The sequence below is a fragment of the Epargyreus clarus genome, unplaced genomic scaffold (genome assembly GCF_041222505.1).
Source record: "Epargyreus clarus isolate Ecla_fem2 unplaced genomic scaffold, WU_Ecla_fem_2.2 ptg000012l, whole genome shotgun sequence".
In the NCBI taxonomy this organism is placed as follows: domain Eukaryota; kingdom Metazoa; phylum Arthropoda; class Insecta; order Lepidoptera; family Hesperiidae; genus Epargyreus; species Epargyreus clarus.
Window position 1 is genome coordinate 7,758,828 of NW_027332220.1, and position 992,321 is coordinate 8,751,148.

General features: G+C 35.8%; 52 protein-coding genes and 3 long non-coding RNA genes across 78 annotated transcripts; 31 read left to right on the top strand and 24 right to left on the bottom strand.

Annotated features, from left to right (window-relative positions):
* Window positions 1-45,011: 45,011 nt before the first annotated feature.
* On the bottom strand, window positions 45,012-49,342 carry LOC140746488 (uncharacterized). The gene is made up of 5 exons (XM_073078641.1): window positions 49,005-49,342; window positions 47,644-47,800; window positions 46,401-46,489; window positions 45,579-45,766; window positions 45,012-45,021 (listed from the first exon to the last, which is right to left on the bottom strand). Exons 1-5 carry the CDS (start codon window positions 49,248-49,250, stop codon window positions 45,012-45,014), a joined length of 690 nt encoding a protein of 229 aa, XP_072934742.1. The 5' UTR covers window positions 49,251-49,342.
* Window positions 49,343-49,972: 630 nt separating this feature from the next.
* On the bottom strand, window positions 49,973-52,542 carry LOC140746536 (uncharacterized). The gene is made up of 4 exons (XM_073078689.1): window positions 52,128-52,542; window positions 51,291-51,623; window positions 50,552-50,720; window positions 49,973-50,301 (listed from the first exon to the last, which is right to left on the bottom strand). The coding sequence occupies exons 1-4, from the start codon at window positions 52,323-52,325 to the stop codon at window positions 50,027-50,029; spliced, it is 975 nt and encodes a 324-aa protein (XP_072934790.1). The 5' UTR covers window positions 52,326-52,542; the 3' UTR covers window positions 49,973-50,026.
* A 1,515-nt stretch (window positions 52,543-54,057) lies between these two features.
* LOC140746537 (uncharacterized) lies at window positions 54,058-55,786 on the bottom strand. Its single transcript, XM_073078691.1, has 3 exons — window positions 55,536-55,786; window positions 54,950-55,121; window positions 54,058-54,479 (listed from the first exon to the last, which is right to left on the bottom strand). The coding sequence occupies exons 1-3, from the start codon at window positions 55,767-55,769 to the stop codon at window positions 54,241-54,243; spliced, it is 645 nt and encodes a 214-aa protein (XP_072934792.1). The 5' UTR covers window positions 55,770-55,786; the 3' UTR covers window positions 54,058-54,240.
* Window positions 55,787-56,324: 538 nt separating this feature from the next.
* LOC140745985 (uncharacterized) lies at window positions 56,325-61,119 on the bottom strand. The gene is made up of 4 exons (XM_073077958.1): window positions 60,813-61,119; window positions 59,475-59,637; window positions 57,934-58,061; window positions 56,325-56,553 (listed from the first exon to the last, which is right to left on the bottom strand). Exons 1-4 carry the CDS (start codon window positions 61,068-61,070, stop codon window positions 56,359-56,361), a joined length of 744 nt encoding a protein of 247 aa, XP_072934059.1. The 5' UTR covers window positions 61,071-61,119; the 3' UTR covers window positions 56,325-56,358.
* Window positions 61,120-115,680: 54,561 nt separating this feature from the next.
* Kdm2 (Lysine demethylase 2) lies at window positions 115,681-151,804 on the bottom strand. Its single transcript, XM_073078375.1, has 21 exons — window positions 151,659-151,804; window positions 150,229-150,455; window positions 132,548-132,659; window positions 131,780-131,944; window positions 129,372-129,507; window positions 128,728-128,855; window positions 126,884-127,033; window positions 126,228-126,416; window positions 125,640-125,799; window positions 124,793-124,922; window positions 124,020-124,143; window positions 122,681-122,771; window positions 121,727-121,881; window positions 120,740-120,835; window positions 119,841-119,940; window positions 119,348-119,505; window positions 118,655-118,828; window positions 117,997-118,133; window positions 117,239-117,527; window positions 116,652-116,818; window positions 115,681-116,060 (listed from the first exon to the last, which is right to left on the bottom strand). Exons 1-21 carry the CDS (start codon window positions 151,704-151,706, stop codon window positions 115,943-115,945), a joined length of 3,054 nt encoding a protein of 1,017 aa, XP_072934476.1. The 5' UTR covers window positions 151,707-151,804; the 3' UTR covers window positions 115,681-115,942.
* A 5,060-nt stretch (window positions 151,805-156,864) lies between these two features.
* LOC140746290 (methyl-CpG-binding domain protein 4) lies at window positions 156,865-203,550 on the bottom strand. Its single transcript, XM_073078385.1, has 2 exons — window positions 203,416-203,550; window positions 156,865-157,708 (listed from the first exon to the last, which is right to left on the bottom strand). Exon 2 carries the CDS (start codon window positions 157,695-157,697, stop codon window positions 156,972-156,974), a length of 726 nt encoding a protein of 241 aa, XP_072934486.1. The 5' UTR covers window positions 157,698-157,708; window positions 203,416-203,550; the 3' UTR covers window positions 156,865-156,971.
* On the top strand, window positions 164,639-235,491 carry LOC140746289 (calcium release-activated calcium channel protein 1). 8 transcript variants are annotated; one of them, XM_073078377.1, is made up of 8 exons: window positions 164,639-165,055; window positions 203,768-203,837; window positions 226,683-226,933; window positions 230,566-230,767; window positions 232,852-232,993; window positions 233,500-233,766; window positions 234,352-234,453; window positions 235,330-235,491. In XM_073078377.1, exons 2-8 carry the CDS (start codon window positions 203,790-203,792, stop codon window positions 235,473-235,475), a joined length of 1,158 nt encoding a protein of 385 aa, XP_072934478.1. In that variant the 5' UTR covers window positions 164,639-165,055; window positions 203,768-203,789; the 3' UTR covers window positions 235,476-235,491. The 8 variants fall into 8 exon arrangements, with proteins under 8 accessions (XP_072934478.1, XP_072934483.1, XP_072934480.1 ...); XM_073078382.1 differs by having other exon boundaries at window positions 164,642-165,055; window positions 226,683-226,786; XM_073078379.1 differs by lacking the exons at window positions 164,639-165,055; window positions 203,768-203,837 and adding an exon at window positions 206,311-206,328.
* Window positions 235,492-240,248: 4,757 nt separating this feature from the next.
* Window positions 240,249-243,124, bottom strand: LOC140746293 (uncharacterized). Its single transcript, XM_073078388.1, has 3 exons — window positions 242,685-243,124; window positions 242,084-242,302; window positions 240,249-241,158 (listed from the first exon to the last, which is right to left on the bottom strand). The coding sequence occupies exons 1-3, from the start codon at window positions 242,966-242,968 to the stop codon at window positions 240,990-240,992; spliced, it is 672 nt and encodes a 223-aa protein (XP_072934489.1). The 5' UTR covers window positions 242,969-243,124; the 3' UTR covers window positions 240,249-240,989.
* A 271-nt stretch (window positions 243,125-243,395) lies between these two features.
* On the top strand, window positions 243,396-269,738 carry Br140 (bromodomain-containing protein 140). 2 transcript variants are annotated; one of them, XM_073078391.1, is made up of 25 exons: window positions 243,396-244,076; window positions 244,649-244,888; window positions 246,785-246,928; window positions 247,256-247,349; window positions 247,791-247,892; window positions 248,220-248,358; window positions 248,701-248,809; window positions 249,214-249,300; window positions 249,840-250,059; window positions 250,485-250,581; window positions 250,816-250,993; window positions 251,920-252,083; window positions 253,713-253,930; window positions 254,335-254,429; window positions 254,802-254,849; window positions 262,677-262,815; window positions 263,336-263,455; window positions 263,683-263,772; window positions 264,214-264,337; window positions 265,051-265,164; window positions 265,522-265,626; window positions 266,250-266,355; window positions 267,442-267,539; window positions 268,068-268,406; window positions 269,323-269,738. In XM_073078391.1, exons 1-24 carry the CDS (start codon window positions 243,627-243,629, stop codon window positions 268,399-268,401), a joined length of 3,615 nt encoding a protein of 1,204 aa, XP_072934492.1. In that variant the 5' UTR covers window positions 243,396-243,626; the 3' UTR covers window positions 268,402-268,406; window positions 269,323-269,738. The 2 variants fall into 2 exon arrangements, with proteins under 2 accessions (XP_072934492.1, XP_072934493.1); XM_073078392.1 differs by lacking the exon at window positions 254,802-254,849 and having other exon boundaries at window positions 243,397-244,076.
* A 2,667-nt stretch (window positions 269,739-272,405) lies between these two features.
* Window positions 272,406-273,934, bottom strand: LOC140746538 (NADH dehydrogenase [ubiquinone] 1 alpha subcomplex subunit 7). The gene is made up of 4 exons (XM_073078692.1): window positions 273,771-273,934; window positions 273,601-273,689; window positions 273,131-273,229; window positions 272,406-272,557 (listed from the first exon to the last, which is right to left on the bottom strand). Exons 1-4 carry the CDS (start codon window positions 273,840-273,842, stop codon window positions 272,488-272,490), a joined length of 330 nt encoding a protein of 109 aa, XP_072934793.1. The 5' UTR covers window positions 273,843-273,934; the 3' UTR covers window positions 272,406-272,487.
* A 9,559-nt stretch (window positions 273,935-283,493) lies between these two features.
* On the bottom strand, window positions 283,494-297,714 carry LOC140746295 (cytosolic 10-formyltetrahydrofolate dehydrogenase). Its single transcript, XM_073078393.1, has 15 exons — window positions 297,571-297,714; window positions 296,750-296,891; window positions 294,457-294,554; window positions 290,851-290,987; window positions 289,727-289,878; window positions 289,433-289,551; window positions 288,570-288,836; window positions 287,755-288,359; window positions 287,193-287,520; window positions 286,646-286,808; window positions 286,192-286,310; window positions 285,544-285,741; window positions 284,927-285,099; window positions 284,165-284,364; window positions 283,494-283,758 (listed from the first exon to the last, which is right to left on the bottom strand). Exons 1-15 carry the CDS (start codon window positions 297,595-297,597, stop codon window positions 283,703-283,705), a joined length of 2,784 nt encoding a protein of 927 aa, XP_072934494.1. The 5' UTR covers window positions 297,598-297,714; the 3' UTR covers window positions 283,494-283,702.
* Window positions 297,715-301,091: 3,377 nt separating this feature from the next.
* LOC140746296 (uncharacterized) lies at window positions 301,092-304,165 on the top strand. 2 transcript variants are annotated; one of them, XM_073078394.1, is made up of 3 exons: window positions 301,092-301,337; window positions 303,206-303,422; window positions 303,970-304,165. In XM_073078394.1, the coding sequence occupies exons 1-3, from the start codon at window positions 301,293-301,295 to the stop codon at window positions 304,158-304,160; spliced, it is 453 nt and encodes a 150-aa protein (XP_072934495.1). In that variant the 5' UTR covers window positions 301,092-301,292; the 3' UTR covers window positions 304,161-304,165. The 2 variants fall into 2 exon arrangements, with proteins under 2 accessions (XP_072934495.1, XP_072934496.1); XM_073078395.1 differs by having other exon boundaries at window positions 301,113-301,449.
* A 4,310-nt stretch (window positions 304,166-308,475) lies between these two features.
* LOC140746297 (vanin-like protein 2) lies at window positions 308,476-329,109 on the top strand. 3 transcript variants are annotated; one of them, XM_073078397.1, is made up of 10 exons: window positions 308,476-308,608; window positions 314,127-314,243; window positions 315,401-315,526; window positions 316,240-316,409; window positions 316,796-317,010; window positions 317,580-317,666; window positions 318,028-318,131; window positions 318,803-318,994; window positions 323,379-323,500; window positions 324,084-325,987. In XM_073078397.1, the coding sequence occupies exons 1-10, from the start codon at window positions 308,558-308,560 to the stop codon at window positions 324,466-324,468; spliced, it is 1,569 nt and encodes a 522-aa protein (XP_072934498.1). In that variant the 5' UTR covers window positions 308,476-308,557; the 3' UTR covers window positions 324,469-325,987. The 3 variants fall into 3 exon arrangements, with proteins under 3 accessions (XP_072934498.1, XP_072934499.1, XP_072934497.1); XM_073078398.1 differs by lacking the exons at window positions 308,476-308,608; window positions 323,379-323,500; window positions 324,084-325,987 and adding exons at window positions 311,555-311,776; window positions 327,620-327,744; window positions 328,261-329,109; XM_073078396.1 differs by lacking the exon at window positions 308,476-308,608 and adding an exon at window positions 311,556-311,776.
* Window positions 329,110-330,313: 1,204 nt separating this feature from the next.
* LOC140746489 (L-asparaginase) lies at window positions 330,314-335,201 on the top strand. The gene is made up of 8 exons (XM_073078642.1): window positions 330,314-330,531; window positions 330,907-331,026; window positions 331,350-331,462; window positions 332,467-332,592; window positions 333,087-333,211; window positions 333,761-333,993; window positions 334,424-334,584; window positions 335,076-335,201. The coding sequence occupies exons 1-8, from the start codon at window positions 330,459-330,461 to the stop codon at window positions 335,199-335,201; spliced, it is 1,077 nt and encodes a 358-aa protein (XP_072934743.1). The 5' UTR covers window positions 330,314-330,458.
* A 1,353-nt stretch (window positions 335,202-336,554) lies between these two features.
* On the bottom strand, window positions 336,555-735,465 carry Flo2 (flotillin-2). 3 transcript variants are annotated; one of them, XM_073078418.1, is made up of 10 exons: window positions 735,219-735,465; window positions 411,954-412,048; window positions 410,042-410,243; window positions 354,556-354,788; window positions 346,321-346,440; window positions 343,191-343,298; window positions 342,592-342,698; window positions 341,906-342,089; window positions 341,210-341,393; window positions 336,555-340,458 (listed from the first exon to the last, which is right to left on the bottom strand). In XM_073078418.1, the coding sequence occupies exons 1-10, from the start codon at window positions 735,265-735,267 to the stop codon at window positions 340,412-340,414; spliced, it is 1,329 nt and encodes a 442-aa protein (XP_072934519.1). In that variant the 5' UTR covers window positions 735,268-735,465; the 3' UTR covers window positions 336,555-340,411. The 3 variants fall into 3 exon arrangements, with proteins under 3 accessions (XP_072934519.1, XP_072934520.1, XP_072934522.1); XM_073078419.1 differs by lacking the exons at window positions 410,042-410,243; window positions 411,954-412,048; window positions 735,219-735,465 and adding an exon at window positions 393,173-393,645; XM_073078421.1 differs by lacking the exons at window positions 410,042-410,243; window positions 411,954-412,048; window positions 735,219-735,465 and adding an exon at window positions 355,523-355,675.
* LOC140746298 (glucose dehydrogenase [FAD, quinone]) lies at window positions 415,699-422,871 on the top strand. 2 transcript variants are annotated; one of them, XM_073078399.1, is made up of 5 exons: window positions 415,699-415,998; window positions 419,003-419,079; window positions 419,713-419,857; window positions 420,429-420,599; window positions 421,290-422,871. In XM_073078399.1, exons 2-5 carry the CDS (start codon window positions 419,011-419,013, stop codon window positions 422,798-422,800), a joined length of 1,896 nt encoding a protein of 631 aa, XP_072934500.1. In that variant the 5' UTR covers window positions 415,699-415,998; window positions 419,003-419,010; the 3' UTR covers window positions 422,801-422,871. The 2 variants fall into 2 exon arrangements, with proteins under 2 accessions (XP_072934500.1, XP_072934501.1); XM_073078400.1 differs by having other exon boundaries at window positions 419,003-419,071.
* LOC140746300 (glucose dehydrogenase [FAD, quinone]) lies at window positions 426,514-455,211 on the top strand. Of its 3 annotated transcripts, XM_073078403.1 has the most exons (5): window positions 426,514-426,519; window positions 447,474-447,496; window positions 451,681-451,846; window positions 453,093-453,223; window positions 453,592-455,211. In XM_073078403.1, exons 3-5 carry the CDS (start codon window positions 451,687-451,689, stop codon window positions 455,167-455,169), a joined length of 1,869 nt encoding a protein of 622 aa, XP_072934504.1. In that variant the 5' UTR covers window positions 426,514-426,519; window positions 447,474-447,496; window positions 451,681-451,686; the 3' UTR covers window positions 455,170-455,211. The 3 variants fall into 3 exon arrangements, with proteins under 3 accessions (XP_072934504.1, XP_072934503.1, XP_072934502.1); XM_073078402.1 differs by lacking the exons at window positions 426,514-426,519; window positions 447,474-447,496 and adding an exon at window positions 443,638-443,780; XM_073078401.1 differs by lacking the exons at window positions 426,514-426,519; window positions 447,474-447,496 and adding an exon at window positions 443,695-443,780 and having other exon boundaries at window positions 451,668-451,846.
* On the top strand, window positions 428,535-431,951 carry LOC140746539 (glucose dehydrogenase [FAD, quinone]). The gene is made up of 3 exons (XM_073078693.1): window positions 428,535-430,052; window positions 430,449-430,679; window positions 431,132-431,951. The coding sequence occupies exons 1-3, from the start codon at window positions 428,625-428,627 to the stop codon at window positions 431,948-431,950; spliced, it is 2,478 nt and encodes an 825-aa protein (XP_072934794.1). The 5' UTR covers window positions 428,535-428,624; the 3' UTR covers window position 431,951.
* Window positions 458,219-464,754, top strand: LOC140746301 (glucose dehydrogenase [FAD, quinone]-like). Of its 2 annotated transcripts, none has more exons than XM_073078404.1 (4): window positions 458,219-458,319; window positions 460,501-460,674; window positions 461,768-461,904; window positions 463,038-464,754. In XM_073078404.1, the coding sequence occupies exons 2-4, from the start codon at window positions 460,503-460,505 to the stop codon at window positions 464,550-464,552; spliced, it is 1,824 nt and encodes a 607-aa protein (XP_072934505.1). In that variant the 5' UTR covers window positions 458,219-458,319; window positions 460,501-460,502; the 3' UTR covers window positions 464,553-464,754. The 2 variants fall into 2 exon arrangements, with proteins under 2 accessions (XP_072934505.1, XP_072934506.1); XM_073078405.1 differs by lacking the exon at window positions 458,219-458,319 and adding an exon at window positions 459,081-459,223.
* Window positions 472,672-492,158, top strand: LOC140746302 (glucose dehydrogenase [FAD, quinone]). Of its 2 annotated transcripts, none has more exons than XM_073078406.1 (4): window positions 472,672-472,815; window positions 487,668-488,039; window positions 488,588-488,838; window positions 489,994-492,158. In XM_073078406.1, exons 2-4 carry the CDS (start codon window positions 487,696-487,698, stop codon window positions 491,343-491,345), a joined length of 1,947 nt encoding a protein of 648 aa, XP_072934507.1. In that variant the 5' UTR covers window positions 472,672-472,815; window positions 487,668-487,695; the 3' UTR covers window positions 491,346-492,158. The 2 variants fall into 2 exon arrangements, with proteins under 2 accessions (XP_072934507.1, XP_072934508.1); XM_073078407.1 differs by lacking the exon at window positions 472,672-472,815 and adding an exon at window positions 472,927-472,980.
* LOC140746305 (uncharacterized) lies at window positions 512,517-545,630 on the top strand. Of its 2 annotated transcripts, none has more exons than XM_073078410.1 (2): window positions 512,517-512,612; window positions 545,052-545,630. In XM_073078410.1, exon 2 carries the CDS (start codon window positions 545,091-545,093, stop codon window positions 545,628-545,630), a length of 540 nt encoding a protein of 179 aa, XP_072934511.1. In that variant the 5' UTR covers window positions 512,517-512,612; window positions 545,052-545,090. The 2 variants fall into 2 exon arrangements, with proteins under 2 accessions (XP_072934511.1, XP_072934510.1); XM_073078409.1 differs by lacking the exon at window positions 512,517-512,612 and adding an exon at window positions 528,813-529,096.
* Window positions 545,698-547,985, top strand: LOC140746304 (glucose dehydrogenase [FAD, quinone]). The gene is made up of 2 exons (XM_073078408.1): window positions 545,698-545,838; window positions 546,122-547,985. The coding sequence occupies exons 1-2, from the start codon at window positions 545,698-545,700 to the stop codon at window positions 547,829-547,831; spliced, it is 1,851 nt and encodes a 616-aa protein (XP_072934509.1). The 3' UTR covers window positions 547,832-547,985.
* On the top strand, window positions 563,204-597,829 carry LOC140746306 (glucose dehydrogenase [FAD, quinone]). Its single transcript, XM_073078412.1, has 5 exons — window positions 563,204-563,277; window positions 564,696-564,975; window positions 594,372-594,858; window positions 595,321-595,466; window positions 596,032-597,829. The coding sequence occupies exons 3-5, from the start codon at window positions 594,606-594,608 to the stop codon at window positions 597,490-597,492; spliced, it is 1,860 nt and encodes a 619-aa protein (XP_072934513.1). The 5' UTR covers window positions 563,204-563,277; window positions 564,696-564,975; window positions 594,372-594,605; the 3' UTR covers window positions 597,493-597,829.
* Window positions 617,477-648,934, top strand: LOC140746463 (glucose dehydrogenase [FAD, quinone]-like). Its single transcript, XM_073078615.1, has 5 exons — window positions 617,477-617,529; window positions 617,854-618,058; window positions 622,503-622,613; window positions 646,878-647,022; window positions 647,414-648,934. Exons 1-5 carry the CDS (start codon window positions 617,477-617,479, stop codon window positions 648,775-648,777), a joined length of 1,878 nt encoding a protein of 625 aa, XP_072934716.1. The 3' UTR covers window positions 648,778-648,934.
* Window positions 654,146-688,867, top strand: LOC140746307 (glucose dehydrogenase [FAD, quinone]). Its single transcript, XM_073078413.1, has 2 exons — window positions 654,146-654,305; window positions 684,066-688,867. The coding sequence occupies exons 1-2, from the start codon at window positions 654,300-654,302 to the stop codon at window positions 685,944-685,946; spliced, it is 1,887 nt and encodes a 628-aa protein (XP_072934514.1). The 5' UTR covers window positions 654,146-654,299; the 3' UTR covers window positions 685,947-688,867.
* LOC140746308 (glucose dehydrogenase [FAD, quinone]-like) lies at window positions 693,347-702,493 on the top strand. 2 transcript variants are annotated; one of them, XM_073078414.1, is made up of 7 exons: window positions 693,347-693,715; window positions 694,922-695,045; window positions 698,531-698,801; window positions 699,215-699,442; window positions 699,756-699,888; window positions 700,605-700,721; window positions 701,007-702,493. In XM_073078414.1, the coding sequence occupies exons 3-7, from the start codon at window positions 698,555-698,557 to the stop codon at window positions 702,256-702,258; spliced, it is 1,977 nt and encodes a 658-aa protein (XP_072934515.1). In that variant the 5' UTR covers window positions 693,347-693,715; window positions 694,922-695,045; window positions 698,531-698,554; the 3' UTR covers window positions 702,259-702,493. The 2 variants fall into 2 exon arrangements, with proteins under 2 accessions (XP_072934515.1, XP_072934516.1); XM_073078415.1 differs by lacking the exon at window positions 693,347-693,715 and adding an exon at window positions 694,587-694,839.
* Window positions 708,558-718,523, top strand: LOC140746309 (glucose dehydrogenase [FAD, quinone]-like). The gene is made up of 5 exons (XM_073078416.1): window positions 708,558-709,012; window positions 713,516-713,743; window positions 715,351-715,483; window positions 716,869-716,988; window positions 717,072-718,523. The coding sequence occupies exons 1-5, from the start codon at window positions 708,751-708,753 to the stop codon at window positions 718,321-718,323; spliced, it is 1,995 nt and encodes a 664-aa protein (XP_072934517.1). The 5' UTR covers window positions 708,558-708,750; the 3' UTR covers window positions 718,324-718,523.
* Window positions 725,604-734,944, top strand: LOC140746310 (glucose dehydrogenase [FAD, quinone]-like). Its single transcript, XM_073078417.1, has 5 exons — window positions 725,604-726,014; window positions 730,334-730,561; window positions 730,997-731,129; window positions 732,784-732,903; window positions 733,297-734,944. Exons 1-5 carry the CDS (start codon window positions 725,735-725,737, stop codon window positions 734,534-734,536), a joined length of 2,001 nt encoding a protein of 666 aa, XP_072934518.1. The 5' UTR covers window positions 725,604-725,734; the 3' UTR covers window positions 734,537-734,944.
* Window positions 735,466-735,796: 331 nt separating the features above from the next.
* On the top strand, window positions 735,797-744,817 carry Pp4-19C (protein phosphatase 19C). The gene is made up of 6 exons (XM_073078422.1): window positions 735,797-736,286; window positions 737,206-737,358; window positions 737,963-738,081; window positions 738,428-738,609; window positions 739,508-739,697; window positions 741,881-744,817. Exons 1-6 carry the CDS (start codon window positions 736,137-736,139, stop codon window positions 742,008-742,010), a joined length of 924 nt encoding a protein of 307 aa, XP_072934523.1. The 5' UTR covers window positions 735,797-736,136; the 3' UTR covers window positions 742,011-744,817.
* Window positions 744,814-746,785, bottom strand: LOC140746313 (NAD-dependent protein deacylase Sirt4). The gene is made up of 4 exons (XM_073078423.1): window positions 746,520-746,785; window positions 746,259-746,449; window positions 745,698-745,925; window positions 744,814-745,292 (listed from the first exon to the last, which is right to left on the bottom strand). Exons 1-4 carry the CDS (start codon window positions 746,680-746,682, stop codon window positions 744,966-744,968), a joined length of 909 nt encoding a protein of 302 aa, XP_072934524.1. The 5' UTR covers window positions 746,683-746,785; the 3' UTR covers window positions 744,814-744,965.
* A 1,856-nt stretch (window positions 746,786-748,641) lies between these two features.
* On the top strand, window positions 748,642-749,505 carry Elp5 (Elongator complex protein 5). The gene has a single exon (XM_073078424.1). It carries the CDS (start codon window positions 748,741-748,743, stop codon window positions 749,482-749,484), a length of 744 nt encoding a protein of 247 aa, XP_072934525.1. The 5' UTR covers window positions 748,642-748,740; the 3' UTR covers window positions 749,485-749,505.
* A 1,441-nt stretch (window positions 749,506-750,946) lies between these two features.
* Window positions 750,947-757,258, bottom strand: eIF4H1 (eukaryotic translation initiation factor 4H1). Of its 2 annotated transcripts, none has more exons than XM_073078425.1 (6): window positions 757,099-757,258; window positions 756,677-756,794; window positions 754,306-754,487; window positions 753,263-753,366; window positions 752,468-752,758; window positions 750,947-751,838 (listed from the first exon to the last, which is right to left on the bottom strand). In XM_073078425.1, the coding sequence occupies exons 1-6, from the start codon at window positions 757,146-757,148 to the stop codon at window positions 751,693-751,695; spliced, it is 891 nt and encodes a 296-aa protein (XP_072934526.1). In that variant the 5' UTR covers window positions 757,149-757,258; the 3' UTR covers window positions 750,947-751,692. The 2 variants fall into 2 exon arrangements, with proteins under 2 accessions (XP_072934526.1, XP_072934527.1); XM_073078426.1 differs by lacking the exon at window positions 757,099-757,258 and adding an exon at window positions 756,886-757,087.
* A 1,439-nt stretch (window positions 757,259-758,697) lies between these two features.
* Window positions 758,698-764,249, top strand: Mybbp1A (MYB binding protein 1a). The gene is made up of 6 exons (XM_073078427.1): window positions 758,698-758,911; window positions 759,249-759,434; window positions 759,790-759,972; window positions 760,250-760,456; window positions 761,159-761,906; window positions 762,249-764,249. The coding sequence occupies exons 1-6, from the start codon at window positions 758,771-758,773 to the stop codon at window positions 764,174-764,176; spliced, it is 3,393 nt and encodes a 1,130-aa protein (XP_072934528.1). The 5' UTR covers window positions 758,698-758,770; the 3' UTR covers window positions 764,177-764,249.
* Window positions 764,250-766,311: 2,062 nt separating this feature from the next.
* Window positions 766,312-768,310, bottom strand: LOC140746323 (uncharacterized). The gene is made up of 2 exons (XM_073078434.1): window positions 767,821-768,310; window positions 766,312-766,868 (listed from the first exon to the last, which is right to left on the bottom strand). Exons 1-2 carry the CDS (start codon window positions 768,277-768,279, stop codon window positions 766,482-766,484), a joined length of 846 nt encoding a protein of 281 aa, XP_072934535.1. The 5' UTR covers window positions 768,280-768,310; the 3' UTR covers window positions 766,312-766,481.
* Window positions 768,311-768,859: 549 nt separating this feature from the next.
* Ube2g1 (ubiquitin-conjugating enzyme E2G 1) lies at window positions 768,860-774,603 on the top strand. Of its 2 annotated transcripts, none has more exons than XM_073078430.1 (5): window positions 768,860-769,022; window positions 769,381-769,483; window positions 771,036-771,133; window positions 771,642-771,820; window positions 773,407-774,603. In XM_073078430.1, the coding sequence occupies exons 1-5, from the start codon at window positions 768,977-768,979 to the stop codon at window positions 773,485-773,487; spliced, it is 507 nt and encodes a 168-aa protein (XP_072934531.1). In that variant the 5' UTR covers window positions 768,860-768,976; the 3' UTR covers window positions 773,488-774,603. The 2 variants fall into 2 exon arrangements, with proteins under 2 accessions (XP_072934531.1, XP_072934530.1); XM_073078429.1 differs by having other exon boundaries at window positions 768,862-769,022; window positions 773,151-774,603.
* A 105-nt stretch (window positions 774,604-774,708) lies between these two features.
* Rad9 (cell cycle checkpoint control protein Rad9) lies at window positions 774,709-777,134 on the bottom strand. Its single transcript, XM_073078428.1, has 3 exons — window positions 776,926-777,134; window positions 776,352-776,757; window positions 774,709-776,217 (listed from the first exon to the last, which is right to left on the bottom strand). The coding sequence occupies exons 1-3, from the start codon at window positions 776,957-776,959 to the stop codon at window positions 775,488-775,490; spliced, it is 1,170 nt and encodes a 389-aa protein (XP_072934529.1). The 5' UTR covers window positions 776,960-777,134; the 3' UTR covers window positions 774,709-775,487.
* Window positions 777,135-778,343: 1,209 nt separating this feature from the next.
* On the top strand, window positions 778,344-792,615 carry LOC140746320 (uncharacterized). Its single transcript, XM_073078431.1, has 6 exons — window positions 778,344-778,529; window positions 787,196-787,322; window positions 788,332-788,538; window positions 789,123-789,359; window positions 789,584-789,870; window positions 790,723-792,615. Exons 1-6 carry the CDS (start codon window positions 778,517-778,519, stop codon window positions 791,130-791,132), a joined length of 1,281 nt encoding a protein of 426 aa, XP_072934532.1. The 5' UTR covers window positions 778,344-778,516; the 3' UTR covers window positions 791,133-792,615.
* LOC140746540 (uncharacterized) lies at window positions 781,506-785,892 on the bottom strand. Its single transcript, XM_073078694.1, has 6 exons — window positions 785,300-785,892; window positions 785,075-785,112; window positions 784,694-784,972; window positions 784,096-784,270; window positions 782,864-783,044; window positions 781,506-781,868 (listed from the first exon to the last, which is right to left on the bottom strand). The coding sequence occupies exons 1-6, from the start codon at window positions 785,348-785,350 to the stop codon at window positions 781,609-781,611; spliced, it is 984 nt and encodes a 327-aa protein (XP_072934795.1). The 5' UTR covers window positions 785,351-785,892; the 3' UTR covers window positions 781,506-781,608.
* Window positions 792,616-795,123: 2,508 nt separating the features above from the next.
* Window positions 795,124-816,298, top strand: LOC140746322 (uncharacterized). The gene is made up of 6 exons (XM_073078433.1): window positions 795,124-795,295; window positions 803,636-803,756; window positions 805,299-805,505; window positions 813,456-813,692; window positions 814,749-815,035; window positions 815,450-816,298. Exons 1-6 carry the CDS (start codon window positions 795,283-795,285, stop codon window positions 815,851-815,853), a joined length of 1,269 nt encoding a protein of 422 aa, XP_072934534.1. The 5' UTR covers window positions 795,124-795,282; the 3' UTR covers window positions 815,854-816,298.
* Window positions 816,299-819,292: 2,994 nt separating this feature from the next.
* Window positions 819,293-839,314, bottom strand: Es2 (ess-2 splicing factor homolog). The gene is made up of 8 exons (XM_073078432.1): window positions 839,007-839,314; window positions 833,475-833,628; window positions 832,631-832,771; window positions 831,994-832,187; window positions 831,433-831,603; window positions 822,740-822,915; window positions 821,132-821,263; window positions 819,293-820,538 (listed from the first exon to the last, which is right to left on the bottom strand). The coding sequence occupies exons 1-8, from the start codon at window positions 839,160-839,162 to the stop codon at window positions 820,235-820,237; spliced, it is 1,428 nt and encodes a 475-aa protein (XP_072934533.1). The 5' UTR covers window positions 839,163-839,314; the 3' UTR covers window positions 819,293-820,234.
* Window positions 839,315-840,219: 905 nt separating this feature from the next.
* Window positions 840,220-853,024, bottom strand: LOC140746330 (very long chain fatty acid elongase AAEL008004). Its single transcript, XM_073078441.1, has 7 exons — window positions 852,953-853,024; window positions 850,282-850,364; window positions 845,756-845,946; window positions 845,166-845,306; window positions 843,306-843,411; window positions 840,887-841,020; window positions 840,220-840,432 (listed from the first exon to the last, which is right to left on the bottom strand). Exons 2-7 carry the CDS (start codon window positions 850,340-850,342, stop codon window positions 840,268-840,270), a joined length of 798 nt encoding a protein of 265 aa, XP_072934542.1. The 5' UTR covers window positions 850,343-850,364; window positions 852,953-853,024; the 3' UTR covers window positions 840,220-840,267.
* A 9,153-nt stretch (window positions 853,025-862,177) lies between these two features.
* LOC140746490 (uncharacterized) lies at window positions 862,178-869,673 on the top strand. Its single transcript, XM_073078643.1, has 6 exons — window positions 862,178-862,644; window positions 863,436-863,803; window positions 864,763-864,898; window positions 866,075-866,500; window positions 868,402-868,772; window positions 869,498-869,673. Exons 1-6 carry the CDS (start codon window positions 862,234-862,236, stop codon window positions 869,628-869,630), a joined length of 1,845 nt encoding a protein of 614 aa, XP_072934744.1. The 5' UTR covers window positions 862,178-862,233; the 3' UTR covers window positions 869,631-869,673.
* A 1,525-nt stretch (window positions 869,674-871,198) lies between these two features.
* On the top strand, window positions 871,199-885,250 carry LOC140746325 (phenoloxidase 1-like). Its single transcript, XM_073078435.1, has 12 exons — window positions 871,199-871,411; window positions 872,279-872,474; window positions 872,889-872,997; window positions 876,959-877,079; window positions 878,090-878,298; window positions 878,624-878,876; window positions 879,214-879,366; window positions 880,048-880,182; window positions 880,658-880,839; window positions 883,198-883,340; window positions 883,665-883,891; window positions 884,262-885,250. The coding sequence occupies exons 1-12, from the start codon at window positions 871,301-871,303 to the stop codon at window positions 884,487-884,489; spliced, it is 2,067 nt and encodes a 688-aa protein (XP_072934536.1). The 5' UTR covers window positions 871,199-871,300; the 3' UTR covers window positions 884,490-885,250.
* Window positions 885,251-886,997: 1,747 nt separating this feature from the next.
* LOC140746326 (phenoloxidase subunit 2-like) lies at window positions 886,998-898,557 on the top strand. The gene is made up of 12 exons (XM_073078436.1): window positions 886,998-887,462; window positions 888,296-888,491; window positions 888,654-888,762; window positions 890,617-890,737; window positions 891,205-891,413; window positions 891,536-891,788; window positions 892,629-892,781; window positions 893,238-893,372; window positions 895,235-895,416; window positions 896,168-896,310; window positions 897,033-897,259; window positions 897,600-898,557. The coding sequence occupies exons 1-12, from the start codon at window positions 887,352-887,354 to the stop codon at window positions 897,825-897,827; spliced, it is 2,067 nt and encodes a 688-aa protein (XP_072934537.1). The 5' UTR covers window positions 886,998-887,351; the 3' UTR covers window positions 897,828-898,557.
* Window positions 898,558-900,219: 1,662 nt separating this feature from the next.
* Window positions 900,220-902,504, top strand: LOC140746329 (sn-1-specific diacylglycerol lipase ABHD11-like). Its single transcript, XM_073078440.1, has 3 exons — window positions 900,220-900,724; window positions 901,569-901,936; window positions 902,217-902,504. The coding sequence occupies exons 1-3, from the start codon at window positions 900,299-900,301 to the stop codon at window positions 902,353-902,355; spliced, it is 933 nt and encodes a 310-aa protein (XP_072934541.1). The 5' UTR covers window positions 900,220-900,298; the 3' UTR covers window positions 902,356-902,504.
* Window positions 902,505-906,290: 3,786 nt separating this feature from the next.
* LOC140746331 (uncharacterized) lies at window positions 906,291-907,509 on the bottom strand. The gene is made up of 2 exons (XR_012102758.1): window positions 907,091-907,509; window positions 906,291-906,912 (listed from the first exon to the last, which is right to left on the bottom strand). It is a non-coding gene; the product is annotated as an uncharacterized LOC140746331 (long non-coding RNA).
* Window positions 907,510-909,720: 2,211 nt separating this feature from the next.
* On the bottom strand, window positions 909,721-910,939 carry LOC140746332 (uncharacterized). Its single transcript, XR_012102759.1, has 2 exons — window positions 910,521-910,939; window positions 909,721-910,342 (listed from the first exon to the last, which is right to left on the bottom strand). It is a non-coding gene; the product is annotated as an uncharacterized LOC140746332 (long non-coding RNA).
* A 2,874-nt stretch (window positions 910,940-913,813) lies between these two features.
* LOC140746327 (phenoloxidase subunit 2-like) lies at window positions 913,814-926,766 on the top strand. Its single transcript, XM_073078437.1, has 13 exons — window positions 913,814-914,014; window positions 914,496-914,691; window positions 916,496-916,604; window positions 917,009-917,129; window positions 919,114-919,322; window positions 919,904-920,156; window positions 921,057-921,209; window positions 921,689-921,823; window positions 923,176-923,354; window positions 924,349-924,494; window positions 925,438-925,652; window positions 926,176-926,432; window positions 926,641-926,766. Exons 1-12 carry the CDS (start codon window positions 913,904-913,906, stop codon window positions 926,398-926,400), a joined length of 2,052 nt encoding a protein of 683 aa, XP_072934538.1. The 5' UTR covers window positions 913,814-913,903; the 3' UTR covers window positions 926,401-926,432; window positions 926,641-926,766.
* Dph1 (diphthamide biosynthesis 1) lies at window positions 916,400-918,738 on the bottom strand. Its single transcript, XM_073078439.1, has 2 exons — window positions 918,320-918,738; window positions 916,400-918,143 (listed from the first exon to the last, which is right to left on the bottom strand). The coding sequence occupies exons 1-2, from the start codon at window positions 918,558-918,560 to the stop codon at window positions 917,140-917,142; spliced, it is 1,245 nt and encodes a 414-aa protein (XP_072934540.1). The 5' UTR covers window positions 918,561-918,738; the 3' UTR covers window positions 916,400-917,139.
* A 699-nt stretch (window positions 926,767-927,465) lies between the features above and the next one.
* On the bottom strand, window positions 927,466-931,598 carry LOC140746333 (uncharacterized). The gene is made up of 4 exons (XR_012102760.1): window positions 931,477-931,598; window positions 930,556-930,924; window positions 929,663-929,898; window positions 927,466-927,659 (listed from the first exon to the last, which is right to left on the bottom strand). It is a non-coding gene; the product is annotated as an uncharacterized LOC140746333 (long non-coding RNA).
* A 3,785-nt stretch (window positions 931,599-935,383) lies between these two features.
* LOC140746334 (uncharacterized) lies at window positions 935,384-939,754 on the bottom strand. The gene is made up of 2 exons (XM_073078442.1): window positions 939,603-939,754; window positions 935,384-939,125 (listed from the first exon to the last, which is right to left on the bottom strand). Exons 1-2 carry the CDS (start codon window positions 939,622-939,624, stop codon window positions 936,499-936,501), a joined length of 2,649 nt encoding a protein of 882 aa, XP_072934543.1. The 5' UTR covers window positions 939,625-939,754; the 3' UTR covers window positions 935,384-936,498.
* Window positions 939,755-940,762: 1,008 nt separating this feature from the next.
* unc-45 (unc-45 myosin chaperone) lies at window positions 940,763-943,991 on the bottom strand. The gene has a single exon (XM_073078443.1). It carries the CDS (start codon window positions 943,807-943,809, stop codon window positions 940,978-940,980), a length of 2,832 nt encoding a protein of 943 aa, XP_072934544.1. The 5' UTR covers window positions 943,810-943,991; the 3' UTR covers window positions 940,763-940,977.
* Window positions 943,992-944,499: 508 nt separating this feature from the next.
* On the top strand, window positions 944,500-948,357 carry CCT6 (chaperonin containing TCP1 subunit 6). Its single transcript, XM_073078444.1, has 6 exons — window positions 944,500-944,726; window positions 945,154-945,353; window positions 945,909-946,048; window positions 946,355-946,502; window positions 946,836-947,029; window positions 947,372-948,357. The coding sequence occupies exons 1-6, from the start codon at window positions 944,590-944,592 to the stop codon at window positions 948,146-948,148; spliced, it is 1,596 nt and encodes a 531-aa protein (XP_072934545.1). The 5' UTR covers window positions 944,500-944,589; the 3' UTR covers window positions 948,149-948,357.
* Window positions 948,358-948,495: 138 nt separating this feature from the next.
* Pis (phosphatidylinositol synthase) lies at window positions 948,496-952,308 on the bottom strand. The gene is made up of 4 exons (XM_073078445.1): window positions 952,118-952,308; window positions 951,908-952,042; window positions 951,177-951,494; window positions 948,496-950,750 (listed from the first exon to the last, which is right to left on the bottom strand). The coding sequence occupies exons 1-4, from the start codon at window positions 952,164-952,166 to the stop codon at window positions 950,593-950,595; spliced, it is 660 nt and encodes a 219-aa protein (XP_072934546.1). The 5' UTR covers window positions 952,167-952,308; the 3' UTR covers window positions 948,496-950,592.
* A 608-nt stretch (window positions 952,309-952,916) lies between these two features.
* LOC140746339 (uncharacterized) lies at window positions 952,917-984,311 on the top strand. 2 transcript variants are annotated; one of them, XM_073078446.1, is made up of 9 exons: window positions 952,917-953,318; window positions 974,060-974,170; window positions 974,851-975,100; window positions 976,351-976,483; window positions 977,049-977,163; window positions 978,967-979,071; window positions 980,996-981,091; window positions 981,360-982,647; window positions 982,824-984,311. In XM_073078446.1, exons 1-9 carry the CDS (start codon window positions 953,157-953,159, stop codon window positions 982,877-982,879), a joined length of 2,316 nt encoding a protein of 771 aa, XP_072934547.1. In that variant the 5' UTR covers window positions 952,917-953,156; the 3' UTR covers window positions 982,880-984,311. The 2 variants fall into 2 exon arrangements, with proteins under 2 accessions (XP_072934547.1, XP_072934548.1); XM_073078447.1 differs by having other exon boundaries at window positions 980,999-981,091.
* The last annotated feature ends 8,010 nt before the right edge of the window (window positions 984,312-992,321 follow it).

Here is a 992,321-nt window from a genome sequence, read left to right on the forward strand (position 1 = left end):
ACTATATACAACAAAATACCAAATAAATTTAAAAGTTTAACTATAAATAAATTTAAAAAACAATTGCACGAGTGGCTCCTTGAAAAATGTTTCTATACTCTGAAAGAATTTATGCCCTAATCATAATTTTATTCTGTTAATGTAATGACATAATTTTAATTAATAAATTAATATAATGACATAATTGACATAAATTAAACAATGCTGTACCTACTAACACTAAAAATGTATTTTTGCACGCCAAATATGGCAAATGTGAGAAACTCTCTAACTCTGTACAACCTACTAACCACATTTATGCAAATAAATAATTATGACTTATGACTTATGACTAAAATTTGTAATAACAACAATGAAACATTATGTCTGAATTAGTTATGTATAAACTCTCATAAATACCATCTTTTATTAATCTGAGTGTAAGTATATGTTCAATATGCTTTTGCTCTTCAAGACTTTTTTGCCCAAGAAGTACCTAACACAGGTTGGTACGTATAGAATAATTACTTTCAAACATCTATTATAAAAAATCAAATGGTAGTTACAGTAGCACTGCGTTTGGACTTACTCGAAAAATAAACAAGACTGATGAAGTTCCAACCTATAATTAAAAGGTTTTCGAATAAAAAATTGAGAAAATTACGACCCACTACAACATTATAAAATCAAACATTAATAATCTTCGCAATATTTTATATACCCTACGCACCTAGCTTCACCTGTTCGAAAAAAGTTAAAAAACCGTCCGCCCCGAAAAATGCCACAGAGTAAAATTAATTATTGTTTTTTTCTGTGCCCTTCGAGAATGTTATAGCAGAAATTATTTGGTGTTTAGCCGCCAGAGGGCGTGGCGAGATGTGATTAATATATTTCTATGGAAAAACTTTAATGAGTTTGCCGGCCACGGCTCCTCGTTTTGCTTGTCTGGACGATTACGTTGCGTAAAATCGTTGGCTAGTGTTGTGGGAACGTATTTTATGTTTTTGGGTTTTGAAATCTGAAAACAATAAGTTTATAGGTATTTTTATGTTTCAATTGTTTATTGTAGAAATAACTAGTACAAAGTTAAAAGTAAATAAATCAGTCTCATAGTGAATGACGTGATCTATTGTCAATTTACATAAGGTCGGCCCTACAGATTCACTGTATGCCGACTGCTGAGTCTGATGTTGATTTTTTAGAATAAAGACTAACTAAAGCAAACTAGCGTACAGTTCACCTGTTGGCAAGTCACTGCCGCAATGAACCTATTTCGTGACTCTACCTAACCATCATATTATTATTTAATAAGGATTCTACGATAGACTACTACATATGCGATGTCAATCTTGAGGACTTGAGTCAGCTGGTTTTACACTCTCCTATATAAGGCTAACCTTCTATTTTTAAATTTATTATGATGAACAGATAAGTAGAGAAGTGTATTTCTACAACAACAGCCCACGAGTATTATACCTCGCAATTTATACCATAGTTATACGTCGCAGTTCTTTTAAACGGTTATACCTATAATTATTTATTTTGTCAAACACTTCTAAAGAATAACAATAAAAATCCAAATTATAAGTATGTTAGGATTCTTGAATCAGTATCTTTTTGCGGACGAGGCGAGACCACGCCCACGGGTCCTGGGAATTTGCATTCTTCAATCTGTCATTGTCTGGAGATAAAGTGGTATGAGGGTATTTAAAATTTACTTTTTTATAGTGTAGAAGTAGCAAACGAAAAGTGCACATGGTAAGTAGCTACTAAGTCACTTGGTCATCTGTAATCAAACCTAAATTGGACTAGAGTTGTACTTGAGGGCAGCAACATGCACTTCTGCCTCTGAGGTTAGTTACAACGTCTCGGATAATTACCTATCACTATAACTATGTCTTCCTCACTTTTTTTTTTTGTTTTCGAGGGGGAAACCTTCAAAAGGTACCCGACGACGTGGGAGCGACGCCGGGTTATGTGGGATTTTTACCGTACTATAACCCCCTCGGTGGCCGTCCTCAGCGCTTGGTGGAGAACTCCGGGATCTCCAATGGAACACAACCGGAGTCCTCCGAGCGCGATGCCCCGGTCGGGCTCTGCCCTGGGGGTGCACTTTACGCTCCTCCCGCACACCTGATGTTTACGACGGCATGCGACGGTAGCCCTATTCTAGTCCCGGAATTACAGGGAAAATGTCTTCCTTACCTGTTAAATGCTATAATTATTATAATTTTGTCAGAAAAAAGTGTAGCGGTGGTCACTCTGGAACTAGGAAGGATTCTACGACACTTAGAAACGAGCACTACAGGAATAAATTGAAGGTTCCTAGTTTCACTCCAGAAGCACCAATTATTTCTACCTTACAACGGCAGTGTCAAGCACTACTGTGCACTTCTGGACGTTTTGGTTTATGACCTAAAGAGTAGTCTTGAATTTCAGTACAGAAGAGTTGAACGGTGCCTTAAGACTTTTAGGGAAGTTTTTATCACATTTTTTTAATCTACTCGTACAAGTAATTCTACGTACGTACTACTACAGGTTGAACAACATGAATAAAAACTATCCTACGTTTATTAGTTACTATAATAATCAGGGATTTTGAACTAGGAAATGCATGTGTAATACTAATATATTTTATAGTGTGAAGACAGAAGAGTAACAATTTTGGCCAAAACTTATAGGTACGCTATCCTTTACCACGAAAGATATTGCGAAATTATTCTCAAGGCCTATTAGATCATAAAACTCCTGTAGACAGACTGAATTGTCCTTTTATTTCATATTACAATTAGGAAGCCACTATAATTTGGTCTGAATACTATAAATTTCAGTCACCCGTCACTCAAATGAGACTAAGGACCGTTATAACGCGTGTCCATTGTGTAGTGACGGACGATACGAAAAATTAACGTATTTTTTAAAATACGAGTACTTTTCGAGTGATGTTCGAGTTTTCGAGCATTTCTCGAGTGATGTAGACGTAAAGTTTACAAAATGTAAATGTATCCTACCTATCCTATGTCTGTGGTGTGAACCTATTTGATATAACTTTTGATGACTTGACTTGTAATCGCTGTAGTCAATGGAGCTGTAGCTCCACCAATTTCTGCCATATTTTTTTTATGTTAGAATGTGTTATGACAGATATGTTGATGATATGTACCATTCTAACTTACATCTCGGGGCCAGCAAAACATTTATGTATTACTGAGACTTGGCTCCCAGTGTTCAGTGACAGTAGTAACCAGGTATACTGCAATTACATTTACTCCTTCGATGCTATGTCAGAGACGGTTCAAATATTTTGCCACATATTTTGGTACGTATATGATATAATTAATCACAAAAAATACATTTTATAAACAACTTTTAAATTTGTAGTGAAAACAATGGAAACGCGTCTACATAACACAAAAAATTTCTTAATATTCATATTGCCGCTTCGCCCGCGGCGTCTTCGCGAAATTATAACAAAATAAAAACTGAACCCAACTGGGATTTATATTATAAAAGAAGCAAAAAACTGACCAGTTTACACGGAGCTTCGTTTTTGGGTGTTTAATACTAGAATACAGGTCTTGTAACTTTGTTCTTTAGTGCAAAACAATGCCGTGGAATGTACTGAGGCGTCCGCAGCGGTGAATATATTTGTTCGAATGTCATTAACATATACGGACAGACAACCCGTAAACAAGATATGTAAATGATACGGTTTTGCCTTCAGGACATGGTGTGATCGTTGTCCGTTTTGCCTTTTTATGAAAACTTAAAGATGACATCGGACTTATCAAAAAAAAAAATCTGCACTTTATTATTTAATTACAAGGCGCAGTCAATATTTTATGAATTTAATGTTTTACTTTTAATATCGATATTTACTCATTATTTGTTCGATCTTTTCGTAATTTTAATACATATTCGGTACATTTATTGAACAATTTTTTTTATAAACTAAACTGATCCGTTTAGGTACCTAATGGTCATTTTGGACAATCATTTTCCTTTCTGAAACAAAATGTTAAAAACATTACTTAGGTACTCTATAATTATCGCCAGTATTCTTAGCACTTGGTAAAATTTTAATGAAAGCAATAGGTTGTTTCTAGAAATATATATTTATAAAAATACATAAAGTCGAACATAGAACAACTTTTTCGAAGTCAGTTAATAAGAGAATAGTCCTTACTTTAAAAAAGTATGAAATAATTATTTTTGAAAATTATTCTTCAATTTAGATGAGCAATGAAGTTTTTTAAAATCTCCATTATGAGAAACTCTTCTTAAAATTGATTTTAAAGCCGAAAATTAAAGATGATACCATTCTTTATATGAACAAAGAAAACATAAGTTTGTAAACGAGTGGTTTCAATAATGACGGTTGTGTAGTAGCAGCGCTAGAGGTGATGGGCGGTCGATCGCTCCCTTATAATGCCGGCCGAGTTGGCTTGAGGCTCTACGCGTTAACACCTCCAAAGACCAAGCCTTTCTTTGTAAATACTTCGTGGTTCGACTAACGTCTGTTATAAATATACTTATCAATGTATCCGGTTTTCCCTACCAAACATCGAAATTTGATAATTTCAGAAACGATATAAGAAATTGACAAAAAAAAACAAAATTCGATCATAAAAAACACACAGTCGTACATAAAAGCTCTCCCTTTTTCGAACTTATTTTAAAGAAAGTAGTTCTTATTGTAAGAATCATCAGACATTTGTATTATTTCGTTAATTTTATTGTTTTTTAATTAATTACATAAAAAGGCAGAATGACAAATACTATTAAAAAAATAAAACGGTTATTTAATCATGCTGTATAACAACAATAATCAACTTTTATCTATTAACTAAAATTGTTGTTACTTAAGCTTATAGTAAATAAATTAAAGAGTAATTATCACAGTAGGTACAAAGATAACAAAAGTTAGTAAAACGAGGGGTGTTCAATAATGATGGTTGTGTAGTAGCAGCGCTAGAGGTGATGGGCGGTCGATCGCTCCCTTATAATGCCGGCCGAGTTGGCTTGAGGCTCTACGCGTTAACACCTCTGAACACCAAGCCTTTCTTTCATAATTATTAGTATTAGCATTGGTTATATTTAACAATCGTTGAATTTAAACGATTTGTGGTTCAATTTCGATGGTGACACATATCCTTCTTTCTGTCTCATAACGGAAGTGTTAAGTGCTTCAGTATTGTCTTTTAAAAGATTAGATATTTTCTTATCAAATTTCAATATTATTACACATTTACATCTGATTAAATTTAAAAAATCGATTGAAAAGATTTAGGTATAACGAATTATTTTCAATTTTATGTCGGTATTTCGTAACGTTCAAAGACATTAGAACACATATAGACAATGTATATAAGCACAATCATTAGAAATTTCTTTCTTAAATCAGGAGTTATCTGTTTTTACAGCGGTTTGCTAATAGGCAAGGACAAATACTTCATAAAATAGATAGATCTTATTATATTTTAGAACAAAACCAGATACTTAAGTTTGTTTATACCGTTTCTTGGCACAAACACGTCGTTTCAATAATGACAGTTGAAGATGATGGGCGGCCGATTGCTCCCATAAAATGCCCGCCCAAGTTTCCCTTTGGGTTACACTTTAACACCTCCGGGGAAACTTTACTTTCTTTTTACCCGTTTGCGGAGGGTAATGTATGTATGTATCTTTGTACCCCCACTCTTTGTCTCGCCCTGTAACCCAAACGGCTAGACGAATTCTAACATTTGATCATAGATTAGTAAAGATTACTCACTCCTAACAAGAAAATGTAACCAGTTCTGACAATTGGAATTGTCACTGTCATCTATTTTCGTGTTTGATGTAGTTTTTAGATCATTTACGAATGAAACGATATTTCTCCGCACGTTTTCTTCGATTTCGTGTTTTTGCACCACTTAACTGCGCATTTCAGCATTGTTCCGCGTAAATTACACCACGACACCCATTAAATGGCTGAGAGAAATGTCAGCCGTTTAAGCCATTTAATGGCTTCCTTCAATTACAAGGCGGTGAGAAATCTATACTTATCTATGCATTTGATGTGTCTTTTCTTAGATTAGTCTAAATTGTGGGGGTGATATACGCTACATAACTTTCCTTTGTTTGCTTTCAAAACACCCGAGATTATAAAATCGATTTTATAATCTTATAACTTTGTTTTTTTTTGTACTCATTTTTACAATGTTCGGGTTAATTTCTGAGACGGTCAATGAAATTAAAAGTTAAATTGACGTTAAAAAGACTTTCCTGGGGGCTTTAAAGCAGTTACCAAAGACTCAAATATATAAACTTTTTAAGTTAATATAAAGAGTAAAATGTATGTTACTTAAAAGTAGACTACACCACAAGATCATATTATTACCCGGGGGATGTATTAGCAGTCGATAATTTTAAATGCATATTACCTGCAAGTAACATCCCGTATTACTTAAGATTGGTAGCGTGCGCCAACCCTGAGGGCATTATGCCTCGCTTCGATATTTGCACCTGTATATAAGTACTAGATAGATTTAAAAGTAGAACTTACCTTAAATCATCAGTGGTGGTAACTCGCCATTCCAAACATATACCTCACGAGCTTTTGCCCGCGGCTTCGCTCGCGTTACGAATTAATATTTTCATCCCCTATTTTGTCCCCTTGGGGGTAGAATTGATTAAAATCCTTTCTTAGCGGATGCCTACGTCATAACATCTACCTGCCTGCCAAATTTCAGCCCGATCCGTCTAGTGGTTTGGGCTGTGCGTTGATAGATCACTATGTCAGTCACCTTTGAGTTATATATATTTAGATTGCAGTAGTGTATCGATTATGTGTTTTAGATTTGCAAGTTAGTCTTGTATTTAACAATATAGTACTGCGTGCATTCCCGTGCAAAAAAGCAGTGATAGCCTAGTGGTTAAGAAACGCGGCCTCTCGATCGAGGGGTCCGAGGTTCAAATCCCAGGCACTCACCTCTGATTTTCAAATTTATGAGCGTATTAGAAAGTAATGATCATTTGCTTAAACGGTGCAGGAAAACATCGTGAGAAAACCTGCATACCTGAGAAATTTATAAAAAAAATAATCTCAAAGGTATGTGAAGTCTACCAATACGCACTTGGTCAGCGCGGTGGACTATGGCCTAATCCTTTTCATTATGAGGGGAGACCCGTGCCCAGCAATGGAACAGTAATGGGTTGAGAATGTGCATTCCCGCAATTTGGTAACGCAGTCCGTGCTTCTTAATAGAACCTAAATTTAATTGACGTTCTATAAGATTCCTGTTTATTTTGGGTCGATATTCCTGCTTATAAGGTCGATGGAGCGCTGTTGATGGGATCAGTGGATCACCGAACTGTATAGGAGCGGAATGGTGGAGTATTAAACCTCCCCGAGATTTGGGAAGCGACAGTAACCCAACAGTTGCACATAAATAACTTGGCTATCCTTTTTATGGATGGCCATAATCACAAACTATACTATTTCCATTTCTTTATTTTGACAGATCGACGCCCATGTAAGTTTGTGTTGTTTACGTTAAAATGTCACACAGATAATACTATACTTCATGGACAGGTAGTGATGTGCTACACATAATGATTACTATAGGAGCTATAACAATTAACATAGCACGATAACAGACCCATTTTTTTTTACAAAATGTGAGAGACTAAACTACTGCCGGATACTTTTGTACAAATTTATTAACTATAATATTATATTACATATACTTATAATATTATATTTCATTAGAAGATGTTACACGTATACATTCTTGATCTACGCCGGTGCTTTACCCCAGAGCAATATGCCATAGGACACAGCACTATGAAAAAACGCAAAATATACAAGCGTAGCGTATTAACTTCAGTAAATTGTATTATTTTTCTTACGGTGTAAGCTTTGCTGTATCTGTCTTTGTTCAAAATACATATAATAAATATATGCGATCAACGTCATTGCTTATTTAGTCACAACACTACAAAGAACTGTCATCGAGAAAATAAAGAAATGGAAATAGTATAATTATGCAATTCTTTATATGTTTACCAAAAACACCTAATTTACAAAGTATCTAAATGTACGATATTTCCTCACTCCGTCTTCACAAAACAGGTCCAAAAGTTCCCCAGACTTTAAAGATAATGCTGAAATATTACCAATGAGCACCACAGCCTGGAGCGGGGGCGTACATGCTACTAGTTAAAAGCAGCTCGCTCGCATTCGCTCCGGGCGATCAGACCACTCCCTTATGGATTCGGAAGGTGTAATTTTGTCTTCCTAATATGGTGTGTGGTGAATTAGTATGGAAACTGTGATTTTACTAAAGATCGTATTTGGTTTTTGATTCCTATAAAAAATAATATTATTACTAAAGTAATTGCATACTTAAAATATCTTGTATAATGTTGTGGGAAATTCTGGGGAAAGACCTATATTATATACTAGCTGACCCGGCAAACTTTGTACCGCCTCAAAATCTATTTATAAAATATATTTTATATAAAATATAGCCTATGTTACTCGTGGATAATGTAGCGTTCGAATGGTGAAAGAATTTTTAAAATCAGTCTAGTAGTTTTTGAGCCTATTCATTACAATCAAACAAACAAACTAAGTTTCCCTCTTTATAATATTAGTATTGATTAACAACATTGTTAATATTTTTTTTCACAACAAACACAAAAATCATTTCAGTGTTATCAATTATATTTACACGTTCTATAGGTTAAACGTCAAATTAATAAGAAGATTTAGTCATCTAATCATCTTTTATTGTTTATCCTTCATCAAATCGCAGTATAGGTAAATGGTAATTGATTTAATGTGCTATTAAAGTATTATAGGTACTGAATACGACAATTTTCTAGTAACGGTAGTTTCTATAGGTAGAGCCAGGTAACAAAAGTTATTATCAAAACATTATCAATCTTATCGTCGCATAGCATCAGCTCGGACAGGAGTCTAATCCACCTCATTTATCCGTCGCCCATTCGTCGACTTTCTACAAAAAGTCCCACCAAAATACATAGCTACTTCACGAATTCAGAACCAACCTACATGGACTCGTTTTATTTCCAACCTTTCATAGTCTCCGCCCCGTTAAAAAAGCTTAGTCATCAAGCCTTTCAATTTTTTATGTGGAATAAAATTTAATCATACTTTTAATCTACTGTTTCAATAGGTTATGATGTTTTTGTGGTAAGTTTCTATTGGTTATATTAGTGAGTTTTGTTATATGACTTCTGTCTGAAGTAGCCGTTATCAGATTGAGTCTACGTTCGCCATGGTCTAGGCACAGTCGATTTCATAGCGCTAATGAGAATGTTTTGTTGTGAGTAAACTTGTTCGCGAATTCTATTCCGAATTCGCGTAAACAATACTCTTCCTCGTATAAAATCAATTAGTTTCGAAATTAGTTTCTGAATGATTGAACGGAGTCAATCTAATGACGAAATACGTATTGGGTAAGTAATGTAAATATATATAACTCAAATGTGACTGACTGACATAGTGATCTATCAACCCACAGCCCAAACCACTGGACGGATCGGGCTGAAATTTGGCATGCAGGAAGATGTTATGACGTAGGCATCCGCTAAGAAAGGATTTAGATCAATTCTACCTCCAAGGGGATAAAATAGGGGATGAAAATATTACTTCGTAACGCTAGCGAAGCCGCGGGCAAAAGCTCGTGATACAATAAAAGTAGGATCATTCTAGGAAAACTAGTAGTAGAATTCTAATATAATGTAACGGAAAATTCCTTGCTATTTTTTATATAATGGAAATTGCAAACGGTTTACACCTACCGAATGTTAAATAGTTACTGCGGACCATCTATGGCCGTCCGTTAGTATGAATCTTAGCTTCATGTGTTTGTTAAGTATGCGCCTGAGGACTAAGCTGGAATGCTTCATAATACTCTATCTCACGATGCTCTTCAAAAACAGAATACAGGGAATCCACAAGAGAGCAGAGATGTGTAGATAGTTTTTTTTTTTAATTTGTTGAAGTAACGAATAAGTATGCAGTCCTTCTGACGGTAAGTAGGAACCTGCCGCTCATGGACATCTGTAATCAATCCCAGATAAGATTAGATTCCTACCTGAGATTGGCCATAGCGATTGGCCATATTGATGACTAAGTTGGAACGCATCGGATAATATCTCCCTTACCAAACCCTTTGAAGCGAAATACAGATCGCTTAATACTTAGGCATGACGTTAGTCCCTACCGTCGAACCACAAAAGGCTCTACTACCTTTATACTCGTAAGTGGTGGTGGTGCCGCATTCGATAAACTCCAAATTTGACAAATTATTTCTATAATATAAACAAAGTTTTCCACAACACAAAACAGAACCAGTGAAACAGCATTCGAAAACCACATACCTTATAGGTGTATGGTAGATGCATCGATAACGTTTGGTTGCAGTGGCCAGCCTCGCAACCCGTAATTACGGCTGCCGTGCCGCCCCGCCCACCGGCCGTACACATCGCCTTTCTTATTACTCCCAGATACTATATTAGTTTCGTTGTGTCTGTACGGTGGGTGAAATAGGTTTTGTATGGGAAATTATATATTGGGAATAAGTGAGTATATATTTTTCCCCCGACTATGGAGAGAATTTTTTAACGTATGTCTCATTTTTGGTGCGCCTTATAGCCGAAGTCATTTAATGGATTTTAACATATTCTGAGGTGACGTCGGATTTTTCTATTATGGGAGTGACATAGGCTATATTTCTAATCAGTGGGGCTTTTGTTCTTATAGTTATTATGTTTTACTTTTTTTACTCGCAACATAAAAAACGGTGTTATACGTGTACAGTTTATATACCTATGTTTATGTGTGTGTATCATCGTTCTGAAAAATACGAATCAATTTCGATTTGATTGTTTTCTTTTTAATCGGCGATTCAGTCGAGAAGATTAGCTCCTCTAGTTAAAATAAAGGTGTTTTTTTAATTTTATGTGTTCCATGCTGTGTATTGAAGACTTCCGTGGTAAAGTGGTTATAACTCTGACACAAAGGGTTTAGCAATCTTCGACGTACATGTACGTCTGCTTACCATTACTGAACGTAATAGCGTATATAGACTCGTTTTCAGGTATTACTTCTGCTCATTTTCCAGATCAATGAAGGTAGTAGACTTAACAGACCTTTGAAAATTTTCGGACACGTCCATAATCTAGAAATGTCGCGATATTTTCTCTTAAAATTAAAAATAAATTAGCTTTTCATCCACAGATGCCAATAAATACTGTTTTATTTCTAGTACTGTACTACGCGAATATTTAATATACAAACGAGTAAGATACAAACATTGTAGTCCACACGCTTGGGAGTTGGGACTTGCCGCAAACTCCAAACATTTGGCTTGATTTGGAAAATCAAAAGCTTTTGAAATCGTAAAGCGCTTGAAGCCTAGCTGGAATAAAAGTCAGTGAGAGAGGCTTAGCCATACCTTACCGTTCTGACCAAGTGGGAATTGGTAACTTCGCACTAACTTTAAAAACTTTTTATGTAGAATACTCATGAACGTAGGTCTTCTCTCTGATTTTATTCACAGTTATAGCAAGGTACCAAAAATTAATTTCTAATTAATGACTATGATTCGAACCTCAGATTCCAGAAGTAACGGTCGTTTTTCAATAAGCTATATTACTTATACTTTACTTTCACTACTTGCCGTATCAGTACATACGCAAAATAAAATCACATCAACACTATAATCAAGATCTAACTGAAAAACGCACCAACGCCGGCACTATCCCGCGGAATCATTACAGCTATCTAAAAACCAGCGAGCCCTTCACACGACCTGCACGTAATTAAAATAATAAAAAAAACATTCATGAATGAATACACCCTGAGATAGCCTCATGTTTATTAAAATCTTAGCCGGGATCGCGTTCGGTTCCCGTCCGAACATGATTTATGTACTGTTGACTCGTTTCCATTATTCCGATATGTTTGACCGACACAACAAGGAAACCTTACAAACTTAACATAGTAGAGCTTTCCATAATTTACCTAAACGAATAATAACAGGATTTAAGCTTAAAGCTTAAGATTTAAGCGTTTCATTAACACTGCCAGCACAACGTCATAAAAGCTGTTTTATGTACTGAAAATTGTAAACAATCATGCAGTTCTTCTGAAGCTACATACATTTTTACTTTTCTTCAAATTACAACTCTGAATAGCAAAGTGGTAAAAAAATAAAGATTATTTCCTGCCGTCCTAGCAGTATTTGCGCAACTGTGTTATATAGAAAGAGAGAACATTCGCAAAAGGTAACAAATAACGGTTGCCTGCAGCCTCAGAATTTTTACTCAATCTGTCCATCTGTTGGTACGAGTAAGTGGCTACTGCCGCTCATGAAAATCTATTAGATTAGATATTCCTACCTGATGCCACAAATGCGACGCTACCCCTGCGCTAAGCTGAGGCGTTCTCGGAAAAGTGTCTATGTCTCCCTTACCCCTTCAAACCAGAACACAGTAGCGTTTAACACTACTGTTATGAGGCAGAAATAGGTGTAGCGGTGGTGCCGCCGGAGTCAAACCACAAATAAGTTACCACCTTCAAAATATATGTATATCTTTGTTGTTTATCTACCAAAACTTACATAGTGCGCACAATGGAAACGCGCTCTAAAGGAGCGGGCACACCGCCTCATTCATTTGTTTTTTAACCCAGCACTCGGGAACAAGAAAGTTTTGTTCCTCCATTTTCTGATAGACTTGATTAGTTTTACTTTTGGATTAATCGACGGTGTTCCAAACTCCTTTTTGTGCGTTACATCGTTCGTTAACAACATATTATGATTTGTGACAAAGGGATTATTAGGCGCATAATTTATGGTAGCTCTGTCGGTGTAAAACAAACGGAAAGAATGGATTTTTCTTCGCTGTCGTTGTTATATTGTTGTCTTTGAGGTTTGTGATTCGGTAAGTTTGTATGCGTTTGTACGTGTATGAAGTATGGCGTGTATGAAGTTATTTTAAATTAGGACGTGGCAAACAAGAATGCTCTCCACCTGATGGTAAGCGGTCTCTGTTGCTTAGGGACATTTTGTGATCAGCTCCATAAAGAAGCTTATACCTGAAGCCAATCACAGATGCATTGCCATTATTTACGACTAAGGTGCTAAACCATACCTCCAGCGACCTATACCATCTGGCATCCATACCCTTCCACTAAATGCAAGGACAAATCTACCCTAGAAGTAGTTGTGGCGTTGGTACTACCTCGATCGAACTATACTGATATCTTTAAAACTTAACTTCTAAACTCATAGGTACAATACAGACATCACAGACATCTTGAACTTCCGTTCAAGGATTACACGTTAATCCATTACTTAGATGTCCGTTTAGCCGAAGATCAAACTAACAACCATTCGTATTTGACCGATATAGTGACCACTACGCCACGCAGTCATCAATTATATAACCGTCATGCATCAATTTCGTAACCCATAAAATAGAGCTACGCTGTTCCCCACAGTATAAATAAGGGACATTACGATATTGTGGTGGTTCGACAAATGCTTTATTGTCGCCTTATGGGCGTTTTTCTCATAATATTTGCGTCGGCACTCTCAAAGGTAGTCTGCAGTCGGTAACCACACCAGCCCGACGAACAAATTTATTCGTCTCGTAAAAATATGCATCGTTGTCACGAAAGGCTTTCTATAAGCGTTGAAGGCTTGAACCCGTTTTTCTGGACAAGTAAATGTACGTGTGAACGCGTTGCTTTCAGCGTCGTTAACCCAATAATGGGTAATAGTAAATTGGGTGTTGGTATAATTGGGTCTATTCTCGTAATGAGCTTTTTGCCATGGTCATGACGATGTTTATATGCGAATTTGCAGACTTTTTACACTTTGAGAAGTTCTTCAAAGAATGTAAATGAAAGGGACCTATCTTTATAGGTACCTACTTTCTTTGACGTCTCATCTCGATGTTATCCTGTACTATAAACCAAGTAATCATATATTTCTTATAGACATACATTTGAAAAATTGGACTTGCGATCCTAGAGTTTTAGAAACTCAGTTTAAAATTTTAAAATCACTGCTATCAAAAATATTTCACTGAAATGAAATTTACACGTTAAATCTTTACGTCTAAAATATTCGCTACTAACTAATTAGTAATAAATTATTCTATTACCTAATATGACTTTATAAATATAAGCGCTAAAACCTTTATCAAAATATACATGACGTAAAACTAACAAAATTTAAACAAGAACGGCTGAAGCTGTCATCTGTCAAAACAGCGTGACGTCACAGCTGCGCCGGCGCCGCTCAGATGACGTTCTAGCAATTTTGAAACTAACAACTATACCTTTTTCAAAACGACCTCAAAATCAACCATATTACAAGGAAACACGATACACCAATTATTTAGATTTTCGCAACTCAAAACATAAGAAAGGATATCAATTGATTTGCAAAATACAGAAATTTTGGTTTTATTTCTATATTCAGAGAGGATATTTTCATGTGCATGCATATTCTATTGTCTCGGTTGAGCGGCCATAATGACATAATGGGTCGCGGGTTCGATCCCGCGCAATTACGCGGCACACGATCGATTATTGTGATCAATACAGGGGTTAGACGGTTCGCTGCCAATTTTACATCTTTTTTCATATAATTTGTTACAAACAATGCGGTTGATGGCAATCATCGATAACTCTATTTCGTGCACATGTTGAAATGTTATAGATAGGTACATATAAATGTAGATAAAAATTGTTTTAGAGTGTGTCGTTTTAATCTAAGCTGACATGCTTCAATACCTAAGCATTGCCAATACGTTTTTTTTAATTAAAAAGAAAGATGTTCCTTTATTTATTTTTATTCGTAAGGCAATTTTTCAGGTTATGCCTACATTTGTTGAAATTCCATGCAATAATAGATATTTTAACAGGTAATTAGGTACATACTATTTTTTATATCAGAATATACAAAACGCTGAGAAAATCTGGGTATACATAATATATACAGGGTGAATCTCCATAAAGTGCACATATTGAAACAGGTAAAATTAAACCGCATTTTGTCGACAAAAATAATATTAAAAAAATTAAAAAAAATTTTTTTTGGGTTTTACGACCTTTTGAATTTTTTTTTGGGACTTGTGCACCTGAAGTAAATAAATCACTATAACTTTTAAACTAAGAGGGTTCTCAGGTTCAAACAAAAATAACAATGATTGCCAATGATAGGCCGTACTGATCCATGAAAAAAAAATAACAAAAAAAATCATCTTCCCAGGAAAAAAATGTTAGATTAGTGCAAAAAAGCACTTTTTTTAGGTAAAATTTTCAGTAATCATCAATTTCCTCAAAATAATCTAGGCATTTTATTTTTTTATTATTATTTAATGCAATTCTACGTCGTATTAGCTTTCCAACACTAAAAAAACCACGCCTCTAACTCAAGTATAAAGTTTGCTAGGAACGTTTCAAAAAAGACGCGACGCACGTGCGCCCTAATAAAACTGGTATAGTCCGACCCATAACTAGATGTCCCAAACATAAACAAAGGAAACTATCAAAAATATGTTTCAATGGTAAATTCATGGTAGTTTCTTATTTTTGACGATATTAAAGTGATAAAACAGTAATAAAATAAATCTTTAATAATTAAAAAAAAAACACTAGTTTGTATTAAAAATGTTATTTATTACCAACACCCTTAAGAACTGCCTTTGTTTAAGCGCTCGTAGGAAACTTTATACTTAAGTTAGAGGCATGCTTTTTTTAGTGTTTGAAAGCTAATACGACGTAGAATTACATTAAATAATAAAAATAAAATAAAAAGCCTAGATTATTTTGAGGAAATTCACGATTACTGAAATTTAACCTAAAAAAATTGCTTTCTTCACACTAATCTGACTATTTTTTTCTGGGAAGATAAACTTTTTTGTTTTTTTTTTTCATGGATCAGTACGGCCTATAATTGGCATTCATTGTACTTTTTGTTTGAACATGATAACTCTTTTAGTTCAAAAGTTATAGCGATTTATTTACTTTAGGTGCACAATTCCAAAAAAAAAACTTCAAAAGGTCGTAAAACCCAAAAAAAAAAGTTTTTATTATTTTTTTTATTTTTTTTGTCGACAAAATGCGGTTTAATTTTAGCTGTTTCAATATGTGCACTTTATGGAGATTCACCCTGTATAGACGCGTAGAGATTTGACTGATGACAGATTTCTCGAATGAACCCACTCACCGGTCGCCTGAGCAACTCGGACGTCCGAGCAGCAGTGGATGAAGCGACTAGCCTGTACCTTAAGCAAGCAGTAGCGATAGCCTTCACCACTATAAATTGCTCAATCAATTCTGTGATTGCGGGCTTTTGTCTTTGTGTGTATTCGTCATTCACGTCACAGAATATAATTGTAGAGCTATAGAATAGAAAGTGGTATTCAATTAGCTATATATAGTAAAAAAATAGAAATTGAGTGAATGCTCCTTATCCTATTCAAAGACGTATTATAAGCAAGTGTTTGCTAAAACAAATATTAAGTAAGCATATAAGGTATTATTATCTATTCATTAAATTTTACAATTATTGTGTTGTTTTTAGTACCTATGTCGTAAAAATATTATAAGACGGTAGAATAATGAGTAAGAACATAAATTTAATGGACCCTAACGGTCACCTTCACCTACTAATAAAATGTGGGTACTTCACAAATACACGCTAAGTAATATTTTTTGTGGGTTATGGCAATAAATATCTATTGATTGTAAAAGGGAAAGTAATATGTTCGTTCGTTTGTCCTATTTTCACGGATTGACCGCTGAACCGATTTGATAGAATTAAAGAAGGTACTGAGAAGTGGCAACTGAATATTGGGTGGGATGCATTTATATCCAATATATCCTCCTGATTACCATCAGGTACCCCTAATAGGTACTTCCTATGAGATTACTGCCACCCATAGTGATCAAAATCAGGATAGATTAGATTCATTTACCTTTAGGTCAGCCCCAGATGCATTCCTACGTCTAAGAACTAAGTTAAAACGCTTCAGATAAATATTTCTCTCTGACCATTCCGTTCAAATCGCCTCGGAGCCACATTGCTTCCGTTGCGTCGCGATGCTTTTATAAGTAGTATAATTTTATAAAAAAATATGAATTAGGTATAAATTATGAATAGAACCTAGACTGACCTATAGATGTCAGTGCTTCCAGCTTTGTCCTCGCCTGACGTCTCTTCTGTCTAACCTGTCTATTAGGTATGAAATATCTTATTACAAAGAAAATAACATCGAAAATGCGTCTGCAGTCTTAGTTAAAAATTATAAGAATTCCAAAAATATACAGTTATTTGTAGAGCTAATTTTGTAATAGAAAAAATTATGTCGCCCACCTTGAAACACGAATCTAATGTTAATTAAGTTGTCATCGTTTAATTATGATATAGTAAATTTGTTATGAAACTGTGTAACAGTTTAAATGTAAAATAAATATATGTCAATATAAATTTATACACAGTTTAATGTCTCAATTAAGACAAATAAATTTATGAATTTAGTATGGATATTAGATTGGGAGTTATGTAACTGTGGTATTTAGGATTAACTAGTATAGATCGCGTCGTTATAGTCCGGTCAAATTAGACCAAAAAATTAGGGTGAAATTACATAAATTCGCAACAAGCTGAATTTTGGTACAATTGTTCAAAACACGATTATAAACAATAGCTGAAAGTTCCCCATCATTCCCGTGTGTGGAAAAAAATTTATTCAAGGTCAAATGTCAAAAAAATGAGTTTTTCGCGATTTTCAGCAAAACGGTAAGTTTTATCAGAAAAATACCACAGACTAAAATTGTAGATCATTAAATTAACTATAAAAATATATCAATACTTTTTTTCTCACGAGACACCGTTTCGGAGATATCGCAGTGTAAAAAGTTGTAACAGTTGCAATTGTCATAACATGCATGAGTACGTCACGTATATTCATCCCTAGAGTTGTAATATTATCTAGTATAGGTTAAAATATTTTTCTGTCGGTCATTGTAACTTGCACTTAAAATATAAAATATACATCAGCTATAACTATAAGAATATCAGGTAAAATGAAACCCAGTCCCTTCATTTATACGTAAGTGTAGCCTTGGGACAACATCTGTCTTCTGTTCAATTGTGTGCATGGCTAGGGTATTATACCTGCTATGATAAATGAAATAGCATGATTTTAGTCTGAAGCAGTACGCTACAGTGGAAACACGTGTTTATCCTAACCAATATCGTGCTATTTTGAATTTTATAACAAAAATGTCTGAATATTGTTTTATTTGTTCTAAACTTTTAACTGAAAGTGATGTTGTTACTGTTGAACGTGGTATAAAGACATTGATTAATGCAAGTATCGAAAGAGAAGATGAATTTTCGGAATATCTCCAAAATCAGAAATCTGTGACAATACATGAACAGTGTCGTAAAAATTATACCCGAAAGTCTTCTATTGCTGCATCTAAAAAGAGAGAACGCGAAGAGCAAGAAGCCAGTACTTCCACAGCAAGTCCTCCTCGTACTAGGTCACGTGTCAGTGAATCCGCTTTTTGTTTTAAAGAACAATGCTTATTTTGTGGCCAGGAGTTGAATGAAGAGTATGAAAAAAAAAGATCTTTAAAATTCCGCCGTCGAATTAGCCACGTTAGTACTCTTCAAGTTATAAATTCAATTCTGGAAGTAGCTCGGACTCGTGACGATGCTACAGCAAAAGCTGTTGTTGCTCGAGTCGGATTTGAACATGATTTAGTTGCTTGTGAAGCTAAATATCATCATGATTGCTATGTTTCTTTCTTGAGACCTACCACTGGAGCTAAAATCGGTCGTTACACTGCGATATCTCCGAAACGGTGTCTCGTGAGAAAAAAAGTATTGATATATTTTTTATAGATAATTTAATGATCTACAATTTTAGTCTGTGAAATTTTTCTGATAAAACTTACCGTTTTGCTGAAAATCGCGAAAAACTCATTTTTTTGACATTTGACCTTGAATAAAAAATTTTCCACACACGGGAATGATGGGGAACTTTCAGCTATTGTTTATAATCGGGTTTTGAACAATTGTACCAAAATTCAGCTTGTTGCGAATTTATGTAGCACCGAATGTCTAATTTGACCGGACTATTACCCTAGTGAATTAGTGTAATAGTTAGAGTATTTTAACAATTCTTTATATATTTTTTTTTTTATTTCCTGCGAATTTTGGACATAACAAACTTTCGTATTTATAAATACTTAACTACCTAGTAAAGAAGAATTAAATAACTAATGTTTGAAGTAAGTATATAATAAAGTATTAAAGGATAGAATAAAATACAAAGTAATGAAAAGTATCTATTTCCATATAGTTTATATTTTTAATACGCGTGCGAGTATCGGCATTTTTATATTATCTTTGCCAAAACATCAACACATTTTATTTGAATTTAGAATTTACCTACAGCATAAGAACACGATAACCAATTTTTCAATCGATGCCACAACATCGATAAAACTGACCACATCACCAATATCGACTGATGATCGGGCCGGTCGCCGACATGGATCGACAATTTCGTAAATTGTACACCGATTAGCGACCGATTACGACCATTACCGACAGACGGACACCCGGACCGATCCGATTAAAATAATCGGCAACCGATAAAAACCGATAAAATAGTCCTTTATCTGTGGTTTTTTAAACGCCCTAAGGGTAAGGAAACTCATGTCTAGCTTCCACAAAAAGTGGCCAATTACTGACCCTGTAGATTATATTGGTGTTTGAGGGTGATGGAAATCTTCGTATTGTGTGAGCAGTGATAGCATAAGCAGAAGTCAATGATGGTAGAACTTTTTGTGGTTGTACAATTTGGGGACAATATATTTTTGACTGATAACCTAAAGCTAAAGCTATTCTGTGTGAAATATAAAGTCTAAGTATCTTAGATATATTTTAAAAAGAAAGTGGTCACTGCCAATGGACATCTGCAATCAATCTCCTAAAGATTGAGTTGCAGTGCAATTAAAGATGAAGTTAGAAGTCGGGGATACTCTAAGTTGCTGCTGTCTATTTAATATCTACTAAATGTCATAAAAATTTGTCACTCAATTACTAGGTATGATTTTTAATTTATTGCATGTCTATGCACTAGTAGGTATATAAATGTAATAAATCATATATTTTTAAATTACTAAAAAATCCGATTTGAAGTTTGATAAACATTTATCTTATATAGACGTAAAAAATCCTTGTAAATTTGTAAAACCAAAAATTATTGTCGTATTTTTCAGTAAATAGCGCTGCCGTCTTCTGGTTAGAACGATGTAATAAGTCAGGTACACTTACACGAGGCATTGCAATTTACTTTTCGGGGATAGTACCTGTAACCAACCTTAGGTAGGAATCCAATCTAATTTGAAACATACCCATGTACACTAGTCCGCCACTTAGAATCAGGTGCATGCTAGATTCCTACTTCCATATTATAAAAAATAATAACACGCATTTTTCCATATCTGCTATGGCAACGTGGTTCAATGTCGCGTAAAACATGCATGTAACATGCATACAAGTTACCGCGACACGTGTACGATTCTCTACGCAAGTGCAGAGACAACTATTAGTTATAGACATCGTTACTTCCACTAGAAGTGATCTGAATATTTTTTACGCAACTGCAGAGGGTAATGTTTTTTGAATGTACGTATGTCTTATTCTTTGGTACGCTCTGTAGGCCGAACGGGTTGACGGATTTTAACATTTGAGGTAACGTCTAAATTGTTTAGTAACATAGGTTTAGCGGTAGATTTTTAGTTTTTACAACAATTTTCTATTTTTTAAAACAATGAAGTGGTGGTACAAATAGTAGGTACATATCATTTGCATAATATTAGGAAAGAATATTCTTTTGTAAGACGTAAAACATAAGTCAAAACTAAAGTAACTAAAAAAAACTAATGTTTATCGTTCATAATAAAGCTATTTCGTAATCTGGAAAAAAATTGTATTGTATTTTTACAGCGTAGGTACTTGGTACTTTATTGTATTTTTAAGTATAATATTTAATATGATAAAATTTTAATAACTATGTTATGTTATATATAAGGACATTTAGATTTACAAAATCGATACTAATATTAAACTCTACACATTTTCCTACATACGCAGATAATAAACATAGGTCTTGCCATGATTATATTTTAATGTTCCCTAATACAAGGTAATCTAGCGTTTATTATAATATACGGTGTAGAAGATTTAGAACTACGTGTAAAACTATTAATGTTGCCAGCAAAAAAATATAATCACCGGGACCGCTATTTTCAATAAATACTTCTACTGCAACGTAGGAAGCTGTAACTGACAACAAAATAATTTAGATATAACTTATGATAATGTTTTCAAAAACGTCTACAGTGTTCAAGGATTTTTACCTATTTATTATTTACCTATGAATTCCTTATATGTAAACACACTGTCACCTAATTAATTTAATATTTAATCAGTATTAGTTACATGTTTAATTTTAATGCAATTAATGTTTTAAAACCGTATTAATATATCACTTATTAATTAACCTTATGTAAACACATGGTCACCTAATTAATTTAATATTTAATCAGTATTACTTATATGTTTAATTTTATTGCAATTAATGTTTTAAAACCGTATTAATATATTGCTTATTAATTAACCTAAAATAATATTAAACATTTAAAATAATTTTATTTATAAATATTTCGTTTGAGTGGTCAGTTAAATCCTTTTAAAGTACACAATATTAATTGTCTATGAAAACACAAAACATATATTCAAACAACATGATGGACAGTTACATTTATATATGTATGACCGGGCATCGAACCCGAGACGAGACAGACACTCTCATATTGCTTTTTTTATAATATAAGAGTAGCAGACGAGCATACAGTCCACCTGATGGTAAGTGGCTACTGCCGCCCATGGACATCTATAATCAACCCCAGATAGGATTACATATTCCTACCTGAGGTCGGCCACAGATGCGCCGCTACCCCTGAGGACTAAGCTGGAATGCCTCGGAAAAGTCTGTCTCCCTTACCACACCCTTCAAACCGGAACACAGCAGCGCCTAACACTGCTGTTATTAGGTAGAAATAGGTGTGGCGCTGGTGCCGCCGGAGTCGAACCACAAAGGGTTCTACCACCTTAAAAAACACCTTGCTTGCTTGTCTTAAGCCTTATCTCCAATTATTAGTCAAAAAATAGAAATACAGTTACTTACAGCGTTTTACCGTTCACATCACACCACCGTCGGATGCGCTTGCGCCGCCCACAATGCTTCCTGCGAATAACTTCCGGCCGATGCTAATCGCTCAAATTGCTCGTATTATGTTATTATAAACCTGCGTCAGACCTCATTGGTTTTTTACCCATTTCGATTATTCGTAATAACATTGTTTAATAAAAGATGTTCAAACACCATTGAAAGCACATGCGAATATCGATTTGTTGATACCATCGCTACACAATGTAAGCTTTTTAAATGAGCTTTCAATAGGTCATTACCTAAGCGATGGGTAATATGTTAGCTTTTTGTTTATGTATTAGAAATGTTTTACTTTGAACTTTATGTGGTCTTTTCGCGGCAGATTGGATAAATCTGCCGCGAAAATATGTGTTTTATAAGTCTAAATAGCAACCAAGAATGCACTGTACCTTTTTTATAATATAGGAGTAGCTGACGAGCATGCAATCCACCTGATGGTAAGCTAACTACTGCCGCCCATGGGCATCTGTAATCAACCTCAGATAGCATTTGATATTCCTGTCTGAGTCGGTCACAGATGCGCCGCTACGACTGATCACTAAGCTGAAACGCCTCGGAAAAGTATGTCCCCTTACCACACCCTACAATAAGCGAAATAAGCTACATGATGGTAAACGGCCACTCTGGCTTAGATTATCGTGTTTTTGTAACCTACTCCTTACAGAAAAGGGTTCTGCCTAACGCCGATCACAGATACGTTTAGATACTCGTCTAATAGTCAACCATGATCACCAAAACCGGATTGGTAGATTTAAAACACTATTGAGATTTTTTTATAGAACTCAGGCATTTTTTACTTAAACACCTGATGATAAATGGTCATTTACGCCCACTAACATCTTAACCAACCTCCATATAGAACAGTACTTCTACTTAAGCTTTATCACAGATGTTTTGACATTCTTAAGTACTAAGATGTTGACTTCTTGTTTAAGGCAGACAGATTTGACAATGTATGTTAGCGGCCATTCAAGTATTACGTAAGCAGATTTATTACAAATATTCACCCCCCCATTCCCCTTGTCAGCAAAAGTAAGCAAAGCTTTTACCCCCTTCCCCCATGCTTACGTAAACATTTTTCAATGGATGGATTGTTTTTTTAAATATTATACCTAATTATAATGTTATAATTATAATTTTAAAAATGTCTAAAGATAGGTATGCATTACTTGCAGGAATCCCCGAAAATGCGTTTCGTTTTCAAGGAAAGACAATGTGAGGGTTGCCATTCGTGTAAACAAGTAAATAACTACCGATGACGTAATCATCATCTAGACTCCCGCAAAATAAGCAAGGCAAAGCCCCAATAGTGCTCACGTGATACTTGAACGGCCCCTTACTATAGATCCCGCCAAACTGCTAGTCCGCTCTGAAGTTGTTGCGAGGTGTAGTCATACAATATGCTATGGCGGCGCGATTCATTTTTATATTCAGAGCGGACTAGCAGTTTTACGCTGACTATACCACGACACAAATAACAATACTTAAACACCGATTGTAAACACACATTTACTACGAGCGATCACTGATAATATCGTTTGGCAAATATGCAAATCGCGATAAATGTTCTACACATCAGAACTTCGGCCAATGTCATTAGGCTTTTACGTTGAAGGTATTATATAGCCTGTTTGTAATGTCATACCAGATACCAGAACCTTCACGAATTAATCCGAGTAAAGTATAATCCGCTTAATATTAAAAGACCTGTATTAGGGTTCCGTACTCAAAGGGTAAAAACGGAACCCTATTAAGACTTCGCTATCTGTCCGTCTGTCACAGGGCGCTATCTCTGGAAGCGTAATGGATAGACACTTGAATTTTTTACAGAGGATGCATAACGGTGGCCGCTATAACAACAAATACTAAAAATAAAACAAAGTTGAATATTAAAGGGGGTCTACATACAACAAACCAGTATTTTTCGGCATTTTTCGATCTAACTGTTAAACCGTACCTACTGGGAAGACGGTTGAAATTTATACAGAAAATGTATCTAAAAATAATTAAAAGAAATATTGAACATTTCATGGTACGGAAGCCTCCACGTGCGAGTTCGACTCATACTTGGCGAATTATTTTTACTTAAGTTTGCATGAATCGTACTCAAAAATCCGTTTATAATTTAAGAGTACATGGGCTTTCGAAAATAAATGTTAAAGTTATATTTGAAGTTAAAGTTAGATTTATTTTTAGACGTTTGGGAAAACAGTCAGTTTATTTTTAAAGTAGGACGAAGTTTCGCGCGCTTATGTAACTTAATAATTGTCGAATTTTTTGCTTTTGTAAGCAATCATTGGTTAAGATTTATTATTATGTGGTAACAGGCGTTCGAAAATGACAATGTAATGTACTAGACAGACCTTTATTTATTGTTTTATACGCTTTCTACACTCACAGCCCCACACTAGGATTCCCTGTATCGTGGGTGCCATGGACACACACAGAGACAAATACACAAACACCCAGAAACGGAAACCTAAATTCATCATTTAGATTTCTGTCTGGCCGGGGATCGAACCCGGGACCCTCTGCGTGTCAGACCGGTATGGTGACCGCTCCGCCACGCGGAGAAGTCATACAATACTTTGTAAATAATCTATGTATTACATATGTATATGTGTATTATATGTATATGTATCTATGATTATACATGTATATAATCTGTAATGTTAAAATTTTTAAATGTGTAAATTTTTATGCGACAATGCGACATTCAATTCACTCTCAATCATAGTTGTCCTTAACCAAAATCCATATACAAAAGTATTTAAAGAAACAATTTCACCTCACTTAACTACAGCTGTCAACAAATAAGAAAACCCTTTATCTGTAATAACATTGTAAATCGATTAGAATAAGTTCAAATAGAGGCGGGACCGCCATATGCGCGTGTCGTCTCAGCAGGGCGCCTATCCTGCCCTTAGGGATAAACCCTATACGTAATAACACCCCGTGGTTTTAAACTTGCTAAAATGTAGCAAAAATTGTCAAGAGGGCAGAAGTTGGTACGGTCAAGTGGAAAGATTTGAAGTGAACTGAAGGATTGTGTACTTTTCGCTCCATTTGATAATAATGGCAACCCTTTTAGCTATGTCCCACGCTGGGACGCCTTGAACCTATTTCTACGCTAGGATGGTATGGCAGGATGGTAGGGCAGGATGGTAGGGCAGGATAGTAGGGTAGTCAACATGTAGCGGATCTCTTTGCCCAAATTATTTTTACTTAAATAAATATAATAAATAAAATTAATAAACGCTTTCTACGCTCACAGTCCCACACTAGGATATCCTGTATCGTGGGAGCGATGAACACACAAAGACAAATATACAAACACCCAGACCCAGAACAGATATCTAAAAACATCATTCAGACATCTGCCTGGCCGGAGATCGAACCCGGAACTCTTTGAGCGTCAGACCGGTGTAGCGACCGCTACGTCACGTAGGTCGTCTGCTCGTATAATAATTGAATAATTGTATCGTAATAAAATAAATAAAATCAGTTTTTTTTATATCCGTGCAGACAGATATTGATTGCATTCTCGAACCACATATTATTACTTGTGTGTGCAAAATATTTAATAACTGAGTCCCTATGAGTATCTAAATTACCAAATCCTAAAAACAAAACAAGCCCGAGATGCCTACCGCCGCAACATTTGTCGCACACCGCAGATCTGTCCCAAGTTTGCAACGGCTGACACTTTCAGCTACTATGGGTTCTCGAAAATCATTTAACTCTAGCAAATTACCGGCAAAATATACCTCCATAAATCAGATATAGCAGTGATTTTTTTACAATATAGGTACTCGTAAGCCGCAGTAACTAGCAGACTAACATGCAGTCCACCTGATGGTAAGTGGCTACTGTCGCCCATGAACATCAACTGAACATGATAATCAACCCCAGATAGGATTAGACATTCCTACCTGAAGTCGGCCACAGATGTGCCGCTACCCCTGAGAACTAAGCTGGAACGCCTCAGAAAAGTATGTCTCCCTTACCATACCCTTCAAACTAGAAGATACTACTGTTATGAGGCAGAAATAGGTGTGGCGGTGGTGCCGCCGGAGTCGAACCACAAAGGGTTCTACCACCTTCGAATAATTGAATCCTCAAACAATTTGACATTGATTTTAAAAGAAGCTAGTACGTGTAGATATATTCTAAATGGTATTAAGTGGTTAATCCCTATTAACACCAGAGTCTGCTAGTGACACATAGGACTGGATTATTAGGTCCTAGGATCCATAAAAAACATTCCATAAAGAACACATTTCCTGGATATTAGTTAGAAAGACTATATCGAAGGGTTTAATTCAATACAATTTACTTTTTGGCAGATTACAGATATCCATATTGTTAGTAAGAAAAGACTTAGTTCTAGAGTAGTAGTATAAACCCTTCAGTTGTTTTTTGTAAAATTGAAGAAACAAGTGAGCCTAAAACTCAATGATCATTGGTTAATCAAGATTCACAATGAAGCTTAGATTAGGCGTCTACGTGATATCATACAAGGATTGCTACATCTCTGTATGGTATTTGCCTTACCATTCTCTCTAAAATAAATACAGCTGCACTCAATACTCTTATAATCATAGATAATCGAAGTCTATGCTTATAATACAGAAATAGGTATGGTGTCATCACCGTTGAACGACGAAGTTCTACCATCTTCAACTAGAGTTCATTGTAATTCGCTAGCAGTTATAATTTACTCATATAACAAAAAGTTATAGACACCTAAATTACTACCGACTTACAAAGTAAAAAAACTAAATAAAAATAAATTGCACACATTCATCAAATCATTGTATTGGAAACAAATTTGTAGTTGACGTGTAATTGTAGTTATAATTGGATTTACATTGTTGTTTCAAACAAAATTCACAAAAAATTGTAAAATGTTTATTCATTACTACGTTACTAGAAATAGTGGCTTATGACAATAACGTTTGGTGAATTTTATTTTGTGTATAAATTTAAATCAAACTTTGAATTAAATAAATCCTTCATTCACTGTTAAATCGTACAAAATTGTGAGTTGTGAAAAATATTTTATTCATAAATTTCATTACAAATTTATTTTATACTTAGTTATGTAAATAATAGATATCCAACTTAAGGTTCTAAACTAAAATTCATATTATGATGGAAATAATCATAAAACACAAAACAAAAACCGAGTATTTAGATTTTCAACATCACATTTGACTCGGTATGTCCTTATTATCCATATCGTCTGGAACTGAAAAGGCTAAAAGTCTAACTCGCAAAGATACCCCCTTGCGTGCTAATTTCTAGTTTAATAGTTAGTACAATTTAATCTAAATGGTACCTACGGAACCATCGACACAATCATAACGATAGAATATAGCAATGATCGGTGTTATCAGAAATAAGTGAAGCAATGTTTAAAGTTTGATCGTTCGACAAACCGCTGTAGGGGCGTCGGGGGCGGGTGCTCGCTCAACCCTGAAATGAGTTCGGCGCGAGGCGGGGGCCTACTGATAGCGGGGCTAATAAGAGGTTAAGGGTTCATAAGAAACTACTATAAACATAAATGCAATTTTCCAAAAATAAAAATACTTAAGGTGTCTTTGAAGAAGAAGTTTACAGTAAACTGTAGACTTCTGAATGCTTAACATGTTACATTATTTATAATATTAACAATTTAAGTTAATTTCATCTCGTCAAACTCGGAAAGCTCTTGTTAAGGATTTTTTAACTAAAATAGAGATTATTAAACCATGTCTTATACGTACATAAAATTATAATTTAAATAAAATATTCAAGATTTAATTATACGTTGTTTATCTTGGATGAATCTTTAATTAATTGCAATGACTGTATTAATAAAAAATGTACAGCTAAATACATTCATTCAAACTCTTTAACATGTTTGACATAAAATATTTAATTAGTAATTAGCGTAAGCGTTCATTAAAAGTAAACCTTTAATGGGTCCAATACCTAACATTCTTAATATCTCATAAACAATATGGCACAATACTTAAGAAATATTGTAACTATGGTTTATTTCGTTAAAAATATTTAAATAATTCAGTTCCCGCGATAACTCGGACCATACATTGCGAATCCGATGTGACCGAGGCCCGGGGCTCAAACAGCCCTGTTTAAATTAGGATAGGCTTTGACGTGTCTTTGGAGTATTTGTACATAGACTATACATATACATGGCTTTGAAGTCGGATCGGTGTGGTTGCGGTTAGCGACACGTATTTACGTTTATGTACCAATGTATATAAATGTTTATTTATATGGTTGTTTGAAGGTAGTGTTTTTGTTATGTAGTGAATCTGCTTATAGTTATGTTCTATTGAAGTCCTTCAAAGAAGGTGTAAAAAGAACTCTCATACAAAGCCGGCGATGCATTGGCGACTCCTCTGGTATTGCAAATGTCCATAGGCGGCATTGACTACTTTCCATCAGGTAGCACGTCTGCCTAATCGTAAGGTTAAACTATAAAAACAAAGTGTGCAATTAAGAATATCTATCTATCTATCTGCTGCTACCTCTATGTTTGTCTTATAAGTTATAACAGTTGTGGAGCGTTACAATGTCCAGGATTGAAGGATTTTGAGTGACAGAAAAACACTAATGTGAGGCTTAGCTGAAGAAGTGGTAGAGCCCTCTGAGTTTCGACTTTAGAGGCCCCAATCATACCTATCTCTGCCCAATGACAGCTTTTAATAGCTGCTGTGTTCCGCTTTAAAGGGTGTGGTAAGTTAGATATACTTATCAGTGGTGTAGCTACCAGCTACCAACGACTAAGTTGAGTTCAGAGGTAGCAACGCACCTGTGGCCGATCTGGGGTAGAAATCTAATCTTATCTGGGATTTACTACAGATGTCCATAAGTGACTAGTAGCTTCTTACCATCAGAAGATTTGCATTCTGGTATGCTACTCCAATTTTATTAAAGGTACATTTAATATATCATCTTCCAATATTCACCACATTCTTCAATTCTTCTACAACGGGGCAAATTCTGGCAAAAACAGATTTCGTTATGAGAGTGGTACTGCAGTTGAATATAAGATTTCACGTCCATAATAACTTTACATCCTTACAGATCTCGCGGTAAACTCCACGATCTGTAAGTGTATATTGAAATACCAGTAAGCCTAAGCCTAAACGCTTATTTCGAAGCAATCCTTTCCCACAGTTGTGGCGATCCGTCGAGAAACTGCATCGCTCAAGGGTTGTCAAAATTTACCAGAAACGATTTAAAAAAAGAATTTACATACAGTCTACCAATAGACAATTGGTCAGCGCGGTAGACTATGGCCTATTCTAATCATTCTGAGAGGAGACCCATGCCCAGCAGTGGGATAGTAATGAGTCGTCGTATTTACCCGGCGACGTTTAGTTGGACGTAGAATTTGTTCAAAATACTACCGTGCGTCTATATTTTAATGGTCAAAGACTATTTAGGATAGCTATTTAGGATAGTCCATTTAGGATAGCTGTTTTACACGTCTTTTTAATAATGCATACTTCGTATTCCTCATTATAAATTCCCTTTTATTTATTTAAAATCTAGTTAAAATCATTTTTGTAGTTAACCTTGAATTGTTTTTTACATTTTTTTAATTGTACGTATTTCTTTTTTTTCTTTGTATCCTCTTCGCCTATTCATTTATCACGTTTTTGTATTGCATAGGCCATTTCTGACATGGGTCAGTTAGTCATCAGCAGCAACAGTTTATGCGGATAAGTCATATGCAATTACATCATAGTTAAATAAGTGAGCTGCCGATAAGTTGGTACAAAATTAGGTAAGAGATAGATTAGGTAGTATGTACATACATATACATATATAAAATGTTAAAGATATACAATGTCAGATTGAATTGATGACCAAAATTAATTTGCGTATGTGTCCCGTATTAGTAAATATGATATAAAATAATTTGTTAAGGCCGCTAGATCAAGAATAAATGACCTGACATGACTTTTCTTTGCATCTTTTTCTCTTTCTCTCATTTGCTTTGTTGGTGTTTACCAAAAAAAAACCTAAATCTATGTATAGATACCGGACAGGTATTCCGGAGGAAAATCGGAAAGCTAGCAGCCCTATCGTTATCCATGGCCAATTTTATCCAATTTTTAATCAAGCTACCGCTCCGGCGTCGGGTAATATCTCAAATTATAGTGTTCGCAGATTACCCCGGGAGTTAACTACGTGACGGATAGCTATCACGGCCGCTATCAGCAGCGATTTATGTATGCTGAGGCATGCGCTGCCATTGCACTATATACCGCCACAGTAAATAGACTGGTTACGTGGTATAGTTTATTCGATGTGTAATATATGTTCTTACATGCATATGCCTAGGCAGTAATAGCCTATATATAGTGGTAAAGAAATTCAGCCTCTCGATCGAGTGGTCCGAGGTTCAAATCCCAGGCACGCACCTCTGATATTTCAAAGTTATGTGAGTATTAGATATTAATTATCACTTGCTAAATGGTGAAGGAAAACATCATGAGGAAACCGGTATACCTGAGAGATTTATAAAAAAATGTCAAAGGTATGTGAAGTCTACCAATACGCACTTGGCGCGGTGGACTATGGCCTAATCCTTCTCATTCTGAGAGGAGACCCGTGCCCAGCAGTGCGACAGCAATAGGTTGATGATGATGATGATGACATGCCTATATAGCTGTCAGGCAGGTATAGATACAAGTGCCAGGACAGAAACTTCTAGAATTTATTTACATAACACCTACACATGAAAACAGATTATATTTGTATTTGTTTTTATGGGCTCCTCTTGGTAGCGAATTAAAATGACAAAAATGGATAATACTTACTTTTACTTACCTAATTAAGGACACGTTAGCGATATAAGGTATTTATCTAGTCGGAAAATAGATACTGTATAAGAATTTTAAAATCAAACAGATAGTTTTCATACTTAAATCTGTTAGAAACTAACCTACACAAGACTAATGAAGCCTAAGGGGTAGGAACTAATCTGTGACTCACTTCAGATATGTACATAAAGTGGTCACAGCACCACTTACGCGAAGATGATGTACAATTTACGTTTTCATAGAGTTTACATGCACAAACTAGTATTATGGTATTACTTTAGGATAGGACTGCATAGAAACAACCCCATAATAAATACAACACCAGAACACGTGTACTCAATCAAGACACGTACCAGTGAGCAGATAGTCTGAATCTAACGCGGATAATATTGCAATCACTGCGACCAAGGGTTGAGATCCTTACACTATTTGTTACATTGCAAAAGCTTTTTTAACTTGTATATATACTATGTTTTTAGTTTATTTGTGTAGATGAATTAGAACTGCTTCCTTTTTCCCCATAGCGACGATGTTTTCTTTTACTTACTATTTGTAAATTGTACTGTATTGTAGGAGGAGCAGACGAGCATGCAGTCCACCTGATGGTAAGTGGCTACTGCCGCCCATGGACATCTGTAATCAACCCCAGATAAGGAATAAATATTCCTACCTGAGGTCGGCCACAGATGCCGCTACCCCTGAGGACTAAGCTGGAACGCCTCGGAAAATTATGTCGCCCTTACCACGTCGAACCACAAAGGGTTCTACCACCTTCAAAAAGTTAATCTTGTATCGTAATAAGCGCAAGCTCCCAGTACCGTCCATTCCTCGTTTACGCATTAAAAATTAAAATTCAAAACAATACACAGAAGACCAAACAAAATTATACCTTCGTTAAGATTGCAAACAAAAAATGACATTCGCAGGTCAAAGTGATGTGTTCAACCTCCAACCTTTAACAAAAAGAAAAGGTTCGTTCGGTTATGATATGGGATGACATGAGCACAATTTGTGGGTTATTCGCGAGCCATATATTACCGAACGTATATCACCTTGTGGTTACATTTATGTGGTCAGGGTACGACACGATTGCGATGTGACCGCAAGTAGTCTTTATAACCTACGACCTTTTTTAAAATCGTAAAATTGAAGCTATAAGGTACCTATAAAATTCCTTATCTTTATAAAAAGTGGAATAGTAGATTTGTTTGGTACGACCTTATTAAGGAGATACTAGAACCGATATAATTGGGCAGGTCGCCGTCCTTGCACCTATTTTAACGTAAAGGCAGTCATTGCATGTCAGTGGAAGGGTGGAAACGACGACATATCATATCTTTAATGATAACGCATCTTTCATCGGCTTCTGGTAGAACTCCTGTTTTATGAGTTGCAGTCATGTGAATCAGAAATCACGAAGCCCATACACTTATTGCCGTATAAGTCTGTTTAACATAGCGGATTACTTTTATAATGCGCTCCATCTTAATCCTTAGTAGACACGGATAAGTGACTAAATGTAGTCCTGTTTGATAGGTACGAGTACTGGGAATGAAATATAAAGCCCCATGGGTCTTAATCAAAAAGCAACGCATGTTTACAATTTTAATTTTATAAAGAATAAATAAAATAATAACCATGTGCGTATTTTTCATATCTAAAGACTCTTGGTCATATAAAATTGGAAAATTACAATTATTTATTTTTCTCAGGCATTCTTTAACTGTGGGTACCATTCAAAATATACATTTGGTATACGATAAAAAGCGTTCCGTGTTGATTTTCTCACATTAGGCACAACTTATCAGCATTAGTATCAAATTTATAGCCCCCTCGGCCGGTTAACATTATACAATCTGTCATGACGACATACATACATTATAATCTTTTTATTGTCAACGATTAATCGTCGACGTTTCGATACTTTTATGCCTAATTTACGGGACCCCTCTGTGTTCCAATGTTCAACGTTAAAAACATAAGTTTTATAACAAGTCAAATTCCCTCATTTTCCTTATTAATTTTTATTTTTACTAGTGATTATTGGTTAATAATTTAATTTAGATCAAATTGTTTTTGAGTAAAGTTGATTGTGCATTATTTACGTTTGTCATATAAAATAAGTTAAGTTAAAATGAAAAGGATTTTGCATACTTAAGTAGTAATTATGATTTACTTGAAAAGAGAGTTATATAATTAAGCACGAGTTGAAATTAATACATTGCAGACACAATATTTCACTTACCCGCGCTAAAATCTCATCGAAGATATTAAAGCTATATAAAATACTCAACGGTTTATGAATGACTAATTGTAAGTGACCCATCTACAAATATAAAATAATCTTTGGCCACCGTTGATCGATGTGCAACGATGACGCGGTGCGCCCGCGCAGGTCACGTGACGCGCGCGTGGCGTCACACCACTCCGTCACTTGCGATCCATCCCTATTAAGATTTCAAGTAATCTGCTTAACTAGTAATTTACAAAAAATAACTCATAGCTGACAGCTTAGGGTTTTTATAAACAATGGTTGAAGCTTACAACGATTATAAGCATAATTCAGTGTTTTGTAAAATCACTAACATTGGTAATTTGTCGTCAAATACGGCATTTTAATGGTTTTCTAACGTTATAAATTTATCTTATTTAACCGAATCTAACTGTGACATTGTAATTTATAAACGGATACATTTTTTTGTTTGAGAAAATGAGTTGATAGTACATATTCTTTATTATAAAAGCAAACGTATAACCGGGCACCGGGCGGACTGAAAATCAGCATTATTGTGCGGTGTCGCCGGCAATGGCATTGCTGAGCTCGACCCATTTCGCGGTGTTTTGCTGCAGCACAGCTGTCATAATTTTTATGTTTCATAATGTTTTAAAATTATTATTTCTTATAATTTGTTTTAGATTTTAGTGTTTAATTATTGTTTCTCTTTTGTGGCTGTTTATTTTTAATATAATAATGTTTTTCATTTTTACTGTTCATATATGTTTTTGTATGTGTGCAAACTGTGCATGTAGTCAACTTTCGCGAATAAATGATTTTCATATTATTATAATGATCGAAGATCCTCAGCTCATTACACCCGAAATTAATGTTTTTTTAAGTTTTACTTGTTATTGTACTAACTTTAACTTTTCTTACACCACATAAGCAAATAATATACTGCTAAACATATGAAAATAGTCCAAAAAACCAGCATACTAGAGAATTAAAAGTGTATTTTTAAACTTGTACTCCTATACCCATACCCCCAGGCCCAAACTGCAGCTCACGGGCGCGTGAAATCTAAATTTTTGCCATTCATTGCGGCAGCGAGCTGTTTTTCTGACACACCTCAGTGGGGTCCTACCCTTCAACTTGCAAGTACTGATGCAAACAAAAGTGTTTACTAAAATTAAAAGCATTTATCCCCATGATTTTCTACGTACTATAAACACATAAAATTGGAATAAACAGTTGTATAAATAAAAATACAATTGCACAAACGGCAACTGCAAAATGAAAGTTTTATTATTTTATACAGTTATCATTGTTTATTAAATAATCATGTTAATCACAATAATATTGTTAAGGTAACTCCGTCTAATACGACCACTACGAATACCACCATACGAATTAATTAATTATAATCGATAATGGAGTAATCTATAAGTAATCTAAAAAGTACTAACTTTCCAGAAAGAATCCTATTTATATATAAAAAATAAAAAGGTAAATATTATATACTATGTGTTTAAATCTTTACACCGAACGATTCCCGAGATAAGCCTTAATACAAAAAAATTATAGTTCAAAAAACTAAAAAACACGCTTTTATGATAAAATCAACTAAAAAGTAGAAAATAACTTTCAATCTAAGAATCAATTAAGGAACAGTAAATAGTATAATTGTGGAAAAAGTGTGGGGTGCTTTTCGAACCTGATAAATGGAGCACCCCACACTTTTTCCACAATTATACTATTAACTGTTCCTTAATTGATTCTTAGATTGAAAGTTATTTTCTACTTTTTAGTTGATTTTATCATAAAAGCGTGTTTTTTAGTTTTTTGAACTATAATTATTTATTAATTTTTAGTATTTCTCGTTATAGCGACCACCATTATTCATCGTTTGTAAAAAAATCAAGTGTCTATCTATTACGATTTAAGAGATAAAGCCCAACGACAGACGAACAGACCGCAGAGGGCTTCGTTTTAACCCTTGAGTACGGAATCCTAAAAATCATTCTACAAGAGGGCATTATAGATATGTTTCAGAACATTTGAGTTATAGGGAAATAACATTATTATTTTCTAAACTAATAATCACGATATAAAAGTTACGCCTATTGAAACTAAATAGCAATAATTATTTGCAATCTAAAGTTGCGATGAACTTTGCTGAAGGTGTTTGAAAAATCTCGCCTCGAAAATCGTTAATCCAGAGGATGTTGATAAGGACAATGGTACAAAACTATTAATTAATGTTTAAAATATTGAATTGTCATCGGTCCTTAATAAGTATGCCAAATTTCGAGTTAATCCGACGTTTTGAAGGGGGTTAAAATCATGTTGAAAGATTCCGTTACATACTAACATACCAACATACCAACATACATACGTCTGAAGCTAATAAAAGCGTGTTAATATATGGAATTTAACGTAATAAATTTGAACAAAGGAATTGTGTGGAATTTTGTAAGTGTCCAAACACTTCTGTACTTATATGTACTCTAGTGAAAAATGCAAGCAGTGCAGATATGCGGCATTCCGCGCGAGTTTCACTAAATTGGGTGCAGTCCGCTGGATACTAACGCCTCGGGCAGACCCTCTTTAATGGCAATAGTAATAATAAATAATTAATTTCGCGTCACTAATATATTCGCATGTAGTCTTTTTTTCTTTTTTTACGGAAGATAAGGGAATGAAGGAAAAAACTTTTTTCGACAGGGTTAAGTTCAAACTATACATAAACATACTTAGTTCAGTAGTACACTTTTTTATGTACTTCGTGTTTCATTTACATCCTATTCTTAAAAGCAAAAAGGGATATTCGCGTATAAAATAAACTTCTTTTATTTCAGCTCACAAAGAACCTGAAAGGTTTTCAACATAATTTTAAATATTCAAATACTTTCAAAATCACAATTAACAATAAAAATACGAGTATTTAGTAAAATTATATTAATAGAGATAAAACACAGGATTACCGAATGTTTTGGCAAACTAAATTTGATCAGGTAAATAAACAAAAATAATATTGAAGAAAAAGAAAATTATACACCGTATGTAGTTCAACCAAGAAAGACGTGAGAACTTTCTCGTTATTCTAAGTATCGCAACAAATACGATTAAACTCGAATAAACGCAAATTCGAATTTAATTTCGTATCGCAAACGAAGGCTTCCCATAGAAATCGCCACGCGACATATTTAGTCACGCTTGTGGTTATCAAAAATTAATACCGTATCAATTTGTGAGACCTTCAAGCCACATAGCTCTCTATTACCTTGGGCCCAAGGTTCAGTTCCACTGTCTAAAACCCCACCCCGTAAGATTTATAAGCATGAAATAGATAAATAAGATCATGTTCTGGTGTATAGAATTGCGTATAAATATTAGGGATGTATGGATACGAATTTTCGGATGTGGATACGGATACAGATTTATTAAAAATATGATATATTATATTGATCAGATACCTACTGTTACGAATACGGAATATAGATTATGTGATAGTTCTGAATACTGTATACATAGATAATTAAAGTAATTGTAAATGTGAAGAAAATATAAATAAGTTATGATTTGTTTTTATTTGTAAGTAACAGGTAACTTCGGCTTGATCGGACGAAAACTTTTCATAATAGTGTCATTTAGACCCCGCCCTACATATATCTTTATATTCATTATAGATAAAGTAATATAGATGTATAAAACTGTTAAATTATATAAAATGTAATATAACAATATATTAAATTAAATATGAAAAGCTACATTCAAATTGCTGTACCTGGGGTGAGTTCCCAGAATGCTAGCAACATTCCCTCGTTGGATAGCGAGGCTAATTAGCTGCCCCAGGTATGTGCCAGCTTTCTGATCATACACTGACACCCCTTATCCGAAATTATTCGCAAGCTTTTGTCGAATTCGGTCACAGTTTGGGATACAATTTTATATTTTTATATTATTTCGGATATCCCATACTTTCGATAACGTATAGTGATCTGCGTAACATCCCTATAAATATTATAAATATTACAGGGGCGGGATCGACGCGTGTGGACAGTTAGTGCTGTTTTCCCGTGACGAGCCTAATTATGGCTAGTTCTACCCTTCTCATCTTGAATCGCGAATGAAAGTATTATTGTAATCGAATTATAAATAAAGCCAATAAAGCCAAACCTTAAAAACATATTATATAAACCTTATGCAATGTATGGATCTTGCAGTAAGTATGATTTTTAGGGTTCAGTATTCAAATGTTATAATTGAATGGTAATAATACTAAGTTTTCGCTACCTCTCCGTCTGTCTCAGGGCTCTAACTTTTGGAACGTAATAGAATACCTATTTTACATTATTGTAGACAACAAATTCTAATTTTGATAGGGCTCCTATGCGCATTCGACTCGCACGTGGCCGATCTTTCAAACAAGAAATACTTATAGGTATTGAAAATTATAAAAATCCCTTTTTAACTGGCAAGGAAAAAATCGCGAGGAAGCAAGAATGAAAATCTTGTATATAAAATTCTCGTGTCACAGTGTTAGTTACCGTACTCCTCCGAAACGGCTTTACCGATTTTCACCAAATTTTATATGCATATTCTGTTTAAATTTTATATGCAACACAACGTTTGCCGGGTCAGCTACTAATCTATAAAAAGTTTTTGAAGTACTATGTGAACTCTTCCAAACAGTGAGGACTTCGGGAGGTCTCAGGTGAGTTAAGAAAAACACTAATGAACTAAAATTCACTAAAACCATTTCAACAGACTATTAGGCAGGAACCCACAAGGGCAAAGTCACAACGCCGCTTTACGATATAATTATAAAACAGAAAACCACAAAAAACTTACGAAATTAGTTCCCGATGACAGTTCAAAATATTTCCGTACTACTAACTTAATATCGTGACGTTGCTTGTTGTTATAGGTGCATCTATTTTATTTTATTAAAACTTTTTGAAAATATGCAAAGATAGGGAAGTTCGATACTATTTTTTCTTTTGTCTATAACTTGTCTGCTAACAACAAATTTTCTGTTTTTTGTTACTTTTAAATTACTAATAAATAAATTAAAAATATGCGTCTTCATATCTTTTCCTCATCAATTTTGAAAACTAGTACGTGAAAAATGCCTTTTCAAAAATGAAATACATATTTCAAATTATTTATCTACAATTTACTGAATATCCCGGCGTTGCTTGTTACCTACCTATTTAAACACCTGAAACAATACTTAACCAAGAACATATTTTGATATATACCCAAATAAAATTTACCCAATAAATTTGATCCTTACGTATTATTACAATACATAAACAAATTGTAACATATCGACAGTACTTAATTTTGTATATAAACGGTGTTTACAAAAAATGTGGTCCGTAGCGCCACGTACGACGCGCGGGTCCTTTGCTCTCGACGGGGCACCACGCGGCCGGCACTAAATTCCCGTGTGGCATATTTATTCTTTTCGGTCCGCTCCAAGATTATTTTCTACTAGATTTTTATGATAATCTCGGTTGTATAACGGCTAATGAATTACGTGTACGCGTTTAATGTGACAATCCTAACGAGTTATGGCGCGGTGAATGGTGACAAGTTTTCTTTTATTTCTTATACATTTATCGTAATTGCGCTGTTTAGATAAAGATCAGTTTCTGCACCCTGTATTTCATTTACATGCACATAAAAGGCAATTAGAGGATTTGAAGCCACATTGACCCTTTTGGAAGGGTCTCAGGGCTTGTTTTCGAGTGAATTGTTATTTTAATGTGTATTTGATGGTCCTATTAACATTTCTCATAGTGTTAGTTTTTACGTTAGTTAATATGAACTGTCAAGCTTATTACTTTTATCGATTAAGCAGTGCGCAGAACAACTAAATTGTGTTTATACAGTTAGAAATGTACCTACTTCTATACAATTCTAACCTAATAGCTGGTGATTCGACCTCTCGATCTGGCCGTCCAAGGTTCGAATCCCAGACATGCATCTCTAATATTAGATATAGTTATGTTATTAGAAATTAACTACCAGTTACTTTAACAGCGAATTTATTGATATTATTTAATCCTTAATTTACGCAAAATTATTCTCAAATAATAACATGAATTACCGGGGAAGATCTACATAATATAAGTACCTCAGTTAGGTACTAAGCCGTAATGTCCAACGCATTTTCAAAATTGTATGCAATTCACAATTATTGCAGTATACTTAGTCAGTCTCACAGTCCGTCTCCATAACTACTGCCGCATCAAAATTATTCAATGCACAATTTTAGTAAACTGCCCAACCGTGTGGGGTCTTTACATAAGCTACATAATTATCCAGGTTTGAAGCATTCCAATGTAGGTCCTCACGCAATGCAACTTATTTATGTAACTTAGTTATTTCCTTAGATAGATATTCAGGTATTCGAAATAGAGTACAAATGTTCATCGGTTGCAGCACTCATCAAAATTGTCTGCCGCATCAAAATTATTCAATGCACAATTTTAGTAAGCACACTGCCCGACCGTGTGGGTTCTTTACATAAGCTACATAATTATCCAGGTTTGAAGCATTCCAATGTTGGTTCTCACGCAATGCAACTTATTTATGTAACTTACATTATTTCCTTAGATAGATCTTCAGGTATTCGAAATAGCGTACAAATGTTCATCGTTTGCAGCGCTCATCAAAATTGACTGCCGCATCAAAATTATTCAATGCACAATTTTAGTAAACTGCCCAACCGTGTGGTGTCTTTACATAAGCTACATAATTATCCAGGTTCGAGCGTGCAATCGTAATGAGTGCAGTGGTTCGTTATGTACGCCGGTTGGAGGTCAAATGACGTGGTGCCGCCATCAATCTTGCAGGCACGTCAATGATGATGGATCTCGGCCCTGGGGCGAATTTTTTTCCAAGTGTCGAACGCCGTCGGGACTCGGGAGTGTAGGGGGTGTCGGGAGTGTCGAGACATTAGGAAAATCTAGCTTGTTAATGACAATGTTTGGTATCGATTTTTTAAATAGTACGTTTTTAAGTTAAAAAAAGCAGTGATAGTCTAGTGGTTAAGAAACTCGGCCTCTCGATCGAGGGGTCCGAGGTTCAAATCCCAGGCACGCACCTCTGATTTTTCAAATTATGTGCGTATTAGAAATTAATTATCAATTGCTTAAAGGGTGAAGGAAAACATCGTGAGGAAACCTACATACCTGAGAGATTAATAAAAAAAAATCTCAAAGGTATGTGAAGTCTACCAATACGCACTTGGCCAGCGCGGTGGACTATGACCTAATCCTTCTCATTGTGAGAGGAGACCCGTGCCCAGCAGTGGGACAGTAATGAGTTGATGATGAAGTTTAATTACGAAGCATTTATGACCTGAATTTGGTGGACTCTACCGTACGTCGAAATTTAGGTACCTGACATTTTATGAAAATTACGTATTTTACATCTTTAGCGTATAAATTAAGTGTATTTCGAAGAATATGTTTCGAAAGTATATGTGTTATGAAACCCCTGATAATATCCTGAAAGATTAAAAATAGTAAAAAAGTATTTGCACGACGGGAATGCCGCATTAATACCTATTTCTGCTTTTCAACAACGGTGTTGACTGTGTTCTAATGATTAAGGTAGGTATAATATGGTGGTGGTACTACGTACGTAAATAATATGAGGCATATAATATGACGACCCGCGTGGCGGAGCAGTCACCATGCTGGTCTGACGCGCAGAGGGTCCCGGGTTCGATCCCCGGCCAGACTGATTTCTAAAGATAAATTTAGATTTCTGTTTCTGGGTCTGGGTGTTTGTGTATTTGTCTCTGTGTGTGTGTCCATAGCATCCACGATGCAGGGATTTCCTAGTGTGGGGTTGTGAGTGTAGAAAGCGTATTTATTATCTTTATTCCAACTGTACACAATAGCAGCAACACCAATTTATGGTCAGTCTTAGGCAATTCTCCCGCTATCTTCTTTAAGTATCTTCTTCAAATATGTGAAATAGAGGACATATGTTCATGGGAACATCGCCCATTTCATATTAGGTTAGGTTAGTTATATTCCCATACATCGCTTTCGTAACAAAAAACAGCTATTTCAAAACTACAGATAGATTCCTATCACGTTTTCGGTTGGAGGTCAAACAGCAATCAATCATCCACGGTGGATGACGCGAGGACGGCTACCCCTCGTAACCATAATTATCGATAACACGGCCCTGGCAGCCTTCTGATATCAGGTGCTAATTCGTTCTGATTAATTAGAGCCAAGTCGCTTTTTAGTTGATCAACAACATTTTTTTTTTATAATTTAGAAGTAGCAGACGAGCATGCAGTCCACCCGATGGTAAGTAGCTACTGCCGCCCATGGACATTTGTAATCAACCCCAGATAGGATTAGATACTCCTACCTGAGGTCGGCCACAGATGCGCCGCTACCCCTGAGGACTAAGCTGGAACTCCTCGAAAAAGTAGGTCTCCCTTACCACACCCTTCAAACCGGAACACAGCAGCGCCTAACACTGCTGTTATTAGGCATTCGATTAAAATTCGATTGGCGTCTACTTCGTGTTAAATGCAGCTGATGTCACTAATCAGGTGCATGTACTCGTAGATGAGTCATCGTCATAGAAGTCGCAAATGAGTATGCAGTCCACCTGATGATAAGTGGCTACTGCCACTGAAAGACATCTATTATCAACCCCAAAGAGAATCGGAATTTCACCTAAAATCGGACACAGGTGCGTCGCTTTCCTTGGAGAACATCGTGTAACGCCCTTATTACCCTTACCTTCCTTTAAACAAGAACACAACAATGTTTAACACTATTGTTATAACAGAAATATGCGTGGGCGGTACTACCACCGGTCGAACACAGTTCTACCACAAATAAACAAAAGTAATATTTTGAAATGAGAAAAGCCAACTTAAAAGCGATAATTCAAATATTTTCTCGTTGCTTATATTGTACCATGCATGCACTAATATAATAACTTGTCGAGAACTGTAAAATATTCCACAATGTATAGTAACTTATGAGTGTTTCTCAAATGGACCGCAAATTAAGTAATACGCTAAAGAATACAAATGATCGCTAATTACCCATAGAAATGTAAAACTTCTGAGAAACCTTTTCACACATGAGCTTTGAGTGTCCCCTACTCTGAACCAAACAGTAACTAAATCATGATCGAGAAATATACTTCTTTGCTGGAAATATAACATTCGTAAAGTCATTTATAATTTTCCTTACAAAAAATTCAATGAGTCTAAGTAAAAAGAGCCTTTGTGAAAACATTGCTGTTTTTCACAAAGGTTCTTTATAACTCATTTAATTACGATTACGAATTTTGATGGGTTCGATTATTGAAATTTTCATATTTATTTCAAAACTGTGGATTTCAATTCTAGTCTTTATGTTTATTTCTTATAGTTATAAGTTTCTTTCCTTACCTGACTCATTTTCCTAAACCTATAGCATTGACATTTATTTAGAAATCCATAAAGACAGGATCGAAAATACGTTGCAACAATTAAGAATACCCAAATAGGAACGCATCATCACTCGTTTGAAAAGAACATAGGAGCCGTTGATGACAGAGTTCTTTGGCGATAGAATCGTCGCATTTGAATTTGTCACTATTTTAATTCTGTAATTATAAGTTACATCTCTTCGAAAGTTTTATTACATTACTTTACGTATCTATCTATCTGCACTAGATACATTTATAAAACACAACTCCCTTATTAAATACGAACAATAATCAGCTCCCGTTTTAAATGGCTATAAAATTAAAAATATATCTATTTCTTGATCTACAGAATACTTTATGGTCATTTTTATTGATCAAAAACAAAGCTATAATTAAAAATATGCAATTAAAAGTCCCTAGATTCAATATGATAACCATATATCATATTGGATCGGCGTAGTAGGAAATTGTGATCGTATATTGTAGTTTTCGATCTTGAACCAGTGGTAACGTATTGTAAGGGTTGCGTTAAAAATATGTCATAAATTATATAATTTATATCTTTTACAAGAGAGTTACCGTAAGACATGTGTCTCGACGTCGGCGGGTGCGCGATAGGAATTCTCAATTTTAATTGAGATGACGATCAAAATAATTGTTTCGACAGCTTTCATAAATAATAAAGAAGATACATATTATGTATTCTTAAATATTTCTATTCTTTTTAGGCACATTTCAGACGTGAGTTGAGGATTGAAGAATTGAATTATTGCGGGAGGAAGCCATAAGTAGCTCTGTCAATCTTCTCAATTTTGATTTACGTAACTAAGTTTTCATATATCTAAGTAATAAAATATTTATTTATCAACTATACTCCAAAAATAGCATTACAATTTGCTTGGGCAAAAGAAAAGTATTTAATATTTCATCTTTTCCTTTTGAATAATTTTTTTTTGACTCACATTTCGTTTATCGTTGGCGATCAGACGAGTACCTCACCAATATTGGAATGGAGGCTGTTTCTTTGTGTTCACCGCTTTCTAACTCTTAGAACAGTTTACCTAGACAGTAAATGTCATTTTAAAAGATCCTAAATATGTCTATTGATGTAGAATAACTCTTTGAAGTATGAGTGTCTTTTTGTTGAAAGGGTATATGCCAATGCAACGATATTGTGTGATAATGCAATAGATTAGTATGTGATCATACACGCGTAACAACTTCTAAGGGCTAAGATGGTTATTTCATATGGAGTTAGCCGGCATCTACATTCTTCCACCAAATGTAAGAACGGTTTCACGATAGATATGGCGGTGTTACCTCTTCCGTCAAACCATCTGGTTCTTTCGTCTTTTATAAATGTGAGCGATAAATATTTTATACTTAACTGACAAAGACCTTATCTAACAAAATGATATTATTTCCAAGATTGCTGAAATTGACAACGATTGACGCGAAAAGTTATAAGTACTAGTGACGTTCTTTCTAAAATATAGGTAAATTTTACTTTTTCTACCCACATTGTTTAGCATGAGTCTCCTCTTAGACTTAGTCGCAGTCTACCACGCTGACCAAGTGCGGATTGATAGACTCCACACACCACTAAGAACTTGTTTTAAGATCTTTCAGGCGTAGAGAAATTTCACGATTTTCTTCGTAATTTAACAATTGATAATTCATTTCTAAAACGCACATAACTTTGAAATATCAAATGTCCAGGTCTATTTTGGAATCTCGGACCAACAATTTTTGCCCAGTGCTTTTTATTAATATTGAAATAAGTTTAGAATATTTTAATTAAATACGTACAATATGTAATTGAGTATACATTACCACACTTTAAGTTATAGTCCGCGTAAAACTGCTAGACCGCTCTGAATATAGAAATGAGTCTCGTTGCCATAGCAAATTGTATGACTGCACCCGCTCGCAACAACTTCAGAGCGGACTAGCAGTTTGGCGATAACCATATTAAACTTTGAAATTATCAACCACTTATATAACTCCTATTCAGTATTCCACGATGAAAAAAATACATTTTTGGAAACAGTAATTTCTCTTTACAATCTCATTGAATCCTAAATTTACAGTATGATTATTTAAGGAGGAAAATGGAGTGCCTAATTATAAAATAATGGTAGAACGTGCCCTTAAGCGTCGCTGGAACAATAGCATTAAATATTTATACTCCTAATAGGGACCTATTTGAACAAATTAGTTGAATAAACCTATTTCAACACGAAAATATTAATATATTGCCTGTAGCTTTTATTTTTTTTATATAACACTAGCTGACCCGGCAAACTTTGTACCGCCTCAAAATCTATTTATCTAATATATTTCATATAAAATATAGTCTATGTTACTCGTGGATAATGTAGCTTTCGAATGGTGAAAGAATTTTTAAAATCGGTCCAGTAGTTTTTGAGCCTATTCATTACAACCAAACAAACAAAGTTTTCCTCTTTATAATATTAGTGTAGAGGAGTAGCAGATGAGCATGTAGATCACCTGATGGTAAGTGGCTACTGCCGCCCATGGACATTTGTAATCAACCCCAGATAAGATTACATTCCTACTCGAGTTCGAAAGATGCACCGTTACCCCTGAGGACTACGCTGGAACGCCTCGGATAAGTATGTATCCATATTATAAAGGAACATGCAAAATGAAAATTCATCGGATCGCTTAGTCAACAATTTTAATCATTAAAATACCAAGGTTTATATTTTGCCGGTTTCCAGAACGTCCGTTCATCTGCTTCGGGTATCGGTACCCACTGGTGGCCCTGGTAGAGGTAGGATTTGCCTCCACGGCCGCGATACCCGATCTTAGCCGCTGCGTCTTGGATCTTGTTCTTCGGAGGCACGTCTTCAATTCTTGCCATGACGTATACCATGTCGGTCTAAAAGTTATTATAACACATACAATTCAAATTCTTAAGTTAAACATCGTCCCGCGTGGCGGGGCGGTCGACGTACAAAAGATTCCGGGTTCAATCCCCGTCCAGACACATTTGAATGATGAATTTGAATATCTGTTCTGGTGAATGTTGTGTATTCGTCTTTGTATGTATCCATGACACCCACGGCACAGGGAATCCTAGTATGGGGCTGTGAGTGTAGAAAACGTCTTTTTAAACAGAAAACTCTAAGTTTTTGTGGTTTGACTGTGGCGGCAACCACCACACTTGGGTCTCCTGGTCACTTGTGTTTTTCAATTGTTCGAGAAAATTATTCGGAGGTGGTTTGACTACAACAACCCCACAGTCACACCTATGTCTGGATAATAACAACAGTGTTAAGCGCTGCTGTGTTTTGGTTTGAAAGGTAAGTAAAAGAGATATACTTTTTCGAGGCATTCCGAGGTTAGTCATCAGATTTAACAACGCATCAATGGCCGACTCAGGTAGCAATCTTATCTTATTATCTATATATTATCTGGGGTATTACAGATATCTATGTACAGATACGCAGTAGCCACATACCATCTACATCGTTTGCTTCTTTCATAATTACAATAGATAAGTTTATACTTACGTGGCATAACATGACACCAAGATACTTATTATCACCAGTCTGCTTAAACCTCACATCAACAGGGTCAATTATATCACCACTTTTTAGACCTAAAAAATTAGTTACAATTTATAGAATGCTAACTTCAAAATAGTAAAAAAACTTGGTCTCAAGATATAACACTGTATCTCTAAAAATAATTATTAAAAATAATAAACCGACCTTATAGGGCACGTTACGTATACCAACTTACACTTGGCTATCATCGTAGACTATATCATTGTTCAGTAACAATGATCCTGAATCGGTTCGACTCCGGCGGCACCACCGCCACACCTATTTCTCTCTAATAACAGCAGTGTTAGGCGCTGCTGTGTTCCGTTTTGAAGGGTGTGGAAAGGGAGACATCTGTGGCCGACCTCAGGTAGGAATATCTAATCCTATCTGGGGTTGATTACAGATGTCCATGGACTGCACGGTCGTCTGCTATTCCAATATTATAAAAAAAAAACTCCCCTCAGTAGAGGTGATCCGTGCCCAGCAGTGGCACAGAGGTAAGACAATTCTAATGAAATATTCTTCCTACTGTATTGGCAAGAAATTATATAATTAATGTTTAACGCGCGTAACTTCAACACACCACAACGCAACTTTGTGAAGTCTAACAATTCGCACTTGGCCAGCGCGGTGGACTATGCCCCAATCCTCATTCTGAGAGGAGACCCCAGCAGTGGGACACTAATGGGTTAATGACGACGTAAAAATCAAAGATGCTGCATATTAATAGCTTATGAAGTAGGTTTAATTTCGACACCAGAAATTAATTATGCTGATAGGCTATATTTCTTGTCCCTGTAGTTCCGGGAAAGGGCTTCTGTATCCCCTGCCTGTCGTAAGAGGCGACTAAACGGGGGATTCTGGGTTCGCGGGTGGCAAGAGTGGGAGTTCGAACCGCCCGGTCAGCGGCCCCGGGAAGGACGGCGGTATGTGTGGTCGCATACCGCCGTCCCACATAACCCTGCGTCGCTCCCACGGCACCGCGTCCCTTTTGAAGGTTTCCCCCTCGTGAACAAAAACAGGCTATATTTCTAGTAATACGAGTAATAGATGTTGTGGTGATATCAATTACAAAGCGCCTATGTATGTCGAGAAGCAGTCTTGCAAACCAGAGAAGGAAGACTGTATTAGTCTTCAAAAACGGTAATGACTGTGTTTCAGGCAGCACCAACTGCTATGTAGTTGGTTATATACCCATAGGCAATACCTTTGTACGGTACGTAGAGGTCGTACTCTCCTCTGTCACTCCTCTCAACCAGCAATGTAGTAATGTCATGCTTTTCCCTCATTAAAACAAACTTCGATGTCCAGTTAATTGGTTTTTTCACATGGCCTTCTAGTTTATTCTTTAAGTATTGTACTCGCTATGAAAAACAATACATATATCAATAGAGAAAAAAATAAATACATATCATATTATATACATTTTATTTTTATAAAGGGGCGCCATTACTACTAAATAAATAAATACTTAGATAAGTAATGTTTTACAGTATTGTCTGTTTTACTATGACCTTAGGATTCGTCTAAACAAAACAAGCCCTTAGAATAGCTTAAATCAAAAACTAATAGCAGATACATAAGTATTATCGGTTACCGTCGAAAGAAAATCTCGTAAGCATATTAACTGAAAGGAGAATGCCCATTCTTGGTACTAATTTTTCTCATGCGTCAAAATGAAAGTAATATTAAAATTATTTTTTGATTTTTTTATATAATTTGTCGATCAGAATAGTTTCTTCGAACAGGGGATTCCATTTAAGATAAAATAAGACGAAATGTTGATTGTTGTTCTTAAAAATTAAAATGGCGGAATTTTATACTCGGAATTCAATAAGATCTATTAGTTTTTTGATTAATGATTTTTCTCATGCATCAAAATGAAAGTAATATTAAAATTATTTTTTGATTTTTTTACATAGGTTGTCGATCAGAATAGTTTCTTTGAACAAGGCGGTTTCATTTAAAATAAAATAAGACGAAATGTTGATTGTTGTTCTTAAAAATTAAAATGGCCTTATTTTATACTCGGAATTCATTATTTTAGGTTTTTAGGATTATTTTAGGTTTTTTTACCTACTACCTTTAAAAGTAAATGGAATATGTTATTCGAACTACATTATAGATACCTACTATCAGTTAAAACCGACCATCAATCTATCGTCGGATATTATCGATTTTGTGGTTATGTAACATTTCGGTAAATAACTTCAGAACCCGGGTGCTGATCTAAAAAATAATTATTGGTGGTAGTATTTGGTTAATTATACATCGTCCACAACAAGTTTCAATTTGACGCAACTCTGGACGGCGGTCCATACTTTCATGGGCATTGTCCTTTCTTCTTCTTAACTAATTATGTTTTCAGAGGTATGTAAAGTCTTCTAACCCACACTAGGCTTTCACGGTAACCACCATTGGCTGAATACCCTATATCAATTTGCGTAAAAATACTGAAGTCTTAGTAATAAATAGTAATTTGATAGTGTATATTTTGGCCATATTTTGCCCTTTCAGTGCAAGGAGGGTTGTTGTTTCAAAAATAAGTAGATAATAAATAAAACTTACCTCTTCTCCAGGAATATAAAACTTATAATAAATCGGACTTTGAGGAGGACCCCAATAATAAAAGACCATCCATTCTGAATCTAGGACAGAAAAAGGGTTAAAACGTGCATTTTGACTAAACTGCTCACACGTCGTCGTTTCGTGTTCTTCTAAGCCACCTGGACCGTAGTATCTTTTCTTTGAAGATATTTGCGAGATCAGAACAATATGCATGAACAGCTCAATCACTAACAAACGCCAGATCATTGCTTTGCTTTCAGTAACTTTAAATTCTCCGATAATACTACCACCACTTCAATTTTTCCAAAAAAATCTCCGCTACTATGTACTATCACTGTACTAACTAGATCTAGACTTAACGAATCTAGAATTAGATTCGTCAATATATTCCCGCGAAAGGATGACAACAAGAAACAACAATAACAATTGATAACAATAGTTGTTTCATTGTTTGTAGTTACGTCTTCCAGGATGTTGTTGTCGTCAATGCTTCGAATTCTTGTGCTTATGTAAATATTTTTTCTGTACAGGTTTCAAGTAACTCACAGGGTGTATTAGAAACAAAAGTTCACAACAACAATTCAATATATTTCTTAGATTTGCATATAATTTTTAAATTTAAGTCACTACTCATATTTAATAATTATTCATTTAGAATGATGATGAAATATGGTGATTGGTGAAATAGATCAATATGTTATGGATAAACATTACTCCTACGCACTAGCGGTTAACGGTTAACCGATGGCGACTAACGCGTATTGTTTATTGTTTATATCTTTATTTGCTAGAATAAGGTTAACAAATGTTCTTAAAATTATACAGTTCTCTTATTCTGCCTCGTCAGCATGCAAATTATCAGTCAGTTATGTATTATGTACACTATAATTTTTAAATAAAATAATAATTACCACAAGCAATATAATATACTAAATTTCTTTAAAATGTCAATTTACCAATACCAAGAGTATGATTTTATTCATAAAATGCTTCATCGACATATACATAAAATAAACTCGAATCTATGATACATATAAAGTACTATTGTGTAGTCTACGTCCTTGCCTATATTTTGCTCTAATCGCTTCTGCCTTTATATCTCTATCTGCTGGCTTTCCGATGCCTTTAAATTTTAATGCCTGGTTTGCCTCTGCCATTTTTTCTTCAGCGGATCCAGGTTCGTTCCCAGATGCAGCCATTATAGTAGCGTATTTTTCATTACAATACATCAATGCTAAGTAAGGATCGACTATCTTTAATCGAAGGACTATGACAGGTATTTGAAAATTGTCCAAATCTGGAATATTAAGATGTGAATTATATAAACGTTGTATAGCGATTTACACGACTAAAGTCCCAATCGTTAATTATGATTAATTTACTACATTTAGATCCCCTGCATGCTCATATTATTATTTCAAAACCCTTTTTAGATGAGAATTAGTGATTAACAAAAAATGACTTATAATATTGCGACCATCAAACATACTTATCTATGATTTAATTGTCGTTTTAAAACAAACAATATTGAATATAATTCTACTAACTTTTTACATTATCCGGCAAATCGATTATTTGGATGCCATAAAATAATCCTTTTCTGTCGCCAGCAATCAATAACATATCCGTTAACTCTTTCATAAGTAATTTCGGTTCTTCCCAATCGACTTTCATACTTAGATATGGACCATAAGTTTCCTTGTATTGTTTAACAACCTAGAAGGCGAAGACAAAAATATAATAATATAATTATGACTGTGTATAAGATTTTTTTAATATAACCAAAACTCCAAACCAATTGGATCGAGAGTTTCTGAGAATATCGCGGACATACAAGCATACACACATACATACATACAAATAGCTGTCGAATACAGAACCTCCTTTTTTGAATTCGGTTATAAAGCAGAAAAACTTACGTATGAGGACCTTAGAAGAGGCAAAGTATCTATGATCGGCATCAGACCCTCTGTGGTTTGACTCCGGTGGCACTACCGCCACAACTATTTCAGCCTAATAATAGTAGTGTTAAGCCCTGCTGTGTTCTGGTTTGAAGGGTGTGGTAAGGGAGACATACTTTTCCGAGGCGTTCCAGCTTAGTCCTCAGGGATAGCGGCGCATCTGTGGCCAACCTCCGGTACGAATATCTAATCCTATTTGGGGTTGATTACAGATGTCCATTGGCGGCAGTAGCCACTTACCATCAGATGGACTGCATGCTCGTCTGCTACTCCATATTATAAAAATATATATATAAACAGCACATAAAAGCGTAAAACACATTACCTTTTTTGTCAGATACGAAAACGTATGAACAATTGCAGTCGTAAACTGTCTGTTGGACCAGATGTAAAATGGCACCCATCCTATATCTATTACATCATCAGGATGAAAAACTGCTCCTTTGGCAAATTCCTTGCATGTTGTCCAGTTACCTTCATAGTGTGTGTCACCTGATAGTAAATCAAAGCCTGATCTTGAAAAGTATTCATGCTTCCCACTCCTATTTGTGTAGAAGTTATTCCTTTCTTCTGGAGATCGAATTTCCAGAGGTGGAATAGGAGTGGGTCGATTCTGTTTCAATTCTTCTTCAATTGGATTATTTTTAGCCACCGGATACTGTGGGTGCAAAGTGCAATTGAAATCATTATTATCATTAAATCTTTCCAATTGTGCAGACTCCTTTCATAATGAGCTGTTTTACATCATTTACTAGGTATTTATTTATGTAAAAGAATATAAGATTAGACTTTCCACCAAACTCCTTAAACGTAGAATAGGTAGACTTCACATACCTTTGAGATTTTTTTATAAATCTCTCAGGTATGCAGGTTTCCTCACTATATTTTTCTTCACCGTTTAGCAAGTGATAATTAATTTCTAATACGCACATAACTTTAAAAAATCAGAGGTGCGTGCCTGGGATATGAACCTCGGACCTCTCGATTAAGAGGCCGAGTTTCTTAACCACTAGGCTATCACTGCCTTAACAACAATGTTAACATAACCCACGGGAGCAAGTTTGGAGGTACGTGGTTCGCCTCCGGAGGTGCCACCACCACCGTTCTATTTCTACATAATAACAGCAGTGTTACGTAACAAGTTATCTTGGAAGTAACTTACATTTTTTATCCCCACAGGCCGATATGCCATCCTGTCTGTCTCATACCCTTCCCTTCTTCCACTTGGATTAAGATACCTCATAGCATCACGAGGATTAGCAAATCCTAAGGGTTCCTCAAACTTCTTTGCCGATGCAAAATCACTACCAGCTTCCCTAAGCAACTGTCTTGCGTGTTCTAAATTCCTAGGTTCCGTCATATCGGGTTCGAATTTACCAATACGTTGATAATTTGGATTTTTATTCGCTTCTTTATAAACGTGACCAAAGTCTACCGTTTCGAAATTTGTAGGAAAAACGTCCACGTTGTTTGTTTTGTATTTTCTATGCAATTCCTCGGAAATCTTTTCTAAATCACCGGGTCGTCTGCGCTTTGCTTCGATCAAAGTAAAAACTAACAACACAGGTAACAATCGCATGTTTCCGCGTAAATGTGACCGTTGCTTTCGTTACCGACTTTATACTTACAGGTGTCGTATGAAAAGACATGTGTATTAAACCTTTTTTGAATTTCCTATCCGTAAACTGCTGGTCATAATTCCGTTGATAGTTTCAAGGTAGTAGACCCCTTTGTGTTTCTTCTACGGAGGCACCACCGACACACATATGTCAATCAAAGAAACAGTGTTAAGCGCTAATGTATTCCAGTTTGAGGGATGTGGTAAGGGATACATACTTATCTGAGAGATTCCAACTCAATTCTCAGGGGTAACATCGCATCTATGGCCATCCTCAGGTAGAAAGCTAAAATTATCCGAGTGTAATTGCAGACGTCCATTGGCGGCAGTACTTACCATCTCATGTACTGCATAGTCATTTGCTAATTCTACATTATAAAAATGTCCAAAAAAATTTCCAGTCGTCTAATCATTTGGTGTCTTTTTGTTGTCAGGTTGTGTTTTAAGAGCACGCTTGAGGTTTTATAACTTAAATAACTTCTAATAAAACTCAACCTAATGCTCCATTGGCATCAGATGGACCCCTTTTTTCCATTATTCTTCCATATCATTTTATTCACATGCAGTTTTATAACTAAAATCCTTCTGTGGCAACCTCTGCCTTGTGGCAGGAAGTATCGATTCTTATGTTTCCGGTATCAAACATTTCGACCGGAACTTTTATATTTTACAAACATATTGCCTAGTTAGACCATATTCTAATTTTGATGATTCATTTTTTTGTTTCAATTTTTTAACTCTACTTACTGAGAATAATTTTATTATGATAGTTGAAAATTCGAAAATTTGACATTACCTACAGTTTAAGGCGTGAACGAGTGATTGATTTGTAAGTGTATTCATTTCTTTACACGAATACATAGCCACTGTATTCAATGATAACCCACACGTACCTATATACCTACAACCATATAACTAACCACATAATTTTATAATAAGTCAAATTATTTTTGATATTTATAATACAATTATTCATTTATCCTAATTTGTTTCCTCTGGAGAATTCTTCTTTCAGATAGATTTAATTAAGTTATACAGGGAAAATAAACAGAAACAAATAAATAATATTTTTCATTTAAATAATTTATTTTATATTCTTATTCATTTTATTTATTTAAATAATTAAATTTAATTTAATAATATTTTATTAATGTAAATAATTAAATTGAGATTTAAGATTTAAGCATCCATAACATGACATCACTATTACTAATTGACTTGTACCCAACTGTGGTGTATAATGTTTTTTGAGCGTATGTATGTTCATATGTGTGTATGTGTGTACGTAGGTATATCTCATTCTAGCCCAAACGGCCTAATGAATTTCGACATATGAGGTGTCGTTGGATTCGTCTAATTTGTGGGTCGGTTTTTTTATACAAATTTTCTAGCTTGACTTTTTTTTTCTATCTGGAAAATCGTACTGTTTGATTATTGCAAGACTCAAAACAAAAGGGAAAATAAAAGCGTATAAGAATAAATAAAATATTATTTATTTTATTTCATCTTTACTCATCATTAAATCCTTCAATCACGTTGGCTACTAACTATTACAGACTTTAATGACAAATAATTTTCAACGTATAAAAATAAACCATATTTTTTGTATCATCTATTTAATCAGGCTAACCAGTGGTACATCACTACTGAATCGACGTTATTTCACAAAGAATTGCTCTTCCTTATTTTTTTCTTGAGTACAAGCCGGGAACCCATCTCCCATGTCCAGCTCTGTGACGGCTGCAGCTATTTCTGATCTGTAAGGTGTGTGGTTAGACCTCGCAGACAATGAGATCACGCCGACGTGACAGTCCATCATGACCAGGTACTTCCCATGGCGAACCAGCTTCAGTTGAAACATCAGAAGTGGAACACCATTTCGCATCGGAGATATATCTGAAAATGTGGACTTATGCTATTATTTTTCAATTAGAGGTGGTGTAAAATTTGGAGTTTCTTACAGAAGTTCAAAAGCAACAGTGACCATACTTCTGCTAAGTCAATCCAATCCATGATTGGTTTTGTTGTCTTCCTTTAGGGTGACCATCATCTTAAACAAGATTACACAAGACATTAGGTAGAGGCAGTAAGCAAGTAAATACATGTTTTCTTTTATTATATACAAGGTGGGGCCATCCTCTAAATATTATGCTATCATATATGGATTATGTACGGATATTTTTAATAATAAATATAATTCTAAATGGTAAAACTCTTTATGACTTGACTTGAGTCTTGAGACTGGAGACTTGGTGCAACTTTTGATACACTTTCGCAATCCATGTGTAATCGATTGTTGGTAAAATTATCCCGTTGGATTTCTTGCCAAGTTCTGTTACTACCTAAAACTTTTTTAAACAACTAACCGCCCAGGCGCACAACATTGGGAACGGCGAGGAAACCACCAGCCGCGCCCTGAGCAGGGAAGAGGAGCATCTCATGCCGTGCTGCGCCCGTCGTCACGTGCAACGCAGCTGACTCCCAGTACGGCTGCTGCTCCAAGTAGTCGTACATATCCGTCCAGATGCGGTGTATTATCTAGAAGTAGAGATCTTAGAAGAGGTGTGATAGAACTTGTGATTTGACTTTAAAATTGCTGTTTTAAACTACAAGAATACTTTTGCTGTCTTCTGTCGTTGATTGTGGTAAGGAAGAGTAATTTTAATTATGACATAAACCTTGTATTAAATAGAGTATTACTGTATTCTGCTTTGCAAGTGGTAAACACACTTATACAAGGCCTTGTGAAATTAATCCTCAGAAGGTCGTTCTAGTGTGGTCTGGCCAGCAGGGCACAACCTTTTTTTACGTCGATTAAAGATGACCACTACAGACTCGTTTGCTCCTTCCATTTAAAAAGATAAAATTACTTAATTATTTTCTAATTTGACTAAGTACTTGCTAATGTTTGTTGTTTTAATTATACTAAACATCTGATAAAAATGAACTCACCGCTGGTGTCGCATTTTTGAACACAATATCCAAACATCTAGTATCAATTTTCATGTTCCACGTGTAATAAATCCTCCAAGGCTTTCCTATAACTAGATCTGTTTCGAAATACGGATCCTTTGCCAGCTTCTTGCACATCTCCATATTCCTCTGTATGCCTTCCTGTTTCAATTCTAAAAATCCTTGAGCTACTAGTAGATTTGTTAAGAAAACAGCGTATGCTATGATCTCCATTGTTGAACTAATGCTGTGATGATTGTCACTTGTATTTAAAGGGACAGTGTGTGAAGTTTACGTTTGTGGCTTGTTTCCCAGGCGTTGCAATCACAATATTGATGTCATACGAGATGCATACAGCGAGATTGTAAAGGTGTAAGCAAATTTTCAGACGATTTTCAAAGAATTAGACAACGATTTTGAACGACTTGATCATCGATAAATTAGCTAATATTTGGTTGGTTTAAGGTGTACGTTAAATCGGGTAAATATATCGAATTAACCTTATACATTAGAGAAAAATGAAAATGTATTTAAAAACTACACCTTTGATAATCAAATTTGGAAGAAAACTTTCATCATTGTGGTGTTAATTATAATAAATTATCATAAACATGTATCCTAATTAATTAATAAGTATTTTATTTTTCGCAGATAATATACTTTTAGTGTTTCATATTTTGGAAACATCATCATAATTAAAATTCAAAACCCTTAGATACTTGTAAATACATTTTGCTTTATTTATAGCAGAGATCTAAAAGGATTGGAGTTTGCAACCAAAATCCAAGATATGACAAAACAAGTTTATTATTTTATCTTTAATTCAATCATCATCATCACCATAATTGTAACCATCAACATAATTCCCTTGGAATCCGTGTTCATCAATATCCAGTTCCTCATCATCCTCAGCATCATCACGGTCGAAGGGAGTCAGTGGGGGTGGACGCTCTGTCGTCACCAAGTACGAGTAACCGTATTCACTGTTGAAACCAATCTTTTCTGCTGCTAATTTCAGCTGAAACCAAAATATATCTTTAACGTACCTGATTTTATCACCGTCTTCTACCCTTAACTACTTTTTAGGGTTCCGTACCCCAAGGGTAAAAACGGAACCCTATTACTAAGACTTCGCTGTCTGTCCGTCTGTCCGTCTGTCACAGGGCTATATCTCCGGAACCGTAATAGATAGACACAAAAAATTTTTACAGAGGATGCATAACGGTGGCAACTAAAACAACAAATACTAAAAATAAAATAAAGTTGAATATTAAAAGTGGTCTCCATACAACAAACCGGTATTTATCGGCATTTTTAGATCTAACTCTTAAACCTTACTAGGAAGATGGTTGAAATTTCTACAATTCGTTTAATATTATAACTGGTATTATAATAAATACAAATAAGAACCTATTTTAATACAGTTATTTTAAATTAATTGTACGTTGTTTACGTATTATTACCACAACGCCATCTATTTTTGTGTTATATAACCAAGTATTTTTGACGTATCATTCATCATCATCCCAACGCCATCTATAGTTGCATCATATAACTAAGTATTGTTGAAAATAATAAAATGAATAATAATCAGTCAAAAAAAATGAATGGTGGTACGGAAGCCTACATGTGCGAGTTCGACTCGTACTTGGCGAATTGCATGAAGCAGTTCTGCATACCGTTGGAAAGGTTTATTTACATATGCGACCATCGTAGTAGGTATAGTCCGCGCCAAACTGCCAGTCCGCTCTGAAGTTGTTGCGAGCAGGTGTAATCATACAATTTGCTATGGCGACGCGATTCATTTCTACATTCAGAGCGGACTAGCAGTTTTACGCGGACCATACTCAAGAATAGCAAAGCATCTGTAATCAGCTTTAGGCAGACCCACTGTTCTATATGAAGCTGGTGTCAAATGTCCACGGATGACAGTGACCATTTAGCGTCAGAAACATAGAAACATTAAGTCAGTTTATTAATTTCTAGGTCTGAAGTTATTGTCCCTGTAGTTCCGGGACCAGAATAGGGCTACGGTATCCCCTGCCTGTCGTAAGTGGCGACTAAAAGGGGCTCCCGGGGTTGCGGGTGGCGAGACTGGGAGCTCGAACCGCCCGGCCAGCGATCCCGGGAAGGACGGCGGTATGTGTGGTCGCATACCGTCGTATACATCAGATGGAGTGGCGAGCACCACGCTCGCCTGGGCGGAGCCCGACGGGGCAACGCGCTAAGAGGACTCCGATTGCATTCCTTTGGAGATCCCGGAGTCCTCTACGCAGCGCTGAGGACGGCCACAGGGGGGGTTTTAGCGCTGTAAGAATCCCACATAACCCCGTGTCGCTCCCACGGCATAGGGTTCCCCCTCGTAAACAAAGAAAATAAGGTCTGAAGTTATACTTACGTCCTCCGGCTTAGGCATATTCTGTACAGGAGCCAACGCATAACAGATACGATATTTGCAGTTCATTATCCCTAAGTATCCCGGTTCCACGTATTTTACACCAAATATTAACAAAGGAGTAGATCCCACTGAAACAAATTATGATAGTTAAAGAATGAATGACAGCAGTGATAGCCTAGTGGTTAAGAAACTCGCCCTCTCGATCGAGGGGTCCGAGGTTCAAATCTCACGCACACACCTCTGATTTTTCAAAGTTATGTGCGTATTAGAAATTAATTATCACTTGCTAAGCGGTGAACATCGTGAGGAAACCTGCATACCTGAGATTTATAAAAAAAAAGTCGAAGGTATGTGCAGTCTACTAATACGCACTTGGCCGGCGCGGTGGACTATGGCCTGATTCTTCTCACTCTGAGAGGAGACCCGTACCCAGCAGTGGGACAGTAATGGGTTGATGATGATGATGAAAGAATGAAAGCATTTAGGAGCTAACATACGAGGGATAGTAAGTCATACTTGAGGTACAGCCCACGCTGACGACTGCTACCGTTGGATACCGACTGCCGCTATAAGTCTCTAAACGACAGGCAGCAACAGTTAACGGCATACAGTGGTGGGCGTTGGCGATGACTTGCGACAGTCTGCGATTGTCTTTAGTCGCAAAACGGCTATCGTGTTTTGTCATCGGTCATCATCACCGTCATGTCATCGTTCACAACTGCGGGCGACTGTATCCGACTGTCGCCGCTCATTATTAGCTACTGCTGGCTGCCGCTAAGCGTCCCTGATAGTCGTCAGCGCGGGCTGTTGCCTATATATTTGAGCCTTATTCACGTATTTCTGTTTAAAACCACAATTGTAGCGATGCTGTGTTCTGGTTTCAAGGATTTTGCGGCGAATATATTCTTTTTACGTATTTGTGCCCACTTCCCGCAACTCTACAAGAAATACCTTCTGAATCACGGTATCAAGCATACATACAAGTTCTGAACTAGAGCTGTCGGACCACAGACGCTCCGCGGGAATCGCCTCCGCCACCTCCAATCCCGGAGGAAGATCTATCATTGCCCAATATTATTTTTGCTCAACATATTTTCTTCTCATTTTCATATGTATTTGTGAACTGTACTAAATATTGACCTTTGCCCCCATTTTCATTCTAAGAAATTACCAGCAGACAAATATATAAAACTAGCTGACCCGGCAAACTTTGTACCGCCTCAAAATCTATTTATCAAATATATTTCATATAAAATATAGCCTATGTTATTCGTGGATAATGTAGCTTTCGAATGGTGAAAGAATTTTTAAAATCGCTCCAGTAGTTTTTGAGCCTATTCATTACAATCAAACAAACAAACAAAGTTGTCCTTTTTTAACCGACTTCAAAAAGGAGGTGGTTATCAAATTCAGCCGGTATCTTTTTTTTTTTTATATATATATATGTACACGAATTACTCCGCCGTTAGTGGACCGATTTTAATAATTCTTTTTTATAACATTATTATAGATAAATTAATAGTAGATATTAGTAGTTTTACCTTCAAAAGCTAACGAAGGTATGAGTCTAAACTTGCCCGGTGTTTCAGTGCGTATATACAGAGCACTGAAGTCAATAGAAGTCTCCATGAAAAGTTCCGCTTCAGTCCAGTTCACTGGGGGCTCTATCTCTTTATCTAGTTCTACTCTGAAGCGATCTGTCAACTGAAATATGTTCTTAAGTCAACTGTATGTTTTTTTTTACAATATAGAAGTAGCAGACGAGCATGCAGTCCACCTGATGTTAAGTGGCTACTGCCACCCATGGACATCTGTAATTAACCCTAGATAGGATAAGATATTTCTACCTGAGGCCGAAGGTGCGCCTCTATCCCTGGTACTATCCTGGACTAAGCTGGAACACCTCGGAAAAGTATGCCTCCCTTACCATACGGTAGCTTACATAACTATATACAAAGAACACCTATGTCCGCCTTGTAACAGAAGTGTTAAGGGCTGCTGTGGAGCGTATGGTAAAGGAGATACACTTATTCCAACCGTTCCTTAGTCCGCAGAAATAGGAATCTGTATTAACCTAGGGTTGATTACCGATATCCATGGGCGGCATATACATAACCGCTTTTAATTATATGTATTTTGTACACGCGTACTCAGGTTCATGGGTACCTTTTAACTTGAAAAAGTACTGTTCCCGAGGGATATATAAAAACTTCTGACCTCGATCGAATCCACGGGTAAAAGCTAGTAATTTGACGACCCGCATGGCGGAGAGATGATCATACCGGTCGAACGTGCAGAGGGTCCCGGGTTCGATCCCCGGTCAGACAGATTTCTAAACGATGAATTTAGATATCTGTTTCTGGGTCTAGGTGCTTGTCCTTGTAGTTCCGGGACTAGAATAGGGCTACGGTATCTCTTGCCTGTCATAAGAGGCGGCTAAAAGTGGGCTTCCGGGGTTGCGGGCGGCAAGAGTGGGAGCTCGAACCGTCCAGTATGCTACCCCGGGAAGGACGACGGTATGTGTGGTCGCATACCGTCGTAATGACCAGATATTGTGAGAGGAGCGAACGTTCCCCCAGGGTAGAGCCCAATCCGTTCTGTCAGAGATCCCGGAGTTCTCCAACAAGCGCTGAGGACGGTCACCGGTGTTTTAGTGCGGTAAAAATTCCACATAACCCGGCGTCGCTCTCACTTCGTCGGGTACCTTTTGAAGGTTTCCCCCTCGAAAACAGAAAAAAAGGTCTAGGTGCTTGTGTATTTGTCTCTGTGTTTGTCCATAGCACCCACGACTCAGGGAATCCTATTGTGGAGCTGTGAGTATAGAAAACTTTTTATTTAATAATTTAAACATTTATTTTACATAGTATTACTATACATACCAAACGGGAAGGTATGCTGAATTTCAGATGATAACTATTGTCCTCCTCGTAGTTCCAAAAGTAGAAGATCTTCCAATCTACATCAATTAGTTTGGTTCTATCGAAAGTTGTGTTCGCTAGAAAATCCTCACAGGAAGTCCAGTTGTCCATATTCAAATTCAATGTACCCATATTATTAGTATTCTCCCCATACACTTCTACATATATTTTGATTGATATAAAACAGACTAAAATTCGTAAAATTGCATTTTTCCACATTTTTTATTATATTTGCGAGATTAATTGAACTTATAACCGACGCTATAGATACCAGATTGATGATTAAATAATGATTTTTCGTGTTGAAGTATTGTTTGGTCATACCTCCGTTTGTTATGTGGTTGGCTAAATAAACATCTCATCTTACATAACAAAGGTTATTTGTTTTTTCGTCACACATTTTTATTTGACAACTTCCGACCGGCGTATTTAATACATAAAGTTGACCGTTATTCATTTGAATCTGTAGGACTACCATGAGTTTACAAAAGTATTACTCGCTAGCGACTGCGTAAAATAAATGTATGAAAAATTGTACAGCGCCTCTGGTGGTTACTCGTAGAACTAAAAGCCTAGTTTGGTTAGAAGACTTCACATACCTTTGAAAACATAATTAGTTAAGTTTTCTTAACGAAAATTCAGTTAATGTTTCTTACGAGATTTTCCTTCGACGGTAACCGATAATAACTATGTATCTACTCTTTGTTTGTTATTGATTTATTCTCGGGCTATTTAAAGAAATTGTTCAGTCTTAACGAATTCTGAGCATAAAAAAGCAGTGATAGCTTAGTGGTTCAGAAACTTGGCCTCTCAATCGAGATGTCCGAGGTTCGAATCCCGGCCAGACAGATATTTGCATGAATTAAGATATCTGTTCTGGGTCTGGGTGTTTCTTCGTCTTCGTTTGTGTGTGTTCACGCAAGAGAATCCTTTTTTTTTGTTGACGAGGGGGAAACCTTCAAAAGGTAGGTGTGGGATTTTTACCGCACTAAAACCCTCCGGTGGCCGTCCTCAGCGTTTAGTGGAGAACTCCGGGATCTCCAAAGGAACACAACCGGAGTCCTCCTAACGCGATGCCCTTCTATCGGGCCCTGCTCTGGGGGGAGCAATTTACTCTCCTCTCATATTCCCTGGTGATTACAGCGATATGCGACCACACAAACCGCTGTCCTTCCCGGGGTCGCTTGCTGGACGGTTTGAGCTCCCACTCTTGCCGCCCCCAACCCCGGAAGCCCCTTTTAGTCTGGTCGTCGCCTCTTACGACGGGCGGAGGATACCGTAGCCCTATTCTGGTCCCGGTACTACAGGGACAAACGCAAGAGAATCCTAGTGTGGGGATATAAGTATAGAAAGCGTTTTTATACTACTTACATTCTCAGATCTGTACCCTTACCATGAGTTTTTACGTTTTGACAAATACGACTGTTTTGGTATTGGTTTACGTATTTGCCCATACAAATTCCAATCAGCGCCCCTAGCGGATTATATCAGAACTATAGTGACAGTAACGTAACATTAAATGTCTAACTTGACAAAATGGCGCTTTATGTTTTGTCTCTCTTTTTGCGAACATGTGAGGTAGACAAATAGACTTGAGCACTTACTTATTGTGACGTTTACTTAGTCTACTAAACAAACGGAACAGAATAATGGATTGAGTAAACGTAACGTAAAATTGTGCGATATTTTGAAAACTCATGGTAAGGGTACTGGTTCCTTCGCAGTTGTAGCTCATTTGTTCCGTAGGCGGGTCGCCACCGATGCGTATCTCTGAAATAGGTGGAATTGGTGGGCGGTATATTATTATAGTGTGTAGCAGTGACAGAGCGTCTGTACGTAATCACCGATACGCCCAACACGGACTAAAAATAAAAAATACACAACGAATTACGGACGGACTATCGGGCTCAGTATCAGGGGTAGGTAATTCTGAATTAATCTTTTGTATTTTTTTAATCCTGTGTTGTTGTGTTTAAGAATGAATGGATTTTATGTCTGATTTGCTCCCAGCAAAGATTACCGTGTAATTTTGAAGACGAGCTCTTTTCACTTTGAATTTGACTATGTTCTTCTGTACTGTACTTTCAAAATATTAGAGTAGCAGACGAGTTTGCAGTCCACCTGATGGTTGGTAAATGGTCACTGCTGCCCAAGACTCTCTGTGAACAACTCCCTATAGAATAGCTTTTATGTGACACCGAAGGTCTTTGATGGACTAAGATGGTCTTCTTAAATGTAAGTCGAACGCAGGACTGCTTCACTCTAGAGGTTCGTGTGGAGGTGGTACATCTTCTGGAATCATACCGGCCCTACTATATTCAACTCCACAAATTGAGATTCTATCAATTGCCGACCATATGTTGGTACAACCATTTTTTTAATTTTTATTTATGTAGGAATTTAGTTCATGTATGTAGCTTATCAAACCTTCAACTAAGAAGTACTGCACGAAGGTGGTAGAACGCTTTGGGGTCGACTCCGGCGGCACCACCGCCACACCTATTTCTGCCTAATAACAGCAAAGTTAGGCGCTTCTACGTTCCGTCTTGAAGGGTGTGGTAAGGGAGACAGACTTTTCCGAGGCGTTCCAGCTTAGTTCTCAGGGGTAGCGGCGCATCTGTGGCCGACCTCAGGTAGGAATATCTAATCCTATCTGAAGTTGATTACAGATGTCCGTGGGCGGCAGAAATCACTTACCATCAGGTGGACTGCATGCTCGTCTGCTATTCCTATATTATAAAAAAAAAAACTTAATACTGCTTATAAAGCAAAAATAGAAGTGGCATGGTATCTGTTAAGAAGTAATATTAAACAGCAACTGGAAGGCGGAACTTGAAGCAGGGGGCGGATTCTTGAGATTTATTAGCGAGTTGCTGGGAACGGGTTTGTTTCTTTCTTTTACGACACGACCGTAAGATGTTATCGAAATCATTCACCTCAGACGCAACCTTTGTTTGTAGGTACCTAACTACAGATACATGTGTTCGTTTACGTTTTTTTTATGTTCTTTTTGAAGAAATTTGAGCGTGCTTCCGCTTTTGGCTCTACCAGTGTGCTCTCCCATGGGTACCTACAGATTTAATTTGTTTTTCCTTGGATCTCAAATATATCCTATCTATATTTGTAACCTTCATGAGTGTCTATTTATTATTTTGTTAATGAAAATTAACATTTTTAACAAAGACTTTGAAACTCGCCATCTAAAAAGAGGATTACGGTTTTACCCTTGACATTTCAAGATGATGAGTTTTATTAATTTACTCACTTGCTTAACGGTGAAAGAAGGTATCGTGAGAAAAATCTGCACTCATGAGAGTACTTAAAATATCTTAAAAGTGTACAAAGTCTACTAATCCACACTTAGCGCGGTGGATTATTGCCTAATCCCTCTCTCTCTCCTTCTGAAAAGAGACCTGTACCCTTACCAGGAGCTTTTACGTTTCGACAAATATGACTGTTTTGGTATTTGTTTACGTATGGGCCAATAGTCAATACGATTTCCTAGTTCTGACACAATCCGCTAGGGGCGCTGATTGGAATTTGTATGGGCAAATACGTAAACAAAACCAAAACAGTCATATTTGCCGAAATGTAAAAACTCCTGGTAAGGGTACTGAGCTCAGCATGAGACAATTGTGTCTTAGCGACGAGAATTTTCTCCTGAGCCCAGCATTGGGACAGTTGTGTTAACGATAAATATTTTCTAAATATCCCATGGCATAGGTGGTCTTTGTAACTGTACTTTTAAGAACCTCTACGCGCGTAGATTTTCTGTGCTGGCTATAATTCTTTCACCGTTAAGCAAGTAAGTTAATTAATAAAACTCATCCTTGAAATGTCAAGGGTAATCATAATCCTCTTTTTAGATGGCGAGTTTCAAAGTCTTTGTTAAAAATGACAATATTCATTAATTGTACTGTACAAAGACCGCTTATCAGCATATTTATTATTTACAACTACAAATATACACAACATTTGCAAAAACGCACATCCCAATTCACGTTCAATTTGCAATGTGATTGACTTATAATTTGGAACTCTTTGAATACGAAAATCGATTAATCTGTGAACAGCCCACCCTCGTTCAGGTGAATGTGAACAACGGCTGTCACTCGCAGGCTAAGGGATGGGATATTGTTCTGGAATAATGCATTCTAGCTTTTTGGCTAAATAAAATGTTTAAATAGATAGATAGATAGATAGAATACTCTTTATTGCACACTTACAGTTGAATTTAAATAATAGCAAAATACATACACAGGTCAAACAGTATGCAATAGGCGGTCTTATCGCTAAGTAGCGATTTCTTCCAGACAACCTATGCATGAAAAAGAAAAGAGAGACAAGCGGAGGAAGAAGGTTAGTGTGCGCGAAGTTAGAGAAGGAATAGGTTATGAAGGACAGGATACATGTAGTACATTAGTGTTAAAACAATAATATGTGAAACAATTAAATACAAGCAACAGAAAATGATAAAAAAGCACACATAGAAATTGTGACAAAGTACATATGAAAACGACGAAAACAAGGTGGAAATCATAATTTAGAATAATATTTAAATACTATGTTAGGTAAATAAAATGTATAATACTGAACTGTTTTTTTTACCTGCCTGCGGACTTTACCACATAAGTTGACTAACGAATTTTAACACATGAGGTGTCGTTGGATTCATTTAAATTGAAGTGACATTATAATTATTTTTGAGCAGTTGGGGTTTTTTTAGTAAAAATGTAATAATTACTGGGTAATTTAGTGAGTGTATTCGGTTCATCGGCACTGTCGTGACCCATCTTATATATTTAGATTAATATTTAGTGCACTTTGAGTCTGAAATACCTGTAGCTCTTTTTACAATGTCACAGATTTTTTTGTGTGTATTACATCAGTGTTACTCACTGATTACTAATAAACATTTTTAATCTGTGACAAGGTCTTTAATTAGGTATCTACCCTCATTGAATTAGTTAAGGGTTAAAAGCTAAATGCGCTGGTCGATCGTAGTTTAGTGAAATTTATACACCTTTAAAAAAATTACAGTTATACGCTTTAATTCATTGTTAACAAAGAAAAATTAAAACAATGACATTGGTATTTAAACCCGGACCTCCGGAGTGCAAGACGCGAATCATACAGCTAGGCTACCAACATAACATTTATTTAAACTTAGAAAAAGTAATTTTACTTGTCAACCCTCGTTGAAGAATGCGATTGACGTCATATACCTATAGGTACCTATAAGCCCGCCTTACCCTTTCCCATTAAATGGATCGGAAGGTTGTTTATTGTCTTGATGGCTCACTATTCTCCCCTCAGACGTTTAGATGATGGTTGTCTTTATAATTTTGCATGATATTGTTAAATAAAGCATGTGGTACATTACAATAGTCGGAGATATATTTTTCCGAAGTTTTTTTCGTCCCAGCTTCGTCCTCAGGGGTAGTGGCCTGTAAGCGACCTCAGGTAGGAATAAAAACTTATCTGGAGTTGATTACAGATTTCCGTGGGCGGCAAAAGTACCTACCACCAAGTGGACTACATGCTCGTTTGCTACTCATATATTATATAAAACATAAAGTGCTTTTCTTAGGGTTAACGCCACACTAATTTCTGTCCAATAAAAGCAGTAGTATGTGCAGGTTTGTGCGAAGGATATGTTAAGAGAAAGACAAGTTTAACTGTTTTTCGCTATTACATCTCACAGAAAAAAGTTCAAACATGTCGTTAAACAAACGCTATGTAAAAAAGCGTACTATAAACTAAGTGATTATTAGACTGACAAAACGGTGTGGTCTGAAGTAGTTCCAGCTCCACATGTACCATTAAATTAAGTTTAACATTGTAAAAACATTTTTTTTAGACATGTGTTATGGAGTTTCTTTCGCCACTTCTTCTCCATAACGAAACACCTTATGAAGTGGTGATAGTTGTATTGACATTCAAAAAGTACTCTGTAAAGATATGCTACCTAATACGAGGCATTCCATAATATGTATGATCCTCCTTGACGTGTCCGTCAACGGCGAAACCTGGCTAGACGGCTTGAGAACGGGCATGCGAACGAAAGTGACTGGCGAAGCCAAATTTGGTCTTAAACGTCCGGTTGCAGAGCGCACAGTACAACTGGCCAGAAGAATTATAGGTATAAGTGTAGGAAGGTCTAGGCTGATTCTTTTTCGCAAGGCGTTTGTCATCAAGATCTTTAAGTCGACGCTCCTCAAAGCTTTGTTTACAGCGTTGCGCCACTGCTGTCTCTGCCGTGCTAGATCTTCCCAATGGTCACTGCGTAGATTGCAAGCCTTTAGGTGGCGCTTAAGGACATCCCTGTAGCGCAGGAATTGGCCTCCAGATTTGCGTTTTCCTTCCTTGAGTTCCGAATAGAAAACAGCTTTCGGAAGTCTGGAATCGTTCATACGAACAAGGTGTCCGCACCAGCGCAGCTGACGGTTCATCAGCATAGCCTCCATCCCGCTCATCTTGGTTCTCCGCAAAATTTCCGTGTTTGGTATTCGATCCTGCCACTTGACACGCAAAATTGACCTCAAACACCTCATGTGGAATGTGTCCAATTTGTGTATATCTCCCTTATAGAGACACCAAGTCTCAGTGGCATACAGCAAAATAGGCAGAACAATTGCTTTATACACGGCGATTTTTGTATGTAACCGAAGATCATGAGCTTCCCAGACTCTCCTGCTAAGCATACCAAAAGACGCTGATGCCTTCGCTATTCTGGAAGATATTTCAGACTCAAGGCGATTATCACTCCTTATTACAGACCCAAGATACCTAAATGACGACACCTCCTTGAGTATCGTTTCGCCTAGAGTTAACGGCACTGGGTCTGACGTCGTTCCTCGCGGAGGTTGCTTCAACACTTGAGTTTTCGATGCACTAATGGCTAGGCCAAATCTACGGCACGACTCATCCAAGCTATTCAAGAATGCCTGCAAGCTGCTGATGTCACTGGCCACCAGACAAACGTCATCGGCGTAAAGAGCATCCACAACAGACAGCTCTTTAACCAGGCGCTTGGCTCTAAATCGCGAAATATCGAACACACTCTTATCGGTTCTGACGTTCAGACATATTTGACCATTACAGGTTTCGAAGGCATCCCTTAGTACGAAAGCAAAATAAATAGCAAAAAGCGTTGGTGCTATCACACATCCTTGTTTAACGCCACTAGTAACAGGGAAATGATCTGTTAAGTCATGTTCATGTTGCACTCTTGCCATCATGCCGTCGTGAAATTGGCGCACGAGCGTAACAAATTTCTCCGGACAGCCAGCCTTTGAGAGAACCATCCAAAGAGCATTTCTCGGCACACGGTCAAATGCCTTTTCTAGGTCAACAAAGCACATATTCAGCGGGCGATATTGCTCAAGGCACTTTTCTTGCATTTGTTTGACGAAGAATATAGCATCAACCGTACCTCTGTTCGGCCGAAACCCACATTGGCTTTCCGGTAGTATGCGTTCGGCTAGCCGTCCCAATCTACGATTTAGGATGTGAGTAAGAATTTTACCAGCTGCATTCAACAGGACGATGCCTCTGTACGCTTCGCAGTCCGATATACTCCCCTTGCCCTTGAAGATTTTGCAGATAGTGGCGTCTTTCCAGTCTTGAGGTATAACTCCAGATTCCCAGATATGCAAAATAAACTGAAAAAGACTTGTATGCACTTTAGGGCCGCCGTATTTGTATATTTCCCCTGGCAAATTATCTGATCCCGCAGTCTTTCCATTCTTGAGCTGGTTTACGGCATGAAGAAATTCATCAAAAGACAGAGGATCATCAAGCTCATAAGATATTGGTAAAGTTTGGAGGGAATTAACATAAGCGAGATCCACATTGTGACTAGCTGGGTTCAAAACATCACAAAAATGTTCAGCCCACCTACTTAGTATCTCGCCATGTTCAGTAAGACGTTTAGTTTTATCGCGGGAGTATATGGGGGATGTTAATTTGTACCTTGGTCCAAAGATAGTGCGAAGGCTTTCAAAAAACAGTCCGATTCGTTTTGTGTCAGCAAGATGTTGTAGTTCCTGAGCCTTTTCCAACCACCAGCGGTCTTTGAGTTCTCTCACTCTTGCCTTTAGTTCACGCTGAGTGCTCCTACGATGTGCATCGCTTGTCGAGCTTTGCAGAGTACGTCTATAGTCGTTTACGAGTTTCAGTATCACCGCATCAGAATCGTCAAACCAGTCCTGGTTTTTCTTTCCCGGTTTTCCAATAACGCTTTGAGCAGCATCACGGAGTGATTTTGCCAGCAAACGCCAGTTGTCATCTACGGTACTCGATTGATCGTATGAGATTGGTTCGAAACTCGTGTTAAACTGTTCCTGCAATTTAGCATCATTAGTCAGTTTAGCGTATGCCAGCCTGATTGGTACCTTGTGGCTCGCGCGATGAGGAGGTTTGTAGCAGAGACGTACTTTCGATCTTATTAAGCGATGGTCAGTCCATCCTTCCGCCCCTCGCATTGCTCTTGTAACAAGTACGTCCTTTAAGTCGGCTCTCCGCACAATTACATAGTCGATAAGGTGCCAATGCTTAGAGCGCGGGTGCATCCACGATGTTTTAAATTTATCTGGCATACGAAAGAACGTATTTGTCACACTGAGATTAAATTCTGCACATAGTGATAGGAGAAGACTTCCATTAGTGTTACATTTACCTACACCGTGTCTACCGAGGACTTGCTGCCAAGCCTGGTGGTCAGATCCGACTCTGGCATTAAAGTCACCCATTAATAAGACTTTATCACTCGGTGGGATACCGCGTAAAATTATGCGGAGATCATCGTAGAATTGAAGTTTTTCTTCATCACTGTAGGTCATTGTAGGCGCATAAACACTTATCAGATGTAAGTACTTGTTATCGCTGATGTGAAGGCGCAGCGTCATGAGCCTATCATTAATACCTTTAGGTGTTTCAAGAAGGGACTGTGCAAGTTTTGTTTTAATAGCAAAGCCCACTCCGCTGCTTGCACGAACAGTCGAGGGTTTCCCTATCCAGTAGTAGGTATAACCACCGCCGCCCTCGCAGAGCTCGCCGGATTCCGCTAGATGGGTCTCGTTTAGTGCAGCAATGTCTATGTTGTACCTTGATAATTCTCTAGCTATAAGTGCGGTCTTACGCTCCGGGCATAAGTTGGAGGGATTGTCTAGGAGCGTACGAATGTTCCACGTAGCGAAGTTAAATTGACGCTGTATTTTATGTTTCCTGTAGCAATTTCGACCGCGCTTGATCGGTGCCCAATGACCGCGGTTTGCCATTAGGATGTGGGGGTGAGACGAACTATGTTTAGGCCACCTTTTCTAGGCCCTTCCCCTATGCAGGGGTAAGCAGAGCGATCCTGAATAGGGCTGCTTAGTCGTCAGATGTGCTGCCGAACCCGTTTTCTCGCCTCAGTCGAAACCAGGAGCGACCACTCTCATCTGACCGCCTTATGTGCAGAGTGATAACTAAGAGTCGGGTACACCGTGCTCCGAGCTCCCACTGCCATCACTCCATCGCCATAGGACTTTTACTCAATTATCCGAAAGCCTAGCCGAGGTTCTTCTACGCGAGAGTTGATTATAGTGAGTAAGCAGTTGCGCAGGTGCAAACTCACTCTCTTGTCCCATGCTACCTTTGTCCAATGGGCCAGTTTCCCGGCACGATCGGAGGTAGCAAGGATGCAGTGAATTGGCCGCCAGTCATTTAAAGACCTTGAATGGCGCCCTTAAAGGCACATCACGTCACCTTGCTCCATCGCCGCGGTCACCGTTAGCATTGCCTATCGACTGTGCTCGCCTTCCTTGCCGATGGAGACTTCGTGTACATCTCAGTAGGTCTACTGAATCGAGCTGTGGTGACTTGATTCTCACAGCCCCCTCCACTAGGTTTAGCCCACTGATCGAAGTGGTTACCAGGGTGTGGCCGCTGCGTACACTGCAGCTACGAGGAGCCACTAGTGGAGAGATTATGGACAGCCTCAGTGCATTCGAATTGTTACACACTTGATGTGTCGATCAACAATTATTACTGGGCCATCCACTACACCCCACTATTCCATAATATACTTCAGAGGTAGCAACGTATCAGTAGCCAACCTCACGTAGGGTTTCAATCCTATCTGAGATTGATTACAGATGTGCATGGGCCATAGTAGCCACATACCATCAGGTAGCAAGTTCATTTGTTACTCTTACATTATAAAAAAAATGTAATAGAGCCCCTTTGGATACCAAACCCGTAAATGCACATCAGTATGTGAGTAGGTAGATACTAATAAATATAGCTACATCGAGTCCTAAATTATGTTGTAACTGTAATTAAAATATGCAATAAATCATTGCAATTATATCTTACACACGTCCCTTGGTGCAATTCTGCAAGATGCAAATTTAAATATTTAGTACCTATACACGTTTATTTGCTGACATACATATGAGGCGACCATCTAGTCCTCAGGAGTAGCGACGTATTTGTGATCCGCTTCATATAGTAACCCTATTTTATATAGTTTTCATTTATATAGAGCTGGTTACAGTACCCTTAGTATGAGTTTTTACGCTTTTACAAAAATGACTGTTTTTGTATTTGTTTACGTATTTGCCCATACATTTCCAATCAGCCCCTAGCGGACTGTATCAGAACTGATTGGAAATGTATGGAAAATACGTAAACAAATACAAAAACAATCATTTTTTTAAAAGCGTAAAAACTCGTACTGAGGGTACAAAATGGACATTTGTAGGTAGTTTACATCCTCATTTTCTACTTCAATCGTATAAAAAATATCTTGGATTCGAACCCGGTTCTCTGGCTCGAGATACCAAAACTCCACTGATATCACGTCACGTGAAATAGCCATCTAACCCAAAGTTACTTAGTCGACTACAGATACTCAGTCTACTTGGCAACAAAGTTCCCAGTTTATTATTTCCGAAAATATCTTGCCCTGTACCAGACCACTTTCGCTACTTTTCCTTTCACTAGCCGAATAAGTTAGGAAAACATTTTCGCCTACGTTCGTACCCTCCTATAATCCTGTACCTGCAGAGATATACCGTACTTACCCCGAGCAACCACTATCATCCATACCTACTAGTTATTATCCAACACAAAAGATCCAGTCTCAAAGTAACCTACGTTCAATCTTGAACATTACAATCAAATGTAATAAGTATAGTTTCGGTAGTATGAAAATTGGACTTATGACGTTTTGTTTCTAGTATGTATCTCCCCACCAAGCGCCTCTCGCGCCCTCCTCATGCATTTAAATTGCTTCATTACAGAACTAGACGCCGGAGCGTAGGGTTGCCTGTTGGGAAAAATAGCGCAAACTCAGTTACATTAACGCGAAAGTTTTGGCTAAATAACACGTGATTATGTGCAGATGGTTCTGTAATCTACAATATCGTAGGGTTTGTTTGGTTAAAAATATTAATTAGTCCATTTTATGGAATATTTATTGCAACTTCAGTTATTTATGCTATCTTTCTTACTTTGTTGAAATACTTTACGTACATTCGTACACCTGTAGCACTACCATGACTTTACAAAAGTATTACTCGCTAGCGACTACGTAAAATAAATGTATGAAAAATTGTACAGCGCCTCTGGTGGTTACTCGTAGAACTAAAATCCGTAGTGGCGTAACTCGATACGTAAAAAACCTATCGAAATCAAATCGCTAGCGAATGTCATTATGATCTATTGCCATACAAATTCGGTCCCATGAGTCATTAATTTGACAGACGTTGTCAAGAAATACCGTAACGATAGTAGTTATGTTATTCACTAGCAAAATGACAATAGTTTTCTATTTACTATTTCTATAGTGGCGTTTCTATGCCAACTCATGGTAGTGCTACTGTAACATGAAAGTAAAGTTTTATCGTTATTAACTCAAACGTTTTATTATAATGTGAACTTAAAAAAATACAATATTCATATGACTTTATTATATTTACAAAGCAATGGCGACATTTTCTAGATTTTATAACATTATGAATTTTATATACAGGACTTAAACAAACATAAGTTAAGCTTACATGTTCTTAAAGTACTAGTTGTTGTAAATTGTTATAATTCTAACACAAAAAAATCATACAAATAAAATGGTTTTTTTTACCAAAAAATACGAATAAATCTCGCATCTGTCAACCCTAGCGGCGGGATGAGAGGGCGGCCGCAGTGCTATCTGCACGCCGATCATTAGTCCCCGAGAGTGGCCAGACAAAATTTTGCATGCCACCGACTATATTCCGCTAAGTAACTTGCCTAATGACTCCGCCACTACATCAGCTGATTTTGAGGTCGTTCGTTAATCTAGCTTAAGTCTTGAATGGGCAATTTTGCCCCGGATCAGATTAAAGGCTAAATGTACCGTTGAGTGCTTGAAGATTGCAACTAACTACACGTTTTGAGTTGAATCCATTTCTGCACTGCAAATGTCACTTTTTTATCTATGAAGCTCTTTGTATATTCGTTCAAATATTTTTAAAATAACAGCATTGAGTTTAATTATATTTATTCTTAAAAGCATAACTATATTGTATAAGTATTATATAACCTACCTGAAATACTGGTAAACGATATTTATTTTCAATACTAACAACAAAATTCGTAAATAAATTCGCAAATATAAATCACTAATAGATTTGAAAGTAGTAGCACCCTCTATGGTTCGACTCAGGACGAACCGCACCCACAGCTATTTCTTCCTAACAACAGCAGTGTTAGCGATGCTTTTTTTTTTATAATATAGGAGTAGCAGACGAGCATGCAGTCCACCTGAGTAAGTGGCTACTGCCGCCCATGGACATCTGTAATCAATCCCAGACAGGATTAAATATTCCTGTCTGAGGTCGGCCACAGATGTGCCGCTACCCCTGAGGACTAAGCTGGAACGCCTCGGAAAAGTATGTCTCCCTTACCACACCCTTCAAACCGGAACACAGCAGCGCCTAACACTGCTGTTATTAGGTAGAAATATGCTATGTTCTGGTTTGAAGAGTGGTAAGAGACGCATACTTCTGCGGCCGACCTCGGGTTGCAATCTAATCTTATCTGGGGTACATTACAAAAATGTCCATGGGCGGTAGTAGCCACTTACCATCAGATGGATTTATGCTCATCGAATACTCCAATGTTACAAAATAATAAAACTGCCTTGTAAAAAGATAACGTCTCAAAATTAGATTTCACTTAGTCTCAAAATTAGATTTCACTTAGTCTCAAAATTAGATTTCACTCATATTTGACCACGCTTACGTTATTAGTATATTTTTATTACCTCAATAGCGTAAAAATTAAATTACTTCCGCTACTTTGTTAATAAGCTACGACTTCAATTCAGCTAAGCTTCCTGTAATCTATCTTAAGTTTTAATTGGCGAATTTTACTTCAGATCAAAGGCAAAATTATAGGCTTATGATAGAGCTTAATGATTGCAAGTGCACTGAATCTATAGTAAATACGATGATATCATCGAATACTTACGCTATAGAAATTATTTTAATTAACTTAGTGATAAACCAAGATTCGGATTTGGTATCACAATCATCTTTATTTAATCGATTTGTGGGTTACAATATATAATATACTCATATAGCCAAAAGTGCAACAAAAAATAAATATGCTGATTAAGGTGTTCTAAATCTATTCGACCAACATTCGGCCAAAAGAGGTTTTGGTCAAAGTTTTGGATTCGGCCAAATATCGGTCGAACCCATCGATTTAGCTGGAAATTGCAAACATCAACCTATTAGTTTATTCATATTAAATTATTTACATTTTCGTTAGAAAACCCTCTACAGAATTACTAAGCAACATATATAAATGTACCTAATAATATATTAAAACACGTAATTACTTCTACCAAATTGGAAAGTAACTGATGTTGACACATTAACAGTCTTCGTGCGCGAAATAAACAAATTAAAATTTCCAATTAATTATCCATTTCGTTATCAAACATTCGCTCGTAGATAGACGAAGCCCAGATATGTTTTAAATATTAATTTGGCAATGTTCTCGTTAATTATCGTTACTCTGCTCTTTGCTCGTGAAAGGTTAATATTTAACATATTAAATACCTTTTCGTATAAACGAAATCGGCAAATAAATTTCATGTGGTAAATATAAATAGTCATTATTACTAACCTACTGTATTGGATGAACATGGCAGAGCCCACGCTCAGCTGTGGGAAAGGGTTAAATAAAATAAAAAGAGTGACAGCTAAACAAATTTTTTTATGTAATAGCAAAAAAGGATGAATGCCAAGTAAAGTTTATTAGTCGTGCCAAAAATAGGTTGGAAGTAAAAATCTGTTGTAGATTCACTGCTCATTTTATTTCATAACAAAAAAAGATAAAGATGACATTCAAAATACCGGAACTTGGTCAAAACTCATTAATTTACTAAATTTACATTCTACTCGTATAACGTATACCCATATCTGATAGGAACTGTTACATATCTAAGTGTCGGATTACTGTGGAATTTTTACCAAATTGCATATGAATTTGTCCATCCATACATCCGTTTCTAAAGCTATCTCACTAACAATAGATGATCAAATTATTTAACAACAACGTGCAGGCAGATGTCAGTACTTGGCAGTCAACTTGCCTATCCCGCCGCCATAATGCAAAAATCACGTATCAATAACGCTACTTATCGGCAAAGGTGTCACATTACGTTCGGCCATTGTAAGATACGTAGTTGTGTTTACAAACAAAATAAGGGCTTGTCATAATCTGTTTTTGGATGCGCCTTTGCTTTTTCGCTCTGGCAACTTTTGCCGGATTATTTTTTTTTCACGGCTTAACACAGGTATGGATTTCGACGCCTCTTTGTTTGTTTATCCCTGTTGAATAGTCTTTCCCGGTAAGGGAAGGTATCGTAAGTTGATCTGCGAATTCTAGTACGTGTGGTCCTTTCAATTTTGACAGTTGACATCTTTGAAAGGGACTTTCTATGGGCTCCTAGCTTTTACTTTCAATTGTCAAAATAATTGCATTTTAAGCCGTTCTCTTTTATTTTCCGGGTTCAAAGTAACCGCAAATTGTAAGAAAGTGAATTCAATATTGTGGTTACTTTACAGCTGATACAGGATGTGGAAATTACGTTAACAAGATTAAAATAGATCTTGTCTAGTATAATTATTTTCAACTACCTTTTTAATCTTATGTTCTAAATAATAGTAAAAGTCGGTGGATATAATAAAAGATATTCGGTCATTCAGCCTGTTAAGTCCGCGTTGTTTCGAACAGTGCTCTGTAAAGAACCTATTTTTAATTTAAAAAAAATGATTTATTTGAACTTCAGAATTTTCGAAATCTATGAGTTTTAATTTTACATGAATATTTAATGATAAAATTACTATAGATATAGTCTATAATTCTTATGCACTTTATTTTAAGATTTCTTTACATAGACCTCTTACAGATATAGGCGGCTTTCCTGTGGTCAAATTATTGACAAAATATGTACCTACATTACATAGGTACCTCTTAACAAATTTGTCTATGCATGAATATATTTTTGGCAGACGTTACAATCAATAACGGAAAGCAATTAACCATTATGTAAAAATATCTTTACACACATATTAAATATAAACTTAAAAAAATTTGATACCTAAAGAAGAATGCAACATAAACGTAGTCTTATTTGTCAGTCATCCGCAAATCAGCGAAACAAATAAAAAACCAGCCTCTATACAACAATTACATTACTACGCGAAACCTCAAGCGTCAAATACCGAACTTATCCTTTACCAAGTTTTTCAAAAACTTCCAAACAAGATTTTAATTCTTATAGTAAAGATACTAAGAGGCAAATCGGTATAGAAGTTAAAATTCCGTTTCAAAATAATTTTGTAAAGTTGAACATGTAAGCGGTGAAGCGTGAACGCTTTGCGGGACACAAGGGGTCCGTCGGTTTATTTTTTCCTTAATCCTAACCGGGATTAGGTTAAAGCCCTTTTGATTGGCAGCCGCCGTCAGAGGCACGTCTGGCGAGATTTTAGTGCAATGCTCATGCCTGGGGATTTTAGCAAAGTTTCCACGATCTTCAAATATATAGGTATATGTTTCCATGTACCCAAAATAAATAATATGTAAATAAAACTGAAAGCTAAATAACAAAAAAGGTAAATATTTAGGGAGTAAAATAGAAGGTACTTAGGTAATACTTATACTTTAGAATACTTTAGAATAAGTCGAATATATAACTAAATAAAAATATATAGGCACCCTAAACAACATTTACCTAGCTGTGTTTTATCGGACTTATAATTTTGAAACAACCGAATTTCATTTTAAATTAATCCTTTTGTCTGATGCTTCAAACTTGTCCCATAAAACCGGATAAGATTAGCTATTCATGATAAAACAGCATTTTATTATCAAATTTAAGTTTATTCTTACGCGTCGACAATTAAAAAGACTCATTATGGGCCCGTACCCCATTATCATAATTATTGCGCTGTTTACAATAACGGACATACATTTCCACGCATATAAATACCTAAGTCACGATAAAATCGATTGTTAACTAAAGTATAAACCCAAGTTTGATACAAAAAATAGCGCGATTATGTAAGCTTAAACTCTCGAAAACTACTAACTCTGTATAAATGAGACTTATATACAGACATTACAAGACGTGCGACAAATTGTCACCTATCGGCTATCACTATTTATATCTTTATGCACGAATTGCGCATACATACACGTATTTATTACTTTCTGAAATCGATCACAAATTCGTTGCTTAATTTAAGACCAAATCACACCCATGAATTCAAGAAAGCAATAAACACCAGCTAAAACTGCTGCTTTAAGGGAGAAACATGTACATTGTAGAGGTACTGGCACCACAGTCAAACTTGAAAGAGCCCCATCTTCCACATTTCTCCCACATTGTTATACAAGATAGGTAGATAAGACCTTGATTAGTGGAGGGTTTAGACGAGACGTTCAAAGGGTAAGTAACAGGTAGTGAGTTGCAGATGATATTTTCGCCTACAATCACCTCGGGTTCATCATCAGGCTATTGAATGACCTTGGTTAGAGGGATCATTCGTCACGGGCCGCGTTCTCACGCGCTGCTACCCGTGTTGGGACTAAGCTGACGAGGATTATACGGAACTGTCTCGTCAGGGCTGCTATAATGCTTAGTTTTCATACATTAATAGATCCATTCTTTATCTTATAAAGGCAATATTTTCAAAGGCCAATTAGTAATAGTTGCTGATGATATTTTCGCCTACCTAGGGTTCATCAGGCTATTGAATGACCTTGGTTAGGAATCATTCGTCACGGGCCGCGTTCTCACGCGCTGCTACCCGTGTTGGGACTAAGCTGACGAGGATTATATGGTATGAACTGTCTTATCAGGGCTGCTATAAAAATTAGTTCTTAGATTAAATGTAATAATATTTCTTTGTATGAAACAAATTAATTTGAAAAATAGTGATAAGTAGCGGTGTTAATCGATTCATTTATACTCCTCTGTCATTCACAATCGCGTAAAAAGCCATTTAATTGTCAATATCAAGTCATATTTGTGCCACTGCTGGACTTGTGGACGTTTAATAAACCTATGACTCTATTTCACAATATAAGATTCAGATACTTATACCTACCTATTAGATACGACACTCTATTTACCTATATAGAGGTTAAGGATATACAAATGTCATAATTTTGGAACTACTAGTTTAAAAAGTAACAGTAAAGCAATTATTGCCCCAATTCTGTTCATTCAATAAACATGGTTAACTAAATTGGTGAAGAAGATAATAATACTAAAAATAAAATTAAACCTTCTATACAAAATCCATACGTTAACTTGTATAAATTGCGAATACATTTCTATTTAATGGATAAAAATAATAAATGGATGAAATATTATTGATGAATGGGCAGCCCTGTAGTGGCTGTCAGTGGCAGACAGTGACAATTCATTCGAACTACCTGCGCGCGCGCTTAATCCGAGTGACATACGAGATGTGGCCAAAGAACATTTAATTTGTGCAGACGGATCAATTTATACTACATAATAATGTATTATGCCTATATTACGTTTACTTTGAAGCATTGGATTACAACTAATTTAATCTGTAAAGTGACATTTATAATCTGTCGTAATTTAGTTGATATTTAATTTGTAACACACAAATAACTTTAAGAGGTGCATACTCAGAGTCTAACTTGGGATTCAAATTTCGGACCCTAACTGATTAAGACTGCTTAAAATCGAAGCAATCAAAACTAAAAACGATATTGAAAAACATAAAATCTTAATCATATTATTTAAGTATTATAATTCTTAAATGGATATCAGAACTTATGCGAATTTTACCAACACAACCCTAAGATTAACCTACTTTTTTGTACTAAACATTAAATTTTACCCGCCCAATTAAGGTTTAGGCATTTCTTTTCCACTCACATTCTGCCTTTGCATTTCTGCACCCATTTTTAATCTTTGGCACACCTCACATTGCCTGACACCAGCGATTTAAAACATTTATTGGTATGTATTGATCTCTTAGTGGATTTATTATAGAAATCCCTACTCTATAAAACGTGTGATATAGCACACGTCGAATGGATCTTTGAACTTTTTCTCACGCTTATCTTTTTTATAACCGACCACTTTAATTCAATAAAAAAGTTGTATTTTTAGAAATTGTTTTAGCTATTATTATTACGATTAGTAGGAAGTAAAGTAGCATACTCATTGGTGCTGTTTTCTATATTAATTTATTACTCTATCTTTCACATATGACCACTAGGGGATCTTTGATTTTTTCCCGGCTTCGAATGATATTTTAAGTAGTCTGTAATTGTTTAAATTAAGTACCAATCTATCGTTTAACAACAATTATCAATTTTTCAATTTTTTCAATACAATTTCAATTTTTCTGCACATCCCTAAGGTTGACTGGGAGAAAATGCTATTTAGCATTAAGTCCGCCTTTTGTACCACACTATTTTTAACATGGTCAATAAAGAATAAATAAATAAATAAATTATCTAAGTGACTCCTATAGACCTTTCTGTAAAATATCTGCATAGAAAAACTAGCAGCTACGACGTTTGAAAAAGCAGCAATTATTTGATTCCTAAGTACAGCTTGAAAGAAACCTTATAAATAAATACTTAAGCTACATCATAAATTACTAAAGATACTTCGCCGCCTTGAAATTGAATGAAGCCACAAATGGCTTATTTTAGTAAGTTCTTTTTCGCTTCTTCTCCATAGCGAAATACCTTCCGAAGCGGTGGTAGTTTGTTGACTTTCAAAAAGTATTCTTTATGAATCAATTTTGAATAAATGAGATTTGAATTTGAATTTGAATTTGAATTTTGAATCCTTGACAAATAAAAACATTTTTAGAGAAAATTTACGAATAAATAACTAATTTACGTAATAATTACGTAATTTACGTAATAAATAAATAATTATTTCAAATATTTTAGGGACATTTTAGCACGGAGACGTGGCAAAACTTTTTTACGCAACTATTTCACTTCTCAAAACTGGGTTCATTTTCTTGTTAGGCGTGAGTAATCTTTACTAATCTATGAGCTACATAAAGATTAACAGAAAATATCATTAAAAACCTTGTTCTTTTACAATTAGAATTGTACGATAAGTGAATTCTCATTGTAATGACAAATGAGCTATCAACTTGAATAGTGATAGGTATTCGATACTATTTTTAACCATAGATATATTATCCTACTGTGTAACCGACTTCGAAAAATAAGGTCCTGTATTCGACCACTATGTATGTAGGTATGTATGTATGTAAACTTTTATGTCCGCGATTTTCTCAAAAACTAGTGATTCAATTTTAATGGAGTTTTAGTTTACAATTAATTATACCACATATTTGTGAACTCAGTTACACTACTAAATAAGAAATTAAGTTTAAATTAATAAGTTGAAGATGGTAGAACCCTTTGTGGTTCGACTCCGGCACCACCGCCACACCTATTTCTACCTAATAACAGCAGTGTTAGGCGCTGCTGTGTTCTGTTTTAAAGGGTGTGGTAAGGGAGAAATACTTTTCCGAGGCGTTCCAACTTAGTCCTCAGGGGTAGAGCGGCGCATCTGTGGCCGACCTCAGGTAGGAATATCTCTATCTGGGGTTGATTACAGATGTCCATGGGCAGCAGTAGTCACTTACCATCAGGTGGACTGCATGCTCGTCTGCTACTCTTACATTATAAAAAAATGAACCAATAATGGAACAATACTATACTTATTTGAAAGTGGGTACAGACCTCTAAAACATCATCAACCCCCGTAGACGCGTGAAGAAAAACAGAATGGACGGTATTGTGTCATTGTACCTGCGCCCAAATCCATGAATGAACCACCAAAATGCAAATACGGTTGGTTATCAGATCAGATCATCTGCTAAAGAGTTGAACCGGAAGCACGAACAATACATCGTGTGACATTAGTGCCACAATCCAATGTCCAGATTACTGAGGTTCCCAAGCGGAGGATACAATGTTTCTGGAGTATACGCACTTGTGCGTTAAAACGCGGCGTCAAAAACGCTACGCTTAAAATTTACAAATATATCCGAAAATTACATCGTGTGACATTAGTGCCACAATCCAATGTCCAGATTACTGAGGTTCCCAAGCAGAGGATACAACGTTTCTGGAGTATACGCACTTCTGCGTTAAAACGCGGCGTTAGAAATGCTACAATAACGCACACAAGTCCGCTACAATCTTAAAGTTGGAGTCAAAAAACAGAAGAAGTCACTAATGTATTTTTGTTTTATAAAGGTATTTAAGTAAAATAAAAATAAAGCTAATTGTATAACTAAAGTAGAGGTAAAAACCTTTAATAAAAATTGACATATAGGTACAAAATAGAGATCAAATAAGAAAATGTATATAAGACTAATTAGTAATTGGACTTCCTGAATGTATCTAACTATCTACTTATATAGGTGAATATTTAACTATTCTTGTAAGATCGTTACATATAAATAATCATATAAAACTGAATCTTTCAGTCTGTTTAAAAATATAGTTCACAGGTCGATAGATGAAAACGTAGAGTTTTAAACGCTGCGTTTTCAAACAGTGCGTGTGCTACAAAAGATGCCAATCTTAGCAACGGATGCATCAGCTTGTATGGCCCTTCGTCACTTAATCGCGGTTTTGTATTTAAATTCTGACGATTTGAATACAATGCCGCTACCGAGATCGAACCCATAACAATAATGGGATGGGCGCGACGGATCTATTCAACAATGCCATATTAAAATCCCTACTTTATTTTGATAACATATGGTACATATTGGTAGTAGGAAACTGCAGTCACTTAGGACGTTTTTGGTGTATTTGAATAAGTGGACTGTATTTTTCACTGAAGATCTTGATTGTTTTAGGTCTGTATTAAAACTGGCCTGAAAAGCTTATTTCGATTACATTTTTACATTATTTTCAAATGATTTTCTGATATACTTTTTTTATTTTCTTTAAATTGGTCGCTTAGTACCTACGTATCTAAAGGAATTTTATGAGAACTGCCCACACGCTTACCAAGTGCCTAGGGATAAGAAAAAAATAAGAGTTAATATAAAACCAATTTCATACATTATTTCGTTAGGCAGCCCATAGCTGCCTACAGCTACATATATCTGCAAGTACTTTTTATCAGACTTTAATATTTTTTATCACAATTAATTTTAAAGAGATTTTGTTTCAATAATTTTCGAAATACGGCTACTTATTTATCGTACTTGTGTAGTAATTAACTGTGTGTTCGCATAATTAGTATGAAGCAGTCATTGTTATAAAAGTAAGTGGTAAAAATAATAAATGCGATCACTCCTTGAATCAATTACGACTCCACTATAAGTATAACTTAATGTACCTACATCTTGAGATGTGCCGAGTCAGTTCGACTAGAGTCAGTATTGGAGTACTTACATAAACTTGCATACTCGAGTACCAATAGTGATACTCTAGTACCAGTGATACTCGAATACTGGCGGTACTAGTACACTACAACTACTACTCGTACAAGTAACAGCTTGTTTAATTTTGTTTAGTGAGTGGCTTTTTTTTCTCTTCCGTGCTATTTTGTGAATACTTTGGACTCGAGTACTGACTCGATTCTTTTTATGAGTGCTAAAATACTCGAAAACCAAAAATGGCCGACTCGGCGCATCATTCATTCTTACGCAACTATATATGGTTAAAACATGATCTCGGCTTGTGACCACTTTACATCAGATGGCATAGCAATGGCCGGAACATGGCTATGCTATTAACAACAAAGTATCGGTAGGTACGAGGATCAAAGTGTTTTATTAAGAGAACAATTGTTCTCGCGGATTTTCCTTATAGACAAAAAAAGCTAATACGTCCTTGATGTTATCAGCGCGCCCAACGCAAGTCATTCACCCCGCGACAAAAACAAATGACAAAAACTATCAAGCTTACGAGGGTGGTTTCCCGAAAACCGCAGGGTTTCGAGAAAAAATTAATTTGAATACAGTAGCCCAGGTGTCGGCTGACACTTTTTTATTTTACTTTAAGTAAAGGTGTCACAGATCTTTATCGGGTGTAGGGATTTAACGATGTCGTATTGCGTTGCTGTCAAGTTGTTTTTTACGTTTTCCCCGTCAGGGACGTCACGTCGAATTAGGTAAATCCTTTTAGCTTAGTGCCTGATTCGTGTGCGAGCATGTAGACGGTTCAGCTCGTTCATTTTGTTCTAACTGTTATTTCTGTTAATGTAAATGGTGGAATCTTATCCTGTTTCTTACGCTTGTGTCTGCTAGTTTGATGTAAACGGGTTACATCTTAAACTTATTGTAGAGATTAAGTTTATTTCATATCTTATAATGAATTTTTAAATAGCACACTAGCCTTGTTCTTCGGTCAATTAAACCTACAGGTTTCAGAACATTATAACACATTTTAGACATACATATAATCGCTATCATTCTATCCTTCGTCGTTTTTGAGAAGAATATGTAACGTTCCGGTATATTCGTACTTACGTAAACGTATTCTTATAAGTATCCAAAAACATAAAAAAAAATCGTATTAGCGTAAACTTCATTGCAAATTGGGAACTGAGTGTTTTTATTGCAATAAAAATAAAACAGTATAAAAATAAAACCCAAAAATATCGTATATTTACATAAACCCACCGATTAAAATAACTAAAAGCAAACAGTACAACACCAGCGAAACTCGACAAACATTTGTCAATGTAAACAAGCAATTAAACCCTGGAGTTGTGGATGAACCCTAACAAGTGTCTTCACAAAGGACCCGTTTATTCGCCCCCGGTCCCCGAGTGACAAATTGTATCATACGAAAAAATCGATTTGGAAATCATTTAAAATGATGCTTCAATACGGGCTCGGGAAATTGATGTTGAAATTCAATTTTAAATTGCAATTCATTCAATGTTATAAAGGTTCTCTATTTTTTCATATGAGTATGTTTTCACATAAGATGCGTCTAATATTGGGAATAAGGTACATAAACATTCTTATTTATGTGTATTCTATCAGTATAATAACAGTGTTGTGGAAAATATTAAAATATAAAATCCCCAAAAATGTTAATCGTTGTTATTCTACATTTCTAACCAATTCACATATTGAAATTTTAATATACACACGTTTATAGGACACGTTTATAGTGGTTAAGAAACTCGTAATCTGGATCGAGGGGCCGAGGTTCAAATCCCAGGCACGCACCTCTGATTTTTCTGAATTATGTACGTATTAGAAATTAATGATCACTTGCTAAAACGGTGAAGGAAACCATCGTGCGGAAACCTGCATTCCTGAGAAATTTATAAAAAAAAATCTCAAAGGTATGTGAAGTCTACCAATACACATTTGGCCAGCGCGGTAGACTATGGTCTAATCCTTCTCATTTTGAGAGGAGACCTGTGCCCAGCAGTGGGACAGTAATGGGTTGATGATGAAGACATTTTTTTTTTAAACTCAGTTGTCAAATTATATTCAAAGGGAAGTAGTATTTGGTAGTATCCTTGAAATCCGATACATACAATTACTGAACGAAGTAAATAAAGCAATTCTAATGCAAAAACATCAAAACAAAACAAATCCATACAAACATTTGTCATAAACTAATACTCCAGAGACAGTAGTGGCCCTAATCTCGGCATCTAATCGTTCATTCGCGCATCTGTGGCATTGCAACAAACGCCGTTTATAAAGTCACCACTGTGGACCAACAGTTGTGCCAGCCAAATAGGGGTTGGAAAAAATATCCGAATTCTGAACCTTTGAGTTGGGTCGATTAAAAGCTTATAACAAGTAATTTTGCTTTGCCATCGCTTGTTTTGTAATTTTTTCTACCAAGTAATATATATAGATATAGATATAGACATAGATATAGATATAGATATAGATATAGATATAGATATAGATATAGATATAGATATAGATATAGATATAGATATAGATATAGATATAGATATAGATAGTAGTATGTCACAAAAAAACTCCAAGTCTATGAGTAGAGTAAAATCGCTTCGAAACTCTAAGGCAACATCGCCAGCAACGTAGCCAATATATTTAATATTATAAAAATTATAACACACAATCACCGTTGGCTTATAATATTTTTTATAAGGTACAAGATTTAAAAAAATGTAATTGCAACAGTAAACTAGTAAGGTCCGTAAGCTTAAAGTACTTACTACAGTATATACGTTATCTACTTATCCACTTAGATAAGTTCATTTTTTTTTCACACTATAAACTTGTATTAACCAAGGAAGTTCAAACTTTACTACATAGACGCATAAAGAGACCATCCAATTAAATCGGCAAACCAAAATCTTCATTCATTACAATAATAAATAACCCAATCATTTTCGATACAACAATAGAAGCGTCTTCCAATTTCAAATTGATTTACGGTCGACAATGAATCTCAGTGTTGTCATGTCAAAATAGAATAAAAAATGTTTGCTAATGTCCCCAACCCTTCGTTACCGGGGGTAGGAGACCAGCCTCGTCAAATTGTTGGTGTTAAAAAGACACCCTATTGTGTCATTGTATGGCTTTTTTAACCCTAAACTAAAAGGCTACGATTGTTAAGCCAATATTATATTTGTCATGAGGATGTATCGGATGTAACGGATGTATTACTGTAGGTATACAAGTTAATATAATACAATGTTTATAGGTATAGGCATAGGTAGGTATACAATTTTTGAAGATATAAGAAAAATCAAAAAAAATGAAGGAACCTGACTTTGATAAAAACGAAAACTTTACATTTAAAATTATTAAAACAATATTTTGTTCGAGTTCATTTGGATAAAAATGCAATTATTGTATTACCGTATGGTGTCTAAAAAGGATCTAATTAAGAAGAGTAATAAAAAATGATAACACAAAAAGGTCAATCAAAAAGAAAACTTTTTTCTTACGTCATAATACTAATCTTTAACTAAAAATACTTTATAACGTCCGTTGATTTGTTATATTATAGGTAATAACTTTTATCTGTTTTCATAGTTTTATACCTACGTACCTACTGCATTAAATATAATTTGAAATTTCTATTAGCAGTCTACCCCTGACGATGTGAGATTTTCCAAATTGCATATTTCCAAATTGCATATTTTTTATTAGGTTTAAGACTAAGCTGTGTATTTTTATCAAAAACCCCTTCATTTCATTCTTAACAATTCCGACAACTTACGGTACGGCTCGGATACCGGAAATTGCGAAAAAATGTGATTATGTAACCCGCCCTACGTCGGCTGCTCCAATGAAATATATTATGTATATGTATTTTAATAAGTATAGAATTTTGTTAAAATTACAAAATTAAAAAATTTAAAAGTATATATATATATATATATATATATATATATATATATACGTTATATATATATATACTTTTTAATTTTTAAGCCTATGTCAAAAACTATGCTCTTTTCTACTTAAAAGTACAGTACAGTAAGTTGAAACAACCGCAACTGTTGCCCACATGCGTTCACATGATAGTGATAACTCAACCATGTTCAGATTTTTTTAAATGTCAAAGTATTGGTTACTTTGATATAGATTTATAAAAAAACGATTCGCACGGTGTAGTAGTCTGCTTGCGTACCAAAATATTCCTGTTCAATTCCCAATCAGGCATATGACTTATTTATGAAATTAGATTTCATACTTAAGTTTTTAATAGTGTTTAATAAACTAGAATTCTCTATGTCGTGTGTACTATATATAAAAAATAATTTAACTTTATATTATTTATTGTTTAAATTCAACTGTAAGTGTGCAATAAAGATTATCTATTCTATTCTATATTGTACTATAGTTAGGATTACTTCACACAACACACTTAAATTATAAAGAAAAAAAATCGACTACATACTTCAGTTCTTCGCATCACAAGGGCTGATGAATTAATTGCTAGTTCATTCATCCGTCCACCAGTTGCGTAGAAGTAATCTTCAATACAAAACATATCAGTATCGTAACAGTTGTTCCCAATGTTCACGCACGCTAACCGCCCTCAAGGGTGTGCTCAGATGCACCACCGTATGGCGTCGCAAGGGATGCTATTCGATTATGCTTATCAATTGCCGATTACTTTCAGCGTAATCCAATTTCTGGTCTGACTGTTTTAATCTGGGTTCAGTGTTTGATGATAAATTGTGTATGTTAGTTTTGGTCAACAGTTTTTTAAGCGCAGTCGTCATAGATTAGTAAAGATACTTCGCCGCCTTGAAATTTAATGAAGCCAAAAACGGGTTATTAGTAAGTTCTTTTTTTGAATTCTTGACAAATAAAAACATTTTTAGAGAAAATTTACGAATAAATAACTAATACTGCGTAATTTGCATAATAAATAAATAATTATTTCAAATATTTTAGGGACATTTTCGCACGGAGACGTGGCAAAACTTTTTACGCAACTATTTCAATTCTCAAAACTGGGTACATTTTCTTGTTAGGAGTGAGTAATCTAATCTATGGCAGTGGTAAATACTTTGACGGGATGAAAATCTACTCAAAATATAATGCAATAAGAATGTGATGGTAAAGAAAAAATAAAATATAATTATTTATTTATTATTTTATTCCTTTCAATCCGCGTTTAGGTACAGCATTTTTTTATCAATTATTAAACAGAACATAATTCGGTATTTCTTTTAAGCTATCTGTGACTTAGGATATACTGAGACTTATATATGTCAAGGTAGCTATGTGGATGAACGATGGCATTTTACTAGTATTTAATAATTTAGTATGTACTAGGTTTATAACATGTTCCCGGGAGTAGAATAGGGCTACGTTATCCCCTGCCTGTCGTAAGAGGCGACTAAAAAGGGGCTTCCGGGGTTGCGGGCGGCAAGATTGGGAGGTCGAGCCGTCCAGCAAGCAACTCCGGGAAGGACGGCGGTATGTGTGGTCGCATACCGTCGTAAACACCAGACGGTGTGGTGAGTCCTGAAGCTTACCTAGGAGGAGCCCGAAGGGGCAACGCGTTCAGAGGACTCCGGTTGCGTTCCGTAGGAGATCCCGGAGTCCTCTTGACAACGCTGAGGACGGCCACCGGGGGGTTTTAGTGCGGTAAGAATCCAACATAACCCCGTGTCGCTCCTACGACACTGGGTACCTTTTGAAGGTTTCCCCTCGTAAACAAAAAAAAAAAAAAAAAGGTTTATAACATGTATTTCATTTTGTTAGAAATGTTCCTTAATATTACAAGTACCTCAATATGAAGTCTACTTGTACATACGGCTTCTAACAAAAAAATCTCACTATTATAAGAATCACACATGAAAACACTACCTTATAAAATATTTTCCTCCCACACTTTACTACACGAAACATTAAAAATATTTTTAGTTTTCGAATTTCGAACGCATCCCCACCGATTGGTGCAAAGATAAAAAGGGGGATAGGGGAGGTTATTGTTACGAAATCTGGCAGTGTCGCGATAACGCTCGAAGGGTGCAGACGCCTGCAACATCCGCAGATAAGCTGTAATGCGATGCTATGGGGGATCGGTATTGACTTTATGACGGAATAAATCGAGAAAAGAGGCATTTAAATTTGAATAATGCTTCGGTAACGAGTTAGGTGTGTTGTTTGATGGGATTAATTTGGATTAAGCGTTCTCACTCGTTATGTGAATTGACAATAAACCATCGATAGATTTGGTTTTATTTGTCTACTGTATACATAAACCGTAAAACATATCTTAGTACCTAATTCCTTTCTAATACGCAAATTGTTTCCAAAATTAGACTTAGCATTTTAACTCCAAAAACTTTGAATAAAATTACCCATTCATACAAACATAACAATTAGTCTTTTAAGGATGGTAGAACTTACGTACTTTGACATCAAAGGTACTACCGTCACTATTTCTGTTCAACAGTCTTAAACACTGTTCGGATTTGAGAGGTGTAATAAGTCCTATACATATATTTATATAAAGCGTTCCAACTTAGTCCTTTAGGGTAAGTAAATCACAACAACAATAGATGTCCCATGGGTGGCAATAGCTACTTATATCAGATGGATTGCATACCCACTTGCTACTCATAATATAAATAAAGAATATCACATAAAATTCAACGACATACCATATAAAACGATCAAAAAAATCTTCAAACTATATTGCCTAACACACTCACACGATAAGGCCTTGAAGCGTATTGATGCTTCTACCTCATTTGGTTGCCTCTGTCTAAGCGTCAATCATACAAAAAATAATCAATGATTGATTGATTAATGACGATGAGAGTTCATTCACAAAGCAGGCCGACTGGTTTGTCTAGTTCTGTACCTGAGCTTTGACCTCAAGCGACGATAGGCAAGTTTCGAAAGTACTACCTACTTAGAAATATAATCTTGTGCTTATAAACTCCCAGACATGTCAGATTTTCAAGATTATATGCGTCTTTGTGAGTTTGTTTGGTACACTTGATGAGCATGCAGTCCATCTGATGGTAAGTGGCAACTGCCGCCCATGGATATCTGTAATCAACCCCAGATAGCATTAGATATTTCTACCTGAGGTTGGCCACAGATGCGCCGCTACCCCTGAGGACTAAGCTGGAACGCCCCGGAAAAGTCGGTCTCCCTTACCACAGCCTTCAAACCGGAACACAGCAGCGCCTAACACTGCTGTTATAAGTTAGAAATAGGTGTGGCGGTGGTGCCGCCGGAGTCGAACCACAAAGGGTTCTACCACCTTCAAACCTGAACTACATAACCGATTGTCATAAAATAAATGTGCACATATTGTTGAGAGTTCAGAAAAGGACATATAATACCTTTTATCCCGAACAAATGTACCATTCTCGAGGGATAGATAAAAACCTCTTAATGTGAGCGAAGTGGCGGATAGAATTTTGCTAATAATAATTATCACTTGCTTTAAAGGTGAAGTTAACATCGTGAAGAAACCTATCTACATAAAGTAAAGAAAGAGTCCTCAAAAGTAGCGAAGTCTACTAATTCCATCTTGGAGTGATGGGTTATGCGGCTTATGCCCTATAACACTCTGACTCTAAGGAGATTCGTGTTAGTAGTGGGACAGTAATGGATATATGACGAAGAATTAAAAACCAACTAAAACCGGTGGTGTAGTATTTATGATTTTTTGCACAGGTGATCATTATTCAGCGAAGGTGAAAGATAGGGAAAGATTTTTCAAAACTCTTTTCTTTCTTGAAGACTTTTATATTCACATGACTATGTGCACTGAAAATGATAATACGGATACCATATTATTATACGTATCCAAATATATAGAAACTTCACAATTTCACACACCAATTAAAATATTAGCAACATTCTTGCCTGGAACGACTCATATCTTTAAGTGCACCATACCACACCTTTTAAATGAAAACAGGACAGCTTCACATTACTACCATTACCGGTAGAATTAGGTTTAGCGGTAGTACCACTACAATCGAACAAAGTGTACCACCTTTCAAACAGGTTTTCCTTTGCGAAATAAAGAGCCAAAAGTAACAAAAGCTTAAGCCCAGGCTTAATAATTAAAGGAACTTATTCACTAAACGGTACAAGTTTGTTAACAAAACTGTAATTTATAATACCTTTTAATTTCAAATGCTACTGATTATATCTAAAGTGCCCTTTGTAATAGGTACTCAAAACATTAATACTTATTCGATATCTATATTTACAGTACCAATTTATTCGAATAGATGAAGATTAATTGTCTGATAACTCATTGTAAAATGATCATCTTATGGTACAGGATTAATTTTTTTTAAATATTTTTACTTGTATGAGACTCAAATTTAAACGATAATGAAAGAAATTTCTAAAATAGCATATATTTTATACCATACGAGGTAATGTTGGAACTGGTATCTTCAATTGAATTGATTTTAACGAATGTTTAAGGTTAAGACGGCTTTACAAGAATAACTTTGCTATTTCTTATCTTGAAAGTATCTATTGTTAAGTTTGTGCTGAGAATAATTAACCACAATACGTTATAGCGACCAGTACTCTTACTATGAGTTTTTACGTTTCGACAAAAATGACTGTTTTGGTTTTTGTTTACGTATTTGCCCATACAAATTCCAATCAGCGCCCCTAGCGGATTGTGTCAGAACTAGGAAATCGTTCTGAAGAAGTTCCTTTCCTAAACAAATTTCGGGAAAAATAAGAAAATATCTTTCAATATTTGTCATAACTAAGGTAATGTTACCGTTAAAGCAAGCCGAGGGTGGTACCCTACGTCATAAATTTCGGGAGCACATTAGAACACCGCCCATTAACGGAGGAATTGCCCCAAAATGCCCGAAACATGTGTCCAACGGCGACCTGTCATCGGGGTTGCCAGCACAATAGGCCACAATTGTTAGAATTATAATTTTTCTGTTGTTGGCAACACGACGACAGACGCGCGCCGCGGGGCGCCACGCCTCCCCCTGTACCGATTTGTTTTGTACACGATTCATTTATAGATCAACTAGACAAGCACCACACAATTATACGTATATGTTTCTTGTCTCTCAGAGACAATGGAGTTAATGTCGCAGATAAACCAAACTGGAGTTTTGGTTCACACTCACTCAATCACATCTCGTCAGTAGCGTATAAATAAATAATCTTTAATTCTTACTTAGGTATGTCATGACAGCGCTGAAGTAAAAAAACATAACGAAAATAGAAATTATGTGAATTGTAAACACTCAAATACTACCTACGTTTTAATTGTTAAGTTTAGTTGTGTAAGATTTTAAAGGTTTGAAAAATCATAAATTCATATTATTCATCTATAATTTTTCTGTTGCTGTCAAGACGTACAACAATAAAAACAGTAGTAGCTTAGACTAAAACAGTCATAGGCACAAAAGGATAACAATTGACACATCTATTTTATCCCCTGCTTATTCTATGAGTCCCGTGTTCTAAATAGGCGTAGAATGCACACCGCATGGAGGGTCTATGAAGAGGCATGTTTTGTGCAATAATTAGGCCTCTTATAATAATTGTAGTACAAACAGTAATCCTCCATCAACGTAATGACAGTGTGGTGGCGATTGCCTTGGAAAGGTTAAAAAGGGTGGTTAGTGTGACACACATCATTATACTAATAAGATGTTCTTATAAATAACAACTTTACCATTGTAGAGTCACGTCTGATTCGTTGAAATTGAATTGAAATGCTGAAATTTTCATTACATCTGGTTGAATGAGCCGATTTAATTTTGAAATAAAATATTTAGTATTTGTAAAGATTCTATCTTTTATCTTCTTGTACAAGTTAAATTCTCCGTTAAAACTACTGAAATCATTTTCAAGAAACCTGTAAAAAAACTTATACAAAAACAGTTTTTTTACATTTTCTTGGTATCATCCATAAAATTGCCGTTACTATAAAGAGACAGTCCCAGATACACACTGACTGACCCTTTCCTATTGCTCAAGAAAGGGTCAGTCAATCTTATTGTATAAAGAACTCATGTGTCAAATTCGGGCTACTAAAGCTTTGAGCGTTGTGTTATCTTTCAGATAGCATTCCTATATAATACCTGAAATAGGGCTTATATTGCTATACTATTTACCCATCAGGTGTAGTGACCGCGTTACATAAGACGAATCTGATAAAAATTTATTAATCAAATCATTCTTCAATAAAAGTTCAACAAATTCATAGCCGCGTAAAACTCCGCCCTTTTGGAACTTTTGCTACAATTTCCTATTTGTACTCAAGCACCCTTGACTAAATATAAATTTCCCTCAGCTCTTTACATGTGCTTCAACCACTTGTATCTATCAGATCACAGATGCGCGCATCATACGAAGTAATGCAACATATGACCAAATTATAATCCCATCTATCAACCCCTGTAAATGAGATTGAGCTTCGTTGAGATTAAGCGTTTTGGTAACCGCAGTGGATGAATAATTTCACAGAGAGACATGGATGTACCTCCTTAGGTAAATTAATTATCATCTCCAAAATTAATTACAATAATTTAAATAAAATGTTTTACGAAAAATCTGTTTTGAAAGGTGGCGAAACCAGTATGGTGGTTCGACTGGGAGGTACCACCGTCTCACCTATTTTAGCATGAAGCAGTTCTTGTGTTTTGATATAGTCCGCGTAAAACAGCTAGTCCGCTTTGAATATAGAAATGAATCGCGTCGCCATACGCAACACGTTCAGAGCGGTCCAGCAGTTTGGCGTGGACTATACCTTTACACCAATGCCGGCTAGGTTACATTTGCGGTGACTACTTTAGACACCAGTTTTTTGATAGGACCGTCCGTGGGCGGCACGGACCACTTACCATCAGGTGGATCACACGATCGTTTAGTATACAGCAATATTCTATTCAGAATAATATCTTTGTTGCAAAAGCTACTTTACCATAAAAAGAACCACAAAGGTGGTAGAGCTCTTTGTGGTTCGACTCCGTCGGCACCACCGCCACACCTATGTCTGCCTAATAACAGCAGTGTTAGGCGCTGCTGTGTTCCGTTTTGAAGGGTGTGGTAAGGGAGACATACTTTTCCGAGGCGTTCCAGCTTAATCCTCAGGAGTAGCGGCGCATCTGTGGCCGACCTCATGTAGGACTATCTAATCCTATCTGGGGTTGATTACAGATGTCCATGGGCGGCAGTAGCCACTTACCATCAGGTGGACTGCATGCCCGTCTGCTACTCCTATGTTATGAAACGAAAAAAATTAAACCCGTGCTGAAATTCTACCTCACTATAAACGCACTTTTTAAACCCCCCTTACTTAATGGAACGCTAGTGACGGTCTCTTCACTGAGCAAACTGAGCACAGCGGGCCACACTGTAGCCATATTGTAGCCTCGGGCCCAAATATTGCTAAGGGCCCTCAAACTTACAATATGGAGGATAATTTTTATAACACTCGAGTTTTGAGAGCACTAAGCACATTGTACGTGGGTCCAAGCTTTGTATTTTACACTTGATTTAACCCGCTTGTAAAAAAGGATTATCAAAAATCTTTAAAGTTAATTTATATTAAAGAAAATTAAATTTTCTGATTAAATGTTGACTACTTTTATAACTTTGGAATATAGTTATTAATGGTTTAATGTATCTATAGCCCAAGATTTTTTGTGCTTAAATTTAATTAAGATTTAATAATGCTCGTACGGGACGGATATTGTCCTGCACTTTACTGTAGTTGATGTGAGTTCTCCTTACCAACCCTTACGTAGTAAGACTTGGTAAGTTTGGTGTTAGAACATTTCAACTCAACTGTGAGATTGTATGATCGTTTGCTACGATATAAAATTGGCCAAGTGCAAGTCGAACCCGCACGCGAAGGGTTTCGTACCGGCAACATTTTAATTTATTTTTTATTTTTAGTATTTGTTATTTAATTCAAACTATGAAAATTGTAACTATCTACCTATTACGGTTAATTATTATAGATAAAGCGAAAAACGTCGAATAGCTGTTTCTTGTATGGCGACACACATTTATCTTCAACTTTTTTATTATCTACCCCCACCAGTATACTTACTTAGGGCTCGTACATAAAAATGCGATGCGACGTCGCATCGTAAAAATCTGCGAGCTCCCTCGACGCATCGCAAGAACTTGCGAATTAATTCGCATCGCACATTTCTGCGATGTTTCGTCACACTTGTTGACGCCATTTTTAGTTCGTTCTGAGACAGCGTGTGGGGAAGACGTACAGAACTGTATTTGTTGGGTGGGAAGACGTATACATTAATGTAAAAAAATTACAAAGTACGTCGTTGACTTTTTTATATTACTGATTGAGGAGCGCCCTGTTCTTTGGGAAACTAAATATAAAATAACCGATATATGATAAATGGATGAACCCAAATAAATCTTTGTTACTTTTTCCTGTATCTCTTAAGCAATAACAAAAGTGCACACATCTTTTCACGAACAAATTTTCAAAATATTTTCCGTACGGTTGACGGTTGTCGAAAGATTGGTCACCCTGGGAGACGCTATGCCGCACGATATCGCATCGCAGCAATTCGTGTCGCAATTTTCTGCGTTGCGAATTCGCATCGCGTCGCATCGCAGTATTGTGTACGAGCCCTTACTCCGCTGGCGCAGCGACCCAAAGTGAGACTTGGCCTCCATTATACGTACGTCGTAAAAATTTTAAGTGTCCATCTATTACAGTTCACGGTCACGATAGAGCCCTGTGACAGACGGACAGACAGCGTAGGCTTAGTAATAAGCTTCCGTTTTTACCCTTTGAGTACGGAACCCTAAAAACGACGCCTGCCCAGGAATAAACAAACAAACTGAATCTTATAACAAAATTCGTATCATAAAATACATTTCGTTGCATGTAATGCGAACAGAAATATTTAAATCCATATTTAATCACATCGCGTCAGTATCGAGTACATCACGAGCAAATATTTGAACTATCATATCAGCATTTGCTATTCAAATCCTCGACAAATAACCACCCCGTGGAAGCACCCTTTCTATATAACCTTTGCAATATAAACTTTATTGCCTTGGTTATTCGGTTCAACATTTGCGCTATTGTAGTGTGATTAGTAAGGAGTTATCCATTACTAAGGATTTACTACTTGGATTACTGGGTTTAGAACTTCATCCCTCCCACCCTTTATTTATTTCTCGGGATAGTAGTATTTTAGTATTGCAAAATCCTTTGTTGTGAGTTTTGTCAACTCTTCTTTATTCTAGGTATGTAGTAAATATAGAAACTGAGCATTTTAACTACGTATATGTATTATATAGAACTAAATACATATACCTAGTACGAGTAGTAGGTATGCCTGGGAGTACCAGTACCACCGCCACACCTATTTCCAGCAGCAGTTCTTGAATTTCGGTGTAGATGACAACGCATCACTGACCCGCCTCAGGTAGGAACCCGGTTCATTATGGAGTTAGTTAGTTAGAAAATTTAAAAACTTGTTTGACGCTTGCTTTACGATCCCAAGAAAATTTCAAGTGATAGAAAGAGCTATTAGGATTCAAGAGACAGAGCCCTATGTCAGATAGGTAGACAGCGAAACTTTAGTAATTGGATTTTTAGCCTTTGGCTACGGAACCCAAAAAATAGTACCCACAAAGTGCGGAACAGCTAGCACTTTCGAAGTCTTCACCCTTAAAGTTTATTATACAAAAATCTCAATGTTAGCATCTATTCCCCTATGAATATGTGATCAGGTGGCGGGCTGGTCGGCAGCGCGGGAAATACCTCATTTATATGCGGGGGTCAAACTGTTTAATATTTGCGCAAATCGGGGTCGCAGTGCTGGCGCAGCGTGTTTACTTAGTGTTTATCTATACGGAGCCTTAAATAAAAATAATGTTTTTAATTATGTGGAGATAATTTGTTAATTAATTTCGAGTTTATAACTTTTAGTCTTCTTATGGTAGGAACGATTATTGACTATATGTTATTCACGAGAATTCGGTTCAAGATTCAAATTCCTAGCATGCACTAGTAATTTTTATTTTTTGGAGTATGTACCTAATAAAGACCTATGTTTTAGAAATTAAATTATGTTCCTTTACTGATAAGGTATTAAGAAATAGTGAAGAAAAACATCCCGAGAATGCTTACTTTATTTCCGAGAGGTCTAAATGAATTTCCAAAAATGTTTAAAGTCTACCAATCAAGTATTTAGAAATCGTCATACTATGACCTAGTAAAATCCCTCTCAATTTAAAAAGAGATTTGCACTCATTGCTTATTATGAGTATTGGGTTAATGGTTATCACGTTGTTGGCATATCAGCTCATCCAAGCAAATTGGCTTATTCTACATCAGTTGTATTAATGTTATAAAAATACAGAATAACACATAAATTTTGAAGTTACCAAATTATCATGTTTCCCCCACTGATTGGTTGTCTATTGTTACTATATTATTATGGTCTTTGTAATTATTAGTACGCTGGCAACTCAACAAAACCCCTGCACGAACAAAGCCAATAATTACATAACATCCTTGCGTTTTTGTCAGATTTCGTCAAAAATCGCAACAAAGGATACCCTGTTCTACGTCAAAAATCACTATAATTTTTATACGGATAACGCCCCTACCAGAACTTAATCAGAAACTTGAGCTTACATTTCAGTTTCCGATACGATATACTATAACGTTTGAGCACAGATTATCCAATCAGTTAAGATAAAGGACACGCTTTTTTAAAGCGACATCCATATACGTTATAACCACCAAAGTTTTAATAGAACACATTGTGTCGTAAGTCTGAGAATTACGTTTGAATTTAGAACAGTGGTTTGCGATAGAAAAAAACATTTATAAAGCTGCACATACACGGGTTGTCGTGTGCAGAGACGCGCGTGGCGGACACGTGATCGAGATTAGGCGGCGCATTCACGTCGCACGCACAAAGCGGGGTTGGCGGGCGAAACGTCAATTGTGTGCGGCTTGGGGGAGGAAATTCGCTAAGTTCGGTCGGATTCGAATTATAAATGCGAATACTAACGCTTTTTATTTGCATATCCCACGGGCATTCATATCCGCTTTCACAGTCCTTAATCGAAACAAATTACCTTAAATTCTTATTACACAACGTCCGTTTATAAAGAATATTAAATGTAAGGGTCACGTACCAATGTTAATATTATTAGTCTATTATGCAATTGTAAAATTCGCTAATCTACATAACTCAAAGCTAATTCCTACATAATTTTATAAAAAAATAACACAAAATTAGATAGACCAAAAATAATTATGACAGTTTAATTTTAGTAGGTATCTATAGTTTTTCAGAGTTACGTATTGGTTACTGAGTCTCCTTTGATACACTCTTCAATTTAGAGTAGATATAACATTCATATAATACAACAAGGCAGAAATAAATATGGCCATACTTTTACAACCACTGCCACGATATATATCTACATACTACTTTTATTCTTTTAAAAGTTTCTAAGCTCGCCATGCGCCAAGCTTTTATGGCTGCAACACTTTTCAAAACACTTTTGTCTCGACTTCAAACAGTGTTAAAAAATAAATGAACAGTAAACAGAGCGGGTGTAAACACACTTGTGCCATCAGCGCGGGACAAATAAATCACGACTAGATCGCACGGGACCGTCTCTCTAGAGACCTGCGGCGTGGAGCTACGACACTGATGGGGTTATTTGGATGTGACATTTGTAAATCCTTTCTATAATACCTCTCTGTGATGTAGAGTTTATGTACTCAGCGATTTACTACGATTTGTAGGTGTCTTCAAGGCTTACATGTCTAATATACATTTTTATTTTATTAATCGGTTGCATAATTTTATTTTTTATATGAATAATTTAAACAAAACTACTGTATTTTAAATAAGTTTTACGTACTTCCATATTGTAAAAAAGATTAAATATATTAAATAATACAAAATAATAATAGTAATAGACATGTGAACACGAAAATAAACTACTTACTTTATTTTAAAGTACTTATTTATTACACACCCACAACATGTCTACATTAATAATTATTTTTCTAACTAATTACTAGAATATTATTTATTTACGTCATGTAACATAATCTTGTTATCGAACATCATAATCTTAGTATTACGATTCAACTTTTAAAGATAAAACCAAAAAAATACATATATTTAATTCATAAAATTTATTTCATTTCTTTTTATGTAAGAATTCCTTTAAAAAACGATGCCACATCCATGCATCCCTCACCTACTCCACGTTGCTAACTATACGGTGTCGAACGTCCACGTCTCTCGGGGCGGACGCATATTGCACTCATTTCATTATGTACATACGATTACTGAGATCTGCCTCGTGTGCATGTCCCTTGGTACTTGGTGACAATTATTCATGGTATAGCTTGATATGTGTAGGTATATGGCGCTTAAGATAAGGTAATGTATAGGCGTTTTAAAAATTAAAGGCGTCAACATTATAAATAAATATGTATATTTAAAGAACCCACAGTCCACACTTTATATTTATTGTGAATGTCATGGATATAGATTGATAAATACATACGTAGATAAGTTGAGAAATAGATAGTACGTTCAAGCTTGTCCCTGTAGTTCCGGGACCAGAATAAGGCTACGGTATCCCCTGCCTGTCGTAAAAGGCGACTAAAAGGGGCTTTCGGGGTTACGGGCGGCAAGAGTGGGAGCTCGAACCGCCCGGCTAGCGACCCCGGGAAGGACGACGGTATGTGTGGTCGCATTCCGTCGTATACACCAGACGGTGTGGTGACACAAAGTCACCTGGGCGGAGCCCGACGGGGCAGTGCGCTGAGAGGACTCCGGTCGCGTTCCTTTGGAGATCCCGGAGTCCTCTACGCAGCGCCGAGGACGGCCACCGGGGGGGTTTTAGTGCGGTAAAAGTCCCACATAACCCCGTGTCGCTCCCACGGCACCGGGTATCTTTTGAAGGTTTCCCCCTCGAAAAGAAAAAGAAAAAAAAAAGTACGTTCAAGCTTCAACCTGGGACCCTTTTCATTTTAGACCCATATTATGTTTCTTGCCACGCTGTTCGTAATATTTTTTGCAATTGTTATTTACATGACTGAATAGTAGTAAATTTATAAAGAAATTGACGACTCTCACGACAGAGTGGTCTATCATGTAAATGTACATAATAGAGTTTATGTTCGTTGTTTTTGTAGCAGGTGATCAGAAAATAACAAATTCAGTGTACGCTTTGTTTTTGGGTATAATTCAAAGTTGCAAAAAACCTCTCAAATGCATAACTTATAATTTTCTCAATATTTTATAAAGAAGAAGTTTATAATCGGTAGGTATAATGCCATTAGGTTGTCTACTGGATGTTATACTTCTACTTATATCTATCGATAAATTATTATTTGTAAATGATGTAGCAAATAAAATAAAACCTAATCTTTATACCCCACTTTACAAAACACATACATATTTTATACCCAGAATTACCATCACCATATCTATAACGATAACTATAACTGTTAATTAACATAGTTAGTGTCCTAATAGTTACCAAAATTAAACACGTTCACCGACCAACCTCCCCTGCGGGTCCTACGGGGTTGTTAATCATAACCAGTTTAGGGGAGCTAGGGGTTAGCGATGACAATTGACAATCAGTATGTCAGACACGCCGCTATTATTAATTCTTGTATTCAAACACGTTTTATCGTGAAACTGCTTTTTAAATGGCTTAAAAGAGGGCTCGGAATAATCATGTTTGGTTATTTCAAAAGTTAGTATCAAATTGTTAAGTGGTAGATTGTTTTTAGAAGATTCAAGAAAAGCGATGTCTATGTGTTTAAATCAGTTTTTTAGTTTTTATTCTGAGGGATTTATGTATTTATAAAAATAAGGTAAAATATTTATAAAAATTTGAAGGTGGTAGAACTCTTTGTGGTTAGGTAAAAATAGGTTTCTACCTAATAACAACAGTGTTAGGCGCTGTTATGTTTCATTTTGAAGGGCGTGGTAAGGGAAACGGACTTTTCTGAGGCGTTCCAGTTTAGTCCTCAGGGGTAGCGGCGCATCTGTGGCCGACCTCAGGTAGGAATATCTAATCCTATCTGGGATTGATTACAGATGTCCAATGGCGGCAGTAGCCACTTACCATCAGGTGAACTGCATGCTAGTCTGCTACTCCTATATTATAAAAAAAAGTAAAAATCAAATAAATAAAATGAACTGTCTATGTTTTAAAAATAATTGTTTGTGCGTATTTTTTATTAAGTACCTACGACATCAAAATATAAAAATTTGTAACGATTATAAGGGTAAGGTCAGGTCAGGTCAGAAATAGGTACAAAGATAACGGACTTTAAAAATAATGTCACATGCTATATTTTATTTAAAAAAAATAGAAATAGTCCGTGCGTACTAGTAACTAGTAACTTAGTGCGCGTAATAGTACTTTTTACCAAAAATATATCAGAATAAAATTTATATTGTATGAAGCGTATATCAAATATTGCTTATTGAAATCATAGAGTGTTGTTAAAGTAATATATTTTACTAGCTGACCCGACAAACTTTTTACCGCCTCAAAATCTATTTATCAAATATATTTCATATAAAATATAGCCTATGTTACTTGTGGATAATGTAGCTTTCGAATGGTGAAAGATTTTTTTAAATCGGTGCGGTAGTTTTTGATCCTATTCATTACAATCAAATAAACAAACAAAGTTTTCCTGTTTATAATATTAGTGTATCTATATATTACGTAAGTAACGTTACTAAAAGCTTATAAAATTTTCTCACTTACATTTTCAATAACCAAATTCCCCTTACATGCGAAATATCCGCTTATTTTGTGTACCCGGTTTAATGAGTAGGTGTTCGCTGGTTATGACACGATGTATTATTTACAGTGGCGGTTCGTTTCCCGGTTCACTGGCCATAATAACTTCAGGGAATACTTGCCGCAGAGCTACTAACACCAGCGACACCGCACGGTGAATGAGGGTGCGGTAAATTAGAAATTATTTTCTAATTTAGGCTTTTTTTAGAAATTTGTTTTTATACTATGTGGTCTACCACATAGTATAAAATCAAATATACTGCGAAATCTCTAAGATTTCGCAGTATATTTCAATTCCAATTCTTATTTGGGTATTTACCATTGTTCTCATCTTAAAAAGTTTTAATTGCTTATTTAAGATTAATTTAAAGTATTATCTTCTTCCTCTTACGAAAATTATTAAGTTTAACTTTGTATAAAGTCTACCACATATTTCCTTACTAATTGTAAAATATAGGACGTAAGTCAATATTACCCAAGAATTTAATTCATGGCACTCACGACATATTTAATGAAATTTGTTAAAGCATATTTTTTTAATTACTTATTTTAAGTTAAATTTAAACTATTTCGTGTATTCCACGTAACAATCTATAATAATAATCTTCCAAACAAACTGTCATAACGAGCTCACACACTTGTTCATCGAATGTAGAGTACACTGTGGTGTTACTACATCTATCATCGCGACATGTGCCGATTGCAGCTCACAAAATGTAATATATGAGCTGAACATCCATTCATAAATGAAGGTGAAAGATAAAAATAAGGGTTGGAGAATGATAGTTCTGATGTAGAATGAGTGGACAATTTGGTACATAAATGATTGCTTGACGAGCAATATTAAATGTGACTTGAATTTATTTAATAAGAATTCGTGTGTTATGCTTGGGTAGCATAACACACTAATTGCTTAGGTTAAAAAGCAACGATAGACTAATGGTTAAGAAACTCAACCTCTTGATCGAAGGGTCCGAGGTTCCAATCCCAGGCGCGCACCTCTAAATTTTCAAAGTTACGTGCGTATGTTATGTGTAATTATCACTTGATTAAGTGAAGGTGAAAGGTGAAAGGCACACGGTGAAGGGAAACATCGCGACATCGCGATGGTTCTACTTCCGTAAAAAAAGAGATACGAAGAACATGAGAGAAATAAAGAATATACTTCCAACAAGCGACAGGGCAATATTATTCCTCAAATAAATCACAGATATATGTTAAATGTCACATTATATAATATGTTCGTCAGTACCAATAATGCATACTGATATTGAAAAGGAAGGGCAGCCCTTAAGAAAATTAAAGACTGGTGTTTTCATGTTAAACAAAACCCATGTAAACCCGACCCCACATTGTTGAATTTCTAAGAAAATAACTATAAAATGAGTAGAAAAGATTATCTGAACGTAAACACGAGTGATGCGTGTCGGCGAAACGGCGCGGTCTCGCGTGCACGCCACTCAGTGTAACCGCGGCTTTAGCGGACACTCGCGTACATAACCCCAATGTGTTAATTTATTGCATACTAGCTGACCCGGCAAACTTTGTACCGCCTCAAAATCTATTTATCAAATATATTTCATATAAAATATAGCCTATGTTACTCGTAGATAATGTAGCTTTCTAATGGTGAAAGAATTTTTAAAATCGGTCCAGTAGTTTTTGAGTCTATTCATTACAACCAAACAAACAAACAGAGTTTTCCTCTTTATACTACTAGTGTAGATTTTGGAAAAGTATTTTTTAATACTAGTTATGATTGATATGATAGTCTGTGTCGATGACGAGGATATACGGCCGAGTCTTGCCTGTGGTCGAAGTCAGATTTCAGTGCATTTCAAACTAGTATGTCGGCCCCTCCGCGAGAGGCGTAAATAAAAAAAAATATTTTTTAATTTTGTAATTGAACAGTTCATTTAAATAATCATTATATCCGACTAAGCATAAGTGCAGCGGTGCTATTTTTTCATATTGTAGACATAGCAAACAAGAATGTTTCCCACTCATTATGGCTACTGCTAATAGATGACCATAGGGTCATCTACATGTATTGTAATTAACCCTGGATAGGATTATAGTACCACTTGAGGTTCACAGATGAGGACTCAGTCACACCCCTCAGCAGTAAGTTGGAACGTCTCCCTTACCACTCCATTTAAATCAGAACACAGCAGCGTTCAAAACTTTTATTATTAGACAGAAGTTGATGTGTCAGGGCTGCCTCCAAGTCAAGCCATGAAGATTTCTACCACCTATAAAAATAAATATTTATTATCTGTAAAATTAAATATTTTAAAACCACTTTTCGACACACCAGTACACAAGGCAGCTGCTAGACATACGTCACTTGTCAACGAGGACGCGCGAATCAGTGGTTAGCGGCTCGCGTGCGCCGACTGCGGCACCAAGTTCGAATCCGATCGATATCTACCCTCATACACTGGCTGCTATAGCGATCTTTCAGGCCGTTGCACTTGTTTGGGCGACCTATTGAAATACTAAGCAAATTGTACATTAGAAACAAGAAAATTGTTGGTCTTTTTTAGGATTACTAAACGAAAAAGGCAAAGAGAACAAACGGGTTTAAAATTCGGGCTCTCAACCTAGTTCGAGGTTCATATCCCAGAATGTTTGAATCTATGTATATGCGTAATTGCGTACCTATCTACTTTTTAGGAATTAATTATTATCACCTGTTTATTTATTATTCATTTTCGTTAAAAAAAAATAGACTACGACTAGAATATGGATACTTGACGACATAGAGGCGACATATTCAGAACACTCCAGGAAAAAATCGTAAATAAACTAGACACCATACCTTAAAATTCCTTAAAGGTTTGAATAAATATAAAGTCTATAAATACGTAGGTAATTGGCTAGTGTCGTAGACTACACAGTAAAATAGACTACGAGCCATCTCTCTCTGAGAGGAGACCCGTGCCTATCAAGTAGGTGAGTACAGTAATGTGTAAGCAATCATATGAAAATGTCTATAAGTAAATAATAGCGTATTTTATAACCATGTACATAAAACCTATCTATAATATAGGTATTAGATATTATAATTTAAGAAAGAAGAAATCATATAACAAAAAATATGTCAGCTCATACTATTTTAAATGTAAAGTAGATAATATCGTAAATCGATTATTACTAGCTGGTAGCAATTTATTTTATTTCGTCAATTTTGATCACATACATAAAAACTCGTTACTGTATTGCTAAACGACTCAATAAACAGTAGGAAGTTCCCAATTTACTCAAATAAACATTATTTCATCGGCAATGGCTGATTTCCATTACCATAAAGTAGAAAATTACGATACCATCTGTCCTTTTACTTTGGTAATGCGAATTTGGTAGCATTAATACGAATATTATTCTTTAACAATATGTGATACTACGTCACTACACCATCACTATTGACGAATTAAAAAAATCATTGAAAATTAAGTAAATCATATTATTTTGTTTCTACTAAACTTGCTTTATTAAGTTTAGGTACATATATGTAATTATTAATAAAATTGGTTCCGTTCCATCATATAAGGAAATTTTAAAGAAAATTAAAGAAAAGAAATTTCGAGTTTAATGTTCATCTGATACAAATGTCATTCACAATAATCATATTTGTTTGTTTACACGATACTTTATTATAAAACAAAAACCTGCCGCTCACTTTGAGAAGCGCATCGAAGCATAAACCATTATCAGGCTATTCCTGGTTCCTGTAGGACCATCGATTTATAAATTCAAGTAAATTGGTCCGTATATTGGAGTCACTCGCCACCTGCTACTGGGGTGGCAAACCGAATAACATTTTGGGTAATTTACGTAATTAACTTAGGGGTTGCCCAATAGCAAGTTATTTGTGATTCCGTAAATGATGTGTGATACAATTATGTGACTATTTAACCAATAAATTTTGAGTAGTGTGATTTCTATTGTAGTTTTTTGGGAACCGAATTTTAATAAACATTGTAAGTGCAATCATTATGAGATATACAGGGTGAATTTTTAAAACGGGCCTTCAGGGCCAAATCCGAAACTATAAGGATTAGCGAAAAATGCTGAAAGGATTTACGAGGCCGATTTTGATAAAAACTAAAACTGCATCTTTACTTTTTAAAATAACTTTTTCCCTAGCCGGGAATCGAACGAGTTCATTTTGAAAAAAAATACACCCTCTATATTATTCCACTATCTGATAGTGTTGCTTTTAAGGATCAAAATCTGGGAAGTAATGATAAATGACAAACTAAAGGAAAAGCCTCAATTTTAAGAAAATACATATTTTTTTATATTAATTTGGCAGTTAAGTTCCCGCCATTCATCAATTTAAACATTTCGCGTATTAACAATTTTTTGGCTCAATGTTTCAAATCATTCGAAATGGACGTTTTGTTCTTCAAGAATTTATATTTTTATGTCCGACTTAGTTAAGGTTACCTTTAGGACCATTATAATAGATTTAACTTGCTATGGGCGGAGTTTCGTTTAATACAGATGTAAAATTGACAATTTGCGAGAATGTTTTTTTCGAGTCAAATCCGAGTGATAACTAAACAAAGAGATATAGAAAATTATATTTACTGTTGAAACGTAGTTATAAACAACAAACAATAACAATTTACTATTTAATCACTTATCTATTTTTATTAAAAAATAAATCCTAAAAACGGCGGTAATTTACTTGCCAAACTATTACTTTCTCATACTAAGCCGTATGTCACGGTTATAACATCGAATAATTAGTTGATTAACCAACAAATTCTTCAATGGTATGACTTACGTATGTTTCTAAAGAATTACACATAAATCCTTTGTTATGTATAATCCTTAAGGATTAGTATGGCAATGTATGGAAAAATATGTATTTTCTTCAAAATTTTCCTTTTCCTTTAATTTGTCACATAACATTTTTTTCCAGAATTTGATCCTTATAAGCGACACTATCAGATGGTGGAATAATATAGAGGATGTAATTTTTTACAAAATGAACTCGTTCGATTCCCGGCTAGGGAAAAAGATATTTTAAAAAACTAATGATGCAGTTTTAGTTTTTATCAAAATCGGCCTCGTAACTCCTTTCAGCATTTTTCGCTAATCCTTATAGTTTCGGATTTGGCCCTGAAGGCCCGTTTTAAAAATTCACCCTGTATATCTACTTATATATAGATCAGGTAAGAATTGCATTTATGTGGGAAAGCATTTTTAAGCCCTTTAAAATAGGTAGTATACATTTTAAGGAGTTTGAAATAATGTAAATACTGCCCATAGGTATGTTTTCAATGTATTTTTGGGGTTTTAAAGAGCATGGGACTCTCGTGTATGAAGGTCCCATCATATAAAATCTTACCTCTAATTGTCAAGTTTTTCTAAAAGTTATCTAAATAAAAAAATAACCTTAGAAAGACAGTATTTTTTCCTTATCGTTAATATAAAAACCTTACTTGCCATGCAATCCTTGTACCTATTAAACAGAAAAAGCAGAAAGTTAAAAACCAATTTGCCTAAATAAAGCTATCGGGGCGACCCAGATTCGTTTAAAAGTCAAGTGTTTACGCGTCGCCTTATCAGCCATGCCCACGAGCAGTTTGCTTCGGTTCATTTGCAATTGAACTCACAGCTTTCCTGAAAAACGAAAAACGCACACTATTTGACTCATTTGACAAATCCCCGCGAGGCGGGCACGAATTCAGTAATGTCTCTATTACCTATCTCTTTCTGCTCCCACTGTTCCTATATCTCCCATCTCATTTCCGCATCTCACCGTTTGCCCTAAGGTTCCACCCGCATCGGGATACGTTTATTTTTCATTTCTTAAGGGGCGAGGAAAATAATTTTCTGTGAGCTTTGAACCCGCGGAGGGAAAAATGGGAAATTTAGAAAATGTAATTGGATTCTGGACTAATCTCGACGCCTCTCGAATCTTATAAGGGGCGAATGCGTGTTGAAATAGAAGTAGGTATCTTATAATATTTTCGGAGCCATCGCCGAAATTATGAAGTAGGAGAATATTTTTTATTTAATAAAATACCTACTGCTACCATAAATAATAGTTAAATATTTGTATGCGGTACAAATAAAAAGAGCAATTGAGCTCGATGTTATTGTGTAAGTGGCCATCTATGGCCATTTGTACCTAACCCGACACCTTAGATCAGAAGTTCTCCCTAAAGTCGGTTTTAGGATTCGCATGCCTATCTAGTTGTGAGTCATTAGCATGTGAGTAGAATCATTAGTAAGTATTTGAAGTCAATAATTCAACAGACCTCCCCTAAAAGGTTCGCGTCAACCTATCTGATGATACACTCGGCGTATTTTAGTGAACACGGAGAAATAGCTTAACCGACATGTTACTATCTATCTTCCACATTCAATCAATTAATTCCTGTACCTTATCTACAACATCTATGATAAGAGAAAGTGGTAGACATCAACACTAGAAACTTCCACAATGGCCTCTTCTCACTAGCCCTTTATCCTATGATATACACAAGAGAAAGTTATGTTATTTTAGATCGACGCTGTAGGGCAGTTATTGAAATAAAATACAATGTATTTGCATATTGTAGGTATATGACTAGCGTAGCGAAAAAATTCTAAGTCTATGTATATGACTATGACTAGACATAAAAACTACCTGTATAATAGTTTCTACCGCTAGGCACGTGTCTATTTTATTATTTAAAATTGACAAACCTTCGCCAAATACCACAACATCAGTAAGCGCCGATTGAAAGACGACGCCTTTCGGTCTTTCAGTAATTACGTAAGTACTTTTCAAAAGCACTAGCATATAGTGCCATTTTAGAGGGTTTTTGAACTTATTACAGCTCCAATTCCACTTCAAAACGAAAACAAAAAAAAATAAAGCATATCGACGGTCCCTACGTATAAAGCGACATGTCAAAAACGCAGGTTTACAGGAGAGCGTAATTAATGTTCAAACCACTCTAGAAATAATTCTCTATACAATTTTAAGAATATTTTTTTTATAATGTTGTTATAGCTTTCAAAACTTTGTACTAGTATTTTTAAATATTGATATTTTTTTTATTTACCAGAAAAACTGACAGATGACTGTTTTTACGTGAAAAGGCAAATAAAAGTATGCCAGACAAGTCTGAGATACAACTTTATACGTACATGAAAGCTTACTCAGATTTTACATTGATATCTTACTTTTGTAGCTTAGAAAATCAATAACATTTTTTTGTGTTCTTACTTATTATTTATAGCAGAAAATATGCTTTTTAGACGTGATTTTAAGTTAGACATGACCGCGTTCATGCCGAGTGGCGCGCTTTTTAAGACATCGTACAAAGCGATAAGTAGGAGATATCCGCATTTACGACACCTATTTCCTGTAAATGTTATACTTGTTCTCTTATACGAATGGTAAATCTAGTAAAATACATCATATTTAAAGAAAAATCTTATATAGGCATACGCGTATGGACAATCCAAAGCCGTATATGCAATAAAAAAAATTGCAATTTTTGACATGTCGCTTTATACGTAGGGACCGTCGATATATACCTACGGTCGAATTGAGTAACCTCCTCCTTTTTTGACGTCGGTTAAAAAATATTAAAAAAAAAACATTTTTTAAATGGTATTGTACCGCCATCTACATTAGAGGCTCGACACTAACAAAAAAATATATAAGTTGCTTTATTGGTAGCTATTACACTTCTAATCACTAATTAGCTTTGCAATTTCAATACCAGATGTTCGGCCATCTTGTATTGTATTTACAAGAATTTATTAATAAATACTTACTAAAAACATATCTGTCGTTACCTTTGTACCACTGAACATAGTTATGACGTCTACGGGAAACTCCATTTTAGGCAGTTTGTAGAGGTCTATGCCTTTTTTTTTGTTTTTACGAGGTTCTATGCCTAGAATTACTATAAGTAAATCACATAAAATCGTTGTGGTAACGCATCAATGCGCAATAGCGCCAGTCACAACGCAATTTTTCATGCAATGTGCTGCGTGTTCAGGCGTTTGCTTAAAACAATGGTCTCGGTAGGGCCATGGTTTGCGACACACTGCGCTGTTGCCATTTTTGTGTCTAGTCCAAAGTTCTATCGAACGCATTACTTAGTTCCTATACGATATCTCATAGCTACAATGAAGTACAATTTCATAAATACGTGAGGGCGGGGAAAAATTAACAATAAAAAAACCTATTTTCCAATGTAAATATTTATTTTCAAATACTATGAGTGCTTATGGTAACCAATGATACAATGTTACGACTCTTAACGTGTCAAATTCACATAAAATCGTTACTATTTAAGACGATGCAAATATTACGTACTCCCCAGCGGTAATGGTACTCTAAAACCGTCATGTAACTACTGCAATATTCCCAAATTCCCAAATACTGCCCTCGTAGTAAAGAACGCAATAATCGATATTTTGGCGCAATTCAAGACTATAATAAAACCAAATAAAAAATAAATGGAAGTCGGTCAAATCAAAACCAAAAATCAGTATTTGCATTAAATTAGATATTAATTCTTAATTTAAACGCGTTTTTCTCAGAACTATCCTTTTGCAAATATTGCGTTCTTAATTACGACGGCAGCGTATCTTTTCTACATACTTGATTTTCAAACGAAAACCGCTAAGGGTACGTTTACAATTTTCGCATCAAAAAATTAACCTAGCCGTCATTGGCCAAAATATCACCATCCACAAACCGACAGCGCCAGCATGCGGGTCTAGCCCGTACAAAACATCCCTCCTATAGATAGATATAAACATTCACAAAAGGCCCCTTACAAAACTAGATAATATATATCTATAATACAAGTTAATTTTATCCATAAAATCATATGTTTGCCTAAATTTGATTGATTTGTTTATAATGTGATTAATAATATATAATACATACAAGTTTCTTTAAACTCCTCTATCGCTAAATTTCTATACACAGAGGCACACGTTTCTTATAATTATTTTTCACTTTTCTCAAGTAAGTTATAAAGTTACTCATAGTCAAACATAAAAATATATATGGAAGAACAAAAATTATATTAATACATTCGTAGATGTATATTCTATGTGTAAAATTAAATTAGTAAGTTAAGAGAATATTATTATAGGTACTAAAAATTGCAAATGAATAGGAATCATACTTGTAACTGAACATTTAAGCCAGGATTAGTAATCAACTAAGTATATTAATATAATTAAATTGTTGCTGCTATATTTTCTACACTAAGTCTATAGGCGGCGCTCAACCTCGCATACTGTAACCAGAGTCGGTTTCTTATCCTTACAATACTTGTTCTTTATGTACAATACAATCCTGCCAATTTTACATTCATTCTTATATATTATCATTTCACTATTGCGCGCGGATTTACAAGTGATTTAGTTAATCTTTAGAAATAAATCAATGTTAACCAATTTTTGCCTATCAACATTAAAAATTCGACAATTTGTGACCCCGTTTTTCGAGCATGTATGTATGTCTCATTCTTTGGCACGCCCTGCGGCCCAAACTGCTTAAAGGATTTGAACAAAAGGTGTGCCGAATTATTGTTCGCTATCTTATATGTGGACATGACACATGCTGTATTTTCAAACAATCGGGTATTTTTAATAATTATTTGTCACATACATATGATTCGGTGTAGACAACAATTTTCAAAAATTTAGTATGTTGGTAGGCAAGAATTGGTTACTGTCTAATTATTATTACGAACAGGCTTAAAATGCAGTATTGGATTTCTTACGCTGATAGGTCCATTTTCTCGACACATCCTCTATTAGCGCTTTCTCAACCCACACATAATCAAAAGCCAAAACAAACAAGGAAATGCGCATATCCAAATAATTTTCAAAGAGTTCTTTCTCGTCAACTGAACCACAACTGCGCCTCCGTGAACTTAAATACAACATATTTTATGTACAATATTCTGTTTCTACTAAAGAATATTACGTAGAAATTTATATTTAAACACACATAATATGTAATTATTTGAAAATCCACTTAATTTCGCTATTTACTTTTACCAGATTAAACATTTTATCAATTATTATAATAATACCATTTAATAAACATCGAATTACTTGAATGTGATAATATTACTTATATATTGTATTTTGTTCTACTGAATATTCATATTGAATAAAAGACGACAACAATAGCTTATACAAACAACAGATAGACATCAATCTATTTTTTATCATATTTATAATAATTACTAATGTTTCAATCGTGAAAGATTAATGTTCGTTAACTCTTTCTAAAGGTTATTTATTTAATATTGTACGTTGATTATGACATAAAATATAATTTATTTGTCTCTAACATCAAGATATAATCGAGAAGGTATTTATTTACAAAGTACAGGAGGTAATATTGAGATTGGATGTAAAATACACTTCTGTCTAAACATCAAAACGTAACATTCCTTAATCGTAAAAGACAATTAATTTGCGATGAATGCATCTGATGATGTTAATCTGAAGTGTGCACAAGACATTAATACAATGACAATTTAAAGTGATGAATGATAATGATATTATAAAATTTCATACTTAATTACTGTACTGGGCAGTTTGTAATTCTTGTGAATATAACCGACACAAAAATATCATAAACTTTCACATCTATTGAGAATCTCTAGAAAGTTGTTTTATTACATTAATACATCCATTAAAAGTTAGTAGCTTATATATTTTCACATTAGAAGTAGCGGGTGGACACTCCTTATAATAAAACCAATTAAAAACACAACATCCTAATCAATGAGTTGTATATTTTCAATAGCTATTAACCAAAGGTTATCCAAACCCCTGGTCTATCATGCCCGTTATTAATATTCAATCTTTCTAACTACCAACGACATTCTACAATTGCTTTATATTAAAATTTATCAAATTTCGATATTTGATAGATAGAAATCAGAGATTGACTATTAACAACGGAGCTTAGGAGGTACACCAAACTACTACTCGAACCAAAATGCAAGTTCTTAACAATACTCCTGTATTATTTATAATTTTATACTAAAGACACATAAGAGCGTAAATCGTAACACAATTATACACTTGTCACATTTATTAATAACGATGGCTTACATCTAAAAAAAGCGACTAGAGCTAAATAAAATACAACCTAAGCAATTTAGAATTGTCATGAAACTAAAATAGAGATATTTATATATGTAGATGCATAATAAATAGTCAAGTTATAAAAATACAAATAAAAACGGTACTGTACGGAATAACTATTTTATTAGTGTTATAAATATCGAATGATGTTATAAATTCCTATATATAAGGGTCCGTCTACCATTCATACTTCAAGACATATTTAACCTGTTTTCGAGGTGCAAGCGCTTGCGCACTGATGTTTTTCTATTGGCATTCGTCGAACGTAGACTACGTCGGGAAAATATCGACGCACTTATTATTAGTATTTTTATATATCTTTACTAATAATAGGGGGATTCGATAATTTCCATTGTTACACTTGCTTCTTCCGATACGACTTCACATACCCGAAATGCTTAGTATACTTCATGTAATCCCTTTTGTAGATGTCTCTATTATAAAAGAGGAGCCCCCCTCTTTCCCTTAACTATTTTTAACTGACTTTTTATGTATTAACGACACTTTCATCGAAAATTCTCCACCAACTTTTTTATTGGATCAAGAAGTGAAGAATCAATTAAATTAATTTGTGCGTAAGAATACATTCTTGACATATAATTATTAAGACTGTTCTGCTTTTAGGAATACATTCGACAAATGCCTACACTAAAAACGCCAGTGCGACATCGATTTTAGTTTTAATCAAATACTGCACTAATAACGCGCTTTTCAATCATACTGTAATTTTCTCTAAAACTTGTCAGGATTTATAAAAGTAAAAAAAAAATTACAAGAATAATGTAAGAATTTTTCCACATATTAATTTCAGTCGATGACTAAGCCTCCAAAGCTCGAATGATAATTATCGAAATGAAATAATAACAATAATACATAATATGTATACCGATGCAACAGCATGCAATAAAATTAATATCTTTAACTTTCAATAATTGTGAATTTTATCGTGCACTGAAAATATATGCTTTTCAACCTCACACACATTGGCACTTTACATAAAGCTTAACATTGGAAGTTCAAATAAAGCTCAAATAAAAATGTTAAGAAAACATCTGATTCATACATTTCCCATAAATTATAATGTATTCGAATGTATACCGAATTAAATAAAATTGCTTTTGTTTATCTGTATATATCCAGAAAACGAAAATTTAATTTTAAGTTGCATGCCAAAAATATGATCTTTTTTTTTCAAACAATACTATACAAGACTTAGTGATAAAAAAATTAAATCTTTATACTTATAAGAAAGATATTCAAGTACAGTGTGATTCCCGCCACGGATTTTGAGATCACTTACGCTCGTTGGTAATAATCAATCTTAACCAACTTTTGCCTACTAAAATGCGAAATTTAACAGTTATGACAAAAAATGGTTAAAGAGTATATAAATAGAGACATTTGCGCGTTAGGTAACACGACGAGCGACTAAGCAAATGTTAATCTAAAATAAATTAATTCCGACAGCATTTAATATTTAGAAAAAGAAGAGTGAGACTCAAAGTATTCTGGCTTTATATGCACGCGACAACAACACGCAACAATTCAATTATAAAATGAATTTGTCATTTCAGTGACGAAATAGTATACAATGTATACATTACGTAAAAATGTATTGAAGACACAGGTGGAGTCGCGTTTTTTTTATAATATAGGAGTAGCAGTCGAGCATGCAGCCCACCTGATGGTAAGTGGCTACTGCCGCCCATGGACATCTGTAATCAACCCCAGATAGGATTAGATATTCCTACCTGAGGTCGGTCACAGATGCGCCGCTACCCCTATAAGCTGGAAAGCTTCGGAAAAGTCTGTCGCACATCACGGTAGCATACCTTAAATTCAATTCTAAGCTTAAAATCCGTAGCGGGGTTCATAGTAAAAGCTTCTATAATCTAAATACTAATGTCAATACATAAAAACCGTGAATAGCGGTCGTATATTTTTGGTTTTGTAAGTTTATGCCGAATTGTAGACGTAGAACATTTCCATCTAATATGTGTCCTTCCATAGACCTATGCCTAACAATAAGTTTCTTATATATCTCAACAAACATTATATAGTACGCTTAATCAAGTCTTTGTTTTAATATCTACAATACGTTTCAATAGTTTTGTGTTGATAGCATAGAAAATGTTGCTAAATTGATATGTTGTGTGAGAAATTACATACACATGGGAACGAGTTTTGATAATGTGGTTAAATATTAATTAGTGTTACAAAAAGTATTGTAAATTGTGTTCATAAATACTTATTGCGATTCAGCACTATGTATAAAATGCAGTTATCAACCAGACCATAGACTATCTATAACAATGTCGATGGATATTACTACTGAAATCCATAGAGAACTTATTTATTTTGGTGCCAGTGACATTTATTTCTTGGTGTGCATATAACTTTAAATTTATAGTAATATAACCTATGTAGTGAGAATAAACATTAAATTTTAATGATGTATGAAATCTAAAATGGTTTTATATGAACTTTCCTACTCAAACTTTTGTATTGTAATATGAATGTGCAATATATTTCGTCCATGGGATTATAGTATCCTCATCTATCCTCACTTTCTATAATCCTCATTAATAAGAAATGACCAGCAGCTCAATTAACAATACCATTTCTAATGAGATCTCCTTTTATCAAAGTATATGATAATCCCATTTCTTATCATGATAGCGATAAACCTGTCTTTATCCTGACTGTTATGAAGACGCTTCTATCCATTATTTATGACAAATATATTTGTATTATAACCCCATTATTCATCATGATAAAGATAATTACTCCTAACAGATTGTTACGAAGACTGCAACAGAATCTATTGAATATGATAAATATATTTGTATATATAATTATATACCTTTACTTGTTTTGATGAGATGAATCTTACCCTATCATTAACTGTAGAATAACAACACCAATCTGACACATAGAATCGAAAACACTAAAATGCAAGTCAAATATCTTGGTAATCGTATACTAAACAACACAACATTCCTATACCACCAACACTATCACTATACTATCACACATTCACTCCACATTTTCTTTAGCTTCGATCAAATCTTGGTCGCTCTGGACCTCTTTGGGCTCATCGGCCGCACCCTCGGATCAGGTCTTCCTCAGCTCCACCAGCTTCACGTCCTTAACGTGGAGGTTGTGCTTGGACTTGCCCGCGAACTTGATCACGGCCTGCGTGGACACGAGCGGCACATGTCGGAGGTCCAGGCTGCAAGTGGAAAAAGATTCTTTAGAATCGTCAATACGTAATACATTACTGGGATAGGGAATTAATAGTATAAAGCGAAACGTCAAGAAAAACATGTTATTAGCGTGTGTGTTCATTTCTGTTATATAAATTGCATTCCAGAAAAAAAACACTTGTTTTCTGATGCATATAAATTAATTTAATACAAAAAACTAGAAGCGGTCTGAGAGAAACACCGTAAGAAGGTGGTAAAACGAATATGGTTTGATCGGTGTGATGCCATTGTCACACTTATTGCTAGCGTGAAATACTTCTTGCGGTTTGATTTACGAATGAAGCGACCATCTCAGGTCTCAAGAGTAGCAGCGCACCTATGATCAGCTTCAGGTGGAACCCCTGTTCTACATGGGTGAGAGTGACCACTTATCACTGAATATGTGATCGGCTTCAGGGAGGAACGTATTATATAGAATTGGATACAGATATCCACGGTAATGACTGCTATCACGTAAACTGCTTGGTGCGCCAGCTGCGCCGCACACGCGTCGGTCAGACGAGCGCACGATTATGGTACAGCTACACCGGCTACACTAGTGCGCAACACACACGTACCGCACGAGGTTGGGGCAGCGCGCCAGGTGGTCGAGCGAGGCCTCGGTGAGCAGCCGGCAGCCGGCCAGCGACAGGCGCTGCAGCCCGTGGTGCGCCAACTGAGCGGCACCGGCATCGGTCAGACGAGCGCACGATGATGCATCCAGCTCCACAAGTTTGGGAAGCGCCTGGGGACGAATGGAGGAATTTACGTATAATTTTATATAACACTCGGTTTTTGTTTGTCAACTTGCGTACCTTGTTATGTACAAACTATTAAACTAATACATACAAGCGCCTCAAATGCATTGAAATCACAGTACTCCAAGTACACCTCAGAAAAACTCTCGATTTTAAACATGTTACGTAAATGAAGAAAGACTTAAAATTTATATATTTTTTTTAAATAAAGGTCATTCTAAAAACATTAAAAATTTGTTTCGGAAAAAGTTTAGGAGTCAACAGCATCAAAATTAATTTTACTATTAAAGTTTAATTACAATTATCCTATTATTTAGTAATGAACCCGTAAATTCAATAATATAAGTCCTAGAACTAATGATAACTGAACATCCATTACTTAGACTTACAAAAAAGAGTATCTATACCTGTACGACATAACGCATGGCAACATCAGTGATATCCGTCCCGGGCAGACGCAGCACAGCGAGCGCGGCGAGACGGGAGGGCTCAGCTCCAGAGCGGGCCCCACCGCCCGGGCGGGAGTTCTCCGGCGGCGCCAGTATGCCGCGCAGGCGAGCGTCGTCCAGCGAGCGAGCGAAGGATAAGTCGAGAGACGAGAGCGGCGGGCAAGCGCTTGAGCGTAACGCCAGAGCGGCTTCGGCAGGAGAGCCCGCCAGAGACAAAGAACGCAGAGCCGGCAGACGGGCCAGTAACCTACAAAATAAAGCATAATTAAATTTTGAGAGATGTTATGTCGTGATGTTAACGTTTATAAGAAGTTTTAAAATTGTATAGTTTTCCCAAAATGTTTTTCCGAACTCTTTAGAAGGCCCTTTTAAAATTAAATTTAGGGATAAAGAATAAAAACAACAAAAAACAGATTTAGTCAAAAAAATATTTGTTAAAAGTATGCTTTTATATAACAAAATTAAAATTATTTGAAATCACAAACATACACTTCTACTACTTGAATGTTTATTTATCAATAAAACTTATGATTGTTATATCTTGGAACTTCACACTCATGGTATCTGTTTATACAAAACAGGTTTCTAGTGAATCGTAATAAGCAGACAGCTTACACGCAATGCATTTATTTCTATGGCTGCTATGATTATTAAAAGAAAATTTGATGGTCCAAATCCTCCGCTATTTTGGTCCTCTGCTTTTCATATGTACTTACCAAGCGAGTTGCCGCCTCGCCAGATGGCACCACTCGAGGCCGAGCGAGAGCGGCTGGCGGCGCACGATGCCGGCCAGCTGCGCCGCCGACACGCGCACCTGCACGAACGACATGCTGCGCCACAGGGATGGATCCATCTGGAAATAAACCACATTCGTTAGTATTTTTTATAAAAGGTATAGATATTCGCCTAGTACAGACGAATAACGCGACTACGGATCGTATTCATTAGTAAACAATTATTAAACGAACAGATATTCGCCGAGTACAGAATAGATGCAACTATACTAAATCACCCGATTGTATTCTTCATTCGTCCTATAGATAGTCGCCGGGTAGAAACGAACAGACGCAAATACGATTATGTGAATAACTAACTTGAATATATTGTGCGCTCGTCACCACATGATCTGGATTTTATAGCAGAAATCAAAAGCATTATTCATCTATATTTGGGTTAAGTGATAACATACTCGTTATGCGAGTTATTCGTCGGATTGTTCTCAAGGGCAGCAGCGCACGGACCTCAGGTGGAAATCTGGTCTTGTGTGGGGTTGATTGCAGGTGTCCATGGACGGCAGTAGCTCCTTATCATCAGGGAGCATGGCTCGCTGTATATTTTATATAAAACAAAACTTATAAAAACCATCATACATACCGAATACTCAGCCCAGGCCTTGCAAACGAGCGCACAGTTGGCAAGCTCATGAGGCGTCAGCTTGCTGAACACGCACAGCATAGCCTCGCGGTCCAGCCACGGCGAGCCCGCGGTGTTGATGCCCAGGGGCAGCTGGCCCGCGGGACGCACTGGGTACAGCGGCTTCTTGAGAGCCTGGAAATGAGTAAGACACATAGGTAAGACAAGACATGGATAAGACATGTTTAAAAAAAAATCTAGAAGAACATGTTTATCATTGGGTTTGTTAAAAAAAAAGAGAAAAATTTCGACATAAAATTCTAAATCTATCTCTCTTTTAAATATCTAAAACGCTAGTCGCCATTTTGATGCAGATATGACTTATATAGTAAGCAATCATGAGTCAAATAGAAAGAAAATTAAAAAGTGATAAATTACAAATCATTTTTGACTATAGCACAACACACGTCACAAATAAGTTTCTATGGTTATTATTGGCTAGGACCTTAGCAAGAAAATGTCAAGATTTAACTTTAACAGATTAAAAAGCCTAACTAATGTTTGACATGGATGATTCTCTGAAATAGGTGGTCCCGGACTCATTCGTATTGCTCTATATTTTTTCGCTTTGTAATATAGAGGACCCGCGTTCACGCCGCCCATTTCCTCGCGTTTGCTATCTATTGGGGGCCCGTAATAATGTTACGGACTCACCTTAGCGGAGTGATGTGTGAGCTGCAAGGCGAGGTGCGCCCGCAGCGCCTGCTTCTTGGGCGCCTCGTCCTCGTCGCTGGTGCGGCGCTTCTTGGCGGCCGGCTCCCAGTCCGCGCCGTCGCCCGCGTTCTCGCCGCCCACATCTTCACGCTTGATGTCTGTTGGAAGAATGTAAAAATTTTTACTGACAAAAAACGAACAGTACACACATACGGAATATTTGCCTTATTTACATTTTTGACAACACTTCATAGATTAACGGACGTTAAGAGTAAAAATCGAAAAGGTGGTAGAACTCCTCATAGTTTGACTCCACAAGGCATTACCGTAAATCCTACTTCGGCTTAAAAATAGATGACTATGGGCAGAAATAGACACCATGAGGTAGCCTAACCTCATGCTCATTTGCTAACTTTATATAATAAATTATCGTTCACAGAGACTCGAATTAAAATATTTGTATACTTTATTGAGATGAGTAGGCATTGCTTACCATCTTCTGTCTTGATATGTAGGCCATCATTCTTGCTTTCTGTGTCAGAGCCCGCATCGGACTTCAGAGGTCCAGGCGGAGGTGGAGGCGGTAACTTGTTCTGAAATTTGATACACAGATGGAGTAAAATCCACAGAATGTGATCATTGTAAAATGTTATGTACTATATTTTTATTAATGTTAATGTCTTATTTTATTTTACCGTGTACAAAAAATTATAAAATATACAGGGTGAATCTCCATAATGTGCACATATTGAAACAGGTAAAATAAAACCGCATTTTGTCGACAAAAAAAAAATATTTTTTTTTGGGTTTTACTACCTTTTGAAGTTTTTTTGGGAATTGTGCACCTAAAGTAAATAATAACTTTTGAACTAAAAGAGTTATCATGTTCAAACAAAAATTACAATGATTAAATTTCAGTAATCATGAATTTCCTCAAAATAATCTAGGCTTTTTATTTTATTTGAAAGCTAATACGACGTAGGATTACATTAAATAATAATAAAAAAATAAAACACCTAGATTATTTTGAGGAAATTGATGATTACTGAAAATTTTACCTAAAAAAATGCTTTTTTGCACTAATCTGACATTTTTTTCCTGGGAAGATCAGTACGGCCTATCATTGGCAATCATTATAATTTTTGTTTGAACCTGATATCCCTCTTAGTTTAAAAGTTATAGCGATTTATTTACTTCAGGTGAACAATTCCCAAAAAAAATTTTCAAAAGGTCGTAAAACCCAAAAAAATATTTTTTTTAGTTTTTTTTGTCTACAAAATGCAGTTTAATTTTACCTGTTTCAATATGTGCACATTATGGAGATTTATAAATAAAATTAAAAAAATAAGAACAGAATTTGTTAGTTAATGTAATAATTAAGTAAATTTTTACCTGCAGATTATGATGTTGACTCAGTTGGCTGACATCGGAGCCAACGCTTATGCGCCGAAGGTCCGAGGACTTCTGACGGGCGCGGAAATGACGAGGCTAAAAAGTTGTAACAATTTATTAAGACTACGAATAATGATTAACTGCAATATTAACTACGGTTTTTATTTATACAATACAATACAAAAACTCTTTATTGTACACCAAATTTATAGTAACAAATACAAAATATTTACAATAATTAAAGGTACAAGTGGCGGCCTTATCACTAAATAGTGATTCCTTCCAGGCAACCATTTACTATGTATTGTTGTATACCTTAGACTCTAAGTTAGATTTTTATTCTCTAAGGCTTAGAGAATAAAAATCTAATTTAATATGAAAATAACATGAATTAACAACAAGTTTAAGATTAAAGTGGAAAATGTAGTTTCTTCTGTACATTACAATCCTTACTAATATTATAAATCCGAAAGTAACTCTGTCTGTCTGTCTTGATGTCTCTTCTTCACGCCCAAACCACTGAACCGATTTTAATGAATTTTTGTACAAAGATAGTCTGAGACCCGGGAAAGGACATAGGATAGTTTTATCCCTCAAATCCCACGGGAACTAGGGATGGTGATTTAAGATCGATTAATCCGAGAATCGATATTTTGGACCCAAAACATCGATTATTTTAATCGATATTAGTAAGGATTGAATCGTAAACTATGCATTTGATCAAGTGATGATCTTTAGCAAAGTTGAAGGTACGAATTTTCAGTTTTATGTATGTTAGTATGTTATATTATTTTCTTTTAAACGCGGGCGAAGCCGCGGGCAAAAACTAGTTCACAATAAGACGTTCAACTCTGAATATTACAAGCAAATGTTATTATTGATGCATTACCACTTTTAAGGGCAGACTTACAAAACCTATACCTTAACTTTACAACACAATCTCTACGTCACAATGAAACTACTTAAATCTAAGCGATAATGACTCACCTTGTAGTCATGGTTAAGCCCCATGGTGGTGCAAGTGGGACATTCCCAAGAATTGGGCAGATCCTCATTAACCTGTCCGCCGGGGGGCACACACGACGGGTGCACGATGCTGTAGCACACTGAGCATTCCCGCAGGGACGACGGACCGTTACGGCCTACATGCAAAACATTTAATTAGTTAACATTTCAGCGAGGTAATGCTGCTAGTATCTTATACTTCCTCGGGGCAGCGATTTGGCTCATTTATTTTATTTATAATTTTTTCGTGAATCTTAGTATTTTTACTTTAAATATTGTTAAATTGTTTTTTTTTAATTGTATAGGTTATGTTATAATTTTATTTTTATGATAATTAATAAAAATAAAATAAAATTCCTTTATTTCAGGCAACTAAAGACCCATAATATTTGTTAGTAACAGATTACTTATAAGATATGTTAGTACCTATTATAATCCAGTAATTACCATTTATTAATTATAATTTATTTTATTAAATTTATTTATTAATGTGCAAGTAAATAGCTTCAAATGAATAAACATAAAAACAATGTAGACTGGTATAGTCCGCGTAAAACTGCTAATCCGCTCTAAATATCAATCGCGTCACCATAGCAAATTGTATAACTACACCTGCTCACAACAACTTCAGAGCGGACTAGCAATTTGGCGCGGACTATACGGTTTATTTTACGAGTAATTTCGTACACAAAAAATGTCGTGTCACAAAATTAAAATACATACGCTAAATATGTTTTTTTTAAAATGATTCCTTTCAATATTCTTACATGAGTACTTTAGTATTTTTGGTTAAAACTTTTATTTTTTTAAATTAAATTATAGAGTATATTTTCAACGGTCCATTGACAACTCCCTTAGCGTCTTATACGCTTATGAATACTCTGATCAGCTGATATGAAAACAAAAAAACATAAAAATGAAAGTTAGAACCCTTACCCGAGTTACCCTTAGCCTGAGGCGCGACAGGCGTCTGCAGCCAGCCGTCCAGGTGGCAAACAGCGCACGAGGCCGTCACCGGCAACATTGGCTGAAAACAACATACAAAAACAACATTGATTATACTATGAATTATTGATACTCTAAAATTGGAATGGCAAACAAGCATACATTCCACTTCATGATAAGTGACTATGCTATCTATGGACATCTCTTGACCAACTCCATATAGAACGGGGATTTTACATTAGGCGCTGCCTCTCCTTAGGATCAATGTATTCGCCTCAAAAGTAAATCAGCCGGCATCCAAATGCCTGCACCGAAACGCAAGAATTGCTTGACTCAAAATAATTTTACCTTTATAAATTGGCAAAAGGCTTCCTGAATACGAATTGGAACACGCGAAGAAACCTTCGGGAAAGCCACACTACCTTTGGGAAAACCACAACGAATTTAAATAACGAAAAGCCAAATAATAGCAAAGTGTACTGACCGCCTATTAAAAAAAAGATGACAAAACAAATACAACACAAAAAACGATCAAGGTATCTCTTAACACTATATGAATAAGACAAATCGTAGATCTCGAACTATACCTAACTCACTGAGTCACAGACAGGCGCGATACGGAACAGGTTAGTTAGCCGACTGGAGTTGATATTGGCGAGTGGGGCCGCGTACCGGTTACCGAATACGAGGGGAAGGCAGGGGAATCAGGATAGAGCTTTAAGTATAGCCGCTATATTGTAGGCGCGTTGCTGTTCTTATCGCATGGCAGTACTACGGTCATCATACCGGTCTGACGCACAAAGGGTTCCGGGTTCGATCCCCGGTCAGACATATATCGAAATAATGAATTTAGATATCGATTCTGGGTGTGTATTCGTCTTTGTGTGTGTTCATGGTACCCACGATACAGGGAATACTAGTGTGGGGTTTTAGAGTGTAGAAAGCTTATAAAGCGTATAATATGGTCTATATCCTGTATTAAAGAAGAGGCATCTTTTATTAACGGTTTTTTTTTCAGCGCATAATTTCCAGCGCTGGGCGCAGGTCTCCTTTTAGAGTGAGGGATTTAGGTTCTAATCCATTGCTAAGTGCGAATTGGTAGAAACTAATCTTTCATCACTTTTTTCCCATAGTGTTGGGCAAAGTTGTATTGTATGGGTTTTTCTAACGATGTTTTTTTCCTTTACCTTCACAGGCAGTGATAATTAATTTCTAAAGACTCACATAACTCTTTGAAAAGTTTCTCAATGTGTGCCTTTCAACCATTAGACTATGTGGATTAATAACGAAGTGAGAATAAGTAAAAAATACAACAACAGCAATACCATACCTGTAAGCACTGCCTCATAATGCAAGTCTGCTTAGCGCGACCCAGGCCGCCGAATTTGACCATGTCGTGGCAGAATACGCACTCAGCGCAGTCCGTGCGCTGGCAAGCTTCGCATTTCTTGCACCTGAAATCAAAATCATCGGGTATTTAAAGGAAATATATTTTTAGGTATTTTATTTGTTAGACCTTTTATAGTTATAACGTTTGTATTGGCTTACGTAGAACGTTTAAGTACTCTACTATAGTATAATATTAAAATCTTAAGGGTATATAAATTAACAAAAATTATATTCAAAATATAAATAGAAAAACGCCAAGTGATTTAACCATGGTAGACAATAATTCACAATTGAAAAATGGCTGCACTCAGTTTATCGCGAATGTCAGAAATCATCAATCAGCATAATCAATGTCACGATACCGTGGACTTTTAGGTTGCATTTTATTGATTTCCACGACGTTACGTCCCAGGTAAGGATGCATAATTTGGAATATACTTTCTAATCGATATTATTGAAATTTCGACATATCGTTACGTCCCTAATTACAAAGTGCCACGACGCGTGTCCCACAGTGAGACAGAATAGTGTTGTCACCTGGTCCGTCGGCGTCTGGGCGCGTTGCCCGCGTGCTCGGGTCGAAGATTGGATAGATTGATTATTGTGGCGACTTAACGCACCAGAAGTGAGACAGAATAGTGTGTTGATAGATTATTAATAAAGGACGTCGGTCACGACAAACATCAGAGTAGTGAGGCAGAATAGTGTTGTCACCTGGTGCGTCGGCGTCTGGGCGCGTTGCCCGCGTGCTCGGGGCGCGGGCGCGCCGGGCCGCCGCGGTGGCCGCCGCGAGCGCCGCGCCCGCTCGAGTGCCGCCGCTCGGCCGTCACCGGCTCGTCCGGACCTGAAATTACGCACATTTCATAAATTTTAGTCACGTGTGACCATAGATTAGTAAAGATTACTCACTCCTAACAAGAAAATGTAACCAGTTTTGACAAACGAAATTGTCACTGCCATATATTTTCGTGTTTGATTTTTTTCTAAATGTAGTTTTTAGATAATTTACGAATGAAACGATATTTCTCCGCACTTTTTGCACCACTTAACTGCGCACGTCGGCATTGTTCCGCGTAATTTACACCACGACAGCCATTAAATGGCTGTCACATTTATCAGCCGTTTCAGCCATTTAATGGCTTCCTTCAATTACAAGGCGGTGAGATATATATACTTATCTATGCATGTGCCAAACAGAAAGCGTGTTACGTGTAAAACAAAGTACACGTCAAAATGGAATAATCGAATTGACCACTTGTTAATAGAAATATTTTTCTAAAGATAGCAGTCAATTCAGAATTCTTTTAACATTTTTAGGCAACTGCGGCACTATGCATGTATATGCATGTATTAGTTACAAATGGCTTGACAGATTTTAACATAATATAATATAAGGTGTTGTTGGATTTATTACATAAATTTACAATTGTCTTTTTGGTTTAGGCGTCATGATGCCCAGATACAATATTACATAGGACAATATGATATTAATGCTCATAAAAATTTAAATGTTCAGTTCACTATATTCAAAGTATATCAGATTCGTATACAACAAACTAACCTTTCAACAACAGCACGCCAGTTACAGCGAGATGTTGCTTATCGTATCTGTGCTGTTCGACCAGCGTGCGCACATCGCGGACGAGCGCGATCGGGTCCGACAGCAGCTCGGGCACCGACTTGCGAGCGGCCGGCAGCTGGTGGAGGTACATCACTATCGCCTGGAATTGGTCAATACATATATTATTAAATTACATAAAAATGTTTTCAAATTGAATATTAATGAGATTTATTCAGTGTAAAATATTTTTGAGTTTGGTTGAGCCTTCCAAAGAATCATAGTTTGCCAGATAAGTTCTTGGCATGTTATGTATCAACTATTAAATCGCACAATGCTCTCATGGATCAATCCGACACGGAATTTGTTATAAAGTAAGGTGCACGTGTGTAGCGGATAGTACGGAGCGAAGAGGCGCAAGCACGTACCAAAGCATCTCCGTGAGGAACGCGTAGCAGTCTTACCGTGACGTCATCAACAACGTGACGTTATCGGCCGCAGCGCGCGCACGTAGCGACCTAACACGCACCACATTTCCGTGCGGAGCGGCTTGCGGGTATTACACCAGAGTGTTGTGACGTCACCACCTACCTTGAGGCCGTGCAGCTCGTTCTGTGTGAGGTGGATATGTCCGGAGGGCGGAGGGGGGATCGGCGCGGCGTTCGCGGCGGTCTGCGCCTCGACGGAGAGGTGCGAGCGACCGAACAGCGCGGTCACGTAGCGGTCCAGCACGTACCACAGCATCTCCGTGAAGAACGGGTAACGAAACTTCTGCGGCACCTTAATGTTACAGATAAAAGAGAACGTTCAAATATTAGATACTGAATACATTCTTTCCGGAGTGAAAAGCTACCTAAGTGCTTATGTACTCGTTATGAATATTCTACCGAATATTTTTAAATAAATCATTAATTCATCCATTCACTCATTCTATCTATCATTGATTTTAGTTTCTCAGGTAATATAAAAGAAAAAATATTAAAAAATGTCGATGTAGTAATATGAGAATAATTATGAAATATTATGAGATATCCAATAATGTGAATGAATATAGAAAATGACAGATATAATATTTTTAATTATTTACAAGTGAAGGTATGGCATTAATTTATTCCTTTAAATTAAGTTGCTTACTTAAAAAAATATATCAATGTCATTATCTTAATGACTGCAAAATACTTTACTATATTGCTTCCTATCTTTTCTTCTAAAACTAAGTTGGTAAACGGAGTACAAGGTACTACAACCTTCGTGACGTCCTCGACTTGAGCGATCTTGAGCTGCTTCTCAATCCCGAACTGATGCAGGAAGTTACCGCCGAACACGAGAGAGTCGCTCGGTGTGTACACGGCGTGGATCCAGCCGGTCGGGATGAAGAATGTGTAGCCGGCTTGCAGCTGTAATGATATATACCATATTATAATATTCAAACTTATTATATAAAACAGATAAATATCTATTATATTTTTAAGACAAGAGTTTAAGTTTTAAGTGTAGATTTTTTTAATGCTGCTTAATTTAATACTTAGTATGTATTAAACTAAAAGCCAATCCATTTATGTTCTCGAAATAAGTTTTGAACAAAGAAAGGTAAATTTTAACGAAGAAGTGCATAACACGAGTAACTTATATGTTCATATAGTATTTTTAATTCAAAATTTGAAACAAACCATTACAAGGTAATTCAGTTTGTATATCCAATAAGTTAGAATTCCCAAACATACATATGAACAGTACAGTATAAAAAAATATACAATATTATTAGTTACAGAACAATTGGATGGTTTATTCAGATATAAGACCCAATTGCAATTTCATAGTTTAATGTAGCAACCTTTTATATTGAAACAAAATACGTGACATATCAAGTAATAAATTCAAAACAAAGGTACCGTAAGTTGCCTAAATAAGCCTTACATTTGAATAACAAGTACACGAACATTACAAAGCACAACATTGTCATTAATGTTTGAACAAAGACTCTTTGAGCGGCTAAAATACTTATTACCTAAAGTACTCTGGTCGGTAGAGAACCCGCCATGAGCTACGATGTAACTGTAATAATATTGTTTCTATTCTAGCGTCAACACTATCGTTTACAATGTCCATTTACTTAATTAGTGAATTTAAGGGACATTTACAGCATTTACGAATAAATATATGAAGATAAAATCATAAGCAAAGAAACGAATACACTAGATCATTGTTTTTGATCATTATTTTTCGTAAAACCGAACGCTTAGTACGTTAAAATATTTCATGATTCCCTTCGCTGTTTTTAACCTGAATGTTAGCATTTCAGAAAAATAAAATCCGTAAAATGTTTATTTCATACAAAAAGGTGTTTTTGCAATTTTAATAAAATAAGTGTTGTTGCATTTTTTCCGTTTTGCTATGGACTTACGACACATCGGGGGTACGACACACGCATTCAAAAATAATACAGGAGATTAATAATTTTCGCAAACGTAAAAATATAAATTAAATGACCAAATCTATACATTCCATTTATAGTAAAATCTATACATAGAACGATATAATTTTGTGATGGATTAGAGAAATATGATTTTATCTTTAAGCACATCTATATTTTTTTCGTGTAGATAAGTGTTTGAACTCATTTTATGACTTAGACCGGACAAACAATTAAATATCCATTGAATACCAATCCATTGAATCCAATTAAATATCCATTGAAAAAAATACTGACGTAACACTAATTATTTTACGTAATGTTATGTTTTTTATAATCGTATTGCATTTATTATTTATAAAAAGTGCCACTTGAATGAAGGAATTCTTATTCATTCTCTTATATTCTTATGAATAAGAACAAAGTACCTAGTAAGTAAAGTAGGAAATTTACTTCTTCCATTAAAAATATTGCTAAGTTAAAATTTTAACCATTATAATTAAAAAAATACAAAAAATGTTACAATTATTATCTCTATCTTATAATTTACGTCTTTCTCACTTTAACCAACATCAAAATCTATTACAAAGAACAAAAGCTTATCAAAAACCTTTGTCGAAACTTAAGTAAAGCTTTTATGTACATAAATATAAAATTAAAAGTTACATAGTTACTTACATGTACTCTGATGCACTTCTCGACCGTATCTCCGAAGAATACATCAGACTGTTTGCCAGATAGCACCCATTTCTCATAGAGCTGAAGATTCTTCTCTGTCGGCGGGATCAGCCAGAACACTTTAGCGCCTGTACAATACACGACACATTCAGTTTCTTAGTACGTTATATTATTTTTAGTTACAAGTACGTATTCAATTTACTTCTTTATAATATAGGAGTAGCAGACACTGATAAGTGGCTACTGCCGCCTGTAATCTGTAACCAACCCCAGATAAGATTCCATTCCTGCATGAGGTCGGCCACAGATTCGCTGCTACCCCTGAGGTCTAAGCTGCCTTGCCTATGGAATGCCTTGAAAAGTGCGTTTCTCTTACCACACCAGAACACACTACTATTAATATTCTTCAACCTGGATATGTGTAATGATGAAAAAATTTACAGTTTACAGCACATGGCACATGGCTACAAAATGTTTAGTACTTTTTGAATATAATTTTTAAATAAAGGCTAACACACTAATCTTTTAAGCTAAAAACTTTTATCAATTTGAGTTATTTCACGAAGATTGAGACAAATTAATCTTTAAATTACATTTATATATTTTTCATTTTACATTCTTTGAAAAATAGACAATATACAAACCTCTCAGGATATGGTACCACACGGAAGTACCACCAAAGTCGATGTGGAAGTCAGTGTAACACCCCTTGACTGACATCAGACAGTACTTCTGTACCTTTGGGTACATCATTTCATCCAGAGCGTTAGTCGACTCCGTCTAAAGAAAAAGAGTGCGTGTATTCATGTGTACACGCGCAAAAAGTAAAAGCAATACAAAAAAAAACATTTATTCACTAAATTAATCAATTATTTCAAAAAGAAACAAAATAATTGGTACGTATCTATAAATGGATAATAGTTAATTAATATTATTGTAACGTAACGGCCCAACGTAACAATTTCCGTACCGTCCTCACGTGACCGGTTTCGTAACAAACAAAACTTTTCCCATAACGCACCTAACCCGAAAGCCACCATATTCACGCGCGATCGCAGCATAACATTTGGGGGAGGGGTCGAAGGGGAAATTTGGTTAAATTAGACCACTTTTTTCTAACGCTTGTCAAATGTATATTTCAGTATTTATTGTAAAGGCATATCGTCTCTGCAGAGAGGAATCCATGCAGGGTTTCCTCACGAAAAAAATTTTGCCCAATTGCGAGTCGGCCTCGATGGTTTTGGGGGGAGAGGACGCTGGGGCCGCGCCTGTACCCTTACCAGGAGTTTTTACGTTTCGACAAATACGACTGTTTTGGTATTTGTTTACGTATGGGCCAATACGATTTCCTAGTTCTGACACAATACGCCAGGGGCGCTGATTGGAATTAGTATGGGCAAATACGTAAACAAATACCAAAACAGTCATACTTGTCGAAACGTAAAAACTCGTGGTAAGGGTACTGACCACATTATATTGAAAACAAAGTGAACAGTTATTTTTTAAACCTTGATGTTATTTTATTGTTCGATATTGCGGTTATAGAACAGTGGTCAGTTTGTCGATTAAAGGTAGGTCGTGAAAACCTTGCAATTTATCATAGGTACATCCATAGATCAGTAAAGATTACTCACTCCTAACAAGAAAATGTACCCAGTTTTGAGAATTGAAATAGTTGCGTAAAAAAGTTGTGCCACGTCTCCGTGCTAAAATGTCCCTAAAATATTTGAAATTATTATTTATTTATTACGTAAATTACACAGTATTAGTTATTTATTCGTAAATTTTCTCTAAAAATGTTTTTATTTGTCAAGAATTCAAAAAAAGAACTTACTAAAATAAGCCGTTTGTGACTTCATTCAATTTTAAGGCGGCGAAGTATCTTTACTAATCTATGGGTACATCATGAACAACATAAAGTCATAAATCATAATTATGTGCACAAAATTAAGTTTTCTCTCAAGTTTTTTCGTATCGTGCAAGTTAAATGTACAAAATAAATAAAATACCTTTACATTTAAAAACAAAAAACCATAGCCAAATATTTAGTTATTCTTTTCGAAAGCCTAATAACATTTTCTGTAACTCTATCCAATAGCGATAGCGATAAATTTGGGATTCTAAATATAAACATGTTTATTTTCATACAATAAAATTACTACAGAGAAAGTATAAGAACCTTATAAATTAGTATATTTATTCTCATCTTATTTTCGCATCCCTATATTTCTCTCCCACGCCCAGATGTGTCATTAACGAAATCCTACTTATATTTATTTTCGTGCTCTTCTTATTTATGTGTTACATAAAGTATAATTTATGTTATATAAGTAATCAAGATATTGTTATTGTTTTGTATATGGAAAATATATTATGCACACCTAAAACAAGTGTTTCTGTAAAATTCTATAATATAATAAATGATACTAACAAACTAAATATTTAATCGAATATAATATATTCTATTAAATATTACACATAAATAGGAGATTTACACAAATGACATCTGGTGACAACGAATAGATTTTGATATACAATTTAGCCAAAACGAATCATGATAAAATTTTGTTCTTCAATAAATTAAGTGACATGACGCCACCAGGCCGGTCTGACACTAAATGGTCTAAATCATGAATTTAGATTTCTGGTTTAAGGCTGGGTGTTTGAGCATTCGTAATTATGTGTTAATAAAATTAAGGCGTTATTAAAATAATAATAATATATCATACTCATTCACGACGAATCTTGGAATCCTAACTAATATTATAAATGCAATTATGAGATTGTTTACTTGCTACATTGTTACGCCTTAACTACAACGATTGTTATAAAATTTTGTACACACTTTAACATGGGTTCAGAAAAGGGCATAAGGTAACTTTTATTCCGAAAAAAATACTGTTTCTGAACGATAGTTAAATCCAGCTGAATGCGGACAAAGAGGCGGGTTAAAGCTAGTTGTTTTGTAAGTGTCTATCCCCGAAGGATAGTTGAAAATCCCTGAATACGGGTAAAGCCAAGGGTAAAGGCTACTACTTAAGTGATGTGGTACCTGTTGATCCTTCAAATGTCTAGGCCAGACTGTCTCCACCCAGTCGATGAGGCGGACCATCCGCGGCGCCTGCACGTAGTTCTCGAGGCGGGTGTGAGAGAACTCCAACGAGATCACGTTCAGAAGACGTTCTTTGTTCGGGTCGTCGTAGTACCGCTGCCAATCCTGTATGAAAATACGCTTTGAAGATGAAATTCAGGAACCTTAATATTTTTTTTATAATAAAGAAATAGTAAACAAGAATGTGGGCCACCTGATGGTAAGTAATCATTAATTAAATCTAGATTAGATTAGGTACCTACCTCAGGTCGCGAGGACTCGTAACGACTAAGCTGGAATGCTTCAGAACAGTAATTCTCTCTTACCACACCCTTCAAACCAGAACACAGCAGCGCTTAATAACACTGCTGGTAAGGAATAGGTGTTGTTGGTGCCGCAGGAGTCGAACCACAAAGGGTTCTACCACCTTCAACCAGCAGTCCATGAGATCATTTTGATCAGACTCAGGCGGCACCACCTTCTCATCTATTTCTGCCCCATAACAGCAGTGTTAAGCGCTGCTGTTTTGAAGGCGTTGCAGCTTAGTCTTCAGGGGTTGTAGCGCATCTGTGGCCGAACTCAGGTAGGAATATCTAATCCTATTTGTGGTTGATTACAGATGTCCATGGGCGGCGGCAGCCACTTAGCATCTGGTGGGCTACATGTTTGTCTGCCACACTCATATTATAAAAAAATGCCAATAACAATAATCCCATCAACACAACAAACCTTCATGGACATCTCGATGTTCTTCTGTGTGTTTACGTCCATGACGTCGAGCATACGCCGCGAGCCGACGCACATGCGCACGTCGTTCACCGTGAAGTTACTGGTCGGCACTCTGCAACCGAACGTTGAACGTACAGTACGTGACGCATCGAATATAGGTCAGGTTCGGAGCGATACGCTATACTTTGATCACCTTTCGTTTTGAAGGCTCACGTTTGACTACGGAACCCTAAAGCTAATGCATCGTTTCGTGACGTCATAACCTTATTGTTAAAGGAGACCTGTTTAAAACATAGTATTATTTTTAGCGTACTAAAAATCAATACTTGAATATACAATTGTTATGTATCGAACCCTGTGCATGCATAATTCATCAAGATTCGTTTGAATTAATTATTTAAGGGAAAGAAATTCCATCCTTTCATAAAAGTATTTCGGATTCAAGTCACAATAGGCACACAAAATGTTTCTTATTGAAGAATTAAAAACATGTTTTAAACATGAAATAACTAACTTTTACCTCATTTTGGTTAGAACAATTAATGATAAACATTTATTGAAGAGTTCCAACGTACAAGTAAACTATTAAGATATAATTTTGTAGTGAGCTGGTCACAAGGCTTTTTGCTTGACTTCAAGAATCACAAAATAAGAATGACTAAGAAACAATGATACAATTAATGTCCTATTTCCCCATAAATTCGTCGTTTAAATACAATTTTCACCATAACCTCGTCGATTCGGTCCATTAAACACAGTAAACAATAAGTTTAGACGGCGCTTTCACCGGTTCCCTTCCATATCGTTCGGCAACTCGAATAAATTATCGTTTCGGATAGAGCTTTTATTACGGGAAATTAATTGCACAAACCCAATAATAATACTAATAAATTATTAACGTAAATCGTTCAATCATAATCAATCCGATTAATAATTATTACGCAATATATCATTATTATTTTAGTCAAATGAACGTACTTAAACTGATCCAAAGACTTTTTTACAAAGAGTTTTTTTGTCATAGTTAATCCGCTTCCTTAGAAGTGTTCCTTAGAACTAAATCTTCTTTAGTAGTCTGTGAATTTTACAGGAAAATGCTCGTCCATTTAATAAACTCTTAGTTGCTTCCTACGACATTCCCCAGAGATGAAGTGGTTATATTCAATTTAATAAGTATACAATTTTGGATTAAAATTTCTGTTTTTTTTTTTAGTAGCCACTGTTAAAAAGTAAAGTAATTTATAATAATTTCTGCCTTTAATGTCGTTGATTTTCTTTTCTTTCTACTAACTTCAAAAATAAACGGAAAATAGAGTGAGATTTCTGATATTTAATTTTTAATATGAACATGAAAATTATTTTACATTCATGAAAACATTTTACAGAAGTGTTTTTCTAATCTCTATCATTTCTATTTCAACTCTATATAGCTACAGACATATCCATTTACACGCCTGATCACTTTCAATTACTTCCCTTCAGGGTAAAACATTTCTGAATTACATTTCTATAAATAAAGTTCACCAGTGTGTCAGTAACTTGCGCAATCTAATTAGTGGAAAGACACCACTTCGAATAGTTTCGGAACAGTGCCGTTGTTTCAAAACTCGGGACTCTACGAGTAGTTTGTAAACAGTGGAGCATGATTAAATTAGTTCGTTCCTATGTTATCTTGGAAGGGAGATGGGAAAGCAGAGAAATAGTTACTCTTTGGGCCCTGACTTCACAATTTTGTCTCGATTTTCGAAATCAATAAACATTCAAAAATTAGATTGACATTGACATTACATTTCTATAAATAGAGTTTACCAGTGTGTCAGTAACTTGCGCAATCTAATTAGTGGAAAGACACCACTTCGAATAGTTTCGGAACAGCGCCGTTGTTTCAAAACTCGGAACGCTAGTTTGTAAACAGTGGAACATGATTAAATTAGTTCGTTCCTGTGTTATCTTGGAAGGGAGAACGGGAATCAAGGAATCAGGTTATTTTTTGAGGCCTGACTTCACAATTTTTGTCTCAATTGTCAAAAAAAATACAATTCAAATATTAGATTAGACGTTGGTCATAGAAATGATGAATACGAATTTGCTAATTTAAGGGTAGGTTGCAAAATGTAACTTTAACGTTAACGTATGCCTATGCAGCCGTTATATCTAAGGTTAAATAATTCGTGGGTAGCATCATTTTAGTTACGTTTAACATGACGTCATAACTAAGACTTAACGTTAACCAGTTAATTTCGGTCGGTTAATGTTATACGACTTCCATATCTGTCAACGTAGGCTAAAAATCGTGGTGACAGTCACAGAAATGACGTTAATTAACAAACACGTTATTGTTACACTCATCGTTATCGTCGAATTATCGCTACATACCTATCTTTACTTTAAGGGCCTAACATCCAACTGTGCAACCCACTCTAACAAATTTATACAAAATAGAATAATCGAAGTGTTTGTAGTTGAAAAATATAAAGTTATTAAACGGCATGTACCATATCTGCGAACATATTGAAAACCAATATATGCGCACTCAGGTGCACACAAACAAAACCGTGCGGAAAAGCTCGTATGTAAATATACGAGGGGGTAATAAGTGGCAATCTAAAAGTCACTTTTAATAAATGTAGAGGCTATCTATGTAACATACTGACCATTCAAAATACTTATTATGAACAAAAAACGAGTCATTTATAGGTGTTAAAGATCCAGAAAAGTATATTGTCTGAATTCATAAAATCCAACGTCAAACACCCATCGTATGAGCTCGTAATCAAGCGAGCACGAGCGAAGTGTGTCAATGTTCTATTATTTCCACTTCATCCTTATCTCGGATTTTATAAAATACATGATTGGAAAATTGCTGGGGGAGAAACGCCGCGGACTGCTTTGCAAGTTCACGAGCGATTCAACGACGAATGCGTTATGTACTTATATAAAATTCTCGTGTTACAATGTTAGTTACCGTACTCCTCCGAAACGGCTTTACCGATTTTCACCAAATTTTATATGCATACTCAGTAGGTCTGAGAATCGGCTATTTTTCATACCCCTGAGTGATAAGGGTTGTTCACTCTTAACATTTTTTTATTTATATTGCAACACAACGTTTGCCGGGTCAGCTAGTGTAATTATAATGTTCATTGTGACTTTTTATAGGAACAAGACGTGATAAAGAAAGTCTGATATAAATTATGATTACGATGATACCTTGTTTTGCTCATAAGCTCATAACGTTAAGCACTCACCTGAAAGCTCATGAATACGTTCTCAAAATTATGAAATGTATGTATGCAAGTTCAACATTTTTTTATAATTTACATTCTGAACAATTTACCTCATTATTTCACTTATTATGCTGTCTGATGAATTAAATGGTCTCTAAGTTTTTCATACATTTACATTCACATAGTGTGAAAGACGACTATAAATCATACTAGATTTAACTTGAATCAAGCCGAGCGCTCTACTGGATCAAGCCTGGGTAATTGTGGATTGATCCGTAATAGTAAACTACAATATATATTTCATTTATTTGTCTCCTCCTCATAAAACTTTACGTCCAAATTAGATATTAGATAAAATGTACTTTTTTTTCCATAATTGACAAAGGCTTGGAAGACATTGGACATTGACATGATCTTGGGATCTGTAAATTTTATTCGTTCAAATGTACCCTTTTGCATATTTAACCAAATAGCTAGAAAAATGGTTGCTCGATTCAAGGGTAAACGGAGTTGCTAAAGGGTAGTACTGATCATAAACTTTTGACTACTTCAATAAAACAATTCAAACATACAATACAAACCTTCCACGTTAGGAATACACCTTTATTCACTGTATATAATTACATACATACATAGACATTTTACGTAAAAGGTAAAGAATCACCAACTCCATAGTTGAGCCGTTATCCGACAAATAGGTAACAGAGTTTAGTAATTCATGAATGATTTATACGCCGCATATCAAATGACTAATATCCAGTACACGACACCGCGTTCACAACGTTTAATGCGATATCACCTAGTGCGGATTATTTTCTTATGTCTTATTAGAAGTTAACAGCAGTGTTAAACGGTTAACTGTTTAACAGCAGTGGTACTGTTGAGTGTTGTTCTGGTTTAAACCGGTGTGAGAGCTTTCATGTATCTACTTCATGTATCATACGAGGTTTCGTTTCCGAGTAAATTTAACAGCAGCGTTAAGAAGTCAACAGTTTCACAGAAGTGTTATTGTTAAACGCTGCTGTGCGCTGGTTTGAAGCTTTAAGCTCTCCTAAAGCTAAAGCTTACAAGATCTGCCTCCAATAGTGTCTACGTGTATAATTCAAGGAGTGTTATATTAGTTATTTAGAGTAGCAAGGCATTTGTGGCCGATCACAGGCAATGCTTAAAAGTTAAAACCTTTTTGGGGTAGATTACAAATTATACCTATTACTTATTTTATTACTGCTTGTTATGTAATCGTCGGAAACCAATGAATTACTACTAATTCGTTAAGTAACATTTATTAATACCGCGTAATGATTTTATGTTTCATTCGGATTTTATTCATTTAATATTTGAATAAAATAATTAAACATGTGCTTGGTTACACATTAAAATGTCAGAAACTTCAAATTACATTTTCACAAATACTCGTCATGTTTATATGGCTAATTAATTATTCTGATTTTTCCTTAACTTGTAAGACTAGTTTCTGAAAAACCCATGAGTAGGTATAGATAGGTCATACTGTTCTACAACTACTATAAAACATTAATGGCTATTACGAGGTATATTTCTTGTAGGTAATTTCTTATGTAGAGGGAATTCTCGCCGATATGAAGATGTAAACAAGTATTCGAAATTCAAAGTGCATAGAGATATACAAGATATTATATACGAATGTATTCTCGTTTGCGATCGCAAAGTAAGACAATGTTTGTTATTAATTGTTCACTATAATTTATCTAAACTCAAGGTTAGCTGGCAGATAATGTCGCTATACATTTCAGTGATTCGTAAAGTGCTTTTAACCACTTTACCCTCTGTATTATAGGCCGGTATAGTGATCTATTGTGCAATGTATTTATAATCAATAACTACACAACTCATGAAAACCCTTAAAAACCGCCTACTCTTTTATAAGATTGTTTGATCGGACGGTTCAAAACACCCCAAAGTGCACATTAAAAGCGAAAGTGCTTATACATTAGATACAGTTAGTAATGTGATCGAAGATTTTAAGTGTGACAAAGGAAGTCTAGTATTAAATTGATGACTATTGTTTTTAATATCATGCAATATAATTCATCTAAAAATTCTGTTAGATAATAACGATTAGAGAATAAAATAATTTTAATAATATTTCCTTTGTATCCCTTCTGTTAAATTACCATAAATATTTTGTTTAGTAATATGAGTCACTTCATTCACGGGGTTATCCGTCCCAATATTTAAAACGCAACTTTCTCTTTAAATAAAAAAATGTAATACAATAATTGTAAATGAAACGACCACATTTAAAAGCGATCACTTTTTTCTTTCATTCTTTCCCGCACCTGGATGACCGACGCATATTAAGGGTCGATGCAGATGCGTTGTCTAAAGGCCAAGCGGTCATTTTTTAAAACTGGTTTACCACTATGTCACGAGTTAGAATATCTACAGGTAACAACATCGGTGTTTGCATTTATTTTATTTGTAACATTTATTTCAGTTGGTGCATTTTGGTGTTTTGGCGATCATTTTGGGGTTCTAATCTAATATGTAGAGCTAGGAGAGCTAATTAGTTAACCAGTTTGGAGTCGAACTTCAGACCCTCAATTTATATGCCGAGCTTTTGCCCTTAACTACTAGGCTATCATAGCTCTATCTAGTAACGAATGACGTTATCTAACATATCAATTTCTTCACAAAACCCTTTCACTGCAGAAGTCCTTTGTCATTTTACCTTTTTCATATTACCTTCGCTACGCCCTATTAAAAAATAATAAATAAACTCTACGTTACATAGCTCTATATGTATTCATTAAGGATGCTATGGACTCCAAAGATAAATACACAAATACCCAGACTCAAAGATGATTTCAATACATTATTTACAAACGATTGCAAATTATTAGATAAATATAATTACCGTTACTCGGATCCGTAGCTAGGGATCGGAAACCACAAAAAATTGGGCAATTTAGGGAAAACATAATAATTGCTATATTTTTCCTTTAATTTTGATTACAATACCGTATGAATGCGTAAAGCGGTCTTGTATCAACTCAATACTGTGTACCGAATCGTCAAATTGTTTCCCGATACATATGGAAATGAAACAAGATTCGATGCTTCGCGGAAATGTTACATTTCCTACGTAACTTTCTACGTAGGAAATGTAACATTTATTGGGGTCATATTGTATTTTGTATAACTTTACTTGTACCTCTCTGCACATGTTTGAAAACAGTGTCCATCTGGAAATGGTACTTGTGGGACAGCAGAAAAGAAGACAGAATATTGGAGACATTGGAGCTAGATTTTCGTGATCTGTGCATCTAAGGTCCGTTATGTATGTAATTATATACAGTGAATAAAGGTGTATTCCTAACGTGGAAGGTTTGTATTGTATGTTTGAATTGTTTTATTGAAGTAGTCAATTAAACGACAACAATTTTCAAACTATCTTGGCAACATTAACAAGAACTAAAAATAACTATACTGCATTTATATTTCCAATCTTAAATAAAGTATTTTGATATTATTAAGTCGTTATCATTTTAAACTATCATATAGATATTATACTCAATACCTAATATTTTGCAAACCTATTAACAAATTCTGGGTTTATTATTTTTTTTATATACTTGACTTTAACATAAAACATATTTTAGCTTGACCACCTATGATAAGAACCTTTTGTTATTGGTGGTGTGCAGCCTCTAACTCTCAGAGTTAGGGGTAACTGCCCCGAAATAAAAGTCGTAGACTGTGTTTTGTGCTGGTATAATAAAACTGAAAACCCACAGCCCTGCGCACCCGATCGCGTGCGCAGGGCTGTGGCGCGTTCAGTTATTCTAAACCGATGATGAATCATCATCCAAACAGGTAACGAATCGTCATATATTTTTAATAATTAGTAGTTTAATTGAAGTAACAAACGATCATGCAATCCACCAGATGGTTCGTAGTCAATGTTAAAGCCTATTAACATGTGTAACTTTCCTTGTATAGAACATGGATTTTACCTGAAGCTTCTGACAGATATGTTGCCGTTCCTGAGAGCTAAGATGTATCATATATTAATTAATACAACAGGAACGCATAATTGGAAGGTAATACAATTCAACGGTGGAGGAAAACATCGTGTGGAAACTACTAGTACATGCCTGTAAGTTCTTACATAAAAGGTTCTTAAGATGCGTAAAGTCCCACTTGGATTGCCCAGTGGAGTATGCTAAAAGTCTCTCAATCTGAGAGAAGACCCGTGCCCAGTAGTGAGACAATAAAGGATTGCAAGCTATAGTTTTACGCGTAACTCGTTCCACACTGTCCACACACAAACAGCGTAGCGCGTATAAAACTTACCATTTAAATTTGGAAATAACAAATAAAACGGACCTGCTTGAAATTTCTTGGCACTTGAACGGTCGCGTCTGCACTCACTTCGCGATATGGCCGCTATCGGTACGTAATAGAGATCATTACGGCACATGGGCACGTGTTTATTGATTCCATTCAAACAACTGACATTCGCTACGCGCTCGGCACGATGTTCAATTGATGGAAAGCACGCGGACGAAGCTCGCGACTCGATTGAGGAAACAGTGTCATAATTTCGCGAGTGGCAATTGTTATCATTTGTATTGTGTCAACAAATTTTAATGTCTCTCAATTGATGAGTCTTACGGTTAGACTACAGGCCCATGTTGAAAAAGTTATGGGTCATTTGAACCACCCAGGTGACCTATCTAGAACGATATAAGAGCATAAAATAATAAGATTCAGCACTATGCCGTCACTTGTAAGCTGTCCAACTGAGTGCAAATGAGAATTCGAAAGTACAGGTCGAGTGAGTACATTTTGGTCACATATTTTTGTACGGCATTCTTACCACCGATAGATCCATTAAAAATAACAAGACCAAAGTTAACAAACTACCCTCACATATTTTATTATCAAAATATAAAAAAAAAATCACCTTACATTTCGTTATATGGATTTTTTATTTTTGATGTATTTTTTTCAGTTTTTTTCCCCCTTTGAACCAACGAAAATGTACGGCACATGAAAAAATATTATCTATGCATAAAATACTTTTAAAATATTTCATATTGTGTCAAATCATCCCCTGGTCTACGGAAAGAGAGGGGATTGCAACTCTCGATTTTTTCCCCTTGTCGCATGATTTTTGTACGGCGTTGCGGAATAATGGATTAAAAGCAGTATTGAAATAGTATGACACAGATGCCGTACAAAATCAAATGACCAAATTTACCCCGGTAATTGTCGGAAAATAAATAATAATCCCGACTTTGTGGCGCACCATTTACGTACGGCACTGTGCGTTTTCTTTTTAATGGATTATTTTTAATGGATCTATCGGTGATAAGAATGCCGTACAAAAATGTGACCAAAATGTACTCACTCGACCTGTACTTTCGAGTTCTCATCTGCACTCAGTTGGACAGCTTACAAGTGACGACATCGTGCTATCGAAGATTCCATTCGATGTTAGACTGGGGATACTTCCCCACTTGGGATACTATCGGTGCGTAATAGAGATCATTAGGGCACATATTTTTTTTTTTTATTTATAGGCACGTGTTTATTGATTCCATTCAAACCACTGACATTCGCTTCGCGCTCTCGGTACGATGTTCAATTTGATGGAAAGCACACGGTCGAAGCTCGCGACTCCATTGAGGAAACAGGGTCATAATTTCGCAAGTGGCAATTGTTATCATTCGTCTCTAGCTAGCCTCGTAAATAAATACTAATACATTTTTTTTCTCTCTGACTTTACGAATTTGGATGATTTGTGTATTTAGATAATGTTGCAATTATTTTTTTGTTTAGACAGGTATTAAAAATCCTTTTCTCTGGCAGTGGCCATCTACCGTCAGTTGGATTGCACGTTTTTTTGCTACTTTAATCTTATAAAAAAAAGCTTGAAATAGCCTAAATTATTGAAAGCCCTAAGTTGCTAAATTGAGCTGTTCTTCGAATTTGATGAATGTACAATAAGAAGAACCTTACATTCCTACTTAAGGAGAATTAACTTTCTCTTCCAGAGTAGTAATAAATCTGCGAACAAGCTTGAATAATTCTTCTATTCTGTTTTAGTTACATGAGTTCATTGATTACAGTAGCCAGTTAAAATCAAATGGATTGCATGACAGTTTTCTACACATCATATAAAAATACATTAACACATTATCCTACTAAATATAAACGTAGGTTGTTTTACCAACAAAAGAAAATAAATACATTCTTAACAAAGGAGAACTCATTAAAACAGCTGGCGGGACGCTCCTTAAAGAGTCCTCTTAGAAAATCCGTATCACAGAATCATTTACATTTTTATGTGTATTGTATTAGGCATTTAACTAGCTATTCGGATAGATTTATTCAGAAATACCATGTCTTTCGTTGGTCACCTTATATTTTTATTTTCAATACAAAAATGAAACTGTAAGTGGTATGACTACAACCTCCTTAAAGTCTTTTTAGAAAATCCGTGTCACAGAATCATTTACATTTTTATGTGTATTGTGTTAGACATTTAACTAGCTATTCAGATAGATTTATTCACAAATTCGATCTCTTTCATGTGTCACCTTATATTTTCATTTTCTATACAAAAATGAAACTTTAAGTAGTAAGATTACACACCAGAAGTGAAAACTTCTTGGATTCACAAACTTGTAAAGATTTTATGTGTAACATATTTTTACATTAATTATATTTATGCGTTTTCAAGTTATTTTAATATTTTTCGTGAATTTTGTACTAAATCCACATTTTTCTAATTTAATTTTCGGTACGCCAGTGAAGGAATTGGCACGATATTAGATAATGGTAAAATAAATGTCACTGCATACACGCTGGTAGCAAAAAGAGGTGCTTGTTTTAGGTTTATGGTGTATCCATAAGAAAAAAAAAAAAAACAAAAATTAAATGTCGAATAATCCCATAACACATTTTCACACTGCTCTATCTACTTGAAATAAATTACCCTCAAGTCGCTGCTTCTATCACATATAATAATTGGACTGACAAGATTAAGATAAATTATCCTTTCCTTCCATTACTTTGTGTTGAGCAACCCAAAAATGTATTTGTAAGAGCCGAGAATATGAATATTACATATGAACTCAGGTAGAGTATGAAAGGCAGTCCTGTAAACTTTATATACCTACCTAGTTATTTTTTTCTCAACATATTTCCATCAACATATAATTATGTCTATATTAATTGTACTTATATTAAAAAAGTAAGTCGATTATAGAATAAGGATAATTATGCTGCATAAAATATAATGACAGAATTAATATTAGCAGGAGATAGCATTAAAAAAATTTGAAGCGAAACAATTGAATTAACTTCTGCTATTTTTAAAACATTCGGTTTGTTTAATTGAACCAGTTTCAGTAAACAACATTGATAATGAAATAATTATGGTAAATATGAATGTCAGGTTCGTGGTGTCACTCTAGAGGTACACAATAACATATATTTCAACCTTGTAACAGCAGTGTTAATCCATACTGTGTTAACTATGTGTGTGTGTGTGTGCGCGCGCGCGCGTGTTTATGTGTGTGTGCATGCGTGTTTATGTGTGTGTGTGTGTGTGTGTGTGTGTGTGTGTGTATATATAAGTGTGTGAGTTGTGTTTACTGTTTTAAGGGCGTGGCAAGACACGTTTACAATTCAATAAAACTTCTTGCCACCTAAATAAAAAACACATTACAAAAATAGCACGTTTCATCCCAAACTCATACAAAGGACAAATGGTTACATAACACGGCAATTACTCTTCAGAAAACCCTTTCGCTCGACAAATAATCCCTCCTTCCTTATAACTCTTTGTTCCCTTTTATACCGCCACTAGGGCTTAAGTCCCAATTCTTGAAGAAAGCGTTATTACATTAAACCCAAAAGGAAAACTGGGCTAAGAGCAAAAAAAAAACAAATTACACGAAAGAAAGTACTTACAACGTTAGTTGCGAAGTTATTTGTCGTTAATGTACCTGAACTACTTTCAATTGTAGGAAATCTGAAGTTTTATAAACAAGACAATATTTAGATTACAATTCTTACCATTTCTTACATAAAAATTAATAAAAAAAAAACATAAACATAAAAAATACAGTTACCTACTTTGTGTTATAGATAATACATAGTAAAATTAGTTATTTATTTACTTTAACTTTTTTAATTTATACATCAAATATACAAGTATGAAAAAAAGAAGTGTGGTTTGTAGCGCCATTTTTGCTCCTATATGTTTTCCTCTGTTCTATAAGAACAATAAAATAAAACAAAAACAAAACAAAAAAAAACACAGATTACAAACAAAAAAAGTTGTAAAACAAACTATTAATCGTGACGACAGTTGTACGAATGTTTCGATAAAGTTTTCTATTGAATTGTAAACGACAGTACAAGTGGTGGCATGTCGGTGTACAAAATGGTTGTAGATAAGATCGCCCTTATCACGCTGTTTATAAATACAAATTATAACTAATTTACGATACGTGGACGACTGACCATAGACAAGTGATTATTTATTTTTAATTTACACCTAATAATATTTAGGTTAAGGCCAGGATCAAAGTGCAGGAAATTAATTCTCGCCACTTTAGTTAGTTTTATTACTGGTTATTATTTTAAACATTAATGAGCTGACATTTTTCGTCTTTTTTCCTAACAAATGTCTTTCCACATTTCTGGAATTAAACATGCTCATTATTGTTTTTCTAAATTGGTTGTAATTATTGTTCAATTTACAAAAAAATATAACCATGAAAAGCGTTTATGATGATCTTCAAATGTTATAAGAAAAAAATATATATTTAAAATAATAAACTACTTCACTATAGTTAACATAAGGTCGTAAAACAATATAAATAAAGTTAAGTTAGTAGTAGTACAAATGATATTAGACAAGACCACTAATAAAAGAAACGTCCACATATTCGTACGTGACAGCAAACAAACATAGTATCATACGTAACATATTGCGAATTACGTATAACATTTTGATAACATAACATTTCATAATTATATTATGAAAAATCGCATATCGCTCTGTTACTTAATTTGATTTTTAAAAAATATATTTATAAATGTCATATATGTTGTTCCGTTGAAAATTTTAAAAATATTATTATTATTTCTGGATCGTTTGGGTGGCCACCGTCGTGCTTATCATGTCTTCTAGATATCAGCAAGGGAGTACTACTGTCGTATAAGTTTATAATGAACATAATTTGCAGAATTTGCAAATTAAATAAAAAATAAAATTTTCCATTAGAGAAAGAATTTCCATAAAGAAAATTATATTGTACTTAATCTTAAATATTCTATATAGGAAAACTTGGCAAATATAGCTTTATTTTTACTTCACATCCTATATAAAGGATACTTGTACTTGTTTGTTTTTAACAAAGTTCTAGACTTAAAGAAAATCTGTCAAAAAATCTTTAGTCCTTTTTCAGTCTTCAGTGTCTAAAACATGTATCAGTTCTGAAGAAAATAGAAGTTGTTGATACTGTCGTACCAAGTTAGTGAGTCATCAATCATTCAGACACGCCTACCGCACACAGTCGACGAATGAGTTTGGGAAAATCCACTAAAACTAAAATTAATATTTAGTACATTTACATTTAATTACCTGGAAACATTACATTAATTACAGCTTAAGAAAATATATATTTTCTACTTCCTTTCTTTTCTATACTAATATTATCTATACTAATATTACAAAGAGGAAAACTTTGTTTAATTGTAATGAATAAAAAACTACTGGACCGATTTAAAAAATTCTTTCACCATTCGAAAGCTACATTATCCACGAGTAACATAGGCTTTATTTTATATGAAATATATTTGATAAATAGATTTTTAGGCGGTACAAAGTTTGCCGGGTCAGGTAGTAAGAAATATAGATAGAAGAATATGATAAACTACATATTAATATCGTTAGTAGTTTCCTAAAAATCATTATAATTATTTAAATAGGCTAAGACAATAGTTAACATTTTTGTTTTTTGGTTTGTCAACTGTTTTCTTTGTGCTTGCATTGTTTGATAGGTATTTTAATCAGCCGACTTCGAAAAGAGGAGGTTCTATATTCGGCTGTATATGTACCTATATTTTTAAGTTTCAAATTTATAAAAACGGTCAAATTTTGACTACTGGTCGTATTTAACACGCTTTTATTAGCTTGAGTTTATCATAAAAGCGTGTTTTTTAGTTTTTTTAACTATATTTTTTTAACATATACCTATGGTTCGGTTCAGATTTTCTCTTTGTCTCTCATATTACTTTTGTTTGGTAGATAAAAGCTACTAAAAGATTCTCAAGCTTTCTAAAATGGTCATAATCGATTTCGGCCACTCGGTGCATACTAAAATAAATGAACTGAATTCTAGAATATCGCGTCAAATTTCAGGGCACAGTGTCTATATATAACCAGTATAAAGTGTATCCAAAAATATTTAGTCATTCGATATTCAGACCACATTTTTATAGATCTAGTAAAATGTGTATTTTATCAGATTAACAACCTTCATGTTATACTTATTGAATAAGAAGAAACCTGAAAATATTGTTTATTGGTAGATTTTTCTGAAGATTTAAAAATATCACTTTAAAATACGTTAAGTCCTTATTCTCAAACCTAATAATATTTCCTAAAATGTCTTTCATAGGTTTTGTTTATATTATTGTAGTAGCTTGAATATAAATAATAAATAAATGTAACATTCGTTCTTGCAAAACACAAGGAAGTGTAGAGCCAGGAATGTAAAAGCGTTTTTTTACTGTAAATTGAATTAAATTTTCCACTGCAATAAATTGTAATATCGATATCCAACGATGCTATCTATATGAAAACTACCCAGAATAGCGTCAGAATTAAAGATAATTGACAGTGGCTCACGGAACAACATTTAGCACTTCACTGTAGTGTTTTTTTGCAAAACTAAGAGCAGCATTTATTTGCAAATAGCTTATAGTAAATTGGCTATTACCTAATTCACAGGTACCGTTTTATTTTATTTTTTAACGCGAAGATATCCTCATGGATGCCCTTCTGCTCGGGGGAACAGACGGGGTATGTCGGACTCTTACTGACTAAAACTCCGCGGCGTTCCTCTGGACGTTCAGTGCAGAGTCACGAGGAAGCGTTAACTTAACCTAACATTTATAACGCCGTTTCTTCTAATGTAAAACGCTCTACAAACGTGAACACATAAGAGTCAAGAAAAAACCTAAAGGCCTAAAACAAATCTAAATTTATAATTCAAAGTTTGCTTAGGTAAGGCTCGAACCCAGTACCCTTTCCGTAACAACTAATATAAATAATAGTTACCATAACTTAAGACAAAAATATTTATATCAAAGATATACTTCTCAAAAGATAGACATTTTAAAGTTTTCAAACAGCAGAAAATAAATATTAATAAACACTCCCCCTTCATTCTGTGTAGATAAGCGTTTACTGCGAGCTCCGATCAAGTCGCTTGAACAACAAGTTCGGAGCGAGTGTGAACACGGCCTAAAGTGATAACGCATGGCCCACTTACTGTAAGCGTAAGTCCCTTGGTCATCAATTTTGTTAGAAAAAAAATATTTCAACATGCTTTACAATTAATCATCATGTAGGAAAATAGATGTTTGTTTATAATGTCCATGGTAATTAAAAACATAAGCTAATAAAAGCTTATTGTCTTGGGAATAATACTGACACCTTGACTACCGTGTAAATGACTACAGATACGGCCTATAAATAAAGTATTGCCAAATCTAAAAAGAAAGACCGCAAGTAAGAGCCAGTCTTTATTTATAAATACTGCAATAAAAAAAAATAATAAATAATAATAAAGGTGCAAAATGATTATTTAAATCTTATATATAAAATTCTCGTGTCACAATGTTAGTTACCGTACTCCTCCGAAACGGCTTTACCGATTTTCACCAAATTTATTATATACATATTCAGTAGGTCTGAGAATCGGCTGCTATGTATTTTTCATACCCCTAAGTGATAAGGGTTGTTCACCCTTACCATTTTTTTTATTTATATGGCAACAACGTTTGCCGGGTCAGCTAGTAAAATATAATATTGTGAAAAGTAAACGTAGGGACCATTTAATTTTCATACTTATAAACACCAAGTTAAAGTTTCTGAAGTCATAAAACACAAAGATTTCGAAATAAGCCAGATAAGGTGAAAATGGTGACAAATACTGACTAAAAATAAAATATTACCATATTTGAAGGCACGGTCCTGATTCTTATTTATAAAAGAGGGTTCACGTGGCTAAAGCCGTCAACTTGAAAACATTTTGAAATAAGGAAAAGGTGTAAATGACAAAAGCACGCCTCATAAATAGAATATTGTGAAATAGAAAAGTACGGACACGTTTTTCATTTATGAAGTTGCTGAAGCCGTAAAGCTGTAAAGTTTCAAAGATTTCAAAACAAACACGTGTAAAAATAAAACGTTGCAAATTATAAAAGTACAGACCTGACTATATAAATACGGGTTTGGAAGTAGCTGAAGCCGTAAACTCACAAACATTTTGAAATAAGCTCGAGTAAAGACAAATACGCCTTATTTATAAATTATTGTGAAAAATTTGGGATCATTATTTATAAATAAAGGGTTCAAAGTCACTGAAGCATTTACAAACATTTAGAAATAAGCAATTTACGCCCTTCAAAAAAGTTGACAAATTTGAAATATTGCGCAATTGAACCTCTTAAACTTGATGACAAAGTTGAATATTACAATGAGCAAAAGTTTCTGATTAAACGTCTGCCCTTTTAAAATATTGATTTAATCAAAAACAGCAAGATTTGAATTAGCAATCATCTTGTCATCTGCAGATCTATACACGTGTATAAGATTTTACACGTGTAATTTTTTTTATGATCGCACAGATTATATTTTTAAACTTCTCCATTTAAATTATCTAACCCAAGATCTAGACCGCAAACATTCCTTTTTACGTCGGTTATTAATAGTGGTGGAATTTTGAAGGTGGTAGAACCCTTTGTGGTTCGACTCCGGCGGCACCACCGCCACACCTATTTCTACCTAATAACAGCAGTGTAAAGCGCTGCTGTGTTCCGGTTTGAAGGGTGTGGTAAGGGAGACAGACTTTTCCGAGGCGTCCCAGCTTAGTCCTCAGGGGTAACGGCGCATCTGTGGCCGACCTCAGGTAGGAATATCTAATCCTATCTGGGGTTGATTACAAACGTCCATGGGCGGCATTGGCCACTCACCATCAGGTGGACTGCATGCTCGTCTGCTACTCGTTTACTATAAAAAAAAAAAGTGGATCTATCCGATGTTTCGCCTACCAAAGATAGCCATAGTTTGACAATCTCTGCATCTTGTATACTAAAAACTGTGAAATTTCCATTTTTGGTAAACAGAAACTGGATATATTGGTTATTAATCGCAGGCTATACTAAACAATGTCCCATTTCGATCTTTGTCATGTAAAAATTGCTTAGATTGATTATTAATCACGGACGTTAATCAACAACAGCAAGATTTGAATTAAGAATAATAACCAATCATAATCATCTTGGCATCCAGTCCTACACACGTGTGGTGGATTAATATGATCGAACAGATTAAAAAAATAAACTTAATCCAACAACGAGGTCGCAGTTCTTCTTATTTTAACCAAAAATAAACACGCTATTATCCCCGAAGCACTTTTTCCTTTCATCAAAAATTGTAGATAACATTTCGTTTATTTTTAAAAAGTTAATTAAAGATATGATTCAAATACAAATATAATAGTTTTTCATTCGTTTTGTAAATTATCAAACGTACGTGTCGAACAACAGAACTTGAATTAACATAAAATATGATATGCTGATAATACGAGTATGTATTATAACAGAAAGCGACTCTACATTTGACGAAACTTTAAAACAATGAATTGCAACATATCTCATTATTTACTATTGTTTAGCTTCAGGCGTTTCGTAAATTTAAAATCATTTAATCTTAAATAATTATCATTTTTTTTACCAAATGACAGGTCTCCTTATTAAGTTTCCACTGATCAATACAATCATTATCAATATATAAGTTTTCATTGATCAATATTATCAAGGACTACCATACTTTGCTAATGTGACCAACTTTCTTATCACTGATAAAAACATTAAGTTTTAAATCACTTTTCGGCTACTATGTTGGCAGGAAGTAAAATTTAATTGTTATGAGTATTGGTAGTTATGAGTATTATACTATTGGTTTTAAATTCTTATTGGAATTAGTTACTTGGAGACATTCAATATTATGAACTATATTTAAAATTATCATACAACTGTTGCTATTGTTTCCATATTCTTACAATAGCGGTTAATTCATGTATATTGAATGTATACATAAACTATTTGGTCCATATGTTCTCCGTGTAGTAAAAATAAACAAAATAGTTATAGACTTACCTTAGACCGAGTCCAATTTTCTCTTTGAACAGCAACGGGGTTGTAAAGCCGTTCCTCTGCAGGTATGAAGGTGTGAGGTCCGAGCCGTGCATTTCCAGCACAGCTCCGGTATGTTCAAAGCGGGAGCTCTCCAGCTTGTCAGCCAGCGAGAACCCCCTCCCGCCTTCAGCCTCATCATCTCCGAGGGCCCACTCATCGGAGTAGAGCTTGCGTTGTTTGCGTTCACGCTGTTGAACAATTCCGCTGGTTAAAGTCTTGCAGAATAATTACCTTATATTGAGTAGAGCACTGCACACTAAATTATATTGCTATTTTCCTTTATAGAGCAACTAATGCAAAATATATTAATGTAAACAACAAATATGTGACTATAAAGGTTGATAGTAAAATGCATGACAGAAAACTAAAAAAAATTAAGACGGTTCACTGAACTGCAGACCAGCCAGACAATAATAATGACTGTTCTTATTGTTTCCCAGCTGACTTAAATAAAAACAAAACAATATTCCAGTTGGCTTTCACTTATAACAATCATTTATATTTTGTGCAAACTCCTACGGGTACAGATATATTTTAAACAAGTGCACTAACCATTATCCTTCGTCTCATGTTTAAAATGTTGTAGTTAATTGCTTAGATACTGTAATATTACAATGTAGGTTACTTTTTGAGGCCTTCCAAGGCCGAAGAAATACCTATGACTAAGGAGTTAATAGAACAGCTTCATGAAACAAGTTAATGCATATTGCATACGCCGTGAACAATAAAACTTTAACCGCGACTGCTTATTCGTCTCCCGTCGAAACAAAGGGAACTCAATGACAAGACAAACGTGTCAAATCGTACTCGATGAACGATAACATTTTCGACGATCGACTCGCGGCCGGCAAGAAATTGTTTGACACGAGATTATTTAGGTAATAAAGTAGATTGCAAGTAGAGTCGGCTCGACGTGTGGTCGCACGGCGCACGCCCCGGGCCGCCTGCCCTCCGCTCCGCCGTTCGCGGGAGGGAAACGCCTTCGTCCCTACCAGATGCCCGCTAGGTATGCTCCGACGACGACGTCGCCGCGCGCACCTCTCGATACTCTCGTAACGTTATCGCCACGAGCGTTACATCGCAATACTCCGAACCCAAACTATTATAGATTTTGACACCTTCTCGCATGCGCGAATGCATACGGCCGCCGCCGCGTTTTAAAACTCGCTCGCTTGCGGCGTGATCGCAAAAAACTGAGTCCGATGACCCTCACTGACCATCATCGTTTCCGATACCTTGACTTTTTACATGATTTCTATCACATTCCCGTAACTTTCATAAATCGATACACGATGCAGCGATGCACCATTTCATGTTTACGTGATCCCAGATAAAGCCACCATGGCGTCACCCGGGACTAAATACGTAAAAATTTAACAATAAACACTCACCAGTTGTCTCGGAACTTGTTTTTTATTGCTCGGCAGTGTTTCCGACATGTTTCTGTTAGTCAGAAACACTGCACCGCGAATTATACACTATTTTACGTAAATATTTTACACGGAGCACGAGAAAAAGTAACGTAATCCACCATTTGCTACGGTCGTCACTACTGCCAACGTTGCCGTAAGCAATCACTCCGGTATTCTTTTGAAGGTTGGCAACATTACTTACGTCCTATTGGTTTATTGTGAAAATAAGAGAGCGGCAAGTTTTAAAACATCGCTAAAATGATTAATTTTCGATCTATATTACGAAATACGAAGCCGTAAAGAGGCTTTCGTATTTTTGGTGTATAATAGACATCATTTAATTTTGTACAGGTAATGATTTATACATCATTAGAAATAAAGATAAAGGGATTTTAGCATCTTGTGCAAGTATAATATTTATATAGCGCTGTTAGCTCTTCATAAATATTATCGATTTGTTTTTTTGATATAACAGATGGTGATTGGAGATGACGATAGTGATTTATAATAATCTTTCTAACAATTTTATGCATAATGATATATACAGTTATTTATAATTTAGAATGTTTTATTATTTTATAATGTATCACAATGAATAAAAAATATATAAAATTAGAAAATGATGGCAATATAATATTAAACATAAAAGCATATAATTTAGATTGTGTACAATAAATCTAAATACCTACTGCATCGATTTATTTAGCAACAAATACATTTGTACACATTCCTTTAAAGAGAAATAACAAAAATATTTTCCTCGACCTTTGTTCATTCATATCTTTTATTCCACGTTTATAAAGTTATTTTTTTTTATTTATTAAAATTATTATTGATTATAAATAATGCATGTTATGAAATAAGTTGGATGTAATATTATCTAAGTATAATAAATATTATATACGAAAATTACAACTTCAATATTAAAAATTTCTTTGCAATGAAAATTTCATTACGTGACGATTATTTGCATATGTAAATAATAATATTTATTGATAACTTACTGCAAGATATGTTATGTTACATGAATAAATCAAGATTTTTCATAAAAAAAAAAGTTTATAGAAATAATAATAATATGGTTGTGAAAATAGTTACTGTTATCAGTTTAGATGTCCATGGAATTTCAATGTCTATTGATAAAATGGTAAGCAGGTGTTTTGAATATTATTATGGAAAAATGATTTTGATCAAATTACGTAGTTATACCATATTTATAAAAACTACTTCCAAAATTTGAGCAATAGTGAAAAATTATTATTAAATGAACCGATAATGTTTTGGCCTCCAGAGTAGGTGAATATTACATACTTCATAATGTATTATAAAATATGTTTTTTGTAGACTCAAGTACCATTTTACATATTTCAGTAAAATAAAGTTGACAGATGGCAACATTGAACACTTTCAACTCCGGAAATGATTTTCTTTCATTAAATTTACCTGATGAATTATCATATTTCATAGATCTATAAAAGATAGATTTCTAACTACGACTATGAAGACAAAAGTTCTAAAATAAATTTTATAACTTGTTGCTTTGCACTTCAGTTTTTCATTCAAAATATTCACATCTTAATTTACTTTAATATTTCTGCGTCTCAAATGCAAATAAATAAGTAAGTGAGTTTTCACGGTGGTAGAACCTATGTGGTTCGACTCCAGCGGTTTCACCATTCACCACCATAGCTACTTCTGGTTATAACAGCAGTGTTAAGCGCTGCTGTGTTCTGATTTGGGGGGGAGTGATAAGAGAGATATCTGAGGCATTCCAGTTTAGTCCTCAGGAGTAGCGGCGCATCTGTGGCCGACCTCAAGTAGGAATCTAATCTTATCTAGGGTTGATTATAGATTTCCATGGGTAGCAGCAGCATCAGATGCACTTCACGCTCCTCTGTTACTCCTATATTATAAAAAGGGTTTTGTCACTATTGGTTAATCATAAGTTATTTAATAACTTAAAGGTTTGGTATGCTCTCCAATTGTTTTAAGATATTAACTTATTAACCAAAAATAGAGTAAGTATAGGTAATTGTGACTTAAAATTAAATTTTGTCATCACACTATTCGCTAAAATAGTAATATAAAAAGGTATTTTTTAACAATACAGTTTTGCTAATCTTGAAAAGTTAGTTTTTTACGAGGGCGGGGGCGTCCAGGGAGGGGTAAGGGACCGCACTCCCCCCTCCCACCCCTTTAGCGTAGGCGAGAAAAGTCTATATGAGAAGGAGCTTTTTTTGTTTTTCGCCGATAGAGACTTAAGAAAGCCTACGGTGCTTTTCAATTAAAATTTAACAATATATTTTTGACATGAATGTTTATTTATTTATGTTTACATTTTACCCTTTAAATTTAGAGTACGTTGGGTTACTTTTGTATTTTTGAAGCAGTTTTTGCTTTTCAATGGAAGTGTGTTAATGTGTACTACATGATGTCTAGATGTGGTTTGATTGTGGAACCACCCCTGCGACACCTATAGCTGTCTTGGAACAGCAGCGGTGCGCTGTTGTTTTAGTTTGAAGGTGGTAAGGGAGATACCTAGAATTATAAGAGACTTCCAGTTCCCTCCCCCACCCCTACTTATAAGGAGCGGTAAAATCAACTTCCGTGCTGTATTGAGCCCACGCTACTCGACATTTGTATTGACATTCACAAATCCTCCAAGGTTTCAAATGATAAAAGTAATTATTATCATCTAATTTAATAAACCAATACGCACTTCTCCAGCGCGGTGCACTATGGCCTTATCCTTCTCATTATAAGAGGAGACCCGTGCTCAGCAGTGGGACGTTAATGGTTTGATGATGATGATGAAATTTAATAAAGCCGGTACATATCTTCTTATTTAAATACTCAACAGTACCAATTAGGTAGTATTTCTTGGAAATAGTGGAAACAATAGAGATCTAGTTTACCTAATTATTGTATTAATGATATAATTATATTTAATGACTAATAAAGTATATGCTTACGTGTTTGCAATTTTTTTATTATTATTGAAATCGGTCATATTTAAATGAAATTACTACAATTTCTCTTTTACACTACTAATTTTACCTACATATATATTTAAGGCGGGTGACTATAATTTAACTATAGGTACCTAATATTTTAGAAATGTTGATGCTCTATACGTTAATACCACCATTTTATTTTATGTTAATACGTTAAGTAAAAATATATTATAACTCAATAGTACTTTAATTATGAGTGACATCCTGTCAATAGCTGCTTCACTGTCTTCATTAGGTGTTTTCTTTCACCTTAACTTGCTTTTTATCACTAAACCATTAAACAATGCTATGGACTGTAGTCCAGGTTTTCCCTAACAGTTGGATATAAAAAAGAGTTGCAGCCAATAAACTCAAGACAACTGTTATAATCGGAAGCAATTTGTTATTTTTTGTTTGTGTTTCTTTATATATCTATTAAAAAGTTCAATTGTAAGTCGCATTGGTTTTTAATCCTATTCAAACAACTAACCTTAAGTAAATATAGAACTACAGTGTTAAAACGATTTATGATTGTCTTTTAGTATAGAAATCCTATGGTACTTCTGTAATCAAAGTACAGATATTCTTATTTATATAAAGCGATATATTAACGACTTCTTTGGTACCTCTTGCAATGGTGACTTCAGTTGGTAGTCTACTTAGTTTTATAAAAATAGGCCCTTCAAGAAGTACGGAGCGTTTTAGCAGAAATGTGATGTAAGTATGATTTTATCACAGGCGTTGTTTTGTACTTGTTACACAGATTATATAATAGTAAAAATAAATGTGTGCTTCATAGACACAAAAATATGCCTACAATATTAATTGTCTATGATTGATTGCGTCGCGTGATGATTATGACTAACTACAATTTGAGTACATAATTTAAAATTAAACTGAAGTAGGAAATTCGGTTTAATTACAATAAAAATCATTTATATTTATAAAAATACTTTTATTCAGTAACAGATTTATAAAAAAACAATATTTTATCCATGCCGACAAATTATTTATTGACTTATCACAGACTTCAAGTAAGTAATTATTATAAATACACACATTTATTAAAGACAATAAACTTAAATATTTATTATTCCTAATTCTGCCAGATTTGAAATATAAATTAGCGGTACATGTCGTAATTATGAATAGCCTTTGTAACTATATATAATTTTCATAGCATTCATTTGATAAGTAGCTAGATATCATAGATTATTAAAGATACTTCGCCGCCTTGAAATTGAAAGAAGCCGCAAATGGCTTATTATAGTAAGTTATTTTTTTGAATTCTTGACAAATAAAAACATTTTTAGAGAAAATTTACGAATAAATAACTAATACTGCGTAATTTACATGATAATTAAATAATTTATAATAATAATTTCATATATTTTAGGGACATTTTAGCACCGAGACGTGGCAAAACTTTTTTACGCAACTATTTCAATTCTCAAAACTGGGTACATTTTCTTGTTAGGAGTGAGTAATCTTTACTAATCTATGCTAGATATATAAAACTAACATTTTACTACATATAATATAGCTACTACTATATAAAAAACTCAGGAGAATAAAGTAAGTAGAAAATATAAATCACCATTCGATTCAATCCAGTCTAAATTTGTTCAGTTCTATTTTCTAAGTATTGTTAATTTAACCCAACTCCCAAGGTAATAAACAATAACAATGCTTCAAATACTAATAAACGAAAGTAAATATAAGTACCATATTTCTTACAACAGACATATTGCAAGTCTATTTCTAAGAATCATATCCCTTTGGGAAATCACGTTTGGAATTTTAAAGTAATCTAAAGAAACAAAATGAACACAATTTCAGTGATCGCGTTTTAAAAATAACAGTTATTTTACAGTTAAAAATACGTTTACGAGTCCATTTTTCATTCTTTATTGTTTGTATTTTTAGTATAAATGATTCTGTGATTTTCATACAAAGTTAAAAGATTTATATAACAAGGATTATTTTGTCACGAAATTATCAATCACAATTCACAATAAATCTCAATAAGTCACACGGGTGACAGATGCTGCATGAAGTTAGAAGAATCTTATTTATTTAAATATTTATACTCTCATTAACTCATCAGCATTTATAAATGCTTATGTTATGACATAAGGACTGACTTCTATTGGAAACTTTAAACTGAATACCTACATGACTATGACTATTACTCATTTTTAAAATATATTCGCATGGAATTTTTAGTGTAGCATTTACACAATAATTACACGTTTAATATAAACAATAGAGATCAGAACAATAAACGTTTTAATTAAAACTACTCCGCAATTCGTAAAGTTATATCATAATACTTCAAAACCGGATCCTCTATTACATATTCACTGTCCATCGCTCCATTGTCTTCCAAAAAGTCTGTTTGTCCTCGCAGCCAATCTAAATACAACTTTAGATACCTGTCCCCAGGATCCAAGTCTGTATGCCCCAAGCAGAAAATCCTATAAGCATCTTCACCGTACTTCCCTATACCGCATAAGTCGCTCGCTCGACGCCATTTCGATGATACGAATTGATAACTTAGCTTCCAGATCATACGACCTCGCTTCTTTAAGCCTAAATTTTCAAAAAATCTCTCTAAAGAACTCGGAGTATCGTTTAGCACGTCATAGGGTGATGGGTATTCATCGAAAAAGTTTTTTATGTAGGGCCTGGCGGTTTTACCCGATGTTTTGGTTAAGAAAATCGTTGCTATTAACATCGCCCAGGGGTTTGTAGAGAATTCTTCCTCTATAACGTAGTGAGGTGAAACTGGCATTTCACGTGGTGATATGTTATAGAACGGTTTGATTAAAATTGGATCTGGTTCCTCAATATCTAGCTGGGACAAACTTAAGGAATCCGTTTCTGAAGTCATTGAATTTTGGCTGATATCCTGAGATGAATCGAGTTGTGTCCTTGCAGATAAAGAGCCTATTGAAACACTATCATGACTTAAGGTGGAGTGATTGTCTTCATCTTCGAAAAATCTGCTAACACAGCTTGACATTATTTAGATTTCTGTAACAAAAGAAATATTTATAATTAGACAAAATAAACAAATTGAAAATATGTAATACACCTGTTAAAATAAATTTTTATGTGGTCCTAGCTAGTTCCTTGAAGTTTTGAATAAATTATTACACGTGAGAAACTTTTAATCTCTCAATTAAGTCTTATCACCTAAGAAATCATGGCTACCTAGAATTTTAAAAACAAATTTCAGTAATAACTGCATATTACTACTTTTTTACAGTTTTGTTTTATATTGTGTAAAATAAGTTCAATTTGTCATATGAGTTATTTACTTGTAGGTGCATAATTATCAAACAATAGTATTAAGTGACGTAATTGTGTCCGTTTTCTAGAAATTAGTTGTAATTACAATTACATATGGTAGTTCTGAAATCAGGGAACAAAAAATATTCTAGTGCGTAATTCTTCTTCTAGCTTCTAAAACTAATAATGACAGAATTCCGCATTAAAAACTCAACATTACTTTACATTTAATAAATGTATAATACAACCAATTACTTTAGTTAAATATGGCTGTACAGTGTACATATGTATAATTATGTTACTTAATAACATAGTAGAATATGTAGCATAACTTTGTTACTTTTAATGTATTGTGTACAATATTTACTATGGTAGAGTATGCAAATATTTTACTCATTAGTAGAATAAACATGACCATTAAAATGTTTTTATTTCTTCTTCAAATTGCTACTTTAACGACACCCAAAGTCGAGTGACTTCGCAGTTTAAGAAAATAAATCTTAGACTATGATTATTTTGCACGAACAAAATGATACATTCATAATAAAACGAGGAAGTTCGTTTATTTTCTTATTAGTGATCGAAGTTTATGCGTCATATCTGTATCTAATCTATACATATAAATAAAATTGGAGTGTCTGTTTTTAACATTGAAATAAACGCTTTTTACTACATGCATATGAATATACATAAGGTACATACACCAAAATAACATTTTTTTACAATTATTATCTGTCTGTCTGTCTGTTCTGGCTAATCTCTGAAATGGCTGAACCAATTTTGTCGGGACTTTTATTGGCAGGTAGCTGATGTAATAAGGAGTAACTTAGGCTATTTATATTTTAGAACTAGCTGTGCCCCGCGGTTTCACCCGCGTTATTTCTTTATAACGCAGGTGAAACCGCGGGGCACAGCTAGTCTTATATAAAAAGCTGAACAGATGATAGTTTTTTTTCGAACACACTCGACTCGAAAGTTGTTGAATTAGAAGAAAATATTTTTGAATTTATAGGCTACTTATACACAGGTATCGGTAAACAGGAATCGAAGAACCAGCTTGACCTCTCTGTAGTATATGCCATCATAGAGGTAAAAAGCCAAAGAAAGTGGTCATTATAATTTTTACCCAGGAAGAGTGGGGCGGTACTATGGACACTAATTTTAATCGACTGAAACCATGGGGCTTATGTAGTGATGAATAAAAATCCATTCAATGTGATTTTAAAGACGGTCTTTAGTGAGGCCACCTACGCAAAAAGTTATAAGTTACGTACTAGTACCATAGATTAGTAAAGATACTTCGCCGCTTTGAAATTGAATGAAGCCACAAACGGCTTATTATAGTAAGTTATTTTTTTGAATTCTTGACAAATGAAAACATTTTTAGAGAAAATTGACGAATAAATAACTAATACTTCGTAATTTTCAATTACAATGTACAATTTACATAATAAATAAATAATTATTTCATATATTTTAGGGACATTTTAGCACGGAGACGTGGCAAAACTTTTTTACGCAACTATTTCAATTCTCAAAACTGGGTACATTTTCTTGTTAGGAGTGAGTAATCTTTACTAATCTATGACTAGTACTCATAATACTGTTGAGGTACTTGTGAGGCTGTGAGTGGGTAAGCAAAGCAAAAATATGAAACAGGCGATCTTACCATAACCACATAAGGTTTATATTTGATTGTTCATCTTTTGCTCCATTGATTTGCGTGTCAGATGAAATTATTGAATAATTATGAAAGGTATTCAAAAGAAACAGTATCTCATCAATGTTGTATGAAGAAAAGTGGCAAAGATTGTTTGTAAGAGTTCATTCTTGGAATATTGAATTAAGTAATCAAGTTAAATATTAGGGTATTAATTGGTAGGAAAATGTATTTATGGTAGGGTACTTTTTGCGCCAATTTACCATCAAAGGTATTGCTTGACTTTTGAACTCTCCACGGTAAAAAAAGATAACTCTTATTTTTACTGAGTTCGAAAAAGGGGCAAATAGTTTGGCTGTACGTAATTTTTACTTTGTTCAAATGTAAACAAAGTTTTTAAAACAGCAGTGATAGCCTAAGTCGGCCTCTCGAACGAGAGGTCCGAGGTTCAAATCCTAGGCACGCACCTCTGATTTTTCAGTTATGTGCGTATTAGATATTAATTATCACTTGTTTAAAACGGTGAAGGAAAACATCGTGCATACCCGAGAGATTTATATATAAAAAATCTCAAAGGTATGTAAAGTCTACCAATAGGCACTTGGCCAGCGCGGTGGACTATGGCCTAATCCTTCTCATTCTGAGAGGAGACCCGTACCCAGCAGTAGGACAATAATGGGTTGACAACTGTAAACGCATTTCGATCTGGCTAAAAATTAAAAAATCTAATTATTTGGAAATACTGTTAATAAATGACGTCAATCCTACCACTACTAGTTTTGTACCCGTACGGGGCGTAAATAGGACCTCGTGCTAAAGAAATAAGGTTGATTGTTTAAAATTCGATTGCATGATAACAATAGAATTTAATGCTCTGATTGTTCTAAACAGCTGCGTTGAGAATTCATTGATTACCTACTCGTATACCTGAGTGGCATTCATAGAGTAATGTTTCTTTGACTAAAACGTAGTAATTTCATGGATGACGAAACAATAAAACTTTACCACTTCTGGTTTTTGTTTGTAGTAAACTGAATGTAAATAATATAATATTCGTATTGTTGCTATGTACTGCCAAATTAGGCAATTGGCTCTTCATAGTAGCTCTCTTTTCTATAATAACCCAGATATTAAGTATTAATTGGCACCTATAGGTAAAGTGACCATTTATTGCCTACTTGCATAGTTTATTTCGTTAAAAAGAATAAATGATTTTATATTAATTCAAGCAAGTAATATACTTAGGTGTGAAAATTATAAGATTGTAACGTATAAAACTAATTTAAATGTTTGAAAGTGTTTCAAATGACCGGTACGTACCTATATCCGGAACAACACTATATATTATCTACGCACAAGACGTAAGCTGTCGATACCATTTAAATTTTTCATTCACTATTAATTATTTTAGCGATTTAATAAAATAAAATATAGAAATAACATTACTATTGTAATTTTAAGCATTATTTAAATTTTATTACGTGACACGTGACGAATACATTAATTTCGATTCAAAATACATTATGATATTCGTTTTAGAAACCAGAATTCATTTTGGACTAAATTAATTTGCTAGTTTTACCACGTTTCCGCGAAATTTATATATTTTAATAAAATCATAGATTATATAAAATGTTTAGGGAAAATGCGATTTATTATTGCTGTGATGACGATCAAATTCATGGAAGAAGCAGAGTATGACATTCACATACTACATTGTTTATCTTTTTTTGATTTGACCAACAATGGTAGGTAAAAAATAAAAAAAAAAACCTGCTGCATGGTATTATTTTATAAGCTCTAATAAATATTATCAGTGATTGGGATGATTCGCGTGATGCCCTTGGTGTGTTTTGTGATTTATCTAAGGCCTTTGATTGTGTCCACCATGAGACACTGGTCCGGAAATTACACCACTACGGAATCAGGAACAAGGCTCTCAACCTTTTGACTTCTTACTTAAATAATAGAATTCAGAAGGTTGATGTAAATGGTACAAAATCGCCCGGCGCTTCTGTTGCAATGGGCGTGCCGCAGGGTTCAATACTCGGTCCATTCCTGTTTTTAATTTATATTAATGACTTGCCCTACTATGTAGGGAATAATCACGAGATTGTATTGTTTGCTGATGACACTTCACTTTTATTAAGGATTAAAAGACAATTAAATTATTATGACGAAGTAAATAATGCTCTCTCGAAAGTTATCCATTGGTTCAACATAAATAATCTTCTTCTTAATGAGAAGAAAACTAAATGTATCAAGTTCTCGTTACCCAACGTGAAGCATGTTGAAACCAATGTGTTATTAAATGGAACGGTTTTGGATCCCGTGGAGTCAACTGTTTTCCTAGGTGTTACTATTGACGCCAAATTTGAAGGTGGTAGAACCCTTTGTGGTTCGACTCCGGCGGCACCACCGCCACACCTATTTCTACCTAATAACAGCAGTGTTAGGCGCTGCTGTGTTCCGTTTTGAAGGGTGTGGTAAGGGAGGCAGACTTTTCCGAGGCGTTCCAGCTTAGTCCTCAGGGGTAGCGGCACATCTGTGGCCGACCTCAGGTAGGAATATCTAATCCTATCTGGGGTTGATTACAGATGTCCATGGGCGGCAGTAGCCACTTACCATCAGGTGGACTGCATGCTCGTCTGCTACTCCTATATTATAAAAAAAAATAAAAAAAAAAATTACAATGGGGCTGCCACATAGATAAATTGTCGGGTAGACTCAGTTCGGCGGCATATGCTGTTAAAAAAATTAGACTTCTAACAGATGTAGAAACAGCTAGAATAGTTTATTTTAGTTACTTTCATAGCATTATGACTTATGGTATATTGCTATGGGGGTGCTCGTCACACCTAAATGATATTTTTATATTGCAAAAGAGAGCTATACGAGCTATCTACAGCCTGCCTCCAATAGCTTCACTAAAAGAACTATTTAAAGAAATAAATATTCTAACTGTTATATCCCAATACATATATGAAAACCTAATTTATGTAAGGAAAATATTGATAAATTTGTAAAACGGTGTGACACGCATAATGTAAATACAAGGAACAAACATAACCTTTCTACACATGTTACTCGTCTCCACAAAATAAGTAATTCTTTTGTGGGTCAATGTATACGTTTTTATAATAAACTGCCTATCGAAATCAGAAATTTGTCAATTAATAAATTTAAAGTCATTATCAAAATCAAACTTAGTCGTAAAGCTTATTATAAAATTTCTGATTATACTAATGATAAAACAGCTTGGGACTGATCAATAACAAAATTATTAGTTAATTAAGAAAATGTCAAAGTGTAGCGTATCTTGCTGAACAAACTTCTTTTTTTTAGATAAATGTAAAGCAAGATACTGGAGCTAATGCTTTATTAATTATATGTAAAAATAATGGCATTTAAAAAAAAATGAAAAAGAGAATAATTATTTTTAAAATTAAAAAAGACAAGCCCACTGAGTTTCTTACCGGATCTTCTCAGTAGAGGTCGCGTTCCGATCCGGTAGTAGTTTAAGAAAATATTGTAACTGACAATTTGTAAGTGCCGCCGTTGGCCTATACAAATAAATATATTTCATTTCATTTCATTTCACAATATTGTATCTAAATATGTACCTATTCCATAGGTTAATATTCGTCCTTAAAACTAGATATATCTATGAGAAAAAAAAGTAAAATAATTACACCGTCATTATTTTTTTCTTGTCTGTTATTTAATTGAAATTTATTAGGATTATATAAATGAAAAAGTATTTATGAAAATATATTAATATTTATTAATGTATTTTGTAATAAACATCTGTATATTATACCTGTCTGTGTCATTGAATTATTTACATCATAGTCGCAGGCAGGTTACATCAAAAATAATGAATATAAATGGTCACGTAGGTAGGTAATATACAACTAGGCAGTAATGAGTTTCATAACTTGTTATCAAGCGATTATTACAAATCGTTATAATAACAATGTGCCCTATACATTACATTAATAAATGTACTGAGAACGTGAGTTTTATAGTGGTAGGACCCTTCAAGGTTCCATTTTGGAGGCAATATATAACAACTATGTCGACCGCTAGTGTGTTTTGGTTTAACGGGTGTGGTAAGAGTGGTGTGAGAGAGATATTTAAGCGGGACGTTCCAACTTAGTCAAGGGTACCGACACTAGCGACACGGGTGTACTTCAGATAGGACTCTAATTCAAGCTGTGGTTGATTTTAAATTTCCGTTGGTGGCATTTCCCACTCACCATCAAATGAACTGCTTCCTCGTTTTTTACTTCTGTAATTCAAAAAGTTAGTCCATATTCCGTTTGATATAATAAAGGTACCATTTGCCTTTGTACTTTAATAATCAACACCATTTTTTTCAACAAGAAACATTAATGACGAGTACACGATTCAGAAAAACACAAAGTTAAACGATGATGATACGTAAATGATAAATGATTGTCGAACCGACATATTTGAGTTCATCGGTTCTTTTGCATAAAAAGCCTGACAATAACAGTGCAACTCATTTTTTTACTATATTTTCCATACTCATATATAGTCATTCAATAAGTGTTTTTTTTTCTTTTTAATGGCGTTTTAAAAATTGGTTTAAAAAATACTCCTCCTAAGTGTTTTTTTTAATCAACCGAATAGGTTAAGTATATTTTACTTAAAATAACGTAAATGTGATTTTCCTAATTGGAGCAGATTTTAACAAAATATTACCAATAAAACTAGCCTCGTAATAACGTAGAATTGTACAATAAACCATTCTTGGAATGCAGAGCGCTAGAATTGCTTACAAGTACTTAATCGCCGCATTTTTATCGTTCTGCAATAAGTCAACCGACTGCATTATTATTAGATATAGATATATTATTATTACATTTCGATACGTCATTAGAGGCGGCGGTTTTAAAACAATGCGTGAGTGATTAACCTATTGTCCCATTGTTGCGCGTAAGATCGTGTGACGCTGCTATTAATAGTTATCTAATAGTGCGATGGATCCCGAGTTAGTTAACGGGACTCCTGATGCTGCTTTTTCTTAAGACCGGCTGTACATCAAGCATTCACTTATTGCTACAGCTTGCACCGTCGCGACGACACGCGTGTCGCGCTCGCGGTTATCGCTGCCCATAAAATCGGTAAAAGCAGTAAAAAATCGAAAACAACGCAATCGGTAATGAATTCGATCGGCACGACCGCCGGGCGAGTTTTGAAAAGAGTATAATTGTTTACAAAACGTCTTGACGAAGGGAAATCGAGTGTTGTGGTTCGGTGCATCGATCGTGTATCGTTACGCGGAAGTGTGCTGTTGTGGATGAACTTGTGCCGCTTTTCTGGAAGGTCAAGCACGCAGGTTGCCGCATTGATCTTATGGATGCAACTTCGGATAATGTTCGTGTCTCGTCTACGGACTGATGGTAAGGAGTTCTTCTTAACCCTTTATAATAAACTAGCTGACCCGGCAAACTTTGTACCGCCTCAAAATCTATTCCTCAAATATATTTCATATAAAATATAGCCTATGTTACTCGTGGATAATATCGAATGGTGAAAGAATTTTTAAAATCGGTCCAGTAGTTTTTGAGCCTATTCATTACAATCAAACAAACAAAAAGATTTCCTCTTTATAATATAACACAAATTAAATCCGGCGAAATTTCACTCTAGCCCTATCGGATATATCCGTTACATATTTAGAATTAAAAGTTTACAAACGTTTTTAAAAAGGAATACTTTGAAATGTAAAAAAAATCTACTACTCTTCAAGTTTTGCGAATACAACGTACCTATAGAAGAAGTTTAAAAAGAAAATGTTTGTACACGAGAATGTAGTCATCTGTGAAATGAGTACTCACTAGTGACTACAAACATCTATTCTCTGTAAGGTGTTAATTAACCTCTGTCACACATGCACCTATAGAGTACTTGCAATCACTGTTAACTGTTTGAATACCATAAGTAGGTCTTACCGTTCTTCTTACTATTCCCATAAAATTAAAAAAAATGTAATTTATTATTAAATACTTGGAAGGTGGTAGAACCCTTTGTGGTTCGACTCCGGCGGCAGCACCGCCACACCTATTTCTACCTAATAACAGCAGTGTAAGTGCTGCTGTGTTCCGTATTGAAGGGTGTGGTAAGGGAGACATACTTTTCCGAGGCGTTCCAGCTTAGTCCTCAGGGGTAGCGACGCATCTGAGGCCGACCTCCGGTAAAAGTAACTAATCCTATCTGGGGTTGATTACAGATGTCCATGGGCGGCAGTAGCAACGTACCATCAGGTGGGCTGCATGCTCGTCTGCTACTCCTGTATTATAAAAAAAAAAAACTTATGTTCTTACCATACCTACGCGACAAGAATGATAATGCATAACAATTAACGCTAATTATACGTGAGTTATTTTACCAAACGATGTCACTTGCACTTAGATGTGTAATTTGATATGTCATTTGCGAATGCAGTCTTTATGCAACATCAAGGTTTCCCTGTTAATTTTAAACTCGTTTAAAACGTTATATTTATAAACAGAATAAGCGGATATCAATAGATTTATTAATAACAACATTCTTAGGTTTGTAAACAAACAGTACTATAATAATTCTTATCACACTACTACACGTATATATGTACTGCACACATACATATAAAAAAGTAGGTAAATATCAGACGAAATAAAAGTCTAAATTTATTATTTATACGCCTGCTCTACCGGGAATCGAACACAAAACCTTGATACCATTTTTCCCTACAATTGCTACAATGAAGCCATCCTACATGCAGGAAATTTTAGATGCTCCAGTTCTTCTGTCAAACAAGGTAACAGATAAGGCATCGTTCCAGTATAATAGAATCACTGTTAGCTATTTTGTAGTAAAATACTGGTTTTAAACGGCCATTTAAAAGCGGACCTTGCGTCAAGTCCAATGTCTGCTAGTCGTTAAGATTCTTCCGCACTTTCTGGCATTAAGTGGACAGGAAAACGGATAATAAGCAAATCATATTGCTAGTATGATCCGCGTAAAACTGCTAGTCCGCTCTGAATATAGACGTGAATCGCGTCGCCATAACAAATTGTAGGTATGACTACACCTGTTCGCAACAACTTCAGAGCGGACTAGCAGTTTGTCGCGGACTATAAGTGCCTACGTTATACTCCAAACTTTATACATACTATTATCTTATATCGCCCATTAATAATTCGCAAACTATAAATATTTTGTGCATCAAAAATAAATTTCTAATATGTAAAATTTGTCAAATGCCGATTTTTGGTAGGCAAAACATTGGTTAGATTAAGAGATAATTAGTAACGGACGTATCAGGTCACAACGTAGTAGTAACTCGTTTCATTATTAAATTTACGTAATGTTGTGACAGAAAAATATATTTTAATTTTTTATACTGCTATCTTGAACGTAACGATGAATGACGAATCGCCTTTAATTGCCTGTCCAACGTCCATATTCGAAATTAACTTTAAAAATAGTTCATCTAATATTTATATCCATAGTTTTAAATCGTATGAGAAAAATAGAGCAGAGTAATGGCGACTTTTTGCCCCAGAAATACCGTGGAGAACTTCAGGATCTCCAACGGAAGACAACCGGAGTCCTCCTAACGCGATGCCCCTATCGGCTCTGTCCTGGAGGAGCAAAGTAATTTACGCTCCCACATCCCCGGGTGATTATAGCGATATGCAACCACACAAACCGCTGTCCTTCCCGGGGGTGGCTTGCTGGACGGTTCGAGCTCCCACTCTTGCCGCCCGCAACCCCGGAAGCCCTTTTTAGTCGCCTCTTACTACAGGCAGGGGATACCGTAGCCCTGTCCTGGTCCCGGAACTACAGGGACGCTCCAGAAAAACCAAAAGCTCTAAATAAATAAATATCGAAATATGATACCCCCGGTAAAATTAAAATATCTCATGTAAGCGGGTAAACATTCAAACCAAAACAGTGCAGCACTTAACATTGTTATAACGAAGAAATAAGCATTCATACTTCTATTCACTTATTTGTACTTCAATGTCAAAGATGATTTGAATAAAACACCTTAATGAATAATTACATTAAGACAATTTAAACTTAAAATGCATGTATAAATAACCATATTTTTGAACCAACTAACAAAAAATAAAAGAAAAAACAAATGATACATAGTTTCATGACGAATAATTAAGTTTAAGATCCTCTTTAAGGCGTTTTTATGAGTATTACGTACGGGTAGTTAAAATTACCGCAGTTAAAATCTCCAATGTAATACACACACATGTACATATTTAAGCGATTTATATCCACAAATAATAATTATAATTTGGTAATTGGTTACGCTGTGGTGTTCTATCAAATTTCAATAAGGAGGTTCGAACAATGAATCAAAATCAGACCATAATCATACCTATATATCATATATTGTTTACCAAACAAAAGACGTTAAACGCGAAGTTATATATTTACGTAGCGTATTTAATAAAGAAGCAAAAAAGAGTATCAATATGTACAAGTGCAAGAATCTATTACAAATAGTCCATTGAAATGTTGCTATTTTTGGTCCTTAGCGTGCAAGAGAGCGAGGACGCACTTTTACTTTTCGGATGTCGAGGGAAGTTTTGTTTAAAGCTTAATCCAAGTTTGTGGGGTCAAAACTCTTGTACCTCGGCCGAAATCTTACACAAGAAGTGCAAATAGTTTCCACGCTCTAAGCGGTTCATCGCACAGAAAATTTATAGAGACATTTTTAAAGTAAATAGTCGAATATGTTTATTTACTTACCTTATTATAGATTACCTATACATAATTATGAATATGAATGAAACGATAAACTTCAGCATGGAATACTGGAGTTGCAAAACATTTTGACATACTAGGGGGTGGAATGAGAAGGTTGTAAAACATTGCTGTAGCTAATACATATAACATTGTACATTGCTGTTTGAGCCCTATTCCAAGTTCATCCATAATAGACTTAACACATCGTGGTCAAGGCCTACTTACTCCCGCTCAATAAAATCTAAATGACCCAATCAGCAGACACGACACGGTGTAGTAACGATCTATAGAAAATAAATTAAAAATTATAGTAACTAATAATTCGTGAAAGGAATATTTAACACAGTATTTTTGCCTTATAACACATATGGTCAACAACTGGCCCGCGGGCCGATTGCGGCTCGCCTCATCATAGGATCTGGCCCGCGGTAGAGAGAGTCAGGTCGACTCGAGTCAGTACTCGAGTACAACTACTACTCGTACAAGTAAAAACTTGTTTAATTTTGCGTAGTGAGTGGCGTTTTTTTTTTTTGCTCTTCCGTGCTATTGGACTGTATGTTGTGCAAAGTACTCGAGTACTTTGTGAATACTTTGGACTCGAGTACTGACTCGATTCTTTTTTATATGAGTACTAAAGTACTCGAATACCAAAAATGGCCGACTCGGCACATCATTAGCCCGCGGCACGTTTCAGGGTCGCCAAAATTGTATACACAGAAGCCCTTTTTTATTTCATCGATTTATTTTGTGGGCGGCAAGATTGTACTTGCGCCTGGGGCGGCAGTATTTAAGTGTAGAGCAAAGATCTTCTTGCGTTGATCTATTTTCAGAGAGCAGCTAACTCTAGTTTTGTTATGGACTATGACCCGTACCTGGACATACCTATACTATAGTAATGACTGCTATAAACTGCTAATATTCAAGATTTAATATACCTATATTTTTAATAAAAATAATTTTATGATAGACGTTAGTATAGTCAATTTTTTCGTGAAGCATGGACTTCACAAAAAAATTAATACAGCGCATTAAGTCATTACGAGAATATATTAAAGTCAATTATAAAAATTCGGTACATAAAATGTTAATTATATCTACTTATTTAATAAAAGTGAAAATAGAGAAACCTACTCGTACGTTATGATCGTAATTTCCTTTTCATTTATTTTATTATTATTATATATTCTATATTTCATTATACTAAACCTATTTCTGTCCTGCATCTAGATCAGTTTATACAGAGAGAGTATCTAAGTAACTATATAATTTTATTTTAATACAGGGGGTATTACCATTACAATACAATACAATACAAAAATTCTTTATTGCACACCAAAGACAAAATAAAATAAACAACAATAACAAATAATTAAGGGTACAACCGGCGGTCTTATCACTAAAATAGCGATCTCTTCCAGACAACCATTGATTTTAAGACAACAGAATACAGTAGCAAGTGAAACAGGGTAGGGTGTACAAAATGTATATACCAACTTTAATATGTCAGCAGCATGTATAGAACAACAAAATAGCAAAATGAGAAGAGGAAAAGAGGAAAGAGGAAAAGGTAAAAGGAAAATAAAAGATCAAAGAGGGAGAGATTAAAGGGTTAGGTAATATTCCTTCACTTGCTTTTTAAAAGAGTCCAATGACTGTGCACGTCGGATAACAATCGGTAAGGAATTCCATAGGCGCACAGCCACTGCAGTGAAGGATTTACCGTAGAAGGATGAAGAAGAAGAAGGAGTTGCGAGGGAAAGATTTTCATTAGAACGAAGTAAGCGAGAATTGTGAGATAAATGCAGGTAGTGAAAACGCTCCTTTAAATAACAGGGACTGTTTGAGTTAAACAAGACGCAGTACAAAGCAGACAGAATATGAGTATTCCGACGAAGACGGATTGGGAGCCACTTGAGCTTAATACGATACTCGGAGATATGATCATATTTGCGAATACCAAATATGAATCTAATGAATAAGTTTTGGATGCGCTCAAGTTTATTCAGTTGCTCCTCTGTTAGATCTAGATAGCAAACATCTGCATAGTCAAGGATAGGATGCAGTAATGACAGTGACAGTGAGATTTTCGTTGCAATTGGTAGAAAGTTGCGAAGCCTTCGAAGAGATCCCATAGCCAAAAAAACTTTCCTGCTCACTTCATTGACTTGAGGAACCCAAGAGAAGTATCTATCCATGTGGATACCCAGGTTTTTTATTGTTTCTGTCAATGGTACATGGACACCATCAAATAAGATTCCAGGTAGGTTATCATAATCGACCTTGTTTAATAACCTTGAACTACCAATGACAATGGCTTGGGTTTTTTGTGGATTTACCTTCAATCCATGCAACTGACACCAGTTCGAGATACAAATCAAATCGTTATTAATTACACCGATGGCTTTTGGTAAGTCCTCAAGTGGACATTTATAATATATTTGTAGGTCATCGGCATAAAGGTGGTAGAGTGAAGATAAGTGAGCAGTTATCGAATTGATATAAATAGAAAAGAGAAGAGGAGACAACACGCCACCTTGTGGTACGCCAGCAGCAACGATAGACCAAGTTGAATACTCGTCGTTATGCATTATTCGCTGACGGCGCCCATACAAGTAACTCTGAAACCAGCCAACCACAGTTGGAGATATGTTAAGAGAACGTAAAATAGCAAGCAAGATGTCATAATCAACAGTGTTAAATGCGTTACTGAAGTCAAGCAAAGTCAACACTGTTACCTCTCTTTTATCCATTCCTAAACGGATGTCGTCCGTGACTTTTAGCAGGGCAGTAGTCGTACTGTGACCAGATCGGAAGCCAGATTGGTAGGGATTCAAGAGATTATGTGAGGAGAGAAAGGAACTAAGCTGGTTATATATAAGACGCTCAAAAACTTTAGATATGAAAGGGAGGATAGATATTGGGCGGAAATCAGAACAACAAACAGGATTAGACTTTTTGGGTAAGGGAATTATTTGAGCGTCTTTCCATGCTGAGGGGAAAGAGCTACAGGAAATAGAAAAATTGAGGATATGTGTGATTACAGGTGCTATAAGATCGAGGATGGGAATGATCATATTACGACTAATGCCATCGCTGCCAGCGGAATCCGAATGAATAGAGAGAATGCTTTTCTTAACATCACAACTGTCGAATTGACTAAATGAAAAAGCGGGAATATCGGGAGTGGGATTCAGAGAAAGAGCGTTTAAGGTAGTTTGCTTTGAATTACTATCAATGCAAGAAAGACTTGAGAAAAACTGATTAAGACAGTTGAGGTTGATATTAATAGGGGAGAGACTGTTACGCGTTTTCCCAACTCCTAGCGACCTAAGAAATTTCCAAACTTTCGCCGGATCTTTATTTTGTACGGAATTGTGGATATAGCGTCGTTGTGCATCTCTACACACCTTATTGCAACGATTCCTGATAGTTTTATATTTTAGATGATTTTTATTGCTCGGATCTGACTTATATCTCGACTTGGCGTTGTTCTTCTTGGTGATTAATACTTTAATGTCCTCAGTCAACCAGGGAGCAGGAAGATGTCGGATACGAACAGGACGAACTGGGGCATGCAAATCTAAAATCTGCACGAGAAGGGAATTAAAGATCGCTACCTGTTCGTCGACTGTGTCTGCACTGTAGATGGTACTCCAGTCGGCTTTAGCAACATCAGCACGAAAAGCGTCTATATCCATGTTGGTGAAATTGCGCCGTAGTAGAATCCTTGACTTAGCTTTAGGAGGTTTTAATTTGTACGATAGGAAAAGAAGATCATGATAAGAAAACGCATCAGCAGCACACTGACCATGCTTAGCAACATGTTCAGTAGAGGAGACAAATATTAAGTCAAGTAGTGACGGAATGGAATTGGGAAATAAGTGAGTCGCAGAGAGAGGAAGAATATGTAAGTTGGCTGCTTCAGCTAAAGATTTTAATCGAGTTGCTCTTATGTCGTTTTTCAGAAGGCAAGTATTGAAATCTCCCATAAGTATGGAATGAGAATAAATAGGACAAAGGTCTTCGAGATTTTTTTCCAAAGTGGAGAAGAAGTCTACATTTAAAGAGGGACTATAAAAGACTCCTAAGAGTAACTTTGCTTTGGAGAATAAAATTTCGACAAAGAGAAACTCCGCTTCACTTCCAGGTTGGCTCAAAGTTGACATTTGTAAAATTGAAAAGGGGATGTGTGAACGTAAGTAAATAGCAACACCGCCACCGCCCCGGCCAGTGCGATCATTGCGAATCAAATGAAATCCTGGAAGTGAGAAAGATGTAGATGGGAGGCAAGGTTTTAACCAAGACTCAGAAACCAGAACGGCATGAATATTTTTGCTATCGAAAGAACTAAGGAGATCGGGGTAATGTGCTGGAATACTCTGTGCATTAATATGACAAACATTGAAATTTTTCTGCGAATTACAAAAATGAGTCTCTAACGTTGCATGAAGGGAAGAAGTGCTTTGAAAACTGTCGTCGCTGCTTAACCCATCGGATGTTGAAGAAAAGGATACATAAGGTAAACTATCATTACTACTAGTTGCTGACATATTTTAAATAAGAGTAGAACAAAAAAAAAAAAATAAATAAAAATAAACAAAAATAATAATAATAATAAACAAAAAATAAAAATTAACAAAGTTAATAGGTCTAACACCTACCAGCCACTCGTGAAAAGAACATTATTATAATAATTAACAATATTATTAAACTAAACATTCATCTGAAATATTCCTATACTTAATTACAAAGAAACGAAACGCAATCTACTGGTTTGAACACAAACGTCAGAATTTCAGAACAGACTTCAGACTGACAGTCCTGCCGTCATCATCTGTCACTTGTCATTGTCACGAATTGAAGTGTAAACATTAACTTTGAGTTTTCACTATGACTAAAACTTTTGTTATATTACCCTGTATTACAATTATTATTAAAACAATTAAGGAGAAAGTAACAAAACACTGATACTGAACAATTGAACATATATAAGTAGTGAAAATAGAAACTGGTGACGATTAAATAGTAATAGTGACAATATCAAATAAACTATGGACATTTTGTTGGATTCGAAGTCTTCATTTAAAGAAAAGATGAAAAACTAAAAAGAAGAATATGGCACAACAACAAAACAAGACTCTCACTTCTTTTGGGTTCTTTTAAGGCGTGAAGCCATTCGATCCTGCTTATGTGCATCGGTCGAAGCCTGGGCTGGGGAAACCGCAACCGGCGCTTTGGGTACGGCATCAAGACTCACCAAGCTATCAACCTGGTGACGAGACCCATCCGACGCCAGAACATGGATGAGGCCGTCGCGAGTCCAGCATTGCTTGACACCATGCCGCCGACGGGCCTCCATGAACAGAGCATGTCTTGTTCGTGTCAAGAATTCTGACAGTGTTATGCCCGTGCCCCTGAGTTTGGTTTTAGTAAACCAAACCTTGTCACGCAGGGGCGCCTCACGGAACTTCACAATGACTGGTCGTGGCTTCTTGTCTGTGGGGCGTCCCAACCGGTGACAGCGACTTAGGGAGGCTGAAGAAAACCCAGCTATGCCGAGTTTGTCCTGTACTATCCCAGCAACAACACTTGCAGTGTCTTCCGACTCCACCTCAGGAACACCATGCAGCAGTAACATTTTTCGGCGAGTTCTTGTTTCTGCACGATCCATCTCACGTCCCAGATATTCAACTTGGCGTTGAAGAGTGCTTAAAGCCGACATGATAAATGTCTTGAATGCTGTAAATTCTGATGCCAAGGATGTGGTGGATACAGCAGTGGGACTGGTTTTTTTCAGTTCTTTTTGGAACTCATTCATCCTGCTGTTGAAGAGCTCAGTCATTTCTGCGAGTGATTCCTTAACAGAATCCATATTTTAGTGCAGTGAGTGTGCAAAATATGTGAAAGGAGTTAACACTGGTAGGTACTTAGTCCTCACATACAGTTAAATACCATGTATAACTGTTTTAACTATTTTTAAATATTAAATTTCACTCGGAAGTAGAAAAAAACGTCTGTCAGTATTTTCACACCTACCCCCCATTACATTATTGTTTGCAATTATAGTAATATACTTATTTGTATTTTATATTCATAATGTTCTGTAGGTAGTTATTTCATTACCGAGCTAGTTATTAAATCAAGACCGAGGCTGCGTGGTATGAAAGGATTTAGATACTACACTTTACATTTTTATGGCATGTAAGTACTCATATAATCGATTCTAAGACTGTTTATGTTCAGATTTATTGTATTATATACCTTGGCATTGAGCTTGCTTGGCAGTCAGTAAGTGTAGATATAATAATGAGACGATCTTTGGACAGTCTCGAACTTGAACTTTTCAATTGTACTGGTCATGGAATCAACCTCCGCCACGTATGCGCTTTGTAGCGCCGCTGTGATATTTAGGGGTACGGCAGACTTAAAACATTGTTGTTCTATTATATTTGATTTTTGAAAATAATTTGAGATGATACTTCTGCCACGCATCCATGCCATGGATGTAAACGAACCCGTACTCTAGCTATTTCGGATTATCATCTGATGCCCCACAAATATAAAATAGAAATAGGAACACTGAATGACAACTAAGCGAATAATCATAAGTTTTTTATTTACAATATGCATAGATTAGTAAAGATTACTCACTCCTAACAAGAAAATGTACCCAGTTTTGAGAATTAAAATAGTTGCGTAAACAAGTTTTGCCACGTCTCCGTGCTAAAATGTCCCTAAAATATTTGAAATAATTATTTATTTATTACGTAAATTACGCAGTATTAGTTATTTATTCGTAAATTTTCTCTAAAAATGTTTTTATTTGTCAAGAATTCAAAAAAAGAACTAAAATAAGCCGTTTGTGGCTTCATTCAATTTCAAGGCGGCGAAGTATCTTTACTAATGTATATGACAATATGTAACAATTCGTTTATATTATAAGAACTACACTTTGGTGGAGAACCAGTATACCAGAACCACTAGAACCAGTATACTTTGACTGATATTATCGTCACACCTCTTTTAAGCATGAAGTAGTTCTGCGTTAAGATTGAAGGATCCACCATACCCTTCATCTAGCAGAGTCGTGACTCACTACCATATTGTAGCAACCATCTTAATCCTCATAAGTGGCCTTCTATGTTCAGCCTCAAGTACAAGCTATTATATATAACCACTCTCCATCAGATGGACAGCAAGTTCGTTTGCTAACCCAATTTTATACACAACGCACCTACATTACTTTGAAACTATCCTATCTGACCCAATAACTGATTTGTCCGCTCAAAAGCGTAAACCGAAATATCCCTCAATACGGTTAAAATCAATAGATACTAATAATAAGCTGAGAGGTGACGTCAGCAAACATTTACTCATAAATAAGCTCCGTTATTAAAACAGGTTACAACTCTCGTGAACCGTGATTTCACATTTTAGTGAGAAATCATGCTATTATGTTTCTTATGATTGAATGATTGAAGAAGAGCTCTACTCTTCATGGTTAGATTCCTAAGGCTCCAAAATCATACCTATTTTTACCAGACTGCAGAGGGTAATGTTTTTCGAGAGTATGTACAATGTATGTCTCATTCTTCACACGCCCTGTTACCCAAACGGTTTGTCAGATTTTATCATATGAAGTATCGTTGGATTCGTTTAAGTCCTGCCAGCGACACAGGCAAAATTTTTAAGCAGTCAGACATTTGCTTTTTTTATAATTTCAGATTGTCTCGGAGTGTTAGGCTGCTGCATTCTAGTTTAAATGGTGTGTGGGTAATGTAGAGAAGTTTCGAACCTATATTACGGTCGGTTAGACCTATCCATTAGCAGCCGATACATACTATACCTCATACGCACATGAGCTTAGAAAATAAACGTTACTTTAATGTAGCTTATATTTAAATTTTACGCATTCATATAGATTAGCATTCGAATTTACGACGACCAGATTTCAACTGGACCCAATATAGGTATATAATTAGTAACTGTTGCTAAGTGGAAAATTTATGATTAAATTTGTTTTATACAAAAATACTTAGAGCTGGAATATGAACTTTGACATGTGGAAAGAACATCCCGAGGTATGATGTGGGATTTTTAAAAATTTCAAAAAGAATCAAAGTTGAAAAACCAAAGTCAACAATGCATTGACGATGACTGTTTTCTATTAGGTAGGGAAAATAAGTAGATCCAATTAATGCTAAATACTATAATGTATGTTGCACGACTCATGATGCGAAGCATCAGAGAGTGCTTTACGATCGAAAAATTTTTTTCGCTTCATTTTGGCGGCTATTTTTATTATTATAGCCTTGATAGTTCACGGAATCAAGATATTTTGCATACTATTGTCGAGATAATTTAATGGAGATTAATTCCATACTTTTTAAAAATTGATTTACTGCAATAGAATTGGAAAAAAACACCAAAATAGGTCAAAAAAATTTCCTGTCCGTCATGTGTGAAACCTGAAAACACTGTAACTTGTGAAAAAATCCATCATTTGAGTTAATTTTTTTTTTTTAAATTCTAATCGACGATTGTAAGTCACTGAATGCGAATGATTAATTAATTCAGTGTCGTTTAATTGCAATTAATAAAAAACGAAAACTACAAGACTGTATAGATATTATGTACATTTATTCGACCAGGGGCGCTTGTGCAGTACCTTCTTCCTACTACAGCTGTTTTTTCGGCAATTAATTTTGAACGACTTAAGTTTTTTTTTTTTATATTTATAATTAAATGAGCATTATGAGTCGTGCACTTTTGGATTTTCCAAACTTTACTGTTATTATAAAGTATTTACATAAACATGGGAGTAAAAAGAATATTATTTTAAAACTGTATACTTCTCATATTATTTGTACTTATTTATTATGAATCTATTTAGTTAGTTCGTCATGACTCGAGCATGACATGAGACTATAAATACATTACGAGTCTATTTAATTCGTCATCACTCGAGATGATTACATTTTCCACATGCCAAAGATTTTTCACGGTATTAAACTAGATTAAATCGACTTCAAATGGCACGTTAGTAGCTTAGCATGCATGAGACGTACATGCTTAGCATGTATATATTGGGTCGGTAACAGCTGGTTATTTCACGCACCGGCCATTTGTAGATCAAGCATGGCCTTGCATGTGCATGCAAATGTTAATGCTTTCGATACAGGTCACCTAAGGCAGCAATGTTAAAATGTAAATAATTATTTTCAGTAGAACTAATATTTGATAGTGGAATCATTTACGTAGTAATTTTGGTGGAAACAACGCCACACTTATATCTGTCTTATAACAGCAGTATAACCTAAGCGCTACATTGTTTTGGATTAAATTGAGTTGTAAAATTGTAAATCGATCCTCTATTTCTTACAAGAATCCTTAATAATATTATAAATCCGAAAGTAACTCTGTCTGTCTGGTTGTCTGTTCTTCACGCCCAAACCACTAAACCGATTTTAATGAAATTTTGTACAAAGATAGTCTGAACCCGAGAACGGACATAGGATAGTTTTTATCCCGGAAATCCCACGGGAACTAGGGATGGCGATCCAAGATCGATTATTTGGAGAATCGATCTTTTGGACCCAAAACATCGATTATTTTAATCGATATTAGTAAGGATTGAATCGTAAACTATGCATTATGTAAGTGATGATCTTTAGCAAAGTTGAAGGTACGAATTTTCAGTTTTATGTATGTTAGTATGTTATATTATTTTCTTTTAAACGCGGGCGAAGCCGCGGGCAAAAACTAATCCTTAATAATTCCTAAATGAGGAATGCTTAATTTAATAATATACTTCCGAGTACTACTCATATTGTGTGCCGGAAGATATAATATTTAATATTTCTACGTTCAGCTAGGGTTTCTATACGTCTTTAAAAAACTGAACATTACTTGCATATTTTTTAAATACGGTGATTTTAGGAAACTGAAACAAATATAAGAAAGTAACTTCCTTTAATAAATCACAAAAATATCAAATAATAATAATCATTAATATTTACGTATATTTATTTCTACATTTCTATATGAACAGTAACAATTTATACTTGTCGATAGGATTAGTTTAAGCGATACTTATAACACGAGTATTCTTGAGTACCGAATAATCTTTAGTACGTTTTTCCAACATTTTCTTGACCTGTCAGACGTGATGAAAACCATACTGCCAGCTCAAAAGCAGGCAACCCTGGTCTCAGCATTATCTCGATATACCAGGAGTATATCGTATTCGTACGAGTACATCGCCTACAGACATTAAAAATTCTTCCGGCATCGAATTCTCCGATACAATGTAAAATTTCCAATGAAACATCTCAATGTTAATAAGAGTTGTATTGCTCCTCGTGAAGGTTTACGGCATAATATGAAACAATGGAATAATATGTTATTAAAATAAAATTCTCCATGAAATCATATCCTCCTTTCATATTCATAAAAATGACAAAATTCACATGAAAATGTGTAGATAATATTCAAATTCCTTTAAATTGTTAATGTACTTGTAATACAAATTCGTCACCATTAGCATCACATCAGTTATTTTTATTCCACTGCAGGACATAGGCGTCCCTCAAGATGAGAGTTTTTAACAAAACTGAAAAATATTACATCTGTTCATCGATAATAATTTAATATTACTTTGATAACGTTACGTAACAAAAATTGTTACACCAATACTTTTTCCTCTCATGTGAAGCGCGAAAAGTTTTACTTCAATAATGCCTTTACATTCTTGTGAAGTTGTTGAGTCTACATAAACGTACTTTGCATTTATTCGTGTCTATTACACCCACAACAGTTCTAAAGAGGTATTTTGAGTGTAGCAAGCAATATAGTTATGATTTTTATCTCTAGCTTTTCAAACAATGCTTATCGAGAAAATCAAACCTTGTTATAGTAAGCTATATAGCAGAGGTATGTATCCGGCCGTAACCCCGCCGACCCCGGTGGGCGAAGGTTAGGTGGCAATTGTTTTACGCAATATTAGATATTCTGATAGGATAGATAGCCTTGTGGTGTACTGATGGTCTTTAACACCTTTGATGTGTTCTATTACAATACAGGCTTCAGTTTAGTAATCTCTTCATATAAGAATTTTGATCCAATCCAATTAATTTAAAAGGTCAAGATCATACTATAATTAGAAGATTGAGATCTGAGACTGTGAAGTCCTCTTCCTGTACAAATGTCACCTAATATTGCCAATTATTAGCCCGAACAGACTGATCAAATCATTTATATGTATAGATATATTTATTAAGTCATTGATATGAGGTGTGTAGAGTTTGCTTGCTAAGTGCCATAACAAGTAACTATAGGCGACATAATGCAAAGATACATTAAGTTGAAAGCAATATTTTAAAGGTGTTAAATCTATTTGTGTACGTACAAGTGCTTGTTCTGCGTCTGGTTGTTTACCGATATGCATATGTACAATGTGCAAACCCATGGGCTATAGCTATTACTTTTATCTTATATATAAAATTCTCGTGTCACAATGTTAGTTACCGTACTCCTCCGAAACGGCTTTACCGATTTTCACCAAATTTCATATGCATATTCAGTAGGTCTGAGAATCGGCGACTATCTATTTTTCATACCCCTGAGTAATAAGGGTTGTTCACCCTTAACATTTTTTTATTTATATGGCAACACAACGTTTGCCGGGTCAGCTAGTATAGTTTTAGTTTTGTCAAGGGGAAAATGGGCAAGGGTTTCCATTTCGATATTAAGAGATCACTACTCCTTATGGATCACAATCATAGACTTAGTTTTTTTTCGCATCACAATATTACCATGTTACTTTAAACCGGGCGGCACTTTTTGGGGCAGCGGGCGGCAAAATTACAGTCTATCTTTAATAGAATAAACATTTATTTATTTTATGTTATTATATTAAAATATATTCAATTCAAATTCAAATTCAAATCTCATTTATTCACAATTGATTCATATAGAATACTTTTTGAAAGTCAACAAACTACCACCGCTTCGGAAGATGTTTCGCTAGAAGCGGCACAAGAAAGTCCATACGTGTGCAAATTTGCATCTTTTAAAGGGTAAATAATATACAATGTAACATATGTTCCACCTCATGTAACGAATTATTGATATTGGACCTGGAGTTGTCATACCATGCGGATATATCATTTAAGTACTGAATTAAAACAGTAATATAGTGGTTTCTCTATAAGTTGAAGTAGAGGTATTATGAAAAATCGTCTATTATGTAATTTGAAAAAACAAACAGCAATTGATTTCATACAGTACGATATTACAGCATGTAACAAGTAGCTACGGAACAATAAAAAAATAAAATCTTTTGACGTAATTTAGACGACCTCTAATTATTCAAAGACGGTAACATTGCGAATCTAAATTCTTATTACTTTACTGTACTTCAAGTGGTCTTACAAAGTTCAAGGTCAAGTTCTTCCGACGAGGTGATGGGTCACATTTGCATTTGTATACTTCAAATTAATTATGTGAAGGGGTCCATTCACTTATTTTGCTGATCCGTAATAATAATAAGGTTATCAACGAACATGCAAAGCACAGTTTGGATTTGTAAGGTTAAATGTTTCACTCAAATGAATGACTCTTGAACGAATGAATAACAAAAAACATCATGAGTACATTGGTATAGACCGCGCGAAACTGCTCGTCCGCATTCCGCCCCGCCGAAATGAGTCGCGTCGCCATAGCAAATTTTATGACTACACCTGCTCGCAACAACTTCAGAGCGGACTAGCAGTTTGGCGCGGACTATACGTTCAGTGTATAACAATATGTATGGCATTCAATATTTGCTATATTGCTACATAATTGTATGTATTACCTACTTGTATGTATTTGATGATACGGTACCTAATTATGAATCAGACTATAGGTTTCGTTTTCCCCAGAACACGACGAACTTTGGTCTAAGCCCTTCCCCTCCTTAAAAACGTACCCAACATTGGGACAGTCAATTTAATGATGACATGGACAACTTAAACGTCTGAGGCCCTGCGTAGAGTTCATGACCTTTATATCCATAACCTTTTAAAGTAGCTCTTCAATATTAACGCAACAATTGTGAGCTAAGATATAAACGCGATGCCCAAAACACACGGTTTTGCAAACAAAGGTTCATTATTAATGTTTGACATCATTACGACTGTGTCCTCGTCTGCCCACATATCTTAGCTCACTGTTTCGACAAGGCTGTTATATAATTAAGAGTTGGTCGTGTTGTCTACCTAGAATACAATCTGTTCCTGATCCCATAGATGTACTCCATTAGATGTGGATGGAAGTGACTATGTGATTCCATCTAGGAGATGGGCCGTAGCATCTCTCGGCGAAGTTGTTCATAGAGCGTAGGTACTTCACCGTATGTCAAATAATCATCATCATCATCAACCCACTACTGTCCCACTGCTGGGCACGGGTCTTCTTTCAGAATGAAAAGGTTTAGGCCATAGTCCACCTCGCTGGTTAAGTGTGTATTGGTGGACTTCACATGTCTTTGAAAACTTTTCTCAGGTATGCATATTTCCTCACGATGTTTTCCTTCACCGTTTACGCAAGTGATAATTAATTTCTAATAGTTAATTGCATCAGGCGTTACTTTGCGGAAATCCATGCTATTAAGTTAAGATTAAAACTACTTCGCAACAATCTGCTACACATAATCGGTACGGTTAATCGTTCAGTTAAGACTTAACGATTAACCGTCGTAGAGCCAACTTACCCTGATAATGCTCCGTTTTGGAGCGAAGTACGTGTATGTATGGTGGTGTATATTTTTATTTTTTTGCATCTGCACGCATCCTTTGTTGGTGGGAGGATGGTTCATACTGCATGGTTTAAAAAATATACCATCATACATATTTGTAGCGGATTGTTGCGAAGTAATTCTAATCTTAAGTTGATAAATTCTAATACGCACATAACTTTGAAAAATCAGAGGTGCGTGCCTGAGTTAATCGCTAGGATATCACTGCTTAATATTAAATAAAAGCTTGTTTAATTTCGTAACACACTATTACGGCGTGTATTTTTTGTATTACTCTTTTAAATATATAAAATGCACACACATACACATTCAATACCAAAGTAGATATATCAGCCTATCTTGACTATGATTTTCACAGAGTACCATGGTCGTCAGAAACTTAGTACTTGTTAATCCTCCCTACCTAATTTCAATTTGTCGAAAAAACCATGATACGAGTATCATCGGACCACGGATGTAATTACACGGCAATTATTGTGTCGTATTTTTGGCAAGAGTCATTTAAAGCTCGCAGGTAATACCAACATATCATTAGTATTCATTTTGATTTAAATCATGTCGATGGAAATGAAACATTATGTTTGAAATGCAGTTAGTAATTTAATTTGTAGGGCGTTTTACAACATAATATTTAAAAAATAAGCGTGGTGTAATTATTATGTAAAGACTTTTGTGTGTTTAAACACAATCTGTAGTAATTAGTATTTACAAATAATGTCCCTGCAGTTCCGGGACCAGAATAGGGCTACGGTATTCCCTGCCTGTCGTAAGAGTCGACTAAAAGGGGCTTCCGGGGTTGCGGGCGGCAAGAGTGGGAGCTCAAACCGCCCGGCCAGCAACCCCGGGAAGGACGGCGGTATGTGTGGTCGCATACCGTCGTGTACAACAGACGGTGTGGCGAGCGGCATGCTCACCTGGACGGAGCCCGACGGGGCAACGCGCTAAGAGGACTCCGGTTGCGTTCCTCTGGAGATCCCGGAGTCCTTTACGCAGCGCCGAGGACGGCCACCGGGGGGGTTTTAGTGCGGTAAGAATCCCACATAACTCTGTGTCGCTCCCACGGCACCGGGTACCTTTCGAAGGTTTCCCCCTCGAAAACAAAAAAAAAAAGTATTTACAAATAAACGAAAATGACGTGTCTGTTTATGATTAAAAAAAACTGAATTGTTTTACTCATTTTACTTATAACATAAAAAAACTTGTTATATCTATATATATAAAAGCGAAAAGATACTCACGTTCAAAACGTATTAATCAAGGTTTTGACTAAACTACTGAAGCTACAATCACGAAATTTGAAATATAGTTTCATTTTATAATGTAGATGCGCACTAAGAACGGATTTTTTGATATTCCACCGTTAAGGGGGTTAAATGGGGGTTGAAAGTTAGTATGAAAGTCCGTCTGTTTTAAAGCAAACTGGATGAAATTTGGTATTTAGCTTTCTGATTTAAATTAATAAAAATCTAATCTAAGGGTTTTTCCAAAATCAACCCTAAAGGTGGTTAATTAGGGGTTGACAGCTTATTTTAAATTTTGCCATTTTGAAAGCCAGCACTATGAAAGTTAGCCATTGCTTTACTGGTTAGATATAATAGAACTTTAGTTCTACCGTTTTTTGAAAATCAACCCTTATGTGGGTTAAATAAGGGTTGTAAGTTTGTATGGAATTCCCCCAGTTTTGATGTAAACTCTATGAAAATCGGTATTTGGGTTTTCGATTAAAAATAATTAAATACCTTTTTCACCATTTTTGGAAAATCAACCCTTAAGTTGGTAAAATAGGTGTTGACAGCTTATTTTAAAATTTGCCAGTTTGAAAGCCAGCACTATGAAAGTTAGCCATTGCTTTACTGGTTAGATATAGAAGAACTTTAACTCTACGGTTTTTGGAAAATCAACCCTTATTTGGGTTAAATAAGGGTTGTAAGTGTGTGTGAAAGTCCCCCAGTTTTAATGTAAACGGTACGAAAATCGGTGTTTGGGTTTTCGATAGAAAATAATTCATCACCTATTTCATTGTTTTTCGGGAAATCATCCCTTAAGGTCTTTAAATGGGGGTTGGAATTTTATTTCAAACTCCGTTAATTCGGAAGCAAGGACTATAAAAATTTGCATTTGGCTTTCCTGTTGGAAATAATAGAACTTTTTTAACACCATTTATGGAAAATCTACCCTAAAGAGGGTAAAATAGGGGTTGAATGTTTGTTGGGAAGTCCGCAGATTTTGAAACAATGTCTATGAAAATTGGTATTCAGCTTTCTGATTGAAAATAATAGAACACTTATTTTACCATTTTTGGAAAATCAACCCTTAACTTCGATTAATAGGGAATAGAACTTTATTTTAAAATCCGTTAATTTGGAAGCAAGGATGTAAAAAATGGTAATTAGCTTTCTGTTTGGGAATGATAGAACTTTTTTAACCATTTATGGAAAATCTACCCTTAAGAGGGTATAATAGGGGTAGAAACTTCGTTTAGAAGTCCGCAGATTTTGAAGTAAATTCTATGAAAAATGGTATTTTGCTTTCTGGTTGTAAATAATATATCACTTATATTTCTATTTTTTGAAAATCAACCCTTAAATAGGGGTACTTTATTTTTTAATCCGTTAATTTGGAAGCAACCACTATGAAAAAATATCATTGGACTCAATGAAGCATCTGAGTCACTGTTTTTTTTAGATCAACCCTTAAGACGGCTATAAAAGGGTGTATGCATTATGCCTTTCTGTTTAACCGACTTCAAAAAGGAGATGGTTATCATTTCGGCCGGTATCTTTTTTTTTATGTATGTACACGAATTACTCCGCCGTTAGTGGACTGATTTTAATAATTCTTTTTTTATTGTGTAGAGGCGAGCTGGAAGTTGGTCCCATTTAAATATGGTTAGGATCCATCGATGGGTTCTGGAGAAAATGAGGGGAACTCCTCCACCCATGTAAATATAACAGCCATAACTTCGCCGTTTATGAACCTATTTTAATGCCTTTAATTTCGTGTGTGGACAATTGCTACAAGTTGGTCCCATTTAAATATGATGAGGATCAGAGTGGGTTGTGGAGACAAAATATATAACTCCTCAACCGATGGGTATAATTGAGTTTTGTTTGAAGATATTTGGTGTAGGTTCTAATGAAAGTACAAAGTCAGTTAATCATTGACTATTTAAGGGTCTGATAATGTGGCTCGGAGTCAAAATATGTAACTCCTCAACCGATGGGAATAATTGAGTTGAGTTTGAAGATATTTGGTGAAGGTTCTAATGAAATTGCGAAGCCAGTTAATCATTGACTATTTAAGGGTCTGCTAATGTGGCTCGGAGACAAAATATGTAACTCCTCAACCGATGGGAATAATTGAGTTGTGTTTCAAGATATTTGGTGTAGGTTCTAATGAAATTGCAAAGCCAGTTCATCATTGTCTATTTAGTTAGGTTAGGTTGGAACATATAAGACAATATAAAACTAAGCGAGCAGGGCACGGCAGCGCATATTAGACACGCTGTTTACATCGTTATCCAACGAAATATATTGGGCGCTGGCTTCAGAAATATATACTAAACCAACGTTTATTTGAATTATTTTTTACTTTGTAGTGACATAGAAGTCGGTTGTATTTTTTGTTAAAAATTTTTTACACATCTGTTTCAGCATTTTTAGCAACTCAACAATCAACCCCATTAGAGTACTATAACTAAAAAAAGTTTCTTTAAAAACCGTTATTGAAGTTACTTCCTTTGGCGTGTCTGGAAAAAGAACAGAGTGCAGAGAAGTTTAGTGTAGGGCGAAATTCCACGGGCCGTCGTAACAAATATTTTTAACATGGGAATGCTGAAGCACGTGCTGAAGTGCAGAACAGCGGTTTTTTAGGGTTCCGTACCTAAAGGACAAAAACGGAACCCTAAGACTTCGCTGTCTGTCCGTCTGTCCGTGTGTCACAGGACTCTATCTCTGGAACCGTAATAGATAGACATTTGAAATTCTTACAGAGGGTGCATAACGTGGCCGCTATAACAACAAATACTAAAAATAAAAAAAAAGTTGAAAACAAATAGGGATCCCCATACAACAAACTGCTATTCCATATTTTTCCAACTAACTTTTGAACCGTTAGAGGTAGACAGTTCAAATTTTCACAATGTGTGTACTTTAATGGCTGCTGCAATATTAAATACTAGAAATTAAAAAAAATGAAAATTTTTGTTGTACGGAACCCTTCAGGTGAGGGTTTGACTTGCACTTGGCCAATTATTAGTAACGCGCAGACCCGCGGGCCACAAGGGAAAGTCGTGGGCCACACACCACCCTTGGATGTTGGGTTGCCGACCGCTGGTGTTGAATATTAGCTTTCAGAAATTTGCTGATAAAGTATTTATTGATGCATACTTACATATGTACATAGGAATGTTTTTGAAATTCTACTAAGGAGGTCAAAGAAGTGTTATATGTATGTATACGGGAATCGTTTAGGTTCAAAGTTAGAAACGTGAAATTTCAGATAACATCTATTCAGACAAATACACGACAACGTGGACGGGTGCAAATTTCATATATGATAATGCGTAAGTTTATTCAAATTGGCCTACTTTGGACACACTGCGTGCCAACATTTTGTCCTGCCGTTGGGTATGGTTGTGGTTATGCGTGGATTAGTGATAGTGATGTGGTAGACACATAAACCTCGGATTAAAATTTTGGGCTAGAACAGGGCTACAATATCCCCTGCCTGTCGTACGAGACTAAACGGGGATTTCTGGAATGCGGGCGGCAAGAATGGGAGCTCTAACCGCCCAGCCAGAGACCCTGGAAAGAACCATTGTATGTAAGGCCTCATATAACATGGATGGTTCCTGTGGAATAGTGTAAATAATAATTATTGTATCCTACATGATTACTTGATATTAATTAGAGTTTTAGTGTATGTTTCTGAAGAACGCTTGACCAATTTAGGTACACAGTGACGAAAAAAAAAGCTTTTATTAATTAAATATTAATGCTACTTTATCGTTAAAATTGTTAAAGGTACAAATTTACGATCACAGTTATTTGTATATCATATCATATTTTATTACGCGGGCGAAGCCGCGGGTTCTGCTAGTTATATTATATTATTTTGTTTTATCTATCTATCTATCTAATACCTTTAAACGAGCAATTCTTGTATATATATTGATATCAACGATCTCGGAAACGGCTCCAACGATTTTCTTGAAATTTTGTATCTAGGGGGTTTCGGGGGCGATAAATCGTTCTAGCTAGGTTTTATTTTCAGAAAATGTCGTTTAAAAAACATATACGGTCGAATTGAGAAACATCCTTTTTTGAAGTCGGTTAAAAAACATCGAGCAAAGCTCGGTCATCCTGGTCATGTCTATCAGAGCAATAAAATCTAACATTTGAAACTGCTGAACTAATTAGAATACGATCTTCGCGTAAAGATAAACCACTTTATACGACCGATTCTTATCATTATTTCAGAGATATAAATAAAATAAGAAAAGGTCAACGATCTGCGTGACACTGTACTCAGGGTTTTGGGTTCGAATTTCGAACAGGTTTAGGCAGACACTTATAGTAAAATATATCTGTTCTGTTTATGGGTGTTTACTTGTAATTCTGTGTGTACTTGATGCCCACAACACAGAAAATATAAGGGCAGAGAAATTGCCATAGTAGATGTCTTGCGGGGTAAACCGCAGATATTAATTTTCTAAGCTCATAACGGCACACCTGACTGTTGACCTTGACCAATCGATGTTAATCAATGCAAAATTAAAAATTCATGCCAATTACGTGAATCGTAATCGTGATTGATTAAGGATTGAAAATAAATGTAGTCTTCTTGGTACTTGAGTTATCATCATCATCATCAACCCATTACTGTCCCACTGCTAGGAACGGGTCTTCTCTTACAATGAGAAGGATTAGGTCATAGTCCACCGCGCTAGCCAAGTGCGTATTGGTAGACTTCACATACCTTTGAGGTTTTTTTTTATAAATCTGTCAGGTGTGCAGGACTGCAGGTTTCCTCCCGATGTTTTCCTTCACCGTTTTAGCATGTGATAATTAATTTATAATACGCACATAATTTCGAAAAATCAGAGGTGCGTGCCTGGGATTTGAACCTCGACCCCTCGATCGAGAGGCCGAGTTTCTTAACCACTAGGCTATCACTGCCTTGATTAATTGAGTATTCTTGGCAATTCTTGGTTTTTGTCAGTTTGTTGCAAACAACTAAGGCTCTATTGCCTTTTAACCTAACCACAGAATTAAGTTTTGGATGTAATAAGTATCATCAAACTAGCACTCCGTGGTCAACGAATCGAGACAAAACAAACTCAAGAAGCCCGACCTACGTTTTTTTTCTAAACCCGCAAGTTTTTACGTTTCACACGTCGATGTGAGTTCATCAAGGCTCTTTTTTGTCAATCTACTTACAAATTTATGAAGTTATTTTGGGAAATAATTGATGAAATGACCATTCCTTTGCGTTCGTTGTCAATAAACAATCTATCTACTTTTCATCTACCAAAGATCTAAATTTCACAATGTTTAGTATGAAGAAATTGTCAAATGATGGATTTTGGTAGGCAAAAACCATTGGGTAGATTCAATGACAAAACAGCGTCAGCTAAGTTGTATGACCGTAACACATAAAAGCGTTGCGATACTGCACTGAATTTCTCTATTAGATAACGCAAATTAAAATATACTACAGTTTACAAGTACCTACTCGTATCTACGCAATATTCGTCGCCTCAGCTGCACACGAGGTAACATATCAGTCAGTAAAATAGTTGAAAACATAAAAAAATCTTAGTAAATATTCTTTTTCATTTGACTGATATTTTTGAAAAAACCTTTGCTGGTGCAACTCCCCGCGTATTCCGGCGTTTGTTTAAAAAATTGACTCCTTTTGCTAGCAGCAAACAACGCTCAACGGCGCGTTAAGCTGGGGCAACACGTCGCACTCATACCAGCTTCAAACACATTTAAAACACAACAGTCGTCTAGAACATAACATTAATGTTTAACACATTCTAATGCTTATGACGATAGTCGCAATGCGGTGTACATATGTATTAACAATAAAATTGTCGCAAGCTTTGAATGAAGGTAACTTGCAATAGTCGATGCTAAGACAGCTGTCTTGTGGGCGAAGGTTAACCTGAGAGCTACGAACCGACTCTTCAGAGGGAATTCGCTCTGCGCTGCAAGCGTAAACTTCGAGCGCTAAAAACAGATGTTTGTGTCTGATTTTATAAGGATATTGCGCTACACAATTGCTTTGAGATGACGCTTAGGTTTAATAAATATCTCTAATGTGGCATTTATTTCGTGGCCCATAGGTAAGGCGACTTACGCTTTTGAAGAAAGGTGAAAGAAATTACTTCTATATCAGCTAATCAAAGTAACAGCATTGAGCGAGCGGTGATATCTAGATTCTGAGAATATGTGGTCTCGGTCCCTTGAAATACTCGTATTCTTAATCAAGAATTTTATTTCACCGGAATCAAATTGATCGGTCCATTTGGAAGTATCGTCATCATCATTATCGTTATCAATTTATTACTATTTTTCTGTTGCACCTTCAGAATTAATGATTTAAACCATTTAATTCGAACTTTGATTTATCACGGCTTGATAGACCTTTATTAGTATTTGACGATTTCGAAGAACTCTTCTGTGTTGATGTGATAATTAATTGCATCAAAAATTCATAGCTTTATACTAGAATTTTATTGTATTTGTATTGTATAAGACTTGTGCATAAACACCCATACCAAAGAGAATTTTAAAATTTACCAGTTAGATATCTCAGACACCAAATGGTGAATATCCCGAGAGTTCACTTTGAAACAATCTCCCAGATATTTTCAGTGACGGATTTACACATTATGCCGCCAGTAGACTATTCAAATTTTGCCGCCCCTACCCATCTTTATAAATCGATGCCCTAGTTCAGGATTGTCCAGAGCAAATATGACCGCCGGCCTATGCCAAAGACCATCTGTTGCCGCCCCTATCGAAATTTCGTCAAAAAAGTCTCTTTATTTTGCAAAAAAGATACTCCAATACAAATTTGCAACCCTAAAATCTGCCGCTTTAGGCTCCAACTTATTCAGCCTATATATAAAGCATTGGTTATTTCCAAAATAAAAGCATTTATTTCATAATAACTAAACGCCTACAATCCTGGAATATAAGCGTAGTAGGCCGAGATTCCTACCATACCTGAAGGCTTTCAGTATTGATTTATTTGATGAAAACGAGAACGGGTGGGAACTAGCAAAACGAAATAAACGCGTGGTCCTCCTACGCTATTGTCTAGCAGCGTAGGCGCTTTGGGCTTCTCAGATCTCTTTATCGGTGTAGCATCTAAAGGTCAACAAAATTATCCTGAAGCGTTTCAATATAGTTGTTAAGTGAAGGTGTCAGTCGTTTCCCGGGATAAGCTTGAAGTAACTAACGAGCATACAGTTTAACTGATGGAAAGAGGTTAAAGGTGGTAGAGTATTTTATGGTTTCACTCCGGCGGCACCAGCGCCACTTATTTCTGCCTAATAACAGTAGTGTGTTTCGGTTTGAAAGGTGTGGTAAGGGAGACATACTTTTCCGAGTCGCTGAGCTTAGTCCTCAGGGACAGCCGCGCATTTGCGGCCAACCTCATATAGGAGTTTTATCTTGGGCGGCAGTATCCAACAGTAGGTGGACTGCGTGTTTATTTGTAACGTCTATAAATAAAAAATAATGTCATCATAGTCACCATTAATCTCATCATCCTGTGTAAGCCTATATCAGGACGTTCAGAAACGATTTTTTTTTGTTACTGTAACATCCCAGAAGAATACTAATCTTGTATTAGTGATTATTTGAACGTTACGGTTAATATTACTTTCCCTTAGCGAATTCACAAAGGCATAAGTACGAGTGTATTACAATACTTAACAAGTTGACAGAGCGGAAACATCTGTATGTTCATTGTCATGTATAATAGGCACTTTGTGCAAACAAATATCGTCTTTTGTGTTGTGTTTTTTGATAATAGAGCGTTTTGGATGGCAATTTAGGTAATTAAGGAATAAACGCGGTAACGATCGAATATAATTATTTCCGTTACCAAGCGTACTGTCATCAATGTGCGAAATGATTATGGTTTTTGAGCATAATGGTGCATCAATTATCTATTCCTAGTAATTCGTAGCTAATCACCTTAATAAAAAGCAGTGGTAAACGTGGTCTCTCAATCGTGAGGTCCAGATATTCAAATGCCTGGTACGCACTTAGATTTTTCAAAGATTTATGCGTATTACGCATTATATTTGCTTTTACGGTAAAAAAACGTCGTGAGGAAATCTTCACACCAGTGTGATCTTAAAAAGATCTCAAAAGTATGTAAAGTATACCAATTCGCACTTGGCCAGCGCGGAGAACTATGGCCTAATCCTACTTAGGTACATTAAGTGAAGACTCGTGCTCAGCAGTAGGGCAGTAATAGCATAGTAAATGGTAATAGGTTCACGATGAAGATGGGTAATTCAAGATCGACTATAAATAGCAATAAGCTGGTTTAAAAAAACAATGGAGTATCAACCTATTATCATATTTATGTAACACTTATTGTATCTATGGGTATTACCGTAGTATCTACGTCAATCGATACTGAATTATGTCGATGTGAAGCAGAATAAAAGCTATTGTATGAGAACGTTCGCTGTAAAACCCTACTCTAATACTTTGTGTTTAGTATATTTTAAGACCCATTTTACTTACAAGATTTGACTTACAAAAACAAACATTATAGTTCCCTTCCATTCATGTTTTTTACCACTTGGATTTCGGCGAAACTGAGACGCAAACTCGTTCTTCACTCCACCGGGTCACAGAAAGCGGTTTGATTGCTAGAGTCACGAATTATCATAATTCACAGAATCCATTGTTAGATAAAATGAAAATAAACAACTCTGACGCACGTGGGTCTCGAAACACCATTTTGTTATTATCACTTTGTATCTAAGTTTATTATTCTGCAATTAACGTATATTGTCTAATTTCAAAAATGTGTCGCTTAGTCTAGAATTATTTTCGCTATTTCTTCGAATCTATCACATACCTATCTATTACATGTATGAGACGAAAATATGTCTTGAATTATAGGATGTACCATCTCTCTTTTTAGTCGTTCACTCTTGACGGAGTGGTCGTGGTTTCACGATGTTGCATCAGTTCTGGACGATGCCGCCCTTGCGATGCACCTCCACTTGTTGCGGTCTTTAGCATGGGCCAACATTGGATAATGGAGGCTTGTGTGGTACGATAAATTTTCTATAAAGTTAATAATAAGGAAAAGGGTGTACCATACTTTTCATTATTATTAACTTCATGAAAAATAAAAGATGATTCGGAAAGAGAGCTCTGTTTTGGTGGATTTTCATTAACGAACAACATTAACTGCTGTCGCTAATTGATATGTTAAGTCCACCGGACGGACTTTTGTACGCAGTTGTTTCTCTTAAAAAATATCTTATAGCTTTGTTTAAATTTATTGCTTTAATGCTTTGTTTAAGTATAATGATTCCATGTTTGAATGGCGAATTGAAGGTGGCGTCCGCACGTATAATACGATTATTTGGTACGATCGAGTTAGCTAAAATCATTCTAGATTATCAATTCTCTCGAATGATGAGTGAGACAGATCCAGGATCAACAAGGGAACAGCCCAAAGAATCCAAAGGCCTTACGAATAGGGTTACAAAATAAGATATAAGCGAAGACAAACAAATAAAGATATAAACGTAAAGCCTTAAGGCGTGGACGACGTCGTGACGCGAACGTGCGTGACCAGTCCCTACTACAAGACGCAATATTACATGTGTACAACGTAAAACACAAAGTAGGTTCATGTAATAACTAAAACAAATAGTTTTACGGGCTCACACAATCATCAGAATACACATGAAACGCAACTAAAACAACGTTTTTTTCCATTACTGATACAATTAACGGTAACTTTTTAGTTCAACTCCACAAAAGTTTGCTGTCACTGCCACTGTTGCGTTCGAAGATAAAAAGTAAGGATTCTATATCATTTCTATCTGTAGTCGTTAGTTCGATCATCGTACATTACAATTTTTAGTTCCTAAACGAGTAGGGGCGCTGTAATACGCAGATTTGTACGCGCAAAACGAATCGAGTTGTCGAGCTCTCGATTCGATTGATCGAATTCTCAATTGAAAACTCATATTACGCGTATAGGCGGCATGCTGGATTGCTATATCAATTTTGTAATAAAAACTAAGCTGCGCAAGCGTCGCGTACCTATACGACGACCTACCTATTTGACGACCCGCGTGGCGGAGCGGTCACCATGCCGATCTGACGCGCAGAGGGTCCCGGGTTCGATCCCCGGCCAGACAGATTTGTAAATGATGAATTTAGATTTCTGGGTCTGGTTGTCTGTGTATTTGTCACTGTGTGTGTCCATAGCACCCACGATACAGGGAATGCTAGTGTGGGGCTGTGAGTGTAGAAGGCGTCTTATAATACGCGGCGTTGGTCCACACTGTACGCTAAGTATGTTTAACAATCGCTTATGTAGTACGCTGTAGAAACGCATGTGTGAAACCCTTTTATGTACAATTTTCGGGTACAATCTTTAGTACCTATAACTTATGCAAAATTTCCATTTGGAAATTGTATGATACAAATATATGAATGGGTAATCTTATCACGTTCTAACTATGCATTCAATTATAACTTTGATACGTAAAACAATGAAAACGTAAATACCGGTCATTATATAATTTTCTTCCGTACCCACTGACTTGTTTTATTTAAATGAATCATTTATTTATATTGTTGTTTCAATATTGACGATAAGCACTGCAGTATGGTAATTTAATTATCGCGATACGGTAATTAACATATAAAAATATGCACATTGGTAGAAATCCTCATAGCCTGAATTTTTATAATATTTATCTACCTAAGTCCCTACAAGTATGCAGTTCACCTGATGGTAAGTGGCGACTGCCGCCGATGGACATTTTTAATCAACCCCAAGTAAAATAAAGAGTTCTACCTGTACCCTTACCATGAGTTTACAATTCACTTACTAGGCTATCATTGCCTTACAAAACAACATACAATATGTTAATAACCGCAATAACATACAGTTAACTAGCTGACCCAGCAAACGTTGTATTGCCATATAAATAAAAAAAAATTAGGGTTGTACTACCCCTAACATTTAAGGGGATGAAAAACAGATGTTGGCCGATTCTCATAGATACCGGATAAGCACAAAAAATTTGATCAAAATCGGTCAAGCCGTTTCGGAGGAGTATGGCAACGAAAACTGTGACACGAGAATTTTATATATTAGAAGATATTGTTAATAACAGCAAAAAGAAAACCTTTATAGTAGGATGCTAATTGTACTACGCCATAATTGTGGGAAAACAGGAAAATTACATAACTCCGTTATTAGAACCAGCAACAGCTCATAATGACTCCGCTTAGGTACCTACGTCTAATAAATAAGTACACGAGAGGATTCCGCTCTTAACGAGCATGTATAGAGCAGTGATAGCCTAGTGGTTAAGAAACTCGGCCTCTCGATCGAGGGGTCCGAGGTTCAAATCCCAGGCGTATTAGAAATTAATTATCACTTGCTAAACGGTGAAGGAAAACATCGTGAGGAAACCTGCATACCTGAGAGATTTATAAAAAAAAATGTCAAATGTATGTGAAGTCTACCAATACGCACTTGGCCAGCGCGGTGGACTATGCCCTAATCCTTCTCATTATGAGAGGAGACCCGTGCCCAGCAGTGGGACAGTAATGGGTTGTTGATGAAATGTAGTAACACATATACATACGCGTCTATTTACTTATACGAAATACGTATATCACTACATGGAAGCAAATGCAAATTAAATGGCGCGAAGGTGCTCCTAAGGTGTAAAAATAATTGGACAAGTGCAAGTCGAACTCACACACGGATTCCGTACCACCAACATGTATATATATATATATATATATATTTGCAATTTTGTAAGTATTTTTTTATTATAGCAGTCATTAATATAAAGCAAAAATATCGTTGGAAAAGTTTTATACAATAATCATCACGCATCAAGATGCATATGTATGTTGTATCACTTAGATATTGAATGGCGTCGTTTAGTAAACAGGCTAGGCGGGTAATTAAAAGGCTAATTTAGACTGAAGCTGCAGTGCATTCCTGCGCAGAAATTGAAACACACAGACACGTGTTTATACATATATTTCGCATTTACATATACGTACCTATAGGTTATGTATACCTTAATATAAGTACATACATGTAAAAAAATACTTCAGTTGGAACATAAATTGCAATTATTAAAGAAAATCTCAAACCATATTAAGCTCTACCCAAGTTACGTGCTCAATACAAAAACACCCACAAAAACGTCTCCACCTCCGTAGGTACATGAGCAATGTCAACGCCACGAGTTGTCGTTACGTAAAAAGTTACGTCGAATTAAGTAATTTGACATGGGATTATCAAACTAGCATACATTACAAGTATACGTTACCCAACGAGACCCAAGGATTTGTTGTTTACTGTTGTTTGTTCATTACAACAAATATTATACTTGTTTTGAAATATTGAAGTAACAAAGTACGCGGCCCACCTCATAGAATAGAATAGAAAGTGGCTACTGCTGTCGATCAATATCAGTAGTCAAACGTTAATAAAATTAGATTAATGCCTGAGGTTAACTAAAGAAGTCTACGTTAGAACGCCTCGAATAAGTGTTTTACTTACCACACCCTTCAAAACCGAACTCTGATATTAAACAGAAATTGGTACAGCTATGGCGCCTCTGGAATCAAACCACAAAGGCAGGGGCGGTGCGAGCGGTGCAACCGCACCGGGTGCTATACGAGAGACGCCAAAACACCCGAGCGTCACTGTTTAGTAAAGGGGCTAGGCTGTTCATTGAACGGCTACTTAAGCTACTTGGCTGCAACATACATATTCTGTGCCGTAACCACAGTATAAGGATATAGATATTTGTACCGTGCCGTAACTATAGGGTGCGAGCTAAAAAAAGAAAACGACGCAGGACCTAGGGAGCCCCAACCTGAGATGTCGCGCCATCTAAAATTTTTGCTAGGGCCTCCACTGCACAAAGGATTCTAATGTTAGTCGTATTGTTCGTCTAGTGGTCGAAATCGATCATAAAAATAGTGGTATATTTCCAAAATTGTCTTGTTGATTTGTCTTATTAAGTTGATATAGATTATATAGTAGTTGGTATAGATTGACTATAGCTCATTAATAGCTACCTAATAAAGAAAAAAGAATATCGGTTGACAAACAAAAGAGGAAGAGCTGAAATGTTTTGTCTTTGTGTATTTATTACTATCTATACAATAGACTGTGTCAAATACATTCACTTCGACCAAGTATTTATGTCTATGTGTATCTAAACAAAACATACAGATCGAACTGAATTGAAACGTCATGTAACGCATTTTTCAAGCAGAGCAGTACCCTTACCATGAGTTTTTACGTGTTGACAAATATGACTGTTTTGGTATTTGTTTCCGTATTTGCCCATACGAATTCCAATCATCGTCCCTAGCGGATTGTATCAGAACTATAGTGTTAGTAACGTAACATTAAATGTCTAAATTGACAAAATGGCGCTTTATGTTTTGTCTCTCGCTTTTTGCGTACTTGTGAGGCAGACAAAAAGATTTGAGCACTTACTTATTGTTTCATTTACTCAGTCTACTGAAGCAAACGGAACAGAATAATGGATTGAGTAAACGTAACGTAAAATTGTGGGATGTTTTGAAAACTCATGGTAAGGGTACAGTAAAGTCAAGCGGACACTGTACCCACCCACCTATATAAATTGATGAATATACAAACTGCGTCATATGCAAACAGTGTGGGATGTGTTACGGGCTAAATTTATATGACGGTACGAGGTACACCCTTTTAAAGAACCCAAATGTAGTAGATCTTAGTAAAAAGACTATCTTTAAGTACTTTGAACCAATAAATTAGTCAGTAATGCGTGGCGCAAATTTGGCTAAGTATTTTTTTTCAAATATTTACCTAAAAGCAAGAGAAAATAAAACATAAGGAGTTGACCAAAACATAAAACAGTATTCTTAATACAAATTACAAAACTGTAACTGTTACCAATTAACTATTTGAAACCTATCACGTAAGAGTAAATCGATATAAGTATCAAAATAGGTCAAAGGTAAAAGCGTCAGGTATCGTCGGACGCCGCCCGGCGATTCCGCGTATTGCATGGATTCAGTGTAGCCAACTTAGGGATATTTTCCTGTCACGTGGTAGACGTGCAATTGTTTCCCACGCGCAAGCGTGAAATAACTTACGGTCTCTTAGCGCATCGCGTACATGTGGCAGGCATGACAAGAGAAAGACCCTTATGTAATAATAGATTTGAGATAATTTTTAATGATTCAAGTTTAAATATTAAGTTGGTTTTGGAGTCAATAATGGTAGTCAGAGGTTGAAGCTACGTTAGTTTCCTATAATTTAAAAGATATCTACAAAAACGTTTAATAAGAACGATTTGAGAATCAGAAACGTTTTGGAGATATAATAAAATCTCATTTTATAAAACATTGATAGTGGGAAAACAATTGGCATAACTAGCAACACTGGCAGCGCAGGGTGTTCAAACTGTTGAATCTACAGCGCAGATTGGCGTTTGGCGCTACAAACTATAAATCTGTTATTGTGTCACCCAATTCACCCTGGAACAGGATTCTAGGGCTTTGAACTTTTTGAAACTACGCCTTTGTTTTCTCTCCGAGCATTCTTTAGGACATGCACTACAATAGAACGAGACGCTCATAGCAAACATTAAGAAAATGGGTGAAAAAGGCTGGAAAACGTAAATAATATAATTTTTGACGCCGCTCGGATGTATGCTTTGCTACGCATTTTTTTTAGTTTTACAAATTTTTTGTGAAACTACTATGGCATTGTTGCCAAACCTTACTAAGTTTTGCAACACTACAACACATAATTTAATATCAGTAACCAATAAGTGTCCTTAGAAAATAGGACCGTATGACAAGTAAGACGCATAGCGACGAGGATGTCTGAGGTCATCGCCCGTGGCCTATTTATCAAACCCTATGGGATGCGAAACGGAAATCAGCTTGAATGCATGTTTATGATCTAGCGTTTGCATACGACTTCATCCGTATTATGTAATCCATCTCCGTATAGGTACAGCAGGCTCCAAAAGTAGATGAACATATCCAGGTTCCAAAAATACCTATTCACCCAAGCGTTCATAAGAAGTTAAAACAACTAGCACTATAATTAGATGAACGTTGTAGTTTCAAAGGTAGATGAACACTACAGTGTCAAAAGTAACTAACCCAGGTTTGAGATGGGACCATTTTAATTGACCTCCTGAATGTATGTAGTCACGTACGAAAAGTGAGGTCAGTTAATATCTGCTACTGTTCAGTAGATTTTAATCGACATTTTAGCCAGTGGCTTATGAACAATGCCATCAACCTCAAACAGGATTTAGCGGAAACCTCGGCCTACCAGTCCGGATCTATACATTCGAATCAGTAATTCTTGAAGTCAAGGAAATTTATCAGTAAGTCTTTGGTTAGCATACCTTTTGGACAATAGCCTTTTTTGTTTACGAGGGGGAAACCTTTAAAAGGTATCCGACGCTGTAGGGAGAGACGCCGGGTTATGTGTGATTTTAACCGCACTAAAACCGAGCCAGTCAGGCTTTGCCCCGGGGGGGAGCTCTTCCCGTATAAGTGGTGTTTACGACGGAACGCGAGCGCAACCCGGGAAGCACCCTTTTAGTCGCCTCTTACGACAGGCAGGGGATACCGTGGTCCTATTCTAGTCCCGGGAATGCAGGAATAACTGGACAACAGCCTAACTCCTCATTTTCAACAGGAGATCCATTCCCAGAAATAGCCTTATAAAGATTGCATCAAACAGACCCATAAACGTTTATTTCTTATATGACCTTCAGTTCTCATAAAAATGAAAGTTGTGAAGGATCACTTTCAATCACCCTTCTGTCACTTTTACTCAATATAACATGCCGTATTATATTTATTATCATATTACTTTGATATCCAATATTCTGACATAACACAGATACATTGAACTTGAAAAGAAAGTACGGAAATTGCGTGGTTCTAATATCGCCTTTTAAACTAGATTTGCTACGGTCTGACACGAATTATAAGAGTCACTTAAGTTCAATATTGTAACTAATAAAGCTTGTACGAATTAAAAAAAACAATACGGGATGTGGTTGGGATCTGTCCAATTTAGTGGTATCAAAACGTATCTAAGATCACTTTCATGGTACACATGTGCGCAAATTTGAGCCGAATTCCTTAAAAATTCGTTTTCCTCAATTTTCAAACAACTCCAGCGACATACTCCATACCTGGATCAGGAACCAGGATTGAGATAAAGATTAAAATTCAGAGGAATAGGATACCGTTTTGTTATCATTTCACTTAAATAATTATCTATCGGATTTAAGATTTACATTAATAGTAGTACACCTATTATATGATGGGATTTTAAAAGTCATACAAAACATGAGTTAAAACAAACAACAAAATCATAACTTTAATTAAGTAACGTGTGCAGCGCCATCATTATCATTTTGGAAAAAATAAAATAAAAGTTAAGAACAGGCACAAATTTTAATAAACATTCAAAAAGATAGAAATAGTTTCCTTTAATATGACGAGTAAAGATGCAGTCAACTCCTAAATAGAATACAAAAACAAGACGCCTAAGTAGGTTAATTACATTTTAATTGCGTGTTAATCTTCAATAAACTTCTAGATCAATGCATCTCAATGTGACAGAGACAAGACAAACTAGAAAGTTACCAAGGGCCACTTTCAATGACCTTAGAATAAGTTATAAAGCAAAATAACATCTACTGCCGACATTTAAGACTTAATTTCTCCTAAGAAGTGCATGTTGCCGGAAACGACTACACCTGCGTCGCCCTTCCCTACTTTTACTTAAGGTACACTTCCGACATGCACGGATTGCGTACAAAACGCACATTTAACTAAGTATTTAGCCTACATCTATACTAATATTATAAAGAGGAAAACTTTGTTTGTTTGATTGTAATGAATAGGCTCAAAAACTACTGGACCGATTTTAAAAATTCTTTCACCATTCGAAAGCTACATTATCCACGAGTAACTTGGCTATATTTTATATGAAGTATATTTGATAAATAGATTTTGAGGTGGTACAAAGTTTGTCGGGTTAGCTAGTATTGTATACAATGAAATATATCTCCTATTTTTGCCAATGAATATTTCCCTTTGACGTTGTTTTTTATTATTTTCAATATCGCGATAGACGTGGCTCTGCATGCAGGACTCCTTTACTTCTTTAAAGATTATTTTTCTAAATGACCGATAATAATCGCATACTAGCCCAATTTATGATGCATTTTATCATATTGTATACAAAGAAATCTACCCTTTTGCGAGTGAATATTTCCCTTTGACGTTATTTTTTATCATTTACAATTTCGCGACAGGCGTGGCTGCATGCAGAAGAAGTCCTTTACTTCTTTAAGTATTATTTTTCTAAAAGACCGATAATAATCGCGTACTAGTATAATTTACGATGCATTTTATTAGTACGCACAACATATCATTTTCAGAATACGAACTGGTTATCTTACTAAATAAAAAAATGTAATTCATGAAGTAAAGTCTTATTATATATGCCCATTAATCTGCATAAACGAAAGTTTTTGTTTTAATTCATAGCAACATAATTATAGAATACTAGCTGACCCGGCAAACGTTGTGTTGCCATATAAAAAAAAAAAAATGTTAAGAGTGAACAACCGTTATCACTTACAGGTATGAAAAATAGATAGAATATTTGAAACTGCGATGGTTGCGAAGTCTGTCGAATCCAATGTGAAACATTCCAAAATCAACAACTACTTACGAATTAAAAATTAATTAAAAAACCTTTTCCCACGGACTAAATTGTGAATCTAAACCATTATCAAGTCCCCTTGAACACACACAACAAATTTCATCAAAATCAGTCCAGTCGTTTAGGAGGAGTTCAGTGACATACACACGCACATAAGAAATATATATATATAAAGATACTTGAAGTTCGAACCCAGCAGTTGTATGATAATGCAGCAATAAACGCAATCGCAAATCGCATTCGCGAATAGCAAACGCAATTGGCACTGGACAAAAATCACAATTCTAAAATAGCCTCTATTAACTGCTATTTACAATTCAAATCAATGCAGAGTCCACCAATGTTGACGGAAGCTTATGTTTACAAAATTAGAATGTGATCCAAGTAAAATATTGAGTTAGTTATGTAATTTCTAACGCAAAGAACAGTGAATCTTTATCATGAACTTTCATTTTAACAATATGAAGTACATTTTTGGATTCCGGAATGCAATGGTAGTCTTGTGGTTAAATCTCAGTCACTCAATCAGGGGATCTGAGGTTTTCACTCAGGCACCTACCTCTGATTTTTCAAAGTTAAGTGAATGTTAGAAATGAATTATCACTTGTTATAATGGTAAAGGAAAACAATGAGGGGATCCAACACACCTAAGTTCTTAAGAAGAAAAAGTTCTGAAAGGGTTGTGAAGTCTAATTCCTAGATTTGCACTTAGGCACAGTGAAAGACTATGGTTCATAAATCTCTCACTCTGAGAGGTCACCCATGCCCAACAATGGGAATGTGTTGACAATTTTTGAAGGTGGTAGAACCCTTTGTGGTTCGACTCCAGCGGCACCACCACCACACCTATTTCTACCTAATAACAGCTTATGTAATGGGTTTACAATGTAAATTTCTATTTATTGTTACACAAAAATATTAGATTTGATTTACTTTGAATTAAGGTAAAAATGCATATCGAGCTAGTAAAAACTTAAAATAGTTCTATATAAATTAAAAATAGTTATTTCATAAAAGCTAACTAGACTGTTTATTCAGATACACTACATACTTAAAGCTTTATAATATTGTTTTATTTTATTGTTACTTAAAATTAATGCGCACACAATAAATACTCATTTCAAACATTATTAAAATTTAAAATTTACAATTTTGCACCATAAGATATATTAAATTCCAAATGATGTCTTAATTCTACCGCAGTATGTGCAAAAAAATACTTCTCTGTACAATTTAGATTGCAACAATGTATTCTTTAGTCTACATAATATTGCTTTATTGTCCATTTAAACAAATTTCAAGTGTTGATGGCTGACTTCCCTATGAGATGACAATGTTAGTCTTCAGACAAGCAAAGAAAGAACTACACAAGCCTAGTTTTAAGTAGTATTCTGTATTAAAAGTAGGAAGTTCGGTGTTCAATTCTGGTTTTTAAATGTAACATGTATGTTGTCACCATATAATTGAATGGTAAATGAAAACATATTCTTGCCACTTGACCAATAAAAAAAGTTTAAATTAGAGCAGGTATAGTTCGTGTCAAACTGCTGTGTCCGATCTGAAGTTGTTGCGAGGGGGTCATACAATTTGCTATGGCGACGCGATTCATTTCTATATTCCGAGTGGACTAGCAGTTTTACGCGGACTATACTTAAATATTTTTTTCTTGTAATTTATTCTTATAAACAAATGGCCGCTGCATTTTTCCAAATGTGCAATATATGAAACTATTATATAGCTAAAACAGAGAAAGACATTACATTTCAATTATAGTAGTTGATATCATAATTTTCTTATCATATTCAAAGCAAAATTTAAACATTGTAGAACTAGCTAAAAGTTTTCATTTAAATGTAAATAGATCTTAGGAAATACTTCTATATTCAATCTATAATATTTGAATTGTCGTCACCCATTTATATCTCGCTATTGGGTACAGGTCACCTCTAGGGAAGACCATAGTCTCCCATGCTCAGTGCGAATTGGTAGACTTTACACAATTTTGAAAATTTTTGTTAAGAAACTTTCAGACGTACAGATTTTGCACGTTGTCTTCCTTAAGCGCACGAATTCTATGTGATTTATTTATTTTGGAAGTTATATCGGCAAGCACAGGGGACTTATTAGCAACACAAATCAAAACTTATAATAAATTATTCTTTACGAAATATAAGTACTTACTTTATATTTTCTTCCAGCAGTAGGTTTTCGTGGAAACATTAAGAAATTATTACCAATTATGTCTTCATCGATATGGTAAATTGGATTTGTATTTGTACACAAAACAAAATTTTAACACATTCAAATCATAATAACAACTTCCACAATTATTATCAAATGTCAAATGTCAGACTAACTGTCACAATAAATTGTCAAACAAAAAATTCGTTCGGAAATTAGACAGTCTGTTATAAAATAATATTTAAGTCGCTATGATACGTATTTAATCGAAACAAATCGTAAATGTAATGGATTGTTTGTTTGTTTATGTTTTTATGTCAAAAAAATTAACGTAATTTGTTTGTCTTTTCAGATAATCACAACTGCTTCCGGTGATGATCCTGATAGTCTTCAAAATGAATACTTTGGAAGTATTTGATAATGTAAGTATACTTTTTGTTGCACAAAAGGAATAATGAATGTGTGTAGTAGTAGTAAAAGTTAAATAAGTTTCTTTAAAGTTTATTGCCTGGTGCTGTTTGCTCAAAACGATGTTATTACAGATGGCAGCACTATCGCCAAAATAAATATTTATATTTCTCTATTTCTATTGAGCATTGTTAATTCACTCAAGGCAGTATAGCACTCACTTTTGATTATGTTGCTGGTTACTAAAATATTATGTAAAAACAACGTAACAGTACCTATTTAAGTAAAACACAAGCTTGGTATTTGTTTCCTGCTATAAGACAGTAGTGCCCTCTAGATAACACTTCAATCAATAATGATCACTGCATAATAATTCAATTAAGAATATTTTTATTTACCGTATTACAAGTACAATCATAATCTTATTAAGTTCTGAGATCAGACATAGTACTTATTTTCATTGCTTGTCAGTTCACAATAGTTAAAGTATTTAGTTTTTTAAGTCCTGACTATAAACAATAATGGCGCATACTAGGACCAACTTTATACTTACTTTGTGTAATTGTGTGAAGTGTAATTAGCAAGTCGCCTATAGTTCACCTAATTAGCACGTCTGAAGGCGTTATGTAAGTCCTAATTAAATATGCGGATATACCATAGCTCGTCATGTTAAAAAACACAAACCATATCAACATTATAATTAGTCTTAGAATAGTATAATAAGCGTTGTTATTTTATTTTGAAAGGCACAAACATACCTATTTGTTTTTTTATTTCTGATGGTTTCCTTTTAGAAGGACTTATAAGACCCATTTTATTTCGTAAGACATATCACGTTAAAGTTCGTTTCCCTACTAAAACTGTTTTATGACGTATACAGTCACGTGGCGCGGCCGTCACTCGGGCATGCAAAAAGTTGCGGGTTTCATCCTTGCTTTCATACTGCTTTAGATATTGTTCTAATTGTGAAACATGACTCCCGCCGTCAAATTAGTAATCGGTGTAGAAACCGTTATTGTTTATTTCTATATTATAAAACCCATGTAGTGAGGTTGAGATCTTCAGAGGAATTCAACGTTATTTTCCTTCCGTGTTTCCCAATAGACTCCTTAGCTAGATTCGAGTAGCACGGCACCTCATTATGATTAATAACCGTTTGTCATTTCGCCCTAAATACAATGTAGATAAGGTGATATGTAGCTAGTTAGCTACACATTTTTGTGGTGAGAACATTATGAAGAATAAGAATGAAAAGTTTTCTGGATTATCTCAGGACGAGTATTTTTAACGTAAATAACTGATATATAAAATTATGTATAGCCCGACCAACATACCTGTCTTTAAATAGATATGGCAAATACATAGAAGGTAACAGTAAAATGTATCTTAAAGGTGTTATTTGCGTTGCAAAGATAGACAGCGACAGAGAAATGAGAATAGATGAAGATAACAAACCTTAGATCAAAAAAGAAGAACATTATATAGAAGTAAAACTTGCATTTGTGCAAGTTACGAGTTATTTAAGAGTTCCTGAACGTGACGAATGTGATTTTTAAATGTGACGTCAATTTTGTTTGCACTTTGTTACGATGGCACTTTAATATTTTTTCCAAGAAATTCACATCATATAATAAATATATCTTAATGACTTTTCAAGTTTTTGCTATGTACTGTACTTTATACTTTGTACAGTGCAAATTATGCGACGTGTACGTAATATGTAGATAGGTACGTTTGCTGTTTGTTATTCTATTTAAAAGTCTGTTTCATTTTTATACCTTTCCTTGCGTTTTGGAATACAAATCAGATGAATTTTTACATATTGCCATCTAATTTAAAATTGAAATGGTAAAATCAATATACGAATATTTTTGATAAAACTTTAAAAGGTGGTTTGGCAAAGGGAGATCTCTCGCCGGGCCAGGTGATCGTGCCCGGGGAGCGGCCGTGCTCCAACAGTCTCAGTTCGGAGCTTGTATATATGCCAGATATATAGAAAACTTCGATAGCGTGATTCAGAATACTCGTGGCGCCATCTCTTGTCGAGTAGCGGGAGGTCGCCATAGTGGCGGTAGTACAACACTATTTATTAACTTATATAAACAAATTATAATTTCATTCATAATGAGTGTGTAATTAACTGATGGTAAGTGGTCAGTGCGGTCTATGGTCACGTGTAACCAACTCTTTATAGAATAGGGTCCATCAGATCCATCAGAAGCCTATCACTAATATTAATATTATAAAAAAAAGCTAATACATTGCCACCTAAGAATTCGACACTCTTCTTCACGCTAGAAATAAGTGTACCTACCTTCTGTTTCTACCATCTTTATTTTTTGTCTGAGACTACAACGAACAAATGTGTCATTATGTCTTCGTTTGGATAACAGCCAATCTCAGTGTGGTCAGGTGAACAATGCTCCCATAAATATTTATCCACACATATTTACATTGTACTAGACTATCTAAACTGTCGCTTGTTAAAATAAGCTTGCTAAAATGGTTAGTGCATTCTAGATAACTCTTAACGTCTATATAACCCGTGAGTTTCTAATGTTTAGTACTTTGAAACAAATGTAATATAGTAGTGTAAAACTTATTATGAAAGGAGTAGTGTTTTCTTTCAAAGATTACCCGCCGAAGAGAACTATAAAACATCATCGGTTTGTGTGTAAGGTCAGTAATACCTATATGCTTTAAAAATGAAGAATAATATTAGTAAGTATTTAGAATTTTTAATACACTTGTACTTAAGTAGTATTTTGCGCGATTGAAACGAAAAGCGACATGACAATTAAATGATATGACATGAGAATCAAAGTTTTAAATTTATCAAAAATGGCCAAAGCTGTATCTGTAACAATGTTACCGAAATTTATACTGTTTAATCCAAAATATTCCATTTAAAAAAATATACGCGTCGAATGATAACTTCTTTGGGAAGTTTTTTAAACATCAGTGGGCTAGTTAATATCGAAGTGTTCCATTATAAATTGATGGATATAAAAAAACACACTCTGAACTTTATTAATGTTTTTTAACTACTACGTCCTGTAATGATATCTACGCTAAATCCTATAAGTATTCTTAATGTAGGTCAAATATTTAACAAAATATACAAGTAGGTAGGTACAATTTAATGCAAATGGTCCTTCGATAGACGATAATGACTAGGGGTAAATTATGAGTTTTCGTGGAAGAAAATAGGTCACGTAATAATCTTAAAAACGATTTAAGTAGTGTCATTAAACTTATCGCAGCTGTTGTGGCGCTTTAAAAACCTCGACAGACATGTTGGCGCTACACTAAATGTCAACTGCTTTAACGAGCATTACCGTGTAGTTCCCAAATAAAATAAAAAGTTTAAAACAGATTAAAAACGTAAGTGCATATTTATTAACACTAAATATTATATGTACATCGTATTAAATAATAAAACTGAATAAATATAATTTTTGTGCGTCTTATTGTGCATGTGTGTTTCATAGTAATTATTATTATATATCCTGAGGCGTGTAAGCTTCGGTATTGCAATTATGTTCGAACAAATGGCGTGCTAATGTCTTAACCCGGGATAATCTTAGAAACAGGTGAATCGATTTCTACAGGCGTATACCTAACTAAGAATAGATGTATTCACTGCGGAATTGAATAGGCTACTCTATCTCTTATTCTATTTGTATGGTAACAGATGACTCGATGTTAGTTGGCTTAGAAGTAGCACAAAAGTTAAAAGTATATAAATCTTTGGTGAACTGCGAGAAGAATCGCAATAAAATAAGAATGTGATGAGGTCGTTGCCATACAAAGAATTCGTAACATGTGTCGCGTTGCCAGACTTAATTAAACTGTGATTAGCTATAGCTTCTATTATGTTGTAAATTGGGATTTAATACTCGTACTGGAATGCTTTTAGGTAAACAGTATAATGAGTCTTTAGTATCTATCTAAATATATATAAATCAAAGGTGACTGACTGACATAGTGATCTATCAACGCACATCCCAAACCACTGGACGGATCGGGCTGAAATTGCATGCAGGTAGATGTTATGACGTAGGCATCCGCTAAGAAAGGATTTTGATCAATTCTACCCCCAAATAGGGGATGAAAATATTACTTCGTAACGCGAGCGAAGCCGCGGGCAAATGCTCGTTATTATAATAAACCTAAATACTAATATCTAATAATTACTACAATATAGTAGAGCGTACTTTTGGTCGTAATGACATTTTATATGAACATTTTTACATACATTTTTGTATACAATTTAACGAAATTTGACAATTTTCGCCTACCTAAATTGTCAAATTTTAAACCGAGGTACGCAATAATTTAGTAAGACTGATTTTTACTGACAGGCTTAATAAAAAAAGGAAGACATAAACCTCGTTTAAATAATTAGAAGGCGTGTTCAGAATTAGAGATTATTTAGATGGAACCAAGGATATAATATCAAAATGGATGGAACTAAATGGAATCACTATGGTGACATGAAGTTATGTAAGTATTTGTTTTGAAGCGACGCCTTTTTCATCTTGTTCCGAACTTTAGTTATTGTTTTATATGATCACCTTTTTGATAAGATCGCAACTAATTAATTCTTCATTAAATTTAATTTGTACTTAAGTAGATATATTATTTTTGATGAACATTAATTTTAATAAAGATTTTATTAATCACTAGCTGACCCGGCAAACTTTGTACCGCCTCAAAATTTATTTATCAAATGTATTTCTTATAAAACATAGCCTATGTTACTCGTGGATAATGTAGCTTTCAGTGGTGAAACAATTTTTAAAATCGGGCCAGTAGATTTTGAGCCTATTCATTACTATCAAACAAACAAACAAAGTTTTCCTCTTTATAATATTAGTATAGAATTATAGATTATTTCAGAGGCGCGAGTTTATAAATCATTTTTAAAGATTTAATGAATGGCATTATGTAGTGGTGACGTAATTTTTCCACAATCTGTCAATCATTTGTATTAGTCGTCATGTCCAGTGTCTACTTAACTGATTTTGTCAATCTTGAGCATCACCAATGAGCATACACCTGGCAGCACAGCACAATATATCTGTGTAATTAGTTAATGTAATAAGTAATTAGGCGACCGTAGATTAATTGACAGCAAAAATAATTATACTCGTAGTAAATATATTTAAATTAATTCATAAGTCTGTAGAAAATATGACGAGGGGAATCATAATATTTAAGTGACTACTTTAAACGCTCCAAAATTAAATTAATGATAATAATTTGATAGATGTTTATATATAATTGGTTCATTTATTTTCAAGACTTGTTACAATAATATATACAGCAAAAACATTATAACAATTGAAATAATAAAAAAAGAGAATCAAATAATAGAACCATATTTTAATAATATGTAATATTATAATTAGTTTGACAAATACAAATTTTGTGTATATCGAAAAAAAATGTTTTAAATGTTTTTTTTATGTTTCATTGTCACGGCTAAAAAGCTACTTACTCTAGAATTACATCGTACTTTATTTAAATGTTTGAGTCTTCGATCAACAGTCCGAGTGTAAGCTAAATGCGTAGATTTCGAGTTTAAGAATATTATGAAAAACGCGATTTCATATAACTTTCTACGCAGATTTTTTCTTAAACGCTAATCAATAAACATACCTTAATTAAACTATATTTATAACAATTATTAATTAATTTATATTAGGTACACGTATGACATCGGGGCATCAATGATTATTATTTAGAACCCCGACTTCTAGAGTTCAATGCCAAATTCCATAGTAACTGCTATTGTTTCAAAGTTAAAAATGCATTCTCAATCTGTTAAAGATTAAGAGTAAAGAGAATCTAGGTCAAAACAAGCTCATTAACACGAAATTGTTTCCATTGAACAACGCTATCTCTTGTCCATAGTTGTTTAAACATTAACATAGGCATTTACCATAATATCATCTAATTTTACTAGCAAATATACAAAGGGTTGACACATCTAATAGATGGTTTATTTTTGGACTTCAATTATAGAAACCTGCGTTAAATAAGGTTTTTTCTGCCTTATAACCGCAGTGTTAAGCGCTGCTGGGTTGTGGTTTGAAGGGTGTGGTTAGGGATATATACTTTTCCAAGGCGTTCCAGCTTAGTCCTCAGGGGTAGGGGCGCATCTGTGGCCGACCTCAGGTAGGAATATCTAATCCTATCTGGGGTTGATTAAAGATGGAAAAGGGCGGCAGTAGACACTTAGCATCAGATGGACTGCATGCTCGTCTGCTACTCCTATATTTAAAATAAATAATAGTTAAAAAAAAACTAAAAAATACGCTTTTATAAAAAATTCGACCAAAAAATGAAAAATAAATAATAGTTTAAAAAAACTAAAAAAATACACTTTTTATACCACGCTTTTTTTACAATAAAAAATATTTTTATCTTATTTACACTATTCTTAATTCAAATTTAAAAAAAAATATTTTCTATTTTTTAGTTGGATTTTCTATAAAAAGTGTATTTTTTAGTTTTTTTAAACTATTATTTATTTTTCATTTTTTGGTCGAATTTTTTATAAAAGCGTATTTTTTAGTTTTTTTTTAACTATTATTTATTTTTCATTTTTTAGTGATTATTTTAGCGATTATTTTAACGATTATTACGTAGCGTATTATCAAGTTTATCTTTCGAATCACCATCAGCACCTTTGCTTAGCAGTGCAAAAATGAATATTGGGTCATTGTTTAACACAGCTGTATGAAGTGGTGTTTTACATTGGTGTTTATTTTTATTGTTAACGTGAAAATCCCAGAGGAGTTGTTGAATGACATCCGAATTGCCAATGCTAACTGCTTTCTTTCATAATTTATACCATATCCCAGGTCCTCTATCTTGGATAAAAGTAATCACGGAAAAACGATGATAGAGCATCTTTTAAAAACAGGCGCTGATGGCAATACTCAAGAGAAAAACGGTCAACTGCTTTACATCTAGCCATTTCAAAAGGACGTCGTCCAATCATCGATTTAATATTACAGCATGATGATGTTAATATCAAAAATAATTATAGAATTTCTTCTCTTTGTGTTGCTGCTGCCTGCAGAGATTTTAAAACTGTTAGTAGTTTAATTAATTTTACAGCTCGAGTTAATAATATAAGTTGTGACTATGACGATGAGCTGAAATCATATATGCCTTTACATTTGGCAGCAAGAAATGGGAACAATGAAATAGTGGAAATCTTGTTAAAGGAAGGTGCAGATGTTGAAGTGCTGAATGAATAAGGATGATGAGACACCGCTTCATGATGCTATTAACAACGGACGCGTCGAAGTTGAGGTCACGTCAGGTCAGGTCAGGTCAGGTCAGGTCAGGTCAGGTCAGGTCAGGTCAGGTCAGGTCAGGTCAGGTCAGGTTAGGTTAGGTTAGCGGCGCGCCTGGTAGATTCCTTTATTGGTCTTAACGCAGACCTTCCGTGTCTCAGGAAAACAAAAATCGCTGATCCTGATTATCCTAGTAAGGATAACGGGTCAGAATGTTTAAAATATTGAATTGTCATCGGTCCTTAATAAGTATGCCAAATTTCAAGTTAATCCGACGTTTTGAAGGGGGTTAAAATCATGTTCAAAGATTCCGTTACATACTAACATACATACGTCTGAAGCTAATAAAAGCGTATTAAAAAGTATATTATAAAAGGTAATTCTATCTACTTATTATGTAATGATATTTATTTGTCACAAGCTGAGCTTGCGACTTGGTTCGCGTGGATTTAGAATAAGGTAATTATACCTACTTAGTATGTAATGATACTTATTTCTTACGAGCTTCAATCAATTAAAAACGCCATCTATCAAGCTCATGGAGCACCCCGGTAAACTGAAGTAGGTTCTTAATTTCTTATACTCCGCTCCACATACAATTGATAAAACCCAAGCTTACTTTCTTATTATATGTAGCAGATTTGGATAAAACTTACAGACAGTACGTACAACGATCTGAAAAACTATGATCGACCCAAGTTTGTATTCAGAGCGGACTAAAAGTTCTTCGCGGACTCTACCTACTAATAAAAACCTTACTAGTAATTATTCGTAAATACAATATGTCTATTCTAAAATGCATAGTAATGTGTACTGAAATAATGCGTCTTTGATTTTATTTGCAAACATGAGAAGTTTCAATTCAACAAAGTCTTGAGCGTCTACGTACGCACCTGTCGATTGGCCTTTAATAGACATATAGGTATGAGATGCCCAGGGGCTATATTGGACTGTAAGTGCGACAGATACTTCAATTATGTACCCTTCCCGACCACTATTATCTATGTGATCAAGGTGAAATTGCGAATTGTTCGAATAATTGATACTAATGATTTGCTGCTACAAGCTGAATTCACGATTGAAAAACCGAACCGAAGGGAATACGTCTGACACGCAGTTGGTGCCAGGTTCGATCCCCGGTTAGACAATGATGAATTTAGATTTAATTTTGGATCGGGACAGGATGTTTGTGATTTGTGTGTATCCATGGCACCCCCGACACAGGAAAATTCCGTGTGTATGTCAATTACCTAACTGCTTTAATTGTTTTTAGTAAATTATTAATAGTTCATTTTCTTGACTTATAGCATTTAGACACTAGGCACTATGATATTTTTATTATATTCTTAACTTATAACACTGCTCACTACGCGGGACAAATCGGAAGTTTCTAATGAAGGCCTACTTAGCTTTACTTCCTGTATCAACCCTATCGAATGTAAAGGTTAACGCAAACCAGATATTTATAACCAGCTCACAACTTCAGTATCTCGCGCCAATTCCTACGAATCACTCGGTAAATAAAAAATATCAGTGTTGAAATAATGTACTATTATTTTGTCTTAGCTACAAAATATTTAAATTAAATAAGCCCTGGATGTGAAAGTGAATGTACCTACTAGTGATGTTGACAATCTTAAGATTTTTGCCATTGATACAGTTTAAATTTTAAAAGTTCATTTTATATCCTGCTTGTTTTATATTTTGTGTTTTAGAAACGAGTAAAGGTAAGCCAAAGAGAACATTAAACGTATAATATTTATAATGTTATATTTAACTCCGTAGATTAGTAAAGAGCAGAAGAAGAGAGAGTAGTAGCAATTTTGAGAATTGAAATAGTTGCATAAAAATGTTTTGCCACGGCTCCGTGCTATAATGTCCCTAAAATATTTGAAATAATTATTTATTTTGATATTAATTGATTTGATATTTGAAATCATATTGTTATATACTTAATAGATGTACCTAAGTAACTTTTGCTCTTTGTTCGCTCGTGTTTACAATATTTTGTATACATATAATGAATATATCCTACATTAAGATATAATACTTATTATAGATATATCGACTATATATTATATAATACCTGCTCACTTGTATCCTTACACAAAATTTCCAGAATATTTTTATTGATTCATATTCTAAATTAAAAATCAAAATATGCATCAAATTACTTTCAATGAGTTTTCAGTTCATCATACTACGATAATACCTAATACCACATAGGTACCTAATATAGATTTCATAAAATAAACTGAAATAAATTCAAATTGATTGAATAAGTATCGCAGGCTCTGTGTTTCTCGTTCTAAGTAAATAAGTAGGTACATACCCTACTCACATAAAATATTTATACAAAATAAGGAATAAAATAATATTGCACGCAATTATAATAAGTACTAGTTATTCATCATTTATCTCACCGTATCTCATGGCTTTATCTTCCATAATAATAATAAGAAATCGTGTTGTTTGTCTACAGTAAATTAAACTTATATAAGCAAAAGGAAAACTTTGAATTGAACGTACTTCAAATAAATATTATGTACCTATTACCTATGTACATTTTGAAGTTTCAGAGAAATAACATTGATATTTAAGTAGCATATAGGTATTATGTAAGTAAATAAGTCCTAATAATAACCGCGTACGTGTTATTCTAATAAAATGTACCTAAAAATCGATATAGGTTTTTCTATGAAATATTTCAACATATTTTATTTATATGCTATTTTCAAAATAGTATTTTGATAGTTTTTAATTTTTATTATTTTTGCTGGCAAAATATTAATAATAATTGTGTGTAAAATTGTAGTGGAATTATATAGCTGGTGCTGTTAGCACCATGGGTTTTTACAATAAATAATGTACACTGTTGTTTATTCAAGTCATTTATCTATTTTGTAAGTTTTACTGCGTGGCTTCGTGTTTCTATATATTTTCTAGGAACGATGCAAATAATCTTCGCCAGAAGAAGCATGTTACTTCCAGTAAAAACTTATGTCGCCCCTTACAAAATATGTATAAGCAGACATTTCCTTAATTTGTAAAACTACTGTTTGTATAATTAAACAAATTGGGTACTTGACAGTTATAACAATAAAATATGAAATATGTTGGATATGATAGCTTATAAGTAAACATAAATTATGCAGTATTTCGTTTATTTTTTAATATGTTCTAAGTATTTTAATTTTTAAAAAGAAATTTTCGATTTTTTATCTGTGGATTTTAAATCCCAAAACGGCGACAGTGCTGCCTCAAATGTCATGTGACGTCACTACATCGAAACCTGTCGATCACATCGAAACCTGAAGTATGTGTAACGTCGAAGTTTATTTCTATATTTTCAATGTGTTGACGTCACGCTACGAAATGACACTTGACCGCCTGTTTTGGCGTAACGTTCCGTTTACCGTAATAAAAATATGTTTTTTATTAATAAATAGCCCTTTTTCGAAAAAATGATCAATGAAAGGCATATATAATACGTATATGAATTCATTAAAACAGTTTCCCAAAAAGTGTCAAGTAGCCAATTGTTTCAAAAATAACCAACTTGACTCATTAAAAATATTAAACAGAAACAAAAAACAAGTACCTAAGCATAATATTAATATTCATGTATTATAATACAATTTAATATCATAAAGTACCATGAGCGGGAAGGAATATTTTAGTGGATTTCTTTCAGTAGAATAGTTGTTTGACTATAATAAAATAGAAATGTGTTGATTTAGCCTATTTATACAATGATAATAATCAATTAGATCATGAAATCTAACAGTGCTCAGCAGTGGCGGATTTACCAGCAGGCTGAGTAGGCTTCAGCCTAGGGCGGCATATTGTTTGGGGCAGCAAATTTGGGGACCCAATTATGAACTGGCATGACGAGCAAAAAAAAAACGGGAACCGTGTCACGAGCCGGCGTGACGAGCAAAAAAAAAAAAGAGCGGGCGTGAGGAGCAAAAAAAAAAACGGGAACCGTGTCAACAACAATAGTAAAAGCAGGGGCGGCAAAAACTGTACAGTCTACACCTTATTTTTTTTTAAATCCGCCACTGGTGTTCAGTGTTCCGTATGATAAGAGTATTTCTAAAGTACTAAAGATTGTGTACCCACATCAAACTAATTAAAAAAATAACTTATACCGTCTAGACAACAGTGCTGCGTCATAAGCATTTTTAAACGAGTGTGTAATGTATTTATCGAAAACATCTTACAGTTTTATTACGAGAGTGAAGTTTATCAGTGAACTGCAAATAATTTAAATAACTGTAAGTACAATGTTATCTATCACTTCGCGTAAATATGACTTCATGTAAGCGTCATTATTTTGCGTCAGCCTGCTCGTTTTAATGAAATGACTGGTCACGATGGTGTGTGCTCACGATAAAGATTTACTATAAAAGGTACGCGATGTTCAACAAACAATCTTTACTTAAAAATCCCCTGTATATGACGAGAAAAGAGTTTACGATATACGATAGAGGAACAGATTTTCACTCATCATTTGTGATGAAAACTCTCGACCAAGTACGTATACTTCAACATAAGTCAACATAAATTAACAAAATCCTACTTAATTCAAAATAGGTTCATCCGTTTAGGAGCTAAAATGCCACAGCAGACTCGCTTTTTTTGCGTCGCGGGAACAATAAAAATAGTATTTCTGTAGATCTGGAGTCATGAACACATTAATTTCCTTTTTATCAGGTCCCCAAGATGAAAAGTTTATGTAAGTGTAGCCCATAGTCCACCATATTAGCTATATGTCGTATAACCTGTAACAAAGGAGGATGTTAGAACATACCAAGTTGATTGTATGCTTTACCTACAATCTTATAAAAAAAATCATAAACACAGGGAAGGATAAAAAAAAGTCGACAAATATTGCGTTTGGGTTTCGGGACTTAGAAATGTACGCGGAAAACCCTTTTATCTTTTCCCTCTATTATTGTCGGTGGTCCGTGCTATAAAGGCTAATGGTATTCTGTGCACGCTCGCGTAAAAGCCTCCGTACGTGCATACGTCGTAAGTGGGTAATGTAACCTTTTGTAACTTTTAAGAACCAGCATGTTTGAAAATACATATGTCTGTGTTTGGAAGATACATATTTCTGTTATTAAGCGAACATTTTTATATCTATAGTACTTAAATAGGTAAAGAAAAAAGTTCAGTACATTTAAGTATTTATTTTTTTGGTAGATATTGACGACTAGCCACTAATTAATATTTCCAGAAGCATTATTCTGCATCGCGCTAGAAAGTATGCTGAAAGTATATACATAGGTATTGATATCAGTTTCCCATTATCCTTATTAGATTAATTAATTCCCCAATTTATGAGTTTGTCACAGACTTAAAAATTAAGAAATAAATAATACTTAGTCTAAAAAACTACGCTTTTATTGCTAATCGAACTAAAAACTACAAAATATTTTTTAATGACAAAGAGTTTAATATTACAGTAGTTGAAGATTGAACAATCATAATGAATCGCCTCAAAATAAAATTATAATAAAATTTAAGTTATTAAAATAATAATTCAATTCAGAGTAAAAAGCGTGGGGTGCATTTTACTGCGGTACATAACTATTCTCTCATAGATAATTGCCAATAGAATGATTGTAACATTTAAAATAGCAAGCACAGAAATAAGTGCGGCTAATATGCCTCCGAAGACAAACCACAGAGGGTTTTACCACCGCATTTCCTATGGCGAATAAAGTATAATTAATAATTATTGTGAATTATATTATAAAACAATTTGAGCGATGTATCAACATTTACATTAAACTTGCTAATTAATGGAAGATTCTTATAAGTTACATTGTTATCTCTGCGTTAACATAGTGTGTTATTATATTAGTGTGAATTTTGCGAAAATGAGTACTTACATAATGGTAGTATTTTCTTGAATCATTGTATTGGTAAATAAAGTAACTTTTCCAAAAACTTAGTTGAAAATAAAAACGGTTAAGAGGGAGTTTTTTTTCCACTGCCTTCAAGAAGCGGATTTTTAAGATGTAACCTGTTTTGAAGGAAGATTGTATTTTTAAGTCACATATTTTACTTTTGTTATTTTTTAGCCCACGCACAATGAAGGATTCCGTATTATGAATCATTTTCATTAAATATTATTCATTTTCGGCATTATCGGCAGCAAACATAAATTTGTTTTTAATAAATTTCAGTTATAAGTTGTACGTTTATATAATATCAGGTAGACTAGTGGTGGTGGGTAATTTCGTAACTCAGGGCTGTGCGCTCATCAAATTCAGGGAAACACGCAAGTCCAATTATAACCCATCTCAATACTTTAAGGGGTCGAAATTTCTGTAACTTGAAACCATGGAGTCGGTGTTTCTTTTTACATTTTATTACATCAAATTTCTCAGGAGTAAGACTGCGTACCTATTTGAACTCTTTAAAAACATTTTAGTACGTCTTAAATGTACCTATAGGTTTTATCAACAGTTCCTTAAACTTTGAAACTGAAATGTTTCCTTATCCTAAACTGTACCATACATACCTACCCATACATGTAGGTACATACCTACAAAGCTAAAAATAAAACGCAGTCGTATCATAAATCGAATTGTTCTAATAAGTCCAGAGTACCTATAACTAATTTTAATTTGCGTAACTAATCGATCTACATTTAATGGATTGTTAGTTTGTTTGTTTACAAATAAAACAAATTCTTTAGCCTAATTGCTAAATTGGACTTTAATTTGTCAAAGATTATAAATTGTTTATACAAAAGGTCCACGAAGTAAAGTGCAAAATAAAAAATGGCGACTAGTGTAATAAAAAAAATCCCATTTTCCATCCTTAAATAAGATATTTTTTATGAAATTTAATTTTAATCACCCCCAGAAGCCCCCTTTCAAGCAGTAAACGACACTTCGAAATTTGCTTGAGTGACCTCCTTTTTTGAACTCTGTTAAAATAGCTTGTAGGTACAATGCGAGAAATGGGCACAGTACCTACAAATATTTATAATCCTTATACTGTGAAATGGGCTAAAACCTTCGTCTAATCAAAATTTTTTAAATAAATTCGTTATTGATTACTTACTTATGTTGCCGTCATATAAAGATACTCAATGGTTGTAATAAATTATTAAAGTTCAACATATTATTATCTTTGAATAACCATTAATAAGCGAAACTATGGATTGTGATAAATCAATTTTATGCCAACGATAAGGCACAATAGGTTGTATTATAACATTTGTAACTTTATAAGTCAATCATTCATCATTGCGATCCGGATAAACACAGGTTTGTGGAAAATATCGTGATGTTTCTTAGTGCATATTTATAAATTGTAGTGCTTAGAATAAAAATTGTGACTCTAACTGTCGATGCCGTAAGTTGAATATGGGGGATAACCCGAAGATCAGCTACTTCCTTGTCTGGTGATTTTTCTAAACCAGTTACCAAATTTTACGCGATAGTTGTGACGAAAACTACGTAAAAGGTAGTTAGAGAATAACCGAATTATATGCAATGTTAATAAGTGCCGACATCCATCTATATCATTCGCAGGCCGAGGTAAGACTTGTGGTAAAACAAATGCCAATATTATTTAGTCAAGACTAGTTTATACTGACTAAGCCGGCACGTACTAGATTTTATTACACAACATGTTTTATTTATTCTGTTAACTATTTTCCCTTATGTATCAAAATTCCATAGCTCCTCCTACCCGTGAAAGTTCAAAATATTCCTCCCATCTGATGATGGCTATAATTTGAATATTTAAAATTAAAAGATGTTTTTGAATTTTTGAAAGAACCTTTGTCAAATAATTATAAACTTATTTTAAACTTCTTCAGTTATATTTATGTTTACCTATGAGTGACGAAAACTATTATAAACTCATGATTTAATTCAAAATATAAAATCTTAACTTATTAAGTGAAGTAGGTAACTACTTAGGTTCAGTAATTAGTATTTAAATTAGTATTATTAATAATTTTCATTTATTTTAATGAGCATAAGATTCCATATAGTTTCACTAAAAACGAAGATGTGTTTATGATTTAATGACGATATCAAGCCAAAATTTTACATTTTAATTAATCTTATCTAGAAAGATACGTAAATACCTAAAACTTAGTTTTCCAATTTTAAATTAGACGTGTCAGGACATTTAATTAGCAACAAGGGTTCCTTGCCTTTGTTGGCCATTGATGTCTACTTCCTTTTCATCATAATGTTTATCACGTGCAGATAGTACAAATGGAAATATTGCTTGCGTATTCTGCTACCAGATGTAATCCATCACTTGGAAAGCACACGATTTACTTGCTGTAAATTACGTGCGGTGGTTTGCGAGTGCCGTATATACGTTGGCTCCATTGTAGATGCGTCAGTGCTTGATATCCGTCGAAAGCGGGAGCTTGTCTATGGTCCGCAATGTTAGGTCGACACATTTCGCGGGAAACTTTGATTTTCGTACGTTCGATTTTGTTTTTAAATTTCGCCCGAAGTGGCCTGTGTTGTGATCGTACCCAATTTGGGTGACGGTGAAAATTCAGTGAAGTTTTATATTTCGTGCATGTGTATAGCGGATTAAAATGACAAAGGTAAATTCCACAATTTAGTCGTTTAATTTGAAATACTTAAACGGAAGTACCAATGACTATAGACAATTTTATTATTTTAGATTTGAAAATATTATTTGTTTTGCATTTTTAAAGGTTGTTATATCAGGATGACGTACTGATTATTTCATCTACTATTCAATCTTCTTCACAACACGCACATTTTTTCGAAATTTAAAACTAAGGCACTTTCATATTTTAAACCGTTTAAAATGATGTCAAAATATTTACTTAATTACATCACCTCAGTATAACAATAATTTCAAAAGGAGCAAAATAATAGGTACCTACGCGCGCAAAAATAAAAATATTTAATATGCGTCAAACTAACCGTGAAATGACTGACTGTCATTTGGATAAGTGCTACCGGCTTCAGGGATTAACAAATTAAATTGACATTGCACAGTTTATGACTGAGAGATTTTTTGATATATTATAACCATAGATTAGTAAAGATACTTCGACGCCTTAAAATTGAATGAAGCCACAAACGGCTTATTAGTAAGTTCTTTTTTTGAATTCTTGACAAATAAAAACATTTTTAGAGAAAATTTACTAATACTGCGTAATTTACATAATTAATAAATAATTATTTTAAATATTTTAGGGACATTTTAGCACGGACACGTGGCAAAAATTTTTTACGCAACTATTTCAATTTTCAAAACTGGGTACATTTTCTTGTTAGGAGTGAGTAATCTTTACTAATCTATGATTATAACTAGCAAATGAAATTGAAATTTATTTATTGCAATAATGTAGTACACAAAGATAGTTACAGCAAGAGAAGTTCGTACATTCTACCATTACAATGGTGCGCAATCATGTCAAATGTTTGTACTCGTCTCTCCAGCCCATGTGTTAGATGACCATTGCCACCCAAGGAGATCCGAAACGACAGGATTCGTAAAGAGATCGACCATAAATGAGTTTCGACACTTTCACCACCATATAAATATGAATCTCTGGTGTCTGTCTAAGTATTTACTGTACGATGTGATGACGCTTTTGTCCAAAAATTCAATTTACAATTGTATTTATTAAGTTGGCGCAGTGGTTTATATCTAACCATAACTATAACTCTCCCCAATTTCTTTTTAGTTTTCCAAAATACACTGTACCTATTACCTTTTTGTCTTCATACTTTATTTATAGACGAGCTTTTACCCGCGGCTTCGCTCTCATTACGAAGTAATATATTCATCCCCTATTTTATCCCCTTGGGGATAGAATTGATCAAAATCCGTTCATAGCGGATGCCTACGTCATAACATCTACCTGCATGCCAAATTTCAGCCCGATCCGTCCAGTGGTTTGGGCTGTGCGTTGATAGATCACTACGTCAGTCAGTCACCTTTGAGTTATATATATTTAGATGTGTCATATCATAATATGTTAATAATTATTACTTAAGCTTTTCAACATATGTCTTTTGATCGACCTTTAATAACAGTTTACGCTTATTAACGTAAGGTTTACCTTAAAATAAATAATTACCATTACAATCTAAGAAGTTTCCCTAGATTTTCCTTCGATATAAATCACAATATTGTGGTTATTTTACTACCTTTATGCTTTGCCTACAGTAAAATAATCTGGATGTCATTCAAAACCTAGTTACAGAAGGAAAACCGCATAGAATACAAAATACACCTATCTATAAGAGTATAAAAAGATGAAACATTTGTATGATTAAAAATAGCAAATGGGCATGCAGTCCACCTTATGGAAAAATGTGCCATCGATTCCAAGATAAGATTACTTTTTTTAGGCAAACGGTACGCAAAAAATGAAATACTTAATTAAACTTTATACCTTCTTAACGTGATTTTACGCATACGGCCGGTGTCCCAAAGAACAAGTAGGCCTTAGTAGGCACAAAATAAAAGTACGCAGTAAAGTCCTGTTTTAGGCTTTTTTGTTAGCTAATTCCTAATAGTGGTAGTAATTCGAAAAGTTGAAGGTGGTAGAACCCTTTGTGGTTTGACTCCGGCCGCACCACCGTCACACCTATTTCTACCTAAAAACAGTAGTGTTAGGCGCTGCTGTGTTCTGGTTTAAAGGGTGTGGTAGGGAGACAGATTTTTCGAGGCGTTCCAGCTTAGTCCTCAGGGGTAGCGGCGCATCTGTAGCCAACCTCAGGTGGGAATATCTAATCCTATCTGGGGTTGATTACAGATTTCCATGGGCGGCAGAAGCACTTACCATTAGGTGGACTGCATGCTCGTCTGCTATTCTTATATTATAAAAAAATCCCGATACGACTACACGCCACTAAAATCAAATTTAATATTCCATATATTTTCGAATTTGTACGCAATATTGTCTAAAGTTAAATAAAAATGTTCAGTTGTGAAAGATCATACATACCACCGTACCAACAAACGTAATAAATAAATATTGCATTGATTGACCTTTTTCATAAGGTCAGATTTATTTCAAAAACTACAGTTTGAAAATATAGAAAGCTGTGATGATTTTGCGTTATAAAGACTTGAAATAATTACCTTCATTGTGTTAAGTTTTGCATAGATAATTCAATAACTTTGTAAAATAAATGTTGTAGATAAGGTTTCCTTTTCACAATTTTCCTGTAAGCATTACCCCAGGAAAATGTTTGAGGAAAATACATTTAGTAATGGTCTATTTCTATTGTAATTGATATACGTTCTAGGTCTATTTTAAGTGGTTATCATGAAATCATGAAAAAACTTTCAGTGAGTTTATGTAATTAGAACAGTCACCATAAAGAAGATAAAATTTAGTTGACTGCGGAAAATTTTAATAATTTATTTGGTGTCTTTTAACAAAATAACCATTACGATAAAGTATAAGTAGTTAGAAATATTTTGCGAAGACTGAGACTGAATGAGTGTCGATATGGAATGAAAAATATTACGTTACCTGAAAAAACTATTTCTGTTTGATATCTGAATGGGTTAATCGGGGATAAATAAAGCTAAAGATTTAAGAAGGATATTCTGACATAAACGGTTATTATAAGTAACCATCAAGTTTTAGTCACGACAACTTATTACGACATTGAAATTGCTGGACAGGGAAGAATAACTTTTGATGTTTTCGTTCACAAATGTTCATATTTTACTCAAATTTTCCATAACTAATCTGGACTTCAATCAGTATGGGGAAATCAACAATAGTGTATTAATCGCACTCACATACCAATTTACGAGTACGTATGAAACACACGTGGACGTACGATGCCATAACGTATGATTTATCACAGGCCGTCAATTATTACGTAAACCGTACTGAACGACAACTGTCATTTGTTAATTAAAAGTTACATTGTTTTGTGGTAATCGCTGTGAAAAATAATTACAGTATTTTTACAATAAATTTAGTCAAGACAAAATAAATAAAAATGATGTATTTTTGCTGCATTCAGTTCTTTACAGCAAATGACTATCTTTTGGCCATCTGTCATATTCCGGAATTAAAAGTATAGATTTATAGATATTAAATTAAAAGTATAGGTAAATTAAAAGTTATGGTATTTAGAGAGATATAAAATTGCAAATGGATTCGGCGGATACACACATTATTTTTTTCGGATATTTTCGGATTTCTTCTAGGCGGACTTGGTCCGACTTAACTTGAAATGGGTATATTTTGTTCTCGAAGCATTTCCAGACGGATACTAAGTCACATATGAATCTGAAATCTAAATTGATTTAATTTACCTATGTTGGTATGGAAAAAAACATCTCATGTCTTATAAATAGATACTAATATGTAGGTATATGGTCTAGTAGTGAAGATAATTTATATAAATTTTAACAAAATATAACAACAAAAAAGTAAACGTTCTACGAGAATTTTGTTAAAGTAATGCCATATTAAAAAATACATAAATAATTTACGATTAGTCATTTAATGTTTTATAGAAGTGTAAGTCAATTAGATACTAATAAAATATTATATTCATAAAAATATTTATACTTAATAGTTTTTTTACAACGTTATAAAAATAATTAAAGCGTATCTTTAATTCGTTATTTAAATTCGTACTTTGTTCCATCACTATTAGTGGTTTTAAAGATGGTAGAACTCTTTGTGGTTCGACTCCGGCGGCACCATCATTACATCTATTTCTGTCTAATAACAGCAGTGTTTTAAGCGCTGCTGTGTTCTGGTTTGAAGGGTGTGGGTAAGGGAGACATTCTTTTACGAGGCGTTCCAACTCAGTCTTCAGGGGTAGCGGCGCATCTGTGGTCGACCTCAGGTAGGAATATCTAATCCTATCTGGGGTTCCTTACAGTGTGTACACTTACCATCGGGTGGACTACATGCTCGTCTGCTACTCCTATATTATAAAAAAAAACAATTAGCGGCTTAGTAATTAAAATCGGTGGTCGCCAGCATTGTTCAGTCAATGATACCGCTAAGTCAAGGTTGTGCTGCTTCCATAATTTTAACCATTATTTATTATGTCTGTGTCAATTGTTTCATAATACCACAAAGTACTTGTGTATGTTATATAGGTATTTTTGTGTCCCTGTTATAAAAGCAAGAAGTCATAAAATAGCTACTTCATATTCAAAATACTACCTCTTAAAGTATCGTTATACTTCTAAACTAATGCTTTAAAAGTTATTAAGTAACACTAGGTACTGAAATAAAAATAACGTACGTTACAAAAATAATACGTAAAAATAATTTTAAAGAACAATTTAGGTTCATGCGACAAAAATAGCGTTGCTAATTGCTAAAAGTTTGGAAGGAAACAACACTTATCAAATTAAAACAATCGTCAATATGCTGCCAAAGCGACCACGCTAACAGCCGGTAGCAATCAGCCAAATGACAGTGTACCACGCGTGCCCATAGCGCATGTCCGCGCAGTGCGTTTATGTTCTAATTTGAAGAAAGTATTTAATCTTGCAGCTGAAGTGCGTATAGATTATAAATATACTGGAAGTGTCTTTTAAAATTTTAAAAACGTTACCCGATATTTACAGCGACTTTATTGTGACGGCTATTTACCTAGCAAAATTTTGGATTGGAGTAAGTATATTACTTATTAAAATAAATTCCCGTGTCGTAAAAGTACGATTTTTACGATGAATGTAGAGTGTAAAAGAAAGTAACTTGTGTGGTACATCTATCGCTTTTCCTATATATGTATGTTTATCGCTATCTATTGTATATTAGTTTTTGTATGCCCATGACACCCACAATACAGGGACCCTTGTGTGGGGTTAAGAGTATAGAAAGTCACAAAATGCATGTAAATATGTATTTCGTGTAAAACAATACCACAACTAACAATCATATATTGTTATATCAATGACAACAACTTTTAAAATTACATAGTTTCTCCCTACGTCAGTAGGATAATATATCTATGGTTTCTTCGAATACAATATGTCTTTTTTATTTTTATGGTAGGGTAGGCAGAAATTCTTTATGGGATTCCTATTTATGTGTTTACCTTTTGAACTTTAGTCCTATGTGTAATTTTACATGACGTGAGATTTACTCTATCATTATAAACTATACATGATAATTATGTTGTCATTCTCACGCTTTACCCAAGCGACGATTTAATACGTACTTAGTCACTCCGGGTATATTTGCGAATTTGAATTTTAAAATATAGACATTCGTATTTTAACAATAAAAAACACTAACGACATAATAGCCTAATTGAAATTATTTTTTATTAAGCAGACTAGATTGTAATGTTCTTTTTTGTTAAAAATAATTATGTGTTTTAGGCCAATCTGGGGATTTGATTAGGGTAATTCTTAGATAATTAAACCATATCTAAGGGGTAATTCGTTTTAACCTGTGGTTTTAACGGTGTATTTAGGTATAATAAAGAATTACAATTACAATTCCGTGGTCGTTTTGAATCACGGTTAATTATTAGGTATCTTAGAAATTACAAAAAATATAATTATAGGATATATGAGGACTATGGACTTTAGATAGACTTCCGTACAATAGGGGAATGTTGCTATTGTTATTGCCTTATGAGGCATAGGGCATTACACCAGCAACATTATGACAGTTATTGTTATATGATCTATTGATATTATAAATGAATAGATACATTGCTAGCCTAGTGGTTAAGGAACCTTTGATTAAGAAGTCTTTCGATGCGAGGGATCTGAGGTTCAAATCCCAGGCACGCACTTCTGATTTTCCAAAGTTATGTGCGTATGAAAAATTAATTATCACTTGCTAAACGGTGAAGGGAAACATCGTGAGAAAACCTGCATATCTGAGAGATTCTATACAAAAAAATCAAAGGTATATATGTGAAGTCTACCAATACGCCTTTGTCCAGCGCGCGGTATGGCCTAATCTTTCTCATTGTGAGAGGAGACCCGTGCCCAGCAGTGGGACAGTAATGGGTTGATGATGATGATGATGAGGTACATTATCTCTGTTTTATAAAGGAAGCGTCCAATGATTTATTCGTTGCATTATTTTTATTTCATTACACGTTTTCTTTCCATATTTACTTTAGGCGACGATTTAAATCCTGAAAACTTTCATGATTCTAGAGTTTAAGACTAACATTTGAAACTGTGAGTTGTCAGGTAATTTTTAAAAGTTTTATTTTCTAGATGTGGATATTTAGCGTACCTATAGTTAGGGGCTAGTTGCAATGAGTGTTCTACGAGTAATAACCTTACTACTGTATTGTGAATAGTTAAGCAAATATAACTAGTTATTTTCTTAAGAGTGTAAAAGTACCTACTACTGAAGTACTTACCGATGTTTGTAAAATAAAAACATTATTATGTAGCCTCCTTATGAATCTAGGGCTCTGAAGGGCATGTGCCTTTAATAGCTCATCATCATCATCATCATCATCATCATTAACCGATTATTGTCCCAGTGATAGTTAATAATTATTTTAACTCTAACTAACAGCCCAATTTCCCTTATTCCAGGTATCCGAAGCTAGCTTCGTAACGAGCGTGGAAGAGTCGTGTCGTGTCGACCAATGCACGCAGACCCCTCCTTGCGGGAAGGCGAGGCCCCGCACGCTCCAAAGGTACCACACCTCCGACCACCTCTACGAGAGACCACCGCACAGGACCTACCGTCTCAAGCACGAATTACGGCCAAAGAACTTAGCACTCAGTGAATCTTACCCCTATATCGGGAAACCGCCAAGCTATGACAGCGGAAGCCAAGTCAAGTAAGCCAGTCCATAGACACGGCTATGGTGTTCATTTGTGTCTATGGTCTTTTTCATCTCACACCGCCGACCGCGTCACGTGATGTTTTTTGTAGTCTCAGTAAAATCAAAAGCAGAATTAATGTTGTTTATCCTTAGGAAGCTTAAACACGAGCAACAGTTTATGTGGCCGACAGTCGCCGACTATCTCCACTTGTTTCATGATAATCGTCGACTGTAGTCAAGATAAATTGTCGCTGGTGCTCATAGCAGCATCGCTGGGTTGTGACCTCCCTTAATCGTAGTAAAGTGTATCGAAATTCAATCATCTTTCGTATGTTTGTATCCACGAAACTCTAATAGTAATCGACGGATATATTTTTTTACACAACATTACACTTTTACTAAAGAGTATTATAGATAAACCTAATGTCAAAGTTCCCACGGGGATAACAAACTGGACCGGATTTAGCTAGTGCAAAATTAGAAAAAAACCATGAGTAGTTATGCGAAACATTATAAAAAATGTTAACATTTTTTTTATCAAGGATGATCCGTTTAAAGGTGATTCCCCTTACAATAAGAAAAAGTTAACTGACCGTAACACTTTAACGGTAAAATATGATAGAATGAACGAATCATATAAGATGTGAGCTTTTTTATGGGTCCTATAAGTTTCTTGAACTTACAATTCTCACACGTTTCATAGATACCATATAATTTGATTTAGTTATTCAACTAAATGTTTATAATTAAACATGCTTACCATTTTTAAGCAAAATATTGAGATTTTAATACTTATTATCTTAATGTTTCAAAGCATTAATTTCATTATCTTTTGATCTTTCTATTATTGATATCAATTAGTAGTGCAAATCTATTAGATCCTAAAGATTTTCAATAAATTTGTATTCTACTAACAGACAGAGGTTCCGGGTTCAATACCGGCCTTTCTATATGTTGAATTTATACTTCAATTTTGTCTGACTATCAGGTAGATTGTATATATTGTATGCCAATACTTATTTACCAAGCTTCCTTTAGCAAATTATTTCCTGTAACAACTTAAAAATACTTAAACTTGTAGGTACTATTAGCAAACAGATTTGCTTAGTCATACACAGTTAAATATTTTAGTAAACTACAATATCCGGGAAACGGTTAAATTTGAACGCGGTGTGAGAACTAGTAGGCGGTGGTTTGTTTGTGTGACTAACCGATGTTTAACAAAGAACCGATTTTAATGACTGTCGAAGAATAATATCAACGATAAACTTACTTATTTCTACCTAATAACAGCAGTGTTAGGCGCTGCTGTGTTCCATTTTGAAGGGTGTGGTAAGGGAGACAGACTTTTCCGAGGCGTTCCAGCTTAGTCCTCAGGGGTAGCGGCGCATGTGTGACCGACCTCAGGTAGGAATATCTAATCCTATCTGGGGTTGTTTACAGATGTCCATGGGCGGCAGTAGCCACTTACCATCAGGTGGACTGCATGCTCGTCTGCTACTCCTATATTATAAAAAAAAAAACTAGCTTAGAGCCGAATTGAATAACATAGCGTGTAAAATATGCATACAGTTTATAAAGAAGGTAGGTACACTCAGCAGAAATGTCATATGCGAAAGCTATTTTACATACCTATTGTAAACTATTGTTAAGGTATTATAAATAACTATAATTAAAACTGTTAAGTAATGTAATAAATTAATATACAGGGTGAATTTTTCAAACGGGCCTTCAGGGCCAAATCCGAAACTAAAAGGATTAGCGAAAAATGCTGAAAGGAGTTACGAGGCCGATTTTGATAAAAATTAAAATTGCATTATTATTTTTGAAAATAACTTTTTCCCTAGCCGGGAATCGAACGAGTTCATTTGGAAAAAAATACACCCTCTGTGTTATTCCACTATCTGATAGTGTTGCTTATAAGGGCCAAAATCTGGGAAGTAATGATAAATAACAAACTAAAGGAAAAGCCTCAATTTTAAGAAAATACATAATATTCATATTAATTTGGCAGTTAAGTTCCCGCCATTCATCCATTTAAACATTTCGCGTATAAACAATTTTTTTGGCTCAATGTTTCAAATAATTCGAAATACGTTTTTTCTCCAATAATTTATATTTTATGTCCGACTTAGGACCATTATAATAGATTTAACTTGCATATGGGTGGAGTTTCGTTTAATACAGATGTAGGTACAGTTGACAATTTGCGAGAATGACTTTCGAGTCAAATCCGAGTGATTACTAAACAAAGAGATATAGAAAATCATATTTAATGTTGAAACGAAGTTGTAAACAACAAACAATAAGAGTTTATTATTTAATCAGTTATCTATTTTTATTAAAAATCAATCCTAAAAATATGTATTTTCTCAAAAAATCCCTTTCCTTTAATTTGTCACGTAACATTACTTCTCAAAATTTGATCCTTATAAGCGACACTATCAGATAGTGAAATAATATAGAGGGTGTATTTTTTTCGAAAATGACTTGATCGATTCCCGGCTAGGGAAAAGATATTTTAAAAAACGAATGATGCAGTTTTAGTTTTTATCAAAATCGGCCTCGTAACTCCTTTCAGCATTTTTCCCTAATACTTACAGTTTTAGATTTGGCCCTGAAGGCCTATTTGTAAATTCACCCTGTGTGTATCATATATTCAATATTATGTTAGAGATACTATAGCCCTAAAAATGCACGTAAAGTCACTGATATAGCTTATCACACCTATCCACGTTCACGCTTGGCACCGGAGAAAATTGATTAAGATGAATAATTAAAATAACGTCACCCGTTAAGCTGTTTGTATAAGACATACTTATACATTATGTTATAAATCATTCATAAAATATGTTATTAAATGCTTTGTTATTAAATAGTATCGTTTGTTCATATGTTGAGTAGGTACCTATAAGCAAAGTGGAAAAATATATTTTCTTTGCAACTAAAGTTTGTTTTGAAACCGTTGTGTGTACACGTGATTAACTTTGCACTGCAGATAAAATACACAAACAAACTATCAACATTACTAAGAAGTAGAACAAGAAAATAATACATAAGTACAATTAGTGTGAAGCTTAGTATATCGGCGCTAACTCTTAACTATCCTATTACGCATTAGTTATATATAGAAAACAAGAGGTAAATTACAAATAAAATATCCAACATGTAAATTACCTACATTGCTCCCCAAATATTCGGAAATATTTATTAAAAACATTCGTCAATAACATATTGTGCAGTTCAGTTCTATACGCTAACATTTTATTCTCATGAATAACATCTGAGTAATAACACGTACATGTGTAATTCATTTTGCTGGTTAATTTATGTGTGCGATAATTGTGTTTTTTTAAGTATGTAAAATATTAGTGGTGATAGAATCCTGTGTGATCCGGCGGCACCACCGCACCGTCTATTTCTGTCTAATAACAGCAGTATTAAGCCCTGTTGTGTTCTTTTTGAAGGTGATTCTGAATCACTATCGAAGTTCTATTAAAATTTTGCATATAATATTCAAGCTCAACTAAGAATCAATTCAAGCTCATCTAGCCTGGTGGAACATTTCTCTTTGCTATGCCATAAAGCTGCCCAAATGCAGCAGTGATGTGGATTTAATGACTTAACTTACAATTTTCTTCACACAGGTTCAAAGTAAATGCAACAGACAGCCCAACGATATCAGTGACGCCGCCTCACAGCTTGGAGTACGAGTGTACTAAAGGGGGGAACACTCCGAACGGTAGCGTCACACCCACTGGAATGTTGTCCGGCAAGACCACGGCTACCACTGTGCTGCTGAGCCCTGGGTACCTCCAGAGTCCTTGCCAATGTAATCAATCTATAAAGGTACCTAAATCATATCATTTTTAGTTTTGTCTATTACTTACATTGAAATAGCAAATGAGCTTGCTGTCCACCTGATTGTAAGCGATATTGGCCATGGGTATCTATAACTAACTAGAACTGTTCTATATAGAACAAGCGTTTTAGCTAAACCCGATCACAGATTCGATGCTTCTCCTGAGGAGTAAGAAGACCATCTTATATGCAATTTAGCCCGTATCCACACCTTTCCACCAAAAGAGCGCTAAAATCTTCTAAAATTTCAGTTGGTATTGTTGATCGAAGGCTAAAATACTTGCAGTCGTGGTACCACCGTTCTGAAGGTGGTAGAACACTTTGTGGTTCGACTCCGGAGGCACCACCGCCACACCTATTTCTGCCTTATAACAGCAGTGTTAAGCGCTGCTGTGTTCCGGTTTGAAGGGTGTGGTAAGGGAGACAGACTTTTCCGAGGCGTTCCAGCTTAGTCCTCAGGGGTAGCGGCGCATCTGTGGCCGACCTCAGGTAGGAATATGTAATCCTATCTGGGGTTGATTACAGATGTCCATGGGCGGCAGTAGCCACTTACCATCAGGTGGACTGCATGCTCGCCTGCTACTCCTATATAATAATAAAAAAAAATCACCGCTATCGAAAAAATACCGATAAATTTATACGAGACGAGGGACACATGATACTTATGATTCGTAATTAGTCGTATTGTAATCTTAATTAATGACTACCTATTTGCCCGCGAGGCTAGAACAATTGAGTGCCTAATGAAGATGAGCTCTTAGTGGATCGACTGTAGCGGGAATAGCTCCTATTAACTATTTTTATTTTGTAGTCTTAGGGTCGTCGGGTAGTCGTAGGGTGTACCCTGTATTAAGGGCCACAGACATAAGGCCCTGAATAGCTAATATATTCGCACGACACGCTACGATTTACGTTCGACATTTCTAAATTGAAAGATCATTCACTGGTCGGATGTTAATTTTCTTTTCTTTCTTTCTTGTGTGCCCAGCATTCCTTAACGGCCCTGGATGTAGGTACCTAACACCCAACGTCGTATAATAAATATCTTGATAAGAGTGTCTCTATGTTGTCACAATGAAACGAGTCTGTGATTGTGTTGTTAGCTTTTGAAATTCTGTACATTATCTGTATTCCTTATTTGCTGTCTGAGTTTATATTACAAACAACACTTACAAAACAACGGTGGAGTTCGTGTTAAAAACATTATATGTTAGTTAAACTTGGGACAGTTATTAAAACAACAAATATAGCGTATACGACATGCAGTCCACCTACATTGGGTCCATTTGTACTCGTAGGTAGTAGGATCCTTCGTAGTTCTACTGGAGACACCACCGCGATATCAGTTTCTCTTACATAGATTAGTAAAGATACTTCGCCGCTTTGAAATTGAATGAAGCCACAAAAGGCTGATTTGTCAGTTATGTTTTTTAATTTTTGACAAATAAAAATCATTTTTGGAGAAAATTTACGAATAAATATCTAATACTGTGTAATTTACATAATAAATAAATAAGTATTCCAAATATTTTAGGGACATTTTAGCACGGAGACGTGGCAAAACTTTTTTACGCAACTATTTCAATTCTCAAAACTGATTACATTTTATTGTTAGGAGTAAATGATCTTTACTAATCTATGTTCTCTTATGAGAACAGTGTTAAGTTCTTCCATTTTACCAATTCAAAGCACATTTTCGTCCAATGCAAAGTTCTTTTATGAGGCTATTGTGTTGCGCTGGTTCGGACTCCAATTTAATCTGGGGTTTATTATTACAGGCATCCATGGATAGTAGGTATAGTCCTCGCCAAACTGCTCGTCCGCTCTGAAGTTGTTGCGAGCAGGTGTAGTCATACAATTTACTATGGCGACGCGATTAACTTCTACATTCAGCGCGGACTAGCAGTTTTACGCGGATTATACCATTTATTGTACTGTGGACTGCATATTACTGCGTATATATTACGTACATTATAAAAAATACCAAATACTATTTACAAAAAATCATGTGCATGAGCACGGCTATATCAATTTACAATCTGGTGACCAATATGATATTTATCTTTTTTCAGAGTGTAAGCGAAGTAGCCCTCGCCATGCCGGTATCCCCTGGCTGGGAAGAGCCCACGTCCCCTGACGGTCTCTCATGGCGTCGGCTCCACATGTCCAGGGCAAAACTGAAAGCGACTGCCACCACATCAGAACTACTGTCAGGTAATCAATAAACAGAACGATGTTTTGTTATAGAAGTTAAATTTGGTGGATTTCATCACCTGATGATAAGTGGCACGGTGACACCTATCGAGTAAGTATTGGTTAATACATCCTTGAAACCAGAAAATAGCAGTGCTAAGACTGCTGTTTATAAGATTAGATTATATTGGAGGTGGCGGTGTTTCCTCTGAATTATACCCACAAAGGATTCTAGGTTCCAACCTACATGTTTGGTTACGTTACTTTTAGAGTTACGTCTTTTTAAAATCTATTACAAATTTATCCTTGAAAATATAATTTTATTCTACGGAATACAACTCTTATATTATTGTGTTATTTATTTATTATTTCGCCATTTATCTAGTTTATATTACTGCCTTCTTATAAACATAGGTATATTTTGATTAAATATATGTAAATCTTTAGAAATACTTATAATCATAGCGAAATAAGACTTTAATAGACTTATGAAAACATCATCTTACGAAGTTTTTGTATCCTTTCAGGTTTCGCGATGGTAGCGATGGTGGAGCTTCAGATCAATGAGCCGACGAACGTGCCAGAGTGGCTCTTCGTAATGTTCGCTGTGTGCACGACTGTCCTTGTAGCTGTACACATCTTCGCTTTGATGATCTCCACGTACCTCTTACCTAATATTGATGCTGTGAGCAAGATGGACGCTCCCGGAGGTCCAGCGAGAGCGTTGAGGGACTCTCCGCATGAAAGAATGAGGGGGTTCATCGAGCTGGCTTGGGCGTTCAGTACAGTATTAGGTCAGTATTCTGTATCTATGTATATGAAGAACTATGAGAAAACTATTTGGTCGGTGTTTAAATCAAATATGTATCTAATCTCTACATAGTTAAACGTTACAGTAGTTTTGATAAAGAGTGCCGAAGGGTGCCTTGCAACCATAGACCTGTGAGATAGCTAACGTTATGCTAAGCTAAATAAGGGTGTATCAAATCCACTAATAGGGTTGCTTTTTTTTTATTCTTCCGCAAAATTGTATTTTTTAATTTTTTTTTTTCTATAAACCCCTACAACCTATGGTTGCTTGATTTTTATTGAATGAAATTTAATTTAGTGAAAATCGAACTAACTTAAGTACCTCGCACAGTCCTAATGGAAAGACATCCTTATTCATGACTTTAGCCATACCTAAAGCTTTATTAATGATTCCAAAGAAGTGGTGTAGCTAGCAACTATACAAATACTCGTATGTCTCGGCGGCTAAATAAAGGTCCTCCTAACTATAAACGTTTGTATTTGCAGGTCTATTTCTTGGCATAGTTAGCAAGTATATAATGTCTTGGTCGAAAAAAGGTCTTCCTAACTATAACCGTTTGAATTTGCAGGTTTATTTTTATTCCTCGTGGAGATAGCGATACTATGTTGGGTGAAGTTCTGGGACTACTCCTTTGCGGCCGCCACCGCCGCCACCGTCATCGTTATACCAGGTTAGTACATGTTTTATATCCTGCTTTTAAATAAATATACAAAAAAAATTGGATTCAAAATCTAAAAAAAAATTACCTACGTACGAATTATACCTGTATGGTATAAACACATTCTTGAAAATACAGTGGCTTTAAAGTAAGGTATAGTCCGCGCCAAACTGCTAGTCCACTCTGCAGTTGTTGCAAGCAGGTGTAGTCATACAATTTGCTATGTCGACGCGATTCATTTCTATATTCAGAGCGGACTAGCAGTTTTACGAGGACTAAAGAAACGGTATGGTTTTACCGGGGAGGTATCACCACTCCTAACGTGTCGGTGTAAGGGTGTGTGACGCCGGCTTACATATAAGGCGATTATCATAGCTCTAAAGAGATGCAGCGAAGGTGGTAGAACTCTTTGTGGTTCAACTCCGGCGGCACCACCGTCACACCTATTTCTACCTCATAACAGCAGTGGTAAGCGCTGCTGTGTTTTGGTTTGAAGGGTGTGGTACGGGTACCTACTTTTCCGAGGCGTTCCAACTTAGTTCTCAGGGCTAGCGGTGCATCTGTGGCCAACCTCAGTAGGAATACCTAATCCTATCTGGGATTTATTACTGATGTCCATGGGCGGCAGTAGCCACTTACCATCAGGTGGACTGCATGCTCGTCTGCTACTTCTATATTATACAAAAAATAATGCAACGCAACTATGAACAGCTGTAATAGAACCCCTGTTCTATATGGGGTTGGTCACAGATGGTCGATAGTGACCAAGTGGAGTATATGAGCGTTTGCTATGTCAATCCTATAAAAAAAAGACTCAATGTAAATTTTCTTCAAATTTTTCTTTTAAACATTACACATAGAATAAATAAATGTATCTATTTTTTCCAGTGCTAATTGTGTTCGTGGCGTTTGCTATACACTTCTACCACTCCTTAGTAGTGCAGAAGTGTGAGACCTCAGTCCAGGACATCAAACAGCTGGAGAACATGAAGCGCGACCTCGACACCGCTACTGTTAAAGTCAACATGTATTGATGATGGTCGAAAGAAGTGCGTTCGTGAGGTGCCTTTTGAAAGTAAAAGTTAAGGGATATTAAGGGTGCCTTTGGAAAAATTTAAGCGTCAAGAGACATTAAGACTCCTTTCGAAAACTCTAAGGGTCAAAAATTCAGAAGATAAGTGTTATAATAAATAGTTCTTCTGATTAAGAAACTGGATACTTTCACGCACGACCTTACGATGCAATTAACTAAAGAAAAATTGCCTTTCGCAAGCTCGATTCAAGAGACAAGTCTTACGAATAAGGGTTATTCTGAGGACCGCGACACAGCTACCTTTAGGGACAATAAGTGCTGAGAACGGTGAAAGTGTGTCAGAAAAGGATACTGTCTTGGAAAGGCTTAAAAGAGGCAAACTTTGAAATGTTTATATGAAATAATTACCTTTGAAAATTAAAGGAACAGGCCAATTGCTAATTGTGATAGTAAATTTGAAAAATTTACTTACTTGCGAATTATCGGTTTAGATCAACCAAACATTTTATCAATGTTCTATAATCCATTTAACAGGATTTTAAATAAAGGTCTGTAATTTGCACTGCTTCACAAACTGCTGGTCCGTGAGAAGTTCTAAAATTTTAATCTAATCCGTTGTATACTCATGATCTTTGTCAGGGACAAAGACATAGGACAGATATAGTGGCATTAGTTAAGATGAGGTTGAGAACCACTGACTTTTACGGTAGCCGCTTTTTACAACATAGTATAATACCTTCTTTCATAGTGTTATTAATTTATAGATAATATATTAAAGTACTAGGCTAATAATGCTAATTAAAATAGAGCAACATAACGTAAAACGTTAAGTACGAATTGTTTTAAGCCTAGCTTAAAAATGATATCGAATTATTTATAAAATCGAATCGAATGTATCGAATCTTATAATTTATCGAATAAATAAATCGAAATAAGCGAATTGATATTAAATAAACAATAATAGAATAATATATTGTTGGTTATGTAAATCTCAAATAAATGTAGGTATTATATAGGAGATAGTGTTTTAAATGAACATAATGTATACGTATACATTTTTATATATGTTTGTATATGTATAAATAATTAATTTTAAATGAAGCATATTAAATTTCTACTTACAAGATTATGGCTCTAAATATAAGTATTAAAGATTTTAATTTTTTTACTGTAAGCCCCAAGTATTAACGTCCAAGCGATAACATTTTTGTACTATTCTTATAATAAATATATATGTACTTATATATTTTTATCTATTTAGGTACATATATACCTATTTATAATAAATATATAGTGACAGGCTGATCATTCGCCATTTTTTTATTTAATGGCTTGTTTTTGCTTGTTAGATATAAATGTATCCATTTGTATTAAAAGTAATAATATTATCATCGAGAATAAACTAAACATTCATGTAGTTTACGGTATTATCATGTAGTAGTATGGTATTAGAAATCAATTATCGCTTGCTTAAACGGTGAAGGAAAACATCGTGAGGAAACCTGCATACCTGAGAGATATGTAAAAAAAAATCTCAAAAGGTATGTGAAGTCTACCAATACGCACTTGGCCAGCGCGGTGGACTATGGCCTAATCCTTCTCATTCTGAGAGGAGACCCGTGCCCAGCAGTGGGACACAGTAATGGGTTGATGATGATGATGAGTATGGTATTATGTGATGCACATGTGCTTATAGGGTGCGTAAATATTAACGGTCTTATTCATAAAAATGCTTATGACAGGTGATGTTAGACTACCATTGGCATAGATTTCCAATAGAACAATATATTTGTAAACAAGTAAACACAATTTATCGTTCTAGGTGCTGAAATCGATTTGTATGTGTGTTGTATGGAACTCATTAGAATAATTTCAATTGACGTATACGGTTTTTAGTTGAAGAAGACAATAAAAATAAGTAGGTAAGTGTTAAATATGGCATTATAAAATAACTCTGGAATAGTTTATTTATTGTTGATACCTATTAGGCCCCGTTTATATCTACAGACACTGAACGTGTCACACACGGGTTGTGGCAGACAAAATCATATTTTTGTGTACAATATTTTGAAAGGCACAGCCTGTGTCGGTGCGGGTATAGTATACATGGTCTAAATCGGTTGTACCTATAGTAAAAGACTTTTTGCCTGTTACGGCCCGCGTCTGAAACGCTCTATGTCTGTAGATATAAATAAACCCTTAAACTGTAGGAACTAGGTGTTAACCAAAGAGTCTTCCACACGCACGCGTAATGTTTTTATAATAGCAATGTAATTTATAGCAATAATAATAAGACTGTAAATAATCTTATTAATATTAATAATTTAGGTATACGAGTATTGTGAAAATTAATAAATAATGTGGACCAATGTTCTTTCAATCAGTATTTATTTGTTGATTAGAATTTTAGTTGATATTATAGCTCTTTATTTAATGTATGTTACTATTTTTATTATTATGTTGGTATTACTGTGAAGGTTATAATTTAATGATTAAAAAACTTTGTCCTGTAAATCTTTTTTAATTGATGAACCGCCCTTCTCTCTTTAAAATTCAAAATGGATATTGATTTTGATATTGTATTTTATACTTTTTAATTTTTCTTGTCAAGGCCTCTCGACCCCCTCAGAATGTTTACGATCCCCCAAGAGATCGCGATCTATACTTTGAAAAACACTGATATACTAGAATAATGTAGAACCCTTTGTGGTTCGACTCCGGCGGCGCCACCGCCACACCTATTTCTACCTAATAACAGCAGTGTTAGGCGCTGCTGTGTTCCGGTTTGAAGGGCGTGGTAAGGAAGACAGACTTTTCCGAGGCGTTCCAGCTTAGTCCTCAGGGGACAGCGAAGCGGCGCATCTGTGGCCGACCTCAGGTAGGAATATCTAATCCTATCTGGGGTTGATTACAGATGTCCATGGGCGGCAATAGCCACTTACCATCAGGTGGACTGCATGCTCGTCTGCTACTCTTATATAATAAAAAAAAATGTAGAACCACTGTATTCTGGTATGTAGAGCGTACATTATTATGAAATGAAATGAAAAGTTTCATCTAACATTTATAATGGGCCCCAGAAGGATTCTAGGTATATTCATTAAATAAAAATACCGAATATTGTACAAACAGAAATTTATTACTAACTACAATATTTTAGTCTTAAAATACAAACATTTATAGAAAATAGTAACCAAACGAATAAACTAAAAACTAAAATACAGTTCACAGACAAATTGCTATGAAATTGAAATAATTTTGTAGTACAGTACTAATGTTTTTTTTTAATTAAGAACAATATTTAAATTGCAGAAATCACTTGATGGTTTTATAAATAAATCGAGTGCAGCGCCATTAGCGTGACAGAAGTGAAACTTCTTAAAAAGTGAAGTTACGAAGTGTCACTTCGTCAATAATTTTTGCAACATATTAATAAAAATGGCAATATTTCTTGTAAGCATTAAGCCAATTGTCTGTGTGCACGAAATTACTAAAATTAAAACCCAGATAGGCTTTACGTCAAAATTAAAAAAAAAATGGTTTGTGCTCCTATAAAATATTCATACTAAGATTACACGCACCTATATCAATAAGGTATATTAAAATTAGTTAAAATAAAATAGATATATTAGGTACAGTTAAACTAGTGTACAGGACTTTAATAACAAAGCATGCTATTGCAATAGCAAAATATCTGTTATTCAAATAATGGTTAACATGTAGAAATCATAAAGTGATAGTACTGGAACACGCGTACAAAAATATAACAATGTACGTAAAAGTAAAACGAGTAAAAGTGCCGTTTTCACGGCGCGATTTCTTTCCGTTGAGTCGCAATTATCTGCTATTATGAATGCGGTGGTGTGTACCTCTTTTACATATATCTACTACTACTACCACGTAATCGTGGCGGTTATTTATTCGCACAAAACATGCGGTCTTGTCAATTTAAATAAAACTATTCCGCGTCCGCGGCGGAGGCAGAAAAAAAACGCTCTGTGAGTTCTCATGCTGATGCTACAATATCAGTATTAACATTATGTAGGTACTTGACTGTTTAATTTTACAGATGTGGGCATACACAAATTTTTAGTCAAAATTAAATTATTGCGAGATTGGAGAGTTAAATTAAATTGTTTAAGCTGCACAATAATACACTTTACGAATATTAACAAAAAAAAAGACATATAATTGGTAATGTATACCTACTATATTTTTCACGTAACAAAATTATAACATTGCTATTTAAAACGTCACATTAATACTTGCTGTATTATACTTAAACTATGTACTGATTATATGGTAGTGTAAAGAGTAACATAATCGTCTCATGAAGATTATAAAAAAAATACGACTAAGTTATATCTACTATACAAATCGGTTATCTTAGGGCCTTTTTCCTGTCACGCGGGTTTGCGCGTGCCATCTGTACAATGGCGGCGTAAGACCTACATTTTATGTGGGCAAAATACATTTTGCGGGGCCTTCTGCCACAGTTCAATGTAAACAGTGGCGAACTAAGGTCGCTGGAGGCACTGGGCGGAAATGGAATGGAGGCCCTTAATCTAAAAAGTAATTAACTTTTTATTTTACAAAATTACAAATGTCACCTAGACTTCTTAGCCGACAAATACCTATTTCAGTTATGGGTTCATTCGGGCGACCTTTTCTTTCGTTGACCGCTGGAGGCACTCTTGGGGCGCGAGACCGTAGGCGGTAACCCACGTCACCCACTTCTTACACCGCCACTGCATTTGTATCATATCGTTTTATAGACGCATGCATGTCACGAATTGACTGGATTGTTAACTCACGCTTGCGGGCGTACATGTGTGACAGGAAAGAGACTCTTAATGCCACAAAAATTTAAACTACGCTAAAGAATTTCACTTAATTTCTTACTACAATATTTTTATTCGTATAAAAGTAGGCTAATTAGAATGATTATATGTTGCCTACTTTAAAAAAAGTTTTTTTCTTTAATTAAAAATTGTAAGGTACCTTTGAGTCTTCAATATCACTTACACATTAAAATTGCATAAGTTTAGAAGTGTAACATTGGACATGATAAGATAGCTCTGCTTTGTGAAGATAGACTTGCTCGTAGATACAATAACTTACAATGAGGAGTATAACCTTATCATGCAACCAAATCTAAGACAGGAGTTGGTATTAAAGATTAATCATAAAATGTGTTCCTGTACCTGAGAACTCTGTTGGAATATTATATTATTACATACCGTAGTAGTAACTTGTACCTCACTTCAAATTAAAATATTACGTCAGTTGTATATCATACAGACTCCATATGAATTATTTTGTAGTTTGATTAATTCATATTTTACCTATAGGTTTCTGTTACATAAACATTGAATAAAACCTTATTTGTATTTTTAGTTCTGATACTTTCACAAATCTGAACTGCACACACTTTCAAAACCAATGTTACACTTCTACACTTATATTTTAGCACTTATTAAATATACAATTTACAACTCCCTTTGTTACAAGGTAGTCACATCTCAACATCCATTCCTGTGAGGTCCGGTACTAGCACACCATTTCTCTTTTTACATTCTTCATCTGGTGACTCGGCTCCGTCTTTCTCATCGGATTCCTTGATTTTCTCTAATAGGTTCTCTCTGGGCTTCCAGACCACTAGGGACATGTGTGGTTTTTCTAATCTGGAATATATCAATAATGAATATTTAAAATATGTTGCAAACATTACTGCATAATTGAAAATAAACTGACTAAATATTAGCAGTCTAAATATTTCAACTAAATTATGGAGTGGGTTGGACCTAAGTTACAGTAATGAAGGTGGTAGAACCCTTTGTGGTTCGACTCCGGCGGCACCACCGCCACACCTATTTCTACCTAATAACAGCAGTGTTAGGCGCTACTGTGTTCCGGTTTGAAGGGTGTGGTAAGGGAGACAGCCTTTTCCGAGGCGTTCCAGCTTAGTCCTCAGGGGTAGCGGCGCATCTGTGGCCGACCTCAGGTAGGAATATCTAATCCTATCTGGGGTTGATTACAGATGTCCATGGGCGGCAGTAGCCACTTACCATCAGGTGGACTGCATGCTCGTCTGCTACTCTTATATTATGAAAAAAAAAAAATGTAAATTATGGTGAGAGCGGAAGGTCCGAGTTGCAGAACATCTTATAAATCTTATCACACACACAGCTGATATGGGTACACCCTTGCATGTTTGTATTGAAATAGGAAATAGAAAAAAAATACCTCTGGTTTTTATATTAGAGGCAAGCATTGGGTTAACACAATCTTAGCGTATATGCTTATAGCAGTGTAGCAGTTGAACCTCTAGAATCAAACCTCTTAACACTAAGGCTCTAGACCGACGGACCGCATTTAAACTGCAATCCAACCGCAAATTGCAGTTCAGGTGCAGTTTGAATGCAGTTTACACAACTGCAATAGAACTGGAAACCAAACTCGCAGTCCGATTGCAGTTCAATTGCAGTCGTATAAACTGCTTCCAAACTGCTTCCGTACTTGAAATGCGGTCCGTCTGTCTAGAGCCTAATATATCTCCTATTCAAAATTATATTAAACAAAGCTAAGAAATCGTACTAAGTTACTAACCTCTCTATAAGGGCAGCGGGTAGCAGCGGTTCCTCTTGTATCTTCCGCACCTCATCCGACAGCACAATGGTGTGACCCTTGAGCTTTTCTCTGATGGGGTCCAGGCTCATTTCCATAGACTCATCACATGCCAGAGAGTGTTTTGTGAAATCGGAGGAAATGTGCAAGCTGTTGAGATGGGCGGCCATCTTCTCTTCTGTTATTAGTTGTTTTGCTGGTCTGTAAGGAAATTAAAATAAATAATTAGACCTAAGTATGTTAATGAAAAAGGGAACTATAATATGGGTAGTGTGGATTCAAACGTGGATGGAAACGTACAGGGATGCAAAGAGGATTTAATTTTAGATTAGCCGTTAGGGGGTAGAGCTATTAAAAATTATATTAAAATAATGCTTCCAGTTTTATAATACACACAATTTTACTTAACTTTCCAGATTTGTTCATATTTGAAAATAGGGGACAAACAATTGCATTAGCTTGATATAATATAGCAATACGTAGCCACTACGTTATAAGCGGTTCAGTTATGTGTACAACGTATAAGTAACGCACAGATTTTTTGTATGTTTATAAGATACAGTAGCGTATCAATAACACTTACATGACCGGCTCCACATCTAGGCTCTTCCTCTTGCAGTGAATGACCGGAGTTGGCTTCATATCGAGGGATTGTTGTGCGGTGAACTCTACCAATGACGGCTGTGTTGGCACGCCCCACGGCAGTCGTTGGTAGTTCCATGGCGCGCCCGACGGAGCTGGCATGAAGTGAGGCTCCTGACCTGGTCGGTTGTTATACGGAGGGGCTAAGGCCTGTTGGGCAATCATCTGCTTCGCCAGTTCATCCGACTGGCTGTACTGGTACGATGGGTACCCGTACACATCCATCTTTACAACGATTCACAATATTTACTCTTTTTAACACACGCAACTCAATAATTGAGCGAAATATCTCCGAAAATCGAGTACGTGACGAAATTTAGCCGAGAAATTCGGAACAAACAATAACACGACTTGACACTTGCTGGAAAACAGATGTAGTAGAAATACAGATGTCAATAACATATGTCCCAGATAGCCATCGGAAGTTCAAGAAGTTCAAGAACATTCTAGAATACACAGATTTGGTTTTCGTAGTATTTTTTTGAAAAATCTGCAAGATTTTTGTACTTTTTATTGTACAGAGATGTTTATTTATAAAAATAAACGAGGGAATATTCTGTTTAATAATTTTATTGTTTGTCTCTTGGCTGTATATAGAGTATTTACTTTGCGTATTGTTTATGAAACACTTCCTTAAAAAAATTAACTCAACAACAAACTGTCAATTTTTTATTGAACTTGTGAAATGAACTGACTTTTTCTGTGCGTGTAAAATATTGCGTATCAACGCTTCACCTTTCACTTTCCTAAAAATCAAGTTTTTTCCAATTAAATCCACATACATTCTCCTTGAAAGACGAATTGATGGCGTGAGATCTAGCTATGTGTTTCCGTCGTTCTATCGTGTTATGACGTTATAAGTGGTTAAAAATTGGGGATCAATATGGGTTTAGACTTCGATGTTTTGGAGTTCTGCAAGAAATTGCGGCAGAACCGGCCGCCGCCGTACCAGTGCCCGTTGGAGAAGTGCGACAAAGTTTACAAGAGTTTATGTGGGTTGCAATATCACTTGGTGAATTATGACCACGACAACCCGACGCCGGCGACTCCCGCCGTCGCGAATAACCGCAAGAAGGGGCGAGCGAGGGCTGCGGTTCCGACGGGGGATATCGCGTTACAGAGCCCTCCTAAGGAGGCGTTGACTTTTGCGGAGGCACAGAAAGTAGTTCAGTTCGAAATCGACGGTAAAATAAGTAGAATACCGATCGATCAACCGTTGCCAGTGATGTCGTTGGAGGAATGGGAGAAGAAGAACGCGGAGCTGGAGAAGCCTCTGCCGTTCGTGGAACCGACACCAGAGCCTCACGTCAAACTGCCGGAAGCCAGTTTTAGGGTAAGTCCACTTATAATTAGCAATTAGCGACATTAACTCAATAGGCGAGATTTTTGTATTATAGTTCGTGGACGTGGATGGTTTCCGATTAGTGATGTGAAAACATACACTTTTACTTTGTATCAAATTACATTGGTAGAGTGTAGGGTTTGCTTGAGTTTACTGTACATAAATAAAAGGAAAATGTGTCTGAATACTAAACAAATATACTCAATAAAGTAAACAATAACATACTTAAATCTAATCCAATCAAAACTATGCTATAAAGGTTGGCAATATTGCTCATCTATTAATTATTTAAGTTATTTACAGTATTAAAAAGAGAGGGATCTGGTGTCTGGAATAGGCCAATTAAAATTATGAAGGAGGAATATAGAAATAGTGGAAGATAAATTTGGAATATGAGCAGTAACTGTTAGGCTAGAACAAAGTAGACAAATTATCATAAAAAAGCCACTGTTTACTCAGTCACTGGTCACTTATATATAAGCGCGTTGATAGCTTGATAGCTGCAGAAAATCATCACAGAGAAATGTTGTTTAAATGAACATACAAACAAACTACCTTTCCAGGTTATATCAGACTATAATGAGAGGGTATGTGATGCACCACCTCGACCGAATGCCTACATCCGTTTCATTGAGAAGTCAGCTGAGGAGCTTGATGGGGAGGTGGAATATGATGTAGACGAGGAAGATACTGCCTGGCTGGCTATCATCAATAAGACCAGAGTGAAGCAGGGTCTACCACCTGTGTCGGTTGACACCCTAGAGCTGCTGATGGATAGGCTGGAGAAGGAGTCCTATTTTCAGGTAATATTTCATTATAGTTTGACATGTTGTGTATTGTAACTTATTGAAAAGAGTTTGAAGTCATTAATTAAGTTGGGTTATATTTAGGTAGGTGTTGAGATTAGAGATGGGCAAAGAACCCGGTTTAAACCCTGTGCAGGGTTTAAACCCAATAAATACCCGTTTATTTCCTCCCACTGGGTATTTATTTGGGTGTTTATAAAATGAGTTAATAAAATCTACACAAAGCTTTTAAAATAGTTCAAATGTTTATTTAATAGATATACTATAGGTTTTTACTGTATTTCTAATGTTTTTACATTTTTTAATATTACATTTTTAGGGGTTCATCTATTTTTATTACCTTTTTAATTACTATTTGTTTGACGAAACAAATAAGTATACCTCTCGTATACTATTGCACAGGTGGTGTGGGAATATGGGCATATAATGTAAAATGTAATTCTTACGTATCTTAATATATTAATAATTATAGCTTTAAGAAAAAAAATATATAAACATTATTTTATAGATAATTTTATTTCGAGAAAAATCCAGAAACCCGAAAATTGTGACGTTTGACCCCGAATAAGTGCCGACACACACATCGATGAGGACTTTTGGAACTTTACTTGTGATGGTAAACCCAAGGTCTCTACGAAAATTTAGCTTTATGTTATTTGATTACTATTTTTATGTCTAAATTGACCGGACTATAAAAACTCCTCTATCAAAATGTTTCAATGTCATTTTCTGTAAATTAAGTAGAAAAAAGTAAAAAAAAAAGTCTTCCCAAAGTTTAATCTATTATTGTTATTATCTTTGTTATTTTTGGTTTAACGACAAAAAGTTATAGAACTAAAATTATAGATAAATCAATTTGAAACCATAATTGTTCTTACTAAATTTCTGTGCGACAAATAGTTTGCCTGGTAGAGCGTAAAAACGCTTTGTGCCCGTTTTTTCAAGATGGCGGCCGAGGGACAACAGTTGGGACTCCACAAATTAGGATTTAACTGTACACTAAGCCCTTTACACTAATCATAGACATCTATAAAATATAATTGGGTCTTCGAAAATTGCAACCCAAATGTAACACATCCGAATGGACTATAACAGCGTAGTTAAATAAAATATGTGCTTTTAGAGTGCATATTTAGTGAATTGTTTACAATATTATTTTAAAAATGATATTACACGAAGAAAATAAAAATATGAATGACAATAGTTTACACCCGCTGTTTGGGTGTTTATTTGGGTTTAAACCCTATTTCACCCAAAATACCCGGTTTAAACCCGTATCCACCCATTGGGTTTAAACCCTCTGCCCATCTCTAGTTGAGATCCATTGGTTTCATTATAAATTATGGATGCTACAATGCGGCCTCTCGATCGAGGGGTCCAAGGTTCAAATCCCAGGCACGCACCTCTGATTTTCAAATTTATGTGCATATTAGAAATCAATTATCGCTTGCTTAAACGGTGAAGGAAAACATCGTGAGGAAACCTGCATACCTATACGCACTTGGCCAGCGCGGTGGACTATGGCCTAATCCTTCTCATTCTGAGAGGAGACCTGTGCCCAGCAGTGGGACACAGTAATGGGTTGATGATGATGATGATGATGATGGATGCTTTCCAAAGATTTTTTGTATGTGATACAAAAACTTACCATACATGTTTCGTGTTTACCCATACATTATATTATACATTGAATAATGTACAGCTGAACAGTGGTTGTTTTGGCTTGAGATGCAGAAAATTCTGGGTTTGATACCCGGTCAGGCTGACATCTACTGGGTCTGAATTTCTCTACCTATCGTTAAATAGTTCCATTGTACTAAAAATCCTATTGTTGGGTCTATTTGTGTAGAAAATTTTAAACTATTTTCAGAAAGTTCCCTTATCATATTTCAGGCTTCCCAAAGTGGGCAGCAGACAGCAGCAACTGTAGACGAGGATGCAGTGTGCTGCATCTGCATGGATGGTGAATGCCAGAACACCAATGTTATCCTGTTCTGCGATATGTGTAACCTTGCTGTTCATCAGGATTGCTATGGTGTAAGTGATACTTCATACTTTTATCACAGCTCCAAGGTTATGTATAAAGTATATGAATACTTTAAATGGCCAACTTTAGAAAAATAATATTTTTTTGGTTTATATTGTATTAGCCTGTTTTGTAGACATAAAGGGGATCAAAAGTGATTTCCCAAAATAAATTAGTATTTTTTTTTTCAGTGAGATAGTTCATTTGGTCATATTAATTGCAAAAGAGATTAAAAAAAAAAACAAGTAAACACTATTTAAAATAAAACGGAACAAATACAATTAACACTACAATTTTATACATGAAATAATTACTAAATTAATTTTAACTCCTTTTAGGTACCTTACATCCCAGAAGGACAGTGGCTGTGCAGAAGGTGCTTACAATCCCCATCCAGGCTAGTTAATTGTGTACTCTGCCCTAATACAGGAGGTAAGTAAGACTCAAGTACAAAAAGGTTGCTTAATTATTCATTAATTATGTATTGATTTAATTAAAATTTTACATTATGCACACAAACTTATGCAGTTTCCAAGGCTACTTCAGTTTTGGAGATGGATTTATGCCAGCAGTGGGGACATAAATCCATGGGGGGGTATTAAAAGGCTTTCAGCTTCAACTTACATTTTATATTCATCATCATCATCAACCATTTACTGTCACACTGCTGGGCATGGGTCTCCTCTCAGAATGAGAAGGATTAGGCTATTGTCCACCGCGCTGGCCAAGTGCTAGACTTAAGTGGTAGACTTTACATACCTTTGCATGCAAGTGATAATTAACTGCTAATACACACAACTTTCAAAAATCAGAGGTGCGTGCCTGGGATTAGAGCTATAAGTAGAAGTAAAAAATTATATTAAATTGTTGCAGGTGCATTTAAACAGACAGATCAAGGCACATGGGCACATGTCGTATGTGCATTATGGATACCAGAGGTCCGGTTCGCCAATACTGTGTTCTTGGAACCTATAGGTGTGTATACTTTGAAGTACTCATGATATTGTTCAAGGCATGAAATCATTGTAATAGTGGTGTGGTAAGGGAGACATACTTTTCCGAGACGTTCCAGCTTAGTCCTCAGGGGTAGCTGACCATCTGTTGCTGACCTCAGGTTGGAATATCTAAATCTATTTGGGGTTGATTACAGATGTCCATGGGTGGCAGTAGCCACTTACCATCAGGTGGACTGCATGGTCTTCTGCTACTCCTATATGATAAAATAATGTATATGAAAGAATTTATTCCAGTCAGCAATATCTGTAATTAAATTTGTTAAGAGTCATTTTTTTTGTATTTCAGATTCCATAGAGATGATACCAGCAGCGCGGTGGAAACTGCAATGTATGGTCTGCAAGCAGAAAGGGGCTGGCGCGTGTATACAGTGTCATAGGAGTAATTGCTATTCAGCTTTTCATGTCACCTGTGCGCAACAGGCAGGGTGAGTTGTTGTCTACATTTTCTTATTAAGTGGACAATAGAATAGGTTATGAATACTCTAGGTCTCCTCCAATTGATCTAGAACTCAGTTGTCCAAAATCCATATGTCTCCTGATTATGGGAGAGATTCAATAGTGGGACAATTTTGGTATTATAATAGAAATTTGTCAAATGTATGTTTCAATCTGATATATGTTGTGGTATGAAGATGAGAGTCATTAGAGTAAGAAAGTGATATTCTCATATAAAATGTACTGGCGTCTGATATGTATTCCTTTAAATCGTCGAATTTCGATACATTTCGATTGGGTTATCCTACTTACTATAATTTTTAATGTTTCAGTTTATATATGAAAATGGAGGCAGCCGGTTCAGGGCGTGATCCAAGTCAACCAGTGCAAGTTGCTAAAATGGCCTACTGTGATGCTCACACACCCGCCCACATTCTGCAGGTAAAGTAAAATATAAGTAAAACCGTAATTAAGGAAACAAAATCAAAGAAAGGACTATTTAAAACACCTAACAAATTCCTAAGTAAAACACTAACAGTTTCTGGTGTTATATCACATCTGATAGAATCTGATGCATTTTTTTTTGCGTGCAAATAAATTCTGTGAATTCCTTGTTCCTAACATACTTACAATCATACAGGCTAATGAATTTTTATGAAAATTATTTTTCATTACTATTACTCTTTTTCATTGATTTGTTTAAAATATATTAAATGGCATAAACATCTCATAACATAACACAAAACAATGTAATAAAACGTTATGAAACAAGTTACCAAAAACCCTTTATGTTTCACACATTGTTTTTAGTTGTTTTGTCTTTATTCTTTAGTTGGTATTTTTAGGAGAGACGTGCATTGGAATCTGAGGGTGATTCAAATTCAAAAGACTTGACTGCCATCAGACAGAAAGGCAGGGAGAAAATAAAACAGGTAAATATCAAACCTTATGGTGGCAACCCAGGGTTGTATGGGTTGTATGGGCTTGGGATTATTGAACTTTAGGGCAGCAGGCTTGATGACAAAATAAAATGCTTAGTGCATTAAGCCGAATTATACCGAGACATACATTAATGTTACCATGCTTATTTGGAAAATATTATTGGTAAAGTAATTGTTTCTATGTGAAATAAAAAAATATAAATCATACACGGCTTGCTTGCTAATAATTAAAAAAAATATGTAACATTTCTTTATGGAATTTTTAAGTTTCATTCAATGTCGTGTTAGTAAACAATCAATTCTGTTGAAAGTTGTAACGCGATCGGAAATGATTATCAATAATCCTACAATGCATATCAGCAAACAAAGTGAACTATGTAGACAATTTCAACAGTACATGAAAATTTACTAATTATTAATTTGTATTTGTCTGTACCTTACCTACATAAGTTGTAATTTTTATTTCTTATGTTAAATAAATTGTATTCAAATGAGAAATAAATGCATATAACCGTAAACCGTATTTGTAGGCTCGTCGAGTCCTAGCAATGAAACGCACATGGTCTCCTGTGGTCCTAGTACCCACGTTACCAGCGGAGCGTGTGGCGGACGTCGCCCAGCTGGCCACGGGCCCGCCGGCCGCCAGAGCGCAGCTGATGAAGCGGCTACTGGCTTACTGGACACTCAAGCGACACAGCCGGAACGGAGTGCCCTTGCTGAGACGGCTACAAAGTCTCACCAGCCATCATGGTTAGTATATGTTAACGTTTATAGGCACGTTTAGAGCTGGCAATGTAGCGCATATGGTCTCCGGTGGTCCTAGTACTAATTACAATTGTAGATATTAGTGTAAGGGCACACTAATATCTACAATTGTAGATACAAGCGTATACTCCATAGCAACGTAAGGGCAAACTAGCGCAGCTATGTACCCACAGGCGAGAGCGGGCAGCGGAGGGGTGCACCCTTACTTAGGCGGTTGCAGAGTCTCTCCAGATCTTTCTAAGGATTTTTATAAACCTTCCTAACATCATTTATATCATATTTATATTGTACTATTTACTATTTGTATAGTAACCAAAAAATCAGAATGGTTGATTTTTTATACATTTTATGATAACCCTTTCTTTACGTAATTATGTCAATTAACTTAATTTTTCAATTTTGTTTCTTAGGCAGTAGAGGAATCCAAGATGGCACAGTCAACGTGCGGGAGCTGTGCAATCAACTTAAATATTGGCAGAGAATACGTCAGGATCTGGAGAGAGCTAGGTAAGATTATATTAAGGTAAAAATACTTTAATTTGATACGATTGTCACTGGGTAAATTAATTAAATAAGGTGTCCATCTTGGTTCTGAGGAATAACAACATATCCATGGCTTATCTTATGTTAGTCTCTAATTTTATCCAGGTTTGGTTATAAATGTTCATGGATGGCAGTTACCATTAACTGTCAGGTGGATTGCCTCGCTTCTTTTATAAAAAAATGTTTATTTTTCGCCAGGTTACTATGCGAGTTGGTCCGCAAGCGCGAGCGTCTGAAGGCGGAGTACACGCGCGTGTGGGAGCGCTGCGTGCTGCACTCGCTGCGGCCGGAGCGCGCCGCGCTGCACAAGCTGCTGCGGCTGCTGCGCCAGCGCGACCACAGCGACGTCTTCTGCGAGCCCGTCGACCTGCAGGAGGTAGTCCGTGCCAAAATCCTAGTCCGCTCGGAATATGATGTCATGAAGGTGGTAGAACCCTTTATGGTCCGACTCCGGCGGCACCACCGCCACACCTATTTCTACCTAATAGCAGCAGTGTTAGGCGCTGCTGTGTTCCGGTTTGAAGGGTGTGGTAAGGGAGACAGACTTTTCCGAGGCGTTCCAGCTTAGTCCTCAGGGGTAGCGGCGCATCTGTGACGGACCTCAGGTAGGAATATCTAATCCTATCTGGGGTCGATTACAGATGTCCATGGGCGGCAGTAGCCACTTACCATCAGGTGGACTGCATGCTCGTCTACTACTCTTATATTATAAAAAAAAAATAGAAATGAGTCGCGTTGCAATAGCAATTGTATCAGCGGGACGAAGACAGCGCGGGACCCCCCCGGCACCCGTCCGCTCTCGCCCACGGCTACATAGCTGCGTTAGTGTGTCCTTGTTGTTGCTACAGAGTATAAGCTTGTAGTTGTGATCGACCGCATTGACTCTGACTACAATTGCGCGCAAAAACTTCAGAGTGGACTAGAAGTTTAGCGCGGACTATACTGTGCTACACTATGCGAGCTGGTTTGCAAGATCGAGCGGTACACGCGTGTGTGTGTGCGTGTTCGCATGTGCGTGTTCGCGTGTGCTTGTGTGTGTGTGTGTGTGTGTGATTGCTGCGTGTTGCACTCGCTGCTGTATTTTAGAAGTATTAACTGTGTTTTGGCAAAGAGTCTCCCGCCGGGCTAGGTGATCATGGCCGGGGAGCGGCCGTCCTCCAACAGTCTCAATTCGGAGCTTGTATATATGCAAGATTTTTAGAAAACTTTGATAGCGTGATTCAGATTACTCGTGGCGTCGTCTCTTAACGAGTGGCGGGAAGTTGACACAGTATCTTTATTAAACGGATATATTGTTCTCAGGTGCCAGACTATAGTACAATAGTGAAACACCCCATGGATCTGAGTACGATGGGCAAGAAATTGGACAGAGGGAGTTACAAGACCATTGATGACGTCGAGGGTGACTTCCAGTTGATGATCGACAACTGTCTTACTTACAACAAGAAGGATACTGTGTTTTATAAGTAAGCTCTTTTATATTATACATTTATTAGGTATTTAAAGTGAAGCAACAATTTTCTTGAGAATTTTCTTTAATCATCAAGGTGGACTTTGGTATCACATTTTATAAAAACATTTTTTTTCCATTCTATAAAATTATATCCCAATTTGTGCTAACAAACACAGATATTATTACAAATGTTATGAGGGTCTTAATTTACTTTGTAACTGTTATTGTTACAAAGTAAATTAAGACACACACATATTTTTATGTATGTGTTATAGTCAAAGTCCGATACACAGTCTCTTCGCGGAAGGACTGGTTTATCCTAGGTTTGGCCAAAGCATCAGGCAATCCCCGAAATACATTTCAATTTCGCCCTTTGCCTGAAGTATTTTTAGTCAAACCCAGGAGCTCCTAACTTTTCAGTCAAACGTCGAAAGTAAATTATTCTGTTTCGGTTTTGGCCTAGTCAATCCTAGAAGCGACTGCAAAACTCGGTCAAACGTTGATCTGAACATGTTTAAACAGGTTCATAATGTCTCTCGCGGTGTTCCGACCGATTGTTTTGTCATTTCATGTTCGTTCATTGAGCGTGCGGGCGTGTAATTGTGTAAAATTGAAGATGAGTGAGGTTAGGTTAGGTTAGGTTAGGTTAGGTTAGGTTTTTTTAAATTATTAAAACAATAAACATCAAAATTTTAAAAATGTTATTTTTTTATACCTAATCTTACAAACTAACCTCCGTATATTCCAAAGCATTTATTTATTTATTTTATACTTTATTGCACATCGTACAAAAGGTGGGCCTAATGCCACACGGCATTCTCTCAAAGCATCTCAAATATAAAAGTGAAAATCACGTAAGCTGACCAATCAGGTGTCAGAACTGGCAGAGTTAAGCGGTTCTTAAGACTTGAAAGCTGCTTAAATGATAAAATGCTTCCAAATATACGAAGATAAGACACTTCATACCTATATCGGAGTTTGACTCGTCAAACCCCGATTTAATAAAATTGTGTTTTGACGTTTGCCTGACCAAATTAGTCTCTCCCAGGTTTGACGAAAATTGTTTAGTCAAAGGCCGAAAATTTACATATGTTTGGGCTTTGCCTAAGTCATTCAGTCTGATCTGAGGAGTGACCAGTCCAACCTAGGAGCGCCGGAGCTTCGGAGTTTGCCTATAACATATGCACAATTTACTAAAAATATTGTTATATCGACAATATCTAATTGTAATGTTAATTAACACAACGTTACTGTGCTATTCTCATATATAAATTTATTTTCATTACATTTCACTTATTTAAATTCAATTCAACAATACAATTTTTTTATTAACTGATTTCGAGAAGATGGATGTTCTTATTCGGCTTTATGTAATACGAGCTTTTGCCCGCGGCTTCGCTCGCGTTACGAAGTAATTATTTCATCCCCTATTTTATCCCCTTGGGAATGGAATTGATCAAAATCCTTTCTTAGCGGATACCTAAGTCATAACATCCAGCTGCATGCAAAATTTCAGCCCGATCCGTCCAGTGGTTTGGGCTGTGCGTTGATAGATCAAGTTGGACGCACCAAACCTATGTCAATCAGTCACCTTTGAGTTATATATATTTAGATAGAAGATATTTTATATTAATATTCTCAGGGCCGGTGTAAAAATGCGCGAACAATGCGCACCTATATTCCGTGCGGCTCGTCGTGACGTCCGCGACGCTGGCTTGCTCGAGCTCGCCGGTGTAGGTGATGCTAGCGAGCTGGAGGAGCGCAGCGCATCGGTGGCCACCAATCCGCGCAGCCCTCGCCGACGGAGCATGGACGCGCATAGGAACACGCGATCTAGTAGCGACAGTGAACAGGCTGCTGGTGAGTTGCTTTTTAATTAAAGTAGCAAACAAGTCTATCTAATGGACCTCTAAAATCGTTTGGATACCATTGAAGTACTAGCCCAGGTCGGCCAAAAATGTGTCTCTTTTCCTGAATAGTATGTTGAAAAGACTCGTATAAGTAACCTTACCCTTACTGTAATTTTCGAACCAAAACACAGCTGTTTATAAATAATCGCAAAACATTGGATGGATGGATACATGATCATCAATAATGGACGTAGTTGAACCAAAACACAGGTGGTTAAATATAATTGCAATAAATTTCAATTTTTACTTAGCAAAACATTGCTTAGATGATTATTAATAAGGGGCGTAAGAAAAAGGTGTGACAGCGGTGCCTCCAGAGTGATATAGAGTTAACATATAACATGTTAATCACAGATACTCGGCCCGAACGTGCAGTGTCCGTAGCCCGGAGCGAGCGCCGACAGCCCAGCGTGCACAAAGGGGATAGATCCGAGGATGAAAATAATACGGTGAGATTGACTAGCAGTATTTTTCAGTTTTTATTACAATTATCAATATTGCTTATAAAGTATATGATTATAATATAAATTTAAAACTTACTATATGTATGTAAAATAACATGTAGAAATATATAGTCTTATACAATTTATAACTATACTGCAAACAAAAAATACCTTACCTGGTAATTTTATATTTGTATGGAGAAAAGGATCAATGCTTATATTAGTTTATTAGTAATAAAAATAAGTTGTAAATATAAGTATTCAATACATACAATATTTGTGTATTTAAAGTGTGTGTAATATGTAAAATTTAACAAATACTATTTATGTAAATCTATATACCTAATTAATATATTAATTTTATTTCCACGCAATCAGGACGATGCAATAACTAGCAGATTTCCCAGCATGACTTCCATCAAAACGGTATTTTTCCTTGTATCAGCGAAACTTTTCCTAATTGTGTTTGTGGTTTTATAGCTTATGACTATACGAGGGTGCGTTTTAAAGTTCGCGGAATGAGGGACAAGGAGGGAAAATAAAATGTCAAAATTATTTTTCTTTTTCTACATATTGTCCTGCAAGACGAATACATTTTTAAGATCTTTGTATTAACTTATTTAAACCCTCATAAAAAATGTTTCGTCCTTGTCGGAAAAATGGCGTCCTTAACTTCTTCGTCTGTAGAAAATTTATTTCCACGAAGCTCTTTTTTCATTTTTGGAAAGAGATAATAATCGCTGGGAGCCAGGTCTGGCCTATAGGGTGGGTGATTTAAAATATCAAAGCTCACCTTATGCAGGGCAGCCAGTGCAATACGGCTTTTGTGTACGGGCGCATTGTCGTGCAACAGCAGGACACCTCTGGTTGATTTTCCCCGCCTTTTTTCTTTGATGGCTTCTTTTAACCGCTCCAGGATAGTTGTGTAATATTCTCCGGATATAGAAACACCTTTATCTTTATAATCTATTAACAAAATTCCTTCTGAATCCCAAAAGACTGTCGCCATGAATTTTCCGGCCGATTGTGACACCTTAAACCTTTTAGGAGGTGCTGTACCCTTTTTATGCCACTGCATGAGGTCTTGTTTAGACTCAGGTTCATAATGGTGAACCTAAGTTTCATCTCAAGTAACAATTCGATTCAATACAATATCTTTATCTTCTCCACAGAGGTCCAAAAACGCACGGGAACATTCAACGCGCTGTTGTTTTTGAGGCAGCGTGAGCATTCTCGGCACCCACCGCGCGCTGACCTTAGTCATGCCAAGATGGTCATGCAGAAATTTAAAAATGCTTGTATCCGATACTCCAACCATTTCTGCAAGCTGTTCCTTCTTTAGCCGAGCATCTTCCAGTACTAATTTTTCGACTTTCGCCATCGTTTCCGGAGTGGTCACCTCAACAGACCGTCTTGGTCGTGGGTTGTCTTCAAGTGAATCCCTGCCTAGCTTAAAAAGGTTGTTCCACTTGTAAACCATCGTTTTTCCAGGGCAAGAGTCCCCGTAAACCGATGACATCTTTTCCATTATGATTTGCACAGACTTTCCTTGCTTGGTAAGGAACTTTATAACGGCGCGATGCTCGATTTTCTCCATACTTTAAATTTTCTTCCGGATTGAATTGTTTAATTGTCGATAGTTTTAAAACTGTTCTTAATTGTATAGCACTAAGTTCGACTATCGTATGCAGCTTTGGAGTGGTAATAGAAAAATGCGTGCGATTCTTATGATAGTTTATTGTGGACTGGCGGGCGCGGGAATGACCGTTGACCGAGTGACATAACATGCCGCCCACCAAAGTACGATAGGACTTTACAAAATCAACCAAATTATTACAATATACAACAATATCTCTTGCAATACTACAAAAAATATACAGCATATGTTTTAAGTTTCTACCGATTGTGCAAACAATAATAATTTATATGCAAACATACATGCGTTACATGGATTACACCTAATTTTAAAAGTACATCACCTCAATGCATAGAAAAATTTTAAAGATTTAGGTAAATATAACAATTTGTAGGAATGAAACTTAAATATTACACAAAACAATATTCATATATAATTATCCTTAGATATTAAGTATTAACATCATTCACAGGTAACTCACACAATTTACTCAAACATCGTTTGACTATATCATTGCGGTACTTAACACTATAAACTCTTGTGAAGCCGTCTTCACCGGGGTGTTTTGCAACTATCCTACCCAATGACCATTTTCCCGGAGGCAATTGTACATCTTTTATTAACAATATGTCCCCTACGTTAAATTCTGCTTGTTGTTTTACCCATTTAGGTCTAGTTTGTAAACGCGATAAGTATTCAGTCTGCCACCGGTGCCAAAAATCTCTAACCAATTTTTGAGTCATTTGCCAACGATCTAAACGATTAATATTGACAGATCTTAGATCAGGAGTAGGAATATTGACAGGAGCTTCACCGATTAAAAAATGACCAGGTGTAAGAGGCTCTGGTGAATCTGGGTCAGAAGTGTCGATTGGAGTCAAAGGCCGTGAGTTTAAACATGCCTCAATCTCACACAGCGTGGTTGTCATCTCTTCAAATGTGAGACTGCCTGTAAGTATTCGTCGCAAATGATATTTGATGGATTTTACACCAGCCTCCCATAGACCACCAAAGTTGGGGCTGTAAGGTGGAATAAAATGCCACTGAGTTCCTTCAGAAGATAAAATTTGACTTAAGTGACCTGGAAGTTCCAGATTTGCATCTTGAAAGGCTTCTGCTAAATCTTTATTTGCACCAACAAAATTTCTTCCTTGATCACTGTATAGGTGAGTGCATCGACCTCTACGCGCGACAAATCGACGAAATGCACCAACGAAAGATTGAGAGGTAAGATCGCCAACTAATTCCAGATGTATGGCTTTAGTAGCCATACACACAAATATAGCTATATATGCCTTGCTTTGTTTTGCACCGCGACCCTTGGACATCAGAACATACAATGGACCAGCGAAATCAATTCCACTGTGCAAGAATGGACGTGCAGGCGTCGTGCGAGCATGAGGTAAGTCACCCATCAACTGCGTTTTTATCACTGCCTTTTGTCTAGCACATATGATGCATTTGTGTATGTACGCCTTGACTGTATTTTTCACTTGCAGTATCCAGTACTTCGATCTGAGGTACGTCAAGACTAACTGCGTTCCTCCGTGAAGAGTCTTCCTATGTGCATCAGCAATAAGCAGGTAAGTTAATTCATTTTTTCCTTCCAGGATTATAGGATGTTTGCTGTGTTCCGGTAGCTCCGAGTGACGTAGCCGACCGCCCACCCTGAGGACTCCATCTCCATCCAGGTAAGGATTTAATGATTTTATTTTGCTATGCATTTTTAAATTTTTATTGCCTTTTAACATCTCTATGTCTTCATAAAAATCTCCTTGCGCTATCTTAATACATTTTATTAAAGCTTTTTCTAATTCATCAGTTCTTATAGGTTTATCAGTTTCATTTGGATGTGTTTTGCTATGTATAAATCTCAAACTAAATACTATCACTGTCAAAAGTTCATTTATATTACTAAATTCTTCAAACTTTATTATCTTGTCTTCCTTTACCTTTAAATTTGCTTGAATGTTTCTTTTCTCTAAATCTGTTTCTATAAAATTTGGTTTTGTGAAATTAATTGTAGTATCTTTTAACCATTCAGGTCCTTCCCACCATAAATTTGAGATTTTTAGGTTTGATATGAAAGCACCGCGTGAAGCAATATCAGCAGGATTCTGTTCGGATGAGACATGATGCCATTGATCATTGCAGCTGTTATCCAGGATTTCCACAACCCGGTTAGCAACGAATTGCTTCCATCGCCATGGTTCTCCACACAGCCAGGACAAAACTATTGTTGAATCAGTCCAAGCGAATACATGTGATGTAGGTATCCTCATAGCTTGTGCCACTTGTTTTAAGAGTTTCGAGAGTAATACTGCGCCACATAACTCAAGCCTTGGTAGGGACACTGATTTAACTGGTGCGACTCTTGTCCGAGCTGCAAGTAGCTTGGTTTTTATATTGCCATCTGAATTTAATATTCGGCCATATATGACTGCGGCGTATGCCTTTTCGGACGCATCACAAAATCCATGTAGTTCTATGGCTGTACTATTTTTCTTTGAAGATCCTATCCATCTATCTATCGAAATATCTGTTACATTTTCAAAATCTTTTCTTATGTTGATCCATTCTTCTGCTAAATTAATATCAATTTCTTCATCCCAGTCTACTCTTGCTAGCCATAATTTTTGTATGAGAATCTTCGCTGTTACTATACATGGAGCTATCCAACCAAGTGGATCAAACAGTTTTTGAACATCGGATAAAATACTTCGTTTAGTTATTCTTTTAGAAAGAGAAGGTAAATTTAAATTGTAATTAAATACATCGGTTGACAAATTCCAAAGTATTCCTAATGCTTTAATAGTACCGTTAATGTTTAAATTTAGTTGAACTTTTGTAGATCTCTTCTCAGGTTCTATTGATCTCATAAATTCTGCACTATTAGATGACCATTTTTGTAGTTCGAATCCACCTCTTTTTAGAATTTCTATTAATTCTTTACTTGCATTAATAGCTTCTTCTACTGTATCACAGCCCGAAAGTACATCATCCACATAAAAATCCTCTTTAATTATTTTAGAAGCAACTGGAAATTCGGTCCCCTCATCTTCGGCTAACTGTCTCAAAGTCTTCACTGCTAGGTAAGGTGCTGGTGCTGTTCCAAACGTAACTGTAAGTAATCTATATTCTTTTATTTCTTCATCAGTACTTTTTCTCCATAATATACGTTGGTAATCTACATGCTCCCTTGCCACCAATACCATCCTGTACATCTTTGTTATGTCCGAGACAAAACATATGGCGTGCGTCCTCCACCTCATGATAATATTTCTAAGGTCTTCTTGCAATTGCGGACCGACAAGTAACTCATCGTTTAACGAAATACCATTTGTCCCTTTGCAAGATGCGTCAAAAACCACTCGAGTAGGCGTGCTTTCACTGTCTTCTTTAACAACCGCATGATGACATAGGTATACAGATTTTTTATCATACTCTTCTCTTGGTATTTCTTCTGCATGTACTAAATTCAGGTACTCTTCTATTACCTTCGTATAATCTTCCCTTAATTTAGGATTTTTTTCAAACCGTTTTTCTAACTGTAAAAATCTTCGTAATGCTATATCCTTACTATTTCCTTCTGGTGATTGTTGATTATCTGTTTTAAATGGCAAATTTACAATAAATCTTCCTTCTTCGTTTCTTTTATATGTTTTTTCATAGATTTCTTCACAACGTCTTTCTTCTTGTGTAAACTTTCTATCTTTATCGCTTTCCAATTCCCACATAGACCTCAACATGCTATCTAAATCTATTTGATGATGCATTACTAGGAGAGAGTGTGCAGCTTTATCTGATTCCCCTATTTGACCAAACAAAATCCAGCCTAGTTCTGTTTTTTGAGCACACGGTGTGCCTGGAGGACCCTTAACGATGTCCTGTTGAATTATCCTTGCATATTCTTGCACACCTAACAATAAATCAATATGTCCTGATTTGTTGTATGCTGGATCAGCCAATTGGAGCCCGTGGAGATGCGGCCAATCTCTCGTGATTATAGATTTTGATGGTAATTTTGTCGTTACTTGCTTGGATATTACGTATGCTTCAGTTTGTAGACAAAATTCTGTATCAAATGTGGAAAGTATACAGAGTTGAACAATACTATTAATTCTCGTTTTAGTAGAACCAACTCCTACAATATTACCTCGCATTGACTTCTTGTTCAGTTTCAATAATTGTGTAGCACGCTCGCTTATAAAAGATGCCTGTGATCCTTGGTCTATTAATGCTCGTAACATAATACTGTGGCCTGTTTCATTGTTCCTAACTTTGACCACAGCTGTAGCTAATAGAGCATATCCCTGGTTTGTACTAAAATGAGACGTCATCATTGCATTGGCCTGAACTATATTCTCTTCTACATTTGTATTTGAAGACTGTGGTTGTATATTGGTAACACTAGCATGGGCCACAGCTTCCTCCGACTTCGTCGAATGCAAAAGAGTATGGTGACGCTTACGACAAATACGACAGGTCATTGGCAAACGACACTTCAAAAAAGAATGCCCTGTCGACAAACAATTAAAACACAGGTTCTTACATTTTACATAGTTATTACGTTCAGTAATAGACATCTTAGCAAATTGTTTACAGTGACACAAAGAATGTTTTTCATTGCATAATAAACATATTTTTTCAGGAGAAGACATTATATGGAATGAACGTTTTTGATTACACTTTTCCTTTTTTTCTATTAATATTGATTTTACAGGATTAACTAATTCGAGTGTACGAAACTTTGACTCCAAGAAACCCTTAAGGTCAGCCCACGAAGGTAAGTCATCAGTATTACTTTTATATGAAAAATTTTCCCAATCTTTACGTGACTCCTGGTCCAATTTCTGTACAGTAAGAAATATAATTACTGGATCCCAAGAATCGGTTTTAATATTTAAATTATTTAAAGTGCTTATGCATTCAGTAGTATTATCGAGTAACATTTTTAAATGATTGGCAGACTGAACACTTACCTGTTTATGTGAAAATAACCTACTTAATAAAGAGTTTACAATGATTCGTTTATTTCCATAACGTTGTTTTAATATTTGCCACGCTTGAGTATAGTTCGATTCAGTTATACAAATATGCCTAAGAAGTACTTCTGCTTCGCCCGCCACGCTGCACTTCAGGTAGTGGAGCTTCTGCACGTCGGAGAGTGAAGTGTTGTTATGCACCAAACTCACGAACAGGTCTTGAAATGTAGGCCATTCCTCGTATTTACCAGAGTACGTCGGTAGTTCAATTCTAGGTAACCTAACTTGCGCCGTGCGGATATCTGATAGTTCTAGACTACTGGCGGCTCCCTGTGACTGCGGCGACTGCGACAGATGTGGTGATTGAAGTGATGTAATGGCGTCTTGAATATCCCCTTTGATGCATAGATATAGATCTTCTATAAGGCAATATTCGTCATTCAAAAAATAAGCGTATTCGTTCCTCCTCTCCCGTGGTGTAATCTTGATTAAATCCTGATGTGTCGTAGTAAATGTTCTCCAGTATTCGTCAATACACTGCATACGAGCTTGTAGATATCCTTTAGTCAACCTAGCTTTCGGACTCTTCCTCAAATTAGTTTGCGTTTTCTTCATTAAATTAGATGTATCTTCCAATAAGACAAGCAATTGATCTATTGTAGCCATAGTTCACCTTTATTTGTAATCGGTTATTACTTAAAATATTCCGTGTTAAATGTAATTTCGATCAGTAATTTTCCATGCACTTTTGCAGTAAACAACTTTTTTTGCTTCGATAACTCAAGTCTTATTAACACGATCACAACGTTTATTTTTCACTATTGATTTAATGAATAGATCTTGGGTCTTCAAGTCTTTTGTTTGCCGGCCGGGTCCCTTTTGTCTTCGTAATCGCAGGTAATCCGGTTCGATTGCGACCAAATTATGTTCTTAATTGTATAGCACTAAGTTCGACTATCGTATGCAGCTTTGGAGTGGTAATAGAAAAATGCGTGCGATTCTTATGATAGTTTATTGTGGACTGGCGGGCGCGGGAATGACCGTTGACCGAGTGACATAACAAAAACTAATGATGCAATTGTAATAAAACTTTATATTTATACTATTTATGAGTCACTTAACACGTACCGCCCTTAACGAGCCCGCTATCCTCCCTCCAACCCCGCCATTCCGCGGACTTAAAAACGCACCCTCGTATTTTGATTATTTTGTGCGCCAATACGTTATAGTTATTATACCAATATATCGTCATATGTTTTTATGTTTCTTTATTAATATTATTATTATATTTATTTAAATTTCTGTTACTGTATCAGGATTGTAACAAAGAAATCAAAAACCCTGAAATAAATATTTTTGGAGTAACACTTTCCCGTGTTTGAGAAAACAGATAAAAGATATTTTTAGCGCGGCACGAAGTTACGCACGCTGTTGTAACACACAATCTATATGTAATATTTATTTACAATCGACTATTAGTAGTTTTTTTAGTTAAGTCAGTAAGTTTTAATGAACAATTTTTTTTAAGTAATTATGCCAAGGAAGTATTTCGTCTTACCTTCGTATATACGTATATACGGCATGATATACATGTTTTTGGTTGGATTATTATATTATTGTCTATTCCAACAGCGGGATGAATCGCCAGCGCCACAGAAGAGCAAAGTGAACAGGAACTGGTGGAGGGGGCGTGGCCGTGGGCGGGGCCGGCGCGGGCGCAGGGGGCGGGGCCGCGTCGCCCTGTCCGCCGCGCGACCGCAGAGGGATAACGGTCTGTTATACTGTACTATGATGCCTATTATTAATAATCAATCTATCCTAATTTTACCTACCAAAAGTCGAATTCTGACAATGTCTAGTTTGAAGAAATTGTCAAACGTCGATATTTTATAGGCATAACTACGGATAAATGATTGTTAAGAACGGGCGTTAAAGTTTACATTAGACAAGTAATAGGAGTTGGTATATGAAGGATTTAAAGTATTTTTGCTTGTTTTGTTTTTTCTTTTTTACCTCATGGTAAGTAAGTGGTCACTACCACCCATGGACATCTGTAATCTGCTCCATGTAGAACAGAAGTTCTAACTGAAGCCGATTACAGGAACGTTGCCACTCCTGAGAATTAACATGGCCGCCTCATTCGAAGTTAGCCGGACCCTTCAAACGAAACGCAAGAACTATTTTACGCTAAAAATGTGTCGCAAGTGTTACCTATCGAGCTTTAATGGTCTTACTACTTTTCTATTTGGGTAAATCAATAAATAGTACTAGAATACTACATTCGCATACAGAAACGGCAACATCTGATTCCGAGACCCCAGCCCCTCCGCCTACCAAGTCGGTGGAGCGAACGCAGAAACTCGCCACTCCAGAGAAATCGCCCGCGAAGCATCCGGAGACCTCGAGTCCAGGTAACGTTAAATATACTACTGTAAGCAGAAGGCTTACCAAAGGCAAAATTATACCACGTTATTAAAAATTATACCATATTTTAAAAAAAAACTAATGATGCAGTTTTAGTTTTTATCAAAATTTGCCTCGTAACTCCCTTCAAGATTTTTCGCTAATCCACCATCATTTGGATTTGGCCCTAAAGACCCATTTGAAAAATTCACCCTGTTTTTTAATGTTTTTTTAGGTCTTGGTCTACTAGGCGGTTTGAGGAAACCAACACTATTAATCCCACCTTCCACTGTGACCACGCCACCGAAAAGTTTTGGATCTGATGGTAAGTTTATCCTTATTAATTATATTTCTGAAACACAGCAATAAATCTTTTTATACTTCTGAATGTCATAAATTCTATTCTGTACAAAAGTACTATCAGGCTTTATATAGAAATTTCATAATATTGTTTTATCATTATTCATCAAACATATTACTACGAAATGTTTCGCTTCGTTTCTTTGTTGTTCGTTGTCGTTTTCCCAAAAACAATGTAGCTACATCGCTGACTATTCGTGGACTTATGTAAATGCATTTACTGTGTACTGCCATAAAAACACTTCATTATTTATTCATTATTTTATTTCAACCAATATGGATATAACTCGGTGATGTAGTCACAAGTATAATGTGCTTTAATATATAAATACTGATATAAATATGTAGTTACAAATATAATGTGTTGTAATATATAACTATAATAATTTAGTTTATTTTTAACTAGCAACATTGCCCACATTGTCAGCGAGTCTCGGCCGCACACTGGAGACGTCGCCGAGGAAGAAAGGGCGCGGTAGACCTCGCAAGCACGATAAGGACAAGGTTCATACATCGCACGATATCTTTGGGTAATTTTATACATACTTTTTTAATGTTCCATGTTTAATTATCTTCATCATCATTATCATCTTCAACCCATTACTCTCCCACTGCAGGGCACGGGTCTCCTCTCAGAATGAGAAGGATTAAGCCATATTCCACTGCGCTGGCCAAGTGCGTATTGGTAGACTTCACATACCTTTGAAAACTTTTTTTTAAGAGTTCTTAGGTATGCAGGTTTCGTCACGATGTTTTCCTTCGCCGTTTAAGCAAGTGATAATTTATTTCCAATACGCACATAACTTTGAAAAGTCAGAGGTGCGTGCCGATGATTCGAACCTTGGTTCTTTTTATTTAAGTTATATAATAGCAAGGGCTCTCAGTTTAGAGCTTCCATTTAATCAAGATGTTAAGAAAATTTCGATAGCGCGATTCAGAAACATGTGGCGACGTCTTTTGACGGGTTGCGGGAAATCCCCACAATACGATAACAGGTTTAAACTCAATATAAGAGTTTTATGAATAAAATTTATGTTACTGGCTATTATAGTCATTTTGGATATCTTTATTAAACTTTTATCTGTAAAGACGTGGTGGGGGAAATATTTAGGTAAAATAAGAAAAAAACTATCCTTATGTCCAGATGTGAGGCGAATTTATTTATTTATTGTGTTATTATAAAATAAGAAAAAACTATTATTATGTCTAGATGTGAGGTAAATTTATTGTGCTATTATTTCAGGCGAGCGCTGACAGGCGAGAACAAGCCGGTATCGACTCCAGTACCGGCGTCCTTCCTGCAGTACCGCGGACCGCCCGGGGAAGTAGGCTCGGATAGCGATCTGGCACTCTCCAGGTATATTATATACTTAGCGTACATACATATACCCACATACAAATATTGTCTCATGTAAATTAGTCGACATCTACATCTTTCCACCAAAACGCAGGAATTGTTTGAATGAAACAAGTGCGGCGGCTTATTGCCGGTCGAGCCATAATATTTTTCACTTTTAAAAGTCTCAAATTTCAAATTATGAAGGTAAAATTATGTAAGTACATAATATTGAGGTGATCATATTAGTCCAAAAAGTATAAAAACATACATACGCCATGCATACATATTATAAATACATACATAGCTGTTGCATAAAACATAATGAGATATTTATAAGACATTCTCATATATAATTTATCGGTATTAATATTTCAGATCATCGAGTAGCAGTTCAGTGTGGTCGCAGTCGTGTTCGTCGTGTACGCACTACGACGACGAGAACGGATCGGATCATTCGTGCTCGTTCAGCTCTAGCGATGGGTTAGTATTTTGTTTATATTGTATATAACACTGGTGTATATAAATTGTGTATACTATTATACTTGTATGTAGTATTATGATGTTATAGGTATATTGATAATATAAACAAGAAATGAAATTTTTTTATAGTCTGCATATTACAAATTGATTGTTATTTAAATAATTACGGGACAGAGGCGATCATCTTAGTCCCTAGTAGTGACGATGCACATAATTTTAACTAGAACCCATATTATATGAACTGCCGCCCTCTAATCAGGGCGGCAGTGAGCATTTGCCACTAAGTGGAAACTGCATATTCGTTTGTGATTAATATAAAGTAAACGGGGCAGTCTTTGGGAACTGTTGATAGAAGTGAAAACTAATTAACATGTGAATTGTATCTCTGGGTGTTAGATTATTATTTTCGAATTATTTTGGTTTATAAAGTGTTTATGATTAAGAATTAAAGTTTAAATTGATCATTAACACTTTTTTGCACGGAGGTATTAGGAGATTATACATATATAAATAGTACATACAAGGCGTTCAGTGACGCGAGTTGCATGATTTTTGTTGACCCAAAAAGTGGTCAACGCACCCGAGGAAGTGTTCACTTATACACGTAAAGGTGTGTTCGTCAGGTCGAGCTACAACGACACGTTGGAGTCGACGGCGGAGGGCAGCGGGCCGGCGCCGCGCCGCCGCCGCCGCGCCGCGCCGCCCGCCGAGCCCGCCACGCCGCTCAAGGTAACACTCACTCACACAACAAGAGGGGCTCTTACGTTTTATTTTTTTATATAATATAGGAGTAGCAGACGAGCATGCAGTCCACCTGATGGTAAGTGGCTACTGCCGCCCATGGACATCTGCAATCAACCCCAGATAGGATTAGATATTCCTACCTGAGGTCGGCCACAGATGCGCCGCTACCCCTGAGGACTAAGCTGGAACGCCTCGGAAAAGTCTGTCTCCCTTACCACACCCTTCAAACCGGAACACCGCAGCGCCTAACACTCTGGTATTAGGTAGAAATAGGTGTGGCGGTGGTGCCGCCGGAGTCGAACCACAAAGGGTTCTACCACCTAAGGGTTCTCGTTTTCTGAGACTGCGAGATGTGTTTATGCGTTCATCAATGCAACTCTCAAACATAGAAATTAATTATATAGGATAGGTTAATTTAATTAAAGTGTAAAATAGATTGTGTAAGGTACAATGGGATTGATATGTGCATTTAGTACCCAAACCCCGAAATAAATGAAGAGAAAAAAAAACAAGAGGGGCTCTACCAAAGGGGTGCAAAAAGAGATCGCCTTCAAAGCCGGCGATGCATTGGCGACTCTTCTGGTGTTGCAAATGTCCATAGGCGACGATGACTGCTTTCCAACAGGTAGCCCGACTGCGTAATCGTTAGATATAAATAAAAAAATAATAACATTTATAACGCCTCAGTCACGCCCATTGTTACTAAACAATCTATAACTTTTTGCATATTAAAAATCAAAATGTGATATTTTCTGAATGCTAGAATTGAAACATTGGACAGATGGATATCAGTATGCGTTAAATACTCGTGAGTAATCCATTCAATTGCTTTCCAAAAACGTATTTTAACAACGCATACGGATACAGACTCAATAACTTACCAATTTTTGGATAATTCGCAAATAAACGAATGAGCAAAAGTTCAAATAAATAAACGAAAGTAAATAATGAATTACTAAGATTTTCATGACTGTTACAATATTGTAATAGTACAGATTTGTTTTGGTTTTTTTAGCTGTAATGGCTTAGTAATTAATGGTATGTGTAATTAATTATTTTGTCAAAATTTAGGGCCGCGGCACAAGATCATCGACATCCAAAACACCCGTGAAGGCAGCTCAATCTGATATAGAACTAGAACCGTTGCAGTTAGTGTGGGCCAAATGCAGGTGAATATATTTTATCACATAGGTATCAAATTTAATCTCATAGTTATAAAAATACTATGATTTGAAGCACTTATTAGTTGGTAAATTTATGTTAAATGTTAATTTTTTTAAGTTATGATAGCTAGCATACATTGAAATCACTTGTATGATTTTTTTTTATAATATAGGAGTAGCAGACGAGCGTGCAGTCCACCTGATGGTAAGTGGCTACTGCCGCCCATGGATATTTGTAATCAACCCTAGATAAGATTAGATATTCCTACCTGAGGTCGGCCACAGATGGGCCGCTACCCCTGAGGACTAAGCTGGAACGCCTCAGAAAAGTCTGTCTCCCTTACCACACCCTTCAAACCGGAACACAGCAGCGCCTAACTCTGCTGTTATAACGTAGAAATAGGTGTGGCGGTGGCGCCGCCGGAGTCGAACCACAAATGGTTCTACCACCTTCAACTTTAACTTCTAAATATTTAATATTTAACTGAATGCTAACCAATTTCTTCTTTTTAGAAATAATAATCATTTTTTCAGAGGCTATCCCTGGTACCCAGCGCTGATCATAGACCCGAAGATGCCAAAGGGCTTCATATACAACGGAGTGCCCCTCCCAGTGCCGCCGCAAGACGTTCTCAATCTCAAAAAGAACCACTCGCACGAACCAGTGCTATATTTGGTTCTGTTCTTCGACGTGAAACGCACGTGGCAATGGCTGCCACCTAACAAACTGGAGCTGTTGGGAACAGACAAGAGTGTGGACCAAGCCAAGCTGGTGGAGTCGAGGAAACCGACTGAACGGAAAGCGGTGAAGAAGGCGTTCGGTGATGCCATGCAGTTCAGGAAGCAAGTGGACGGAGAGGATAAATGACACAGGTTTGAGCTTGTAGTATGTCTTATATTGTAAGGAGTAAATAAATAATGAATGAAAGCAGTGATAGCCTAGTGTTTTGGAAACTCGGCCTCTCGATCGGGGGTCCGAGGTTTAAATATCAGGCACGCAACTCTGATTTTTCAAAGTTATGTGCATATTAGAAATTGATTATCACTTGCTAAACGGTGAAGGAAAACGTCGTGAGGAAACCTGCATATCTGAGAGATTTATAAAAAAAAAAAAAAATTCAAAGGTATGTGAAGTCTACCAATACGCACTTGGCTATCGCGGTGGACTATGGCCTAATCCTTCCTTAATTAATTATGAGAGGAGACCTGTGCCCAGCAGTGGGACAGTAATGGGTTGATGATGAAATAAATAATGTACAGATTCAAAATTAAGGGACTGATTCAGTGTTTTGAGTTATTTGTGCATTTTAGTATTTTTTAGGGATGGTAAATTGTCCAACACCTTATAGAATAGGGGTTCTATCTGAAGCTAATGACAGATGAAGCTAAGTGTTGCAATTCCGAAGGACTAAGATAGTCACCTCAATTTTAAGTCAACCGGCAAAGGGAAATGTGAAATTGCTTCACACAGGTGGATTTTTCTATTCCCGGATTTTATATAATACAGATATATATTGTGTGTGTGTGTGTGTCGCTAATCTATTACTGCTGGGTACGGGTCGCCTCTCAGAATGAATAGAATTAGCTATTAAGCTGGTCAAAACTTTGAGAATGTTTCTTTTAAATATCTCTCAGCTATCCAAAATTGCTTACGATGTTGTCCTTCGCCATCCAAACTATGCAGCATTAGATTGAGCCAGGATTTAAACCTCTCGATTGAAAGGCCAATACAAAGCTATTACTGTTCTTAAAGCATAGATATAATATATCGTATTATAATACGTTACAGGTTTAGATATCGGTCGAGAAGGCCGACGAGGAACAGAGCTTTTACCTTCGGAAACTTCTCACACATGAACTTGCGGGCACCAGACAGTACGGATTCCAGTGACTGAATATGGCTGGCTCATATTCACTATGATCATATATTAATATGCACAATATATTATATTGTATTCATAACGTTTTTCTATGAAAATATTTACTATTAAACGTTAGGGCTTTGTAATAATTGTAAAGCATTTTTCCAATTATGTAATTTGATTATTATTTGATGATGAATTATGGAATTTCCATGTGTAAGCCATACATACATGCTACAGTCTACCGGACGGTTTACCGGCGCAGGTTTGCCTGTACAGGTCAACCGCACGTTGATACCGTGTATGGGTACGTTCCGGTGTGCCGTACAGTGTTCAGTTCTGTAGCAATCTATTGAAGACGATGACACCGTACGCTGGCACACGAAAGAATTGATCTTTGATATTGCGCCGGTCGTCTGCACTGATTCAAAAACCTGCTATCTATTCTATCTGGTCTATTCCCACACACAAGTACGGTGTACTTGCGCAGGCATACCCGAACAGTATGGCAGGCATTACGGATTTTGAGCTTTGATTTTGCGCGATTAATAAGTTTGGCGATGCGATAGATGCGATTTCGCGGTTAGGTAATAACTTGAAGTCATAGATTAGTAAAGATTACTCACTCCTAACAAGAAAATGTAACCAGTTTTGAGAATTGAAATAGTTGCGTAAAAAAGTTTTGCCACGTCTCCGTGCTAAAATGTCCCTAAAATATTTGAAATAATTATTTATTTATTACGCAGTATTAGATACCTATTCGTAAATTTTCTGTAAAAATGTTTTTATTTGGCAAGAATTAAAAAAAAATAACTTACTAATAAGCCGTTTGTGGCTTCATTAAATTTCAAGGCGGCGAAGTATCTTTACTAATCTATGCTTGGAGTCTAGAGTTTGATCCTAATCCCTATAAATGGGGTAAAGATTAAAATGTTTGTAAAGTGTAAATAATCATGATTGTATTAGAAAAAAATGTTGTCCTAAGAATAATAGCAAGGTAGGCATGGGTGTAGCTATATATATGGTAAGAGAGGGAGTGGGGGAAGGGTCCTCCTGTTTCAATATTTATTGACAGCCTATTTTAATAGGGAGTCCAGAATAAATAATTACTGAAATTTATGAGCGAAAATGGTGCTCCTTTGAGCAGATTGCCTTTTTTAGCTCTCCCAAACACCTCTTATATACGCCCATGAAGGTAGGTAAATTTCTAGTACATTGGTAAGTAAGCGGGTAGGATCATATCGCTCGAAATACGCCTCTTTACTCTTAAACACGCAAATTATCACAAGTTTTGCCGAGAGGTATCCATTATAGGGATTGTAAGGAAATCCTTACCTAGAAAATGTATGTATATGCTAGGTTCAAATTAGAAATCTGTAGATAGAACTTGATCTGTCTTCATTTGAAGGAAGATAGCATGAATTTGCACTTTGGCCATAAAGAATATGATTCTGTTTTAACTTTGGCCATGATAACTTTTTTATAATAAAATTGTCATTCATTCAATATAAAATATGTAAGAAATCTTGATTGTAATGATAGTAATCCTACACATAATTCTTGCATAATAATGTATAGGAATATATCAAAATTATTATACGTAGATAAGTATTTATAATAATTAATTAAATACTTTATTTGTTAGCAAGTATTTGTTGCAGCTTTAGGGTATTTCCTAAAAAATATAAGAAATAAATACGTTAGAATCTCAACTTCGTCAAAACACATAGAAGTATATTACTTATGATTATGATTTTTTTTATTTATTTTGATTTCGTTCAACGCCATTTACTATCAAAATAAATATAAAATCATTTTGACAAAAAGTGGAGTTGGCTCATTTGCCAACTAAGGTATCGAATAATGTTTTCAAATTTCAAACTAAAGAGTATAATTTACCAAAAATTACACACTTGGGCATTAAAGGACATTTTTCGGCAACTGCATGACATTTTTTGAAATTTTGTTTTTTTTTGGTTTTTTTCAGACAAAGATCTTACAGAGGCCATTATACCTAAACTATGAAGTTTACTTTAAACTAGTGATAAAATGATGTTTGAATCTTTATATTTAATATTGTTTGCGAATGGTGTATGCTTATTGATCAAAGATAAACTTGTTAACTTGTTTTTACTTATTTAAGAGTTTGCTGCTTCTACTTTGTTTGATTAAAATATAAAATTAATACAAAAATATTGAGTGTTTTATTGAAGAACATCATCATCAACCTGAAACTGTCCCACTGCTAGGCACAGGTCTCCTCTCAGAATAAGAAGAATTAGGTGATAGTCCACTGCGCTGGCCATGTGTGAATTGGTACTTCACATACCTTTGAAAACTTTTTTAAGATTTTTCAGGCACGCATGTTTCCTCACGATATTTTCCTTCACAGTTTAAGCAAATCATAATTAATTTGTAATACCATTATCAAACAGAACTCGTTACATATATATGGTACAGTGACAATAACAGAAGTAGCAAATGCAGTTAAGCTGTTGGTGAGTGGCCACTGTTGCCCATAGAAATCTGCAATCAATACCAAATAATCTCTTGACCTGCAGACCTGAGGATGGCTTCAGATACATTGCTAACCTTGAGGATTTCTTGTTAATAATGAATCTATCCAAAGTTTTGCCTGTCAAAGATCGACCTTTGACAAGTTATGTATACTAGAATTTGTTGTGACGACCCGCGTGGCGGAGCGGCCACCATACCGGTCTGACGCGCAAAAGGTCCCGGGTTCGATCCCCAGCCAGACAGATATCTAAATGATGAATTTAGATTTCTGGGTCTGGGTGTTGTGTGTCCACGGCACCCACGACACAGGGAATCCTAATGTGGGGCTGTGAGTGTAGAATGCGTTTGTTTGTTAAATTTCAATCTTCTGGAGGTGAAATTTGGATAGTGTTCTATTTCTATTTATAATTAATTATTTCTACAAAAAGGCATCTTTTTATTGCATTGGTCATGTTACATGTATAACAAAATCTTCAAGAGTAAGAAAAGAACATTTCAAACAGAATCTATATTAAATAATAAATGTACACTTTGCTAATTGTTTAATGTTAATGCTTTCCCTTACAACTTATTTACTAGTAATGTTTGTCCCATTCGTAAACTTGTCCTGGTGTTGGCACAACATTTTTGACTCCTCGGGGTGCACTAAAACAAATTGAATTAAATCAGTACCTATATAATATTACTTTTTTTATTAAGTCAGATATTACAGAATTTATGCAATAATTTATTGCATATATTGTATAGCATGTGCAATAAAAAAATGTTTATAATATTACTTCTAGAAGTACTGTTAGTAATTTTTGTTTCATGCCATTTTTTCAAGTACAGTAATATCTTGACTTATGCAAACCTGGAGTTATACAATTTTCAAGTCTCAGCGATTCATCTTTTGTTTTAGCGACATCTCTCTAGCAACTCTCAATAACCAATTATAGACTTACTGCTCCCAAATTATTGCTCAATTAATTTATATGTATGCAATTGTTGCGCACAGGCAGCGCATAGTTACAAGGGAGATCATATCATAATGATGTTATTTATATGTGAAATCGTACCCTCTGACTTATGCCAATTCGACTTATGTGGTTATCGCTCAGTCTCACCTACCGCTTAAGTATGGGGTATTACTGTACTGTTAAAATATTATACTTTTGTCACCTTTATTCAAAATATGCAAAAAATAAATAGGAATTGTAGATCTATCCAAATACTCACTCTTTGTCCGATACATCGACTAGAAGTTTCTGTGTGAGGTCCAAAGGCGGCGCCACCTCGCGACGAGCGTCACGAGTATAGTAGTAGTTGTGTGCATGCCTGAAAAATTTATTTGTTATACTTTTTAAGAAAGGCTAAGAAAGGGTTTTAAGAAAACCTAAGTGGTGAAGTGGTCACCAAACCAGTCCGCAATGTAGTGAGTTCTGCGTTCCATCCCCAACCGGATTTGAATTAAAATGATGAATTTGGATCTAAAAGATAACAATATATTTCTGTTCTGGTATTTGTGTATTTTCATCCATTTCAAGCATTCCTTTTCTTATCATCTGTTTATATGGTAATTTTTAAATAACATAAATTGCAAGTTATGTGGCTACAATCTAAATTAAAATATTTTTAAATTTGCACATGAAAATTTTCAGAAATAAGACGCAAATGTTTACTATGTCAAAGATATAAACAATCCTTACTTATGGGTAGGGCCGTCGGGAATTTCTGGTGGTGGTTGAGTCCTCGCAGACAGGAGAGGCTCAAAACGTAAGGCAAGAGTATGCTTCCTCTACAATATTAAAAGAAAACATCAGCAAAACAAGAACATTTGGAGGTTACATAATAATACAATTAAACAAAAAATACTTACTCCGAGTAGGAAATTCCTTAAAGATTGCAAAATAGGCGAAATATCACGTAAAGGTACCTTTGCCTTACTCATTTTTAGTTTTAATTCTCGTTTATTTCCGATTAATACACCAATTTTCTCAGATGACTGAAAGTCAATACATCTGTTAAGTGACTGACAGAGGGTGTCATTGTCAATGTCAACTTATTTTTTAAATCCCGTTTCGTCGCCTTGGATACATATTTTTTTAGCCTAACTACTGCATTCTTTAAAATCATGTAATCTTAGATATATTGTAATCTTTTGGAATACAAAACAATTGGATTCTCAGATAATGGAAATCAAACTTTGTGTTCTTGGGTGAAAACAGTAATTAGAGGATCTTCTTAGTTTAAGTTGTTTATGATTGTTCAATTGGGGTGTCCGTGAAACTAGCACAGCATTTGCCAGCAGAGCACTAAAAAATGAGAGTTCTATTCGCATGCACATGAGTTCTATAGTTCCTGATAGTTTTCAGGGATAGTTCTGGCGATTTCACGGAGATAAAGCAGAATGAAATAATGCTCTGCTAACTTCACACAGCAGAGCATTTTCTACAAAATTAAAAAAAAAGCTATTGATTAGTGTAATTAGCTAATACCTGGAGTTCCTAATAGTTTTCAGTGATAGTTCTCGCGAAATAAACTTAAAAAATAATTTATTGATAAAATAAATTGACAAAAATTTAACCAAAAAAAATCTGCAAAAAGGTTATTTAAAAGTGGAAACTCGTCGATTTTGCAAAGCTTAGTAAAAAAATGATACATTTGTACAATAACTGACCCAGGAACTCACACTAAAGTGCCTGCACAGCATACTAGAATAGTACAAATCGGAAAGATTTTCGACAAAACTTTTTTAATATTATTTTCACGTACCCAGGGGGAAGAACTCAGCGGTTTTACATAGGCTAGTAATATGGCTACAATTTAAAAAATAACCAATCCCAGAACTCACACTAAAGTGCCAGCAGAGCATACTAGAATAACAAAAATCGGATGGAATTTCGACAAATATTTTTTTTTCAATCATGTCCTCGTAACCAGATGACGAGAACTCATCGGTTTTATGTAGACTAGATACATAGCTACAATTTCAAAATACAACCAATCCCAGAACTCACAATAAAGTGCCAGCAGAGCATACTAGAATAACAAAAATCGGATGGATTTTCGACAAATATTTTTTTAAAATTATTTACACGTAACCAGATGACGGGAACTCATCGGCTTTATGTAGACTAAAAACATAGCTACAATTTAGAAATATAACCAATCCCAGAACTCACACTAAAGTGCCAGCAGAGCATACTAGAATAGCAAAAATCGGATGGATTTTCGACAAATATTTTACTTAAATTATTTACACGTAACCAGATGACGGGAACTCATCGGCTTTATGTAGACTAAAAACATAGCTACAATTTAAAAATATAACCAATCCCAGAACTCACACTAAAGTGCCAGCAGAGCATACTAGAATAGCAAAAATCGGATGGATTTTCGACAAATATTTTTTTTCAATCATGTCTACGTAACCAGATGGCGGGAACTCATCGGTTTTATGTAGACTAGTAACATAGCTACAGTTAAAAAATATAACTAATCCCAGAACTCACACTAAAGTGCCAGCAGAGCATGCTAGAAAAACAAAAATCGGATGGATTTTCGACAAATATTTTATTTAAATTATTTACACGTAACCAGATGACGGGAACTCATCGGCTTTATGTAGACTTAAAACATAGCTACAATTTAAAAATATAACCAATCCCAGAACTCACACTAAAGTGCCAGCAGAGCATACTAGAATAGCCAACGTCGGATGGATTATCGCCAAATATTTTTTTTCAATCATGTCCACGTAACCAGATGGCAAGAACTCACCGGTTTTATGTAGACTAGTAACATATCTACAATTTAAAAATATAACCAATCCCAGAACTCACACTAAAGTGCCAGCAGAGCATACTAGAATAGCCAAAATCGGATGGATTATCGACAAATATATTTTTACAATCATGTCCACGTAACCAGATAGCGGGAAGTGATCGGTTTTATATAGACTAATAATATAACTACAATTTAAAAATATAACCGATCCCAGAACTCACACTAAAGTGCCAGCAGAGCATACTAGAATAACAAAAATCGGATGGATTTTCGACAAATATTTTTTTTTTCAATCATGTCCACGTAACCAGATACAATTATTGTTGGCTACTGGCTACAATTATTTGTTGAAAATCCATCCGATTTTTGCTATTCTAGTATGCTCTGCTGGCACTTTAGTGTGAGTTCTGGGATTGGTTGTATTTTTAAATTGTAGCTTTGTTACTAGTATACATAAAACAGATGAGTTCTCGCCATCTGGTTACGAGGTCATGATTGAAAAAAAAATATTTGTCGAAATTCCATCCGATTTTTGCTATTCTAGTATGCTCTGCTGGCACTTTAGTGTGAGTTCTGGGATTGGTTGTATTTTTAAATAATAGCTATGTTACTAGTCTACATAAAACCGATGAGTTCCCGCCATCTGGTTACGTGGACATGATTGAAAAAAATATTTGTCGAAATTCCATCCGATTTTTGCTATTCTAGTATGCTCTGCTGGCACTTTAGTGTGAGTTCTGGGATTGGTTATATTTTTAAATTGTAGCTTTGTTTCTAGTCTACATAAAACCGATGAGTTCTCGCCATCTGGTTACGAGGACATGATTGAAAAAAAAATATTTGTCGAAATTCCATCCGATTTTTGCTATTCTAGTATGCTCTGCTGGCACTTTAGTGTGAGTTCTGGGATTGGTTGTATTTTTAAATTGTAGCTTTGTTACTAGTATACATAAAACAGATGAGTTCTCGCCATCTGGTTACGAGGTCATGATTGAAAAAAAATATTTGTCGAAATTCCATCCGATTTTTGCTATTCTAGTATGCTCTGCTGGCACTTTAGTGTGAGTTCTGGGATTGGTTATATTTTTAAATTGTAGCTATGTTTCTAGTCTACATAAAACCGATGAGTTCCCGCCATTTGGTTACGATGACATGATTGAAAAAAAATATTTGTCGAAATTCCATCCGATTTTTGCTATTCTAGTATGCTCTGCTGGCACTTTAGTGTGAGTTCTGGGATTGGTTGTATTTTTAAATTGTAGCTTTTTTACTAGTCTATATAAAACCGATGAGTTCCCGTCATCTGGTTACGTGAAAATAATTTAAATAAAATATTTGTCGAAAATCCATCCGATTTTTGTTATTCTAGCATGTTCTGCTGGCACTTAAGTGCAAGTTCTGGGATTAGTTATATTTTTAAATTATAGCTATGTTACTAGTCTACATAAAACCGATGAGTTCCCGCCATCTGGTTACGTGGACATGATTGAAAAAAATATTTGTCGAAATTCCATCCGATTTTTGCTATTCTAGTATGCTCTGCTGGCACTTTAGTGTGAGTTCTGGGATTGGTTGTATTTTTAAATTGTAGCTTTGTTACTAGTCTACATAAAACCGATGAGTTCCCGTCATCTGCTTACGTGAAAATAATTTAAATAAAATATTTGTCGAAAATCCATCCGATTTTTGTTATTCTAGCATGCTCTGCTGGCACTTAAGTGCAAGTTCTGGGATTAGTTATATTTTTAAATTGTAGCTATGTTACTAGTCTACATAAAACCGATGAGTTCTCGCCATCTGGTTACGAGGACATGATTGAAAAAAAATATTTGTCGAAATTCCATCCGATTTTTGCTATTCTAGTATGCTCTGCTGGCACTTTTGTGTGAGTTCTGGGATTGGTTATATTTTTAAATTGTAGCTTTGTTTCTAGTCTACATAAAACCGATGAGATCTCGTCATCTGGTTATGAGGACATGATTGAAAAAAAAATATTTGTCGAAATTCCATCCGATTTTTGCTATTCTAGTATGCTCTGCTGGCACTTTAGTGTGAGTTCTGGGATTGGTTATATTTTTAAATTGTAGCTTTGTTTCTAGTCTACATAAAACCGATGAGTTCTCGTCATCTGGTTACGAGGTCATGATTGAAAAAAAATATTTGTCGAAAATCCATCCGATTTTTGCTATTCTAGTATGCTCTGCTGGCACTTTAGTGTGAGTTCTGGGATTAGTTATATTTTTAAATTGTACCTATGTTACTAGTCTACATAAAACCGATGAGTTCCCGCCATCTGGTTACGTGGTCATGATTGAAAAAAAAATATTTGTCGAAAATCCATCCGATTTTTGCTATTCTAGTATGCTCTGCTGGCACTTTAGTGTGAGTTCTGGGATTGGTTATATTTTTAAATTGTACCTATGTTACTAGTCTACATAAAACCGATGAGTTCCCGCCATCTGGTTACGTGGTCATGATTGAAAAAAAAATATTTGTCGAAAATCCATCCGATTTTTGCTATTCTAGTATGCTCTGCTGGCACTTTAGTGTGAGTTCTGGGATTGGTTATATTTTTAAATTGTAGCTTTGTTTCTAGTCTACATAAAACCGATGAGATCTCGTCATCTGGTTATGAGGACATGATTGAAAAAAAAATATTTGTCGAAATTCCATCCGATTTTTGCTATTCTAGTATGCTCTGCTGGCACTTTAGTGTGAGTTCTGGGATTGGTTATATTTTTAAATTGTAGCTTTGTTTCTAGTCTACATAAAACCGATGAGTTCTCGCCATCTGGTTACGAGGTCATGATTGAAGAAAAAATATTTGTCGAAATTCCATCCGATTTTTGCTATTCTAGTATGCTCTGCTGGCACTTTAGTGTGAGTTCTGGGATTGGTTGTATTTTTAAATTGTAGCTTTGTTTCTAGTCTACATAAAACCGATGAGTTCCCGCCATCTGGTTACGATGACATGATTGAAAAAAAATATTTGTCGAAATTCCATCCGATTTTTGCTATTCTAGTATGCTCTGCTGGCACTTTAGTGTGAGTTCTGGGATTGGTTGTATTTTTAAATTGTAGCTTTTTTACTAGTCTATATAAAACCGATGAGTTCCCGTCATCTAGTTACGTGAAAAGAATTTAAATAAAATATTTGTCGAAAATCCATCCGATTTTTGTTATTCTAGCATGTTCTGCTGGCACTTAAGTGCAAGTTCTGGGATTAGTTATATTTTTAAATTATAGCTATGTTTCTAGTCTACATAAAACCGATGAGTTCCCGCCATCTGGTTACGTAGACATGATTGAAAAAAAATATTTGTCGAAAATCCATCCGATTTTTGCTATTCTAGTATGCTCTGCTGGCACTTTAGTGTGAGTTCTGGGATTGGTTGTATTTTTAAATTGTAGCTTTGTTACTAGTCTACATAAAACCGATGAGTTCCCGTCATCTGGTTACGTGAAAATAATTTAAATAAAATATTTGTCGAAAATCCATCCGATTTTTGTTATTCTAGCATGCTCTGCTGGCACTTAAGTGCAAGTTCTGGGATTAATTATATTTTTAAATTGTAGCTATATTTCTAGTCTACATAAAACCGATGAGTTCTCGCCATCTGGTTACGAGGTCATGATTGAAGAAAAAATATTTGTCGAAATTCCATCCGATTTTTGCTATTCTAGTATGCTCTGCTGGCACTTTAGTGTGAGTTCTGGGATTGGTTGTATTTTTAAATTGTAGCTTTGTTTCTAGTCTACATAAAACCGATGAGTTCCCGCCATCTGGTTACGTAGACATGATTGAAAAAAAATATTTGTCGAAAATCCATCCGATTTTTGCTATTCTAGTATGCTCTGCTGGCACTTTAGTGTGAGTTATGGGATTGGTTGTATTTTTAAATTGTAGCTTTGTTACTAGTCTACATAAAACCGATGAGTTCCCGTCATCTGGTTACGTGAAAATAATTTAAATAAAATATTTGTCGAAAATCCATCCGATTTTTGTTATTCTAGCATGCTCTGCTGGCACTTAAGTGCAAGTTCTGGGATTAATTATATTTTTAAATTGTAGCTATGTTACTAGTATACATAAAACAGATGAGTTCTCGCCATCTGGTTACGAGGTCATGATTGAAAAAAAAAATTGTCGAAAATCCATCCGATTTTTGCTATTCTAGAATGGTCTGCTGGCACTTTAGTGTGAGTTCTAGGATTGGTTGTATTTTTAAATTGTAGCTATATTTCTAGTCTACATAAAACCGATGAGTTCTCGCCATCTGGTTACGAGGTCATGATTGAAGAAAAAATATTTGTCGAAATTCCATCCGATTTTTGCTATTCTAGTATGCTCTGCTGGCACTTTAGTGTGAGTTCTGGGATTGGTTGTATTTTTAAATTGTAGCTTTGTTTCTAGTCTACATAAAACCGATGAGTTCCCGCCATCTGGTTACGTAGACATGATTGAAAAAAAATATTTGTCGAAAATCCATCCGATTTTTGCTATTCTAGTATGCTCTGCTGGCACTTTAGTGTGAGTTCTGGGATTGGTTGTATTTTTAAATTGTAGCTTTGTTACTAGTCTACATAAAACCGATGAGTTCCCGTCATCTGGTTACGTGAAAATAATTTAAATAAAATATTTGTCGAAAATCCATCCGATTTTTGTTATTCTAGCATGCTCTGCTGGCACTTAAGTGCAAGTTCTGGGATTAGTTATATTTTTAAATTGTAGCTATGTTACTAGTCTACATAAAACCGATGAGTTCCTGCCATCTGGTTACGTGGACATGATTGAAAAAAAAATATTTGTCGAAAATCCATCCGATTTTTGCTATTCTAGTATGCTCTGCTGGCACTTTAGTGTGAGTCCTGGGATTGGTTGTATTTTTAAATTGTAGCTATGTTTCTAGTCTACATTAAACCGATGAGTTCTCGCCATCTGGTTACGAGGACATGATTGAAAAAAAATATTTGTCGAAATTCCATCCGATTTTTGCTATTCTAATATGCTCTGCTTGCACTTTAGTATGAGTTCTTGGATTGGTTATATTTTTAAATTGTAGCGTTGTTTCTAGTCTACATAAAACCGATGAGTTCTCGTCATCTGGTTACGAGGACATGATTGAAAAAAAATATTTGTCGAAATTCCATCCGATTTTTGCTATTCTAGTATGCTCTGCTGGCACTTTAGTGTGAGTTCTGGGATTGGTTATATTTTTAAATTGTAGCTTTGTTACTAGTCTACATAAAACCGATGAGTTCCCGCCATCTGGTTACGTGGACATGATTGAAAAAAAATATTTGTCGAAAGTCCATCCGATTTTTGTTATTCTAGTATGCTCTGCTGGCACTTTAGTGAGAGTTCTGGGATTGGTTATATTTTTAAGTTGTAGCTATGTTACTAGTCTATATAAAACCGATGAGTTCCCGCTATCTAGTTACGTGGAAATAATTAAACAAAAATATTTGTCGAAACTCCATCCGATTTTTGTTATTCTAGTATGCTTTGCTGGCACTTTAGTGTGAGTTCTGGGATTGGTTATATTTTTAAATTGTAGCCATATTACTAACCTATGTAAAACCGCTGAGTTCCTTCCCCCTGGGTACGTGCATATAATATTAAAAAAAGTTTTGTCGAAAATCTTTCCGATTTGTACTATTCTAGTATGCTGTGCTGGCACTTTAGTGTGAGTTCCTGGGTCAGTTATTGTACAAATGTATCATTTTATTACTAGGCTTTGCAAAATCGACGATTTTCCACTTTTAAATAACCTTTTTGCATATTTTTTTTTTGGTTAAATTTTTGTCAATTTATTTTATCAATAAATTATTTTTTAAGTTTATTTCGCGAGAACTATCACTGAAAACTATTAGGAACTCCAGGTATTAGCTAATTACACTAATCAATAGCTTTTTTTTCAATTTTGTAGAAAATGCTCTGCTGTGTGAAGTTAGCAGAGCATTATTTCATTCTGCTTTATCTCCGTGAAATCGCCAGAACTATTCCTGAAAACTATCAGGAACTATAGAACTCATGTGCATGCGAATAGAACTCTCATTTTTTAGTGCTCTGCTGGCAAATGCTGTGCTAAGTTCACCAACATTCAATTGGGTACTTGACAGTTATAACAATAAAATATGAAATATGTTGGATATGATAGCTTATAAGTAAACATAAATTATGCAGTATTTCGTTTATTTTTTAATACGTTCTAAGTATTTTAATTTTTCAAAAGAAATTTTCGATTTTTTATCTGTGGATTTTAAATCCCAAAACGGCGACAGTGCTGCCTCAAATGTCATGTGACGTCACTACATCGAAACCAAACAAGACAAATAATAATTAAATCGTTTGCTGTTAGAGTTGGTTGAATTTATGTTGTGAACCGAAATGAAGCCATACTATATTAAAGTTGATAGCGTGTATCTGCTTAAAGAAGATATACAATGCAATAAATAAAAATGAATACAAAAACTTCCGCGAAATAACCTATGGAAATCACAAATAAACAACGTAAGTAAAATATTCTTTACATTTAATCATTTCGGACTGTTGTATCCTCTTTAAGTCTCTGACTGAACAAACTAATAAACAAATTTGTTATTGTTATCTTTATTTAATCGATATCGATACATTATTAGCAGTAACACTAGCGATGCACACTTTGGCATTTCACACACACATTAACAATCAGTTTTTAGTCTCGCTTGACGTTTCATATTGCCAATCTACCCTACGTCAGTAGGATAATAATTATATCTATGTAATTGCCCGTGTTTGTTGACACGACGAAATTATAGTTAGGAAATTATTTCTAATGAGAATCTCGACTTGTATAAACACGATCTCGTATGAAATATATTGAAGTTCGTAGTTTCGTAGGTAACGAAAAAAGATCCTCTAACTACTGTTTTCACTCCAGAACACAAAATTTGGATGGAACAAATTTGAATGCCCCATTTAGATGGAAAGAGTTTCTCGTCTCGAAGATACGATCATCGAAGGAATATAAAATATTTAGTGATTCGCTCCTCTCGCTCGTTGCCTTGGGCGATAATTGCCTCGCATGGAATATTTTATTGCGTCCGTGTAAACAGAATTTCAAAGCAATAATCGTATTTCGAGATTTTATGCCAATTGCTACCATGACACGTACCTACAGTGGACGACAGTGTTTTCAATTTACTAATTATATCTTATTTTTCCGTTTAATTAATTCTTGTAATTAAACGGAAAAAGAAGAAAGGGTCGTGTGTTAAAAAAAATGGACAGCGAGAAAAAAATATTTGGTAGCATACAACACGCTGTACCTTAAATTACAATTGGATAATCACTAAACTCGAATGAGAAATCTCGCACTGAAAACGATTCAAATTGATTTGTAGAACATTCATACGAACTTCAAGATATGTCATACGAGAGCGTGTTTTTATACAAGTCGAGATTCTCAATAGAAATAATCTCTTTACTATAATTTCGTCGTGTAAACAGACACAGGCAATTATCGCCTGGCGATATGTCATATGCAAGTCTCGCATGACATAATCGTAGGCGTGCTTTTGTTCTTCCCTGTGTGTAAACATTTTGATACGATTATGTTATGGCGATTATTGCTTGTGATAGTTCCTTACGATTTCTCGACCCTAAACGTGCGAGAACCTCTCTCCATCTAAATGTCTCTTAAGTTTCAAGTTTTAAATTTTGTTGCTCTCCTTTCATATTATTGGTAAGAATAAATATCTTTATTTCATTGAGAACGTTGTCGCATTCTAGACAGTAATTGGTCAGTAAATAAATAAAAGAAAAGACTAATAATATTTTAAATACTTTAATAATAATAATGTTAAATACATTCAAAATTGTCATTTTTTTGTATTTCACGATATAAGATTATTTATATACAATAAACAAAATAAAATTAAACTTAGTTGGCTAAGAAGAAAAATAATTATTATAATCAAAACTTGTCTTGTGCACTTGTGCTTTCGTCGTAGATAATTCCACGATAATTCTATTTAAACTTAATATTCTATGGTTATACATTTTGTTTTGAGGTATTCGTTGAGTGCTTCTTGACCTGAAACCAAAAAAAGTTGTTAAAGAATAAAATCAAACTTTATCATTGAAAAACTTAGTTTAAAGTAAATCTGCTTTATTACTAGTTACATACGATAGGTAATGGTGAAGAAAAACAAAAATGCCGCGTAGGGGGTCCCCTTCCCAGTCGTTATACTTCTGATTTGATGAAAAAATTAATTCTGTATTTGTCGCGTGCCATTGTTTCTCTTCACCAGATTATCATTCATATTTACCTAATTCCTGAAGCTAGGCTCTTTAAATCCGTCAAAACGGTATTTTTGCTAGATACTGGCACTTACCCAAATCCTTTCCACAGCCAGATAGCTTAAACCCACCAAAACGCGCGACGACGCCGGTCTTATTGTTCTTATTGGTAAATTAGACTATCAGTCGTAGGTACTCACCCAAATCCTTGCCAAAGCCAGACTGCTTGAACCCACCGAAGGGCGCGGCGACGTCGGTCTTGTTGTACGTGTTGACGAACACGGTGCCCGCGTCCACACGCTCCGCGAACTGCAGCGCGCGCGACACGTCCCGCGTGAACACGCCGCTCGCGAGACCGTACTCCGTGTTGTTCGCGCGACGGATCACGTCGGCGATATTTCTGGGGTTAAAGAAATATGCGATATGAATCAACATGATCGTCGAATCATATTCACGATTTTTTTGGGAAACATTTTACTAAAGTTAAGGACTAAAGTTGATAATACACATGGAGATGAAGCGGTAGCAGGTTGTAGTTCGACTGCAAAGGCACTTCAACCTAATAATGTTGTATTATAATGCTATATTTTTATGTAATTTTACGCTGCTCGCCTGGCGGTCGCTCGCGCCTTGCTGCACATGTGGATATCTATTATCCAATTAGTATTATACTTATTATTATAGTAAGCTGGGATATAAATTGGAATACCTTGTGATATTGTCTCTATCTTACAAAGTAGATGACCTTTAAAGTAAAATTTAGCAGCGAATTAATTTCCTCGCAAGTCTTTCGATATACTATGACCATGAAATAGGCGCCATGAGATTCTTCAAAAACTTCGCAGAATAAGTTCTCTTTAGAAATTTACGATGGCATTTTTCGAATGATAAAAAAATCCAATTTTTTAAATAAATTATTAAGTATTACGTTCATTGTTTAATTAAAAAAATATAACACTCACTTGCTACTAAACTTGCTGATGATCATAATAGGCCCGAAGGACTCCTCTGTCGCGAGATATGTGCCGTCTTTCACGTCGGTGAAGATGGTCGGCTCGAAGAAGAAGCCTGGTCTGTTGAGGCGTTTCCCTCCATACACAAGCTTTGCACCTTCCTTCACGCCACGTTCACAGTACTATAATACAAAATAAGTAAATCTTCTTAATAAGCTCACTCACTGACGGTAAAAAGTTCACTAGGTTAGAAAAATAAACCCCAAGATTTATTTAATCACGTAAAAGATTTACGGATTTACTTAGTAGAAATATTATTTGATGAGTCATCCTCTAACCTAGCCATAAGGTTCAATCTAACTACTATTACCACTTATTTAGCTAAATAACTTATTTACCTTGGCAATGTAAAACAATATAAAATATATTGAATCACTTAGAATTACGTGCATACACTTAGAAATGCTCAAATGAGTCTTGAATCTACTTACTAAGACAGAGAGAGTACCTATAATGTACCAAATTCATACCAACATAGTTTATTTTTATTTTTACTGGTCTACGTGATAAATCAATAAATTAATGGAATTTTTAAATATATCAATGGTGGTTCGTTAAAAGCTTACCTCTAATAGTTTATCCATATGCGCCTTATGATTTTGAGGTCCATGAGAGGTACCTCTGTGCAGAGGGTCACCAATGCTGATCTTCTTGGTCTCTTCGACCACACGCCGTAGAAACTCGTCATGGATGGTCTCTTCGACGAAGAGCCTGCCAGCTGCTATGCAGTTCTCACCCTTGTTGAAGAATACTGAAGACATACCCTGTCAAAGTAAATAGACTCATTTATTGGCTTGCAGAGATATCATCTAGGTCGTTTACCTGCTGATTGTATATATAGGTTTACAAGGAGACTGTCCGATGGGTAGATGGAATTTTAGACCCCATAGAACCATTTTAGTCACGAGTATGTGTTAACATACTGTGACTAAAATTTTGTATAAAAAATACATTTTGTATGAATAATTGTTAAATTTTTTATACAAAATTAATTACACTAGCATAAATTTCATCTAACTAAAGCGCCTAAAAATGTTTAGTCAATACGCTTAAAATAAAATCTGTCCTTGGGTGTTTATGATTATCGTTAATAATAATTATATTATATAATAACAATTATAACTAAGCCATATACTTAATTACCCAATTTTACTAGAAATATATCTAAGTACTCACTATCCGGTAATAACTATTTATCTTAGTTAGGTACTTACGTTTCTTACGGCCTTGTCGAGATCACAGTCTTCAAAGATAACCAGTGGTGATTTGCCACCTAATTCTAAAGATACTTTCTTCATATTTGAAGCAGCACAAGACTTCATTATGGTTTGACCTGCGTTCAAAGAAAACAATTTAATTAGTTCAATAATTGCGTTCTATACTTAATTCAGAAAAAGTAATCCGCTTTAGTCCAATTTGATTTTTTTTTATTCTTTCACTAACATTTTCTAAATTTATTTATGATTGATGTAAATATTTAAATTTATTTTTCTTTTATGTATTTTATTTAATCTCATAACTTTTTCTATAGGTACAACGTTTTGCGTAATTAATTTCAGTCCTAAGAATTATTTTTCTAGCCATGTGTTTTTTGATCTCTTCCTACAGATTATTTCGTTTTGCTAGTTATATTTTGAAGGGCGTTAAAAAATAATATATAGTTTTTACCTATTTCTGTACTGCCGGTGAATCCAAGTTTCCTAACCAGAGGATGGTCGGCCAGAGCCTGACCACAAACAGTTCCACTTCCTGGGAGGATGTTGACGACGCCTGGAGGGACCCCTGCGCGAACGCATAGCTCGGCGAACTTCAATGCGGTCAGTGGACATACCTGTGGGAAATGGAGCTTTTAATATAACCGTCTAATTTGAAATATTTAAGAATATGTCGATAATCATTTTATGTGGAAAATTAATCAAACGAAGGAAGATGAAGTACGAGTACAGAGAGAGGAGAGACAGGATTAAAGAACGAATGTGAGTAAAGGACAATGACAGAATGATAGATGACTATGATACCAATATTCGTTTAAACTGAAAATTTGAATATTTTTAATTCATATATTTCTTTAAATTGTAATGCAAAATCTACTTTATAAAATTTTTTGATTGACAATCAACGCGCAGTGTAAAACGATGTGACCGAAACCTTGATTTTTTGTACGTCATGATCATGCTACAATCTATATCTATAAAGAAATACGTAAAAACCTTACCGCAGCAGGTTTCATAACCACAGTATTGCCAGCAGCTAAACACGCCGCCATTTTCCAGGACAACATCATCAACGGGTAATTCCATGGTGTTATCAAACCACACACACCAATAGGTTCTTTCTTTGTGATCGTTAAGTTCCTATTAGGTCTTGCGTGGTTGATGGGTATGGTAGCTCCTTGGATCTTATCGCACCAGCCAGCGAAGTACCTCCAGGTATCTATAGACATCCCAACGTGGGTCTTTAGTGCGAGCGTGTATACTGCTCCTGAGTCTATTGACTCGATGGTTGCTAGCTCTTCTTTGTGCTGCTCCATTAAGTCTGCTAATCTGTTAACATAAGATACTTCATTAGCATAAGTCAGATTTTTTACATTTCATATCACATGAAACAAGATATTTACATATTTTTGTTGTCTGTTGCACATAGTTGATAGTAGCTCTAAAGCTCTTTCAGTTTGTTAATAAGTGAAGTATTAAAATGTTCTTTTTTAAATTTACTGTAACTTTCATATGCGATATTAAATTACAATAACAATTTGCTTACCAAGAATAGTAATTTACCTGAACATTATCTGGCCCCGTTCACGTGCGCTAATCTTCGACCATTCACCTTCTTCAAAGGCCTTCTTCGCTGCTTTCACAGCTTTATCTACATCATTAGCTGATGCACTTTGTACTTTACAAATTACCGACTCATCCGTGGGATTAATTAGCGTTAGTGTCTTTCCACTATCTGAATTGACAAATTCACCGTTAATAAACAATTGTGTCGGAAATTTAATTTTCATTTTGTTTGCTTCTAATTCAATTCCTTCGTAAACGACGTCCTTACTGCCTGAACCTCCTCGCCATTTCAGTACTGCTGCTGTGTAAAATTCTAGGAATGTGGTATTCATATAAACGTCTTCGTTTTGGAGATCCATATTAGCTAAATCTTTAACTTCTTCTACTAATCTTACGACATCCATTGAACCGGCGCCACCGAAGAAGAAATCGGTGTCTTCTTCAATATCAATTCTAAGTATAGCCTTCCATACTGCACGAACGTTTTCTATAAACTGTTTTTCTTCAGCTGACAGTTGAATCGAAACTTTCTTTTCGTTTGCTTTATAAAAGTTTTGGGCGTTTATCATTTTGCCGTTAACTTTCAATCTTGCAACGTTTAACTGCAATAAAAATAAAAATATATTATTAGTCTTTGTTTATAAAACAATGGAAATATAATTATTTTCTATATTACAAATACAAATATAGACAAAATTAAAGCTAATAATGGTATTAATATTACATAAGACAAGACATTAATATTACACAATCAACAATTATATTATGGGTATATTAAAAATAACTATTTATGTGTGTACTTTGCTACATACCTTTACGCCATCATTAGCAGTGATCAGCAGCCCTGCATCATGTATAACCGCTGGTCTCTCCAGACCTGGTATGACGACCTCGTCACCCTCAGTTTCATACTCGCCTTCCCACAGTGAAGAGCCAAAGAATTTAATTTCAATGCTGGCTTCATTAGCTTCGTCTACACCATCTTTGGTCTGAGGTTTTATGAAGGTGGTCGCTCCAGGAGAGGAGTCCATTCCTCTGATAAAATTGTGTAAATCTATTCCTCCTTTGGACCAGTCGATCTGGAAATTTATTTCGAACCACTTATTTATATGTATGTATTTCAAAAATAATTAAGTAATAAGTAATAATTTGGCGACCCGCGTGGCAGAGCGGTCACCATACCGGTCTGACGCGGAAAGGGTCCCGGGTTCGATCCCCGGCCTAAATCTAAATGAGGAATTTAGAATTCTGTTTCTAGGTTTAGGTGTTTGTGTATTTGTCTATGTATGTGTCCATGGCACCCACGACACAGGGAATCCTAGTGTGGGGCTGTGAGTGTAGAAAGCGTTTATTTGGCACCATTTATTGATAGTGCATATTATTATCTGTCCGCTATTCCTTTGGTTCGAAAACGAAAAAATAGGCTACCCCTATTTTCAATTATTATTATGTTCTTCTTCTTATTATTAGATCTTATTTAGATCAGATCTTATCAAAATTTTTCTTATCTTAGTTTAATATTATCGATCAATTATTTTAAAAAGTACTTAATCTAAAAGTCCTACTATTCAAATATGGTTATGACGGTCGATTTAAGAGTACTGTAACTTTTTTCTCTTTCAATATAATTTCAACGGAGTTTCCTAAAGATACTTAAAATATGTTTCAAATTTACCTGATGTGTTTCAGGTTTAAACAATGCTGGATCATATGTAGCACCCTCCTCTGTTTGCTTTTCCTTTGGTGCAGTGCCATTCGCTACCATATTTACTGATTCTGCTAAAGCTTTGATACCTAAAACAGATAAATAATATTATTTTACCAATTTTTTTTCAGCTACTGTAGTCATCTATTAGTAATACAATTGAAATTTCAATGATAATGAGAGAACACAGAGTAAGAACAAACTATAACATTTATAACAGCTATAACATTTATATTATTTAACAATATTTTAATAAAAACGTACCCTCAGGATATAAATACTTGTTGTACAAGGAGTCCACGGTGTCATCGATTGTGCAGGGGAATGATTTCTGGAGTAGAATCGGTCCCGTGTCCAAACCATCATCAGCCCAGAATATGGAGAGGCCGCAGGTTGTGTCACCTTCGATTAGTGTCCTGAAAATTAAAGTTTGGTTGAAATGTACCTCTTGTATCAGCTTGTAATCAGCTGGAGGGATTTTATTGACGATAATAAAATTATGAGTAAGGATCTTGAGGACGAATACAGATTCGTCAGCAAGATTTTAATAAAACATAATGCTAATTACATCGATCTGATAACAGGTAATATTCTGTGATTTGATTAGGTAATAGGTAGAACGAGTACATACTTGTTGGTTATTAATGTTGTGAAATTTGAATAAACTTGTTAGTAAATGTTAATCAATATTTAAAAATAAATTACACACGTTATATTCGTAAAGCGTCGACATACATATACTACGTGAGATGGTTGCGACAGAAGGATGATTGAATACTTTTAATTACATTAATTCATTACATTAATACAAAAATAAACCTAGCTATATTTGTAACCACTGCTGGATATGGATTTCTTAGTATACTTACTTACAGGGTGACTTATATTTCGTAGTCTTAGTATTTTAGTAGAATTGTAGAAGAGCATACAACCCATCAGATGTTAAACGGCAATGGACATTAGTAACCAACCCTTCTAGATCAGAGATCTAGAAGGATCAGAGAGTACTACCAAAAATAAGTATATATTGCCAATCTTAAGAATTAAGAAAAAAAGCCTTCCAAAGTACAGATGTTACAAGTTTTATCATAAAAGTTAAATCATCTTCATTCAGTGGAGAATGGGACTGGAGAAAATATGTGGGGGTCACGATAGCCCGCCACCCCCTGTTGACCCCTGATAAAGTTTATTCGATTTGACCGGGATACGAAACGAACTCGAAAAAATTAATTATAGTGGTCTGCCGATTATATTTAAAAATCAACCAACGCGCAATAAGAACTTCGACGCATTTGATCAATCAAGTCATCAATCAATCATGATCATCTGCAATTCTCAACACATGCGACTTCAATTAAACATGTTGAATATTTCATACGATGACTCACCAGTTGATGGAAGAGGCTCCCCTGTGCCGCGGCAGGATGCTGGGGTGGTAGCAGATGCTCTCGTACTTCGGGTACGTGATGACCTCCATCGGGATAAACTGGGTACAGAACGGCAGGACGTTGATGTCTGCGTTCACCTGTTGAGAGGGAATACGGCGTTAGTTGTGGAAATTTAAGTGTGAACACATGGCGACAATTTTGCAGCGGTTCAGTTCCGATACAATTACCAAAAATCGAATCTCTTTCACCCGATGTCGCCTGAAGCAGTGCGCGTATACAAAAAAACTCTAAAGACTTGCATAAGTAACCACTGCCGTTCCTGAAGTCGACTACTTCAAATAAAGTTGCCATAATAGATCCAGCGTACATATATGCGGAACTGTTCCTGAGAACTAAATTGGAATGCCCTAAGTAGCTCTGCGATACCCTTCAAACCAGAAACACTACGTTTATAAGTCGCGACGTTGGCTCTTCCGCGTCCGACCCATCAAAGTATTTTTAAAATCTTTAATATGATCGTACAATATTTTGATTTTATTTCCGGCAGGATTGTCTACTCAACGAACTTAAAAATCTTCTATCAAATACCATCATAGTTCGCCGGGCATCATAGAAGAGCAAAAACCTAATGCAGGTTGTTGCAATGCTAATGCGTAAATAATTATGGGCCTAGTATGCAAAACATAGATATTCTATAGGTAGACTGGTTACAAAAATACCTATTTCTATCAACTACCTACTACTGAAAAGGGATTCTTGTTCTTCTTGTTGGATATTTGAACAGAATATTCCCTTTCATTTCTGCTTACGATAAGCAAACCGTGACTTATAAATTGTACTCAGTTTATGTAAACTGTACAAATATTATTTATTTTTGTGTTAAAATGTAGCGATAAGACCGTCAGGCCACTTGATAAATCCGACGCATTTTTATTGGCCACTGCAGCCAACGGACATCAGTTACCTACTGGTCCCAGATAGGGCAGAGATCCTAAAAGAAATACTTGCGTAACTGTTTTTTTGGACTAACGAATATTTTTATTAGTATTTTTGGATTATACCCTAGCTAAATCACAACATAACAGCTTTATACTGTTCTTGTAAGACAAACCTGGAAGATTTCTAGATTAGCCGTTTATTTTGATATTTAAGAAAATTATATTTGCAACATCAAAAAAATATTGTTTTTTTTACATATGCTGGTTGTATTTTAGATATGAGTATTAGATATTTGCGAAATCACAATAATAAAGAGTAGTACGCCTTATTTACGTAAGTATATATGCGTCTCTTGATATTTTTGACGCCAAAAATATACCAATTAATGTATCCAATCGGATATTAATTAAACAATATTATGGTGATCGATAAACTATGGGTTATCGTTATCATAGGCGACCGTTGCTATCACCATATTGAGTTACATAATAACCTGACTTGTAGTCATAATATTATTATAGGATCTTCTTATATCTAGTGAATATATCTTCTTATACATCCTTATATTACAAGATTGTTGTATTAGTTTGAAGTATAAATATAGAAAATAGGGAAGTGTTTATAATCTATTCTATCTTTGATTTCTAATTTATTTTCTCTATGTATCTTTTATAATCTATTTCTGATATTCCACATGATGGAATTTTCGACACATTCAAATGCCTCGCTACACCTGAAGTCTTAAAAGAAATTTATACAATTTGCCAAAGTTCAAAATCTTGAACAATTATTGCCTAGAAAATATTACCAATTTAAAACTACGGGAGGCAAAAATTGGTTAAGATTGATTTTTGTTAACAGTACGCCTGTTATCAATGTTAGAATGCCTTATGTTATAAGATTGCCTTAACAATCCGTGAACCTAGAACCTGGCACGTATTAGCAATAATTAATTAATTAATCTACCTACTATATTCTCGATTAAATTAATTAGCAAAACTTAATCACATGTAACACGTATATAAAACAAATACTTATAAAACGGATATCGATATCTCGTATTTGTAAATATGTTTTATTCGAAGACACACATTCGAAGTTACTCACGTGTCACACAAGAAAATACTTTAGCAACAATTTAAGATATGTTGGTTTCTGATAATGAGCTGATAACTATTATTATACAAAACTTTAAAAATATATAAGTAAATATTGCATTAATATAAATGATATTCAAAACAAAATCCAGTTTCTGGAACGGCGAAACTGATAAAAATCGATAAATTATAAATAGAGGTCTTTGGGGATATCGATATAAGTTTATTTTTATGCAAACATTCTTAAGTATACCTATTGTAGAAGAACCGAGCTGAAAAATTAAACAAATACATATTTTAGTAACTCTAGCACAAAGTAGATTCAATTACATTTTTTGACACTAAGGTTGTAACTTTATGAATTTTGCCCTCCCGTTTTAACTATATCAGAATTTTCTCGTAATTAGCATAACTTTGAACTAGGGCACCGATATGTCACTTTCTACTCCTAGATTAAATGCTTTAAAGCCCCACTACTACAGCACAACGTAGGGCGACAACAGAAATTGTAGAAGACATTAAAAATCGTCCCTAAATTTGCCGGCCTAAAATTTGCCGCCTTAGACTCCAGTCTTCTTAACCCGGGGGCAATTACACCACTGGACGTAAATCTAATCTTAGATTAAACGGTGGATGAACGTTCAGCAGCAGTAGGATAATGGGTTAATTTACACTGTTTTCTCGTGTACTAACATTGTTTAATCTAATTCTACTCTACTTCCTATCATTTCACTTATCTGAGGTTAAAAGTGCAGTAGGTTCGTAATAAAGCTCAAAATCATGCGATAACTCGAACGAGGAAGCATGCCCAGACGAACTATTACGTTCATATGCCAATTAATTTACTGATTAGTAAATTTAGTAATCATTTAACCTTACTTTACTTCAACCAACGACCCGGAGACAAAATTTGTCAATACCTCAGTACCCTTAGTATGAGTTTTTACGTTTTTCCAAAAATGACTGTTATTGCATTTGTTTACGTATTTCCCATACATTTCCAATCAGTTCTGATACAGTCTGCTAGAGGCGCTGTTTGGAAATATATGGGCAAACACGTAAACAAATACCAAAACAAAGTCATATTTGTCAAAACGTAAAAACTCATACTAAGGGTACAAGTCACTAATACCACATTCCAAGATCGTAGAGCGTTCGTGGTTCGATTGTGGCGTAGCTATTTCTATTTCTGCCATGTAATAATGATAAAAAGTGATAGTAAGCAGTTATTAACAATAAGATTGTTTTTTATTCTCCACTTTTACACAAAACGATATCGAAAAACAATACTAAGTATCTAAATTTTAGTAGATTATCATAAAATTGTACCTATATCGTAATTTGAATCGTAACATGGAATGATTACGAACAAGAAAAGTATTTTTGTGTGAAACTTATAATAAAAGCTTGTCAAATGTGTTATCTTCAGGTATATATGCAGTAACTATTTACTAGGGCGTATTCTCCTCGTAAACAAAAAAAACCGGGCGATTTACTCACTACTTACTTACTAAAAAAATACGGAAGAACACATTTAACATTTAGTAATACAATTTTAAATAATACTTACAGATTTGTATTCCTCAAGCACTTCTGGTATCACCTTCCCTTTTATCCGCCATGTTTTGTACTTGTACACTGGTTTTCCATGCTGCACAGCAATAGTTGCTGAAATAAAAAAATATTTGTTAATCTAACAGTTATTATTTTGGGTAGAACCCTCCGTGGCTCGACTCTGGAGGGAACACCGCCACATCTTCTGCCTATGTAATTACAGTACTTAACGTTTTTATTTTTCTTTTTTGCAGGGTTCGGGGCAAGCTTATTCGCGGCGTTCTAATTTAGTCCTTAGAGCTACTCGTAGCAATGGGGTTCATTAGAGATGTCCATGAGTGGGAGTATGGCTTTTGCTTTTTTACCTGGTGTGCTGCTTGCTTATTTCTATAGTATATTAGATATATAGTTAAAAAAACTAAAAAACACGCTTCTATGATTTTATAAACTAAAAAGTAGAAAATAATTTTCAATCTAGAAATAAATTAAAGAACAATAAATAGTATAATTGTGGAAAAAGCGTGGGGTGCTCCATTTATCAGTTTTCGAAAAGCGCCCAACACTTCAAAGAAAATAAATGTTCAAAGTTCAAAATGGATAAAAACGGGTTCCAAGATTCCGTTACTTAGTTACATATATACATACAACCCAAGCTAATAAAAGCCGAGTTTCAGTCGCTATTCGACATAGACATTATATTGCAAGAAAAATATTAGTAAATAATAATTATTAAATGTCATGTCTTGTCATCATGTCTTTCGCTTTCCATTTGTAGTATGTAGCAATTAAGGGCATGTAGTAATTAATACTCATTATGGTAATAATAAGGTTTTTTTCCAATGAAGTAAGTTCCATAATAGATCACTGAACATTTCCATTACTTATTATCTCAGCAATCTATGTATCATTATAATTTGTGTTAATAAAGAATGTTATTTCAAATGACTGAATTTTAACTCACCCCTCGTTCACTCTTTACAGTTTTGTAAATAAATATATTATTATATAGCATATTATTATTTTTATTGTTTTACTAAAAAAAAATGCTGCGTGATTAGGAACTACTTGCCTTGAGGTTGATTTTTAGAGAATGATTCTTGCGTTAAGTCCGTCTTTTGTATCACTTTTAAAGGTATATTTAAATATTAAATACATAAATAAATAAATCTCTGAAAGTCTACTAATAGACAAGCCCAGAAGCACAGTGGTCATTTTTCAAAATTACTTCATATGGGCATGTTAAAATTAAAGATAGCATAATTAAACAATGATAGAAACATAGTGAGGAGACCTATACGCTGAGTTCTTTCAAAATGCGTCTTAAAGATTTTTGAAGTCTATCAATCGCATCTCGCCTGCGCGGTCGACTTGGGCTTATAAATTCCTTTACTTTGAGAGGAATTCCGTAACAACAAGCAATGGTGTAAATGAGAAACAAACTGTATAATAGTCACACCATATAAGTAATTTTATCTTGTCACTACTATCTGGAGGCACGGCAGTGCCTCCGCCAAGTCGAGCCAAAAGAAGCGGCACGGCCGTACCATAAAGTATTACTACCACGTCTCGAAAAGAATGTCTCAAAAGGTGTCTTAATGATTTCCACATCTAATGTGCTTGAGATACATGTGTTACAATCGCATCCCACTAATTGCACATGCACATGCAAAGATCAAATACTTTCTGTATTTTATTTTTAAATGTTCCGTCTTGTTTTGTGTTATGAAATGTCATTTTTTTGCAAGATGCATTGCATTTGCATTTTTTTTGGTAAAGGAGTGACAAATTAGTGGATAAATGAAGATAAAATATATTGTAATTTTGAAAAAACTTGTTAGCGTTCTAATAAATAACACATTTTTGTTTATTAATTGTGCTTTCTTATATTTGTATAATTATTATTGTATATTGTGAGAATTTTTAATTAACAAACGAACTTGATTACTTTCATTAACTATACCATTTTTTTTAAATGTACATGTATGTCACATAGTGGATTTTCCTGGAATTCCCTGAATACTGTGACAATTTTGATAAGCACACCATTTTTAAAATTGAAGTACCAAGATAACAAGTGGTCGACTTGATGGGGACCTGATATTTAACCAATCTCAAATAGAACTGAATTCCTATCCGAGTTAACCCAAAGATGCGTTGCTAACTCTTAGAACGACGTTGAAACAATCCCTTTTTTTAAATAAGATTTAAAAGAACAACATTCCTAATCGAATTCTTCCTGAGATCGCCCACAAAATCATTCTATAAGAACTAAATTGGGACGTTTTATATAATATTAAAAGCCAACTTACCCAAGGGATCTTCTCGTGCCCCTTTGTCTAACACAGTGAACACACCGACCACATCGTGACCATCTTTCTGCAATAACTTGAACACTTCAGCTGCAAAGGTACTCTGGCCTATGATGGCCACTCGAAGCTTTTGCTTTGGCGCCTAAAATATTAAGTAAAGTTTTAAAAATCGGTAATTTGCACTATACCATTTTTGACATACTTAGATGTTAGTCCTGCAAACTAAACGAATGTAGTGTCTTTAATGAAAATCAAGATAATGTTTATTATTTTAAATTAAAATAAAAAATTAATAAGTTTAATGTAATTAAGTTGTATTGCAACGTAATATATTTATATTTATATATTTACTTATATTTTTTAATTATTTGTAATAAATTAAATGCATGAGAAACAATTCAATGTTAATATTATGTTAAAGTTATATCACTTTTTAACAGTTAAGAAACTTAATAAAATACACAACGATTTAAATTTCAAATTAATTAAAATAAACACAAATATAATAATTAGGTACTACCTTACGAAATATATGAAACGTATTTAACGTGAATATTAAATTTAAATAGTATTTCAGAACAGTTATTTACTTAACAGCTATTTACTAGTAATGGATGGAAATAAATGCAAAAAGTTTTTAAAGAATTAAATAACTTACAATATTTTTTTTTTGTTTTTTTTGGGTGGTATTATTATTTACATTGATATTTATTTTTGATAAATAATTGAATTATAATTAATAAATGTAGGAAACAAAACAGCACGATAAAAAAACAAACTGACAAATTGCATATAAAAAAATAAAACAAAATAAAAAATACCTCTTCGGGCACTGCTACAGGAGGCATGTTGCTCTCGTCTCTTGACTATGCGGTCTGTTGAACGCGATCGGACTAACACGAATGGGGCAAATTATTCCTATTTTATGAGCACATACATCTTACCCTTGACCTCACTTATCTAACACACTTCAAAGATATATTATACTCAGTATGTTTCACAAAAATAGCCAAAACTACTGCAGTGTGTAGACAGTTGTTACGTTCTGAAAAAAGAAGTTAGAAAAAAACTGTGAAATATTTTTTACAGAAGTCAGGACGAAATCTGTGAAACAAAAATGTGCATTATTTGATATAAAAAATAATGCAAATATTTTTTTAAATTTATGCACAGTGCTAGAATGTGTTCAATTTTTTTAAGGTGTATTTTCGTGTTGAATCCTTGTCTTTTGTAATAGCCTGGTGTTGAGTTCTTCGTGTGGAAGCTTTTGCCTTTGAAAACCATTTCAACCCTTTATAAATTTACCCACCCTAAACAGAGAAACAAAAACGGAGTGGATTTAATTAAATTATCGTGCAAATTAGCGCATAGAGCTTTCAATTTCCAGGAATTTTCTGATAAGAAACCCAAACAATCAATTATTTATTGGTATGTATAGCTACTTTACATGGATAATAATAAAATCAACAAAAAAAATACTATTTTACTTACTTAAAAATTATTTTATAACTGTGCAACTGATCCTTTTTTTGCAACTGAGCTTCAATTGAAATCGATTTTCGAGATGTAGAGACACTAATAAATTTGTTCAAGGCCTATTATTTTCAATTGTTATAAATCTATAGATAACTAATGTAATTTGTTAGCTTTCTATTAGGTAGTCTGCTGAGCTTTCAAGTTTTACCGTAAGTTTATTTCCATAATAGAGACTGATTAGGAGCTTTCGACGCCTTTGTTATACCTATATCAAACATGTTTGTGTCCTAATATACGTGTTCTTGATAGTTTAAAGGCATCACTTGTGAAAACCGCAGGTAAATAATCTGTGTGTGTGATATCAAATAATAAATATATATTAGTCATTAAATATGTAAAAGTAGAGTATCTATGAAAGGGCCAATTAAACAATATTTAAAGTGAAATTTGAATACTATTTTTTTAAATAAAGTAAATCTTACTACCTTGACAAGAGACTTGCTACCTGATGGAAAGTAGTTAACGTCGCCTATGGAAACTTTCAACACCAGAGGAGTCGCTAATGCATCGCCGGCTTTAAAGGAGAGCTCTTATTGCACCTTTTTAGAAGAACCCCATGTCATAGCGCTTCGGGAATATCTCATGAGGAAGTTCATTCCATATCGTACACGTTCGTGGCAAGAACGTTCGTGCAAACCGAATTATTGTAGTTTTGGTTTTATGTTTAGTTACCTACATGTCTTCTTGTTGCTTATAAACGTATGCTTATAAGCCAAAAGAGCCACAAAATACTTATCACAATGTAGGTCCTCTGAATTTCTAAAGAGCTATTCTCAATAACGAATAAAGGATAGAATTAATAAAAGGTAGGTACAATGTCTCATAGTATGTTTAGACATTCATAACCTTTCATTAATATTAATCACTTTATTTTTATTTACAGCAGTTATCACAACTATAAAACCACTATACTTTGTTGAGCTCTAATGTCAGTTGCTATGTATTTCATCATCGGCGTCGGTCGTACCAAAACATAAATGTTTCCGATAGTTGGTTATACCAGTTACGAACCAGTTATAAGCGGTATAAGCGTATTGACAGACCGAGTTCAACAAATTATAGCGCATTACTTCGTTGTGAGAGACGCCCGAAACCGGTTTGAACCGCTTGCAATTTGATCAATCATTCCATTGAGAAAACACCGTACTCATGAGCAGTTGAGACTTGAGAGTGAAAGTTTTATGGTGATTTTCACTATGAAACGTGTTTTCTTCACGATTTTCTGCGGTTTATGGAATATACAATCGAAATTACAAACGGTAGCTGACTTTTTTATAATATAGGGGTAGTAGGCTAGCATGCAGTCCACCTGATGGTAAGTGGCTACTACTGCCTATGGTCATTTGTAATCAATTACAGATAAGATTAGATTCTTACCTGAGGTCGGCCACAGACCGCTACCCCTGAAAACTAAGCTGGAATGCCTTACATAAATATGTCTCCCTTACCACACGCTTCAAACAGATGCATTATTGTCCTTGAGAGCTATGTCAAAAACTTATATTAGTAAGTTTTTTGGCCAGTAAGACACCTTTTAGACGAGAGTAGCTACCTCATGTAATAAAAATATGTGCAAAGTAAATATGTAGAGTACTTTTTTATTACATTAAGTTAGTAGGTAAGTACTTTCTAGTAGATTATCAGTGATGGTGATTAGCATTCTGATTATATTACACATGCATACATTGGTACATACGAAGAGAATGACACATACATACATTCGCTTGAAATCTTTACCCTCCGCAGTCGGGTAAAAAATACTCAAATTAAATTGGTATCTTTAACTTAAAAGTGATATACTACATTACTTCTATCTGCTAAAATGGGCTAAATCTTGGAAATGATGACAGTACCTTATACTGTACCGCCTACAGAATCTCTTCCGTAGGCAGAAAATTTTAGAGTCTTCTATAAAAATCAAAAATCCATGCTAGTGCACACGAGCACTCTTACGTGCTCTTATAACAAATTCGTGTCCATTCCAAACAGACAGGCCAGTTGAGAAACGTCTTTAAGCTATTTGCTAATATGCGATAACCAATATAAAACATAACCGGTTCAATCCGGATCGGAGCGTGCCTTCACTCCAGCGCTGTGCCAACGGCTTGACCCCCGATAAATGATTGTTTGTGTACAATTCCAGTATACGCCTCATTCTTATCTATGCTTGCGTCTGTTCTTGTAAAATTATGATTACCTATTCCAATTAAAAATATTATGTCAACTGTGTTATTCAAAAATACATATAAACCAAAGTGGTGTAATCCGGTAAGATAGGAGATACGTAAATTGGATACCAAGTACTTACTTACCTATTCGTTGATGTACCTATTCCAAATATCTGTTCAATTTTCTGCCTTATCTGTTCCAGCTACATTCATTGCTTCTTTTAATTATTTACTAAGTATCATCATTAACAAACCCATATTACATTGCTGAATACGGGTTTTCTTTCAGATTGAGAATATTTCAGGTTATATTGTCTACCTCAAAGGGTGAATTGAAAAGTAAGGTAGGTATATGCCATCAAAAAACAATGACATGAACTTTATCAGAGTCCTTAGATTTTAGGGCTCATTCGAATGCCTAAGTACAGCTGTGCCTAGTATTTGCTGTGCTGTTTCTTGATTTCCTACTTCCTGTTTACTTTTTTATTAGACAAATATGAATAAATTCCAAGGATACGATGTCGCATACGGAACCCACATATGACAATGACCCGAGACACATTTTCTCTATCATCAAAATATTTATATTCTTGGACATGAACAATGTCATTCAACGTAACATTCTTCCATTTCTTAAACACTATTGTATCACAATCGGTTAACAGTACATGACAATAAATTTAAATACATAAGCAAGACATTTAGTTACGAAACCGATTCAGTTCGTCTGCTGCGACTGTACAGTGAAGTTGATCTACAAAGCTGTCAGTTTCATGTGATTTGCCAAAGATTCGAAAAGTTGCCAAAACTTGATCGATTTTCATGTCAGGAAGATTGAAATGGAATTTTTTTGGACGTTATTCCTAATCCTTACTGTGATCGAGGTATCGACAGGGTACAACTTAACCCTTAAGTTTCCTATGTGGTGCACGTTGCGACTAAACACTTGTATATTCAATATCAATTTGAATTTCGATGTCTTCAGATAACTTTGTGGTATGTGTTTTAACGTGTGTGTTAGTTTTTTGGCTTTATGTAATTGTATCATGTCATATAAGTCAAAAATTACCCGAAAACCGTGTCAATTCTTACAACAGAGATCATAATAAAACCTATTTACAGCAGAGAGGTTTTAACATGACATGTTAGTCAATTTGTGTGTTACTAACTTCCGCCCATGGACATGTGTAATGATCCCAAAATAGTTCCCAAACTTGTCTTTAATTGAAAGATTTGATGTAATTACATCAAAAACCCATGCAACAGAGAATTTAACAACTTTATTTTTTACGATGAATATTTTATCTATTGAAAATAGAATTACCATTTCTGTCTACATTTTATTAAATTCGTTCTAATTTTAGTTCAAAATATGACCACTTTAACGATATTTTAAAACTCGTAAGTAATTAATTAATTAGCAGTCACAAGTAATTAACATGTAACCTAATAATTCAATTAATACTTATTTTAAACGATATACCTACGAAAATATTATGAGGAAACCTAAACGCTTGACAGTTCTTCAAAAAAGTGTTCAGAGGTACCTGAAATCTACCAATACGGACTTGGTCAGCCTGTGGACTGTAGGCTATTCACAGACTGACAGGACTCTAAGTGTAGACCACTGTCCAATATTGGGACAATGAAGAGTTGACGATATTAAACTTTCGAAAATTGCAAGCTTCGGAACATAATGTATTGTATCTTTGTTTACCAATAGGTATATTAGTGTCACTGTATTTTCGTTTGTTTTGTCGTTGTGTTATCTCTGTAATAGTTATTAACACAAACATAATTAAGATAAACTAAACATGGGCTGGAAGATTTTTGCACTATCATGAGCGAATGGAGTGACTGAATCCCATTTGCGAGAGATCGATGGACACGTGGAATATTATAGATAAATAAACAACAACAACAACAAATTCTCTTTATTAGAACACCAAAAATATAACAAACATAAAATAACATATGAGACAGCGTACCAAAAGGTTATCGCTTAGAAGTGATTTCTTCCAGACAGGCAATTAAAAAAAATCCGCTTTTACTCACAGCCCCATACTAGGATTCCCTGTATCGTGGTTGAATGGACAGAGACAAACACACAAATACTCGGACCCAGAAACAGAGACTTCAATTCATCATTTAGATATCTGTCTGGCCAGGGATCGAACCCGGGACCCTCTGCGCTTCAGAGCGGTATGATGACCGCTCCGCCACGTGGGTCGAAATAAATTAGTCCTGGTCTGTAATTTAAATAATATACATATCTTCGAATTTCTGAGCTCTAGAATCTTTGCGCGAAATAAAAATATGAAAAATCGTTCCTTTGTCTGTTTCGTGTACGAGAAAATGAAAAATTATGGAAGCGAGGCCTTTTCACTAATGTAGAAGACTTGCAGGCTATTTTTATTTCGAAAATGTGCACTAAAGATTTGAAATATTACTTAGGAATTTTTTTATATACCTGGTATGTGCTCCCCGATATTGACATTTTTAAGTTTAGGTATATATCAAAATATATCTTTATTTTAAATTATATATAACTTTGATATATTGAAATATATTACAATTTGACCTATTTATGCTACTTATACCTTAAATATAAGAAAAATTCTTTAAAATATTTCACTTTATGGACTTAATTATATGATAATTTTAGAAAAATGAAAAAAAATACACTGTATTAAACTAAATGCTGATACAACTAACATTACTTGTTAAAATGTCAATAATATGTGTGTTACAGATCGTTAAGACCTTAGAGAAACCATCTGCAAACATAGCAATGGTTGACTTCCCCCTAACGAAGTCACTTGGGTATACAATTGGCAAGAGCTCACGAAACACGCTAGAAGATGCAAGATTGAACCTAGAGTACATAGAACAGTACCAAGAGGTGTTGCAGGCGAGTCAGGAAAGCTTTGAAAGGGTGAACGGCGAAGATCGTGGTAACAGGAAGGATGGTAAGGGTGCAAATTAACTGACCATGTTACTAATTAATGGTCATTCTCTGTTATGGTCGCTTGGGTTTAGGGAGTCTGTACCACTCCTCGTTCTTCTAAGCTTCATAAAAATGGATGATTTTTTTTTTCTTCACAAATTACAGGGATTATTTATTTTTGACTTCCCCCTTTCACTGAGAAAAAATAATCAGAGACTATCTGACTTATTTATCGATCCTCGATGCAATTGTTTTCGAATCTTCCCTTAGCATACCACTTTGGAGGTACCATGGACTTTCAGGATCTCCTTTTTATAACAATTTCATAAAGTAGAGTTGAGCGTATTATTCGGCTGCAGATTTATTTTCTCGCAGGCGCAAATAACGCACACGCACACAATAACATATATATCATGCTCACTTTTGGAATCCTCTGCTTAGGATCTGAATTCCATGTAACACCCAAAAATATTATGTTGCTACATTGTCAAAGAATCTCCTGCATTTCTTACGTTAGCATGCAGGAATATTATAATTAAATATAAAGTTAAAAATTTGTCATTTTACAGGCAGAAGACAACGCCACGCTTACCAAGTGTATTCCCCGGTTGGTAAGCGTCGCGCGCGCTCCGAGGCTCTACGTAGAGAGAAGCTGAACAGCCAGAGCTTGAGGAGCCATCTCCAACACACGAGACAGTCAAGCCTTGAGACCCAATCACAGGACTCTAATGAATATGATGATTTGAAATATATTGGTTAAATAATTGGTTGACAATTTTATTTAATTCCGTTTGTATAATTCCGTAATGAGACTCTATTATTAAAACATCGCGTTTTGTTTCCGTCCGTCTGCTCTTCTGTCGTAGGTCTTGATTTTTACTGAATGTATATTACTACGACCGTTTCTTAAAACAAAATCGTGAATTATTTTAAGTATAATATATTTAAAAATAGATAATTTTACCACCCACTTGATGCGGTTTCTATACGAGTTTGACATATCTACATAAATTGATCCGGATTCGATTGCCGGCTGACATCTAAATTAGTTAAAATTTCTGTTCCTGGCTCTCAATATTTATTTACTTGTCTTTGTATTTGTATTTGTCTATGGTGTCAACGAAATAAATTGTAATGTGGTATTTTATAATAAGAACATTGAAATCCTACATCATCCCTTAAGATTTAACAATCTACGTAAATTGCATAGAATATTGTATAAGGCGTTACGTTTGTAGATTGTTTTATTAATAATCTTTATTTAAAATTTGAGGAGATATTTTTTTTAATAAAATTTGAAGTAGCCATTATCTTTTACGACTCTACCAACCTCAACTTCCCATTCCAAGCTATAACTAACTACTATATAACTATTTGGATAATAATAAGTATTGTCATGAAAGTGTCATCACGTGAAAAACATCTAGTGTCAACATTAGGAAAATATCGACAGTCAAAATATCGAATACTAGGTACATAAGGAAAATATCGATTGTAAAAAGTTAGGTATCGAAAGTCGACATAATAAAAAAATCTATTTTTATTATTAGGAAAATATCACAGTCGACATTAGGAATATATTGATAGTCTACATAAGGAAAATATCGAAAGTGAACATTAGGAAAATATCGACAGTAAACATTAGGAAAACATCAAGTAACACATCTCATCACATTAGATAATACTAAACACGACTAGGTTAGAAATTGAAGAGATTGGTACCTACTTTGCAGATGTTCCTAACTTAGTTATAACATCAAGTCAAGATAACCGCATCATTGCAGTTTTAATAAATTTGATTAGAATACGCAATTTCGAAAGACGTAATTACGGCCGCTCAGGTAGAACATATACTAAGTAAAAAACACTTAGGATATGTTTTAAAAAATATGTCCACCCATTTGAGAGCTACTACGCCACAGTCCGATATAATAAATAAAAAAAAATAGTTTATTGCTTTCAAATGGAGTCTACATACATATAAACATAGATGTACACATTAAACTATACGTACACATAATATGCCTCTTTTTACGTCGTCGAAACGCCTTTTGTAAGTGTCGCTGCATTATCACACTTTAAACAGTGCGTTTAAGCCGTCAAAATTGTAGTAAGAAGCCTTAAGGCGTTGGATTTTTTGTCATAATTATTTAAAGTTAACAAGAACGTTGATCGATTTGAACAGGAATTTTTATTACTATTAGCTGTGTTATTATGTCAGTTGAACATGGACTGCATGCTTGTTTGTTATTTACACTAATAGTTCCGGTTGTTCATGAAATTGTTATTTTTTTATAAAACAGGAGTAGCAGATGAGCAATTTGTCCATCTGATGATAATTGGCTACTGTCGTCCATGGACCTCTGTAATCAACCACTACCCCTAAGGACTAAGCTGGAACGCCTCGGAAAAATATGTCTCCCTTACCACACCCTTCAAATCAGAACACAGCAGCTATTAACGTGAACAGGTGGTATTCGAGACCTACAACATAATTATGATACACAGTTTATCTTAACAAACATTACTAAGCAATATTTATTTTATATAATCAATACATATTAACATAAACGTGAGATAAGACACGAAACCAAATAAAAAGATATAATGATAAAGTCGACATCAACAAAATATATCACCTGTTTCTGAAAAATAGATCGATTTTTATAATTTTTATATTAATCGATAGACATTTTTTCCAAAATCTTATCGCGGTTGAAAAGAAAGTTACATAATTTAAATTGGCTACTGTCGTCCATGGACCTCTGTAATCAACCCCAGAGAGGATAAGATATTTCTACCTCAGGTTAGCTACAGCTGATGCGCCGCTACCCCTGAGGACTAAGCTGGAACGCCTCGGAAAAATATTTCTCCCTTACCACACCCTTCAAATCAGAACACAGCAGCTATTAACGTGAACAGGTGGTATTCGAGACCTACAACATAATTATGATACACAGTTTATCTTAACAAACATTACTAAGCAATATTTATTTTATATAATCAATACATATTAACATGAACGTGAGATTAGATATGAAACTAAATAAAAAGATCTCATGATAAAGTCGACATCAACAAAATATATCACCTGTTTCTGAAAAATAGATCGATGTTTATAATTTTTATATTAATCGATAGACATTTTTTCCAAAATCTTATCGCGGTTGAAAAGAAAGTTACATAATTTAAATTTTTCGAGCTATTTTCAAAAATCATTTGGCTGAAGGAGATTAACATAATGATAATGCGATAAGAAGTAAGTGTTATCATTTATTTGTTAAAGACGAATGATTTTATTATCCAGATAAATTATATTCATGTTTTACGCAATGCTTTGTTAAAACGCTTAAGTAAGGAACACAAAAATTAACTTATTAACACGCTTTTATTAGCTTGGGTTGTACGTTTGTGTGTATGTATGTACGTAACAGTAATTAACACGCTTTTATTAGCTTGGGTTGTACGTTTGTATGTATGTATGTACGTAACAGTAACGGAATCTTTGAACCCGATTTCTATCAACTTTGAACGTTCAGTTTAATTCAAAATTTTTAAGAATTATCAAAAACCGATGACAATACACGATTTTAATAATTTTGTACCATTATCCTTATCAACATTCTCAGGATTAACGATTTTCGAGGCGAGATTTTTCAAGCACCTTCAGCAAAGTTCATCGCAAGTTTAGATTGCAAATAATTATTGCTTTTTAGTTTCAATAGGCGTAATTGTTATAACGTGATTTTTAGTTTAGAAAATAATATTGTTATTTCCCTATAACTCAAATGTTCTGAAACACATCATATACACACAAGCGTGTTTTTTTAGTTTTTTGAACTATAATTTTATTTTTAGAGTTAAAGGAGATAATAGACTTGGTAAAGTGGTTAGACATTCTTACACGCCTACTTAAACATTACAATATAAACACCAAATTACATATATATTTTGCGAAGGATTAAATTTAGGCGCGTGTATGGAATCTTAAGAGTCCATTCTTGGCTATTACGAAGCATCTTGTTTAGCACTGGTTAATTGTTTTATAAGAATAAAAGCTGTGTCGGCACATGAGTAAAAAACGAATCCTTTTATTTGTCCATGTGGTGTCGGGCCGCGCAGGAATTTCGTAGATTTTTTCACACAGTTGTTTTCTTACAACATATTTAGCTTGTAAATACATTGTATGAAACAACATCATTTTGCAGACGCTCTACAATCACAGTTACTGAAAATATATCATCTCTGAAAAACAATATAACATCATTTAATGTCACCCCTTTTCATTATGATAATTAAACACATTAATATGTAAACAATTTAATGTATACCAAACAATAACACTTACTCATTGGGTCAAACTGTAAGTAATATGTTAAGTATGTATTTCGCAGGGATCTCCCCTTATCCCACCGCATATATTTTCCTGGTATTGACAACGTTTCCATTGTTCAATAACACGTCATCTTACAACCGATATTTGTTTATTAGAAATAAAGTAGCAAATGAGAGTGTCATCAGATCACTGTAGCCCAAAGACATCTGTAACTTCATACTTCAAAGAATAAGAGTTCTACCGGTAGCCCATCCTGCGTTGCCTTTTCTGAGGATCCATTTAGGATTAATTACAGAAGTTCAGTGACCATTAAGGTAGACTTCCGTGATCACAAACTTGCGACCGACGTTGTAGTGTCTGAATTCGGTGGTAGTGGCATACTTTCATAATGTTTAGCATTGTATGTTGATTAGCGTCCTGCAGTCCTTAGAAGTCTAACTTAGCCGATTGCATTTGTTTAACATTTGTATGTCTAAAAATAAATGTAATGGGTATCTATTTCACGTTAAAGATCCCATCTGAGACGATGTCCGTTTTTGAAAAAAATCTTAATAAGAAATATTTGTTAGTCACTTATTTTTAACAAAACACGTTATATGAAAATATTGTTATCTCACTTTGCTTCTCTGTGTTTGGACGTCAACGACAAATTATCGAGATTTGCATGTGAAGTGGACTCGTACGATATCTATTCGCACAAAAGTAGGGACAGATGATATATAAGTTGAACTGTTATCGTATTTGTCAGTAGGTGCTCGTAAACATATGGAACATCGTGATATAATATAATATTGTTTACTCAATTTAGTGATACGTGCATAATGAGGATATTCATATTCGTATTCGCCTGTCTCCTACAATTATCACTGCAGGTTAGAGTATTATATTTTAGTACACATAATATTTTTTTGCATTTATGTAAGTAGTGATGGATATTAAAGTGGTCTTGACAAATTTTGTTTTCTTCTATTTTTTTGTTTTGTTTTTTTGTTTTGGTATAGTATTTATATTTATAATATAAGGGGGTACAAAACATGTGTATACAAACTGAGCATATACTTTGCAAACAAACTGTATGTACAGTTTGGTAAACTATAATTAAATGTATCTTATGTGTACCAATTATTTCAATTAAATAAATAAAAAAAAAATCTAAAATGGGGACTGGCCCTAACTTAATTGTTAATCGCGACTGCGCGACTTTGGCGCAACTTATAGGTCAGTGTTTCTTAAAGTGCGGTCCGCGGCAAATGTGGGTCCGCCGTCTTATCTATGCAACAAATAAATGTCAGCAATTTTCTTGTAGGTATCAAAAACAAATATAATATTAATAAAAAAATATTAGTTATATTTTTTTACTAATATTTCAATTTCGATAAATATAAAATTATTTTGAAGTTTAGTACCATAAAAGTGAGCTTATAAATTATGTACCTACTATAAATAATTTCTCTACAGATAAAATTACTCTGACAAGTGTACCATAATAGGAAAAGTAACAGTTTAATGATCATCAATTATTGTTCAACAACGGAATCAAAAACACGTTAACCCTGTAAAGTAAAATATTAATGAAATTGTAATGTCACGGACTCGGGCCAGTACCCTTACCAGGAGTTTTTACGTTTCGACAAATATGACTGTTTTGGTATTTGTTTACGCATTTGCCCATATAAATTCCAATCAGCGCCCCTAGCGGATTGTGTCAGAACTAGGAAATCGTATTGGCCCATACGTAAACAAATACCAAAACAGTCATATAAGTCGAAACGTAAAAACTCCTGGCAAGGGTACAGATACAAACAAAACAAAGTTTAAGCCGCTTACGCACATAGCAACAACACACATGTGCCCGTGATATGTGCCGCATAAGGTCGTGCGAAGTCGCGTGCAAAGTGCATATTATACCTCGCATGTTACAGTGCAAATTATACATAATAATATTATTGTATTATCAAATATCTTTATTTGTGAATACAGGTATTAAAGAGTTACACAGAGTGCGCTATATTCTACCTTTTCAGGTATACAAATGCATAGAGGATATTTTATTCGGATAATAAATTTATAACTAAATAACAAGAAATTATTAAAGCTAAAATATATACAAATTATTCCTAATTAACAATATATACAATCAAGAGTAAAAAAGATAAAATCATAAATAAAATATTTTATTGTTCTTAATTTATTATTAACTCAGTTATATTTTTTGCAAGTCATGAACGATAACGGAGTGAGACATCAAAGTTATGATATATTCGGTATGTTTAATAAATGCCGTGTTCAATCTCGTAAATAATATAAACTGTAGGTAATTAAAATGTTATTTTCCGAATTTTGATTTGAGATCTAAGTCCGAGTAGTCACAATGCTCACTTGAGAAATACTACTAATCCTGATAACTTTCTGATAATTTATAAAAAATACTAACAATGTGGAAAAAATATTGGCACCGTATTTTTGGTTAAATCGCTCAAAATACGGGGCCAGTTACACATATGGCAATATTAATTTGGAGGTAGTCTCCCAGTGAGCACGCCGATGAATGTGACCGGCAGATAGCAACGAATAGCAGTACACATAACGTGTCTGTACGCCACGTTCTGTGCGGGACAATCCCTTTTCCAGGCTAATGACAATTCTATCATTTTTCTGTCCAAAGAGAAAATTACCCGATTTTCCGTGTAAGGCGTAGTGCACCGAGGGCGGTGGGGACGATCCATCCCGCGTGACATGTCTTGCAAAAGTTCACGTATCAATTATGTAACGTTACATATATTATTGTAGAAAAATCTAAGAATCTTCAAAGTCAACTTGCGCTCGCAGGAGTCACATTTATGGGGCGGCAAAATTAGCTTTTTACGTATAATACTTTCAAACATATTTATCCTATATTGAGATTGATACATTAAACTCATTTACATTCCTGCTTGATCTGGATCACATTTGAAATCGATTTGCTCCATTGACAAAAATAGAACGAACGTCTAGTTACATAATATAAATAGTAGTAGCTACATAAGTACGTATTAAGAGTAAATAGGTACTTGAGACATAAAGGTGGTAGAACCCTCTGTGGTTCGACTCCGGCGGCACCACCGCCACACCTATTTCTACCTAATAACAGCAGTGTTAGGCGCTGCTGTGTTCCGGTTTGAAGGGTGTGGTAAGGGAGACAGACTTTTCCGAGGCGTTCCAGCTTAGTCCTCAGGGGTAGCGGCGCATTTGTGGCCGACCTCAGGTAGGAATATCTAATCCTATCTGGGATTGCTTACAGATGTCCATGGGCGGCAGTAGCCACTTACCATCAGGTGGACTGCATGCTCGTCTGCTACTCTTATATTATAAAAAAAACTGTTTCCTTTTTGATAACGATATAATATACTAATATTTTTGGAACTAAATTTCTGTTTCACGTGCCTTGTGTGGTAGTAATTGAAAGGAACGACTTCCTCTCTCCCTGACTCTTTCCTTTTCTACACGAGTGTGTGCGAGTAAAGAGTTTCGAGCTACTGAGCATCGTGCGCGGCTGATTATATAACTTATTAAGATAATTTATAAATTTTAATGTTTACACGTTCAGGCAATTTTTGTTATTTTTTAAAGCCATGAAAATGAGAACTGTTAAAGTATTTAATGTTTACACACGTAAATGTACATGTAATTCGCGTGTTTACTAAGTGTAATATTTCTAAAACTTTTTCCTCACGGGAGTCCCCCGAGCGCACCAATAGGTATTCTACAGTATTTTGCAATGTCCCCTCTGATGAGAAAATATGGCTACTTTAGTACACAGCATTTACCAGACAAACTCAGCTCAGCTCAGTAGCCAGCGAGGCTTCGGTTACACCGGTCGGGTTATTTCAACGTAATGTGTAAAACACATGCGATTTTGAATCTTATGATCTCAGTCGGATTTTAGCAATAGATTTTAGTATTAATGCAGTTAATAGAGACTAAATTCGTGTGTTCGTGCTACAATGTTTCGGCTTCCTGCCCTAGTGATCTCTCTTTGTTTCGTATTGTTTTCGGAACAGGTAATTGACATTTTAAAGCCGGTGGATCGATTATTTAATTAATGGTCGATTGCTTTGATAATAAGTTTTTGATTTTTAGTATAATCCGCGTAAGTAGAAGTAGTGCTCGTATTTTGGAAATATTGGCAACGTGCCAAGTTCATTATTATGTATAATGATTTAACCAAAACAAAATACTTTTTATTCAGATAAGTAAGAATTACATTGTTTTATCTGAAGGTCACGGTCTCCTTGTTAATTTCAGATATTAAGAATTATTTATAAAAAATATCTTAATGCATTTAATCACAGACTTGCATCTTATATAAGTAAGCTTATCTAATAAGATTACATGATTTGTAGTTTCGGATTTCTGAGTTGTCACTTCTATGAAATACGACGTCATTCAGCAAATGAGACGCTTAGTTAGTTACTTAGTTGTTAGTACCTCTCTTTTGAGTTCTATATAGATACAAACATAGGGACCTAAATGTGTCTAGAACCAGATTAAGGTGTTTTGCCTGACACGGGTATCGAACAAAGAACCCTTTATGTTACGTCAATATATTGATCGTTTCGCCATGGGGGTCGCCAGCAACTTTTCATTTTATTATAATGCAATAATGTTGAGTTATTTTATAATTACGTTTATACTGCTTAAAGATACATAAGTTTTAAAGACAGTACATGCGTTTAAAAATGGCGGTTAAGAAATTACATTTTTTTTTTATTTTCTAATAGGTCCAGGTAGACGTAACAATCAGTGTAAGAACAACAAAAATTCAAATAGATTTTGACGAAACCGGTTCTTTAAAACCTTTCAAATTAGAACCTACTATACGCACTAATAATACATTGAAATCGGATATATGGTTACGGAGATTAGCTTTTATACAACCACATTGACATGTGGTTATATGTTACATGTTATATGCTATATGTTATATGTAATATGTTATATGCTATATGTAATATGTTATATGTTATATGCTATATGTTATATGTTACATGTTATATGACACACTTTTTTGTGGTCAGCCCATTATTCCCACTGCTGGACTCCGTTCACCTTTCAAAATGAGAAGGATTAGGCCATAGTTCACCGCGTTGACTAAGTTCGTATTGTTAGACTTCACATACCTATCTCAAAGGTATGTGCTTTGAGATTTTTTTATTCATCTCTCAGGTATGCAGATTACCTCACGATGTTTTCCTTTACCGTTAAACCAAGTGATAATTATAATTTAATACGCATATAACTTTAAAACGTCAAAGGCGCGTGCCTAGGATTTGAACCTCAGACCCCTCGATCGAGAGAATTGGAATCCGATCTTTGGTTGGGTCTTCTTAAAGGTCTTCGATTCAGGGCCATGGTAGACTTCGTCAAGATTTTCATACAGATTTTTCATTCTACTTCACACAAAATCTCGGATTCATTGACTGTTCATATAACATATTTCATACTTACTACCAATTGATAATAACTTGTTGATAACATTTTTCCTCCTCATATGCTTCTACTCGTATATATAATTGAATGTCATTGTTTCAAACACGTGTTTGTATCATCCGAGATTTCTCGTCATCATTGTGATAAAATTTAATTCTTATCATGTTTTATTGTCGTATGGTTGCAAAAGATTAAAGTCGTCAATAATTTTACTTATTTTTATTATTTAGTGATTATTGTGTTGATGATAAAATGAAAACGTCAACTAAATCAAGAATATGCATAAAAATACCTATAATTAATAATAAATAGGTAGGTATCTTTGGATTATCACAATAATGTGGTGAACCATATTCTGTTGATATATTATATCATTCTAATTATCATATGGACAAAAAACCTACCTACATAGATACAGTAATACCCCGACTTACGCCACCCCGACTTACGCGAATTCGACTTACGCGGTTATGACTCGGTCCCACCAATCGTGTAAGTCCGAGGTATTACTGTATATCAATATGCGAGGGAACGGAAATATTATCAAGTAAATTTAAGTAAATTAACAATAAATTTAATTTTTTAAAAACATTTTAAATTAGTTAAAGGCATACCTACTGCATATTATATACTTTTTTTTACAAAAATATACCCGACTTTAATGTCATGGACACACACATAGACAAATACATAAATACCCAGACCAGAAACAGAAATCTGTCTGTCTGACCGGGGATAGAACCCGGGACTTTCTGCGCGTCAGACCGGTATGGTGACCGCACCGCCACGCGTATCATCACACAACACACGTAACACTCAGACAGAACCGATACTTATTTACCACAATGTTTACCTCGCCGGAATCGAATTTGGAACCCTGTGATCAGTTGTGAGTTTCACCGTAAATGTAACTTGTTACAGAAATCAACTCCTCAAGATGACCATTACATCGCAGCCGTGGTGGAATACCAAGTCCAGTCGGATATAAGTGTGAATGTACAGAACTATGTGAGACTTATAAAAGAAGCCAGTGAACAGGTGGGTTTATCTTTAGCACATCATTCGTTTCTGTAGTAAATTCTGTAAAAAATTACTTCTGCTAAAGTCCTTTTGATACCTTCATTACAATGTTACTTAGTACTTTAAGAATTTATTATTTACTTTTCACATAACACTTTGGGTTTTACAAAGGTCCAAAATAAAAATGACAGGATTATTTGAGGACTAAAAGAAAAGGTTTAATATAATCAACTAGTTACTATACTTACAATAATTCTAATAAAACTCAATTACTTAAAAATGCAAAAAAAAAAACATTGTGAGAAGAAATATAAAATAGCATGCGGCGGCCATGGATATTTTATTTTATTTATTTTAGATATCTGTAATCATAGAAGTTTCCTTAGACATACTAAGGAAAGTTCTCGAACGCCTTGGATAAGCATGTCTTCCTCACCACGCTCTTCAATACTAAATGGGAATACAGCAGCGCTAAACTGCAATTATTCGGCAGAAATCCATTTGTTTTTTTTTATTTCTTTTTTTTAATATAATAGAGGAGTAGTAGACGATCAAGCCTCGAGGTGCTGCGCGCGGTATTCCCGCGCGCACCTCACTGACGAGTAGATGGAGTAGCTCCAGGTCCATCCCAAACCGAGATTGGCCTGGACGCGGGCAGACGCCGTCGGGACTGCGGACGAGTGCTACTAGCGTACCCGTGGTCCCGACAAAGGGCGTACAGAGGAACACCGTGTTTTAGCCGGTAGGATACCGGCATATCCTCTCCGCCACCCCCGCGGCTGAGAGGAACCCATGAAGGGTTTCCCCACGAGAAAAAAAAATAAAGTAAAAAAAAAGAATAGTAGACGAGCATGCAGTCCACCTGATGGTAAGTGGTAATCAACCACAGTAAAGATTAGTTTCCTTCCTGAGGTCGGTTACTAATACGCCGCTACCCCTGAGGACTAAGCTGGAATGCCCGGGAAAAATATTTCTCCCTTACAACCAGAACACAGCAGCGCTTAACACTACTGTCAATAGGCAGAAATAGGTGTGGCGGTGGCGCTGCCGGAGTTAAACCACAAAGGGTTCTACCACTTTTCAGGTGTGCCAGTGGTGCTTCCATCGAATCACACGGATCGATCACAATCATCGACATTAAACATATCTCAATTTTAATATGTGTTTTTTTACAGAATGCTGACATAATGGTGTTTCCTGAGATGACCCTGACGCGTGGAAACCGGAGCATCAGTGTGCCGATATTTGGTATCCTGAAGGAGTATCCAGTGCCTGCTGACCGACCGGATCTTTATGATGAGGTAAGTTCTATAAATCAACAAATTACCAAAACGCTTAGTGTAGTTTACGACGAAAAACTTTCAGTGGAAAATATTTTCTCAGTAGGTACTATGACTTTACCTAGATATGAAATGATAATCGAATTTAGTTTTTATAAAAAATATTATATATCTATGGAAAATTCGTAAACTTTAAAATGTATAGATTGCTTGGGCATAGTTGAGCATTGATCTCTATTCAGAATAGGAAAAAAAAATATTTCGCCAACAAATTTCAGAGGCTATATATTTCAGATGCCCTTTTTCTCCCCTTAGCATAGGATAAGAAAAAGATTCAGAGGCCAACCAGAGACCAGCCGAACCTTTTTAACCGATTGCAGGTAGTATTTTTCGAGTATCTAAGTATGTCTCATACTTTGGCATGGTCTGCAGCCCAAACGGCTTAACGGATTTTAACATTTCAATATCGTTGGATTCGTCTAAATCATGGGAGGCAAAAGCTGTTTTTAAGCAGTCAGATCGTTTGTGTTCAAAATTATTGTCTTTTTAACTACAGTTCACTGCTAGTCGCTCTGAAGTTGTTGCGAGTAGGAGTAATCATATAATTTGCTATGGTGACTCGATTCATTTCTATATTCAGAGCAGATTATCAGTTTTACGCGGACTATATAGCTGTTTATGTGCATTAATTTTTATGCCAAGTAATTATATCTCTTCTCTTTTTGATGTCGTAGATGCTGGTGACATTCTCCCAAACGGCGAAACAGTATCAGATCTACGTGGTGATCAACATACAGGAGATAGTGGATTGTAACGATGCCCCCGGTGAATATTGTCCAGAGAAGAAGGTCTATTTGTTCAATACTAATGTGGTCTTCGATAGGAATGGCGCTGTCATTGATAGGTAAATAGTTATATTACAAATAAAGTTTTTCATATTTTTTGTATTTGTCACGTCAACGTGTTATTAAAACAAATCAAATCTTAGTTTATGAGTAGTTTATGGATTATATCTACAACTCGTGTTTGTATGTCGAGTATGCGTGTGTCTGTGTGTGTGGGCGCGCATGTGTGCAGAAGTGCTTGGAATTATACATATGTTCACTAAAGTACCTATCTTAAGTTTAGGAGAGTGAATATTTGAAAGCTCTATATTGCATCTTAGAGGTGACCAAGTATTTATCTTAAGACAAATGGCTGAGACAATACTATGACTGTGTAGCCACAGAATATAAAATAAACATTTTTGTACAATTTTTGTCTAAAATTTACATATTTTATAATTTTCAGGTACCGAAAAATAAATTTGTTCGGAGAATTCTCCCGCACGCCAGCTTTCAAACCGGACCTCGGTATCTTCAGCACCGACTTCGGCGTGACCTTCGGCCACTACATCTGCTTCGACCTCATGTTCCAGGTGCCAGCGGTCCAGGTGGTGGAGAAACATAAGCTCACTGATGTTATATTCACCACCATGTGGTTCTCCGAGATGCCGTACTTGACAGGTGAATATGAATGTTTCGTCAACTTATTATTGCCCCATTGCTGTATATGCATTGCATGTATCTATTCAGTGTGAGGTTAGGCCCTTTTAGGTCGCTTTCAGAGTGAAGTCTACCAATGTGCACTTCAAGCTTTGACAAAAACTTTGTTAAACTTTGGCCAAACAGAGAAATAAGTCTTCATTTTTTATGAAGTCTTTTTAAGAACGTGTGTATGTTTCCTCGCGATGTTTTCATCATTTAAGGAAGTGATAATTAATTTTTAATACGCAAATAACTTTAAATATCAGAGATTAGCCTAGGGTTAGGGGGTAGGAAAGGAGCCTAGGATTCGAACAATGGCGGGGATTGAAAAGACGAGTTTCAACTCACCAAGTTATCACTTTTCTTGCTCAATGAAGCGAATTATATTGAGATTCTTATGAGCGGATGCGATGTTATAACCCTTGATTGGGACCAGATAGACGTCCTGCTCAAAGCGGAACGTATACCTTCTATATAATAAGGTAAAATTGTAGTTATTATAGAAAAAGTACCTATTTCATTTAATAATATTTTTTATTTTTTTACAGCTGTTCAAATCCACCAGGGCTACGCCTACGCTATGAATGTGAATTTCCTCGCAGCGGGTGCCAATAACGTTAGAGTTGGAAGTGCAGGTAACTACCTAAAAGACAAATTCAAAAAGATATAATAGCTTTAAGATAGAAAGAAAGATTAAGAAGAAGGAGATTAAAAGACAGAGTGTAAAGAAAAAAGAAAAAACGTATTTTAATAATACTCGTTAGTTAATGTTATGATAGAACCGAAACTGAGAGTACTTAACATTTTTTTAATTTTCGTATACAAGAATTCCTATTTTAAATTACTTTCTTGATTGAAACAGATTATAATTTCTATATATTTTTATATTTTTTTTATTTATATTTAATATATATATTTTTTATATTTATATTTAAACATAAAAATAAATTATTTTAAAACCGAACATAAACACATTTTTTGCTTTTTATATTCTAGGTTCAGGAATATACTCCGGAAAAGCTGGTACTCTAGTGGGTACTATGCCAGGTGTCCCTACTACACGACTTATGGTGGCCAAGGTTCCCAAAGTACCTGGGAAGGTGAGCTGCATTTTTAAAACCTAATTTAGACAAAGCGAGTTCAGCTTTGCTATGTTCCAATTTAAAAAGGCTACAGATAGGCATACACCTTTTTGAGGCGTTATAATTTAGTCCTCAGTTGATAAGGCATGCACTTATTTGAGGCGTTCTAACTTAGTCCTCAAGGATGGCAACGCCTCTGTGACTAACCTAAGGTACGTCTCTTATTTTGTCTGGGGATTACATGGGCAGCAGAAGCCACTTACCATCAGGTGGACTGCATGCTCATGCTACGATCAATTTGATAAAATAGTTCAAGTTGTAAATTATAGAATTACAAAAGATTAAAATAACAGTAGAATACTTCAATAAGAATCTTTCATGTTTTTAAAAGGTATAAAAGTTAAGGTATAGTAAACTTAGGTAATGTGAACTTCGCAAAGTAAATTATTAAAATCTATTAAATTATGAACGACATTTTTTTATATATATTTGTTCGTTTTAACTGGCCATCTAATCGACCAATTTTCATGAAATTTGACAGACATATTAAAAGCCTATAAAAAATATTTTGATGTCTGATAATCAACTCAAAATATCTTTACTAATGTATGTAGTGTAATTCAAAATATCCATAATCCAAGTTTATACTTATACAGCATTTATTTAAAGTTTTCTTCTTACCATTTAAGGTGACTGAGCCCTACCCAGGGCCAATCTACGACAACCCCAGCGACCACGACGGCCTGGTCCTCAAGCAGGACCCTTCACTGCCGTCCCACATCAGCAAGCCCTTGGTACAAGGGCTCCAGGAGTTCACGCTAGTTGACAAGGAAGTGTCCTGCAAGTTTAGGATCAACCTTAATCAGAGGAGCGGTGAAACGGTAAGATATGTGATTTACGTTGAAGGTTTCTTCAGTTTGACTCCGTAAGCACCACCACACCTATTTCTGCCAAAAACAACAGTGTTCTGATTTAAATGGTTTGTTAAGGAAGACATCCTTACCCGAGGCGTTCCATCTAGGTCCTTGAGGGTAGCATCGCTGTTGCCAATCTCGGGCAGGAATGTAATCTTTCTGGGATTGGTTGCAAAAGGCGGCTGTAGCCAATTACTTGAGGTTGGCTGCATGCTCGCAAGATTAAAGGTGTTTTTTATCAATGTACAGTGTACACGGGTGTCTTATGAAATAAAAAAAAAATAGTTTAATAAGTATGCACGTTTAAAGATTTGTCTGTATGTCATATTGATTTACTAACATAAGGTAAAGAATTTTAGATCACATCACATTTTAAAACTGGGTTTCTCATGGTCTTGCGTCATCTAAAGAGTCGTTCTATGCTCCACTTTTGGAACATTCAGGAGTTATGATAGGGTTTAAAACACGCTAAAACGTTCCGTGTAATACCTATACACATAGGCCACAAGTTTTAACTTTATGCAAAATCTGTAAGCAAATGTGTACGTATCTGCAAATGTATACATATCTATGCAAAATATCGGATCTTGCATCATCTTCTAAATATATATAACTCAAAGGTGACTGACTGACATAGTGATCTATCAACGCACAGCCCAAACCACTGGACGGATCGGGCTGAAATTTGGCATGCAGGTAGATGTTATGACTTAGGCATCCGCTAAGAAAGGTGATAAAATAGGGGATAAAAGTTTGTATAAATCTTCTTGGTTAATAATATTACTTCGTAACGCGAGCGAAGCCGCGGGCAAATGCTCGTAAGATATAATTTTAAGAGAATCGCAAGTGCATTAAAAAGATCTGACAAGGTGTAAACGGAAAAAACATATTTACTTAGTTTTAAAGTTTATTGTTAACGGAAGTTTATGGTTCACTTATTTAATAATTATGTGGCGACCATCTTAGGTTCGTTAGGTAGACCAATTTCGAGTAGAACCCTTGTTGAAATTATAAATACACTATGATGTGATATTTAGGATTATGCAATAAATTATGATTATCTATATATTTCAGAAAGTTTATAGATACTGATAAATATAAATCTTGATAGTAAACAAGGACACTGCAAATATATCTCTCATATTAAGAGATAAATCTAACGCTGTTTGTCCACCAACCACCGATACCGAGCCGATACCGATAATTAATGACTGCGCCGAAGTAGCGTACCTACATACATTTACTATAGCAGCCATTCCACCGAACGTCCGTCACCCGAGCACCGTCATCCTGGCTGCCGATATTCCGAGTAGATCGGCATGACCGCTAGATTGGCACCGAGTTTTTGACGGGCCAATGTGCCGGCAATGTAAAACACATTGGGACTTGTCACGTATACGGCCGTCACACGAGTGACAGCTGGAACAAAATAAACCGCCGATATCGGTCGTAGTGGACAAACTTTCGCCGTCACGACATAATTAAAATCGGCCTTATAAAATCTCGTTCTCGGTATCGGCTCGGTGACGGTGCAGTGGACAAACAATCTAAGTCTGTACTCTGTAACGTTATCAATTTGTTTGTAATTTTATTCGTAATCATTATTGTCAATAGCCTTTCAACTGTTGATACCGTAAAATGATAAAGAAAGACTCGTTGCTAGGAATACCTAGTGACATCCACAAGGACTAAACTTTTTAGAAAAATTACACCTATATAATTGAGATTTTCAGTTACCTGGAAACCACTTTTGAAGGTGGTAGAACCCTTTGTGGTTCGACTCCGGCGGCACCACCGCCACACCTATTTCTGCCTAATAACAGCAGTGTTAGGCGCTGCTGTGTTTCGTTTTGAAGGGTGTGGTAAGGGAAACATACTTTTCCGAGGCGTTCTAGCCTAGTCCTCAGGGGTAGCGGCGCATCTGTGGCCGACCTCAGGTAGGAATATCTAATCCTATCTGGGGTTGATTACAGATGTCCATGGGCGGCAGTAGCCACTTACCATCAGGTGGACTGCATGCTCGTCTGCTACTCCTTTAATATAAAAAAGTACCTACCCTCAGTATGTGTTTTCGCGCGCTCCATAGAGCTAGATCTCTTAATCAAATCTATATGCATAAGTCTCTGGTAGTCGTTTATGCCTACGTTTATGTCTGCCTACTTATAGTCCGATTCATAATTAGGTGTCCAAAATGTAAACAAAGGTGTTGACCTGTCAAGAAAGTATGTGTCAAATGGCAGTTTCTTATTTTTGACAATATTAAATTAATACATCGATAATAAAATAATAATCTAAATAAATTAAAATCAATTCACATTTTTCAATATTTATATTAACTCAATTTCATTTCATACAGTAATAATAATAAAAAACAAGATTTATGAGACAAAATTAAATTGTGATAATGGTCACACAATCGGCATCCAAAACATTTTTTGTGCCGCCATTTTTAAGTTTCGTAGTTGATATTATTCATTTTTGTGATCGTGATCGAACTCGAATTTTTTCTAGTTTTCATAGCGCGTTTTTTTTAATTGTGTGCAGTTATTAAATTTTTGTTTTATGTTGAATTTTGTGAAAGTTTTCGTTTCTTGTTAATTTGTTAAGGTTTACAATACCTGTCATCGAATTTTGACAATGACATTTCTTTGTTTACATTTTGGACACCTAATTATGAATCAGACTATAGATACTGTAGCTATCGTGTCTACTTCAGTATTCGTTTGTTTTATTCGTTATTTGTTCGTACTTGTTTGTTCAAACGAATGAGGTAAATAAAACATCTATATTAATAATACCTAACACACATCACTGCAAAACAAAATAAACACAATTACACATGGTTAACGTAAATAACCGTGTATTTTAGAAAAAATATTTATTACATTATAAATAATCATAAACAACTTTTTATATGAACAGATGTAGTATATAGTAGGTACTTCGTCTGTTACCGGAGCTTGGTAATGCACTCCGTGCTTCTTGATTTTTTAAGAATGAAACCAAAAAATGTGTAACCAGTACCCTTATTATGAGTTTTTACGTTTTGACAAATATGACTGTTTTGGTATTTGTTTACGTATTTGCCCATACAATTCCCAATCAGCGCCCCTAGCGGATTGTGTCAGAACTAGGAAAAACTCATGGTAAGGATACAGGATACATTAAAATGTAGTTTTCTGTCTAAATATAATTGGGTTAAAAAATTGCACTACGCTTTGCTGTGGCATTTATGATAATGAGCCTTTTTGCACGAATCCTGTGACTTACATATACCTATAAACCATGATGCATGCTATGTAATATCATTTATTTACTTATGTACCTAAGGTAAGTTATGAAGTATTTTAATCAATGTGCATGTAGCTATTACAATGTTTGTCGCTTCTAACATATGTCTCTTTGTAAAAGAGGCCTTCGTTAAAAAAGGCTTCTATTTTGTAATTTAAGCGGCATATTAACAGAACTATTTGGCAGCAAAATTATGTATTAGACTACAGCTAATGACTGCTATATAATGATACAGTCCACTAAAATAGTGTGGCCTCTATAGATTAAGATTATGGATGACGCATGGTACACTGCCATTTAAATTATATTGAGACTAGTTTTTGTCCCCGCCTTCGCCCGCGTTTAAAAGAAAATAATTTGATATACTAACATACATAAAACTGAAGATTCGTACCTTCATTCGAATGGCAATGGCGCCATCTGGCCAAAATTGGTAGTGCCAACTCTGAAACCTTCGTGGGCTCATGGACCATCACTTGATCAAATACATAGTTTATAATTCAATTCTTACTAATATCGATTAAAATAAATTTCTGGTCCAAAAGATCGATTCTTCGATAAATCGATCATAGATCGCCATCCCTGGGATTTCCGGGGTAAAAACTATCCTATGTCCTTTCTCGGGTCTCAGACTATCTTTGTACAAAAAATCGGTTCAGTGGTTGAGGCGTGAAGAAGAGACAACCAGACAGACAGAGTTACTTTCGGATTTATAATATTAGTAATAATTTAAGTGAAATTGATAACCATTTTCTATTATCGGGGTTATCTATTAATGAATTTAACAAAATTAGCATCAAAGAAGTAAAACGAATATATATAATTTATCATCAGAATAAGAAACAAAATAATGTTATATTGTATCCTCAGATTCAAGAAGTTACTAAATGTAAATTTATTAGTTTTATTAGGTGCATAATTTATCCCATTAGAAATATTATTTGTTATTGTTATAAATGTTTCTGTATTTTCAAGCTTTTGCTTTATTCGATGTCCTTCTCGTTATGAAATGTATTATATGGTAGGCAGAATAAATAATATTATAACCTTATAATTTCAGGTACCGTTCTACAGGGCGTTTGTACAGGATGGGAGTAATACTTACGTGTTACGTGAGATAGGCGTCGCTGCGTGCGGAGTAGTGGCTTGCAAGAACGATGACGTTAAAATTTGTCCTTACAGGTAAAACATCATCATAGGTTAAACCAATCTGCGTATAATATAAGGAGTGGTTTACGTTTCATCCCCGTAGCTTATTTATTTATTTATTGCTTCATTAACAAAATTACATGCAACAAAACTTATAGATAACACAGGCCAAAAAAGAATAGCATGGAATTTCAATTAGAAATGAAGACAGCTAACATATTAAGAGTACATAAATACTTATACGAGAAAGGAGAAATTACTCAGGGCTTTTTTATTTTGCCGACAAATTTTAGACACTAGCCGATACTTTTTGACGTCGACTCGATGTCTTCGACTACCTACTGCATTTGGACCTTCCTTACAACAGTTGTATCTATGCCCATAGTTAAAGCCTTAAGGTGTCAGGGCAGTATTTCCTCAAACTTATTCTTAGAATGAGCGGCACAACACTACGTCAATGCTTTTATAAGTTCTTTAAAGACATAAGATTTTATTCAAGACACTAAGCTTACGTGTCTATAACTATAAGACCCGTTTCTTATATACTTCTTCAGTCATATAAAAAGTATTCATTTTCTTCTACCACAACATTAATAAAATCTTTTCTTTTTTTCAGATTCTCCAAAGACGAACAGAACACAGAATTTGAAGAACTCGAAATATTAATGACTACATACCGCCATCACTACAACAGCTCCCTACAATGCGACGATGTTGTATACTTCCCTAGCACTTTACGAAACAACAAGTTTCCTTTCGACCCGAAAAACGTCACATTTATCGACAACACCCAAATTACAGACTTAGAAAATAGCATAACTGATTCTTGTGTTAATGAAAAGGGAACTGTTCTTTTCAAGCTGAATGTACCACAAAATCAACTAGTTTCGTTCGGCATTTGGGGCCGACTGTACAATAGAGATGTTAACTTACTCAAAAATGTCACACAGGAAGATGTAGAAAATTCTATCAGAATAGAAAACATTATTTACGGTGTTTAGTTTTAAGGCTGACTCATACATTCTTTACGGCGCAGGATAAGGAGGGGATGCCAAATAGAAATTGATATAAAAAGGACTTTTATTTGTTCGTAATCACGCATTTCATTTCAATTCACTTAATTTCGAAGGAGGTAAATTTTATTTCAAAGATCTAGCAAGGTAAAATTTAATATTGTTATAAAATGCATAGTGGCTGGTTACGTCTGTAATGCTGATAATATGCGTGTCCAGTATGTATATTTTGAATATTTTATAAACTTATTTCTGCCTATTAACAGTAGTGTTAAGCGCTGCTATGTTCTGGTTTGAAGGATGTGGTAAGGGAGACATACTTTTCCGAGGCGTTCCAGCTCAGTCCTCAGGAGTAGCAGCAGGAGTAGTATTAATTTCTCTCCTAACAATAAGTTAGGAGAGAAATTAATACTAGGTACTCTCATATATATATAGGATGAATAAAAAATGTGATCTGCGATCAGTAAATACCTTAAAACCAAAGAAGAATAGATCCTTAAAACATTGTTTAATTCCATATCCACTATTATATTCCATACTTTCAAGTGAGACTTCATGAATAACAAATTATTTTGTTAATGTTATGTCTTCATTCAAGTTCTAATATTGTTTAGACATTGTATAAAGTTATTCCAAATTAATATGAATGTAAAATATAGGTAAGAAATATTTGTGTAGACGATTTAGAACAGAAGAATCACTGAGAAGATTTGACTGTTTTTCACTTCGCTGTTTTTTTTTCTTTATGCCCTGGTTGATGATCCATCACAGTACATAACATAAAATCGTGTCTCTTAGTGCCAATTTAGATTAAATCGACCTGAGGGCCTACTACCATCTCTCAAAACAATATTATTTTAATCATACATTGAAATTTCGTACCACTACCTCATTAAAGTAAGGTTGTTTTTATAATATTACAATAAGCAGTTTTGTATGATGTCGGTCGAAATTATTCATTCTTTTTTACAGGGAATTTATTTTTTTAAGCAAAATATAATAATTCAGATGTTGATGCAATATTAAAATAAAACTTTCCTGAAGCATGATGGTTTTTAAAAGATGGTGGTAGGCCCCTTGACAGTTACCGATCTCCCACTGCTGGGTCTAGCTATTTACGTTAAAATAACGATCAGTTTATCCGTTCGACTTATGCCTGTTATTTTTAATCAATCTACCCAATAATTTGCCTTGCAATTATCGACATTTAACAATTTCTGCCTAATAAAAATGTTACAATTTTTGCTTATCAGAAATTGACAAATTTTAATCATTGGTACGCCAACATTGTATGGATTGATTATAAATAACGGGCGCTAATGATAATAAAATCCACTCTTATGGCTTAATTTAAGTCTGTAAGTCATTCTTGTTATAAATTATGAAGAAGTCTAGTGTAACGAATTATTTTAATCGAATTAAGATCCATTTTATTTTTATAGAAAACATGTAAGTAAAGCATTTTATATGTACCATAAAGTTAGTACAATAAAAGAGAAACGTTTTTTATTTTATTTTTCACGTACCCGTCGCCTCAAATAAAGTATCTATGTGTTAAATATAATTAATAACAGCGTACGTATTGTTTTGAATATTTTATTCAATTATAACAATAATGGTACCTGATTAATAATTGAAAATTCTACTTATTTTATTATACGTTGAGTTTTTAGTGAACGACGTAACAAATTTAATAATTTAAATGGTCATGTTTCTTTCAACATCCCTAATAATTTCATGGCTTTTGATGGGAGAAAAAAAACCTTACACCTAAAGCAATATATAGTTTTAAAAATAAAAAGAAACACGTTAACACGTTGGCTGCGTAAAAAAAAACAGTAACTTTCAGCTAGTGCGACGGCAGTCAAAAACTGCATCCACTTGACTTTCTTATTGTGCGTGGCAGGCCTTTTCGACCCGGCACCTCTGGGTGGTATTGAAGGCCTATTATCATAGTCAAGGCGCCTTTTATATTACAAATTTTTATACTTTTAAAATCCTCAGGAATCACTTGTCCATACATTAGTCCCGCCCCTGGCTCCTCCAAATAGAAAATGAGAAATTAGCAATCGAAAATGTCTGGTCGATAAGGCCCGATACCGCACTAGAGTGTATTTTTTGTAGTGATGGGATAGTAAAAGAAAAGAAAATATCGAGTCATTAATTTTATTAAATTTTAATAAACACAAGCCGAGCCTTTTTAATGTGTTACACATAAGTCAAAAGTAGTAATTATAAAGGTAGACCAAAATTTTATATAATTACAAAGATTTTTCTTAGGGATTTCGAAATATGAACCACCGTATTCTTCTTCGTTATCACTATCATTTTCTAGTACTATTTTGTTTTTACGATGCGCCATTGTAACGAAGCTTGCAGGAAACCGAGTAGCGCGAGCGCGTCCTCCTCCCGAAGCTAGCACAACACTACTGGCGGCTCAACGCGTACGCATCTGCACAGTGCGGCAACAGGTCGCGAGCGGTCATCCACCAAAACAGGCCTGCCCCCGCACTGAGATAACTTTTTTTACGTTCTATGCGGCGGAGGTCGAAAAAGGCCTGCCGAATTATTTGATTGCTATATTTCTACATTGTTGGTCACAAATCGAAAACTATATTTGTCTTTGTCATATTCGTAAAAATACCCAAGAAACAGGTTTCGCACTAGCGAGAAGGACCTATTTTTCCTGTGCGCATATTGGTTTGGCACCCCGTCGGGCCGATTGTGGGTGATCCGCAGTGAACGTGTTAAAATTGCAAAAGTAATATATAATTTTAAAAGTTATATATGGTTTTAAAAATAAAAAGAAACACGTTAAAATTGCAAAAGTAATATATAGTTTTAAAAGTTATATGGTTTTAAAAATAAAAAGAAACACGTTAAAATTGCAAAAGGAAAATCGTTAATCGTTATGATACAGATGATGAAAATAGAACAAAATTATTAAAATCGTGTATGCTATCGGTTCTTGATGATTGTTTAAAATATTGGGGTCATCTAACCATTCAGTGGATCAATTTCGAGTTCTAAGATTACGTATGTAACCCACATACATCAATTTAAAAAGATCGTGGTAAAAATAAAAACAAGGATGACATTTTAGGTAAAATTTAAAAATGCTTTGTATTTACATTTTCAGAATTACCAATACAGAGCTTTGGCGTTCAGTGGCGTTCGAACCTTCGACGGCTTTGCCACCGGTGGCGCCAGGGTATGCTCGGTCCTCTCGTGCACAGACGGCACTCTTAAGTCGTGTGGTACTAGGTATGTATGTAACTATGAATAGGAGAAAAATCAGTTACTAGAACTAAAACATTGGCTAGCTTTGCACTGTATGTCAAAAAAAAAAGAAAAAAACAAAAAATATTTATTTTACTCTACGAAATGAGTTGTCAGACAATGTTGTTGTGTAATGTATGTACGAAAGCAGTTCACCTGTTGATAAGTCGTTACTGCCGTTTTCGACATCTGTAATCAATCCCAGATAGGATTGAAGTCCAGCCTAAAGTCAGACGGATGCGTTGCTATCCTCGAGGACGCTTGGACAAAGAGTTGGAATGCTCTCTCAGTAAGTCTCGTGGCCTTTTTGTAACAAAGTATTTATCAACGGCAAATTTTAGACAATTTAAACATAATAAAATCAGAAGTATTTAATTTTGTTATAATTAAAATAAATTGTCGTTTGTGGTATATCCTAGGTTTAGTTATAAAGCCAAATTAGGCTTTGTTGTAAAAAATATACAACAATCATTTTTATCTTATATTTTTAATCCATTACAGGTTCCCAAAATTCGAAAATGACACAACTGGTGTATTCGAAGAGTTGTCTATCGTAGCAACAGTACCCACACCTCAGATCGTCCCTGATTTAGACGCCCACGATTCCTCCTATTTCCCGGTTGCTTTGACCACATCGATAATGCCTTTGGAGTCTAAAGATTATACCTATGAAGTTAGCACACAGGGTAACGTTACGAATATATCTGCAGTTTTGAAAAGTAATACACCAGAGTTGTACAGTTTTGCCGTTTGGGGAAGAGTGTTTGATAGGGATGGGGAGGATGCTACACCGCCTCTTCCGGGCTCTGCGCATATGGTTTTGTTCAGTAGTAGCCTGCTAATAGCAACAACTATTTTAGTTTTTAACTTATAATTGTTTGAATTACATACGCATTAGGATTTGTAACACGCTTTCCTGTCACGCGTGTTTACGCCCGCATGTCTTACTCGTACGCGTGCCACTTGTATCCTATCACGCAGAAATAGCAGTGAGTTAATTAACACGCAGATCTGTGGAGTTAACTCATGTGTACTCATACATTCCGCATGCATGTATGTGCCAGCATAACCATCTGTGACAGGAAAATTGTCTGTTTTTAACGTGTATCTTTAGCGTATACAGAGAAAATGAAAAAGGGTTGTTCTGTTTTGTTACTTTTGTAAGTTAAAATAACGGCTTGTAAAACAATTAATGTTGAAATCCCACACAGACACTTTGTTAATATCCTAGTAGAATTAATTTATTATAATAATAATTTACCTATGTGTTAATATTTTATCAACTTCAAGAGTTAGGAGTTTTTATAAGTTTGTCTAGTATTTTTATTCGCTGTTGATGTTATTTATTTAATAAGTAAATTTAATAAACATATTTGAAAATATCTAATGTTTCTTTTTTTAATAGTAATTAAGTATTAGAATTGGCATGTACCTACCAGGTGCATGGGATCATAGGTGATTAATGGATGATTTGGTCATTATTTAGTTTTTATTTTTAAGTGGCTGAATCGCAAATGTTGTTCAGTATGACTAAGGAAAACCTATGTTTACCTTAAATTGAACGAAATAAAGCTGAACAATCAATTGAACTGCTTCACGCTACAATGATATATGGTGGTACCTCTCCGGTACACTTACACATGTTCTACAGCACTGTCCATTTACCATCAGATGGAAGCAAGCTCATTCGCTACTCCAATTTTATAAAAAAAAAAAATATCTAAGTATGAATATAAATAAACATTTGCACGTGTTTGCATTTATTTCTCAATGCGACACAATTATTTTAATTATTAACTTAGTATGCGAGACGAGTATTGAATAAAATTATACCTATTAGGAACTAAGCGATAATTTTCCGCTCCATGACTTGACGAATGAATAAATAATGATAAGGTTCCACACGCGACTATTCACACGGATACCGACGCAAGATCACCATGTTATAAGCAAATTTTATGTTTATCTTAATGAGACTGTTTATACTATGCGATCTCTAACAAGGTATTTTGTATTGAGAACTAGGTGCCTACTACTGTGTTGGGGCTTCGACTTTCTACATTAATTGTAGACTGTTACATTACATTACTTACTGTTCCACAGCTGGGCACGGGTCTCCTTTCAGAAAGAGAAGGATTAAACCATTTTCCACCGCGCTGGTCGAGTGCGTATTGGTAGACTTCACATACCATAGATAACTTTTTACGTGCCTGGAATTTTAACCTCGTTCCTTCCTATCGAGAGGCAATGTTTCTTAAGTCTTTAGGTTATCACTGCTTTCAATTTATTTACATCTATAAGTACATTTTGTGTTATATGGATAGTATATGAATCAAAATCTTATTGATATAAAAGGTATATTCCTGCATTATTTTTATAAATATTCTTTGTGTTCATATTTTGAATGTTGTATATAGGAGTAGAGCGTATCAAACACAAAATGAGCAAAAATCGTACGTCAGCACGACATATCGTTACCCTGTCGTGTCGTAGCCTTTAAATACACGATAAAAATAAACCAGTAATGGTCGGTACTGTCAATGATATGTATAGATAATAGTTATTATTTTATCGTTGTCATCGCTACCATAGTGTAGGATCGTGTGCAGATGAAATAAACATATTTATTATGATACTCTATTTATACTAGCCAATGTCATACTGAACACGGAATTAGCAGTACTTTGAAGTTTTCCAAAATGGTTCAAACTAAGAGAGTGTTAGCTATATACACTGGTGGCACTTTTGGGATGTTGAAAAATGAAAAAGGAGGTGAGTATTTTTAGTTATTTTTTTACAATATATATTTTCTTTAAAGTGAATTTTTAGTCATGTAAATTCAAATAGCATTAATTTAAATAATACTTCGAGGTGCCTCGCTGTGGAAAAAAAGCGGTATAATTACATGCTTTAGTGATAATAATTGATTTTCATATGATTTATTATGATTTATTTATGATGATTTTCTTTTAGCATATGAACCGCTTAAGCAGCTACATAATATTTATATTTAAAAATACATCAAAATATATCATATCGAGAAATCAACTACGAGTACGTCGTTAGTTTTATTTTACAATGATACAATGATAGAACATACTTTAATTATTTTGAATTGACATACATTTATATAACTTTTATCTATAGTGCTGGTGCCCCAGAAAGACATAGAAAAGGTTATCAGAAGACTCCCCCAACTACACGATAACGAATATTGGACACAGAGTCTTTCTAAGTCTGATAAAAAAGAATATCTCGCAATACCAGGTAATTTGAACATTAAAGGTTCTAGTTTGATTCCTGGCTCATAGTAATTTAAAATATGTTAAAATCTAGATAATAAAATAACTCTGAAATATAACTGTAAAAAGAGGAACGTACCCCAGATTCGAATTCTGGACCTCTTCGTAACTGTGAAATGAGAAGCTGATTTTTAAATTACGATTCTGTAATTAAATCGATTTTGTAATTAATTAAATCATCGATTTAAGTAAACTCACTACAATGAGAGCAAAATTTTTCATTAATATGAAAATGTATAAATTAAGTCATCGATCTAAGTAACACTTTAAATTTTACTTATTTTTCAGATGGCAAGGACACGGACCTCAAGGTGTTATACAAAATATACGAATACGAGGAACTAAAGGACTCTTCAGATTTCACAACTGATGATTGGTTGCGAATGGCGAGAGATATAAAAGTAAGCCTTTAAAAATATTATATTTAAAATAACCACAGTTCAGCACCGTAATACCGCAGTTTACAAAATGAATCGATCGATCGTACAATCGATCATTTAATGTTGATCGACAGATGTTAGGATGTTACCACACTAATCGATATGATAACGATCTACGATTAAATGGATTAGTCGACATTGATCACTTTTAAAAGGTTACTTTATATAAACTCAATGATCAATCGACGACAACTAACAATCGATCGACTATCTTTATTTTATCAACCATCTGCCGAATAGCCTTATATTATTGATCGTTCTTATTATTGCACAACTATACGCACCACTTACAAATATGTAGATAAGTTAATTCTCACTAAGAACTTTATGACCGATAGTGATGCTTCTCACTAATCTAGTTATATAAAGAGTACCGATATAACTTTTGATAATATTAGATATTTATATCGTATAGTAACACGGTTATAACTGTACTCTGTCATATTACCTAATGTAAAACTTGTTATCGAATTCCCATTCTAATTTGTAGTTGTATTCTTTGGTCTTCGACCAAAAACGACATAAAATCCCCATGGCAATGTATTAATATACTCTTTGTTTTAAATCTCAAACAAAGTGGATTCAGACGTTCCTAAGATTTAAGGAACTAACGAGGTTATTGAAAAATCAAAATTGGGGGTTTACGTCTTGCAAATAAGAGAGTATCTATGTGATAATCAATATCAGGAATCTTATTTGAAATCTCTCTTTAATACGTGGTTACTACTAATAATCTAAATTATATTTTTTATAATATCTTATGCTGCTCCGAAAAATGTACGTTACTATACCCATACTTATACCTATCTCAAACAAAAACAGGAGAATATCTTAATTTTGTCATAAAACCAAGTCACTGTATAATATTGTACCAACATTGGAAATCCTATAAAAATCCGGTTTGTGTTCCTGTAAAATCACTGTTCCTGCAAGTATTGTTATCTACATAATAATAATATTTTCAGAAATTCTACCATGACTACGATGGTTTTGTGGTCCTCCATGGTACTGACACGACGGCGTACGGCGCATCAGTCTTGTCGTTCATGTTGGAGTCGGTTGGCAAGACCGTGGTCCTCACTGGTGCGCAGGTACAAGAATTTAACCAAAATAATAGTTAATTTACTACCCACATTGGACATACTGACCCATAACGGGTAGCGGTCGTCAGAAGAGATTTAAGCGTCACTAAAATAAGAGTAAGAAATAACTATAAAATTTCTAAAATGACCGTCAGTGCTTTTAGGAGGGCAAAAAGTACGCTTCTGGCCGTTTTATTTTTATTTAGAATCAAGTTATATTATGGTATTGTTTTTGTTTTTATATTTTTGTTGTTGTAAATAAGTTATTTTATATTTATAGTTTAATTTATTAATTTTCTGTAAGTTTAATTATAATTATACATATTTTTCAGTTACTAAAGTATAGTGATTTCTAGTTATTGCAGTTATATAAGTATCTTCTTTTAAATATAATACCTAACTATTCTGAAAAAAAACCATATAACATTTATAAAAATTACTTACATGTGCTTGCGCTAACCCTAGCGGTCGCCTCTGATACGCTAATTGCTTTGTGCTCTTAGGTGCCGATATTCCAGCCTCGTAGCGATGGCCTCAACAACTTCCTATGCTCGATCCTGATCGCAGCCACGCAGCATATACCAGAAGTTACTGTTTTCTTCGGTTGCAAACTGTTTAGGGGTACTAGGTATGAATATAATACTTACCAACGTACTAATTTATTTCGCTACACTCATTCAGGAAAGATTTGACCCAAATTATTTTGAAACTTTTACACAAACATTAATAATCATCGAAAACACTGAACTGTATTGCTTGTTTATTATTTTTGATAACGACACATTTTTAGAGAATTTTAATCAATACTAAATAACAAATAATGTCATTAACGATTCCTATTAGTTATGTATTGCGTCGGGATGCAGCAGCCTGGATACAGAAAGACCGAATTAGTTTTATATACGAGTATGTATTTAATCAAAACCGAATATTACATGTTTTGGATTAAATCTAACCTAAATAATAGCTAACTATCCTAAGTGACTTGCTGGGGCAATGTTAGCGCCCAGAGTGAATTCCCACGTTCGGGACTATGAGGTGGCAACGTAGGTGGCGGAGTCAGTGTTCCCACGGCACGGCGGCGGTGCGGAATCGGATTTCTTCGTAATAATTTTGTTTAAGGCGAGTGCCTATAAGGCCAATATATAACATATTATTCAATATTTACTATTTTCAGGGTTAAAAAAGTATCAAACACGCGCATATACGCGTTCGATTCACCAAACTACCCTCCTCTGCTCGAAGCGAAAGTCAGTTTGGAGGTGGACCCGAAGATGCTGATTCACCCTCCGGGTTCGGTGCCCGACGAGTGCAGGTTACACGACAAGTTGTCCACCAAGGTGTATGTGCTGAAGGTGGCTCCAACGATCACACCTGAACTTATCAGAGCTGTATTGAAGGGCATGGATGGTAAGCATTACCTATGTAATCTTATTTTAATACTGGCTAATATTTTAATGTGAAAGTGAGTTTATTTGTTTGTTACGCTTTCACGTCTTAAGTACCACACCGATTGTCATGAAATTTTGTACACGTTGACAGGGGTCCACAAAAAGACATAGTAGACTAAAAAGCAATTTTCTTGGGGGATAGATAAAAACAACTATCGACTTCTGACCGTGAGCGAACCCGCGGGTAAAACAACTTTTATTTAGGTTCACCTGTCTGTCAGGAATCAAATATTAAGTAAAATTTTACCCTCTTTCCAGTATCTATTCCGCTCCAATTTTATGATTTGATTTGCCTGACTATGCACGATTACCTGAATAAGGAAAAACGTTAGCTAAAAAACCACACATTATTTTTATCTCGAAATAAAAAAAGTAATTTCCCATTTCAGGAGTAGTCTTAGAAACGTACGGTAATGGCAACATTCCGATCAAGAGGAAGGAGATCTACAAAGAAATAGAAAGGGCAGTCAAGAACAATGTCTTAGTGGTGAATGTTACACAGTGCATCAATGGAACTGTCCTCGGCAAACCCTTCTATGAAACTGGTTTAGTGAGTATTGTATTTTTTTTAGTATAGACATAGTAAACGAGGATACAGTTAGCTTCATGGTAAGTAGCTATTCATGAAAATCTAACTTAGAATTCATTTCAACTGCTCATAAAACCAGAACATTTAGCTGTTTGATATTCAATGACGGGGCTAAGGGCTAAACTTGGAAGGGCGTGGAAACAAAAGTAAATTAATGTATTACTTTGCTAACAATTAAAACATATTTAGTTACTTTACCTAAAAGTGTTTATGAACAGCAGTGGCCACTTACCATCAATTGAACTGTATGTTCATTTACTACATAATAAAAAAGAAAGAATAATAAATTCGCAGTTATCTTTTCAAATAATTACAGATATCATGCAGGTAGCTAATTACAATCCAGGTGCAAATATACATAATATGGCATGATTTTCAAGACTATGGTTCTATACCAATGAACCTATCTACTGATACTATGTGATAATAATCTTCTTTGTTATGTTCAACAGTTGCTGCTTGAATGTGGCGTGGTGCCAGCATTCGATATGACGGCTGAAGCGGCGTTAGCCAAACTGTCATACGTGCTCACGAAAACTGAGCTCAGTTATGCTCAGAAAGTGGAGGTACAGACATAGAAGCGCTAAATAGTTTTCATAATGATTTACAATTTTTGTAATGATCTATCAGCCAATAGATTGTTTTTTATAATATAGGAGTAGCAGACCTGATGGTAAGTAGCTACTGCCGCCCATGGACATCTGTAATCAACCCCAGATAGGATTAGATTCCTACCGGAGATCGGACACAGATGCGCCGCTACCACTGAAAACTAAGCTGGAACGCCTCGGAAAAATATGTCTCCCTTACCACACCCTTCAAACCAGAACACAGCAGCGCCTAACGCTGCTGTTATGAGGCAGAAATAGGTGTGGCGGTGGTGCCGCCGGAGTCGAACCGCAAATGGTTCTACCAACTTCACTTAGCGTCTTATCAGAATTTACCAGGATTTCTGGGGGCAATGAAGGGTGACGATTGATATTAAAATAATGATGTTAAGTCCAATATAATTAATTTTGTTATCGCGTTTACGTAACTAAAATTCTTATCATTATTTTTTACAGTTGATGAAGACGAGCATCAGAGGAGAACTGTATAACCCGAATCATTAAAAATAAATGTACATAATTAAGTAAAACGTAATAATTAATGTAATAATTAATAATATAGTAAACGTAATAATTAATTAATTAATTAAAAAATCTTATTAAAAATGGTGTTGTTTCTTGCTTATCTTGTTTATTACCTGTATCATAGATTAGTAAAGATACTTCGCCGCCTCGAAATTGAATGAAGCCACAAATGGCTTATTAGTAAGTTCTTGTTTTGAATTCTTGACAAATTAAAACATTTTTAGAGAAAATTTACGAATAAACAACTAATACTGCGTAATTTACATAATAAATAAATAATTATTTCAAATATTTTAGGAACATTTTAGCACGGAGATGTGGCAAAACTTTTTTACGCAACTATTTCAATTCTCAAAAGTGGGTACATTTTCTTGTTAGGAGTGGATAATCTTTACTAATCTATGACCTGTATTTATAAATTGAGTGAACCTCAAAAATAATATTTTTATGAGATAATCAGGTTCTGTATTGGTTACCAAAGTTAGTATTGGTTTAAACGTAGAATCCTGGTTAAAGAAAGAAATACACATCATCCCTGGAAAATATAATTATTACTATGATAGGAAGAAAGAAGACAGATAGATAGATAGACAGAAGATATATTTTTAGTATGTATAACGTAGTAAGTTATTTTACATTAGAGATTAGTAATTTGTTTTACTTCTTCTCCATAACGAAACACCTTGTGAAGTGGTGGTAGTTGTATTCACATTCAAAAAGTGCTCTGTAAAGAACCTATTTTGAATAAAAAAAAATGATTTGATTTGATTTGATAGGATTAGGAAATAAAAACCATAGTACAAATTACACACATTTTATTTCAAAAATAATCATTTGGTAGATTTATCCACACCATACACGTTTAATATCGAAAATTGCATAGATATTCAAGATACAACTGAAATATAAATAAATAAAAAAAATAAGTAAAGTCTATAAGTTTCAAAGAAGCGACTATGTAACAAAGTTTTGTCTACTGCCAAAAATAATAATTTGCGCTTTAAACTTCACGATCTAATACCTAAGACATACATGTTCTAGTTCTTGCAAAAATACACCATTTTTTTTTATTTAACACTCAATTCTAAGTACAATCACAGTCACAAGTGATCCATTATGGTTTCCGTATTAAATAGAGAAGCGAAAATATATTGAATTATGAACACCAAGGTCGTAGCTTAGAATATAGAAAATACACAGATAGCGCCTAAAACTTTATAAGTAAAACGTCGTAGTAGAATTACAAAACGCTTCCTTGCTCGAAGTGTCACTGTCTAATAATAATAAACAGAATTCCACAATATATCGGGAAAATTCAAAAGATAAAAGCCAAAAGCACCGAAAAATAGCGACACATTAAGTATGTATTTCGTGTATTATTTATATTCTAAGTAGGATATACTCACATTAATCACATCGAAAGTGGAAAACATCGAAAAATTCAATACAGTTCTTTGTAATTGCTACCACTAAAGAATGAATGTGAAAATGGCGGTTTCCTCATAATACAAAGTGTAATTAATATATAGCCTTCAAATATATTTAATAAAAAACGATATTAAGAAACAAAAACTAGATTAAATAAAAGTTTTACTTCTTCATGAAAGTTATTTTAAAAAATAACTAAAGAAGAACAGTAAAATCATTATAAATTAATAAAGAAACAAAAATATAGAAATGAAAAAAATAATAAAAATATTTTTACAATATTTACTTACATAATACATACGTGTCTTTAGTAATCATCACTGTCATTATTATTATTGTATACAGAAAGAGATGCAAATAATAAAAAGAGCGTGCGAAAAAGAGACGGAAAACGAACACCATTTCCAATTTCATTCTTTAAAGGGTTCCATAGATTCTATTCACACACTCAAGAGGTAAATATCATCAAAATCACTACGGGGCAGTGCCTAGAAGGAGAACACTTCGATTTTTATTATTCTGATATATTCAAGAAGTACAAAATCTAAGATACACTTTCTAAGTTACGCCTAGAATCTACCGTTACAAAAAATACTAACCTCGTCTATTCATTACTCTTTGGCCCGTGCCAGACATAAACAAATATTTGAACAAAAAATTTGCTCAAACATTTGAACACTTATTTGATTATTGTTTTTAACCTGTCACTCATGCCATGGTCTCTTAGCAACTGGACTTTGCGCATGGGTAGCAAGCTCCGCACATATTTGAAGTTTAAACGCTTTGATGTGAGCTCGAAAAAAGTGACACTAAATGGCAAAGTGCAAATATTTGAAACAATTCTCAAATACCCGTGCTTCACTGTGTTCAACCATGCGTTCAAATATGTGTTCAAATGATTGTGCTATGTCTGGCACGGGCCTTTACTTACCATGAAAATATCATGGAAGTTTGTTTGTGTGTAATGCGCCCGTTATATTATTTTCTATCTGTCAAAACTGTCAAGTTTGAATAGTGATGCTCGGATTGCAATAAAATCGATTCGAATGTGATCGATTATTATCGATATTAGTCAAGAGAAAGGTTAATTCGCATTTACTGCGTCTTTTTTATAAATGGCATTTTGAAACAATAATTTATTGTAATAGATTATTTATAATATATAATTTGTAATTTTTCAGGAATTGATCGGATTTTAAATTGACATTTAAATTTCAAAATTATTTTAATTATTAAATTTATACAAGCAATAACTATTATGTATGTCATTATTATTAAATTTATTATTATTATTGTCTCTTAACTGCTAATAAATACGACAATTGACAGACTTGTAAATGTCAAATAGAAAATAACATAGTAGACAGAGTGAAATAAAATAAAGTAAATTATTAATTATTACTATATTAAATAAGAAAACAATACTTGAGAAATCAATAAACTTTTATGTACCTAATAGGGGAAGCAAACGGGCATGCAGTCCACCTGATGGTAAGTGGTTACTGCCGCCCATATACATCTGCAACCAACTCCATATAAAACGGTGTCTAACTGAAGCTGATATCAAATAATGATGTGCCGAGTCGGCCATTTTCGGTATTCGAGTACATTAGTACTCATATAAAAAAGAATCTAGTCTGTACTCGAGTACACAGTATTCACAAAGTACTCGAGTGCTTTGTAACACAGTCCAATACCAAGGAAGACAAAAAAATGCCACTCACTAAACGAAATTATACAAGTTGTTACTAGTACGAGTAGTACTTGTAGTGTACGAGTACCGTCAGTATTCGAGTATCACCGGTACTCGAGTATCACTATTGGTACTCGAGTGTGCGAGTTTATGTAAGTACTCGAGTACTGACTCGAGTCGACTTGACTCGGCACATCTCTAATATCAAATGCATCGCTACCCTTGAGGACTAAGTTGGAATGCCTCGTGTCTGCCTTATCACGCTCAAACAACCAGATCACAGCAGTCCAACTGCTATAAGACAGAAATATATGTGGCAGTGGAGGTGACACAGTTGTACTGCGAAGTTGTAACACCTTTATTTTAACATTTTATATCATCCCCTTAAAACGACAAGTTGTCAATAATTGTGAGAAACAGATATTTGCGTCTCTTACACATGTCAAACTAAAATGATAAAATCCAAGATTATAACATATATGTGTTACATATGTACTACACGTACTGAATTTCATATTGATTCACATTTTTATACCTCGGTATTATAATAATATCTTTTCACATATACGTAAAAATGTTCTTATATTTTAGGTACAACATTAAATAACGGATAGTGTAATTTAGAGCGAATATTTAAAGACCAACTTGCATTTTAAGACTATGATATAATAAATAAAATAAAAAATTCAAAACAATAGTCACTTTGGTCAATACAGTAATAAAATTGATGTTATATGATTCATTCTGCTATTTCAATGCTAATTATTGATAATACAATTGATAATATGATGACAAATAAATAATAATATGACAAACATTAATTTTCACATACAAATATTGTATAATATAATTATTGTAATAAATAAATCTTCTATTCCGTACATAAGAAAATTTTTTTCGGGTTATAAATTGAAATATTTAGCTGGTTATTGTAAATAAAATGGAAAAGTTATTTATAACGTATAATATACTAATATTATTGCTTATTCATTTCAGATATCGGTTAAAATAAATGCAATCAAAGTTTGTTCGAGAGGCTTTATAACTAATGAGGTACATATATTTAAAGAACCTTTAGTACGATTTTCTCTTAAACACTAGAATATTATAAGAGGTTTGTACGTCAATATTGTAGAATAAAATATAAGCAAGAGTAATATGAATTACAGCATCCCACGCTGCAAGTTTAAATGAAGTCGGATTGAAAATATTAGATTTTTCGAAATCATGATTTACAAAAAACGATTTTGTTCGATTCGATATTAGAAATTATTATTCGTAACGGTAAAGGAAAATATACATCTTCTTAAAAAATGTTGAAGACTAATAATGTCCTCAAATATGTTCGAAAACTAACAATGTCCTCAAAATGTTTAAGGACTAATAATGTCCTTAACCAGCATGGGAAACATTGACGTTTATCATCGTGAGTCCCAGAAGTGGAACAATATTGGATTAATAATAATATTTTTGCAAATAACATAATAAAAAGAAATTTTACGTTCATGGCACGTGAAATAGAATCATTTCGAGTTTAACAGGCGGTGACTCCCGTCTTCTTCGTTGATAGACTCGGTTCATCTAGAAATAAAAAAATATATGATATTAGCTATTTAGTATTATTGTTGAAAATGAATTAGTACAAAAATTCTTAAAAGATAGTTATTTTATAAATAATGGATTTTTCATCGTGTTCAGCACCTTAAAAAGTTGGTGTTCTAGAATATTTTGTACGATGGTAAATCCCCGTGCCGAAATATGCATTGTCCTAAAACAGTATGGGCGTTTGTTCCATCATGTATGTTTATGCTGGCACGCGTGTCCCATCCACATGAGTACCACTTGCGTCCTGTCGTTTATGCGTGTCTGCGGAGTATATGCGGAGTATATGTTCGACTGCATTGTTTCTCTGTCTACACCTGCGCGCAACAACTTCAGAGCGGACTAGAAATTTGGCGCGGACTATACGCGTGCGTAACACGCGTGATATGAAACGCGTTCATGGTGCTCTTGCGCAACACTTGTTTTATAATATATAGTAGTAGACGAGCATCCACCTCTTGGTAAGTGGCTACTACAGCCCATGAACATCCGTAATCAACCCCAGATAGGATTAGATATTTCTACCTGCGTTTATGCGCTGCCGTGTTCACCAGAACACGGCAGCGCTTAGCACCGCTGTTATAAGGCAGAAATAGGTGTGGCGGTGGTGCCGCCGGAGTCGAACCACAAAGGGTTCTACCACCTCAAACACGTAGGGAAGACGACGCCCGCAACAATCCTGCGTAAAAGTAAGATCGCCAGCACTATCGCCGGAACGGGGGACACTCACCGCTGGGCGTGGCGGGGTGCAGCCGCTTGAGCACCTGCGCGAGGTCGAGGCCGGTGAGCGTGCGCAGCGCGGGCGGCACCGCGCCCGCCAGACGCGCGATCTCGCCCGTAGCGCCACCGGCACCGTCGCCCACGAGCACTATCTCGTCCGTCTTCGCGAGTGGCGCTGAGACTTCCGCTGCGATCTGGGTACAACAAGGCATTGTATTAGAACAGTACATACGAAGAATTAATACGTTGTAGTAATAATTGCAGCGCAGGGGATGAAAGCGAAAGGAGAGACAGGGAAAAATGGCCAAAAAGGTAATGAAAAGAATAGGGCAGAAAGTGAAAGGAAAGAGAGAAGAAGAAGGGGAAGATGGGTAAGGAAATAGAAAATATAGGAGGGGCGAAGGAAAAATAGAACAAGAAGTAGATGGGAAAGAAGAAAATGAGAAGGAAACACAAAACAAAGTAGAGGGCAAGAACAAGAGGAGGGGAGAGGAAAGAAATGCAGAAGGAGTAGGGGTCACCAAGTCAAGAATGTCTCAGAGATAAATAGAATAAGTCGTTAAACGAAACAAGATGAGGAATAAGAAAATTCTTTTTTGAAAATCAAAAATAATCGGTCATCGGTAAAATACGAGTCGTAGTAAGGTGTATAGTAGATATCAATAGCAACAGCAGTAATAACGTAACATTAGAAGTGATAACATACCTTAGGCAGCGCCTCGAGCACAAGCGCCATGATCGCCGCGTCGCCGTACTGCTTGTACACCTTCGCCTTGGCCAGCATGCGCTCAGCGTCCGCCTTGCCAACGTCTCCTATGGCCGTCGCCTCCGCCAAACCCAGCACCTTGATGCGTTCCGCGTCCGCCTTCGCCGCTTCCACTGTTTGTGTGCTGTAAATTGTATTGGGATTGTTTAATATCATCGTCATCGTTAGTGTTATCGTCATTGTCATTAATTATGTTAACGTCATCTTAGTCACCCTTAAAACGACATTGTCATCATCATTAATGTCAATATCATTATCATCAATATCATTGTCGTTAACTTCAAAATCGGCATTATCAATATCATTATCATGCTCTCCATTATTATCGTCCATGTCATCGTCATTTTCAGTATCATCGACATCATTATAGTCAACGTTACTAATGACATCGTCATCATTACGACTATTATCACCATCAACGTTATAGTAACAATAAACGTCATCGTCTTCATCATCACTACTTTCATCCTCACTGTTATTATTATCATCATCGTTATAGGCACCATTAATGTAGTCGTCATTATTAGTATCATCGCCATCACCGTTGCGAACGGTATCGTCAATATCATCACAATTAATGACATGTACCAAATAATAAAGCAAGTTAAATAAAAGCTTGTAATTACCGTTTGCCCTCGGCGATGGCTTGTAGGCGGTAGGCTTCCGCCTCAGCCGGCAAGCGGACGGTGGCTACTAGCTCCTCTTCACGACGCATGATCTCTTGTTGTTCCACCTGTTAACAAAATATAATTGTGTTTAGACAAAATTGTTGGCGATCTTAGCGTTTAGTGTAATAATATTCAATTCATAATTGGCTGCAGTGTTAGGCACTGTATTAACGACACATTATATCTTCTCTCTCTTTCCCATCCACTCTTTCTCTGCCTCTGCTCTCTCCTACTCTTCCTCTCCATCTCCCTCTTAGACGTCTCCTCTCCTTTCAGTCTCATATCTCTCTCCTAATCCTCCTGTCCTTTTTCTCCCAAGCTTTTCCCTTCTCCGCGATCTCTGGTATTACAAATGTCTAGGCAAAAACAGCCCCTTTACAGACAGCCAGCCGTATTAAAAAATAAAACGACTATTGTTATACTCGTACATCTATTTGTGAAAAACTCAAATAACCTTACTATCAACATTAATTTTACTTCTGTCTTGTTTAGTTTTCCAGTAGGTCACATGCCAATCGCATCAAGAAATTCCAATTCTGGATGAATTTAATCCATACCTCAATCTGCTTACGACGCTCCACAACTTCGATTTGTATCTCTTCGTTTCTTATTTTCTGCTTTATTTTCGCCGCTTGCAATTCGTACGCCAGTGCCGCCTCGGCTTTCTGCAAAAAAAAATAACATGTTTGCATATCGACGTTCTCATACGTGGAGTGCTTGCATATCGACGTTCTCATACGTGGAGTGCTATTTAGAATGATATAATTCTTAGGTAGATTTCAATCGATCTATCCCATTCAATCCCCGCATCCCATTCAACTAGGGGTCGCAATACCGGACCATCTAAGCAAAACCGGTATTTTCGGTACTGACCCTAGACAATCCCGGTATTCCGGTTTTTTCGATATTTCCGAGATTATGATAAAGTTACTAATTTTTATTGAGCATTTTACTATGTAATGTTAATTTAGTGGTATTTCGAAGGAAAATAGGTCCTATTACTTAATACCAAGTTAATTACAGAAGTTTATGATTTATTAACGACCTTATGAGTTCCGAATTCATCAATAAATAAATTATATAAAAATATAATTATGTGGAAAGCTGGAAAAAAATATCTCTGTAGTCGTGCACTCTTGACAGAGTGGTCGTGGCATGATGATGACAACTGGTCAGTCATCCACAGGTGCCTTGAACAGTTGCTCTTGCGATCCTTCGCCACCGCCTTCTATGCTGGCCTTGCGGCAACACTCGACGAGGGAACATTGTGTGCTAGATTTTATAAGGTCTGTTCAGCGTACTCGCTGAACAGACCTTATAAAATCTAAATCCAGCGGCGATCTGCCGCGTGACCTCTTTCCTTCTACCCTTCACTGAACTACAAGCCGTACTACTGAGTTCTCGTCCCTAAATATGTGGCCGAAATATTTTAGTATACTAATCCAGATAATCGTAGATCCTGGGAATAGTATTTCTAGGGCATCAATTTTACGGCGATTGCATCCGAATCGTCTACGTCTCCGCAGCGTACAGAAAGATAGGAAAAACTAGGAGGAGTCGCCAATGCATCGCCTGCTTCGAAGGAGAGCTCTTTTTACACCCCTCTTGAAGGGCCCCATGTCATAGTCCTGAGGGAACACCTCAGGAGGAAGTTCATTCCACATTTTGCACGTACGCGGCAAAAATGAATGATCAAACCGAACCGTGGAGGACCGCCACGGGTGCAGTTGATGTGGATGGAACTACATCCTTCGGATTTAGTTCCTTCAGAGTATTCTTGATTTCAGACACAAGTCGGATTCTGCTTTCTTCCACGAATGTCCGAGAGGTGTCCGCACGGCCTGTGTACATAGCATCTCCCGTGCTATCATCTGCATAGCAATGAATGCCACCGGTTTGTAGCAGCAAATCATTGATATGCACAATAAAAAGCGTTGGAGATAATACAGACTCTTGGGGCACGCCAGCGTTGATGAGCTTCGTGTCTGAGCAGCACCCGTCAACTACGACCTTAATATGCCGCTCAGACAGAAAGCTGGCTGTCCATGTGCACAACCTCTCGGAAAGACCTTAAGATGGTAACTTCGCGAGCCCGAGCTTAGGGCCCTTCCCTATGCCAGACCCGGTCAAAGGCCTTAGCGATGTCCAGGCTTACGGCCAATGCCTCCCCGTTGCTCTCAACAGCTTGTGCCCAACGTTGAGTGAGGTACACAAGAAGATCACCAGCTGATCGGCCCTTTCGAAAACCATATTGGTCTGTTTTGGTGTTTTTTGATATGTTGCGGTTCCTCCAAATCTTATCAAGCCTATCGACAGCAGATCTTGTTAAAGCGAAGATCGTGTTGGCGGGTTATTTTTTGAAGCCAATTGTCATAATTGTCATTGTTATAATATATTTATGAAAAGTATATAATCTTCCTCTAAATGTTTCTTTCATTGTGATACACCAGAAATATAGCATAAAACTATAGCTACTGCACTTCCTTGTCGACCCTTTTGTATGAAGTGTAATGAAAATAGAGTGGGCCCAGTGTCGTGGTCACTGTCCATTTTCCCAGACGCCATTACATATGGTATGCAACATGTCAACCTCGAGTTCATCCATTGATCGAAACACTTCAATAGGAATATCATCTGTGTCAATTGCTTTGTCGAGTTTTAATAAATTAAATAGCAGCGCGTACTTCATCTTTGAATATACATAGATGGTTCTTTTTGTATATTATTTTTTGGCATATGTTGTGTGTAAGGTTGCACTATTAGAGAAAAGTGCAGTATTTTTGCCATACTTTGACGATTTCCTTAATTTCGGTAACAATCACACCATCAGAATCCTTAATAGCCCATGTTCTGGATTTAAATTGATGGGTTATATATCGGATTTTTTAAAGAGATCTTTTATTTCAAATCGATCAGAGTGTCCTTCTAACTCTACGATGATGTTTTTAAGATGAGTATTAAGATTTCTTCTGCATCCAGCTTGTATTTGTGCATTCAGTTGATTTAGGTTCTGAATAGACGAACCTTTTCTTTAGCTCTCCGACGAAGTTATACAATACGCCAAGTCTCACCTGACATCCAATGCTGATGTTTGTTGATTTTCATAGGTTGTGTCGATTGTAACGCTTGTTTAATATGGACTTTTGCATTGTGCCAGAGTCCATTGGAGTCAATTTGTATGACTTTAACTTTATTTTGTTTTATTTTACTAAAAACCGAAAATACCGAATATCCCGGTTTTTGTAAAATTAAAACCGGTATTAATAAGACCTAAATTTGGCCCGGTATCCCGGTATTTTCGAAATCTCGAATACCGGATTGCGACCCCTACATTCAACCCATTACTGTCCCACTGCTGGGCACGGGTCTCCTCTCAAATTGAGAAGGATTAGGCCATAGTCCAACGCGCTGGCCAAGTGCGAATTGGTAGACTTTACATACCTTTGAATTTTTTTTAAGATTTCTCAGGTATGGAGGTTCCCTCACGATGTTTTCCTTCACCGCTTAAGCAAGTGATAATTAATTTCTAATACGCACATAATTTTAAAAAATCAGAGGTGCGTGCCTGGAACCTCGGACCCCTCGATCGAGAGGCCGAGTTTCTTAACCACTGGGCTATCACTGCTAGTAGAACACAGCACCGCTTAAAACTGCCGTTATAAGGCAGTAATACAAGTGGATACTCACAGCAGTGTTGACTTCTTGGTCGAACTGCGCCTTCTGTAGCTTGAACATTCTCGTGTTGTCTTCTATTCTGGTGTCCATCGAATACTTCACGTCCATCGCGCTCTTCTCGCATTCCGCTTCCTGAAGAAAAAAATGAGAGCATTTATTTTATTTTATTTATTTATTCATGATCACCAACATAATGTACACCAAATAAAAGCAACAATCATAAATACAGAGAAAAGAGGTACCTAAGTGTCATTACAATTATAGTTGAAGACAGCCTGCAAATACAGTAAGCAAGTAACATAGCTGTAGACGCAGTATTATCATAATTACACTATTAAAAATCTAATATCACGAATCTAAAATATAATTAATTATTTATATCAACAGAACAATATGAAAAGAGACGAAAAAAACATGAAAATTATGTTGCACAGTTCAATTAGAATTGACGTTAAATCTTATTACAGCTTCACAAACGTGCAAGATATGGAAAAAAAATCATTAAAGGTACAAAAACTCTCAACCAAAGCCACATAAATTGAATACACATTACACATTCACAACCGTGCAGGATGTGGATTGAACTTCCTCCTGAGGTATTCCTGGAGCGCTATGACATGGGACTTTTCAAGATAGGTGCAAAAAGAGCTCTCCTCTATGGCCGATGATGCACTGCAAATGTGTATAGGATACAGTGACTACTGTCTGCTTTACCTTAAGATCTAACTAAAAAACATTACAGCTTACTAGATTTAATGAGTTTATGATTTAATACTTAAGCTTATGCTTGAATGATTTAATACTTAATGCTTATGCTTGAATGATTTTATGATTTAATACTTAATGCTTATGCTTGAATGATTTTATGATTTAATACTTAATCCTTATGCTTGAATGATTTTATGATTTAATACTTAATCCTTATGCTTGAATGATTTTATGATTTAATACTTAATGCTTATGCTTGAATGATTTTATGATTTAATACTTAATGCTTATGCTTTAATGATTTTATGATTTAATAGTTAACGCTTATGCTTTAATGATTTTATGATTTAATACTTAATGCTTATGCTTTAATGATTTTATGATTTAATAGTTAACGCTTATGCTTTAATGATTTTATGATTTAATACTTAATGCTTATGCTTGAATGATTTTATGATTTAATACTTAATGCTTATGCTTTAATGATTTTATGATTTAATAGTTAACGCTTATGCTTTAATGATTTTATGATTTAATAGTTAACGCTTATGCTTTAATGATTTTATGATTTAATAGTTAACGCTTATGCTTTAATGATTTTATGATTTAATACTTAATGCTTATGCTTGAATGATTTTATGATTTAATACTTAATGCTTATGCTTGAATGATTTTATGATTTAATAGTTAACGCTTATGCTTTAATGATTTTATGATGTAATACTTAATGCTTATGCTTTAATGATTTTATGATTTAATAGTTAACGCTTATGCTTTAATGATTTTATGATTTAATACTTAATGCTTATGCTTGAATGATTTTATGATTTAATACTTAATGCTTATGCTTTAATGATTTTATGATTTAATAGTTAACGCTTATGCTTTAATGATTTTATGATTTAATACTTAATGCTTATGCTTGAATGATTTTATGATTTAATACTTAATGCTTATGCTTGAATGATTTTATGATTTAATAGTTAACGCTTATGCTTTAATGATTTTATGATGTAATACTTAATGCTTATGCTTTAATGATTTTATGATTTAATAGTTAACGCTTATGCTTTAATGATTTTATGATTTAATACTTAATGCTTATGCTTGAATGATTTTATGATTTAATACTTAATGCGTATGCTTTAATGACTTTATGATTATAAACATATAGCCCCGTCAAAAACATTCGAGGTATTTTAATATCAATTCAGGCTACCTAGATATATGTATCTATGTAGGCGCAGTAGAGAATACATACTTCAGGATTTATCAAAATCCACCACCAAGAGCCGTAATAATAATAGTTTAAATCGGTATAGGGTATTATTATATTTTATTAATAATATATTGTTCTCGCATTTTAGCAGCATGGTAATAAATTGCTTCCTGTAAGCTGTTCCTCAGTACATTTATTCGCTGATATGCAATATCGTATGAGTAAACTTCTGACCCACTTAACTACCCCATGCCCAATAAGTTAGGAACTTGGCTTCGCAGTGTACTAAACGTTCACTTTGCAACAGTTTGTTGTTACATCGTGTATCAAAGTTACTTGGTAGTTTCGTAACACTAGCTAAGTAGTTGTAGCTATGGCATCGTCTACATTACCGATACGAGTATATGTAAAGTTCGACAATATTGATACTGTCGACACAAAACTATCGATATTTTGGGTTTTAATTGATATTTACATCGCCAATTTGAACAACTTGCTCGCCCGCATCGATAATGGGGTCCTCTTGCACTATGAATAAAATACTATAATTTATTTATGGTATCATCGATTTGAGTATCTCTATCTTTCTTAAGTCGATTAAATTACGAACTTAACAAAATCTACAAAGGCGATAGGAACAAAAGTAATAATGAGCTTAATCGCTGCAAGCAGGCTAAGGCATAAAACAGTGTCATTAAAGTCCATATCTGTAAAATATGCCCTGTAAGAATATTTATTGGTAGCATGCAACATTGTGTAAATAAATTTCTTACCCACTTAACTAACTAACCTAATGCCCAATAAGTTAGGAACTTGGCTTCGCAGTGTACTAAACGTTCACTTTGCAACAGTTTGTTGTTACATCGTGTATCAAAGTTACTTGGTAGTTTCGTAACACTAGCTAACTAGTTGTAGCTAGGGCATCGTTGCATCAACGATATATGTACGACAATATCAATATTTTTACACTAATGTATCGATATTTTTATAAGTATAGAAATATTGCCGATATTATTATTGATCTATCAAAATTTATCAAAAAAAATATTAAGTCGAAATAAGAGATCACCAAAAATTACTACCTTAAACATTTGTCGGTAAAGGTCTTTGTACTTACATACTTTGACAAAGTTGAATCACGTATAATACATCGATGTCACGTTTAACTCCCATTATTAATATTCAATCTATCCAATGTTTTACCTAGCAAAGATGTACATTTCACAATAAGGTATTTAAAACTAGACATTAAAAAGGTTTGTTGTGTTATAAATAATTTTTCGATTTTATCGATATATCGATATTTATAACACTCATCCCTATTCCTAGCTCTCCCGAATCGATCATGAGGTCCTGTTGATTTAACTGGGTCAGGGGGCCAACCGCTAAGTTGTAATAAGGAAATTATATATAAAATATTATAATTTATTAATGGTTTCACTTAAATTTCTTTTTTATTTTGTAAGTACCTTTGTTATTACATTCTTGATATAACTGGAAGATAATGCATTTAGCGATAAGGATTTCCATGTCGCTTTAGTATACACAATAAGGGTTCAAATCCATCTATTGTAGCCTCTTGCGATAAAAAAGTTTTCATCTAGTTTCATCGTCAATTCGGAAGGGGCAATCGCCCCGGGCCTCCGATCCGGTTAAAAAAGAGGACACCGAATCACAGGCGAGATTTTTCGCTATATCACATTTGTAATTTTGTAAAATCAAATCAACTTTTTGGACTGGGGGCCTTCATTCAACTTTCTGCCCTGGACCTCCGACGACCTTAGTCTGCCACTGGGCTCCGGTACCTCCTGGTCAAACCTTTTTTTTTTCTCGAGGGGGAAACCTTCAAAAGGTACCCGACGACGTGGGAGCGGGTTATGTGGGACGCCCGCAACTCTGGAAACCCCCTTTTAGTCGCCTCCTACGACAGGCAGGGGATACCGTAGCCCTATTCTAGTCCCGTAACTACAGGGACAAAAATCCTGGTCAAGCCTAGCCCTTTGAAAAATCCACATAAAGATATCCGTTGCGAGTTGCGAAAAATCGCATTACAATAATCGTAAGGACAATTCATATGCAACACGTTCACCGTTTATGTGTATGAAACGATTCAACATGGTATCCATACAAAACCAGGAAGTAACGATATCTTATACGTAATCGGTGACTAAAGATTAAATAATCTATCCATGTGGATAACATGTTTTTATTCGTCTTATCTTACATTTATTTGTGTTGTATTAATCTACGCATTTACTTTACATAGAAGAAGAAAATATCTAAGTACAATATATCTCGCTGTAAGCAGGAATAGTTCATAGTTAGCTTTTATGTTTGCGTTATAATAATAATTTTATATCCATAAATTTAGAAGATCTGTAAGCAGACTGTGAACAGGTGTTGTGCGCAATCGTGAGTTTGATGGGTGACCGCTAGGGTACAAATTTAGTGCACATTTAAGGGCATATTGTGGCGAAATTGTATAGTTCGATTATCTATTAACAGGCGTAAGTTGAATATTGCGAAAAAATCCTACACGACTACGAATTAAAAGGTGTTCTAAATATACCAACCCTTACCAGCGCGGATTTTTTTTATAATATAGAAGTAGCAGACGCGCCGCTACTCCTGGAACGCCTAGGAAAAGTATGTCTCCCTTACCTCATCCTTAAAACCAGAACACAGACGAGCTTAACGCTGCTGTTATGAGGCGGAAATATGTAGATCTAGCGGTGGTGCGGCCGGAGTCGAACTACTAAGGGTTCTACCACCTTCAAAACAACCTCAATACCATTTTAACACTTTTATATTATTTAATCCCATTTTCAATTCAATCACAGCCATCATTCTTTGTAAAGATTATAATGTTAGTGGTTATATATACACACACAGTAAACAGTATACGAGATATGTATGTCGTCATAAGATCGTCTCAATGAGATTCTCAAGTCACAGTTATTGAACTAATTATTGGCATTTTAAATGCATGTAGAGCATACTTCCTCCGTTGACCCTTAAATTGAGCTCAATGTTAATGATGTGGACTTTAAATATATTGCTGACTAGAGAATCAGGGCAGAGGCGTTGCGCAATTGAAAATTATAGGTACATTCTAGCTAGTAGGTAACTTCTTTGTTCGCTGATACAATAAGTATTTGTTGTTAGTTGTTTTAGTGATTTTTTTGGACATCGGAATATAAAAATGCCAAAATATGCACTAAAAAGGGTAAAACATGCACTATTAAAATACTATTTATTATGAAGATTGACGTTTACGAGTATTTCGGTTATTAAATATATGATTAATTCAGAATTGTAAACAATTCACAAATACTAAAAATGTTTTATTTAATGATGAATGTACATGAACGCAATGTTATAAAAGGTATTTTTTAAGCATTTTCGTTCATAGCCACCATTTGATTCAATACAATTAGAATATTATGTTTATTATATTCTTATGTGATGTAACAATCGCGATCTCAAAAACTCTTCAGAATTTGTGTGACCGTAAATGTAACACCTGGAAAGAAATCTTATTTGCGGAAATCGTGGTTATAAATCAACTGATGCTAATTTAACAAAGTTCGCCTCCAAATCCACAAAGTTCATCTCAGTTTCCGAGAACCCTTCGGAAGCCCTAAACGGTGACACGCCAGATTGATAAATTGATTCTAAAACTAACAAAAGGGCCTGGAGCAAGAAACAAAGCATGGAGATAAATTGGACTTACCGACCTTATATGAACTGTTAGGCTGAACGCCTATTGGCTCAAGAGCGCAGTTACCGCCAGATCAGTCGTATCAATGATACGGGGCCCTAGCAACCGGGGCCCCGTGTGTATTAATGTGTTAAATGTTATTCGTATTAAAAAAGAAGTAATAAAGAAGTTTCCCTTCAAAAATAAGACAAAAATGAATCATTTCTTTGGGGCCCCTACCAATTGTTGATACAGGGCCCATCTAGTAGGTACACGTTACCCTACTGTATCTAATGTCCTTAAACGAGCAATTATTGTATGTATATATACATTAAAGATCTCGGAAACGGCTTCAACGATGTTCTTGAAATTTTGTATTCAGGGGGTTTCGGGGGCGATAAAATGATCTAGCTAGGTTTTTTTTCAGAACATGGCGTTTTAACCGTGTTTTCATTGAATAAAAACCTCCTACAATATCATTAGTTTACAATATCATTAGTTTACGATTTTAGAATAGCTCGGTCGGGAAATCGGGCGAATTTAAACGCAGGAAACCCGGGTTCAAATCCCGGTCCGATTGTTTCTTTTATTTTTTCTCTTTTTTTTCGAGTTCCTTCTTTTTGTGAGAAAAATAATTGCACTCGTGACTTCTTATTTCAAAATAATAATAAATAAATAAATAATCGGTATTTTTGTTTTATTATTAGATACAACACCGAGCAAACCTCGGTCAACCAGGTACTTGTCTATTATAATCTGAGGCTCAGACTATGAGCTATACAGGCTACAATTCATTGTTTAAGCTACTTAAAAGTTGCTTAAGCCGCTACCGCTCGTTTGTCAAATTTCACGTTTAAACGGCAACGAGCGGCATTATTAGGCTTTATTTTACTCGAAAATTCTGTTAACAGTCAAGCGTCGACATATCTGTATAGATACATATGAATAAGCTACTAGATAGTAAGCAAGCAATTTATGACAGTCACTTTAATGACTACCTACTTAATTATAAGCAATTTATCCATTTTTTCTGCAAAAAATCTAAATTATACAATTTCTAGTTGACAGAAATGGTCTAATGTCAAACTTTGGTAGAACCAAAACATTAGATAGATTGCCTATTAATAAAGAACGTAAAGTTACCAGTTGCTCAAGCGATAGCCAATGGGCGGTTAGCCTTAAACCTAACAACACCCTCTGTATTGTTACATAAGGATAAACTGTATATTTAATCGCATCTGTTTAACATTTCAATTACGTTAAGCTCATTGGAATATGAATACCCACGTATATTTTGCTTTTGCCTTTTAGCGTGCGAATGGCTGAATTTTGTGATGATAAAAGCTTTTCATTTAGATTAATTTCTGATCGAGAAACTCAAATTGCGTGCTAATGTCATCCACCAATACAAAGCTGTATAAACTAGTGCAATTGAAGGTGTAAACCTTTGTGTTTCGACTGCGGAGGTAGCACTGTCACACCTATTTCTGCCTGATAACTGCAGTGTCAAGCGCTGCTGTTTTCTGATTTAAAGAGTGTGGTATGGGAGACATACATACTTATCCAAATCGTTCTAACTTAGTCCTCAGTACCAGTCCGATAGAACGCATCTGTGGCTGACCTCAGGCAGGAATATAATTTTAAATGAGGTTGATTACAGATGGCACTACTACTACTGCTACTACTACCCATGGTAGCAGTAATCACTTACCACCAGGTGGACTGCATGCTCTTTACAACTCTATATTATACAACATTTTTTTATAATTACATTCTAAAATAAAAAAGTTAAATTTTTCACATACGAGTATGAACACGGCCTTAAATTCTTAGTCATTTCAACTTATGAAAGTTAATAGCAGAAGAAATAGCACTTATTCAAGAATTCCCATTTATTACTTAATTTAAATAAGAAAACAAAATTCATCCATCCTTATTTCAGCACCCTAAAGTTTATTAGAGGCTTGTAATGGTGTTTGTTCAACACCTTAATGTCTGTCACTCAATTAGATATAAAAGAACCGGAACCCACCACAGTAACCCAAATATTATATTCCTCATTTGAGTAGAACATTCTAAAATAAAAAGTTCACTTTTCATAAGATTTAAGTTGCAAGGGGGCATGCAATCCACCTGGTAAGTGGTCACTGCTGTTTTTAGAAATCTGTAATCAATCCCAGATTAGAGTTGTACCTGATCGGAAGGAAATGCGTTGCTATCAATAAGAATTAAATTGAGATGCCTCCGATAAATATGTTTCCCTTACCACATCATTGAAACCAGAATACAGCAGCGCTACACCATTATTACAAGAAAGAAATAGATATAGTGGCGGTGCTCCAAGCGTCGAACCACAAAGGGTTTTTCCTGATTAGTTAGAGAAGTTGCTGAAAAACGGAAGAAATGGCGACTAATAAGACTTCTTTGGCAAAGGGAGATCTCCCGCCGGGCTAGGTGATCATGCCCGGGGAGCGGCCGCGCTCCAACAGTCTCAGTTCGGAGCTTGTATATATGCCAGATGTTTAGAAAACTTCGATAGCGTGATTCAGCAGCGCCATCTCTTGACGAGTAGCGGGAAGTCGCTACACTACCATAAGAAAGTAAGTTAAGTAATACTCACTCTGATACCAGCGTCCCTGTTCGCTTGCGCGACGCCGACGTCCGCGTCCCGCTTCACGACCGCCGTCTGCGCCTTGCCCAAGCTGGCGAGGTACTGGACGTCATCGTACACGTCCTTGATCGTGAACGAGAGGATCTCGATGCCCATCCGGCCGACGTCGGGCGCAGCCACCTCGCGGACCAGACCCGCGAACTGATCTCTGTCCTTGTACACCTCTTCTACTGTAAGCGTTCCTGTTGACAACGAATTGGGATGTTAGTTGTGATCGAACAAATAGAAGAAAGACTAAACCTCACTGATCGCGGCATATTGTTTCTTGCGGAAATGAGTGAGCTGCATACTTAGACCAGAAATAAAGAATACAAAAATATTTTCGTATTTACATCAACCATTTAATTTAGACACTAGTAGTAGTGTGTCAGCCAAGTTCTCAATAAAGGAACTGGCGACTATTTTCTATTAATTAATTAATTCACTATTTCTATTTTTTTTATATTGTAAAAGGGCAACACTGTATATAAAACCGAGCTTTTCACTGTTAGAACCGTAGTGTAGGATCGGGCCAATTGTTTAGAATTTTTTATCGCATACAAACCATTTTTTTCTTACAAAATAGAAATAGTCGTAACTATAAACATTTTTTTTAAATAATTGTGTACACTTTATAGATATAAGAATATTAACATAATGCGAATGAATTCAATTAATACTGATAAAAAATTATAAGCGGTAGAAAGCTTTTTAACAACATTAAAACAATATCAGACCTACGACTGCCACTGTTGATTATAACATAAATTGAACAAACACTGCCTTCAGGCCTAATTATGTTGTCTTTAAAATTATACATTCAACCTCTAAATAGCTTTTGACGTAAGGGTAAGGGAGGGTACGGATTTCGACATAGGGTTCGACCACAGAACTCTTCTAAGGGATACTACTTAGATTTATAAATTACATTACTCACTTCTTCACGTTAAGACAAGTTAGACCAACGGTGAGAGTCAACGGCACCAACGCAATCCGGAGTATATCCATAGTTGCACTTTTAGTAACACTTCTACTCACTTTTACACACTTTTATATACTTTTGCTAATATCTACCCATTTCAATTCACTTGATCATAGAAAACTGCGTAGTACATAACATTAGTATAAACAGAAATGTAAGTAACTATCTGTTTTAGCTATGTAATTAGTGCCATGAAAACACTTCTGTACCCTTACCATGAGTTTTCAAAACATCCCACAATTTTACGTTATGTTTATTCAATTCAATATTCTGTCCCGTTTGCTTCAGTAGACTGAGTAAACGTAACAATAATATAAGTGCTCAAGTCTTTATGTCTGCCTCACATGTTCGCAAAAAATAGAGACAAAACATAAAGCGTCATTTTGTCAATTTAGACATTTAATGTTACGTTACTGACACTATAGTTCTGATACACTTTAAATACCTATTTATTTATATATTGATAAATTTATCAGAATAAAATTTTAACTAACATGGACCTTATAAATGTTAGTCACGTGTTATTAATTTTAAGTGCTATAACAAGAAACACTAACACTTTTGATTGATTTTTATCTAATCAAATGTTAACATACTTAAACCACAACGATGAAAATTTACTTCTCGTTTATAGAAACAAAGTCATGAAATCTCGTTTTCATAAAAAAATCTTCATTTTTTTATTCTGAGAAAAATAACACATATAACTTCATCTTCAACAAGAAAACATTCGAACAAAATACACTTGCAAAAGCGTCTAATACCCATAGGATCGTACTGCAAATACTCGTAAGAAATTTAATATATCACACGTTGTCAAGACGTTGTAATAAACGTACATACAAAACTGTATCTTAGGGCGAGATGGAAACTGATTTCGTATCAAACAAACTTTACATGTGGTTTTATGGATAATAACAATGAAACACTTATTTTGCCACTTGCGAAAAACTAACCACTAATAGAAGTTGCAAGTTCATATGAAAAACCATCAATTTTGAGACAAACACTTGTATTTGACTTTCTGGATACAAAAATTGAAAACGCCTATTTAACCGTTTTTGAAAATTCTACATCGGCCTGTTTAGCTAGGTTAGGTTTTTTATTATTTTTTTTTATATTACTTGTTTATCTAAGTAAATGTTAATTCACTTCAAAGCAGCGATTAAATCTAGAATTATTATCGCTTAAAAACACTTTCGTAAATGAAAAAAGTGTTCAATTTCTTCTTTATTTCCGAGAATCTTTATCTGACAAACGCACTTAAAAATAATACAAAAAACACGTATTCAATATGAGAACATTCGAACAAAACACACTTTGCAAAGCGTTTAGAACCGACACATAGGATCGCACTGTAAATACTTGTAGAAATTTAATACATCACACGTCCAGGCGTTGTAATCAACATACATGTCGCACAGAACTGTATCTAAGGGCGAGATGGACTGGTTTTCACAGTAAACAAACTTTTGGAAAACCAACTCCGAAAAGATAAAATAAGGGTTGAAAATTCATTTGAATAACTCATTTATTTACTTCGCCCTTTTTAGCGCGGTCGGGTTTTTGAATTATTTTTAATTATAATATTTGTTCATGTAAGCAAATGTTTATACACATCAAATCACAGCGATAAAATCCTGAAATTTTATCTGTAATAACACTTCCATAAACGAACACTTAAAAAAATCCTTCCAACTTTTTAATTTTCTGTTAATGTATGTCTGACAAACACGCAAAAAATGCGCACTTTTTCAATTTGACAACATTCGAACAAAACACACTTGGAAAAGCATCCAGTACCAATACGCGTATGGGATCTATCTAGTATAGGATCGCGGATCGAAGGCGTATAGGATAGTACTGAAACTACTCGAATGATTTTTAATACATAACACGTCCAGACGTTGTAATCAGCATAGATGCCGCACAGAACTGTATCTAAGGGCGAGATGGAGACTGATATTAGCATTAAACACACGCTTCTACACACGATCATAAGGGTCATAATTGCTGGAAACGGCATAGAAGCTTATCAGTATTTATATAGCGAATGATATAAATATGATAATGATAAAAATGCGGTACTAACGCACCTATCTACGATCGCGAATTGATATTACGTTTGCGTCAATTGCCGTGTGAAATATTCCGTTTGTAAACAATTTGTAATAACAGTCCCTTATACTGATTTATTATGTATGTGTCTGAGTACATAAAGAGCAGTGATAAGTTGTGTACTATCGTTTGGACTATAGTTGCGTAGGCTACCAGTTTGTCGCTCGTGCGGCGGCTTTGTTGTTTGTGCGATCGACAAGCGGCACAAAAATCTATTGACAGTCGCTTTACGCTTCGCTACTAAATTGTTGTCGTATAAAAGTATGACAGTTGCGACATAACCACTGGCTAATCGCTAAAGATACCAATTGAACAAGCAATATTGTTCAGGAGGTCAGCTTAAGGGTTGATAGATGGACCGGTAAAAATGAATATAGAAAAGGTTGTAGAACTTAATGATTTAACAACCAACTCCAACGAGAACGAGAGTCCCAACTTAGTTCGCTGCTATGTTATGCTACATCTGTACTATAATATAGAAATACATTAATAAAAAAATACTGCCATCGGGGGTGCCATTTAAATAACTAATACATTAAATAATGCACTTATACCTACACCCAAGTACCCAGACCCACAAGATAAATCTTTAGAATATTTTTACTCCAAAAACTACCAACAAAAACAATTCGAAATCAATTTATTCAAAATGAAATCATAAAGAAAACTTTGAATTTTAATTACACTACCATTGCTTCTCAAACTTTTCGGCTACGATGTAAAAGACGCCAACTCCAATCGTATTTTGATCAAAATTTAAATACAGTTTCGAAGAAATTTCTCGTGAAACATTTCAGAAATATACCTTTAGTAATTCATTGAATTTACATTGAATAAATCTCGTGCCAGACTGGGCTATGAAATTTTAAACCTCTGCACTATTGTGGGGTAACATTCTAGGCAATCTAGACATACTAGCGAATTCACTTTGTAGATATCTAGAATTGGATAGCTTTTTATCTAAATCCTCTATGCTACTTAAATCTTCTATTTTATGACAAATATATTATTTTAAATATTGAAGTAGCAGACGAGCATGAAGTCCACCTGATGGTAAAATACTTTTTTTGAAATTCATATTTTTTCTTTAGATTAACTGAGCTCATAAAATAGTAATTAAATGATAAGCCGTCGATAATATGTTTCAATGATGATTTATTCAATATCGTATTCTTATCTGTGCTGTCTGAAAATCTGTTCTCAACAATGGGACAGTAAAACTTTGTATATGTTGATATACATAGGTACCACTAGTGATTAAGTTACTTAAAAGTTATAAACTAGACCTACGGCGTAACTTAAAGGACTACTAAAACATAGTTTAAAATTGAACATTTGAGTTTCATATTTTTCATTAAACATCAAAGGTTAAGTCAATTATGAGAGCACTTCCAAAATGTTTGTGTTAATAGAAGTTTCATCTACGAACAAGTTTTATTTACGTTAATAACATTCATTTAGTCTAAATTAGTTCGTGGCTCTTTTGGTTAGCGAAAACATAGTTTCTAGTTATAAAATTAATTTATAATCGAAGCTAGTAGAAGATCAAAGGTAATTAAAGCGATTACACATTGGTTCTCAATTGATGGTCGACTTTTACCAGGTAAGTGAAAAAAATCTATTAGCTGTGGTGCGACAAGTATGTGATCAATATTCTCGAAATTTATAATATTATGTTAAGAACAAGAACGTCGCACTGATTCCCGATTACAAAACGGTTGAGAACCACTGCCCTAATCGGAGACGCTTATAATGTCAGAATTAGATACTCGACGATTACAGGCATAAAGACGCAAATAAGAGTAACCTACTTGGTCGTCACATTCTTCGCAGGATGTAGTTTTCAGCAAGAATCAAAGGAATACGTTCCTGTAGCCGTTCGCAGCGTCTACACACTCGTCATTGTTCGGCGAGTTAATCTTCGCATTGTTCGCGAGTATCCAAATGAGGCATTATACATATGCGTCCCGTGTAACAAAGTTTCCTCTATACGTTGAGCTTTATTCATGAAGCTCGGAGGCTTTGTTTCGTATCTTTTAGAGCTTTCAGAGCAAATCTGTTTACTGGCGTGTGAAAAGTTCCTTCAGAACGTGTTAAATGACCGCAAAATCTGAAAGGAAATTTAAAATATTGCGAAGGATAGCACAAAGGAACTGACAGAATAACCGAGGAAGAGAATGATAATAATGATAAATTGTTATTTAAATTCAGATGTTTTAAGTACGAGCACACTAATGCATTCTTATTAAATTTGATTAGTATAAGCGAATTTTATTCCGATTAAGTAATCGATAAAATTTATTTAATAAGGACGAAATTGCCGGATTGATTTTCAAACGGCTGATCAGTTTCTTTTTCGAACACGTCTACGGAATATGATAAGACATGTTTTCAAATAAAAAAACTGCATTAAAATTGGTCCAACTGTTTGAGAGCTACGATGCCACAGACAGATCGAAGTTCTAACTCTTTGCAGCGCCCTGTTGCAAAATGTTTGATTGAAATACATAATATGACTTAATTTGGCCAAGTGCGCGTCGAACTCGAACAATGAGGGTTCCGTACAAGCAAATTTTCATTTTTATTTTAGTATTTATTATCATACAACAAGATAAGTAGGTATATATGAATTGTAGATAATTTTTTACCTTTTGGATGCGGAACCCTAAAATCACAGTAAATCCTGACATGATAGTGATGATGATCGTTGGTAGGTAACATACGTCATTCTGATCAAACGACACTCATTTCAAACGACCTTGACTTCTGGACTCTTCCTTCTATACGAGCAATTCGTTAAGTGCCCACATTATACGCCTACACTGTTCCTAATGATCTCAATCCACGTGAACCATACGTTTAAGGAAATGGACACTGGCAGTCTTTATTTACAGGACCATAAGAGCAAACTCAAAGATTTAAAGTAAATTGTAAGGTTTTGTCCAGAGATCGTAATATTGAAGAGAAAGTCAATTTAGGCTTTATTTATACGGAGTTTTTAGTTTTTATAACTTTGCTACTTTTTAAACCCCAAGGGACATGCTTTATTTATACGGAGTTTTTAGTTTTTATAACTTTGCTACTTTTTAAACCCCAAGGGACATTAAAATAATCACCGTATAGTAATAATATTTGAAACACGAACTAATTATGGGAGCTGGGCGTCGAGGAAAGAATCGAAAAGTCTATTTACGCGAACGCATTAATAATTTTATTTAATTTTTTCACAAACTTGTAATGTAACAAAATATATAAGATAGGTAGAGTCACTTTCCGCGATGGAGGTGACCTGTACCCTTACCATGAGTTTTTACGTTTCGACGAATGTGACTGTTTTGGTATTTGTTTACGTATTGGCTCATACAATTTCCAAGTTCTGACACAATCCGCTAGGGGCGCTGATTGGAAATTCTATGGGCAAATACATTTACAAATACCAAAACAGTCATATTTGTTAAAACGTTAAAACTTATGCTAAGGGTACTACTGTTCCCATGGCGGACGGCCACCTGCACTAACGACGCGCGTCGTCAGCGCTGACCGTTCCGCGAAGGCACGATGCGGCGTAAGCACCGTGTAGGGCTGGTGCGATGCAGCCTTAACGTGTAGGGCTATCCCTTACACGTAACTAACTTGATAACAATTGCCAGGTTTGAAATCTATTCAAATGAGTTTTTATTAAAGATTTCATAAAAACAATAAAGTAAGCATAAAGTCTTGTTTGAGACAGAAATCACGTATGTTACCTACATAAACACGCTGTATCTATGTAGCATTAAACCGGTTATTTGTTTTTACGAAATGTTTATTAATAAAGTAAGTAAATAATAGCCGGCATAAAGTTCTGCTACAAAACTTATTAGACTTGTAACACACCTTCATATGAAATCGTAAAACAAAATATTGCTTGACGTGGAAAGAAAACTTATTGTATTATGGTGTACCTATGTATATATATATAATTACGAATACGAATAAAAATATTGTTCTTTTTTTATTTTATATTAAAAACTGTGCCTACATAATATTTTTGCAACACATGGCATTACCACTGTAATGCCATGTGTTGCAAACATAGCCATTTTTAATCATAAAACACTTTTTATGATTAAAAATGACTTTTTTAAAACGAAAAAGTCATCTTTGTAATGTTTTATTTTTCGTCAAAAGTAGGAAATGAAAGCTTTCCAATGGCATTTAACTCATTAATTTATCGACCGCACCCAATTTTTTAACGATGGTAATGATAATGATGATGATGATTATAATGACGATGTTATGTGATTTTTGTGGCCCATGGAGTTTCGTAAACACACTCCAAATAGACCAGAAATACTATTAGCCTATCTTGGGGATTAAGGTGAGACCCTCAAAGAAGTACCTCTCTTAAAACCAGTTCACAATAGATCAGTAATAAGGCTGAAATAGGTGAAGCAGAGAAATTCACCACTTTATAACTTTGATTACAGACACACATGTCAGACATTTAGAAAAGTTTATATACCGCAGAATTCTGATGAGACGTAAGAGATTAGTATCAGAGTTAACATAAAAATATTTAAAAAATAAACTAATCAAAAACTATTATTTTCTATAATTTGTTAAACATCTGTTATGATTGTTTTTACAATAGTTCAAATTAAATCTATTGCTACGTGGAGACGTAATTTTTGCTGTATTTTGTAACTAAATCGTAATAAATGTTCTATTGAAACAGTACAAAACAAATAATTCGATTTTCTTGTATACTTTACTGTACTTTTTTATAATATTTACACAGACGGTAGAATCTGAAAACAAATCCAGGACAGCGTAAAACAATAATTGTATATTATACTCGTATTTATTGAAATGATTAATACGCTAAATTATTAAATCTATTATCCGATCACGTCCGTTATCCCTTATCAGTAATAAACCTGCGAATACAATCAGTTTTCTCTCCAATCGCCCAGTCAATTTTCGGATAAAATCAGTGCCGACGAAAATGTTCGGAAAATTCTTCACGTTAATGGCTGTCTTTTTTGTACAGATTTGCGGATTCCTTGAAAATATTTCAGGTTAGCGTTATTGCAATATTCGCAATAGACGTAATCTTTAACAAACTAGAATTTATTGTACAAAAGATACGTGTGATGTAGGAAAATTTTCGAAAATGTTTTTGTCGACACATTATTGTCCCTGTGCTGAGTTCTAATATGGTACGAGTATCTGGGGGAGATTTTTGGAAAGTTTTCTTCACAGCGAATGTTTCCTCGCAAAGATGTTTTTCGTTTTTAAAACATGTGATGTGTGTGTTATTTTTTTTACTAATAATTAAAAGTTACGTTTATCAAATACAGTTTACTTAAATAATATAAATAATAGTTAAATAATAATACGCAAATACTACTCCTATTATATAAATACGTTTCCTTACCTCAGAACGAAATCAAAATTAAAGCCGGAAGATTGAACGGAGATATCTATAATTGAAAAACCCTTCGAAGGGAACCGAAACTGACAAAAATCCAAACGTTATCCCTTGAACGATTGGGATATTCCGAACGTAAAACGGACCCTTCACCTTTAATGTCGGTCATTTTATTCACATTATACATATACCTAATAACGGTCCAGGCGATTTTTCTTCAACGAAATTGCACATCAGATGTTACCGCCAATGAAACACGAATAAAGTTAGGTTTAATTTACATATCAAACAATTATACATGAGTATTTTCTTACCAAGTACATTTTTTTGATGTCGTATGCATTCTGTTCACCTTAACTATTATAGACATATATATAGTTTATAATATATTCTATAGTATATATGATACTTATATTTAAATCAAATCATATTTAGCAAAATCCACAAACAGATTTCATAATTGTATAATAGTGTCTAGTAAAAGATAAGGAAAACAAAATTAATATTTATACTTAAGCACTAAAATTTTAGCTCTTTTAAGTTTGTCTGGAGAGGAAAATTGAATTTGGATTTGAATTCAATTTGAGATTTACTTGAATATTCTGCAATCTATAGGTATATTATAGTAAATTATTCTATCGGGGCGAGCGATTGATTGGGAAAAATATTTACCGGATTACCGGATAACCGGTGGGGTAGATTGGGGAACGAAATTTCATATTCAATTGAAAATTTGGCGTAAGTTCGTTAAATATTCATGGACATTTGTAATCAACCCAACATAAGATTAGATTAATACCTATGGTCAACCGCAGATGCGCTGCTACCCCTGAGGACTAAGCTGGAATGCCTCGGAAAAGTATAATCAATTCTGATACAGTCCGCTAAGGGCACTGATTGAAAATATATGGGCAAATAAGAAAACAAATACAAAAACAGTCATTTTTGTAAAAACGTAAAAACTCATACTAAGGGTAACGAACACAGCAGTGCTTAACCCTGCTGTTATTAAGGAGAAATAGATGAGGCGGTGGTGTCGTCAGTCAAAGCGCAGAGGACTCTACCACCTTTAAAATTAATTTGGGATTTAATTGAATATTCTGCAATCTATAGGTATATTATAGTAAATTATTCTGTCGGGGCGAGCGATTGATTGGGAAAAATATTTAACCGGATTACGTGGGTAGATTGGGGATCGAAATTTCATATTCAATTGAAAATGTGGGGTAAGTTCGTTAAATATTCATACTACAGCATTTTTATATTTCAATTCCGATCGGTGGCTATTTGATTTGTAACCGATTTCATAAAAGGGGGGATTTTTTGGTATCACAAAACATAATTTGGATTCTACCCATAGACGGCAGATACTGTTACCATGGTATTATCACGGCTATAGTATTGGGTATTATAGATGTAGTTAATGGGCATACACTCCATTGGTAAGTGGCAACTTCCACGCATGAATATCTGTAATAAACCCTAGATAGGATTGGAGTCCTATCTGAAGTCAGCCACAGATCTGTTTTGTCGCCGAGGATTAATACGAGTTACTAATAATGACAATGTATGTGAACCAAATTTTTGCATACTATATTTCGCAATTTGTCAATAGGAAAACAATTTAGTAGGCAAAATCGGTGAATATTGTTTATAAATAACTTACATTAGTTGGAACGCTAGTACCCCTACTACCCCTACCACTTAGTGTGAATTCACCGAGAGATGATCCGTGGCCTACCTATTGCTCGTTAGCAACGCAATTCAGAGTTTACATGCAAATGTGTTGACGTACTCAGGAGTGACAGCACACTCGTATATGTATGATCGGTTTTAGGTAGCATTTGTTCTATATGATATTGGTTCACAGATGTCCATGGGCGGCAGTGATCCCTTATAAAAATACATACGTTAGATGCGAAAATACTGATGTCAAACAAATAACCAACGTGTGTTTACTATACGTTCCAGGTAACAATGTGTTCAACCGTCCATATGTTTATTTGCGTACAGTTGAATGGTGCTTGCGTTTCATTTGGCACGTGTTGCCTCAGTCACATAACACTAAAGCTACTATTTTGATGCTTGGACTAATTGGAGACTGGAATAACATACAACTGTACGATTAGAAAAGCAATTTAAAGGCTAGTGGTTTAAATGGCGACTATTTGATTTTGATATCACAAAACATATTTTCTAATCTATCAATAATAGGTTCTTTTCTTAAGCCCATCAATAATAAAATTAATTTTCGAAATTTGTAAATTTTTGCCTACATAAACTGTCAAAATTCAAAGTGGTAGGCATACATATCAAATCAAAAACATTTAACATTAACATTATTTCTATAAGTACTAAGTTATATGTGGTTTCGCTATTATCACTATGAAAAGGACTTAAAGTAGAAATTATTCTATTTAAAGTTGGTCACAGATGTAGCAGTGACCACCTAAAAATTGGAAAATTAAATATTTATAACAGCACATCACACTAATACTTTAGAAAGAAAATACTGATGTCAAACAAATAACCAACGTGTGTTTACCATACGTTTATTTATTTATTTATTTATTGATTTATTGAACACCAACATAATGTACACTAAAGATATTACCAAAGCGTGAAATAATTAGAGAAAATAGGTGAGTGCCATTACAGTTACAGGTGAAGACTGCATGCTATATAAAGAAGCGAGTATATAAAATTATAAGGGTGAAGTGAACACGTACATTTGTAGATACGTTCCAGGTAACAATGTGTTCAACCGTCCATATGTTTATTTGCGTACAGTTGAATGGTGCTTGCGTTTCGTTTGGCACGTGTTGCCTCAGTCACATAACACTAAAGCTACTATTTTGATGCTTGGACTAATTGGAGACTGGAATAACAAACAACTCTACGATTAGAAAAGTGAATAAAAGTCTCGTGGTTTATTTTTTTATTTCTAGGAAGGGTCGGGAATTTGAAATCCGAGGTATGCATATTTGATTTGACATCGTGACACAGAAGACATGTTATTATTGAAAATTATTAGAAATTAAGTATATCTTGCTTTAAGTGTGACGAAAATCTCACAGGACCCACCAGTGGGACCATTGAGACATATCAGTCTTCACAGACCCACCGGTGGGTCTGCTTGGTGGGTCCTGGAAGACTAAGCGAAATTTTATTAGGGAACCTATAAGGCTGAGTCCTTTAAGAAACAAGGTTCGTGATGTCTACCAATCCGCATTTGTCCAGCGCGGTGAGCGATATCCTAAACTATCACTCTGAGAGGAAATCTGTGCCCAGTATTGTGCCAGAATAGGTCAATTATGATTTTAGAAACTGACACGACAATAAACCATCTGCAATGACAAAGCAGGTAATGATAATCCGACCGCAATCAAACTGTGCGAGGTACCTGTCACTTATGACGTCACAAGCACATATACAGCCAACACGCGCTACTGATAGCAAAAAACTATTTATTTCAAGAATGTTACATATGTGGTGATGCATTATTTACCTGCACACTTTTATGCGTTTTAAATAGATTTATGAATACCGTTCAACAATATATTAAGAGGTAAACAACATATTTTATGTTGATATAATTCCACTGCTGGGCATTCGTTTCTCCCAAGGTACTCTTTATTATATTTTTTGAAAATTAAAAAAAATAACCATTTTTTTAATATAAGCAAACATCGGGCCTAATTACTTTAAATTAATCTTCGCTAATTATTTACTATACAGGAAATCATTATCATCAACACATTATTGTCCCACTGCTGGGCACGGGTCTCCTGATCTCCTCTCATAATTAGAAGAATTAGGCCATAGTCCACCGCGCTGGCCAAGTGCGTATTGGACTTACCTACCTTTGAGATTACTTTTTTATAAATCTGCCAGGTATGCAGATCTCCTCACGATGTTTTCCTTCACCATTTAGCAAGTGATAATTAATTTCTAATACGCACATAACTTTGAAAAATCAGAGGCGTGCCTGAGATTTGAACCTCGGACTCCTCGATCGTGAGGCAGAGAGTTTCTTAATTACTGCGGTTTTATTTTATTTAATTATTTACTATACAGGACGTACTACAATGAAATACATTGAACTATATAGTAGTAATAGACCGGATATGTAGAGGAAAAGTGCCATACGACCTATAACCTATGACCCTTTCAATTGGCAATAAGTTGTTCTGAAATATATTTATGACGTCAATAAATCCGAGGTGGTGTAAGTGTAAAGCGAGATGAAATATTTTTAAGAAAACGTTCACAATGTTCGCATTTCAAATTTCTGTGCATTTTTTTATAATATAGGAGTAGCAGACGAGCATGCAGTACACCTGATGGTAAATGGCTACTGCCGCCCATGGACATCTGTAATCAACCCCAGATAGGATTAGATATTCCTACCTGAGGTCGGCCACAAATGCGCCGCTACCCCTGAGGACTAAGCTGGAACGCCTCGGAAAAGTCTGTCTCCCTTACCACACCCTTCAAACCGGAACACAGCAGCGCCTAACACTGCTGTTATTAGGTAGAAATAGGTGTGGCGGTGGTGCCGCCGGAGTCGAACCACAGAGGGTTCTATCACCTTCAAAATTTAATCTTTTTTTCTAGAATAAATGTAGCGACCGGAATAATAGGGTAAATGCCTATTAGTCAACTAGGTACTATCATCTATACTACGAAGAATATTATAAGAAGGTATTATAGAAGGTAAATTTTGATCATGAAAATTCTTTTACAAGCCGAAAGCTACACTATCCAGAAGTGCTATGGGCTATATTTTATTATGATTGAACAAAAAGTTTAGAGAAAAATAATAGCATATGTATATCAAGTCAGCGGAAATTGGGCAGGGTTCGGTATAGACGAACATAATGTTCATCAAAAATGTTGTTATCATCACATAATACTCTCACAACATAATTGCATCACAAAAATATAATTAACGCCCAACGAAGTGAGCACGGGTCGGCTTGTAAATAAATATTTTAGAACGTAATGCAATCAAATATATTTCATATATTTCCTCTTACGAATTCTACTCATTTGCTATCTCAAATCAGTATAAACACACATTCTGAATAATATAGCTATTTCAAGTTTTGAGTATTTTTAAAGCATATACTCAAATCGTACAACACAACATACAGAGTATTAGTAATAATATTTGTTTAGCAAGATCAAAGGGCGCTGTGTAACAAGATGAAATCCTCGAAGCTAATGTAGGTACACGAAGACACACACATACATATATAAGTACAAGCACCCAGGCCCAGTAGAGCTTAAAACTGTGTCACCACTGCGAAAAATAGGGTCATCATTCGATGGTAACTAACCAATAAGTCTTATTAGTATAAAATAATTAATACAGCATAAATATCTATACGATTGAATAATAAATATACAAGACAACGCATCCTTAAGATAATTAAATAAGAAAATTTAATACTATTGTTGTTGTTGTTGTAGAATTAACTTATTACTTGACAGAAACAACAGAGCATTGATAATTGCTAACATTTAATTCGCAAAGGTTAAATTAAAGTAGTCATTTAAAGGGACTACAAATATAGATCGGGTATGTGTTTAGTGATACGTATCCTACAGAACCCTAAAACTATATTTGTAAACAATCCACTTCAAATACTAGGTGAACAAAAAACGTAAGAGATCACTTGTATCGAACATCACTCAGATACCACTACATATCAGGCAAAATACATTTTTTATTCATAGATGTAGCTTCCGTATTCGTACTACGAGTACCAGGCGAGCAGAACTATCCAAGAGGTCACGTGTATCAGCCCGGATACGTCGCGAACAGCGGGACCCGCCGCTCGCGACCGCCGCGGCGGGACTGAGTTTCCCGATGCACGTTATATCCACCGATGGATTTATATTTTGTACCTCGGATCCGATTTTACGAGAGTTACCGCTGAAATTGCGGGAAAACAAAGGCAACAGTAGCCCTGAATGCGAAGGCTCTCTCGCGGAAACTAAACTCTGAATACAACGTTTGTGGGTGTTCACTTCTCAATTCAAAGCGCACCGTAAAACATTCGTTAAATGAAAAGTTTACGTTCCACTTACATAAGTCGTTTTGAAGAAAATAAAAGTTACAATTACATTTTTATTTGTGTATAAACGAGGTTTCTTGGGATGAAAATTGTATTATTAATAGAAATGTTAATCTTATCTGCGCATAATAAACTTTTAGGTTTTACTACAGAAAATAAAGCTTTGTAAAGTTCCGAATACTATAAACTATAAAAGATATTGAGAAACAGACGTTTTACGACAAATGCGAGATACGAGACTCCAGGCTGGAATATTGTGAAGGAAGGAAGGTAGCTAAATAAAGAACCATTTATATTTGAGGGTGATAGGAACCTATACCTATAGGAGGCACTAATGCTGTTGTGTTATGTTCTAAAGATTGTTGTAAGGTGCACATACTTATCCGAGGTGTTCCAAATTAGCCCTCAGAATTAGCAATGCAACTGTGGCTAACCTGCAGTCTTACCTGGGGTCGATTATTGGTATCCATGGATGACAGTGGCCATTCACCATCACGTGAAACCATTAGTTTGACCTTTCAGTTCTGCCAGCTGCGTGCAAAATAACATCAAAGGATTTATAGTTACACCACATTATTTACAGGTAATAAAAGTTTATCCCAAAGTAAGCGATTTAGTTTACACTCATGGGAATATACGAGTAGTTGGTTAGAAAAATGTTTGTAGTAATGTGTCAAATATTTTTGATGCGAGTTACAAAAATATTAGTTATGACGATTCCGCAACACACTTAGATGATGTAAGTCGTTTTAAGTTAATTAATACAAAATCTTATATATAAAATTCTCGTGTCAATGTTAGTTACCGTACTCCTCCGAAACGGCTTTACCGATTTTCACCAAATTTCATATGCATATTCAGTAGGTCTGAGAATCGGCTACTATCTATTTTTCATACCCCTAAGTGACAAGGATTGTTCACCCTTAACATTTTTTTTATTTATATGGCAACACAACGTTTATCGGGTCGGCTAGTTATTATATAAATACGAGTATAAGTAAACCACTTCGCGAAAATTACAGTAGTACCGGCGTTTTTGTGAAGGCCTACTTTTCGTAGAATAATGGACTTCTAAGGATTCGTCGATGATCAAACGACATTAATGAGTAGGTTGTATATATGTACTTCAATTTCAACTAAGATTAAAAAAACAGAACAAAAAAGGTTTCAAAGGCGTAGTCAACCAATTCGACCAGTGGTCAACTATTAGCTCACCGTTGCTCGTATGTCGGTCGTATCATTAAGTGGATAGCGACATTTATATATTTTTAGTTAATATCTTTATTTGACGACCCGCGTGGCAAAGCAGTCACCATACCGGTCTGACGCGCAGAGGGTCCCGGGTTCGATCCCCGGCCGGACAGAAATCTAAATAATGAATTTAGATTTCCCTTTCTGGGTCTGGGTGTTTGTGTATTTGTCTTTGTGTGTGTCCATGGCACCCACGATACAGGGAATCCTAGTAAGGGGCTGTGAGTGTAGAAAGCGTTATTATTCAATATTAAATATCCATTTACATTAATATTCCGCGATGACATCCACAACGGAAATGAACGGATCCTTCCGGCCGCCCTACATGAGGCATTACATAAAATATTTGTGACTAAAGGCCGTGACCTTTCCCTTCATATTCATTTCAATGACACTAGTGTGTGTTGTAAAACCTTTTTTTTAGAATAAAATATAACTTTCTAACAAGATATTTAAACTACAACTTGAACTTTGAAGGTAGTAGAACCCTCTGTGGTTCGACTCCGGCGGCACCAACGCCATACCTATTTCTGCCGCATAACAGCAGCGTCAAGCGCTGTTCTGTTCTGATTCGAAGGGTGTGGTAAGAGAGATATATTTTTTCGAGTCGTAAGTCGTACCAGCTTAGTCGTCAGGGGTAGAGGCGCATCTGTGACCGACCTCAAGTAATACATCTTTAAAAGTAATACATCTTTCTAAAATATAATAGACACACAACAGACGCTTCAATTACAGTTATCTATATGGAAAAATAATCAATACTAGACATTATTATGGACGGGTTGATGTATTGCCAAGCCATTGGGGTAGTGTTTTAAAAATAGATAGTTGTGCTAGAAAATCAGAACACAATAACTAACGTAGCATAGTAAAATAAACGGAAAAAGTCAGTGCCAAGCTAAAAATGAGACCAATAATTATTATAGAAATTTAAGAAAATCTCACCTAATTAAAAATATAGCTTATATATACCGAAAGATTAAAGAATCAAATATACATACGCTTGAAAAACATTGCGGCAGTGATAGCCTAGTGGTTAAGAAACTTGACCTCTTGATCGAGGGGTCTGAGGTTTAAATCCTAGGCACGCACCTCTATTGTTTTTTTAATTATGTGCGTATTAGAAATTAATTATCACTTGCTTAAACGGTGAAGGAAAACATCGTGAGGAAACCTGCACACCTGATAGATTTATTAAAAAATATAATCTCAAAGGTATGTGACGTCTGCCAATACGCACTTGGCCAGCGCAGTGGACTATGGCCTAATCCTTCCCACTTTTAGAGAAAACCTGAGCCCAGCAGTGGGACAATAATGAGTTGATAATGATGATGAAAAACATAACCCTCAGTCCGACTAAAATAACTGCATCATTCTTCAGTATCCCCAAAACTATGTTTATGCACAGGATTTTCCGCTACGCTCAAATCTCTCAAATTTTCCACTCTCTAAATTTCCATTTGGAGTGTTTCGTAAAAGTTCCATTTGTGCCAGTCCACAAAGAGGTTTGCTCACGAATGCTCTTCAAACTGAGACACAACAATATTGTGCGGCTGTGAAACCAAAGCACCTGTGATTTTACGAATCAAATACACGGCTCAAATACAAATTATAATAAAATGTTATGTGTTATTTACCTTAATCTTGCAAATGAGATTACCCTAATTGTATATGCGTATATACTTCAATCACACATAATTATAACGAACTTTTCAATATGATATAATTAATGATAGCGCCTACAGAACGATTGATTTTAATTTAAATAAAGCTGAAGCGTATAGCTTGCGTTTGTCATAAATTCATAACGAAATCATGCAATGTCGGGCGGATAAGCTTTTGGATGGATAACCGTTGGTACGTTGCTACGTGGCCCCACCCACGCATTAATTTCCTACTGTAGGCACGGATTCTTAAAGGTTTATTTTTATCTTGTCTTAAAATACTTACACTAGCAGGAAGTGGTAGAAAATTTCCAGGCATATCTATCATTGTAAATTTCGGAAAATTTAAATTCAATGTTAAATCAAAAGAGTAGTTATTTGTAAAATCTTAAACATGAGTTTGAAAATTTAAAGATTTCTGCATTTGGTCTTTAGCCTCTAACTCGAAGCCCCAGATTAGGAAGCCGGTCACACCACCGGATCATCAATGCCAATTACCCGCTCCATAGCCGTGTAATTACTGCATAGTTTCCGGTTGACGCCGATATAATTAAACTCGGTTAGCTGAGCTTAACTGGAAGCTGCGCTAAGGATAACGTTAATGTCTAGGGATAGGGCCCGCACTGTTATTTTCAAAGTAAATTAGGTCACCGTGGCGCTTGGCCTTATATAAAGTATTAGGTTATAGATTTTATTAAGAAAAGTTTTGTTCGTTGAATAAATAACATTATATGCAAGTAAAACATAACTAACGAATTTGTGATCAATTATTGACGACGGGTAATAAATGATCACAAAATGTTATATGCATACTTGAAATTGACCAACTTTCGCTTACCTTTTTTTTTAAAGTTATTTTAACAGTAAAAATCTCTCAATAAATAGTATTTATTTTCTTTCTCAAATACAGTTTTATTTCTTGTAAATGAGTAGTAATATTTAAATTACATGTGCTTAGGACCTTTTTCCTGTCACGCGGGTAGGTCTGAACGCATATCTCACCTGCATGCGTGCACCCATGCCTTTAATATTCAGAAAGGTTTATACGAGTATGAAACGATAAGATGCAAGCGGCATGCGTGCGTGCGTAAACACGCGTGACAAGAAAAGGCCTAAACAAATTACATCACGTATCCGCTAAGAATCACCCGAGAAGTCCAAATCCCTTATTTACAATTCTATCAAAGTTTAGGGCTCCTTCGATTATCGGATTGAAACTTTAACAATGGTGACCCTTTCTATTAATAGTTAAATTTTGGACGCGCAAGTTATATCTCATTGTTGTTGTTCTGTTATCGTATAAACTAAAATCTAGATATCGAATGGTATGGCCCGGATAGATAGGTAATATAAATGGTGATCAAATTTTCCCGGGTCGTACATGTAGATGGCAGAAGCATTCACGCAAAGTACTGAATGCTGCCTACCATTATACTATATTATCAATTGTCAGTATACATTAAACGGTTGTAGTACGACTAGCAAAAGAATATGTAGTCCACCTTATAGTATCACGCACCCATGGACATGTGTAGTCGAGGTCGACTCCAGATAAGAAAGAAATTCTACCTGAGGTGAACTATAGATACGTTGCTATCATGAAAATTACGTTGGAAACGCCTCAGATAACTGTCTCCTTACCACACCCTTGAAGCTGGAACATAGCAGCGCTGAACACTTGTTATTATGTAGTAATAAGTTGACGGTGGTTTCTCCGGAGTCGAATCACAAGAAGTTCTACCAACTTCAAACACTTATTTTTTATCTTTAAACCTAGCGACAAGGCAAACGGGCTACCTGATGGAAAGCAGCACCGTCACCCATGAACATTTGCAACACTAGAGAAGTCGCCAATGCATCGTCTTTAAAGAAGAGCTATTTTTGCCCCTAAGTACATTATCTTCGAAGCTTCATATTCATACACATTCATACGAACAATGTATGTATGTATATAGAACAGTGCGTCGTACAAAAGCATACAAAATTGCTTTCTATTCTGCGCTACAATCTCTCTTTAAAAGAGTTTGTAGTTGCGAGCTATTGTGAGAAGCAGATAATAGGAATTCCAACGTCTTTAAGATGCAGTATTTGTCGTGCTCTAAAGCCATATTGTTTAACAGTTTACCTTTAACTTCGAGTTCAACTTTAACTATTCTTTAGTAACTTGTTTGTTGTATTGTTAAATTGTTTGAAAGTCAATTGCAAACGGAAGAGTTGTTTGGCTTTTTATGCGTGGCGGAGTGGTCACGTTTCCAGTGTGTGTAGTATAGAGTTCCGGGTTCGATCCCCGGTCAGCCAGACATGTAAGTGAATTTAGATTTCTGTTTTGGGTCTGGGTGTTTGGGTTTACGTCGTTTTATGTCCATGTTGCTATTCAATGATATTAACTGGAACCGACGACTTAAACAGATTACGACATTTTATAATATTGAAGTACCAAACGAGCACCTCCACCTCGTGGTAAGTGGCACTGCCGCCTATGAACATCTGTAACCAATCCCAGATAAGATTACATAATTGATCAACCACCTTGGAACGCCTCGGATAAAAACTACATCCTTCAAAGCGAAACACAGCAGAGCTCTCACACTATTGTTATTAGGTCGAAAGCCCACAAGGGGTTCTGCCACCTTTGAAATAGAAATTGCAAATAATAGAACTGACATAAAGTTCATATCGCAGACTAAGTTACGTACCTACGTCATTCACTTTACTTTCATCTGAAGTAGAAAAGGTTTGTAATAAACTGCACGCCTGAGAGCTGGATATTATTAAGCTCACAGCGCTAGCGGCTTGTGCTTATCTACGAGTAAGTTATGATGTCTTTAAGATTAATCGTTAAATATGAACGTAAAAATATTATTTTATGTACGCAGTACATACTTTGGCTTAGGATTTGCGTAAAGCTAACGGCTCAATAGTTCTAAACGTTTGTACAGTATGTATGTTACAGGAAACCCGTTTTTAGTTAGACCGTGTTTTCCCTAGTTAGAACTAGCATTACCGGATATTAAATTTTGAGTATTAGTTAATTCTAGTTTTTAACAAACGCACTTAGTAATAACTAGTTCTAACTAAAAACGAGTTTTAATTGTAACATATTGTTAGGAACGTCAACAGAAGATAGAAAATGTAATTTTAAAATGAGGGTATTAAGTAAAAAGGGGCGTATAAAAGGGCAGTGTAGATCGCCTTCGGGGCAGTTATTTTCCGATTATTGTAAAGAACGTTACTCTGCCACTTTTCTTGTCGAATCTATAATTTGTATGCTTAATTGTTATTTTGTTAACTTTGTAAAGTAAAATTGTGAAGTAAAATGTTCTCGGTTTATAAACTTTGTTTGTTTTTTCCTGACAAGTTTTCCTAATAATATATAATTTAGAAGCATCATACGAGCATGCAGTCCACCACATGATGGTAAGTCAACTGCCGACCGTAGACTGCAATCAACCCCAGATAAGATACAGTCGTTTTTGAAGTTAGCTACAGATGTTGCTACGCTTTAGGACTAAATCGGAACGCCTTGGATAGTACCGAGAAGTTTAGGATGGTAGCGACGTATATGTGGCCAATTTAAGGTAGATTCCTAATTCTATCTGGGGTTTATTACAGACGTCCATAGGTAGCAATAGCCATTTCAATTTCTTTTAATATCTGACCCTTCTAAGACCGGAAGAAAGTAGTGTAGTTGACCTATTACGATGTCTAGGCCGATGTCATACGGCGCGTGCAGTGCAATATATGTAATTATAATAATAAAATAATATATCGTATGCTAATGAACCGAGTTCTAGTTCCGGCCACCTTGAATTTTTTGAGGTCATGCGTGTATTAGAAATTGATTATTACTTGCTTATGCGGTTTATGTGGAAACTGAGACTTACATACAAGTAACTTGAGATAAATCGCCTCACATCCTCAACTTAGGTGAACGCCTAAGGACTAAGACAACTTTAAAGGGAGACATACTTTTCCGAGGCATTCCAGCCATCGAGCATCGAGGCATTCGAGGCATTTCTGTGGCCGACATCAGATAGGAATATCTAATTCTATCTGGAGTTGATTGCAGATGTTCATGGGCGGCAGTAGCTACTTATCATCCGGTGGACTGCATGTTCGTAGGTATGCTACTCCTATATTATACATAAAAAAGATGATTATGTTTAGGTCAAGATAGAACTCCTGGTCTATTTGGCGAAGGTGGGACTCAAGTACATTCGAGAAAATGGGGCAAATCGCACCACGTTCTCGACTAAGACGATCGCCTAAGCACTAAGATCATGTTTAGCTCAAGATATAACTCCTGGTCTATTTGCCGTTGGTTATAACTGTCCATGGGTGGCAGTGACAACGTCCTATCATGTCACCATGCTCGACTGCTATTAAAACATAGCAATAGTAAACGATCATGCAGTCCACCTGATGATAATTGGCTACTGCCACTCAAGGATTTTTGTAAACTACCCTAGATAAGATTAGATTCCTATTATAGATCGGCCACAATTGCATTGCTGCTCCTGAGGACGCAGTTGGAACGCCTCGGGAAAATATGTCTCCCATACCACACCTTTCAAACCAGAACACAACAGCGCTTCACTACTGTTATTATACAGAAATAGTGGTGCCCGCGGCTTCGCCCGCATTTTAAAGAAATAATATGACATACATAAAACGGAACATTTGTACCGGCATTGGAATGACAGTGGTGCCATCTGTCGAAAATTGGTCTTACCAACTCCCAAACCCTCGTGGGCTCTTGGACAACAACTTTGCTAAAGATCATCACTTGATCAAATGCATAGTTTCTGATTGTATAACTTCTTACGAATTAAAAATTAATTAAAAAAACCTTTTCCCACGGACTAAATTGTGAATCTAAACCATTGTCAAGTCCCCTTGAACACACACAACAAATTTCATCAAAATCAGCCCAGTCGTTTAGGAGGAGTTCAGTGACATACACACGCACATAAGAAATATATATATATAAAGATAGGATACGAGTACCTATTGAAACTCAACTATAATAGTTATTTACTTTGCATCATAAGGGAAAGTACACGTGGAACGAATGAGGAAAATGGCGCTAGCGTATGTCGACTGGGGTTAACCCGACCGTAAGAGCTTTACGTGGAATAAGAATACGAGGTAATGATCACATCATATTATAATGAAATTCTACAGGTTTGGTAGCCTTATGGATCGAAAATTTCGCTCCCACGTTCTCGGGGTGTGATTTTGAAGGTATGTAAACCCGTGTCCACCATTGGGGTAAAAAATAACTAACCGTGTTAATGAAATTATATAGTTATTTTATGCACTCTGAAATACTTAATAAAATATATATAACTCAAAGGTGACTGACTGACATAGTGATCTATCAACGCACAGCCCAAACAACTGGACGGATCTGGCTGAAATTTGGCATGCAGGTAGATGTTATGACGTAGGCATCTGCTAAGAAAGGATTTTGATCAATTCTACCCCCAAGGGGATAAAATAGGGGATGAAAGTTTGTATAAATCTTCTTAGTTAATAATATTACTTCGTAACGCGAGCGAAACCGCGGGCAAAAGCTCGTAATAATAATAATATTAATACAATATTTATTTAATATGTATTTTTAAAAACTCAAGTTGAACGGTGTTAATTTGTAAAATTACAATGTTTTCATAAATACGAAATATTAATTGATAACGTAGTTACGATATCAGATTACGATTAATTATAAATGAACAAATTAATGCCTACGTTTTGAATAAGTTATTTATCAGCGGTTTTGCGAATACAATACAAAATTACGCTCAACAACCTTAAATTATGTGATTCTCCTTCAACTTGACACATCGTATCACTTAAGCAAGATATATTACCCAAAATGCGTACATTTCATTTAATTGAAGATTATTCTCAAAGTATTATTATTTCGTTCATTATATTATAATATAGGAGAAGCGAAGGAATTCTTTAGGATCCTCAGTGCAATGTGCAATAGTAGTCCCTACTCGAGGACGGCCATAGATGCGCTTTGGAGTAAATCCTTAGTCGTCAAGTTTTAATCAAATCAAAATGTTTTATCACACCTTCTCACACGTTCGTCTAATTACTAGTTAAAAACATTGCCGAATCTATTAGTTTTCCTTTCTATCCGAGTATATCGCCCGAGAAAGTTTGACTAACTCAAGCCGCAATGTCGCTAGGACGTCATAAATCACCCACTATGATTCGACTCAAAAACACTTCAGCGAAAACACCTGACCACACAAAAAGGACATTAGGCTACCTAATGAAACGGATCAGAAAAAAATGGCCAAGAGCGAGTCGAACTAGCACATTGTGGGTTCCATACCACCAAATTTTTATTATAACTGCTATAGAAATAAATGCATTATGATTTTTTTTACTGTATATCTATTACGGTTCAATATTATTTTTATTATTTCTTATTACAGAGGCCACCGTTATATACAGGTACACGGTAAAACTTTCAAGTGTCTTTTACGTTTTAAGAGATTGAGCGCTATGATGGACTGGCAGACGGACAGACATCCAAGGCTTAGTAATCGTAATAGTGTTCTGTTTTTACTCTTTGGGTACGGAACCCTAAAATCGCTTAAAGCACACCATTTGGATGATTAACGACGTACACTTCATTAAATTTTTGCTACTGTCGTAAAAAATATCGGGAAAACATTAGCCGGTTTATGAAGTTGAGGCGTGACGGGAAAAACGTTGACGAACGTGAATTTAACATGATAATTCCGTTAATTTTATCTTGTTTGCACAGCGAATTCATAATCGAAGCTAAGGGTGGGTTAACATTAAAGCATTTTCTTGTAACGTTACATTCTGGTAAATGTTACTACGTATTAACGCACTTTCCTGTACGAGTATGGTATCGTTTCTACATCAAATTTTCCGCGGTATCATCTTTGTTCGATAAAATGAGACAATTCTATCAATGTCTGTAAAAAGAGTTGAAAATTTAAAACATAACGCAGAGTATGGTGCTCAATGTTCGAAAGGGTGAAACTTTACAGCAGTAAAATAGCAGTAGTACTTACTGTTACTGTTAAAGTGAGTGCTTTAGTGTGTGCTCACCTTAACATGGTCTCTAAAAATATTTTCTTTCGTTTCGTACCTATAAAGGTTCATTTCATAGGGTGACAAGATGGACAATTCTAAAAGGGATCTGCAGGGACGGGGAAAAATTTAAACTCAAGACGGTAAACTCAAATTAATTGGCTGGTAATTGAGATTTTATAAAATGAGAAGTATCTATATACCTAAATGTAACGGGTGCATCCAAAGAAATTGGATTTTGGAAATTATCGACAATTCAATATTACATTGTCAAGGTAGGTTTTATTTCCTACATTACTTATAGCATAGCTCAAGGATTTTATACAGAAATTCCTTACAATCATGAGTACCTACTAGGATTCCTTTTTAATCTCGCCCCTTAAAATATTAGATCCCTAAGAGATAAAAACTTGTGTCATAATACAATAACACTGAAAAACTATTATACATTTCACTGTTATATCAATCATCTATTCACGATCACTACAAACAAACACATTCACTTAGAATACACACACAGACACATATAATTATCTTCTTTATTTACACTTGCTGTTCACTTATTAATTACACTTGCACTTCACTTATCAGCACAGAAATCGCACTATCTTCTAAGACGTTACAAACTTTTGTGTTTTTCGTACCAACGGAAAACCTCATTAATCTGAGGACAGTACAAACTGATGTTTTTATAACAATCTTTAAATTAAACTCTAGCATCTGACAGTCCAGTAGTCAAGCGGAAAGTTAAAAACCTTTTCCTAATTAACTATTGAGTTCCGTATTTTTACAATGTTAAACAATGAATGATTTTTGTAAGATTCAACAAAAATGCATACCTTTGCTTTCAAAAACGTTGAACAATTTAAAAAATGATACACAGATTACAATTAACAATTAGTAATTGCCGTTTATTCGTTATTTTGTTTCAAAAGTATAATAAACAAGAAACTAAATAAATAAAACCAATGAATACAAATAAAGAAAAACACACAATAGGTATATACATTTTACAAAGATTTCTTGTCAAAATAAAACCTGTAAGAGACTTACAAATTCAGTCCGTCAAGGATGTGTTATATGAATATCAATTAAGAATAATGTTTTTATAATTCTGTCATAAATATTTAGAAAAAACAAGTACTCGGCACATCCCAAAAAAATATGGAAAATGTTTATGGAAGGGTTTCGGTTAAACCGACGTAGGAAATTGAGCCGCGAGAGTGTAAACAGATTGCCCAATTCTAATAGAATTGAACCCAAATTGGAACACGAATTGAATTGCATCACGAATTATATTTACCTACAATTTCTTACTTAGTATGGTTAGTTTATGCACATTTTTTAAATACTTTAAAGAGGATTAACGCAACTAAGAGTATGCAGCCCACTTGACGGTAAGTGGCTACTGCCGCCCATGGACATCTGTTCGCCCAACGAAAAAATCCCACTTTAAATTAAATATAAATAAAATAAAATACTTAATAATTCGAATTCGAATTTAAAACTTTTTTGTCGTTACTATTAATAAACACTATCATTTTAGACCTATTACACGTCCAATTTAGAAAAAAATATGATAATCAATTGAACATTATCAACGTAACATTAAATTGATTGAAAAACAACACAACATTAAATGTACGATACATTTAATATCTTAATATAAAATACAGGAGGATATCAAAGAAAGAAATTTCATTATGATCCCGAGCAATTCTGCGAGATTAAGCACTTTCCTAAGTGACATTATACGTAAGGACCGTTTCACTTGAGAGATTGCAATATTTGTCTTATAAACAAAAACTGTGAACTTTAACAAATGATCCGACATTATGGAGACGTCTGAGAGATATCTTAATGAGGACAATTTAAAATATTGCTTTGTCGAGGGACTTCTTAGATTAAATTTGTCTCCGCTACGTTTTTAGGGTTCCCCGTACACAAAGGGTAAAAACGGAACCATATTACTAAGCCTCCGCTGTCTGCCCGCCTGTCCGTCTGTTCGTCTGTCACAGGGCTCTATCTCTAGAACTGTAATAGATAGACATTTGAAATGTTTACTGATAATGTATATCGGTGGCCGCTATAACAACAAATACTAAAAATAAAAAAGTTGAATATAAAAAGGGGTCCCCATACAAAAAACTGGTATTTTTCGATATTATTCGAACTAACTGTTAAACCGTTATAAGTAGACAATTAAAATTTTCACAGTGTATGTAATTTAATAGCTGCAATAATAAAAATTACTAGAAGTTTAAAAAAATATCATTTTTTTGTAGGGAACCCTCCGTGCGCGAGTTTGACTTGCACTTGGCCAATTATTATTAATTTATACTTTTTAAAGTACGCGACTAAGTTTTGAAGTACAATATTACTATGTCAATTTATTGTACATTTGAAGCAAATGAACGTACATTACGTGCATTCGATACTTGAAACTAATGGTAATTATTTTGATTACTGTGCCAATGGACATCTGTAGTACTTGAAGTCACCCACAGACGCATAGCTACCCTTAAGAGCATGGCCGGATTTACGGGAGGGCAACCGGGGCGGCAGCCCCGGGCCTCCACAAAAGAGGGGCCCCCACAATAGAGACGTCGGATTTTTTTTTTCATTCCGACTAGTAAACACTAATAAAAAAATCTTTTTCTTTGATATTTTTATCGCTGCTTTACCTTTATCTACAGTACTTTGTACAAACATGAATACTAGAAGAATCTACCTGCGTTTCACAATAAAATATTTATTGAAAAATTCAACTAAAAAAATTGTTCAGTTTATTCGGAAAATAATTTAGGGCCAGGGGGCCTCCACTCCTTTGTTGCCCCAAGGCCTCTAGACCTCTAAATCCGGCCCTGCTTAAGAGCAACTCCTAAGTTGGAACACCTCTTGTAAATATAAAGACTCGTGATAAAGGTTTTCACTCTTCACGCCACAAAACACTATACCACAAACAGTAGATTTAAACAGTAAACTGTACTCACAAAAGCTACTCGTATTTTACATTGAAAACAAAAAGCAAAATAGGAAATAGGCCGAGCATTTTATGCGTAAATCGAAACGTATTTTTCCGCTACCAGACACGTTTCCACGTAACGCACAGTGTCAATCTGATTTACGCCGACGTTTCAGAGCAAATCTTTATACATTACTAGAGGACACGGAGAAATGTTCACAAAAAAGAATCCTAGACAACAGCACCACCTGGCGGGTACAAAAGTAACCTATTTTTCTAGTAAATTTGTTCTAACTTGAGTTGGCCACTCGTATGGTTCTGAAGCGTATAATTATTTTGAAAATAATCATAAAGGACTACTAATTATTATAGAAACAAACACTCAATTGCTAAAAAATATTTAATTGGGAATGGAAGTAATATAGCATATTTCAAACGCGCGATTTAAATAAATCCCACGACATCTCATTAGTTAAAATCCATCAAACCGATTGGGCTATAGGGCTTGCCAAATAATGAGATAATAATAATTTAAAGATGATGAATACATGAGATAATTTGAATGTGGTAGAACTCTTTGTGGCTCGACTCCGGCGGCACCACCGTCACACCTATTTCTGATAACAGAAGTGTTATGCGCTGCAGTGTTCTGGTTTGAAGCGTGTGGTTAGGGAGACATACTTTTCCGTGACGTTCCAGCTTAGTCTTCAGGCGTAGTGGTGCATCTGTGGCCGAATTTAGGTAGGAATATGTAATTCTATCTGGGGTTGTTACAGATGTCGATGCGCGGCAGTAGCCATTTACCTTCAGTCGGACTGCATGCTCGTCCGCTTCTCCTATCTCATTTATAAAATTCTCGTGTCACACCGATTCTCACCAAATTTTATATTTCATACCTAAGTGATAAGGGTTGTTCACCCTTAAATTTTTTTTATTCATATGGCAACACAACGTTTGCTGGGCAGCTAGTATTGTATAAAAAATAACATACACATACATATTACATACGCTCTATTGCCCATAAGAACAAAGGGTTTTTACTCCCAATAAAAGCAAATTTTATAAAGGTTACAATTGAACCGTATTTTCCTGGTAGTATACGGAATTTCTAGGATTGGTGGAATGTCGCTCTGAATGACGGGCACAATCGAAAACGCAGATCGACCTCAATTTTGTTGACGGCTCCCGTAATGGGCTTCGGAATGAATAGTGAGTGACACACAGTGACGTTTCGACACGGAAATCTCGCAAATCCGCGAGCTACGAAACAGATTTGATTGCAACAAGACGGATAACCGTCCCTTCCTCAACTGGCGCCCACGGACATCCATAGATAACATTTCCTGAGGGCGGCAACAGATGGGTTGCTATACCTGAGGACCACCTTACAATATCACACCTATTTCTACCTAATAACAGTATTATGCGTACGATCTTATGTAGGAATCTAATCACATCCGGAGTTGATTACAGATGTCCACAGGCGGCCACTTACCACCAGGTGGGATGTGTGTGTACAAATAAAAAGAAACCCCGAAATAAATAAAAAAAAACTCGAATAATTGTGTCTTCCTTACATCTGAAACTCCTTTAAATCCAAAATCAACAGCGCTTAATACCGTTGTTATTAGGCAGAATAAATTTTACCACCTTCATCATATCATAAAATTATTGTTAAGATTAACAAATGCGGACCTGTACGTCTTTTATGTATTTTTGAAGGTGGTAGACCCCTTTGTGGTTCGACTCCGGCGGCACCACCGCCACACCTACTTCTGCCTAATAACAGCAGTGTTAGACGCTGCTGTGTTCCGGTTTGAAGGGTGTGGTAAGCCAGACAGACTTTTCCGAGGCGTTCGGCGCATCTGTGGCTGACCTCAGGTAGGAATATCTAATCCTATCTGGGGTTCATTACAGATGTCCATAGGCGGCAGTAGCCACTTACCATCAGGTGGACTGCATGCTCGTCTGCTACTCTTATATTATAAAAAAACATAAATTTATAAGAAAATGCAGAGGTCCAAAAACCCCAAACCACAATACACATAAAAAAGTTTTCGACGAATCACTTTAAGTTATTGGAAGGCATGAATTCATAACGATTCTTGGATAGGTTCAGAAGTAATTCTGACGTTTGACGTTCTTAGTAAATTCCATGAAACTTTTATATGACATTGAAAAGGATCTATTTAACGAAATAAAATATTTTTGTATTAAGTTTTCATATCGGTAAGTGATTTTAACTCAATAGGGGAGGGCGGTTTTTCTTATATTTTGAAACAAAAAGGTTTTTAATATTTCAATATATTTAATTAATCCACAAACATAAATTCACATTTTTTGTGAATGTCCTTAAATTAAAATAAACTATTTATTTAATTGTAATGTAATAATAAAACATATTTTCATAATTTATTTTTTTTATCCAGAAACATTAATTTACAATTTTTTATTCTAAATTAAAGTAAAGTTATTTAATTGTAATGAAATAAAACTAACATATCTCCTTTAATTTTATAAATATTAAAAACTGAACAAATTTCGTAATTCGAGTTCATAACAACTTTCCTTCGCCTTCCTTTAATGTGCAAAGTTTTGTATTACAGTTAAATTACTACGCAAATGAGGGCCGCTTAACAAAATAATTTTCCACCTGACAGCTTTGGGCCGTTCTGTGAAAACTTGTTCGCTTGTTACTTAAATGTTTAAGGATAATTGAAATGTCTCGTTTGAGAAAGTTTAAGTCAGCCGTCAAACGTTTTATTTATTAATTTCCAATATTGGTAATATGTACGATGTATGTATGATAATGGGGTCAAGAAAAACATGCAAAATTACAAAAATAAATCGCGTCTTGTTTTCATAAATGCACTAAGTTACTAATAGTATATAGACAATGATTTATTACGCTTCCTTAAACTTAAAAATAAATTAAATCTTAATTATCTACGAAAAAAGCGATTAAATTAACTATTTCTTCAGCATCCGAAAAAGGTTCCACCCCAATCAATTAGTCAATCGATCAGTTCATCGCGCAATCAATCTATTCTTAAGACACTTCTTGTTCATCCATTCGATTGAGATTGAAAAAATCCTTAATAAAAGGTATAAACATTTCGCAGGGTTCTAAAAATCTATGGACGTGGCATTCCAAAATCATACAAAATATGAGACAACTTTTCGTAGATACCACCTTTTCGTAGATACCACTGATTCGAACGACTGGCCTTAAGCGAGAATTTTTGTTCCAATTTGCTAGATATTTCGTAATAAAATATAAATAACTCAGGTTACTTAATAAAACTAATATTAAACTTAATAATATGTACGTACTTACTATCAGTAAGTATAATTATATGCATACTTGCGTGTTTCATAACGATCAGTTGGGAGATTAAGTAAATATTTAAGAACATTCGTCATATTGCCACGAGTGTTGCAATAAAACTGTACAATACTCGAAATCTGGGTACAAGTTGACATTTAAATAATTATGTATGTAATGGGCATGAGTGTTTTTGTATTTGTTTGGACCCATGGCACCGAAGGTACAAGGGTCCTAGCATAGATCTATAATTAGTGTTTATGGTAATTTAAAAATATTCCGGATTTATTAATTTATAAAAGATGATTTTTGTCACTGAGTACCATAGAAAAATTCTTTACGTAAAAGCGACAAAATAATTAATTTGAAAATAGGAAGAAAAAAAAACTTTTATGAGCACGAAAACACCGTTTTTAATAGAAAATTTAATATTTCGTTTATATAAAATAAATAAATAGAAAACCTTGTGATTACATAATATCAAAACTTGCAAAAATAAAACAGCAAACAGATCAACAATTTTAATTTCTTCTTATATGACAAGCGAAACCATGCGCATAAATAAGTTCACATCAACAAAAAGGTAAACAGTACTTCACGTAAGCGCAATAAGCTGTGCTTACTCAACACTACTCAACACTCTTGACATTGTCCGCTTATTCATATTGTTGAGTTGTCGAGTGAGGCCGCGTGTCAAGTTCACGGTTTACAGAGATAACGTAGTTTGCGTCATTACTCGTAATAATTAATGAATGACAGGCTTACGGTTTCTCTTTTTATTAACGGTTTAATTCATTTAATTTTTAAATAATTAACTAGCTGACCCGTCAAACCTTGTACCGTCTCAGAAACTATTTATGAAATATATTTCATATTTACTCACCTTTTAAACCTTCCCTGGACTTCCACAAATTGTTCTAAACTAAAATTAGCCAAATCGATCTAGCTGTTCTCGAGTTTTAGCGAGACTAACGAACAGCAATTGATTTTTATATATACGGTAGAATCCGTTTACTATGACTCCATATATATTGACCAACCGCTTATTATGACGTAATTACGCAGCGAAGTTTGGTTTTCATATAAAATTATTTGTAAAAAAAATCGGATATAATGACCTCCCTTACAGTGACATGTCGCTTATTATGATCCATTGTCGATAAATTGTCCGGTTTTAATGACCGACATGACGACATGATTTTTTACATCTTCGGTAATATTCGTTGATCTTTGTTGTCATGAAACCTAGCAGCACCGGAAATGTGGAAAGATTATGTTGACACTCTCCTCACATTCGAATCACCAACCGATGAAGATCTCGTACAGAACATGAATGTTAAGGAACAACTCAAAAGTGATGAGGAACAGGAAGTCGAGGAAGAACCATTTTACCTCCCGCAGAGGCATTAAAGGCTGCAGAATTATTATCACGATTTTAATAGCAATATTGAAAATGATTAACGTGCAATTTTTATTTTGATTTATTATGCTATGTTTCTCTATTAAAATACAAAAGGACATATTTATATAAAAAAAAAAAGTGTGTGTGTGTGTCAGCTACGACGCACGATTGGAGTTTACTCCTTACGAATGATAATTATGATATATATCGAATAGAAAAAAGGGTAGGTAAATGAACGCATCTGCTAAAATGATAAGAGAAACAAACATATATCTGTAATTATTCGGATTATTTATATTACTTCAATAATGCGTATTACATAAAGTATGTTACAAAATAATATAAAATAGCGCCATCTAGTGGCAAGTTTTATAAATTGTAAGTTTGCAAGTTTATCAATCTATGTATTTTGGTTCCAAATAGTATAATGGTAACTTAATATAATTGTTTATATTAAAGTAAATTTTAATATAATATAATTATTTATATTTAAAACAATGTTAAACGTTTTATAACTTAAAACTTAATAATTATAATTTCTTTGCCATCTATAAAATATCCTTGTTGCAATTTACGGATGAAATTTATATGAGACTCAATAAACATGTTATTATATGTAATTTGGATTGTTTCTGAATGTTTTATAATTCTAGAATTCATTTAAAACGTATTGCTAATTTTATATAACTTATTTTGAACATAATTCATTAGCAATAATTCTGTAATAAATATTAAATAATACTGTTTTGATTTTGCCCGTTTATCGTTGATAGATGGTGCTGATCAATAATGCATCCATTTTTATAAGTTAAATTAATATATCAGTAACTTACAAAAGCCTCTTTATGTTAAAAACTTATTTTGCTAATATTATATCTTATTCAATTGCTTACTGATTTTGTATGTTACTCTTCTTTAAAAACGTTCATAAAAGATTGTTAATCATATTATGGCGCCAATGTTCATATTTTTCACAGTGTTTATAAATGATCAAACCTATAACTTAATTTATGCAAAAATGTAAACAAATTAGTTAATGACGTTTTAATGTTTTATATATTGCTAATTATTTTTATTGTAATAATTACTTTCATATGGGATTTGAACTTACTGTATTTTAAATTAATAAAAGCACTCTTGATTCATATTTTGGTTTCCGTTACGCCTCAACTTTTCGTGTTACACTTGATTTTACTCCTCATAAAATTTCCGTACCGGGCCTTATAACTCAAATCGTTTCTTAAGGAGTAAACTCCAATAAACTCCAAAAAGTTTTTTTTCACGAAACGCTTTGTATGACGTCCGCTTATTATGACGTGTTTGTCAATTCCCTTCCACGTCATTATAAACGGATTCCACTGTATATAGATTTTAGGATTTTCTGTATGTATGTCCGTCTGCAGTGGTGAATTAAGCTCGTCGGAGGTCTAGGGCGGTTTTGTTTTTGTGTGTGAACAGAAACAGAGGCTGATGGATGGATGATGATTTAATTCTGGCAACAATATGAAGCGTGTTATTTTTTTATAAACCATCGTAACACATTTATCATCGACTTCAGGTAGAACTCAACTTTCATCTGGCGTGACCAGTTGCGGCGGGCTGCATATTTTTGGTTACTTCCTTTACCATAGATTAGTAAAGATACTTCGCCGCCTTGAAATTGAATGAAGCCAAAAACGGCTTATTAGTAAGTTCTTTTTTTGAATTCTTGAAAAATAAAACATTTTCAAGAGAAAATTTACGAATAAATAAGTAATACTGCGTAATTGACATAATAAATAAATAATTATTTCAAATATTTTAGGGACATTTCAGCACGGAGACGTGGCAAAACTTTTTTACGCAACTATTTCAATTCTCAAAACTGGGTACATTTTCTTGTTAGGAGTGAGTAATCTTTACTAATCTATGTCCTTTACACAAAAAACACCGTTCCGGAACGCTCGCGCAGTAAGTACATCTGCGTTCACATCACATCGTTAATAACATGTTTACTACATGTTTCACATCTGCACATTATATTCCGATAAAATGTAATCAGTGGGATTGAAAACGAATATTGCAACATACTATTAAACAGAAACAATTATTGATATACAATAAATTACAATATTTTTGAAACCTACAGAAATAGATTGATGAACATAATAATTATTAATTCATTATTTGAATACACAACCGTTTGGTATTAATACCACTAGATGGCGTGACAATCGTATGCACTGCGCGTCGTTAGGCCATCGACCGTTCTGATTTTTTGAGATTTTCACATAAAAAATATTAAATAATATGGCACAATGGTCATAATGGCGGACACTAGAATATCCCGAGTTCATTCCCGGCCATCTTATGAATTAATTTAGACACATTTTGAACCTTTTATTGAAGATTTGGCTATTTATATAGGTACTTGTCTTTGTTCTATAAATAAAATGAACAGGCGTTATTCGGTCTAATACCTAGAAATGTTTCAAACAATAGTAGTTTACTGACAGATTTTATATGGTCGGGAATATTTCTCTACTGGGTTGTTAGCTGCTTTTCCCACTCGCGTATTGTTCAGTTGTAACTGAGTAGGGTTGTCAAAATTTTAATATTATTAAAAATTATATATATTCAATTACTCATTTAATTTACACACTCAATACACTGCTGATATTAAATGTTATTAATTTAATTACATTTAAAAAATAGGACGACTTTCTTCAGGCTGAGATTGGCTCTTTTAAAGATTTTATAGGATATCATGTCCAACCAGAGACTATTTTGAATAAAAACAAAAAAAACTCAATGATTACATAACAAAAGTGCAAATATGTATATCTATTCATAACATAAATTAAATTGACAGCATAATATATGCAACCTTTGTGTTTGGGGCCCACTTGATTGTACTATTCCTTACTTTGTTATTGTGAAAACAATTTATTTTTTCAGATGTGACAACCCTAGCAGTAACGGGAACGAGTGTCCGGCACCACTAACCAATGTTCCATAGGTATACCCGACCCAGTTAACTTCACGCTAATTATTTGTAACTTTGTTCATTATGCAGTATCATAATGTACGGGACATTGAAAATTACTTAGGGCTTTTTAAAATGTTGGTTTACCAGTAAACAAATGCAAGTTTACAATGCAGCATTTAAAATTATGAAATGTTTATATTTCCATATAGCCACTGTTATAACGATTTTAGTGACGAAGTGAGTGTAGGGTTATGTAATTATAAGTTAATTATTTTAAAATAGTAAATACATAATTTGCCGTAAGAAGTATTGTATAAGAAATGTATTTGCATGATATTAAGAGCTGTGGATTTTGTTATAAATAAATAAATACATTTTAAGCAGCGGGTTTTTAAATGTGTATTACGCTTGTGTTAAGTAAGATTCACTCGATCAGAAGGTTTGAGGTTCAAACTTTTGGCCACCTGTTATTAGGTATTAAGGAGTACCTGACTGTCAGAGGTCCAGATTGATTTGTCATTGGTACGATACCTATTGCAACATAAAAACTGTTATTTTATTATGTCCGTCTCAATTTAATCTACAACAAACGATTAGACATCATTTAAAGATCTGTCTGACCGGGAATCAAACTCGGAACCGGAGCCCGGAACCCGCAAAAAATCGGTATAATAATCTTTGCTCCACGTGGGTGGTCAACGACAATATAACATCGCAAATTTAATATTAATATAGCAACAATTAAATTGAAATACACGTTATCACTGACTGCTTATCAGTATTGCTATAAAACAATGCGCAATGCTGACGCAAATAATTTATATCATAATATAGGAAATGGCAGATATAATAACTGACCTTCAGTTTTACAATCCTAAAAATACATTTTACAAAATTTTACAATCTGGTAATTTTACAATAATGTCACTTTACCTGAAAGGCTATGTTCGGCAGTTTTAAGATGTTCGGCATTTAGTAAACTGTTTACTCTAAGTTATTTTCCATTGTCGAGGGTAAAGTTTTCCAATCGTAAATATTCCTGTATATATGTACGTATGTCTCGTTCTTTGACACGCACTGCAGCCCGAACGGCTCAGTGAATTTGAAATTATTATGATAGAATAGTGGAAGTGATAGAATAGGATATATTTTAAGCAATGGGGTATTTTTTTAAGATTTTTTTTTATAATATAGAAGTAGCAGACGAGCATGCAGTCCATCTGATGGTAAGTGGCTACTGCCGCCCTTGGACATTTGTAATCAACCCCAGATAGGATTAGATATTCCTACCTGAGGTCGGCCGCAGATGCGCCACTACCTACGACTAAGCTGGAACGCCTCGAAAAAGTCTATCTCCCTTACCACACCCTTCAAACCGGAACACAGCAGCGCCTAACAATGCTATTATTAGGCAGAAATAGGTGTGGCGGTGGTGCCGCCGGAGCCGAACTACAAAGGGTTCTGCCATCTTCATAATTATTATTTATTATCTAGTTTAAAGTAAAAAACGACTATGCAGTTTTCCTGATGGTAAGATACTTCCGCCGATTTTGTGTGTTAGACAAACTTTTACACGAGGCGTTCCTTAGTCCTCAGAGGTAACAAACTAAATTATGATGCTTCATGTTTTAATTTTTTCTTTATTTTAAGCTAAATACACACCTTACCTCGTATTTTTTCTTTCTCTAAGTCTGATATGTTAAATACAACGAGGCTTTAAAGGCACGTACAGTTACCCTGAATTACCTAACTGTAAATGCTAAATTGTAAAGCTTGACTTGCTAGCGAATTTAGTCTAACACAAGGCCACAACCTTCATATGACACTTTACAATTGAACCAACCAAGGGCATATACGTGAAAGTAACCACTCATCTAGAAGTATGTTATTGTGTAACATATTACTCGTTTCAAATTACACGAATGTGTAGAATAATGACTAGTAACGTAATATCGCGTTTGCGTGTTCGTAATGATACTTTTGTTCTGTGGTATGGTGGCAAATGACTTTACAGTAATAACGGGTTTTGGATGTACCAAGCAAATAGTCTACCAAATGCTAAGTACTGCTGTCCATGTACATCTGTACCCAAGCTATGCAACCTCAGAAAGGATTACAATTAGGTCCTTCCTGAATTCGATCAGAGAATTATTGTAACACCTGAGAACTTAGTTAGCTCCCTCCCTCCCTTGCCCTCTTCAAATAAGGCCACAACAACACTGTTATAAGGGAGAACGATTACAGTTGTTAGGTATGCGACTCAGCGATCAACAATTTTACTGCTTATCGGAAGCCAGGTGCAGGTCAAACGTTAAACTTAGCACACACCAGTCATAATTGTTATTATTAGACACATAGATTAGTAAAGATTACTCGCTCCTAACAAGAAAATGTACCCAGTTTTGAGAATTGAAATAGTTGCGTAAAAAAGTTTTGCCACGTCTCCGTGCTAAAACGTCCCTAAAATATTTGAAATAATTATTTTTTTAGTATGGAAATTACGCAGTATTAGTTATTTATTCGTAAATTTTCTCTAAAAATGTTTTTATTTGTCAAGAATTCAAAAAAAGAACTTACTAATAAGCCGTTTGTGGCTTCATTCAATTTCAAGGCGTCGAAGTATCTTTACTAATCTATGTTAGACACATAGATAAGTAAAGATTACTCGCTCCTAACAAGAAAATGTAACCTTTTGACAACTGTCACTGTCATCTATTTTTGTGTTTGAAAAATATTAAAAAATGTAGTTTTTAGATCATTTACGAATGAAACGATATATTATGTTGGCACTTTTTCTTCGATTTCGTGTCTTAACTGGGCATATCGGCATTGTTGCTCGTAAATTACAGCATGTCAGCCATTAAACGGCTGACAGAAGTGTCAGCCGTTTCAGTCATTTAATGGCTTCCTTCAATTACAAGATGGTGAGATATCTATACTTAATAGATATCTATGATTAGACAGCAATTTAAATTATTTTCAAATAAATTATAGGCAATTTGATAACAGAGCAGTGAAATAAGCGCCAGAGGTACATAGATGTAAAAAGATACCCTCTCCTTTAAGGGTTATCTACCTACTATTAATAATTACTTCAAATCATTGCACTTTTGTGGAATTTATTACGCTGACTTTATAATATTATCAACAATACAATGCTTCTATTATTTAGATACTTATCTATGTGAAGGTATATTAATATTTTAGTATTCAAAATCAGCATACACTGATTTAACTGTAGTGTTAGTGTCTTAAAATAAAAATATCTTTCTCTTCTCAAAACACAAAAGCCTTTTGAAATTATTCTGAAAAAGAATTTCAGAGAAAACTCACCTTTTAACAACTGCATAAGTAGCTCCAACAGTCAATCCGAGATTAAAAGCGCTCATCCATAACAGCGACATGGCTCCAGATAACTTTAATCACGACAGATTAAAAACGTTCAGTTAATCCCACTGCACCGAAGAACCTTTGTTCATGATAACACTGGACACTTATTAATAATAACACGTTTAAAAAAAAACAAAACGTCAACCGTGACGTCCACAAGCGCGCGAATTAAGTTTAAGTTTTTTTTTAATTTCGCTTCACGAATAACTTTAAGGTTGCGTTCAGAAACTCGGTCAAGGTTGGCCAAGAACTTATTTAAAAGTACAAATTAAAAAAAAAAAAACTTGCACGGATTCCACCCTTGAGCCGGTTTGAATATAGAGCGAAAGTAATTCAAGTTTAATTAAATCGTACTCGTAGTTTCCTTGCTAGACGCGCACAGCACAAACGTTCGAGTCTCGATGGTGAGTGTGGTTGAGTGGTTGAACGGCGAGGTCCTTTACAATATAATGTGGAAGATTCCCCCCGCTCCGACGGCAAATGTGGCTAAATCGACCATTTTTTGTAGTTTGGTTACAATGTGTGACGCAATAGGATGCTCTATTTACGTCATGAGTTAGGCGGTTTTGTGAAGGACCAAAAGTTTATAATCTCGTCACATTAGTAAAGTTTATAATAAACATTTAAACGTATTCAAAATGTATTATGACGTCATATTTTGTCAAAAGATAATAGTATAATGAAATACATTATATTTTACGTTATATAATGGCGCAAAAAGTAATAAAATCACAAAAAATAAATAAAAACTGAATAAATGTGATGAAAATAATAATTATAGGAACATGTGCAGACGCCACTTAGGAATAAAAAATATATGTACATTATTTTAAATTAAAACTATAAATTCTACAAATAGATGCATTAATGAAACCGAGTAGACCTTTTTATTTTTCTTATTATAGAGTTTTATATTATGTGAACAGGACAAAATAATTATGAGAAAATTTTCCTATATGGGTAATTATTATGTAGATCCACATGTTATCTATTTTTACATAAATGTAAACAAAAAACTGGTTTAGTCTTTATTTAAACACGGCGTCGTATTTGTAGCACCTATCGCAAATAAATGAGCATTCCGGTATTATTATAATGTTTTATGACCTTATTTTAGTGTTTTATTTTTCATAAATACCAGCTGACCCGGCAAACGTTGTGTTGCCATATATAAATAAAGAAATGTTATAGGTAAATAACCCTTATCACTTATCAAAAATAGATAGTATAATGAAATACATTATATCTTCATACCTACTGAATATGCATATAAAATTTGGTGAAAATCGGTAAAGCCGTTTCGGAGGAGTACGGTAACTAACATTGTGACACGAGGATTTTATATATAAGACAATAACGTCAAAATATATAAATAGTTTTAAATAATATAAAAATTATAAAAATAGTTTTTAATAATAAAAAATAATAAGAATTATAAAATAAATAAATAAATAATATTACTGCTAAAAGAAGCTGTTTATAATGATTCGATTTAATGTAAGTTACGATGATTGATATAGTTATTATTTTTATCAACACAAAAAAACAGTTATAAGTTTTTTAGGAAAATTCATAGATTAGTAAAGATTACTCACTCCTAACAAGAAAATGTACCCAGTTTTGAGAATTGAAATAGTTGCGTAAAAAAGTTTTGCCACGTCTCCGTGCTAAAATGTCCCTAAAATATTTGAAATATTTATTATAAATTATTGAATTATCATGTAAATTACGCAGTATTAGTTATTTATTCGTAAATTTTCTCTAAAAATGTTTTTATTTGTCAAGAATTCAAAAAAAGAACGTACTATAATAAGCCATTTGCGGCTTCATTCAATTTCAAGGCGGCGAAGTATCAATACTAATCTATGGGAAAATTTTGTTCAACAATTACTTAGTCATGATAACTTATCGGTTTATGGAGTACACTACGAATAAAATATTTACTATAAGGTATTACGTAAAAGATAAAATTATATTACATTTGAATAGAGGTGGTAGAAATAATGTGGTATGGTAAGGTATGGGGAAGTAATGCTGCCATACCTATTTCTAGTGTGAAACATTCTTTCGTATTGTAGGTAATTATGAACATATCTCAGATTTTTATGATAACGGCAAAAAATATGATAAAAAAATAAGAATAAATAAAAATCATAACATATTTATATAAGAAAAATATATTTCTAATACACATACAGACATGTTCATACTGGATTAAAAGTATTTTCTACGTTTTAATTATTTGTTAAAAAGGTTGTTAAAAACGGTGGTATTAAAAATGTATTTTTCTCGATCAATTATAATGTTTATACTCACTAACTTACATGACCAATTATCGAGATAAATACTTCACACGATAAACGGTTAATGAATTCCACAGATTGATCATTGATTAATGAGACAGGTTACTGACCTGCATGTATAAATAATAATCTCTTCGAGAACTTGGCAATGAAATGTGTATTATGTAGTAAATAAAAATAATGTAAGCTTTGCGTGTCTGTACATCAAATATGCTTGCAATAAAAGTAGTTAGACAAAATGAGGTATTCACTGAGCGCTATGACATGGAGCTCTTCAAGAGGGGTGCAAAAAGAGCTCTGCTTCAAAGCCGGCGATGCATTGGCGACTCCTCTGGTGTTGCAAATGTCCATAGCCGACGGTGACTACTTTCCACCAGGTAGCCCGTCTGCTTTATCAGATACTCTTTTTTAAACTTATACCTAACAAAGTACCTAATATTAAAACGTGTATTTTTAGAATTTATGTCTGTCCGTTTATCTGTGTGTTTGAAAACGCATCACATCAAAGTACTTAATTTAATTTAGTGGATTATCAAACATATTATTGCAATTTAAAGTCAAGTATTTTCTAAAATTGCACGACGTGTATGCGGAGAATATCAGATTACCAATATGCTCCGTGAACTCGATACATGGCGTAGTATAATTGACGTTATATTCTGAATCCACGCAAATGAAGTCGCAGGCACAACTTGTGTTCGCTAAATAAAGATAAAAAATATTCTTCATTCCGAAGTACATTCAGTTCCTAAGACTTAGTACAGAAGTGGATGCACTTTCTTAAGAATTGGCGGAGCTTAATTAAATTTTCCAAGTCCTAGTTGAAAGCTTTAAGACGACGAGCTTTTTAGACTTGTAGGTACTAAGTACAATTTAGTATTGACTGAAAATATTGAGCTTTTCAAAATGTTTAATTATTTACATATTTATAATTTTATCGAAATATTTTTACTAGGACGGCTCTAAACGTATGTTATATTTATATATGTTGCGAAAATATTATGCAAAAAATAAATATTTTTGATTGTGATTTTTCATTTTACAGATAATACATGAAATATTGATAACCTACTCCACTGTGAGTGGAGTGTCATTTTTTTATAAATAATTTCTAATACATGTCTGACTGTATTTAACTTGAGTAGTACACTACGCTACAAAAACATGTGATATTAGAGTACAGTCAAGCCGGAAATTGTTATTGCATTTAAAATTCCCAACCTGATTGCATTCGAATCCGGCTAATTCGAATTGGGCACGACAATAACAGTTCCGTATACAAGTATCCGTGGTTTCGTTTAGGCCGTATAACCTATTTTCCCGTAATTATAGTTTCTCGGTCTGGTAAAAGCCCATTCACTTGGCCTACGTGATCTTCAGCACGTACCGTCCGTGTACAGTCAGAACAAAAAGAGCATTCACATCCCATTCGCATAGATGTTATGTATATTCGCGTGCAAAATGTTTCGTTTGCAAATGCCAAAGGTTATGCATATTAATGTGTTGAAGCGATGTTATTACTAATTACTTATACTATTGCCTTATTGTTTTTTGTGTTTAATACCATATTTTACATCTTCTAGCAATTCTGTTTACAACAAAAAAACTATAATTTGCATTAAAATATGCATTAATTAAATATTTTTCTAAAATAAGCTAAAACTTGGGCGCACTATACTTTTCTAGAAACTCCATCTTTTGATCATACATCTGAGTTAGAAACATCTGAAACCAAATTCTGTTCCACGTATGCTATCGCCTACCTACCTTCTAATATAAAATGTGTGAAATGTGCAAAATATAAAAATGCACATATTTATGTGTGTGTTGATAGATTTAATACACAAGCCTAAACTAAAATTCACATTGGCATACAAACGAGAAAGATCAGGACACTACAATATTAGGGCCTCCACAGGTTCGAAATATGTTTCGAAGAATTATATTGTTTCTACTCCTAAGGTGCATTGATATGCCTATGCCCTGAATACAGCTGAAATAGCAAGTAGGGCTTGGAGAACTAAAGCCCAAAAACGGACAGAGTAAAGTGCATTGGAAGTGATCTACATTCAGCAGAAGGATTAAAAAAGGAGAAACAAAGCAGTAGATACGCAGCGCCGAGGACGGCCACCGGGGGGGTTTTAGTGCGGTAAGAGTCCCACATAATCCTGTGTCGCTCCCACGGCATCGGGTACCTTTTGAAGGTTTCCCCCTCGTGAACAAAAAAAAAACACAGCAGAAGAATCATAACATTTTTTTGTATAGGAAACCATACAAGTGCGTTAACTGATCCGAAACAGACGGGCCGTAAGCATCGATAATGTCAACGCAATTTTGACGAATCGCGACTTTCGATGCATACCAAGAGCATCATAAATTCCTATCGATGAACGCATCGCTGCGGAAGTTTCTATACATTAATGCGGTGCCGAATGCTTCAAAAAGAGCGACTTTCGATGCATACCTATGGCATCATACGAATTTCCTATCGGTGGACGCAATGCTGAGGACGCTTCTGTACGTTGATTCGGTGTCGAATGCTTCAAAAAGAGCGACTTTCGTTGCAAACCGATGGTAGGTTTCATACGAATTTCCTATCGGTGGACGCATCGCTGCGGAAGGTTCCCTGCGTTGTTTCAGTGTCGAATGCTTCAAAAAGAGCGACTTTCGTTGCAAACGGATGGTAGGTATCATACGAATTTCCTATCGGTGGACGCATCGCTGCGGAAGTTACCGTACGTTCGTTCGGTGTCGAATACTTGAAAGTATTCCATTGCGAACAGACGTTGTGCCAGTGATTCGATTGCAACAGTTAATGTGGACGCACACAAACTAATCCGTTAGGGCCCATTGACATTCGGTCGGTCCGTCAGTTTTACCGTTTGCCGATTGACAGATGTTACTGTTCACACTGGGCGATAAATTACTTTGTTCACATAACATCAGATCGACAGATTGATTGTCATTATAATGTGAACAATGAGGTCTGTCTGTTGTCGATCAGATGTATATGCCATGCGGTATTAGATGCCATGCGGGCTTACAGGCCATGCGGGATTAGATGCTTGGAGTACCTACGAGTACGTGTGTCCATTAGATACGCACTAGATAAGGGCCATCTGATATGTATGATACGATACGATATAAAATACTAAGAATATAATCATTTACAAAATAAAGGTATGTGACCTTTATTTTATAGACAAAAACTATTTTTAGCCGTACCTAATTAAGATTTCACGTTGATAAAAAAAAGTTGTCCACACTCAGCCCCACATTAGGATTACCTGTATCGTGGGTGCTATGGACACAAAAAGAAACAAATACACAAACACCCAGACCCAGAATCAGAAACCTAAATTCATCATTTAGATATACAATACAATACAAAAATGCTTTATTGTACACCAACTAATAAATGACAAATATTTACATACATATAATGAAGAGTACAATAGGCGGCCTTATCACTTAAAAGCGATCTCTTCCAGACAACCATAGAGTAATTGAAAGAGAAACATATTAGACACAAGAAACACAGGGTAGGGGTGTACAAATGTAAAAACATACCAACTAGAATTTATCTTTGGACATATCAGCAGCTAGCGTAGAAGGTGAAGAAAGTAAGGGATAAGATATCTGTCTGGTCGGGGATTGAACCCGGGACCCTCTGCGCGTTAGACTTAATATCACACGTTGACAAGTATAAAGAGACCCTTATTTTACATCTATATAAAAAAAAAACAAGAGACGATATAAGTATAGAGGACGGTATCGCATACCCACGAATGTTTACAAAGGCAGGTCTTTGTGTGTGGTCTTATCTAAATATTTGGCCCTCTGGGGATCCCGAACTAAACGGACTACGTACAAAAATAAATACCGACGAATAAATACAAAATAATTTAGGAATTGTTGATTCTAAATCTAAAAGTTTGTGACGAAAATGTTTCGACTGTATTTACGTATTGTATCTATATAGTATATATGTATATAAAAGCGAAATGATACTCACGTTCAAAACGTATTAATCAAGGTTTTGCCTAACCTACTGAAGCTAGAATCATGAAATTTGAACTATAGCTTCATTTTATAACGTAGATGCGCACTAAGATCGGATTTTTTGATATTCCATCGTTAAATAGGGGTTTAAATAGGGGTTGCAAGTTAGTATAAAAGTCCGTCAATTTTAGAGCAAACTGGATGAAAATTGTTATTCAGCTTTTTAATGTAAAATAATAAAAACGAATTTTAGACTTTTTCCAAAATCAACCCTTAAATGGTCAAATAGGGGTTGATAGCTTGTACAAATATAGTTTTCTACTAGAAAGTAAAAAAAATAATAATCTTATTTGGCTCTATAACAAATGGTATCATAAACCGTTGTGTGGAAGTTTTCAATTTTACGCAGGAACCCTATTATTTTCGAAATATTTTATCTTCACTGTAGTTTCCAAAATTATTGCGTATAGACAGATCGACCGATAAACCTATATCTTATTTTTATACCGATAAAAATTTTATTTTTGGTATTTTGAAACGTGACCGGGAAGTTATTTTGATCTTATGTGCAAAAGAAAATATTTAATTGCATACATTAACGTTAGTCATACAATAATTACCCTTTTAGTAAAGTTAAAGTTATTAGTAAAGGTATGTAATAAGGCCGTTAAATAAGACAAATTATAATTATCAGACTTAAGTTTGCGGACAGATGTGTTAAAAAATAACGGGCTATTTCAAGGATTTTCCTGACATTTTTCTAAGAAATCGATTGGAATTTACAATTTGTTTAAGGCTTTGCATATTTACGTGAAAAGAACGTTAATAGCTAATTATTTACAGATAGGTTTTTTTTTATAATATAGGAGTAACAGACGAACATGCAGTCCACCTGATAGTAAGTGACTACTGCCGCCCATGGACATCTGTAATCAACTCCAGATAGGATTAGATATTCCTACCATAGGTCGGCCACAGATGCGCCGCTACCCTTGAGGACTAAGCTGGAAAGCCTCGGAAAAGTTTGTCTCCCTTACCACACCCTTCTAAACGGAACACAACAGCGCCTAACACTGCTGTTATGAGGCAGAAATAGGTGTGGCGTACCACCTTCAAGGTATTTATGCTATAGTTGAACGCACTGCTCAAATGCGAATTAGTAGACTTCACTTGAAGGAATTTTAGTTGTGCAGGTCGCTTGATATTTTTCTTGACCGTTATATCAAGCGATAAATAATTTTTAATATGTACAAAACTTCATACAATTAGATGTGCTTGTCTGGGTTTCGAACCTCGGACCACCGATTGAGAGGTCGAGTGACAACGATAGTCTATAATCACAGACACTATCACTACATTAAATCAGTTGATTTTTTAATTTTAATCAAAATTCTAAACTATCAATTCTGCGTTTGGTACACTGAGCGACTGTGACGTCACAGACTTGTAGCACAGGATCGAGCTAGACTAAAACAACCTACCAACTACCAGAGTGCATTGACTCATTGTCTTACTTACTAGGCGCAAAATATTTATAGGTAACTATCAGGTTACGCTGGCAGTCATAACACTTTAAACATAACTAAGCGAAAATCCCAAAAATCATTACTTACTTAGGAGGTAGAGCATTTTGTATGAACAAGGTAACTTAGGCTATTTTTGCTCCAAAATTATCTAGTGCCAAACAAAAGGTTTTTTTGTGGTTTTGTAGTAGTGTGTTTGACGACTTTCAAATTTTAGATTTAGGCATAACATATCTTAGGCTACTCAAAATTACCAAAGGTTTAATATCGTAAAACACTGAAAAATAGAAGACGGTGAAATCGAGGAAGTTTAAGTTCAAGAAGGAACAAGGGCGTTGCGACCCCTGTGGACAAATAGTCGTCATACAAAAGTCGGCAATCACACCTCCCACCAGAACGCAAGAAGTGCTTCACGTTAAAAATACAAGTGGTTGGAATTGCTTACGTTAAAAATAGGTGTGGCGGTGGTTACCAGGTCGCATTACACTGGTTCCACCTTTAAGATTGAATTTGCGATCGGTACCAGTCGTGCCACAAAGCCGGTTTGTTTTTAGCTTGCATCCTGCCCATACAGGATGAAAGCGCTAAAAACAAACCCCCCGTGGACAATCCCGAATATGAGTCATGGTAACATTTCTTAGAAAGGATAAAAAAACCGTCAGGCAGCAATGGGTCGCTTATTATACGATCATAAATATTTATTAAGTTGTTCATAACATTAGCATAGATTCTTTCATTTTAAAAATTTGATTTGTATCGATGGACTCATCTTGGACATTATTTAGTTGATTTGTCGAGACTTTCGTAGAAGAAACTTTACGGAAGGATACATTTTAGACCGAAATGTCTAGAGTATATCTGTAGACTATTTTTATTACGAACTACTTAAAATAAATCATGAATGAAGATAATCTAAAAAAAGGAGAACCTTTTTTTTCCCCACACTTTTCTCTAATGTGTAAGCAAGATACTAAAGCCCAGAATTTATATGACAATTTTTATCTAACTAAGATAAATAAAATAACTCATCTAAATTTACAGACTGCATTTGAAACTGTTAATATTTTTATGAAACTTCTTAAGATCTACTTACTTCCTCACATATGTACAAGTAATTTAATTTGTATAAACAATGACTCACAGTGAAACCCCTACCTTGTCTGGCCTTGTCAACTAGGTCAATTAGTATGCAAGTAGATACAGATTAGACAAAGGTTCTACTTTTGTTCGTCATCAATAGTTGAGCAATCGTAAGGCCACACGTGTACTGAAGGTATTAAAGCAGCGTCAGCCCTTAAGCTCGGTGTGGAAATATTTGCTCTGTATACAATTTATCGATAGTTTTGTATGCACTTGGATTTTAATCTGAGACTTCTGTTTTTTATCTTACTCTACTATCTATCCCGGCAAACGTTGTGTTGCCATATAGGTAAATAAAAAATGTTAAGGGTGAATAACCCTTATCACTTAGGGGTATGAAAATAGATAGTAGCCGATTCTCAGACCTAATGAATATGCATATAAAATTTGGTGAAAATCGGTAAAGCCGTTTCGGAGGAGTACGGTAACTAACACTGTGACGCGAGTTTTGTGACTGTGTTTGGCGTTCGTTATATTTTCTATCTATTAAGGCGAGTCTTTTTACCTAAAGGGCTTTAAAATGTTTTTGTGAACGTACTTACGTAGGTATTTATTTGTAATCTAACAATGTGAGTTTGTTTGTCGCCTTTGTTTGTCGACGAATTTTCACGCCTTAGCTATGTAACTGAATGATATGAAATTTTGTACACACGTTCTCACACACAGTTCTCGAGGCATAGATAAAAACCTCTGACCGCGAGCGAATTTACGGGTAATATTTTCTAGTTAGTATTTTCGTATCGTACACCATCATCATCATCATCATCAACAACCCATTACTGTCCCACTGCTGGGCACGGGTCTCCTCTCATAATGAGAAGGATTAGGCCATAGTCCACCACATTGGCCAAGTGCGTATTGGTAGACTTCACACTCCTTTGAGGTTATTTTTTTTTAATCTCTCAGCTATTCAAATTTCCTCAAGATGTTTTCCTTCACCAGCTAACGGCTACGATGCAACCGTACACCATACACACATGAAAAAGACCACGCCTCATGACGTACCGTTGAACCCGTATTGTTACAAATCAGCCTCAATTTCTCTCAATGAGAGACGGAAGAGCTCAGCTTTTGTGTAAAACAAACAAAAGAACACATTTTGAAAAATTACACCCTTTCTCCACCAGCTGTCGTAGTTCTTAGTATTATTTAAGATGGGTCATTATTATCTTTCATTGAACGTTAGTAGGAACAGATTAAAGGAATGCACTCTTTCTTTTATGGTACGATAAAAGGGATTTTGCATTGCATATTTCTTATCCGACTGGATAGGGTATTTTTGTCCAAGCGTATGTATATTTGCTTTAGCATGCTCGTCTCCTATTCCTATATTATAAAGTAATAGGTGGTAGAACCCTTTGAAGTGGTAGAACCCTCTGTGGTTCGACTCCGGTGGCACCACCGCCACACCTATTTCTACCTAATAACAGCAGTGTTAGGCGCTGCTGTGTTCCGGTTTGAAGGGTGTGGTAAGGGAGGCAGACTTTTCCGAGGCGTTCCAGCTTAGTCCTCAGGGGTAGCGGCGCATCTGTGGCTGGCCTCAGGTAGGAATATCTAATCCTATCTGGGGTAGATTACAGATATCCAAGGGCGGCAGTAGCTACTTACCATCAGGTGGACTGCATGCTCGTCTGCTACTCTTTTATTATAAAAAAACATATGAAACATAACTGACTATGAGACTAAATTTAATCGCCAAACTAAATTTCGTACATCTTACGAATATGTGATGTCGCCTTATACCACCACATTAGGACACACAATACTATATTTTTGTTCTAGTTCAATAATTTGTGTGATAGTCAAATAACTTTTGTTGTGGTTCTTTCATTACATTGTGAGCCAAGTAAGTATTCTTCGTATAGTTCGTCAAGACTAAGTCTATCTTTTTTAGTCTGAGAGGCTAGTTAAACAGCCATCTTCGGTAGCAAGTTATCTCATAAACGCGTCATTATCGAGATTAATTTCCACCGAACGTGACTGGGGGCGTAATGGAGGGGACAATTTGCATCTTAATCATACGCAAACTTTGCGTAAAGGATTATCTTGGTAGCTTTTCAGTTTTACAGGTCGAGCATGATTATGATTTATTATTTGATTTCTCGCAGACAGAAGCCCTAAGTCATGGAAACACTCACGCACTTACACACACACACACACACACACACACACACACACACACACACACACACACACACACACACACACACAGTGCCTTCAACGAGGCAGGTGTTATAAATGTCTAGGAACATATCTGGTGCTGTTGTTATGGCTGCTTTTAAAGCTCTATTTGGAATACCGTCTAAGCCAGAAACACGAAAGCCCCTGGCTTAGACGTAATAGTATTTTTACACGTAATAGTATTTTTCCCCTCAGAAAAAAAAAAAAAAAAAAAAAACACACAAAATACAGAACAGAACAGTAATCAAAATTCCTGATTTGGACGTTTACTTGGCCAGGGATGGAATCTAGAAAACTGCGTGTCAGTATAGGGCGGGATTTATCAAAAAGTGCATTATACCATCCTAACTAACAGTATCAATGCGTATGTGAGTTTGTTTGTTTGTTTGTTACACTTTCACGCCTTAACACGCCAACGCCATAACCGATTGTCACGAAAACTTGTACACACATTGTCAGGGGTCCAAAAAGTACATAGTATCCTATGTACTTTTCCCTTTTATCCTTCCCCTTTTATCCTGAAAAAAAGTACCGTTTCCGAGGGATAGACAAAACCTATGACCGCGAGCGGAGCCGCGGGCAAAGGCTAGTATAATTACACGGAGGTAGCTAAAAACTTTACATAAAGGTCAGGCCACAGTGAACGTTCAAATGGATTGACCTCAATATCAATCAGATTCAATTTATTTGAGATCAATAGATGTTTATCTCGACGATGAGATGCGTTTAACTTTTATGTAGGTATACAGTTAATCGAATTATTACTGTTATTCTGTTTTTTCTTTATAAATATAGGAGTAGCAGACAAGCTTGCATTCCGTCGGATGGTAAGTAGCTACTGCCGCCCATGGACATTAACTTAAACACAGCAGTACCTACTGTACTTACTGTGTTTAAGTTAATTGTTAACAAATTTTAGTATAAAAACTCATGTATAACTCATTTATAACTTCGATCAGATCAATATTACTTATCAAGTTAATTACATATTTGTAATTACGACAGGAAATTAGGCAGAGATGGGTCAACAGTTTCCTTTCATCCAAGCTTTATGTTCTTGTCATAATTTCCGCTCCTCTGAGCTCAGTGGGCTTACAAACGGATTATGCGACGTCACGATACTTCGTTACGTAGTAATATTACATACTTAAGATTCTGTATATTGGATACTACCTATTGTTAATTATTGCATATTATAAAGATTTTTGTTCGTTTGTTCGAGTGTAGTAAAAACAAAGATTATAATTTTTTTTCGAACTCAAACCTGGATCTCTCTATCGACAGAGAGAGAGACACGCCTCAGAGTTTCAAAAGCTATGTGCATATTAGAAATTATTATCACTTGCTAAAACGGTGAAGGAAACCAGGCTATCTCAGAGATTTATAAAATAAAAAAAATCTCAAAGGTATGTGAAGTCCACCAATACGCACTTGGCCAGCGCGGTGGACTATGGCCTAATGCTTCTCATTCTGAGATTAGACCCGTGCCCAGCAGTGGGACGATAGTGGGATGATGATATATCAAGCACTTATCTTTAAACGGAAAAATGCCCATTTGTAAGTATTTCAATAGAAAGAAAGAAAAAAATAGGTACCTAATTTCATATAGTAACTTCGTGATATTCTACGGAAGTGCAGCTTACACGGACACTTGTAGTTCCTATTGAGATATCGATCGTGACTGCCGGCGTTGATTAGACACATGCACGTGTACGTCGAATATGGTGATGGAGATACTGGTTTTGTTTCGCTTCCTGTTTTTAATATATCTGTATCTATTGGTTTATAAAACCTTGCATTTAGGTAAGGGGGTGATAGGATTAGGATAGGATAGGAAAGGATAAAATGAGGTTAGACAAAGTAGGATAGTAGAGGATAGGGTAGGATAGAATAGTAGGTAATAACTAGGGGTAATGCTAGGATGGGAAAGCCAGGCTCCAGGATAATGAAATAACCAAATAATTTAAATAAACAAAGAAACAAACTTAAGTGCTTACTTACAAAAAAAATATTATTACTTGATTTAAAGAAAACACAATGCAATTTACTCACAGGAAAAAAAAATAAACTTTCAGAAGATGTGAAACATGTTTTGGACTTTCTACATCTTTTATGAATACGTAATCCACGGTTTTCCCTTCTCAACATCTACATATAGTTACAACATAAAAACATCCAGAAACATACTCAACGTGGTGAGAACAAAAGCGTATTTTTTCAAGAAACTAGAAATGTAATACGGAATCTATTCAAGGTACTTATCAACGGCACTTACCATTCAGAGGCAAGTAAACGTTCCCGTGAACAAACTTAAAGAGCTTTTTATCGTTTTAAAAGGAATAAATAATGTATTTTATCTAAATGGTATGTTATTCTTCACAAATGAAAGCTTCGTAGTACTTATTTAAAAAGTTTCCATACAAGAATAGTAAAGCGCTCGTTCAGTTTTGTACAAATAAGTTTAGGATTTTAAGAAGGTTGTTAAGTTGAATAAAAGTTGTTTTATTGCGTATTTAAGGCCTGGCCACACAGAGCGCGTGTTCTAGCGCCGCGCTAGGGCGTTAGCGCTAATAGTAAATCCTGACGCCGCTGAGTTGTATTGTACTGAGTTAGCGGTCACACAGAGCGCGTACGTGTACGCGCGTACTCGTGCGCCCGCGCCTAATTTTTCCCATACAATGTCGCTTGTACGCAAATCTGTAAAAAGTTTGGCCGGGCCTTCAGACTTTTAAGGTATGCAGGTAAACAAACGAGCAAGTAATCCACCTGATGGTAAGTAGTCACTGCCACCCATGGGCATTCGCAACCAACTCTGTAAAGAGGAGTTCTAACTGAAGCCGATCACAATTATTTTGTCATTTATGAGAACTAATCGTAATTACAATGTAATTAACTGATAAGTAATATTGGTTTGATCGAATTTATAAATATAACAGTTTTGATCTTAAAATTGGTACTAATAACATTTTTTTTTATAATATAGGCGTAGCAGACGAGCATGCAGTCCACCTGATGGTAAGTGGCTACTGCCGCCCATGGACATCTGTAATCAACCCCAGATTGGATTAGATATTCCTACCTGAGGTCGGCCACAGGTGCGCCGCTACCTCTGAGGACTAAGTTGGAACGCCTCGATAAAGTCTGTTTCCCTTACCACACCTAACCTTTTATACCGTGGTGGGTTTTTTTATACATAATATGGAAGTACCAATGACATGGACATCTACAACCAACTATATATAGGGGTTCTAACTGAAGCCGATCACAGACGCGTCTGAGGACTAAGTTGACCGCTTTATGTAAGTCATCCAGCATCCCTGCCCTTTAATCAAAACACAACAGTTCACACTAGAAATAGGTGTGACGATGGTACCTCCCGGTACTTTCAAATTTCTACTTATTATCAGACTGATTGCAAGGTCGTTCGTAGGTTGCTACCTCAATTTCATTAAAAACTTCTGAATAGCCTTATGGCTATTATTAGACTAATAATCGATTATCTACGATAGTAAAACCAGCTGTTAGATGCCATTAGATGCCACGGAGATAGAAATCTGCCTTTATGACGTTATAATAGTACCCTCCAACAATGTGTAACGAGCTATTGTCCGAACCCGAACCATCCAAACTATCACAGTGAGCTGTCTACCTTTTTTTTTTTTTTTTTTGTGACGCCGGGTTATGTGGGATTTTTACCACACTAAAACCCCCCCGGTGGCCGTCCTCAGCGTTTGGTGGAGAACTCCGGGATCTCCAACGGAACACAACCGGAGTCCTCCTAACGCGATGCCCTTTTATCGGGCTCTGCCCTGGGGGGAGCAATTTACGCTCCTCTCACATCCCCTGGTGATTACAGCGATATGCGACCACACAAACCGCTGTCCTTCCCGGGGTCGCTTGCTGGACGGTTTGAGCTCCCACTCTTGCCGCCCGCAACCCCGGAAGCCCCTTTTAGTCGCCTCTTACGACAGGCAAGGGTTACCGTAGCCCTATTCTGGTCCCGGTACTACAGGGACAGAGCTGTCTACCTAGTGTAGTGTAACCAGTTCATTTAAAATTAAAATGGGAATCGACACAATTAACCTTTCACAGTAATAAAAAACCTAAAAATATGACGAAGTATTTACTGCTGACCTGAAACTTTAATATTTTGAAAACAACATATATTTTTCCACCGCGAAATACTTCAAAGCTCTAAAAACTTTAAAGTTCAGATCCACTGGGAAATAATTTATAAATTAAACTTTTTCGGTACAAAACAAATGACAGACATTTGGGACATTCTAATCAATGTGATGCTTTTTTAAATTAGTGCGGTAAAAATCCCACACGACCCCATGCTGCTTCCACGACAAAAAGTAAAATAAAGTAATCAACACACCAATATCTCACTATAGAGGTTTCCTATAAAACCCGTATTTACAAAATAAACTATCAAACCAGTGGTTCGTGAGTAACATCAAATATACAATATATTTGTCACTCGCTAGTAATTTTCTAGTGGATTTAATGCCTATTGTACAATGTACATGTTATAATAATGTACGCTTCATATGGTTGAAAGCGACATAAATTATTCACAGTAATTTCATGAACGCCTCTACAAAACATCCAACAAATAATTATTGACGAACCGCATGGCGGTGCGGTTATCATACCGGTCTGACGCGCAAAGGGATCCGGATTCGATCCCCGGCCAAACTGAATCTGAATGATGAATTTAGATATCTGTTCTGGGTCTGGGTGTTTGCGTCTTCGTCGTTGTGTGTGTCCAAGGCACCCACGATACAGTGAAGTCAAAATGTCTTTTCAATCAAATTCAAATCCCGTTATCAATTCGTCCAGTCTTTTAAAAACTTCAAACCTTCAAAATTTTCAGATGATTTACTTATGTCTATCAAAACAGATTCTCAAAAACTTTTACGTTTAATGGTTTTTGTTGTTAATTTTAACAGATTGGGCGGAAAGTCGAATAATTTTATAATTCAAGTTTATCATTTACTTAACTTTGAAAATACGTAGATGTAATATTATCTGCACATTTTAGAAGAACCTAACCGTAATACAAAATTACATAGAATTATTATGTAGAGCTTAACAATAATAGCAAATTATAATAGGTCAATTAGGCGGTAAAATATTTCGTTCTGTGTTACCATCAACGCCATCTATGTTCACATGAACAAAACTTTTGGTACGAGCGCGTAGTTCTTGTAATACGCGCTAGATGTCAGTGTTCTATATAGAACTTATGTTAATAAGTTATTTTAGTATTTAGTAATAGTATTTAAGTTATTAACGACGTGAATTTCTTTTAATGAAGATTTAATCTTAAAAATATTAAGTATAATTTAACAAACACAAAGATAAAACTACAAATTACCGCGCTTTCTCTGTACTAAAATATAAACATTTTATGTAATGACTATACACTAGATGGCGTTGATTACATTTTTTTTACAAAGACCTGACATTATTCGTCCATAGCCCATTTTCAAATTTAGTTTTAGAAGAAAGTTATTATCCAAATTAATATTATAAATGGGAATGTGAGATTTTATGGTATTTTATCCCAAAAAATGTACTGTTCCCAAGGGATAACTAGAAAACCTCTACGCGAGCAAAGTAAAAACTAGTGTCATATAAAATAAACGGCCACTTACCGAGTATAGCTCTCAGGTGCCCTTCGAGGGTCTGCAGCACCGTCATCTTGATCTCCTTGATGCTCTTCCCGAGGAACTGTTCGCAGGCGGTCGTGAGCAGCTCGTCCTCGTTCATGATCTTGCACTGGGCGACGCCGGTGACGGTCAGCGGGACGCCCTGGGCCGTCTCCACGTACTCGCACATCGGGTTCAGTGTCATAACCTGGGGAGAATATTTTAATGGTGATATTTTAAAAGAAAACACCTTTTTTTGGTAATACTTTGACTTTAGAAAAAAAGGATCTTTTTTATAATGTAAGAGTAGCAGACGAGCATGCAGTCCACCTGATGGTGAGTGGCTACGGCCCATTACATCTGTAATGAACCATAGATACAGTTGGTTTTTTTTTTATATTTTCATAATATACGACTACAAGACGAGCATGCAGTCCATCTGGTAGTAAGTGGCTACTGCCGGCCCTGGAAATCTGTAATAAACCCCAAATAAGATTAGTTTTCTATCTGAGGTCGGTACAGATGCGCCGCTACCCCTGAGAACTAAGCTGGTACGCCTCGAAAAAGTATGTCTCTCCTACCACACCCTTCAAATCAGAACACAGCAGCGCTTAACACTGCTCTTATTAGGCAGAAATGGTTCGACTCCGGTGGCACCACAGCCACACCTATTTCTGCCTTATGACAACATGTCTCATCCTATCCGCGGTTGATTAAAGATGTCTATGGGCACTTACCATCAGGTGGACTGTATGCTCGTCTGCGAATTACGACAAAGAATTTACCACCATCAGTCATCAAACTCTTACATCATCGTTACCATTACAGGGCACCTATTACACCTAGGTATACAAATCATGCGTTCTGTTGAAGGGTTACGAAACCTACGTGAGGGCTGCCAGGTATACCACACTCCTTCTAATTAAGCATTCTATAAGAAATGGAGGTCGGTTAAATAACACCGTGCGTAGACACGTAAGAGTCCTTAAATATAACATGGACCTCGTCTATTAGTATTCTCGACTGAAGTCCAAGTCTTATGACATGGATCGCTGATTAGAATCTAGCTTTGTGAGTCAGTAGTGACCGCTACAAGTGTTGGTGTTGAATATGATAGACTCTTTCGTGAAATAGTTAAATGGATGCAATGCTATCAATAGTATTTCGTCTTTGTCGTTAAATTATAGATCATACCGGCTCTAATTTAGTTTATAGACTATTTTATATTATAGTCCACGTTTGGTAAATGGCGACTATATATGTTTCATTTTCAACAGATAGCAAGTTTCAATTTAGTACGTTTACTAACGGTCTCAATTACATAAGTTGGTTATCTTAAAAAAGGTAGAAAGTAAAGGTGGTAGAACCCTTTGTGGTTCGACTAAGATAGCATCACCGCCACACCTATTTCTGCCACATAAGAGCTGTGTTAAGCGCTGCTGTGTTCTGATTTGAAGGGTGCAGTAAGGGAGACATAGGTACTTATCCGAGGCGTTCCAGCTTAGTCCTCAGGGGTTGCGGCGCATCTGTGGCCGACCTCAGGTACGAATATATAATCCTATCTTGGGTTGATTACAGATGTCCATGGGCGGCAGTAGCCACTTACCATCAGGTGGACAGCAAGCTCGTCTGCTACTCCTAGTAGTGCTTGCTTAATTAAAAAAATCTAGGTAGCTAACGATCAATCAGCCCAAGACGTATTAATAGGCTACTGATTCCAATAAACATCTACAACAAATTCCATAACATAGAACAGGTATTCTACCTGAAGCCGATCATAAATGCGTTGCCAATTCTAAGATGTACAATGGTATGTCAGCCTGTATCCCTTCAAGGAAATGCTCCTTCCATCGCTATAAACAAGTAGTGCTACTAACAAACTTCTACTATACTTAGATAAGTATTTCTTGAGTTTTACCTCGAGGGAGATACGTTGAACGTCGGTGACCAGCCACCACGCCCACGCCCATCCTCCGACTATCGTTCGTTTTTGTGTAGAGCCGAAGCAGCTACCTGGAAAGAAGAAAATATTCTTCAGTAACCCCATAATAGATACCCATATTTCATGCTGCACATAAAACATCGCACACAATTATCTATTTAAACATTTACACGGAATAAACATACAAGACAATAACACGTAGAAAGATACGAGTATTTGTACAAATAAACTGTTTATTTCTTTGAGAAATATCTACCAATAGACGATATTATTGCGTACTGAGTAAAATATCGTAGGCTGAGCGGGTACAAATAATAGATAAATACATAAATGTTATTTCCCGTCGTCGACGTCAATACATTACTGTTCCTTTAAGGCTATAGCCCACCGCGCTGGCGCAAGCGTGTGTTGGTAGACTTCACATACCTTAAAACTTTTTTAAGATCTCTCTGGTATGCAGGTTTCCTGGCGATGTTGTCTTTAACCGATAAAGCAAGTAATAATTAATTTCTAATATCACATAACTTTTGTAAAAATCAGAGGTCCGTGCCTGCGATTTACCTCGGACCTGTCGATCGAGAGGCCCGGTTTAAACCATTATCACTGCTATGTAACAAAATAAGTATTAATTCGAAAAAAAATTGCCAAATTCAAATACCCACGTGTTTTAATATCGTTCCGGTCACGAAATTCCTATCGTGATAACATTTAAAGTATCCGTCCAAATTATTTAGTACAAAAGACAAAGATTATCCACTTTAAATGTCAAAGGTAATAAAGGATTTTATTTTGATACTAACTGTGCCCCGTGGTTTCACCGACGTTAAAAAGAAACAAGGGCACAGCTAATTCTAAAAATATAAGTATCCCAAATTAACCCTTATTACATTAGCTAATTGCCAACAAAAGTCCCGTCAAAATCGGTCCAGCCATTTCAGAGATTAGCCAGTACAAACAGACAGACAGACAAAAATTGTAAAAAAGTTATTTTGGTGTATATACCGTATGTATTTTCGTATGCATGTAGTAAAAAGCGGTTATTTCAATATTAAAAACAGACATTCCAATTTTATTTATATGTTTACATACGAGTAACTTCAAAAAATATGCTACATTACCGAAGCAATGAGCTAAAGTTAGTGTTTGATATGCATTGTAATGCAGCTCACACGGGGCGCTAACCTCTGGGATTACCGCGGGTGCAGCTCACCAAACAGGTTTCCTATCCTGATCGGCACCACGTTTGTACTTTCTCCTTTATTATCTTATTACTGTACGTTTAAACTTCGTAACCTTATATACATAAGGTTTGTTACTTATACTAATATATTCTATGTAGTAGGTACGGCTGGTAGCCTGTCACGGTTCTTGTCTGACACGGTTAATGTCTGTTGAAATAAACGAGGCCTAATCCTTAGTAGTTAGCACGCGAAGATTTGAAAAATTGTAAATAAGAAAGTGTAACGTTATGGCAGAAAATAAAAAATGTAAACAACATGTCTTACATCCATATATTTTTTATAATATAGGAGTATGCTCGTCTGCATACAGTCCACCAGATGGTAAGTGGCTACTGCCGCCCGTAATAAAAACGACAACAACAGTAACAACAACCACGTCCCTGTATCATGTATATACAATAACAAGATACGATGACAGAGGAACTATGGCAACATAACCAAATAATGAGGTACAGTTTACAAAAACTACAGAAACTCGCTAAGAAACCTTACAACGCTTTCGACCACAGAATATTGGCTACTTGCCAAGCATTGCGTAGCTATACGTAAGAACTTCAAAAAGTGAAATTTAATCAGATTTTTTTCACGAATTTTAACATAATATCTTTGCCAAACCACATTGAAGCAGCATGCTGGAGAGAGATCCCTTGGATACCATCACCTACTTTAACGCGCGAAGTCAATATTAAATCAATAATCTGAGATCATTAAGGCATGAGTCATGAGGTTCAATGCACCTCATTGACTCAACACTTTAAAAATGTGACAGGCAAACATTTTATAATAATTAATTGTAATTGCCTTTTTGTTATACTTAATATAAAAAAAGATAATATATTAATAGTTATTACATACATAATGTATATTTATAGGGTAGTTATAACATATAACTACTGTAAAATATACTTTTTATTGTATTTAGGGAAAGGCTGTTATTTTCGCATAACGGTCAGAAACTTTAATTTTATTTATTGGTCAACATAAAATTCGGGTATTTACTTTCATCCGAAGATAATTTTCTGTAATGGTGTTTGTTTACTTTCACTTATAAAGTGTAAGTGACGAAACCACTTTTCAGAAACGTGACTCATTAAGATTTTCTAATGGGATTTACCATATTTCCAAACTAAGGTTGGTATAGTCAGCGCCAAACTGCAAGTCCGCTCTGAAGTTGTTGCGAGCAGGTGTAGTCATACAATTTGCAAAGGCGACGCTATTTTTTTCATTTCTATATTCAGAGCGGACTAGCAGATTTACTAAGATTATACTTAGGTACTTATGATCAATTTTAGCCACTTAGTATGATTTCACAGAATTTCATGTGTGGATCCTATCTTGATTAGATAATAATAAGTATGTGTAGGTAATTCTCACCTTGTACGCGTGAAATTAGTTTTTAAAGATAACCGTCCTATCTAAGGACCTCCTCTATACCACACTCATCAAACCAGAAGACAGCGCTTAACACTGCTGTTATGGGCAGAAGTGAAGGGAGACAGACTTTTCCGAGGCGTTCCAGCTTAGTCCTCAGGGGTAGCGGCGCATCTGTGGTCGACCTCTGGTAGGAATATCTGATCCTATCTGGGGTTGAATACAGATGTCCATGGGCGGCAGTAGCCACTTACCATCAGGTGGACTGCATGCTCGTCTGCTACTCTTATATTATATAAAAAAAAAGTGCCGGTGGTGCCCCCGGATATCGTTTACAACGGGTTCTACCACCATCAACCTTGATTTTTATGGGAAAGTTCTTAATGCGCGGCTTGTAGCTTTGTTGGGCAAATGTATTACAAATGATAGGCATTTAAGACATATGTGAACTATTAAGCCCTAGATTATATCTCATTACTTAGTGGGATTACGATTAAGCGTACCATAAGAGGTTGTATGAACGAGAGTCGAATCTGGAACCCTCTGCAGAATTATGTGGAATGGTACACACAACGTAAAAACCTCTGAGAAAAAGCATTTAAATGTTCCGACTTATTAGGCCCACCTACTTATTAATAAAGTTTAATTGTATTAGTAGATATGAAGCTTAAACTACTCTTACTAGGTACAGTAAACTACCTTAAGACACCCTACAAACGAGTCCATAACACCAAACTGCTGCTACAAGGCAGAAATATGTCGTACATGTCACCAGTGCGAACCACTTCAAAATCTATTACAGATCCATTGTCTAAACCTTCCCACCATTTCACTGCACAATGCGGTACGTGCAGGAGCATAACCCTAAACTGCTGCTATGTGGCAAAAAATATGTCGTATGTGTCACCACTGCGAACCAATTTAAAAATCAATTACAGTTCCATTGTCCACAATACCCTCCCCCATTTCACTGCACAGTGCAGTACGTGCAGGAGTATAACCCTAAACTGCTGCTATAACTCAAAAATATATCGTATGTGTCACCACTGCGAACCACTTTAAAAAGTATTACAGTTCCATTGTCCACAATACTCTCCCACCATTTCACTGCACAGTGCGGTACGTGCAGGAGTTGCGTAGCGCCGGTCGAAGAAAGTGGCCGCAGTCGTCGAAAACACAACTGTATTTAACGTCTCTGTTCTATTAAGACACCGTCCAAGTCGTAAACAATAAATAAATACACCTTAAATACAACCAGTGTCACCGGAACTAAGTGGAACATTATTTTGACACAAACCACTTTTAAAAAGTGAAGTGGTTTCCGATAGAATAGTCGAAAGTGTAAAGTGTTTTTTGTGCTATGTTACCGTTCACGATACGTTGTTTTCGTGAAATCAGAAGACATTAAGGTAAGTTCGAAAACGTCGACCCTCTTTGGTTCGGTATTGATAACGCTTATCAGTGCATATTTTCTTACACGTAATAAAGATTATGCTAATGACCTCAGACCAAAAAAAATTATACTTAGCCTTTATGTTCAGTAATTGAAATCAGAATGTAACACACATTTACAAAAAAATAGTAATAGTGTAATTAACTGTTACGTAAATATTCGACATCAAATAAAAAGTTAACATTCGCCAAATAAATGAAATGTAACATGCCGCTTAAAGTGCATACAAGCGGAATTTGTTCTTTAATGCAATGTTCCTCGAGGCGTTGTCTTCTTTTTTTTGGTTTAAGCTATTTAAGGCATGTAATGTATTTTATTTTAATCTATTTACGTCCATTTTTAATCATCAATTTATTTAATTCTAACATTCTAAAGATCGAAAAATAACAATGTTTACTATAAAGAAATTGTCAAATATCAATCGCTGGTAGGCAAAACATTGGATAGTTTGATTATAAATAACAGGCATTTGTAGTACGGTATTTTGAATAAGTTTAACAATATCATGAGAAACTGATGAAATTTTTATTTTCAGTAATAAATCTTATATATAAAATTCTCGGGTCACAATGTTAGGTACCGTACTCCTCCGAACCTTTACCGATTTTCACCAAAATTTATATGCATATTCGGTAGGTCTGAGAATCGGCTACTATCTATTTTTCATACCCCTAAGTGATAAGGGTTGTTCAATGTTCACCCGTAACATTTTTTTATTTATATGGCAATACAACGTTTGCCGTGTCAGCTAGTAATTTTCTTAAATGGATAAATTGACAAAAAGTCAAAACTGATCTTTATTTCGGTACTATCAAAATTTAACTTGTGAAACATCCGAATAAATACATTGCGAGATTCTAAAATCAACCAACTTAACCTAACCTAAATAAATCAGTAATGTATGTCAAACAGTATGTGAACAAAAATCAGTATTCGAGCGAGTTGCAATGAAGCGCGGTATTTAAAACGGAGTTACATAACATTGGGTATTTTCACCGGAACCTTTTAACATTCTAGAGGTACCCACTACACACAAACACACTACTACTACACGTACACACACATCGCCGTGTTTATTAAGTGTTTAATGGCAAATAAATTATAGAGAAATGGAGTTTTTTTTTTTTTATATTATAGGAGTAGCAGACGAGCATGCAGTCCACCTGATGGTAAGTGGTTACTGCCGCCCATGGACATCTGTAATCAACCTCAGATAGGATTAGATATTCCTATCTGAGGTCAGTCACAGATGCGCTGCTACCCCTGAGGACTAAGCTGGAACGCCTCGGAAAAGTCTGTCTCCCTTACCACACCCTTCAAACCGGAACACAGCAGCGCCTAACACTGCTGTTATTAGGTAGAAATAGGTGTGCCGGTGGTGCCGCCGGAGTCGAACCACAAAGGGTTCTACCACCTTATAAATTACATCGGACGTAGAGAGAAAAAGTGTCATCTACTGGTTACCAATTGGTAGTAAGTCGGTCTGTCTTATAATATGTAAACTTTCTATCAATTTAAAATGGTGTTATGCGAACTATGGTGGTGGAACGAATGGTGTTATGTGATGCGAACTAAAAATGTTTGTATGAAAACCGGGACAATTTCCTGCAATAGACTGCATATATTAATCTCTTTGTTTTAGTCATTAATGCCCGTTGTTAATAATCTATCTATCCAATTTTTATCTACCAATGATCGAAATTTGACCATGTTTTGTTATAGCGGCCACCGTTATACCTACACACGTCACACATACTCTGTAAAAAATCAAGTGTCTGTCTATTAAGGTTCGAAATATAGATAGATAGAGCCCTGTGACAGACGGACAGACAGCGATAGTATAGGCGGCTTAGTACATAATAGGGTTCCGTTTTTACCGTTTGTGTACGGAACCCTAACCGTACTAAATGCTGCCCTACATTTAAGAGTGTGCGCTCGTGTGTGCAGATTCACTTTCTACTAAATCTATGCGATAGCATACAATTAAGAAATTGACGCAACGATTACCTACCTGCCCGTGATATTTTTTACATTACGTATTTTTTACATACGTGTCGTTGGATTCGTCTAAATTTGGGAGCGACATAGGCTACTACTGCTAATTTATTTTTATAATAATTCTCTAGTTCAATTAAACATAGATATATGATTCTAAAATATATTAAATTTAATTCATTTCTGCTTTAAAATACAACAAAACATCCCGTCATTGGAATGTAATGTAGAGCGTCGGTATTTGTAAGGACGACGGTGCGATGACGCGGCGCGGTACCGTTACCATACCACCGGCTGGTCACGTCTTCCTGTCACTTGACAACCGTGACCACGGCACTGTTTAACGATCTTTTTCTTTATATTTCTTATTTTACAGTTTTTGCTCGATAGTTTACAGATAACAAATGATAATGCAATTTGCATAACTTTTACATATTTGTGTCTACTGAGAAAATTTAATTTTGCATAAATTTACTAGAAATATTCGAATTTAATATTTTGTCATCTCTGTGGTAATTGGGTCTCTTTGTGGCGAATTTGTGGGCGAATTTTAGCGCATTTTTAGTTTACTTTTATACACCTTTAGAAATTAATTATAAGCAATCACAATCATCGAGATATGAAACAAAGGTTGATTAGAAATAGGTAAAAAGTACCATTGTACATAGATAAGTAAGCCTCCTTTACTTAAGGTTCTTATATAATGACATGAAATTGATGTCATTTCTAATATAATTGAGGAAAAATTGGTTAATTAGTGTTTTACTTGATTTTGACTATAACTTTCCACGATCTCTTCAGACATCTACATCAAACACGTGTCATAATTTAAACCGGAATTTGGTGACACAGCCTGTGCTTCTTAATTATATATCAAACTAAACACAGCAATTGGCGCTGATACGTATCAATGTACAAACAGTATCGTTTATGACTAAGATTATAATCTTATTATCACTTTCCAGGTGTGGAGATGAGCTCGATAGTGAACGCGGCCGCGGACGTGATATCTGGCACGGCCATCGCAGCCGCAGGTACGCAGGTACATGTCCAAGATTTCATAATTTATATAAGCCTTTAATTGATTTAACCTTCCTTATTAAAAAAAGAGAAATGGACACTTTTTAAACTTACCGCCCCCTCACTATGCCATGGGTGCCATGAACAAACAAAGACGAATATACAAACACCCAGACCCAGAAAATAAACCTAAATTTATCATTCAGATATCTGTTTGGCCGGGGATTGAACCCAAAACTCATTGCGCATCACGCTGGTATGATGGCGGAGCGCCATGCAGATTGTCGTTATTATTTTCCTTGATAGTTCGATTCCGGCGGCACTAGGGCCACACCTGTTTCTGCCTAAGAACAGCAATGTGAAGTAAAAATATACTTTTTTGTCATAATATTGAAGTAGCCTTAGATCATGCAGTCCATCTGATGGTAAATGGCTGTCGCCTTGGGTCATCTATCATCAAAACAAATCAGATAAGATAAGATTAGCTTATTCTGGTGATGTTCCGTTTTGGAGCGAACCACGTGTTGGTGGTGGCATGTGTGGTAGTGTATATATTATTTTTGTATGTAGGAGGGAGGGTGGTGCATACTGCAAGGTTTAAAATACCATTATACACAGACAATTCATCCTAACTTTAATAATCTTCTATCAACAGGTAGCATGGTTCATCCCGATGTTAGTGGCAGCGATCGCCTACTTCCAGTTCGACCAGACCGACCCAGAAGGCAGGCCAGCGGACGTTGGAGACGCGAGGATGCTGCCGGAGTACGACTTCATCATAGTGGGTGCCGGTTCAGCCGGTCAGTGAGTATATTGTTCTTAAAGTGCTTTTTTCAAAGATCTTATATTAGTTCCCCTCAATACTGTAATCTTAATCTTAATTTTCCGTTCAAACCATTTAGTAGTTTTTACACTAAAAGCGTAAAGATACATTGATTTATATTCTAAAGATTATTTTCACTGTGAAAATAGATTTAGAGAACTTTAAAACTGAGTGAATATCAATTGTTTTCACCATTCCATTTTATGCTCATAAATGTTTATGATATGACTACAATGTGGCTGTGCAAATCATGACAGACCTAAAAAAAAATATTTCAATAACACTTGTTACATGACTGAATCAGACCATAAATGCATACCATAGCTCCTTTAACTTTATCAAAACATTATTTATCTGTAACCTAAACACGAATCTAATGTATTTATCAATTGCCAATAAATATATTTAAATTCAAATCTAACTTAACCCTTGAAGGCAATCTACATAACATTATACTAAGCTGTCAGTGCTTACATATCCCTATAATTTATTTAAAATTTTATTTATTTAAACAATTTTTAACTATAAATCAATGCGAATTTTTCCAGGTGCCGTAGTAGCGAATCGTCTATCAGAAATAGGACATTGGAAGGTGTTGCTGCTGGAAGCTGGTGGAGATGAGACGGAGATATCGGATGTCCCTATCCTGGCTGGCTACCTCCAGCTCAGTAAACTGGATTGGAAGTACAAAACTGAACCGCAGGGGACTAGTTGTTTAGGTAGGTGACACTTAAGTAAGCTTTTGGAATACTACTCGTATATATTAAAATTCCGTGTTCAAAGAACAACTTGATTGAACAAGGGGGTACGGAAACATAGATTGATAAATAGTTATTGACGGAACACCCCCTTGTGGTTAGACTCTGGCGGCACCACCGCCACGTATATTTCTGCCTTGACAAAGAGAGACATACTTTTCCGAGGCATTCCAACTTAGTTCTCGCGAGTAGCGGCGCATCTTTGGCCGTCCGCAGGTAGGAATCTCATCCATAGGTGGCAGTAGCCCCATACCATCAGGTGGACTGCAACCTCGTCTGCTACTCCTATATTAAAAAAAATTAAGAAATATTTTTAATCAATTCGATTTAATTTCATTTATTTGCTAAATTGCTAAATTAGATAACGATGAGTTTTGACGAAATTAACAAATTATTTATTATAATTATTAAAAATATCGATGATATTCGTATATTTTCCATGGACTTAGACGTTTTATATTTACTTAATTTATCTATTCATGACATTTCCCATTAATATAATTATTATTATCCTAATAAAATGTAATGTTACAAAATTGCAATAGGTATCTCATAAATTATATTACTTAAAATATTATTCACTATATATTTTAAAAAGATTATCTGTCATAATTATTTCAATATTTAAAGACATTTATTTTATAATTACAGCCATGGAGGGTGGCCGATGCAACTGGCCCAGAGGGAAGGTCCTTGGTGGAAGCTCCGTTCTCAATTACATGTTATATTTGAGAGGGAACAAGAAAGACTACGACACTTGGGAGTCATTAGGAAATAAGGGCTGGGGATACGATGATGTTCTATATTACTTCAAGAAATCAGAAGACAATCAAAATCCTTACTTGGCTCAAACACCATATCACAGCACGGGAGGGTATCTAACAGTATCCGAGGCTCCTTATCACACACCTTTAGTTTCCAGTTTCATCGAAGCTGGTTTAGAAATGGGTTATGTCAATAGAGATATCAATGGCGAAAATCAGACGGGATTTATGGTAGCTCAAGGCACGTTGAGAAGAGGAAGCCGTTGCTCAACATCCAAAGCGTTCTTGAGACCTGCAAAGGATCGTCCTAACCTTCACATCGCTATGCATTCATACGTAACTAAAGTCATGATAGATCCTCGTACAAGGATTGCGTTTGGTGTAGAATTCGTGAGGAACAAGATGGTGTATCGCATCAGGGCACGCAAGGAAGTCATATTATCAGCAGGCACAGTAAATTCTGCTCAACTATTGATGCTATCAGGCATCGGTCCAGCAGAGGAGCTAAAGAAACATCGAATACCTCTAATACAAAATCTTCAAGTCGGAAAAAATCTGCAAGATCACATAGGTTTAGGAGGGTTAGCATTTATGATAAATAAGCCTATTTCAATTGTCGAACATCGTCTACATACAATGAGTACTTTGATGGAATACGCTGTGTTGGGCGAAGGGCCTTTGACCATTATGGGTGGCGTGGAAGGTCTAGCGTTTGTCAAAACGAAGTACGCGAATGCATCAGACGATTTCCCGGACATAGAGTTCCACTTTATTTCTGGATCAACGAACTCCGACGGCGGTGAACAATTAAGAAAAGTTCATGGCCTATCCGATAAGTTTTACGATGCTGTATTCAAGCCGATTAATAATATGGACGTGTGGAGTATAATCCCTATGCTACTTCGTCCGAAGAGTAAAGGTTACATCCAATTGAGAAGTGCGAATCCGTACGACTACCCATACATTTATCCTAACTACTTGACTGACGAATTTGACGTGAAGACGTTGATAGAGGGCGTGAAGATAGCTGTATCCATATCAAGAACCAAAGCATTCCAGAGATACGGTTCTGTGTTAAACCAGCACATATTTCCCGCGTGCACGAAGATGCAAAGATATTCGGATGCGTTCTGGGAATGTATGATACGACAGTATACATGTACGATCTACCACCCTGTTGGCACCGCTAAGATGGGTCCTTTCTGGGACCCGGAAGCTGTTGTTGATAATGAACTGAGAGTGTACGGCGTGAAAGGGCTGAGGGTGATAGATGGCAGTATCATGCCTAATTTAGTCAGCGGGAATACCAACGCACCAATAATAATGATTGGTGAGAAGGGTAGCGACATGATAAAGGAATATTGGTTGAAACGCAGAATGTCCAGATATTACGCCTGATGTGGACGTACAAAAGTATTCGCAACAGTATTATTAAATATGTTCTGTATATAATTGTTAAATTATTTATTTATGTTTAATTTATTGTCATTCTACTTTAAATTACAACTTAATTTTAGGTTTTTATTTATTATCTAGGGTAACAATAAATTATGTGTTAAAAATTATGTTTGATTTATTTTTGAATGAGCATAATCAGTTAGCTGTGAAAATAAGATATAAATAGTACGTTGAATTCTGCGTATGAAAACCCCTGTTAAAATTACATGGCAATTGTCGTAATATTGTGTGAATAGCAACTAAGTTAACAAACTACATAATGTAAACCTGCCATATCAAATTAAAATAATGTTTAAGGAAGTGAAAAGTAAAACTATTATGAAATTAATTATCTCCACTCTCAATCGTCTCCACTCCTTATTAGTGGGTTGGTAAAATTTATAAAACAATTTTTAACAAAAAATACAACCGACTTCTATGTCACTACAAAGTAAAAAATAATTGAAATAAATGTTGGTTTAGTACATATTTCTGAAGTCGGCGCTCAATATATTTAGTTGGATAACGATGTAAACAGCGTGTCTAATATGAGCGCCGACTTCAGAAATATGTACTAAACCAACATTTATTTCAATTATTTTTTACGGTTTATTCCGGAAATCCCCACCGACAAATCCCTACCAGTGGGGATTGTTATTTTTTTTGCCAAAAATCCCCACTAATAAAACTAACTCAGCTTAGTGGGGATTTCTGGAAAAAGAACTAACAATCCCCACCAGGTTTTATAGTTTCAAAATTAATTAAAAAAATCGTTAATCTTTAAGTAATCATGTCAATATTATAATCAACTTTTATTATAAATTGTTTACATTGAAACGATAACCAAAAATATTTACAACAATTAACTGGATAAAGAATTCATACGGATTGGACCCACCCGCTCGCAGGGCGCTACCGCGCCCTTCTCGCTTAGTTTTACATTATCTTATATGTTCCAACCTAACCTAACCAATTCAATACGAATCACTATAGGCGAGGCTATATGAGATACTATATTATTGGCTAGGTAAGGTAGGAACAGAAAAGTAAATGAATCAAACTAGGTGGTAAAACTCTGCGAGTGGGTCGGTCCAATTTACCTTAATTCAATAGTTAAGAAAAACTACAACGTATTCATTAATCATATTTTATATTTGTAAGAAGTAATTGTCAAGTTACTGTGGTTTAGGCCAGCAGTGTCCTTGAGTCACTAGAATTGAAGACTTGAAGGTCAAAGTTATCGGGGTTAAGACCTTGAAGGTCAAAATTTTCATCCTGTGTCTGCTTAGTGACGTTAATACATATTTGAAAGCACAAAATGGCTAACTCCTATGGTTTAGCTTGGAAGCACACCAGCATTATCAGAGTGAAAGAGTTGAAGGTCATTTTTTTCATTACATGTACCTACTTAGGACCTGTAATATATGTGGTTTAGGCTGGAGGTACCTCTGTATCATCAGATCTAAGGAGTTAAAGATCAAATTTTTCATCATATATCTCAGCTTATTGACCTTATTAAATATCCATAAGTTCCAAATGCTTAACTTGTATGGTTGAGGCAGGAGGCACTTCTGCATTACCAGGGTTGAAGAGTTGAAGGTCGAATTTTCCATCATATCATGTTAATCTAGATACTCAATGTTCATTTTAAGTTTCATGAGAATTGAGTGGGCAGAAGGTAAGATGTCATAAAATATGTAAAAAGCAGGGGCAGTGATGATGATTTCCACCCCATAACTTAAGTTCTACTCATCAGAGCATACTAATGTTAAGGTAGGAAAGTACGGCAACGAAACACCCTTCCATATGAAAAAAAAGAAAATTGTAATTGGTTAAGAAATACTCGACTTATTGAAGTTTATATGAAATCTGTTTTTTTTTTTCAATTTTCCAGAAAAACTGGCGAAAATTTTCAAATTTCCTCGAAATGTTTCAAAGGGGGTCCCCCTGTGAAACTGGCCGCATTCAGTGGTGTATGAATCATGTCGATCGGTCGGGGCGTCGTGCAAAAATCGCCGAACGAACATAAAAAAAAATATATATACTCGTATATATATGGTCGAATTGAGTAACCTCCTCCTTTTTGGAAGTCTGTTAATAAAAGACGATTTCATTAAAGTAGTATGTGTTTACGGAGAGAGGCATAGAATCACAAACTTTTTAGAAGGTTGGCTAACGACGATGTAAAATGTTGAAATATTTTTTATCCAGTTAATTGTTGTAAATATTTTTGGTTATCGTTTCAATGTAAACAATTTATAATAAAAGTTGATTATAATATTGACATGATTACTTAAAGATCTAATTAAACGATTGACGATTTTTTTATTAATTTTGAAACTATAAAACCTGGTGGGGATTGTTAGTTCTTTTTCCAGAAATCCCCACTAGCTGAGTTAGTTTTATTAGTGGGGATTTTTGGCAAAAAAAATAACAATCCCCACTGGTAGGGATTTGTCGGTGGGGATTTCCGGAATAAACCTTTTTTACTTTGTAGTGACATAGAAGTCGGTTGTATTTTTTGTTAAAAAATTTTTTCACCCTTTTTAGTGATGACATACTAACATTTATTAATACAATATAAAATTGCAAAAACGTGATCATGAATGAAGGTAAGGTCTGAATTTACATTGATTGGAACCGCCCGCTCGCAGGGCGCTGCCGCGCCCTGCTCGCTTAGTTTTATATTGTCTTATATGTTCCAACCTAACCTAACTAAATAGTCAATGATGAACTGACTTTGCAATTCCATTCGAACCTACACCAAATATCTTCAAACACAACTCAATTATTCCCATCGGTTGAGGAGTTACATATTTTGTCTCCGAGCCACATTATCAGACCCTTAAATAGTCAATGATGAACTGGCTTTGCTATTTCATTAGAACCTACACCAAATATCTTTAAACACAACTCAATTATTCCCATCGGTTGAGGAGTTACATATTTTGACTCCGAGACACATTATCAGACCCTTAAATAGTCAATGATAAACTGGTTTTGCAATTTCATTAGAACCTACACCAAATATCGTCAAACAAAACTCAATTATACCCATCGGTTGAGGAGTTACATATTTTGTCTCCAGAACCCACTCTGATCATATTTAAATGAGACCAACTTGTAGCAATTGTCCACACACGAAATTAAAGGCATTAAAATAGGTTCATAAACGACGAAGTTATGGCTGTTATATTTACATGGGTGGAGGAGTTCCCCTCATTTTCTCCAGAACCCATCGATGGATTCTAACCATATTTAAATGGGACCAATTTCCAGCTCGTCCCTACACAATAAAAAAGAATTATTAAAATCGGTCCACTAACGGCGGAGTAATTCGTGTACATACATAAAAAAAAAAAGATACCGGCCGAATTGATAACCACCTCCTTTTTGCAGTCGGTTAAAAATAATGGTCGGTTGACTTATGCATTACATATAGACGCTAATTATAGATAATTGCTATTAAACAAATCAGTGTTACAGTAATTAAATAATGATTAAATTCAAATCACATTATTTTAAAGCGTATTTGTTATTATAGCAATGTTACAAGTTCATGCATTGTGAAAATTTAATCTGTCTACCTATTACGGTTCAATAGAGGAAGCGAAAGATTTTGGAGATCCCGGAGTCCTCTACGCAGCGCCTAGGACGGCCACCGGGGGGTTTTAGTGCGGTAAGAGTCCCACATAACCCTGTGTCGCTCCCACGGCATCGGGTACCTTTTGAAGGTTTCCCCCTCGTGAACAAAAAACAAAGTCAGATGAACAGATATCGACAGTTTAGTAATAGGGTTCCGTTTTTACCCTTAGGGCACTGAACTGTAAAAAGGTTTCTCTTAGGTGGACTGTACGTTTAGTTATAGGAATAGATCATAGGTCCCCCTTAGACAACACACGCACTGCGTACATAATTACCTACTTCCACTTACCTACAAATAAAAGTGTGTTAAAAATCAGGTCAAAATACATAATACACAAAAGAGATCATGTCGTAACATACATTGTCGAAGGTACGTCGCGGCGAAATTGCTGACTCCAGTATGACGCTTTTATTGAATACAGACTAATGTAAACACAGACACTTAATAATTATAAATATCACTTAAGTAGTATAACTAAATAAAATAAAAAAAATAAAACGCTTTCTACGCTCACAGCCCCACAATAGGATCCCCTGTGTCGTGGATGCCACACACATAGACAAATACATAAACACCCAGACCCAGAAACAGAAATCTAAATTCATCATTTAGATATCTGTCTGGCGGGGGATCGAACCCGCGACCCTTTGCGCGTCAGACCGGTATGGCGGCCGCTCCGCCACCGTCGTCTAACTAAAACTATTTTTAAAAAATCTGACTGTTTTAATAAATGACTATGTTACTAATATAGTTAAGAGTTACACGAATCTAACGACACTTTGTATGTTAAAATCCGTTAAGCTATGTGGGTTGTATGGCATGTCAAAGATTGAGACATTCATACGCTCGGAAACATTGCCTTCCGCAATTGTGTAAAAATCGATACGGGACTTACAATAAATGTGCAATAAGATTTATTGAGACTCAAAGAATTTCCGCCTCTAATCGAATCTGGAACTCTTGATACAGTATTATTTTTCTCTTATACGAAAACCGTCCCGACTCAAGAAATATTCAATTTTGGGCACTTTATCTAAATTTTGACATTCAACATAAAATTTTGACATTCAAAATAAAACATAAAATGGCTACAAAAAATGTAAGTTTAATGATATAATTTACTTTTGGTTTGAAAATAACATTTGTTAATTACAGATAACATCGCAAAGACGTCAACGGTCATAAATTTTGGAAAAACATTAAATGCATACAATGGATTAATATAATGACATAAAAAACAATACACACCGATTAAGATTATAATTACAAAAGTATTTACCTCGAGGTTGAATATTACTTTATGTTCAGTGGCTATTGCCGCTCATGGAGATCTGTAATCAATCCCAGATGATAATCCTACCTGAGTTCGGTTACAGAGGCGTTGCTACCCCTGAGGAGCTGGATGTTGCTCTTATCACACTCTTTTCAATTCAGAATTTGAACGTGCCTCTAGAAACACAAAGTCATATAATTTTATCAGCTCTATATATCAACGGTTATTGCATCACCGGTACTCAATGACAAGCATGAATGCATGAATATCCGAAGAATAGATTTATTTAAAGTAAAAAAATATAGTTGACAAATAACCATTTTAAAAATTCTATTCATTTCATCAAATTAGTCATAATTTCGTATGCAGAGGTCTGCATTTACACGATAGAAATATAACTTGACCGACGCAAACGTATAAGAATGGGTGTAGAAGGCATGAAATTTTTGAACATGCCTCAAGAAATGTCGATAAGTAATCAATTTCAGATTATGGAAAAAAAACATTTCTTTTAAAAAAATTGAGATAACATTACACTGACGACATTTTGATATTACTTAACATATTTAAAACAATGCCTTGTCCGAAAGTAACCTTTTTCTTCAAACGACAATACACATTGATTTATTGCTCTGTATTTCACAACAATATCAAACTGACCTGTAAACAAAAACTTGCATCGTTGCTAATTTTGATAAAACAACAGCTTTCCAACTGCTACATTATCAGTATTGACCGCACCGTGCGCGAACAAATCCATGATGTCAAGTGCAAGTGCAAGTGCATTTTCAATAAAACCGATCGTATCTAGTACTAGAATCATATTTGGTTTACTACCTGGTCTTGGCGCGTTGATTCTTCTCCGAATGATCATACATTTGTATCGACCAGACATCGAAGACGCGCCACATCGTGTGAAGGACCACAATCTTGAGGAACTGTATGAATGTTACGACTTTGTCATAGTCGGCGCCGGTTCCGCCGGCTCCGTTCTTGCTAATCGCTTATCAGAAAATCCCGATTGGCAAATACTGTTACTAGAAGCCGGTCCAGATGAAAATGTGCTATCAGAAGTCCCCGTTTTGTTTCCGACTCTTCAAACGTCGTCCTTAGATTGGCAATTTGTAACAGAACCCAGTGATAAATATTGTTTGAGTATGATTGATACGCGATGTAAATGGCCTCGAGGAAAGGTTTTGGGTGGATCGAGTGTTCTGAATGCTATGCTTTACATAAGAGGTAATAAACGAGATTACGACAATTGGGAAGCTATGGGTAATCCTGGCTGGTCATACAGCGACGTTTTGCAATACTTCCTAAGGTCTGAAGATATGAGGATACCAGAGTACCAAAACGATGCTTATCATTCTACGGGTGGTCCTATATCCGTAGAATATTTTGGGTATGAGCATCCGATTACAAGAAATATTCTGGAAGCCGGTCAGCAACTGGGTTATAACATACTGGATGTGAATGGAATGTTTCAAACGGGGTTCACGCGTTCTCATGCTACCATCCGCGATGGGCTGCGATGCAGTACAGCCAAAGGATATCTTCGACCCGCAGGCCGAAGACAAAATCTTCAAATCAGTACACATTCCGTCGTGGAGAAAGTGCTTATAGACGAATTTCAAAGAGCTTACGGTGTTAAATTTACGAAGCATGGTGATTCGCGCATTGTTAGAGCAAAAAGGGAGGTAATTTTGTCAGCTGGTGCTCTTCAATCTCCGCAACTGTTGATGCTGTCGGGTATTGGTGACAGTGAACATTTAAAAGAGCTCGGTATACATCCTATAGTAAACCTGCCTGGCGTAGGTAGAAATTTGCAGGATCATGTCGCTATGGGAGGTCATTCATTCCTCTTTGATAATCCATACACAAATGGAACAGAATACTGTTTTAACTTAAATACAGCGATGAGTTTTGGTAATTTGATAGATTTTGCTGTTCACAAAAAAGGTGTGCTATACAGTATGATAGAGGCGGAGGCAATGGCGTTTGTTAATACGAAATACCAAGACCCAGCTGAGGACTACCCTGATATCCAGCTCTTCATTGCACCAACAGCTGATAATCTTGATGGCGGACTCTTTGGGAAGCGGGCTAATGGTTTAACTGACGAAACATATGCTGAATTATATGAGGATATATTATATGAAAGTTCATTTTCAATAGTGCCGTTGCTTCTTAGACCAAAAAGTCGTGGTTACATAAAACTTAAAGATGCAAATCCTTTTTCACCTCCGTTAATTTATCCGAATTATTATTCCGAGCCGGATGATGTGGCTGTCATAGTAAGTTGCAATTTATATAAATATGACAAATATAATTAAGGCAAAGTTAATTCTGACTGTAAAAACTAGTAGACGTTAAGTCAAATATTTAAAATTTCATAGTACATAATATATATATATTGCAATGAAATATCTCATTTATACATTTCATTTATTAATTTATTAGTTAATTCAACAGCGATGCATACAATATTTCACAATATACACAGTAGGTTGTAGATTATATCAAAACAGGATTACACAGATGGGATAGGTAGACAATTAACGATGTGTATTTATGCGTTCAATCGTGCTCATGTGTGCGTGTGTGTATGTGGGCGTGCGTGTAGCGGTGATTTTTTTAATAGTAAACATAAGAAGGAGGCACTGCACATCCCTATTTTTTAATATTTCCAGGTTGAAGGTGCGCGAATAGTCCAAGAATTAGTCAACCAGCCAGCTCTCCAAGCTTTAAACGCCCGTCCGAACCCAAACCGCAATCCCGGTTGCGCTGAACACGCTCTCATGTCGTACGAGCATCTCGAGTGTCAAGCGAGGCACCACTCTTTGACAATCTACCATCCAGTTGGCACCTGCGCTATGGGGCCCGTGGACATTCCGGGGACAGTTGTAGACGCCAGATTGAAGGTAATTTAAATAAATATATATTTAAAAAAAAATTAACAACAGCAAGCTTATTATGAGACTAAAACTACTTCGCAATAATCCGATACCAATAGGTATCATGGTATATATTTTAAACCATGCAGTATGTAAGGATGCGTGCAGATGCAAAAAATAAACTATATACACCACCAATTTTTTTTATCGATGTATCAATGTAGACGTGATCATTATAGACGTATGACGTAAGCATATCACAAGGAATTTATATAAAACTGAATGTGTGCCTACATTGTGCATGGAATAGGTGACATTACTAAATATTCCTATTATTTAATTAACTTGCCGGCCTATCAGTCTAGTGAATATCTACGTTAAGGCATTACTTTAGAGGAGTTTTGCTTAAAATCCTGTAAACAAAATAAAACAACCAAAAATGCAAGTTTACTATATTCTCAAATTAAATTATATTTCAGGTACATGGAGTCAGGAACCTTCGTGTGGTAGATGGTAGTATCATGCCAACAATAGTTAGTGGAAATACTAACGCGCCCATAATAATGATCGGCGAAAAAGCTTCGGATATGATCAAAGAGGATTGGGTTATTGACAACGAATACAACACGATCAGCTGTAACGTTGGTCCTAATATATATGAGGCAAAGGATTCCCAAAACGAAAGCCCTAGCAGAATAGATTTAACACCAAAATATTCTTTAGACCTCATTCACGAGACTTCAGAACTGTATCCTTATTTACCAGAAATCAATTTAAACAAAATTAACGATGCTAGATCATTCACTATAAACAAACCTAACAATCAGATAAACCCATATCAAAATCCAACTTATAAACAAGGATACAATGGCATTCCATACAACATTCCTCTACCATATCACTATTCTTCGTTCCCTTACGCTGGTACAAACCTTCCCATTCAATCACATATACCTTACTTTTTCAAAGGTCATATAAGTCCGGTACATTCCATCCCATACCCTTACAACTCACATGGTACACCAAATCATGTCTACCCACAGATATATCAACCATATCCAACAGAAGAAATTCAAAATGTGATATGTAACCCAACAACACAAGGACATGCAAACAAAAATTGCAAAGGACCAACACAAAATTTTCGAAATAGAATATGGAAACCGATACAAGACATCGAAAATAGGATATTGGAACCCGATTATATTCAAAAAGAAATCGAGATTTCCAGCCCAAAGAAGTGCAAAAAAATATTATGGTTCGACTACAATGGTACACGATACGAAATATACCCGTAATAATGGCATTAATTTATCATTATTGTAATTATTATATTATTACATATGTATTACAATATGATTAATTATATCTATAAAATATTTAAATGATTTATATCCATATTAAAGATTATACCAGTTTTCCTACAGTTGAAATTATAATTAAATAATTATAACTCAAGATAAGTGTTCATTATAATGTTTTATCTCGTTTACTTTTGACTTGCAATGTGATATGCACGTGGCGAACAAAATCCTCAGACGTGGCAACGCATATAATATGATCGCATAGAACCACTCATATAGTTATTCTGTGTGGAGTTCACTTATATAATAGTTGTTATTATATAAACAGAGTTGATTACAGATGTCAATGGACGGCAATTACTACTTCCCACAATATGATAGCCTAGTTAAAAACTTAAAAGGCAGCAGTGATAGCCTAGTTGTTAAGAAACTCGGCCTCTTGATCGAGGGGTCCGAGGTTCAAATCCCTGGCACGCACCTCTGACTTTTCAAAGTTACTCGTATGTGCGTATTAGAAATTAATTATCACATCGTGAGGAAATCTGAATACCTGAGAAAAAAAATAAAAAAGAAGGTTTCAAATGTCATGATTTCCGAATTTAATAATTATTTTTAAACAATTTTATACTAAAACCTTATAGTTATAGAGTATCCGATCTGATAATTGTGACATTTCGAATTAAGAAAAGAAGAATAGTTGTCACTGTCAGTTTTTAAATATGGAAGTTAGTGGGACGGGAGAAAAATACATTAGATCAATGTTATTTTATGTTATCCTGATAATATGTTGTGTTGAAAATGTGGAAATAAAGCAAACCAAGAAAGGTTCATTAAAGAAATAAGTGATGATGGAATTAAGATGGTGTCAAATATATGTAACAGTACAACCTGATGTGATCATTGAATAAATATGTACTACATAAACGTTGTTTTTATTACACTTCAGAAGCGGCAAAAACCCAAAAAGAAGCGGAAAGAACTCAAAAAGGCCTGTATAAGTTTTTATGCATTATGTTAAACTCTTTATATAGATGTTTTCGAAGGTACCTACTTATGTAAAGTCTACCAATTCGCACTGGACCAGCACGGTGGACAGTGTCCTGATCCTTCTCATTCTCAGAGGAGCCTCGTGCTTGGCACAAGGACAGTAATGGGTTGATGATGATATAGATAAACCATTAGGTATTCTTGCTTTTATGAATTGTTTTTAATTGAAGAATTCCCTGTTTCCATGGTAGCCATGAATGAAGATGCTATTATTTGTGTAAAGATTCTCTTTAACATGTAATGATGATGTGTCAATATGCTTTTAATATGCTAATATTATACTTGGATGTTTTCAGTAATGGTTACTGGTGAACTATGTTTGTTCATCAGGGTAGATAAGAAGCCAGTAAACTATGATTGTTTACCAGGTTATTGTAATGGGGCCCGTGGACTATGCTTGTTCACGGGATTAAAGGAATGAAGCTGTTGAACTATGATTGTTCACGGAATTAAAGGAATGAAGCTGTTGAACTATGATTGTTCACGGAATTAAAGGAATGAAGCTGGTGAACTATGATTGTTCACCGGTCTAAAGAGGGTAGTGGTTTGTCCATGGGTTTAGAATGATTTATTTATTATTTTTGGTATTAAAGATTTACTTACAAGAGAAATGGATACATATATTTACATGGAATTGGATATTTTTTGTTAATATTTTCATTTAATTCAATACTCTCTCAAATGAGTTTATAATATTATAAAGTTATATTGATAAAATAATTGTATGAGACTCACTACAGATTTGTATAAAAACATTTATAAATGTTTCTTAATGAGAATTAGAACGGACAATGTCCCAAGTATACTGTCTATGTTTCAGAGGAATAATGATGTTTAATAATGAATTATGTACTCCACCTGATACTCTTTAAGGCGCCATTCCAAGTTGTGTGGTAAAGATATTGAGAGCCAAGAAGTGGACATATTAAGAGTCTGAGTTCCATCTCATGCTGGGATGATGAAGTTTCACTTTAGAAGATACGACGAGCTTATGAACATATTTTCTACCAAGGCCATACAAGTAGGTAATAAAACTTGATGTACCTGGGTTTACTCCAAAAATATGAAGAACTAGCTGACCCGGCAAACAATGTGTTGCCATATAAATTTGGTGAACAATCCTTATCACTTAGGGGTATGATTTCTATGATTCTTTTTTTATGGAATAGTCAATAGTGTTATTTTTTTTCATTAGGGATGACTGAGAGTGTTATAAACGTAGGAGTAGACAAATGTAATCAGAAAGCTTCGAATTGCTAAGCTATCGGGAGTTACACGTGTTATCGTGAGTCAACCTTAAAAGATAGACATATGCTGTTGTGGGATATTTTTTATATAATCTATAAATAATCTCTGCTCTTATTAATTGTAGCGTGATGAAAAGTTTACTATATCCAGATCAAGAATATTAAAAATAATTGTACAAAGTTTCGTTAAAATCCGTCCAGTAGTTTTTGTTTCTATAACGGTTATACATACAGACAGACAGATGGACATATAGACAGATAGACAGACAGGCAGACTGACAGACAGACAAACAAACATTTTACTGATTGCATTTTTGGCATCACTATCAATCCCTAATCACCCCCTGATAGTTATTTTGGAAATATATTTCATGTACAGCCTCTCAACCTATGCCTCTCTACAGATTTATTACAATGTTATCTTGGAATATGATCCGTTGGGTGGGACATAGCCATTTAACACTAGCTAGAAAAGAGAATCTTAACTAATATTTCATGATAAACTATAAATATTGAATTTGTGCAATATTAGTGGCAAACTATTTTGATTATATTAAGTATATACAAGATGTTTGTGTGATTTTGTTTGCGTGGATTTAAAAAAAATGACAATTAAGTATACCTACAACATCAACTATAATGCTTATACGCACACCCATAAACTGAAATTAACTATCCTGGCATATCATGCAATGTTACGAAGAATAGGTAATTCGGAATTTAAATTGTAATAACTTTTGTGTTAAAGTATATCACTTTAAATAACACTAAGACTAATGTTAACTTGGTTTACTTAAAATTATTGGTTATCCTTTATGCCATTTCAAATACAGACAGGCAAAAATTCTAAAAATGTTGTAAATTGATATTATTACTTATTCTCATGTCTCCTAAGTATTTTCATGCACAAATAGTTGTATAATATGGGAAGTTTATATTCTTATCATATAGAATAGATGGTATTCCTCACCGACCAATCAGGAATGGAGAACAGGTATTAAATAGCTTGGAAGTCAATGATTTACTGAACCTTCCATCTTCACAATAGCTTCAACCTTTGATTCAAAAAGACTCCAAAATGTATTTACTAAGAAAAGGTCATCTGGAAAACAATGTTTTAAAGAAAAAAGCAACATCAAATCAACATCTTGCTTTCTTCAAGTGTGAGAATGGCTATTAAAAAAAAAGGTCCACACATGGAGTAATGTTTTATACTATATCTATACTATAAACTAAATCTATATGACTATTTTATACACTAAAACTACATTTAACATTTAATTTCCTGGTTGTTATTTTTGAAGACTGAGATAGAATTAAGTACTAACTTACTAGTAAGTAAGTCTAGACTTAACTGGACTTAGTTAAAATTTATGACAGTGCCCTGTTGCTAAGGGTTTGGATTTGGGGCCAATCATCAGTATTTCCTCTCTTTAAATCACATGTCAATGAGAAAACGCAAGAATGGGTCTGAAATCCAGACTGCATCGATAATTGAGCTAACTTGACAGATTTGCCATTTGTTTATGTTGTTAGAGATAATTTTAAATTCATTCAATTTCAAATTTGTAATTTTAAATAACAATGTTTAGTTTTTATTTTTGTTTAAGCAATATTACTTGTGGCACTATTTATCTCATAATTAGGTTTGTCTACTAAATTAATCCCAGAGTTCCGTTCTCTATACTATTGTCATAGACAATTTTATTATTTTATTGTAATTTTTATCTTAGCACAGGCTACTACACTCTTTGGCACAGCCTAATATATATATTTTTTATTTTAACCTTTTAATTGTCTATTGACTAATACTTGATATAATTACCTTTATTTGTCATTTTTTTTGTTTGTTATTGTTTATGTTATTTACCTGAAGTGTAACTTAATCTTCACAGTATTCTCAATCATGTGATGTAAACTAAAACGCAGTGGTTATATTATCTTTGATGTAAACAGTCAACTGTGGGTTTGGTGTGGGTTTATGGAATTTCAATTTTTTATTTTTTTGGTTAATTTAGACTAAATTGAGTTTTTTTTTTATTATTTTTATTTTTTATTATTTAGCTTGTTTGTTTTAATTTTATATACTATTATTATTTTTTTTTAATTACTTTATATTATTATGTCAGGAGTTGTTGATAATGATGAAGATAACTATCAGTCACTCAGTGACTCTTCGGACACTTTTGACACTTGTTCTAGTTCTTCGGACGTAAGCTTAAACTGTAATTTAACTAGAGTATTTTCTTCTAAACACAACTATTTAAATGTCTGCCACATTAATGCGCAGAGTATTCCTAGTCATTATTCCGAACTTGAGGCTACTTTTAACGTAAATAATTTACATGCTATTTTGATTTCGGAAACATGGCTAAAACCCTCGTTGCACTCATCCACATTCTCACTTCCGGGCTTTATTCTGATTCGCAACGACCGCACAGAGAAAGGGGGTGGCGGTGTAGCGATTTACTTAAGATCCTCTTTTAAGTACAAACTTATTGCGTCTTCGCCGTCTTGCTACACTGCTTCCCCAGAGTATCTGTTCATAGAACTGGATGTCATGGGTACTAAGGCGATTCTGGGTGTAGTATACTGTCCTCCATCCGTCGAACTATCTATCACTCTAGAGTCAGTTTTAGAGACCCTGGGATCTGAGTACACACACTGCTTAATAATGGGAGACTTTAATACTGACATGTCTAAGTGCACTCCTCGTTCCCTAAAACTTAAATCCTTAATCGAGTCGGTCAATTTCTCAACTCTTGCCTTATCAGCTACTCATCACAATATCAACACTGATGACTCATGGATTGATCTTATCATCGTCGCGTCTCCGGAGTGCATTGTGACTTATGGTCAACTTTCTGCCCCTGGCTTTTCCCGACATGATCTTGTCTACACATCCTACAAAATTAAGTCTCCCAAACAAATTCCCACCGTATTGCAAATGCGAAATTTCGCAAGAATGGATGTGGGCAAGCTCAAGAGAGATGCCTCGTCGATCAATTTTTCACCCTTAACTGATGCGTCAACGGTGGATGATAAAGTCTATTTTCTCAACAACGCCATTCTTTCGCTTTATGACGCTCACGCTCCGTTGCATGAGGTGAAATTGAGGCGTCCTCCTGCTCCCTGGTTCACTAACGATATTCGCGTAGCAATGGCCAGACGGGATCGTGCTTTCCGCAAATATAAGAAGGAGCGCACTGAAACCAATTGGGTTGCATTTAAAGCTGTGCGGAATCGATGCAATCAGATGATACGAATAGCTAAACGCCGATATATCCATTCTAATATCTCTCTCTCGTCAGCCGCTGATATGTGGAAATTTCTGAGGTCACTCGGTGTGGGAAAACCTTCTTCGCTGGATTGTTGTTCCTCTCTCTCTTTGGATGACTTAAATCGTCATTTTACTTCCACGTCTCCCATGAATAATACAATCCGGTCCCACACTATAGCTTCCATTGCTTCAATGCAATCTCCTTTTGTCCCTACCTTTGAGTTCTCTTCTATTAATCAGGAAGAGGTCAAAAAGGTTGTCTTTAGTATCCAATCCAAGGCTGTAGGATGTGATGAAGTGAGTAGGACTATGATTTCCAATGTCCTTGATAACTTTCTTCCAGCTATTACCCATGTCATTAATTTTTCCTTGTCCTCCGGTCAGTATCCCTCTATCTGGAAGAAAGCCTTTGTACGTCCACTTCCCAAAGTATCCCATCCTGCGCTCCCTAACCATTTCCGGCCTATATCTATTCTCCCGTTCCTTTCTAAAATTCTGGAAGCCTGTGTACATAAGCAAGTCTCTATTCATATATCGAAATATAACCTGCTGAGTATATATCAGTCTGGGTTCCGCTCCGGTCACAGCACCTCCACCGCTTTAGTCAGAGTGTGTGACGACGTCAGAAAAGGGATGGACGATCGTAAACTGACGGTGATGGCGCTTGTTGATTTTTCTAACGCTTTTAACACAGTCGACCATGATATTCTCCTAGCTATTCTTACTCACTTACAGTTCTCGCCCTCTGCCCTGAATTGGTTCTCTTCATATCTTCGCGGGCGCCAGCAGTCCATCCGTATGGGTAATGCCTCCTCGGACTGGGCTTATTTAGATGCTGGCGTCCCGCAAGGCGGTATTCTCTCTCCTTTATTATTTTCTCTATTTATTGACTCCATCACTCCTTTTATCAACTGTTCGTATCATCTGTATGCTGATGATTTACAACTGTATGCTCAAGCCGATGTTGATAATCTCCACAGTGCAATAGGTGAAATAAACGCTAATTTGAGTGCTCTCCGGAGTTGGTCTATGCGCTATGGGGTATCAGTCAACCCTGCCAAGTGTCAAGCTATCATCGTAGGAAGCTCAAGACTGTTGGCTAGGATTGACCGGAATTCTCTACCAGCGGTCATTTATGACGGTACGCAAATTCCAATATCGGAGTCGGTGAAGAATCTTGGCATATACATTGACAGCTCCTTGGGATGGACTACACAAGTTACAGAGGTGTCTCGTAAGGTCAATGTTACCTTGCGATCTTTATATCGCCTAAAGCACTTCCTTCCCGTTAAGACCAAACTAATGCTTGTGAACACCCTTATTTTGCCTATCATAGATTATGCAGATGTGTGCTACCCAGATCTGACCGAAGCCCTTCTGAATAAACTAGAACGCCTTCTCAACAATTCTATCAGGTTCATATTTGGCCTTCGCAAATATGACCACATTTCGCAGTTTCGCAGTCAACTCAAGTGGCTTTCTATTCGTCAGAGGCGTAATTCTAGGATTCTCTTTATGCTTTACTCGATCTTGAATGATACGAATACTCCTCCTTATCTTAAGGATCACTTCCAATATAGGTTTTCAACGCATGACAAGACGCTTCGGTCGTCTAATAATTTAAGAGCTGATATTCCACTGCATTCTAGCGGTTTTTATCATTTCTCATTTTCTGTTCAGGCGGTACTGCTTTGGAACGCCTTGCCCGTGCATATCCGGAAAGCCCCCAGTAAAGCTGTGTTCAAAAAGCTTGTCCGTGAACATTATCTGAACTCCTCATCAAACTCTTAATCGACTGTTGTTACTATTTGTGTTTATTTATTTATTTATATATATGATAAATGGTATTTATGTATGTATATATATATATATATATATATATATATCATAATATAATATATATTTATTTAATTATATATCTGCTGTTTTTTATTGTTTGTCGCTTTTTATTACTTTGTACACACCTGCTGCAAATTCTCTATATCAGCTCAGGGTTGACTGGTAGAGAATGCCATCAGGCATTATGTTTGCCCTTTTGTGCATTTCTTTTAAGAGGTGATGCAATAAATTTTAAATAAATAAATAAATAAATAAATGTTACAGCTGTACTATTCAATGATTCAGCTCTACTGTAAAATATGTCAGGAAATTCTAATAATTTAAGATTCCTCTGCAGTGAAAACCTCACTTAAATTTTCTTGTGTAACTGATGTAGAAGTTGTATATTGATGTGAGTTATTACTAAATTTATGTAAGGTTATAACCCAATTAATTATATCACCCCTATTGACCGTCACACTATGAACGTGAAATGTTCATAGAAGTTACTGATGACTTTATTTGATCAAATTCTTATGCTTATAGAGAATAATGTAGTAACCAATTTATTTCTGTGAGTTTAAAATAAGTATATTTATTTTATTGGTTCTCATTAATTGTGAAATTATTCAATGTACAATTATTTGGGTGTTTTACATCTATTGAGAGCATTGTGGCAGTTATATTTTTATTGTATCCCCTGAATTAAGCATATGAAATCTTGTTGCAAGTTGTCAAGCATAGACAAAATTATAGTAACTACATAATGTAATATTTATGAAATCCACTCATTTCTGGAGTTGACTGGTTGTTTTAGCTCATTGTATGTAACTTTGATAAAAGCATTTCTAATGATAAAAGTGCAATCCACTTTTTATAACTTTCAACATATTAAATTAAATGAAATCGAATTTGTTTGTAAATAAGTAATTGTTAAACATCTCTCATACATAGTCGCTGCTTACAAACATTTGTCTTAATTATAAAATTTAATTTCAATTAAATTCGAATATAATTTAAAAAAATATAATAATTAAATGTCACGTAAATATAATGTTGTGTAAATAAGTCAATTTAAAACTTAAAATTGCCCGAAACTAAAACTTCGTAAAAAAAAAGAGAGTTATAGCAGCTCTTATATATTTAATACGTATTAAGTTTGTTTTTAAATACCCGAAAATGTTCATGCAGGATTTAATAATATGACACTTATGTTGTTATATATTGTAGTAATTAATTGATGCTCTTTAGTAAAAGTATAAACTGAAAAGGTGTACAAGTAGTCATTAACGTGGATATATTTTTATGATAATCTTTTCAGATTTTATTTTAAAGAGTACAGCACGTGATTTATATGTGATGTGAAAAGTGAAGGAAAGATTACTATTTTGGTTTTTAAATGTGGTTTACTCCAATCTCTTTAATTTAAAATAATAAATGGCAATATGTATTGCTTGCATATTTTTGGCTCTAAGACAAGATCTTTGTTAGTAGGGTTTCCTCAAAACATAATTCGTGAGGCAAGAAAACTATTGTCGTTATACTTATGTTGTTAACTGCTGTTTCAATAAGTAAATATTTTATTATAAATACTTAAGTAGTCCTAAGAATTTAAAGCTTATTGTGTCATCATTAAGTATAATTAACATGTTTATTTCTCTTGGTGAATTTAATGATTTTAGCTTTATTTATATTCATTGTCAGAATATTTGTTTTAAATCTTCATTGGTAAATAGAAATGTGCCATCATCATCGAACAGATGACTCATGATTTCCATTTTTAAAGATAAGTCTATTAAAAAAATGAAGGCTCCAAAATAGTACCTTGGGGTAGACCATTTGTTACCTTTTTACAATGCGATTGGTGGTATTGTGAACTTTTTGTTGTTATACATATTTAGAATATCCAATTACTCTCTTTCCGGTAGGTAAGAATAAATTAGATCAAAATTGAGAGTTACTTTGTGTGTTGTACATGATCAAGGGCTTTTGTGATATCTATGAACAGAGCGACAACAGAAAATTATAAATTGCCATATTTATGCTTTTATTTTTTCCATGATCATAACCGTTGAGAACTGGAAATTTGCTTCAAGGAAATAATAAATACTAATTTAAATATATTTTTCAATCTTTTTAGAACTATGGCACTAGTCATAGCCCGAGATATTTGTATTTCTCAAATAGTAATTATTAATTTAATACCTCGTTAATGAATAAGAACAAACAATATTTGTTACATACAGAATACATGTAAACATGTTTGAGCTTTCTGGGTTTGTTTGATGATAGATTTATATCGTTTAGCTTACACTTTTGAAATAGTGTCATTGTTATGGTTTTGGATGTTACATTCTGTTGTTAGTATATGTTACATTTTGTTTGTATATGTTAAGTTTTTGTTGAAATAAACCGCGTAGGTCGTGATTCCGTTGAAATAACGGATTAAATTGTTATTATATTTTAAATGATTTGTTTCTCATCATAATTGTAGTATGAATTATGGAAGTTAAGTTAATTAATTTCATGCGTTATTTTTATAACTATGCAGCACCTTTATACCGTAGTCTGTTAATTATGATGGATATTGTACTAATTGTTGTTTTTTTTTTATTGTTGCTGTTGTGTTGGTTTAATGTTATAATCCTACAATTTTAAATAATATCGATTGTCATACCGAATGTCATGATTTATAGGCGATAAAATAAGCAGATACTATTTCGTTTGGACAAAGTTAACTGTAGTAACTTTAACAAAGTTGTCATTTATTTGTAATTGAAATGTGTTTGAAAGTTTTATTGTATGATGTAAATTTATACAATATTATTAACTTATGGGGATTGTTGTGTGTGCCGGGAGGCGACACACTGTCGGATGGCCGAATGTCATGATTTCCGAATTTAATAATTATTTTTAAACAATTTTATACTAAAACCTTATAGTTATAGAGTATCCGATCTGATAATTGTGACATTTCGAATTAAGAAAAGAAGAATAGTTGTCACTGTCAGTTTTTAAATATGGAAGTTAGTGGGACGGGAGAAAAATACATTAGATCAATGTTATTTTATGTTATCCTGATAATATGTTGTGTTGAAAATGTGGAAATAAAGCAAACCAAGAAAGGTTCATTAAAGAAATAAGTGATGATGGAATTAAGATGGTGTCAAATATATGTAACAGTATAACCTTGTGATCATTGAATAAATATGTACTACATAAAGGTTGTTTTTATTACACAAAGGTATGTGAAGTTTACCAATACGCACTTGGCCAGCGCGGTGCACTATGACCTAATCCTCTTCTCATTCTGAGAGGAGACCCGTGCCCGGCAGTGGGACAGTAATGGGTTGATGATGATGATAAGTTAGAAACTTGGCTTCGCATTCGGTGGACCGAGGATCAATTTCAAACACCTCTGCCTGGAAATTGATCCTCGTTTCCGGACCTTTCAAAGTTATATGCGTACTAGAAATTAATTATAATTTGCTTAAACAGCGAAGGAAAATATCGAGAGGCAAAATGTACGCCTGACAGTTCTAACAAAAAATGTTCTCATGGGTGTGCGAAATCTACCAATTCGCATTTGGCCAGGGTGATAGACTATGGCCGAAACTCTTGTCACTCTGACAAGAGACTCGTGCCTTGCAGTGGGACAGTAATAAGTATGGACTACTAGAGATATGATTGACTATTGGCGGGAAGTCAAATGTCATAATTTTCATGTCATTATTATAATATATTTATTAAAAATATTTCTTTCTCAAACATAGATTAGTAAAGATTACTCACTCCTAACAAGAAAATGTACCCAGTTTTGAGAATTGAAATAGTGGCGTAAAAAAGTTTTGTCACGTAAGTCTTCGTGCTACAATGTCCCGAAAATATTTGAAATAATTATTTATTTAATATGTAAATTACGCAGTATTAGTTATTTATTCGTAAATTTTCTCTAAAAATGTTTTTATTTGTCAAGAATTCAAAAAAAGAACTTACTAATGAGTCGTTTGTGGCTTCATTCAATTTCAAGGCGGCGAAGTATCTTTACTAATCTATGTCCTCAAACTGTTTCTATTATTGTTGCACTCAAGAAATACAGCATCATTATAAGATCGTTTGATACTTTAATCCTATAAAACAAAAAATAACTAAATGTACACACACAAACTCCCGTTTGCTACATCAATATGTTTTTATTTTCGCTCCTAAATGCAAGTCATGGTAAATGCCAATTAATTAATTATATTTACAATCATAATGTTTACTTACATGTATATTATAGTTATCTACGCGGGAATAAACAGTTTGATAAAACGATACGGTTGAAACATCCGAAGATCGCATCAGTCTGTCCCTACAACGGTTCTGGTGCACAAGCGTGCCGTAACTGTACTTGCTGTACTGTACTTACTGTGCTTCTAAATAAAAAAACGTAAGTACCTTTAGACTTTTTACTTCTCATTTTGACAATACAAAACTTAAATAACGAAAATATGGATACCAGACGTGAATATGATAAGTCGACGTAGATAATAAATTTGTTTATACACATTTATATATTTTTACCACGCTTTTATTAGCTTGGGACAACCCGAGCTAATAAAAGCGTGGTACATACAATACATACATACATACAAATGTATGTATGTACGTATGTATGTATGTAACGAAATCTTTGGACTTGATTTTTGCCCACTTTGAACGGTCCGATTAATTTAAAATTTTGAACAACTATCAAGAATCGATGACAATACACGATTTTAATAATTTTATCCCATTTTCCTCATGAGCATAGTCAGGAATCGGGATTAACTATTTTCCTTGTGCGATTTTAGCGTGGTTTTTAGTTTTTAAACTATAATTATTAATCATAATAAGCATTAGGATTGTGTAGTTTAAGTAAGTTACTAGTAAGTGGTCTTTACCGCACAAACTCATCTTGTAAATTTTCTAAGTAACTCTCTTATCAAAGTGCAGAAATAGCTGCAATGAAATGTGCGTATTTTCGTCTTGTTAACTTTGTTGCCTGGGGGCCTACCACCATCTTTTAAAAACCATCATAGTTCAGGAAAGTTTCATTTCAATATTGCATGAATATGATTTTGTTTCGTACCACGACCTCCTTAAAACAATATTGTTTTATTCCTGCCGAGTGATGTATGATACGTGAGAAATTTGTCTATTCCTTATCCAAGAGAAAACGAAACCTCGAAACTAGTGTCGTCTCTTTCGCACGGTCTTGATTGCGTTCCGTCATACGCAGTTTAACGAACTTAAACCCTTATTCATTTTCGCTTATCCATCGTGTAAAACCAACTGAAATTGACATATTTTGCTTAAAAAGTTAAAATTTCCTGTAAAAAAAAAAGAATGAATAATTTTGACTGACATTATATAAAACAGCTTATTGTAATATTGTAAAAACAGTCTTACTTTAACAAGGTCGTGGTACGAAATTTCAATGTATGATTAAAATAATATTGTTTTAAGAGATGGTAGTAAGCTCCCTGGTACGGATTTATGTACCTGACTTGCCTAATGAGCTGTGTCGGTTGTGTGTTGCGAAGTATCCAGTGCTGTCATACCTCGCAAAACACTGGAATACCTCGGAAAAGTGTGTCTCCCTTGCCACACTCTTCAAAACCAGAACACAGCATCGCTTAACACTGCTGTTATTAAACAGAAATATATATATGGCGGTAGTGCCGCCATATATATCAAATAAATAACTAACTTACATTGTGAGATAGCAGCATTATTAATCATTTTTACGTAGAAAGTCGTGAGCTAATTTAAACATCTTGTCGCTTTAAAATAAGACATTGCAACCACAAACACGTTTTAAGAATCACATGGTGAGCTTCGTAAATGCCGTAACGGTACATATGCATCTCCATCAGGGGTAGGCAATCTACGGCCCGCGACCAAAATTATAAAATAAGTCTCCGGCCCGCGATTTGTTACAATCCGGTCCGCAAGTACCTTTTTTTTTTTGTTGACGAGGGGGAATCCTTCAACGATGCCCTTCTATGCCAGGCTCTGCCCTAGGGGGAGCAATTTACGCTCCTCTCACATCCTCTGATGATTACAGCGATATGCGACCGACACTGCGACTGACACCGAAGCCCTATTCTGGTCCCGGTACTATAGGGAGAGGCCCGCAAGTACCTAACGAAAATAGTACCAAGTCAATAATAACAAACAGTTACATAATAATTATATCAGTATATATATAATTATCAAATTCCAGATTAATACACATCGCAAAAAAGTTATAATTACCGCATTTTAAAAAATAACATGACATAACAAAAAAAAAGTACTTTCATTGGAATTACAGTGGTATCATCAGTCGAAAATTGGTCGTACCAACTTAAAAACCTTTATGGGATTTAGCACAACAACTCAAGATTAACACATGATCAAATGCGTAGATAACGATTCTATAAAGGACATACAGACAACATTCAATTTTATATATACGAGTATATATGTGTGTGTTATACGTTCCTTTTTAGGTACGTACATAACATCTGTTATGTACTTAGATAGATGTTAAAAAAAAATGAAAATATTAAAAAAAAAGGTAACCGAACCTATCGAGTAGGGTATCAAATAAAAGGAAATTAAACGGAGATTATAAAAACATATTTGTATATACATATATAAAACAGCTGACTGACTGACTGACAAACAAAATGAGTAATTCACTTTCTAGAAATCAACGTACAGCCGAAACCACTGACCTTAGAGTTCAGAAATTTTGCACATAGGTTGTCTATATAGCGTAAATAAGTACTAAGAAAGGCCTTTTGGAAATTCTACCTCTAAGAGGGTAAAATAGGGGATGACATTTTTTTTTAAATCGTTTCATTTTGAAGCAACTACTATAAAATTTATTGAAGGAGGGTTCTATCACCTTCAATAATTTTTTGGTTCGACTCCGGCGGCACCACCTCCACAGTTATTTCTGCCTTATAACAGCAATGTTAAGCGCTGCTGTGTTCTGGTTTGAAGGGTGTGCTAAGGGAGACATACCTTTCCGAAGCGTTCCAGCTTAGTCCTCAGGAGTAGCGGCGCATCTGTGGCCGACCTCAGGTAGGAATATCTAATCCTATCTGGGGTTGATTACAGATGTCCATGGGAGGCAGTAACCACTTACCATCAGGTGGACTGCATGCTCGTCTGCTACTCATATATTATAAAAACATATATGGATAGAAACAAGGACATACCTATTAATCCCTTTTTAAGAAATCAACCCCGTAGAGGGTAAAATAGGGGTTGAAAGTTCCTTTGAACAACTGCCAATTTTGAAGCAAACACAGAATTTCAATTCTGTATCGGGCTTGCTGGATAAAAAGTTATGAAATTCTACCCCTAACGAGGTAAAGTGATGGCTGGAACTTTGAATTACTGAATTACTGGAACTTTGAAAGTGCTTCAATTTTACTCATAGGTTCTTTATATAGCGTAAGTGAGCACTACGAGGATAAAATAGGATAATATTGTTTGAACATCTTTTGATTATGAAGCATATACCTACTATAAAACTTTGTATTTAAGTTTCTAGATAAAAATAATGAAACGCCTATTTCACCGTTTTTGGAAATTCTACTTCGACTTGTTTAGTGCAGTCGGGTTTTTGATTGTTTTTATTAAATTACTTGTATATTATTAACGGAGTTGTCAGTCTAATGTTAATGATAAGTAGACACCGCCGCACGCCATCAACCATACTTAGTGTTCAACTCCCGCTTTCTTCGCGAAATTTTCTCAAAGCTGTTCAAACGTGTCCGTTACGGGTTTAGCTTAATTTTGGTTCTAATCTTAATCCTATTTACGGTGTCGGGAAAGCGAAACATAAGGCGATACTAACGCCTCTAGCGTCAAAAAGGGTTAAGTTTTTGAACGGTGTCTTGTTATGGCAGCGGCCGTTTTGCCCCGACCACCAGGGGGCCGACCGTCCGCTCGGTAACGACGCGACAAGTACCGAACCACCCACTTAACAGTGGGGTTGGTCTATTTTTGATACTTGTTCATTATATTATAATGTTTTAAATAACATTATATTATTATGAATAAATATTATAAATCCAGGGGGCATTTGACCACCTGAGAAGAAGTAGAATACGTTGGCGCAAAACTGTGAGTTAATTTTGATATTTTGTACAAATATAATCAGTTTATGTTATTGTGTACTATCCTCAGTTGATAACCGATGCGTCGGACAGTTTGTGAATAGTATGAATCAGTATCAGCATCAATATCAGTGTCAGTCATGCTCAGTCTCAGTTTGATCAGGCACGGGGTCGCTAAAGGGGAGGTTGGAGGCCACTAGGGGCTGAGACCCCAATATTCTGTATGACCAGTAAGGACATCCGCATCCGAGGATGGGATGATACCAGGCAACCAGGTTGAACCAGCCCTGTATTGTGTTACATTATTATCAGTATATCATTTATGTATGTGCGTGTGGAACCCAGTGCAGTATATTATCATTCAAATTGATTCGCCATGTACTCCTTGTATGGGCGTATTGGCGACATACGGATTTAAAAGAAATGTACTCGTATATACAAAATATACCTAAGCATAGACGCAATTCAAACACAAGGTCCTCGTAGTGTGTTATATCGTGGACTATGGCATCTACTCATAAATAAAAACTAACCAGCGTAATACCGTGATAATAACTATAATAACGTATTGCAAAATTATCGAGCAATTGTAATTTCCATCATTATCCAGCAGTAGCAAAAAATGTTAGAAAATGATTTTGCTGATTAGCATTCCAGATCTATTTAATAAATAACTATATAAATAAATGTTTTTAATAATAAACAACTGCTTTTTCTTCTGCAAACAAAATTTAATAACTTTTCAGTTTTCCTAATAATTAATAAAAATCAAACCTTTCTCCGTTTAATGAAGTGTTAATAAAACTTCTCGGTCCACGATATCAATCTCTACTTAAAGTTTAATATATCTGTTTCGACATTTCGACATTGGGTGCTCCATTTATCAGTTTTCGAAAAGCGCCCCACACTTTTTCCACAATTATACTATTTACTGTTCCTTAATTGATTTCTATATTGAAAATTATTTTCTACTTTTAAATTGATTGTTTGTAAAAAAATCAAGTACATCTATTACGGTTTAAGAGATAAAGCCCTGTGACACACGAACAGACAGCGGAGGGTTTCGTTTTGCCCTTTGAGTACGGAATCCTAAAAATCATTCCACAAGAGGGCATAGATATGTTTCAGAACATTTGGGTTATAGGGAAATAACTAAAAAGCAATAATTGTTGCAATCTAGTAACTTTGCGATGAACTTTCTCTAAGGCGCTCGAACAATGTCGCCTCGAAAATCGTCAATCCTGAGGATGTTGATAAGGACAATGGTACAAAATTATTAAAAACGTGTATTGTCATCGGTTTTTGATAATTCTTCAAAATTTTGTTTGCCCACCCCTGATCTACATATGAATGTTAGTACGTCGTTTGATCCGTAACTGTGTCATAAATAGATTTACTAGAACCACAGTATAAGGATATAACAGTAATTTAACTCGGCCCTGTCCTTGAATTAGATACCTACGGTTGCGCTGGGCACGGTAACGCGTTAGGGCTGCCTGCCTACAGTTTTTTAATTACATCTGCATACTTGACTTTCTTTTTAATTTTTTGATTGTAAATGTTGTATTTTTTTATTTATACAAATGAATGCTATAGTTAATTATATAGAAAGTGTTGAATGAAAATGCATGTTATGTTTTTTAATATGTATATATTACGTAATAAAAACTATTCTTATAATTGGGTACTTGACAGTTACAACAATAAAATATGAAATATGTTCGACATGATAGCTTATAAATTAACATAAATTATGCAAAAGTTAGTTTAAATATTTAATACAATATTTAATAATAATTTTAATTAGAGATGCGCCGAATAGTGGTTTCACCGAATAACCGAATACCGAATATTATTCGGTTTAACTTTCACCGAACTGGATATTCGGCCGAATGATTCGGTTTACCAATTCATTGTTTTGCCGCGTAAACAGGTTCTAATATTTCTTTTATAGTGTCCATTATTGTCAATTTGCCAGTTACCTGTGTTCATTAAAACTTTGATTTAAGTTGTAAAAAGAAATACTGATTTGAGGTTTAAAATAAATGTTAACTATACTAACTTTAGAATCTATACAAATAATTAAAATTTAAGTGTCTGTTTGTAATGTCAAAATAACAACATTTTACTAAGACCATATAACATAAAAGGAAAATATAAAATATACGGTACATACGGTACTTATAACGAAAAAAATATTATTTCAAATTTGGTTTGTTCCGGCTAATCTTTAAAATGGCTGTACTGATTTTGATGGGACTTTCACTGGCAATTAGCTGATGTTATAGACAGTAACATAGGCTACATTAATTTTGGAAAAAGAATTAGGGATAAGCGCAAAAAAGTTAAATCCCATGAAAACTTCAGAGTATTTACACTTTTAACGCGGGTGAAACCGCGGGGCACAGCTCGTAAGTAATAAATATGTTCTTTTAAGGTTTCAAAATAAATGTTGATTTGAAGTTTAATTGCTTTATGTTATTAAATTATCATAGGATTTCTTTGACTTAAAATATAACATAAATCTTACATAAGAAGTTTTGTGTTTTAGTTATGTACCGTGTCGTGTATACACGAAAGTAGACATACCTACTCGAACCGAATATATTCGGCACCAAAACCGAATAATTCGGCCGAATACAAATACCAAAAAAGATGCCGAATACGCCGAAAACCGAATACCACACGAATATTCGGCGCATCTCTAATTATAATCTATACTCCGATTCATAATTGGGTGTCCAAAATGTAAACAAAGGTGTTGACCTATCAAGAAAATACCTTTCAAATGGTAGTTTCTTATTTTTGACGATCTTAAAATAATACAACAATAATAAAATATTGATCTAAATAAATTAAGATCAATTCTCATTTTCTAATATTTATATTACCTCATTCAGAATAGTCCCTCGGCGGCATATCGCGCGAACAAACGGGTGCCGAAAGGCCGCTAAGCCACGCCCTCAGCCTTTGTTGCGCCGCGCGACGACGAATAAATACGACGCGTGCGTTGTGCAAGCAAGCCCTTCGTTTATCAACAGTTTCGAGTTTTATTTTGCGCGGGAATAATAAAAGTTGTAAATTGGTCGAAGAAATAGTTTTATTCTATTAATTCAGAAGAGGGATAACCTCAAATAACAAGCTCTGACACCTGTCTACTGAACCAAAATTACAACAATCATACGTATTTTTTTAAAATATCAAATTGTATTAATTAAAAACTAATCTAATTTAGTAGTAGTAGTACCTAGTAGATTAAGTATCTAGTATTAACATAAAAATCATTGTAATTGTCTTACCTTTCGGAGTTTCCAGGCAGTTTAAAAAATGTTATATCTGAATGTGTTATTGACGAATTGAAGCAACCAAAAACAACACAATATAATCTATAACTTTTCTTCGCCATATTATTCTTGAAACAACAAAATATCTTACAAAACCGTCACATCACCCGCTCGTCACCGTGGCACATTCACGAATGTTCGTGTACCGAGTTAGTACCGGCCCGAGGCGAGTAGGCGTGGCTTGCGTTTCGTGCGTTTGTATGAAGATAAAATACTGTATATCCTTATACTGTGCTAGAACTATCTGCGATTCCTGTGTGATAATACTGATAAGACTATCACATATCTACATATCATTATATGTTTGAAGCTAGAACCCTTTGTGGTTCAAATCTGGCAGCACCACCGCCACACTTTCTACCTAATAACAGCAGTGTTTCCAGCTATGTTCTGGTTTGAAGGGTGTGGTAAGAGATACATAATTTTCCGAGGCGTTCCAGCTTAGTCCTCAGAGGTAGCGGCGCATCTGTGGCCGACCTCAGGTAGGAATCTAATCCTATCTGGGGTCTATTAATTTCATTTGTCTATCTATTACGGTTCCGGAGATATAGCCCTGTGACAGACGGACAGATAGCGAAGTCTTAGTAATAGGGTTCCGTTTTTACCTTTTGGGTACGGAATCCTAAAAACGAAACCCTATAACTTAGCCTTCGCTGTCTGTCCGTCTGTCCATCTATCACAGGGCTCTATGTCTTGGACCCTAATGGACCTAATAGACACTTGATTTTTTTTATACGTACTTCATGTGCTTCGTCACCATGTGTTTTTTGTAGTTTTGTTTTTGTGTTTGTTCGTGTGTTTTTTCGTTTTGTTTTTATTTATTTCATGCAACAGTTTTATTTTCAAGGTTACCATGTGGGCTTGTGACCCAGCGTTGACCTCGACCATCGTGGACAGCTTCCAGGGCGCTGGACCACTCTTCGTGCAAGCCTTGCAAACCTTCATGGCAGCTCATTGTGCCCTAGTTGGTGACCATTTGTGGCCTGCTGATGCCACAGAGGCTGTTTTCAGAGGTAGGTTATTGAACCTAATTGTAGCTCCACCCATTTTTATCAGTGCAATATTATGTATTTTACGACCCGCCTGGGGCAGCGGTCACCATATCGATCTGACGCCCAAAGAGTTCCGGGTTCGATTCCCGGCCAGACAGATATCTGAATGGTGAATTTAGATTTAGATATCTGGTTCTGGGTGTTTGTGTATTCGTCTTTCTGTGTGTCCATGGCACCCGCGATACAAGGAACCTTAGTGAGGGGCTAAGAGTATAGAAAGTGTTTTTTTATTTATGTTTATTATTTATATTTATTTATTTAGCATTTATTACTAAAAAAATATATATGCCAAAATGCAGGCTTGATTCTGCATCGCATTTATCCCTACATAATTAAAAATTCTTAATTAAACGCAAATAAATATAAACTAGAGATAATTGTACAACATTAATTACTGTTCCCATTTTTATAGTTTCTATAGATTATAATATGTATTATTTTACCTACTTTTGATAAGATCCCTACGTAATTCGAAAATTTTATTTACTTTATAGCTTAAAAGTGCAAAGTTTTGGTCTCTACATAATATATTTTCAAGTTTCAAGAGTTTCAATAGTCTATGAAAATAAAAAAAATACGTTTCAATTTCGTTTGAAAGTCACGTAATCAATGAATGTTTTATTTTGGTTAATTTAATATATCTAATTAATGTAATACCTATTATGCATATTATCTTTCTGACCTTTTCTAAATGAACTTTAAGTATGCCCAATTTGTGTTGTTAGAACTAACGAAATCGATAAATGTTTTATTTAATATTTCTAACACTTATTACACATAATTATTATCTATCTGACCTCAGTCTCTACATGAACTTTAAGTATGCCAAATCTAATCTGTGCGCGCAATATTCGTAAAATGGAATTAGAAGTTTTCGCTATACCTACCTGTTCATATATACAGAAATTTAATTATTGACAATTTTTCTGTTTACTATTTGAACTGGCGACACCATCGCCACGTGAAACGCTGCTGTGTTCTGGTTTGAAGGGTTTGGTAAGGGAGACTTTTCCGAGGGAGGGAGTTCTTTTCCGAGGCGTTCCAGGAATATCTAAACCTGTCTCTGGGATTGAGTACAGACGTCCATGGGCAGCAGTAGCCACTTACCATCAGTTCGACTGCATGCTCGCTGCTACTCATATATTATAAAAATAATAATAATAAATAACAGTACCTCGTCTTAAATATTACAATTATTATTTTTCAGATCCATATTACGACTTCATAGTGGTGGGGTCCGGATCTTCCGGATCAGTGGTTGCTAACCGTTTGAGTGAAGTACAAAATTGGAAAGTCCTCCTTGTAGAAGCTGGTGGAAATCCGACCTTAGCAACGGAGGTAAATATATCTTCTCCATTAAATTAATGTTTAAAGTAAGAATAAAACAGTGATGATTTATTGCCGTATAAAAGTAAATGAGTTTCAAATGTAAATTAATATTGCAATACCGATAATTTATAGTACCTAATAATATTTATCAAGTTATAATAATATTTTTTAATTATTGAAAAATCATCAATTTCACGTCGATTAAGAGATCTTTCGAATCGAAATGATCATTAAAGATCAAAACTACATTTGTAAAAAAATAATTGCGTGTCCTTCCCCCATGAGTGGTAGAAACTTAGAGTTTACTACACCAAGCTTAACTAATGCGGATTGGTAACTTAGTTAAATATTTTAAAAAAACTATTATATTTTTTCAGGTACCCATGCTATTCTACAATAACATCGGCATCACTGAAGATTGGGGTTACTTGCCGGAGCCACAAGAAAAAGCCAGCAGAGCATTTAAGCAAGGACAAGGTGCATGGCCAAGAGGAAAAGTCCTTGGCGGCTGCAGCAGTATCAACGCAATGTATTATGTAAGAGGCAACAAAGCTGATTACGACGAGTGGGCGGCCGATGGAAACTATGGGTGGAGTTATGACGAAGTATTGCCATATTTCAAGAAAAGTGAAAACTTCTCAGAGACTTTGACCGACGAAAATGAAAAATACCACAGTAAAGGAGGCTATCTGAACGTTCAACGCATCAAAGAAGCTCATATTATTGAACAAATATTTCTGAACGGATTAAGTGAAATTGGTTTGAAAACGATAGACGACGTTAACGGTCCAAATCAAATAGGAGCCTTAACAACATTCACTACAATAAAAGATGGCATAAGGCAAAGCACAGCGAGAGCTTTTTTAAGTCCTATTAGAAACAGGACTAATTTACATGTAATCAAAAATGCACTTGCCACCAAAATCTTATTTGAACCTAATTCAAACAAAGTCAAGGGTGTCGTTTTAAGAAAAAACAATAACGATATAATAGTAAACGTTAAAAAAGAAATCATTGTCTCAGCAGGTGCTATTAACACTCCACAATTATTATTGCTGTCTGGAATAGGTCCTAAACAACATTTAAATGACTTAAACATTAAAATAAAAGCTGATTTGCCAGTAGGAGAAAATTTATTAGATCATTTATTTGTACCAGTATTTTTCACTATGCCTGCAGACACAAACATAAATTCTTTATCCTACATAGTTTCAATGTTAACTGACTATTTGCTTACAAACAAAGGTCCATATTCTGAGATCGTTTCTCATAGAGTAATTGCTTTTACAAATACAACTGACATAACAGTAAGCACGCCTGATATACAGTACCATTTTATTTTCTTCCCACCAAAATGTTACAATTTCATAGACATAATGACCAAACATCGACTAAGCGATAAGATTTGTAAAGAATTCCGAGAGATAAATGAAAATAAATCGGTATTATTTATTTATACCACACTTCTTAGACCAAAATCGAAGGGACGGATCACTTTAAGAAGTGCAGATCCGAACGATCCCCCTGTAATTCACCCGAACTATTTCACAGATATTGAAGATTTAAATACAATAGTTAGAGGGATGAAATTTGCATCACGTTTAAACGATACTGAAAGTTTTAAACGCGCAGGATTACAACTACATTGGTTTGAACACGATGATTGTAAGAAATACGAACAAACTTCAGATGATTATATAGCATGTGTTGCCAAAGAGATGACCTTCACCCTTTACCACCCTTCTGGCACCGCTAAAATGGGTCCAGGTGACGATACTTCAGCAGTATTAGACCCTGAATTAAGAGTTAAGAATGTAAAAGGCCTGAGAGTAATAGATACGAGTATTATGCCTAAGATTGTGAGGGGAAACACCAATGCACCTGCAATCATGATTGGAGAAAAGGGAGCAGATATGATTAAGAAATTTTGGGAAAATCTCCATACGGAGCTATAAGTTAAATGTTTTTAAATAAACAAAGGTTCTAGTAAAACCATAGCATATACTTTTTTTCTATATACCTTCCTTGCAAAATATCTTCTACCGTAAAAAGTCGTGAGATCCGTGTAATACCAAGTTGGTTAATTTATTCAGTCCCTAATTACATAAAGAACATTAAATCTTAATATAATACGTAATTAGCTAATCTAACCACATCTTATAGTGACCATATGAATATTAAAAATCTTTTATGTTTTAAATAAACAGATTGACTTGGCAAGCGTACTAAACATCACAAATAAATTAAAGTTAAGGTATAATGAGACGCTCCCTATATCAAGCCACGACTATCCGTTGGAGTCTGTTTCCTCTCAACGTTCCGTTACGTACGGCGCCATCTATCACCAATGCGTTGTAAACTCAAATGCACCTAAATCACAGTAGAAATATGTACTGTATTTGAACTGCGCCTAAATACTATGTAAAGCGCCATCTATGACCAATGCACTGTAAACTTAAAGTGCCTAAATACTAATTAAATGTAAAATTCAAGATTTCTTCGATAAAATTAAGAGATGGCATTATAATATATATCTGTAGAAATAAATTAAAATGCCGACGACAAAAAAATAAAGAAATAATAAATAGAAGATAAATAATTTTTATATTTTTTTTTTATTTTTTCCATGTGTAATCCGCTATAACCATAAATACTAAAAATAAAAAAGTTAGATATAAAAAGTCCAAACACAAAAAATCAACGCCCAGACGTTACCACTAACGCCATCTGTGATCACTTATAATAAGTTGTCAGCACACGCAATATACATCACACATCAATCGTATACAGAACTTCCAAGAGATGGCGTTACTTGCTACATTTATATCGACACGTACCATTACGTTAAGTTGACATTGTAAAAAACATTTTTTTAAAGATGTGTGTTATGGAGTTTCTTTCGCTGCTTCTTCTTCTTCTTCATAACGAAACACCTTGCCAAGTGGTGGTAGTTGTATTGATATTCTAAAAGTGCTCTGTAAAGAACCTATTTTGAATAAAAAAATGATTTGATTTGATTTGATGTTGTCTATTTCATACGACTATATATATTGCAAGAAAGAATAATATAAGTTAAGCAATACATTTTTATTAGAAGCAATACATTTGGTGGTACGGAAACCTCCATGTGCGAGTTCGTCTCGTACTTACTTGGTTAATTATTTTTATTTTTTATTAAATACGCCAAAGAAGTATTATAACTTCTTTCGCTATTTTTCCATTTTCCAATATGAACGGAAAAGATTTTGCATTATTATATCTATTATAAATGTTTTTATAGAAATAAAAACATTCATAGTAGTTCCGTAATTGTTAAACTAATCAGGTACTCAGTGGTACTTTAGTAAACGTTAATTGGCAGTTTTTATTAGTCTCTAAAGCTGTTAATGTATTGTTCAGATTATAGAAATATTCTTATTTAAATTATTTATATACCTACTTACTATTAAAAACCTGTTTTTATGAACATACTTTTTCGAAGCGTTGCTTGATCCTTAAGTGTAGCGGCTCATCTGTGGCCTACCTTCGGTAGGAATCTGATGCTATCTAGGGTCGATTACACATGTCCAGTAGCCACTTACCATTAGGCCGTTTGCTACTCCTATATTATTAAAGTAATATAGATTAATTATTTCCCATTAAAACGGTAAAGGAAAACATTTTGTTGCATGTCTAAGAATTATTAAAAAAAGGATGTGTGAATTTCCAAAACGCACTTAACCAGCGTGTTGGACCACGGCCTTAACGCTTCTCATTATAGACGCCCAGCAGTGGTACTATTATGGATTGACGACTATACAATCCCATATACATAAATAGACGAGAATAGAAGTACATACAGACAAGACAACGCTCATTCTACTAGTATGATGTAATAATCAAATGAATTTAGTTGACGCACGGCTGCGCGTCTAGATATTAGCGAATTATATCCAAGGACAATTTTAAGTACATATATTACTTATTCATTTAATTCATTACAAATACGAATTTCTTGACAAGAACCACCTACGACGGAACGTAAGTATAAATCACATTTCCACGTATGTAAACGTAAGTATAAATCACATTTCCACATTTAAATAAAAATGTGAGCCGTCACGGGACGCCTGGCAGATGTGAAATATCGACATTATTTTTTAAAAGTAATATGCAGAAAAGAACATATTGTGATAGGAACTAAATATGTCATAATGATAAAATAAAATGGCAATAAATGGCGTCGCATGGCGACGCGTCGCCACATCGTACACACTACTGCATATAGACTGTATATATATACCATCGTATAGCGTGGCGGCGCCACGGCATGCGTCGCCACGCCAGAAATCGGTTTTACGTGCGGCTATAGATGTTTCACATCAAAAATCAAGATTTACTCAATCTTTATTTTTTTGCTATATTATTGCCAATATAAACAAAAGTTATCGTTTATAAAGGTAAAGGAGCAGCCACCATACCGGTCTGACGCGTAAAGGGTCCCGGGTTCGATCCCCGGCCAGACAGATATCTAAATGATGAATTTAGATTTCTGTTTCTGGGTCTGGGTGTTTGTGTATTTGTCTATGTGTGTTGACACACACGGCACCCACGACATGGGGAATCCTAGTGTGGGGCTGTGAGTGTATAAAGCGTTTATTTATTATTTTATTATCGTTTATTTATAAATATAACCACTGCTACCAAGTGCGAATTTGCATACTTCACACAACTTTAAGAAGTTAGTTTGTTTTAAGAATTTCCAGGCGTGCAAGATTCTTATTAACTTATTTCTTTACATTTAAAAATTCAGAGGTTTATGCAAGGGATTCGAACCTCAGACCGCCAATCGTGAGGTCGTTTCTAACCACAAAGCTATAACTGAATCAAAGATAATTCAATTCTCCCAGTGTATTAAAAAAAAATAACTATTAAAATTCTCAAATTTAATACTGACATTACAGACTTTTAGTATTATGTAACAACAAGTCTTGAACAGTTGAGATGTCCTGAATCAGGTTAGGATAACCTCGAGTGCGTCAGGAAGGTCGTCGAAAACCCGTGACGAGGCTTTTCAGTCGCACGACGGCAGGGAAGTTGTCAACATTGCAAATAAAAGGCTGTAGGTAAGTATTGTTTTCTTCATAAATTATATATTAAAGTAGCTCTTACCAGCTACTTTGTACCTCCTCAGTCGAACCGAACGGACTCTACCACTATCAAAATACAATTAGCGAAACTATTAAATAATTGGCCAAGTACGAGTCGAACGCACACGTAGGGTTCCGTACCACCAAATTATAATTATATCTTATTTTTAGTTATAGTTGTTATAGCGGTCACTGTTAAACATTTTTTTTATATAATATAGGAACACAGCAGCGCCTAACACTGCTGTTATTAGGTAGAAATAGGTGTGGCGGTGGTGCCGCCGGAGTCGAACCACAAAGGGTTATACCACCTTCAAACATACAGAGAGTATGTTTAATTCAAATGTTAATAAAACTTCAAGTGTTTCCCTATTACGGCCCAAGAGATAGAGCCCTGTGAGGCTTAGTAATAGGGTTCGATTTTTACCTTTTATGTACGGAACCCTAAAAAACAAGTGTAATTAATAATCTTTAATTATGTCACTACCAAAATCCGGTTTAATTAAATATTTTTAAATATTTATATTATTTGACATATCAAAAAGTATGTAGGTAAGGAGTAACGCGGTCAGACAAAAATCCCGCGTTGTCATGAAGGCTCTCAGAGCGCCCTTATAAACTACATTTAGCAAGTAGGTAAGTAGTACAAATTTCGAGAAGTCTACAATTTCGCAGTCGTTTTTGAAACGTGCATACGAGTGCAGTGCATTGTTACATTATCCTTAACCGACGCTTTATTCGGTTATCTCTTTTTTGACGGTTAATTAACGAAAATACCGTATTTTAATACCGACAGTGTACAAAATGTTCGTCCGTTAAATAATTTCGGTATATTCGATGGCAAAGTTTGTGTTAATTTGTTGAAAATAATTTGTTTTTGGTATGTATTACATGACGTTATCTGTAACTGCACGGCCTCGAACCTGCGACTTTAGTGTACTTGTTAAAAATAATTGATATACTTAATTATGCAATATCCGCACAAAATAAAATAAGCATACTTTTCAGAGGCGTTCCAGACAATTTTAACTGTTCAATTTTCTGTCTACATTTCAAGTGTCTACCTATTACGGTTCCAGAGATATAGAGATAACCTTGTGACAGACAGACAGCGGAGGCTTAGTATTTTTTTTTACCTTTTGGATACGGAACCCTAAAAATTTGATGTCGTCTGTCACGAGCTCACGGCTCTTGTTTTATACGTCCAAAGCTTGTATATAGATATAAACGTGATATTTGGTTTCAAATATTTACTCCATGAAGTTGACCTTAAGAAAAATATATTGTTAAGGTTATACCTATAATAGTTTTAGTACGTAAAGTTATTCTAGACTTTGCTAATTTCCAACTAAACGAGCACGTAGCCAGTCTGATGTCACTGTTCTAGGAACGTCGCAATTTAATCTAAACAATAACTTCTATATGGCAGCTAAGTGGTAGTCAATTTTGTGGCGCGTCTCCGGAGATATCGCCGACATTCCTGCCTAATATTGTTTAATTTATTGAAGGTGATAATACCCTTTGTAATTCGACTCCGGCGGCACCACCGCCACACCTATTTCTGCCTCATAACAGCAGTTTTAAGCGCTGCTGTGTTTGGATTTGAAGGTTCCAGCATAGTCCTCAAGGGTAGCGGCACATCTGTGGCGGACATCAGGTACGACTGTTATCCTTTTTTTTATAATATAAGAGTAGCAGACGAGCATGCAGTCCACCTGATGGTAAGTGGCTACTGCCGCCCATGGACATCTGTAATCAACCCCATATAGGATTAGATATTCCTACCTGAGGTCGGCCAAAGATGCGCCGCTACCCCTGAGGACTAAGCTGGAACGCTTCGGAAAAGTCTGTCTCCGTTACCACACCCTTCAAACCGGAACACAGCAGCGCCTAACACTGTTGTTATTAGGTAGAAATAGGTGTGGCGGTGGTGCCGCCGGAGTCGAACCACAAAGGGTTGTACCACCTTTAAATAGGGGTTGATTACATATGTCCATAGGCGGCAGTAGCCACTTACCATCAGGTGGGCTGCATGCTCGGCTGCTATTCCTATATTATAAAAAAACATATACCATAACACTTTGCGCTTATTGTTACTATATTGACACAACTTCTCAAAGAGCGTTCTATAAAATATTTTATTTTATGTGTTTACAGCAATGGAAGCGCTTGCAGATTCTATAGCGGCAACATGTCCGTTGGCGCTTAATGGTGGGAATGGCAGTTTGTTCCTGAACGCAATAACAGCAGTGATCGCTGCACACTGCGCTTTATTTGCTGATCTCCACTGGCCACCAGACAAAGCTGATGATATCATTGGGAAAGGCACAAGTAAGTTATACTCGTATACTCAAATTGTGGTAATTATTGTGTTTTATAAATATTTTGCAAAAGAGATCATCTGATTGTAAGTGGCTACTGTCGCCCATAGACATCAGTAATCAACCCCAGATAAGATAAGATTGCTACCTGAGGTCGGCCACAGATGCGCCACTACTCCTGAGGACTAAGCTGGAATGTCTCGGAAATGTATGTCTCCCTGACCACACCCTTCAAAGCGAAATATAGCATTTATGCTGTTATGAGGCTGAAATACGTGTGGCCGTGGTACCAGAGTTGACCCACAAAGGATTCGACCACCTTTGTTTCTACACCTCGGATGCATGCTGGGAAGAACCTTATGTGAGCCTCAGAAATGAATTTGGGCATACAACGACCACCCAATCAAATATTTTTCCATACTCTAAGAAATAGATTTGCGAGATCATTCTACAATACGCCAAAAATCACAATAATTTATACATATTATAATTAAAATACACTTAATAACGTAAATTAAGTTGCAGGCAACCGCTGCTAATTTCTCATTTGAGAATCTTAACCGCTTAAATTTATTAAAATAACAAATTATGTGCATTATGTGCAACAAGTAGTTATAAAATTTACATACTATTTTAATAATATAGGAGTAGTAGACGAACATGCCGCCCATAGACATCTGTAATCAGCCCGAGATCATCATTATCATCATCAACCCATTACTGTCCCACTTCTGGGCTTGGGTCTCCTCTCAGAATGAGAAGGGTTAGGCCATAGTCAACCGCGCTAGCCAAGTGCGTATTGGTAGATTTCACATACCTTTGAGATTTTTTTTTATAAATCTCTCAGGTATGCAGCTTTCCTCACGATGTTTACCTTCACCGTTTAGCAAGTGATAATTAATTTCTAATACGCACATAAATTTGAAAATCAGAGGTGCGTGCCTGGGATTTGAACCTCGAATCCCTCGTTCGAGAGGCCGCGTTTCTTAACCACTAGGCTATCACTACTGTTAAGAGGCAGAAATAGGTGTGGCGGTGGAGCCACCGGAGTCGAACCACAAAGAGTTCTACCTCCTTCAAATTCTAATCCAATTCTGTTACAGATGGCGTATCGTATGACTTCATCATAGTTGGCGCTGGGACAGCAGGATCAGTTGTAGCTAGCAGACTCTCTGATATATATCCAGATAGATCAGTCTTATTAGTTGAAGCTGGAGGCGATACAGGAGTATACAGCGAGGTATTATTAAACTAGAGAATAATTAAAAAAAAAACGATAACCCAACGGCTTAAAAACTCTGTTATACATAAATAAACGCTTTGTACACTCAACGCCCTACACTAGAATTCCTCGTAATCTCTAAGTTCATCATCCAGATCTGTCACGCCGGGGATCGAACCCGAAACCCTTTGCGCGTCAGACCTGTATGGTGAGCGCTCTAGCACGCGATACGTCAATAAAAAATCCCATAATTTAGACAAATCCAAGGATACCTCATGACAAGTTTAAATCCGTCCCGTTGGGAATATAGGGCGAGCTAAAGAATGAGACATATGTATCATTTTGAAGGTGGTAGAACACTTTGTTGTTTGACTCCGGCGGCACCACCGCCACACCTATTTCTACCTAATAACAGCAGTGTTTGGCGCTGCTGTGTTCCGATTTGAAGGGTGTGGTAAGGGAGACAGACTTTTCCGATTTTTTCCAGCTTAGTTCTCAGGGGTAGCGGCGCATCTGTGGCCGACCTCAGGTAGGAATATCTAATCCTATCTGGGGTTGATTACAGTAGTCCATGGGCGGCAGTAGCTACTTACCATCTGGACTGGATGTTACTCCTATATTATAAAAAAAATCGCTCGAAAACATTATTTTCCGTAATTGGGCAAAAACATGACTTATTTTGTCCCACATAGACACAGTATAGAAACCAACGCCGTCTAGTGGCATCTTTGAAAGTTACGCAGAAGTGTCAATTTAGTGCGTATACTTGCTTATAGATGGCGTTCATATTATATATATTTTGCATGATATGACTAATAAGTATAATTTATTCTAGATTTACTATAATTATAGTTTATTTTTGTTTACTTACTAAAATAGTTTAATAATATCTATTTAACACTTAAAAAGACACATAAATCATTTTTTTATTTCTTGCGCGTATACAATACTTATTTCCATACTATTTTTTTTTACAAAATAAAAATTCAATTCAAATCAAACTTTATTTGCAAATAAGGTTCAAAATAGTCGCGCCGTTAAAATAATCCTTCTGTATTTTGGCTATGATTAATAAAATGTACGAATAATCAATATAATATTAAATAAGTATCAATATAATATTGATTATTCGTGCTTATTTAACTTTACAGATTCCTGCTTTTTTATTCCTCAACCAACACACCGACAACGACTGGAACTACAAGACTGAACCAGATGGACGCTCGTGTTTGGGTTTCAAAAATAACAGTTGCCATTGGGCCAAGGGAAAAGGCATGGGTGGATCGAGCTCTATAAATGCCATGGTATACATCAGAGGACATCCTAAAGACTTCGATGATTGGAAACAACCGGGTAGCCAAGAGTGGGGGTACGAAGATCTGAAGTATTACTTTGAATTGCAAGAAGAAAAATTCAATATATCACAAGTACCACGTACAACAAATGAAGGGATGTACGCCGTGATCGAACAAGCATGGAAAGAAATAGGGCTTACATCATACAGATACGAAACACATGAAGGGCTAATTGGTACTAAAAAGGCATTTTTACTGACGAAGAACGGCAAACGACTAAATACAGCAAAAATTGTTTTGAACGAAACGAAAAATTTACACATAATAAAAAATACGACAGTACTAAGCTTACTTCTGGACATGAAATCAAAACTTGCCACTGGTATAAAGCTACGGCACTCAAATGGTGTAATGATGGATATAAAGGCGAATATAGAAGTTATATTGTCGGCTGGATCTATTGCCACACCACAGCTACTTATGCTATCAGGGATTGGCCCTAAACAACATCTTGAAGATGTCGGAATTAATTGCCACCTAGATCTTCCAGTTGGACATAACCTACAAGACCATCTATTATTCCCTGTATTCCTGAAAACTAACCAACACATCACTCTCACCCCGGAAATGATAAATTTATTCTTTTTGGAATATATGTTGATGAGAACAGGCCCCTTGTCAAATGTAGGTACAATAGACTTTTTTGGGTTTATTAACACCAAAAATATATCAGATCACCCAGACATACAATTTCATCACATTTATTTCTCAAAAAATGACCAATTTATGATAAAAGTTGTTATGGAAAGTATAGGGTATAAAAACGAGATAGTTGAAGAAATAATAGCTCTTAATAAAAAACAGGACCTTCTTGCTATATACCCTACATTGCTTCATCCGAAATCTAAGGGAGAAGTTTTACTAAGAAATCATGATTGGAAATCAAAGCCGATTATAAAAACAAAGTACCTACAGGATCCAGATGACGTGAAAACTTTTATTGATGCGATTAATTTTATTCATAGATTAGAAGAAACTGAAACCTTCAAATCTTTGGAATTAGAAATATTGGAACTTAAAATACCCGGGTGTGCAGGAATGAAGTTTAACACTGATCCGTATTGGAGATGTTACATACAGCATATAGGAACAACGGTATACCATCCTGTTGGTACAGCTAAAATGGGGAGTGATGACTCCTCGGTTGTTGATCACAAGTTATTGGTACATGGGATGAATAACTTAAGGGTTGTAGATGCCAGTATAATGCCCAGCATCACGGGTGGCAACACAATGGCTCCAACTTTAGCACTAGCACATAAAGCGGTAGATATCATCACAAAAATGTACAATTATAAAGATGAATTATAAACACTACTTTTAGTTTAAACTAAGTTTAGTTTGTACATAAAATATTTCATTTATATTAAAGTAGTTTTTATAAGCGAGTTCGTCTACATAGTAACCAAATTCTAACATTGTAGTGCACGCAACTGATTTACAATGATTTTATTGCTGCGTATTAAATAACTTGTAAAATAGCGTGGCTTCTGCTGTTTTCTCAAAATGTCGTCAATCCCTTTCTGGGGACAGGTCTCTTCATAGATTGACGGGGATTTTAAGCCATAGACCAGCGACGGCAAAGTACAAATTGGTAGACTTCACACAACCTTGAGAACATTTTTTTAGAACTCTCAGGTGTGCAGGTTACCTTGCGATGTTTATCAGAAGTGCGCGTCTGGGATTCGAACCTCGGACCCACGATTGAGAGATCAAGTTCCTTATTAATCCGCTATTATAATACTATTTCCAATTGTCGCACTTTTAGACACATTTAGACATTTTTCTCACACCCGAAATTTATTAGTAGGTAGTAGGTCAATGAAAAACCTGTTAGATATTGATGTCAATCACTTATGTAATTGATTATATGTAAAGAGCATTTTTTTGCAATTATGTAAATAAGTTGCATGGATATAACATGCAACTTCTCTCAAGTTAGTAATAAATTAGGTAAATAAAGTTTTGTACATTCTTAGTGTATGTTCAAAACTTTACACAAACCCATTGTATTAACGTAAATACAGAAAATAGAAATCTACAAAAAATCCACTATTTTGAAAGAATCGGATAAGTGCGAGTCGAACATACACAGAGGGTTCCGTACCACTATGAAATAATTAGCTCTATGTATTTTTAAAATACTATTTTTGATATTTGCTATTTAACCTGTGGAACTACATGCCGGTTAAAAATTTGCCTATCTATTACGGTTCAATAGATAATCCGAAAAACATCAAAAGACCGGTTTCATGTATGAGGATCCCTTTTTTACATTTGTTGCAATAGCGTAATACGATCAAAAGTTTTTAATCAATAAATTGCTTTAAGTGATTACTTTCTGAGATAGCCAGCTTCAAACCTGTAGAAGTTAAACAATTTTTTTTAGCATATAATGAATGACAAATGAACTTAACATTATTTGATATAATTACATCGTATCTTTTTAACACGCTTTTATTAGCTTCAGACGTATGTATGTTGGTATGTTGGTATGTTGGTATGTTAGTATGTTAGTATGTAACGGAATCTTTGAACATGATTTAACCCCCTTCAAAACGTCGGATTAACTCGAAATTTGGCATACTTATTAAGGACCGATGACAATTCAATATTTTAAACATTAATAGTTTTGTACCATTGTCCTTATCAACATCCTCTGGATTAACGATTTTCGAGGCGAGATTTTTCAAACACCTTCAGCAAAGTTCATCGCAACTTTAGATTGCAAATAATAATTATTGCTATTTAGTTTCAATAGGCGTAACTTTTATATCGTGATTTTTAGTTTAGAAAATAATAATGTTATTTTCCTATAACTCAAATGTTCTGAAACATATCTATAATGCGCTCTTGTAGAATGATTTTTAGGATTCCGTGCTCAAAGGTTAAAACGAAACCCTCTGCGGTCTGTTCGTCTGTCGTTGGGCTTTATCTCTTAAATCGTTCTAGATAGACACTTGATTTTTTTACAAACGATGAATAATGGTGGTCGCTATAACGAGAAATACTAAAAATTAATAAATAATTATAGTTCAAAAAACTAAAAAACACGTTTTTATGATAAAATCAACTAAAAAGTAGAAAATAATTTTCAATCTAAGAATCAATTTAAGTAACAGTAAATAATATAATTGTGGAAAAAGTGTGGGGTGCTCCATTTATCAGGTTCGAAAAGCACCCCACACTTTTTCCACAATTATACTATTTACTGTTCCTTAATTGATTCTTAGATTGAAAATTATTTTCTACTTTTTAGTTGATTTTATCATAAAAGCGTGTTTTTTAGTTTTTTGAACTATAATTTTTTATAATATAGGAGTAGCAGACGAGCATACAGTCCACCTGATGGTAAGTGGCTACTGCCGCCAATGGACATCTGTAATCAACCCCTGATAGGATAAGATATTCCCACCTGAGGTCGGCCACAGATGCGCCGCTACCCCTGACTAAGCTGGAACGCCTCGGAAAAGTCTGTCTCCCTTACCATACCCTTCAAACCGGAACACAGCAGCGCCTAACACTGCTGTTATTAGGCAGAGATAGGTAGCAGAAGTGGCAGTGGTGCCGCCGGAGTCGAACCACAAAGTGTTCTACCACCTTCAAACCTATATTAACCACCGCCACCTTTTTATATTAACAAATTAAAATGAAATGGATCTCTTTGTTTATTAATAGAATGTTACATTAGTGGCTACTGTATACATATAACATATTGTTACGTCAATCTAATGCTGGCCTCGGGGTTCTCTCGTCACGGGTGACGAAACCGCTTTCGCACGTGAAGTAGAAGTTAAGTAACAGTTCACTCTTTACCGAACTGCCATCTTCGCGGAACAAACCTTGCGGTATCTTTTTATACAGACAGCAGAGGGTAATGTTTTTCGACCTATACAATACAATATAATACAAAACTCTTTATTGTACACCAAATTAAAAGTGAAATAACAAAAAAAAATAAAAATGAACTAATGTACAATTGGCGGCCTTATCACTAAAATAGCAATCTCTTCCAGGCAACCATTTTCTTGTTGCACAAGAAATATAAAATAAAAATCGGATGTTGCAGTTTTAGTTTGTATCAAAATCGGCCTCATAACTCCTTTTAACATTTTTCGCTAATCCTTATAGTTTCGGATTTGGCCCTGAAGGCCCATTTAGAAAAAATCACCTTATGTATGTCCTGCTGTGTTCTGTTTTAAGGGTGTGGTAATGGAGACATACTTTTCAGAGGCATTTCAGCTTAAGGATATCGGTGCACCATTCGTCTAAATTATAGCAGGAACATAAGGTATACTTTTAAGCAGTCCGGTTTTTGTTTATTTTTCAAAATAGGTTTAGCAAACGAGCATGCACTCCACCTGATGGTAAGTGGCTACTGCTGCCCATGGGCGTATGTAATAAACCCTAAATAAGATAAGAGTCCCACCTAAGGTTGCCCACCGACGCCTTGCTATCCTTGAGGAATGAGTTGGTCTCTGTATGTCTCTTACCAAAATGACTGCTGTATATCTCTGTATGTCTCTTACTCGCTGTATGTCTCTGTATGTCTCTTACCAAATCTTTCTATCCATAACACATTAGCGCTTAACATTGTCATTAGGCAAAAACAAGTGTGACAGTAGTGCCTTCGGAGTCGACCCACAAAGGCTACCACCTTCTTTGTTAGTTTAATATACATTCATTCATTCATACATTGTTTGAATTACGAAATTTACTGTTACACGAATGTTAAAGGTTAAAAATGTAAATTTTAGTATCTACGTGTATAATTATAAGTAATTACGCTTCAGATACTTGAAAACGTTGTAAAATATAGGTTAATTATTCGTTTGACGTAAATGTAGTAAAGCTTATTATTTAAGAATTACTTGTACATAAAAATCCAAAAAGAACCTATTTAAATTTAGAGTACAGTTCGCTGGACGAATAATATAGAGCGCGTTTAAGTCTTTTGTATGAACGCTATATTGAATAAGCAAAACACTTATTATTTGTAAAATAACTGTTTTTGAGTCGTTCACACACACATATCACATCACACACACACATTTTGAAGGTGGTAGAACCCTTTGTGGTTCGACTCCGGCGGCACCACCGCCACACCTATTTCTACCTAATAACTGCAGTGTTAGGTGCTGCTGTGTTCCGGTTTGAAGGGTGTGGTAAGGGAGAAAGACTTTTCCGAGGCATTCTAGCTTAGTCCTCAGGGGTAGCGGCGCATCTGTGGCCGACCTCAGGTAGGAATATCTAATCCTATCTGGGGTTTATTACAGATGTCCATGGGCGGCAGTAACCACTTACCATCAGGTGGACTGCATGCTCGTCTGCTACTCTTATATTATAAAAAAAAAAAAAAAAAAACATACACAGGAATAAAAAAAATGTATTGTGCAAATAACCAACTAGTTTTTGAATTTTGACACAGAAAAAATAATTTTATTTATTTCTAAAGATGTTATCATTTTCAAACTAGACCAAAAAAATAGTATCGTGTAACAATTTCAAAATGGAGATTTAATAATAATATGGTTATGATATTGTAACTATTGCATTACATTTCGTATAGTGTAAAAACACATTCTATTTCTCTTGCACGCGAAATATTTTGCAAATGTTAGATGAGCAGCTAAGTTCCAATATTTTTTTAATGTAATAAATCAATTTTGCAATATTAAAGTTACAACTTAAATGAGGTGAGAGAGGAATTTTGATGGTGGTAGAACCCTTTGTGGTTCGACTCCGGCGGCACCACCGTCACACCTATTTGTGCCTCATAACAGCAGTGTTAAGCGCTGCTCCAGCTTAGTACTCAGGGGTAGCGGCGCATCTGTGGTCGTCCTCAGGTGGGAATATCTAATCCTATCTAGGGCTGATTACAGATGCCCATGTGCGGCAGTAGCCACTATCATCAGGTGGACTGCATGCGCTTAACACTGCTGTTCTTGGGCAGTGCAAAGCGCTGCTGTGTGTGTGTGTGTGTACAAAAATAGTGACTAACGACAGTTATTGTGATATTGACAAATTTAATGTTCTTTTTAAGGCACTCCGAGTGAAAGTAAGTGCCGGAAGTTGTGCAAAAAACGCCTGAGTGTAGTTAGCTTTTATAGTGGTTTAAATTCATCATAGCATTCTTATAGGTTTTCTACATTGTTGAAGATAGATTTTTTCACGTAGTTTTGCCTGTAGTAGAATAAATGTGCGATGGTGTCACCAATATTATAACGACGAACGGTACCACTTTTCTTTCTGTATCCTAAATAATTACCTAAGAGCGAGTCGCATATAGAGGGTTTCGTACCACCGTGATATATTAAGCAATACTTATTATCAAATATTATCTGTTATCATAGCAGATATAAAAGTTCATTCAAGTACAATTCAAGAGATAGAGCCCTGTAACAGACGGATAATCAGCGTATGCTTAAGTATAGTGTGAAGGTGGTAGAACCCTTTATGGTTTGACTCCGGCACCACCGCCACACCTATTTCTGCCTTATAACAGCAGTGTTAAGCGCTGCTGTGTTCTGGTTTGAAGGGTGTGGTAAGGGATGCATACTTTTACGAGGCATTCCAGCTTAGTCCTCAGGGGTAGCGGCGCATCTGTGGCCGACCTCAGGTAGATATATCTAATCCTACCTGGGGTTGATTACAGATGTCCATGGGCGGCAGTAACCACTTACCATCAGGTGTACTGCATGCTCGTCTGCTACTCCTATATTATAAAAAAAAAAGTATAGTGCCCCCAATTTCACCCTTTGAATACGGAATCCTTACAGAACACACTAATTGTTCTAAGTGCCTACACGAACTATTTTATTTACCCTTGAGTTTTAATGCCTAATGCAGTGACATTAAACCCCCATTTTAGGTCACGATTATAGAGATCATTAAACTTGAACATGACTAAGCAAGGTCTCATTTCTATGGGTTAATTGTGGTCATTAAGATCATTCCATACCTTGATGACCATTTAAGTATGACTGTGTACATAAATTGTCATAATGGTTATTACTTTATGACTTAATTAATATTGCAACTTAATGAAATTGTTCTTCTTTCTTTGCAATAATTCTTTCATTGAATTAAAGTGTTTTTGTGGAATAATTCGAGATTTACTCTTATTATTTTGCAAAAAGAGAATAATATACGTAAATAGAGATATTTTAATGCAATGATACCTCTAAGCACCTATGTATCTTTAATTTTTCGAAAACATATGTGTACATGAATTGTCTTGCACAAACGGCGACAGATTTGACCGGTACCCTTAGTATGAGTTTTTACCAAAATGATTGTTCTGGTATTTGTTTATGTATTTGTCCATACATTTCCAATCGGCGCCTCCAGCGGACTGTACCACAGCTGATTGGAAATGTATGGGAAATACGTAAACAAATAAAACATTTTTAACAAAAAAAAACAACCGACTTCTATGTCACTACAAAGTAAAAAATAATTGAAATAAATGTTGGTTTAGTACATATTTCTGAAGTCGGCGCTCAATATATTCCATTGGATAATGATGTAAACAGCGTGTCTAATATGAGCGCCGACTATACTAGACTATATTGTCTTATATGTTCCAACCTAACCTAACTAAATAGTCAATGATGAACTGGCTTTACAATTTCATTAGAACCTACACCAAGTATCTTCAAACACAACTCAGTTATTCCCATCGGTTGAGGAGTTACATATTTTGTCTCCGAACCACATTATCAGACCCTTAAATAGTCAATGATGAACTGGCTTTGCAATTTCGTTAGAACCTACACCAAATATCTTCAAACACAACTCAATTATTCCCATCGGTTGAGGAGTTACATATTTTGTCTGCGAGCCACATTATCAGACCCTTAAATAGTCAATGATAAACTGGTTTTGCAATTTCATTAGAACCTACACCAAATATCTTCAAACAAAACTCAATTATACCCATCGGTTGAGGAGTTATATATTTTGTCTCCAGAACCCACTCTGATCCTCATCATATTTAAATGGGACCAACTTGTAGCAATTGTCCACACACGAAATTAAAGGCATTAAAATAAGTTCATAAACGGCGAAGTTGTGGCTGTTATATTTACATGGGTGGAGGAGTTCCCCTCATTTTCTCCAGAACCCATCGATGGATCCTAACCATATTTAAATGGGACCAACTTCCAGCTCGTCTCTATACAATAAAAAAAGAATTATTAAAATCGGTCCACTAACGGCGGAGTATTTCGTGTACATACATAAAAAAAAAGATACCGACCGAATTGATAACCACCTCCTTTTTGAAGTCGGTTAACAAAAACAGTAAATTTCATTCTACTATACCTATTACCTAAGAGGTGCATCTTATTATATTCAATTATCCAAATACCACAAATTGATCCTTAACTTACACAAGCCTATGTTAAATTTAAATGTAAGTACCTGTTTATTTCACAATCCTTTCTTAACCCAACCATTGTAGAAACATGTGCTATAAGACGCTATCTACACTCACAGCCCCACACTAGGATTCCCTGACGTGGATCCCACACACATAGATAAATACACAAACACCTAGGCCCAGAATAGATTTACACATTCATGATTCAGATGACTTATGGCCGAGGATTAAACCTGGAACCCTCTGCGCATGGGATCGGTATGGTGACCGCTCCGCAATGTGGGTCGTAAAAAACATTCCTATATCGCAAAATGGGAACGAAAGTGACCAAACAAGACTTCTGCGATTTGAGTTATGGACTGGAAACTATTCTTAATTAGCCCATCGTCTAGTGAATCTAATAGTGGCGATTTCGTGCTAAAAAGTCAAACGTAAATATTACGACTCTTTAACAATCGCGCATCTCTGCACTCCTTCCGCGAGAACAGTGACTGTTTCAGTATTTCACAAAATTTAAATTTCGCATTAGGTTCCTTTCATTCGTCCCTGTAGTTCCGGGACCAGAACAGGGCTACGGTATCCCATGCCTATCGTAAGAGGCGACTAAAAGGGGGCTTTTGGATTTGCGGGCGACAGGAGTGGGAGCTCTAACCGCCCGGCTAGCGACTCCGGGAAGAACGATGGTATGTGTTACCGCATACCGTCGTACGCTCCACAAGGAATGGCGAGCTTCATCTAGGCGGAGCCCGACGGGGCAACGCGCTAAGAGAACTCCGGTTGCGTTCCTTTGGAGATCCCGGAGTCCTCTTCGCGGCGCCGAGGACGGTCACCGGGGGGCTTTTAGTGCGATAAAAAATCCACATACTCGTAACTCTGTGTCGCTCCCACGACACTGGGTACCTTTCGAAGGTTTCCCCCATGTCGCCAAAACAAAGTTCCCTCCCTTTCATTCTCACCATGCGATATTACTTTTCCTCGTCACAATTCGAAACGAGCCCCACACCCTTAGCAATTAACATTGACCGTACAGTTGCGCAAGCGCATCGAGACGTGCGCGCATAGTATCGCCCGAGAGTGCCGTGTGCGCGCGCGCAATCCATCCGTTGGATAACCGGTGAACGGCGGATCGTGTTGTGATCACAGTGGGTTAACTGGGCCGTGATACAGAGACAGTTCGCTTACGTTTTTGAGGTAAAAATACGGAAATATCAATATCATACCAATTAATATCAAGTTGAATATAGGTACCTTATTAAGGATATTTATTATTGCAAAATATAATCTTATTTTAAAGCACATGACTAACAGTGGGTTAACTGGGCCGTGGTACAGAGACTGTTCGCGTACGCTTTTGAGGTAAAAATACGGAAATATCAATATCATATCAACCAATATTAAGTTAAATATAGGTACCTTATTAAGGAATTTATTATTGCAAAATATGAACTCATTTTAAAGCCTATACATCGTTAGTCCGCCTCTGCCTCTCAACCGCTGCGTCCGAGTTCAATCCCCAGGCATGCATCCCTAATTTTCCAAAGCTAGATATTATAAATTAATCATCACTTGAACAAGGAAGGTGGTAGAACCCTTTGTGGTTCGACTCCGGCGGCACCACCGCCACACCTATTTCTACCTAATAAGAACAGTGTTAAGGGCTGTTGTGTTCAGTGTTCAGTAGTCCTCGGGAGTAGCGGCGCATCTGTGGCCGACCTCAGGTGGGAATATGTAATCCTATCTGGGGTTGATAACAGATGTCCATGGGCGGCAGTAGCCACTTACCATCAGGTGGACTGTATGCTCGTCTGCTACTCCTATATTATAAAAAAAAACACAAACGGAAAAAACATCGTAATGGAACCGGAACACCGGCACACGTCCTTCAAAAAGTTTTCAAAAGTGCGCGAAGTCTACCAATGTGCATTTGGCCAGCGCAGTGGACAATAACTTAGGCTCCCTCTACTTCGAAAGGAGACCAATGGGACGATAATCAGTGGGACAATACTAGGTCAAAGACGACGGATCCTTGCGTTCAAGTTTAAAAGATGCGTAAAACCAATTTAGGTGTTTGATTCGATCTCAGATTTTAGCAATGCATGTGAGGGACCTCACGTAGGACGCCAATTACATTCAGGGTTGTATACAAAAGCCTACGGGCGGCTATTTTCACTTATTATTCGATTAATCATATATGTAAATACATAATCCTTTGCTATTTTATACAAGTAAATCGTTAAAAATAATATAGAAAAATTTAGAATTTCCTAGAATGCATTTTTCAAGCGTAATGACCTACTTTCAACCCTCATCAAAGTTATTAATGGATATCTCGTGTATAGATGAAATTACGATGATACCTCATAAACATGATATTGTTTTAAAGAAAAAATATTGTAGTGAGAAATTATAATTAATATTTCATTAAGGCCACAAACACGCCATGCAGAGCTTTGTGGCTACTGACTATAAGAAAATCGTAATCTGTAATCAACCTACATAGGATATAGTTCTACCTGAGGTAGGCCAACGATGTGTTTCTACCCCTGAGAACTAAATTGGAATGCCTCGTGTCTATCTTAGCCATACCCTTCAATCCGAAACACAGCAGCGTAACAGTGTTATTATGTATAAAGCAATATAAGTGCGGTGCAATTCGAAATTTGTAGCTGAATAACATAAATTCCATTGTAATTCTTTTTTTTATGACAAAAGATGGTCCTATAATGTAATAACGTTTAGATTCCAATATTTTAAAGAATAAAACCAACTATCATTATTAATAATCAATCTATCCGCTGTTTTGCCAACCAAAGATTTGACAGTTGCTGCCTACCAGAAATTGGTAAATTCAGATTTTTGGTCGGCAAAAGTCGGATAGATTGAATATTAATAACAAGCGTAAGTAAAACTGTCACGTACGCCATGCGTATTGCGTATCTACTGCATTCTATCTATCTATGTAGTAATGTAGGACAAAAAGTTAGACCTATAGAAATACCTCAGTTTATGCTTATAACCAAAGTGGTTACGATGGTGTAATTATTTCATTGTAAATCAATTGTTGTCCCACTGCTGGGCACAAGTCTCCTCTCAGAATGAGAAGGATTAGGCCAAAGTCTACCGCGCTGGCTAAATGCGAATCGGTAGACTTCACATACCTTTGAGATTTTTTTAACACGCTTTTATTAGCTTGAGTTGTATGTATGTACGTAACAGTAACGGAATCTTTGAAACCGATTTCTATCCACTTTTAACGTTCAGTTTAATTCCAAATAGTGAAGAAATATCAAAAACCGATGACAATACATGATTTTAATAATTTTGAACGCTTTTTGAACCTGAGAAATGGAGCACCCCATGCTTTTTCACAATTATACTATTTACTGTTCCTTAATTGATTCCTAGATTGAAGATTATTTTTTGCTTTTTAGTTGATTTTATCATAAAAGCGTGTTTTTTTAGTTTTTTAAACTATATTTATTGAAGAGCTCAGATTCCCTCACGATGAATTCCTTCACTGTTAAAGCAAGTAATAATTAACATCTACGCATATAACTTTGATAGAGCAGACGGAAAGTCCGTCTGTCCGTCTGCGGTATGAACTTAGTAGCAGGTTTCCTTCCTGCACCGAACTCAAACTACAAAGAACAAATATTCGACACAGTTTCAACCGGTTTAGTTTGTTATAAGCGCCAAAATGAGATAATTGCATCGGTTACATCACGATTTGTATAGAGGAGAGAATAATCTATTATGTAAATATAATTACTGAATAAGTGTGTCATTGAACTCTACATAGAATAGTAATATATATCAAAATAGACTATAATGCAACGATATCGTGGTATTCGGTGGCGCAAGCTTTGTATACTACCCATTTATTTATTTAGTCAATTAGTACGAATTACTCCAATTACACTAATGAACAATGATTGATAATAATATAATATATATAAAAATGACTGTTTGTCTGTATGTCATTTATAGAATCGTAAACTATGCATTTGATCATGTGATGATTTTTAGCAAATTTGTTGTGTATGAGCCCACGAAGGTATGAATTGGTACAGACAATTTTCGGCTGATGGCGCCACTCTCATTTCAATGAAGGTACAAATTTTCAGTTATATGACGTCATATTACTTCTAAAACGCGGGCGAAGCCGAGGGCACTACTAGTTGCCCTATCAAATCAGTGTTTAGTACAAAGTACACTAGCGATTATTATTAAAACAAATATCCAACTGCTCAAAATACAACCTATAGTAACACCATGATATCGTATACTAAAATAATTACACGACTTTTATAAACAAAACAATAATAGCAGAGTAGCAGACGAGCATGCAGTCCACCTGATGGTAAATGGCTACTGCCGCCCATGGACATCTGTAATCAACCCTAAATAAAATTAGATTCCTACGTGAGGTCGCCCCCAAATGCGCCGCTACCCCTGAGAACTATGCCTCGGATAAATATGTCTCTCTTATCACACCATTCAAACCAGAACACAGCAGCGCTACACTGCTGTTATTAGACAGAAATAGGTGCGGCGGTGGTGCCGTCGGAGTCGAACCACAGAACGTTTTTCCACCTTCAAACTGACTTCAACTTCAAGCTTACTGTCGCTCGTGTGTTACTACCCTTAGATTCTAGGCTCCGACAAACCAGTTTTAAAACGAGATCAATAACAATCGTTGGCGTGGCTATACATAATGTACAGAGTTATTAAAATATTACCTTCCCGCGACTTCGTCTGCGTAATCATGGCCTATTTTTGTCGCGTCCTAAATAATATGAAGATATTTTTATAATATCGGAGTAGCAGACGAGCATGCAGTCCACCTGATGGTAAGTGGCCGCTGCCGCCCATGTACGGGCGCCGTTATCTCCCTTACTACACCCTCCATAGCAGAACGCAGTAGCGTTTAAAACTGCTGTTAGAGGAATAAATAGGTGTGGCGGTGGTGCCACCGGAGTCGAATCACAAAGGCTTCTACCACCTTCATATTATATTTTCCATTTATTTTCAATAAACTTTTCTATAAATTTCTTGTAACTTCTTATTTTACATCTTAAGTTAGTGTAAGTGACCGATCAAATTTGAACCCCCTTAAATACAAATTTATTTTAATGAGTGTTTGTAATAGCACATGGTCTCAATTTCATAACGAAAAAATATTACCAGTTTTTAAATCTAACCTCAACTTTATAAATAAAAATGCAATAAGTATAAAGTTATCTAGAACAGAAAAAACATCTTCATTACAGTATAATACATAGATAAACTATGTGCAATATACATCTTATTGATGTAATACCAGAAGAACGTATTCGGTTACTGTATAGTGTATATGCAATTGAAGCGTATTGCAAATATACGTACAGGTGTCATATCGACAGGTGGACTGATGACCTGAGGGTAAAAGTAATTAATACAAATTCATAAAGTATAACCGATATAAGTGGTAGTTTTGTAAGGCGGTAGAGCCCTCTGTGGCTCGGCACCACCGCTACACCCATTTCTGTTTTATAACAATAGTGTTAAGCGCTTCTGGTTTAAAGGGTGTGATAAAAGAGACATACTTATCGTTATGTCTTAGGTTTTCCAACTTAATCTTCAGGGGCAGCGCATCTGTTGCCAACCTCAGGCCTCATCGAACGTTAATTACAGATGTCCGTGCGTTACAGTAGCCACATGCATTTTTAATATAGGCACACTAGCATGGAGTGTACCTGTTGTTAAGAGGCTATTGCCGCCAATGGACATGTGTAATGAACCTCAGATAATATCAGATTTCTACCTGAAGTCAGCCACAGATGCTCCGCTATCCCTGAGGACTAAGATTGAAAAGTAAACAAACCAGACCACAGCAGCGCTTAACACTGTGTATATCAAATCAAATCAAATCAATACTCTTTATTGTACCCAATAAAATACATATAAACATAAATAACTAATTTAACAGACAATACAAAAGGCGGTCTTCCAGACAACCTTTAGGTGAGAAGTTACAGTAGGGATGAATAGAAAAATAGGTACCTATATCTAAAGTCTTTAAGGGTTTAGACCAGTGAAGTGAGCTCCGGACCAAAAAAATTAGATAAGGTATACTAAAACTCGTGTAAGAAAATTTAAATAAAGAAACATTAAATTTAGCAACGGATCAGAGAGATCGGAAAAACATACGTTACTTCACTCTCTAGGTGAGAGTGAAGTAACGTATGTTTAGTAACAACGGCCTTGATAGATCTAAACGAATTACAAGATAGTTTCCAATGCTAATCATGCGATGGCACGCACTTGGTTTAAGATACTGGCTTCATACTGCTGCCTTGTCTAAAAACAATTTTAATTTTTTTTTATTTAAAATTATTTTCGATATTAAATTAATAGTACATTACAATACGAGGACGAAAAATTTTTTTCTGACAAGTGTGAGTTTGCAGGCCGAGCCGCAGGCGAGGACTGCAATCACACGAGTCAGAAAAACATTTTTCGTCCGCGTGTTGTATAAAATTTTATATTACGGGGTCGGAAATGGGGGTTTTGCGCACGCGAAGCGTGCGTATAACGTCAATTTACGCACGCCGTGATATAAAATAATTTTATCCATGATGTAAACGAAAACGGCGTGTGGTCAAACCACTCTTTGTAGTAAACCTTAAATAAATATAGCCTTTCATTCTTTTTATTGGACTTGAATTACTTAAATGAAATTAACTGAAAATTGTATATCTCAAAACTATGTTTGGGCCAACTGAAATCTTTATTAATATAACCTTAAATTAAAGACGTTCCTGACTATATAATTATTTTTATCAATTATTATTTAAATACCTATAGCATTTTATTATTATTTATTTATTAAAATAATACATTTATTTAATAAATTACGCAGCGTAGTGAATTGTTACTCAAATTCGATTTACGAAAAGTGTCGCAAGATTCAGTGGTCAATTGGTCATAGGGCAATAAAATTAGGTGTACCTAATCTTTGGTATTTCGCATAGAAAGTTGCGGTAACGTTTTATAATCTGCGTTTTTTAAAACAAAACAATTCTGTTACCTAACGGTAGGAGCGGAGGGAATGTTACGCTGACGACCTTGACAGTTGAATTTGTAATTCTAACGGCCTAGTATTCACGTAACACACTTCGATATAAAGTTAAAGTATGATTACTCTACAAATTTAATAAGATTTTTACAAGACTACTTCGCAATAACGCTATGAAGATGTACGATGGCATATTTCAAAACTAATTACAGTTAAAAAAACGCAAATCTCAAAACTTCCTCAAAACTCCTCCCTTCTCCTCGACTCCAATCTAAAATCATGTTCTTAAGTATATTCATGACCTTTTAGGGCGCAGAAATTAAAAATAGGGCCAATTTGCCATCTTTCAAAACCTACCTTCGGCTGAATCAAACAATGAGAATTTTAAATCCGCCAAATGTATATTTAGGTCATATTATAATTAAACTTTACTTATACTAACTTTTGTTAAGGAATTAGCATTGTTTTTTCGAGATTAAGCCACTGGTATATGTAGGTCAAATTTTGAAACTTGTCTTAGACGGAAAGCATGGTTTTTCCCTGAGATTAACTGTCAGTGGCCTACGTGCTGGTCGTTGGTCGTTGAAAGTGTGTCACGACCGTCACAAATGCTGGTCCATCCTCTACTTATCCCCGGCGGGGTCACTTGTTACAAAATACGAAACGCAATTGTTTGCACCACCCATCGGTCGTAGTTGCCTATTGAGTGTAACAGTGTCTTCACTAATATATGCGACTTAGCGAAATGTCGCAAAGAAACTTGGTACTGTAGTATACATCTCCATTCTCTACATACATGTGTGTGACTGAAGGTTTTTTAAGCTCTTTGTAAAAAGACAGTCCAAGTTCCAGAATTTTCCATTTTCCGCAGGATAACTCAATATTTACCAAAACTGTTCTTCCAAGGCTCCAAGGCTTCTTATAAAATGAAAATTTCTGTCAAATTCCAAATAGCTTAGAAATAGGCTTAGAAAAAGGTTTCCAATTTACCCTTTGCAAACGGAACCCGAAAAGGGTAATATTAGATCAAACATCGAAAAATCTTCTGGTGTTGCAAATAACTGAAATCGGATAACAGAATTCGACCTCATTGCCTTATATAAGGTCTGTGTTTCTGCTCCAACAGATAACCAGATTATCTCGGAACAAACATCTTTCATAGCGTGCATAACCTAGTTTAAATACAGGTTCTTACGCCCTTTGAATGATACACTTAAATATTTGCCTTTGTAGAGACTAATATTGGAAATGGTTTAACTAATTTTGACCCTTGATATCTGGCTCTCCTCTCAGAATGAGGAGTTTAGAACATAGCTCATCGCGCGGGTAAAATTCGAAAACTTTTTGAGTTCCATATTTATAAATTAATTCATTAAACGGTGAAACTTATGTAATTATTCGCATACCTAGAATTTGAACCGTGGACCTTCTAATTAAAAAAGCCGAATTTTAAACCACTAGGCTATCACTACTGCTCTGACAAGAGCAATATTTATTATTTACCAATAAGTATATAACATATATAAAGCATTAGTTGTATAACACAATATTTAATGCTTTGTTACAAAAATTATATATCAAATCTTTCGCTCTGCGACATGTTGTAGGGACAAACAATCTTATCGCGGACAAGTGCTATTAGCGTACCCGTGGTCCCCAAAAAGGGCGTTCAGAGGAACACCGTGGGGTTTTAGCCGATAAGAGTCCGGCATATCCTCTCCACTGCCCCCGCAGCCGAGAGGAACCCATGAAGGGTTTCCCCACGAAAAAAACAAAAAAAAATAGGGACAAACAATCATATTATAATTCACAACAAAAGTAAAAGACAATAATTATAATAGTGCGTAATTTTTATGGTTTCCACGTTAACCTTAATATGAAGTATAAATATGAACACAATAGGTCCATTGTACACAAAAACTCGAATGATTTCAATGTAGCAATACCATGTTCACCCATAGGTACTTACATGCAAGATAATAGCACATTCCTTTCCCACAAGCCTGACATACCATACTACAATGTGTGTTCTAGTATACATAGTCTTTAAATCATGGGAATATTAACATTTATTTTAATATTTTAGATTCACTGTGAATTTAGTAATTATTAAATAGTTGAACTTATCATCATCAACCCATTACTATCCCACTGCTGGGCACGGGTGTCCTCCCAGAATGAGAAGGATTAGGCCATAGTTCACCGCGCTGGCCAAGTGCGTATTGATAGACTTCACATACATTTGTGATTTTTTTTTTACAAATCTCTCATATATGCAGGTTTCCTCAAGATGTTTTCCTACACCGTTTAGAAAGTGATAATTAATATCTAACTGAACTTATAAGAACTTATATTCCTCATAAGTTTCCCGCCACAAATACTTTGATTTTTTTAATTATTATAACAACCAAACATCATATGTTAAATTCCATCGAACCATTTGGGCTGTAGGGCGTACCAAAAATGAGAAATACGCTCGAAATAATTACCAAAACATGTACATTGCGTAACAAACTTGAAATTATACAATCAATCTGTTGGGTCTAAAAAAAACAAATTTAAAAAAAAATACCACCATATTGGGGATATTCGTGTAGAATAAAAAAAAACAATTCATGATCTCAATACAGCTCAAAGTGAACTAAAAATCTTAAGTAATGTGAGTTAGTGACGTAAATATAACGTTATATTACATTATAATGCCGCCTAACATTACAATTATTATTATTAATACATAGTACTTTTTGCAAAAAATGACTTATTTAACCTGCTTAGACATTTACGCGTATTTTTCAACAGTAATAAGAATACAGAATAAGCATCAAGTATTTTACAAGTCATCAACTCATAACTTCACGATTTCACATAACTTTGGCCACTTTAGTTTTAAAGATATTTTAGCGCAGTAATTAGAAAGTATCCTTTATCTTATAAATGACCATATCAATAGACACGTAAAGGGTTTTAAGTTCGCTCCCCGCATAAATAGACATTGAGAGATTAGATACACATAGATAAACATTATACAGCAGTGATAGCCTAGTGGATACAGCAGTGATAGCCTAGTGGTTAAGAAACTCGGCCTCTCGATCGAGGGGTCCGAGGTTCAAATCCCTCTGATTTTCAAAAATTATGTGCTTATTAGAAATTAATTATTACTTGCTTAAAAGTTGAAGGAAAACATCGTAAGGAAACCTGCATACCTTAGAGATTTATAAAAAAAAATCTCAAAGGTATGTGAAGTCTACCAATACGCACTTGGCCAGCGCGGCGGACTATGGCCTTATCCTTCTCATTCTGAGAGGAGACCCGTGCCCAGCAGTGGGACAGTAATGGGTTGATGATGAGATAGACATTGATAGATTATATTTAAGACCGCATATATCGTATTTCAGAATAACGTAATTGATTTACATAAATCATCAAATACTCCAAAATAACTACTTGTAACAGTTTTTCCTTAAACGTATGGAAAACCTTGAAAGCGATATAACAGTTAAGAAATCATACTTTTTTTGGTGCTGACTACATTTTCTTTTAAGGAATGCCATTCGCACAGGCACTTGTTGAATGGACCGAGACCTCGTTTTTACCTATATGTGACACATAAACTGCATCGATTTTCAAGTAATCGTTCACAGATTTTGAAATAAAATAAATAAACTTGTTATGTACTACCCAAGCTGATTATTTATTAATTCGTTCTATCGGCAAATATATTTTGCAATACATAATACAAATTTACACATAAAACTTACACATCGCTGTAGAGCTAAAAATAATACGAAAAATGGAATATTGCTTCCTACATGTTTCTTCATAATTTGTAGGATTCATCTGTGAAATGCAAAAAAACCTTTAACGTTTAAGCTATCGCTAAACTTGGGACGCTCTATAACGTATGAGTAAAACTGTTAGTTTCAACGAATGTCTATAAAATATTGCCTCAACGAAACACATAAGTTATCATTCCTAGCGTGAAGCTGCATTTCGATGGAAAGGTGAAGGCCGACTGCCTTAAATACGATGCGACCATCCCCTCCACAGGAGTGTTGATACTGTCGATCGGTTTCAGTAGGGCCTCCGTTCTATATGAAGTTGATCTATATTATGATTGAGTTCTATATGTAGACGTCCATGGGCGGCAGTGATCATCAAGATAGCAGGCTCGTTTGCTACTTATTCATTGCAACTAGAGAAATACCATAAAAAATCAACCTGCTTAATAAAATAGAAAATCGAACGACACCTCACTAGTTAAATTCATCTAGCCGTTTGGGCAGAACGGACAAATAATAGGATTTACATACTTACATACATACTTACAGACACTCGAAAATAATAAAAAAACCTAGTATATAATATGACGTCATTAGTTGCGATCACAAACCGACTCCTCAACGATTAAATACATAACAAAGATTATACCACAAAAAGTAACATGTATAAGCTTAAGACAAGCGCACATAATACTCAATACGCGTGATACTAAAAACAATCGCAAATGTTACTTCGCGCTCTCAACAGTTAATTACTCATCATTACTGACATACGAACAGTCAACATGTGCACAAGCGAACTTTATTACATCGAGCGGTGTCACCGGGTCCAATTATGTAAGTGTTACGTGTGTGCTATAGTATTCTATGTCAGACTTGGAACTATGGAACTACTAACCATAATACATATTAATACTTTTATTCTTATTCGACTTTTTAACCGACTTCGAAAAAGGAGGTTTCTCAATTCGACCGTGTACCTGTATGTTTTTTTTTAATATGTTTATTCGCGGATAACTTCGTCGTTTATGAACCGATTTTGATGATTTTTTTGTTGGAAAAGTGATATTTCCAAGGCACTCATATTGGACACGCTGTTTAGGCTTATCCAACGAAATATATTGAGCGCCGACTTCAGAAATATGTACTAAACCATAAACATTTATTTCAATAATTTTTGACATAGAAGTCGATTGTACTTTTTTGTAATTTTTTTTGGAGTTTACTCCTTAAGAAACGATTTGAGTTATAAGGCCCGGTACGGAAATTTTATGAGGAGTAAAATCAAGTGTAACACGAAAAGTTGAGGCGTAACGGTAGCCAAAATATGAATCAAGAGTGCTTTTATTAATTTAAAATACAGTAAGTTCAAATCCCATATGAAAGTAATTATTACAATAAAAATAATTAGCAATATATAAAACATTAAAACGTCATTAACTAATTTGTTTACATTTTTGCATAAATTAAGTTATAGGTTTGATCATTTATAAACACTGTGAAAAATATGAACATTGGCGCCATAATATGATTAACAATCTTTTATGAACGTTTTTAAAGAAGAGTAACATATAAAATCAGTAAGCAATTGAATAAGATATAATATTAGCAAAATAAGTTTTTAACATAAAGAGGCTTTTGTAAGTTACTGATATATTAATTTAACTTATAAAAATGGATGCATTATTGATCAGCACCATCTATCAACGATAAACGGGCAAAATCAAAACAGTATTATTTAATATTTATTACAGAATTATTTCTAATGAATTATGTTCAAAATAAGTTATATAAAATTAGCAATACTTTTTAAATGAATTCTAGAATTATAAAACATTCAGAAACAATCCAAATTACATATAATAACATGTTTATTGAGTCTCATATAAATTTCATCCGTAAATTGCAACAAGGATATTTTATAGATGGCAAAGAAATTATAACTATTAAGTTTTAAGTTATAAAACGTTTAACATTGTTTTAAATATAAATAATTATATTATATTAAAATTCACTTTAATATAAACAATTATATTAAGTTACCATTATAATATTTGGAACCAAAATACATAGATTGATAAACTTGCAAACTTACAATTTATAAAACTTGCCACTAGATGGCGCTATTTTATATTATTTTGTAACATACTTTATGTAATACGCATTATTGAAGTAATATAAATAATCCGAATAATTACAGATATATGTTTGTTTCTCTTATCATTTTAGCAGATGCGTTCATTTACCTACCCTTTTTTCTATTCGATATATATCATAATTATCATTCGTAAGGAGTAAACTCCAATCGTGCGTCGTAGCTGACACACACACTTTTTTTACTTTTTTATACGAATTATCAATTAATCGTTTTTGAACGTGGTAGAACCCTTTGTGGTTCGACCCAGGCGGCACCACCGCCATACCCATTTCTGCCTATTTATAGCAGTGTTAAACGCTGCTGTGTTCTGGTTTAAATGGCGTGGTAAGAGCGACATACTTATCCGAGGCGTTTCAACTTGGTCCTCAGGGGCAGCAGCGCCTTAACAACCTTAAGTAGGACTCTAATCCTATCTGCGGTAACTTATGTAGATGTCTTTGGAACACATCAGATAGACTGCCTGGTCATTTGCTACTTCTGTATTATACACTAGCTGACCCGGCAAACTTTGTACCGCCTCAAAATCTATTTATCAAATATATTTCATATAAAATATAGCCTATGTTACTCGTGGATAATGTAGCTTTCGAATGGTGAAAGAATTTTTAAAATCGGTCCAGTAGTTTTTGAGCCTATTCATTACAATCAAACAAACAAACAAAGTTTTCCTCTTTATAATATTAGTATAGAAGTATAGATAAAGAAACTGTCATATGTATTATGCAGCTAGTTTTAAATTAAACATAGATTTCGATGGACATGTGAAATGGAGCTAAAATTTTATTATTAATTGAAGCCTCATTGGCACATATAGCAAGGTCATTGAACGCAAGAATATTTATAAGATGCAGTTTTATATGTAACATTAATAAAATTGATTGGTTTCCGTTGCGCTTTCAGTTATAACACAGATACTCATAAATAAGTGATAAAAATAGTTTTTAAGTTTGTATATTAAGAGTACATACTATTATAATTTCTTGCCCGCTCGAGCAAAGCACTTTATAGGGAGTACTTAGTGTGCTACATGATAACATGTAGGTTCCGTCCTTTTCTATAAGACTGCAGTAGTAAACGAACTTGCAGCTCACCTGCTACTAGATGGTCATTGCCATCTACTGCGGATATCTGATGCGAACTCTTTGTAGAAAAGGTGTCACCTGACGTCGATCAGAGATTCATTGCCACTCTTAAGGATAATGATGGCCGTCTCATATTAAAGTCAGCCAGCATCCATAGACTTCCACCGAAATGCAAAAATGCTTCACGCTAGCAATAGATGAGACGGTACCTTACCGGATAACCAAACCAACCATTAAAATTACCCGCTTAACAATTGAGTAACTTATTAGTCCTTCAAATTTCACCAGTTCTTCAAATTCGTTTTTACACGCTTTATAATAGCTTCACTTGTATGTTTGTCAGTGAGTAACTCCGTTTTTCAGTAGAAAGAGATCAACATACATCCTTATAAAAAATGCGTGGATTTGAAAATATCAAAGTGTTGGTCCTTCTGCTTATGTCTGTCAGTAAAATATTTATAACTACCGAGAGTGTGCACCCCACGCTTTTTTTACAATTAAATATATCTTTTTTTGTTGTTAATACAATTTTTTATTAAAATTTTTCTAAGTTTATTTTATATTTTTTAGTTTGATTTTTATAAAAGCTTGTATTTTAGTTTTTTTAAACTATATTTATTTTTTTATAACCTGACTTTACGACCTATGGTACACACCCGTAATTACTTCTTAATAGCACAATTATCGTATGCATGGTGAATATCTAATGACATTCGCAATAAGTGTCGAAAACTTTGACCGTTACGCAAAAGAGGTCGTTGGGAATATAATTTTCGTAATAATCATCACGGACAGACGAGAGGAATGAACAAGGTTAAATTATTTTAATTTAGGTACGAATCAAATGAACGGTGGTAGAACCCTTTGTGGTTCGACTCGGGAAGCACCACCGCCTTACCTATTTTTGTCTAATAACAATAGTGTTAAACGCTGCAGTGTTCCGTTTTGAAGGGTGTGGTAAGGGAGACACACATTTCCGAGGCGTTCCAGCTTAGTCCTCAGGGGTAGCGGCGCATCTGTGGCCGACCACAGGTAAGAATATCTAATCCTATCTGGGGTTGATTACAGATGTCCATGGGCGGCAGTAGCCACTTACCATCAGGTGGACTGCATGCTCGTCTGCTACTCCTATATTATAAAAAAAAAGATAGGAACCTAATTATATCTGAGATTCACTACATTATGTCCATTGACGGTAACCACTTACCATCAAGTGAACTGCCCACCCGCTTGCTACTTCAGTTAAGAAGCCAATACAACATTTTATTGCTAAAAAACTACTTTTTTGCCGACTCTACTTCAGAGCAGTTGTAGTTCGACTTTTACATAACTGTCCTCAAAAGTAGGCACTTCACTTACGTCCCTATAACCCTGAAAGTAATCTTATGAGGTCAGCATTAAAACTGGTAATACAAGTGTTGTGCTCGCGTGTTTTAAGCTATTTAGCCTCAATTTGTGAAATTCATAATTGTATAGGCTTTGAACAATTTTGCACAATGTTACAATTAATAACATTGTAACGTTCACTTCCGATTGTTTTTGTAATTTTCCCGTTGTTAATTCTTGCTTTAGTATTTCCTCTTGCCTATTTTGCTTACTTTCCTCCTACTACCTACTGATTACTACACGAGGGGTGGCAGAATTAAAACAAATATAATTATCATATATTTCATTAGTAAAGGTATTTTCACAGTCCTTTAACAAGTTAGAGATAAATCTTCAGAATTAGAAGACTAGCTTATAGGATTTGATAATGCCAAAAAGTTAAGTAATAGTTTCAGTTATTTGTTTTCGGTATCTTTATAAGATTAAAATCATAATGATGGGTTAACCCAAAAAGAGGTCATCACTATGAGGAAATACAAATATGACGGACAAACGTAATAAATTGTTTAAAAATAAATGAATAACGAAAATTCAATAATCTGCCTAGGAAGTTTCTAATCCTAAATTCCTTATCATTTCAGGTCCAGTATGCAATATAGATAGATCACAATGGGGATCCTCACAGTAGCTGCGACCGCTGCGCAGTCAGCGCTGACCATAGCCGGCATCGGCAAGCTCACCTTCATACCAGCCATGTTGGCAGCGATGGCGTACTTCAACTACGAACTCCTCGACCCCGAGAGCAGACCATTCAACCAACAGTACCTCAGAGAGGAGTACGACTTCGTCATCGTTGGCGGGGGATCCGCTGGCTCCGTACTCGCGAACAGGCTATCAGAGATCGAAGGATGGAATGTACTGCTGTTGGAAGCAGGTGGTCACGAAACTGACATCAGCGATGTACCTCTCCTCTCACTGTACTTACATAAGAGCAAATTGGACTGGAAATACCGGTGAGCAATTTATGTCTTAATGCCAGCACAAATTAGTCTTGTGCATAATAAGTATGAATCACAGACACGCCCCATACTGCAGCGGCTATTTGCCAACAAGATGAGTGATCTCGCTCTATCCAAAATTGCATGAAAACGAAAGTAAAATTCACAATTTAATTGATGTGAACACACATGTCGATATTCTAGTAGCGATAAAGAACATGTAACCAAAAGCGTAGAATTCAGTTTTATTATGACATGCTTTTGAATATTTTTGTAAATTATAGAAGTAACTAACGATTATACAGTCCACCTAATGGTAAGTGGCGACTGTTGCCTATGGACATATGTAATCAACTTCAGATACCATCAGACTCCTCCTTAAGGTCATTCACAGATACTTTGCTACCCCTAAGAAAAAATTGAAATGCTTCAGGTAAGTATGTGTCCTTTACCACACCTTTCAAAGCGGAACTTGTGTTCTGCTTTGAATACTTATAACACTGATGCTATTAGTCAGAAATATCAATCCGACCTCTCTCTACCTTTACAATTTACAATTCCAGGACACAGCCACAGGACTCAGCTTGCCAAGCGATGAAGGACAAGCGTTGCAGCTGGACAAAAGGCAAGGTCCTGGGAGGGTCATCGGTACTGAACACCATGCTTTACATCCGAGGCAATAAGCGCGACTTCGATCAATGGGAGTCGTTTGGTAACCCTGGTTGGGGATACGAAGACGTGCTGCCGTACTTCAAGAAATCTCAGGATCAACGGAACCCGTACTTAGCAAGAGATACGAGGCACCATGGCGTAGGTAAGCTACAAACTATCAATTAAAATGTAACTTCTTTAAGTTTTCAAAGAAATGTGTGTGGTGAAAATTTTTGACAGCCTAACTTTACCTAAAAACAGCAGTGTTAAGTTAGTCTTGTTCTATCTGGGGTTAATTACTGATTTCCATGAGCGGCAGTAGTCACTTAACATCAGGTGGACTGCACCTTCTTTCACTACTACTATACTGTAAAAAAACCCGGCCAGTTGCGCAGCTAGCATCTCTTCTTCGTGTAATGGCAGTTAAGTGCGTACAATCACAAGCAGATGCATATTAAACTCGAAAAATGTTAGTCACACGAATAAACGCGGTTAAGAGCTGTATGTTAACAGAATACAAAAAATTCTACATGTAACCTATTATTACAATCCATGTGCGATTTATTCCAAGGCTTAATATTTGTACAAAAACTTTTTGCCTTAAACCTTCAAATGTTGATCGACTTTTCAATTTACTTATATAACCGGTGAACGGGAAGTTTAAGTAGGTTGTTTTAATGTCGAGAGCATAACACCACGACCAAAATAAAGAGAACAAGAAATCGAACCCAACAAAAACAGTCTTAATAAAGACAGTAATTAACTTAAATGTAATCGTAGGGTCAGTTTGTTTATGTAGCCCTGTTAAAATTTTATGTAAATTCAAAGATTGTATAACTGATTCTTTTATTAGGGTACCGTACTCAAAGTGTAAAAACGGAACCCTATTACTAAGACTCTGCTGTCTGTCTGTCCGTCTTTCCGCCTGTCACAGGGCTCTATCTCTGGAACCGTAATAGATAGACACTTGCATTTTTTACAGAGAATGTAAACGGTGGCCGCTATAACAACAAATACTAAAAATAAACAAGTAATTTAATTAAAAAATCAAAAACCCGACTGCAACACTAAAGCTTAAAAAAGTTGAATATAAAAAGGGCCACCATACAACAAACTAGTATTTTTCGATATTTTCGAACTAACTGTCGAATTGTTATAAGTAGACAGTTCAAATTCTCAATGTATTTACTTCAATGGCTGCTATAATAAAAAATACTAGAAATAAAAAAAAAAATGGTGGTACGGAACCCTCCGGGTGCGGGTTCGGCTTGCACTTGGTCAATTATTAAAACTAATCCTAGAATCGTTTCTATTTCAGGTGGGTACTTGACTGTCCAAGACGCTCCATACAACACACCTATAGGAGCTGCCTTCCTGCAAGCTGGCGAGGAAATGGGCTACGACATCATAGACGTGAATGGTAAACAACAGACTGGATACTCTTGGTACCAATTCACTATGCGTCGAGCCACAAGATGTTCAGCAGCAAAAGCATTCCTACGGCCAGTCAGGCTACGACCGAACCTCCATGTAGCCTTATTCTCACACGTCACTAAAGTACTGATTGATCAACAAAACAAAAGAGCTTACGGCGTTGAATTTATACGAGATGGTACAAAGCAAGTCGTGTATGCGACGCGGGAAGTAATTTTATCAGCCGGTGCGATTGGATCCCCGCAACTGCTTATGCTTTCTGGCGTAGGACCAGCCCAGCACTTGAGAGAGGTCGGCATAAATGTGATCCAAGATTCTCCCGGCGTTGGGAGAAACTTGCAAGACCACATCGCTGTCGGCGGGATAGTATTTCAAGTGGACTATCCGGTCAGCTTAGTTATGAACAGGCTCGTTAACATTAATTCGGCGATGCGTTACGCTGTGACTGAAAACGGGCCACTTACGTCGAGCATAGGTTTGGAGGTCGTCGCTTTCATCAATACGAAGTACGCGAACTCTTCCGATGACTGGCCCGATATGGAGTTCATGATGACGTCAGCTTCAATACCTTCCGACGGAGGCACGCAAGTCAAGAGAGCTCACAGTATCACTGATGATTTTTACGAAGAAGTATTCGGGCATCTTACCAACAAAGACGTGTTCGGGATATTTCCTATGATGCTGCGCCCAAAGAGTACGGGTTTTATTAAGCTACGATCGAAAAATCCCTTAGATTACCCGCTGATGTACCATAACTATCTGACACATCCAGACGACGTGGGTGTTTTGAGAGAAGGCGTGAAGGCAGCGGTTGCTGTCGGAGAAACGAACGCCATGAAAAGATTAGGTGCCAGATTCAACAACATTCCAGTTCCTAACTGCAAGCATTTACCTCTATACACTGATGAATACTGGGAGTGCTATATACGACAGTACACAATGACAATTTATCATCTATCGTGTACTGCGAAAATGGGACCTCCAACTGATCCAATGGCGGTAGTAGACTCACAACTACGGGTTTACGGTATCGAAGGTCTTCGAGTAATAGATGCAAGTATAATGCCAGCGATTACCAATGGCAATATCAACGCACCAGTCATTATGATAGCTGAGAAGGGAAGTGATTTAATAAAACAGACGTGGATGCCAGGAACTCGAAGAAGTCGACGATCAACGAAGTGCTCCAAGTTTGAACGGTTGTTCATAAAACGTGATGTGTGTACAGATAGGTGATAGTGATGGGACAGACATTAGGTAATTCAATAGGGCCATGAAATGGATACCAAATTTAGTGCTTAAATAGTCATTGCGCAAAAATGTACACAATTTACAACAAACGTTACCTATCTAGTCTAAAGTTAGTAAACAGTACCTTATGAATGCATGTGGTTTGTGACGTTGGCAGCTAATTCCCCGCCATTTTTTTATGTCGCTATCAAAAAATGTTGGCGGCCTTATGTTTTAAATGAAACGAAGGTGGTCGTTCCATTCTCGCGGAATGTTTTTCCTTGTTCGAACTAATTTAGATTAATTTTCAGATCAATATAACTAAATGTTAAATACTCAGTATTAAATGAAACTCCTTTTAATGTTTCTTACAAAATTGTCATTTTGGTTCAATTACTCTTTCGAGTCGAAACCGAGAGATCTCTACTAAAGACAGATATTAAATCTCACAATTTTTTTATGAAAAGTTATATTGTTAAATTGTATAATAAACCATCAACAATGGTGGGAACTTAGATGCAAACCTATTAGTTTTAGTTGTAAATTAGTTTAACAATAAGAATTGTTGGCAAAGGTTCGAAAATACAATTTCGAAGAATCGTGTAATGTACACAGAATGTGATGTTATATATTTTAGGGTTCCGTAGCAAGATGTAAAATCCTTGCATTTTGTTTATTTAGGGTGACAGAAATGTGCTTAATGATTAGATTATTTCTATATTATAAATTACAAAGTAATGTACCTACGGTCTTAAAAGGTGTATATAAATATAGTATTAGTTTTAATGTAGGAACAATGAACATACTATGTAAATAAATGTTATTCAAATGTTCGGTTTATCCTTTTATTTTATCGTAAGTAAATTTAAAACCTACTGCTCCTATTAGACTAAATACTATTTACATTATTTGAAAAAATAAATACTACCACTATAAAAATATATTACCATATCTAGCCAACAACGTCGTCTATAATAATAGATGAATGAGCTACTGATCTGCTCTGCTCACGATTCCAAAATCTTAATTTGCCAGTTCAATCTAAATCCATATATATAAATTGGATTTTTATAGATTTATATTATTATTTTATAGATTTATAGATTGCTGGAGCAACGACACTCGTTCATGTGAACTGAATATTTGCACTGTCTCGCAGCTAAGAGAAATAAATAATTTTCATTTCATTTTTTTAAATAATATAGGAGTAGCAGACGAGCATGCAGTCCACCTGATGGTAAGTGGCTACTATATTATTATTATAGTGTATTAAGGTATACACATAGTACACAGTTGGTCCGCGTGTACAAAGACACGCCTTTCCTGCCGCGCGTGTATATGCATGCACGCGTGTCTCATCCGCACTTACGAGAACGCACTGCAGTGTCTTCGCGGTCCGTGTGCATGTGCGTATGAGACCATAATATACGCACCACGCATGCACACGCGTGCAGGCATAAGAACGCACGACAGGAAAAGCGCCCTAATAATCATGGTTATGACATGACATAATTATGTATTTACTACTATTTAGGTACATAGCGAAATGCTTTCTTCCAGTTTACATTAATTTATTATCTAATGTGTATAAACATCAAGAGGACATTTACAATTAATTATTAAAAGTACACTAAACATATCTAGTTAGTTATAATAACATTTTTTATTTAAAATATTATCATTATATTACGAGTGTATGTTCTAAGCAAATATTTGACTACTTATACGCCCCATCAACCGTGTAAAATGTATGTATGTTATGAAGATAACATAAATAAACACGATTAAGTGGATTTGATGTATTTACATTATTGTAATAGGTACATACTCGTCGAGCAGTAATAGTCTAGTGGTTAGAAACTAGGCCTCTCAATCGGGGGGTACGAGGTTCGAGTCTCAGGCGCATCTCTAATTTTCAATTTATGTGCGTATTAGAAATTAATTATCGTTTGTTTAAAGACATAAACATAAATCTTAGGCACGCGTCTCTAATTTTCAATTTACCTATGTACATATTAGAAATCATAGAATACATTGTGTGGTTCTTACAAAATGTTCTCAAAGGTATGTGAACTCTACCAATTCGCACTTGGCCAATGCGTTGAACTATGCATACTAAGCATCTCTTAGTTACTCTAAAAAGAGACTCGTGCCCACTGGTAGTACAGTTTTTGATTGACGACCACATACTCGTATATAAATTGCAAAACATCGCAATGATGCAAATAATCGACTAGCAAATATATAAGAAAGCTTGTGTAGGGCAAAATAAACAAAATAGCGATAAATATGTAAATAGCAATGTCTGCATTCATTTCCACACACTAGAATTATTATTATCGTGACTGAATACACACAAAGATAAAATACCTTAAGCATCAACGTCTAGAATAAATACAAATACCTAACCGGAGATCGAACCCGGAACACTCTACGTGTCTAATCGCCATTTCATTCAAGTAATAATGGCGTAACTACCTCACCGTTTACTTATACATAAAAGGTATTGCCTGATAAAACTTACGAGCAATGTGGTAATATTAAAAGACAATACATTAAAATATCAGGCGTTACTAAATTTCTTCTATACAGTTTTAGGGTTCTGTATCCCAAGAACAAAAACGGGCTTATTATTAAGCCTCCACTGTATGTACTAAGCTGAAACAATGCTATATATACACTAACTAGGACAGAAATTGAATTCACCACCTTCTAGGAGTAGTTCGGCGAAAAAGGACTCTTCTATTTAATTTTGCCGCCCCCGCTGACCGTGGCCGCCGCTTACACGCACGACTCAGGGGCCCATTGAGTTTCAAAACTTTTCCTACAGGAAAATACGAAAAAGAAGATTTTGCCCTCCACATTTTGCCGCCCAGGCGTTCCGTCTTCGTTCCCTAATTATGCCGCTACAATTGTATGCCCTTTTGCATATTTATATTAGATAAAAAAAGTTAACGTGATTACGAATCGCATACATTTTGCTTTAGACTATCTTCACAATATTAATTAATCTGACAAGACATTAACACATTAACATTAAAATATAATGTAGGTAAGCGAAACAGTAGACTCCTAATAAATATTCATGCGGATAAATGTAAAGTCACGCCTACAATATGATAACTAGAGAATTACAAGAACAATAGATCTTTTAGATCCCTGCTCTAAAGTAATATTTTTAAATTATAACAGAAGTGTTAAGCATTGTTGTGTTTTGATTCTAAGGGACTGGTAACAGATTTGTATCCGGCATCCCAATTTTGTCCTCAGAAGTAGCAATACATAGATAATATGTGATCAAACTCACGTAGAACTCCAATCCTACCTATAGTTGATTCCAGATGTCAATGGGCGGCCGTAACCATATACCATAGAATGGACTGCATGCTAATCTATCATAAATAAGGTAGATATTATGTAATGTTACATTAGGAGTCTATTTGTTTACCTTACCTTATCTTATCGTTTACCAACTGCAAAGATCAATAGCACAGGAACGATAAGTCTTTTACGTACGTGCATTACGTTGCATAATCGTACAAGTAACATTATGGGACAATACAATGAATTCATAATAAGAACTTTGCAGACATCGCTATATTTTTTTTTTGGTTGCGTTACTAAGAGTATCATAAAGAAAGTATAATTTAATATTAAATTAGGAGTCTACTTGTTTACTTCGTCTTCGACATATACCAACTGCAAAGATCACTAGCACAGGAACGATAAGTATTTTATGTACGTGCATTACGTTGCATAATCGTATAAAGCGACATAATCGTACAAGTAACATTATCGGACAATACAATGAATTCATAATAAGAACTTTGTGGGCAACGCAATAATTTTTTTGATGCGTTACTAAGAGTATCATAAAGACAATATAATTTAATATTAAATTAGGAGTCTATTTGTTTACTTTATCTTTGACATATACCAACTGCAAAGATCACTAGCACAGGAACGATAAGTCTTTTACGTACGTGCATTACGTTGCATAATCGTACAAGTAACATTATCGGACAATACAATGAATTCATAATAAGAACTTTGCGGACATCGCTATAAATTTTTTTGGGTCGCGTTACGCAATGCGCTTATTTTTGTAGGTAACTTGCATTTGTGACTGCAGAAAGTATGGACGTCTTATATTTGCAATTTTAATCTTTTTCAACAGACTAAGGTCCAAGAGTGAAAATAATTTTCCAGTTTTTCATACAATAAATTTTGCCGCCCTCTAAAATTGCCGCGGGCCGAATCCTATGCTGAGGCAGACCGCATAGGACCCGAGAGCCGGCGGTGAACATATGAGCTCTAAATACTATTTCATAGTTAATAAAATTATTAATTATTTATGAATAACCTTACCTACATAGGTATATTACACTTTTTAAATTAATATTCGTTATGAAAACATTGTATATACAGTAGACCCGCGGTAATCCGGCCCCGGTCTAATCCGTCACCCCTTGTATTCTGACATGGTCTACTATTTATTACATATGTATTGAATATTTTTTGACAATATTTTTTGTAAGTTCTATGCCATAAATGGCGTTAAATTTATAAAATACGTAAGTTCTTTATTGTGTTGTTTAATTTACTAAATTTGACATAAATAATGAAAGTATGATTTGTACTTCAGAGTACATACATACATATACATATGTATATAAAATATAGAATCTTATCATTGGATCTGCAATTTGTCGGATTACAAGGTACTATTTCCTAAAACAATCGGACTATAGCGGGTCTTATTAGACAGTACTCTATAATCCGACAAATTCGATAATCCGACACTGACCTGCTAAATGATTGTCGGATTACCTCGGGTCCACGGTAGTCGATTTTTCTTCAGCATACTCGTACGATTATATTTTTTGGATTTTGATATATTTGACATGAAATAAAATTACGACTCACTTTATTATGACATAACAAGACGCATTTTGCGCGAAACAAAACGAAAGAATATTACGAAATAATTTTATAATCACAAATTATTTCATGGTGTTTCTAAACATTTCAACTTCTTCACATCACGTTCTCGCCACGTCACAAGCACATACCTTTTATTATTATAAATAAAATATAATTATTTAAACACAAATTAACTTGAGTGACCCCGTTGAGTCACTCCATTAACCTCGAGTTCATCGTATACAAATTTATTTTAATTTTCAGTGGACAAATTTAAATACTTTACAAAAGTCGGCCCCGCCCACAGTTACAGTGGTTGCATTACCAGCATTACTGTGCAATGCACGGCCCATACACTTCCTGACCTGACAACCTTAGGTTATTTCAAAGACAGTAGAAAATATACTGCAAATGTCATAACCCTACGACCTACTTAGCTGACTTTAAACGCACATATTAAACGCTTAAAGGATGTTTCTAGAAAAATGTGGTACTATGCAATAGTTCTTTATATAATTACGAGTATATCGTAGAATCTTCGATGAAGACACAGCAAATATTTTTCACAATTAATTTCTAAGGGACTGAATAAGAAAGGAAGGTTATATAGAAGATTGAAAAGAACAAAAAAGGTAATTTTACGTATGAATTGAGACTACAAAAAAGATGACTATGCAAACGGAATAAATCAGTCCGAACAATTGTAAATAACTTGTTATAACTCGAAAATAAACTAGAAACTCTAAAGCAAAACTAGAATACAATTAAGAAAATCTCAAAAATTCGGTACATTAAACACGCATCGTTTACAGACAGTTTAAATACGACTTTAGGTGTCTATAAAATAAAAACATCCACCTAAACCAAACAAAAATACTTTTTTATGACAACCACCAATAAGTCCGCTTCGAAAGATAATTATGTTAGTTATGACGGTCTAAATAAAGGAAATAAAATACAAAAAACATTACGTTATCTTAATGGTTAAAACTCATGTTTTAAAACAGGTAGCGATACGCATAGAACATTATAAAACGTTGTAACCTACTAGATAGCGAATACAAAAAGTCCTCCGACAACATCTTACAACACACGCAATAAACATATTCTTCAACTAGGTATACATAGAGGATTGCATACGCAAAAATCTAGTTCATACGCAAAAAACTAAATTACCTATTTACATTCAAGCTTAGAAATCAAGTTTGTACGGCGTTATGTTCAAGATTTTTTATGTAACTATAAGATTTTTTTGAAGGTGGTAGAACCCTTTGCGGTTCGACTCCGGCGGCACCACCGCCTCACCTATTTCTACCTAATAACAGCAGTGTTAGGCGCTGTTGTGTTCCGGTTTGAAGGGTGTGGTCAGGGAGACAGACTTTTCCGAGGCGTTCCAGCTTAGTCCTCAGGGGTAGCAGCGCATCTGTGGCCGACCTCAGGTAGGAATATTTAATCCTATCTGGGGTTGATTACAGATGTCCATGGGCGGCAGTAGCCACGTACCATCAGGTGGACTGCATGCTCGTCTGCCACTCTTATATTATAAAAAAAAAAAAATGTAATAGCAAAGAGGCGTGCAGTACAGTACACCTGATTTTAAGTAACTGCCGCTCAGATAAATCTGTAAGCGTCACTTCAGGCCAGTGAAAAAAAATCAACATACTTAACACGAATATCTAATGTGAATATAAATCACGTGTCAGTGTGTTTGTAAAGGGTAATCGACGAGACTTTCCATCAAAATTCAATTAATATTGTATGTATGTAGGTTTAATATTGAAATATTAGATGTTTTGGATTCGACATACCTATCAATATGTGGTCGTCCATCCATTATTATTCACGGATTTCCTCTTAGAGTGAGAGGAAAGTGCCAAGTGCGATTTGATAAATTCCACACTCCTTTATTTTTTTGTAAAAATCTCTCAGGCGTGTAGGTTTCCTCACGATATCCCTGTAGTCCCGGGAATAGAATACGGCTACGGTATTCCCTCCCTGTCGTGAGAGGCGACTAAAAGGGGGCTTCCGGGGTTGCGGGCAGCAAAAGTGGGAGCTCGAACCGTCCAGCAAGCAACCGCGGGAAGGACGGCATGTGTGGTCGCATACCGTCGTAAACACCAGATGGTGTGGGAGGAGCCAAAGGTACCCCCCCCCCCCAGGGCAGAGCCCGATCGGGGCATCGTGCTTGGAGGACTCTGGTTGTGTTCCCTCGGAGATCCCGAAGTTCTCCAACAAGCGGGGTTTAAGTGCGGTAAAAATCCCACATAACCCGGCGTGGCTCCCACATCGTCGGGTAATTTTTGAAGGTTTCCCCCCTCGTAAACAAAAAAAATCCTCACGATAATTTATTGTGATTTACGTTAGCTATATAATAATTCATTGATATATGATGATTGATATATTAATACGCTTTGAAGAATCAGAGATGCCGGAGTCCTGCATGCCCGAGTTTCGAAACCTCGGACCTGCAACTGAAAAGTGAATTTTAACCACTAGCCTATCCACTGCTTTCGTAATCAATATGTAAGAGGTGTACAACACAATAAAATTTATAACAGGAAGCGTTGAGAAAATTATACCAACGCATTGCCATAAAATTTTCCCCGCAGTTGCAGCTAAACCACGCTGTACGCATGAACGCATCGAAAAACAGATGCCGTTTTATGTGTAGAAAACAGGGAGTTATTAAAAAATATAGTCAAAATTATTCCTTGAAAACCCCTCTATAAAAATACTCTGACGTCATTTTCGGTAACATCACTGGAGTAAAAGTATTTTCATTATTATATTTTTTATTTTGGTTCTAAATTGCAAATAATTTAAGACTATCATTGTCCTTACAAATTTTCTGTGATATTGTACCCCCTTTTCAAAATGTTAGCCAAGGCATAAGAGTTACGACCCCAAAATCTTGGTTTTAAAAACACCCAAAGAGTAAATTGCGTCCTCTGACTTTGCCCGCTAAGGGCCAAAAATTGTAATTTCAATGGACTAATTCAACACATGGCATTTTGTTCACTAATGTAATATATCAATATCATAAAGTTTAACGCCATCTATGATCTCCAACACCAAATAATTAATAAAATTTATTAAATAATAGAGTATAAACGCCATATGTCTGCTCTCACGTCAGTGGATCCACAATTAATCGCGCGAGCAATCTGTAAGGTCAGCATTACTGCTGAAAGTGAAGCCAAGTGTTCGGTACACTCCACTCCACTTCACTTCACTTTCACTCGCCTCATGATCTGCATCGGTAAAACAACTGTCTAATGAATATAAGATTTCTTGTTAATTTGGTTTACTCTTATACATACCGTCTTATATGCATCTTCTTATATGTATCTATATCGTATATGATTTAATTATAAGAATCAGTTATCAGGTTATAATTGCACCTTTTTTTTTTTTTTTGTTACGAGGGGGAAACCTTCAAAAGGTACCCTGTGCCGTGGGAGCGGCACGGGGTTATGTGGGATTCTTACCGCACTAAAACCCCCCCGGTGGCCGTCCTCTGCGCTGCGTAGAGGAGTCCGGGATCTCCAGAGGAACGCAACCGGAGTCCTTTTAGCGCGTTGCCCCATCGGGCTCCTCCCAGGTGAGCGTGACGCTCGCCACACCGTCTGGTGTGCACAACGGTATGCGACCACACATACCGCCGTCCTTCCCGGGGTCGCTTACCGAGCGGTTCGAGCTCCCACACTTACCGCCCGCAACCCCGGAAGCCCCCTTTTAGTCGCCTCTTACGACAGGCAGGGGATACCGTAGCCCTATTCTAGTCCCGAAACTACAGGGACAGGTTATAATTGCACCTAAGATTTTTTAAAGTTATGTGTCTATTAGAAATTAATTATCACTTGCTTAAATATTGAAGGGAAATATCTGGAGGAAATCTGTATGCCTGAAAATTTTGAAAAAATATTTCAAAGGTATGTGATGTCTACCAATTCGCATTTGGTCAACGCGGTGGACTATGGCCTAAACCTCTTCCACTTCTAGAAGAGACCGGTGTCCAGCAGTAGGACAGTAATGGTTATATCTTATACCATTAGTTGGTTACCCACAACTTTGTATACGCAGACCATAATCCTTTCATAGTGCTGACATCAAAGAATAAACCTATTATCACAATTTCCAAACTCCAAAATTTCATCTCAATATCTTCAAAATTTTGTATAATACAAACGTAATCACAATCCTAAATCGTGTAAATACATACCATATTAACATAATATGCAGATAAATCCCGTATTAGTTAGCCTCTTTGCATTTGGAGATTCATACCTGTAACGAGAAAAATTGCAGCTAAATTATTGTGAATCCAAAAATATCACTCAATCATGTTATTAACCAACCAATCTATTTAAGTTAAGTATCAATAAAACAAAAATCATTACGGCCGTCTAGACATCATGATAAGCCATGAGGAAAATGGTGATTTTGGATATAAATTCAGCGAATTTCTAATAAAAGTGTTGCATGGTAGAGTTCAAAATTGGTCATAAGAAAAGTAATTCGATTGCGGTGTAGGTATACATTTTACGAGCGTGAAGTGAGATAGGCATTATAGACGTATTCTCACGCAACTGTTTTTTAAACTAGTTAATTCTTCTGGAATCGCTTATGATCCGCTTCAAAATAAAGAAAACCTCAGAAAATGTTATTTTAAAAATCCTATCAATCTAGGATCAATTTTAGCGAATTGTTACAAAAAATATAGCAGTTTTGTTTGGAAGGGTTGCAAGGATTGGAAGAATATAAATACTTAGTGTAATTATAGATGGCGTTGTGCACATTAATTTACGATTTTATTTATTTTTTATAAAATCGTAAATTAATACGAGGAAAATTATAAATGAATAAATTTATACAAGTTATTTTTTTATTAAACTACAATGGTACATAACATAATCTTTATATACAATTGTAATTGGAATTGTACTATTGTTATTGGAAGTTAAAAATTTAGGTGTCAGATAATTAAACATAATTCAGATGAAGGGCATCCTTTTATGACGTCAATGATAACGATATTATGATAATTAGAGCTGATTTGATGATGGACTTTGTCGGTGGTAATTACGATGCCTCAACTATACAAGTGTTTTTTTTTATATATAATATGGGATTAGCAGACGAGCATGCAGTCCACCTGATGGTAAGTGGCTACTGCCGCCCATGGACATCTGTAATCAGCCCCAGATAGGATTAGATATTCCTCCCTGAGTGCGGCCACAGATGCGCCGCTACCCCTGAGGACTAAGCTGGAACGCCTCGGAAAAGTATGTCTCCCTTACCACACCCTTATAACCAGAACACAGCAGCGTTTAACACTGCTGTTATGAGGCAGAAATAGGTGTAGCGGTGGTGCCGCCGGAGTCGAACCACAAATCTGATGTGCACAGATGCAGTACATACTACAACATGTCATGTCAACTCATTTTGGATACATCTTAACACCATTTATATTACCACTACAGCAGTGAAATAAAATATTGTTTTAAAAATACAAATTTTGTTGCATATATGTACATAAGAGATACGTATCCAAGTTGTGCGTACACTTGATCAAGATTACTCACAGGGAAATTACTTCGCTTTCTATTTGCCTCCTGTTACGTGTACAGGAAGTGTGTGTCAATAAACTGACGAACTGGTTGCTTTAACGAACGCAGATCGGCGTCAATCGATCAATCGATCCATCACCTTCCAATGTAGGTGATAGAATCTTTTGTGGTTCGAGTACGACCACCGCTATACCTATTTCTTCCTAATAACAACAACGCTGCTGTGTTCTGGTCTGAAGGTTGTAGTAAAGGAGACCAAACTTTCCGAAGTTTATAATTAAGTAGGTATAGCCCGCGTAAAACTGCTAGTCCGCTCTGAATATAGAAATGAATCGCGTCGCCATAGCAAATTGTATGACTTCACCTGCTCGGAACAACTTCAGAGCGGACTAGCACTTTGGCGATAACTATACATGTCATAAAATCTTAAATTTCGTCAAGCCATTTTGTCTATATAATGAAGCCAAAAATGCATACAAACATATATACAATCAAAAAACATTATCCGCCCTCTGACGAAATCATGTAAAAATTTGTTAATTGATGCAGTTTTTTTGGTGTTGGATTGCTTAATGGGATTCGAACCCTGAACTCCCTCGTCAAAGTCTGTACCAATGAGCCGTCAGCTACTTATTTAGTACATTTAACCGCCTCGTCACGAAATGACCATCACAGTACATAAGGAAAGGGGGAAGCTATTAACAGTTCGCTCACAATGATCAAACATGGTGTGTTTGTAGAACATTTGCACGATCGTTTCCAACTGACTGCTAATTGCAATCTGTTATACTACATCTTTAATACATAAAACTTTACTTCAATATGTTTGCGAATGGATGACATAATTGCGAATTTACTAATAGACTTAGCTGGAGCCTAGGGCGGTAGATTTTGTCCCTGTAGTTTCGGGACCAGAATAGGGCTACAGTATATCCCCTGCCTGTCGTAAGAGGCGACTAAGGCGAGAGTCGACGAGACTAAGAGGCGCTTCCGGGGTTGCGGACGGCAAGCTCACCTGGCCGGAGCCCGACGGGGCAACGCGCTAAGAGGACTCTGGTTGCGTTCGTTTGGAGATTTGTCTTAGACGACATTTTTTTCCGACAACAGTTTTATGCTGACTTATTCCCACATGGCGACAGACAAAAAATAACGTAAATATTTGGGTATCGAATTGTAAACTGACAAATGTAAATCCACCTTTGGGGTGACAGGGTTTTAAATAAGTGACTGCTAGTTGCAATCTGTTTATCAGTATAAATGTATGATGCAGTGCATCATTAATATCCATAAAACTTTACATCAATATGTTAGCGAATGGGTGACAGGAAGTTCAAGCTGCGTGAATGAGGAAATGATTTAAATTTGTGTTTGAAATTGAACTTAAGTTCTCAGAGACATTTAAAATTATAGAAAACTTGAAAACATTTTGGCTCTTTTATTAATAAAAAAAAGTAATATACTTAATTGCAAAAATTAACTATCAAGGTTGATTACAGATGTCTAGTGACATCAGGAGTCCTACCGGAGCTCGATTAAATCGGAATATCTCGTTATCTACCCACACCCTTCAAACCAGAACACAGCAGTGTTTGATAAATGTCATAACTCAAAAATTATTATAGTTTAAAAACTAAAAAAAGTGTGTGTGTGTGTCAGCTACGACGCACGATTGGAGTTTACTCCTTACGAACGATAATTATGATATATATCGAATAGAAAAAAAGGGTAAATGAACGCATCTGCTAAAATGATAAGAGAAACAAACATATATCTGTAATTATTCGGATTATTTATATTACTTCAATAATGCGTATTACATAAAGTATGTTACAAAATAATATAAATAATAATAATAATTGTGTTCAATTTATACAAATCCAATTTAAGGATGATTGATTTCTTTCACTTTGAATTATAATATCATTCTTAAATACTGTAATTATCGTAATACGCAGGCGCGCAACACACACGTACAAACATACGCACACATTCAACTCTCAGACTGGAGGTAGTGAACTATACAGTGAGACTACGAAGTATCGCGCAAAGAGGAGACCCCGAGAATGAGATACGCTGTGTAATGTATTCCATCTCATTCTTTTACACGTTCAATCCTACAGATATATATGTTTGTCTCTTTCTACGTTACGCCTCAACTTCTCGTGTTACACTTGATTTTACTCCTCATAAAATTTCCGTACCGGGCCTTATAACGCAAATCGTTTCTTAAGGAGTAAACTCCAAAAACCACGTTAAAATCACACAAGGAAAATCGTTAATCCTGATTCCTGACGATTCTAATGAGGTGAATGAGATAAAATTATTAAAATCGTGTATTGTCATCGGTTCTTCATGAGTGTTAAACGTTTTAAATTAATCCGACCGTTCAAAGTGGGTAAAAATCGAGTTCAAAGATTCCGTTACATACATACAGACATAGATACAACCCAAACTAATAAAAGCGTGGCAATATCTAAGTGTGAATTGGTGCTTCAGGAGAAAAACTACAATCCATTCTATAAATTTTATGTTACTATGTCATTATAACTTTTAATAAACTTTACCATCTGATTATTATAATTAAATTGAATTTAATGTATTAATTAGTTTAAGTGGTTTATAAAAAAGTTTTCATTAACAGTAAATGAATAAAAGGGTATCATTAAAATTAGTTATGTTATCAAAGTTTTTCGTGTCTTGAACTAAATTACCTATAGTACTGGTATATATTATTTTGTTTAACAGAAAAATTGTTACGATAATACAGTGTTTCTCAAAGTGGGAGATAACGTCCCATGAAGGCCTAAGAGGTGAGGTAGAGAGTATAAAGGAATCAATTACATTACAACGCTTTAGGGGTAGACGATTGATTTGTCTTTTATCAAATACGCTGAATATGGACGACGACGATTTGCGAGTCCTCTTTTATTTCGCAGACAGAAATAAAAAGACAGGGTTTGAAGGTGGAAGAAACCTACGTGGTTCGACTCCGGCGGCACCATTTCTGCCTCATAACAGCAGTGTTAAGCGATGCTGTGTTCTGGTTTGAAGGGTGTGGGAGACATACTTTTCCGAGGCGTTCCAGCTTAGTCCTCAAGAGTAGCGGCGCATCTGTGGCCAACTTCAGGTGGGATTATCTAATCCTATCTAGGGTTGATTACAGATGTCCATGAGCGGCAGTAGCCACTTACCATCAGGTGGACTGCATGCTCATCTGCTACTGCTAAATTATAAAAAAAAACATTTTCACCCACCATTCGCTAGCGGTGGAAAATTATTCCAAAATTAGCTAATACATGAACAATTTGAGAACCCATGGTTTATTGTTGCTCCTCCCGATATGTGTACAATAGTATTTCGAATTACGACACATTACACTGTCGATTTCTTTGAAATGACTAAAACTTTGACAATTTATCAAAGTAAGTATTTCGTAAATAAACTAGACATTCGAGATCTAATTATGCTAATCCTCTCACGGAATGCCGCATACGTGCATGCAATGACAGAATTCCTCTCATCAGTTAATCTCATCTCCGCAGTCGAAAGTGTATCGCCGCCGGCAATCTAGACTTAAAGAATGATGTCAACCCACTTAGATCAGTATCCAAGTTTAAATATCTGGGACATTGGGTCACCGCAGACCAAAAAGACGACTTGGATGTAGAAAGGGAGCGTAGGACGCTGGCAGTTAGAAGTAATATGTTGATTCGCAGGTTCGCAAAGTGTACTAAAGATGTAAAGTTAACATTGTTCAGGGCATACTGCCAGTCCTTTTACACTTGCAGGTTGTGGATCAGATATACTAAAAAGACTTACAGCGTCCTGCGTGTCCAATATAATAACGCGTTCAGGGCGTTGATGGGGCTGCCGCGCCACTGTAGTGCCTCAGGGATGTTCGCGGAGTCTAGTGTGGATGACTTTTACACATTGATGCGCAAACGAGTGGCATCCCTGTGGTGACGGGTGCGTGACACCCCTAACAGACTCCTACAGACTGTGGCGGAGAGGTGTGACGGCCCCATATTGGGCCATTGGACCAATTTACACGTGAGGCCGTTACAACTTGCCGCCAAGTAGTAATATTGTTGAATGGGATTATTTGTGTGTGTTTTCTGTATAATGTGTGTTACTAACATTTGTCTTTTAAGTACAAATTGTTACTAACCAAAATATGGATTTACGTCCGAAATAAATTATTACCTATTATTATTATTATCGTCCCAATGCTGGGCACGAGTCTTTCAGTGATGGATTTAAGACTGCAACGTGCTGGCCAATTGCGAATTGGAAAGAATATAATGCGATATTTCATCGATTCCGTTTTTTATAATATAAAAGGTTCTTAAAAACAGAATTTATTGCAATCTAATAGTCTTATAGATTTTTTCACATACATCTCTACAATTAAAATGTCAACTGTAGTTTCTTTTGGTCGCAGTGCTTGCAATTTACATGATGGTAAGTGGTAACTGCCGCCATGCACACATTCCACATATAACGCATTCTACAATAAATTATCCCAGATGCATTGCCGCACCTCAACACTAAGATAGTCGTCTCATACTTAAACCATCAAACATCCACCCTACCACCGCAAGACCTGCTGCACACTAAACAAGCAGTCACCACAGACTAACCATCATGCACTACCACACAAGACAGACGCATAGTCCGTAAAGAGTAGGAGTTACGAGAACTCCACGCCGCCACCGCGCAGTGACGAAGCCGTGTGCGTCGACGACACCCGACCACTCTCGTTTTCGCGAATGACCATGTGCCGCACACAACACTAAATAACGGATTAAACCACACCACACGGTAAGTTAACTTTACTAAACTTACTTACTAAAGTTTTCTCTTGTCTCTGACGTGTACCGTTCTCACTCGATGACATGCATCATATTTTTCGAGATTCGCGAGAAATCGTCACTTAGATGACTTAACGTGATCGCGTTTGTTGAATATATCGCACCTTTACGATTAAAGTGACTTAAGCAATTATTTTTCGAGAGAACGTGCAGCATTCCTAATTAGTTTTTTATTAAAATTAACGTAAATCCCACGTAATATTTGAAAAATACTAATTTTGGTTGCTTTGTGTCACTGTAATCGAAAAAGAGCAAAAAAGTTGTATAGTATGCCTATTTAAGTATAATTAATATGTTGTTTAAATAAACTTACTATCGTAATTTTCTCTCAAAAATGAAAAGCTATCTTTGAGTTAAATATAAATAACCAAAATATCTTTTGTTTCTAATTAAGTTAAACAAAATCAGACTTAATTGAACCTGACAGTTGCTATATTGATTTACTTAAATTACTGATATTAATGATTCAAGTAACATCTTATATATATCTGTATGTACGTCATATATAATAATGTACAATGTTGTACATAGCCATTTATAGCGTAATGACATAAAACAGTGTATTATTACATAGCAGGCTTAGACCATAAAAAAAGACTTGAACGAAATGTTGATAGATACGAAAGGCTACCGATTTCTGTAGTACAGTAGAGTTTCGGACGAAGCATAGGTACATTAGACATCAGACCCGGGAAAGACGGCGATATGTCGCATTACGTCGTAACTCTAGATAGTGTGGGAGGAGCGAGAACTGCTCCCCAGGGCAGAGCCCCATCGGAGCATCGCGCTTGGAGGACTCCGGTTGTGTTCCGTCGGACATCCCGGAGAAGACATCCACAGGGGGGGGGGGGGGGGGTTTATTGCGATAAAAACCCCAGATAACCCGGCGACGCTCCCTACGGCGTAGGGTACCTTTTGAAAGTTTCCCCCTCGTAAACAAAAAAGGTACATCTCTACTAATATTATAAAGAGGAAAACTTTGTTTGTTTGTTTGATTGTAATGAATAGGCTCAAAAACTACTAGACCGATTTTAAAAATTCTTTATCCACGAGCAACATAGGCTATATTTTATATGAAACATATATGATAAATAGATTTTGAGGCGGTACAAAGTTTGCCGGGTCAGCTAGTTGTATATATAACGGATGAGGATATAATAAGACATCATTTATTTACATCAAATCATCGTTTTATTTTGCGTAGTCTTTCTTTCTTGTCTAGGACCATTAAAGCTAAAAATGAAGAAACAACTCCACTTTAAATCTACGATTTAACTCGGCTTTTAAAAACAGTTTATCAAATCACAGTATCAGTGAATTGTTGGTTTTAAGGTATTGCATAAGTTGCGAATTACTGCATTCCGTTTGCAGTGAGGAAGTATTAATTTCAGTTAGGATATTACTGTGTTACGCAAAAATGTGTCGTATCCTGATACTAAGTGTAATTAAATTTACACTTTCTATAATAGTGTAGTGATAGCCTACTGGTTAAGAAACTTTGCCTCTAGATCGAGGCGTCCGAGGCTCAAATTCCATGCACGCATCTGATTTTTTAAACTTATGTGTGTATTAAACATTAATTATCACTTGCTTAAACGGCGAAGGAAACCATCGCGGGAAAACTTGCTTACCTGAGAAATCTTAAAAATAGATTTCAAAGGTATGTGAATTCAATAATACGCACTTGGCCAGCGCTGTGGATTATAGTCTTATCCTTCTCATTCTGAGAACAGACCTGTGCCTAGAAGTGGGACAGTGATGGATTGATTATTATGATAATATATTTACCAGGACTCAGCTGAATTTGGTACACAGGCGATCATCAAGCCACAAGAATCATGTCATGTAGAACCCCTGTTTCAAGGGCAGCTGGTAGCTGTTTCAATGGTCACTCATTTACAATCGGATGTTTTATCTAAAATAATTATAATGAGAACTAGAAACTAATATTAAAACAAAAAAAAACAATATCTTCAAAATATAACCTAGGTAACTGCCAAAATTTAGGCGAATCTAGCGACATCTCATATGTTAAAAACTCGGCAGTTGAGTAAAAGCACTATGTTACAAAAAATACAACGCTACACCTCATAAAAATAAACAAATAAATATTGCAATACCGCCAAGGTCTTAAAAGATTGTAATAAACTACCATAAATTTTGCAATAAATAATTTCATCATTTCATTCTTACATTTCTAAGTCGTAAATATTACAATAAATCAATTCTTAAACAACTTAAAAAAAAATAGCATATGTGGTAATGAGTTTAAAATTTAAGTTCAAAATAATATTTTTGAAGTATTTGGGAAAACAGATTAGAGTATTTTTTTGCGTGGGACGGAGTTGCGCGCGCCGATGTAACACATCCTTACTAATATTATAAATCCGAAAGTAACTCTGTCTGTCTGTCTGGTTGTCTCTTCTTCACGCCTACACCACTGAACCGATTTTAATGAAATTTTGTACAAAGATAGTCTGGGACCCGAGAAAGGACATAGGATAGTTTTTATCCCGGAAATCCCACGGGAACTAGGGATGGCGATCTAAGATCGATTAATCGAAGAATCGATCTTTCGGACCCAAAACATCGATTATTTTAATCGATATTAGTAAAGATTGAATCTTAAACTATGCATTTGATCGAGTGATGATCTTTAGCAAAGTTGAAGGTACGAATTTACAGTTTAATGTATGTTAGTATGTTATATTATTTTCTTTACGCGGGCGAAGCCGCGGGCAAAAACTAGTAATTTATATGTAGTGTTTACTCTCGGATATTAATCGTTTGCTCAATTGCAATTTGTTTAAATGCATAAAAATATTGTAGTATTTACGCGAAACCATAACTTCTTACTCAGTCTGTCTACTCAGTAGACATACAAATGTCCAGATAGGACAAAACTCAATTAATCTTAAACGTATTAATACAACGAATCGATGTGGATTATTTAATCAATTTAAATAATTACATATAAATTATGTAATATTATTAAATTTCTACATTTAATTTATATGTTAAGTTATTTCTTTCTTACAATTCTATTTTCTTTGTACATCCTATTTTTACTTCTATATAGGCTTTTACTTTATATGGTTATGATTATTTAATTGGTTTGAGTAACATGGTTTTTGAAAATTTCTTACATGAAATTCAACCGATTTTTTACACTCCAATTCCTAGTTTACCTAAAAAACAACGCAACAAGTATTTGGGTCGCAAAGTTAACAAAACGCAAAAACAACTTCTCGTGTTACACTTGATTTTACTCCTCATAAAATTTCCGTACCGGGCCTTATAACGCAAATCGTTTCTTAAGGAGTAAACTCCAAAAACCACGTTAAAATCACACAAGGAAAATCGTTAATCCTGATTCCTGACGATTCTAATGAGGTGAATGAGATAAAATTATTAAAATCGTGTATTGTCATCGGTTCTTCATGAGTGTTAAACGTTTTAAATTAATCCGACCGTTCAAAGTGGGTAAAAATCGAGTTCAAAGATTCCGTTACATACATACAGACATAGATACAACCCAAACTAATAAAAGCGTGGCAATATCTAAGTGTGAATTGGTGCTTCAGGAGAAAAACTACAATCCATTCTATAAATTTTATGTTACTATGTCATTATAACTTTTAATAAACTTTACCATCTGATTATTATAATTAAATTGAATTTAATGTATTAATTAGTTTAAGTGGTTTATAAAAAAGTTTTCATTAACAGTAAATGAATAAAAGGGTATCATTAAAATTAGTTATGTTATCAAAGTTTTTCGTGTCTTGAACTAAATTACCTATAGTACTGGTATATATTATTTTGTTTAACAGAAAAATTGTTACGATAATACAGTGTTTCTCAAAGTGGGAGATAACGTCCCATGAAGGCCTAAGAGGTGAGGTAGAGAGTATAAAGGAATCAATTACATTACAACGCTTTAGGGGTAGACGATTGATTTGTCTTTTATCAAATACGCTGAATATGGACGACGACGATTTGCGAGTCCTCTTTTATTTCGCAGACAGAAATAAAAAGACAGGGTTTGAAGGTGGAAGAAACCTACGTGGTTCGACTCCGGCGGCACCATTTCTGCCTCATAACAGCAGTGTTAAGCGATGCTGTGTTCTGGTTTGAAGGGTGTGGGAGACATACTTTTCCGAGGCGTTCCAGCTTAGTCCTCAAGAGTAGCGGCGCATCTGTGGCCAACTTCAGGTGGGATTATCTAATCCTATCTAGGGTTGATTACAGATGTCCATGAGCGGCAGTAGCCACTTACCATCAGGTGGACTGCATGCTCATCTGCTACTGCTAAATTATAAAAAAAAACATTTTCACCCACCATTCGCTAGCGGTGGAAAATTATTCCAAAATTAGCTAATACATGAACAATTTGAGAACCCATGGTTTATTGTTGCTCCTCCCGATATGTGTACAATAGTATTTCGAATTACGACACATTACACTGTCGATTTCTTTGAAATGACTAAAACTTTGACAATTTATCAAAGTAAGTATTTCGTAAATAAACTAGACATTCGAGATCTAATTATGCTAATCCTCTCACGGAATGCCGCATACGTGCATGCAATGACAGAATTCCTCTCATCAGTTAATCTCATCTCCGCAGTCGAAAGTGTATCGCCGCCGGCAATCTAGACTTAAAGAATGATGTCAACCCACTTAGATCAGTATCCAAGTTTAAATATCTGGGACATTGGGTCACCGCAGACCAAAAAGACGACTTGGATGTAGAAAGGGAGCGTAGGACGCTGGCAGTTAGAAGTAATATGTTGATTCGCAGGTTCGCAAAGTGTACTAAAGATGTAAAGTTAACATTGTTCAGGGCATACTGCCAGTCCTTTTACACTTGCAGGTTGTGGATCAGATATACTAAAAAGACTTACAGCGTCCTGCGTGTCCAATATAATAACGCGTTCAGGGCGTTGATGGGGCTGCCGCGCCACTGTAGTGCCTCAGGGATGTTCGCGGAGTCTAGTGTGGATGACTTTTACACATTGATGCGCAAACGAGTGGCATCCCTGTGGTGACGGGTGCGTGACACCCCTAACAGACTCCTACAGACTGTGGCGGAGAGGTGTGACGGCCCCATATTGGGCCATTGGACCAATTTACACGTGAGGCCGTTACAACTTGCCGCCAAGTAGTAATATTGTTGAATGGGATTATTTGTGTGTGTTTTCTGTATAATGTGTGTTACTAACATTTGTCTTTTAAGTACAAATTGTTACTAACCAAAATATGGATTTACGTCCGAAATAAATTATTACCTATTATTATTATTATCGTCCCAATGCTGGGCACGAGTCTTTCAGTGATGGATTTAAGACTGCAACGTGCTGGCCAATTGCGAATTGGAAAGAATATAATGCGATATTTCATCGATTCCGTTTTTTATAATATAAAAGGTTCTTAAAAACAGAATTTATTGCAATCTAATAGTCTTATAGATTTTTTCACATACATCTCTACAATTAAAATGTCAACTGTAGTTTCTTTTGGTCGCAGTGCTTGCAATTTACATGATGGTAAGTGGTAACTGCCGCCATGCACACATTCCACATATAACGCATTCTACAATAAATTATCCCAGATGCATTGCCGCACCTCAACACTAAGATAGTCGTCTCATACTTAAACCATCAAACATCCACCCTACCACCGCAAGACCTGCTGCACACTAAACAAGCAGTCACCACAGACTAACCATCATGCACTACCACACAAGACAGACGCATAGTCCGTAAAGAGTAGGAGTTACGAGAACTCCACGCCGCCACCGCGCAGTGACGAAGCCGTGTGCGTCGACGACACCCGACCACTCTCGTTTTCGCGAATGACCATGTGCCGCACACAACACTAAATAACGGATTAAACCACACCACACGGTAAGTTAACTTTACTAAACTTACTTACTAAAGTTTTCTCTTGTCTCTGACGTGTACCGTTCTCACTCGATGACATGCATCATATTTTTCGAGATTCGCGAGAAATCGTCACTTAGATGACTTAACGTGATCGCGTTTGTTGAATATATCGCACCTTTACGATTAAAGTGACTTAAGCAATTATTTTTCGAGAGAACGTGCAGCATTCCTAATTAGTTTTTTATTAAAATTAACGTAAATCCCACGTAATATTTGAAAAATACTAATTTTGGTTGCTTTGTGTCACTGTAATCGAAAAAGAGCAAAAAAGTTGTATAGTATGCCTATTTAAGTATAATTAATATGTTGTTTAAATAAACTTACTATCGTAATTTTCTCTCAAAAATGAAAAGCTATCTTTGAGTTAAATATAAATAACCAAAATATCTTTTGTTTCTAATTAAGTTAAACAAAATCAGACTTAATTGAACCTGACAGTTGCTATATTGATTTACTTAAATTACTGATATTAATGATTCAAGTAACATCTTATATATATCTGTATGTACGTCATATATAATAATGTACAATGTTGTACATAGCCATTTATAGCGTAATGACATAAAACAGTGTATTATTACATAGCAGGCTTAGACCATAAAAAAAGACTTGAACGAAATGTTGATAGATACGAAAGGCTACCGATTTCTGTAGTACAGTAGAGTTTCGGACGAAGCATAGGTACATTAGACATCAGACCCGGGAAAGACGGCGATATGTCGCATTACGTCGTAACTCTAGATAGTGTGGGAGGAGCGAGAACTGCTCCCCAGGGCAGAGCCCCATCGGAGCATCGCGCTTGGAGGACTCCGGTTGTGTTCCGTCGGACATCCCGGAGAAGACATCCACAGGGGGGGGGGGGGGGGTTTATTGCGATAAAAACCCCAGATAACCCGGCGACGCTCCCTACGGCGTAGGGTACCTTTTGAAAGTTTCCCCCTCGTAAACAAAAAAGGTACATCTCTACTAATATTATAAAGAGGAAAACTTTGTTTGTTTGTTTGATTGTAATGAATAGGCTCAAAAACTACTAGACCGATTTTAAAAATTCTTTATCCACGAGCAACATAGGCTATATTTTATATGAAACATATATGATAAATAGATTTTGAGGCGGTACAAAGTTTGCCGGGTCAGCTAGTTGTATATATAACGGATGAGGATATAATAAGACATCATTTATTTACATCAAATCATCGTTTTATTTTGCGTAGTCTTTCTTTCTTGTCTAGGACCATTAAAGCTAAAAATGAAGAAACAACTCCACTTTAAATCTACGATTTAACTCGGCTTTTAAAAACAGTTTATCAAATCACAGTATCAGTGAATTGTTGGTTTTAAGGTATTGCATAAGTTGCGAATTACTGCATTCCGTTTGCAGTGAGGAAGTATTAATTTCAGTTAGGATATTACTGTGTTACGCAAAAATGTGTCGTATCCTGATACTAAGTGTAATTAAATTTACACTTTCTATAATAGTGTAGTGATAGCCTACTGGTTAAGAAACTTTGCCTCTAGATCGAGGCGTCCGAGGCTCAAATTCCATGCACGCATCTGATTTTTTAAACTTATGTGTGTATTAAACATTAATTATCACTTGCTTAAACGGCGAAGGAAACCATCGCGGGAAAACTTGCTTACCTGAGAAATCTTAAAAATAGATTTCAAAGGTATGTGAATTCAATAATACGCACTTGGCCAGCGCTGTGGATTATAGTCTTATCCTTCTCATTCTGAGAACAGACCTGTGCCTAGAAGTGGGACAGTGATGGATTGATTATTATGATAATATATTTACCAGGACTCAGCTGAATTTGGTACACAGGCGATCATCAAGCCACAAGAATCATGTCATGTAGAACCCCTGTTTCAAGGGCAGCTGGTAGCTGTTTCAATGGTCACTCATTTACAATCGGATGTTTTATCTAAAATAATTATAATGAGAACTAGAAACTAATATTAAAACAAAAAAAAACAATATCTTCAAAATATAACCTAGGTAACTGCCAAAATTTAGGCGAATCTAGCGACATCTCATATGTTAAAAACTCGGCAGTTGAGTAAAAGCACTATGTTACAAAAAATACAACGCTACACCTCATAAAAATAAACAAATAAATATTGCAATACCGCCAAGGTCTTAAAAGATTGTAATAAACTACCATAAATTTTGCAATAAATAATTTCATCATTTCATTCTTACATTTCTAAGTCGTAAATATTACAATAAATCAATTCTTAAACAACTTAAAAAAAAATAGCATATGTGGTAATGAGTTTAAAATTTAAGTTCAAAATAATATTTTTGAAGTATTTGGGAAAACAGATTAGAGTATTTTTTTGCGTGGGACGGAGTTGCGCGCGCCGATGTAACACATCCTTACTAATATTATAAATCCGAAAGTAACTCTGTCTGTCTGTCTGGTTGTCTCTTCTTCACGCCTACACCACTGAACCGATTTTAATGAAATTTTGTACAAAGATAGTCTGGGACCCGAGAAAGGACATAGGATAGTTTTTATCCCGGAAATCCCACGGGAACTAGGGATGGCGATCTAAGATCGATTAATCGAAGAATCGATCTTTCGGACCCAAAACATCGATTATTTTAATCGATATTAGTAAAGATTGAATCTTAAACTATGCATTTGATCGAGTGATGATCTTTAGCAAAGTTGAAGGTACGAATTTACAGTTTAATGTATGTTAGTATGTTATATTATTTTCTTTACGCGGGCGAAGCCGCGGGCAAAAACTAGTAATTTATATGTAGTGTTTACTCTCGGATATTAATCGTTTGCTCAATTGCAATTTGTTTAAATGCATAAAAATATTGTAGTATTTACGCGAAACCATAACTTCTTACTCAGTCTGTCTACTCAGTAGACATACAAATGTCCAGATAGGACAAAACTCAATTAATCTTAAACGTATTAATACAACGAATCGATGTGGATTATTTAATCAATTTAAATAATTACATATAAATTATGTAATATTATTAAATTTCTACATTTAATTTATATGTTAAGTTATTTCTTTCTTACAATTCTATTTTCTTTGTACATCCTATTTTTACTTCTATATAGGCTTTTACTTTATATGGTTATGATTATTTAATTGGTTTGAGTAACATGGTTTTTGAAAATTTCTTACATGAAATTCAACCGATTTTTTACACTCCAATTCCTAGTTTACCTAAAAAACAACGCAACAAGTATTTGGGTCGCAAAGTTAACAAAACGCAAAAACAACTGCAAATCAGGTAACGATATGGTAACTTCCGTTACCAAAGTGTTAAGCCGTGTTCCGGTTTGAAGGGTAACCGAGTCAGCGATCCGCAAGTCATCTAATGCTACGCAAACCTCGTTAAAAATAAGTACCCGAAGTTTCTAAGTGTAACCTGGTTCAGTATGCAATGGCGCCAAAAATGGGGGCTATTAAAAAAATGGTTAGCAAACAAGTAGAACTCTTTATTTTTCTACTCTGGAAGCACCACCGCCCATTTTTGCCTAATAAGGCAGTGTTAGGCTTCAGTGTTCTGTTGATGAGTGTGGTAAGAGAGACATACTTATCTGAGGCATTCCAACTTAATCCGTAATCCGGGGTAGCCACACATCATCAGGTAGGACTCTAGTATTTTCTGGTTTTGGGAATGGGTTCACAGGATCTAACATACTTATCTGAGGCATTCCAACTTAATCCGTAATCCGGGGTAGCCACACATCATCAGGTAAGACTCTAGTATTGTCTGGTTTTGGGAATGGGTTCACAGGATCTAACATGACCGGCGGGGGCTATGTACCATCAGGTGAACTGCATGCTCGTTTCATCATCATCATCGACCCATTACTGTCCCACTGCTGGGCACGGGTCTCTTCTCAGAATGAGAAGGATTAGGCCATAGTCCACCGCGCTGGCGAAGTGCGTATTGGTAGACTTCACATACCTTTGAGATATGTGTATATGTTTTTGCATGCTCGTTTGCTACTTGTATATTACAAAACAACTGTTATTCCCAAATTTCTGTAGGACACAACGCGAAGTAAAAATTTTATATTTAGCGCTGTATGTTCTCAGTAAATCTCCGTTCACTACCTTACTCTTCACTTCCCTGCCAATTAATATCAGATTTACCCAGTTTACCTAGTAATTACATAAAATACTTAACAAAGATCATCAGTAACACTGCCCTAGATTTATCAAATTGCAAAACAAACGATGTGGCGGTTTTAATTGCAACTCGGACATAATTTAATACGCTTACGTCATAACTTTAATTGCACGTTGTTTGTTTAACACAATGTAAATGTTGTTACGTTATCGGAAACTTGATCAGTGTTTGAAAAAAAAATGTAATTAATTACAATTGTTAACAGGAAAACAGATGTGGTAACTTACCTTAACTTATTACATTCCATAACAGTTTTGAAGGTGGTATAACCCTATTCTGTCTTCACCTTAAGGGTGCTGGACACCCGTACTCAGGGCCCCCTGACATAAAAAGAGCCTTTTTACCACGCTTTTATTAGCTTGACGTGTATGTATGTATGTAACGGAATCCTTGAACTCGATTCTTAGAATTTTCAGAATCATCAGGAATAAGGATTAACCATTTTTCCTTGTGGAATTTTAGTGGGGTTTTTAGTTTTAAAACTAAAGCTATTATTAATCAACCTCAGATAAGATTAGATTCCTGCCTTAGGTCGGCCACAGAAGCCGCTACGCCTGAGCAGCGCTCAGCAGCTGGTATGCCTCAGAAAAGCACTATCTTACCACACCCTTCAAACAAGAACATAGCATCGCTTAACACTATTGTTACAAGGTAGAAATAGGTATGGCTGTGATACCGCCAGAATCGAGCCAAAATTTTTGATAAGTAACTTCGCCGGCTTGAAATTGAATGAAGCCACCAACGGCTGATTTGTCAGTTATTTTTTTAATTCTTGACCAATAAAAAATATTTTTATAGAAAATTAACGAAAAAATAACTAATACTGCGTAATTTACATAATAAATAAATAAGTATTTCAAATATTTTAGGGACATTTTAGTACGGATACGTAGCAAAACTTTTTTACGCAACTATTTTAATTCTCAAAACTGGATACATTTTCTTGGTAGGAGTGAGTAATCTTTACTAATCTATGGCCATAATGAATTCTGCCACCTTCAAAATGTCTTTACAATATTTTGACAGCCACGTCCTGTATATGCGCGGCTATGTTACACTAAATGTTAATGAAAGTAGTATTTTGTCTGCCACGGAACGCGTCTGACAAGCTCTATGCCTGTAAATATAAATAAAAACAGCTACAATTTCATAAAAAATGGTTCAACTTCAGATAGCGTACGGTAAACATGCAAATTCATTTATCTTTGTACTAAGATCTCTTAATACGATTTTATTATACACTGTTTATTTTGAACAACGGTTCTCGAGCTTCTCTCTCGAATTTCTCGTGCTTCGGTAAGTACACTTAATCTTAAGCAAAATAGTCTGGTGAATATGCATAATATATGCACATAAGCAGTGATATGAAATAATAAAAAGTTTTCTAACATAATTTGACTAGCTTTAAAGTTTAACGAAAATATATACCCAATAGCAACTGCGTAAGGAGGTTTTTGGAGGGTAGGGAGGGTTGTTTTTGGAGTATATGTCTCATTCTTTGGCACGCCATCTGCCAAAGAATTCGGACGTAAATTGTGCAAGCGTCATAGGCTATGTTTTAAGCAGTAAGTTTTTTTTTTAGTTTGTGTTACAATTACTATTTTATACAAATTATTTTTTTTCAATCATTCGTCATTGGCTTTTTTATTTTAAAAAATAAAAAAGAGTTACGATCGAATTTTGACTAATGGGCGGCATTTAAAAATACATAGAAAACCGGTACCCTACTAATTAATCAAATAATACACAGGACGTCGAACGCTAACATACCTGGGCGGGATCTTCACATACAGATATAATTACATAGATTTTATTAAAAATATTCTAACTTTCGCCACAATATTATAATTTTAATGAGATTAATTAAGAAATATCTCGTTTACGCGAGAGTAAGTACGCTCGTGTAATAGTAGATTTATTGCTCTTGTATATAATGTGCGGGAGATAAATATGATTGCTAAGTGAACGATCTTAACTAACTACATTGTATAAAGAAAGTGACAAGATTTATTTTTTGAAAAAAATCTAAAAGAGTTTTCGGTAGAGACAAAACGTTCCGTGTTAAATATCTGTATAATTTGCCTGCGATTGTATCAGAAAATACTCATCCAATTTGGATGGAATTTTGGTTATTTGAAAGTATATCTTACATGTCTATCTTTTAGTATAAAATACATGGATATTCTTTTGAAGTTACAAACCTACAACGATAATTAAAACGCATAACGAAACGCGGCATAACCTCAATTTTTAGGAGTATGTGGATGCCAACTGACTTACATATGAGGCGGCCAGAAAAGTCCCCGGGAGTGTCAATGCATTTGTGATTAACTATAGGTTGTTTTATAAGAGTTTTATGCAAATGTCCATGGGTGGCAGTGACCAGGTTAACTTCAACTTTATAAAAAACGAGCTTTTGCCCGCGGCTTCGCTCGCGTTACGAAGTAATATTTTCATCCCCTATTTTATGAGATAACAGAATTGATAGAATTGATCAAAATCCTTTCTTAGCGGATGCCTACGTCATAACATCTACCTGCATGCCAAATTTCTGCCCGATCCGTCCAGTGATTTGGGCTGTGCGTTGATAGATCACTATGTCAGTCAGTCATCTTTGATTTATATATATTTAGATATTTAAATACTTTAATTTACTCCGAATTGTGTAAAGTTCATTATATACATATATTTCAAATTGGTAATAACACATTTACCTACAGTCATGTATGAATAAATATTTATGAAGAAATCTTACAGTTCAATGAAAAAAATATACAAACTATTTCAGATATGCACCTAAATTACGACCTTCACTTGACAAACCGTGACACATAATTTAAACAATTTGCTGTTAATAAGAATGAGGTCATGTTAATTTTGTGATTGTCTTGCTGACTCTAATAATTATATTCGTATTATTATAATAATTATAACTTAAGAGTAGCAAACAAGTACGCAGCTCATCTGATGGTAAATGATCACTGCCACATAGACATCTGCAACCAATTCCTTATAGAACTGAGCGCTATGATATGGGACTCTTCAAGAAGGGTACAAAAAGAGCTCTCCTTCAAAGCCGGCGATGCATTGGCGACTCCTTTGGTGTTTTAAATGTCCATAGGCGACGGTGAGTACTTTCCACCAGGTAACCCGTCCGCCTTATCGTTAGGTATACCTATAAAAAAATCAGATGCGTTCTCAATACTCAACCTTAAGATAGTCGCCTCTTATTTATGTATGTACGAGCTTTTGCCCGCGGCTTCGCTCGCGTTACAAAGTAATATTTCCATCCCCTATTTTATCCCCTTGGGGGTAGAATTGATCAAAATCCTTTCTTAGCAGATGCCTACGTCATAACAACTACCTGCGTGCAAAATTTCAGCCCGATCCGTCCAGTGGTTTGGGCTGTGCGTTGATAGATCACTATGTCAGTCAGTCACCTTTGAGTTATATTTAGATATAATAAATAGATTAAATTTAAATAGGTTATTGGTTTTAACATTTCTTTAAGGAAAATCATATACAATACATTTTAAAAGCAATCCTATACCATCAGACAATTGAACCTATTAAATTAATTGTTTCCTTTTCATTTTGAATACAAAAGCTGAACCCATCACAAGAGGTTAATCTTAATCTGAAACACGAAGCGGAAACAACGGGAACAATAATTACGAAAATACATCCGGTGTCAATTACTACGTACTAGGGATGTTACTTTAAGATTCATTAATCGAAGAATCGATTTTTACACCAAAGATCAATTTTTTAGAATAAATATGTTTATTCTACCACCATCCTCTATGGTAGCCACGCCACGCCACGCCAGAAATCGGTTTTACGTGCGGCTATAGATGTTTCACATCAAACAGGATGCGTGGTGAATGATGGTGCGTTATATAAAATAGACCTCTGGATGGAATGTAAAAGTCCACAAACGATAGAAGACAAAATTTATTATAGGTTATGACATTATTTTTTAAATTACATAAAAATATGCTACTTATTTCTTGTTAGTTTTTGTTTTCATTTGCAATAACGATGGGAGGCTCAAAAGACGTGTGATATTTTTGCGGTGAAATATTCCCCAAAAAAGCAGGGTGGTTAAACTAAATATTAGATTTTTAAAAATAATCTAAGTCTGTTTCTTTGTGGTTCAATCCTTCAACTCGATTCCAAAATCGATGTATTTCAATGATAATCGCATCCCTACTTAACTCTCAGGTAATTTCGTAATACATTATTTATGTAAGTATTGCGAAAACCACCGAATCACTGTGAAGGAAACGCACAATGAAATTTATTATGAATATATTTGAACGTAGTCGCGAAATTATTGAGATGCGAATTGATTTTATGGCGGTAATATTTCGCCATGGATTTAAATCCATGATATTTATCCTCCTCATGATATTTAAAGACCGATGCAAAAACGAATGTATATATGAATATCAATATGTTGTACATATGAATGTACCTATACATAATGAAAGTCGTAATTTTTGAACTGTAAAAGCTCGTATGCTTACCAGTTTATTACCATATAATTAGATTGAGTATAATTGAGATTGAGTATGTATAAGTTTGCGCGCGTTTGGGCGCTCAGGATCAAAATTTTTAACATTTTAATGCATTATATTAATTCTTTAAGAAATTATGACTTTATAATGAAAACCATTTATCGTAACGTATGAATAAGTTTTATCATTCAAAAGCTAGTGTTGTAAATCAATAAATATTCCACATTAAGATTAATAGACATCTGATACTTAATCGCATGAAACTTCTGACGTTATTATTATAAACCAAATTCGTCATTCTACTTTCAACCGTTCCTCCTATCAACCTGTCAATTTCTATCAATTTTCAAATTTCCAGGAAATGGAACCCCCTGTGAAACTAGCCACATACAATGGTGTTTGAGACATGTCGATCGGCCGCGGCATCGCGAATCGCGAATCGCTGGACACATATAAAAATATGTCTTTATCTTTATATATACATATTTCATATGTGCGTGTGTATGTCACTGAACTCCTCCTAAACGACTGGACTGATATTGATGAAATTTGTTGTGTGTGTTCAAGGGGACTTGAGAATGGTTTAGATTCACAATTTAGTCCGTGGGAAAAGGTTTTTTTAATTCATTTTTAATTCGTAAGTAGTTATAGAATCGGAAACTATGCATTTGATCAAGTGAAGATCGTTAGCAAAGTTGTTGTTCAAGAGCCCACGAGGGTTCGGGAGTTGGTAAGACCAGTTTTCGACAGATGACACCACTGTAATTCCAATGCAGGTACAAATTTTCCGTTTTATGTATGTCATATTATTTCTTTAAAATGCGGGCGAAGCCGCGGGCACCACTAGTCTTATATATAAAATTCTCGTGTCACAATGTTAGTTATCGTACTCCTCCGAAACGGCTTTACCGATTTTCACCAAATTTTATAAGCATATTCAGTAGGTCTGAGAATCGGCTACTATCTATTTTTCATACCCCAAAGTGATAAGGGTTGTTCACCCTTAATATTTTTATTATTTATATGGCAACACAACGTTTGCCGGGCTAGACGTCAGCTAGTCTTCTAAATATACATAACTCAAAGGTGACTGATTGACATAGTGATCTATCAACGCACAGCCCAAACCACTGGACGGATCGGGCTAAAATTTGGCATGCAGGTAGATGTTATGACGTAGGCATCCGCTAGGAAAGGATTTTGATCAATTCTAGTAATCAAGTAGCTAGTTAATCTATAAATAAATGGCGTTGTAACAACCTGTCGATCTAGATAGTAATGTTAATCATTTAAACTAAACAGATCTTCGATCGTTAACGCGGGATTGATGACTGAGTGGTTTCACTTATAATTATTTATTACTGAGTTAAGTTTAATTTACTAAGATATATAAAATGATCATAGATTAGTAAAGATTACTCACTCCTAACAAGAAAATGTAACCAGTTTTGAGAATTGAAATAGTTGCGTAAAACAGTTTTGCCACGTCTCCGTGCTAAAATGTCCCTAAAATATTTGAAATAATTATTTATTTATTATGTAAATTACGCAGTATTGGTTATTTATTCGCAAATTTTCTCTAAAAATGTTTTTTATTTGTCAAGAATTCAAAAAAAGAACTTACTAATAAGCCGTTTGTGGCTTCATTCAATTTCAAGGCGGCGAAGTATCTTTACTAATCTATGAAAATGATGGTAAAGATAATTAATATATGGCAAAATACGATAGTTCGTAAGTATTTTAATTTTTCTAAAAATAGTGTTAATATTACTATGGCTCTTAGTAAAATTTAACTTAACGCTTAATATAAATTCCCGCCAAAATAAGCTTAAATATTCTCATTAACGAATATCTAGACGAAAAACTATTATTATGCCTCAGAGTCGTAGAAATTTAAATATTTGAACAGTTAAAAATATACCGCTTTTCACATACACCACACAACTACCACAGAATTTTAAACGATCAGACGTTTAGTTTAAATAGATTAACGTTCCAATCTAGATCGACATGTTGTTACAACGCTATTTGTTTATAGATATTCATTTATATTAACGTCGGAAGTTTCATGCGTTAGAACGTTAAGCGTCTATTTATTTTGATCTGTACCCTTAGTATGAGTTTTTACGTTAGTTATGTGAGCTGGGCGTCGAGAAATGTCTATTTACGCGAACGAATTAAAATTTTTATTAAAATTTTTCACAACTTTTTTAATAAGGAATAATAAGAAATATATGAGATAGGTAGAGTCACTTTCCGCGATGGAGGTGAACTGTTCCCATGGCGGACACCACCTGCCACCTGCACGAGGGACGCGCGTCGTCAGCGCTGACCGTTCCGCGAAGGCACAATGCAGTGTGAGCACAGTGTAGGGCTGGTGCGATGCAGCCTTAACGTGTAGGGCTATCCCTTACACATAACTCGTTTTTACAAAAATGTCAGTTTTTGTATTTGTTTACGTATTTGCCCGTACATTTCCAATCAACGCCCCTAGCGGATTGTATCAGAACTGATTGGAAATATATAGGAAATACGTTAACAAAAACAGTCATTTTTGTCCAAACGTAAAATCTCATACTAAGGGTACTGGTTTCCTGATTGACAGGAGGAACGGTTTAATAATACAACAACGTAAAATTTGCTGCAACCTTTTTTATATCATAATGCATTGATGGAATACTTTTTTTTTTAATTATTAAGTAGCTAAATAGCATCTTACCCACGTGTTAGTAAGTGGCCAGAGACGCCCATGGACAGTTAACCCTAGATAGAAAAAAACATCCGTGACTCTATCCAGTTTCCTATCTGGGGTTAATAATCGATGTCCACAGGGAGTTGCCACTTACCATAAAATTTTCTGCATATTCGTTTGAGGTAGCTCTCTCATATATATTTTTTTAACACCAACATAATTTTACAATCAAAACCAAATAACCACATTACATACAACATAACACATAACATACGCGACCATAATAAGAACCGGTTTACGTAATACCAAATCGACTTAAGTTCGAAACAGGGTTGCCAACAATATAATTATTTTTACTCGTACATAAATATATAAATTTTTCGTATTTTGCTTTTTAAAGCTTGAACACTCCCGGAGTGATAATATATAGGCGAAGAAATGTCTGAAAAGTCATCTGGATAAAAGAATCTTTGAAGTCTTATATATAAAATTCTCGTGTCACAATGTTAGTTACCGTACTCCTCCGAAACGGCTTTACCGATTTTCACCAAATTTTATATGCATATTCAGTAGGTCTGAGAATCGGCTATTATCTATTTTTATACCCCTAAATGATAAGGGTTGTTCACCCTTAACATTTTTTTATGTATATGGAAACACAACGTTTGCCGGGTCAGCGAGTGTGTATATAAAATGTGTCTATAATAAAGTCACCCGTACCAAACAATCACTGAAATACATATCTGTCTTTAAAATCCGCTAATTCCTTTTAAAACCTTCCTTTATGTCAAAATCTCGTACACACTTGCACGAGATTGATAGTATCCTGTAACCTCGTACAAAAGGCCATATTTTTTTTATAATAAAGTCCTGAACAGCAGACGAGCATACAGTCCACCTGATGCTAAGTGGCTACTGCTGCCCATGGACATCCGTAATCAACCCCAGATAGCATTAGATATTCCTACCTGAGGTCGGCCACAGATGCGCCGCTACTCCTGAGGACCAAGCTGGAACGCCTCGGATAAGTATATCTCCCTTACCACAAGCGTAACACTGCTGTTATAAGGCAGAAATAGGTGCCGGTAGTGCCGCCAGAGTCAAACCGAACCGAGCGGTGGTAGAACCAGAGGGTTCTACCACTTTCATAACGAGTTTTATTTGTACGAGAATTCTCGTACAGTTGGCAACCCTAGCTTCGAGAGCATCGATCTTTCTCCAAGCGATTTCTCGATTACGCGCCGTCCATACAACACATTCAACTAAATGATTGACGCTAACTAAACTGTGATTTATCTTACGTAGAGGGTTTTCCTAAGAGATAATGGTGTGTATCCAAATACTAAGATGGATAGAAAATTTAAAGCAGATAGACGCAACGCAGAAAATTTAAAGCAGACGAGAATGCAGTCCACCTAATGGTATGTGGCTACTGCCGCTCATGGACTGTAATCAACCCCGGATAGGATTAGATATTGGACTTGATGTAGGCCACAGATGCGCCGCTACCCCTGAGGGCTGAGCTGGAACGCGCGAAAAAATAAATCACTTTTACCACAGCAGAATCTGTTTTGAATACTGTGATATAGAGACATTAATCTATGAAAATTAGTTAGGTACTTTTTATCTAAACATATTCCTTTAAAAACAAAACACAGTAGCCAATATTATATTAACATTTTAGTTAATAACTAACTTTATAACAGTGTTCATAAATGTAGCCGAAATTTACCTAGATTAAGCTTCTTAGACCAGGAAAACATAAAAATGAAGTTTCTCGAAAAAGTATTTAAACATAAAAAAATCTACAAACTTGTGTTGTGGATAAACGCGAATTACTTTTATGTTTATTATTCTAGCTGATCCGGCAAACGTTGTGTTGCCATATAAATAAAAAAAATGTTAAGGGCGAACAACCCTTATCACTTAGGGGTATGAAAAATAGATAGTAGCCGATTCTCAGACCTACTGAATATGCATATAAAATTTGGTGAAAATCGGTAAAGCCGTTTCGGAGGAGTACGGCAAATCGTGCTGCAATCTAGTGTCGAGTAGCAGAACTAACTGTAAGTTGCTATACTTAAGCTATTTTTACTAGATGGCGCTGATATGCGCTTCTTGTCAATTTAAAAATGTCTTTAAAAAAGTAATAAAATTCTCGTGTCATAATGTTAGTTACCGTACTCCTCCGAAACGGCTTTACCGATTTTCACCAAATTATATGCATATTCAGTAGGTCTGAGAATCGGCTACTATCTATTTTTCATACCCCAAGTGATAAGGGTTGTTCACCCTTAACATTTTTTTATTCATATGGCAACATAACGTTTGCCGGGTCAGCTAGTTGTATATAAAAAAGTAAATCGCAGATCTGATGATCATTATTAAGCCTAACGGAACGCGCGGTCAATCTGTGAAGTAACGGATTCACAAGGATTCCTGAATCTACCGTTATAGAATTCTATACGACCACAGAATGTAGAAAATACGCCGGACAAATAATACATTGGTTTCAAGACGCCGTACCGGCATACATATCATGTTCAAAACTTAACGTTCTCGTAAACAAAGTGATTGTTTACTTAAGTCAAAAACTACTTCACTTGAAAAACAAAACTAGACATTCATCAACTTTTTTTTGTAGAAAAAGCACAATGGTATTAGTTTATTATGTCAATGAAAAAAACATTAATTTATATTTATTTATTAACATTTTATAACGTTAAACCACTGCACAAAATATCACTTAAAAGCGTTTTCTACAAATTAAACGTTTTAAGATGATTAGCAGTATTGGTTCGCATCTCAGCCTCTAGGAGGATGGTCCTAGGTTCGAATTCTAGGCATCTTTGATTTTTTTAGGTAAGTGCGTATATATTTGTCAATTATGTAGGTATAACTTGCTCAAAAGAAAACTGTGAGCCAAAGCGTTCTTAAGGTTGTGAGAAATCTACCAATTCGTATTTTGCCGGAGCGATGGACCATGCCATAAAACTCTCTCACAGAGAGGAGACCGTGTACCCAGCAGTGGGAATATAATGGAAACGACGACATCTATGTCTTTTTTTACACCGACGGCCCCACACTAGGATTCCCTGTATCGTGGGTGCCATGGACACACAAAGACAAATACACAAACACCCAGAACCAGATATCTAAGCAGTACCCTTACCAGGAGTTTTTACATTTTGACAAGCGCCCCTAGCGGATTGTGTCAGACTTGGAAATAGTATGGGCCAATAAGTAAACAAATACCAAAACAGTCATATTTGTCAAAACGTAAAAACTCATGGTAAGGGTACAGAGCGGATATCTAAATTCATCATTCAGATATCTGTCTGGCCGGGGGTTGAACCTGGAACGCTTTGCGCGTCAGACCGGTATGGTTACCGCTCCACCACGCGGGTCGTTATTAATTTATATTCTCATTCTAAAAGATATTATAAATAAATATATCTAATCAATTATATTGTATGCCTATATTAAATACTCAATAACAAGTATTAAAGATTACTTGGCACTCGTTCACCAGTCACGTCGCTAAACCAAAGAATACTTTCACTAACTTTTATAAGAATAGGTAAACCACTAATAAATGTTACGTTAAATATAAACCCGTAAATGCCATCTTAAAGTTCAACGGACTGGTTTAATATGCGTTAAATAATTATTCTTTACACATCGAGACTTGTGAATTTTATTGAGAAATTGAGGTCTTGAGTTTTCGGAGAGGAACCTAGAGCTCATATTTTCATTTTTCTAAAACGAATTTATCAAAAACGCTAGATAAAAGTAAGCTACATATGTAATATACTCATTTAAAGAGATAGATCCAGCAGTTAGATCTAGCAGATAGATCTAGCAGTATCCTGCAGGCAGGGCCGGATTTAGAGGTCAACAAAGGAGTGGAGGCCCCCTGGCCCCAAATTATTTTTAGAATAAAATGAACAATTTTTTCAGTTGAGTTTTTCAATAAATAAAACAATAGGTAAAACAGCGAAAAAAATATCAATGGAAAAGATATATATATTTTTTTACTAGCGTTTACTAGTCGGAATTAATAAGAAAATTCCGACGTCTCTATTGTGGGGGCCCCTCTTTTGTAGAGGCCCCGGGGCTGCCGCCCCGGTTGCCCTCCGTTAAATCCGGCCTGAAAGAACAGGGTTCCGGCTTCGATCCACGGCTAGTCGAATATGGAAATTATAATTTAAAATGTGTTTACATCTTTGTACGATTTGTACGAGTCCGTGGTCATTGTCTATTTTGTTTAAGTAATGTTTAACAATTGAATAGTTGAACAGTTTTGCTTTTACATGCACTTTTTCATAAAAAAACACGATACAAGCATAAAAAAATAACTTTATACAGAAACTCAACTGAGGGATCCATTTATTTACCGATCAAATCAAATTATTTGTACATAGCTGTGTATGTTCCCAACTTTTTGACCATTCAAAGAAATTAAAATATTATCTGTTTAATTACAATAATTAGTCATCGAATAATCCCAAACTATAATAATTAAAAGACAGACATGATGCTGTCGTAATTAATTTCAGAAATATAATTTATTCATCATCATTAAACCTTGTAAAAATTACAATATAACCACTTCGCAAATAGCACACGGAGTCCTCCACATTAACATTTTACACGCAAGTTTAAACTATTAAATTCGAACAAAATACCTCATTACAAAACTTTTAACCTTCAAACGGACATCGAAGAGCATCATTACAAAATGATACGTGCACCGTCCAACCGTGATACGTTACCGTGATCGTGATAGCCGCATTCGCCTCGACGGCCGGCAAGTTAGCGCACGCGTCGAAGAAAGTATTACCACCGGCTTTCTATTGACCGAGACTATCCAATCCGCTCGCAGATAAACTCAAAATTATATAACACGTGACCATTTTACAGGAAGTGATACGAACCTACTAATAATTTTAGACGCCCAAAGTGTGTATTGTGTCGGATTTTGTGTGAACGTATCTGATACGGCTTTGTGTGATCGTCGTGCTCTATTTTCGTTATCGGATACCACAATGGATCTAAGGTAATCAAATATAAAAAAATCTCAAAAGTATTTATTTCTTTAGCAATAAGTCTGTAACTTAATAAGGGCTTTGCACTAATAAATATAGTTGTGTTAAGGTAATTGTGTCAATGTATTTGTTACAAGTGAGCGTCCTTTCTCTCAAGTTCCGAACTAAACGTAAGTAGGTTTAAACAGAAACACTCAATTAGAAATCCAGTTCAGACTCATAAATATTTTATACCGCAACTTAAGTCTATATACTTAATTATAATATACAACAGATTTCGAATCTTCAAGTTTAAGAACTGTATCATTTTACGTTTTATTTCTGTTTGATAAATATTTCAAATTGAACTCTATCATAACTTAAAACTTTAATCTTACTTGAATATTAATTTTAACATATTTTGGTTAGTTTTTGCTTATGCTAATGTAAATTAACTGTAGCGTCTTAAAAATCAATTAATGAATTGCATTACTTTACTTTAAGTAGGTAGCGGAAGTATTCACTTCCGGAAAAAGCTTCCAACTCCAAAAAAATGACGTAATGTGGTGTGCTTAATTCTAAAATTGATAACCTGATTCTGACCTTAACCTATATGAAATAAATATCTTCAAACGGTTATAAAATAGAGATAGGTTTCATTGGTAATGATATTGAACTACGTATGTTACATAGCTCGCGTTAGCAATATCTTTTATTTAATTGTAAAGAAAAAAATATAAGTATTTTTGTATATCTGTCAATGATGTAAGGATGTCATTATAACCTACTTAAAAACATATGAATTTAAAATAATTTGCACCAAATTTTGAAATAACGACATGTCCTCATTTGAAGATAAATTCAAAACAACAGCGTCATAAAATAGGGTCAAAACCCAACATTTATTTAAATGTAGCCGCGAATCAAAAGGCACCTTACTCTTAACAATATAAGACACATTGGGCCAGTTGCAAATATATAATCACCAATAAAATATTCCACCAAGACGACGGTATACTTGGATGGAATTCAATTACAATGGAAAGTTACATGTCTACAAACCCAAATGGTGCACCCAGGGCCGGAGTCGGGGGAGGACAGGCCTTCCAATACTGCCCTTGGGCCTCCACAAGACAAGGCCCCCCACAATAGCGATAAAAATATCCACTTTTTATAACATATATGATGAGAATACAGTCCAACTGATGCTAGTGGCTAGTGCCGCCCATGGACATCTGTAATCAATCCCAGAAAAAAATAGGTTCCTACCTGAGTTCGGCTACAGAAGTGCCGCTACCCCTGAGGATTGCTGCTGGACAGCCTCAGAAAAGTATGGCTCCCTTACCAGACAGTATTTTACGCATTTTACTGACAATACTTGCCTAATTCTACATTCTTTATAGAAATAGTTTTATTTGTTAACAAGACGTTTTCACTGCATAAATTAATCCCCTATTTCCGAAATAAATTAGGGACCAGCGCTCCTTCGCCAGGGCCTCCACACCTCAGAATCCGGCCCTGGATCCTGACTGATAACTTGACAGAATTCAACACATACAGTTACACAATAGGGCTTGCTATGTTTATTAACGAGATAACATAACAGCTCTAATTCACGCAATAATTACACAACGACTTAACGTTGGCTGCTAGAAATTAGCTGGGCATTAGATAATTAGACATGTAATTGAAATACCTGTTCTTCTATTTATCGTTTTTTGTCCTAACTTAGCGAATAAACTCAGGCCTACCCGAAATAAGGGAGGAAGTGGTAGATTGACCAAGTTAGTTAATTGTTTCTTTCTTCATGAACAAAAAGCTTTACGAAAGTGTACATTTAATTAATTTAAAATTCTGCATGGCAAGAAAGCAGTTATATTATATAGTGTTTTAAAGTAGAAATAGATGTAGCGATGGAGTCACTGATATCACACAAAGTTTAACTTTTACAATTTAGATAATATTATCTGTAAAACGTCTGTAAAAGCATCGTCTCTTGCCTGTTTAAAAAAAAAACAGTAAAATAAATCATTGGAATGATAGTTGCGCCATCCGTCGAAAATTGGTCGTACCAACTCAGAAACCTTCGTGGGCTCATGCACAACAACTTTTCTAAAGATCATCACATGATCAAATGAGTTTACAATTCTATAAAGGCGAAACAGCACCCAACCACACATCTACTATAACGTTCAAAGCATGAACCTCCTTCCCATGGGAACGAAATAAAAGTAAACTTTCCTGCCCACACCATTAGTGTCGTGGTCATGTTACCTTCCTGTTACACCGGATTCCATTGCGCCGGCTCGCGTCCATTAGATATCCTCAACAGGCCGCCATTTGTAACACCTTTTAAATACATTTTAAATGATTTGTAAAAGGTGTGGATAGTTGTTGAGAAAACGGTTTAAACGTCGTTTAAAAAGTTAATGTTTGTTAGACCGAAATTTACACGCAATTATATATTTTTAAAGTCAATCTAAGCTTTTTACCCGATTGTTGAGGAGGATAATGTATTTCGAATTTATGTATGTATGTACTCGTATATATGGGTAATTCTTAGGCACGCCTTGCAGCCCAAACGGCTTGATGGATTTTAACATATGAGGTATTAAATTTTGGAAGTCATATAGGCTTTAAGCAATTGGGTTATTTGTTTTATAGTCTTTTTAGTACTAGAAAAATAATAGGCTTGCATGTATATACAAGCCTGTTATTTCTAAAGTATCGCGTTTCGTAGGCGGTTTATACATTCTTCTTCTTTGGAGATGCCGGAGTCCTTTATGCAGCGCCGAGGACGGCCACGGAGGAGGTTTTTATCTCGGTAAGAATCCCACATAACCCCGTATCGCTCCCACGGTACCGGGTACCTTATGAAGCTTTCCTCCCTCGTCAACAAAAAATGTCGTTAATTCTGAAAGTGCCTCGTCATGACACCAATGAATTAATTATGACGTAATACATACAATTCATTTATTTATGCAATACATACATTTAGCACGTATGATTCGGTCATCGCATGGTCTTGTGCAAAGGTTCGATGCTATATAGCACATGTCAATAGAAATTGAGACTCGCCAATGATTCGGTGTTACACAACACACGGTAGCTAGCCACTAGGCAAACAATTGAAGACGGTTCTTTGAAATACTGGTACAAGACTTCGGTCTGTCATCCAACACAAAAAGTAAATTTAACCAATTCGTCGTGAAACGATTACTATCAATCTGCTGGTCACTGGTTTCCTCTACAACGTGCAAATTGGTAGATTTTAGAAATCTCTAGCTTTTCTTTTAAACTCTCAGGGGTCTCTCAACGATATTTTGCGTAACTTTGGAAAGTCAAGAGATTTTCCTGGGTCGATTTTGATGTGGCTGAAAATCAAACCCTGGACTCCTAGGTGCAGAAGTCCTATTTCTAAGACTAATCCAAGAGTCTGCTCTCCAGATCGAAAAGCCTAATTCCAAGTCTAATCCAAAACTTTGCTTTTTACTGAACACATCTTCTACTACTACTACTGCACTAAGTACGCAGAATACAAATTCGGTATATTTTTTTATATTTTGTTCTGGAAAAAAGTCCACCATTTTTGGTCTGAATTACCTAAGAATCCGATAATGCAACCAAAGTAACAGTCTCTGCGTGGTCGCAATTAAACTTATTCGCAACCTACGTGAGCCGAGACACGCGTCCACACTATCCGGTCCGCATGAACGTCTTTATTCGGCGCGGCCACGAACTGGGTCGTTGGTTTCGATTCGATGGGTGTACGTGAATGGATTGGTGTACCCACTACTTGTTGGTAGATTGGTATGCTCACTACTTACGGTGTCTGATAAGAGGTTACAATTACTAAGATCGATACAAAATCAGGTCCCTTTGACTGTGCTGCAAAGGGTAGCGTTTTTCACATTCTCTGACATGCCCTACAGCCCAAGCCGTTGGATAGAATTTAATTTGTGAGGGATGATTTGGGACGATTAGATTCGTCTTAATTGTAAGAGCTATATAGGCTTTATTTTTAAGTAATCGGGATTTTTAATAAATCTTCAGTTGTATTATGAAAAGTAACAAGCGAACATGTGATCCACCTGATTACTGGTAGCAAATACCATGGACATCTGCAACCAACTCTATATAGAACAGGTTCTACCTGAACCCGATCACAGATACGTTGACACTCGTGAGTTCTGAGATGGTCGGCCTCATATTTAAGTCAGCCGGCATTCACACCTTTTCACCAAAATGCAAAACTGCTTCACGCCAGAAATGCTTGAAGCGGCAGTACTCGTATATCCATACTGACGAATTCTGTTCACATGGAGACACATACGTTATATTATGCAAATCAATTAAATATGAGCTCATCAATTGCCAAATATCTATGTTACATATTGATGTATTGATAAAGCTTTATTTAATGCCTATAAACTTCTTGAAACCGGAACACAGCAGCGCTTTACACTGATGTTTTTACGTAGAAGTAGATGTGGCGGTGGTGTCTCTACAGTGTAACTACAAAGGGTTCTACGACCATCGCGATATTTCGTTTCGGTCGCATGAATTTAAGATCTTGGGCCAATTTGGAGTTAATTTAAGATAACTATAAACATCGACGGCAGATCAGTCGAACTTAATGAACTGTTTTCTGTGTATTAATTCAGTAAATAAATCACTAGCATTTGTCATATAATCAACAATTCTAATAATGATTATATCATTCAATTACATACACAATGTTTAATAATAATAATAATAATAATCATCTTTATTTGCAAAAAAATAAGGTACAATTTGGTATTAAATAAGTCAATAGGTACAATTTCCTCTTATTTTTTGCCTGTAAGGCGTGCAAATTCCAATTAAAACATTAATACAATTAATATCATTCATTCATTATCATCATTACAATTAAATATCAATCATTCTACACGAAAATACTTAATACAATATAAAATGTCAATACGAATTAATACTAATCAAATACAGTAATATAAATTTAAGGCAGTTTAAATTGCCTAAAACAGCGTATTTCTTAACTGACTATACACATATTTGTTGTATTGAATCAATAGTAGTCAGTAAATCAATACTATTGATTTACTACATTACTACATGATTGTATATGTTAATTATTTCATAAACTAAGCTACTGCTGAGCTCATTACTTTTAGTGATGACGTGTTTTCATATCAATGGTGGTGAACCGTGGTTCGAGGTAGGTGGCACCACCGCCAAACCTATTTCTGCCTAACAAAAGCAATATACATATTATATAGGCATTTGTATGTTTTGCCCATTAACATACAAATTTTTTTTTTCGTATGCATAAAGTATCAAATTTAAAAAAAATACCTACTTTATATTAATTACAATCTAGCCTATCAAAGCCATACATTTACATTTAACAATTTATTAATACTATACATAGTCGAATTTCGATCTTTGACAGGTAAACACTGGATAGATTAATGATTAACAACGGCGTTAGAAACTTTAATAATGGCATCTGGAATTTTACAAAATTACTAGCTTTTGCTAGCGATTTCGTACGACTAAATAACAAAATCATAACATAATAGGTATATTACAAAGTTGCAACCCCCTATCTAAGCCATTTTAAGGTTTTTCAGAAACGGTGAAAAAGGTGTTTTATCATTTGTAACCACAGAGCCAAATACTTTCATGGAGTTTGCTTCTTCTTTTTGCGGACTTTTAACTAAACTATGACTTTATATATACATTATTCATTTGATAATTTCGTTTATTGATTGTACGACGTTGCACAGATATATTAGTATTAAATATTATCGATTGCTGGTACCAGTTGTCTTCTAACACGTTATATAAATACGCCTTATGCAAGTTATACCATGCAACTCCACGTCCGATCATTTACATAATTCGAGGTCACCCTTATACGAATTTTATCGCTGCCCAGGCATACGGGTGACATATTTGTGGCACATCATATCGCCAACTACCGCGGCAATTCTTGGTGGATTCATTTGAATATATGACGAAATAATAAGACTATAGAGAAATGCTTAACATCGTCAACACATTGTCTAACCAATGCCCCACGGATTGTCACGTATCTCCTCTCAGAATGAGAAAAATTAGGCCATAGTCCACCACACGGCCAAATGCAAATTGGTAGACTTCACCCACCTTTGAAAACTGTTTAAAGAACTATAGTTTTCCTTTGTGTTTTCTTTCATTGTTATATCAAGTGAAATTAATTTATAAAACTAACATAATTTTTAAAAAATCTTCGCCTGGGGTTCTAACCTTGGACACCCGATTGCGACACCTATTTTCAACAAATACGCTATCACTGCTTTAACTTAATAAGTTTCATAACTGATTAAATTTAAAATTCCTCGTAAGACATTTGTATGCGCTCCACGTATTGGAGCGCTACTGTGTGTAGCGGGCGTGTAATGTCTTTGTTTTCATGTAAATATGTGTGTAATCGGTTATCCTTTGTGTGTGGCCAACCTTGGAACAAACGTTTGGTTATTGTACACACATTATAACGTATTCTTATTCAAACATATTGATTTGATGATCATTTGCATTTATGGACAACTATCATCAACTTTAAATATGATTGAAGTACTTATAAAAATCGGCCCTGAACTCGATTAATTTGACTTAATCACTTTTATGCTCATTACCAATTATTATAATTACCAAAGTCAATTTGTCAAACGACAGGCACAGCATTGGATAGATTGATTATTAAAAACTGGCGTAAGACTACGCCTCGGGTATCTCTTGTACAACCAAAACACTAACATCCTTATCAGTTCTGTTAATAGACAGAAATTATTGAAGCGGGTATGACTCTTACGATCCACGAAAGCTTCTAACACAGACGGTAGACCGTAGAGCCACTATTTCTAACCTAAAACAGATCTTTCGTTTCGGAGAAAAGGTGTTTATGCCGATTGTTTTAGATATATTGATATATTGAAGGCATAGATTAGTAAAGATTACTGACTCCTAACAAGAAAATGTACCCAGTTTTGAGAATTGAAATAGTTGCGTAAAAAAGTTTTGCCACGTCTCCGTGCTAAAATGTCCCTGAAATATTTGAAATAATTATTTATTTATTATGTAAATTACGCAGTATTAGTTATTAATTCGTAAATTTTCTCTAAAATGTATTTATTTGTCAAGAATTAAAAAAAAAGAACTTACTATAATAAGCCATTTGCGGCTTCATTCAATTTCAAGGCGGCGAAGTATCTTTACTCATCTATGATTGAAGGTGGTAGAATCCTTTGTGGTTCGACTCCGGCGGCACCACCGCCACACCTATTTCTACCTAATAACAGCAGTGTTAGGCGCTGCTGTGTTCCGGTTTGAAGGGTGTGGTAAGGGTGACAGACTTTTCCGAGGCGTTCCAGCTTAGTCCTCAGGGGTAGCGGCGCATCTGTGGCCGACCTTAGGTAGGAATACCTAATCCTATCTGGGGTTGATTACAGATGTCCATGGGCGGCAGTAGCCACTTACCATCAGGTGGACTGCATGCTCGTCTGCTACTCCTATATTATAAAAAATGTCTTAGTCTTTAGAAGGGTGATTTACATATAAGGCCTTAGTCCTCAAGAGTATCAATTAATGTGTGATAATCTTCAAGTAGACACTGTTCTACATGGAGTTGATAACAGATGTCCATCAGCGGCAGGGACTTACCCATCAGATGTGCTGCATGCATCACTTTTACAAAATCATACATCACTTTTACAAAAATAGTTACAAAATTTAATAAAACACTGTGTCCAAATTTGTCTAATCGGCTTAAACCCAAGGATATCAAGTCTCGGACGAGAGATTGCAAGGTAGGTAGCACCAAAATGCCATTAACCCACAAACTTTAGCAATGACGGTGTTTATACGAAACCTTATTTGGATAAACATCGCGTTTCATGCAAATTAGTATTGGTTATGGTGAATAATGGTGATGATTAACTTTTGAAATTAATTTTAAATTATTGATAATATTAATCGTATCGTGGCAGTGATAGCATAGTGGTTAAGAAACTCGGCCTCTCGATCGAGGGGCCCGAGGTTCAAATCCCAGGCACACACCTCTGATTTATCAAACTTATGTGCGTATTAGAAATTAATTATGACTTGCTATACGGTGAAGGAAAACATCGTGAGGAAACCTGCATACCAGAGAGATTTATATAAAAAAAAATCTCAAAGGTATGTGAAGTCTACCAATATGCACTTGGCCAGTGCGGACTATGGCCTAATTCTTCTCATTATGAGAGGAGACCCGTGTCCAGCAGTGGGACAGTGAAGGATTGATGATGATGATGACCATTTTAAACTAATTTAAAAGTTTTAAAGTGCATTTGAATAGAGAAAGTAAATAAGTCAATAATATTTACAGACGAATTATTTTTTTTCCTACTTACGTAAAACAATAAAAAATATATGCAGCCACATAAAAAATACAATATAAAAATTATTTACTCGTATATAGGGCAAATTTAGTTTAAGACCAGTTACTTTTTTACTGGTAAAGAATAATTTTATAATAATAATCTAACCTAACCTAACCTAACCTAAACCATACTCAATTATAAAATGAAGGATACCTTTTGCGTATAAATATCAATCAAGACTACATACTATACCATCGTATATTAACTTGTAATTTACAAGTAATAGTAAGACTTTAAATACAGAACAAACAAACCACCCACCGAACAGTGATCGAGCCAATGTTTACAGTCCACATAACAGTAACGATGGAGCTTCCTGTCAGTTACATCGGCTATTTGCGGAACTATATAAACTGACTGCTGCAATTTGCTCATTACTAGTAGTATAATTCTGAAGTAACCTGTTATCGGGTCCAACTGTAGTTAAAATTTATCCACTCCATTAGTACAATAAACATGTATGTATAATACGCACGTAATAAGTTATTCTTCTTTGGTTGATTTTTTAAGCATCCAATCAAATTTTATTAATGTATTGTACAATACAAAGATGTCGATGTAACACATATGTTTTTTTATTTTACCGATAAATTTTGTAGTATTTACCAAAAACTATACTTTATATCGGAGCACGCATTTTCATCTCATACTCTGACCTGTTTCCCTAAACGCCCTAAACCCGTGAAAAGATGTACAAAGTCATTTGAGAAGAATTACAAAAACAAGTCGAAATATCAATAATTTTACGATTAATTACACATACCCAAGATTTATTGCTGATGTAACTTAATACCTATAATTATGGTCATTGCATACACATTCATACGATGGCTTCATAGTTTTCGTCTCGAATCATCTTTCGCTATTTCATTGTGCGGTTGAGAAATGGCGTCTTGTTGCACACGCCAAGGACAAACTAATTCGTCGTTTTAGTAAAAGTATACGTGACGTACTCATACATGTATTGACGGCCTCTTTTTTAAGGTTCTATTACTAAGACTCCGCTCTCTGTCCGTCTAGACGTCCGTCTGTCCATCTGTCACAGGGCTCTATTTCCTGAGCTGTAGGTAATAGATAGGACACTTGAGTTTTTTACAAACTATGTACGTATATCGCTGGCCGCTATAACAACAAATACTAAAAGTAAATAATTGATCAAGTGCAAGTTAAACCCGCATCTGGAGGGTTCCGTACAGCCAAATATATATTTTTTTAATTTCTAGTATTTACTATTATAACAGCCATTAACGTATACACATTGCGAAAATTTGAACTGCCTACCTATAACGGTTCAAAAGTTACTTGGAAAAATATTGAATAGCAGTTTGTTGTATGGGATTTTTTTTTTCATTTTTAGTATTTGTTGTTATAGCGGCCACCATTATGCATCCTCTGTAAAAATTATAAGTGTCTATCTATTACGGTTCCAGAGATAAAGCCCTGTGACAGACGGACAGACGGACAGACAGCGTAGTCTTAGTAATAGTGTTCCGTTTTTACCCTTTGGGTACGGAACCCGAAAAAGTTGAACATGTTTGGCGCGTACTATACATAAATATAGAAACGCTCGAAAAAACATTTTAAAACGTTTTAACTACGAAGGAAATCATTATGAGGACACAGTATAATCTAGGTTATGTTCTTCTAAATAAAGATAGCTTCATAATACAATAGATGAATACAATAAAAAATAAAAACAATGTGAGCCGTCACGGGACGCCTGGCAGATATGAAACATCGACATTATTTTGTAAAAGTAATATGCAGAAAAGAACATATTGTGATAGGAACTAAATATGTCATAATGATAAAATAAAATATTACGATTTTTGCGCATGGCGACGCGTCGCCACACCGTACACACTACTGCATATAGACTGTATATATACGAGTATATGCGGCATGCGTCGCCACGCCAGAAATCGGTTTTACGTGCGGCTATAGATGTTTCACATCAAAAATACAAAATACAATTACAAAAATAGCTTAAATACAAGTTTGGCCAAAAGAACGCCAGCTCAGAACCGCATTTGACCGCGGGGCAAGTGAAAGTAGGCAATAACCGTTCGTAATTGTTTACACCGATATTTGATAGTGGTTCCGACACAGGTGGTGTTTCAACGATCTCTCTGTATAAAGCTCAATTTTTGATAATATACAAGTGGAAAATGAACATGGTGTTGACATAATTAGGTGGCAATTGACGTTCATGACACCTACATGACATGACATGTGAATCAATGACATATAGGTTTAGAGCCCGCCAAAGGTTTGCGCCAAATTAAGTTGGGACGGCTCGCATAGGTACGAGTATGTGTCTCTCATTTACCACACCGTTCAAAACAGTACACAGAAGCGCTACACTTCTGTTATAAGATAGAAATAGACGTTACAGTGGTGCCTTAGGGTTCGAACTATACAGGGAAAGATGACCATCAAAAATGAAATTCCGACAAAAAGTATGCCAAAATCACGAATTACTATCGCTTGCAAAAAGTTTGGAGATACAAAAAAATCAGTTAGGCATTCTTTTACATTTAACGCAATTCTTTTTAAGTTCCATCTTTGATTTTATAGTTTTGTGGTATTTTGTAGAATGTGTCATTTTAAGGTTCAGTGACTCTTGCAACCGTCTCAACAAAATTCCGACAAAAAATATGCCAATATCACGAATCTTTGCAAAAAGTTTGGAGATCCAAGAAAATCTAGTTAGCCATTCTATTACCTGAATCCTAATATTTGTTTTATTTTTTATACTTTGTTTTTATAGTTCTGTAGTATTTTGTACAATGTGCCATTTTAAAGGTTAATGGCCCTTTTAATCAGCTCACTTTTACGCCTCAGAACAACTTTTCCTAGCTCAGAACAGCAATGTTGCTCCGATCAAGCAGTCTTCCTGTATGCCTACAAAGTACTACACTATTAAGTAATAACAGTAGTAAATAAGTACAAGCAGTAATTAAGCATTAAGATGTCTGTGACCGACTTAAGAGAACTGTTATGTAGTAAAAAAATAATTAAAATGCAGTTACGCTCTGATTTTCACCGGAATTTCGAAAATTATTAAATAATTTAAGGATACGTATTAAGTCATAAGTTATTTTTTTATTATACTAAATAATGTTCTTTAATAACAATCAAAGAGAAAAATATAGTAAACTGTTTAGTATTTCCATATTTAAATATACCGGTAATGATTATTAAGGAAATAGTGCTTATAAATATGTCGAATGATATTAAAAAAATAATATTTTCTGACTTATTAGATTACATTTAGCATCACATCCAAATTTAATGTAACTCTAGCAATTATCAATTGGCAAAAAAGAAAGATTTACAAATAACAATGTTAACTTAACTGTCATATCTTTCTTTAAGGTTTCCGATAATTTGCAGCAAATATAAATTTGCAAACGAGGAAAACAAATACATAAGCATCGGAGCTTTTAAAAGTGCTAAATATTTGTGTTAGTAAAACGCAAATAACATTATATTTAGTATCGTTTATAAATACAACAAAGAAAGCTTGTCCTCTTTCTTGTGTTGCAAATAGTTATAAAAACCTTTTTCTACCGATCTCTTAAAAACTGAGAATTCGCGACATACTTTCGGCATTTATTGATGTTATACAAGTTCCTAATTTAAAAGTTTTTAACAAGCTTTTTAATAGCGTCATTTTGTTTTTAGTATTATTCTCAGAAAACCCTTTTGTCTCATACCCATATCATGAAAGTGCATAAAAAATAATTGACCCGGATTATGAACGCGTCCGCCATATTGCATAAAGGAAAACGTCACTAATCCAATTATGCAAAATTTTAACTCGAAATGCGTTTTGGTTAATTGGTTGAAAATTCAATTTAAATAACCAAATAAATCAATTTTATTTTCACGTTTGACTTCTAACCAATCCATTTAATGAAATAAGTGCTCGTGCCCTTATTTCAGACGTGCGACAGCTGGCGCCGGTAAACGTCGCCTGCTGTAGCATGGTGTTGCTAGTAACCGTCGACGACCATCGCCGCCTGTCATTACCGTTAAGCAACAATCGACAACAGTCGGCGACGGTCATCTGTAAGGGCTGTTACTTGTGTTTTAACTTACTGTCGCTCATACGTTACCTCTATCTCGAAGTTATCCAACCGAAACAACATTACATTACATGCGATTATTGTATAACTGTATATTTAAAGGCTCAAGCCACTGGAGCGTCAGGAGAACCAACATTTGCTCTCCTCGTAGCAACTCGAGTGTAACGAAGTTATAACCAGTTACACCTCACAATACATGTTGGTTCATTGATTTCCTGCATGCCGTATAAAATTTACTTGTACGGCTTTAAGGTCCAAAGTTGAAATCCGTTTGAAATAAGTTTACTGCAGTAATAGTAAATTTAGCGGAACAGTTCCGTTGTTTATTCTTCAGAAATCGTTAAAATATAAACGTACCTATAAGGAAATTGCTCTTCGTATCTTAGTATTTCCCTGTTTTTAAAAACACGATATTAGTGTAGGAAATTGTAACTATATGTGAATATCAATTAATAAAAGAAACGATAAAAAATATTTTAAGATGCGGACCTATTAATGCACGCAACATTACGGAAATGATAAAGAAACATATTTCCGGCCCTTGCAAACTTTTAGGTATTTCTAGCAGCGGCGATTCGCGTTTTGACGATTGCATTGACACTTCATTACGATTTTGCGACTTGCTGCATCGCATTTTTGGTGGTTCTTTGATTGCATCGAGCGTCCGAATATAGCTGCGTTCAATCTTGTGCGGAATGTAATGTTTAATCGTTGCATCTTACTTCCGAAACGCTGCTGATGGTCGATCGCTGATGATAAACGAAGCTAGTATGTTTAAGAAGTTAAAATCACAGAAAAAACATAATATGAAAAGAAAGAAAAAATAATTTACGCTAACAGTAACATGTACATAAACCTCAAATGACATAATACATGGATGTTGTAATTGCAACTAATTTTTGAAAATGTGTACTGGTTATCCATTAGCGTGGATAGCAATAGCATAGCAACTACTATCAGAGGTTCCTATGACCTTTTACATTTAAAAAAATAAACTAACTTTTATCCACATTTTAACCACAAATTTTCTTAACATCTGATTCGGTATTCAACCATCATAGAAAGTGAGAACCTAAGGTGTTATGCACATAGAGTGACGTAGCATATTAGCACTTCCACTCAAAATTGAGGTAAACGAAAATGAAAAGTGTTAACAAAGTTATCATCCATCTACAATAACAAGCTAAATGCTATCGTTAAATTAAATAAGTACTACATTTGTAAAGGACAAACAGACAGTGGGGCAATCTTTTTATTTATACTATTGAAATCCAAGTATTGAATTGAATAATCATAGAAATCAAAATAGAGAATGTTATTATTACCATTTATTTATTAAACATAATATGTTTACTGTATTTTGTTATAACTAAACTGTACCCACCCTTAGTATAAGTTTCTACAAAAATGTCTGTTTTTGTATTTCTTTACGTAGTTGCCCATACATTTGCAATCACCGCCCTTAGCGGACTGTATAAGAACTGATTAAAAATGGGTACTTGCCCCAAACTATTCTTATACGTTTCTTGTTTTGTTGTAAATTAAATACTGGATAGAATTTATAATTCTTGAATATATTGTAAATGTTATCAAGATTCGTAAACAACTCCAATTAATGCAGTCAAATCAGGAATTATGGGTATAAATATTGAAACATTTCCGTATAATAGAGAGGCTATCAATTCGTTACATATTTTACGTTGCTCTGGTTATCCTTGATTATTAATAGGTAAAACACTTGAAAGGGTCCAAAACATGTTTTTTCGATATTTTCGATCGATTAGCCGGCGATGCATTGGCGACTCCTGTGGTGTTGCAAATATCCAAAGGCGACGTTGACTACTTTCCATCAGGTAGCACGTTTTCCTAAACGTTAGGTTAAACAATAAAAAAACCAAAAAAATCTTCTGGATCTTCTTAATGGCAATACATATAAATGTATAACAACGGTACGATATCTTATATATAAAATTCTCGTGTCACAATGTTCGTTACCGTACTCCTCCGAAACGGCTTTATCGATTTTCACCAAATTTTATATGCATATTCAGTAATCTGTCTGAGAATCGCTTACTATCTATTTTTCATACCCCTAAGTGATAAGGGTTGTTCACCCTTAACATTTTTTTATTTATATGGCAACACAACGTTTGTCGGGTCAGCTAGTATATACATAATATTTTAATATGTACGTTATGTAAATAAAAGTACAAGTGTTACTCAAAGTGTAATAATATCAAGAATTAACTTACGCCAGTTAAATAACCGTGAGTAGAGAAAATATCTACTGTAAGTCAATTATGGAAACAACGCAATATTAAGGAGAAAGTTTAATACTAGTGTTTTCTAACAATCTAAGAGATTATAAATCATTAAAACAATATCTAAAGTTACAAGCTTTAGGTAGTTTCATAGCGTATTAAACAAAGTAAGGCACAGACTTTAAAATCTATTTACCAAGTTTTGTAGAGTCACGAATAAGTTATTTAAAGAAACCCCCTAAACTCCTCCCTTTAACCTTTTTAAAAAGAACAAAGATAAAACACTTTTTCTCTTTTATTTATCGAGAGATTATCTTTTTTTATTATTAAGTAGCTTATCATAAGCATTAGTGTTATTAATAAAAGTTTTGATTATTAGGCGGATACTATTATTTGTAAAGATTGAGTCTTTACTACCAAACATACCAATAAATGTCTTATTCCATAGATTATAATTTGGTGCGCTCTACAATCCAACTGACTTAACTGTTTTTTATATATTCGTTGGATTTGTATAAATTGTAAGGCTATATCTTTAAATAGTGCGGATTTTTGTTTTTATAATAATCCTCTAGTCACGTATTTTCAAATCTCGGTCAGGTTATTATGTTAGTGAGTAGGTACATGTAATTATACCCGCTTAACCCATGTAACTATACCCGTAATACAACTGTAATGAAATCCACATGATCTTTATTTGTAGAAACACCTATATCGTAAGAACTTATAAAAACCAGTTAAAATTTCACTCACGTCTTAATTTCGGTCGCCGGTGGCCGTTTCACTGACATACTCCTTTTTTAACGAAATAATTATTAACGCGTTTGTTTAACGGAATTATATCATGTTTAAACTACATTCGTCAATGAAAATGTACGTAAGATAAACGCTTGTAATATGAGATACAGGTCAATATAAATAATATAAATTACTATTATAAAATTGGCACATTAATACTTAGTTATTAGCAATAATTATATGAAAGCAATTAAAACAATATGATACGAGTACTATCGTTATATATTTCATTTATTTATAAATTTGTCTTATGTATACTATACCATGTATCTCCCACGCAACGATTTATCCCCCGTCTTACCTGGAAAAAACATAGAAATTATTAGTTATCAAGTCACAGGTCGTTAACTTGCTTTTTTATTGTCATTACAGAGATCAAACATCGGAAAGGCATCGCTCGCGTGTCGAGCCATGGGTCAAGAACAGTCATTCGTCACACACGGCGGCGTTGCCCCAGTAAGGCGCTACAAGGACAAGTACGAAGACCCGATACCGTACAGGACTTCACCAGTTAACTACCGCTCGGACAGCTACGAAGAGAAGGAATATAAGAGACACAAAAGCAGACGAAGCGCTGACAGCTTCAAAAGTGACAACTCATCCACAGAGAGCAGTGGCTACAGAAGCGGATCCAGCGCTTACGAATGCCGATCAGACAGATCCTCCAAGAGCGACTACTACTGCTCGTCTCTATACAAAAACGACCACTACAAGGACGTCAATAAGGAACTGTATAAACCAGTGAAGATACCAAAAGAAAAACGCTACAAAGTGCAACTGTACGACGGAGATAGGGACGAGATAAAAAGTGCACGTCTTCAAAGTTATCTGAGCGACACGGAGAAAGCTAAACTGAAGGCAGGTCCGACAAAAAAGGCAGGCATTCGAAATTACACTCCCAAGATAATATCTGAGGAGGAGCAGAGGAAAAAGTTGGATAATTGGATATAGGAGAGCTGAGACTACTAGGATAAGTTGTAAATATTAGTATAGTAGTAGATGAATTGGGAAGGTAGAAATGGAGGCGGCAGGGGCGCTGGCGAGCTTGGCACCGTCGCCCATCACTGTACTGGGTCTGATACCACTCCTGGCGATCGGGATCACGTACTTCAGATACCAGCAATACGATCCGGAATCTTACATCACGGATGTGAATGCTGTAAGTATTCATAATGTATTGTAGTTAAATTTTTGCTATTTAACTTTGAAAAGTATTCTAGTACGAATAATTACACATAGAACATATATAAAAATGAGAAGATTAACTTTACTTATTCTCTCTTCTTCCTTATGAAATAGTTTTTAATAAAACGTAATGAGTTAAGTTTAGAATAGTTTTAACTCATGAAGTTAACTTTAAGTTAAGATTAGTGATGTTGAAACATTAAAACTACAAATAATATAACTAACTGGTGATTAATATGATCAATCTCTCATTTCAGATATTGCCCATTTACGACTTTGTGGTAGTCGGTGGCGGCTCGGCCGGCGCGGTGGTAGCATCACGACTATCGGAGATAGGAAACTGGACTGTACTTCTATTGGAAGCTGGACAAGATGAAACCGAGATATCAGACATTCCGGCGCTCGCTGGATACACACAACTATCGGATATGGATTGGAAATTCCAAACGACACCATCAAACAATCGCTCTTACTGTCTCGCAATGAACGGTGACCGCTGCAACTGGCCTCGAGGCAAGGTACTCGGCGGTTCTAGCGTTCTGAACGCTATGGTATATGTTCGAGGGAATAAGAACGATTATGATTTATGGGAAGCGTTGGGTAACCCTGGATGGTCGTATGATCAAGTACTGCCATACTTCCTAAAGTCGGAAGACAATCGTAACCCGTATTTAGTGAACACGCCATATCATTCAGAGGGTGGCTATTTAACCGTGCAAGAGGCTCCCTGGCGAACACCGTTAGCAGTGACATTTTTGAAGGGAGGAATGGAACTTGGCTATGATTTTCGAGACATAAACGGTGAGAAGCAGACAGGTTTTATGTTGACCCAGGCGACAATGCGGCGCGGAAGCCGATGTAGTACAGCAAAGGCGTTTTTGAGACCAGTTCGACAGAGAAGCAATTTACATATCGCGTTAGGCGCTTTTGTTACACGTATATTGATAAACCCCGTCAAAAAGCAAGCGTACGGTGTAGAGTTCATACGTAACGGCGAGAAACACAAAGTGAGAATAAAACGTGAGGTAATTATGTCCGCAGGTGCATTAGCGTCGCCCAAGATAATGATGTTGAGTGGTATCGGCCCCGCCGACCATTTAAGAGAGCACGGTATTCCGCTCGTAGCCAATCTAAAAGTCGGTCACAACTTGCAAGATCACGTCGGGTTAGGCGGCCTGACGTTCGTCGTCAACAAACCGGTTACGTTTAAGAAGGACCGTTTCCAAACGTTCGCTGTTGCGATGAACTACATTCTGTACGAAAAGGGACCGATGACGACCCAAGGCGTTGAAGGGCTCGCTTTTGTTAACACGAAGTACGCGCCCTCTTCGGGCAACTGGCCTGATATCCAATTCCACTTCGCGCCCAGTTCAGTGAACTCTGATGGCGGTGAGCAGATTAGGAAGATCTTGAACTTACGTGACAGAGTTTATAATACTGTATACAAGCCAATAGAAGACGCTGAGACATGGACTATACTTCCCTTGTTATTGCGTCCTAAGAGTTCTGGTTGGGTCAAGCTAAAGAGCCGGAATCCCCTCCAACCGCCGTCCATTGAACCAAACTACTTCGCGTACAAGGAAGACATTCAAGTTCTCACGGAGGGGATCAAGATAGCCTTTGCTTTGTCTAACACGACCGCTTTCCAGCGCTACGGGTCTCGACCGCACACAATACCGCTACCGGGCTGCCAGCATCACGTCCTATTCAGCGACGAGTACTGGGAGTGTAGTCTCAAGCATTTTACATTTACGATCTACCATCCAACGGGAACATGCAAGATGGGTCCGAAGCACGACCAAGAGGCGGTAGTGGATCCAAGGTTACGGGTCCACGGCGTTGCCAACTTGAGAGTCGTTGATGCGAGTATAATGCCTACGATTATCAGCGGTAATCCCAACGCCCCAGTTATAATGATAGCTGAAAAGGCATCGGATATCATAAAGGAGGACTGGCTCGTGTTATGACAGTGTAAATGTGATGGGTAGTGAGCGTTGTAGTCACTGGGTTTTAAAGAACTATTTATGTCACAAAGTACTTATAAGTTGTTTATTGTCTAAAACAAGTATTATTAAGTATGTACATAATATACTCATTTGAATTAAATTATCTTTAATAATATATTTTGTTTTATTGCCCTTTAGAAAAAGTCATAATATTGAAATAATATTACCGGTATTACAAGCCTGAAATATTCAATTAACTGTTATTTTTTACATTATGGAGGTATATGTGCAATGTCTTATAATTAAATAAAATAATAAAACTAAGTTATCATTATAGAAACAGTTAAGAACACTTTTATCTTATTTTCTTTTTATCTTATTTTTATTTTTTTTTTCGAGCCATATGTAAACAAAAACCTAAATCGGTTGTATAGATATTGATTAATTATTGCAATAAAAATACAAAATAGAATGAACCCACAAATTTTGTATTTTAAAATAGTTATATTATTTCAAACACTTAAACACATTATATATTATTATATACTTTATACATAAATTGGCGTCAGAAATTCCACGCGCTACGCACTAATACTAACGCCATCTGTCGGTCAATAGCACAACTACAATTTTATTCTGAATAAAACGCCATCTGTCGCACAGTAGCATACACATTTATAGAAAGTGGGTCTATGCCAGCAAAGAGAATATAACCACTATGCCAGTACCAGTTATTTTCGCAAGAGGGCTATTGAGAATACCAGAACAACACGATTCTACACAAGTAAACAATTTAATTATTATTATTTTTTTTTTTTTTATAATATAAGGGTAGCAGACGAGCATGCAGTCCACCTGATGGTAAGTGGCTACTGCCGCCCATGGACATCTGTAATCAACCCCAGATAGGATTAGGTATTCCTATCTGAGGTCGGCCGCAGATGCGCCGCTACCCCTGAGGACTAAGCTGGAACGCCTCGGAAAAGTCTGTCTCCCTTACCACACCCTTCAAACCGGAACACAGCAGCGCCTAACACTGCTGTTATTAGGTAGAAATAGGTGTGGCGGTGGTGCCGCCGGAGTCGAACCACAAAGGGTTCTACCACCTTCAAAAAGTTATTATTTAAGTAGAATATTCGTTATTATATAAATTATTTAAGTAGAATATTCGTTATTCACCCAATATCGTCTCAATACCAGGCATGTATAATAAATATCTTTCAGTAAGAAGTGTAGGCCTAATTCCACAACGCTGGCCTGAAAATTGATCAATTTAACACACTTTGAGAACTTATTTTGAGGAACTCTCAGGCATTTTTGTTCACAATTACATTAAGTAATAAAAATTAATAATTAATTTCTAATACGCATTGGTATTGCTTTGAAAAATCCGCGGTGATCGATCATGCCTCGTGCTTAACCTCATACTCCCCACTTGAAAGTTTCAACCATTAGGCTGTCGTTGCATTGCATTAAAATATTCTCAATTCCTATATGAATTTAGCGTTACCTTCTTAGCCAATATATTTTGTGGTTGTTGTACCTATTAAAACTCTCGTATTCAACTCACGTGTGAGGTACTTGCTATTATGTTTTCAAAGGCGTTTCTTTATTCTATAGAATCCCGATGATGACTTGTACTCCATCCATAAATTAAGAATCACTAATAATATTCAAATATGAAATACTAAAATAGGGTTGTAATACTAGTAATTCTTCCGACTAAATCGAATATTTAAAATTTTCTACATAGAATATCAAACTTAACATCTCTAATTCATTAATTACATGATAAACTTACAAAATCCAATACTTTTGTAACAAACAAGTTCTCATTAGTTAAACGGTTAACTAATGATAACCTGTTACAATTCGTAATGTAAGAAACAAGTTTCATTAGGCTCATCATTATGAGTACAGTATTTATCGATTACTCGGACATTATGCACGCAAATACTGCATCGTAACAGACCACATTACTGGCAGTAGTACCTTCTCTACTCTATCGAGTTTGAGGATAAAACATTCGATAAAATTTTATCGATATTGAACCACGACCGATAACATGTTATCATATAGATAAAAATATGGATATCGAATAAATTAAACATTTTAGGTTTAATTAATGTATTCTCAAAAAGACACATTGTCACTTACTTGAGAACAATAGCATCATAAAAGTTTTACAATTTGTCGTTCGTTACAATTATAGTTACAATATAAAACAAAACAAAATAAACATTTTATATACAATACACGGATAAGTTAGCCAAAATTAATAATCTTTGAAAATTTTTCAAAGACAAAGAGGGTTTATTATAAAATGTTGAACTATCGACAATATCGCATTAAAATTTTCGGTATTATTTATATATAGATACTTTAGGCCTTCGATTTAATCTCATCATTTATATCAACACTTTTATAACGTTACATCTCTAACCGAGTTTTAACAGTTGAACATCCTGTTTGTTACCGAGGTGATATAATATTACGTCTTATTCTAGCCTAGTCTTCCGAAGCAGCAACGCATTTGTAGCCTACCTCAGGTAGGACTCTTATCTTATCTGGGATTCATTATAGACATCCACGAGTGACAGCTACCACTTACCATCACACAAAACTTTCATTTGATGCACTAAAAAAAGGGTAAACTTCAAGCTCGTTTAGTACTTAAATTAAAAAAAGATGACTATGCAATTCCCTTCGATCAGTGATCAACGAAGTAACAAAATAGACGGAATTTCGTCATTCGGTATTACATAAGTCAAGTACGTCTTATGTAAATCGACGCTTCGCATTAAACGGCGTTGGACCGATCGAATTGAAGCGGACCTTTGGATAAGTCCTATTTCTGCCTAATATCGTCAGTGTTAAGCGCTGCTGTGTGATTTTTTTTGTTAACGAGGGGGAAACCTTCAAAAGGTACCCGGTGCCGTGGAAGCGACACAGAGTTACGTGGGATACTTACCGCACTAAAACCCCCCCCCGGTGGCCGTCCTTCTCGGGGCCGCTGGGCGGGCGGTTCGAGCTCCCACTCTTGCCGTCCGCAACCCCGCAAGCCCGTTTTAGTCGCCTCTTACGACAGCCAGGGGATACCGTAGCCCTATTCTGGTCCCGGAACAATAGGGACACCGGGCCGGGGGCCCTTACCTACGGCCACGGTGACTCCTCCTCCTAGCGTGTTCAGCGCGCTCCCTTGCTCGCTCGTATTCCTTCGTACACATGACCACGTCGCAGAAGGAAGAGCTGTGTTCTGGATTAAAGAATGTGGTAAAGGAGATATACTTATCCGATGCGTTCTGAGTAAGCCCTTAACAGGGGTAACAACGATCTCTTCATCAGATACTGAAGTTCAAATTCAAGACCACCACGCGCTCGTGCGCACGGGCGCACATCAGATTTTTTCAAAGTAATATGCGTTTTAAAACTTAATCATCAGTTGCTATAACGTTGAAGGTGAATTAATCCATTTTTACGTGAAAATTATTACAAACGCCTTTATATATACATTTCGCATGTGCATGTGTATGTCACTGAACTCCTCCTAAACAACTGGACTGATTTTGATGAAATTTGTTGTGTGTGTTCAAATGGACTTGAGAATGGCTTAGATTTACAATTTAGTCCGTGGGAAAAGGTGTTTTTTAATTATTTTTTAATTCGTAAGTAGTTGTTGATTTTGGAATGTTTCACATTGGATTCGACAGACTTCGCTACCATCGCAGTTTCAAATATTCTATCTATTTTTCAAACCCGTAAGTGATAAGGGTTGTTCACCCTTAACATTTTTTTTATTTATATGGCAACACGACGTTTGCTGGGTCAGCTAGTATTAGCAATAATTATGTCTTAACAGCCCGGCGTTTCTATGAATATACTACTACTTTTACTACAGAAGAGCGTAACAAAGGGTCCGACCCTTTGTTAACGGAGGTGTTTAAAATAAACCTTTCTCCTTCCTTCTTTCACTTTGCGCTCTCTACATTTTATGATGAATAACTTTTGTTGCATATCATAGAAAACAAGTTTTATTACTTATATTTCAATATTAACAAAAATAGCTTAAATGTCTAGCTGCTTATGCTTGGATAGCTTTAGCGACATTGACATTTATCTAAACAGCTTATTGTTCTCAATAATATTTTCGAACGATATTAATATATATACAATATTGATAGATTAACAATTTCTGCCCACTAGAATTGACAAATTTCAATCTTTGGTAAGAGGTAAGAGTGATGTACTACTTAATGTATTACTTAAACATCATTATGCCATCTATAATCATCCCCAAATAGGATTACTACCAGAGATCGGCTTCAGATGCGGTACTACCACGAATGATTAAAATAGAACGCCTCATATGGCTATTCACACACTCTTCATCACACAGCATCGCTATACCGCTGTTATAAAGTAGAAAAAGTTACTGTCGCACTGCTGGGCACGGGTCTCCTCTCAGAAAGAAGGAAGGCCATAGTCCATCACGCGGGCCAAGTACCTATTGGTAGACTTCACATACCCATGAAAACTTTTCTTTAGATTTCTCAGGTATGCAGATTTCGTTACGATATTTTCCTTCACCGTTTAAGCAAGTGTTACAGGCACATCGCATTGATCCATTTATATTGCTGGTTGTTAATACTTTACTTCACTTATTAAATACTTTTCTATTTTATATTTTAGAATCTATTTTATATTTCAGTCTTACTTTGAGTTATGAAATGTCAGCTGATTTTTGCAATGTCTTTTTTAATGGAGATATGATAAAATAGTAGATAAAGATGTATTAATGTAAATGTTGATGATTATGGAAGAATATATTGTATTTCTGGAATCCCTTCTGAGCGTTTTCATACAAGTGATAATTAATAATACGCTAACTGAAAAATCAGACGGGATTTGAACCTTAGACCTCTCGATCAAGCGGCCGAGTTTCTTGACCACTAGGTTATCACTGCTTTTATATATGTCACTGTGTTAATAAAATGTATGTACACATTTTATATACAACATCGGCCCCAGATCGCAACAATGCGCCTACACTCACGTACGCCACTTATATAACCCGGCCGATATGAGTTCGCATGATTTCATCGTGCAAAGATTGCTAATTTGACATGCTTTAGCAATTATGGAAGGAAAAATTTCGTACAAACGAGATTATGTATTTAAAAACCCAGATTTATTTTTTGACGAAAAAGCTATATGATTGTTATAGTGCGACAGATAGGCCTTATTACCACGCTTTTATTAGCTTGGGTTGTACGTTTGTATGTGTGTATGTATGTACGTAACAGTAACGGAATCTTTGAGCCCGATTTCTATCCACTTTGAACGTTCAGTTGAATTCAAAATTTTGAAGAATTATCAAAAACCGATTACGATTTTAATAATTTTGTACCATTGTCCTTATCAACATCCTCAGGATTAACTATTATCGAGGCGAGATTTTTCAAGCACCTTCAGCAAAGTTCTTCGCAAGTTTAGATTGCAGATATTTTTTTCCGTCACATGGTAGTTTTTACTTTCACAATACTAAGATTTAGGTAAAAGTTCATACATTATTATTTACAACCCATGCAATGTAAAGTAATGCACCGCCTCACCTATTTCTTACTCATAACAATACTGTAAAGCACTGTTGTGTTCTATTTTAAAGAGTATGATAACACAGAGATATTTCATCATCAACCATCATTACTGTCCCACTGCTGGGCACGGGTCTCTTCTCAGAATGTGAAGGATTAGGCCATAGTCCACCGCGCTGGCCAAGTGCGTATTGGTAGACTTCACATACTTTTGACATTTTTTTTATAAAAGATATTTATAAGAGGCGTTTCAACTTAGTCCTTCGAACGGATTTGTGGCCGACTTCTTTTCATATAGGCTTCAGTAGTCTTAATTGGACTTCATGTCAGATATTCATGAGCGGCAGTGGCCTCATTCCATCAGGTGACTACATCCTCGTTTGCAGCTTAAATAATATACACAAAAATAAGGACCTCAAGTAACATTCCTGTACTACTTTTATTTCATTAAGTCTAGTCCCCGCCAAACTACTAGTCCGCTCTGAAGTTATACAATTTGCTATGGCGAAGCGATTCATTTCTATATTCAGTGCGGACTAGCAGTTTTACACGGACTATAATGTATTTCCATGGTGGAGATCCAGTGACCACTTAACGTTACCGAACCACGAAATGTTCTACTTCAAAAATTCAATCGGCATTTTAATTACTTTTTAAGAGTTACAAATACAATTGTATCTAAACAGTAAGGGGCAACTTAAGTGGGTACCTTTCAAGAGATAAATCAAGAGGCATTATAAACTTTTTACATCACCGCCGATCGTTTGCAAAATCAATCCAAGATTGTACATTTAAATGATTGGTAAATATACAAAAAGAATTTGTAAGACGCCGCACGCTGACAAATAAATTAGGTTTAATCTTTATGACGTAATATCAGTACAATTTTAACTAAGCAAAAAAGGTGGTAGAACACTGTGTGGTTAGACTCAGGCACCACCACCTCCACACCTATTTATGCCTAATAACGGCAGTGTTAAGCGCTGCTGAGTTCTGATTTGAAGGGTGTGTTAAGGGAAACATACTTTTTCGAGGCATTCCAACTTAGTGTTCAGGGGTGGTGGCGCATCTGACCTTAGTTAGGAATCAAATCTTATCTGGGGTTGATTACAGATATCCATGGGCGGCAGTAGCCTCTTACCATCAGGTTGACTGCATACTCGTTTGCTGCTCCTATATTATAAAAATAGGTTAAAATTATCTATGCATATTTAATATTTTTTTCTTTTGGGCATTCGGGTAAAAAACATATAATTATCTTTCTAAACACATTACCAGTATTTTTCAAAAAGTAATTTAAAATCACGCAATGTTTGACGATCGTGAATAATTACATAATTGATATTGTACGCATTACAAATTGCCTCATTGTGACGATTTGGTGACATTATCACAACTATAATTAAATATTTATAGCTAACGACGTACGACGACGATCGTCGATGGTGATTGGCGTGAATTACTTTGCAATTGACATGTAGCAAAATTCTAAATCAATTTGTCTTTTATTTTAGGGACAATACAGCCGATTGTGTCTAAAACAAAAGACAAAAAGATAAAAATATAAACATACTTTTATATTTTTAGTACATACAAGTTTAAAGACACTAAAGATTAATTTAAGTCAAAGTTTAAAAAAGACCATAAAGCGTTTGAATTATTTATTCATTAATTTATTGCTACAATGTTACAAACGAGAAAACTGAATACCTGATGGCGTCAATTTTAGGTGGCGACACAATTGTTTCTCACTGCACATTCGGCGTACAAAAAAAACTAAAAATGTACAGTCAGATAGATTTTATTTATTTATTTTATTGGACTATTAACAGAAATACATGTTACATTATGATGTAACAATATGTGTCCTTAAATATCTAGTGCTTACATGTAATTCCACTTATAAATAGTCACAGCATACATTAACGTAAAAGTACGATAACTAATAGATAAAAAATTGCGAGTGTCGTACGACAAGTCGTGGTCGTGTACAGTAGAAGTTACGTTCTCGTTAACTCGCAAACCGTCCTATTTCCTCTGTTTGTATTATAGCCCGCTTTCATTTCGCCGCTCACGTAACTGGGTTTCGATATCACTCCACGGTTCATGTTTAACATCTATTGTTTAATTAGTTTATTTTGTTTAAATAAACATGTGAGTACTTCTGTAAGCAACAGTAAGGTATAGTCCGCGTAAAACTGCTAGTCCGCTCTGAATATAGAAATGAATCGCGTCGCCATAGCAAATTGTATGACTACACCTGCTCGCAACAACTTCAGAACGGACTTGCAGTTTGGCGCGGACTATAGCTGACTAAATAAATGACTAATTCACTGTGCCAGATATCACCGCACATAACGAAACCGTTGAACTTAGACTTCTGAAATTTTGTACATATAGCGTAAATGAGAACTAAGAAAGTCATTTTGAATAATCCATATCTAAAGGAGTAAAATAGGGTTTGAAAGTAAGTTTGAACAACCACCAATTTTAAACCAAAAAGTATGAAAATTTGTATGTGGCTTTCTGGATAAAAAACAATCAAACGCCTATTTCACCGTTTTTGGAAATTCTACTTCGACCCTTTTGGTGCAGTCGGAATTATGCATTTTTATCTTTAATACTTGTCTTGTTATTTTATTTCTGCACCTATATTTATACTTTCTTATAAAAAACACAAGATCCGCATGCGCAGATGTAAGCGTTAAAAAATCCGCATCCGCAACATCCCTAGTTTGTATTATAACCCGCTTTCATTTTGCTCACGTAACTGGGTTTCGATATCACTCCACGGTTCATGTTTAACATCCATTGTTTAATTAGTTACCTGCCTGTTGAAATAGGCGTGTGTGTATTTCTGTACGCACTTGAGAAGTAATACTTCTTTGCCTTAATTGATAAAAAGTGCGTTTATAAATGAATAGGCGTGCAAGAAGCGAAACCATTTTATTTATTTTTTGTTTACAAAATATTGCATCACCTCTATAAAGAAATGAACAAAAGGGCAAATGTAATGCCTGTTGATTCTCTACCAGTCAACCCTGGGTGGATGTAGACAATTTGCAGCAGGGGCTGGACTATTACAAAATAAAAAAAAATATCATATCGTATCATATCGACATAAGCTTGTATATTACTATTATAACATAACATAACTCTCCAAGTATAACCGTTCCGCTACAAAAATAGTTTTACCAATAGTTTTTTCTGTAGTACTGACATAGTAAGTGGCCGTCCTCAACGGTGGCCGTCCTCAACGCTTGTTGGAGAACTCCGGGATCTCCGACGGAACACAACCGGAGCCCTCCAAGCGCGATGCCCCGATCGGGCTCTGCCCTGGGGGAGCAGCTTTCGCTCCTCCCACACCATGTAGTGTTTACGACGGTATGCGACCACACATACCGCCGTCCTTCCCGGGGTCGCTAGCTGGACGGTTCGAGCTCCCACTCTTGCCGCCCGCAACCCCGGAAGCCCCCTTTTAGTCGCCTCCTACGACAGGCAGGGGATACCGTAGCCCTATTCTAGTCCCGGAACTACAGGGACAATGGGTTTTCCACCTGGGTCTAAGTTACTCGCAGTATATCAATGTGGAAAACCTAGTATAGGTTTTCCACCTGAGTCTAAGATACTCGTAGTATATCCATGTGCTGCAGCGACTAAAAAATCATTAATTTGTAGCTTTTAATTATTTTTTATCTACACAGCGCTTATTTCTAATTATGATTAAACCAGTATTACAACAGTAGAGGAAATGAAAATGTACTTTCCATTTCAAATAAAATATTACCTCTTTACCAACATTCAATGAAATGGAAGAGCTCACAGGGAAAATACACGATTGCATCACATTCTGCAATCAGGCTTTACACACAATTAACGAATCAAACAAAATTGTATGAGTATTGTTTTTCAAATGTGTGTGAGGTTTTTACTACTTGACAGAGCATTGCGACGAGTCTAAATATAACTTAATCGGAATAGTTAGCGATGAAGAATGATAGATTTCGACCCAATATTTAGGATAGAGTGTAAAGTTCACGGGATTTTTTTAATAGATTTAAGGAATAATTCTTCATCAGTTAGTCAAAAAAGACATTTAAAAAAATATCTCCCCGGAGGCAGCGATGCAGTGATGAATAGTCTCTTATGGCTATAATGCACTTACTTTTATCTAATCCACTAAATGATTTTAACTAAAAATTTTGTTTAAAGTAATATCACAACTTATAATTAAACATACGGAAGTTTGCCAGTAAATGTTAAGTATAATTATTTAACTGAAATTAATATCAAGGTAACTCGGCAACCAGCTTTGTTGTTTAACCTACTCCACTTTTAATCATGCAGGCTGCATTGCTTTGCAGAATTAAGCGCCATTCAATTGAATGACCATTTCTCTATATAAAAGACTTCAACGCGCGATCAGAAACATTAAAAAATAATATTTTCTTATTTATAAGTGGTGCTACCTTAACGTGGTCTGGAACAACACTAACACTGCACCAGTTTTTGTACCCTGGTATTTTTAGTATAACAGGAGGCGTTCCATCTTAGTCCTCTAGAGTTTTCTTGTGTAGGGTGGTTTGTCTAGGGCCTTTAGGGCCTGTTTGTAGTCCGCTTAAAATAAGATATAACCATCAGGGTCTAAACAGCAGGATTAAGTGCTGTTGTATTTAGGTTTAAATCGTGTAGTAAGGGGGAGACACATGCGAGTTATTTCAACTTACTACTCGTACTAAGGGGGTAGCAACGTAGCTCATGTGTTTTTATATAAAATTAAAGCAGCAAAAGTAAATCGAGCTGATAATAAGTGGCCACTAACGCCTGTGGATATCTGTAACCAACCAACAACAGAGGTTCTACCTTAAGCCGATGCACTGCTACTCCTGAAGGGTAAGATAATCGCCGCATATGTAAATAAATCGGTATCTACACCCTTCCGCTGAATGGCAAGAACTACTTCACATTAGAAATACTAATGGCGGTGGTACCACTCCGGTCAATCCACACTGATTCTCCATTTCAAACTGCATATAAAGCTCTGTATTATAAAAATATATTTAAATATCTATGGGCTATAAAAAGGTCACACTAACAAAATGTTGACATTTGAAACAAACAAGAAACTTACCCCACACTTGCTACTTTCTGTTTGTGAAATGGTAGAGCGATGTAGCAAGTGGCTCTCAACCTTGCTACATCACTCGTATCGGCAGTCGATGACCAAACATATGAAACACGTATGATAAAGATCTTCAAGGACGTTCGCTGATTATATAACGTATGCTTACACATTCCTATCGTGCCGATTAAAACATACGTGTGATGCATTGTGACATACTTTGAGAACATTTTTTCATATACTCGTAATATAGAAATATTTCACATAATAGGTATATAATTTGAAGGTGGTAGAACCCTTTGTGGTTCGACTCCGGCGGCACCACCGCCACACCTATTTCTGCCTAATAACAGCAGTGTTAAGCGCTGTTATGTTCTTGCTAGAGGGGTGTGGTAAGGGAGACAACAAAAATGAATATTTAACACTTAAAACTATAGATTACCAACAATAGAAAGGGCAAACGGAGCTTTACAAACTTCCATACGAACATCATATCCGGATGACGTAAGCCGCCCCATTACACTGAGAACTTTCGATTTCTGGATGAAATCGAGATCGCTTCCTTACCGCTGTGAATAAGCCGTTTGTTACTTGAGCGAGTCTTGTAAATTCTCGTGAATAATTACTTCACATATGATTTATCTTTATTGAGGGAACCAAGTACACGTTTGAAGATTAAATACACAAAGATGAATTACTTTTTATTGTTTAATGAATGGGAATTATATTTATTAAAGAAACTACCTTTTAGCCGCGGTTTCGCTTGCGGTGAGAGTATTTGTCTATCCCTCAGGAACGCTACTTTTTTCGGGATAATTGGTACACTATATCTTTTTCTGAACCCTAATTTTTACTTTTCGCATACCACTATCAATATCTTGCTACAACAAATACATGTATACATACATCAAAGGTTAAAGGCTAAAGGATAATTGAAAATATATGGGCAAATACGTAAACAAATACCAAAACAGTAATTTTTGTAAATACGTAAAAACTCATACTAAGGGTATAGGAAGTTACATTTCACAACGAGGATTTAGGGCGGGTGTTTGCAATCGAACGAATAACGTACGTTCACGACACGCGGCCCATCTGTACGGACATTTGTATGTCAATACGTTGCTTCATGTGAGCTATGGCTTAGCTATGAACAATAGTTTAACACACTGTTTTACGGGACTCATGTCTCGAGACCGTAAACTTATACCACGTCACGACCAATTTTTACGTATGAGCTACGTATCCAGGAAGTTACATTTCGCAACGAGGACTTAGGGCGGTTGCAATCGAACGAATTACATACGTTCACAACACGCGGCCGATCTGTACGGACATTTGTATGTTAATACGTTGCTTCATCTGAGCTATGGGCAGCTTTGTACAATTATGTTTAACACACTGTTTTACGGGACTCATGCCCCGAGACTTTAAACTTATACCACGTCACGACTAATTGTTACATATGAGCTACGCGACTAATTGTTAATTACTACGTATGAGCTACGTTTCCAGGAAGTTACATTTCGCAACGAGGATTTAGGGCGGGTGTATTCGCAATCGAACTACCAAAAATCGTCATATGGCAATTTGATCTAGACACTGTCATTTTGAAACGGCTCGTACGTACCTATACGGGACTTATGACCCGAGACTTTAAACTTATTCCGACTAATTGTTCCGTATAAGCTAGGCGACTAATTGTTAATTGTTACGTATGAGCTACGTATCCAGGAAGTTACATTTCGCAACGAGGATTTAGGGCGGGTGTTTGCAATCGAACGAATTACGTTTACGACACGCGGCCGATCCGTACGGACATTTGTATGTTAATGCGTTGCTTCATGTGAGCTATGGGCATCTTTGTACAATTATGTTTAACACACCGTTTGTAGGCGATTTTGTCGTAAAATACGTAATGCCACTTTATTGTAGCATTAAACGTAGAAACATTTTCTATGATTCGTCGTAGTTTGGTAGCTAGCAATTAAGCTAAGTAACTTAGTTCCCAAATATTAATATGAGTCGGTAATCAATCTCACATCAATAGTATCTAAATTCACGTACGATGTCTACATTGTTTGTACCCATTTATGCCATGTGTCGCAATATATGAATATTTCACCTATGTCATAAACAGTTTATGACATTCTACTTTTATAACGCCATCGCATTTAATGGCCTCCAGATAACGAAATAATTGTCAATAACTCTATTTTATGGTATTAGATTCGAAAGAAACCACCGACATATTTATTTCTATCTAATAACATCAGTGTTAAGCGCATCAGTGTTAGTTTGAAGGATGTGGTAATGGAAAGACTTATGAACTTGTACTGAAGGATAGCAACATATCAGTGACCTCAAGTACCGAATACTCCAGTCTTATCTGGGACTGGTTATAAATATCCAGTTGCTACTTACCACCAATTTACTGCATTCGTTTACTACTTCTATGATATAAAATAAAACACATTTGAATATTATATATTCGCAATAATTTCCTCAAAACCAATTACATATACGCATGGAGACTGCTATAAACATATTAGACAGATATGTCATATCAATCCAATCATATTTAAATATTTCAAACTTACCTAATCCCAAATCCAAAAATCTAAATAGCCATAATGACACAGCGGTTACGAGAAAACGTTCGAATGTAATTGTAAATGTCAAGATAAGTTTAACTACATTCGTAGAGCACGCGACGTCTATACAAACATATTATAAGTTTCCGGTATGAGGCAGAGTTTCTCAAAGTGTAATAACATTAGTGGCTTTGTGAGGCAGGGGTTCTCAAAGTGTAGTAACAGTAGTGGCTTTGTAAGGATACGCCAGTTCTTCGTAGGGGTACGCGATTTCGAATGTAATTGTAAATGTCAAGATAAGTTTAACTACGTTCGTAGAGCACGCGACGTCTATACAAACATAATATGTAAAACATACATACATTTACTTATAATATTATTATAAGTTTCCGGTATTATGAGGCAGGGGTTCTCAAAGTGTAGTAACAGTAGTGGCTTTGTGAAGCGTACGCCAGTTGCTTGTAGGGGTACGAGGTTAATAAAGAAATTAGGACAAGATCGGCGCTAGGTTGAAACCGTATAAATGAAATTGTAGAGTACATAGGCCATATTTTTTCCAATTAACGATACACTACGCCTTTGATATAATGCAAGTATATGATTTTACTAAATTTGGTAGTTGATCCATGCAAAGTTGTTTCTAGCATCAATTCCAATTATAATGCGGCACAAACCTATCAATCTCATTATGAATTAGAGATACATATCAATCGCTCTTTGTAACTGAATATGTATTATAATATCATTTTTTGGTTTACTACCAATTTTTCTAAAGTAAGTTGACGTTGTATTAAAAATCCAATAAGGGTACGTGGAGCTACATGTTTGAGAACCACTGGCACAGAATAAAGAGGCTTCCACTGAAAGTGCAACGACGGTGGAAGGTTACGTCATCGCGAAGTAATTGATTCGATGATCATCCAACATAAACAGTGTCATAACACCAAGTGTAAGGTAAATTGGAAGACCGTGTTCTGTAAACATCAGTTAGAGATATGCACAGTCAGATATTTTTGTAATATAAAAAGTACGAGTACATGTCGCTAAATGAGTATTAACTATTGGCTCGTCAATTGTTCATCGAAGGTTTTTTTTTTATAATATAAAATAGTAGCAGACGAGCATGCAGTTCACCTGATTGGAAGTGGGTACTGCCGTGCATATAAATCTGTGATTAGATTCCTACCTGCGGTCGGCCACGGACGCATCGCTACTCCTGAGGACTAAGCTCGAATGCACCGGAAAAGTATGTCACCTTTACCACACCCTTCAAAACAGAATACCCTTAATACCCGTAACACTCTTGTTATTGGGAAGAAATTGGCGTGGCGGTGATGTTGCCTAAGTCGAACCACAGAGGGTTCTACCGCCTTTACAAGTAATAACAGTAATTAAATGTAAAGACAGTAAGACCATAAGCTTCAGCCATTGTCGTTTACTTAATCAGTAACAGTACACTTAATCAGACTTACACATAGATATACACAAACGATCCATCTCAAATCTATCGTCTGGGGTCAAATTACAACACCGGCAACCTAGGCATGAGAAATCCATTTAACACTGTCCAAAATCGCCCGGGTCACATAAAGCACCGCGTAAGACATATTACGATTTTACCCCGTAACGAAAGTAGCATAGCTAGAGCAGCAGCAAAAACAGGGTATGAAACCCTACTTATTCTAGTATACCTTGATTAGGTACCTAGGAAGCGAGAAGTGGCAGCTAAACTTGACTGTTCTGTTGGGCTGTGCTATATTCACGATAGCCAGTAATTCAACAAAAAATTGTACAAATTATAAGAAAATTTTAATTTACGCGATAATTACAACACGCTTAAACAAACGGACATATACGCTCAAGCAAACATAACATACGCATCGATACCGGCAGATGACCGATCCAAAAAACCAAACAAATCTTACCTCATACACTCGAACTAATTACAACACCCGCCACCGAGCCGTGATAGCGTTTAACCCTGTCCGAAAGCACCCGGGCCACATAAGGCACCTCGTAACACATATTACGATTGATCCGGCACGGGCCGCGTGGGGCGGTTACAGCATCGGCGCGCGCGCAACGCCAGTCAACCACGCGTAGTCGCGTCGCGAAGCCGCGGTACTCGAATCTTAACCGAAATTCGAAATTCTATCTGTCAGTATTTTACGTCTTTTGTTTTTAGACTTATTGATCGATCGTTTTCTTTTGTTTGTTTTTTTGCTTGAAATTTGTGATGTTTGAATTGTTATTTTTATATATCGTTTAGGGGTCATAGGATTTGGCAAAATTGTCACTAAATACAATTTAATTGAATTTCCAGAAAAAAAAAGTCTTAATAAATTTCATAGACCTTAAACTCGAAACTAACTTACATAACTCAACTTACGAAGTGTCTTTAAATATCAAAATCTTTATGGGATACTGTCTGTAAATATAATCTAATCGAATTTTCATAAAATAATAAACTAATTTTCATAAACCTTAAACTCAAAAAATATTTACATAACTCAACTCGAGTGTCATTTAATTCCCAATATCGTCTTCTGATAGCAAACAATCTATTTTCCGATTGTAAGCGCCAGTAATATACCTATCCAGTAGCTGCCGTAATTGCTTTGTGGTGTAATGTTGTCTTACCTAATAAAACGTAACTGATACTAAACGTTATGTAAATTCTGGACACGCGGATTCTATGTGCAGAGTGGTATTCGACACGATAACACAAAAATAAATTAATTAACCTATATATACCTTATGACATAATTGTTATTTTAATTAGTTTTGTGTAGCTTTGTTAAATCCATTTTATTTTTTGCTCTAAACTTTTGAAGTTAATTAAGTGTAAAATTTTGTTATTTTAATTAGTTTCGGATAGTTTTCTTCAATCCCATTATTTTTGCTCTAAAAATGTGCAGTTAGCTCAGTGTAGATTTTAGCCATTAGTAGGTATTAATTACATTTGATAAAGACGAATTAAAATAATTTTAAAACCAAAAACTAGAAAATAAAACAACAAAAAGAAAAGTTCCTTAAAGTTGAAAAACAATGTAAAGTCGGTCTAATATACTCGTTATCTAAATCTAATTACGTTTCATAATCCCTTTCTAAATGTCCTTTAAAATGTAAAGTCAACCTAAGGTCTACAACAATCTAATTACATTTTTGATTACTTCCTGAATATCCCTCAAAGCTTAAAGTCAATCTAAGATCGATCTTTTTTAGGGTCCCGTACATAAAGCGTCAAAACGGAACCCTATTACTAAGTCTGTCCGTCTATCCGTCTGTCACAGGACTCTTGCAAAGCATATACTAGTACTTATATGGTTGCTATTATAAAAAAAAAAAAAACTAATAAAAATTTGGTAGTACGGAATCCTCTCAGAGTGCGTTCGACTCGCACTTAGCCTTATTTTATAACAACTTCCTGAATGTCTTAAAAAATTAATGTAATGTATATCGACATTACAAGCTACATAATTATTGATACAAACAAAAATAAACATTCGAATAATCACTTTCATTATTACAAGTGAATAACAGTCATTAACCTAATAATCGTTTTCTTTATCTAGCCAGAACAAAAACTCAGGGTCAAAGTGCATTAATACTGGGAAAGATCGTGAGAATCGACAACAATATAACATACCTACGTCATACCTTACATATCGACGCATAACTTTCAAAGTGACGTCATATGTCAAGTGAAGTGTAATGTACAGTGTCGTTAGTGAGTGTTTGTAATGTATAAAGAATTCTAATTAGAAAGGATCTTTTGTCTAAGTTGTGTGCGGGGCGAGATAGCGTTTTGAAGGCGTTGCATGTGCGGTGTTGAAAGAATCATCAGAAATGAATGTAAGTATTATTCCTTTTTTTGGGGTTCCGTACCCAAAGGGTAAAAACGGAACCCGAATACTAAGCCTCCGCTGTCTGTCCGTCTATCCGTCTGTCACGGGGCCTTTATTTCTTGAACTGTAATAAATACTCGTACATCTGATTTCCAGAGTATGTAAAAAGGTGGCCGCTTTAACAAATTTGAAGGTGGTAGAACCCTTTGTAATTCAACTCCGACGGCATCACCGCCACAACTATTTCTACTTAATAACAGCAGTGTTAGGCACCGTTGTCTTTCATTTTGAAGGGTGTGGTAAGGGAGACAGACTTTTCCGAGGCGTTCCTTAGTCCTCAGGAGTAGAAGCGCATCTGTGGCCGACCTCAGGTAGGAATATCTAATCCTATCTGGGGTTGATTACAGATGTCCACGGGCGGCAGTAGCCACTTACCATCAGGTGGACTGCGTACTCGTCTGCTACACTTACATTAATAAAAAAAATATATACAAAAAGAACTTTAAAATAAATGGGGTTCCCTATACAAGAAACCGCTATTTTTCTGTATTTTTCGTTTTGTCTATGGAACATGTTCACGATGCATTTATTTCCATGGTTTCTATGATAACAAATACTAATAATTAAAAAAGTAATTAATGGTACGGAACCCTCAAGTGCGAGTTCGACTTGTACTTAGCCAATTTTATTTTTATATACTCGTATTATGGGACGCCGACGAGCATGCAGTCCATATGATAGTACGTACTGTCCTGCCAATCAACTACGGATAAAATTAGATTCCTATCAGAGATCGGCCATAGATGCGCCGGTACCTAAGGACTAAGCTGGAACGGAAAAATATATCTCCCTTACCACACCCTACAAACCAGAACAGCAGAGCTTATCACTCGTGTTGTAAGCAGAAATAAACTCATTTAAAGATTAATATTATAGCACGGTGGTGCTGTTAGGCAAACATTTAATTTCCGCGTGTTGTCACAATCACTTTATCTATGAATCGGTACATTGAATATTTTTGAGGCCATCTTTTCACTCTACTTACTACGGTCGTAAACTTTTGAAGTTTTTCTAAACATAACGTTTACACATTTTCTTAAATGTTCATGTATATATTTATGAGTAAGCGCTGCTGTGTTCTACTTTGAGTGGTGTGGTATGGGAAACATACTTATCAAAGGCGTTTCAACTAAAACACAAACAGTTCTCAGGGGTAGCAACGTCTGTCGCCAATCTTAGACAGGACTCAAACCTTATCTGGGTTGGATTACGGATTGTCTGTAGCTAGTCGTGGGCAGTTTCCATCAAGATCACTGCATACTATTTCTACCTAATAACAGCAGTGTTAGGTTAGGTTAGGCTGTGTACCGTTTTGAAGGGTGTGGTAAGGGAGACAGATTTCTCCGAGGCGTTCCAGCTTAGTCCTCAGCGATAGCGGCGCATCTGTGGTCGACCTCTGGTAGGAATATCTAATCCTACCTGGGGTTGATTACAGATGTCCATGGGCAGCAGTAACCACTTACCATCAAGTGGACTGCATGCTCGTCTGCTACTCCTATATTATAAAAAGAAATACTTCTTTGCCACTTGTATATTATAACAAACCTAATTCTGTTTGCGTATCCTTAATCTTGTCTTATATAATACTTCTGTCCAATACCTACACTTAGAAACTTTTAACATTCTAAACGTCTAAACATTCAAATGTATGTCAGTAACAACAACAGATTTGTAATCCAACAACAACATAATAACTTGATTAGTATATACAATACGTTAAGTAACAACAATCGGTGTTCAGTGACCACAACCGTACATTTATTCATTAATTCAGAAGGATGTCACTAATTACGTTGATTTGAATAATTGCAACGATGTCATAATAATTCGGTGCCAAGGCCGCAACACTATAGATAGTGTCATACGAATTAGACAGGTGTGGCGCCAAGTATGAAATATACCTGACTAATAGTGTTAATTACCTAATAATAGATGCGATAATATTTTGCAGTCAACAATGTTGACTGACATAGCGTTTTTATAATATAAGAGTAGCAGACGAGCATGCAGTCCACCTGATGGTAAATAGGTACATGGATGGCCGTCCATGGATAAATAAAGAAATTAATAAAATAAATAAATGGACATCTGTCATCAACCCCAGTTAGGATGAGATATTCCTGCCTGAGTTCGGCCACAGATGCGCCGCTACCCCTGACTAAGATGAAACGACTCGGAAAAGTATGTCTCCTTTACCACATCCTTCAAACGAGAACGCAGCAGCGCTTAACACTACTGTTATGTGGCGGTGGTGCCGCCAGATTAAAAGCATAGAGGATTCTACCTCCTTCAAACCTTATACTGACTTTTTTACACTTTTTTATAATATGAGGGTAGCAGACGAGCATGCAGTCCACCTGGTGGTAAGTGGCTATTGCCGCCCATGGACATTTGTAATTAACCACAGATAGGATCAGATATTCCTACCTGAGTTCGACCACAGATGCGCCGCTACCCCTGAGGACTAAGCTGGAACGCCTCGGAAGAGTATGTGTCCCTTACCACACCTTTATAAAAGCTTTACAAGGCAAGTGTCTCGAATTAAAAATCATGTTCTGAAGTAGCCAATCTCATCATAAATATAAGTTAGTATCGTAGCACACAACATAGTAGCGATAAAATTTATTAAAATTCGCGTGCAGATTGAAAATCGCAAGCAACATTCCCAAATAGTAGGCACCTGTTATTTATTAACTTAACTAAAACTTACTTACAAATGTACAAGTACCTATATACCGCTTAGTATCTATTTATATAAAATACTAGGAGACCCGACAAACTTTGTACCGCCTCAAAAATTTTAATCAAATATATTTCATCTACACTAATACAATGACGTTTTATACTTAGTTATAGATCAATGCACTAAAATTATAAAGAGGAAAACTTTGTTTGCTTGTTTGGTTGTAATGAATAGGCTCAAAAACTACTGGACCGATTTTAAAAATTCTTTAACCATTCGAAAGCTACATTATCCACGAGTAACATAGGCTACATTTTATATGAAATATATTTGATAAATAGATTTTGACGCGGTACAAAATCTGCCGGGTCAGCTAGTATAAAATAGTAATCGGTCCGGTAGTTTTGAGCATATTCATCACAAACAAACAAACAAACAAATTTTTCTTCTTTATAATATTAATATAGAAAAGATTATTATTCATTAATTGAAGCTGTTATCAGCTTCTTAGTATTTTACGGAACTGCGAAGCTCTAAAATTTGACAAATCCCAAATTATACACATTTATTATCATCACCTTGCAATATTTCACAATACCAACATACGAGTAGTAGGTCAGTTGCTTAGCGAAACACAAGGTCTCTTAATAGATATAATGGACCCACCGGCAAATGTTGCTTTTCTCATGACTCATGACTTTGTGCAACATTCAATTGTAACGTGTATGTTGAATTGGTAACAAAACTTAGGCCAGCGCTACATTACACGGATATTCCGTTTCGGAAAAAACGCAACGGTATGCCAATAAATTTTATTTGTCAGACACATTGCGCGGATTGTTGATTTTTTTATCTACACTAATATTATAAAGAGGAAAACTTTGTTTGTTTGTTTGGTTGTAATGAATAGGCTCAAAAACTACTGGACCGATTTTAAAAATTCTTTCACCATTTGAAAGCTACGTTATCTACGAGTAACATGGGCTATATTTTATATGATTTATATTGAATTTGAGTAATATATATTTAAAGCTATTTGAATATATCAGCAACGCAACGGATCGCTAATATACTTTATTTGCCATTGCAAACACTACGCAGATTGTTTTTTTTTTTATAATATTTAAGTAGCAAATTTACCATCAGGTAGACTGTAACATATAGCATATAATGGCCACTGCCGCCCATGAACATCTGTAATCAAAGGTAAGATCATGACCACAGATGTAGGTATTGCTGCTCCTGAGGACTAAGTGCTAAGAATGCTTGGGATACACTTTCCATCCCAATTGAGACACCCCAAGCACTTATCCCAATTGAGACACTTCTCAATGACCACACTGTTCAAAGCGGGACCTAGCATCGCTAAACATTCCTATTATTATGCAGAATAGTTTCAAGGGTGGTGCCTCCAGAGCTGAGCCACAAAGGGTTCATTCACCACATATATATTTTCTTTTTTTTTATTTATTTTTCTGTACACGAAATAAAAAACATACATGAAGCAAACTTACAAGGTAGTACGATAAAGTAAAGGGATACACAATTTAGTCATATGCAGCAATCGTAAAAAAAAATATTTATTATAAATACAATCTATGTAAAATCAAACGAAAATTACAAATAAGTCACGGTTCGATTTCACACCGGTAAATTAAGCATAACTAATTGTACTATTTGATTGTTGCATCACCGTATAATTTAGTTTGTTTTATATTCCGAAAAATAAAAATAAAACGATTAATTTATTCTTTATTTATTATATATTTGTTTTATTGACATAACAGAGGCATTTTATTTAAATATTTCCGCAGCAATGACACGGTTAATTTATTCAATATTTATTTAGTGGCAGAATACGGCCAAAATAATAAAAATTAGGGACTCTACTCTAATATAAATTCATTACTGACCTAATCGTTCTGTACTTTTACAATTAGAAGGGTTTAAGTCCTTGTGAACTTGGCGAATTAAAAGAAATCATACAGCATTAATAAAACTTATTGCATACACATGTAAGTGTATTTTCATTTGAAATATCTGGTATCTTGAAACTTATATACGAAATGTACACCTTCGAATTACTTAATTACTTAGCGGAAACTTCTCAGAGTTACTTTTAAAATAATTACACTTTACGCATAACACAAATCAAATGGTATATTTATATACCTTTCTTTTTTCTTAACGAGGGGGAAACCTTCAAAAGGTACCCGACGAAGTGGGAGCGACGCCGGGTTATGTGGGATTCTTACCGCACTAAAACCCCCCCGGTGGCCGTCCTCAACGCTTGTTGGAGAACTCCGGGATCTCCGACGGAACGCAACCGGAGTCCTCCAAGCGCGTTGCCCCGATCGGGCTCTGCCCTGGGGGAGCAGTTTTCGCTCCTCCCGCACCATCTGGTGTTCACGACGGTATGCGACCACACATACCGCCGTCCTTCCCGGGATCGCTTACTGGACGGCTCGAACTCCCACTCTTGCCGCCCGCAACCCCGGAAGCCCCCTTTTAGTCGCCTCTTACGACAGGCAGGAGTTACCGTAGCCCTGTTCTAGTCCCGGAACTACAGGGACAATATTTATATACCTAGCGACCTATTACGTACGTAATTCCAGAATCATCCCGTCTTGCGTAACGCACTTCACTGGGGAAGTGAGGCCGAGTGCGTTACGCAACAACCATGAGGTTGGAGGACAGTGGTTGAGTGGCGTAAACTGTTATAAGCGCTAATGTTGTAAACGGGACTTATTTAATATTGTATTCATGTTATTAGCAAACTACTATGTACGTAATTCCAAATTTATCCCGTCTTTCGTAACGCGCAGTTCACTGGGGAAGTGAGGCGGAGTGCGTTACACAACAACCTTGAGGATGGATGACAGTGGTTGAGTGATATTAACTATTAAACGCCCTAACACTGTACACTTGTGAACAGGACTAATCAATAGTATATTTATGTTCTTAGCAATATATTAGGTACGTAATTCCAAAACCATCTATACGCCTCCCCTTGCGTAACGCATTATACACTGGGGAAGTGACGCCGAGTGCGTTATGTAACAAACATGAGGTTGGAGGACAGTGGTTGAGTGGCGTTAATATACTTCACCACGATACAACAAAAACTATTTTGATCCGTGCTTTTGACAGTGAAAATTTGTATACGAAATTAAATATTAGAAGTGCTAACATGAGTAACAGTAAATGTAATTTATTACAATTCATAGAATCAAGCTAACATTATTTTTAAGAAATATTTTAAACGCTACAGAAATATATTTGTATAACACAAAATATATTTTCCCTAGATTCCTTTGTACTTTAAGCATAAAATAGGTACATTTTTATACCCTTTCAAAAGTAAGCTGCAATAAAAAAATATATAATAAGCAGTAAGTGTTAGCTCAGCTTGCAGTGTGATAACGTCTTAATTTAATAGTTGCAGTAAGAAAGTGTGCAATTCCTTTGTTGCCCTTTTAAATGTTTGTTCCTAGTTAAGTTCAATATTACGAAATACTTTTAAAGTAAAATTATTGCAAAAATAATTATCAGCAAAAAAATAATATCAATTTATTATATTTTTATATTAATTTCGTATTTGTTAGTACTCATATTAATATTGTATTTTAGTAGTAACAATGGGATTGCAACTATGCTGTAGGTTTGGAGTTCTAATCCTAGTTGAAAGGAAGTTTTTTCAGATTAAATTATTAGTGAGGTATAATTATAATATGTCCCACTTTTCAGTAGGGAAAATATGAGACTTCCAAGAAAATGTTACTAAACTTGACATATTTTTTACAATACGTCAGCACCACGATGTTAAAAAGCGCCTCGACAGTTATTAGTCCATCATAATCCAATGAAATAAAACTCATTAAATACTACATACACATCTATAAATACAGATTAATTTCAAATATCCATTAAATAAATGTTTACAAATAACACTAACCCAATTCACACGTATTTCGCCTATTTCGTATTTCAATTGTTTGCCATGATAATAACATTACACAATTACACGAGCCGCTAAAATCATAAGCGTGCGATGTAAGAACTTGGAATAAGCAAATAAAAATATTTCAAATTGTTACGTACTGCCGCTCTTACTTACCTATACCTTTTTTTTTTTGTTTACGAGGGGGAAACCTTCAAAAGGTACCCGACGACGTGGGAGCGACGCCGGGTTATGTGGGATTTTTACCGCACTAAAACCCCTCCGGTGGTCGTCCTCAACGCTTGTTGGAGAACTCCGGGATCTCCGAGGGAACACAACCGGAGTCCTCCAAGCGCAATGCCCCGATCGGGCTCTACCCTGGGGGAGCACTTTTGGCTCCTCCCACACCATCTGGTGTTTAGGACGGTATGCGGCCACACATACCGTCGTCCTTCCCGGGGTTGCTTGCTGAACGGTTCGAACTCCCACTCTTGCCACCCGCAACCCCGGAAGCCCTTTTAGTCGCCGCTTACGACAGGCAGGGGATACCGTAGCCCTATTCTTACTTATCTATACCTAACCTATCTATTCCGATTCAAAAACGCGATCCATAAGTTTATTTTCAGATTTTAATCGAATTCCCAAAAGAAAAATCTATCTTAGATTCGTCGTTCAATCATGTTGTTTATACCAGCGATTATTTTGAGATGCCACGACCAATCGGCAAGACACAAACACGATTGTATGTGGCTAGTTTCATACGAGGTTCCATTTGGGGGAAATTAGAAAATGTTCACCAGTTTTCTTGGTAAATCCGACAAAAGAGGATTTCTTATAAATTAAAGTAATAATGATGTATTTAAAATTAACAAACGCTCTGAATGCACAGATAAGGGATAAATTGCCTCAAAATGACACAAAAACTCAACATAGATTTAGATTATCAAAACAAACAAATGGATTTTTTTGAAAACTTCGTACCAAATATTTTATATCCATAACATAAAACAAAGTAAATCCAAAGAGATAATGAGCATATCTTTAGCATGAAATCGCTTAAACGCAAATAAGCGTCGCAAACAGACAGAACGGAGTGGGTCGTGGAAAGTGGATCCAATGGTGATGAACGGTGATGCAATGGTAACGTAACTTGCGGTTAGTGAATCCCTCTTTATTGTTCGGAAACTTTGAGAAAATTTAATATTGTCTGATATACTAGTATTTTCATTTTATTTTTATTTTTATAATACAGGACTAGCAGACGAGCATGCAGTCCACCTGATGGTAAGTGGCTACTGCCACCCATGGACATCTTTATTGTTCGAAAATTTAAAGGCATTATTTTTTTTTAGTTCAGACTATTTCGGATCAAGTAGGTTATGACCTAATTGATCCGAAATAGTCTGAAGATCTTAATGATCTGGAGTTCGAATTCCTATGCGAAAAAATGGGAAAAAAGAAGAATATTGAATGTAGTCAAATTTACTAGCACACTCAACTTTTTGTCATTTGCAAAATTAGCAATATGCGACAGAAAAATCTCAATTAACACAGTGTGTTAGGCTAAGTGAGATTTTTCATAAGACAGGAACAACAAATTTCTTCCCTTTAATACCCATAAATAGGTATAGAAATGGTGTAATCGGAGTCGAACTTTTAAAAGTGACACTTTCAGAAACCGAAGTTTCTGTATGTAACTGCGAAATATCTTTCTAATCTCATTAGCACAAATAAATTGACTTTATGATTTAAAAAATCTTACTCATAGAGAACCCATTACTTATCCCATGATAGGCGAAAACATATACTCGCTATTATATTCTACATGACTACACATAAAGGGTCACCAGTAAAGACTCCATTAAATCTAAATATATATAACTCAACTGGTGACTAGGTAACTAGGTGACTGACTGACATAGTGATCTATCAACGCACAGCCCAAACCACTGGACGGATCGGGCTGAAGTTTGGCATGCATGTAGATGTTATGACGTAGGCATCCGCTAAGAAAGGATTTTGATCAATTCCACCCCTAAGGGGATAAAATAGGGGATGAAAATATTACTTCGTAACGCGAGCGAAGCCGCGGGCAAAAGCTCGTAAGATATAAGAAGACATTAAATCAGTTGAATTAGGTCCTTCTACGACTTCTGAATTCAGAGACGATGTAGACGAACATTTACATTGAGCACAATGCCAAATTAGTACAATGGGAACGACATAATGCCTTCGCGCTGCCAAATAACTTTTCTAGAACGTTTTCCGTAATGGCTCAGTCTGTTATGCCACGTTTCTTGAAACCTCCGTTCAGTGACATTAGATGGTTCCGTAAGTTTGTTAAAAAGGTTTAAAACATTTATTTTATGGAAATGGCCAATACATAAGTCCGACCACGAAAATAGATGATTATTTAATAATTACGTCGAAGTGTAACATACTTTCATAATAAATTTAGAGTAAGTAGTCCATCTTTGTTTTAAGAAACCGTCAATTTAAAATTAAAGCCAGACACATAGAAATGTCTGTTAGTATATGGAAAGAAAAAATATACATACAAATGTGTAATGTTTTTGTTTAGATACAATTAAAAATAGCAAACAAGCATGCAGTATAACTAATAATAAATATAATAATAACACTATAAGTGGTCACAACCACCACTATCCAGATATCCATCTGTAAACCCTAAAAAGGAAGACGGTCAATAAGATCTCTAAGAAATAAGTTAGGACGCATCATATAAACGTCTCTAAAAACCAGGACACATTAGCTCTTAACACTGCGGTTAAGTTGACAATAACATAATTAACCTTTGTTCTAAAGGCAAGCAAGGCGAGGCAAAAGTAACAAGATGAACGAGAACTTTACAACTGACCGAGCAAAAACAGAACAGATGCTGTAATCCGCGGTGAACGTGCAAGGTACACGGACGGCGTGCACTTGCATCGTGAATCTTGCATCATGACAAATGATCGTTGCCTCTAATACCACTATAAAGGATGATATGGCAGTTGCTCCACAAAGCGATCATTAAGGACATTTAAGGAAAGTCTTCCGTTTGTAACGGGCCGATGTCTACTCTGTGCAATGATGTATGTCTAAGATGTTTCAGAGGCACCCAAAAATAGATTTGAAATTACGAGGGAAAAAACTCCAAATAAGATTATAGAGATGCCGTAAGCCACGGTGAACGGACAAGGCGCACGGCCGGCATGCACTTGCATCATGACAAATAATCGCTTCTGTTGACCAATGAAACGGTTTAAGGACAGTCTTCCCTTCGTTATAGACCAAAAAGGTCTTCTATACAATGATAATTATGTCTACGAAGTTTCGGATCCATCCAAAAATAAAATTGACATAACGAGAGAATGTGTACTTGCAGGATGACTAGGATGCTGTTTTTATAATATAAGAGTAGCAGGCGAGCATGTAGTACACCTGATGGTAAGTAGCTACTACCGCCAATGGAAATCTGTAATTATCCCCAGATAAGTTTATTCAGTAGGGCTAGTCCATAAGTTGAAAGTCGCTCAACGCGCTATGGAGAGAGCTACGCTCGGTGTATCTTTGAGAGACAAGATCCGTAACGATGAAATTCGCATGAGGACCAAAGTCACCGACATAGCTCTGAAGACTAGCAAATTGAAGTGGCAATGGGCTGGCCACATCTGTCGAAGAGCCGACAACCGCTGGAGTATACGGCTCTTGGAGTGGAGACCGCGTCTAGGCAAACGTAGTGTGGGACGCCCTCCTGCAAGGTGGCGCGACGATTTGCGCCGGGCGGCGGGAGCTAGTTGGATGAGAAGAGCCGAAGACCGGGCTCAGTGGCGTACCTAGGGAGAGGCCTATGTCCAGCAGTGGACTAACGTGGGCTGAAGATGATGATGATGATGATGTGTTTACCTATTCATAAACTCTTGGGTGTATATTTATTTTTGTAATCTGTAAATCTGCTTTTAGAGCGGATTGTACATTTTACTCGTAGTAAACCATGGCGCAAAGCAACAATTAATATTATTGTCAGAAAATAATAAATCTCATCCATATCTGTCATGTATAACTGAAAATGTTTTATCAACGTTGATATGATCAAAATAAAACATTAAAATCTGTTTCATCGCTATCCACATCATTACCAAAATATTCCACAGAGCACAGTGAATCATGAATGAAATTAAAATTAAAATACATGGCACCCATCACAAATTTAGTCGGTACGAGAGCAAAAATGCGGTTGTTTACGAAATGTTGTTATGAAACACGAATATGCCGTATACACTTTATGCATGAAAGATTTGCGTAAATGTTACGAGCGATTGCGGCACTCACCTCGACCACGACACTGCTTCGATTGGCGCCGGGGATTAAGGCTACGGTCAGGCTACAGTCTATATAAACAATTAAAATTAACTTATTTCCCTGTGAATTTGACGCAATTTACTTTTTTTAATAATTTTAGAAGAGGTTACGAGGTTTCAGTCGATGGTAAATGCTCACTGTCGCCTGACAGTAGCAGCTCATCAAGCAGTACTGGCTATACCGTCTTTTTACAAACAGCATGTGCTCTTTTTACAACAGATGAATCGTTTCTATTTATCATGTAGTTTTAACCATATCCCTCTATCTTTTTGTTGCGGAATTTCTCATTACACGACTGCATTACAAATAAATATACAATACATAAAAAAATCAGCACACTATAACAACAAATCAAGAATTTATATATTCAAATAACAAAGATTGTTAAAAGTTTTGCAGTTTATCACTCTATAAATTTCGTGCATGAAAGATTTGCGTAAATGTTACGAGCGATTGCGGCACGCCTCGACCGCGACACTCCTTCGATTGGCGTTGGGGCTTAAGGCTAAGGTCTATATAAATAATTTAAACCAACTTAATTACCTGTAAATTTGATAGAATATTTTTTTTACAAACTTTTATTTAACTTGAGTTCTTATGTGTGTGAGGTTCAAATCTTCTAACCGATAGAGATGAAATTTTGCGTAGATATTTGATTTGGATGACATTGCATGATTAGATTAATGACGTCATTCTACATCGAAAATTGCAGACGCCTCAATATAGCAAATAATTAATTTCAAAAGTTTTAGCGCTCTATGTCAGTATATCATACGATTGTGGTTAATGTGTAACTATATTTCAATAAAAAAATATTGTAAAATAATAATGATTACTGTTAAAATGAAAATGCTGCAGTGAATTAAGAATGTCTTGCCCTTTTTGTAAACTGTTTTTACACGATAATGAGAAAAAGATGCAGCTTCCTGATGTACCGTGTCTGTGATACCACCAAGAGCATCCTGAAGATGATAAGCAATAAAGTAGACTGTACATTTATCTCTCATTGCAGATTTCTACATATAAAATTGTAATATAACTAAATGTAATTAAAAAATAAGTCTTTGTTACTTAAAATAAACAATTAAATTATTATAATTATTATTTTTGCAATGTCCCGAGTGATAGTGGCACTCGCCTCGACCGCGACACTGACTGCAGTTGGCCCCGGAGAAGGCTAAGGCCCGGCTTCGTCTATAAACATTAATAAGGTTATATTAAAGTTTTTGAAAACAAGCTTTTTCGTATTCTTCTTAGAAATCCCTTACAGTTGATATCACGGGAATACATAAAACATTATTGCTCCATTTTGAGGTGCCCGCCATATTCGATTTTAATGACGTCACTAAGCAAATAGTACAGTGTCATCCAAAATTCCAAATCCATTTATGCAAAACTTCAGCTCAATCAGTTGGGATTAACTGGTTAAAAAATAAGTTGCAAAGTACTCTTACATAGGTAGTATCTATGCACGAAATAACAACTAACGTGACATCTCAGAGGTTAAATAAAAGGTTATAATAAAATTATTTTCCCTGCTTTTAATTTTAACGCGCTGGTTTTTTAACTAACCCAATTTATTTATAATAGATACAAATTGTTAGGAGTTGCTATGCAATCATAGTACAATACAAACAATGAAGGTCAATCGATCGTACCAACTTCGTGTCAACAATCGTGTCCAACGATAAATTTAAATACATTAATTATACTTCACTTTAGCAGAGATAGCCTAGTGGTTAAGAGACTCGGCCTCTCGATCGAGGGGTCCGAGGTTCAAATTCCAGGCACGCACCTCTGATATTTCAAAGTTATGTGCGTATTAGAAATTAATTATCACTTGCTAAGCGGTGAAGGAAAACATCGTGAGGTAACCTGCATACCTGAGAGATTTATAAAAAAAAAGTGTGTGTGTGTCAGCTACGACGCCCGATTGGAGTTTACTCCTTACGAACGATAATTATGATAAATATCGAATAGAAAAAAGGGTAAATGAACGCATCTGCTAAATGATAAGAGAAACAAACATAATTATTCGGATTATTTATATTACTTCAATAATGCGTATTACATAAAGTATGTTACAAAATAATATAAATAATAATAATTGTGTTCAATTTATACAAATCCAATTTTAGGATGATTGATTTCTTTCACTTTGAATTATAATATCATTCTTAAATACTGTAATTATAGGTTTGTGGTAACTGAAATACGATACGTGAACTTCGGAAGTTACATGAGTTATGAATCGTGAAAACACCGCATCAATAATTGAACCATATCTAGCGCGCAACACACACGTACAAACATACGCACACATTCAACTCTCAGACTGGAGGTAGTGAACTATACAGTGAGACTACGAAGTATCGCGCAAAGAGGAGACCCCGAGAATGAGATACGCTGTGTAATGTATTCCATCTCATTCTTTTACAGGTTCAATCCTACAGATATATATGTTTGTCTCTTTCTACGTTACGCCTCAACTTTTCGTGTTACAATTGATTTTACTCCTCATAAAATTTCCGTACCGGGCCTTATAACTCAAATCGTTTCTTAAGGAGTAAACTCCAAAAAAATCTCAAAGGTATGTGAAGTCTACCAATACGCACTTGGCCAGCGCGGTGGACTATGGCCTTATCCTTCTCATTATGAGAGGAGACCCGTGCCCAGCTGTGGGACAGTAATGGGTTGTTGATGACACTAATATTACCTTTTATTGATCGTGTATTATAAGATAAATTATGGAATGAGCTCTGTGAAGAGCTTTAAAAACACTTGTTTTTGATCGCTGGATGACAAACTTAGCAGAATGTAGTATTTAACGTTGATAGAAATCCATAATAGTCGCCTGCCCTGGCATATAAATAAATAATAGGTAGTAATTAATATATCGCCCACTAGTAACATTTCGGGAATAATAATAAATAATCAAAATTTTCATTGACATGTAAATAAAAAAATATTGACATAGATGTAAAGAATTTGTAGGTAATTACCAATCCTAGTGAATAGCTATAATAAAGAAGAAAATTGGAAGACAAACAAGAAAAAAAATATGCTCAAATGTTTTCTTAAGAAGCTTACACGCAAGAGATAGTGCTCGCCGACAGTCGCTGACGACAGTTGACTATGGTAGAAGACTGTATTCGAATTTCATGGTCCATCTCTCGTACATACATACCTTACTTACATTGTCTCTCATAGTCCCCTTAGCTTAATCATACATTGACGAACGCTACTATATTCTGATACAAACGACGTAACAATACATCTAGTGTCTAGACACTAATCTAGCATCAATCAGTAGAGTAACGCAACTAAACTTGGCGCCGGCAAATCCTTGATAAACAGCTGATGTCGGTTATATAATCATTACAACATCGAATGCAACTGCTTCGCTTGCAATGTCGCTAGACGAGCGCCACCTACACAAACGAGTGATACTAGACTCAGAGTGGTCAGTGTAGTCTTACAAATTCCTACTAGGACAAATTTACAGGTAAAATATAGGTTGTGTCGTTCCTACAATTTGAAGGTATATAAAAAATCCGCGGGGTATTCGCCCCCTTGAGAATTTGCCCGGACAAAGAGGTTACCCTCGAGACCCGAATAATCCCTACCCACCTCCATATTACATAGTTTATTATTAGTTTCAACATTTCTTACGAATTACTTTTTATTAATCCTTTTTCATTAAACAAAACTCCAAAGGAACGCAACCGGAGTGCTCTTAGCACGTTGCCGCGTCGAGCTCCGCTCAGGTTAGCTTGGCGCTCGCCGCACCATCTGGTGCGTACGACGGTATGCGACCACACATACCGCCGTCCTTCCCGGGGCCGCTGGCTGGGCGGTTCTCTTGGCTGGCTTGGCTTTCACTCTTGCCGCCCGCAACCCCAGAAGCCCCCTTTTACTCGCCTCTTACGACAGGCAGGGATACCGTAGCCCTATTCTGGTCCCGAAACTACAGGAACAAGTTAAACAAAAGCTAGCAAATCTTAAAATTTCGCCACAAATAAGAAAAAATACATAAAACATTTCCCCACATCATCATAAATCAAATGACCCGCAATAAAACGTAACAGCGTATCGGTAACGGTCATTGGTAACACGTTATAACGCACAGTTTGCCTAACGTCGTAACGCGCGGTAACGTGGGCCGCTGGTGTTACGCGCTGTTACCGCACGAGTAACGCACGCGTTACGTCACACGTCATAATTGAACGCTTGCGATATGGGTGCTGGAATGTTAACGCAATTTTTGTTGTCACTTATTTATTTTTTTCTAATAGATACGAAGAAAATCCACCCCGCATTTTAGAAGGTTCGAAGTATTAAAGAAATTACGCGTAAAACATATCCCTTTATTGGGATTGCAAAGAAATATGTTTGTAACACATCCGAATTTTTGTAACAAATATTTAATTAAGAAGGTGTGTGAGCCACCCAAAACCATAATTATAATAAAGCGAAATGTAGACAGGATTGAAGTAACAAATGTCGACCTCAAGCACAGGAGGACTGAGGGTTAAAGCTCAAGCTTGCTTATTTTTTATAATTATTTTTGTATTAATCGGCGGAATGGTGTGGATCCCACTTCCCATCAGTTCGAGTACATGTTAAATTGTTGCTTCAATCTTGTAAAAAAATAAAGTCGAGAACAACTAACGCCTGTTATTGATAATAATCAAATGTAGCCAATGTTTCCGTGCCAAAGATCTACATTTGCCCATTTGTGCCTACTACAATAGTAATTTTAATATTTATTTAATAGACATCAAAGTTTTAACAAACGTCGGTATTTGGATAGACTCAATTGGATATGAATAATAACCGAAATTAAAAACTAAAAAAGAGAAACAAATAAGCATGACCTACCTTTACCTTTGAAGGCGGTAGAACGTTTTAGAACCCTTTGTGGTTCGACTCCGGTGGCACCACCGCCACACCTATTTCTGCCTCATAACAGCAGTGTTACGCGCTGCTGTATTCCGTTTTGAACGGTGTGGCAAGGGAGACATTCTTTTCCGAGGCGTTCCAGCTTAGTCCTCAGGGGTAGCGGCGCATCTATGGCCGATCTCAGGTAGAAATATCTATCCTATCTGTGGTTGATTACAGATATCCATGGGCGGCAGGAGCCACTTACCATCAGGTGGACTGAATGCTCGTCTGCTACTCCTATATTATAAAAAAAAAAGTTCTGTGGTTAGACTCCAGTACAATCAGATGGACTGCATGCTCGTCTGCTACTCTTATATTCACCTATCTAATTCACGTTTCCGCTCTAAAAATATAGGCCGTCATGGCAATAATGAAAACAAATAAAGTAAAATTGAACAATTCCCTTACGCAACACACTTACAATAACTATTCATACGTTTCGAAAGGAGTAAGAGGTGTAATGTATTCAATGCGACAAAGTAAAAAGTACGTTGTGGTTCAGATGTGGAATTCCGCGTTAGTAATCGCGATCAGCTGATTACATCCGGACCATTTTCACTTCATAACTTAATATTATATTATCCGAGTCTCAGACTAAAGGAGAAGGTAGACAGCGCCTACGAAACATTACAAAAAATATATACATCGCATCGCAAATTAGCATCGGCGTCGTTTATTATTGACGTCGTCGGATCTTGACTGTTTAATTCATATTTAGTCAACTAAATAATTTAGAGACAGGATTTTAATTTTAATTTTAAGAAATTTAAATTTCCTTATGCTGTATCATTCGTTGATTTTTATTAATCTTTTCTCTATTTTTATTAATTTAGCCTACATAAAATTCAGGAATTTTTAAGATAGCCCGTTTGATTCCAACTGCAATATGCATAACTGGATGATTTTTGCACACCTTTTTTGCATGACAAACCAGCATATACAAATGTTTAAAAAAAAAGATACAAAAAATTACAAAAGCTTTCCTACTGTTTTCATTTGAGGATGTATATTTAACTCTCTCTCTCGATTTAGTCAAAGACATCTAAAAATAATTTCAAACTTAAAAATATCTAAATTATAGGTATAGTTATTATTATACATTCAGCAGTCATACTCTACAATCTACATACATACATACAACAATCTATATTCATAACTATTGTTTCTAAACAAAAATCCGTACAATTTGTTATAAAGAATTCTAGAGTTGCTTGCAATCTATCTAACTTTTTTCAACAATCTGTGACCTAAGTGATATTGCTCTACTTCTTACATAAACTGGAGATAATTCGATACGATGCAATTCCAAATAGTTAAAAACATGAATGGATATAAAGATGTTATACAGATGACATGCTTTTTATCTTATTTGTATAATATTACAAAATAAAGTACACAGAACTCAATGCTATTGTGATACTTTTACCGTGCAACGAATATTCGAGAACAAATAAGACTCAAGAAAAAAAAACCAATTGAGGTTTAACCGACTTCCAAAAGGAAAGAGGATATTTTTTTTAAATATTGGAGTAGAAGACGGGCTTGCAGTTCACCCAGAAAGTAGGTGGTTGGAACCAGGCGCGGTCCCGGAAGGGAGAGAGGGTCACAGTGGTCATGATCCCAAAACCGTCGAGGTCGACTCGCATTTGGTCAGTTTCTTTTTCGTTAGGAAACCCTGCATGGATAGCGCTTTGTCACGTGGGTAGCGGAGAGGTTATGCCGGACTTTACAATAAAAACATTTAAAACGTTAAAAAAAAGATTAAATTTAACTAAATTTCATCTACCACATAATATATCTTTCACACATAGTAGCTTAATTCACGATACTTCGTAACATCTTCCCTACAAACCATAACAATTCACCGCGTGTGTGGCGCAGGAAGTAGGTTGAAATAACATGACGTATGTAGTTATATTCAAGATTAGACATAATCTATCTTTCACACATAGTAGCTTAAATCACGATACCTCATAACATATTCCCTACAAACCATAACAATTCACCGCGTGTGTGGCGCAGGAAGTAAGTTGAAATAACATGACGTATATAGTTCTGTTCCAGATTAGACATATCTATCTTTCACACATAGTAGCTTAAATCACGATACCTCATAACATCTTCCCTACAAACCATAACAATTCACCGCGTGTGTGGTGCAGGAAGTAGGTTGAAAGAACATGACGTATGTAGTTCTGTTCAAGATTAGACATATCTATCTTTCACACATAGTAGCTTAAATCATGATTCCTCATAACATCTTCCCTACAAACCATAACAATTCACCGCGTGTGTGGCGCAGGAAGTAGGTTGCCGGGCCTCATGACGTAACAGTGAAAGCAATTTCGGCGCGGCCTTCACCCGGTTCACATACACCGTTTCGATATACTACGATTCGGGTAATTCCTCAATCGGTACTCATTTCGAGATCGCAGAACTGATGGCATAATACCATTACCCCATTCAAATGTTACATTTTTTGATCCGTAGCGTGCAAATGTATTTTTAGTAAGTAGTATAACGCAAAGTAACGTAAAGTAACGTAAGTAACGTAAAGTAACGTAAAAAAACATAAAGTAACGTAAGTAGTTTATAATAAGCGTAGTAATGTATAAGAACGCAATAATATTTTTTGACTATCAAAGGGAGGTTATATATTTATTGTAACAACTAACGGAAAGTTAAGGTACAGAAGGGCAAACTGAACGAGTGATGGCATTCTCTACCAGTCAACCCTGGGTGAATGCAGAAAATTTGCGCCAGGTATAAAAATACTTAAACAATTATGGGTTATAGGGACGCAACTCACTGCCATCACAAAATAAAAACTAATATTTTGCGCTGCCATCTTGAAAAATGTATTCAAATCGTTTCGACACGTTCTTTGGAGAAAACAATTATTGTTCTTATGAATGTCCTATGCAATAAATAGTTTGCCTGATAACGCGTGAAAATAATTTGCAACGGCTTGACAGTTTTAACCCTAAAACCATTAGGGCTTTAGGGATAATAGTCAAAGAATGAGACGTCACTCGAAAAACATTACCCTCCGGACTCGTATAAACAATATTACACTATTTCTGTTATAATTTATAATTTTATAAGTAAACATATTTATATTTGAGAATCATTAAAAAAACATAAAGGGCAGGATGTCATATATTTTTATCGCAAAGACATCTTACAAGTTAAATACATATAGTCCGCGTAAAACGTCCACTCTGAATATATAAATGAATCGCATCGCCATAGCAAATAGTATGATTACACCTCTTGTAACAACTTCAGAGCGGACTAGCAGTTTGGTGCGGACTATACACATTTATTTAGAAAACGTCATCAACGTCGTCATAAACGTCGGCTCATATAGACGATTAGACAATCGATATTAACACATGGCATCATAATCGAAAGTCCAATCGACCTTCACCTAATGCCATCGATTTTCATTTTGGACCAGTCGTTACATAAAATACGTAATTATTAGTAAAGAAGTATAACTTCTCAAACTTCATAATACACGCTAACTTATTTAGAAAACGTCAAAACTTTAAAGGTGGTAAGGTGGTAGAATAATTCATGGTTCGACCCTGGCGGCACCATCGCCACACCTATTTTAGCCAAATAACAGCAATGTTAAACGCTTCTGTATTCTGGTTTGAGTGGTGTGGTAAGGGAGACATACTTTTCGTAGGCATTCCAACTTAGTCCTCAACGGTAGCGGCGAATCTGTGACCGACTTCAGGTAGGAATCTCATCTTACCTTGGGAAGATCACAGATGTACATGTTCGGCAATAGCCACTTACCAGGTAGACTGCATGCTCGTCTGCTACTCTTATATTATAAAAAAAAACTCATACGTCTAATTTATATTAACACATGACATCAAAATCGAAAGTCCAGTCGACCTTCACCTAATGCCATCGATTTTCATATCGGACCGGTCGTTACATAAGATTTGTTTACCAATAAATTCTGGTCGTCTGTTGCACTTCGCAACGTTTTTGTAACATCTCACCGGTGTGTAACCAGTGAAGAGATGAACTTTCAATACGCTAAGTTAGTTATTTAGACGGTTTATTTGCGCGTTGTGTTGTTCATACTTTGTGTAACGTATTTGTAAGTATACATTTAAAAGAATTTTTATCTACTGCTGGGCACGGATCTATTTTCAGAGTGAGAGAGGGTTATGTTAGGTTAGGTTAGTAATTAATAATGTATTTCTTATAGGCAAGTAATAATTTATTTGTAATACGTAAAAACTTGAAAAATCTGATCGAACCTCGGAACCCTAATTGAGAGGCCGCCACATTAACCAATAGGCTATCACTGCTCCAGATTGAAGACCTATCAAATGTAGGCCACAGCTTCAAATGAGGGCTTAATTTCTACGCCTGATGAAAGTAGTTAATCTTCCTTACTACACCCTTCCAGAACAGCAGCGCTTTACACTGTTGTAATGAGGCAAAGATAGTGGCGTTGGTTCTTCCGGAGTCGAGCCATTGGCATTGACCATATTATTAAACCTTCAGATAGACTGGCTCATTTATATATAGGGCCTGGCCGGAGTTATATAACGAGATTCCTGAAGCCGATCACGGAAGCGTTGCCAATCACTAGAACCAAGACGGTCACTTCATAATTAAGTCGACATCCAAAACGTAGATCTGCTTCCCACCAAAAATAGGTGGTGACGGTGGTACCACTTCGATCGAACCAAATAACTCAAACACGACATTGTGTAATTTCGCTTTACAGCAAAAAATACGGAACTAGGCATATCGACGTTTAGAAAATAACACAGTAAACAGAGTATAGTAAGTAGTTACATAACCTTACGGTAATCGGATCGTGATCGATTTCATGGTTCACGACCAGCAAACTTGACCCGAAAACACAATGAGATAATGATAAACTATTCACTGTTTACAATACTATAATTTACGGCAGTCGACATACTTATAATGGCTGAGGACTGAATAAATAAGTTACTTAAAAAAGTAGTCACGACAAATGCAATTTCAAAAATTCATAAAAGAAAATATTATTATGTTTTTTCTTTTGGTTATATTTTTTTTTAATATTCGTCGTATAGAATTTAATTACCTTTAATGAGGAATTAAAATACAGTGAGGTATTTAATTTCTCTAAAAAAGTTCTGAACCTACATAAAAAACCTACATAAAAAAATAAACATTTTAGAGGGAATAATGGTGTGCATATCTTTTAATAACTTTCAGTCTCTTAAAATAAACATACATTTAAGATATTTGGGACAGAATGTAGGGTACAGTGATATATTTAGAAAGCTTTTTGTTTCATTGCGAACTCTATTTTTTCCATGTTATATTAAACACATAATATTAATTTATTTCTCAAAGTAGACCACGACCGTACTATAATTATGCACTTACCAAATCATATAATTATACACTACAGTCTGAAAAGGCAAATTACGCAACAAACAAAACATTGCGCAGTGTTTAGTTAATACCGAAAAATCTAAACTTTTTGCCATAGTGCTACTGTATTATTAACATTCAAGTAAACGTGAGTAACTTTGTAACTAGCAATTATTATAAAAACCCGTGCGCATAAAGATAATTAACTGAGAAGGTTAGTACATATATGTCACTCCCAAAAATTAGAAGAATCCAACGACACCGCATTTATTAAAAACCGTCGATCCGTTTGGATGGTAGGGCATGCCAAAAATTGCGACACACTTACGAAATACATTATTTTCCGCAATTGGGTAAAAATACTACCCAATGGTTGAAACGGACTGTTAAATAAGCCACTTTTTTTAAGGATCTCTCTTTCTAGGGATCTCAAGTACTGTTAAGTTCTTACGTTTCAGATGATTTAGTGAAAAATATAGGTCAGTATATATGTCACTCCCAAAACTTAGAACAATCCAACGACACCTCATTTATTAAAATCCGTCGATCCGTTTGGGCGGTTGGGCATGCCAAAATTGCGACATACTTACATTCGAAATACATTACTTTCCGCAGTTGTGTAAAAATACTACCCAATGATTGAAATGGACTGTTAAATAAGCCACTTTTTTAAGGATCTCTAGGGTTCCCAAGTAGGTACTGTTAAGTTCTTACGTTTCAGATGATGATTCAGTTCATAAATCACCTTTAAGATGTCTATGTTTATGAGTATTTTTTATATTATCCCAATGTCAAGTTAGCAATCAATGTTTACTCTGAATAACGATAAATTAATGTACTATATTCTACTATCTAATTAATTGTACAAAATAAAGAGACTTAATATATTTCGCTGTACAATTATAGGTACTATGCTCTAACGGCTGGTTTTATAATGATATTAATGTTATTTTTTATATTGGTTTCGTACAATAACACGTCATGATCTGTGAAGCTGTAGTACAATTACCATTCGTACAAACAAATCATACAATTAAATTGACATAATGTACTCCACTGTACGATTATAAGCATAATAAAATTATGACTCCGAGCTTAACAATTAAATCGTACTATTAACAAGTCAATAGTCAATTTTTGCGTTATATACTCGTAATCAACAAGACGTGATCTATAAGGCTATTGTATTCACTATGACCATAAAACATAAATCGATCAATTAACACGCCATAATCTACTCCTCTGTACAATTACAAGCATAATCGCCCCGGGCTTGACCGGTAATGCTTACTCTTAACCTATGATTAAATAAGTAAAATAGTGCTCTACACGTTAAATCGTACGATTAACAAGCCATAATATTTGCTTTATAGACATGATCTACTACGCTATTGTATTCACAATGAGCATAAAACTGAAATCGTACAATTAACACGGGCTACGCTACTCGTCTGTACAATTACAAGCATAATTGCCCCGGGCTTGACCGGTAATGCTTACTCTTAACCTATGATTAAATAAGTAAATAAGCGCTCTTAACAATTAAATCGTACGATTAACCTGTCATAATCTACTCCTTTGTACAATTACAAGCACAATTTCCCCGGGCTTGACCGGTAATGCTTACTCTTAACCTATGAATTAATAAGTAAATCAGCGCTCTTAACAAATTAATCGTACGATTAACACGCCATGATCTACTCCACTGTACAATTATAAGCATTATAGTCCCGGGCTTGACCGGTAATGCTTACTGTTAACCTATGATTAAATAAATAAACGCTCTTAACGATTAAATCGTACAATTAACACGCCATGATCTACTCCACTGTACAATTATAAACATCATCGCCCCGAGCTTGACCGATAATGCTTACTCTTAAATCATAATGAAGTAAAATAGTGCACATAAAATTAGATCGTACGATTAATAAGCCATGATACTCTATTGTACGATAGTTAACGTGTGTAACTAGTTCAATGAATTACCAAAACAGCCGTCATGCTCCAGTAATCTTCACGAAAGCAATAAACAGCGTATCATTATTAATGTTTATCTCTTCAGATTCCTGCATACATTCAACAAATCAAACTTTTGGCGCTTAAATACAACAACCATAAAACTTAAATAGTACAATTAACACGCCATGATCGACTACACTGTACAATTACAAGCATAATTGCCGCGAGCGCCAGCAGTAATGCTTACTCTTAACCTATGATTAAATAAGTAAAAAAGTGGTAATGTCCTCGTGCGTAACTAGTACAAAGAATAACCAAAACAGCCGTCATGCTCCAGTAATCTTAACGAAAACAATGATCATTGTTCTTAATATATAAAACGTAACTTTAGAAATGGCGCAAAAAAAACTGTGGTGAGATCCACAAAAGGCACGATTTTACTTGTTAGAGTGTTGTTAGACCCCAGTGGCGGAGGTCACCATACCGGTTTGACGCGAAAGGTACCGGGTTCGATCCACGGCCAGACAGATCTAAACGAGAAATTTAGATTTCTGGTGCGGGTGTTTTTGCATTTGTCTTTGTGTGTGTCCATGGCACCCAGAACTCATGGAATTCTACTGTGTAGTTCTGAATGTAGAAAACGTCTTGTATTTAACCAACTGTAGAGGGTATTTTTTTTAATATTTCATTGATAGGACGGATTTTAATATTATGAGGTTTTTCTGGAGACGTGTAAATAGTGGGAGTTAAGTATATAGACTACAGGACTTTCCATTTCAGTTAGTTAATTATTTTTATAATAAAATTATTACTTGTTGATAATTAAAACCAGCCAATTGCCATTTGATCTTGCCGAATGAATTGCAAAAGTAGCTTTGCATTGGCAAATTGCAAATTGGCAAATTGTAAAAATCGCATTGGCAGAAAATCTTTTTGTCTATGAGAACTGTAAGGTAATTACTTTTTTTCTCATTTTGCGTCTGACAAATGAATTTGTGTGTGAATATGGTACTTTCAATTCAATTCAATTGTACAATAACAATCTGCCCAGTCTGGCATGCGGGTGGAACGTGTCCACGAGTTATGACCAATTGGTAATAAGTTGTTCTGTAGTATATATCTAACATCTATTAGAGATGGTGTCAGTGCAAAGCGGGATGAAATGCCAAAAAATGAATTTGTTTGAAAATATTGACAATATCCGCTCTATACACCTACCTATAACTTTTTTTTTTTTTTATATAATATTGGAGTAGCAGACGAGCATGCAGTCCACGTGATGGTAAGTGGCTACTGCCGCTCATGGACATCTGTAATCAACCCCAGATAGAATTAGATATTCCTACCTGAGGTCGGCTACAGATGCGTCGCTACCCCTGAGGACTAAGCTGAAACGCCTCGCAAAAGTTTGTCTCCCTTACCACACTTACCAACTTTAATCTTTGGTTTTTAATAGTTGCCACTCTTATTCTCGGGTTCGATCACACTGTCACGTATAGAAATGAAATTAAGGAAGTAAATTAACTTCCTCTATGCTATTCGTAAGATAGTGATGCATTACGAACTCTCTCTGTAAACATAATGCCTCGCGTTACCTAAAGCGTAATAATATTTGAAATAACAAACTTTATTGCAAATGTTAGTATTTTGCTATATAACAATGCGTTGGTTTATTAGTCATAAGCAAACTTCCGCTTTGGCTTAATGTGGGCTGTGAGTGTGGTCATGTTTTTCAATTTTACGAGGAAACCCTAAAAAATAAGTTGATTCGTTGCACGTCACCAAACTCCCGTCAGAATTTGCGTACTTGACAAAAATAGTTCAACTAAAAAAAAAAAAAAAAACGCTTTCTACACTCACAGCCCCACACTAGGATTCCCTGTATCGTGGGTGCTATGGACACACACAGAGACAAATACACAAACGCCCAGACCCAGAAACAGAAATCTAAATTCATCATTTAGAAATCTGTCTGGCCGGGGATCGAACCCAGGACCCTCTGCGCGTCAGACCGACATGGTGACCGCTCCGCCAGGCGGGTCGTCAAACTCTTTACGTAATGAATTTATAGACGAACAAATAGACAATACAACAATTGATATATGATTCATCGTGGTAGCTATCTTTAAACAAATCGATCGAGAAATAGACATAAATCTATTTGTCGAATTCAATCTATATACCAATTATATTAGTAAATATGGGTCAAATCTGAATCACACCTTATAAACGTTAATAGTTACTACGTAGTCACGGTGAGCTAATACACAATCACCGTTTGTCGCTGCCTGTCGTCAACAGTCGCCGCCAGACAAAAAAATCGTCGTCGACTGTCGCCCTATGCGTTCTTCGACATAAACTGACACTCGTATAATACCGACTGCTTCCGCATTTCGGCAACAATCGTCGCCGACTGTCGCCATCTGTCGTCAGCGACGGTCGACATATCTTTCGTATAAGACCTTCCTGACTACTTCCTGTTTAATCGAAACAGCGGTACTTAAACTTTAACCTTTCAATTTCTGATCTTAAATGCCGGGAAGTGACGGTATGTTTACTTTTAATCTTGTCACAATAACAGTGACACAATATTGTCAACGATAGTCATCGAAAACTTTCACGAGATCAGCTCAGTGCAGCCATTCTCAAACTGTAAAGGAAACTGAAATTGTTAGATTCCATTTGAGCTCCAATTAGTATTTTAAAGACATTTCTTTCACGAATATTTATTATTTAATTAAAAAAAAATATTTTTAACAATGGTTAAGTTTTAAATGTCTTACACTATTATTTTAATAAAAAGCAATTTATAATTATAACCCCATTATTATTTCCCAAGAAAATAACTTTAAAATACTATCTGAACTATAATTTTAATTTATAAGAAAAATGGTTTGATAATATTAATAGAATTAATAGAAACCGGATTCATTATATTTTGCCACGAACATTCGAAACTTTGAAAATACTACAATATACACCAAAATACAATAACTATTTTATGCTAGAAATATACGCATTGCGATGGTACCATCTCTACTGTCCCTACACTCATTTAGGTACGGCGTAGAATAGGAATCTAAACTCTTTGCGCTTCAAAATAATATGTCAACCGCTTTACCGCGCGAATAACAATTCGTAACAAAACTATGACATAATTTGAAAGGCTAAACTTTGGGCGTCGCTGGCTCAGTGCGCCTAGAAATTAGATCATATCTTCCGCACAACTAGGAAATGCATCCTCTCTCCCTTTCACACACCTAATCTGAATCAGGATATCTCTTTCAGTGTTACCGAACCGAAGTGGAGGAATTACATAAATTAGACCTTTGCTGCTCTAAATCTTTGGTAGTTGAATAATATGCATAACAAATTGTTATTTCTAATGGAGGTGATAATAAGCATGATTTGCATCCATTGCAGACTTGCTACTTTATGCTTCGGCGTACCGTATTTTTGCAATTGCATCGATAGTCGATACTGTATCACATTTTGGCGACTTGCTGCGTTCAGTCGTGGTATCGAAGACGTACGTTTTAGCTACATTACTGCTAAGCATTTTGTCCCTGTAGTCCCGGGACCAGAATAGGACTACGGTATTCCACTGCCTGTCGTAAGAGGCGACAAAAACAGGCTTCCGTGGCTGCGGGCGGCAAGAGTGGGAGCTGGAAGGCAAGAGTGGAAGTGGGAGCGACCCCGGGAAGGACAGCGGTTTTGTGTGGTCGCTTATCGCTGTAATCACCAGGGGATGTGAGAGGAGCGTTAATTGCTCCCCCAGGGCAGAGCCCGATAGAAGGGCATCGCGGCAGGAGGACTCCGGTTGTATTCCGGTGGAGATCCCGGAGTTTTCCACCAAACGCCACGGCCGGCGGACGGCCACCGGGGGGTTTTACGGTAAAATTCCACATAACTCCATGTCGCTCCCACGGCACCGGGTACCTTTTGAAGGTTTCCCCCTCGAGAGGAAAAAAAAGGTACATGACATTTATCGCGGTCAGTTACTACGAGTACATCGAGCGTCATGTGCGGGGTACAACCCGCGATACATAGCATACAACGAAACGCTGGAGCGTTTGACCGCAGCTATGTATATTGTCGATTGCAGATGCTTTTAAAGCATTTCTACTGGGTGTCTTACACCACTTTTAATAGTTTTAATCAATTAAATTTCGAAGGGTATTAAATCAAAATATTAAACGAATAATTTGTTAATATGTCACTAAGTCACTGGTTCTTCATTTTGAAATAGGCAATTATGATTTAATGTATCTTACCTGAAATTTTGATAAATAATCTTCTTTATTCGCTTATACTTGAACAAGGATTTACCTGTGAATAAAGAAAAATAATAATTATAAAATGTTCAAATTAAACTTAAATTTTTAAAACTCCATTCATTTTAGTTCGCATACATTTTCACCCACTTTTCTGTGCCGTCATATAATAATGTGAAGCAGTGTAGGAACAGATATGGGCAAGGGATGTTTATATGTAGGGTTCCAAGATACTTCTTAAGTTTTTTTTATAATATAGGAGTAGCAGACGAGCATGCAGTCCACCTGATGATAAGTGGCTACTGCTGCCCATGGATATCTGTAATCAACCTTAGATAGGATTAGATATTCCGACCTGAGATCGGCCACAGATCCGCCGCTACCCCTGAGGACTAAACTGGAACGCCTCGGAAAAGTATGTCTCCCTTAACACACCCTTCAAAACGGAACACAGCAACACCTAACACTGCTGTTATTAGGCAGAAATGTAAATGAATAGGTGTGACGGTGGTGCCGCCGGAGTCGAACCACAAAGGGTTCTACGACCTTCATGTAGCAATTTCCATAATTACCAATGATTACTTGTCTCGTCTGATATTCTGCATACCCGTTTTCTATCTCATAGTCACAGAAAAAAAACTCAAGCATATATCAAAATGTTAGATAATACTCAAATCTTCAAGTCGTTTTCATAAAGTTTAGTAAGAATTTCTTTATATTTTAGTTATAGTTTTATTGTTTTTGTAATTAATTCATGTTGTGTCGTTTTAACATATTAATAATAAAAAGTTCAATTTAAAGTTTGAACTCAAAGATTTCATAAATCTCCCAAATATAGACCTCAATACGCAAAAACAATTACTTAACTGATTACCTACAACGTAATCATTTATAAATTACCATCCATCGTTACTATAGCTAATTAATTAAAGTCGTGAATTAACTCGTAAAGAATTTTCTTAATTACACACAAACATGCAATTCCCTTGATTCGCTTCATGTTTATGTTTTGCGTGTTGCTATAATAATACCTACAGGTGTTACGAAGTAGCATATACATGTAATAAATAAACGAAGCGCGATTAAATAATACACGGAAATAAAAAAGCAGTATCAAATTTACTATAATTAATGTTTATATAAAGGAGTTGATTCGCTCTGTAAATTGGTAAAATACTGAGTACTAGTAATAAGTTAGTTCTACTCAACGGTAGATGGCGCTATTTACCATACTTACCATAACAGCGTAAACGCTAATACTGACATAAAATATTTACTTTTCTTGCGATGGTGTTTTCATGATTATACATAGATTAATAAAGATTACTCACTCCTAACAAGAAAATGTAACCAGTTTTGACAATTGAAATAGTTGCGTAAAAAAGTTTTGCCACGTCTCCATGCTAAAATGTCGCTAAAATATTTGAAATAATTATTTATTTATTATGTAAATTACGCAGTATAAGTATTTATTCGTAAATGTTCTCTAAAAATGTTTTTATTTGTCAAGAATTCAAAAAAATAACTTAATAATAAGCCGTTTGTGGCCTCATTCAATTCCAAGGCGGCGAAGTATCTTTACTAATCTATGTGATTATATTACTTCTTTGTCAGAAACCTACAACAGGAAATTGTAATAATTATTTATCTTGAAAAATATCCTTATTTTGCGTATTTAAAAATTACACGCCCATTGCACCCAATAAACATAGTGATAATTTGTAACACAATGTCTTATCCTTTTAATAACTTTACCACCCATTCTATTCCAGGTCCTACAAGAAATCGCAAAGCGTATTCCGTCGTGCGACTGCAATGCGGCCTAACATGTCAGCGCGACGGCGATCACCACCCGTCACGAAGAAAGCGATGCGAAGAAGCAAACCACCAGACAGGCACAGACACACACGAACACACAACTAGTCACACAAACCACACAAGCAAAGAATACCAAGTCACACACAAACACAGTGTCAGTATACTGAAGCGACAAAAGGAAAACGAAGATGGGTATCCAAGTCCTTTTAGCGTCAACAGCTCTGAAGACAGTGAGTGTTACGGGACTGTGGTTAATACCGTTGTTGCTGGGTGCTCTCACGTACCACAACTACAGCTCGTACGACCCCGAAGCCAGGGTCCTGGATAAGGACCCAAAGAACGAGTACGACTTCATCGTCGTTGGTGGAGGTTCCGCCGGCGCTGTTGTCGCAAACCGGTTGACTGAAGTCAAGAATTGGAACTTGCTCTTGTTGGAAAGCGGTATGTAAACATTTTTTTTTCAGTTAGCAAACGACTAATGCAGTCCGCCTTATGGTAATTGGCTACTCCCGCTCATCTGTTATCAATCTCAGATAAGATTAGATTACTACCTGAGGTCGGCCACAGATGCACCGCTACCCTTGAGGACTAAACTAAAATGCCTAAAAAAAGTACGTCTCCCTTATCACAGCCTTAAAACCAAAACCCAGCAGCACTTAACACTGGTGTTATTCGGCAGCAATAGGTGTGGCCGTACTGTCTTCGTAATCGAACCACAGAGGGTTCCTTCACCTACAAACATATAAATAATAAAATTTATCTTCTTCCCAAAAAAAAATAACTGTTATCGACAGATTTTTGCACGTTAATAATGACTAACCATTTAATCTGTATTCAAAGCAAGATATTCACTCATGTTCTTCAAATACACAATCTGATCAAGTGATTTCCAACTGATTCCAGGTCCAGACGAGAACGAGATCACGGACGTCCCTTCGTTAGCGGGCTACCTGCAACTAACGAAGCTGGACTGGCAATACAAGACCGAGCCCACCGCGTACGCCTGCCTCGGCTTCAAGAAACACAGGTGCAGTTGGCCGAGAGGCAAGGTATGAGTATCTTTAGTATAGTATATTACTACATATAAGCAGCGGATAGCCCAGTGGTTGGCCTCTCGATCGAGAGAGAAATGCACCTCTGACTTTTCAATGTGCTTATTAGAAATTAATTATTAATTTTTTCAAAGGTATGTGAAGTCTACCAATTCGCACTAAATCAGCGCGGTGGACTATGGCCTAATCCTTCTTTTTCTCAGGGGCACAATAATGGGTCGACGATGGTGTATATTCATACAGAGAAATAGCGTACTGTTTTATTAACTACATGACCCGTCGTCATCCAAAACTAAATTAAAACTTGTGTTTTAGGTTTACGTTACCCCCTACTAGGGCTTTCCACTACTGCCTAAGAACAACTTAGGTAGGGCATAAATATGTATTCCTTTACAAGAACTGCTATTCTCATGTTCCTATACAACCGAAATCAGCTTATATATCACTGTCTTCTACTTCATGTCTGACACATAAATAAGGGTTTACTACTAAAATTATTTACGATTTGTGAATTTTCGCTGTATTAAAAAGTATTAACATTTTGTCTTTCTATATATTCCAGGTCCTCGGTGGCTCAAGTGTCCTCAACTACATGATATACGTACGTGGAAATCGATTAGACTTCGACCAGTGGGAGTCGTTCGGCAACCCTGGTTGGGGATATCGAGACGTGCTTAAGTACTTCATCAAGTCAGAAGACAACAGGAATCCGTACTTAGCTAAAAGCAAGTATCATGGAAGAGGAGGATATTTGACGGTACAAGAGGCACCCTGGAGGACACCACTAGTCGCTGCGTTCGTCGAAGCTGGAGTAGAAATTGGATACGAGAACAGAGACATCAATGGTGAAATTCAAACTGGGTTCATGATAGCTCAAGGCACAATCAGACGTGGATCTAGATGCAGTACCGCCAAGGCTTTCTTGAGGCCTGTTCGAACACGCAGAAATTTAGACATATCCCTTAACACGCAAGTGACGAGAATATTAATCAACCCTGTGACAATGAAGGCGTACGGCGTTGAATATGTAAGGCACGGCGTAAAAAGAGTCGTTTATGCAAGAAAAGAGGTGATACTATCAGCTGGAGCCATAAATAGTCCACAGCTGCTTATGTTATCAGGTGTGGGACCTGCGAATCATTTGAGAGACGTTGGAATAAAAGTTCTGAAGGATTTGCCCGTTGGTGAAAACTTACAAGACCACGTCGGTGTTGGAGGATTGACATTTCTAGTCGATAAACCCGTTGCAATCGTCCAAAACCGCTTCCAAGCATTTCCTGTAACTATGAATTATGTCATAAACGAAAGAGGTCCGATGACAACATTAGGCGGATTAGAAGGTATTGCATTTGTCAACACAAAATACGCAAACAGTTCTGGTTTGTGGCCAGACATTCAATTCCACATGGCACCGGCGTCCTTCTCTTCCGACAACGGTCAAATCGTAAGAAAAATCTTAGGTCTCACCGATGAAGTGTATGACACTGTATACAGGCCAATAGCAAATAAAGATGCGTGGACTATAATGCCTCTACTACTTCGACCAAACACACGAGGTTACGTGCGATTAAAAAGCTCAAATCCCTTCGATTATCCTATCATGAACCCACGTTATCACGAGGACGCTATAGATGTAGGGCGACTTGTGGAGGGCATCAAAATAGCTGTAAAAGTAGCAGAGGCCTCTCCTTTCAAGCAATTCGGGTCGAGACTGCACATGAAGCCTCTGCCAAATTGTAAGCAGCACAAATTTATGTCAGATGAGTACATCGAATGCCAAGTGCGAACGATAAGTATGACGATATATCACCAAAGTGGTACTGCTAAAATGGGGCCGTCCTGGGACCCGCAGGCTGTGGTAGACCCGAGATTAAGGGTGCATGGCATTGAAGGACTTAGAGTGATTGATGCTAGCATAATGCCTACCATCGTTAGTGGAAATACGAACGCTGCAGTCATAATGATTGGGGAAAAGGGTGCGGACATGATAAAACAAGACTGGTTGAATCGGAAAAAGAGGTAGCACTACGAATATTGGAAGGAACTGTAAATATAGATTTAACTGAGTATTACCAGGCTCAAGGACCGCCACGAACATAGACATTAGGTAAAATGTGTTGCTTTAATTTGATCCAAATATGTGGATAGTTTATATGTTATAGGAATGACGAATTGTATATAATTCTGTAAATACTATAAAAATACTGTTATTAAAATAGATAGATGTAATATAATCATTACATTATTCGAAGGGTACTGCCACTTTTATATGTTAATAGATGTTTTCTCGTCTAAATAAATAAATATTTAGACAGGTAGACATGAACTAATAACTAGCTATTATAAAGATCAACTAAACGTTATAAAATTGTAATTATCCGAATAATACATAATACATAGGTAAACAATAAGTTCTCTAAATTTGTCTATATTATATAATACAAAAAATATCTGTATGTAATGGATTATTTGATAGTAATATATACTTAAGTCTTTGAGTAGGTACATTAAATTATATATCGTCATGTAGTGCCATACATTTTTTGTTAGGTATTGGGAAAGTATATATCGTGTGTTTAGGTCGTATTACATTGTCATACTTATACGTACGCATATGTATAGTTACTATAATATTTTATAGAAATGTATCCACATATATAAAAAAATTACAGTTTCATACAAGAAAACGTAAATTTGAAATTAAATGAACCCCTGACTCCAACTAGAAAAGAGCTTGGGATTGCTTCAAATGTTTTTTAATCAGAAGACACTTTATCAAGCCAATTTGCATAGAATAATAACTAAATTAAAATGGGTTAATCAGTTTTATAGTTATAATAAAATACTACAGACACTCAGACATACCTACACATTAAAGTTATTGTGTCGTAAGTGAAACAGTAGAATTGATTCTTAATTATTAAATTCTTTTTTCATTTTTCTTGTTCTCGTTACAATAAATATGATAATGTAATAACACTATTAAAAAGATAAAATTCTGTACTAAGTTAACATATAAAAAGCGAGAGTGCTTATCATTGCCAATTTGCTAAATCGTTTTCAAAATAAAAGCGTCTCTGTTCTATCAAATACTTATGCAGAAACTGCCCGACAAAATTCGACAAAAGATGTTCATTGTAATTAAAATACGACTGTGTTTTTTTTAATTATTTTTAAAGCTATTATGGTTTCTTTACATCTACATCTAGACGCACAGCTGTGCGTCCACGACATTCAGGGACTCACGCAATGTGTATACTACACGACACGGTTCAACAAATATTTTAAAGACGATGGCCAATTAGGATTATCTACATCTACAGACATAGAGCGTGTCAGACGCGTACCGTGGCAGACAAAAAGTATTCTCTATACAATATGTATTGACATATTCCGCTTACCGTAACACAACTGTGCAGACTCGACTGTGTCTATTAAAATATTACAAAGAAAAGAATTATTTTCTACGCCACGGGCCATGTGTAACACGATCATTGTTTATAGATATAAAGAAGTCTTTATTTGTTCTATTTAAGTTATTGTAAATAACAACAAAGATTAACGACATAGCCATGTAATTAAAATTGCGTTTTATTACATTTTATATAACACTGATAGCCTTGCCATGGATATAAAGCTATTGACTAGTAATCACTATTAAAAATGTTATTACCATCATTACTAATAGTTACGATCAATATCTATTTAATTATTTTATTCAGTGCTGTAACGGAATTAAACACTTAAAAGAAAAACAGTAAACAATCTTAAAATAACTAAATATTAATTCATTATTAACGAAGTAAATTATAAGGAATACTTTTAGAATACAAATCAGGACGCCTTTCCTGTCGCGCGTGTTTACTCCCGCACGCTTGTCCCACTGGCTCAGCAGATATGTCCTACATCAGTGTTGCCAACTCTCAAAAATATTTATCCCTAAACTGAAGTCGAAACCCCCTATAATTGCATTAATTATTTGAAAATTCCCCTAAAAATATATTACACTTTTTTTTGGGATGCCGTGCCCACCTTATGACCCGTTTCCCGTTTTTTTTTTTTTTTAGCCCCGCCGTGCCGGCTCAGAACATGTTTGTTTTGGACGCCGTGCAAGCTTATGACACGTTTTTTCCCGTTTTTTTTTTTTTTTTTTTTTGCTCGCCGCGCCTTTACAAAACCCCTAAAAATACCCCTAGACATATAAAACCCCTAGAAAAATCCCATACCACTCATTTACCCCCTAAATCTGGGGGGAAAACCCCTAAGTTGGCAACTGTGTCCTACATGTTCAAACGCGCTGCAGTCTCACGCGACCCGTGAAGTGTGCGTAGGAAACATGCGCAATGCAGTGCATGCGTGCCTACTGCATAGGATTATGAAGTAGGCACGCATGTACTGCATTGCATATGAAGGTGGTAGAACCCTTTGTGGTTCGACTTCGGCGGCACGACCGCCACACCTATTTATGGCTTATAACAGCAGCGTTAAGCGCTGCTGTGTTTTGGTTTGAAGGGTATTGGGGGTTGATTGCAGATGTCCATGGGCGGCAGTAGCCACTTACCATCAGGTGGACTGCGTGCTCGTATGCTACTCCCATATTATATAAAAAAGTAGGCACGCGTGCGGGTGTTAAGCACAGGGAAGCGTCAACATGCGCGACAGGACAAGCGCTCTAAGCATTTGTATCCATATAAAAGAGTTCCATATTCATTAACATTAAATTTCCCTTTAATATTCAATCACATTTATAATCAATCGTGTTTTCGAAAATATCTTACACATGTTTTGATATCACAACTCAATCAGTGGTATACATAAAATACATATGTTTTAATAGTAAAGCCTTGGTCAAACTGTTAACATACACTTTGCGATATTGCCATTGGGATCTGTCTCAAGCAATTGTTTAATTTTTCAGTCGTAAATTTATAAATAGTACGAGCATTACATTAATGAATTCTAAGAGAGTTTTTGAAGTTAACATTTTAAATGTCAATACAGTGATACAGGTATCCATAGCCCATGCTTCAAAATTATATTTATTTTCTTGGATTTATGCTAACAGTTATTTTTAAGGTACTCAAATCCAAGTCAGTAAGACCGAAGTTCTACTATTTATAAATTAAACTTTGTACCTAATAAGCCAATTAAACATTTAACGTGTACATACAAATTGTTATTAAGTAAGTTTGTGCAATGTATTGTTACGTTATTTGTAAATATAGTTGTAAGTGTTATGGACAAATATAATGTTACCAATTCATGTTTATTTTATTTTATAATCTACCGTATTTATTTAACCTTATTACGATTTTGCCACGCCCTTCAAAGCAAATCACAGCAGCGCATAACCCTGTTGTTATAAGACATAAATAGGTGAGGCGGCGGTGTCTACGAGTACAATGGGTTCTACTACTTTTAAACATACTCAGTGTTGTTTCCTTACTCTACAAGTATAATAACTATATGCTATGCCCATGGCTTAGAGTGAGTCCTTTTTAGTGAGAATCAATTCATTCATACCATAAGACACGACATCAACTTTATTCTGAAGTATGTATATTACGAGTACATACTTGTACATACACAGAAATAGATACATGACATACAAGATTACACCAGTTGACATTTAACGAAATCTTTACACGATCTTTAATTTTACAATTATTTTTATTGCACACATATGTATATGTGACAGAGACTGAATATGTGTGTGTTTATGCGTCTGGAGGCATTAATAAGAAAAACAAAGTTTAAGGTCATAGTTACCAAAGTTGGTGCCAGAGAGTCATTGGTTCACCTTCCTTTTTTTCAGTATCACTCATATATCTATTTTCTTTAACTGCAATGTTTAAAATCGGAAAGTTATTATTATTTGCACATACATGCTTCAATTACAAAGAGCAGTGCGAATAATTAGACTCGAACGATACCAATTATGCTCTGACGAAAATCCTCTCAAGTGTAATTGCAATTACAATTCTACTCGGAACATATCATGTAATTCTTGACAATTATAAGTCGATTACCGACTGCCGTCACACCCCGTCATACCCTGTCACGTTTATATCATAAATGCATGTTTCGCTACTCCAACCACGCATGACAATGTCATGACTTCTAAACACACTAGTTAGCATCAGCATCATCATGTCAGCATACTTAATTATATACGACGTTTCAACTGACTGCCTTACATATGAGTTGATCATGTGTCCTCCGGAATAGCAACGCATTTGTGATCGCTTTGGGTAGCGCCATTGTTCTATATATAATTGATTATTAATTTTCATCTGGGCGGTAATTACTTCTAAGTGAGCCTTTAAGGTATCAATTAGGCCAAGGGATATGTTTTGTACATGCATACGCCTGCCCATTGTCTTTTTTCGAGATATTTTACCTTCTTAGCTTATGATGATTAACTTTATCTAATCTAATCTGTTGACGTTTTTCTTATTTTAGATTTAATCCTCGTAAGCAAATAAATATTATTAATTATTGGATATTAAAATTAACATGAAGTGATGAATTTTAATAATTTTAATTTATCACTAATCAGAGTCCACGTCACGTCATAGCCAACGTGATCTATCTATCATTATTTAAAGGTTAAATAATGGATAGACATATTATTCAATGCTTCCCACATCTACCCGTCATTCTCTAATTCGTCAAACCTCATCCCGTCAGCTTTCCCCAAATGTGTGCTAATTGTACTAAACCTTTCAAATTGAAGATTCCATGTAAATTTAACAAAATTACCATTTCGTTGAAAACTGCCTTCGCTTTGGTTTATGGCACTATGATAGGGCATATTTCCTGTCGCTCGTGTTTACGTCCGCACACGCTTCCCACACGCATGCATTCAACTTACATTTTTTTTTATATATTTGAGCCTAACGATAAAGCAGACGTGCTACCTGATGGAAAGTAGTCAACGTCGCCTATGAACATTTGCAATACCAGTTGCGAAGAGACAGCAGTGAGCGCACACGCGCGACAGGAAAAGCGCCCAAAATGGTCCGTGAATTTTCTCAAATCTTTCGAAATTATGCAAACCGTTTACACATTTATCAACATTAACTCTGATTTATTTCCTCTACAAAGGTGCACCTCTTTTAATGATAGAGATACATAAATTAATTTCATTGTTTATTACCAAGAATCTGAATGCAAACAAAAGACCAGGAAGGATCATTTAATGTAAATGTTTCCACAAAAAGGATATTAAGATCACGCTATCATTCATCATCATCATCATCATCATCAACCCATTACTGTCCCACTGCTGGGCACGGGTCTCCTCTCAGAATGAGAAGGATTAGGCCATAGTCCACCGCGCTGGCCAAGTGCGTATTGGTAGACTTCACATACCGTTGAGTTTTTTATTTTTATAAATCTCTCAGGTATGCAGGTTTCCTCACGATGTTTTCCTTCACCGTTTAAGCAAGTGATAATTAATTTCTAATACGCACATAAATTTGAAAATCAGAGGTGCGTGCCTGGGATTTGAACCTCGGACCCCTCGATCGAGAGGCCGCGTTTCTTAACCACTAGGCTATCACTGCTATCGCTATCATTACTGGCATCGTAATTTATAAGTTTAAATGTCAGTATTAATCTTAAATACACATGATGTGAATGTATGTTCCGCTTTTTCTCATAGGGAGGGGACGAATATAGACACACGGTAGTGTATCAGCCAAGTTCAGAACAGAAATAGACAATATCGTTTATTGTGTAATATGTGTATAATTAAACCAAAATCTCTTAGAGTCGCAAAAAATTAAAAATCCGAGTTCCCACTCACTAGTACCTGATTGGCGTTGCCAGTACAAGCGGTGATAGTAGGTACGAATGCAATCAATACTACGTTCTACCCACCGCTCTCTAAATTAGTATTTAAGCTCGTTGCAGACTTAAAACTAAGCTAAACAAAAGCTGTAACATTAACTGTTTAGCTTATAAATAATCTAAAAATATATTAAAGCTGTCATGTGTGAGTCGGTGGTTATTTAGTAAACGTTAAACCTCAATTCCATCTTCTTCAACCAACTTACAATTAACCAATTTTTACTATTTATTGTTTTACTTGATCAGCAGTGATAGCCTAGTGGTTAAGAAACGCGGCCTATCGATCGAGGGGTCCAAGGTTCAAATCCCAGGCACGCACCTCTGATTTTCAAATTTATGTGCGTATTACTCATTAATTATCACTTGCTTAAACGGTGAAGGAAAACATCGTGAGGAAACCTGTATACCTGAGAGATTTATAAAAAAAAATCTCAAAGGTATGTGAAGTCTACCAATACGCACTTGACCAGCGCGGTGGACTATGGCCTAATCCTTCTCATTCTGAGGGGAGATCCGTGCCCAGCAGTGGGACAGTAATGGGTTGATGATAATTGTTTTACTTTGGACCTTCCACCATGAGCACCTTAAGTTAAACGCCTATGTGTATTGGCGTATTTATTGCACAGTAAAAACATATAACAGAACCGTTTTTAGGGTTCCGTATCCTAAAGGTAAAAACGGAAATCCTATTACTAAGACTTCGTTGTCTCTCCGTCCATCTATCACAGGGCTCTATCTCCTGTACCGTAATAGACATACACGTGAAATTATTACAGAGTATGTATAAAGGTGGCCACTAATAACAACAAATACTAAAAGTAAAAAAGTTGAAAGTAAATAAGGTTCTCCATACAAGAAATCGCTATTTCTCAACGTTTTTCGCTTTACCTATTGAATCGTAATACGTAGACAGTTCAAATTTTCACAATATATTTATTTCAGTGGCTGTTATAATAAAAAATACTAAGAAATGAAAAAAATATGATAATGTTGGTGATACAGAACCCACCGCGTGCGAGTTCGACTTGCACTTGGCCAATTTTTTTTTTTATGAATAGTCATCAAAATGCAATGTTCAAATTGCAAAATACATGCATAACTATGCTTTTTTCTTTCTTTTCATAGACCTTTAACCAATCGTGGTTACCAAATACACGTCGAACTTACAATCCGAACGAAAACCCTTAGTATGAGTTTTTACGTTTTTACAAAAATTACTGTTTTGTTATTTGTTTACGTATTTGCCCATACATTTCCAATCAGCGCCCCTAGCGGATTGTATCAGAACTGTGGGAAATATATGGGAAATACGTAAACAAAAACAAAAACAGTCATTTTTGTAAAAACGTAAAAACTCATACTAAGGGTACTGAACCGAAACCTGAGTATTAAACGATTATTTTGGCATTGAATTTGACATATAAGTGACTAGATAATAGGTTACAAATGTCAAAATCTCTTTAATAATGACTGCATTACAACACACTCATATCACAGTATAAGGATATACAGTATTTTATCTTCATACAAACGCACGAAACGCAAGCCACGCCTACTCGCCTCGAGGTAAGTAAACACTCGGTACACGCAGTGTCGTGAATGTGCCACGGTGACGAGCGGGTGATGTGACGGTTTTTTTAGAAGTATATTTTTTTGTTTCATGAATAATATGGCGAAGAAAAGTTATAGACTATATTGTGCTGTTTTTAGTTGCTTCAATTCATCAATAACACATCCAGATATAACATTTTTTAAACTGCCTGGAAACTCCGAAAGGTAAGACAATTACAATGATTTTTATGTTAATACTAGATACTTAATCTACTAGGTACTACTACTACTAAATTAGATTAGTTTTTAATTAATATAATTTGATATTTAAAAAAATACGTATTATTGTTGTAATTTTGGTTCAGTAGACAGGTGTTAGTTTGTTATTTGAGGTTATCCCTCTTCTAAATTAATAGAATAAAACTATATCAGACGACCCGCATGGCGGAGCGGCCACCATACCGGTCTGACGCGCAAAGGGTCCAGGGTTCGATCCCCGGCCAGACAGATGTCTAAATGATGAATTTAGATTTCTGTTTCTGGGTCTGGGTGTTTGTGTATTTGTCTATGTGTGTGTACATGGCACCCACGACACAGGGAATCCTATGAGGGGCTGTGAGTGTAGAAAGCGTTTATTTAGCGTTTATTTCTTCGACCAATTTACAACTTTTATTATTCCCGCGCAAAATAAAACTCGAAACTGTTGATAAACGAAGGGCTTGCTTGCACAACGCACGCGTCGTATTTATTCGTCGTCGCGCGGCGCAACAAAGGCTTAGGGCGTGGCTTAGCAGCCTTTCGGCACCCGTTTGTTCGCGCGATATGCCGCCGAGGGACTATTCTGAATGAGGTAATATAAATATTAGAAAATGAGAATTGATCTTAATTTATTTAGATCAATATTTTATTATTGTTGTATTATTTTAAGATCGTCAAAAATAAGAAACTACCATTTGAAAAGTATTTTCTTGATAGGTCAACACCTTTGTTTACATTTTGGACACCCAATTATGAATCGGAGTATAGATTATATTAAAATTATTATTAAATATTTAAACTAAATTTTGCATAATTTGTGTTAATTTATAAGCTATCATGTCGAACATATTTCATATTTTATTGTTGTAACTGTCAAGTACCCAATTATAAGAATAGTTTTTATTACGTAATATATACATATTAAGAAACATAACATGCATTTTCATTCAACACTTTCTATATAATTAACTATAGCATTCATTTGTTTAAATAAAAAAATACAACATTTACAATCAAAAAATTAAAAAGAAAGTCAAGTATGCAGATGTAATTAAAAAACTGTAGGCAGGCAGCCCTAACGCGTTACCGTGCCCAGCGCAACCGTAGGTATCTAATTCAAGGTCAGGGCCGAGTTAAATTACTGTATATCCTTATACTGTGCTCATATGTCGGGGGCAGCACTAACGAGTAATTGTATTAATACACTAACTTCTGTCCGCAGCTTTACCTGGGGTAAAAAATATTCAATTCAACATTCTTATTCTTATATTCCCACGGGATTTTAATAAATTACACGTGATTTTCCCTTTCCCTTAAAACAAACCGACGACAAGACGAATTTAAGGACAATTCATATATTAAAATACGTCAAGCCGTTTAGATTGTAGGGCTTGCCAAAGAATAAGACGTAGGTATAATACTACGCATTGTCGAAAAGCATACGCATTCGAGTAAAAAATCTATTAAATGTAGATACTATGCCTTTCAGTACTTTTAAATCGGCGTCAAAAACTCTCATAATTATGTACACTTTATATATACGGCTTAAATTACACGTCCAACTATACTATAGTTGGACGTGTAATTGTGATAGGAGTAGCAGAGCTATTTCGACAATTTTGATTTCGTGATAGATGCATAATAACAGCACCGGACTTCTCAGTCGCTAAGCTTAGAAAATGGAACTTCCACCCGGGCAAGCTTTATTTTTTTATTTTACAAAGTTGTTAGATTAGTTTGAAGACTGTCGTGTGTGTACACTTACCATGAGTTTTCAAAACATCCCACATTTTTACGTTACATTTACTCAATTCATTATTCTGTTCCATTTGCTTCAGTAGACTGAGTAACCGTAACAATAAGTAAGTGCTCAAGTCTTTTTGTCTGCCTCACATGTTCGCAAAAAGGAGAGACAAAACATAAAGTGCCATTTTGTCAATTTAGACGTTTAATGTTACGTTACTGGCACTATTGTTCGGATACTATCCGCTAGGGGCGCTGATTGGAATTTGTATGGACAAAAACGTAAACAAATACCAAAACAGTCATATTTGCCAAAACTTAAAAACTCATGGTAAGGGTACTGATGTGTTTAGAGAAAGGTATTTTTCGGAGTCGGTCCAACTTACTCTCCTAGCAACGTATCTGTGGCTGATGTAGGATTCTGTCTTCTCTAGGATTGATTACAGACTCCATGGCGGCAGTAGCCACTTATTATCAGTTGCAATAGAGTTATTGTGAAAACATGCATTGAGAAAAAAACATTTAAAATTATCCTTGTAATTCTCAAAGTATATCAATATTCACTTGCCCAGCGTTAGCTATGAGCTCAACACTTTTGAAAAATACCCGTTCCCAGCAGTGAGACGATAATGGGATAATGATGATGATAGATTAGTAACAATAAAAAACAATACGAAATATTGTAATTTGTAATCATTACGAATATATAAAAAAGGCAAAAAATTGCAACATGCTCATCATAACATCACTCTGTCTTTGTACTCGTATCTTTTTTCTTTATAACCATCATGCTGGCATAATGCATATCTTTTTGTTATATATCTATATTGTAAATCAATTTTTGCCTGTTTCTTAGAGTTTTTTTATAATATAGGAGTTGCAGACGAACATGCAGTCCACCTGATAGTGAGTGGCTTCTGCCGCCCATGGACATCTGTAATCAACCCCAGGTACGATTACATATTACTACAAGGTCGCCTACAGATGCGTCGCTACACCTGAGGACTAAGCTTGAACGCCTCCGAAAAGTATGCCTCCTTACGCCACCCTTCAAACCCGAACACACCAGCGCTAACACTTCTGTTAATAGGCAGAAAAAGGTGTCGAACCAGAAAGGGTTCTACCTTCAAAAACAAAAATCGCGCGGAATTATTTTGATAAAAGATGTTTAAATCTTATAATTAGAATTTTATCATCACATCAACGCAACTGGAGTCCCCTAAGAGTGTTGCCCCGTTGAGCTCCACCATGGTGAGGTGTGGCTCACCATGGTGAAGCTCATGGTACCATGGTTTTATTTTTATAATATAAGAGTAGCAGATGAGCATGCAGTCCACCTGATGGTAAGTGGCTACTGCCGCCCATGGACATCTGTAATTAACCCCAGATAGGATTAAATATTCCTACCTGAGGTCGGCCACAGATGCGCCGCTACCCCTGAGGACTAAGCTGAAACGCCTCGGATAAGTCTGTCTCCCTTACCACACCCTTCAAAACGGAACACAGCAGCGCTTAACACTGCTGTTATTAGGTAGAAATAGGTGTGGCGGTGGTGCCGCCGGAATCAAACCACAAAGGGTTCTACCACCTTCCCACAAAGGGTTCTACCACCTAGAAACCCAGGTCAACCAGGTTCAACTAGGGTCAAATACTTATATTGACGTTTTAATTAAATATAATGGAATTTTAGAAACATTAATAAGATTGGAAAATATATTAATAAATGTCGTCATGGAGAGATAGATATATGATCGTTTTTTAATTTCCTTTGTTTGCGCAATGTTTTTACAAATGTGTTCTACAAATAATTAACAAAAACTATAGGATTGTGCAACTGAATGGTTTTAATGAAGTGTTTCATTTTTTGGGGTTATTTTATTTAATGATACACGCTTTTTGTTGATAAATTATCATTTATCATTGTGGTCATTGAAATGGTTACGATGAATAGATTTTATTATTTGGTTGTTTTTTGCTGATCAAAAGAAATACAACAGACACATTTACTGCTTTATAACATTTCTTAGAAGCCAAAGATTTTACAAACTTTTTATAGAATAAGAAGTAGACAAAAAGCTTCGAGTATGCAATCTAACGTTAAGTGGTAACTGCATAACCGTATATGATTATCTACGTTAAGTTGAACCTAGGGCTTAAGCATCCACTGTCCCTGTAGTTCCGGGACCAGAATAGGGCTACGGTATCCCCTGCATGTTGTAAAAGGGGGCTTCCGGGGCTGCGGACGGTAAGAGTGGGAGCTCAAACCACCCGGCCAGCGACCCCGGGAAGGACGGCGGTATGTGTGGTCGCATACCGTCGTGCACACCAGACGGTGTGACGAGCGTCAAGCTCACCTGGGCGGAGCCCGACAGGGCACTGCGCTTAGATCCCGGAGTCCTCTACACAGCGCCGAGGACGGCCACCGGGGGGGTTTTAGTGCGCTCCCACGGCACGGGGTACCTTTTGAAGGTTTCCCCCTCGTCAACAAAAAATGGCTAGTATCGTATTAGTTGCCAATGTTAGAGCATTATTAAGTAGATATTAAAATGTAATAAATATTTTTATACTATTTATTAACTGGGAAATAAAATACTATTCGAGCACGTTTAATAGTCCCACATATGTTTTCTTCGTTTTTCCGAAGTTTCTTTATAAATAACATCGAAATGCAACTAAACTGATATTTAAATGTCAATTCAAGGACTTGTATGTACGTGCATGTATGTGAGGTATATAATTTTAAGTCGTATAAATTTTAGCCACATCAGATTATTTATACACAGTTAAAAATAATTTGAAGGTGGTCGAACACTTCACGGTTTGTCTCAGGAGACAACACAGTAACACTTGTTTCTGTTTTATAGCAACAGTAATAAACGCTGCTGTGTTCCACTTAGAAGCATGTGGTAAGGGAGACATACGAGTACATATCAGAGGGAACTTAGTCCTCAGAGGTAGCAAAGCATCTCAGGCCGGCCTTACGAAACGAAATCCACTTTGTCCTTGCCCCGGATACAAACTTTTCTTTCCGAGAGTTTAAAACATATAGTAATATTGGTTTTGTTGTCGATTGATTTTATTAATTCTTTTAATTATATGAGTTCTATACAAAAAAATTATACATGTCCTACATGCCACTTGGCCAGCGAGGTAGCCCTTAATTTGGGAGGAAACTCTTTCTGAACAGTAGGACTGTGATGTTGTGACGACGATACTGTAAATATTTGAAATAATTTCAAAAAATGCACATTGCAAAAAATACCGTGCAGCAGAGACTTAAGATACGCAAATAATTTTAGGTCTAATTTTTTGATTCGAATAATTCGGTTTTTGGTGTCCTTTTTTAAGACTAAGTGATTTTTCCTGAATTAAAACGAGTGTCAAAAAACGAAAGTCGTTGTAACTGGTTCAGATCGAAATATATTGGAAGGACTTTGTAATGTAAATGTGGTCAAACAAATACCATCGGTTACTTGTAAGAAACAGCTATCAATTGTAGCTCACTGAAAAGTTCAGATTTTATAATCAATAAATGTGTTACTTACATATTAGATTTTTTTGGGGTGTCAATTTCTTTATTATTAACACGACTGAATTTTTAGCCACAAATAATAAATAAATAAATAAACGCTTTCTACACTCACAGCCCCACACTAGGATTCCCTGTGTCGTGGGTGCCATGGACACACACATAGACAAATACACAAACACCCAGACCCAGAAACAGAAATATAAATTCGTCATTTAGATATCTGTCTGGCCGGGGATCGAACCCGGGACCCTTTGCCCGTCAGACCGGTATGGTGGCCGCTCCGCCACGCGGGTCGTCCCCGGAAATTGCGTTCCCGGAACTTGGTGTAGCACAGCCGTGCGTCTGTCTAGTCAACTATAATTCCAATAACATTTATAACAGAAAATACTAGTTTCAAGTAAACTGCGGAACAGCGTGAATAAAAGATAAAATGAACTAAAATATTTCAATACGGAATAGTCGTGAAATAACTGCAGTGAATTTATCGAATGCAATGTTCTCATGAGTATACCTAAAATAAATTAAATGGATGCATTTTATAAATTTCACAAACGCCATTTTCAAACTGATTTCTTTAGATAATTTGTTTTTAAGATTGATGGAGCAAAGGAGCATACAGTTACCCTTATCAACACACACAGGGGTCTGTGTGTTGATAAAGGTAACTGGGTAAGGACCTACCCTTATAAAACACGAAAGGTTTCAGTGTGTTTACACGACCGTACGAAAATCATACAAAACCGTGATAACCTCTTCATTTTAAACTTTGTCTGCCTGAAAAGCCGAGTATTAAGAACGACTAGACCGATTATGAGACAACTTTCGTTCAAATATAAACAAGTTTACACATTTGGCTTATAGGCACAAATATGTAAATCTCCACATGTCATAGCACTTACAATAAATAGAGTCATAATGTAATGTATTTTATAATCAATATTATATATTAATATATACTAATACTATAAAGAGGAAAAGTTTGTTTGTTTGTTTGATTGTAATGAATAGGCTCAAAAACTACTGGACCGATTTTAAAAATTCTTTCACCATTCTAAAGCTACATTAACCACGAGTAACATAGGCTATATTTTATATGAAATATATTTGATAAATAGATTTTGAGGCGGTACAAAGTTTGCCGGGTCAACTACTTAATTATATTTGTTTACTCAGACAATAACTACATTTTATCGTAGTTATTCGTAATATGTCTTTATCATTGCAACAATACTATACTTAATGCACTTTATTGAACATTTTTGTGCCAATAAATAGTTCAAATTTTTTAAACCATTAACTACAGTCAAAACTGGTTCAAGAGGTTTAATAGCCATTATGAACCATAACTAACAAACAATAATATGCCTTATTCAGTTTGAATACAGGGTTTAACCGCTTGATGGTATTGGCATTGGCAATGGCATTGGTACGCAATATGGACTCATTAAGAAAAAATAATTGGCCAAGTGCAAGTCGAATTTGCACACGGAGGGTTCCTTACTGATTTTCAAATTTATGTGCGTATTAGAAATTAATTACCACTTGTTTAAACGGTGAAGGAAAACATCGTGAGGAAACCTGCCTACCTGAGAGATTTATAAAAAAAATCTCAAAGGTATGTGAAGTCTACCAATACGCACTTGGCCAGCGCGGTGGACTATGGAGTGTGGAGCACAGCAGTGGGACAGTAATGGGTTGATGATGATGATGATAATGATGGGTTCCTTACCACCAACAATTTCATTTATATTTTGTTATTTTTAGTATTTATATATTTTATAGTATTAAAATAGCAGGCGTGGAAGTAAATACATTGTGAAAATTTGAACTGTCTACCTATTACGGTTAAGTAGATAAAGCGAAAGACGTCGGAAAATAGCGGTTTCTAGTATGGCGACCTCCATGTATTTGCATTTTTTTTTTTAGTATTTGTTGTTATAGTGGCCACTATTACACATACTCTGTAAATATTTAAAATATCTGTCTATAACGATTCAGGAGATAAAGCCCTGAGATAGACAGCGGAGTCTTAGTAATATGGTTTCGTTTTTCCCCATTGGACACGGAACCCTTATGATGTCTACTTAGCAATTACTATTTCCTTAATTTAATTGTTTTAAGTACACTTAACAGAGTACAAGTGTTTAGTGACACAAACCGGAAGAAAGTAAGGATTTTTTCTTGTATAATGCAGCATCAAATCTGTATTATTTTCGTGAGGTAAGTTAATATTATTTTTACAATCTATACATGACACATAAATCAGGGGTCTAAGTTCGAATCTTAGCCTTTAAGATTTTAAAGTGATGTCCGTATTCACAATGTATTACTTGCTTATTATTAGAAAGGAAGAAAAACATCTATATATATATATATAACTCAAAGGTGACTGACTGACATAGTGTTCTATCAACGCACAGCCCAAACCACTGGAAGGATCGGGCTGAAATTTGGCATGCAGGTAGATGTTATGACGTAAGCATCCGCTAAGAAAGGATTCTGATCAATTCTACCCCCAAGGGGATGAAAATATTACTTCGTAACGCGAGCGAAGCCGCGGGCAAATATTATATATAACGGCGCGTTTTTATATAGATATAACGGGTACTCAAGATACGCGGTTTTTTAATTTCGTTTTGCCGACATTTCGAACAAGTTGCATGCGTCGTGCGTGTACGCCGTGCCCACGATCCACGCCGTACATATTTGTCGTGTATAGCGATTTAACGGGTTCAGTTCCGGAACTAGAATAAGGCCCAGGGTATCCCCTGCCTGTCATAAGAGACGCCTATACGGGAACTTCCGGAGTTGCGAGTGGCAAGAGTAGGAGCTTGTGCAAGCGACCCTGAAAGAACGGCGGTATGTGTGGTCGCATACCGTCGTGCACGCTAGACGGTGTGGCGAGCGACATGCTCACCCGGGCGGAGCCCGACGGGGCAACACGCTAAGAGGACTCCGGTTGCGTTCCTTCCGTTCCGTGGAAACCCACGGGAGGTTTTTGGTGCGGTTAAAATCCCACATAACGCTGTGTCACTCCCACGGTACCGGGTACCTTTTGAAGGTTTCACCTCATAAAAAAAAATATGGATGCATAATAATGTATATGGACAACGTCTTTTTAGTAACTCAACGTGGACAGTGATTAACCTTAACAGATTTCCTGGTGAAGTGTGAAACTGAAGGTAGTACTGCAACTATTAGCTAGTTGACGACTGACGACGAATTCATTCGGGAACCTTTGAGTTTTTATCATTAATACTTAAACTGCAGTGTTCAGGTATGAAGGGCGTTGTGAGAAGAATGTACTTATTGGAGGCGTTTCAACTTAGCCCTCAGGGTCAATGCACTTGCGATCAATCTTAGGTAGGACTTCTCTTCTCTGGGGTGTTATAACATCCACGTAGAACTGGGATTCTTCCTGAAGCCGATCACTGATGCGTTATTGCTCCTGAGGTCTATGACGATAACCTCAAATGAAAGTCAGTCGGCATCCATATCTTCCACGTTAGAAATAATTTGGGCGGTGGTACCTCCGCGGTCAGTGATAACCTCTCACACACCTCTGATTTCTCAAAGTTATCTGTGTATTACAAATTATTTATCACTTGCTTTAAGGGTTAAGAAAAACATCGTGAGAAAACTTGCATACCTAAAAGATATTTTTAAAAAATCTCAAAGGTAAAGTCTACCAATTCGAACTCGGCCAGCGCGGTAAACTATGGCTTAATCCTTCTCATTCTGAGAGGAGACCCGTGCCCAGCAGGACAGTGACCGGTTTATGACGACCTCCGCGGTCGAACCATACTGATTATACCACCTTTTTAAATCGACTCATAGTAAGTCCAATGGTATTTAAAAATATATATAAACCACAAACATACATTCCAATTCAATGTATCTTATTAACTTGATGGTAAGTTCCTGTTATGTCAAGGATATAAAAAACTAAATGCGTACGTATTATCTTTTAACCAACAATTTGGTTTATTAATTTCAATTATAATTTATAATTGTGTAAGCATTAATCACATGAAAATTAAACCGATATTTCCTTTGTAGGCGTTGCAAGTTAATTGAATTATTTTAGTGTCAAATAATATACACCATTAAGGCTGACCACTCAATCGCGACTATTGAATGAGCGATAGTTGCGCTACTTTTACTTTTGTCGCATACTGCTTGTTTGTATAATATTTAATTTTATTCGAAAAGTCGATTATCTATCGATGCATAAGCTACTAGAAAGTCGCCGAGCAACTAAGACAGTCGCGTTAAACTTTGTCGCTAAGGCTACCAGTTGCTCCAACGTTAGTAGCCAATGGGATCAGCCTAATGATACTTTGAAGGTGGTAGAACCTTTTTTGGTTCGACTCCGGCAGCACAACCGCCACACCTATATCTGCCTCATAACCGCAGTGTTAAGCGCTGTCGTGTTCTGGTGCAGGGTGTGGTAAGGGAGAAACACATTTCCGCGGCGTTCCAGCTTAGTCCTCAGGGGTAGGGGTGCATCTATGGCCGACCTCAGGTAGGAATATCTAATCGTATCCGGAGTTGATTACAGATGTCCATGGGCGGCAGTAGCCACTTACGATTAGGTGGACTGCATGCTCGTCTGCTACTCCTATATTATAAAAAAACTTACTATCTAAGTGTGTTTATACTTAGAATATTAAATATACTGGAATACCGATCGCCACCATCCTGGCCGCGTCTTTTATGCCGCATATTTTTGGATACGCTTATAAATCTTTTTTTCGAACGAAACATATACCTACTTATGTCTTTTAAAAATTTTAAAAATATATTACTACTCTAATTAGTCTCGCTATGAGTTTTATGGAAGTATAAAAAATAACAAATTAACACCTCAGTGTAACGATCAAACGTCAAACAGTCGGTCCTTGAACCCAAAAGACCAATTGATAAGTAAGATCGAATAATTTATCAAGAAAAATATATATTACTGCTGCTGACCCAGCATACTTTGTACCGCCTCAAAATCTATTTATCATAATATTTGATATAAAATATATTATATGAAATATATTTGATAAATAGATTTGCCGAGTCAGCTAATTAATAGTTAAAGGGAAAAACTCTGAAATATAGCGATTTTGTATATTAATTGATCACCCTCTTTTATTTTTAGTATTTTGAAAAATTTAAGTACTCGTATCTTATTTATTGTTTTTATTACCATAATAGATGGTTCAATAGATAGAGCTCTGAGATAGACGGACAGACAGCTGTGGCTAAGTAATAAAACTATATAAGAGCAGTCACAGAAACTACATAGATGGTAATGAATGTAGTTTAAAAACAAATAGATAGAAGAAGTTATTTGTATTGTAATTGTATAGTTTACATCGTAAGATACATACCACAACAGTTCTCAGAAACATAGAAAATTAATCAATTAGATAGTAAGCATGGCTGGAATTTAACCACACATTGTTCCATCGTCAGGGAATACCCGTGGTTACAAGCCACTTGTAACCGATACATACATACTTGTGCCTATTCACACGTACTACACACGTGAAAGGTGGTAGAGCCAGCTGGGTTCGAGCGGGGAAGTACCACTGCCACGCCCATTTCTAAAAACAGACCTTGCAGTCCACCTGATGATAGTTGACTATCACTACCTATGTGCATCTATGATCAACACCAAAAAAGATAAGAATACCCTCTGAAGCCGGCCACAGTTGCATTCCTACCCTTGAGGATAAAGTTAGAACGCCTTACATAAGTATGTTACACACATAACTTTACTGGTATGGATGGATGGTGGCCATACACTTAAATCCAAAACAGCGCTTAATACCGCTGTTATAAGGTAGAAATAGCTGCGGCCGTGGACCCTCCAGAATCGAACCACATAAACGCTAAACGCTTCCTACACTCACAGCCCCACACTAGGATTCCCTGTGCCGTGGGTGCCATGGACACACACATAAATAAATACACAAACAGAAAAAGAAAACTAAATTCATCATTTAGATATCTGTCTGACCGGGAATCGAACCCGGGACCCTTTGCGCGTCAGACCGGTATGGTGACCGGTCCGCCACGCGGGTCGTCACATAGGATTCCAATACCTACACTTTGTGGTACACGTGAAGACACATACTCGTACGTGACACGATATTCACACGATACAATTATTGCCTACAACTGGTTAGGCGTAAAGGCCAGAGTATATTATGTATCGTATACATTGTATCATAAACCTTACCTTTCTTTGTGATCTTGCGCGGTCATTGCGTCAGACTGACGTATATATTTAATAATATACCTTTGGTCCATCGGTTTTATTTCCGTTATCGATTACGATTATATGGGATTCTTACCGCACTAAAGCCCCCCCTCGGGGCTGCGTTGAAGACTCCGGGATCTCCAGGGAACGCAACCGGAGTCCTATAAGCGCGATTGCCCCATCGGGCTCCTCCCAGGTGAGAATAAGCTCGCCACATCCTCTGTGTGTACAACGGCATGCGGCCACACATACCGCCGTCGTTCCCAGGGTCGCTGGCCGGGTGGTTCGAGCTCCCAATCTTGCCGCACACTACCCCGGAAGCCCCTTTTAGTCGCCTCTTACGACAGGCAGGGGATACCGTAGCCCTATTTTGGTCCCGGAACTACAGGGACAACTCCAATAGGCGTAGTGGTTGAAACTCAGCCTCCCGATGGGTGGGTCAAAAGTCCGACTGCCAGCTACTCACCGATTTTTCGAAGTTACGAGTATGTGCGTATTAACACTTTCACAGTTATAACATTCAGAAATTAATGAATCTCATTAATTTCTAATGTTATTACTGTGAAAGGACAAAGATCTTAAGGAATGTTCTACAATTAAAGAGTAGCTAACGAGCTAGCAGTTTACTTGATGGTAAGCGACTGCCGCCCATGGGCATCTGTTATCAAGCCCAGATAAGATTCATACCTGAGATGCACCACTATCCTTAAGAACTAATGCCTCGGAATGCCTCGGAAAAGTATGTATCCTTTACCACACCCTTCAAACCGGAACACAGCAGCGCTTAACACTACAGGCAATAGGCAAAAAAAGATGTGGCGGTGGTGGTACCGGAGTCGAACCACAGAACCATTCTACCACCAAAGGTTTGTTGGTATAATATTATTATTTATTGAGTTTTAAGGTAGTACACACGAATGATTCACGCCAAATTTAATTTTATACTGATTTGTATTAACAAATCATTTATTATTTTTATAATATTGTAAAACAAGTTATGCTGACATGACAGATTCCTGAAATTGAGATCATAGGTAATGAAAGTTCAATGACACAAAGACTTCCACAAAAATGTACTTACGTATATAAAATTATTTTTGTATATTGTGTATAAGACTTTTTTATATTGTCCCTGTTACCTTAATAATACAGTTCCTGTATATGAAGACTGATAATTAATTAATTCACAGCATAATATGCGTGTTTCCTGCATCGCCACATGACGGTGCGGTGTTCGACGCCATCACGGGCTTCCTGGCCGACGCCGCGTCTATCCGACATGAGGAACCAGCTGATGCTGATCACATAGACACGGAATACGACTTTGTGATCATTGGAGCTGGCAGCGCTGGATGTGTGCTGAGTAACCGGCTGACTGAAGTTAAACATTTTAATGTAAGGTTTTTTACATTTATTTATTTATTTTATCTAATAAATTTTTGTGTGTAAGGAGCAAATCTTACCAATGAATTTTAAATTCGTTAACCTCAATTAATTGAGCTGAAATTTTTGTACACACGTTTGGTTGCAAGATTACTTTAATGGTCATAAATCAAATATGGTGGACGTTCCTAGATGTCAAACGGACTAAATTTAATACATCCTTCGGTTTTAGGGCTCGAACACAAAACTGCGATGCGACGCGATGCGAATTCGCAACGCAGAAAATTGCGATGCGAATTGCTGCGATGCGATATCGTGCGGCGTAGCGTCTCTCAGGGTGACCAACAACAACAACCACTGTGCGATGCGAATCAATTCGCAAGTTCTTGCGATGCGTCGAGGGAGCTCGCAGATTTTTGCGATGCGACGTCGCATCGCAGTTTTGTGTACGAACCCTTAGGTGGTAGAACCCTTTGTAGTTCGACTCCGGCGGCAACACCGCCAAACTTATTTCTGCCTAATAACAGCAGTGTTAGGCGCAGCTGTGTTCCGTTTTGAAGGGTGTGGTAAGGGAGATATACTTTTCCGAGGCGTTCCAGCTTAGTCCTCAGAGGTAGCGGCGCATCTGTGGCCGACCTCAGGTAGGAATATCTAATCCTATCTGGAGTTGATCACAGATGTCCATGGGCGACAGTAGCCACTTATCATCAGGTGGACTGCATACTCGTCTGCTACTCCTATATTATTAAAAAAAACCCTCATGACATGGGTATCAAATGATTGAGTATTCTATGAAGAATACGAAACACTTTTTTTTGAAACATTTTTTTACTTCATAATGCTGAAGTAGCAGATGAGCATGCAGTCTACCGATAGCAAATGGCCACCGCCCATGAACATCTATTATTTATTCCATAGATAAGTATAGATATCTCACCGCCTTGTAATAGAAGGAATTAAATGGCTTAAACGGCTGACAATGTGCCAGCCATTTAATGGCTGCCATGATGTAATTTATGCGGAACAATGCCAGCATGTGCAGTCAAGTGATGCAAAAATATGAAATCGAAGAAAAAGTGCGGAGAAATATCGTTTCATTCGTAAATTATCTAAAAACGACATTTTTTAATATTTTTCAAACACGAAAATAGATGACAGTGACAATTCCAATTGTCAAAACTGGTCACATTTTCTTGTTAGGAGTGAGTAATCTTTACTATGATTTACCCACATACTGCTTATATTTGACAAAGCTCGCAAATCGCACGACCACTTACATGCGAACACTAGCAACATGACATTACAATTACTGTTTCAATACTTAATACATAGGATTTTCACAAAACGTTCATACTGTGATTCCGAACACCCATGACGTCAAACTTTTTTGTAATACGTTTAAACCAAATAATCTAGTTAAGAGAACCAGAATGAATTTCGACTAAATCCGGCGGGTTCCCCCTTATGTCATCATGTGGTCATCGCCATAGATTTTAGTTCAACTGTGACGTCTTCGATTCGCTTGACGTAAAATAATAAAGGTTTAAATTCATGACACAATAATTAAGCTAATTTTCAATAGTTCTATTACACACACGCCAAGAATCAAAGAATATATCAATATAAGTTATACATCTGCGAAGGAATATTTAAACTTTAACATCTCCAACTTTAGTGACGGTAACATTAGTGTTTGGAGATAACGTTGCAAAGGGGAAATTATTAATTATTTTTTATTAGTTTTAAAAATCTATCTGCATATATATTTTTTATGAAAGGGGAAGGAATCTTTTAAATTCCAGATATCTCTGAGCGTAGTGTCGTTGGCTATGTCAGGCGCTGTCCGGGAGTTTTACCACAATATAAAAATGTTTTAACGCTCATCCCACATGTATACGACTATAGACATACGACTATTATAAAAGTGAGGTATTTAAGTATATAATATAACTATTCGCTGATATGTAATATCAACATCGGAATTAGTTGACCAACTCAGCTTGACAAAGGAGATGCAGCGCAAAGTTCAGCCACCAAGGTAAATTAATTCTTCTTTGAAAATATCATTTCAGTAACAACGAAACCTTAGTTTGGCAAAGAACTATCGAGCCAGGCGCAGAAACATCCACTTTAGATTTGGACCTCGACGGAGGGTTTCCAAAGAATTTTCCACCCGACCTCCACTTTCCTAGGGTTGCTGAACAGGCGTTTTGACTTTTCACTATTATACGAATACAATAAAAATATCAATACGGCTTCATATAAGCTAAAGTTTATACTATAAATATTTTTAACAAGTAAAAAAAAATAAGCAAAAACTGGGGTTTCCAAATGTTTTTAACACAAATGCGTAACTGTAACAAAAACAAATTCAAAACAGTCATTTTGACGTAATGTCAAACTTCAAAATGACGTGGAAAATTTAACTATTTTGCCACCAAACGACCGTGTTATTGACCCATCGACCAAAAATCCATTATCTATTAAAAAACAAGTTAACATAACCGGTCGTATAAACTGACCAAATAGTTCTAATCGATAAAATAAGAATGTGCCGTATCTACTAAGTGCTTACGGAAAATGTATCGGTAAACGATGTCATCACACACACACAACTAAAGATAAAGTGTTGATAATCAATTCGATGTAAAATATTCAAGTATGCGTGGATGGCGAAATCAGAAACTTGCGATTAGGATTAGCGAAACATGCTGAAAGCAATTTCGCGGCCGATTTTCATTTAAAAATCAATTATTCTAACCGGGAGTCGAACGACTTCATTTAGTACGAGTACAAATAAGGCATCCTGTAATATTCCCACGTTTTATTCAATTACATACAGTAATGTCACTGAAGTTTAATTTATAATTAAAATGACAATAACCCTATTAGATGACATATGAATAATGTATAAGTTTTACCTCGAATTTATTCATTTGACATTGAAACACTAAATGATTCGATAAACAGTCATGATATAATCCAAATTCTATGTTAGAAGTAGTAAGGGACCAGATGGTGAGAAATCTCAACCAACTATGGGCAATAATAATTTTACATAAATAAATAATTCCTTCACAGAATTAGCGTTACCCAAAACCATGATAGTGGTAGGAACCCTTTTCTGCCTAACAGCAATATTAAACGCTGCGGTGTTCTGTTTTGCAGGAGTGGTAAAAGTGATAAGAGATATATACCTAAAGAGAAGTAATTTATCCTACGTGACATTCACAGTTTAAGAGTTTAAGACGAACCTAGCGAACCCTCCTATGTGGGGCATTTCACGCCAAGCGGACAGGAAAAAAAAAGGCTACTGAATTTTGTTCATATTGGGGTCAATTATATTCCTAGTGGATAGGAATGTGAACATACAATATTATTTTTATAGAGTGCTTATTTGTCGAGTTACGACCTTCTAAAGAATGGTGAAAATTGAAATCATGATTTTTTAAGTATTTTTTCGTACATTAAAAACTAAATAAAGTATTTAATTCAGTTTTGTGTACAAGCTCTACATACATACATGCATACGCTCGCAAAACATTACTCTCCGCGATATAAAAATACATCGCTGTTTCGTTCAACGCATTCACATGTGCTCAGAACGAATCTTGTTACAATAAATGTCATATGTATGTACGCGGATATAATATCGTCTTTATATATTGACAGTTACGTGTCATCGGTACCTTGATGATCTTGATCGGTACCTGATCGTACCTTTAAAATACCTTTAAAGGCAGCCCTATATTACTTATGAATGTTTAATGAGTAAATTCTCTGTACCAATCTGTAATATTCAGATTTTTCCTGCGCTTAAGGAAACTACAATTTCGAATTGATTTGTACCTATATCATTTACAATTATGTACTTGGTTGAAACAAAAACAGATTTTAATAGGGATCTTTATGGCTTTGTGACCTCTGAACCTTTGAAACACGGAAGATTTTTACATGAGATTAAAGTAACAAATGATCAGTCAGATCAGTAAAAAACATTCAGTTCCTCACCCATTGATACGAATATCTGACAAGAAATAACTCTAATAATTATAGTTTAAAAACTAAAAACCACGCTAAAATCGATATTCTGAGGATCCTGATGAGGAGAATGGGACAAAATTATTTAAATCATGTATTGTCATCGGTTCTTGATAAGTGTTCAAAATGATAAATTAATGAGACCGTTCGAGGTGGGTAAAAATCGTGTTCAAAGATTCCGTTACATACAGGTCAAGCTAATAAAAGCGTGGTGAAAAAGGGTAGACTCCTACCTAAAGTTTGGCCACGGGTTTAGTTGCAGAGAGAGTAACGTGAGTAGCGGGTGTAGTCGTAGAGCAGCCCCTAACGCTGCTGTTATGAGGCAGAAATAGGGGTGGCAGTGGTGCCACCGGAGTCGAACCACAAAGGGTTGTAGCACCTTCAAACTACTAGTAAACTCCTTATTTCTCGCTAGGTACTCCTCATAGAAGCTGGTGACAGTGAACAGGCCTTCATGGACATTCCTGTAATAGCGACGATGATGCAGTTCACCGATGCCAATTGGGACTACCAGACAGAACCACAAGTAAGTACACATACACACACACATACTACACACACTACAGTATTTGATGTATTAATATATGCTACAAAAATAATTATTGGCTAAGTGCAAGTCGAATTCGCACACCCAGGGGTACCACCATTTTTTTTATTTGATGTTATAGCCGCCATTGAAGTGAATGCAATGTGAAGATTTGAACTATCAACCTATTACGATTCAAAAGATAAAGTGCAAAACTTGTATGGCGACCCCTATTTCAGTTTATATATTACAGTTAACATTTTACATGCATTCACTTCTATGGCTGCTATCATATAAAATACTAGAAAATGAAAATTTGGTGGTATGGAACCCACCATATGCGAGTTCGACTTGCACTTAGCCAATTATTATAACAATTCTCTAATTTACACCTATTCTATTAATTATGCTTATCAGGAAATTTTATATTGAAACTATTCTCATATAATTTTAAGAAGAAAGTAATCGTTGTCACCTTAATCAATAGCCAGTAATCCCAGGTTCGATTTCCAGCGAGACAGAAATGCATATAACGAGTTTGGTTATCTCTTATTTATGCAAGTATTCTTAAAATATTATTTTGTACATAAGATTATTTAATTATATAAATAGGCTAAGAAAAAAAATATTTTCAATGATTGTAAACTTTTTGTTTCAAATTATTGTAACATCAAAACCTCAATAATCAATCTTCAGACAAAAAAAGAAAACAAAACATTACATGATAAATTAAAAACATGTTTATATTTTTGCTTTTTAACAAAACAAAAAAAAATCTACAATGATTATGGTTCAATTTCAAGCAAAAGTCAAAAGTCAGTTAATTAATGATTGCTGCATAAAATACCACCAAAAATTAATCTGTACAAACCAATTCCGCCCTAGCACCTTGACGTCGAAACGCCTTATAAGTAGTTACACATACCTGAAAAGAAAAGAAAACATAATATCAATTACAATACTCATTATATCTATAACGACAAAATAATGTTACAGGAACAAAATTTATGTTATTAATACTCAAGAACACTAAATACATAAAAAATATGTTATTCATTGAAGGTCGTAGACCCTTTGTGGTTCGACTCCGGCGGCACCACCGCCACACCTATTTCTACCTAATAACAGCAGTGTTAGGCGCTGCTGTGTTCCAGTTTGAAGGGTGTGGTAAGGGAGACATACTTTTCCGCGGCATTCCACCTTAATCCTCAGTGGTAGCGACGCATCTGTAGCCGACCTCACGTTGGAATATAATCCTATCTAGGGTTGATTACAAATATCCATGAGCGGCAGTAAACACTTACTATCAGGATTGCATTTTCGTTTGATACTTCAGTATTAAAAAAAAAAGTTTTTCCCACAGCTCAAAACGGTTTATAAATGTACACAACCTAATTTTCTATTTAACTAGGTTACTAATATGACTTGCAATTTCGAGTCATTGATGACTACTGAGTCAAGTGTACTTACCATTTATCAAATGTGACTCAAATCACATAATCAAATATTGCGGCCGAATACTCATGGGTAATGTATAATTTGTCGACTACTCGCGATTTCACCGATTTTTCTAATCTTTACACGAACCGTTGTGACCAAGTTTAATGTAACTGCTTATTGTGGAAATAGGTTAAATACGGTAGAACTCCACAATACAGAAAAAATATTCAAAGTAGACCTCTATAGTATAGACCTCTTTTTAACGTAAATTTTCTACCAAAGCTTCGAAAGAAAGACCTTAGCACCAATCTTTTCCATAAAAGTTTCTCGTACAATTTTGTCTTACTATTTTGGACCATGTTAGGCATTTTCAGACCACACATATTTATGATTCAAGTAATCGTGTGTTTGTACACGACTTGTGTCGACTCCAGAAGCACAACAACCTTAAAACCTATGTCTGTTTGTTAACAGCAGTGTCAAGGGGTACTGTGTACTTAATTTTAGTGTTGACTAAAGTGCACGATTCAGCACGATGCATTCCAACTTAATCCTTATAGATAGCAACGCTATTGTTGCCGACCTCAAATAATACTTCAATCCTATCTAAGGAATAATTACGTACTTACATATTTATAAGCGTTATAAAGTCCAGATGGACTGTATACTTTTTGAAGGTGGTAGAACCTTTTATGGTTCGACTCCGGCGGCACCACCGCCACACCTATTTCTACCTAATAACAGCAGTGTTAGGCGCTGCTGTGTTCCGGTTTGAAGGGTGTGGTAAGGGAGACAAACTTTTCCGAGGCGTTCCAGCTTAGTCCTCAGGGGTAGCGGCGCATCTGTGGCCGACCTCAGGTAGGAATACCTAATCCTATCTGGGGTTGATTACAGATGTCCATGGGCGGCAGTAGCCACTTACCATCAGGTGGACTCGTCTGCTACCCGTATATTATAAAAAAAAAAGAAAAAATACTCGCTTGCTACAATGTAATAAAAATACCTACATTCATTTACCTCGCGTAGTCAGATGGCATCAAAATTTGTCAACAACACGAGGTCACATATTTATATCAACGACATCGCGATTCCAAAAGGAGTAAAAATACATGCGATACTTAATTCAATGGACCAAGTTGGTGCAGCTGTAAGGACACCAATTGATTATAATTTCATGTTTTTATAAATTATAGTTTAAAAAGCTAAAAACCACGAAAAACAAGAAAATCGTTAATCCTGACGATGTTTATGGTGAGAATGGGACAAACTTATGAAAATTTTGTATTATCGGTTCTTGATAATTGTTCAAAAATTTAAATGAATCGGACCACTCAAAGTGGATAAAAATCGAGTTCAAACATTCCGTTACGCCAGAAACCATTATTTTTCTACGTTTTTCACTTTATATACACTTTGAAAAGGTTAAATTTTCACGATTCTATAATTACAGATACTTTAAATAAAAAATTGGTGGTACGGAACCCTCCGTGTGAAAGTTCGACTCGTACTGCGCCAATTATTTATTAAACTTGATTTAACAATATGAAATAATAAACTTCAACGACAATTAATTATAAATAGACCATTCAACCCTCCATACGCTACATACATTTCACAGTTGATACCAGTATGATAAAGATATAACTATTTTCGAATGTCGTAACGTATCGATTAACGTATTATCGATACGTGCTCGAGTTGTGCAAATCGATTTGCCTACGTGATCGTTGTCACCTGCGCTGGTGGTTTTGATATGAAACATATTGAATATTTACATATAGTACCTACTACTAGCTTTTACCTGCGACTTCGCTCGCGATCAGATAAGTAGAAATCCCTATCTATCCTCTGGCCCTAGATTTATCCCTCGAAAACAGTACTTCAAATTAAAAATATATATCAACACAAAATCAAGTCGGACGGACAAAGTCGGGGCGGACGACCTTGACAAAGACCATAACACTCAGCTAATCAGCTGATTTATATTCTTGACAGAAAGGTTTTTGTTTCACTTGTATATTAAAAATTTGACGACCCCCGTGGCGGTTCCGTCTGACGTCTGACGCGCTGAGGGATTTGGGTTCGATCCCCGGTCAGACAGATATCAGAAGTACGAATTTAGAATTCTAATCTGAATATTTTTTATACTACAACAATAATTTATTGTATACGCTCATCGTCATCAATCCATTACCTTTCCGCTGCTGGGCACGGGTCTCCCCTCAGAGCGAAGTGTTTAAGCTATATAAATAGTCCACCGCGCTGGCTAAGTGCGAATTGATAGACCTTTAAGAAACTTTTTTTTATTCTGGCATATAGATTTTCTCACGATGTTTTCGTTCATTTAGCAAGTGACATTTAATTTATAAAAAAAAAACAAACATATCTACCAGTAATTTAAGACAGACAAGTAATTTTATAAATAAAATATGTGGTAGGTATACGCTTGTGGTCGGGGACGCCTCGTCAGCTAGGAAGTTATTTAATCTTCATTTTAAAATAGAAATAATGACAATATAACCTGTTTTTGTTTACCATTTACAAGAAGAGAAATAGTTAAGTTATTGATAACTTCTTACCCTTCAAAATTACTATCGTAATAGCTCACTAGTTAAACATACCTACTTTAGAGTACCGTGACCATAGATTAGTAAAGATTACTCACTCCTAACAAGAAAATGTAACCGTTTTTGACAATTGAAACTGTCACTGTCATCTAATTTCGTGTTTGAAAAATAATTAAAAAATGTAATTTTTAGATGATTTACGAATGAAGCTATATTTCTTCGCACTTTTTCTTCCATTTCGTGTTTTTTTACGTCTTAACTGCACATGCCGGCATTGTTCCGCGTAAATTACACCATGACATCCATTAAACGGTTGACACATTTGTCAGCCGTTTAAACCATTTAATGGCTTCCTTCAATTACAACTTACTTACTTGAGATATCTATATTTATCTATGGCCGTAACCAAAGAGTAAATTGAGATCCTATTACTAACCCTCCGCTGTTCGTTTGCCTGTTTGTTACAAGGCTAATCTCATAAACCGTCATAGATAGGCAATATGAGAAATGTGTAGGAGCAGCGGTGATACCTACAGAATCGAACCACATACATTTCTACCACCTGGAATACCTACCTACTAATTAATATAAGATACAGTATTTAATTAATTTATACTACGTATTTTCACGAATAAACAAACTATAAATAGAATAATAAATTGCTAAAAAAACTTCCACTTACAAACCACGAAACCGCTGTTTAAAATTTAATGTTATTCCAATATATTTTCCAATCTACCTTGACAGCGTTTATTTGGACAAAAAATACATTAGGCGAAGTCCAAAATTCTAGGATTACTTAACTAGTCAATACAAGGTTTTAAAGGTCTGCCCATTACTTTCCCACATTATGTATATGTTTTATTCCCACTGCTAGATACCGGTCACCTCTCAGAGTGACAGGGGTTCACGCCATAATCCTCAGAGAAAGAAGGGTTTAGCTCATTGAACCGCCCTACCTAAGTACTGATTGATGGTCTTTACACATCTTAGAGAAGATTTTTTAAAAGTCTCAGGCTGGCAAGTTTCCTCACAATGCTTTCGTTCACAGTTTATGGATAATTAATTTCTAATACCCGCATAACCCTGAAAAGCAGAGGTGTGATTGCGATTCGAACTTCGGATCTCTCATTGTGAGGCCGAGTTTCTAAATATTATACTATCATTGCTGCTATAATAAACTGATGTTTTGATTTCATGTACTTATAGGGTCATCAGATCGGCCCTGACTGACACTTGATTCTCATTTCGGAAAATCGCCTATAAACTATGAACCAAATATTTTTCTTGTGAAAAATTCTTGTCAAAAATTAATGTTAAGTAGGAAGCTAAGAAAAGGATATTCTTTAAAGATGAAAATACTTCTTAAAGATGAAAAGGCTATGGCTCACACTGCTCAATTAAATCTACTGCTTTTAAGAGTGGTATGAAGTAAGTGTTCCGGCCGAAATGGAAAACGACTCATGATTCATTCGAGAACTACACGGAAGCCTAGTGGTTACAGATTGAGGGTTTTTTGTGTTACAAAACTTCAGAAAACCATGAGGTTATAAGTAAACAAATCAAAACTAACTATCAGTAATTCTAATGAAAGATGATACATTGTACACATTGCGAAATCTACAAATAGCGAATAAGATCAAATAAAGAGAAAAACTACCATTGTAACATATATGTGGTGAGACAAGTATTGCTCACTTTACAAACAATTTGGTTGATGGTCATCTAAAATACTATTTAATATTACACTTAAAATGTGTAGAAATGATAAAGAAAAATCAATGTTCAATTTAATACTTTTAGACGATGTTTTAATTGACAATTGTTGACAACAATAATGGAAAGAAAACATGTTAAAAAGCTTGAAATATAAAAAATAATGACTTAACTGAAAAAAATCTTGAAATTCGATTATAAAAATTAAAATTTACGTTTTCAGTGTTTTCTCTTTTGTTTACTAAAGTAAAATGTCAACGGATTTTGGATATATTTCGGCAAGATTTCGGTTTATTTAAATTTTTAAATAAATTTCAGGGGAAATACTTAACGGATATGGCAACACTGACGTTTATAGTCTATGAGTCAAGTTACCTGTGGCCATGGGCATTGTTTACGTATTTCGGAAAACCCAAAGGCTAATGGATGAATGAATATTATATGACCATTCAGCGTGGATATGTCAACGGGTTTTTAAAGAGCCTACGGAACTTTAACTCTGGATAAATTACAACTTATTACTTCCCTTATGCGCGCTTGTTGCTGAACATAATTATAGCTATAAACTTTAGAGCTTCCTTTCAGGTGTTACTAGAGTAATCAAACAGTGGGCCCGTAAAGACGGTAGAACATTTTTCCTGCGCCGCTACTTTTGAGGACTAAGCTGGAATGCATCGAAAAAGTATGTCTCCCTTGCCACAGCCTTCAAACCAGAACACAGCAGCGCTTAGCACAGCTGTTTTTACGTAGAATTAGCGGCGGTACCTTAAAAACGTAAAACATATTAACATCAGCACAAAGTTTAGCCTGGACAGTGGAGATATTTGTAAACAAATTATTTAAAATCGTGTACCAACAATTCAATACCGGACTTACCTAAGATCATACGATTGAAGAATCTTTGGTGATCTTATCTATCGTATCGTAATTGTTATTTAAATTATAACGTGTATTACTTGGAAATATCAGCTATAAAGTATCCGTGTAATTGGTATTGAAACCACAAGCTGTATACTTGTTATTATGTTGTGTTCTATCGATAATTGCTCTTTATTTGTTCCATTAAGTAGATCTACGTTTATAATGGAACCGCAATACATACTTCTGCTTTATAAGGCTCGTAAAAATGCTATAAAAACTGCATCAGTACCCTTAGTATAAGTTTTTTTAAAAAATGTCTGTTTTTGTATTTGTTTACGTATTTCCCATACATTTCCAATCAGTTCTGATGCAGTCCGCTAGGGACGCTGATTGGAGATGTATGGGCAAATACGTAAACAAATACAAACCCAGTATTTTTTGTAAAAACGTAAAAACTCATACTAAGGTTACTGAATGGAAACTTTGCTGACAACTAGAACTTGGCAATATTGCCAGCGATTCTCTCTAGCAATGAGTTCTATGTTGAGTCACTTTAATGATCTTCATAGGCTGATCAGTGACCGCCAGGGTCACAACTTTTAAAGTAGCGCATTTTGCCGACATAAAAAATGTATATTACAATGAGTTGGCGAAAGAAAACATGATTTCCAAACTCTATTGATTTGATCGATTTTGCCTTTCACAAAAATAGTCTCGAAACGTATACTCCACATTTTGTCAGGGGCCCAATGTTATCGTATTACAACAATCAGGACAAACAGATTAACGTGCCCTCCGAAGCATTAAAGCGCGCATACAGTTTAGTCACTAGCGTCCACCCATCCAACTTTCGGCCGCGCCCTACGTTGCTTAATTTTCTCGATCTACAAGATCTGCACAAGGCGCAGGGACAGGGCTATGCGCACTTCAAGGTAATACTAGCCCTTCATTAACACGGCCTTGCAAGGCTTTATTGTTCTATATGTATAGAATGGAACGTGTTTTATGACATTTATGTTGTATGCTATTTCAAGCAACGCCGAATTCCGTCATATGTTAAACGTGCTGCGTTCTCTATATGTCATGATAAAGTCAGATTGTCTTATAAGTAGGTATGTATCTGTATTTGTGGAAGTGAAAAAGAATATTATAGTGAGAAGGCGGTGGACAGAGTTCGATGCCGTTCAGGCAATGAAAATAATATCGAATTTAGGAACTTATTGTATGATTTCCAAACATAATATATTTCTACAAGTATATAAGTCTATGTCCATTCATAGACTCTAAATCATATACTTTTGAGGTTAAAAAACAATTAAATTAAAATTAATTTGCAGTAAAACTGATCCATTACATAAATATTAATTTTATAATGAGACATATTTTGGCCGCAACCCTTTTTACTACCTACAAAAATCTCCACACATACTACTGGAGCACTTCAATAAAAAAAATATTAAGAAATTCCTCAAATTACTTATAATACACTTTCCTCGTCTATAACCTACGTTATAAATCTTATAGGAAACGACCACGACCATGGAAGCCTATTATCATGCAGAGCGCACCATTTTATCGGTGATCGTAGGGTCAACGGTGGATCCACTGACCATTGTTATTCTAAGCACGCGCTGTGTTGTAACCAATGAGGAAAAGAACGAAATAATAAATCAATCTGACTTAGTTATCTTTGTGTACAAAAACTTCTGGAAACGTTTTCGAGGAATCGTAAACTAGATGATGTTCAGACTGTATATGTACGAGTATGTCTTTCAAACTAAATAAAAATAAGTTCTCAAATGTGTGATGTCCAAAACCCCGATTTTGGTCTGTGTACTAAGGCCTAAATCCTTTTCCTTGGGACAAAACTAATTTTATAACGATAATAATGTCTGTCTATGAATTGCAACTGTGACTTTATTTAAAATAATCACTTTCATAGCCTCCATTGTAAATCCAAAAAGACAATATTGGCAGAATCACCGCAATTGGTCATGACCCCACTATCTTTCCTTGGATGACGAGTTAGATTGTCAGTATAGTATATCGTAATTTTACGGGCAAACGTATGAAGAGCGGACGGAGGGCCAGACGATGCTTCCGTATTTCACCATTTGGCTACAGATCCCAAAAAATCCGTGTACAGAGATGTATGTGGTATCGATTGTGGATCACCTTGAACAGTCCAAACTTCAATTTTGGTACATCCTTCTTCCTAGTTTTTTTCATCTATATTCATTATGAAAACATCAAATATAATATGTAATTAATAATGCAACAATAACTTGCATATTTACAACCGGATTAGATACTGCACATTTTAGCCGTGACCCAAGATTTTTGTCACATTACTCATAGACTATTAGAAATATGGAAATAGAATCCTTTGTGGTTCAACTCAGGGTCACCACCGCCTTACCTGTTTCTGTTACAACTTAGAAGAAACGAAGCATACAGATGCTTGGTTACTTCTAAGTTGTAATTAGATTAGATTAAATTTCTACCCGAGGACCCGGTGGTCCTCGGGTAGAAATCGGGTAGAAATCTAATCTAATCTAATTACATTAATGGGCAGCAAAGAATCAAAATAAAAAGAAGTACAAATTTGAATTTTAATACTATTATTTTTTCTTTTTTCTGGCTTTGTGTCATGGATATGTCACAAGTACGGGTAGTAAGGGATTTTTAGCCAATAAAATATCCGTGATATCCATTAGGACACAACCGGAGTCCGCCAGGCATGCTGGCCGTGTCGAGCGCTACCCGTGAGAGCTTTACGCTCGTCCTATACATTTGATGGAATGCAGCCACATGCAATTTGTCCCATTCGTCCCTCCCTACATTCATTGGCCGGGCAGTTTGAGTTCCCACTCTTGCCATCCGCAACCCAGATCCCGCAATCCGCCATCCTTTTAGCCGCCTCTAACAAAGACAAAGGTAGTAAACCTTAGCTCTATTCTTGTCCTGAGGCTACAGAGACAAAATAATAATACCTACACAGGATTTCCCCATAAAACGATGAACAAAAACATAATTTTAAAATAATATAAAAACCTCAAAAAGATTCATTTATCTTCTGACAAATCAAAACACATCTCATCTGTTCCTCAACAAAAAGTCACTCAAATCACGAGATGCTATTATGAATGTGGTGAGTTGCCACTTTTATAACGATGTACGTATTTTAATAAAAACATTTCTTAAAACATATCTGTTTAAGCAAAACATCCGCCTCTAATAGCAGTGGCCTCGGAATCGGGGGCTCTGAGATTCAAATCTTAATCATGCATGCTCCCAGAGTCATCCCCGTTTCGCTGAGGGGTATCGTCGGGCGTTGTGTGTGTGAATGCCATATATCTCCCGGTGTCACTCCCCCGGGCATGTATATACCTTCTGAAGGTTTCCCCCTCGACAACAAATAAATACATGCAAATCTAATGTTCGAAATTATGGAAATACCTATTATGTCTACTGTGTCTCCCTTACCACACCCTTCAAACCAGAATACAGCAGCGATTAACACTGTTGTTATAAGGCAAAAATAGGTGTGGCGGTGGTGCCGCTGGAGTCGAACCATAAAGGGTTCTACCACCTTCAAAATGCAACATAACTTATATATGATCTATAAAACAAAAACAAATTAGTATTAAGATTTTCGCCCGATGCTCGTTTATAAAAGAAAAAGACAGGTAATATAAACATTTACTTTATTACTTTATTGCAAAAATCAAATGTCGCTATTAATAGATTTTATTATCCTCGTATAATAATCCTGGTTTATTTGCAATAAGATAAGCACTTAAATATATGAATTTTTTTCCAAGTTGCATGTTTTAGCACTCATCAAATATTTATCCTTATTAAAATTAATAGATAATGATAATGCTTAAAAAAACCCATCAAAATATTTGCATAATTCATGGTTGTTATTTCTATATATTCCCAATTAAACTTATAATTATTGCATTTAATAGATTTAAGTTTACAAAACTGTTACTAAGCAAACAATGTAAGAGAATAGAGATAAAATATAAATAAAAATTTGCTTTAAAATTTTAATATCCGATTAATTCATTGTTTGTAGTTTAATATAATTAGGGTTTCGATTTACATATCGATATTTATTTCGATAATTACCTCATATGACACCCCTAGTTGTTATATACCGCACGAATTTACTAAAACGCACACAATATATACACACAAACACACATACACACAAACATACAGATACATACATATATTTTTTTACAATATAGAAAGCGGTGGTGCCGACGGAGTCGAACCTCACTTATTTCTGCCTCATAACAGCAGTGTTAAGCGCTGCTGTGTTCTGATTTGAAGGGTGTGGTAAGGGAGATACTTATCCGAGGCGTTCCAGCTTAGTCCACACGAGTAGCGGCGCACCTGTAGTCCACCTCAGGTTCCTACCTGAGGTCGACCACAGGTGCGCCGCCATATCTAATCCTATCTGGGGTTGATTAAATATGTCCATGGGCGGCAGTAGCCACTTACCATCAGATGGTCTGCATTCCCGTCTGCTACTCTTGTATTATAAAAAAAACAAAGGTTTCGACCTCTTACATACATACAAACACACACTTACGCTCGACAAACATTGCCTTGCCTTCACAATAAAAAATACTTTTAATTTTAAAATCACAAACAGACACTTAATTTTTATTAATCAGTAGATTTGCGATGCTTAGCCGATTGCTTCACTCCACTCCTGGTTCACCTTGCAAAGCGATTGGACATCAAGACACCGCTCGAGATATCGCAAGAAAGTCCTGAAGTAGACTCATACTTGTATTAAAAATTTCATTAACAAACACATAAGGGATTTCAAATTAAAAAAATACTCGGACATTGTCCTATTACAAAATAAAGTCTAAAGAAAAGTAAGAAGTTAAACTTCTCTTGGCATGTTTGGGAACAATTATGACAGTATTTTTTTATTATTATTCTTCTATTATTTTATTATTATTATTAAATATTTCATGTATGACGCTGTTAAAATCTAACAATGACGCTGTAATATGTTCTGTTACACGAACCAATCATTTTATAATGTTATTCTGTAATAGTATATCTTCTTGCTTATATACATATTGGATACCCACACTCTTATAATAAAATACGCCAAAGAAGTATAACTTCTTAAGTGCATACACGCGCGCTTATTTTTAGGTCCATGTGACGCAGTAAATAATACTGAACTAAATGTAATAAAAGTTATTTATTACCTAAAGTGAAACGACTTAAGCTTTCGGCAAAATACGCTTTAAGAAAATTTAAAACATAATCGAGCTTTATACAGAGAGAAAAATAATATGCATTTTATTTTTAAATTGTCAAGACATTCATTTTTGAAACAAATTGGCCTAAATTCTTTCTCGTAATATAAATATCTATACCAAAAATAAATTTAATCGAAATCCGTTCAGTAGTTAAGACAGGAAAGCGTAACAATGAACGGTATTTTTATTTATAGTCTGTAGGTATACACGAAAAATCATCATCATTATCAACAACCCATTACTGTCCCACTGCTGGGCACGGGTCTCCTCTCATAATAAGAAGGATTAGGCCATTGTCCACCGCGCTGGCCAAGTGCGTATTGGTAGACTTCACATACCTTTGAGATTTTTTTTTTATAAATATCTCAGGTATGCAGGTTTCCTCACGATGTTTTCCTTCACCGCTTAGCAAGTGATAATCAATTTCTAATACGCACATAAATTTGATAAATCAGAGGTGCGTGCCTGGGATTTGAACCTCGGACCCCTCCAACGAGAGGCCGAGTTTCTTAACCACACAAAAAATTCAAACAATAAAATCGTAAAGAATTATTATTTCTAACACTTTAGTTTAATATTTTAAAATGATTTTCCTTATTGAATTTTTGTGACGCCCAAAAGTTACAATTCATAACCGAAACGTATGTATATAAGTGTGAACACAATGTGTATATTTATTTTTTTGAATAGATTGTAAGTGTAAATTTAATTAATAAAATTAATAGTCATGTCCATGTCATGTAGGAGAGCCTTAATATGATTTATAGCACCTTTAGGGCGTTAACATACGAAGGATTTTTATTGTAAGATGAATATTTCGAAGGTACCTACTATCTAACCAAAAGTACATATGTATACTAAGCGATACATAGGCACACATTAGTATCGTCTGCAATATTTACAGAACTTTACTTCCTAAGCACGTCGCCTGCGCATAAGACTGCATGACGCCCATGTCCAGACATACATACCTACATAGGTATATCTAAAGGCACCTCTAATCAAATGAGACTCCTATCGTAAATCGACAATAGAGCCGGAACTTAACCATAACGATTAAACTAGAATTTCTCGTGCAAATTTAAATTTTAGCGATTGCATTTATAGTTGCATGGAGCATCAAAAAACAGCCGTGACCGGCGCCGAAATTTGCGTTTTTTCGCTGCATCTCGCTGCGTCAAACGTCGATATTTAGTAGCATCGCTTGTGTGTTGTGTGTGTGTGCTTGTGTTGTGTGTTGTGCACTTCCATAATTGGCCTCCCATCGATCGCTACGCAAAAATTCGCAGTATGAGGAAAAATCTTTTCGATAGCAATAATTTTCGACGAGCTGTCGCAACGCTTTGAAATGAAATGAAATGAAATATATTTATTTTTTGTATAGGCCAACGGCGGCACTTACAAATTGTCAGTTACAATATTTTCTTAAACTACTACCGGATCGGAACGCGACCTCTACTGAGAAGATCCGGTAAGAAACTCAGTGGGTTTGTCTTTTTTAATTTTAAAAATAATTATTCTCTTTTTATTTTTTTTTTTAAATGCCATTATTTTTACATATAATTAATAAAGCGTTAGCTCCAGTATCTTGCTTTACATTTATCTAAAAAAAAGAAGTTTGTTCAGCAAGATACGCTACACTTTGACATTTTCTTAATTAACTAATAATTATGTTATTGATCAGTCCCAAGCTGTTTTATCATTAATATAATCAGAAATTTTATAATAAGCTTTACGACTAAGTTTGTTTTTGATAATAACTTTAAATTTATTAATTGACAAATTTCTGATTTTGATGGGCAGTTTATTATAAAAACGTATACATTGACCCACAAAAGAATTACTTATTTTGTGGAGACGAGTAACATGTGTAGAAAGGTTAAGTTTGTTCCTTGTATTTACATTATGCGTGTCACACCGTTTTACAAATTTATCAATATTTTTCCTTACATAAATTAGGTTTTCATATATGTATTGGGATATAACAGTTAGAATATTTATTTCTTTAAATAGTTCTTTTAGTGAAGCTCTTGGAGGCAGGCTGTAGATAGCTCGTATAGCTCTCTTTTGCAATATAAATATATCATTTAGGTGTGACGAGCACCCCCATAGCAATATACCATAAGTCATAATGCTATGAAAGTAACTAAAATAAACTATTCTAGCTGTTTCTACATCTGTTAGAAGTCTAATTTTTTTAACAGCATATGCCGCCGAACTGAGTCTACCCGACAATTTATCTATGTGGCAGCCCCATTGCAATTTGGCGTCAATAGTAACACCTAGGAAAACAGTTGACTCCACGGGATCCAAAACCGTTCTATTTAATAACACATTGGTTTCAACATGCTTCACGTTGGGTAACGAGAACTTGATACATTTAGTTTTCTTCTCATTAAGAAGAAGATTATTTATGTTGAACCAATGGATAACTTTCGAGAGAGCATTATTTACTTCGTCATAATTATTTAATTGTCTTTTAATCTTAAATAAAAGTGAAGTGTCATCAGCAAACAATACAATCTCGTGATTATTCCCTACATAGTAAGGCAAGTCATTAATATAAATTAAAAACAGAAATGGACCGAGTATTGAACCCTGCGGCACGCCCATTGTAACAGAAGCACCGGGCGATTTTGTACCATTTACATCAACCTTCTGAATTCTATTATTTAAGTAAGAAGTCAAAAGGTTGAGAGCCTTGTTCCTGATTCCGTAGTGGTGTAATTTATGTATACCGGCCCTAAACCAGCTAACCAAGCGCAAATTCGTAGACTTTGCACACCTTTAATTTTTTTTAATGACATGTAGGTTTCTACGATGTTTTTCTTCTTGATTATGATAATTAATTGATAATTAAATTCTAATACGCACATAATTTTGAAAACTCAAAGTTGAGAGCTTGACGACCCGCGTGACGGAGAAGTCACCATACTGGTTTGTCGCGCGGAGAGTCCCGGGTTCGATCCCCGGCCAGACAGAAATCTAAATGGTGAATTTAGGTTCCTGTGTCTGGGTCTGGGTGTTAGTGTATCTTTCTATGTGTGTGTCCATAGCACCCACGATACAGGGAATACTAGCGTGGGGCTGTGAGTGTAGAAAGCGTTTGGGATTTGAACCTCGAACCTCCTGAGGTAGCGACATTTACCTCAAGGCTATCTTATCTCAATCTTAGCAGTATCAATGAACATCAACGTACTTGACATGCACACTGCACAGTGCGATCACAAATCAGCATATTACACGAAGGTCGCCAATTAGACCCCGATTGGATAACATCTAACAATGACATGAATGTACAATCATCTTATCCGCTAATTTATTAACTTTCAGAGGTAAATGCAAAGTACAAATGATACTGAGGACAACAATTGTTCACGTATGTTGACTTAATGTGTTGACGTAATTTAAAATTACTTATTTTAGCTACACATTTAGCAAATGCAAAATTTTCGTTTTTGTCTTTCTTATTTTAATATCCAATCTACGTATCTAATCTATAATCCTCTTTATCACGAAGAAGATTTATTTATTTATTAACTCTTTATTGACCATGTTAAAGACAGTGTGGTGCAAAAGGCGGATTTAATGCTAAATAGCATTTTCTCCCAGTCAACCTTAGAGTCTTCCTCAGGAAGAATATTCCAAAGCCGCGCTGATTGGAGCGTGAAGAAATTAGAGAGAAACCCAGAATATTCGCTTTTTTGAAGCGTTTCATCTTAATCCTCAGAAATAGTAGCGCATTCGTGGTCAATTCCTACTAGGACTGTTTTGTATGGTCAATTAGTAACAGGAGTTCGTAGGTAGCAAGTAACATCGATTGACCTGCAACTGCTCTGATTCTTTTGTTTTCAGATTTTGTTTTTCTTGTCTTACTTCCAAAAACTTACGTATATCACCATCATCATATTTGTCACTTTTATTATCATCATCATTAAGCCAAAAAAATACAAAAATACATACATGGCGCTCATATTAGACACGCTGTTTACATCGTTATCCAACGAAATATATTGAGCGCCGACTTCAGAAATATGTACTAAACCAACATTTATTTCAATTATTTTTTACTTTGTAGTGACATAGAAGTCGGTTGTATTTTTTTGTTATTTAATTTTCCTTTACCGTTAAAGTAAGTCATAAATAATTAAGAAAACCCTTGAACCCAAACCCGGATTTCCAACGAAGGAGGTCAAAATTCATTCAACTGAAATGTACGTTATTATTATGTATGAAAGCACTGATAGCCTAGTTAAGAAACTCGGCATCTTGATTGAGGTGTCCGAGGTTCAAATCCCAGGCACGCAGCTCTGATTTTTAAAAATTATGTGCGTATTAGAAATGAATTATCACTTGCTTAAACGATGAAGGAAAACATCGTGAGGAAACCTGCATACTTAACAATCTTAAAAAGAAATCAAAGGTATGTGAAGTCTACCAATACGCACTGGCCCAGCGCGGAGGACTATGGCCTAATCCTTCTCATTCTGCGAAGAGACCCGTGCCCAGCAGTGGCACACAGCAATTGGTTGATAATGGTGATTATGTATGTATGTATGTATATTATGTATCAATGTATATTATATATCAATATATATTATGTATGTTAAAAATTGATTGACATATTCAAAAATCGTAATTCGAAACGACCGATCAACGACATCAAAGCCCTAAGGTCACTGACCTAGCCTTCAATCAAAGCGTGCAATACAATCAACTGAACCGTTCGGTTAAATCGCGTATTTTACATAAAACTTGACCTTCGAACGCGAGCATAAGGGTCGCCTTTCGAAAATATCTTAAATCGAGCAGGGTCGTCAGAACACTGCCGATTCGCCGACATTGAAATGAAAGTAGGACCGGCTTGATTCACACGTTTCATATGTAGAGCAAACTTGTGAGCTTTATGTAAATATATCGTTTATAAGTAAACATATATATTTGGTATTGGTGATATATTTTTGTAAAGTAAATGAAATGAAATGTTTTTAGGAAAGAGGTAAAATTTTATTCATAAATCAATAAAAAATGTTAATGTGATTTTAGCACGACTGCTATGCGCTAAATTAACATGTTTAGAATTATCCTAAGTAATCTGACAAACAGTTGTGCCTGCTATTAAAAACAGCGGAGCCGATATAGACTAAATTTATAGAAAGTGACTAAGTTATCCATTATCCTAAAAATATGAGCTTTACATCTGTTTTATTTACATCGAAGTAGGAGAGAAACGTAGATATATATTGAAGCAGTTTGAGGGGTGTGGTAATACATATAATAGATTTTATAGAGCAGAACATCGTTAATCGGCAAAAAACCTAACTACATGAAGTGTTTTCTAATGTTCATTGTTATTAGCCTAAGGCAGACAGGCGCGCTACCAGTAGTAGCACGGATATGCTATATCAAGACAAGCTATGCTAATTTCCTAAGCAATCGTACGAATGATACAGTAATACATAAGAGACAAACAGACGGACTGACATACATACATTTTTATACATACATATTAAACTTTAAAACAAACTCACTGATTGACTGTCTCCTGTCTGTGAACATTGTGCAACATTTCAATAAATGAGCACCGTTTTTGCTCAAAACAAAATTTTACGTAATCCAGACACTGACCTTGATTATAAACCTGATGAACAGATACAGTATTGGCGATGATTATGAAAGACATCGATAGTACATTTTTAATGTGGGACTGGAAGTAAGTTACCAAAATTTCTTAGGAAGGTCGAGCTTTTAATTGGCGCTGCCAAATTAGTTCGCTTACTTTTTTGGATTTATTTATACGAGAAAATATTAAGCATGAGATCAAAAAAATGTATAAAAAAAATGTGAGCCGTCACGGGACGCCTGGCAGATGTGAAACATCGACATTATTTTGTAAAAGTAATATGCAGAAAAGAACATATTGTGATAGGAACTAAATATGTCATAATGATAAAATAAAATATAACAAATTTTTTCCAGATAACGATGACTATTTATTGAATTCGATTGCGCATGGCGACGTGTCGCCACACCGTACACACTACTGCATATAGACTGTATATATATACCATCGTATAGCGTTGCGACACGTCGCCACGGCATGCGTCGCCACGCCAGAAATCGGTTTTACGTGCGGCTATAGATGTTTCACATCAAAAAGACCACGACAATTTATTAAACTCCAAAACAGCTCCATATATCAAGATAATAGAAATAGAATGACAGAGCAATTAGGTAGCTAACAACTCTGGGTTAATTAATTACCGTTGGGGTAATTGCATCTGTGACGGACCTTGGGTAAGACTTCAATCCAATTTCTTACTAATTAGAAACGTTCATAGATTACAGTGACAATTAAACATCAGAGGTACTGCAAGTTCGTATGCTTCTTCAATTTGAGGAGTCCCAGGTTAAAATCCTGGCACGCATCTCTGACTTTTCTTGTTATGCGTATTATAAATTAATAATCTCTGGCTTAAAAGATGAACGTAAACATCGTGAGGAAACCTGCATACAATGCAGGAATAAAGTTTTCGCACTTTGCTAGCGCGGTGGACTACTTCCTGAACCCCTCTCACTTTGGTAGGAGACTCGTGCCCAGCTTTGGCATAGCAATGAGTAGACGATGAAACGACACATCATATGTTAAATCCGATTAGCGTAGCTTACATACGCGTGAAAAACCTTTTGCAGTCTCGTAAAAACAAATCTAAGACAAAAAACAAAGTTAAACTAAGCATACAACTTCATTTACATTCATCAAAAATACCACAAAAAATCATCGCAAGCGACAAACACTTTTTACTATCTGTACCGAACTCAATAGTAATTACCACAAAAAAGTACAATAATGATACATAAGTCGAATTCTGCCTGTAATGATTATTGTCATGAACAAAACTTACGAAGAACATACACAATGAATTGACGCACTCATTTTTTGTTTTACATCTCCAGCGAAAACAACTCATTCTTAGAAATACTAAATTAGTGTAGAAGTATAAAAGTGTCTTCGTTTTCAATATAAGTTAATATTAATAGTCCTCAAAACAATGAGTACCATGGACCCACAGAAAATCTATGTATGTGTGTGATCACACAGGTATCCAGAGCCAGAACAAAATTTTAAATTTATATAATTTGTCAGACGTCTGCCTGGCCGGAGGTTGAACCCAGAACCCTATGCGTTTAGGTGACCACTTTGCCTCCTAAGCATTTGTCCAGCATGCATAATGCATGTATGAAATCTCTTGAACCGGTTCAAAAAGACAAGACTCCAATTCAACAATCTTCTACCCTTTTAATGTTCGATGTTTTTCAGTACACAAATCAAGATTGTATGAAAGCATTTAAATGCGTGTATCGAAGTGGTATTATTAATAGATGAGACAGCGATACTCAAAATATGAAATGTTTTTAGTAAAATTTAAAGTTAAAGCCGAACAAACTTCGACAAAGACCTAATTATAAATGCAAGAGTTTGTTTGTTCGCTACTTTTTCCCATCAGAGCTCATAGAATGAACATAGGATCCCTTTTATCCCGAGAGAAAAGTAATGTTCCCCAGAGATACATAAAAATATTCGAGTATTTTATTAATACATTCAGAATCATTTCATTTTAAAAAGCTTTAATTAAGCTTGCATTTCTTCGATCAGATATTGAAATTCGGGTGTCAGAACCGCGATATAATTATGCCAACTTCGTTGCAAAACATCACTGAATTTGGTGTGACCTTTGTCGCTTTAATAAATATTGTTATAACTCAAAATGTGAAAGGAACCTGAATATAATATTTCTAAAGAGATAAAAATTTTAATCTAATGTCAGGTGGCCACTGACCGGACTTCATGGATATATGTATAGTGAAAGAATAAAATTAATCTTGAACCAATTTAAAACTTTTACTATTCCTGTGCAAAATACAAATCCAACGTCAGGAGCGTTCTTTTTCTTTATTATGAAAACTCATACAATCGTACCAGCCAGTGACTATATAAATAAGAACTTAATATCATAAAAAATAACACAAAATAATTAATGAAAATATTACTAACTAGCTGATCCGGCAAACTTTGTACTGCCTCAAAAACTATTTATCAAATATAATTCATATAAAATATAGCCGATGTTACTCGTGGATAATGTAGCTTTCGAATGGTGAAAGAATTTTTAAAATCGATCCAGTAGTTTTTGAGCCTATTCATTACAACGAAACAAACAAACAAAGTTTTCCTCTTTATAATATAAGTATAGAAGTATAGATAATAAATAATTTTAGCCGATTTCCAACAAAATATATTGTGTCTTGTTATGGTAATTTTAATGAGTCTAAGCCTAGCAAGGCCTATTCGTATATAAGTCTGTCCGGAATTCCTTGTCATTCCTTCGAACTAATCTTCGAATCAGTTGAACAGATTTTGAGCATAATTTCACAGAAATATTACTACAGAAGCTTCTGTGGTTCGCCTCTAGAGGCACGATCGACGGAGGTAGTTATTTCTAACCTCCTACAATAACAATTAATTGCTGCCTTGTTGTATAAGAGTGAGACAATTAGACCATTTTTATTGTTAACGAGGGGAAACCTTGAAAAGGTACCCTGTGCCGGAGCAACACGGGGTTATGTGGGATTCTTACCGCACTCACTATATATATTCCCGTGGACCGTCCTCGACGCTGCGTTGAAGACTCCGGGATCTTCAAAGGAACGCAACCGGAGTCCTCTAAGCATCTTGCTCCGTGGTGGGCATCAAACTCGCCAAACCATCCAGTGTGTACGACGGTATGCGACTACACAAATCGCCGCCCTTCCCCGCGTCGCTTACCGAGCTCGCACTCTTGCCACCCGCGACCCCAGAAGCCCTCTTACGACAGGGCATACCGTAGTCCTATTCTGATCCCGGATCTACAGGCACATAGACAATTAGACCAAGAAGCAATTAAATTTAGTCCTTAGAACGCAACGCGCCTGAACCGACCTTAGGTCCTAATACTATCTAGGGTCGATTATAGCTACTCATAAGCAGCAATTGCCAATAAGTATATAATTATGTATAAAAAAATATAATGAACGAATAAAATGAACGAACGAATGAATAAATGAGGTTTTGTACGCAAAGTTTAGTACCACTGCCCTGCCAGGTCTACGATATCAAGTTATTTGTAACCGAAGGACGAAGGAAAAGTAGAGCTGTGACCTTTACCGTGATTTCTCGATATAGAATTCATTGTACAAGGAAACTCGATTCTTAACTACCGCCAAGATTTAAGTACCAAAATTCTTGTGAATATTTTTCAAGCAGGAATTATTAACTAACTTCAAAAAAGAGGAGGCTCATATTGGACTCGCTGTTTACGCCATTATCCAACGAAATATATTGAGCGCCTACCATCATTTATTTCAATTATTTTTTACTTTGAAGTGACATAGAAGTCTGTAGTAATTGTTTATTAATTGTTTTACGATCTTGCAATACAATCTTAAATTTACGTTTTTTCAATAGTACGAAATAAAAAAACTCTTAACAATTTAAAAACAAACTAGACTGTTTTATGTTAGCTTATTTATATGTAGAATTTCTTTAAAATTTCTATACTCAGGTACTTTTGGTCAGGTATTTTTGGTAATGTTCGTCATTTTGGATACAACAGCAAGCTTATTTTTAAAGGAAAACTTATTCAATAGAGCCTAGAATTGTCTCTATATAATGGAATTGATAACCGATAGGTATGTTATAATTTGGATACCCCTAAACCAATCGAAGAGAAAATAGGACACATCTGGAGGCACGGCAGTGCCTTCGCCAAGTCGAGCCATAACTTATTCGTAAAGATCGATGATTAAAAAATAACCCACAATCTATTATGTAACTATCTATCTACCTAATGGAATAAAGTTAATCTTGTTTTCCGTTTCACATATAATGTCTGACCACAAAATATTCAATACTGGTTACTGGAATATAAAATCTTTCCACTTCTTGTTCTTAGGATCTTGTTCTTAGGATTCCGTACAACATAAAATAGTAAAACGGACCCCTCCAATTTTGATCTGTCGCTTCATCTATCAATTACCCTTTTATTTACCCTACTCGGAGAGCAGCGTTTTTTCAGCGTACTCGTATGTAAAATTGTACATACGCAGTGTTAATATGTTTCATTATTTGGGCTGTACCCAAAAGCAATAACAGACTTTACCATACGACGTGTCGTTGGATTCGTCTAAATTGTTGGCGTGATTGATTATATTTTTAATTAGTCAGGTTTTTTTTTCATAATAATTATCTAGTTCACAATGTACCTATTTAAGATATAGCACGAGGACTATTTTTTTTAAATAGAAAGAATGTACATGAGGACTACGGGACGCACCATCGTGCGTTATCCAAGACGCACTTGGCCGTTTTTTATAGAATTTTTAATTATAGGATTTATTGACGTCAAATTCTTACTTTATGCAAGGCTTATAATACAATACGCGTAATATTATTCTACTTAATAGTGGCTTTAATTACACCTATGCCCGATTCGGGCTTCCCCACGCTACTGTGTAGTAGGATTTTCAATGGTAACGGAGGAATTCCCGGTTATTAGATTTTTATCAGTCCACACGATGGTAAATGGTCACTGCCGACTACAGACAGACATCTGTAAACAACCCCAGACAAGTAAGTTCTACCTGTGATCCACAGATACGTTGCTACCCGTAAGGAGTAAGCGCTTAACACTGCTGTTATTAGGCAGAAATATAATAGGTGCTTCCACCGTCAATAAATCTTCGACGTAGGAAAAGTTAAGGGTGCAGCACTGTAGAATCAATGGACTGCGTGGTCATATACTTCTTACTACTTTATATACAAAAATTGTCCATAGGGTTTCCGACAATGTTTCAATACCCCAATGTTATCTAAACATTCTAACTTATATAATACTTAGCTATTCGACTTAGTTAACCACTCACGCTAATAGTCCTGAGCGTGACAAGCATACGCCCTTTATTACAGAACGCAGCGTCATCCCTTTTAACATTGACCTCATTTTAGGGATGACGTAAATACCTATAAACAATACTTAGATGTCTTCTATCTCTATAGTCTAGGCTACTTTAACAGACTATAAAAATTAGGCCGCCTACTTAATGGACTGTAGTTGAAAATAATGATAACATTTAAGTTATTTTTAACTATGTATTCGATGAGTTCAACTTCATACTCATTATTTTAAAAACAAAAACCTGACTGCTTAAATAACTACTAAAAGAGAAACAACGATGCTTATGTCATTTGCACAATTTAGAAGAATCCTCATTGAATGAAACCTCATATATATATTACGAGTAAAATCCGTCTAGCCGTTTGGGCTGTAGTGCGGGCTAAAGAATATGACACAAACATAAGCTTCGAAAAATTGCCTTCCGCAGTTTGGCATAAAATTTAATGTAAATTATAAAATATTTTGATTTCTATGAGATTTACAACTTAAAACCAAGTTATGGAAACGCATTTTCTTAAAACTAAGCTTAGGTACTTACAAACTTCGAAAATTACAATGAACATCTAGAGATTTCTGGATTGATCGCAAAGCCTTTAAAATATTTAACGAGATAAAATTTTAATAAACAAACTACTTAACTCGATGGTCGATAGAATGTACCTTGAACACCGTTTTCGGTAACTATATAGGACTGACCTTATGAGAACCACTACAAGTGTTCCTCAAGGTAGCTATTTGGTCCTTTACGGTATTGTTATTTTATTGTACTATACGAAAGCCTCAAGTTATGAATAAATTATGAATAAATTCTAGATCCTTCCTATTGGAGATTTCCCTAGATATAGTAAAGGCAATTTAGTGATATTTGTGGTAAAGTCATTTATTTTAGAAAATTCATAATTTCCCGTACAAAACCAACTAATATATATGTACCCATAAAGACAGACTGACCAGGCAATCAAAACTATCAAGAACTTTTTCTATGGATTTTGCCCATTAGCTTTAATCGTAAATGAGCATAGCAAACATTTATAACAATTAAACCCATTACCATTTAATAAATGCTATGTATTTTTGAAAAAAAAATGTACCAAATATAGTGTTACGCAAATTTTTTTACAACGGTTTAAAATACCTTGACCGTTAACTATTGCAATAAAATGCAAAAACGTGCATAGCCACAGATGTTTTGCAAAAAATATTTATTGACATGCAACATATTAATATTCATGAATAGTGCATTTTGCGCATGCAATCCTGCAACACTATGTATATTTATAATGCTTAATGATTTAAAATTTGATAATTCGATTGAGCAACTGTTGAATCAAGGTGAATGGATCTCTAGTCTATAGTCTATAGTAGCAATGACCTTGCCATTTACAGAAGGCCGGATGTATGGGCATGCGACACGGCCGGTGCTCTTGGCCCAGAGGAAAAGTCGTCGGTGGATCTTCCGTTCTACACTCCATGATGCATACCAGAGGGAACAGGAAAGACTACGATCGATGGGCCGCTAATGGAAATCCAGGTGAATAGTTTTAAAATATTTTTTTAATGGTTTTCGGTTAGATTAGTCTCAAATCATATTACAATTTTCGGTTAAATATCTTTAGTCAATATTAACTTAAAATTATAAGCACATAAGCTTTAACATAAATTAATTAAATAAAACAAAAACCATTCAGTATACTTAAAAATACCGGGCCTTATAACTCAAATCGTTTCTTAAGGAGTAAACTCCAGTAAAAACCTACTTCAAAGGATTTTAAAGATTTATTCTTCATCATATACCAATATACATATTAGTTAGATTATACAATAGTTATAAAATTTATAGTTTGGAAGAAACGAATTAATTCAGATTCTAGATAAAACATTCATAATTACATTTTAATATATATTATATTATCTATACACAGGATGGGATTTCAAATCAGCATTAAAATACTTCAAAAAATCCGAGAACTTAGACATACCAGAGTTGGCCAAGAATAAAATATACCACTCGAGAAACGGTCCCTTGACTATCGAGTACCCGAAATGGCGCACCCCACTATCAGATGCATTTCTGAAGGCAGGAGTTGAGACAGGTGCCAAAATTGTCGATTACAACGGAGAAACACAAACAGGATACTCCATAATACAATTCACTACTTCAAATGGCACAAGAGTAAGCGCTAGTCGAGCCTTCCTTCATCCGATAACTAATCGCAAAAACTTTCATATTACCAAGAATAGTTTTGTGACCAAAATACTTATAGATCCCTGGAAGAAGAAGGCATACGGTGTCGAATTTAGAAAGGATGGAAAGAAATTCGTCGTGATAGCCAAGCGTGAAGTTATTTTATCTGCCGGAGCCATCAATTCTCCTCAAATTTTGATGATAAGTGGTATTGGACCAAAGGAACATCTGACCGAAAAAAATATCAGCACGATTGTAGACTTACCAGTCGGTTATAACCTTCAAGATCATTGGGCGTTAGGAGGTCTCACATTTATAATCAACACTACGGATTCGATACGATTTGAAAGAGTAGCAACGTTGAGAAATATTATTAAATACTACAACCAACGTTCTGGTCCTCTTACCGCTCCTACTGGTACTGAAGCCATCGCATTTATCGACACAAAAAACCCAAAGAATGATGATGGATATCCAGACTTAGAATTGCTATTCGTTGCTGGGTCTTTGGTATCCCAATCAACTTACAAGCATGCATTTGCTATCGACGATTATATTTACGAAACAGTTTATGACCCTATAGCTGATATGGATACATGGATGGTGTTCCCAATGATTCTGTTACCCAAATCAAGAGGTCGGATAATGTTAAAAAGTAAAAATCCGTATAAAAAGCCGTTGATTTACGCAAATTACTTTTCTGATGGAGGGCATGATGAAAAAGTAATATTGTACGGTATAAGGAAAACTATAGAACTGTCCAAGACTGAAGCATTTCAGAAATATGGAAGCCGCTTGCACGATATCCCTATTCCAAACTGCGCTCATCTAAGATTCAACAGTGATGCTTATTGGATCTGTGCTATGAAAACGTTAACGGTGACCATTTACCATCACTGCTGTACGAATAAGATGGGACCGAAGACTGATCCCGAGGCAGTTGTAGATTCACGGCTTAAAGTGTATGGAATACGTGGTTTGAGAGTGGTTGATGCCAGTGTAATGCCCCATGTCCCAGCAGCACACACGAACGCGCCGACGATAATGATAGCGGAAAAAGCTGCCGATTTGATAAAAGAAGACTGGGGAATACCGGTGTGATAAACAAAAAAATCTACATAACATTTATTTTTATATTCATACCTAAACGATGAGGCGGGCTACTTGATGGAAAGCAGTCACCGTCGCCTATGGGCATTTGGAACATTAGAGGAGTCGCCAATTCATCGCCAGCTTTGGAGGAGAGTTCTTTTTGCACTATTTTTGAAGAGCCTGTGGCTGACACTGGCACCTTAGTTTGCACCAGTTCAATTTCGTAGCTTTTTATTTGTGCGCCATATATGTGTTTCGAAATGAATTCTAAATAAAGATATTTTTAAATTCCTATACAAATCAGATCAGATCATCATCAACGTATTATGGTCCGGCTCCTCCGTCACAATCACGAAAGGGCAAATTGCGAACTTTATTAGTTAGTTTTCATTGACCCGACTTGCACTTGGTCGAGAGGGAAATATCACTGAAGGCTATTCTGTTTTAAATCTTTTCCGTGTGAAATGTGTGATAAAATGCTACGTTTTGGAACATATTCAAAGAAATCCATGGACAATTTTTTTTATAGATTTGTTTCTCATTAAATTTTATTTTCTTTAGTTTCAAAACCATATGCACATTTGCATGATGCTCACAATGTAACAAAGTTAGTGTAATGAAAGTCAGTTTTAAATCTTTTACTGGAAAAAATTTAAGGTCCTACCATAATCATACAAATACATAAATACGTGCACAGGATCATAGCCACGTACCGCTTGTATAACAATAGTAAAATACAAATACAATAAATAATTGCAGGACCATTGTACTGTCTCTTAAAAGCCTTGATAAAACAAGACACCTCGTCACATAACCACTGTGTTAGAATCAGATTATAAAATCAACTGATACGACTCGAAACTCAAGTAATGACACTAAATAAACATCATTATTTTAATTAAAGGTTTTCTTACATATATTTTATAAACACTATTTTATACTAAAATTTATATCAACATTAAAGATTTTAATATATTATTTTTAGTAACATCATTTTGTTTTTCATATTCTTTTCTAAAAGCCCTTTAATTTGATACCCATATCATGAGGTTGCGTATATGTCTGCCATCGCCCATATTGTAGAATGACGTCACTAAAGTAATCATGCCTTGTTCCATTCGCTCTATCGACATTTTGTTGTAATTTGGGTTCAGTGTGAACAGGCAGATGTTTCATTTGTTGACTGACTATCACTACTTCACAATCTTTAAGTACTAAACTATAAGACTAATAAATGAACAAAAAAATATCCATTCAATTATGAAGATTTCAGCTGTAATTTTAAATCGTAACAGTTACACTCCTTAAAAAAACGTTTTTAATAGTGGAAGACCGTAGAAGACTGCCATAGAGATCTGTTATCAATACCGGGTAGAATCAATTATCCAATAAAGTCCAACCTGAGGTCAAGCACATGTTTTTCTATGTATGTAGGCTAAATTGGGATTCTCTGTGAAATGAAAAAATAGGAGTCATATACAATATTGATCTACAAATTCAGATCTTCATCATCATCATCATCAACAACCCATTACTGTCCCACTGCTGGGCACGGGTCTCTTCCCATAATGAGAAGGATTAGGCCGTCGCCCACCGCGTTGGCCAAGTGCGTATTGGTAGACTTCACATACTTCGAGATTTTTTTTTTATTAATCTCTCGGATATGCAGGTTTCCTCACTATGTTTTTCCTTCACCGTTTAGCAAGTGATAATTAATTTATAATACGCACATAACTTTGAAAAATCAGAGGTACCTGGGATTTGAACCTCGGACCCCTCGATCGAGGGGCCGAGTTTCTTAACCACTAGGCTATCACTGCCAGATCAATTCAGATCTTAGTTTATTGTAAATTAGTGGTTTACACAGTCCATTTGACGTAGCTGCTGTCGCCCATGAACAACAGTAATCAACCTTAGATAAGACTCCTATTAGAAGTCGGCCACAGATATGTTGCTACTGCAACCTCTAAGTACTAAATTGAAAGTTTGGAACACCTCAGATAAGTATGTCTCGCGGATAAGTATATCTCCCTCACTTACACCCTACAAACCGGAACACAGCATTACTGTTATTAGGTGTAGCGGTGACGCCTCCGGAATCGAACCAAAAAGATTCTACCACCTTCAAATTAATTTATAAATAAATTGGACTGAAATTAAATGCAAATAAAAACCAAACAGGAGATTCACAGAGTTATAACATTGACTATTCTTAATTGAAATAGAATATATTTTATTTTATATAAGATATAATTCTAAAATAGTTTTTATCCACACCAAAATTTATACATGTACATTAATTTTTCATCTACATTAATTTTAGAGTTAGTTGTAAAAACACACTATACACATAAGAAAAATGATCTATACAGATATACGTATTTTTTCGTGTATCTATTTATTAAAATAGCTATATTTATTTAAAGCAAAAACCTGCTTTTGTATAGATTACAGTATTTCTATGTAATATTGTTATATTAATTAATGTTATATTTTGTTTAATTTAATATATCAAACATATTTTTTTTAAAACTCTTTCTCTTTCTTTAAACTCTAACTATGCGGAATTTCACTCTCACTCTCTTGACTCTCTCTCTCTCACTCACTCTCTCACCTTACAAAATTCATAAAAATGTGAATATTTCGCATTTTTGTGTTAATAGATTAGAGGTAGCAGGTAGGTAGTATTATAACGTCAGCCAATACATAATAAAATTTTATTACATTTTCTCACCTCCCCTTTAACATAATGATTAATTTGACCCACTTAGACCTTTTGTGATCACATACATTGTTATTCTTATATAAAATCGTTATTCGTTTTATATGTTCTATCAGTTCATTTACATGTAATTGGCAATCATTGTCAGAGCCATAAAACTTATTTAATAGCTTCATATATTCAGAGTCAGTAAATAATAGATAGCTGAACGGTGTCTCTAAGTACTGTAAGTTTTAGTACATTGCTCAAATAATTAAAACTAATGAGATCCGCCCAGCGATCGAAATTGAACCATAATCATAAGCTTACAAAAAAACAAAAACATAAAAAAGAAAATCGTGATAAAGAGACCAAAAATGCATGCAGCCTTAGCCTTAGTGAAATAAATAAAAAAATTGGGAAAATTTATAATTATGGCTTAATTTAGACCAATAAGCCAAACACTAGCAGTACTTAAAATAAACATTCGAGCTTCATATATTATGCAAATGCCTCCTTATCAATCAATCAATGAGACACTAACTAAAACCGCAAGTTAAGCGACATAATTTATATCGGAAGGATTTCCAAAATTAGTCATCTTATAGAAAAATTCCATTTACAACCTACAATCTGTTTATACTCTGGTAGTAAAGCCAATAATATTGATTCGTCAACCCGTTACTATTCGACTACTGGGCACGGGTCTCCTCTCAGTACCCTTACCATGAGTTTTTACGTTTCGACAAATATGACTGTTTTGGTATTTGTTTACGTATTTGCCCATACTATTTCAAATTAGCGCCCCTAGTCGATTATATCAGAACTTGGAAATTGTATGGGCCAAGACGTAAACACATACTCAAAACAGTCATATTTGTCGAAACGTAAAAACTCATGGTAAGGGTGCTGAATAAGAGATTTAGGCCACAGTCCATCACGCTGGACAAGTGCGAATTGGTTGACTTGTCACTTCTGTGAGAACTTTTTAAAGTAGGTACTCTCAGGCGTATAAGCTTAATATGTTTTCCGTAACCGTTAGATCAGGTGATACGTTGTTAGGGTTCCGTACCCAAAGGGCAAACTTACTAAACCTCCACTATCTGTCACAGGGCTCTATCTCTGGAACCGTAATAGATAGACACTTGAAATTTTCACAACTTCTACTGCTACGATAACAAACTAAAAAAAAAAAAATATTGGTACAAAACCATCAGTGTGCGAGTTGGACTCGTAATTGGCCAATTATTTCTATTATGCACAGAGAACTTTGAAAAATCAGAGGCTCATACCTAGTACTTGAACCTGGGACCTGAAGATTACTAACGTTGAATTTTAAACCACTAGACTATAATTTCTTATATTAAAACGAATGATTGACTAATTCATAATTGATTGACCTTTCACACAAAACTCTATCAACTATTTTAATATAGTTTATCACCTGAGTACATTGCATGTAATCGATTATGCCCACATGAAGTAATTAAATAATCATTATCATTAAAGGTAGACAGTACAGAGTACAGGGTACCCTATGACCTATTATTTATAAAACATTAACCGAAGAAAAAACTAGTGATATTTTATTTATCTTATGAATTTTCTTATATAGTCGCCCGGTTTTCCAAGTATTTCAGGTATACATATTTTACTATTTTTTTTATAATATAGGAGTAGCAGACGAGCATGCAGTCCACCTGATGGTAAGTGACTACTGCCGCCCATGGACATCTGTAATCAACCCCAGATAGAATTAGATATTCCTGCCCGAGGTCGGGCATAGATGCGCCAACTACTTGTTATTTGAAGAGGTTACTTATATTTTTTTTTATTATATAGGAGTAGCAGACGAGCTTGCAGTCCACCTGATGGTATGTGGCTACTGCCGCCCATCGACATCTGTAATCCCAGATAAGATTAGATTCCTACCTGATGTCGGTCACAGTGCGACGCTACCATGAGGACAAGCTCGGACGCCTAAGGAACACCTTGGAAAAGTATGTCTCCCTATTTATAAGATTGTAGTAGCAATGGGGCATGCAGTCCACTTGATGATTCTCTCACTCTTGAACATCTTTAACCTACTCTACATATGTAAAGCAAGAGTACTACATGAAGCCGATCTATCACAGGTGCAGTGATACTCATAGGTACTAAGATCGCCTCATATGTAAGCCAGCTAGCATCCACACTCTTCCACCGAAACACAAGAACTGCTTCACATTTTACCCCCAACAAAATAATAAAAAAATAGTAAAATATTGGACTTAATCCAAAATGCATGAATCCAAAATTTCACCTGTATTTCACCTTTTTCCACCATTTTATCGTAGAGTTTAGGAATTAATTTACTCAATTATCGACGTAGACAGCAATAAAACGTATGTATGTTAAAAGAAATTCTACAAATGTAGTCTTCGTCAAAATACTTGTAACTGCTTATAATACGTGTAAACAAAAGATTTGCATATATTTGTAAGTTCATCCACAAACCATGACATACCACCCTGTTACTATTACCCGCTGCAACGCTTCCACCGTACCGAAAGAAATCTAAGTCCACGCTTCCACCGAATCGCACTCATTCTACCAACAGTGCATTGTTAGCGCCCTGCTTCGCGGAACCCTAGTATTGGTCTTGAACGCGAAAGGTCACGGTGAGTGTTGTGCCGGCGCGTGCGATTTCTTCGCGTGAATATAACAAGTGGGACTTGACACGAGCGGTTAGTTGCGGCGGTGTCCTGCGGCTATCCTGTACTTGTTAGTGTCGGTGATTGATTAGCGTGACGTTCTGTGATCTATAACGGATTTTGTGCGACTTTGACGGATGAACGTAAGTAGTCACATATATCTTGCATACGATCGATGTTAGGGAATAATAGATGCACCCCTAATTTGAGAAGGATATTTTAAATAATATTTAAAAATATATATTAGGTTTAAGCAAAAATATTAGGATTTCACAAAAATATTTTCATTTACCAGGAATGTTAGGATTTAAAAAAATATATTGGATGTTACAAAAAATAATATCTGTTTCATCGTTAACTTTACTAAATACCATTAGTAATTGTTACGTATAATTTGAATAATTAAATAATAGAAAAAAAATGATGCTCTCTTTTGCCGGAAAAAAATATACTTTTAGAAACTTGCATAAATGTAACGCTTCTTTCGTCTGTAATTCAAAAAAATATTTGCCGCACCATTACTTTTCCCCGAATTTTCACATTAATTGTTGAAATACAAAGTGAACATGAAGAAATTACAATTCATTGAAAATTACGTGAAATAGGTTCATAAAAGTACATTTAATGAATTTTGCCTTGGACGACTGAATGTGATTTAAAATAGATACTTTATTGTTTAAAATAAAACACTCAATAAAAATACGTCATAAGATCTATTTAACTGTGACAATACAATAAAACATAAATATGCCAAAGAAAGGCAAATAAATAAAAATGTGATACCAAGTGTTATAAAGAAAAACAATAGAAATCCATAAATATGTATGTGTATAATAGAATTAAAGATAAGAAAGCAGTGAAATTAGATTTGATATGACATCTATACCATAACAAGTAAAATTCACATATATAGGGTAAAAACCAAAGAATAATATACTTCAAAAATTAATAAAATATAACATTACACATACATAATTTATTTATAAGGCTGGTACATCAGTGTTATTTTGATTAAAAACACTATTTTTTTTTTGAGTACAACTACACCGGTAAATAGTTAAGTTTCCTCAAGAAAAAATACGTAACGCAGTTTTTATCAATCAATCTAACATCCGTTACTGTTATCACAATAAAAACGTTATTTTATTTAATTACTCGCATCAAAACATTATATTGGTCGTTACTCATTATTATACCACACTACTAGTTAAACTTGATCTAGTTGTATCCAATTATATTATACGATTCAAATTACGCGGTAAAACTTGTTTTATTTACAAACCAATTAGTCCAGCCACAATAACCTACAATGCATTAACATCTATTCATGTTTTTACATCTGTGTCCGTAACAGATAAAAGTAAAAGTGAGTATAACTATTACTTTCATAATACTACTAAGAAAATACCGAATTATAAAAATGAGCAACGAATTTGTTCGGTTGTGTGTATTCTTTTCTTTCATATTATTAATTATATAGACATAAAAAAATCCGGTAATAATTCCGTTATTTGAAAGTAACCATAATTTTCTTATTTTCGTAATAACTTTATTATTATAACCTACTTCAAAAAAGGAGGAGGTTTCCCAATTCAACCGTATATATGTCTTTTATTGGTGTAATTCTCAAAGCTTCGTGTACAAATTTGAAATATAAAAACACATTTTAAAAATGATTTTCTATAAATATTTATTTATTATTTATACATATATATGTATTTATTCCTTCAATTTTATTTATTTATATAGAAAACAAAAAATATGTTTTCCAGTAATACCAGTATTCCGGTATTAAAACCATAATTTTCTTATTTTCTCAATAAACACAAATTAATACCTTTATTATTGTAATGTAATTCTCCAAGCTTTTTATACAAATTTGAAATAGTCGTATAAAAAAACATTTTTCTGTTAATAAGATTCTGTTAATAAAAAAATGTTTTTCAGTAAATTACCGATGTGGACGCGAGTTCCATAGTAACATTTGTTTACTATTACTCGATACGTCTACCTCCATGAATAATCTTAAAAACGTAGGTATCCAAGAGTTCACCTAGTAAGAGTGTTGAGGAAAAAGTCATAAAATGTAATTTTTAATTTATCACGAATAAATCAAATTTGAAACGGTTGTATGTATTGAAAATTCACTCGATGATTCGATAGTCAACATTATCACTTGATTTAATTTATTAAAAATAAATCAAATTTGAAACGGTTGTATGTATTGAAAATTCACTCGATGCTTCGATATTCAAAATTGACATTTCATGACATTTTCATATTATCGAACATTATCAACAGCCCTTTGCATGAGGAATTCTGAAGCCGATCACAGGTGCATTGATATTCCTGGAATCTAAGATCGCATCATATGTAGTCAACCGGCAACGACACGTTAACGTTACCGTAACCTTACTAGCATATAATTGTCTTAATTCTGGGCACAGATAACCTTATAGAATAAAAGTTTAGGTTTCAATGCACTCTGCTGGCCAAATGCATATGGATTTCTCATACCTTTGAGAACTTCTTTAACGAATTCGCAAGAAAGTATTTCAATGCTTGCAATCTCTGCATATACGTCATGTTATGTTAAATATTTCTGACTTTAAACTCAAACAACTATTGATAGGATAATTTGTTTTATATTGTAGAGTATAGATCAGTACCCTTAGTATGAGTTTTTATGATTTTACAGAAATAACTGTTTTTGTATTTGTTTACGTATTTGCCCATACATTTCCAATCCCATTCCAGCGTCCCCAGCGGACTGTATCAGAACTGATGGAAATTTATGGGAAATACGTAAACAAATCACTTTGTAAAAACGTGTAAACTTATCCTAAGGGTACATATAGGCAGCTTTAATTCTTGATCAGTTTAAGAATCGATTTTCAGACGAGTCATATAAAACATTAGATATCAATAAATTAAATTATTTTCCAAACTATCACAATTATAATCGTGTTTTATTATTATTAGTGATGACCATATACGAATACCTAATATTTCATATAATGCATATTTATCAAATATGGAAAAGTTTTGGTTCCATTTACACTTTACTCTTTGCATATATTTTATATAACACGTTACAAAATTATGATAAAAACTACTTCTACTACCGCTACCAACACAAGGGATCGTAAACCTATAGTTTCTTTATTCTAAGTAATATATATTATTATTTTATATGTATAAAGGTATTTAATTAATTTTAAGGGTGCCTGTCTGTAAAAGATTTCTATAAATATAATTTACATTTTTTGCTTATATTTTATTTATTCACAAATGATAATTTTAGTGAATATGTTATTTACAATATTAAATACGTATGTTTCTCCAACATTTGCCCTTGAGTGAATCACATTTATCAACAAAATATTAATTATTTGCTAATCGGTCTACGAGTAGAATGTCTTTAATATAAATATAAAGTGCAGTTTTCGTTTTTAATGTCAGTTAAATTAATAAATAGACTAAAAAATCAGCGAAGTGCACTTCGGACTCGCACATGAACGGTTCCGTACTACAGGATCTTAATAAGGACAATACATATGAACAAAAATACATGCCAGAGCCTAATTTGTGGGTTCTGTACTATTGGATCTTAATAATGACAATACTTACAAACAATAATACATGCAAACCACTAATTGTATGTATTGACTTTTTAAAAGATCGAGCAAAACTGTTTGAGCTTTATTTTTGCCACACTGAGGAGGGTAATGTTTTTTGAGTCCATGTCGTCATTAATCTCTATGCCCTGTAGCCCAGACGGTTTGTTAAATTTTAAGCAATCACGTTTTCTGTTGATTACTTATTTCCAACCATACCTGTACCAACAACTTGACGTTATGGCAGCTATAGTAATACACGTTTTGAAATTTCAAGGGTCTAATTAATACGGTTCAAAAGATATACCCTTATAGACAGACAGATAGCAGGAGCATAGTAATAAGATGTAAGTGGCACCTGGCTTCTGAAGGTGGTAGAACCCTTTGTGGTTCGACTCCGGCGGCACCACCGCCACACCTATTTCTACCTAATAACAGCAGTGTTAGGCGCTGCTGTGTTCCGTTGAAGAAGTGAAGGGTGTGGTGAGGGAGACATACTTTTCCGAGGCGATCCAGCTTAGTCCTCAGGAGTAGCGGCGCATCTGTGGCCGACCCCGGGTAGGAATATCTAATCCTATCTGGGGTTGATTATAAATGTCCATGGGCGGTAGGAGCCACTTACCATCAGGTGGACTGCATGCTCGTCTGCTACTCCTATATTATAAAAAAAACCTTTTGACTACGGATCCCTTATAAGACAAAATGTTTTTAATAGTATACAAATATGGTCACATAGCCTATAAAATTGGAGTTATTTAAAAGTTCCAAACCAGATACCATTATATTTATTTTTTTAAATATTTGTACTTATTGCCTTCCTTACCCAGTTTTACAAGGATTTTAAAACAAGCTCAACTAGATATTATGTCTGTACTTTCAAATTGGATTACAATAAACTATAAATAAATAAGTAAATGTGTGAAGCACATATTATACTTTTAATGGTAAAATATAACTATTGGGAATATTAACGAATAACATATGGAGTCATATGCGGCATAAACTCGCTCGCCACTCCGTCTGATGTGCACGACGGTATGCGACCACACATACCGCCGTCCTTCCCGGGGTCGCTGGCCGGGCGGTTCGAGCTCCCACTCTCGCCACCTGCAACCCCGGAAGCCCCTTTTAGTCGCCTCTTACGACAGGCAGGGGATACCGTAGCCCTATTCTGGTCCCGGAACTACAGGGACAATATAATTCTGACCTAGCCAACTAATTACGCCTGTATGTGTTTATTAAATATAATATTTGCCTACACTAAGATAATATTAAATTTGTTTAAATTCGCAGTGTAGAGTTAGCATAGTCTTGTGACATTTCGATCTAATATTGCATAATTTTAGCATAACCAATAACCTACCCAATATTATGAGTAAACTTTTAGAAACTATATTATATCATTTATATATAGGTTGCCAAATTAATTACTTAAATTTCAAGTAGTGAAACCACAGCTGAACACCAACCTCCTCTAAGAAGGGGTTTGACTGCACCGTTTTAAAAGGTTAGAACTCTTGAACCAACTCCGGAGACGCCACCGCCACAACTATTGCTTAGTCCTGACTCCTCAGGGATAACGGCGCATCTGCAGTAGGCAGGGCCGGATTTAAGGGAGGGCAACCGGGGCGGCAGCCCCTGGGGCCTCCACAAAATAGGGCCCCCCACAATAGAGACGTCAGATTTTTTTAATTCCGACTAGTAAACACTAGTAAAAAAAAATAATAAGTTTTCCTTTAATATCTTTTTTGCTGATAAAATATTTTTTGAAAAACTCAACTGAAAAAAATGTTCATTTTATTCGGAAAATAATTTGGGGCCAGGGGGCCTCCACTTCTTTGTAGCCCCAAGGCCTCTAGACCTCTAAATCCGGCTCTGGCAGTAGGCACTTACCATCAGGTGGTCTGTATGCTCGTCTGCTACCTATATTGTAAAACCTATATGGCTACGGCTATTTATTATTTGTTATTATCTTATTTATTTTCTTTTAACAATTTTCTTATTTTTTACAAACTACGCCACCAATTCCAGAATATACTACGACAGTTGCTATAATTAAAACTCTTGCAAAATTTAAGTACCTCATTAACAATATGACCGTTATTCCATTGTCTAACATTCGAAAATGATATTAAAATGCTTTTTACCAAATTTTGCAAAACTAATTTTGCATTATTCGTCACTTACATATCGTACATTGCGTACATAATTACTTGCTTTACGCCATATTTTTGAAATGTCTCTGATAAGATTTAAAATAAAAACTAAACGCAAAAAACCTAAAGAAGCGCATTAAAAGTATGAAACGAGACAATATTCCTACAATTGAGAAATCACCAGGAAGAGTTCATATGCATATGCATACAATTTTGACAAATTATATTACAGACAAAGCACTAAAATGCATTTTCGTGGGAATAATCTGAATGAGCAGTCATTCACACCCCGTCCCCTGCTACCCCCGCAGCAACTAGCATGCGAGTAAATCGAATGAACTTTTTTTTTGAGAATTTTCAAAATAAACATATTTATTTGCACAGGCATGCTATTAAGTACTCGTAGCATTTGCATATAGCACCATATAGCAGGTCTTTCGCTCATAATAAGCATTTCTATCTGTACAATTATGTACAAATTATATTATAATTCCAAGCAGATGCGGGTAAAATAATGCGCTGATGTAGATTTTGTATCTTGAGTAGTTTTATTTAATTGTAAAGCAATTTCATAAGTACATTTTGATGTTGCATTGAAATATTTTTGTTGAACTTTAACAGTGACATGACTTTTGTCTTTATTTTTATGTTTTAAAGGAAGCAATGAAAAATTTTAGCATAAATCATTTCGGAATTTGTATACGTTGTAAAGAAAACGTATATAACGTAACTTTAATTCGAGTGGCGCCATCTCTTGGCTACATCCGACGCACACAGGATGAATTGACGAACGTAACTTCTAATGTAATAGTACCGCTCCGTGAGTTCTTAGCATATATTGTTGTGCGATGCATCATTCATGCGTGCGCTGCACACGTTCGACACGGTAGCAAACCAAATCGATCTTCTCCGACGCACACAGGATGAATTGACGAACGTAACTTCTAATGTAATAGTACCGCTCCGTGAGTTCTTAGCATATATTGTTGCGCGATGCATCATTCATGCGTGCGCTGCACACGTTCGACACGGTAGAAAACCAAATCGATCTTCTCCGACGCACACAGGATGAATTGACGAATTTAACTTCTAATGTAATAATACCGCTCCGTGAGTTCTTAGCATACGCATGTTCTTGGGCGATGCACCATTCATGCAAGCGCTGCACACATGCGGCACGATAGCAGACCGAATCCATCTTCTCCGTTGCACACTGGATGAATACATAAATATCCAATTTTATTTCATTGTTCGTTCATTCTTTCATTGTTCATTCATTGTTTTATTTAGTCGTTAGCGAATTTATATTTCATTATATTCTTATTTAATTTTCATGTAATGTTCCTTTAACAAAAACTACATTTAGTGTTAAATTACATAGAACGAACATATTTACATACATAAAATATTATTTATACAAATTAAATATTGTGAGCGCTGTATTACTACTTATACTATAATACATAATTAATTTTACTATATTTTTTTTTCAAGGTTCTGTTAGAACGTCCATAAAAACAGGATCTTCACCTCTTATCTGTCACGGCCAAATGTACAAAAAAATGTTAATTTACAGCAAGAAACATGTACATGTACGAAAAATTACAATAATTACGGGTTAATACAAAATATTTACGTCGCATATGTCGGTGGAGAAAGATGTTGATGTTTTCTTACTATAATGAAAAGCTCCCACTTGAATAAAAGTTTTATATGTCAAAAATGATACTCCTAATCATTCTTCATTGTATCTTCTTTGGCTTTCCCTATACTGTTACTCATAATTTCCCAAGCTTAAAAGTCAATGATAAAATTATACAATAATGGGATACTATCGCTAAAGCTCTTGCTATTAAGGTTTACAACGGAGGTCTCGACATTTCTAATTGAATTTTACATTTCAAACAAGTTCTTTATTATGGAAACTACTTATAGCAGGATGATTCATAAACGTAGAATATGCGTATTATCCAAGTCCATAGTGAACACTGACTATAGTAGCTATTTACGCACGCTAATTCATTAGAAGCTTATGGAATTCAGGTGGTCTTATTTATTAGTTACCTACGATATATAGCTTACGGTTTCTCCCGCGTGCGCTAGAGTATTTACCACGGTAAATAATAATAATAATAAAGTTTTATTTCAGACTAGGGTTTTCCATATTTATTGTTAGTATACAGTTTAAGCTTAACCTATGTTAGTATACACAGAAAACACACACACACACATAAAAATAAAACTAAAAATAAAATAAAAATAAAAAACAAAAAAGGAAATAAATCTACGGTCTATCGGTGCGGATGTGTGCACCATTCCAGGCTCTCCAGAGAGGGCTGTCCAGCTTATACGCCAAGAGTAAAGAGTATCCTACATGTTAATTTAAATTATAAACTACTAGCTGACCCGGCAAACTTTGTACCGCCTCAAAATCTATTTATCAAATATATTTCATATAAAATATAGCCTATGTTACTCGCGGATAATGTAGCTTTCGAATGATGAAAAAAAATTTAAAATCGGTCCAGTAGTTTTTGAGCCTATTCATTACAATCAAACAAACAAACAAAGTTTTCCTCTTTATAATATTAGTATATTATATATGTGCAAAATTTCGTCAAAATTTGTTAAGCATTTTTATCGTGAAAAAGTAACAAACATCCATCCATCCTCACAAACTTCCGCGTTTATTATAATAGTGAGATAATTAGATGCAAATATTAACAAAAAAATATTATATGTTCATTATTAAACAGAAATATTTTAACAGGTTTTTTATATATATGTTTAACCTTCCTGGTTCGCAAAAAAAGAACTTATTATCATCTATTAATTAATAATGCAGCTTGACCATGTAATTAACTCCATCCGTGGCGTCAAGGACACAGCAAATTTTTAAAAGGACACTATCGACACAGTCCCACACTAGGATTCCCTGTGTCGTGGGTGCCATTACCACATATATAGACGAACGAATACACAAACACTCAGATACAGAACAAATATCCAAATCCGTCATTTAGATATCTGTCTGTCCGGATGGGGATCGAATCCGGAACCCGTTGCGCGTCAACGAGTGACCGCTCCGCCACGCGGGTCGTTTTGATGTTTATCAACTTTTGACTTATTTCATACACTACCTTTCATTCATTTTTCTAAGAAGGCTTATTTTGCCGCTATCAAGTCCATGTTCTGTTAGGTGAAGAACAAACTAAAATCCTAGAGCCGCAAATGGACATAACGAGATAAATAAATAGAAAATAAAATATAAATAAACAAATACAGTAGCTACGTATTTACTTCATTATTTAAATTATGTTTAATCGGTTGTATTAAGTGATGATTATATTAATCGCGGTGTTAACAAATAACACCATTAAATTTAAATAACTTTAAAAAACTATATTTCATGGTTAAAAACGAATAAATAAACACGATAAGATTTATAATTACAACGATTGGATATACATGTCTGTGGATTGGATAGAAGAATTTAAATTTATCTACGATAAGAATCCATCAATATTTGAGTGTGTTTATTTAAATACTATTACCTACACCTATTTCTACCTAATAACAGCAGTGTTAGGCGCTGCTGTGTTCCGAACGTGTGAAGATCTTAGAATTCTCCACGTAGCACTGGACGCCCACCGGCGGGGTTTTAGTGGTTAACAATTCTACATAACTTGATGTCGCTCCCAAGGCACCACTTACCTTTCAAATGTTCCTCCTCGTCAATAACAACATGCTAAAAGCAATTCGTCTGCATGGGCCCTTAGTATTACTCACTATATTTACGACAAAGCAAAAAAAAAAACTACTGGAAAATACATTTGTCATATCGCGTCCCCATATATATATATTTTTTTTATAATATAAGAGTAGCAGACGAGCATGCAGTCCACCTGATGGTAAGTGGCTACTGCCGCCCATGAACATCTGTAATCAACCCCAGATAGGATTAGATATTCCTACCTGAGGTCGGCCACAGATGCGCCGCTACCCCTGAGGATTAAGCTGGAATACCTCGCAAATGTCTGTCTCCCTTACCACACCCTTCAAACCGGAACACAGCAGCGCCTAACACTGCTGTTATTAGGTAGAAATAGGTGTGGCGGTGGTGCCGCCGGAGTCAACCACAGAGGGTTCTACCACCTTTAAATATTTAATTATTCATATTCAAATATTTAATACATACTTGTTTTAATTATTGGTTAAACCCGCCTTGATAACACACATTACATTAAAATTTTAACCAACTTCCGTTACGGTTTAATGATACAACTTTTTAACGGTAAGACAAAGGTCTACCGCATCCTGTACTGTATTTAACTATGCATATCTTAATATATATATAACTCACAGGTGACTGACTGACATAGTGATATATCAACGAACAGCCCAAACCACTGGACGGATTGGGCTGAAATTGGACATGCAGGTAGATGTTATGATGTAGGCATCCGCTAGGAAAGGATTTTGATCAATTCTACTCCCAAGGGGATAAAATAGGGGATGAAAATATTACTTCGTAACGCGGGCAAAAGCTCGTACACAATAAAACTGCAGGGTTATTGACTTATGACATAATAAAGTCTAAAATTAAGGGGTACATACAAGAAACATGAGTTTCGTTGTTATTCGCAGATTTCTTTGATCTTAATAATACCTACATACACACTTTGTGGTACGGAACTATGATGATAACCAACTTATTCGAAATCCTCGTCAAAATATTACGACCTTCCATTACTTTGTATAAAATATAAACACGAAATTACATCATACAAATCTTTATAAATTAAAAAATGTCTAGTTTCTATAAATTTGGCTATATGATAAATTTCTTTAATAAATATTTTCAATATTTTAGTTACACAAATTTCATAACATGTAAATTCATACCATGGAAAATTTAAGTACAAAATGATACTTACGATAACAACATAATCATGATATTTATGTATTTTGTATACTTATTTAAATAAAAGAAATAAATAATTAATGTGATTTATTAAAAATCCAATTATGATCAAAATATTATTTTGTTCTCTTGACAATTTGCTTTTTATATAAATGCGTCTGAAATAGATTTAATTGCACACATTGACAAGCGGGTAATTTATATAAGAATCGTATATTAATTACGTAAATATAAAACGTAATATTTATTTAAAGATCTTTAAACCGTGTGAAAAATAATTAATAGGAAATGTAGAATATTTTTATAAGGGAATATCAGGTATATACAATAACATGTGTGTACTTAAAAGTTTTTAAAGTCATTTATTGTAAAACCTTTTAAGGTCACACATGTTACGTATATTATAATTAAAATATCTATTTATTATTAATTACATAAAATTATTTTTTGCATTGTAGTAGAAACTCAACTCTGAATTGTCCCTGTAGTTCCGGGACCAGAATAGGACTACGGTATCCCCTGCCTGTCGTAAGAGGCGACTAAAAGAGGGCTTCTGGGGTCGTGGGTGGCAAGAGTGGGAGCTCGAACCGCCCGGCCAACGACCCCGGGAAGGACGGCGGTATGTGTGGTCGCATACCGTCGTACGCACCAGACGTTGCGGTGAGCGATAAGCTCACCTGGGCGGAGCCCGACGGGGCAATGCGCTAAGAGTACTCTGGTTGCGTTCCTTTGGAGATCCCGGAGTCTTCTACGCAGCGCTGAGGACGGCCACCGGGGGGGTTTTAGTGCGGTAAGAGTCCCACATAACCCTGTGTCGCTCCCACGGCATCGGGTACCTTTTCAAGGTTTCCCCCTCGTAAACAAAAAAAATAAAAAAAGCTTGTTTTTAAAAAGGATTTTTTAAATATTTTTTATGCTTTGACCATTAGAAATAATGTTATTAAATATTACATTCTTGTTATTTTTAATAAATAAAATGACTTAAACACATATTTTTCCTAATTACTTAATACTAAAATTGTATAAGTAAATATTAATATTATACTACACCACATAGAGGTTTGTAACCAAAGCCATTATAAACTCGACCAACTTCACCAGAAAGGTCAAGCTCAATAATTAAAATTGAGACTTAACAAACCAAAAAATAAGTATTTATAGTATATCCTTAAAAACTGGATATAGGTATGTCAATGAAAAAAAATTAAAACAGTTTTAATACAATACGCATACTTACGTATACCTATACGCATAACTTATTTAAGGTATTCACAGAGACATCCTAAAAGTGGCTTACACTGAAAAAATAACATTTTTGTAAGGTTATATAAACCGCTTTTTATATATAACTAGCTGACCCGGCAAACGTTGTGTTGCCATATAAATAAAAAAAAATTTAAGGGTGAACAACCCTTATCACTTACGGGTTTGAAAAATAGATAGAATATTTGAAACTGCGATGGTAGCGAAGTCTGTCGAATCCAATGTGAAACATTCCAAAATCAACAACTACTTACGAATTAAAAATTAATTAAAAAAACCTTTTCCCACGGACTAAATTGTGAATCCAAACCATTCTCAAGTCCCCTTGAATACACACAACAAATTTCATCAAAATCAGTCCAGTCGTTTAGGAGGAGTTCAGTGACATACACACGCACATAAGAAATATATATGTATATAAAGATATAGAACGCGAAGATCGCGAGAAGTGAGTGCCAATGTCGCGATCTCCTGCGAAGCCGCAAATATATATAAGTGTTCGCGGGGAAAACGAATCCTTGGTAAAAAAGGAAAGAAAAGGAATATACAAGTCAAAATATATCAATGAAACGATCATGCACTGCATTTGATGCTAAGCGATCACTTTGCCCTTGAACATATATAACCAATCCCAGATGCCCCAAATGAAAGAAAGAAAGAAAGAAACATTTATTCGGATAATTGCAACACAAATGAGATACTATAATAGAGAGAGACAAAAAAAATAACAATAACCTAAAACAAAAGAAAAAAAATAATAAATACAACAACAACAACAAAAGGACAATAATCTACATGCTACATAATTTACATCCACCGCCATATTATATAATTAATAGTAGGTAGTAGAAGTATAAGTGACGTAACACTTATTGCTTGTATACATATAAAGTATACAGTTGGATGTGTCAGTGATTCCTTCGATTGGTGCAATTATTATTAAATAAATAAACCCTTTGTGGTTCGACTCCGGCGGCACCACTGCCACACCTATTTCTGCCTCATAACAGCAGCGTTAAGCGCTGCTGTGTTCTGATTTGAAGGGTGTGGTAAGGAAGATATACTTTTCTTAAATTTACTATATTATAAAAAATGTATATACACGTAACATAAAACGTCATTAGGCGACTAATTGTTTCACAGACAGTAGATCAAACAATGGAATATTACAAGTAATGTTGAATACATTAGAAAACCTGGAAGTTAACAAGGCATGGAAGGTCTATAAAGACCTTCCGGATTTCGATTTATGGCTTTTCCTGATTCTTTCGTCATTCCAAAGATAATTCTTTATTTTATTCTAAACTCTAATCAGGAACTGAAATACATTATAAAATTAATTTAATTTATTTCAAAGTATAAGTATGTATAAAGTATTTATATATTTCTTCTTCCATAAAACATATTGTAGAAGACAAAACTATTTGTAAATGCAACGATTGTTATCTCACGACGAGTCGTAGCATAACAAATAGGTTGTCATGTTGACAACAAACTTTAACGTAAGAGGAAAATACTATAAGGATAAATAAAAAGGAGACCTTTACCCGAAAATGGAAATTTACATTTTCGTTAACATTTCTAACCTTAATTATGTTGTTTCGTAACTGTCTACCTTGGATGTATTGACGATCAATGTCAAATTTTAAAAAACATGACTATTTTTTGTAATAAAATTCTTTAAATATAACTGGCATTGATTCGATGTCCTCGCATATTCTAAACTCACAATTCATCATTCAAAATTGATCACAATGGTACAATTTACCTATTGCAATGTTAATAAAACTAGTAAAATAACATAAATAAAATATAATTGTGATGTCTTATCTGTTTTTGCAAAATGCCTATTATCTCAAACTAACACAAAAACTGTTCTTAACATTCATTGTCTGCCTTTACGAACTGACAACTTAGACTCATTCAAATATATAGACTAAATTGGTTACTTCTTATACACAATAAAAAAATTGAAATCTGCGTTAAAAATATAGGGGTATTTTTGCCCCTAACAAATAAGACCAGGAAAGAAACAGGTGCGTACTTACTAATTTCTTAAAACCATAAAAGATACGAGATTTAGACTTAAATGTTAAAGATAAAAGATAAAAAGAAATAGGTATTGTTGTAGTAGTATTGTACGAAAAACGACCTCGGACCAGTCCACAAAAAGTCAGCTATTTAAAAATACACAACATTAAAAAATTGAGATTTAAATATATAAATAAACTGAATGTTAAGAGAATAAAAGTAACATTCAGTGCATCTTAATATTTATTTACATCGCCGACTCAGCTCCGTTACCACGGTCACGGCCGAGGCGCGTCAACCGCATTGGTGCGCATTAGGGTGCGTTCACACAGATCGGCTCGGAGAGCATCGGCCCGCATTATTCTTTTCACACAGACCGGAAGGTATACGCTTGGAATTGACAGGAGCGGAGTCGCCAACTATTTCACATAGACCGGCTGGTAGAGATCTGAAAGCGGATGCACTCGCAGTCAGAGCCGGTCGGTTTCTCTTATTATTTCACACGAAGCGCGTTCAAGAATTCTTAGTGACAAAAGAAGTGCACATGCAAAAATAAAGCTTAATACGATTAGGTACTCAAAACTCTGTTTCCAACGTGATAAAAATCTGATCTCCTCTCCGAGCCGATCTGTGTGAACGGACCCTAAAGAATCCTAATGACGCAATAACAGCAAGTAATTGTACTTACGACAATGCAATAGTAAGTTTGATTACAGATCTCCGTGGGCGGCAGTAGCCACTTACAATCAGACAGATCACATGCTCGTCTGCTACTTCTGTAATAAAAAAACAATGCATTTCACAAGTACCTATACGTACGAGTATAGTACAATTGCCAAGTCAATGTATTTATTTAAAGCATGAAAGATTTTTAATATTTATATGGTCCCTTGTTAGTTTAGGTAGTAACGTAATACCTTAAGAAAGAAGGTCCCTTAAGTATAGACTGAATACTGAATATTTTCCGACTTGGTATTACATGGATCTCACAACTTTTTACAGTAGAAGAACTGAGTGGCGAGACTTGGATTTTTTACAAGTTATGTTTTTGATGGCATATTTATTTACATTGCCGACTCAGCACCATTACCACGGTCACGGCCGAGACGCGGTGACCGCGTAAGAATCCCAATGATGCAATAGTAGCGAATACTGATGACAATACAATTCTAACTAATCAGTAAGAAAAACACTTGTACATTTGCATAGGCACTGTTGCCTTCACAATACTTCACGTAAGCATATCTTAGTTCTGTAATAGTGGGTGACGGTTGTTATTTATATATATTTCTTTCTCTGTAGTTCACTTTTGACGGAGAGGTCCTGGCATTCATTACGGTTGTCTTGAACAGCTGCTCTTGCGAAGAAATTAAAAAATGTATATATATTTTATAACATTTAATCAACGCCCGTTATTAATAATCAATCTATCCAAATTTTGCCAAAAGCCAAAGATCAAAATTTGACAATATCTAGTAATAAATATAATCGATAATTGTTAGCCAGAACATTATATAAATAGATTACTTTTAATAACCAGCGTAAATAAATCTATTAGTACCTACTAATTACAATATAACATAAAATTATTTGTAATACTACATTTAGCTAAAGAATTCTAATAAATCGCAATGATTAATGATATGAAGATTGAGTAAGTTAGTATCATTATTTTTGCCTTGATAATAATAACAAAAACAGAACTAAAAATATCTTCAATGAACAATCGCAACTCATTTACCATTTTATAATATTAAAGAAATTCAGGTCAACCGGATTATAAATTTTATTCGATTTGGTATTATTCTCGACAAACGTCTAAAAACAGAGACGACATTGAATTCGTAAATAAAGTGTTATATTGATACCAGTTGCCACTAAACAATTTAATGAGGCGATCTCGAACCGATAATTCAATTAATTCTAGTAGGTTTTTGGCTGGGCTTTCCATCAATACTTCTTTATGGCTCAACACCTGAGTATTTTTAGGGTTCCGTATCAAAGGGTAAAACCGAAACCCTACATAGGCCTCCGCTGTTTATCCGTCTGTTAGAGGTTATTGATTTAGATACTAAGTAACTAGTAACTGTTATTATAACAACTGTTATTCATATTAGTTATACTAGTTACATACATGTGTATGTTAAAACACAATTATCCGACAAACATTACATGGTGTAAGAATCAAAATTTACTGACGGAAAAGATCAAAAGGACAGACAAAATTTTCAATCCATTTGTGCCATTTATTTACAGAAGCAGTTCAAAGAATTAATTCATATAGGTATGTTCAATTCGCAAAAAAATATTCGCATTTAAATTGTATATAATTATCATTTTAATGTTCTTTTATCAGCTCATGGTTAATTAATGTAAATCTAAGCCTACATATGAATCTGAATTTAAGTTATTAGTATTATTACATATAATTATTACTATTAAGATTTCTCTGTTCAATGTCTACATGCTCTCAATTAAAACAAAACACCGGGTCGATGACCTATCAGAACTAATGAATCAAATCTAAATCAGTTCTGTGTTGTTCAGTGTTGATTATACCTACTCGTATATAATATAATGCAGGTCTTTTTATTATACCTATCTCACGGAAAAAAAACATCGGAAATAAACAGGTTAGCCCAGCTAGACAATTAGATACATTGTACCTACCGTCTATGTAAATTCTTTCCAAGTAAGACTAAAAAATTATCTTGATGTTCTTAAAGTAAATTGGCCATGTGCGAATCTATTTATTTCTTATTTTTAGTTTTCTTTAGCATAGCAGCCATAGAAACAGCGATAGAATAAATGTATTATGAAAATTTGATCTGTTTACCATACCGGTTCAATGAATAAAGCGGTAGATGTAAAAATTGCTGATTCTTATACGGAACCCCTGTTTATTTTTAAGTTTTTATTTTTATTTTAGTATTTTTGTCATAGCGGCTACGCTTATAGATACTCTGTAAACATTTCAAGTGTCTCTATCTATAACGATTCAAGAGAGAGCTCTGTGACAGACGGACAGACGGCGGAGTATTAGTTATAGGATTCGGATTTTACCCTTTGTGTACAGAACCCTAAATAATCATAAATACTTAACACTGAAGTAATTTTATAATAACTTCCTTTCCTGAGCTGTCATTCGGTCACACACACACAGCGACAGCTTATTAATGGAAGTTATTATAAAATTACAGCCATTCAAATTATTTTCAATAATTTTAAATATATGGCGTACTAAGAGCACGTGTCTGAATAATTTTGCAATTAAAACGATAAAACAATATCACAATAAATTCCAACAACGATAAGTATCACTGAAAGACTTATTTAAATGTTTCAACATATTTTAGAATTATTATGCAACTGTTTGAAACATATTTCTTCGCCACTATTAAATGAAGTTTCTAGGTACTTCTTAATTACAGTAATTACACGTCTTGAAACAAAAACGGAGCATCGATATCGATGATTTTTTGCTATGAAACAGATACTAGGTATGTTTAGGTTAGGACAAAGGATGGAAATAATGTGACATTACCTTTGAGCGATCTGTATTCAAACAGGGTGGTTACGGTTTAGGTCTATCTTTGCCTAATATAAATGGGACATAAAACATTTTTTAATAACAAAATATAAATCTCTGAGATATAAAAATAATTGAAATAAAGGTTTGTTAGGTGCATAGTTGTGAGGTAGGTTCTTGAATAATAGTATCACTATTAATTTCGTAACATATCGCTACACAGTATACAATTAAAGTAAACTCAAAAATATATAGATACACAACGAATACCATTTCCTTTGGGAGGTCAGTGAAAAATAGTTAGCAGTCTCAAACATACACAAAAATGATTAATAAAATTTGCATGTCCTCACATTGAAGACGACTATGGTAATTTCCAAAAGCTAATATCGTATTCGAATCTCCGGTTTCCCGCGCAACAAGGCTACATCCTCTTGAGGTCAAATATTCTAAACATTTCACCTTGTTCTAAAAGAGCGGCCAAGTGTGAGTCACACTTGCACCGTAAGAGTTCCGTACTATCGTTGTGTGTTCATGTTTATAATTATTATTTTTGTAAATTATTGTACTTATTAAAAAATATATATTCGATAGATAGATAAATTCATTTAACAGTTAAAGTTAGTATAATTTATAAAAATAGCTGAGAGATACTAAAGAGCTATAACATAACTAGGCAAACACATGCAATCCACCTGATAGTTAAGTGACAGCTGCCACCCATGGAAATGTTAATCCAGAAAGGATTAGAGTTTTATTTGAAATCGGCCACGAGAGCATTTACCCCTCGGAACTCAGGGAGAACGCGTTATATTTACTTGCAGTGTTTCTTGTTATACAGGTTACACTAATACATATTTTAAGTGTAAACCTACTACGGTTTAAGAGATTCAGCTCTGTGACGGCCGTACAGCGAAGCCTTAATACTGATAGAGTTCCTTTTGCACCCGTTGAATACGGAACCCTAAAAATCAAAAAGAACGCGATAACAACACCAAAATAGACGTTATGTAACTTACAGGTAATAATTACATAAGGTGTGTTACAATTACATAGATAAGAATGGACTCCCTTGATATTAGCGCAATTGCCTTACAATATAATACTCCACCCGGTATTCGGTAATCAGAAATGCCGTTGTATATCCACGCACGTAAGTTGTATTACATTTGTTATTCTATGCACATGCACACAATATTTGCATGCAATATTTTGTGCATATGCTGATTAATTAATTAGCTGTTTCGTGTAACTCAGGAGTCTCGGTAACTTAACTTCTTAACATATTTATTGCTTCATTTCCCAGTGGATTAATTTGTTGATATTTGTTACGTAATTTATCACGTAATTAACGAAACGGTTGATTTTTTCTTAGAGATAACACAAATTACATAATTGTAGCCATCGATTATGAAATATGTAGCATACAAAATCTCTACAAATAGATAATGTTCATTCTTATTGTGCATATTGAAGATTAGAACATTCTGTGTTTCGACTATGGCGGCACCACCACCACAACTATTTTTGACTAATAACAGCATTGTTATGTTTAACCAGAACACAGCAGTGTTCTGCTGTGTTCTGGTTTGAAGGGTGTGGTAAGGGATCATACTTTTCCGAGACGTTCCAACTTATTCCTCAGAGGTAGCGATGCATCTGTGGCCGACCTCGGCTAAGAATCTAATCCTATCTGGGGTTGATTACAGATCTCCATCTGCGGCAGTAGCCACTTACCATCAGGTGGACTGCATGCTCGTCTGCTACTTCTATATTATAAACTAGATTTTGTCCGCGGCTTCGCCCGCGTATAAAAGAAAATAATATAACATACATAAAACTGTCCATTCATACCTTCAACTTTGCTAAAGATCATCACTTGATCAAATGCATACTTTACGATTCAATCCTTACTAATATCGATCAAATTATTCGATGTTTTGGGTCTAAAAGATCGCTTCTCCGATTAATCGATCTTAGATCGCCATCCCTAGTTCCCGTGGGATTTCCGGGATAAAGACTATACTATGTCCTTTCTCGGGTCTTAGACTTTCTTTGTACCAAATTTCATTAAAATCGGTTCTGTGGTTTAGGCGTGAAGAAGAGACAACCAGACAGACAAACAGAAAGACAGAGTTACTTTCGGATTTATAATATTAGTAAGGATAAAATACAATTTAAACGTTTTTATATCTTCCGTATCCAACCTGTGCTTCTTAAAATATTGTATAAAAAAATGTTTCCCACGATACGTTATACATATATCTTTAGACATAAATAGGGCTTTATGCGTAATTAGTAATTAAAATTGACATAATCTGATGGATTGAAACCTTTTTAAGGTTCGACTGAGGCCACTCGTTCCTTCCTTATAGCGTAGCCACGTAAACGCAGCTGTATTCTTGTTAGTTTGTCCAATTCATATGACTCAGGCCCTTACAAGTAATAATATATTAATGATCGAACAGAGTGACAGTCGTGATAGCCTAATGGTTAAGAAACTCGGCCTCTCGATCGAGGGGACCGAAGTTCAAATCCAAGGCACGCCCCTTTGATTTTTCAAAGTTATATGCGTATTAGAAATTAATTATTACATGCTAAACGGTGAAGGAAAACATCGTGAGGAAACATCGTGCATACCTGAGAGATTTATAAAAAAAAATCTCAAAGGTATGTGAAGTCTACCAATACGCACTTGGCCAGCGCGGTGGACTATGGCCTAATCCTTCTCATTATGAGAGGACACCCGTGCCCTGCAGTGGGACAGTAATAGGTTGTTGATGAATGATCGAGCACACATAGGATATGTTCATTTGGTTCAGGTGATTATACTCTACTTCTCCATAAAAAAATAATTGGCCAAGTGAGAGTCGAACTCGCTTTTTACAGGTTCCGTACGACCAAATTTTCGTTTATTTTTATTTTTAGTATTTAATATCATAACAGCCATAAAAGTGATTGCATTGGTAAAATTTGAACTATCTTTTTTAACACGCTTTTATTAGCTTGGGTTGTATGTATGTATGTATGTATGTATGTATGTATGTATGTATGTATGTACGTAACAGTAACGGAATCTTTGAACCCGATTTCTATCCACTTTGAACGTTCAGTTTAATTCAAAATTTTGAAAAATTATCAAAAACCGATGACAATACACGATTTTAATAATTTTGTACCATTGTCCTTATCAACATCCTCAGGATTAACGATTTTCGAGGCGAGAGAAAGCGCCTTGGGGAGAGTTCAGGCAAAGTTACTAGATTGATTTTTAGTTTTGAAAAATAATAATGTTATTTCCCTATAACTCAAATGTACTGAAACATATCTATAATGCCATTTTGTAGAATGATTTTTAGGATTCCGTACTCAAAGGATAAAACGAAACCCTCCGATGTCTGTTCGTGAGTCACAGGGCTTTATCTCTTAAACCGTAATAGATAGACACTTGATTTTTTTACAGACGATGCATAATGATGGTCGCTATAATCGCAACAAATACTAAAAATGAATAAAATAAATACAAAGGGTGCTTTTCGAAAATTGATAAGTGGAGCACTCAGAAAAACCTCAATTTATATACGATCACAATTCAATACAGAGTCCATAAAAAGAAGTGTCTGAAAAACACTTCACTTGTTCAAAACCGCATATTCGTTATAATATAATTAATAGACTACATAATATTTTATATTGATCGAAACCAGCCTCCCAATTAAAATTACATTTACTTAACCGTACGACAATTACTGCTCAACAATAATGTGATAAACAGGAAGACGCGAGTTAAAACAAAGAGATCAATAAATGGCTAAGTAATGATTGCTATAAAAATAATGATCATTGCGAAACTAATATACATATTGCATACTTATTGTGGCTGGGGTTTTGTTCGCGTTAGGTTTTTAAACAGATTGTAAGCGTTTTTGTTTTCTATACTAATATTATAAAGAGGAAAACTTTGTTTGTTTGTTTGGTTGTAATGAATAGGCTCAAAAACTACTGGACCGATTTTAAAAATTCTTTAACCATTCGAAAGCTACATTATCCACGAGTAACATAGGCTATATTTTATATGAAATATACTTGATAAATAGATTTTGAGGCGGTACAAAGATTGCCGGGTCAGCTAGTATTAGATAAGTAGCAAATGATATCAACATTCCAATCAACAAGACGATCCGCATGGCGGAACGGGCACCATACCGGTCTGAAGCGCAAAGGGTCCCGGGTTCGAACCAAGGCCAGGTAGATAAAACCCTATTTGCATTATGACAGACCAAAGAATTTCATGTGCTATATAATAAACTTTTTGTAAATTTGTGTAGAGATTATTATTCGTATGTTTATTATTGTACATGTAAATACGGGTTTAAAAACTCCAAAAATAAATCCACCTGAAATAACAGACGACACTTCAATCACTTCAATTTTTATTTATACGCCGCGTACTTACTCGTAACATGCTACGACCTATTGAGATGATTCAGACGGGTTTGTTCAAATTGCTCCCATCTTGAACTTTATTAGTGTACCTACTGGACAAATTTACATTGAAATATTTTATACTAGTAGCGCCCGCGGTTAAAAAAAAATAACATGACATACATATAACTGAAAAATTGTACCTTCATTGGAATGACAGTGGCGCCATCTGTCGAAAACTGGTCATACCAACTCAGAAACCTTCGTTGGCTCATGCACAACAACTTTGCTAAAGATCATCACATGATCAAATGACATATTGACATACAGACAAACATTCATTTATACAAAAACATGAATTATATATGCCGTTTTTTGAACATTTAATCAAATTAATAAAAAAGTAACAAAAATATTTTGACGTAGTATCCGCATTGTATAGCCCTGTATAACAAAATACTGTAAATTTTGATTTTAATGTATTACGTACAAAAATATTTGCTACAGAAATATATATTTTCATTTTTCGTGAGCATTTAAAGCATACATAAATATTTATAATGTTGTTTATTCATTTATTACATATTCGAAGCGGCTTAAACGTAGAATATTCGAAAGTTATTAATTGTACATTTTTTTTTCATATATACGTATTAACAAATTTATAAAAAAAATATACGACCTTCAATTACACTGTTTATAAGTAAGTCATTTTACATGTAAAACAATTAAAAAATAGGGCTTAATATAAAGGAAATTAAATAACTTGAATACTTTACTAAGGTACCTCACCCAAAATACTTCAGCAGCATTTTAGAAGGGCGAAACAATCCGAAAAATTCTACAGTGGAGAACAATAATCATATCGAGTATATACCAAATATATATATATATATATATATACCAAATATATATATAAATATACCAAATAAGGAGCTATTGCCCGCGGCTTCGCTCGCGTTACGAAGTAATATTTTCATCCCCTATTTTATCCCCTTGGGGGTAGAATTGATCAAAATCCTTTCTTAGCGGATGCCTACGTCATAACATCTACCTGCACGCCAAATTTCAGCCCGATCCGTCCAGTGGTTTGGGCTGTGCGTTGATAGATCACTATGTCAGTCAGTCACCTTTGAGTTATATATATTTAGATACATCGAGAGATGATACCATACAAGACCTATAAAGACAAACCCCGGATAATCAATTAAATTGTTGTTAAATGAAGTAAATTAAGTAGAGCTAATGCTACTTGCAAAATTTTAATAATTACCAATTTTACCAATTTAATAGGAAAATTTAAGTTAAAGTTCCGCACGCAAAGGGTAAAAACGGGACTCCATGAACCCTCCGCTCTTTGTCCGTTATCTGTCCAGGGTTTTATCTCTTGAATAGGTATACAGTAAAAAGTTTTATCGACTGTGCCAGTGTGCATCACTACGGCCGATTTAACAACAATTACTAAAAATAATAAAATTAAAAATAATTGAATCCATACAAGAAAACGGCTTTATCGGCGTATGTAGTTGGTATTTCTTCGATTTTAATAATAACAATACGTACAAACTTCGCTAATAGTTCAAAATCCTTCACGTGAGAGTCCGACTCGTACTTAACCAATTTTAATTTATGTCCTCAAAATATCTATTTTGCCAGACACAACAGCAAATGCGCAAACACATTATGTTTCAGCACGACTGTGGAATTCCCAAGGGGTATCCTAGTGCAAAACACTTAAAACACATCAATTACTTAGGTGTTTGTTGGTTTGCTCCATTTGTATTTGCAAAAATTAATCAATACGTATACAACCTATTTTAGTTTGTTGTGTTCTTTTATAGTGGCTGGTAACAGACATATCTCTCCCAATGTAAAGTTAAAAAGAAATATATTCATTATTCAAAACCTCGCTCTGACGTTTTTTTAAATAGGTTATGGGCCCAGAAATTTTTTATATATAAAATTGAAAATATAAAATTATAGTACAGATTCGGCATTATGGAAAGTTCTAAAATGAAAAGAAATGTAAAACCTTTTGACGGCGAGAAATACAGTGTGTGGAAATTTAGAATACGGGCATTACTTAGTGAACTTGACGTTATAAACGTTATCGACGACGAACCGAATATAGATTGCAGTGAGTGGCAGAAGAATAACCGGGTCGCAAAGAGCGTAATCGTTGAATATTTAAATGTATATATAAAAATTTGCATACGGATAGAAAAGCTGAAAAAATATGGCGGAAAAGAAAAATTGACAATTATTCACGGTCGCACACAGGAAAGAAACAAAATTTTATGAAATGTTTTTATTGTGGAAGGAAGGGTCATGTGAAGAACGATTGTTATTATTTTAAGTGATCGAGGCAGCAGAAATCTATTGATCGCATGAGAACTGTTCAAGTTATTGAGACTAACCAACCATCTACTTCTTCAAGTTTTGCTTTCATGACTGGAGATTATTTACGTAAAAATGAAACTGAATATAAAATAAAATTTATACTGGACTCGGGCGCATCAGATCACATAATTAATAGAGATGATATTTTCATAAATTATACTGTTTTAAATGTTCCTCTTAAAATTTCAGTTGCTAAATCAGGTGAATTTATTACAGCTACCAAACGTGGAACCTTGCAGCTTACTAGTAATATGGGCGTACAAGGAGCTTTGGAGAATGTTTTATTCTGCCGTGAGGTCCCATACAATTTATTATCTGTTTCGAGAATGCAACGAGCTGGATATGAAATAATTTTCGACGAACAAGGAGCACGAATTTGCAAAGGTGGTAAAATTATAATGAGAGGTATGTTTTCAAATAATTTAATAACTGTAGATTTTGAACTGTGCTTGAACGTCAGTTGCCCTGCTTCTCAAGTTCGTAACAATGACAAAAATAGTTACGGATTATGGCATCAGCGTTTAGGTCATATAGGTAAAAATAAATTTTTACAAATGAGAATTCATGAAATGTTTGATGACATAAATATAATACGTACAGTGGTACCAGATGATAATCTGTGTGAGGCATGTATAAATGGAAAGCAGAGCCGGCTGCCGTTTAACAACGTAAAGGATAAAAGTTTTAAACGACCATTATATGTAGTACATTCAGATGTATGTGGTCCTATTACTCCTTCAACTGTTGATAACAAGAATTATTTTGTTCTTTTTGTTGACCAATTCACTCATTACTGTGTTGTTTACTTAATAACATATAAATCTGACGTATTTTCTTGTTTTAAAGATTTTGTTGCAAAGAGTGAAGCTAAGTTTAACTTAAAGCTAGTTTACCTTTATTGCGATAATGGTAGAGAGTATTTATCTACCGAAATGAAAAATTACTGTGTTGAAAAGGGAATCAGTTATCATCTTACAGTTCCTAGGACTCCACAATTAAATGGTGTTTCTGAACGAATGGTTAGAACAATTACAGAAAAAGCTCGTGCTATGTTAAACGGTGCTAAATTAGAAAAAGTTTTTTGGGGTCAAGCTGTGTTAACAGCTGTTTATTTAATCAATATATCACCAACTAAAGCTTTAAAAATATTAAAGACACCATTTGAGATGTGGCATGATAAAAAACCTCAATTAAAATATTTAAAGGTTTTTGGTTCAACTGTTTATGTTCATGACAAACTTTGTAAAAATAAGTTTGATGACAAGTCATGGAAGGGTATCCTTCTGGGATATGAACCAAATGGTTATAAAGTTTGGAATCCTAATTGCGAAAAAATTTGTACAGTCAGAGATGTTATCGTAGATGAGACTAATTTCTTGCAATCCAGGCCTGAATTAGGTCTTGAAGAGAATGTTCAAAATTCTCGTGACGAAACTGGTACAGACCACGGGTCAAAATCAGTGTCGATAGAGTCTCGAATCTCTGATGGTTGTAAATCAGATGTACTGAAATCTGATGAGCATGTGTGCTCGAATAAAATTCGCAAAGTTAACCATGACGTACTTGAACGGAATAATTCGGTAGATGAAGATTCACATGATATACAAAACACAGATGAGAACTTAAATCTTAGAAGGAGTGATAGGATTAAAAGTCGTCCCCCTGTTTCTTATAAACAAATGGTGAATAATTATTTATTGTGTGCTCAATCTATTCTATGTAAATTACCTAGTTCTTTTGCTGAAATTCAAACTAGAGAAGATAAATGTCATTGGGAAAGTGCAATTAAAGATGAATTAAATTCTCTTGAAGTTAATAAAACTTGGACCTTTGTACCAAAGCCACAGAATAGGAATATTGTAGACAGTAAATGGATTTTTACAATTAAGAACGATGAATTTGGAAAACCCTTGAGGTATAAAGCTCGTTTAGTTGCCAGAGGCTTTAGTCAAGAATATCTTTCAGATTACAATGAAACATTTGCACCAGTTGCAAGAATAGCTAGTTTTAGATTTATTATTTGTTTCGCTAATCAGTTTAATTTATTAATTCATCATATGGATGTTAAAACTGCATTCTTAAATGGTAATCTAAAGGAGGAAATATTTATGAAAATTCCGGAAGGTATAAAATATAAAGATGGTTATGTTTGTAAGCTGAATAAAGCATTGTATGGCTTAAAACAAGCTGCTAGATGTTGGTTTGAACTATTTGAGCAAAAACTAAAATCTAGGGGTTTTCAGAATTCATCGGCTGACCGATGCATTTATATGTTAAATAACGGAAATGTCTATAAAAATATTTATCTTGTACTATATGTTGATGATCTGGTAATAGCATGTGGTGAAGTGGAAACACTTACTAATTTTAAAAGCTATCTAATGAGTACATTTAAAATGACAGATTTAAAAGATATTAAATTATTTCTAGGCATAAAAATAACTAGATGCGATGATAAAATATCTTTAGATCAAAGTGCATATAGTAAAACAGTTTTAAATAAATTTAAAATGTCAAACTGCAATCCTGTGAGTACTCCTCTCGAAAGTAAATTAAATTATGAAGCATTAAATTCTGTGGAGAAATATGATGCACCATGTCAGAATGTTATAGGTTGTTTAATGTACATTATGTTATGCACTCGTCCAGATTTGAGTTTGAGTGTGAACTTATTAAGCCGGTATTCAAATAAAAATAATAAAGAACTTTGGCAGTGTCTTAAAAGGGTTTTAAGATATTTGAAAGGTACTATTGATTTAAAATTAATTTACTCGAGATGTAACTATAAAAATATTTTATGTGGTTTTGTTGATTCTGATTGGGGTGGACATGATACAATGGACAGAAAGAGCACAACTGGATATTTATTTAAATTGTTTGATGAGTGTTCAATTACCTGGTGTACAAAGAAACAGCTGTCAGTTGCAGCTTCTTCCACTGAGGCTGAATATATGGCTTTGTTTGAGGCTGTTAGAGAAGCCTTGTGGCTTAAGTCATTGGCTCTCAGCTTAAAAATTAATATTACTTTGCCTATAATTATTTATGAAGATAATAACGGCTGTATAAGTATTGCTAATAATCCAACTTGCCATAAACGATCTAAACATATAGATATTAAATATCATTTCTCCAGAGAACAAGTTGAGAAAAATATAATAAAATTAAATTATATTCCGACAGGTAAACAACTGGCAGATGTTCTGACGAAGCCGTTGCCCGCCGTCACTTTTTGTAAATTTAGAGAAGGAATGGGCTTAGAATAATTGATTTAATTTATTTTAATTTAGAATTTTAATTTCTTTAACACTTATTAATTAATATAAATAAGTGAAATGGTCTGGTTAGGTTTTACTGGGTTTTTCCTAATCCTTGCAACAAATGTTGGACCATGATTTTGTATTCCCCAGTAAACATTGGGAAAGAGTATATGATCTGTTTAGGTTTTTTGTTATTGTATAAATGTTGTTATAATTGGAGGATTAATTTTTGAGGGGGCGTGTTGGTTTGCTCCATTTGGTTTGCAAAAATTAATCAATACGTATACAACCTATTTTAGTTTGTTGTGTTCTTTTATAGTGGCTGGTAACAGACATATCTCTCCCAATGTAAAGTTAAAAAGAAATATATTCATTATTCAAAACCTCGCTCTGACGTTTTTTTAAATAGTGTTCATACAACGTTGTAACTATAATTGCGTGTTACGTGCGCAGGTATAGTATAATTTTCCGCAAGAAAGGGTCTAGGTTAAGAATTAACTCGCAAACAACTTGCAGTCACGAACAGACTTGCGTGTCGTTTAAGTACGAATCTTAGTTTAAATGTACCTACTTCCGGTCCCGGGTCCGCCTCCGTCGTACCTAATATATTTTATATGTCACTGAACTCCTCCTAAACGACTGGACTGATTTTGATGAAATTTGTTGTGTGTGTTCAAGGGGACTTGAGAATGGTTTAGATTCACAATTTTGTCCGTGGGAAAAGATTTTTTTAATCAATTTTTAATTCGTAAGTAGTTGTTGATTTTGGGATGTTTCACATTGGATTCGACAGACTTCGCTAGCATCGCAGTTTCAAATATTCTATCTATGTATTTTTCAAACCCGTAAGTGACAAGGGTTGTTCACCCTTAACATTTTTTTTACAACACAACGTTTGCCGGGTCAGCTAGTTATCCTATATATTTTGTATCCTAATTGGCCTAAGCAGTGATAGCCTAGTGGTTAAGAAACTCATCCTCTTGATCGAGGGGTCCGAGGTTCAAATCCCAGACACAATACAACACTACAATACTTCCTTTTTAAGTTAATTATTTAAGTATTAAATATTAAATAAATTAAGAGTTATTAATTGTGACAAGGTCCAAGTTCTAAGTTAAATATCTAAGTTAAACCTTCTTACTATTCATATATACTCTAATTAAACGATCAAATTGCCCAATAATATTTTTCTAAGGTCGTTACAATTAGTTAACCTTACCTGCGCATGTAAAACTTATCATAATGTTTTTATAATGACTCGTAATGAATAGTGAATCGGTGTAAACATATAAATATAACTGAATATACATCATAAGCATCCCCAGGTAGCATCATCTGAGGTCGGCCATAGATCGTCGCTACCGTTGGAGCTGTTTACCACGTACTTCAAAACAGAACAGCAACTCTCAACATTATAAATGTGACGATAGTGCCTCCGAAACTGAACCACGACACCAAGATTAGTCTTATAACAACATCTCTACACAAGTACTAACTAATCTAGAGTCTAGACTAGAAAACTAACCCGAATCAATGTCCCAAATGATATGACAGAGCAAAAACTGATATATATTTTGGGTTCATCAATCTAGGTTATTAGTTTAATATACCACTTAACATAGATGGGTATAACGATATATAGGCGACAAATAACTTACTATCAAATTTGTAAACGTAACGACCTTATAATATAAAGAATCTTGCTTAACTTACCGTCCGGGCGTCCGGTAATTGAGCAAGTAAGTGCATTGCTTGAGTGTAGGAGTTACCGAAGCTTATACACAAATGTGACACACAAGGCCAATGGAATTGATATAATAACTGGTGTTAATGCACTCGAGCTTGAACTACAAATTTCCTTTTACTATTCACTGTAATAAAAATAATAAGATCAATGCATATACGTTATCTAAGGGCCAAAACATATATACAAGCTAAAATCAACGACACCGTTCATCCTAATGTAGAAATTTGCATTACATGACGAGCCGCTTATTCCGGCGTTTGTTTATTTTTTTTTAAATAGTCTCCTCACGCTATGGTAGCGGCATTGCGTCGCTGAGCGTTGCGGCAACGCGTCGCAACACTTATATGTATATTGGACTGAAGCAGCTTTATATTTTGGCTACCACCCAATACTTGTACAATATTCGTCTGCAGAGCTAATTGTCCAGATTTGAATATGAAGGAATTACTTCTCATTTCCGATATCGATAGCAATGTCGACAAAATTACTGGGAAACCATTCAATATAATATTTAATTCCACAGATAAGTAAACATGAATTCGTTTGGTTTCCAGATGCATCGGCAGCACCGAGCGCCGGCACTGGCGGCGGCGGCGGTGTGGGTGTTCTTCAACGCGATACTCCAAACGGAAACACAGTTCGCAAGCCCGGTATCGTCCCTCATGCAGTTCCTGCAAGAAGGCACACGTCAGCTCGATAACGAACCACCTGACCAATCGAGTATGCTCTCCGAATACGACTTCATTATCGTAGGCGCAGGTACAGCTGGTTGTGTTCTTGCTAATCGACTATCCGAGATTCCAGACTGGAAAATATTACTAATCGAAGCTGGAGTCAACGAAAACTTTGTCATGGATATACCTATCCTCGCTAACTATCTGCAATTCACACCAGCTAATTGGAGGTACAAAACCAAACCATCCGACAAATATTGCGCTGGATTCGAGAATCAGCAGTGCAATTGGCCTAGAGGTAAGGTCGTCGGAGGTTCGAGTGTTCTAAATTACATGATATACACACGAGGCGCACCCGCAGATTATGACAATTGGAAGGAAATGGGTAATGAAGGTTGGGGATGGGACAACATATTGCCATACTTTAAGAAGATTGAAAATTTCAACATTCCAACTTTTGAAAACCCTCAATACCATGGAAAGAAAGGATATCTGAATGTTGAACATGCCCCGTTCCGTACTGCAAAGGGTAAAGCGTGGGTTAAGGCTGCACAAGAATTAGGTTTTAAGTACGGAGATCACAATGGAGCTACCCCTTCAGGTGTTTCGTTCTTACAGTTATCAATGAAAAATGGCACGAGACACAGTGCTAGTAGGGCCTACCTCCATCCCATTAATAGAAGAAATAATCTTCATTTGACAAAAATCAGTATGGTCACTAAGCTACTATTTGACGATACAAAAACTAAAGTGATTGGTGTAGAATTAGAGAAACATGGACGTAAACACAAGATATTAGCAAAGAAAGAAGTCATTGTTTCTGCTGGTGCCATTAACTCTCCTCAATTACTCATGTTATCAGGTATTGGACCCAAAAGTCACTTAGAAGAAATGAGTATACCTGTTATAAAAGATTTACCCGTTGGCTACAATCTGATGGACCACATTGCAGCTGGTGGTTTACAGTTTATGGTTAGACAACAAAACTTTTCTCTGAGCACTGAGTTCATATTAAATCATTTAGATTTGGTATTCAAATGGATGAAGTCCCATAAAGGACCTTTATCGATTCCCGGTGGATGTGAAGCTCTCGTATTTATGGAATTAAAAGACAAATTCAACGCAACTGGATGGCCGGATGTGGAATTGTTATTTATAGGAGGTGGTCTTAATTCCGACCCACTATTACCACGAAACTTTGGTTTCGATGAGAGAATATATTCAGATACCTATGGCTCCTTGGGCAAAAACGATGCTTTTATGGTTTTCCCGATGTTGATGCGACCCAAATCCAAGGGCAGGGTATTATTACAAAGCAGAAGCTATAAAATACATCCCACATTGGTCCCTAATTATTTCGAATATCCTGAAGATTTGAAGAAGATAGTCGAAGCAATTAAAGTTGCAATAGAGATTACGAGACAACCTTCGATGAAAAAACTTGGTACCAAAATATATGATATACCCATTGCAGATTGTTTGAAATACGGACCTTTTGGTAGCGATGCATACTTTGCTTGTCAAGCTCAGATGTTTACTTTCACAATCTACCATCAGACTGGTACGTGTAAAATGGGTGCGAAAGGAGATCCATCTGCAGTTGTTGATCCAAGATTAAAGGTTCACGGAATAGAAAAATTACGAGTTATCGATGGAAGTATAATGCCGGAGATAGTGTCCAGTCATACAAATGCTCCTGTATATATGATAGCTGAAAAGGGAGCAGACATGATCAAAGAGGACTGGGGCAAGAAAAGATGATAGAATGAAAAATTTATAAGAAATGCGTAACTGTGATGTAAATTTATGTATATTTTACTAATGTCTTATTGTCCGTTAAGACTTCCTATGTTTTGAGACATTTACATATGTTTAAAAGCATAAATTTAGTGTTAAATTCACGTACCTATTGTTGTAATCACTAAAGATAAGTGATATTTAACACATCTCATATTTAGATAAACCCATTATCGGAACCCAAAATTTTATAGAGATCATTAGGCTTTTTCCGAGAAAACAATCACAAATATAGATACATTAAAGAATTTCTCAATAACGACTATTGAGAACAAATAATAAATATGTATCATTACTTGTAATCGACTTACTTTATTAGGAAAATTGTTAACATTAGTATTCATTTATTTTACCATGGTTGTTTTATTCGATATATATTTTAATATCACTAAATGTTAAATATAAATTATGAAATATGAAATTTTACCCTGTACCTTTCGCGGTGTAAGAGTCAGATGAACGTATCTACATTTTGTCAATTTTACAGGAGAGCAAAAATTGTGTGAAAATTCGCCACTTCAAACTTTACCAGATTATTAATAGAGATAATATACAGTAGTTGAAATAAAAATATTGAATATAGCGTTACGTCGTTTTGCCATTTCATGAAAGACTACATTGTGGACCGTTTTGTGAAAAATATACCATTTTTTATTTTTTGTACATGCGTTCATCTGACTCTTACACCGCGCTTTATCGAAAGCCATATTTAAAATTATATTGTTGAATATTTAGATTTATGTTAAACAATTATATTATTAAGTAAATTAATTAGTGCAATAACGTTTATTAATTTAGGTAGTTTCATAAATAAAATTAAGTACAATATTTACAATGTTTAACTTGCTTCATAGTCTTATTTTTCATGTTACCAGCACATATACGCTTGTAAAATATCAGCTTCGACAATGTATGTCTTGATTTATCTTAACATAATTTAAATTGTTATACCAAAAAATATTAAGTTTTTTTAAATCTACTAAAGCAAGAGGCGTTCTCATCAGATATATAAAACTTCACAACAATTCTAGGCATTCAAAATTGCAATTGAATCATGTAAGATATCTGATCACTGTAACCGACGTCTACACATATTTATGCATGCATTGTTACCGATGTCTATGCATATACATATATTATGCATGCATATTTTTTAGCAAAATATTTTGAACTGATTTCCTAAAGGAAAGAAAGAGGTTATCCATTCTCAACCTCACGCAAGATATGTAAAGGTATTACTAATAGAAAATATATGGTTCATATCTGTCAAATTCCACTGTTAGTTACTAATCGACTTCCACATTACAAATTACATTGTGTAACAGTCAACTAACAGTATTATAAACAGTACAATAATGGAAACTGTTTGAAGAACCGTTATGATTAAGGTAACAATTAATTGATAACAAAGCTATCAATAGACCACCGTATGTAAATTGTAAATAATAATCAGTATCATCATACGCGCCATGGAATATTTTTAATATTTATCTGTAAGTAGTATTTGGATATTTGTAAAACAACTCCGATGGTCATGTGGACTTCCATTGGTGTTGGTTGGGTATGTGTTTATCATATTAGGAAAGTGTAGCTTCAATTAAGCTGCTTGTACACTAGGCGTATTCTTGACGTATTTACAGTATACTGAATTTTAACACGACCAACGAGATGTTTATTAGTCCTTAGTGGCAACGTATCTGTAATCGGCTTCAGGTAGAATCCCTGTTCTGTACCCTTACCATGAGTTTTTACGTTTTGACAAATGTGACTGTTTTGGTATTTGTTTACAATTTCCAATCAGCGCCCCTAGCGGATTGTATCAGAGCTTGTCAGTAACGTAACATTAAATGTCTAAATTGACAAAATGGCGCTTTGTTTTGTCTCTTTTTTGCGAACATAACATATGAGGCATACTAAAAGTCTTGAGCACTTACTTATTGTTACATTTACTCAGTCTACTAAAGCAAACGGAACAGAATAATGGATTAAGTAAACGTAACGTAAAATGGTGGGATGTTTTGAAAACTCATGGTAAGGGTACTGTACGAAGATGGCTACAAATATCCATGGGCAGTAATCACTCACCATCAGGTGGTCCGCACAAGTACTCGTTAGTAGTTTGCTACTTTAAATTCATAAAAAAATCGTAAGATTTTCCATTTTATAACAAATTATTTATCAATCATTAAAATAACATTCACCTTATCAATATATTAGACCCTAAAAGATATTAAAATATTAATATAAGTACCACTAAAATATGATTACGTCAATGATATGCCTAGTAGACAAGCGGCCTTAGGTAAACGGATTTATTATATGAATTCTTTATGGAGGAAAAAGGGGTGTAATGTAAAGTTAGTGTTTAAAACGTGACTGATTTATCGACACAACGTTTAATAAAAAGGCTAGATTGAATACCTCATTTTATCCCAATGCTGGCCACTGACAACAGATAGACCGAGTGATGTCACGCTCGGTTTTCCGATTTGAATCTTAAAAAGTATCGTTCATTTAACAAAATTATAAAAGATCGGAGGGCACGGCAGTGTCCCCGCCAAGTCTAGCAACAAAAGCGGCACGGCCAGTCAAGAAAAGTATGGTACACTTTTCTTGAAACAGTTCAAGCCATTTTTGACTTCTTTTTAACATCACTGTAAATTTATTTAAAGCCAAAACGTGTAATATTGATTATTTCATTTGACGTTTCGTTAAATAAAAACTTGTAAATAAATGATCCTCGCTTATTTTTTCAGCGCAATTATTTCTCCCACTTAGAAAGGACCCAGCATTGGAAAATATGAGTTGTAGTGACATATGAATATGTTTTTATTATAAACAAAATATTATACAATTATAGTGTAATTAAAAAACTGGATTATTTATTTATTCGTGTTACCTTGCCCTCAAGCCGTATATAAATATAGACTGCATTCATGACTAAATCAATTATTCAGAGTTTTGTCATAAACAACTTAACTTCCCAGACTAGAACTAAAAATAAATTTCTTAAACTTAATAAAAGTAACATAACTTTGGCCTCTGATCAGTAAACAACATTAACTTATCCAAGTTCTTTAGAAATAAAATAGCAATATTACTTCGCTAATATTTTGCATGTAATATTGCGTATTTCAATGAAAATTATTCTTGGAGATACGAGAGACATTTTATCAGTGTTGGATAAATATTGAGTGTCAATCAAAGGCACTTGACTTTTTTACTATACTAATGTGCCACTTTACCCGCGTGGGCGAGTGGTCACCATCTCGGTGTTTCGGTCATTCAGATTATATCCGTGGTCAAGCAGATTCTATCTAAATAAAAATTAAATTCTGGGTCTGAGAAATATCTAAGTGTAACGCCTTGAGTATTGGCGTTGTAAAGCTTAATTTATATAAGCCCGAAAGAACGAAACTAGACCTTCACAAATATCTAACTAATACAGATGTACATATTATAGTACATAATGTAAAAGCTATAAAAAGTTCGATCGATTTAAATCTGTATAGGTACAAAACATCCTCATCTTACGCCATAAATACAAATGCACACTTTTTTAATACGAGTTTATTTTAGAGTGCCTATAGTTCAGGTAATAGCAATATTCCTTTTCGAATAATACCTCAAACTTAGGAGATTTTACTTTTCACTTAATATTATGAATATAAAGCGTGTAACAAGACGATAGAGAAATTCCACCTAAATCAGTTAACCCCAAGGGTTTGAGTTATAATCTTGCATGGACGTTTATCTATCTATCTATGCATGCTGTGCATGAGCCCACAAAGATTTCTGAGTTGGTACGACCAATCTTCGACAGATGTCGTCACTGTCATTGTTGAATGATAGTGGCGCCATCTATCGTACAAAAGTAAAATTACAAATTTTCAGTACTAATGAAAGTACAAATTTTCAGTTATATTTATGTTACGTTATTTTTTAAACGCGGGCCGCCGCGGGAAGCCGCTGTCCCTACTAGTTAGTTATATCATTCGAAATCCTATATAGCGGACAAACATGATAAACAAATAATTTTAAATACATTCCCATGATCAAATATAACTTTATTTATCAAATGAAAGTTTTCTGAGAAGCATACCAAAAACACAATGATGTTATGTAACAAAATACAGTTTTATTATTAATGTATTTTCCTAAAATTGAGCCTATTCCTTTAGTTTGTGATGTATCATTACTTCCCAGGGATGCATGTTAATAAGTAACACTATCAGATAGCATAATAATACGGGATGATTTTTTTTTCAATATGACTTTTTTTCACTACTTCGACGTGTGGGTGTGGTAATCAGCAGATTATGATGTTTCCCGTTTTCTAGCATTATTTCCTTTATATTAAAAAGAAAATTGACCACGCTCGAGCATGTCCACGTCCAGTGATCGGTTTTTTGATTCTGCAAACTCCCCGACATAGAAAGCTCATTTATGGTTTAGGATACTCTACAGCGTATAAGGTATCTCCCATATAGTCTGACGCGCTCGAGACACTTCCGAAATCCCCTCTTGGGCTCCCAACTATTATTCCCATATTCTACAAAGCTTCATTACTTTTGTATAGGCTAATTGTAAAAGCCAATCTGCAGAAATTGACGATCTGTCGAGTATATTGTGAAACAGTTAATACGAGCCTTTTAAAATAAAATAGCAATACCACAAGACCAAGAATTAAATATTCCAGAATTGATTACTTCCGACAGACGTAAGGACGAGTTCGATAGTAGATATTAGTGGACCTTGATAAAACCTTTGACCGAACCTTTGAACTCTAATGCAGTATAATTACTTAATTACTGGGCTACCTTACACGCTCGCATAGTTAAACATGATTGACAAGTTTTCTATGACATAAGGCCTTAGATATACATATGAAGTCTACTAGTAATGTATAGAAAGGTCATATTAATTAGTTCAGGTCTTTATCAATGACAATGTCATGAAATTCTATTTTTAGGCTAGTTCTATCCTGCGGTTTATGTTGCGTTATATACTATATGCTTGTGTAGGACCTGTCTCTACATTTGTGGTTGACCACATCCTTAGTAAGATTATTAGCGTGAAAGTTAGTTTATTACGGTAAGTGAAACTTAGTAAGCAGATGCCATCCATCGCTCGTTAGTAATACTCGATCTCCGCAAATGTTTAGTACTAAAAGTCAAAATTTGACATTTTCTAAATTTAATTGAAATTGTCTCAAGTTGATAAAATATTGGATAGACTGATTATTAACAACGGGCATTTATACCACAAATATAAGAATAACGTAGTACTTGTTTGTCCGACTTAATTAAATTTCGCAAAAGTATTTCTGTGGGAGGTCATAAGGTTCATAGCCTTCGTACTGCTTCGATGACTACGCGCAACTTTTTTTATGAATTAAATAACGGCATGTGCGCTTACATGCGAGATAGTTCAAAAACCTATGTTCATTATATTCCATCCTGCCACCACTCGTAAATTAAGATGGAGCCGGAAGAATAAATATTGGCCAACTGCGAGTCAGACTCAAACGTTGGTTCCGTACTAACAATTAATAATTTAACAATTTTTAATTTTAATGTTTTTTATTTATATGAGCAATAGAAGTACATGGATTTTAAATATATAAAGGCGGGGACCGCCCTTTATTTTGACTTTTCTTTTTTATGTATTCGTTGTTTAAAAGGCCAACATAAAAGTTACTTCGATAAAATTTTAAGTGTCTATCTATTACCTCTTTCTGACCGTCTGTTGAACAGACAGTCAAAAAGCAGAGGCTCAGTACTTGGTAGGGTCTCTTTTTTACATTTTCAAGTACGGAACATTAATTAGTCTAGTTAGTCAAAGTCACTTAGTTAAATCGTTGACCTGAGAAGCCTGTAACTAAAGACCAAAATAACATAATAATGCAAAAATGGCACTCACCGCCCAACTCGTCTCGTTATTTATTGCCCAATGTGTTAAATAATATAACGAGTGAAGTGCGAATCCATTTCACACAGGAGGTTCCGTATAACCATAAAATATATTTTTAAAAGATATTTTTTAACCGAAACGAGAGGGCAATGTTTTTCCAACGTATGTACTTATGTATGTGACATTCTTTGGTACGCCGTCCAGTCCAAAACGGCGTAACAGATTTTACTTATTATCAAGGGTCATTGGTTCCGTTTACATTGTGGGAGTGACATAGGCTTGGTTTTAGGCAGTAGGGTTTAATTTAGGTACGAGCATTGTAAAAATTTAAAGTGTCTACCAATTATAGTTCAAGAGGTAGAGGTCCCGTTTTTACCTTTGCGTACGGAACCCTAAACACGACACTTTATTTCACGAGTGACGTCTTATCCATCTCAAATCTAGATCAACGTTTTAGTCTCATTTTTATTTTTTCTTTAAGACGTGCCGTACATATTAAATGTTTTAAAATTAAATTAAATAAAATAACAAGATAGATTAGAATGATACACAAAATGATAGATTAGAACCTATTGTTCGATCGTAGTTTTGAAACTTTAATTTAATCGTAATGAAAAGCTTCATTTAATCAAACGAATGCTTTCAAATTGTGTTTTATTTATATTTAATATATCGTCAGGCATATATGATACCAATTTATTTATTATCTCCTTATTATGACAATAATATAAAAAAATGTCTGAGTAAATATATATTGGCTTTCTCTACAAATCAATCCTTGACGTTAACAATTTATTTTTTGAAGTAGGTCACTTACCCAAAAAAAACATGTTTATCAACAAATCTATATGTAACAGAAAGGGTGCATAAGTCTTACTAATATTATAAATCTGAAAGTAACTCTGTCTGTCTGTCTGTCTGTCCGTCTGTTTGTTTATCTGGTTGTCTCTTCTTCACGCGTAAACCACTGAACCGATTTTTATGACATTTTGTACAAAGATAGTTTGAGACCCGAGAAAGGACATAGGATAGTTTTTATCCCGGAAATCCCAAGGGAACTAGGGGTGGCGATGTAAGATCGGATTAATCGGAGAATCGATCTTTTGGACCCAAAACATCGATTATTTTAATCGATATTATCGTAAAATATCGTATTTGATCAAGTGATGATTTTTAGTAAAGTTGAAGGTACGTATTTACAGTTTTATGTATGTGAGTATGTTATATTATTTTCTATTAACGGGGGGGAAGTCGCGGGCAAAAACTAGTAAATAGTAAAACCTTAAACTGGTCCGTTGGTCAAGGGTAAGTGTGTTTTACACTAAAACCATTGGGCTCTCACATGGACTTGTAAATCAAGGTAAGGCAAAGTATTCGTGCGAGTTCGTCGCACCACCGTTACATTTACGGATACTATTACAAAATTGCTTTTATATTTTTCACTTGAGGCTACTCGCGCTCATTCGATCCACCCGCGCTAAAGTGGCGGCAGCGTGTACCGTCCTGTTAGAAGCTTAGTTAACATACGACAGTTATTAATAATCTATCCTAGTTTACATGACAAAGATTAAAATTTCTCAATTTCTGTCTAATAGAAATTGTCAAAAATTTTAACTTTCTGCCTACTAGAAATTGTGAAAAGTCGATCTTTTTTCCTGAAAGAATCAAATTTCGACCTTTAAATAAGTACAGGTTAATTATTAACCGTAATTAAATAACCTGAACCGTGGTGTTTATTGAGAATATCGAGTTCAAAGGATAAGCAAGAAAGCAAGACATAATACGCGAGAACAGGATTATTTTGTCAACAATAACACAAGGTAAGCTACTCTTTATTTTAGGAATGGAAAGAAATAAGAGCAGTTACACAAGTTGATTGCGTTTAATTAAGTTGATCATTATATAATTATTATTATATATAAGTGATAATATACTAAACCATTTGTAAATATAAAGTTCTTCCTGTTATTAAAAATAGCAAACGGATATGCAAAACGCGATCATAAAATATATTTTAACGCAACGTTGTCTAATTTTATAATTACCTTACTCAAAATATAATCTGTATAAGTAATGGGGTCGCATATAGGTGTAATTTCTTTTGGATGGGTGACGGCTAGGAACTAAGCTTCGTGCGAGCTTCAGTGCTTTCGATACCGTCTTAAATAAGTCATCGTCGTAAAACTTTGTCAGACATCTGAACTTCAAAACTTCAAACCCGGGTTGACCACAAAAGCTCTTTAGATATAATCAATCTTAGCAAATTTTTGCGTACCAAAGTTAAATTTGACAAACTTTGCTAGAAAAAACTGGTTAAGTTTGTTTATTACTACAGGGGGGTTACTACCATCTCTTAACATAATATTATTTTAATCATACTTTTACTTTTTTTTTGCAGGTAAGTTAACTTTTTAAGCAAAATATGACAATTTCAGTTGGTTTTATACAATGGATAAGCGAATAATTAGTAAGGGTTTAAGTTTGTTCAACTGTGTACGACGGAATATTTTACTGTTTTAAGGAGGAAATAAAACTTTCCTGAACTATGATGGTTTTTGAAAGATGGTGGTAGGCCCTCAGGCCTTCACTCGAGTAACCCGTTACCAGAATTACCGTTAGTCCTCCCCTAGTTGTACGACCTGTGGCAAACAATCTAAATATATATAACTCACAGGTGACTGACTGACATAGTGATCTATCAACGCACAGCCCAAACCACTGGACGGATTGGGCTGAAATTTGGCATGCAGGTAGATGTTATGACGTAGGCATCCGCTAAGAATGGATTTTGATCAATTCTACCCCCAAGGGCATAAACTAGGGGATTAAAATATTACTTCGTAACGCGAGCGAAGCCGCGGGCAAAAGCTCGTGTGGGATAAAAGGGATTATAGCCAGGACAGTCCTATCCGTAACCGATAAAGCCCTGCAGTCGGAATACCCCGTATGTGTACCTCAATTGACATAGCTCTACACTTAAGAACTTTTGTAAATCTAATAATTATGTAACATGTTTATGCCCACAGATGAATGAACCAAATAGAGTCGTATGAGTAAAAGTTCCAAACGAAGCCCAAGCATCTATCGACTTGTGCAATAAATCGAAACAGATGACTGCTCATGATTAACCCAGACACGCTGATTACCTCCGTAAGTAATACTTATAGATATCAGTATCCATGAGAACTATTTGATTGCTGTAATGCTAAAGTGGTCCGTTTTATTTTATAAGATAGAAGTAGGAAACATACAAAAGGTGAAAGGCTTGAAGGTGGTAGAACCTTTTGTGGTTCGACTCCGGTAGCACCACCTCCACACCTATTTCTGCCTAATAACAGCAGTGTTAAGCGCTGATGTGTTCCGTTTTCAAGGGTGTGGTAAGGGAGACAGACTTTTCCGAGGCGTTTCAGCTTAGTCCTCAGGGGTAGCAGCGCATCTGTGGCCGACCTCAGATGGAAATATCTAATCCTATCTGGGGTTGATTACAGATGTCCATGGGCGGCAGTAGCCACTTACCATCAGGTGGACTGCATGCTCGTCTGCTACTTCTATATTATAAAAAAAGAAAAGAAAAAAAGGTACACCTGATAGTATAGGGTCATTGCCACCCATGGGCTTCTTATATCATATACAGCAGGTTGTACCTGAAACCGATCACAAATGCGTAGCTTCTCCTGAAGAGTACAACAATCCGTAATATTTATAGACCACGATAATAAGGAATAAGAGCAAATATATACAAGAATAAAATAAAAGTTGTGCCCCGTGGTACCCACGTTTATATGCTCTGATTATTTCGCGAGATTTAAATGTATTTTCGCGGAACCCAAATCAAATTATTTTTCTAAAATAAAAGTAGTCCAAAGTTACTGCCTATAACATCAAGTAACTTCCATTGAAAGAATTTTTCATAAATACATAAAACCCAATGAGCAACTATACCCAATTCCGTGAACAGTAACACTACGAAAATATTTGCAAAGATTATAGTGGGGTGGAGACACAAGCAGGAATTTATAAATAAGCATGTGTGTCGGCAGACTTTCTGCCCTTTCCGATAGGTCGCGCGACGAAATTGACTTCTTGATTACGTCACTAGTGTCTTTATTGTTACTGACTGTGAATTGAAATTTATCAATTACTATATAGTGTCCAAAATTTGTATTTTTAAATGAAAACTTCTATATGCGCGCTGAACGATTTTTGTTAGAAAAAAATCTTAAGAGTTTGCTTGAAAAATACAAATACTGCGTATACTTAAATAAATAATATAGGTGTCACTATTATATAAATAAAGTTGTATGTATTATGTCACTGCTACCCTGTAACAACCCCCGATAAGATTAGAACTCTACCTGAGGTCGGCCACAGGTGCGTTTTTACACCTAAGGATTAAATTGAAGCGTTTTGGATACGTATATTCCTCTTACTACACCATTCAACCCAAAACAGAGCAGGATATAAAGCATAAATAGTTTTATCAGTTGTACTTCCTGAGTAGAACCATTAAGGATTCTAGCATCTTTAAATGTGTGAAAATCAACCTAAGGTCTAAGCCACCAACCAGTTAATAAATTTTAATTCACACATTACGAAATTATAGTCTGTAAAAAAATATTTTGGAAATACAAGGAAGACCACTTTATTTCATACTTTCAAGTTTACACCTTTGTCAGCAGCGCGAAAGATTGCCTTTATTCTTATAAACTCTGATTGTTTTAATTGCGAATATCAGTCACATAGTTACCACCATCTAAGGTCCGAGCTATGAACCACCGTCGCGACAAAACAAATATTTAGTATGAATATAACCTCAATTGGTCCTGTCACTTAAAAGTTACACGAACACTAACAAACACACCCACGATTGTATATATGAAGACACTCTTAACCTCTACGTAACTTAAAGGTGATATAGAATCCTTTGTGGTTCGACTCAGGCGAATAATCTTGGAATTTCTATAATGATTATGGTTGAATTTCAACCATAAGAAAAGTCTAAATAAATGCTAGCTGCATAAAATACCTCCACAAATATAAATCTGTTGAAAACAATTCCACCCTACCACCTTTACGTCGAAACGCCTTAAGTAGTTACACATACCTGAAAAGAAAAGAAAACATAACGTTAATTACAGTACCTACTCACAATATTTATAACGACAAAATAACGTTACAGGAACAAAATTTATGTTATTAATACTCAATATGAATAACTATTAGATATAGTATATAGCAGTTATTTTATATACCGCGTGGCTTCGTTCAAGTGGTACAACCCTTTGTTATTCGACTCCGGCGGCACCACCACCACACCCATATCTAACGACTAATAACATCAATGTTAGGGGCTGCTGTGTTCCGTTTTGAAGGGTGTGGTAAGGGAGACATACTTTTACGAGGCGTTCCAGCTTAGTCCTCAGGGGTAGCGGCGCATCTGTGGCCGACCTCAGGTAAAAATATCTAATCTTATCTGGGGTTGATTACAAATGTCCATGGGCGGCAGTAGTCACCTAACATCAGGTGGACTGCAAGCTCGTCTGCTACTCCTATATTATAAAAAAAAATCGACTCCGGCGGCACTACCGCCACACCTATCTCTGCCTCATAATACTGTTATATGTTGTTACATAATGTGTTAAGCGGTGCTATGTTCTGGTTTGAAGGGTGTGGTAAAAGATACATACTTTTCCGAAGCGTTCTGGCTTAGTCCTCAGAGGTAGTGGCGCATCTATGGCTAACCTTATGTAGGAATGTCTAACCCTTTCTGGGGTTGATTACAGATGTCCATGGGTGGTAGTAGTTATAACCATCAGGTGGAATGCAGCTCGTCTGCTACTACTATATTATAAACATCCATGATTATAAAAAAAATTACCTACACCGGAGTTAGGCCTAAGCATCGATAATTATGTCAATTCATTCATTGAAACTTCCTATATGCAGCCACATGTAGATTATAATACATGACTCGTAATTAAGGCGTAAAATATATAATAACTGTTTCGAAAGTTCAATATTACTGATTTACTGTGACTACGAAACTCAACAATGAGTTACATTACACTACATTAGTAATTTAATAGGCAATTTTATCAGCAGCTAACTAATGATATTCTGAGTGGATTTGCCTGGGGCATTTTAATCTATTTTAAGAGAAGTTACGAAATGTAGTATGTATTTAATTTATTGAACACAATATCGATTTTGAAATTTCTATTCATTTTTTATTTTCGATAAAATGCCTATTGAGTTTACAAGATTCTAATGTTCAAAATTTATTTAATTCAGAGAAGATAGTATTTTTCTGAATAGTAACGATTAAAATGATGCAATCTTTTACACCAAAGTTGATAATTTGTCAACTTTTGTCACAATTGTATATTTTAAAATCTTAATATACTATATATCGTATCTTTTTATAAGTAAATAAGCAGAAGTGAAATTACTTAACAGAAGAAAGAACTACTTAAAAATATAGCCGTACAACCGCCACATCTTAAGCCTATCCAACGACATAATTTTTTAAAATTTGTCAGGCCGTTTGTTCAAAAAATCCCATCCAATCCAATTCCACTCATTAAAAATACAATTATCCAATCGCTTTAACATAACATTTCTTTTTTTATTTTCAGTTTAATATAAGTTAACAACAAACCATGGATTTCTGCATACATTCCAAAATGAAGTTATCTACTATATCATTATGTATAACCTTCATATTACTTCAATGTATTTTTACTGAGGGCATGACACTAAGCAATAATCAGCGACGAGGCAAAAGGCAATCGCTACTACAAACACCTATATTAGAGATGCTAAGGAAGTCAATGGGCATCAATTATATTCCTGATATACCAACGGATCCCTTCGACATACTAAGGGACAGCTACCCGTTACCCAATGGTATTTTTTTTTATTTGACATCCTATTATAGTTCGTAATCGTCATCATTATCGCTGATACATTATTATACGGATGCTGAAAACGGTGCTTCAGATTTTCAATTCAAAATTTGAAGAGTTATTTTCAAATCAGAATGTCACGAGGTATGGTCAGAGACCACTACGCCGATCGAATGCAGATTCAGCCATCTTTGGGAACATTTTTCAGTAAATCTGAAGATTGTAGAATTTACATGGTTTTCTCGTCCTTTATAGTATGTGATATTAATTCCTACTAGCCTCATAATATCGAGATATCAGAAATGCATGTTTTGATTTGAACCCCAGATTTAAAAAAAACCGCCAAATTTCACACCAATAAACTATCTCTGCTCCCATATGTCATATCATCGTATCTCATTATTCATATTGCAGGTCTCAAGGCACCATTCACAGAATACGACTACATAATAATAGGAGCAGGCTCAGCCGGATGTGTTCTAGCATCTCGCTTGACTGAAGATCCTAATGTCACTGTGTTAGTGATAGAAGCTGGAAGACCGGAGATGTTGACAACAGATATACCAGGCATAGCACCATTCTTACAACGCACAGAATATGCTTGGCCGTACTACATGGAACCTCAACGAGACGTTTGTTTAGGTGTGACCATCATATTTGCAAATATATAATTTTTCTTTATAAAGAACACTTTTTAAAAATAAGAAAACCCTTTCATTTCACATCAATGATCGGGGGTCCATAAAAAATTATTGGACCACCTTGGCCGTCCGCCATATTGGATTTAGAGTAACGTCACTAATCCTAAATTGTCATCCAAACTAGGTCAATAGGTTGAAATTTCAGCTCAATTGGTTGGGGTTAGCTAGTTTAAAATTCAGTTGCAAGATTTGGCCCTCAAAAACTAACAAAGCAAATTAAATAAAAGCTTGAACACGTACTAATTTTACTTCAGGCATGATAAACCAAAGATGTTTCTGGCCAAGAGGCAAGGCCGTTGGTGGAACCAGCGTTATTAACTACATGATTTACACTCGTGGACATCCAGAAGACTGGAATAGAATAGAAGCTGACGGTAACTATGGATGGTAAGTGACAAATGAAAATACATTAAAAATTATATGCAATAAACGTGCATAGCCCCGAGACTCAGTGATTTCAATCGACCACAAGCAAATTTGGGCGTGGATGGGTGACCACTAGTTGCGTCATTTCATACGCATGTCCGTAATTCTAAGTGCAAGTAAAGATTTTCTTACCGGCTGTTATGAATATCAATCTCTAAGCTTTCTCGGAAACCTATGAAGGTTTAAAAGCGACCAACATGGTTTGGTCACTTATTGCAAACCGCACTGGAGCAGCATGATAATCCCCCTGTAGCCAGCACACTACAGATTGTGCAGAGAGACTCTTGCCCATCATAATGTCAATCATCATACATAAATGAGTTGAAGGCAAGCCATTATTATTTACGAGCGATATTGTAGAGATAATTTAGAACAATCATTATGACCTGTCATGTTTATTTAAAAGTTACAATTTTTTCTACACCTTTCCGTCTAATAAAATATTTTAGCATACTCACAACATCATTAATTTAACGGAGGCAATCAAATACCGTTAATAGCGTTGCGAAACACTAAATAACAGACTGACATGTTAGTATTCTTAATTCATTAAGTAATTCATTAAGTACTCTTAACTAATTTGGTTCAAGGAAAATCATTTACTGCTGCTGTTACCGCATCTCACTTAGTGATTATTAAAAAAATAAACGTTAAAGTGGTGTCCTTAAAAATTCCAGGTCTTACAATGATGTCCTGAAATACTACATTCGATCTGAACGTTCGAGCACTAAAGGACTTGAAGAACAATATCATGGTCGAACCGGGGAATTGAACGTTGAGTTTGGTCCTACGAGGCAAGTATATGACGTCACTACATAGTATAGTATAATTTAAATAAAATATTGCTCATTACTCATTTCTCGATCGACCGAGGCAATGACCTCAACGAATAGTAAGCATACCTATTTTTGCGGGTAGGTACTTAACATTAAATTAAGACATATCATTCAATTTATCATTTCTGCCTTTTACATTAATCATTCCGATATCTCATGATTTTTGTTAATGGTAATTGTCTCACTGCGTTTGTTGATATTAAAACTAAATATTATTAATAGAAATAATAATTAAAATTTCAGATCACCTCTGGCTGATACTTTTCTGGAAGCTGGAAGAATTTTAGGATATCCCTCTGGCGATTATAATTCACCAGAAGGTTTAAAATTTGGGTATGTTCAAACAACTACCTTGGCCGGAAAAAGATTAAGCGCTGCAAAAGCATTCTTGCACGGTATCAAAAGAAGATCAAATCTACACATTTTACCAATGACGAGGGTTACAAAAATTCTAATAGAGAGTGGAACGAAGACTGCTTACGGGGTTCGGTATATACGTAACCGTGTCAGAAGCGAAGTCAGAGCACGAAGAGAAGTCATACTCTCTGCTGGTCCCATTGCATCGCCACAGCTACTTATGTTATCAGGTATAGGACCGGCAAAACACCTAGCAAAGCATAAAATACCTCTCGTGCAGGATTTACCAGTCGGTCAAAGACTATATGACCACATTTCGTTCCCTGGTCTAATATTCACTCTTAACACGACTGGATTAAGTTTTATTGAAAGTAACCTAACAAATATAAGAAATGTTATACAATACGTCCAATTTAGTGATACACCAGCATCAACTCCAGGGGCTGTAGATGGTATTGGATATATTAGAACTCCACTTGCGAACAAATTTGAAACAAGGCCAGATATTGAATTAATCAGTATTGGTGGCTCCTTAGTGTCAGACGGCGGTTATGATGGAAGTAAAGCTGTAAGAAGAGGTATGATGATTTCTGAAGAAGTTTTTGATACAGCATACGGCTCTATAGATAATACGGAAACTTGGAGTGCTTTTCCTATGTTGTTGCATCCAAGATCAGTTGGTTATTTGGAACTGAAAAACACTAATCCTTTTAGTCATCCACGCATAATTGGGAACTACTTGACGGACCCTCTAGATACAGCTACATTTATAGCAGCAATTCGTTTCATACAAGCACTGACAAGAACTGAACCGTTCCAACGCTTAGGAGCACGTATACATCCAGCGAGGTATCCAGCTTGTCGTAATATGCTGTTTGATTCGGACCCGTATTGGGAATGTGCAGTCAGAACTCTTACAGCCACGTTGCATCATCAAGTCTCAACATGTCGTATGGGTCCAGTGCATGACAAATACGCTGTCGTAGACCCAGAGCTAAGGGTGTACGGAGTGAATCGATTACGTGTCGTAGATTCTAGCATCCTTCCTTACAGTGTTTCTGCTCACACGAACGCACCGGCCATTATGATCGGTGAAAAAGCATCAGATATGATAAAGGCTACATGGCAAAACTTATGATAAATGTAATGGATATGCAATATTCTTGTACATAACATCGTCTCAGTACTGCCGAGATAAGAATGGGTCATTACAATTTAAACGGATAGTTTTAGATCATAAGGTAGATAATAAGAGGTACATATTAGAATGTTGTTTATATTTTTCATCGAATGAATTAACGCATTGCTCTTGATGTTTTGTGATGTTTTTAAAAAAATGGAATGCAATAAAGACTGAATCTTTCAGTATTAAATTGTTATTTTATTTATGTATTTTTTTTTTCATAAAATGTAAAGCTTATAAGATTAAACGGAATCTGTGTATAAAGTGATATTTATAAAACGGTGCCAAACATATGCAAGAAGCATCTTGACTCTTGATAATGTGAAATGTCAAGTGGTTTAGAAAGTTCCTAATTAAATTGCATGTAATATAGCACAGATTTGAATTTAGTTGTGAAATACACGGATATTATGGTACATCAGATTTGTCGTAAAACTATTGATTGTTTTGTTAGCTACTAGAGCGGCGTTACCTGTCGCGCGTGTGTCCGCCCGCACGCGTGCCTCATTTTATCGTTTTACGCGTAGACACACACGGATAGCGAAGAAACTGAGCGTCTTATTCATGTGTGCGGGTAGAGCGCGCGTGCAGGCGTAAACCCGCGCGACAGGAAAGGCGCTTAATAGTTCAGTTGTCTTCTATAAACTTTTTCATACTTCAAATTAAATTTGAATACAAAATATTTAGTTCCGTGTAGGCAGATGAATATTTTTATTAATCGGAGCGTATAACAAATACAAGGTACAAAGTTAATTATTTTTTGTAAATGATGCGTTTAAATGTACATATTACTTAATTTTTAAAGTGCTGTCTGATATAAAATGAGAAACCGAATGTTTTTGCAATTGCATCTTGCAAGACAGAATCGGAGGTTGAAACCACGCGGTGGAATGCGCCCGCGCAGTTTGTGGGAGTGGTTTAACTGCACTGCATTGCATCACGTATTCGACAAGTACTTTAGTTAAATGAATATAGAGTTCTACCTGTATATATACAAAACTTTTTGATGTTCATACACTTATTTCATATACCTACGTACTTTTACTTCTTACGTACAACATATTTTTATAGAAATATAGATATTTCGAAAATATTTTAACTGTAAACCTTTATATGGGGAATTTCGAAAATTTGAATCTTTAGGGTTCATTTATAATTTATATTATTTTAATAAATTATGCAAAGTTCCATTCGCTAGTCCACGAATTGATTTGCGCCATCTATTGTACAATAGCCGTACTAACAAAAACTTAACAAAGTTCCCTCGAAATGAATAACTATGTAGTTACTACACCTTTACAAAACGCAAGTGCAAATAACATTAACTGGAAAAAATGCGTTAAAATTGAATCAGGCGTCTTGCCTTCGACTCCCTCGCAATTCGACATAGGTAGATACTACTGCCATCTAGCGGAATACTTTGTAACTACATGTGAGTCAATATTGAATTAGATAGTTTGGCAATTTTTATTTTTTTTCTATCTGTATATTTTTTGTACTTATGTACGTCATCGTTATTCTATCACTGTGTTCAACGTACAGTTTTTTCATCGAATATTAATTAATGGATCCTTGACACTTCTTTCTACTTAATCTGTTACAAATTTAAATATTATTGACCACGGAACAGATACTGTGACGGACTTCTATTAATAAGAGCTTCCGGATTAGATGCTGTATAATTTATGCGAGAAACATAATATGGAGATGCGTCATCTATTAGTATTAATTTGATTACTTCCGTTTATGTTCGATATTTTGGTTGTTTGTTCCTACCAACAGCACCTTTTGATGTTTCTTTTGAAGCGTAGCTATGGAGCCTCCGGAGTCGAATCACAAGGAATTCTATCACCTTTAGTTATAAATAAGCAAGAGTCCGAAGTTAGAAAATGTCGGCAAGAGGAAACTCAGGCACAACTAGTGTGTAACATAGGTAATTTATTTTTCCGACCAAAGCCAACAAGCGGTGTCACGGCGACAATGTAACCTTTCATACGCGATGTGCATACAAACTTACTGTTAGATCACTATCTAGACTTTTCTGTGCTCAATCTTAATAATTATAGTTTAAAAACTAAAACCACTCTTAAATCGCACAAGGAAAGTCGTTAATCCTGATTCCTGACGATCCTGATGAGGAGAATGGGATAAAATTATTAAAATCGTGTATAGTCATCGGTTCTCGATAATTGTTCAAAATTTTAAATTAATCGGACCGTTCAAAGTGGGTAAAAATCGAGTTCAAGCTAATAAAAGCGTGGTAAAAACTACCACAGCTACAAGAGTTAGAGCGGACTTGACATACCTGGCCAAAGACAGCACCATCTAACGAAACAATCGCCGACATCTATTTAATACTTTAATTAATACTTTAATATTCTACTCAATATTATAAGGTTGTAAATAATCCGCAGCACGTAATTTTTATAATTAAAACGAGGAAGTAGCAGAGAACAAAGGTAGGATTTTTTTTACTCCGAAATGACAAATGTTCACCTATACTATTTTTTATCGTACTCAAATAAATACGTTCATAGGTGAAGTATCATCACAAATGTCTTTTGCGTTAGATCATATCCGTAGCTATAACTTTTGTTTAGAGGGATCAGTACCCTAACCAATCAGCGCCCCTAACGGATTGTGCCAGAACTTGGAAATTGTATTGGCCAATACGTAAACAAATACCAAAACAGTCATATTTGTCGACACGTAAAAACTCGTGGTAAGGGTACTGGTTTCAAAAACAATGGCGTAACGGGGTTCGAAAGTTGAGATTCTTGCGAAAAAATGTTACGAATAAGGAGAATTTTTAAGTTGTTGGCGGAAAAGATACTATCTGCCTATGCTAAGGTGAAGGTCCGGACCCCATAATCCCCCCTCCTGTATGCTCGATCTAGATTGACGTGCAAATATGGCCAATGATGCCGCTTCGAAAAGTTCAGTGACACAGGTTTTTAAAAACAACAATAACAAATGCCAAGTTCAGAACATTATTTTTATTTTTTGTACATCCCCATACTAGGATTCCCTGTGTCGTGGATGCTATGGACACACAGAGACAAACACACAAACTTGTATTTGTCTCTTTGTGGGTGTTTACCCAGACCCAGAAATAGAAACCTAAATACATCATTTAGATATCTGTCTGGCCGGGGATCGAAACCGGGACCCTCTGCGCGTCCGACCGGTATGTTGACCACTCCGCCGAGTCGGTAACCATACCATAAAATAAATTGCACGTTATACATATAGACAGGCAGGCATAATTAAGGACTACATAGGGTCAAAGACCGTTAAAGTACCTACCTGGAAAGGCACCAATTAAATCAACGGTACTCCTTTAACAACTTAATAAACCTTTAACAATTTTAATGATAACAAACCGTTCTTTAACAAAGTTCGCTTTAAAATAATTTGTAAATTTATAAATAAGGTGGTAGAACCCTTTGTGGTTCGACTCCGGCGGCACCACCGCCACACCTATTTCTACCTAATAACAACAGTGTTAGGCGCTGCTGTGTTCCGGTTTGAAGGGTGTGGTAAGGGAGACAGACTTTTCCGAGGCGTTCCAGCTTAGTCCTCAGGGGTAGGGCGCATCTGTGGCCGACCTCAGGTATATTTAATCCTATCTGGGGTTGATTACAAGAGTCCATGGGCTTCAGTAGCCACTTACCAGCAGGTGGACTGCATACTCGTCTGCTACTCCTATATTATAAAAAAAAATGTTTTACCCATTAACCGTCGTAGTGTGAACGTACTTTGATACTCCGTTTTGTAGTGACATACGTGTTGGCGGTGGTTTTGTATGGTAGTGTACAGTGCACGGTTTAAAATATATGTCATATATGATGGTAGAGAACTATTGTGACGTACGTAGTTTTTATAACTTTATATTTTGCAGCTACAAATGTCATCGTCAACCGCCGTTGCTATCCAACTGCTGGGCATGGTTCTCCTCATAGACTTATATTTTTTCGCTATGTTATATGGTTCTCCTCTCAGAGTGAGTGACTTAGACAATAGTCCCCCATGCAGGCCAAGTGACTTCGCACACCCTTGAGAACATAATTCTTTTTTCGAAATCTCAGGCATGCAGACTATCCCACAATGGTTTCTTTCACCGTTTAAGAAATTGATAATTAAATTTGAATATGCACATTTCACATAACTGAAACATCTGACATAAGTTTAAAAAAACAGTGCTTAGGCGTGCCTGCGATTAGAACCTAAGACCTCCGAATGAGAGGCCGAGTTCCTAACCACCAGGCATAAATAAATACGTACTGCAAAGTACGTAATATATGAGCCTTAAATAACGAACCACATTGCACGCAATCAATTAACCGCACGGACTCGAGGGCGATATTAAACAATGCAATTAACACTTTAATCAATGACAATGACCGTGTTAACAATTTAATCGGCAAGTAACAATGTTAAGCATCAACATATCATTATTTGTTGTAGAGATAAGTTAAGTAATATCGAAAATAAAAGCTTATGAAATTATTACAACAATGAGTTGCCGTAGTTCAAATCAAAAGCAGATGGCAATCTGCACGTGTGGTAGTGTGTCAGGCAAGTTCATGAAAGATATTGAAGTGAAATGACTATTCAAGGTCGAATAAAATAAATCAATTATTTCGCTTAAAACTTATTACGATGATCATATTACATTAAAAAATATGCATCATATAAAAAGTTGGCATACAAGGTAAAGTGGTATTAAATATCAAAATAAAAAATTATGCTAAGCTTTGATATTATTATTTGCGATTCTGTGAAGATGAAAACTTATCGTAAACTTGCCTAGTGAAGCGATCTGAAGTAAGCTCTACCTGCAGGATGCCTAAAGAACAATATATAGGAAAGAGTACTAGTGAATTTGTACTGAAAACTAAAAGAAAAAATCAGTCAAGTATCCGATCCGAAGTCCGAGATAGAAAAACATATCACTTAAGTACGCTTAATAAAATAAATTACTATCACAGCATCGATTACCATTTAATTAATGTGCGCTGTATTTAACGATAAATCTGAAAAAAATTCAATAACATCCAAGAAAAACATACCTATTAATATAGACCTCACAAAGTAACGTAAAGTAGGTATACATAAAGTGTAATCTAAACATACAATACCTATGTATGTATATAAACAAATAGTTTAGAGTTTTGCAGTCCACCTCTTTTACTAGTCTAACTGGAGAGGTTGGGGGAAGTTTCATTGACGAAAAACCGCTCAAAGTAATTAAACCGCTTTTCAGGGTCGAAAACGACCGTAAGCTGGAAACACATTGCTCCAACAATTATGCACCAAGTTTGGAAAACCGGTAATGAACAATGTTATGTTGCATACTCCGAATATAGTACAGAACGCAATAGTAGTCATGACCGTCATTCATTGTTGAACACAACAGTTGTTATTATAAAGAGATGATGTAATAAAGAAAATCTCGGGACGATCTATGGAAGCCGCACACCAAGGATTTTTTCAAATCAGATGTATCGAACTTGAGCTACGCAAGACCTAATCTTGCCTGGTCTCGCTCGGGGTTTCAGATTTAATCCTAAACTAATTTCCCGTCCAGGCTTAAAGAAATATGTTTATCTTTAAAAAGGGTCATTCTTGGTATTGTACAAAAAGGTATGTAAAAATATAAATAAAAGCTTGTCAAATATGCCGTTATACCCAAACATAGTATTAAAGTATCAGGTAAAAGTTTATAACACACAATAAAAAAGGATTTGCAGTTATAAGGACAAGATACACTATCCGACGTAGAAACGCGTCGGCTATTCAATTTTCATTACCATGGCAGACAGTAAATCGTAAGAAACGTACACAATATTTAAAATTATATTTTAGTAATTAACAAAGTAAACAAAGTTAGTTGTAGACGATAAAAATAAAAAAAATAAATAAAAAAGACAATATGAAATATCACACCCTTATTTAAAACATATAAATTAACTACGTACAAAAATACATACATAAAAAATGGGAATCAATTTAATTTTAAGGTATTAACTAAATAATGGCCTCTTGGTCATGAGTTCATGTGGTAAGATTTAAGTTTTACTTATAATTTATAACAAAAAAAAAACATTTATGAATAACGTCCAAAAAAGAGGCATTACACAGTACACCTATCAGACGCAGGTTCCAGGTGTGATCAAACACAGTACCCAGAAAGTTGGCTAGTGCATAACGAGCCTAAGATCTCGACGGAGGTTGCAGCTGAAGGCATTACAAAACAAGCGTATCATATCGCGACAAACCGCCGCATGGGTAGGCAGTTCCTAAGTTCGATACAGGCACTTTGTTAATAATCAATCCATCCAATGTTTTGCCTACCAAAGATCTACGTTTAATCATCTTTGTCTGCTACAAATTCTTAAAAATTTTGGTGAAAAGACTGATTTTGTTGTTGTGTTGTGATACAAAATGTATAGCATAAGAATATTTGCATTATTCCTTATTATATACGGTGCGAGTTCCAACGAGGATGAAGGAATAGTTGAAGTGGACGGCGATTATGACCCTGGAGAACAGGAGGATGGTAACAGGAACGAGAAATTATTGTGGTCCCACCAGAGCCCCCTAGTCAATATGGTCCTACAAACTTCTTCAATTCACTACCAACAAGGGGACTACAGTACAAGTGATTTTTTCGACTTCCTCAGAGACAAATACCCACTTCCGGGTGGTAAGTAATATATTACGTACATAATATGATTATTAATATACTAAGTACCTAAGAAATAAATAAAAACATGCAACAAAAACATTCACACATTTCTTACATTACATATTACTTCAATTTGTTGATATTTATTAATATTTTATAATGTTTAATGTTTTTAAAATGCACATGTAAAATTAATTAATAAACTAAAATTATAAGTCATCAAGATAAGTGCGAATACATGTTCGTAATTTATGTACGTCAGTTTTTGAAAGACGTAAAGGATATTTCTTTTGATTAAAAAAAGGAATTTACATACGTATTTCTGCGACTACGATTGGATGCTATGTCACATTTTGGCCAAGTGGCCACCTATGTGGCGCTATTGCAATTATCTGCAACCAACCACAGCAAGTGCTGTGGTTGGTTGCAGATAATTGCAATAGCGACGTCAATAATGCTGCATTAGCCGTTTCAACGTATTTTTTACCCGACTGCCAAGGAAGGGTTATGTTTTTCGCGCGTATCTTGTATGTTTGTCTTTCTTTATTTGATCCGATCTAACAAACGGCTGGATGAATTTCAACAGTTAAAGTGTCATTATATTTATCTCAACGACCCGAGTGTCCTTAGATAGGTGTTAGTAAAAAAAAATCAAAATGGCGGATTTTTGGCGCGAAATAGTAAGACATTTAAAAAAAAAAGTTAACCGAACCTATCGAGTAGGGTATCAAATGAAAGGAAATTAAACTGAGATTATAAAAACATATTTATATATATATAAAACAGTAAGGTGACTGACTGACTGACTAACTAAATGACTTTTTCATTTTTCAAAAATCAACGTACAGCCTAAACCAAGGACCTTACAGTTCTGAAATTTTGCACACAGGTTCTCTATATAGCTTGAATAAGTACTAAGAAAGGCCTTTTGGAAATTCTACCCTTAAGAGGGTAAAATAGGGGAAAACAGTTTTTTTGAAATCCTTTAATTTTGAAGCAACTACTATAAAAAATTGTATTTGGCTTGCTGGATAGGAACAAGGATGCACTTATTTATCCCCCTCCGAAAAATCAACCCCGTAGAGGGTAAAATAAGGGTTAAAAGTTCATTTGAACAATCGTCAATTTTGAAGCAAACACTATGACATGTTGTATCAGGCTTTTTGGATAAAAATAATGAAATGCTACCTCTAACGAGGTAAAATAATGACCGAAACTTTGATTTACTGAAGTTATATATTTTATAGACCGTAAATGGTGATTTTTTTCGCAAAATAGTAACACGTTTTAAAAAAAGTTAACCAAACCTATCGAGTAGGATGTCAAAATAACGGAAATTAAGAGGAGATTACATATACATTATATAATATATCTTATATATAAAATTCTCGTGTTAGTTACCGTACTCCTCCGAAACGGCTTCACCGATTTTCACCAAATTTTATATACATATTCAGTAGGTCTGAGAATCGGCCACTATCTTTTTTTTACACCTAAGTGATAAGGATTGTTCATCCTTAACATTTTTTTTATTTATATGGCAACACAACGTTTGCCGGGTCAGCTAGTACATATATACTCGTATATACACATCGAGATGACTGTCTGACTAAATGAGAGAGTTGCTGTGCCAGAGATCAACGCAAAGGGAAACCGCTGAACTTAAGCGTGCTGGAATTTTACACATAGGTTCTTTATATAGCGTAAAAGAACACTATGAGGATAAAATATGATAATATTGTTTGAACATCTTTTGTTTTTGAAGCAGACACCTACTATGAAACTTTGTATTTGGCTTTCTGGATAAAAATAATGATATGCCTATTTCACTGCTTTTGGAAATTCTACTTCAGCCTTTTTGGTGCAGTCGGGTTTTTGATTTTTTAAATTAATTACTTGTTAATCTAAATATATATTATAACTCAAAGGTGACTGACTGACGTAGTGATCTATCAACGCACAGCCCAAACCACTGGACGGATCGGGCTGAAATTTGGCATGCAGGTAAATGTTATGACGTAGGCATCCGCTAAGAAAGGATTTTGATCAATTCTACCCGCAAGGGAATAAAATAGGGGATGAAAATATTACTTCGTAACGCGAGCGAAGCCGCGGGCAAAAGCTCGTATACAATATAGAAGTATGAGACGAGTATGCAGCCCACCTGATGGTAAGTGGCTACTGCTGCCCAGACATCTGTAATCAACCCCAGGTAGAATTACATATTCCTACTTCAGATCGGCCACAGATGCGCCGCTACCCCTGAGGACTTTTCAGCTTATGAAACACGTCGGAAAAGTATGTCTCCCTTACCACACCCTTCAATCAGAACACAGCAGCGTTTAACGCAGCTGTTATTAGGCAGAAATAGGTGTGGCGGTGATGCCGCCGGAGTCGAAACAAAGAGTTCTACCACCTTCAAAATATGCGGGGCGTTGTGTTTGTTCGCTATATCTAGATTCCGAGAGTAGCTAAATCATACATCACCAATTCTGAAAGTAACATGTTTGCTAGGGACCTTACAGGAAGTACGAAATAAATTACTCATATAATTTAAGTTACTTTGAGAAATATTGCTTTGAATTATAATTGACCTCTGTTCGATTCGTAGATCACCAATCGACATAATAAATTTACTTAAAGTGAGACAAACCAAAAAATAACTTAATTAAAAGGACAAACAAGTGCAAAATCATTTCCGTTTATTTACATTGCCAATAACATTCCCGCAGGTCAGCGGCCCAGAATTTAAGGCTATTAAAGACCAGATCGACCAAATCAACACATATTTTCGTTCCTTTGTATTGATGGCCACGGAATCTCACAAAACTTTTATCACCGATCACTTGATACCGGTACCGTTAAAATATTTTTACATCAAACCGGTACTCAAACCTTACTAGAAATATTGCTATCAGGACGAATAATCATTAATTCAGTAAATTAACTAAATTCACTAAATTTCACCTATACAAACAGTGTCAAGATTTCACCTATTTAAAGGTGGTAGAACTGCGTGTGGTTGGATTACGGCGGCATCACCGCCACACCTATTTTTACTCAATAACAGCAGTGTTAAGCGCTGCTGTGTTTTTGGTTTTAAGGGAGTGGTAGTCCAGCTCAGTCCTCAGGGGTAGCGGCGTATATGTGACGATCTTGGGTAGGGATATCTAATTCTATCTGGAATTGAGTACAGAAGTCCATGGGCGGCAGACGCCACTTACCATCAAGCGGACTGCATGCTCGTCTGCTACTCGTATATTATATAAAAAAACTATACAAAATATTTCCACCATCTCGGATTCATTGACGATTAGCTTAAAGATCGAATTTGTACAATATGTGTAATACCATATGTGTAATAGATGTGACATTTCCTCCCCATATCGGGTATAGACCCGATATGGGTAGCAATAGTGCTACTACATAGTTTGTGTGTCTTTGTGCAAGACGTTTATACATTCCATTCTGCAGCCATGATAAATAATTATTCAATACTAACGCTCAAAAAGGTATAAAATATATGTTTTGACAGACGGTAAAGTCTAGTTATGGTATAATATTAGGTATAGCAATATTCGGTAGATTGAAATTGTTTCCGTTCCACAACAGGGACTAATATTATTCTACTATATTCCAATTTAATTATTGTCGAAGTGTAAAATAAATAACAAACATAATTAAATGTCAATCAAAGACATATTCTTGTCATATGAGAAAGGGCGATAATAGTTAATATATATTATTAGTTTCGTGAATTTAAAATTTATAATGCTAAATATATGCTTATTACACGCTTTTTATTAGCTTCACCTGTATGTTTGTATGTTTGTTTGTAACCGACTTCTTTGGGCGCGATTTTGACCCACTTTAAACGGCCAGATTACGTTCAAACTTTGCAGATTTATTTAGGACCGATGACAATACACGATTTTAATAATTTTTACAACTTGTATTCGTATCATGTTATAGATATATTTTTTTTATTTGGAAGTATACCTAAGCCGGTATTTCTAAAATGAAACCAATGCGACATTGAATTCTTATTTACAGTAATTTAGCAAATACTTGAATAATATTATAATTCGCTTGTAAGTTGCATAATAAGTTCATCATAATGTACTAAGATTAATAACCAAACAGTAAAACTGTAAAAAAAACGGCCAAGTCCGTGAGCCGAATGCCTAAATCGGCATGATAGACCCTCACGTGCAAAAACGGGTTGTTCGTAATAATGTATCATTATCATCAACCCACTGCTGAGCACGTTATCTCATCACATAATGAGAAGAGTTTAGAGCATATTCTACCATGGAAACCACAAACTTCACACACCCTTGAGATTATTTTCACATAAATCTCAATCATGTATTGCCTGTTAGTTTCGTCATTATATTTCCCATCAATTATGAACCAACTTATAATTTCTATAAAAAAATCATAAAGATATACCAAAACCTAAGTAACGAAACATCGCTCATAATCTCCAGCGAAATAAAACATATATTCCTATACTTCCAGGTCTCACAACACCGTTACCAGAGTATGACTTCGTGATAGTCGGATCCGGGTCCGCGGGCAGCGCCCTCGCGTCCCGCCTGACGAAAAACAAGAACACCACAGTGCTGCTATTAGAAGTCGGGAAGCCAGAGATGCTGCTGACGGACATACCGGCCCTGGCCCCTTACTTCCAGGCAACGGACTACACGTGGCAATACTACATGGAGAAACAACCGGGAGTCTGCTTGGGTACGTATCGCGATATCATATAATACAATATTTGTTTGCTTCTGATAACACAATAATTGGCCAAGAGGGTTCCGTACCTACCACGAAATTTTTGGAGTTTACTCCTTAAGAAACGATTTGAGTTATAAGGCCCGGTACGGAAATTTTATGAGGAGTAAAATCAAGTGTAACACGAAAAGTTGAGGCGTAACGGAAACCAAAATATGAATCAAGAGTGCTTTTATTAATTTAAAATACAGTAAGTTCAAATCCCATATGAAAGTAATTATTACAACAAAAATAATTAGCAATATATAAAACATTAAAACGTCATTAACTAATTTGTTTACATTTTTGCATAAATTAAGTTATAGGTTTGATCATTTATAAACACTGTGAAAAATATGAACATTGGCGCCATAATATGATTAACAATATTTTAAGAACGTTTTTAAAGAAGAGTAACATATAAAATCAGTAAGCAATTGAATAAGATATAATATTAGCAAAATAAGTTTTTAACATAAAGAGGCTTTTGTAAGTTACTGATATATTAATTTAACTTATAAAAATGGATGCATTATTGATCAGCACCATCTATCAACGATAAACGGGCAAAATCAAAACAGTATTATTTAATATTTATTACAGAATTATTGCTAATGAATTATGTTCAAAATAAGTTATATAAAATTAGCAATACGTTTTAAATGAATTCTAGAATTATAAAACATTCAGAAACAATCCAAATTACATATAATAACATGTTTATTGAGTCTCATATAAATTTCATCCGTAAATTGCAACAAGGATATTTTATAGATGGCAAAGAAATTATAATTATTAAGTTTTAAGTTATAAAACGTTTAACATTGTTTTAAATATAAATAATTATATTATATTAAAATTTACTTTAATATAAACAATTATATTAAGTTACCATTATAATATTTGGAACCAAAATACATAGATTGATAAACTTGCAAACTTACAATTTATAAAACTTGCCACTAGATGGCGCTATTTTATATTATTTTGTAACATACTTTATGTAATACGCATTATTGAAGTAATATAAATAATCCGAATAATTACAGATATATGTTTGTTTCTCTTATCATTTTAGCAGATGCGTTCATTTACCTACCCTTTTTTCTATTCGATATATATCATAATTATCATTCGTAAGGAGTAAACTCCAATCGTGCGTCGTAGCTGACACACACACACTTTTTTTATATATTTTTTCAGCAGCCATTGATCGTAGAACTATCTACGATTCAATAGATAAAGCGAAAAGTAGCGGTTTTTTGTATGGCGACCACATTTATTTTCACCTTTTTTATTTTTAATATTTGTCATTATAGCGACCACCATAATACATACTCTGTAAAATATTCAAGTAGTTATCTATTACTTTCAGGAGATAGAGCCTTGTGACAGACGGACAGACAGCGGAGGCTTAATAATCGGGTTCCATTTCTACCCTTTGAGTATTGAATCCTAAAAAGTTATGTGATGCCTTTATCGCGCGTATAATTTTACTTATATTTATAAATCAATTAAATAACATTCCCGACAATATTCAAGATAACAAATATATTCATAGATTGTTTCGTATATTCCAGGTATGGACAACGGCAGATGTTTCTGGCCTAGAGGTAATGCGCTCGGAGGCTCAACTGTCATCAATTACATGATCTACACCCGCGGGAGACCCGAAGACTGGAACCGTATCGCTGCTGACGGCAACTACGGATGGTAAAATATCCTCGTTTGTTTTTTACTTTTTATTATAACACCAAAGTAGTAAACGAGCACATGTAGTAGTCAGCCGGTAGGCTACGATTGCTTGTGTGGCTTTGGACAAGTGACCACCTGAAGAAACAGAAGTAGCTATCATGCGATCCGAAGGTAAACCAGCTTCTGTCAAACATCTGTAAACCAGCCCAAAATGAAAGTGGAATATGATGACAAATAAATAATTGATGCTGATAATCTCATTAGAGTAATGAAGTATTAGATGATGGGTACCAGTCAAACCACGCAAAGCTAGCACTTAACGTATCTAATATGCAAAGTAACTCTAACACGCGTTCTTTGTTAAAATAAGGCTCTGAAAACAATCGGTGAAATGTACGAATGAACACGCGAGTGTCCTTACAAGTTTCGTTGAAACCTAAAATTAAAAAAAATATATCTTAAGTTCCTCTAAAAATCAGTAAAGGCCGCCAACTCGCCATGCAACATTTTTTTCATATTATTTCATCGCGCTCCCAAAAACACTGTTTGGGAAACCTATAAAATATTTTGTTTGTTACAAACCTTTTCGTTAGCAATAAAAGTAAACTGGTCGCACAAATCACGACTTGATTTTAGGTTTTATATAGATACCTACTCTTGGTACCTATCTTTCGGTGAACTAAACAAAGATGTATATTAAAAATCATAACAATACCAAATAGCTCTGTACAATATTTATTTCTGCTTATCACGTACTTCCTAATCATTTAGATTCGAATCACAAGTGTTCAAAATTTATGGCCTACCGTATAAGTAAAGTCCTTCTGACAATCAAATCTTGCACTCACACGCGTATATTGTGCGCCACACACTTATACAAACATATTGTATAGATATCATACATGCTACTAAGCAAAATATAAAAATATACGCGACGAATAGATAACCTCTTCGAGTATCGAGATAATAGATAATTCTGTTAAAAATAAGGATAATTTCTCGAGATAAACTGAGTTGTTGTTTAAAACGAACAGAAACGTATTTTTTTCCTAAAATTACTGGTTTATCCTCTAAAAATGTTACGAATAGGCTCAAATTACCGGTCATAATATGACGCGATTATAGCTACAGTAAATAAGAAAACAGTTTTTTTGAGAACTTTGCTGTCACGCTAACGCGTGCCTAGATAGACTCGCTCTGGCGAGACTTACTTATTAATAATATGCTTATAATATATTATTATTACACCCACACGTACAACTCAAAAGTTTTAAATAAAAGCGTCTATTCTTATCACAACCTTACTGTTCACCTAACGTTTACATTATTTACTTAAACACTGTAACATAAAAGAAACATATAATTCGTTGTAATATAAATGTTATGTATTGTATGTGTTTCAGGTCTTTTGACGATATATTGAAATATTACATCAAATTAGAAAAGGCCGAGTTAGGCGGGTTTGAGAAAACCGCTCACAGGGGACGAGATGGAGAAATGCCCGTACAATTTGTACCAGTAAGGTGAGTATCAACAAATAAAATAAAATTAAGTAACACCCTGTTTTTTATATAATTAATAATATTTTGTTTATTTCTAATTACAGCACAAAACTAATTGACTCGTTTTTGGAAGCCGGTAGAATACTGGGACATCCAACGATAGATTACAATTCGCCAGATGAGTTGGGTTTCGGTAAAGTCCAAGTAACAATCGACAACGGTCGCCGCCAAAGTGCTGCTAAGGTATTTTTGCACAGCCACAAGAATAGACGAAATTTACATATATTACCACAAGCGAAAGCCACAAAAGTTCTAATAGATCCTGACACAAAAACAGCATATGGTGTGGAATTTGTACGAAATAAACTATTACACACAGTCAGAGTTCGTAAGGAGGTCATATTATCAGCCGGTCCAATAGCGTCACCGCAACTTCTTATGTTGTCAGGCGTAGGACCTAAGGATCACTTAACAGCAAAAGGAATACCTGTTATCCAAGATCTTCCTGTGGGTCAAACACTCTACGATCACATTTGTTTCCCAGGACTCATATTCACATTAAACGTAACAGATATAAGTTTTCTAGAAAATAGAGGCTTATCACTGACTACCATAACACAGTGGCTGATGAACGGGGACAACGAATTATCATCGCCCGGAGCAGTAGAGGGAATTGGTTACATTAAAACTACATTATCTGATGATCCTGAATCAGTTCCAGACATAGAATTAATAAGCATTGGCGGTTCAATAGTTTCCGACGGAGGCCCGGGCGGCAGCAGATCTGTACGCAGGGGAATGAGAATAAATGAAAATGTTTTCAACGGAGCTTTTGGTTCCATAGACAATACTGACACATGGAGTACGTTTCCGATGTTGCTGCATCCAAAATCAGTGGGGTATTTAGAACTGAAGGACGATAATCCGTATAGCCATCCGCGTTTGTACGGAAACTATTTAACTGATCCAAAAGATGCCGCGACCTTCGTGGCTGCTATACGTCACGTACAAGAATTGGTGCAGACCGAACCATTCCAGCGATGGGGGACTCGGTTACACCCTGCAAGATATCCTGCTTGCGAGTCCCTTACTATGGACTCAGATGAATATTGGGAGTGTGCGGTGCGAACACTCACAGCGACTCTTCACCATCAAGTGGCGACGTGCCGCATGGGACCAACTGGTGACCCAAAGGCTGTAGTGGATCCCGAATTGCGCGTTCACGGGATAAATCGCTTGAGAGTTGTCGACACCAGCGTGATCCCGCGGACTATATCAGCTCACACCAGCGCACCTGGTTTTCTTGTTGGTTACAAAGCCGCAGATTTGATACGAAATACGTGGGGTATAAAATAATTTATATAATACATATTGCTTTGTACATAAATATTTTATAGATGTAAATTAAAATATTATAAGTAGAACCCATATTGATTACATATGCGTTCTTTTTATGATAAATAGGTTAACAAATTAATTATAAAGCATCAAAAAGTGAATTGAACAGCACAGGTGACAGGTGACATTTAGCGATAATAAACGATACAAGAACAAGATTTATTTTTCCGTGCGAAATATTTACCTATACCCACACTATCACATAAGCCATCGCACAATTTACAATTCTAATTGTATTATTTACATACAAGAGTAAAAAAAATTCAAAATATTTTCCAAAATAATCCGAAACCGTACATTACCCCTTTCACCAATAACACAGTGGCCTTTCATGGACACGGGAAGGTGTACTATAAGGCCGCAGGAGGTCAGGGCACACTGGCCTTTATACTGCCAAGTTCAATAACACACAAATTAGAACAATTTTTCGCAATGCCAATATGACAGTATTATCATCATTGTATCAAGATTTATTGAAAAAACATTAAAAATATGATATGAAAAGAAAATACGCATTTTACGTTCTGTCTAAAATTGTGTAAGTTTAATTTTTATGTGAAGGCAATTTCATTTTTTTATTGCCTCACAATGAACTCGAAACTAAAAGCTCGCAATAAATAATTTTATACGTTTGTAATAAATTTTATAATCATAAGATGATCTCTACTCTATATTTATAGGAGACTCTAAAAGCGCCTGTCAAAATATTGCAGTGAATAACACTAGTAAAACCATTTGCTAATTATACTGCGTAGGATTCAACAATGTGATTGTGATTCATCAATCATCACCTATATTCTTATAGTAAAATAATATAATACTGTTCAATACACATTAATAGTAATAGTGATTAGTATTGAGTATTGAGTCCCTTTAGACTCATACGTACTTCGATCACTAATAAGAACATACGTACCACTTTTATTGAGTCTTAGAACTCGCAGAACAAAATACTTTTATTTTTAACAAAAAAGAGCTATTGTGGAATAGCTAGTCCACCCGCAGAGGCACGAAAAACAATCAATTGGCGTCTTACACTAAATGGTCACTGTTACTTGAAATTTCATATACTTATGCGATGCTAGTCCTAAAGAAGAAGTAGATACACTTCAAGTAAATAAGTCTACCTTACCCTGCTCTTGCGGCATTAAACAAGAGCGCAATCATTGCTACTATAAGCCTTTTTTTTTTCTTAACGATGGGAAACCTTCAAAAGGTACCCGACGACGTGGGAGCGACGCCGGGTTATGTGGGATTCTTACCGCACTAAAACCCCCCCGGTGGCCGTCCTCAACGCTTGTTGGAGAACTCCGGGATCTCCGACGGAACGCAACCGGAGTCCTCCAAGCGCGATGCCCCGATCGGGCTCTGCCCTGGGGGAGCAGTTTCCGCTCCTCCCGCACCATTTGGTGTACACGACGCTATGCGACCACACATACCGCCGTCCTTCCCGGGATCGCTTACTGGACGGCTAGAGCTCTCACTCTTGCCGCCCGCAACCCCGGAAGCCCCCTTTTAGTCGCCTCTTACGACAGGCAGGAGTTACCGTAGCCCTATTCTAGTCCCGGAACTACAGGGACATGCTACTATAAGCCTATAAGTTGCTTTGAGGAAAAGATGTCACAGTGGTGCTGATAAACCACGAGTTTTACACATGTTTTTTTTACACATAAATGATTATATTAAAGTATAAGAAGATACTTATAATATGATACACAAGAACTACTTATATGCATTATAATATAGTACTTACTTATCCTCATTGTACTTACTCATTATATTATAGTATTACTAGCAGACCCAGCAAACGTTATGTTGCCATTTAAATAAAGAAAATGTTAAGGGTAAACAACCCTTATTACTTAGGGGTATGAAAAACAGATAGTAGCCGATTCTCAGACCTACTGAATCTATATATATAAAAGCGAAAAGATACTCACGTTCAAAACGTATTAATCAAGGTTTTGACTAAACTGCTGAAGCTAAAATCATGAAATTTGAAACATACCTTCATTTTATAATGTAGATGCGCACTAAGAACGGATTTTTTGATATTCCACCGTTAAGGGGGTTAAATGGGGATTGAAAGTTAGTATGAAAGTCCGTGAGTTTTAAAGCAAACTGGATGAAAATTGGTATGTAGCTTTCTGATTTAAAGTAATAAAAATCTAATATAAGGGTTTTTCCAAAATCAACCCTAAAGGTGGTTAAATAGGGGTTGACAGCTTTTTTTTAAATTTTTCCATTTTGGAAGCCAGCACTATGAAAGTTAGCCATTGCTTTACTGGTTAGATATAATAGAACTTTAGTTCTACCGTTTTTGGAAAATCAACCCCTATGTGGGTAAAATAAGGGTTGTAAGTTTGTATGGAATTCCCTCAGTTTTGATGAAAACTCTATGAAAATCGGTATTTGGGTTTTCGATTAAAAATAACTAAATACCTATTTCACCATTTTTGGAAAATCAACCCTTAAGTTGGTAAAATAAGGGTTGACAGCTTATTTTAAAATTTGCCAATTTGAAAGCTAGCACTATGAAAGTTAGCCATTGCTCTACTGGTAAGATATAGTGGAAATTTAATTGTACCGTTTTTGGAAAATCAACCCTTATGTGGGTTAAATAAGGGTTGTAAGTTTGTATGAAAGTCTTCCAGTTTTGATGTAAATTGTATGAAAATCGGTATTTGGGTTTTCGATAGAAAATAATTAAACACTTATTTCATTGTTTTTGGAAAATCAACCCTTAAGTTGGTAAAATAGGGTTGACAGCTTATTTTAAAATTTTCCAATTTGAAAGCTAGAAATATGAAAGTTAGCCATTGCCCTACTGGTAAGATATAGTGGAACTTTAATTGTACCGTTTTTGGAAAATCAACCCTTATGTGGGTTAAATAAGGGTTGTAAGTTTGTATGAAAGTCCTCCAATTTTGATGTAAACTGTATGAAAATCGGTATTTGGGTTTCCGATAGAAAATAATTAAACACCTATTTCATTGTTTTTGGAAAATCAACCCTTAAGTTGGTAAAATAGGGTTGACAGCTTATTTTAAAATTTGCCAATTTGAAAGTCATCACTACGAAAGTTAGTCATTGATTTACTGATTAGATATAGTGGAACTCTAATTCTACCGTTTTTGGAAAATCAACCTTTATATGGGTTCAATAAGGGTTGTAAGTTTGTATGAAAGTCCCCCAGTTTTGATGTAAACTGTATGAAAATCGGTATTTGGGTTTTCGATAGAAAATAATTAAACACCTATTTCATCATTTTTGGAAAATCAACCCTTAAGTTGGTAAAATAAGGGTTGACAGCTTATTTTAAAAATTGCCAATTTGAAAGCCAGCACTACGAAAGTTAGTCATTGCCTTACTGGTTAGATATAGTGAAACTTTAATCCTACCGTCTTTGGAAAATCAACCCTAATGTGGGTTAAATAGGGGTTGAAAGTTTGTTGGGAAGTCCGCAGATTTTGAAACAAAGTCTATGAAAATTGGTATTCAGCTTTCTGATTTAAAAATAATAGAACACCTATTTTACCGTTTTTGGAAAATCAACCCTTAAGTTCGATTAATAGGGAATATAAATTTATTTTAAAATCCGTTAATTTGGAAACAAGGATTGTAAAAATAGCATTTAGCTTTCTGGTTCAAAATAATAGAGCTTCTTTAACACAGTTTATGGAAAATCTACCCTTAAGAAGGTAAAATGGGGTGGAAACTTCATTTAGAAGTCCGCGGCTTTTTAAGCAAAGTCTATGAAAATTGTTATTTGGCTTTCTGATTCAAAATACTAGGACACCTATTTCACAGTTTTTGGATAATCAACCCTTAAGATTGTTTAATAGGGGATGGAATTTTATTTTAAAATCCGTTTATTTGGAAACAAGGACGGTAATAATAGGATTTAGCTTTCTGGTACGGAATAATAGATCTTCTTTAACAACGTTTATGGAAAATCTACCCGTAAGAGGATAAAATAGGGGTAGAAACTCCGTTTAGGATTTCGTAGATTTTAGAGCAAATTCTATGTAATTTAGTATTCTGCTTTCTGATTGAAAATAATAGAACACCTATTTCACGGTTTTTGAAAAATTAACCCTTAAGGACGTTTAATAGGGGATGGAACTTTATTTTAAAAACCGTTTATTTGGAAGCAAGGACTGTAAACAATGGTAATTGACTTTCTGGTTGGGAATTATAGAACTTTTTAACACCATTTATGGAAAATCTACCCTTAAGAGGGTATAATAGGGGTAGAAACTTCGTTTAGAAGTCCGCAGATTTTGAAGCAAAGTCTATGAAAGTTTACCAATTTTCAAAGACTTTGCTTCAAAATCTATTTTGCTTTCTGGTTGTAAATAATATATCACTTATTTTTCCATTTTTGAAAATCAACCCTTAAGGTCGTTAAATAGGGGTTGGAACTTTATTTTATAATCCGTTAATTTGGAAGCAACCACTATGAAAAATTATCATTAGACTCAATAAAGCATCTGAGTCACTGTTTTTTTTAGATCAACCCTTAAGACGGCTATAAAAGGGTGTATGCATTATGCCTTTCTGTTTACACATCTATTTCAGCATTTTTAGCAACTCAACAATCAACCCCATTGGGTACTATTAGTAAAGAAAAGTTCTTTAAAAATTGTTATTGAAGTTACTTCCTTTGGCGTGTCTGAAAAAAAAAACATAGAAGAAAAAAGCAGAGAAGTTTAGTGTAGGGCGATATTCCACGGGCCGACGTAACATATATTTTTAACATGGGAATGTATTGCGTGTGCTGAAGTGCAGAACAGCGGTTTTTAAGGTTCCGTACCTAAAGGATAAAAACGGAACCCTATTACTAAGACTTCGCTGTCTGTCCGTCTGTCCGTGTGTCACAGGGCTCTATCTCTGGAACTGTTATAGATACACATTTTAAATTCTTACAGAGGATGCATAACTGTGGCCGCTATAACAAATAATAAAAATAAAAAAGTTGAATACAAAAAGGGGTCCCCATACAACACAAACTGCTATTCGATTTTTCCAACTAACTTTTGAACCGTTAAAGGTAGACATTTCAAATTTTCACAATGTGTGTACTTTTATGGCTGCTGCAATATTAAATACTAGAAACTTAAAAAATGAAAATTTTGGTTGTACGTCACCCTCCAGGTGCGGGTTTGACTTGCACTTGGCCAATTATTAGTAACGCGCAGACCCGCGGGCCACAAGGGAAAGTCGCGGGCCACACACCACCCGTGGGTGTCGGATTGCCGACCGTTGGTGTTGAATATTATCTTTCAGAAATTTGCTGATAAAGTATCTATTGATGCATATGTACATAGGAATGTTTTTGAATCTCTACTAAGGAGGTAATATGTATGTATCCGGGAATCTTTTAGGTTCGAAGTTAAAAACGTGAAATTTCAGATAACGTCTTTTCAGACAAATACACGACAACGTTGAAGGGGAGCAAATTTCATATATGATAATGCGTAAGTTTATTCAATTTAGCCTACATTTTGGTATACTGATTAGGTACATCGCAACTACTTTGGACACACTGCGTGCCAATATTTTGTCCTGCCGTGGGGTATGGTTGTGGTGGGTATGCGTGGATTAGTGATGGTGATGTGGTAGATACATAGACCTTGGATTAAAATTTTGGGCTAGAACAGGGCTACAGTATCCCCTGCCTGTCGTACGAGACTAAAGCGGGACTTCTGGAGTTGCGGGCGGCAAGAATGGGAGCTCTAACCGCCCAGCCAGAGACCCTGGAAAAAACCGCTGTATGTAAGGCCCCATATAACATGGACGGTTCCTATGGAATAGTGTAAATAATAATTATTGTATTTTAAAGAAAGTTTCATTACAGTCCACTAATTAGAGTTTTTGTGTATGTTTCTGAAGAAAACTTGACCAATTTAGGTACACAGTGACGAAAAAAAAGCTTTTATTAATTAAATATTAATGCTACTTTATCGTTAAAATTGTTAGGTACAATTTTACGATTACAGTTATTTGTATGTCATATAATATTGTTTTACGCGGGCGAAGCCGCGGGTTCTGCTAGTATGCATATAAAATTTGGTGAAAATCGGAAAAGCCGTTTCGGAGGAGTACAGTAACTAACATTGTGACACTAGAATTTTATATATAAGTATTATCTTATAAGGAAAAAACATTGTTTTGTGTTAGGTTGCAAATGACCAGGCTGCCCATTGTTCATGTAAGAGGGACAATGAGGTCAAATAATAATCACAAAAGGACCAATAAAAACATGACACATCCTTACCAGCTCAGCGACTTGTGACTTATAATGTAGCTAATATTATGATGATATCATTACACAAAAAATGTTTTCATCAAAAAAAAACAACAAGGTAATAAAGTAAAAAATATTTTAAAGTACAAAATGTTGGGTAAACAAGTTGTTTTTAAGTCGGCGCTTGAAAACTTTAAAATTTTAAAATATTTTGCAGATTTTAACTACATTCAGTCATATAAATCCACCCAAATATAACACATTTAAATCTTGTCAATGAGTTGAAACTTCGCTAAAAATCGTTGACCACACGTTAAAAATCTCCAATCTTCCAGAAATTAAATTGTGAAAATCAATGTCAACAATAGAAATACGTATAAATCATGGGGACGAGTATTATAAAATTCTGAATCACGCTATCGAAGTTTTCTCAACATTTCGTACACATACAAGCTCCAAACTGAGATTGTCGGAGCACGGCGAGTCCTCGGGTATGATCACCTAACCCGGCAGTAGATCTCCCTTTGTCAAACACCAATAAAAAGTAATGTTCTTTAAACGTCTGGGTCTAATTTGACCAAGGGGTTTAAAATCCCGATCAATCAAAATTTCAAATAAAAACCCAGTGAAATCTGTCCAACAGTTTGATTGCTACGATCTTAGACTACATAAAAACCTAGATCTTATTACAAAACTATAACGGGCGACTGTAACGAGCATAAAAAAACACCCTAGGATCCGAATAAACGAATTAAACGTAGTATCTAATAAAACAATCTTAACATTAAATAAAAAAATAACTCCTAATTAAACAATAAATTTATAAAGTACCCCTAAAAATGTATGCAAAATTTTAACAAAAACTACAAATCGCGTTGTAGATTCACACATAGCCGATTTCTAGAGTTCAAAGCACTCTAACATGCAATCCATAAATTACACAACTCGTGTGTACGGTCCATGAAGTTCAAGTTCTATGGCTTTATTCATAAAAGAAACAGTTAAATATACCGGTTCTATATCAAGTTAATGTGTTACGCGAAATCTTGTATCAGCATTCAGTATATGCGAGTCACATAAGGTGGTCGAATTGAGAACTTAACACGCGATCTTCGAAAGATGAAATTATTTTTAATTGTTTTATTTTTCATGCTTAGTCAACACAGTGCGGTGGTGGTATACGATGATAATGATGAAGGTATAGTGGATGTAGATGATAATGAATACGCCGTACCGATGTCGTGTGACCAGTACTGCAGCAACAGAAGAGAAAAGAGGTTTGAAGAACCTGTTAGAAGCAGGATCGTTGAAACAATGCTGCGAACTCCCATGTACGCTATGAATGACTCCGCTCCGGATATTTTCTCGATCCTGAAGGATCAATATACACTTCCTAAAGGTAAGTTTACGAAACCCATTAACACAATATTTGCACTGACAGTATTATGCTTTTAATCCAACGAAATATTTATAAGAACATACTACATACAATTCATAGAATATTTAGTGACTGAAAGGCAGACACTACAAGACTGCCTAAATCTCATTAGATGATGGCAATCTATTATGTTTTTAAAGAGCTTTTAAACCTTTACAAGTTCCCGGCCACTGTTTTCGAAGCAAGTAATAAAAATAATAATAGTCATGTGAAATAAACTTAATTACTTTTATCTCTTTATTAATCGATATATCTCATTCTCTTTGATTTACATGAGGATAATAAAAACACTCATTTGATTTTATTTGTACTCTATTTTGTATTCAAATCTTTAAAGCCTTAGAAGTTCTTGTATAGTACTGTACAATTTTAAATCTTTTTTTTTATAATATAGGAGCAGCAGGCGAGCATGCAGTCCACCTGATGGTAAGTGGCTACTGTCGCCCATGGACATCTGTAATCAACCCCCGATAGGATTAGATATTCCTACCTGAGGTCGGCCCCAGATGTGCCGCTACCCCTGAGGACTAAGCTGTAACGTCTCGAAAAAGTATGTCTCCCTTACCACACCCTTCAAAACGGAACACAGCAGCCCCTAACACTGCAGTTATTAGGCAGAAATAGGTGTGGCGGTGGTGCCGCCGGCGTCGAACCACAAATGGTTCTACTTCAAAACGTTTACACATGTTAATTCTTTATTGGCATTGAATATATATTATCCTACTTCTACAACAGGAGAATCATCGACTTCCATGATAATTAAATATGAAGTTATATATTTAAAAATATATATGTATATATATATATATATATATGGTTTAATATAGAAATCTCCTTGCATACTTTATATTATAATTAATGGTCTTTGTTTGTCGATATATTTACACCTTGAAAATCCAAAATGAGCCCATGTTAATAATGTATACAAGGTAAGTATGCCTCGAAAAAAAAACTACTGGTATTAATTGACACTTCAAGGGAAAGGTTACACGAAATATGGACTTGCAAAAAATTAAGACATGCTTATCAAATTTTAGCCAATATTTTTAATGACGCCGTAGTATAAATGATACGGCTAACATAGGTTCGTGATTAATATTCAATCCTTAATTTAAATCCTATTCCGTTACAAATCCTGACTACCTATAATATTATCTATAAATGCGAATATGAGTTTGTTTGTTTATTAGCTACACTTTCACGTCTTAACTATATTATGTAGGTCAAAATTTTATGACATCTGTCATGACAGATGTCATGAAATTTTGTACACACGTTGTCAGGGGGATCATCATCATGCCGATCGTCCCGAGGGATTAAATAAAACCTCTGACTGCGAACGTAGCCGCAGGTAATAGCCAGTATTCAACATTTTTGCCTACGTTAGATCTAGTTGACAAATTCCAATAGGCAATGTCGAAAGTCTTTGGCAGGCAAAACATTGTATATGATACGACCATCTTAGGCTCTTTAAAAGTATTTTCTTCAAAATGTTCCTTTCCCTTTTATTTGTTACATAACATTACTTCCCAGAAATTGTTCCTTATAAGCGACACTATCAGATAGTGGAATAATATAGAGCGTGTATTTTTTTTTCAAAATGAACTCGTTCGATACCCGGCTAAGGAAATTTTATCAATTTTATCAAAATCGGTCTCGTAACTCTTTTCAGCATTTTTCGCTAATCCTTATAGTTTCAGATTTAGCTATGAAGGCCTATTTAAAAAAATCACCGTGTATATCTTCATCTTATGCTCCTATATACACATATACAGAAACTATGAAAATAACGAAATTTATAACAAAAAAAAATCAACATTTCCGTCTAACAAAACCTCATGAATTATTTGTGTTGTACTCGTACCAATGATAATTTGAATGTAACAAAAAATAGTATGGTTTTTTTGCCGATTTTTTGCCCTACATTCATAAATCCAGTTATCAAGGACACGGTTCATATGACATAATTTGCATTACAATATTATATCAAATTACCTATACTAAAATAATCAAGATAAAATATTTTTTGTTTGTTTATAAACGGGTAACTCTGAAATTACTGATCGGAATTTCATAATTATTTTATTCGTCAGTAGGTTATTTTTATTTGTGAATTTTGTTTGAATAAAACATCCACTATTTATACGAACAAACCAAATAATAAGGAAAATTAAAGTACCAATATTACTACTAGTGTTAGGTTTCCGTATAGGAAAACCTATAATAGCAAATCAAATCAAAATTCTTTATTCAAAATAGGTTCATTACAGAGCAGTTTTTGAAAGACAATACAATTACCACCGCTTCACAAGGTGTTTCGTTATGGCGAAGAAGCGGCGAAAGAAACTCCATAACACATACATATTTAAAAAAAAAATGTTTCATACAATGGTTCTTAACCTAGTGGTACATGTGGGGCTACTTCAGACCACACCGTTTTATCGGTAAAATAATCACTCAGCCTATAGTACGCTTTTTTACATAGCGTTTGTTTAATGACAAATTTAAACTTTTTTCTGTGAGATTCAAGATGTGGTCAAGTATTTTACGATCTAGCCACTTCACAATCTATATTTACGTATTGACAATTTATTTCTATTTCTAGTATTATAATTATGGTGGCTACTATTTTATTTCAAACATCTCAGTGTGTTTTCTTACAAACATTATATTTATATAGTAATAGTCTAATGGTTTGAAACTCAGTGTTTCAATCGTACAGTCCATGTTCAGTCAGTGTCCGTGTACAGTGCAAGCATCTCTGATATTGCAAAGTAATGTGCGTATTAGTGATTAATTATTACTCGCTTAAACGGCAAAGGCATTGCGAGGAAACATGATATCTTAATGTGGAAATCTGTTAAGAATATTTGATTGAAGAGTTCATACTGTTACAAGACAATGCATCATCATCTTCACTAGTTCAAATCTTTATAGCGCTTTGTTACCAATAAGTTATAAAACGTATATCGTTTCGTTCCGTTTAGGACCTATAAAACGACCTAGTAGCACACCTTGAAAGACTTGTCCTATTTTCAGTGAAATGATAAAAGCTAAAGCGATGAGGAGATACATATCCAAAAGGTGGTAAAGGTGGTCCAGAAGGTTGAAGGTGGTAGATCCCTTTGTGGTTCGACTCCGGCGGTACCACCGCCACACCTATTTCTACCTAATAACAGCAGGTCAGGCGCTGCTGTGTTCCGGTTTGAAAGGTGTGGTAAGGGAAACAGACTTTTCCGAGGCGTTCCAGCTTAGTCCTCAGGGGTAGCGGCGCATTTGTGGCCGACCTCAGGTAGGAATATCTAATCCTATCTGGGGTGGACTGTATGCTCGTCTGCTACTCCTATATTATAAAAAAAATATACAAAAGCAATGGTGTATGTATATAGTATGTGTAAGTTCATGAGTGTAATTTATGGTAATAAATAAACCAAAATATCAAAACATAAATAGAGTACATACTATACGTTATTTACTTACTAATAGCAATAACATTCCCATAAATTATTACACACACTACTAAAATATATGGAGAATTCAATAAAAAAATGAATAGCCCAACCTAATATGTTGAGTGCGTAGATCCATTTGTCTAATTTGCTTTAGTCGAGTAGTTAAACTTATATTAGAGACGAAGGCCACGCTATTGTGATGACGCAACTGAATTTTAAGTACGGAAAAAGAAAAAAATATAACAGATGAAACTTTTAGATTGGCTGAATTTTGAAGAACTCTTCCTGCTTCGACTCCGGCACTACCGCCACACCCATTTCTGCCTAATATCAGCAGTGTTAACCGCTGCTGTGTTCTGGTTTGAAGGGTGTGGCAAGGAAGACAAATTTTTCCGAAGCGTTCCAGCTTGGTCCTCATGGGTAGCAGCGCATCTGTGGCCGACTTCTGGTAGGAATATCTGATCCTGCCTGAGGTTGATTACAGATGTCCATGAGCTGCAGTAGCCACTTACCATCTGGTGGATTACATGCTCGTCTGCTGCTCCTATATTATAAAAAATCACTAATCAATTATTTTATTTAAAATAAATTCTTCACGGAATTATTTTTGAAGATGAATAACTACACCCTTCGACTTCAAAATGTATTTTTATTAATATATATTTATTAAGAACAAAAATAAGTGAATACAATAATAATTATCTACAGTCCTTTTATAGAGAAATGTAGACAAACCACAAAGTCATTAATACATACTTCTATGACGCCCAATTTTGTTTTACACTACATACTCATCCATATAAATTTAATCAGAAATACATCTTCCAGGTTTCACAGGCCCCTTAAAAGAGTACGACTTCATAGTGGTAGGCGCCGGGTCAGCCGGGAGTGTTCTCGCGTCACGTCTCAGCAAGGGGAAGATGGCGTCTGTGCTCCTACTGGAAGCTGGTCAAGGAGAAAATGTATTCACCGAAGTCCCAATACTAGCGCCTCTGTTTCAGCGTACTGACTATGTGTGGCCGTATGAAATGGAATATCAACCAGGTGTCTGTATGGGTAAGCTACTTAAGAACAGACTTCATTTTTTTAATCCTAGTCCTGATGCTAAGCTGCTAACCAACAACCAACCAACAACAATACGGCCAGTAAAGTTATAAAGGTGGTAGAACCCATCTTAGTTAGGCCGGTAGTACACCTACTTATGCTCAATAACAGTATTAGTAGACTTTGCTTTGTTCTGCTTTAAAAGGAGATGTAATAATTGAGCAGTGACATTTATAGGACTCATTTCCACTTAGTACACAGGATATTAATGGAATAGCTGTGTTTGACCTCAGGTAAAACTCTATTCATATCTACGGTGGACATCGCACTTGAGAGCTGACCTGACTGCTGGCATGAAAACAAGTTGCAAGGGGAAGGGCGCATTTTCCTGACCCTCATAAGAAAAATAAATTCTATTTGATAATCAGATTCTACACTACTTTACAGGCATGGAAGGCGGTCGGTGTTTCTGGCCACGGGGCCGGGCGGTGGGCGGCTCGAGCGTCATAAACTACATGATATACACGAGGGGCATGCCCGCCGACTGGGATCGGATAGCAGCCGACGGTAACTACGGATGGTAAGCTTTCAATCTCGCTAATGGCGTTACGTCATGCTCTATTTCTAAAACGTCCAAATGTTGAGTATACAATTACAGAATAAACGCTTCACTTTGATTGAGTGTAAGGCGTAGTTCATAAGCTTACACGATGATTGAAAACGCCTTGGCATTAAAGCCTTGTCTTGTAGCTTAGGACGCTTTTCTTGTCGCGCGTGTTTATGTCCGCACGCGTCTAACGGTGTACTACACGCACACATGAATAACTAACTTAATGTAGTATTTTTATGACCAGTCTGCGTGTGCGTTTGAAACGATAGGACATAAGTGACTTGCGTGTGAGTCACACGTGCGTGCTGACTTAGACACGCGTGAAATGACAAGTGCTCTTAGCTACATAGCTTTACACTAGGATTCTTCAGTTATAGATGCCGTTAACACAAAAAAGTACACGAACAGACATAACAGGTATTATCATCGTTTCGATTTTCGCCTGGACGAGACTCAAACCTGTTCTTGTCTCCGATGTTCCGAAAATATTTTTCTCCAACCTCTTTAATTGTGTGCGTAGGTACATATCATTTCTCCAATTCGTTTATTTTTGTCTTCGCATAAACGTTCTTGGACGGGTTTTGTGGTATTAAAACATACATACATATTTTTGCTTAAGTAGTAAGTACGTATATATTTGTGATGACACACAATAGTTCATGTATTTATATTTTTATATCAACTCTGTACATACTCGTCAATTACTAAGTTAGGTTTAGATCAACGAGCGGAACGAGCAACGTTTATGGTAATAACAATGAATAAAAACATTATTGTCAATATGTATTGTCTATATATTGTCAACTACCTACTTGATATACAAGGGAAATCCCGTCGGTCATGGGATACCGCCGACGGATACTGGGTTTACAAGAGTTAAGAGCATTACGTCATGCCCTATTTCTGACTCACATCGGAAGTGGGCGGCACCATTACATACTATATTGCGGTTGTTGGAAAAACGATACCCTTCAGATAGCAACCGCTGAAAATCGCTTTCAAATAATTTAACGAACCCAATACGTAATAGTTTTTACTGAAAATTTTACTGGTATCCGAGTTTATTCTTGCTAAGAAACTCAGATTCTGCTAAAACTTCTGCAAATAATTTTTTGCTCGACAGCATTATTAGATGTTCTATTTTAGCCCCAAATTACCAATCTTTATCCGAAAATATCTGGCAACGTTGTCGTCAACTTCAGACACTAAGAAATATATAATGTGAATTTTTAAATAATAGTATGGCTAGATGTTCGAATTTAGTCCGTTTAAAAAAAATCCGACGCCGATTTTATCTTGGATAATCACCTTCTAACTCTAACGACTCTCACCTGCCTTCCCGTGTACATATCGCGATGAAACATACATTCAACAAATCTATATTGTATTACGAAAACAATGATATACAGTACACATGTACAATCGCGATACGTGGTGCGATCACTCTAAAAAAACGTAGGATACGGCGACCACAGCGTATTAATAGATACTTAGATATGTCGTTTCCTAACTAAAACACGTATGACAAGGCGACCCACTGTGTATTACTATAGAGATGTTTCGTATTCCCGAACTATCAATTACATGAAGTATATAGATTAACAAGAGTGACTTTTGTTTTAAGGTCTTACAGAGATGTTCTACCATACTACATGAAGTCCGAGCGAGCAAAACTCCGCGGCCTGGCGGAGTCGCCGTGGCACGGTCGCGATGGAGAACTCAACGTAGAGGATATACCTTTCAGGTAACGTAACTGATTTGGAAAGTAACTGATTTGGAAAAATTATAGCCTCATTCCTCATTCAAAAATTCTCGTTCTCGTCCTCATATTTTTACATCATTCAAATAGAGACTTACAATCTAACAACGATTATTAGATTTTCACAACATTGGAGCAAATCTATTTGAGATGATAATATATGATATGATTCTTCTCCACTTGATCAGTGGAAACATTGACGCAAAAGATATCCTATCTACTCGTAACATTTGTTAATACATTTCGAAAATGTTCAATTCCTGAACATAACATTGCAATTTGCGACTTAACTTTAGAGTTGAATTTACAATTTTTCGGACAGCCACCTTCACTTTATTATACTAATTTATTCACGGAAAACAAATATGTCTTTTTCAGATCAAAACTATCCAAATCATTTCTGGACGCAGCCAAAATGTTGGGACACAGAAGAGTTGATTACAACAGCCCCGACGCTTTCGGATTCAGTTTCATTCAAGCCACTATGTCCAACGGTCGGCGAGTCAGCAGCGCGAAAGCTTTCCTTCACAATATTAAAAAAAGAAAAAGTATACACATTTTACCTAACAGCAGAGTCACAAAAATACTAATAGAACCCTCTACGAAGACCGCTAGAGGCGTGGAATTCTACAGAAACGGTCGTAAGTACCAAATACTAGCAAACAAGGAAGTTATACTATCCGCCGGTCCAATCGAATCACCGCACCTATTAATGCTCTCTGGAATCGGCCCTAGGGAACATCTAACGTCTTTAGGCATACCAGTGATACATGATTTAAAAGTAGGCGAAACCCTTTACGATCACATTTCCTTCTCGGCTTTGACATTCACCATAAACAAAACGAGACTTACGTTAGTAGAAAGAAAAATTTCTACAGTCGAAAATGTGGTGCAGTATACTCAGTTTGGGGACGGCCCTATGTCGTCGATTGCGGGAGTCGAAACTATAGGGTACATTAAGACGAATGTGTCTGATGAAATCGGTGACTATCCCGACATTGAGCTGTTAGGCACATGTGCGTCATTAGCGTCTGATGATGGCAAAGTCGTGGCAAGAGGAAGCCGCATCGCCGACTGGCTGTACAACGATGTATTTAGACCCATCGAGAACATAGAAAGCTTTACAGTACTTCTGATGCTGCTACATCCTGAATCAAAAGGATACATGAGGCTAAGATCAACTAACCCGTTCGAACAGCCTATGTTGTACGGGAATTATTTGACGCATCCAAAAGACGTAGCTACAGTTATAGCTGCTATCAGGTACATTATCAAAATGGTCGACACGCCACCCTTCCGGCAACACGGCGCGAGAGTGTACGAGAAGAAATTTCCGAACTGCAAGAAGTTCGAATTCGGAAGCGACAGTTACTGGGAGTGCGCGATACGAACGGTGACAGCGACGCTGCACCACCAAATCGCGACTTGCAAAATGGGGCCGGCGTCTGACCCCACCGCAGTAGTGGACCCCGAGTTGCGAGTACACGGGGTCAACAATCTTAGGGTGGTCGACAGTAGTGTGATACCGAGGACAATAGCAGCGCATACCAACGCGCCCGCCATCATGATTGGAGAGAAGGGCGCCGATATGATCAAGCGAACATGGGGCTTGAATTAGCGTAATTTAATGAGTGAACTATTTTTATACAGGGACACAAGTACATATCAATTGTACAAAGCATGATTAGTCATCTGTCTGTCTGAATATTTGAATGTGAAATATGGTGAAATGTGTATTACAAATATTTTAAGTATTCGTTTTAAGTACATTGGATTAGATTGAGTACAAATAAAATAAGATATACACTTCGTATATTTATAGAATATAATGAAATATATGTGTTTGTAAAAAATGTTGAAAACTATTGTAAGTGTATTTTACATACTAATATATAGTATTATATATTATTATGTACCTATAATACGTTTATATAATATGTTTACATAAATAATATTTTAAGATTTTTCTGTGTGCATACATTCACGATGAATAATCCTTTTTATGATCATTATTATTAATAGAACGTCAGAAATTCAGAATCCCCAGATAACACTTATCAGTAAAGAGATACTAGGACAGCATTGAAACAATAAGATCAAAAAAGAATTGTTGCCTGTACATAAAAGTATACACTATTTATACTTCAATACCTACAAATATAAAACAATACTATGAAACATTATGGTTAAACCTTGAGATTTAAGTGTGAATAATATTCTTACATACAAGGAAAATACATACGAGGAAAATCTCAAAAATACAGGTTATTTCTTAATGGAGTATAATTTTTCGTACATACCTGATACTATCAACGCTTCATTCGGCCCGACGGTGTGAATATTGCCCATCTTTTCGAAGAAAACAACACACAACACTAATTCACCAACACAGACTGAAATATCACTTTATTTCACGCGAATTATCGGAACGAAAAATAAATTAAAATTTGACAACAAACAAGCCAAGCTACAATAGTAACGCACACAGGCAAACTATGAGTACGAGGATTCGTATCGCTGTCAATGTTCATTCAAAGTCTTGCGCGCGCATCTATCAATTACGCACACATACGCACCCCATACTACTGCAAATTGTCAAAACCATAGACATAATTTTATTTTTAAGTAGTCTGTTAGCTAAAGGAAATGTATTTTAACGTCCAATTAATTATATCTGAATTATATTACCTTGTTTTGGTTTCTTTCCCCAACAAATGCTAGAAAGCTAGAATGAATGAAGTTAGAATGGTTTTACTATTATACTAATTTATAACTGTTTCTTTTTTATACTTTACCGTTAAAATATCGCAACAGTAGCAACACTGACGCTTAAAAATACTACTGTCTGTAGTTCTGTTGTGCCTGTGCTGTGTCCTCCGTTAGGAGTATATAGGTGTTCTGTGGCCGTGTCTGTGGAAAGTAAAGATTGTGTGTGTGTTGTGAATTGTGATTGTTTGTGAGGAATTGTAGCTATAAACCTAAGATATTACTAGTGCTAATGCCGACAGGATCAAAAACTATTCAGACGTACTTACTTTAGTTAGTTCTGCATAAAAAGCGAAGTACCTATGTTATGTACCTGAGTTTGGTTGAAGGCTTGACGTTTACGACTACGCTTGCCTGTCTCATCGACTGGTATCAACGAGCTATCGTAGTTACCCTCTATTATTAGTTATTTCGACGATATCCCAGATAGATTCCCTTAGGAATTTCTAAAAATGTCTGACACGAGTGACCTGGATCGTCAGATCGAACAACTGAAGAGATGTGAGATAATAATGGAGGCAGAGGTTAAGGCCCTGTGTGCGAAAGCCCGCGAGATTCTGGTCGAAGAGAGCAATGTACAACGAGTTGACTCGCCCGTAACGGTAATATAACACGTCTATACTCATAGCTTCACACTAGGATCTTTCCTGTCGTGGGTGTCGTGGACGCACACAAAGACGAAAACATCTACACCCCGAACCAGAATAGTAATTTTATTCATAATTTGGATATCTGTCTTCCTAGGAATCGAACCTCGAACCCACTGTCTGTCAGACCGGTATGGTAAACGCTTCGCCACGCGGGTCGTAAAATAATAGTCCCGTTTTTTCATTATGAGTTTATATGCCTGTAAAGATACCACATCACATTAACTTAAATTACATAGAAACAAATCTGTTTTTTTTTAATGACAAATATTATAACATTTATAATATTTGTTGCCTGTTAATTATTGTTTGACCATCTATAACCAACCCCAGATAAGAATTCTATCTGAGGATGACCACAGATGCATTGCTACCTCGAGAGCTAAGTTGATTTGCCTCAGATATCTCTCATACCACACCCTTCAAAGCATATTGCAGCAGTGCTTAATACTGCTGCTATTACACTGAAATAGGTGTGGTGTTGGTGCCCATAGAGTCAAATGGTTCTACAACCATCAAAGTACTATTATTATTATTTATAATATAGAAGTAGCAGACATGCATGCAGTCCACCTCATGGTAAGTGGCTACTGCTGCCCATGGACATCTGTAATCAACCCCAGGTAGGATTAAATATTCCTACACGAGGTCGGCCACAGATGCACCACTTCCCCAGAGGACTAAGCTGGAAAACCTCGGAAAAGTATGTCTCCCTTACCACACCCTTCAGAGCAGAACACACCAGTTTTTAACACAGTGTTACTGCCGGAGTGGAACCACGAGCGATTCTACCACCTTTACACATTACATTACATTAATAAAACTTACTGTCTTAGTAATAACAAAAACTATAATAATGGTTTTGATCCTGCAGGTATGTGGTGACATTCACGGACAATTCTATGATCTCAAGGAGTTATTCAAAGTAGGCGGTGATGTTCCGGAAACTAATTACCTCTTCATGGGTGACTTTGTTGATCGAGGATTCTATTCTGTTGAAACATTTTTGCTGTTACTCGCACTGAAGGTAAATTTTATTTCATGTATGCTACGAATACAGGATTTTGACTAATTTCTATAAATAGAAATGATAGTGGTAAAATTTTCCTATACAGTTGATCTGCTGATTTACCTATGTCACACTTTTTAATGCTATTTGCAGAGATGTCTGCCCTTCGGGGTTTTAGCATAATAGGCTTTTTAGGTTTTATTTCCATTGATAGACATAGATTATATTGTGATACATACAGGAACTATTCTCCATTACAATGTGTATTTACATATTGATATCGTCACTGGAAGCGTCTAACACACAAAGAAGCCGATCTGTGTTTTAGACTTTCAGCCTTTCCAGTGATGAGATGCGACATGACTCTGTCTTGCAAACTTGAGCCCTACCACTCAAAATATTGAATAGAAAGATATAATTTTGTCTGCAAGGGTACTATTAAGGGTAAGGGTAATATTTACAGTGTATATGTAGATATAAACAAGGTCTTGCTTCAATATCTTTGCCGTAAACTCACATTAGTTATCTATTTATCATGAAATAAACTTTTATATCCTTACAAGCTAGTACTTTTGAAGGGTTCATACTTTCATAGCTATTGGTAATTAATTTTTATTTGCAGGTTCGTTATCCAGATCGCATTACATTAATTAGGGGAAATCACGAATCCCGTCAGATCACACAAGTATATGGATTTTATGACGAATGCTTAAGGAAATATGGATCTATTACTGTTTGGAGGTAATGTGAAGAATTTTGATTGGTTCGCTACCAGTTTGTGTTTAATGTCCTGAATATTAGATGAAAATTAATCATTGCTTAAATAAATTGGGGAAATTCTCAAACATTGGGTATGTAACGACTCATTTTTGTAACTTTATTTTTTCGATAGATGTTATATGTTCCACTGAAATAACTAATACTGCAATTAGACTTCTTTTCAAATCAATAAATCGGCAACATTATCAGCTAATATTATTATTGTAAAGTAATTTTTGAAGTCAGAAATAGTTTTTGATTTTGTAAAGCTACCATACTTTCCTGTAAACAGTTTGTAAGCACTTCAAAGTGAATGCTCTTTTTACAGATATTGCACAGAAATATTTGATTACCTCTCATTGTCAGCCATAATCGATGGCCGGATATTCTGTGTTCACGGAGGTCTCAGTCCATCGATACAGACCCTGGATCAGATCCGTACAATTGACCGCAAGCAAGAGGTTCCCCATGACGGTCCCATGTGCGACCTCTTGTGGAGCGATCCAGAAGGTAAGTTTATACAACAAATATTTTTTTATGTGCAGAATCAATTGTGTTTTCCTTTAAAAGGGATATCGTTTTTCGACATTTGCTTACAAATTTACTTAAGTTCAGTCTAATAACTAATGCATGATGAATTTAGATTTCGCAGTAGGTTTATATAACCGGTAAATTTTTGACAATTTTCTGTTGTGTCGCATTGGTCAAAATATTGGTCTTAAAAGCAGGGTACACTGAGTTCATTCCCCTGTAGACATCTGAATAATTAATTTGACTTTCTGATACATGTAGCGATGTACTGACACTTATTACTTATTTATGCCACCTCTTGGGGATGAATTTTCCGAAATCCTGTTTTACTACTATTGAACTGGTAACTACTGCTACCGTCCATTAGCAAAAATCAAAATAGAATGCTTAGTAATAGTACATAGATTAGTAAAGATACTTCGCCGCCTTGAAATTGAATGAAGCCACAAACGGCTCATTTCTAAGTTCTTTTTTCTAATTCTTGACAAATAAAAACATTTTTACAGTGAATTTACGAATAAATAACTAATACTGCATAATTTACATAATAAATATATAATTATTTCAAATATTTTAGGGACATTTTAGCACGGAAACGTGGCAAAACTTTTTTATCGCCACTATTTCAATTATCAAAACTGGTTACATCTTCTTGTTAGGAGTGTAATCTTTACTAATCTATGGCTTTACATACCAAAGATTTAAATAAGACAGTCTCTGTCTAGTAAAAAATTGCAATGGTTGGTAGGTAAATATTGGAAAGATTGATTTAATTAATGAGGGGGTGTACATCTTCTATTGTCTGTATGTACCAAATAATCGGTATTAAGTATTTAGTACTCTTTAAGTACTTTTCGATTAACGTGACGTCATACAGACACCCAGGGCTGGGGCGTGTCGCCGCGCGGCGCGGGCTACCTGTTCGGCTCCGACGTGGTCGCTCAGTTCAACGTCTCCAACGACATCGACATGATCTGCCGCGCACATCAGCTGGTCATGGAGGGCTACAAGTGGCACTTCAACGAAACCGTGCTCACCGTGTGGTCCGCGCCTAATTACTGCTACAGGTGTGTATTGGACAATTATAATTTTTTTAACAAAATAATACAACCGACTTCTATGTCACTACAAAGTAAAAAATTATTGAAATAAATGTTGGTTTAGTACATATTTCTGAAGTCGGCGCTCAATATATTTCGTTGGATAACGATGTAAACAGCGTGTCTAATATGAATATACATGGGTGGAGGAGTTCCCCTCATTTTCTCCAGAACCCATCGATGGATCCTAACCATATTTAAGTGGGACCAACTTCCACCTCGGCTCTACACAATAAAAAAAAGAATTATTAAAATCGGTCCACTAACGGCGGAGTAATTCGTGTACATACATAAAAAAATATATACAGGGTGAATTTTTAAAACGGGCCTTCAGGGCCAAATCCGAAACTATAAGGATTGGCGAAAAATGCTGAAAGGAGTTACGAGGCCGATTTTGATAAAAACTAAAACTGCATCATAACTTTTTTAAAATAACTTTTTCCCTAGCCGGGAATCGAACGAGTTCATTTTGAAAAAAAATGCACTTTCTATATTATTCCACTATCTGATAGTGTTGCTTATAAGGATCAAAATCTGGAAAGTAATGATAAATGACAAACTAAAGGAAAAGCCTCAATTTTAAGAAAATACATATTTTTTCATATTCATTTGGCAGTTAAGTTTCCGCCATTCATCAATTTAAACATTTCGTGTATTAACTTTTTTTTTTGGCTCAATGTTTCTAATCATTCGAAATGGACGTTTTGTTTCCCAATAATTTATATATTTATGCCCGACTTAGCTAAGGTTATTTTTAGGACCATAAAAATAGATTTACTTGCTATGGGCGGAGTTTCGTTTAATACAGATGTAAAGTTGACAATTTGCGAGAATTACTTTTTTAGAGTCAAATCGAGTGATTACTAAAAAAGAGATATAGAAAATCATATTTAACGTTGAAACGAAGTTGAAAAACAACAAACAATAAGAATTTACTATTTAATCAGTTATCTATTTTCATTAAAAAATAAATCCCAAAAACGGCGGTTACTTATTTGCCAAACTATTACTTTCTCATACTAAGCCGTATGTCATAGTCATAACATCGAATAATTAGTTGATTAACCAACAAATTCTTCAATGGTATGACTTATGTCTGTTTCTAAAGAATTATACATAAATCATATGTTATGTATAATCCTTAAGGATTAGTATGCCAATGTATGGAAAAATACGTATTTTCTTCAAAATTTTGCTTTTCCTTTAATTTGTCACATAACATTACTTCCCAGAATTTGATCCTTATAAGCGACACTATCAGATAGTGGAATAATATAGAGGTGTCATTTTTTTCAAAATGAACTCGTTCGATTCCCGGCTAAGGAAAAAAATATTTTAAAAAACTAATGATGCAGTTTTAGTTTTTATCAAAATCGGCCTCGTAACTCATTTCAGCATTTTTCGCTAATCCTTATAGTTTCGGATTTGGCCCTGAAGGCCCGTTTTAAAAATTCACCCTGTATATATACCGGCTGAATTGATAACCACCTCCCTTTTGAAGTCGGTTAATGAGCATTGTTCGAGTGGGTACCACTTTCACACGTGTTTTAGCGTGAAGGAGTTTTTTCGTTTTGGTAAAGGGTGTGGTGTGGTGGTGTTCATGATGCGACTCTCTTAGTCCACAAGAGATGCAACCCATTTGTATATTACAAATACGTTGTTTCTGACGTACTTAAAATAGTTCTTGTTGCAAGTTATAATTAATAATTTTCAAAACGCACATAAATTTTGAAGGTGGTAGAACCCTTTGTGATTCGAATCCTGCAGCTCCACCACCACATATTTCTGCCTAATAACAGCAGTGTTAAGCGCTGCTGTGTTCTGGTTTGAAGGGTGTGGTAAGGAAGACATACTTTTCCGAGGTGTTCCAGCTTAACCCGCAAGGGTAGCGGCGCATCTGTGGCCTACCTCAGATAGGAATATCTAATCCTATCTGGGGTTAATTACAGATGTCTATGGGCGGCAGTCGTCACTTAGCATCAGGTGGACTGCATGCTTGTCCTAATTAAAAGTCAAAGCAAATAATTAAAAATTAAAGCAACATTCCTAAGATTCGAACCTCGGACCCTCGATTGCGAGGCCAAGTTTCAACCGTAATTTTTTTTATAATTTATTTTATTTAATAATCATTTATTTCTTGTTTACAATAGATGTGGGAACGTAGCGGCAATTCTAGAGTTAAACGAGAACCTCCAACGCGAGTTCACGATATTCGAAGCGGCGCCGCAGGAGTCCCGCGGCGTCCCGTCGAAGAAACCCCAAGCCGACTACTTCTTATAATGTTGCATACAATAGACAATTGCAAGGTGTCCTAGTATTACGGTTCATTGTAGTGACAAAACATTTCAATGTGAATTTCATTGTGATGTTAAAACTTAAGTGTTAATAATGATTAATGTGTTAAGTTCATTCTATACAAGCTCTTGTGTTTACGGCGCTGCAAATGTCAACCGAGTTAAAAAATGGCGCGAATATTTCGCGCGATAATTGTATGCTTGGTCGGATCATGTACAAGCTGTGTGTGTTGAACAAAATGAAAAGTTGTTCCGTTCGTTTCTATTGTAAGTGCCGATGTGACTTGAAAATGGCAGGATAAAATGCTCATGTTAGGCCATCCCCACATTGCGTTTTTTGGCTTTTCGTGATTACCACGACGTTAATATTTGATAAATTTACTTTATTATTGTTCGTCTTCTGTCCCTATATAATACACATAGATCGTAAATAATACATTTATTTCAGGAAAATAAATTCCAAGTGAAAAGCGCAGTGTGGCTATAGCCTTAGGAATAATTAAATTGACTTCCAGTTGGATGATTGTATCAATTATTGTGTTTACATAATGTCTGTGATTAATAAAATGGTACACTAATACATACGTAACATTTTTATCTCAATCTGAAACAACTCTCTGCAATGAAAGGGAAATACTTCATTTTCATACTTTCTACCGGATTTTGCGCTTCAAAAGGTCGCTACTTTCAAATATTTTAATTTAGGTAAGTTGGGGTTATATGGGCGCTGAGGTAAAATCGTTTGATTGAAAGTGCAGCTTAATTTAATCACTTTTTTAAATTAGTGACATCATACACAACGCCTTATCGGACCGATACACTTTGATTCATATGGTTTTGCCCCAATGCCATATCTCAACTTATTTAAGATAAAACAATAATTTGGTCAGTATGTATTCTGTCTATAACTATACGTAGACCAGATAACTGAAAAATAATATAAATAGCCAATTGAAAACATTAACTATTTTCTATCCAGCGATCCCGACATCGGGTTATCTATACCACTGCAACTATAAATTATTATTTAATCTCGCGGGCGTAAGGTGCATAATAGACACCACCTTACCATTAGCACAGGCGGGGAAACCAAATTCTTCGACTAGGACTTTTTCACTGACAAATTTCAAAGACTACTGAATTACTTAGTGATAAGGGATATATCGCATAGGACAACCTTTTTCTCCTTTTAGACCCCTCTATAACAAAGCTATAACCACTTTTACATATATCTCAGTATCTTTTCAAATAGATATACCTAATACTGAAGATAAATAGATTAGAATAAATAAAGCAATTTTCAGTTTTTTGCGAATTTAAAATATCAACGTTTGTTTTCCATTAATATTGAATTTTGTATTGTTAATAACTTGTATGGCTTTATAAATTGAAAAACGAACTTAGTTTATAAGAAAGAAGCTCGATGAATGTCTCTAAATCAAGAACATTTCATGTTTGGATCCAACATAATATTTATAAAAAATAATTTGAGAATTTCTTAAGACTTGTTACATATAACCTGTGTAAAGGGAGTACGTATTTTCGAAATCAACCTGCACAGAGTTAATACATTATTTTATGAAAAAAATTGTAACTTTACTCGTCGTGGGAAGAGACATACCCAATAGTGGGCTATAAAATGGGTTACAGACAGCTTATGCTTTATAAACTGTTAAGAGGTAGTAATGTGTGTTGAATAAAACAAATTTACAAAGCAAAAGTAGCTATTAATTTTCATGTATTTTTATAATGTTAAGGATGCAAGAAGGTGTTCTTTAGATTTAAAGTACTTCAAAATTATTAATGTACCTAAAACATTTGTATGTAAGAGCACAATGAGTAGTATAAAGGATCCATTTTAGTAGCTAGCGATTAGATTAAATTATTCAACTTTAAATATTGTAATCACTGCCATATTCATCGTTGTTTCTATGGTGTGGTGTATATTTCTGAGTACTTTTATATATTTTATAATCAGGTTGCTTAAGCTCGACGATTGGCAAACTGAAACTAATGTTCATTAGTATAATCCCATGGTAGTAAACAAATATTTAATGCCATAAATGTAAAGAATATATTGTAAAGATTGTGTTTACATGTTTTTAGTCAAGTTTATATTTCAATGGTTCTTAACATTCTTCTATGAAAAAATATTTTTTTCATTACTTATGCCAACAAGTCCATACTGAAAATTGACAACTTATGACTTATTTTGAAGACTTATAAAATACTATAGATGATATAAACAATGAGTACTTACAGAATTTTTTTCACAATAGATCTTTATTACACAGTAATAATATATATATATATATATATTAATACAGAAATTTGACTGATAAATTAAAATCCAAAGGAAGTTTAAACTTGACTAAAACTCAAAAAACTCCACTCTTTGATCTTAGGAAGTTGCACCACATATTTGCATTAAGACAACTATAATTATTCTAATTCTTGTTTGCCAAATCATCTTTGTTTATGGTAATGTGATCTCAGAATAAAATTATATTTCTACCATTTTATAACAAGATAAATATCAGTCTGATTGTAGTATATAACACTTGCATAGTTCCTTAATTTCCTATTTATTAGGGATATGGACAACCCCATCATAACTAGGGTTACTTAATTTATTTGTGTTTTCGTGTCGACTTAAGACTCCATAATTGTTATTTAAAATGTCAAGTCTGTTGCAAATGGATGGTTAATATTTCTTTCATATGCAACAATAAAACAATTTTGTATTCACTTTTGTTTTTTTTTACAATAATTAAAATGAAATTCTGATCAAAATTGTTATGTTATTTATTCAAAATAAACCTGTACAAACTACATTTTATAACAATTGAGGTAGACATCTAAATCACAAAATGTAAATTATGGTAACACTTATGACTAATACAATATTTCTAGCAATAATTAACACTTACTATTATTTTATTTATGTACAAATTGTATCACATAATTCTGTTAAAATGTCACCACATTTTGTTGAAACCTTCAGGTCAGCAATGTGGTCGGCTCTAGTGGGTCCTATATTTAAAATTGCTACTTTCTTGCTCTCTTCCTTTGCTTGTAAAATTATTCTGTAGCTTGAAAACACAGTTAAACTAGATCCCAGCACAAAAACAGCATCGCTGTTTGATACTTCTTCTCTAACTTTGTTCACTCTGTCTTTAGGTACATTGTCGCCAAAGAAAACAATATCTGGTTTAAGTGGTCCTTCACATTTGGGGCAAAGTGGTACACGGAATCTGTCAACTTGCTCCTAAAAAGAGATGGTTATAATTTAATATAATAAACTAAACTATAAGTAAATGAGAGACTTCTTTCTAACCATACATATTTGTAATTACAAAGGTTATTAAACATTTCAATTTTTTTCTTTCAGAAGCTTTACTTCTTGACTAGTTCTCATAGGGTATAATTTTATATACCCACATATGAATGTGGGTATATAAATACCATTGTAATGATACTATAATAGTGACACACTGGCAATGAAGCTAAATAAATTTTATATTTTCTAGACATCTAACTTCATGACTGAATCATTAACATCAACACTGTTGCCAATACACCTTAGCATAAACACTTAACAATGAAGTAGATTGTAGTTGAATTGTGCTACATGCTGCTACATGCCACATGGCAATTATAAATAAAATCTTACTTTTGATAACTCCACATCACCATCAGGTCTGATCATTGTAAAACTGCTCTGCATATCAGGGTTATACTTTAACAGTTTCTCTTGTAACTCGAATCTGCTGACCTCGTATGGGCAACTCAAACATTTAACAATGTAACCTGTTCCATGGAGTTCAATAATATTTTCAGAACCTGCTTTATGATGCAGTCGGTCAACATTTTGTGTAACAATGGATGTTACTTTCCCGGCCTGTAATGTAATTGAATGAAATAATTTTTTGTTATATAAGTAACATATATGGGAAAATAATAGAAGTACAATTTAACTTAGGTTATGGTGTTTCTGATTAGACCAAATAAATTAACAATGTAGGGGTTTAGAATAGAACAGCCATTGTCAAAACTTCACATCACATCTCACATTGATAGAATCTCAGATTGAGTAGAATGTCTTTAAACTTAGTATGCATACGTGATCTGTAGGTTACAATTTAGTATTGACTTAGACTGATTGGTAATTATCAGTACTCTGTATGATTGTATGCCTTGCTTGTTTCATGTAAACTCAATTAATTTTACATACCTTTTCTAGTCGTCTTATAGCGAAGTGCGTTGCATTTGGTTCAATAGAGCTGAACCGTGGCCAACCTACAAAATTCCTCGCCCAATACCTCTGCCTCACTTTCGGATACTTCACGAAATCCTGGTATTGTATTGGCTTGTGATTGCTGCGCGCATATAAACCAACTTCCTCAGATCTGTAGTCGGGTATTCCTTATGAATTACACAACAAATGAATGAAAGCATTGCACATATACTTACATATCCAACATTAATATCATACCTGACTCCGTGGAAATTCCTGCGCCCGTAAGAATAAGTAGTTTTTCGTGTTTACGTAAAAAGTCTAAAAGGTTTTGATAGTCAACTTGATCTGGTGGTTTGTAAGCAGGAACGAATACTATATGCCTAGTAAAAGGCTTTATTTTCATTACTTGTTTAAACATTGTATAAATTAATATAATTCGTAATTAAAAGTAAAACCAAAATATTACATTTACGCCATAATTTGTTGACGGCATAACTGACCATAAAGTATAAATAATTGTCACAGACTTGTGTCAATTGTCAACCAAATAATGTAATGAAACAGAGCACAGACTAATAAATAGTTAATTTAACTAGTGGTATGATGGTATCGGACCGTGAAGTCGTATCCGAACCGGAAACTTCAGTCTAGAATCGTAAGATCAGAACTTAATATCTACACTTTTTCAGAACACTTAATAGGGAATATGCACATTTTTATTCTATTATCTTAACCCACTTATCACATCGTTTTAACATAGTAAAAAATATAAACAATTTTATTAGTGATTGAAATATTTTTTTAAAAATTATTTAAAGTATCAATAAAATTTGACACATTTGAACGCCGCCATTTTACGCGCTCTTTGAATGACGTCACGTAGCGTGATTTGTATTAATATTGATGATAACTATATGCATATAAAGTTATTATTAAACGTTTTCAGGTTTTATCGCTATTTACATCATGGGAAAGGCTAAATAACCACTTTATAAATATTTCCTAGACTTATTGTGCAAAACCAGTACTATAAACTATAAATACATTATATAGTGTTTTTTCTTTTGCAAAAGATGCGAAAATACGAAAAATATGGAGCAAGATTATAGGAAACAGATATAGTATCTCCAAAATCGCATTAACATTTGTATTTACTGTAACAAACAATAATTTTAGGTAAATGATTTTAAAATATTGCATTGATCATCTACTTCGTTAGGTACTTATCGACTTCTACAACAAATACTATCATTTGAAACACACAAAATGCATTATAATCTATTATAATATTATAAAGATAGGTGAAGATAGGTGATTGGTTGAAGGTGGTAGAACCCTTTGTGGTTCGACTCTGGAGGCACTACCGCCACACCTTTATACCTAATAACAGCAGTGTTACGTGATGCTGTGTTCCGGTTTGAAGGGTGTGGTAGGAGACAGACTTTTCCGAGGCGTTCCAGCTTAGTTCTCAGGGGTAGCGGCGCATCTGTGGCCGACCTTAGGTGGGAATATCTAATCCTATCTGGGGTTGATTACAAATGTCCATGGGCGGACTGTATGCTCGTCTGCTACTCCTATATTATAAAAAAAAAGAATATTAACATAATAAGTTATGATCAGTTAAATATTTCCAAATTGACCTATGCATAAAAACCAGTTTATTCATTTTGCATATTTTAGGTAAATAGTCCGATTGTGCTTTGACAAAACCACTTTCAATCATTGTTCTTGATTATTCCTAATAATACTATGTAGAAAAATCGCACTAGGTAATAAATAACACTGTAGGAATATAGACAAAAACAATTTTTCTCTCAAACAGTTTGAATATCGACGCCGATAAACATCGTAACACGCTAAGTGACGTCATTTTTCGATTCGACCAATGGGAATGCGTTTTGCAAATTTGAATTTCGCGCGCATAATTTACGATTTTTGATTAAAGTTTTAAACAATTTAACACGAAATAAAGAAAAAATAATGGTTTAGATGTAATTTCAGGACCGTAATGTATCGAGGAAAAAAATAACAAGCAAATCTAAATCACATGCATATTCCCTATTAGAAAGCAAATTTATTTGTACACCAAAGAACACGATTTGTTTCTGTAGTAGTTTAAATAATATTTTCATAATAACATTAATTTATTATATACAAAAATTTGCTTTTAAAATGTTCACATATTTTTTTTACAATTACCTTATTGTTTTTCCTTCTATTCTACTTTATGATTTCAGAGTTGAATGTTCATCCGGATTCAGCTAGGTCGGAATATCGGTTGTACTTATCATCCGTTAAACAAAGACAAAGAATAACAACGGACGTCCCTATTTAAAAAAAAACCACAATGACAGTGACAACAGACATGTGCATCATGTACATTGACATTTACAAATGACATTTTAGTTTTTAGTTGGGAAGCTGAAATATTTTGCTGTATTATTTGGTTTCCTTATAATAATTTAAGTGATTAGCAATGGCATTACTTAAGTTAAAATCGGCTTCATTTATTTTAATAGAGGATGACTATAACCACAATTTGTTACCCTTATTAATGGAATTAGTACAAGACGAAAACAAGATAAACATGTTTTGTTACGAACAACCAATTTCGCTTTGGCTAAACGTGTTCAAAAATAAGAATGTTAAGTTCTGCGATGAATCACGAGACGATCAATTTATAACCAAGGAAAAGAGTGTTGTGATAATTGACTCTATAAATCAGATGGTTATATCTTTAGGTTGGATTAAGTGTCTTAAATATTTAAAAAAGCTCCAGAGTGCACCAACGCTATCGAAACTTATTGTAATTTTGCACAAAGACTGTCTGCCCCCAGTATCACAACTTCAAACACATCTGAATCACATATCCAACGCCATTGTAACATATGAATCACCAACAAAAATTAAAGTATTAATAAAAAAGGCGGGCAAGATTTTTAAGAGCGAAGAGTTACTATCATACGATCACAACGCTTCAGTTTTAATTTCAAGACCCATTCTTAAACCGGAAGTGAAAGAAGAAGTAGTAGAAAAAGTTTCACCGGCGGATTTATCTACATTTAAAATTGAGGTCGACCAATTAAATCAACTAGCGAAGCATCAGTTGAAATTGCCATACATGAGCAAGATCAATGAAGGCCAGGGGAAAGTGTATTATGAGCCGGATGCTGTAGATGATTGGGATGATGAAGATCCTGATGATGATCTTGATATATAAATAAATTCTATATTAATAAAAGCATTGAAGTTTTTATATCCATTTCTTCCAAGCAAATTGTTACACAATATTTATATATTATCCAATTGTGTAAAAATAAATTAAACATACTTTAGAATATAGATCATAATAATTCTTAGCTTTGTAGTTTTATACCAAAAAGTTTTAATCAAAATTAAAAAAAAGATTTACTCTCTTGATGCCACACTGCCATCTGCTATTAATAAAATAATTTTATCCAAATTTGTGCCTAAGATAAAAAAAAGTCAATTTCTGCCTACTAGAAATTGGAGATTGATTTTTAATTATTTAGGGTGGGTTGCATCATGCAACTTTAACATTTACAGACGTCTAACCAACCGTTAAATCCATGGTTAAAAAAATAATTAGTTGCACTATTTAAGTTGAGGTCGAAATTACGTCATAACTAATAGTTAATTTTAACCGCTCGATTTCGATCGGTTAAAGTTACTGTATTTGTCAACTTCACACAAATGACGTTAATGACAACACAGAATTCTTACATTCCATCGCTACCATCAAAGTTACTGTTATATTTAACGTTAACACAAACTTTAACCGGGCTTTCCATGCAACCCATCCTTAGAATTCTATATTGTTTGTTTTGTTTAATCTGGTTTCAGATTGAACTATGAACCCTGTATAAATTGATATGCTCACTATTCCATATGGGTCATTATGAATTTATACTCTCTACTTTGAAAAGTTGAATAAAATAGCTTGCTACAATTTTTGTCTGATATATTAAGGTGGTGGTTTCTAGTTGAGCCAATGTACTAAAAAGATGGAGTAATAGTTCTTACCATTTCATCATCATTCATCATCAAACCCATGTTCTCTTTCGTTTAGTTATTATTTACGTTTTTAAGTTATACTTCTTTGGGACATATAAGAAAAATGATAAGGGTGATATTTTTTACAAAAATCGACATATTAAATTCGACACCAGCTATTGAATTTGCCAAAAAAAATAAGTACAAACAAGGTAAATATGATATGTCACATGTCATATTACTATTACTAAATTTACCAAAGAAGTATAACGTCTTATATGTGCACAGAAGCTTCTTTACATTATACGCATGTCCGCAATCTCCTTGGGAGAACTCCTATATCTTCAGCAACTTAGTATCAGCGGATATGGTGCATGAAGGACCCATCTGCATTTCTACAAAGTTCTGTCAATAGTTTTATCAAGTAATGCCCATTATCAGTCATTATGCCAATATATATGCCAATTTTTGCCTACTACAAATAGGCAAATTTTGATCTTTGCTTTTGCATTTTTTTGCCTACCATTACGAAGCTTTTTTGTTCCCTATGGATAGATTGATAATCAATCTGTAACGGGCGTAAAAGGAATGCAGGAATCTACTTTTATGAAACAGGAGCTTCTAAGGACTGATGGATGGTTGGTTGGATGTTGGAATCAAATCCTCGATTACAAAGAATTCACTTTTTATTAATTTTCTATATTCTGTTACAATTTTGCGATTTTTTTTTATCTGCCACGTAACTTACGAAATTATTACACATACATATCTATAGTAAAGTAGAAATCCGAGTATGTGGAAGTAAATTTATTAATGACATCATAATTACATCACCATATCTTAAATTATGTCACATAATTACTCATACAATGATTTATTTTGGATCTTAGCAAAATAAACAAACAATACGTTGATAAATCATTACAAACGAAACTAACTCTCCGAACTAACGCTTGTAATATAAAAATTAAGTGATGTTATTATGTTCCATCACAACGATTGAAACAAACAATATCAACAAAAAAAAACGATTAATCAATTTCAATGACGACGTATTATTTATTATGCAAGCAGAGTTCATCAGACACACAAAAGCCTAGACAATTTAATTGAGAAGACCGAACACTAGCAATTTACGATTTACGCTTACCGAGTGACAATATCCGCTCAAAAATAAGCAAGGACAAACGGCACAAAAATAATAAGCTCATCGATCGAGATACATTATAAAGCTAACAAAATACATATACGATAGAAATGATTTACAACCTCACAACCTAACAAAATCCTTCCAGTATTGTACATTGTTATCAGCACTTTTAAATATCGGGGGATATACGTAAAGTATGGTGAACGACGGGATATTACATATACACACAGGAGGGTAGAGTATGGTGGTGAGAGGGCGGTGGGCTTACTCGCCCGCCAGTTCCTTCAGCCGCTCCTCCCGCGGCCGCGCGCCGCCGAATATTGACGAGGCCTGGCTTGTGCTGGCCAGCGAGTTGACCGGCTCCTTCACAGTTCTCGGCTCCAACTTCAGCTTTGGTCTGCCAGTTGTGTCTAAAAAGTAAAATTTATTTTGTTGTTTTAGAGCAATAAACCCAAAATTGAGATTCATTTGGCAAAACAACAGACTGATGATTTCTATATATTGGCTTTTACAGATGGTCATTCAATGTCATTATATTTTGTAGGAACCGTCTGTGGTTCGATTTCGGTACACCACCGCCATACCTAATAACAGCAGTGTAAATGCTGTTGTGTTTTGGTTTTAAGGTTCTGGTAATGGAGACATACTTTCCAGAGGTATACGGCGGATCTGTGGCCGACCTCAGGGTGGTAACCTGGGGTTGATTATAGATGTCCATGGGCCAGTGGCGTACTAAGATCGTCAGAGGCCCGGGGAAAAAAGTTGAATTGGGACCCCCAGTATATAGACTTATTTGCCGAAAATCCTTTGTTTTTCACATCTCACAGATTGTTTGGTTCTGATGACTTTTTTTTTGACAACTGTGTTTGGGTGCACCCAGGAACAGGGGCCCGGGGCCAACCGCCCCTTCCGCCCCCCTTAGTCTGCAAGAGCCATGAGCGGCAGTAGCCCCTTACCATCAGGTGGACTGCATGCCCGTCTGCTACTCCTAAATTACAAATAATAATAATAATAGCATAATGGTGCCACATAAACCAACCGGGTCGTGCCGGCGGCATGTCGTCGAAGTTGCGTCTCGGCGGCGCGCGGGCCTGCGGCGGCGTGGCGCCCGCGCGGCCCATGCGGCCCCACTCGCCGCCGCTGCGCGACTCCTCCGACGAGCCGCGCCCGCCGCGGTCGCCGCCACGCTCGCTACCACGCTCTCCGCCCCGCTCCCCGCCCCGCTCTCCGCCACGCTCCCCGCCCCGCTCTCCACCGCGCTCGCCGCCGCGTTCACCGCCGCGCTCGTTCCAGCCGCCTGCGCCGCCGGCACCGCCGCCGCGTTCGCGCTCTAAACATAACAAATGTGTATATTTCAAGCATTTACGGCTCATAAATTTGACATCATTAAATAGAAACGACTTATGTTACAACCTAATATGCCTTGTGTGATCACAACACTACAATTAAACCTTTAATATAAAGAAAAATTCCAAGAAAAAATCGAAGTCAACATTATAGTGTACTCCATTAAATGTTTTTATTAAATTAAAAACTTAAATATCTAGCTTTGCTCAGAATAATATTAAAAAATGGTTAGACAATCTGATTTAGAACTTGACAACTGAGAAGATCCAGAAAGAAACTCAGCAAATTTGTTCTCTTCTTCCATATTTTTTTCTACATTACATTTTATACATTTTAGGGTTGTCCTTGTCAGTATTTTTAGAAGAGTTAGAACTGGTCATAGTGGCTCAAGTACTTAAAGTCTACATCTAGCAGTAGACCATTACTCTTACAGAAAAGAACCACAGTGCCATCAGGGTGGAGGCACCCTCATAACTGTGATACATACCACGACCGCCGCCGCCGTCCCTCCTGAAGTTACCACCACCACCGCCGCGGCCGCCATCGCGACCGCCGTCACGACCGCCTTGTCGCCGATCAAAGCCGCCTCCTCTGCGAAAATATACGACCATCTACATATCTTATACACACATCTTATACAGAGACATATAATATTTGTAAACTAATACATATAAACAGATGGAGATAGAGGTGCTACACTCAACTTTCACAAAATAAACGAATTATTAAAACCAAAAACATGGTTTTCGTAGGCGAAGTAACCAATTAGACTAGTAAAGTTATACCTTTTCGATAACTACTGCAGGTCACTCCACAATTCTCCATCAGTGAATTCAAAGTTGCTTACTATTTAAAACATAGTAACATTTATATTACTCTATGTTATAGTGCAGCAAAAACAAAAAAAAACGGCAATATATTTCATCAGCGTGTTTTATAATAATTTGAATAAAATATCTTAGGCTTTTCACTAGGTGTTGCTTCTCATGAAGCCTCAGATGGTTGGCTCGTATGACATCCAGCATTCACACTACAGATGTTCGTCATTAACCCGTTATTGTCCCACTATTGGGCAGGGGTCTCCTCTCAGAATGAGAAAGATTAGGCCATAGTCCACCGTGCTAGCCAAGAGCGTATTGGTACACTTCATATTCATTTGAGATTTTCTTTATATAAATCTCTCAGGTATGCAGGAAACCTCACGATGTTATCCCTCACCGTTTTAAGCAAGTGATAATTAATTTCTAATATGCACATAACTTTGAAAAATTTGGTGCATACCTAGGATTTGAACCTCAGACCCCTCGTTCGAGAGGCCGAGTTTCTAAACCGTTGGGCTATCACTGCTTTTTATAATATATACACTACAGATGTTCACAAGATAGAAATGGGTATAGCAGTGGTACTTTCCTGGTCAAACTGTACAAGCCCTTTTACCTTTCAGATATAAATAATAATATATTATTATAAAATATTATTGCAATATAAGTCTTTCCAATTACTTGCCTACAGTAAACGTTTTTTACATACCTGTCGCTTCTCTTTTCTTCAGCAACATCAATTTTTACAAAATTACCATCTACGTTTAGAGCGCCATTCATTTTAATTGCCTTAATCAAATCTTCTAGATATTCAAACTCCACGTAGCAGAAGCCTTTGAATTGGTCAGTTTCTTTATCCATTACCAACCTCACATTTTTTATCGCTAAGTCCTGTAAGATATAAATGTATAAGATTAACATTTTAGTCTTCATGTTCCTTGAAAAATTAAGTCAAATAATCCAATTAATTTAATGATATATTAATGATAATGATAAATTAATGTGAATGCAATACATCAGCTGGTAAGTGGCATCTGTGATGCATAGACATTTGTTATCAACTCCAGGTATAGTCCACACGAAACTGTTAGTCCGCTCTGAATATAGAAATAAGTAGCATTGTCATAGCAAATTGTATGACTACACCTGCTCGCAACAACTTCAGAGCAGACTAGCAGTTTGGTGCGGACTATACCAAGAGAATTCTACTTTTGGTCGGCCATTGTTTTACTACACTTGGAACCTAAGGACCACCTAAGCTAAAATGCCTGCTTCAGTCTAAGTATATATTATAAGTGTATATTTATAATAAAAAATAACATGATCTGTTGTCACCTCATATTGCTAATTATATATATTATTATAGATAAAATGATTTATTATGATTATTTAATTACCCCAGATTGCAATAATTTAACATACTCACTTAATTACATATGATAATCCTATTTACACTAATTGGCATTTTAAAAATAATTGCACAAAAAGTAAATAAAAATATCGAGCATTACAACATTAATAATTAAATGAGCACCAGACTGCTGAGCACACATAATGACCACATCTGGACAACCCACATTTACACATTAGAGGCTTACATACGACAGATATTTGAAAACTTATGAGGCCACTAACGCGGTTTAAGACTATTATCAAGGTTTCAGGCTATTCAGTAATAACAATTAGGCAGGTGAGAGTCGAACGACAAAGCACCAAAAAGTAGCAGTAGAAGACGAACAGACAGCGGAGATTTAGTTTTAGAGTTTATTTTTTATCCTCGGGTTAAGGAACCCTATAAACTGTCAGACGTCCCATGCACTCCAAAATTTAGCCTATAGTTTTCCAACTATGGACCACAACTCACATGGCTTAACTTTGTAAATTAGGTTTTGTTTTATAATATAGGAGTAGCAGACGAGCATGCAGTCCACCTGATGGTAAGTGGCTACTGCCGCCCATGGACATCTGTAATCAACCCCAGATAGGATTAGATATTCCTACCTGAGGTCGGCCACAGATGCGCCGCTACCCCTGAGGACTAAGCTGGAACGCCTCGGAAAAGTCTGTCTTCCTTACCACACACTTCCAAACGGAACACAGCAGCGCCTATCACTGCTGTTATTAGGTAGAAATAGGTGTGGCGGTGGTGCCGCCGGAGTCGAACCACAAAGGGTTCTACCACCTTCAAAACTATCTACCTAAGTCTCGCTTGCTATCGTTGTGATATTAAAAATGGTCACTGTTATCATATTCATATGATAGTTACTTCAAACTGAATAGAAGTTTTTCTTTATTTAGCCAATTTAAACGTAACCTAAGGCAATAAGTTGAAATGCCTCCTGAGAATTAGAACATGACCATTTTAAATAGACTACAAGGATACCATTTGAAGGCTAAAATAGTGGCACTGATGCCACCATAAAGAGGCATAATAAGTTATAGCCTGCCTCTTCTTTTTTTAAGGCTAAAGTAGCATTTATGAGTATGCAGTCATCCTGAAGGTAGGTTGCTGTCGCTTATCGACATATGTAACTCCAAATAGAAAAGGAGATCAACCCGAAGGCACTAACAGTACAATACCACTTCTGGGGATATATCCCCGCACAAACCGTTCCAATTCAACCACCTTTACATTTGAACATACTTTTTCTTTAGACTTAAATATTTAATATTATTACATTCAATGTTCAATTGAGTTTTAAGGCCATCTTGTTAGTATAGAACATTTTTTGATTAATTGTAGCAGTGCATACTTAAAGAACCTTTTACTGCTGATACAAACCTTGAGAGGTATTATCACTGTAAACATTATTGCGAATTGCGATCAAGTACCGCTAATTACTGTAGTGACACAATCTCTGCCCGAGACATTGAAAAATTAACCAAATAAGGGAGATAACACATTGAGATTAATTATACCTTAAAATTTTTACACTCATGTCACCAATACTTTTTAAAAACTATTTTGTCATCACTATTTGCGAATTGAAGGTTAAAACGATTGGAACTCGAATTTAAAACGTAATAAGTGAAGTATGTAAAAACATTTTTTTTTTATACAGATATGTAAATTTACTTACAGGAAAGATTCTATTGATATCGCCTTGGATGATGCCCGAAGGTAGGTTACCGACATAAGCTTTGTAGGGTGGCTCGGTGGGAAGAGGACGGCCGGCCCTCCGCCCGCCCCCGAAGTCCCTGCAGACATCATGATAACCAACCAATGTTATAACCTATAAAAACCTTAGCACTCACTGTTCACTTAATTATGGAATATCAATTTTATTACATGAAGCCGGACAACGATGAACAAATTGATTTATATTCGCACGCTTTATTATAATACCACTTTCTTTCAATGTTAGCCTACCGTCACACCAAACAGAATACGATAAACTGAGCGTTTAATTGTATTGTAAAATAACTTTACACTGTAGAGACCTACGAAAAATGCCCTAAATCGGAATGAAACGCAGTGAAACGTATTTAATGCATTAAATACCTCGGATGACCATCGTCAAATCCACTGCGACCTGCCATGTTTAGAAACATGGAATGGAACACTAAAATGCGCGCGCATCAATTTCTGGAAGCAGCCAACCATTACATATTCTTAATATTCTACATTTTCGTAGTTTTCGTTGTCTATCGTATTGATATAGTATAAAATATATCTGTGCCTCCTTATTGTTTTACCCGAGTGCGAAAAGGATACAATATAATAGTATTGCTATATATTGAAAGACTTCTATTATTTATGATCAATTTATTACCTACAAGTTTATGAGTTTAACATTCTTTTATAAAATAAATCTCATGATTACTCCTAATTAATATTTATATTTTATTTACCCATTTGGAAAGCATTTAAATGATTTAAAATTGCAGATTACTCTGATATTATGTCACTTTATTCTTTGCCTTAAAAAACGAGCAATAGATTAAAAATAAATCGTATTGTATTGTTTTATATATTCATTATAAACTGCAAAAATGGCTAAAATAATTTTCATAATTTTATTATTATATTCAAGTGGCGTCATTAAAAATTAATTTGTCTGCATTATCTTGTTCCTAAAAGATTATTTAAATATAAAAAAATGGATTTGGGTTCTATAAATAGTAAATATTATGTGTAAAGGCGAGAGGGTTCGAGGCTATATAGGTTACTATACTCTTTGGTTCGAGGTTCGAATACCAAGCACAATTGATTTCAAGTTATGTGCGTATTATAAAATAATTATCAGTTTCTAGGCGGTGAAAGAAAACATTGTGACTGAGAGTTGATCTCAAAGCTGTGTGGTCTATTAATTCACACTTGACCAGCGCTGTAGATTAGGACCTTTAGACTATGAACGGTAGATTATGATCCCGGTAGAATTCAAAAATGGATTTCGAAGCCCTTGAGTATGCAGTTTTGACATTTTCATATTTTAAGTCACCATTTTAACTTATTTCCGATAGTATTAGTATTCTATATAAAATTGTTCTCAACGAACTACCACATTTTTATTTTGAGAAAACGATTCATAGAGAACAGGCATTAAAGTTGCTGCGATTGTAGCGATTATGTCTTTGCCAAAGTAGTGAAAATATCAATACGTCAAGTGAGTACTGCCGATATTACTATCGTTATAAGTTTTTACGTTTTTAAAACTGTCGATATGAATATCGATTACTATATCAAAGAAATAATAATTTTAAATATCGATATTTATGGATTATATTGATAAATAATAAAATTACAAGTACAAAACGACTTTTTCTTGGTGACAAAATATTTATATTTTAGGTTCGATATGAAAGTTCGATATATTGCCGGCTCCAAATCATAGGAGTCTATAAAAAAATAGTTTTTCGTTCTGTTACATCATTCGTTACCTAATTTGTAAATAAATAATCGCTGAATGAGTCATAATAACAGGTTAATTAATTTGAAGAGAAGCAATGAAAAATTCTTTGATTTTAAGAAAAAAATATCTCGAAAAGTTACGTATACGCGCGTATGTTTTGAATCCCACGTTATATATAGGTACATCCCTAGTTGTCAGCCATGCCTGCTTTGTCGTTTGTCAGTTTATGAAGTTTGTCAAAATGTCAATTGACATTGTCATCAGTTATCCATGTGGGCTTTAGGTGCGAATTTATCGAATTGATTAAATATTGTGAGAAACATGAAAGACGAAAGTCCTGATGATGTGCCAAAACCTGTAACACCATCACTACTAGACGCCTTCGATTTGTTGAGGTCTCATAAAGATGACGAAAAAGTTATTGGCGGCATCAAAATAATTTCACAACTGCAAGGGAATGAGGTTAGTTTTTTCAAAAAATTACACGTTATAAAGGTTAAATTGCTTTGTTATTCATATATATTCAAGTATTATTATTACTTTTGATAGTAGCCCAATCAGTCAATAATTAATAGTTGATTTTGTGTAAAAAATGTGGTCCGCATTTTTGTCAATGTTCAACAAGATTAATTTCTAATACCTATACTTTAGGAAAAGCTATGTGTTAGAGACTTCCTTCCTCTGCTTTTGCATAAAAGCATCTTGCAAAGGTGTTGTACGGTAACAATAAAAATTACAATATTCAAATTTTTATTTGCGCTAACAAACATACAAAAAATACATTAAAATATTTTTTCAGAATGAAAAGGACATCCAGTATGCCTTGAAGAGGTTGGTGCGTAGTTTGGGCGCGAACACGCCAGAGTTAAGGACTGGCTACTTTGCAACCCTTGTTAATTTACTGATGAAGGTTGATCAAATAAATGTCTCCCAGTTGTTTGATCTTGTGAAAAAAGAACTACATGCCTCTGGTGCTTCAAAGAGTGTAAGTTTTGTTTATTTTTATCAGTGTGGTGGTAAAATGCACATCAATCATATAATAATCAATTAATCATTGATCTTTGATCAATGTGTGCATACTTTAGACAAGATGCGTTGAAAATTACTGAATGCTGTGAGAGCAATCTCCTTTGAAAGATGTAAGGGAATGACAGAGAACACTTTACTAAGTGTTCCTACTTAGTCTTTGGGGGCTACACATTTGGTGCTGGCCTTAAGTACCATTTGATTACAGATGCACATTACAATCATATGGACTGCATACTCTTTTCTTGTATAATAAAAAAAAATGCTATCACAAACTGTTTTATCTTCACTTTATGTAATATTCTAAATTACAGGAAGTAGGTGATGTATCTCTTGGACAAATATTAGTATGCGGTGCCATTTTTCGTTCTGGACTAATGCTGAAATGTACAGATGAGGAACATAAAGAGATTATACAATTACTGAGAACAGCCAGTAGTAAAAAGTCATATCTCAGTACAGTGGCATATCTTATTCTCCTGGATTTTGTAAATGAGGTAAATATTTTGTTCTTAATCTTACTTAGCCATTGTTAACTAATTATTCTCCAAAAGTAGTGGTATAGTCAATGTCAATCTTTGAAAATTTTCCTCACCCTAAGCTAAGATCTGGAATAAATATTTTGAAAAAATGTCAGTGAAAACAAAACCTATTTGAAGATTTTTTTTATTTTCTTGTTTGAGCTTTGAAAATCAAAAGACTTATATATTTGTGTACAAATATTTATTTATTTATAACACCTTTTTTATTGATACTCATTTCTCATTGATTCAGCTCGATGAGGAACAGTTTTCATCAATAGTATGGGGGAATATCAAGCAGGAATTCAAGAAAGATGTCAAAGAACACACACTGGACTCCCTTTATTTCCTCCTTGTAGTCAACAAGAAATTTCCTGCAAAAGTGAAATTAAGAAAATTAATTGGTGTTGCAGAAGTGTTGTGTGAAGATAACATTCATGACATTTGTGAAAAACTTATGGTAATTATTAACATTCTTTTCCATGAAGGTGGTAAACCTTTTGTGGTTTGACTCCGGCGGCACCATTGCCACACCTATTTCTGACTCATAACAGCATTGTTAAACACTGGTACTGATACTGATACATTACCGAGGCGTTCCAGAGTAGTCCTGAGGGGTAGCGGCGAATCTGTGGCCTGTGAACTCAGGTAGAAATATCTAACCCTATCTGGGGTTGATTACGGGTAACTATGGGCGGCAGTAGGCACTTACCATCAGGTGGACTGCATGCTTGTCTGCTACTCCTATATTATAAAACAAAAAATTATCTTATAATAAGTCAAAACTCATATACGCTTTACTCGTTACTCATATAGTGCTTAATAACACATGTAGAATATGAAATATAAGTATGGAAAAGATGGGTGCCGTTTTCAAGGCGCGATTTATTTACGCGGCATATGAAATCGTCTGCTATTTCCACTTCAACATTGGGAAATTTATATGTATCTATTTCCGTCCGAATTGCGGTCGTGTTCGTCCGTGTTTGTGAGCGCTTCCCTATTCACGTAAAACTTTGTTGGGGGGTTCATTAGATTTCAAATATTAAATCTACTCCGCGTTTGGGCGCGGAAGCTTCTCGAATTCTCTTTTACGTAAAAATTGCTTTACAAGATATTAAAAAAAGTATGAATGAAAATTTTGTTTTTTTCTTTTTTACAGACTGGAATTGATTTCAATTCTATAAGCCACCCTGTCTACAAAGAAATAAGTACCGAAATAGCCACATCGCCACACTTGCTGCTATTTTGGACTGAGATTGATAACCAGCTAACCAAGCATAATAGGAACAGAGAATTAGCATCAATAAATATTCTCAATACAATCCTGCTCAATATAAATGATAACACAGCAGTTATTCCTGACTTAATCAGCCAGAACTTCTTCAAACTCTTCCTGGATTGGTTTAAAGGTTTACAAATGGCTAGTAAAATAAGAAATAAAAGGGAAGACGAAGATGATCATAAAATTATGATTAAAAAGGAGAAGGAACTGTTGAATACTATTGCAAAAGCCCTGAAGGGAGAGGGAGTTAATAGTAAAACTAGAGTTGAAACTTTAAAGAAACTGCTCTTCAATCCAGGTGAAATAAACTTTACAGATATTACAGGATCGACTGTTGTTAAGTCAATCATGGCGGATTTAGACGCAAGTAGTGTGAAGAAAATGGCTAAATTGTTGAAAGGTGTACTTCTAAATACTTCAAAGAAAGCACTGAAGGGAGATAATGAAAGGAATTGGTATAACAATGAAAGGACGAAGGCAGCAGAACTTATCTCTTCTCTTGTTAGCCATGAAGCTGTGAAAGATGACACTGAATTTAAGATTACTTACATGAAATTACTGATGTGTTTTGGCTTTTTCAAAATTGGTGGTGAAGAAAATATGTCTATAAGTAGTGAATTATCAGGTAAATGTGAAATATCCGCTTAAATACAAACTGTTATTTCGACGATGTAGTAGAAATAACTCATATCTCAATTTTTTACGGAAAAGCTATTTTTGCATATTTGGACTTAAAATGACGTATCGTAGATCGTCCTTAAGACACCAGGACTTTAGGTTCAAAATTGAGCAAAATATTAAAGTGTGGCAATACGTTCTGTTTTTTTAAAATAGTGTTTCTTCTTATGAAAAGTAGCGTTTTTTGAGTTACGAGTTATTGCCAATTCGTCGTCGATTTTTAATTTGGTCTGTTCTTATGTAATTATCTTATTGTAACAAAATCTTACCTGATTGTTTTATTTAACAGGTTCCATCAAGACTTACTTCTACCGCTGCTTTACTTCGCGATTTTCTAACGTAGAAAACTTAGTAGCTGTCTTATCATCTTTAAATAGTTTCATTACATCAATTTTGGAGAAGGAGGAAGTGCGAGCGAAACTAGAGAAACAATTTCCCAAAGAAAATATGGAATGTCGGGAAATGCTTACAGAAATATGCCAGAAAATAGAGGAAGTTGAATCTAAATCTAAAGTGGATAATGTCTTTTTGATACTTCTTTATCAGCTTGGTTTGTTCCTATTTTCTGAACCTACTCATGTTAAAATAGCCACTAGTTCTATTAAGGAGTTAAAAAGTTGCTACGAACATTATAAAAAGGGGAAGAAAAAGAAAAACAAGTCTCTAACTGATGAACCAGAATGGATTGAAGTTTTAGTCGAAGTTTTGTTATCCATCTTGTCAGTCGAGTCTAGTGTACTACGTTCTGTTGTCCAATGTGTTTTCAGGCTTCTAGGTGAGTATTTGACACCATCATCCATTGGTCAGATTGTGTCGGTTTTAGACCCAGAAAGTGAGGCTAACCCGCTCATCAATGATAGTGATTCAGACGTAGATAAAGATGAATTAGAAAATGAAAACAGTCTCAGTGATCAGGACTCTGATGAAAACGATGTTTCGGACAGAAACGGTGGAGAGCTTAAAGACGAAGACGATGATAGCGACAGTAGCTTAGAAGACGATGATGATGACGAGAACATGAAAACTCCTGAACAATTAAGACTTGCTGTTCAAAAAGCTTTAGGAGCTACAGCAGCAGATACAGACACAGAAAGTATTGATGCTGACATGATAGATGAAGAAGAAGGCAGGAAACTCGATGATGCGCTGGCAGAGGCGTTCAAGCAGTTTCATCAGGGAAAAAATAAAAAATCTAAGAAAGAACGCAAAAATAAAAAGGCTTTATCCGATTTTAGAATACGAGTTTTGGATTTAATAGATATTTATGTAGAAAAGGATCCAGCTCTGGATATTTGCCTTGGAATGGTTGCTCCTCTAACCAGATGTCTTGAGCTTTGCATTCAAGATAGTCAGTTTAGTGAATTGGAAAACAGATTGAGGAAAACTCTTAAAAACCTAACTAAGCTTAGGAAGTTTTCTTCAGACGCCAATGTTACCATTGATATATTGTGCGATTACTTGAAAGCTATGGTTGCTAAAGGAGCCAGGTCTCACTTTTTGTACCAATCCCTAGGTGACGTCATAACATGTTTCGCTACCTTCATTATTGGTTGTTCACAAAGAATATCTCAATCACCAAAAGGACCAAATTATTTTGCGCCTATGATAGAAGTCTTTAAAGATTCCATGGAAAGCTTTTTCTTAAATCGTAATTGTATGCTGCCAATTATATTTTTCCACAGTATCCTACGCACTGACTGGGAGGGCAATTTGTATCTTATCTCGGTAATAATTGACAATGCTTTTAATAAGAATGTAAGACAGTTTAGAAGAAATGAAGGCCTGGAGTTAATGGTAGGATTCTATCGATCATTGAATAGATATAAGCCAACAAAACCGCAAATTGTTAATGCACTACAAAAATTAGAAACTAAATTGAGTAACGCAATAACAAGTACCTTAACCGCCGACTCCGAATTTGAAGTTAAGATGAACTTTATAACCACGTTAAAAAAACTATTGAATACAATCAGAGCTTATTATGAGAACTGTAAAATGAAATCAATTTTACAATACGAACCTTTATTAAGCAGTCTACAGGCAGTTAAATGTACCATTAAGAGTAAAAATAAAAAAACAAACGAAGTACAGAGCCAACAAAATAATACAAAATCGAAAAAAAAGAAAAACAAACGGAAATTGGTGCCTCAAGCAAATGGAAACAAGGAACCGGCGGAAAAGAAACCAAGAAAAATATCTACATCTAATGACGAGTGATTCGAATCTTAGTTATGTTAAGTATAATTCGATAAAGTAAACAAATAAATGTTAATAAAAACATTTTAATAAATTGGTTTTCATTTACTAAAACTACAATACTTACAATCTGATGATCGCAATATTTTTATATTTTTGAACAATTAAGGTTCCTTATCAGCATTAGGGGAGACTCATTAGAGGCAGCCTAAACGGTCAATTATATTGTGCAATATTGCGAATTGTGCAATATTATTGACAGTTTAGGGTTAATATTGAAAATTGCACAATGATTGACCGAAACTTTGAGAGTGTCCAACGTCAGAAAGCTTCAATACACTTTTGGTTGATTATGTATATGTAGATTTTCATGTAAAGAAGTGGCCAGTTACCATGAATTCATGCGTGTGACTATTGATAAAATATGAAAATAGCTCTTGTGCGGATGAATATAATATGTTCCCTATCATATCGAACTTTCGACCCTCATGGAGAATTTTAAGTTGTCCAAAGGTCCATCGTTTTTCGTTTTCGATCGATCTGAATATAATGTTAAAATCTATGATATATTAGAACAATAAAGGGTTAAAATAAAATCTAAGGCGGCCCCTAGACCTGCAATAGCATTGTACAATATTTTCATTGTACGATAAGTTTGAAACGCGCTCTGAATCCAAACAAGCAATAACATTGCACAATAATACGAACTGCACAATGTTTTCGTGTTCAGTAAGAGAAAAGTATTTAGTAGAGTAAGATTTAGTTGTAGCACTTGTAGCTATAATGTTGTTCCTTGTGACCAAATGTATACGGAAACTAACACGTCGCTGGTCGAAAGATTACTACAAGAAAAGGCAAAATACCCTCACGAATGTTATAAAATACTTGATGTTAACTGAGGTTGTAGATTTAAAAAATTCTGTACGACAGAAGTTGTAACGATTTCAAGAGCTACTAGGATTGGTCTACTATTGATTAAGAAAAAAATTCATAAATGAGTGAAAGAAATACAAGCTTTTCGACGGCTTTCAATAACATTACGGTATCTAGCGAAAGGAAATATTCTGAAAGATTAACGGTCTTATTCATAAAAAATGCTTATAGAAGGTTTTAAGCACTCATTAGTTAAAGTGTTCAATAAGCTTATAAAACGTTCTATAAAATTGCTTATTCATAAACGTTCCATAAACCTTCTATAACTAATGTGTCGCTAAAGTCAACTATAAATGAAAATGTTGCCATTATAGTGAAGTTCGGCGAACAAATTGACGAATATCCATAGATAAACATCATTAAATGACATTATTTCGTACTAAAAAATATTCTGTCTTGACATTCTTGTCAATGGGTTGTCGATAAAACCAAATCACATGTCAGTGTATTTGTAAATACCGCGAATTTAAAAATATTTTATTTGTTAAAATGGGATGTGAAAAAAAGTTGTTAAAAGATAAAGGAGTGAAAATTGGTTGGATATTAATGTTTTATGTAATATTGATATAATTATATAAAGTAAAATTAAATTAAGTTTCGTTTTGTAAACATTCGCAATACCTTATGGCAGTAAACCCTGTATTTCAGAAGGTGTACCAGGACCTCTGCGATCTAATTTACGATCATTACGTACGAGATCAATTATAAAATTTACTGTCGATTTATTAAAGCGATAACGCTTCCTATAGTCTAATGAAAACAGATCACTCTTTGGTGCAATGTTCTTCGAAGTGGACGGTTTTCTAGATTTTTAATAATCTAAGCTTTGTAAAATTTGCATTGTAATTTAAAATAGTGATATAATAATGTTATTTATCGGAAATTAAAATAAATTATTTCAAGTTTGTATACAAAATGGACATTGACATAATTTATTAAAAACGTATTGTCAAATTAGGTTAGTAATCACGAATCAGCTGTTGAGAGTCGGCCATCTTTGCCTTATAGCACTGTTATAGTAGGGTTCTGGCCTCTATAAGTTATAGAAGGCTTATAGAACGGTTTAGTGCCTAAAATGCGTTTATGAATAACACTTTTTGACAATCGTACTATAGCAACGTTATAAGTGTGCTATAACTTTTTATGAATAAGACCGTTAAAGTTTAATGGTGCTATTTCTCCACCAAAGTTGTTGTTGATGATGATGATGATGAATTAGGGTAAATAAACATCATAATCGCATCATTAATTTATTAAACTGTATATATTGAGACACTGTATCTTCGGTCGCGCCATCAGCATAATTTTCCTGTTGAATATTCTTCGTGTTATTATGATTATTCTGTTGGAAATAATCCATGATCTGCTGGGTTACAGCATGATGTTACAACTGCTAAGATGGAAGTTCAGGTTTTTTTGTTGGAGTTGGCGTGGATCTAGTATATGTCGAAGATGGAGCTATCGTAACTATTGGAGTATTTATTTTTACCGAATTGCGGTGTAGAAGTCCTAACTGTCCTTCCATGATAACGGCAGCAATAGCATTTTTAGCAAAGATTTGTTGCATTGGTTCCATTTTCTTTAAATCTGCAGCACAAGACAAAGCCCAGTTTTGATATTCGTCCAGATGAAAGGGGGAAACCAATCTCTTAGTAACATGGCGAGCTGCCAAATCCATGAGTTCATGATCATGCTTTCTCTTTAAATTTTTTACTTTAGTCTTCCGAACTGCATAGGATGTAGATGGTGTTTGAGTCGATCCAACAGTTGCAGTATCCTCCTAAAATGATGAATAGTATATTTTTATTTAATTTTCAATTACCGCAAACAGCGAAGGAAAAAAATCTCAACGGTATGTGTAGTCTACCAATACGCACTTAGCTAGCGCGGTGGACTATGGCCTAATCCTGCTCATTCTGAGAGAAGACCCGTGCCCAGCAGTGGGACAGTAATGGATTGATAATGATGAAACAGCGAAGGAATGAAAACAAGTTGCCAAGGAAATAAAGAAACCTCCTGGTTCTGGATCATACTACTAGAACTAAAAAAACGTTCAGTATTGTATTGATGGCGGTTGTAAATGGAAACTACTAGTTCATTACAGTTGATGTTGGGCCTTATGGTCGTGTATCAGATGGAGGAGTGCTGCAGAATACAACATTTGGACAGCGATTAAAATTAATGCTTTAAATATCCCTCTACCTGCATTGTTGCCAGGAAGTTTCCGAAAACTTCCATATTTTTTATTTGGGATGATGCTTTTCCTATTTCACAAAAAATAATGTACCTAATCATATATCCAAACTGCATTAATAAAATAGAAAAGAATATGTAACTATCGTATATCGCGAGCTAGAAGGATGGTTGAAAGTGTGTTTGGTACACTAGCTACTCGTTTTGGAGTATTTCAAAGAGCATTTACTTTTAACTTGTTGTTATCTACACAATATTTTTGGGAAAATCCCGTTCCTACTTATCACCATCATTCATGTTCCGTGAAGATAACGAATCAGGAATAATACACCCGCCATCTCAGGAAATGTACCAGTGTATAGTATTGGAAAATATCAATAAGAAAAAATAGCTAAATATCGCGAAGCAAGCATGGGACGAATACAATAGATTTAGTAACAACGGAGGTCCAGTTCCCTGGCAAGATGAAATGGTCTTGTAAAATATACAATTTTGTATTAACTCAAATTAAATAAATTAAAATTTACATGTGTGCTTACATTGTCCAAAGTAGAATGTTCACTCTCTCCTCCCGGACTATCTGTAGTAAACTGATCCACATATATATTATCCACATATGTATCCAAATATATACTAGACTGTGAATCCGATGCGGATTCTTGATCTTGTAAAAATATCATATCTTTAAAATACCATAAAGTAGGTTCGTAAATGTCGTCTGTACCAGACCCGGATTTCATCGACTGGAGGTGTTTCTTGAGCTCCTTCCGGTAGTTAGTTCTTAAAGAATTGAATTTTTTCTTCACATCATCTTTGCTTGCCTGTGGAAACATCTCTTTGTATTTAGACAACAATATTTCGTAAGCAATTCTTTTTTTATCACGGTCATAATATTCTTTGCTCTTAACATTCCACAGAGATGGCAATTCTCTGTACAATTGGATACATTCGCTAATAAACTTTCTTTCCTTCACTTTTGGATTATTTTTTTCTGCCATCTTGCATGTACGCGTGTACTCTACGTGACGACGAACCACAGACTGAAATATATTGCGCAATACTGATTATACTGAGCCTACATGACACAATGGAAAAATATTGGTCAATAAATATTAAACTCGCTCAAACTTTCGGTCAATCATTGCGCAATTTTCAATATTAACCCTAAACGGTCAATAATATTGCACAATTCGCAATTTTGCACAATATAATTGACCGTTTAGGCGGCCTCTTATATACCTAGTAAAACTTTTTGCAAAGTGCCTATTATAAAAAAGATTTTTTAAAATACAATTTTAAAACCTTGTAGGAATGTTAATTCTGTCAAGATTTAGATTTTTAAATTTTAGGCGGCATATACACCGCCGAAAATATTTATTCTGTCGAGAGATGGCAGGTGAGTGCAGAGTAATGAAATGAATTTCAATATTTTATATGATTAACTTATTTTACAATAAGAAGTATGCATTTAAATATTATTTAACATAATAACAAACATTTTAAACATCACAGTTTAGAATTTAGTGTGGTAACCAAAGAGTATATAACGAGTCCGTTTAGTGGTAACATTTTATTACAGTACCGGAAACAAGCAACAGCTCATATGTTTCACAACCTGCACAAAACTCAGCCAGCCATCTTTTGTGGAAAATCATTTGTTTCGTGTCGTCAGGGTAAATTTCATAATTGTAATTAATGTCAGAGCCACAGTCTTCGCTTTTATTAAAAAAGCAACTAGCAGGTAATTGTGTTATGTATTCTAATATTTATAATGTGTCTCCATGTACTGCAGTGAGCGTCAGTCGACATGGGTATTCGTGCAATCATTGACCTTAGCGGGTCCTATTTTAGAGATTATGTTGGGTCATTACAAAAACTAATTTCCAAAAATAATTGACCCTTTGTTCGCTATGTAATTTTTTCATAGCACATGTGGTTTTTACATGTATAAAATCAATATCATCGTCTGTGACAGAAGTTTGGTTGCCAAAGTCAAATAAAAGTATCTATTTTGAAGTACGTTTACGAGGAGTATACTTTTTGCAAAACTGTTCATGATATTTTGTTTAAGGATTAGCATTACGTAAATTGATTTTCAGAACTGAACAAAAATCCAGTGGAAGGTTTTTCTGCTGGGTTAATAGACGACAATGACATATACAGGTGGGAAGTGCTCATCATCGGTCCTCCAGACACATTGTAGTAAGTTATTTTCAAAACTATACATTAAAGTAATTTTTGAATTTTATGGTAATTTTTCGACCCGATATCTTTATCATTCGAATTCTTATTCGTTCGAAGCGCTCGTGTGTCCGTGACGCCGGTATATCGAAACAAATACAATGTTTTACAGTAAATTCGAACGTTTAACTGATCTTAAAATAGGTATTAGCATTAATAAGTGGGTATGTTAAATAATAGATTCCAATTGTCATCATTAGATAACTTTTTATAAGCTTTATCTGCCTATGATAACCTTTATATTTGGAATAAGACACCTAACAAACTTAAAAAATCTGAAGACTACAAAATTTGAACAGTAATGATAGTCAAACTGTTAGTAGGAATTTGAAAAATGTTGCAGTAATGGCTATGCATTTTTTTTTTCAAAATTATCAAGTGATTATACAATAGGAATGAAATAAAATAGATGAGGTAATACCTCATAGTATTGATACATTTTTCATAACAACTTGACTGCACACTACATACAAAAGTCTCATGTCTCCTAAGACTACCTTGATTAATTCTATGTAACTTATTAAATAAGTAACATACACAAAAAGCTACTTATATGAAAGATATATTTTAAACAGGATGTTTTATGTACATATGTGTGGACTTTTATGCATAGGTTTTGAAGTAGAACTCATAGAATAGTGGGTTATATTGTTTTTTTTGGACTTTTGTGACCTTAAGATTTGTCAGCTATTGCAAGTTTTGGCAAATTGTTATCTTTCACCTTCACATAGAGACAAAACAGTTATGAGAATAACTTATTTAATTAAGTGTTGCTAAATATTTATACAATTTATTATTAAACTTTACTGCATAATGCATTAAATATTTACATTAAATTTTAATGCATATTTTGTAATATGAATTAAAGTTAAGAAATCATGAAAATTGTTGAGTACTAAAATTTGGAAATATTCCTATTTCTCAATTATGCAGTAGTATTTACAAGAGGAAATTTAAATAGAGTATTTACCAAATAATTAAATGGTATGCAAACATGACTACTGCAGTCCACCTGATATTAAACGACCACTATAGCCCACTAATAAGATGTGTAAATATGTGTTTCTGCTTCTGAGGATTAAATTAGAATGTCACATTAACAAAAGTTTTAAAACTATTCAAGCATTAACAGGTGATAGTGGTACTCCATCAAACCTTACGGCTTTAGAAGGTGGTAGACCCTTTGATGGATTGACTTCAGAACAATGCCACACCTATTTCTGTTTCGGTTTGTCTAGTGTGATAAGGACACTTGTACAAGATCTCTCATTGAATCTGTAGTCAGCCTCTGGCCTATCAGAGTACGGAGATCCATATTCCATCCCAGACAGGACCTAACTCTGATGCTATTTGGCGTTGTAGATGGATATTCATGGGCAGTAGTTCCCAATTCTGATGAAGTAGCCTTAATACTTTGCTTTTAATATAAAGACCTTTTATATAATCACATCTATTAATTTGTACATATTCTTATAAAATATGCTTACTGATTATTTATGTTTAATTTTTACAGTGAGGGTGGTTTCTTTAAGGCTCACTTATATTTTCCTAAGGAATATCCTTTGAGGCCACCACGGATGAAATTTGTTACTGAAATATGGCATCCAAATAGTAAGTAAATTGTGTACTTCTTTATAACAAAATCAATTAAATCTTATGACACTGTTGCATTTCTTATTGTATCTTATATAGAAAAAAACATAATTTCAAGCATTTTTTACAATCAGGATTAACTAGAGGATTACTTGTGATTATAAGTAATGGGTAGGATGCGCTAAAGGTGAAGCTTTTTAAGCAGTAGTTAAATAAAACGGCAGATTGACATGATAGCAAAGCAGTCAAATAAATAGAAATTACTAAAAGAGTACTTGATTTGGCTTGAAACTTTTCTGAGGAAAATAGACAGGTTTCAAATTAATGTTACAGTTTTCCTTCTTATTTATTTAGTTAGTGTAAATTAAAGCTATATTGTTTGGAGTTGAAACACAAATATAGTTTAAAGTCCTACATATTCTGCACACTGCCCAAGATTTATTTTAATATCACCTCTTGGTTATCTAGCAATCAATCCTGCATAATACTCAATAGATAATTCATTGAATACAAAACACGTTTTCAGTTGAAAAAAATGGTGATGTTTGCATATCAATATTACATGAGCCTGGAGATGACAAATGGGGCTACGAGAAGGCGTCAGAGAGGTGGTTGCCCGTGCACACGGTAGAGACTATACTTATAAGTGTAATCTCCATGCTGGCGGATCCGAACGATGAAAGCCCTGCAAACGTTGATGCGGCAGTAAGTATATTTATTAAAAAAGAAATTTACAGTAGAAACTTGAGTATTTAGCCTTCAAATACACGGATTCGCGATTTTCGGGACTGCTAACTATGATCATGTAGCTTTTTAATGAAACTAGACTTTCGGCATCGGCGATTCGGCGTTTTGGCAATCTTATCAACACTGCGGCGCGTTTTAGCGACGGAAATAAACGTATGAATTAATGCTGCATCGCGTTAGCGTTCTTTTGTGTGTCGAGCGTTCATAAGATGCTGCGGTCGGTTAAATAGATACGTGGTGTAGAGTTTAATCGTTACCAGTGGCGGACTAAGGTCGTCGGAGCCCCGGGGCGTAACGTTGAATGGAGGCCCCCAGTCTAAAAAAATAATTTGTTTTTACAATTTTCTTTAGCTAATAGCAACTGTGTGGACAGCCTTATCTGCCCAAGCACTAGCCTATTAGTCCGCAAGAGATCGTTAAATCTAGTTTCCGAAAAGCAGCTATTACGTCGAACGCCGATGCTAAAAGTATTAAGTACCCTACGGCTCTAAAGAAAGATTTAAAGGAAAGATTTTTTATATCTGAATACCTTATGACCACAATTAGTCCGTTTAATCAAGCCTTCACTGCATTCAGTTACTAATTCATATTTTAAAGTTAGTACCAGGTACAGGAGTTCCTTCATAATAAGTAATTTATTATCACAATTTTTAGAAAGTATTATGTAATGGTGACCAAACACATTAAATGTGCCAAATGCTCTGCATGTAGTGTGTCATTCATAATAATAATAGAAATATTTGGTATTTTTTATCAAAGTTATATAGAATTTCCATTACATAATGTTGATATATTTCTATATGAATAAAGCATTTGAACAATTACTTATATTATAATAATTATTTGATTACTAAATATAAAATGTAAGTAATTATGATTTATGTTACATGTTTTCATAATTCCCATATCCATATAGTCGTTTTTTATTAGTACTGTAAATGAATTTGGAAAAAAGAGTATTGAACTTCTTTATTTCCTATAAACATTCGGATTAAATGTGTATATATGCATGTAATGTAAAGCATTTTCGTAATGTACAATACTTTTGAAAGAATGGATTACTTATTTCATATTCAACATAATAGTAGTAAGCAGTGTATGTATTCAGCCTGGCTTTTATTTACTTCATTTATTTTTAGATTTAATTAGATATGGAAACTCGTGGCATGCTCATTTTTACTTGTATTTGTATGTGTGTTATGTATTATGTCTAGTTAGTACTGTTATACAGCAGAATTGACGATTCTGATGCGTAACAATAATCTTATTACATTGTTTGCATTCACAGAAGGAATGGAGAGACCGATATTCGGATTTCAAAAAGAAAGTGGCCAGATGTGTTAGGAAAAGTCAAGAAGATTGTTTCTAGGAAGGAATGAAAAGTATATAGCAGAGTATTATTACTGAAAAAGGGCCATGACACCACAATTACACCGTACTGCAATAGAATTAATTTGCATTTATTGCACACCCAACTGCTCACAAATACACCAATAAATGGTTAGACAGTTGTAGATGTGTGCTCATTATGTTTCTTTTTACAGAAAGAATGGAGAGAATCATATTCGGAGTTTAAAAGAAAAGTTGCACAGTGTGTGAGAAAGAGCCAAGAGGATTGTTGTTAATTAAGAGTGCCCTTTTTCGTTGATTTCATTTGGAATGTGAGTGTTTTGGTGATGCAGTTAGCGCGTCAGTTGCGAGCAGGCCACCGTTCATAGTGCACGCCCCACCCACCCGGGCTAGAGACAATATTGAAATTGATTTTAAAATTAATACTTATTGTAATTAAATGGTATCGCTGCCGTATTTTATAAATAAATTAAAAGTAGAATTCAAGGTCTTTTTCATCTTTTTTAAGACATGTTAGCTAGCTATTGTTATGATAATAAAATGTGTATGATAATTTTTATAGAAAAAACAAATCTGCATTTGTTCTTTTTCTCCCTTGTATAATTATAGTTTGATCTCTTTGTAGTGGAACCAAATCTGAAATGTATTTAATTACTATTTATTATGTATCGAAAATGTATAATAATTAAATAGATGAGCTCATATTTTCAAGTGTAAAAAAAAAGTAATGAATAATGCCTTCTGTATCTGTGTAAATTGTTAGTTACCGATACTTACAAACCCAGAGTGCTTAGTCAAGTTGGAACAAAACAGTTATTGTATAACAATGTTAATTATAACTAATAATTTTTATTGAATAAATGCAAATTTTTTGTATACTATTTTGCATATCGATTGAACCTTGCCCATTATCTGCACTTCGTATAAATAAAGCACAGGTATTTATAACGCGAACCAGTTGTATGATTTAAGTTAGACTTTAGGGTAAATAAAAAAATGCAATATTACGCAGCGTAACCATTGCTTTTAGTTCAGAGTAGTTTTTTTATTTTTAGGATGTAGGTACATACGTTCTAAGAATGAAAATAGCTTTATTTTGTAACCGTCTTACTACAGAATTAGTTTGCAATTGGCGTTTTTCGTTGTGTAGAGATATAAACGTTTTTAATACTTTAGGGCTTAGTACTTGCAATAAAGAAGTTAATTGTTTATAGGATGCTGTATAAATGATTTCTGTTATATTAAAGAAGCAGTTTTAAAATCCATCGTATTGCCGTTATCATGCTGTTAATACCGTCGCAATAACAACGCCTTGAAACATTTATTTGTGACGCGTGTACAATATTTTAACCATGTATATTTTTTTACTATAAAATCATAATGCAGTGATACTCGTTATTTTATTTTGGCTACAATTCCTTCAACAAATTTCAAAAAGTATGAATTACACTGTAACAATTGAATAAATGCCTACTTGAAACACACATACAAAAATATAAACAAACATTTTTAGCATTTTTGTTTTTTATTAAACAATTACAAATTTAAAACCAATGGAAATCCTCTCAAGGATTAAGACTTTAATTTTTTTTTGATTAGACCAACTGTACACTGGATCAGTACAGATAGGTTTAGCTTAGTTACAACATCTTGGTAAAGTGGATCATCAGCAACTAACGAAGGGAATCTGCCAGGCAAGGCAGCAGTACTCTCCTACTGATTAGAATATTGTTTTAAGCATTGGATTTATTGCATTTCACACAGTCTAAGAGGGATAGTTGGCACGACCTCTTAGAAATGCAAAAATCAGCTGCTCCTTGGATGATCGACCACGCTCATGCCGCTGTCAGCGCAAGTGTCATTTTCTGCTATTTAACTGTTGTTCACACCAAACCGATAATGATCTGCCACTATCCATAGTCTAGTCGGCTACGCGTAGTATCTTTTAGCGTATGATTTCATTGTATCATCGGGTCTAATGCTATATGCTGACGCTGGTTTTAAGCGCACTTATTGCAATAATGTTTTTAAGCAGTCTGAGATAGATTTTCAGGCTAAGAAGCTTGACTATAGCTCTTCTCTTTGTGAAAGTGCAGCTTCACACTTCAACCAGGACTCATCTTTACAATAAACTTAGATAATAAATAACTTCACCCTGCTCCATTTGAACTTTGTTCAACGGAGCAGATTTTAAGATTGTAAGGTATAAATTTCTTCCTGTTTTTTTAACAGACACCTAAGTATTCCTTTGGTTTAACCACCCTTAGCCAGGCTATCAATCACTATCAGAGTTCTCAGCTAACACAGTTCCCTGTATGCTTCTTGGATCAAATGTGCTTTCGAAACATCTCTTGAAAACAGACTTTACTTTGGTTCTCGATGTCGGAGATGCTGGTATATTATCACAGTCCATTGGAATATCTTGTACATTATTTACATCTATATGAGATCCGTTACAATTATTAATTTCTCCTGGAATTTCAATGAAGTTAAATAAATGTGAATCTTCATCTAAATTCACCGACATATCTGTGTCGAGGTGAGGTTTTTTACTTGCTTCCGCTACCACCTTAGAGTCGTCTTTGCGTTTTCTTTCCGTATGTGTAGTATTCTGTGTTGTAGTGACTTGGGTTGCATTCTCAGGTTTCGATGTGGCTAAAACAAAGTGTGCTTCAAATGTGGAGCCATTGTGTATAATAAAGACAACAGGCCGTCCGGTTGTCTCGAAGTGAACTTGTACAGGTAAGTTAAGGGCTTCAGCATAAGCTAATAATGCTCTAAATTCTTTCAATGTGAATGTGACTATTGTTTCCGATCCAATGATATAACTATCAAATTCGACAGCCTTTATGGTTATTTTTGTTCTTGTTATTTTAAAGGCATCTGTGTTATCGATATAGTTTCTCAAAGTAAGTGATTGTTCGGTTGCTTCGAATGTTACTTGGTCATCGGAGCTTGTGAAATTACCAAGTGCCTCTGATAGTATCTTCTGTGATGTGGTTATTCTGTAATAAATCAAATCTTTAAAAAGTGTCATTAAACTGAAGTGTAAATAGTAGCTCTTCAAATATATAAACGTTAGAAACTAAATCTATAAACAATATTTTAACAGATGATTGAAATATATTATGTTCAATACCTGTTGGGCACCACATCCTTAGTGTAAACAGCTTGCATCGATTTACATTCCAATATAGATACAAAATGGGTTTTTACGATCCCATGCTTACATTTTAATTGAAATATAAGTTTGCACGACTCTGGTTCCAGTTTAATTTCCAAGTTCTCTACTTGTTTGTCCATATGTGTGGGTGATTTGAATGTGTGCAATGCGGACTTCATTGATATCTTGCATTTTAACCCTTCGTTGTCCTCAGTCGAGTAATAATTATAGTTGAAGTATGAAAAGAAATTTTTGTTAAATTTCACCATAGCGTAAGCGGACTCTGCTGCATTTAACGTCCGTAAAAGTATACAGTCCGATAATGATTCCAAGTATAATTCATCGCCAAAACGTGCAAGAGCATGAACGGTTCTTCCAAAAACTGAAATTTTAAAAATATATAACACCAACATCAACAGACTTTTCTATGGAATGTCTTCGAAATTTCTTGTTTAACCGAATATTTAGCTTATCCGGTAAACACTTGAATAAAGTAATGTAAATAATGTTGTTAAAAAAGGGAAAAATCAGAATTAAAATCAATGTTTACCTCTCACATTAGGTCCTGGTACGTGACATTTCATTTTAAATTAGGTAATATCACAAATAGCGTTATTTTTCCAGTGCGATTAAAACCGTAAATTGCCCGTAAACTGAAAGAAATTGTTTGTATTCATATTTAATTAATTAAATTAAAGAAAACCATTGCAATTAAGTTTAACTAAACCGCGAAAGTTGATTGACATAGAGATCAATGTCAATTTGACATTTGATTTAAGTGAAGCAGATAAAACAAATCAGGTTGTCACTGAAAGTATCCATAGGTAATATATGTTGTCATTATAGATTATTTAACATTCTATGCAATAATAGCAGAGTAAAATACATAAAATATCCCAAAAAATCAGTACTAAGTATTGAATAAGTAAAAAATGGGTGTAAACAAAACTGGATTATTGGCTTAACATAAACACATGGTAACTAGAAGAACATTCTAAAATTAAAACTAAGTAAATATGTGAAATTAAATCTTACTTTGAGGTAAAGATTCCTCCGACGTTGCCTCGTCATGGAGGCGCAGAGCAGATTACGATTAGTAGGAGGTGGACTTTTGATTCCGAATTGCTGTTTACACTGAAAACGCCTTTTTTACGAGGGGGAAACCTTCAAAAGGTACCCCATGCCGTGAGAGCGACACGACGTTATGTGGGATTTTAACCGCGCTAAGGCCCCTCCCGGTGGCCGTCCTCGGCGCTGGGTAGAGGACTCCGGGATCTCCAAGGGAACGCAACCGGAGCCCTCTTAGCGTATTGCCCCATCGGGCACCGCCCAGTTTCCTACCTGTGTTTTTGCCCCACTGCAGACTGTTTTTTTCTCTGTCGGTCCACCATACCAGTAAAATACGTTTTTTTTAAGTTTTAAGTTACTTTTTTTACACATAATTTTAAGCATATAATAATATATAAGTTTCTTTACAGCGTTTCCCTGCACCGTTAAAGTACGTAATTATTACTTAGAAAAATCTGAGATTTGAACCTCAGAAACCGGTTAAGGGACCGAATTTAAACCACTAGGCCATCACTGTCATCATATCTATGTATTCGGTACCTATATCTGAGGCGTATTATTGGAGAGGAGGACTTGGTATTGTATATAGTCACATTACATACGTATACATTACATACGTACACATTACTCTCTGAAAATCTTTACTAATTTATGTTTATAAAGACTTGTACAGTGACATAAATACAATCATCATTTTTTGCTTCGGTATCTTAGCAATATCGCAAAATATAGCTATTAGCTTCGTAAAATTTGCAATTCATATTATTATTAACAGCCAAACTGATAAAAATAGTAACTGTACATCTACAACCAACGATGTTAAGTGTTAGGATCGTTTTTATACATCCTCAAAAACCTGTTATCTCTTAGAATAGAATTGCTTTAGATCAATTATATCGTAGGAACGGCAGTGTTGTATTTCGTTGGCTGTCGGTTGGTCGATAATACATATCAAAGTTATCTTATAAATATTATAAATAGTCATGAACGCCGCGTAATATTAAACAACAAAATAAAATAATTTATTGGTGGAAACAATATTCACAGGACGACTTCTACGGTACAGACTTAAGATGGATTTAGGAGGTATGTTTTAAAATAAACAGTTTATTTTTTTTAGGAGAAAACGAAGTGGACTTTGAAAAAAAATCTTTTAATTTTTTTACCTAATTTGCTTCTCGAAATATGTTAAGGAATGACAAATTATGCCCAAAAAAATATGCAAAAAACGAATGAAGGGTATTTAATCTGCAAATAAATATAGTAGACCCTTATGTCTTTACGCATACAATAATAATATTGATTGTGTAGACAGGATCAGTAACAAGAGGTGTTGGTTAGTCGTGTGATTTGGAATAACAACACTCAAGTAAGAGTAAGTAACTATATTCAAAAAATGGAAACTTTCGAAGATTTTTTTCTACTATGGCTATATGTAATGACATACAATTAAGTTCGGTATTATGTCTAATGTCTAAATTTTTGTCTAGAATAGGCCAGTACCGATTATAATAATTATTAGTAAAAGATGGATAGGACTTACTTAACCATTTCATTCTGAACGGAGTTTTTACTGCTTTTTGAGCAAACACTTACATAAGTGGGTTAATTGAATTGCCACCTGAAATTATACATTAATGTCTTTAAAAACTGTTCAACAACATTACATTACGTAGTTTTAGCCATTTCGCGTTAAATCAGCATTCATTTTTTTCAAGGCCAAGAGCTGGTAGGAATCGTGGTAAATTAATTGGTACGTTTGTAATTGCTGTGTTTGTAGTTGTAATTACGTTTATAGGTCTGTGCGTTTTATCTACTTTTACGAGTTTCCGCTCCTGACTTGAATAGTCCTAATCACTGTTTTCTCTGAGATTATGTTTTAAAAATAATGTTTTGTCTATTTCATTGTAAGCAAAATACTTAGATGTTGATCTAATTAAAACATTTTAAGTTTGACACCAAATTATGCTGTTGTAGGTTTAGAAATATAATAAATGGGCATGTGTTTTAAACGGTTAATCCTGTACGTGCCTCATATCTTGACGTACATTGTATTTAACTCATCTGGCACTTTTAATTAATATTTTTAGGACCCAAACATTTCGTAAGTTTAGATACATTTTAAGCAACATTGCATGCAAAGTGCTATGTATTAAATTAATTTAACTGTCATATTTAAGCATATTTTCCACACATGTACCTATTTGAACCGTACTAGACGGGTGTAAAGTTTCTGTGTTATGTTTTGAGGGTGTAGTGAGCAAATAATGATAGAGGTGTTACAGCGTTCTCCGGAAGAATTACGTACAAGTCATCGTAAGGTAGCAGTCACTCTTTTGAAGAAATTAGGTACTTTTAATATAAAGTGGAGTCATTAACCCCAGTCGCTAGCCCCATTTCAAACATATATAGCTATGCTAAGCGTCTCACTCACGTATGATTGAGTATTTACACATTTATAAGTGAAGTGTAAGAGATAAAGTGAGAGATTTACACATTTGCTGTCAGATTATTAAAATTTTGCCGCATTTGCCGACTTATATTCGATACCCGTTATAGTTCAGGGCATTTCAGACCAGATAGGATTGTGTGTGTCCGTGAAAATCAATACACGGAATTTGTCAGAATTACTCCACCCCATAAAAATAATCTAAATACATATATATATATAACTCAAAGGTGACTGACTGACGTAGTGATCTATCAACGCACAGCTCAAACCACTAGACGGATCGGGCTGAAATTTGGCATACAGGTAGATGTTATGACGTAGGCATCCGCTAAGAAAGGATTTTGATCAACCCCCCAAGGGGATAAAATAGGGGATGAAAGTTTGTATAAATCTTCTTAGTTAATAATATTACTTCGTAACGCGAGCGAAGCCGCGGGCAAAGGCTCGTTTAGCATAAAATGTTGGCGAAAAATTCTCGTCCAAGATTTTTCTGTCCTAAAATCTGTGTTTTAGGGTCCAATCTATTCAGACAACCTACACGAGTCAAACCGCCATTACGCCTTACTTTTCATAAAAATCTCTTTCGTTGCATGAAAGTGCAATCGATTTAGTACTTTTTCAGGACAGACAGTCCGAGTTCACATGTACGTTAAAGTACTTTTAGGTAAAAGATTAAGATAAGAGTTTTCCGCTATATAATGCTTACTTTCAGTATTTTATCATAATCATTCCTAATTATTATCAGAAACAAGTAATTACGTACGCAGGAGTATAGGTACTTATATAAACATTTTTTTATACGTCACATTTTCGCGAAAAGACATATAAATTTAAAGATACATTTAGTTAACGAAATAAACAAATTATAACTCTATGTTGTATATATGCATTTATACTTGTATTTACATGGCCTCATACATACAGTTTTCTTTATAAATTAAGAAGACAGGAAAGTTTAACACTGTCGCCAGGTATCTAGTAGAAATATACGTTATTCGTTATGTTAGTACTGAGTTCCGTGAGCTTGATAGTGCGTAGTATAATTGACGTTATATTCTGAATACACGCGAACAAAATCGCAGGTATCTATCTATAGTCCAAAACACTTGTCTGTACGTGTGGCAGGGGCTCACAAACTATCTTAGTGACCTTAGTGTTGTTAGGTTATGAAAACAGCGCTAAATTTTCATGTTATCTATTATTTTAACATAGATCTAGTTATATCAATCTGGACTAATTATCTGATTAATTTTAAACTAATTAACATGGAATTCCGATATTGTTATGTAATGCGGACCAGGTACTTACGATAGGCTGGTTTGATTATTTTATTGACGATATTTCGATCTTAGTACTATGTAATATGTAATATGTATCGTGGTCATAGCGAAACAGCTGTGATGAGAATCCGTTAACATGAACTAGTGGTATTTTTATTTAGGGTTAAACGCATCCAAAGGCAACAATTAACAGTAAGAAAAATTACGATTATTTTATTAACAAAATAACTTTATTATAGGTCATTCATTGATTTCTAGACCATCAACTAGTAAGGGTTTTTCATGTAGATTAAATTATGATAAAAACGATAGATTGCTAATATTTGAAAAGGTTTGAACCCCGACCCGCCCCTCCTCTTATAATTAGATAAAACGCTGTAATACAAGCACTAAGTATAGAAAAAAGCAGTGTGGCTGTGTCAGTAGAGCGCTTTCAGACAATTTGGCTGCTATGTGCGTCGATATTCATAAAGAACTTTTTAAAAGCCTTATCATTCTTGATAAGCTCAAAGTTTTCTATACTCGAATTGGAGATATGCCACGCCACAATCAGCTTACAGGCTCCATCTCTTTCTGTGCAGTATTCTAGTGGGAGATCTCTAGAAGCAGTGACATCATGCGGATAGTATGTGTACTCAGACATAACTCTCAGACCACAGTCCAAAGAGTTGTCCGTCAGCCTTTTGACTAATCCTGTAAATGAAAAATCATGTTGTTATTTATTATGCTTATCTACTGTTCTAGTTATAGCTTTGCGAAGACTACTTCCACGTGTACCTTTACTATATTTTTTTTGTCTTCAAATAATTGCCATTTTCTAGTTAATATACGCATTTACTATTTTTTGCGACATCCTCAGTCTTCGGTATGTGTCGAAATCTTGAGATCTACATTTATTTATTTAAATTAATTTTGAAAGATTATAGCTCGTGCTAATACCTCACAACCGGAATAGTAACAAGAAACTAATATTTTTGAATGAAATATACGGCACTATTCTTCAAAGATTAAGATTTAACAAGTTTTTGCTACATATACAAAATATAGATAATATTCTGTTCTCGAGAATTCCATAGACATTTAACATCTGAACACATAAAAAATCAGACTGTAAAAACTAACTGTAAATGATCTGAAGGTTATTTTTTTTACTTCACATTAGCGAAGTTGGCTCTTGACCTAAGTATACAAATAGATTGTACACCTGAATTAAAGACAAAGACAATAATTCTAATCTTAAAATACAGTCAGAAAAAATACATGAATAATGAACGGGTCCGCCCGGACTTTGGTCTTCGGGGTGGCCAAACACCTAAACCTAAACTAAACAGCTAAACCTTCCTTATTACTAAAAAGGAGTAGTGAAATCTGACATATACCAGAAATATCTGTGTACGAGATGTGGTCGACTCCGGCGGCAACACCGCCACACATATATCTAATAACAGTAGCGTTAAGTGATGCTTTGTTCTGGTCTGAAGTGTGTGGTAAGGGAGACATACTTTTTCCGAGGCGTTCCAGCTTAGTCCTCAGAGGTAGCGGCGCATCTATGGTTGACCTCAGGTAGGAATATCTAATCCTATTTGGTTAAAGATGTCCATGGTCGGCAGTAGCCACTTACCATCAGGTGGACTGCATGCTCTGCTACTCTTATATTATATAAAGACACGCCTTATATACATACGTACCGTCTCTACACGTTTCATTGACGACAAATCTGGGAACACTGAGGTACTGTTCCAAAGTGTGGTTAAAGCTTGGTTTGAGGCACAGAAAGTCATCTTCAGTGTAAATAATTCCTCGCCGTCTCGGTATGGTTTCGTATTTCACGATTGAATTGAAGACGCATGGATCTTGGCGGGATCTTATCTGGAGTTCATTATGGTCAATTAATATCACCATCAACCCATTACTGTCCCATAGCTGGGAGAGGGTCTCCTCTAAGAATGAGAGAATAAGGCCATAGTCCACCGAGCTGGCCAAGTGTATGTAAGACTTGTCATACCTTTTGAAAATTTTTTTTTAGATTTCGCAGGCAGGTTTCCTCACGATATTTTCCTTTAACGTTTAAAGGAAGTGATAATAGCCTAGTGGCTGTCACTGTTAATAAACAATAAATCAATAAAGGTCAATGAATAAGTTATCATGAAATAAAACTAAGTGTTAAACTTGCGAATTAATTGTTTTCTACCCAATTAGTTACGATTACGACATCATGTTCACCTGAAATAATTCACTGTCTATTTTAACATGACTCTTACTGACATTTGCAACGACAAAAATGATCTCTTGAACCTTTACACTATACTATATTATACTGTGTATTTCTCTTAATTTTCGTAATTATCATAATAAACAAAGTGCAATGAAGGGCAATAGTGTAGAGTGGCAAAACGTCTAAGAATGAAGGTGGTGTTTTTGAACAAAAATAAATTATCTTTCATTAGACAATGTAGGCAGAACTCAGAAGTAATCAGCGAAAAGCTACAATTGTAGTATTGTTTGCTATCTTTATACAACAAATACATTATTTTATTATAATAGATGGAGATATAACATAGGCTACCTTTTTCAGGCAAGTATCATAAAAAAATATTCTACATTTTTAATAGAGGTAATATACAAATACAAAATAGTGTTTATTGTAGTAGTTTTAGTGTATTTTATGTCGTTTGGCAAAGGAGATCTCCTGCTGGGCTAAGTGATCATGCCTGGGGAGCGGCCGTACTCCACCAGTCTCAGTTCGGAACTTGTATGTATGCAAGATGTAAAGAAAACTTCGATAGCGTGATTCAGAATACTTGTGGCGCCATCTCTTGTAGCGGAAAGTCGCCACATCGTGTGTATGTGGGAATAACCCACAGTTGTATACTAGCTTAATTGTAAAAAATGCATTTATAAATAAAATGTAATACAAAACCTCTTGTCCAATACATCTAGGGGCGGCGAACAGCTCGCTAAAAACGTTTGCGGAACCCTGTCCGTTTGTTGGGTACTGAATCATTCCATTACACAGGGTCCAAAACCCATCGCGAATTATATAAGTACGAGGCAGTTTCGCTGTAGATAGCACAGTCAGTACCGTTACTCCCGATCTGAAAAGTTAATGTTTGTAAAGAAAATCCAATAGATGTAGTCAAAACATTAAACTTTATTTTAAATTCATTCAAATTTTAAGTCTCTATTTCGACTCTATGATACGACGACTCTACCATCATACAAAGCTGTCATACGCTGCTATATTTCGACTTAAAAGGCGTAAGAGACAGAAATATGAGACCGTAAGGCGTTTCAATCCTTTATGACTAACTTCACCCTCAAGAGCAGCTCTACGCTTCTACGATCACAAGTACTCCGATTGCTTTTGGCTGTTTCTAAAACGATTCCAAAGCTTCGGAATTCTTATCCAAAAATATACCATGCGTATATTCATTTGCAAGAAATCTCTTATATTTACTACTTACGGACTAATTTCAATATATTTCTACCGTAAAGTAATGAGTCTCGTGTCAGCTTACCTCCCACTCACGATAGTTTCTTTTAGCATTTTTTCCTGTGCTGCGATTGAAATTATTTGCGACTTTAAGGTTTCAGCTAAGGCTTTAGCATTTTGTAGAGTGTTCTTCAACTTATCGGTCAGGCTCATCGACATCGTCTCACCACTTATTACTCCATACGACGTGTCTTTATTCAAATTTTCATTTTGATAACGATCGTCGAAAATAGGTGTCACCCGGTATTCTTCGCCAAATGTCTTAAAATTGTCTCCATCGTGTATCTTTCCAGGCGTTTCCTTGCTAAATTATAATCCTGGTTTATTATAACGTTAACAAATTATATATGATTATATAATAAATATGTAAATTTAAGTAGATAAATTAATATTATCAAGTTAGTACCTGTAAGCATCTTGTATGGGCACTAGCCATTCGGATTCCTGCAAAAAATAATAGAAACTATTCCGTTGAGCAATTTATTTATAGAGAACAAAAAATACGTCTAATTATAAAACATATGTAAGTTACTTTATATTTTAGTAAATATAAGTTCAGGTTACCTACGTTAAAATACTAGTCTTTTCCTTATTATTATTTGTTTTGTATTTTTAGACAAATTATCCTTACCCAATTACAGCGAGCCAACTGAATGATTGTCATTAATAAAATTATTTCCATTTTGTTTGTTATTGTGAATATTGTAGGTATTTTTGCCCTAACACTTGTGTGATGACTGGTAATTGTAACAATATGCTTTGTTTCTGATTTTTTCTACGTTTTATTTCACAACTTCGTGTATTTGGGCCTTTTTGTAATGTGCAATTGTTGGCTTATGAAAACAGACGTAGTTTGATTTTTATTTTTTACGTTCGTTCACTTTAAGGTAGCAGGTTCGTCGTAATAAAAACGCATTTTATATTCTATACCCGCGTTTCCCAACCTGTGGTCTGCGGACCCCTGTGGGTCCGCGAGTATATGTAAGGGGGTCCGCGGTGTCATCTCCGGACCATACATAAATTGATCATTAAATGCAAAACAGTCGCTAAACGAAAAATCAGCAAACCAGTTTTATTAGAAAAACGTGATGTAAGCACACGGTATTTTAAAAAAATAAAAAAGATGCATCCAATGATGTATAACACTATTATTAATCTAAAAAAAAAAACAAAAACGAAATACATAAATCGGTCTTTCAAATTATGTTTTGGCGGGGATTGTTTTTTTTTTGCTCATAAAATTTCATCAAAAAAACATTATGTGACATAAATAATAGTAGGTAATCATAACTTTAAAATCAGAACATTGTTGCAGTAAAATTTAACAAAAGGGTCCACACTCAGCCTCACCGCGGCGAACCACGGCCACTGATTTCCAGTGTGTCTCAATGATGTGCCGAGTCGGCCATTTTTGGTATTCGAGTACTTTAGTACTCATATAAAAAAGAATCGAGTCAGTACTCGAGCCCAAAGTATTCACAAAGTACTCGAGTACTTTGCACAACATACAGTCCAATAGCACGGAAGAGCAAAAAAAAAACGCCACTCACTACACAAAATTAAACAAGTTTTTACTTGTACGAGTATTACTGGTACTCGAGTATCACTATTGGTACTCGAGTATGCGAGTTTATGTAAGAACTCGAGTACTGACTCGAGTCGACCTGACTCGGCACATCTCTAGTGTGTCCCAATTCGACGAGTAGTTCGGTCGGGTGGTGCGTTGGCAAAATGGGATACAAAGAAAAGATACAAAACAATACTCAAAATTAAACTTTCTGTTAATATGTGTGGTACTATAATTAGTGTTAGATATTTTGTACATTCGCATTTTGTACATTTTATAAGACAATACAGTATAAAATTTATAACAAAAAATAAGAAAGCTCATAATGATCATGTTAATAAGGTACCTATATAATTTAAGTAGATATAATGTGAAAACGTGCAATAATAAAAACCATGTACAATATATTTATTAAATGTCTGCATAAATTACATAAAATTTGCATATTACTATAAATTTGTTTTATCGCGAAAATCTTCTTGAGATTTTATATACAGCGCGATGCTATACTTTTTTAGGGTTCCCCTATTACTAAGCCTTCGATGTCTGTCTGTCTGTCACATCATAATCTCTGGGACCGTAATAGATGGATAGCGCGACAATTTGCACCGGGCGGCGGGAACTAGCTAGATGAGGAGAGCAGGAGATCGGGGACCCTGCTGGACATGGATCTGTCCAAAGATCCGCTCAGTGGCGGGCCTTGGGAGAGGCCTATGTCCAGCAGTGTACTCAAAATGGGTTGATGATGACGATAATAATGATTGCGTATAATTCCTGGCTGGTAGTAGTGGCAGGATGAGAGCAGCGGAGGACCTAGTGTTGTGGCACACCTTAGGGGAGGCCTATGTCCAGTAGTGGAGTGATAAAGGCTGGAGTGATGATGATGATGATAATGATAATTCTTACCCAATAGTTAGCAAATAACCCGTTAATATGCTTGAAGTGAAAATCTTATTTCAGTGGAAGAATTTGTAGACGGCTTGCTGAGTGAAGAGGCTCAGAAGCGCCCTTCCGACACCGTGAAGGTCGACGACTTGGCATTGGAAATGCGGCTGCCCGAGTGGTTTGACGAAGAAAAGTATAACAAGTATGTAGTTTGGGATATTTATTTGCAAAATATTTAGCTCATATTTAGAAACCTGCATATGATGTACCATTTGAATGGTGCAAAAAGAGAGCTTTTTAAAAGCGGCGATGCATTGGCGACTCTGTTGTTGCAAATGTCCCTAAATTATACTGACGGCTTTCTATCAGACCCGTGTGCCTCGTCCGTAGGTACAGAAAAATTTAAGTTAATTGCAATATTCCAAAAGGTTGCGACGACTGAGCTAAAATATATTCCATTTATATGCAAAGGCGGTACCCTTGCGGCTGGACTTCGGCGGCCCCGCCACCCTATTTCTACCTAATAACAGCACTTTTAAGCTATGCTATGGAGACATACTTCCAGCTTAGTCCTCAGGGGCAGTGGCGCACCTGTACCTGACTTTAGGTAGGAATGTAATCCTTTATGGAGTTGATTACAGATGTCCATGGCAATAGTCATTTACCTCCAGATGGACTGAATGCTCGTCTGATACACCTATATTACATATAAAAAATCTTAACCTTGTGTTATTGTCTTTTAATGGCTAAATTGAAAAGTTATTTTATTGTTTGTTTCATCTTTGAACTAAAATAGATTAATTCAATAATCGACTTCTCATTCTCAACGAAGCCGGTTAGTACTTTTTATTGCATTTAATTACAGATGTTTATAAAGCAGTCATTGTTTATATAAAATTACAGTGAAATTTACTTCATGTCTATTTAAAATAGTGTACTCTAATTTATACTCTACTATCCTATTTATATTCGTATCTTTTTAACCGACTTCAAAAACTATATTCGGACGCTGTACGTATGTATGTTTGTAAGTTTGTATTACCGCGATTTTCTCAAAATCTACTGATCCACTTTTGATTATTTGAAAGCATATTTTACGAAGGAGGTTGTAGTATGTACTATAAATTAGGATTTTTCTAATTTAAAAATTGATCTTATTTTACTACTTACATATTTAATCTATGGAGCAATTGTTTTTCCTTTTTCCACAGTGGCCGTCGCTTCTTTTGGAACTATTGCTTCGCGTTTGGAATCAATATTATATTGGGTTTGGTCGCAGTATTCGCAGTGCCGTCAATACTAAAAATATTGATGGGCACACGACGTTCAAACTCTGTTTACACCTCATACATGCGGTACATATCTACCTTGATGCATGTCATGTCATGGCACAAATATGACTTGAAGCCGGGAACAAAGTAAGATTTCCAACATTTTTGGGAAAATTAAAATATCAGCATTATAGTAAGAAACTTGCTACAATATGGCAACACTGTTAAAACTTTATATAATTTTATTAAATGTTCATTACATTTATTCTTCTACTTGAAGTCCATTACAGACGCATTGCCACTCTTGAAGACTAAGATTTCTGCCTAATCAGGTCGTTTAAGCATCCACACATCACGACGCAAGACCCGCTTAACGCTAGAAATAAGTGTAGCGGTGGTATTTGTTCTACCTTTCAGAATATGTGTTTAGCTTATGCACAAAACTACCAAAAAATATATTTATATCACGGCGTGCGTAAATTGACGTTTTACGCACGCTTCGCGTGCGCAAAACCCCCATTTCCGACCCCGTAATATAAAATTTTATACAACACGCGGACGAAAAATGTTTTTCTGACTCGTGTGATTGCAGTCCTCGCCTGCGGCTCGGCCTGCAAACTCACACTTGTCAGAAAAAAATTTTTCGTCCTCGTATTGTAATGTACTATTTTCTTAAGATTTTACTTGAGAATATTTAAAAATATACTAAAGAATGTTTATGATGTTTACAGGGCCTGGAGGTCTCTTCACACTGTGCGTAGTCGCCACCTCCGCGCGGGGTTGGATTCTCAGCTGAAGGGACGAGGAACTATCTCACAACGAGACATGGGTCTCACGTTGTTTGGTTTCTTCGGGTTCGCTTTGCTAAAACCTGACCATTTCAGCATCAGACAGGACAATAAGGAAGACTGGGAAGGCTTCAATCACTTTTGGAGGACTATTGGATATATGATTGGCTTGGAAGACCGGTTTGTAGATTTTTTATATGGTTGAAGTAGAAAACTAGCATGCGGGTCACCTGATCTGCAACAAATTCCATTTAAAACATCGCGAGAAAGGATGCACCCATTCAAAGAACGAAATTGATTTGGGCCCTTTTCGTTCTAAGAGGAAAATCGAGCTCCGAACTAAGACAATAGCTGCAATAAGTAAGAGTACTGGGTTAATGATGATATTTTTTACTGAATTTTAGGTACAACATATGTCGGAAGAATATAGATGAGACGCGAGAGGTGTGTCGCTTAATAAAAGAGCGGGTATTCACACCGTGTTTGGAGAACGTTCCGGAGTACTTTGAACATCTCGCAAGAGTCATGTTAAAGGGACTAGGCATGCTTTCCGCGCAAATCGAGACCAATTCGATACTCTTTTCGGCGAGGCATTTAGCCGATGTACCTGGATACGTTTATAGTGAGAGCGAAAGAATTGACTTTCAAAAGAAGTTGAAGGAACATTTGAAAGGGAAATCTGAGGATATAGGTAATTTCTTTTTATAAAATAGAAGTGGCTAACGAGCATGCAGTCCAATTATATTTTTTAAATATGTTGGGCATAGGCGCAACACACATTGAATATCATTATTTTTAAAATTACTTATAAGTATCTCTACCAATATATCATACAGGTGGAACTTTGTTTGTTGGTAAGAATTTGGTATCTAATTACATGTATTACATGCGCGGTCCCAAGGGGGGGGGGGTCACAGGGCCCAGGTCACAGTTTTATTATATAGGAGTAGCAGACGAGTATGCAGTCCACCTGATGGTAAGTGGCTATGCCGCCCATGGACATCTGTAATCAACCCAAGATAGGATTAGATATTCTACCTGAGGTCGGCCACAGATTCTCCGCTACCCCGGAGGACTAAGCTGGAACGCCTCGGAAAAGTCTGTCTCGCTTACCACACCCTTCAAAACGGAACACAGCAGCGCCTAACATTGCTGTTATTAGGTAGAAATACGTGTGGCGATGGTGCCGCCGGAGCCGAACCACAAAGGGTTCTACCACCTTCAAACACATATACATTTAAAAGACGTTAGAAAAATGTAGTCTAATTTAATCAAATTTCCTCCCGTGAACCCTCCCTCCAAATCTTATGCTGCGAACGCGCCTGATATATTAATATCTTACGAATTGATTATAACATAAACTGACGATTTGTATTATAATATGGTCATCAACCTCAACCTATAAACTATAATATAAAATATATATAGTTTGTTTTTTAAACCCAACTCTACTTCTACAGGTAGATGACCTTTTTTATAGACACGTGTCAACGTCTTTCCGTTCTAATACGTCACAATTCTCATGTAATTTTTATTTTTTCAGGTGTAGATACAGCAAAGTTGATTAACAAGAGTGCCGTGGAGGGCTTGCCAAAGGGTCCGCCGCGGCTTTTGTATTTAAAGGACTTCGACAGCATTGAAACCACTCCAGCGTATAGACAGTTGAACTTTTTGGCGAGATACAAGCTCGCGTCAGCGAAACTCGTCGTCACAATATACAACACGAGCGTTGGGAGGTGGCTGGGCAACTTGCTGTTCCGATGGAACAATTTCATCGTTTTTAACTTCCCCTACAAAGCGTTCATGCTTTTCGGCGTTAGGAAATCCTTTGTGAATATGTTCGCGGAGTCTCCCAAGGACGATGAGCAGCCGAAACTTAACGCGGAGTATTACAAGCCACTTCCACCAGACACGTGGTACGACAAACTACTCACGATACTGTGGTTAAACTGATATGAACAAACAAGTATTCAATAGTATTAAAATAGTCATGTTTTCATGTTTTTATGCAAATAAAGCTATCTATGGTATTCATACGGCGCTAGGAATGGGTGTTATATAACCTATACCAAACTAAAAACTATTACCAATAGTTAAACATATTTTTATTATTTTCATCTACATTTGATTTATTATAAGTAAGTATTATTTGTCTGTGAAATCATTTGTCAATTATTAAGTGATAAAAATCTAAATGATTTTTTCACTATTTAGCACTTTTTTATCCGACTGCCAAAGAAGGGTTATATTTTTCGCCGGTATGTTGCTTCCAATATTCTTTACTAAAATATTATCTTCCTAACCGTTGGGCGGACTTAATTAATTAAGATCAATGTACCTATCAGGTTTTTGTATTTATTTGTGTTGCGTAGTGAATTAAGCTTAAAATGGGCGGGGTAAAAGTTCGTAACATAAAGCGTTTCTATGTCGTATAACTGTTATAAAATAGTATGCCGATTCGGCGCTTTAACCGTTATGTTGTTTTTAGTATTGTTTACTTAAGGATTTATGTAAGCATTCGGTATTTGTTGTACCGTCATTTTAAAAGATTCCTCATCTTCTTTTTGAGATTGAGATGATATTGTATATAAATGTTTGGTTTGTTCATAATGCATGACTAGCTTAGTGACGTCATTATAAATCTAATATGGCTGACGCATCATGATGCCGGCATTATTTTTTATGTATGCCCATATGGGGATCAAAAGACTAAAAGGATTTTGAGTTAAGAATACGAAAAACAAAATGAAGTTGTCAAAACGCTTATTTTTAAAGCTTTTTTTAATATAAATTTTATTATGTTCAATTGTAGACATGTTAAATAATAAAGTTGTAATCACATAGGGAGTGCGTGTCAAATATTGTTTATTCCTTATATCGCAGGTTATGATAAGATGTATTATGTTAAGATAACAGTATAATTAGGTAGGTACGTCAAGTGCATTCAGGTATAACATTATCTGTCTAACACATAGATTAGTAAAGATTACTCACTCGTAACAAGAATATGTACCCAGTTTTGACAATTGAAATAGTTGCGTAAAAAAGTTTTGCCACGTGACCGTGCTAAAATGTCCCTAAAATATTTGAAATAATTATTTATGTTAATTACGCAGTATTAGTTATTTATTCGTAAATTTTCTCTAAAAATGTTTTTATTTGTCAGGAATTCAAAAAAAGAACTTACTAATAAGCCGTTTGTGGCTTCATTCAATTTCAAGGCGGCGAAGTATCTTTACTAATCTATAGTCTAACATAATAAGCAGTTACATTGATATTGTGGAATTGATTTTAATTATTTTATTTTTCTTACTGGTGCAACTTTATGACGACTTAACAATAAAATTGTTTCTTGTTCTGTATAATCTTGTGTCGTGTCTTGTGTGTAACTAATAATGTATTTATTTTTGTTATTTCTAACATAATAAACTTTGATGGCGTATAATGGATTTTATTTATACTAGTCTTATTTTATGAATGATTAATAATTAAACTATTGGTTGTTCTGTGGAGTCTCGTGTTGTATCTAACAAAGTCTTTATTTTTGTTCCCTTTTTCGAGAACCCCATTGCTGGCCACGGATTTCACCTTAAAGTTAGAGAGGTTTAATCCACCGCGCTGGATAGGTGCGAATTGGTGGACTTCACACATTCTTGAGAATATATTTTATTAACTTTCAGGCGTGTAGGTTACCTCACGAAATATCATTCACCGTTATGACAAGTGAAAATTATTTAAATACGCACGAAGTTTGATAAATCATAGGAATCTCGTACCACTTGATCGAGAGGCCGAGTTTAAAACCAATAGGCCACATTATTAGATATTAGGTATGCAGTTTACAGTCTATGAATGTGCGTGTTGCAAATACTATTTAAATACCTACCTATACTTTTGAATTTTATTTATTCTTACTAAGTGGGCTGTGGTCCAAAACAAAATGGGAACGACGTCTCGTATCAATTTTGGAACTTCAAGGTTATATCGAAGTATATTATATACGGCGTATATATTATAATACTACCAATCTTTATAGGTATATAATCCCATATTCACCCACGAATACGTACATATTCTACAGAATATAGTCAATTTTGGTACACTCTGAAAGTCTGAAGGCATATATAATATAAGATACCTACCGACTGTTGTTCATAAGTGTTGGTATAAAAAGTGATCATTTTATTTATACATACCTACCTATATACTTTGCTATGTATGCAAGAAAAAAATAAGTCTTTAAGTTCTGTCTGCAATTTGTAGAAAATGGCTCTCCTTTTTACGACTTTGCTGACCCTACCCTCTCTTCCTACCCTCCCCTCCTACCTCCTTTCCTACCCTCCTAACCTCCTCTCCTACCCTCCTACTTTCCCCTCCTACCCTACCCTTTTTCATTTATTATTAAAAATGGACATTACCACGTCATTAAATTTGTCATTTCTAAAAAAACAACGGGAGCGGGACAGATTACTTGAAAACGGGACAATTCAGTTCAAAATAAAACGTATGGTCACGTTAATGACACTCAGATTTACCTGGTACATAAGTAGACATTATATTACGTCATACCTACGAGTATATCTCGTAGTAGTGTGGTCGGAAACATATCACTACCGCAATGCAGGGAAACTGAATTCAAATACTACGCAGTTTCTTTACAGTCAACTTTGAATGATATGAATTGTATATGAAATTTTGAAGGTTGTAGAACCCTTTGTGGTTCGACTCCTGTAGTAAGGGAGACCTACTTTTCCGAGGCGTTCCAGCTTAGTCCTCACGGGTAGCGGCGCATCTGTGGCCGACCTCAGGTAGGAATATTTAATCCTATCTGAGGTTGAAAACAGATGTCCATGGGCGGCAGGAGCCTTACCATCAGGTGGATTGCATGCTCGTCTGCTACTCCTGTATAAAAGAATGAAATGGAAAATACTTTGGCAAAATGGTAGAGCCAGTATGGTTCGCTGTTGAGGTGCCGTTATAGCTATTACGAGAAGCAGTAGTACTGGCAGTGACCGCTGCGGGTGCACTGCAGACTTCTTTACTACTCCAATTTGATAAAGAACTATAGTATTGTAGCGGTTGGTCAAGCGCTCTATGGAGTCTCTCGTACCTACTCTACTTTTTGTAATGATTCTTAAAGATCGCCTAATAATGCTTTGTAATGATTCTTAAAGATCGCCTAATAATGCTTTGTAATGATTCTTAAATATTGCCTAATAATGCTTATAAGTAAGTAAAGTCCGCGTAAAACTGCTAGTCCGCTCTGAATATAGAAATGAATCGCGTCGCCATAGCAAATTGTATGAATACACCTGCTAGCAACAGCTTTAGATCGGACTAGCAGTATGGCGCGGACTATACCTATCTACGCCATGTCAATAAGAGACACCAATAATTATTCTGTCTGTCTGCGACTATAAGGTATAAGGATAGAAAACAAAAATATTATAAGAAAGTAAAAGTAAGTGAATATTAATGACAACTATAAATTATCTAACCTTCTTTTAGGAAAGGTTTGTAATGCGTTTACAAGTGTAAAAATAAAATTATTTAATTTATGGCCATAAAAGCCACAGTAGAGTCTTGTTGGAATTATGATTACCTACGGAGTAACGACAACATTCCAAGTCTATGATTATTGACATATAGTAGGTATATGACACATATAATTATGTAGTCTTTTGTTATATTAAGTTATATTTAATCAATCATAATATTTGACTATGATTTAATCAGCGATAATGATAAAATTTATCAATTACGCACCTACCTATGTTTATCTTGAACGTGTCTGTTGCATTATATTAGAGGTTATTGTATTTAAATGATTTTTCGTGAGATGAGCTTGACCATAACAATCAAGTTTTAAAGATGTCTGGCAGTAGCGTAGCCGCATAGCGGTCAATGAATTTTATTAAAATTGTCCGCTCGCGACTGACGACGCTGTTGGAAACATTCGACAGAGTTAGTCGCGTGAAGTCGCGTGTACGGAGCGAACGTAGCTGTGATTCTAATCGGATTATGAATGAATGTGAATTCACGTAAATAATAAAACACTGGGATTGATATGATATTTTTGTTTGATATTTGAAGCACTACTACAATGGAGTTAGGAGGTAAGCTCGAACAAACTAGATATTGCCCTTTTTGTTGGCTTTGTTTCTTTTCTCTTTTTCTCTTCTCAATGGGGACGTTCGAATAGAATGTCTGGAATGCAGGTAAGTTTTTGGAGTGTTAGGCTCTTATTAGATTTTGTATAGTGGGAGCGTTGCTAGAATTGATTTAGGTAGATATCAATAATTTAGGAAACCGGATTTAAATCCGTATAAGTACCAAATATAACAACCAATAACAGTATAAGACATGTGAATCATTTCAAGGCAGCTTACTGTCAATGTCATAGAAATACAAAACATATGAAAACAACAGTTAGGTAACGGGTTGTCTAGCATACTGATAGGTTATTAAACTATTATACGGCCTATTTACCATCATCCGGCATGTGAGCTGACGTGAGTTTGTCAGTAACTACTAGCCGGCCGGCTCATAACATAATATTATAGGGATTGTCAATAAGACACAATCTAGTGTTACACAAAACAGCAAATGTGATTAGATCTATTAGATCTCGCCCGGAGTCTAATTAAGTTTTTAAGAGAAAAAGTTGGCTCTATCTACTGCACTTTTAAAATGTGTAGAGAGAGAAAGGCCTTCCGTATAGAATAAACCGTTAAAAGTTGGAAAATTTATGAAATGAGAGTTGTCTGCCTGCGTTTTAAAACTGGGGCGCGGTTTAGATTTTATAAAGATATATCTTAGCAGTAATTTATACGAGTTTTAATGCTCTGGTCCCTAGTATTATTTTTCAGAATAAAATAAATTTCTACAAGAGAACTTTACACTTAAGAATTACTAGATTTCCCGAAGCGAAATTGGATGCATATAAGTATAGGTATTTTATCTATTTATATTTTATACTTTTTATTGTATGCTAACTATAAAATACATTTGCTAATAAAGAGTTCTGTAAGAGCTAGTATGGAGCTAGTTGTATTGGTTCAGTAACCAATACAACTAGCTCCAAAAAAAAAGGTAAAGGTAAGGTAAGGTAAGGTAAAGGTTATCTAAGATTAGCAAATACAGATACACATACATTTACCATGGTATCATGGAAATAAATATACGTAATTATCTTCGAAATTGCAGCAAATACAGTAGGTAATTAGAATGTAGAGTCTAGAATATTCTGTATTACTTGCAAGATACAGTGACTAAGCATTGTATGGTCAGAAATTTAACTCAAAATTGTTCAAATATTTTTTAACGTATTTTATTTTTTAACTAGACCGTATTTTGAAGTGAAAACCTCTTTAGACTTATTGTGGTTTTTCGTAGGGTATAATATGAGTTCGCATCACTTACTTGTTCATGTTAAAATATATATTTAGCTTTAAATATATAGTGTACTATTAACATGTTAACATGTGCTGTTAGCTGTTAACAAGCATGTCAGTAGCGCAGCCATGATAATTATGTGTTACCTGATTAACAAAGGTGGTATAACCCTTTGTGGTTCGATTCCGGCAGCATCACCGCCACACCTATTTCTGCCCAATAACAGCAGTGTTAGGCGCTGCTGTGTTCCGTTTCAAAAGGGTGTGGTAAAGGAGACATACTTTTCCGAGGCGTTCTAGCTCCTCAGGGGAAGTCCTCAGGGGGAGCGGCTCATCTGTGGCCGACCTCAGGTAGGTATATTTAATCCTATCTCATCAGGTAGGTATATTTAATCTAATCTGGGGTTCATTACAGATGTCCATAGCAGTAGCCACTTACCATCAGGTGGACTGCATACTCGTTTGCTACACCTATATTATAAAAAAATAAACCAAAAAAATACAATGTCTATTATTATTGCTAGGAACTCTGAAAGATATGTAACATATATTATACATTTTAATTCAAGATTCTTAACTTAAAACTTAAGCTTTAAAGTTATGGCCTACTTCCCGTTATCCTGTTAGCTGAATTTTTGCATGCATATGCGATTTCCACGAAGATGCTATATTATTATGACTTGGAGCTGGTCTCATGGGGGAACCAGAAGGTGGCGATAAGAACTTTGCAGTAAAATAATTTAACCCTGCCGATTTTGGGCTATGTTTTTATTAAAAGATGGGATGACGAAGTTTATTTTTCGCGACAAGCTTTTACATGGATGATTTAAAACCTATATGATTTCCACCGCGAGGCCCTAGCGTAGTGGAATAGGCCCTCCCCCTCTCTTCCCGTGGGTGCCGTAAGAGCCGGATGAGGGAATTAGTGCTGAAAATCTATGCACATTATATATATTCTATTTTTTGTATTCTATTTTATTACATTCCATTTATAATTGATTATAGAAAATATATTTTTAAATCCTAAGCAGTTTATAAGACATATGATAAATGCACTGATCGGGACATGTCCCATCGTAACAAATCGCGGTACGATGGGGCATGCTCTCTTAATTCTTCCTAGAGATCGTTCGTAGCAATTATAAGACATTCTTTTTATTATTATTTCATCTCTCTCATACATAAATTTATGTTCCGTAATAAGTAGTCACTACTCTGTAAATGTACAGATCGAGACATGTAGAGTCGCACCGTAACAAATCGCGGTGCGACCATACATGTTCTCTTAATTCGTCATACGAGATCTGACATAAGATGTAGATTATATATTTATTTCAAACCAGAATTATAAGCCAAAATATAAAGTAGATCATCAATAATTGATTAATTTATAATTACCTTATCTTATTTGTATTAATATTTTTATTTATTGACTTATTGAAATATTTCCCCTAGAACATCTGCGTCATAGGAGCGTATCGATTCGCGGTCCTATGTCGTATGATCAGCCCAATGTGAGATCAACCCTCACTCCTGAGTAATGAACTCAAATATAAAAAGTCTAATAAAATCCTAAAGAAAATCAATTCGAATTAATAAAAAAAATTTTTTTTGGTTGTGTGGCACTGTGGTAGTTGCTATTTACCATCAGGTAGACTGAATGCTGGTTTGCTATTTCCATAATATAAGAAAACATCGGGTTTAAAAGCAAATGAAACGCTCTGAATAGATATGCGATGTCAATAAAAAAAAACAATACTTTTATATATTAATATTCTTTTTTCTAATTTAGTTTTTAGATGTACTTAATTTCCTTTTTTCCGATGATAAACATTGCATTTATGGCATACCATATTATTCAAATTCAAATCATTTATTGCCTGAAAATGGGTATGTACAATTGATCGACGGTAATAGAATAGGTTCGCCAAATTATAGGTTCATTATTTTACATAACGTATGATACGTTATGTAAATACTTTCACGGGAATACTACGAGTAGATACATGTAATCTACCTGTGCATTGATGGATTTGAAAATTTTTAAATCAGTAATCACTATATTAACTATTTATAACATCTTGTCTCGGCCTTGCTCTCAAATTAGCTGTCAATGGTAGAGTTCTTGTACTTATGTATTATTTGTTTATACCTGTTTGTGTTTATGTAATGTAAACATGCAAAAGCCGGCAATCGTGTGTGTAGTTTTATTTCCGTAAAACAAAAACACCTTTTTCTGAGAAATTAATTTGCAGCTGCTAGGTATTTCGTATTTTTAGGTAGGTATCGTAATTATGGTTATATACGTTCCAAAAGCAGTACTTTTTAATTAAAAGTCGAAAAAATAAGGAAATACGAAAAATCCTGAAATTACAGCGCGTATATTCATTAACATATTATTATATTAATAGCATTATTATTAGACAATACCATTTGATATTAAGAGTGTCCGTGTCTGTGTTACTTTTTTACAAAATTAATTTGCACGATTTCCAGAAAGACAAACAAATTTATTCCGAAGGTAATTACTTATACAGTTCTTAATTTTAATTAAAATCAGTCATGTAAACTACTTTATAGTATACTATAAACGACTACTAATGATGACCAATCATTTTACAATGTTTTCGAATAAACTAGAGAATTAGTGAAGTATCTATGACGCACACATAGATCAGTAAAGATACTACGACGCCTTGAAATTGAATGAAGCCATAAACGGCTTATTAGTAAGTTTTTTTTTTTAATTCTTGACAAATAAAAACATTTTTAGAGTAAATTTACGAATAAATAACTAATACTGCGTAATTTACATAATAAATAAATAATTATTTCAAATATTTTAGGGACATTTTAGCACGGAGACGTGGAAAAACTTTTTTAAGCAACTATTTCAATTCTCAAAACTGGGTACATTTTCTTGTTAGGAGTGAGTAATCTTTACTAATCTATGCTGCTAGGTATTTCGCATCTTTAGGTATTGAAATTATTATTATATACGTTCCAAATACAGTACTTTTTAACTAAAAGTCGAAAATATAAGGAAATACGATAAATCCGGAAACAGCGCGTATTTTGGATTAATATATTACCTAATTATTACTATTTCTTAACAATAGCATTATTAAAAGACAATACCATTAGATATTAAGAGTGTCTGTGTTATTTTTACAAAATTAATTTGCACGATTTCCGGAAAAGCAAACAGATGTTTTAAAAAAATAATTACTTAGACAGTTCTAAATTTTAATTAAAATCAGTCATGTAAACTACCTTAGGTATTTTTAGCTATTTCATCTACTTTCAGATTTGTCTATCACATCAAGTTCAAAAAAACACCTCATACCTAAGTAAGCATATTATAGAATGATTACTAACGATGACCAATCATTTTATAATGTTTTCGGATAAAATAAAGAATGATTGAAGTATCTATGACGCACATTCCTAATTCTAAAATATTACGTAATGAAGGAATTAGTGTTTTCAAAAGATAAATTAATATCATTAGTATCGATTACTGTGGGAATCTACTAAGCTGGTGATTTAAAATTCTTATCTACGTAATAAAAACGTATCTTACTCGTGTTTCCGTACCTGCAGTCGAGAAATATTTTGTTTTTTAATATGTAGGTACCATTAGTATAAAGTAGATACATACATATACCACATACATAGAGTTGCTATTAATATTATAATGTAGATTATAAATTTGTACTATATCTGTACTAATATTATAAAGAGGAAAACTTTGTTTGATTGATTGTAATGAATAGGCTTAAAAACTACTGGACCCATTTTAAAAATTCTTTCACCATTCGAAAGCTACATTATCCACGAGTAACATAGGCTAAAGTTTTCCTCTTTATAATATTAGCATAGAAAAACAATAATAGCCAAGTGACCGAAAATCGTTCAAAACGGTTCAAGCCCCAGATTTTTTTATAAGCGTAATAAAATTTAAATATAACTTGCTATATAATATAAAAATACGAAGAAAAGCTACTTACCTGAAGGTTACTTAATAAAAAAAGTTCTCAAAGGTACGAGTATGTGAGGTGTACCATTCGCTCTAAGAGAAGATCAGTGCCCAATAATGGGACACAAAATTGTATTAATTGTGTGAACTTTTACAAATACTACTTAGTTCGCCCAATTGTCGAAATTCGGCCGTACCTCATCACACAGTTTTTTTTCTTTTTATTTGATAATATATTACGATGGACGCCTACAAAAATATTAAACTTTAAATACATCGATTGGTCCATACATACATGTACAAGTACATGTATTATGAGGAACCTACATATTAGTCATGATGGAATCTTTGAAATAATCGAAGTAATAATTCGAGTGCAATCATTGAATATTAATGTATCTCTTCGTGAAAATAAATTGCTTTTTATGCCTAAGATGGCTTCAGAAGTCTGGTGACGAACAATGGCTCAGCACGCGCCAGTAATAATTATTTAAATTCAGATTCCAATACTTAAGTATTTTATTTATATTATTTATTTGCATCCGAAAAGTAAGGGAACCAATGGATTCAATGTTGATAGTATTTCTACACTAATATTATAAAGAGGAAAACTTTGTTTATATCACGGCGTGCGTAAATTGACGTTTTACGCACGCATCGCGTGCGCAAGACCCCCATTTCCGACCCCGTAATATAAAATTTTATACAACACGCGGACGAAAAATGTTTTTCTGACTCGTGTGATTGCAGTCCTCGCCTGCGGCTCGGCCTGCAAACTCACACTTGTCAGAAAAAAATTTTTCGTCCTCGTATTGTAATTTTCTATTGTTTGTTTGGCTGTAATGAATAGGCTCACAAAGTACTGGACCGATTTTAAAAATTCTTTCACCATTTGAAAGCTACATTATCTACGAGTAACATAGGCTATATTTTATATGAAATATATTTGATAAATAAATTTATAGCACTCTGTGACCTAAACCCGCATTTTAGCCACGCATTTCTGTGTCCAAAGTAGCCGATTTTTACACCGTACGAATATTAATACACTACCCTCACAGTTGAAAAAAATAAACATAGCTGTGAACGTTTCATACTTTTAAATGCCATTTAAAAATTAAAAGTGAGTAATGAGTATTTTGTTTAAAGCTATAATTGTTTTAATATTTTATTTTGGACGTATTTATAAATGTTTTTGCCATTGTGTACATACTAAGCAATAGCATCACTATAAGACTAACTATTGGGCTTTATCGAATTGTATTGTTTGTTTTGACTGTGTTTGTTTTATTTTCGCTACACACCATAGTAGGAGATATTTAAATTAGGAATCGTTATCAAAATTAGCCATAATACTACTCCAGTACAATCTCGACTAAGCGACCTATTTGTTGTCGTATTTGTGGCATTCGGATTATCGAAAATTTGGATAATTGAGTTTATGAAGAAAACGGTGATGTTTTTCGACTATATGTTTGTTACGTATGTATTTTTCATTCTTTGGCAAACTCAAACGACTTCATTAATTTTGATACATGATGTGTCGCTGAATTCGTCTAAATTGTGGCGATAACATAGGTTATATTTTTAGCAATCTGGTTTTTGGTTTTTATCGTAACTATTTTGTTGCGATTTGGCGACTTTCCGGAATTTAAATGCACAAGTCACACAAAATGTGGCTGATCTGTAAGGGTTATTACAAAGTTACTTGTTCACGTTTCACAATCCGAACAATCGCGAATATTTATAACTAAGGTCCAGATAATCGATTTTCTACTGTATCACTAGTATTAGTTATGTATTAGTACATTATGTGATTGCTTATCATATGTTTCTTTAATACGCCTGTATGTAGCCTAAATGGCTTGATCGATTTCGACGTATGTGTGGTGTTAGATTTGTCTTTATCACAAGTGCAGAATAATTACTAAATTTTCTAAGTTTCAATGGTTTTGGTTGTGTGACATTTTTATTGCTTTTTTAGTTCATAATTATTAGTTTCAATCATTTATAAGTTTCAAAATAATTATCATATTTTTTCATATTTATTCACAAGTATAAGCGGGTTTATGTCACACGAGCTATAAAATAGTATACGATACTTGTGACAAAAGTAGCCTATTATATGCACGGCGTTTAGCACCCTCGCTGCGCTCGGGCGCTAACTTCACGCCGTGCAAAAATAGGCTACTTTGGTCACGCGTATCGTAATGTACTATTTGAGGCGGTAAAATGTTTGCCGGGTCAGCGAGTTTTTTATATTTTGCATTCTTAAATACCTAACTAAAACAAATAAAGAACACCTGGCCTAGTTCACATTGAAATATTTTTTACACCTAGTTTACATCTATTTTACATTTTTTGAAAGCCAAGGAACTTACAACCTACCTGAATTGCTAATATTTATAACCAATACCAACATAATTATTACTGTCCACAGATTAGGCAGGAAATCTACCTAACGTCATTTACTGGACAAACTTATTCATTTGATTAGAAACCACGAGGCGTAATCACAAACATTGCTTCTATTGGTTCATCTTCACACGATATATTTATAAATGTCTATAAACGAGTTAAACCCGTTGCTATTATTGAAGTTTCCGCCGTATATTTTTATGGACATGCCAGCTCATTTAGCTGTTCTATATGGTCACAGACTAGCAACAACGAAGTAGTTCCTCTTCACAATTGAATACTAATTAATGTTACTGGAAACACATTATCTGTAGCTGATTATCTCTGAAAATTCATCTTGTATATCAAATTCTCGTGTCACAATGTTAGTTACCGTACTCCTCCGAAACGGCTTTACCGATTTTCACCAAATTTTATATGCATATTCAGTAGGTCTGAGAATCGGCTACTATCTATTTTTCATATCCCTAAGTGATAAGGGTCGTTCACCCTTAACATTTTTTTATTTATATGGCAACACAACGTTTGGCGGGTCAGCTAGTATTCTTCATAAAATCAGAATTCCCTTCTCCATCCATCTCTCTTACTTAGTCGTAGAAACTGAAAAAAGTCAATATTATTAGATAGATAGATATATTTTTTAACATATCAATTTATTTTTACAGTGGAAGAATTCATCGAGGGGTTGCTAACAAAAACGGCCTTAGAAACACCCTCAGATACTACTAAGCCTGAAGATGCGGGAATGAGGTTACCAGAGTGGTTCGACGAAAAACAATTTAACAGGCAAGTTCAAATTTTTACACTTTTTAGGAAGAACATTTTTTTTTTATTTTTTTTATATAATATAAGTGTAGCAGACGAGCATGCAGTGCACCTGATGGTAAGTGGCTACTGCCGCCCATGGGCATCTGTAATCAACCCCAGATAGGATTAGATATTCCTACCTGAGGTCGGCCACAGATGCGCCGCTACCCCTGAGGACTAAGCTGGAACGCCTCGGAAAAGTCTGTCTCCCTTACCACACCCTTCAAACCGGAACACAGCAGCGTTTAACACTGCTGTTATTAGGTAGAAATAGGTGTGGCGGTGGTGCCGCCGGAGTCGAACCACAAAGGGTTCTACCACCTTCAATACTCTTTTTACCTAACTTCGCCAGAGGATAATGTTTTCCTAATGTATGTATGTGTGTTTATGTCTCGTTTTTAGGGTTCCGTACACAAAGAATAAAAACAGAATCCTATTCCTAAGACTTCGCTGCATATATGTACGTCTGTTACAGGACTCTTCTCCGGAACCGTAATAGATATACACTTGAATTTTTTACTGAATATGTAAAGTACAGAGTATGAAAAAAATGTAAATGTAAAGTACGGAACCCTACGTATGCGAGTTTGACACGCGCTTCGCTATTTATTTGGTACGCTCTGCGGCTCAAACTCTATTTTAATAATTTCACCTTTTTATTTATTGTTTCGTAATTGTTATTATTATCTTTTAAGGTGTGTGACACATATGCACACCTGTTGTAAAGTATAGTATAGTTATAGGTATATACATATTTTTATTACATTCATATTGTCTTGTTTGTGTCTAGAAAGTGCCTTTACATAAAGGAAGTATAACCTTGCTCTACCCAACGGCTCTACCTGTTTTGTGAACATGTGACATTTGTATCTAAAAATAAAACAGGGTGTCTTACACAATACTGATGACTTGCATGCCGTATATATCATACCGTATATATCATACCGGTCTGACGCGCAAAGGGTCCCGGGTTCGATCCCCGGCCAGACAGATATCTAAATGATGAATTTAGATTTCTGTTCCTGGGTCTGCGTGTTTGTGTATTTGTCTATTTGTGTGTCCGTGGCACCCACGACACAGGGAATCCTAGTGTGGGGCTGTGAGTGTAGAAAGCGTTTAGCGTTTATTGGCATGGTTAAATCCTTTTCTTCAACTGACTTGAGGTTACCTGAGGTTGCAACATCTATATTAAGGACGAACATATAGTATATTGCGTGCTTCATTTTTTTGTAATATATTATTTTGTAATATAGTATCTACAATCGATTAAAATATACTGTGATACTATTTACCGATATATTATAGTAAGGGTGGACACTCAAATTAATACTGTAAACCAAATGTGATTTACAAGCCAAAAACAAGGTTGCTTGTCGATAAAGATTTTAAACTTCCCTCTTGAGAAGTTTCTATTTTGCTGATATACTTAATATTATTCAGTTCAGACAACACTATGTAAATTGAAACAATGTTTGAAAAAATAAATTTTAAAATAATACTCAAAATCCCTTTATGTTTCAGAGGTCGCAAATTCTACTGGCACAACTGCTACTCTTTCTCAACGTCGATGCTGTTAGGTTTGGTGGCAGTATTCGCCATACCTTCCATACTGCGTGTGTTAGTGGGTTCGAGACGCTCAACGTCCGTCTACACAGCATATAAGAGATATCTGTCCACTCTCCTCCATACAGTATCTTGGTTCGAGAATGAGTTGAAGCCTGGATCTATGTAAGTATTTTTATAAGAAATGTAAATATAAAAATTAAAGAAAAATACGAATAAATAAAAATAAGAGAAAAGAAATGTAAGCATAAGAAATGTAAGTATATTTGTAAGAAGAAGCAGTAAAAACCTAGTGGTTAGAAGCTAGATCTTTCAGTCTTTAGGCCTCAGCTTCTAAAAGGTGTGTGAAGTCTACCAATTCGCACTAGGCCAACGCGATGGACTTTGGCTTAAACCATTAAAGACTAAAATACGATGAAATATGCACACGAGCAAACAAGCATGCAATGAGTTGTCCTGATGGTAAGTGACGACTGCCGTCCATTCATTCTGAAAAAGCTTCCCAGTGGTAGATTACAATGGGTTGATGATTAAGATAATTGTCAGTTTAACACACTGCATACGAATCCTCAGCACAAAGCTCCGATTTTTCGAATTTCGTTCGGCTTAGGATATTATTTTTAATGTATTTAGGTATGTTATGAAGAATTAAGATATCTGAGAAAGTAATATCTTCGCCATTAAAGTGACTAATACGATTTTCCTAAGTACGAGTAAATAAATATATTTTTAATATTTACTAAGCTAAATCGTATAAGTAGTTTTTGTACACAGTCGAGCAAAAAATCTGAAATGTTTATATGATCATATCCTTAACCACCACCAAATTGGTTATGTAAGGATATGAAGCTCATAGCGTCAATCACGTAATATTTGATGTAATATTCACATGTCCTTTTATAACATTCATACGTCCTTCAGGCAGCCCTTTCAAATTATCGATCATTTGCACGACTGTCACAACATCGTAGAATCGATATTTGACACTTGAGTAGGGTTGCCAACTTACTACCTTACTCATATTTTTTTAATAAAAATGGTATTCTTAAAAAATTATGCAAATATACAGTACCTAATTTAGGTAAATAGGTATATAACACATTTCGCTGTACACCTTGTTGTTTTTCACTCGCTAATAATATTTTTACTGGTAGCTATGATGTTTTCCCTATAGCTACTAGTAAATATGGGAAAACACTCCTTATAAAGCGATTTCTGGAGGGAAACCCAAGAAATTTGAATTACAGATGAAAATATTGTAGTTTTCGTATTTTATTATTTTTCTTTAATCTAGGTACTGGGTATATACTATGGAACGGGTGGCAACCCTACATTTTAGCCACCTGGCGTGCTGTATACATACATACATACATAGTGTCTACTCTTAAAAAATCAAATATAGGGGATTCTTTGTTAATAGTTTTTTTTAACCAAGTATTGTATTTTAAGTTTTTTTTTTACTAAGTATTGGATTGATTGACTATTAATAGGTTTATGTAACGGTCGATAGTTTTTTCGTTAGAAGTACAAGGGTGATAGAAGTTGGGGCCTTCCAATTTGAGTTTTTTTAACCAGAAATCCTCTATTTTTACAAGTAGAACTAGCACTGAAACTGTGTAACGTGTATTTATTATGTAACCTTACGATAAGCCGTTTTTAAAGGCTTTATTTCGATCCAGTCGTTTGGATCGTAACGGCGAAACTGTGGCGGAATAAACATTATGATTATGACGTACAGTAGTGATAAGATTAACGTATCTATAATACCTCTGGTCTGTTTTCTTTTTTGTTTTACTTAATTTTACCTTTGTTTAAACCCATCTTTGTTGGAGGTGTAGGGATTTTTTGTTAACTTACCAAAGCTTGGACCCCTTCAGAGATTACTTGAGGTATCGAAAAAATGTGTGATAATGATAACGCGTTAAAATTATGAATACTTAAATCATCGTCAATCTGATCGTTCCACCGCTAGGCATGGATTTTCTCTTAGAATAAAAGATTATACCGTAGACCACGGTCCAGGTGCGGATTGGTAGAGTTCATCCTTGATAACTGGGATTCGAACCTCGGACCCTAGGGTCGAAAGGCTACGTTTCTCACCACTAGGATATCACTGATTGTCTTTGTCACTCGTTAAATAAATTGGAAATAAATAAAAAAAATATTTAAATAAAAGGAAGTTGTAACGCCGCCTTATATAGCATCGGTTCGCTCGCGCCTTTACCTACGTCTCCGGCGCCGCGAGTTTCGTTCGCTCGTTCCCCCGTTCGCCGCGCCAGTCCGCTTTACGCCGTCTTTATGAATACACGCTTTTGTGCAAGTACCAACCGACTATCATTCCGTGTCTCCCGCCCTCAGTTGAATCATTTACAGTGGCGTCCCAACTCGTGGCATCTAAAAGATTTTTAGAACTCACATTCGTAAATTAATTAGTGTTAACGATCGTGTTCAACTGTGTTGACACGCCTGTGACTATAGTTTATCGTGTTCGTGTACTTGTGTTAAGTGTTAAGTTTTAAACATGCCTCGACCACGTCGTAAGAGACAATCCTTGGACAGTGCAGAGGGCACTGACAAGAACTTGGACTCGTCATACGAGGATCGGCTGGAGCCGTTGTTGTCAGCGTTCGCCAGAGCTCAAGCTCAGTCGAATCGTGAGCTTATTGAATCTATTTTGAACTCGCACACGCTCAACCAGAGCTCTACCAGTCCTACGTCTCCAGGCATGTCATCAATGGTTCAGACTGGAAACTTCGCGAATTGTACCGCTCGTTTCAATGGATCAAAGCAGGACTCAGAAGTCGTAGAAGCATTCGTCGACGCTATATGTGTGTACAAGGAGTGCACTAACATCAGTGACGACCATGCACTACGTGGCCTTCCGATGCTCCTAGAGGGAGAGGCCGCTGTTTGGTTCAGGGGAGTTAAATCGTCGATCGCATCGTGGGACGACGCACTCAAGCGCCTACGTTCAATGTATGGAGCTCCTAGGCCTCCGCATAAGATTTTTAGGGATATCTTCGCGTCAGACCAGCGCTCCGAACGTGCAGAGGTCTTCGTGACTCGCCTCCGTGCTCTGTTGGCGAAACTACCCTATACCATCGAAGAAAGAATACAGTTAGATATGATTTACGGTTTACTCAACAACATAATTCGTGAACGTGTCAGTAGAGAATCCGTTCACAGCATCGAAGATTTGATAAGTAAAGCCAGACACATAGAGGACACCATTAATGAAGCGCCAGCGTATCCAAGTACTGTCGGTACTTTGCGCGGTTTTCATGTGTATCAAAAGAAAACGCTCCCTTCGTTCGCCGCGCGCGGCTTTGCGGCGCCCGCTTTGAATACAAGCGTGCCGCCGCCAGCCCTTTGTAGCGCGCCGCCGCCGACTTTGACCGCCGCCGCGCCGTCGCCCGCCCTTTGTGCGAGCGTGCCGCCGCCGCCGGCCGTCGCGTCGGTTAGAAGCGCGGGAAACGCATCAAACGCGCCGGTGCTGACCGCTACTTCTACGAGTGACGACACGACTAAAGTAGTAAGACTTTCGTCGAGTGCAGGTAAACTTTTCTGTGTTTATTGTCGTAAATCGGGACATTCGCGCGATTTGTGTCCGAAAATTAAAAGTAAGAGTGAAGTGTCCGGTTCTCAAATTTCGTGTTACGGTTGCGGTCGAATAGGTGTTATCCGTTCTAACTGCGTAAAATGTAACTCTTTCGCGTCCATTAATGTTTTACAGAACTCTAACTCGGGTTGCAAATGTTCGAGTGATGTTTCTATTTGTAATCGTTTAAATCATGATTCTGTTTATGTTCGTAATGTTACAAAAGATAAAATGTGTAAAAGAAATTTGAAAAAGTGTAAGGTTCAAGGACACTTGTCTTCAAGGCCCGAGTCGAAACTCAAACGCATGCCGACAGCGTCCAAGGCTAATGATTTTGAGTCTTCAATTTGTGATAACATACCTACTCGCGAACTTTTGCCTCTGGAAGACAAGTTACCTTTCAACGGTAATAATAATAATGTATCTAAGAATGATGTTGTACCTACTTATGCATGTTTGCCTATGAGCGGAACGGTTTTGCGGACGGGGCGACCGACTGAAGCGCGTGTTTCAGGTTCTAGTAAGGGCCGTCCCATTCTTTATATCGAGATTTGTGGTAATACCGGTACGGGTTTAGTTGACACGGCTGCCAAGCGTTGCATTGCTGGAGCCTCACTTTATGCACTATTCCAAAGGCTAAATTTACCTTTTCGCGATAGTGTCATGTCAGTGAAGCTCGCGGACGGAGTCGTTCAAACACTGGATGTCAAACTAGTACATGTAAAGGTAAGGCTCGATCGAACTGATGTAGTAATACCTACCACCTTCGTTATTTTTCCGCAGGCCGTCAACAACGAAACTCTTCTAGGCGTCGATTTCTTGCGCAAAGCGCGCATTACTATTAACATGCATCGTAATACATGGTTCACGGCTGATCGACCTCATGTTACTCACCGCTTGCACTGCGAGTCTTTCCGCAGTCTTATGGGGTGTGCTTCCGCGGATTTTCTGAGGGCAGACGAGGGTACGATGTTGGAACCAGGTGAGCGTACAACACTTGCTGAAGTACTTCAGGAGTATGAAGACGTTTTTAAGGAAGGGGGAGGTCCAACACCGTTTGCTGAGCACCGAATAGAAACGGGTGATCATCCTCCCATTGCAGTTCCTCCTTATCGCCTCACTCCAGCTAAGAGGGCTATTATGGAAGCCGAGCTCGAGAAGATGTTACAGCAAGACATTATTGAAGAATGCGAGTCTGCATGGGCTGCGCCAGCATTACTCGTTCCAAAGAAAGACGGAACTTACCGTTTCTGCGTCGATTATCGAAAGCTTAATGCCGTCACCAAGAGTGATTCCTATCCATTGCCGATCATCGACGACCTACTGCAGTACACCGGCAAGAGTTGTTACATGAGCACGATAGACCTTCGCGCCGGGTACTGGCAGGTGTGTGTTCGAGAAGCCGACCAGGATAAAACCGCTTTCGTCACACCTTTTGGGGTTCACCGTTTCAAACGTATGCCCTTTGGCTTACGAAATGCGCCCGCGACGTTTCAACGCCTCGTTGATCGATTTCGTTCGGGTTCCTCTCTCAAAAACACCACAGTCTTAGGTTATATCGATGACCTTATTATAATTTCTGACAGCTTCGTGAAACACCTTGAGGATCTCCGTGCTGTATTTGACCGTCTTAGAGTCTTCAACCTCCGAGCCAACCGGGATAAATGTGTTTTTGCTCGGGAGAGTGTGAAATATCTTGGTCACATCATAATGCCTCAAGGAGTATCACCTGATCCTGATAAGATCAAGGCCATAGCTGATATGAAAGAACCTACATCCGTAAAGCATCTCAAGAGCTTCTTGCAGACCTGTTCTTGGTTCCGGAAATTCGTGCCAGATTTTTCGAAGGTCGCACAGCCTCTTACGATGCTCACTAAAAAGGCTCAGTCTTGGATCTGGGGTGACGCACAAGTCAACGCGTTTACAGAACTGAAAAGGTTACTCACCTCAACGCCAATACTCGCCCAACCGGATTATAGTTTGCCGTTTGTTATCCGCACTGATGCCAGCATTTACGCCTTAGGCGCCGCTTTGCTCCAGGGGGAGTCATCACGTGAAGAAAAACCCATTGAGTACGCGAGCCGACTTCTCACGCCAGCAGAACGTAATTATTCAACGACCGAGCGGGAGGCTCTTGCCGTCGTATGGGCTTGTGAGAAGTTCCGAGGATATATTGATGGACATCCAGTTCGTGTTGCCAGCGACCATCAACCGCTCAAGTGGTTACTTACCCTGAAGTCACCAACCGGTAGATTGGTACGATGGGCCATGAAGCTCCAGTCTTTCGATCTTCAAGTCGATTACACACCGGGAAAGGCCAACGTCATCGCGGATACGCTGAGTCGACCGCCCTGCGAAGAGGATACTCGCGAGTCCTGTGGAGTATGTACAGTTATCGTAGAGGTACCTCGATGGGATGCGACGAACGTCCGTCAATCTCAGCTCGATGACCCCGAAGTTTCGAAGATCCTTAAAGACCTGGAAGGAAAAGATGAAGTAGCTCTTAAAACGTGGACCGAAAGAGGATACCACCTTGTTAGAGGAGTGTTGTACAGGTACATCGAGGCTGACACCGAAGAACCGCAGCTCGTCGTTCCTGAAAGCCTTAGGAAACAGGTTATGTTGGAATGTCATGATTCTCCAACTTCCGGTCATGGCGGTATAGAGAGAACTCTTCACCGCATTGCCGAACGTTTTTATTTTCCCGGGATGCGTCGTTATGTAACAGAATATCTCAAGACTTGTGTAGAATGTCAACGCTACAAGCCGAGTAATGTGAAACCAGCTGGGTTGCTCCAAACACCAGTTCCGGCTCAGCGTTTTGAAGTTGTCGCCGTCGATCTCTTTGGGCCTTTACCCAAAGGACCTCTAGGTGAGAGGTGGATCCTGATAGTCGAGGACACCACAAGCAAGTGGGTGGAACTCTTTGCCCTCACCGAGGCCACGGCCATGATCTGTGCGAAAACATTAGTCAATGAAGTCTTCATGAGGTTTGGACTTCCGAGGCGTATGATTTCTGACAACGGTGTGCAATTTGTAGCCGATGTCATGCAGCACGCTATGTTTGTTCTGGGAGTCAAACAAAATCTGATACCTCTGTACCATCCAGAAGCTAATCCCGTGGAACGGAAGAACAGGGATTTGAAAGTCCAACTCGCCATATTAGTTGAGAAGGAGCACCGACAGTGGGCCGAAGCTTTGCCGTTTATCCGGTTCGCTTTGAATACTTCGTTGACCCAAGCAACAAAGCAGACTCCTGCCTTTCTTACTTTTGCCAGGGAATTGCGTTCGCCCATCTCTGTTCAAAGTGACCTTCGAGCGATAGTTGAGACCGAGAATTATGTCCCTCAGATCACGCCTTATTTGCTCAAGCTAGCCGGTATTCTCTCAGATGCTAAGGAAAGCATCGAGAATGAGCAAGATAAGAGGAAACGCGTTAAGGACAAGACTCGTCAAAACGCCGAGGGTTATGTTCCAGGTGACTTAGTCTTGTTACGCGGTCATATATTAAGTAGTACTAGTAAGGGGTTCAGTTCAAAACTCGCCCCACGGCAAGATGGTCCGTATGTTATAACTAAGAAGGTTAGTCCAACTACATACATCTTGTCTCGTTGTGGTAGACCTGACGAAATTTTGGGGAAGTACCACACCAGGGATCTGCGTCGATACCACGCTCGTCAGGACGATCAGCCGGAGCCTGTATGTCCTAAAAGACCGCGCGGTCGTCCTCGTAAAAACCCTGTCGCGTAAGTTTTACTGGTGTTTGACCTGTCGTGAGGTCACCTGACTAGGTCAAAAGGGGGAGACTGTAACGCCGCCTTATATAGCATCGGTTCGCTCGCGCCTTTACCTACGTCTCCGGCGCCGCGAGTTTCGTTCGCTCGTTCCCCCGTTCGCCGCGCCAGTCCGCTTTACGCCGTCTTTATGAATACACGCTTTTGTGCAAGTACCAACCGACTATCATTCCGTGTCTCCCGCCCTCAGTTGAATCATTTACAAAGTTTAATTTGACACCGCTAACTTTTATGCAAAAAATAGCAGAAATCCCTCTACGATTGAAAGACAAAACTTCCGAAGCGACATTTCGTAAATTTTCATCTTATTTTTGGATTGAAACAATTTAAAGAGACAGAAATATTTTCAAATTGTGTGATTGTATTTTATTTTTTCAATAAATATTTCATGTCTAAACCAGGACTGGGCATTTTTTTTCTAATCACTCTTCTGTCAATTTTACTCAATATCGCTTATTAAGGTTTGCATTTCTGTAATCGACTTATTACCACGTTTTTATTAGCTTGACCTGTATTGTTGAAGTCGATTTTTACCCACTTTGAACGGTCCGATTAATTTTGAACACTTATCAAAAACCGATGACAATACACGATCGTAATAATTTTGTTCCATTCTCGTCATTGGGATCTTCAGGATTAACGATTTTCCTTGTGCGACTTTAGCGTGGTTTTTACTTTTTAAACTATAACATAATTTAATAAATATGCTCTATTGATTCTTAGATCATGGAGATCATTGATGGCAGTCCGAAGCAGACACTTTCGAGCAGGAGCTGCTGCTCAACTGAAGGGACAGGGTATCGTTTCCCAGCGAGACATGGCTCTCACACAGTTTGGCTTCATCGGCTTCTCGGTGCTCAAGCCAGATCAATTTGGGATTCGCCAACTCAGTGAAGGCGACTGGGAAGCTTATAACCACTTTTGGAGAGTTATTGGACATGCTATTGGCCTGGAAGATAGGTGAGATTACGTACTACCTGACCCGGCAAACTTTGTCGCCTTTAAAATCTATTTATCAAATATATTTCGTATAAAATATAGCCTATGTTACTCGTAGATAAAGTAGCTTTCGAATGGTGAAAGAATTTTTAAAATCGGTCCAGTAGTTTTTGAGCCTATTCATTACAAGCAAACAAACAAACAAAGTTTTCCTCTTTATAATATTAGTGTGGAAATACGTGTTCCGTTGATATCTCCGGAGTCAAACTGCGAATTATACCGCCTTCGAATTTATGCAATTCCATGCATTGCGAAAAACAAAAACAGACTCCATTAGTAAAATCGCTTGCTCATTACGAAAACGAGTGCTCATAAATACCTTATTTTCATTTTAACTCATTTTGATTAATTACCGGTTATACCTACAAGGCGATCACGTGGTTCTTGAAGTTACTATGTTTGCTTGTATTTTTATAAATCCTTTTTTATATATCCTTTTTTATCAAAACAGTCCGATCACGTGTCAGTCTCAGCTCTCTGATTTCTGCTTAGTTGTACATACTTCGACTTTTGTAAACTCACGTATGAACAATCGCTCACATTATCAAACAAGCAATCCCATAGATAAGTATATATTTGCTTTAAGCATATTACGCAAATATTATCCGCGTAGGATGACGAACAATATAATAATTGGTCTGTCATGCAAACTGGTTGATTTAGGGAGCTAGCGCAGCGCATCGACATGAACTATAGCTCAATGTTGCTTGTTACTTCTTAGCTCAGAAATTTAAAAATTAGGATTCTTTACATTTAAATAATTTGAATATATATAATTCACACACTTTTCTTCATTCAAATTCATTTTACATTTAAATAGGGTTTTTTTACACACACTCACACATAGGTAAACATACAAACATACTCACATGCACACACACATATTTAGTGACGTATCTAAACGTAAAACGTAAATCCATTTTTGGCTATTACTTTAATACTAAGTATTATATACCAAAAATAAATAAACCTGTGGATTTACTAAATAAATAAATAAATTCTATATTTTGTACTCAGATACAACATTTGCCGTAAAAACATAGATGAGACGCGAGAAGTATGCCAAATCCTACTCGACCGGGTTTACACGCCTTGCCTTGACAACGTACCAGAGTACTTCGAGCACATGGCGCGGTCCATGCTGGACGGGCAGTGGGCCATAAACCCCACTATACATGTCGAAGGCATCCTCTATTGGACGAAGTATCTGGCCAACGTTCCTGGTTACTTCTTTACGGAAAGCGAGAGAATTGACTTGCAAAAGCGAATAAAGCAACAATTGAAGGGCAAGTCGAGTGATATTGGTGAGTGCATTTCTTTATATTTACACTGTGGTCAATCAACTGATTCGATCGTGTCGCCGTCGATGTCATTACCGTGCACAGTATTTTAATTTTTGGCAAGGTTCATGCATTGTTATGGTAAAATATTTTATCTCATTACTTTTCGATTTTCGTGTAAGAGATCTTAGAAAATAGGGCTGTCATTTTAACTTAAGTCGTTCATATTAACCGCAATAAAACAAATATGCATGTGTTTTTATAATATTGGAAAGTAGCAAAGGAGTCTATATACCTGTGGGTTAGCGGTCACTGCCCGATATCACTGACTCCGTGTAGAACACAGATCCTACCTGATAGCCTACCTGATGACGTCATAATCATACAAGCATTGTTGCTCCTGAGTCATCCGTAAATACTTATTCGTCCTTGTTGCAGGTGTGGATTCATCAACATTAATATCAAAATGTGCGATAGAGGGCTTGCCAACGGGTTCACCAAAACTTCTATACCTTCGAGATTACGACACCATAGAGTCATCACCCGCCTACAAGAGATTAGAGAAAGCTGGCAAGAACAAACTATCATTCTATTCTATATACGCTATCGTTTACTCAACTTGGCTAGGCCGTTGGTATTTTAACTTGAATTTCAAATTTAGTTTGCTGCTAATGAAGTATTTGCCGTATCTGGCCTTCTTCCGACACGGGGTGATAGCTTCCTACGTTAATATTTTTACTGAAGATCCAGTAGATGATACCGAACCTAAGCCTAATGCTGAATATTATAAGACTAAACAACCAATGCCTTGGTATAAGGAACTATTGTCACTTTTCTGGTGATATATTGAAATAAGAATAAGTAGGTTAAGCTTATATGGGATGTGATATACAGGGAGCAGTATTGCCAATGATGTCAACCGTTTTACTTATTATGTTTGTTGACATTTTTGTAACATCCTATATGTTGTTTAATTCGGTTATTTAAAAAAAAAATATTTTTAGACTTCTAACTTTAATTTTAATTTATTTTACCAACAAGGTTGATATTTTAGAATGATTGCTTCGATCACTAATATTATTAGGAATATTAGTGATCGAAGAATGATTGCCTAGAAAAATTGTCGAATTTTGATCTTGAGCTTCTTAAAAATCTCTCTTACTTGCCCAGTTTTCAAGGAATCACATGCCATTATTGTAGCTAAGCTATTTGCGTACCAGATTAAGTAATCTTTCACGGAAATAAAATTTAATCTTTTACTTCATAATATACGCATTGCAGTAGGTACCTTAACATTGATCGACGATAATAATCAGGAAACTAAAATAGGTATCTACTTTAGGTAGGTACTATCTACAGTAGATTATAGATACTGTTACTGCCAAGGTTTTTACCTTACTTATATAAATATATACTTAGTTTAATTAATGTAAATGAAACATGCAGTTGTTTTAAGTCGAATAATAACAAATTCACATAATATCAATTGTGATTGGACATAAATGATAATTTTTGCCTGAGATTGTAAACAGATTTTTAACCGTCACAACTGCAAAGGAAATCAAAGTAGTGAGAAGTTTGACATACTGTATTACAGTATATGGAAACAATAAGAAATACTTTACATTTTATTGTGTACAACAAGAAAATAAAACATCATAAATCCCACAAGAGATCGAACCAAACTCGCCCGCATAAACTTTAGGTGGAGAAAAATCTACTAAAGTGTATAAATTAATATGTACATGGCATACATACATGTCATGTACTCATTTATTAAAAAATAAATATTGTCATGTTTCAACGGGACATTTTCGCGTCCCTGTGTTGTTCTTCGTGACATACGGACAAAGTAACACGGTATAGTCCGCGTAAAACTGCCAGTCTGCTGTGAATATAGAAATGAATCGCGTCGCCATAGGAAATTGTATCTGCTACATCTACATCTGCTCGCAACAACTTCATAGCGGACTAGCAGTTTGGCGCAGAATATAACAGAGTAAGACAGAGTAAAACGGGACGTATAGTCACGTTAAATAGATAAAGGTACATACAACGAAAATGTTGTTTTTAAATGTATGAACCGATAATTATGTTATGACCATGGTTTTTGTTCAAAATGCATGTAATTTATAATTATTAACTACCTTTTTCCATTACAGACTACAAAAAGAGTTTACGTAACTTTAAATTACTTTGTACACGAACAAAATTATTGTAATAGCATATAATACAATATAAAAAACGTGTGAAACTGTATTTTGTACTTATTTCAACACTTTGATACTTTTAAATTTATTTAACTTTTTGATGTTGCATTCAAACTATGTGTGCTAATTAAATTTGAATGTACCTATAGTATGTTTTTGGAATGAAGAAGTATGTTGTTTCGTGCGAAGTTTTATTAGAGGCGTAAAATACTAAACTGAGGCGAAGGATTCATCCCACACGGGCAGAACTTTTTGGGGGCGGCAAAATTTTACGCATTTTAGTTGTTTAATATATATGTTTTATTTTTTCATAAGTAAGGACCTACATACATATTAATTTCGTTTTCATTGACTTATTCCTAGGCTCCGGTAAATACGAGTACAATTCCAACCAGTCGCTTTAAATTCACGCTATGTAACACGGCTCTACGTGAAAATTGCGAAAATCTATTTAGCCGTCTTTAACACGAGTTAGCGATGCGCAAGTAAATATTGTGTGTATTTAAATAAGATTGTATGCATGTCGTGATATTTACTTTTAGCAGCCATCGTGATTCATGACCCTTATGTGCAACGTTAATATAGGTATAGTCCGCGCCGAACTGCTAGTCCGCTCTGAAGTTTTTGCGAGGAGGTCTAGTCATACAATTAAGTATGGAGACGCGATTCATTTCTATATTCAGAGCGGACTAGCAGTTTTAGATCATCGATGTACATGTGTAAATTCCAATGTTTCACATATTTATTTGTAAATTAGTTGTGTATTTCTGAGGCGACTAGGTGAATGTCCTAGAAAAATATTGGCACTCGATAAGTTTTTGAATAGTAGCTATTTTATGTGCAGGATTTGCGACTGCAATTGTCGTTTAAATGTTATAAAGAAACCCTCTGAACAAATATGAGCAACATGACAAGTGAGCAAACCTCTTTGTTATTCTAATGTATTTGTAATTCAACCATATTATTAGATGCCCCGGAAAACGGCTTTATGTCGGCGAGAATTCAAAAATATGTATCGTGTAAAACTAAAATAGCGATTGCACGACTTTTGTTTTGTGTGAAGCGACAATACGTGCTATTTTTTCCACTGTAAAACTAATATTAGTATTAAACTACTTCACAGAATAGGTACCTACTAGTTTCGCGCTACAAATAGTCGGAGACAATAAATATTTACAACACTAGGTAAACACATCGTGTGATGTGAAAAAGTCAATGCTAATAACGTAATTCTAGACTTCAAAGTATTACTTCAGTATTACACTGTTAAACGTAATAGTACATTACAATACGAGGACGAAAAATTTTTTTCTGACAAGTGTGAGTTTGCAGGCCGAGCCGCAGGCGAGGACTGCAATCACACGAGTCAGAAAAACATTTTTCGTCCCCGTGTTGTATAAAATTTTATATTACGGGGTCGGAAATGGGGGTTTTGCGCACGCGAAGCGTGCGTAAAACGTCCATTTACGCACGCCGTGATATAAAATAGTATTTGAAAATTTACAAAAACGCACTACCCCTATTATTTATGTGTTGTGAATGTTATGAACACATATAAAGACGAAAAGGGAGTCACTTAGACCAACGGAAATCTAAAATTATCGGGAATCGAAACCCACGAGAACCCACTGCGTGTCAGATACCTACATATGTTGACAACACTGCTATGCGGGTCATATTAATCGGACAAAATTATTGTAAGACGGTTGATAATCGTAAAAAATATTTTTTATATTATGACTATGATATACTTACATAACATAGGATATAAATTAAGTAAAAATAAAAGTATTATTGTTGGAACAAATTGTTTTATTCACTTTACAATACAATTTACACATTGTAAAAAATGTTTAACAATATATTTAGTAACCTTAAGTTTAGTTCGGATCACACGTATTCTGTTTGTGTATATGTTTAGTTAATTGTACATTTTACATAATCTTTTGTAGTCCATCACAAGAAAGAAGTATACACGATATGCCGCGTGATTTAATCCGCGTACAACGGGCCCAACAGATATCGACGACGAATTGGCAATAACTCGTAACTCAAAAAAGTAACTGAAGAAACGCTACTTTAAAAAGACATGGAACGTATTGCCACACTTTAATATTTTGCTCAATTTTGAACCTAAGGACCTGGTGTCTTAAGGACGACCATGTGATACGTAATTTTAAGTCCAATTATGCAAAAATCGCTTTTTCGTAAAAAAATGAGATACGAGTTATTGCTACTACATCGTCGATGTGCTATTTCTAGTATCGGCAAGTGACGATTTAGTTGCAGATATTTTTATACCCCGTACACGTTTCAGGGTCAGTCGCAGTCACTTTTAGACGCTTGATAGAGAAACTGAACGCTAGAAACGCGATGTAGCTTTAACGCAGTCGCTTATGGTTTTTTGAATGTGGTAGAAACTTTTGTGGTTCGACTTCGGCACCACTACCACACTTTCGGCACCACTATTTCTATCAACAGCAGTGTTAAGTTATGCTGTTCTAGTTTGAAGCGTGATAAGGAAGACATACTTTTCAGAGGTTATCCAGCTTAGTCCTCAGATATACGAGTAGAAGATGAGCATGCAGTCCATCTGATGGTAAGTGCTTACTGCCGTCCATTGACATCTATAATCAACCCCAGATAAGATTAGTTTCATAGCTGAGGTCGACCACATATGTGTCGCATCTACTGAGGACTAAGCTGGAACGCTTCTGAAAAGTATGTCTCCCTTACCACACCCTTCCTATAACACAGTAGCTCTTAACACTGCTGTTATTGGGCAGAAATAATAACATAATGGAGCATATAGTGTTCAAATTGGTTCACTGATTGTAGGTAACCGTTTTTTGTAAATAGACCTCAAAACGTCCATATCGAATTCAAAATGTTTTTCTTATATCCGACAGTCATTCCTAGAGAACAACATTCAAAACGCCTCTTTAGCTTCGTGTTGATAAATATTCTTAGTTTCAGAACCTTCATATTATTATAACGTACAACATAGCTTATGTTAATTGAAGAAGTCTTGCGCTTTTAATCTGGTTCTTTTGGCGACATTAATTTGCAGCAGGTTGTCTGTGAGGTTGTCTACAGTCGGGGGTGTTTCGCCCCCAGTGGGTGCTACTGTCTTCGGGTTCTTCGTCTTGGGTGTCGCCACGAGAGGTTTCTGGGGTATTGGCGGTGTTTTGGGCGTGTGCGGCACGATGCCCATGGCGTTGGGTGTCATCTTCAGTCGCGGGGAGAGGAGATGCTTGGCGGCCAGTTTCCTCGCTGCGGGCGACATGCTCGCTAAGCGCTCTGTATTCGTTCTGAAACTGTTGAGAAGTTATTATTTTTTGAAGTTCATTAATTGTCCTGAATAATATGCATGCAGTAATGTGTATTATCTTAAAGAAATTTCCAAATTCGTAATATTGTCATTATAACGATTATAACATTGTTAAAATTAATGTATAAAATCGTAATATAAATTAATTGCTAACGATTAATTAGTTAATGTAGCGACGCAAGTTGCCATGCAATGTGTACAGTATGAAGTGAGGAATGTGTGTGTGTGTACGCGCCTGCGTGCTTGCGAATGTGAGCGTGTGTTTTAGTATGTGTGAGGTGTGTGTAATTTACGGCTGAGTCGAGGCAAAGGGGAACGAAGTGCATCCGATATGTGAATTTTAAGGAGGTAGAAGAGGTGTGTGAGCTATATACGGTGTGTGGGTGTGTCAATGGATGTAAGCGAATGCGTGCATATTTTCGGTGGGTATCGAGTGCATATATGCGGAACGCGTGCGTGCGTTTGTGTGTATGTGGTGCGTGTATGCGGAATGCGTGCGTGCGTTTGTATGTTTTTATGCTTGACGCGTGCCTGCGCTTGTGTGTGTGTGTGTGTGTGTATGTGGCGCGTGCGACTCACGTGTGCGGCGAGGCGAGAGGCGTGCGAGGCGTGGCGGCGCGGCGTCGCTTGGCGGCGCGCTCGGCGAGGCGCAGGGCGAGACGCTCCCGCGCGCCCGCCTCCAGCATGCGGTACGCTGCGCCCGCACCCACACTGGAACCATAATTATATATAAGAAACTTTCATGTAGCGTGTGTTACATGACAAAGTTAAATGGAAAGAAAAAGGGAAAATAAGCAATTTATGGACTCATTAAATTGAAAAATCTTAATAGGTAATACCACAGCCACACCTACTTCTGTTAATAAGTGTGGAGTTAAGAGCTGCTGTGTTCCGGTTTGAAGTATGCAGTAAAGGAGACATACTTACTTTAGGCGTTCTAACGTAGTCCTAAGGGGTAACATTGCATCTGTGTCCAACCTCAAGCAGCAATTTAATCTTATCTAGGGTACAGATATTCATGGGGCGACAGTAGCCGCTTACTAGCTAAACCGAACATTTAGTGTACAAATTTCATCTTAAATATTTTTGATAGAATCTACCATATATCTAATTAAAAAGAGTATTATGTGGTGTATTTACGCCGGCAGCGGCGTGTTCCCGCCGTCGAGGCGGAAGGGCGTACCCTCGATCTCACCCCACGTCATGAGCGGTGAAACGTCGGGTCCTACGCCGGGCTGCTCTAGACGTGGGGCGAGATCGAGGGCGCCAATTGGTGAATGGACATGTTTTGAAATAAAATATATCTAAATAAGTAAATACGAGCACCATACTCAATGTTAGTACTATCTAGTAGGTAAGAAATATGATGGTAAATGGTAAGAAACAATGGTAAACGCACTATGTTATATAATTATTAAGGACATGTTATTATTAGATGTATTATTATATTATTTTATTATAATTTTTTTTGATTTATGTTATTATTAGATGTATTGTTTTGTTATTTTTAGGAAGGACATGTTATTATTTTATTGATTAAGTAGATACAATTTCGTTATATTGATTAACAGTACATACTAACATTAGAAATAATCAATATTAGTACTATCTAATAACAATGTTAGTACTATCTAATAACGATTTCACGAATTGCTTAGTAAAACAAAAGTTACTAAATGACTTGACAGGCAACTTGTAATGTGACAAACGCAGTCATGATCCATTACATACATAATACATCACACACACACACACATCTGAAATAATCATGGCTTCTACCCATGCGTACAACAACAATTTAGCGTAATTGCGACCAAAAGGTCTGAAGGTGGTAGAATCCTTTGTGGTTCGACTCCGGCGGCACCACCGCCACACCTATTTCTGCCTAATAACAGCAGTGTTAGGCGCTGCTGTGTTCCGGTTTGAAGGGTATGGTAAGGGAGACAGACTTTTCCGAGGCGTTCCAGCTTAGTCCTCAGGGGTAACGGCGCATCTGTGGTCGACCTCAGGTAGGAATATCTAATCCTATCTGGGGTTGATTACAGATGTCCATGGGCGGCAGGAGCCACTTACTATCAGGTGGACTGCATGCTCGTCTGCTACTCCTATATTATAAAAAAAAAATCCATACGCACAACAATTTTACGAAATCATAAAAACAAAAAATACTTCAAAGTGTATACTCACGCGGGCAGCGGCGTGTCCCCGCCGTCGAGGCGGAAGGGCGTGCCCTCGATCTCGCCCCACGTCATGAGCGGCGAGGCGTCGGGCCCCGCGCCGGGCCGCGGCGACGCGGGCGGCAGCAGCTCGCGCGCGCACACGCTGCTGCCGTCCACGCCGATCTTGCCCGCTATGCTCGCGTCCTGCACACGGGAAATAATAATATATGGTAAATAAAATGTTATTGTAAATGGTAAGAAATATGATGGTAAATGGTAAGAAACAATGGTAAACGCACTATGTTATATAATTATTGAGGACATGTTATTATTAGATGTATTGTTTTGTTATTTTTTGGAAGGACATGTTATTATTTTATAGATTAAGTAGATACAATTTCGTTATATTGATTAACAATACATACTAACATTAGAAATAATCAATATTACTTTGATACAACTTGCCATAACAATTTGCATGCCCTGACATGGCTGATTGTGAGATTCCTAGCAACTATTGTGAACTTGTGTATTTCATTTCATTTCATTTAAATGGTAAGAAACATAATGATGAATGATAAGAAACATAATTGTAAATGGTAAAAAACGTAATTCAAAATGTTAAGAAATATAATGGTAGCCGCAACGCTTATTCGCTTGTGCATACAGTCCCATCCGCAATCATCCAATCCCGACGCACGTACTCCGGTGACGTCTACGATGACGTACTGTATGCACATTGGCCACTAGTCCCAAGGACGGTTGAGTGGGCCTTTAGCTACGTGACCTTACGCACCGCGCCGCAATTGCGTACTCTGTTTTCGCGACCACGTGGCTCTAATTTTCCGCATATTTCCACTTTTCTCATCGCGCACCGCAACCGCATACCCGCCTACATTCCATAGGGAAAGCTACCCAATTCTTCTTTCTCCGCGCTTTCTCTATTTCGCCTACCTAGTTCCAGTGTGCACAAGTTATAGGTATCAAAAACCACCAACCCAGTAAGAAAATGGTAAATGGTAAGAAACATAATGGTATATGGTAAGAAAACTAATTGTAAATGGTAAGAAATATAATGGTAGATGGTAAGAAAATGGTAAATGGTAAGAAACATAATGGTTAACGGTACACGTAACATAATGGTATATAGTAAAAAAAAAGTCACGATTCAAAAATGAGAAAGACAGCTGTGGCTTAGCGCACTCGCGCCGTAAGAGTCGTAAGTTGAATAAGCCTCCCCTTATAAGGACAGTCTGCGGTAAAAAGGTCGTCCTATTAAAAAAAAATGCCGCCTCTCAAACGTGTCGCCCTGAGGCTAAAAATTATTCCTATATAAAAATACATATGATATTACGCCCAACGTACGCCTCTACCCGGTAGCAAGATAAGTCGTATATGCTGTGCTCAAAAGCGGAAACGAAAGACGCAATTTTTATTTTAGGAAATCCATTTATCCAGTGTCACTTGCTGCCACGACGAATCCAACAACATCACGCCCTCCGGCACGTGCATGATGTGTTGCGGCGGCGCAGCGCGGGGCGTGTGACGTCACCTGCTCGCGCGCGATGGCGCTGATCTGCTCCTTGTTCTTGTCGTGGTCGAAGGGCAGCGCGCGCAGGCGGGTGTTGCGGCGGCGCAGCGCGGGGCGTGTGACGTCACCTGCTCGCGCGCGATGGCGCTGATCTGCTCCTTGTTCTTGTCGTGGTCGAAGGGCAGCGCGCGCAGGCGGGTGTTGCGGCGGCGCAGCGCGGGGCGTGTGACGTCACCTGCTCGCGCGCGATGGCGCTGATCTGCTCCTTGTTCTTGTCGTGGTCGAAGGGCAGCGCGCGCAGGCGGGTGTTGCGGCGGCGCAGCGCGGGGCGTGTGACGTCACCTGCTCGCGCGCGATGGCGCTGATCTGCTCCTTGTTCTTGTCGTGGTCGAAGGGCAGCGCGCGCAGGCGGGTGTTGCGGCGGCGCAGCGCGGGGCGTGTGACGTCACCTGCTCGCGCGCGATGGCGCTGATCTGCTCCTTGTTCTTGTCGTGGTCGAAGGGCAGCGCGCGCAGGCGGGTGTTGCGGCGGCGCAGCGCGGGGCGTGTGACGTCACCTGCTCGCGCGCGATGGCGCTGATCTGCTCCTTGTTCTTGTCGTGGTCGAAGGGCAGCGCGCGCAGGCGGGTGTTGCGGCGGCGCAGCGCGGGGCGTGTGACGTCACCTGCTCGCGCGCGATGGCGCTGATCTGCTCCTTGTTCTTGTCGTGGTCGAAGGGCAGCGCGCGCAGGCGGGTGTTGCGGCGGCGCAGCGCGGGGCGTGTGACGTCACCTGCTCGCGCGCGATGGCGCTGATCTGCTCCTTGTTCTTGTCGTGGTCGAAGGGCAGCGCGCGCAGGCGGGTGTTGCGGCGGCGCAGCGCGGGGCGTGTGACGTCACCTGCTCGCGCGCGATGGCGCTGATCTGCTCCTTGTTCTTGTCGTGGTCGAAGGGCAGCGCGCGCAGGCGGGTGTTGCGGCGGCGCAGCGCGGGGCGTGTGACGTCACCTGCTCGCGCGCGATGGCGCTGATCTGCTCCTTGTTCTTGTCGTGGTCGAAGGGCAGCGCGCGCAGGCGGGTGTTGCGGCGGCGCAGCGCGGGGCGTGTGACGTCACCTGCTCGCGCGCGATGGCGCTGATCTGCTCCTTGTTCTTGTCGTGGTCGAAGGGCAGCGCGCGCAGGCGGGTGTTGCGGCGGCGCAGCGCGGGGCGTGTGACGTCACCTGCTCGCGCGCGATGGCGCTGATCTGCTCCTTGTTCTTGTCGTGGTCGAAGGGCAGCGCGCGCAGGCGGGTGTTGCGGCGGCGCAGCGCGGGGCGTGTGACGTCACCTGCTCGCGCGCGATGGCGCTGATCTGCTCCTTGTTCTTGTCGTGGTCGAAGGGCAGCGCGCGCAGGCGGGTGTTGCGGCGGCGCAGCGCGGGGCGTGTGACGTCACCTGCTCGCGCGCGATGGCGCTGATCTGCTCCTTGTTCTTGTCGTGGTCGAAGGGCAGCGCGCGCAGGCGGGTGTTGCGGCGGCGCAGCGCGGGGCGTGTGACGTCACCTGCTCGCGCGCGATGGCGCTGATCTGCTCCTTGTTCTTGTCGTGGTCGAAGGGCAGCGCGCGCAGGCGGGTGTTGCGGCGGCGCAGCGCGGGGCGTGTGACGTCACCTGCTCGCGCGCGATGGCGCTGATCTGCTCCTTGTTCTTGTCGTGGTCGAAGGGCAGCGCGCGCAGGCGGGTGTTGCGGCGGCGCAGCGCGGGGCGTGTGACGTCACCTGCTCGCGCGCGATGGCGCTGATCTGCTCCTTGTTCTTGTCGTGGTCGAAGGGCAGCGCGCGCAGGCGGGTGTTGCGGCGGCGCAGCGCGGGGCGTGTGACGTCACCTGCTCGCGCGCGATGGCGCTGATCTGCTCCTTGTTCTTGTCGTGGTCGAAGGGCAGCGCGCGCAGGCGGGTGTTGCGGCGGCGCAGCGCGGGGCGTGTGACGTCACCTGCTCGCGCGCGATGGCGCTGATCTGCTCCTTGTTCTTGTCGTGGTCGAAGGGCAGCGCGCGCAGGCGGGTGTTGCGGCGGCGCAGCGCGGGGCGTGTGACGTCACCTGCTCGCGCGCGATGGCGCTGATCTGCTCCTTGTTCTTGTCGTGGTCGAAGGGCAGCGCGCGCAGGCGGGTGTTGCGGCGGCGCAGCGCGGGGCGTGTGACGTCACCTGCTCGCGCGCGATGGCGCTGATCTGCTCCTTGTTCTTGTCGTGGTCGAAGGGCAGCGCGCGCAGGCGGGTGTTGCGGCGGCGCAGCGCGGGGCGTGTGACGTCACCTGCTCGCGCGCGATGGCGCTGATCTGCTCCTTGTTCTTGTCGTGGTCGAAGGGCAGCGCGCGCAGGCGGGTGTTGCGGCGGCGCAGCGCGGGGCGTGTGACGTCACCTGCTCGCGCGCGATGGCGCTGATCTGCTCCTTGTTCTTGTCGTGGTCGAAGGGCAGCGCGCGCAGGCGGGTGTTGCGGCGGCGCAGCGCGGGGCGTGTGACGTCACCTGCTCGCGCGCGATGGCGCTGATCTGCTCCTTGTTCTTGTCGTGGTCGAAGGGCAGCGCGCGCAGGCGGGTGTTGCGGCGGCGCAGCGCGGGGCGTGTGACGTCACCTGCTCGCGCGCGATGGCGCTGATCTGCTCCTTGTTCTTGTCGTGGTCGAAGGGCAGCGCGCGCAGGCGGGTGTTGCGGCGGCGCAGCGCGGGGCGTGTGACGTCACCTGCTCGCGCGCGATGGCGCTGATCTGCTCCTTGTTCTTGTCGTGGTCGAAGGGCAGCGCGCGCAGGCGGGTGTTGCGGCGGCGCAGCGCGGGGCGTGTGACGTCACCTGCTCGCGCGCGATGGCGCTGATCTGCTCCTTGTTCTTGTCGTGGTCGAAGGGCAGCGCGCGCAGGCGGGTGTTGCGGCGGCGCAGCGCGGGGCGTGTGACGTCACCTGCTCGCGCGCGATGGCGCTGATCTGCTCCTTGTTCTTGTCGTGGTCGAAGGGCAGCGCGCGCAGGCGGGTGTTGCGGCGGCGCAGCGCGGGGCGTGTGACGTCACCTGCTCGCGCGCGATGGCGCTGATCTGCTCCTTGTTCTTGTCGTGGTCGAAGGGCAGCGCGCGCAGGCGGGTGTTGCGGCGGCGCAGCGCGGGGCGTGTGACGTCACCTGCTCGCGCGCGATGGCGCTGATCTGCTCCTTGTTCTTGTCGTGGTCGAAGGGCAGCGCGCGCAGGCGGGTGTTGCGGCGGCGCAGCGCGGGGCGTGTGACGTCACCTGCTCGCGCGCGATGGCGCTGATCTGCTCCTTGTTCTTGTCGTGGTCGAAGGGCAGCGCGCGCAGGCGGGTGTTGCGGCGGCGCAGCGCGGGGCGTGTGACGTCACCTGCTCGCGCGCGATGGCGCTGATCTGCTCCTTGTTCTTGTCGTGGTCGAAGGGCAGCGCGCGCAGGCGGGTGTTGCGGCGGCGCAGCGCGGGGCGTGTGACGTCACCTGCTCGCGCGCGATGGCGCTGATCTGCTCCTTGTTCTTGTCGTGGTCGAAGGGCAGCGCGCGCAGGCGGGTGTTGCGGCGGCGCAGCGCGGGGCGTGTGACGTCACCTGCTCGCGCGCGATGGCGCTGATCTGCTCCTTGTTCTTGTCGTGGTCGAAGGGCAGCGCGCGCAGGCGGGTGTTGCGGCGGCGCAGCGCGGGGCGTGTGACGTCACCTGCTCGCGCGCGATGGCGCTGATCTGCTCCTTGTTCTTGTCGTGGTCGAAGGGCAGCGCGCGCAGGCGGGTGTTGCGGCGGCGCAGCGCGGGGCGTGTGACGTCACCTGCTCGCGCGCGATGGCGCTGATCTGCTCCTTGTTCTTGTCGTGGTCGAAGGGCAGCGCGCGCAGGCGGGTGTTGCGGCGGCGCAGCGCGGGGCGTGTGACGTCACCTGCTCGCGCGCGATGGCGCTGATCTGCTCCTTGTTCTTGTCGTGGTCGAAGGGCAGCGCGCGCAGGCGGGTGTTGCGGCGGCGCAGCGCGGGGCGTGTGACGTCACCTGCTCGCGCGCGATGGCGCTGATCTGCTCCTTGTTCTTGTCGTGGTCGAAGGGCAGCGCGCGCAGGCGGGTGTTGCGGCGGCGCAGCGCGGGGCGTGTGACGTCACCTGCTCGCGCGCGATGGCGCTGATCTGCTCCTTGTTCTTGTCGTGGTCGAAGGGCAGCGCGCGCAGGCGGGTGTTGCGGCGGCGCAGCGCGGGGCGTGTGACGTCACCTGCTCGCGCGCGATGGCGCTGATCTGCTCCTTGTTCTTGTCGTGGTCGAAGGGCAGCGCGCGCAGGCGGGTGTTGCGGCGGCGCAGCGCGGGGCGTGTGACGTCACCTGCTCGCGCGCGATGGCGCTGATCTGCTCCTTGTTCTTGTCGTGGTCGAAGGGCAGCGCGCGCAGGCGGGTGTTGCGGCGGCGCAGCGCGGGGCGTGTGACGTCACCTGCTCGCGCGCGATGGCGCTGATCTGCTCCTTGTTCTTGTCGTGGTCGAAGGGCAGCGCGCGCAGGCGGGTGTTGCGGCGGCGCAGCGCGGGGCGTGTGACGTCACCTGCTCGCGCGCGATGGCGCTGATCTGCTCCTTGTTCTTGTCGTGGTCGAAGGGCAGCGCGCGCAGGCGGGTGTTGCGGCGGCGCAGCGCGGGGCGTGTGACGTCACCTGCTCGCGCGCGATGGCGCTGATCTGCTCCTTGTTCTTGTCGTGGTCGAAGGGCAGCGCGCGCAGGCGGGTGTTGCGGCGGCGCAGCGCGGGGCGTGTGACGTCACCTGCTCGCGCGCGATGGCGCTGATCTGCTCCTTGTTCTTGTCGTGGTCGAAGGGCAGCGCGCGCAGGCGGGTGTTGCGGCGGCGCAGCGCGGGGCGTGTGACGTCACCTGCTCGCGCGCGATGGCGCTGATCTGCTCCTTGTTCTTGTCGTGGTCGAAGGGCAGCGCGCGCAGGCGGGTGTTGCGGCGGCGCAGCGCGGGGCGTGTGACGTCACCTGCTCGCGCGCGATGGCGCTGATCTGCTCCTTGTTCTTGTCGTGGTCGAAGGGCAGCGCGCGCAGGCGGGTGTTGCGGCGGCGCAGCGCGGGGCGTGTGACGTCACCTGCTCGCGCGCGATGGCGCTGATCTGCTCCTTGTTCTTGTCGTGGTCGAAGGGCAGCGCGCGCAGGCGGGTGTTGCGGCGGCGCAGCGCGGGGCGTGTGACGTCACCTGCTCGCGCGCGATGGCGCTGATCTGCTCCTTGTTCTTGTCGTGGTCGAAGGGCAGCGCGCGCAGGCGGGTGTTGCGGCGGCGCAGCGCGGGGCGTGTGACGTCACCTGCTCGCGCGCGATGGCGCTGATCTGCTCCTTGTTCTTGTCGTGGTCGAAGGGCAGCGCGCGCAGGCGGGTGTTGCGGCGGCGCAGCGCGGGGCGTGTGACGTCACCTGCTCGCGCGCGATGGCGCTGATCTGCTCCTTGTTCTTGTCGTGGTCGAAGGGCAGCGCGCGCAGGCGGGTGTTGCGGCGGCGCAGCGCGGGGCGTGTGACGTCACCTGCTCGCGCGCGATGGCGCTGATCTGCTCCTTGTTCTTGTCGTGGTCGAAGGGCAGCGCGCGCAGGCGGGTGTTGCGGCGGCGCAGCGCGGGGCGTGTGACGTCACCTGCTCGCGCGCGATGGCGCTGATCTGCTCCTTGTTCTTGTCGTGGTCGAAGGGCAGCGCGCGCAGGCGGGTGTTGCGGCGGCGCAGCGCGGGGCGTGTGACGTCACCTGCTCGCGCGCGATGGCGCTGATCTGCTCCTTGTTCTTGTCGTGGTCGAAGGGCAGCGCGCGCAGGCGGGTGTTGCGGCGGCGCAGCGCGGGGCGTGTGACGTCACCTGCTCGCGCGCGATGGCGCTGATCTGCTCCTTGTTCTTGTCGTGGTCGAAGGGCAGCGCGCGCAGGCGGGTGTTGCGGCGGCGCAGCGCGGGGCGTGTGACGTCACCTGCTCGCGCGCGATGGCGCTGATCTGCTCCTTGTTCTTGTCGTGGTCGAAGGGCAGCGCGCGCAGGCGGGTGTTGCGGCGGCGCAGCGCGGGGCGTGTGACGTCACCTGCTCGCGCGCGATGGCGCTGATCTGCTCCTTGTTCTTGTCGTGGTCGAAGGGCAGCGCGCGCAGGCGGGTGTTGCGGCGGCGCAGCGCGGGGCGTGTGACGTCACCTGCTCGCGCGCGATGGCGCTGATCTGCTCCTTGTTCTTGTCGTGGTCGAAGGGCAGCGCGCGCAGGCGGGTGTTGCGGCGGCGCAGCGCGGGGCGTGTGACGTCACCTGCTCGCGCGCGATGGCGCTGATCTGCTCCTTGTTCTTGTCGTGGTCGAAGGGCAGCGCGCGCAGGCGGGTGTTGCGGCGGCGCAGCGCGGGGCGTGTGACGTCACCTGCTCGCGCGCGATGGCGCTGATCTGCTCCTTGTTCTTGTCGTGGTCGAAGGGCAGCGCGCGCAGGCGGGTGTTGCGGCGGCGCAGCGCGGGGCGTGTGACGTCACCTGCTCGCGCGCGATGGCGCTGATCTGCTCCTGGTTCTTGTCGTGGTCGAAGGGCAGCGCGCGCAGGCGGGTGTTGCGGCGGCGCAGCGCGGGGCGTGTGACGTCACCTGCTCGCGCGCGATGGCGCTGATCTGCTCCTTGTTCTTGTCGTGGTCGAAGGGCAGCGCGCGCAGGCGGGTGTTGCGGCGGCGCAGCGCGGGGCGTGTGACGTCACCTGCTCGCGCGCGATGGCGCTGATCTGCTCCTTGTTCTTGTCGTGGTCGAAGGGCAGCGCGCGCAGGCGGGTGTTGCGGCGGCGCAGCGCGGGGCGTGTGACGTCACCTGCTCGCGCGCGATGGCGCTGATCTGCTCCTTGTTCTTGTCGTGGTCGAAGGGCAGCGCGCGCAGGCGGGTGTTGCGGCGGCGCAGCGCGGGGCGTGTGACGTCACCTGCTCGCGCGCGATGGCGCTGATCTGCTCCTTGTTCTTGTCGTGGTCGAAGGGCAGCGCGCGCAGGCGGGTGTTGCGGCGGCGCAGCGCGGGGCGTGTGACGTCACCTGCTCGCGCGCGATGGCGCTGATCTGCTCCTTGTTCTTGTCGTGGTCGAAGGGCAGCGCGCGCAGGCGGGTGTTGCGGCGGCGCAGCGCGGGGCGTGTGACGTCACCTGCTCGCGCGCGATGGCGCTGATCTGCTCCTTGTTCTTGTCGTGGTCGAAGGGCAGCGCGCGCAGGCGGGTGTTGCGGCGGCGCAGCGCGGGGCGTGTGACGTCACCTGCTCGCGCGCGATGGCGCTGATCTGCTCCTTGTTCTTGTCGTGGTCGAAGGGCAGCGCGCGCAGGCGGGTGTTGCGGCGACGCAGGGCGGGGCGGGCGGCCGCTCGCTGCGACACGCCATCCGGCACGTACATGATGTAGTTGCGGGCCCGGTACCGCCACGTGTCCACCTGATAAATCATAAATATCATATATCATAGTTCCAACAAAATAATTAAAGAAATTAGTGGTAGGTTACATTAATTAATGCCTTTTTTTCTTTTTTTACGCGGAGAAATCCTCATGGATTCCCTTACGCCCGGGGGAGCGGAAGGGATATGTCGGACTTTTACCGACTAAAACTCCGCGGCTTTCCTCTGGACGCTCGATGCCGGGTCACGAGAAGCGTTAGCATTACATTCGCGGCCCGGCAACTTCGGCCGGCGCTGATGTAAACGCCAGCCACGTCCCATATAAATTAATGCCTATCGTAAGATTAAACAGTAGATGAAAAAAGATTTCAGATTTTTTTACCAAATTTTCCAATACACATTTAAAATAATACACATAAAAACACTCACCTCCTGAGGTCTTTCCCTTTGGTCCGCTTGTTGTTCAATAGAGGGCAGCGCTAGCGCAGCATCCGCGAGCGCATTGGATGTGATTTCCGCCTCGAACTGTGAGGCCAGCTTGCCTGCTCGCTTCTTGTCTTCTAACGCTATCAACTTGTCGTAGCTTGCGTTGTCTTCACTCGTGTGTGTGGCCAGGAATGAGTCTGTTATGAAATACATTATCTTAATAGCTAAGGTTATAATTCCTGTGAATTGGTAGTTGTTATGATGGCAAAGTAAATGTATAAACAAAGTTCAGTATTTAATGAAAATAAGGTATATTGTCATGTGTCCAACAGTGTAATTAAAAGGGTTGAAGCATCCTTCAACCTTTCATTTAGCTTACAATTCTGACTTAACAATACAAAGCAAAAATATCAATATATTTAATCTTTTTTTCGTCCAATTTTGGCAAAACTACTAAGATTTGCTATGAAGACTTTCTGGTATATTAATTGGTAAAGGACCTCTGGCATACTTGGAACTTTAGGACAACATGTACATCATTACATTTCAATAATACTGATATTTATAATTTGAAGTTAGCATTTACAAGCCCCTGAAAAGTATTGAAAAATATACAGATTAACCAATTATTTACTCATACCTAATGTATGTTTGTCTGTTATATCCTTTGTTTTATCACCAGCATCAGTATCTATAACAGATTCACTGTCCTCCACCTCGGATGATGTAGGAGAGTATGGACGATCCACGCCCGGAGTATCGAAGGTCGCTGGAGAGTTGACTGTAAAGAAAAAACATAAAAAGTAGACAAATTATATATTTCGTTTCTTTACAATATTGGAGTAGCCGATGAGCATGCCATCCACCAGGGAAGGTAGCTTTGGCCCCCCATGGACATCTGTAATTAACCCTAGATAAGATTGGTCTCCTACCTGAGGACTGATTTTGCACTGGCCGAAATACTAATATGAATAAAGTGGTAAATTTATAATTTGATGATCAGATTCAGAATTCATCACAGAACGAGCTATAAATATTATATATCTTAACGGAGGGCCATGCGAGTATTTGTGTTGCATAACACTGACCGGTCGGCAAGGGAAGCAGACGGCACTAGTCAACAGTATTTATCTAGTTTATTTCCCTGCATTATTATTACTAGTGTACAAGGGTACAAAATTATCATTCGAAATAAACCGGTGATCTAAATTCATACAGGTGGTAGAGTTCGTGCAAAACTTGTAGACACATTGCAACAGCAAACTGTAGATATTAGCGGGACGAAGACAGCATGGGACTCTCCCGAAACCTTCCACTCTTGCCCATGGGTACAAAGCGCAGTTAGTGTGAGCCTAACTGTTGTTACGGTGTATATACTTGTAGTTGTGTTCAACCCCATTGGCTCTCTGACTAGATCTTCATTTCACATCAGACTAGAAGTTTGGTGTGGACTGTATCCCTTATTATTTATGTTATTTACTCACAAGGTTCTGTAGGAGGTCTGCTACCACTGTATTTTCGGGTAATTTCCCTAAGTTTAGCATAATCTTTGTTTTCGGAGGCTTCCAAAAAGTCATTTTGGGCTTTAAGCTTCTCCAAATCAGGAAAGAAATCTCGTTGGATTATTTTTGCTATACCCTGTAACATAAAAATATATCTTAAAACTCTTTTACTATACAATTTTGTTATAAAAATAAATAAAAAAATAAAAAAGCCTATTTATTCCGTTAATATACATATCAGTCTGTTTACATTTATAAATTGTCATTTTACATTATATATTATTATTAGTATCAGTTATGTCACAGTCATCGATTAACTATGATATTTTTTTTTTTTTTTTTAACTTATACAATTTTAATATGTTATTGCTAATGTCATTTAATATTATATATATATTTTCATATTGTGTGGGTCATGTATGTTTGTTTATATTAAGGACCTCTAAATGAGTATAGGCCTCCTCCATTTTTCTCCATGTGTCTCTGTTTTTAGCTTTTTCTAACCAGTCTCTGCTATTTTAAGTATTTCGTCTAACCATCGTTCTATTGGTCTTCCTCTACTTCTTTTACCCATTGGTCCAGTCCAATTGGTAATCTTTTTCGTCCATCTGTCATCATTCATACGCGCAATATGGCCAGCCCATTTCCATTTAAGTTTTCTGCAATGATCCAAAGCATCTATAACTCTTGTAGTGTTTCGTATTTCAGAGTTTCTTTTTTTGTCTGTTCTTTTTAAGTTTAAAATACTACGTTCTATGGCTCTTTGACATGTTTGTATTTTTTGTTTACTGTACTTATTAAATATCCATGTTTGAGAGGCGTATGATAGACACGGTAAAATACACGAATCCAGAACTTTTTTCTTTAGTTTCATGGAGAGATTTGATTTTAATATTTCCTTATTTGTCCAAAATTTATTCCAAGTAATATTTATACGTCGGTTTAGTTCATCGCGATGTCTGGATTTCTCAAAGGATATCTGTTTTCCTAAGTATATGTATTGTTGTACGTATTCTATGGAATTATTATTAGAATTTATAGGTATTTTCGTACTGTTGGTCATAACCTTTGTTTTTTTGGTATTTATCTGCAAGCCTACTTTACCACTAACAATTTGTAGCTCATTTATCATGGTTTCTAACTCTGAAGCTGATCTAGAGAATAATATAATGTCGTCAGCAAACCTAAGGTTGTTTAGGAACATTCCGTTGATGTTTATACCTCTTTTTTCCCATTTTAATTTTTTCATGATGCTTTGGAGAACTGCTATAAATATCAATGCTGATAAGGGGTCACCTTGCCTTACGCCTCTACATATACTAATCTCTACCCCAGTTTTGTCTATTTTTACTTGACTTGTACTTTTGATATATATGTCTTTAATGAGTTTGATTGCTTCTGATGGTATGTTGCATTCGTTTAAAGCTGTCCATATGCTATCATGGTGGATAGAGTCGAAAGCCTTCGCGTAATCAATGAACGCTAGGTAGAGCGGTTGTCTTTGTTCTTCATATTTTTCTATAATTAAATTCAAAGTATGGATATGATCTATGGTTGAGAAGTTTCTTCTAAATCCTGCTTGTTCTACTGTTTGCTGAGATTCGATGTAAGTTGTAAGGCGATCTTTAATACATGAAGCGAATAATTTATATATATTTTGTTGAAGACTAATCGGTCGATAATTTCCAATATCCGATGGATCCCCTTTTTTATATAGTAAAATTATGTATGATTTTCCCCACTTTGTAGGGATTTTTCCTTCATCAACACACTTATTAAAAAGAGTCGTCAGATATGGGACCAGAATAGAGCTTCCTGCTTTTATTGCCTCGTTTGGTATACCATCTGGGCCAGAGCTTCTGTCATTTTTTAAGGCTGAAATTTTTTCTTCGATTTCCTGCACGGAGAATCTGTCTAACGTTTCAGAATTAGAGAGCAGAGGTGCTTCAGTCTCTCGTTGTGTTAAGATTGGCGCAGCGTAGAGATTTTTGAAGAAAGTCGTAGCAATATCTATTATATCTGATCTATTAAAACTCTTCTTATTTGTTGTAAGTTCTTTAAGGCAGGGGATCCAATGCTTATTTCTTGTTAACTCTTTTATACCTTTTTTTATGCTTCCTGATATATGTAAATGTTTTTCTAAAACTCTTATTTTATGTTTTTCATGCTCTTTTTTAATTAGCTTATGTACATTTTTATATAAATAGCAACGCTCGGCCTTTTCTTCGCTTGTCAAATGTTTTTTGTTGGTTAACTCAGATCTTCTGTTTATTAAAGTTTTTATGTATTTTGTAATAATGGTCGCCTTCTCGGTTTTGTTATTTATGATGAAGTCGAGACTTTTAATTATTACTTTTTCTAATTTGTTGTAGTAATACTCTACATTTTTGTTCGCCTCTATTTGAAAAGAATTCATATTTCTTTGTAAAGCTTCCAAAAATATTTCCTGCTGTTCTGCTGTTTGTAGTTTACTTTTATTGTTATTTTTATATTTTGCTCTACTTTTTTTAACATTCTTTAGTTGCAGTGTGCTTCTTAAAAGTCTGTGGTCACTGGGGTAGGATAATCTATTTATTATTTCGAAGTTTGTTATTTTTTCTGAAATGTTTGATAATATATAGTCTATCTGACTCTTTTTATTCTTAGGTGATTTCCAGGTCCATTGATTGTTAATTTTCTTTTTAAAAATACTATTTATTATGCGCAAATTATTTTCCCAGCAAAATTGAAGTAATCTTTTGCCCCTTTTATCTCTATTACCATAGCAATAAGTCCCTAGGATTCTTTCTTCACCGTTAAGGCGTTGTCCAACTCTGGCATTGAAGTCGCCCAAAACAATAAGATGTTTGTTGCACTGCGTCAGGCATTGTTGTATTTGGTTGTAAAATTCATTGATCTCTGATTCATTTGCTTCGATAGTAGGGGCATGAACTTGAACAACAGAGATAGACGTGGTGTCCAACTTAAGGTTTAGTATACAAATTCGGTCTGATATTGCAATGAAACTCTCTATATTTGATTTAAATTCCTTTTTTATAAGAAAACCTATACCATAATGACCTTTTATTTCCCCATAATAGCAAAATATATGCGTATTGTCCTCTGTAACATTGTAACCGGTGCGTCTTATTTCGGCTAGTCCAATAATATCATAATTAATTTTTGATATTGCTTCCTTAAATTCAAGTAACTTTTCATTTGTTGAAAGAGATCTTGCGTTGTATGTGCATATGTAGAGTTTTTGGAGTGGAGGGTTGTAGTCTTTTGCCCCCGCGGTGACCAGCCGTCTTGGGGGACATTGTTGAGAGGTCGCAGCTTTTTGTCAATATGTTTTATTCTTGTGTTGTTGCGTGAGAGTCGTGTTTGTTGTAACATCCAAAGTATCTTGGGAAGTTCGAGGATCGTTATTTGAATTTCTGATAATATATTGATGAATATTTGCATTTCTCTTTTTTGTAGGTTTTTTGTTACCGTGTTTTTTGAAGTTTAAGCTATTATTATCCACGTTAATTTCCGGTGATTCCGATAAATTTCGTTTATTGCTGTTTTGATTTTGTGTTGAATAATTCTGTTCTTTTTGTACTTCTTGCGTATTCTCTGGTAAGATTACAATTTTATTATACTTTAAATAAGCTGTCTTTCCTTTGTTTCTTTCTTCGAGTAGTTGGCCTCTTAGTTTTTTACGTTGCTCTAAAATTTCTGGCGGAAAATCTTCTTTAATATAATAAGACGTTTCGGACAAATTTCTTTTGTTCTTTAAAAGCTCGATTTTCATTCCTAATGTGTTCAGTGTTACAACCACCGGTCTTAATTTATTGGATTCTTGTTTTTTCCCTAAACGCCTTACTTCTTCTATATTTTCTTTATTGCAACTTATTTTCATTTTTTCGTTTATAATATGTAATATAGTATTCTGTAGGCTATAGTAACTTGTCTCTGTTTCTTCTATTCCGAAAAAAATTACATTCTTCTTCCTAATTGTTTTTTCAAATTGTTGTATACGTCGGCCTTGGTCTTCAACTGTTTTTTGTAATAGTCTGTATTTGTTTTCTATGGTTTCAAATTTTTGGTTTATATTATCATTTATAATTTGCGGTATGATTTGTTTCATATCTTGTATTTCGATTGCTTGTTCATCAAATTTTCTTTGTAGTATTCGAAACATCTCTGTGACTTCCTCCATTTCTTTAGATATTTCTCTGGCTATTATAATCACGACGTGTAGTTTATCGTTTTGTTAGCCCTCTAGCGGCGAACTGATAAATCACTATGTACGCTAGTTAGTGCGCACGAGTTTAATTTGCTGCAAGGATTTGATTCAAACTCGTATACAATGTAGTTCACCAGTTGTTCGCTAGATGGCGCTATTTTCAAGCAATTGTGGTTCGGTGCTTCTTTTTGAAACGCAAAATAGACGTTTGCTGTTATAGGTTATGAAGATTTCTATAATGACTGTTAGCTCACTTGATTGGTTGTAGCACAGGTATTTTATTGCTCTCACGTTACTTTCCACTTTTCTGTAGTATCTGGACACTTATTTCCAGGTATATCACTATATTTTTTCTTTGTTGTCACTGTTTTGTTAACGTTATTGTTCTTCTTGTTCACTCGATATTTTAGCACTTTTTATAGTTTTAGGCAGTCTGTTTATAATTCACTGGATTGTTCTTATCGTATTCTTGATTTTCACATAAACTTTAGCCCACTATTCGTAATATTTCTATTTTTAAACTTATATTTTATACGGACGTGATCAGTAACGTGGCACGACCTTGTATACAATTTTGATTTTGATACAATTTTGTTAATGTAGCATAAAACAACTGTCAGTCGTCATCAGTCTCACTTTAATAGTATTTAATAACACATAACAGTTACTTACTAGTAAACTTCGTATACACAGTAATACCTCGGACTTACACGATTGGTGGGACAGAGTGATAACTGCGTAAGTCGAATTCGCGTAAGTCGGGGTATGCATGTACATAACATAGTATGGTATGATTTCGTATGTGTTGACTTCACGCAACAAATACAAATGCTTATATGAATAATTATGGGGTCAGTAAGGGTTACTATGGCTCGATTATGGATAATAATCTATCAGTATGGTATGGATTATTATCCAATAAACCAAAGAAGAATCGAAAACGAGATCGCTTTAAAAATCGTGTAACTCCGAATTCGCGTAAGTCGGGGTAGCGTAAGTCGAGGTATTACTGTATTTAAGTTACAATTTATCAAATTGAGGATGTATTGTTATATTTAAACCAAAGAAAGTAACAGCGAAAGGCTATAGAGGTCCCATTGTTAATATTTTTATATATAACCTTTCATTCCACTTCACACTGTCACCATTTATATCTTAAAAGGTAACTTATAACCATTTGGTAATAAACCGTGGACGCTTACTCCTTTAGTTCGGTTTATTGCTACTACATAATTGATTATCTTTGGTTGCAACAAATGTCGAAATTCTTAGAAAACAATAGTTACTTAAATGAAAATTGATACCTGTACGTATTCTTCTTCGTCCAAAACTTGAGCCTTCTTCAGAATGCGTTTTTTGGGCACTTTTGGAACTTTGAAAACAGAACTTTCGTGTTTTAACACCTGCATATTACGAAGGGCTGCTTCACCGGGCCTGGAGTCTTTATGTTCTTCAGACATTGTGTGCAACGTAGAGAAGGTTATTACAATGAAATAGGAAAAACAACTAACATTATATTCGATAAAAACTTTCAAAACATCACGTTTTTGTAAGTAAATTACAATTATTGACGTTTACTTTGGCTTGTTACATGACAATGACAAGTGCAGTCACGTTTCTGACATTGACATGTAGTATCTATTGTCTATGTTTCAATTTGTTTATAGACTAACAACTTTATCTATAGATACCTAAACAGATAGATAATAGTATAGCTATGTATAGCTATTGCCGAAAACCGCCACAAGCATAGAAAAGTTTGTTGGACTAAGGCTGCCTCTAGACCTACAATAACATTGTATAATACTTTTTAATGTTCAATAAAATTAAAAGGCGCTCTGACTCCAAACTAGCAATTATATTGCACAATAATACGAACTGCACAATGTTTTCGTGTTTAGTCGCAGATTGAAAATAGTTCTCTCCATAAAGATATACCTTGTGAAGTGGCGGTAGATGTATTGACGTTCAAAAAGTACTCTGTACAGAAATTATTTTTAATTAATTTTTATAAAAAATATATTTGAATTGATTTGAGTAAAAATATTTCGCAATACTGACCCTACACGATTCAATAAAAAATATGGTGCAACAAAAATTAAAGTCACTCAAACTTTCGTTCTAATCTCTGGGCAATTTTCAATTTGACCCTAAACAGTCAATAAAATTGCACAATTCGCAACATTGCACAATATATTTGACGGTTTAGGGGATCTCTAACGATAAAAATATTAAATCGAATAATGCAAAATTCGTATGGGGAATACTTAAGTAGTAGTTAAGTAAGTGGTCGCAGGTCATTGATATGAAAAAAGTTTTCCTGCGTAGCTTTAAACTTGAGTGCATCCTCGCGCACATCTATAATTGGAAATGAAATGAAAATAAATGTTTACTTGTTTTTCAATCCTGGGCTAATTGTTACCGTGTGATTATTATCTGACGTAACTGTCTTAAATTAAATATTTTATTGTTATAAACGGGATAAATAACAACAAGTTGCATGCTTAAATAAAACGCTTTATTAATCTTAAAACTAGAATATAATTTAATATCTACAAATATATTTTACTTTTTCTTTTTATATATGTACTCCTTAATGTAGAAGTCCGTAAATAGGAACAAAATGAATATGTTGTGGGGTAGGAATACAACAGACACCCACTTAGGGTAGCCGCATGATTGCTCGAATATGATGTGCCCGAAGTGCAAAATCAGTAAGAGGAACTGCAACTGTGAACAAACATATTTTTAAAAATTATAACGTTATTATTGAATATTAATTGCCTATTGTTATTTGAGTGCGCAAAGGAATGCCTGCTTTTTAATGTTCCACATTTAATAAATGAACGGTTATAGGGGGATCGACAATAAACTTAGATGTTTTGCAAACATAACGATTAGACTAGACTAGTGGTTAGAAACTCATTATTTCAATCAGGGGTCCAAGGTTAGAGTCCAGGGCAAGCACATCTGATGTTTCAAAGTGTTATGTGTTCTGAAATCCTGAGAGTTCTTGTTAAAACTTCTCAAGGGCTTGTGAAGTTCACCAATCCGCACTTCACCTGCCAGTGGATTATGGCCTAAGCCCCTCTCACGATTAACGGATTGAGAACGATATCGTAGCCACTAACCATTGTACTAACCAAAGTACTAAGGACAGTATATAATTAAGATATGTACTTACAATTTGCAATTGCGTGATATACTTCTTCCACCATTGCCGCACCCATTGTGGACGCACGATGGAGATCAGGTAGTACGTGTACATTACTGCGTGGACCAACGAGTTGATGAAGCCCAGCATGATGCCGTGCCCACCTGGAATTGGGTCGATTGGATTATTTTTGTCCATTTGATCATTATTCTTACGTTGCCTAACAGACCAGAACCCTGTAATAGTATTAAAACGCCCTGGACTAATCACTGACCTACGCAACATTTCTCCCACTAATTCTAAAAATTGTATAATATAATCATAGATTAGTAAAGATACTTCGCCGCCATGAAATTGAATGAAGCCATAAACGGTTTATTAGTAAGTTCTTTTTTTGAATTCTTGACAAATAAAAACATTTTTAGAGAAAATTTACGAATAAATAACTAATACTGCGTAATTTACATAATAAATAAATAATTATTTCAAATATTTTAGGGACATTTTAGCACGGAGACGTGGCAAAACTTTTTTACGCAACTATTTCAATTCTCAAAACTGGTTACATTTTCTTGTTACGAGTGACTAATCTTTACTAATCTATGAATATAATAGAAACAAAAAAATGACAAATTTCAATATTGTATTGCCTACATATTTTTTTTCAACATTTTATTTTTTTGCCTATTAGAAACATGGATTAGTAAAGATTACTCACTCCTAACAAGAAAATGTACCCAGTTTTGAGAATTGAAATAGTTGCGTAAAAAAGTTTTGCCACGTCTCCGTGCTAAAATGTCCCTAAAATATTTGAAATTATTATTATAAATTATTTAATTATCATGTAAATTACGCAGTATTAGTTATTTATTCGTAAATTTTCTCTAAAAATGTTTTTATTTGTCAAGAATTCAAAAAAAGAACTTACTATAATAAGCCATTTGCGGCTTCATTCAATTTCAAGGCGGCGAAGTATCTTTACTAATCTATGATTAGAAATTGTTAAGTTTTGATCTTGTTGCGTACCAAATGTTTAACCGACTGAAGATCGTCTATTGGCAATTCCTGTGTACTAGAAATTGTTCAATATCGATCGTTTTTACGTATAGGTTTTTATTTTAAGCTATAGTATACGCTATAGTATGTGTTGTTTATGAGAAATTACTTTTGTCATTGCAAATACAACAACAACATTATCATTGTCATTTATCAACCTCTAACGGCGTCTCGCTTATATCCGTTTAAAGTTTTCATCACAGACCACAACGTTTATCATTACCACAATTTTATAACCTTATCTAGTTTATCAATTGTTTTTGTTAAACATTCTGTTATGTAAACAAAGCATTTGATGATTAAACCGTATATTGGCTAGTATCGTTTGAGCAACTGATAGCTTGATAAAATAGATAATGTGACTGTCAAAAATCGCTTGGCAATTATTGTGAAAGATTTTTCTAATAAAGCCAAACACGTTTACCGTTCTGTTCGTTGCTCAAATAACAAATGGGAGATTTGAGTGACAGCGAATTGAGCGACTTCTCAGTAGCTTATGTGGCAAAATGGTAACTTATGCAATTTACGCCATAGTAGTCAAGCAATGTGCAGTGAGACTAAAGGACTACCTTCTAGAAAGTAGCTTTAAATTGCGCCAGCACTTGAAAAAAATCCACGAACTCTACAAACGTTTGGCTTAATTTGGGGAATCAAGCTGGGCTACAAGCATATGCAAACCCCCACAAACTAACTCAAGCACTATCCACACGTTTGTCACACTTTGTTGAGGTGGATCTAGCACCACAGCATTCAGTGATGGGTACCTGACATTGTAATTTTCTTATGTAATTTTATGGTGTGTATTCTTGTTTATTAATCAAGTAATTATTATGATTAATTTGGTATTGTCATAAATATTTGTAAGAGATCATTTCATTCACCTATTAATTGAATATTACATGCCTTAGGTATATTGGTAGGAAATACGAACTTTACTGGCATTTAATATCCATGTAACGCGTTCTTGAATATAAATGAATTATGTAAGTATATTCATTTTCATAAATTATATTTTCAGTAGGTAAAGGTATAAGTAATCTACATCGATAAACTTAGTTCAATAGTTACATTTTTCGCTACAATCTATAATATTATATACATATAAATATTTACGTTTTGTACTTTCCCTAAAAAGCCTAAGTCCCTAATTTCCCATATTTTCCATTGAAAATTGCTTAGCCATTTTAAATTTCATTACCTTAAAAGTTAGCAAAATATCAGTTAGGTACTACAAAATCACATAATATGAAAATTCTACTAGTACTTTGTTTATTTTTATTCAAGTTACATAACCAGTACGTATATGTGTACGGTGAATGTAATGAAATAAATATTTATTATAATTATTATACCAGTTAAACTTATAAATCTATTTGAAACAAGGTCAACTCACCTGGCACATATTTGGTACCAATGTACCCCAGAAGACACATGCCCAAGTGGTGGTACACATGTAGGAAAGATACATGAGAGAATTTCTTACGTAGAACGAAGAACACCTGTAATTAATAAGAAATGTATGTATATTTTACTTTCAATACAGTCAACGGTGGTAAAGGTCATACTGAAAGGGCACTATTCAAAACATATTTCCGTCTTATGGTCATATACAGGGCCGGATTTAGAGATCTAGAGGCCTTGGGGCAACAAAGGAGTGGCCCTGGCCCCAAATTATTTTCCGAATAAAATGAAAATTTTTTTCAGTTGAGTTTTTCAATAAATATTTTATTGTGAAACGCAGGTAAGATTCTTCTAGTATTCATGTTTGTACAAAGTACTGTAGATAAAGGTAAAACAGCGAAAAAAAATATCAAAAGAAAAGATCTGTGTCAAAAACCCATAAAGACCCAAACTTGGAGGTTTTTTTTTTATATAATATAGTAGTAGCAGTCGAGCATACAGTCCACCTGATGGAAAGTGGCTACTGCCGCCCATGGACATCTGAAATCAACCCCAGATAGGATTAGATATTTTTGCCTGAGGTCGGTCACAGATGCGCCGCTACCCCTGAGGACTAAGCTGGAACGCCTCGGAAAAGTCCGTCTCCCTTACCACATCCTTCAAACCGGAACACAGTAGCGCCTAAGGATGCTGTTATTAGGTACAAATAGATGTGGCGGTGGTGCCGCTGTAATCGAACCACAAAGGGTTCTTCCACCTTCTAAAATCTAAATTAATTATTATGGGTTTGTCATCATCGTCGATCTAATTGAGTAATGCGCGGGTCTTCAAAAACCCATAAAAGTCTGTGTCAAAAACCCATACAGACCCAAACTCGGAAGTTTCTTTCGTAAGTCCACCTGATGGCTAGTTCTCACTACCACCCATAGACATTTGTAACTATATAAAGGAGTTCAACTTGAAGCCGATCACCAATGAGTTGCCACTCCTGAGGTATAAAACATCGATTTCGAAATGCGACATCGAACTGTACCTTACCATGAGTTTTTACATTTTGAAAAATATGACTGTTTTGGTATTTGTTTACGTATTTGCCCGTACAATTTCAAAACAGCGCCCTGAGCGGATTGTGTCAGAACTTAGAAATTGTATGGGCCAATACGTAAACAAATACCAAAACAGTCATATTTGTCAAAACGTAAAAACTCATGGTAAGGGCACTGAAGCGGTTCTTTAGTCGAAAAATGGATGTACAGTCGACTCTCGTTAATTCAAACCTGCGATAATTCGAACCTCTCTATAATTCAAAGTTATCACAAGTTCCCTACGAAATCTCTTTATATTTCGAACTAAATCCATACATTTTTGTACACTTGGTAATTCAACGAAAAAATCGTTGCTCTATAACAAAACGACGCGTTAATTCGAACTCATCGGCGTTCAACATTCGACAATTCAAAGTTGCAGAGAGAATGAGGCGGAAAGATTGTTAGTACAAATACGATTTTGCGACAAGTTCAAACTTGTATTGTTTTTGTTATGATTAGTTTGACTATTTGACACACACTCTAACGAATTGGTTTGTGTTCATTCAGTTACTGTTACTCTTTCGTTGTGTATACAGATTAAAATTTCAGAAAAAGGAATTCGAAGTTTTATTTATTTTCTCTCACAAATTTCGAACCATTTGATATTTCAAACATTCGATAATTCGTAATATTTTAAGAGTCCCTCGAGTTTCGAATTATCGAGAGTCGACTGTAGTAGTACCTTCTCACTTGCCTTTCTTAACAATACTTATTTCTGTTCTATCACTTCTATCTTATAGCGAAACGAAACGTGAAATATTTACCGTATCTAATAAGTCTAAGATTTTTATGGCGTAGTAGAGCCACACGCGGTCTATGATCAACCTCTCTATCGGAGTGTCTTCGTAGTTGATCTTCTGACACCACAGATTGTAGTACCCTGACAAGTAGAGCCGGGTGAAGCACTGGAACAAATCAAAGAACATTACAAACATTGTAATGGACGACGTTGAAAAATGACGTGATCATGAGTATTCTTAGGTAAATTAAAATCCGTTCATTTAAGTTAGTTAGTTTCAGTTATTTTTTGTTGATCTTATAATATTTCTAATTGTTCTTTTATTTTGTGAGGCGCATTGTTGGCGTGTTGTCGAATTTGGGACAATACTTAGGTACATAGATTTTTAACCGATTTCCTAGAAACACTTTTAACTTTCTAGAAAGAGGTTATTTATTTTTATATACGAGTTGACTACTAGTTTAGAGTTACACTTCATTCAAGGGCGTCACCAAGAGGTCAACTTCTCTTTCTAGAAATGCAAAAGCTACTTCTCCATACATCGACTGCCCCCTAGGCTATCGGAAACACCCTCGCTTATATTACTAGTTAGATAAATAGAAGCTTGATACTTGCCTGTACAGCAAGGAAACCGGAAAGGTATATTTGTATAATGTTGTACACGACTATAAGTTTCTTCAGCGGATATGGTTCCCGGTTGGCCATGAACGCCGGGCCCCAAGACCGCACGAAACGGTGGTAGACAAACATTATCATGAATATCGGCAGCGGGCTACGCACCAACCAGAACTTGTTCGTCCGTGGATCTGAAAATTTAATATTTGTGTCTACAAAAGCAGCATTGGATATTTTCATTTCATTGGATATTTTATTGTGTCAATTGTGTGGGTCAGTGCGACTGGAATGGAATATAACGCCGCACTGCTCTCGCTTTTCTATCCGACTAAATTATAAATAATGGTCGCATGTGAATGTAATAATCACCATTGGAAAGTAATTCTGCGTTTTTTTAATATAATATAAGAGCAGCAGACGAGCATGCAGTCCACCTGATGGTAAGCGGCTACTGCCCCCCATGGACATCCGTAATCAACCCCAGATAGGATTAGATATTCCTACCTGAGGTCGGCCACAGATGCACCGCTACCCCTGAGGACTAAGCTGGAACGCCTCGGAAAAGTCTGTCTCCCTTACCACACCCTTCAAACCGGAACACAGCAGCGCTTAACACTACTGTTATTAGGTAGAAATAAATAAGCGTAAAATTTCAAGGCAGAATTATTAGAGTACACGACATTGTATAGGTACAAATATATAAAATACACAAGTACACAACATTACGAGACGTAACTTCCCGAATGTATGTATATTTTAGTAATTTCAATAATATTTACTTCTGATACTAAGTGCTTAAATAAATATGTGTTTGGTTATCGGTTGACCATGATACTTATGAGTTTATCCGAAATTATTTTGCGCATATGTAAGTAATGAATGCTACTTTTCTGGCAGCATATTTTTACATAGGTACCATATGATTTAATCAAGACAGAATTTAAGACGATTTTTATTTAAGGCCTATAATAAAATGTATTTAAAAAAATTTATACCGATTTTAAAAATATATTTTATGAGAAACTAGTTTTGCCCACGGCTTCGCCCGCGTTTAAAAGAAAATAATATGACATACTAACATACATAAAACTGAAAATTTGTACCTTCATTGGAATTCCACTGGCGTCATCTGGCGAAAATTGGTCGTACTAACTCTGAAACCTTCGTGGGCTAATGGACAACAACTTTGCTAAAGATCATCACTTGATCAAATGCATAGTTTACGATTCAATTACCGATTTTTTTTTGGTCCAAAAGATCGATTCTCCGATTAATAGATCTTAGATCGCCATCCCTAGTTTCCGTAGGATTTACGGGATAAAAACTATCCTTTGTCCGTTCCCGGGTCTTAGACTATCTTTGTATAATATTTCATTAAAATCGGTTCAGTGGTTTAGGCGTGAAGAAGAGACAACCAGACAGACAGACCGACAGACAGACAGACAGAGTTACTTTCGGATTTATAATATTAGTAAGGATAGGTAAGGATAGTATAGGTATGATTTAATGAAGACAGAATTTAAGACGATTTTAATTTAAGGCCTATAATAAAATGTATTTAAATATTTTATACCGATTTTAAAAATATACTTTATGAGAAATGTGTGTCAGTTTTTAAGATGATAAAGTCAAACTCATAAACATAACTCATAAATTCAAAAGATGATAAAGTAATTTTTTTGTTATCGGAATAAAATTATATAAAGAAAATCAATTGTACCTTACTTTAAACAGAATCGTAAATTTTTATACTCATCGTAAAAGTGTAATAATATTGCATGGTTATACGATTTACACATGTATGCAAGATTTGAGTTCTTTTGAGCAATTAAATGCAATTGTAATCTTTGAAGATCACATCGTTACCATGTCTATCTAAAGACACGTATAAAATCATAAATCTTTTTTTTTTATAATATAGGAGTAGCAGACGAGCATGCAGTCCACCTGATGGTAAATGGCTACCCCTGAGGACTAAGTTGGAACGCCTCGAAAAAGTCTGTCTGCCTTACCACACCCTTCAAACCGGAACACAGCAGCGCCTAACACCGCTGTTATTAGGTAGAAATAGGTGTTTAATTTAATTTTAACCTTTCTTGTTCACGAGGGAGAAACCTTCAAAAGGAACCAAACACCGTAGGGAGCGACGCCGGGTTATGTGGGATTTTTACCGCACTAAAATGCCCTCAGCGCTTGGTAGAGAACTCCGGGATCTCCGGAACATAACCGAAATCCTCCGAGCACGATGCCCCTGTCGGGTTCTGCCCTGGTACCTCTGGGAGGTACAATTAACGCTCCTTCCACACATCAGGTGTTTACGACGGTATGTGACCACACATACCACCGTCCTTCTCAGGATCGCTTGCTGGACGGTTCGAGCTCCCACTCTTCCCGCCGCAACCCCGCAAGCCCCCTTTGGCGCCTCTTACGACAGGCAAGAGATACCGTAGGTAGCCCTATTCTTGTCCCTGGGTTACAGGGACAGAAGAGACATAAAATAATAATGTTCAACATTTTGGTATAAATACATAGGTCGGTAATACTAATGTATATTACGATCAAACTACTACTTACAAACTTACATATACCCAAACGAGAACGAATATTGAAATAAAGCCTGAACTCTATATAAGAATATTTTTTTATGAAATCGATTCGACCATAGAAACATGACTAGCCCTGATGACTGAAATGCTTAGAACAAATATGTTTCCCTTACACAACACCTTTGAAACCAGAACAAAGCAGCGCTTAGCACAACAGTTATACAACAAGAAAGGTGTAGAGTTAGTGCTTCCGGAGTCGAACCACGTAAGGTATAGGTTCTCGCCAAACTGCTAGTCCACTCTGAAGTTGTTGCGAGCAGGTAACCATCTATATCAATCTATACCATCTTCATGCTGTACTTTATTCTGGGCAAAATATAGTGCGTGTCATAGTACAAATTATTAACGATGTATTGCTACTTGTGAAACTACGATACTATCCGGCGTTATGCAACCAATCGACATTACGAAGGCTTGTGAAACTTCATTAACAGAATTTCGTTTATTTACAATTAGATCCTATAAGAATTAGACCTTCTCTTTTCCGATCAGTACCCTTAGTATGAGTTTTTACATTTTTACAAAAATGACTCTTTTTGTATTTGTTTACGTATTTCCCATACATTTCCAATCCGGTCTGATATAGTCCACCTGATGGTAAGTGGCTACTGCCGCTTACTTCTGTAATCAAGCCCAGATAGGATTAGATATTCCTACCTGAGGCCACAGATACGCCAGCTACTCCCGAGGAGTAAACTGGAACGCCTCGGAAAAGTATGTGTCCCTTACCACACCCTTCAAACCGGAATACAGCAGCGCCTAACACTGCTGTTATGAGGCAGAAACAGGTTGTATATGAAGTCGACTGCAGTTTCGTTGCAACTCCTGACTACGAAGATAGGCGTTTCATATGTAAATCCTCATAATTATGTAAACAATAACTGTAAGGTCAGTTTTGATTTTGTTACGCTTTTTAATTTCAACTTGATGTAAACACCGTTACAGTGCATACCTACTGTGCTGATTTTCTCGTTTAAATTAATAACTTAAATACAATTTTTTCGTCTGCAATAATAAATACGAGGTCATACACAAATGACGTACTGTAAGTGGGTAGTACGGAAGTAAGGGCTAAGAGTTAAACTGAATTTGTGGATAACATTTACGATTTTATGCTAACACACGGGGTCTCTGTAGTCCGAGGACCCCTCATCATTGATAGCGGTAGCTACACCCCTGGGTTTTGGTCATCGTCCACCGCGCTGACCAACTTTAAATTAGTCTACTTCGTATACCTTTGATTTATTAAGTACTTTTAGACTGTAGGTTGCCATATATTATCCTTTACCCTTAAGCAAGTGATATTACGTAATATTTTTTTAGTACGCACGTAACTCTTGAAGGTGTAGAACCCTTTGTGGTTCGACTCCGGCGGCACCACCGCCACATCTATTTCTACCTAATAATAGCAGTGTTAGGCGCTGCTGTGTTCCGGTTCGAAGGGTGTGGTAAGGGAGACAGACTTTTCCGAGGCGTTCCAGCTTAGTCCTCAGGGGTAGCGGCGCATCTGTGGCCGACCTCAGGTAGGAATATCTAATCCTATCTGGGATTGATTACAGATGTCCATGGGCGGCAGTAGCCACTTACCATCAGGTGGACTGTATGCTCGTCTGCTACTCCTTTATTATAAAAAAAAAAACTCTGAAATTCAGAACTGCTTGAGACTCGAACCTCAGATCTTTCAAGTTTTCAACCACTACTCTATCGTTGCTTACGTAAATATCTACCAAATTACACCTAAAAAAACCTGGAAGTCACGTTGTAGGTATTTATATAATTCCCATTGTACGCATAAAGAGTTAATTACATGTATAACGAGTAAGGAATGAACTCGCAGAGCTAGTTGTGACCCTTCAGATTACTGCTACTCATGGTCTTAAATATTAATGAGACATAGTCCAGTAAGTGTACGGCGCGTACCTGCAAGTTCATCGTTCAGATAATTATAATACGAAGTGACGTTGTTGATAAGTGTTCCCATCTTGCAGCCCTATACCGCCGGCCTGAAACCAAACAAAATATAATTTTATATCAATTTTTTTTAAAGTTCACATTTTTACATAATATTAAACTTAATAATTACAATAAGTAACATTTTTACATAAGGTTAATCAATTAAACAGTATTTGTGCGTGTAGGTACAAGCGTCATTTTCAATGAAATAAAAAATTAAAATCGAAATCAAATGTCTATTTTACCAATACTGGTGGGCTATTAAATTTAAGTATTCAAGTTTCTCTCGGTACGTTACCAAAAAAAATATTTATTGATACTGAATATAAATTTTATAAAAATATTTTTTTTTAATTTTGGGCATTACCTAACCATTACATTGTGTACTATTTCATTGTATCTGTTGTTGTCTACCAATATTTTTCTGAAATATGTCTGTTGATTTACCAAACAACAACAACATTCAAAATACTCTCAATCATCGATATATTCTTAGTTATTAATTTCCGTCAGTCGGTCAGGTAATTACGCCAATTTTTTTTACCCAAATTTTATTGTTAAATTTTTAACTTTATCATTAATAGCGGCTGATAACATTATCGACATTTTATTATTATTTTTACCATTGAAAATATTAACTACGAGTACTTCTGACGTAAATATACGTTTTTGACAAAATTAAATATTATTTGTGTGTCAAACTAATAAGTGGTTATAGAACAAATGAACAGACACCCCGAAATACACGTCTATTTATTCCATTTTATCCATTCAATCATTTTCTTGGTTTCAATTGTTCTTAAAATACTTAAATTAAAGTAAATTTTAAATTAAGTTGTAGTAAATACATGCACAATGTATTCACATTTTTGAATATATTTACGTATGGATTTTTTTAAATCTACCTACGTACGTTGGTACGTTGGTAGGTATTTAACATTTCTTTTTTTTTATTATATAGGAGTAGGAGACGAGCATTCAGTCCACCTGATAGTAAGTGACTACTGCCGCCCATGGATATCTGTAATCAACCCCAGATAGGATTAGATATTCCTACCTGAGGTCGGCCACACCTGCGCCGCTACCCCTGAGGACTAAGGTGGAACGCCTCTAAAAAATCTGTCTCCCATACCACACCTTTCAAAACGGAACACAGCAGTATCTAACACTGCTGTTATTAGGTTGAAATAGATGTGGCAGTGGTGCCGCCGGAGTCGAACCACAAAGGGTTCTACCACCTTCGAAACATTTCATCAACTTTATCATTGCGACACTTTAAAAGCAGTAGGCACAACAAAGGAGACCAAAACTAAACTTAATTAAAACTAACCGCAGTTTACAACATAGAGTCAGTTAAGACTTTAATAATTCAATAGTGTGAATTTCTTTATAGTCCACAATAAGTTTCGTAGTTATAAATTTATATTTTCTTGTTATCGTCATATTGAAATTACTATATTCCCATGCAAATCATGCAAATCTTCTAATTTAAAAATGACAAATATGTTATTTAAAAATAAACAAGCAGTAAAGAAAGTAGTGTTCACTTTAGTATCCACGACCAGAGAATCTAGAGTCCAATGAAACATCAATAGTAAGGCGATATTGACACAAAAAAGCGAAATGCGTGCTTCGTCCCTAAAATATATATTTTCGGAATAAGTAATATTTGAACTACCTACGCTTTAAATCTATTTTCCTATTCTTATGATAGTCCAGGAGGAATTGGCGCATGAGTACCGAAAACTATTCCACCTCAATTTTTTTATGCGATCCTCTTTAAATTGTCCTACTGGTGATATAAATGCATGTTGCCATGGGGCAACCCCGTGCCATATTGTTTAAACTGAAATTGTTTAAACAATTGCAAGGAATTGTTATTTTTCAACCGGACAATTTTTTTTTATATTCTTTATTGAAATACGAATAAAAAAAGTCCTATGACTTTTCACGATAAAGTTAATATTTTTAGAGATATGAATTTTGAAAGGTTCGAAAAATCTCAAATTTGGGTACTTTTGACCCATGAAAAATATATTAAAAAAAAAAAAATATAAATAATATATTTTTTTTAATTCTTTATACAATAGTTAATAATATTCTTAATAGAGACTTTTAAAAATTTTATTGTTTATACCTGTTTTATAATTGTTAATTTCACGCGCTCACAAGTATGCGCCGCTTACCTTTAAGTATCGCCGTCTCAACAGACTAAGGAAAAATAAGTAAATAATGTGAGCGAAGACGGCTTCTACTTCAATATAAGTAATAGTAAATTATTAAACAGTGTATTAACACACAATTTATACAACATTGAAACACAATGAATTTAATATTATATATCAAAATAAAAAAAATCTCGATAAAAATCGTTTAAAATTAAATGTCTAAATAACTATTGTATCAAGAGTCAACACATTTTTTGACCAAATATAAATGTAATCTTTTAACGCATCGCCTGAAATTCAAATTCCCGTTACATGAAAATTTAAAACACATTGGCTTGCATTATTGATTTTTATTGCAACCACAATTTACATCAAGCACTTATAATCAAATTAGAAGCTACGGACACATTTTTATCCTATTGTAAAATATTGAAAAACTGTATAATACACTGAAAATCACAGTAATTTACCTGTATCACGTCCCACTGCACACGCGCTGTCAACTAGATTGAGCGGCAAACCAGCCCACACCTGAATAGTCGTGTTGTTGTTGTAAAATTGTAAACGAATAAAACACTCCACAAAGGCCTTCTAAATCTAATTAACACTTACTTATTCAATATTGTCTTCGCAAGCCGTGCCCACGGTTCAAAGAACGCTCAATGTTGAACTGTTCTTGAATCCGAGTACTTCTATGCGTTGTTTTTAAGTAAGTCAGAAAGGCCTGATACTAAAAAATCAAAACATAAAAGTTTACAAGTACTAATCTATGACTTAGAGTAACAAGTAGTTAACTTAGTTATTGAATTTATTTGCTTTCATTCAATTTTAAAAAATACGGAAGTTATAATAATATTGCCGAACACGAAAACTTTCATATTGACACTTGCCTAAACGGTGACGAATATTGTGAGGTAAGATACCTATATGAAATCTACCAATACCCACTTGGCCAGCGCGGTGGACTATAATCTGCACCCCTTTAACTTTACAGGAGACCTGTGTCCTAGAGTAGTACATAATGTGTTGTCAACAAACATAGGTTATATTTTCCATCCTACTAAAATGAATTGGGCGAGAAGCTTCCTACTTTTAAAAAATATACCCTTGAAATGTGGTTTAAAAATAAATACTATTTACGCCGTACCTGTTTGGGAAGACGGATTTATTAATCGTTTTAATATAATAATATATAATGTAATCTCATAGTGTGTAAATATTACGTTTTTAAGAACCCCCTAACTGATCAATGAATTTTGCAACCTATTGCATCCATTAGCTACGGTAATTTCTCCGTTACTCACTGAGGAGTAGATATTTGCAAAAACATTTTCACATTATATTCTTTTAGGCATGACAAAAATAAAATATACCACCTACTGAAGTAATTTTTTCTTCTTTTTAAAAATCTAAAAAAGAATTTTCGAACATTTGACCTCAATCAATTTTCAACATAATATTGTTACAGTACGGTACAGTATAGATAGTTTAAATATAACATACCTATGAATATAATAAAGGGATTTTCCATAATTTCAGAATTATTTATTACGAAATCTTGATTTGAAATAGGCACAGTTTTGGGAAGAATTTTAATCCAATAAATTGCTAGTAAAACATGCATGAACATTGAACATATTCAAACGTCATTATTTTTGAAATTTCAATATTAATCTTTGAAGTTAAATTTTATTTGGCACATTATGAAAATCAGACAACTTAGAATATCTTTTATAATGTGTTTAACGTTAAGTTTTGTCTGTAATTTCTTGAGCCGAAATAAGTAGGCATTGACACGAATTTTATTTAAATTGCTTTGAATTTCGTTTGTATAATTCAATGTATCATTTAAATTAACATATAACTGTACTGTTAAACAAAAACGTTTCCGTTTTCGTAACGAATAGATAGTTTTAAAAAAGCTGAACAAGTAATGTGACCACAAATAGAATTTTACTTTTATATCATCGCATAGAAACTAGAGATTTTGCAGCATCAAAATGTTCTACATATTACCGACATCAGAATGCAAAATAAAATAGAGCTTGGAACCGGTTGGTGTGGCGTTTATTACGGGAGGCCTATGTACAGCAATGAACTTCAATGCAACATTTAGATACTAGTCAAGTACCTACAGAAGACTATCCGCGAATACGAGCATGGAAACAATTTCTCGAGTGTATTCGGCGCTCGTCACGAATACTCGAATTGTTGGCGAGAATCTAAATAGCTTTTAGTCTGATGAGTTTTATCTGCGATCGGAGCAATCCTCATCATCTGGCCTATGCCAACGAAAAAAATATTACATTTTTTAAGCTATTGCATAGCTTTTATCGCGGGCTTTGAGCGCGGCGACCGAATCGAGAAATTCCGTAACGAAAATAAGTAACACCTTTCAACAACTCGGTTGCCTGGAGACTTGATATCCAACTATCAAGTCTCCAGGCAACCGAGTTGTTGACTGTCAATAGAAAAATATGGATATAATTGAATAAAGTATTATTTTACATTCCTTATTATTTTATTTGATATTGGCGACGAGATGTCGAATGAACTAAAAAAAAATATGTGTGGCACTCGGAGACTGCCGCGGTAAAGCTATTGCATAGCATTTTTTATGCTATGAAAATGCTCAGAAGGAATTCCAGAAATACAATATATTCTTCCATAATCATCAACATTTACATTAATACATCTTTATCCACTATTTTATCATATCTCCATTATATAAGACATTGCAAATATCAGCTGACATTTCATAACTCCAAGGAAGACTGAACATTCTAAAATATAAAATAGAAAAGTATTTAATAAGTGACATAAAGTATTAACAACCAGCAATATAAATGGATCAATGCGATGTGCCTGTGACATTTGGCCGAATGTTACAGGTACATCGCATTTTTCATTAATAAATGCACTTTGTTTATTCATATTTAAAACACTTTGTACACAAATTATTTGTACCATAAATCATAATGGCGTTTTGATTTTGTGCTGTCAAGTCTGTCAGTTGTAATTGTACGTTTAAAAATAACAAACACTCTTTTACGTTATTTTATCAATCCAGAATTCAACATAGCTTATGTTGATAAAACATATTATTTGGATAATATGGTAATATAATTTTGAATTTTATAATGGGAATATAAAATATACTTCACGCAATTTTAAGATTTCTGCACGGATTATAAAAAAATGTGTATTACTGCCATCTGTGTTCAAGTTGACGAATTAAGGTTATCAAATAAAATAATAAGGAATGTAAAATAATACTTTATTCAATTATATCCATATTTTTCTATTGACAGTCAACAACTCGGTTGCCTGGAGACTTGATATCCAACAGTCCTCCACCGCTATTTTCACTTACACCACCAGGGGCGCCGGCAGCATTTGGTCAAGGTGACGGCGCACCAGTATGCCATTTTCAGTTCTGACTTCATAATGGAGTCTACCTAATCTTCGGATGACGACTCCGAACTCCCATTTAACTCTTGGGTTGGTGTAACTGCGGACTTGTACCTTATCACCTTGTCCGAACTCCTGCGTTGGCGGTGCATTGTAATGTAATCTGGATAGTGGGGCGGTTTTCTTAAATAAGGCATGCATATAGGTTCTTACCTCTCTGCCGAACATTAACTGATAAGGCTGATAAGGTGATAACTCTTTTGTATTAGGTGTACGTCTCAAGCGTGCCTTGACAGTTAACAGTTTATCAAATAAACTTCCGCTCTTGCTGATATAAAAGAACATTCAGGTATTAGCCGATTATTTTCTTTTTGTACATTCAAAAATTTAAATTTTAGCTTTGTATATATTTCTTCAAATTCGTACCTGTATTTTATTTCCTCTTCTAAATTTTCTTCTTCTGTAAGCCATTCAATTTTTTCTTGAATCGCGTAGAATTTGTTCAAATTTTCTTGTAAAGAATTCAGTCGTATATTTATTTCTTCAATGTCAATTTTTTCAATTCCCGAAATGTAATTTTCGGTTCGTTTCATTAACCCACGTAATGTGGCTCGTATTTCCTTATTGTTTTTTAGTTCATTCGACATCTCGTCGCCAATATCAAATAAAATAATAAGGAATGTAAAATAATACTTTATTCAATTATATCCATATTTTTCTATTGACAGTCAACAACTCGGTTGCCTGGAGACTTGATAGTTGGATATCAAGTCTCCAGGCAACCGAGTTGTTGAAAGGTGTTACTTATTTTCGTTACGGAATTTCTCGATTCGGTCGCCGCGCTCAAAGCCCGCGATAAAAGCTATGCAATAGCTTAAAAACAATAAGGAAATACGAGCCACATTACGTGGGTTAATGAAACGAACCGAAAATTACATTTCGGGAATTGAAAAAATTGACATTGAAGAAATAAATATACGACTGAATTCTTTACAAGAAAATTTGAACAAATTCTACGCGATTCAAGAAAAAATTGAATGGCTTACAGAAGAAGAAAATTTAGAAGAGGAAATAAAATACAGGTACGAATTTGAAGAAATATATACAAAGCTAAAATTTAAATTTTTGAATGTACAAAAAGAAAATAATCGGCTAATACCTGAATGTTCTTTTATATCAGCAAGAGCGGAAGTTTATTTGATAAACTGTTAACTGTCAAGGCACGCTTGAGACGTACACCTAATACAAAAGAGTTATCACCTTATCAGCCTTATCAGTTAATGTTCGGCAGAGAGGTAAGAACCTATATGCATGCCTTATTTAAGAAAACCGCCCCACTATCCAGATTACATTACAATGCACCGCCAACGCAGGAGTTCGGACAAGGTGATAAGGTACAAGTCCGCAGTTACACCAACCCAAGAGTTAAATGGGAGTTCGGAGTCGTCATCCGAAGATTAGGTAGACTCCATTATGAAGTCAGAACTGAAAATGGCATACTGGTGCGCCGTCACCTTGACCAAATGCTGCCGGCGCCCCTGGTGGTGTAAGTGAAAATAGCGGTGGAGGACTGTTGGATATCAAGTCTCCAGGCAACCGAGTTGTTGACTGTCAATAGAAAAATATGGATATAATTGAATAAAGTATTATTTTACATTCCTTATTATTTTATTTGATAACCTTAATTCGTCAACTTGAACACAGATGGCAGTAATACACATTTTTTTATAATCCGTGCAGAAATCTTAAAATTGCGTGAAGTATATTTTATATTCCCATTATAAAATTCAAAATTATATTACCATATTATCCAAATAATATGTTTTATCAACATAAGCTATGTTGAATTCTGGATTGATAAAATAACGTAAAAGAGTGTTTGTTATTTTTAAACGTACAATTACAACTGACAGACTTGACAGCACAAAATCAAAACGCCATTATGATTTATGGTACAAATAATTTGTGTACAAAGTGTTTTAAATATGAATAAACAAAGTGCATTTATTAATGAAAAATGCGATGTACCTGTAACATTCGGCCAAATGTCACAGGCACATCGCATTGATCCATTTATATTGCTGGTTGTTAATACTTTATGTCACTTATTAAATACTTTTCTATTTTATATTTTAGAATGTTCAGTCTTCCTTGGAGTTATGAAATGTCAGCTGATATTTGCAATGTCTTATATAATGGAGATATGATAAAATAGTGGATAAAGATGTATTAATGTAAATGTTGATGATTATGGAAGAATATATTGTATTTCTGGAATTCCTTCTGAGCATTTTCATAGCATAAAAAATGCTATGCAATAGCTTTACCGCGGCAGTCTCCGAGTGCCACACATATTTTTTTTTATTTCTACCAATCCTTACTATTCCTTACTCCTTACTACTATTATAAATCCGAAAGTAACTCTGTCTGTCTGTCTGTCTGGCTGTCTCTTCTTCACGCCTAAACCACTGAACCGATTTTAATGAAATTTTGTACAAAGATAGTCTGAGACCCGAGAAAGGACATAGGAAATCCCACGGGAACTAGAGATGACGATCTTAGATCGATTAATCGGAGAATCGATATTTTGGACCAAAAACATCGATTATTTTAATCGATATTAGTAAGGATTGAATCGTTAACTATGCATTTGATCAAGTGATGATCTTTAGCAAAGTTGAAGGTACGAATTTACAGTTTTATGTATGTTAGTATGTTATATTATTTTCTTTTAAAAGCGGGCGAAGCCGCGGGCAAAAACTAGTATAATATATGTATATCCATCTATTCCCAGATAACTTCCAAAATATTCTAACTTATATTATAAACGCGAAAGTATGTTTGATACGCTTTCACGTCTTAACCACTAAACCGATTATCATGAAACTTTGTACTCGCGGTATCGGGGGTTCAGAAAAGAACATTAAGTAATTGTTATCCCGAAAAAAGTACTGTTTCAGAGCGATATATAAAAACAAAACTATTGTCATCGACCTCTAACCCGAGCTAAACGGCGGGTAACAGTTGATTTATCATAATTGTCAGGGCCAGATTTAGAGGTCTAGAAGCCTTGGGGCAACAAAGGAGTGGAGGCCCCCTGGCCCCAAATTATTTTCCGAATAAAATGAACAATTTTTTCAGTTAAGTTTTTCAATAAATATTTTATTGTAAAACGCAGGCAGGTTCTTCTAGTATTCATGTTTGTACAAAGTACTGTAGAAGGTAAAACAGCGAAAAAGAATATCAAAGGAAAAAAAATATATATTTTTTACTAGTGTTACTAGTCGGAATTAAAAAAAATCCGACATCTCTATTGTGGGGGCCCCTCTTTTGTGGAGGTCCCGGCGCTGCCGCCCCGGTTGCCCTCCCTTAAATCCGACCCTGTTAATTGTACATAATATTATGGTTAGAAAGGTATTGATCGTCTTGACGCCACACTAAAATGACATTTTAATTTTTATAAGTAATTGCCGGTATTGTTTACACAGTATGCCTAAATACGCAGACATAATTTGCATACATGTAAATATTGTATATTCTAATCATGTCATTGCATTTAATATTACGTGTAATGTCTGATAAATCGTTACGTTGTTGTAATATGTATTAAATGCTTGTAAAAAGTCATCATCTATCATTATGTTGTGTAAATAGGTACCGCCCATTGGATATTTATACGTAAAAACTTGATATTCACAACATTCGCGAGCTCTTACCACAACGCTCAAAGTATCAGTGCAAGTTAGTTTCAATACTTATCTTTTTTTTTATTTTTTTATTTTTTATAATATAAGAGTAGCAGACAAACATGCAGTCCACCTGATGGTAAGGCCTGCTGCCGCCTATGGACATCTGTAATAAACCCCAGATAGGATTAGATATTCCTACCTGAGGTCGGCCACAGATGCGCCGCTACCCCTGAGGACTAAGCTGGAATGCCTCGGAAAAGTCTTTCTCCCTTACCACACCCTTCAAACCGGAACACAGCAGCACCTAACACTGCAGTTATTAGGTAGAAATAGGTGTGGCGGTATTTTTTAAAGGTAAAAACTAGAGAATAAAGACAGATCATTTGACAATAAAGAAAGACATTTTTTCATCTCAATTGTATTTCTTATTATAATGTATAATATTAGTATTATATAAATAAAGTTCCCTTTCTTTCTTACTAACCTAAAAAGAAAATAAAAAGTAACTGTTATAAGTGATAGGTAGGGGTAGATTATTTCCAAACAAACTGCGTATTTGGCGAATTCATTTCAATAAATGAATTATTTAGAATTTTAAATAGGGCAGTGTGATATCGAGTAAGTACCGTATTAATTTACATACATACTAATTATGTGTCTGTCTATCGCTGTATTTATATTATGTAGGTACTTACCAATTTTTCCTGTAGTCCCGGGACTAGAATAGAGCTACGGTATCACCTGCCTGTCGTAAAAGGCGACAAAAAGGGGGCTACCAGGAGTTCCGGGGTTGCGGGCGGCAAGGGTGGGAGCCGTCCAGCAAGCAATCCCGAGAAGGACGGCGGTGTGTGTTGCCGCATACCGTTGTAAACACCAGGTGTGCAGAAGGAAGGGAGGAGGAGGGAAGTTGTGTTTCATCGGCGATCCCGGAGTTCCCCACCAAGCGCTGAGGACGGCCACCGGGGGGGTCTTACTGCGGTAAAAATCCCACATAACCCGGCGTCGCTTCCACGTCGTCGGATACATTTTGAAGGTTTCTTCCTCGTAAAAAAAAAACGGTACCGGACAATTGGATGGATGGTAAAAAAGGTATAGACATTAATAAAAAGATGCAATAAGACCAAAATCATTCGAGTGGAACCACAAAAGGTTTACCGTCTTTCAATAAATGAAAATTTATAACAAAAAGGGAAAATGAACTGAAACAATGCTTAGAGATCGAGCGAAACTTGTTCTGGCAAAATTTAAATTGAGCTTCGGTGCTTGTCGTAGTTTTGGTCAAAATCAAAACCGAAACCTTTTACACTCACTTATGAAAATGTACGCAGTTCACTGCAATTGAGAGATTTACAAATTTATAGAAGCACTTAGAAACACCTCTGTTTGTTTATGTTCTTTTATTCAACAGGGGTAAATAATTTTATATGCATTATAATTAATTTTGAAATAAAATATAAATCTGTCTGTAAATGCGTCTATTTCAGCTGAGCTAAAAGGCCGAAACCCCTTCCTTGACCGAAACTTGGCCGAACTTGAGCCGAAAACTCGGCCGGTTATTTACGAGTATTATAGACATCTAAGTATATAGTACCTAATTTATTTTATTACATAACAATTGAATTTACCGAACTTGTTTTTCTACTTCTAGATCCTCATTTAAAAGTGTTGATTATTCACGAATTTACTCACACGAATACACATTACGAATTTTATTTAAACACATTATTATTCCTTGATTAATAACAGCAATAACATAACGTACGTAACAAACGTAACGTAACAACAATAACAATAACATAACGTATAATAACATAACTGAGTCTCATTTATTGGGTTTTAAATTATAATTATCTATTTCGCCTTGGATTATTTATCAATGTTCAGTTTACATGAATAGAAGAATGAGTTTCTTTCATTGATAAAATAATAGGTAATTTTACTGCATTTCTCCTCATAGTCCAGGAGGAATTGGCGGCGGAGGAATTAGAGACGGCGATACTTAAAGGTAAGCGGCGCATACTTGTGAGCGCGTGAAATTAACAATTATAAAACAGGTATAAACAATAAAATTTTTAAAAGTCTCTATTAAGAATATTATTAACTATTGTATAAAGAATTTAAAAAAAAAAATATTATTTATATATTTTTTTTTTTTAATATATTTTTCATGGGTCAAAAGTACCCAAATTTGAGATTTTTCGAACCTTTAAAAATTCATATCTCTAAAAATATTAACTTTATCGTGAAAAGTCATAGGACTTTTTTTATTCGTATTTCAATAAAGAATATAAAAAAAAATTGTCCGGTTGAAAAATAACAATTCCTTGCAATTGTTTAAACAATTTCAGTTTAAACAATATGGCACGGGGTTGCCCCATGGCAACATGCATTTATATCACCAGTAGGACAATTTAAAGAGGATCGCATAAAAAAATTGAGGTGGAATAGTTTTCGGTACTCATGCGCCAATTCCTCCTGGACTATCAGTGTTTGGAAAGTTACTTGGCGAATTGTTCGCGGGTATTTAAATGAGGCGTAATGATTGATTATTTAAAAACGAGTCTTGTCAACATTGTCATATTCAGTGTTGTGACACCACGATGTCGACACGTAAACAAAACGAAATATTATAACATAATGTACTAGGCAAGATGAAATGGAATCTTGGAGCCCTCGTTCGACGCACTCCTCTCTTTTACAGACAAGGGAATAATAAATACATAGTAATAAGTATCACCGCGAGGACGGCAGTTAAATTATCTTTTAAAATAATCGGAGAACCCGTCGATACGGAAGCACCTCCTATCTTCATCTTCCACGGACTTTTAGGGAACAAGAAAAATTGGGATGTCGTTGGAAAAACTATTCTGAATATGACAAAAAGGACGGTAGTCTCTGTAGATTTGCGAAATCACGGAGACAGTCCACATGCGAACTCCCATAAATACGAAGATCTAGCTGAAGATATATTGCAATTGCTGAAAAAGTTATCTATAGAGAAAGTAAGCCTTGTCGGCCACAGCATGGGTGGTAGAGCATGCATGTGCTTAGCGCTATTAGAGGTGATTTTAAATTAGTTATTTCTAGAGGTGGAATGTTTTATAGGACATTATTAGTAGTATTTTTTTGATGCGATGTATACCCATTTCTAATCAGACTAGGCCACAGATGAGATACCTAAACATTATTGACTCATTGATGGTGGTAGAACACTTTGTGGTTCGACTCCGGCGGCACCACCGCCACACCTATTTCTACCTAATAACAGCAGTGTTAGGCGCTGCTGTGTTCCGGTTTGAAGGGTGTGGTAAGGGAGACAGACTTTTCCGAGGCGTTCCAGCTTAGTCCTCAGGGGTAGCGGCGCATCTGTGGCCGACCTCAGGTAGGAATATCTAATCCTATCTGGGGTTGATTGCAGATGTCCATGGGCGGCAGTAGCCACTTACCATCAGGTGGACTGCATGCTCGTCTGCTACTCCTATATTATATTAAAAAAAAAAAAAAAGGTAAGAGTAAGTAGGTAAGTAAGTTACATTACCTCAGTAAGTTAAATTGCATACATTACTCTTACATTATGAAATCCAGCTTATGCCACCTGTGACAGACTGTTGACTCTGTTTGGTGGTGATTAAAACTTCAGATTGAAATGACCACTTAAGACTATATAATATGATTGCCCATTTAAAGTGATAAATGAGGAAGACCTTATTGATTCTGAACCTGAAAATTCTCAAATATACGATAAGACTTAGTCCATCTTAGCACTTATGGCTGGCAATTCTCCGTATTCCGATAAGACCAATAATCACAAAAAAAAAACAATTACGATGATAATCATCAACTTTTCTTTCAGCCGCAGCTCATTGCCGGTTTATTAGTCGTAGACATATCCCCAGTTTCAACTTCCAAACATTTGAGCACATTTTTCCCGAAGCTTTTTGCTGCTATGAAAGCTATTAATTTTAAGGGCCAAAAAAACGTTGCAAATTCAAAAATAATGGCGAAGAAACAGCTTAAACCAGTTATCACTGATGATGTGACCATGAACGCGGTTTTGTCGAATATAAAGGCGAAGACCGACCACACAATCGGCTGGGGATGTAATTTGGATGTTATAATTAAATACTTTAATTATATAGAAACATTTCCACAAAATCTATCGGAGAAAGAATATTCTGGCCCTACACTATTCGTTGGTGGCCAACTCTCGGAGTATATTCCGTAAGTAGTAAGTAGTACAGAGTAGTTCCGTAAGTACATATGAGACGAACATGTTAGCCCTCAGGAGTGACGTATCTGTGATCGGCTTCAGGTACGACCAGTTTTCTTTGGAGTTGACTACAGATGTTAATAGACAACAGTAACCATTTAGGTGTACTGCATGCTCCCTACTTCACTGTTATAATAAAATCGCAGATATATCATTTTCACTTCCACACGTCTAATCTTCTATATCTATAAATATAGTTCAAAAAACTAAAAAAACATGCTTTTATGATAAAATCAAGTAAAAAGTAGAAAAGTATTCTATTTCATTCTTTCATACATGCAGGATAAGATAAGGATGTATGACGATCTGTTTCGACTGAAAAACGGAGTTACTCACTGACAAACATACAAGTGAAGCTAATAAAAATAAAGCGTGTAAAAATGAAGCTTAATAAATCATAAAATTTATTATAAATAATTATTTTATTATCATTTTACATATATCAGAAATGACCTTCCATCACAAGGACTGTAAGACTAATATTACTCAAAATATATATATATATATATATATACCATAGGTATTCAATAAAAACATACATTAAATTTCTCTCATCCTATTTATTTTAAGGTGGTAGAACCCTTTGTGGTTCGACTCCGGCGGCACCACCGCCACACCTATTTCTACCTAATAACAGCAGTGTTAAGCGCTGCTGTGTTCCGGTTTGAAGGGTGTGGTAAGGGAGACAGACTTTTCCGAGGCGTTCCAGCTTAGTCCTCAGGGGTAGCGGCGCATCTGTGGCCGACCTCAGGTAGGAATATCTAATCCTATCTGGGGTTGATTACAGATGTCCATGGGCGGCAGTAGCCACTTACCATCAGGTGGACTGCATGCTCGTCTGCTACTCTTATATTATAAAAAAAAAAAAAAAAAAAAAAAAAAAACCTTATAAACATGTTATTTCTTGTAGAGCAGACGACCTGACTGGTATCAGAAAAATGTTTCCTCGTGCGGTCATCGCCTATGTTCCGAAAACTGGCCACAATGTCCACGCTGATGATCCGAAGACATTTCTCGAAATCGCTATTGCTTTCCTTAAAACAAATTAATACATGTAGATTAGATTCTAAGTGATTCGACCTGTCTATTTATTAGATGGTAGAACCCTTTGTGGTCCGATTCTTGAGGAACTACCGCTAAATCTATTTCTGCTTAGTAATAACGGTTAAGTGCTGCTGTGTTTCCTTTTGGAAGGTGTAGTAAGGGAGACATACTAATTGCAATGAATCTGTGACCAAACTCAAGTAGCATTCTAATCGTAAGTGGTCATAGTGCTCGTACACAGGTGTGGTGGTGGTGGTGGAGCCATGGTGGTCAAAATGTAATTAACCCCAAATAGGATTGAAATTGACGTTGAATCTTGAAGTCTAGCTAACGTTGTGTCTGAGTTAAAGGGTCTAATGTCTACCTTTCCACAGCCCTTAAACTTGACTGTATTTATAGTAGTACTTGCAGATAACAATAATGTGTCAGAAGAAAAGGTGATCTGTTTTAGCAATATTTCAATACTGAAATCGTATAATTGTAAAATTGTAATTTATGTAAAGAAAAAACGTGGAGACCGCTAAAAATAAAAAATCTTAGGCAATATTTTGTTTTATTTTATCATAGATTAGTAAAGATTACTCACTCCTAACAAGAAAATGTAAACAGTTTTGAGAATTGAAATAGTTGCGTAAAAAGTTTTGCCACGTCTCCGTGCTAAAATGTCCCTAAAATATTTGAAATAATTATTGATTTATTATGTAAATTACGCAGTATTAGTTATTCGTTCGTAAATTTTCTCTAAAACTGTTTTTATTTGTCAAGAATTAAAAAAAAGAACTTACTAATAAGCCGTTTGTGGCATCATTCAATTTCAAGCCGGCGAAGTATCGTTACTAATCTATGTATTTTATTATTAAGTTTCACGAAGTAATTGTCTTATTTTTGGTTCAGGTTGGTATTGGTTATAAGTTTTGCTATATACCTAAAAGAGAATACCCACAAGAGCCATAGTATATCTCTTTGTTAGAAACATTTTAGAGTCAATCAGACTGTATACTTTTTTAATAAACCTATTCGTCTCACATGACTTATTGACACAAGGATACAACACCAATTAGGTACATTGTCATTTGTCATTCATAGCTTAAAAAATTCTGCACAATTAATAATTGTATTTACTTTTTGCAACTTTCACAAATGTTAAATATAATAAATAATGATAAAAATAATAAACGACACTACTGTTTAAAATCTACCGGTTTATAATAGAAATGAGAATAGCAAACCTAAAGCATGAGTTACAAAAATGTCTGTTAAATACCACGTCTATATCCTTTATTAAGAGAACTGCTGTGGATTTGGCATACAAAATCCATGGCCAAGCCGCCGTTGATAAGGAACCCGTTGTGGTCCTTCACGGTTTACTTGGATCTAAGAAAAACTGGGAAAGTATGTGTAAAATGATCAATTCCGTTACGAAGAAGTCGGTGATCGGTGTCGACGCACGGAACCATGGAGAAAGTCCACATACTGAGAGTCATTCCTACGTGGAGCTCGCGTCAGACGTTGCCCAGCTCTTGACTAAATTAGGGACCCCTAAATCAGTCATCATTGGACACAGTATGGGTGGTAGAACGGGCATGGTGTTAGCTCTTACAGAGGTAAATACAAGACATCTAATAAGAATGCAAAATCTGTATTTTAGTGTTGAAATAGAAATCTAGCTCGTTTACTAGCATAATTCAAAAGATACGAGATAATATTAGAAACGGCTGAACCGATTTTAACGGAATTTCATATTCTTTTTAATTATAGGTACTCTTTAACAACTTGCATAATGTATTTTAATATACCTAAAATGAATTTGGTTTCAACGATTTCATCAGGTTAATCGAAATAACTTACATATTTTTGGCAATCGACCACCATGCTCTTCTCACTACAAATATTTGCCACAAACATATATATCGAGATAATAGTACATTACGATACGCGTGGCCAAAGTAGCCTATTTTTGCACGGCGTGAAGTTAGCGCCCGAGCGCAGCGAGGGTGCTAAACGCCGTGCACATAATAAGCTACTTATGTCACCAGTATCGTATACTATTTTATAGCTCGTGTGACATAAACCCGCTTATACTTGTGAAGTAATATGAAAAAATATGATAATTATTTTGAAACTTATAAATGATTGAAACTAAAAGTTATGAACTAAAAACACAATAAAAATGTGACACAACCAAAACCATTGAAATTAGATGTGACGAAGTCTTGATTTAGAAAATTTAGTAATTATTCTGCTCTTGTGATAAAGACAAATCTAACAGCATACATACGTCGAAATCTATCAAGCCATTTAGGCTACATACAGGCGTCTAGACCAATGACTTATAATGGGAACTCCACCTAAACGTATTAAAGAAACATAATATGATAAGCAATCACATAATGTACTAATACATGACTACAGCCACATTTTGTGTGACATGTGCATTTAAATTCCAGAAAGTCGCCAAATCGCAACTAAGAAGTTACTATAAAAACAAAAACCCGATTGCTAAAATGCCTATGTTATCTCCACAATTTACGACGAATCCAACGACACATCATATGTCAAAATTAGTGAAGTCGTTTGAGTTTGCTAAAGAATGAAAAATACATACGTAACAAACATATAGTCGAAAAACATTACCTTCCTAAATCGGTTTAAAAAGCTTTTCTTCATAAACTCCATTATCCAAATTTTCGATAATCCGAATGCCACAAATGCGACAACAAATAGGTCGCTTAGTCGAGATTCTACTGGAGTAGTATTATGGCTAATTTTGATAATGATTCCTAATTTAAATATCTCCTACTATGGTGTGTAGCGAAAATACACAGTCAAAACAAACAATAAAACTCGATAAAGCCCAACAGTTAGTCTTATAGTGATGCTATTTCTTAGTATATACACAATGGCAAAAACATTTATAAATACGTCTAAAATAAAATATTAACATAATTATAGCTTTAAACAAAATACTCATTACTCATTTTTATTTTTTAAATGGCATTTAAAAGTATGAAACGTTCATAGCTATGTTTATTTTTTACAACTGTGAGGGTAGTGTATTAATATTCGTACGGTGTAAAAATCGGCTACTTTGGACACAGAAATGCGAGGCTAAAATGCGGGTTTAGGTCACAGAGTGCTATAAAACGACATTTCAAAAATTATGTACCTCCATTTGCATGCAGTACAATTTTGTTGTCGGTAGTTTGTTGTTGTTTGTCTTTCCGTCAATAAGACAAAATAAAATTTACTCTAGTTGACCCGGTAAACTTTGTACCGCCTCAAATATATTTCATATAAAATATAGCCTATGTTACTCGTGGATAATGTAGCTTTCGAATGGTGAAAGAATTTTTAAAATCGGTCCAGTAGTTGTTGATTACAATCATTACAATCAAACAAACAAAAAAGTTTTCCTCTTTATAATACTAGTATAGATAATCATAGATAGAGCCGTGGTTCAAGACCATGTTGTCGATGTATAGCATAATATCCAAATACGTTTCAGCCCACAAAGGTAGCCAGTTTAATTGTTGTCGACGTCTCGCCCGTATCCACACCGGGTATCCTCAACGACTTCTTCCCAAAACTTCTAGACGTGATGAATTCTGTAAACTTTAATGGAATTGATAACTTAAGCAAAGCGAGAGCTAAAGCTAAGGAAAAACTAACATCATCAGGCCTGATAGAGCCAGGAACAATGGGGTTTATAATAATGAATATCGGCGTGAGATCCAACAAAAGTATAGGATGGATGTGTAATACTAATGTTTTAAGGAAACAGTTTGCAGAAATTGCTACTTTTCCAAATGAAATGGCAGGAAAACAATATAAAGGTCCATGTTTGTTCGTCGGTGGTGATCAGTCTAATTACATTCCGTAGGTATTATCAATATTTTCCTGTTTTTAAACGTTAACATGCTATGAATGTATGTATACTATTTAATAGACAATGTAAGTATTTTGTAATAAATATAATAGTATAATACGAACTTGGAGAACACCTCCTTGGTGACGACTGCCGCTAATAGACGTCTGTAACTAATTCCATATAGATCAGTGTTCCAGCTGAAGCCATCACAGATGTCACTTAAAACTAAGAAGATTGCCCCATATGTAAGTCAGCCGGCATTCTGGCACCTTTTCACCGAAATGGAAGAACTACTTCATGTCAGAAATAGGTGTGGTGGTTTTACATGCTCGATCGGACTACACTGTGTTCAAATTCTACAAGTTTTTTTTTAATATTATACGGGAGTAGCAGACGAGCATGCCGTCCACCTGACGGTAAGCGGCTACTGCCGCCTATAAACAAGTGTAATAGCCAGATAGGATTAGATATTCCTACCTGAGGTCAGCTACTGATGCGCCGCTACCCTTGAGGACTAAGCTGGAACGCCTCGGAAAAGAATGTCTCTCTTACCAAAACCTTCAAACCAGAACACAGCAGCGCTTAACACTGCTGTATTAGGTAGAAATAAGTGTGGCGGTGGTGCCGGGGGAGTCGAACCACAAAGGATTCTACGACCTTCAATAGGGAGTTCTATAGTATTCTATAAAGAGGTGTATTTATAAAGATGGAAACATCAATACTTAACTTGCAGACCGGGAGACATTGCAGGGATAAAAAAGTATTTTCCAAGGGCTGACCTGAAATACGTTGCCGGAGTCGGCCACAATGTCCACGCGGAAGATCCTACATCATTCCTCAAAATTGTGACTAAGTTTCTGAGCTGACGGTTTTGTACAAAGGTGTTATTTATTAAAGATTTTTTTTCGACGCTTTGTCTCATATATACCTAATTTAATATCATACGAGTAAGTAAATTATTATTTAAATAATTTTGTTAAGTAACTGGAATAAAATGTAGATTGATTTTACAATAAAGAGCGGTAGCTCCCGCTCTTTATGAAAAATTCCATGAAAAATTCCAGAACTTTAATTCTAAGGCATCAGTAAGCACCTACTTATATTAAAGATTGCAAAGCTTTAGCTTTAAGAAACTCGGCCTCTTGATCGAAGGGTCCGAGGTTCGAATCCCAGACCTCCAATCTTTCAAAGTTATGTGCGTATTTCAAATTAATTACCACTTGCGTCAACGTTGAAGGAAAATATCATGTTGAAACCTGCATGCTTTAGAATTCTTTAAGAAATAAGTTTTCAAAGGTGTGTGAAGTCTACCAATACGCACTTGGCCAGCGCGGTGATTAAGTGATGGCTTAAACTTTCCCATTCTGAGAGAGGACCCGTGCCCAGCACTGGGACATCAATGGGTTGACGATGATGATGATACTTTAAACTCTTTCTCTAGGTACCTACCTTTTGTATGATAACATATTTAATTAATGCTTTCTATTTGAGTAATAAAAGTAAAATTAATTTATATTTCATGTTATATATAGAATAATAACGTCAAAACAAATAATAATACAGGATTATTATTATTTGTTTTTTTATACGTTATTATTATGTAGTTAGTAAAATAGTTAATGTTAGTAGAATAATCCTGTATTATTATTTGTTTTGACGTTATTATTCTATGCGTATCTAAAGGTTCTAGGTACATACCCTAACATATTGTTCTCACACGTGTTATCAGTCCCGTTTTGTGGTTTTGCACACTATCATTGCGCTCGGCTCTTTAAGGACCGATTCCCATTGGCATCTATTGGTTAATAACAAATTAATAGAAAATAAGAAACGGTGGTCGGAAAATCATTTTTGACGACCATATATTTAATGTGAGAACATCACCTTCTTTCTAACGACTCGCCTCGTTCCACTGCATAACGCGATGAAACATCTAATACAGCGTTTCCCAACCTTTTTCAGTCCACGGACCCTTAGGAAATCAAGCAGTTTTCACGGACCCCCTTAATGAAATAAACAGCAAAAAAACGGATTTGGTATTTATTTTATTTATTATAGATACAAATACAGAAGGTTTATTATGAAATTTATAAAAAAAATATTTTTTCTAATAAAACTGGTTTGCTGACTTTTCGTTCTGCGGCCTTTTTGCATTTAATGAACTATTTATGTATGGTCCAGAGATGACACCGCGGACCCCCAGGGGTCCGCGGACCACAGATTGGGAAACGCGGATCTAATATTTTACATATTTGTGTGTCAAAATGGCGTAGAGATCGTCTTCTGATAGTGCAGGAGTGACACATGTTATCAATATATGCACGCCCTGAGTAAAAAAATGTAATAGGTACCGAAACTCGATTAAAACCTATGCGATCTGAACTAGAATGTTAGTGTGGATTGACCCTAAGGAAAACCGATATAAAATCACCGTACCTGACTTGTTACCCCCATTCCACTTCACAGTTTCTGTGAAGTGAGTAACTATTTTCGTTTTTTAAATTTTATTTCATTTAAAGTTCATTAATATTCCACCATGGCCGATGTTGCCCAAAACCTGCAACTGCTCTTCGACCGTCCAGGAGAGTCGATGCTCACGCCGAAAGGTGATGAAGATGCATTGTTTCTGCTGACCGAAGAGTTCTTGGTAAGTCTCAATGTAATTTTTTTGATCACGAGGTTCAAACCTTTAAAAGGTACCCGGTGCCGTAGGGATCGACGCCGTGTTATGTCGGATTTTTACCGCACTAAAACCCTCCGGTGGCCGTCCTCGACGCCGCGTAGAGGGCTCCGGGAAATCTAAAGACACGCAACCGGATTCTTTCAAGGGAGCTCTCCGCTGGAGGAGCAATTAACGCTCCTCCTGAACCACTTAAAAATAAGTGAAGTAATCTATAAAGGTCGTAATACACGGATTACATCATACCATGTATAAATTTTATTCTAATAATCTTTGAATTAAAGCAAAATAGATCATCACCACCTTCAAACTCGAGGGTGCAAAAGGTCTTCCAACTCGAAGGCGCAATTGATCTTTTATCTTAAGGTGGTAGAACCCTTTGTGGTTCGACTCCAGCGGCACCACCGCCACACCTATTTCTACCTAAAAACAGCAGTGTTAAGCGCTGCTGTGTTCCGGTTTGAAGGGTGTGGTAAGGGAGACAGACTTTTCCGAGGCGTTCCAGCTTAGTCCTCAGGGGTAGCGGGGCATCTGTGGCTAACCTCAGGTAGGAATATCTAATCCTATCTGCGGTTGATTACATATGTCCATGGGTGGCAGTAGCCACATACCATCAGGTGTACTGCATGCTCGTCTGCTACACCTATATTATAAAAAAAAGCTCAAGGACACAAAAGCTCATTAAATTCAATGGCAAATTCAAATTTTAAAGGGCACTCATGACATTACTTGCAACACTGCACATTATTTATCAACCATTTTAAAATTATCTCTAACAAGTACGAATGGCACTGGCGCATTCCGACCATCATTTTGATGAATATTTTTTTCCAGCCTAAGGATTACGAAAACATCGGCATCGAGATAAACAACCGTTTCGGTGAAAATGCCACCAGGACCATTCCCCTGCAGAACCTGCAGCAGGTTCCCAGCTTCACGAAAGCCAGGAAACTGCCGGCAGACGCCGACTTCTCTATCTTCCTGCCTGCTCACCAGGAAATGGCTGATGAAGTCATTGATGTTCTTATGAGTAAGTCTGAGAGCATATAGACTAAAATAAATAGGAAATATAAAAAAAACCGTTTAATTGGTTAATTTTACGTTTTAATTCATATCCGACCCAGTTCGATTCTCGTTCAAATAGACATCGAAATATCGAGTTTTCTGTTCTGTGCTTAGCCATGTATGTATTTTCCATTGTTTTTCAGGGAAATCGCTACATCCTTCGTGACTCCTCATTTTGTCTTTTTGAAAATAATATTAATATTATTATTTGTAGTAATATACCGATTTTATACATATGTATTTGTTCATTACTAAAATAAAACTGCTCAGACTTCTGTTCTGATTAACTTATAATATTAATTTGTTACTGACGATAAATAACAAAGGCGATAGGCATTTATAAGAGGAATAAAGATTATATGTGCTCGTTTCATTCTAGAGGTGCCTGAAAACAATCTTCAACAGTTCCTGTCAACGTGTGTGTTCTCAAGAGTGAACCTGAACCCTCAACTCTTCAATTACTGCTACTCCGTCGCGATTATGCACAGGTGTGTATACCCCATAGATTAGTAAAGATACTTCGCCGCCTTTTAATTGAATGAAGCCACAAACGGCTTATCAGTAAGTTATTTTTTTTTTAATTCCTAACAAATAAAAACACTTTTAGAGAAAATTTACGAATAAATAACTAATACTGCGTAATTTACATAATAAATAAATAATTATTTCAAATATTTTAGGGACATTTTAGCACGGAGACGTGGCAAAACTTTTTTACGCAACTATTTCAATTCTCAAAACTGGTTACCTTTTTTTGTTAGGAGTGAGTAATCTTCACTAATCTATGGTATACCCACTTAATTTAGAACCAAAAAATCTAACACTCAAATTCCTAAAGTCTGTTAAATGTAAAAACAAACTGAGTTACAAAAACAAACTTAATTGATAATGGAATAATAAGAAAATACTAACACCCTGCCATAAGTATTGCTCCCATAGTTTTTAACACAAAATTACAAATAACTGTAACTACTTAAATCCAAAAAATCTTGGAAAGGATCGCGAGGCATTACGTTGAAGTGTTATTTGTTATTAAATTGTTATACCTTATATATTATAAATGTACGTAATTTTTATTACTTACATACTTATTGTTGTTTAGGAAAATCGACAAAACTTCTTTAAAGTGCTTTACGTCCTTTAAACTTAAACGAAAAACTTATTTTTCTGATAGCACTTAAAATTGATAAATGCTGCCGCCCATGGACATCTGTTATGAACCTCAGATAGGATTAGATATTCCTGCCTGAAGTCGGCCACAGATGAGCTGGTACCCGTGATAACTAAACGGAAAATAATGTCTTCCTTACCACACCCTTTAAACCACAACACAGCAGCACTTAACACTACTATTAATAGACAAGAATACATGTATAGGAAGTACCTACATAGATACATTATTTATCCTTATGTATGTTCCTATAATGGTGGTTTAAAAAGTAGTTATAAATCTATTTATCCTCATAGAACATAATAACATGGTTTAATTTTGAATCATAGATTAGTAAAGATACTTCGCCGCCTTGAAATTGAATGACGCCACAAACGGCTTATCAGTAAGTTCTTTTTTTTTAATTCCTAACAAATAAAAACATTTTTAGAGAAAATTTACGAATAAATAACTAATACTGCGTAATTTACATAATTAATAAATAATCATTTCAAATATTTTTGGGACATATTAGCACGGAGACGTGGCGAGACTTTTTTACGCAACTATTTCAATTGGCTACTTGACACTTTTTGGGAAACTGTTTTAATGAATTCATATACGTATTATATATGCCTTTCATTGATCATTTTTTCGAATAAAGGGCTATTTATTAATAAAAAACATATTTTTATTACGGTAAACGGAACGTTACGCCAAAACAGGCGGTCAAGTGTCATTTCGTAGCGTGACGTCAACACATTGAAAATATAGAAATAAACTTCGACGCTACACATACTTCAGGGGAAATCTTGGGAATTATTTAACGATGTAGTGACGTCACACTCATTTGAGGCAGCACTGTCGCCGTTTTGGGATTTAAAATCCACAGATAAAAAATCGAAAATTTCTTTTTAAAAATTAAAATACTTAGAACGTATTAAAAAATAAACGAAATACTGCATAATTTATGTTTACTTATAAGCTATCATATCCAACTTATTTCATATTTTATTGTTATAACTGTCAAGTACCCAATTCTCAAAACTGGGTACATTTTCTTGTTAGGAGTGAGTCATCTTTACTAATCTATGTTTAGAATACTAATGAATTTTATGGCTAAGTAATTTAACTATGGGTAATATGCATAAAACAATGACGTTTAAACACTAAGTACGCCGCGCGAGGGCGACTGGATTCGACAAACTACTTACAATTACCTGCTTTTGTATGTTTCAAGTTTTGCTAATAACGTATCTTTAGTTATTATATCAATGACTGTATTACAACATTCCTTGTGAAATGAATTCCTCATCTAGTACCTAATCTATGTCTAATACATAGTCATTCTGCGCTCTCATCAGATTCCACAATTAAATTTATTTGATACCATCTTAATTCCAACGTCACTTATAAGGTATTTTTATTGAACCTTTCCCGTTCTGCTTTATTTTATTTTTTTCGTCACCATAATGTATTTTTCCTCCCGCCCAAACCGCCTTCTATTTTCAAATTGACGTCTTTTTTAATTCGATGTGTCACTTACATCTATTAAACCAGATACTATTTAAGTGTCTTTTTTTTTAAATTGTTATAAAAATAATTAATTAAATCCGGAAATCATGACACATGTTTATTTTCCTTAATATAGGTAGGTATTGGTACCGAAACAAGAAAAAAATCGCTGTTTTGTTTATTATAAAGTATAACATATTTTACAATTAAATATTAAGTATAATATACTTTACAATTTACTTACAACCCTAAATCAAGTTATAAATGCGAATTTGTGTTTGTTTATTAGTTTGTTACTTTCACGCCTTAACTACAGTTTTTTTTAAATATAGGAGTAGCAGACGAGCATACAGTACACCTGATGGTAAGTAGCTACTGCCGCCCATGGACGTCTGTAATCAACCCCAGATAGGATTAGATATTCCCACATGAGGTCGGCCACAGATGCGCCGCTAACCCTTAGGACTAAGCTAGAACGCCTCGGAAAAGTCTGTCTCCCTTACCACACCCTTTAAACCGAAACACAGCAGCGCCTAACACTGCTGTTATTAGGTAGAAATAGGTGTGACTATGGTGCCACCGGAGCCCAACCACAAAGGGTTCTACCACCTTCAAGCCACCACCTACATTACCGAATGTCATAAAATTTTGTACACGCGTTGTCTGGGGTTCATAAAAAAATATTGGGTACCTTGTATCCCGAAAATAGACCTCTGGATACTGTACACTGTGTATAAGAAAACCCGCTCATATAAATTGTTAAACTTTGATAGATATTGTATACTAATAGCTAATATTAGCTAATTTGAAAAAAACCTTATTCTACGTGATTTCTTTTTTTTTGTCCATTTCGTTCCTTGTCCTTTACTTTACCGTAATAAGATACTTTAATGTTACTTGCCGTAACATTTAAGGACTTATTTAAGTAGGATTGTGATCAAGTTTACCAGAATTATTTTAAAGACAATTTTAAAGTTGTAGAAGCCTTCGAAAATCGACTATGAACCTTTAGTACCTACAAGTTGTAGCTAAACAGCGCTTAGATAACAGCGCAATTTTCGTTACATTCTGAAGGTGGTAGAACCCTTTGTGGTTCGACTCTGGCGGCACTACCGCCACACCTATTTCTACCTAATAACAAGTGTTATGCGCTGCTGTGTTTTGGTTTGAAGGGTGTGGTAAGGGAGACATACTTTTCCGAGGCGTTCCAGCTTAGTCCTCAGGAGTAGCGGCGCATCTGCGGCCGACCTCAGGTGGGAATATCTAATCCTATCTGGGGTTGATTACAGATGACCATGGGCGGCAGTAGCCACCTACCATCAGGTGGACTGTATGCTCGTCTGCTACTCCTATATTATAAAAAAATATATGACAAAATTTAGTATCTGCACGATCAGAGGCGTTGCATGGACGAGTATCTAATAATTATAAGCGGACTCAATATCGAAGGTCGATCCGATTAAAAAAAAGTAATAATTCACACAAAGGATATCGGAGGCAAAAAATATTTTATTTTGTAACCGAGGTGTCAACGCTACGCAAAGCTCTGCCTTATACAAATAGTATTAAGCGCTGCTGTGTGTTTTAAGACGTGTAGTAAACGGTAAGATAGGTACATTTATGGCAACGTTCCAAATTAGTCCTCAAGCGCACGAGTATTTTGGCCTCTGGTAACTCAAATTCTATCTGGAGTTGATTACACATGTCCTTGGGCTATGATTGCTACTTACTTCAGGGGACATTCTCGGTTGTTACTTCTATAATATTAAAATACATTCTTACAGACGTGACACCCGCAATATCCCGGTTAACAACTTTGCTGAATCATTTCCGTCTAAATTCATGGACTCCAAGGTGTTCGCCCAAGCCCGTGAGTCTGCGGCTGTAGCTGCCCAGGGAGGACCGGTAATTATACTTATTTGAACCATAATTAAGGTGCGTTATATCTATAGACAGAGTGTGTCAAATGTGCCCAGACAAATTCGTCATAGTCGTAGAACAAAGATGGGTTTAACAAAAAAATACTTTTTTCATATTTGAATAACATATTGTCTAAATGTTATTACTGCACTACAGAAAAAAATCTATGTATTTTAGTTTTCAAATTAATCAGTCGGTATACCGACGGATTCGAAATGCGCTCATAGTAAAATGATATATGTGAATAACTTGAAATGGCTGCCCTGTAAAGTTTGGTATTTGTTAAATCCGACTTTGTTCTACGACTATGACGAATTGTTCGCCTCTCAATGTGGGGACGATACGCGCGCGGGTGGCCTGTCGCCCCACTCCACAGGTCCACAGACACTCAGGCTTCAGCCTACAGCAGTGACCGCAGACGGACGCTCGCGATCATTTCGCAACCAACCATATCAAAACCATTAAAATACAGTCCACCATAGATATACTACTAATAAAGACGTAGATGAGTCATACACGTTCGAAATTTGGCACATGATTTTTGGGTTAATTGGCCTATGACAACTTAGTCACGGGCCGCGCGCCTCTCTGAATAGTCGCTCCTATGTCAAAGTTTCTGTGTTGAAAATATAATATTTGTAAAGTAGTGTGCATATCTCGCAATGAGTGCCACTAACAAGCGCCGATTGTTTTGTTAGTAACCTATCTACGTCTTTATTAGTAGTATGTCTATGCAGTCCACTCTTTTATTTCAAGCCCTATGCGTGTTATGTGCGCTAACACAAATTGTATTTTCCTGTACAATGTGTATTGACGTATTTATATCTATATATTTATATAACCGACGAGAAACGGGACATCATTCACTGTAATGTTCACTATTAGTAAAATCCACAAAATAGCATTACATAAGATCACTCAATTCTTCTTAGTAAAACACCACGTTTACAATGCCTACAAAGACAGATTGTTATTTAGGTATGATTATGTTTCAGCGTATTCCCATTATCATCCCAAGGGATTACACTGCGACCGACTTGGACGTTGAGCACCGCATAGCGTACTGGCGTGAGGATCTCGGCATCAACCTCCACCATTGGCACTGGCATCTCGTGTACCCCTTCTCTTCCACCATCAGATCCATCGTAGACAAGGACCGTCGAGGCGAACTCTTCTTCTACATGCACCAACAAGTTATTGCGCGGTATGTATCCAAATAAATTTTTCGGTACTTCATCGATTTGAAGTTTTCAAAGGTAATTTAAAAGAACTACAATTTCTATGTCACACAGTATTGTAGCTAAGGGCTGGCTGCAGAGTGAGATGACAGGAATACACACGTCAAGAGGGCTTTATAAAAATCGTACACATTACTGTACGAGTATATTTGGAAGTTGGAATTTAGTTTTTTTTTTCAGCACATCACAGAAATTGATCACAGAAATGAGATAAAACGGAATTATAAGGCACCTCGTAAACATAATATACTACAAAATTATTCGTCTATATCAGAATAAATCATTTTGCAGGTACAACTGCGAGCGTCTCAACAACGCGTTGGCTAGAGTGAAGAAGTTCAGCAACTTCAGGGAGCCCGTCGCCGAGTCATACTTCCCCAAGATGGACAGTCTGACGTCAGCGCGCGGCTGGCCACCGCGGCAAGCCAACATGCGCTGGTACGACCTCAACCGTCCCGCAGACGGCATTGTCATGCCCATCTCCACCATGGAGAAGTGGAGAAGCAACATTGAGGAAGTAATCGCGACTGGAATAGTTCAGAAGGTAAGATAATCTATATATTATTAATACCCAATGGGTCGTCGTATCTTATTCATATTACGACGCACATAATATGTAAAATCTATTTTTCACGATTAATCCTTGGAGTAAGAAGATGATTTTCCCAATGTATGGACTGCAGGAATGTTTCTCATTTTTTTTTGATCAAATTTCGACGAATGCGCGATCCTAGTATCTATTAATGGATTTATGTGATAAACTATCTATCTAGACATCTGTCGTTTCTATTTACAGACTCCTTCCTTAGTAGCTAGTTTTTCTTGTCTGTTGCAATATAAAAACAGATAGGAACATAAAGTAAATTGCATGTTTCTTGCAGGCGGACGGCACTACACAGCGCCTGGATGTCGACACGCTGGGCAATATTATTGAGTCCAGCATCCTATCTCCCAACCGTGAGCTGTACGGGAACATGCACAACCTCGGACACAGTTTCGCAGGCTACATGCATGACCCTGAACATCGTTACCTCGTAAGTACAAAGTGTGGTATGACCTTCCTTATGAGGTATTCCCTACGCGCTACTAAATGGGGTTCTTCAAGGAAAGTGCAAAAATAGTTCTCCTTCAAAGCCGACGATGAATTAGCGACTCCTCTGATATTGCAAATGCCCATAGGCGATGGTGATTGCTTTTTATCAGGTAGCCCGTCTGCCTTATCGTTAGATATACACAGGGCCGGATTTAGAGGTCTAGAGGCCTTGGGGCAACAAAGGAGTGGCCTGGCCCCAAAGTACTGTATAAAGGTAAAACAGCGAAAAAAATATCAAAGGAAAAGATTTTTTTTTTGTTTTTACTAGTGTTTACTAGTCGGACCTAGTAAATCCGGCCTTGGATATACATATAAAAAAGAAGTAGCCTTTCAACATCGATAATCGCACTACTCGTAGATCGTAGTACGTCGTAGTAGTATTATAGTTTTAGGATATGTTATCAAAGTCGCTATTATCACAAAATATTCAGTCGACATACCATAAATAACGAAATAAAGGAACAACAATTTTATGGGAACAACAATTTTATGTGAGACAATAATTATTCACCTATTATGGTACTTGCCTAATACCTATTAGCCAAGGGATGATGTCAAGAGTGGGCTGATATAAATATTTCGTTAAATGATCACCGATTGACCAAATGTTTTTGTGCAACAGGAATCATTCTCCGTAATGGCGGACGAAGCGACAAACATGCGCGACCCTATATTCTACCTGTGGCACGCGTTCATCGACGACCTCTTCCAGCGTCACAAGGAGTCCGCACACGTAAACCGCTACGTGATGTCCGAGGTAGGTAGACCATCAGTGACGTAACTATAGGGCAAGACTGGCAAAATGCCACGAGTCCCCGGTCTGACTGTCCCTTTGGCCTAATAGGGCCCTCGGCCTGACGGGGCCCCCAGCCCGAGAGGCTGCGAACTCAAAAGTGACCATAAAATGTCTGTAAAACAAATAAAAATAAAAGGGCGCCATGACCAAACAATCGGTAATTACGTAATAAAGTAAATTATGTCACACGTTGAGGTGGGTGGGGGTCGACGATTTGTGACAAGGGGTGGGGAGGAGTTCTAAACTTCGTCACGTCACATTTCAAAACGTAATATATCTAAAATTTTAATATGTATATAGATATAGATAATTTAAATGGAAATTAAAACAAAATGATAATTTCAATTGTCTTGCCTGTAAATAAATGCTCTTAATAAATACATTAGCAATAGCTCGTACCGGCTACAATTGATGCTCAAACTTTGCATCATTACAGCTTGAGAATCCAGGCGTGACCATCACATCAGCAAAGATCGTGAGCCCTGGATTCGATAACAACACGCTGAATACGCACTGGATGCAGAGCGACATTGACATGTCCCGTGGTCTTGACTTCTCCAACCGTGGGCCTGTGTATGTGAGATTCACGCACCTCAACCATCGCCCCTTCAGCTACGAGTGAGTATCTTACTTATACCTATTATCACTATGAGACAAGCATACAGTTTACCTGTTAGGAAGTGGCTACTGCCGCCCGTGGACATCCGTAATCTTTTTTTTTTATTTTTTTTTTTTATAATATAAGAGTAGCAGACGAGCATGCAGTCCACCTGATGGTAAGTGGCTACTGCCGCCCATGGACATCTGTAATCAACCCCAGATAGGATTAGATATTCCTACCTGAGGTCGGCCACAGATGCGCCGCTACCCCTGAGGACTAAGCTGGAACGCCTCGGAAAAGTCTGTCTCCCTTACCACACCCTTCAAACCGGAACACAGCAGCGCTTAACACTGCTGTTATTAGGTAGAAATAGGTGTGGCGGTGGTGCCGCCGGAGTCGAACCACAAAGGGTTCTACCACCTTAATCAACACCAGATAAGATTCCTATCTGATGTCGGTCACAGGATGCGTCGCTACCCCTGAGATCTAAGCTGGAATACCTCGGAAAAATATGTCCTCCTTACCACACCCTTCAAACCAGAACACAGCAATACTTAACAGTGCAGTTATTAGGCAAAAATAGGTGTGGCGTGAGTGCCACAGAAATCGAATCATAAGGGGTTTTAAGAATTTCAAAACTAAACGAAGTAGGTATATTTGACTTAAGGACAAAACGTTGTGAGACCGGTATACATGTTTGTTACTCCACGCAAAAACTACTTACATTTGGCACCGATATAATAGTTTATGACTCGAATACAAATGTAGGTCACTCTTTACTGTAAGGGAGACACGACCAGAGCCGCGGACAAAAGCTTTGTAGAACTCTATAGTATTAATACAAAACATTCGCCTTGCAACATAGATAAGCACAGATATCTCACTGCCTTGTGCTTGAAGGAAGCCATTAAATGGCTTAAACGGTTGACAAATCTGTCAGCCATTTAATGGCTGTCATGGTGTAATTTACGCGGAACAATGTCGACATGCGCAGTTAAGTGGTACAAAAACACGAATTCAAAGAAAAATGCGGATAAATATCGTTTCATTCGTAAATGATTTAAAAACGACATTTTTTTAATATTTTTCAAACATGAAAATAGATGACAGGGACAATTTCAATTGTCAAAACTGTTTACATTTTCTTGTTAGGAGTGAATAATCTTTACTAATCTATACCTTGCAACGACGCCCCCGTTTCCATACTTTTATGTTTCCAAAAGTAACGATTTTGTTACTTCCCTCAAATATTTCCATCTATTCGTGATGTTACTTTAAAAACATTATTTAAAATTTAATTATTAGATACGAAGAAAAATTTAATACGTAAATAATATTTATGTTCTGTACAAAACGCATTGTATTGAAATAAAGAGACAGGCAGACACTTAAATTTTATTTACATTTCGATTATTTATATTCAATTTAAATATTTTATTAATTCTGGAGTAGACCTTAATAGATCCTGGTAGTTTTTACAATCACCCATCACGCGGAGATTTGGATACGAATATCAAGCAGTACCCAAAAAAGACCACAACGTATATAATATGATTCCGGTGACTTTTAAAAGTCACATATCTATTAATAAATATAACTTGCTGTAAGGGCATTGACTGCACAGCTTACTAATGAAGTAGTGGCCTTGATAGGGCCAATGAAATTGCATTACTTTACATACTTCAGGTTTACAAATATATCACACGAGCATTTGCCCGCGGCTTCGCTCGCGTTACGAAGTAATATTTTCATCCCCTTTTTTATCCCCTTGGGGGTAGAATTGATCAAAATCCTAACTTAGAGGATAACTTAGTGCGTTGATAGATCACTATGTCAGTCAGTCACCTTTGAGATATATATTTAGATTTGTAATTAACTGTACCAGGTCTTACTTTGCGAAAATGCACGCTATACTTTGGTTTAAAAATACTTGGCAACAAACCGCTACCAATATGTATGATGGTATTTATTTTAAAGTATGCAAACACAAGATACGTTTACATGCAAGAAATAAAAATATAAGTACACCAATTACATACCAGAACCACTTTAAAAATTAATTTGCACCATTTGGCGGCATTTTTAAGGGGACATATTCAAATTGCAGTGCAATATACCAATACGCACTTGGCCAGCGCGGTGCACTATGGCCTAATCCTTCTCATTATGAGAGGAGACCCGTGCCCAGCAGTGGGACAGTAATGGGTTATTGATGATATTCAAATTGCAGAAATGCATAGTTATATAAGACACTATTTAGTTTTTGTTTTCGTTGACTCATTTGAAACCTGGAGAGCGGCAAATTCAAATTCCACCCCTGCAGTGCGGACTTACTCTACTGTAAAAATGACAATCAACATGGAATGCGCTTGCAGGATCAAGGTGAACAACACGGGCAGCGCGCGGCGAGCTACCGTGCGCATCTTCATCGCGCCCAAGTTCGACGAGCGCAGGCTACCGTGGATCTTCTCCGACCACCGCAAGATGTTCATCGAAATGGACCGTTTCGTCGTGCCATGTGAGCTACTTAAATTATACTACGCTTTATATAGATGTAGCGTCGAGATTTCAAAATCACCTACTTACTTTTACCCTACACCTACAGTCTACACCTATGCATTTACTTCGTCCCCACGAATTTACTTCGTGTGTCGATTTTCTTAAACCTTATTCACTATCATGATGTTGATAATAGTGGTAAAAACACAATTTTATGGGTAAATAAAACACCTATTTATAATGTATTTAAGATAATCAATATCAAGACATACAAGTAGTTACATACGTATTTGTAATAAGTTATTAAATGTCATAACTAATTTATAATTTATGTTACTTATAGTGAGCGCAGGAGAGAATACCATCACCCGCACGTCAGATCAATCAGAGTTGACGATCCCGTTCGAGCAAACGTTCCGCAACCTGCGCGCGGGGGGCGGCGAGCGGCCCTCCGAGGCGTACAACTTCTGCGGCTGCGGCTGGCCGCAGCACATGCTGGTGCCGCGCGGCACGGAGGTCGGCGCTCCGTACCAGCTCTTCGTCATGCTCTCCAATTACGAGCTGGATAAGGTCAGTTTGTTTTAACATTAGAGCAGCAAATGAGCAGGTAGTCTTTCTGGTGGTAAATGATCATTGTTTCCTAAGAACGTTGGTAACGAACTTTATAGAAAAGCGATTCTTTATGATGCGTTGCAACTCCTGGGATCCTGTTCGTCTCATGTGCACTTAAGTGACTTGCCACAGAAATGCAAAAACTGCTTCTAACTGCAATAAATAAAATAGATGGTTTTTAATTGACTTAGGTACATGTTACTGTTTAACCAACATTTCCAGGGAACAGGGTATTTCGATAAAAATAAAATGAATTTGGAATAATACATTAAGAATCAGGACAACGCAACTGAAATAGCAATATTCTAATAATTCTTTCATTATTTAGATTGAACAGCCTGATGGATCAACTCCGTCATGCGTTGAAGCGTCCAGCTTCTGCGGGCTCAGGGACAAGAAGTACCCTGACAAGCGCGCCATGGGCTTCCCCTTCGACCGGCCGTCCAGCACCGCTGCGAGCATCGAGGACTTCATCCTCCCCAACATGGCGCTCACAGACATCACCATCCGACTTCAGGATGTAGTGGAAAAAAACCCCAGGAATGTATTAAACTGAAACGTTGTATAGGCCTTTTCATTGTCGCGCGGGTTTATGTCCACGTGCGTATTTCAACTGCGTTCGCGCCATTCGTATCGTATTGCGTATTATAATTATATATTTTCATTTAGTTTTTACGGTTTATGCAAATTAGAAGAGAGCTAATTTTACCACACGATGAAATTCGTGTAAACTTTTTAAAAATTTATAATATGTAGATAGCGTTAGAAGAGGAATTTCAATATATTTTAATAAGATGAAGTTAGTGGCGAGCATGTTCATAGATAACTAACGCACTCGCGTGTGTGTAACTTACATCGATTATGTTATCTAAGTAAAAAATATGTAAGTAACGATAGGATACGAGTTGCACTAATGCAGACCAACAGTACCCTTACCAGGAGGTTTTACGTTTCGACAAATATGACTGTTTTGGTATTTGTTTACGTATTTGCCCCTACAAATTCCAATCAGCGCCCCTAGCGGATTGTGTCAGAACTAGGAAATCGTGTGGGCCAATACGTAAACAAACACCAAAACAGTCATAATTATCGAAACGTAAAAACTCCTGGTAAGGGTACAGATCCGTACCAGCGTGATAGGAAAAGGCCCTAATTCCATTTTACAGTACTAATGTGTAAAATAATAAAATGTAAATATGAAAGGCTGATAGAATAAGTTTTATGATTAAGTTAAGTTAAGTTTTGTAAATAATTATTAGAGTTACGAATTTAGAATAGGTGACCAATTTTCCTTAAATAAATACATATTGAATGCTTTTCCTTAAATAAATACATATTGACTTGCAATGCTTAATGTTTTATATTACTTCAACCTACCCAACCTATTAAAGATTGACACAATATTTTATACTTTATTTCGTTAAGAAAGCAGTTTGTAGAAATTGCTGCTTTTCCAAAAGATACTTATGGCAGGAAAACAATATAAAGGTCCATATTTGTTCGTCGATATTGATCAATCTAATTACATTCCGTGGGTATTGTCAATATTTTCCTGTAAAATTTTCGCTTTTAAACATTTAACATGTTAAGTATATATTATTAGGCAGACATTGTAAATATTTTTAAATAAATAGAGTAATAGTATATGAGCTTGCAGTCCTACTGATATTAAATGACCACCGTCAATAGAAGTCTGTAACAGCATATAGAACAGGACTCAACATGAAGGCATTACAGATGTCACTCCTTAGAACTAAGATGATCGCCTCATACATATGTAACTTGAAGTTGATTTGAAGGTGGTAGAACCCTTTGTGGTTCGACTCCGGCGGAGCCACTCACACACTTATTTCTACCTAATCACAGCAGTGTTAGGCGCTGCTGTGTTCCGGTCTGAAGGGTGTGGTAAGGGAGACAGACTTTTCGGAGGCGTTCCAGCTTAGTCCTCAGGGGTAGCGGCGCATCTGTGGCCGACCTCAGGTAGGAATATCTAATCCTATCTGGGGTTGTTCACAGATGTCCATGGGCGGCAGTAGCCACTTACCATCAGGTGGACTGCATGCTCGTCTGCTACACTAATATTATAAAAAAAAAAGTTAGCTGGCATCACATCCACCCTTTCGGCTCTTCCACTGAAACGCAAGTAGTATGCTAGAAATAAGTGTGGCGGTTATACAATGTACCCCGACGTGATCTGAACACGCAACCTTCTGATTAATATTTTATCATTTCTTATTATTCTTATTGGTCGCTTACTTTCGTTTCTTAATTGTATATATATATATATATAAATCTATAATATAGTGTGTCGTGTAAATAGCTTCGGAGTATCATTTCCAACGACACACGACTACACATCCTATAGAAACAAGAGTGTTTGCCACGATGGGATTCCTCATAAAGTCTATCTCTTTAATACCTTTAATAATAAATTACTTTATGTTTCCTGTTATTCTGTATTATTATTTGTTTTGGCGTTATTATTATGAGCATACTTAAAGGTACAATACCCTAATACATTGTTTTTACACGTTATCAGTCCAGTTTTGCGGTTTTGCACACCAAAATATTGCACTCGGCTCTCTAAGGCACAATTCCCATTGGCCAATACGAATTCCCATTTATTATCTGCTTATTAATAGAAAGCAATAAATGGTGATCGAAACCAATCGCTTAAAAAACATTTTTGACGAACATGCATTTAATCACCTTCTTACTCTATCGACTCGCCTCGACCCACTTTCACATGTATCGCGATATAATATATTTCATATTATATTCTACCAATATGTAGAAGGTGATAGAGCCCTTTGTGGTTCGACTCCGGCGGCACCACCAACACACCAATTTCTACCTCATAACAGCAGTGTTAAGCGCTGCTGTTTTCTGTTTTGAAGGGTGTGGTAAGGGAGACATACTTTTCCAAGGCGTTCCAGCTTAGTCCTCAGGGGTAGCGGCGCATCTGTGGCCGACCTCAGGTAGGAATATCTAATCCTATCTGGAGATCTATTTCCTACCTGGGGTTGAGATGTCCATGGGAGGCAGTAACCACTTACCATCAGGTGGACTGCAAGCTCGTCTGCTACTCCTAAATTATAAAAAAAATGTGCGTCAAAGTTACCCGACACCATTGCACTGCGGTCGGCTAAAACTTGTACTCTGATAGTGCGGGAGTCACACATGTCGTCGATATTTGCACCCCACGACAAAAAAGACAAAACACAGCAATAGATGCTGTAACTCGACCATAACCTACACAATCCGAACCTGAATCTTAGTATGGATTGACCCTAAGGAAAACCGATATAAAATCACCGTACCTGCCTTGATACTCTCATTCCACTTCACAGTTTCTGTGAAGTGAGTAACTATTTTCGTTTCTTGTTTTAATTCATTTAAAGTTCATTAATATTCCATCATGGCCGATGTTGCTCAAAGCCTGCAACTGCTCTTCGATCGTCCAGGAGAGCCGATGCTCACACCGAAAGGCGATGAAAATGCATTGTTTTTGCTGTCCAAAGAGTTCTTGGTAAGTCTCAACGTACTAGCATTATCTGCGGTATAATTTTTTATGCAATAAAGTTGTAGAAATGATAAAGACATATAGCCCACGCAACTGAACGTAGAATCCTAGTTTTTTCAAAGTCGGTCAAAAACGTGTAAGTAGATATTATTTTCCTTTTCATTTTCCATATGAATAACTATTATCAGTGACACATACAAGTTGCGATAAAAGATGCACAGTATTTGCAATACACGCGACCAACCATATAAAAAATGAGATAAGTAATCTAAAAAGGACGTCATACGAGGATTACGTACCAAGGAAGCAAAAAAGATCACCACGATCTTCAAACTCGAGGGCGCAAAAGCTTTAAACTCAAGTGCACTAAATTCAGACCTTACCAAAGACACTCGTGACACTACTTACAACACTGCACATTGTTTATCAACCATTTTACAATTATCTTCTTCTTATTCTACTTCTCTTCTTCTTCTTATGGTGGTAGAACCCTTTGTGGTTCGACTCCGGCGGCACCATAGCCACACCTATTTCTACCTAATAACAGCAGTGTTAGGCGCTGCTGTGTTCCGGTTTGAAGAGTGTGGTAAGGGAGACATACTTTTCCGAGGCGTACCACCTTAGTTCTCAGGGGCAGCGGCGTATCTGTGGCCGACCTCAGGTGGAAATATCTAATCCTATCTGGGGTTGATTACAGATATCCATGGGCGGCAGTAGCCACTTACCATCAGGTGGACTGTATGCTCGTCTGCTACTCCTATATTATAAAAAAAATCTTTAACAAGTACAAACGGCACAGGTGAATATAGACCACAATTTTGATGAACATTTTTTTCCAGCCTAAGGATTTCGAAAACATCGGCCTTGAGATAAACAACCGTTTCAGTAGAGATGCCTCCCAGACCATTCCCCTGCAGAACCTGAAGCAGCTTCCCAGCTTCCCGAAAGCCAGCAAACTGCCGGCAGACGCCGACTTCTCTATCTTCCTGCCCGCGCACCAGGAAATGGCTGATGAAGTCATTGATATTCTTATGGGTAAGTCTGAGAACATATCTAAACTCAGTTTAAGATCACGTTTAAATTCATATCGGTCTGCCATGTAGCGTTTCCAGTTCGATTCTCAGTCAATCGGAAGTATTAAGATTTCTATTCGTTCTTAGCTACAAAGATAGAAGACATATACCTATTTCATTCTAGGGGTGCCTGAAAACAATCTTCAACAGTTCCTGTCAACGTGTGTGTTCTCAAGAGTGAACCTCAACGCGCAACTCTTCAATTACTGCTACTCCGTCGCATTGATGCACAGGTGTGTAATAATTACCTACTTAGTTTAGAACTTAAAAATATATTACTACTTAAATCCCTAACAAAGTCTGTTGAATATTAAAAACAAAGTTAGCACATAATTGATAATTTAATAGTTGGAGAGAAGATACTTAATTGCTTGTGATAAAAACTGATTCTATAGTTTTAACACAAAATTACTATTCCTACCTGAGATCGGCCACAGATGCCCCGCTACCCCTTAGGACTAAGCTGGAACGCATTGGATTAACGCTGCTGTTATGAGGCAGAAATAGGTGTAGCGGAGGTGCCGCCAAGGTCGAACCACCTTCAAATTCACAAATCAAATTTACAGCACGTACATACTTATTATTGATTAGTAAAATCAACAAAAACATCTTTTAATAGCTTAACTTTCTTGAAATTTAAAAGAAAAGTAAAGTATTTCTAATATCACTTAAATTGCTAAATTAAAAGCCACGAATACGAATAAAACGAAAAATACGTAGTAGTACGTAGTAATAAATAGTAATTGCTAAATAAAAATTTAGTGTAAATATAATATTTATCCTTATGTATCCTCAAAATAACCTCATAAAACAATAACATGGCTTAATTTTGAATACTAATGAATGTTGTGGTTAGGTAAATTAAATATAGGGATGACAACATTCCTTGTTTATTTTACCTGATATACCGAGACAAGGAAAATTGTGCTGTTTTGCTTACATGTTATAATTAGCTACTTACAGCTAATATTATAAATGCTAATGTGAGTATGTTGGTTCATTAGTTTACTACACTTACACGAAAATAACCGATTATCATGATTTTTTTATACGCGTTGTCAGGGTTCAGAAAATTAAGGGTAGGTAGGTACCTCTTACTCTGAGAAAAAGTACCGTTCCCTATAGATAGGTAACGACCTCTGAACAATGTACCTACATTGTGCATAAGAAAACCCGCTAATATAAATTTACATGATATGATCAATTTATACTTCCCGCCATCTTGTATCTAACCGACGGACTTGAATTAAATGTTAAACTTTAATAGTTCAATAACTACATTATAATCTTACCTATATATAAACTTCTCGTGTCACAATGTTTCTAATATCACGAATATCGAAACGGCTTTACCGGTTTTCACCAAACTTTATATGCATATTCAGTAAGTCTATTTTTCATACCATTTCATATCTCTTTTTTATTTATATGACAACACAACGTTTGACGGGTTAGCTAGTATACTCTAATATTCCTATTTAAAAAGACTAGTGAATGTCCTATATCTACATAATTTCTTTTTTTCGTTTCCATTACTGGCTTCTTGTCCATACAGCTTTTACCCTATCATGTTACTTTCGGAAATATTTAAGGATTTATTTAAGCACGTCTTTTGTGATAAAATTTTACAGAATTATTTTAACGACAATTTTAAAGTCATAGAAGCCTTCGAGAATCACCACTTTACTTTTGGAAACTATGAGTTGTGGCTCAAAGCGCGATCTCCGTTACATTATGACAAAAAATAATATTTACACGATCAGTCGTTGCATGTACCTAGATGTATATAAGCTCGATATCAAGGATCGATTCGATCATATGTAAAAATTCACACTTAGGATACTTGAGTTTACAACAACAGTATTTAGCGTTGCTGCGTGTTTTTAAAGTGTGGTAAACGGTAAGGGACATAGGTAAAATTATGTGACACGTTCACTTTATTTTTAATTAGTCCTCACAGGCACAACGCATGTCTCCAGGTAGAGAATTAATTAAAGATGTCCACGGCCGACAGTTGTTACTTACCATAAAGGAGCTGCATGCTCGGTTACTACTTCTATAATATAAAAATAAAATCATTCTTACAGACGTGACACCCGCAATGTCCCGGTTAACAACTATGCTGAAACATTTCCAGCTAATTTTGTGTACTCCAAGGTGTTCGCCCAAGCCCGTGAGTCTGCGGCTGTAGCTACCAAGGGAGGACCGGTAATAATATTATTAAACCATAATTAGGGTTCATACATAGGTATACAGACAGACCATGTGGGATACGTGCCGTGACACACAAATTGTATTTTCCTAAACAATGCGTATTCGCGTATCTATATCTGCTATAACAAAACTGTGCGGATATAGTTCGTGTCTGTCAAAATATTGTGTAGAAAATATGATTTTGTCTGTCATGGCCCGTGTCTGACACGTTCAGTGTAGGTGGATATACGCCCAAATCCAATCAAATAATTTTTTTTAATTCAAAATGGGTTCTTTGTAGAGCACTTTTTGAATGTCATTACATCTAGAACTATTAACGGATGAGAAACGGGATATGATACACATTTTATTAGAATCCACGGAAGATAAAACATTAGCTAAGATCGTTCAATTCTTAGTAAAAGGCCACGTTTACAATGTCTCCAAAGATGGACTGTTAACTAAGTACGATTATGTTTTAGCGCACGCCCGTTGTCATCCCAAGGGATTATACTGCGAACGACTTAGACATTGAGCATCGCGTAGCGTACTGGCGTGAGGATCTTGGTATCAACCTCCACCACTGGCACTGGCATCTCGTGTACCCCTTCTCCTCCACCATCAGAGCCATCGTAGACAAGGATCGCCGAGGCGAACTCTTCTTCTACATGCACCAACAAGTTATTGCGCGGTATGTATCAAAATAAACTTTTCGGTACTTCATCGCTATTTGTAGTGATCCAAGTTTTTTAAAAGGACTTATATTTCCATATCACATTATTTTGTAATCTAATGGAATAAACCATTTTGCAGGTACAACTGCGAGCGTCTCAACAACGCGTTGGCTAGAGTGAAGAAGTTCAGCAACTTCAGGGAGCCCGTCGCCGAAGCGTACTTCCCCAAGCTGGACAGTCTGACGTCAGCGCGCGGCTGGCCCCCGCGGCAAGCCAACATGCGCTGGCACAACCTCAACCGTCCCGCAGACGGCCTCGTCATCACCATCGACACCATGGAGAAGTGGAGGCGCAATATCGAAGAAGTAATTGCGACTGGAATAGTTCAGAAGGTAAAATAATCTAAATATTTATAATAATAACCTGTCAGTGTTCTTTTCTAATATTGCGATGATTTATTTATTTCTTTATTTATTATGGTTGATAGAGGTATATATGGCTGTTTTCTTATTATAACGCAGATTTGTAGAATGAAAGCCTGTTCGCGATATGTGCAATGAGAGGCAAGTTGCATGATTGAAATATTGCCCATATTATACATATGTATGGGTATCGTAAAAGCGTCCCTGTAGTACCGGGACCAGAATAGGGCTGCGGTATCCTCTGCCTGTCGTAAGAGGCGACTAAAAGGGGCTTCTGGGGTTGCGGGTGGCAAGAGTGGGAGCTCAAACCGTCCAGCAAGCGACCCCGGGAAGGACAGCAGTTTTTGTGGTCGCATATCGCTGTAATCACCAGAGGAGCTTAAATTGCTCCCCCCAGGGCAGAGCCCGATAGAAGGGCATCGCGTTAGGAGGACTCCGGTTGTGTTCCGTTGGAGATCCCGGAGTTCGCCACCAAACACTGAGAACGGCCACCGGGGGGGGTTTTAGTGCGGTAAAAATCCCACGTAACCCGGCGTCACTCCCATGGCGTCAGATACCTTTTGAAGGTTTCCCCCTCGTCAACAAAAAAAAAAGGTGTAAAAGTTTTACTTTTTTGTTTTGATAGAATTTCAACCGACGGGCGATCCTAAACCTAGATCCGATTCATGTGGTGGACTATCCATCGAGATATCTGTTGTTTTATTGCGAAATTCCTTAAGAAATACAAAAAAAAAATAAGTCTTAATCTGTAATGGCTAGTTTTCCTTGTTTTGTAAAAGTTGCGAGGAGTAAAATACAAGTTGCTTGCAGGCGGACGGCACTACTCAGGATCTGGATATCGACACGCTGGGCAATATTATTGAGTCCAGCATCCTATCTCCCAACCGTGAGTTGTACGGGAACCTGCACAACCTCGGACATAGTTTCGCAGGCTACATGCATGACCCTGAAAATCGATACCTCGTAAGTACAAAACAAGTTGGAATGAACTTCCTCCTGAGGTATTCCCTGAAACGTAAAACGTAATATTAAGCAAGATTTAGGGCCGGATTTGGAGGAGAACAGGCATACCTAGTGCCCGAGTTCTTCATAAGAGGCCCACGTAATAGAAAAAAAACAATTTCGATGGGTCAGCAACTATAAAATTTTTTATTCTAAACAGTATTTTTTCGCTTTTTAATTACCTTCTTTTTTGTTAAAATAATTTTATTTCTTACAATAATTTTTCAGAAAAAGTGAAGGGAAAAATTGTCCCCATTGGACAAATAAGGAGCTCCTTCGTTGCCGAAGGGCCTCCAGACCTTAAAATCCGGCCTTGCCAAGGATTTTCGAATATATTTTATAATGAACACTACTTAAGTTTCTTAAATGAAGATTCTTTTAATCATCATCAATTGAGTAAATGTGTTTGTGCAACAGGAACCTTTCGCCGTAATGGCGTCCGAGGCTACAAACATGCGTGACCCCATATTCTACATCTGGCACGCGTTTATCGACGACTTCTTCCAACGCTTCAAGGAGTCCTCACACGTAAATCGCTACCTGGCTTCCGAGGTATGTAGATAGACCTCTAGCGGCTTAAGGGGGTGGCGAAAGGGACAGTCCGCCCCGGGCCTACGATCCTGGGAGGCTTCAAACACAGTCGCTACAAAAAAAAGTCGTCAGAACCAAACAATATATGAAAAGTGTATCACTCCGCGAAAAAAAGGTCACCGAATAATTCTATGACACATTTGTCATTTTGTAAAATCAAAGTTTTTAACACTTTTGGGAGCCTCCAGTCAACTTTCCGCCCCAGGCCACTGTCGACCTTAGCCCGCCACTGAGATAGACCATTGTCTTTGAATTTGTTGCAACCTAAATACTATTTTCTACCAGACATCAGGCTTGATATAAGTAAGCTTATTTCTGGTCGATCGATGTCTTTATAACATTGAAGTAGAGAACGATAATGCACTCCACAAGATAGTAAATGATATGCGTTCTCGCTACTTTTTTTAAGCTATTATGTATTCAAGCGAATTATGTATTCAATTCATAAGGCCACATCCAGTGAAAAGTCCAATATGACCGAATATTTTGTTATTGAACAAAGATTACGACACAGTGTAGTTTTTGTAAAAAAAATAACAAATAAATGCCGACTTCTGTGTCACTGCAGAGTGGAGGGTAGCTGAAGTGGATGTTGGTTTGGTACATGGTTCTGAAGTCGGTGCTAAATATATTTCGTTGGATAACGGCGTAAACAGCGTGTTCAATATGAGCGCCGGCTTCGGAGATATGTGCTGAGCCAAAATTTGTTTCAGTTGATTTTTGCTTTGTAGTGACATGGAAGTCGATTGTATTTTTTAATTAATTTTTTTTTCACCTTTTTTGGTGATGACATACTAAAAATCTTACAAATGCACTAGTCGCCCTTACGATTTTTGAAAGTTCTCCTCGATTTCTCTGGTCATCAGACCCTTATTTTCTTATAATGGAACTACTTTGGAAATATCTTTTTTTCCAACAAAATAAAAATCATCAATCAGTTCGGTTCATAAACGACGAAGTTATCCGCGAACAAACAAAAAAACGACATATATACGGTAGAATTGAGAAACCGCCTCATTTTGTGAAGTTGGTTAAAAAAGACTATTCTCGTAAGGGACGTACAAATACCTCAGTATAAAATATATTTATTATTTAGTATTTTTAAATATCAGCATCAGCATCAGCTGATATTAATCTGAGAAAATCAGCATCAGCATCAGCTGATCTAGTAAAAACCTGCATCAGCAACAACCCTGATTGCTACACCTTAACATCTGTAATCAACTACTTATATACAACCGCGTTTCTACCTGACGCAAATCACGGGTCCATCATCTATTTCTGAGGACTAAGACCCTCAACCTCATAATATGTATATAAATAAGCCAGCACAACAATATATGTATATAAATAAGTACACAAAAATACTGCTCCAAGGTAACCATTATGTTACATATTTACTGATATAAAAATAACTTATTGTTAAAAGATAACTTATTCTTCATTTGTGACCCATGAGGTGTACCGACCGCTTGACACAAAGTTCGTTCGTTACTAAATACCCTTACTAAAAAAGTTCTGAATTTATCTTGCCTCTAGACAAATACTCACAAAAATGTACATTAGCAATACTCGTGCTAGCTTTTTTTTTATAATATAAGAGTAGCAGACGAGCATGCAGTCCACCTGATGGTAAGTGGCTACTGCCGCCCATGGACATCTGTAATCAACCCCAGATAGGATTAGATATTCCTACCTGAGGTCGGCCACAGATGCGCCGCTACCCCTGAGGACTAAGCTGGAACGCTTCGGAAAAGTCTGTCTCCCTTACCACACCAAATACAGTTAGCTACAGTTGATGCTCAAACTTTACATCATTACAGCTTGAGAATCCTGGCGTGACCATCACATCAGTAAACATAGTGAGCACTGGATACGATGACAACGTGCTCAACACCTTCTGGATGCAGAGCGATATAGACATGTCCCGTGGGCTCGATTTCTCCGACCGTGGGCCTGTATACGTGCGATTCACGCACCTCAATCACCGCCCCTTCAGCTACGAGTGAGTATCCTACTTATATCAATGTGTTTTTATACAGCAGTACAGCAAACGAGCACGCAGTTTACTTGACGGTAAGTGCTGCCGTCCCCCATATACGAAACGTATAGGTACTTGCAAGAAACAGAAATATATCATCATCAACCTATTACTGTCCCACTGCTGGGCACGGGTCTCTTCTCAGAGTGAGAAGGAATAGGCCATAGTCCACCACGCTGGCCAAATGCGTATTGATATATAATATATACATAGAACTATAGTTATACTTACCACCACCACTCGTTTCGTTCCATTCCCGGGTAAATTGACTCTACTACGTTTATAGACATTGTAATCGCTAAGCTAATCAATTACACTAGCAGGCGGCAGAATAAGCTTTTCTATACTAATATTATAAAGAGGAAAACTTTGTTTGTTTGTTTGATTCTAATGAATAGGCTCAAAAACTACTGGACCGATTTTAAAAATTCTTTCACCATTCGAAAGCTACATTATCCACGAGTAACATAGGCTATATTTTATATGAAATATATTTGATAAATAGATTTTGAGGCGGTACAAAGTTTGCCGGGTCAGCTAGTTCATTTATGTATGAAACATGTACCTACTTCGTGTAGAAAGAGCTTTAAAAGTAAATTTGCACCACCTGGCGGCATATTAAGACAGGGCATTTTCAAATGGCAGAGATGCATATATAAGACACTGATTAGTTTTTGACTATAGCTATAACAATAAACATTAAATGCGCTTGCAGCATCAAGGTGAACAACACGGGCAACGCGCAGCGAGCTACCGTGCGCATCTTCATGGCGCCCAAGTTCGACGAGCGCCAGATGGAGTGGATGCTGTCCGAACAGCGCAAGATGTTCATCGAAATGGACCGCTTCGTCGTGCGATGTGAGCTACTTAAATTATACTACGCTTTATACACTAGACTAGATGTAACGTTGACATTTCAAAATCACCTACTTACCTTTACGCTGTTTGTCCACCGCCACCGTCGCCGAGCCGATACCGATAATTAATGACGGCACCGAAGTAGCGGACATTTTTTTTTTATAATATAGGAGTAGCAGACGACCATCCAGTCCACCTGATGCTAAGTGGCTAATGCCGCCCATGGACATCTGTAATCAACCCCAGATAGGATTAGATATTTCTACCTGAGGTCGGCCACAGATGTGCCGCTACCCCAGAGGACTAAGCTGGAACGCCTCGAAAAAGTCTGTCTCCCTTACCACACCCTTCAAAACGAAACACAGCAGCGCCTATCACTGCTGTTATTAGGTAGAAATAGGTGTGGTGGTGGTACCGCCGGAGTTGAACCACAAAGGGTTCTACCACCTTCAATACATACATTTATTATAGCCGCTTGTCCACCGCACGTCCGTCACCCGAGTCGTCGGTAGCGGCTCGGTGACGGTGCGGTGGACAAACGACCTTAGGCTACATACAGACTATTGTGTACAAAAGGTACCTGACGCTAGCAGATTATGTGATTATAAAGAAAGTACTTATTTATAATGTATTTATGACGATAAATATCAAAACATACAAATAGTTAAATATTTTGTAATAGCTAGTTATGTCATAACTAAATTGTAATTTATGTTATTTAGTGAAAAAAGGAAAGAACACCATTACTCGCACGTCGGAGGAATCAGAGTTGACGATCCCGTTCGAGCAAACGTTCCGCAACCTGCGCGCGGAGGGCGGCCAGCTGCCCTCCGAGGCGTACAACTTCTGCGGCTGCGGCTGGCCGCAGCACATGCTGGTGCCGCGCGGCACGGAGGTCGGCGCTCCGTACCAGCTCTTCGTCATGCTCTCCGATTACGAACAGGATAAGGTCGGTTTATTTTAAGATTAATAAAGCAAACAAGCATGTAGACCTCCTGGTGGTAAATGATCATTGCTGCCTAAGAACGTTGGTAACTAACTATATAGAACACGATTTATTCCTGAAGCCAATCACAATTCCTGAGGACTAAAATTCCCCCGAAACGCAAAACCTGTTTCTAACTATGAAGAAAATTGATGATTTTTAATTTATTTACACGATAGATACTTTTGTAAGAAACTTTTATAGGACTATTTCGATATGAATAAAATGAATTAAGAATAATAACTTAAGAATCAGGACAAAGCAAGTGAAATTGCAATATTCTAATAATTATTTCTGTACCTAGATTGAACAGCCTGATGGCTCAAAGTCGGCATGCGTTGAAGCGTCCAGCTTCTGCGGGCTCAGGGACAAGAAGTACCCTGACAAGCGCGCCATGGGCTTCCCCTTCGACCGGCCGTCCAGCACCGCCGAGAAAATCAAGGACTTCATCCTCCCCAACATGGCACTCACAGACATCACCGTCCGACTTCAGGACGTAGTGGAAAAAAACCCCAGGAATTTATTTGACTAAAACATTAAATAGGCCTTTTCATTGTCGCGCGGGCTTATGTCCACGTGCGTATCTCACCTGCATACGCGCCATTCGTATCGTATTGTTTATTAAAGTTATATATCTTCATTTAGTTTGACGCCTTATGCAAATAAGAAGTAAGCTAATTTTATACCACACTATGATATTAGCGTAGATATTTAAATAATTTGTGATAGCATTAGAAGGTGAATTTCAATAAATATTTTAATAGAATGGTGTTAGACGCGAGCTAACTACTAAGCGAGCTCTAGATATAACAGACATCTCGAATAGGCCATCGCGCAACTAATATTTTCAAAAATATGTATTTTTTATTGATGACGAATATATAAATGAACTTGTAGTGTAACTACTAAAAACTCATTGTAACGATATATAAATTAAAACGAATTATGACTATAACTTTATAAATGCGCAAGAATTGCGTACGTGTGACTTCTAATATACTATCTAAGTATAAAATAAATATAATTTAAATACCTAACGATAGAATAAGAGTGGCACGAATGCAGACCAACAGATCCGTACCAGCGTGGTTGACAGAAGGCCCTTATTCCAGTACTAATGTGTAAAATAATAAAATATAAATGTGAAAGGCTGATAGACTAAGTTTTATGATTAAGTTAAGTTTTGTAAATAATTATTAGAGTTACGGAACTAGAATAGGTGACCAATTTGCCTTAAATAAATATATGTTTACTTGCAATAATTAATGTGTATTTTACTTCAACCTACCAGTTTGACGCAATATTTTATACATGGATGTATAATATATAATTCGCCAAGTACGAGTCGAACTTGCACATGAAGGTTTCCGTACCACCAAGTGTTCATTATTTTTTACTTTATTCATTTTATTATTTTCAACAATACGTAGTTATATGATACAACAATAGATGGCGTTGGGGTGATGATGAATGATACGTAAACAACGTATAATAAAATTAGAATAACTATATCAAAATATGTTTTATTCTTATTTGTATTTATTATAATACCAGTTATAGTAGTAAACAGTACAGTTTCTAGTACGGTTTAACAGTTGGGTCGAAAAATGCCGATAAAATCCGATTTGTTTTATGGAGACCCCCTTCAATATTCAATTTTATTTTATTTTTAATATGTGTTGTTATAGCGGCCACCGTTGTGCATCCTCTGTAAAAAAATCATGTGTCTATTTATTACGGTTCAGGTGATATAGCCCTGTGACACACGGACAGACGGATAGACGGCGAAGTCTTAGTAATAGAGTTCCGTTTTTACCCTTTGGGTACGGAACCCTAAAATGTCATTGATTTTATATGCTTTATTTCCATAAAGTAATCTTTTATGGTACTTTAATTTAAAGGAGCTGAGTGATGATACTCTATATCTAAAAGTACTACTAACTACTATCTATATATATACTTTATATCTATCTATGTTTATCCTTTCTCACACATGGTGCCTCAGGTGGACCACGTGATCCGACAGGCCCGTGCTGCACGAGCGATGCTCCGACCAGTTCTTTCATCTCATCTACCGACCCGCACCAAACTAAGGGTGTACAAGACGTACGTCCGATCACGTCTAACCTACGCGGCACCGGCATGGCATGCTCTGGTGTCAGAGTCTAACATTTTCATCCGTTGCATAGATACAAACTGTTTCTAAAAAAATAGATTCGAACACGTAATTTATATAATCGATTTATAAAAAGTCGATTAATATTACTGTAAAATCGATTATTAAAAATAATAGTCGAATAAAATAAAAAACGACTATTTTTTTACATCTCTAATTTAAGGTTCTGAGACTTCTGAGTAACTTTTATTTCTGCAAGAATCTACACGTTTAGGGATGGCGATCTGAGATGAATTAAACGAAGGATCGATTTTCGGATGAAAAAGAACGATTATTTTAATACATAGATCTCTATTTCTCTAATAACGAATCCTATCAGTGCATCGTAGAAAACCGAAATTCGATATTTAGAACGTATTTCAGTGATTATTTGGTATACACAATAACATCCCGAAAATAGTTTAAGCCTCGATTTTTTTTGGATCCCTATGCATTTTGGGCATACGTATAATTAAAAAAAACTCTTTTGTCATTTACCCACAGAATATTTTTACTTTTATGAAAAGTAATTAATAATAAGATTCTATTAGAATAATACTTCATCCATATCCTACAAATAATTATAATTTTAAATTTGAAAACCTTGTTGGCACAGATTTCTGTGGGATATTATGTGTTTATTAATTGTCTGTGATTATATTACGAAGTCTGGCTGGCTGACTTGCACAGGAATTTTCCTGTTTTTAATTGACCTCTTTTTCCATTGAATGCAGTTTATACGGGGGTAAATATCCCCAGTATACAAAGGTCATAAAGGTCACTATTGTCACAAATGTCACTGTCACAACCAAAACATAACCTAATTCCTTTGGGAAATTCAAAACAAAATGTTACTCAATAAATTAAATTTAAAACCGATTTTTCGACATTACCCGCTACTATCAAATGGAATATGCAGAAATTTTGCATCCGACGCTCCAAATTCAGAGACAGTAGATCTAGCGTACGCATCATACGAGAGCACTTCTGACACCGACAATACTTCTCAACCACCTCTAGTCATTTTACATGGTTTGTTAGGATCGAAAAATAACTGGAATAGTATGAGCAAAGCTATCCACCGGACGACTGGGAGGAAAGTGATTAGTATAGATGCCAGAAACCACGGCGACAGTCGACACTCAACACAGCATACCTATTTACACATGGCTCACGATGTGATGAAGTTGTTGAAGAAGTTGGAGCTGTCCAAAGTGTCTCTCCTCGGCCACAGTATGGGCGGGCGCACTGCTATGGTGCTGTCACTGCTCTGTGTAAGTTGTACGTAGTTCCATCGACTCATTGAATTACTTTCACCGTTGTTAGTCAATCAAAATACTAATACAAATCATTATTCAAAGTAGTAGTACTAATACAAAGAGAAAAACACTAGCATGAGGTGTTGCAACTTAGCTCTTAGGAGTAGTAATGCATGTGCTGGTAATGCATTACCAGCATATGCATTACTACTATGGTGATACTCAAGGGGGTCTACAAGGAGACGCCGGCCGAAGAGCTAACGAAACTCATTATTGGTCAAAATGCTGAAATTGCAGCATTACAACCAAATGAGGATGACATACAATTTAGGTTCCAAAGATCCAACAGAAACCAAAAATTATATAATGCAGTCCTATTGACAGCACCCAAGATCTGATCTTGATCTCTGAGATCTGGAAACAGGTGCACCTGTTTCCTACTTCCGGATGAACTCATATCCTATCTGAAGTTGATTATAGATGTTTAGGGCTTAATATTAAGTTATGTGCATGTTTGCTATCCCAATCTTAAAAAAATATATATTTATAAAAATATTATAAAACACAGGAACAATGTGTCTACTAATTTATGTTTTAAAACAAAGAAGTGCAGTGTCAGAGGATGATTTCTTCAATTTATTATTATTTAGCAGTTTAAGTTAGCAAAAATTCTCATCAGTCTTATAAGATGTAATTAATATAAAGTACATTAATAGATTATAATTAATATAAAGTAGGTACATAAACACAATTATTGGTACTTTTAAATGGAAATACAAAAAATCAATAATTCCTGTCCTATTTTCTTTAAGAGATTCAATAACCTGAACAATATATAAGTTGACATATTCTATTTCAGTCCGACTTAGTATCCAGTTTAATTGTAGTGGACATTTCACCAGTTAAGACAAGCCCACAGGTATTCTCCATGATCAACTTATTTGATGCCATGACAGCAGTGTCTATAAGGGCTGGCATAGCCATGTCTAAGGCAAGGAAACTGGCCGATGACCAGCTCAAATCAGTAATACCTGACCTCAACCTTCGAAACTTCTTAATAACCAACTTAGTTCAAACGAATACTGGGACGTACACTTGGAGGGTCAATATACCAGCTTTAAAAGAAAACTTTCAGGGTCATATAGCTTGCTTTCCATCCAACCTCAAAGGACTACAGTATTGTGGACCAACTCTGTTTATAGGAGGATCACTGTCAGACTATATTGGGTAAGATTATTTATACTTAAAGTTGGTAGAAGCCTTTGTTGGTTAAACTCTGGCGGCACCATCGCCACATCTTTTTCTGCCTCATAACAGCAGTGTTAAACGCTTTGAAGGGTGTGGTAAGGGAGACATAATTTTCTGAAATGTTCCAGCTTAGTCCGCAAGGGTAGTGGCGCATCAGTAATTTAATGTTACAAATAAGATATTATTATGATGGTTTTTAGCTTGTCTTTTTAATTTACCATTACGATAAAAAACACTAACAAAGTATTCATTTTTACAGCAAAAATGACCTGCCAGAAATACAAGAGTACTTCCCCTTGGCTGATCTGACGTTTGTGGAAGGTGCAGGTCACTGGGTACACAGCCAAAAGCCAGAAAAGTTCCTTGAGATTGTATGCAAATTTTTAACAGAGAAGTGAGATGGCTAGTAAAGTAGGAATTACCAAGTGATCAAGCGATTCTCATTTTTATATGTGATTTTAGTACAAATTGTATGAAAATTTAGATAATATTAATGTAAATAAATTCCCAGCTATACATTGTTAATATATTGAAAGTATAAATAAAAGCTTTTTTTATTTCGAATGAAAAATAATGGCGGTTGTTAGGCGTGGAGTTAATCCGTGGGCGACAGTTCCTGATGCTTAAAATATGTTGAAAGTATAAATTGTACAGAAAATTAATTAATGAAAAAACTGAATTGATGACTGAGTGGCGCACGGTGCGGACCAACTAGGCTAGATCCAACTTGTAGGCTAATTTGACCATTCACCATTGTTTTCAAATGTACATTATACTAGTACCTACATCTTGATGGCGTGGCGTATGATAACGTCAATTATGGCCAACTTATGGCCTGGGTGCAGGGTACAGGGTGAAATTTTCAAAAAGGCCTTCAGGGCCAAATCCGAAACTATAAGAATTAGCGAAAAATGCTGAAAGGAGTTACGAGGCCGATTTTGATAAAAACTAAAACTGAATCATTCGTATTTAAAATATCTTTTTCCCCAGCCGGGAATCGAACGATTTCATTTTGAAAAAAATACACCTATATTATTCCACTATCTGTTAGTGTTGCTTATAAGTTATTTTACTATTACTAGTATTTAAACGAAAAATCCTGAGACGTATTTTCGGTGCAGTGCAAGAAAATGGGGTTTGGCGAACTCGATACAACCACGAGGTCTACCATATGTATGATGAGCCCAACGTTATCAAGGTTATTAAAGTTGGACGCCTACGATGGGCAGGACATGTTGAAAGAATGGGTGAAACGAGGGTACCCAAACGTCTACTAAATGGTAAGCCAGATGTGCGAAGAAATCGTGGAAGGCCAAAACTCAGGTGGCTAGATGGAGTTGAACAGGACCTGAAGACTCTGGGCGTGACGAAGTGGAAAGAGAGAGCCAAGAATAAACCAGATTGGAGAAATATTCTGGACCAGACCAAAGCCCACGCGTGGCTGTAGCGCCTTAGGTAATGATGAATGTTATGTGGCAAATTAAAGGAAAATGATTTTTTTTAAAGAAAAAACATATTTTTTCATACATTGGCATACTAATCCTTAAGGATTATACATAACATATGACTTATGTCTTTAAGGACTATACATAAGTCATAACATCAAAGAATTTGATGATTAATCAACTAATTCTTTGATGTTATGACCATGACATACAGCTTAGTATCAGAAAGTAGTAGGATGGCAAGTAAATTCCCGCCGTTTTTAGGATTTATTTTTAATAAAAATAAATAACTCATTAATTAGTAAATTCTTATTTTTTGTTGTTAAAAACTTCGTTCAACGTTAAATATGATTTTCTATATCTCTTTGTTTAGTAATCACTCGGCTTTGGCTTGAAAAATTCATTCTCGCAAATTAACAACCTTACATCTGTATTAAACAAAACTCCGCGCATAGCAAGTTGAAAATGTATTATAATGGTCCTAAAAATAACTTTAACCAAGTCGAACATTAAAATATATTTTTTTGGAGAACAAAACGTCCGCTTTCGAATGATTGAAATAATAGGCCACAAAAAATGTTAATACGCGAAATGTTTAACTTAATGAATGGCGATCACTTAACTATCAAATTAATATGAAAATCTATGTATTTTCTTAAAATTAGCTTTTCCTTTAGTTTTCCATTTATCATTACTTCCCAGAACTTGATCCTTATAAGCAACACTATCAGATGGAGGAATAATAAAGAGGGAACATTTTTTTTCAAAATGAACTCTTTCGATTCCCAGCTAGGGAAAAATATATTTAAAAAAACTAATGATGCAGTTTTAGTTTTTATCAAACTCGGCCTCGTATCTCCTTTCAGCATTTTTCACTAATCCTTATAGCACAGACCTGTATTTTTATAGGTCTGTGCCTTATAGTTTCGGATTTGGTCCTGAAGGCCTATTTGAAAAATTAACCCTGTATAGCCAATGACATTTTATACTAGACACGTTATACGCCCGCTAACTTAAGAGAAAACTTGAGCGAAACTGCTTTGATAGCACACATGCACGTTTTTTATTTTACTTACCTTTACTACATAGACAAATGTTCTATAAAGGACAGAGCTATTAGAACAATGTGATAAATAATTATAGTTCAAAAAACTAAAAAACACGCTTTTATGATAAAATCAACTAAAAAGTAGAAAATAATTTTCAATCTAAGAATCAATTAAGGAACAGTAAATAGTATAATTGTGGAAAAAGTGTGGGGTGCTTTTCGAACCTGATAAATGGAGCACCCCACACTTTTTCCACAATTATACTTTTTACTGTTCCTTAATTGATTCTTAGATTGAAAATTATTTTCTACTTTTTAGTTGATTTTATCATAAAAGCGTGTTTTTTAGTTTTTTGAACTATAATTATTTATTAATTTTTAGTATTTCTCGTTATAGCGACCACCATTATTCATCGTTTGTAAAAAAATCAAGTGTCTATCTAGTACGATTTAAGAGATAAAGCCCAACGACAGACGAACAGACCGCAGAGGGTTTCGTTTTAACCTTTGAGTACGGAATCCTAAAAATCATTCTACAAGAGCGCATTATAGATATGTTTCAGAACATTTGAGTTATAGGGAAATGACATTATTATTTTCTAAACTAAAAATCACGATATAAAAGTTACGCCTATTGAAACTAAATAGCAATAATTATTATTTGCAATCTAAAGTTGCGATGAACTTTGCTGAAGGTGTTTGAAAAATCTCGCCTCGAAAATCGTTAATCCAGAGGATGTTGATAAGGACAATGGTACAAAACTATTAATGTTTAAAATATTGAATTGTCATCGGTCCTTAATAAGTATGCCAAATTTCGAGTTAATCCGACGTTTTGAAGGGGGTTAAAATCATGTTCAAAGATTCCGTTACATACTAACATACCAACATACCAACATACATACGTCTGAAGCTAATAAAAGCGTGTTAAAAAAGACAACTAGTGTTTGACCTTGCGTTTCAAGTCTACGCAAACGTAAATATTGACCATGGAATATAGTGACCAATGATTACTTCAGTCAAAACGGGACATCGATTTTTTTATGTCAAATACTTTTTACTTGAAAAAATATAGTTAAATACTAAAAAACACGCTTTTATGATAAAATTAACTAAAAAGTAGAAAATAATTTTCAATCTATGAATCATTTAAGGAACAGTAAATAGTATAATTGGCTACTTGACACTTTTTGGGAAACTGTTTTAATGAATTCACATACGTATTATATATGCCTTTCATTGATCATTTTTTCGAAAAAAGGGCTATTTATTAATAAAAAACATATTTTTATTACGGTAAACGGAACGTTACGCCAAAACAGGCGGTCAAGTGTCATTTCGTAGCGTGACGTCAACACATTGAAAATATAGAAATAAACTTCGACGCTACACATACTTCAGGGGAAATCTTGGGAATTATTTAACTTTTATTAGTACAATTGCAAGAATGTCAAATTACAAGGCGTGTGCAGTGACGATGTGTTCAAGTACGATCGCTAAATATCCTAACAAATTTGCTTATACAAGTTCCTAAACCCAAATCTCATAAACGTTAAAGAACTTGCAGATTCTTATATGTTTAAATCCTCTGTTTGCAAGCAATGACATTTTATACTATCTATGTAAGAGAAGTATTATTGAAGAAAAGGAATAAATTTAGTAACTCTCGAGTGATTCGTCAATTCCAAATCATTGGAACGGGACGTAATCAAAACAAAACAGCAAGTGGAAGTATTCATATATTTAATATATTATATAGATGTCTATGATAAGAATAGAATTATAAGACGTCTATGAGAATTCTATTTTAAGGGCCCATTCTGTAATTAATAGGACACAATTAAAATATTTCATGACTGTGTTATTATTGATGGTGCATGTGCACTGATTAAGTTACATGACTGTATAATTAAAAGTACATGATTTGCTAATATTAGTATTTTATTAACCAATTTCTTTGTTTATTTGGTTTATATGGTTCTATTAGTGAGTACACACAGTAGAACTTTTGTATATATTTATCATATGTTACAGTTACAATAATTACTACAGATCACCTAAGCTAAATTTTTGTGCTGCTTGCGTGTCTGCTTTTCTTCATTACTAAAATTATTTTCCGTAACAAATGGATATATATTTTTATCACTGTCATTTTCAGAATTAAATTGCAATGCAATAATAGGAACTGTATGGTCACTTTTCTTCCTTCATCTTGTTGGGTAGGTTACGCAAGTAAAGAAGTACTATTTCCCGTGTACTTTACTTTATGTATTTCAGACTGGTGCCCACTTTCGAAACTTTTGGCTCCTCACTTCTTCTAGGCAGGACAGTCATCACATTTTCATTTTCATTGATGTACCTTGTGTTCAGGACAACTTTTACTTTTCATGAAACACAAACTTGCCTTCCTCTTAAACTGCACATACTCTATAACGTCGTCACTATACGATTGTCGGGAAGATCTGTAAATATAAATATAACCAATTAATAACCTTAAAACAGTTCACATAAGAATATAAGTATATTTAAAAAAATCTTAATAATCACTTGAAGACAACCTTTCTTCTGTCTGAAGTCAGTTAAGAAATGTTTTAATTGTCCGATATGATTAAATGTAAATATAAAGAATGTTTTACTTACGTTGTTTATTTGATATTTCCATAGGTTATCTCACGGAAGTTTTTGTATCCATTTTGATTTATTGCACTGCATATATGGAGATTCTTTAAGCAGGTTCACGCTATCAGCTTAAATATAGTATGGCTTCATTTCGGTTCACAACATAAATTCAACCAACTCTAACAGCAAACGATTTAATTATTATTTGTCTTGTTTGGTTTCGATGTAGTGACGTCACATGACATTTGAGGCAGCACTGTCGCCGTTTTGGGATTTAAAATCCACAGATAAAAAATCGAAAATTTCTTTTTAAAAATTAAAATACTTAGAACGTATTAAAAAATAAACGAAATACTGCATAATTTATGTTTACTTATAAGCTATCATATCCAACATATTTCATATTTTATTGTTATAACTGTCAAGTACCCAATTGTGGAAAAAATGTGGGGCGCTTTTTACAAAACTGGTAAATGGAGCACCCCATGTTTTTTTTCATAATTATACTATATACTGTTACTTAATTGACAATGGCAACGGTTCATTTCGGAGACAACGGCACGAAGCATCGGAAAATGGGACTGTCCCGTTAAAAACGGGACGTATGGTGGCTATCCCATTGATCCGCATGCTTGTCAAAGACAATGAAATAATGGAACAGAAGGTAAAAAATGTCCAAAACTGTCGATAATAGTTTTAGTACGTCGTTTACGTAGAAATGTTATAGTACAGTTTAACTAAATAAATAATTATTAAATAAAAATATAATTCTCAGACTTACTGAATATGCATATAAATTTTGGTGAAAATCAGTAAAGCCGTTCGCAGGAGTAGGTACAGTAACTAACATTGTGACATGAGAATTTTATATATAAGATTCTAATTTTACCGTGGTCTTTTTGAGGATTAATTTCTGGCTATACAAAGATTATTTATTAAATTATGTTTAGGTTAAGGAAGAAATACGACCTTAATGATTGAAATATATATTCAATTAAAGAAATTTTAAAATACCGTATACTATCCTATATAAATTTTATGGTAATATTTTTTATTATTTACCACAGGTATCGAAGGAAATTTAAAGATTAGGATACAGAATTTCCCATATATCGATTTTATTTTATTAAAATAAACCATAAAATGTTATATTTTGACTAAAAACACTATTATAATTATTTATTAATTTTTAGTATTTCTCGTTATAGCGACCACCATTATTCATCGTTTGTAAAAAAATCAAGTGTCTATCTAGTACGATTTAAGAGATAAAGCCCAACGACAGACGAACAGACCGCAGAGGGTTTCGTTTTAACCTTTGAGTACGGAATCCTAAAAATCATTCTACAAGAGCGCATTATAGATATGTTTCAGAACATTTGAGTTATAGGGAAATGACATTATTATTTTCTAAACTAAAAATCACGATATAAAAGTTACGCCTATTGAAACTAAATAGCAATAATTATTATTTGCAATCTAAAGTTGCGATGAACTTTGCTGAAGGTGTTTGAAAAATCTCGCCTCGAAAATCGTTAATCCAGAGGATGTTGATAAGGACAATGGTACAAAACTATTAATGTTTAAAATATTGAATTGTCATCGGTCCTTAATAAGTATGCCAAATTTCGAGTTAATCCGACGTTTTGAAGGGGGTTAAAATCATGTTCAAAGATTCCGTTACATACTAACATACCAACATACCAACATACATACGTCTGAAGCTAATAAAAGCGTGTTAAAAAAGACAACTAGTGTTTGACCTTGCGTTTCAAGTCTACGCAAACGTAAATATTGACCATGGAATATAGTGACCAATGATTACTTCAGTCAAAACGGGACATCGATTTTTTTATGTCAAATACTTTTTACTTGAAAAAATATAGTTAAATACTAAAAAACACGCTTTTATGATAAAATTAACTAAAAAGTAGAAAATAATTTTCAATCTATGAATCATTTAAGGAACAGTAAATAGTATAATTGGCTACTTGACACTTTTTGGGAAACTGTTTTAATGAATTCACATACGTATTATATATGCCTTTCATTGATCATTTTTTCGAAAAAAGGGCTATTTATTAATAAAAAACATATTTTTATTACGGTAAACGGAACGTTACGCCAAAACAGGCGGTCAAGTGTCATTTCGTAGCGTGACGTCAACACATTGAAAATATAGAAATAAACTTCGACGCTACACATACTTCAGGGGAAATCTTGGGAATTATTTAACTTTTATTAGTACAATTGCAAGAATGTCAAATTACAAGGCGTGTGCAGTGACGATGTGTTCAAGTACGATCGCTAAATATCCTAACAAATTTGCTTATACAAGTTCCTAAACCCAAATCTCATAAACGTTAAAGAACTTGCAGATTCTTATATGTTTAAATCCTCTGTTTGCAAGCAATGACATTTTATACTATCTATGTAAGAGAAGTATTATTGAAGAAAAGGAATAAATTTAGTAACTCTCGAGTGATTCGTCAATTCCAAATCATTGGAACGGGACGTAATCAAAACAAAACAGCAAGTGGAAGTATTCATATATTTAATATATTATATAGATGTCTATGATAAGAATAGAATTATAAGACGTCTATGAGAATTCTATTTTAAGGGCCCATTCTGTAATTAATAGGACACAATTAAAATATTTCATGACTGTGTTATTATTGATGGTGCATGTGCACTGATTAAGTTACATGACTGTATAATTAAAAGTACATGATTTGCTAATATTAGTATTTTATTAACCAATTTCTTTGTTTATTTGGTTTATATGGTTCTATTAGTGAGTACACACAGTAGAACTTTTGTATATATTTATCATATGTTACAGTTACAATAATTACTACAGATCACCTAAGCTAAATTTTTGTGCTGCTTGCGTGTCTGCTTTTCTTCATTACTAAAATTATTTTCCGTAACAAATGGATATATATTTTTATCACTGTCATTTTCAGAATTAAATTGCAATGCAATAATAGGAACTGTATGGTCACTTTTCTTCCTTCATCTTGTTGGGTAGGTTACGCAAGTAAAGAAGTACTATTTCCCGTGTACTTTACTTTATGTATTTCAGACTGGTGCCCACTTTCGAAACTTTTGGCTCCTCACTTCTTCTAGGCAGGACAGTCATCACATTTTCATTTTCATTGATGTACCTTGTGTTCAGGACAACTTTTACTTTTCATGAAACACAAACTTGCCTTCCTCTTAAACTGCACATACTCTATAACGTCGTCACTATACGATTGTCGGGAAGATCTGTAAATATAAATATAACCAATTAATAACCTTAAAACAGTTCACATAAGAATATAAGTATATTTAAAAAAATCTTAATAATCACTTGAAGACAACCTTTCTTCTGTCTGAAGTCAGTTAAGAAATGTTTTAATTGTCCGATATGATTAAATGTAAATATAAAGAATGTTTTACTTACGTTGTTTATTTGATATTTCCATAGGTTATCTCACGGAAGTTTTTGTATCCATTTTGATTTATTGCACTGCATATATGGAGATTCTTTAAGCAGGTTCACGCTATCAGCTTAAATATAGTATGGCTTCATTTCGGTTCACAACATAAATTCAACCAACTCTAACAGCAAACGATTTAATTATTATTTGTCTTGTTTGGTTTCGATGTAGTGACGTCACATGACATTTGAGGCAGCACTGTCGCCGTTTTGGGATTTAAAATCCACAGATAAAAAATCGAAAATTTCTTTTTAAAAATTAAAATACTTAGAACGTATTAAAAAATAAACGAAATACTGCATAATTTATGTTTACTTATAAGCTATCATATCCAACATATTTCATATTTTATTGTTATAACTGTCAAGTACCCAATTGTGGAAAAAATGTGGGGCGCTTTTTACAAAACTGGTAAATGGAGCACCCCATGTTTTTTTTCATAATTATACTATATACTGTTACTTAATTGACAATGGCAACGGTTCATTTCGGAGACAACGGCACGAAGCATCGGAAAATGGGACTGTCCCGTTAAAAACGGGACGTATGGTGGCTATCCCATTGATCCGCATGCTTGTCAAAGACAATGAAATAATGGAACAGAAGGTAAAAAATGTCCAAAACTGTCGATAATAGTTTTAGTACGTCGTTTACGTAGAAATGTTATAGTACAGTTTAACTAAATAAATAATTATTAAATAAAAATATAATTCTCAGACTTACTGAATATGCATATAAATTTTGGTGAAAATCAGTAAAGCCGTTCGCAGGAGTAGGTACAGTAACTAACATTGTGACATGAGAATTTTATATATAAGATTCTAATTTTACCGTGGTCTTTTTGAGGATTAATTTCTGGCTATACAAAGATTATTTATTAAATTATGTTTAGGTTAAGGAAGAAATACGACCTTAATGATTGAAATATATATTCAATTAAAGAAATTTTAAAATACCGTATACTATCCTATATAAATTTTATGGTAATATTTTTTATTATTTACCACAGGTATCGAAGGAAATTTAAAGATTAGGATACAGAATTTCCCATATATCGATTTTATTTTATTAAAATAAACCATAAAATGTTATATTTTGACTAAAAACACACTAATATAAAAATTAAGCAGTGGGATCTTAAACTATAACATACGACATATGAACATCGTCAGATTCAATAAAATGTCACTTCTGTTCTGTTGATCTATGACCATGCATTTTGCGTCTTTATCACTTTCATTGACAAAAACATACTTTGTCTCTTTCTGGTTACTCACGTAATCATGGCGGATCGAACACGAAAAATAAACAAAATTTAATAATTTCTCTTCATTTACGTGTGATAGGTGATTCCATGAAGTTAGTTTCTTTTTCGAGCATAATTTTTGCATTTACGCATTGTACAAGAAGGCATTTTGAGGCTTTAAATTCAAAATAATGACGTTCAACGTGTTCAGTGACATTCGTGTGTATTACTACGCCGCGCGAGAGCGACTGGACTTGGCTGGAGTCGTTTTACACCACTTGCCGTATTTTGTATGTTTCAAGTTTTGCCCGCTTGTGGCGGATCTTTATATTTATAGATCAATGTGTATAGCCATAAAATTTCAATTATATGGTTGTACCCAGCTCCATATTTTTTTAACCTGGAAAGACCCTTTGAACTCTTTCCCGCTCGGAAAAAAATGTATGTCGGACTCTTACCGATTAAAACTCCACAAAACACCCGCGCACCTGCAACAAGGGATGTATCCTCCTGCCTGGCCCTCTGTCGCTTCCTTTGGGAGCATTACAGTTTCGTAAAAGGATCGCCTGCAACGAGCAGTCACTTTTAACCATGGAATAAACAACGGTCGGGAAAGGAGGCTCCAGCTATCACCCCCAACTAAACTTTCTTCCTATTCCTTTCCACTACTCATTTGGCGACTGATTTTAGTACCTAAATGGCTTGGTTAGTCATTTGCCTATTGGAAGGAATTTGATAAGATATTCGACAACATTTACCGCAATTTTTATCAACTTTTATTATACTGCATGCGGTTTGCGTTGTCATGGGACAAAATTTTTGGAGTTATGCTTCCTCCTCGTTATTGCTTGGCAACAATAAGTAAAAGTTGTATTTTGTTAAATATGTAGTAATAATAATTTTCTTTAATTATAGCCGTATTGAATACTACGAAACTTATTTTTGAAGAATTATAATAATATTGTATATCGACTTACCAGTACATACCTACATATATTTTTATCCTGAAGGCTATATTCAAGGTTTCTACAGAATAAAATAAAAAAAAACTAATAGGACTTTGCATGCTATATGGACAGAAAGTTAAAAGTGCTAAGAACTTAGAATTACGGTTTCTAGTATGGATTTGTAGGAGCAGAAATAAATATACGTATTAATTTATTTTTAAGAACAATGATTGCTTAGTTGTACAAATCTGAGTCTCTAAGGTTTCGAATCCAAAGCACAAGCTCTAGATTTTCTAAGTTATATGCTTATTAGAAACATAACTATTTTGCCTTTTTATATCATTCTATAGGTTAAAAGCAAGTACTCCTTTTACTATATTATTTATTAATTTATATTGAACATTGTAACAATCTTATTATATCCTACCTACTTTGTTTGGATTAATAACTTACTATTCGCTATAATCATGGAAAAATAACATTTCAAGGTAACATACCCTTACATAATTATGAATTTTGCCAACACATGATCATCCGATTACAAGCTATTCTGATAGTTTCACTCTAAAAGGAGACCCCTGCCTAGTGGACGATGACGTAACTTTCAGTTTCAGCTTTCGGTTACAGTCATCTTAACCATTGTCGTGCAATGATACGATACGATTACTGAATCAAACCCAATCATGATAATTTATTTGCAAACATGATTCGAGTTATTTTTTAGGTATTCCACAGATGTGTTGCTAATTGATACCCGTGAGGAATAATTTGGCAAGCCACCTGTATTTAAGAAAGAGCCTTACCTCACACTTAAAACCAGAACTCAACAGCACTTAACACTGCTGTTATAGGAGTCATGACTCATGACAAGTATAGATATAATGTACCTAAACCTACTATTATTTGACCTACATTGTAAAGGAAAAGTACCATAGCATGTAGGTAAGTGTGCAAGTATCAGCCGAAACTTACATTTTTATCAGTTCTATTGTGGTTTTTTCCTAACCATTATTGCACCCGGGCCTCTAAAACAAATATATTTAAGTCTTCCCATCGAGCTCGTCTATTCATTCCACTTCACAACTCTGTGAAGTGAGTATTTCGGTACTTTTAATAAAATTATATCTTAGAAATTCGTTAAAATAATTTCAAAATGACCGACGTTACTAAAAGTCTGGAGCTGTTGTTCGACCGCCCTGGAGAAACCATGCTCAGCCCGAAGGGCGACGACAAAGCAGTGTTCCTTTTAACCGAAGAAATGTTGGTAAGTGTATTTTAGTATATATATTTGTTTTAATTATGCTATATATTTTTTATAACATTTGTGCTATTTGGTGACTGACTGCCTTAGTACTAAATACTGATTTAGGCAATCCACGAGGCGCAGTGGTCATTGTACCTTTTTTATTTTTGTTAACGAGGGGTAAACCTTCAAAAGGTACCTACACGGTGCCGTGGGAGCGACACAGAGTTATGTGGGATTCTTTCAAACCCCAAGGTGGCCGTCCTCTACGTTGCCAAGAGGACTCCGGGATCTATTTAGTGGTCACTGTACCTACCGGTCTGTTAAGTAGTCCGCGTTCAATCTTTGAATTAAATCTAGAAATGTTAAGCAGTCAAAAGAAAATCCTTGTTATTGGCCCTAAAGTTAACGTTGTTTAAAAACAACTGTACTTTAAAATCTACATATTATATTATATTAATGTGTGGATGACGATCTCTTAAACTACATAAAATATTTTCAGCCCAAAGAGTATGAAAACATTGGAATGCAAATTAATAACCGATTCGGGGAGGAAGCCTCAGTGACCATTCTACTACAAAACCTCAAAAAGAAACCGCAGTTCGTGAAGGCGAAGGAACTGCCGGCGGATGCAGATTTTTCTGTATTCTTGCAAAAGCATAGGGAAATGGCTGACGAAGTTCTGGAGGTCCTTATGAGTAAGAAAACTTTTTTATATAAACAAATCATGAATATTATATTATTGTCATCTAGCCCTACTGTAGAATTAATATTAAGCTTTTTCATACTTTTTACGTAGGTAGTCGACTTTTTTAAATTTATTTTTTATTTAAATTATTTTAGGGTTTAGCAATAAAAATGTAGGTAGAGATAAAGTATATTAGACTTATATAAAGCGTGACTCTTGATATAACTTTCTTTTTGGCTTCTCTCTTAGTCGGGTGTATATACCTAATAGAATTGTACTAATTAATTCTTCTCACTTATTTATACCCAAGGCACCGTTATCAAAAATTAAAATATATGATCGCTTTGTTAGTCGGGCATGTACGTACTTACACAAAATTAAATAAAAAAAATTACAAAGCAATTATTCACAATTTCTTTAAAGAGGCAGATTTACTACGATTAACTACTAATAAACTACTAAACTAAACTAAAGAAGAAGTTACCATAACTTTTTTTATAGTACCTGTTAATATATAGGTACCCCTGAGATATCGGAAAGGATCGAACTTAAATATTTCTTTAGGGGAGATCCACAAATTACGTGAGGTGTTTTTTTGAATTTTCTGTCCCTCCCTCCCCCCCTGGTGAGATGTCGTGAGATTTTATTCAACCCCCTCCCCCATCCCCCAATCTCACGTGAGATTTTTCAAAATGTGCGTTTCTTAAATAAATTAAATAGTAAACGTTTCTTAAATAGTAAACGTGTTGGAGTGTTATTGTAAAAAGAAAAAAAATATTTGCTTCGTACTTTTATTTACGACTAGTTAAGACTAGTAATCAATATTGCTGAGTTATAAGTGTAATAAAAATTTAACAATAGAATACTTAAATCGTAACTAATGCGATTAAAAAAAATATTTACTCTAATTCAGTCCATGGAGAATCATGCGTGGTCTCAAGAGAGACTATTGGAACCAACATGTCCATATGATTTTCAATAAAATCATCTGCTCCTTCAACTTCGTTCTCACTGTATTATAAACTCTGATTAAATTGAACTATTTGGTATAAAACAAATATGGTAGTTTGACAGTCAGTAGTAATGTATAACGTCGAAGTATGAATGAAATTATTTTCTTTCGAACGAATTAGTGAATGATCTTAATCGTATTACAGTTATGCTTAAATCTTAAGCATGTAGAATCTGGATAATGGGTCAAAATAGTATAGTTTTTATTTGTTTCAATAAGAAAAAAAATTGCGTGATATTTGCCGAGACCCCCCCTCTCTCCAACGTAAGATTAGATGAGATTTGACTCGACCCCCCCTCCCCCTTAAACATCTCACGTAATTTGTGGATCTCCCCTTATCGAATACCGTAGTATAAAAATACTTAAATGAAATGTGCATGGACATCATATTGGTAATATAATCATAAAATAGAAAATTTAAAACCGTAGACTGTAGATGACTGTACGCGGTCGCGAAATATTTTTACATAGATATTGTGTGTACCTACCATTAAATTATTAAAAGCATTTCTATAGAGATAGCTCCGCTGCCCGCTCTATCCCAAATATATCTCTATCCCATAGCTGCATTAGTGCACTTACTGTTGCTACTGTATGTGCTACTACGCGTACGACTACTCCTGCGTGCAACAACTTCAGATTGGACTAGAAGTTTGGCGCAGACTATGCTAGTAAAATATAAATGATTTATGAAGAAAAAACAATGTAGTCTTAAAAAATTTTATTTATACATACTTATGTATACTTATTAGTCTTATTACACATTGAAGCTGCAATAAATATATGAGAAATTATTTTCTAGACGTCCCCACTGGTCAACTCCAACAGTTCCTGTCTACGTGTGTATTCTCACGAGCCAATCTGAACCCCCAGCTTTTCAATTACTGCTACTCCATTGCATTGATGCACAGGTGGGTACTCATTTTATTTTGTTACTAGCTGACCAGGCAAACTTTGTACTGCCTCAAAATCTATTTATCAAATATATTTCATATAAAATATAACCCATGTTACTCGTGGACAATGTAGCTATCGAATGGTGAAAGAATTTTTAAAATCGGTCCAGTAGTTTTTGAGCCTATTCATTACAACCAAACAAACAAAGTTTTCCTCTTTATAATATTAGGTATAGATTTATAAAATGATACATAGATTTTATAACTTTTTGACTTCATAAAAGACAACATAACAGTGTAATTGCTTAACGTCTTATGGGAGATTAAATATGTTATGTAGTTTATTGTGCACTAATTAATAATTTTTTTAACAACACTGTTTAATTTACAATTTCACTAATAATATTACATTTTTACAGGGCGGACACACGTGAGGTCCCCATTAAGAATTTTGCTGAAACATTCCCATCGAAATTCTTGCAGTCAAAAGTATTTACCCAAGCTCGAGAGAGTGCTGCGCTAACAGCCCAGGGAGCTCCGGTAATTATACTCATTTCTTAGTACAACAGTTGTCACATACTTTGTCTGCATTCGAACATAGCACTGGTTTATAATTAGGAGTCCACGGTCCAAGGCTGCTGTTTGAATAGAAGTCCATGGGATATGTACCATCATCTTTCAACCACTTGCTGTTGCCAAGGGACACTGACAACTCATATGGAGTCAACAGTGGTCTTGGGAATGCTGTACCCCAGTCTATAGATAGTCTAGGGCAAGCCACTTGAACAAAGGCATCTAAATCAAATAGAGATAATTTACTAGGAAATATTTCTGAAAGAAGTATTTTTACATATTTTTTCTCTGAATTCTGGATTTGCTTCTCTAAGTTTTCCAAAACCTTTGTACTGCCTTGCCTACCCAGTGTACCGAGAATGAGGCCGAATCTACTAGCAGTCTCTGTATTTTTTATTTGATTATTCCTATTTGCCTGCATAATTTTATGCTCGTACAATTCCGATGTGAACGTTTTGTCATACGGATCATATTTATAGGCAGGTATATTTGGATTTGCAATCATGATTGCCTCTAAGTGGAATCGACCATCACCAAGGTACACAATAACGTCTGACTCCACTTTGGGTGCAGTGCATCCAAGAATTTCACCCGGTGACAAAGGTTTACACTGCGGGACAGTTACAACATACTCGTCACTGCGTAGATTCTTAGCAACCGAATGTAGTGTTGTTACAAATTGAATTGTACTAACTATTGCTATGTGAGTCCGTTTGGGGAAGTTTAGTTTAATTGTGTCTATAAAGTGCGAGGGATCTATTTTAATGTCAACAAACACATATAACACTTTGATGTCACTTGTCTGGTCGATGGGTATAAGGCAGGAGTGGCCGTAGTGCACTAGCAGGTCGACACCCAGTGCGAGAGCGGTGAAGTCATCGATACAACAAGCGCCGTAAGTCACATCGCCCATTATCACGGTGTCCGCCTCCGTGAAGGTCTCAATGATATCACATAGCGTAGTCGCGAACATTGTCAACCCTAAAACAAGTGGAAACATTAAGGCAAGCTTATATCACCAACTTGCTATGGTAATTGAACTTGATTTAGACCATTGTTTTTGAGAGGTCTGCAATATTTTGCAGGTCTACAATATTTTGAATAAATGATACTCGTACTCGTAAATAAATAAATAGAGTAATAAATGACCACTGTACCTTCGGGTAACTGAAGAGCTACCCTTCTCGCTCCCAAAGATCTTATTCTCCATATCGTCTTATGTACTTCGAAGTTGTAATTCTGAGGCAAAGTCTCGCATGCCCTGTTTACCAAGGGATCGTTCAAAAGTTCATCAGGAATTTTATTTACTGTTCGGATGGCAGGCTTAAAAGTTTTACGCTGTCCTTCAGGCTTCGCACGAACTACAACTACATTAGGATTTGATTCGAACTCTTCCATTGTGTTAAAATATCATTATGTTTTATTTTTCAACTTCCAACTAATTCAAGGGATTCAGGTTATGTTTTTATAAAATGTAAACACGCGCGAATACTTCGTCGGTGGCCTACGTGACTTTCCGCAAGTATTGACGTTCCGTTCAGTTAACTTTAGTTGACAAATAGAATTGACCCAAAAAATCTTTACACTAAAACCATATAATTCAGTTAAAATACTGCATAGGAAATTAATATATTTTTATAATAATAGTTCTGTTTTATACATAACGTACAATTATGAATTATAATTGATATAAATGAATTTTAACGAGACGAAAAAACATTAATAGGAAGTTAGGAACGTTAAACGGAACTTAACGGAAGTCGATAGTTGACAATTTGACATTATTTGTTTTAAGTACTTTTTGTAGTTACTGGATAACTGGCTTTTAGCCACATTAAATAAATGTTTAATTAACAATAAAGACCAGCATGCATGCTACTACTTAATTAAATAATAATTATGCTATACTGGCTATACATATTATTAATACATGTTTTATGTTATTTTTCAGCGAATTCCAATTATTATCCCACGAGACTTTACAGCGAAGGATTCAAATATTGAGCATCGCTTGGCCTACTTCCGCGAAGATATCGGCGTCAACTTGCACCATTGGCACTGGCATCTCGTATATCCAAACTCCGCTAACATCAGATCCATCGTCGCCAAGGACCGTCGTGGCGAGCTCTTCTTCTACATGCATCAACAAGTTGTTGCACGGTAAATAATAACTAAAAACTTGATGACACTCAAAGATTTCGAACCACTTTCTTCGGAAGGTATTTTGAGTACATCCGGTTGTCATTAGGACGGCGGTAACATTTTATTGTTTGTTTATAACAGAAATAATAAAAAATGGGCAACTAAAGCCCAATACAAAAAAGAGGGGCTTGCAATGGAAGATTCAGCAGTGGGTGGTGGATGGAAAAGTTTGGAAAAAGAACACGAATAATAATAATTATTCTTACATAATAAAAACAGACATAGGCGTATGCTCAACTTCCTAATCTACCTAACAACATTTACTTAGTACAACCCATGAGCATAATGTATAAGACCAACTCAAAAGAATTTTATAGTCTTACATAAAACCGACACTGTAATTTCCCTGGACTTGAGCCACTTAACCCATCGATGTGCCAATTATTTTATGTGGGGTTATATTTTATGTCATATACCTATGTATATGTAGTATACATTTTATCATAAATCATTAACATTAATTTCTCAAATGAGGTAATCTATTCGTCCCATTTTTTAATAAATCAATATTCAAACCAATTGTATTAAAATCGATGCAGGTACAATGGCGAGCGTCTCAACAATTCGTTGCTTCTAGTGAAGAAGTTCAATAACTTTAGAGAACCCATCCCCGAAGCGTACTTCCCTAAGCTGGACAGTTTGACAGCAGCACGCGGCTGGCCTCCGCGACAGGCCCACATGAGCTGGAGCGACCTCGACCGCCCGGTAGACAATGTCAAAATAACCATCGCTGATTTGGAACGCTGGAAGCGCAATATCGAAGAAGCTATCGCTACTGGTCTCGTCAAGTTGGTAGGTTTTTTAATTTGTATTATTTTGTCGTGATAAATTAATGGGTAGTTAGAAAAAATCAAAATATGTAACATTATTTGGTTAGTGTATAATTGTTGAAGAGTTTCCAGTTGATGAAATTATCAAACCATTAGATATCTATATTTACATTGAAATCCTAAAAGATCGATAACTAATAGTATCAAAGACACAAAGTCATTTGTCACCGCGATATATAACGATAATTTACTAGTTTTTTTCTGTTCCGTGAATGTAATACTTTTATAAAATTATCGAATACAAATTTCCTTTTCTTGTTGACCTTTTCGTGTTAGGAGCGACAAGAAAAATATCGTATACCAGTGTTTCTGTATAAAATATTTCAATAATATTCCCAATATTCCCGAAGAATATTCCCTTAACAATATTTTATTATTTTTCGATATGGTAACATTGTCTTGGATATAGTTAAAGAACGTTATTATCGAACATTCGATATATCATTGCATCGCTGTCGTTGAATCATAGAACAATACTAGCTGACCCGGCAAAAGTAGTGTTGCCCTCATAGATTAGTAAAGATTACTCACTCCTAACAAGAAAATGTACCCAGTTTTGTGAATTAAAATAGTTGCGTAAAAAAGTTTTGCCATATCTTCGTGCTAAAATGCCCCTAAAATATTTGAAATAATTGTATCTTTACTAATCTATGGTTGCCCTATAAATAAAAAATGTTAAGGGTGAACAACCCTTATCACTTAGGGGTATAAAAAATAGATAGTAGCCAATTCTCAGACCTACTGAATATGCATATAAAATTTGGTAAAAGTCGGTAAAGCCGTTTCGGAGGAGTACGGTAACTAACACTGTGACACGAGAATTTTATATATAAGATTAATGTTGCATACAAATTTATTTCAGCCGAATGATTCGACGCAGAAGCTGGATATAGACACGCTGGGCAACATGGTGGAATCCAGCATACTGTCTCCCAACCAAGACTATTACGGCAGTCTCCACAACTTCGGTCACAACATGACGGCCTACATCCACGACCCACAGCACCGTTATCTTGTAACTTTTTTTTATTTTTTAACTTTTTTTTAAACCACCTGCAACCTGCCGCCAGAAGTGAAAACTGAACAGTCGAAAAGAACGTTTTTTTTTAAATTGTAATACCATTTCTCATCTATCGGAAATACCTGAAAAATAATTAGTTATATTTAAATACGTGGTGACTCCACCATCGCCACGGAGTGGTAAGGGAAAGACATTTATATAAGGCGATCAACTAAGTCCTTAAAAGTAGCCAGTTACCATCAGGTTTTTCGATTATTCAAGTTTTGCCTACATCACATTTTTATAACATGATAGCCTGATTGTTTGAAATTTGGCCTTACAGGCTGACGGATCGGGGTTCGAATCCCAGTCTTGAACTATATATATTACATTGAGAGGCCACGTTTCAACTATTAGGCTATCACTTGACCATGACAAGCAGTGGACAATATAGCTAATAATGGATCGATGATGAATAATAATTTGTTAAACAGGAATCCTTCAGCGTAATGGCTGACGAGGGAACCGCATTGCGTGATCCGTTCTTCTACCGCTGGCATGCCTTCATCGACGACCTTTTCCAGAAATTCAAGGAGTCCCCACATGTCCGCTCCTATGTCCGCTCTGAGGTATCATAGTTAATACGAATTTAATAATTTTAGACTAACACTAGCTGACCCGGCAAACGTTGTGTTGCCATATAAATAAAAAAATGCTAAGCGTGAACAACCCTTACAACTTAGGGGTGTGAAAAATAGATAGTAGCCGATTTAAGACCTACTGAATATGTATATATATTTGGTGAAAATCGGTAAAGCCGTTTCGGAGGAGTACGGTAATTAACATTGTGACACGAGAATTTTATATATGATTATGGTGGAATTTAGACCTTTTATTATGTATGAAGTACACATGATACATGGTTTAAATTTCTTTATTACAAATATTTCAACCCGGTTGTATTTGATCGTGGTCACGAGTTTCGCTGTGATCTCGTGTTTGAAGGTTCTTGAAACCTTTGTGATTTGACTCTAAAGGCTCCACCTCCACACCTATTTTTATCTAATAACAAGAGTGTTAGACGCTGCTGTGTGCCGGTTTGAAAGGTATGGTGAGGGAGATAATTATCTGAGGTGTTCTAACTTAGTCCTCGGGAGTGCCAACATAGTTGTGGCTGACCTCGGGTACGAATCTTGTCTGGGATCGATTACAGATTTCGAAGAGTGCAAAATATATCAATAAATAAATAAATAGTTTCACTTCTTGCGTGTACACGCAAGAAGCGAAACTATTTAAAAAAATACACAATGACACGCATCGCACTATATAAAATTTTCTACGAATACTATTTAATTACTACCTAACTTCATGGTGTCGATTTTTATCTGTCGATTTATATGGGAAATCACTCATATTTTTTTCCAAAAGTGATACTTAAACACCTCCTCCATGTGGTGTAGAGCTGAGCCGTATATTATATAAGTTAGTGTTAGAATCCATGTAATGTTAAAGCAGGTTCGTATGTATTGAAGAGGCGTGTTTCTAGAATGAAGTCTTTATAGTAACTGCCTTAATACTACTCTTATGCTAACTTATATAACATACGGCTCAGCTCTACGCCACATGCAGCTGGATATCTGTCGATTTTTGCACAAATCACTCATCATGTTTCCCAAAAGTGATATTTAAACAAGTCCTGCAGCTGGATATCTGTCAAATATTTGCATGAAATCACTCATTTTTCCCAAAAGTGATATTTAAACAAGTCCTGCAGCTGGATATCTGTCAAATAATTGCACGAAATCACTCATCATTTTTCCTAAAAGTAACACCTTAAACAACTCCAGCAGCTGGATATCTGTCAAATATTTGCACGAAATCACTCATCATTTTTCCTAAAAGAGATCCCTTAAACAACTCCAGCAGCTTGATATCTGTCGATTCTTCTACCACATCTCTCATAATTGTTGCCAAACCGTAGCTGGAGTACCCGGGTATCCGCGTGATGTCGGCGAGCACGATGACGGGCGGCCAGAGCAACGTGCTGAACACGTTCTGGATGCAGAGCGACATCGACCTGTCCGGCGGCCTGGACTTCTCCGAGCGCGAGCCCGTGTTCGTGCGCTTCACTCACCTCAACCACCGCCCTTACCGCTATGTGTAAGTATACAAGCGTTTCTCTGTTGCCATCTTATGTTTATACGAGCTTTTGCCCTCGGCTTCGCTCGCGTTACGAAGTAATATTTTCATCCCCTATTTTATGCCCTTAGGGGTAGAATTGATCAAAATCCTTTGTTAGCGGATGCCAACGTCATAACATCTACCTGCATGCCAAATTTCAACCCGATCCGTCCAGTGGTTTGGGCTGTGCGTTGATAGATCACTATGTCAGTCAGTCACCTTTAAGTTTTATATCTTATGTTTATATTTCGTTATAACAGAAATATCAGAAGATCATGCAATCCAACCGACTATAAGTGACTACTGCCGTCCTGGACATTTGAAATCAACCGCAGTTTTTTATTACTGCCATCTTATCTTTTCTTTATAACAGGAATAGCAGAGGATCATGCAGTCCTAATGGTAAGTGGTTGCTGCCGCCCATAGACATCTGTAATCAACCCCAAATAGGATTAAATTCCTCCTGAGGTCGGTCAGCAGTGTTAAATGCAGATGTGTTGTGGTAAGAAGGGTGTGGTATGGAAGACATACTTTTCTGAGGCATTCCAGCTTAGTCCTCAGGTATAGCGGCGCATTTGTGGTCGACCTCGTGTAGGAATCTAATCTTACCTGGGATTGATTACACATGACTGTGCGACAGTTGCCTCTTACCATCAGATCAGGTAACTGGGCTCGTGACGGTCCTCCACAATTCAATTTGTACGGACGTTCTTACCACTACTACTGAGGTATTCCCGGAGCGCTATGACATGGGACACTTCAAAAAGGGTGCAAAAAGAGCTTTCTTTCAAAGCCGGCAATGCCTTAGCGACTCCTCTGGTGTTGCAAACGTTCATAGGCGACATTGACTAAATTCCATCAGGTAGTATGTCTGCTTTATCGTTAGGCTCAAATATAAAAAAAGGTGGGCAGCTTGCACGTCTGCTACTGTATCATAAAAAATACATCGAAATACTTGACGGCCTTTCTTCAGCATCAACGTAAACAACTCGACGGGCGAGAAGAAGCGCGCCACCGTGCGCATCTTCATGGCGCCCAAGTTCGACGAGGGCAACCTGGAGTGGATGCTGTCCGAACAGCGCAAGATGTTCATCGAAATGGACCGCTTCGTCGAGACATGTTAGTACCTACCACTTCTTGATAAATGACAGTCAGAGTTTATCCTTTTAGCATAGGCAAAATAATTGGCCAAGGAAGAAGTACGGAATGTACCACCAAATTTTCATTTATCTTTTATTTTTACTATAGTATTTTCATCATAGTAAGAATAGAAGTAGGTATGCATGCATTTGAACTGTGTACCTATTACGGTTCATGAGATAGAGCCCTATGACAGACGGACAGACAGCGGAAGCTTAGGCGGAGCGTTGCATATTTACCGTTAGGGTACGAAACCCTATATTTTTTGCGTATAAAAGCGTAAACAAGTATAATAGGTAAGTAAGTGCTAAGTCTACTTCCGCATCAAGCAGTGTGAGATCCGATATTCAGAAATCAATGATAATAAGATTATCGCTGATAATAAAGTTTAACGTTACGTCAATTGTAAAAACGAAGGAATAAGAACGAAAGTCGAAGGTCAGTGACCGATTGGAGAACAGATAACAATTGAGTTAGGACTGTACTTACATAAATATTCTTTTGTAAGTAATCGTTTCCAGATTCCAAACTATTGTGAAATTGTTCTGATAACAGTAGGAACGTTGACCCAATAATGGGTGGACGAGAAAGACGTAACCAGTGGCGTATTTATAGGGTGGCAGTACAGGCAAAATGTCACAGGCCCGAGAGGCTGCGAGCTGAACGTGACCAAAAATCAGCGAAAAATACATTCTCTTGAAATGTTTATAGGTGCATAAGAGGTCGCCAGGACCAAACAATCAATTGGGCCCAATCCAATGATTTTGACACGGGTCTCATACGGTACGGCCACTCAATGTAACCAATTTACATAAGAAACTGCTATCCAACTACTAATATTAAATCAATTACCACATGTTTTTAACATTAGTAGCACTAGGTATGAGTAGCATGTGACTTAACTATTTCGTTTGTCCCGCAGTGACCCCGGGCCAGAACGTAATAAATCGCGACTCATCAAAGTCTACAGTAACGATTCCCTTCGAGCAAACGTTCCGTGACCTGAGCAAGCCGAGGACCCCTGCCTTCGGCTTCTGCGGCTGCGGCTGGCCCCAGCACATGCTGGTACCCAAGGGAACCGAAACCGGCGCTGCGTACCAACTCTTCGTCATGCTCTCCGACTACGAGAAGGATAAGGTAATAAAAATATTTTCATACTACCAGACTTGAAAGTTTAGACAGGCTTTATCGACCACTTAATTATTAGACAAGTTTACGGGGGTACCAACACGCAGTGTTTGTATTGAATAGTAAGCATCACCATAGACAGGCCTGACGCTCGGCAGATCACCCTGACAAGTATAAGCATACGTCCTTAATTGTAAGAGACGAAAATTTTTTTAAGTACCTACACGATTTCCGTTGTATAGTCCGCGCAAAACTTCAAGTCCGCTCTGAAGTTAATACGCGCAGGTGTCAGTCAGAGGGTCAATCTGATCGAACACAACTACAAGCATATACTCCGTCGCAACGTAAGAGCACACTAACGCAGCTATGTATCCCTGGGCGGGAACGGGTGCCGCGAGAGCTCCGCGCTGTCTTCGTCCCACTAATACCTAGAATTTGCTATTGCGACGCGACTCGTTTCTATATTCAGAACGGACTAGCAGTTGTGCGCGAATTACAACTTATTAACGATAATTCGTATGTGAATTTCTAGGTTGTACAGTCTGACGATGACTCTGACTGCATCGCGGCGTCCAGCTTCTGTGGGATCCGGGACAAGAAGTACCCCGACAAGCGCGCCATGGGCTTCCCCTTCGACCGCCCGTCAGTATCCGCCTCCAAAATCGAAGACTTCATCCTCCCCAATATGGCATTGACCGACATCACGATCAAACTTCAGAACGTTACGGAGAAGAATCCTAGAAATATTGCCAACTAAAGTTCAACCTATTTTAAAATGTGTGCTACATAATATAATAGTACATTACAATACGAGGACGAAAAATTTTTTTCTGACAAGTGTGAGTTTGCAGGCCGAGCCGCAGGCGAGGACTGCAATCACACGAGTCAGAAAAACATTTTTCGTCCGCGTGTTGTATAAAATTTTATATTACGGGGTCGGAAATGGGGGTTATGCGCACGCGAAGCGTGCGTAAAACGTCCATTTACGCACGCCGTGATATAAAAATATTTAAATGTAAGAAAGGCTGATAGGCTAAGTCTTGTAAATATGTAAGTTTTGTACATAGTTATGTAACTAGAATATATGACCAATTTATTTTAATTAAAAATATGCAAATTATAATCTGTTATGTTTTATTTACGTCTTAAACCATAAATGCGCTGAAGAATTAAATGCAGTCTTATGTAGTATGGAAAATAAAAGAGAAATTAAGAGATTTACACGATTTACAGACTTATAGAAGCACTTAGATAAAACTTACTCCCGGTTTTTATTTTGATTCAACTTACAGTTTGGCGCGGACTATACATGAATTCACACATGAATTACTAGTTGATTTTATAAATAAAAAAATAAATAGAAATGTAACCCAAAGTGCAGCCAAACGTAAACGAGATTTGACCAAGTACTAGGCAAAACTATGGTGTCTTAAAATAATTACGATCTATATCTACCAACAAAAAAAAGATTGTAAAAATAGGAAAAATTGAAATATATAATTACTCCTACAGATTAACACCAACATTTAAACTTAATCCCCACTCAGAAGTAGCGGCATATCTGTGGCCAAACTCAGAAATCTAATCTTATCTGGGGTTGATGACAGATGTCAATATGCAGCAGTTGCCACTTACTATCAGGTGACTGCTTGCTCGTGTAGTACTCCTACGATATAAAAGAAACAAAAATATATTTTTGCAACATTCTCTCAAAGTCTCAACAAGAAGAACAATAATTCTCAATTTAAATAAATTAAATTAAAAGGTATTTGTAGGGGTGAATTAGTCTTGGGTGCGGTATTTAATGGATATTGATTTAGACTTTCATTAAAACTTATTTATTACTAACACTCTGATACAATAAATAAAATGTTCAATATGGCAATTATATTGATATGAAAATACTATGTATGCAAATGTTAGGCATAGGATGATATGTGCAACGAAGATCAATGATTGCATCCTCTAGTATGTAATTTCACTCTTGCATTATCAGCAGCAAACTTGATGCACACCCTGCAATGTGAAGAGTAAATCAAAAACAATCAAATAAATAATCATAATGATAGGGCTTAAGAATAATCATTAATCAGACCTATCATTTAGTATCATGTTGTAATCAAACAAACACATTTCGGCTCGTGTATCTTATCATCATGAAGTAATACATATGGGTATTAATGTAATCAATTAATATTTTAATCATCTTTGAAAATTAAGTGGGATTATAAAGACATGTTTCTTTCAAGTCTAATGTAAAGGTACCGGTCATTTGTGAGTCAAAGTATACATTAAAAAAACATTACTTGCTTTCTAAAAGAAATGATATATTGCAAAGATATATTGTGAAGGGTACTATTATAAACTCCTTTGCAAAAAAAACGGGCACCTTACACACACACTTTACCTTAGCTTTTCTATGGGTAAATATTATTATATTTTTAGTATGTCATTAGCTTGGATGACTAGAAATTTCTTATTATCAATGAGAATCTAGTTTTTTAACACTTTTATCCTGGTATCGGTGTTTTAGTCAATGTAAACAGAGAGCCGTGTTAAAATGGACATTTTTATGGGTATAATGAAATTAAGACTACGAGTATTTTTATGGTATTTTAATAAAAGAGACATTAAAAAATAAAAATTAATAACGAGTATGACCTCCTCTTGCAGCGATTACGGCATGTAATCGTCTTGGCATGCTTCCCACCAGGCTTTTGATGGTGTCCTGTGGAATGTGTTCCCACTCAGTCGAGATTACACGTTTAAGCTCTCTGATGTTTTGTGGAGGTGGTTGGACAGATCGTACTCGCCTTTTTAGGAGGTCCCAAACATGCTCAATGGGGTTAAGGTCGGGGCTCCGCGCTGGCCAATCCAAACGACGAATACCGACCTCTTGCATATAAGCATCTACGTCGCCAGAACGGTGGGCCCGAGCATTATCGTCCATGTAAATGGCATCTTCACCAATTACAGTCAGTGCGGGTTGTGCATTTTGAGAAAGGATTTCTGTTATGTACCTATGCGCATTTAGTGAGCCATTTTCTATGAATACTATCTCGGTACGATAGTTGGAAGTTACGCCCGCCCAAAACATAACGGACCCTCCACCATAAGGGGTGATTTCTTCAAAACACACATCGGCATAGCGTTCCCCTGGTCTTCGTAACACTCGCCGACGTCGGTCCTCACCATGCAGACAAATTCGAGCCTCATCGGAGAAGAGTACGCTACTCCAGTTACCTGGTGTCCAAGATAGGCAATTTCTAGCGAACCTCAACCGCGCAATCCGGTGCTCACGGAGTAACTTGGGGGCCCGCGCTGGTCGTCGACTACGTATATCAGCAGCTAAAAGTCTTCTCCTCACAGTCCATAGGCTAACTTGTGCTCCTCGTACCTCTTCAAGGTTTCTTTTGAGGTCTATGTAACTGCATTTGCGGTTCCTCAGCGCCTGAGTCACTAAAAAGCGATCGTCTCGCGGCTGTGTGCAACGTTTTCTCCCAGAACCTTGCCTTCTCTGAACGGAACCTGTCTCTTGGTATCGAGTCCAGGTTCTTTGTACGGTTGAACGACTCACGTTTAACCGCTGTGAGACGTAACATTGGCTACACCCCTCTTCCAGCAGCGCTATAATTTTACTAGCTCTCATTGCTTTTTCTGCCATTACGATAGACACAAAGATATCTGTTTTAAGTCACAATAAGGCAGAATTATGCGATAAACATAAATTGTTGTACTAAAAATAACGAAAAGTTACTTTTAGTTGCTTGATAACCTTTTAACCGCAAACCCGCGAAAAGTGTCACAAAATGAAAAAGGGATTAATAATTTAAAAAACAAAAGTTTTGAATTTGGAATGAACTTTTTTTCATACCCAGACTCTTTATTAAGTGCCAGTAACATAGTTTGGCTATTAAAACCTCTGAAGAACTAAATTATTACCAATAATGTTAAAAAATCAAACCCGCCCGTTTTTTTTGCAAAGGAGTGTATTATATGTATTTGTACTGAAAACTTACTTTATTCTTATCAACAAAGTTTGAGAATATTCGTCAATTTGTATTCCTGTAATGTACAGAATCAGTACCCATGATTTATAGTTCTATGGAACTATGGAGCTATGGCCAAACATCTTGTATATATCTATCTTGTATTGTATCTTGTATATTATAAATCATCACCCAGGGTCCACATGCAAAGAATCAAGCAAGTGAATCCTGACTTTCATCATTAATTGCTTCATTACAGCTTCAAACTAAAACAAAGAGATAGAATTAAGTTAAAAAATATTTAATGCACAGAAAAGATCTTGGATTGTGATAATATATCAGACCTATCATTTGGTATCATGTTGTAATCAAACAAACACATTTCGGCTCGTGTAACTTGTCATCATGATGAATTAAAAGGTTAATTTATGCAATTTAAGAAGAACTTAAATATTATTGCATTTTCAACTATTTTCACCCTCTGCAACCCTAATTACATCTTTCAAAGATGTCAAATTGTGGATATATGCTGATTAGATAATAAATCGACAGAGATTTTTAGTGCATAATTATTTTTCATTAAGAGGGTGCAGACCTTCCTGACTATTTCCTGTCTGTGAAATAGTTCCATCTACCATTAGTTTTTCTACTTTTGTTCCATAGTTATATTGCTTTATTAAATATTCACTATCTAAATCCTTAAATATAGAATTTTATAAGTTGAAAGCATGAATTAATTGTTGTAAAACTTGTTTCTTTCCAAAAAAATTTGATGTCTTTTTGTCGCAACTTTCCCAAATTGACAAGGGATTCTCGACAATTTAAACTGAATATATACAGATGAATTAATAACAAAACTTTAGTAAAATACAACATGCTCATATTAAAATAGTCAAAATTTGAACACTGGAATCACCACTTACTTTGTAGTGTCTGGATTGCCTTTTTGACTTCCCATTTGTATATTTGTATGTTTACTATTGCAACATAGGATTTTGAGTACAAATATATTGATAGTCCCAAAATGACAAGGCTACAGCATACTGAGTTGAAGATCAGCAACAATGTGATTCTGGGTTACTGCCCATTGTTGGACCCCCCTGAAGCTGGTTGAACTTTTACTTTGATAAATCTCCTACATGTGATAGGTACCCATTGTTTTGTTGCCCTTGCCAATTTTGTCAAGAATTACTGTGTGAAAAAAAGTTGGAACAACGTGATGTGAAATTTACGTATCCTGATTTACTTTGGCATGGGTCATTCATTTTTATCTCTCTCCCAACATCCATGACCTGAAATTATTCAAAAGACTACATATTAATTACACATCATACATAACCTAAAAGATTAATTGAGATGAGTTTATCAGGCCTATCATTGTAAAATCACGTGTTTTATCATAGAAAACACATTTTGGCTCGTGTTTTATTCATCATTACATTCAATATTAGATAAAGCAGACGCTTGTCGATAAAGTTGTTAGTCCTTATCACCAAATCGATTCTCAGGTAAATATTTAAAGGAACCTTATCTGAAAGCTGCCGAAAACGGTATTTGCATAGTATGAATAGGGAATCCACAAGTTTTTGTAACTGAGGACACCGCAAAATACTTTGTCAGTTAGAGCCGGTCCACACGGCGCGTTGCGTCAGCGTTGCGTCGACGTTGCGCTGTGGGTGCGTCGTTTTACATACTAATAATCATAGTGTTCACACGGTGCGCGCGTCGACGCAGCGCACCGGCTCTAAGTAAAGCCACCTCGTGGTAATGGGCTGGGGACACGTGGCTTTGTACTTTATCGTAAACTGAATAAATATTGTAATTATAAATAATGTTTTTCATACCTTAGAAAACAGCATTCTCGTAAACTGCATAGCTGAAAACCTTACTTCCTCAGCAATATACGTAAAGTAAAATATCTAAAATTTATTAAATAATGAAAATGGAGAATGAAGACAACTGAGAAAGTGAGAAATGACAAGTGGTTAAAGCGTGCTCCGGTGAATGAATTTCATTTGTCAATTTGTGTTTCTCATTAAGATGACTCTGAAAAGTATCGATAGGTTGTGGTATCGAGTACTTGTATTCGATACTTTTACGTGCACGATAGTTTTTCCATATTATTAATACAATATCGTTACTTTCTTTTTCAACAGAATTTATATTTAATTATTGACGATATTAATCGAATAATATATTACTTTATATCTTTTTATGTTACTTTTTATGTTTCTATTCAATACCCTGTCACTTTTCAGTAATCTCAGTTGCCAGTTCCCCTTACTCGACAATAATATCGATATTGAACTATTGCCGGTATGATATCTGAACGAATGAAATATCAATGTCGATATTTTTTTATATTTATCGAATTATTTTATTAAGTTTTATTGATCCGGCGGAAAAAAAATTTAATGCCGCGATAGCAAGCTTGGCGTTTGTCGCAAACTCCAAAGTTCTTCAAATGTTTGGCACAAACCAAATCAAAAGCTCTATCTGCACGTTTAATTTACAAAGGTTTGTTGATGTTTCGCGAGCATGTGAAGCGGCATTATATATAACTACCTCTTACTGATTATACTTCTCTCAACGTTTGAATTTATATTATCGTTTATCGCTATATAATATGAAGTATTATGTATAGAAGAATACGTAGATATGTGATTAGTCCTTTACTTTAGCGGAGGCGTTCGATGCGTAGTAGGCATCGCGTTGTCGCAGTCCCTGCGGTCCATAGAGTATTATTATATACATGTTACTGCGGTCATAGGTTTACTATTAGCTAAACATGTACAAAATGATTTTAGACAAATAAATTAAAACAAAAACAAATTTTAAAACCAAAAAACACGCTTTTATGATAAAATAAACTAAAAAGTAGAAAATATTTTTCAATCTAGGAATCAATTAAGAAACAGTAAATAGTATATTTATAGTATAACAGTAATAGTAGTTCATTTTGTCATAAAAGCGTGTTGTTTAAACTATATTTATTTTATGATTTTTTAGTATTTGTTGTTATAACGGCCACCATTATGCATCCTCTGTAAAAAAATCAAGTGTCTATCTATTACGGTTTAAAATATAAGTGCCCTGTGGCACACGTACAGACAGCGGAGGGTTCCGTTTTACCGTTTGAGTACGGAATCCTAAAAATCATTCTATAAGAGGGCATTATATGTATATATGTGTGTGTGTGAGTTTCAGAAAATTTTAGTTACGGAAATAACATTATTATTATAAACTCAAAATCACGCTATAACAGTAATTGAAACTAAAAAGTAATAATTGTTGCAATCTAGTAACATTGCGATGAACTTTCTCTAAGGGGCTCGAACAATATCGCCTCAAAAATTGTTAATCCTGAGGATATCGATGAGGACAATGGCACAAAATTATTAAAATCGTGTATTGTCATTGGTTTTTGATAATTCTTCAAAATTTTGAATTAAACTGAACCTTTATAGTGAATAGAAATCGTGTTCAAACGTTCCGTTACTTAGTTACATACATACATACAACCCAAGCTAATAAAAGCGTGTTGAAAATGAAACCCATGATAGAATTTGTATTCCTTCCTTGATTCCTTGTGAAATTGATTACCTAATGGTAATGTAAGCATCAAAGAGTATAGTAACCTATATCGGCAGTAACAATTTACAATTTACCAAAACATTAATAATTTGTCGTAATTAAATAACACGTTATTTCTGCTATTCAACAACGATTGTGCTTGACGCTACAGCGTACTTACACACGACGTTGTGGGAGCTTCTGCGTTGCGCGTACGAACGCCTACGCTTCAAATACTAGTATGAAGGAGACCGAATACTCGATTTTTTTATCTTTCTTAGGTCCAATACACATAAGACATTGAGGTGCGCTCATATTATTTTACTCTTTGGGTGCGCTGCTACAACGCGCCGCTGAGCATTGATCGTTACGGCAGAGCATTGCGTGCCAAAAAATATGAAAACCATTTTTCAAGTAGGTACTTCAATGCCAATGCACGACGCAAATTTTGTGTTGCAACGGACGCCGTCGAATTTAGCGGTGCGTCCTTTGAACGATTGATATTTACAATACCAATTTCAACAAACAATTTTTATGTATTTTATTCTTATTGTAATATCTGTAACTTTCCAGCTCAGGTGTTAGCTTATAAATATTTCAGATGGCTGACATAATACATATTATGTATTTCAATAGCTCACTTCTTATGAGAATGTCTCGATAAAACTTTTCTAACATAAACAGGGAAAGCACCACCAAGAATAATTATTCCCCCTGAAATCCCATTTTGTTTTCTGGAACAGAGTCAAGCTAGCCTCCCCTGAAAGGGGACCGGGGAACCTGGCTTTGACTCCGTTGCTCATGAATCATCGGCAAGCGTTGCCGTTGCTTCAGAATTCAGGAGTAAGATAATACTTATTTTTTTAATGGTAGATACCTAATGTTTGTAATAAGGGGTAACAAATTTAATCCTCGAGGCGTCATCAACCCATTTTTATTATTTCCCATGTCCCATGTCACCTTACAGTGAAAGGGGAATAGGCCATAGTAATCCGCGCTTTAAAATAACGAATTAATAACCCTTCAGTGCTAAAATAAATATCCCGGATTATTCTTAACGACCACACTTCGCCAAAGTTATTCGCAGTTTCGGGTTATAGAATAGTGTTCGTTGGCGAATCCTTGGTATTTTTCTAGCTTATTTTCCTGACCAGGCAGTCTATTTGATAATAAGTGGGCACTTCCGGATACCGCTAGGATTAGAGTTATATATAAAAAGCCGTTGGAATACCTCTTATAAATTCCTTACCATAGTCAATGACCAAACCCTGCAAACGCAGAAGTGAGTAGCACTGTTATTAGACAGAAACAAGTGTATGTACGTAACACTGGTAGTAATAGTATAATATACATATTTCAGTGAAATGATTGAAACGATATGAGATATTAAGATTACGATAAGAAATTAATAATTACTAAATACGTAAGTATATACCCTTCAATAGTATAGTATCTCGGTGCTGGTACGAGACTCAAAATGTTCCGGGGGGTGTATTTCGATGAAAAAATAAAAATAGTAGTGTATTAAAAAATTAGTAGCTAAAAGTCGTCACGATTTTTTAAATTACAGGGCGCAAAGTTCAAATCTTGCCAAGGGCGTACATGACCCTAACTACGACGCTGACCTTCTTAATAATATACTTACTTAAAAGAGGGAAGTTAGTATTAATAATTAAATATATACCTTACTACCATAAAATAATGCTTTTGTCTTTTTTATCTAGAAAAAAGTAGTAGCAATATCAAAAATAATCTCAATGCAACATATAGATACCTAGTAGTAATAAGTAAATAGATAGATGACGAACTCGACGACACAAAAACAAAATGGCCGCGGTGATGATAAAATTCTAGGCGACTAGAGACGTCTTCGTTATGATATTTGTATTTCTTATAATTATTATATTCTATTAAAGTATTATAAGAATTGATGATATAGAACACAAAATTAGGTTCACATAAATATTTTAAATAGCAATTAGTAGGTATTAGGTATTATTTTTCTTCTAGTATTACTCCTATAGGAACTTAAGATATTGCTGGCTGTATGCATAGATTAGTAGCTGTATGTAAATCAGTTACTATGGCGGCGTAGACGGGAGTAGTGGTAAATTTGTTTTAACAATAAGAACCTATTACATTAAAAAATGGAAAAGGTGTTGAAAATAACATGAATGCTATTTTTAGATATTATTTTATTTTGGGAAAATAAAGGGGACATTGACAATCACCTGTAGGAAATCGAGCAACAATTTCCTAAAAAGCATTCTTATGATAAAAGAAGGCCATTTATTCACTTAATAATTTAACAAGATTCTTCTGCCTTGTCAGCACTCTTCATCAAAGTTAATGCGCAATAAAATTAAAAATACAATGGTCTTTTATTAAATAAAAAAATACGTCATCCTCAGTTCTATAAGTACGTTAACAATTTAGTAAACTTTTACCAAATTAACACGTCAGTCATCCTGAGATCAGTAATTAACATGACTGATGTGTTACATAACTTTGTATCCAAAAACACGTGTGTTTATGGTGGGTGGTGCGTAATGTGTTCATAATTCCAAAATCTAGATCTAACTTATTCTAAAATATTTAACTTAATATTACCTTACATGATTGTATTCAGTTTAATATACATTACAATGTCTACCTAGGTCCTTTTTTACATATTGATGATTTCAAGTACAATCTTCAAGTATTTTTAACTAAATAGACAAACATTAAATCTGATGATAGTCCCAGAAAACAGGTGAATTATTCAAAAGACAATAAATTATTATTCATGGATAATATTACTAATGGCTAGGTGTTGCATCCATGTATTTCAACTAACTATTGTATAGTGACAATACAGATCTTTAATTAAATATTAATAACAGATATTATCATTATTCTTTTGTGACTTACAAAAAAAATATCAGGACAGCACACAATTCACAAATACAGAGTACAGTAGGATAGCGATATTATCATCATGTAAATCACAAAATACATGTTTTTGAATATCTATGTGGCAAATTTATACATTGAAAAATTTACAACTTATTCTATGTTATGTATGTAGTTGATTTGTATTTTTCAATAAAAATAACATTCACACTTAGCATTATAACTACCTAAACTGTCACTATATCTCTGCTTCCCAAAATTAATATATTTTAAATAAGAATGATATTATGTAGCTTAGGGTTATTTACACAATACTGCTTGAATCTGCGGAAGTGTAAAGCGGGCTGGGTACATATGGTATGAGCTGCTGTTACAGCTTTCACACTCCCCTACAATTAACGTTATTTGCCTTTTGCTGTGATTGTCACTGTCGACTTTGTAGGTTGTGGTATGATTGTGATTTCATCACTGATTTTCAAAGGCTTGAGCAATGGATCAGTATCATTAGGCTTTGAAGTACTAGTCTTATTTTTATCCATAACACGTTTAGCAACAACACTGTGCGCGGAATAAACATGGTTTTCAAACTGTTTGTACATCCCAAATGTAGCAGTACAAACTGTACATTTGTATGACAAATGTGCTGGTTTTAATGTCATGTTATGATCTCTAGACACATGGTTCAGGAGTTTCCACTGATACACCCTGCCACAAACTGGGCACCTGCCTGCATCTTTACCCTTGTTAGCAGCTTCCTGCATGGAGCTGGTCACTAGTCCATGAGAACCCAACAAATGTCTTTCGAGGCCCTGGTCAGTAAAGAACCTGAACTGGCATTTCTGGCAATTGAGAGGTGGCCTGTTGTAAATCATCTTTGGATGAATCTTGACTTTGTGTATCCACTGCATGTGGTTTCTCAGCTGTTCCAAGTCTTTTATGTATCCATCACAGATTTCACAAATAACAAATGATGCTTTTGAATTTTGTGAAGATTGTGATGAAGAAGGCTGTGGAGCACGAGGTAGGGGTGTTATGGAAATTTTCGGTGTAGCTGACGCGTGATTATTGCCTTGGTTATTTTGTATGAGAGAGTAATTAGAAATTGTAGCTCCAGTTGGAGGATTATTGTGCATAATCATCACACCACTGCGTAAAATAGGCACTCCTGATACTGGGGCCCTTGTAGGCGTGGACATCGGCGGGCGTCCACGCGGTCTCCCTAGAACGGGCGCACTTGGCATTAAAGAGTTTGTCATACTGAGAGGAGGCCGCCCCAAGTTGCTCATACCAACTTGTGAGCGGCTGAAATTGCTTTGATATGGTCCTACGGCATTATTACGTGCCCTAGTCAACTTTGGTATTTTTGCTGGAGGCTCCCACTCTAATGGTGGGCCTAAATTAAAATCTGGTTTAAACTTCTTAGCACAAGCTATCAGATGGCGCACCAGCTTTGTCTTACTGTTATCTTCAAAGTGGCAGCTAGGACATTGTTGATATGCTGGTGCCCTTTCCAACCTCCCTCTTATATTATGTTCAGCCTCCATATGAAACAGGATATCATGGGGGCTACGTATTTCAAACGGACATGTATTACATTTGTATATATTATTTTTCATATGAGGTGCCTCTAAGTGATGAGCCATTACTAATAAAGACTCTGTTTTAAAACTACAAAATTCGCATCTCTTTTGTTGCAACGCATATGGAGCATTAGTCCTCTTACTAAATTCTAAGTTCTGAGTGAGTGATACTATAGCAGATTCAGTAGCTTTAGTACTACGTCCTGATTTCTTTTCTTTATATAATTTACGGTTCTGTTGCTTCAACAGATCACTTTGAACATATTCCTGAACTAAATTGAGTCCAATATTAATAAAAAATTGTCCTAGGGAGCAATCGAAATAGCTATCTGACTTGCCACCAACACTTTTAGTTATCTGTGTTATTGGGTCCTTCATCGTTTCAATGGAATCATCTTTTTCCTTAATGATAACAGTGTCGTCATCGCTGATGGCTTCATCTTCTGTTTCACTCGTAGACTCCCCGTCCCATGAGTCATCATCTTCCTCATGTCTCTTTCTGCGTTTTTGTTTTTTCTCTGCTTTCCGCTCTTTCTCTTCTGTTTTAACATCATCAGCCATTTTTGCATCATCATTTGGAAGTTCATCTTCTACTGCCTCTCCCCTTTCAATTTTCTCTCTCCTTTCTTTATCTTTTCTTTCCTTTTCAGCAGTTTCCTTTGCCAATCGTTCCTGATCCTCCTTCAATTTAAGTTCCTCCAATTCCTTGCCTAATTTATCAACAAACTCCCTGAATGGTTTCAGGGATGGTTTTTCATAAACATAAGGAACAATGAATGAAGGGGCTTCCACAACAAACATGTCATCAGTGAGAGAGGGCAGTATATTAGGCACTGGGGCTGGTGGAGTGCTGTTACGTGTGGAGGTAGCAGCTTTCACTGGAGTGATGGTTGTCCCTCGAGCTGCTATACTTTGACACAAGTTGCGTGCTTCAATCGCACTAGTTGTGTTTGGTTTGTTCTGAACAGGAGTAGGTCCTTTCCCAGATAAAATGGAATTTGTGTCAATAATGACTACTGTTGGCTCCTTGTTTTGTTCATCATTTGATTTGGATTGTTTAGAGGCAAGCTCTGCTAGTCCTTTAGTGTCATTAACTACAATAGGCTTTGCCTTACTTGAGGTTTGGTTCAAGGGATCCTCCACACTAACCTCCTCCACATCTGACTCCTCCCCTCCATTTTCTAAAGGTTCTTCTTCCTTTTGTTTCTCATCTTCTTTATTGCTTTGCTGAGATGAATCTGAACTTTCATTTGAATCAGTACTAGAATTTGATGACTCATCATCATTAGTCACTACACAATCCTCATCATCACTAGTTATTTCATGCACTTCTGGAACTGGAGAGACACCATTTTGATTTTGAGACACCTCTTCATTTTCAGAGTCACTGCTATCATCCTTGGGGTGGCTTTCCTGTGATGTGTCATCATCGCCCTCTGTCCTCTCGTCTGAAAATCCAAGAAACCAGTGTGTTACTTTTTTTATACACAAGAATTAAAGAAATGGAACATAAATAAAATGTTTATTATATTATGTTCAATTGCTTATACGACACTTTGATTACAGCGAAGGCAGTTACGATGCAGGCCTGCCCAACATGAAGGAGTAGTCTACGTGCGTCGTCAATATAAACGTCAGGAAGATCGTCAAAAGTAGAATATAATCGTAACCTAACGGTCAACGAAGTACTAGTTTAACCTCTAATTTACGCACAAAAAGGCCGATTTCTAACATATATCTATGTAAAACCTAGGGCCAATACATCAATTTACTAAATAGCGTCACCAAATCATGTGGAGTATGGACCGCCATATGGGATTCCATGGCATTGCTCCGAAAACACTCTTCCATCATGTTTGGTATAAAATATGTATTATTATACAAAGTTGAAGTCAATTAAGTGAGTATTTAATTTGTTCATGTACCTGTAGCAGTAGAAATAGACATTTTCTGAAATTTACAGTATCAAAAACTAAAAAATAGCACAATAGCACAGTAGCGGAAACCAAACCAAATCAAGCTGTCATTTTAAAAGGTTCTTAATATGTCAGTTCTGAAAATAGGATAGACGCTTAAATTTTTTTCTACCAAATTATTTTAAATTGAATATTTAAATATTATTACAAATATTTCCGATTAATTAACACCAAAGAAGGTTTATTTCATTAATTTTAAATAAAATATTGCATTATTTTATGCAAAAACCGGTCTACATTTTTTTATAAAAGCTACCATTACACTTTATTTATTAATTTAAAATGGTAGAAACACTGGAAATGGTAGAAATAGAGAACGTAACGAAACGAACCAAGCGCTCAGAAAGTCAAACAAACTAGAAAGAACGAGCCTGCGGTATCCAACCCCACTCCATAGTATTACTATAAATAATAATTATTAATTATAAGACGGGATATATTTATTTTATACGAAAATTTTCGACATTTTATTTTATTAAAATAACGTTAATAAAATCTAACTACCCAGTAAAACTCCAATACGCAACAACTTAAAGTATCAACTACGTATTTTTTAAAGATTTTTTTGTATGATATTATTACATACGATTACGCTTCGCTCAGCTTCAATACTGCTCTTTCATGCGGAGTTATAATCGTTACCATTGATTGTTTGGAAATTTTTAAAGCAGAAACTTTATCATCGTTTTTTCTTCAATAAGCAAAAATAGTCTAACCCGCTCTTTATAAAAAAGGCATTTTTAAAACACTACATTAGTATTTTAAAATAACAAAACCTAAGGAAATTTTTTCACTACAGTATTTTTTGTTGCTACAGATGTCCATTGACAGCAGTTACCACTTAGCCACTTACTACTATTACTACTACTTAATAGGTGGAAATTTGAATGGAATTGCAATTTCTTTTGTAACTTCAATCATGATTGAAGGCCAAAGACCAATACAAATAGTATTCAGTACACAATATTACTACAATTTAATATTAAACATACCTAATTTTTAATGAAAAATAAATTAAGTATTAGAAGTAAAGCTATAACATTCCAAAATCAAACAACTTGTAAAAATCATCCAGGAAAATCAATCGTTAATGAATAAAAAACGGTAAAAAAAAGAAACAGAATTTAATAGAATTAATTCAATTTAATAAAATTTAGAAACATCAATTACACTCACAATATAATTATTTTACCTATTTTAATACCATCCAAATATATTTATCAACTATTCTTATAAATTATGTTAGACTATAATAATATAGTGTTGGTTCCTGTAGTTTATGTGGTCAAGCAATTCCAACACATAAAATAAGTGTTAATTACATTTACTCTGCCTCATCTTCAGAATTCGGTCCATTTTCCTCAATTGCCCCTCTAATAATACCTTCATCTGGTTTTCTAATAACTCCCAACTTTTCAGCGGCGTCCAGACATTTTTGGGCATATTCTTTTGTTCTGGCCTCTTCAGGATTAGGCAGTCTTGTTAGGGCCATCAATATTTCCATTACATCAGTTTCAAAAATTTTGGCAGCAATATCTTGGTCCCCGGATATAATATTGTACAACATATAAACTCCTCTGTATTGTATTTCTTTAACAGGATTAGCCAAGAGGCACCTTAATGATTCTAACCAAGATTCTAAATCTAACAATTTTCTGCAACATACTTTGCTTGCTGAAGTTAGTATACATAAAGCACCAGCAGCAGCCATTACTGTATCAACATCTTCTTCTTGACACAACAGATATACATATTTTGTTTTGTCATTATTTCCCTCATAAGTCTTTATTACATCTTCTGACTGAAGTAAATTGCAAATACATTGAATAGCCGCTCTTGAAAGCATCATATGATCTTCATATAAATAATGTTCTATTTTTGAAAGACCTCCTTCTTTTAATATTCTATTCCTGGTTGTTTCATTCATGCCCGCTAAATTACATAGCGCCATAAGTGCTTCAAAATTCTCCAAAGCACTGCAATCAGGATGTAATAAAGCCAGTAGAGGTCTCACTACTTCCAGATTTCTTTGGCCAGGGAAAGCTACTTCAGGATTGATAGTTATTCCAATTCTGGCAAGAGCTTGAGCAGCTTGCTTTTTGCCATTATTTGTGCCTTCCAATGCCATTGGTATTAACACCTTTGCTCCTCCTTGTTGAACAACAACTCCTCTTAATTCTTGCAGACTGCAAATTGCATTAAAAACTCTTGCAATCAACTCTCTTGAATTGTGGCTATCAGTTTTTGATAAAGCCACTAGACCAGATGTAACTCCTGCTTTACACAAAATTGTTAATCTTTTATTAACAAAATCAGGATCATCTAATTCATGTTGCTCTGGTATGTGATGTTTAGCAAACTTGGCAAGTTCTACCATCTCAGGCATTACTTCTTGTTTTTCATATGCATTGCATAGATTGACCAGTGTTGTCACTACACCATATAGACAAGACTGATCTCCAGTCTTTGCTAGTTCTATAAGAGCTTGGATAGCAGCTTTATCATCAACTAATTTTTCCTTAACATCAGCATCTAATGTAAGATATGAAAGACCCTCCGCAGCCCATTTCCGCATATCCTTCTCCTTGGCAGGATTGACCAAAAATCTTCTACAGGCTTCAGCTAACTTCTTGGTGGAACCATCTGCAAATGGACGTATAGATGCATCATCACCTCCAAAGCTACCAATTTTGCAGAGCCCTACTAAAGCTCTGACTCTCACTGCATCATCTTTGCATGTGTACAATTTCTTCAAGATTTCAGCACCCTTATTGATAATGGTTTTGGCTTTATCCTTCTTTGATGCAGCCGCAATCAAGCATTCACAAGCCACCTTTTGCTGTAGTGTATCTTCAGTCTGAGCCATCACTAGGATCATCTCCAAAATACCATCTTTGGAAATGACATAATTCCCAACATCAAGTGGTCCTCTTAAAAGGGATGTTATTGCAACTGTAACTCTCACTTTTGATTCAAGATCTGGGGATAGCAACTTGTCCTTAACAAATTCATCAACTTGATTATTAAATCTCTCTCTTGCTTGGTCATAGTACATGTTTTCATAGATCCTAGCAAGACAAGCAGCTGCAATGGTTCGGGATGACGGAGATATGTTCATAGCTGACTCATATTTGTACTCCTCCAATTCACTGCACACTTCAAGTAATCTCTGTACACCCCTGATCTCTACAAATCTCTCTGCCCAATTTATAGCATCATAATGACAGTTTCTTAATATCAACTCCATTATAGCATCTCTTGCAAGTCCAGTAATCACTCTATTAGTTATAGAGTAAGTTAGACAAGTAAGTAGAGTATCTATTTCTGTATTATTTTGTTCACATAATTTAGTATCCGGTTTGGAGTCCTTCTTTGTATCCATTCCCGAAAATGTGTTCAAAATTACTTGTAAACAGTACTGGGCTGCACTGACTCTCTCCTCGTAGTCACTGTCAATAATCTCCAGGAACCAAGGGATGCCGACTATTTTAATAATTTCTTTTGTCCTTTCAATACTTCTCTTGCACAACTGTCCAATGACTCTGATCGAGTTCACATATATGTCCTTGTTCTTCTCAGACTTTGCCAGTTGTTGGATCTTGTGCACTACACCACTCTTCAACATAATGTCAGCTCCGGTGTTCTCTTTAGCTAGCACGAGTAGATTGGCCATTGCCTTTTCACGCTTCTCCTTGTCCTCACTAATCTCAAATGCAATTTTAAACATCTGCTCCACTTTGTTACTGGTTTGGGCGCTCTGTCGCGCCTTTTCCTGCACTATAGCATGCAACCGTGATAGAATCGGTTGCACTGCCTTATTTGTGGGTTCAACAGTGAATATAGTTTTGGCATCTCTGTAAGCTTCTTCAAACCTTCCGACGCTCTCTAGTGCCTGAGAACGGCGGAACAGCGTTTTCGGATCCTCCGGTATTATCTTCAGTGATTCATCACAGTCCTTTATAACCTTATCATACTCGTTTAACTTGAGATACGCCGCCGCGCGGTTTTTCAGGTATGTAGCCATGTCGCGGGAGTCCTTCTCCGCGATATTAATCGCCTTCGTGTAAAGGGATATTGCTTCTTCATAGTTGTTGGATTTGAAGGCTTCATTGCCCTTATTTTTGTAGTTTTCCGCTTCTTCGTTGTGAACACCCATTTTATTTTTACTAATTAAATTAGTGCCCGCGAAACTTATATACCCACGAGGAAACTTCTGGCACAATCTCGTACATGTTAGAGTGCGTTCCAAAATAGAAAATGTATTTTTATTCACCAACTGGGTTGCTTGAAATGAATATACCTACCCTACCCCAATATGAAGTAACATGTGACGTTCCAAATATTAAATTTCACAACTTTGAAAAATAAAAAATACAGTTGATCGAAGTTATAAGCATATGAATGTGCATATACTGTCATTGCAGATATGTTAAGATTTGAAATGTGTTTCACTTGTTTGTTTTTTTGTATCAAAAAAGTGAAATAAATGACTATTTTTAATTATGAATCAAAAGTTAAGTAAAAAATAGATATGGTATTTGAACACTACTTTCTAATAATGTCTGTAATGTCATTTTCATAGTCATAGTTGTCATTTGTCATTGACATTGTACTTTATTATTTTAGTAAAAAAGTAAAGCATCGATAATAAATGAAGTTAATCCACGAATAAAGTAAACATATATAACGTTAGTATTGTTTAACTATTATAATGTTGATGATGATGATTATAAATTTTGTATTGGATTTAAACATTTACAATCACATTATAAAACGTATTCGTTTTGTATTTCAGCAAATGGCAACTCTTGTGACAAATTTGTATAATGGCAATTGGCAATAATTCCTTTTTTCATAGAAAAAAAATTGAATGTCGCCGACCGTGTGATTAAGCTTGTTGAATTTTAAAAGTAAAATAAAGTATTCTTGATTTAAAATGGCTGCAATTAGCTTGTTAAACCCAAAAGCTGAGTTCGCTAGAGCCGCACAAGCTCTGGCTGTAAATATTTCGGCTGCCAAAGGTATTCAGGATGTGATGAGAACTAACCTCGGTCCTAAAGGCACTATGAAAATGTAAGTAATCTTATTATTAACCTATATAAGCTGGTTTAAATGTATGAATCGACGTATTTTTACGGTATAGGATACTATTTATAAAAGTTTTTGAGTACTTTTATTATTGTATGTCTTACAATCGTCGTTATAAAAGTCATGTGTTCACTTTGTCATGTGAAGTCATACCCATGCCGAAATTGTATTTCGGTACATGTCAAGAATGTTTTTTTTTCTCCCAATGTATTGTTTTAACATTAAAGTCCAATTAACTTTGCATAAAAAATACTTTAAAACTTGACCGTTTTCTTTTATCTGCCTATACCGGAATTGCAATATACTAATTACCGGTCGAAAAGTTGTTTAAATATAAATTGGAAGTCTTCGTAACTTGTAACTCCATTTACTTGCAAAGTTTCTTAATCATCTACATCGTTACTATGTTAAGGTTGGTGTCTGCGGCTGGAGATATTAAGATCACAAAGGATGGTAACGTGCTGCTCCACGAGATGCAGATCCAGCATCCGACGGCGTCGCTGATCGCGCGCGCCTCCACCGCCCAGGACGACTCCACTGGAGACGGCACCACGTCCACTGTGCTGCTGATTGGCGAACTGTTGAAGCAAGCTGATATTTATATTAGTGAAGGTATGTATGTAGCTTTGAAGGTATGCTCAATACTCATAGGAAATACTTGGCTTTATAACTCCTTGAGAGAAAAGCAAAGTGGTAGTGTTATTAATTTTTAGTTTGAATTAATGCCTTTAAAATATGTATCAAAAGGTCACTTTTTTAAATTATGAGGAAGACCCTAGTAGGAATTATGTTAATAAATTTAACAGTAAAAATATCTTCATCATGTAGTATTCACATATTTTGATTAACTATAGTCTGATTCATAATTAGGTGTCCATGTAAACAAAGGTGTTGACCTATCAAGAAAATATCATTCAAATGGTAGTTTCTTTTTTTTGATGATATTAAAGTAATACAACAATAATAAAATAATAATCTAAATAACACACCTAATTATGAATCAGAATATATAATATGATGCCTATGGTATGTCTTATAATCCACATTAGATTTTGTATAATTGCTTGTTATTTAATGAGATGGATTGTTTGTATAATTTATTAAGAAATAACATAAAGAGCACATATAGTATAAGGATATGAATATTATTAAACAAATATTTTACAGGTCTTCATCCCCGTATCATCACAGAAGGCTTTGATGTGGCCCGCAACAAAGCTTTGGAAGTACTGGAATCTCTTAAAATCCCAATTGAAATTAAGAGAGAGAACTTACTTGATGTTGCCCGAACATCACTGAAGACTAAGGTAATTACTGTTTATTTTACTTGGTTTTAAAAAATCATTAATATAGCACTATACACAATATTTATCTTTGATGAACAAACAAAATATAGAAATTATCAGGATCACTAATACAAGTAATCCTGATAATTTTTCTTATGTAGCAATTTTACGAATTCTGCAAATTACAATCTTAACTATGAAATTTGAAAACTTATGAAAATTTTACAATTTACTGATAAGGAAGCTTTTCTGAACCATTTAATATACAAAATTAATTTTGTTACTTTAAGTATTTTGCCTTTTATTCCTTCTATTTTAATTCCTCAGGTACACAGTAGCTTAGCTGACGTGTTAACTGATGCCTGTGTGGATGCTGTTCTGGAGATCCGTACTCCCAACAAGCCAGTGGACCTGCACATGGTTGAACTAATGGAGATGCAGCACAAGACTGCAACTGAGACATCTCTTATTAAAGGTCAGTTTTAATAAATTTCTACACTTTGAAAGTTGTTGCATAAGTTGGGCTAATGTACTTCTTATTTTTTATACTACATTTTTAGTTATATCTTTTAGTATTGTAATTTCTATTTAGAATTTTTAAATCTAATCTTCATGAGTCATGTATATGGATGCTGATAACTTATTAACAACATATTGGCTTCAGGCAGAGACTCTTATTTATATGGACTTGATTATAGATTTCCATGGATGGCAGTGACCACTTACCATCAGGTGGCCTACTTATCTGCTTGTTGTTTAAATTTTTAAAAAATATCGTATAAATATACTACAATTTATTTTAATTCAGGTCTTGTTATGGATCATGGTTCCCGTCACCCCGACATGCCCAAGCGGGTGGAGAATGCTTACATTCTCACCTGCAACGTGTCTCTGGAGTATGAGAAGACTGAAGTTAACTCTGGCTTCTTCTATAAGTCTGCAGAAGACAGGGAGAAACTCGTTGCTGCTGAGAGAGAGTTTATTGATCAGAGAGTTAAGAAGGTATATCCTTTTATAAAATTATTTCATCCAATAGGTATAAGTTCATAATTCCCTAGTAGCATCACACCTCCTGTGTGTCCTATCTGGACACAGGAGGCCTGGACAGTACTCTCAGACTGTGTTAGGTCAGTACTCTCAAAGTATAAAGGGGTTTTAAGCTACTGGCCAAGTGTGAATTGGTAGACTTACATATATTTTTTAAAATAAATCAGGTGCGTGTAGGTTTTCTTACCATGTTATACTTCTGCTTTACAGCAAGTGATAATATATTTCTATAATACACATGAGGTATATGATTGGGATGTTCATACTACTGTTCAACTTATTGTTTTTTAATTTCAGATCATTGCTCTCAAGAAAAAGGTATGTGATGGAACAGACAAGACATTTGTTGTCATCAATCAGAAGGGTATTGACCCTCTTTCCTTGGACGCTTTTGCTAAAGAGGGCATTATGGCTCTGAGGAGAGCCAAGAGGCGTAACATGGAGAGACTGGCTCTGGCTTGCGGTGGAATGGCCATGAATTCTGTTGACGATCTTTCAGTTGAGCACCTTGGATATGCTGGTGTTGTTTATGAACATATCCTTGGAGAAGAAAAATATACATTTGTGGAGGAATGTAAAAACCCTATGTCTGTTACTATACTGATCAAGGGCCCCAACAAGCACACACTGACCCAAATTAAAGATGCCGTGAGGGATGGTCTCCGAGCAATCAATAATGCTATTGAAGACAAATGTGTAATTCCTGGTGCTGGAGCATTTGAAATAAAGGCTAACATGGAGCTGCTGAAATATAAAGATACTGTAAAGGGAAAAGCTCGTTTAGGCATCCAGGCTTACGCTGAGGCTCTACTGATTGTACCAAAAACCTTAGCTATTAACTCAGGGTATGACGCCCAAGATACTATTGTAAAGTTGCAAGAGGAGTCACGCTTAAGCCCAGATCCAGTTGGGCTTGACTTGACCACAGGAGAAGCCATCAAGCCAACAGATTTGGGAATTTTTGACAACTATATTGTGAAGAAGCAAATATTGAACTCTTGTTCAGTGATTGCCAGCAACCTACTCCTTGTCGATGAGATTATGCGAGCCGGCCTGAGCAGCCTCAAAGGATAATAATTTAACTTTGAAAAGTGCCTAATTTAAAATATTCTTTTAATTCACTTACAATTGTATTACTCTCTTTACTTTTAATATTCATTATAAAATTGCTTTCATGTAAACATTGCACAGGGTGTTAAAGTTTGCATTTCTAAAATATTATGATAAGTAATATTATAAATTAACGAGCTATTAATGTCGTAATAAAAGCGCTTAGCATATAATATGTTTTATTTTCGCGTACATCTCTACCCCACTGAAATCTAAAGACAATATTGTATAACATAAAACTTGAGCATAAAAAATATTTCGACGTTTGAAAGTCGCACACATTTTCAGGAAGTTAGTAAATAAAAAAACAATTGCTTTAACAACATTTATTTAGATACTGAATATTTCTTAACAATGAAGATTTTCTAAATACATACATCGAATTAAAATTAAATTTTAGTATTCGAAAATATATTACCATAGTAAAAATGATAATAAATATCTAAGTTTTTATGACTTACATAATGTAAGATCTATGTAATTTTACATAGACATTGTATGATATATATTAGGTTTAAATTATTTTTCTTGTTTATTAGGAAACTTGTATCATCACAAACAATGGTAACATGCATAACACAACATAAACTATTAAAATTATACAAATAAGTTAACAATACAATTGGTCAATAAGTATGATGTCAGAGGCGAACATAAAGGTAAAACCTTATTTAGATTTATAACGTCTGCTAAAACCTTATTTAGATTTTAGGATTACTAGGATTTTTTTTTGAGGAGAGAAGCATTTCTTTTCCTGAATCTAAAATGAATCTCGGTCAGGTACTGTTTCCGTTAACAGGCTTCTTCTCCATAACAAAACACCTTGTGAAGTGACTGTAGATGTATTGACGTTCAAAGAGTTCTTCTGTAAAGAATCTACTTTTAATAAAATATTGATTTGATTTTTGATTTATTGCCAAGGTGCTGACTTATTAGTTTCCAAAGAACAGACCAGTGTGTCAGGGAGCGAGTCACCTAATTTCTCTTCTAATAACGCTAATTTGAACTGGGTTGAAAAGAACTTAAGAACAATATTCATGCTCTTATTTTTTTTGTTTTGAATATGACATGCATAATATGTATAGAAACTTAAAGAGAAAATATTTTATCTCCTTGTTAGTGTATATTGTATTTTGCTTTTATATTAGTACTAAATAGTGTAATAAATGGAAAATATGTCTAAATTAACGAAAAGATATAAAAATAAATGTAACAATAGATTTCCAAAATGCAATTGGAATTAACAAGATTAAAAATACACTTATAGTGCAACAAAAAATTAAATTATAATAAAATAAAATAAAATTTGTAAATTTTTTGACTACAATAAATTCCAAAATTCTTAATATTTTAATAAAACTGGAATCTATATTTTATATGAACTGAACTATCATTTAGACCGAAATTTTGTTATGTTGAGATTTTTTGTTTATCAATAAATGCTATTGACTAGATTTTAAAATTAAAGTTACATATAAAATGCTTATGTGATCATGCACAATAATGTAGAGGTATTGTACTGTCATTGTATTTCTTTGAATATGCTCAACATAAGCTCAATATTACATTTTACTTTTTCTTCAGAACCTGTACTAATTTCACTCTGAAAGATAGCTATGTAGTATTTAAACACTTAAAAATCTACTTAAAAGCAACAACTATGGAAGCTACTTCCCTTCTACGACATATTCTTATAATATATTACTAATTGCCAAACCCATGGAATTCATAAAATCTTTATTAAATATCTTAACAAAGGAATAAACAGTAGAAAACCCACTTTGGCATAGTTGAGAATAATAAAAAACGAGAAAGATTTTAAATGATTCATTAGACTTTTTTTAGAAGAGAGTTCCTTATCATAAAAAAGGATTAAAAGTGGTCTACAAATACGAGACATGATGCATGACATACATAAGAATATTTACTTTAAATTTAGAGCCTCCTTTCATAGATTATTTCTATATTTTTTAAAGATATATTCTTGAATATCATGCAACATTGAATTGTAATGTATTACAAAGAGTATTTGTTCATCATCATCACTGGTGCACTATCATTGAATTAATCAATGCATTTAAATATACATTTTTTAATATCTTTAGCAGCTTAATGTTATTTCTTAAAGTAATTAATTGGAACAGGAACAAATGTGTAAAATAAAGTATAACATGACTCTTAATGAATGTAGTAACTGGTGAATATTAAATAAATAAGACCCTACTTAAAGTAGTTCACAGAAATTCACAGATGTGTTGTTTTGCCACTGGGTGATTTGGAAAACCTTATTTAAGTCTTATTTCATACCTGTTTTATATCAAAGCATAGTAGCATGTTTGACATAACCATACCCTACAAACATTAACTTTCATGTTACAATTAATTCATTGACAAAATTGGAAGATGGTTTAGTTTTGTTTGGCAGCAATCGCAGCTCGTTCGTTAATATCAATGGTAGCCAGATTGAGGGAGGCCACAATACCGTGGATGACAGAGATACCAGCCTTCACCACTGCCACTGGCATGGACACCAGCATGATAAGCCTGAACAGACCCATACCCAACACTGAAAAAAATATAGGCAAATTAATTAATAGCCTGTAAAAAAATACTTTTTAAGCTTAAAAGATTATTAAACAAAATTAACCTTTAAAAAAATTATTTTGACATAAAATGCAATGTACTTTAATATAAAATATGTAGATATAATCTAGAAAGAAGAATAAAAAGAGATGCACTATTTCTTGACAATTGAAGGAAGAGCAATTTTTTTAAAAGTTGCAAACAATCTTGTAGTGCATCTAGTGGTCACAGCCCCTCATAAACATCTGTAACCAAGTCTATATACAACAGGACAAGCAGAAGGCAATTAAAACTGGATTGCAACTCCTGAGGACTAAAATGGTCACCTCAAAATCAAATCATACCGGTCCTATCACTTTAAAAATTGTTTAGATATGAAGGTATTGTAATAAGGGCAAATTTCTTTTACCTATGGGTCCAGTATAGAAATGCATCACATAGAGAGCAGCATAAAACGCCTCATTGCCAGCACACATGAAGAACAGCACCGTCTTGTTCGTATAGTACACATGCATAATTGGATTTTCAGACATGTCAATAAATTTGTGTGACGTCTTCCCTTGGAGAGTACATGTGTGCAAGTAGATCCAATGGCAGGTGATATCTATAGCCATGGAGACTTGTAACCAGAATGTGTATTCAGGGTAGAATGTGGCCAGAGTCATCATGAGGCCCGCAGTGCCTGCACGATCAGTAAGCTGGTCCAGCATTGCACCAAACTTGGTACCTGAATAAAAATGAATAAAGGATATAACCTCCAGCATTTTATCAGATATTTTGTTAAGAAATAATTTCTGATCTATTAGATCATAATTAATCATGACTTGACTTAAAATACAATATATTTGTATACTACTGAGTAAATAAGCCTGGGATATTATATAAATTCCACAACTATTTATTTAGCTTATGATAAAGGATAACGAGATGGTCTATAATTCGTAAACCTTCCTTTTTTAATTGCAATGATTTTTATACACCATATTCATTATAAAATATTTAATAAAGTCAATATTTTTCAGTATTCATAATAGCTGGTTTATTACAAGCCATTAAGTTAATTTTGAACTTGGTGGACGGAACTTCTATCATATTAAGTAGGTTTAATCTAATTGAGTGATGCCATACAAATTCACTTACTCTGATTGAAATATCGCGCAGCATGGCCGTCTACGGCGTCCAGCAGAGCTGATGTAATATAGCAGGAACACGACAGAATGCAATGAGTCGGCATATAGTAGAACGCGATGAGCGCCAGAATAATCCGCGCAAATCCTGAAAACAAGCAAGTCATACATCGCCGCCTACAAGTTGTTGTACTAATGTAAATAAATCTATGCTTTGACTCACCTATAATGTTTGGAACGAAAAGAAAGATATTTTCCTTCGTCTCGGCCATATTGACGATCAAAATATCTTACAATGACTTTATTGAAACGAAGTGAATATTTTTGTATATCTAATTCTCTATTGTTGAAGCACTAATAAATTAATTCAACTCGGATGGTCGTAAAGCGTAAAGCAAATAGCAATCAATCGAATTGAAATTGAATCAATGAAAGTTGAAGTTGTCAAATATTCAAATTGACATGTGTTATTTTTAAATATATGACACAACGTAGATACCTGTTAATTAGCTTATTGCTGGTACCTAAGAGTAGCATTATCATTGTACATATTTAGTTTTAAATGGCAAAAATATATGAAATTGTCTATGAACCTACTCTATTAGTCGGTTGGAATATTGACTTGGTTGAAAAGCGGTAGATATTTTATTCCTTTAGTATTTCTAACTTGTATCAAACTTTAAATACAATAAAATTATAATTAAAGTATTGTACTCTATTAAAAATCATACAGTTAACTTCTTATTACTATAATAAATGAAATAAGATAAAAATAAATATTTTATTATTAGATCATTTATCAACAGTTAACTGGTACACATTTTTGAATCATCCTTAAAAAAATTGTGCACAGTATAAATACTCGTAGATATTTTGCTATTATTATTTATATCTTAATATTTTCATCTTGTATATTTTATTTATTTTATCATAATATTAATGTTTTAGGGATAGGGTTGCTGGCTGGAAAATACATCCATATTTAAACTGTTGCCTAGGTTTTACTTTTACGCCGTCTGGGTTGCAGGTGGCGCTCGCGTAGTTAAGTCATATTTCGCTAATTGTAAAAATGTTAGGTACAATCTGTCGAAAATGATGATTTCGGTTCGGTTTATTGTTAGAACTTTAGATGTGTCATAGTAAAGTAACCCAATCATAATGATTATATAGCTAAGTTAACGAAATCATACAAAAAAGGTTGAGAGTGATTTTAGTGTGCTAAAGTCATAAGACTTGTGTCATCTGTCTACTCTTCCTTCAAGATGGCTCCTCCACCGGAGTATGATAAGGAACCAAAAGCTCCGGATAAAAACGTTACTACTACAAGTAGTGACGATTCGAAAGTCCTTTACAATATAGTTAAAGACCAGCAAGCGAATCCAGACCACAAAGGTTCTGCTACAACGACGAGCGCCGAAGCCGAGGTAAGTCGATCCCTCGTATCGTATCATAAATTCCTTTGGGAGTTCTTTATAGCGCCCGTCAATTCTTACTTTAGACGTGTTCTGAACTTTTGAACAGTTTCTGTTTATATTTGGACTTCGACAATGCCTTACTTCCTTAGCGCAGAAGTAATGTGCTCAAAAGTTCACAGGTGAAAATGGCGAAAGATTTACGTCAAAAAGAATATTTGGACTAAGCTAAGCTCTTTGTATGCATGTCAATCTTTATGTATGTCTGTATGTAAAGTCAAATATTATGTACTCTACCAACTATTATTGGAGATATTTTCAAAAATTATCCATTAATTAATAATAAAGTAATTGCAATGAGTTCAAAATTAGCACATTTTAAAATGAATTGCTACATCAGTTGCACAATATTGTCATTAATTTACAGTGATAAAAGATTTATATGTTTTTAAAACACAGTACAGTACATAATTCAACTACATACAATGACATACAATTTTTGACATAGAAATTACTTTGTCTGTTGTAAAACATAATCAATGTATTACCTTTCTGTCTATGACACTAAAAGTGGTGGCGGGTCAACATTTTTTATACATTGATTAAGCAATGTTGAACTCACATTTTATGCTGGACTAATGATTTATGTTTATTTAAAAGATTTATCTTAATGTCTTCTTGAATCATATAAAAATGTTTGGTCACTGAATTTATTCAATGACAATGCCATATTTTCTTTTTTTATCATAAAGGTGTAGCAGACGAGCATACAGTCCACCTGATGGTAAGTGGCTACTGTCGCCCATGGACATCTGTAATCAACCCCAGATAGGATTAGATATTCCCACCTGAGGTTGGTCACAGATGCGCCGCTACTCCTGAGGACTAAGCTGGAACACCTCGGAAAAGTATGTCTCCCTTACCACACCCTTCAAACCAGAACACAGCAGCGTTTAACACTGTTGTCATTAGGTAGAAATAGCTGTGGTGGTGGTGCCGCCGCAATCGAACCACAAAGGGTTCTACCACCTTCAATATATAATACATACCATATGGAAAACAGTGTGACCTACTAAACGATTCCTAACTTTTCGTACTTGCGTATATAAAAGTTTCTGTCTATACAGTAAGTTAAAACTTAATATATTTTTCATGTTCCATTTTACATATGAGCAGAACATGTCTTTCAATTTGTGATGGATATGGTATATACAGTAAGGATAGGAGGTTTGCTTATTCATAATGCAAATTGTCAGTATTTAAGATTGAAAATAGGTGTTTCAAGTGGATTTGTCTGTACTAACTGACTGAATAAATCAACGATAAACAAAAATTATCATCAATACTGTTATTACCGCAAAGGCATATGGAGGCCCTACCCATGGTCTTTGACCATCTAGAGGTCTTGTGCACGATATAATTATTTGCTTATTCATAAAAAGAGTGCTATACTTTTCTATTTTTTAGTATCTACTAAGAATTACTGTTAGTATTTTAAAATTTCAATGTTGATTATTCCTTTAACTTTGTTCTTTCATTCAAAAACTTTTTCTTTTACCATATGAGATGGCCATAATTGTTTATCATCAAATAGTTATTGCACTGCATTGACAATTACTTTAAAAATGCATTGGATACAAAGAAAACCTTAAACAAATAATGACTTATTGTTATATTAACTATGACATATATATGCTCTAAAGTAAATATATAAATATTTATATTTGTCTTCATGTAATGGTGATGAATAAATATTGTTAAGGCAATAGTAATATACAAATAATCATGTATGTATTATCTCCTAAAATTAATAATAGCTAAAACTGAAGTTTAAAAAAATATTTTATTTTAGATTTTTCCTCAGTCTACTATTACAAAACTACAAAAACAATTAGCACAGGTCTTTCAAAAACTGACAGAGGATTCTAGATATTTTTCTGAAAATAAAGATGCTCACAGAATTGCTTCATTGCTTATAGAAGCAAAGTATCTGGTCCACTATTATCATTTTCAACCAATACACATTAAAGTTTTTAGCACACCGGAGGCATTGTCTAGTAATGTATATTTCTCAGTTTCCGCACAAAACATCTTAAATATGCTTTGCATGAATAACTGCATAACTCAAAAAAGCTAATTTTACAGGAGAGCCACTTTCAAAGTAAACAATGTTTTTGTGTCCATATCTTTTTAAAATAATGAAAAATACAGCTATAAGTACTTATATATACAACCACACTATAGCACACACTAAAATAGGAAATGTTTTGGATTAAACTACCTATACATTTAACAGAAAAATGGATTTTGAGTTGTGTATTCTTGCAAAGCGGCGAATTATGTTATAAACTCATATTTACAGTGAATGCTTAGCAGTAGTAAATACCCATTTCGTTAACCCTGGAGGTCAGATGATGTGTAAACATGTATCATCCTAAAACATGTTTAGTTTGACCATAGTCATTTTAATATTAATATCTATTATTTTCCTTCTGGAAAACACTCAAACAACAGCATAAAAAACCACCGTACAAAATAGTTAAGGAAATAAAATAATAAAATATACATAAATCAATATGTAAAAGGTAAATTAATTAAAATTCAATGACTATAACATAAAATGATTGATAATAGCATAATTGGACAGTCAGAAAATAGGTTTCACTAAATGTTTTACTGAAAGTTAAAAAAATATGGAATGTTTTCATTTATAGCTTTGTTATATGTGAATCGAGGCCAACATTAGTTTTTGTTTATTTTTCTCTCACAATTTGCCTCTAAGTGGTGTGTAATATAGTCTTTGCTTGTCAGCAATGTTTTCAAGTTTTAAAAGATGTTCCTTTTTCACCTATACCTTTTTCACCTTTCACCTATTTATTTTAAAATGTATTTACTTCTCATCTATTTATATCTTATTCCTTTTTTTCTCTTTCCTTCTCACATTCTTCCTTTTTTCATGTTCTCCTTTCTCCCTTTCTTTTCATTTTTTTTATTTCGTATTTATTATTATTATTATTATTTAGTATAGTTGTACCGTTAGAAGAATCAATAGAAGAGAATGCTATTTAGCATTAAGTCTGCCTTTTGTACCACACAGTTTTTAACATGGTCAATAAAGAGTAAATAAATAAAAAAAAACAAAATACTTACCTTTAATTCCTTTTTCATTTACTTCATTCATTAATTAATTAATTTATTACATTACCTTTCACCTTTCTTGGTATAGCCTTTTAAAAGCCCTTCTTTATGAGCCTAAGAAGCTTCATTTAATTAAAATTAGTTTTAATGTAAGTAGATATCAATCTATTTAAATTTATAATGCAGACTTATTATTTTTGCTCACATTGTATTTTTAAGGTAATACCAACTCAGTCATTAAAACAAAGTCAAGGGCAGAAACTAGTAATTATTATGTATGTAGAACTTATAGAAGTGCATTGTTGAATTTAGCCTTTAAACAACTTACCTTGAAGGTATGTTAATGTTTTGCAAGCATACTCAAATATTGGACTGTACAATACTAAGTTAATATAAAATAAAATATAATCATGAGATAAGTTATGATTACTAAATGATTTAAAATCACAGTTTGAACTATAGAAACCAGAAATGGAAATTTGTGCAGTGGTTTTTAAGGCTCTGTACCCTAAGAGTAAAGACAGAATCCTATAACTAAGACTCCGGTGTTGCCCATCTGTCCATCTATCTATCTTTTGGACTCTATCACTGGAACTGTCATATATAGACACTTAAAAATTTTACAGAGTATTAAATATAACAGCGGCCAATATAACAACAAATACTAAAAATAAAACAACAGTTACCAAATACGAGTAGGGGTTACTATACAAGAAACTTCTTTTTTCAGTATTTTTCGATTTATCTATTGAACCGTAATAGATAGAGAATTGATATTTTCGCAATGCATTTACTTCTATGGCTGCTATGATAACAAATACAAAAAAATAAAAACAAATGAAAATTCGGTGGTATGGAACCCTTCGTGTACGATGAACTCTCTATCATCCAATTATTTTTCATGACGTAGATTGCCATCTAAGGAACTGTTTGATATAACAAGCAAACAACAAGCCCTATGGGGATAAAAGTTTGTTTATAAGTTCCAACGATTTAGGAGCATGGCGAAAATTACTAATTGGCTATGTAGTTTATATGATTGAATGTGTAATACAAACAAGACAATGATGACAATTCTGCCTGCACTAGGTGTCAGGTTTCTGTAAGGCAGTACTAACATTTACACTCTTCAGATGATATATAGCCTTAACTAATAATGTAGGTTTGATAAACAATAAAATAATTCATATAATTTCATGCTTAAAATATTATATAACTACTTTGTTTGTAGGCTTTTTTGCCCAAACTCCCAAACAAAAATACAAGAATCTTGAAAGCCGTGTTGTGTGTTTAGTTTTCCGGCTGGCCAGTGGCCGCGGTGGTCGCATGACATAGATAAGTGTATCGTGTGGCTGCGGCGTGGGCCCGTTGTGGTAGAGTACGATCGGTGACAATGGCACCGGCGAGAGCGGTGGCGGCCGACGGTGTTGGCTTACGCGACGGTGTAACGGAAGCCCCGGCGCCGCATTGTGCCCGCCCGGCCGAGCTGGCTTGGAACTAGGGTTGACACCGAATTGACACCGGTTTGGTTTGAGGTTTTTTTTTGCAAAAGTTACATCTGAAATTAACGTCATAACGTTTGTACGGAACAGTTAGTGGTACCACGGTACAATATGGTCTGGTCTGATGCGATATGTACTGATTATTTTGTAATATTTTTTGGCAAAATATACTTACACGTATTGCGCTCGATTCACTAACACTCGCATAAATACGCTTAACAAATACTATTGTCTCCTACGTGAGTATATAAGTACACACACGCTTTTTTCACAATGTTTTTGCAACATTTTCCCAAGAATAATGGTATTCTTTACGAAAATTCCTTACGATGCAAAATCATTTGCGCAAGAATAATGTCTTACGAAAACGTTGCAAAAATATTGTGGGTAGTTTGGGAAAATATGAAATGTACAAAGAGAAATTTATTATTTCTCTCAAGATGTTGATTTTTTGCTGATTCGACTCTACAATATAGGTTAAGGCACAATTTTCTGATGACGTTATATTTTTCTCCGACCTATATTAGAAGCCACTACACGGTGAAGTGATTTAGGGGGAGAGCCTCACGATATCTGAATAACCTATAAAAATGTAGTACTTTTCATATTATTTATATAATATATAGCACAATCGACCAAAATATAGTACGATCCTATATTTTAAGCAGTCATAGCCTAGTGGTTAAAACTCAGCCTCTCAATGGAATGGGAGGTCCGAGATTCGAATCCCAGTCACACGCCTCTGCTAATGAACATGTATTAAAAGTAAGTTATCATTTACTATAGCGTTGAAGGAAAAGATTGAGCCGAAACATACACGCCCGAGATTCTTTAAAAAGGTCTCAAGGGTGTATGAAATCCATCAATTCAGCCAGTTATATGAAATCTTTCAATCTACCAGTTGGACAGCCCGTTGGAATAACCCTCATTCTTAGAGGAGACGTGTCCAGCACTATGACCATGATGCGTTGAAAAAGACTATATTATATGGGTCGTAGTACATTTAAAGGTGGTAGAACCCTTTATGGTTCGACTCCGGCGGCACCACCGCCACACCTATGTCTGCCTAATAATAGCAGTGTTAGTCACTGCTGTGTTCCGTTTTGAAGGGTGTGGTAAAGGAGACATACTATTCCGAGGCGTTCCAGCTCAGTCCTCAAGGGTATCGGCGCATTTGTGGCCGACCTCAGGTAGGAATATCTAATCCTATCTGGTGTTGATTACACATGTGCGTGGGCGGCAGTAGCCACTTATCATCAGGTGGACTGCATGATCGTCTGCTACTCCCATATTATTAAAAAAAAATAGTATGGTGGTATTATATATTATATAGGTGGATGGGTGGCAACCCTACTCGTCACGCCGCACCGCCGTCGCAATCTCATTGCTCGCTCTCCTTTAACTGTCATTAATTTCCATGTTTCGGTTTCGGCACTCGCTCTACGGCACACGACACGTTTTGAGCGCACGCGAACAAAGGCGTTGCCTCGATAAAACGTTTTTTTTACTATAAAATGCAGCTTGTTGATATCTGTAGAATAAGCACCTAATCAATGTAGAAAACTTGTCCAGTTTATATTAAAAATACAATTTTCAATAGCAAATTCCTTGAAAATTTTCGATCTAAATAGAGACGCTCTAGACATTTTTATGTTAAAGTGCAGCGTTGGAGAACTCTGCAGTGCTGCATAGAAAGAAATTTCTATTAAAACTATAAATTTTAGGTAGTAAGTTCCTTAAAATTTTAGGATCTAAATAGAGAATTTGAAGGTGGTAGAACCTCTTGTGGTTTAACTTTGTAGGCACCACCAGAGACACACTTATTCCAGGCTTCCCATCTAAGTATTCAGGATTATGACTAAGGGTCCTAGGCAGCAAGGCATATTTATTCGACCTCATGTAGGATTATTTTCTTTCTGGGGTTGATTATAGAAGTCAATGGACGGCGGTGGCCACTCACGAACAGGTAGACTGCGTGCTTGTGTGCTGTAGGATAAAAATGAGACGCGCTAGATATTTCTATAATAGAATCTGAGAACTCCGCAGAGTTTCAGAGAAAGAAAGGTCCTCTATTTTTCTATTAAAACATAATTATATTTTTAGCTTTCCTAAAGTACTGTTCTAAAATAAATTGATAAGACAGACATATTGTCAGACAGATGTGCCATTAAATACACTTAGTAACATGTACGTAGTCATAACACATAAAAACTGTTGCAATATTCAGTGAATCACAGAATGATCTGCAAAGATAGCGACTTATTTTTAGTAAGTGTCACACCACGTGCATCATATGCTCGCGTTACGGGCTACTGCATACGCCATTATGGCCCACTAGTAGCCCTGTATACGTTTGTAAGGGTTTATTTACATGTACAGACATGGAGCTGTTATATTCAATATTCCTAAGCAATATACTGCCGACCTCATCATTCTTAATTACTATATAACGCCTTGCAACCATGTGGCCGGCAGTTGCACGTAATCCGCGTCCGCGAAACATTTAAGTTTTAACATTATAAAAGAAAAGTGAGGGGATAATTTCTCTGTAGTTTTTAAAGACATTAAACCAGTAGTGACAGCAGAGTGTGTTTTTTTTTAAAGACAATCAGGGGCTGCCGCGTAACATTGGTGTCAGAAGTGGGATCTCGTAAGTGGTTTTAGAAGAGAACCCTGAGATCCCGAACCCCTGGCAGGTCCCCTCGATAGTTCATATTGACCGACGGTCAGTCTCAGTCAGCTCTGAGCCCGCGTCAGGCACCAGCAGTCGCTACAGGAGAAGCATCGTGGTCGACAGTTAGTCTCACAAATCAAGTGAGCCTGCACCCGATCAGCAGCAGAAACCCTCGTCCAACTACAACCAGCTCGTGCAACTCAACCAACGTCGGACACGTCATCGTCCTGACGGAGCCACGTCATCATCGCGTCGCCGTCAGCGAAGCAAGGCCAGGTCATCGTTTGTGCTGAAAGGACTATGTGATAACTAGTGATGATCGCGCTTCTAATAGTTTTGTGAGTAACTAAATGTAATTACTTTGACTACATATACTTTCACTATAATTATTTTACATTAACTTATATTTTGTAATTGTATTTCTATTTGTGTTCCAACTTGTGTATTAACTATTTCTTTTGTGCTGTATAACTGTAACTTTTATTAATTCAAGTTAAAATGTCTCTAAAAGGCGAACCTGCTGATAAATCCGATAAAATGACGTTAAACTTTTTGACGAAATTCATAAGACCCTATAACGGCGATAGGGATACCTTACCAGCATTTTTAACAAATTGTGAGAATGCCATGTCATTAGCTTCTGCAGACCAACAAGTCATATTATGTAAATATATAATATCGCAATTGGAAGGTAAAGCCCAAATAGCTTGCAGTCTCAAAACTTTTTCAACTTGGCAGGATTTAAAACAATTTTTAAAAACAAATTTTGGCGAAAAGAAACATTCCTCGCATTTGCTTATTGATCTGCAGAACTGTCGTCAGTCACCATCCGAATCTGTATCTCAATTTTCCCTTAGGTTGGAGACGTGTTTAACCCGTATCCAAGCAGATATCCACTACTCTTGTTCTGATAGGTCCCAATTAGCAGGTAGAATAGCGGCAATGGAAGATCTAGCTTTAAATACGTTTTTATTGGGGCTTAACCCCAATATCTCCACCATAGTTAGATGTAAAAATCCGTCGTCTCTCAACGAAGCCATTAATAGTGCCGTTGAAGAAGAAAAAATATACAAACTAACCAGAATAACTCAACGCCCCTCGAAACACTGTTCTCTATGTAACAAGCAAGGGCATCTTTCGTCAGACTGTTATAGGAACCATCATAAATCCTATCACATGCCAAATCCTGCCATACCTAATTCATTTCCAAACAATATAAATAGTAATAAGTTCTGTAATTATTGTAAAAATAAAGGCCATATGATAACCGAGTGTCGTAAACGTGAGTTCAACAACCGGCGTCGAGTTACAGAGTTCAAGTCGCAACCTGAACCAGGTCAATCTACTCAAAACAGCAACGTTAACTCTAATGCAGCAAATAATGCAATTAATTATTGTGCAGAAGACGACACTTATTACGGTTATAATTATAATAATGAGGATGGTAATTTAAACTAAAAGGGATTTCGGATCAGTGCCCTCCGAAATCGTCAATTTCAAGTGGCACAGTTACCATTAGATATCACCCAACTCGGTCCAACCCTTCGAGTTTTTATAATATGATTTCATCTCAGTTTCAACAGCTGCGTCCTTCCAAGACCAACGCATCTCAGTCTAAGAAGCTGAGTCCCCAAGCATCTCAGTTCAAGCCACTGAGTCTTTCCAAGTCCAATGCATCTCAGTCCAAGTCGCTGAGTCCTTCTAAAGCCAACGCATCTCAGTCTAAGCCACTGAGTCCACAAGCATCTCAGTCCAAGCCGCTGAGTCTTTCTAAAGCCAACGCATCTCAGTCTAAGCCACTGAGTCCACAAACATCTCAGTCCAAGCTGCTGAGTCCTTCTAAACCTAACGCATCTCAGTCTAAGCCGCTGAGTCCTTTTGCCTCCGATACGCTTCAGGTTCTAAATCATCCTAAAACCTACGCAGAATGCTTATTACAACCGAAGTCACTGAGTCCTACCAAGTTATGTACAAAACCTGAAAGTCAATGTGGTGGTAGGCCTCTCCCACCTCAGCCACAGAAGCTGAGTCATAATACAATGTCTCGTTTGCCTACAAATTCAAAACATTCAGTGCCTATTTTCGAAACTTGCGTAAATAAATACAAAGTCTCTTTACCTTTCATAAACATGATGACAAAATACTCACAGAGACCACTTAGTTTTCTCATTGATACGGGTGCTAGCGTGAGTATAATCAAAGAATCAAGTTTAGTAAATAAACCTCAATTTTCTTGTGACATTATAAAACTCAAAGGCATTAATGATAACGACACCTACAGTGAAACTCTGGGTTCATTTAATTTACAACTAGATTTGTCTGACAAAACTTTACAACACAAGTTTCACGTTATTGGTGATGGAGTAAATTTAAAATATGATGGAATCATCGGCACAGATTTTCTTAGATACTTTAATGCTAATATAGATTATGACTCTAAATGCTTGTCTTTATACGGTCAGAGCGTCCCAATTTTATATGATAAACCTATTTATATCGTCCCAGCTCGCTCAGAAGCTGTAATTGAATGCATAGTAGCAAACAAATCATCAGACTTACCTAATCTGCGTGAAGCGCTCATTTTAGATCAAAGCGTCTGTGATGGCGTTTACGTCGCTAATTGTATTGTGTCTTTAAAACCAAATAACCGTGTTAATGTTTCCGTGCTAAATACAACAGAATCCGAAGTTCGTATTAACGAATTCAAAGTTAATTTAACCCCAATTGATTTTTTAGAAATTTCAAAAATAATTCCCAGCACCGAAATGATAAACACAATCTCGTCCTCACCCTCAGATCGTATTGATCGCGTTCTTAATTTAATACGACACGAACATCTTAACTCAGAAGAGAAGCAAGCCCTTCTAAATTGTTGTTCCAAGTATTCAGATATATTCTACCTAGAAGGTGATCCTCTCACGCATACAAATGCCATACAACATTCAATAAATACCGGAAATGCCGCACCTATTAATGTTAAATCTTATCGTTTTCCTGATTGCCATAAAGAAGAAGTCGACTCGCAAATAAAAAAAATGTTAAGCCAAAAAATTATACGACCTTCTATCTCTCCCTGGAGTGCCCCAGTTTGGGTAGTACCCAAGAAATTGGACGCTTCAGGTGTAAAAAAGTGGCGTATTGTAATTGACTACAGACGCCTTAATGACGTAACCGTTAACGAAACTTTCCCTATACCGTTAATAACCGATATTTTAGATCAACTAGGGCATTCAAAATATTTTACTACATTGGACTTAGTCTCTGGCTTCCATCAAGTAGAATTAAATCCTGAAGATGCATCCAAAACCGGATTTACTATTATTAATACTAACGGCACATCAGGCCACTACGAATTCACCAGAATGCCGTTTGGCCTCAAAAATGCGCCCGCTACCTTCCAACGCCTTATGAATACCGTCCTTTCAGGTCTTCAAGGCCTCCATTGCTATGTATACTTAGATGATTGCATTATTTATAGCCACGATTTATCTACACACATAAACAAACTACAATTAGTATTCGATAGATTCAGAGAATATAATTTAAAACTACAACCCGATAAATGTGAATTTTTGCGTCGAGAAGTATCTTACCTTGGACACATCATTACCGATAAAGGTGTATCCCCGAACCCAGACAAGGTCAAAGCAGTCTCTTCCTATCCAGCCCCATCAAATCCAAAGGAAATAAAATCATTTTTAGGCCTGATTGGCTATTATCGTCGCTTTATCGATAACTTTTCTAAAATCACTAAACCGCTTACTTCTTTGTTAAAAAAGGATGTTACTTTTCACTGGGGCCAAGATCAACAAAATGCATTCGAACTATTGAAGGAAAAACTAATCACAGCTCCACTTCTCCAATATCCGGATTTTTCGCAGCCTTTTATAGTCACTACAGATGCAAGTAATTACGCCGTAGGCGCAGTTCTCTCCCAGGGCATAGTAGGAAAAGATAAACCGATAGCATACGCGTCCAGGACATTAAATAAACAAGAAGGAAATTATTCTACGACAGAGAAGGAATTACTGGCAATTTTATTTGCGGTTAAGACCTTTCGTCCATACCTTTATGGCTATAAGTTCAAAATTATAACCGATCACAGACCACTTGTGTGGCTCTTTAACGTCAAGGATCCAGGTAGCAGACTCATTCGTTGGCGCCTTAAACTCGAAGAATATGACTACGAGATCGTATATAAACAAGGTCGTCTAAACTCAAATGCCGACGCGTTATCACGCTATCCCGTAAATCTCGTCGATATCAATAGTCTAAATAATTTTTCTTATGAACAATATTTTAAAGCTCAATTTTCTAACAAAACTCCTAATTCTAATACTATAATTGAAGAATGCACTCAAGGACTGCATTTATCCAAATTAAATACAATCGCATGCCCAGTCTCTTTAGATTTTGACTATTCTATGCCCCATTGCGAAGAAATCCTGTCTCAATTAGATAACACGGCTGATATACTAAATTCAGAACGCGAACCTCATACAATATTTCACGTCAATGATAAATCCAAAAATTTCTATTTTCTATTCACTAAAGTTCATCATTATGAACAGACGCAATTGAGAGATGTTTATAATTTATTAATGAAACTAAGAAATATTCTAATCAAAAATTCAGACATTACAGATCTTGCACTTCCCGATTTCTCTGACCCCTTTTCTAAATTAGCTTATAGTAAAATTTACAACATGATTTCATATATATTCCACAATACTAATATTAAAATTAATATCTATAAAAATCAATTAATCTATCCTACTCCTGTAGAAATCCCTAAAATTCTTAAGGAAAACCATGATTCCGCAATTGCCGGTCACCCCGGATCACAAAGGATGTATAAACGGATTAAATCAAGCTACTACTGGAAAGGTATACGCTCCGACATTGAAAACTATGTTAAAAAATGTAGGTTGTGTCAAATTAATAAACCGCTAAGAAAATCTAATAAAGCTCCAATGGAGATAACTTCTACCTCTACTAAACCGTTTGAACGCCTAGCGCTTGACGTCGTAGGTCCATTACCCGAAGCAGGTTTTCAAAATTTTAAATTTATTCTGACTCTACAAGATGACTTAACAAAATTCACTAATGCTTATCCAATGATTACAGCCACTAGCGAAGAAATAGCACGAAATCTGGTTCATTTCATGTCTCTATTCGGTTTCCCAAAAAATATTCTAACAGATCTAGGTACTTGCTTTACATCAGATTTATTTAAACAACTAACTGATATATTAAAAGTAAAAGCAAAATTTACTACCCCGTATCATCCCCAAACTAATGGTGCCCTTGAGCGCTCACATGCAACCTTGAAAGAATATCTAAAATCGTTTGTAAATGAAAACCAAAACGATTGGCACTGTTATCTATTTACAGCGATACTCGCTTATAACACTACTCCGCATTGTACAACCAATTATACCCCTCACGAACTATTATTCGGTTATAAACCCAGTATCCCTAGCTCCTTATATGAATCAGTAAGTAATACAACTTATCACGAATATATCCGTGCATTACAATATAGAATGCGTTTCAGTCGCGAAAAAGCTATTCAAAATATTATCAACAGTAAAGAAAAATCTAAACAATATTATGACATTAGTTCTCGTGAAACAACATATAAAGTAGGAGATATGGTATATCTAAAGCATCACCATAGACTTCGTAAAGCATTATCACCCATTTGGAAGGGTCCATATAAAATAATTAAAGTCCATAACAAACATAACGTGACCTTACAAATAGGCCGGAAAAAAATTAAATATCACACAAATGAAATTAAACCCGCTATATCTTAATTCAATCTAAAATAATATTATTAAATATTTTTATATTTAATTTAAAATAAAGATATATTATTTCATTATTTTTTTTATATTACTTTAATCATTATAATGTTTTGTTGTATTTATTATTGTAACACATCTTGAAATTAAAAACTTACAACATTTCTATTGCCATAAAAATTCAATCTGCCAACAATAAATTAACGTCTTTATTGCATATCATAAACGAAAAATCTATTAAAACATTCGCATTAATTCAACCTTCTAACTCATTTATTTCTCTAAGTGACGACAGGATGCATTATGCTATGTCGGACACGTTAGATAAATGCAAAATTATTGATAGCAACCTTTCTATTTATGAACTAACTACAATTTATTCTTGTTTAATTAATTCAAACTGCGAGTCCAAAATTCTTACTGAGGTCTTCTTCGTCTTACGTCTTACTTTCGTTATCCTCTGAATGTAATTCTAAAATTTTATATGGCCAAATAGATATTTAGCAAAAATTTAAAAAATAATAAATGGATTTTCGTGCAGTCTATGCCAAATAAGCTTACCATTCGTTGTAATAATGATATTGTCGACCATTCTATTGTCGGCAAATCCTTCCAATTCCTATGTTTCTGTTATAAAATCTCCTTTAGATAAATTTTGATATAACAGCAGATGACTGTTGTAAAAGGGACTTATTTAATGAAAGTTTACCATATTTATCTCCTATCTCCTTAAGTAGAATAAATTTATATTCTTTAAAACATAATAATCGTCAGCTAAATAATTTAGAACAAGAATTAAATAATATAGAAAAGGAATCTCATTTTGTTAAATATGGCCCTTATTATTCTACATTCACCTGTATACTAATTGTATTCTTATTTATAAATGTTTCAAAAACTAAAATAATAATTCCGGATGCTGTATTCCAATTTTTAATCAATGCTATAACAAAGAGGCTCATAAAACTAAATCGAAGATATCAAACTCTGTTGAGATAAAAGAAATTACCAATTCCTCGGAGCCTGAAAACCTCTATACTTCAAATCGTCACTTGAGTAACAACAAATATTTAATACATTTGTATTTAGTATTTTAAAATTTAAATAATATTACTGAATTTTCTTATATACTGAAATGTTCTCTTGCTATTTACACTTATAACTACTTTTCATATTTTTTTCAATTATTTTCAACTACCTATCGAACTATTGTTAAAATGCTTTATTTAAATATGTATGTAATAAATTAAATACATATAAATGTCTCAAAATTATCGAATTAAGATTTAAATAATAATAAGTTAATGTGACTATTACTTAATTGTTTACTTATAATTGATGCAACGATAAATTAAACCTTTTCTTTATATTTTATAAGGATGAATCTCGATGTAAACCTCATTTTTCTTTTCTTTTAACTCCGCTTCAACCTTAAAAAGGATAAAGCTTCATTTAAGGGGGGGAGATGTTATATTCAATATTCCTAAGCAATATACTGCCGACCTCATCATTCTTAATTACTATATAACGCCTTGCAACCATGTGGCCGGCAGTTGCACGTAATCCGCGTCCGCGAAACATTTAAGTTTTAACATTATAAAAGAAAAGTGAGGGGATAATTTCTCTGTAGTTTTTAAAGACATTAAACCAGTAGTGACAGCAGAGTGTGTTTTTTTTTAAAGACAATCAGGGGCTGCCGCGTAACAGAGCGTATCAGACACGTGCCGTGCCAGACAAAAAGTATACAATGTATACGCGACGTGTTATCTGCCGTAACAGTCGCGCACACGGGCTGTCTGTTTATATCTTTATATATACAGGGTGTCCCGTAAGTACCACGACAAACTTGGGGAGAACATAGGTGAGGATCTGACCTCTCTGGGAAAAAAAAATATCTTGGTAAAAGTGTCACCGTTTTTGCATTATCTTTATTAATTGTTTTAGATTTTTTGCGAAATTCAGCCCTCTTCATTTTCTTTCGTTAACTGCGGTACAAATTTGGTGATGTAGTGTTTATTTTTTCTGTTAAATACTGTCAGATAGTTGGTCTATCATATTGAAATGTAAATTGGTTAAAAGATGTAAAGAAACCATGAAAAAAATAGGGATGTTTTTAGATTTTAATTTTTTTACTATTTTTCCCTCAACTTTGACTTGGCGCGGTGAAAAAAAAATGTACTGGACTATAAGTGTACGTTGCGCCAAAAAATATGTCCAGTTAATAGAGATTAATCGCATAATCGCAATAAATATTGTATCGACTCATATTTAAGCGGAGAAACATGTTTTACTCAATTTAACATAGTATTTTGTTTTATTCTCGCAATTTATGTTCATTTATTTAATTGTACACATGTCTTCAATGGAATATTACTTATTTTTGTATTATTTGTTACGTATTACGTAATTTTGAACGTCTAGCCTTTTGATCTGCTAATCATACCTGCAGAACCTCAAAAACTGATTGGCAAGTCTCCAACACTGCAGTTTATCGTAAAAATATCTAGCGCATCTCTATTTAGATCCTAAAAATTTCTAGGAATTTGCTACGAATTAGACACGCAATCCCTATTGTAACATACAGTTTATTGTTTCAATATTCCGTCAGCTGTTCTTTTTCCGATACGTAGTGTATCTTAATTGTTTCAAAGATGATAACGTTCTTTTTGGATGACCCAGAAACTTCATACCTTTATCAAAATTATAGGATGTTTATACTATTGTTTATATTTGATTATTGTTTGCGACGATGTTTTCTGATTTCATAAGCTAGCCCAAGTGGTTAGAAACTTTGTTTTTTAAATCAGGGAATTCGAGGTAAAAGTCCCAGACACGCACCTCTTGATTGTTCAAAGTTATAGATATAGTAGAATAGATATCAATCATTACTCGCTGAAACGGTGAAGTAAAACTTCGTGAGGAAACCCGCATGCCTGAGAGTTCTTCAAAAAAGTTCTCAAGTTTGATTATCTTGGAAGATGACTTTTGTTCTGTTTGGTATACACTTACCACTTAGTAAAGGATGAATGCGTGTATGCCTCTTTGCGACTTCTATTAATTAAAAATGTAGTAGGATAGATAGTAGAACCAGTAATTAGTAGTTAGTCCGGGGAAGTATGATCAATATACACATTTCTATTGTGTAGCAGTTCCGCGTTTCAGTGGAATAGTGTATATGCCGACTCATTTGCATTTGAGGCAATCATTATAATCCTTAGGAGTGATAACGCAATCTGAAATCGATTCAGGTAGAATCAGTTCTATGTGGAGTTGGTTACCGATATCCATGGGTAGCAGATCTCGAACTATCAGGTGGACTTTTTTTATAATATAGGAGTAGCAGACGAGTATGCAGTCCACCTGATGGTAAGTGGTTACTGCCACCCATGGACATCTGTAATTAACCCCAGATAGGATTAGATATTCCTACCTGAGGTCGGTCACTATAGAACAGATAGAACTTGACTATAAAATTGTTTCATAAGTGACCAGTCTTCAAAAATAGATTTACTAAGCGGTACGGAAATTCGAGTGAAATAATTTGGGAAGTTACAAGATGAGGGCTTTGTTGAACGGAAGTGCGTATTTAATGGGACAAGGGCGGATCATCGATTCGCGTCCCGACCGAGGCTCCTGGCCTGACCCTGACCGAGGGACTGCTGCGGCCGGGATCCCGACCTCATACATACTTAATATAGTGAATAAGCGTAGTAATATTCAATTATTCGTTTACTTTGAAATTGGTAGACATCACACACAATAGTGTCGGGACATACGTCTGGCTGGACCTTCTATGTCTGTAAATGTAACTGAACCCTTATTTTGGTTTAACTTCATTTCAAGTTATTAAATGTATGTATATGTTATAGAAGCATCTATCAAAAATCTCTTATAGATCTTCAAATTATTACATTGACTTGTGGTTTCGCTACATTAGATTATAAGATCTCAATTTAAGTACTGTTTACTATCCGATTAGATGTTGGTAGCTAATGTATTTTTAATATATATAATTACTGTCTTTGAATACTTATGATAATCTTGATTTTACACTCCACTTCTGCGCCAATGATTTTTGTGTTAATGTTTTATTTTTTTATTATTTCGTTTTTTTTTATTTCGTGTGAAGGTACATAGCTCCCCAAACAACTTTAAAAGAAGGAAAAGAGGGTAAAAGTTGGTCAAGTGTTGTCGTAAAAGAAACATTATGTAATACAATTACCCACGTTTTTTCCTTTTCGTGAAATAGCGTGGTTAGCAGCCATTACAAAGAATTTTGCACATCGAAAAATATGTAAAACATTATTGGACTTTCTAAGAATTTAATTGTTATGTGAAATTAGCTGTCTAAACTATCCTCCTGATATTGGTTAATCTTAATTAAGCGCATAACGTTAACTGTGGCAAAAAAGTCTAAACATTACAAGTTAACGTGGAACCTAACGGTTATTTTCGCACACCGCTTGTTTAACTCTTAATATCACTGGTAATTATAATTAATTACGTAGACGATACTTTCTTTTTATAATTAAAGTAATCTTAGATACGTACAAAGGATATATACTTTTTCACGTAATTAATAAAATATTTTGTATACGTTGAAACAAATTTTAACTGAGCAAACAGAACTAAATATATACAAATGAAGTTTTATAAATATAAATGAAACTAAAGTAGGTTCCTATATAATGACCAGTATGGATGTTGCACTACCGCGAAATTCAAAATGAATGTACCTATTTTTATAGGAGATATAATAACAAATACATAACAAATCAATAAAAATTGTGTGACTCGTAATTATTTAATGTATATCGTGCATATGAGCATCATTATGAGCTAAATCTGAAACTCATTTTTAGACAGATTTTTACTTTTAGATTATTGTTATTTTTTCGCGAAAGGTAATCATCGCTCGCTTTAATGATGAAGGAAAAATCGCAAGGAATCTTGTGTACCAAACCGCACGTGTCCAGCGCGGTGGCCTAATCCTTCTCATGCTCATGCTTTTTTTGTACTTTCAAATCATAAACCGCGTTGACCGCACCTTACCGCAGCGCAAGCAAGACAGCGTGTCTCGGATAGTGCGTCGATTTTGGCAACTTTCCATACGTAAAATCGGAAACACATATCGCAGCATCCCGAGGATTATGTCAGAATTCTAGTCTCATGATGCTCTTCACAGTTCTAACACTAATTAATTGTTTATCGTTGAGGTGAAATCAGTGGTTACTAGTACGGGCGTCGTTCCAATTTTGTTTTCTTTTTTCCTTATTACCGACCCAAATATGGTTACGTGTAAGAAGACGTTTCCGTCTTCGAAAACATTTTCAATCTTAATAGCTATTAAATGTTTAGAAGTTCCTCAAACATTTAATTTCTGCAAGAATATCGTTGTACAAATTCACAAACATAATATAAAACAACAGTCTACAGTGTTTAAAAAAGTGTCATTGCATTTTGTTAAGATTAAGAGCCTCAGCAGACGTGCAACTTTTAGCTACATTTGGACTACGATTTAGCTACTTTTGGACGTTTGATGCAGTAACTGAATGCGAAAAGGGCGTTGCAGCATTGATGCAGTCGCCAAAACGCTTTGTGAATACCGCGACCACACGCAGCCAGTCGCCAGAACTTGATGCAGCATCGATGCAATCGCCAAAATAAATGGCGTTTTGGCGATTGTAGCTAGTCTGCTAGGGCCATTATGCGTTCCACGGTACACTTGCAACCTTGATTTAAATGAATCTGCACTCAATCGACTGGAACACCAAAACTACTCCTCCGGTAGTCGTACTTTGACACGCTGCAGTTTTATGACAAATTGGAATACAAATAATGGAATTATAGGTCACCGTGTCGGTGCAAATTGTTTAATTCAACAAATAAAACAACTATGTATCGTATTTGTCATCAATCCATTAATGTTCAACTGCTGAGCATCGGTGTCCCCTCAAACCATAGTTCGGATTAGTACTGTGGCCTCCTCATATATTTGAGATTTTTCTACAGGACTCTTATGCATATCACTATATTATTCTTCATCGTTAAAACTTTTTTGAATCCGGATTGCGATTGGGATTTGATACTCTTAACTTCAATATTATGAGGCCGAATTTCAAAACGTTCTTGGACTATTAGTTCTTTTCTTATTGAAATGTAATGCCAGTGAAAATTAATTATGAACGGTTTTCCGTATCTAAGGCCGCGGTGAACACCTAACAATAATATTATTTCATTATCGCGATAGATGTAGTGTTGTGTAGATATGAATCAATAAAAAAAATCATTGTTCGTGACCGTGGCTATGAGAGGTTAGTGATAACACTCGCTTGTATTATTTCATAACTATGTTACGAAGCGATATGTAGTCTTATATGATCTTAAATTAGTCGTTTTAAGATAAGCTAATTAACTGAAATGAAAATAGTAATGTTTATTTTTATTCATTGGTCAGTATGTTTTTGAAGGTTAGAATTCTTTGTGATTTAACTCCGGAGCATATTTCTGCTTTTTAATAGCCTTGTTAAACGCTGCTGTGTTCCGCTTTGAAGGGTGTGATAAGGGAGACATAATTATCCGAATCGTTCTAACTTTGAGGCTGGGCTAGCAACGCATCTATGGCCAAACTCAGATTTGGTTGCAGGTGTCCATGGACGGCAGTAGCCACTTTCCTTCAGGTGGACTGCATGCTCATTAGCTACTTCTAACTATATTGTAAAAAAGGCTCACCGTCAATTGACTACACTCGCTTGAGCAACTCATAATTTTAGTATTTATGTAGTGATCAAAATTGCGGTCAATCTGTTCTATGACTATAAAGTAGTTCTAACGCGTAAAAATTCGACTTTTGGCAGACCAATAAAATCATTGGCTCGTCCGTTGCTGTAGCAACAAATTGGAATAACTGTTCAGTAGTTTAAGAGACAAGATTGAAGCTCTTGCAACTCTCAATTAAGATGCCCATAGTGGCCAAGCTTAATTTCTCAACTACTGTACAATTTCCAAGCAGACTGTCATAAAATAACAGTCAAATGTGTTAGTATTTTATAAACTTTAGATAAAAAAAATGAGCGGCGTCGTTACGTGCTTGCTCAAAATATTCTCATTTTACTGTGATGTAACAAGCAAATTGACAGATAACCGCTATCTTCACGTAATACGTTATCGGGAAACGGCATAGTTTTTATTGTTTTATTTATACCTAAACATTATTTATACTAATGATAGGATAGGACCTTTAGGTTGTTTCGGTGGGGTATGACAAGAATAAAATTAATTTCTGTCCGCGCCTCCGCCTATGTTTAAAGTTGAATGAAAAATAAATGAAAATTTTATGATTTCACTATCCAAATGTGTCATATGTATTATGGTCTTTGCTTGGACTAGACATGTATATAATGTGTCCTAATTTTTAAATAAGTGATTATATATTTAGTACTTTATAAAACGCGTCTAGAAATATACAGAAACATAACGCAAAAGTATATAAAAACAACCATTTCATAATTGAAACCACTGATTAAATTTTTTTACAATTCCATTGTTTCCCTGAATTATTATTTTTGTAATATTAGATTAATATTTGCTGTATAGGAAAATTATTAATTTTTACAAATTGTTTAATTTCAGAATAACAAACACGTGGAGACGTTGGACGATGGGCAACTGCGAGCGCTGCTAGATGAGGCTATCACGTACAAATGTCCCAAGGATCGAGAGGGAAAGAGCAGCTTATTTAAAGTAAGCAATTACGTGAAGTATAACTCGTAGGCTTAGAAGTCATGGAGCGGTTTTCTGCTGCTTTTGCGCGCGTTCGTGGAATCGCAACATATTATTAGGTATTATATCGAACGGAATATGAAAGTGTTTAAAAGATTGATGCCAATTTAACCGGCAGGCGACTTGAATCGATCTCTTAACCCGATTTTTGAATATGATCGTCGAATTTGCGGCGCCGTCGTAGCGTGGCGGCTTCATAACCGCGGAACACCGTGGTTTCGCGAGTCTTCAAATGCATGTCCGGTAGAAAACTGCTCTGTAAGTTCTTAGACTTGATAATTTGATTGTGGCTGCATTACCGCCATATCTGTCAGTTTATACCGCTAACATGTCATTGTCATTATTTGCAGACATGTAATAGTATTTTTTATAGAAAAAAAACATATTTTCAGGCTATCACGGGTACTAACGTTTATTTTTGCCATGTATGTTACTGTTTTATATGTATGATACAGACGTTATTTCTTAGTTATGTATTTTTTGTACGACAAGTAGTTTGTGATAATTTGAATTTCAAAATGTATATAACTCGTAATATTTATTTGTCCCAACTATAATCGCAAAATCTGGACATTTTACTTGACCTATTTTTTATCTTTGCACTATGACAATGCTACATTACGTCGTGTTGGGTGTTCCAGGAGCTGTTGCACGAGGTGGAGCAGGACGAGCAGGCGTGCGAGGCGGCGCGCGGTCTGAGCGCGGGGCGCGGGGCGCGGCGGGGCGGGCGCGCGCGGCCCGAGCTGCAGTCCAACAGCCTGCAGGACCTGGTGGCGGCGATGGCGGCCGAGCCCGCGCCGCGCCGCCCGCGCGCGCCGCCGCACCAGCCGCCCGCGCAGGTGTCCGCGCGCGCGCACCACGGCGGCAGCCTGCCCTCCGGCGTCGACACATGTACGCACACGACACGTATACTTAAGATACTCTCAACACATACTCAAAACTGAAGTTCTGTGTTGTTGTCACCGGTTGGTTCTGCCTGCCCTGCGGCGTCGACACATGTACGCACACAACACGTATACTTACGATACTCTCGACATACACTCAAAACTGAAGTTTCGGTTACGTCTCCACCGGTTACGTCTGCACTCCTACGTCGACACTGTACGAACAGTGCATAATTATTAATATAAACAGGTAAACTATATTCTTAAAATTATCGACTGTCGACCCACGTGGTATGTGCATATTTTTATGCGATTGAAGATTTAATAAACGAACGTGCAGTCAACCTGTTGATAATATGATTCTTCCACCCATGGATATCTGTAAATAACTCCAGATAAAATTAAGTTCCTCCCCAACGTTGGTCACAAATGTACTGCTACCCCTGAGTACTACGTTGGAACGCCTGATAAGGGTGTCTTCTTTGCCAAGCCCCTTAAAACGCAATACAAACACAATTAACATTAATTAGGTGCATCGGCGGTGCCTACCATGTTGAACCACGTATAGTTCTCTCGCCTTCACTGTTGTTATAACATATAGGTGAAGATGGTGGTACCTTCACATTATACGGGCACGGCTTGTATCTGCATGTCTTTTTTACGATAGATAAAATACGTGAATACACTTTATACCTATGGGAAAATACTGTTCTGTATGGCACAGCACGCTCTTGACACACTCTATGTTTATAGGGTTTTTTTTTTATGACATAGGAGTAGCAGACGAGCATGCAGTTCACCTGATGGTAAGTGGCAACTGGATATGGACATCTGTAATCAACCCCAGATAGGATTAGACATTCCTACCTGAGGTCGGTCACAGATGCGCCGCTACTCCTGAGGACTAAGATGGAACGCCTCAGAAAAGTATGTCTCCATTGCCACACCCTTTAAGCCAGAATACAACAATGTTTAACATTGCTGCTATTAGGCAGAAATAGGTGTGTCGGTGGTGCCTCTCAAGTCGAACTAAAGAGGGTTCTACCACCTTCAATTTTCGAATAATTCGAACAATTCGCGAATTATCGATGTATCAGTGGATTTTCTATTGTTTCCAATTTCTGTTCCATTATATGGTGTATCGAAATATTAACAAATTCTCAATTTAAAATACTCGAATAATGCGTAAGTTCAAATAACTCGCACACCCCAAATGAAATCTAATACTATTGCTATAAAATATCCTGTTTCCCTCAGCGTCGCTGCTGAGCGAGGAGCCGGCGCGCGGCGGCTACCTGGCGACGGTGCGCTGCGTGAACCCGCCGCCGCTGGCCGAGCGCCGCGTGTCCGCCAGCGACGCCAACGGGCCCGACCTCGACCTGCTCGCCAGGTACGCACGCGTTCTTATACGAACACCTACTCTGTAATAAGCAGTCATTATCTAGTGGTAAACCATCTGTTCTGACGTAGGTTCTGAGTTCGAATTTTAGACACTACATATAATTTTTTAAAGAAATGTGCCTCTTAGAAATTAATTATCATTTGTTGAAATCTTGTGAGGAAACATGCGCGCTTGAGAAGCTATGAAGTCTAGCCATTTGCTTTTGACCAGTATGATGGACTATGGTCTAAATTTCCGCTTACTCTGATAGAAGACTCATACCTAGCAGTGGGATAGTAATGGATTAGCTAGGATTCTGAAAATGGCGACATTAGTATTTAAGTAATCATGATCACTTAACGTGGCGGGAGATCTCCATAAAAGAACATTTTCAAATAATGTATTGCACTGCATAACAGCTGCTGCCATTTTGGTTAAAGTGCCCCTTATAATTAAATTGACTTAAGACTGACTTAATGTCAAAAAAATGATCCTCGTGATTTTAGTTTAAAGCGAAGCTCGACCCCGAGCGAATGACGTATCGAAGTGTCGTAACAGTGTGCAATGCTTGCAGACGGAGTAAACCGACGTTCCCGATGACGTACACGGCTCGCGCGACGCTAGAGATCGGCAGCGGCAGCGTGTGTTCGGGCCGCGCGGTCACCACCACCACCGCCTCCAACCAGCAGGTGCGTACGACAGCCGCGGCCGCGGCCCGGCCGCGCGCCCGCCGCCCGCGCCGCGCGCCCCCCGCGCCGGCCGCCGCGCCCGCGCCCGCGCCAAGCGCCGCGTCAACCGCCGCGTCAGCGGTCGCGCCCGTCTCGAGCCAGATGAAGCTCATTAACGCGATCCGCTCCACGCGGCCCGACGCGCGGCGGCCCGCCCCCGGCGGTGGTGCGCGCCCCGAGGGCGATGGTGTACCGCGCGGCCGAAGGCGATCGAATGATTCGCAAAAAAATAAAACGATCAAACAAAAAACGCCCATCGAGTGCGACACAGTGAGCCAACAGTGGGTTAGCACCGTTCAAAATTGGTACGAGGGCCTGAACGACATGAAACCGTTGTTGAGTTCCTACATGCACAACGGTGCGTCGCGAGTAGCCGGCGAGGGTTCCGCCTCCGTGTCGTTGGCGAAAACTCGAGACTCGTCACCTCCGAGCTCTGTCGCTGAAAATAAAGTGACAGACGTTGACTCTAAGATCAATGAAAAAGATAGCATTCCATTAATATCGCAATCGGCATTCGGCTTGTATAATAATAATATGGACACTGAGAGTGTAATGAACCTTAGAAAAAAATACAGGGAACAAGTAGGGTACGATTTAATTCCACCGAATTCTTTGCCATCGTCTCCGAAACAGTTTAGAAAAACTACCATAGGGACACCGAATACCTCCTTATTCCAGTCTAAAGAGCTATGTAAACCTAACACTGCTAGCACTACTAACAAAAACCATACATTCCATGAAAGTAGTACTAATAAAGAACAAAATTCAAGTGTAATTTCTGAAGTAGAACGTAATTCTTATTTGGAATACCGCAATGTTACGAACGCCAGTTACGATCCGAACAAAGATGAATTGTCAAAAAATATTGCAATAGAAAATGAAATTGCTAAATTACATCGCGCAGAAGTATCGGAAACTTTTGAAATTCAGAAAGCGAAATGCACAAGATGTCACGCTGTATTTCCAAAGTACTCTTCCAAAGCAGACCATGACAGTAAAGGAATTGTCGATGAAAGCAATGCTAAAGAGAAGGCTTGGGAAAACGAAATAGAATTAAAGGATATACCACCAAGTAAACAAAGTGTAGGCCATATGGATGATTTTTTGCAACATTTAGCAGTTCAAGAGAAATTTCTAAAGAGTGTAGAGAATAACATTAACGCTAAAATTCGTTCCGATGATAGTTTGGTTGCAAGTAATGAGTGTAATGGAAATAAAGCAAATCTTGATGAAGATATTGAGGCTAAAATCAATACTGCCAACGAAAATAATCACTCCGAACTTAGCGTTGCCGATGAAAGTGCTGTTGAACTAAAAGAAAATGCTAACAGAGATAAATTTATATTTGCGGAGCTACCCAATAACGCTTATGTCTTTCTAACCCTGCCTCAAAGCTTTTTCACGCTTACCCAAAAAGATACTAATAACGTTACGGTAAAAGAAATAGAAAACAATAACAATATAACACCTTACACTTCTGGGGCCAATAGTAATGTGACGAAACGATCTAGAAAAAAGAGTAAACACAAAAGAGAGTCGAACACATCGGAGAGTAACGCCAAGAAGCACAATGCCGTTAATAAAAGCGCTCTCAAATTGCTTTTGTATAGCGATAGTTCAGACAAATCAGTGTCCACGTCGGGAATGTCTCGTAACTGCTATAAGGAGGTAGGCTTTACCTTTCTTAATAATTCAATATGAGTCGGTGGCATGTTGGGCTGTCGGACAGGTTAAGTTATTTCGGTTCTTGTATTTTTTTCGCAGGTCGATTCCGCTATACCGTTTACTTGCATCACAACACCGGAGGTTGTGGCCAGTTGCAACACGACGTCTTCTTCCCCCCAGTCGGCGGTCGCGATCGATCCGAAGGTAAATAAATTTATTATTTCGATGTAATCACTTTAATTTCGTTTTTGCATTCGCTTTGCTACTACGGCACCAGCGGACATGCTACTTTTGACATCGGCGATCGACCATTTAGTTGACTTTTAAGCTTCCATGCAGCTAAAACAGACGCTAAAACGCGACTTTCTGATACGACGACCAAACATAAACAGTCACTAAAAGGGATGCGATGTCGATGCATGCACCAAATAGCGAATCGCCGATGCTAAAAGTAGCCAGTCTGCTATGACCGTTATTAGTACTCACATAGTTTTCGATCGATTTAATTGTGTGGCGAATTGTAACAAATTAATTCCATGCAAAGGGTGTTTGATTGTCCATTGTTTTTTGTTGGTTGGTACTTTTTTAATAACAATATATGTAATATAATAAAAAGTATGCGCATATATAAATATACATTATATGGTGTAATGTAATTTTACTATTGAATTTTTTTAAAACTAAGAACATAATAATGTTGTTTTGATTTTTTTTTTTGAAACCATTATAGTTTTTATAAATGGATTTAATTAATGGATATAATTTAATGGATTTATACGTGCGTTGAAACTTCGGAAATTGCTATTCGTTGAAACGAAGCGAAGTTCCAATTTAAGATATTTTGATCGCGACTCATCGAGTTGTAGCGATGTGGGATAAGTTAGCGCAAGAATGCATGGAAATGGATCGCGCGCAATGTGCCTACTCGAAGGAAGCTAGGCAGTGGTGTGGGCCGTGCAGGCGAGTGGGAGCGCGCGGCAGTGCGGCAGTGTGTGTGCAAGGCGTTTGTCCACCGCACCGTCACCGAGCCGAAACCGAGAACGAGATTATTTCGGGCCGATTTTAATATGTCGTGACGGCGATAGTTTGTCCACCGCGGTTTAGTTTGTTTCAGCTGTCACGTGTATGACGGCAGTGTATGGACTAGTTCCAATGTGTTTTATATTGCCGGCACATCGGTCCGGCAAAATCTCGGTGGCGACCTAGCGGTCACGCCGATCTACTCGAAATATCGGCGGGAGGGATGACTGTGTTCGCTTGACGGTCGTGCGGTGGACAAGCGGCTATAGTAAATGTATGTACGCTACTTCGGCGCCGTCATTAATTATCGGTATCGGCTCGGTGATGGCGGTGGACAAACAGCGTATGTGTGTGTGTGTGTGTGAGTGTGCGCGGCCGACTAAGCTGGTGTGTGGTGCAGCCGCTGCAGCTGGGCTCGTGCTACCGAGCCGTGGCGAGCCTGACGGGCGCGTGGGCGCCGGCCGCCGCCGCGCCGTCCGCCGCCGCCGCCGCGCCGCCCGCCCCCGCCCCCGCCGAGCCGCCCGCCCTCGCCCCCGACCCCGACCCCGCCCTCGACGCGCACCTCCAGGTACCGCTTCTTAACGCTACGTGTCTGTGACGACTGGCCGACACCGTCGACTATGGTATTGTTAGTATCGGACAATGGTGTTAGGAATTGTTTTAAACGTGAGTCAATAGATGGCACCGACAGCGGAATTCCGTCGCTACTACGAACAATACAATTATGTTCGACCATAATTAATTAGACCCCTTTTACTAATTGATTTTGAACCCGTTTGTTTTTTTTTATTTTAATCTATATATAAGATTTCGAAACGAAATAAAATTGTAGTTTTTGCCTTTTAATGTAAACATGCGAGCAAATATTGATATATATTTTATAAACTAATCATTACAGCAAGCGAAATGAAACTTATATCAATTTATGCATTTTACTTAATAGTAGTAGTATCGATCGAAAAGTATGGAAGTAACCTGACGCACGTTTATTTTGCGTTTTTCTCATAAATATAATATATAGTTACACCATTCTGCATGTATTTGCAAGTTTTATTATTTTTATTCCGCCATGCGACTGACTTAATTAACGTAGTCAAATTGTTGGCAGCAGCCTCGCAGCGTAATATCGAGTAGTTTCAACGGGCTACCGCTGTCGCGACCGAACTACGGCTCCACGGCTTCTTCAGCAACCGACGAATACAAGGCAAGGAATTTATAACTGTTTATTGATATAGTTATACCTTTTTTTATATCAGAAAAAGTGACAATTGCTATTTTTAAACATGTGGTTTTGTTCCTTGAACACTAGGTTGTCTTATGATTATTAGAATACTAACAATTTTATTAATATTTTATCTTTTCACTTGATGAAAAAATGTAGTGATTACTGTGAAGCCTTTTTGGTGAAGGGTCCTTACGGTGTAAACAGGTAAAATACTGTTTATTAATAATAATTTTTCCTTCCTATTCAGGTGCCTATACTCACTGTGCACTACCGTTTACAGAAATCTCTAGACGAAAACGGCAATGCAGTACAAGGGTTCAGTTCACCTATCTCAGGATCTAGTCAACACAAGAAACCTCGAAGGAAAAAATCAACAAAGAACGAAACTGTCATAAAGTCTCACCAAATAGACGGCTACCAAGGCAACAAGGATCTCAACGAGGTGCTGCGGTTCATAGAGTCCAACGCGGACACCGCCCGCGGCCACAAGCTCGGCCGCGCCAAGCACAAGGACGACTCCGACGACAAGGGCGGCAAGAAGCGCTCCACCGAGCGGCGGAAGGACAAGGAGAACAAGATGAAGCGCGCCTCGTCGCTCGAGGAGCTTTCGCGCACCAAACTCGAGGACCTCACCGACGAGCCCGAGCCGCGCGCGCAGCCCTGGCCCGAGCCCGCGCCCGCCAAGCCCGAGCGCCGCTCCTGGGGCGACGACGCGCGCGACGCCTTCTACTACCGCGAGCCCGACGCGCCCGACGCCGCGCAGGCCGGCGCCGAGCTCACCGAGTTCCAGACCGTCACCAAGAAGCGCAAGCCGCGCCGCCGCGCCGACGACGCCGCCGCCGACCCGCCGCGCCGCGCGCGCCCGCCCTCGCCGCGCCGCGCGCCCTCCGACCGCAGCAACGACTCCAACGACGACCTCGACTCCGTGCACTCGCTGCCCGCCGACGCGCCCGCCGCGCGCGCGCCACCCGCGCCGCACGCCTCCTACGCGGACATCGCGCGCACCAGACACAACATCCCCGACCTCATCGAGTCGTGCAACTTCTACGCGGAGGGCGAGCCGGACGCGCGCCGCGCCGAGCCCGCCGCGCCGCCCGCCGACGGCGAGTACCCCGCGCTCGCGGCGCTGGCGGCGCGGCGCGCGCGCGACAAGCCCGCCGCGCCGCCCGCCCGCGCCGCCCCGCGCAAGGAGCGCGCCGAGCCGCCCGCGCCCGACGTGGTCGCCGACCGCCGCCCGCCCGTCGTGCTGCTCGACTCGGCGGCGCGCCCGCGCGATATGGACGGCGTCACGTTCGGCTTCGACGTGAACGAGCAGCTGCTGGGCGCGCCCGCGCGGCGCGCGCGCTGCGACCTGGTGCGCGACGCGGCGGAGGCGGCGGGCGGCGGCGGCGGCGGGGGCGGGGCGGGCGGGGGCGGGGGCGCGGCGGGCGGCGTGGCGGTGCGCGCGGGCTGCGCGGCGCTGCGCTACGTGCCGCCGCGCGCGCCGCCGCCGCACGCGCAGCAGCTGCACCAGATCGTCGACTACGTCGGCGCCGGTACGTATTCTAAACGTCCAAGCCGGCTAGATAACATGAGTCACGCGATCCATCAGGATTACATCCCTTTTGCTGATATCAGCCTTACTTAATTCTTACATAGCATTGGCGTCTAATATGGAGCTATAAACTATACCGTTTACGAGACTAACGATGTTATTCATTTACGTTTTCAGCTTGGGACGACGTGGTGCGTTGCGGCGGCGGGAAGGTGCGCTACTTCAGCGAGTGATGCGAGCTGCCCGCTAGGCCTTGAACTCGGAAGGTGTTGTGAGTTTCACGAAACCGTTTTCTCTGTAGGTGTTAAAGATATTGTGTGTGTGGCGGCATTAGAGGGTCGAACACTTGGTGAAACGCCGAATCATATTGATAATCACACGGTTACCTCTACGATTCAAAGTGATATTTAGTGCGCAGTGATTGTCATTCGGAGGCTCCGCCGCACGAAGCTGATGTGGCTTTGATGATATTTTCTAGTAAAATTGTGACAATTCTTCCACGCGCTTGCCGACCCGAATGCGTGATCTGCTAAAATGACTGTTCCTAAAAGCGATAAAGAGTGGTGTATATTCTAGTGCGAGTGTTGTAACAGTGAAGTGAATATTTCCGGACGGGAGGTCGCGAGCGAGCGCGGCCGGTCAGTCCAATGTGTACCGCGAGGTGATAATGTATTTACTCTGTAGTAAACCTGTTCGAGCTGGATTTTCGCTTTGTAAATAAAACAGGTAGTCTAGAGCTTACTTGGGCGAATAATAATTGTGTCATTATGTTTGCACTCACAAAATATTTTTTATATATTGCTTTATATCCATATATCTATGTTCGTCGTGATTCGAGTGATTATTTGATCGTATCTTCGAAATCTGGTACCATCCTGGACTAAACTACTATCGTAGAAAGGAAATAGCAGATGTTTTAGGTGCTAAGTTATGACAGTTGGGCAACACTTGATCTTCTAAAGTACTCTAAAAATGGTTAAAGTATTTGGACTAAAATTGATTTAAAAAATTGTATATTATGTAAATTATTCCTGAACTATTTTCATTCAAAAATTACAAATGTTAGGGTTTTTTTTTTCAGTCAAAATGTGATTTTAAATACAGTTTAAAATAATTTCAAGCGATTAAAAATGCTAGTCAATTAATATCATAATATGTTAATAAAAGTGTCGCAGATTTTTCAAAGTAACTTGCATTTAAAGAAACATTTAATTGTAGAGTTGCAAATACTTGCAATATCAAAATTTATTGTGGTGTCTTTAGTCAGTTAAAGTTGAATTAAATAAAATAATGATTGCTAAACTGTGGCTTCGATCAAACAAAAAATCTCACTTTGCAAATATTTTAAAAATACAGATATACAATATTTATATAATAATGACATCTACAGGTTAGTATGAAGTGGCCAGTTATTTGAAAGTCAATGTCAGGGTTGGCTTGTGTAGCCGATGTCATGGTTGCTACTAAACCGAGTCTTACCAGGCTGTTTCATACTTCCCTATATATTTCTACATACCATGCCGTATGAAACAACATAACCCTATGTTGATTCAGCTTTCTAACTACCGTTATGGATTTAATAATTCTATCCAATGCCTTGCCTACATAGACCAAAATTTGTGATTTTCTGTCTATTTTAAACTGTCAAATATTGATCTTTGTTACTGTCAATCATGTCAATCATTGGATGAATTTAGTTATTATTAACGGGCTTGAGTTGTAAAGCGCCGAAATCTCTGCTTCGATAGAACGTTACCTGCTTGCTATCCATGATATGGTATATTTTATGCTCCCTCGAGTGATCGCACAAGTCAATGACTTATTCCGGTGCAAATAATTGCTTAAATAAGACTTGAACTTACGCGTGAATTTGTCATAGATACGACGTCACGTATCTTTTTCTGTTCCTATTTCATCTAGACATAGAGCGAGAATGGACATATTTTCGGCAGACTCTAATTCTGCTGGCTTCCTATAATTCTATCTTTTCATTTACAACAAACAACAACCTATTTGTTAATTTGAGAATATAAAGACCATGGAAAAAACAAGAAAGTAAAAATTTGTATTTAAGTATGTTATTTTCCCTATTTATATTCCTTATCTAAATTATATTAAAAGTATTTAATCTTGAATGAAAAATATGTGTGATAACCATTACACAAAGGCCATGACAAAAACAAGAATAGATCTGTCATCCGCACGAAATTGAACGTCGGTTTTCTAATGTACATTGACGTGAAATAAATAGACAGGGTAGCCGTCTTTGCCACCAGCAATAGTGATATACCACTATATGGCGAATATTTGCCCACATTTCAAGGGCTTCTACATATTCTAAGGCGTCCCGAAAGGTCCTATATAACTAAATAATGTGTCTGAGGTCGACCCTAAGACCCTAGTCGAAAAACTTGCTGTAGGCTTCACTTAGTAAAGTGCGCCACGGCACTAAAATCTTGTCAAATGATTTCGTTTACGTCGGTTAGTAATGATCACGATCTTAACAAATTTTTGCCTACCATAGTTTGAAGTTTAACTATTTAAATATTGAGATTAGGGTAAGCAAAAGTTTACAAATTTCTAACTTGAGACAAAAATTGGTTAATATTGTTTATCACTAACGAGCCTATGTCAATGTGACATATATTGGCACATCCAGCACAGGCGTTATCTACTTAGAATCGTCCGATGTTGCCACGCCACAGGTTGAGGCTACAGCTCTCCACAATGTGGCAGATAATCGTGAAGTCCCGGTGTACACGCGATGATAATGTATGTTTGAAGTGCACGTAAGCGCAATGTACGCTGATTATGTTGATGTTTATTGGGTTTGTTATGTAATCACCATTATTAGGTAGATTTCTCTAATTACTTAGCTACTCATTTCTAATTTTGTTATGTATTTTTAAGTTTTACTATTCTACATTGTATATAAAATTAATATTTTGTAAGTGTCCCGGCCATACGTGGCTATAATCTAAATTTATCGCAAAAAATACGTTAGCATTGGTATATTGTCTTAGTGATAACGCTGTCGGTGTTTGGGAAGATGTATGCTGTTCTGTGTGATCAATTGTCTGCGACTAATTTGAGCGCTGGTTTCGAAGTCGCGACAGCCATTCGTACAGATTCATATCCAACCTTGCTAAAGAACAGGCGCGTTGAAGCTTGAAATTTATAGTACTCGAAAAAGTAAAATATAAGAGCAATTTAATTTTTAATACAATCACAAGATTTTACCAATCTACTAAAATTAAATTAATAAGTACGCGACTATACGCACATATTTATTTGTGCCACTGTTATCTAGTGCTGAAATTAAACGCAGACTAATATAAATAGTCGAAATTATAAATCAATGACTTTATATATAATTTGATATAACTGTTTTTAAGAAGTCAGTTGCTTAATAAGTCACTAAATAAACGTGAAGGAAAATGTTCCATTTAAAATGTTGTATGGCATATTCGACATAGGTATTTTTCACTATATTAAGGGGTAGAGAATGTGTTGTAAGGGCTCTAGGAAATGAATGTGTAAAGGTTTTTAGGAGGGATTTGGGCAACAAGATTCGATTAATATATTACACTGTACATAACATAAAGAGGTACGCGTACTTTCGTACAATACGTTGATATGAATTGGCATTTTAGGTACAAGTGAAATTACATAGTCGGCGAATGTTAGATACAAAAATAAGGTCATAATACGTATGATATGAGATGTTTTTACTTCTCCATTGAAAGAAAATAACTACAAAGTTATCAGATATTTCTTATCTAATTAATAACATTAAAAACAACTTTTACATCCGAAAAAATATCTTTTTTTACTTCCATAATTATAATAATATATTACTTCACGTCACTATAAAAGTGAATATATTTTTATTAAAAAGTGACGTATCCATCTCAAATAGTATATAACGTCATTGGTCTAAAATAATATTAATTTAGCATGTAACTTAAAACTAATTCTGTTGCATTTTGCAGCATGTATGTAATAACATGATTGATTGAGTTGTCGTTTTGAATAATCCTAACATAATAAAACATAGTCACGTAATATATAATGGGTTACCTTTACACAAAGATTTTAATTATATGGTAGCCATGGATCGGACATGGGGAGGAAAAAATATTCGCGAGTTATTACCGATTGGTAGGAAGTCGATCTGTGAGCCATGCGAGATAGTGTTGTTAGTGTGAAAAGTTATAAAAGTTTTTATATGAAAATATTGATATTGTCCACTCTATGGCTCTATATATTTAATATCTTTGTCTTTATATGTCATCGAGAATCAATATGAACAAAATAAGATTGTCTTACCTATGCTTCCTTTAATATTTACAAACAATTACAGCTGAAGGTTCATTTATATAAACAGACATTGAACATGCCAGACACGGATCGTGGCGGACAAAATCCTATTTTCTTTACAATATTTTGACAGGCACAGCTGTGTTAAGTTATAAATACGTTGATAGACATATTGTAGGAGAATACTATTTTGTCTGACACTGCATGCGTCTGACACGGTCTATGTCTGTTGATATACATGTTTATCGAAAGCTTAGATAATAGAAGAGATTGTACAAATGTATTGATTGTATATCCTTTTTATATAAACTGATTCAATAATTACCTATTTACTATTAGTCGTCAACGCCACACACATGCCTGTAATTCTGTTGTGTTGCTTTAAGTTGTGACATCTGGCATAAATTCACTTATCACCGGTCGTACTCCTCATAAAAGCATATAGACATCGTTTCAATACTCGCCGAGTACAGACGAATAGACACGAGTAAGAATATGTTAATATCTTAATCGTGTGTGCTTAGGACTCGCCACGATGCTCGTACCTTTTCGCGAGATGTAAGTTCGGCTCAAATTAAAGAATAATGCGTTTGTAGTCGTCCGCGGCGTTTACATACTCGTTATTATTCAGCAAGATACTTTGTAGTGTACGCAAGCACGTAACTGTTGCGTTACATATGTATAACTACTAAGAATAATCCGCACATTAACAAGTGGGAACACAGTATTGTCCATTGTTATCTAAATTTCAGGATGGTTAACTCAACCCAATAATATAATGCTCCAAACCCAATAATATAACCCAATATAATACTCTATTATCTAAGTATATAACGTATTATCCAAATCATTGACCAAACTTCAGAGTAAATATTCAAAATTAAAATTTAAAATATTTAAAATTCACTTCTGTTATTATTAATATTGGGCAATTAAGTTTTGACATAGCGAGTATACTACTATAAAAATTAAAAATATTGAAGATAAATGAATAATTTGTTCACATAAATTTTACAATCTGAAAAATCTGTACTTACCTTGTTAAAAGTGCTTTAAGATATCTTATTGAAATTTCGAGGTATTACAGCATTGGTACGTTGTCTTATGTCTTAAATAAGGTACATTGTCCTATTCAAAAAATATTGATCATATTTTGTTCAATACTAATATCTCAAACGAAAGGTGAAGGTTATGGAATATTTCAGACAAAAATATGTTTGTTTATAAATATTAAGCCAAATGTTAATTATTATAATACGTATTTAGACTTATCTTTCTGGGTAAATATCATTATAAATTAAATTCATGTTTCATTCACTGTTAGTCGTTGGGATGTCATTTTGAAAAACAAATGTATTATGCCTCAGTGGAAAAAAATTGTCACAAAAAAAATTACAAAACTGTTTTAATTTCTGTTAGCTCAAAATTGACACAACTGTACTTTTGTGGCTTATTATTCTGGAATTTATTCTTACTGTGAATGTATTTTTTGTCGTTTGAAAATAAATGCGGCTTTCCTCGTTTTAACCTATTTCCTACACCTGTATATAACTATAACGAATCTTAGTATTCATAATTATAGTAATTGCTGATGATACTCAAATTTTAAACAACTTGCATTGAATATATTATTTCCAATTGTTAGTAAATGTACTGATATTAATAGCGAAAAAACATTAATACGAGCCACTTGCCGTTGCATTTTTAACATAACAAATCTGTAAAAAATATAAAAACAAAATGTGTGTGTTTTTGTAATGTACGTATTCTCTTCCACAATTGTTTCGTTTCGTGTCGTATTTTAATACCTTTGTTACAGCTTAGGATCCACGATGATGCTTTTATGTTAAGCTAGGATTTGCCACTTAAGTATACTGATATATTAATTGTCGTTATTTATTAATACTAATATTTTTTTAAGTTTCTGCAAACCATCGAAGTAGCTAACATTACTAGGAAGTGTACAATATCGATATAAATGAACTGCGTAATAGCATGAGTTACCATTGTTTACCTATGGTTCACTCTGTTCATTCAATTTTAAACTCTTACTCGAATTCGGTATATAAAATGTCTATAAGGTATAAACTATTTAAAAAGTTGCCAAAGCCAAAAAGGGAAAAGCAAGTATAGTGCAAATATTATTAATGTTCAACTCAATTTCGAAAACATAAAATGAAACTAATTCTTTTAAACAATGTCTTTCGCGAAAATCAAGACAGATTCAAATGGCTCCGTAAAAATGTGAAGGGATTTATAGGATACTTCTAACTACACTATTCATAAAGAATATGATAAGTGTAGTTAGAAATAAATATCTTGTATAGGCGTGTATGTTTATCGGCATTTGGATCTTAAGGCACTTTTCAATTATATAAATTCAAATTCAGAATATTAATTTCAAATAAAGGACTTTTACTCGCGAAAACAAAATTGTCAGGATGATTTTTTTTAAAACAATAGTGATTTTTAATGTTTTATATATTGAATTATGAGTCAGAGAGCAGCATATTTATTTAATTATCGAGTTTCTGCAACCCGCATTATTTCGTCAATTGCATTATACTAATGCAGTTAAATTATAACTCTACGTAGCACAGCGTAAGTAAACTATTTATTCACAGGTTCCTTTATTATTCTTGTGTTTACTCTTTAGTAAATAAACAAAATATTTTGTCATTAAAAATCTTGAGCAATTGATTCTGATGAGTGTATAGACTAAAGCTAGTCCAGTAAAATAAAAAAGCTGAACTCGACAAGATATATTTTTAAATATGAGTATTGATCTTATTATTTCGTATAGATAATTCCTAAGACTAGAATTTAAAGATCGTGTTAATACCTGTCATAATATATAAATTGTAATAATAAGTAAGTGTTACTGTACTGTTTGTTGCACGTGAAATTTGTGTCTGGCGTCGTTAATCAGTAGTTAAATTATTGTAAATATTTATCAGATAAAACGAGACTTGTACTTCCAGATAAAAAGAAAAGTAGAAAAAAAACTTTTTATGTCATTATTATAATAGAATCATAGATGGAATATTTGCATAATTTATTTTCAAGTTTGTAATTGGACTTGCCGTATTAATTTGTCACCTACTGATTAGATCTGGTTCAAGTTTTCTGAATGTAGGTTCTAGGATGCGCAGATGACGTTGCTAAGGAAACAATACACCGAAATGTCAGTAATCATTAAAATATGTAAAATAATCAAACCAAAAAAATGGGCACTAAATGCACAAGAAAAAATTTAAAAGATTTACATAATACAATCTCAGTTGTGTAACGCCATGACAAAAAAATAGTATTCATGTTCTAAGAATGCGAATAATTATCTATAATGAATATAACGTTCTCTGAAATTTATATATCAGGTCAGGTAACAGAGCTTCATAAATTTCTTGCTAATTATTTTTCTTTAATTTTGGCCAAAGATAATACAAAAAAAAAAATAAGTATAAGCAACCAGGGAATGGTATTAACAAAATGTTTTGAGTAGTTTTTGGTAGGTGACAATTTATGGGCAACAATAGCTATGTAAGTCGAAATATATGTGAAATAAAAATAAAATCTGATGCTCGGTGTCCTAAAAAAAAACTAAAAAAGGCAAAAATAGGGTAAGACACCTTTGTTCTTTAAGTTTGTTTAAATCCATGAAGACGTTAAAAATAATTATAATGCATTTCTTTGAATAATTAACATCGGTGAATGTTTTTCGTGTTACATGTACATGGACGTAGATTAGATAGATTTAAGGGACGCTTGCTTCACCCGTGGGTCATTTAAATAAATGGAAAATTTATGAAAAAAAGAAACATTTTATCTCATAATATTCTATTGGTCCCCTTTGCATTACATCTTAGCTACGCTTGTGTACATGTATGCACCTACATTTAATGTTTATAGCATTGAAGTTAAACGCCGACGCGAAGTTTTCACTTCCATATAATTTATTTTATAATTTTATTTTAAAAGAAGATATCTATTGCCTTGACAATCTGTAAATATCTCATTTTCTTCCATAAATCGATGTTCGTAATACAGTACATCATCATCATATTCAATTAATATGTTGATGCGTACTACACGACGCTCATATCAAAAGGTTTAGAAATATTATTTATTGTTTCTTTCCTTGTAAAATATGTAAATATGTGCAGAAAAATTGGACTTAAATTGTTTTAATGCATAGTGATCATAGTTGATAAAAGTCCGGGCGTGTGTATGACCTCAAAGAATGGCATACATACAATAAGCTGGCAGAACCATGCGCAATGATTTTTTGGAGTAGAAGTTTATTACAGTCGAGTGTTTTCCTTATGGCTCTTTCATCTTTAAAGTGTCGTTTAAAAATGTATAGTGCTTAAAGTTAAAGTGCGTTCCACTAATAGACACAAGTTTTATTCTGATATAGAAAAGTTAGGCCGCGACTGTTGAGATCGTTAGTGGAACGCAGGGTATGTGTCACTTGTAATTATAATAAATGAAGTGATTATTTTATTACGAATACGTCTGTCAAGCCACGCCACGGATTGCGATGCACACTGAAAGATTTCGCTATCTGGCCAAAATATATGATATAAAACTGGTCTTTTGGCTGACAATTATTGTTTTTAATCTAAAGGCTAATGAATATTTTTTTACGCAAATTGCCTCAAAATTTAAATAATACTAGTATCTTATATAAAATGTGTGAGCTATATTAATTAATGTTATGAGCAGGATGTATTTTCAATATTCAGTTCTTCAGAACTAATAAGGCTTGTCAGAACTATTGGCAGTGTAAATGTATAAATTAATTAATAACGAAATATAAGTTAATTCAATTGTTTCATACTTCGATTAAATTGTATTAAGTAACACTCATATATTTATTGAAAACCAAAGTCGGTTTATAATATACAAATATATGTTTATTTCGAATGATGAGACAATTGGTTTGTTTAACTATATATACTTATATAAATTTATTTATTTGCTAACTTCTAAATACGCCAGTCTCACGTTATTACTCTGTCTTCAGGTCAAATAATTTAATATAATATATGACATAAATAATTAGAATTATATAAATGTTTCCCAAATATTCAAGGGTCATTAGATGTTATCAACTTCATTTACTCTCTGCGGATATTCGCATTCTTATGTACTTTGTCAATAAATGGACTGTAACTGGCATCGTCAATTATTTTCAATACCATACCTAAATTGCAACTGATTCTCAGAGGGTTGCCAGAGTTTACTATTCTCGTCTTTTGTCAAGCTTGGCAATGGTAAAAATGTTTCTCATTTTAGCTTCAGGGAAACATGAAAATTTAAAATAAATTACGGTAATCCATAATCCGGATATAA

Bases quoted from the DNA above. Each gene is read 5' to 3' on its own strand.
- Es2 (XM_073078432.1), bottom strand. From the start codon at position 839,162: ATGTCTGAAGAACATAAAGACTCCAGGCCCGGTGAAGCAGCCCTTCGT. The intron at 833,629-839,006 runs GTATCAATTTTC...TTTATGTTACAG, and splicing joins ACGAAGAAGAATACGTACAG to GGTATAGCAAAAATAATCCA. The intron at 832,188-832,630 runs GTATGAGTAAAT...ATTTCATAACAG, and splicing joins AACAGACAAACATACATTAG to ACTCATTCCTGGCCACACAC.
- Pp4-19C (XM_073078422.1), top strand. From the start codon at position 736,137: ATGTCTGACACGAGTGACCTGGATCGTCAGATCGAACAACTGAAGAGA. The intron at 736,287-737,205 runs GTAATATAACAC...TTGATCCTGCAG, and splicing joins GAGTTGACTCGCCCGTAACG to GTATGTGGTGACATTCACGG. The intron at 738,082-738,427 runs GTAATGTGAAGA...CTCTTTTTACAG, and splicing joins GGATCTATTACTGTTTGGAG to ATATTGCACAGAAATATTTG.
- LOC140746330 (XM_073078441.1), bottom strand. From the start codon at position 850,342: ATGGGAACACTTATCAACAACGTCACTTCGTATTATAATTATCTGAAC. The intron at 843,412-845,165 runs GTAAATATTTCA...TATTAATTACAG, and splicing joins TCTTAGACTTATTAGATACG to GTGTTCTTCGTTCTACGTAA. The intron at 840,433-840,886 runs GTAAGTACATAT...GTTTGTTCACAG, and splicing joins ATATCACGCAATTGCAAATT to TTGCAGTTCCTCTTACTGAT.
- LOC140746300 (XM_073078403.1), top strand. From the start codon at position 451,687: ATGTGGGCTTGTGACCCAGCGTTGACCTCGACCATCGTGGACAGCTTC. The intron at 451,847-453,092 runs GTAGGTTATTGA...ATTATTTTTCAG, and splicing joins CACAGAGGCTGTTTTCAGAG to ATCCATATTACGACTTCATA. The intron at 453,224-453,591 runs GTAAATATATCT...ATATTTTTTCAG, and splicing joins ATCCGACCTTAGCAACGGAG to GTACCCATGCTATTCTACAA.
- Mybbp1A (XM_073078427.1), top strand. From the start codon at position 758,771: ATGAAAGACGAAAGTCCTGATGATGTGCCAAAACCTGTAACACCATCA. The intron at 759,435-759,789 runs GTAAGTTTTGTT...TCTAAATTACAG, and splicing joins CCTCTGGTGCTTCAAAGAGT to GAAGTAGGTGATGTATCTCT. The intron at 760,457-761,158 runs GTAATTATTAAC...TCTTTTTTACAG, and splicing joins ACATTTGTGAAAAACTTATG to ACTGGAATTGATTTCAATTC.
- LOC140746293 (XM_073078388.1), bottom strand. From the start codon at position 242,968: ATGGATGTGTACGGGTACCCATCGTACCAGTACAGCCAGTCGGATGAA. The intron at 242,303-242,684 runs GTAAGTGTTATT...ATTTCCTTACAG, and splicing joins CTAGATGTGGAGCCGGTCAT to ACCAGCAAAACAACTAATAA. The intron at 241,159-242,083 runs GTTAGTAACTTA...GATATATTCCAG, and splicing joins CCCGCTGCCCTTATAGAGAG to ATTAGAAAAACCACACATGT.
- Elp5 (XM_073078424.1), top strand. From the start codon at position 748,741: ATGGCATTACTTAAGTTAAAATCGGCTTCATTTATTTTAATAGAGGAT.
- Rad9 (XM_073078428.1), bottom strand. From the start codon at position 776,959: ATGAAATGTCACGTACCAGGACCTAATGTGAGAG. The intron at 776,758-776,925 runs GTAAACATTGAT...TTAAAATTTCAG, and splicing joins ACCAGGACCTAATGTGAGAG to TTTTTGGAAGAACCGTTCAT. The intron at 776,218-776,351 runs GTATTGAACATA...GATTTATTACAG, and splicing joins AAGGATGTGGTGCCCAACAG to AATAACCACATCACAGAAGA.
- LOC140746329 (XM_073078440.1), top strand. From the start codon at position 900,299: ATGTTACTCAATAAATTAAATTTAAAACCGATTTTTCGACATTACCCG. The intron at 900,725-901,568 runs GTAAGTTGTACG...ATTCTATTTCAG, and splicing joins TGGTGCTGTCACTGCTCTGT to TCCGACTTAGTATCCAGTTT. The intron at 901,937-902,216 runs GTAAGATTATTT...TCATTTTTACAG, and splicing joins TCACTGTCAGACTATATTGG to CAAAAATGACCTGCCAGAAA.
- eIF4H1 (XM_073078425.1), bottom strand. From the start codon at position 757,148: ATGTTTCTAAACATGGCAGGTCGCAGTGGATTTGACGATGGTCATCCG. The intron at 754,488-756,676 runs GTAAGTAAATTT...TATATCTTACAG, and splicing joins ATATCAATAGAATCTTTCCT to GACTTAGCGATAAAAAATGT. The intron at 752,759-753,262 runs GTATGTATCACA...TGTTATGTTTAG, and splicing joins GGACGGCGGCGGCGGTCGTG to AGCGCGAACGCGGCGGCGGT.
- LOC140746320 (XM_073078431.1), top strand. The intron at 787,323-788,331 runs GTATGTAGTTTG...CTTTTTCCACAG, and splicing joins GACGAAGAAAAGTATAACAA to TGGCCGTCGCTTCTTTTGGA. The intron at 789,871-790,722 runs GTAATTTCTTTT...TTATTTTTTCAG, and splicing joins AGGGAAATCTGAGGATATAG to GTGTAGATACAGCAAAGTTG.
- LOC140746302 (XM_073078406.1), top strand. From the start codon at position 487,696: ATGGGGATCCTCACAGTAGCTGCGACCGCTGCGCAGTCAGCGCTGACC. The intron at 488,040-488,587 runs GTGAGCAATTTA...TTACAATTCCAG, and splicing joins AAATTGGACTGGAAATACCG to GACACAGCCACAGGACTCAG. The intron at 488,839-489,993 runs GTAAGCTACAAA...TTTCTATTTCAG, and splicing joins TACGAGGCACCATGGCGTAG to GTGGGTACTTGACTGTCCAA.
- LOC140746296 (XM_073078394.1), top strand. From the start codon at position 301,293: ATGGAATTTTTTTGGACGTTATTCCTAATCCTTACTGTGATCGAG. The intron at 301,338-303,205 runs GTATCGACAGGG...TGTGTGTTACAG, and splicing joins TAATCCTTACTGTGATCGAG to ATCGTTAAGACCTTAGAGAA. The intron at 303,423-303,969 runs GTAAGGGTGCAA...GTCATTTTACAG, and splicing joins TCGTGGTAACAGGAAGGATG to GCAGAAGACAACGCCACGCT.
- LOC140746325 (XM_073078435.1), top strand. From the start codon at position 871,301: ATGGCCGATGTTGCCCAAAACCTGCAACTGCTCTTCGACCGTCCAGGA. The intron at 878,299-878,623 runs GTATGTATCCAA...ATCATTTTGCAG, and splicing joins CACCAACAAGTTATTGCGCG to GTACAACTGCGAGCGTCTCA. The intron at 879,367-880,047 runs GTAAGTACAAAG...TTTGTGCAACAG, and splicing joins ACCCTGAACATCGTTACCTC to GAATCATTCTCCGTAATGGC.
- LOC140746540 (XM_073078694.1), bottom strand. From the start codon at position 785,350: ATGGAAATAATTTTATTAATGACAATCATTCAGTTGGCTCGCTGTAAT. The intron at 785,113-785,299 runs GTAAGGATAATT...TATTTTTTGCAG, and splicing joins AGTTGGCTCGCTGTAATTGG to GAATCCGAATGGCTAGTGCC. The intron at 783,045-784,095 runs GTTTTGTATTAC...AATGAACTCCAG, and splicing joins CTAGATGTATTGGACAAGAG to ATAAGATCCCGCCAAGATCC.
- LOC140746289 (XM_073078376.1), top strand. From the start codon at position 206,428: ATGAAAGGAGTAGTGTTTTCTTTCAAAGATTACCCGCCGAAGAGAACT. The intron at 226,934-230,565 runs GTAAGCCAGTCC...TTCTTCACACAG, and splicing joins GACAGCGGAAGCCAAGTCAA to GTTCAAAGTAAATGCAACAG. The intron at 233,767-234,351 runs GTCAGTATTCTG...TTGAATTTGCAG, and splicing joins GGCGTTCAGTACAGTATTAG to GTTTATTTTTATTCCTCGTG.
- Kdm2 (XM_073078375.1), bottom strand. From the start codon at position 151,706: ATGTCGGAAACACTGCCGAGCAATAAAAAACAAGTTCCGAGACAACTG. The intron at 131,945-132,547 runs GTTTGTTGTGTT...ATTTTCATACAG, and splicing joins ACATCGAGATGTCCATGAAG to GATTGGCAGCGGTACTACGA. The intron at 124,144-124,792 runs GTGACAACACTA...TTTTGATTTCAG, and splicing joins CCCAGACGCCGACGCACCAG to GTGCAAGAAATGCGAAGCTT.
- LOC140746305 (XM_073078410.1), top strand. From the start codon at position 545,091: ATGGGTCAAGAACAGTCATTCGTCACACACGGCGGCGTTGCCCCAGTA.
- Pis (XM_073078445.1), bottom strand. From the start codon at position 952,166: ATGGCCGAGACGAAGGAAAATATCTTTCTTTTCGTTCCAAACATTATA. The intron at 952,043-952,117 runs GTGAGTCAAAGC...GCTTGTTTTCAG, and splicing joins TTTCGTTCCAAACATTATAG to GATTTGCGCGGATTATTCTG. The intron at 951,495-951,907 runs GTAAGTGAATTT...ATTTTTATTCAG, and splicing joins TGCGCGATATTTCAATCAGA to GTACCAAGTTTGGTGCAATG.
- LOC140746306 (XM_073078412.1), top strand. From the start codon at position 594,606: ATGGGTATCCAAGTCCTTTTAGCGTCAACAGCTCTGAAGACAGTGAGT. The intron at 594,859-595,320 runs GTATGTAAACAT...AACTGATTCCAG, and splicing joins CTTGCTCTTGTTGGAAAGCG to GTCCAGACGAGAACGAGATC. The intron at 595,467-596,031 runs GTATGAGTATCT...TATATATTCCAG, and splicing joins GCAGTTGGCCGAGAGGCAAG to GTCCTCGGTGGCTCAAGTGT.
- LOC140746339 (XM_073078446.1), top strand. From the start codon at position 953,157: ATGGCTCCTCCACCGGAGTATGATAAGGAACCAAAAGCTCCGGATAAA. The intron at 981,092-981,359 runs GCAAGGAATTTA...CTTCCTATTCAG, and splicing joins CAGCAACCGACGAATACAAG to GTGCCTATACTCACTGTGCA. The intron at 982,648-982,823 runs GTACGTATTCTA...TTACGTTTTCAG, and splicing joins CGTCGACTACGTCGGCGCCG to CTTGGGACGACGTGGTGCGT.
- LOC140746322 (XM_073078433.1), top strand. The intron at 805,506-813,455 runs GTAAGTATTTTT...ATTGATTCTTAG, and splicing joins GAGTTGAAGCCTGGATCTAT to ATCATGGAGATCATTGATGG. The intron at 815,036-815,449 runs GTGAGTGCATTT...TCCTTGTTGCAG, and splicing joins GGGCAAGTCGAGTGATATTG to GTGTGGATTCATCAACATTA.
- LOC140746310 (XM_073078417.1), top strand. From the start codon at position 725,735: ATGAAATTATTTTTAATTGTTTTATTTTTCATGCTTAGTCAACACAGT. The intron at 731,130-732,783 runs GTAAGCTTTCAA...TTTTGTTTTAAG, and splicing joins GCCGACGGTAACTACGGATG to GTCTTACAGAGATGTTCTAC. The intron at 732,904-733,296 runs GTAACGTAACTG...TGTCTTTTTCAG, and splicing joins GTAGAGGATATACCTTTCAG to ATCAAAACTATCCAAATCAT.
- Flo2 (XM_073078418.1), bottom strand. From the start codon at position 735,267: ATGGGCAATATTCACACCGTCGGGCCGAATGAAGCGTTGATAGTATCA. The intron at 410,244-411,953 runs GTAAAACTCAAG...TATTCTCCCCAG, and splicing joins TTCAACGTATCTCCCTCGAG to GTTATGACACTGAACCCGAT. The intron at 342,699-343,190 runs GTATGGATTAAA...TTTTGTTAACAG, and splicing joins AGCGTCGTAAGCAGATTGAG to GTGGAACAACAAGAGATCAT.
- CCT6 (XM_073078444.1), top strand. From the start codon at position 944,590: ATGGCTGCAATTAGCTTGTTAAACCCAAAAGCTGAGTTCGCTAGAGCC. The intron at 946,049-946,354 runs GTAATTACTGTT...TTAATTCCTCAG, and splicing joins GAACATCACTGAAGACTAAG to GTACACAGTAGCTTAGCTGA. The intron at 947,030-947,371 runs GTATATCCTTTT...TTTTAATTTCAG, and splicing joins TTGATCAGAGAGTTAAGAAG to ATCATTGCTCTCAAGAAAAA.
- LOC140746538 (XM_073078692.1), bottom strand. From the start codon at position 273,842: ATGAGTAAGGCAAAGGTACCTTTACGTGATATTTCGCCTATTTTGCAA. The intron at 273,230-273,600 runs GTAAGGATTGTT...TAAATTTTTCAG, and splicing joins CCCGACGGCCCTACCCATAA to GCATGCACACAACTACTACT. The intron at 272,558-273,130 runs GTGAGTATTTGG...AATTTGTTTTAG, and splicing joins GTCGATGTATCGGACAAAGA to TGCACCCCGAGGAGTCAAAA.
- Dph1 (XM_073078439.1), bottom strand. From the start codon at position 918,560: ATGGAAGAGTTCGAATCAAATCCTAATGTAGTTGTAGTTCGTGCGAAG. The intron at 918,144-918,319 runs GTACAGTGGTCA...CACTTGTTTTAG, and splicing joins AGCTCTTCAGTTACCCGAAG to GGTTGACAATGTTCGCGACT.
- LOC140746539 (XM_073078693.1), top strand. From the start codon at position 428,625: ATGATCATACATTTGTATCGACCAGACATCGAAGACGCGCCACATCGT. The intron at 430,053-430,448 runs GTAAGTTGCAAT...TAATATTTCCAG, and splicing joins CGGATGATGTGGCTGTCATA to GTTGAAGGTGCGCGAATAGT. The intron at 430,680-431,131 runs GTAATTTAAATA...ATTATATTTCAG, and splicing joins TTGTAGACGCCAGATTGAAG to GTACATGGAGTCAGGAACCT.
- LOC140746536 (XM_073078689.1), bottom strand. From the start codon at position 52,325: ATGACGGAACCTAGGAATTTAGAACACGCAAGACAGTTGCTTAGGGAA. The intron at 51,624-52,127 runs GTAAGTTACTTC...TTGCACCCACAG, and splicing joins GGCCTGTGGGGATAAAAAAT to TATCCGGTGGCTAAAAATAA. The intron at 50,721-51,290 runs GTAATGTGTTTT...TTCGCCTTCTAG, and splicing joins TTTCGTATCTGACAAAAAAG to GTTGTTAAACAATACAAGGA.
- LOC140746309 (XM_073078416.1), top strand. From the start codon at position 708,751: ATGTATAGCATAAGAATATTTGCATTATTCCTTATTATATACGGTGCG. The intron at 709,013-713,515 runs GTAAGTAATATA...CTATACTTCCAG, and splicing joins CAAATACCCACTTCCGGGTG to GTCTCACAACACCGTTACCA. The intron at 713,744-715,350 runs GTACGTATCGCG...CGTATATTCCAG, and splicing joins ACAACCGGGAGTCTGCTTGG to GTATGGACAACGGCAGATGT.
- LOC140746327 (XM_073078437.1), top strand. From the start codon at position 913,904: ATGACCGACGTTACTAAAAGTCTGGAGCTGTTGTTCGACCGCCCTGGA. The intron at 914,692-916,495 runs GTAAGAAAACTT...ATTATTTTCTAG, and splicing joins AGTTCTGGAGGTCCTTATGA to ACGTCCCCACTGGTCAACTC. The intron at 921,210-921,688 runs GTAACTTTTTTT...TTTGTTAAACAG, and splicing joins ACCCACAGCACCGTTATCTT to GAATCCTTCAGCGTAATGGC.
- LOC140746490 (XM_073078643.1), top strand. From the start codon at position 862,234: ATGAAATGGAATCTTGGAGCCCTCGTTCGACGCACTCCTCTCTTTTAC. The intron at 862,645-863,435 runs GTGATTTTAAAT...CTTTTCTTTCAG, and splicing joins TGTGCTTAGCGCTATTAGAG to CCGCAGCTCATTGCCGGTTT. The intron at 868,773-869,497 runs GTAGGTATTATC...CTTAACTTGCAG, and splicing joins GATCAGTCTAATTACATTCC to ACCGGGAGACATTGCAGGGA.
- LOC140746326 (XM_073078436.1), top strand. From the start codon at position 887,352: ATGGCCGATGTTGCTCAAAGCCTGCAACTGCTCTTCGATCGTCCAGGA. The intron at 891,414-891,535 runs GTATGTATCAAA...ACCATTTTGCAG, and splicing joins CACCAACAAGTTATTGCGCG to GTACAACTGCGAGCGTCTCA. The intron at 896,311-897,032 runs GTGAGCTACTTA...TATGTTATTTAG, and splicing joins GGACCGCTTCGTCGTGCGAT to TGAAAAAAGGAAAGAACACC.
- LOC140746297 (XM_073078396.1), top strand. From the start codon at position 311,720: ATGTTTCGGCTTCCTGCCCTAGTGATCTCTCTTTGTTTCGTATTGTTT. The intron at 314,244-315,400 runs GTGGGTTTATCT...GTTTTTTTACAG, and splicing joins TAAAAGAAGCCAGTGAACAG to AATGCTGACATAATGGTGTT. The intron at 318,995-323,378 runs GTAAGATATGTG...TTATAATTTCAG, and splicing joins ATCAGAGGAGCGGTGAAACG to GTACCGTTCTACAGGGCGTT.
- LOC140746489 (XM_073078642.1), top strand. From the start codon at position 330,459: ATGGTTCAAACTAAGAGAGTGTTAGCTATATACACTGGTGGCACTTTT. The intron at 332,593-333,086 runs GTACAAGAATTT...TTGTGCTCTTAG, and splicing joins TGGTCCTCACTGGTGCGCAG to GTGCCGATATTCCAGCCTCG. The intron at 333,212-333,760 runs GTATGAATATAA...TACTATTTTCAG, and splicing joins AAACTGTTTAGGGGTACTAG to GGTTAAAAAAGTATCAAACA.
- LOC140746308 (XM_073078414.1), top strand. From the start codon at position 698,555: ATGGATTTCTGCATACATTCCAAAATGAAGTTATCTACTATATCATTA. The intron at 699,443-699,755 runs GTGTGACCATCA...ATTTTACTTCAG, and splicing joins TCAACGAGACGTTTGTTTAG to GCATGATAAACCAAAGATGT. The intron at 699,889-700,604 runs GTAAGTGACAAA...TAAAAATTCCAG, and splicing joins GCTGACGGTAACTATGGATG to GTCTTACAATGATGTCCTGA.
- LOC140746323 (XM_073078434.1), bottom strand. From the start codon at position 768,279: ATGGCAGAAAAAAATAATCCAAAAGTGAAGGAAAGAAAGTTTATTAGC. The intron at 766,869-767,820 runs GTAAGCACACAT...TCATCATTTTAG, and splicing joins AACATTCTACTTTGGACAAT to GAGGATACTGCAACTGTTGG.
- LOC140746301 (XM_073078404.1), top strand. From the start codon at position 460,503: ATGGAAGCGCTTGCAGATTCTATAGCGGCAACATGTCCGTTGGCGCTT. The intron at 460,675-461,767 runs GTAAGTTATACT...ATTCTGTTACAG, and splicing joins TATCATTGGGAAAGGCACAA to ATGGCGTATCGTATGACTTC. The intron at 461,905-463,037 runs GTATTATTAAAC...TTAACTTTACAG, and splicing joins ATACAGGAGTATACAGCGAG to ATTCCTGCTTTTTTATTCCT.
- LOC140746304 (XM_073078408.1), top strand. From the start codon at position 545,698: ATGGAGGCGGCAGGGGCGCTGGCGAGCTTGGCACCGTCGCCCATCACT. The intron at 545,839-546,121 runs GTAAGTATTCAT...CTCTCATTTCAG, and splicing joins ACATCACGGATGTGAATGCT to ATATTGCCCATTTACGACTT.
- LOC140746463 (XM_073078615.1), top strand. From the start codon at position 617,477: ATGTGGCGGTGGTGGTACCGGAGTCGAACCACAGAACCATTCTACCAC. The intron at 617,530-617,853 runs GTTTGTTGGTAT...ATTAATTCACAG, and splicing joins GAACCATTCTACCACCAAAG to CATAATATGCGTGTTTCCTG. The intron at 647,023-647,413 runs GTGAATAGTTTT...ATCTATACACAG, and splicing joins GGCCGCTAATGGAAATCCAG to GATGGGATTTCAAATCAGCA.
- LOC140746290 (XM_073078385.1), bottom strand. From the start codon at position 157,697: ATGTCAAGCTGTGTTAGCAGATTTTTCGAAGATGAAGACAATCACTCC.
- LOC140745985 (XM_073077958.1), bottom strand. From the start codon at position 61,070: ATGTGGAAAAATGCAATTTTACGAATTTTAGTCTGTTTTATATCAATC. The intron at 58,062-59,474 runs GTAAAACTACTA...AATTTGTTTCAG, and splicing joins ACCTTCGTTAGCTTTTGAAG to TGGGATCTACTCCTTTGTTA. The intron at 56,554-57,933 runs GTAAGTATAACT...TTTTGGTTTCAG, and splicing joins ATATGCCTAAGCCGGAGGAC to CTGAAATTAGCAGCAGAAAA.
- LOC140746537 (XM_073078691.1), bottom strand. From the start codon at position 55,769: ATGGAGATCATAGCATACGCTGTTTTCTTAACAAATCTACTAGTAGCT. The intron at 55,122-55,535 runs GTGAGTTCATTT...CTCTACTTCTAG, and splicing joins TCAAAAATGCGACACCAGCG to ATAATACACCGCATCTGGAC. The intron at 54,480-54,949 runs GTTAGTTGTTTA...CCACATTTTCAG, and splicing joins CAATGTTGTGCGCCTGGGCG to ATATATCTCCGATGCGAAAT.
- LOC140746313 (XM_073078423.1), bottom strand. From the start codon at position 746,682: ATGTTTAAACAAGTAATGAAAATAAAGCCTTTTACTAGGCATATAGTA. The intron at 746,450-746,519 runs GTATGATATTAA...GTAATTCATAAG, and splicing joins AGGAATTTCCACGGAGTCAG to GAATACCCGACTACAGATCT. The intron at 745,293-745,697 runs GTAAGATTTTAT...ATCTCTTTTTAG, and splicing joins GTGATGTGGAGTTATCAAAA to GAGCAAGTTGACAGATTCCG.
- Ube2g1 (XM_073078430.1), top strand. From the start codon at position 768,977: ATGTCAGAGCCACAGTCTTCGCTTTTATTAAAAAAGCAACTAGCAG. The intron at 769,023-769,380 runs GTAATTGTGTTA...ATTGATTTTCAG, and splicing joins ATTAAAAAAGCAACTAGCAG to AACTGAACAAAAATCCAGTG. The intron at 769,484-771,035 runs GTAAGTTATTTT...TAATTTTTACAG, and splicing joins GGTCCTCCAGACACATTGTA to TGAGGGTGGTTTCTTTAAGG.
- unc-45 (XM_073078443.1), bottom strand. From the start codon at position 943,809: ATGGGTGTTCACAACGAAGAAGCGGAAAACTACAAAAATAAGGGCAAT.
- Br140 (XM_073078391.1), top strand. From the start codon at position 243,627: ATGGGTTTAGACTTCGATGTTTTGGAGTTCTGCAAGAAATTGCGGCAG. The intron at 248,359-248,700 runs GTGAGTTGTTGT...TTAATGTTTCAG, and splicing joins ACCTGTGCGCAACAGGCAGG to TTTATATATGAAAATGGAGG. The intron at 264,338-265,050 runs GTAATTTTATAC...CTATTATTTCAG, and splicing joins ACATCGCACGATATCTTTGG to GCGAGCGCTGACAGGCGAGA.
- LOC140746334 (XM_073078442.1), bottom strand. From the start codon at position 939,624: ATGTCTATTTCTACTGCTACAG. The intron at 939,126-939,602 runs GTACATGAACAA...TTGGATTTTCAG, and splicing joins GTCTATTTCTACTGCTACAG to ACGAGAGGACAGAGGGCGAT.
- LOC140746295 (XM_073078393.1), bottom strand. From the start codon at position 297,597: ATGCCTCCTGTAGCAGTGCCCGAAGAG. The intron at 294,555-296,749 runs GTAAGTTGGCTT...TTTTTATTTCAG, and splicing joins GGCACGAGAAGATCCCTTGG to CAACTATTGCTGTGCAGCAT. The intron at 284,365-284,926 runs GTGAGTGTTATA...CTTTAACCCCAG, and splicing joins ATCAGCAAGTTTAGTAGCAA to AAATATCGCCGACGTGATCC.
- LOC140746298 (XM_073078399.1), top strand. From the start codon at position 419,011: ATGAGCTCGATAGTGAACGCGGCCGCGGACGTGATATCTGGCACGGCC. The intron at 419,858-420,428 runs GTCAGTGAGTAT...GAATTTTTCCAG, and splicing joins AGTGGGTGCCGGTTCAGCCG to GTGCCGTAGTAGCGAATCGT. The intron at 420,600-421,289 runs GTAGGTGACACT...TTATAATTACAG, and splicing joins GCAGGGGACTAGTTGTTTAG to CCATGGAGGGTGGCCGATGC.
- LOC140746488 (XM_073078641.1), bottom strand. From the start codon at position 49,250: ATGATCTGGCGTTTGTTAGTGATTGAGCTGTTCATGCATATTGTTCTG. The intron at 47,801-49,004 runs GTAAGTTTTATT...TGTTTTTCATAG, and splicing joins TTTATATTCCTGGAGAAGAG to CGAGTACAATACTTAAAGAA. The intron at 45,767-46,400 runs GTAAGTATAAAC...AATAACTTTTAG, and splicing joins TTGGTGTCATGTTATGCCAC to ACCGACATGGTATACGTCAT.